Below are 980,151 nucleotides of genomic sequence, written 5' to 3'. Positions count from 1 at the left end.
GTGCCTAACCCTAACACTCGTATTTAATGTGTGAAATTATGTGGGTTCTACGGTCGATTTTCTTGAGTTACAGGGAAAAAACCCAAGTTTCCGGGAGAAAAAACCCACTTGCCCATACCAGAGATCGACTAACTCGAGAACCAGTCGAAAAAACGCTTAGAAAAATTACTTCTAGTCACCAACTAGATTCGAAACCAAAATCTTCCTTCATGCAGTCAAGCGCCATGGTGTGCAAAACATCACATCCACTGAGCTACACAGGCTCTAAATAAGCGTAACTTATAAGAGTATTTTGAAGATTGTGAAGGGAGGTTGCACCGCACACTTCTGAAATGAAATGAGTTTATGGAGCGAATACTTCTATAAATAAAAGCCAGAAATTATTGTCAAATGTTGGAATACTGTATACCAAGTGCACACTGTCGCTTTTCTTTATACAATAATAACAACAACAATAATTTAGTATATCGTGCTTGTTATTAATTCTTTCGAGAGAAAAAAAACTGAAAGAAATTTTTGTAAATTTTATACTTGAAGCTTTTTTAATCCAATATTACAAGAATTTGTCAGCATTTAAAAAAAATCTACAAAGTGCATATCCTTATTACTATTATTATGACATAAACTCTCCTGGAGTCAAAGACTCGTCGACGGAGTTTTCAAATCATGTGAAAATGTTTTCCAAAGAAATGCTAAATTTCATCACATTTATAGATTAATTTAATTCATTGGTAGGAGATGATTTCTTGCTTAATTTCTCACTAATGAATTGAATGAAAGCAAATAATGCTTCGCCAAGAACTGGTTCAGATTAAATGAAATCATAAAAAAATAACTCATCGGTACAGATTAAAAATATTATTTTCAGAATTTGAAAATAACATACTACATATTATACAACATATTATAAAAAAATCAGCTAACGCCTTTTATTCCCTTATAGGGAGTAGGCAAGACCTTTATACCCTATCTAGCTTTTGGAGACTGAGTGGGAAGGTTAATCTCCACCAGTAGCCAATCAGAGATAGCTGGCCCATGTCTATCACTAATTATAGCAGCCACCGGTGAAGAGGATGGCAAACAAGTGCTGCCATTTTTTGGTACCTAACCCTAACAAGATATGTTACTGTCTTAAATAATATGGGTTCTACGGTCGATTTTCTTGAGTTTACGGGAGAAAAAACCGAAGTTTCTGGGATGGAAAACCCGTTTGCCCATGATCGACTAACTCGGAAATCGATCAAAGAAAGGCTCAGAAAAAGTTCCTCCTGTTGGAGGCTAGATTTGAACTTATGTCTGACTTCAAGTGACCAGAATGCAAGCGACACTTCCACCTGAGCTACACAGGCATCATATTATACTGAAAGTATAATATGTTGACATGTCACAGATGGTCCATACCGTGTATTATGTAAAAAATTAGGTTAACTATTCAAAAAATTAAAAAAGCAGATTATTACCACTTTTTTAAAATCAATATGTAGATTTTTTAAACATTTTAAAAATAAATATTACAGATAGGAAAATCATGCTATTTTCTATAGTTATGAGTTTTCGTAACGCTTATATTTTTGTGATTATATTAATAATATTACAGTTATGATTTCTAATAAACATGTGTTAGATGTTAGGTGGTGAACAATTACAAGTATTTTGGGTAAGTTCAGTACTGTAGTTGAGTGAGAAATCTGCGCGATTCTTATTGGTGTTAAATATGTAATTGGCCATGCAAGCCTATATATATATATATATTTTTTTTTTTTTTTTTAACTTGTTAAAATAAACATTACACGATAGGCAACAATGACTATTTACATATTATAAGTATATATTTACAGAGAAAGAAAAACATTTTCCTTTCGGGTGTACAATAGAGATATAAATGAATATTCAAAATTAACAGTTCAGTTTCAGTCTGAGTTATCATTCAGATGAAGCACATTGTCGTCGTCAATCCAGAAGAGGGTACCAGTTGGATTCCACTCCTCTAGGAATTTCGCGACAGTTCTTGTTTCTTTGAAGTGCTCAAGTTCCAATAGAAGCCTGCTTTTTAGTTTCCGACAGAGGATATGCATGAGGGTTTGTGCAGTTTCAGTGATGGATGGGTGCTGGTTACTTCTTGTCTGTTTTAGGTAAAAGCTGTAGATGACGGCCTTAGCGCAGATGAAGATGAAATTGCACGTTCTGTGTCTGTTTTCTTCTGTGTGGACTAAATTCCAGTAGTCTTCTTGGCTGTGTGTGTAGTTACAGGTGCTAGAGGCGGTATTCAGGGCATAGGTGATTATCACTTTGTTTGCAGGGCAGGTCGGATATGTGTGTTCCAAGGTGCCTGAAACGTCACAGAATGGACACAGATCCGTTTCTCTTAGCTTAAATTTGTAGAGCTTTGAAGGAGTTGGCAAGATGTTATGCCATAGTCTCCACTGTATTTCGGAATCTGGTTTGGCACATTTTGATTTATATGGCAGATCCCACTGAAAACTGTGTGATATATGCAGCCTTGTAGATGAGAGTGTTAAGGCTGAATATAAGAATGGTGAGGATGGGGATACTGACATGAGGAAGTGGTATATTTTCTTGTAGTTTGAGAGAAGAATTGGAAGTGAGGCTTCAGATTGTACAAGATGAAATATTGGCCCCGAGCAGTTTCTAGAAGGAATACGGATTTCCTGAGGTGTAGCGATATCTGGATAGGCTTTTATAATGGAGGCTTGCAGCTGTTGATATTGCTTTTCAGTTTTTGGGTTATTCATTGGTAGGCTTGTGAATGCTTTCCACTTTAGGGTGTGGGTTAGGAGGTCTCCTATGACTCTTATTCCTGCCCAGTTCCATGTAGGGAAAAGAAAAGGCTGGCCAGTTGTGAGACTTGTGATGTTTTTGTTTGAAAATAGTGGTTCTGTAAGTACAGCTGACTCTGTTGATCCTGTGAGTGTGTGATGGAGTCCTGTGTTTTTCCATCGCTGTAGAGCATCTTTGTAAAAATGAGGTAGTTTAGGAGGAGATGGTGCAGGACTGGCCATTCGGAGGATTGTGGAAAGTGTAAGTCCTCTGGTGGATGCTTTCGTGATGTAATCGAAGGTGGTTACATAGGTGTGATTGCATTGAAGTGTCTTTAGGAGGAGGATTATCCTGAAGGATCGAATCTTGTTTTCAAGGGAAATCAGGCCTTGACCTCCCTTGCTGAGTGGCTTGCAGAGTTGAGGGTATGTTGTCCAGTGAGTTTTGTTCCAGAGGAAACGTTTGATTTCCTTTTGATAAAGAAATTTTGGTAGAGAAATTCTTCAGGAGGTGTGAGTACTTTGAGGGTATGCCATAAGACACTCGCAGCCATCTGGTTAACTATTAGTACTCTTCCTCTAAGTGAAGACATGGAACGAACGCTGTTCCATTTACCTAGCACCTGTTTAAAACGATTGTGCAGCTCTGTCCAGTTCAGTGTGTTATATATTTTGGTGTTGCCAAGGTGCACACCTATGACCAGGTACATTCGATCGGAGAATAATTTCTAGACTTCCATCTGCCTGACCACAAGCCTGTGGTTTTGGCAGAATTTAATTTGGCCCCTGAGGCTTGTGCATATAGTCTGTGTGCTTCCTCGGTTACTGTCATTTCTTCTTCATTTCGGACTATTACAGTGACGTCATCGGCATATGCTGATAATGTAATTTTTTGATGTGGTTCTATTATTCTGGTTCGTTTGGAGATGATGGTGTCGTGTATTCTTTTTAAGAAGGGTTCTATGGCCAGTGTGTATAATTGACCAGAGAGGGGACATCCTTGCTTGATCCCTCGAGAGTATGACAAAGTGCGAGTGAGCCTGTTGTTGATTTTTAAACAGAAGTGTGCATCTCTGTAAAGCAATTGCACTGTTTCAATGATGAGAGGACCATAGCCAAATGCCTTCAGAACTTCATAAAGGTATTCGTGCTCTACCCTGTCGAAAGCCTTCTCCTGATCAAGGCTGACGAGTGCTAGGTCTTCATGTTGGCTGTTTGCGATGTGGATGAGGTCTCTTATTAAATGGAGGTTATCATGTATTGATCTTCCTGGGACAGAGTACGATTGATGTTGGCCAATAACTTCAGGCAGTGTTGGCTTTATTCGGTTTGCTATAACTTTGGAAATTATTTTGCAATCGGTATTAATTAGGGAGATTGGACGCCAGTTTCGGATATCCGTGTGGTCTCCCTTCTTTGGTATCAATCGTGCTACTGAGGTCGTGACGGATTGTGAGAGGCCATTGATGTAGGCTTCTTGCAGTGTTTCGAGGAGAAGTGGTCCGAGTTGATTCCAGAAGACTTGGAAAAACTCTGACGTGAGACCATCAAGGCCAGGAGATTTGTTCTTTGGCAAGGATGTGCATGCGGTTTTCAGTTCATGTAGCGTAATTTTCTTTTCTAAGTGGTTCCGATCTGTTGCAGAGATTTTTTTTGTTTCTTTCAGTATTTCGTGAATGGCATGATGGGATGTTCCTGCAGTGCTGTATGCATTCTTGTAGTATTGTAGGATTTCAGAGGTGATTTTTCTTGGATCTTCTGTGATGCTGTCATTTTGAAGTCTGATAGCAGAGATGGAATTTGCTGCCTGGCATTTTTTTTCCAAAGAGAAAAAATATTTTGTGGGGGCGTCTGAAAGATTTATTTGTGTATGCCGCGATTTAAGTAGGGCACCTTTTGCTGATAATTCTGCCTGTCTTTGCATGGCTTGGAAGGCAGAATGATGTTCAGGGCTTTCTTCTGGGAGATACTTGAGCTGTTTTTCAAGTTGTCTGATTCTAATGTTCTTCTGTTGATTTTCTGGTGACTGTAGATCTGCGTAAAGGATTTTATTCGTGATTTTAAGTGGGACCACCATGTTTTCATTGGTTCTGTATCCACTTTCGAGTGAGTGAGGTTGGTTATTAAAGCCTAAGTGTTTGTTATATAAGCTTAATCTTTCAGGAGAGTAATGTTGAAGATCCAGTAGGCACTTCCTGATTTGGATGCTTCCAAAGGATAATGAAAGTTGCAGCTTGACGAAACAATGATCTGAAATGTAGGAAGGGATGTGTGAGATGTTTCTGACTAGAGGCAAGGTATGTTTGGAAATGTAATATCTGTCCAGTCGTGCTTGGTAGAGTGGCCTATTTGTCGCTGTGATTGCTGACCTCCATGTGTATGATTTCTTATCAGGATGTTGATGCCGGAAGACGTCGATGAGTTCATTATCGTTTACCAGTGTTTGAAGTTTGTTTATTAATTGGCTACGATGTTCAGCACACTGAAGTCTGTCTTTTTCTTGGTCAAGACTGCAATTAAAGTCTCCCGCTATTATGACATGTTCTTGGTCTATACTAGACAGATGGTTTTGAACGAAATCCAGGATTGTGATGCCAGAGCATCCTGCTGTGGTATGTAGATGTTGAACACATGCAGGGTATTATGGTTGGGTGCTATTATGTGAGCATACAAGGCATATCCTGGTATATCAGCAATCACTTTTAGTTTGTAGGGAGATCTATGATGTACACCTAAGCTAACTCCTGCTCCATGATGTTGTTGGGTTGCAGAGTGCTGTAAGTCATAAGGCCACTCTGCCCATCTTAGATAGATAGATAGATAGATAAAGAGCTCACGAAAATACACACCCTGGTATTGATGAGTTGCCTTAGTGTGGACTACTTAAAAGACATAGGCACCACCCAATGCTGGATCTAATATCCACTTTGCTTATATAATTTTGCATCGCTGAAGTGTATAATATTAATGGTATTGGTGTTTGCAGGAAAATGATGAGGCTAGGGACTTGGGGATAAAAATGAACGGAGAGTTGAAGATCCGAGGGCATATTGCAAAACTTTTGGTAAAAAGAACTCAAATGATTATATGGATGTTGAAAAACACGCTAACAAATAAAAAAAAATAGAGAAGTTATTATTCCTCTAAATAAGGATGTGATTTGCCGTATCTTGACTGCTATGCACAGATTTGGGTTTCTTGGGGACAGGATGTAGTAGAAAAGATTCAGAGACTAGTGACTAAGCTTGTGACAAGTCTGTGGAATGCTCTGTATGAGGATAGGTTGCAGGTATGTGAGTTGCAAAGTTTCGTTGATGGGGGGGGAAAGAGGGAACATGATAGAAACGTTTTAAATATAAAATTTCAGCAAAGTGTTTAGTAAAAGTGTGCGAACTAGACTGTTTTTGCGTGGAGAGAGTGATGAATGGAAGGAATTGCCAGAATTAGTTGTGAGTTCTCCAACAGAAAATGAGTTTAAGGAGAGGTGTGATAGGTTTTGTTTGTGTAATAGTTAGTTTGGATCTTCCAGGATGAGTTTCCACACCCCATAGAGATACCATATAATAATAATTTATTATTATATGTTACCTTCCTTCTGTCGGTTACTTAAAAGTAAACTTCTAGTAGATTGGACATTGGCTTGCAAGGGGTCGAGCTTAAAATGGTGCATTTTGACGTAGTTCTTTCTGTTAGAGCTTATTTATTAAACATTCTTGTAAACATCCCACTGTAATCCTCAATAACATTAAATACACTGATCTAAAAGCAGTTGAATTCTTCGTATACCATGGTGAGGTGAACATTTCACAGGACCAATTTCCTGACTCCTAAAAGCAGCTAAATCTCTGAAGGTGACAGAATTAGAAAACGTCACCAGTTAACAATGGGGTACTTCAAATATTATACAAAATGATGTGATTTTCAGAAGACTCTAAATTTTCAATCTGCCTCCTAGTGGAGTGCATCTGCAAAGGTTATTAGCACCAGACTTAATGTCTGTATAAGATCCGGAGTTGATTCTCTAGTTGCTCTAGTTACTACTCTAGTTGCATATCAGCCATTGGTGCCTACTACTCTTAGGTTAATCGATGCCCAGCCTCACCATACAGCATCAGGGCTTTGAGTAGCTAGTGAAGCATTAGTTCCTTGTTCTATGCCATCTGACCCACCTACTCACATCCAATTATGTTCCTCGGAATTCTGCACAAGTTATCAAATCAGGTTCCTTTGTATCATTTGAAGAACCTCCATATCAACCTCATTTCAAAGTATCAAGGTTATGTGATAATAGTCAAACAATAGTTGATTGCTTGACACCGCTGAGTTTTATACATCCATTCAGTTTACTCTTGATAATTTTGAAAATCCTTTGCATCATGATAATAGTAATAGTTCCATGATGATTTACAGTATAAAGATACATCTGGGATGCCTGCTATAAGATGTCTTATAAAAATATTTCTTCTGCTGATCCAAACATGAGAGTAGAGATGTTGAAGAGAGGTGAAGTATATGCGGATTGAAATTTACATGGAAGAGTGAGAGAAAAGCGGCAACGAATGACTGGAGAGTAACTCAGTATGGAAATTCCGTTATTAGAGATGTCGTGAATGAGAAGGTTTTCTTGGAGGTATAATGAGCAGAGTGTTTGAGGCGATGGATATGAGGCATAAACCAGCCAAAGAGTTGGTGGTACTAGTAGTAGAGACGAATGATTTGGATGAAAATTAAGGAAAATGTCAGACTGGATATTAAGGAGGTTGTTGAGAAGAGTAAAGTATAAGAGTGTGATAGGAAAGGTATTCAGTGTATTTTCCAGGTATGATAATGATGAGTTGAAGTGGTGAGCAAAGATCGTAAATACTATGTTAGCAGAACGATAAGAGCAGGAAAACAGTGCATTTTGTAAATACGTGGAATGAATTTGAGGGACGCATGTAATGGCACAAGAAAGGTGGACAGCGTTTAAATGGTTTTGGTGTGGAGAGATGGTTGCTGGGAGGAAGGAAGGAATAATGAACGTAGTGAACAGAACATCTGACATAGTGCGAGGTGATGTGAAAAAGCAAAAAAAGGGTGGGGAGCTTGGGAATGGAGAGATGAGTAAAGGAAATGAGTCGGAAAGAACACGACACAGACAGGGAAACGAGGGGATTCAGGGTGATTGTGGAGACACTACACGCAAAGCGTGGATGCTGGATTCAGAATAAGTGAGCATGAAAGGATGGAAATGGCCTGGGAGGGAGGGTTTTAGAATCCAACTGTGGAATCAGTTGTAGTATAAAGGAAGAAACCAGGAAGGATGTTGAGGAAACACATCTGAAAAGTGGTTTCGATTGAAGCTTTTATAAAATTAGACATTGTGTATAATGTTTATACACGAAGACTAGAAGTATCAGAAATAAAGGTAGTGATATTCTTGCGTTGATCGGGTTTATTCGTCTAAAAATTCTATAAATAAGCGAGACTTGGTTGGATGAGGATTATATCATGACAGGAACAGAGATGGATATATTTTTCGTGAAGTGAAATAGGAAAGAGTTATGTTGTTGATGGTGGTGGAAGAGTTATGCCCGTTTAAAGTAGAGATACAAGGGACAAATAGTGGCAGTGGTTTTGAGGCAGTATGGCGTGGTGGACAGTATGAAATATTTAGTTGAGTAATGTGAAGGCAGTCAGCAGGAAACGTATAGGCAAAATAGTAAATAAGAAAAGAATGATCATTATGTGTGATTTTAATTATGGAGATATAGAATGGAATGAAGAGATGGCATCTGGGAGCAGAGAGAATGAACTTTTGATATTTTTGAGAGACAACTACCTTAGGCAATACATAATAAAAGACACTGATCAACGGTCTTGGTTTTGAAAATCTCATCCTACGATGTTCTTATAAATAGTGCGGCCAGTCTTCCTCTGGTAGGTGAGAATGACAATGATGTGATCTCCTGGATAGCGCCAGCCATATGTGGACTGCTGTGAGAAATGGATACATGTGGAACTTTATGGCTGATGATATTGAGAAACTCTGGAGACAGTTTGCAGCAATATCATGGAATAAGAAATTGGATGGATGGGAGATCAATGCTGCTTGGACTGTACTGAGATTGCCTCCACTATCTGGTGGAGGCAATCTCGGTTCATCTAATTTCAGCGACAGATCGGGACTTGCTGCTCTGGATCGCAGTCTCCACTTCAGTTCTTCCCACAGATGTTTGAGGTTAGGACTCTGCGCAGGCCAGGGCAGTCATTTAACACTCATTTTCGTACAATATTAGTTCTTTTCGTACAGTTCGTTTCGTAAGTATTAGTTCTACAGTATAAGGTGTTACTGGCGCTCTGGATCTCATCACGTCTCTGACGATGTTTGCACGTCACCCGTTTTAACTCCTTCATGTCCCTTTAAGTCATTTTCAGTGGCCGCCCTGGGTGTTTTCCTGCAACGTCTCCATTTGTTGATCACATCGCCAACCGTTGATTTAGGATGATACACTTGAGCGGCAAGTTTATGATAACATACTGCTTCCTACTATCTGTACACCAGTTTTTATATTATTAACAAACAACGAAATTTCATGCCTTCAAATAACAGGGGTGTCTGAACAATTATTGGTAGATAGTGCATATTACAAAGTCGGTTTGAAGAGTCAAGACATAGAAGAAGAACGCAAGATTGATAATAACCATTTGCATGAGTGTACAAATAACGTGTACAAAAGCGAAGAAAGTGACTAGTTTGGTAACGATAGCTAAAGAGCTGTGCAAGGAACGGTTAGCTCATGATGATGAAAAGAATCCCAGGGAGTTATTTTGATACGTTGTCAGTAAAAGAAAGAATGATTATGGAATGGTAGAATTATTACAACTGCAGAGGATATAGTTGAGGAGATTAATGAGCATTTCTTAAAGGTATTTCATTCTTATGAATGTAGCATTATGCAGTGGGAAGAGACGAGTATAAGAATAGGCACTAATGCTGAATGAGCAGGAGTTATATAAAGAAATGAGTAAACTTGGTATCAATAAGGCTCAAGGGCTTGATGACACATCACCACCTGTTTTGATTGGAATATTCCAGGGATTTAATAACACCTTTGACATACCCTTTTTAACACGAGTTTTGCATTGGATTGTTCCAAAGCAGTGGAAAGAGTCCATCCTCTTCATAAAGGAAGTGATAAGACTTAAGCTTCGCATTATAGACCAATCTAGGTGTCTGAAGTTGTGGTTAAAATATTAGAGAAGTTAGGACAGAGATTTAGATTTGGGCTGACAACATAAGCATTCTCTTTGATGATCCGCATGTGTTTACGAATGAAAGATCGTGTTTTAGTAATCTGCTTACTTATTATAACAAGGTAATCAATATATTGGATAAATGTGATGCATGCAGGGCCAGATTAAGACCCATAGCGGCTCTAAGCACTTAAAAGATTTTGGTGCCCCATATATATGTAAATCAAAATATAAACAATAATAAACCATAAAATAAATTTTTATTTTGTATAGTAAGATGGAAAATAATGTTTATTTTTGTATACTTCAACTTTATTTAGATTTGAAAAGTTTTCTCCTCCTTTTTTTTAATTGCAAAGTCTTTGATCAGATCCTCAAAATTAATGTTATATAACACATCTGCTTCTATATATAGAGATAAGGCATTCAACCTGCCTTGTTGCATAGTTGTTCTGATTGGATTTTTAATATCCTTCAACTGAGGAAATGAAGGCTCAGCTGAGCAATTTGTGACCATTAATGTTAAAAAATATACGAAAGGCAATGTCTACATTTGGAAAGACACACTCAATATTGTCTTCTACAATTATTTTATAAAGTTCAGCATGACTGAATCTTGTTTTTAAATTTTTTGTTACACTGAACTTATGACGCACATATGAGTGAAACTGCTGAAGCTCAGCTGAGAAATTAGTGTTCAAGTCCTCTGGGTAAGCATCAATCAGCTGTTGACAACACTGAGAATACCTTTCAATTTCAGTAGATGATGAAGTTACTTAAATAGCATTATGTGGCACATCATTTAGAAAAAAAAAATCTCTCTGATATTTCTTTGTATATCTCTTCTCTTCTCATCTCAGTTTCAAGTTTGTCAACAATTGTGTAAAAGGTGGTGATACGAAATTTATCTCTGGCATTCAGATATACTTCTGCAGCAGCTCCGTAATTGGGTATCTTCTTTCCGATACGTTTGCAAATTTGAGCTGCCTTGTAATCAACATCTGGTAGCACTTCCTTTGTAGCTGCTTCATATCTTTCAAATTCATTTCGTGAAGTGCACAATTGGTCAGCTAATGATCCATACAGATCTGCACATGTTTTTAAGTTGACATCCTCATTCTGTAGAATTTGGCTTACTCTATGAAAATTTTGCAAAATCTCATCCCAAAAATTCAACATAAAAACGAATTCTAGCTCTTGCATCTTATTTGCAGTATTATCTACTTCTCTTCTGGTGTCTCCCTTTTGTGACTGGTCTTCGGCTATACAGTCTAACGCTTCTAAAATTTGAAGGAAAGATTTCAAAATTGCTGGTGTTGCCGTAGCATGTGCCTACCATCTGGTATCAGAGAGGGATTTTAAGACATTTTCATTTCCAATACAACCTTTAAGAATTGTCCACCGGCTGGTTGAGGCTGAAAAAAAGGTATAGAGCAACCGCACTGTAGAGAATAAATCAACCGCCTCTTGACAGCAGTCAACAGTACTTCGGCATACCGAATTTAGTGAATGAGCTGCACAGGGCACATATATAGCAAACATGTTAGCAGCCATGTCATAAGCCTGATCCCTACATTTTGAAAAGTTTAGCTGACAAACTTTACGTAAGTACTGCAACACCTGATTTGCCATTTCCTCACCAGTTTGGCTTTTCATTTCCAAGAAGGTTAAAAAGAGTTCAATAGGCTGTCCATCTTTTAAGTACCTAAATACAACACTTAACTGGTCGATATATGACAGATCTGATGTTGAATAAGTAACGAATTGGGAGGTTGGGGTCCTGAATTTCAGAATAAACTGGGTTGGTAAGTAACTAGACAGGTGGATGAAAAATTCTGAATGGAAGATGAGTTCATTAGGATGGAAGTCGAGCTCCAGATGAAATGAATCCAAAAGCGCTTGGGATGAATTTTTCTGGCTCACTCAGCTAAAGTTGAAAAAAAAAAAAGATAATAATATTAAGAGTGTTTGCAATTCATCAGTACTTGTCCGATTTTTTATGGCCTCATAGTCTTTGTTGCTGTTATATATAGCTTTACTTTTCTATCTGAAATTCGTAAATTCTCTGACACATAACGGTTGAACAATGAAATATCTAAAGTTGTATATTGTCTACGACATTTTCATTCAAGATCTCGGTCTCCATTTCAGTCTAACTATTCTACACTTCTCAGATATTTTAAACCACATGAAAAACAGCATATACCAGACATAGTTGTAATGTTTTGACATAACTGTACAGAAGTCTGAGGAATTTCACAGACACCTTAAATAATGAAAGACAGTATTCCAAATTTAGTCAAAAACTGTTGAATGATGGGACATGTAGAATTATCTTCAAGAATTATATTTTCGCTGGAAACTTTAGCAATAAAAAACAACGATATTCATAATTTCGTCGAAATCGGTTAAAAGAAATGACATATATAGTTGTCTGCAAGGAAGTGACCTCTACAGTTTTCTCTTCCCTTCATTTCAGTCTGATTTTTTATGAATGTGCTGAATTTTTCTGAACGAATTTGGACGAAACCGGTTAAATTATGTAGAGTATCCACAAAGAAGAAGAAGGAGGAGGAAGAAACGAAAATAAGTTATTATTATTAACTGAGTTCAACGTTTGAAATTTGATGAATTTCAAACGTTGTTGAATCTGTTAAATCAAAAAAGTGTACTCAGAATAAGTTTAAAGTAATTTTGTCCTAATAGTTCTGTGTAATAAGTGTAGTCACTGACTCAATATGCTAATGGCTTTTGGTGTGTTGCGAGGTTAAAACCTTGAGTTTCCAAGAGAGAACACCATTTGGTTGTGCTAAAGATAGATTAAATCGTCTAATAACAAATCTAATGGCAAGTTCGTGGAAGTTAATCATTGTCTACACAGGTTCTTGCACGAATGACTTAAGTGTAAATCGAAAAGTCTTTGCCAACTTGTTTTCATTTGACTTATTGTAATTTATGACTTTTTTCGGAATATATAAAGAACGAATCCTTTTGTATTTTTCTTAATTTTGGGCAGATGACGGTACTGCACTAGGTATCATCACTCTAATAGGAACAAAATATAGGATCGTGTTTCTTTTCTGTGCTGTTTTCATTACATTAAACCTCACTATGATGTGCAATCACTTATCTTTGCACAAGATACAAAATATTTGATCTATGAAGATGATCAAGTTTAGACTGCAGGTATTGGTGACGTTTATGTTGACACCATTAAGCCAATTTTCTGTTACAAAATATTTGGACTACGGAAATGATGATGATAATAATGATATTGGGTTGATTCAAAAGTAACGACCGTTTTTATTGATTCTAAATTTATTCGACAATACACCACCAAAGTACACTCAAAACATGTTTAAATAATCGCCATCTACGTCAATAACTGCTTCCTATTTGCTTGGCAACGATCGATTCCACGTGCAAAAAAGTGACGATCCTTAGATGCAATCCACGCTTTGACGTCAGCGATACCATATTCTTCCAAATCATCGTAGACTTTACGGATTTTTGAGCGAACTATTGGCGTTATAGTCTGTAGGAGCGTCAGTGGAAGAATATGGTAGGTGCTCAAGCCGTTCCCATCCTTTGGCATTGATGGATTGGATTACTCGATGTTCGACATGTGGCCTGGCGTTGTTATGGTTAAACACGATGAGGTTCTTCTTGCGAGAATGTCTGGCTTCGATAGCCGTTTCCAACCGACTGAGTTCAGCCAGATAGACGCCGCTGTTAATGTTGTGCTGCTTTTTCCCATTTCTGTCAGGAATAGGCCATTCCTGTCAGCTTGCAAAAGAACTTGATCATCAAAATCAGACGGATGACCTCTTCCTTCCTCATCTTCTAAGCTTGTGTTACTGGATTTGAAACGATTGAACCATTTTCGGAATTGTCTTTAACCGATTGTTCCTTTACAGAAGAGTTCGTTGAGATCGCGAAACGCTTCATCGGCAGTGTGACCTTTCTCGAAGGGATAAGCATGATATGACGAATATGAACGTGGTTATCGACACGCATTTTTATTAAGAGGAAGTAAGAGATATTATTCTGAAAAAAGATTGAGACAAAATGCTAAATTAGAAAGATTCGAAGGGCACTAATAAAAACGGTCGTCAATTTTGCATCAACTCAGTATTTGCACTGTAGCCATTAGTGATGTTTATGATGACACCATTAAGCCAATTTTCTGCTACAAGGAATGTTTTGAAAACCGAGTTGCCAATGGAAAATTATATCGAGACATTTTAAGTTTCTATGCTGCAATCCGATTGCAGCCTTATTCGCGCCAATTTGATTCGTGCCAAATGTCTATATTTGGCACGAACGAGAAGTGTTCATATCTATTGACAACGTCTGGCCATGTACACACAGCTCATCTAGTTCAACAACTTCTTCATCGTTTCTTCTTGCATAGTTATGATATATTTTTTTTATACTTTAATATATATATATATTTATATATTAAAGTATAAAAAAAATGGTATCTTTAATATATATATATATATATATATATTAAAGATACCAAGCAATTTTAAACCTGGTTTTACTCCATTTTTCCCAAGTAAGCAAACAGACAAAAATGTCAAGTTTGCGCCTGCAAGTAATGCAAGACTAGCTGATCCTACAGGTAGTGCAAGACCAAGGCAACTCGTGGTAGAAGTGGAACAAGTTCCGATCACTAATCTTAATATTTACCCTTAATGCCAAAACACATCTCCAAGAAGGGGATGTATGATGTTTTGTATTAAAGGCAAGGGGCCACTACCCAGACCGGTTTCGACCTTTTTTTTGAGGCCTCATCAGTGGGAGCTAGGCTAGAAATACCAATATATATATATATATATATATATATATATATAGAATATATATATATATATATATATATATATATATATATATATATATATATATATATATATATATATATATATATATATATATAGAATATATATATATATATATATATATATATATATATATATAGAATATATATATATATATATATATATATACTTCTGCATATATCTGTATATATATATATATATATACTCAGGTACTTCTGCATTTTGTTCATAGTTATTTGATATATCATTCTTTAATAGTCACATCACTCGTTATCACAAATGAGCTGAGTTTCGAGATGCGTAAGCACCTATTAGAATCGTTTTGTCTATTCGTCTGTATCCTCATCCTCGGCTATAGAGGATTATTTTATCTCCATGAGGATGATTTTATCTCCATTTAAATACCGAAACTCCATAAAATGGACATTTTTTTGGAGATTAAAATCCTAACAAATATTATACTTGTTGAGGTATCTCAATTTTTGTTTTATTCTGGCCATTTTTAGGGAAAAACTGTGACAAAACATATCGACGTTATGTAAAGCAATAAGTTATATTTAAATCAAATTTAATAAAATTTGGAATTTACGGTTAAAATATGTTAAAATACGGTTAAAATACACATACGTCCAATCAATATAGTGTCCGTTTCAATTTTAATTGAACAATTTCTACTGACAAAACTTAGGAAAACGATTCAAAATGTTAGCAATGATTCCGAGATATCTTTTTCTTCTTCTTCTTCTTCTCATGCTTCAACAGCCCAAATCGAGCCACCATAGCTGTCTAGATTTGTTGCCTCCAACCCTGGACATTTTAATATGATGTTGCTGTCTTTACGAACGGTATCTATACATCTTGTTTTTGGTTTCCCTCATGGTCTTTTACCAAAAGTCCTGGCTAGATAGAATTTAATGAGGTTTGGGTTCGGTTGGGTTGGGTTTTTTGTAATTACAGCCGAAAAAACTAGGGCTTTGATGCTAATGTATTAGGTCTGCTGATTGGGTGTGTTCTTCTATTTCTGGAAGAAAAAGCTCTCCCTGAACCGTATGAGGTTGCCTAAAATCACCTAAAAATTCCTTATAAAGGTTCTTTTATCATAGACAGGTACGAATTCGGCTCTTTCCAAAAAAAAAAAAAAAAAGTATGAAAGTGATCAGTGGAAATCATAAAATGGGGTGCATTTGTAACATCATTCTTGTATATTGATTACTTTTATTCATCGTCATCACAATTAAAAATCCAGAGTTCTTTTTTGGGACTTAAGATTTTCGATTTGCTAATTTTGAAACTACGCCTAGTCCTATTTAAAACAAAATCAACCTCGCAAATTTCAGTCAAAATTATAAAGATTAAAATTCGTTTATTCCCTTTCAAATGCTCATTACTATCATTTCAGAGATGTTTGGAGAAAATTTTCCCAATAAAATGGTTCCAAAAGTGTTCATCCTAAATACCAAAATTTATGAAATTCATGAGAGGAGATTTTACTTTGCATGATTTCGAAAAGTATTGCCAAAAAAAAGTATGTGCCGACTGAAATGACTTAGATGGCTTTTCAGTTTTCTTGTATGTATTCTCAAATATGCAAACATGCTATCGCAAAGCACTTTCTTATAAAAGATTTGAAGCTATAATTGTTTCTGGTTTTTAGCAATTCTCTAAACGCTTAAAAGGAATCGAATACCAGATTTATTTACTACCAAGTTAAATCAACCAACAGGTTGCTTTATTTCTAGAGATTAAAGCCGAGATTTCGATATACTTTGGTACTTTAGTTGTTTGAGCGTCCGTTCCTCAGTCGGTATAGACGAAGCCCTTTGGTAGGAAAGAACTGGGTTCCATTCCCGTCCAAGATATGAGGGAACCTTTATCTGGTCTCTTTCGACGAAAGGTGAGTTAGCTGGTCTCATATGGAGGTAGGGGGTTTTTTCACCCGGAAACTCGGGTTTTTCGTCCCTTAGAGCAAGCAAACCGGCTCCGTAAACACATGCTGATTACAGTCAGGGAGACCCAGACATAGGCCTGATTCAGCTATGCCGGTCCCGAGCCCGGATAAAATTAGGGGGGGATTAAGATGTCTGATGATTGATCAGTCAGTTGACTGATTAGTCAACCGTTTCGAGTCTATTTGGACATCTTCAGGAGTAGCGGGGTATAAAACTGGGTAATCAACTGCCCATAGAGATACCTCACTGCATCTCGTAAGGAAATTGTATAATCTCCTTACAATAAACTCTTATATTCTTATTGTTATGGTTTGCGCCTATGAAAGGTAGTACTGTATTCAGATTTTTTTTCCCCGGTAAATGCGTCTTTCGATTGCTGCAGACGTACTTACAACAGCTTGTGGATATCCACTAATGCCCAGAAAGGCAACAGTGCACCACTAAAGTATAATGCATAATGAAACGTCAGGCTCCTTTTATTATAATTTCATAATTTCCTTAGACAGTGTTTGTCAGATAAAATAATAAAATAAACAAGCACATTCTCTAAAGTCTTTTATTCTCAGAGTAGGCAGAGTTTCTTTATCCCTAACTATATTGAAGCCTATCGATCTTAATTAGCAGTCGAAAACTACTCTCTCCACTTGAAAGTGGCGAATAGAACAGACTTTTCGCTAAAGAGAATTTTTTTTATTTAATAAAAAACTCTTTCTAAACAAAACCTTTTTAACTTTAAGGGAAAAAAAACACAGATGCAGCACTACTAATCACTTTATGGAACCCTGTTAACTTACTTCTTACTTCTTAAAGGGTTTTTGCATAACATGTCGAGCCTTATTCATTGCTATTACAAGAGGGGGGGGGGCATCTAACCGAAAAAGTACTTCAGCGTAATTCAAACATTGCTAAAACAAATCTAACGATCTTGTCAGAAAAATTGAGAGGAAATGATTTGCTGAAGAAAACCTGGATGCTCAGGTTTCTTCAATGGTCACGATCCTGATATGTGATCATCGTTGTTGTTGGTGGTGGTGGTGGTTGGCCAAAGCAAGTACGACTATGAATCCAGTTTATTATGTTTGTGTCCTTCTGCCAGGCTTTCCTATTTTGAGACACGAAAAACCAGAGTTTTCATAACTCAAAACAGCGACCATATGAGACTGGTTAATTCATCTTCAGTTAACTGTGCTGTGGCCATTCCACTGACACAGAGGCGCCATCTTATGAATTACGAACTTCAGATCCACTGAAACGTACATTTCTTAGAGAAGAGTTCTACAAGCTTTTTTTTTTAAAAAAAAAAACCTATATCTATATATCCATATAAGAAATTACACACGAAATAGTTTTTGACTGTCTTAAATGTTTTAACTATTTTATAGTAATCCTTCAATGCTAATTCTAAAATCGGTATAATTTTACCGAAAATGTATTGTAAAACAAAATAAATTTTCATAAAATGCTTTCACAAAATATTTTAAACTTTTACCTAAATCATTTTCATGTTTGTATTGAGCAAAAAAAAAAAAAAATTCATAATGACAATTACTTAATTGATTTATCGGTCGTTTGAAAGAAAATTAAAATTCTCGGACTTCTACGTATTAGGTTAATCTTTTTTTTTTCCCTTTCTTTTTCGCACGAGGTAGCAGAATGCAACATTGGAGACTGCAGCAATAGACTGCATCAGGATGACACGCAGTTTTCGAAATACTGGATAAACTAATTTCCTGAAAAGAAAAAAAAAAAGTTCTGCTACCTACTTTTCATATAAAATTAAGCGTGTTGAAGAAATTCGTGTCTTCTTAGGCAAAGATGATATTTTTCAAGTATCTGTTTGGCGAATTCCCTAATCTTTGAAGAATAGAACTTAACGAAGGACTTATCTTTGTAAATCTTTTGATAAGGAAATTGACTTCGATTAGAGTTCGAAAAAACAATGAACTCTCTTAATAAACATGCGTCATTGTTTTTTTTAGATAAACTTTCGAATCAGTACAGATGTGGCAATGAAGTAATGTTAAAAAAAGAAGAAGAAATAACACAAATACAAAAACAAACAAAAAAGTGTAATAGATTATAACTATAGCACTGATAGTAAAATGAAAGAAAAATAAAACACAAAAGAAATATAATAAAATACCAGTTTCTTGCTTATTATAAAGTGTATAAAAAAAATCCAGTGCAATCAACAAAAATTTAATTGAAAATTCAACAAAATCCAACCACGGTGTTGTTGATTTTTGATTCAAGCATGATAAACCCATCATTTAATTTTTTTAACTGAACGTTAAAAAAAGTGCCCATTTCTGAAATATTTAGATAATTGCTTCATAAATTAATTCTACAGATCGAAATAACTTGTTTACCGTATTTTTGTATTGATTGTTGCGCTTTTGCATTAATTGAGTATCAGAGGCGCCTTTTCACATCTGCTAACTGGGATAGAATTAATTCAAGATGCATGAATGTTCCCATGCTAATCTCCAAAAACTATTATATTATGACCGTTTTCCGTTAACTTCCTCCTTCAATAACATACTGCTATATCAAAAAATTCCTCAATCTAGGTACCGGGTGCTAAGATGAGCCCAATGAAGTGCTGATTGGCGAGAAAGGTTCTAGGAAAGACCAAAAATTGACTCCATTATATTAATAATGGGGTCAATTTTTGATTTCATTGAGTGAAGCACAGTAATGAAGCAGCGTTATTTGGGATTCGAAACCATGATCCATGATGTACTTTTTTGTGATTTAATTTTTTCTTAAGGAGAACAGTCTAGACAGATTCATTTGGATAATACTGAGCATAGGATACTTTAACTGTTTACGTAAGATATCATTTTTTCCCCATAATTTTTTAGCTTGTGGCTGATGCTGTTGTGCAGAATTACGGTCACATCAAATAAAGCTATAAGACCATTGTATTACGTCTGTTGATTGAGCGTTCTTTTCCTGTTTCGTGGGGTAAAAAATCCGATTTTCAAAGAAGGGCCTGCAACCCCTTCATGGGATCGTTTCTTGCAACAATCAAATTCATCACGTATCGTTCTCCAGCATGAAAACAGAAGAGTTTGTTTTGTATAAATTATGTAAACAATATCAATAATTGTGTTTTGCATCATATTTTGATTTCTGGATAATACTTTACCATCTTTAATAATCCATTTATCCAATAAGCTACTGTCACAAACAGTAGGTTCAGTTAGTCTAAAAGAGTATCCAATACACAATCATAACACGATTACTGTTGGAAAGTGCGAACAACTCATATACAGGTATAATTTAAGATTTAATCCATGACGTCCAGGAACTCCCTTACTACAAGGCCATGGCCATCTCATTCTCTGTGAAATTCTAACTATTATCTGACTGTAATTATATGTTGCCTATTATTTGATTATATAGAACGAGGTCAGACTTTTGTCATATCTGACAATCATTCTGTATAATCAACATTTAATTACTGACGATTTGACTATGTTTAATTTTTTTTTTTTTTAAAGTTCGAGAATGGACTGTGAAGCCTACTAATGTGTCATGTCTCCAAGGTATAAGTGAATATCATCTACTGTACATTATATTTTACAGGAACAAGCAAGAGTGGTATCTCATTAGCACGTGAAACGACCAATTCTAAGTGTGAGCTGTTTATCTGACATTCTGACGACAGAGGGCAAAATTCACCTGCCACTTTTAAAGAACAGTGACATGATTATCACAGTCTCGCGAAAGTGGCTAGAATGTCAAATCTACACGTAATGTGTCTGACGACATCGATCCATGTATCGGTTCCGTATGGTACGCTTCCGTGATAGCGAGCGGATGCCACGTTTATCTCAATAAACTTTTTGTTAAGCAATAAGTAATGGAGTGTGTTTATATAGTTCAGTAAACGAATCGGTTTCACTGTTTTCACCCTTTACAAGTTACACATTTCGGTTTGTAAAGATTCCTTTACAATATTCCAGAGCTGAATATACATTCGTATTTTATGATTACTTACCAGATTTCATCTATTTGGTTCAGAGAACGAAAATTCCAGTGCTGAATATACGAATGTATATTCAGCACTGGAATACATTCTTTATGAGAACAGAATTATCATAATTTATGAGAACAGAATAAAAAATAGAATATAAAACATATAAAAATAACTCAAAATGAATTACAGAATTTAAATATATATTAATAATCGAAAATGCACATATAAAAATAATATAAATATATATTAATACACTTCATATCATAATATTCATTTATTTAAAATATATGTAAAATATATTATTTTACATCAAAATGTTGTACATTAAAATAATAGTTTTTTTTTTTTTCTTGCATCGACATAATTTCGTCTGTTAATAACCGAAAACTCGAGTTTTTAGCTCTCCACAAAATGGACGAACCGGTCACAGAACAAACGTAGTTAATTGCCAAAAATATATTTAACGAGATGGATAGCATAGCGAAGAGTACTGTAGAGCGACTTTCAGTGATGGTTGCAGAGACTTCATTGACGTCACACCTCCAAGGATTCGAGGGAGGGTGTTCTATTCAGCAATTCAATTCTACAGTACTGCACATAACTCACTGTCTCAACTACTTACTTAATCCACCAACTATGCACATCGCCCTCTACCGCCCGTCACTGACAATATTTTTTGTCTGCAAATTGCGCGCATTCTCCTGACCAATTTGCCTGTATGCGCGATGAAAAATTCGAGTTTCCAGTAAAAAAAATCGACTACCTCTTTATCCTTTATTATTATTATTATTATTATTATTATTATTATTATTATTATTATTATTATTATTATTTAAGCTGTAGGTTATTATTATAATAACCTACAGCATTTTTCCTAGGAATATGTTTGCTGCAAAAGTTTGTAAGATCTGGCGGATATTGATATTAGCTCAGAACATCAGGTACACGTAAAAGTATTCTGTACTAGCATGTACTCACCTTCTGGCTAGAGACTAATAGTGTCTCTTTATTGCGCAAGAGTATTTGTCGTTTTTGTCTGTTTAGTTTTGCACCGAAGTAAGTAACGCCACGAGAAACCCGGTGACCTTACTTGTTTTACAGAAGTTAAAAACTATCGTCAACGTCTTAAAACTAACTAAGCCGCTTGAAAATTCTCGGAAAAAGTTCCAAAAGTCGGTGACGAGATTTGAACACAGATCTTTTTAACTAAGAAGCATATCCGCTTTCGATTTTATTTATTTGTTTTTATTTAATTATATGAATATTATTTTCAGATTTATATATTTATATTTTATTATATAAATTCCCCTCCCTTCGGCGAGGAACATTTTGTTTCGAAATTAACTGGTTAATTTCCATTTTTAAATTATAAATATGACTGTCACATAACACTGAAAATGAATTAAAAAATCTTTAACAAAGTTTTATCCTGTTGAAAGTCGTTAATCTTTCTTTAAATGAAAACCTATGTATCTTCTTGATGTGACCTGCATATTATATATTACTATTCATTTCCAGTGCTTAATGTCTAGTTACTCGCTTTAACAGAAGCTTTATTACGGTGTCTTGTCTGTAAGGCAAGTATCCAGATGTCAGGTGCCGTCTCTGTCAAAAGAGGTGACCGCGAACTGAGTAGGCTATAATTTTTCTAGACGACTTTCATGAAGCAAAAAACGTTCAGCCGTTCCTGTTTACAAACTAGCTTGCAATGCAAAAGAGTTAATGTAAAAAAAAATAAATGAATAAATAAAAATAAAAATACATCACGTGTGAATTTCGTTGTAGTAATATAGTTTTCAGATATATATTATTATTAATTTGTTTACATATTTATGATTTCGTGACAAAAACTACCACCGCCCACTTCTAATCGCAGGTCATACGCTACCCACTAATTTGCATGCATCACTGTTGTTGCTACGTAGCATAACGGTCGTTTGGCAAAATTCATATGCAGTAAATCACCTTGTTGTTATTGAAATCCACGTGCCTTTTATTCGTTTGGTTTCGGGCCTTGTTTGCATGCACTAACGAACGCTCCTGCCTATATATATTTATATAATGGCATTTTTATTTGAATATAATAATGTAATTATATATTAAATGCAGTTTTAATGAAAATATGTTGCCGGAGGAGGTAGTGAATGCACTCACCGTGCGTGAATTTAAAGAGACGTATGATACAATGAACTGACGGTGAATGAATTTAAAGAGAATTACGACAGACGTTGTATGATATAAAATGACCATCTGGTAATAAGTTCTAAATCTCAATGGATATTCCCAATTTCTGTTAATAATAATCATCATAATAATAAAGTTTGTTTGTTTTTTTTTTTCATTAATTTTACTGTTAATGAATGTGTAAGGAAATTGTCAATGCTTCTTACTTGGCTGTTTAAGTCTCGGCTCTGACAGAGTTCCAAGAGAGTGGAAAGTGGGCAAAATAATTCCCTTATATAAAGGGGCTCTAAGACTGAGGTAGAAAATTTCAGACCAATCACCATCTCGGGAGGGGTGGTAAAAGTACTGGAAAAATTGGTAAAAGACAAATTCAGGAATGGGTGGATAAGAATATGATACCCTATGGGGGAAAACATGGTTTTGTTAAAAGTCTTTGCCTTAATAATTTATTAATTTTATAATAGAGTGACAGCTGAGTTGGACAAGGGGAATGACTACACAGCGATACTGTTGGATTTTGCTAAGGGTTTTGACAAGATACCGCATGGAATACTGTTAGGCAAATTAGAACAAATGGGGATGGGTATTAAACTGGTGATGTGGATACGATAATGGCTCATGGACATCAAAAAAGTAACGTATGGAGGAGCAGAGTCCAGAATGAAGCCGGTGACCAATGGTGTGCCGCAAGGCTCTGTGCTTGGATCATTATTGTTAAATTTGTACATAAATGATATAAGAAATGACTTGAAGGGAGATATTCAGCTGTTTGCTGATGATGCAAAGTTGGATAGGCAATAATTAATCAAGCTGATTTCGAAAACTTGAAGGATGATTTAAATAGGCTGTCAGTATCGGCAAAAGATAATGGATAGCAGTTCAATGTAGAAAGGTTGTGCATTTTGGGATTAAAAGCTTTAATCATTGAGGGAAATGTACTCCAGGAGACTGATGAAGTTAGGAACTTAGAGGGTGTTGGCGGAAAAAGAGTTGAAATTCAGCGGGCATATTGTTAAGGTGTCCAACATGGCTCATAGGATTACTTAGTTATTGAAGAACACATTAACATGCAGAGATAAAGAGGTTATTATTCCTCTTTATATGGAGTTGGTACGTCCACATCTGGATTACTATGCTCAGGTCTGGTCGTCTGGAATCTTTGGAGATGAGGAAGTAGTAAAAAAGATTCAGAGGCGAGTGACCAAGTTGGTGAGTGATGTAAGGAATGCTCCCTATAGATTAAGAGGTTTGTGGGTTACAGAAGTTGGTTCATAGGCGGAGAAGAAGGGATATGATAAAAACAATTTAAGTTACTAAAATGTTTTTATAAGATTGATGCAAGGGAATATTTCAGCAATGGGATAGTTGCGAAAGAACATGAGACCAGCTCTGGAAATTAAGTAAGAGTGTGGTTAACAAAGGTGTGAGGACTTGGAGAGTGGTAAATGAATGGAATGCATTGCCTGACTCAGTTGTGAGTGCTTCTTCTGTCAATGAGTTCAAGAAGAGGTATGACAGATATTGTGTTGATAGTTTTAGTCTCCCATGATGATTCTTATGACTCAATGAAGGTACCCATATAATAATAAAAATAATAATATTTTTCATATTTACTTTAATGAATTAATCTAATTATACTCTTCTTAGCAAAGCATTATATGTCTGCCGTTTGAAAATTTGCATGTGCTACGAAACATATTGTTTGAACATAGCACCTTCTCCTATGTCACATTTTCTTCAAATGTAATTTTTCCACTATAAAAAGTAATTTCAATGAATTTTCAACCACATATTATGGAGGTGTTAATAATAATAATAATAATAATAATAATAATAATAATAATAATAATAATAATAATAATAATAATAATAACAAGAAGAAGAATTTTTTATTACATTACACACATTTGTTACAGTTATTACATACATTACATACATTTGATTGCATGTGATTCAACATTACTTACATTTGTTTACATATAATACATACATTACATACATTTGTTTACATGTGATACGTACATTACATGCATTTGATTACATATGATACATACTTTTTTTTTTAATCTTGGATGAGATGTAATTTCTCAGCTTTCATCCTCGAATCTTATTTGTAAGCTTATCTGAGGATGACACCAGTTAGTTAATATTTATTGCTTTGTTTGCTGTGTTGGGAAGCTACGAAATCTGTGATTGAGAAATTCGCGTGCACACACACACACACACACACACACACACACACACACACACACACACACACACACACACACACACACACACACACACACACACACACACACACACACACACACACACACACACACACACACACACACACACACACACACACACACACACACACGCACGCACGCGCGCAGCGCGCGCGCGCGATAACTTGGAATGTCTTGATGCGTCGCTGAACTGGAAGCCTGAAGGAATATATTGTGTTTCATTAAGTTTGTATGGTATTTTGGGTGCGTGTTTCTTGTTCACAGTAGGTCCTTAGATCTCTTTTCAGGCTATTGTAGTTTGTAAGGTTTCTGTATTCAAAAGGTAATTTGTTTATCATGTCTGGGATGTAGAAGTTTCGCGTGGCCTTTCCGTAGTGATTATTGTATTTATGTGTGATATAATTAGTTGTCTGAGGTCTTGTTATACGGTATGTATTTCTGACTGTCCTGTAGTCGGCATCAAAATAATGTTTTAGCAAAGCTGCATAGTTACATAAATGTTTTGCTGTCAGTATTTTGTGTTCTGACATTGCAGTGTATATAATGTCAATATTGTCTCTTTGTTCCCAAAAGATCAGTTTTATCATTTTGTACTGTAACGACATTAATCTATTTAGTTTGTAGGATGCACAGAAAGCATACGTTGTTATAGCGTATCTTAGTATATTTTGGCATAGTGCTTTGTATAGTAGTGTTTTTAGGCGTGTGGGAACTATGTCTTTTAACCTGTAGAGTTTGCTAGTTATTGTTCGGAGTTTGTTGTGTAGATGGTTTATGTGGATATTCCAGTTCATATCTGCATCGAAGTAAATTCCAAGGTATCATATTGTTTCAATCTGAGTAATTGTAGTGGTTTTGCTGTTATGTGTGTTTTTTATGTTGGAGAGTGGATGTCGGATGGTTATATATTTGTTATCAACTGTCAGTGGATTTCTGAATATCATTAATTTTGTCTTATCTGAGTTTAGGTGTATGAAATTTTTCGTGAGCCAGTCTGTGATCAGATTTATGTCATGTTGCAGATTTGTTTGGGCTATGTTTGCGTTATTATGAATGGATATTGTAGCTGTATCGTCTGCGTATTGGAATATTTTACCTTTGAGGGGTAGCTGATTAATATCGTGCGTGTTAATGTTGTATAGAGTTGTGGAGAGTACAGTTCCCTGTGGCATTCCACAGGTTACTGGAAGCTCTCTACTTCGGTTTGACCCGATACGCGTGATATGCTTTCTATTTTGGAGGTAGTGTGTAAACCACCTGTGCAGATGCCCGTCTATTCCAACATGCCTGAACTTTTCTAACAAGGTTTGATGTGTGAGTGTATGAAATGCTTTAGTTAGATCAATAAAGACTACCATGGCAATTTTGTTTTAGTCTAGGGCAGTATTAATTACGTCTGTAAAGTAAAATAATAATAATAACACACGTTTTCCTCGTATCCAAACAATACACAATAGAAGCTTACCTTATACACAGTTGTTATAAAAAGTTACTCAAATTAAATATGCTGAGAAAGATAAATTCATGCATTTTTGCTGGATAATATAAGCACGTTATCGGTAGATTTGAGGAGAGTATGAAATTATAGATGCAAGTTCGGATGACTCGGATGTTTTGAATTGAGGCCAAAATAACTGGGCTACGAAACCGGTCTCTAGTATGTCTGTTAATTGCATGTGTTTTTCTCGCTGTTTTTGGTTGTGTTGTGGGATGAAAAAACCCTAGTTTTCAGGAGGAAAAAACCTTCCTTTTCCATATGAGACCGACTAACTCAACTCAATTGAAAAACCCTTATAAAGATTCTTCGCATATTAGACATGATTCGAACTCGATCCTTCCGTCATAAAGACATCGCAAGTGTGCATGAAATGTACATATATAAGAGAATTCGAAGAATCCGGAATAGAATTAGATGGATGTATCCGTAGAATAAGCACAGAGCAGAAACTGATGTACCATCCTCATTAGAAATACATTTTTTGTAGAAATTGATTCCCCCCTAACGATTAGCGATCAAGCACTGGCCTGGATTTCTCCCCTTACCCCCTTACATTATACTTACAAATTGTCGTTTGCGTATGCATGTAATGTCAAATATTAGGGAAACACCATATCTTAATGAAGCACGAAATGAATGTTGTTGTTTTTTTTTTTTTTTTTTTTAAATGAAACTTCCATTCTTCAGTGACAGAAGATTTTTACAAAGATGAATTCATGCCCTCTCGATACCAGCCATCTGAAAAATCATGCGCAGAGATGGTGAAATTACAGAGTTATTTAGAAAAATCCAATGAACACTGTATGCTTTAGTTATCAGTTGTATCCATAAGATGTTAGCATTTACGAAGTATGGCACTAAGACTTATTTCTGATAATTTGCATATTACCATGTATATACATTTTCCTATTCCACAAAAGGTGAATCATTCAAAAGAAGTGGATCAACAAGCTTTTATTACACCGAAAGATGCACTGTTTTTGTTGCAAAAGTCAGCATCAGGTCGTATCGAAGTTTCGACAAGTTAAACGTCACAAATCTTGTAGTATCAGATAGCGGAGTTTGTGCTTTACAAGTTAGCGAAGGCAACCCAACTATCTTCTCATTGATCATGTCCTGACAGAAAGTGCAAGAACTTTATCTGCTGCGTGATTTAAAAAAAAAAAATATTTTAAACATTTCATAAGTCCGTTTTTCAATTCTGAATTGCCATTAGTTGGTTTCACGGCTGACCCAACTAACGCTATGAGACTACAGCAATGTAACATGTTTCTGTATAGAACCCTTCTTTCTTGAAGCCTTAGATAATGAAGATGCCTAGATGTTTTTCAGCTTAATACTAGTTTTTTTTTTATTTTTTATCACGTTTGTGGAAGACATGCCTGTTAATGTCATATGCCCTACAACACGATCCACTCTGTTTGGAAATGTAAAGAATCAAAATTACATTTATGTATATTCTGAGACCAAACTCACACGTAGTCCTGTCCATTCCACACCCTCACAACGACTGATAGTAAAAAGAGCAAAAAAAAAAAAAAAAGAGTGTTTTAGCATAGCAGTTGACTGACTACTGGGCTACGTTACTAGCAGTAGCCAGGGCTATGTTAGCAAATGATATGAGTCCTGGTGCAACAAAAGCACATTATCTAAGATTCCTTTGACACAGGACGGTGTCCTTCATACTCCATAATGAAATCATTTCATATCACTTCAATTCCTTTGATCAGAAACTATTCCAGACTTCTATGCCATTAAGGTTCAGAAATATCTGACGTTACATGAAACACTTGTGGTAACTGGGGAGAAATGTAGATCAAGTTACATCTAGTGACACATATAACCTTAATATCCAGTGGCGCGACAACGGTAACTAAAACATCGGTGTTCAGTGACACCTAAACAATTCTCGGTAAGTTTGTCTTATTTCCATTCAATTTCTCGAACCGTTGTCGAATCCAGAAATTTACTTGATTAGCATTCTGTAATCTGGTAACAAAATAATATATGAAGGCTGTGCCATCTGAATAGTCATTGCATAATGAAATATTGACGATTGCACAGTATGCCCATTGATTGGATTATCCAACATACATTTTTTGCCATCAGCTTCTATTGATGAAGTCATTTCTACGAGTCGTCTCTCATCAGAGCCAACTCTTCTCTCATCGGAGTCATCACTCATCAGAGCCAACTCTATTTATATGATATTATTGACTTAAGAAAGTTGTATATTTTTGTCCTTAAGATATAGTAATCCTCACCAACAAGCATAAATTTAGCTTTATTCGCATTGATTTTATGTGAAAGAGACATGTTTCTTTACCAAAAAATCTACTTAAAAAAAAAAAAAAGGAAAGAAAGAAAGAAACAAAAAGTGACTTAAAGACAGCCACGGAGTGCGATTGCTGGCATTCAATCCTTTGATCAGTATCGCTATTATTCTTGAGTCAGTTGTACTCAACATAAAATTCTTACATAATTCGGCGAAATTTTTCGATAGGTTCAACGAGCGAAATATGAGATTGAATATTCCTAAATACCCAAGTGAGGAATTTTTCAATTTGGAGACACTTGCCCTTCGGAAAGATTCATTTATGGAATGCTTGCATCACAATACCTGTAGAAGGTAATATAGAAACTATTTTTCAAATATTTCTTTTGCAGAACATTTTAAAAGGTTAAGAATATATTTCAGTAAACTTTAAAACTCAATTAAAAACACTTAACTAAACCAGAAAATTAAAAAAAGAGTTGGAAAATACCCAAATATCCAAGAATTCTATTAAAGAAATTCTAAGAAGGTCGCTGAATACTTAAACAGCGCTGTTTCTATCTGAGAACGCGGCGTGAGTAGATGTAAGCATAGGCGGTACGTTTTATCCTGTGTCATCACCTACAGTTTGTAACTCCAGCTACAGTGTTATTCGTTATCGCCTCCACATGTACATGTTCCGAAGCGATACCTCGTGGACCTATATGAAATAGTGCACAATGGCCTGAGTAAAGGGACGCAGAGCGTTGTTCTGTCGTTTTTATAAACCGGTTTGCTCTAACCTGTTTCTCGCTGTCTGCAAAAGTCACTAGTATATCTAGTTGGTATGATATTGTCTGTTCTGTCTTGTTAATAACACCACCCAGCCATTACCTGCTCCGGAAGCTGTACATCCGTGGCCTTTTAATGATAATATTGTAATAATAAAAGATCACCCATTGATTCGGGCACTTATTAGCCGCATGGTTTTCTGTGATGTAAAACTGTGACTCAATAACCAGAAAATAAAAATGTTCTAGATATCCTTTTTCCCCATAAAAATTCCATGATAAAGTTTAAACTATTCTATAACAATAGGTTATAGAATAGTTTAAACAACAGCTTTTTTTTTTTTTTTTTTTTTGCTACAGTCAGAGTTATTTTAAAACAACCGATTTTCATTCACATTCATATCAGAGACTTAAGAAATTTATAAGTGAAATAAAAATAAAATAAAATAAAATAAACTTTTCTATGTTGGTAGGAAAGATATTTAGAAAATATGATGAGTTATTTTTTCAGTTTTAACCAAAAGGAATCGGCGAAATTTTTTTACTTTATTGCGTGAAGTATATCCGAAAATAATATTTCAGGTATAATTTAGTTTAGTTTTGTAACTCCGTGGATGCATGAAAAGAATATATTATTACACACAGCATGTTTATTAACGAAATTTTGGACAGGTTACATGAACTCATCGCTCGTGCGAGAGCGATGAGATATGCATATTATTCAGTTTCAAATATCTTTTTAGCGAATATTTATGGATGACGTTATGTAATATTTATTATTATTATTATTGATTAAAATTTATCTTAAAACTTTAAAAGGATTACTGACCGTCTATTTTATAGATGAATGATTTTCACTTCTGTTTAGCATCATCATTTAAACAGGAAAAACATTCTTCGCGTATTACAACACATATATAAAATAAAAACGCTAAAAATATTTTTCCCATTTTGATATTTCTCATGTTGCCACTTTAGCGAGCGCCACCTGGTTCTTAAGTTACTGTTTGCAGACGATGATTGTTTATTTTTTTTTCTCTAATGTTTATTACATTTTACGTAATGATAATTCTGTGAAGCCTAAAAAGTTTACTTAAGGCTTAAAAAAAAAGACTTTGGTACATTTCTGTTGTCTTAAAATATAATGATGTACTTTAAAATAAAGGTAAGTGTAGCAATATAGAAATCATAAAATAGAGAATACATTGCCCGAATGTGTTACGAATGTTAAGAACATGAAGTTTAAAGTATAATGTGACAAGTATGTTGTTGCTCGTTTGAGGAAACCTCTACATAATGGAGATTTGTTGTGATAATTTGTTGTAAAAATTCCTCCTTCAACGAATCTTTGGCACAAGATGATTTATAATAACAGCAACAAGAAATAAAACATTTTATTAGTAGTACTAAAATTTACAGTGTAACTTATATGTCATCTTATCTCTTGTAAAAAGTTGTAAAATAAAACTTTTATCCCCCCTGAACTGAACAATTCGAGCAGAATTCTATAAAGGGGAAAGTAATGCATTGTTTCCTTGCGATTTAAATAAAAGTATACCAAAGTCTAATAATCTTAATGTTAGAAATCCAGGTAGCCAAATCTAACTATTTAAGCAAAGTAATCTGTGCTCTAACTTAATCATTCGCAATGTGATTTATATTACTTGGTTAAACTAAAGTAATAAAAAAAAAGGATAGCCCTCGGAGCGCTAAAATCATAAACTCACACATATTTCGTGCTTTTATTTATTTAATTAATATCTGGTATAAGTTGGATTTGATCGCAAAAAAATTTGGAAATAGAGACAAGTATTTTACGATAGATGCATGCGTCTATTTTATTCTTAACAATTTAATCAAAATTATTGTCACCATGGGAACATCTCACATTCCTCTTAAGAAAAAAAGAACAAACAAATTATTTCATTATATACTGTATATAGAGCAGTAATGCATTTTTTCATAACTTCATACACAGGGAATAGTATTAGCAGTTAATAAGGTGGTATCTCGCGTCTTCAGTGTTTGAGGTTTGTCGGCCTTCGGCACAGATTTCACATACTGTAGTTACTTCCATACTATTAGGGAACAAGAGTAATGAGGCAGCTAGTATCTTTCAACTAAGTATTATGGTGGTTGTTTAAAATATTGGCAGGTGTCTCTTCCGAGTTTCCTTTTAAACCAAGATAGTTTAAAAATTAAAATCTATACATGATTTACCAAATTGTTTTTTTTTTTTTACCCTAAGGTGATTGCAGGTTTTTCTGTTAGGAATTAGTCCACTCACTAAACATAAATTTAATCATAATAAAAATATAGCGATTGTCTGCACTCATGTTTTTCCAGATATGCGAAGTTTAATGTCATTTGAATACTTTAATGAATAGGCTCAGGCGTAGATGCAACACAACTAGCATAATGAACCGATCAGCTTTAATACGAGCCCCACCCTAAATATGAGAGCAGTATTCAACAGCTGGGGAATCTGTGATTTGTAATAGGTTAACAGCTCTTTGGAGGTGAAGTAACGTCTTGAGTCAAAGAGAAATCCTGGTTTTTTGGAAGCTGAGGCGGCAATGGTTGTGATGTATTTATGCCACATCACATTTCATCTTCTCTGAAAATTTGAGTATTGTTAAGGATAATACTAAAAGAAAAGGTTCTTTTGTGGGAAATAAGGCAGAACGGGATTTTTCTAGCATTGAACTCAATTTGAACTCAAATGAAAGGGAGACGTGCAATACGTTGTCATCTGCAAAACTGTGTATTGTGGAGGTCAACTGAAATAGGTCGTTGATATACAGAAGGAAGAGGATTGGTGAAAGAACAGAACCTTGTAGAGCTTCAGCATTAGTTGAATAATGCGAGGATAAGGAATCATCCACCATCACACACATGACGCGCTTCCAGTCAGAAAGCTGCAATCCACTTGCAGAAGCCATGGAACAGACTCAATGATGGAAGTTTGCTTAGTAGGCCTTTGTGCCAGACCCAGTCAAAAGCATTGGAGATTTGGAAATTACAGCCATTTCGTGCTTTTGAATGCAAAATCGTTTGGAAATAGAGACAGACTATTTTTTTTTTATTTGTTTATTTTATTTTTTATTTTTTGAAACGTATAACATTAAAAATAACGTCAGTTAGTCACGCTGTTATTTGACAAATCAAGTATAAAAACTTTCATTGTTGTGAAAATGTTATGAAATGAGCTGTTCTGATTCCTGTTTAAAGTGCTGTACGATGGTATCATGTCAGAGGATTCCTTAAACGTCACTAAAAAGAGATTATCTTCCGAATAAAGGCATCGAGGCAGATGACCCATCCATGTCATGATATTCTGAGAAAGTGTGTGCAGTGAGGATACTTTTATATTTCTTTAATATTCGACGCTACCCAGGAGTTCTTTCTTACGGATTTCAAAACGTCTTCCGATGTAAACTTTGCCGCAAGTACATACAATCTTGTACACCTGAGGGTGTTTTTCCAAAAAGAGCATGTTTCCTGCCGAACGTAGAATATTCTGTAGGGTGTAAACGGGTTAAAAAGCAGTTTTGATGTTGACTTGTTTTAGATAATGCGCTATATGTCTCGAAGCACACTACCGACGTATAAAATATATAAGGAATGGCGCTTTTATAACCAGTTGATGTAATTGTACGAGTTAGTTTTTCAGAGAAGAGTAATTTATTTAGTAACTCTTACGAGTAGCCGTTTTGAAGAAATTGGTACTACTTTAAAATGGTAACCATTTTGAATAAATCGAGTGCCAATTTCTTCAAACTCGAAAAACTTACTAAATTTTTGTACATTCTCAAGTAGGTTCATCTTCCTGTCGACACTGTTAGCCAGTAGATAGGAAACATGTAGAAGTTTATTTTTACAATATATCTATGAGTAAATGCAGTGATTACAGGCTACGATCAACTTTACACATACACACGCACGCACGCGAGCGCAATGTTTTGCATCTTATAAATCTCCAAAAGGAGGTATTTTTATTTTTATTTATTTTATTTTATTTTATTGCATAGACCTTGACTATAAACTATTGCTTGTTTATTTTTTCTTATTTTATTTTATTTTATTTACTCTTATAAACTGAAAGAGAAAAACCCACTCAATTTATGCGACTTTTGTTTTACAATATATCATAGCATAATCGTAATAACTTAACACAACTTCTTTACTGGCTATACAGAAAAGTACCATTCTGTGAAATCCAGAGTCATCATGGAAGTAATTTAGAGACCAAATAAAATTTCTGAGTCTCAAAAACCTCTTCAAAAGCTCCTTGTGGTAAAGACAAGAGTTGCAGTTATACACCCGAATCAATGCTAATATTATTTTTGTTTCATAGCATAAATCATTGCTCACCGTCTGCAGATAATGTTTGCCTTAACATTTCAAAATTATTCTAGATTTCATCAACACCGTTTTCAGAAGTATATTATTCATTCTCCCAAGGTATTAAGAATGCGATTATTATGACATCGCATCAAATGTGAATCGAATCGGAAACAGTTCCGCCTTCTTTAGATTGAAGGGGATGTCGGTCTACCTTCATCACTGGCGATCGCGACTCTCCCAACTTGTGGCTAATCGCTTACTCGTACAGAGATCATACCCAGTAGCGAGCAAGTGATGCGCGGACAGGATAACTGCCTAGGAAGCCGCCACGAGGGCGGTGGGGCATCATATTATTTGTTAACAAAGTGGTGTTTGAGTACGTGCTGGAGGCTTCAGGCACGCTGTAATAACAGGATCTTTCGCCTGGTGTTAAACCTCTTTGCCGCGACGAGAAATGATTGGCAAGAGGAGTAAATTAATCATAGCGGCAATTTCGGTAGAAAACAAACACATTACAATAAAAATTACAGCACACGTGACCAAAGAACTTTAACACAGTCAATTAGTCATGACTTTTTTTTTTTTTTTTTTTTGACTGAGTACTAGATCATTCGCAATTTTAATCCTGGACCGGCATTTAAAGTCTCGTATTGTCTTTATCATTGAACGACGTTTGTATATGAACCATATCGAGAATATTTCAATGCTAATTATAAATGACAACGACTTTAATTGGGCTTTCAAAATAAAAAATTACAGTAGTACAGTAGTATAACCAACAGTTAATGCTTATCACCGAAATAAAACACCGAGTTACTGCTCTTGTTAATAAGGCATGCTCGAATCTGATTGGTCTGCTATTTATAGTCATATCGATGAAACTGAAACCAGTGAATACGCAAAGGAATTCATGTTCTTTTATAACATCGCAGGAACATATTTGGATTGTTTTAATATTACAAAAGACAGCTAAGGTCATGAGGAGAGAACATAGCAACTCTTTCTCTTTCCCAATGGTCACCTATTTTTCAGAGGAAAGACGGCGTCTTAGGATAGAAGGTCTTCCGAAAGTCTTTTCCGGACTAGATAACTCATCTTTAGTTGGAAAAGTGAGATATCCATTATAAATTCGTTTTACACTTTGATATCTTAAGTTCAAGAGACAAAGGCGTTTTTTTTTTCTTGTGCTACTGTATTATTACATAAGCATGAAAATTAATCTCATCTTAATGTGTTGTTTATTTTAATCTTATCTTAAAATGCAACTTCGTGGTACTTCTGATATCCATAAAGCGGATTTTTTGAGACTCAAGAGATACGGTATAACTGAGGTTGACTATACATATTCCTACTTGTATTATGACACATACGGATTCTGGTCAAACATTCACTGGGCTATTAAAATCACGTTTTAAGGTTTTAAGTTATCGAATTTGAAGTAAAACTAGAATAGCGGACATTGTTTTAATTATCACACTTGCTCTTGTTATCAACAGGCTTCTTTCTTTTCTTTGCTTCCTTTCTTTTTCTTTCTTTCTTTCTTTTTTTTTTTTTTTGTCGCTTTTCTGTGATTTTAAAGTATTCTGCATAAAGTGAACATGAAAGGCAGAACACGCTACGTGTGTCTAGGCAAGTCACAGGAAATCGAACAAAAATAAGGCATAACAGGAAAATAATAGAATAACAGAAATAACAGAACAACGCCGAACTTAAACCAAACAAATGTACTGCTTTTGTATATAACTTATGTATGTATATTATATAGATAGCATCTTATGCGGATAGGCCGTTTTTATTATTAAATACGTTAATGGAAACAGATTATTATGGTACTTTTTTCAGTCTCTTCGAATGTCCAGATTCCTTTGCTTTTATCCCAAGGAATTTCGTTAGCTGATATTCACCCGGTTGGCCGGATGGTTAGCGAATCAGAACAAATGGAAACAACTGTAAAGCGATGTTTCCATAGCAACCATAGGTTTCCTTATTAGTAACTGAGTGGTACGGTGCTCATTATGACTTAGAAATTTTGTGTTCGAATCCAATTTATACTAGAAATACTATTTTCAATTGAAAAAAAAACTTAAAAATAGGCGATGTTTAGCGTGCCGCGGAGAACGACAGAAGATAGTTAAACAATTTCTCTCTCTTTCTCTCCATCATCTTTAGCTGGAGATTTTTCATAGATTTTTCATAATCAGTTTCTCTTGATTAATATTCATTCAAACAAGTGAATTTTTTTTCTCTGCCGATTTTAACTTTTAGATTGCTTCTCTCTGAAAATTTTCAAGTGCACCGAAATGCTTCAGAATATGAGTAGACACTGCTGTATAATTCGTGTTCATGTCGGCCCTACTTCTGGATATTTTGTAGTCGGTGATGAATGAATAAATACTGATCTTCTCTTCTTTCTAACGTTTTTATCCCGCAGATGGAGGATCCACTATTACATACGGCGATTCTAAGTAATCCCAACCGGCCTGTCGCCGAGCCTGGCGTTGGGGGAGGGATGTATTTTATGTCTGCAGTGTGTGTGTTCATGGGGAACAACAAACGAAAAACTCAAAATTCCGGATGAAAAAAACCCCTACCTCCGTATGAGACCGGCTAACTCACCTTTAGTCGTAAAAGATCAAATAAAGGTTCCTCGCATCACTGATGGGAATCGAACCCAGGTTCTCTTTCCGACTTTCCGACCAAAGGGCTTCGTCTATACCGGACGAGCTACGGAGGCTCTGAATGATTAAATACGGAAAATACTGATATTAAATGTAAATTATCATTTATTTATTATTATTATTCATGCTTTTTGATAGGAGAAAAAAAAAAAAAAAACATTGATTCGATTCTTATTATGACGACAGGAATCTTTAGATGGGCTTTATGAACTGAAGGTCAGTTAGCGGGTCTCATTCATAGGTGAAAAGGTTTTTAATCCCAGAAACTCGGGCTTTGCACCTCACAAAACAGACAAATCAGCCTGAAAATACACACAATTAAGAGTAAATGTAAATTAAGAATAAATGTAAATTAAGAATAAATGTAACCTTGTGAATGGATTGGGAAGCAATTTACTGGGATTCAACATTCCATTATAATTATATGGGCAAAATCTCATACTCGAAACTGTTTTCATATCCTGTAATTTTTGTGATCAATTAAGGTTTTGCAATTTCTTAATTATTTTGTTTGTATTTTATTCTATTTCATTTATCCGATGAAGCATCATATTTTCTAAAACCACCATCTTAAAATTTCAGTCTCTCGTAATGATTCTTGGAGTTTCCGTAGCCCAGTCAGTAAAAACCCTTTGGTCGGAAAGACCTGTGTTCGATTCCCGTCAGTGGTGTGAGAAACTTTATCTAGTCTCTTTCGACTAAAGGTGAGTTAACCGGTTTCATATACGGAGGTGGACGGTTTTTTCCTCCCAGTAACTCGGGTTTTTCATCCCTCAAAACAGGCAAACTGGTCCCGTGAACACACACGACTACCATCATAAAATATATACTACAGCAAGGAAGGCAGCGGGAAACCACCTTGCTCATAATCATCTCCCTGTATGGCTGACGGAATAGGATAGGGTAGGTAATGATTCTTGACGTCATTTAAAACAATTTATATCTAACCACATTTGTTACTGAAAAATTCAGCAATGAATTAAATTTATAATTAATTTAAGCAATTAAGATTAGCATGAAAATTATCTCAAAAAAAAAATAGCAAAATAGCTACTATTGCCGTCCGGATTCGCCAAGTAGTCAGTGTATCCGCTCTCCAACAAGCATGCTGTCGGTAAGAATTCCGCGTTGACATGAATGTTTGTGATTGCTTTTTAAAATGCCTTAAGTCCAATGCATTTTCACTTAAATATCTCACTTAAAAAGTGAGACCACCAATTATGCAAAAAATAAATTAAAGTACAAAAATATATAAAATTAATTTAAAAAAAACACAGAAAAATCATTAGCCCATCCACAGTACTAATGTACTGTAAGTTTACAACCTTTTGTGGGTGAAATTCACATAAAAAATAATTAATTATTACCCCCCCCCTAAATAAAAGGCAGAAACAATAGAAATATATATTAATTTGTAAATCGCAAGACATTTTATAATATTTGACACGGCAACCAAAAATTCAGCAAACCTTGGAAGAAGGTTTGCTGAACTTTTGCTGTTTTGCTGGTCATGAAACTTTGATATGCCGTTAATGTTATTTATATGGATCTCATTACGATATTCCTTTCAACGCAGATTTTAGGAAGGTTTGTCTATGGAAAATAATTGTATCCTGCTTTCTAGTGTGTCGCAAGTATTTTGTGTTACAATCGTTGTATTTACTTTGTTGAGGATGTAAATTACCTACTACGAAATTAATTTAGAATAACCTCGCCCAAAAATTATCACAGATAATTAAGTGTACCCTTCACACTTTTAATTATATTATTGTCAAAATTATTGCAAATAATTTTTCTTTGTGGTATGAGTAGCAAAGATTGTATGGTAAAAAAAATCGCGTTACAACACTCATTATTTTGAACATTTATTTTCTCTTCTTGATGAAGTAAATCATCTCACAACTGGACGATTATCTCCCTCCCTCCTTCTTGGGAGGGAGTTAATGTACTATACGTTCAAAACAGTAAGTTATATTTTATCCCACACCAGCCAGACCTTCAAGGAAAATATATTGTCTGTAAATTGCATATATGTTTCTGACTTTTGGGCCGTTATGCAGCGACGAAAAAACCTTGCCATATCCGTTTTGAGATCGAATAATTCACCTTGAGTCGAACCCTTATAAAGATTTCTCTCGTCATAGATTGGATCCTTTTAACAGAAGCGAAAATGTCATTATGTCACGTCGTTCTCGCGCCTATGCTATGGAAGTATGAGTACGTGTGTGTGAGACACACACACACACACACACACACACACACACACACACACACACACACACACACACACACACACACATACATCGACTTAAAAATCATCAAAGTGAACAAACGAATATTCGAAAAAGTTATTTGATTCAGCACCAATTACGTCGCGTAGCGTTTGTCTCGATTGAGGATGACATTTTGCAAAACGGAATCATTTAAAGAGGCCGGGAAAAAAAAAATTAAATATTCAATTGTTATCGTTGTTGTTGTATATTTATACAATTCACAAAAATCCATCTAAAACTCTTCGCTTATTTTTGCTAACATTTTTCATGTTTCAAAATCTACTATCTCTAACACGGAAGTTACAAACTCGAATCGCGGCTGTTGGCACGCAACACCGTTCTCTCCACTTTATTACCGAATGCCAATTATTCCTAAATATGCGTTGTATATTAGAAAAACTTGCGGTTTAAAAACTCTTAAGGGTTGCTCACACAGACACGCCTTCAAGCTATGGAATGCGGCCCAAAAGTTGATTTGAATTTGAGGCCACTGAATTCTAGAGAAGTGATTCCCATAGGGGAGAAACCCCGCCCCCAGGAAGCTTTTTAGAAATTTGTGAGGGCGTTTGGTTTGTCACACCGATAATAACTGTTTAAAGTAGCGCGCTATTTGTGAATCACAAGTGGATGAGTAGATCAATTTTGAAAGGAGTAATAAAAATGAAACCAGTGGAAGTGTTTTTTTTTTTTTTTGTTTTTTTTACAACAAACGTATTTCGAGTTTTATTGTTTGTTTGCGTGATAGTTCAAATGAAATTAATCATAGTCTAGGTATCTGCTGTCGTAATAGTTCAAAATTAATGTGGTTTTAGGAGTGTAAAATTGCTATTTCTCATTAAAAAAAAAAAAAAGAGAAAGAAACAAAGAAAGAAGGGAGGTAGGAAAGGAAGGAAAGAAAACAAAGAAAGAAAAATAAAATAGAAAGCGGACTTTTATTGATTCTTAACATTGGAGAACAACTCTTTGTTTACTTTTCTTTTCTTTAGAGCGTAAACTTCTTTTTTATGTATTTTTTCCACTTTCAGTAAATTATTTAAAATAATCATTTTGATCATCGAACTTCTTTTCGTTCAAAAGGCAATCAACGGAGTCAGTCGTGCCACTGAAAAGAATTTTTTATAGTTTTATTTTTACGTGCTTTGATATAAAGCTCTCATATTATTACGGTAAAAATTTTAAATGTTTCATATGTAAATCTAATAAATAGAAATAATTATGCTGTTTATGGACCAGCGATATGACGGTATCGGGCGGTTTCGTGTTTAAAACGAAAAAAAAAAAAAAAAAACCGTCAAATGATGAACAGCACAAAGCAATCTAGTTTTTATGCTGATCATCATCTGACGAATAACGGTAGTTTAGTATAATATCAAATTAAGAAACCTACCTTAGTTTTATGCTAGGCTCCCCGTAAACTTTACGATCAAGATCTTCGTAATAAATAAATAGCTTAAACAGAAATAAATAGTGACTTGTCACTTGTGACAACGTTTCAGGCTGTACCTTAACTAGAGGGCCGGAGGAAAAACTTATAGGTCGACTTTAGTCGCTAACTAAGAGAACCTTTTCTAGGCATTTTCAGCCCTTCCCCCCCCCCCCCCGGAAACTCGGTATCTAAAACACCATAATTTAGAAAAATCGAATATACAACTTACTCAACAATAGACGTTTAGGGTTTAAGATCACGGAATATGCAGCTGTCTGCCATATGCTCTCTCTCTCTCTCTCTCTCTCTCTCTCTCTCTCTCTCTCTCTCTCTCTCTCTCTCTCTCTCTCTCTCTCTCTCTCTCATGCTTTGAAAATCATCAATTGCCATGACTCAGCTCAGCTACTGATGACAATAGTGGTGGGGGAGGGCTGTTCACTGATTTCCAAAAGTCATTTAGGACTAAAAGAGCTTCGCTTACTTCCTTTGGAGAATAAAAAAAAATATATATAATAAAATAAAAATTAGGTGGCTTATTGTATTTTATAAATAATCAGTAAACATAGAACAACAGCGTTTGGTGTTGTTCTATATTTATTATCCTGTTACGCGGTGTGAGGCAATCATTGTTATGATTAATTAAAATATTAAAATAAATAATAAATTGCGCTCTCGACTTTCAGGAAAACATTCACTCACATATTTTTACATTCAGTTTAAAAGTTCATATACACAAATTAGTCACAGATATCCAAACACAGAAATTCACTAGTTTTGTTAATTTAGAAATAATTCTCTCCCCTTAAATTTTTATCGAAACTGTTTTCCTAAATGTTTTCCATCATTTCAAAGTGAAAGAATTCGCGTATTTAGCAGAAAAGTTTTATTATTTCCCTACGATTTTAGTAGTCAAATCTAACTATCCTCATAAGTTAGAAGTGAACAAAAAAAAAAAAAAAAAAAAATGAAAAGTAGCAGTCGGATAAGCATAAAAAACGTAAAGAAATTCGCAACTCACAGTAAAACAGTAAACATGTGAATAATTGTTTGTTTGTTAAGAAGGACTCAATGTTTTCAAATCAGTATATGTATATGACAGCTTCCTCATTGATTTTAGCTGCATTGTGGTTTTAGCTGTAATTATAGTCATGTGCAGGTGTGCTGTGAAAGGCAAATCTTGTTGAATTACTGTAATAAGAATCCAAACTCTTCTTTGTCAAATAGGATTAAAGTAGATGGCTAAATGCCATCAAGCGTGAGGACAACCTCATGTAATTCCGTTCATTTTTTTTCCCGCAAGTAATAAATTATGATTTGCCGAATTTCAGTCTACTTCGTGTGACTTTCAGTGGCATATCAAGATAGTTTTACAATGTGTAATATCTGCTATATGTGCTCTTTATATCGCTTTTAAGTCAATTAGATCCCCCTAAGCTCATACACCTTGGCATACTTACAACAGGACAGACTTTTGAAGTGAGAAAGAAAGAGCATGTAGTGGATATTGGACATCATAAAAAACACAATATAAGATCATCCTCACATGCCATTGAAAAATCACACGAAGTGAATGGGAATTTTGCAAGTTTACTTTATCACCTGCGAAAGAAAAGCAAGTATATTGTTAATAAGTGTACAAATGCATCCTGTTTCACTCCCAACACATAATTACTAGTTGTGCCTTTCCCCATTATGAAGATGGATGACAGTGTGACTCGCAATTGTCATCCGATTATAGACATACAAACTTTTTTTTTTTTTTTTGGTTATGGCCATTTTTTAAAAGAATATTTTATTTGCGAGGTAATTAGTTTTACAACAGGCTGGACAGCAACAAAAAATAATAATTAATAGATGTTTAACTTATTAGAATTCAGTGAAATAATAAAAAAAAAAAAGCAAAAGATACTTTGAGGTTGGCACAAACACAATTATTTTTGTTTCAACTTTCTCTCTAGGCCGTCAATATAGCTTTGAGAATTTATTGTCATTATTTTCACTAATCAGTCCTGATCATTAATATCAATTTCGCCATCGCTATTTCATTTTCTTCATGCCCACGACGAGCGGTATTCACAAGTACTGTTGATTCGCCACAAAAATCTTGTACTTGCGACGAAATTCAAAAACACATTTTCATGTGTCAAAAAGTAGATTATTGCGCTGTTTTACACGCATCGACAAACTTATAAATATTGTCATCGAGTTGTTTAAGCCAGTGTTCCTCAGTATATCCCTGGGGGGTACGTGAACGGTCTTCAGGGGGTACATTGAAAGTTTCGGCTATGCATCATGGAATCATTATTAAGAAAAAAAGAATTATTTTAAACGTATATATTTCTCAATAAATTATATATTATGTATGAATTTTCCTGCTCAAATTGTAATAACTGTTTTATTTGAATAGTTTGCAAATTCGCGGGCAATCACTCGAGAATCTTCGTTCAGCTTCGTATATGAACGTACATTGCGAGCCTGCAACAACGCATACGATAGCGACTGAGGAAAAAGTAATTATACGAATCATTAGTAGATGTAATTAAGACTGTTAAGCAGATATCAATCAATGTTCTTCATTATTTGATCACATTACAAATTTGTTGTTAGTTAGAATAACGATTAATAGGTTTGTACTACTTTTACAGTGATATAATTACTTTAATAATGTACAGAAGTTATAATATCTATAATAAATATTATAATTTTTTAGCTTTCAAATTCTTAAGTATGGATCATTGGTTAAAGACTGGATTTATAAAACGCACAAAAGAAAGCAATATAACAGATACACGTCATTATAAGTAAGAAGAAAACGTTGGTATTGTATCTGGATCAAATGAAATTGATAAGGGTGTGTCGTCTGACATCTCTAAAGAGCCAACTAGGAAGAAGATGAAAAAACTTCATAAGTAATATCAATTACTTGAAATGTGGATTTTCATGGACGGGAAATGAAGAGGAACCTATTCTATTATGTGTCATTTGTGATGAAACTTAAAAAATGAAAGAATTGTAAACGAAAAAAATTTAAAAGAATCTCAAAACATGATGTTGATCGTATCAGGAGGTGAAAATAAGAAGGCTTTAGAAGCTTCATGTCAAAGTTTCCGGTGTAGCGGAAACAATTGGTGAAACTTTGGTCAAACCTACAGCAAAAATAATAACAGAAATTATGATCGGAGATAATGCAAAAAGCATTATCTTTTGATCGGATTTGTCTTTCAAACAGTACTGTTCATCGAAGAATCACTGAAATAGTTGAAAATATAAAGCAAACATTGTTATCCGATATACCTAACAGTCGTTATTATTCGTTGCAGGTCGATGAATCCACCGACATTACAAATTTTGTAAATCTTCTAGTGTTCGTTAGGTACGAAAAAAATCAAAAACTTCATGACGACTTTTTATTTTTCCAACCTTTGCCAGAACATACAACAGGAAAAGAAATATTCAACATATATAAATACATTTATGCATCAAAACAAGCTTAATTTGAAAAGTTGTATTGGAATACGCACGGACATTTGAAAATCCATGGTCGGATCTAAAATATGGCATGTTTTAAGGAGTCAAGCTGTTGCCCCAGATGCAAAGTCGACACACTGCTGCATACACAGGGAGGCTTTGGCCACACATATGATGTCTACAGACCTAAGAAAAGTTCTGGATGAAGCTGTAAAAATCATAAATTATATTAAAGGCCATCCTCTAAAATGCCAGACTTTTTCTCTCAACTTTGCGAAGAAATACACAACTTCTTTTCCATACCGATGTTCGTTGGCTTTCTTGTGGAAAATTCCTTACTTATTTATTTGAACTTCGGAATGAACTACAAGTTTTTCTTAATGGAAATTTTGAATTGAAAAAACATTTACATAATTCGAAATGGCTCAGTCAATTAGTATAGCTGGCAGATATATCTACTGTGTTAAATAATCTTAATTTGTCTTTACAAGGCAAGGAAATTTCTATATTCTTGTCCAAGATAAAGTGAACGCCACATTGACAAAGATTAAGTTACGGCAAAAGCAGGCTGGTAATGGAAAATTTGACGCATTTCCATCTCTTCATGAATTGCTCACAAGTTCGAATGAACAAATTGATTATGATGATGTGAAAATTACTATCATGCAGTATTCATAAAGCTTACAAAATGAATCTAGAAAAGTATTTCCTTGAATTGGACATTAACATTGAGTGGATAAGATATCCTTTCAATATCAATAAATCTATGCCAAAGGGTCTGTCGCCAATAGAAGAACAACAACTTTTAGAACTAGCTTCTGATGGTTTCCTAAAAAATATATACAACGAGAATACGTCATCATCATTTTGGCTACAAATGCAGAATGAATTTCCTGAATTAACAGATAAAGTTCTAAGGTTCATTTTTCAATTTTCAAGTTCATATCTGTGCGAAGTTGGATTTTCGGCCCTTGTAGATATTAAGACGAAGAAGAGGAATCGCATTATAGATGTCGAACCGCATCTGAGATTGAAATTAACAACTATAGAGCCAAATTTTGCTGAAATTTTATCCCACCATAAGCAATTTCACTCCTCTCATTGATGATAAATTATTTAAATTAAGTAAAAATTTATAGTATCTTTATAAATTTTGTTCTATTAAAAATAAATGATATTTTTTTGTTTACATGTACATCTAAAGTCAAATAAAATAGACATTTACAATGAAATATACTTTATTTATTTATTTATTATTTTGATAAGGGGTACTTGGTAATAATGAAAATTTAAGAAGGGGTACGCAGAAATCTGAAGTTTGAGAAACACTGGTTTAAGCAATAAAACAAGAAACGTAGGTTCGATCGTACAACTGTATATTAAACTGTAGTGGAGAAATAAAGAAACAAAACAAGACTAATCACATTTTAAGTTCTCTTTCACTTTGTACATGCACATGAATTACTTTCAGAACTCCCCCCCCCTCCGATGGATAACTATTTAAGTAGTGTACCTTGTTAACATATTATTTTTTTAAAATTCTACATTGCATAGATTTAATTTGCTTTAGTGATATATCACACGTTCTCTTGATATTCGCACAAGTACTTGTGAATATCAGGTAAACACCATTTCATATAATTGTTTGAATACAATTTCGCACATGAATGGCAAGAGGAAAAGTTGACTGTAAACTCGTACTTGTTCCAAAAAAAAAAAAAATTATAATTTAGGACGCACTTTCTAATTTTTATTCCATGGGTATTGTCTTCTCCTTTCCTCCTTCCTAAAGGATCCTTATTAGGAAAAAAAAAAAAAAGAACTTAGTGCATTAAGATGGTTTCTTTTTCTGTTTTACGCAAATGCGTAGATCCACAACATACCGTACAGGCTTTCTAAACCAGATCAGACGGAATGCGGTGTTTAATCCTCATTCCTATAGTCTAATCTGTTTTGCAGTGTTCTTCTAGTAGTTTGCCTAATTCGGGGAATGAACAACCCGAATTTCCGAGAGAAAAACCCTGCCGTCTCCATATGAAACCAACTAACTCACCTTCAACTGAAAAGTCCCAATAAAGGTTCTTCGTAACCTAAACGGGATTCAAATTCCATGTCTACAGAGTACATATCTTTTAGAAGTTAATATTTTCTGAGTTAAAAAAATTAAAAAAGAAAGAAAAACTATGATACAGCACTACAGTCTTCGCCTTGAGATCCAATATCAAGATCATATAAAAAGCAGTAATAATCAGAGATAGAGTTCTAGACATTTTTTACAGAACGGACACAATGGATTATCTATCGACCGCAGAAGCTTATTACAAGCAAACAGGTGCTACCAAAAAAAAAAAAAGTTATTTTTTCATAAATCACTGATGGCCTTCCTTTTTGCCTGCAAGATTTTGAGAATCTCACCGAGGCTTTATTTAACAAAGCTTTATTAATAATAAAGGGTGAGACGATATCGATAACTAGGCAAGTAAAAAAAAAAAAAAACGGAGAGGTATCTAAACACTATATCAGTGGCGAGCGATCTACATCCCTACGAAGAACACACAGCGTTTGCTAACCAATGGCGAATGAAAAATTTAAATTATTCGAGTGTTAAAGTTCAAAGCTGTGTTTTCAAAAAATAAAATATTAATATTTAAAACAATTCTAATAAAATTATTTACTTTTATAAAACTAGAATTACATTTATCTATATATACTAAAACAGTTTTGGTTCTAATCCATCTAAAACAACGTGGTTGTTTTAGATGGATTAGACGAAATGGCACACCTTTTATAAACATATATCTTTGTGAGTTGTTTTCTAAGAGAAGGATTTTCAACATTAAATCTATAGAGACCTACTCGAATAGGGAAATACTGGACCATTGACTACGGTCTGCTGCTCATCAAATCCCCCTCCCATCCCAATACATGAGGGAAAAGACAACCAAGCTTTTGATTGACATCCTTTTATATCCATCGTATTAAAAATGCAAACAGAAGTAATATGCTTACTATTTTTCTCTTGTGTTTATTTTATTCTAATATCGATAATTTTTTTTTGAATCACGTGAAGATTATAAACTTCATAGACTTTACTGATAGCTAGCTACTATCGGCATGGCTCACTTATAGCATGCAACCTCCTTCGTCTCCAGGAAACTCAAGTTTTTCATCCCTCAAAGCAGGAAACCGACCAGAAGAACTCTAATGGTTAACAGGTATAATACATTGAATTCACAATATTAAAAGCGTTTCCCTATCATTCCAAACAACAATACTTCAATTGCCTCCACCACGAAAAGATGTTTCTCAAATGAAAGCTAATTCAAAATTTGAATTAACTGTTCTTTGAAAAATAAAATAAGAAAAAGAAGCAAAATTTAAATTTCGTAAAATAATAGGGCCAATAGATCTGTATGGATCCTGGATCCTGCAAAAAAAAAAAAAAAAAAGAAAGAAAGATGCTACCAAATTATAATCCTATGAAATAGGATTCTTACGTATAGTTAACAACTGCACGTAAGAATCCAACGTAATAAAACAAACAAAACAAAAAAAAAACTTGGATTAAAGAAAGAGCTAAGTATACTTGCCATAAAAGACAGAATAAAGAATTATAAATTCAAACTTGAAATTAGGTTTGAAAAGAATAAATGGCACGCAAGAATAAACGAAAATGAAATCGAGACCATAGAGGAGATCATGAAAGAGGTGATGAAAGATATGAATCCAACAGATTAGTAGCTAATTCCATAGAGAAAAAGAAGACATTTTTGTTGCTGAAAAACCTAACATAAAAATTCATTTTTCATTTTATTTTTTTAATTACTCCCCTTGCAAAAAATATGTGACAAAGTATGTGTAACCTGCTACGACAAAAAGGGTTGCTCAATACATATTTATATAGATGAGAAGTTAGTGTTGTCTAAGCACGATGAAAGGACCTCTCTGTAAGTAGAATAAGGAACAGTCTTTGGCTTTAAGAAGAGGGAAACTCTTGTATGTGTAACGTGATTAGTATATAATGTTATGTATTCCACTTTGGAATGTTCCCAGTTATCAAAATGTGTGCTGACTTTACGAAAGAAAATGAGTTGATCCGATTTGACATTTTCTTCCTAAATCTCGATTGAGAATGAGAAATATTAAATAACTGCCTGAGAAAACTGAGGGTTTTGTAGGGAAGCAATGCCGGTTACCAATCACTATGCCTAAAGTTAATCCTAGTTTAGTAACTAGGATTAAGTATAAGTAAATATAATTAGCTTCAACGAGGCTTCTGTACCTCAAATGACCCGATTGCTTAAATGCGAATTTTTTTTTCTCCAAAAGGATAATTATAATTATTCACGAACTTTACTTTGTCTATGCATGTTGTCGAGTTGAAATCAGTAAAGCAATATTGCAATTAAGTTTATGTAAATAAAAGGTATCGATTCATTATCATTACTCCAAACACAGGTAACAGAAATAAGATACTTCGTAGAATCAATTAATCGCTTTTCATAAGTACAAAATGACTTGTGTTACAAACAGATAACCGTCATTCACTATTGAAATCCCTAGGCGGATCGATTGTGCTCTGGGTGGCTGCCAGAACTGAAGGAGTTTACCTAACCGCTCAGCAAGCTTAAAGAGACTCATACGTCGTGTGACTACGTTCATTTACAGTTGACATTCTCGCACATCTACCAGTCAGGTCAGGTTAAAACACAGTAATGCGCCACAACTGGTGCGTTTGTGGGTAAGTGTTAGATCAATGTTCTAAATATTATCTATGATAGCTAGAGCAACACGATATTGCAGTAATTACAGAAATGTAACCTTTCATGTACTGCATAAATACTCGGTTTATAACGGTGTCTATACCCTGTAAATCGACCTGGCCAGTAGCACCAAAGTCTCACCCACTGCTTCCCCCTGTAACATACATGATAGATCTAAAAATAAATGTACATACTAGCTCGGTCGTCGGCCGGTTCAAGGACCTCATTGCGGGCTGGGTAACCAGGGATCTTACGGCAGAAACTATGTTACCTGACAGAAAAGGAGAAGAGGGGGGGGAGAAGGAAATGCAGGGGTAAAAACAAACATGAACAGGACTTTGAGGACCTTGTTTAGGTAAAATGCACTGTTTCATTTCTTTAAATTAAGGAGTGACACTATTTTGAGAGACTGTTATTCGTTTATTTCGCATTTTTAAAATTTTCGGAAAGAGAGAGAGAGAGAGAGAGAGAGAGAGAGAGATGTAGTTGTATTGTGCATCATAATATTAGAATTCCAAATGATGCTGTGAAGAGATTTCACATCAGAGGATAAACACTCGAACATATGATACACTGTGGACATCAGGATGTTACGAAAGTGTGAAAAATATGAGAGCGACTTAAGGAAAGACTGGCATGTTCATTTTTTTTAAATAATTCTAAAAAAAGATAACTAAAACATTGAACATTATCTTTGTTGTATAAGAACAAAATCGAGGAAAATTTTTCATCACTTTAGAACGTATTTCTTGGTTTCTAAATAGCGAGATCTGTGGAGTTTCCATAATTAAATACTCACGTGTGTGCCACAGCAGAAAATTATATTTATTAATCATATTTATTTTACAAATATTTCGTCTTACGCATCGTAAGACATCATCAGCGCGAACGAAGAACAACAGTAAGGAATTTGAACACTAGAAATTTGGCACATGCACTCTGCTGTTCTATTGCTCAAATTCTTTACTATTGCTCTTCGCTCGCACTGATGATGTCTTACGATACGTAAGACGAAATATTTGTAAAATAAATATAATTTTCTACTGTGGCACCAATGTGATTGTTTAAAAACAGAATGTAGCAACTTTTTAAGTTCATATTTTCCTACAAGCAAATATAACATAGTTGAGATTCTTGTTAAGCCAGCAGCAGTTTGCTGTGTTGTTCTGCTGATAACTACTGAGAGTCCTACTACCTTTAGTCACACTTTCTGAGAAGGGTGTGTACGTTTGTCCAAGAACAATGACTAAAATCTTCATATTAAATAATTAAACAAGTTTAGAATGCAATTCAAAAGCAATGTCCCAGTTAGCAAACGCTTTTTAATGTCTGGAGATGTTCACCGAACTTTGTGTATTCCGCTTTAAAAAAAAAAAATAATAAAGAACTCTGTCCATACATTAACGTTAATTTAATTAAAATGCATAGATATCACATTGCTGCTATTCTTTAGGAATGGTATGAGGAAGACACAGGGAGAGAGAGTTTTACATCAAATTATCACCATTTATTAAAACCGGAACAAAGTCTTATAAAAAAAATAATAAAAGGCATTACCCAACATCTCCACGTTCAAAGAAACTTGTCGGAACCTAACAAATGTGAACCACGTAGTGATTATGACCACCTTGGCACACTTCTGTGGCACGTTGTGCATAAGTAAGAAGTATTATGCGAACATTATGGAACATCAGTTGCACCTTGCTAAACCGAGGAAAATGCTAGTTCCTATCGGTCAGGGACTCCCATTACTTCATGAATACGCACGTTGTTCATTAAAGCAAATTGGAACGGTAATTAAACAGGATTCAAAGATATCAAAATAACTTCTCTTATTTATAGTATAACTTCGTTATAACGCATTCCATATATAGTGTGCTCTGTGACATGAAAACGTATTCTCATATCCTGATCAGTTTATGGAAAATGCTACCGGCTCATCACATTTTGACGCCCTACCAAATTCCACTTTTGGCGTCTTATTGATTGGTATATACATTTTGTCCATGAAAAAATAAACAGTTTAAATATGAAAGAAAAAAACATATTGATAGAAAATTGTTACTTAAAAATTACATTGCACATGAATATATCACTTCACGCATGAGCAGTTACCAACCTATAAGTACATAGGTGCTATGTGCTATAAGCACATAGTACCTGTGTAGATGAGGGTTAGAGGAAAACCTGCTGATATTTTTCTTCAAAAGTTGGAAGTGGTGGTGATTGAGAAAGAGTTTGCGTGGAATGTTGTTCTCGAGAACAGAGACAAATGGAATTACAGAGGAACGAGTGCGATGGTTTTGCAATTGGACTGTAAAAGAACTTCAGCAACCCCACCCCCGCTCGTTTTGTAATAGGCTCAGTGGAAAGGGAAGGAATGATGGATGCCACTTCAATGGAACTGCTCCAATGGAAGTACTTGTAGAGAAATACTCTGAAAATCATTAAGAATGTTTAGGGAGGTTTTTGGTGAACTGCTCCAAATATGTGGACAATATTACCTTGGAATGGTGAGAACTTGAGAGTTTGTACACAGTTTAGTAGCTGAATAGATGAAAAAAATGTCAAGTTTTTAAAGGCTGAGAAAGATGCAGGAAAAGGCACAGATAAGAGAGGGGGGGGGTATGGAAAGAGAGAACGATCCTGACCAGTTACTGTGATTTTTTCTAGGGAAAAAAAAAAATTAAACGGATTGTATTTATGAAAATAAGATTTTAGTAGAAATAATGAACGATTTTTTTCACACTACACAAAAAAGCTTTTGACCAATGCTGTAGTAAAAAAAAAAAAAAAAACACCAGCAAGAAGTTAACTCCATATGGACTATCACCTCCGTGATCTGACAAAACTTTCATATGTAACTCGAGATTCTCTCTCCCCATCTCTCTCTCTTACTTCGTATAGGTTGGCTTATGCTTATTCACACTCGAAAACTATTCCCTTTCTTAATTTTGTTTCTTTCTTTTTTATATACAGTATTTATTACGCGCAAATTATGAAATCGCACAATCCATGAATTGTATAACGCGCTTGTACAGTTTTCGTGAAATGTGTAGAATTTTGCACAATTCATGAAATGAGCATAATTTCTGCTCATTTCATGAATTGTGCAAAGTAATGGATGCATAGTAATAGCAGCAGCGCATGATGTGCGGAAACTCGTGATAAACTGGCGAAGAACATTTATTATTGGTTGTTGCTGCAAGTTGCTGTGTTTTAAGAATTTTTTTTGTAATAGTATTAGTCAAGTGTTACGATAAATTTGCACAACATTACATCAGAATTCCTTTCGTCGTATTTAGTAAGGTTAGTTTCTCATTGGCGTGCGTTGCAGGACCCGCGGCTTACATAATATGTGACGATTCCTCACTATTAACATAATAAAGTGATATTTTAGGTTTTAAACATCCATATTTGTTAAATTCCACGAATTGTACAAGCGCGTTATACAGTTCATGGAATGAGCAAAAATGTTGCGCATTCCGTGAATGTGCAATTTCATAATCTGCGCGTAACATATGCACTAAAACAATACCAATATGTTCAACAGTCCTAATTATCAAATCTCTTTGCAATCATTACACTGGTATTTATTAATAATCAACAGCAATGCAATTAAAGAATAATTAATGAAGCTGACAACACTCTAACAGGTTGTAGAATGTACTGTTGTATATTCTACATCAGAACTCGTTAAATTTAACAATAATAGCGGCATATTCAATACAAATAAATATCATCTGTCATTTAAAATTCACGACAATCAACGATAGAAATTATTAATAATAAATAATACCAACACATTCATCACTATGCTAATTATTATATTAATTATGGTTAGCCGAGCAGATAGCGTCTCCACTCTCCAGCAAACACTGGATTCGAACTCATTATGGTCATGAACGTTTGCGAAAACATAAGAGGTCACTTCAGTCCTCCCATAAGCAGGATGGTAGTTTTTGGTAGTTTTTACAATAATATTTTAAAGGGATAACACGTTAAATAGGAAGACTTGTCTGTTTAACCTATTTAACTAATTCGCGTTCCAATATCGTAAAATATCAAAAAGGTAAAACATTTAGTTGAGTTTATTATAAATAAAATATTTTTCGGAGGTGTTGGTGGTATATATAGTATATATATACGGCCATATAAAAAGTATATATATCTTGAAATCTATCGAAAACATTAAAAGTGCTTATCTTTGTTTCTTTGTGAATTACTTTTACAGTAGGTCAGCTAAGAAGATACCACAGTTCAAAATATCTTTCATCCTTTCTCCCCCCACCCCCCAGCAAAAAAATTGTTTGCGTTTTGCAATTTACATACAGAAATATTACTGAAGGAAGTAGTCGTTAGTTTACCAAAATGTCTGGAACAAATAATAAATGCTTGTTTGCTAGTTTAACCTTTTGGATGGCCTAAAGCATAATCAGGGTCAAGATGACGTTGAATATAAATTATGTGACTATTGTCAACAATGTGGCTGAGCTATGGGGAAATCATCAAAAATAACAAATCTCTTTATAATAAGGCAGGAAGACATTTATATGTGGATGTGTATAGATAGCTGCTTATTTATACACCTACATTCGTACGATATGTAAATGAGTTCATAAATAAATGTCTATATTTATATACAAGGGAATTCAAAAGCAACTTCGAGGACATAACATTATCAGTCTGACAGTTATACAAAATACGTAACTGTAACAAATAACCTTAAACGCATGTTGCTGGTGCAATTTAGCTCCATCTTTACAGACTTACACAGGCACTTCCAATTTATATGGGTGTCTCCTGAAATTCGAGTTCTAGTTAAAAAATTTATGTGAGAGGGATTACATTAACTCCAGTGACATTTTGGTATTAACATTCTTCACGGCAATGTACATTTAATTGCTTAGTGCACTCGATGTGTTGTTTTATTATTACTTCGCCAATGTCTTTAACCTCGTTTTAAGGATCATTAAAAAAACCTTCAGAGTAGTCTAATTTTTAATCTTTTTTTAAATGAAATGGTTCTATATTTTTAACATAAAGAATCGTCCCTCCTGCATCCATGTAGAAGACCACATCGTCTTGAAACTTAATAATAATAATAATTGTTATTATTATTATTCAAAATAAAGTTATTCTCTACAAAGGAATTATTATTATTAAAACAATTAGAAATGTTGCTCAGCCAGAAGATTTTTTTCCGTGTCTAACTAACCCTAGATTCCTTTTTCTCAACGGTGTTTCCTAATAGTCATTTGTACTTAAACTCATTAAATGTTAGATGTCGTAACCAACACCATTAAGATTAAGACTACCTGATTTCAAAAATTAACTGTGTGCATCAATAGTTTAATAATTAGTATTAGAGGATACAAAGGATACCGACAAGTTCGTCAGCGGGCATTCATATAAACCATTCAGAAAGTAATTATTCTAAGAACTTTTTTAAGTAAATTTTCTAATTTGTGCACATTCCACGGAGTTACAGTATATTAAGTTTGAAAACATAAGAAGAAGAAAAAAAAAGTACTGGTTTCCGATGTGAAGTAAGATCCTTGATCCTTCTAAAGTGTGTTGCGTAAACGCTTCAGGGAAATATAAAGAAAAAGAAACAAAAAAGCAATCATAACGAATGCTAAGTTACTCATTGCCAATTGTCGAAATGCTCTACCACGCATGTGGTGTAAGAATTACTAACACATTCTTCTTTTCTTCTTCTTTCTCTTTTTTCTTTCCCCATCTTCCTTATAGCAGCCGAAGTTTTGGAAACTTATACTGTAGCTACGGTAGCTTTCACTAACGTCTCAAGGTCATAAAGGGCGGATGTCCTATGCGTCTGTCTCCACGTACGCAAAAAAAAAAAAAAAAAAAAAAAAAGGAAAAAAAGGAAAACATATAAGAGGGGGAAATTATTGCAGTTACAGTCTAGTTTTTAAGTCCAGCAAATCCAATGATGAAAGATTCAGAATGTTCATAGCAGACAACGTAAGTAAAGAAATATATCTCGGTAAACAACCATTAAAAAAAATAAGAAAACATGTATGAACTCTTTCACAAGGCACAAATTCTGGGTGTTGCCCAATTTCAGAATTTTATTAATAAGATAAGGTCAAGGATGGGTCAGCATTCTCGGTTACCTATACTTCATCTAGCTGGCGTGGAAAATCTTTATATGCATTTGGGGATTTTATAACCACGCCGACGCATTTCCTTCTAATTTTTTGATTCGACTAAGCTAATCATGCATTAACCATCTTATGATGGTTGTGTCTGAAGGCGCAAAAGGAGAGAGAGAGAGAGAGAGAGAGGTTGAGGACGAAACACGTTAGACACAATACTTAACTTTAAAATTAGACAACAAACATGACAAACGCAGGGTTTCAATCTCCTCCATTCGAGCATTTCCGAACCTATCAGCAGAATGAATCTTAAAAAAGTTTCACCTGATATCCACATATTTTCTTATCAATAAAAGTTCTAATCTCTTACCTTACCAACTACAAAAGACAAGCTCGCTTCTATCTCTAGTGTTTAGCTGATTCCTTGTGAGCGCAATCTATCATAGGAGAGACAGGCCGTTCTGTGAAAAAATAAAAATAAAAATAAAAAAAGGATAAGTGAACATCAGTGCTATACCGAGGAGGTTAAACCTCAAAAATCAGGATCTCGCAGAACAGGAATTTGAGACCTGACACAGTATCAATGCTCGCCTTCTCCGTAAGTTAAATTGGAATAGTTGCATCTCTGTCTGTTCCAAAAGTTTGGCGATTCTCATTCTGTGTAAATATCAGAAATGATTATCTATTTGATATAGAGCCTCCGTAGCTCAGTCGCTAGACAAGGCCCTTTGGTCGGAAAGACATGGGTTCGATTCCCGTCAATGACTTGAGGAACCTTTCCCCGGTCGTTTTCGACTAAAGGTGAATTAGCCGCTCTCATACGGAGGTAAAGAGTTTTTCTCCCGGAAACTGTGGTTTTTCGTTCCTCAGAACATCTACCCCCGGCGGCAGGCCGGCTGGGGTTACTAACAAAGTCATATCTATGTAACACCATGTATTGGAAGGGGATGAAACGCGCAGAGGATGAAGAAGATTACCTATTTGATATGTTGCGTGCTACTTGTGATATGTGACACTTGCCGTTGAGGTTAACCGATGTATATATACACACACACACGAACTCATCGAACTATGATAAATCTGATTTTTTAAAAAAAGTGAGATCCCCGAGATAATTTGATAGAAAATTATATTATTATATCCATACTCAGAATGAAAACTGAACTATTTATTTTTTATTTTATTTAGTTTTTATTTTTTATCTACTGATTTACATATTTGGAGTCCTCTTGAACTGTGAAGCTCTAAGTTGTGCGTGTGTATAGTTCATATATGAATGTTCCTCTTTTATAACCAACGCTAAAAAAGCGTGACCTATATGTGCAGCTATACTCATCTATGTTCAAATCACGTTAAATTTAGAGCACTCTTCCGCTGTTATCTTGATTTGTGATTTTAATATTTTTTATATATATTTATATAAATCTCATCCAGGAAAGTATGTAAACATGTACATTTTAGTATTGTAGATGGGCTAACAGTTCTATAATCCGGAAACCCTGCTCCAGAGACCAAATATCGAATTTGTTCCAACCACAGCAAGCTTCCAGTATGCAAATTAAGTATACATATTTTGTATATAATATTTATAACATTTAGTATTGGTATTAATTGGTTAATTAATACGCAGTACTAAAATTTGGTTAATCACTGTTGTGTCGCCAAAACAATTTATGCTATAAGGGAGTGGAAATGAATGTCTTATAAATTGTATTTCTGGCGGGTTTCGTATTATGCGATGAAAAATCCCCCCGCCTCGGTATCAACGGATAATCTACCTTTAATTGAAAAGTCCTTATAAGCGTTTTTTGGTACGATACAAAGCTTTCAATCAGGGGGCCCTTTTGTATTCTACTAACAATAATACAGATGCGCACTAGTTACGTAGCATCTTATGCGAAGCAAATATCAGCTTTTGTTTAGTCTTCTTCAGGATAAAATATTACATTATCAGTTTTATATTATTATTATTATTATTACGTTACACCTCCAAGGACTTATCGCAGGAGGATACCGTACTCTATTCCGCTACAAGACCCCTACTGTTTAATTGTTTAAAATATCCCCAATGTGTTATAATTTAAGCAGCTACATGAAACGAAACAACCATAAATTGCAATACAGTATAATGCTATTATATATTGTATATTGTATATATATTGTATTATATATTGTATTATATGTTATATATTGGAGGTGTCACGAAAATAATAATAAATAATAATAATAATATATTTAAATTTTATGATTTCTTATGCCTCTAAATACATCCATATCGATCGAATTCATTCTCATGGGAATGAAATCGAAATGGCATTTACAAAGTCTAAAATCTAATTCACCTTGTTTTGTTAGTTCGCTACTAGACGTATTTCTTATGCATACATCTTCAATGAATAATGGTTCTTCCCACCAATGACGTCATGGTGAAATTGATCAAGCTTTTTGACAGTAGACTTGTACGAGTGAACTTAAAGCCTCCAGTTCTAAAACTATATATGTTATAACTATAATAATAATTCATGGGTCAAAAGGAACTAAAATATACGTAGGCTGGATAGTGACTTTTGCTCAATACACGGAAAATAGTAGCATTTCTTTAGCAAAAAAAAAAAAAAAAAAGTTTCTAGTTGCAATTTATGCATTTGAAGCATGCCCACGCTTAGTTCCAATATGACCTTTTTCCGATAACCTTTATTCAGTTGTTAAAAGTTTGATTTATTACACTAAAAGAATCGATTACATAAAATTTATTATATTAAAAGAAAACACTCCATTAAGATAAATAAAACTTCATTTAAACTTAGATCAGATCAGATAAAATGCGTTCAGTAAGTTTGAAACCTATCACAGGAAGAAAGGATAAAACTACTAATAAAACTACGAATTTTAAGTAAACATTGCCTTAAAAATAAGATGAAATAAAATAAAAAAAAAGTTGAAATAGGAATTGTTTAATCTTTCTGTTACATAGAAATGTGATTTTATTATTATGAATAGAACCAATATTAATAACAATATAAGTCTTTGACTTGCTTTCCGATGTACGTAACCTAAATGGCATTTCGTAAAGGGTAGGTGTTATTCTTGGATAATATAATACAAATATATTATTCGTGTGTTGCCGTATGTGATAGCTAATGATTGTTCGTCCGGCATGTAACGTTGGAATGAACTAATTCTTGTTATTTTTCTATTATGTCTTTATATCTGTGAGTCCTGGAGGTGTCACGTGATAATAGCAATAATAGTAATAACTTTTCTATTGAATCTCTACTGGACTAGCGGAGTTATTATTATTATTTTTTTTAAAGTTAACTTTCATCAAATCTGAACTCGAACCTAATATCATTGAATTATACTACACTAGATAACACGCTAGTCTAATACTAAAACATAACTTCGTTTTGGTAAAGTGCACATTGTAATATATCGATAACAAACGCGTGTGGGTTTTAAAGATTGATGGTGAAATAACTAGAGCCTATCGATTTCGACAGAGAATGCTAATTATTATCTAATAATAAGGCATTATTACTATTATTATTATCATCATTAGATAATATTAAAACACGAGCAGCTAATTCTAATACACTAGTATCCTGTACATCACAGATTTCAAGCGGAAATGACGTCATGTCCATGACCAGTCCAACGAGAGAGTATTATCTTATTGTCAGTTATGCCATTTTAACCTGGAGATTATGTTTTGTTTTCGTTTCTTACAAGTAACATTCATTTACTGGTTTTTTGTTATTTATAGACTGGATTTTCCCTTCTTTCTCTACTAACAGTTGTTAAAAACACGCAAAAACATTTATAACACAGAAATTATGTACAACTTCATCGGATCACGATATTAATCGACATGTCTTTTAGATTTAAGCACGGCTTTACTGTCAAGCATGATTCATTCAATGAATTTATTCTTAATTGTTCATTAAGAATAAATTGTTATATTGCCAAGTTTCACCAGCTAGATGGCCGTTTTGGATCTATTTATAAATACAAAGAATAAAAATTATTAAAGAAAATCCTTAGCTAATCAGTTAATTCCTTAAGCTGGTGTATTCTAGGCCTACAACCTTTTGTGGGTGGGTGAGGGGGGGGGGGGAATACATAAAAAATTGATCTCCACCTTATGGTTAACTAGGTAGAGACTGTTGGTTAAATAAACATTGCCTCTACCCACTTATTGACGAGGAGTCCCGGTACACCCGAAGCCCAGGTGTCAGATAATTTCTACCGTTAAACATCGTTGGAGAACCGATTATTAATTATCCGCCCTCCAACGTTTGCTTAACAACATTAAATTTAAATCGCTTATCGCCCCTGAAGGGCTGTCACCTATCGTACTAACGGAATACTTCTCAACGATGGGTAATCACCAAAAATAACCTGCAGTGAATTTCTTTTCTTAATATTTATTGTTTCCATGTTTTATTTATGGATTAATTATCCGATATGTGTTGGCTAAACACTTTATTGATTATGCTCCTAAGCGTAATTGCCTACTTCTTCAAGGTCTTCCGATGAAATGCGATAACTTTGAAGCTTCCGTGAAGTACATGCATTTACTGGAACTACTACGCAATGTTTCAAGTGGTGTGAATAAAAGCTCGGTTGTAAACCACCTTAATGGTTTAAGAGGCATAAAGATATCGCTGTTCAGATTACCTGTGCAGATACTTCTTTTAATAATCTGTAAAATCCTGTACATTAACTGTTACCATATGAATGCTTATTATTTTAAAATAAAGATTAACAGTCAAGACTAACAAAGGTGACAACCGTTATTATATAAGAGACTGATGCTTTTTTTTTTTTTTTTAATATTTCTAATTGTGCTTTGCATTGTTGAGCACGTGGTGCGTGTTTATGCATTCTCGTAGATGCGTTTGGCTAACGATGGTTACGATGTATGGCGATAATTAATACTTGGGTTTATATTTTGGTGTTTTGGATCCAATGCCATTTCTAAGGATCCCCAGATTCTTATCCCGGTTATGTCACAGCAACGATATTCAGATTTATCCCATAACACTTGATGTCTCATTACCGAAGCTTCTCAGGGGTCAGCTGATGAGAGTACATGTGATCACAAAGCTGAGGCCTCACTTCTTCGGTGTTCAATATCTCGTTCTTCAATGATGCATTGCTCGATAGATTTTTCTGTCTGTCTGTCCATAATTCTCAACTATTACACCGTTGCTATGACATAATCGAGGGATGGAATATAGGAAAAAAAAAGAATTGTTGTTTGGAAGAAAAATATGGAAATTTTGGAAGTTTGTTTTATCATTGTTTTATCACAATACGTTATATTGTTTATATTACTGAAACTCTAAAAAAATTAAATCTATCTCCCCGTCAGTCTTGATTACAATTATAAAACATCGCAATTTGCTTCTTTTTTTTTTCTTTTTTTTTGTTACTATAACTTTAATAGCAATCTTATGCTCACTGAAATTTATTTCCAGAAAAATTTTTTGCCCTAGTTTTTATTTTAATTCTAGAACAAAAACTTGTATAAAAAGTATATAGTTTAAAATTCGTTATTGTACTTGTTTGATTGTATCGAAATGTTTTATGGTAAGCCGCATTTTTTGTATAACAAAAACAGAATCATGAAATGAACAAGTCCTGCTAGCTGTTTCGAGAGAGAGAGAGAGAGAGAGAGAGAGAGACGAACTATATAAGGACACTACTAATGTCTCCCGGACATTTGTAAAAATTGTCTTTTATAAACAAATAGGAATTTGCTTGGTTTAACCAACACGTATATGAAATACACGCACGTAATGAATAAAATCGATAAAAGTATTAATTATGCAATTAATCCTGGATTTGATTAATTTGAGTCAAAAAATCAATCAAAAAAATTTACTACCAAATCAAACAATAATCAAGATGTGCTTTTTTTTATATGGAACTTTAAGAGTATGATTTTTTTTTAGAATCTTAGAAAATATTTTAAAACAATTAAGTCTGGAATTATGCGTTATAAATAAAATATGTTACATAACTATTTCAAAGAGAAATCATGAAAAAAGTGTATACATGACGTCACTTCCGCCTAAACAATCTATTAAAACAACCTTTTTTTTTTTTTTTTTTTTTTTTTACAGATATATAGAGACGATATCTGTAACGAAAAAAAGTTGACTACTAGGAAGTAGCTGAATATAGGAGAACCTATCCTTAGAAAGGTAAACGTCAACGTACGTTAGTATTCCTAAAATATCTTTCAGCTGTACTATCTTCATGTAATTCATTTGCAACATCAATTAACAGACATATGATGACGGAAAATATTACTGGCAAAACTATCTATAAAGCCATATAATGATTTATTTTGAAATCATAACACGTATTTACTACCTGCTGTTTCGAAGGATAATTACTCAGAATTAGTAAAACCGCAAATTTTATTCACTTAGTTTTATAAACTTTTTGATGACTACAAAGCAGTCTTTAAGGAAGTCATTAAAATCGACGTAGGTCAAATGTGAAGAATGAAATCCAGAACCAATTAAACACATAAAAATTAAAAAAAAAAAAAATTGCTTCATCACAAATTGATTCCCCGATTGAGTTTTATCCTCAATAAAAAAATAATAATAATAATAAATTGTAGTTTGTTAAAAACGTTATAGAAATTGGCCACAACAATTTTAATATCATTTTATCGTTTGGCAGCTCTAAAATCGTCTGTTTAAGTTATACAAGGGAATGATTTCAGCATTCCTTTTCCTGTAGGCACGTTTCATAACTTATTAGGCATTGAGAAACGGCAGTAAATGAGGCTTGACACACATTCGGGCGACAAAAGCAGGGTATTTGTGGAACGAATGACGTCATTACATATGGTAGCTCTGAAGGATTTGGACATTTCGCCGCCTATCTAAACAAGGGGAGAGGGGTAGTAAACAACCAGTTCGAGAAATAAATAGGGTGAGCACGTTAATGTGAACATCATTCCTTCTCCGTATGAATGCAAAAAAAAAAAAATTTTTTTTTTTTGCATTCACAATAGATCGTAATTGTCTTCGGGAAATGGGTTTGACCAAGATGCTTTGGCTACTATGAAAGTCAGTTTCTAGAGTTTTTATTATCTTATTTACTTCAGTGGTATCAATAATAATGAGCCTTTATGTACATTAACTTGTTTTCTTTCGTTTCTTCAAATGTAATATTCATAACGGATCTTAAATGCTCTTATAGTTTAAGGAGAGCAGTTAAGAAAAATATGACACTCTCTTTTAGTTAGCGTTCTGGTGTGTGTGTGTGTGTGTGTGTGTGTGTGTGTGTGTTGGAGGGGATTGATTTAAAACGATAGAAGAAAATCTTAGAAAAATTTTATAGATTACAAACACACTTTAAACGCCGTATTAAAATTTAGAAAAAAAATATTGAAGCTAATCAGATTACTGGTTTATTTCACGATTTCTAACAATAATAATGTTCTTAATAATAATTATTATTATTCTTAGAAAAAAAATTTTTTTAAGTTTATTTTTTAAAAAATGGAAACTACTTTATCTGAACAATATTGTGACAAAACTGCCTATATTTATATAAACTTTTCTTTTTTCCCATTTGTCTAAGCTAAAACAAACAGTTATGATTAAAATAATATACGTGTAATTTCAATTCAAATATTTCAATCTGTGGTAAATGCATTTATAGCAACTGGGAGACTAGTCTTCTATCAGGGCATTTTTTATGTATCTTCCATGCACAAAAAAGCGTGTCAATTTATAGTACATTACCGTCGACGGACTAAAGATTCTTTCATTTATTTATTTTATTTTATTTTTATTTTTTTATTTATTTTTATTTATTTTTGTATTTTTTTTACCTAACCCGGAAGCCGTCTTCCTAAGACCAAACATGGAATTTTTTTTCAAGTTTTTTTTTATATTTTTTTTATAAGCTCAGTGTGGATCTCATGCAGGACGATGGAATTCATCACCTACTTACAGCCAATCACAGGTGTCCACTGCAAGATCGAACCTGCAAACTGTTAGTCGGAGAGGGGGAGGGGTGTAAACTAACCATTAGGTCAGCCAAGTCGGCGAACATGTCATCCCAAATGTATCATAACTTTATTTAGTAGCAAAGAAAAAAATGAACTCAAAATTATTGACTTTGCTACTGCTCATTGGTTTATTAAGTCTGTTTTCTACTTTGGTTTATTAAGTCTGTCATTTCGCGCTGTAAAATAAAAACCATAAAATTATCTGTAGTTTTTTTATTTATTTTTTTCTCCAAATTATATGACATACTTTAAATATGAATGTGAAGCTTTGATTTGATACTTTCACAGGTGTATAAAGGTAGAAGGCCGTTGGCTTTTACTGTTAGTTTACTATAATTTTCTACGGACAAAAGAAATACAGAGAGAGAGAGAGAGAGAGAGAGAGAGAGAGAGAGAGAGAGAGAGAGAGAGAGAGAGATTTAAACTTTCTGTTTCAATATACGACTAGGAAATCCTGCTTTAAACTCTTCATTGGAGAAAAATCCAAAGACATATGTATTTATAGCTTTGGAGTGTATTTATAATAATCCTTTTCATGCAGGCGCAAGCAAAATCTAGGCTATATTACTCCTTTTCTACACACACGAGAAGCAGAAAGAGATTCTGTATTAAATATTCATCTGACGGAAGGGTACTTGATGCTAGTGGACATTACAAGTGCAATAACAGCGAACAGTTTCTTTCAGATGGAAAGCTATTACGAAAATATCATCCACGACCTATATTGCCAATCAGCTATAAGTTTTGCTTTTGGGTGCATCTGAGTTGAAAAGTCAATACCTTAAGGATGTATAATAATCATATCCCTATCTCTCTCTTTTATAGCTCTTTGGCGACCCCCCCTTTACCAATAATCAATGCGCATACTCCGTTATATCATTGAAACAAGATGGGGAAAATGACGTGCTATATGTAATCTACTGGAGAATCACAATGCTTATCTGCAATGCATATTAATTTTTTTAAACTTTACTTTTGCATACTAAAGCCACTTCAGACTCATTTGATGAAACGTACATATATTTTTTCTTATTTTCCCCCTTTTTGATAGGAGTACATTAAAGACAGCAACAAAAACACAAAGATGTCATAAAATCAATCAAAACGTAAAAGATCCTACAAACATTTCGCTCCATCCCACCTAAATTGCAGTTTGTGGAAGCCATTGCTAGACAGTCACAAAAATACGCTTACATGTAACATGTTTTTTAAGCTAACATGATTGTTTCACCCATTCAGAGAAAATATTATCATTCCATTAGTATGAGTGTGATTTATTTAAAATATTAAAATTATTTAATATTTTAAATACTTTTTTTTTTTAAATCTATGAAGTTTATCTCCATAGAAGAATTAGGGAATCACAAACTTCATCAAAACTATTTAAAATAATGTAAATCAAATTTTTTTTAAAAAAAAATATTAAAAAAAGCTCGGTGCATAGTGCACTCTACTAGATGTATTTCTGAAAGGTCTTTGTCATAAGATAAATCTAAGTTATTTTTGAGAACTGTTTTCATAATATGATATACTTATAATATAAGTCATGTCATTTTTATTTAAATTTATTTTAGTTAAATTTGTTTTAAGAAAGTTTACTCAAAATTCATAGGTTTACTATTTCTAAACTTAACTTACTCTATCTTAATATCACTGCCAAAAAAAAAAAAAGCTCACAGAAACATAATAGATATGGTAAATATCTTTTAATGTGTGTGTGTGTGTGTGTGTGTGTGTGTTCTTCCGGCTGTTAGGAAATTGCTGCCGCATCCATATGAGACGCTAACTCATCTCACTTGAAAAACCCTTACAATGATTCTTCGCGTTTTAGACTTGATTCGAACCTAGGTCTTTCTAGCTAAAGAATATCGTGGTTACCGATTTAGGTATGGAAGCATATTGTAGTGATAGTTTTACATAAGTAATGTCTTGTCTTTTAAAAGCATAATTTTATGTTTGAAAACATATAATATATAATTACTCAAAAGGAATTTAGCAGGTTCATAGTCGTTCTGACATTTGAGAATGAATGAAACAACACCTGGCAATTCGGTTTCAGTTTCGGTTCAACTGATCAAATTATTTTTGCATTTGGAAAAACAGCATTTTTATTACTTTTTTTTTTAAATCGTGATTTTAATGTAATTGCAGAGACTAAATGATTATCTGTGTTTTACGACTGGTTCAAATAATAAATCATTAGTCTTAAATGTCTGAAACATTTCTTAGAAGTCAAGCATAAAAAAAAATAAAGAAGGAAAGAAACTGTTATTACAACTGATATTTTGATGTCTAAATAAATGAAATTTGGGCAATAATTGGCAGGTACATCGTTTTTCTTATAACGTAAGGTACTTGTAAATTATACAATAGTTGAATTAATTTTAATAGATGTTCGTTATCTGATTTATTAAAGAAATATATTTAGTAAAGAAACTTAACTCTAAAACAAAAGTGTACGCACATGCTTTGCATTCTTCTCTATCTGAGTCCTGGCATGCTTAGGACTGTAAGAGGAACGACGTTTATCTGAAGATTGTTTTGTAATACTGGCATTTTGCGTCTTTCATTTTATATCGTGAAAAAGATAATTATATAATATCAGTTTAAAGAATTTAAAGATGGAGTACTGTAGCACCCTAAACACCACCCCTGAATACACACGTGGCTGTGATAGTTATCCATTGCTGAAGTAAAAATATCTAGTGCTAAAAATATTTCTCTGTAGTAGCTTGCTCATCGCTATAACGCTTTAGGCGTTAGCCATGAAATAACAACAATATAAATATGACAGTCACACCAATAGGAAGCCTCGAGATTGCTAGCTAAAGAAATGCTATAATCAGTTTTTGTTTAAGAACATTTAAAAAATTGAACCTGGATTTCTGGAATTTGAGAGAACTAATACAGGAGTAAATTAGTTTCTCTTTTCTCTATCTTCTTTTCCTCAGATTAAAAAAAAAAAATGTAAAAAAAAAAAGTATTTTTGAGCAGAATTGAAGCGAAACTTTAATACTTGTGAATGGAACGAGTTTAAAGCGCAGAATACATATTATTGAGTGACTTAAAGGTTATTTTCGAATCTTTTAAGTAATCCTCAGCGAACAACAAATAAAATATTAACTTTAGAGTTGCCATTAAAATCATTGGATGATTACAAATAAAAAATAAGAGACTCCATTAATATTGCATTTCCAGTTATACAAAAAATGCATAATGAGTATTTCAATGTTACGTTTGAATTTTGCAGATATTTTTAAAATCTTAAAAATTGAATATTATCTGATTTCAAAAGCTTCTTAAAGGTAATAGTATCTAATCATTAAAGTTGTATAAAATATAAAACCTTTTGAAAGATTTAAAAACAAAAATAAATAAATAAATAAAAACTAGATGTATCCACATAAACTTCTTTTTTAAAAAAATTATCGCTGCTGACAATATGATAGCATTGTTGGCTGAGTTGTAGTCTTCCCCATCCCCACTCTCCCAAAGGACTTCAGGTGCGAATGCCATTATGGTATGGGTGTTTATGAATGCCTTTAGATGTAGTCTGTAGATGACTTTCATTCTTTGACGAGATCACAACAGAGGATTGAAGTGGCTTGAAAAACTTTCTAAATAACTTAGTCTTATGCGCGCGCGCATGTGTGTTATAATAGTTTTGTTTATTTCATAATTTCCAGGATGCAATGTCATGTTCCTGCTTGTGTCTCTTAGGTGGTATTGTGTCGACTTACGTCATCGAAACAAACAAACAAAACAATTTTTCCTAGGCATATTCTGAGGATTTTTACGAACGAAATGGATAATGTTTTCGCGCATTAGGTCATTTGTGTTTTTACTCATTACATTTATTTATTTATTTATTTTATTTTATGAAACCTTTTGAAATCTTCAAGAAATTAAAATGAAAATGTCTTCGTATGATTATGTGAAAGCCGCGTTGATGCCATGTTGGAAGAAGAAATTTTCAAATATTTCCAAACTAGAATAAGGAAAAGAAGAGCTGTGATAATAGCATAAATATATTAAAAATTTGTTAAAAGTAGGGTGACCATTATTTATTCATGTCAATTGAATTTTTTTCAATTGCTACATATCTTTTTAAATATGAAATTTCGTAAAATAACTTTTCTGACAACAGCGCTCTTTCTTCAAAATATTTTCTTAAAAAATTAAGGTCCCCTGTAGATTTTTCCAGCCAACCGAACTTGTTAATGTTACCCATTTGAAGTGCTTTCTCTATAGCTCGAAACATAACATGCAGTTAGTATACATATTATATATTCCATTTTATGAACAATTCATAAGTTCACGAATTGTTCAACAAACCATGCCTCTTATACAGGATATTTCATGAGGAATAGTAAATATTTTGGTAGGTGGTAGTATCGATTATTCTGAATAATAATAAAAAAAAAAAAAGCTCATATGAACATGTGTGTCCAATTGTCAATAGGATGCGGAGATAATACTTGACTGGATCTGTTGTCTTACCAAATCGTCTTACGAGGCCCATTTTTTCTACAATTTCTGCAAAACGAACTTCCACTACTATTGGAGGATGTTCCCTTGGCTACAAGGATTGGTATGTTCTTTCAGCACGACGGAGTTCCTGCACATTACAGCCATCAGGTGACACAATATCTAGATCGAACTTTCCCTGAACGATGGATCGGCAGCGATAGTACCAAGGTCTTTTAGACTTCACTCCCTTAGAATTTGGTCTGTGGGGATGGACGAAAAGAAGGTAAATACAAGAGACGAATTATCGGTCACATTGTGGATAATGCTACCCTCATAAAAGAACGTCAAGACGACCTCAAAAGAACACCACGTGCTGTTAACACAAGAGTTGCAAAGTGCATTGAGGTTAGCGGTGGAATTTTCGAACATTTATTATGAACTAATTACAGTAGTTGTCAATTATTTGTGTTTTGTATCATTCAAACAATCAATAAATGCAAACAATAAGTCATTTATTGGACTCATACTAGTCCGATAAAACTTCTCATAATAGTCTTTTACGTGCCACTTTCAAACAGCTGTATCTCCGCATCCATTGGACACATGTTTACATGAACTTTTTTACTCAGAATAATCGATACTACCACCAGGGGAGGCTCGTGCATAGGCACTGCGGAACTGCAGCACCCCCAATTTTTCTCGATATATAAATGTATTTATTAATTTATTTATATTTGCTTGTAATATTTAATTTTATCATCAACAATCCTATACAATTCTCTTATTTTGTATAAAAAATAATAAAAATCCATTTTGTAGCACTTAGGAGGGCGAAGGACGCTAGCAGCACTGTGTTTACCACAGTGTCATATTGCTAGTATTGCTACACGCGCAAGTATATGCATATCATAGTGAGATACGGGCTATTAGCGTAATACGGCACTGTCCGTCGCGCAGTTCCACTGTTGTTTATATGCAGTTTGCACCAGTAGTAGAGTGCTCGTAGTGCTTATAGTTTTTATTTTAGAACATTATTGGGGTTGTGATAATGGATTTTATTTTTAAGTAATTTTGAATTATACTAAAGTGTATAGTTTTATCGATAATAAACAATATTTTGTTCATGAAACAAAACAAGAAGAATATATTTTATTTTTAAGTAATTTTTTTGAATTATACCAAACTGTATAATTTTATTGATAATAAACAATATTTTTTCATGTTTAATTTTTTTACCATAATTTTGATATTTTATCCAAACACGTATACACTGTACTTACAGTATGCATGTATATTTCGAAAGTTGCAGCATCCCCACGATTTCAAGCCACGAGCCGTCACTGACTACCACCTACCAAAATATTGACTATTCCTCCAGAAACACCTTGTATTGTTTAACAGTTTTTATTTAGTGAAGAATTTAAGGTTGATGAAAAATTCTTACTTTATATTTAAAGATTGAATCGTTGTTTGGTTGATTAACTGTTCCATAAACAATGCGAATTAAAAAAAAAACGCATAACTAACATTGTTAATACTATTCGCGTTTCGAAATAATATTGCCGCCAGTAGGTGATGATGACTTAATCCAAAGGGCGAATTGTATTTGTATATAAAAAACTCAGTAATCACGAACATTGCTTTCGGCACATGTCTGCTAACTGACAAGAGTACGAAGTACGAATAGCGTTGCAATTTTTGCGCGAGATTAAAAAAAAAAAAAAAAAGTAATAATAACTAGTATCTTAAAAACAGAGCTATTTTCAAAATCCGGGCATTTTCCTGGGCATATAATGAAATCGCAATAATTTAAGTATGTTGTCGGGAAGAGGGAAATAACGAGTAAGATCGGAAAGCCTGACAACCGTATTTAATTTCTAAGTGAAAAATTCAAGTTCTAATCAGTAAGTCTTAAAAAGATTATCATTCGCTATCAGTGCCTTAACTAAAATTTGGATGTGTAGCAGGGGTTAAAGGAAAAGGAATAGACTCTTTTTTGTCTCGCAAAAATAACACGGCTTGAAATATTTGTCCGATTAAGAGGCGAACGTGTCGTTCATTACTTGGCCGTGCTTGCTATTCGAATTGCAGAGCAAAGGTAGAATTACACGAATCATATATTTTGGCGGATCTGTCTTTTCCCCTCCCAAATAACACACACTTGCATTGTGCTCATTTCCTTGTTCAACTACGTGTTACTGAGTGGAAGCGACAAGATTGATTATCCTTTGTCAGTTGGAAACAATTTACATTTGGTGTAAGAGCAGGTTTCTGCGGATTAAGTGACGTTTCATTTTATCACCGAAAGTGATTTTTTTTTTTTTTCAGTGTAAAATTTATATTTACGCATTGTTTAACAAAGTCATGGTTTTCAGTTTTTAGGTTGTATGTTGAAGCCTTTATTTGTTAATATTTGGTGTGGGGGGGGGGTTCTAAAACGCACAGTGAAATCCAATAATTGAACTTGCCTGCTTGGTTGGCTGAGTGGATAGCGTTCTCAACTCTCTAACCAACGGGCCATGAGTCGAATCTCACCTTGGGTAAGGATCTTTTTGAATGTCTGTAGGTAAAGTGGTTCAAGACCAACACCCTTCTCATTGGAGGCCTGAAGTAGCTTGAAAAAGTTCAATGTTTGATCTCTAGAACAGGATTTCTTGATGATCTAACCCTTAGTCCACCTAATACTAATGTACTACAGACCTCTCGTGAATGGTATTCACATTAAAACCAAACCAAAACATACATTTGGAAAGCGAAAAATCGTATTCTTAATTTTGCCGGTCAGATTTGGTAACTTCTACGGTATTCCGATTTTTGTTATTAATATAATTTGCTTCAATTTACAATCTGTGGACGATTTTTACAATTGCCTCCCCCCAACCGCTGCAGTGTACGAAACAGTTGTAAAATGCAGCCGGTCGCATTGTATATCTCGTGATGCAAATATTGAAACGTAAAACAAAACACTAGAAACTTAACAGTTTTAGAAGTCACAATTTGTCCATTATTACGCATGCGCACTAGCATGCAACATTGTATCGGCATACATATAATTCTTTCATTTATTTGTGGTTATTGCAACTAGTATTTTGTTTCCATTGTTTTTAAATTTGTTTAACTAATTAAGAAATATTCTGAATTGCATTCTATGCGGGTTTTTTTTATCGTTTATGAAATCTGTTTTTTTTTTTTGTTTGTTTGTTTGTTGGTATTCGCCTGATTAAAAAAAAGTTTTGATTTACAAAACTGTTTTACATATTTGTCCCATTCCGACTAATGAAAATTAGAGGCTTGCCACCCTTATATACACACATGATGTAATTAGTAGCAAGTCAAATTACTCAAATTTAGAACATCAGTGCAAAACAAGGGTTTGGTTTGCTATTTATCACATCAAAATATATTTAAAATTTTTAAAGTATGAATTTCTATTCTTTGAAGCTCATGCTTCATGGGGTAATACAAAAATTAGTTTTTCTATGAAATTCCACACTATTTTCGATCATTGTTTAAGTAATATAAATTGCAATATCATTCGATATTTTTAAAGAAATTTCGACTACTCACCCGAACTCAGCGTGATATTCTTCTTTTTATGTGTAATAACGTGTATAGTTCTCTAAGTTGCAATTCTGTAAAACTTAAAACACTGTGACCAACTGGTGGAAAGCACTCAAATCTCCTTTTTGTTGTTGTTGTTGTTTTTCATCAAATATTTGTATTTGAAAATTATTTCAAAATTAATTTCCAAAGTATTATTTTGGATTCGAATTAGGCTAAACAACTGAACCGTTTGAGTCTGTGGGCAGGGCCGTACTTACACTTTTCCCGAGGTGGGCGGTGCCCTAGGCGCTAGGGTGCCCCAGCTAGAGTCTTGCACCTGTGCATAAGTACAACCCTGTCTGTTGAATATCTGTTAAATACATATGCTCTCTTGACCGGTTTGTCTGTTTTGTCAAATGAATGAACCTGCCACTCTCCTATACGAGACAGCTAACTCACCTTCAGCTGAAAAGTTTTGATAAAAGTTCTTTGTAGTAGTTTCCAAAAAAAATAACGATATAAATTGCAACATAGGATAGTTTCCGCGGAAGGTGGAAATTAATCAACCGTTCAAGCCAGAGGTTGACAGATGAAATATTACATGACAAGATTTTTTTTTTTTTCTGTCATAAGCATCCATGTGAAATTGCAAGTCATTCTATCAATTCTATATAAGTCATTCTATATAAGTGTTGTCTGTATCTCTTGAAATGGATAAAATTGAGTATCGTGCGGTTATAAAATTCTTTGTAAAAGAAATTCATTCGAAGTTCATAAAAGTTTATGGGCACTCTTCTCCTTCGTTTTCGTGGGCTGCCTAGTTTAAACGTGGACGTACCAGCTTTGAAGATGATCTCCCATCTGAAGGACGTCCAAAAAGTGTAACAACACCAGAAATCATCGATCCAGTACACGATATGGTATTGGATGGCCGGCAAGTCAAAGTGCGTGAAATGGCTGAGACCATAGGCATTTCAAAAGAACGTGTAGGATATATTTTGCATGAAGAATTGCATATGGAAAAGTTTTGCGCAAGGTGGGTGCCTCGCTTGCTCACAGCAGATCAAAAACGCACTCGCATGAAAATCTCCGAACAGTGCTTGGAGCGTTTTAGCAAGAATGAAACTGATTTTGTGCGTCAATTTATTACTATGGATGAGATTTGGATTCATCATTACACAGCAGATCAAAAACGCACTCGCATGAAAATCTCCGAACAGTGCTTGGAGCGTTTTAGCAAGAATGAAACTGATTTTGTGCGTCAATTTATTACTATGGATGAGATTTGGATTCATCATTACACACCAGAATCCAAACAGCAGTCAAAACAGTGGACAGAAGCCAGTTGATCAGCGCCAAAGAAGACAAAGTCGGTTCCATCAGCAGGAAAGGTCATGGCATCTGTGTTTTGGGATGCTAAAGGCTTTTTGTTTATTAATCATCTTGAAAAAGGTAAAACAATATCCTGGGAATATTATTCAGATCTTTTAACCAGACTAGACGAAAAAATTCGTGAGAAAAGACCCGCTTTGCAGAAGAAAAAAAATCATCTTTCGTCAGGAAAATGCATCTGCCCACAATGGAACGTTTTGACAATGGAAAAATAAAGGGATCTCCACTATGAATTGTTGGAACATTCACCCTATTCCCCAGATTTGGCTCCCTCTGACTTCTATCTCTTCCCAAAACTAAAACTCTTCCTCGTTGGTCAGCGTTTTTTTCGAAACAAGAGGTGATTGCAGTTGTAGAGGGATATTTTGCAGATCTTACTGAGAACCACTAAAGGGTCGTGATAATGGCGCTGGAATAAATGTATTAGTCTTAATGGAGATTATGTTGAAAAACAGAAATAATTTTGAAATTATAAATTCGTTTTTTCATTGTTATTTCATTGGCCGAGAACCTTTCAGACCACCCTCGTAGTTTAAGTTAATAAATATGATTTGCATAATAAATTAATATTTTCCCATTGATAGCCGCCCGAAAAGTAGAAAAAAGTAAAACTACGCGATCTGCATATATATATATATATAACTTCCCGAAACGAAATTCATGAATGAAGCGTACAGTATACACTAGCCTGTAATACGTACTCGGTAGCAAACTTCAAGTGTTGCCTCGATGGCCGGTTTACTGATGATATAACGATGCTAATACAATATGCGATATTCTACAAAATCTTGTAGAATATCGCACTAAGAAATATTGCTAATCTGGGAAGCGGAAGTTCAGATTCCGTATTTCGTCACAGCCTGAACATTACTTTCCAAGTAATAAGTTTTTAATTCTTTGTTTTAGGACAGAAGATTCAAAGAAAGGTTATTCCCGGTTAGCAATAAATGTTACTGTTGAGCTACCGATTATGAAAGGGAAAGAAAAAAAAAATCCGTTGCAGTATACAATTACATTTAAGGGATCGTCAAGCGGAATAGTCGAGACTTTTTTTTGTGTGTGTGAACTCTATTGAAAGTGTTATGATTAAATCATAAAGTTTTCATTCTTCTGGTAAGTAGATCTTGGTGAATCACAGTGGCGGCTTCTGTCATAGTGTCTCACGTATCGTTTTTCATCTTATACTCATGTTTTAAATTACTATGTTTTATGAGTTCTTTATCACTGAATAGGAAGACAACATATAGTCTAGACCATCGGTTCTCAAACTGTGGTACATGTACCACTAATGGTACATCACGTTATTTTTGATGGTACAATTTTTACACAAAATATTTAAATAAATGTTCAGAAAAATGTATTTTAATATTGTAACGAGTAGACTGTTCTAAGAATTTAGCTTGGCGAATCGAATAAAACGAACAAATAAATTTTATTGCAGTTTTATGTGAATTTTCGGATACGAAGTCTCATTAGCGTGTCATAAGGGTTTTCATATTTAATATTTATTTTGAAACAGTATTTTATGGTGGTACATATATATTTTTGATTCTTATTTAAGTGATACAAAATTTAAAAAGTTTGAGAACCTCTGGTCTAGGCAACATATACGCAGAAGTGTTGCGCATTTTCTGTTTTCAACACCTGTTCGATGTATTTTACTCATTTTAGTATAAAAGATTCGATTTTAATTAAAATCTAAAATCTTAACTAAAATCGAATATAAAGTGCAATCTAGGTTGTTATTTAACATAGTGCACTTTATATGAAGTATTTTATTTGAGAGTGGAAATAAAAAGCTGCATTTGATTGTTTATTTGTAATGGAAATGACGTTATTATGCATACTACGTTTGAAATAAATTACCAGTGTAACTGATTTTATTTTACTCACAAATAATAATGTAACTTTTTTATTTATAATATATAATTTAACACTTCAAATATAATTTAAAATATTTTGTAAAATTCTAACAATATAGCATATATATTTCAAATGTTCCATATCGTATTACAATTATATTATGACAAAAAACTATTAAAAAATGTTTGACGAATTTGTATTTAAATAATAATAAGGCTTAAAGAAGAAGAAGAAGGAGAAATTATGCTGATCAACAAATAGAGCGTGATTCTGTTACGTCCACAATAGATCATTTTTACTATTGATCTGATAGTCATGTAAAAGCAGTTTAACCTCATAAATTTAGTAGTAATGAATATTCAGAACTCTCTCTGAGCACCACAGGATAAATATCCTCACCTAAAACCAGTTTGATTGAGAACAAGGAAAGTGTAAAAAAAATTTTTTTTTTCCAGTTGCAACATAAAACTGTTCTGTCAATTTTTCTTAAATGAAATAACAGCAAAGTAGCATTCACTTTAACTCAGTATTTGTTCCATCGTAAGATTTTTCGGTCTCATTTAGTTAAAAATCAGGTTTTTAGCATCTGAAATATTTTTGTTTTGCACCCCAGTTTCAAGAAAATGTAGTTACGCAAATATTGCTTACGCAACCGTAAGCAATATTTGTTTTCTCTAAACTTATCTTACTTAATATATTTCCTTAATATGCTTAAATATAAAGAGCCAATAGGCTTCATTTCGGCGATATAAACATTATTAAATTTAAATAATGTTTATATCGCCTAAATGAAGCCCATTGGCTCTTTATATTTAAGTAACTTAATAGTTGCACCTTTTTGACAACTCGTATAGCAGAGTATATAAGTTCTTTTCGTTATACCCTTTGGTATTTATTTGGTATAACTACTCACTGATGAAGCCTCAATAAAGGCTGAAACCGGTCTGGGTAGTGACCTCCCGCCATAATGTAATAACAGCATACATTTCCTAGGAAATGTGTTTTTACATTATGGAAAATACCAAGAATAGCGACCAGAACTTTATCACCTTTGCTGCGAATTACCCGAGATTGTACTACGTACTAGGACTACTTGCATTAGTTCACGCTAGTAATCGCCGATACTTTTATAGTTTACTATATTCGGCATGAAACTCTCTGATTCCAATCTTTGAGTTTCTTATTCGGTTTTAAAACAATGTGGGATTTAATATCCCCTTAATATGTTTTTATGATAATAATGAATTACTGTAACTATATATAACTGCTACAATAAACGAGTGTATTAAAACTGTAAACAGTAAAAGGGGTTGAAAAATGAAAGAACGGCATAACGATTTTAATATTTAAGTCAGTCTATAAATAATTACTATGAATTTAAAGAGACCTTAAATAATACTTGGTAACCTCTGTCTGACCTCTCTGTCTCTCTCTCTTTCTTTCTCTGTTGATACTTAGTATTGCTATCATTTTAACAATTCGATGCTTGTCACTTCTTAGCGAAACTGCTTTTTCAACGTTTTCTTCTCAGTGCGATGTTTTCTTCCAAATAGCTTGTCATTATTAATATCTTCTCTGCTTTGAAAGAAAGAAAGAAAAATGCTTTACCCGTTCAAAGACACGAGGTCTAGACACCGTGTCATTTCTATAAACACAATGTATAAAATTAATGTTATCCGTTTCTTAATAAAATCAGTCTCGTTACTTTGTTTGTAGATTTTATGACTGTCTCTATTCGATTTGTTCTGAATGGCATATACAAATCGAGTGGTTTGAATAACAGATGTTGTCTTTACTTAATATTTCAAATTGTAGCGCATAAATCATTATCTTGGGCATTGCCATTATTGAATAAAACAGCGTCTATACTATAGTATCTCTTTTGTTTTTTAATCTTTACATATATTTCATTTTTGAACTGCCATCCCCATTTGGAGGTATACTGAGAAAAACAGGTATAAAGGGAAAGACAGCCTACATGAAAATCCAGTTATATTCACTTAGCTGATTGAATAAATCAATCAGCTAAGTGAATATAACTGGAATCTTCATGCAGACATAAAATACCGAAGAAATGCCAGGAACAATTTTCAATTTCTCTGAAATTCAACTACAGGTGACTTTATTTATTTATTTTCATTTACACTATTCCTCCTATCATTATTTTAAGACCGGTTATATGCTAGTTTGTTTATTGACTGATTGGTGAGCGAGCTTGAAGTAGGAGTAAAAAAACAATGATAAGACAGTGAAATTGCTAAGTAGACATTGACTGCCCTATCTACTTTGCATTTTCTCATTATACCCTTCGATTTCCTTCACGTTACGCGGAGAATATCACTACCAGAGTCCAAAAGTGTTGAATTATGAAATGTCAGGTGTATCCAAAGATCAAATCGAACTTTGGGTGCACCAGCAGAGAAATAAGGAAATTTTGTGCATATACACTGAGAAATACGAGAATTGGTATTTAGTTCAAAATTAAGTGGATATTGAATACCACATTTGGAATTTTGGTGATTTTGAATATGTTACTTCGCCGAAGTGAAGCCTGTTGGCTCTTATTTCAGTAATTGGTATTTAGTATTTATAAAATTATTATCAGAAATATTTATAGAGTACACATTTTTAAAAACTTATTTTAATATGCATCATACCCATGAAGGGTTGTAAGCATCTCACCTTAGTATTGTGAACAGGGTAAGGAACTATGTATAATGAGAATTTTGTTTGTTCGCATTGTGGATATGACGTAGTACTTCCGTGAAATCCACAAATGAATGAACTATAAAGAACTAAGACTGGCGTGACGTCATTCTTTCATGTTTCCGTAGAAACATTAAAACATTAAAGCATGACGAGGTAAAGTATTTATAAAATTATTATCAGAAATATTTATAGAGTACACATTTTTAAAAATTTATTTTAATATGCATCATACCCATGAAGGGTTGTAAGCATCTCACCTTAGTATTGTGAACAGGGTAAGAAACTATGTATAATGAGAATTTTGTTTGTTCGCATTGATGGATGTGACGTAGTACTTCCGTGAAATCCACAAATGAATGAACTATAAAGAACTAAGACTGGCGTGACATAATTCTTTAATGTTTCCGTAGAAATATTAAAACATTAAAGCATGACGAGGTGAAGTAGGCAATGTATTTCATCATCAACAAACACTGTGTCGTAAGAGAATGATAAGTTGTATACCATTACTATCAAACTTTATATGTTCGAGTCCAACACACGTCAAAAATATTCTTTTGGACAGTTTTGGATATATTTGAAATGGCTTATTTATATAGTTCTCTTTTGTTTTTTAGTCTACTTTATTACATATCTTATAACTGCTTTGAAATATGTGTGCGAAGAGTAAGGGGAAAGTAATTGGTAGTCCTATTGTAAATGCTGAATAACTTCTGATTGAGATTTTGACACAAGGGCGACTTTATTGCTTCAAGTAGATCATGCAAGTTTTATCGCTACCAACATTCAGAAATACTGAAACGTACTTTATAGTTCTTGTAACGACAAAGTTGATTTCTCTACTGTATGGTCACTGAATAAGAATCTTTTATTGATCTATACTGGCATCTGAACCTGATATTTATCACGGAGTTCAGAAGAACGTGCTAAGAACAATCCTGGACCAGGTACTAGGTGAATATCCACATTCTTTGCAGTCTAGGTAGCTAAAAGCATGTGTAACCTTACCACTTGCAAGAAATAGAGCATCTGGAAGCCACCAGTTAATTTTATCTTAGGTGATCGCAAATTCTGATATGTGGATGAATGGATGAGTGTGATTTATCATCGCTTCACCGATGAAGCGATGCTTAATCCAGATGGCATGCATAATATTCGCGATAAGCATTTATGGGCTGGTAAAAAATTTCAACTGTCGACTTGAAATTTATTTCAACTCGACAGTTGAAATAAATTTCCAATGCCGGTTTTCGGTTACAAGGTGTGGACTTGGGAAGCAAATAATCAGACCATACCTGCTATTGATACTCTAAAAGTCCCAGAGGCTCAAGTTTTCAAAAATAAACTTCTGGACTTTTTGAAGGCTGTTATTTTATTGGTGCGCGAGGTGCGTATTGTCTTTCCATTATGAGGGAGCTTCAACGCTTTTTTTTCCTTGTCAAAATCCATCGCTATTCTCCTACCGGACTGATGAAGGAAGTCTTTCTTTTTTCCTTGGTCAAGTGAACCTAATAAAATCATAATCCGGAGTTTCACTTGTTCATCCGTTTTGTCCACTGCTTCTGGAGGTCACATAAAAATGATAGCGTATACGTTTTAAAAGATTCACGATACGGATGCACTTCATCGGAAAATTTTGCCGCGTTCCGAATTGATTAGAAATCGGACTCATGTTGATATAAACTTTTTTTCTTAAAGTCACGCAAGGCATTAACTCCTGAATTTTAGCCGATTCTCTATAGCTCAGTCCGTTATGACAATGCCCTTGTTTCAAGATACCTGAGATTGAACCCCGTCTAGGATGCGAAGAAACTTCATATGGACTTTTCAATTGAAGATGAGTTAGCTGGTCTCAGAGCGGTGTCGTTTGGGTCGTAATTCAAAACATCCAACCCTGCACGCACGCACGCACGCACGCACGCGCGCACACACACACACACACACACCACACACACACACACACACACACACACACACACACACACACACACACACACAATACTAACTGACCTCTCGTGTTGTTTGTACATATTCTTTCTTTTTCTCTCTCTCTCTTTCTTAGACCATCCATTGCAAAGAACGGCGGAAGTAATCTTGGCACATTCACATCGGTTATTGATTATTTTCAGTTCATCTAGTGTTCGAAGGTAATTTTGGTACACGATTGATCTGATCATGTACCAAAAAAAGAATCAGAAGCTTAACGGAAATAAATGGAGAATTGCCATTCCACGGGTACGCATCTGCTTATCCATTAGATGGACAGTGCTACATCTAACACCAATCGCTAATGGGATGGTTGTGGATCTTCATCTGGAAGATAATTCTTCGATAGTGTGGCAGGGATATGGTCTACAAGTATCTACGTACAACATCGCCAAATAAGTACCGCTGGTAACAGCTTTCAAAATGAAAAAAAAAAAAAGTTAGGCTCTATGATCGTGTCGCCACGAATTATGCATAACACTATTGTTGTGTCCCAATTTATGATTTTTATTCCAATTAGAGAAATTCTGCTTAGCTATGTTCAACTATTATCTACGCACGAGATATCACCAAAATTTTTACTAATACTTAAGTTATTTCTCCCCTTAGTACCCCTAATATTTGTATTTCTACTGCGCCTTTTGGGATATTTAGTTTGAGATATTATACACAAAAACAAGGAGAAAGAACTAAAATATGTCTGAAAGTGAAACAATGTTGCAGTCGTGACACTTTATCTCGTTTTTTAACACATTAATTTCCCGCGTGATTAGGTCCGTATTTTTCAAGTGGTGCATTGGACAGCAATTTCAGGTCGTAATTCAAAACTTTTCTTATCAAAGGTTTATTAAAAACTTTAACATGGTACAATTCAATTTTTGTTATTACTCAATTCAATGCTAAACTAAATACTTACAAACTAACATTAACTTATTACAAGTAATTAGGCTATGATCCTATAATGGGTATTACGATCATGCCGCCATAACAATTCAACACATAACTTCATGTGACATGGACATATAAGATTAATTCACACTATTTAACTATTCAAACTTAAGTAGATTAACTAAACCTTTTACTGCACTAACACACAACTATGACATCTTAACTTTCCCATACATTACAATAGACATGCAAAATTCTCAGGACACTTAATTATTCATATAACATTAACACTAGCCAGCTTACTTTTAATATGTTCTGTCAGATACTAAAGTCCTAGTATAAATTTTCCTTGGTCACTTCAACAGTTCCGTATTAGAATAATGATACTTATTGCAGACAAATTTTAGTTAACATTAGATATATTTTACAGTACTTTTCTTTCTTGAGTTTTTCATATGGGCCTTTACCTTTTTCTGATTGAACTAGCTTGGTATAACCACTCCGATAATCTGCTACTCCTATGTTCCCTTTGGAGTTGAACTATGCTTACACGCTCTTAAACTTCCGTAATTCAGGACACACTTTGAATCATCTATATGACGGCTGTGCGACTCGCGACGTGGATATCGATATCTTTATAGCTTTCCCTTTCTCGTGGTTGTCACTGAAGTTGAAACACAAAGAATATGTTTCCTTTTCTTTGACTCTATGGCATTCTTCGCTTCTTACATAGGAAATCCGGAATCGAAATCCGGCTCACTTTTGTTTCCATGTTGTGACAACGGAGATATAACCCCAATCTCCACTCAGAAAAACCGCGTGAAACCTATGCCACGGAGCTCGTAGAGAACTCCTCGGGAACAGAACCAAAACAAAAACCAAAAATTCCCTCTGAGGGGGGGGGGGGGGGTTCCAACCCTTTTATACTTGCTCTCCTAACGGCACCCTCTTTAACTTCTTTTCTCCGCCCCCTACTTGTTTTTACTTCACCGACCAATTAGGGTGGCGTTTTTTTTGCCAACCGTCATTTGATCGGCGAGCCCGTAACGAAGTCTCAATCCGGGAATTGACCCTAAGCGATTGTCTTTTGTTTTTCTTCCGCTAGCCTCTAACTTAATCCCCTTTCCAAACTTTTTCTATGAATTCACTTAATATTTTAATCTCTAGCCTCTCACATACCATCTCTTATGACTAATCCTTTTCTGTCTTATTTAGTTAAAATTTCTCTTTTAAATCATATCACAATATTAATATATTCTTTCTTTTGTTAGTTAGTTTAACAAACACCTTTATTTTTTTATATATTTTATTGGATGCAAGAATCTTTCTTTTTCTTTTAATTAATTCAACTATTATCTTTTATGCAGGGTTTTTTATTTATTTTATTTATTCTTCATGTTACACCATGATAGCTAAGAATTCTATATTCTTAAGATATCAGGGTGTAACACTATGACCCCGCTATCGTTCTGTACACAGTTTCATCCAGGCTCAATATCGGCAGTTATGACTGTTGACCGTTTCGTTCAAATAGCTAGCTAGTTTGTAATAATTACAGCAAGACAACTAAACCACAAGGACAATATAGCATGCCTATTAAATGGGCGTGCGTTTTCAAGCCGGAACCCGAATGTCCGAGTAAAAAAATTGCCATCCTTGAATGAAGCTGGATAATTCTGATTCAACTAATAAATAAATCGTTATAGAAGTTCCTCATCCAATATTGACAATAGAGTGTTTACAGACGAATGACAAATATCGTGCCATCTACAAGACTGCATTCAGATAGAAAAGTACTTCATCACTGAAGGTGTCGCTGAAGAGGCTGATGGAAGTGCTGATAGAACTTCTCCCATTCTATTATGGCTTAAATATTCTGTATCAGTTGAGTTTTATAAGAATGGAACTTATTTCTAATGAGGATTCTGACCACTCTTCCAATTGGAATCTGCTGTGAAATTCCTTCTCTCTATCTTTATCAAAAAAATAAAGAAATGAAATAATAAATGATATAATAATAAAATAATATACATCTTTTATTTATTTTATGTTTTCTTAATTTTTCTGTGCTCTTAAATAAGCCGTATTTCCATTTTTGAAGGAAGTAAAAAAAAGAAAAAGAAAGAAAAAAAATGAGGGGAAAGAAGGAAAATAAAAACATTTATGTGATTTTATTGAAGTATGGATAGAAACGATTATTTTTTTTATCTTTTTTTCCCCCCTCCTTCGGTCTTGTATACGGCCTTTCGGTAACATTGTACTTCCACCGGCTGCGTGATTTCTAATCGCTTCTTTAATTACCTTCATTTTTTTCAGTAACGGAGAAAGGATCATAATCGTATCGCCTTAGATGAGTAGATCATGTACGCAAAACCTCCCAGACTAACGTCCGCCCACTCGTTGCGACAGTGCGTAGGTACACGGAAGGAAGTGTGACGACAGCACACGAGCACGCAAAAAAGTGAGTCACCAATACGATGCACACCCTGAGTTTTGTTAGATTTTTTTTTTAGAAAAAAAAAATGCGTGAAATAGTTCAAATGTTTTAGTTTTTAATTAATTATTTTATTCGTTTACTTTTAATATACATAGACCGACGAAACTCGTGTTCTTTGAAATGTTCTTGTTTTACCAAAAACAGAGGGATTGTATACATTCTAAATAAGCAATAAATAACATATTTGAAACCTTGTTATTTAACAACATCTGGTTCCAATGTTAACAGGATCGATATTTAAAAAAAAAAAAAAAAAAAAATCTGTATTTTTATTTATTTTTTACATGGCAATGCATATGGTGAAAATACCACGTAATTTTTCACTGCATATTTTGATGATTATTAATAATAATATACTTAATTCTATAGATTTAAACATATTTTAAACGTGTCTGGACTTCTTCAGACATTTCCGATTTGACATTCATTGTTCAGAGCCCTGTATATCTAACATAATATTCAGCACCAAATATAAAAGCTGAACAGTGCTAGAAACCTAACAGCATTAAATTCATCTGTCAAAATTGTAGCATTGATAGTGGTGAGGTTCCATGCTATGATTTTACTCTTTCACTCAAGCGTCTCGTTTGTCCATTGTCCCGTATGCGCACTGACTAACTTATTTCTTTATTATTTTTTTTTTTTATTAGAAAGCATGTCCGATGACTTTGTACTACAAAGAATTAGTAACAAGAGAATATATATATTCAAACAGCACAGCTCTCTCTCTGTCCACGTGTTAGTAAAAAAATCCCATTCATATCCCATCCCTCTCATAATAGTTTGAGAAACATTATATAATAAAGGATTCAGATATCAGAGTCAATATCCGGCGAATTCGTTCTCTCATTTATGATAATCCTATCGGAGCAAGAGAAAGTAAATCCCAAGATTGTTTTTGATGTTAAACTGTGGTGTGGTTATTTTGACTATACATTTACTAGTACAAGAAGTGGGTGGCTCGACTGGCTTACGCAAAATGAATTAATGGGCCACTTAGGGATTGTTCTTTCGCGAACACATAAAAATGTTCTGCTTGCATGAAACTCAGTTACATTTCAATAGGAATATTATGCATTATTTCAATAAATTATTCCATGGAATTATTCATTGGCGGTCCACAGAATTGACTAATGCGATTATTGGATAAAAATGTGTTTGCGATTACTCACAGGCTACTATAATTCCCATCTGTGCGATTAATTATATTAAAAATCTGGTTTAAATATCGGAGTAAGCAGCACTCTTTCTTGATTTCTTCTTCCTTTCTCTTGCAGTTCAAAAGAACTGAAATTTTACAAGATCTTATGTTTTCAATTTCTGTTTTCTTCCACAATCGCTTTTATGACGTGTCCTCACTCACTTTTGTTGCCATAGAAACAAGCATTGCGTTACATCCGTTTCAGTAATTCAGCTATGAAAAACTGTTTCGTTCTAAACAGGGTAACAATCATAAAAATCCCCCCCCCAAAAAAAAACGAATCCTGTGCTGATTTTATCCTTTTAACACAATTAATTGAAAAAAGCAAAAACGTTCCTGAATAGTATAAGATTAGTGCAATTTTAGGCGTACATCAATCTAAATTCATATATAACAAACGTCCCAGTTGAAGAATAACTTTGAGACTTTTGAGTTTCAAAACTTTATAGTATAATTTTCATCATATCGTAACATTCATTTGATTACTTGTTACAAAAAGAGTTAGGTACACTAGCAAGACTACATCCTTACCTAAACGCAAAAATTATATTTTCTTACTGTAGATGAACATTTCATAGCTGTGATTGTAGCAAAACAAAAGCTGCAAGTAGTTTAACAGGAATTATAAACAGAAAGTAAAAACAATTGAAAGGAACTGGGCTGTGAATGTAAAACAGCTCTACGGAAACACACACACACACACACACAAAGAGAGAGAGAGAGAGAGAGAGAGAGAGAGAGAGTACAGTGGAGACCTTAGCTAAGTTGGAGGAAATCAGATTTTCAACACAAGAAAATAATCGCAAAAAATTACCCATTTAACTTTATATAAGTGTAAAATGCTTTAAAATATCAGTATACACATGCCTGAATTCTTGAAATCATGAATTCTTTTGTATAATTATAGATATTTATTACTTTTTTAGTTACAAAAGAAGACAGCGTAATCGGAAAGTTAATGTTTTAGAGATTATAGTATCCTAAATACATTCCTTCACATCCCTTGTCTTTGATTTTAAAATAAATAAATAAATAATGAGTGTTGCGTTACTTCGGCACTAAATACTAACTACAACCCTACAAAGATTAATAAATAAAATAGAGTTTGTTTGGAACGTTTTTTCTTTTTTCTTTTTTGCATAATAACAGAATCTACTATTTTATTACAATACGAACTACTGGAGATACAACTGCGCCTTTACTGTATAAAAGCAATTTGTCTAAGAGGGTTCTAAAGCTGGAAGGAAGTGGTAACGAACATTGCTCTCCAAAAGCGGTTACACACATCTGATTATTAACACATATCATACAATAACGTCAAATCCAGGCCGACTAAAGTTTACAGTGTTTCTTCTACTTCAAACTTTTAACTACAACGCAGTCCCAGAGTTGGGAGCGAGTAAATATGTTGTGGACTAGATAAAGACGGCGATAAACCAGTAAAGCCTTCTAAACATTGCTTTATCTTCAAATAAGATTAAATTTAATGGAGTTTTGTGCAAATGTGACCTTTCATATTCGGGTAAGAAGTTCTGATATATTCATGATTGCAGCCACTGCTACAATTTGTGATGTAGATGGAAAGAGAACTCTGCAATAAAGTCTTCGCTGGAGAAAATCTTAAATATTCATTTGCACAGTTCTAGTATAAAATATTAAATACTAATATATATATTATTTAGATTAGGTGTAATATATGAAGATCTATCGAACTTTTAGCTAAATTGTATAAAAACTAAACTTTATTCGGTTGTTTATTATCAAATAGATACTTATCCATTTAAGTTAAAGTAAAAATAAGAATCACAAATACCATTTATGGTGATGATTGTGCGATGAACATGGGAAGTGAAGGAAGACATGTACTTGGTCCTAGGAATCTATTTTAGTACTACACCCTTTGCTAGTCGCTAGGAGCCCGGCTTGGAATCTATTCAGACAGCCGCTATTACTTCTGGCATGTTGTCGTAGTAATTATAGATAAATTATCTACTTCAATGGAGTAAGGAAAGAATTTTAAAATATATATATAGAAGTGCTAAGATTCAGTTAATACAATGCAAAAGATTCCATATTATAAACAATGACTTAACATATTGATAGGTAAAAAAATCGGCACACTTGTAAGCATGCGCGCACTTTACAATACATCTCGTACATAATATGCAAACATCTTAAAATATTGATAGTAAATTATTCATCCAAAGAAATACTTTATCGTACTCCAGCTTAGCCTACATATTTTGTTTAAGAATTACCGTATGCAAAATGATGTTGAAAACTAAATTATAAATAGATTTTCAATATCGCATCGCATGTGATAAGGCAGGTTTTTTTTGCGTAAGATATAGATTTCGTTTACACGTGCAGAGCCGATAGTGCTCTAGTGACTGTTCACGGTGTAACAGATTAACACAAGAAGAATATTTTTTTATCATATTCCGTATCAATGAATCACATTTGAACTCTGGACTTCAGGTTAAATGATGTGAACACAAGTTATTTTTAATTCGTGCTGTGTACGCATGCGCGCAAAATAATATTGAAAAAAAAAAAAGCAATTAGAAATGTTTTGAATACGGCACGCACACACACACAAACCTGTTAATTATAATGGTGGCACAGGATTAAGAATGTTTAAATTTATGTTTCCTTTGGTGTAAACTTATTTATTTGATTTTATTGAAAAATATTTAACGAATACTTAATTCTTGTCATTATTTGAGTTAGTTCGGTAGTAATTTTAATTTTTTTTTTTTTTAATCGGTACTTTAAGGTTGCACGGTTACGAAGACTTGAAGTTGTAGGTATTTCATTAAAGTCTGCGTGCGGCATATCAACAAATATCTTAAAAATATAAACATTTAATTTTTATGTTGCTTTAGGTTATTTTAAAACTGATGCAAATTTATCTGTTCTGCAGTTCTGCCCGCTGAATCTGTCCACTCATAGAATAAAGAGTGTTTGCGCTCATATTTACATTCAGATTCCCTCGTAAATTGTGAACAGATGTCGATAGAGTTTTTTTTTCTTCCTTACTTATAAGTTATAAGTAAAGAAAAAAATAACTCTATCGACATCTGATGAGACGTTTTTCTTATCCATGTCTTAACCATACAAATAGAGAGTGCGCCACACCTTTCTCCGTAAGCCAAAATATTATTGCCAAATCAACCGAATATCAAAACGAAACTTGAAATTACAAAGGCCCATGAATATTTTTATACAAAAAAAATTGATAAGGAAAAACTAATAACCGTTTGATCGACTTAATTGAAAAAGAAAGATGCGGAAAAGGTAAATATACTACACGAGATGAGAAGAAGAAAAAAAAAAAGAAAGAACGAAGTATAAGAAAATATTTATTAAAATGCTGGATCTAATGTCCACTTTACTTATATAGGAAAATATATCTAGTTTCAAAAGCATGTATCCCACATGCTTTTGAAAGTTGATATACTTTTTTTTCTTTTTCATTTTACAGTTTATTTCACTTTCTTTGGTTTCATAATAAAAACAGATTTGTTATGAAATCAATTTGATTTGAAGTAGTCATTGCAGTTTTGAAATAATATTTTGCATGTTTTACAACTTCATTGCCTCATATTACAGTAATATTTCCTCCCCTTCACGTATATTAGGCCTAGTGGCCGTTACGTTTGTATTTGAAACCGCTTCGAGATTAATCCTCTACCTCCGTACTACCGACTAACTCACTTAACGGGAATTAAACCCAGGTCTTTGTAATGTCTATTGGGGGGGGGGGGGGAGAATTCTGATTACAAGTAGATTTTTCGCTGAAATTTCGTATACTTTAATGATCAGCCGAAGTCATTTCGTTAACTATTCGTTAGTGAATTAGCTGTCATCTTTATTCAGTTTAATGCTGTCTCAGAGAGAGAGAGAGAGAGAGAGAGGGGTTATTGCGAAATATCAAACAGAAACAGCAACACTCCTCAGGAATACCAAAACTCACAAAAGAAGAAGCTGTAATTAGTAGCAATAATTAACACGCACACACACACACACACACACACACACACACACACACACACACACACACACACACACACACACACACACACACACTTTTGTAATTGATGTTTAATGGTAAAACAACTAGATATACGCGTGCACTCTACTTTTTTTAGGTAGGTAGCTGTCAAAATCTGTCGATGTGAAAAAAAAATTCTTACAGTTGGCAGACGATAGTTTATAATAAGAAGATTCCCGTTGACAATAATAATCGATAAAGTAATCGATTTGAATATTTTTTTTATATAATTAATGTGCTAATTTGTTTGAAATATTGAAACTCTTAAGAAACATACAACAATATATCTTTAAAGCAAGACAGCAGAGACTTTTCATTTGCAAATGCTGCGATTATAAGTGCGAAATTAATCATCGATTATTTTTAACTTTCACTGTTAATCTCTGAAATGGGCTTCTATTTTTTCTGCAAATTCTATTATAATAAACTTCATTAAACCGAACATGAATAATGCAAATCTGCTAAACATTTTGAAACTGGTTCTATAAAGAAATTATTAAGTCAACTTTTCATTCACATGAAAGCCATCTGAGAGTTTGTAATTTTCCAAAATGTACTTCAAAAAAGAAAAAAAAAAAAAAGAGCTTCCTGAAAACAGAGGCCTTGTACAGCAAAAAAAAGTAGAATTATATTGAATCCGGTTTCCTTTTTCCTTATTCTGCAGTTTGATAGTAATTTTTGGAGAAAATCATACAACTGTCAAATGTTTTTGTGTGATTCCTATTTGTGAGTGAATTTGTCAGTATTTTTATTCTTACCTGGTCGAGTTCCACATTTTCCTTCAGCTCCTTGTTTTGTTTTGCTTTTAATTTTCAAAATTTTCACCAATGTAAGCATTTTTACCGCTCTTTTAGATAAACTTCGCATTTCTAAATTCATCGAAAACAGCTCCTTGCTTTTTTTTTTTTTTTTTGTTTGTTTATTTGTTACTGGTATGGAAATCTTTGGAAATAGACTGATTTGATATAAAAATTTAGATGATGATGATGAATTTAGATGAATCCAATAGACACCTGATGTAAAAACATTTTGGAGATATTGTCGTTAATCTTCATTATATAATTTCTGATTATGTTGGAAAAGTTAAGACAAAACAGTGATCTATAATACATATCCATCTGAATTATGTGGATGCGCCTATTACTTTGAATCCTGATAAAAACAATGGTGTCTCATCAGAATTCAGATGCTGTAATTATCAAAAAGGGTCAAAGGGGGCGGGGTGTTAAAATATACGGAAATACTGAATATTAAATATCCATCTTTATTTCCTGGCAGTAAAAATAGAAACTTGAAACTTATTACAGTCAGCAGTGTTTCTTCCTTTAGGCCTATTTCTCATTCAATTTTTGATTTTTTTTTTCATTGAAATAACACTTAAAACGACGAGAAATGGTCTGTCCAAGGACCGAATAGCACATTATGATTTTATCATTTTCATTTGTATACCCCAATATTTCATATGCGGTTGCATATGACACACTGAAAAAGAACTTTTTCATTGCGTCCCTTTCTTTTTATTAAATAATTTTTACAATTGATTATTATAATAAGTATTTAATAAATATAAAATGTATCAAGAAAATAAATATTTGTTAGTCCTATTGACGGAGTAAATGGTGCTTCCGCTCTCCAAGCAACGGATTTTAAGTTAGCATCCCCTTGTGTACCGAATGCCTGTGAAGGTGAAAACGAAACTCGTCAGATGGACTACCGTGTTTATTGGCCTGGGGCTGCTTTAAAAGAGTCCATGTTTAATCTCTTTAAAACACGGTTTCGCGATTATTCAACCAGCCTACTCAGGTACAAACTGCATCATAGGTTTATAACTTTACCAGGGTGAGATACATATAAAATAGATACAGTATAATACTCGTTGCAAATTAAGTCTCTCTCTCTCTCTCTCTCTCTCTCTCTCTCTCTCTCTGTTTCTCGTGCATGTTTCTACAAAAAAAAAAAAAAAATTTTTTTAAATGCTTTCAAAGATTTAAATAGGAAAATAGCACTTTTAACAATATGCTATTTCAGGCAAGTATGGTTGCATGACCCATCGACTCATTTCATCTCCATTTATGTTATATAGGAAAGAAAGTTCTGCTTCTATTTGAGTAAGTGAAGAGTAATTGAAAATTATATGCCAGCAATATAAGTACTTTAGTTGCGACACCACACAGATATACGTTTATCCATGAAATATGTGGCATTTTTATTATTATATATATATTTTTTTCATACACAGCGATTCCATGACGTAAGCTCGTAATCCTTAATTAGGATGAAAAAGGAAAGTGAATGGATCCGCGTTTAAGTGCGTTTGTCAAGATAAGTGGTGAAGCATTTTACCTGACATTAGAGCAGTCCTCTAGTATTGGAGTTCTTGTTCTGATGTCATGGAAAACATATTACATAGTTACTAGTGGGGGCTACAGGATGGACTAAAAGGAAGGTACAGATTAACATTAGTTTTGAATAACTGAAAATAGATTTCTTAAAGGGCGGAGATAAAAAAAAAAGAATGAAAGGGGGGAAAAAGTTGGTCAGTAAAGTAACTTTGATGTCGGACCACATATGGTGTTAGTTGCTAGTTGCTGTTTGTGTTTTAACAGGTTTTGAGGAGAGAATTTTTTGTACTCAAGAAGATATAAATTCAACTTTTATAATAATCCCTCCCACAAAAGGTCAGAAACTTATAGCACTTGAGTATCGCGAACCGGAAATTTAAATAATCCAGGAACCCTAATTTCTTTTCATGTTAATCTCCAATAAGCGAGATGGGAATCCCACACCTTTGGAAAAGTACTATTTTAAAATTGTGTCGAATACATATAGGCCGCTTGTGTTGTGAAAGAAAACGGATTGTGTTTAGTAAAAGAAAGATGGGGAGGTCATCTATTAGTCTAATTGCTCATTCTGGAATAGACACTCGGGACGTAATTTAAGTTCACCGCAGGTGCGCAGAAGGGTAAGAACTTTAGCATTGGGGCAGTTGCCAAGGGCGCTGCTGCCAGAAGGGCGTTAGTGACAGGATATTTTACCAATTATCGAAATTGTCACACTATAAAAGCCGCTTAGCTAAGAATTTGCCAAGGGCGTTAATAACCTAGCTACACCGCTGTAAGTGAGTAATTGTTTAAAAAAAAAAGGACAAAAGTAATATGGAACGGAAGATAAAGCAAGTTTTTTTGGAGGCCAAGGCAGTAACAGATGGCATTTGTTCATACCAGAAATGTTGCAGGTGATGTTGATCTAAGAAGTCATATTTGCTCTTACCTGATGATCTTGATATTTTCATAGGTGAAAAAAAAAAAAAAACATAGTAAGAAATATAGATGAAGGGGGATATTAAGAGAGAAATGCAACTATTTTAGGTGTATTGAAATCAACTTAACGATCGATCATGATACGAAGTATTGTACGAAGATTAGTAATGTAGCATCTATAATTTGAATAATTACACAAAAGTTGTATAAAGAGTTTACTTGTATAAAATTAATGAAAATTGTAATTTCATATTTATATATAAATGTAGATATGTATATGATCTATACAGTGGCGCACTCAAAGAAAAAGGAAAAAAAAACACTAAAAAAGTTTCCAAAATTCTTTTCCTAATTTAAATTCTTTTTTTTTTTTATTTATGTTGTGTCGTGTCTTCTATTTCTATACTACTTATGAATTAGCGATCATTGCAGATGCTCAGTCATAGGTCGTATCCGATGCGTAGTGTGTATTCTCAAATCGTCTACTCAACTCACCTCCCCCCCCCCACACACACACACAAGATTAAATCCTGAGTGCGCTACTGGATCTATATATTTTTTTTATGGTCACATAAATCTGTATATAATTTATATTGTTTAAATAGCTTTTTTTAATAGACTGTTTAAGCATGGCAACCAAGTCGCTGTCATGTTTGCCGCTTGCCACATATTTTTAAATAGTGTAAAATTTTAAATTAATATAATAATTTTATATTTACTTTTATTGAATATTTTAAATAGTTTTAAATTTATATAATCAGTAATAAATGCTATAATAATAAACTATATTGAACATCGTGTGTAAAAATGTATAATTAACTGTTCGCCTCATAAATAAGAATGAGGCGAACAGTGAAAGAGTAGTCATGGCACCAAAAACTGTTTCCTGGTTTTACTTTATTCTCATTTACAAATATATTAGTTATGCGTTTTTAGACACGATATTCAATATTTCCCCCCACAAAGTAGTTTACGAAATATCCTGGTATTTCGTAAGCTTCTTTGTCGGGAATACTCATGAAAGAATACGTCATCTGCTATTTTGTTACTACAGTTTTATAACAGGTGCAGCATAAACATTGAGCGATACTTCAGGAAGTATTTTTAAATGCACAAGGGAAAAATTGCTAAAACGACTTTGAACATGGTAGGAGTGTGGGTGACAAACAGGCGCTTATGTTATGCGAGCAGCAACCTATGATTACTTGTTCATGAACAAAGGTGTCAGGAGTTAATGGTGTCAAGGAATGGTCTGTAGATTAACGAAAAATGGAGGGGAGTAAGCGAAACACATCTGGAAATACATTAGTTGATGTCGGATACTAAAGGAGGACAAATAAAATTGTACATTCAGATTAATATGCCGCAGTGACCCAAATAACGCATCTGTATACATACAACCACTACAAGCCAGCAACACATTTTGGCTATTACAACCGATGACCTAATTGTGCGCAGTGCTCCGCGAAGTGCGTGTACTTTGAGCAAGGAAATAAAAACTGGTCACTTGAAGATTTGGAAACAGGTCAACTGGTCCGATGAATCTAGATTCTACTTGTACTTTGTTCAAAGAAGGATCGGTATTTGGAGAAACTAGCTGGTATCAATGAATCCATCCTGTTCAGTGAGACCATCGAAAGCTAGAAGAGAAACTTTAATAAGACTTGTGTATGCTTTTCTCGAACAAGCATGACCTTATGATATCAGCTAACTCCAGCGACAGACATTCAATTTAGTTTGGTGTGATCAAATGACATCCCTTCGTGTCGAACTATTTGCTAGTCTTGTGATAGCTACTCATGGCAAGATGACGTAATGTACCATTGTCCACGCATCGTGTAAAAGTGGCTCCAGAAATATTAGAGTTATTTTGCTCTATTTCACTAACTTGCCCAGTTTCTGCCTAAACCTAAACCTCATTCGTAAGATTATGTACGACGAACATTCTGATGCATTGCTCTTCCTTCCATCATACCACAAATGTGCGATACCATTTTGTTTCATGGGATGGTATTCCTGGATAACTCCATCATCTTGTGAAAGCAATGCTAACATTCACTGAGCGTATGACCTTATCTGGAGAAACTGTCCCTCCTTTTTAATAATGGGATGCGCATTATTAGACGACAATTTCTAACCAACGGTATGCCATTTGATCACACCATTGGTTAGAAAGATGTGGATTCGAATCCCGAATACGCGATAAAAGTTGACATCGAGGTTTTAGTTGTCTCTTTCGTAATTCAACCAATCCTAATCCCTCTTAATAATGTTATAAATAAAGAAATGAATAAACTTTTTATCTCCTTAATAACGAAAATAATCACTTTTCTTTTATTAGAGATCGTGCGATGTATTTTGCTGTTCTGTATAGAAACAAATGTGAAATACAGTATTCTGGGTCCATGAAAGTTTTATAATTCCAGCAATTTCCAGCCCTTCTTAATAATATTCTTCTTCTTTTTTTCCCTTCTCATCCGTCAGATGACGGGTTGAATCCCCTATGATATCTTTACCATCTAACTCTATTTCTGTTCTCTCTCTCTCTCTCTCTCTCTCTCTCTCTGAAGCTCAATAATTGTTACCTTTCCTTCAAAGACTGTAGCCAAGTTCTTTTTTGTTTGACTGTTGATCATCTTCCACCAATGATTCCATTCAAGACTATATTTGGTAATCTCTTAGAGCAGCGTTCTTCAACCTTTTTACACCTGCGGACCGGGGAAAATAGGAGAAATATTTCGCGGACCGGCTGACGGCTAAGACAAAAACATAAACCAATGTAGATAGTATTTTATTTATTAAATCCAATGTTATGAAATTACAATTTTTAGCTAGTGCGACATCTGCTGCTGCTTAGAGGTTAAAAAATTTGATATACGTGGCTGCAACGTTGTTTCTGAGAGACGAAGAAATTTTTGGAAATTTTTGGCGGACGCTAGGAAATTTTCGCGGACCACAGGTTGAAGAACAAAGTCTTAAAGGACATTCCCTGGAAGTGTCGAAACTATCTTAATTGCTATTTAAGAATTATAACTATGATATCTTCTCTATAGTTTAATTCGTGTTTGACTTGTTCATTTGTTTTGTATTCTGACCAGTGAGTCTCATTTATTTTTCGGAAGCATTTCATTTTGAATGCTCTGATTTTCTGTATTTCTTTCTGACTGAGTCTCCATGTCTCAGCTCCATACGTTGCTGTTGGTCTAAATTGGCTTTACGAAGTTTTAGTTTGAGTCTTTTTGAAATACTTTTTTTATTCATATTTTGTTTAATTTATAATAACACTTAATAATATTATTAATCAATAAATAAATGATACTTCCTCAAAATCACCAAAAGCAAAATCGTTTATATTTACTAAACCAAAAGTTGGATTTTCCATAGGTGCATACCAACTTGAAAGTCAGCCTACTTCGAACACGAGCCAGTTTCAAAAGAAATTAAGTTAACTCCTAAGAAAGAATTTTTCTTGGAAGTTTTGTGTGCATGTGTGTGGAGGGGGTGTATGTATTGGGATACTTATTTGTATCTATTGTTTTTAGAAGTGTATATTTAAAATTTGAAACTTTCTATTAGCCATTAGCTTTAATCAGAATTTCAAATAATTTTCTTTTGTTATTCAAAAGAAACAGCAGGTAAGTTGTATTTCATATTACCATTTATACTGCAATAATTTAAATGGCATTTATTATTATGATTATTACATGGAGTCCTAGGACATCACAAAGCCCTCTACATAATACTGAACAATTCACCCAACTCTTAACCTTCAAAAATATTTTTGTGTTTATCGCGCTTGTTGTTCTGTTAGTCTTCGCGTTTTGTAGAAAGAAAATGCAAGTTTCCTCTTAGGATGTGTGCTATATACATCACGCATAAAGGAAGAATTAACCAATAAATCAAGAACTACCCCACTATCACTTAAACTACGTCTTAGAACTTCGACATATATTTCGAGAATTGCCACAAAGCAATTAAAACGTAAGGGGGAAAATGAAGTAAATTTGTTTATTATCGAGCTGAAACTGAATGAATTCATCTCTCAATTTCGTGTGTGAGTTGCACATAGAAAAATAAATGAACATATCAAATCATAACGTGTTTACAATGAAGACAAAGAGGTAAGCACATTTTACTCGAAAAACAATAAGTGTTTCAGATAACTGCACGCATGGGTGATTCACATATAACCTTGAAACTGAAAGCTCGTTAAAAAAAATGACAAACTTTTTATGAACTGCCGTTCACTTATTCTTAGAAAATCAGTTAATAACCTGAATAAAAAATGAGTGCGTGCTGTACATCAGATGTCGTTGTAAATTGTCCTAACGCGTCTGGCAATTTAAATTACAGTTTTTTACAAGTGCGTGAGTAAATGGAAACAAACATGCAGGCATCATTCTAAACGGTGATTAATTTGTTAAATTACTGTCGTATTTGGACTATGATCCTCTTAATAATGTTATGAATAAATAAATAAATAAACGTTTTATCCCTTTAATAATGAAAACAATCGCTTTTTTATTAGAGATTGTATGATGTATTTTGATGATAGCAAATGAGTTGTGTTCATGTAGGTCTGTGGAAGTAGGGGGTAAACTTGAGAGTTAGTAAAGAGAGAGAGAGAGATTTAGTTTAGCTAGTAAAAAAATGCGTTATAATAATGGGGGATTTCCATTTTCGAAATATAAATTGGAAAGAAGAACTAGCTTATGGGAGAGAAGAAAGAGAATTTCTTGAGTTCTTAAGGGATCACATACAGTTGGTGATGGAAGGAACTCGTGTGCAAAATGTAGCAGAGTTAGTGATAACGTCGATAACGTAATTGTCAACATTGCCACCAGTTGGTGACAGTGATCATGTAGTCCTGACCTGGGAGGTGCGAAAGCATGCAGAGGCATCCAGAGCAAAAGGATACATGTGGAACTTATAAGGCAGGAGATTATGGAAAACAGCTTGACGAAGTTCTGTGGAAAAAGAACTTGAAGGAAAAGAGATTAATATGGCGTGGATCATTGTAAAGAAGTATTTGATGATGGCAGTAACAGACCGCGTGCTTAAATTAAAACGGGTTAAGAAAATAGGTGTTAAATGGATGAATTGGGAATTGCAGAAGAAGAGAAGATTATGGAGAAAATATAAACTTCGAAGTTGTGAACAGTTGCATGAAATATATAAAGTGCAGACAAGAAGAGTGACAAGTATAACAGGAAAGGCAAAAGTAGAATATGAGAGGAGACTAGCGAAACAGGCTAAGAAAATCTCAGGGAGTTTTTCTGTTACGCAGCTAGCAAGAGAAAGAATAATTATGGAAAGATAACTCTGCTGGATAGAGATGATGCAAAAGATAGATAGAGGTGACCAAGGAAGAAGGTATTGTGGAGTTGTTCAGTGATCATTTTGATAACATTTTTCATATGGTAATGATACTATTCTAAGGAAATAGGAAGTTGAGGAATCAATACTTCAACCTAGTTGCTCGAAGGTTAATGAGGTAAAAAAAAGTCTATTATGATTTTAAGTTATCTTGACGTGAATAAGGCTATTGGACTGGATGGAATTTCACCACATGTTATGAAAGATTGTGCTAAGGAACTGAACACCTCCCTTGACTTGGTTGTTTAATAAGAGTTTAGTGTCCTCAACAATCCTAATGAGGAAAGAGAGCAAGATTGTTCCATTGCATAAACGTAGGAGCAAAACAGATTTTTCAAAATTATAGACCAGTTTGTATTTCTGGAGGATTGAGTGGATTCTGTATAGAGGTCAACATGAGTTTGTTAAAGGGAGATATTGTTTTGCAAATTTACTTACATTTTATAATACGGTAACTACAGTTCTGGATAGGGGTGATTAATATACAGTGATACTCCTGGAGTTTACAAAGGCATTTGACAGGCTACCACATAATAAACTGGTTTATAAGTTACGGCCAATGGAATTAGAAAATCAGTTAGTTGATCGTATAGCACACTGGCTTTCTAATCAATATCAAACGGTGGTGCATAGAGGCGCCAGTGGAATACCATAGGGTTTTGTTCTAGAACCACTGATGTTTAATTTGTTTGTTTAACTGATATTCAGCTTTTTGCAGATGATGCTAAGCTGGGAAAAGTTATTAGGAATGATGCAGATGTACTGGCTCTTCAGAGCCATTTGAATAAAGTAGCATATGGGCTAACAAGTAAGGATGTCAATGTAACACCAGTAAATGTAAGGTTTTGCATTTTGGATTCCGCGTATTGACTAGAGTCTATAAATTACGGACTAGTCAATAGGTGGAAGAGGGGCGATATGATAAAGACATATAAATTGTTAAGGGGTTCTTATCAAATAGATACCCAGGATATTTTTCAAAGGGTTGAAGGAGAGAAGAGGTTAGAGACAAGAGGTCATTCTTGGAAGCTGTATAAAGGAGTGGTGCGTAAGAAAGTGCGGCATGATTGTTTTGCATGGAGAGTGGTTGGTGAATGGAATTTATTGCCAAATGGGATGGTGAGTGCGCAAACAGTGAAACAATTTAAGATGAGGTATGATAAACATTATCTCTGTTAGAATGCATCTTACTATCACCTCCTTGTTGAGTCTTGACTTCAGGAGGTGTTTGTTCGTATCATATTCTTTTTTAATAATAATGTTTTTTTATTATTATTATTATTACATGTGATACATACATTACAGACATTTGATTGCATATGATACATACTTGATTACATATTTTCTTTTAAAAAAATCAATCTTTTTTTATTATTAAAATTATGATTACATATTTACAACAGGTTTAATTCTGTTTTTTTTTTGTAACAATGAAGTTCGTACAGATTTTTTCTTGTATAATGCATTAATAATAATAATAATACACCATTTATTCATTTACAATGAGTTATATATATTTACAATTTTGATTTTTTTAGTATATTTAAGCGCTGTAAGTACAGCACTTAAATGTGATATATGGGTTTGGATTTTTTTCCCTTTTTTATTGATTGAATGAGATGTAATTTCTCAGCTTTCATCCTCGAAGCTTATTTGTTAAGCTTATCTGAGGATGACACCAGTTAGTTATTATTTATTGGTTTGTTTGCTGTGTTGGAAAGTAGAAAGTAGAAAGAAAGAACGCACGCGCACGCGCACACACACACACACACACACACACACACACACACACACACACACACACACACACACACACACACACACACACACACACACACACACACACACACACACACACACACACACACACACACACACACACACACACACACACACACACACACACACACACACACACACACACACACACACACACACACACACACACACACAATAACTTGGAATGTCTTGATGCATCACTGAACTGGAAGCCTGAAAGAATATATTGTGTTTCATTTTGAAAAAGTGCACCATCTGGATTGTGATATTGTAGTGCTGGACGTGTCATTGACTGATGAGAGTCTAGTGATAGAAGAATTTGAGGTGCTTAGTATGTTACAGAACCTTAATGCTAACACTGCCATTGGGTTAGATGGCATATCGGCCCATGTTTAAAGGGAATGAGCAAGAGAATTAGCATCTCCTCTAACTTGGCTGTTTAATTTATGGCTCAGTTCTGGTAAAGTCCCAATAGAGTGGAAAGAGGGGAAAATTATTCCACTACATAAGGGGGGGGGTCTCCATGACTGAGGTAGCAAATTATAGACTAATCAGTATATCGGGAGTGCTGGTTAAGGTTCTGCAGAAGTTGATAAAAATTAGAATTCAGAACTGGGTGGACAGCAATATAATACTTTATAAGGGGCAACATGGTTTTGTGAAGGGTAGATCTTGCCTTAGTAATTTGTTCACTTTCTATAATGAAGTAAAAATGGAGTTACATAAAGGAAATCCTTTTTCAGTGACTATGCAAAGGCATTTGACAGGATTCCGGATGGAAATTTTTTGCATAAATTGGAGCAAATGGGTATGGATCCGAGGCTAGTGATTTGGATTAGAGGGTGGCTTGTGGATAGATATCAAAGAGTGGTTTATGGTGGAGCAGAGTCCAGTAGAAGGCAGGTGACTAGTGGTGTACCTCAGGGCTCAGTGCTTAGTCATCTATTATTTAATTTGTACATCAATGATATTGGGAATACTTTGAAAGGAGATATCTACTTGTTTGCTGATGATGCAAAACTGGGAAGAGCGACAGTTAATTCAGATGATGTGGATATCTTGCAGAATAACTTAAATAGGCTGATGGTTTGGGCTAAACTAAATGGCTGCCAGTTTAATGTGGCCAAGTATAAGGTGATGCACTTCGGAAGGATGAGATCACATGTTGTTTACTATATTAATGGAACTGAACTGCAAGAAGTTGATGAGGCTAGGAACTTGGGAGTTATTGTGGACAGAGAACTTAAGTTTCTAGGGCATATTTCAAAGGTTGCCAAAACTTCATCAGATTACATGGTTATTGAAGAACATACTGACAAGCAGGGATAAGGCAGTGATTGTCCCACTTTATAAGGCATCAATAAGACCGCATTTGGACTATTGTGCACAGATCTGGTCACCTGGATTTCTTGGTGATGTGAAAATGGTGGAGAGGATTCATTGGCGGTTATAAAAATTGTTGCAGGTCTGTGGGCTTCAAAAACTAGTTGATAGATGTAGGAGAGGAGATATGATACAGGCATATAAATTATTAAAAGGGTTTTATAGGATGGATACTGATAACCTTTTTAAGACCAGTGCAGGAAGGCAGAGAATGAGGGGTCATCCCTGGAGATTGTGTAAGAGTGTGGTTAAAAAAAGTGTTAGGACTAGATTTTTTGCTTGGAGGGTTGTAAATGGGTGGAATGCGTTGCCAGAGGTGGGTGTGAATGCTTCATCTGTGAATGAGTTTAAGGGGAAGTATGATAGGTGTTGTGTGAATGACGGTTAGTATGTCAATGTTGGGTCTCCCGCGATGAGTGTGTTGACTCCATGGAGGCACCTTATATAATGATAATAATAATAATAATAATAATAATAATTAAGTTTGTATGGTATTTTGGGTGCATGTTTCTTGTTCATAGAATGTCCTTAGAGCTCTTTTCAGGCTATTGTAGTTTGTAAGGTTTCTGTATTCAAAAGGTAATTTGTTTATCATGTCTGTGATGCAGACGTTTCGTGTGGAATTAATAATAATAATAATAATTTAATTATTATTATTATTAAGGTATCGCTGTAAATTGTCCTAACACGTCTGGACAATAATTGTGCAAAGAGAAATAAAAATAAAATGAAATAAAATAAATTCAATGGCAACTTATATTTAACTCTCACATATTCCCATAAAGAATCAGTTAAAGGCCTTAATGGGAAAAGCTTGATTTATTTTAATTTTTAATCATTCCAGTTACGGGGTGATTAAATAGTTCAATATGTGGCGTATTATAATCAAAGAGGCTGATCTGGAATTATTTATTTGGAAAACGAAAGAAATAATTTCAGATTTTCTGGTTTTGATTCGTTCGGTAACACAGTGTACAAACGTGGGTTCTTAAAAATGAATTTATTCTTAATTCTCTTGGAAATTTTTTAAGATTGATGTGCTGATGTGTTTATTTTTGTAAATGGAACATTTTTAACTGTAACTAGAATCTCTTTATATTGCTTCAAAGGCATAAAACATAAAGCTGAGCAATAGATCATTGTGTAGTATGACCCCCGTATTTCAGTCAAAAGAACAACGCGATGAGCGTCTTTTGCTTGAAAAGGAATCTTTATAATGGCTTTTTCAATTGAAAGTGACTTGGCTGGTTAATTAGCGAACACACGCAGTTAGCAGACAAAAATGCATAAAAGGCAGAATAAAGTCAAGTAAGCTACGTAGTATCCAATGGCCTCCCGTGATGACTGTGACCTCTATGATGTAATAAAAATCATCACTTTAAGGAAATTATAGCATATTAAAATATTGGTCATTAAACTCAGTTTATAATTTTTTAAAGTCTGTAATATCTGGGTTTTTAGTATTTGTAAACGCTGAGAAAAATAACCGGATGTTGGGTGAATTCTGAGAGATCATAATATCTAATATCCAGATTAGCCTATCAAATGTGTTATTAAGCCATAATGTTCATTGACATCTTCCAAATATACTATACGCATGTAAGTGTAAACCACGATGACGATAACATCCCTAATGAAATGTTTCAGCCTGGATTATTACGTTGTTGTTGTTGTTATCTTGTCCTTTGAAGAATCTTAGATGTTTCCATGTGCTCCTTGAACTGCTTTAGCTATGTCGATGATTTTGTTTGTATAGAGCTGTTGTTCAGGATTAGGATCTATTTCTTGCAAGGTTGCTGTAATTTCTGGATAGCTAAAGATGTGAGTGGGTGTCAATTCAGTATTGGGGCAGTTGTTGCAGTTTCTATATGTTCTCGTATCACCTGTATTAATCTTCATTCCTCTATAATGTCTGTTCGTAGTCTTGCTATCGTGGTGGAGGTCTTTCTGTCGGCATTGATTTCGGGAATTTGATGTTGTATCATTGATTTCAGTGGAATTAATTTAGCTTTTGCTAGTGCGTTAGCATCATCAAGAGTTATCATGTGAGTTTCTTGGTTGAGTTCTCTGGCCTCTTTTGCTAATTTATCATAACATAACTGTCGGACAATGACTGTACGGTACTCATTATTTGTGCTAACGTTTGTTTGCCAAAAGATCTATGGTAAGATTTGATTTCCATCGTAATATAACCACCTTGCTAAATATAGCATAAAGTTCTACTTTTGTTGTATAGACAAGGTTCACATTTTATCTAGCTATTGTCCCGCTGTTGTGCTGATTTACGTATGAGTTTTCAGCCTGTCGTGAGTGAAGTTTGCATTAAAAAATAATAAACTAGATATTCTAGTGTAACATTGATTTACTCTCTCTCTCTCTCTCTCTCTCTCTCTCTCTCTCTCTCTCTCTCTCTCTCTTCATTACATTCCAAAGCGTAATTCCAAAGCATGGAGCAATATTAAATATAATATTTACCAAAATTTCATTGCAAGTTGGAGTAGAGATCATACTACCTATCCAAATCCTCTAGTAAATGCCAAAGCATTTGTTTCCTCAGTTCCTCTGGACTTAAGTTTTAAAGAGGAATTTTTAAAAGTTTTGTCTATAAAAACGTTTATAACTTTTATCTGTTGATTGCTGATATGAATATTTTGTGTACATGTTTTGAAAATTGCTTTACATTCATGGTAACTCTTTTTTCCCTTGCTTTTCATCCTTTCTTTTTTACTTTCTGCATTCAATTCATGGGTTATTTGGGTTTCCTATAAGAATCACTATGTAGAAAACCACATCTGTCTTAAAAGAAAAACGAAACATTTTTCATTATTTAGAGAGATAACGATTGTAAATTTTTTTTCACTCATTCTTTCCTAAGAAGTGTTAACTGTGAAAGCAGTCAAACTACGACTAGTTTTTGTTTTCTCAATTTTAGTTTCGCCTTCATGCATAGGCCCAGATGTATAAGTCAGCGTCCATTTCTTAATTTTATTGAAGATAGCCGAATTAAAGAATATTCAAGTCATCTTTTAGAACAGGAATAATTTCAAAAAGCATAGAAAGGGAAAAGGTTTTGAATGAAAACAGAAAATAGTCCATGCAAAACGTACTAATCAGTATAAAATTCAGTATATAATATTCACTTATGTGATATTAGTTATAATTTTATTGATGACTAAAACAGCATCCAGAAAAACATCAAAACAAGGACAGGGGGGATAAATGAATGAAAGGCGCTGATCCAACCACATGTGGAATTTTAGTTCTCTGCAGTGTAAAGTGTTAATATGGTACATAAAAAGCAGGTAAGATGCGAAAACATCTTTACTGCTTTTTATGCATAAAAGTTTTGAATTTCGTTTTGAAAAATCTGTTCCTGATATAATGCAGGTGGCAGAAAGAGATTGGGGCAGCTATCCAGTTCTACTAAATTATGCGGATATATAAATTATGATGACTCAATCAGGTATCAGGTACCGTTTCTTTACTATTAATTGTGTTTTGTTTATTATGTTATCCAGTGGGTTCAGTAGGTAACTGTTACTCACAGAGGAAATGACTTCAATCGCCCTACTGATCTGGGTGCATAATGTCGTTTCACTCTGTCTCCCTCCTTTTAGGGGTAGGGGATCTTCTTAATTATTGACTTTTCTGACGAGAATGGATATTAATCAAAACTACAGCTGGCATCCACCTCATACCGAGGATTTTGCACAGCTCTGTAAAATATATAAATAGCTTAACCCTCCACATTTCTCTTCTTGCTGACGTAAGTGTCAGCACTTTGCTGGAGGTTCTTAGTGCGTTATTAGCGGAACTCAGACAAGACGACGTTCACAGAAAAATAACACAAGGGATCCTTGTTAGTTTTTAGTTAGTGAACTGAAGGCGAATGGTCGGTTCATTAAAAAAAATTAAAACTACTTGCCAGAGCGGAAGAGTTAGCTGTACTTCTTATGGTTATGCATCGCAAGGAACCACTGTATGAGGGGGATGGCAACTAGTAATACCTTCTGCAACTGGAAAAGACAAGATGAGACGAGATTGGAGGACGAAAGGGTTGGGAGGAGTCTAAATTTTTCTTTGGGTGCGTATAGCACAGAAAGTACAATCACCTGCCATGTTAGTCCTCCCCAATAGTTTAAATTTGCGCCAACGAATGGTACTCCAGTAGGAATGTGCGTTCAGGACCCAGACAGTGTATTTTAGTACGGAATGTTTAAATTTTACAAAAATAAAAACACCAGTTGTCTCTTACGTAGGGCACCAAACTTTGTTCGTATTTTATATTTCGCAATGCAATAGATCCATCCGAAGGAAAAGCATCCTATTAGAACAAAAATAATTCCCCTAATCTGTTTCTAAGAAAACCTTGTAGAATAGTTATACCCTTTTCTCTATTACAAATATTTTGAACACCTTCTTCAACACTTTGAAGAAGGTGTTCAAATATTCAAGGTGAAAAATGTGCAGAACGCTATGGATATTCTAACCGTACTCTCAGTAGAAAACTTACAAATCATAACAAAAAATGTTTTAATGCTAAATGCGGTCAATAAAATATATAGTGTATGTTGTCATGAAAATTAAAGCGTAGCACTTATCGAAGAATCTTAATATTACCAAAGAATATAAATAATTAACCACCACCAAAATGCATGCAGCTGTCGATCGAGGGTCTAAATATGGCGACTTCACTTAATTACGTCATTTTATAAACATTCTGCAATTTAGCATGATATTTGTATTAAATTGGAGAGGAAAACATGTTAGGAGGATACGTTAAAAATGAAATGACTTTTTGTACGCGATCAAGAATGATTATGGTTTATAAACAATTTCGGAAATCTTATTTACTCGAAGAATATTTTCTTTTGATAATATTCAAGCTGAACTGCAGATTCGAAATATGACACCTCTATTTTCTATATGTTTTGAATGAATAAAACAGCTGATCTTTGATAATTATTTTTATAAAGTCAGCTTTTACTGCGTTTAAATGAGATTGGTGTTAATATTGAAATCAAGTTTCTCATTAGCAGTACCATTTGATTGACATAAATGAAACGATTCACTAACTTTTCGAGAAATGGAAAAGCTAGTAAACTAATTACATTTATATTTATCATCGCATCGCATTGCACGGTCTTGATAAGAATACAGCTGGAATACTCTGTTCAAATATGGTCACAGGGATTCCACTGAGATGAGGAAACAATTGAAAAGATTCAATACTAACCAAGATCATATCTAGCCGGTGGAAATTTGCATATGAGGATAAACTGAAAGACTGTGGTCTTCAAAGTTGGCGAAACAGAAGACGAGTAGTTATGATAGAGACATACAAGCAGATGCGGGGATTTTTATAGCACAGATAGAGCGGAAATTTTGCAGTTTCCTGGAAACTAAGTAAGAGGGCGGTCAGGAAGCAAGTTAGGTCCAAGTTCTTTACACGGTGTATTGTGAGTGAATGGAATAAGTTGCCAGTGGACAATGTGAGTGTGTTTTCAGTGAATGTTTTCAAGAAGTAAGACAAGTATCTAGGCTTTGCTTGAACTACAAGAGCCTTCCCTGGATGATTCCCTGGAGGTGTCAATCATCATAATCATCATCATCATCATCATGCTTATCAAGGATTTAGGCCTAGAGTGGCTTGATCCGGCCTTAGAAGTCATCATTGAAATGTTAAGAGGACGTCCTGGTTTTGTTTTTCCTAATGGTTTGTACTTCAAGGCTTGTTTTGGTAATCTTTCTGATTTCATTCTTTCAACGTGTTCCATCCATTTATGTTTATATTTTTTTAATTTTTTTTCTATTATTGATTCCTAGTTTAGTTCTTTCATAATTTCTTTTGTAATCGAATAGAGTATACTTTGCAGTTTTTCTCATAAACTTCATTTCAGCTGTTATTAATCTTTGTTTGTCTTTTTGTTTTATTGTCCAGATTTCATAGGCCTGTGTAGCTCAGTGGAAGTGGCGCTTGCGTCCTCTGCGCTTGGCCGCTTGAAGTTAGACCTAGGTTCTAGTCTAGTTGCTGACTGGAAGAACTTTTTCTAAGCCTATCTTCGACCGGTTCCCGAGTTAGTCGATCTCTGGCACAGCAAGCTGGTTTTTCCTCCCGGAAACTCGGGTTTTTCGTCCCGTAAACTCAAGAAAATCGACCGTAGTACCCACATTATTTCAGACAGTGACATATCTTGTTAGGGTTAGGTACCAAGAGATGGCAGCACTTGTTTGCCAGCCTCTTCATCGGTGGCTGCTATAATTAGTGATAGACAGCTATCTCTGATTGGCTACCGGTGGAGATTGAACTGCCCACTCAGTCTCCAAAAGCTAGATAGGGTATAAAGGCCTCGCCTACTCCCTATTAGGGAATAAAAAGGTGTTAGTTGATTTTTTTTGTCCAGATTTCACTTCCATACAATAGTACTGGTAGGGCTAACGTATTGTATACTTTTAGACTGGTTTGTTTTTGTACTAGTAATGTGTTGTACTAGTAAATTTTTGTACTACTACTAAGAATACTACTACTACTAATAATAATAATACAGATAAAAAGGAATCCAATTTGCAGATAGAAGTATAGAATTAAAATCTTGTCCTGGGAAAAATCTTACAAATACCCAGGAATTCTTGAAGCAGATAGCATTTTATATTCAAAAATCAAAAAGAAAACAGGCTCTGGATATCTGAAAATAGAAAAGTTTTAGTGAACTCACTGGAGGCAAATACTATAACAGCCATTAATACAGGTCGTTCTTGTAATCAGATACACGTTTGGAAGCATGTGATTGTAAAACACGAACATTAATGTCAATGAATCATACCTTGAATCCGTGCACGGATGTACATCGATTGTGCCTATCCAGGAAAAGTAGAAGACGTGAACAATAACAAGTCAAGCAAGAAGAATTATATTATATCAAGGCAAGCATAGAATATATGCTAACTGAAGGGCCCAAAGAAAAGTAACGGATGTGGTATATTCAAAAAAGCAGTATAAGGAGGAAGAAATGACAAAAAAAAAATCAGAAAGTTGGAAAATAGAGCATTCCATGGTCAATATTTGAAGAATACTGAATGAAGGGATGACAGTCGCTTGACTTAGCAATGGCTTCGGCAAGGCACCATCAAGAAAGAGATAAAAGGTCTTATTCTTGCTGCTTAAGAGGAAGCATTACACACAAATGCAATGAAGGAGATGATTGAAAAGATCAGTAACAACAGCAAATGCCAACTGTGCAGAGATAATGAAAAACCAGTCGACTATCTGATCAATTCTTGCAATAAACATGCTCACACAGACTATAAAGAATGGTATTATTGGGTTGCAAAACTCCTTGGGAACATACACTTGAAAAGTTATTGAAAATGAAAATACGAATGGGATCTAAAAATAGACAATCATCTGAAACACTATTTGTAGAACATTACTTTAGTCTGAAGTAATGTAGACATTACTTTAGATCTCAGGAGATCTAAAATAATGGCAGTTATTAGCAGATTGCCAGTATTAATAGCTGCATCGAGAGCTTTTTCGAATCTTCCGACAAAACCCTACAGAGTTACTGAAAATTGAAATTATTAAACAGATATACATTCAAAGCTATAACTTTATCACATTCGTTATTTCTGACTCAGCAATTATGACATTACATAAATACAAAATAATTTTCATTCGATGATAGCTTATTGTTGAAACCTAATTAGTTTTTTTTTTTTTTTTTTGGTATTCTGGAGATTTACAGCTTAAAAAGATTTAAAATATTGATTCATCAATGCGAGTAATGGTTACAAATTTTAGTAGACTTAAAGAGATAAAATGATGAATGTTATTTATAGGAAAGCAAAACGGTAGCTAGGAATTATAGAGGGTTAACTAATACAAAAACGTTTTCAACAAGAAAGAGTATCAAAATTGTTTTGTACTAATTTTTGCGTAGATTAAAGTACTGCATTTCGTTTTATGTCATTTGAGAAGATAAGACAAGTTCATTTCAAAATGTCATCGTTTGAACCAACGAGTGATTGCGAATTCCTTCAGATTTAGAAGTTTCAAAAGAAATGCTTCGAAAGATTTAATTATGGAACTAAATATTTTCAAGATTTAAAGATTGTCAAGTCTTCTTCAATGAGCTAATTTGTAGTTTATTATTATTATTTAGGGAAATTTCGGCAAATTACTCTTAAACAGTTTCCCACTGAAGTTCTTAAGTGAAAAAAAAAAAACTTTTTGTAACATCGAAGTCAAATCTCTCAGCTTGATTGACTTTTAGTTTGTTTGTTTATTTATTTATTTTTGTAGCGATCTTTGAGAATTCCCCATCATCCCAAAGCAATCTGAACATGCTTTACAGAGTACTTTTGAATTTTTCTTAAGCTTAAGAAATAGACGTATTCAGATAATTGATGTTAAAAACACCAAAGCGTATTAATTCGCCAAACTTATATATATATATATATATATATATATGCTATTAAAGTCATTTTATTGGTCTCAAAGTATATTGCTGGAAAACGTTTTTGTATCTATTCATTCTAGAATGATCTTGAAAGTTATTCATATTGAATCAGTGGAAAGTTTTCGGAAAGTTTCCAAGAAAACGGATTAGGCATCATTCTAAATGATGTCACACTTTAGAAAGAGGGGGGAAAGGGTTTAGAAAACTTACCCCTCAAAAATATTATTTTATTCTTCTTATTATTATTTGGATAATGAAATGGTGGACAATAATAATGAAATCGTGTCTTTAGAAAATAATGTCACGCTTCAAAGAACCCAAAGTATTTTCAAAGTAATAAGTTGGCTGTATTTGTAGCATTACTCTCTAAAGATACTATTATCCCATTACCAATTTTAAATTAGAAAAGCAGCATCTTGATATATTTATAATTTTAGAAACTCTTTAAAACGTAATTGTGAAATTTTACTAAATTCCCATCAGATTCAATTATTAATTTTCTTATCTGTTTGCAATTATTAGAATTACTGAAATTAAAATCACGAATCTGGAAACTTTGCATTTGTGATATACGATCGACAAGAAGTATGGCACTCTGTGAAACTTTATGACAGGATTAATAAAATATTTGCGAAACAGTTTTTTTTTAATTATTTTCTTTCTTAAATTGGTGTATGTTTTTATGGACCAAGAATTCCATGTTTTACATGCTCCTCCTCGTGATGTTTTTCATGTAGATTTTCTTGCTGATTTATGTTGATTTTCTCCATTACATTGCAGTCTATTTTTAGAAAATTGGGAATTCGACTGAGAACTTTTATTATTATTATTATTATTAGTAGTAGTAGTAGTAGTAGTATTACAAGCTCTCGACAAAAACAAGTACGCTGGCCTTATACTGCTGGACCTAACTAAAGCATTTGATACACTTGAACATGAAATACTACTCACCAAACTATACTCAATAGGTATAAGAGGAACACTGCATACATGGTTCAGGAACTATCTCTCAAACAGAACACAAGTAACAAAAATAGGTACAAGTCACAGCCGGAGTATACAAATAAAACACGGTGTTCCTCAAGGTGCCATATTATCACCCACTCTATTCAACATATACATTAACGATGTTCATAACATGGCCATAAGAATTCAAATAATTTAGTACGCAGATGACACCGCACTACAAGCAATCCACACAGACATCAACACGGCTCTCTGCAAAGCACAATAAGACCTAAATGAAATCACAACATACTTCTACCAAAACGCAATTCTAATTAACGGCACCAAAACACACATGCTGATAATACACAACCCAAGAATCATACGCCCCGCACCACTATCGATACACTGTCACACATACCGCTGCATTAACAACAAAAATACCTGCCAATGTCCCGAAATCAAACCTGTAACACATGCAAAATACCTTGGTCTCTATATAGATTCCCACCTTAAATGGACAAAACATATAGAATACCTACACACCAAACTCCGGATCATCGCAGCAAAACTCTTCCAAGTAAAATACATTATTCCATCCAACATAAAAAAACTCCTATATCACGGTATTTGCGAATCCCTACTTAGATACGGTATAACAGTCTATGCAAACACATCAAACAGCCACCTAACAAATTAGAAACATTACATAGGAAAATTGCGTCAACAGTGATTTGGACACCTTACACGGAACAACCAATATCCGACCAGCACATGGCGATACACAGAATTCTGAGCATTAAAAACCTGAACCACTACATGACATTAACAAGGAATTACTTCAACATCACCTATCGAAACAACAGAGACACATATCGTATAACACGACCTACAACAACTCTCTACATCCCCGCACCCTTTAACAACTCATACGGTTCTTTGGTGAGATCACATCAGATACCCACGCTACTCAACAACCTACCAAGAAATTTAAAAACATAGACAACTACAGAACATTAAAAAACGGACTCTGGAAAATATACCAACAAAGTTAATATACCATTAACACTAATATACATATCAAAAATCACCAGCATCCAATGCCTGCATCCCATCATAAACAGTAACAACAACATAAATCACTTGAACGCTAATCCCACTCTCTTCATAAAAGCTAACCCAAGCTTCGAAGTAGGTGGGATTAATCCGCCTCAATCATCCACACGTAATCCTCATAATCAAAGACTGCAAATTATGTAACAAAATAGTCACGGTGTATTATAATAATGAAGATACAAATATTAAAAAAAAAAGTATATGAATTTATATCCAAAAAAAAATATTGAAAAGAAATAATGTGCCTTAAACTGCGTACAGTATAATGTACAGAGCATCAATATAATATGCATTAATTGTAAATATGTAAATACTCTGTACGATGAAAATAGAAATATTGTTATTTTATACATAACGTGTAAACATGTAAAAAATGTCTGTAATAATCATCTGTAATAATCATATGTATGTAATTTATCTGAGACATTATCATATTATTATTATTATTATTATTACAGTAATCCTTCGATTAATGCGCCTAATGCATTCTTTAAAACAGGCGCATTAATCGAAAACGCACTAATCGAATATAATAACCTATGGGAAAATGTATAATTCGTTCCTCGGATTTCTTTTTTGACCCTTATTTATTATTTTTTTTTTTATAAAGGAATTAGTGTTTGTCTCAGGGTCTAGTTAAAGGAAAACCATGAAACTAAAAGACAATTAAACATATTCAGAATATAAATTTATTATTCTACTTCTTAACAAAGAATTGAGCTAACGTAGCTTGGCGGGCATTTTGTTTCTTTTTTTCATACAACCGACGGCATGGCCCTATTGCCTCTTCTACTCTTCTGCAAATTTTACTGCTTCTCTCTTCATCAGGGTCAGCCTCGAAGCATTGCTGCTTAAAAATTTCGATTGTACGAAAAATATTTTCAAATTGTTTCTGTGAAATCTCTTTTGGCTCACTATCAGTGGTTAAATTTTCTTCATATTCTTCGGGATCTTCCCGCTGTGCATCTAAATTTAGCAGGTCGGAATCACTCAGTTCTTCAGAATGAGATTTAATTAACTCTTGTACGTTATCATTGAAGGGTAGAAAGAAATGAAGGACGTACGAATTGGTCGCCAACACGCGAAATCACGTGCTTTATAGATAAAATTTCCCAACTGTTGTACAAGCAAAATAGTTACCACTTTAAAAACTACAATGATCATAAAAGAGAAGTTAATTTTCCGACGTGTAATAATAAACAACTCATCCCAGAAAGACGGATTGATTACCCTATTATTGAAATGGATTCTCTTTTTTGACATGCGCAGAAGTGTCGAAGGGTCTCGAATCTGTGGGTGTATTATAGTAAACGACATACATTTTGGCGGTAAAAATTTGGAACATAAGTATTCATGGAAGTAGTGTAGTATGCCATTAAAAATAAATTTGTAAAATGTTTTAAATCGGTAACTAAATTATTTCATTCTGGTGAGTGATTTTTTAAAATAGTTAGCCATAAAAAATGTATAGATCGAAAATTTTTAAAATCGGTAACATTTATTTTTAAGATGTATATAGGCGCACTAATCGAATTTGGGTATCGAAAAAAAATGATGTACTAATCGGGGACCCATTAATCGAGGGATTACTGTATTATCCATTATTCAAAACTTCCGTGTGTAATCTTCATTGTTAATATTAGAAGAACACGTGTTGTAAATATAGATGCAAAAAAGTATTAATATCAAAATTTTAATTGAAATGCAATGTAGAAAATGAATCACATAAGCAGCATTTAGGGATGAATTTTGTAAAAATTACAAGTTGGAATGTCACTAAAGATGATTATTGTAATTGTGTCAATATTTCAGAAATCAATCAATAAATAAAAAGTTTTAAATATTATTATTATTATTAGTAGTAGTAGTAGTAGTGGTAGTAGTGGCGCCTCCAACATGTTAACTTCAATATGTTAAGGAAATTCAACGACTTCGTTACCAAATAAATACAAGGAGTCGTTGGACTCCTTCAAGGTGTCACGTAATAATAATAATAATAATAATAATAATAATAATAATAATAATAATAATAATAATAATAATAATAATAATAAATGATAACCACATATTGACCACTCTCTAAATACCACATCAATTATAAACAGATACTAAAAAATAAAAAGGGTCTAAGATAGGGTTCCCATAATGTTTTACTAAAATCTGCGACATTCTGAAATTTTTACTTAAAAAACCCGGGACATGTTAAAAGTTAAGAAAACCAAAAATAAAACTATTATATATGCTGCACTTTAAATTAAATACTACTATAAACATACATTAACATTAAATCCACTTTAAAAAAGGATTATTAATCACAAATATATTTAATTAGAAAAATATTTATCAGATTTATAGACCTGTTCAAGAATTTTTTTTTCTTTTGATATTTGATCATAGAACTCAGCACAAGAGAAATTCTTAAAATATGTCTTTACAATCAATTTTAAGTCTGTTTTTTTTTTTCATCTGTCCAGAGCGCATTTATCAATGAAAAGATATGTTCAACAGCTCCATTAGTTCCTGGCAGTACTAAACAAAAACTAACTAGGCATTATTGCTCCCAGAATTTATACTCTGCTTTGTAAAATGAGCAAACATTTCACACTATTTATCACTGACACTTTGATCCTTCTGTTCACTCTACACTTCAAATTTGCTTTCACAATATTTTTCACACATACAAACTCATCAAATAAGTCTTCATTTACAGTAAAACTTGGCGACACTGTCTGCATGAATATGTAGCTTTCGTGTATGTTCTTCCAAGTCACAGGATCCTTTCCCCTTCAAATTAATCCAATCCATAGACTGAAGAGGTGTGAGAAATGGTGTACACCACTCCTGAATATATTCAATACAGGTGCAGTAGAAATCTAATGCATAGCTTTCAAACTTTTCAACTGTTATGTTTCCTTCTTTTTCTAATTCTTGCAACTGTTTTCTCACAATAGTTGTAAGAAACTTTTCTGCCTTCCTACAATTTAATCCTTTCCACCAGTTTGTTTGTTTCATCCTTCACTTCAATTACTATTATATCTTGCTTTTCAATACATTTAATAGTATCATAAAAGGTTTTTAACTGACTGGCAAGGAAACGAAGGAGTGTAATTGAAAGTGGATTTTCAAAGAAATTTAGAGAGTGATAGGACATTTTTCAATAGAAAAAAATATGACTTCAATGAAGGGAACATGTCAATAACCCTCTGGATTGCAGGCAAAAGAGAGAGCCATCTTGTCTTGCTGCTACCCAAAACAGTTTTATACTCTGTGTTTGTGAATTCACAAAATGATTTTGAGTTCCTCAAATTGTACACAATATATGTGGAAATGGTGGTAAATCTTGTTAATTATTAACTGAAGATCAATAGGTAAGCAATCTGAAGCAGTCTGCACAGCATTATGTATCACATGTGCAGGGCAACCTATTCCAATTAAATTGTTCACAGTGTTGTCTTGCATTTTGATGTACAGATTATTCTTTCCCTTTCTCTTCTTTCCACCAAAGTTTGTATTTGTATTATCCGCTAATATAGCAATAACCTTTTTCAGGAGATCTAACTTCTATAACACTTCCAACACATAAGAAAATAAAGGTTCTGAAGTTTCACCATCTGAATTAACTCCAACACATTCACCTTCACACCTTTTTCTGGATGATAGTATCTAATGACCAGAGGCACTAATTTCATGTCGAAGTGGTTTGATTAGTACTGATATCAAACGAACTTCTTTTAGCTCTTTCTCAATCTGCTTTGTTGCTAATGGCGCAATAGCATTGGTTATTATTGCCTTGCACTTTGTTTCCGAACACGTGAATTTATCGTTGCATTTTTTTTTTTTTTTTTTTTTTTCCACAATGGTTGTTGTGCAGTCCATGGAGTTAAAGCTGTGGTATGCATCGCTGTGTGATACGCGAAGGTTTGCTTCCTGCGCTGCCAGTGATAAGTCTTTTCCCCTTTCACTCTTGGTTTTCACAATTAAAAAATTACTGATACTGCAGCTTTATGTTTTTTCGTTTTCACGTGGTTGACTACGTCTGACCGACCACCATGCGAATGCAAAATTTGCAGTTACATAAAGTACATTCCACATTTTCATCTACACCTTTAATGAAAGGAAATTCTCTTATTAATACTGCACTTACGTTTCAGCATTATAGGGGTAGAAAACGATAAAAATTATAACACGCAAAGTATTGATCAAGTAAGATACTGTTATAACAGAAGCATGGGAAAAAAGAACATCGCCATTAGTTACCATTAGTTATCATTAGTTAGTTATATTATTTATAATACTAATGATTATCATTATAAATAATAAATAAATAAAATTTATTATTATCAACATTGTAATAGAAATTGGTACTAAAAACTAGATAAAACCCGTTTATTCGTTTTTTCCTGAAGGATACTTAAAAAAGCGGGACTTTTGAAATTAACTCAGGACATTTTTATAAAAAACGGGACTGTCCCGGGAAAAACGGGACGAATGGGAATCCTAGTTCGTTGATTCGATGGTTAGACCTACGTAAAAAAACAAAAATGTAAAAAGATATTGCTGCATTATTTCTTTATTTTCATATGCTTTGGCGTCAATGCTTTATTTGGTTATCCTATCCTTGTAAAGATTAAAACATTCACGTTTCAGAAGTTTAAAAAAAAAAACATAAATAATAATTTCGATACGTCTGTAATTTACTTATACCTTCTCATTCACGTTATTTATGATACTTAGAAACAACAACAACACTGTTTCCTCCACCAGGTGGCTTGCATACTTTCCTGTTTTTATTATCGTTTGGTTTGTGAGCGATTTCATTAATATTCATGAAATATTAATAAGTGAATATAGAGTAGTAATATTTGTATGATAGACTGTAATAATAACTACCGGTTGCTTTCAAAACGGATGCTCTATGCTTCACGTAATTATATACTGTCTGTTAATGGTACTCGAGCGGAAAAATGTTTGAAAAGCACTGCTTATTTCTTCTCCTTCCTTTCTTAGAGCGTACATAATAAACAGTAAGTAATTTTCCACTAGCAAATTACGTAAGATTTCTTGGTTAATTTTTACGTTCTATACTTTAATATTTACTTTCGGAGCCGTTAAGTCCGAAACCAATATTTGTTACTACTTAAGAACGGTTATAAATACTTATTTGATCAGCCCACTACTGTTACACGCGGACAGTAATAAGTCAGTTTGTTGACAGGTTTCTGCCTTTATGCTGGGGACAACACTCTCACACCTTGATGGAATACGTGTGTGTATGTGTGTGTGTGTGTGTGTGTGTGTGTGTGTGTTAGTAATTTTCCGCGGAGCTGGGATGTTCAGTAACTGGTGATACAAGACAGCACGTAGCTCAGCGTCCGTCTTTTGTGTCATGACCTTGAGCTGTATTAGCGACCGCTTGTGATGCAATAAAGTAGTCAAGTCCTATTTTTAATGAGGGGAGAGGCTTATTTGATTTACATCAGTGATTCTTCAACTTCAGCAAGATCCAAACCACTATATTAGTAGGATACACATTATCTTTTTTTAAAAATCAGCACAGTTACGCCCTGTTTATGCAATTACATGTGCTTGTTTTAACGGAAGGAATTGCAATTTCCTGTTTTCGCACTAAAAACAGACATCACATTACTAAAAAGTTTCGTTTCGATAGAAGGAACTAGCTGGCAGTTAACAGCATTTTGCTTTTTTATCCCCACCCTCCCCTTCAACACCGCCCGTCTGCTAACTAATGAAGAACGACTATAAACAATCTAACTACAAATTTGGATGGCTATCCGATAAATAATGTTTTAATTTTTTAAAAACCTATTAGTAATCATTTTATTAAGATTATATCAGTCACCTAATATGCACCAACTTCATCAAAATTAATGGGAAGATGGAAAATTATTTTAGACTTGCTACAAACTATAGAAATTGTATTGTAGTGGAATGGTGCAGTGGGGATAGCTTATTTTATTGTCTAATAGTTTCTTCAAGCTATTTGAGTGCTAAACACGTTTAGAATCTGTAAACAAACATTTTTGTTGTATCAAAAGCCCTTTCAAAAGCATTTCAAAGATAGAAGCTGACAGTTAATACGCAAACTTTTAGGGAGACAAGTAATAGTACCGAGAACGTGACATGGACAAAAAGCGTTTATAGCAGCCCAATATTTAACACACCCTTATTTATTTTATTTATTTTTTTATTGCTATACTTACCTTACTGATAATGAAATAATAAAATGTCAATCTTCAAACTAGATTGATTAGAATTAATGCTGAAGTAGTTAAAGCCAAGGTGGTAGATATTATGCGTGACAGCTATGTTTTTATATACTGGTTTTTCTCTGTTTTACGGGAAGTAAAACGCTCTTTACGATAACTCAGTTTTAATTCAAGTTAGAAAACAATCAAAGAAACATTTTTATCTCTGTCATTAAATTAGCACCTTTGTAACAAAATTGGAAGAAGGCGGGGGGGGGCATGCACTTTTCGATTAGAAAAGACATGCGTTTCGCTTATCATCATGATGCGAGGAATCTTTACATTGACTTTTTTCAGTTGAAGGAGAGTTAACCGATCTCACACCTAGGTGGCGGGTTTTCTTTCTCGTGTAAACAGGTTTTTCTCCGCAAAACAAGCAAATTTGCAACGAATTGAAATTTTCAAAAATCGTGCGTTTAAGTGTGTGTGTGTGTGTGTGTGTGTGTGCGTGTGTGTGTGTGCGTGTGTGCGTGTGTGTGTGTGCGTGTGTGTGTGTGTGTGTGTGTGCGTGCGTGCTTGCGTGCGTGTGTGTGTGTGTGGTTAATCACTAAATTAGTATTCAGTCAGTAGTATTGTACACCTCTGTCCAAAAAGAAACCGAACTTTTCGAAAATAGAAGAAACTAGTGGCGCCACCTGTTGTATCTTTTTGTTGTCAAAAGCGGCAACTTTCATTAGTGTTGTGTTGACTGTTTATGACATTTGTTTCATTAGAAGACGAGTAATAGTGCCAAGAGTGACAGTGTGTCTTGACGAACAGTCGGTCGTCACGATATTCGCGCGACGTATTCTCGTCGTACGCGACGAATTCTCGCTTCAAAACTTCGAGATAAAACTCGCCATTGACCGTTTGGCCAGGAGGAACGAATTCTTTGTGGATAATGCCCTTGGAATCGTAGAAACAAATCAGCATTGTCTTTACTTTTGACTTCTCCAAGCGACTTTTTTTCGGATGCCCCTCTTCTGGTGGTCTCCACTCAGCACTCTGGCGCTTTGTTTCGGGCTCATACTCAAAACAGCACGTTTCGTCACCAGTAACGATCGTTTCAAGGAAGTTTGAGTCCTTACGAGCGGTTTTAATGAGGTCCTTGCAGTGTTCAATTCGATACATTTTTTGGTCGTCGGTCAACTTGTGTGGAAAAAATCGCGAATTCAATTTACGAAGACTCAAAGTCTCGGTCAAAATGTTGTGCACAGTTGATTTTGGAATCCCCAATTCATCTTCAATCAATCTCACGGACGATTTTGGGTTTTCTTTGATGAACTCACGCACTGTTTGGATGTTAACTTCGTTCAGTCCAGTTTTTGGACGCCCGGCTTTTCATCGTCCTCAAGCGTCTCACGACCACTTTGAAATCGCTTAAACCACTCGTAAACTTGAGTACGGATAAGCATTCATTACCGTATGCTTTTTGAAGCATTTAATGCGTTTCTGTAAAAACGTTTACCAAGTTTAACACAAAAGTCAGTCGCAGCTCTCTGTTTGAAACTCATTTTCCGACTGTTCGTCAAAGCACACTGTCACTCTTGGCACTATAACTCGGCTTCTAATGAAATAAATGTGATAAACAGTTGACACAACACTAATGAAGGTTGCCGCTTCCGACAACAAAAAGATACAACAGGTGGCGCCACTAGTTTCTTCTATTTTCGAAAAGTTCGGTTTATTTTTGGACAGATAATGTATTGTACAGTCACTGCTTCCCAACTATAAATTATAAAATCAAATACACTTCCTTCTCATGCCGAGTGCTTATATATCTGTAGAGCAGAGTTGTAGTGGGAGCTATATGGACGGATCCCTTCAATATATCGATGCAACCTCTGCCCACTTTATCCAAATTGGTGTGGATGTATATCACGTGTTTTCTCTGATCGCCAAAGCAATTCGAATCCTAGACTTTCGCATCTACCTGTTATAATTAGGAATATATTTTAAATTCTAAATGATACAATCTAAACACTTTTAAAATAAATTTTAAAAACACATGCTTTCATAGATAATATTTTAGAGGGAGTATTATAGGTTATCAGTAGCATTCAAATTACTTCAAGAATCCCTAATTCATATAACGCGATTGCTTCAAGAAATCCTATTTATGAGTCTTATACACATACCGGCCACTGAATTAGAAACTTTTATTTAATACCGTGTTGGATCTCCTTTAGCCCGAATTACAGCACAAATGCGGTTTGGCATAGATTCTGCAAGATGTTGGATTGCATCTATGTCTACAACATACTAGGCGTTCACCAGACTTTAACTGGCTCATATCATGGATGAGGATTTTGCTCGCAGATCTGTTTTTCTAACATGTCCCATACATTCTCAATGAGGGTTCAGATCCGGGCTTTCTAGTGGCCAGGGAAGATGGTGGAAGTCGCTGTAATGCTCACTGAACTGCTGAACAATTCTTGCGGAAGGACAGTACATTGGCGTCCATGAAACAACCGTCACATGCTGGATTAAAAGTCGACATTGTAGAATGGATTTCATCGGCAACAATGTTCAGATATTTCTTAGAGGACACTCAACCTTCCAACAATATCAGCGAGCCCGTTCCGTACGAACAGAATATGCTTCACATCATGACACCACTTTCTGAGCCTTGAGCTGTGTTTACAAGGCAGAGCTGGGTTTATTGCTTCATGGGGGCTCCTGATAAACTTTCTGCCTACCATTGGTACAGAACAAGGTGTACCGTGACTCGTCGGACCGCTGACTTTTTTTCCAGTGTCCAGTTATGGTGTTCCTAACACCACTGTTGATGAACCTTCCGGTTCTTCGCATACGATTTCCAGTACCGATCCTCTTCAATTCTCTGCGCATAGTTCGGTAAGATATGGATCGTGAGCAGTCTTCATTAAATGCTTTGGTCAATTGCTCCGCACAGGAAGTTCTGTTTATCCGTACAAGCCATCTCAGACGACAGCGATCTGTTCCTGACAGATTATCTTAGGATCACAGTTACGCAGCCTATTAGACAAGCAATGCGGGTTATATTTCCATGATTAAACACGAATATTTCCGAGTGTTTAATCTTGTTTAATTGAGAAACCGGTCAGCTCTGCTACTGTTTTCAAAATCGTGTCCCAGCTAGACGGGCAGCACTTACAATAAGCCTTTTATCGAGCTTCGAAAGAACCTTTGTTTTTTTCCCATTGTAATCAACACTGTTGACGATTACTGACAGCGTCATTCTTAAATAATTGCCTAGAACATGTGGTGATGCACTTGACCAAGTATTTTGCATATACGCTGCGAAATGACGTTTACTCAAAACTGCATAAAAAACTCTAATTCAGTGGCCGATGTATGTAGTACAAACGGAAGGCTATAAACATATGCTCTTCGGCTGGGCAGAAAAAGAACTCTTGGAGAATTCCAGAAACTTGTTTTTCCTTCCAAAAAACAAAACCTGGAGGTGCTCTCCAGGTTTTGTTTTTTGCACCCAAATATACTAGTGCGACTATAATTCCAACCAGTTTCCATCCCAAACTGTTCTAGCATGTATTATGATAATCTCATAACAATTTAGTTTCCGTAATCTATTGGTTTGAACTCATTTCTTTCTAACCTTTCTCGCAACTTCTCGCTCAGGGAGAAGAGACTGAAATACGAAGGAGAAACAAGAACTTGCAATTAATTTACTTCAGTTTTTTTTCATGTTTTAATGTAAAAGTGTGTGTATGTGGACTTTGGACCTGTAAAATAGAGATTTTGTGTGTGTGTGTGTGTGTGTGTGTGTGTGTGTGTGTGTGTGTGTGTGTGTGTGTGTGTGTGTGTGTGTGTGTGTGTGTGTGTGTGTGTGTGTGTGTGTGTGTGTGTGTGTGTGTGTGTGTGTGTGTGTGTGTGTGTGTGTGTGTGTGTGTGTGTGTGTGTGTGTGTGTGTGTGTGGACTTTGGACCTGTAAAAAAGAAACTAGCAATTGTGATTTAAAAAAAAGTATTATCATTTTTCGACTAATTAATATCGTCACTTCAACACTTATGGAATACCAATTATAATACCATCATCATCTTAGGGTTGTAGGTGTGGGAGGAGGTATGAAAAGCAAAGAGCAGTTTGATTTTCTTCAGCAGTTACTAGTCTGCGTGTTTGCATCATCACACCACGTGTTTGTATGTAAAATATAATTCAGGTGCATTTCTTAACGTTCAATCATTTTAGTAACACTATTGACATTATTCTTTTTCTCACAAGAGCAAACAATAGCAGTTTGGCTGAAATGAATTCTCATTGTCTTTTTGAAAAGGAGAGTTAACTACAAAAGACTACGTTCCTCTTCACCGCCAATTTAACAACACGTGTTTTTGTTATCTAGTTAATTGCATGACTGACGTTAGAGATGAGCAAGTTGGAAAATTATAGAAAAAACATCAGGGTAAGATTTCCCTCAAATTTTAAAACTTTCCAACTAGTTTTCCCCAGCCCGTTTTTAAGATGCTGATTTATATTTTATTCTACAGTGCAAGAAATGCTTACGTTAGCATTGTTTACTTTTAATATATTCGGAGGATGAAGTCCAACAGTTTGGGGACAATTGCACACTAAAAATCACGAAAATGATTATTAACGATCCTTTTTCAGGCCATTTTAAATTTGGAATAGTCAATATTCATTTCTTTTCATTATCAATAATTTCCTTTTGATAGGATAGGATAACAGAAAAATTGGATTTTTTTTTTACATCACTTTGTAAAAAGACACAGGACTTGGAATATATCAAGAAAAATATAATTTTATTATTAAGCAGTATTCGTTTTTTTTCCCCTTACAAAAATTAATAATTCATTTTCTTCTTTTTTGTCAATTTCCTCATAATTTATAGGCGAGACTTATAAGCAGCTTTGCATCTTGCATGTATATATATAATAAAATGTAGTTTAGAATTAAGAAGAGTTTTACAAAATAATGAGCAACTTCTATGATAATAACGATGATAATAATAATAATAATAATAATAATAATAATAATAATAATTATAAAAATAAAATTATGACAAATTTAATGATTCTATGATATGTTTTGGCGGTTAATATACATGCATTATGTTCTCATAATTTCTATATATTGTATATCGTATCTCGTAAAATAGATGCTACCATGTTATGAAGCATTATGATGACAAATTACATAATGATAGTATATTCACATTTTTGCAGGAGACATTTTCAAAACGAATTGAATTTAATCAAATGGAGATTAAAATTTCAAGAAGCAGATTATCCTGCTCTGCTTCAGCTCTGTTTAATGTGCGATGAATTTTTCTTTCGTTATCCCAAATCTTCCGAGTTTGGAGTTGGAAGTATAAGCATTACACGGTTGAGAAGTTCTTTCAACATCTCATGGATAAAAGAAAACAGTTTTTTGAATGATTACATCACTGATCGTATCTATTAGTAAATACAATTCTGTTGGTATTTCACGTAATAAATCATTTTAGACTTATTTGAAATTAGGCTTTGACACGCGCTGCGGAATAGGCTGCATTTAGGTATGAAACGCACGGTCGTTTACCGTGAAGTTTATTATTAGCGGTATGTCTGCTGAGTGGGATAATTTACTTGCTGCTTAGTGGCATTTGTATTTGAGTTTTTTTTTTTTTTTTTTCCCCACCTTTTAGCTCTCTGACCTCATTGACTATTTTATTCCAGTTTGGAATGAAATGAAGGAGTACGCAGATTGGATGTAGTCCAAAATCGACTAGTGAATCGAACTTCCAAAGGTGGAGTTTCACCCTTCAGGTTAAAAAGATAACTCATGAAATGTCAAAAAGGAGTTATGATTAATGTTTTATTATCTTAAATGACTTTAATTTTTCGGGTATGCATTGTTTACAACGGAAGAATTGTTTGCAAGTTTTTCCTAGTTGAAATATATTTAACTCCAGGAGAAACCGTTCTTAATTAAAATTTATTTATTATTATTATGTGAAACCTCCAGGGAGTTCGAAGACTCATCGAGGGAGAGTGTGCCAACAGCATCGAACGATTGATCTCCTTCCAACTACTAACCGCGCTCAAACTTGCTTAACTTTTTGCGAGCCATTAGTAGCAGAGGCTCTACAAATCGACCAATATCACAGTATTTACAAATGACAGTAAGATAATTAATAAACGCATAGATTTCAACGATAGGCAATCTGTTTTGCAATAAATTTCACCAAACATAGTCAGGTGTTAGAGAGCAGTGGATTTGTATTGAGTAAGTGCAGAGGCGGCTTTAATTACACTTGTTACAGACGTCAATCTCACTTCGGTGATCTAAATGTAAACAGCGAAACATTTCCCTCATAAATCAGTTACATAATTACAATAATTTTTCCCGAAAGAATTTTTAGCGAAATCAAACATACATACAATACCAAATCAAACATCAAACAAACATAATTTTTTTTAGTTGTTACTAATGAAAGTTTGCTAATTGCAAGTAAATTAAGCGACTGATATGCTCTTTGTGTTGTTGGATTGTCAGCGTTTAAAGTCATACTCTTTCAATATGAAGCTTGTCTATCTTCAATGTCAAACTTCAATAAAAAAATTTGTCTGCATAAAGCAATCAATGCTTACTTGTTCTCGGTGGACCGTGTGGAAGAGAGGAAATAATCCGCTACGTCATGTGAATGCAGGTAATTGCTGAGGATGGAAACGTAGCGAACTTCGTTAACCGAATCAGATATTCGATAATTTTATCGAATATCTGATTTGATTTTATAGATTAATCTTTAAAAATATGTAGAGTTGAGCAGAAATTTCATGGTATAAACAATGACGAGTACAAACTTTAGACTGCGCTTGAAATAATTAAATATTAGGATTGATATACTTTTTTAACATTTCTTGTTCTGTTAATATCTAAATACTGCAAGTTTTTCCTAGTAACGCTTATTTCAAAATTTTGATTTGTATTCTAATTAAAAATAACATATAGATAATTTCTTCTTTCTGTTTTTTATTTTTATTCAACTGAAAATCCACAACATTATTTTTACTCTGATTTCTTGAAGACTGTGATCCTTCCTGCCTCAAAGCACCTTAGCGACCATCCGGGTCGTCCATCGGCACAACCATAGATGTAGCAAGTTTTGTGAAGCTATATATATGTTAAAGATACCAAGCTATTTTAAACCTGGATTTACTTTCTACACACACACACACACACACACACACACACACACACACACACACACACACACACACACACACACACATATATATATATATATATGTGTATATATATATATATATATATATATATATATATATATATATATATATATATATAAGTTGATATAAGTTGCTCTCTCTTATAAAAATAAAAAAGCGTTTCTGAATTGACTGTCATATAAAAATAAATGTATCAAAATTTAAGCAACTATTTAAATGATGTAAGGAATTGTGAAACGTTTTTGTCACAAAGCGCCTGGAATTTGATGTGTGTGTGTGTGTGTGTGTGTGTGTGTGTGTGTGTGTGTGTGTGTGTGTGTGTGTGTGTGTGTGTGTGTGTGTGTGTGTGTGTGTGTGTGTGTGTGTGTGTGTGTGTCACAAACATGTAGTTGCAATTTTTAAAATGCTTGTCGCAATTAAATCTAAAATAACTTCTCAGATATACTTATTGCATGATTCATAACCTTTCTCAATTTTTCTGCTACAGTGATATCGAAAAGTGACAAATTGCTAAATTTTCATTCATTTTTAAGCTTATCACCACATTTCGTAATTGCTCATTTCCTAATGTGGAATTGTCACTGAGTCGATTCGTGATTTTTTTATGTGAGCAACAAACGTCAGTAGAGACCACCTGTCAGCGGATCTTGGCGATAAAATAAACAGTACTTCCTTTAGCATTATTATTATTACTATTATTATTATTGTTATTACGGGCAACTCCAAGGAGTCCTTAGCCTCATCGTGGGTCCTAAACATCATATCAAGAACAACTATTCAGGATTCGCACGGTATCTATCATACTTTGCTTTGAACTCATTTATAGTCATGGCACCCACAACAAACTCTGGCAGCTTATTCCACTCATTCACTACTCTCCAAATAAAAAACCTAGTTCTAACACCCTTGCCAACTATACTCTTGCTCAGTTTCCATGGATGGCCCCAAGTTCTCCCATCGCCAGACCTGTTCTGAAAAATATCCTCTGAATTAATCTTGTAAAACCCTTCAGTAATTTGAATGTCTCAATCATATCACGCCTTTCCCGCCTTTTATCAACCAATTTCTGTGCGCAACCCACAGATCTTCAACTTGTTCTCGTAAGGTTCATTCCATAGAACAGCTATCATCTTGGTCACTCGCCCCTGGATCCTCTCTACCTCCTCCCCGTCAAGAAGAAACCCAGGGGAACAGATATGGATATAGTAGTCAAGATGGGTCTTATCAAAGCTCGATAAAAGGAACAATAACTTGCTTATCTCTCTCGTCAAAGCATTATTCAGTAACCAAGAGATCTGATGAGCTGATTTAGCCACTTTTGTTATGTGCCCCCTAAACTTCAACTCCCTATCCACCAACACACCCAAATCTCTGGCTTCCTCAACCCCCCTGAAGTACAGTTCCACCAATGTGATATACTGCTGCTAATTTTTTCACCCCAAAATGCATAACCTTACGCTTTGCTACATTAAACTGACATCCATTCTCATTAGCCCAGACTGCCAATCTATCCAAATCATCCTGCAAAATCTTGACATCATGTGCATTCACTGTTGCTTTACCCAACTTTACATCATCATCAGCAAATAAATGAACAGTTCCTATCAGATCCTTTCCTATATCATTAATGAACAAATTAAAAGCAGTGGTCCAAGAACAGAACCATGCGGCACACCACTAGTGACGGGCTTTCTTTTGGACTCCACTCCTGAATAAACTACTCTCTGATATCTTTCCATCAACTACCCTCCTATCCATCTCACCAACTCTATATCCATCCCCATGTGCTGCAGTTTACTGATTACAATTCCATGTGGTATCCTATCAAAGGCCTTAGCAAAGTCCAGCAGTATCACTGTAAATCCATTGCCCTTATCCAGTTCAGCCGTCACTGTATTATACTATCACGTTTTACTATGATGTAAAACGTGAGCAAGTTACTAAGGCATGATCTACCCTTCACAAAACCATGCTGTCCTCCATACAGTATCCCATTTTCATCTATCCATTCCTGTATTTTGCTCTTGACTAATATCTCCAAAACCTTGACAACGATTCCTGATATGCTGATCGGTCGGTAATTTGCAACAGCAGGCTTGGAACCTCCTTTATGCAATGGAACTATTTTCCCCTCTCGGGACTAACCCAGAGCTGAGACTTAAATTAAACAATATGGTCAAAGGAACTGACAATTCTTTTGCCGCTTCACGTAAGACTCGAGCTGGTATACTATCCGATCCCACAGATGTATTTACATAATGTATTTACATTAAGGTTCTGTAATATATTATTTACCTCCATTTCATTCACTTCAATTCCTATATCAGCCATTCGTTCTCTCATTCCTGCAATATCACAGCCTGGATGATATACTCTTGCAAAGTGTTCAAAGTGTTCGCTTAGTAATTCTACTATTTCAGCTGATTCAGTTACCTCCTTGCCATCGGCATTCCTTAAAATCATTTTGCCGTATGCATGATAATAAAGTCGAATGTGAAGTTGCTATAATATAACGCTAAGTAATAACAGACAATTAAATACCAGCTGGCTCGAAGTTTTTGCTTTTAATTAATTAAACAAGAAACCTATTATAAAAATACATCAAGTAAAATATCATAATTCTAACAACCGAATTTCTGATACTAGATGCAACACACACGTAATACGAGTTGCATCTTGCATCTCGTACACATAATGTGAAAGACTGAACGGCAGACGGAAGGACGACGAGATCTTGAAAAGACCCGAATCCCATCTATGATGTAAGGTAGTGATCGTGAACCTATGACACACTTGAGGGTTTCAGATAACACACCTTGGATGTGGAAAAATATTGGTATTCTGATGAAAAGACTAATTTCAGTAATTTCAATTTATTAAATTAATTGTATAATATGAATTCATAGATTGTATATCAATGTCCTATTAAATAAATAGCCTAATATGATATGTATAAGTCACCATCTATGATTAAGTAGTTAAATTTAGAATGCATGTATGCAAGTGGCACATCAACAACGTCAATATTTAAAAAAAAAAGATGTTTGAAATACCTGGGTAAAAAGGTTCGCCATCACTGATGTAAGGTGTGTGTTTGTAAAGAGTTTTCAACTGGGAATGAATCAGGTCTCATATGCGGTACAGGATTTTCTTCCGAGATTTGAGCAAAACTGCTTTAAGGAAGGGAAGCTTGAGAGCTTAAGGGGCTCAGAAGCCCTGGCAAAACTCAAATAACTCATATCCAGTTCTTAAGAGGTCCACTGAAAGTTGGTTGTAGAGGGAATAGAAAACTTCTAGTTATGAGATATTACATAACTTCTAGTAATGAGATCTTACAAAACAAATATCTCGTACTGAGATATTTGTTTTGTAAGATTATTGTTCTCGAGAATATAAAGTTTCAACGAAATATTGTGCCCATAAGAATTTGAAACGCTTATGTAGAATTAAATTTTTCTCAGAAATATTATCAACTACTTGTGATGTCCTTTTTTCTGGAATTTGCACTTTTCACGAATGACTTTCGATTGGCTAGATTGATCAAGTAGATAAGGTGTTCACTCTTCAACCAGCAGGAAGTCTGTTCGAATTTCTCTTCTATGAGCGTGGACTTTGTTGAAAAAGTCTTTAGTTGGTTGGCGATTTTCGTCGCCTGATGTATGTTAGTTGATTAAGATGTATATTTTATTATGCAAATTTAATTTTAAATATTTTATAATTATTAAACGGAAGGAAAGATAGCAAAGTTAACAAAACTTCAGCAGAAAAAAATGATTGGGAGCCATGAAATTCTACAAGGGTGTGCTGAATAGTTGTGATAATCACCATGAAGGAGTTGAGGTAGAACTATGTAACTTATACATTATTCTACATATTCCCCACGAAGTGTTATACATTTGTTACACCGTTGCTGCATCATTCACAATCCTCTGAGAAAAAAACTCTTTCCCTTGTTGCACAAACCAGTCATTTTTGTTCTAGGTTTTTATCAGAACTTCTCAGCCGATCCTCCTCGCAAGAAGTAGTGAAACCTATAAGGTTAATCCACATTATTAGTTGACGTACATCTTATTGATTTTCAGACAGAATGCTTTCCTGAAAGAGTTTCTTGGACTAAATATTAAACCAATTTCCCACTATTGTGCAAAGGTGTAAACCAGTTTTAGGGTCCCAAGGCAAATGATCAACATAGATACAGGTCCTAATGGGGCGAAAACTCTACCATCATTATGCTTTGTCTCTATTGAACTGGAAGTATCATCTGCTTGTTTGTGTACTTATGATAAGGAGTCCCACGGAGTGGGGAAGGTCGAAATTGTACAGAACGACGGAAAAGGGAGTTCCAACACCTCCCTACTCATTTCATTCTTTTTTTTTTTCTGGGTGATTTGTGCAGTATGTGTATGTTAGTTGATTAACACTTATTAGTGAGATTATTCGTTTTCATGAAGGCCTGCTATGGTCTACAGCATTTTCGATTTGCTGAAATTAATGATGACTCCCTGAACATCGTTTAATTTTTTTTTCTTTAATATGCGAATTTTATTTAAGCTGAACCGAGATTTTTCCGAATTCAGCGATACATTTTCTCACCTCTTGTCGCCATTCGATAAATATCAAAATAAACATACATCATCTAATTTGCGTGGAAAACCATACGGTTTTCAGTTTTTATAAAGAAAATTTCCAGCGGCAATCTGAAGTGAGAAGACTCGAATTTATGCGCAAATTCATAAACGCTGCGCAAAACCTAATAAACGATGCGATGTTTTTATTGATTTAAACAGACTGCTCTTAAAATGTGAGTTAAAATACTATTATCAAAAATATGTTTAGGCCAAATAAATAGTAATAATAATAATTAATTAGGAAGATGTAACATCTAAATTAAGAAAGGTTACTGAACTGCAAATAAATTTGCTTTGCTTTTTTATGAATTAAGACTTGAAAATTTGTAAATATCAGTGTTACATTAGTTTTGCATTTTTCATGGAGCCTTCGTATCTCAATTACTTTCGACGATGCCCCTTGTTGGAAAGACTTAGGTTCGAATTCCATTTAGGTCGCGGAGAACTTTTACAACATAAAAAACTGCCACCTCCGTATAAAACCAGCTCACTCACTTCAAACGTGAGTGAGCCATTCTTAAAAAGAGGTGGAGGATTTTTTCTCCCAGAAACTCTGGTTTTTCATCCCGCAAACAGGCCAGATGAACACACGTCGCTCTGCAGGCTTTCGAAACCCGATCCAACATAATAGAGTGGTTTAACTGGATTCCCGTAGTCTCCTATATCTGTATATTGCGTGTGTTCCTCTGTCCGGTTTGCCATTCTGCGCGTAAGCGTAAAACAGAACAACAGAACAATAATTTAGTGTACCTTTTATTTATTCTTATTAATACAAATTGGAGTTCTTAATGTATTTATCGACGATGAACTAGAGTAAAAGGAGTTAAACGTGCTAGTTTTCTTAGCTCAGTTATCGACGATGCCCTTTAGCTAAAAAGATGATTTCGCATCCTGTATAGGATGCAAGAAGATTTTTTAAGGACTTTTTTTCAGTTGATGATGAATGAGTTAGCTGATCTCATCCATCATATAAGATGCTGTCAGGAATTTTTCTCTCAGAAACTCGGGTTTCTCATCATGCAGAATAGGGATACCGGCCAAGAAACATATACGCAACTCACAAATGGTGCAGTGGCCTCATCGCCTTAGTTGTTTCGGCGGTAATTTCCAACAACAGTTGAGTTTGCAGTGGGAACAAATAAGACACAAATTCAGGATGACGATTCGTATTTTATTTTTCATCATTAGAAACTAATAATATTGAAATTTAAGAAATGAAACTCGTGATTTCCATTTGCACCAGTGATACAGCGATACTCTGACGCCTACATACAGCCATTCAGAATAAACTAGAATAAACATAGTTCATATTGCAAATTATCTAGAAAAAAGTCAGGATCAGGATGTACGATATTCTTCAACCAATTCGGATGAGCACGTGACTAGTGCTCAGTGTGACTTTCAATGGCTGCAATAGTTCTGTAATAACTGCTATTACAGATCTCTGTTGAATCACCCTTATGTTTTTCTTGTTTGTTTTTTTAAACATCCGGTGCCTTTGTCGGATGAAGAGACTTACCAGTAGATGGTAGCTGCAGAGATATCAAATACATAACAACAGGGAAATATGGAGCATGAAAAGCTCGTTTAATTCAAGGATGAAATTCATCGGGCTACTTATGTCTGAACACATCACGACTGGACTGGCATTTCCTGCTCTCTTATGATGCTCACATTCAGAAGCTGACATATAATAGTTTCTGTTTTGCAGGAACGAATTCTCCATGGTTGCTGTGCAAGCTCATTAATTGAGAAAGAAGTAATATTTATTTGTTAATAAATGCATGCATTTATAAGCATTCCATTTAGGCTTTTATTTTTGTAGACAGAAGACGTCTTAAGCTGGCGCGGCAATAATTGAGCTTTGCGTTGTGTATCGAAGGCCGATGCTTGCTCGTCTAGTCAAAGCTACCTTGGCTTTCTCGGTTATCGGAGCTTCCAGGTCCTCGCTGCAGCACTGTGATTTCATGCACGCGCATAGCCATTTCCGCTCCCTTCACCTCGTCTCACTCTGCTGCTTAAACACAGGCCATACGCAGTCAACGTAGCTGTAGCCAGTGAGCTTCAGCCAGCCTTTACAAGTGTGCGTGTTGCTTGGGAAAATTAAGTTCCAACCAACTTTTTATGACGATGTTATTGACCAGTTCATAAGGAAGAACCGTAGGGTAGAATTTGTATTCAAGTAGCTAAATTGAAAAAGATAGAATATCATTTGTGAAATAAATGTTGTATTTGTATGGTTAAATGTACATAAATTTCTAAATATATAGTTTTAAATGGTCAGTAATTCGTTATTCCGCTAATTAGACTTCAATCACACCTCTCACTCCCTGAATGATAAGAATTCAAGTGTTATCATTTCCTGCAAGTGTGAATTTCAAGACCAGCATTTTCCCCTGCTGTTTTGGAATGTGATAAACCATCAACCATTGCAATGGCACCGTAATACACCATCCACAACAATACCATAAATTAATGATTTTACTTATTATATTTGTGTTAAGTGTAGAACTTGGTAATGCTTAACTCGTGAACTGCCCTAGGATGACCAACTATAAATAGCTAGTTGTTGATTGTTTTGAGAAACAAACAAATCAGACGCATAATAGAAACACATAGCAAAAGATACAATGGCAACCAGCTGGAACTGTTTTGTGCAGTATATCAACAAAATAACATTGCAGTGATGTTATTTTATTATTTATTTTATTATTTACTTATTTTATTTTATTAATAAAGTAACATTACTGTACAACGCATTTTACCATCTGTTTTTTTTCCCCTTCCTCTAATACTGATTCAAATAATTTTATTGTTTGTTAAGGCATAATACACTAGTTGCAAGAATTATTTAGACATCCATATTTTTGTGAATATCTGAATTGATGATGAATGTGTTCCTGACAGCAAGGTAAAGAATAAGGAATGCATGCTAAACATGATTATAGTGTACTGGAAATTGAACACTGCGTACAGTAAACCGATTTCTGGATAGGCGTTATCATAGCCGCCAGATCAATCATCAATTAATTCGTGCTCTTGCGGTACAATTAGGCTGCTCAAAATTAACTGCGGCTGACAGTAAAAAAAAGATCGAGATGTTATGATGAAAAGGATCCCAAGAAAGCCACATAAGCTTATCGAAAACAGTATAGGAAGAGAGAGAGAGAGAGAGAGAGAGAGAGAGATGCTCGATTTGTAGTATGAAGTAATTAATCACAATGTTCGTTGCTTAAATCAGATGAATAGATATGGCGGATGCAAAGAGAAGGTTATTTCCAGATTGTATCGTTCCTTTATTAAGTGTAGTGTTGTAGTGTATGTTAATGTTTCCTCTGGACCAGGACTTTCTTTGTCGTCGTGCGTGCGAAAAATGACACCGATTGCTATATTGGTATTTTTAATAAAATCATAAAATAATGATTTTATTAAAATGATAATCAGTTATCATATAATTAAAATTATGTCAATGAAACATAATAGTTTTGTATTAATAATTTATTATTTGCTTGAACTACATACGTGTACACGATCTGTATATAAAACACTACTACTTAGAAATTACTTTCTAAGTAGTAGTGTTACTTAGTTCATGTACTGTTATTTAATAACATGTAATTTATTTATAAATCGAAACTATTTTTCAAGAACGTGTAAATTTGCATTTTATTTAAAATATATAGAGTCTTGGGAAAGTCCTTAGGTGGCAGATGATATTCATTCCCCCCAATATGAGACTACTTTTCTTAGTGGAGTGCTGAAGCGTCTTTGAAAAAAAGTTCCATGTTTGGTGTCTAGAGTAGAATTTTCGGATGATTTAAAAAATTAATGAATGGAAACATAGCACATTTTAATGTGGGAAAATTCGAGAATCCGGATGCTTTGCATCGGCTGCTCCCTTCCTTTGGTTAGCATAGCCCTTGATGCTACGAGAAGGAGAAAGAAGAATAAAAATCACCTAGCACATCACTTCGCGAAGAAGGTATGAATAAAACGAAATAAAATGAGCATACGTTATTTCTGAAATGCAAGAGAGAGAGAGAGAATTAGAATACTCATTAAGTGCACGGTTTAGAGTTTTCGTGATTAATTCATTTAATAATGCGTACTAAAGCAATTTGTGGCAAAGATAGTGCAAGCTATATTTTTATTTATTTATTTTTTATGTTACTCCATACTTCGCACGAAAGTTTATATCACCTAAGCATCATAAATGTACTAAGGTTAGCTAATCCGGGAACCCTGGGCTTGAAAGAAAACAGTATTTTTTAAAGACGCTTCGGGCTTCTAAATAAGCATGATTTGTTCTCGCAGCGTAACGAAAATCATCTCCCACTTAATCTTCAGGGCTCCAATAAGTAGCATGGCGTTCTCATATACTGGGTGATGATAATCATCTACTCCCTAAAGGAATACATTCATGCCACAATGAAATTCGAACTTCCATCCTGTAGATTGGAATAGAAATCGGAGACGCTATACGTTAGGCCATCCAGGCCCGTCTCTAGGATACATATATGAATAAGCGAAAAATAGGTGATATGTTTTCATTCTCTCTTTCGAAAACCGATTTTCTACTGTAAACGTATATTTTGTCGTAACAAATGTGATGCTATATTACTTTATCCCTTATGCTCTACAGCAAAACGTGGTTTCTGCACGCATCTCAGAGAGAAAATGTTAACAGCAAAGCATCAAGTTTTTGATTACCAGCAAAATATAGTACTTCTTACTAACTATCGGGTTTTTCTTTTCATGATGTTTCCCGCTCTTTCGACGAGCTAGTTATAATATTATCTATAATTTACATGTATTATAATTATATTCCTGTATTAGCATACAGGAATATAATTAAAATGGTAGTGTCATTTTATCAACTGAAAATCTCAGCTTGCCTTTTTAAAATGGTTTTCATGTTTTCCTATAGTTCATATACTTTTTTTTTAGAAGACAGTTGTTTCATCGTTATGCAAAAGAAGTAGCAGGACCAGCTGCTTGTAGATGAAATTATAGTGTAAGCAATTCTTCTTTTAATGTCGAATCATTATAATTTTTAGTTACTTCCGCTTTTGTTATCTTTCCTCCCCACTCTTGCACACCTGTCATTATTCAAGACATTCACTTAATTAAAACTCCTTGTATCTTTGCAATAAACAACAATAAATATATAAACAAATATACGTTGTAATGACTGTTTCTTAAATTTTTTGTATATGTGTACTATGTCTATGATGAGCTCAGAAGGAATTTCGCATTAAAAACTATAAAGAAATGCAACTTCACACACACACACACACACACACACACACACACACACACACACACACACACGGGTTGAATATTTATATCAACTGATCAGTTAGAGCAGCTGTTCTAAGTGCCGATCATCATCAGTCTTCCATTGTGTTTGTTCAGGACTGTACAAAATTATCTGTTTCTATTACGATGATCACTCGGCTTGTAAAATTGTTGCACAAGCTAGCAGTTGTTATCCAGAAATTATGAGAGATGAGACTACTAAATGAATTAAAAGAATTTTGATATGCGGCACACATGCTTCACACATTCTTAATTTAGGTTAACTAAGTTTAGCATATCTCCAATTGCCTTAACAGTGGCCATCTGATGATGGAGTGGTAAATTTTTTCGAGGAAGGCCGACTCTTGACGCCTACAAGAATCCGTAGTTGTCAGTAAGTCACTTTTTATGCTTACCAAAAACGACGTATAGTTTGGCTCAGAGAACATTGTTATTGGACATTGAACAATATGAAATAATACGTATTTAAAGACTAACGCACGATTTTATAGCAGTGAAAATTGCCATTATTTTGTTGTAACCAAAATTTAAAAAAATAATCATAAATAAAACTTTATTCTAAATTCAACTTTTTTAAAAGTATTCTAAGTATTCTATTCAGTATTCTATGAATACTGAATAGAATATACTATATTTTTTATAGTATATTATGCTTTATTGATTATTATTATTATTATTATTATTATTATTATTATTTGCCCATTTCAAATTCAGTAAACTAACAGAAATGCATTATAAAGAACTTACTGTAAAGAACTTATTGCTACCTTCTTCTGCTTGCAGGATATCTTTTGGATTGCGTGTAAAGCAAGAGTGAAATTTGGCGGGAACACGTATAGCGAATGGATGTACATTTTCGAGCATAAATGTGAACGAAACACCAGGTTTGTTACACCTAGAAACGTATTTGTCATATAGAAATAATAAAATAATGTCAAAACGTAATAAATGGATCATAATATAATCTAATTCAATTAATGGAAATTAGTCAAATGAACAAATTAGCGAACGTTGTTATTGTTTGCAGTTTGACTTCGATTAGCTAGATTAATGATGACTTAATTCATGATTTTTAGTTTGGTATGACGGTCTTCTTTAGAAAGGCTATTATTTGGTCATTTTCAGTTATTTATGTGGTATCTAATGGCCATCCGACAAGAGCTGATTCTACTGAGATTCTTTACAGAGATTATTTAATGCATTCTGTAAATAACGTTTCTTCAGGCTTTATAGAGATGGCGAGTTTCCGCTACGTGCTAAGTCATGCGTAGAACCTGTGGATTTGGATTTTGACTTCCTTTGACTAACGGAATGTCTTGAAGGTGTGTGCTCTTTTAGAAACATTAAAACGCTCACAGTCGTTGGTTCAGATGAAATATTTTAAAATGTATTATACAAGATATGTTATACATTTTTGTTCGCATTAATTCACCGAGGAATGTTTTCTTTATGACTCAAAGTGCTATGCATTTATCACTGTATATTTATATAGGAATTTATTATTGTCTATTTTTAGAACGTTCATTTAAAATATTTATTTTATAAATGGTCCTTTGGAAGTTACAAGCATTTAACTATAAAATGAATTAAGAATCTGTATGTTAAATAGAAACGGAAGCAAAGCCTTAACAATTAGAGAAATGCGTTAAAAGTATGACATAAGACATGCCGCTAAGAATGCTGGGAAATAAAATTAGTTTCATAATTACGTCAAAAAAGAGCATCGCACCGGTTGTATTGTTCACTAGTTTATAACGCCTGTGGCGTATGCTCAGACCGATTTCCCGTACAAATACTAGAGCTAATCGAAATGTTTTTGCCAACATTTTTTTTTTTTTTTTTTCATTTTGACATATTGTAGTATTATGAACATTTCAGAATACATAAATGAACGATGAATAATTCTGAAATTATTTTTCAACGTAACCTTCAAATGTTGAGATATTTATCATTTATTTTTAGGACCAAAATAATAGTTTTTAGAACTCAGGCACTTTTTTTTTGTGTGCTCTATTTTTATTTATTTGCAACCATAATAAATAACAAAATAATGAATTTTATTTCTCTCAACTATACGAGACCACGTAACGCACTATTAATTGAAAATCCTTCATAACTATTCCTCGCATCCTAGTCTACATTCGAAATTAGTCCTAGTCTACATTCGAAATTCCAAATACATGGACCAATTGCAGTCCGTGCCACTATAAGCGCACGAGTAGATTGAAATATTGCTCAACAGAGCAGGAAAAACAAAGTGTGACAAAGTAAAAATTTAAAACTTTGCCAGCATCGTTATTATACACACTGTAGTGTTGTGAGCATTTCAAAATATATATCATCAGAGAACAATCATTATGTATGTGTATAATGTAGGGTGTCTCAAAAAATGTATATACTATACACACTTCAACAGCTGATAACTCACTTAATTATCGTTATTTTACAGGTTTAACTGATTTGAAATAATGGCTGAAACCAGACTAAGCTTTGAGGAAAGAAAATTTTTCCTAAAATGCTACTGGAAGTATGAAAACATAGTGGAAGTGCAAAGACAGTTTAGAAGAGGATTTCCACGAGATCCATCTACGAGACTTACTATCAATCGAATTAGAGATAAATTTGAAGAAGATGGAACTGTTCAAAATGTCCATAAGCAACGTTCAGGAAGCCCACGAACAGCTACGAGGCCCGCAACAGAAGAAAGGTTGATTGAAACGTATCGTCAAAGTTCAAGAAAATCTGTGCGACAAGCGTCTCTTGAGATAGGAGTATTCAAATTAAGTGTCCATCGCATGTTGAAGCGCAGTCATTGGAAAAGTTACATTCCAAGAAGAGTACACGCTCTCAACGAATATGATCCGGATAGGAGAATGCAGTTTTGTGAGTGGTACTTGGAAAAATGTGAAGAGGATGCACAATTTTCAAGACAAATTGTGTGGCGTGATGAGGTCACATTTAAATTAAATGAGTCAATTAACCGACACAATTGCACTTACTGGGCACCTGAAAATCTGCATGTTATGGAGGAACATCATGTAAATTTACCAGGAGTGACGGTGTGGTGCGGCTTATCAGCACCAGCACACGGATTAATTGGACCATTCTTTTTCGACGGTACTGTAACTGGTGCTAATTACTTGAACTTGCTGCATGAAGTTGTCATGCCACGTATTCCAGAGGACTTTTATTTTCAACAAGATGGGGCACCCTCACACTACCATCGAGATGTGAGGGCCTATCTTGATGAGAATCTACCCAACAGATGGATTAGAAGAAGAGGTTCTGTAGAATACCCCCCCCCCCCCCGCGTTCACCAGACCTCACGCCAATGGACTTCTTCTTATGGGGATTTATCAAGGATAAAGTTTACACTTCAAAACTGGCAACAGTCGACGACTTGAAAGCAGCAATCGAAAGAGAATGCGCCCAGCTACAAGACGAAATGATTCTCAGTGTTTGCAATTCCATTGCTGCACGTCATCAGTGGTGCCTGGACCAGGACGATCATCAGTTTGAATACAGACGTTGATGGATGAAAAGTACATTTATGTAGTATACTTTACAATGTGAAAGTTAACTGTATTATAATAGATACCAACTTTATGATCATTCAAAGTGTGTATACGTTTTTTTTGAGACACCCTGTATATATATATATTTTTTTTCTTTTTCTTTCTGCAGGTAGCAACACTGCAATGGGCCTGCATTTTCAACATTTCTCTTCTGTTCGTGTCCACACCCAGAGGATTTTATATGTTGGAGACTGTAACACTAGGTGACATTTATCGAAAGATGATCCCCTAAAGTTGTTCATCTGCCGATAAATCTTCCTTCTTTTATAAGGGAGGAAATGTCACTCCAAATAAGTTGGTAGCGAACAGTTCAAGAAGGCGGACTGTATCATTAATGTGCAAAAGTATAGTCGGAAAACATTGCAGGATGGGTAGAGTGGCGTTAGCCAAAATTATAATATAAATAGAGTTCAGTCAACTATCATTTTGCTAAGACTAACTTTACTTTTATTATCCCAGCTAATAAGTTAAAAACAACTATTTTTTAATAATTAATATTACGTGAAAAATGAGTTCCAAATCAATTTAAAAATTAAGAATTTTAAACTAATTTGCAAAGTGGCATTTAAAAAATTGCTTAATTTTGTCCCTACAAATAGTCTCATTTAAACAAAAATTTAGATAATCTAACAGATCTTTAGCAGAGATGTGAAGTACCAAATTTTATGAAATTCTGCCCAACGAGAACGGTGTAATTACTTTGTATATCCTTTCGAAACGTTTGTGTATCATATATAAAATATAACTGTAAGAATTAAAGCATAAATTAAACAGTTATATTTTATTATTGTTGTTGTTGTTGTTATCTAAGACCTCCGGAGACTCAAGGACATCAAGAGAGGCATACATCACCCAAACCAGCTGTCATACCTTCCCTTCAACTCATTCACACTAGATGCACTTACTACCCCTAAAGGCAAATTATTCCACTCACTCACTCACTGCTCTGCGAGAGAAAAACCTAGCCCTTACCCCTTTCTTGATCACGAAAAAACTTAACTTCCATGGATGTCTGATGTTCTCTTTCCCGACCTCTCATATAACGAAGAATTTCATCAGACGATATTCTATAACACTCATTCGGAAGTTTATAAACCTCGTGATATCACACCCCTCTTTCTCCCGTTAACCAAGTCTGTAATTCACATACTCCGATGTCCTCATAATCTACATCCTATAATCCCGATATCAGGTGCAGGCTTATCAAGGTTTGTTTCAGCATTGCAGTTATCCTCTGAGTTGTATTTACAATTTTCGCTATGTGACCTTTGAGCTTCAAATTCATATCCACCATTACACTAAAATCTCTAGTCTCATCAGTTTCTTCTAGCATAATCCCGCTAGTATACCGCTGGAAATCTCATCACGCCAAATTTCATAACTTTACACTTAATAACATTAAACTGACAGCCATTTTTGTTTGCCTAAATTTCCACCCTATTCAAATCATTCTGTAAGTGCTGGATATCAATAGCATCCCTGATTGCCCTGCCTATCTTCGCATCATCGGCAAACAATTTCACGTCTGACGTTTGATCCTGCGTGATGTTATTAATGCATAGATTGAACAATAATGGCCCAAGGACTGAATCTCGAGATACATCATTAGTAACTTTAAATCTGGCACTTCACACTCACCGTATACCATTTTTTGATATCTGTCTGTCAACCATCCCCTTATCAAAGTCAAGAGTTTATATTCCAATCCCATATTCTTTAGTTTATGCAACAGCCTTTCATGTGGTATCCTATCAAATAGAAAAATCCAACATTATCATTGTATCCATTTCCTTTATCCAACTCGGCCGTAACATTGTTATAAAATATGAAGAAATATGAATATTTTATACTTAAGTGAAAAGCCTAGCCAATTCGGCTAAATATTCTTTAGTATGCGTTCTAATATTTCATCTGTCTCTATTGCCAAATTCTTATCCAGGTTATGCAACAGCTCTTCCATTTCATTCTCATGCACCTCTATCTCTTCATCCAATGTAGCAGTAGCACTGTGCCATGTTCAATACACCCGGTTGATATAAACTATCTACTAATAATTGTCCTGGCACCTTAACAATTTACAATTGATACCAGCAGGTGAACCCTAATATCAGGTATGTCCACCTTTGCATTTGATCATCTCCTGCACCCTTTGAGGGAGGCTTCCCACCTATCTACGACAGACATCAGGTGGAATTCGTCTCCATTCCTCCATCAAAGCTGGCATCTATCTACTCTAGTATAAGCGTATTATAAGTATATAAGTACTCGAGTATAAGTTGAGTATAAGTGTGTTTCTACAGCATAAAAACTCGCTTATACTCAACCCATCCCAAAGAAATATGATAAAGATTAGCCATCAAACTAATTTTTGAAATACTGTATTTAAGTTCAGTAATTATATTGGTAAAACAACTAGTGAAGCACAGAGGAGTGTTGGGCTAATTAAAAGAAGCTCCAACTACTGGAAGAAGGAAGTTATGATACCTTTATACAAGCAAGTCTTTGATTGGTAGTCTTGGATTATTTCTAGTAGATGTTAAAATGAACTGAAGATGTACAGAGTAGGTTCGGTATGTTGGTAGAGTAAATCAGAAAGGTATGAGTTGATTGGTAAACTGCCATTTATTGAACTTAACTGAAGTTTATAAATTAGTTCATAATAAATATAATGTCGACATCGAATCTTTATGTTGCATTTGGCTGAGTACGGACCTGCTCGTGGGTGTAATAAAAACTATAATGAAGAAATAAATAACATAAGGAGATGATTTTTTACAGTTAGAATAAAAATGTTATGAAATGGTCTTTCTCTAAGTTGGGGATACAAACAGTGTGAGCTTTGAGAATGAAATGGATAAGCGTTATGAGTGGAGAGTAGGTGAAAAATAATAACGATAATAATAAATAATAAAAAATATAAATAAATCAACTAATGCCTTTTATTCCCTTATCTGGAGTAGACGAGGCCTTTATACCCTATCTAGCTTTTGGAGATTGAGTGGGCAGTTCAGTCTCCACCGGTAGCCAATCAGAGATAGCTGGCCTATGTCTATCACTAATGATAGCAACCACCGATGGAGAGGGTGGAAAACAAGTGCTGCTATCTCTTGGTACTTAACCCTAACAAGATATGTTACTGTCTGAAATAATGTGGGTACTATGGTTGATTTTCTTGAGTTTACGGGATAAAAAACCCGAGTTTCCGGGAGGGAAAAGAATTGCCAGAGATCGACTAACTCGGGAATCGGTCGAAGAAAGGCTCAAAAAAAGTTCCTCCAGTCGGCGACTAGACTTGAACCTAAGTCTGACTTCGAGCAACCAAGCACAGAGGATGCAAGCACCACTTCCACTGAGCTACACAGACCTAAAATAATAAATAATGATATTGATAATAAAATAATGATAATAAAAAAATAATAATGATAATAAAGAAGATTGCAGAAGAAGAAATTGGATATGTAAGATCTAAAAGAATAAATCACCTTGATAACTAATGATATGATTTCTCTAATGGAAAAAAGAAGAAAATGGAAAAATAAAGACACCTCAGAAGGGAAAATATAATATAGAACCCTGAATGACAAATTGAGAAGGGAAGCAGTAAGAAGTAGAGAAGATTGGCTTAAAAAACAATGTGAAGAAATGGAATATTATGAGAGCGTAGGAAGGTGTAATCTTTTATATGAATAAGCAAGAAGCATGAATCACAAGAGAAATAGAATTCGAGCTAGAGGCATAGAAAATAAGAATGGAGAAATCATAACTGAAGAAGATAAAATCCTAATGAGATGGAAGGAATACATTGAAGATGTATATGACAAGAAAAATAGACCACATGAGTTGCCATTAGAAGATATAAAGAAGGTAACCAAAGATGATCTAGGCCCAGAGATTTTGAAGAGAGAAGTAGAAATGACCATTAAGGAACTAAAATGTGGAAAGGCAGAAGGAATAGATGAAATACCTGCAGAATTCCTGAAACAACTTCAGAAGAAAGGAACTGAAGAAATTACCAAAATAATAAATTTAATTTATAACAAAGGATTTCAATTTTGATAACTACCAAAAGATTTCATAACTTTAATATTGATACCTATACCAAAGAAAAGTAATGCAGTGAACTGCAAGGATTTTAGACCAATAAGCCTCATTTCCTATACATCAAAAATACTTATGAGAATCTTAACACGAAGAATTGCATCTAAAGTGGAAGAATTTCTTGGAGAAGATCAGTTTGGTTTCAGGAAGGATAGAGGAATAAGAGATGCGATTGGACTATTAAGACTAGTTCAAGTGAAAAAAGTCTGGAAGTGAATAAAGAAGTTAATATCTGTTAAAGAGATTTTGATAAAGTTTTTGACTTTGTAAAATGGGATAAGATGGAGGAAGTAATGGAAAAGATTGGTATAAATTGGAAAGACAGAAGGCTAATTATTTCACTATATATGGGACAAACTGCCATGGTGAGAGACATATATGGTACAACAGAACCTATTATCATTGGACGACGAGTAAGAGTCTCTGTCACCAATTTTATTTAATATGTATTCCGAAGCAATGTTAAAAGAAGCACTGGAGAATTCGGAAGAAGGAATAAAGATTGGTGGTAGACAGATATTTGCAACAAGATACGCAGATGACAACGCATTATTATGAAATACTGAAACAGGACTACAACATCTGTTGAACAGATTACTGGAATCATGTATCAATTACGGAATGAAAATTAACATCAGAAAAACAAAGGTAATGAAAATAGCAAGGAAAGAGTCAAATATGGATATCAGAATAAATGGGAAAAATTGAATCAAGTAAAGACATTTAAATATCTAGGAAGTGTTATTAGCAGTGATGGAAGATGTAGAAATGACATAAAAGCAAGAACAGCGATGGGAAGGGATGCCTTTAATAGAAAATGGAATTTATTCAGAAGTAAAATGGATAGAAACCTAAAGAAAAGACTAATAATATATTATGTGTGGAGTGTTGCCCTCTATGCAGCTGAAACTTGGACATTCAAGAAAGAAGAAATTAAGATTTTGGAAAGCTTTGAAATGTGGATTTGGAGAAGGATGGAAAAAATCAAATGGACAGATAAAATAACTAATGAAGAGGTCTTAGAAAGAGTAGTAGAAGAAAGAAGTCTGTTAAGGAGGATAAAAAAAAAGAAGCAAGGGAAACTGGATCGGACAAAGTCTGAGAGGGAATGGAATCATCAGAGATGCCATCGAAGGAAAAATAGATGGAAAAAGACCCAGGGGAAGAGTAAGGAATATAATGCTAGATGACATGCTGAATACAGACAGGTATACAACCTTGAAAGAGAAGGCTCAGAACAGAAGAGAGTGGAAGGTAAGTTTCTGCTATTAAAAGAAGAACTTCCTGAATTGCAGAATACTCAAGAAGAAGAAGAAGCAGAAGGCCTGTGTAGCTCAGTGAATGCGTATGTGGCGTTTGCATCCTCTGCGCCAGGTCTCCCGAAGGTAGACTTGAGTTCAAGTCTAGTCACCGACTGTAGGAACTTTTTCTAAGCCTACCTTCGCCCTGTTCCCGAGTTACCCGATCTCTGGCACAGGCAAGCGGTTTTCTCTGCTGGAAACTTTGGTTTTTCGTCCCGTAAACTCAAGAAAATCGATCGTAGAACCCAGATTATTTCAGATAGTAACATATCCTGGGTCAGCTATCTCTGATTGGCTACCTGTGGAGATTGAACTGCTTACTCAGTCTCAAAAAGCTAGATATGATTAAAAGTCCTCGCCTACTCCCTATAAGAGAATAAAAGGCATTAGCTGATTACAATAATAAAAAGGGGTATGTGTCGTGTGTGTATTAGTTGATATAGGAGGACTAATTTATATAATTAGGATTAACGTTTTGATCCTTTTGGAACTATGGAAAACAATTGTAGTATATTGTTTATACTATGTTTACTATAAAATTATGCTTGCTATAAATTATTATAGTATAGTATAATCTGCAATAGTCTCGCTCTCTGTTTCTGTTTTGCATTATGAAACTGCGATATGGACATTGCGTAAGAGTGATAATGAAAAACTTGATAATTTTGATCAGCTGTGTTTGAGGAGTATTTTGGAAGTAAGATGGTTTAACTTCGTTAATAATGGTGACATAAGTCGGAAGAGTTGTCAGCAAACTCTTAGCACTATCTTATGTAAATAAAGGCTACGCTGGTTCGGCCATGTTGTCCGAATGCAGGACATTCCGTTGGTCAAAACGATTATGTTAAGAAGTACAGAAGGCGTTAGGAAAAGGCGCAAGCCTCTGTTTTCCTATGAACATTGCTTCAGCTGTCTGAGAACTAAAACGATTATGAAAGAATAGCTTTTTTTTTTTCCTTTTTTTTTTTTTTTTGCCTGCATGTCACGTTGTCCAATTGTTTCTGGACAAATTTAAAATATACATTAATTGTTTCTTCCATTATTTAAAGTCTCCTGGCAATTGGGGTGCAGATCAAAATAGATGCTAAGATGTAAAGGCTGGATATGAAAGTAACTGCCGCAGATAGATCTACAAGTTGCATTTTTCAACGGATTTGGAGTAATATTTCCAGACTATTTTATCTCTCTTAATCTTAAAAATAAGCGATATTTCATTTTAAAATAATATCTCATACGGGAAAAACTGTTTGGCTGCGATTTAGAAGTAAGTAGTTGATTGACATCATTGTTTTAATTGCACAGAATGTGAATTCCTTTCTGAAGTTCTAGCAGTATAATAACAACACCACTACAAATAAAAAAATAAATGAAAACAAAGTAAAAAGCCGCTTTTAAATTGCACCCAATCTTTTGGTTCTTCATTACTGGGTTGTTCTGCACTTTTTTACCATAGTTATCATAAGATAATAAAATATGGCTATCATTGAAAAACAGGGTAGCAGACATTACAGAATTATTAACCAAAATATGAATGATTTGCAGTTTAGATTTGTAAGATAAAATAACCTAAATTGTTAAATTGTGTAGTGTCAGATTTGACGACAATGCATCAAGCAAAATGTGGCCTTTATCTACAAAATACGACCCCCCCCTCTCTTTTATTTATTGCAGTTTTAACACAAACTACAGAAGATGAAATTATTTAACTTGTTATGTGTTTAAAATCTTATATATTGTTTATATGACGTGCTCTGGAATAATATGCGTGTTCTTTAACTTCAAGCGAAAAAATTTTTCCGACTGCGTACGAACCATGAAGACAACCCAGTCATGAAACAAATACGAATATCTCGAATGGAGATGCGTTAGTCTGTTACCATACCCCAGTACCTAGGTCAAACGAGGCCTTGTTAGTTTTCCAGAGAAGGTTAGCTTGGCCCAAGCAGTGTCTCTTTGTGTACCCCGGCTTCAGAAACAGGTGTGCTTTATTCACACCTGCCCTTGCGCGTTTACCCTTAAAGCCGGAAGGAAGAACTATAGCCTTTCTGAGAAAGGAGAAAAAGCAGACAGGAAGGCTATATGAAATGGAATGAAACGAATAAACCATACTATAAAAATAATGACGCTTATTTTACAGTTAAATGTACTGTTGTTGATAAAATTAAAGCACAATTTTGTAACATTAATATTGTCGTTTTAATCAAATATCCGTATAATTTACCTGTTAATTATAATAATAATTGCAATATAAATTGCAATTGTTATTCAAAATTTCAGTAGAAATAAGCATAATTATGCTTATTTCTATTACTTATCACTTGGCGGTTTTCGCAAAATGCGTAGCACCTATTTGATTTGTTTTGTTCACTCGTACGAATGTTTTTTCTTTGCTCTAGCTAGAGGAATTTTATCGAAAATTTCAGTTTTGTTTTCCGTCTGACCATTTGCAGTACCAGCATTTTCTCCTGCGTTTATTAAACTTTATCAGTTAACTTTGATTGGTTAGATGATATTTAATGAAATTTTGGTATTTAGGATTTTTATTAAAATGTGTTGTGCAATTTTAACTTTGGTTTCACTCGATTTTATATAAATTTTGATTCTCTATTATACTGTATTTAAATATTGTGATTATGAATGACGTCACGTACAAGAATGCTGTTGGGAAAAGCTTGCTTGTTGTTGATTATTACTCTAGCTCTTGATATTAAATATGATAGTTTATTTATTTTTTTTAATCAATCCCACACACACGAGGCCGCAAAGCCTATAGGATATCAGCGGGCAGGGAAGGTTAAGAGAAAAGTAATATGTAGTCATTGTTTTTGAAGCGATGGAGATTGTAATTTTTGGAAAATACTTTATCAGTCAGCAATTCAACTGTAAAAGGATGCTGGCCAGCTGTTGCTCATGTTATTGTAGGTTTAGCAAAAATTCAGGGCAGAAACTGACCATCTGATACGATGGCGGGAGAGAATCTGTGTGTGTGTGTGAGAGAGAGAGAGAGAGAAAGAGGGAGTGAGCACGGCAAGCTTTGTCGATGAGTAGGAGAAACAGAGATTGTGCCATGAGCAAAACTGTGAATACAATATGAAGTCAGTGACAGCTAGTTGTTTATGTATATGAAAAGGTGGCTGAAATAACAGAACCCAAGATTAAATTCACAATTCAGTTACAAAGTGTGGAAAGCAAACCATAAGTCTTCAAGTTTCTCCGAACCTTTTCATAGCACATGTCTAGAGGTGGGTAATTTAGACGAGGTCATCTGCTGTCGATTTTGCTAGGAGGAATCCATGTTGTTGGTTCTCCATTGATGACTTTAGATGATACTGATGTGAAAGCAATAGGTCATTAGTTTTATGGTAGACACTTGTCTCCTTTTTTAATCGACTTTATATGGGCTTGCTTCCAGGCAGTGAGGCAAATACCAACTGAGTATAATATAGTGTGCAGATGATAGACAGGTATTAGTTCAGGGGTCATCTCTTGAGCTTATTGGCGGAATGCCATCAGGACCAGAAGCCTTTTCGGTATTCAGGTTGCTCGAGATTCTTCTGATGACTTTCTGGAAGAACACCACAAGGAAGCACATGATACAACGTTCCAGGTAAAGTTTGAGGTGATTTGCATTAATCATCTATGCAGGAGGTGGATGAGAATTGATTTCATTTGTCAGTCTCCTGTTCTGCATTGAAGCAGCGAAAGGTGCAAAGGGAGAAAAATTCACATTTGAGATTTCTTGGCCGATCGTCTATCTCTATCGCATGATAGGGATGACAATATCGTCCTCTCACATACTGTTAATTTTCAATTAAAGAGATCATGGTAATCTTACATTTTTTAATGTTAATACTAATTAAAAAATTTGTATAATACATACATTTGTATAATAAAAAAAGAAGAAAGAGCAAAAGCAGGTATAATGATTATGGTACATAAATCCCTAAAGAACAATATTGTATATTACAGCTATTTGAATGAAAGACTAATAGAAATTAGACTCAAGACATTAAGAGGCCACATAACAATAATTGGTGCATACGCACCAGAAGAGGGAAAAGAAGAAGACAGTAATATATTTTATAAAGAATTACAGAATGCCATAGATAAAACAAACAAAACTGACTATTTACTGCTAGCAGGATATTTAAATGCCAGAATAGGAAACAAAAAATACAAAACAAACATAGGTAAATCTGGCGAAGATACATGTAATCAAAATGGTCGCAGATTGCGCGATTTTGTCATTTATAATAATATGAGAATAATGAATTCAATGTTTAAACACAAGGAAATACATAAATATACTTGGTCAGCCAGAGGATACAAATCAGTAATTGACTACGTTATCACAAATTTTAAATTAGCGGAGTTAATTTTAGACGTAAGAGCATATCGAGGCTTTGAATTAAACTCTGATCATTATATAGTATTAGCAAAAATTCGTTTTAAACCAAAGTGGTTAAAAACACATAGAATTGAAAATTCTTACCAGCCAAGCTACAAAATTTCTTCATTACAGGATCCTCAAGTTAGACTACAATATCAAAAATGCACAAACTTAAAAACAGAACCCACACATGAATCAAGTGACATAGAAGATGAATGGGAAAATTTGAAACAAATTCTCGCAAAAGCAGCAACAGAAACCTTAGGAATAAAGCACAAATGGATTAGAAAAAGAGGACTACGAGACTGGAACAAAGAAATAGAAAATATAATAAAAATATAAGAAAATAAAATAAAAACCAAAAAGGACAGTTACCAGAAATGGCTAAATTCCAAAACAATAGAAGTAGAAATAGAGTATAAAAGAAATAGTGCAATTGCAAAACGAGAAGTAAGGAAAAAACATAGAGAAAGATGGAACAATTTCGTAACAGAACTAGAAAAGGATTTATTTAAGTCACAACCCAAAACCTATAAAGTAATAAAATACATGAATAAAGAAATAAAAGAAAAGATAAAAATACAAACAATAGATTTAGAAAAATGGGTGACCTATTTCCAAAATCTCTGGACAGATGAGAACAATGAATTAAAATTTTATAAGACAAAGAATGACCTAATAGAAAATATCACAATGCTAGAACTGAAAAATATAATAAAGAAGATGAAAAATACGAAAACGCCAGGAGAAGACAATATAAATATAGAACTATACAAAAATGCAGGTGAAAAATTTAATGAATGACTTGAAATTTTTTAATATGGTTTGGATGTCCGGAAAAACCCCTAACTCTTGGAAAAAAGCACTGGTCATCCCAATCTATAAAAAAGGAAATAAAGACAATTGCAATAATTATAGGGGAATTAGCCTGCTGAATACAGGATATAAAATATATGCAGGAATATTAAAAGAGAAACTAAGCAGCATTGTAGAAAACAAATTACTAGAAGAACAAAATGGCTTCCGAAAAGGCCGATCCTGCATAGATCCAATTTTTACTTTAAAATTATTAATAGAAAAGAGAAGAGAATTTCAAAAAGGAACACATGTGGCGTTTATTGATTATGAAAAAGCGTTTGACAAAATTAGTCGACAAAAATTGTTTAAAATGTTAACCAATTTAAACATACCAAACCAACTTTTACAATCTATTCAAGAAATATATACAGGAAATAAAATAGCAGTTAAATTAGAACACACCTCAGAATGGAAAGATATATCAAGAGGAGTACGACAAGGATGTACCCTCTCACCTCTGCTTTTCAATATATATATAAATGAAATATTAACAATCTGGAAACAGCATAACCCATTTGGTATACAAATGACCCCGCAAATGAAGATAGATACACTACTATTTGCAGATGATCAAATAGTATTAGCTACATCAGAAGATGACTTACAAAGATCATTAAAATCATTAAATGATATCTCAAAGCAATATAATATGACAATATCCAAAGAAAAAACAAAAATAATGGCATTCAAAGGAGAAAACCCAATAAGAAGTAAAATAGTGATAGATAATAAAATACTAGAACAAGTAAACACTTTCAGATACTTTGGATGTGATCTACCATACGAAGAAGAAAAAGACATAGACACTAAAATATCAAACTTTGTCAAAGTAAATGGCATAATAAATAGTATATTTAAGCCATCCCTGGTACAAAAACACACTAGAATCAGACTATATAATGTCTTGTCAAAACCAACTCTACTATACGGAAGCGAAACATGGACCATGAAAAGGAAAGATGAAAAACGAATTCAAACAGCAGAAATGAAGTTCCTCAGAAAAACAGCTGGATATACCATGTGGGACCACAAAACAAATGAAGAAATCTTACAATTCCTAAAAATCAAACCAATTAATTACTACATAAGACAGTATAAACAAAAATGGCTAGAACATTTAAATCGAATGGACAACAGCAGACTACCAAAAATATTATACAGATGCAAAATAAGTGGAAAAAGAAGAATCGGAAGACCAAGAAAGAGATGGCATGAGACCGGAACAGGCCACATGGCCTATATTCCATGATAGGAAGAAGAAGAAGAAGAAGAAGTATAATACATATATTATATATATATTCAAATAAATTATCTTAATAAAAAAAAAACTAAGAAACTAATAAATATTTGCTCATCTTTCCTCTAATATTCTCAATCGCTTTCCCTGCAATTGAAGTCGATCTGTCTCACTACCACTGATGAAGATAATTACCAACAAGACTGGTCAGTGACTTTTTTTTCATTCTAGGAGAGAACTCCAAACAAATAAAGCCCATTAAAGCATGTTAGAATTTTAAATTTAACCAATATTCGGTATACAAACAGATATATTTTTCTTTATTTAAAATAGTGAATACAATAATAATAAACATAAAATATATAAACGTATATGAACATTCATATTCAGTAACTTATTTACATATAGCGGACTTGGTCCTTGACTCCTCTGGAAGGTGTTTGGAAGGAGCCAAATGTTGGCAAAATGGAAGTGGAGATGTCAGCAAAGATCGTGCACAAATACTCACATCTAATCTACTGATTAAGCTAAAGCGGAGGTATTCACCTGTAAACTGTTTAATCAGTACTAATGTTATTAACGCTCAGACTCTTGCAGATCTCAAGTCTTGTCCGGGTGGTCTTCAGGGGGTGTTCTGGCCTGGCACTGTCTACACCTGAAGCTATGTGAAAGAAATTCGAGTTGGTCAATAAAGAAGGTGGAAAGAATGAGGTCTGAGTTAAAGATGGTGAATGGAGAAGTTAGAAGGCTGAATACAAGATTAACCGATATCAGAACTAGAGTAGAAGTGAGGGAGGGACAAGAGAATGAGAGCGCAAGAGAAAGATTAGGTGGGGTAAGAGATCCAGGGAATGAAAGAATAAGGGAGGGAGGGAGAGGAAATGAAAAGGTATCTCAAGAGTGTGTGAGCAAGAGAAAGAGAGATAAAGAAAATTTATGAGTGCACGAGTAATGAGAGAAGAGAGAGAGGTGCAAGAACTAAGGGTTCTGTCAGGGATGTGATGTATGGAGATTCACTGATTCTTGGTGTGCAAAATAAAATGTTTGAGGAGCGATTTCCTGGTGGAGCAATTAAGAGGATAACTATGGCAATAAAGCAAGACGGGAGTGTGGATAAGATGATAGTAATAGTTGGTACGAATGACCTGAGAAGTAGCGTGAATAGGGTAGCGAAAGATCTGAGGTTGTTGTTGGGAATTGTATAGGAAGAAAGTGTGAGAGTCAAGATAGTGAACATATCGTCTAGGTATGACAATGTAGAATGGAAGAAAAGTGCAGCAATAATGAATAACATGATAGCCAGAATGTGTTAAAGGATTGTCTTATTTATTAGGACATTTGGAGTACATTTGATGATAGAAGAAAATTGTATGCGAGAGATGGGTTGAATTTGAATATGGCGGGACGCATGCGTTTGGAGAGATTGTTGTTCTTTGGAGAAGTGAGAGTGTTAGGGAAGGGGAAACTAGTGATACCAGGTGGGACAGTATCAGGGAATCTGGAGGGTTTTTTTTTTGGGGGGGGGGGGGAATTCAGTCAAGTGTGGGTGTTCAGCCACTCTTGGGACAAATGAGTGTGAGTTCAGAAATGATTATGCAATGTCAAATGTAGTTTCAGAGGTTTCTAATCTGTGTGGATTAGTAATTACATCAAGCAAGAGTAATTGTGGGTCCAAAGGAATATTAAAATTTATGTATGCGAATGCCAGATGCATAAGAAACAACTTCTTTGTGTCTTATGCGTCAATGAGTTTTTTGCATTGGTCAGCCTGACTTGGCCAAAAATTATCGACATAAGTGAGAAATAGTTGAAAGAATATTATATATTGACTGGGATGGAATCTTAGAAGTATTATATTTTCGAGGAGGAGAGAAAGAATAAGATAGGAAGAGGGGTATTGCTGATGGCATCTATAGAACGCAGCTAAAACAGAAATGGGGATTTTAGGTCTGAGGCTATCTGGCGTGAGACAGAAATACCAACAAGACCGTACATTGTTGGCTGCTTCCATAGCCCAGGTAGTGGTCAGAAATGGGCACTACCTATAGATGCCATGTATCGGTAGATTAGAAAAACGAGTGCTTTGATAGCATATCGGCCCGTATTATGTGAAGGTGCAAGATAATTGGCAGTGCCTCGGACGAAATTATTTAATCTAAGTCTCAGCTCTGGTAATGTTCCAAAGGAGTGAGTGTAAAAAAAAAATGGGTAAGATAGTTCAATGATAAGGGATGCTCCAAGACGGAAGTAGCCAATTACAGACCGATTAATATCTCAGGAGTAGTAAATGTATTGGAAAAGTTGGTAATGGGTAGAATTTAAATATGGCGGATAGGAATAAAATACTCTACGGTGGGCAGAATGACTTTTTTAACACATTCATTGCCAAGCTGAAAATTGGAATTTCGTGTGGTGGCCAAATTTTTTTTATTATTATTTTTTAGTTAGTTAGCGACGTCCACGCGATAACGCGTGATCGGCCACTCGGTGAGCCCTCGCAGCACGCGATATCGCGTGATTTGCAATGAACGTGTTAAAAGGTAAGTCTGCTTTAGTAATCTGCTCACATTCTTTAATGGTAACAGCAGAATTGGATAAGGAAATAATTAAACGATTGTACTGCAAGACTTTGCAAGGGGGTTTGACAGAATATTTTATGGAAGTCCATCATAAGTTGAGCAAATTGGAATGGATAATGGGTGGCTGGCTGGCAGTCATTAGAGGATAGTATATGATGGAGTGGAGTCTAGGAGAATTCTAATAACTAGTGGAGTACTTCAAAGTTCTGTAATGCTGATTCATCTGTTGTGCATATTAATTATCATTAATATGCACATCAAGCGAATTTCATCAGCAAATTATCGCTGATACTAATCAGCGATAATTTGCTGATACTAATCCGAGATGTGCAATAGTTGATAAAGGTGATGTAGACATTTTGCAGTAATATTTAGATTGGCAGTGCGGACGAAGGATAATGGTACAATGTAATGTTGCAAAATGTAAGGTTCTACACTTCTAGTTGAAAAGATTACATATTGTGTCGCATTGATGGTATTGGATAACGCTATGAAAACGCGAGGATAATAATGGAGAGAGAGAGAGAGACAGATTTTTGATTTAAAATATATATTCAGGGTGATCAAAATTAAAGTATTTCTGTTTAAGGACTTGTGGAACGCCATCCAGTGATCCAAATGCTACGAAACGTTTCCGGAATGCATTGTGCGTCACCTGAGAAATAAAGTTCCAAAATTCACTACCAGGGGCGTCATAAACACCAAATGCATGGAATTTACATATCACGCGACTCGGCAGGTGCCAGGAGGGTTTTCAAATTGGGACACGGGATTTTCCCTCTTCATTCTTGTTGTTAATCGGTCCACAATTATGACACTAACCTTGCCCCCAACGTACTTTGCTCGTGAAGCTGTACTACCTAAACAATTGCAATGATCTTATTGCACTCCACAAATTTAGTCGCATGAACAAATGTTGACGAGGTCCACTATCTCCATGTGTTCTGCGACGAATGACTAGTCGTTTTGAAGAAACGGGATTGTTGGGATTCAGACCTGGCAGAGGTCGCAAACCAATCTGTTCACAACAAGTGAATGAAGTTGCTACTGCCATTGCGGAGCAGGCCATGAATAACAGCGTTGGTTCCTGCAGTGCACGTGCTGTATCAAGACACATGGATGTGCTTTACACAACTGTTTGGGAGATTCAGCGGAAGATTCTGCATTTCTACCCATTCAAGATAACTGCAACATAGGAGTTGCAACCGCAGAACTTTTAAAGTCGCCTGACATTCGCTTTAACATTCCTTGCTCGAGTGGCGTTGGACGTTACGTGGCCGTGGATGATTTTATGGGGAGATGAGGCTCACTTTCACCTGAACGGAGCTGTGAATACCGGCAATTGCCAGATATGGGCTATACAAAACCCGCATGCAATCGTAGAAATTCCTTTGCATTCACCCAAAGTTACTGACTGGTGCGGGTTTACAGCTTCGTTTATCATTGGAATATTCTTTGAGGACATTTGCCAGTCAGGTCCTGTAATCTGCTCAGGGAGTGTAATCCGCCGTGAGGTATCGCGATATGATAAACACTTTTATTGTGCCACAGCTACAACAGCGCCTGTGCATAGATTCAGTCACAGGATGGGGACCCCTCCACACATCGGTCGATCTGTACAGAGGTTCTTCGAGAGCATTTCATGGACGACAGAGTGACCAGCCGTGTGTTTTCCACTGCATGGCCGCCTCGTTCACCTTATCTGACCCTCTGTGACTTCTGGCTCTGGGGATTTCTCAAAAGCAGGGTTTATCGTGATCATGGCGATAATTTGCCAGCACTGGAAGCCAGCATAACGCAGCATTTGCTCAACATCAGTCCCGATCAACTGCGTTCTGTCGTTGAACGTACTGTTCAAATGATGAAGTTTGTGGTACACCGGGACATGTTGAAAATTTAAAGTAAAATAAAAGACTCATACGAAGGTGTACTATCAGATCGGATAAATAGCTAGCATTTGAAATCTGCTACATCATCTTTACCAACGAAAACCAAGATTTCAGACCCCCCCCTCCCATTCTTGTTAGATCACCTGAAATCAAAATATCATCATCATCATCTTCCTTATACCCTCTTTTACCTTGCGGTGTCGAGGGTCCATTGATCATCGGACGTCACTCCGTTTACAGGATAAGGTGGTCAGCCTTATGCCCCCGGTGTTTCCTATGGCCTGTAGTGTTGAGTTCTCAAGGCCAGTTTGCCTGCTTTGCGGGATGAAAAACCCCAGAATAAACTGGGGAAAAAACCCTGCTGTCCACGCCCAAGACTGGCTAACTTGGCTATGGCTGAGGAAGATCCTTCAGCTCTTCACGTCACCGACGGGAATCGAACCTAGGACACTCCTTCCCCAGCCATATGGTTGCGAAGCGCATAGCCACTAGGCTAACCGCGCGGACTTGAAATCAAAATATGTCTCCTTTATTTCCTGTGTCCTTTGATTGGAAAGACCCGAGTTCGAATCCCGTCTACGACTCAGCAAATATTTTTTAAGGGATTGCACTGAAGGTGAGTTAACCGATCACATTTGGAAAGTCACGGGAACTCAAGTTTTGTATCCAGAAAAATAGGCAAACCATCCATTAAAATACATGCAATTAACAGACATAATACACGGTTAATTTCTTCGACCGTAATTCAAACCAAACACAAGAACATCGATCTCATGTGGGATCTTAATGCACTCGTGCATGTATTGCGTAACGTATCAATATACGTACATATTGTTCTAAAAATATTTCCATGGTATTATCAGTTCTTTCATTCTCCAGGTCTTCCATATTAAAATCCTCATTAATAAAACTTCACTTTTTCCTTATTTATTTAAGTAACAAGTTCATAATATTAGCATCCCTTCTTCCACTATAATGAATCGAAGCAGTATGCTAATAGGAATTCAGTCTGTCATTGACTTCATGGTTTAAATCTTTTTTGAAGAACAATAATGTGCACTTCCTCTTTTCCCCTATTCGACTGCTTCTAACCTTATATTGAACAATTAATGCACTTCAGTATGAAGAATATCCTCAGTAAACCAGATATTCAAAGAAGTGTGACTCCGAATAAGTTTGTGTTACAGCATTCCTTGATAGAAGAGGTTGGAATGTGTTCAGTTCTTCAATTCAAACTACCGCAACCTTGAAAATCGCAACAGGTATGCCCAATTGAAGGGATTCAAACACAGATTTAAAAAAAAAAAAAGAAAAAAAAAGTGTACATATCTATTTAAAAAAAGTTATGTAGTCGACTTTTTCAGATCGAAGGCATATCACCTAGAAATACATTAAATTCACTTAAATTAATTCATTTAGGGAACAAAAAAAAAAGTTTTAAAATGTACCAGTGTACATTTTAAAACTTCAAGAAACCATATGGCTTCTTGAAGTTTCATGCCTTAGTACATGAGAACGTACTACTATTCAAAGCACACTGTAGCGTATACATTTCTCTTCCATTAATGCGGATTTCTATTATTGCTTGGAATACCCTTCATTTCTACCACCAAAAGATTTCCAATTATCAACACACTGATCGCATAAATTAATAAAGCCCATAGTCATGTACAGCGCATGGTCTACTTAGAATCCAATTAGTTGGCATTGCTTTGATCATGAATTCCTGCTCGATATTCAGACTCGTGCTCTTCGAATGAGTGAAAATTCTATCTGCATGACAAAGAAAGGATTCATAACGTGAACTAAACTTCAAGGATACCGTGAACTAAACACCAACAAGGTTCTTAACTGTCAATATATTGATGGCAAACTTCAGTCTTGGCATAAATATTTTGCAGGTTTTTCATAATTTTATTATTATATTTTAATAATTGTAACTTGTTGATTGTACATATCGACGTTATATGTAGCTTGCAAATCCTACGATGAGTCCTAGACTCTGTGGAGGTGTTAATGTAATAATAATAATAATAATAATAATAATAATAATAATAATAATAAAGACCTGGTCTCATATCGAGGATGACGGGTTTTCCCTCCGGAAAATCGGCTTTTACGTCCCGTAACCAGGAAACAAACCGTCAGTAGAATACACACGCAGAAATATATATGTTGGCATAAGACTAGCCAGCAATCTTATTCTAAAATTATGATTACAAAAAGCCAGTCTGAATGAGTTGCAGGCCTTAAGGCCTGTACATATAGTTCGCTCACCGATTTGAGGTCCCTCGAAACTACTGCGCATGTCAGAAAAAGGAGAATCCATTCCGATAATAGGGTAATCAGTCTGTCTTCTGGGATGTAATAATAAACAAACTGAGTTTGTTTATTATTACAGGTCGGAAAATTTAGCTTTTCTTTTACGAACATTGCTGTTTTTAAAGTGTAACTATTTTGCTTGTATAACAGTTGGAAAAATGTACGTAGAGTGTTAATACGTGCAAATACTGCGTTCTACATAAAACAATGTCACTTCGCTCCATGATAAGTTTCCTTTTATTCCGGGACTTTTTAAAACAAAATCCGATTTCGTGAAGTATTTTCCTTAAAGTTTCTCTTTTCCAAGGAAAATTAATTTTTTCTTTAAGCACAGGAATCAATTTCGGAACAGTTGGCACTCTTTTCTCGAATACGTAAAATTCGTGAATAGCTCTTCTTATAACGTCTACATCAAAATAATTCAAAGCTACGGTTTCGATGGTTTTCTTTCTCTGGCGCTTTTTTTTTTTTTTTTTTTAGGAGATTTAAATTTTGGCTTACCTTCACCTTTTGATTCCCTACGAATTCTTTTAACAGTCGACCCCGATACCCGCAATTGCACTTGCACGTTTTATGACTTGAGAAAGGGGAACAAGAAGACGGCCTTCTGACGATTCTTTTTCGCAGAATGTCAGCACATTATTCAATATTCTTTTGCAAGAGCTACTGAAACGTTTAACAACAGAACTTGTTGACTGTACTGGATCCATCATACAAATTAATAATAAAAAAAATAATGCAAAAAGAGAACAACAAAAATCAAGCTAGTACTAGTACAGCGACAGACAAGAAAGCACGTGATTTCGCATGTTGGCGACCAATTCGTACATCCGTCATTTCTTTCTCCCCTTCAGCATGAATCGACTATTCTTGGCACAAAGCCAAGAAGGGACCTAGAAGTGGTGGGCGAACTATACCTCGGATTATTATTATTATGTGCAGTTAAATGCTGGCATTTGATATTTCGCAACGTCAACGCTTAAGTGCTCCATATTACTCGATTTTCCGTATTGATTAGCTAAATAATTGAAGAGAGTTAATGTTTTTGTTACGCCCAATACACACACACACACACACACACACACACACACACACACACACACACACACACACACACACACACACACACACACACACACACACACACACACACACACACACACACACACACACACACACACACACAAAATGTTGACAAAAGTATTTAGACACCAGTGGTGGCCGAAAAATTTTAAGTAGGGGTGCTGCATATACAAAAAAAAAAAAAAAATTATAGCTATGACAAGTGCAAACGAATATCGGCGTTAGATCGCAGTGCATTTGTTTCGTAACGATAATTGAAAAATATTATTCTTTTCATACTTTCAACAGTGACACTCGTCATGATTCAGCCTTGTATCTATAATAAATGACGTAACGTGCAATGAACATCGGCTTTAGATCGCAGTACATTTGTTTCGTAATCTAAAGCGTTAATCGAACAATCGAAAAATATAAACACAAACAAAATTTAATTTTTTCCTTGGGGTGCTGCAGTGTAGCAGTGCTTATGTACTGGTCGCCACTGTTAGACACCTTACGTGCTATACAAATTTCGGATCTTACTACATGCAAATATTCAGGGAATGTGCGTAAGTTTGGTAATAAAATGTGAGATGTGCTGCATATTTTGCACTATACTCGATGTCAAGATGCCACGTTCAGCCAAACAGACTTCCAACTTGGAATGCTAGTTGGGACTCATATCAGTGGTCTTTCTGCCCATGACATCGCTACCGGTCTCAGCATACCGAAATCCACCGTTGCTTATGCCATTCGTAGATGGAAAGTTTATGGTGCTATCATAGTAGGAAAACGTCCTGGGAGGCCACCGATACTCACTGACCGAGATCAACGAGCTCTGTCTCTGAATGTTGGAGCATCCCGTCTGTCATTAATGGCGGACCTCGCAGTCAACCCGGAAAATGCTACAGGGACATTTGTCAACACTAGAACTACCCGCAGAGAGTTTCATGCCTTTAGGTTACCACGGCAGAGCTGCTGCGAACAAGCCACACATAATCCCTCCCCCATCAACGCCAAACGACATTTGGACTGTCTTTCACACCGTTCTTGGACTGTAGATGATTGGAAATTGGTTCTGTGGAGCGACGAATCACGCTTCCGCTCTGATGGTCGTGTTCGGATCTGGGGATTACCCGGGGAACGGTTCCGGCACGACTGCATCAATCCAACTGTCAAGTTTGGTGGAGGCCTGATAGGTTTGGTGGACATGCTCAAAATCATCTGGACATCCTGGACAACGTCATGCTTCCGACGTTGTGGAAGCACTTCGGCAGTGATCTTTGCATTTTCAGCACGACAGTGCTCCATGCCATACTGTACCGCTTGTCCGAGACTGGTTTCCACAAAAGAACGTTGAAGTGTTGGACTGTCAGCTCTGAGTCCAGACCTCAACCCCCATCGAACATCACTGGGGCGAATTAGAACGCCGAATTCGTTCCAGACCACGGCGGCCGTCATCAGCAATGGCACTGATGTTGATAACATTGAAGCGTCATTATTATTATTATTATTATTATTATTATTATTATTATTATTATTACGAGCAACTCCAAGGAGTCCTTAGGCTCATCGAGGAAGGCCCTGAACATCATGATGTTCATCAACTATTCAACATTCACATAGTATCTATCATATTTTGCCTTGAACTCATTCACTGTCATAGCACCCACAACAGACTCAGGCAGCTTATTCCACTTATTCACCACTCTAAAAGTAAAAAACCCAGCTCTAACACCCTTACTAACCACATTCTTGCCCAGCTTCCATGGTTGACCCTAGTCCTCCCACCACCAGTCCTGTTCTCAAAAATATCCTCTGAATTAATCCTATAGAATATCAATTTCTATTGTGATGTACCAGAAATTGGTTGAACGCATGTTCCGACTTCGATCATCGGTGTTAATCTCTCGTCTTTATGTTTAATGACAGTTGAAAGAAAATTATTGAAATAGAATTCGAGGATATAATTACAAAATTTACAAGAAAAAAAACGTGTGATCTTATTTTTTTGAAAAAAAAAAAGTTATTGGAATGTTTTGTTTCATTTTATTGATATTAAAACATCATGTAATAAAGTTAAAGTCATTCTTCTTTTCCCTTCCACATTTAATGATGTTTTGTATTATTTCATTGTTGCTCTTGATATATAGATTTAAAACCGAGCACCCCCCCCCCCCCACCGCCGACAACTGTTTGCGTCGTCTATGAAAAGGCTCTGGGATGCCTTTCTGTAGTCATTGTTATATTTATGTGTGAGATAGTTTGGTGACTGCGGTCTTTGATATACTGTTCTGATTATTCCATAGTTAAGATTTAAGTAGCGTTTTAACATGCCTGCTTAGTGACATTTACCTTAAATATTTTGTGTTTCGTCATTGTGGCTTGTATAGTGTTGCATCTTCTCTTAGTTCCCTTTTTTTTGTGATAATAAAGATGATAATAATACCGGTAAGTACTCTTTCGGTTGTAGAACAGCCTTTGAGTATGACATTTGCGCAACGATTACTATACTGTAATCTCTGATATGTATCGAGATTCGATACACCGATAAAAAACAGACTACACTCTGGAAGAGAGAGAGAGAGAGCAAAATTTGACATTGAGTGTAACTATCTCGTCCATAACTGACTGCTGCAATCAGAGGATATTTTCAATATTTTTCTGTATCACCCAAGGAAAATAAGCAGGTTTTTGAAATTATTTTCTTGTTATGTAGTTGGTAACATGATCGGTGGAATAATACTGTGCACCCACAGATGCGAGACCCCTCGACACTTCTGCGCATGTCAGAAGAAGGCGAATCTATTCCGATAATAGGGTAATCAATACATTTCGTGGGATGAGTGTTTATTCTTATACGTCAAAAAATCCGTTTTTCTTTTATGAAAATTCTAGTTTCTAAAGTGGTAACTATTTTGCTTGTACAACAGTCGAAAGTTTTGCTAACGAATTCGTACATTGCCTTATTCCTTTCTCCCCTTCAACATACATTGATTCTTCTTGGCACACTGGCAACCGAGGGGCTCGTATCTGTGGTCGGACAGTATATATACAGAACCATTCTAAAAAAAAAATAAGAATAAGAATAACATCAAATAAAATAGAAATCAATACAGCACACGTTTAAGATCATGATGGCGGATCTCAGGTACATACTATACATGTAATGGCCTTGGGCAAAACAACCTGAAATAGTTTTGTGTTCTCATGCAAGTGCCACGCAGGATGAGTCTTAGTTGACGTGAAATTATTGTCTGCTGAACTGAGCGTTTACACGGCCAGTTTGTCTGTTTTGACCGTGTGAAAATCCAAGTTTTCAGAACATCTTCGGTTGCACTTATAAATGTTCTTCACATCTCCGACGGATTCGAACTGTTTTGAGAAATTTTTGCGATTTTGTGCAAAAAAAACAACAACTAGGCGATACATGATTTGTCATCATCCAGCGTGCGATCATAAACGTGATGACTTGGCGTTCGCCTTTGGTTAGAAAGATCTAGATCGAATATCATCATGTATGAGAAATTTTAATTTTTATTAATATTTTTATTATTTTATTTATTTATTTATTTTTTTAAGGGCATCTGCGACCCTACCACTTCTCCTAGCAGATGGCTTCACTCCCCAAACCCTATGAGGTACGGGAGTGGCCACACGGTGTCTACGGGCGTCAGATGTCAATAACTTTCTACATAACTAACACGAAAGTTGCAGACTCCGTGGAACATCAGTGCTCCGTGTAAGTAACAAGTGGTTAAAAAGAGAGAAAAGGGGCAATGGTATGGCCCTTTTTTCCCTCCGGAAACTCAGATTTTTCATCCTACCAACCGTCTGGAACACACACACAATTTACAGACAAAATATACCCTATCGGCATAGGGCCAACCACTCTATCCAGGAATAACGATTAGGAATCCAAGGACGCCTTGAATGGTCGTGGGTGCTTAAGGGTCTTTGAGGGTTGTGGAAACAAATAGATGAATTTCAGCGCCCAGTGTGAAACAATCAGAAACTACCCTGCTTGTTACATAAGGAAATTTAAAGAAGCCGCAAACATGCTTAGAATTCCAACGCAATGCAATAAAAACCAGGGCCTTTCTACACCAAGTTTGGTCAGTATTGATAAAAAATATACCTAAGTTAGAATATACCTCGGGCAGTGTGAACGTGAACAACAGAACGTGACAGCATCCAGCATTGTTCAAACTTAGCATTGCACTGAATCTGCATTCGGATGTTTAATTTAATAACAGTTAGACGGCCACAACTGCATCGAATGAACCATTTTGAGTAATATTTCATTTCTTGTGTTTAAACTTTTAGTTACCTTTGACCCCTGAAGATGTAAGTCAAACGACTTACGAAACTTATCGGGTTTGTTTTTTTTTTTATTGTTATTTATCTTAATAAACATGTGGTCCAATTATCGGAATCTTTCTTATGAACTGCTAAACGACAGAAACCTACGCCTACAACTACCCTGCTTATTGGAGGAGTGAAAAATGTTTCATATTTCGTTTCTTAAGCAGGTTTACGGATTATATAAAAAATAAAATAAATAAAAAACAAAAAACTCTTAGCCTACCCAGGGCACTAGAGCACTATGAGTTTACAACCTTTCATGGCTGGGAGTCGTAAAAAAAGTAATCATTTCAAATTACTTTCAGAAAAAGAACTACCAATTCTGAAGTAAGTTTTAAAAAATGCAGTTCACAATAATCACATCGTTTATGAAGTTATCCATTACTGTGTTTCTGATTTTTTATTTATTATTATTATTTTTTTTTGATAATTAATAAAACATCTAAATGCGTGTCCCACAGTTTTTGAAAGCACAGTGTCTTTTCGCTTTTTTTGACTTTCGTAACCATAATTTAGGATGAAGTGTTTAGTCTTCCTAAATATATATTTCTGAGTGAAATTGCGTATGTTTTTTTTTTTAATTGCTGCATGAAAAACACGTTTCCTAGAGGAAAAACCCTGCCTCCTGTAAAGGGCCTTGTCGAAACTGACTGAGCTACGGAGGCTCTACTCTATTAGCTATATTTCTGTGCATTTTTTTCGCTCTGCTTCAGTCCGTTTCTGATTTTTTGGGCAAGAAAATGCCACTTAGAATATCAAACGTAAGGGAAACGTTGTACAGTTTTTCGTATTCTCAACAAACTTGAATTGAATTGATATTTTCAATCTATAAATATTTTGTATGGCTTCATTAAATAATTTTTTTTTCGCATCCTGTACGGGACTGGAACTCATAAAAAGATTTTTTTTTTTTTTTTACATATCTAGTTATTATTTTTGCAACTCTGAACAACAGGTTTGAAATGTGCTGCGTTCACTTCGCTTTCCAAATCTTTTAACATCTCTTATTATGAATCAATTCGATGGAAACCGATCCATCGAAAATTATTTTCTCTCTTTTGGTGTTGATTAGAATTGTGCTCCAGAGGTTAATTCAGCTGTTTTTTTTTTTTTTTTTTTTTTGCATCCTAAACTGAAGTCCAACCCATGTCGTTCAAAATCGACGAAGAGGAAAATATGTCGAAATTATATATATTGATAATACCTCCGCTCCAGCTGAGTGGAATTCGATGATATTTGTGCTTTAGGAACACAAGAAGATATTTGTGTAGTGCAATTTTGATTCCATTGGAATATTTTTTTATTAACAAAACGAGTCGAACTGATAATAATTTCGCACAGACTAGATGGAATTTAATGAAATGTGGTATTTAAGATTTCTTTTAAAATATGTCGAGTCATTCCAGTTTTGGTTTTAATCGGACAATCTATAATGACAATATTAATATGTATAGTGCATTAAGCCTAAAAGTGGAAGTTTAATAAAACGCGTTTTATAACTTTTGACACATCCTCAGGTTTTTACAAAAACACCATTACTCCATTGAGTTCTTTGAATAACGTAAATATATCGCAGACTTCTCCTGCTGACAATTCCTGCGACAACAAACACAGAAATATCAACAGTCGAAAATTCTACACCACATAATAATAATAATAATTATTATTATTATTATTATGTGACACCCCCAGGGAGTCTAAAGACTCATCGAGGGAGAGTGTGCCAACAGCATCGAACGATTGATTCCCTTCCAACTACTAACAGCGCGCAAATTTGCTTAACTATTTGCGTGAGCCATTAGTAGCAGAGGCTCTACCAATCGACCAACCTTTGCTTCAGAAGGCCTGCTAAGAAGATCGAATTCTAGATGATTGGAGTAGAGCTCTCCTAACTTCTCTATAAAAAGAGAAATAAATCTGAATGTGAAAATTATATACAGGAATTTCTCTAATAATTGTTTCAGGTAATGATTTATACAACCATATTTGAGAAGAGGCTAAGGAAAATTGTGGAAGAGAAATTTAGACAAGCAGAACAAGCTGGGTTCAGTCCAGACAGGGATTATCAGGATGAGGTTTTCACTTTAAGACAGACAGTTGAGAAATCGTGGTAATACGAGTATAACAATAATCACTTTAACTTTTGTCATCTGGAAAATACATATGACAAGGTGCCCATTTATTTATTTATTTAGCGTATGGCTCACACATGAAAAGTTACATCACATTAATCCTTAATATATATGAACAGAATAATAGACATATGTACAATAATAAGACAATACAGTCAAAAAAGAGACACTCGAGAATAGGCTACAACTGAATGTCGGTTGATTATCCAGTCAACTGCACATGGTGTAGCATGGATGAAGTCCGACAGGTTTCCATTGTATGCACGTTGGGCACATTCTGCTGTAATATGATTAACTGTCTGGCGGGGTGATCCACATTCGCACTTGGGTGAGGCAATCTTGTCCCATTTGTAAAGGTGGTCTGCACATCTGCCATGATTGATGCGGATTCGATTAAGGGTAGACCAAGTTTTTCCAGGTAGGTCGAAACCTGAAGGCATCTGTGTTGGTCCACTAATTCATGGAAGTCTCCTGTTGAAGTGTTACACCAGGTCTCTTTCCACTTCTCCTTCATGTTGAAACTTGTCTGCAAGATTTTTCGATGTTAAGATTGGAGGGTGCCTTGGCTTTAGCCTGTTTATTTCTAGGGGGTGGGATGTCTTCGTGGATTGGAAGATTTTGGATTTCCATGATTTTGCTGTATTCATGTAGAAGAAAGTTGGATCTGCGGATGTGTGGAGGTGGAATGTTGCTTAGCAACTGGCAGCCAATAGGTTGGAGTTGATTTCACTGTTCCAGAAATAAGGCACCCACTACGTGCCTTATTTCCGGAACAGTAGTGTTAAGCTGAGCATCAACCAAATACACAAGGGCGCTGTTCAGCCATACGGGTGAGCAGTATTCAGCTGCAGAGTAAACGAGACCACGAGCAGTGCAGCGAAGCGTTGTTGCTGAGGCATCCCCAAGTTGTTCCGCATAGTTTTTGCAGTATATTGTTTCGTGTTTTTAGCTTGGATGCCTGTTAATGAGATGTGGTTTAAAAGAAAGAGTTCTGTCCAAAGTGAAGCCCAGATATTTCAGGAATCTGTTGTAGCTTAGCAGTTTGTGGTTGAAGTAGACCATGGGCTTTTTTGTTAGCCTGGTTATTGTTTTGGTTGGATTTGGGCATAATCTCCATTTTTTGAAGTATTCATCTAGGACTGCAAGGTAATTTGTTAGTGTATCTTCCATTCTAGTAAAATTGGTGTGTCTAGTGGCTAGAGCAATGTCATCAGCATAGCAAAACTTCTTGGAGGCTGTATTAGGCAAATCTGCAATGTAAAAGTTTAAAATGAGGTGAGCTAGAACTGACCCTTGTGTTAATCCATTATTCAGTGTTCTTTGTTTACTTTTGTTCTCGTCCATACACACTTGGAAGAGGCGGTTGCTTAACATGTTATCAATTAGTTTTGCTATTGTTTTGCATGGACTGCACTGAGCAATTTGCAGATTGCGCCATGCCTCCAGACTGTATCATAAGCCTGCGGTAAGATCTACAAAAGCTATAGCTGTTTTGAGGCATTGTTGGTAGCCTGCCTCTATATGTGTGGTGAGTGGCAGAACCTGATCTCAGCAGCTTCGTTTAAGTCTGAATCCGGCCTGTTTCACTGGGACTTGTTCTATTATCTTAGGGCCAATTCTATTGACGTATTGGACGTTGTTCTTGTTCAAGAGACTCACTGTAAGGATGAGAATTATCTCCACTGCAGAGGACGAATTCCTGGTTACATTTTCATTGGAGCCACTTGCCATCATACACATAGCCTTGCCACCTATTATATGTAGTACCCTAGAAGATTCCCACCTCATTACAACCAGCATTGCTGTGTGCATCTGATAACAACTATGATAGGGAACATAACCATTATCAAAGTGTACAAACCCCCTATCCTCTTGTGGCCTCCACAAGTTCTACCAGTGTACAACCACCCTGAGATGTATATAGGTGACTTTAGCAGCCACCACACGCTGTGGAAATATGCTTCCAACAATGATTGCGGACTCAACAATGACTGCATTGGCAGAAATACACAACATGCACCTAATTTTCGATGCAAAAGATAGATCTTCCTTCATGTCAGCAGCTTGGAACAGGGAGTACAACCCAGACCTCTGCTTCACCACTCAAGACAACAATGGACGACCGTTATCTACATCGAGAAGAGTTCTCTCCAACTTTCCACGAAGCCAACATAGACCAATTATATTAGAGGTAGGTCTGCAGGTACTCCTTTTCATATTCATCCAACGTCCCCACTGGAACTTCCAGAAAACTGACTAGGATACATTTGCCGCCTGTCTTGACAAATATGTCCGTTGGATCCCTCCAACATGCAATAATTACAAGAGATCCATGGGAGCTGTTTTAGCTGTAGGTAAGAAGACCATACAAAGAAGCTTCCGGAAGGAGTATATCCCTGGATCGGACGATGACAGTAATAACCTGTACCAAGAATACCTAGAGTGTGGCGATCCTGACATTGCAGATGAACTCATTCACAGCCTTGACACCAACCGACAGAAGAAATTGACTGAGACAGTAGAAAGACTCGATTTTCGGCACTCCAGTAGAAAAGCATGGAGCCTTCTAAGAAAATTAGGTAGTGGCACCCTAACTGTCTGGGAACAATGAGCTATTTCTCCTAACCAATATGTATCACATATTGTCAACACATCAAGATATACCGCCAAGGACAAACAACACACTCTTCAAATAAAAAGAGAACGTACATATTTGAGAAAAATAACAGACCATGAGACCCTTTATATTTGCGACTTTTCACTCTTGAAGATATTAACACTGCTCTAATGGATATGAAACCAGGCAAGGCTCCAAGTTTCGATGGAATTCACCCTGATTTTCTGTTGAAGACAGGCCAAAAAGCTCCACAGTGTGGTTGGCTTGCTTTTTCTCTGACATCGTCCAGACTGGTAGACTTCCGAAAGAGTTTAAGAGGACAAGAATTATCCTCATCTTAAAACCAGGAAAAACCAACAACAAACCAGAAAATTTCCGATCAATCGCCTACTTATAAGCTGTTATAAGCTCTAGTCTAGTCGACAAGATGCCCAGAGAAATGCTAACACTATAATTATATGGTGTAAATGGGATATTATATCGAGCAACACATAGTCTGTATATAAATGGTGTCAGCAGTTAAACTTAAAGGAAGTACAGGAAGATGGTTTGATGTAAAATTAGGTGTAAGACAGTGGTATAGCATTCTATCTCCACTCTTACTCATCATCTGTATAGATCATTATGAAAGAAAGAAAGAGATATTAAGCCTCTTTTCCCTGCTATTACATCGGAGATATCGTACTCTTATCCAGTGCAAATGTTTCAGAATTCGTTAAATAAACCGGATAACACATGCAACAAATCTGGCATAAAATTAGTAATAAAAAGACCAGAACTAAACTATGAAAATACTCAGGAACTCAGAAACCATGCGTGTTTTTCTCAACCTAGTAGTTGGAGTAGCGAGGCTTCTTTACCAGGAAATTATTATAGAACAAGGTGGTTTCCCGTTGCCTTCTTTGTCCAGTAGTATTCAATGTCTGTAGAGTGTGTTCACTGGACCAGTCCATTGAACACACTTGACTAGTTCAGTGTGTATTCCGAGGAACGAAAAACCAAGTTTCAGAGAGAGGGAGAGAGGGGGAAAAAAAACCCAAAAAAACTTGTACCTCCGTATTAAATTGGATAACCCACAGTTCATTAAAAAGCCCTGATCAGTTCCTTTGTATCATTGATGGATCAAACCCAGGTACTTCCAACCAGAGGACTCCTATCGAAACTAACCGAGTTACGGAAGCCTTGCTGAAACGATCGAAGAAATAAAATATTTCAGCTATTAAAGCCCATTTTTAGTGAAGATGGCAAACTAAATATGGGAATAGATAATAGAATACACAAAATTTGGGTGGGAAGCCAGTTGAATGAATTTAATAGCATCAGTGGCAGAATCATATTAAAATGAAGATATTAGAAAGGAACTTGAAACCATTAGCATTCAAGAATGGGTGATAGTATGGTCATTTAAACAGAATGGGAACGAAAAGGTTAGCAAAACAAATGTTTGATGCCAAGATGGCGGAAAAAAGACCCAAAGGAAGACTAAGATGTTAGTGGAGTGATGCAGTCGGAAGTGTCCTAGAAGAGAAAACTTTAAGATCCGACAATATTAGAGTGCTGACAAGTGAGGGACTAATATGGAGAAAAATTGTTGATAAGATATTGGTAATAATGTAAACTCAATAATGTAGTATTATCATAATATCCTATACACCCCAGAGGCTAATCAGAAAGTTGATGATGAACATTTTTTTTTTTTTTTTTTTCTGGTGGCAGGTAAGCTTCAGTGCAGTAATTACCGATGTTAAACTAGTTTCGTGGCTGATTCGATGCATTTTTTTCTTCCTTTCGTTATAATTCCATTTTATTGGCACCCTTTAGTACGCTTTATTTCATTAACTTTCGCTATGAAAAGAAAAAAAAGTGCTGGTTCAAGTCGAGTGATGAAAAAAAAATATTTTTCGCTGTAATACTACTTTTATTGGCAAAATAATTTGAAATAATAATAATAATAATAATAATAATTACTATGGTAATAAAAATATTACCCGAGTCCTAAGCATAGTTATAAAGTGAACCTAAAATATTCAATATTATTTAGTCGAAATCATTTTAATAATAATTTTTAACATTCTGTTTACCAGCTGTTAGTTATTTTTCCTTGAAGACCACGTGTATTCATTTAAAGAAAGTAAGAATTTTTTTTCCTGCTCCGAATCTACGAATATAAAGCAGTTCTATTTAAGAATGTTCACTCTGTGATGCGATGTTTTTTTCAGCTCAAACAGCGATTTTTTTTTTTTTTTTTTTTTTTTTTTTTGTATTATAGACGGAACCCCATCATTGAAATGAATACGCAGCACTTTTGTTTCGTACGGTAGTCATTCTAGCATATGGAGCTATGCTACAGCCTCAATACATTGGCCATGTGTTCAGGTAGCCAAGCGTTTCCGTAGCCGGAGGGTAGCGCGTGTCCAGGTGGTAAGCTGAACACTACATGTTACATACACTAAGAGTAGCAAGCTTACCGTTTTTTCCTGAGTGAATGTGTTGTTGTGTGTGCATGTTTATAAAAGAGACGCTACTTTAGAGAATTCAGGGTCTAAGCTTCTTTATAGGACCACGCATGCGCACATGCACACACACTCAGTTGAAAAGCGGAATTTTGTGTGTGTGTGGATTAAACCTGGGATGAAAAGGTGACATTTTTACACGTTTCACTCATTTCAACATTTATAAGCGTATAGCCACAGCTTGATGTAGCTACTTTACGCCCTTCACTTGCAAAAATAAAAGTTAGGAGAGAAAAATTAAGTTGTTTTTTTTTTTTTCCCGAAATGAAACATAATTTAAATGATCTTTTTAAATATTGAAAGCGATGTATAATTAGCGATGGATAATTTATGGGGTTGTTAGCATATTTTCAGATCTCGAATCCAGCATACGCTACCGAACTATGAGAAACAAGTAGGAAAGCTACACGTAACTTAAGGTATAATGTTATCGGGAAATAATATGAAAATTGGTAGACTTTTGTTGAGCACATGAAAACTCCTAAAAATATTCCGTTTGCTTTACTCAGCTTATATGACACGAAAAACCTTAAGTTGGTTTATTTTGTTTTATTTTGTTAGAAAGGAAAGATATAAACGATTTGCATGATGATTACCATATATATGGTAATATTACATATTAATATTATATATATATATATATATATATATATAATATTAATATGTAATATTACTATGTAATATTAATATATATATATATATATATATATATATATATATATATATATATTGGCACATATATATATATATATGTGCACATATATATATATATATATATATATATATATGTGTGTGTGTGTGTGTGTGTGTGTGTGTGTGTCCATTCCATCTATGTTGTTCCAAAGAACAGACATAGATGGAACGGAAGAGATTAGAGTTAGTTGTTTCCTTAGGTTTGAAGCTAGACAGTAAATTGATGTAGACAAACAGATGCTTCTGCTCTTACACGCTTGGAAGAAAGTGATGACCAGTTCAGCAGAACATTGTCCATGCAAATACCTATAGACAAGGTAAGTGATTGATTGGTGCGAATAAATCGCTTAAAGAGATTCCGAGAGAGAGAGGGAGAGAGAGAAATGTCATCAGTTAATCAGAATGCCCTCCTCTAGATAGCATCAAGCATTATTCAGAGAGTTTTTAGGTGCATTCATACCACATGGATGTATGCCGTATAAGTAAGATTGAGCGGATTTCAGATTTGTGTAGGTGATAAGTAGTGTCCTAAGTGGACATTTAATTTTTTTTTTGAAGAATGAAGAAGCTGTGGCTGATATCCGTTTGCCAGGGCCAGAAGCATATGCCAGCTGAAGAAGAGAAATGTGATCATATTCGGATTTGAGAATGATCAAAAATAAGCGTAATTAAAGCGAACCCCTTCTTATGATAGATACGGCAGAACTTGATTTTAGTGAAATTGAAGTTCATAAGGTTATCCTGGTCCCACTAAATAATTTAAGACATTGGCTATGGAAGATCTTGAAGCATTCAATGATTATGCATTACAAAGTATGTCAAATGAGGAATGAAGCATGATGTCATAGTAGAGCACTATGTATAGGCCTTGAGGTCAGTAGAAGTTAGATCATTAAAACCACCAACCGGCCAAGACATATATACGTCCAGGTTACCATGAATGCGAAGTGCATATTAAAATTGTAATACCATTGATATTACATTGAAATATATGATGGACACGAAGTGTAGAGGAGTGGTGTATTTTAGCCATATTGATGGTGACGTGGTTAAAAGATTACTCAGTAGGCCTCTGTACCAGACTGATTGAATGTCTTACAGATGCCAAGAATGACCAAGCAAGTTTCTCCAAACCTTTCTGTTGTGTGTATGTGTGGCCAAAGATGGATGGTGATGGGGAGATCAGCTGTGAATCAGGAATGATTAAATCCATATTGCTGGTCACTAATAGAGGCCCATCAATATGGTGGGCCTCTAGTAGGTGGAAAAGTTGGTTCCAGATGACCTTTTCCATGACGTTTTTAGAAAACTGGAGTGAGAATAGATAGTTTGATGGCTGACTTTTATCATCTTTTAGGAATATGCGAGTATATGCTGGGGGAAATTGTTTTCATATATATATATATATATATATACTTTTTCTCCTATTTACCAGTATCTGAAGTCCACATACCCTCAATGTGTTCTCATAATCTACATACTATAATCCCGATATAATTTTTGTAACTTTCCTTTGCATCCTTTCTAGAGCTTCTTTATCCCTTTGGAATACAGGAGACCAAATCTGTGCACAGTAATCCAGATGCGGTGGTATCGAGGACTTGTAAAAAGGCAAAGTGACTTTCTTATTCTCACATGTTAGTGCTTGTTTCAGCATCGCAATTATACTTTAAACTGTATTTGCAATTTTTGCGAGATGACCTTCAGTTTCCTATTCACTGTAACTCCAACATCCCTAGCTTCATCAATTTCTTGGAACATAATCCCACGGACAGGTGGGATTATGTTTCAAGAAATAAAACACCGATTTCCAAAGGCATGACATGTCATTGGAAATCGCATCACTTACTAACATTAAACTGTATCATTCGCCCATATTTCTAGCATGTTCAAATCATTTATGTAAGTGTTGTATATCAGTAGTAGTCTCTCTCTCTGATTACCTTGTCTACCGTTGCATCATCAGCAAACAGTTCAACATCCAGTCAGGTCTTCCTAATATCATTAATATATACTATAGGTTGAACAACAGTCTTCCAAGAACTAATCTCTGGAGAACACTACTGGTCACATTAAATCTGGTAGATTCACATTCACCATTTACGCTGCTTGCAAAGAAGTCAACAGACACCATGATTGCAGCAATCATACAGGACATACTTTCCACAAGCATACGACAGCGATCAATGGCAATTTTGAGGCATTCTTCCCTTAGGCATGTGATGAGATCCGGGACTATTGTGGGGCGGTGTCCTTGATCTCACCCGACACTCCAGTTCGTCCCACAGATGTTCAAGAGGGTTGAAATCAGAGCTCTGTGGAACTCAGTTAGGTACGGTGATGTTCGTGTCCATAACCCACGCAGTTAAGGCAGCAGCCTTATGACATAGTGCATTGCCTCCTGAAAGAGACAATGGTCAGTTGCATAGAAAGCTGTGCATTGTCCAGAAAGTTCAGATACCTCTTGGAGTTCATGTTCATGGCACCACAGAGGTCCGAAACCAAATATGCATTACACCGCCACCTCCGAATTTCATATTTGGCGTTACGCACTCTGGTAAGAGGCGTTCACCAAATCTCCACCCACATCCACACCATCCATCTGCTCGGTAGAGGGTGCAGCGTGATTCGTCGCTTCATAACACAGCTGTCTGAACTTCCACGTCCCGCTGCACACGCTCTTTGCACCACTGAAGACGACGCTGCATGTTTGTTCGGGTAATGAGAAGCTTGCGTATTGAGGTCCCACCATGGTAACCCATGTTGTGAGCCTCGGTTCTGAATGTTTTTGTGTAGATTCGTGTTCCAGTCAATACCGGGAACTCCACATTCAACGTGTCGGCAGACAAATGGCGGCTTTTACAGATCACTCTTCGTAATCTGTAAAATAAAGTCAAGTCGGCAGCACTTGCAGTTGATTCTCTGCGCTTCCATCTCAGTATGGTATCACAGATTGTTGACCTGGGACGGCCCACTTTTTCGACATTTTGCCGAACAGATAGATCTACTACATGGCATCCTATCACAACGACTCTTTCAAATTCCATCAGTTCCCTTCTTACAGTTTATTTCACCTGGACACAATTGCACTGACTTGGGGGTATCATTTTCTTCCAATTTATACCTGCTACTAAAAACGTATTTGTAGTTACATTTCACGATGCACCTTGCCCATGGGGGCGGGGGAGGGGGGGGTGTCCGTTGACTTCTTTCCAATCAGTGTACCACTTTTTTGATAATTATCCGTTAGTCGCCCACTTATCCAAGTCCAGACTTTATATTTCAATCCCATATTCTCCAGTTTATTCAATAGTCTTTCATGAGATATCCCATCAAATGCTGCCTTAGAAAATCTCACAGTATCTTAGTGTGTCCAGTTTCTTTATCCAACTCAACAGTAACATTATTATAAATATGAGGGGAAAATAAAACATAACTTATTTTTAGTAAACCCATGCTGTTCTTTGCGAAGGATAGCTTGTCTGTCAACTCATTTCTGTATGCGAGTTCTTACCAACATCGCTAAAATCTTCACCATTCCAGAGATACTGATAGGTCGTTAGGCACATCTTTCGCACCACCCTTGTACAACGGAACTATCCTACGTTCTTTCCTGTAGGATCCTTCCTGAGCTGAGACTCACGTTATACAAACATGTTAAGGGCCAAGCCATATGGGCTGAATATTCCTTTAGTACACATGCTGATATGCCGTCTGGCTTAATTGCTGTATTGATATCCGGGTTATGCAATAGTTGTTGAATCATATTTTTATGCGCCCTATCATCCGCTTCTGATAGAAGTTATAGTGAGTACCATCTGTATTCACTAGAATCTTTTCTTCCACATTCATGTTTTCCCCTTTTACTTACAGTAAAAGGGGAAAATTCTTTTGGGTTGCTTTTAGCATGCACAGTCAATTTCATATTCTGAGTTAGCTTTCCATACAATACTCGTAATTTTCTGGCATGTGCTTTATATATTTCATAACTCCTCTCACTCTTATTCTCACGATATTACTTCCACATTATCTTCTCATTATGGATCACTTGCTAAATAAGGTTGCAAATCCAATTTCACTCCCATCCTATATTCTCCAAATATTCTTCGAATTCTAGGAAAACTTTGAAAAGGTGCTTCATTAAAGCACCTTTTCAAAGTTTCCCATATGTTGCTTTCCCATTCTTTAACTGATGCCATTGGGATAAAGATGGCATTCTCGTACGTTTGTCATTATTTCCAGCTTTGTAGTTCATATAATCTGTCCTAATTGGAATATGTATATAGTTAGTTACTTTTCAGGACAGTATATCATGATCAATACACTGTCTTGGCTAAGACAGTATATTGATGTTATTGTCTCAGCTAAGAATGTGAATGTATATTCACATTCTTAGCTGAGACTCCTTTTGACGTTACAATCACATTTAACACTCTTTGATTTCGAGTTCCTTCTTTCACATGCTGAAAGATGTCTCATAACTTCTCAATAAATTGAGATGTCTCATAACTGCTCAATAAATTGTCCTCCGTTCTTGTCATGAGATTGCTCTTCTACCCAAACAATATTTGGATAATTTTTTTTAAACTCGCCCATAATAATTTCTGAGTACCCATCAGGGTAATTTGCCAATACATTTCATCATTCCCAGCAACTGAACCACCAGGTCTGTAGCAGCACCCCATTATGTATATTATTCTGTTAGCGTCGACTTCACACCAGATAGCCTCATTATTACTGCTACATGGACATTATCATTAGTAGCGCCCCCCCTCGTCTTGTCCTTCCTCAAAATACATACACTTTACACTCAATTCCAGTTACCACGTCGATCTCTTATTACCAGGTTTCCCTGTCAATAATGTTAGGCCAATACATATTCACCAAGACAACGAACTCTATCCCTTTGTTTCTGATGCTCATTGCATTTATGTATAGACAAGATATCTCCTACTTTTTCGCATACTTAACATCGACAGCCTGCTTGGTCTAGTTGGGCATCTTTCTCTTTCTCGTCCACACATTCAAAATGTTTGAACCTAAAGCTTAAATTTCAATTCCTTCACCAGATTCATAACCATTCTCAATAACATTCATATCATTTTCACACCTGAACTTATACACACATCTCACTGTTCCTCACCTGATGGGCTAGTTTCCCTGAATCCGTATTAGTTCTCAACCCAGTTAATAATTTCTCCAGGCTCTTGACACCAAGTCCATTCAGGTGTAGGCCGTCCCTCTTATACAAATCTTTTCTACCATCAAACTCACTTCGCACATCCAAAAATTCACGTCCATTTCTTCTACGCAGCCTGTGCTTTGAATCATTTGCTTGCAACCATAGCCATCCTTAATTCAGAACTCATGTCTTTATAGGCTAACAATTTTTACTTCTCACTTATTCGAACAAGCCTTTCATATCCTCTCATACTATAATTGAGAGGATATGAAAGAAGCACTACTATCTCCTTTTCTTTTCTGTCTCTCTATTACATTTTCCATATCTTTAATTTTTACTCCTGGGAAGCTCAAAGTAGTGACTCCTAGAGCAAGTGCAAATTTCTTGATTGACGCTTCCTACCATAATTCATTGTTACCTTACCTGCTTCAAACGTTTTCTTGTTTCTTCTTGTTAAGCTCACTTTTTCCAATTGTCTCGCTGATTATCGTTAAAGATAGTTGTCATGGTCGTGTAGCAGAAGTTGGAGAAGAATAATGCCAGGTCTACTTTATCTCATGTTAAAAGATCGCATACTATCAGTATGAAAAATATGAATAGGAATCAAGTTTTCTGTATTTTCCTCTTTCAACTGATGTGGATTTTTTTGTATCTTTCATGAACTGTGGTGCAGACTACATATGAAGCTGAAAGCATGGACTATTTTTGCACATTTGTTAGCGAACCAATACTTGAATAGGTTGAGGATTTCCGTGAAGTGGAAGACGAAGACATTAATTCCAGTTAGAATTGTTTCTGTTACCCATTCAGAGCAAGAGTTGGATTGGGAGAACAGAAACAGTAATTAGATCATGGAAAGTAAGTAGCATTCGCAGAATTCGTCCTATTTGGATCCATTGTAATGCCGAAGGGCATGAGACCAAAAATAGCTGTATGCTGTTCCACAGAAACTTGCACAAGATTACAATCTGATTACCAAGATGCGAACTGATGTCTGCTGAACAATTGCAAGGAGATTAAGAAAAGATCAAAGGTATTAAAACCTTTGATATTTTCTTTGATCTTAGCAAATCCTGCCATCTAAATTAGTAGAATTGGAGAAGGGCAGGAACAGTATTTTTTATTTTTTTTTTTTATGAAATTGAACTTCTCAAGGAAAATTTGGTCATTCTTTGGGTATTTGGACTGCAGAAAATCAAGACTATACAGACAGATAATCAGAGGTCAGAATGGTTATCAGAAACTGGAGAGCAATAAAGACAGCACGTGAATTCATCAAAGTGTGTCAAGGGAATTTTGATCAAGAGAAAGAGAGCTTAGTATTCTCTGACATAGGATGCCAAGATACGATTAATGCACACACACACACACACACACACACACACACACACACACACACACACACACACACACACACACACACACACACACACACACACACACACACACACACACACACACCACCTTGTGACTGAATGAACCGGTAAAGTGTATTTTGGACATAATTTAAAGCTATTTTATTTACACCACATACTCCACATACTTATGTAAGGACAATATTTTTAATAAAAAGTAAAATACGATAATACTTAAAAAATATACTTAATACTTAAAAACTATATAACACTACTTAGCTTATTTATTTTATTTGCTTCTGTTTTGGTAATGTTTCTTCATTAGTCTGATAAAAAAAAAAAAAATTGGACACATCTTGATGGAACCTTTCACCGTCGAGTAATATTCCTCAAAGACCTGCAGCAAGAAAGGGTGGTGCCAGTTCTCGAGGAGAATGAAAGTGTATAACAGCCCATGGTAAAATTTTTATGCATAGCCTTCATTGTAAGGCTATTTTCTGTATCCAAAACTCATAAAATCTATAATCCATTTGAGATCCCATTATCTTATGAATATGGTAGCTTTTTTTTTTTTTTTGATAAAACTGTTTTGAATTACAGCCGAAACAACTGTAGCTGTGTATTATTAGTGTTACTTTTGTGTTCTTCTGGTTATTTTCCTGTTTTTGTGGGATGAAAAACCCGACATTTTTCCATGAGAAAAACCCTCTGTGAATGCAGTACGGTGCTATCATCACCATTCTACCACCTTTTACTATATATATAAAGTAAAAGGTGGAAATATGTCATACGTGGGATTTCAAACAGAATTTGTTATGCTTATTTCAAAAAGATATTCCTATTATAATATTCTTAATAGGAATATTACAAAAATTATCATTTAAAATGAAAAGAAAGTTCGTCATTATTTTGAATCTATAATTTGCTCTTTTGCTTTAAATCTCTCTCTCTCTCTCGCTTGCTCTCTTACCCTCTGTCTCCATTACGAAAATCTTGTGTCTGATGTTTTTATGTTTCATGTTAAAAGACGTTGACTTTAAAGCCCTGTGCGGGCCATCTCAGTTGAAGTCTTCCAATTTTCCTTTTTTTCCTTCTACCCTGGCATTGAACACCTTACACTGGTCTGTTGTTATCCATGTGTATAGTCCAACCCAACTTAATCTGTTGATTTCAATGTACTTAATAATGACCGACTCATTACGTCTCCTATACAATTCATCGTCATATCTTTTTCTCAAAAAATGTCTGTGAGTGCTTCTTTCAAATAAGTCTAGCGATCTTTCATTTGCCTTTAATAACAAAGTTTTTAGAAGCATATGTTAATACTGGTATTACGATTACTTTGTCCATCGTTATTTTTGTTTATTTTGAGATTGAATGTGACTAGGTGGTCCGTTTATTTCCAGGAAGAGTACGTTTTTGGAATATCAAGACTGATATAATTTTGACAGTTAATCTCTAGTTTTACAATATGTAATATAGGAACCGAGTTCAGTTTGAGAAGGATTATCATCACAAATTTTGCTAGTTTGCTGTCATATATTTTACTTTTTCTTGTTTAATGGAGATGCATCTTCTTTGCTGCCTCATCCAAATTGATAATGGTTTCTGTCATTGCTTCTTATGTCTTCCTATAATACTAATATCAACAACACATATCATAATTTGTGCTGACTTGTATAAGATAGTTAACCATTTCTTTATTTATACCAATATCTCTGATAAGCTTTCCAAGTGCTATATTAACCCCCCCACACACACACACCTTGTCAAACATCTCTTTTATGTGCACTGGACCAGCAACATGTTCATAATTTTAGTCTGACACTGAAGGTTTCTCATTTTTTGATTAGAGCAATAAGTTTCGATGGGACTTGTATTTTCTTCATTGTAATAAATAAATCAGCTCTAGAATTTATGAAAAAATGATGTGTTTCAATTCCAATTTGTTGCATTTTTAAGTATTTGACATATACTCAAAATCTGGTCATTTGTAGAACTTTCTTGACGAAATCCACATAATCACCAGCGGCATTCTCTACATAAGGAAAGGTCTCTTGAATAGATTATTGAAGATTTTATAGGCAGTACATAATAAACTGATTCTCCTATAATTGGAGCAGATTACACCACTTTTCTTATGGATAGAGCATATGACTCTCAAATTCCTTTCTTATGGGATTGTTTTATTAATCCGGAATTTGACAATATGTTAGCACATCTATTTGCAGTATTATGTACCTATATATTTTTATAACTTAATTCTGCTTATATCATATCCATTCCTGGGACTTTATTGTGTTTTCTAATAGCTACTTCTGCAACTGTATTAGTTCAACTGCTTCTAAATCTTCAAGGTTCTATATTTTATCCGTCACCCAACTGATCACATATGTTAGTGTTTAATAGTCCCCCAAAATGATCTCATATTTTTAGTATAATTTCATTCTCGCTCAAGATAATGCCCTTTTTGTTCCTATACAACTTTGTGCCTAGGCTGGTATTTTTTCTTCCTCCTATTTAACTTTTGACAGAAGGACCTGCTTTCATTTATACTTTGGAGATGTTCCAATTCCTTAAAGTCATGTTCACAGTATTTCTCCTTTCTATTCTATCTTTGGTAAACTGTCTCCTTTCAGACTATACGAAATTCCTCCACAGCTTTACGAACGAGGTCCCTTTGCCACATTCCCCATATTTTGCCAGTCACATATTTGCATTCAACCAATGGTTATGTTCAACTCAGCCTACATTTCCCAGTACTGCATCTGTTGTGGTTGTTGCTATGTTGTCCTTAAGAGTGTCCCCAGCTTCATTGACACTCTCACTATTAGACAGGTGTTCATTATTTCTCCTATCTGGCTTTAACTTTTGATTCCCTCAGTCTTTATTAAACTATCTGGCATCTGATCCATACGTTTTTCTGGCATTTAAGATTCCACTTGTAATATTTGATGTAACTAAATAGTGATCAGTCATTTGTCTCTCTCATCTATTATAAAGTGATTTGGTGAAGGGTGTTTTCATTCAGGTCATTATCAAAGATATATCTGGTGTATCAAAGATCACTCTCGTAAAGCTGTAGAGCTTTACGAGTGTGATTCCTTTGCTCCAGACAAATGCAACAAAGGAACCACACTCTTGGGAGCAATCATCGTTAGATGGCATGGTTAGAATATAAAGGAGTACTGTTATGGGGATAGAAAATTGAATACTTTATCCTCCAAATCAGAAAAACTGGCCAAAAGAACTCAACTGCTTATACATCTTTCCAGAAAAAAAAAAGTTATATAATGGTAAATCCCCATTTGTTTGGATACCATTGTCTCCTGGTCTAGATATCTCCTAGTTGTGCTCATAATTTAGACTTCCAAACTGACGCTCATCATATATTGCCTATTCAGGATGTCAAATTCAGTCATCTGCCCAAAAGCATGGATGCAAGACTATATTTAGCTGATTCCTAAAACAGATATAATTCAGTCATCATTATCCCACTGCCCTAAGCTCAATCTGCTATGGAATCTGTTATCCTCAATCCCCAGGAGATCTAGCGAACCTTATCTACATTTGAATGCAAGCAAAAAAAAAAAAAGAGTTTGGAGGAACTGACATGGTTACTCTTGACATTTCCAAAGCATCTCATTGGATCTGGTACAGAGGTTTTCTTTCCTGGTTATTAACTGCAGATTATGGTGAATGATTTCCTTTGCTTGGATTTCTGTCAATGTTGATGCATCCGAGCACTGTGCTCCACTTTCTCCCATTTTTAAATGATCTTTCATTAACTTCAAATCCTATCTGCAGTTTTGTTGATGACAGTACACTCCATTCCTTCATTTGACAAACCTTACAGTGCACAAATGATTAAAGTTCTACATCTTTCATAACAATGTTCTAAACCAGTGGTTCTTAACTAGGCTGATCATATTTCCTTGAGACAAAAACGAGACATTGGGATGGCAAAAACGGGACGTGGGGTTATGTAAGATTCTGTATTCATGAAAAAGACGATAAACAAAAAGTTTTATTGCATAAACATATTGAGCTTACCATTATTCTTCAGTGACAGCACCCATACAAAAAATTCAGATAAACGTAAAGGGGAACTGTATTTCACCACGATCGTCCCATGAACATTTCTCCGATGAAGTGATCGTATGCAGCAAATTTCGGTCTTTCAACACCTTATCATAAAACTTCTCACACTTCACGACACAATTTTGTCTTACAGCCAACATAGCCCTCACTGTCTCAACACTTAATCTGGATTTCTCCTTTGACCACATCCTATTCTTAACAGAAAATATTCTAACAGGTGCTGTACTTCCTGGAAGACAAAGAATAAACTCTACAATATTACAAAAGTCTTGAAAGTGTATGCGTTTTTCGCTCATTTCAGAAAAATATCTGTACTCATCTATCAGGGATGTTTTCTTTATTCCATGTATCCAACTGCCTCACAATTATAGATTTTATGAGGGTCAGCTGATCGAATACACGAGTTTCTTCTGTTTCAGTGCATGTGATGAGTTCCTTGTTCAGGGTGTCCTGTATTTCTTTCCATTCAAGGTGTCTTCCTAGTAGCACCCACTTGAACTTCTCAGTGTTTCCTAAACTGCACTTCTACTTGTTGACATATTCTAAGCTGGTTTCATAGAAATTCTCAACTATCTCAAAAAACCTACCCTTATTAATTTCTCCTGAATCTACTAACATTTTCTGTTGTTTTTGACATCAGTAGTTACAAACACTTCACTTTTTCTGGGCTCTAAATCGTTGACAAGATTTTCGATGTTCATGGCTACTTCTGTAGCTGAAATATTATCTTTTTCAATTAAGCTAATAATGTATGTTTGGAACGTAGACACTTGATCTCTTGCAAATGACGACCACAATTTCAAACAGGGATCTTTTTCGCAACATTTTTCTTGAGAAAGAAAATAAGAACGAAGCCCATCAAACATGCTTAAAATTCTGTCAACTGATGGACCCAAAGACAAAAATCTTGTATTTCCATGCTCTAACAATTTAACGTAATTGTTTCCTGTAAAGTCACAAAAGTTTCTCAGTTAAAGGATTTGCTACCCTTGCAAAGAAAATAAACCCAAATATTATATTATATCTACGCACTGTTTTTTTTAGAGAATCCCTAGTTTCAAAACTGGCAATATTAAAACCTGTACTAAACCAAGCTGTAAATATGGTAATTTACATCAAGTCAAGACCTTTAAAGGTACGCCTTTTTAAAAAAAAAACTTTGCAATCTATGGAAGCCAATTATGAATCTTTGCTTTTGCACACTGAAATAAGATGGTTATCCAGGGTTAAAGTGCTATTCCGAATTTTAGAACTTAAGAATGAATTATTGGCCTTTTTTTTTTTTTTTTTTCCAAAATTAAGGTACAGATGCTTTTGCAAAATGTCTTCAAAATGATATTTGGTGTGCTAAAATGGCATATTTAGCCGATACTTTTAATTACTTAAATACAAATATCCAAAGGAAAAATGAAAATATTTTGACATCCAATGACAAATTGTCAGCTTTTCAGAAAAAACTCTCTCTTTGGAAAAACCGCATATCAGAAAAAAATATAGTAGATATGTTTCCTTCGCTCCATAATAAAAATGTCGAGGGAATTATTTCCGTTATAACAGAACATTTAACAATATTGGAAGAAAGGATTTCAGGACGCAGGACATATATGGCGCAGAGGGTGAAGCTTGACGCTTTTTATATTCCCTGTTATCTGTTTCGGGAACAGTGATGGGAGAGGTTTGTGAGCTATTTTAGCTCGCCCTGAGTCGGCAGAAGTGGTTATACGTCGTCGTTGGGTGTTATGACTTTTGGGCTTTTATATTTCTAGTGGTCATTACCATCATAGTTTCCAGCTTGCTGCACTAGTTGGTTTGGATGTGCAGATGTCTTCATAAAGAATTTTTCTGCTAGGGAGCATAGTAGTAGTGGATATTTATGTCCCGGTGGATCTGGGCATTCCTGACGAACCACAGAGCATCCAGGATCATCTGTAGGCATTTGTTCTGTAGTCTTTATAGCTTGAGGATGTTTGTCTTGGAGGTATGGCTCCAGGCTGGAGAGGCGTATATAATTGTGGGATGGATCACTGTCTTGTAGAGTAGAATTTTATTTCTTATGTTTAGTTTGCTATGTCTATTGATCAAGGGGTACAACTGGGCGATGACTTTGGAAGCTTTGGTGCATGTGCTCTTGATGTGGCTGTTGAAGCATAATAGTTTGTCGAGAAGTATTCGATTTCAGTTTTCCAGGGAGTTTTTGAGTTGAACAGGGTGATGTCTCCTTTTGGGGATGCTCGTCTTCTTGTGAAGAGTATTGTGCTTTTCTGGGAGTTTAATTGTAGTCACCAGTCTGCAAACCATGTTTTTAGATTCAGAATAGTCTTGTAGTTTTTTGGTTAAGAGATGTGGTTGGGGGGATCTGGCTAGTATAGCCATATCATCTGCATAAACGGCGAGGTGGATGTGATGGGATTTTGAGGGATGTCTGCCATGTAGACGTTGAACCAGATCGGGGCCAGCAGTGATCTTTGAGGAACTCTGGCCAGGATTTTTTGTTGGGTTGAGACTGCATCATTTATTTTCACTTGCATCTTCCTGTTTGTGAGGTATGACTTAATTAGGTGTATCATGTTTAGTGGAAGGTTTGCGATAATAAGTTTGTGAAGGAGGCCTTGGTGCCAGATCTTATCGAAGGTCTTTGAGATGTTTAGGAAGACAGCTCCAGTGTGCTGATTCTAGTTGAATCCTGTGGTGATGTGTTCTTCCAGCCTATGGATCTGATGGATCCTAGAAAAGCAATGCAGTCATGCATACAAGAACCTTAACATCAGCCACATATACAAGATCCATCGTAAAGTCAGGCTCACACTAAATCGTCCAGACGAAAATCCAAGCCCTATTAAGCCTACCTCACCTACCAAAATAATCGGCATCATCAACCACAAGAACAAAATAGCCCCAGGTCCAACATCACCAACAAAATCATCACGGCACTACCACGCAAAGCCATAGTACAAATGGCAAACATCATAAACTCCATCCTCAGATGGCAGCACTTCCCCCAATCATGGAAAACAACCGACATCATCCCAATTTACAAGCCAGGCAAAGACCCACACATTCCAGAAAATTACTGTCTGATCAGCCTACTATCTAACCTAGGGAAAATACCAGAGAAAATCAACCTCATCAGACTCCAATATCATGTTAACCAACTAAACATCATTCCACAAGAACAATTTGGCTTCCGGCAAAACCACAGTACCAGAAAAGGTTTCAACTTGCTTTCTTTCCTTAAATACACACACGATTATGACTGGATATGAAATCAATTTGGCATAGTTAATACAACGAGTTGTGAATTTTTGTTACAAGAAAAAGAACAATTAGTTACCTTGTTAATGGATTGTCCTCTAAAAACGAAATTCTCTGAAATAACTGTTGAGGAATTTTGGATTCAATTGTCAGCTTTTGCAGATTTCAGCAATATTATTATTATGTGACACCTCCAGGCAGTCCAAAGACTCATCAAGGGAGAGTGTGCCAACAGCATCGAACGATTGATCACCTTCCAACTACTAACCGTGCTCAAACTTACTTAACTTTTTGCGAGCCATTAGTAGCAGAGGCTCTACCAATCGACCAACCTTTGTTGGCTCAGGTTATTGTTTCAATAAAAGGCAAGTCCATGCATATTTTTATTGTTAGTTTTATGACCCTAATGCTTTTGGTGTTCCCCAAATTTTTCTTATAATCAAAAGTGTTCAGTGACTTTGAAAAGGTTAAGTACAACTGTTCTGAACATTATCTCCTTATCAATTTCCAGTAGGGAGGATAATCTAGGAAACTTCAGCACTACTAAATTTTTCATAATAACGATCTCACTTCACTACCTTTGTTAACATTCAGCTCCTCAGTCAAGATCAGGTTTCTTTTCCTGGGCTGACTTACACATTTAGCCTACCTGCCTTAAAAAAAAAATAAATAAATAAATCATAATAATAAAAATTGCACCTTGGTGCTTTCTTCTGTTCAATACGGCCTCTCTCTCTCCTGTATAGTTCCCAATTATATAAATCTTAAATCTGCTTATTCTAACATTAAAATTCTGTGAATTAAAGAAAAAAAAAATTTTTTTTAATTCACTGGAAGGAAATCTACTTAATAGATGCTCTCTTCTCTCACAGACTCTCTAATCATTTTATAGATCCTATTTTTGCATATTTCTCTTCTATAGGAATTATGTAGATTCGATAGTTTCACGGATGCTGTTCCACTGAATCAGCCATCACCATTCCCCCCTCCCTCCGCTTTCTTCTGGATATGTAAAAAACACAAGCAGCTACTGAGCAATACATAGTTCAGAATTTAACTTATTGTATCCAACTTCTTTTTTCTCTTTCATTCTGCCTACCTCTCTTGTCTGGAATAGCCTTCTTCCCCTTTCATAATCTAGATATTGGTTACTGATTTCTGAGCTGGCCTGGTTGACTGAGTGGTTAATACCCGCTCTCCAGCCAAAAGACTAGGCTTGAATTCTACCATGGGCATGGATGTTTGTGATATTCTTCATTCATTCATTAGCATTTGTATATTCAAAATATACACTCTCCCAAGATGGACTGGGTCATGGGAAGTGTAGATTCAATCATCTCCCCTGAGAGAGATCAGAGGCTTACCTCATACTGCAATCATTTCTGAACCTTCTACTGCTTCCTAATTACTAGATATCCTGCTGACTAAATCCATGTACAGTAATTCAGATGAGAGGCGATAAAAATTTTGTATCAAGGCGTAAAAAAGTATCCCTTATTATTTCAGGGAATATAAAGATATATTCTCTGAACTCACTGTTTAACACTCGATGATTTCTTCTTTTTTCTACTTCTTACAACATAGTCTTATCCATATAATATTGACAACAACTGGGATTATAAGATTATAAGTGGAAAATTCAGCATGAACTGATATCCTTTCACATAGCCAAACTACTACTTTATTCGATTCTTCTGAACAGATATGTCATTCATTCCTTGCAACAATTTTAAACCATGCTTCAATAGCAAACATATCCTTTCAAACTTCTCACAGTGTCCCTGATGCAGCTGAAAAGAAATAACCCCATAATATATATATATGTCTGTCAATCAGCTGTTTCCTTATTCAGAGGAGGAGGTATTCGGGTATTTATCCACAGCCAATCTGTTTTAATTTATACAGTAATGCACAGTTTAGCATTCTGCCAAATGTATTTGCAAAATCCAGGAATATCACATTGTATGCCCTTACCATGAATAGTTTTTCTATTTTTATAAAGTCATTTACTAAAGCAACTTTTAAACTGGATTTTACCTCCTCCAAAACCTTAACTACCATTCCTAAAATATAACTTGAGCTGTAATTTGCCTTTAACGCAACCCTTCAGAATGTGAGTAAAACTGTACTGTTGTTCAAGTTAATGATATCTTCATGGAATTGGAGCTGACTGAAGAAATGTGGTCTTCAAAGTTTGAGAAATAGATGAAAAGAGATATGAGAGAAACATACAACTTGGTAAGAGAAATCTTATAGTATAGATGCAAGTGACATTTTACAGCCATAGTTCTCTTCCTATGGAGAACAGGGTCATCTATGGAAGTTAAAGATGAGTAAGGATATGGTTAAGAACCACAAATTTCAGGTTCTTCTCATGATGTGTAATGTAGAATGGGCTATCACTGGATTTCATGTGTGTATCTTTAGTGAATGTGTTCATAGAGATGTGATGAATATATAAACATTGAGTGACACAGATGGGGTCATTCGTTGATGACTCCTCAGAACCCTTGGAGGAGCCCATATAATAATACTACTATTAAAAAAACAGGTTATAAGTGTTATCTCTTTTGTCCATTCTTTTAAAATGTGGCAATGGCTCATCTATTTCCATTATCACATTAACATTCAGACTTGAGTTTTGAGAAGGGCAACTGATAATGGCATGATTATTATTATTATTACCACCCCAAAACCTCGGAGTCAAAGACTCATCTGGGAGGGCCTTTAACCTTCCAGATGCTTGTTAACCCTTTCATTTTTCTCATAATGTTTCTGGGAAATTATTAACAATTATACCATTTAATTATACAAGTTTCTATCACATGCACACACACACACACACACACGTTTTTTTTAAAAATCACACTTCATTTGATCCTAATAGTATCATTTTGTACCTAACTCTCGTGACTGAATATAAGGAGAGATTCTATTCTTCACATACCATCAATGTTGTTTAATTTTTAAATTTTCCAATTGTATTAGAAAGATCATGATTCACAATACATGTATTGAAATATTTGTAGTTAATCTAAATTAAATAATTTTTTCAACTACATTAACATGTAACTTTAGAATAATACACGAAAGCCACCTATTAATACTCAGCAAAACCATATGAAACATTGCCAATCAGTCTGCAGTTAGTACAATAACAACTCTCTATTCTTGTTTCTCCCTCACATTTTTTTCACCTCAGCACTCTCTATTACTTTGCATTGTACCCCTGATGATATTTCTGAGAGAGATTCACATTCATCTTCCCATTTTGCTAATGTTCTATAATTAAACCATTTACTTCATGCCCAAAATTCCAACCCGCCTCCATCTTAATCCATAAAACTACACTTACTTTACCAAATATGGTAATGTCTCAATTACCCAACTGCATTGAGAAAGTGATTTGTTGGTTGGTAGAGTTAATTGAATATATGTATATAATGCTGTTTCCAAGAATTAGTATGATGTTGTTAGCATCATAATGATTCTTGAATGGTTAATGTTTTAAGCCATTAATCATTCAGTGATGGGTTAATGACTTAAAGGTAGAATCTATTCTGATATCACTGTCCAACACATAATCTCTCTCTTCTAGTCTTTCATGATTTACACTTCACTTATTTCATTTTGTGCCATTTTCCATTCGCTGCTCTCCTGATTCAACAATCCATTTATATTGTTGCAGTCCAACTTCCCAGCCCAATAGTAAAGTGATTTTTTTTTAAATGGCTCTAATGTGCATAATTTTATCTGGATCAATTATTTTCAATAACCTTACTGGAAAGATGAAGCCTCTTGTTATCATCAATGATCTTACCTAAATACAAGTGCATAAAATTCCTGATAATGCTATTCACTCTTCTGAATATTCCAATCATGTTTGTTCTTCAACCAGTAACTTTCAAATTACACTTTTGGTGTTACCCCACCCAACCCCACAGATGATGCAGTACAGATTTCTTTGCCAATGGAGCATGTTTTAAATATTCATGCCCAGTGAAGTGAAGCATCATCTGATACTAACAATGCCAAATGGGAGGTGATACACCTTTTTACTACTTGTATATGGGAAATATATCACTCTTGCATTAATTTAATCTTGGTACTGGATGAATCCAGCCTCTCTTCAGATCGTTGCATGGAATGCAAATGGCCTTAGAAACAAAATACTGGAGCTCCAAGATTTCACATATAGGTATCAGCCAGATATTATACTAATTAGCGAGACACATCTACAACCCTCAGACAACCCTAAAATAAGGGGTTATCTCCTATATAGAAACGACAGATTAATCTACAGAGGCAGCAGCATTGCCATCTTCATTAAAAATTACATCAAGCACCATTCTGTAAACAACCCTCCAACCACTAACCTTGAGATCACAGGCGTGGAAGTATTCACCAGCTCGGTTGGCAGACTGAAAATCTACTCGGCTTACAACCCACCCTTAACAACTCTACTGCACTCTGATCTAAATGCCATCTTAGGCACCAGAGAGTCCACCATTATTGCTAGGGATTTGAACTCCAAGCACCCTGCCTGGAATTGTAGAACCACCAACAAGAATGGCTGCATCCTCTCCAACTACATATGATCAAACTATGCTGTTGTGGCAGGTCCCACCGAACCAATTCATCTTGGTACGTTTGGCACTGCTGACATACTGGATATAGCTATCCTGCAAGATATTAAACTCCAATACAGCTTAAAATCATTAGATGAGTTATCATCTGATCACAACCCAATTCTACTACAGCTGGGAAGACAAGAATACTCGTCTCCTCCCTCTCACTCCTATATATATCGTGGGAAAGATTGTCGGAAGTGCTCAGGGATTGTATTGGATCTGTTCCTCACATATGTACAAAAGAAAATGTAGAATCTGCAGTTACAAGCCTCACCCAACAAAGTAACTCTGCAATAAAGGTAGCCACCTCCTACAAATCTGTCCCGAAGCCTGGTCGTTTGCCCGAAGACATTATGAACTTGATCAGAGAAAAAAACAGAGCCGGGAAAAGATTTTGTAACACTCACACGCCACAAGATAAAACAGTTCTAAATAGACTAAATCGGGCAGTGAGAGATGCACTCAAGGCTCACAGAGACCAAGTATGGGAAGAAAAGTTAGATTCTATCTCACCTACCGATCACTCTGTCTAGGGACTACTGAGAAATATCAGACATAAAGGCAGATCCCTTCCCCCAATATTTTGTTCACACAGACGTAGACAAGGTAGAAGCCATAGCAAAAAATTTAGAACAGCAGTGCAAACCTTCATATGAAAACCTAGACTTTGATCACATATATAAAATTCACAGACTATATTATATAATTATATTATATTATTATTATTATTCAGGCCTCCATGGAGCCAAAAGACTCATCGTGGGAGGTCCTTCCTAAGAAACACAAAGTCTATCAAGACTCATAGAGGGGAGGCCCCCCCCCCCAAGAAACACAAAGTCTATCATACCATTCCTTGAACTCATTGACCGTTCTCGTTCTCACCACTCCATCAGGCAATGCATTCCATGGTTCAACCATCCTCCATGCAAAGAAACCACTCCTCACCCTCTTGCTCACAGTTTCCTTTCGTAACTTCCAGGGATGGCCTCTTGTCATCACTCCTTCCCACTGTTCAACCAAGTGAAAGAACTCCCCCAGTGTCAACCCTTTAACCACCTCTATTATTATTAATAAAAATTTAAAGAACAAAAAAGCTCCTGGGCCAGATGGCATCACAAACAGGATGATCAAGCTGCTGCCCTGAAAAGCTGTAGTGCATCTGACCATAATAATAAATGCAATCTTAAGATTTCACTATTTTGCTTCCACCTGGAAACTGGCTGATGTAATTCCCTATACACAAGCCAGGCAAGGACCCACACCTACCTAAAAATTATTGTCCAATCAGTTTCATCTCCAACCTGGATAAGGTTGTGGAGAAGGTCATCCTCTCACGGCTTCAAGCCTTAGTAAATAAACTAGACATCCTTTCTAAAGAACAGTTAGGTTTTCGGCAACACCATAGTACTACCCAGTAAATCCACAGAATTGTGGAACATGTTACCACCATTTACAACTGGCGTCAGTACACGGGAGCTGTGTTTCTTGATCTATCCAAAGCATTTGACAAAATATGGCACTTCGGATTGCTACACAAACTTATCTCAGCTGGTATCTCACTAAAAATGGTATACATTTAGTTAGATCATATCTCCAAAACAGAACCATGCAAGTCAAGATCAATGGTACTACCTCATCTCAGTGCCATATCTTAAATGGAGTACCACAAGGATCCCTACTGGCTCCATTGCTGTTCTCTACATACATGTCAGATATTCCACACAACCCAATGTCATCCATCATAGCCCTATATGCGGATGACAAAGCACTGTTAGCCAGATCTCTCCGACCACACTTCATTACTAGAAAGCTTCAAGAAAACTTTCTAAAATTAGAGAGATGGTTCTCCGAATGGAGACTGGAAGTAAATCCCCCCCCCCCAAAAAAGTTCAGCCATTCTCTTCATGAAAAGGTCGATATCTCCTGCAGAAGACATCATACTATTCAATACCAAAATTCCCTTCAGACAGAAACAAAATACCTTGGTGTCGTCCTCGACAAAAAATTGACTTTTAATCAACACATCAAGGCTACATGTGCAAAGGCATCTAAAGCCATCGCTAAACATTAGAATCCAATTGCTTTTATACCAGCTGATGATTCGTCCTATATTTATTTAAGGTTCTCCAGCCTGGAGCCACACCTCCACTACTACAAATATTATCAAACTGCGACGTGTGCGAAACAAGTGCTTGCGAATGATCCTGAAAGCCCCATGGTTCGTCAGAAACAATCAACTTCATTGAGATACAAATATTCCTTATATTTTCTCTTTCCTACAATCTTTAGCAACAAAGTTCTTCTTAAAGACATCCATACACCCCAACGATCTAGTTCACCAAGCTGTAGTGTACGAGGCAACAGATATATTCAAATATAAAAGACCAAAAACCATTTTAGCTTCCAGTAGCGATGCATAATCTCCATGCCCATCCAGGGCGAACAAACTGCTCATAAAACTCTACCCTCACTATAGCCGTAACAGACAGCAGGGAATATGAAAAGCTTCTTGCTTCACCTCTAAAGACATTAATGTCAATTGTCAATCTTGGTATTGGATATGGAGACTTTTGACAATAAATATAATTAGAAAAAAAAATTGTTTGTTTGGTCCTGGATAATTACAAAGATAATGAAAAATGTGTGGCTGGGTAAAAAATACATAAAAATAAACACAATAAAGGCAAGCATAAACTATAACAGTACTAGAACAAGCAAATACAGATAGATAATGAAACCTATAATGTTATAGTTTACGTGACCTCCCTTTATTACATTTATTTTTTACCTAGAAGCCACAAGTTTTAGTGGTGAAACTGGTGTTTTATTGTCAACCTTTTCTATCCTATTTTATCTTTCCACTGCCAAGAAATTTTATGGACAATTGTATATGCCACCCATCTTTGGACATGTTATGGAAATTTCTGAAGAACTTTGACTTTATCACAAGCTGTTGCTTGTGATAAAGTCAAAGCACATGGTTCAGGTTTAGCATCAAGGAATTCCAAGTACCCTATGTTCTCCTTCCTGCAATTTATATAGTTTCTTTTCTATTTGCTGTTGCATGCTAGGATAGATAGAGAGCTTTCATCATCTAACTTTTTCATAAATTTCAAAGGTATAAAATTGTCCATAAAAGATAAAATAGTTAACATTGATCTCTCCCATACAAAAACAACTCCACTTTATCCTATTTTCACTTTTATATTAATCTCTTCTCAGTGAAGAATAGATCTTCCCCTTTTTTGAAATTATTATTATTATTATTATTATTATTAAACAAGACCTCATGGAGTCAAAGACTCATCTAGGAGGTCCTTTTATCTCACACACATCTCATCATACCGGGTCTTAAACACATTCAAACTCCTTGCAGACACCACACTCTCAGGCAAGGCATTCCAATCATTTACAACTCTGCACGAAAAAAACCTGCCTCTCACTCCCCTACTCACACCCTCTTTATACAGTTTCCAGGGATGACCTCTGGTTCTCCCCTGATCTCCCACTATTCTCTGTAGAACTTCTCCACCATTGATCCTATAACAACCCCTTACCAACTTGTAGGTCTCTATCATATCTCCCCTCTTCCTTCTCTCCACTAGACTCTGCAAATTACATCTTTTCAATCTTTCCTCATACTCGACATTCCAGAGGTCAGAAACTACCTTAGTCAAATAACCACTCATTTGACATATATTGCAGTATATCTCAGATCCATAATGCTACCTTTCTCTTTCTTCTCTTCCTGATGTTACTTATAACTCGAAGGTTGTTTTTTTTGTGCAAATTTTATCTTAGAAATCTGGAGACCTATTCTCATATTTGGAAAAAGTTCACTATCTTACTGTTTAGTTGAAAGGGCAATCGAATTAATCTGCTTAAACTAATTAAAAGTGTCATTACACTTTCTATCACAGAGAGGCTCAGTTTCACTTTGTACCAACCTCTACAGATGGCCAGTTTACACTATCATCATCCATTGAGTCCACCACTTCATCAGAGACAGTCAACTGTTCCAGGTTAGCATAAATCAGATAAGCAGTTAACAAAATATGTGCATACCAAATTCAATGAGATAATGGGCCAAAGGAGTGAATAAGCAAGCATGATATAGTTGAAACTATATGTGCTAACAAATATCACAGAAAGCTGCTACACTGCTTCTGGGTGCTCTCTCTCTCTGACACACACACAATATCTAGAGTGTACCAAGATATTCCAACAGCCAGAAAAACATCCAGACAATGGCAGACACATGGCCTAAGATAGCTTGGTCATGAGGGGCCAATGTACAAATGAATTGAAGAATTTCAAGAACTACAATATTTACCAAAAGGGCCATAATTGATCAAATGGAATGATAATATAACTGCAGATGTAGATCATACAGATAAACTATGGAATGGTTCCTATGGATAACGATTAGCAGACATTGTTGGGTTCTGCTTGTCAGCTTAAAACATGCAGCTGTTTGTACAGTGGGCACACTGAATGCTCGAAGAGCACAGAAAGGTCTGATGAATCAAGGTTGTGGTTGTTCCACATTAATAATGGGCCAGGATATGGTAGTAGCAGCATGAATCATTGAGCAGAAAGATCCATGTATTGGAGGTAATAATATTTGAATGTTTTCTTAGTGCTTTTATGTCCCCCAATATTATTGAAGCAATATCTGAATGCTACAGTATATTGAATACTACTGTAATCAGATGCATGCTTTAGTTGATTCATTTCAGCTGTTATCATGCATAAAACATTCTTTTACAGTTACTTCCTCTGCAAAATCATTAAACTTACTTCTCTTCTTTGTAACTTCATAAGAAAGTGTTTCCCAACCACAACAATCTCCACCATTTCCAGAAGAATATCAGTAGGAGATTCCCTCCCATAACCTTTGTCCACACACACAGTACTTTGTGTACTACACCCTCTTGTGCATGTGACTGATATAAAATATCTGATAATGGATATTAGGAGCATAAGGATGACTTCACCATACTAATTCATTGGCTCCAGTCTGATCAGCTGCTTTAATTCTAACCCAGCTCTAGATGCATGGTATAGTTGAAACATGTCACATGTGCAAATCTGATCTAGACAACCTTTATTTGCCCTGAACTCATGTTGTTCTTCCATGAGTTTCTCTTTCACAATTTTTCCTAGTCTCTTCTGGAGTATGCTTACATAAATCTTACCTGGAACACCCGGCAAGGAATTTCCTGTTTGTTTTCTTCTTCTTTCCTATCTGTCAGATTATGGGTTGCTTCCCCCCATGAACAAATCTTTGCCATTTGGCTCTATCTCTGACCATTTCTGTCATCTCTCTGAAGCTCAATAATTGTGACCTTTACTTCAAAGACTGTAGCAGAGTTCTTTTTGGTCTGTCTCTTGATCATCTTCCTCCAATGATTCCATTCAAGACTATATTTGGTAATTTCTGAAAGATGTCCAAACCATCTTAATTGCTGTTTAAGAATTATAGCTGTGATATCTTCTCTATAGTTTAATTAATGTTTGACTTGTTCATTTGTTTTGTGTTCTAACCAGTGAGTCTTATTTTTCTTCAGCATTTCATTTCAGATGGTCTGATTTTCTGTATTTCTTTCTGATTATGTCTCTCCATGTCTCAGCTCCATACATTGCTGAGGATATAATAATGGTTTTATTGAGTTTTAGTTTGCGGCTTTTTTTTTTGGAATGCTGTTATTTCCCCATATTTTATTTTATTCATATTAGACAATCTTTTGTTAAACCTGTATTTTACTGTTTCTGTTGTTGAGGTTGCAAAATGGGACTGCCAAGATATGTAAATTGCTTTACTTGTTCAAGTAAGTAATTTTCTAAGTTTATTGAAATTTTCTCCTCATCTCTTCCTATTTTCATTGTTTTAGTTTTGCTTAGATTAATTTTCAACTGTGCTTAGATTCTGCAAGAATAATACTGTCTGCATATTTAATGTGAATGATATCCATGCCATTTATTTGTAGACTTAGCTCTTTAGTTATGGATTTGATTATTTCTTCGAGATAGCAAATAAATTTGGTCTGAGTGGACAACTCTGCATGACTCCTTTTTCTACTTTGAATTTGTCTTTTTTATTTTATTAAAATCTTCCTAAATAGAAGACTGTTTCTTCTATTAATGACAGTTTCTTTGGTATCTTTATTATAATTTGTAATAAAGGTTTGTAGTTCTGAATCTAATGTTGGATTTTAAGATGTTTATCATTTTGTTTTTGTTAATGGAATTAAATGCTTGTTTGAAGTCAATATACTATATACTGAAGATATTTAAGATGTTTATCATTTTGTTTTTGTTAATGGAATTAAATGCTTGTTTGAAGTCAATAAAACTTCAGTATATAGGTAAATTGATTGCCCAATACTTTTCAGCCAGGCTATTAACTGCAAAAATATTTATAGTAGACCTTCTAGGTCGAAGCCTGTTTGATCTTCTCCTATTGTCTCATTCATTAAAGTCTGAATTCTATTTTGAATAATATGTGTAAGGATTTTATAGCTATGACTTGCAGTATTATGAGTCTATAATTTTCACATCTTCATTTATCTCCCTTTTTGAAAATTGGTATTATGATGCCAGTCTTTCAGTCATCTGGAATTTTGCCAGTATAATAGTATTTAGTTAAAAAGTTCACCCAGAAAACTGATGGCTGCTATGCCACCATATTTCCACAGTTCAGTAGGATGTTCATCATAACCAGGTGACTTAGATACGTTCAATTGATTTATTGCATTCAAAATTTCTTCTATTATAAATGGTGCTTTTCCTCTTTCTTCATTTGTTTTTCCAGTCTTCTTTCCTCCAGGAAAAGAATCTGGTAAATATATTCTTTCCAAACTTTTTTAATCTCTTGAATTGTTCTAGTTTCAATATTGTTTTTATCTTTCATTTTTAGTGATCTCTTTTATGGTGTTTTTGTTAAGTCTTTTATAATTTTATATACCGTCTTGCTGTCATTCTTTTTATTGGTTTCTTAACACATTTTTGCTCTTTCTTCCAACCAACCATTTTTGACAGATTTGCACATTCTATTTTGTTTTTCAGTCTTTTATAATGCTGCTTATTTTCCTCTGTTCAAAGTATTTTGCAGCCCTTTTTTCTTCTAAGGTTTTTAAAATTTCCGTGGTTATCTACTCGTTATTTGCTCTAATTGTTATGCCACATTTATCATAACTACTCTGCCATGTATTTTCTATATTGTCCAAGGTTATTTTTCTTTAACTCTGTTTCTATAGTTGTTTTGTATAGTTATATCTTTCAGTTTTGTTATGTTAATAATATTGCTTAGGGTCTTTGGTTTGCTATTTTTAAATTTAAACTTAATTTTTGTAGTTAGTAATTCATGATCAGAGTCAAAATCTGCTTTCTTTAGTTTTTACATTTTAGATTTAGGATTTCTAGTTATTTTTTTATCAGAATGCAGCAATCAATACAATTTTTAATCACACCATGTCATGTGTGTTTCTGCGATAATCTATGGATAAATATGCTTGGTGTAAATCTCTCAACCTTGAAGTTGAAGTCTCCTATTACTATTAGGATGTCCTTTTTTTTGTCAATAAGGTCCCTCTAGATCAAATCACATGAAGTATCTAATTCTTCATGTGATTTGATCTAGAGCAGGGGTTCTCAACCTTTTCCAGTGGTGTACCACTATATTTAATTCAGGATATTAGATGTACCAATAAGGCAGTGGCTCACGTACCACCAGTGGTAAGTGTACCATAGGTTGAGAATTCCTGATCTAGAACATACATTTGGATAATTTTGAAAAAATTCCTTTTCCTTTTAATCTAATTGCTATAATTCTTGGACTACGTGATTCTAAGGTTAAGATGGAGTTCTGCAAGTACTGATTAATATTGTCATTCCCTCTCTGTGTATGTTATCTTCTCTTCCTGATTAAAATAGTTTTCCATTCTTCAAATTTACCACACCTTCTCCTGGCCAGTGTTTTGGCAATACCTATTATATCCCACTTAATCTCCTCTAGCTCTTTCTACATTGTTAGTCTTTCCCGGTTGTTTAAGAAGACTCCTTATGTTCATTGTTAGGAGGTGGATTAATTTTTGAACTGCCCACATAGCATATTTCTCAACTGTTTCCTGCAATCTAAAAACAGTTGTGTTGACTGCCCCAGATGTGGTAGCATTATCTCAGCTCTGTAATGATTCTGTATTCATAAGGGGTTTTGGCAATTTTAATACAGCTGGTTTGCCACTCCTCCGTTGCATTTGCTCTCTCCCATCATACCCAGCGAAAGCTGGGTATGGTGGGAGAGAAGGCAGACTTACAGTGCATGAGAAAAAGTAAGATAAAAGGTTCACCTCTAGCCCTCGAATACTATAATATCTAATAATATCCTCCTTCGGGAAGGAGCAAGAACAAAAGAAAGAAAGAAGGGGTAAGGATTGTTTAGAGATAATATAACAGACGTATATTATGTGAAGTAAGGCATGGTTTTATTTCCCTTTTTTATAGATGGGTAACATGAGCACTCTGCTCCAGTCATCTGGAATCTAACCAGGCTTTCTGAATTATGCAATGTAGCCACAACCAATTTGAGCAGGATTTCTGTTCAAATATCATCTATTCCAGGTGCCTTTTTACATTTCAAGTTTTTGATGGCTTTTCTACTTCAATATAATAAATTTAGCTTAATCTTTTATCCAGTGTAAGCAAACAAAGTTTGCACCTGAAGTATCTTTAGGACTGAGGCAACTCATGGTAAAGGTAGACCAAGCTCTCATCACTCCTTGTCTTAGTATCTCCCATAATGCAAAGCACATCTCCTTGCAGACATGTATAATGCTATGTCTGCAAGGAGATGTGCTTTGCATTATGGGAGATACTAAGACAAGGAGTGATGAGAGCTTTAATGAAACTCAAAGGTCGAAACCAGTCTGGGCCACTACCCGGACTGGTTTTGACCTTTATTGGGGTCTCATCAGTGGGAGCCAGACCCAGAGGTGGTGATACTAAGGCAGAAGCAATGGAGAAGTCATATATACGAGTTGCTAAAAGGTGAACCACCTTATTATTAAATTACTCTGGATTTAGAGAAAGATGGAAATTTTTTTCAACTTGGTTAGACTATAATAAATTTAGTTTAATCCTTTATCCAAGTGTAAGCAAACAAAGTTTGCACCTGAAATATCTTCAGGACTGAGGCAACTCGTGGTAAAAGGTAAATATGAATATAGGTAAATATGACTTCTCATTGTTTCTGCCTTAGTATCACCACCTCAGGATCTGGCTTCTACTGATGAGACCTTAATAAAGGTCGAAACCGGTCTGGGTAGTGGCCCTTCCCTTAATGCATAGCATTATACATGTCCGCAAGGAGATGTGCTTTGCATTATGGAAGATACTAAGACAAGGAGTGATGAGAGCTTGGTTTACCTTTACCACGAGTTGCCTCAGTCCTGAAGATACTTCAGGTGCAAACTTTGTTTGCTTACACTGGATAAAGGATTAAACTAAATTTATTATAGTCTAACCAAGTGAAAAAAAAACTTCCTACTTCAAGTATTGATATGTACTCCTGACAGCACTCCTCAATAGCCTCCAGAACATTTTGACACCTTACTGATATTCATCATCTATATTCTTGCCAGTCTTCCCATGGCTTTTGTTCCTATTCAGTCATGTGTTGAAAAATTTCTTTAGTATAATTATTTATAAAATATTTCATAAATCATTTTAAGTAACTTGCATGTTAATATCACATCTCTTTTCTGCCTACAGTTAAATTACTGAAACTGAAATGTTTTCAGCCTATCTTCAGAAAGTGTATTGCACAGACCAGTGATCATTTTGGTTATGTTTCTGAATTCTCTTCACCACTTCTACATCCCCAAGAAACACGGGCAACCAAATCTGTGCACAGTAGTGCATATATCGACATCCTATAAAAAAGGAACAATAACTTCCTTATCCTGCAGGACCTCTACATCATTTTTGTTAACTGTTGCCCATTTTGGCATCATCAGTAAGCAACTGAATATTCTCCCTCAAATCATTCTCAATATCATAAATGTTCAAACTTAGTCTGAGTATATCTCCCAGACATAATCCTTGATTCAATTCTACCATTTACTACTCTGTCTGCCCATTCCTGTCAAATGTCTTTACAATGTACAGCAATATCACAGTGTAGTTATTTTCCTTATCTACCTCAACTGTCATTTTATTGTAGAAAGTTGGTGAATTGCTAACACAACACAAGACCTCCCATTCACAAAACCATGTTGTCCCTATAGATTATTTCCCCCCTATCCATTCTTGGATTTTTGTCCTTAAGCAACATGCCCAATGGCTTAACCACCATTCCTGAGATAAGGTCTATAATTTGTTACTGTCTTGGAACTTCCTTTATTGTAAGCTTTTCCATTTCCTTGGAAAATGTTACATTTTTCATTTCCTTAATATCCTAAACACTTCCAGTTCATCTATCTTTGTTCTCATATTCATCCCAGTCACATCAATCAATCAATGCATTATTTCCACCTGGATGATACACTTTTTTTTTTTTGCTTTGGTCATCTCCTTACCATCATTAAAGTTATTATTCCATAACTGTTTTTTTTTTTTGCTCACTGCACAGAAATCTTGGATTTCCTTTGGCCTGTTTGGCTAATTTCCTCTTATAATCTGATTTTGCTTTTCTCACTATGCTGATTACTTTACTTGCTTGTGCTCTGTACTGTTCATTAGCCTGCTGAACACCTTTTTCCTTATATACCTTCACTTTTTTTTTAAGCTCCTGCTTGATATAAGTCATGCATTTAACTTTCAACTGATTTATTCCTCCTGACTGGTGTATGCAAATGTGATGCAGTTTTTTTTTTTTTAAATACTCTGTAACCATTTCCCATGCACTACTAACAGCCTTTCCTTGCAGTTTACTATGTCATGGCTTTGCTTGAAGCTATCTCCCAAGCTTGTCATATACATCTTAACTGAAAATTCCACATTCTAGCCACCTCCCAGATTAAGTCTGCAAGATCACTCTAGCCAGTTGGAGGCAGATTTTTTACTTTCGTTTTGGGCAAATAGTTTGATGCTATCACCAGATCCACCTCTCAAACATCAGGAGCCCTGCTATCACATGCTGTTTTAGGTAACTCTCTTTCAATATCTGCTGTATATATACCAGGTCACTATACTAGAAGTCTCCCCATAATGATGACTTGCCCTGTATATATTTGAGTTAATTTGTCAGTGCACTTTTTGTGCCTCCTCTGGCCTATAACAACCAACTATATATTTTATCCTGTTGGCTCCCATCCCATGATATTATTATGTGACACCTCCAAGGAGTTTTAGGACTCCTTGAAGGTGTCTCATCATGGGAGAACAATCTACTCTAGATACACAATGCCACTACTTCCCACCAATAGTATTGTTTGTCTGTAAATTGCATATGTTTGTGGTTGATTTGCCCATACGTGGGATGAAAACCCTAAGTTTCCAGGAGGAAGAAACCCTACTTCCTCTATTATGAGATTAACTAACTTGCCTTCAGTTGTTAAAAAAGCCCATAAAAAGATTCCTCTCATTACAACTAAAATTGAACTAAGGTATTTTCTAATCAAAGGGTTCAATGTCCTGTCATTCTCCTCCAACAAATCTACCAGCTATTATCTGCCAAATGCTATTACCTACTAACAGAAATTCAATACACCGACACACACACACACACACACAATGGAAAAGGCATCTGGATCAAAATCATCTAGATGCTTATTTCCTCTCTACATTTATGTATATATTAGTATGGTCTAGTAGCATTGCTGCTACTAGACCACTTCCTCCTGTAAGATGAGAATAAATGTCCATAAACTACTTACCTCTAATAATCACTAGCTTTTACTGGAAAATTATAATTTTTACTTAAATACAAAAATTTATATCAAGTATACATAAATTAATACCATCTTCAATTCAGGACATGAACTTATGCTTTGGAATTGTTTTGAAAGGACATATTCCCATATTTGGAATGGGAATTCAATATAATTTCTTTCACTCGTGTACAAGACAAAAAACTGTTTATTACTGATTAACCTGTTTTGTTATGATAATTATTCCTTGAACAAGAAGGAAAAAAACATAGTACCATTTATGCAAAATAAGGAGATGCCGTTAATGTAGAATCATTCTTTACATCATCAAATTATTGATATGTACCCTCAATACCCCAACATTATCAAATCCTAATATTACTTACTATTTTCTAAGGCACTTTTTACTGTATCAATCCACCTACATCTTGGTCTTCCTCTGCTTCTTTTTCCTGCCAACCTGGCTGAGAACACCTGTTTTGCTAATCTTTCCTCTCCCATTCTGTTTTAACCCCCCAACCGCCCACAATGTCTATAGACGTCCAGCTAAATCTGGATACGAAGCTCTAAAACCCATTGAATAACATGGGGAAGTGCAATTTGGTGTCACTATTTCATCCACATTGGCCAGTAGGTGACCATATCACCTGAGATTAGCTCTGCTAACACATTCCTGGATGTTAAGTTAAAAGTTTATTTTTCACTGGTTAGAATATAATAAATTTAGTTTAATCCTTTATCCAAGTGTGAGCAAACAAAGTTTGCACCTGAAAGTATCTTCAGGACTGGGGTAAGGTAGTGCAACACCAGGATGACTCCTTGCAAAAGTGGAGCAAGCTACTAACACTCCTATCTCAGTATCTCCCATAATGCAAAACCCATATCCTTGTGGATATGTCTAATGTTATGCATTAAGGGAAGGGCCACTACCCAGAATAGTTTCGACCTCTATTGAGGTCTCTTCAGTGGTAGCCAGGCCCAAGTGGAGATACTAGCCAGAAGTATTAGCAGGGTCATCTCTACGTATAGGAGTTGTCAAATGGTGTGCCACCTTTTTAATAAATTACTCTGGATTTAGAGAAAGATGTTAAAAGTTTATTTTTCACTTGGTTAGAATATAATAAATTTAGTTTAATCCTTTATCCAAGTGTGAGCAAACAAAGTTTGTGCCTGAAAGTATCTTCAGGACTGGGGTAAGGTAGTGCAACACCAGGACAACTCCTTGCAAAAGTGGAGCAAGCTACTAACACTCCTATCTCAGTATCTCCCATAATGCAAAACCCATCTCCTTGCAGATATGTCTAATGTTATGCATTAAGGGAAGGGCCACTACCCAGACTAATTTCGACCTTAAGTGAAAAATAAACTTTTAACATCTTTCTCTAAATCCAGAGTAATTTATTAAAAAGGTGGCACACCATTTGACAACTCCTATAGGTAGAGATGACCCTGCTAATACTTCTGGCTGGTATCTCCACTTGGGCCTGGCTCCCACTGAAGAGACCTCAATAAAGGTCGAAACTAGTCCGGGTTGTGGCCCTTCCCTTAATGCATAACATTAGACATATCCGCAAGGAGATGGGTTTTGCATTATGGGAGATACTGAGATAGGAGTGTTAGTAGCTTGCTCCACTTTTGCAAGGAGTCATCCTGGTGTTGCACTACCTTACCCCAGTCCTGAAGATACTTTCAGGTGCAAACTTTGTTTGCTCACACTTGGATAAATGATTAAACTAAATTTATTGGATGTTAAGTTGTTTTTCTAATATCCTCTATTTTTAATATAATATTGCCACTGATGCCATCTGTTTTATTTCTAATCCTGCCCTCACATCCATAAGTTAAAATTGGTTTGAACACTGTCTTGTATACAGTAATTTAGTTTTTTTTTTTTTAAATAACGAAACCTGTGGTTGCGATCATAATTAAAAGAAACACACATATTAACCACAGTGAAAATTATTTAATTGTAAATATTTCATCCTAAGTATCTTAGGACATCATCAGTACAGTAGTTTAAAACAGTAATAGGAATAACATACAGTTAGGGCACATGATTACAATAGAATCTCATTAAACGTGCATAATGTACGTTTATACAAAGAAAGTTCTGAAGCCCTACTACACAGACCAAACTTAAACCGCAACGACGTTCTTACTATTCCTAAAGTATGGGAAATTGTCATACAAAATTGCGTTAAATAATTATTTTTTATTACTTTATTTTATTTTTATTATTATTATTTTTTTTTTTACTTCTGTAACACGTTTAATGAGATTCTATTGTAATCATGCACCCTAACTGTATGTTATTCCTATTATTGTTTTAAACTACTGTACTGATGATGTCCTAAGATACTTAGGATGAAATACTTATAATTAAATAATTTTCACTGTGGTTAATACGTGTTTCTTTTAATTAGCTAATTTAGTGTTTTGACTAATTTCTCTTTTATTCCATATAAATTTATTCAGTTGACTTCATACCATACCAGTTTTGTTGATTCTGTTGTTTATTTCCATATTCACTAAAAATTGTGCCTAAGTAGCTGAAATATTTTACTTATTCTATAGGTTCTTCATTCACAAAGCAGTTGATATCTTCAATACTTCTGCCTATTATCATCGTCTTTGTCTTGTTATTGCTGACCTTCATACCAAATAACTATTACAACAGTTATTCAATTTAGTCAGGGAATCTTGCAAATTTGTACTTTATTTAGTAAAGAGCTAACATTAACATCTCATTTTGATATCAGACAGAGGGGATAATGTACATCATTGTCTGACACCAGATTTAACATTAAACCATCTTCCTGTACTTCCTTCAATTCTAACTGCTTGACTTACAATTCAAATAAAGACTAAGTATTGCTTGATAATAATGCCCCACTGACATCATATAACTATAGCAATTTTGAATAGGGTTGTCTTGGCATCTTGTCATATGCCTTTTCCAGATCTACAAAACTTAAATATAGATCTTTGTTATATTCCCATGATTTTTCAAGTATTTGTCGTAAAGTGAAGATCTGATTCTGACAGCCCTATTTGGCCTGAAACCAGCTTGTTCCTCACCAAGCTTCCCTTCCACAATCCTTCTCAACTGTTTCTCAAGTATACTTGCATAAATCTTACTAGGAACACTCAGTAGAGAAATACCTCTGCATTCTCACATTCAGTTTTATTTCTCTTTTTATATATGGGTCAGTGGCGACCGGTGAAAATTTTAAGTGGGGGTGCTGCATATACAAAATAAAATTTTTAAAAAAATCTTTTTTTTCTAATCAGTAACCAATTTATTAATAAATAAATTTACATGTTAAAAAATTGCTTTATTAAAACTATTTCACCCTATTACAAACACCAATAATAAAAGTTTCATATCTCACAGAAATAATGAGAGCAAGCATATGATACACTGCTCTTTGGGCAGCGTATCATATCAGTCAAGCGTAAACGAATATCGGAGAGTCTAGCTGCAATTGGTGCGATCATTCTCACAGTGCATCTGTTTCCTGTAACGATAACTGAAAAAAATATAATTCTTTTCATATTTTCAACAGTGACACGCATCATAATTCAGCCCTGTATCTATAATAAATAAATAATTATATGTTATTTTAATAGAATAAAATAAGATTTGCAAAAAATAGTTCACCTTCACCACGAACATGCACCAATAAAGAATAACGTGCGCAAGCATACGCTGCCTAAAGAGCAGTGTCAGATTCACTAGTTACATGCAATGAGAAGCGCAAACGAATATCGGTGAGTCTGGCTGAGATTGGTTAAACATGATAATTCTGACACTGTGCTAGATCGCAGTGTATCTGTTTCGTAATCTAAAGCATTAATCAAACAATTCCAATTATTAACTATTCAATCACTGTTGAAACATAGGCTGTAACCTTGAACAGGTTGTACTGCATTTATATAATGTTGTAAGCATTGCTATTATTTATAAACACAAACAAAATTTAATTTTTTCATTTTTTCCTTGGGGGTGCTGCAGTGCTTATGTACGGGCCGCCACTGATATGGGTACCATGAGAGCACTACTACAATCATCTGGAATTTGTCCCTCTGTGTCCAGACCTTCTGAACTATCCAATGCAGCCACAGCAAGACTTTCATACCTAAATACTTGAGCATTTATGGTCGAATATCATCTATTCCAGCTGTTTTTCCACATTTCAGGCTATTGATGGCTTTTTTTTTTTTTTGCTTCAGCATGGATATGTATTCCTGATTGCATACCTGTTGAGTGTTTTTTTACTACTGTGCTGTCACCGCTTGTTTCATTTAGCAATTTTTAGAAGTAATTACTCTATACTTCAAGGATATCTTTTTCTCCAGTTTTCATGTCACCCTTATCATCTCTAATTCCTTTTACAACACTCTTTCCTCCATTTCTGAACTTCTTCAACAACTTCCAGTATATCTTTCCATCTTCTTGATATTTATTTTCTATGTTCTTACCAAAGTCTACCCATGACTTTTGTTTAGCTACTTTTACACAGTGTTTAGTTTTCTTACATTTGTCTCTGGATTCTCTTAAAGCACAAGCCGACTTATTTGCCAGGAACTTTTGATATGCTTTATTCTTTTCCTCCATTGCCTCTTTAACTTCCTGTGCCCACCATGCAGTTCTGATTTTTCTATCCTTGCAGACAACCTCACCACTTGCTTCTCTGGCTGAATCAATCAACGTTTTCTTCAAGGCTTGCCTATGAATTTCCAAAGTTTGGTTCCTGTTCTTGAACTCTTTCATTTTTTCTTGAATAATGTTTGTGTATTTTAGTCTACAGTTCACATCTGAGAGCTGCTCAGCTTTTATTCACTTAAAACTTTCTTACATGTTCTTCTTTTCAATATGAAATTCAATTTCATCCTACTCAAGACTAAATGATCACTTCCAATTTCAAATCCTCTCTACACTCTGGTTTCCTGCACTAGTGGGCCACTATCAACAACAATAATGAGACTTTTCTTATTCTTTGCCTCTTCTCTCCATGTGAATTTGTGCACATTTTTATGTTGGAACATTGTATTAGTAATAACCAGTCCATATCTTGAACATAAATCCAACAGGTATTTGCCATTATTATTAGCTTTGCTCTTTTCTCCAAATTTTCCCAAAATATTTTTGTATGTCTGACAATCATTTCCTACTCTGCTATTTAGATCCCCAACAAGGCCCAACTTTTCCTTTTTCATTGTATCAGTTGCTTTCTCCAAAGCCTCAAAAAATTCCTCCACTTCTATCTTAGAACCTTCTGTAGAACATAGGCACAAATAAGTCTCATTGTCCAGTTCCCCATTCTGATATTTGCCTGCCATTTAAGAAGATTAGTCTTGAATTTAGTGTTGCATACTATAGCTACTCCTTTTCTCTGATTGTTATTGCCTGAATATAACATTTTGTATTTATTGCTCAGTAAGATCTCACCAGTTCGTCTTTTTTTTTTGTTTCGGTCACCCCTATTATGTCGATCTGGTACTTATCCAATTCTTCAGCCAGCTCCATTTCTTGAGTTAGGATGTGTTTCAGGATTTGTTCCAGTAGCTGACTTTCACTGTTCATCCTGGTTTCTTAGCAAAAACAAGTGGGACCTTGTTTAACCGGGCAACACCCCAGCCGGCCAGAAATTCTGTAATGTTACATTTTACGTTGTGGTTTAAGCCAATAAGAATACAATTTGGTCGGCTAAATCCCAAATTGCCAGCCCATCCTTGTTCATTCAGTTCTTTACATTATATGACAAATTATTACAAGTTATGCTTTCTTAATGTTTTATTATACCATAAATAATATTAAAGCAAACAAATCAGTTTCGTGAGAATGTTTTCAATCATATTTTCAATTTTCATATTGCTAATGTTCTTAGGAATTTTGGTTTATAATCAATCCTATGAAACAAATTCCCTCCATTAACACTCTTCAGAAATTACAATCTGTAACATTTAAAACATGTGCCAATAACTGTTTCCTGCTATAACTTCTAGTCTACTTATGTCAGTATGATTATTTCCATATTCATTTTTTGTGGTATTTATTATCACATGATAACTATGTTATACAGTCATAGGCAAATGTCATTGCTTTTAAATCAACTACAGGCACTTTGAGAGTTTTTAAATACATTTTCTTTAGGTATAAAAATCCCTTCCCTTTTTTGTTAAAGGTGGAAGGAGACCAAGTAAATATCCAAAGAAGAAAAGTGATCTTGGTATAAGGAAAATTTTATTTCAGCTCATTTTTTATATGCTTATTTATATATACAACTACTGACATTCAATATACATTAGCAAATTAACAAAACTGATAAACAAAAAGTTAGTTGGTACATCCCTGCTAAACTGCAAAAGGAAAAAGAAGGAAGAAAAAGCATTTGTTATAAATATATGCACAGCAATTCTTATTGTATCATTTGTTCTTCCATAGCTTGGGAAATCCAATCAGGAGCATGCTGGGCAATTTTTTCGATAATATTATTAACTTGGAAACAAAGACTTTGAATCTGTTTATCCCAAGATGGCAGAACTTCTCGTGCTATATAAATTAAACATTACATTATTAATTTCACAAAGACTCAAGTTAATGCATACATTTTATTTGAATCTTAAGATGGTGGTAATAAAACACTAATCACACAGATTATTACCTCTTCACAGATGAAAAGATTGGTTCCTCATCTACTGGAACCAGTGCAATGTTTTAATCATAATCGAACAGTCAGCATTACATAATAATTAAGATAATTTGATCCTATTCCGTAAAGAAGGCTTAAATGTCTTTTGTTATTCATAATAATGCTTAATGGTATAACCAACTCCGAGTAAAAAAATACATTTATTAAACTCTAATAGAAACAATTTAAATTGTAACTGACACCTAATGTCCTTGCATGGTGCCCTCTATGGGTTAAATAACTTCCAAGTTAATTTAGAGATTGTTTCTACAATTCAGTTTCTGTGTGCCTGCCATAGTTATCTTTGTGCTCTGACTATGATGGATAGAAAATCAGCAAAATATTAGTGAGTTTAATAAATGTATTTTATTCCCTCTTGGTGTTGGTTATACTGTTAAGTATTATTATGAATTGATCCTATTCTATTTTTAACAATTCTGTTTCCTGAGTCATTTATAACTATTTTTATATTGTCTATTTCAAATTAATTCACTTAGGTCTCATCTCTTTATCCACTCACAGTTACTATCTTGTCTATCTTATCTTCATCTCAGTCCAACTATAATAATAATAATAATGCTGGCCAATTTCTAATGGATGTTTTTATCCCCAAAGAGCATGACATTATATGCTACAATATTAACTCAAACCAAGAAATTCATAAGGTAGGGACAGATTAAAAATCTCACAAACTCAAGGTAGTGTGCATCCCAGATTGATTCATTTAAATTAGAAAAATATATCTCTCACAACAATTTTCTCCAAATATGAGCTCTGCCTTGTTAAAATAATACTGGGTATTGGATTTACATTCACATGCAATGTTTTCAGTATTTTGATGTTAGCAATTCTGAGTTTTATTGAGCAATTCCTTTTGCAAGCAAAGAAAGGGGAGAATTTCTTTTTCCACACTTGGAGATATTTTTTTTATATGCTTTAAAGGTGATAGCATTCTTCAGCTGGGGAATCCTAGAGTATGTGAGCCATGTTAATAGCTCTTCATTTCTATAATAATGAATGATACCATACAATTTTATTTTGCACTGATTTCTAATGAACTGAAGGGGAAAAAAAAATTCAATAGACCCCCACTCCCTACATGTGCTATGTGTATTGGTTATTATTAACAAACCTTAGTGGAGTCAACAGACTTATCACAGAGGAGTTCACACTCTAACATATCTGTCATACTGAATCTTAAACTCTTTGGATTGTTAACATGCATGACACACTTCAACAAAACACTTTGCTTTCACTCACTCACCATCTTTCATGTTAAAAATTATTCCTCATTTGTTCCTTTGTTCAACATTCTCTTATGCAATGTCCAGGAATTGCCTCTTGTTCCTCCTCTTTCACTTTCCATAATTAATCCAGTAAAATCCCCTCACCAACTTAAAAGCTTTATATCATATCTTTTCTACTTATCCATTAAACTTTGAAATTTATGTTATTATTATTATTATTAACATCTGACCTCCATGGAATCAGAGACTCATTGTGGGAGGTACACACACACTATTGCATGCAAAGCACAATCGTGCCTTAAACTGATTCAATGTTCAATTCAATGCATTGCCAGAGTGTATTCCACTCACCAATCACTCTCCATGTAAAGAACCTCACTCCTCTGCTCACACCCTCCTTATATAGTTTCCAGGGATGGCCTCTTGTTCTACCCCCTCTCCTCCTATTCACAAGGCTTTGCAATTTACATTCTCTCAACCTGTCCTCATACTCCACATTCCAAAGACCACTGACCACTTTTGTGAATCTTCTCTGGACTCTTTCTGACATATCCTCGTCACCATGAAAACTCGGTGACCAACTCTGTACACAATAATCCATATGAGGCCTGATCAAGGCCTTATATGATGGCATCATGATCTCTTTATTTCTGCATGTCAGGGTCCTCCACATCATTGCCATTATCCAATGTGATGTCTTCATAATGTGTGTAATGGGGGCCCTGAATTTCAGGTCCACCTCCACTCCCAGATCGCTCATCTTCTCTACCTCCTTTAAAGTTTCCCCATCAAGTATATACTTTGCATCCCATTGTTGCTTACCAAATTTCAAAACCTCATACACTTTGCAACACTGAACTGATAGTCTCACTTACCTGCCCATTCATGCAATCTGTTCAAGTCCTCATTTAAGGCCATAACATCTGCTTGACTCTGTATTGCACTTCCAATTTTGCATAATCAGCAAACAGCTGTATATCATCAGTTAAACCCATTCCAATATTATTATAATTACGGCTATTATAGCCTGTTTTTGTTTAGGAGTGTCCCTTATACAAATTGAACAAATGGTCCCAAAACTGACTGCTGCAGCACACCACTAGCAACATTCCTCTTTCGGGATACTTCCCCCATATATACAACTTTCTAATACCTATCTGACAGTCAGTCACTGCTCCAATTAAGAAGTCTTATCCAATTCCATCAATTATTTTGAGGACATAGGAGGGGATGGCTTAATTGTAAGTGAGCAGGAGGTATTTGAGGAAATAAATAACCTTGATGTCAATAAGGAAACGGCATTTGATAACATAGCACCAGGCATTGGCATGCCTGTTTAATACGTCTCACAACAGTGCCAGTTCCAAGGGGTGGAAAGAAGGTTAAATTGTTCCACTGCATAAAGGAAGTCATAAGGCTGTGGTTACAAATTATAAGCCAATCTGTATAGCTGGAGTTGTGAAGGTACTATAGAGAGGTCAGTTGATAACAGCAGTATTCTTTGTGGTTTACTAACTAACTTATGCGTTATAGCAAAGTGACAAATGTCTTGGATAAGGGAGACGCATATACAGTGATATACTTAGATTTTGCAAAAGCCTTTGATGGCTTTTGCAAAATCTAAGTATATCACTGTATATGTATCTCCAAAATTTATCAAAGACATTTGTAACAGTGCATAAGTTAGTTAGTAAATCACGACCTCCCTTTAACACCTGACTATAATATCAGGACTATGGAATGGATGAGGCTAGATCTTCCTGACTTCCTGGAGTAAAAGACTCACCTAGGAGGTCCCTTTTTCATACACACAGCTCATCATACCATGCCTAAACACATTCAAATTCCTTGCAGAGACAATGCTCTCAGGCAATGTATTCCAATCATTCACAACTCTCCATGCAAAATCTGCTTCTCTCTCCCTCCTTATACAGCTTCCAGGGATGATCTCTTGTTCCCTGGTCTCCCACCATTTCATGTTTTATAATTGTATTCCATATTGTGATGGGAGGGACAGGATAGCAATATTATTTATTACCAGCTTTCCACCAGGAGATTTGCATGAACTCTACAAATTACCCAATTTCCTAGATGCACACTGCTTGGAAAAAAGCTAAATCAAAATCATGAGCCAGGTGCATCATGGCATGCAACAAGTCATGTGTTTTTGTAGCTGGTATAAATTAGAGAAATATGATGCTCCTAACTCAACTGTCTGGGTGAAATTGCTACAAAAAGGGAACTAACAGAATTTGAAAGAGGCATTGTGATAGGATACGATGTTGCAGGCCTATCTGTTCAGCAAATTGTTGAAAAATTGGGCCATCTCAGGTCAACAATCAGTAATACCATACTTAGATGGAAGCGCAAGGAGTCAACTGCAAGTGCTACCCACAGTAGACAACCCACCACACTCACCAAATGTGACTCTAGGGTACCATGAAAGGATAATATGTAAAACTACCATTTGTAGGCTGACCACACTGAATGTGGAGTTTTAGAAATTGAACTGGAACATGAATCTGCACTTTACATTCAGAAGGAAGGCTCACAACACAGTTTTTTCATAGTGGACTGCAATATGCAAGCCTCACATTACCTGAACCAACATGCAGTGTCGTCTTCAGTAGTGCAAAGAGAATGTGCAGCAGGACATGGAAGGTTGAGCAGATGGATGGATGTGGCGGAGGTTCAGCATAGTTGGGCTTATGCTTTCACCAGAAAGCATAAGCCCAACTATGAAATTTGGAAGTGGTGGTGTGATGGTATGGTTCTGTTTTTCCTGGTTTAGCCTCTGATCTCTGTTTTTGGTGCCAAGAATACTGAACTCCAAGAGGTATCTGAACATTCTGGAAAATGCATTGCTTGCTACTTTATGGCATCATTTCTACAGAACTGACCATTGTCTCTTTCAGCAAGACAATGCAGTGTCATAAGACTGCTGCTGTAACCACGTGGTTTGTGGACATGAACATCTACCACACTTGACTAGCCTCCACAGCGACCTGATTTCAACCCCATTGGGCATCAGATGAACTGGAGCATAGCATGAGGTCAAGGGGCGTCTGCCCTACAACAGTCCAGAACCTCATCACATGCCTACAGGAGGAATGGTCCAAAATTCCCATTGATTGGTATTGTGCGCTTGCGGAAAGTATGCTTTGTGGGATTGCTGCAGTAATTGCAACAAAAGGAGGTTCTACATCTTATTAAGGTGGGTACCATGGCTGTTTGTTCCTCACACTATGGTGTCTGTTGACTTTTTCCAAGTAGTGTACATGTAATTACTACCAGATGTTTGGTTTTATTCTTGTGAGGAGTATCTAGAAGATAACCAATCCTCAAGAGACTCCATGCTAGGAAGGAGTGGAGAAGTAAAATGAACACAGGTGAATCCTATGCTAAGTAATCATCACTTCTGCATATTTACTAATTTCTCCTCTTTCTTCTTCTTCATCTCACATCTTTAAAATTTAAAAATAAATATTTATATACATATTTATGCACAAGCATAAATACGTATGCTTCACATTACTTGGCATATCATTAATTTGCTTTATTTAATAATGGGTATAGATTTTCTCTTAGATGAAATGAATTTTATGATTTACATAATTTCCTTTTATTACAGAATAATAAAAGAATCCACTGTTAATTAGCTAACATTAACTATTATACATCCCACAGCCAGATCACATGCTTTGCAGGATGAAAAATCCAAGATTTCAGTAGGAAAAATCCTACCACCTCTATATTATAAATGCCTCAAATAGCATTGCTACTCTCCTCTCTAAGTGCATTATAGATGTTCCTATTCAATAATAATCTGATGTATGCCTACACTTGGTTAAAACAATTCTGATACTATAACTGTCAACATGCTAAATTTGTACATACAATATACTGTTCAGATATAGACAGAGAAATATGCTATTAAATTTTTGAATTTCACAAAAAAGACCATCCAACCATTCATACCCCAAATGTATTTTGATTATTAAGACCATAATTATTCTCTATATTTCATTTTTTTTTTTTTTTTTTTTTAAGTTTGAGAAAGAGAAAGAATGATTATACATACAAATTTCTGCATTTGCTTATAAGGATTATTTATAGATGAGTGAGGCAAGTTAATCCCACCTACTTCGAAGCTTAGGTTAGCTTTCATGAAGAGAGTGGGATTTAGCCTTCACTATTTGTGTTGTTGCTACTGTTTATGTATGGGATGTAGGCATTGGATGCTAGTGATTTGTGATGTGTATATTAGTGTTAATGGTTTCTTAACTTTGTTGGTATATTTTCCAGAGTTGGTTTTTTAATGTTCTGTAGTTATCTACGTGTTTTAGCTTTTCTTGGTAGGTTGTTGAGTTGCATGGGTATCTGATGTGATCTCACAAAAGAACCGTATGAGTTGTTGAAGGTCGTGTTATACAATATGTGTCTCTGTTGTTTCGATAGGTGATGTTGAAGTAATTCCTTGTTAATGTCATGTAGTGTTTCAGGTTTTTAATGCTCAGAATTCTGTGTATCGCCATGTGCTTGTCGGATATTGGTTGTTGGATGTAAGGTGTCCAAGATCACTGTTGACATGATTTTCCTGTGTAGTGTTTCTAATTTTGTTAGGTGGCTGCTTGATATATTTATATAGACTGTTATTCCGTATCTGAGTAGGGATTTGCAGATACTGTGATATAGGAGATTTTTTATGTTGGGTGGAATAATGTCTTTAACTTGGAAGAGTTTTGCTGCAATGATCAGGAGTTTGGTGTGTAGGTATTCTATATGTTTTGTCCATTTAAGGTGGGAATCTATATAGAGACCGAGGTATTTTGCGTGTGTTACAGGTTTGATTTCGGAACATTGGCAGGTGTTTTTGTTGTTAATGCAGCGGTATGTGTGACAATGTATCGATAGTGATGCGGGCATATGATTCTTGGGTTGTGTATTATCAACATCTGTGTTTTGGTGCCATTGATTAGAATTGCGTTTTGGTGGAAGTATGTTGTAATTTTGTTTAGGTCTTGTTGTACTTTGCAAAGAGCTGTGTTAATGTCTGTGTGGATTGCTAGTAGTGCAGTGTCATCTGCGTATTGAAATATTTGACTTCTTATGGATATGTTATGAACATCGTTAATGTATATGTTGAATACAGTGGGTGATAATATGGCACCTTGAGGTACACCGTGTTTTACTTGTATACGCCGACTGTGACATGCACCTATTTTTGTTACTTGTGTTCTGTTTGAGAGGTAGTTCTTGAACCATGTATGCAGTGTTCCTCTTATACCTATTGAGTATAGTCTGGTGAGTAGTATGTCATGTTCAAGTGTGTCAAATGCTTTGGTTAGGTCCAGCAGTATAAGGACGGCGTACTTGTTTTGTCGAGAGCTTTGTTTATTGTGTCGGCGATGTCTTCTAATAAAGTAATGGTGCTTTTTGTTTTCTGAAAGCCGTATTGGTTTTGTGAGATGATGTTGTACTTCTGTAAATAGTTCTGTAGTCTGGAGTGTGTTATTTTTTCTAGAATTTTGGAGATGACTGGTAGTGTAGCTATTGGTCTGTAGTTCTGAGTATCGTTTCTTTTGCCGTGTTTGTATATTGGTGTAATTACTGCAGTTTTTAGTTGTTGTGGAATAATGCCTGTGTCGAATGTTATGTTCACGAGTTTCAAAAGTATTGGATTTATTGTTCAAAGTGTGTTATAAGGTCTGTGAGTCTTAATTTGTCTATTCCTGGAGTGGTCTTTGGTTTCAGTTTTAGGAGTGCTTGTTTCAGTTCCTGTTTTGTTATGGGTGGAAATACATCGTTTGTTGTTGACTTTGTGTTGGTAGGTTTTTTGTTGATCAATGGTAGTTTGTCTTTTTTGAGTTGTGTGATGTTGTTTGTGAAAGCATGGTTGAATGAGTCTGTTAGTTCCTCTTGGTTTGTGTCCCGGCCGAAGCTTTTTGCAATAAAATCTTGTGCTGAAGTTTTCTTTTTTTGGTTTACTAATTCGTTGAGTGTAGCCCATGTTTGCTTAATGTTGTCGTTATATTCCATGAATTTTTGGAAGTAGTAGCGTCTTTTTGCCCTACGAATTTTTGTTGTTAGTTTATTTCTTGTGTTTTTGTATAAGGTTTGTAAATGTGTGTTACTGGGTGACTTTTTAAGTTTTTTCCATAGATTTTCTTTTTCAGTAATAGTATTTAGTATGTCGTCATTTATCCATGGATTGTTGTCTGTTTGTCATCTCGTTTGTGTAGGTTTTATTGCTTTTTTTGTATATTTCTGTGAACTTTAGTTGAAAATTCTCGTATAATGTTACAGGATCGTTTATTTTAAGTAGGGAATTCCAGTCTGTATTTTTTACTTGATTATCGACAATGCTCTTTAGTATGATCGAGTTTTGTCAACTTTTGTGGTGGCGGGAAGGGGGGGGGGGTAGGAAACATAATTAAACGAAGTTGAGACAAAGTAGTGATCGGCAATTTTTACATTAATTACTGATGATGTATATGTATGGATGGGAACCCGTATATTGATGTGATCAATGCATGATTGTGTTAGTGAGTTATTGAGTATCTTGTTGGGGAGTTAATGGTAGGGTTTATGTTGTACTGATTTAGTATATCAAGATATGTGTTAGTGGTTGAAGAAGCGTGGTCAAGAGTATTTATGTTAATGTCTCCTATTAGGATGAGCCTGTGTGTTGTACGCGGTTTGATGCCGCTTAGCCATGTTTCTAACTTGTGAAGAAAACTGAGTGGATTATTATCTGGGGGTTTGTATATTGTGTTTATTGTGTATTTGATACTATTGTGGCTATTTGTGAGTTCCAAAATTAGTGTTTCTGCATGTTCGAAGTTTGTTTGTTTTTCTGTCACATTGTATTTTTCTTTGATAAATGCCACAATTCCACCTCCTCTTTTGTTTGGTCTGCATAAGTTGTAGGTTTGATAATTATTTATGTTGTATGCATAAATTTCTGTGTCGTTTATTGCAACTTCGGTCAGTATTAGCATATCTATGTTTATCATAGTATAATTGAGCTGTGTTATCAATGTAAGCCAGTGTTTTTTTATACTTCTTATGTTTGTGTGTATGATTGTGAAGTTGGTGTTTTAGGAGTGCTTCTTTCGGTTCCTGTTTTGTTATGGGTGGATAATACATCGTTTGTTGTTGACTTTGTGTTGGTAGTTTTTTGTTGATCATTGGTAATTTGTCTTTTTTGAGTTATGATTTGAGTTTTGAGTTATGAGAATGGAACTGCTTTTAAAAGCAGTTCCATTAATATTTTGGTTATTTGAAGAAATAAGTGCAATATTTTGTTTTAATTATTTTTGCTGTACTGTTTTTTAAATAGTGTTCTGTATAAAATTAAATGATAGTTTTATTAATTAGAAATAGAGGATATTATGGATCCATCTATATTTTATAACCAAATGTAAAAAGAAAGTGAAGTTTCAAAAATGTACCAGCGAGCTTATTAAAAATTAGTATCAATTTTTAATGAGTATTTATTTTTTGTTGAAAACATTTGTTTATAAAATTTAATTCAGTATGCTTAGGCTGCATATTTGGTACTTCAGCCAAATCCTGCTTCAGCGCATGCTTACTTAAAATTTCATGTTTTTTTTTCCTTCTAATATTAGATTAAGAATTATTGTATTCTAAAATTCTCTTTCCAGATATTTGTGAGCACACATATATGTACTGCACTGTAAATAATTTTAAATTAAACTGACAATAAATGAAGAATAAGGCAAACTACAACAGTTCACTTCAACCACAGGCTGACTTATTCCATTTGCACCTATGAAGTGATCTGGGTATAGCAATGGTTTTTATATATAATATAAAATGTATATATAATATTTTGTTGATGAAAATTTTAGTTACTGAATAAAAAATAAACTATGCTGCTTCAGCTATAAGAAGTCATTCACATTAGCGAAAGCTTTTATTCTCAATTGTGTGGTCTCAGTCAGACAACACCCTTCTGTTGAAGTATATGCATCCCGATCGCCTAATTTCTATGGCTCAGCATTTTGTGTACTCATTACACAAAATTTCTACCAGTTAAAACTGGGGTTCATTGGGGTTGTATAACTGATTACAAACAATGTGCATTTTATATAGTGCATTCCTACACTACCTTGAAGGCACCCAGCTAATAAACGACCACCAGTATGGATTCCATTGCTGCCAAGCAACAGGAGATCTACTCACATATCACCCATCTCTGGACAAATGCCATGGACAAGTCTGATGAATCTCAAGTGGAGATATCAAATCAGATATCACTTGATATCTCCAAAGCTTTTAACCAGGTCTGACACAAAGACTTGTAAACAAACTTTCATCATTTGATCTATCCCAGGACTTCTGCAGTTGGATTGCCAGCTTTCTGTCTGAATGTACACTGTGTGATGATGGATGGTTTCTTATCCTCTTACAAGGTTCTGTTCTCTCACCAACCTTCTTCCTTCTATATATCAATGACAGCACATTACACTCCTCCCTTACTTTACACCAGTGTTTCTCAAACTTCAGATAACCATACCACCACCCCCCTCTTAAATTTTCATTATTGCCAAGTACCCCTTATCAAAATAATAAATAAATAAATATAGAATATTTCATTGTAAATGTCTATTTTATTTGAATTTAGATTATACATGTAAACAAAAAAATTATTTATTTTTTAATAGAACAAAATTTATAAAGATGCTATAAATTTTTACTTAATTTAAATAATTTATCATCAATGAGAGGAGTGAAATTGCTTATGGTAGGATAAAATTTCAGCAAAATTTGGCTCTCTAGTTGTTAATTTCAATCTCAGATGCGGTTCGACATCTATAATGTGGTTTCTCTTCTTCGTCTTAATATCTACAAGGGCCGAAAATCCAACTTCGCACAGATATGAACTTGAAAATGGAAAAATGAACCTTAGAACTCATCATCATCATCATCAAATTCCTGCCATGTACCCTCAAGGGGTGTACAGGATATGACAGTACTACATGAAAAAATTACATCATTACTAACTTCCTATCTACAATTTTCCTCCAAATCAGTCTGTTACTTGTCAAGACTCCAACATTATCAGATCTTATATTTCTATCGTCTAAGGCACTTTGTACCGTATCAATCCACCTATATCTTGGCCTTCCTGCCAACCTGGCAGAGAATACTTGTTTTGCTAATCTTTCCTCTCCCATTCTATTTAAGTGACCATACCATCTGAGATTAGCTCTGCTAATGCATTCCTGGATGCTGACAATGTCAAGTTCTTTCCTAATATCCTCATTTTTAATATGATATTGCCATTGATGCCATCTGTTCACGCCTCTAATCTTTCTCAGAACTCTCATATCTGCGGTCTCTAGTCTTTGATCAAGTGTTTTACTTCTGACCCAGCTCTCAGATCCATAAGTTAAAATTGGTTTGAACACAGTCTTGTATACAGCTAATTTAGTGTTCCGACTAATTTCTTTCTTATTCCATATGAATTTATTCAATTGACTTCTCACGATACCAGCTTTGCTGATTCTGTTGTCTATTTCTATATTTAGTTTACCATCTTCAGTAAAAATTGTGCCTAAGTAGCTGAAATGTTTTACTTGTTCCACAGGTTCTCCATTCACAACACAGTTGACATTTTCAATGATTCTGCCTATTTTCATTGTCTTTGTCTTTTTATTGCTCACCTTCATACCATATCTATTACAAAAGCTATTCAATTTAGTCAGAGAATCTTGCAGACTTGTAGCGGATTTATTTAGAAGTATAACATCATCCGCATAAAGCAAAGAGCTGACATTAATATCTCCAATTTTGATATCAGGTTTAATACCACATTCCTTCATAATGTGATCCATATAGATAATGAATAACAGAGGGGATAATGTACATCCTTGTCTCACACCAGATTTAACATTAAACCATCTTCCTGTACTTCCTTCAATTCTAACTGCTGACTCACAACTCAAATAAAGACTAAGTATTGCTTGATATAATGCCCCATTGACACCATATAACTGCAGCGTATTGAATAGCTTCTCTCTTGGCACCTTGTCATATGCCTTTTCCAAATCGACAAAACTTAAATACAGATCTTTGTTATATTCCCATGCTTTCTCGACTATTTGTCGTAAAGTGAAGATCTGATCCTGACAGCCTCTATTTGGCCTGAATCCAGCTTGTTCTTCACCAAGCTTTTCTTCCACAATTCTTCTCAACCGTTTCTCAAGTATACTTGCATAGATCTTGCCAGGAACACTCAGTAGGGAAATACCTCTGTAATTCTCACATTCAGTTTTATTTCCCTTTTTATATATGGGTACTATGAGAGCTCTACTCCAATCATCGGGAATTCGTCCCTCTGTCCAGGCTTTCTGAACTATGCAGTGCAGCCACTGTAAGACTCTTATACCACCATACTTCAGCATTTCTGGTCGAATATCATCTACTCCTGCTGCCTTTCCACATTTCAAGCCTTCGATGGCTTTTTCTACTTCAAGTATGGATATGTATTCTGACTGCATGCCTGGTCAGTGTTTTTTTATCACTGTGCTGTCATCACTGCTTGTTTCATTTAGCAGTTTTTCAAAGTAATTACTCCATACTTCAAGGATATCTTTTTCTCCTGTTTTCATTTCGCCTTTATCATCTCTAATTCCTTTTACAGCACTCTTTCCTCCATTCCTAAGCTTCTTCAACAACCTCCAGAATATTTTGCCACCTTCTTGATATTTATTTTCTATATTCTTGCCAAAGTCCTCCCATGACTTTTGTTTAGCTAGTTTTACACACTGTTTAGCTTTCTTACATTTGTCTCTGTATTCTGTAAGAGTAAAAGCTGACTTATTTGCCAGGAACTTTTGATATGCTTTCTTCTTTTCCTTCACTGCCTCTTTAACTTCCTGTGTCCACCAGGGAGTTCTGATTTTTTTATCTTTGCACACAACCTCACCACATGCCTCTCTGGCAGAATCAATCAATATTTCCTTCAGAGTTTGCCACTGAATCTCCAAGGTTTGATTCCTGTTCTCAAACTCTTTCATTTTCTTTTCAATAATATTTCTGTATTTTAGTCTACAGTTTACATCTGAGAGCTGCTCAACTTTTATTCGCTTTAAAACTTTCTTACATGTTATTCTTTTCAATATGAAATTCAATTTTATCCTGCTCAAGACTAAATAGTGATCACTTCCAATTTCAAATCCTCTGTACACTCTGGTGTCCTGCACCAGGGAGAAAACATCACTATCAACAATAACATAGTCAATGAGACTTTTCTTATTCCTAGCCTCTTCTCTCCATGTGAATTTGTGCACATTTTTATGTTGGAACATGGTGTTAGTAATAACCAGTCCATGTCCTGAACAGAAATCCAACAGATATTTGCCATTATTAGTTGCTTTGCTCTTTTCTCCAAATTTTCCCAAAATATTTTTGTATGTCTCACAATCATTTCCTACTCTACTATTTAGATCCCCAACAAGGATCAACTTTTCATTTTTCATTGTGTTAGTTGCTTTTTCTAAAGCCTCAAAAAATTCCTCCACTTCTACCTTAGTAGAACCTTCTGTGGGACCATAGGCACAAATAAGTCTCATTGTCCAGTTCCCCATTCTCATATTTGCCCACATTACTCTACTTGAGACTGACTGCCATTCAAGAAGATTAGCCTCGTATTTTGTGTTGAATACTATGGCTACTCCTTCTTTTCCTTGATTGTTATTGCCTGAATATAACATTTTGTATTTATTGCTCAGAAAGATCTCACCAGTTTTGGTCTTTTTTGTTTCAGTCACCCCTATTATGTCGATCTGGTACTTATCTAATTCCTCAGCTAGCTCCATTTCTTTGCCATTCAGGCTTCTTACGTCGATAGTACCGATCTTTAACTCTGGTGATGTTGAGTTGGGGTTTGTTTTCAGATTTGTAGAACCTTATCTGTTAACCTTAGAACTTTATCTGTTAATTCAGGAAATTCATTCTGTATTTGTAGCCAAAATGATGATGACGTATTCTCGTTGTATTTATTTTTTAGGAAACCATCAGAAGCCAGTTCTAAAAGTTGTTCTTCTTCTACTGGCTACAGACCCTTTGGCATAGATTTGTTGATATTGAAAGGATATCTTATCCACTCAATGTTAATGTCAAATTCAGGGAAATACTTTTCTAGATTTATTTGTAAGCTATGTAAATGCTGCATAATAGTAATTTTCACATCATCATCATCATCAATTTGTTCATTTGAACTTGAGAGCAATTTATGAAGAGATGGAAATGCGTCAAATTCTCCATTACCAACCTGCTTTTGCCATAGCTTCATCTTTGCCAATGTGGCATTCAACTTTATCTTGGATATGAAAATAGAAATTTCCTTGCCTTGTAAAGACAAATTAAGATTATTTATATACATCTATAAATAATATATACATTATTTATATATTTAAATATATCTGTCAGGTATGCTAATTGACTGAGCCATTTCCAATTATGTAAATATTTTTTCAATTCAAAATTTTCATCAAGAAAAACTTGTAGTTCTTCTGAAGTTCAAATAAACGAGCAAGGAATTTTCCACGAGAAAGCCAATGAACATCAGTATCGAAAAGGAGTTGTGTATTTTTTCCAAAGTTGAGAGAAAAGTCTGATATTTTAGAGGATGACCTTTAATATAATTTATGATTTTTACAGCTTCATCTAGAACTTTTCTTAGGTCTGTAGACATCATATGTGTAGCCAAAGCCTCCCTGTGTATGCAGCAGTGTGTCGACTTTGCATCTGGGACAACTCCTTAAAACAAGTCATTTTTTTAGATCCGACCATGGATTTCACTCCGTCCATGCTTATTCCACCACTTTTCCAATCAAGCTTGTTTTGATGCATAAATGTATTTCTATTGTTGAATATTTCTTCTCCTGTTGTATGTTCTGGCAAGGATTGGCAAAATAAAAGGTCATCATGAAGTTTTTGATTTTATTTCGTAAGTAACGAACACTAGAAGATTTGCAAAATTTGTAATGTCAGTGGATTCATCGACCTGCAATGCATAATGACGACTCTTATTTCTGCTGCGCCACATTTTGTTATTAATAGTGACACACAATATGAAGTTTCTAAAGCCTTCTTATTTTCAGCTCCTGACACGATCAACATTATTTTTTGAGATTCTTTTAAAGTTTTTTTATTTATTTTGAAAAAATTCTACAGGTTTGTCCTTGTATTCATTATATTTTAATTCAAAATGGCTTTCTTTTTTTTTAAGTTTCACCACAAATGACACATAATAGATAAGTTCCTCTTCATTTCCCGTCCATGAAAATCCAAATTTTAAGTAATTCATATCGTATTTACGAAGGTTTTTCATCTTCTTTCTAGTTGGTTCTTTAGATTTCAGATGACACACCCTTATAAATCCAGTCTTTAACCAATGATCCATACTTAAGAATTTTAAAGCTAAAAAAATTATAATATTTATTATAGACATTATAACTTTCATACAATATTAAAGCAATTATATCACTGTAAAAGTAAGTACAAACCTATTAATCATTATTTTAACTAACAACAAATTTGTAATATGATCAAATAATGAAGCACATTGATTAATATCTGCTTAACTGACTTAATTACAGCTACTACTAATGATTCATATAATTACTTTTTTTTTATCAGTTGCTATTGTACACTCTTTGCATTGTTGCAGGCTCACAATGTACATTCATATACGAAGCTGAACGAAGAGTGATTGCCCACGAATTTGCAAACTTTTCAAATGAAGCAATTATCATAATTTGAGTAGGAGAATTCATACATAATATATAATTTATTGAGAAATATGTACATTTAAAATAATTATTTTTTTCTTAATGATTCCATGCATTAATGATGCATAGCCAAAAACTGCCATATATCCCCTGAAGACCTTTCACGTGCCCCTGATGGGGGGGGGATGCATACCACACTTCGAGAAACACTGCTCTACACAAACAGAACATCAACTACCACTATTCTCATTTCTGATCTCGAAGCTATTCTCCAATGGGGGTTCTGATAATCTCGTCAATTTCAATGCTAGCAAAACTCAGTTCTGGCTTATTTCTCACAAAAAACTGTTTGTCTTTTCTTGGCACATTAGTCACTCGCCTTTCAGATGGATCACTATCTTTTTCCATTTACAGAAAGCCAACACACAGGAAGATATCTACATAAACAATTATGACATCACCCAGCTAAACAGTATGGTATTTTAAAAACACTTACAGAGCCGGAGCGATTTGTTCTAATGATACAGCTCTTTTCACAGAACTTAAATATCTGTACCATACTTTTTTGGCCAATGGCTAAAAATTCCTACAACATAGATAAAAGACTACATAGTCCTATTACTCTTTCTTTCTTCTTTAATACACAAGAACAAAACATTACTATTCCTATTTCCTATGTCAGAGGTACACCAGAAAAGATAGCCAAAGTACTAATAAAAAATGGCCTTCACACCACAAACCACGTGTTAAATTAGCAACTCTGATCCACTCTCCTAAGGATAAACTCCATACTCTAGTATATCCTGGAGTGTATGAAGTTCCTTGTGACTGTGACTTGGTCTACTATGAGAAGACAGAAAGATCCGTCTTGGAGAACATAAAAAATTATATTCGCTACCATTATGGGCCTTCTTGGCCGGCCTGATAATCTGATAAATCGGCCGAGTTGTTAGCGTATCTGTTCTCCTGCCAAAAGGTCGTGGTTCGAATTGCAGGCATGGATGTTTGTGATTGTCTGTTGAAATACTAGTGGTGGTGGAATGAGTGGTGGAGACAGAGTTGTAGAGTATGTACCCTCCCTCGATGAGTTTTTGGACTCCCTGGAGGTGTCAAGTAGTAACAATAATGATAATAATTATGGCAAGACAGAACTGGCAGACTGCACTTTGGACATTCCTTCATAATAACCTGAATAAGTATAGTTGCATTAATTTGCCAAAATCTAAGACTGTTATCCTAAGATCAACTCCTACATAGCTGTAATACTTCTCTTTTTACAATATTAGAGGGTGCCAAATTAGGCACCCTCATGGTTGCATGTTAACTATAAAATGCTGCTTTGTTCTAAAGATGCTGGTTTGAAATCCAGCACAATAAAAGCTAGTTAATAAACATCTTTTTTTTTTTATATATATAAAATAGTTCATTTGGTGTTGTTAATACCATTAAAATAAGTTATGAATACATTTTTAATAATCTAGGAAATTGATAAGCATGTGGAATTCTAAGTTAACAAAGAGTATTGGAGCTACAGGGCTGGTAATTATGAGAAAATCAGGAGACAGTTTGAAGAAGTGTTAAAGTATAAGAAACCTGAAGGGAAGGATGTCCACTGTGCATGGAAAAGTCATGGAGTGTTTAAAGGAAAGCAGTATCAGGCTGCATACACAGAATTAGAAGGATAAATCAGATGAAGTTAAACAGATGAGCAGCAATATAAGCAGGAGCTGCAAAAAAAGAAAATGTTGTGGAGGGAATATAAAGAGAAAGGTGAACAGCAAACTCATGAGCAGTATAAAACACAAGACAAGAAAAATAACCTGCCATGGTGAGGAAGGCAGCAAATGTGAGGAATTTAACTGATCAGTACAAAGCGAAAACCCAGATCATTTATCCTTTCACTCACTTTTAGTAAGTGAAAGGATGAATGATTATGTAAGGATAACTTTATTGAATACTGATGGTAAAAAAGATAATGATAAATAGAAGAAAATAGTTGAGCTACATAGTGATCACTTTGCTAGGGTGTATCACCAGGGTAGAGTTACTTCAGTTGATGTGAAAAAAAGAAACCAATGTCAGAATTGATGAACTGGAAGTACTCAGATATTACAAAATCATGATGCAAATAGGATCTCGAGATTAAATGGCCCATATGTTAAAGAATGTGTAATAGGGCAAAATAATTCTGTTGCATAAAGGAGATCCTACATGATAGCAAAACAGAGGCAGAAAATTATAAGCTGATCAGTATTCAATAGTGGTGGTTAAAGTATTGGAAAAGTCATTAAATGCAGTTGGGTATGGGCAAATACAAATATGATACTCTATGTAGAAACAGAACAAATTTATGAAGGATAGGTTTTGCTTTAGTAATTTACTCACATTTTTAAACAGTCATAGGTAAATGGGATAAAGGAAATGGTTATACCATGATACCACTAAACATTTAACAGGCTATAGCACAGAAGTCAATAAGTCAAGTGTAGAGCAAATCAGATAGATAAGAGGGTGCTGACAGACAGTAGAATTCTGGAGAATGCAGGTAATCAGTGATGAGTTGTGGGCTCTCCAATGAAGCAATTGCAATTTAATTTGAATTTAAGGAGAAATAATCAGCTATTTGCTGATACCAAACTAGGAAGGGCAATAGTTAAGAAAAGTGATGTAAAGATAATGCAGGATGATTTAAACAAACTGACAGTACGAGCAAAAAATAATTGTTGGTTTAATGTAATGAAGTGTAAGGATATTCATTATGGGATAAAGAGATTTAAACTGCATGCAGTATAAACTCTCACTATAGCAAACAATGCTATAACAAGCTAGCTCACTAAGAGAAAACTACCGTCAGGTCCCAATTAAACCTTCATGGGGTATAATGCCACACACACTACAACAAACTATAGCCAAGGAACCACAAATATAAATTGTTATAGAATTCACAAAACAGCATAACTACACCTTACACAAGATGCAACAGCAGATATTTAAACTCAATGGGAGGACCCACTGATTCTTCTTAAAAACTGCTATTTATTCATTTGTCGGTTACTATCTTACTTTGTAAGCATATATACTTAATATCTTTCATTTTTTTATATTCCTCCCTGATGAAAATAGTTAGATTTGACTACAAAAATGGAGAAAATATTAAAGTTCTTGGCTAGATAAAAAGATGTGTGAAATCTTTTCACTTATTTTAATCATTTTGGCTATTTTAATAAAATCTGCACATTAAGAGTTATTTTTGAGGTCATGGCTTGAAGTAATTTTAAATTACAATGGTAGATTACCAGTATATTATAAAGCTCATTTCAAATACATGACAAAGAAAGTAATCCAAACCACATGATGGTTATCGATATAATTATTCTTGGTGAATAATATATAGTTGAACTTTGTTGTAATGAGCATGGAAATAACGAGTCATGGATTAATGAGCAAAAGGCCATAATGATTTTCATTTATACATATTTTATATAATTACTCACTTTTATAATGCGAGTACTACACGGACATACTATACAAATTTTGGTAACTATGCAAACATTCTTAATTGATCAGGTAGTTTTTGGAATACCCAAAAATGAAAGGAGTAACTTAGCTTTTATGACCACCTGCATTGGATTATAGGCCAGTTTATAACTTAATCCTGCCCTTGAGAACCATCCCCAATCAACCTACCTCTAGTGTCCAGCCCTGGCCCTTCTCCCTCACTTTACCCAAACACTGCCATGACTGTAAAAATCAGTTAATAACAAACATTCCATTAGAAATGTCTACTAAAAGAAAGTGTCTTTCAGTTTGCAAAAAAGATTAAAATTATTCATGAGTTAGAATGTTGAAGAGGGCAAAGTTTTCTTTCTCTTTTTCAACAGTATCAATATCATGGAAGAATAAAGATTTTTACATACTGGCACTGGAAAACAAAAAAATTTAGAAAGTGTAAGATTACAAACTTCGATAAAGTATTGTTTCAATGGTTCACTATGCAGAAAAAGTGCTGTAGTCTCAACAGATTGTTTGAGCCTTCAAGATCAACCTCTTGATCTTGAAAGCTCAAGAGGAAAAATTTGCTAAACAATTTGGTGCAATGATTTTGTAGGTACCAACAGTTGACTGGATAATTGAAACTGTGTTTAATATTAAGAATATTGTAGCTTATACAAGCATATTCATACAAATAATATCTAGATATGTAATACTATTTTTCTCTCTCTAATACGTTTTTTTTTAAATTTTTTTTATTGAGTTCTTGAGAATTAAAAAAAAAAAAATAGAAGACAGATAGATTTAACACATCACTGATAGTGAGTAATGGTTATAATGAGGAACTTTTGTCAATCCCTTGGTGCTCATTATAACTAAGTTTGACTGTATAAGTAATTCATCTTTAATCTGACAACTAATTCAAAGAGGACTGGATATACTAAAAATTATTTTCGAAAACTTGAACTACATGCAAAAACACTACAGTCTGATCATAGTAGTGAATTAATTTAGATATTAAACACACCAATAATTACTTACTTTCAAAATGTACAATTGAGTCAATCTGATCAATATAGCCATTCATACGCCCTTCAGTAATCATCTGGGATGCTATCTTCTCTGCCTGCAGAATAAATATCCAACTGATGATTTATCACTTCAAACACAGAACTATTTTAACAAGCTAAATAATTTCAGGTAGGAAAAAAGTAAAAGTTTTTTTCCCTCTCTCAGAATAAAAGGAAATTAACACAAATGATATAGGATGTCAGTATACCGCTCCCCTCCAAACACAGACTACAACCAACCCATCACCATCCCACATATCCATGGCATCACCAAAAAAGGTGGCCAAGATCTTAAAAAAAAAAAGTAACAACCTATAAACTATACAGAAAGTTAGCATCTCTTATCTGCTCTCCTAAAGACCAGCTGTAACCATTCCTACTATGGCTAGACAGGCAGGACAGCCAACATTAGGATATCAGAGCACCAACACTACATCTCTTTCCACCACTATGGCTGCTCACATTTAGCAGACAACGTCTTAGACATCTAGGAAACTCTCAGTTGTAGATAATCAGCCCAACAGCCAAGAATACAAAATTAAAAACAATAGAGAGATAGTCTGCACTCAAATGGATTTGGTATCAGGAACCTATAGAAATTATTTGTTGCAGTAAGAACAAGGTTATGGATCTGATGAAGAGAAGCTGCCCAACCAAATCAAGCAGACTTCCCCAGGTATGACAGTGATGAGATGAGGCAGAGAGTAAGGATTATGAATGATATGTTAGCAGAAATGTAGTTTGCTAATGTGTGGAATGATCTTGAAGGAAGAACTGAATTGTATGAGTGATGGACTGCATTTGAATACTTTTGGTGTGAGTCATTTGGAGAAACTGCTGATGAAAAGGAGAGTAAGGAAGGAAAGATTGAAGTGGTACTTATGAATGAAGAAGTGGGTAGCATCAGTGTAGAGAATGAGAACAAGTGTGAAAGACAAACAGGGAAACAGAAAGACTCAGGGAAGGGATCAACAAGGAATAGACAAAAGGTAAGGGATCATCAACTGGGGTGTAGGGAAACAGTTGAATTTGAAGAAGGTTCTGAGATGAGTAAGGAGAAAAAGAAATGGCATGAGGAAAGTATGGAGAAGTCAATCTAATAAGTAGATTGACTTCTCCATACAAAACCTGGTATGAATAGAAAAATAAGGTAACCCATGAAATTTCGATCAACTATTCTAATTTAAACAATAATAGGTAGGCCTGGTTGGCTGAGTGGTTAGCATATCCGCTCTCCAGCCAAAAGGCTGCAGGTTCTAATACTGCCGTGGGCATGGATGTTTGCGATTGTCTGTGAAAATACTAGTGGTGGGCGGTAGATGCCAATGGTATAGTTGCAGTTCGTTGTAGGTAGTGGAGACAGAGCTGTAGAGTAACTTGTCAAGGGAAGGCACTACAGTAAGCTGTAGTGCCTTCCCTTGACAAATCTTTGGACTCCCTGGAGGTGCCACATAATAATAACAACATTGAAATAAAACTACCAAGAATACGGTTAGCACACATTCAGCCCACCTAACTTCTTTTCAAGTTCTCCAGCAAATCTTCATTTTAGGACTTGAAAGCAACAATTGCAGCTCTTATTTCTTAGGCTACCATCAGTACAGTTTATCTGTGAGTAATCTCTGCACTAACTTTTGTTAATTTATCTGTTAGTAATTTCTAGCCAAACAGATAACAGGACTCTAGCTTTGATGTAATAGCCCCCCCCCCCCCCCCAACTAGAGATCAGGCCAGTAATATTAATGGCTGACCAAATTAGTGTGCCTTTGGCATACTATGTGTGTATTGTAATGTAGCTTGTTTCCTTATGTGTGTATATTCCAGATGCTGACCTTGATATGAAAGTCGAAACGTAGGGTGATTATTTTGGTTTATATTAAACTGAAGTTATCAGGTAACCAAAAAAGTTTATGTGGTTTTCAGTAGAGTTCACTGCAATGACTTGTTCTATTGTTTTATTTTGTAGTGGTTTGCAGAGCACAATTTTTTTTATATGCATCATAAAGCACAGATATGTGTCAGTCAATTGGTGCACTCTAACTTGGTGTGTACTCTTTTTCCGTGACTTTGAACCTGGTGTAGTTTAGACTTGTTTACTTTATGAATTTAAACTCAGTTTGAAGGCTTCAGAACATACTGCGCAGAAATGGTTTAAAAAATTTGTTTCTGGTGATGAATGACTTGAAAATGCACCAGGTTCAGGAAGACCCTCCATTATTGATAATGAAGAATTACATGCCAATGTTGAAAATAATTCGAGATTAACATGTCAAGAACATTCACAAACACTTAATGTGAGTGGTGAAACAATTCGTTTACACTTGCATCAACTGGGAAAATCATGGAAGCTAAGCAAATGAGTCCCACATGCATTATCAGATGACAATAAACTTCAAAAGCTATCAATTTGTTCTTCACTTCTTTCACATTATAAAAATGAGCAGTTTTTGGATTACTTGCTCACTTGTGATGAAAAATGGATCTTGTACTCTAACAGGAAGCAAATGTATCATTGGTTGTCACCAAACGATCCAGTATCGCACACTTAAAAGGCACCACTTCATCCTCAGAAGACTATGCTTTGTGTGTGTGGTGAATTGGAGCCAATATTGTCCACTACAAGTTTCTCGTTGCAGGCCACACAATTACCACCGAGATCTACTCAATGCAATTCAAGCTTGTGTCAGGATGTGTTACTTCAGAAACAGCCAGAACTAGTTAATCAGAAGAAAGTGCTATTCTTACAGGACCACGAAAAACCTCTTACTGCAAAACTTACCTGTGAGAAGAGGTAGATATTTCCTCATGTTCCATATTTTTCTGACATTTCTTCAAGCAATTATCACCTTTTTTTTTGCATTAGACAATCACATGCGAAATACAGTTCCGCAATAAAACAGACTGAAACAAAGGTTGCTAGACTTATTACTTCTAAAGACAAAACATTTTATAAAAGCAGAATTTACCAACTCTTATCTCATTGGGAAAGAACTGTAGATTGTGAAGGTGTTTATTTTAATGAATAAAACATTTTATGAAAATTTCTGCAGCTGTTTAATTTTTATGAAAAACTGCATGAACTTTTTTTTGGTTACCTGATATTATTATAATATGGTAGATGCCTCCATAATTTATTAAAATGAATGCTGGTCGTTGTGTAACTATGAAAGAAAGGGAAGATGCTTGTATATAAGTTGTTTTCATATCTGTTTCCTCAGTACAGGATAAAATCAAAATTATAATTTCTTGCCTATTATGATTTACTTGGTAAAAAAGTGGAAAGCTTTCTAACAGCTGTCTTTAAACCTGAGTATTTTAATAATATTGTGATACACAATGTATATGGCAAATATGATTTCTGCAATGATTTAACTTCAGCAGTCTCCTGGGTACTAACAATAACACTTTGTTTAGTAACTTACTGAAATTCTAAGGATACCTAACAGGAGGTACTTAAACATCAGTTACAGATTGGAAACAATAGAACATTCATTCTACAGCTACCCTCTTTTTCTGCATATCTGGAACAGATTATGTAATGTACTGGGCATTCCATTACTTAGAACAGATTTTTTTTTTTTTTTTTTTTTAATTATTATTTTTTTGCAATACCTCTCACCTGTCAGCAATGGAAAGAGAATTTTGATTTTTATAATTAACGAGTTAAAATATATTTCATGGAAAGTTAGGATAAAACAAACAAACCTCATGGATATGAAAACCAGCAATATGACATACAAATGCTTTATAATATTGTATTATGGAAATTTTATTGTTCAGTCCGACAATTTTTGTATTTAGAAAGAAGCATTGTAGGAGATCCAAAATTTTTGGCTAGGTGGTGTAGATCACCTATGCAATATTCAATGGGGAAAAAATAAAATTCTATTCTTATTATGACAGGTATTTTAAATGGTTCCATTCTCTTAGTGCTTAACAATGGGTCTTACCAATCAACTGCAGGGATGACTGAAGAGCAATCCCAATCAGAGAAGGCCAACTGAAGGCAGTTAACTTAGATAAGGTTAACCATATGGGTACCAGACAGCTCTAGATTTTAGTTTCAACTGGGCTTTTGGTTATTCAGCTACAAGAAACCAGCAAAAAAGGATAGCGTTTGGCTATCCTTTTTTGCTGGTTCCATCAGTCTTTTAGGCTCTCTTGCAACCCTATGCTAACTATTCTAAGCTTATGATGAACATCAGTTTACTCTTTTTCACCTCAGTAAAGGACAAAACTGGTTTGGATAGTGATCCTTCCCATAATGGACAGCAATGTACACATCTGAAAGGAGGTGTACTGTGCAATAATGCACAGGGCACCGAAGGAATATTGAGGCAACTGATGTTGTGAAGTGAACAGTATCTATATACAAGTTGGTAGTGAAGATACTTCACGTGAAACATTTGGGTAAAAGGTACATTCAAATCCAAATGTATGATACATTTGGATTTGAATAATACATTTAGCCCCTTGGGCATAATACTCTTGTCCATGGGGATAAATTATCTTTTTAACTAAACAGTCAGCAGTCTGAAGTACAGTAGAAAATAAATTAAAGCACAAGTCTTTCAAATGTTTTATTATTTTTTCTATTTATAGAAAGCCAATACACACAGCAGGATATTTACATAAGCAATTACACCACCATCCAGTCCAACAATATGGGATCATCAATACACTAAGTCATAGAGTCACAGTTATATACTGTTCTTATGATGCACTTTTGCCACAGAACTCAATCTCTACTACACTTTTTTTTTTAACCAACAGCTACAACCCATATAAAATAGATACCCTCACCTAACACACAAGATCAAAGCACTACTACCCATATATCTGGTTTACAACTGAAAAGACAGCTTAAGTAATAACTAAATATAGCCTTCAAACTACATTCCATCTGCTTCAAACTAACAATCCTTATTTGCTCACTGAAAAACAAACTCCATAATGTATTAAATTCTGTATTGTATAAAGTGCCCTTTGACTGTAACATAGCCTACCATGGACAGACAGGAAGAACTGTTAACGTATGCCTCAGAGAACACAATAAATATGTTCATTACCATTATTATAACAAGTCAGGGCTGGCATATTGTACTTTGGACACCATTTCATATAGAATAAGATGGAAGTGACTAATGTGCTGTACAAAAGTCATTACAAGTTGGAAAGACTATTTTTAGAGTTACAAAATGCTCTCCTAATTTCAGCAAGTAGAGCTGCAATTGCCTAAGATTTGGAAGACAGTCATTCTAATATCAATTTCAATACCTGTATAAACTTCTATTTATGCAGTGTTAGAAGGCAACAAGTTAAGACTCTGTCCATGATCCACTATACTTTCCAATGTTTTTTACTCATTGTCACCTGCTAAAGGTGCCAATTTAAATTTTCAATGAAATATTATCCAGTTAATTATTATTTGTACCGTACATCCACAGATGGGAGACTCTTCGACACTTCTGCACATGTCAGAAGGAGAATCCATTCCAATAATAGGGTAATCAATGCGTTTTGTGAGATGAGTGTTTATTATTATGTTGAAAAATTAGTTTTCTTTTATGAAAATTCTAGTTCTTAAAGTGGTAACTATTTTGCTTGTACAACAGCTGGAAAATTTACGTATAAACAGTAACGGCTCGTGGCTTGAAATCGTGGAGGTGCTGCAATTTTTGAAATATACATACACACTGTAAGTACAGTGTATGTGTTTGGATAAAATATCAAAATTATGGTAAAATTTTAAAAAAAATTAAACATGAAAAAATATTGTTTATTATCGATAAAATTATAATCCAGTATAATTCAAAATTACTTAAAAATAAAATCCATTATCATAACCCCAATAATGTTCTAAAACAGAAACTATAACAAATGTTATGTCTTTAATTGTAATGTCCAAATATTTAAAGAGATGGAGTAAACACGATAAGCACTACAAACACTCTACTACTGGCACAAACTGCATATAAACAACAATGGAATTGCGCGACGGACAGTGTCACATTACACTAATAGCTCACATTTCACTATGACATGCAAATGCTTGCTGCGCATAGCAAATACTAGCAACATGACACTCTGGTAAATACAGTGCTGCTAGCTTCCTTCATCCTAAGTGCTACAAGATGGATTTTTATTTTTTATACAAAATAAGAGAATTGTATAGGATTGTTAAATGATAAAATTAAATATTACAAGCAAATATAAATAAATTAATAAATATATTTATGTATTGAGAAAAACTAGGGGTGTTGCAGTTCCGCAGTGCCTATGCATGAGCCGCCCTTGCGTATCAAGCACGTGATTTCGCATGTTAGTGACCAATTCATACATCCTTTATTTCTTTCTCCCCTTTTCAGCATGAATTGACTATTCTTGGCAATCTGCCACACTGGGTTCTATGAAGTGTGGGCATACAATATTTATTTGCTTTTTTGTATCACTCTCACATATTGAGAAGCTGCAAAGCGAATAAGTAAAATAATCTGTTAACATTCTTTTTGAAGAACTGGAGATTATAGTATCTGGGGAATTCATGAGGAAGGCTGTTCAACAAATATGAGATAGATGGAATTTATTACTGATTGTTTTGGTATTGTGTGACACTGTTCAGAACATGAATTGACCTTGATCACCATTATGTAACTGTCCATAGTCTGAAGGCTGTTCAACAAAACTGAGATAGATGGAATTTATTACTGATTGTTTTGGTATTGTGTGACACTGTTCAGAACATGAATTGACTTTGATCACCATTATGTAACTGTCCATAGTCTGTTGGCTAACCATATCTACAGTTAGTTCACAAGGAAATCAATTTCTCAATGTGACTGAATGAGTTGAGAAATCTGTCATCAGATTCCTGATGTATACCCTCATGGAGTATATAAACAGTATTACAATAGTACAACATTATGACATACCGTGCCAGAGACTGCAAATTCTTGAATCCCTACTATTTGATCTGCTTTGGCTCAAAATTTCTCTACCAAATCAACCTGCCCTTTTCATATGCTCCCTCTATCACTCTCCAAACTCTGTCAACCACTCTGACCTCTTCAACTTTTCCTCTCTAAAACTTGACTTTCTGCAGTCTAAGTATCCCAATAGTGAGGTCATCCTTCTTATGGACTTCAATGTCCACAACTCATATGCAGGCAGGAATACTGAGGTGTTTGCGATCAGCAATGACCTATCTCAGATCAATCTTCTCATCAGAATACCATACCCTTCAATTTGCCAACACACTTGACCTCTTAATAACAAGCTCCCCTCTCAGGCATACTATGGGTGTCAGTTCCCCTCTTAAAAACTCAGTTCACAACCTCATACAAGTCTCTTTTGCTGCAGAACAACTTACACGTTCACAGTCTTGTGTCCTTTGGCACTACAATGGTGACAACTGGGAGGACCTCATTGACTTCTATTCCTCATTCCCAAGGTCTGACCAAACACCTGCTCAGCCCAAACAACAACAGAAATCATCCTCACAGGAATGAAGGCTTTCATCCCCTATTCCATTCCAAACTCTCAGCCAACTTCCAAACCTTAGTTCTCATAAAAGTGTCAATGCCGTAAAAGAAAAAAACTTCTGCTTACCACAATTAGCTCAAAACTCAAACCCCAGCTGTCCTCTTTACCTATACTGCAACCTGCAACAGTTGTAAAAGAATCATAAAGTCCAAGTCAGACTTTGAAAGGACCAATTGTTAGAAAATTGCCTCCTGCCCAAATTGCAGTTGCTGTTGGTGAAAGGCAAAATACAACAGTGGGTGGATAGAGATGTGATACTCTATAGTGGGAAGCATGGCTTTGTAAAAGGTAAGTACTGCCTCAGTAATTTATTCACATTTTATAATAAGGTGACAGCAGAATTGGATAAAGGAAATGGCTATACCATGAATACTACTGGACTTGGCAAAGGCATTTGACAGAATAAAACACGGAATACTATTACATACATTGGAGCAAATGGGAATGAATACGAGACTGGTGGGATGGATTGGGAGTGGCTGATAAAGAGACATCAGAGGATGGTGTACAGTGCAGTGGAATCAAGTCGAATGAGAGCCACTGGTAGAGTGGCTCCAGGGCTCTGTACTAGGATCACTATTATAATTTGTATATTAATGATATAGCAGAAGACTGAAGGTGGGAGGTGACATTCAGCTGTTTGCTGATGATGCAAACTAGAGAGGGCAAATAGTTGATAAAGGCGATGTAGATATCTTAATTGGCAGTGTGGGCAAAGGACAATGGTTGTCAATTCAATGTTGTAAAATGTAAGGTAATGCACTTTGGGATGAAAAAATTACAATTTCTTATCATATTAATCTTAAGAAGTTTCAGGAAATTGGTGAGGATAGGGATTTGGGTGTGATGTGGATAACAGAGTTTTGAAATTCAGAGGATATATTGCAAGAGATGGCAAAATAGTTCAGAAGATTACTTCAATGCTGAAGAGGACACTGACAAGTAAAGATAGGGAGGAGGTCATTATTAGCCTTTATAAGGCTAAGATTCAGCCACATGTTGACTACTGTGCACAGATTTGGTCACCGGCATTTCTTGGGAATTGGGAGGTTGTGGAGAGGATTCAGAGATGAGTATCCAAGCTGGTGACAGGTCTGTGGAATATTTCCTATGAGGATAGATAGAGGGCATGCAGGCTGCAGAGTTTAGCTGACAGGTGGAGGAGAGGGGATATGATATAAATTTGTATAAGATAGATTAACACAGAAGAAATTTTTCAATACATGGAGATTAAGGAGAAATCAAGGGTCACACACTTGTAAGCTGTCTAAAAGTGTGGTTAATAAGGGTGTGCGAACTAGGTTCTTTTCTTGGAGAGCGGTGAATGAGTCAATGGATTGCCAGAGGTGGTGAGCATCCCAACAGTGAATAGGTTTAAGGAGACGTATGATAGGCATTGTGTTAATGAATAGAGTGGGTCTCCTGCAATGAGTCTGTTGACTCCATGGAGTACTCATATAAATAATAATAATTTTTACCAGGGAATACTCAATGTGGAAACTATTCCTTAATTCCTTCTCACATTCAGTTTTAATGATCTTTACTCTCGACTGCATTCATCTGTTTTCTACCACTTTGCTGTCACTGTCAATCTTTCTAAGTAATTATTCCAACTTCTAAAATATCTTTATCTTCAGTTTTTATCATGACATTTATTATCTCTGCCTTTTATAGTATTCACCACCTCTAAGTTTTTTCAATAGTCTCCAGAATATTTTGCCACCTTCCTGATATTTATTTTCTATGTAAGTCATTTCATCACTTTTGTTTAGCTACTTTTTACACATTGCTTCACTTTATATTTTTCTCTGTATTCTCTCAGAGCACATGCTGACTTACTTGGAAGAACTTTTGATATTCTTTCTTATTTTCCTTGAATGCTTAACTTTTGGATTTCATCTAATTTTTCTAGATTTGTAGAAATCTCACCATATGGCTCTGGCTGAATCAACAAACATTTTCTTCAGGATCTGCCCAATGAATCTCTTCAATGTTTGCTTCTTGTTTTCAATCTTTCATTTTTAAATGAATAATATTTGAGTCTACAGCTCACTCTGAAAGCTGCTCAACTCTGATTTTTTTTTTAAACTTCCTTTCACACTTTTCTTTTCAGTATGATATTTAGTTCAATTATCCTCCTCAAAACTAAATGATCCTTTCTATTTCAAATCCTCCATATGCTCCTTTGTATAATCTAACCTAATTTGAACTAGCCTGAAGACATCACTATCAAGAATAACACATTCAATGAGATTTTATTTCTCATGTCTCTTCTTCACGTAAATTTGTTCACTATTTTTATGTTGGAACATGGTTGGTAATGACTAATCCATGTCCTGAACAGAAATCCAGCAGGTACTTACCATTATTAACTTTGCTCTTTTCTCCAAATTTTCTCAAAACATTTCTATATGTCTGGTGATCACTTCCTACTTGTTTAGATCACCAACATCTCTTAGACCTCTGTTGTTTAGATCTTCCTTTTGTATTGTTTCAGCTGACTTTTCTAATGCCTCAGGCAATTCATCCACTTCTTTCTTAGTAGAACCTTATGTGGGACCATAGGCACAAATAAGTCTCATTGTCCAATTTTCATTCTGATATTTGCCCACACGAGATTATCCTCATATTTAGTGTTGAGTCCTATAGTTAACCGTTCTTTATCCCTGATCATTATTAGCTGAATACAACATCTTATATTTGTTGCTTACAAGAATTTCACCTGTTTTTGTCTTCTTTGTTTTGGTAACACCTATTATGTCAATCTAGTACTTATCCAATTCTTCTGCTAGTTCTATTTCTTTTCCATTATTACTTCTTATGTTGACGGTGCCAATCTTGAATTTTTGCTGATGCTGAGTTGGAGTTTGTTCCAGGAGCTGACATTCTGCTGTTTGTCCTGGTTCCCCGACAAAAATAATAAGGACCTTGTTAACTGGGCAAATACATCAACTGGCATGAAATTCTATCATGTTGTCCCATCAATTTTATTTTGGCTTAAGCCAATAAGAATACAATTTAGTCAGCTAAATCACAAATTCAAGTCCACTCTCTTTCATTCAGAATCCAGGTGTTACAGGAATGCATTCTGAAGTGAGGATTGGACAATAGGTCAGAAACTCTGGTTGGTTCTCTGCATACCATAGAAGGCTACTTGGAAGCTGCTTCCCAATTAACAAAAAAATTCAATGCTGGACCTACATAATCACGCTTTAGAAATTTTACATAGCCTGACTAGAAAAGGCCACATCATGTTTGGATCTCCAAAATGAAGCTCTCATCCCTTGGTATTGTCTGTTAGAATAAGGAAAGAAATTCACTTATTATTCAAATTCTAGAATATGAATTCAATTTAATCCTTAGTTTACCTCCAAGTACTAAATATGCTATAGACTATTATACTTTTTTTAGGGAGGATTATCATTACTTCACTTGTATCTGCATGGAGTATGAAGGCTCATTGTGAGAGAACTTCACTAACTGTTACTGATATAATGTCTATCATACCCTCTTCAATTCTTTCCCTGGTCACCTGCCTTCTCTGTCATGTAACTCAACAATATACTACTCTCTGATGTGTCCATCAACTACTGTCTTATCCATATCAGCTCGTGGACCATCATTTGTCCACCTTACATAAGAGTTCTACGCAGTATTCTGTTAAATGCCTTAGTAAAGGCTGGCAATATCAAGCTATAGCTATTCCCTTATCTGGCTTAGCATGTCACTATATTCTAGAAAGTGAAGAAATTGCTTCCAACCTTGCTCACTGCTGTCTTGGAGCCTCTTATTTAATAAGATTATTTTCTCCTCTTTCCATTGCTTTGGACTTTGTCAGTGCTGAGAGATATATTCAACAACCTAATAAGGGAAAATGCTATTTCTCGTGACTTTATCATAAATCATAGGCTGATATTTTATCCAATCTCCTGGCTGTATTCACACTTAGATTACTTAATATCAAAAACCTCCAGTTCATCTACATTTATTTTCATATCTATCCTTGTTATACAAGTCCATGTGTACAGGCTTAAGTGCTGTGAGGACATCATGTTGGAGGCTTAATGGATTGTATACAGCATTCAGAAAGGATTAAAACAGAATTTAATACTTCCTTTATTTCATCTTCAGTCACTGAGACATTCTTCAGGGATTAGAAAAAAAAAAAAAAAAAAAAAACGAATGTAACATAAACACAAATAACACACAATACTAAGCCCAACCACGTGAGTCACACTAAAGTCCTATCTAGGTGGTGCTCCCTCTAAGGGTGGTTGTAGGTGGCCTAGAATGTAAGGTGGGATCTCTGATGATAAATGTTTTCCAAATCTTAGGAAGCTTAATGCAACCGAAATCAGAAATCAACCAAATCTTTATTAAGATTTGGTTGATTTCTGAGAGCTGCTGCTGGTGCTGATTCCAAAAATAGTCTCTCTTTTTTGAATTTGCTGTGGTGGAGCATGGTGTTTTTTTCCATGAGATCCTGTGGGTTGTATCCAAGACATGGTCAGCCAGGATGACTGACCATAGTCGTGGTTGCAGATGTATGACTTGTGTTCCTCCAGGCGGATGGTTGCTGATCTGCCTGTCTATTCAAAGTACGCCAGCTTACAGGAACAGGGTACTTTATAAAGTCCAAGCACTGAGAGAGGAGGGAGCTGATCTTTTGTAGAACGGATAAGGGTAGCAAATCTGCAGTGGGGCTTAAATGTGTGTGTAGGTTATACTTTTTTAAAATCTTAGCTATTTTTTCGGATGTGCCAGAGATGTAGGGTATGGTGATGGCATTTCTAAACTCTTTCTGAAGAGAAGACCGGGGAATGGGGGAGGAACTGATTATATTTTTAATACCGTGATCGCTGTAGTCATTGGAGAGGAAGTGTTGCGTATGTGGTCAGGATGACTGACCATAGTCGTGGTTGCAGATGTATGACTTGTGTTCCTCCAGGCAGATGGGTGCTGATCTGCCTGTCTGTTCAAAGTACGTCAGCTTACAGGAACAGGGTACTTTATAAACTCCAGGCACTGAGAGAGGAGGGAGCTGATCTTTTGTAGAACGGATAAGGGTAGCAAATTTGTGGTGGGGCTTAAATGTGTGTGTAGGTTATACTTTTTTAAAATCTTAGCTATTTTTTCGGATGTGCCAGAGATGTAGGGTATGGTGATGGCATTTCTAAACTCTAATTTTAATGTGATATACAGTAGAGTCGACAGAGACCAAAGAGCACAAGCAGGAGTCATGATTTGGATTCATAACTCCCTTTCAAAACAGTTAAAACATTATAAATTATGGAATGAAAGAATAATAGAAGCTAGAATAAAAATAGATAGAGGCTATTTAACAATAATTGGTTTATATGCCCCAGAAGAAGGAAGAGAACAGGATAATATTGATTATTATAATCAGCTACAAAACATATATAATAAAATAAATAAAAATGATTACATAATTTTAGCAGGAGACTTAAATGCAAGAATTGGAAACACACTCTAAACAGAAATGGTAAAAAATTGATTGACTTTGTAGTTTATAATAACCTAAAAATAATGAATTCCTTCTATAAACATAAAGACATACATAAATATACTTGGGCAGCAAGAGGATGGAAATCAATATTAGATTACTTCATATTAAATGAAAAGACATCAAAATTTTAACTAGATGTTAGAGTTCACAGAGGATATGAAATAAGCAGTGACCACTTCCTTGTTAAAATAAAATTAAGATTACCTCCTAAATGGCTACAAGTAACAAGAACAGAAAGAAAAATTGAAACATTTGTTTATAAAACTAGACTATTGAATGACACAAATGTACAATGGCTATATGAACAAAGAATTAACCAGTATTTAGATAAAATAAAACAAAATGAAGAAATAGAAATAGAATGGCTTAATATAAAAACGATACTAAATGCAGCAGCAAATGAAAGCTTAGGAAAGACCAAAAAATTCAATAAAAGAAAAAAAATGAAGATCTGGGATGATACAATCAAAGAAATAAACAAAAAGAAAAAAGAAGCCCATCACAAATGGTTAAGCAGTAAAAGATTAGAAGATGAAATAAATATAAAAGAATAAGAGCCATAGCTAAAAGAGAAGTCAGAAAAAGACATAGAGAATCATGGAATAAATTTGTTTCTAATTTAGAACATGATTTATATAAAATAAGACCCAATGTATATAAGATTTTGAAACACCTAAATGCAGATACCAAAGAAAACATAAAATTAAACACTGAATTGAAATTAGAAGAATTTCTAAATTACTACACAGAACTGTGGACAGACAAATATTTTAAAAAAGACAACTGGCAAACAATTAACGAAAATGAAAAGGAAATAACTGAAGAAGAATTAGAAATCAGCCTGAAAGAAACAAGAAACGGAAAATCACCTGGAGAAGATAAGCTAGGTTCAGAACTATATAAATACGCAGGAACAAGATTCAAAGGAAGACTCTTATTATTTTTAAATAAAATTTACTCAACTGGTATCCCCCCAATAGAATGGAAAAAAGCAATTGTGATTCCTATCTTTAAGAAAGGTAATAGAGATGACCCTAAAAACTATAGAGGTATCAGTATACTAAATTCATGTTACACAATATATAGCAGAATCTTAAATAACAAACTAATGAAATATTCCGAAAACTTTATTCTAGAGGTACAAAATGGATTTAGAAAAGGACGATCATGTACAGACTAGCCTACTGCCTAAAATTAATAATAGAGAAAAGAAGAGAATATAATTTAGAAACATATATTGCATTTATTGACTTTGAAAAAGCATTTGACAAAGTTAAAAGAAACATATTATTTAACATATTAAAAGAAAGACAAATACCAAATAATATCCTAAAAGCTGTCACAAGTATATATGAAAATAATCAAATACAAATAAGATTAAATCATGAGCTATCATATACAAGAGAGATAAACCAAGGGGTCCGACAGGGATGTCCCTTCTCAGCAACTCTTTTTAATATCTACTTAAATGAAATAATAATAAAATGGAGTAAAAATTTACATCAAGGAATTAAACTTTCTCCTACCGTTAACTTAAACACTCTCCTCTTTGCCAACGACCAAATAATAATTACAAATTCTGAAGATAAGATAACTTACAGAAAGCTATTTTAAATCTAAATGAGATATCCAAAGATTATGGTAGGATAATATCAACGGAAAAATCAAAAACTATGGCCTTTAAAGGACAAGATCCAGCAAGAACTAAAATAGTATTATTAGATAACAAGATCTTAGAACAGGTGAATTCATTTAACTACCTAGGATGTATGATCACTTATGAAAATGAAAAAGATATAAACATAAAAATTGCAAAATATTTAAAAATAACAGGAGTAATTAACTCTATATTTAAACCAAACCTAGTTCAAAAACAAACCAGACTAAAAGTATACAATACATTAGCCCTACCGGTCTTAATGTATGGAAGCAAAATCTGGACAATAAAACAAAAAGACAAAGATTAACAACAGCAGAAATGAAGTTTATGAGAAAAACTGCAAAGTATACCCTATTTGACCACAAAAGAAATGAAGATATTATGAAAGAATTAAACCAAGAACCAGTAATTGAAAAAATTAAAAAATATAAATATAAATGGATGGAACACGTTCAAAGAATGAAAACAGAAAGATTACCAAAACAAGCCTTAAAGTACAGGCCATTAGGAAAAAGAAAACCAGGACGTCCTCTTAAACGATTCAACGATGACTTCTAAGGCCGGAACAGGCCATACTAGGCCTAAATCCTTGATACGTGTGATGATGATGATGATTTCTAAACTCTTTGTGAAGAGAAGACCGGGGAATGGGGGAGGAACTGATTATATTTTTAATACTGTGATTGCTGTAGTCATTGAAGAGGAAAGTGTTGCGTATGTGGTCAAGCTCAGTTGTAAGGGCGGTTCCACTGGAACAAAGATTGTGGGCTCTCTTGGTTAGAGTTTTAATGCCATATTGTTGAGATGGGTGGTGGTGGGAGAGTTTGTGAATGTATCTGCCTGTGTGCGTGGGTTTTCCATATACAGTGAAGTAAAGTGTATCGTTAGGAAGGCGTGTAACTAAGGTGTCTAGGAAGGGTAAACAATTGTTCTTTTCTTTTTTCCATTGTAAACTGGATTCTTGGATGTAGGTTGTTGAGGTGGTAGAGATCACACCTTATATTCCAGGCCTCCTATAACTCCTTAGAGGGTGCGCCACCTAGATAGGACTTCAGTATCACCCACATAGTTGTGCTTAGTATCGTGTGTTATTTATGTTTATGTTACATTAGTTTTTTTTGTAATCCCTGAAGAAATATAGGAAGTATTAAATTCTGTTTTAATCCTTTCTGAGTGCTGTATACAATCCATTAAGCCTCCAACATGATGTCACACAAATCATTGCAATGTGTCCACCTGGATGATACTGAGTAATCACTTTACAAGTATGTAATTCAACTATTTCTTCTGTTTCTAGTCACCTTCTCCCCATTATTTAAGTCAGGGCTATCCAACCTTAGGTAATCCGAGGACTGCATAAAAAAAAAATTTATCCGAGGGCCGCATCACAATGCATATCTAGTAATTTGGTGAGCAGCAGCGACACAACCTCAGAAGCTGAACAAACGAACAACACTAATTGCGCACTAATCGAGCATGCTCACGTTCCCTGTGAGCATCCGGAGCATGCGAGTTGGAACAAAACAGTGTAAAAAGCGCTTCTTTGACCCATCTAATATTTGAAAAGCATATGGGTATACGGTGATGTAAAAACACCGAATAAAATTACCAACATCGAGATTATCGATTAGTAATAGAATTAAAATATCTAATACGCATTCCATTCAAATTATTTTATTTTTTCACTCGTGAAAAATCACAGGCAGACCGCACAAAATCGCTGGGCTGCATGCGGCCTGTGCTTTGGACAGCTCTGATTTAAGTTATTCTTTTTATACTTGCTATAAAGCAAAAGGGATTTAATTTAGCCCACTTGGCTAATTTCCTCTTAAAATCTGATTTTGCCTTCCTTTTGCTATGATGATTTACCTTTGTCCTTTATAGCATACACATTCCCCTCCCCCCCCCAAGCAGTATCTGAATACTGCTTAAAGAAGCAGTATTCAGATACTTGATTATTTTCCATGCACTATTGACATTCTTCCCAAGCAGTTTCTTATGCCATGGAACCACTTCAAGCCACCTCCTGCGTTTCTTTCTTCAAAACTCCACGTGCTTAGCCACTTCTAGGTTAAGACTGCACGATCACTCTTCCAGTCAAGATGATTGACAAATTCTCTGTTCATATCACAAGATCACATACTCTCAAGCCCAGCATGTCTTCCAGTACATGCTGTTTTAATTATCCGTCAGTAGTGGCATAACTTCCATTTCTTTCATTCCCCACCACATGCCTTTTCTCCTTCTAATATATGTCCCCATAATGGTTTATATGTGGTGTGGTGTGGTCTCTGAGTAGAACATTTTCTGATTATAATCACTGGAATTGAGGACAACAGTAGTATCCCCCTTGTTAACTCTAGCGATAATTATGTTGTTGTCTTTGTGGAGGTTATGTAGTGAGTGAAGCTGCCTATTGGAGCAATTTTTTTTGGTGGTGACATTTGTGATAAGATGTTAGCTATGTCAAGCCTATGTTGGCAACATTAGGAAGTAAGATGTACAGGACAAGATGTGTGATGTCTTCTGAACAATTCTTCACATTAATAATGAATCCCAGGTATTCTAACTTGTTGCTGACTCTCTCGATTCTTTCTCCATTCCCACATAATGACGAGTTTTCCTTGTCATGAAAGAGTACCGTCATCAGCGTACCTCAGATTACTGTTCAATCTGTCACCTATCCTAATTCCTGTCTTAAGCTCACCCAATGCTCCATGCACGATGTCCTCAGCATAGATACTAAACAGCTGAGGAGAAAGCAGGCAACCTTGCTTAATTCCCTTTCTAACCTGAAGAAAATCAGTTAATCCAACACTTGTTCTTTCAATGGCTACTTGCTCAGTGTACAAGTTAGCTATCAACCAGATGTATTGAGAAAAACCCATTAATTTCATTACCTCTCACAATTCCATATGTTAAACATAGTCAAAAGCTTTGGAGTAGTCTATGAAACACATTACCATAAGGAGTCTAAATTCTTTATACTTTTCAATGATCCATCTAAGGCAAAAGATCTGATCTCTGGCACCCTTTTGTTTGCTAAAGCCTGCTTGTTCCCTAGGCATCTCTGCTTCAACTTTGGCCCCAATCTAATTTAGAATGATCTTTAATAATATCTTGCTTGCATGAGAGATTAAACGAATAGTTCTATAGTACTTGCAATCCTTCATATCTTCCTTCTTGTGCAGTGGTATGAAAACCTACTTCGTCCAGTCTGTAGGCCATGATCACATTTCCCATATCATTGTAATCAACTTATGAAATACTCTTATCCCTCCATCCCCTGTGGCCTTAACTCTACTGGGATTCCATATGACTTATTGTTGTTAAGTTGTTTAATTGTTCTTTCAACCTGGGTAAATTTAACGTACACAATTCCAACTAGCCAACTTTTCAAATTTCACTCACCAAGTTGAAAGTGAAGCAGAAACATCTGTTATAAGTAATGATTTAAAACAAATCATTCATTTTGCAATCAGGGTTCCCTGACAATCCTATCCATATGCCCAATACTCTGGATCAACAGTTCTGCTTCCAGGAAGACTATTTCAGATGACTGCTCCTCTTGGTAATTCAGATCACAGTCATACCCAAGTTTTATTTCTTATTAAACTTTATCCTCTCAGAAACTAACTAACTCATGTGGTCTGGCATTACAATGATGCAGAGTGGGAAGACCTCTGACTTTTACTTCCTTTCCATGGCCAAACTACTGTTTATATTCTTCAGATCCAAATATTTGTTGTGATCTTGTTTATAGAAATTATCCATGTTAGAATAAAGGTTTTCATCCCTCACTCTGAAATTCCCACTCCAAGTCACTGGATCTTATACAGCATCAGATGATGTATCCATAACCAAGGTAGACACTCTGCCTCCAATTGGGGAGAGTGACCATGCAGTCATGTTCTGGGAAGTACATGTGTAGTTCTCTGTCAAGAAGGGGTTTATATTCAGTTATAAGGCTGGTGATTATGAGACTTCAGAGTCAGCTTGGAACAGTGCCATGGCTTGAGAAGCCACAAGGAAAGATCGTCAGTAGTGCATGGCAAGTGGTCAGAGATTGCCTGAGAATAGCAGTATCAGACTGCATACCCAAGGTCAGGAGAATAAACCAAGTTGGAATTAAGTGGATGAGCATGGATATAAAGCAAGAGCTATAAAAAAAAAAAAAAAAAAAACATTGTGGAGGCAATATAAAGAAAAAAGTGATCAGCATACTCATGAGCAGTACAAAATTCAAAGCAAGAAGGGAGACTAATATAGTAGGGAAGGCCAAATCAGATTATGAGAGTGAGAATTAGCTAAACAGGCCAAAGTAAATCCAAAAGAGTTTTTTCATTATGTAACAAGTAAGAGGAAAAATGACTATGGTAGAATGACTTTAAATAATGCCCATGGTAGGAAGGTGATAGATCCAAAAGAAATAGTTCTGCTGCTGAGTGATCATTTTGCAAAGGTGTATCATCCAGGTGGTGATTTTACAGTTACTGATGTCAGAGATGCATATCAACATTGAGGTAGATGAACAGGAGGCATTCAGCATATTAAACGAATATGAATGTGAACACAGCAGTGGTACTGGATGGCATATCAGCCTGTATACTACATGAATGTGCAGGAGAATTGGCATTGTCTCTGCTTTTAACCCTACCAGAGATGAGACTTAGATTGAAGTCTCATCTCTGATAGGTTTAAAAGGGAGTGGAAAGAGGGTAACATAGTACCGTTGCATAAAGGTGGCTCCAAGACAGAGGTAGCAAACTACAGACCAATTAATATATTGGGAGTGGTTGTTCAAGTATTGGAAAAGTTGGTGAAAGGCAAAATACAACAGTGGGTGGATAGATATGCAATACTATATAGTGGGAAGCATGGCTTTGTAAAAGGTAGGTCCTGTCTTATTAATTTATTCACAGTTTATAATAAAGTGAGAGCAGAATTGGATAAAGGTAATGGCTACACCATGATACTGCTTGACTTTGCTAAGGCATTTGACAGAATACCACATGGAAAACTATTACAAAAGCTGGAGTAAATGGGAATGGATATGAGGCAAGTAGCATGGATAGGGGAATGGCTGACAGACAGACACCAGAGAGTAGTATATGGTAGAGTGGAATCTAGGAGAATGATGGTGACTAGTGGAGTACCTCAGGGTTCGTTACTAGGGCCACTACTCTTTAATTTGTATATCAATGACACAGGGAAAGAATTAATAAGGGATATTTAGTTGTTTGTTGATGATACAAAACTGGGAAGAGCAATAGTTGATAAAGTGATGTAGATATCATGCAGGATGATTTAAATAAATTGGCATTGCAGGCAAATAATAGCGATTGTCAATTTAATGTTGCAAAATGTAAAGTTATGCACTTCGGATTGAAAAGGTTGCATATGGTGTATCATACCGATGGTATTGGTTTGCAGGAAATTGATGAGGCTAGGGAGACTTGGGGGTAATGGTGGACAAAGAGTTAAAGTTCAAAGGGCATATTGCAAAAGTTGGTAAAATAGTGCAGATCAGATTTTTTGCATTGAGAGTGGTGAGTGAGTGTAATGGATTGCCAGAATTCACTGATAATGAATGGATTCAAGGAGAGGTATGATAGGATTTGTGTGTATGATGGTTGATTTGGGTCTCTCACAATGAGTCGCCCCACTCCATGGAGATGCTGCAAATAATAATAATGATTTTCCAAAACATTTAATAGAGTTGCTGAAGAAAAGAAAACAGCTCATTAGGAATGGCTTGAGACAAAAAACTTTAATTCATTCACAGCCTATAATGAAATCTTCAATACTAACAAAACTATCATTAGAAAAAAGCTACGCCTGACTGTGATAGGGCAAAATGCAGAAAACTTACTATCAGTGACAATGGCAGTGTGTCTTCTGGTCCCTAGTCCACTGGGCATAACTTTTGTCCTATATACTCCACCTCTTTTGCATCTAAACGTTAGCATTGCAACGTCAACCATAAGGCTGACCTGGAATCGTTCTTCTCATCCAAAACCCAAACACCTCCTCCTTTACCTGGAATACTGCATCACATGCCTCCTGTAGCCTTCTGCTGGAAAAATCGAAGAATTTTGAATAACCTGGATACCAAAAAGGCTTCCAGTCCTAATGGACTGAACTAATACCTATTCCTTATCATCTAGCACTATACTACAGTATACTCAACTGGCAGCATCCCTACAGCATAGAAGCAAGCCCACATGCAGCCAATACAAAAAAAAAAAAAGAAAAGAAAAAAAGTGATAAGTGTTTACCATCCAACTATTGGCCTATTGCTCTCACCTCAGTGTCTAAAGCAATGGAGAAGATCATCAACAGTCAACTTCAATATTTGAAGAACTTGTCAACCAATCACCCACCACCAATATGGATCTTGTCAATCAAGATCCACAGCAGATCTTCTGCCTACATCTAATTAGGTCTGGTATCAAAGGCTTCTTAGCATATTACCATCTTATGGTCTCCTTCCTTTCTTTGTAACTGGGTTACCAATTTTCTCTCATATTATTCATTTTGTGCAAGGGTAGGTGTTCACTTTCAGATTTCCTGTTATTAGTGCAGGTGTTTCTCGGGTCCTGTTATTTCACTAACCCTCTTCCTTATATATATATATATAGACAGAATCAGCATGTCCCCCCCAACATTTCTGCTAAACTTACAGGAACAAGAGTAGCAGCTGCCAACATCCTTTAACAGCTGAACTGCAAACACACTGAACCTTACTCCCAGTCAACTTTTATTCCATCTATCTCAGTTCAGTCAGTCTTCCCCATGAAGTATTTCCCCCAAGGACTACAACCTCCAACTCTTTAAAGAAGAATATCAACAGATTACTTTGCTCTTGAGCCCAACCTACACATGGCATTTATTTGTACAGGTCTTGTGGCCTCTCATTTGTGGGAGTGATTATACATGTATTTGTGTGTGTAAAACCATTCAGCCAAAGCGTGCAGTATCCTAAAAACACTAACAAACACAAAACTAGAGCTATTTGTTCCAATTTTAACACAGAAATCACCACCACACTTTTATAAGCCAATGGCTATAATCACCAAAAGACAGAAAATACTAAATATATCCCTCTTCTGAAATAAACACAAGACCACAGCAAAACTATGACTATATCATACATTCTGGGAACACCTGAAAAGTTATTCAGTGACTAAATACATCAAGCTGGCAACTCTCATCCGCTTACCTAAGGACAAACTTTTTTTTTTTTTTTACCACACCCAAGATTACGTGAAGTGCCTGTAATTGTGACCTGACTTCTCATGGACAGACCAGAAGATCTTTGACTCTACTTAAACATATAAGAAATACATTTGCACCACTGTTATGCCAAGTCAGGACTAGCAGACAATGCCTTGAACACCCCTTCACACAAGATTAGATGAAAAAAATTCTACATAGAAGACAGATTTTTTTTTTTTTTGGGAATCAAGAGCAGCTTTAAAACATTCCCCAAATCTCATTTATGGCTGTATCAATTTACCAAAAATCTGGGAGACAGTCATTGCAATCTGACTTTTCATGGACAGACCAGATCTCTGACTTCTACCTGAACATAAGAAATACAGTTGACCCTTGATGCAGGTTTGAACAGAATGGATCCACTTATACGCGGCTTTTATGAATAAATATATCGGAAAGTTTTTTGAGATTTGCAACAATTTGATAAATCTCTCAGACGAACCAAGTAGCTTAGAAATAAAAAAAATTAAGAAAATGTTAGGTATGTTATGAATGCATAAAATATATGTAGATACGGCCAACCAGGCCGCCTGGTTGGCCAAGTGGTTAGTGTATCCGGTTTCCAGCCAAAAGGCTGGGGGTTCGAATCCTGCTGTGGGCATGGATATTTGGGATTGTCTGTAAAAATAATAGTGGTAATGGTGGACAGTAGATGGTATTGGTGTATATGAGGTGGTTTGTGGATGAGGTTGAGTGGTGGAGACAGAGTTGCAGAGTAGGTGCCCTCCCTCGATGAGTCTTAGGACTCCCTGGAGGTGTCAAATTATAATAATAATACTAGTCTATTTTATCATTTACTACCATAAAGTATATATAAAAAGTTAAAATTTATAAACTTACACACACAAACACTTACAGACCGTCCATGGCCATTTGCAATTCAGAGAAATGTAACAAACATAAAGATGCAGTGTTAAATCATAACTACATAAAATTAACTATCATCAGTTAATTTTATGCAGTTACGATGAAGACTTACAGTATTGATAAATACTGTAAATGTATTTTCATTACCTTATAATTTTCTTTAACCCTCTCATGCATGAATTTTTATGTTCATTTATAAAAAATTATGATGATACAGTACCATGTAATCTTACAGTATTACCATGAATTCATTAATTTTGCTAAATTTGTGCCCTGTATATGTTAAAAAATGATGTCCTCCAATAAGGACACATAATATGTCCTCATATGAGGCCCTTATGCATGAGAAGGTTAATAACATTTCATTTTCTCTAGCTTACTTTATTGTAAGAATACAGTATATATACATACACACACACATACATATAAAATATGTGTTAATCGACTGTTTATGTTATTGGCAAGGCTCCCGGTCAATAGTAAGTTATTAGTAGTTAAATTTTTGGAGAGTCAACAGTTATATGTGGATTTTCAAACAATGTGGGTATTGGCATCTCTAACCCCTGCATTATCCAAGGGTCAACTGTACATTCAGCACCACTGTTACGACATGTTGGGACTAGCAGACTCTTCATACAAGATAGAATGGGAAAAAAAAAAAATCTATACAAGTTATTAGACTTTTTTGGGAATCAGCAGCAGCTTTAAAACATTTCCCAAATTTCAAAAAGTATGACTGTATCAACTTACCAAAAACCTGGGAGATGGTCATTTTAAGATTAAATTAATATTTGTTAACCACCCACTCTATTCTAATAACAGTTGGCACCATTTAGAACTTTAGTTCTTTGTATTCTTCATTACAATTTTAAACCGTTCCCACTATTAATGAATTGTTGTTTTTGTACAGTGACAAACTATTTTGTGCTTTGAAGATACTGGATATAAAACCAGTAAAATATCAGAAACTAAGTAAATAAATGTTTACTTTTTTACTACTGTCTTGTGTTGTGAATTAAAACTCCTTAAACTCAACATGAACTGCCTACACATAGTTATGTGACGTTAATCAAGCGTTCTACTTATGTGACCACTAGTCAGAAATTTTGTATTTGATTTTTTTCTTTTGAGTGTTTCTTTAACTTTCTATGTTCACTATAGTACTTATATATCCAATCTTGAAGACAGTTTTCAACAGACAAGCATTTTTTATTAGATTTTTTTATAACTACCATAATAAGGTGGATGCATAAATTTTTTTATTAATACATAGTGTAGAATTTCATATTATATGATATTGTTATATTGAAAAACATTAGAGTTAAAAACAACAGCAAACAAAATTATTGATGAGTAGTTTCACAAATAATTTGCAGGATTAAATATACCTCTATGCATTTCAATGCAATTTTTTTTTTTAAATCTTAGTATCATCAGGATTATTAAATTAAAAAATACTGGGAAAAAAGATATTTAAACATTTAAAGAACAACTGAATTACAGAGACATGTTTCTTCTTTGCAATAATTTTCCAAATCATTAAAATGGTTGAGAAACACTTCTCTTCTGGTTTGATTGTTACAGCTTCATTACATAGTCTTTCAACTTCATTTCATTATCCCAAGCAAAGCAGCCAATATCAAATATTACATTACCTTATTCTAAGCTTTTTTTTTTTTTTTTTTTTTTTTTAGCAAGATAGAAACAGCATATTGTGCTAAGTCTCTTATTACAGCAGTTCAAATGACAAAAAATGTAATGAAACTACAATCAAAAACAGCCCTAGATCAAAATCTCATTTATATATGAGAAATGTAGTAATCCATATGTTTCTATATCAAAGTACATTATGTAAATACTCCAAAAACATGCAATAAAAGTATCTTTAAGCAGGTCCTAAAACTACTATAACTGTTGTGATCTGTAAAAGATGCACACCCAACAAAAATATGGGAGAATACAAAAGCAAGTTGTATTTGCAGGAAATGCACATGAATGAAGAAGTGATATATTTTATTGGCAGGATAGGTCTGTATGTACAGAGGGTTCATATTCAAAGAATATATGAAAGTAATCATATTGTACAGCACCTTGAATTGAAAACAAGAAGTAACTCTACGTGATATTCAGAAGGTCCTGATCAAAGAAATGCAATGTATGCAACTTAAGTCTATGACCAATCTTATTTACTGAAGTTATAAACCATGAGCTGGTAAGTAACACATCCGTTTTTGGGGAAAAAAAAAAAAAAAAAATTGTAATTCTGAAAAATATACATCATATACATAAGTAATATCAGCAGAAAAATAACTTAGAAAGCTGCCTAGTTCTCTGTTTCACCACTAGAGATGTGATGTTCCCAACATTGGTTGTGACAGCCTGTCTTTTTATTTATGTATAACTGTTCATGGACAAACTGATAGATAATTACAGCTTTTCACAAATTAACATAACTTGTTTTTAAAATTTCTATTCCTGGATTAGATGAGCTACAGTTAAAATTATATTGCAATAAGTTCAAAGGCACAAAAGACTGTTGTGAAATAATTTCTGCTTTAAGGTTTTGGTATTAAATGAAATACTATTTTGTTTTTGATATCGTAATAATTTGATTTGAAAATAAAACTAGCTGATGTTTTCAAAGCCACTTTTTTGATATAAATCATGGTATCTTCAAAAAAGTAGTGACCTATTTTTCCATCTCCCAAAAATGTGTTTATGTTAGCAACTGTTAGATGATATCAGCTTTTTATTGTAAAGGACAAGAAACGTTTTTAATTTGTCTATTTTTGCAGGATAAGAATGTGCAGCTATATGAAGAGCTTATTGGACTGTCCAAGGCCAACACTTAAAGAATTTGTAAGTGCACAATGCAAATCTAGACACAGTGAATCTACTTAGTTGATAACATATCATTTAGATGGAGTCTTCACAGAGAAGAGTGAGATGCTTTGTAGCATATGCACTTGTTTCTCTTTGAAAGATCGGTTTGTTTAAATATTAAAATTTTTGGGTGATCCCATTGTATCTGCACTTTTTTTTTAAAAAGTGAGCTGGTTTAAAACCATAGCATGACATGTCTTTTAGAAATGTGGAATTTATACTTTTCTAAAAGATGTACCATGTATTTGACATCTCCATTGAAGCTGTTCACGTTTGAAAAGCTTTTGACAAATAAACAGTTAATGAGGAAAAATCTGGGTTTTTACATGATCGCTTACTTTCTTAGCAAAAGTTAAAAGTAACTAATTAGTCTCACCACAGATTACTTGTAGCTTTTTCAGGATAGGAAAAGTATAAATGTATGGTTGGCAATACAATACAAAATATATTCACAAGTGCAGTTGTCAAGAACCATTGTAGTATAAATAATAGAAGCATGTTGAGACAGTGAAGGGTAGTTAGTACATGTCATTTTTTTTTTGGTGACTTGTATTAACATGTACTAATGATGTTTACTTTTTTTGAGAAGACACAGAAACCACAGGATCATCACAGAAGTTTTAATATTTAAACAAACTCAAAGAGAACTGGAAAAAAAAAGAGAACAATATGCTATCAACAATTTGTTATGTCTGGATTTGCATTGTGCATCAGCAAACTAAGAGTTGACCTATGGAATCAACCGAACAATTTGACAAGCTTTTCATACAACCACACATTCTTATCCTGTTACGAAGTAGGTTCCAAAAGTTTCCGGCCTGACATACAAAATCTGCACCAATTTTAAAACACTGTGTGTGTGTGTGTGTGATAGATAGCATCATCCATGGGGAGGTTAGTGTATGAGTTTCAACTCTCTACCTGCAACATTCAGTTGGAGGCACTCATTTTACAAACACATGGCACACTAAGTGGCTGTAAATGTTAAAAGAATACAGTGCTGTGATCAAGTTTTTCACCAAAGAAGGGCTTTTCTCCAAGTGCTATCAAACAGTGATTGGATGGTGTTTATGGGGAAGCTTCTCCTTCATATTCCACCCATGAAGGAGTGGGCTAAACAGCTTTGCCGAGGAAGAAAGAGAGAGACCATTGAAGAAGATCCTCATGATAGTCAGCCTGTGGACTGACTGGAGAAAATGTCTTTTGTTGAGAAGGAACTGTTCAATGATAGACAGCTGAAGCTCAAAGAAATCTCAGCAAGGTTTGGGCTTCTATAACAACCACGTTTTGCATCATTCACAAGAAGCTTCACATGACAAAAGTCAGTGCAAGGTAGGTGCCCTGACTTCTCCCTTCAATTCAGGAGCATTGTGTGACCTGTTCCCACAAATTTTTAGAGCTTTGCCAAGGGAATCAGAGAGAAGTGCTGGAATCCATTGTCACCAGGGATGAAGCCATGGTCCTTTATTATGATCCTCTTTCCAAAAGGGAATCCATGGAGTGGCACAAACCAGGACAAGAAAAGCCAAGGTCACTCAGTCCGCCAAGAAGATCATGGCAACAAACTTTTGGGATTGCCAGGGAATTCTCTCGATTGACTTCAAGGAAAGGAATACTCATTTCACAAACGTGGCAAACTAAGTGGCTGTAACGTTAAAAATTGAGTACTGCACTGTGATAAAGTTTTTCAAAGAAGACCTTTTCTCCAAGTGCTATCAAACAGTGATTGGATGGTGTTTATGGGGAAGCTTATCCTTTATACCACCATGAAGGAATGGGCTAAACAGTTGCACCGTGAATGCAGAATATTGTGCCTCATTCCTGCACAAACTACATGACACATTAAAGGAGAGGAATGCTGAGTAATGGTGTTCACCTGCTTCATGACAATGCTTCAGTCCATAGCTATTGTTGCAAAGGCTACAATGAAAAATTGTGGCTTCCAGGAGAGATTGAATACCCAATCTACAGCCTAGATATTGCAACCAGTGACTACTACCTCTTCTTGAAACTGAAGAAAGCCCTTTAAGGAAGAAAATTTGCAGATGACAATGAGGTGAAAGATGCAGTTATAGGCCAATTTGCAGACAAAAGTAGACAATTTTTTCAAGGGCATAGAAATGTTAATTCAAAGATGTGAAAAATGTGTTGAAAAGATTATGTTGAAAAGTGACAATTGTTTTCTTTTTATCACCTCTAAAAGTTAGTCAGGCTGGAAACTTATGGAACCACCCTCGTAGATGATATGTTTATTTAGAATGCCAAAAAATAACAAGTTTCAGCCAGGTGTGAATTTTTTTTATATTCTCCCTCTGTGTGTATGTATGCATCTCTTATTTATTGAGATTTTTATATGAATTTAAACTTCTCAGATATCGAAGACATTGACCATACTGGTATGTACATCTGAATGGAGAAAGCATATGAAAGGAATAATATGCTTTCACAGCATTATAAATGTTGAAATAATTACTGAAGTCATTTTTATACTAAATAAATATCAGATTTTTTTTTTTTGGAGGGGGGGGGGGCTTTTTTAATCTGAGCTTTCCTCCGATTTACTTTCTACACATACTGGACACTGAAATAGAAACTTTGCAGAAATCATTAGTGAAATCATATAGGCATGTGACTGCCAATACTGATCCTCTTCAATTCCCTATGCATAGCTCAGTGAGATATGGGTCAGGAACAGCCTTCATGAAATGCTTCAGTCAGTTGCTGCACACAGGAAGTTCTGTTTGTCCATATAAGCCTTTTCAGATGACAGTGATCGCTTTCCTAAAAGATTATCTTAGGATCACAGTTATGCCTCTTAGACAAGCAATGTGGGTTATATTTTCATGACTGACTCTGGAAATCTCACCTTTTGAGAAACCAGCGAGCTCTGCTGGAAGAAAGAAAGCACAGATTTTTCTCATGGTGCATTCACCATCAGTGAATAAATTTAAGGACGTGTAACAGGCACTGTGAACTAGATAGGTCATTCTTAAGAAGGCATGTGCGTGCGCGTGTACACATTCAGCGGTAACCTCACCTGACCTATTTATCCTTGCTTTTTTTTTATTTTTTTTTATTTTTTTAAATTGTACTGTAAAAGTTCTGTTGGGATACACAACTGGTCTTTATTTAAAATTCAATCTCCAAAATTCAAGTTATTATCATTGTCAGATCAAAAGTAAGTTCTTCTCCCCCACCTCTGATACTCCTGTTCAGTTTTTTTTTTTCTTCTTCTTCTTTGCTGTTTCTTATTGTTTTATAGCATTGAGTCCACAGACTCATCATAAGATGTTTATTCAGCTAGCACTATATCTACTATACTAAAGCTTAAGCCCATAACACCTCGCATTCACAACACATGCTGGTAATCCATTTCACTCCACTTTGCATAAAACTTCTTATATTTTTGAAAAGAAAATACTAAGGACATTTTGGTAGTAGTGGCAAGTTGATAACTGGCTTATGGTAGCTGCATGGTGATGTTAGTGCACCAGTGATGTCACTTTGCTTCTAATGAGGCGGTCACTCCTTCCCCATGCAGAATTAGAAACTTTTAACAATATAATCATGCATGTTTCAAAAACTTTTTTTTACTGAAGAAAAATTTGTAGTTAAGTGAACAAAGCATACAATATAACAGCAATCACATGCTTTGAAAAGAAAATACTAACAACCTATTGCCACTGGTGACAAGTTTACACATTAGGTCAATGGTAGTCAGCATGTTAAATTAATGCCTCATATAACCATTCAAGCACAAACAAACCAACATGCAAGACTGCTGCTATAATTGGAGATAACAAAACTGCATATCTTGTAGGTTTTCTGATTATCATATTTCCAAATGATGCATTTAAGATCTAATAATAACATTTGGGGGTGCTTAAGAGTCAAAGCTGTATAACTGAGACATAGCCTTTAAAGGAATGCAGAGAACCGACCAGGGCTTCTGACCTAATGTCCAATCCTCACCTTCTCGTGGTGCACCCTGTTGGGTATCTATTTGGATACTGAACAAACGAGGATGGGCTGGCAATTTGGGATTTAGCCGACCAAATTGTATTCTTATTGGTTAAACCAAAATAAAAAATGATGGTAAAACATGACAAAATTTCATGCCGGCTGGGTCGTCGCCCAGTTAAACAAGGCCCTCGTTGTTTTCGCCAGGGAACCAGGGCGAACAGCGAAAAGTCAGCTACTGGAACAAATCTGAAAACAAACCCCAACTCAACATCAGAGTTAAAGATCGGTACTATCAACATAAGAAGCCTGAATGGCAAAGAAATGGAGCCAGCTGAGGAATTAGATAAGTACCAGATCGACATAATAGGGGCGACTGAAACAAAAAAGACAAAAACTGGTGAGATCTTTCTGAGCAATAAATACAAAATGTTATAATCAGGAAATGACAATCAAGGAAAAGAAGGAGTAACCATAGTATTCAACACAAAATACGAGGCTAATCTTCTTGAATGGCAGCCAGTCTCGAGTAGAGTAATGTGGACAAATATGAGAATGGGGAACTGGACAATGAGACTTATTTGTGCCTATGGTCCCACAGAAGGTTCTACTAAGGTAGAAGTGGAGAAATTTTTTGAGGCTTTAGAAAAAGCAACCGACACAATGAAAAAGGAAAAGTTGGTCCTTGTTGGGGATCTAAATAGCAGAGTAGGAAATGATTGTGAGATATACAAAAATATTTTGGGAAAATTTGGAGAAAAGAGCAAAGCTAATAATAATGGCAAATATCTGTTTTATTTCTGCTCAGGACATGGACTGGTTATTACTAACACCATGTTCCAACATAAAAATGTGCACAAATTCATATGGAGAGAAGAGGCAAGGAATAAGAAAAGTCTCATTGACTATGTTATTGTTGCTAGTGATGTTTTCTCCCTGGTGCAGGGCACCAGAGTGTACAGAGGATTTGAAATTGGAAGCGATCACTATTTAGCCTTGAGCAGGATAAAATTGAATTTCATATTGAAAAAAATAACATGTAAGAAAGTTTGAAAGCGAATAAAAGTTGAGCAGCTATCAGATGTGAACTGTAGACTAAAATGCACAAAGATTATTGAAGAAAAAATGAAAGAGTTTGAGAACAGGAATCAAACCTTGGAGATTCAGTGGCAAACTCTGAAGAAAACATTTATTGATTCTGCCAGAGAGGCATGTGGTGAGGTTATCTGCAAGGATAAAAAAATCAGAACTCCTTGGTAGACACAGGAAGGTAAAGAGGCATTGAAGGAAAAGAATAAAGCATATCAAAAGTTCTGGCAAATAAGTCAGCTTGTGCTCTTAGAGAATACAGAGACAAATGCAAGAATGCTAAACACTGTGTAAAACTAGCTAAACAAAAGTCATGGGAGGAGTTTGGCAAGAATATAGAAAATAAATATCAAGAAGTGGCAAAATATTCTGGAGGTTGTTGAAGAAGCTTAGGAATGGAGGAAAGAGTACTGTAAAAGGAGTTAGAGATGATAAAGGTAACATGAAAATGGGAGAAAACGATATCCGTGAAGTATGGACTAATTACTTTGAAAAACTGCTAAATGAAACAAGCAGTGATGACAGCACAGTGGTAAAAAACACTGACCAGGAATGCAGTCAGGAATACATATCCATGCTTGAAGTAGAAAAAGCCATCAAAGGCTTGAAATGTGGAAAGGCAGCAGGAGTAGATGATATTCGACCAGAAATGTTGAAGTATGGTGGTATAAGAGTCTTACGGTGGCTGCACTGCATAGTTCAGAAAGCCTGGACAGAGGGACGAATTCCCGATGATTGGAGTAAAGCTCTCATAGTACTCATATATAGAAAGGGAAATAAAACTGAATGTGAGAATTACAGAGGTATTTCCCTACTGAGTGTTCCTGGTAAGATCTATGCAAGTATACTTGAGAAATGGTTGAGAAGAATTGTGGAAGAAAAGCTTGGTGAAGAACAAGCTGGATTCAGGCCAAATAGAGGCTGTCAGGATCAGATCTTCTCTTTACGACAAATAGTCGAGAAAGCATGGGAATATAACTAAGATCTCTATTTAAGTTTTGTCGATTTGGAAAACGCATATGACAAGGTGCCAAGAGAGAAGCTATTCAATATGCTACAGTTATATGGTGTCAATGGGGCATTATATCAAGCAATACTTATTCTTTATTTGAGTTGTAAGTCAGCAGTTAGAATTGAAGGAAGTACAGGAAGATGGTTTAATGTTAAATCTGGTGTGAGACAAGGATGTACATTATCCCCTCTGTTATTCATTATCTATATGGATCACATTATGAAGGAAAGTGGTATTAAACATGATATCAAAATTGGAGATGTTAATGTCAGCTCTTTGCTTTATGCGGATGATGTTATACTTCTAAATAAATCCGCTACAAGTCTGGAAGATTCTCTGACTAAATTGAATAGCTGTTTTAATAGATATGGTATGAAGGTCAGCAATAAAAAGACAAAGACAATGAAAATAGGCAGAATCATTGAAAATTTCAACTGTGTTGTCAATGGAGAACCTGTGGAACTAGTGAAACATTTCAGCTACTTAGGCACGATTTTTAGTGAAGGTAAATTAAATATAGAAATAGACAACAGAATCAGCAAAGCTGGTATGGTAGGAAGTCAATTGAATAAATTCGTATGGAATAAGAGAGAAATTGGTCGGAACACTAAATTAGTTGTATACAAGACAGTGTTCAAACCAGTTTTAACTTATGGATCTGAGAGCTGGGTCAGAAGTAAAACACTTGACCAAAGACTAGAGACCGCAGATATGAGAGTCCTGAGAAAGATTATAGGTGTGAACAGATGGCATCAATGGCAATATCATATTAAAAACGAGGATATTAGGAAAGAACTTGACATTGTCAACATCCAGGAATGCGTTAGGAGAGCTAATCTCAGGTGGTATGGTCACTTAAACAGAATGGACGAAGAAAGATTAGCAAAACAAGTGTTCTCTGCCAGGTTGGCAGGAAAACGACCCAGAGGAAGACCAAGATATAGGTGGATTGATATGGTACAATGTGCCTTAGACGACTGGAATATAAAATCTGATAATGATAATATTGGAGTCTTGACAAGTAACAGAATGATTTGGAGGAAAATTGTAGATAGGAAGTTAATAATGATGTAATTTTTTTCATGTAGTACTGTCATATCCTCTACACCCCTTGAGGGTACATGGCAGGAATTTGATGATGATGATGATAACATTTGTCATATTTTAAGTTCTCTACTTATATATTATGATTACCGAATTATTTTTTTATCGGCATAATAAGGGGTGGTATATTTGTTAGCTAATTTCAAATTTCTAGTTAAATCAGACATTTGCAGCAGCAAAATAAATTACATATATTCTTAATGTAACTCCCACATGCAAAAGGTTTACAACCTTTCATTGAGAGGAGTTATAAATACTAACATAAAATATAATTACATAAACCTATAGCACATTATCGCTATGGATGGGAACAAATAATACACTGTGAGATTTTTTACATAAGTACCACTATTCAATAGAGTTCTTTGAACACAAATTCAGCACTGAACTCTTTCAAAAAATCATATATGTAAAATGTACAATTAGCCGTTATAAACACCTGCTAATTGTACATTTGATTATATGCATACGCTGTTGCAACACATTAATTTTTCACTATTAGTTTTTTTTTTTTCAATGAAAATAATGAGCTGTTTTTATTGGCAAAATAATTTGAAACAAGAATAATAATTGAATACTTAAGTTTCTGTGGTTTAGCAGTTCTGTAAATAGTTTCCGGTATTGAGACCACATGTTTTAACATAATGAGTTTAATGAAAAAACTAATCCTATAAGTTTCATAAATCAAAAAAGACTTACATCATCAGGAGTATTACCAAAAGTTTTATAGAAAAGAGACTATGAGGGTTGTTTGAAAAGTTTGGTAAATTTCCAATGGATGGTGACACAATTCGTTATTCATACCAGTATTATCCTTTCCATTGACACCTGGCAAAATTTTAGCCACGTGCAGCGCGTTCTCATTTAGCAAACATTTAAAACAACCATGTTCCCATTTTTCATAAAAATGGAGAAAAACAAGTTTCGTGCGGTGATAAAACACTTTTATTTGAAGAAGTGGACGGCCGTGCAGATCACAGCCAAGTTAGATGCAGTTCATGGGGACTCTGCACAAGCATTAAAGACTATTTATTTTTGGATAAATGAGTTTAAACATGGCCATAAGTCCATCGAAGATGAAGCACGCTCCAGACGTCTGACTGAGGTCACTGCAAAGGAAATGATTGACAAAATCCATGGTATCATTATGGAAGACCAGCAAGTGAAAGTGCATGAGATTGCAGACATCTCAACTGAACGGGTGTATAATATCCTGCATGAAAAATTGCACATGTGTGCCGCGATTGTTGACTGTCGATCAAACACACATGTGAAAAGACATTTCAATGCAGTGTTTGGCGATGTTTAATCACAATTCACAGGATTTTTTTTTGTGTCGACTCGTGATTGAAGACAAAACTTGGATCCACCACTGCACACCTGAGTCCAAGCAGCAGTGAAAACAGTGGACAATGCCTGGTGAAAGAGCAATGAAAAAAGCGAAGACCGTTTTGTCAGCTTGGAAGGTGATGGGGCCACTGTTTTTTTTTTGGGGATTCCCAAGGAATTATCACGATAGACTATTTGGAAAAGGGTAAAACAATAATAGGAGTCTATTATGCGTCACCGTTTAAAAGAACTGAGGAAAAAACGACCAAGATTGGTGCACAAAAAAATGCTCTTTCATCAAGACAATGCACTGCCCCACACATCGGCTGTTGCAATGGCAAAATTGCATGAAACGAGGTTCGAATTGGTTCCACATCCACTGTATTCTACGGACTTGGCCCCATGTGACTTCTTGTTCCCAAACTTAAAAATCTGGCTTGGCAGGAAAAAATTTTCTTAGAACAAGGATTTATTAAGGCTGTTGATGACTATTTTGCACAATTTAACAAATCCTACTTTTTAGATGGAGTAAAAAAAACTGGAAATTCACTGGACCAAATGTGTAGACCTCGACAGAGACTATGTTGAGAAATAAAGGTGATTTTTTCCAAAAAAATGTGTTTAACTTATTTTTTTTTTACCAAACTTTTCAAACAACCCTCATAAAATAATTATCTGGAAGGCTAATAATAATTGCCTTGCTAGATCACATTTTGGTATTTAGGATTGTGATTAAAATCTGGAGTTAATTCAATTTCAGTCAGACCATATGTTAATGTCAATATAACAATGGCATGAAACAACGTACCATTTTTTGACTGTCTGATATTTTTTTACCCATTCATATAGCTTCTCTTTTCTTATTACTCTTTGAAGAAAATTAAAATCAAAGTATTGATTTAAAGAGCAGAGAAACCAAGATCACTTCCTTTCCTTACAATGCTTTGTCTTATGTACTATTGATTGCAACAGTGAAATAAATGATGTTTATATAATATATAGTATATCTGTCTGTTAATTACATGTATTCTGTGGCCAATTTGCCTGTTTTATAAGATGAAAAATTGGAGTTTCTGGGAAGAAAAAAATGTTACTCCTTATGAATGACATCGGCTAACTCACCTTCAACTGAAGGGGAGGGGAAAGTCTAAATAACTGTCTCTTGTCACAATAAGAATTGGATTCAGGTGTTGTCCACTCAAAATGTGAATGCCATCATTCTTTCATCTGCATTATGAAGGTTCATCTCTCTTAATACAGACTAAAAAAGAATCATAAGTTAAAAATGTATAAAAATTTGGTGTCAGTAGTAGTGGCTTTGAAAAATTGCAACAGTATGCAGATTTTTGTGTTACACAACCTGAGAGTAATATGGGTTAGTGTAACTTCCAGTATAACATCCATGTAACTGCATCTTCAGTTAACTGAACCTTCAATTATCCAACTGAGTCATAAGATCAGGAAATACTGTATACGGCCAAGTTCTATAAACTTCAAAATTATCTTTAATGGAAATTTTATTATAGAAAACTTTGTGATAATTAATGATTTCATAGAAAACATTTTTACAATATTGTTGAGTGACAAATTTGGTATTTGACAAAATAAGTATACTAAACAAAAGCCACTGATGAGCAGAGAGCCTGATTTTCTTGATTTACCATTTTTCCAGTTTCCACTCACAGATTATAATCTTACTATATCCAAGTCATGGGAACAACCCTGTGCAAAAATCTGTAGCTGTTTAAGGATCCACACTATTTTTGGTAATTGTTTCATTAACTACAGAAAACTTTATAGCATTTTGGTGGAAGTTTTTTCACTTGGCTATGCTACCAATTATATATTTGGTTTAATCCTATATCCAAGTGTAAGCAAACAAAAGTGGGATAATTTCTGATCACTTGCCTTAGTATCCCATAATGCAAAACACATCTCCTTGCAGACCGGTCTGGGTAGTGATCCTTCTCTTAATGCATAACAATATACATGTCAGCAAGGAGATATGCTTTGCATTATGGGATACTAAAGAAAGCGATCCGAACTTATCCCACCTTTACCATGAGTTAGCTGCCCCAGTCCTGAAAATACTTCAGGTGCAAACTTTGTTTGCATACACTTGGATAAAGGATTAAACCAAATATATAATTCCTAGCATTTTATTGCTATGGAATTTTATTTACACAAAAATCTTTTCTAATCCTTTTAATCTTGTTTTTTAGACAGCAACTGCAGTAAAAAGAAACACCATAAAACTCGTGTGAGATCTGAATTTTAAAACTATTGATGTCTCAGAGACTATACATAAGAGAAATGATTGTTGATGAAAACCAAACCTGTAGCCCCCAGTTTACTATAATATTCAACATTATAGCAATTATTGTTTATTATTGCAATGATTATCTTTATCAAATTTGTTGAAAAAAAAAAAATCCATTAATAAATACTCTTTTTGTAATTAAATATTTTAATTTGCCATATTTGTAATGTAATGTTACTTTTGTAACAGTGTCTTGACAGATGTATAACATATGCAAAACACATCACAATGTGAACATTTTAAATAGGATAAATGAAAACATCTATCTTCATAACATGTATTAAAGAGAATGATATTTGACTACACACACACACACACACACACATATATGCATACAGAAACTTTCTACTTATGAGAATAATTTTCTGATCCATACACCTGTTCATTGGACATCAGCATATGTCTTATGGCCATTCAGATGGTCGGTGATGTGCCGTACCAATCTTCACTATGTAGTCCTGTTTGTTGTATGGTTTTCTGCAGGCTTCAACGCTCTGAAGATCAGTCACTCCAGACACACTACCCATCCATCTCACTGACAGTCTACTCCTTCCTCTTTTTCAAGGAACTTTACCTTCTATTACTATTTTGAGAAGTCCTCCTTCCATCCTTTCAATGTGTCCAAAGTATTTCAACTTTCATCTGTCAATTAAGGAGCCTTAAAGTTTTACTGATCCTTTCTACCACTCATCCATTTATCTGCCTTTCAGTATATTACACCCTCAATACACAACATTTCAAAAGCAGGCTATCCTTTTTCTATAAGACTTCTTTAGGTTCTTCTATCTGTACATTAATGATATTGGGAAGGATTCGACAGGTGAGATACAGCTATTTGCTGATGATGCAAAGACAGGTAGGGCAACCAGGAATCTGCTAATATGCAGTACTTGCAAAATGATTTGAATAGGCTGGAATTGTGGGCATGGGAAAATGGATATCAGTTCAACATCAGTAAATGTAAAGTCATGCACTTTGGCACGATTAGATATCCAATGTCGTATTATATTGGTGGGATTATGCTAGAAGAAACTTATCAGGCCAGGGAGTTTGGAGTGTTAGTAAATAGGAAGTTAAAGTTCAATACCACTTCAATAAAGTTTCAAATACCACTCAAAAGATAATTGCAACGCTGAAACGAACATTCACGTGTAAAGATAAGGATGACATTTTGCCTCTTCACAAGACCTTGAAAAGATCTCATTTATACTATTGTCCACAGATATGGTCTCCTGGTTTTCGTTGTGATTCTGATACAGTGGAGAGATTCAAAGGAGTGTTAAAAATGATATCAGGATTGTGGAATACTGATTATGAAGACAGATTGAGAGTTTGTAGACTGCCGACACTAGAAACAGAAGAAAGAGGGATGATATGATTGAGACGTACAAACTTCTGAAAGGGTCATACAGGATTTTGGTTGATTATATTTTCATTTTATGGAGGGTGGGGAAAGGACAAGTGGGCATCCTTTGAAGCTGAGAATGAATGTCGCTAAGAAGGGATGAGGGCTAGATTTTTCTCTTACAGGGTGGTGCGTGACTGGAATGGATTGCTATTGGATATTGTGTGTGCAAGCAGTGTGAATGAATTCAAGAATAAGTATGATAGCTGGTGTGTGTAGTATGTTGCCTCCCTGGAGGTTTCTCTTAATAATAATAATATCTAAAATGCTCAACTTTGTTCCCGTGGAGACAGATCCATCCTTCCAGATTTTAGACAAGTCTCTGACTTGTTTTAGCCATTCCTAATCTTCTTTTGATGTCTTATGAACAGCAATTCTTCACATCAGTAATGTATCCCAGGCACTCGAAACTGCTGATTTCATCAATTCCTTCCCCATTAAGATAAGTTTGTTTCTCAGGAGCTTCCCTGTCTGTATTTCCTTTGAGAACAATAATCTTTGTCTTGCTAGGATTGAACTGAAGTCTTTTGTTCTTATTGATCTCATTAACTTTATCAAGAATTTGTTCTAGTTCTTTCTTGTTATTACAGTATCATCAGCATATTTCAGATTACTGATGAATCTTCCATCTGTCCTAATTCCTATCTCAAGCTCATCCAATGCTCCGCAAATGGCCATCAACACAGATTCTAAATAGGCGAGGAGAAAGTAGGCATCCTTGCCTAACTCCCTTTCCAAACTGAAGCCAATCAGTTAATCCAACAGCTGTTTATACCACTTCTTGCTCAGTGTACAAGTTAGCCATCAACCTGATAGTGTTTTGAGGAAAACCCATTCTTTTCATTACTTCCAACAGTTTCACATGTGAACACAGTCAAAAGCTTTAGAGTAGTCTATAAAACACATTACCATGTGGAGTCTAAATTCCTTATACTTTTCTATGATCTGTCTAAGGCAAGGGATCTGATTTCTGGTACCCTTACCTTTCCTAAAATCTGCTTGTTTCTTGGACATCTCTGCTTCGACTTGGCCTCAATCCTATCGAGAATGATCTTTAATAAAATCTTGCTTGCATGAGAGGAAACTAAAAGTTATTACAATCCTTCATGTCTCACTTCTTATGTAAAGGTATGAAAACCAACTTCTTCCAGTCTCTAGGCCATGATCCTTCCCACATTCTTGAAATCAATCTATGAGACATTCTTATCCCTCCATTCCATGTAGCCTTTACTCTTCTGGAATTCAATCTGCACCCAGTTCCTTACTGCTATTAAGCTGTTTAACTGATCTTTCAACATCGTGCCTAAGTGGAAGAAGTTCCAAATTGAAATTTTCCTGGTGTATGGTTCCTCACAGTATTCTTTCCATCTGTTTTTGATTTCCAGTTCTTCTGTTAGTACTGCTCCATTCCTTTCTTTAATGACATTCAATTTGGTTTTAAACGTGTGCTTTAAGTCACAATCTAAACAAAACAACCTTTTATAATTGTGCCTCGTCATCTGAAACTCTGTCTTCACATTTATTAGACAAATGTGAAGACTGAGGGCTCTTCTGACTTCTGTATGTAATCTCTTATATTCTTCAGTCCACGTGTCTCTTTGTTTCTCCAACTGCCTTCTTTCGATTAGATCCCATGTTGAATCTGATATACATGGGTCTCTTGGCTGATCTTATTAGGCTGAGATACTTCTTGGCTGTATTATATATTATAACCTTGACTCCTTCCCAAAGCATTTCCAGTGAGTTCTCCTTGCTAGTCTCCAAAAAATCATCCAACCAAGTTGTTGTTTCTTCTGTGAATCCACTAGGAATTACTCTGACATCTAGTATAGTGGAACTTGCCTGACTTGGAAGGTTTCAGAGTCTTAGTCTTACTATGGCTCTTACTAACTGATGGTCTGTACCACAATCTGCTCCAGAACAAGTATGTACATCAGAGATGCTTGTCTTCCACCATTTGAGAGCCAGGATGTAATCAATCTGGTCCCTTTGACCTATCAGTTAGATGTCCAAGTATAGGTCTGTCGTGGGTGTGTTAGCATGGGCAAATTCCAACAGTCTTTCACCATAGGTGTAATGTTCACCCAGACCAAACATGCCACACTCGCATACTCTTTCTCACTTCTGCATTAAAGTCTCTTATGATGTAAAGTACATCTCTCCTTGGTAGGTAGTCAAAAACAATCTTTTAAGTTTCATAGAATTCCTCACTGTCTTCATCAGGCCAATCTATGTGGGGTGCTACTATAATTAACCCATTGTAGGATGAGCCTTAACTCTAATACAAAGTATCCTGTTATCAATGGGATTATAACCAAGAAGGGTTCGTGCCTGAATTGTCTTCAGTATCACAGCTATCCCATGATGCTTTGAGTCACCTCCTGAATAAACAACTAGCTTACTCCTGTCTTTTGAAATAACATTCCATCTGGTCTCTGTAATTTCCATGATGTTAATTTCATACCTCTCCATCTCTTTACAGACAATATCATCAGTAGACCTCGCACATTCCATATACCTATGTAAAATTCCCCTCTAAGTTTAATACTATACCTTTTGTATTCCTTGTTCACAATAACACTGACTTGTTGGAGACTGTAATACACTTCTCAAACAGGACCTCTGCCTAAGCCCTGAATGCAGCTGATTATTCTGCATAAGATGTATTGTAAGGCACAACCAAAGCATTTTAGAGTGAAGTTGCTATGAGAAAAAAAGTAAATAGGACCTTCTGGGAAATTTTGATCCCCAATTCATCCCACGGTGGCCAAGCGTGGGACTTTCCTTGTAGACTCCCACTGCATAAGATGAAATGAAATAAAATAAAATAGGATAGATTCATCCCTAGCCCTTGAATACTTTAATAGCATTTGGGGGGAGGGAGACCAGTCTATAGATAATATAACAGATGTATATTACATGAATATTTTTTACTAGTAATTTTCTGAAACCAACTTAATCACAACCTTTTATAAGATTTACATAAAAAGTATCATAATGGAAGGTGTGTGAAAGAGAGGAAATCAGAATAATGTAAACAGTTTTTTATACATAATCTTGTGCTTGTATAGAGTTCAAACTTAAAATTATTTACAAAGAAGAATAAAATTTTTGTACAAGGATATAATTTTTGAACTGTTGATAGTTACTTAAAAATAGTTGTTTACCTACTCAAAGTTTAGTGTGAATGCATACTCATCAGATTCTACTCGGAGGTGTCAAAATGGTAACAGTTCCAAGACGCAACATATTTTTTATCGTAAGCAAAATTTGGGTCACTAATTTGTGTGTGCAATAAGAGTACAAATATGCCTGACTCCAACTGATGAGAAATGTATCATGCAGTGGTATAATAAATTTAAAGAAACTGGAAATGTTGAGAAACTTAGCCTTAAAGAACAGCTGAAAACTTTGGATGACTATTTACCAAACAGATAGTTGAACAGAAAAAGAACCAATTTCCTCATCTCACAGATTTGACCTATCGAATTCAAATAAATATAATCCTTAAATTCTCCCACCCTTCCCTATGGAGTTGCATATAAGATGAAGTATAAAATCAATAGTTGTACCTACAATTTCTCCAGAAATGCTGGAGCACACATGGAGCTCATGTTGAATTTCTTTACCCTGAAAAAATTTTTTACTATCGTTTACAATATTTGTTACAGTTATATATTAATATTTTACAATAAATATTTGCACTTTGCTAGTGAAATTCTTTCACATAAATCCCATATATATATTAATCCTAGAAAAAGTATGTTAGAATAGATAAACTTAGTTTTAGGTCTGCATGAACAAAGTGACAAAGCCCCCTTCCACATTTATTTAAAAACAAACGTTACTTGCGAAAAAAATCAATAATGCAGGGTAAGGCTCATAGATTTATCTTTAATTACTCATTACTCAATTCGATTACTCATATTGTGAATGATTGCCAAATGCCAATTGCACGGTGGTGGCCTACAGGACATCCACAAAGTGACAGATGAGGCCTTGGATTGGCTTTCCAGAGTGGACATTGACCTGTAGCTGTTCTGTATTCCTTTTGCCATAAGAATAAATAAATAAATAATAAAAAAAGGTTGTTAAGATATTTTTTTGTGTGTTCTTCTCTACTGCATTTCACAATGATACTGTCAGCTAATTAACAGCAATCATGATGAAGTTTAATTTTTTAAAAATAAATCTATGAGCCTTATCCCACATTATTTATTTTTAAAATGAGGTATTCATTACTGTACTAAGATTTTTTTTTATTATCATCACTTACTATGATTTGAGGTTGGATTAATTAGAATTAATGTTGAAACTGCAACAAGGCTAATGTATTATTATGTTTATCAGTTTGTGTATTCACTAGTTCAGTCTGTATAATTTGCAAGAAGAAAAAATGCTGCCAATTTCATTTGAATTTACTATAGGATCTTAAAGTGAGTACCACTGAAAAATAGGAGACAACAATACAGTCAACTCTCACTATAACAAACTAATGAACATTGCTAACCAAAATCCCACTAGCACAATGCTAAGCCAAAAATCACTTTTACAAGCAAACTAATCACTATAATAAACTACTTCTATGGTTCCCAAAAGTTTGAATTAAAAAGCAAATGTATTTCTGCCTTTTCTTTTTTGACCAATAATTAACAATAAAATATGAAAAACAAGCTGTACAAAAAACAGAGTATAAACCTTAGTTTTTAAGATATTCCATAATTCAGTAATGATGGTGAGTCAAGTCTGTGCAAAAGCTATTAAAAATCCACAGTAATAATGAAAGCTATGTTTAAATGATGCTGTTCAAGATAATTCCTTAAATTTAACAATGTAAAAATTCACTTCAACAAAGTTACCTTTAAATCCAAATAAATATAAAAAGTATAATTATCTTACTGTTATCTATGAGCAGAGATTTTTTTTTAAAATCTAATTCATTTATCCAAACACACAGAAATTACAGCCCTTACTTTACGAAGCTGATTTATTGTTCATTTTTGCCAGTCAAAAATATACTATGGTAGTTGTGAAAAGTACAGATCAGGAATCATTATGCTGTAAACTTTTTAACAAAACAATTATGACTTATTTATTCTGTATCAGTTTAATCTTTTTACTAACAAACACAGTATGATTAATAACACAATTTATACATTTTACTGATTATACAATTTTTCTATATTAAAACATACCTTTTCAGGAGGAATTTCTAACAATGCACCAAGCTCTTCAAATGTTATATTATTATAAAGCTTACTCGCAGAAAGGAGGTTATGTTCTATTACTGCTCTGTCTAGTATAGTGGAGCCTAAAAATGAGATCAGTTACTGGTGAATAATGAATATCCAATAACATCTATAATACAGCCATTCTGATAATTTTCTGAGGCAGGTAATCACACCATAAAATAAATTTACAATTTGTTTCAAAGAATATTTAAACAGATTAATAATGAAAGTAGTTTTTAATAAGTTTGACTAACATTTATATAAAGTTAAAATATCATCATCATCATCAAATTCCTCCCATGTACCCTCAAGGGGTGTACAAGATATGATAGTACTACATGAAAAAAATTACATTATTACTAACTTCCTATCTACAATTTTTCTCCAAATCAGTATGTTACTTGTCAAGACTGTAGCATTATCAGATCTTATATTTCTATCGTCTAAGGCACTTTGTACCGTATCAATCCACCTATATCTTGGTCTTCTCTGGGTCGTTTTGCTGCCAACCTGGCAGAGAACACTTGTTTTGCTAATCTTTCTTCGCCCATTCTGTTTAAGTGACCATATCACCTGAGATTAGATCTGCTAACACATTCCTGGATGGTGACAATATCAAGTAATTTCCTAATATCCTCGTTTTTAATATGATATTGCCATTGATGCCATCTGTTCACGCCTATAATTTTTCTCAGGACTCTCAGATCTGCAGTCTCTAGTCTTTGGTCAAGTGTTTTACTTCTGACCCAGCTCTCCGATCCATAAGTTAAAACTGGTTTGAACACACTGTCTTGTATACAGCTAATTTAGGGTTCCAACTAATTTCTCTCTTAATCCATAAGAATTTATTCAATTGACTTCCTACCATACCAGCTTTGCTGATTCTGTTGACTATTTCTATATTTAATTTACCATCTTCAGTAAAAATCGTGCCTAAGTAGCTGAAATGTTTCACTTGTTCCACAGGTTCTCCGTTCACAACACAGTTGACATTTTCAATGATTCTGCCTATTTTCATTGTCTTTGTCTTTTTATTGCTGACCTTCATACCATATCTATTACAACAGCTATTCAATTTAGTCAGAGAATCTTGCAGAGGATTTATTTAGAAGTATAACATCGTCAGCATAAAGCAAAGAGCTGGCTGACATTAACATCTCCAATTTTGATATCATGTTTAATACCACTTTCCTTCATAATGTGATCCATATAGATAATGAATAACAGAGGGGATAATGTACATCCTTGTCTCACACCAGATTTAACATTAAACCATCTTCCTGTACTTCCTTCAATTCTAACTGCTGACTTACAACTCAAATAAAGACTAAGTATTGCTTGATATAATGCACCATTAACACCATATAACTGTAGCGTATTGAATAGCTTCTCGCTTGGCACCTTGTCATATGCGTTTCCAAATCGACAAAACTTAAATACAGATCTCTGTTATATTCCCATGCTTTCTCGACTATTTGTCGTAAAGTGAAAATCTGATCCTGACGGCCTCTATTTGGCCTGAATCCAGCTTGTTCTTCACCAAGCTTTTCTTCCACAATTCTTCTCAACCGTTTCTCAAGTATACTTGCATAGATCTTACCAGGAACACTCGGTAGGGAAATACCTCTGTAATTCTCACATTCAGTTTTATTTCCATTTTTATATATGGGTACTATGAGCGCTCTACTCCAATCATCGGGAATTCGTCCCTCTGTCCAGGCTTTCTGAACTGTGCAGTGCAGCCACTGTAAGACTCTTATACCACCATACTTAAGCATTTCTGGTCGAATATCATCTACTCCTGCTGCCTTTCCACATTTCAAGCCTTTGATGGCTTTTTTTCTACTTAAGGTATGGATATGTATTCCTGACTGCATGCCTGGTCAGTGTTTTTTACCACTGTGCTGTCATCACTGCTTGTTTCATTTAGCAGTTTTTCAAAGTAATTACTCCATACTTCAAGGATATTTTTTCTCCGTTTTCATGTCACCTTTATCATCTCTAACTCTTTTTACAGCACTCTTTCCTCCATTCCTAAGCTTCTTCAACAACCTCCAGAATATTTTGCAACCTTCTTGATATTTATTTTCTATATTCTTACCAAAGTCTTCCCCTTTACTTTTGTTTAACTAGTTTTACACAGTGTTTAGCATTCTTGCATTTGTCTCTGTATTCTGTAAGAGCACAAGCTGACTTACTTGACAGGAACATTTGATATGCTTTCTTCTTTTCCTTCACTGCCTCTTTAACTTCCTGTGTCCACCAGGGAGTTCTGATTATTTTATCCTTGCAGACAACCTCACCACATGCCTCTCTGGCAGAATCAATCAATGTTTTCTTCAGAGTTTGCCACTGAATCTCCAAGGTTTGATTCCTGTTCTCAAACTCTTTCATTTTTTCTTCAATAATCTTTGTGTATTTTAGTCTACAGTTCACATCTGAGAACTGCTCAACTTTTATTCGCTTTAAAACTTTCTTACATGTTATTCTTTTCAATATGAATTCAATTTTATCCTGCTCAAGGCTAAATAGTGATCGCTTCCAATTTCAAATCCTCTGTACACTCTGGTGTCCTGCACCAGGGAGAAAACATCACTAGCAACAATAACATTGTCAATGAGACTTTTCTTATTCCTTGCCTCTTCTCTTCATGTGAATTTGTGCACATTTTTATGTTGGAACATGGTGTTAATAATAACCAGTCCATGTCCTGAGCAGAAATCCAACAGATATTTGCCATTATTATTAGCTTTGCTCTTTTCTCCTAATTTTCCCAAAATATTTTTGTATATCTCACAATCATTTCCTACTCTGCTATTTAGATCCCCAACAAGGACCAACTCTTCCTTTTTCATTGTGTCAGTTGCTTTTTCTAAAGCCTCAAAAATTCCTCCACTTCTACCTTAGTAGAATCTTCTGTGGGATTATAGGCACAAATAAGTCTCATTGTCCAGTTCCCTATTCTCATATTTGCCCACATTACTCTACTTGAGACTGGCTGCCATTTAAGAAGATTAGCCTCGTATTTTGTGTTGAATACTATGGTTACTCCTTCTTTTACTTGATTGTCATTTTCTGAATATAACATTTTGTATTTATTGCTCAGAAAGATCTCACCAGTTTTTGTCTTTTTTGTTTCAGTCACCCCTATTATGTCGATCTGGTACTTATCTAATTCCTCAGCTGGCTCCATTTCTTTGCCATTCAGGCTTCTTATGTTGATAATACCGATCTTTAACTCTGGTGATGTTGAGTTGGGGTTTGTTTTCAGATTTGTTATATAATAAATAAAAATTTCATTTTCAAACATCTTCATTGGAGAAGAACAAAGAATCAAAGTCAGAAAGAATAAAATAATAATGGAAAGCTCAAGTGTATCACTGCATCTTGTATGGGAAAAAGAAAAGAATTCCTAGATTTAATACGTGAATATTAAATTAAACGGCTACATATAGTTAAAAGATACAAAAGCAAGAATAATAGTTCACTAAAATAATATTATTTAAAAATAAATAAATAAAATGCTACATAATATTTATTTGGTAAATCTAAATTCCAGATCTTCACATCTTTTGGACATATGATTTATAGCTAAATCACAATAACTCTATTGCATATTGACAAATACCTCAAGCTTAGAGTACAGTAGTTGCTACATTTGCTATGTGGAACTAATATAATTAAAAACAAGTTTTACTAAGAAAGTGGGGAAAGGCTTAACTTCACACAAGTGTACACACACAAAGAACTAACGAATGAATTTCTGCTGATGAATGAATATATTCAGTTAAGTAAACTCTTCCCCCTGCTCACTGATGCTTGCCAACCCAACAGTGCCTGAAACATGAACAGATAGGAAAGTATCATCTTGAGTGAGGAGATGACAGATGTGTATGAGAAGAGGTTGTTATATTGTTAGAAATTTTGCTGAAAATGTGTACCTTTCTTGTTTTGAAAACTAATGAGGATAGGAAACACTGAACATTTAAATCTAGCATCAAAACCACATGAAGACTGTCTGTTAACCTCAATGCATATGTTAATTTCAACCAGCTTTGAGGACATCACACTTCAAAATAAGGAAAGTGAAAAAATAAACTAAACTGACATGACACTCACTGCATTTTAGCAACAACTGAGTGATATAACAATGATGCAGAATATTTGAAATAAACCAACAACAATGAACATATGCAATTCAATTGTTGTATATATGAGAGCTAGAAAATGCATAGAACGTTCAAGAGATCTGCCTGTGAGCCATTCTTTGTTGCTTGACAAGTTGATCATGATTTTTTTAAACACTTCCAATGACTAAATGTTCTTAATTAAAGTAAGTTATTCATTGTGCAGAAATTATGAAGACAAACACCTATGTCAGAAAAATTACTTTACTTAAAACTAAGTTAAAATAACTCTCAACATTTCAACCTTTAAATCAAGGTCATCATCAGAAATATGTATGAGGGTGGTTTGAAAAGATCTCGACCTAACAATGAAAAAACAAATTTATAATTTCAAAATTATTTTTACTTTTTCAACATAATCTCCCTTAAGACTAATACATTTATTTCAGCGATGCTCCAGCGCTTGAAGATGATCCTTCACGTGGATCATCTTCAAGGCTGGTACGGCCATGTTTAAACTCTGCAGCCCATTTCTTAATTGCCAAAAATGAAGGAGAAGAGTGCCCATAAACTTTTATGAACTTTGAATGAATTTCTTTTGGCGTTAAACCTTCTGTTAGAAAGAATTTTATAACTGCAAAATACTCAATTTTATCCATTCCAAGGTATACAGACAACACTTTTGCTTCAGACAGCTGTATAAAACAAACTACTTGATAGAATGATTTGCAAATTCACATGATGCTTATGACAGATGTACCAACAGAAAAAAAAATCTTGCCGATAGCGATGCCATCTATGGTCGAGGCCAAGAACTTTTCAGACCACCCTCATAGTTTGGTTAATTGCATAAAAATTGTATAATATGTTAATTATATTAATGTCAAGTGAAAAGACTTAATAGTTAATGCTGATAGCAGTATCTTTATGCATTCAGGACATGAGTATGAAATAGGAAGTGATCACATATTAGTTTTGAGCAGGATCAAATTGAATATCAACACTGAAAAGTATCAAACAAAGGTTTGTAAAGAAAAGAAAAGAAATGACAGAATACGAGTAGTCTATATTTAAGTTTTAAGTTAGTGGCCAGAATTAAAGGATGTACAGGAAGATAGTTTCAAGTAAAATCAGGTGTAAGACAAGGCTGCACGCCATCTCCACTCTTTTTCTTCAACTATATGGATTGCATTATGAATGAAACTGATATTAAACCGGATATTAGAATTGGAGATATCGAACTCAGCTCTTTGCTTTATGCATGTGATGTACTTCTAAACACATCCAGTGCTAGTCTCCTGGATTCTCTAACTAAACCGAATAATAGTTGTAACAAATTTGGCATGAAAATAGCAATAGAGACCAAAACTATGAAAATAGGCAGTAACAGAAAACTTCTATTACATTTTGAATAGAGAACTTATACAACTAGTAAAATATTTCAGCTATGTAGGCACAGTTTTTAGTGAAAAAGTTAATTAAATATAGAAGTAGACAAGACAATAGACATAGCTGTTATGGTAGGGAGCAAGCTAAAGAAATTTATATGAAATAAAAGAGAAATCAGAACACTAAACTAGTTGTATACAAGTAGTAGCTGAAACCAATTTTTTGGTTCGAGTGGGTTAGAAACAAAGCACTTGATCAAAGACTAGACCACATATATGAGAGTTCTGAGAAAAATTAGGGGGAATAAACAGATAGTGGACCCATATTTAAAAAAAAAATCAAGATATCAGGAAGACACGTGATATTGTTAGCATTCAAGAATACGTGAGCAGAACTAATCTAAGAGATATAGTCACTAAAAAAAAAAAAAACAGAATGGGAGAAGAAAAGTTAATGAAACAGGTGATTGATGCCAAGATGAGAAGTCGCATTCAGTATTGTCATATCTTATATTTCTGTCCTTTAGGGCTATAGACTGCAGCACCTAGATCAGGGGTCGCCAAATTTCTCTGACTGGTCAACCCCTTCAAGAGTTTCTTAACTTTTTATCGACCCCCCTCTATTTTACTATTATGTAATTATAATAGGACAAGCAAAAAAGACGCTTATGTGGGTTTTTAGATTGTTTATTTTATAGTTACAGTGTTTATTATATGTATAATATAGTATTATATTACTATTACTACTACTATCACTAGTAATATCACTGGTATTACTAGTGATATTAATAAACTACTGGTATTAATATCGCTAGTATTACTACCAGTCCTGCTCAACTCTTTAACATAGAGAAGTTTAGTTCATGAATGAATAACGATTGAATTATAATATGTATGTTGATGAATTTTAGAACATTAACACTCACTTGTATGTCGATGTGCAAAATTGAGACTGGGATTGAATACGTGTAAGTAAATAAGAACCGCGCACGTGTTGCAATCTCGCTCTCGCTCCTACCGCGAATGTGAAAGTTTTGTTGTCCTTTTTTGCTATTGCTCTTTTCCTCTTGATTCCATATTTAGAGTGCTTATTTTCTTTTCCTATACTCTTTGCTACTCATTTATGTATAAATTAATTTCAGATTTTTTGTATTCAAAAATCAAGCACTTACACTGTTCTTTTCCTACTTCTACGTACTTACGTTTTCTGTTTGTAGTAATAGGTTTATTTTACACAAATATTTATTATTATTATTTTTTCTTTTTAATCAATTTGGCATTGTAATACTTCTTATTGTTAAATAATTATCAATAATACTGCAACCTCCAATCTTTTACAGTATTTATTAATTTTGCTAGTATGTTATCAGTAGTCAATCACTGATTTTTGTCTAAGTTATCCAGTTAAATTTATGAGTGTCATTAATGTCTAAAAAGCTATCCATTATTTTTAAGTAAAGCTTATGATTTTGAATGGAATATCAGAGTTAAATATTATGGAAAGTAGAGAAAATGTTTCTACAATATTTTTGTTTACAAAAATATTGTAGAATATTGTAAAGAGTTATAGCATAATACTACATATAACTTTAATAAGCTGTTTATTTGAATTTTAAATAATTTCAAATGACTACATTACCATCAGTGGTAGTGGCTTTCTGATGTGTCTGTAACAGTTTAGAAAAATCTTCCAGCTCACTGCGACGAATGATACGATCTAGATACCTAAAATTATGAAGCAATTTCATTATAGTATAATAGGTATCACACAGGCAAGGAGGATAGAAGCACTTTATTATTAATTAATTAATTTATTATTATTATTTGAATGCTTTGAGATGAGTATTTCCCAATCACCAGTCTGTGGATCCATTAAAATGATATAAATATATCAATACCTGTCAGATTTCAGTGGGCTGCAGTGTAGTTTGGACTGGGAAGTCCTGTTTTAACTTATAGATAGTGGGAACAAAGAGGTAGTAGCCCATTCTGTGACATGGCAGGTAGCAAAATCAAATGAAAAGTTAGTGTAGTGGGTACGAAACCATAAACTGAAAATTGGATGACTTGTTGCAGATGACATAGCAATGGAATGATAAATAAAAGCTTGGTGGTGAACACTATAAATGGAAGCAATGGGGAAAAAGGCACAGAGCGCAGACTGAATATCCATGTTTAAAGCATGGCTAGGCTGAAGTAATTCAGTAAGAGAGAGAGAGAGAGTTTGTTAATCATTAAAACTTTAATCTTATAGATAACTATTACTATTTGTTTACATCCTAAAGAATGGCATCTAGGATTTTTTTTCTTCTTCTTCTTTAAACAAGCCTTTGAGACATTACAAACATGGGAAAAATACTCTGCTGCTAAGAGAATTCGCAGTTGCTCAACACTGTTTGGAGCACTTTTTGGATGCTAAGGAGAATTTGTGCATATGTGCAAAAAACTAACACAGGAATCCACAAGTGAAAAGAGAATGGTAGGAAGTTAGCATTTAGGAAGCTAGATTATTAGATGTTCTTCCAGTCTACTGATTTGTAAGTCACTTGATGTTGCTGTTGCCATGTGTTCCCAGAGCAGGGGTACCAATTTATGTCTTTTCTCCCCTCCCTTCACCAAATCTTCCAACATGATGTGTGAGTGATACCCGAGGCTTGAAACATTTTGTGCTGGCTCACCAGCCAGGCAAATATTTTACTAGTTAGGTGTCAGCCTGGGCAATTCACCATAGTTGCCTGTCATTAATAGGTAACAATTATCAAGTCCAAGGATTCTCTACACCACATAACCCATCATTTATAACACTTAATCCACCATAACATGTGTTCCCTAGCCAATTTGCTTGTATATGTATCAGTTCTCAGAATGAATATAAAGAAATTATATAATTTAGTAAAATTAAAAAGAAACCTGTAACACTTCTTTTTGAACTTTCCAAGTTTTCATATCTGCTATTAATGGTTAGAATACTACACATTCCATCAACAGTTATGAAACAAGCCAATTACTGCTGTCCACTGTGCACCTATTTTAAGTTACCGTCCTACAAATGGCATTTGTAATGGCGTGTGTCTCAGTGGTCACAATAAGGTAAAAATACCTAAAGCTATTTAATATATTATAACATGCTACAGAACATTTACATATTAAGAGGATGATAAACTGAACTTCTCCCCTTCCACTTTCTTTTACTAGTCAATTAAATATTTCCATTATCATGGATGATCAAAAACAAGCACATTTTCCAAGTCCTGCTGATACCCATCAAGGGCATGCCAAACATTACTGTAGAGATCCAGAACCTTCTCCATCTTTGAGAATACAGAAATGAAGTCATTACACAGGTTGGCTGCCAGACAGTCTATGACACCAAACTGGATGGTAATGACTTTAGGAGGCTTGATCAGTTCATCCATAATCTCACTGCCAGGTCATGTATAAAGGGATGCCATGTAATACTAAATGAGAGGCTGTCAAAGTCACAATATGGCATTGAGGTAAGGTGCTTTATATGGGTGGAATGTCTAAGATTATCATTTCCCATATGTTCCCCAGCTCTTTTTCTCTCTTCTCCTTTGAAATATTAACATGGCAGTAAACTTAAATAAATATGGCCACTACTGTTAAAATAATAATAGAAAAAAAATCTTCCTTTGATCTAAAGATCTTAAAAAACTTACCAAATATTTTCCCCCCATTCACTTTATCAACAGTTGTGGTAGAAACACCAACCTAATTGACGTACAATATCATCTGCAGACATCTAAACCGAACATTGAACAAACTCCAAATCTCTGCCACAACAACCACGGCCATCTTAAATGTCCAAACCACACATCTAGTATGATTCTTTCTGCAAGGATGGTACCTGTGCTTTTTTGCAATCTGATATTCCTTGTCAGTGGTCATCTCGTCTTGAAATCCCTGTTTAGGATAATCTGTGGGTTAAGATTTTTCTTATCTCCTTATGCATCCATCTGCTGTCCCAATGATGAAAATGTTTCTAAGCTCTGACTTCTTATTCCAGAAGTTTGATTTCTGAAATCCAAATTCCTTAAAAGTGACAATCTTCTTTGGTAACTGTAATGTCCACCACTCTAACTTCCTTCCTTTTTCCAATTCCACTGACCAAGCTGGAAGAGAAGTAGAGGTATTTGTACTGCTCCTTTTCCAACCAGAATTTCTCCACTAATACACTGGATCTTTTCTTAACCAGTTCTCCTTCTAAGCATACTTTCCTTTAGTGTTACATGGTGATCAGCATTCATTTTACACATATTATGGACTCTACAACCGTGTTGTAGAGTCCATAATTTTCATTAATAAAAGAGTCCAGCTTTGATGTAGTTAATTTATTTTATTTCATTTATTTATTGTAATATTTTTATTTTCACTAGAGGTCAGGCCAGTAAAATAACTGTTGATCAAATCATTGTCTCTTCAGCATACAATGTGAAATGTAATTCAGTTTGTCTCTGTATATATATGTGTGTGTGTATTCCAGATGATGACCTTAATGTGAAGGCCGAAACGTCGGGAAATTAAAATAATTATTTATAAAACAGTTGTAGAATTCATAATTTGTGTAAAATGAATTCTTGGTATACTGCTGAGGTGGCCACTCAGTTCATAATTTCATACAAGTTTCATCTCTCCTCTAAGCCAATTACAACTTTGCATACTTTAGCACTACAACAATGCCAAGTGGGAAGATCTCCAAGTTTTCACACCTGCTTTCTGGGAGGAGAATAGAAACAGTAGTCAGATTACTGTTTCCATTCTCCAGATACTCATCTTGTTGAAGATGTTATCCATGTTGGAATGAATGCCTTCATTTCTCACTGTTAAAAATTCCATTCCTATTACCCAAGCCACGGTTTTCCAAAAACTGTGCCCAGGGTTGTCCAAGAAAAGAAAACAACTTATAAGTAGCTTGAGGAAAAAAAAAAAAACTTTAGCTAACATTCACAGCCCAAAATGAGATCTGCAATGTATGCAAGCCCATCAGTAACATGGTTAAGTCTGTTTCTGAAAAAAGTAAATGTGGAAAACTCACCAACTGTGCAAATGGTTGTCATGCCTTCTTGTCCCTCGCAAAAACTGTTGGGTGCAACTTTTGTTCATCTGTGCTTCCACCTCTTTATCACTACAATGGTGGCACTGCAAGATCATCTAAATATAAAGCTAATCTCCTGGCATCATTGTTCTCATTGTACACTATATTAAATTTTGCTCACATCCACCCTACAGCATGGATGCAAGCTTATATACAGCTAATTCACACTGTTGCTCATTAACAGTCAACTTCTTTGATACCTGGAGAACTGTCAACTAATCAGTAACCACCAATAGATTTCGTCAATCAAGATCTACAACAGATCTCCCTAATACCTATATCACCCACCTCTGGAGGCATACTATGGAAAGGTTTGGAGAAATCTGTGCAATTGCATTTGATAGGGTTTAATATTGAGGGCTTCTCAACAAACTAAAATCTTATGGTCCTTTGCAACTGGATTGCCAGTTTTCTCTGTAGTCATTCACCATGTGTAATTTTGTTCTCTCTTCAGATTTGCTTATTAATGCAAAGGTTAATAGGAAATTCCTATTAAGGGGTTCTTCAGGGGTCCTATTTTACCTATCAATACATAAATGATCTGTTCTCCCTGACCTCAAACCATGTTTAGTTTTGCTGATGATAGCACTCTCTATTCATCCTAGTCATATGACAAAACAAAGTGCTCAAACATTTCAAGCTTCAAAATCAACAATAAGTATCTTGACACTGATCTCCACACCATTCTGCAATGTAGTGATAGCAACCTAGCTTACTTTCAATGATTCCAAAATGGAATTTTGTCTTTTTTTCTTGCAAAAAATGTCTTGGTTTTTCTCTCCTTTACCATAAACAATGGTCAACTCAGATCTTTCTTCTCGGACTGACTCTTATTGCTAGCCTTTCCTGGCATAAACATATCACTTCTATAGCATCCAGAAACTTGGTGTCCTCCTTTTCCTCAAGAGATCACTTTTTATCTGTCCAATTGTGTACTCTGTGAGAGTCCTGAGTCCACCCAGTCTTTGAGTGCTACTCACATTTGGGGTCATATAAATTAAAGATACCAAGAAATTACATACTTGGTATCTTTACTGAAGTATTTTCAGGACTGGGACAACTCACATATAGAAGCTAATGACTTCACATCACTTGCCTTAGTATCCCATAATGGAAAACACATATCCTTACAGGTATGCATAATGCTATGCATTATGCAATGAGTGACGACCCAGAAGTGACAGTAACATTGAAGTAATACCAAAGTCATATTTTTATATATGAGTAGCCAAAAGATGTCATGCCTTATTATTAAAATATTCTAGATTAGAGATACCAAGAAATTGTATACTTGGTTTAATCCTTTATCCAAGTGTAAGCAAACAAAGTTTGCACCTGAAATATTTTCAGGACTTGGGTAACTATCTCTAATATAGAGTATTTTAATAATAAGGTGTGGCATCTTTTGGCTACTCGTATATGAAAATATGACTTTGGCATTACTTCAACCTTAGTATCACCTCTGGGTCTGGCTTCCACTGATGAGAACTCAATAAAGGTCAAAACTGGTCTGGGTAGTGATCCATCCCATAATGCATAGCATTATACACACCTGTAAGGACGTGCTTTGCATTATGGGATACTAAGGAAAGTGATATAAAGTCATTAGCTTCCATATATGAGTTGCCCCAGTCCTGAAAATACTTCAAGACTGGAGTTTGCTTACACTTGGATAAAGAATTACACCAAGTATATAATTTCTTGGTATCTTTAATTTATTATATAACCAAGTGGAAAAACTTCCAACAACATTTGGAGTGGTGTACCTAGAACCTCTCTAATAATTCTTGATGCTATTCAGAAGAAAGCAGTTCAGTTGATTAACAACTCCCCTCTCTCTCTCTAACAGATTTTATTCAGCCCACTGGCTTGTAAGCAGCCAGTTCCACATTGTCTCTTCTATAGATATTGATAGAATTACTCAGCAAAACAGGAAGCAGCTGCCCAGTATCCAGGCTAGATGATTTTGGTCATCTTTCATTTCATCTACCTCAGTTCTGTGAAGTTACCCTCTCCATGGGGGGTGTTCTCCTGGGACTACAATCATGACGATGCTCTTGACCAAGCATTTATCTGTTAGGCTTTGCTGCCTCTGGTGGGAATGATAAGTCTTCTAAACAGTCAACATAGTTGAATATAATTTACATTGCAAACAGAAATTAACTCGACATTGCTATATCTAATTGTATATTCTGATATGCAATTTGTCTTTCAATGGATTACAGAAAACTAATGCACAACTACTATATTAGACTAATCATAGCATTCTCTCTCGGAAGCAAATGAGCTAGAGCTAAGTCTTCCATAGAAACAACCTCCAGCAAAATTTGGATACCTTTCTCAGATCATTCATTACAAATGACTGTCTGAGGATACCAACATTTACTGTATTCACTCAACTGAATACTCATCTCTTATTTTACAAGGATTTAAAAAAAAAAAAAAAAAAAAACAGTGCATTACAGAAATAAAAACTAAAAAGCATTTTCAATACTATTAAAATCCCTCACTTAGCTCATCTAAACCCTTCACATTCAGAAGTTTATAAGATTTTGTGCACTTGTAATCTTCCCCACTGAGCATTAGTTGACAACTGGAATCGGCATCAATAAGCATAGATGCAATATTCGGTACACCTGACATAAGAAATGAAGTTTTACAAATTTGTAACTATATAGGTATAACTACCAGTTTAATTAAAAGTGTTCATGTCCCATGTAAATACCTGCAGAAGCATTTAAATAGGAAGATTTTCTATGAAAATAGTGAATGAGGGAGAGAGAAATAATTTAAACTCAGGATAGTATCAAAATTTTTAATTTTTTTGGGAGGATTTCTGGTGTGCTATCAAAATAAGAGAAAATTATTCTAAGGTTGAATAATTTGGGATTTTTACAGAGTTAAAAAGGAAAGAAATAGCAGTAGCTGATAGCTCTTGGTAGTTGACCAACTAGTCCACTGGAATGTAGTGTGTGAAATCTGACACTGATCAAGGAACTGCTGAATCCAGTAAGAGAAATTACAACCCACCTTAACATAGTGAATGCAGAAGAGTTTATTGGAATTAGAGCTCAAGCAACTAAAAAGTGAGGCCAGTACACTATGTTTTGTTAACTACATATATTCTTCTGGCTGATTTGCCTTGTAGGATGAAAAACTAAGGGAGGGAGAAAAATCTGTTACCTTATAAGATTGGCTCACCCACTTTTATTTCTGTACAGGAGAGATGATAATGAACATGGGATATGGGAAAGTGTACTCCCATTTGGTTTTCCACTGGCTAATGGATGGGCACAAAAGGACATGTATAAATATGTCATTGCATGCGACATACAGCATATTGCAAGGGTATGAATTCTTCTGATCATAGTCACATGATGAGAGTTGGCTTACTACTTCACTCCAGAAAAAGTTAATAAGCATGGAATGGCATTTGTCAATTCTGCAAACAAGAAGACAGCTAAAATAGTACCTTAGGATGATGATGTCATAAGAAATGACATCATCATCTATTTATTTTGATTTTTTTTCTCCTTTTAAAAAAGAAAACCACCAGCTTTGCTCATTACTCTCAGATGCTCAAACTGTACATGCACCTTGTGAAAATTCCCAATGAAGAGAAGTACCACCCTCTAACATGATGAGGCATGACCTCATATTGTGTGTGTAATATTGGAAACAACTGAAAAGAACAGGTGGGAATTGCTCATTCATTCTCACTCCAAATTTGAACTGCATACCATTTGGACCCTTCCGAGATCATGTGAGGAATCAGCAATATAAGAATGATGAGACAGTTCAAGATGCCATGCATAAATAGTTGCATGGTACTAGAACAGACTTCTATCACAGTGCGATTTTTAAGTCCTTATGATATTAATAAAAATAAATAAAATAAAAAAAAGTGAATCATTTCGTAGATATTGTTGAGAGGTGAATACGTTACTATTGAAATTAATTATTTTATTCATATATAAACCTGTATTGAAGTTTGTAGGTTACCAGTTAAAATCAAAGGAAGTATGAGAAGATTGGTTTGAAACTAGGTTTGAAACTTTGAAATTAGAGACGATAATGCACACAACATCCACTGTTATTCATCATCTATATGGATGAAAGAATGTGGCATTAAATCTGATATCAAAATTGGGGATGGGATGTTAACCTCAGCATTTTCATCTTTATAATGTGTCGCCCACTTAAACACTGCTCAGAGTTATTTTTTCTAGACTATTTTTCTAGAAATTAAATAACATCACTATGACATATTAATGTAGCAATTTTCCCATGCTAATTTGTGGGAATTTGATATGGATGTGTTGGAATTGTATTTCGTTGTGCAAGCAGATATTACTACCATTATATATGGGAGTCTGGAAAATTTCAATAAATTCCTAGAACAAAAATGAATTAATTTTATGTCTTCTTCTTATATAGGCAGCCCTCGGTTTTACAGCGGTTCAATTTACGCCGATTCACAATGGTGCCAGTTGCCTGCATGTGCTTTCTTACTGTAGTGTGGCTGACTGAGAAACGATGCAAGCAGGTAGTTTGAGTGTTTACCGAGCTACTAAGATGCATATGTATCAATAGTTTTAATGTTGAAATTGTTCTAATTGTTCTATTGTTCCTAATTGTTCTATTTACTTTTTTTTACATACATACGTATTTAAATTGTTAAAGTACATAATTACATACCATGCCTGATAATAGAAGTGCAGAAAAATTAGCAGAACTTGGTGTTAAGAAGGCGCAGAAATCAATCACACTTGAAAAGAAGATGGAGGTGATTCAAAGAATGGAAGACGGGCAGACACGTGCTAATGTCTGTAGAAGTATGAACTTATCTCCATTGACTGCTACTACAATTATGAAAAATGCAGATAGAATAAAATAGTCTGCGCAACAATCTACGGCAGCAATAAATGCAAAACATGTATGTTATAGCGGGAGTAAACTTCATGAAAAAATTATTATCATGAGTGGATGACTTGAATCAGAAAAACATTCCTCTGATGCAGGCTGTTATAACTGAGAAAGCAAAAACAATTTTTGAGGATCTTGAAAAGACAGACAGAGGCGAAGAAACATTTTTAGGAAGCAAAGGTTGGTTCATGAGATTTAAGTCTCAAAGTAAGAGCCACAGTGTCAAATTATGTGGTGAGGCGGCAAGTGCAGATGTTGTGGCAGCAGCTGCTTTTCCTAAAGAATTTCAAGACTGTGTAGAACAAGGAAGTTATTCTCCTGATCTCATTTTTAATGTTGATGAGACTGGGCTCTACTGGAAAAAATTGCCATTGCACGCCTTCATTTCCTGTGAACGTTCCGCTCCAGGTTTTAAAGCTGCAAAAGATAGACTTACGCTTTTGGTGGATGCAAATGTCTCCAGAACTTTGAAGCTTAAACCAATGTTGATGTACCATTCACAGACACCACGTACCTTCAATGGTCTAAAAGTCATGCTGCCAGTCTATTGGAAATGGAACAAGAAAGCTTGGGTTACACAAGACGTTTTTATAGATTGGTACACAAATTATTTTTGTTCTACCGTGCTTCGCTTCTGTAAAGAAAATGATTTGCCAGCCAAGGCATTGCTTCTCTTGGATAACGCCCATGGACATCCTCAAAACCTTGCTGAAGTAAGAACACCGTTGGATGTTAAGGTTGTTTACATGCCCCCAAACACAACATTGCTTTTGCAACCAATGGATCAGGGGATTATATCAATCTTCAAAGCCTATTACCTCCATATAACATTTATGGAAATGGTAAGAGTCCATTCGATATTTTGAAGGGCATTAACAACATCGAGGCAGCTTGGAACGAAGTGTCAGTAAAGTGTTTAAAAGGAGCATGGCGAAAATTTCTTCCAGCATTTATGCACAACTTCGAGGAATTAGAGCAAGAGGAAATGTTATTGAAGATGTTACCAAGCTTGCGCGAGAGGTGGAATTGTACGATATTACAGCTGAAGATGTGACAGAAGTCTTAGAGAGCAATGATAAACCGCTTTCCAATGAAGACTTAAAAGAATTAGCCGAACAATTAAGTCAACATCCAGAGGAGGAGAAAGAATACGAAGAAGGTCCTCTGAGAGATATGAAAACAGCCGATTTACAGCATATCCTTGCAAGCATAGAGACATTGACTGATGAACTCTGCGAAATGGACTACAATTGGGAACGGAGTGTGAAAGTAAAAAGGAGTGTAATCGCATCTATTCGACCTTACACTGAACTCCTTAAAGAAAGAAAAAAAAATCTAGGCAGTTAACACTGGATACTTTTTAAAAAAAAAATGCAGGTGATCTGAAACCAGGAACTTCAACATAGAAATATGTAATATCTTTTTTCAAAGTTTCATATTTTTTGTATATAATTTTGTTTTGTTTTCGTTGTTAATAATTTTATTTTAACAAAAATATATGTATGTATTATCAAAGCTTTAAATATAATAATGTTACACATACTTCATGTGCACATTTTTTGACTGCGCGGAACATAACTTCATACCTCCCATTAAAATTGGGTTCGGTTTACACCCATTTTTTCAGGAACAGAACTGAGGCATAAACCGAGGGCTGCCTGTATATCCTAAAAGAAAAATTATTGCAATTTGATGAAACATGGGAATTAGGGATAGAAGGGTTTTAAGGTATATTTCTTTCTTTTGGTTATACAGTTGCTTTAATATCATTTCTGTTCTAGGTGTTTATCAGAACTTCCCAGCCCCTTCTCGTATTTAGTATACTATGCTCATTACTTTTCGTACACCTCTCACATTTATATCTTACTAGTGTGTTTTTGATAGTTAAAACTTTCTTACATTTTTTCCAGAATTCCATATGCAGGGAGCTGCTGACATCTCTCATCTTTGAAAAGCGTAGCAAGCATACGAGATCTTTGTTGACCTTTGGTGGAAAACGTAGGATAAATTTAGTAATTAGTAGTGGGGAACAAAATTCTAATAAAACACTCTTAGCTCTGCTAATATACTAAAGCATACACAGACAGAACATTAAGATTCTAAACCTCCCCCAAATTTTATATAAGTAATTGGTTAACAAATATCTGTTCAATGATACATTGACCAAGTTGATTCCCACCAATCTGCCATCAAACTTTTTCTCTCCTTAAATTAATTTTACAACTAATTTTACATAAGTTGGAAAATCAATTTTTAAGGAATAAAACATACAAACAAAACTAATAACTGCTTAAAATGTCTGTTTTGTGTGTTGATAAAGTTATGTGCTATTATAATAATCATAGCATGTATTCTTTTCTAGTGATTGGTTATTTTGAATGTAGTTTGCAGCACCTAACCCTCTGGACATACATAATTTAATGTGATGTCACAGATAATAGTTTAATGATTAAAGTCAGGAGATCTGTGGAGTGGGTTCAGATAATCTGAAAGTTGTTAGAGAAAAAAAAAATTCCATAGCCATGGTGCAGTAGAGTTCAATTGCTATGGAAATATATTTTGCAAAAAAGTTAAGGTGTTTTTCCTCCCCAAGAATGAAAGACCATGAACTACATTAACTAGAAGCTGAAATGACCCCATATTTCCACCCACTGAACTCATGTTGATGGGAGAAGAGCGAAATGGTCATTTCAAGTCATATTTCAAGGAATCATACCTAAGGTTTAAAGATTCTTACTGACACATCCTGTACATCTTTCCGTACCAACACCAACATAATAGCGGGGGGAAAAAAAATTATATATTTCAGAATTTTGCCACTTTGTAATCAAGCTCTTCATTTATCTGAATGAAGTTCAATTCTCTAAATGGACATTTTATGACATATGTGAGGAGTCTGCTGATTGTAAAAAAGTACAAAGAAAACAGTGAAGGCAATATTAGGTTTATTCATAAGCAATACTCAGAAATAACTAAATTAAAGCAAATGCTGTAGATAACAATAAATCAGTATGGTACAGTGCCTTAATATCTTCTTCTTTATGCAATCGAGCAGGTTCTCCTCTTAGTAGCAAATACTTTCTTTCCACTCTCTTCTCTTTCAAGATTGTGTACCTGTCTCCATTCAGCATGTCACCTAGCATTGCTTTCCTTACTCTTCTTCTGGGTCTTTTTCTGTCTATTTTTCCTTTGTCTCTGATGATTCCATTTCCTCTTAGAATAAGTCTGATCCAGTATCCCTTTCTTCTTTTTATCCTCTTTAACAGACTTCTTTCTTCTTATACTCTTTATAAGACCTCTTCATCAGTCATTTTATCTGTTCATTTGATTTTTTCCATCCTTCTCCACAAATCCACATATCAAAGCTTTCCAAAATCTTAATTTCATCTTTCTTCACTGTCCAAGTTTCAGCTGCATAGAGGGCAACACTCCACAAACAACATTTTATTAGTCTTTTCTTTAGGTTTCTGTCCATTTTACTTCCGAATAAATTCCATTTCTGTTAAAGGCATCTATTCCCATCGCTGTTCTTGCTTTTATGTCATTTTTACATCTTCCATCACTGCTAATCACACTTCCTAGATATTTAAATGTCTTGACTTGATCCAAATTTCCCCCATTTATTCTGATATCCATATTTGCCTCTTTCCTTGCTATTTTCATTACCTTTGTTTTCCTTATGTCTCCATTCAGCATGTACTCTGTAATCTGTTGAACAGATTACAGGATTCCAGTAATCTGTTCAACAGATGTTGTAGTCCTGTTTCGGTATTTGATTATAATGTCTTGTCATATGCATACCATATTGCAATATCTGCCTACCTCAAATCTTTATTCCTTCTTCTGAATTCTCCAGTGCGATTTTTAATATTGCTTCGGAATACATGTTAAAAAAAAAAATCAGCAAACAGAGAACAGCCTTGTCTTACTCCTCATCCAATGATACCTTGGTTCTATTCTACCATACATGTCTCTCACCATGACAGTTTGTCCCATATATAGTGAAATAATTAGCCTTCTATCTTTCCAATCTATACCAATCTTTTCCATTACTTCCACCATCTTATCCCATTTTGCAAAGTCAAAAGTTTTTCAAAATCTATATAACAGATATTAACTTCTTTATTCACTTCCAGGCGTCTTTCACTTATTATTCTTAACAGTCCAATTGCATCTCTTGTTCCGCTATCCTTCCTGAAACCAAACTGATCTTCTCCAAGAAATTCTTCCACCTTAGATGCAATTTTCCACGTTAGGATTCTCATAAGTATTCTTGATGTATAGGAAATGAGGCTTATTGTTCTAAAATCCTTGCAGTTCACTGCATCACTTTTCTTTGGTATAGGTATAAATATTAAGATCAAAATCTTTTGGTAATTCTCCTTTGTCATCATCATCATCAAATTCCTGCCATGTGCCCTCAAGGGATGTACAGGATATGATAGTACTAGATGCAAAATTTACATCATTATTAACTTCCTATCCACAATTTTCCTCCAAATCAGTCTGTTACTTGTCAAGACTCCAACATTATCAGATCTTACATTTCAATCGTCTAAGGCACTTCTTACCGTATCAATCCACCTATTTCTTGGTCTTCCTATGGGTCATTTTCCTGCCAACCTGGCAGAGAACACTTGATTTGCTAATCTTCCCTCGCCAATTCTGTTTAAGTGACCATACCACCTGAGATTAACTCTGCTAACGGATTCCTGGATGCTGACAATGTCAAGTTCTTTTTTAATATCCCCGTTTTTAATATGATCTTGCCATTGATGCCATCTGTTCATGCCTATAATCTTTCTCAGGACTCTCATATCTGCGGTCTCTAGACTTTGGTCAAGTGTTTTACTTCTGACCCAGCTCTCAGATCCATAAGTTAAAACTAGTTTGAACAATGTCTTGTATACAGCTAATTTAGTGTTCCGACTAATTTCTCTCTTATTCCATATGAATTTATTCAATTGACTTCCCACCATACCAGCTTTGCTGATTCTGCTGTCTATTTCTATATTTCATTTACCATCTTCGCTAAAAATCGTGCCTCAGTAGCTGATATGTTTTACTTGTTCCACAGGTTCTCCATTGACAACACAGTTGACATTTTCAATGATTCTGCCTATTTTCATTGTCTTTGTCTTTTTATTGCTGACCTTCATACCATATCTATTACAACAGCTATTCAATTTAGTCAGAGAATCTTGCAGAGGATTTATTTAGAAGTATAACATCGTCAGCATAAAGCAAAGAGCTGGCTGACATTAACATCTCCAATTTTGATATCATGTTTAATACCACTTTCCTTCATAATGTGATCCATGTAGATAATGAATAACAGAGGGGATAATGTACATCCCTGTCTCACACCAGATTTAACATTAAACCATCTTCCTGTACTTCCTTCAATTCTAACTGCTGACTTGCAACTCAAAGACTAAGTATTGCTTGATATAATGCCCCATTGACACCATATAACTGTAGCGTTTTGAATAGCTTCTCTCTCGGCACCTTGTCATATGCCTTTTCCAAATCGACAAAACTAAAATACAGAGCTTTGTTATATTCCCATGATTTCTCCACAATTTGTCATAAAGTGAAGATCTGATAAGATAGCCTCTATTTTACCTGAATCCAGCTTGTTCTTCACCAAGCTTTTCTTCCACAATTCTTCTCAACCGTTTCTCAAGTATACTTGCATAGATCTTGCCAGGAACACTCAGTAGGGAAATACCTCTGTAATTCTCACATTCAGTTTTATTTCCCTTTTTATAAATGGGTACTATGAGAGCTCTACTCCAATCATCGGGAATTGTCCCTCTGTCCAGGCATTCTGAACTATGCAGTGCAGCCACTTTAAGACTTTTATACCATCATACTTCAGCATTTCTGGTCAAATATCATCTACTCCTGCTGCCTTTCCACATTTCAAGCCTTTGATGGCTTTTTCTACTTCAAGCATGGATATGTATTCCTAACTGCATGCCTGGTCAGTGTTTTTTACCACTGTGCTGTCCTCACTGCTCGTTTCATTTAGAAGTTTTCAAAGTAATTACTCCATACTTCAAGGATATCTTTTTCTCCTGTTTTCGTGTAACCTTTATCATCTCTAACTCCTTTAACAGCACTCTTTCCTCCATTTCTAAGCTTCTTCAACAACCTCCAGAATATTTTGCCACCTTCTTGATATTTATTTTTATGTTCTTGCCAAAGTCCTCCCATGACTTTTGCTTAGCTAGTTTTACACAGTGTTTAGCTTTCTTACAGTTGTCTCTGTATTCTACTTGAGACTTTGACAAGCAGAGACAAGCAAGTTATTGTTTCTCTGTACCGAGCCTTGATAAGACCTCATCTCGACTACTGTGCTCAGATTTGGACACCTAGGTTTCTTCTTGATGGGGAGGAGGTGGAGAGGATCCAGAGGCAAGTGACCAAGATGATAGCAGGTCTATGGAATGAACCTTATGAGAACAGGTTGAAGATTTGTTTGGGTTGCAGAAATTGGTTGATAGGCGGAAAAGGGGAGATATGATTGAGATATTCAAAAGGGTTTCTATAGGATTAATTCAGAGGATATTTTAGAGATCAGGACTGGTACTGAGAGAACTAGAGGACATCTATGGAAGCTGGGCAAGAGTGTGGTTAGCAAGGCTGTTAGAGCTGGGTTTTTTACTTTTAGAGTGGTAAATGAGTGGAATAAGCTGCCAGCGTCTGTTGTGGGTGCTATGACAGTGAGTTCAAGGCAAGGTATGATACATACTGTGAGAATGTCGTATAGTTGTGTGGACATGATGTTTAGGGCCACCCTGGAGTCACCCGTAATAATAATAATTCACTAAGAGCACAAGCTGACTTATTTGCCAGGAACTTTTGATATGCTTTCTTCTTTTCCTTCACTGCCTCTTTAACTTCCTGTGTCCACCAGGGAGTTCTGATTTTTTTATCCTTGCACACAACCTCACCACATGCCTCTCTGGCAGAATAAATCAATGTTTCCTTTAGAGTTTGCCACTGAATCTCCAAGATTTGGTTCCTGATCTTGAACGCTTTCATTTTGTTTTCAATAATCTTTGTGTATTTTAGTCTACAGTTCACATCTGAGAGCTGCTCAACTTTTATTTGCTTTAAAACTTTTTTACATGTTATTCTTTTCAATATGAAATTCAATTTTATCCTGCTCAAGACTAAATAGTGATCACTTCCAATTTCAAATCCTCTGTACACTCTGGTGTCCTGCACCAGGGAGAAAACATCACTATCAACAATAACATAGTCAATGAGACTTTTCTTATTCCTTGCCTCTTCTCTCCATGTGAATTTGTGCACATTTTTATGTTGGAACATGGTGTTAGTAATAACCAGTCCATGACCTGAGCAGAAATCAAACAGGTATTTCCCATTATTATTAGCTTTGCTCTTTTCTCCAAATTTTCCCAAAACATTTTTTGTATGTCTCACAATCATTTCCTACTCTACCATTTAGATCCCCAACAAGGACCAACTTTTCCTTTTTCATTGTGTCAGTTGCTTTTTCTAAAGCCTCAAAAAATTCCTCAACTTCTACCTTAGTAGAACCTTCTGTGGGGCCATAAGCACAAATAAGTCTCATTGTCCAGTTCCCCATTCTGATATTTGCCCACATCACTCTACTTGACACTGCCTGTCTTTCAAGAAGGTGAGCCTCATATTTTGTATTGACTACTATGGCTACTCTCCTTCTTTTCCTTTGCCTGAATATAACATTTTGTATTTATTGCTCAGAAAGCTCTCACCAGTTTTTGTCTTTTTTGTTTCAATCACCCCTATTATGTCGATCTAGTACTTATCTAATTCATTCAGCTTGCTCCATTTCTTTGCCATTCAGGCTTCTTATGTTGATAGTACCAATCTTTAACTCTGGTGATGTTAAGTTAGGGTGTGTTTTCTGATTTGTTCCAGTAGCTGACTTTTCGCTGTTCGCCCTGGTTCCCTGGCGAAAACAATGGGGGTCTTGTTTAACCTGGCAACGTCCCAGCTGGCATGAAATTTTGTCATGTTGTACCATCCTTTTGTATTTTCTCCTTGGTTATAAATTAAATTTATCACTTTGGTTATTTCTTCAGTTCCTTTCTTATGAAGTTGTTTCAGGAATTCTGCAGGTATTTCATCTATCCTTCTGCTTTTCCGCATTTTAGTTCTTTAATGGCCATTTCTACTTCTGTCTTCGAAATTCCTGGGCCTAGATCATCTTCATTTACCTTCTTTATATCTTCTAATGGCAACTCATTTAGTCTGTTTTCCTTTCATATAGATCTACAATGTATTCTTTCCATCTCATTAGGATTTTATCTTCTTCAGTTACAATTTTTCCATTCTTATTTTCTATGCCTCTAGCTCGAATTCCATTTCTCTTGTGATTCATGCTTCTTGCTTTTTCGTACAAAAGATCATTCATTTCCACTCTCTCATAATTTTCCATTTCTTCACATTGTTTTTTAAGCCAATCTTCTCTACTTCTTTCTTCTTCCATTCTCAATTTGTCATTCAGGGTTCTATTCAGTGTGTGTGTATTTTCCCTTCTGGGGTGTCTTTATCTTTCCATTTTCTTCTTTCTTCCATTAGAGAAATCATCTCATTAGTTATCCAAGGTTTTTTTTTTTTTTTTATTCTTTTAGCTCTTACATATCCAATTTCTTCTTTTGCAATCTTCTTTATTTTCTCTTTAAGATGGGTCTTTTTTTGGAAATGGATGCCTGTAAGAACTTGCACGCAAAGGAAGAATCCTCAATGCCAGGTTTTAAAGCATCAAAAGGCTGCATCCCATCTGCTATTAGAAGGAAATGCTGCTAGTGATTACAAATTAAAACCCTTATTTGTGCACTGATCAGAAAATCCAAGTAATATGGAAGGCAAATAAGAAGGCTTGGCTCGTGGGTTCCCTATTCAAATATTGGCTTATGCATCACTTTGTTCCTTAAGTGAAACTTTATTGTGAGAAAAAAATTCCATTTAAAGTGCTTCTGATAATTGACAATGTACCTAGCCATCCCTCATCAGTAGTTTACATTTGCCCTAATGTAAAAATAGTCTTTTTACCTCCAAATACAACTTCTCTTTTACAACCAATGGATCAGGGATTGATTGCGATGTTTAAAGCACATTATCTCAAAGAGACTTTTGAAATGTTAATAGAAATAACTGATAAAGATGGAAATTTTTCTATCAAAGAGTTTTGGAAGAGATTCAACATTTTAGATGCAATTTGGATAATGCAGAGTGACTGGCATAAAGTTTCAAAAAAAACTATGAAAAGAGTACAGCAGACTCTCTGTCCTTGGTTTAATGATAATTTCGAAAGCTTTGAAGACCCAACAAAGATTGTGAATTCTGAAACTCAATGAGCTGCTTCATTCTCACACTATGGAACTCTCACCCAATGATCTCCATGAATTAGAGGAACAAGAAAAAGACAAAGAAGATAATGAATATGAATCTCCAATATGAAAAACTCAGTTTTTCAATTTAAAAGGCCTAGAAGAAGCATTGAAACATTTAAAAAAGCTCAAGCAATCTTTGGAATCACAAGATTCAGAAATTGAATGATTTAGTAAATTTTTCCATGAAATGAAGCGAAAGTCAATGAAGCAGATGACACTTGAGGCCTTCTTTGAAAAAAATAAAGATACACTGAAGCCTCCTAATATATCTACTACCTTGATGGCTGCCGATTCACCCAGTGACATAGAAATAAGCTAATTTTTTTTCCTTCAAAGAATCTTTTATAATTTAAAATTTTTCTTCTGTTATTTTTTGAAATATTTAAATTTTTGGACAGTAAAATATTTTCTTATCATTTAATATTCAATTTTATATTTTATATATTCCTTCTTACAAACTCTCACTCATAGTATTATTTCTAAGGCAAACAATTCCCTGCTTTACGAATGGTTGCCAGGAAATAATTAATTCGTAAAGGTGGAAACTACCTGTATAATTGAATGAAAAGCAAAATAAAAATTTAGTGATGAGTCTACAAGCTGCTGGCTATTACTTGGTGACCAAGACCAGAGATGTCAAATTTGGAATAAAAGTATTGAGTGGTTAACTGATTGGTAGGATATTTAAATATAATTTTAAAGCAAATTTAATCAGAAACATGGCTAGCATTAAATTTTTTAATAGAAACAGGGGACATTAAAGATCCAATCAAAGCCAGATATGTATAGAAACTTTGAGAGCTTATGAGAATACAATCCTCGGCCCAAATTGCATAATTACTAATTACACACTGACCAATGAGGGTTAGTGTGTCTGGTCTTGGTCACCAAAATTTTTATCCTCTTACCCTCGTTTACCTTCTAGTCACTGATGAGAACCAACCAGTTCAAAACTTCTATCAGGCTAGTGAAACCTTTATCAAAAGCACTAATAAAAGACAACTATATGGACACAGGAGTAGCAATCATGTCGTTCAAGTAGCAGTACAAGCTATGGCATCTCTGCTACTGAGAACTGTATTCACACAAGCTCTGTGGCCAAATTTTTAAAACAGTAAATTTTGGCTAATTGGTCCAATTTGAGCAGCTGTTTTATTGGGACAAGTCTGGAAGAACAAAAACAAAATGAGAATATAACAAGAATTTGCTTTGTTTATTTGGGACACTGCCATTTAATTGGGCCACCAGTAACCTCTACCACATGGAATATTAAGAAAACGTAATATTGATTCAAAAATTTAGTGCTGATAACACCTGCAATACAGGTGAAACAGGCTATTTTATCATGCTACATCAGATGGTTCACGAGATATTTGTCAGGAACTGATAAATGAAAGCTGTTAGTGATTGGAGGAAGGAGCAGGCATTGATGCTTTAAAAGGATAAGAATAAAGAGTTTACCAGTTCAGTACCTTGCAAACAAAAATGCATTAATGACATTGAATTTTTCAAAAATTGGCTTATGAGTTAGGAGATGGAATTACAATGGAAATCAAGAAAAATTTTACTGGTTCTTGACATTTTTTTTTTTTTTGCTCTTTTTTTAATGGACTCCTACCCATGAAAAGTTTATTTGTAAACCTATAGTACATTCATACCAAGGCTAAGGATTTTTTTCCCTTATTTTTTTAAATTTATATATTTTTTGTACATTTTTGTTTTTATTTTTACATAGTACAGAAACTCTGCTCTAGAGGCCAAACATGGAACTTTTTCAAGCCACTTCAGCCCTCCAATAAGACTGGTAGCAGTCTCACACTAAGCTATGAAATTTTTTTTTATTTTACTTTTCATTCAATTTTACACACACACACACACACACACACACACACACTATATCCAAAATATATGCTTTTATTTACAAAAATAAATAAATAAATAATCTCTTCATTGCTCCTACCTAAATTGCTAAGGAGATCAGTGCAAAAGTTGGTCAGAAATAAACAAGACCATTCAAAACTGTTTGCTCACTATAGTTTTAATCATTCAATCATGCACATAAAAGATTGGGTGACAGTGAAAATAACTGTCTCATTAGATATGAACCACACCAGAAACTATGAAGTGTTTGCATCTGCTGACGGTCTTCATTAACACTATAGTGAAAATGAAGAATTTGAGGAGGAAATTAAAGTAAAATACTAGAGGACTTTAGAAGAAAAACAAAGTGATGAGGATGACAGTCCCAAATTTGAATGAGTGACTACCCAGGATGCTAGAAAATATATTACTGATTAGGATTATTTCATGCAGAAAGGCAATATCATATCTGCACTAAATACCTGTGCTGCTTTTGTTCAATTGCAGTCAATTAAGATAAAATAAATAAATAATAAAAAAACTCAATAGGCTATGCTCTATCAGTTCCCCAATGTCATTAATTGCTAAGAATTACATGCATGTTTAATACATATACAAATGAAATTATTTTTATAGCAAACATTAAGCTTTAATTAAAACCAATTGTTTATTTATAAGTACATACACCACTTAATTGGGCAAAACCATTCTATGCTCAATTAACAGAATACAACATATCTGGGTTTGAAATAAGGTTGAATCTTTAATAGCCCTGATTTCTATTTATTTTAAATTACTGAAAAGAAGTCATATGGCTCTTCCTTTGATAATTAAATATTTTATCATCTTTTTTAGCATAATAATTGCATTGCACATACAAAAGATTGAGAGTAGCATTTATAGTGGAAGAGAAACTGTCAGGATTTTAAAACAGTTACTGGGATAGGATAAAAGTGAGCATGTGTACAAGACATCCTTGATGCAAGTGAATGTAGTTTCTCAGGTTTCAAATTTTGAATGGCATAGTCAGTAATGTCAGTACAAGATGCAAAAGCAGTTTTGGCACAAGGCCATACTGCAATGCTCAATAGCTTAAATTAAAACCTCCAGCTTCTTATTCAGCTTACACAAACAGCCTGTAGCAAGCATAAAAAAACATTATCAATGATTCCAAAGCAGACTTCATAGGCTGAAATTCAATGAACTTGCCTCCTGGCAGATTTATTGCATTTCAGCATGCAAGCCTTCTGATCCCTTGATTAGGCTGTTGGGTGTAACTTCTGCCTTTCCCTGTTCCCCTCTTGCATCCTGATGGTAACTTCACACCTAAGGAAAGGCAGAACTCTTGGCATCTGCTTTTGCTTCCAACTCTTGCATGAACAAGACTAATTACCTCCCACACTACCACAAACTGCCCACTTCTCTAAACTTTCAGAAGGACATTAAGAAAACCTGATTAACCTTGATACTAATAAGGTTCCTGGTCCAAGTGGTATTCCTTCAGTTGTGCTCAAAACTTGTGCTTCAGAATTAACCCCATCCTGTATTGTCTATATAAGACATCACTTTCTGCTAGCATCCAACCAACAGCATGAAAGTAAGCTTTCATTCAACCTGTACCCAAAAAAGGGAGACAAAAGTCAGCCATCTAACTACCGACCCATCGATCTTACCTCATTACTTTCAAAAGTGATGGAGAAGGTCATTAACAACCAGCTTCTTCGTTACCTGGAGACGTCAATCAATTAGTGATCACCAACATAGATTTTTCCATTCTCGTTTTACAGCTGACCTAGCTAATCTCAACACCTTTGGACAAAGGTCATGGAAAGATTTGGAGAAATTCATGTTATTGCTCTCAATGAATGACCACTGAGGAAGTTGCAATCCAATCACTCTGTGATTTCATTGCTTGTCATGTGGATGGCTTGCTCTATCAGATTTCTCTATCAATGCCAGAGTATTTCAGGGTTCTGTAATCGCACCCACACTTTTCCTCTTTTACGTCAGTGATGACAGTACTCTTCATCCCTTTTACATGTTTGAGAAACCCTGTAGTACTCAAATGATAGAAGCCTTCCATAACCAATGACTTACACACTGATCTTCTTAATATTGTCAAAATGGGGCAAAGACAATTTAGTTAATTTTTGATTATAAAAAAAAAAACTCAGGCCTGCTTTATTACTCGCATGAAAATTCCTACATTACTCCCTCTTACCTTTGATAATGTTCCAATTTCTTTTCAAGACTAGCTTTCTTTCTTGGGTCGAGTGTCATATCCAGTTTATCCTGGCACAAACATACTACGTACATAACCTCCCCAGCCTCTAAAAAGCTTTGGTATTCTTTTTCTGTTCAAAACATTACTTTCTTTCCTGTCAACTCCTAACACTTTGTAACTTTCACATCTGACCAACTTTAGAATATTGTTCCCACATTTAGGTCGGTGCACCCCAGACCTCCATAAGAATTCTTGATAATATTCAGATGGATTTGAATCTGAAACATTCTAACTGACAAATATTATATATATGATATATTGTTATCTATACTGCACAATTGACTATTATAGTGCACTGACTTCAAGGTTCAACATGTTGTGTATAAATAATGAAGCTCTGATATACATATATAAAAAATTAAACTATTTACTGTAAACATATATATATATATATATATATATATATATATGTTAAAGATACCAAGCTATTTTTCTAAACCTGGTAAATTAAAATTTATTATACCCAAGGTAAAATACTTTCTACACACATATATATATATATATATACACCAAATTCTTAGTACTTCACTGTATATATATATATCTCTCTCTAAGGACATCTGACATTCCTTACAAAATTAAAAGTACTAAATTAATTTCTAACTTCTTAAGACATACATAAAATTGCATGGCCATTCTAAGAATTACTCAATATGAGCTCAATAATTTCCCATACTCTGACTGACTCTCACAGTTAAATTCAATAATGAGAGACAGCATTACACACTTTACAAAACGAGATGAACACAGCATTCAGCTAAAAGTTCTGTAATTTCACTTGGCCATATGGAAATTTTCTTTGCAGCATCTATTTTATCACTGCTCTATATATTTTCTCTTAATTTTTTACTCACTCATTCAGTCTACTTTATCTCTCAACTTCCTTAAATAAGATAGCTAAAGAACTCACTCGACCAATATACTTGAATATTGTCTTCTCGTTTCCTTAAGTAAGTTTCTTTAATGCATCTATCTTTCATTTTATGAAGTAGGCATGAAAAATAATCGATAAAAGGAATATGTTTAATTGGGCAATTTCAATTACATTTCCAATAAAAAGAACTTCACTGCAGATTCTATCTTGCTCCTTGGAATATCACTTGCTTTTCATTAAGCACAAAATATTCTCACTAATCTATGAAAGCTTGATACATTATACTGACATACAGTTATTAACTTAAGAATTCTGTATCTTTGGAGAATAATTAAAGATGAAAATAAAAACTTTCCCAAGATTATAGAACTTAACTAAGTAGTTTATTAGACCTTTTCAGCTCTCCTTCCTTGCTTGTCTACTCTTTGCTGGCTAGCATTCCTGTCACCCAGTAACAGCTGTTCTAAAAACAACTAATGTGCACATTCGTTACCGAGATTCAAAGTAAAACTCAAGCGACAACGTGGCTGCCATTACTACAGTGCTTGCATGTTGTACAGCAATAATGACATACGAACTACTGTAAACAAGCATAGAATAATATAATAAACACAGATCATTATTTTCATGTAACTTCTTAAGGATTTATAACATATGGTAAGCAAGTTTATTACTTACAAATACATTTAAGTTTCTTTTATATCACTACTGCTTAACCACATGGTGGCTTTGATAATACTAAGTACATAATGTATTACTAAATGCAAACACACATATATATTGTATATATGCTTAGTATATAGTATAATTATCAGATTACTTTATCATATAACAAAATTTAATAAAATTTTCATTAAGAATATATATATAGAGCCTGTGTAGCTCAGTGGATGTGGCATTTGCACACCACGGCACTTGGCTGCATGAAGGAAGACTTGGTTTCGAGTCTAGTCGGCAACTAGAGGAAATTTTTCTAAGCCTTTTTTCGACCGGTTCCCGAGTTAGTCGATCTCTGGCACGGGCAAGCGGGTTTTTCCTCTCGGAAACTCGGGTTTTTCGTCCCATAAACTCAAGAAAATCGACCGTAGAACCCACATTATTTCAAACATTAAATATATTGTGTTAGGGTTAGGGACCACGAGATGGCGGCACATTTGAGCAGTCTCTCTTCACTGTGTACCGCTTAATTAGCGATAGCCTTGGGCTATCTATCTCTGATTGGTGCCAGGGGAGATTGAACTGCCCAATCAGTCTCCAAAAGGTAGATAGGGCTAAATGGCCTCGCCTACTCCTGTATACGGAAATAAAAAAGGCGTTAGCTGATTTATATATATATATATATATATATATATATATAAAACCGTAAAAAAAAAACATAATAAGCAAAACATTTATGTGAAATTTTTACATATGTATATAATATTTATGTGCATGCCTGCACAAGGATTTGAACCCAGGACTTGTTAGTTGGAGAGCGGCTATGCTAAACACACACTCTCTGCTTGGAAAGAAGTCAACAGACACCTCCATGAGCAAGGTACATCATGCCATGTAAAGAATCACATATTTGTAGCTGGTATAAATTGGATGAATATGATGCTCCCAAGTCAGTGCAACTGTGTCATGTTATATCATTATAACATTATAGCATTACATTATTATAGTGTTTTATCATTATAATATTTTTAGAGAGGATGAAATACAGGATGGGTAAAGGGATATTTCTGATAAGAGAAAAAGAATTGCAAAATAACAGCAGAGATGCAGGAGATGCCAAGAAAAAATATGCAGCTAGCTGATGCTGTGGACCACAGGGTGTAAAACAAGATGAAAAGGATATAAATTGGCAAATTGTGCTCAATGAGTACAGGACAAGTAATTATTATGCCTCAGCTGCCAGTCGGTATGCTAATCAAGTGGTTAGCATACCCACTCGCTAACAAACAAGTTGTGGATTCCAATCCTGCTGCAGGTATGAATGTTTACCTTGTTTATTGCACCATATCATAGGATATAACCTTTGATATGGTGCAGTATGACCTTTGAACTATTAAAACCATAAGTTGTCATCACCTCACAGATGAAGTCCTTTATTAATATGGGACTTCAACTATGGAGACAAAGATTAGAAGCAGGAACACAGAGAGAGAGAGCTACTAAGAGATAACTACCTGAAATTTCATGTGTTGAAGGGAGGAGAGAATTTGGGGTTGATCTCCCTTCAACACATGAAATTTCAGGTAGTTATCTCTTAGTAGCTGAATAAATCCCATTTCTCTCTCTCTCTCTCTGCGTTCCTGCTTCTAATCTTAGCATGACTGCAAATATGAAAGAGCACATATGCTGGAAGAGCAAGAGTCGAAGAATAAGAAATGAGATGAATATGTAAAATAAGATTTGATATGAATGGAAGAGTGCAAAACAACAATATGAGAGATAATGGACAAAAAGAGGTGGCATCTGACTTTAGAAGTACTGTGTGGAGATTCCAATATTAAAGATATGGTGGATGAGAAGATGCACAATATATGTTTTCCAGGATGGAAAATGAATAGTGTGTGATTGATGCTTTTGATACGAAAAGTAAATGTGCAAGGGAATGAATGATTTGAGTAGGTATTGGAAGAATGTAAAGATGGATATTAAAAGCTTATTGAAGAGAGTGAAAAACAACAGTGCAGCTGGAAGGGTACTTAGCATAGAGAAAAAAATAATGTGAGAACAGGAATGCTAGCTGGACAGGAAAAAGTGAGAAGTTGGGATGGTTAGGGAGAAAGACTATATTGGAGGTTTAATGGAGTACTGACAACACTAAGAAAGGATTAAAAACTATTTTTAATGCTTCCAATAATTCGTCACAGTTGCTGAGACATCAAGGAGTACACACACACACACACACACACACACACGCGCGCGCGCACGCGGATGGTGGTTGATCTACCTGTCTATTCGAAGCATGCCAACTTGCAAGCAGTGATTACTCCTGGGCACTGAGAGAGAAGGGAGCTGATCTTTGGTAGAAGGGATAAGGGTAGCAAGTTTCCAGTAGGGCTTAAACGTTATGTAGAGGTTCTACTTTTTTAAAGACCTGGATATTTTTTTCTGATGTATCCTGGAAATAGGGGATGATAATGACGGCATTTCTGAAATCCTGAAGAATTAAAAAATGGCCAAGGATTGATTAATTTTTTAATTCTGAAAGCACTGTAGCCATTGGATAGGAAGGTGGTTGTGTATATGGTTGAGTTCTGTTGAGAGTCTGCTAGAACAAAGATTGTAGTCTCTATTGGTTAGAGTTTTAATGATGCCATATTATTGAGAGGGGTGATGGTGGGAAAGTTTGTGAATGTGTCTGCCTGCGTGAGTGAGTTTTCTATATACAGTGAAGGAGAGGTTACCATTTGGAAGGCATGTCATTACGGTTCAGGAAGGGTGTACTGTGGTTATTTTCCTTTTCCATCATAAAGCCAAAGATCAGCTCCATCTCTCTCTCTCTCTCTCTCTCTCTCTCTCTCTCAATGCCTGGAGAATATAAAGTACCCTTTTCCTGCAAGTTAGCATACTTTGGACAGACAGTAGATCAGCCATATCCATTTAGAAGGACACAAAACTTAATCAGCAATCACGACTATGGTCAATCTGGTCTTGAGGACCATATATTGGATATCACTCACAATATCTTCTGGAAGAAAGCCACTGTACTCCATCACAGTAAATTTAAAAATGAAAGACTGATTTTTTAGAGTCTGCAGAAGCACTCAGAAATTAACCAAATTTAAACAAATACAGGTGTAAAAAACTTCCCAAAATTTGGGAAATGTTAATCATCAGAGGTCCCAATTTACATCCCAAGCATCCTACAAAATGCCCATAGGAGGCACACCAACTAGATAAAACTTGAGAGTAATAGTCACATGTTTCATTGAGTATTGTGTTGCCATTATGTGTGTGTGTTATGTGTACTTCTTCAAGACAAAATACCGGAAGCATTATAAAGTTTTTAATACTTTCTTGGCACTGTCAGTATTCCATTAAACCTCCAACATGATGTCTTCCCAGTGCTTAAGCAATTAGGGAGACAGTGCAATGAGTAGATTTAGGAATGAGATAGCCTGGGATGCATGGGAGTAGTAGTAGTTGAATGTGGAGATATACGAGATCATACAGGAGATCTATGGGATATAAAGGGAGGTGTGCAAAATCAACGGAATACAGGAGCAGGTGTGGAGAGATTGCAGATGAAGGGATGGCATGGCTAGAATTGGTTATAGGCCATGAAATGAACTGCTGTGCTTTTTTGTTGCATTGATTGAGTTAATTTTCCTGAAAATAGTTGGAGTAAGTGAAACATGATCAGATGGGAATAATATCTTGAAAGGAATAGATATGGAAGGGTAATGTGGAGGAAAATTGGCTTATTGTAGAGACTGGAGAGAAGGGTGTTCATTACAGGCTATTTCAAGTATAGTAATATTGACCAGAATAAAGAATTACCATTAAGGAATAAGGAGAATGAATTTTTTGAATTCTCACCAGAACAATGAATTTCTTGAGTTCTTGAGAGTAACTGTCTAAGTCGTTATTGTAACATAGGGCAGAAAATAACTGAGTCTTAGATCTGATTTAAGACTCAATGCAGCAATCACCAAGGTTGTAGTCAGTTATGTTAGAAAAGGATAAGTGGAACTACAAGGCCAGTGATTATCAAAAACTCAGGCGATATGGAAGCTATAGAATAGAAAGAGGATCTGGGGTGAAAAGGAGACTGATGATGGTTGGACACTGTTCAAGAGATATTTAAAAGCAGCAATGTCTTTGAATGTAGTCCAAAGGTGAATGAAAAGATCCAGCGTGCAATCTGGAAAAAGAAAGCTTTCTGGAGGCAGCAAAATTACCAGCTGAATGAAAAGTACAAAAAGCAGGCCAGAAAGAACAGAAATTAACCAATCAGGCCAAGAAAAATCCTCACAGTTTTTATGATTATGGGAGAATGATGTTAATGGATGACAATGGGAGACGGAAACTGCTACCCTAGAGAATATAGTTGCAATTTGTTTCATCCTCATGAATAAATGCATCATGAGGAGCTATGTGAAGACTTCAGTAAACGTAATTCCTCATTACGGTTATTAAGGCAGTGGGACATGTCAACATGTGTCTTAAAGGAATGCTGCATGAAATTAATTGTTCTCTTTGGCTTGCAACAGAGTAAGTAAAAGAATAAGACTCAGGCTACAAATTACAGGGTAATCTGGGATTCAGAATTAGGATGATTAGAGCATTCACTGTGATGGACTCAGCATGAGTTTATTAAAAGTAGATCATGTTTTAGCAATCTAATACTACAAGATGACAAATTCACTAAATGAGGGAGATGCATATACAGCTGCATAATTGAATGACAAACGCTTTACTAAATATAATAAGTTTAGTTTAATCCTTTATCCAAGTGTAAGCAAACAACATTTGCACCTGAAAGTATCTTCAGGACTGGGGTAAAGTAGTACAACACCAAGGCAACTCGTTGCAAAGGTGGAGAAAACTCATCACTCCTATCTCAGTATCTCCCATAATGCAAAGCACATCTCCTTGTGGATATGTGTAATGCTATGCATTAAGGCAAGGGCCACTACCCATACCGGTTTCGACCTTTATTGAGGTCTCGTCAGTGGGAGCCAGGCCCAGTAGTGGAGACACCAAGGCAGAAGCAATGAGAGGTCATCCCAACTTATAGGAGTTGCCTTTGGCAATTCCTATAAGTTGGGATGACCGCTCATTAACAATGGGATGACTTCTCATACCGGTTTCCTAAATAGGAATGCGTTACTAAATAGGAATGATGAATCTGGAAAACAGAATAGTGAGTTCGATAGGTGATTTTGGTATCATATAGGTATTAATGAGTTGTGTATGGGGAGAGTGGTATTGTGAAAGAGGAAAGTCACTAGAGATGTGCAGCAGGGGTCTCTTTTGTTACAATTACTGTGTACCCGCATGCTGATGAGACCGACTGACTGGAGATTTGCAGATAATGCAAAGTAGGGAAGAACTATGAGGAGTAGAGTATATGCAGCCTTGCAGGAAGATCTGAATAAATTGCATGAGTGAGCCAAAGGGACTGGAGCTGCCAGTTTAATCTACTAAACACGGATGGAATGCAAGGTATACAACAATTAATGAGGAAATTTTAAAGTTGGAGGAGATGAGAGATTTAAGACAAAGACTTGAAGGTTTAGGGGGATTATAAATTGCATATTGCAATTCTAATTGCCAGAACTTGACAAATATGCTTGCCCATGATGAATAGCTACAGATCAGACAAAATGTTTAGAAAGTTATAAGAATAACTTTCTAAAATTTTTTTTTAACTTCTGGCAAACGGAGAAGAATAAGCATAATATAAACACCATTCTAGTAACAAAAATTAATGTAATAAATTATCATCGGGGTGCTTAAGGGTCAAAGTTGCATAACTGAGAAGAGACCTCCACACAGACATTAAAGGAATGTGGAGAACAGAAAAGGGCTTCTGACCTAATGTCCAATCCTCGCCTTCTCGTGGTGCACCCTGTTGGGTATCTACTTGGATAGTGAATGAACGAGGATGGGCTAACAATTTGGGATTTAGCCGACCAAATTGTATTCTTATTGGTTCAACCAAAATAAAAAATGATAGTACAATATGACAAAATTTCATGCCGACTGGGGTGTCGCCCGTTTAAACAATGAACCCGTTGTTTTCGCCAGGGAACCAGGTGAACAGCGAAAAGTCAGCTACTGGAACAAATCTGAAAACACACCCCAACGAAACATCACCAGAGTTAAAGATCACTACTATCAATATAAGAAGCCTGAATGGCAAAGAAATGGAGCTACCTAAGGAATTAGGTAAGTACCAGATCAACATAATAGGGGTGATTGAAACAAAAAAGACAAAATCTGGTGAGATCTTTCTGAGCAATAAATACAAAATGTTATATTCAGGAAATGACAATCAAGGAAAAGAAGGAGTGGCCATTTTATTCAACACAAAATACAAGGCTAATCTTCTTGAATGGCAGTCAGTCTCAAGTAGAGTAATGTGGACAAATATGAGAATGGGAAACTGGACAATGAGACTTATTTGTGACTATGGTCCCAAGAAGGTTCTATTAAGGTAGAAGTGGAGGAATCTATTGAGGCTCTAGAGAAAGCTACTGACACAATGAAAAAGAAAAAGTTGGTCCTTGTTGGGGATCTAAATAGCAGAGTAGGAAGTGATTGTGAGATATACAAAAATATTTTGGGAAAATTTGGAGAAAAGAGCAAAGCTAATAATAATGGCAAATATCTATTGGATTTCTGCTCAGAACATAGACTGGTTATTATTATTACTAACACCATGTTCCAACATAAAAATGTGCACAAATTCACATGGAGAGAAGAGGCAAGGAATAAGAAAAGTCTCATTGATTATGTCATTGTTGATATTGATCTTTTCTCACTGGTGCAGGACAGAGTGTAGAGAGGATTTGAAATTGGAAGTGATCACTATTTAGTCTTGAGCAGGATAAAATTGAATTTCATATTGAAAAGAATAACATGTAAGAAAGTTTTAAAGCGAATAAAAGTTGAGCAGCTATGAGATGCGAATTGTAGACTAAAATACACAAAGATTATTGAAGAAAAAATGAAAGAGTTGGATAACAGGAACCAAATCTTGGAGATTCAGTGGCAAGCCTTGAAGAAAGCGCTGATTGATTCAGTTAGAGAGGCATTTGGTGAAGTTGTCTGCAAGGATAGAAAAATTATTACTCCATGGTGGACACAGGAAGTTAAATAGGAAGTGAAGGAAAAGAAGAAACCATATCAAAAGTTACTGGCAAATAAGTCAGCTTGTTCTCTTAGATGCAAGAATGCTAAACACTGTGTAAAACTAGCTAAACAAAAGTCTTGGGAGGACTTTGGAAAGAACATAGAAAATAAATATCAAGAAGGTGGCAAATTATTCTGGAGGTTGTTGAAGAAGCTTAGGAATGGAGGAAAGAGGAGTTAGTAATGCAGTAAAAGTAGTAAGAGATGATAAAGGTGACATGAAAACGGGAGAACCTTGAAGTATGGACTAATTACTTTGAAAAACTGCTAAATGAAACAAGCAGTGATGACAGCACAGTGGTAAAAAACACTGACCAGGCATGCAGTCAGAAATACATATCCATACTTGAAGTAGAAAAAGCCATCAAAGGCTTGAAATGTGGAAAGGAAGCAGGAGCAGATGATATTTGACCAGAAATGTTTATACCACCAAGAAGTATGGTGGTATAAAAGTCTTACAGTGGTTACACTGCATAGTTCAGAAGGCCAGGACAGAGGGATGAATTCCCAATGATTGGAAGAGAGCTCTCATAGTATCCATATATAAAAACGAGAAATAAAACTAAATGTGAGAATTACAGCGGTATATCCCTATTGAGTGTTCCTGGTAAGATATATGCAAGTATACTTGAGAAACGGTTGAGAAGAATTGTGGAAGAAAAGCTTGGTGAAGAACAAGCTGGATTCAGGTGAAATAAAGGCTGTCAGGATCAGATCTTCACTTTACAACAAATAATGGAGAAATCATGGGAATATAACAAAGATCTGTATTTAAGTTTTGTCGATCTGGAAAAGGTGCCAAAAGAGAAGCTATTCAATACGCTACAGTTATATGATGTCAATGGGGCATTATATCAAGCAATACTTAGTCTTTACCTGAGTTGTAAATCAGCAGTGAGAATTGAAGGAAATACAGGAAGATGGTTTAATGTTAAATCTGGTGTCAGACAGGGATGTACATTATCCCCTCTGTTATTCATTATCTATATGGATCACATTATGATATTAAACATGATATCAAAATTGGAGGTGTTAATGTTAGCTCTTTGCTTTATGCGGATGATGTTATACTTCTAAATAAATCCGCTACAAGTTTGCAAGATTTTCTGACTAAAGTGAATAACTGTTGTAATAGATATGATATGAAGGTCAGCAATAAAAAGACAAAGACAATGAAAATAGGCAGAATCATTGAAAATGTCAACTGTGTTGTGAATGGAGAACCTGTGGAAAAAGTAAAATATTTCAGCTACTTAGGCATGCTTTTTAGTGAAGATGGTAAATTAAATATAGAAATAGACAGCAGAATCAGCAAAGCTGGTATGGTGGGAAGTCAATTGAATAAATTTATATGGAATAAGAGAGAAATTAGTCGGACAACTAAATTAGCTGTATACAAGACATTGTTCAAACCAGTTTTAACTTATGGATCTGAGAGCTGGGTCAGAAGTAAAACACTTGACCAAAGACTAGAGACCGCAGATATGAGAGGCCTGAGAAAGATTAGAGGTGTGAACAAATGGCATCAATGGCAAGATCATATTAAAAACGAGGATATTAGGAAAGAACTTGACATTGTCAACATCCAGGAATGCGTTAGCAGAGCTAATCTCAGGTGGTATGGTCACTTAAACAGAATGGGCGAGGTAAGATTAGCAAAACAAGTGTTCTCTGCCAGGTTGGCAGGAAAACTGCCCAGAGGAAGACCAAGATATAGTTGGATTGATACGGTACAATGTGCTTTAGACGATTGAAATATAAGATCTGATAATGATAATATTGGAGTCTTGACAAGTAACAGACTGATTTGGAAGAAAATTGTAGATAGGAAGTTAGTAATGATGTAGGTTTTTCATGTAATATACTATCATATCCTGTACACCTATTGAGGGTACATGGAAAGAATTTGATGATGATGATAAATTATCATCATCATCATGATAATTAACATGACAAGAAACAGACTGATTTGGAGAAAAAGTGTAGATAGGAAGTTAGTGATGATGTAGGTTTTTCATGTAGTATAGTATCATATCCTGTACACCCCCCCCCCCTTGAGGGTACATGGAAGGAATTTGATGATGATAAATTATCAAATTCCTGACATGTACCCTCAAGGGATGTACAGGATATGATAGCATTAGATGAAAAAATTTACATCATTACTAACTTCCTATCTACAATTTTCCTCCAAATCAGTCTGTTACTTGTCAAGACTCCAATATTATCATTATCAGATCTTATATTTCAATCGTCTAAGGCACATTGTACCGTATCAATCCAGCTATATCTTGGTCTTCCTCTGGATTGTTTTCCTGCCAACTTGGCAGAGAACACTTGTTTTGTTAATCTTTCCTCATCCATACTGTTTAAGTGACCATACCACCTGAGATTAGCTCCGCAAACACATTCCTGGATGCCAACAATGTCAAGTTCTTTCCTAATATCCTCGTTTTTAATATGATATTGCCATTGATGCCACCTGTTCACGCCTCTAATCTTTCTCAGGACGCTTCATATCTACAGTCTCTAGTCTTTGGTCAAGTGTTTTACCTTCTGATCCAGCTCTCAGAACCATTAGTAAACTTGTTTTCACAACTTTTTGTATACAGCTTTTTTGTATAATTAAGTGTTCCGACTAATTTCTCTCTTATTCTATATGAATTTATTCAATTGACTTCCCACCATACCAGCTTTGCTGATTCTGTTGTCTATTTCCATATTTAATTTACCATCTTCACTAAAAATTATGCATAAGTAGCTGAAATGTTTCGCTTGTTCCACAGGTTCTCCATTCACAACACAGTTGACATTTTCAATGATTCTGCCTATTTTCATTGTCTTTGTCTTTTTATTGCTGACCTTCATACCATATCTATTACAACAGCTATTCAATTTAGTCAGAGAATCTTGCAGACTTGTAGCGGATTTATTTAGAAGTATAACATCAACCGTATAAAGCAAAGAGCTGACATTAACATCTCCAATTTTGATATCATGTTTAATACCACTTTCCTTCATAATGTGATCCATATAGATAATGAATAACAGAGGGGATAATGTACATCCTTGTCTCACACCAGATTTAACATTAAACCATCTTCCTGTACTTCCTTCAATTATAACTGCCGACTTACAATTCAAATACAGACTAAGTATTGCTTGATATAATGCGCCATTGATACCATATAACTATAGCATATTGAATAGCTTCTCTCTTGGCACCTTGTCATATGCGTTTTCCAAATCGACAAAACTTAAATACAGATCTTTGTTATATTCCCATGCTTTCTCGACTATTTGTCGTAAAGTGAAGATCTGATCCTGACAGCCTCTATTTGGCCTGAATGCAGATTGTTCTTCACCAAGCTTTTCTTCCTCAATTCTTCTCAACCATTTCTCAAGTATGCTTGCATAGATCTTGCCAGGAACACTCAGTAGAGAAATACCTCTGTAATTCTCACATTCAGTTTTATTTCCCTTTTTATATATGAGTACTATTAGAGCTCTACTCCACTCATCAGGAATTCGTTCCTCTGTCCCTTCTTCCTGAACTATGCAGTGTAGCCACTGTAAGACTTTTATACCACCATATTTCGGCATTTCTGTCCGAATATCATCTATTCCTGCTGTCTTTCCACATTTCAAGCCTTTGATGGCTTTTTCTACTTCAAGTATGGATATGTATTCCTGACTGCATGCCTGTTGAGTGTTTTTTACCACTGTGCTATCACTGGTTGTTTCATTTAGCAATTTTTTGAAGTAATTACTCCATACTTCAAGGATATCTTTTTCTCCCATTTTCATGTCACCTTTATCATCTCTAACTCCTTTTACAGCACTCTTTCCTCCATTTCTAAGCTTCTTCAACAACTTCCAGAATATCTCACCACCTTCTTGATATTTATTTTATATGTTCTTGCCAAAGTCCTCCCATGACTTTTGTTTAGCTAGTTTTACACAGTATTTAGCTTTCTTACATTTGTCTCTGTATTCTCTAAGAGCACAATCTGACTTATTTGCTGGGAATATCACTTTTGAAGAAAGCATATCACTTTTGATATGCTTTCTTCTTTTCTTTCACCGCCTCTTTAACTTCCTGTGTCCACCATGGAGTTCTGATTTTTCTATCCTTGCAGACAACCTCACCACATACCTCTCTGGCTGAATCAATCAGGGTTTTCTTCAAGGCTTGCCACTGAATCTCCAAGGTTTGATTCCTGTTCTCGAACACTTTCATTTTGTTTTCAATAATCTTTGTGTATTTTAGTCTACAGTTCACATCTGAGAGCTGCTCAACTTTTATTCGCTTTAAAACTTTCTTACATGTTATTCTTTTCAATATGAAATTCAATTTTATCCTGCTCAAGACTAAATAGTGATCACTTCCAATTTCAAATCTTCTGTACACTCTAGTGTCCTGCACCAGAGAGAAAACATCATTATCAACAATAACATAATCAATGAGACTTTTCTTATTCCTAGCCTCTTCTCTCCATGTGAATTTGTGCACATTTTCATGTTGGAACATGGTGTTAGTAATAACGAGTCTATGTCCTGAGCAGAAATCCAACAGATATTTGCCATTGTTATTGGCTTTGCTCTTTTCTCCATATTATTCCAAAATATTTTTGTATGTCTGACAATCATTTCCTACTCTGCAATTTATATCCCCAATAAATAAATTATATTATCTAAAATACCAAAGTTGTTTTTTACTCCTCTACATATTCTTATTATTTACTGACTTCCTTCTTCAAATGGTTCTCACACAGAGAAAATGTCCTCAATAACAATATAGCACTACTAATCACTTGAGAAACTCCAACTGACTTTATTGGGAAATATCAAAAAAAATGGGAGAGAGGGTGGATTGGTTCTTGGGTAACTACATTTTTTTTTTTGAAAGCAAGCAGGAATTAAGGATTTTGCATAATTTGTCGATCCCTAATAATTGCATACTGGAATTATTAATACAAAAATCAAATACATTATTTCCTTGTATAATGTATTTCCGAGGTCTATATCAAGTCATATATGGAGTACTGTGTGCAGATTTAGTTGCCTGGTTTTCAAGGATATCAGGATATCTTATGGAAAAGATTCACTAAGTTGGTGTCAGAATTGTGGAATGCAAGATAGGAAGACAGATTGAGGGAATGCATTTAGTAGATCCTTATTAAGAAAAGAACAGGAGATATAATTGAGACATAAGTTGGTGAATTTATTGGTGAGTTTTTACCAAATTAATGTGAAGGAAATTTTTTCATAGAAAAGAGGAAAACAAGGATAGAACAAGAAGCTATCCCTGAAAGCTATAAGCAAGGGATAGGTTCTTTGCATGGAGAGTGGTCTGTGAGTGGGATGCATTATCTGAGTGTTGTGAGTACAGAAACTGTGAATAGGTTTAAGGCGGAGTTTGATGATATTTTTGCATGAGCATGGATCTCCCCTTGACAAGTCGTTTTGATTCTGTGTTGGTTAATAATAAGAATGATAATGATGAGGAAGTGAAGAAGATCGTTCGGAGGCAAGTGACCTAGATAGCAGGTGAGAGGTTTGTGGAACATTCCTTATGATGACTGAGTGAACATGTGTGGATTACAAAATGTAGTTGACAAGAATACAAAATATGATAAAAATGTATATATTACTCAAGAGATTTTATAGGGCCAATGCACAAAACGTTTTTCACACATGAAAACAGAGAATAGAATATTTGATCACTGTAAACTGTGCAGGAAGTTTTAGGACTAATTTTTTTTTTTGCTTGGAGAATGTAAGTAGGTAAAATGGAAATTATTAATGGCAGCCGGCTTTGTCAATTAATTCAAGAACTATGATAGAAATTGTGTTGAATAGTGGTTGGTGTAGGCCTCTCATTCTTGAATCTATAGAAAATCCTGTACAATAATAATACCATGATTCTATACGATATACAGTAATACCTCGATTAACGCTCAGGATGCATTCCTAGAAGACAAAGGTTAAATGAAAGAACGTCAAATTGGATAATTTTAACACATAATAAATAGGAATAGAGAAACATGCAACCAAGAATAAACAAATTTTACTTTAATTTTAAGTTATTTTTATATTAACTTTCTTTTTCATGGCTCTTGGTGTTTTGGAAGGATACACAAGCAACAGTTTTAATTTGAAATCACCATTGGTGTTACTGCCCAGAAGAAGGGTTAAATGGTCTTTTGCAGCTTTGGATCCTGGTGCTCGCTTTTGTTCCCGCGATATAAATGTGAGCTTGGCATTCTCTTCCAGAAAAGTCCCGTTTCATCAACATTAAAAACTAGTTCGGGAGGATAATTTCCTCTTTTGAATATGATTAAAAATTCTTCTGGCCTTTTCCATGTTTATTGCCCGACTTATTGCATTTGATTTCATCATCAATCCAAAAGGAAAAACGTTTCTCCATTTCCTCTAAAACATTGCTTCTGGATCGGGCTACCTTTGTTGCGGAAGATGCTGTTGGTTGCTGAACACTTAATTCTGTCCTTGTTTTTTAAACGTTCGTATAGTAGAAGTATGCAAATTTAAAGCGGCTCCATGGGTCAACTTGACGTTCACCTTTTTCTAATCACCTCAGCACCTCCATTTTTATGTCAAGCAAAAGGCTTTTTTGTATCAATTTTGTTTTGTTTTAACCCTTAGCTGATTGGTTCGAGTTCAGGAATAATCATATTATATATGATCAAGGGAAATACAGCGATAAATTGAATCAGCATAAATTTAGGCTTTGAGTAAAACTGCATTATATCGAATCATGGAATAAATAGCCCTTCTTTAGGGTTCACAAAAAAACTCACATTATAGCGAATCAGCGTTCATTGGGGTAGCGTTAAACGGGCTCTTACTGTATACACAAAAACACAAGGTAAAAGTATTATTTATTAAATAATATATAGAAAATATATTTTAGACAAAATTTACAGAACACAACTAGATACATCTATCTGATGATCTGTTTATTATGATGAGTTTTATATGTGTGTGTGTGTGTGTGTGTGTGTGTGTGTGTGTGTGTGTGTGTGTGTGCAATTTATTTAACACTGTTCTGATTAACCTTTTCTTCAGCAAAAGCATAACACTATTGGCAAATTAACATCACATGGCTCGTTCTATTTTGAATAAATCAATTGTTTGCATTCTACCTTGTAACAACTGTTAAGTCACTGAGAATGGGCTGTTAATTTCAGACTGCCATATATAGGCTGAAATATATGGCAGTATATTTAATACATAATACTTTTACCTTGTGTTTTCATGTATATATTGTATAGAACTATGGCACAAGTTTCTCTAAAAACAAGAATAATACCATGAGTTACAAAAGGTAACAGAAAAACATGTTCCTTCTTAAAAGGCTCACCTACCAGCTGATGCTAATATAGTACAAATAAGAGCATTTCTCAATGCTGTCATGCGTTCTGCTTCATTGATGATGGTGCGATAAGATAACTCATTGTATCTTTGGGCTGCTTCTATAAATTTTCTCCTGTAATCCAAAACCCTGGCATAACATACCTGTTTGAAATAAAATCAACAGGACATGTAATGAATTATTATTATTTTTTATTTATTCTTTTTTTTTTACCTCAAAAACTAAAGATATCTTATTTCCCAAAATTAATTTACTGTAATAACAAGACAATTAAAATGTTGATGTTCAAGTATCAATCGCACAAATACCCACAATTCACAAACCACACTGTTTGGAACTTCCTATTCTGTGTAACTTCATTTTTGTTCATTTTACTGCTTATGCACTAAATCTGATGATCCAATTTAGTGAAATTGTTGCTATAAAAGCATACACTACTGGAATAACTTCCTGCACTTTTTTCCCCCTCTTCAGTGAACAAAATTTGATAAACAGTTGAAGAATGTAAAGAATCTATAGTACATTAACACTACTGATGGAATGAAGAATGAAAAGAAATAATTTGTTTGTTTTTTGTCTGCAATTCTTACCGTAAAGCAAAGAAAATAATAATATATAGTAATATTTTGATGTGTGCCACAGAAAAGGTATTTTCTGTAAAAATAAATATGATAAATCTCGTAATGTATTTTATTTCCCAAAGGAAATAGGCAAGGCCATTTAACCCTAACTAACATTTGGAAACTGGAAGGCAGCCAATCACAGATAGCTGGCCTAAGACTATCAGTGATTTTAAATGCTATCCGGGAAAGAATGACAGACAACTGTTGCCATCTCATGGTTCCTAATCCTAACATTATACAGCAATACCTCAAATAATGTTAATGTGTGTCAAAAATATTAAGTGTTAACTTAAATTGCACTGAAGAGAGCATTAATATAAACAGATTTCATTATAATGGGTTCTAAACAGATAATTACTAGGGGAAAACAAAACAGGAATTATTGAATGTAATGACACATTTAACATGATTAAATGGATTTACATCACCTCTGTTACATAAGTTTTACTGTGTAGAAAAATGCAATGTAGTTTGCACATAGTGTACTATGGCTAGATAATTCAATGTAATAAATATAAACAAAAACTTTCAGCTTTTTGTTTATATTTAATAAGCTGAAAAAGCAATTAAAGGATGAGAAACCTTTAACATTATTGCTCCAATGCAATGAATAACTATTAATGTAAAAAAATTGCCTTTCTAATAAAATAATGTACTGTAATGCATTTTACACTAATTATGAACCACCTTACAGCGAAACCTATGCTCGTTGAAACTGCATTATATTATTGTTTGAAACAGTGTGAGATCCAGTATCACTTTTCTTGAGTTGCAGGATGAAAACTGAGTTTCTAGGAGGAAAAATTCCTACTTGCCTGTGCCAGAGATTGACCAACTTGGGAAATGTTTGAAGAAAGGTTTAGAAAAGTTCCTCTACTCATTGACTAAAATTGAATTTAGACCAGTTTTTCTTCAGGCAGCATCCATAGCTATGGAGGCAAATCCTATTTCCACAGGGCTACACAGATATTATTTTTGGCTTCACTGTTAAATTGAAGTATTAAAGTGTTCAAGTACATCTATATTTTAAGAATATGTGCTGTCATGACATTCTTTAAATGCTATAAAATGGATAATAAAAGAAAACATGACTTATAAAAACAATAACTTAAGCTTTATTATTAGTAACAATTTCGGCTAATAAGGGTTGGTGATCACACAATATATAGCCTGTTCCAGCCAAGTTATCCCCAGCCTCCAAAGAGGTATGGCTAATTTCCACAAATAGGGCTTTGATGAGGTAAGTACTGGCACATTAAAACCATACCATCCCTAGTTGGAAAAAATGCCAACCAAATCTCTAGACGGATGTCTCATCACCCTGTGAACCACCACCACCACTGCAATACTTATTAGAGATGTGAAGTGGCCTGTGCCATGTTTCATCTCTAGAAGCAGTGCAGTGCAAGTGAGGCCCTCTCTGTTCTTGTTCTCCACACCATATTTATTTGGCTAAGGAGTGAATTCCTCCATTCAAGAATACAGCAGTAAAACAGTTTCTGCAGGCTGGCTATCAGATAGTAGATGGGATGGTATCTGTTGGTCCAATCTTAATAAAAATTGAATAGCTACTGTAAAAAAAGACCAAGCCAATGAAAATAGGCAGAATCATTGCAAATATCAACTGCATGCTGATACCTCATAGAACAAGCAAAACATCTCAGCTATTTAGGCAATTTTTAATGAAGATGGCAAATTAAATATGGAAATGGACAAAATATTAGTAAAGCTGTTATGGCAGGAAGTCAAATGCATAAATTAATAAGGATTAACTAAGAAATTAGTAGGGAGGCCACAGATAACAGTTCTGAGAAAGATTAGGGAGGGAGTGAACAGATGGCATAAGTGGCAGTATCATATTAGAAAGAAACTTGATATTGTTAGCATTTAGGAATGTGTGAGGATATCTAATCTCTGGGAGTGTGGTCACTTAAACAGAATGGGAGAGGAAAGGTTAGCAGAACAAGTGTTCTTTTTTTGCCAGGATGGCAAGGAAAAAAGTCCACAGGGAAGATCTAGGTGGATTGAAACAATAAGAAATGCCTTAGAAAACCAAAATATAAGAGCTTACAATACTGGAGTCCTAACACATAACAGATCGATTTGGAAGTTAGCAAAGATGTAACCTTTTCATGTGTTACTATCATATCTTTAATTCCATGGTATCAATTACTGAATGGGAAAAATATCAGGAGTGTATAGGAAGTTGTGAAAAGATGATTAAATAATGTATCTGAATGTGTCCCTAGAGTTCAAAAAACAAATAGGATGAAACTGAAATGAATGTGCAATCTTATTAAGCAAGAGAATCCATAAGAATAAGATAACGAGGAAGGAATATTGCGAGAATAAGAGTAAGAGAAGTTATGAAATATATAAAATGTAGGCCAGAAAAGTTATAAGTCTTTTACAGAAAGCTAAGTTGGAGTATGAAAAGAAATTGGCTAAAGGCAACCAAAAGAATTTTATTATAAGTAAAAGAAAGAAGGAATGCAGAAGAATAACTTTACTGAATGCAGATGGTATCCTTGTGTCAGAAACAGATGTGATAGTTCAAACAATGAGTACTCACTTCAGCAAGATCTATGAACCTGGTGTATGTAACATGGTGCACAGTGCTACCACTACACTGGATAAAGAGATATAGGTGCATGTAAGGTGAAGAGCTGTTGCATAAACTGGATAAGAATTCAGAAATAGAGACAGATTGGATCTTGGCACATATGCTAAATGAATGTTCAGTCAAACTGTCTAGGGCCTTGATATGTTTATATAACTTGAGTCTTAGCTCAGGAAAGATGCCACAGGAATGGAATATATCATAATTAAACTGCACAAGAATGATGCAAAGACTGATTTGCAACTTAACTTATTAGAATCTGGATTGATTGTGAAGATTTTAAAGAAGTTGGTAAGAACTTGCATACAGAAAAGGGATAAACAAACAAACTATACTTTGCAAGGAAGGGCTTACTAAAGGAAGATTAATGTCTGCAATTTGCTCATATTTTATAATAATATTATGGCCAGGTCTCCAGAAACACAACTTAAATCTATTAGAAACAAAACAAAATTTACTTGCCCAAGATATAGGTCTGGTTTTATATAAATAATGTATCATCAATAAGTCATGCAGGGTGGAGGAATTCAATCTGGATCATTAAGAAGAAAGACAAAAGTGAACTGATTCATGTATCCCATGAATTGCAAGAATGACTAATAAGAAGGTTTTAGAGAACATAAAGACAGAATGCTCCTTGGAAACAGTGATCTCTAAAACAAAAGTTAATGCACTCATTATAGCAAACTACCAAAAAAGCTCCAAATGATGTCTCATAGATATGCTATTAAAAAAAATCACCATTTGTTATAGCAGATAGCAAACTATCTGCTATAATAGTTTGCTATTATAGCAGATTATAGCAGAGAAATGGAAACTTGCCAATATTATTCACTGTTCTTTCAAAAATGTCTTATATGGTTAAATGCTTCCCTAAAACTTTGAACTAGTATCACACTTTATGGGTCCTGACATTTACCTTCAGGTTTTTGTATCATTTCACAAAACTTAAAAGTATAGTTTGTTTTCTTTTGTTTACTGTTCATAATGAAAGACAAATTTATATAAATTGTCCATACAAAATAATTTAACAGGAAATTATTTTGTAATGGCAGCTCATTTTTACCATTGTATGACTGAAATGAAAATCCAAAGTATGAAACGTGAGGAGTAGATGTGGAGTGAGAAGAACACTGTATGATATAGCTGGGAGAGAAATGAGATTTTTGGAACTCAATAGCAGATATTATGAAATGTTTTATATAGAAAGAAAAATGTTTCAAGTTATCAATTGTGATGTTATGGCAATGACAACAGAGCAGTTGTTAGGGGGAGAAGTATAGCAGGTTGAGATTTTAATGACTGCTATGTTAAATTTGGCAAAAATTATAAAAGATTTATAATGCCATGATAGTTAGAATAGTTAAAGCAATGGTATTTCCAGTAGAGATGCATGGATGTGAAAGCTGGATCATTAAGAAGAAAGACGAAAGTGAACTGATTCATGTATCCCATGAATTGCAAGAATGACTAATAAGGAGGTTTTAGAGAACATAAAGACAGAATGCTCCTTGGAAACAGTGATCTCTAAAACAAAAGTTAATGCACTCACTATAGCAAACTACCAAAAAAGCTCCAATTGATGTCTCATAGATATGCTATTTAAAAAAATCACCATTTGTTACAGCAGATAGCAAACTATCTGCTATAATAAATATTCTTGTGATTTCTATTGAGTTTGCTATATGTAGTGTGAGGAACTATTCTTTTCATACTTGATCTAAAGGCTCCAAAATCAGTGATCTTGGCTTTAATTAAAACAAAGTGAACATTCTAAGTTTCTTGTCTGTATTAACTATGTATTAAATATCCTATAATTGGTTAATCCAATTTCTAAGATTATCTAACTACTCATTCAGCACAGAAAGTCACAAACTGATTTTCTTTATTTCATTATATCAAGTGCATTCACTTGATGACATGCAGACACTAGTATAAAAATGGGAGTCACTTCTTTGGAGACTCAGTTCCCTAACCAAAATTAAAATATTCAGAGAAAAATGGAATTTGTTCCAAAATATAGATATCAATATTGCTGAAGTTTTTTTTTTTTGTTTCCTTTTCTTTTTTTCTGCAATCTATTTGTATGATCACACTTAAGAGTAAATGCATTCAACAACCATTCATGAACAGGATCATCAAAAAACTCGAACACGATAAAAGCAAGATTGAGAAATTATTTTCTATAATTACCTTATAATATATTTGCAGCTGTTCATTCTTTGATTCTGCCTGAAGCAATGATGCTCTATTGATAAATGCTTCTGCCTGAACGGGATCATCATCTTCTAGGTAAAGTCGCGCTATCTTCAGATAAGTTTCTAATTTGTAATCAACTGAATATTGTCTAAAATGTTGTGCATAGAAAATTAACGGCAATTTAAACAGCGATAATTTTAAATAAAAAATATATTCATTACAAAAGTGTGTAAATCTGGACTAGAATAAAAGATAAATGCACTATTTTATATTTATTTTTTTGCTTGTAGTATTAAAAACTGGAGTCTGATTTTCTTGACACTGGTATAATAATACCTAGTCTAGCCATATTTACTGTTACAACTTAAACAGAACATAAACCTTTAATCTATCAGCAAATCATTTACAACTTTCAGCACATACAAACAACATGTATAATGTGCATATAGTAGCACTCAAGGTTCGAAATATCCCGCCCCCTTTTGCCTCCACACACAACATACAAAACGTTGCCACTGTTCACTCCAAATCCACATTAAGTTTGGTGAGTGTTGTTTCATGTAGGTAGGCTACTCTCTCATCAACACAATTTGAAGTCCAACAGATTCAGGTCAGGACTTCCAGATGGCCAATCAGATGATGATATGTGGTCACGCACATTCACCTCCAACCACTGTTGAGTGGTCCTCGCCTTATGTGCAGGGACTGACTGAGTCCCATCGGAAAATCCACTGCCTATCATAAAGTATTGTTCAGGGGCTGTACCACAGATTCCACCAGGGTGTCTTCACACATTTTGGCAGAGGTTTTGACTCCTTTGTTGCAGAAATGCAACTTGGATATCCCATAATATATCATCACCCCCACCAAACCATCACTGATGCAAGGTGATGACCTCTCTGAATCCTGAGTGCTATGTGATCATCTGGGGCATATACCTGATTGTTTTGGCAGTTAAACGACTCTTCAATGCTGAAAATCTTCTCATCTCTTATGAAGAGGAAATCTGTCTGTTGTTTGTGGCTTTGATTTAATCACTCTCTGCCACATAAATTGTGGTGTTAGGAAGCGACTAATAGAACAATGATAGCTCTCACCCCAGTTCATCAGTTAGTGCACATGATACTGTTCTCTGCAAAACGTTCATCTCGTGCAACATCACTTTCTGTGTTCTCACAGGATTACAGGAAGGCGTGCCTTCACAATTCTAACAAGATGTAGTGTCCTAATGCAGCATAATCACAACTTGTCCTTTGGTGGTCAGATATGTCTTCTGTATCATTTTAACTGTCAAAGTCCGATACACAAACATCCTACTGATCCTGAGTGTTTTAACCTCCCTACCGGCCGAGGTGAATGAAATAATGAGACCAAATTGGACTTCTTATCCATGTTATTCAATAGGTGTCACAGAATTGTATCTAGATTTAGCTGGACGTCGATAGATGTCATGGTCAGTTGGAGGGAGTTTAAGCATGTTGAAAATAACAGGTGACTACATTCCAATCTTGTGTAGTGTTGTTACAGTTACACGGTTCTCATAACTTCGAAATTGCACATTAACTCATACAGTAAGACAACTCTCTCTCTCTCTACTGATAAACACATGAATATTGGCTGGGTTTGTGGGCAGAAGTTGTAACAATATTTATGGCAAGACTCATCATCATCAAATTCCTGCCATGTACCCTCACAGGATATGATAGTACTACATGAAAAATTTACATCATTGCTAACTTCTTACAAAACTTATTGTGTATGAACTTTTTTTTCTTTTTTTTTTTTGATTCTACTAAAATATAAGGTATTGAAGTTTGGGATCCATCAATGCGAAGCCACATGCTCTGTCAGTGGAACTGCACCAAAGGAAGTTGGAGGAGGCAAGGGACCTTGGTGTGATGTTTGAGAGAAACTTGTCATTTATGGGATATATTTTCAAAGTAGTGAAGAAAACACAAAGGATTGTCGTAATAACGAGAAGGATGTTGACAAGTAGAAATAGAAGAGTGGTTATTAATGATATGAAGAGCCAAAGGCTTCAATTCGGCGACATAAACTTATTTAAGTTAAGGGATATTGCATCCCATATTGTTTCATAGCCGAATAAGAAACTCAAAGAGTTTCATGCCGAATATAGTAAATATATAAAGCTTCTTTATATATTTACTATATTGCAACTCATGGTAAAGGTGGAGCAAGCTCCGATCACTATTCTTGATATTTCCCCATAATGTGAAACCCAGCCCCTAGGAGGCTGTATTATTGTTCTACATTATGAGTGAGAGAAGGTCACTACCCAGACCGGTTTCAACCTTTATTGAGGTCTCATCAGTGAGTAGGTAGACCTAGAAATACCAAGTTTGTAGCAAACAGAACTTACATATACCCTACTATGAGAATTGCCAAGAAGGTGTCCTAATAAATTATTAATGATATGTAGAGCCGAAGGCTTCAATTCGGTGACATAAACTTATTTAAGTTAAGGGATATTGCATCCCATATTGTTTCATAGCCGAATAAGAAACTCAAAGAGTTTCATGCCGAATATAGTAAATATATAAAGAAGCTTTATATAAGATTTTTTCTTCTAGATCTTCCATGAATAAGTCAGCACAAGGAGGGGAGAGAGGGCTACCCATGGCTAATCCGGTGAGTTGTTTGTAGACAGTTTTTTGCCAAATAAAATAGAAGTTAAACAGTGATTGAACAAAGTAATGATGTTTCTTGGGAACAAGCTGTCTAGGATGTTGATGACTTCAATCACTGGAATGTTTAAACAGAGATGTAATGTCACCAGATGTAATCACCAAAAGATCCTCATCCATTCTACAAGTACTCTGGAGTATATAATATACCTTGCTCATATGGTATTAGTTATGTAGGTCAGACCTCTAGAAGCTTTGAAACGAGAAAGAAAGAACACATAGGATATGTCAGAAACAACAGACAAGACATTTCAGGCCTTTCTTGCCACTTTGCCTGTACTAACCATCACATTGAATGGGATAAGAGCCTTATGCCCTATATAGAAGATAACTACCATCCAAGAACCTTCAAGGAAGCAGCTACAGTAAAACTGAAAACCTAAACAAGAATCAAAGTCTAACCTTACCAGAAATTTGGAAAGCTTTAATCAGATCATTTAACATCAAAGAAATGAACTTTCATAACAATTACATCATGAGCCATAACGAATAAATCACGTTCCCCAGACAAGTGCATTGCCTCGTTCAATACTAATTTTTTGTATGAATTAGAACCATCAGTTATAACCTAGTCTGTTACCTTCATTTAGCTTACTAGTTTGTATTCCCTGAAGATGCCGATAGAAAAAAATTGGCGAAACATGTAGGATAATAAAATAAAGCTACTTGATGAACATTAAAAAAAAAAGCATAATATTCTTCAACTATATCAACTGTTCCTCTGTCACTTCTGAAGCCCATTTGTTCCTCTTCTAGGAATTTTGTCACAGATAGATTTAATTTGGTTTTGTATAATACAGATGAAAATCTTGTAAGCATCATTAAGCATAATCTTTTGTCACCTTTTTTATGCAATGGAATTATTTTTGATATCTTCCAATCTTCAGGAAATTTCTCTTCAATAATTATTTTGTTAATTAGTTCACTTAGATAATTTATAACTCTTTCTCTGGCTTCTTTCCATAATTCTTTTGAAATATTATCAAAACCAGTAGCTTTCTCATCTTTCACTTCGTTGAGTGCTTTATGTATTTCTTCGTCAAGAATTTTTGGTGGTTCTGTAGAACTTGAGTTAGGTTCTTGTAAGCGGTGCAGACCATATTGTAAACTTCTCACCTGACTTATGTGGTGTTAGAGCAGGCACATCGATTGTCCTGTACACTGTAGCATTTTTCAAATCTCTTCTAGCTGTACTAATCATGAAGTTTAAAGGTAAGTACTGCAGCCGGCTTGCCACTCCTTTGCTGCCGTGTCCATAATTAAGGTGGGACAGGTACCTGGGAGAGAAGGCAGACTCTCACTGCATGAGGTGAAAAAACAGGTAAACAAAAGAATCACTCCTAGCTCTCGGATCCTCTAATAGCATTGGGGTGAAAGAAGAGTAGGGACCAGTCTACAGATAATATAACAGGTGTATATTACATGAAGGTATGGTCCAATTTCAGGTGCCTCAGATTTGCCGTGTCCGTACTCACTGAAGTGACTACTCGCAACCTAAATACCAAATTTTATTAAATTTCATCTCGCAAGAGTAGAGTCCCTCAAATATATAACAAAATTATATAATTTTAACAAAAATTTGGATGTCTCCATAATCTTTATAAGGATTTCAAATAAATTTTACTAGAATTCTGTCTGGAGTTGCAGAACTTGCATATGGAGAAGTAAGGCAGAAAAACGAATATTAGTATTTATACATACCAGAATCATCTGATGAATTAATCAGTTTAGTTAAGCTGGCTTATAACTCTACTACGGTGAGAGCAGAGTTAAAAGTCTGCTCTCACCGTAGATGACAATACAACTTACAAAACTGTTTTATAAATGTCTTCTCCATGTGAATTTCAACACATTTTAATGATGAAACATAGCGTTTGTAATGACTACTGTAAGTCTTCAGCAGAAATCTAAAATACACCACTGTTATTCATTTTCCTTTCTCCAAATTTCTTCAAAACATTTCTACATGAATGGGAATGATTTCTTCCCACACTCCCTTTTTTCTTTAAATCAGCTGCTCCCTCTTTGGTGAGACCACAGGCACAAATCAGTTTGATTACCCAATTTCCCATTTTGAAATTTGTCCACATCACATTACTTAAATTACATAAATAATTCCCACCCACAAAGTTTATATTTAGTATTGATTTTCATTTTTGAAGCTGAACATAGTTACTTCCTTCTTTCTCTGATCTTTAGGTGAAAGAGAAGCTGAAGTAATCAACAATCCTAAAAATGTTCATACCAACCAGAATACTAGACAATTCTCTTCGGGCACTAAATCTTCTAGATCTTTTTCTTACTTTCTGATCCTTTGCAAATACAGTGGTTGAATTTTTATCCATCTGTGCCCTCCCTCATCCAGATGGCACTATTGTAACATCTAAAGACAAAGCAGAACAAGGCAAAATCACCTTGAACTATACTAGAAAAAATGTACCACATTGCATACATCTTGTGGTTCTCTGCCAAAAAGAAATCAGAAAAATCATGAACAACATGATTACAAAAAAGCTTTTGGCCAGCCATGATGTCATCCCCTACCCAACACACAACTGTACTAAAGAGATGTACTCCTGAACAAACATCTATCTTTCATTCAGCATATTAAGGTGCAGAGACAAGGCCTACATTAGTATAGTTTGGTTGAACTATTCCAAACAGAACTTTGGAATAGTTCGGCATATTCCAAGGAAAGCAGACAAATGCCTGCCATCAAATTACGAGGGTGGTCTGAAAAGTTCTCGGCCTAACAATGAAAAAACAAATTTAAATTTTCAAAATTATTTTTTATTTTTCAAAATAATCACCCTAAGACTAATACATTTATTCCAGCGATGCTCCAGCACCATTATCCCATCCCTGTAGTGGTTCTCAGTAAGATCTGCAAAATACCCCTCTACAGCTGCAATCACCTCTTGATTTGAAGAAAAACGCTGACCAGCGAGGAAGAGTTTTAGTTTTGGGAAGAGATAGAAGTCAGAGGGAGCCAAATCTGGGGAATAGGGTGGATGTTCCAACAATTCGCAGTGCAGATCCCTTAACTTTCCCATCGCCAAAACATCTTTGTGGGCACGTGCATCATCCTAATGAAGGATGATTTTTTTCCCTTCTGTAAACCGGGTCTTTTCTCATGAATTTTTTCGTCTAGTCTGGTTAAAACATCAGAATAATATTCCCCGGTTATTGTTTTGTCCTTTTCAAGATAATTAATAAATAAAACGCCTTTAGCATCCCAAAACACCGATGCCATGACCTTTCCTACTGATGGAACTGACTCTGTCTTCTTTGGTGCTGTTTGGATTCTGGTGTGTAATGGTGAATCCAAATCTCATCCATAGTAATAAATCAACGCACAAAATCAGTTTTATTCTTGTTAAAATGCTCCAAGCACTGTTCAGAGATTTTCATGCGAGTGAGTTTCTGATCTGCTGTGAGCAAGTGCAGCACCCATCTTGCACAAAGCTTTCTCATTTGCAATTCTTCATGCAACATATACATTACACGTTCTTTTGAAATGCCTATAGTCTTAGTAGTTTCATGCACTTTGCCTCACCGGTCATCTAATACCATATCGTGCATTGATCAATGATTTCTGGTGTCGTTTCACTTTTTGGACGTCCTTCACGTGGATCATCTTCAAAGCTGGTACGGCCACGTTTAAACTCGGCATCCCATTTCTTAATTGCAGAAAACGAAGGAGTGCCCATAAACTTTTATGAAATTCGAATGAATTTCTTTTGACATTAAACCTTCTTTTACAATGAATTTTATAACCGCACGATACTCAATTTTATCCATTTCAAGGGATACAGACAACTCTTTTGCTTCAGATAGCCGTACAAAACAAACTACTCGATAGAATGACTTGCAATTTCACATGGATGCTTATGACAAATGTACAACTTAGAAAAAAAAAATATTGCCAATAGTGTTGTCATCTATGGTAGAAACCGAGAACCTTTCAGACCCTCGTATCAACCTAATGCTTCCACCTCACTGCTTGTCCACAAGTACTGCACACCTCTGCTTTTCGACAGCCGAGTATGCTAGCCCTGTTTGGGAAAGATCATCACATATCAAAATTATTGATAAGGTTCTTAATGAAACATGTCGGCACATTACTGGCTGCCTTAAGCCTACAAAAATTGACCATCTATACTCATTGTCTGGTATTGCACCTCCTCACATTAGAAGGACTACACAGAGTAGATATGAGCAGAAAAAACAACTAAATGATGAAAGGCACCCTTTGTATGGACATGTTGCAGTACATAAGAGGCTAAGATCAAGGAAAAGTTTTATTCACTAAGTGGAACCGTTGGGTGATTCCATAAAAGCTACAAGGTTAACAACGTGACAAGAACAATCTCCAGAGGCTCTGAACTTAAACGAATCTCTTCCTTCAAGCTTACATCTTGACTGGCAAAGATGGAAGACATTGAATAGACTTCTTTCCGGAATGGGCAGATCAAAGCAGAATATGGTCAGATGGGACTATACAGACAATGACAGCTGCTCATGTGGTGAAACACAAATCATGGATCATCCTCTGCAATACTGCCTAATAGACATTAATGATATATGTACCCGAGAAGATTTAATGCAGTGTAATGAAACAGCTTGAAAGTATATTAATCACTGGATGAGTGAAATTTGACATTTTATGTTTTTGTGTAATATTTTATGCAAGTGGCAGTTTTGTCTCTTAATGTATGCTTTTAATCTATATTCTTTTAATGTTTATTTCTTTCAATGTATGCTTTTAATCATTTATATGTATGATCTTACATCTTCTGTAGTTTACACATGAAATAAATAAACCTCACTGCTAGTTAAAGTAAAGAAGAAGTAATAGACAGTCAGTTTCTTCATTATCTGGAGAAATGAAAGATAATTAATCAGTAACCACAAGTACAACAACAAAAGCAGTAGTAGCATAATATCCATTTACAGTTTAACAGTTAACCCATGAAACCTGCTACTCCCAGTCATCTTTCATTCCATCTACCTTTGTTCTCTGTCTGGAGAATACTTCATTGGGAAGGCTATTCCAATGAAGTATTCTCCACTGCAATCCCTAAGCTTGTCAAAAAGAACATTAACAGATTCCTTCTCTCTTAAAACCATGCCCACACATACACAGCACAATTTAAGTTCTGCAACCTCTCTTGAGTTATATAAAAAATCACCTAAGAAAGGTTAAAAAATAGCTTGACATGGACTTTCCATAATTTTTTTAGAGTGAAACTTCAATGAAAGTCGTAAAATCTATGATGCATTAGTACTATGGGCGAGCTAAGGCTTAGATCTGGAAATTTTCAAGAGAAGATACCCCACTCCCTCCTGTCATTATTTTTTAAAATCATTCCTTTTTTTTTTTTTTTTTTTTTTTTTTTTTTTTTTTTTTTTTTTGTCTGGCTTCACAACCATATCTTCTTTTGATTTGGAACTTCTAGCCACTTCCAGATTCCAGTAAGTGGGGTTGCTGATCTCAACATATATACCATGGTGGGATTCAAACCTGCATCATGTTGGTTGGAGAAAAGATATGCTATCCACATGGTCAACCGAACTGGCAATTGTTCTAGCTCAACTTCTTTTTCATCTCTTCTGATGAATGTGCAGATGAAATCTGCCGACAGATTTGACTATGATATGATATGATATTATATATCATAATACATTATACATCATAATGTTATGTAGCTGTTTTAAGTCCTTTTCTCTTTTGCACTCCCTGTAAACATTTTCAAAGAAATACCCTAAATCAAAAATAAAAAAAAAAAAAGAATCTACAAAATCATATCATATAACTTAATATTTCACATTTCTTGAAGAGATTTTCAAATTTTTGAAAATTAGTTTTGAAATTATTCTCCACTGCTCCAAGAATTTGTGCTATTATATTTTTTAAACAAATCCAAGCCCCCATCCACTCCTGTCACTACTCTTTCAAATCATTCCTCAGTTAATATTTTTTTTTAAAATCTGGATCCACAACCATATCTTCTTTTGGACTTGGCATCTGAATGAATTGGACATTCCTAACAGATATACTTGAAACATTTATTATTCCTATTTAATACTTGTGAACACTATTGATCTATAAGCATAAATACTTGTGCTTAGGAAATGCAGTAGAGGAGTGATTTGCAGCTGCCTTAATTTGTTATGAACACTAATTTGGGACTCTACCTGCCCTAAGGGATGGATGAGTTGAAAGAAAATGCCTGACCCAGTTACTTCATTAACCATAATTTTATATGAATAAATAAAAATAGTACTTTATTTGGATTCACTAATCTTTTATGAAGATTATTTTAAGAGCTTGGGAATGGTGATCATTTTCTGATGCCACCGCTTGTTTCTTCAAGTGTTTTGATTACAGACTCTGCTGTTCAATTCACAAAGAAAATGTGGAATTTTTGCATCACAAGCAAATACAAAACTTTCAAATCTCCACAAATCAACCAATCATCAATTTCCTATGTACCCTCAAAGGGTATTTAGTTTACTATGATAGTAGTAAATGATTAAGATTACATTATTAATAATCTATCAACAATTTCCCTCAAAATTAGTCTATTAATTGTCAGGACTCTAACATTTTGTTCTTCTAAGGCACTTCTAACTGAATCAATCCACCTAAACCTTGGTCTTCCTCTGGGTCTTTTCCCTGCCGTTTTGGTATCACATACACCAGTAGCTAATTCCATTCTATTTAAATAACCACATCACCTTAGTTTAGCTCTGGTCATACATTCTTGAATGCAAACAATATCAAGTTCCTTCCTAATGTCTCCATTTGTAATATGATTGTGCCACTGGTGTCAAGTTCAGGCCCCTAATTTTTCTAAGAACTCTCATATCTGTGGTCTCTAATCTTTGATCAAGTGCTTTATTTCTAACCCAACTCTCCTTAAAACGGGTTTGAACACTGTCATGTATACTGCTAGTTTAGTGTTTTGGCTAATTTCTCTCTTATTTCATAAAAATTTATTCAGCAGGCTCTCCTCCATATCAGCTTTGCTCGTTCTGTTGTCCAATTCCAGATTTAACTCGCTATCTTCACTAAAAACTGTGCCTAAATAACAGAAATATTTTACTTGTTCTATAAGCTTCAGAATGCAACTGAAGTTTTCTATGTTCCTGCCTATTTTCATAGTTTTGGTCTTTTATAGCTGATTTTCATGCCAAATTTATTATAGTTGTTATAAATTGTGGCCTCCCTCAATGAGTCAGAGACTCGTTGAGGGAGGCCACACTACACACACCAGCTACCATACTTATTCTTGAATTCATTCACACTGCTTGCACTCACAATATCCAAAGGCAAATCCATCCCAGTAAGAGAAAAATCTAGCCCCCCCCCCCCTTCTTAGTGGCATTCATTCTCAGCTTCCAATGATGCCCTCTTGTCATTTCCCTCCATAAATTGAAAAATTACATCAATTGAAATCCTGTATGACCCTTTCAGAAGTTTGTAAGTCTCAATCATATCACCCCCCCTTTCTCCTGTTTGCTAATGTCTGCAGTATAAATTCTCAATCTGTCTTCATAATCAGTATTCCACAATCCTGATATCATTTTTAACACTCTCCTTTGCACTCTTTCCAATATATCAGAATCGCAACAGAAACCAAGAGACCAGATATGCGCACAACAGTCGAAGTGAGGTCTTATCAAGACCTTGTAAAGAGGCCAAATGGCATCCTTATCTTTACATGTGAACGTTCATTTCAGCATTGCAATTATCTTTTGAGTTGTATTTACAATCTTTGCTGCAATTTTAACTTAAAGCATCTCTTTACACTGTAATGTATACAATTTCAGCTTCCTGTTTTTTCTCTCTCCCTCTCTCTCTCTCTCAAACAGAAAATATATCTGGAGAAACATGTCTGAGCTATTCATTTCACCAAGGATGCCATCAAATACCCATTTCCTTTTCTAGAGAGCAGTGAATATGTATAAATAACAATCACTAAACTTCTGGAAGCTATCTTACAGATAAGATATAAACATGGGTATCAGGAAATTATAGATTGATAAGTATGTCAGAATTTTTTTTTATAGAGAAGTACTTTTCATTCACTGGATAATTACCATTTATCTTTGTTAATTATGGTGAGATTTATTATTTCTGTGAACAGAGAGTTTTAATTGAATTAGAACACCTCAACAAATTATCATTTTCTGGTAATGTACTAATAGAATGTATCAGATATTAAAGACAGTAATGTGAATATTTCGCAGCTGGCTTCAAATCAACTTTTTTCTAAACAGACATTTGTAGGTCTGATTTGATCAGTTCCTATATTTCAATCTTCTAAAATGCTTCTAACTTTATCAATATCCACCTATATTTAGGTTGTCCTCTGGGTTTATCTGCTGCAATTTTTTGTCTCAAACTCTTGTTTTGCTATTTTCCTTTCATCTTCCATTCTGTATAAGAGATGCTATCTTAAATCAGCACTGCTTAGAAATTCTTGAATATTGATAACGCTAAGCTATTTTCTGATATTTTCATTTTTCACATGGTTCTACGGTTCTACCATTGATGCGAAAGGAAAGCAGTAAGGAAATTTAGGTGGCTGGAACATAGTTGACCATATCTATATAGTAAAGCAGACTTGAACTTTATCAAATGCATGAAATCTCTGCTACTTCAGGAAGGGATCAAGATGAAAATCATATTGAAATTCAGGTTTTGAATAATTTGTTTTTTTTTAAAGTTCATTCTACTTAGGTAGCTTGGATTCTTATGTAATAATTTTCAACAAATTTTAATGAATAGTATTAAGAAACAACTATTCTCTGTGGACTCTAATCAAAACTAAGATTTTTCTAGTTATTTTTGTATGACAACTGAGAGAAAGATTGAGAAGCTGCTAACAATCCTTTCTTTTTGGTGAAGTGAACAGAATACATCATATCATTTGTGTTGTCTTCAAAGGGACTTCAAGAATAAGTTTCACTGGTCATTAAATTGGCTTTCCCCAGTATGCAAATTTTAGAAATCTTGTATAAATGTATGTTTTGTCAAAGTGGAAGATGGCAGGTTGTTTCATCCCACAAGACAGACATAACAGACTATGCAAATAGATTAATTGCCATATCAGATCATTAAGTTCTATGAAGCTACGTCACTTAGCTGCAATAGGCCATTGGGCCTGAAATGTAATGGGAAGATGATGAATCCTGTCAATTATATGTCCTAGGCTACAATGTTAATTCATTTCCAAGTTGGAAATTAATTCTGAATACTGTAAAAGTATATTAATACTTGAAATTTTTTGCTGCAAAGATTTTTGCATGCATGTGTGTGTGTGTGTTTGTGTTGTGAATGTGTATACACTGCTTGGAAAGAAGTCAACAGTCACCCTCTTGGACAAGGTGCATTATGCCATGTAATGAGTTGAGTGTTTATAGTCAGTATAAATTGGAGTAATATGATACTCCCAAACAGGCACAGCTGGTTGTGCGAAGTGTGCAATATACACAGCCACTGCAGAAGAAAAGGCACCTAAAAGATGTCAAAAAATATGAGATAAGAGTTTAAACGAATGGGGAACTGGACAATGAGACTTATTTGTGCCTATGGTCCGACAGAAGGTTCTACTAAGGTAGAAGTGGAGGAATTTTTTGAGGCTTTAGAAAAAGCAACTGACACAATGAAAAAGGAAAAGTTGGTCCTTGTTGGGGATCTAAATGGTAGAGTAGGAAATGATTGTGAGACATACAAAAATATTTTGGGAAAATTTGGAGAAAAGAGCAAAGCTAATAATAATGGCAAATATCTGTTGGATTTCTGCTCAGGACATGGACTGGTTATTACTAACACCATGTTCCAACATAAAAATGTGCACAAATTCACATGGAGAGAAGAGGCTAGGAATAAGAAAAGTTTCATTGACTATGTTATTGTTGATAGTGATGTTTTCTCCCTGGTGCAGGACACCAGAGTGTACAGAGGATTTGAAATTGGAAGTGATCACTATTTAGTCTTGAGCAGGATAAAATTGAATTTCATATTGAAAAGAATAACATGTAAGAAAGTTTTAAAGCGAATAAAAGTTGAGCAGCTCTCAGATGTGAACTGTAGACTAAAATACAGAAATATTATTGAAAAGAAAATGAAAGAGTTTGAGAACAGTAATCAAACCTTGGAGATTCAGTGGCAAACTCTGAAGGAAACATTCATTGATTCTGCCAGAGAGGCATGTGGTGAGGTTGTGTGCAAGGATAAAAAAATCAGAACTCCCTGGTGGACACAGGAAGTTAAAGAGGCAGTGAAGGAAAAGAAGAAAGCATATCAAAAGTTCCTGGCAAATAAGTCAGCTTTTACTCTTACAGAATACAGAGACAAATGCAAGAAAGCTAAACAGTGTGTAAAACTAGCTAAACAAAAGTCATGGGAGGACTTTGGCAAGAATATAGAAAATAAATATCAAGAAGGTGGCAAAATATTCTGGAGGTTGTTGAAGAAGCTTAGGAATGGAGGAAAGAGTGCTGTAAAAGGAATTAGAGATGATAAAGGTGAAATGAAAACAGGAGAAAAAGATATCCTTGAAGTATGGAGTAATTACTTTGAAAAACTGCTAAATGAAACAAGCAGTGATGACAGCACAGTGATAAAAAACACTGACCAGGCATGCAGTCAGGAATACATATCCATACTTGAAGTAGAAAAAGCCATCAAAGGCTTGAAATGTGGAAAGGCAGCAGGAGTAGATGATATTCGACCAGAAATGCTGAAGTATGGCGGTATAAGAGTCTTACAGTGGCTGCACTGCATAGTTCAAAAAGCCTGGACAGAGGGACGAATTCCCGATGATTGGAGTAGAGCTCTCATAGTACCCATATATAAAAAGGGAAATAAAACTGAATGTGAGAATTACAGAGGTATTTCCCTACTGAGTGTTCCTGGCAAGATCTATGCAAGTATACTTGAGAAACGGTTGAGAAGAATTGTGGAAGAAAAGCTTGGTGAAGAACAAGCTGGATTCAGGCCAAATAGAGGCTGTCAGGATCAGATCTTCACTTTACGACAAATAGTCGAGAAAGCATGGGAATATAACAAAGATCTGTATTTAAGTTTTGTCGATTTGAAAAAGGCATATGACAAGGTGCCAAGAGAGAAGCTATTCAATACGCTGCAGTTATATGGTGTCAATGGGGCATTATATCAAGCAATACTTAGTCTTTATTTGAGTTGTGAGTCAGCAGTTAGAATTGAAGGAAGTACAGGAAGATGGTTTAATGTTAAATCTGGTGTGAGACAAGGATGAACATTATCCCCTCTGTTATTCATTATCTATATGGATCACATTATGAAGGAATGTGGTATTAAACATGATATCAAAATTGGAGATGTTAATGTCAGCTCTTTGCTTTATGCGGATGATGTTATACTTCTAAATAAATCCGCTACAAGTCTGCAAGATTCTCTGACTAAATTGAATAGCTGTTGTAATAGATATGGTATGAAGGTCAGCAAATAAAAAGACAAAGACATTGAAAATAGGCAGAATCATTGAAAATGTCAACTGTGCTGTGAATGGAGAACCTGTGGAACAAGTAAAACATTTCAGCTACTTAGGCACGCTTTTTAGTGAAGATGGTAAATTAAATATAGAAATAGACAGCAGAATCAGCAAAGCTGGTATGGTGGGAAGTCAATTGAATAAATTCATATGGAATAAGAAAGAAATTAGTCGGAACACTAAATTAGCTGTATACAAGACTGTGTTCAAACCAATTTTAACTTATGGATCTGAGAGCTGGGTCAGAAGTAAAACACTTGACCAAAGACTAGAGACCGCAGATATGAGAGTCCTGAGAAAGATTAGAGGCATGAACAGATGGCATCAATGGCAATATCATATTAAAAATGAGGATATTAGGAAAGAACTTGACATTGTCAGCATCCAGGAATGCGTTAGCAGAGCTAATCTCAGATGGTATGGTCACTTAAATAGAATGGGAGAGGAAAGGTTAGCAAAACAAGTGTTCTCTGCCAAGTTGGCAGGAAAACGACCCAGAGGAAGACCAAGATATAGGTGGATTGATACGGTACAAAGTGCCTTAGACGATAGAAATATAAGATCTGATAATGTTGGAGTCTTGACAAGTAACAGACTGATTTGGAGGAAAATTGTAGATAGGAAGTTAGTAATGATGTAATTTTTTCATGTAGTACTGTCATATCCTGTACACCCCTTGAGGGTACATGGCAGGAATTTGATGATGATGATGATGAGTTTAAACGAACAATGAATGGTACATATAATTATATGTGTACGTCGTCTTCCATTCGGGCCCCTTCGGATTTCCCGGAAACGAACAAATAAATTCTGAAATTGTATCCTGGACCCAATTATATCACTGTAATTTTTGATTAAAATTTACGAAAATATATCTAAAATAGTTCTTTATTTTTTGATATATCATAAATCAACTTATGATTAATTGTTGAGTTCCGTGTAAGGGAATAATCCCTATCCTAATTTTAATCAGATCAGATGCATGTGGGCCGGCCCTAAAAGTCGGCTTACTATTGATAACTCATTCTTCTCGACAATCGAGCCTGTTATATTAGCGGGCTGTTAGGGCAGCGTCAGCGATACAAAATAATCGGCGAATTCTCGAGTCGATTGCAAAATATTCTTGTAACATTCTCTTATCTATTTTCGTTGAATCTTCCTGAGAGAACTAAGTAGGACTTCAAAACCAAATTTTTCGACATTTTGTTCACAACAGCAATTACTTCAATGAAGGAGCGTTTTGGAGCCCTTTGAATTTTTGTACATTACAGAATATGATAACATGGAAGACCAACAATTGGAAGAAAAATGTAGTTCATCAGAAAAAGCATTAAGTGACAAAGAATACAAGGACATTGAAGCAGAATTGCAAACTGAGCTGAAATTATCGAAGAAAACAGTACACCAGAAATGGTTTTGAAGTGGACTTATAACAACAACTTTGAAGAACTCTTTGCAAATTCACTGATTGCATTGAGAATACTATTGACTTTGCCCATTTCAGTTGCTAAGGGAGAGAGAACATTTTCTAAATTACAATTAATAAAGAACTACCTGTGATCAAGCATGAATCAAGAAAAACTAAATGGTTTGGCACTAATTTCAATAGAAAATAATATTGCTCAGTTTATCAATATTGATGTTCTGCAACAGGATTTTGCTAAAATGAAAGCCAAACGAGTCCCTTTTAGCAAAATTAATGTAAAAAATATTTGAATAAATCTCTTAACTTTATAATATCACCGATGTTATATTTTTGCATTTATATTACTATTTTATATTATTTTGAAAATTTATATAACTTGAAAAAATTTGTATAAGCAGGACTAATCCGTAGGTAACATTATACTGTAAAGCGGTTTTCATTTGTTTTTCATTTCCTGTTCATTTTATTCACACTTTATTAAAGAAAAACTTTTTTGGAAAGGCGCCAAACATTAATCGCGCACACAAGAAAAATACTATGCACCGGTCCAGCTCCTAAGTCAGTGCCATTGTGATAGGATGCCATGTTGCAGGCCTATCTGTTCAGCAAATTGTTGACAAATTGGGCTAATTCATGTCAATTTGACTGTATGATTACATTTTTATCGATGTATGAAAGTTCTAAGCGTGCACAAGGCATCAACACTCATCTTATTAATTGGTCCAATGCAATTCCTCACCTTCTAGGTGGTTTAAAACCACTGGAATGCTAAGAATTTGATCCTCTGCACCATCTGTACGTCTGTTCAAAGGTGTCCGTACGCTCAGGCTATTAACGCAAATATGATACAACATTTATGCATCCAAAAGTGTCCTCTTCTTGAAGCATTAGTACACTGTGTTTAATTTTAGGAATCACACAAAGCCAGGAAACAATTATTTGAGTCTTTAACAGGAATATATGCAAATATATAATATCAGTAATATTGCTATTTTGTGGGTGTGCACTGCACACCTAGCACACCCTGAATATACGTACCCCTGCTCACAACCAGGAGCAAATATTCAGGGTGTGCCAGGTGTGCGGTGCTCATTCACGAAATATCAGTATCACAGATATTATATTTTTGCATTTATTCCCATTAAAGACTCATCCAATTGTTTAGGAATCATGCCAGACTTTGCATGATTCCTAAACAATTGGATGAATTGTTTAGGAATTGGATGAATATCAGTATCACAGATATTATATTTTTGCATTTATTTCCGTTAAAGACTCATCCAATTGTTTAGGAATCATGCCAGACTTTGCATGATTCCTAAAATTGAACACAATAAAGCTAATGCTTCATTGTCCTCTTCACAAGAGTAATAAAGCATTAGTGCTTCATGAAGAAGGCGCTATTTGGCACATAAACATTGCATCACATTCACGTTAATAGCCCGGGTGTGCTTTCAAAATGCATACACCTTTGAGCCATTTGAAAAGATGTAAAGAGGGTGCAGCGTGTCAAATTCTTAGTGTTGTATTATTTTTAAACCGCTGAGAAGGCGTGACTAGGTGAGCTTAAATTTTGAACTCACTCAGCACTTAGCGGCTGTGATTGGTTATTGTGTCAACCAATCCAATTGAATGTTGTCACTGTCATGAGTTGAAAGATTACTATATCAGACAGCTTTATTACAAACAGCTGCTACACGTTTTCTGGAACCGAAAATCTGAAAGTGGATGTTAGGAGAAAAATGCTAATTATTTTTTCTTTTGCTTGTGCAGTACAGAATCTGTTGAAGCTGCAAAGGTTTTTAACGGTATAGAGATATTTTTATTCTAGTCTTTGGAAACAACAGACAGTAAAAAATATCTATTCCTGAATAAAAATGAATATTCTGTGTATTATAAGATGTTGATTTACAACAAAATACCAGCATATGTGAGATTGATAAAACAGAACCGCAGATACTAAAAAAAAAATCCAATAATGATCGGATGTTATGTATACTGAGTCTCAGTAAACAAAATAAAATTCTTGGAAAATGGAGCAAAACATACACAAACCAGACACATACACATAACATGTGCCAACAAATTTTACGAGATGATTTGCTGCTCCATCAAACCATATTATTCCTGCAATACTCTCTCTCTCATAAGTTTTTTTTTAATTATGCCATCATAAATACACTTATTCATGTTTAGAATTTATGGGATTGTGCAATTCGTTCTACCCAGCAACTTATAGGACACACATATCACAAATGATAATTATTCTTTACCATTAACGAAAGTGTTTCTATTCACACTTATTCCTTCCTATTCTCACGTCTTATAAATGATGGTTCACATATTTTCATCTTTGAGTATTTCAAATATACCAACCAAATATAGCATTCTCCTGCATTGTTGTTTTCTAATCAATCATAAAACAGATTGTTCCCCCACTCTATGCAGAAGTATTAAAAGTTATCCTGCAATTAATTGCATCAGTTGGACCAATTAAGATGAATGCTGATGCGATATGCCCTCTCAAAACTTTTATACATCGATAAAATGCAATCCCACGGTCATAAGCATCTGCAGAGGGAGGGGCACTTCCCCCAGGATCGATTAAAAAATTCCACAAATTATAATCGTAAAATTGATTGAGATATATAATCTTACACCCTCGACCATGGGAACGCTTTGTCTGTCTTAAAATTTTATTATGGGTTGGCCTGTTGCCGGGAACGCGTGTTTTATTGCAGTAATAAAACACGCGTTCCTGTTTTTGGTTATCTTTTTCATTTGTTAACAATGACCGGTTAGTTTGCCCTCTGTCTAGTAAGTTACAGAGTGAAGTATGAATTGTAAATTTATAGTGAAACAAATTTAAACAAAAAAAAAAAAAATACATTTTTAAAAGGTAAGTGTATGTAATTTAATATTATTTTACTTATTAGTTTTATGTTTTTTTGCTTTTAAACCGAAATAATTTAATTTAGGATTAATTAATTAGTTATTTTTAATAAAATATGCCGGTCAATTTTTTAATATATGAAATTGTGCTAAAAACTATTAATTCTGAATACCTTTTTCCCCCCAAGAATTAAAGATCATTAAAATCGATGCAAAATGAAAATAACGTATTTATAGTTTACATCGACAAATAATTACATAAAAAAAAGCTAAAATACATTTATTGATGTAATTATTTAATTAAATCAACCAATTAAATTAAATTAATTAATTAAAACCTCTGTTGTGGTGCAACAAACATTGAACTGCAAGAGGTAGTATCTAAACATTCTGGACAATGCAATGCTTCCTCATTTGTGGCATTTATGGTACTGACCATGTCTCTTTCATCAAGCCAATGCACTATGTCATAAGGATGTCAATATTTGTTTATTATCAAACATAACCTTATATCACTACATAGGATTCTGTGGAGACAGGAAATTGTAGTAATGTTTTCTGATATTTTTCCACAAAAAAACTCTTTTTTATTTTCTTGTTTCATGAAAATTTGTTTGTTTCACTTCATCAGGATAATTAAATGAATAAACTAAAAAACTAGAAAACAAGTAATAACAGTTAACAACTCCTATTGAAAATATTTGAACACAATTAAACAATGGAAAGTATGCATTTGCTATTACATTGGCTGCTGGTATGGTTTGGGGGTTGCTGTATGCTTCTGGCAGATAAATACAAGTGTATAATGATGAATTAAGGAAGACCCAAACTCAATGTAAAATCATCTCTTGTTTTTCATTGCACTATAGAGGTATGCTTCATTTCAGCTGATTCTTTGAACGCTCTTGAGAAAAAATAGTTATCTATGTGGAGCATTTTTGTTTGTTGCCATGCTACTTGTTTTGTTTCTGTTGCATATGCTGCCAGACCTGATTTGTGTCTTCTTCTTTCATTCTTAACGTCTTTGAAGTGTTCTGATTGGCAACTTTTCTATATCTGCCTGTCTGCTCCCATGTAGTGTAAACTACAACTGATCTTGTAGAAATATGATTTTTTAAGTAGCAGATGTGGAGGTTTAGAAGAAGGCAACCTTTAAGCTTTGTTGGTGAAGCAACCCAGCTCTTTTGAGGTCTTGGTTTTCTTGTTCATTTGATTGTTTTGGAGGTTGAAATAATTTTTTTTTTTTAAATGAAAGATTGAATTTTAGGTTGAAATTACCTTGTGTACTTCTAGTGAAGATCAAAATCAACTTCTGTTTCATCACCAGACATCGGATTTGCTCCAATAGTATTGGCCCTTTTCACCTACTTGTTATTTTAAAATACACCATCCATTTATAAATCAAGTTACATAATTCTATGCATTAAATCTTTTCACAGATCTCAGTTAATAATGAATATTCAAATCTGCTTGGCTTAATCAAGTCAAAATTACAAATTGCGCAGCTTTATTTATTTCAGTATTGGTTACTTCTTTCTTCCCAACCATTAGCTCATTTTGATTACTGGTGTACAACAAGCTGTAGAACCTGCTGGATTAACATTATGTGTATCATTAGAAACAAATTTTAAACCAAGATATGAAGAATCTTAATAAGGACTTTTCAACTGAAAGATATGTTTGAGTCCCTGAAACAGGTTTCTTAGTTCATCATGTCTTCATTCATACAGACTAGTATTCTGATTGCAATATAGTTCAAAAATCTTTTTCAGTGTTTTTCTTTCAAATGTAATATTTTCTGTTATCTACTTTTGCTGTTGGCTATGTTTCACCTGTTTCTTTTGATTTTTCTTGATAATCTGGATTTCAGTAGTTATAAAATTGTAAAATATCCATGATTATCAAGAAAAATTTAAAGAAACAGGTAAGAAATGCCTTCTCCCTTCTCTAGCTCTTGATGCATATCATTATATCTGTTAAGGATGAAAAATTTAACAAAAAATTTAAATGAAAAATGTATTTTTCTGAAAATTCAAAAATCAAAATAGAACTAACATTTCTATACATTGTCTGATGAATTTAAAAAATAAAATAAAATAACTTGAAAATGTAACAAAAAATATTGAATGAAAAAAATATTTTCAAGGCCACAAATTTTTCCATGCTATTGATTTCTGGCTCATATTCTCCCACATTTTACCAATGTTATCTGTAGCAACTCTGTTGTTATAACTGTTCCAGAGTTCTTTTAATGTTAATTTGTCTTCTCCATCAAGTCACCACAAAACACCACTGAAACAAAAGTTTAGGGCACTTGTAAAGTTTACAATAACATACTAAACCACCAATGAAATCAGTTTTTTTTTTTTTGGGGGGGGGGGAGGGGTAAGAAGACAAACATTCCACTTATAAATCATGGACAGGGCTAGACAAATTATACAAAATCCTACTCACAAAAGAAATGCACTCCCCCCCTTTTCTCAACAATGTCCCAATTAGTCAATAGGAGTTCAATAAAATTATTAATGGTGCTTTATTGTAGTGTGAAGAAAATTTCCTTTGTGTGAGAAATATTCCAAGAAGAAGAAGAAAGAAAAAAAACCAGCTAACGCCATTTTATTCTATATAGTGTTAAATTGTGAATGAAGCTATGTTATGTAATTTATTTTTTTTTCATTCACATTTAACATTGCTTATTAAATATTAATCATGACTTATATAAAATTATTTATTAGTCCTTAATTGAGAATTACTAATTAAATATTTAATTAAAACCTGATCTACTATTAATTTATGAAATAATAAAATGTATAGAATTCTGTATAACCAAATATATATGATGTAACGTAAAGTGTTATTTTATATTTAACTGTATACGTAATCGAAAGGTTGATGAAGTAGCTTAAATATTATGTTGTTCTTATTTGTAAAATATTTAATGTTATGTAATCACAAATGTAGTAGTAACAGAGCATACATTACATTAGCGAAATGTTTACGTTTAGTCTGTTGTCATGGAGACGCACGCGTAAACAACCACGAGTGGAGTAGAACGTGGCGTTCGAACGTAAGGGGGGAGTGAAGGTCAGAGATAGAAGAGAAAAGTGAAGGAAGGTCATAGATAAGACAGAAAGGGAGAGAGGAATTATTATTAAGCGAGTGAGGAGAGAGTTTTGCGGAACCAAGATTATAAAATCCTCAGGGCAGAAATTTATGAGTATAGTGTTCGGAAGTGAACCTATAAGTAGTGAAACATAAAGTTTAATGTTATAAGCGAAATCTGCTGTTGTTATGAAGAAAGGTTGATACCGTAATCAGATAAAAGGAAACTGGACAGTCAATGCGAAATTCTGATTAGTTCCAACTAATCTGAATTACGACTAAATTCTATGTTGCCCTAGGAAAAGGTTATATTGATTACTTGGAGAAAAGTGAACAGGAAAAGATATTAGTACCTAATTACTGTTATTTGGAATAGTGAAGTGCGACTAACAGTAGTATAGTTTAAACTGTGGAGAATCGTTATTATGTGTGTTCCGCTAACGTTAATTAAGTTAATTCATAAGTGCTCTCTCAATAATTTGATGTATCGAAGATTTTGTCTGGTAAGAATAGTTGTATAAGTTTGTCTGTTCTAGCATTAACTGTAATATATCTCCGACGCTCAAGGACCGGAATATATTTGTTTGGAATATTGCTTACGTAGTTTATTGCCTGCTGTGAATATAAACATTGAGCTGATAGATTTGTGAAGACTGATTAATTGTGAAGTTGTTATGTTAACCTGAGATAAGTAGATTTGTGTTTTTGAGACTGTGAATTGTAAATGGAAGTTAGAACATTGATTTAGCATGAGTGACCTAAGAAGTTGTATTAAGTTAATTGTATAGTTCCATTTTAAAATAGAGTTCTTGTATTTGTTAACCATATCATATATTAAATGTTTTATTTTGTTAATCTAAAAGTTGTGTTTGCCTGAATTCCTTTTTATTGCACCGTTCATAAATATTCGAATCTTGCGGGAATCCTAAGTAAAAATGATAATAAATAATTCGGCCTAATGAGAAGACTGCTAACCTGATTAAGAATTGATCCTACTATTTATATAGACTAATCTAAGAATAGGGTGGCGCAGTATAAATATAAATTTCCCTACTTTTGGATCGGTGATCATTTCGTAATTAGTTGTATTATTCATAAAAGTGACTTGAATATGTTAAGTGAATAAGTTAAATCAACCAATAATGGATAGTCTTAATGAAGTTGTGAGACAGTTATCAGCTATTACTTTGAGATCTCAAGAAAATCAAGACCCCACTACAAATAAAATTAATGAGATGGTCAAACATGAATTTGAAAAACAAAGTCAACCTATTTTAAGTACTTTAGATAAAGTGATGCGAGGATTAAATGATGTCAGACAACAAATGTCTGCTATTCCTCAATCCAAGACAGAGATAAAGCAAGGAAATCCTCTTAGGTGTTATAATTGCAACAAAGTTGGACATTATGCTAGGAACTGTTTCCATAACAAGGAAAACTACTACAACAACAGATGGAACTCAAAATGTGGATATGTTAACCACAGGAGAAATAAGAGAATTCAGAATTATCAAACATCTAATGAGAGAATGATGAGAATTAGAGGTGATATCCTGGGCTCCAAATGTGACATCTTATTGGATACAGGATGCAATGCCTCTACCATCAGGATGGATTATTTCCTAACATTGAAGAACAAACTGTGGAAGAGCACTGCCAAGCTGAGACAACCTGTAAAGATTACTTCTCTCTCAGACTCAAACTTTGTGGCATATGAAAAGCTTCGAGCAAGAATATACCTACCAGAATTTGGAAAAATTGATCGGCGACTAGAAAAATTTCTTCTAGTCGCCGACTAGATTCGAAACCAAGAAGTCTTCCTTCGTGTGGCCAAGCGCCGTGGTATGCGAATACCACATCCACTGAGCTACACAAGCTCAAGAAGAAGAAATCAATAAATAATAAGAATAGGAAGAGTAGTAAAAACAGCATTGATTTTGTAAAATATAATAATAATTTGTTACATTAATTTTTGTTATTAGATTGGTCATTTATATTATGCATACTCATTTTTTTTCCCTCAGATTTAAAAAAAAAAAAAAAAAAATCAACAAATTCAGTTTAAGAGTTATTTTTCATTAAATAAAACTATTTTATTTTGTCCGGTCTGCAGCTACTTACCAGCTGGCAAAAATCTACTCAACAAGGGTAAGTGTATTTGTGGGGTCCCGATCGTGGACATGTCAAGGTCTAAGTTACAAGAATGACTATACCACTAGTGCAAATAATTCACAAATGAAAATTTCACAAGCCATCTAAACATTAACATGAGACAATCTTTCAATACCATATGTCCTGGCAGCTTCTCTTCATTCTTCACAATGGATATTATTATGAGCACTTTTTCTGGCAGAGGTCAGCTTCATCTAATTTTGCCATGTCAAATGTGAACATATGGAAAGAAATATAATCTTGGACAAGATCTACAAAATTTATCATAGATTTCTTGGCTGCAACTTTATCTGTTGATGCTACTTCCCCATGACTAGTTTGATATCAGTTCTCCTCTTAAAACACCACAGTAATCCAGAACTTGTTTAAATCTGAATGTGTAACTAGGTCTTCTTTTTTCAGATTAGAAACCACTTCAGCAGTTGTTTCTTTTCAAGGAGAAGTAAAATTTCCTCCTTCAGATAAACCACTTTCATAAAGCCTTATACATTATATTATACTTGACCAGAAATCATATTCTTGTTTTAATCCTTACTCAAGAGTAAACAAAGTACCCTCACAACTGGTCTACTCATATATACAGGCTACTGACTTTGCAACTTCCTACAGTTTAATGGAAGTTTTAATAATATGGTAATACACCATTTTACTACTTGCATATAGAAAATATGATTTTCTGCATTAAATTAAATCAACTTTTAGAATCTCACAAGATCTGGTTCCCACTGATGAAATCTCAATAAAGGTTGAAACTGGTCTGGTCAGTTGCTCTTCCCATAACGCATAGTGATATACATCGAAAATGAAGTGTGCTTTGCATTATGGATGTGGATCTCACATCAATACTAAAGAACTGATGTGAAATCCACAGCTTAAAACAAGAACTTCTTGTCTAATATAACATACTTTAATGACCAAATGAAAAACATTTGTACATGCTGTACAATCTTATAGTATTTGTCCTTATTAATAATGATGATAACTTCCAACAACTGTTCAGGATACATTAAATAAGAATACAACATCAGCCACACACTCACCAATTTCGGCTTATTCAATGACACAAAGTTTAACATTCAAATCCATAAATTTCTCGGATGCACTTTTTTTTGTTTTTGTTTGAAAAGCATAATGTTTCTTTTTATTTTATTTTCATTCTTTTTCTTTGGGGGTAAACAATATGGGGGGGGGGGGGTAAACAATAGCCACTTCAAAAAATTAAATTTTCAAATATTCTAAAATCCTAAAGCAAGTACATCTATTTGTACTTTGAGTGCATCATCATTATTGAGGGAGTGTCATGTGCAACATGACGGTGTCAGACTGCACTCCAAGAAACCACAGAATGTTTTCTTTCATCTCTTTTGCATTTTGGTGCCACAGGATATATCTTCCTATCTGGCATAAAATTAGATGAAAAACTAAAGATTTCTCACTGACTAACTGGAAACAAAATAAATCTAATTAATATATAAATATACAAAAATTGAGTCAACACTTGGTGGGTTTGAAAAAATACACGAGTACTATTTATAATCTATTCTATGGCATAACATCTTGTGAGTTCAGTGCATTACTTGCTGTGATAGACAGTATCAAATATTGCTTGATTGAATTAGGAAAAAATTTTCATGTGTTTTCAAAAATCAGTCAAACAGATCTGACTAAGGTGGTATAATGGGGTCAAAAAGAAAAAAGTAGAGCAACGTAGAAGTTACAATAAGCAGATATCCACTGCATCTGCAGATGTCTGCTTTGCTTCATTTTATTCCTCTAAACTGGTTATACAAATAACATATTTTTTGTATGATACATATATGATATAACAAAAAAAACCCTCTCACTAGCATGTTATGATATGGTCATGACGAAAACTTTAGTGCTTGGAACTTAGGGCTTCAGAATGGGCAATCCACTAGTGACTATTCAAGAAGGTTGATCCACCAACCCTCTTGAATAGTTATCAAGCAAGATACTTGTTTACATGGCTTAAGAGTATATTACTACAAAAGATATAATTTATAAGAAATAAATGACAAAATAGTACACACTTTTGTCCTGTTTCTAGAGGAATTCCCACTAATACATTTGCTGCATCTCTCCAGCAACCATCTTTCTCATAAATATCAGCCAAATGTTGCCTTATACTTGCAACCTAAACAAATTACAGGATACACGACTATTAAAATAACTTTAATACATACCTTAAAAAGTAGGAGGAATGTCAATAATAAGAAAATAAATATAAAAAATATACATCATAAATTTATAATCTAGATCTGAATTTTAAGAGACTTATCAACAACTGTCAAATTATTGTCCACCAAATATAATGAAGCAAACTTTTCTCTATCTGTATGCGCATATATATTTTTTACACATTATCTTACTTTGTGTATACACACATAGAGTTTGTAAGTTACTATATGTTCATTTCCACAAATGCAAAAACTATTTTTAAATAAAAAACTTCCAGAATACTTCGATATGCCATACAAGTGGAGAAAAAAAATTATGTAACATTGGAAATTGAGAAAATGCATTCAAATTTTCAAATAACATGGAAAGGGGTCATGTGGTAGCACTCAATGTCTAAGTGAATTGTGCTTGAAGGAAGCTCTTTACATGAAGGAATAAAGTTGCAAACTTGGAAGTCATGTAATGTCTCTAAAAGATCATCTAGATTATTTCATACAGGGAAGAATTATTGGAAAGCTCGAAGAAAACCGCAAAATTACTGATATTGCCAGAGAGTTTGGAATCTCACAAAGCACTGTATTCAGGCTCTGGGCAGCATTTCAAACCAATGGAATGTGTTCCACACATTTTGCTAAGAAGTTGCCCTCACTCTACCACAGAGCATGAAGAAAGATTTTTGATTATAACCGCAACCATATATGCCTCATTCCTATGGTTGGACTATTGCTTTCAACCCAAACATATGCACTGAACTTATCACCAAAGTAATCCGCACTAACATGGAAACATACATTCACACACTACTCTGAACTGCCATTCCTTAACTAAACCTGGGTTCTCCAAAAGATGTGCCAAAGCTGTACAAATGAAAAGCCAAACATACTATAACTGGCTCAAATCAGGAACTACATCCTCTTTTAGAGCTTATTCTGAAGCCTGAAATAGATGCAAAAAAGCAATCAATGCCATCAAAGACATTGTCAGCATCCAGGAATGCATTAGCAGACCTAATCTCAGGTGGTATGGTCACTTAAACAGAATGGGCGAGGAAAGATTAGCAAAACAAGTGTTCTCTGCCAGGTTTGCAGGAAAACAGCCCAGAGGAAGACCAAGATATAGGTGGATTGATACGGTACAAAGTGCCTTAGACGATAGAAATATAAGATCTGATAATATTGGAGTCTTGACAAGTAACAGACTGATTTGGAGGAAAATTGTAGATAGGATGTTATTAATGATGTAATTTTCATGTGGTACTATCATATCCTGTACACCCCTTGAGGGTAAATGTCAGGAATTTGATGATGATGCAATCAATGCTTCCAAAACAGAGTTCGAAAGAGCAAAAAGGAGGAAAATAGCACCCTGTCTAAACGCAATTGGCCATAACTTCTACCTAATACTATTCCCACCTCTAACATACCCAGATGGCTCTATTGCATCATCACTCACAGAAAAACCAATCTTCTGGTTTCACACTTTGCTTCCAATGCAAGCATAACTGACAATGGTAAATGTACAACCATTCCAGGTGCCCAACATACAATGCCCCCTATATCCTTTTGCCAGAAAGAGATCAGAAAAATACTATCCAAATTAGACACAAAAAAAGTCTCCCGGCCCTGATGGCCGGGAGACATAAGAGTTTAACAGTGTGACAGCATATAAGACAAGTTTGCGGTGGGGCTTATATGCTGTGTGACAGCATATAAGCCCCACCGCAAACTTGCTACCCTTATCCGTTCTACGAAAGATCAGCTCCCTCCTCTCTCTCTGCCTGGAGTTTACAAAGTACCCTGTTCCTGTAAGCTGGCGTACTTTGGACAGACAGGCAGATCAGCATCCATCCGTCTAGAGGAACACAAGTCTTACATCTTCAAACACAACTATGGCCATTCAGGCTTGGCTGACCATGTTTTGGACACCACCCATAGGGTATCATGGAAGAAAACCACCATGCTCAACCACAGCAAATTCAAGAAAGAGAGACTTTTCTTAGAAGCAGCAGCAGCTCTCAAAAACCAACCAAATCACAATAAATATGGTTGCATTAAGCTTCCAAAGATTTGGGAAACACTCATCACCAGAGTTCCCACCTTACATTCCAGGCCACCTACTACTGCTCTTAGAGGGCGCTCTACCTAGATAGGACTTTAGTGTCACCCACGTGGTTTGGGCTTAGTATTATTTGTTATTTGTGTATATGTTACATTAATTGTTTTTGTAATCCCCGTAGATGTCCTAGTGACTAGGACGAAATATAGGAAGTATTAAATTCTATTTTAATTCTTTTTGAGTATTGTAAAAAAATCCATTAAGTCTCCAACATGATGTCCTCACAGCACTTAAGCCTCTACATACGTAATATAGATGAGAACTATGAGAGCTCTACTCGATTTGTGTGGAATTTTACATTCGAATTATGTGGTGCAGCTATTGCAAACTTTTATACCTCCATATATAAGCATTTCTGGTCAAATATCATCTACTCCAGCTGTTTTTCCACATTTCAAGTTTTTGATGGCTTTTTTTACCTGAAATATTCATGCATTCCTCTTGAAAATTTTCTGCTACTGTTCTGTCACTTCCTGTTTCATTTAACAGTCTCTCAAAGCTATAACCCCAGTCATATATGATAACCTTATCTTCAGTTTTCATGCCACCTTTATCATCTTTGATTCCTTTTACAGTACTCTTTCCTCTATTTCTAAGCATTTTCAATAGCCTCCGGAAAATTTTGTCACCTTCCTGATATTTATTTTCTATATTCTTACCACAGTCTTTCAACAACTTTTATTTAGCTACTTTTACATATAGCTTAGCTCCCATACATTTTTCTCTTTATTCTTTTAGAGCATCAGCAGACTTATTTGTCAGGAACTTTCAGTATGCTTTCCAGGACTGCTTCTTTAATATCTTGTGTCCACCATGATGTTTTTATTTTTATATCCTTGCAGAAAATTTCAACATATTGCTGAAGTAATCAATGTTTTCTTGAATTTGCCACTGAGACAAGGTTTGGTTCTTGTTTTTAAACTTTCATTTTTTTCTTCAATAATTGTTTGTATAGCTGAGTCTACAGTTCACCTGTAAAAACTGTTAAACTTTAATTCTTTTTAAAACTTTCTTACATATTGTTCTTTTCAATGTGATGTTCATTTTTATCCTACTTAAAACTAAGTGAGGATCACTTCTTATATCAGATCTTTTGTACACCTTGTATCCTGAACTAGCATGAAGACATACTATCAATAATGATACAATCAATGAGGCATTTCTTATTTCTTGCATCTTTTCTCCATGTGAACTTTTTTCTCCAACATCTTTATGCTGGAATAAGTGACTAGTTCATTTTTTTCAACCTTCTTTCATGTGTGCCCCATTTTTTAATATTAGTTTTTGTGGCACCCCTCACCTTCTCCCCTGCAATTCTTGTATTGAGACACTGAAAAACCCATAAAAGTTAGCAAAACATAAAAAAAAAAACAACAACAACTAGGAATTAATTAAAGTGTTTAAATATTCATAAAAATTTAAACACGTTATCAAATCTTTCGAAAATTGTATAGATCTGGCATCATTGCACAGACCGTTGAATGGCATCAACTTTTCGGAAACATTTGCAATTTCACCACGGGAATTCTGCGATGTTCTGGAAATGTTTCTGTGAGTATAAATAAGGCTTGAAAGGGCAAGACGGCAGAAAAAACTGCAACAGTGAACAACAATGAGAAGTCAATGGTCAGCATTATTTTATCCTATTCGCAACTATACTGTGATACATGGTATAAAAACCAACTTTTCTAGTGTAGAAAAATGGATAAATTTTTAATTGGATGTAAGCAGGCATCTGATGACTGCGGAGCATTGACATCAACAAATTCAGGTTCACAAAATATCACTCCAAAAGTAAAATCAAGAACGTATGCAACAGAATATTTAGATTTCATTCTTACAAAGACCGAAGTAAAGGATGAAGAATGACCACTGTGTGTTATTTGCTCGAAAATTTTGGCAGCTTATAGCATGAAACCAAATAAACTTAAAAGACATTTGGAAACACTTTATAAGGAGTATGTTAACAACCCTCAGGAGGTCTTTGCTGCCAAACTGAAATGTTTTGAAGAGCAAAAATCTAGCATTAAAAGAGTTTTGTCTGAAAATGAAAAAGCTTTACTAGCTTCTTACAAAGTTGCATATAAAATTGCTAGGTGCAGCCCCCGCACTATCAGAGAAGACCTAATTCTGCCAGCTGGTACTGATATTGTGGAAACTATGCTTGGAGAAAATTTTACTAAAAAACTACATTGCATACCTTTATCAAATGATAATACTGTTGTTCGGCGAATTGGTGATATATGTGAAGATATGCAGCAACAACTTTTGTCGAAACTTTGTGACCAATTATTCTCAATTGAGCTTGATGAGGCAACAGATAGCAACAAGGATTGTCATTTAATTACTTATGTTCGATTTTGCATAATAGAAAGAAGAGCCACAACACCTGAATTGTTCAAAATATTGGATGATTTTATATGCAAGGCAAACACACAGTGGAAAAATTGTGTTGGAATTTACACTGATGGTGCTCAAGTTATGTCTGGAAGATTTAAAAGTTTACAAGCCCTTGTGAGGGAAAAATCCTCACAATGTATTTGGACACATTGCATGATTCATAGAGAAGCTCTTGTTGCAAAGGAAATGAGTCCTGGTCTAAGCATTCTGTTAAAAACAGTTATAACCATGGTGAATTATATAAAAATGAGACCCTTAAAATCAAGACTGTTTTCTGAACTTTGCAAAGACATGGCTGGAGCAGAACATTCAGCGTTACTATTTTACTGCAAGACAAGATGGTTATCACAGGGAAAATTAAGAGACAAAACAGCAATCTTCTTGGAAGCCGAAAATCACAAAGAAGTTTAGAGACCATTTATTTGTGATGAAATTGAGCTACTTCATGGACATATTTGAGAAACTAAATACATTAAACCTGCAACTCCAAGGAAAAAATACACATATCTTAGAGATGAGTAACAAAGTTAATGCTTTTTGTAAAAAAGCAGTTACAGAACAAAAAAGTAAAACAGCAAAAATTAGAAATGTTTGCAAATGTGGATGAACTTATCAAAACCTACAAGGCAGAAGAGCAACACATCAAAGTTTTATTTGTAACTACTGAAAATCATGTAACAATGTTGACGAAGAATTTTAGAAACTATTTTATAACTGATGACAACATAATGGCAATGTACAAGTGAGTTAGCAACCTATTTCAAATAACCCCTGAAGGTTCTTCTCAATTGAAGAGGAGGAACAACTTATAGACTTCACGTCAAGCACCTGAAATCAAAAGACAACTTGCATCTAAATTGCTGTTTGAATTTTGGGCCGGTGTTGATGAATTTTCTGTACTAAAGTCAAGAGCTTTTCGTGCGCTTTTGCCATTTCCAACATCTTATCTTTGTGAAAATGGGTTTTCTGCAGTAGCTGCCTTAAAAACAAAATATAGATAGAGAACTAAGAGTGTAAATTTCCAATATCACCATCATATGAAAAGCTTTGCTCTGCAACACAAGCCCAAGGAAGCAATTAATTTTTAGATTCATTGTTATTGTTTAGTTTTAATTAGTTGCTTGGTATATTTTGTAATATTGATATGTTCCCGTAAGCATAACTAATTTATTCAATACAGCTGATTTTATATATTTTATTTTCAGAGTGCATTTTATGTTTTGTTGTCAAATAGATATTACTCTTATTATTAGCTTTGCACTTTTCTTCAAACTTTCCTATATGATTGGTGGGATTAATTTCCTAATCTGCTGTTTAAATCTCCAACAAGCACCACTTTTTCAATTTTCTTTATGTTAGCTGCCTGTTTTAATAAAGTTCCTCCACTTGATCCTAAGGTGAACCGGGATCACAAGCAGAAATCAATTTTATTGTCCATTTCCTCATCTTGAAGTCTGCCATGCATAAATGTATTTCAAACTACTTTCCAATCAAGAAGTTTATCTCACATTTTTCCTGTTGATTGCTATCACTACCTGTTCCTTTCTCTGATCATTATTGCTGGAATACAACATCCTATACTTATTATGTAGTAAGATCTCACCTTTTCCTGTTCTCTGCAAGTTCAATTTCCTTCCCATTAGTGTGCCTTATATTGATGGTTTATTCATATCTTCAGTTCTTTAACACTGGGTTTATTCGTCTTTTAGATGTTGAGTAGGAGTTTGTTCCAGTTGCTGAGTTTTCACAGTTCACTCTCGTTCCCTGACAAAAATTGCAGGACCCTTGTTTAACCAGGTGACATCCCAGCCAGCATGAAATCTCATATGTATTTATGGTTTAAGCCAACAGAGAGTACAGTTTAGTCGGCTAAGTCCCAAATGCCAATCCTTGTTTGTTTACTATCCAGTGTACAACTATTAACCATATGAAGGTAAGGATTAGACATTAGATAAAGCCCCAGTCAGTTCTCCATGTTCCTTGAAGGCAATGTGGAGGTCTCCTTCCAGATATTTGACTTTGACCCTTCAATGACCCCAAGCCAAAATCAAATGTAGCAGTCAACAGCATGCATGCACGCACGCACACATACATGCACACAACAGTGTAAAACATATCACAATTAGTCTGTATTTCACATACATTCAATATCTGTGACATAGATCGATGAATAATACTGCAAACTCTTCCAAGCTGATAGAAGAGTATGAATATGGCAGATGACTGGGAAGTAATCCTATTCCTAAATGCATCATTACAACCATGGAGCATAGTGGCAGATGTATAATGTGATAGCACATGACTGCACCAAAGTTTAAAGTAAATGATGTGGCTTGCCACATCATTTAATTCAAACTATTTACTTCAGGATCTCAAATTCATACAACACCTTTCTTTGAAAAAACAGGAATATTGGATTTAGGTTAGACCCAAATCCGCATAAAGATAATGTCAGGACTAAAATTAATTCGTTTATGATTGACTTCAAGTAATATAGAACTTTTTTGTTGATTAAAAAAGATCGAAAAACCACAAATTATTAATTTTTTCTGTTAGCACTGTAAATTTTATTTTTCGATAATGACTTCAGCAAAAGGGGGTGCTTAAGGGTCAAAGCTGTATAACTGAGAGGAGACCTCCACATAGCCTTTAAAGGAATGCGGAGAACCGACCAGAGCTTCTGACCTAATGTCCAATCCTCACCTTCTCGTGGTGCACCCTGTTGGGTATCTACTTTGATACTGAATGAACGAGGATGGGCTGGCAATTTGGGATTTAGCCGACCAAACTGTATTCTTACTGGTTAAACCAAAATAAAAAATGATGGTACAACATGACAAAATTTCATACCGACTGGGGCGTTGTCCGGTTAAACAAGGCCCCCGTTGTTTTCACCAGGGAACCAGGGCGAACAGCGAAAAGTCAGCTACTGGAACAAATCTGAAAACAAACCCCAACTTAACATCACCAGAGTTAAAGATCGGTACTATCAACGTAAGAAGCCTGAATGGCAAAGAAATGGAGCTAGCTGAAGAATTATATAAGTACAGATCAACATAATAGGGGTGACTGAAACAAAAAAGACCAAATCTGGCGAGATCTTTCTGAGCAATAAATACAAAATGTTATGTTCAGGCAATGATAATCAAGGAAAAGACGGAGTAGCCATAGTATTCAACACAAAATACGAGGCTAATCTTCTTGAATGGCAGTCAGTCTCAAGTAGAGTAATGTGAGCAAATATGAGAATGGGGAACTGGACAATGAGACTTATTTGTGCCTATGGTCCCACAGAAGGTTCTACTAAGGTAGAAGTGGAGGAATTTTTTGAGGCTTTAGAAAAAGCAACTGACACAATGAAAAAGGAAAAGTTGGTCCTTGTTGGGGATCTAAATAGCAGAGTAGGAAATGATTGTGAGACATACAAAAATGTGAAGAACAAGCTGGATTCAGGCCAAATAGAGGCTGTCAGGATCAGATCTTCACTTTACGACAAATAATCGAGAAAGCATGGGAATATAACAAAGATCTGTATTTAAGTTTTGTCGATTTGGAAAAGGCATATGACAAGGTGCCAAGAGAGAAGCTATTCAATACGCTGCAGTTATATGGTGTCAATGGGGCATTATATCAAGCAATACTTAGTCTTTATTTGAGTTGTAAATCAGCAGTAAGAATTGAAGGAAGTACAGGAAGATGGTTTAATGTTAAATCTGGTGTGAGATAAGGATGTACATTATCCCCTCTGTTATTCATTATCTATATGGATCACATTATGAAGGAATGTGGTATTAAACACATTCCTTCATAATGTGTTTAATACCACATTCCTTCATAATGTGAAGGAATGTGGTATTAAACCTGATATCAAAATTGGAGATGTTAATGTCAGCTCTGCTTTATGCAGATGATGTTATACTTCTAAATAAATCCGCTACAAGTCTGCAAGATTCTCTGACTAAATTGAATAGCTGTTGTAATAGATATGGTATGAAAGTCAGCAATAAAAAGACAAAGACAATGAAAATGGGCAGAATCATTGAAAATGTCAATTGTGTTGTGAATGGAGAACCTGTGGAACAAGTAAAACTTTTCAGCTGCTTAGGCACGATTTTTACTGAAGATGGTAAATTAAATATAGAAATAGACAACAGAATTAGCAAAGCTGGTATGGTGGGAAGTCAATTGAATAAATTCATATGGAATAAGAAAGAAATTAGTCGGAACACTAAATTAGCTGTATACAAGACAGTGTTCAAACCAGTTTTAACTTATGGATCTGAGAGCTAAGTCAGAAGTAAAACACTTGACCAAAGACTAGAGACCGCAAATATGAGAGTCCTGAGAAAGATTATAGGCATGAACAGATGGTATCAATGGCAATATCATATTAAAAACGAGGATATTAGGAAAGAACTTGACATTGTCAGCATCCAGGAATGCGTTAGCAGAGCTAATCTCAGGTGGTATGGCCATTTAAATAGAATGGGAGAGGAGAGATTAGCAAAACAAGTGTTCTCTGCCAGGTTGGCAGGAAAATGACCCAGAGGAAGACCAAGATATAGGTGGATTGATACAGTACAAAGTGGCTTAGACGATAGAAATATAAGATCTGATAATGATAATATTGGAGTCTTGACAAGTAACAGACTGATTTAGAAGAAAATTGTAGATAGGAAGTTAGTAATGATGTAATTTTTTCATGTAGTACTATCATATCCTGTACACCCCTTGAGGGTACATGGCAGGAATTTGATGATGACTTCAGCAAAGGATGAAAGTTATTTAGATCAGGTGGACAACATTTCCAGATGATGAACATGTTATTCATATATATATATATATATATATATATATATATATATATATAGACACACAATGCTCGGAAAGAACTCAGTGGACATCCGTGGGAAAAGTACATCATGCCATGTAACAAGTCAATGTTTGTAGCCAGTATAAATTGGACTAATATGATGCTCCCAAGCCAGTTCAACTGTGTCTGGGTGAAACGGTTGTGAGAAGGGAACTGAAAGACTTTGAAATAGGCATTGTGATAGGATGCCATGTTGCAGGCTTATCTGTTTAGCAAATAGTTGACAAATTGGGCCATCAGAGATCAACAATCAGTGATACCATACTGAGATGTAAGTGCAGGAAGACAAATGCTACTCGCAGTGGATGACCCACTACGCTCACCAAATGTGTCTGCAGGGTGCTACAAAGAATAATATGTAAAAACTTCAGCAAAGGATGAAAGTTATTTAGATCAGGTGGACAACATTTCCAGATGATGAACATGTTATTCATATATATATATATATATATATATATATATATATATATATATAGACACACAATTGACTGCCATTCCTCGGCTGCTGAATGATTTCCAGGCATCGACTGGAACAGGAATCTGCACACAAAAAAAAAACATTCAGAACCAAGGCTCACAACATGGGTTTCCATGGTAGAACTGCAATATACAAGCACCACATTAACTGAATCAACATGCAACATCATCTTGAGTGGTACAAAGATGCATGTACAGTGGATTGTGGAAGCTTGGAAAGCTGTGTAATGGAGCAACAAATCACACTACACCCTCTACTAAGCTGATGGAGATGTTTTGGCATTAAAGATGCCTGGTGAATGTCTTCTACCAAAGTGCGTAATCCCAACCATGAAATTCAGAGGTGGTTGTGTGATGTTATGGTCCTGTTTTTCCTGGTTTGGCCTCAGTAGTGCCATGAACATGGAACTCAGAGGTATCTGAACATTCCATTGTCTCTTTCAGCAAGACAATGTACTGTGTCATAAAGCTGCTACTGTAACTGCACAGTTTGTGGATGTGAATGTAACCACACTTGACTGGTCTCCACAGAGCCTTGATCACAATCCTGTTGAACATCTGTGGATGAACTGGATCTTCAGTTGAGTTCAAGTGATGCCTGCTCCCAGCACCGTCCAGAACCTCATTACATGCCTACAGGAAGAATGATCCAAAATTCCAATTGATGGCTATAATATGCTTGTGGGAAATAAGTCCCGTAGGATTGTTGCAATCATCGCAATGAATGGAATTCTTTGTCTTATTATGGTAAGCACCACGTGGCTGTTTGTTCTTCAGACACCATAGTGTCTGTTGACTTCTTTCCAAGCAGAGTGTGTCAGAAGTAAAACACTTGACCAAAGACTGCAGATATGACAGTCCTGAGAAAGATTAGAGACATAAACAGATGGCATCAATGGCATTATCATATTAAAAACGAGCATTTTAGGAAAGAACTTGACATTGTCAGCATCCAGGAATGCATTAGCAGAGCTAATCTCAGGTGGTGGTATGATCACTTAAACAGAATGGGAGAGGAATGATTAGCAAAATAAGTGTTCTCTGCCAGGTTGGCAGGAAAAATACCCAGAGGAAGACCAAGATATAGCTGGATTGATACCATAAAAAGTACCTTAGAAGATAGAAATATAAGATCCGATAATGTTGGAGTCTTAACAGGTAACAGACTGATTTGGAGAAAAATTGTAGATAGGAAGTTAGTAATGATGTAAATTTTTCATGTAGTACTATCATATCCTGTATATCCCTTGAGGCTACATGGCAGGAATTTGATGATGATAGTCATCCTTAAAAAAAAAAAGTTTATGGAATATCATATACAGAGAAATCACCATGTTCAAATACAAATATAATATAAAAAGTATCTACCTTCCGTAGTAAGTAAATTTCTATTCTCATTACTTGTGGAAAGATCTGTGCCAGTAAGACTAGGAGAAATTATCACATTAGGAACATGAACAATGATGTGATCTAATGAATTTAGCCAGACAGAAAGACTTAAAACTACTGACATTCCTTATAAAGATGATTCTCCATGCAAATCAAGAAACTAAAATCCAGACAAAAAATGGAATAAAGCAAATAGTTAAACATTTATATATATACACAGCAATATCATTTGCATAAGATATTATCATAATGAAAAGCATAATGTGCATCATGTCCAAACTTCATATGGTTCAAATGTTTAATGAGAGAGGACTGGACCAGGTGTAATATAAATCTTTGAAATGCCACCAGAAACCTAAGTTGTGAGGATCAGATTTTAAGACAAATACCTAGAAAAATCACGGGAATATAACAAAGAAAAGAGAAAAGTTGATCAAAACACTGCAATTAAACACACAAATGCAGCAGGAGCAGATATTTGTTCTGCTATCAAGGCACAACAGCTTTACAGTGGCTACACTGCATAATTCTTAAGCCCTTGTCAGAGGAGTGAATTCTGGATCATTGTAATAGAGTTTATACAAAATATCTATAAAAAAAAAGATAACTAAAATTAAATATGAGAATTAGAGAGGAATTTCAATAAATATTGTTAATAAAAATTATAGAAGTAAAACTTGAGGAAGAATGAACTGGGTTCATTCCAAACAGAAGTTGTGAGGATCAGATTTTAAGACAAATACCTAGAAAAATCACGGGAATATAACAAAGAAAAGAGAAAAGTTGATCAAAACACTGCAATTATATGGTGTAAATGAGACATTACATGAGCAACTTATAGCCTACACTTCAGTTGTAAGTCTGCCTTGATTGTTGTACGATTGATGGTTTGTTATAAAAAATCAGATGTAAGACAAATTTCAAGTTTGCTTCCACTATTATTAATCACCTATGTGGATCACATTATGAAGGTAAGTGATATACTAATTATCATAACTGGAGATATTAAACTCCACTCAACAAGTTTTCAGAAGTTTGAATAACTACTGTAACAAAGGTGATAGAAAAAATTAACAGTGGCATTAATGTTGGATTCTGAATATATAGAGATTTGAGTAATTAATATTTGATTCAGAATCTAACATGATCTTCCATCACATAAGCTAGACTTGTAATTATTATTTAATGAAAATCACTTGTTTATAAATTAATACTCATGTAACTACCTTTAAATTCTATTAATAATTAATTAATTAATTAATCAAGGATATATAATAATAGTGAAAAGACTGTATTAAAATATTAATACGTTTATTTTATTTATTGCTTTGTTAATATTATAAGAATTTGTATTCAACATTTTAACTGCATATTAATTGAAATGTAAATATTCCTTATTTGTTCCTGTATGTAGAGGTATAACGTTGTGCAATGCCTCAGTTTTATTATATTTTGTTTGAGTTGTCATGGAGACGTATTGTAAGATAGCGAGCGTGAGTTTAGAACAAAGCGTGGCAGATCGGTATTGAAGGGCTGGAAAGAATTTGAGTAGAAGAGAACACGAGAATAATTTCGGTGGGAAGAAGGGATATATAAGCAAAGAACAGAGAAAATGATTCATTCGGGGAATCAAAGTGAGATAATAGCGAGTAGAGAGATAACAGCGAGTCAGTTAAGTAGCTCGCTAAGGTTTACTAGTCGAGGAGCGAGGTAGCTAGTAAGTTGCAGAACGACAAATAAAGCAACGGAAGATAGCAAAGTAGCAACTGGATGACTAGCGATAATTTAGTTGGGATTTTGACTCTAGACCGACCTTTCAAGGACAAACAGAAACTTGAAGAATAGCACGGAGTAACTAAGAGAATAAGTAGCGGCAGCAAAGTTAAATTTAAATGATAGCTGTGCTAAGAGATATAGTGCCTAAAAGATTAATTAAATGCCGGAAGTATAGGCAATTGTGCATAAAAACTTCAAGTTAAAGAATTACTGTGTGTTACCTTAGTTCAAGAGTTATTAGTAGAATACTAAATTGGTCAAAGATAGTACAAGCCTTTTGATCTGAGCAAGAACGTTTAACTATGTGAATTGCGACCATTAATTTATTCAGTTATTACTAAGAGGATTTCTTTTGTTTTTAATGAGTGTTGTTAATTGTTTTAAGTGTATACAGTTATAAGAAATGTTCGTATATAAGTAGATGAACAAGGAAGATTACCGGTAAGAATAATCCAATTATTGATATTCCTATGGGGAGATGTGTGTGTGTATGTGTGTTTCTTTCTAGAATATCCCTATATTAACAGTAACTATTGCGGAGATTAGCTCGAGTTTGGATTTAAGAGTGTATACTTGTGAAGAAGTGTTACTGCTCTTTTATTGTATTTGGAACTTAAGTAACTATGAGATATTAATGTCATTGATCACTAAGGAACTTTATTAAATAATTAAATGAACTTTGTGAACGCTGTATTTCAGACAACAGATTAACCATTGCCTGAGATAGTATGACTGTATTATCAGATGAGCTAAAATGTTTATAATACCTTATTCAGTGATTTAAACTAAAGTGTATAAATTGTAAGCCTAAATTAAATATTTGTTTTGTTGATCTAAAGTTGTACTTTGCCTGAATCTCTTTAACTGCACCGTTCATAAAATAATCGAACCAAAGCGGGTGAAATAAATAAGTTAAATAAACTCGGCCTGTATTACATAATAACAACACATAAAAAGGAAATAGTTGAGAGTTGGTTTTACTTTAATTCTTGGACTAATTTAGATATAGAGTGGCACAGTCAATAAATATAAATTTTCTCTATATTTGGATTAGAAATCAACTAGCAACTTAATTTTTTTGTTTAAGAACATCGTAGTGACAAGTTGACGGATCCAAGGTATAGGTTAAGACGAAATAGGATCCGACATTAAAAATAAAAATTATTACGGGCGACTCCAGGGAGTCCTTAGACTCATCAAGGGAGGCCATAAACATCATGTCCACACAACTATACGACATTCTCACAGTATCTATCATACCTTGACTTGAACTCACTCACTGTCATAGCACCCACGACAGACTCTGGCAGCTTATTCCACTGATTTACCACTCTAAAAGTAAAGAACCCAGCTCTAACACCCTTGCTAACCACACTCTTGCCCGGCTTCCATAGATATCCTCTAGTTCTCCCACCACCAATCCTGATCTCAAAAATATCCTCTGAATTAATTCTATAGAAACTCTTTAGCAATTTGAATGTCTCAATCATATCTCCCCTTTTCCGCCTATCAACCAATTTCTGCAACCCACAAATCTTCAACCTGTTCTCATAAGGTTCATTCCATAGACCTGCTATCATCTTGGTCACTTGCCTCTGGATCCTCTCCACCTCCTCCCCATCAAGAAGAAACCTAGGTGACCAAATCTGGGCACAGTAGTCAAGATGAGGTCTTATCAAGGCTTGGTACAGAGGAACAATATCTTGCTTGTCTCTGCTTGTCAAAGTATTTTTCAACAACCAAGTGAGTTGATAAGCTGATTTAGCCACTTTTGCAATGTGCCCCCTAAACTTCATCTCCCTATTCACCAACACGCCCAAGTCCCTGGCCTCATCAATCTCCTGGAGAAGAGTTCCACCAATTATGAAACAGAAGGAACACATAAAACATTAACTTCACTGAATGGAGAATGAAGTTATACAACAATTAAAATTTTCAACCATTTAAGCACAAATTTTTAAAGAAAATGGAAAATTAAATACAGAAACAGAGATGGAATAATCAAAGCTAGTATAATGACTGGTAGATAAAATATATTTAAATGGAATAAAAGGGAAATTAGTCAAAATGCTAAATTAGCAATAAACAAGAAAGTGAACCAAATTTAAAGATAAGATAAGATGGAAATAAATCAATTAACTGAAGACTATAGACAACAAATAGGAGTTGTGGGAAAAATTAGGGGAGTGGACCAGATGGAATCAATGGCAGAATCATTAAAAATGAAAAATTAACAAAGGAACTTGGTATTCTTCACACTCAGGAAATTGTGGAGCAGAGCTAATCTAAGGTGATATGGTCACTTAAACAGAATAATTGAGGAAAAAGACCCAGAAGAAGAAGACCAAAATCTAGCTGAAGTGCTGGGAAGAACTCATAATAATTTAATGGAGTGAAACAGCACTAGGAAATGATTAAAAATAGTATTTAATGCATCCAATATTTCATTTCAGTTACAAAGACATCGTCAGGGAGTACAAAATGAGTTTGTAATATATACACACACACATACAAAAAAAAAAAAAAGGCAGCACAAAAGTAGCTGAAACATGTAAACAAAAGACTAGCATCCTAACTAGGTTGGGTGCCCTCTATAGATACCTGTTTGCAGCCTAGGACATAAACTGGTATCTCAAAGCATTAGCGTTTCCTGTATTTTCGGAAGTTTTATGCAACCATATTTATTCAAAATTAGGCTGATTTTTAAGAGCAGCAGCAGATTCTAAAAGCAGTCTTTCTCTTCTAAATTTACTGTGATGGAGCATGATTGTCTTTTTCCAATTGATTCTGTGAGCTGTATCCAAAGCATGGTCTGCAAGGCCCAATTGACAACAGTCATTTTTTATTTTTATTATTATCCCATTGCATTATTACACCAGATCATAGAGATCAAGTTCATGTATTTCATACAGCACCTTTTCTGAGTTGTTATAGAGTTCACATTTGGAAATATTCACAGTTTAGCAAATGCATTGGTGATGCTTCCTCGATGTTACAGAAGATTTTGCAGGTGGGGAAATCTTTTATGCCACTGCTAAATTTGATTGGTCTTGTGTGGCTGGTCTTGAGGCGAGAGATCATGGTAGTGGCACTGCGATTAAACTTGGAGTTGATGGTAGCTCCTGGATTTTCTGCTGAGTACCAGTGGAGAGTCATGTCCTGAAGAATTGTTCTTTTTTATGTTTTCTTTTTGGGTGGTTTTAAAAAGATCGAAATCTGTGGTATCACTTGATGTTGCAGCCATTTTTGCCACTTCATCTGCAGTTTCGTTTCCCTTTAATCCCACATGGGATGGGATCCATTGGAAGATTATTTCGGAATCCTTATGTAATTTGTTTATGTTTTTTGCTATGTCTCTAAGTATTTCTTGATGGCTAGTGTAGTTCTTAATAGCTTGAAGGGCTGCTAAGGAATCTGTGAAAAATATAAACTCCTTCGGGTTTTGTTTGTCCAAATAATTCTGCATGGTATGAGTTGCATCCAATACTGTTAGTTGTTTTTAGTTCTATATTATGAGAGCCATAGATGAGTATGCCACCCCCAGAATTGCCATTTGGATTTTTGGAGCCATCTGTTTAGATCTTTATTGAGTCAGGTCCATATTCCATTATTTTTGAAAGGACTAATGATCTCAAGATTTCAGGGATTTCTAGGATTTTTTTCTCATGTTTCCCTATTTCAGAGTTAATAACTATATTTTTCCTGTCTTGATTTGGAGGAAATGCTGGGAAGTCGGCTATTTTATTTGGACAATCCAAGGGAATTTTATTTTCTATGATTTCATGCATTGTTGATTTTTTCTTTATTCTGTTTGTTGGTTTCTAGTTTTTAAAAAGTTCACTTGTTCTATGATGTGCAAGGTTGGCTCTTTTTTCTACAAATTTGGTTAGATTTTCTTGCCACCTAATTTTTAAAGGAACAAGGCTGGATTCGAATTTTGCTATTTTTCGAGGAGTTGTATTCCTTAGTCCACATATGATTTTAGCTGCATTTTTCTGAATTTTTATAAGCTTGTCTAAACTGGTTTGTGATGTTTGCATCCAGATAAGTGAAGCGTATTCCATTATGGGACAGATAATACGAGGTATATGTGACTTTTAAGGTTTTAGCATCGGCTCCACACTCTTTACCTGAGATACTTTTCATGATATTTAGTCTTCTTTTTGCTCTGACTGCAACATTGTTGATATATTTATTGAAGCTTAGCGATGGATCCAGAGTAACTCCAAGGTATTTGTGGTTTTCATTAAATGTAATTAGTTGACTGTTTAGCTTTGGTCTCCACTTTCTGAGGTAGTTATTAACAGTAAAAACACAGATTTCTCATTTAATAGGGTTAATTTTGATTTTTTGGTTTTCACAGTATGTAGATAAACTTTCAATGGCTTTGTTTAAGTGACCTTCTGCTGTTTCTAGGTTGTTGTGAGCTGAGAATAGGACCAAATCATCAGCAAACATAGCTATCTTAGTTTCTTTATTTATATTTTTATCTAAGTCATTTAAGTAGATGGAAAAAAGGAGTGGACTCAAAATGCTACCTTGAGGAAGTCCCTGTCTTATTTTCACTTTCTTGGAAAAGGTATTATTTATTTTAACTCGAATTGTTCTATTTCTTAGAAAGTCATAGATCCAGCCAAGAACTTTCCCTTCTATTCCAATATGACAAAGTTTGGAAAAGAGTTTCTGCCTCCACACCTTGTCAAAGGCATTGCTAAAATCTATAAAAGCGCAATGGTGGATTTGGTAGGTTTGGTCTGGAAGTTATCTTGAATTGTCTGGGTTAAGTAGAAAAGCTGATCAGTTGTTGAGTGATTTCTTCTAAAGGCAGCCTGAAAATGTGGTAGTATACTATTTTTGTTGAGATAGTAATTCAAAGGTTGGAGTACCATTTTTTCCATTAATTTGCCTGGAATTGAAGTCAGTAAAATTGGTCTATAACTTCCTGGTTGATCTTGTGGTTTGTTAGGCTTTAAGATTGATATGATTCTGGCTGTCTTCCAGTCTTTCGGAACTTTTCCTTGTTTTAGGCTATTGTTGTATAGGTGAAGTAGCCAATCTAGGGCTAAGGAAGGAAGATGTTTGATCATAATTCTTTGTATGTTATCTGATCCACATGATTTATTTATATCTACTCTCTCCAAGGCATCTCCCAATTCAGAGATTGTAAATGGATCCCAGAAAAGTTTGTTTTGATATTTTGGGGAGGTTGCAGCATTTTTCTGTTGTCGAGCCTGTTTTGATATTTGATGGTCTTTTCTAGTATTCATCTCTAGTTTGCTTATATTTTGAAAATGAAAGACCAAGGTATTTGTGATCTCCTATCTCCAATTTTGATATTTCCATCTGGATCTTTTAGCGTGTTAGTCTCACTTGCCTTTGGTAGATCTCTTTGCAAATTAGCAGTCAGTTTCCAAAGTTTGGTATCTGAAGTGTTTGAATTGAAGTTCTCCACTGTTGAGAGTTATTAGTCATGTTTCATCTAAGAAATTACTTAGGTTTTCTCCTCTTGGATTTATTTCCTCAGAACCCCATAACAGGTGTTTGCTATTCATGTCTCCTAAGATAATGGAGTTTTCTTCAATGAGATGGGATAGGTTGGAAAGTTTTGGTCCAGGTTTGTCAGGAGGATGATAACAATTGAATATGTTTAATGGCTTTTTACTTGGTTCCAGTATTTGGATTCCTTGTATTTCAGTTCCTTCTGATACTATGTCTAACTCAACAACTTTATATGACAAGTTTCGGATTAGTGTCAGAAGCCCTCCTCCATTTTGGTCCATAGGCCTATCTTGTCTTATGATTTCATAGTTTTTAATGTTTAGTCTGTTGGTTTGTCGAAGTTTGGTTTCCTGGATGCAGATAATATCAGCATCACGTTTGTCAGCTAGTAGTAATAGTTCATTTAGTTTTTCTTTGCTTGCTGGGGTAACGATACCATTTAAATTACATTGGATGATATTAATATTTCTTGTAATGGGTGGAATGATTTGCTCATTTCTCAACTCTGACATCATTTCCAAATCAAGAGTCACATTGGCTTCCCCGTACACAGTAGCATAAGTATAATCACTGAAATTTGTCTCCATGACAGAAAAAGAAGAAATGCTGCTGTCGTTAGATCATCCAGAGGGCACCACGAGGAGGTGACAGTCAGACTTTGCCCTCCGACAATAGTCATGACTAATGTCAATAGTGTAGCTAGTTTCATGTGGGGTTTGAAAGTGGTATAAAGATTGTATTTCTTTAAGATTCTGGAGATACTTTTTCTAATGTGCCTGAAACAAAGGGGATGGTGATAGCATTACTAAAATTCTGAAGAGCAGGTAGTAGATTGGGGAAAGGACTGTTTTTTTTTTTTTTTTTTTGATATTGTGAAAACAGTAGCCCTTAGATAGAAAAGTGTGTTGTATATGATTGAGTTCTGTTGCAAGAGAGCTCTCACTGGAAGAAAGGTTATAAGCTCTATAGGTTAGTGTTTTGTCTGCATGTTTTATTTAGTTTGTGCTGCCTTTGTGTGGGTGTATTACAAGTCTCATTTTGTATTTCCTGACAATGTCTCTGTAACTGAGATGAAATATTGGAAGCATTAAATACTATTTTTAATCATTTCCTAGTGCTGTTTCACTCCATTAAACTTTCATCAAACTGTCAGGTCTGACAATGGAAACTTAACAAATAACACACATCAATTTGGATAAAAATTTAGGAAACTAGTAATAACATAAAATTTATTGTTTAGTATTATTTTAGTATCTTATACATTTACTTAGGGTGCAGTAGCTGACCTGATTGGATGAGTGGTTAGTGCATCTACCTCCAACCAACCAACAGGGTGCTGGTCTTAATCTAGCCATGAGTATAGAGTGACTGTCTTTAGGTGGGAGATGAATTTCATTCCTCAGTATCAGATCACCATTCTAAGTAAACCTCAATTGGCTTGAAAAGTTCCATGTTTGGTCACTAGAGGTTTTCTGGATTATGTAAGAAATAAATGAAAATACAAAATAAACAAATTAATTTAATAAAAATAGAAAAAATACTTAGATCACCTATAGTACTAATGCACTATAGGTTTATAACCTTTTTTAGGTGGGAGTTGCATACAAAACAAGATAATGTTAATTACTTATATAGATTTTTACCTGTTCTTCAAATGACACAACTCTAGGCTGAACTCTCTCTAGTGTAAAATGTGAAACAAGTCTGGATATATTATCTGGAAGATGTGCTAAATGGCATCCAACATCTGTCAGAAGTTGTCTGGAGATGACTAAACTCACATTTTCATTTACAACTGAAAGAAACGGACCAGCTTTAATTTTGCAACAGACAACTGATTTATATCAACATTATCCAATTGGGCAGGTATAAACTAGAACACAATGCCTATGTACAAAGAAATTAATTATTGTGCAACATAAAACAAAACTTGTAAAAGAGAATTTCAATCATTTGGCAGTTAGTTCTTTCTTTCAAGATTACACAGTAGTCAGCATTCATTGTGTAGAATTTATGGAGATAAAACACACATGTTAGAGCAATTATTTTACTAACAAATAAGAAAATAACAATTTCTTATTTGTTAGTAAATAAATAAGAAAATAACATTTTCTTAATTCTAAGTAAAATAATTGCTCCAACGTGTGTTTTTGTTTCCATAAATTCTGGACAATCAATGTGGCAGTTGGATTTTTAACTATCAAATTACTGAAGATTGAAATCAAATTAAAAGTAATTTCTTTTACTGAAGTTAACTAAAATTCTCAAAAGTTCACTCCTATAGGATATCTACATATACTCACTTAGAATATATATAGATCTCCAATTGTAGCACATTTATTCATTTATCATGAATGATAAATGAATAAATCTAGTCAGCAAGTGAACAGTTTGTGTGAGATTATTGATGATAGCAAATGCCTCAAAATCCCTACCTGAAGGATCAACAGGTGACAGATGGAAGTTAGGTAGACTAGTAAACATTGAAATTTCAATGAAAGATCATTATTAGGAAACTTGGTCTAGAGGGGATGAGATTTAAAGAAAGAAAAATCAGAAACTTCAGGATGATTGGTGACATTATGAGAATTACTGAGACAACAAATGAATTTGATAAAACCAGGTAAAAGGATTTCTTAGCCTAAAAGGATCAAAAAGAGGAGATTCCAGGTTAGATGATTCCTGATGTTAAAACAAGCATCTGCACAAATGCTACCTTTGTGATAAAAGGGGGTAGGAAAACTGAGATGAGTAAGAAGAAGCTAGCTAAGTTTTTATTAGAAAGAGTAGGTGTATTTTACAGATTAGAAATGATCTGTAAACTGGATGAGAAAAAAAAAAAAAAAACTGGATGAGAGGAATACATAGTAATAATTTGTCTGCTTAGTCCAGCACCCAATATGGATAATTTCATCCAGTTCCTCTACAAATCACAGCATCAGTGTTATCTATCTCCTATTTACCACTAGTGGACTTTCTCGCAAGGCAAACCTGAGAGAATATCATCTGTGACATTATTAACTAACTGCCCAAAAGTTCCTAAAGAATTACTATAAACTCTCAATTTAAACCTATTTTTAGTTTACTTGAAAGGGGGAGTACATATTAGCATCAATAAACAATTATGACAATAGTTAGATACATGGAATCACATTTACCTTTGTGTATGTCCAACTGCCTAAATACTGTGCCTGTGTATCATCAGTTATAAATTGTTCTTGTGGTGGGAGTATCTAGCTCTACAGATTTTATGAATGAATAGGCTTGACAAAGTGTTCTTTTCATTTAAATATGACTACACCACATGAAAACAACGTTATATTACATTAGAAAAGTTGGCAGTGGGAAACATGCAACTCATAGCAACCAACCAGCAGGTTGACATTTCAGTAGAATTAACAAGGCTAACATTCAACTGTGGTGAAGACAGAAAGAGCACCTTTAGATATCTTGGAACAAAAAGGTAAATTGCAGTTCAGCCCTCAAGCTTCCCTGGCACGAAACTGAAGTTGATGGAATGGGCAGTAGATAGGGGGGGTATTGGTGTTTCATGTATAGGAATAAAACAAAGCTGTGCAACTTGCAAAATCTATTATGAGAACAAGTTAAAAGTATCATGTGGATGGGCAATATTTTCCAGCCAACCATGTTAAAACCCCTAGAATTCAATCTTGATATGACAGGTGCTAAAAGTGTGTATTCATCTTGCTAGACATAAGAAGTCTCATTGTTATGCAAGCATGCATAGAGATGGTGAAAAGCTGCAGTCTTTTTGTAATATCAAGACAAGAAGTCTCTCAAAGGAGATGAAATTTCCGCCAGGTGTATGTGTACATCCATATTCACTGTATGGGATAAATTGATCGCTAACAATAAACTTGAAATTGGTCCAAACATCCAGAAGGGATATTGCACCCATCAATACTGGTGCTCGAATTGTTTCATTGCTACAGGATGCTGTCCATTACATTAAAAAAATAAATAAATAAATAAAATAAAATAAAATCTGAACTTGTCACCATTATAAACAGCATGATCAATCTGTTGCAGCTGTGAACAAGCCAATCAAGGAGATACTATTTCAATGAAGATGGAATTTCAGATTAAGCATATTACCTATGTTATATATACATTAACAATCAAATAGCCAAGAAAGCAAAGAAAGAAACTGATTGAAGTTAAAAGAATTGAAATCTACACAAGTGAATTTGTGGAGAGAAGTATATTAATGTCTGTGCTGCTGCAACAAAAGATTCATTGATTTTTTTTAAAAAGTACACACACACACACACATTGTAGATTTATATGACTAGATTTATATTTGGGAAAAACTGGAAGGAGACATCTGCATAACCTTTAAGGAATGCAGAGAACCAACTAGGGTTTTTGACTTAAATATCCGATCATTACCTTCATCGGTTTGCCAGCTAATCCTCATTTGTTCAGTATTCACTGGATATTAAAGGATTGAACATGGGCTGGCTGGGACTTAGCTGACCAAACTGCATTTCTGTACTGACTTAAATTAGAAATACATATGACAGACATTATGAAATTTTATGCCAGCTGGGCTAGTGCAGTTAAATAAAGCTCCTGCTATATTCATCAGGGAACCAGGGCAACCATGAAAAGTCAGTTACTGGATAAACTCAATGTTAGCAGAATTCAACATAGGTGCCATCAACATAAGAATCAATGGAAAAGAGGTCAAACTGAAAAGAATTACAGAAAAAATATGGACACAATTAATGTTACTGAGATGAAGATTAAAACAAGTGAGATCCTGCTAAATAATAAATATAGAATATTATATTCAGGCACTGGTGATTAGGGAAAGGAAGCAGCAAGTGATGGATAAAATTTTCTCCACTTCATCCTTAGCACATTCTATGAAACCATATGGTGGTTTCATTCAAAACCATATGGTGGTTTTTCGCACCATATGGTGCGAAACCATAAATGGTTTCGCACAATAGGCACACCCATATGGTGCACAACCATATGGGTGTGCCTATTGTGCAATTTGTCCACATTAATGAACTTGAAATTGCTTGCCAATCAAGAAGTTTATTTGTGCCTATGGTCCCACAAAAAGTTCTAAGGAAGGAGCAAAGAATGGCTAATTTTTTAAGCCATTAGAGAAGGCAGCTGACAAAGAAAATGAAAAATCTGGTCCTTATAAGATAAATGGGAGGGTAGGAAATGAATCTCAAGATTACAGAAATGTTTTAGGAATATTTAGAGAAAAGGAGAAAGCTAGCAGTACTAATGAGTACTGCCTGCTGGATATTCAGGACACAGACTAGTCATTACTAACATGTTAAAAATAAAAATGTGCACAAATTCACATGGAGAGAGAAGAGAAGAAAAAAGAAGTCAATGTCTATTTTATTGCAATATCTTCAACAATAGTTCAGGATACAAGAGATTTGAAATAAGTGAACATCACATAGTTTTTAAGTAGGAAAAAAATAAATATTGAAAATAAAAATATGTAAAAATAACAAAAAAAAATCAGGCAGCTTTTATAGGTCTATATTTGTATACTCAGCTATACAAATATTATTCAAGAAAAATGAAAGAGTGAAACAAAGAACCAAATGTTGGAGTCTCAGTAGCTAACAATGAAGAAACATTGATTTAACAAAGGAGATATTTGGTAAAGTTGATTGCAAAGCTAGATAAATCAATACCCCATGGTGGTTGCAAGTAATTAAAAAGGTAGTAATGGAAAAAAAATAAAGCATCTTGAAAGTTCCTAGCAAGTAAGCTGGTAGATGGCATAAGAAAAACGTAAGAGAACTAAGCTATCAAAGTAGATAAACAAATCAAGAGAAGACTTAGATAAAAATATAAAAGATAAATATCAGGAAAGCAGAAAAATGTTCTTGGTGTTATTTCAAAAGTTTAAAAATGAATGAAGGAATAGAGTAAAAGGAATCATAGATGATAAAACATGAAAACTGAAACTCAAGATATTCTGGATATCTGAATAGTTACTTGGAAAGACTTAAAAAGGTGAGTAAAGAGTCAAAAACATTCAAGAGGAATGCAATCAAAAGAACATATTAATAGTCAAAATATGGAAAGGCAGCTAGAATGGATGACATTCACCCAGAAATGTACAAGATTTAAAAATCAATATTTGCACATCATGATTCAGAAGGTCAGTTAGAAAATGGAATTCCAGATTTTTGAAGTAGCTCTCACAGTTCCTACAAAAACAAGAAAATAAAACAATGTGAGAAATTTCTCTATTAAGTATTTCAGGTAAGATTTCTGCAATTAGAACTGAGAAGATGCCAAGAAAAATTGTGGAAAAGATACATTTAAAGTAAGCTGAATTCAGCCCAAACAGAGGTCATCAAAATCAGGTTTTCAAACAGTTGAAAAATTCAGTGAATATATCAAGAATCTGTGCATAATTTGTGTAGATGGTGCTAAAAGAAAAGCTGTTCAGAACATTACAATTATATGGAACATTATACACAACACAATCTATGTTTTTAAGTTTTAAGTCAGTAATTAAAACTGAGAGAAATACAGAGAGAGATATATTGATGTAAAATCAGTGGAAGAGAAGGCCACACCACCTCTACTGATATTCATTATCTATATGGATCATGTTATGAAAAAGTGGTATGACCTGATATCAGAATGGGAGATAATGAAACTTAGCTCTTTGCATTTATGTTATTGTAACATCATAATCCCAAAACAAATCAAATGTACATATCCAGGATTCATTAACTAAATTGAAAAGCTGTAACAAATTTGGCCTGAAAATTAGCAATAAAGACCAACCTATAAAAATAAGCAGGAACATTGAGTACTTCAACTAAATTCTCAATAGGTTGTTCTGTTGGGAATCAGTTGAAGTATTCAGTGTTCACATAAAATATTTCAGCTATTTAAGGCATAATTTTTAGTGCAATGGCAAATTAAATATGGAAGTAATAAGCAAAGATGATATGGTGGAGAGCCCAATGAATAAATTTATACATAAGAGAGAAGTTAGTGTTCAAACCAATTATAAGTTATGGAACCTGAGAATTGGCCTTGAAATAAAACAATAGATCAAAGAATAGACTACAAACTACAAATTTGTGGTCTCTCCAGAAAAATCAGGAGACTAAACAGATTACATCAATGGCAGAATATATTAAAAATGAAGTTATTAAAGGAACTTGAAATTGTTAGTATTTCCAGAATTTGAGGAAAGCTGATGGAATAGTTACTTAAGCATGGTTACTTTAGTCTTTATTGATAAGTTATTAAAGCAGGTGTTTGATAGCAAGATGGCAGGAATAAGATCCAGAGGAAGACCAAGATCTAAATGGACTAATGCAGTCAGAAATGCAACAGACATAAATATAAAATCTGGCAATACTGGAGGGCTAACAAGCAAGACTAATTTTGAGAAAAACTGCTGAATGGAAATTAGTAATAATGTAAACTTAATCATGTAGTGCTATTATGCTATTATCTTGTTTATACCTGTATCAAGAGTACATATCAAGTAATTGATGACAACGATGACAGATTTATAATCTTATTGTTTCAATGCAAAGCAAGAAATAAATAAATATAAATGATAGGAATAGATGTTTTGTTAGACAAATTAGTTTAGTGAAAGAATGTGGCACATATTTGTTGAAGAATGCAAGTAATATTTTATCAAAAAGAGAAGATCGCAAGTATGTATGTAAACAAAGTATTATATTAATGGACTAAACAGGAAAGAATGAATAGCATTAAATCAAAGCTAGCAAAAATACATATGTAGTAGCGTAGCAACATTTCACCTTATGGAATATAGGGGAGTGAGAGAGAAACTTGGAAATGAAAATGAAAGCAGTGTGAAAATGGTGAGAACAGATGAAGCTGACATTATCTGGCCTTTCTGATCATGCCCTGTACACTCTACGTAAAAATTATTGGAAAAGGACCTGTTTTTTACAAAACACCAATACTAGGTATGAGCACAAATTTAAGGAAGTCTGTGAGATTTTAATCAATCACTGTAATCTCAACAATAGCAATGGTCTAAAAATCCCAAGATATGGATGCCACATATTCTATCCACAACCTTTAAATACTATAGTCCTAGTTAAATTATAACTAGGACTATAGCATTCTTAGTCTTAATATAACAAATGCTTATGTTAAATTAGTGATTAGGAAATCCATTTTTTGATATTAAAAGTATAAGATATGAACTTGTATTCTGAACATGTAAAACTAGGATATAGCGTTGACATAGTTTCACCTCCCCCAATAGAGGTCAGGACAATTAAACAACAGTTAATCAAAGTAGCATGTGTATCTCCAGGTGATGACCTTAATATGAAGATCAAAACATTGAAAATAAAAGTAATTATTCTGAATACGGTAGTAGACTCCATAGTTTTATCAAACAAAATGCTGATCACCATGTAAAAACATTACAAGAAAGGATTATTAAAATGCATTAAGCATGAATTTCTTAATTATATATAGAAGGGGAAACAATGCCAAAAATAGTCAGAAAAAAATTACCATTTTTATAAATGCACATTTCATGTCAAAGAGGTGTGGTGAGAGAGTATATAATGGATATGGAAACTTTTTTTCATCAAGTGGCTGCAATGTCATGTTTAATTAAGCAAACCAAGAAAATGTTCCTAATTTCATCAAAATATCACTATTGAGTTTAAAAGCACCAAAACAGCTATTACTGGTTCTTCCAATTAATCAGGACCATATAAAAATTCATTTTTGATAATCACTAGGTCCCAAACTGAACTTTGAAAAACACTAATATTTAGAGATATTCATCAACTGGAACAAGAAGTCAGAGAAACTGAAATGCTTATATACTTAATTATAATCTATTAGAATCATTATTAGACATAACATATAAGTTACAGTGATCTCTTATTTGCTTAAAATAAAAGTCAACGTTATTTAGTTCCACGAGGCAGTCACTCGATCTTTTTCTGAAAGCATATTCTGAGATTACTGACGATTTCGTTTGGCAGTTTATTGTAGCTGCCTGTTGCTAGGTATTCAAAAGATTAATGAAAAAAAAATTCTTTATTTGCCTTGAGAACTACCAGTAAGTTCTGACTACAGTGTAAACTATACTCAGAACTTACTGGATATGATCTTTAACCCTTTCTGCCCGAATGATTCCAATTGGAATTACTAACTTTCTTGGCTTTCATAGCCCATATTAAGTGGCGAATGATTCCAATTGGTATCGTATGTTGTAGTTCCATTTTTTGCCGACAGATTGCAGCTGTCTCATCATGATCGGTTGTTTGCGCGCATTTTCCTTTTGTGTGTTTGCGTACGCATGGCATGCCGGCATCCTGGTGCCCTTGAAACTCTTGAAAATAATAACAGGTATGTATTATACGTATAACTCTTACCAATATCGGTTTTTATAACTTAGATAACTATAGAATAATATGCATATATTGGATTATAGAGTATAAGCTCAGAAGTTGAATAATTGCTACCAGAATATGATTCCATTTGGAATCAGTTGGTCATGTGTATATAACAACATGTTAGATACGACCTTCTTGTTTATTTGCGATTACGTGACTATTTGTACAAATTATTTAGTTTCTTCTGAAAATTTATAGAGAAAAATCTTATCCTGAGCTGGGAATCGAACTCGGGGTCCTCCACAATGGTAATGTGGAAGACCCGGGTTTGATTCACGGCTCAGGGTCAAATTTTTTCTCTAAAAAATTGTAAATTATTTGCAAATGGTGAAGTACAAGAAAGATAATAATTTAAAAATTAGTTTCTTCTGCAGACATTTATCACTCTTGAAGTGTCAATGAAGAATAAAAATTATGTATAAGCCTGAGTATGTAGTTATTTAGATTATTTTTCATGATATAAAGTTAGGCATTTGTAGATTGTGTGTCACGATATAATTATGAGTTTGATACCTTTTTCTTTTAGAATATGTCGAGACCATTATCATCTGAAGAAATTGTATTTCTCTTAGAAGGGGATATATCGGATACTGAGTTGCAAGATGATGTGGAGAAGGAGACATCGAGGGCAGCTGTTCGAGGCAGAGCTTCAGATGAAGGAGCTGCTGCAGGTGAAACTTTCAGTGTGCCTGTGGAAGTTCATAGGAGGAATGGTGGTGAAGATGACACACCCCTCAGTGTACAACTTGAGACACGAAATCAAGGTGAGCTACCTATACGTGACAAGAAATCGATGGTGGCGACACAAAAACATTGAAGCAATAGATGTGACCTATAATTCCAATGGAAAAAGTAATCACTTGGGAAATTATTTTTTTCCGAATGAATCAAAAAATGGCTACGTTATGTAAAGAAAAATTTCTAATGCTATTTTCTTACATATAATATATACCGATAGAGTTCTGTAATGGCAAACAGGTCACTGGTTGAATATGAGAAGTCAGTAATGGCTATAGCTCTAATTATTCTATTTTGTATTCACACGAAAGGAAGCAGATTGTGGTAGTAATCTTCACCCCAACATAATACTATACTGTAGTGAAGAATTTATCCAAAAATTGTATAAGCATCTTAAAAATGCTACATTTAAAAATTTTTTAGCATATTATATTCTGTAATTATGAAAAAGTCAACTTATTTGTTAAAATTGAGATATGGGAGTCCCATTTCAGATTGCCGTCAATATGAAGGCCCAAATACTTTATTGATTCTGTTTTTTTGACTAAGCTACAATTACAATTTTAGATATCACTACATTTCGTTTCATGCCATTTTATAGTTGTGATTTAGCTTTATGAAGTGTATGTGTGTGTGTGTGTATATCAGGGGTGAATATTCTGGGTGTGCTTAGGTGTGTGGTGCACACCTATGAAATAGCAATATCATCAACATTATATTTTTGCATTTATTCCTGTTTAAGATTCCCTAATTGTTTCCTGGCTTCGATTCCTAAAATTAAACACAATATACTAATACTCAATGAACAGGACACTTTTCGATGAGTAAACATTGCATCACATTCGTGTTGATAACCCAGGTGTGGGGTCACAAATACACACACCTCTGAGTCCTTTAAAAAGAAATGCAGATGGCACAGTTTGTCAAATTCTTAGTGTTCTAGTAGTTTTAAATGGCCCAGAAGGTGAGACAGCATGCACTGAGACAATAGAACCCTGAAGTTGTTAGTGGCTGTGAAGGTTATTGTGTGAAGCAATCCAATTGAACATTGTCATTTGTCATGAGTTGCTGTTTTTATTTCTGAGTTTCATCTGTTTTACGTGCGTAAAGTGTGAACTCGTGTTTATGACAACATAGACAAGTTTTAATATATATATTTATAATTTCTATAAATAACTTTTTTTTTTTTTATTTTTGTTTAACCAATAAGAATACAATTTGGTCAGCTAAATCACAAATTGCCAGCCCATCCCCGTCCATTCAGTATCCAAGTAGATACCCAACAGGGTGCACCACGAGAAGGTGAGGATTAGACATTAGGTCAGAAGCCCTGGTCGGTTCTCTGCATCCCTTTAAAGGCTATGTGGAGGTCTCCTCTCAGTTATACAGCTTTGACCCTTAAGCACCCCCCCCCCCCCGGAGGATATTAGGAAAGAACTTGACATTGTCAGCATCCAGGAATGCATTAGCAGAGCTAATCTCAGGTGGTATGGTCACTTAAACAGATTGGGCGAGGAAAGATTAGCAAAACAAGTGTTCTCTTCCAGGTTGGCAGCAAAACGACTCAGAGGAAGACCAAGATATAGGTGGATTGATATGGTACAAAGTGCTTTAGACGATAGAAATATAAGATCTGATAATGTTGGAGTCTTGACAAGTAACCGACTGATTTGGAGGAGAATTGTTGATAGGAAATTAATAATGATGTAATTTTTTTCATGTAGTACTATCATATCCTGTACACCCCTTGACGGTACATGGCAGGAATTTGATGATGATGATGATAAATAACTTTTTTTGCCCATATTTACAATGGCAAATGGTGTTGATGATTGTAAAATTCAATGCGGTGAAATTTTATTAAAAATGTCCGACATCGATTTTACAGATATCACAAATCATGTGAAAGGAACAAAATTGTACATTACCGTATATTAACGGTGAAATACTGATTGTAAACTTGTAAATGTAACTGACTTAAGAATGAAATAGAATTGTTCATAAATTATACAATATTGTGAAGGTTAGAATTATATGTTAAGCTGAGTTAATATTAAGTTCTGATGTGAAGTTGTAAGGGTAACAAAATGTAAAAGTAATTCTGTCCCAAGTTAGAGGATTAGACAAGATTATGTTGGCAACTTGATAGTGAACAAAGGTATTGAAAGTCATTCAGATGTGAAGATTTTGCTGCCAAAACTGAAGACAACAGGGACATCAGTTATTTACAGAAGATTCGGGGGACTCAGACCTTAAAACAAGGAACCTCGTAATCGTATAAAAGAGGCCTTAAGAACCTCTGGAGTTTTTCATCTTGCTGCAGTTCATTGCCCACTCGGACTTCCATATTTTGTCAGATCGTGACCCCCTCCCCTCCCCTCAGGCACTGGGACAAGCCAGGAGTGGCAGATCATTCTACGGATATGTATTTTCAGTAACGGAACATGCCATGTGCAACCAGATACACAGCATCTACAGTAGATCCAGAACCAACAGTGAGCTATGCCACAATTCCTGGAAGAGGACTACACCAGGACGACCAAGAAGAAAAGCTGTTCAGCGAAAGACAGCAGTCAACAGGACCGCCACAAATCTTCAAAGCTGGTAGGACTGTATATGTTTCTATGAATTTGTGAGTAGATTCTATTGTATTAACGCTGAGGTAGTGATTAAGAATTGTATGTCCACTGAACGTAGTTTTGTTAAAATAGTTGTATAAGTGCTATAAGAAATAATTGAGGCTGAGAATTAGCTAGTATATATATTGAGAAGAATGTTAGCCAAAGACATACTGTAACAGCCAGTGATTGCCTAGATTTTGTAGAGAACGTTAATCAAGAATTGTGAATAGCTGGTCTAAATTGTAAGGTTAAGATTTGAGATTAAGATAGGCATTAGAGATAAATTGTTTAATTGTGTATCATATTGTAAAGTTGCCTAAGGTAAAAATAAACATGTTTTGTTTGCTTAAAATTATCGCCTGATCTTTGGCCAATGCACTGTCTCACAAAAATAACCAAACCTGTGTGCTAAAATTAGAGAAATTGCCACGACTGACTATTTAAGGGATTATTTTAGAAACTGAGGAAGTCAACCAAATAAATTCATATGGAATAAGATAGAAATTAGTTGGAACACTAAATTAGCTGTATACAAGACAGTATTCAAGCCAATTTTAACTTATGGATCTGAGAGCTGGGTCAGAAGTAAAACACTTGACCAAAGACTAGAGACCGCAGATATGAGAGTCCTGAGAAAAATTATAGGCATGAACAGCTGGCATCAATGGCAATATCATATTAAAAACAAGGATATTTGGAAAGAACTTGATATTGTAATCATCCAGGAATGCATTAGCAGAGCTAATCTCAGGTGGCATGGTCACTTAAACAGAATGGGCGAGGAAAGATTAGCAAAACAAATGTTCTCTGCCAGCTTGCCAGGAAAACAACCCAGAGGAGGACCAAGATATAGGTGGATTGATATGATAGAAAGTGCCTTAGACGATAGAAATATAAGATCTGATCATGTTGGAGTCTTGACATGTAACAGACTGATTTGATGGAAAATTGTAGATAGGAAGTAAGTAATGATGTAAATTTTTCATGTAGTTCTATCATATCCTGTACACTCCTTGAGGGTACATGGTAGGAATTTGATGATGATGATATTTTCTATTATAACTAAATCTCCTCATGCTATAAAATTAATTCAGGGTGGTGCAGTCAAAAAACAATATAAATTTTCCCTGAATTACATAGTATAGGAGATAGTTAACTGTAACTTCAAACTGCCTATTTCAGAGGCCTTTTCACTAACATCACTGACGCTAGGAAGTATAAAGGATTACGTGGGGACTAAATTAATCGCCTTAAATTAGAACAAGGTAAAGAATACTTAACAAAGAGATTTAACAGAGTAGAAGTAAAGTAGACATAGGAAGGATAAAGATAAAAGAAAGAATAATAAAAAAAGGCACGACATACATATCGAAAATAACTAACAACAACCAAAAAAAATAAAACATAAAGACACATATTATTTTAGATGATGAACTGAAATGTCCTGTTTTTGGCGTGGATTGTATGATTATAGTCGAATGAAGCTGGAACCTGTGTATAATAAGTAAGTAAAATGAGTTATTTAAACCTTTCTTTGGTTCATTCCAGAAAAAAAAAATTTCCCAAGTGATTACTTTTTCCAATTTCTGTGTGTATTACACAGCTGTATTTAAAAATCTTATCAAAATTCAAATTATGCATGTCTCACTTTACTATTTACCAATGATAATCTAATCTCACCACAAAACATAAACGACAAGCGTGAAGCATAGCCACTGTTCATTTGACCTTTATGCTTTCCATATTCAAAGTTATCTTACAATGAATTACATTGGACCAATTACATGAGCACTGATGTGGTATTCACTCTTAAAACTTTCATACATCAACAAAAATACGATCATACATCTAAATTGATGCAAATTTTGTAGCATGGGTTGCATAAAATACATGACAGCACACCCAACCTAGAAGGCAATGCTACACCCCTGATACACACACACACACGTATATATTTAGTTTTGCTGGTATTAATTTTAAGGCCATTATTGCTAAACTACCTATTTAGTTTCTACATATCATGGTTGATCTGATTTTCTAGATCCTCAAAGGGTCATTTTGGTGTACATTAATATTGTCATCAGTAAATGATATTTTGCCAAAAAGTTTGTACTCACACAGATAATTAACATATATTAAAAATAGGATAGGTCCTGGCACCGACCCTTCTGGGACACTGTATTTTATTATTTTTGTTGTGCTATTGAAGATGCCATAGCTGGTATATTGTTTTCTATTATTCAAATAGTTGAACCAATCATTACCAATTCTCTAATATCATATCTAGACATTTTCAGAAGTAGTAAGACATGATGCACACAATCAAATGCTTTAGATATATCAAGAAAATGAAACACATGAAAAATGTCTTGAGTTTTGTGTAAAATAGAACAAATAAGGAAATAATCAATAATCACAGACAATCATCAAACATTTCATATTTGCGATGGATTCATTCATCATCATAACAAGCAAACCTAGAACAGTTTTTGGTATATGCACAATAAAACAATGTTATTTTCCTAATTATAGTTAAAATAGCACAAATGAAAAGACATTTTAACCCATTCCATATAATCACTCCAATGTTCAAATCATCGAAAGGAAGTCTTGATATTCCCAACAACGACAGCAAAGTTAGAGTCATTACATTTGTTTCTTTTTTAGAAGGAAAATATTTTGAAATGCTTGCCAGAAGTCTTGTAAGTCTATGAATGTCACTGCGATGTTTTTTAATATGACATTTTTTTTAATCAAATAATCAGCTAGGTGTTGATTTCAAGGTGACTAGCAATAAGAGCAAAGTTATTTTGTATTTTTTTTTAATATTTTATATGAGTAAAATGTTATATAAAATATTCAAGTGATCAGGTATGAGCAACAGGTGGAAGTGAGCATATATTAAAGTGATATGGTGTTAGACACAATGATTATTCTGACTGCAGTGACAATTATGAATTTGAGAACATGCCTGAAACAAATGAAATAGCTGAAAGGTGAAAACATGTCTCATTTGTGTAAATGATAAAGCTAAGGCATTTTTTTTATCACCAAATCACAACTGAAAGTCACATATTTACATTTATTGCACTTTATTTTTATAATGGAATACATAAATATAGTGATATAAGGCATTGGAAAAGAATACCTTATGAACTAGACATTCATTCATTTTTTAGGACTGCTATAATGAGCAGAAACAGGTCATGCCAATCATGAAATTTGAAGTCGAGCAAATTAAATGATAAGGCCTCCGTAGCTCAGTCAGTATAGACAAAGCCCTTTGGTAAAAAAGACCTGGGTTCGATTCCCATCAATGACACGAAGACCTTTATCTGGTCTCTTTTGACGAAAGGTGAGTTAGCTGGTCTCATATGGAGGTATGGAAACTTGGGTTTTTCATCCCCCAGAACAGATAAACCGTCCTCGTGAACACAGATGGATCACAGTTGTGAATATTGCCCTTATGGGATGCAGCAAGGAATGAGGAACTGGCCACATTAAATTTTCCGCCAACCCCTGATTAGGGGGACTCTACCCATCCTAAAAGGATGGATGAGACTAATCAATAAAATAGAAATAAATTAAAAAAAGTAAATGCATATATAATTTACTTCGATGCATTTTAAATTACGAAGTTTTCGTTCTACGGAAAGGATGATTCACCATTGTGAATAAGTCTTAAACTATTAAATCCTCTCAGCACGCGTTTATTGTAAAAATAGTTTGCGAGTGTTATTAGATTTATATACTGAAATCTAAGCACACAAGCCTCTAGATACATATAATTTTTCTATTATGATAATTCTTTATTATTCTCAAAATTCAATCTTAGCTTCAACAATAATTAAGTAAATTGAGTCTTCACACTTCAAAATACAAAAACAACAACAAAAAAAAATTTAATAAAATACATGAAAAGAAATTTACAATATTCTGAACTTTAACCAACTTAAAATCTAAAAAGAACATTATATCTCTGAACTGGACCTCTGTTGAAAAAAAAAAAAAAAGTTTTTTTTTTTTTTTTATTTCTTCAGCAGAAAAATTCTCCTCCTGAAAACTACTTTATCTTGGAAATAACTGTATATTTCCTATTCTTAATTAGTAATGCGAAAAGTTCAGCCTGGTTTTATTTCTTCAGCGGAAAAATTCTCCTCCCGAAAACTACTTTATCTTGGAAATAACTGTATATTTCCTATTCTTAATTAGTAATGCGAAAAGTTCAGCCTGGTTTTATTTCTTCAGCGGAAAAATTCTCCTCCCGAAAACTACTTTATCTTGGAAATAACTGTATATTTCCTATTCTTAATTAGTGATGCGAAAAGTTCAGCCTGGTTTTATTTCTTCAGCGGAAAAATTCTCCTCCCGAAAACTACTTTATCTTGGAAATAACTGTATATTTCCTATTCTTAATTAGTGATGCGAAAAGTTCAGCCTGGGATAGTAAAATCCTCGAATTTGAACAGTCTAGCATTCCTACTTTAATGCCTTCTAGAAAAATCCCACAAAACGTTTCTTCTTTCCACTTTCATAAGCTTTTTTCCTCTTCCTGCACGAAAGATTCCCAAGGAACAAATGATTGAACACTTAAATATTAACTCGCTGTATCCTCCGAAACAGCCATTAAAACATTGATGCACTAATAGAACCTTTAAAATCCGATAAACATTTCTCTTCCTATATCAAACTTAATTTAGTAACTTAAGTATAAAGAGCTAATAAGCTTCATTTCGGCAATGAAAACATTACTTAAATTAAGGGGATATTAATTCCCACATAGTTTTAAAACCGAATAAGAAACTCAAAGATTGGAATCAGAGAGTTTCTTGCCGAATATAGTAAACTATAAAGTATCGGCGGACACTAGCGTTAGCAAATTCAAGTGATCCTAGTACGTAGTACAATATTGGGCTGTCCAATATTGTACTACGTATTGGGTTGCAACGAGCTGTCCAATATTGTACTACGTATTGGGTTGCAACGAGCTGTCCAATATTGTACTACGTAATGTGGGAATTAATATCCCCTTAATTTAATTAATTTAGTATGTTGTTATTCCAATTACCATTGTAACATAACAGCTAAATAACTTTCAAAACATCTTTCTATCCAAAAGCCAGCTATTAACTATTTACTAGTTCCCGTCTACTTTTCACTTGCGCATACTCCGGCCTGCATGATACTTCCGGTTCCGCTTCAGTCGTGAAGTGACGGAAACTGCCGCCATTACACGTTATCGTCACGGCGCTTTGCTTGAAAACAGTAAAAACTCACATTTAGCCAATAAGCAAGTATTTTTTAACTTAGGCATTTTAAATATAGCTAAACATTAAACTATAACACTAATTTTGGATACAGTAAACTACAAGCAAATTTTGCTACTACATTCACTCCATAAAATGCTAAACTCTACATGTAAACAATTCACAACTATTATTATACAGGCATCTCCATGGAGTCAGAACACTCATCGCGGGAGACCCAAACTATCCACACAATCTCTCTCATACCTAGGAATCAGGCCCGGCGAGTGCGAAGTGTGCAATATACACAGGCGCCTAAAAGATATCAAAAAATATGAGATAAGAGTTTAAACGAACAACGAATGGTACATGTAATTATGAATGTACGTCGTCTTCCGTTCGGACCCCTTCAGATCTTCCCGGAAACGAACAAATAAATTCTGAAATTGTATCCTGGACCCGATTATATCACTGTAATTTTTGATTAAAATTTACGAAAATATACCTAAAATAGTTCTTCTTTATTTTTTGATGTATCATAAATTAACTTATGATTAATTGTTGAATTTCGTGCAAGGGAATAATCCGTGTCCTAATTTTAATCGGATCGGATGCATGTGGTTCGGCCCTAAAAGTCGGCTTACTACTGATAACTCATTCTTTCTTCTCGACATTCGAGCCTGTTATATCAGCGGGCTGTTATGGAGGCGTCAGCGACAAAATAATCGGCGAACTCCCGTTTCAGTTGCTAAGGGTGAGAGAACATTTTCAAAATTACAATTAATAAAGAACTACCTGCGATCAAGCATGAGTCAAGAAAAACTAAATGGTTTGGCACTAATTTCAATAGAAAATAATATTGCTCAGTCTATCAACATTGATGTACTGCGACAGGATTTCGCTAAAATGAAAGCCAGACAAGTCCCTTTTAGCAAAATTAATGTAAAGAATATCTGAATAAATCTCTTAACTTTATATTATCTTGAAAAAAATTGTATAAGCAGAACTAATCGGTAGGTAATTTGTTTTTCATTTCCTGTTCGTTTTATTCACACTTTATTAAAAAAAAAAAAAAAAAACTTTTTTTTTGGAAAGGCGCCGAACATTAATTGCACACACAAGAAAAATACTATGCGCCGGACCTGCTAGGGATCCCAGATACATTGGATAAAAATTGCACACTTATGACTGAGGGTGAAAGTTTAGTATGCGCATCCATCACATATGTCAGTCCTACAAAATGATTCTAACTTTCCAAGTGTGTGCGTGGTAAGGTTTACTATGCACACACTTTACTAAGTACACAAATAGTAAATCCAATTGTTAGGTTGCATATTTTCATTAAACCTCCTGAAGTAGTTTTTTAAACCTCCTTCAAGTAGTTTTTTACTTACTATTATAGATACAAAATAGATTATTAATACAGTAATGCTCTTCTCACCTGACAATATTCTTATTAATCAACAGTCTTGCTCACTCTTGCAATACTTTTCTGAAGAATGCGTCCCGTATTTTACGGGACGTCTGGGATCCCTACTCATACCTCTTCTTGAACTCACGAACGGACTGAAGTAATGTACTCACAATTGAGTCAGGTAACGCATTCCATTCAATCACCACTCTCCAGACGAAAAAAATTGCACACTTATGACTGAGGGTGAAAGTTTAGTATGCGCATCCATCACATATGTCAGTCCTACAAAATGATTCTAACTTTCCAAGTGTGTGCGTGGTAAGGTTTACTATGCACACACTTTACTAAGTACACAAATAGTAAATCCAATTGTTAGGTTGCATATTTTCATTAAACCTCCTGAAGTAGTTTTTTAAACCTCCTTCAAGTAGTTTTTTACTTACTATTATAGATACAAAATAGATTATTAATACAGTAATGCTCTTCTCACCTGACAATATTCTTATTAATCAACAGTCTTGCTCACTCTTGCAATACTTTTCTGAAGAATGCGTCCCGTATTTTACGGGACGTCTGGGATCCCAACTCATACCTCTTCTTGAACTCACGAACGGACTGAAGTAATGTACTCACAATTGAGTCAGGTAACGCATTCCATTCAATCACCACTCTCCAGACGAAAAATAGTCCTCGACCCTTATTAACCACACTCTTCCTTAATTTCCAGAGATGGCCTCTTGTTCTTCCACCACTACTATCCCACTGATGAAATATTTCCCCTGCATCGATCTTATAAAAACCTTTTAATAACTCAATGTTTCCATCATATCCCTCTTCTCCGCCTATCAACCAACCTCTGTAATCCACAAACTTAATCTATCAATGCAGGGAGCATTTCTTACATCTTGTTTTTATCCGCAACTAATCGAGCAGTCCTCACAATATAAATGCACTAACAACCGAAAATGGTAATTTGAAACGGAAAATTTAAGTTTATATATAGTTCGCCCACCGATTTGAGGTCCCTCGACACTTCTGCGCATCTCAGAAAAAGAAGAATCCATTCCGATAATAGGGTAATCAGTCCGTATAGTGGGATGAGTTGTTTATTATTACCGGTCGGAAAATTAACTTCTCTTTTATGATCATTGTAGTTAACTATGTTGCTTGTATAACAGTTGGAAAATTTTACCTATAAAGCACGTGATTTCGCGTGTTGGCGACCAATTCAGACGTCCTTCATTTTTTTCCCCTTCAGCATGAATCGACTATTCTTGGAAAGACGCGAAGCAGGGACCTGGAAACGGTGGGCGAACTATACTAACTTAGGGGAGGCTCCCACCTGACGCATACGGTGCCCCCCACCACCCGAGTTCCGGACTGGTAGGCCGGTTCTCCTTGAATTCTGGTGACTCGAATGGGGGTTTTCCCCTTGCGCCTACTTCTCCCCCCCCCCGAATTCTGGGCTGGTATTACTGAAATTAGCATAATGAAATTATGCTAATTTCAGTAATGAATAATGACACGTACTGTTATTTTCATTGATTTGTGGTATGTAGGTTTTTCATTGTTTAAAAGCCTACATCCGCTTCAAAGCTGAGGTCACATCAGTTTCCAATTTCAGCTCATCATTTTATAGTATAGAGTAGATTTACACAAACAAAATTCTGCTGAACATCTGTATGAATATACTGATGGTCTACAGATTCCAAATACCAAATGTGAGTAAAATCCATGCAGCACACACTGGTGTCTCACAATAACATGTATAGACAAAAGAGCAAAGTAACTCTTACTGGGTATTTTGCAAAATGAATAATCAGGATTAATTTTTTTTTCATAACTTATACATAGGTAGACAATCATTATTCAGATTAATAAAGATGGATAAGTCAGAGGATTCATGCAGTGGCGTTGCTTGAGCTTTTGCCGCCCCTCTCAATGCACACCAAAAATACTACAAAAAGTCAAAACGACGTATAGGGTAGGATTCAAAGTGTCGCCCGGGGCGGACTCCCCCCTCCTAGCCACTGGATTCGTGAAGAGTTTGTTAAGACAGACTGACCTGTACATACCGGATGCAATTTCTTACACTTAAAATCTTTAATCTCAACAGTTAACCCTTGAAGGCGGGTTTGAATTGCGCGGTTCCACTTATACGCGATGAATAAGTATTGTATATTGGAAATTTTTTGGAGATTTGCGACAATTTGAAAAACTCGCAGATGAACTGCGTAGCTTAGAAATATCGGAGGCATAAAATATATGTAGATACTAATCTATTTTATCATTTACTGCCATAAAGTGCACATAAATCTATTATAAAATAGTTTAAATTTTATCAAAATTTACGGTCTGTAAGTGTGTGTGTACGTTTTGATACAATTTAAATCGCTCCATTCGCCGTCGAGAGAAATGTAAACAAACGCAAAGATACAGTATTAAATCATAACCGCATAAAATTAACTGTTATTAATTAGCATAAAATAAAAATTTTAAAACGATTCATTTATTAGTGTATAGGCTAGGCTACCGCGAAGCAATCGTATCAATTGCACTAGGCTATTATAAAGCAATCATATTGCTGCTTCTTGGTTATCAATGTATGAATTGGTAAAATATAAATAAATATGAATAATTTCTATTTCACATTATCTTTTCATTTTTGATGTCTAGTGTTAGCAACGCTTATAACATCTACAGTATTTTGTATCAAATAAGACGATATTGATGTAGCTACACACAGACATACAATTGATCATGTACTATTAACTATTAACATTACTGACTTAACGGGTGAAGAAAAAGCTTTTCATATCCCAGTTATCTTAATAGAGACTGTGAATTGGGAAAGTTTATGAGCTAATTGCTCACCCTGAGTGGGCTAGGAGATTAATCCTCAGTGTTGGGGTTGAGGATGGCTTTAGGTCTTTTGTGCTTAGAATAGTCCATTGCATCATAGTCAGCAGCCAGTTGGATCAGTCTGTTAGGGTGCACAGTTGCTTTTGAGAAGAATTTGGTTGCTATAGTCTGCATGAAAGTATAAATATAGGGGCCTTCGTGCAGTTGGACAGTTCGGATGAACCATGGGGCGCCCAGGATCATTCTAAGACACTTGTTCTGAATGCGTTGTAATTTGATAATATTCGAGTTTGAAGTATGACTCCAGGCCGGTGAGTATTGGACGAACCATCAGTTTGTATATGAGAAGTTTGATTCTGGTGCTCAGCTTACTGTTTCTGTTAATTAACAGAGCTGGGCTATGGTTTTTGATGTGTTTGCACATAGTCTTGATATGGGAGTTGAAAGTCAGTTTTCTGTCCAGTACTACACCAAGATATTTGATCTCTGTTTTCCACTGAAGTTTTGTGTTAAATAGGAGAATATCTTCTTTAGGAAGCACTGATCTTCTAGAGAATAAGACGGCTACGTTCTTCAGAGGATTCACCAGGAGTCTCCATATGGCAAAATATTGTTCAATTTGCAGCAGGTTTTCTTGCAGTTTCTTGATGGCTAGGTGAGGCTTCAATGATCTGGCCAATATCGCTGTGTCATCAGCGTAAAGAGCTTTAATTGAAGATAATGGGTCGTGTGGTATATCATGCAAGTATAAGGAGAATAGGATTGGTGCTAGTAAGGACACTTGTGGAACTCCAGCCAAGATGTGTTTTTGTGTAGAGACCACTCCACTCAATCTCACTTGCATGCATCTATTGTAGAGGTATGCCTTGATGAGTTGAATGATTCCGATTGGTACACCAGATAATATTAGTTTGTATAGCAAACCATAATGCCAAACCTTGTCAAATGCACTGGCTAAATCTAGGAAAACAGCCCCGGTGCATTGACGCTGGTTAAAATCTGTGATGATATGTTCTACCAATCTGTGTATTTGTTGCGTGGTGCTATGCAACTGTTGGAAGCCAAACTGCTCCTCAGGTAGGATATTTAATCGGAGTACTGAATCTTGAAGCCTAGTAAGAATTACCTTCTTGGCAATTTTTCCGAGATTAGAGATGAGACTGATTGGCCTGTAATTTTGAGGCAAAGTGGGATCTTTTCCAGGTTTATGAATTGGTATTATGTACGCTAATTTCCAGTAGGAAGGGAAATATTTGTAGTGAAGGATGGAGTTGATTATATTTGCTAAATGAACAACAGCTTTAAGTGGTAGAAGTTTTATAACTTTGTTGGAGATACCATCGGGTCCAGGAGCCTTTTTATTCTTGAATTTCTGAATAATAGCATATATTTCAGCAGGTGAGGTGGGTGCAATTTGAGTGGAATGTGCGAGAGCTGAATTGAGCGAATATCTGACGTTATGGTGGATCTTGTAGATATGACTAATATCAAGGTGGTCGTATGCGGGTTTGCATTGTTTTTCAAGATGATTTGCTATTGCCTCAGCTTTATCAAGCATCAGTGTGGATGAGAGCTGAATCTGTTTGAAGAGGGGGGGGGGGAAGAGGTTTACTTCTATTTTTAATCTTTCAGATAAGATTCCATACAGAGTGACTGTCAGTGGAGATGGAGGTCAGTTTTTCTTCCCAGAGTTGAGTTCTATGAGCTGTGAGTGCATCTCTCACTGCAGAATTGCACCTGTTTAAGATCCACTTGTCTTGTGGTGCCCTGGTGTTGTGTTTTTTTTCTAGCTTTATTTTTTCCCCTAATCAGATTCATAATATCTTCTGGCAAGTGGTTGGATTTGCAGGTAGTTACTGCTGCACAGGCCGCTGCAATCTGTTCTGTTAGATTTTTGACAGCTGTTTCAATTTCCTCTTTTGATTGGGAACAGGACCAATATATTTTGGAAGCACCTTGGAGAGCCTTTCCCAAGGAATAAATGAGTGAGGGGGGGGGGATAATTTTTCAAGATTTCCTAATTTTAACCGTATTGGGTTATGATCTGATGATAGATCATTGATTGTCATTAAATTGTATTGGAGTCTGATGTGCTGCAGTATGGCTATGTCCAACACATCAGCCCTACCATAAGTGTTGTGATGGGTGGGATCAGCAGGACCTATTACATGAAGGTTGTTGTTGAAACCAGCATAGTTCTGTAGTATCTGTCCATTTTTGTTGGTGGAATGCTTGGCATTTAAATCACCTGCCACAATGGTAGGCTCTCCAGTATCAAATAAGGCGTTCAAATCCGAAAATAATAATGATTGTTGTGGAGGATGGTATGCTGCAAAAATTTTTAATTTGCCGACAGAACTCGTGAGAATCTCGATGCCAGTGACCTCAAGATTGGAGGGATGTTTGTGGAGTGATGAGAGATAAAATTCTTGATGAAAATTGCCGTGCCTCCACCTCTGTGGGTTGATCTGTCAGTTCTGTACAATTGATATCCATAAATTTTGAGATTGTCAGCAGGTCTTAGGTGTGTTTCATTTAGTAAAAGGACATCTGGCTGATGTCTGTGGACAAAATTTTAAAGTTCTAGGATCTTATTTCTCAAGCCGTTTGCATTCCAGGCTATGATCTCTAGGAATTCTGGTTTTAATTTTTTACCGTTCATTAGTGAGCGCTGAAATGATGACTTGGGTGTCTTTTAGAAATCTGTTAGTAGAACTTTGTGAAGGATTGGATCTGCTAAAATCTAACAGCATATTTGCCAAGGAAGCGGTAATGATAGCTGTCAGATTTGGGCGTGATGCTGACTGTTCTAGGGTTGTCTGTTTAGGGCAGGTTATATCTGCATATGTCCTAGACTGTTGTTTTTGAGTTGTTCTTTTGGAGGCCTCAGTTTTCAGCAGATGGGTTTCTGAGTCTTTGTTCTGAACTTTATGAGGCTGTGAAGTAGTTGCTGATGTAGGTGAGCTAAGAGAGGGAGAGAATGTTCCTTCTTCAGATTTTCTGTTACGTGGATTATGCAAACATCCTCAAAATCTACCCTAGCCAAATGTGCCAACCGCCACAGTTGGCACATTTGGCTAGGGTAGATTTTGGTTTAGAGCATGTGTTCGTTGGGTGACCGACCCCACACTTCAAGCATTTAAATTCGGCCCTACACATTTCCTGGGCATGCCCAAACTTTTGACATCTATGGCAATGCCCAGTTGAAGCTCTTTTTCTTAATGGCTCTACCAAGATTTTCAATCCACAGATGGTCGTCGTCATATATGTGTTTGTAGGTTTGACTGATCTCAATCAACACTAGTGGCATTGGAGTCTTGTCCCTCCTGATCATTCTGCTAACCTTTACTGGTGGTAAATCATTCTCATTTCCTCAGGTTCGGAAAAAATTCACTACCTTGAGATTTTTTTTCCGAACCAAGTGAGAAAGTATGATACTGAATTCCTCTGGTATTTAATTCGGATGTTAACCGACGATAGTCCATTACAGTCTTGGGTTGAATTTTAACACCTTCTGCGACATTCTTTGCATGGTGGTAAGAGATCTGCAAGTTGTTCATTGTATTTCTTAGTGACATCCATTTATTCTTTTCGCACAGAATAATCGGGGAGATCTTTTCCCTTGAGGAGGTAGGAGAGTCTGGGACAGAGCCATCTTCTTCCATTACATCCACATTTGGTGGTTCGGAGGTCGCAGTTTTGCACTTTTTGCATGCGCGAACCTCCTGATAATCAGTGTGGTCAGTAAGGGAATTATCTTCAGCCGTTGTTGCTATTTCAGTAGTGCTGTCTTGCAGAAGTTCTAAAAGTTGATCGTCTGTATCAACTTCTTGTATTTCGTGAACTACCACCTTTCCTGGCCACTTTGTGTAAAGCAGATTTCCTATGTGCTTAAAAATTGCTAGAAGCTGCTTGAAATTAAGTTCCTCATATGGTGCATCCATAGTTGGACCCAAGTTTTGTTCTGTAGAGCAGGACATGTCTTTCTTTTTTTACAATAGTAATAACAGACAGTTTCTAATGCCGTAAATGAAACAATGGCGATACTGATGGCAGTAGGCCTAGCGTATCGCCCTTGTTTTGAAAAAAAGGTTGACTTACCTACTAAGCTGATTATTTGAACCTGTTTGAAAACCAAACCGGTTAACTATACCAGTAAAACTATTCACTGCCAGTAAATATACTTGTTAAATTCCTTGAATCACATTTTATATCAAATGTCAGAAACACGAATCATATATATAAACACTTGGCAACCGCCATCAAAACTCCCAATTGATCTTGTAAACAGACGACGTAAACTTGTAGTACTGTAAATGCATTTTCACTTCCTTATGATTTTCTTTAATAACATTTTATTTTCTCTAGCTTATTTTATTGTAAGAATATGGTATATAATACATACATATCATACAAATTATGTGTTAATCGGCTATGTTATCGGTAAGGCTTCCAATCAATAGTAGGCTATTAGTAGTTAAGTTTTTGGGGAGTCAAAAGTTATATGCAGATTTTCAAACACGGGGGGGGGGGGGGGGGGGTCGCTGCGTTGTTCAAGGATCAACTGCATATATATTTGTATTTTTTACATAGTTTGGATACCCTGCTCTAGAGACCAAACATTGAACTTATTCAAGCTGATTTGGTCTCACATCAGGCGATGAATTTCATCTCCCACCTAAAGACAATCACAAACATCCATGCCCACAGTGGGATTTGAACCCATGATATGTTGGTTAGAGAGAAGATACATTAACCACTTAGCCAACCAGCCAGCTTAGGGCCTCATGAACAGATCTCTATCTGACTATTTTATGCCTCTCTCTCTCTCTCTTCATCTGTGTCCAATTCTTTGCAAACTCCAATTCTACTCCTCTGCCAGTTCATTATTGGTCTACCTCTATCCTTGTGGATTCCATCTAATACTTGTTTTGCTTTGTATTTTTCAGATTTTCTTAGGACATGCTCTATCCATGTCCATTTTCTCTGACTGTTATCATACATTATTATTTCTGTTTAGCTTTCTGCCATAATTTTTCATTAGCTCTGAAGTTTTTTTCCTAATTGCTTTTGTTGTTGTTCATGTTTCTGATGCATAGAGTAGAACTGATTTAATATTTGTATATTTTGTAATGAGTGCCATAACCTTCTTAGAGAATTTATCTTGTAGCTTTGCAAGTAAATCATCAGTGGGAACATTGGGAAACAGATTAACTATATCAAAGCTTGTAAAATGTCATGTTCATCAAGCATAATATCCTAATGCTTGAAACAAAATGCTTGGAGTTTTTAACAAAGGAAAGTGATTGTTCTGTCAGTCCTATAAGTAGTTTAGCAAGAAGGTACAGAAGAATATTACTTCTACTGCTGGATGTAGAGGAGTGTCTACTTTATGAAAACTGGGAGTCCTGTATAGACATGGAGGAAGAGGATGAAGAGATCAGAGCTAGTTTAGTTTCTCTGTTAAACTCATAGGTTGTTTTCAAAAGGTTATTGGTGCAATTTTGAAGCTCTCTAGTAGGGTCATGATCCATAATTGAGTAAGTGTCAGTATTAAGAAACTGTCTAATTTTATAACTATAGCATTTCCTTGGTCTGTAGACAGGATCACTATGTCAGAGTTGTTTCTAAGGTTATTAAGAGTAGCTCATTCTAAATGTGAAATATTATCAATAGCAGATTTTGCTGCATTTATAGGAAGTGCTGATTTGAAATGAGCACTTCCTATAAATGCAGGAAGTGCTGATTTGAAATGAGCTAGCGATGTCTCTTGTGGGGATAAAATAGAAATAGCTCATTCAACTTTTGCTAACAAAATTTCTTTAGGTACTTTCTGAGGGCAGACTAAGTTAAGACCCTTGTTGAGAACATCTCGTTCTTCTGTAGACAAAACACGCTTGGACTTATTGACAAGTGTTTTATTTTTTCTACGAAATGTTGATTATGGGGTTTTATCTTCCATATTTTGTCTGATATTAAGATATCAAATTTTTTAATCGGTTTAGTTTCATTATACTCATAAATTCTATCTACTTGTCTGTTGAGATTTTGTGTGCGTGTGTATATATTTTTTATTAAGGAAAATCACTTAATATCACTACATAGTTGAATGTTAAAATAGAATAAAGGCACCACTAGTTTCGTCTACATTTCTTAGGTACATCAAAGTTCTAAATTTTTAAAGGACTGCTCGCATTAGATTGTGTGGACATGGTCTAGACCACCGTAGCTGAATAGCAGGGGAGTAACAATCAGAAAGAGTGTGGCTGAGGTTGATATTAAGGTGAACAGGATTTAGTGCAATTTCTGTTGATTCTAAGATTTTTCTTTCAAGCTCATCATAACATTCGTAAATAGTTTCGGATTTATCACAGTTTACTGATTGTATATTAGACTGATGGTTATCGGGATCAGAAGAATTAAATAGATGACTGGAGACAGCTGTGACCTTGTTCTATCACAGGTGATATTATTATTATCATGGACAATTCCAAGGAGTCCTTAGACTCATCGAGGGAGGTCATAAATATCATATCAAGAAAAACTATTCAACATTCACACAGTATCTATCATACTTTGCTTTGAACTTATTTACAGTTGGCATCCACAACAAACTCTGGCAGCTTATTCCACTCATTCACCATTCTCCAAGTAAAAAACCTAGTTCTAACATGTTTGCTCAGTTTCCATGGATGGCCCCTAGTTCTCCCATCACCAGACCTGTTCAGAAACATTTCCTCTGAATTAATCTTGTAAAAACCCTTCAGTAATTTGAATGTCAATCATATCATCCCTTTTCTGCCTATCAACCAATTTCTCTAACCCACAGATCTTCAACCTGTTCTCGTAAGGTTCATTCCATAGACCAGATATCATCATGGTCACTGACCTCTGGATCCTCTCTACCTCCTCCCCTGTAATCAATGGCAGATCTGGGCACGGTAATCAAGATGGGGTCTTATAAATACTCGATAAAGAGGAACAATAACTTGCTTATCTCTGCTTGTCAAAGTATTCTTCAGTAACCAAGTGATCTGATGAACTGATTTAGTCACTTTTGCTATGTGCCCCCCCCCCCCCCCCAAAAAAAAAAAAAACTTCAACTCCCTATCCACCAACACACCCAAATCTCTGGCTCTGTCAACCTCCTGGAGTATAGTTCCACCAATGTGATATACTGCTGCTAATTTTTTCACCTCAAAATACATAACCTTAAACTTTGCTACATTAAACTGACATCCATTCACATTAGCCCAGACAGTAAATCTATCCAAATTATCCTGCAAAATTTTGACATCATGTGCATTCACTGTTGCTCTACCCAACTTTACATCATCATCAGCAAATAAATGAACAGTTCCTCTCAGAGCCTTTCCCATATCATTAATGAACAAATTAAATAGCAGTGGTCCAAGAACAGAACTCTGCAGCATACTACTAGTAACAGGCCTTCTTTTGGACTTCACTCTTGAATAAACTACTCTCTAATATCTCTTCATCAACCATCCTCCTATCCATCTCAACAACCCTATATCCATCCCCATGTGCTGCAGTTTACTGATTAGAATTCCATGTGGTATCCTGTCAGAGGCCTTAGCAAAGTCCAGCAGTATCACTGTAAATACATTACCCTTATCCAGTTCAGCCGTCACTGTATTAAAAAAAGTGGGCAAGTTACTTAGGCATGATCTACCCTTCACAAAACCATGCTGTTCTCCGTATCTATCCATTCCTGTATTTTGCTCTTGACTAATATCTCCAAAACCTTGACAACGATTCCTGATATGCTGATTGGTCGATAATTTGCAACAGCAGTCTTGGAACCTCCTTTATGCAATGGAACCATCTTCCCGCCCTCTTTCCATCCCCTTGGGACTAACCCAGAACTGAGACTTAAATTAAACAATGTGGTCAATGACAATTCCTTTGCCACTTCACATAAGATTCGAGCTGGTATACCATCCAATCCCACAGATCTATTTACATTACGGTTGTGTAATATACTATTCACCTCCATTTCGTTCATTACAATTCCTGTATCAGCCATTCGTTCTTTCATTCCTGCAATATCACAGCCTGGGTGATATACTCTTGCAAAGTGTCGGCTTAGTAATTCTACTATTTCATCTGATTCAATTACCTCCCTGCCATCAGCATTCCTTAGAATCATTTTGCTGCATATATTTTTTCTTTTACTTGCAGTATATCAAAAGAACAGTTTGGGAATTACTTTAGCTTGCATTGCTAATTTACTCTCATGATCTGCTTTAGCTTTTCTTACCACACTAGTTACCCTTCTGGCCGTGCTTTGTACTGTTCGTGTGCCTGCAAGTCACCTTTCTCCTTAAATTTCATCCACGATTATTTCTTTTTTTTTTTTTTTGCAGCTCAAGCTTAATGGTGTTATTCATCCATCCCACTTGATTTACTCTCCGGACTCTAGGTATGCAGTCAGCCATTACTCCCTCAAATGCTCCTTAACCACTTTCCATGTACTATCAACATCCAGCCCTTGCAGTTTAACATGCCATGCCACTGATCCAAGCAATCTCCTAAGCTTGTCATACTTTCCACATGTACCCTGTCTTAATTGAAAATTCCACACATTTAGCCAGTTCCCAGGTCAAGAACTTATGATCATATTCAATACTCTCGAACCCCTAGTATATTCCATTTCATGCTGTCTCAGGTAGTTATCCTTTAGTAACTGCATAAAATTCATTTCCTTCCTCCCATTTGTCCTCTCCTCCTAAATATCTTCTAGATGTTCTTCAATACAAAGCTTGATTGATTTTTCTGTTTGCAATTCCATAATATGGGAATTGCAGACACATCAAAGATGGTACATGCCTGGATACTTCAAATTGCCATGTTTAGATTTTAATGGTTGAAGCCAGGGTCAAAGTTTTCTTAAGGAGGTGAATTAAGTATGAATTTTATATTTCTTCAGGGGATTTTTGCCAATTTGTTAGAAAAAGAGCTGACACACGTTATGGTAACATAGCCTTTCACATCATTACTCCCTTCGACCATAACCATCAGGGACGCACTCGCCATATGTGCAACACACACAGGTGGGTGGATAGTAAAGGCGCAAAAGAGGAGGAAATACTTTTTAAAAAACATATTTTTAAAGTGATTTTTTATTGGGGGAAGGGATAGGGTGCCAACTACAGTTTTGCACACAGGCACCGGACGCTACTGGTGTGCTACTGGGTATAGGGGCGCCGGACACTACTGGCATGCCCCTGAAAACCATTAACCAAATAATAACCATTCTTCTGAAAAATTGATAAAAGCAGCTTTAATTCTTTGGCAATAACTACTTTGCCAAAGAATTAAAGGCTGATGAGAATATATGCATGAGATCCTGAAGTAGAAATAATACCAAACTCTTGAGGCAGATAATGATGGGACTGAGCATGAAGATATCTGTCAGTATGTGTAAGCTTTCTGTAAGATGGAGATTTTTAGTTTTTCAGACGAATGAGTAAGTTTTAAGAAAAGGAAGTGAACTGTTAATTTCTAGTTCTGCTGTCTTTTATCCTAGGATGTTTGTTGTTAAGATGATTCAAGAACTCTTGGAGTGAATCTAGATCATGGCTCCGAATCAAGAAAAAGTCGCCTATACATCTTTTCCAAAATCTTGGTTTCAATGGAAAGCAGTTTGCCAAAAGGCTTAATTTTGGAGATGCAAAATTATATAAATTAAGTGGATATTAAATCCAACATCATCTTCAAGCCGAATACCAAAATTATAAAAGTTTTGTGCAAAAATTGACCAGAGAGCTTACGGGAATATACTGCCGCCATACTATGTACATATTCTATTTCTTCTATATATTCTACTTCGAAGTATATATATATTCACTAGTACAGGGTCGCCCATAGCTAACCCGTAATTTTGCTTGCAGATCGTGTTTCCAAAAATGAAATAGCCTGAAATTATTACAGTGGCTTAAGAGTGTCAAGATTTTTTTAGATAATTTATCTTTAAAAGAGCTAATACTTCTTCGGCATTAGTAAACAGAGAAGTGACATCAAAGCTGGCTAAGATTTCATCTTTTGGTATGTCCTTAATCATGGAAACAGTGTTTGGAATTCTTAATGTAAGAATTAGAACCTGTAAACCATTTTAATAATTTTGCCAGATGTTTGTACAACTTATAAGTAGATGAGTCAATTCATCTACAATTGGTCTTTAGATGAGGTGTTTTCTTTATGTATTTTTGGAGCACCCATACATGTGAGGAATGAAAGGATGCCTGGACCAGAGAGATAATCTTAATTCTCTAGAGCAGCGTTTCTCAACCTTTCTAAGCCCAAGGACCAGTAAAATGCCTAAAACAATTCTGTGGACCACTAAGTTACAGAGGCGTAGCTGGGGGGGGGGGGGGGAGATCCGCCCCTGGCGGCACCTTTTTTGGTGTTTATGAAATCTTGCCTTACTGTCTACAAAACAGCAACTGAGTGATGAAATAGACTTCGACAATGTCATTGACGATTTTGCAAACAGAAAAGGAAGAAAAATAACATTTTAGAATGTTGGAATTAAAGTTTTACTTCAAAAATAAACAGTGTTTTTAATTTATTTCCCTATATGTCGTTTTGACTTTTTGTAATTTTTTTTAAAAAACCTATGTAGGAATTACCAACATTTCGGAAAAACTGTGCCATTTATAACATAATAAATCTGAAAGCATTTTGAAAGATATGGCAACATAATTAAATTGGAAGTAAACGATTAAAAGTGTATCATCATTGAACAAAGATTTAATTTTTATTAAACAAATAAATAAGATGATATAATTATGTTACTACTTACTTTTAATGAGATGGTTGAGCTTCTCGGCTTTTGCAGAGTTGTTGGATATCTGGCTCAATATTGGTCAACTTCATTCGAAGATCGTCACACACACACTAAGACGATTTCTGTATTTTCTTTTTATTTGAAAGAGCAATGAAAATCCTTTCTCACAGAGATAGGTTGTAGAAAACTGCAGGACGATTTTCAATGCTTCCTCAGATAATTCCGGAAATTCACTTCTCACGATCCAAAATCGAGCAAAACCAAGATCACGGAATTGCATTTTAAGCCCACTGTCACTTGAAAGCTCAATTAACTGTTCCTTTTTCAATAACAAAAGGTCGTTCTCGTGACTGCAAGCCTGAAATGGATAGCGAATAAACAGACATTTCTTACAAAAGTTATTCGGAAAATGTTTCAAAATTCCGTTTCAGATTTTTGAGATGGTCACAAACCTTTTCTGCAAACTAAGAATGAACAAAAGTATTAATTTCTGCTAAAAAGGAATTCCAATGTTGGAAAAGGTGCAAATTGTCTGTCTTTTACATAATAATCCATAAAAGCAGTTTTTTCTTGAATGACTTTATTTTGTTGTAGGCATCAAGAACAGTTAAAAAATTTCCCTGAAGGGAGAGATTTAGTTCATTTAATTTCGAAAAAATGTCTCAAAGATAGGATAGTGTTGATTACTATGCTTCGTCAACAAGGAGTGATGCAAAATCAGAATTACGTTCATTTACAAATAATAAAACTTCGTGCCTTAATTGAAATAGCCTTGTTAGTACTTTTCCCCTGGAAAGCCAGTGAATTTCAGAATGAAGCAAAAGTTGTGTATATTCACTGCCCATTTCATCGCACAGTACTGAAAATAGCCTGTTATTTAACGGTTAAGCTTTAATAAAATTAACTAGCTTGACAGCGTTGTATAGCACAGTTTTAAATTCTGGTGGCATTCCTTTGGAGGTTAACGCTCCCTTATGTATGAAACAATGCACCCAATTCATATCCGTTTCTAAGGTCTACTTCTTTGACCTTAGAAACAACCCCACTATGCCTGCCTGTAAGAGTGCAAGCTCCATCCGAACAGAAGCCTATACATTTTCCCCACTGGATCCCTTGGTGTATTATTCTTCTCCAGTTGTTCGGGATGACAAAGTTCTACAAAATAGATGTCATAATGAATGTTGTCATCATGCGCATATCTTACGTAGCATATTAACTGCACATCATTTGTAACGTCAGTAGTCTAGTCTATTTGTAACTCATAATAAGGGCTTCTTAACTCTTTCGATTAACTGAGATTCTATGTCACCTGCCATATCATTAATTCTGCGACCGACAGTGTCATTTGAAAGAGGAATCAAATCAACATCTTTTAGTAAGTTGGCAAACAGTTTTCACCACATCTTTTATAGCTGGAAGTAGTAAATTTTCCCCGATAGAATGAGGTTTCCCTGTTTTCGCTATGCACAAACTTAAGAGATAGGATGCTTCCAGTGCTTTGCTATTAATGGAAACCATGGCCGAAATTATATCTTTCCCAAGATTTAATGTCCCTAAGTGTCGCTGAAAAAATTCAATTGGCTATTTTTCACAACACAATGTTTAGTTTCTAAATGTCGTCGGAGTTTCGCAGGTTTCATGCACTCGTTCGACAACACTTCATAATACAAAACACATTGAGATTTCTGTTCACTTTCATCTTCACACCAAGTAAACCCGAATTCCAAATATGAACTGTTATATTTCCTACTGTATTTTTTCTTTGAACTGCTTGTTTCTTCTACTTTAATAGTATCAGATTACTGGCCGTTACAACACATGCATTACAATTAGGGTTAGCATTACCTGTTTCATTTGCTCTTCTTTTCAAAGTCCTAGTTCTAAGCCACTTTTCGATTATTAAAAAAAAATGTTTCCGAAAAATATATAAATACTGGGGTTGACTCATGACACACTTCGTTCAAGTATCACTTAGCACTTCTGAAGATATACTGAGCCTTGGTTGAAGGAAACCTTCAATAATAAAAATCAATACACAACAAGCAATTGGTTGAAATGTGGATAACACATGTTCACTTCAAATCTGACAAAACTGCAAGGGAAGGCAGAAGCAATAAAACTATATTGTTTTTTACTTTACCCCTTCTTCTTTCTTTGAGTGCCATCTCCTATTGGAGGTCGGCGACCACCTTGGCAAATTTTGAGCGATTCTCAGCTACTCTGAGCAGTCTCTCAGAGTTCATACCAGTTCACTGCCTGATGTCTGCCAGCCAAGATTTTCTTCGTCTTCCTTGTCCTCTTCTTCCATTTATCTTCCCTTTTATAATCAGTTGAAGTATCTTATATTTTTCATTACGAAGTAGGTGACCAAGATATGCAGTTTTCCTTCTTTTTATGGTATCTAAAAGTCCCCATTTGTTCCAGTACTTCCTGATTGGACGTTTTTGCTGTCCATGGTATTTTTAATTTTTTCAACTCAAAGGCTTCAAGTCTTTTTATTGACATTGTTTTTAAGGTCCAAGTTTCTGTGCCGTATGGCAGTACAGACCATACATAGCATTTAACCATGTGTATTCTAAGCTCTAAGTTTAAACTGCGATTACACAGTGTTGATTTCGCCAAGAGAAAATTTTTTCTTGCCATTTCAATTCTAACTTTTATTTCCATTTCTGGATTGCAATCTTCATTTAACCAGCATCCGAGATATTGAAACTTTGCCACTCTTTCTATTTGTTTCTTTTTTAAAGAAAGTGCTAAATTAAGAATTGGTTTCTTACTTATGACCATGAATTTAGTTTTGGTGATATTTATTTTTAATCCCATTTTTCACTCTCTTCATTTATTAGTTCCAAAAGATTTTGAAGAGCCTGCATATTGTCAGCCAGTAGAGCTGTATCATCGGCATATCAGATGTTACTGATGATTTCACCATTTACACTAATCCCTTCCTTTCTTCCTTCCAAGACTTTTTGAAATATGGCTTCTGAGTAGATGTTAAAAAGAAGAGGTGACAGCACACATCCTTGCCTTACTCCTCGTTTGATGTTAATGGAGTCTGTAATAATGTCATCAACTTGAACAGATGCCTCTTGATTCCAATATAAGTTTTCAATGATCCTGATGTCTTTATCATCTAATCCAATTCTTTTTAATAGTACAATCATTTTAGCATGTTGGACTTTGTCAAATGCTTTCTCGAAGCCAATGAAGCCAATGAATATTACCTTGTTTTGGTCAATACATTTTTGAAATAAGATCTGAGAACAGAAAAGGGCCTCTCTTGTTCCCAGCCGTTTCTAAAGCCGAATTGGGTATCACTGATGGTGTCTTCACATTTTCTGGATATTCATTTTTGAATTATTTTCAGAAACATTTTGAGAACGTGACTCATTAGGCTGATCATTCTATAGTCATTACAAGTTTTCGCATTTACTTTTTTAGGTAGCATGATGAAGGTCGACTGTAACCAGTCTTGAGGGATTATGCCTGTATTGTAGATCTTATTAAATATCTTTACTAATATGTTAATGTTGTCACCTTCTAATAACTTTACTATTTCTGCTGGTATTCCATCTGGTCCTAGGGCTTTACCATTTTTAGCTGAGTTTAGTGCACATTCTACCTCTGATCTTAGAATGCATGGACCTTTCATATGTTCGCAAGTATTTTCTGGGTTCTGTATATCAGTAAAGAGTTCTTCTATATATTTCACCCATTCTTGTATTTTGTCATCCGTTTTGGATATAATTTCTCCTTTTTTGTTTACTTTACCCCACTTTTATTATTCGTCATTCTGCAGCTACAAATTTAGCGGCAGAATGATGAATAATAAAAGAGGGGTGAAATGAAAAATAATATAGTTTTATTGCTTCTGCCTTTGAACATTCTGATGCTATTTGTTGGTTTTTTAAGGCTCCATTTGATTTCAATAATTTTTATTTACTTATTCAATTTTAATTTTTGTTTGGATAATTAAAAAAATATATTTAATTAATTTAAGTCTGCCTGCAGACCACAGGTTGAGAAGCACTGCTCTAGAGAATTCAAAAGTAGTGTTGCAGGGCTTATTAGTCCAGTTATATAATTCTTGTGTTGAATCATTATCAAGAATGAAGTATCTGTATGTAGTAACTTGCCATTTTGTAACAGTATTTTTTGGTATCTAGGATAACTGTTGCATTTTCTTTGTCTGCAGGAAGGATTATAATATTTTCATTTTCTTTTAAATTTTTAGTTCTCTGAGTTCTGCTTTGGCAACATTACTTTTAGGTGGTTTTTGCTTGGTTAATAGCAAAGATAGATTCTAATTACATTAATTTAGCTTCCTGAGGTGGAAGAAAAGAAACAGCCTTTTCAATGTTGGATAACAAAAGTCCTTTAGGAATATAAAAGGGGAAATTGCAAAGTTAAAATCCTTGCTGAGACTATTTGTTTGTTTGAAAGATGGTAACCAGAATTATTATGATCTTGTTGGGAGGAAGATGATCCTTTGATATAAATAACTTTTTTTCTACTTTTAACACAAAATTTGCTAATTAATTTGAATTTATTTCTGTTCTGGATGTTAGTGGTTTGGAAGGTAAGCATAATCTTTAAGCATTGTCATGAGGTATTTTCTACAATTTGTTCTAAAGAGGTGGATAAAGAAGCCTTACAGGAATTCAGTTGAGCTATAGACCATTTAGTATCAACAATTCATTCTTGGAGAAGTTCTCTTTTACCTGTATCATAAATTCTCTTTGTGCATTCAAATCTTGAGTTTCTTTAAAATGAATGAACTTTGGGAATATGTCGATTTTACGTTTTAGGAAGACTAACCTGTTTATAAGAAGAGCAATTCTCTATAATGTCCTTTGTAAATCTCTGATATTTCTATAGGTAGCCTCGTCATAAAGGCTAGAAATTTTACAGCTATTGTACGTTTTAAGGAAATTTACTTATATGACTATATAGCTGAATCTTAAAATAGAAAATTTATTTTTAAAGGCACTACTAGTTTTGTCTTTCTAGAAGACTTCATTGGGTGCATAATACATAGAAGAAAAAAGAGGTACATAAAAAACATTACTTTGGTACATCAACAAATTCTAAATTATAAATGGATTACTCACATTAGAATGAATTCATGGACTAGCTGCTTTGTTGTTCTTGTGCATATGGACGTGGCCTCAAGACCGTAACACACATACACACACACTTATAAGAATAAGTAACTATATATTCTCTTAAGTATATAAATAATATGGAAGTTTTTGTAAAAATACATATACATATTATGAATAAAGTTAGATTATTAGTGGAGGTTCAGTCACCATTTTCCAGAATTTTAACATTTTTAAGATCATCATTGTGATTTAGATTGGACTGATTCTGAAGAACTTCACAGCATTCTTTGTGTGAAGAATTTTTATGTTTATGTTTTTATTTTTATGTATTATGGAAGTGGCTAATAGAAACTCGGTGTTCTGCAAGACCAGCTTTCTCAGATTGTAAAAAACAGCTGTAATCCATGCCCTGATCATCAATGTCTAAACTTTTTGGCCAAAATAAGAGAGAATGTAGAAACAATGAATGTAGTACACTCCCAGTTAAGCCAAGAGAGGAAGTTTGTCTTTGGTGGAAGGCAGGACAGAAGAAATCTTGTTTAATGGCACAATAGAACAGTTATATCTAATGAAACATTGGCAAACAGAAAAACAATGTCAAAGCTAACCACAATGTAAGCTTCACGCTGTCAGAGCTGAGACAGTCAAAATCGTTCACTTTAGAGATGAAATCTGTGATATTCTTAATGTAGACTGGAGAGCAGGTTAGATAAAAAATTTTGACCATTCATATGTAGGACAAATGATATAATCAACCACTGACTGCAAAGAATGCCCATTTTTATGCGTTTTTTGACAATCCATACAATCTAGACATTCTAACATGAAAAGGATTTCATTTTTTGAGTGTCAATGAATTATCATTGTCTATCAACTAACTTAAATTTACCTATGATTTGGTAAAAATTCTAGGAACGGTTTATAGGCAGAACAGTTTGATCTTATGTATGAATCTATGATAACTGCACAATTTTCCGTCTGTTTTAGAACAGTAATATTATGGTTATTCTTTAATGAGCGTAGCTTTCATTTCTGACTTAGGAAGTTTCAAGGCAGTAATTTTACTGAGGCAACTCGCGGCAAAGGTAGACTAAGCTCTAATCACTTGTCTTAGTATCTCCCATAATGCAAAGCACATCTCCTTGCAGACATGTATAATGCTATGCATTAAGGGAAGGACCACTGCCCAGACCAGTTTTGACATTTATTGAGGTCTCATCAGTGGGAGCCCGACCAAGAGGTGGTGATACTAAGGTGGAAGTAACGGAGAAGTCATATTTACCTATACAAGTTGCCAAAAGGTCTCGCCTTATTATTAAATTACTCTGGATTAGAGAAAGATGCAAGTTTTTTCCCCACTTGGTTAGACTATAATAAATTTAGTTTAATCCTTTATCCAAGTGTAAGCAAACAAAGTTTGCGCCTGAAGTAACATGTCTGCAAGGAGATGTGCATTGTATTATGGGAGATACTAAGACAAGTGATGAGAGCTTAGTCCACCTTTACCACGAGTTGCCTCAGTCCTGAAGATACTTCAGGTGCAAACTTTGTTTGCTTACACTTGTATAAAGGATTAAACTAAATTTATTATTAATAAATTAAAGACTTAATTCTGTATGTTAGTCAAGTAAATATTAGTTTAATATCCAACGTTTCACTGACTGATATCCGTCAGCATTTTCAAAGAAATACACTGATAAGCAATAGGAAGTAACAAAAACTAGGAAACTAACCAACAATTCTAAAAATTATATAAAGTTATCACTGTGCGTGATACAATGATATAATACGCATGTTGCAAGCGCAACGTTTTATTTGTTGAGATATTTAATATAATTTTCATGAAAGTTCATTTCTTTTTGGTTAAATGATCTGATTAGAGTTTTCCCATATATCTGGTAAGATTAGGCTTTGATTCTTATTTAGGTTACCTGTTGAACAGGCAACTGTAGCAGTTTCTTTAAATGTTCTGGAATGGTAGTTGTCTTCTATGTAGGGCATATGATTCATATCCCATTCAATATTACGGTTGGTAGAGGCAAAGTGTGAAGCCTGATATATCCTGTCTGTTATTTGTTACATAGCCTATGTGTTCTTTCTTTCTTGTATCAAAACTTCTAGATGTCTGTCTGATGTTATTAATACCGCAAGAACAAGGTATGCTATAAACTCCAGAGTATTTGTAGAAAGGATGGCTACCTTTCAGTGATCTTATAAACTTTTGAATGGTCTCAATAGGTTTGAAGGTTACTCTGATATTATATGGTTTTAGAAGAAGAGCTAATTTTCTGGATATGGCACTAACAAATGGAATTGTTATAGAGCTGATGTATTGGGTTTCATCTCGTTGTCTTTGTGGTATGTCACAAAGAGAATCTTGTTGATGATTCTTGTAGGGTAGCCATTTAGGAATATGAATACGACCTGCAAGAAGAATTAATGAAAATATCCAAAGATCTATTCCTAAATGGCTACCCTACAAGAATCATCAAGAAGATTCTCTTTGTGACATACCGCAAAGACAACAAGACGAAACCCAATACATCAGCTCTATAACAATTCCATTTGTCAGTGCCATATCCAGAAAATTAGCTCTTCTTCTAAAACCATATAATATCAGAGTAACCTTCAAACCTATTGAGACCATTCAAAAGTTTATAAGATCACTGAAAGATAGCCATCCTTTCTACAAATACTCTGGAGTTTATAGCATACCTTGTTCTTGCGGTATTAATAACATCGGACAGACATCTAGAAGTTTTAATAGAGAGGTACTTCATACAAGAAAGAAAGAACACATAGGCTATGTAAGGTAACAGACAGGATATATCAGGCCTTTCTTCACACTTTGCCTCTACCAATCATAATATTGAATGGGATATGAGTCATATGCCCTACATAGAAGACAACTACCATTCCAGAACATTAAAAGAAGCTGCTACAGTTGCCCGTTTTCAACAGGTAACTTAAATAAGAATCAAGGCCTAATCTTACCAGATATATGGAAAACTCTAATCAGATTATTTAACCAAAAAGAAATGAACTTTCATGAAAATTATATTAAATATCTCAACAAATAAAACGTTGCGCTTGCAACACACGTATTATATCATTGTATCATGCAGAGTGATAACTTTATATAATTTTTAGAATTGTCGGTTAGTTTCCTAGTTTTTGTTACTTTCTATTGCTTACCAGTGTATTCCTTTGAAAATGCTGACAAATATCAGTCAGTGAAACGTTGGATGTTAAACTAATATTTACTTGACTAACATACAGAATTAAGTCTTTAATTTATTAATACTAATAGTCAAGAAAAAGGTCACAATATAAATTTATTATTACTGTAGTAATTTTACAATATATAAAATATCTGCGACTTTACCTTGTTAGCTGAATTAAAAGGAAGGTCATGCAGATTCTTTCTAAATGCCACACAAATTCAGCATAAGGATTTTTTTTTTTTTTTTTTTTTTTTTTTTTTTTTTTTTTTTTTTTGAGTGATAGAAATCCAAATCTAAATTGCAGTGATGGTCTAAATATGTAAAAATTCTGGGAAATGGTAACTTTGAATTCCTGATAATAACGTAATTTCATTAGTAATATGTATATGTACTGTACGTATATAAGAGTATATATAAAAATATATATTTTTATAAGGATATATTTATATATAATTACTTTATATAATATAAACATACACACATTTTATACATGTATTCATAGGTTGAGTCAGTTATTCACTCTTTTCATGTACGTAAATAATCTAGTAATTGCATCTGTACTTACTCTGGAAATTTTTAGTCAAATATAATTTAACATAAACAAGGTAAAGCAAAGCTATTTTGGTAATGAAGTACCTCTCTATCAAACTTAGGCTTTATTTTATTTATTCTTATGTCAAAAGGAATACAGAACAGCTATAATGTCTAGCCTGGAAAGCCAATCCAAGGCCTCATTTGTCACCTTGTGGATTTCTGTAGACCACCACCATGAAATTTGAGCCTTGGGCAGTCGTTCACAATATGAATAATCATCTGAGCCACAGGAGAACAATCACAATAAGGGTGGTCTAACCCCCCCCCTTTATGTAGTAGGTAGCCACATCTGCTCTGGTTAGTTCTGATCCTGTTGATTGATAACCAAATCTTCCTAGGATGAGCAAAACCAGGCTGCAGAGCACAGGGATCATCTACCAGGAAGCCGTTTGTTGGACCAGTATCCTTTCCATATGTCAGGTGTTGATGACAGGGCAGCTGAAGAGAGTTCGTCCATTTACCAGAAAGGCTTTCTAGATTTTAGGTGAAGACTAGCGGATTTATGAGAGTCTGGTGAAGGGGCAGGAGTGGGTTGCTCATTGCTTTATTAAATTCTTTAATCGAGGCTTGTCTTCACTATATGTTTGGCGGAGCAATGTTAGATAGGACAGGCAGCCAGGAGAGAGGGGTGCTACTCACTGTCCCACTAATTGTGCGCATGGTAGAGTTTAGCTTGGTGTCTATAATGTTAATGTGTGCACTTCTTTCCCAGACAGGAGCACAATATTCTGCTGCAGAGAATGCAAGTGCTAGTGCAGATGACCTTAGGACTTCTGCACCACAACCCCAGGTTGTTCCAGCAAGCCTTGAAATAATATTGTTTCTTGTTTTATTTTTGTTGGACAGGTTGGCGATATGCCTTTTATAGGTTAGGCTTCTGTCCACGCTCACTCCAAGGTATTTCGGGTGAGGCTCGTGTTCTACTATTTTCCCACAGAAAGAAAGGTTGGGGTGTCGATTCGCCTCTGCATTGTTCAGGTGAAATACTGTGGACACAGTTTTTGTTGGATTTGGCTTCAAGTACCACTGCTTGAAGTATTCTTCCAGGATGTTCAGGTCTGTGTTCAAGATTAATTCCAGGTTGGCAAAGTATTGATGTCAGATCGCTAGGTCATCAGCATACATATACTTGCCTGAGCTGGTATGTGGTAAGTCATACACGTAGATGTTAAAAGTAAAGGGGATAACACAGAGTCCTGAGGGAGACCACTGTGAAGGAATCTGGGTCTGCTCTTTTTTCTGCCAATATGGACACGGATCTTTCTGTTGGAGAGAAAACTTATGCTAAAAGGTATAAATTAAATTATTGTATTTTATGTATATTATTTCTGGGAAAACTCCCATGTTACTCCTCTTAATAAACTATTATAATTACGGCTATTTTGCCTGCTTCAGTTTAGGAGTGCCCCTGTTTAAATGTTATTGGTTATTTACTCATGGATTCTTATGGCATTGTAGATGTAAATTTACCAAAAAGTATATGTAGCATAAGGAAGAGAAATTTACACATACCTTTTTTTTTCTGGGTGTTGCAACTTTTCTTCTTTCTGCAATGTCCGAAAACTATTGTGTGGAGGGGGAGGTAGGCAATTTGGGAGAATTAAATTAGAAAAACCCGGGTTTTTTCAGTAATATATATATATATAAACATATATATTATATTATTATGTTATATAGGGTGGGGAAAAGGTGAAAGAGTTGATTTTTTATACAGGAAGGGGGAAAAGGGGGTTGATGGGGTGCGGTCCGTTTAGACTATTTTTGGTCGTCATCTGAACACATTGGGAAAGTGGATGCTATGTCAGGTCGGGTAGGTGCTTCTGTTTTTGAAGTGTTTGTGTTATCGCCTATTGGTCAGGGTTGTGACCTCAATTTTATGTTGTGAAGCTTCTAAACCTCGGAGATTATGTAGGGCCTGTGTACGTTAATAGAGTTCGCATCACATTTTATGGCTATTGTTTCCGATATTCTAAGCATTGTTTCATTGTCTTGTCTGTCTACTATGATGGCCTTGTCGATCTGCAGGGTATGTTTTTGTTTAAGGGCATGAACAGCTATTTCCGTTTTTCCTGTGCTTTGTATTCGATTTTTCTTTTTGATGTTACGTTTTTTTAGTGTTTAAATGTTCAGGAATAGGGATGTTACAATCACGGAAGTGTTCTTGTAGTCATGCCCATAAAGACCTAATGGTGGAACCTGTGTAAGTGAAGTGATATCACAGTCTTTTTGGGCAGGGAAATTTATAGACTACATTGTGATGTTCAAATATTTCTTTCTGTGTGTGAGGTTTGGTGGATTTTAGGAGATTTGCCAGTTTTTGGTTTGTGGTGAATACCAGTTTGTAGTCAGTATGTTTGAAGATGTATTTATAGGCTTTGTATGTGTTTTGAGTGGTAGTTTGATAATTTTTTGTGTTGGGAAGTTCGTTTTGGTACTTGGGCTGTTTTGGCGGTTTTTTGCTGTCCTGTTTTTAATCAGTTGTGTAGGATAGTTGCGATTTATGAAGATCCGTGTTAGTTTTTTTATTTCTGCGTTTAGACTATTCTGATTGGTTGAAAATTTGTAAGCATTTATGAATTGTGATAAGATGACAGATTTTTTAACAGAATATGGATGGTATGAGTGAAAATGGAGGTAGTTTCCGACATGCGAGGGTTTGTGGTATACTTCCGTGGCTATTTTGTTGTGTGTTCTGGTTAATGTCAAGTTTAAGAAATTGATGGATTTGTTCTGTTCGGTTTCTGTGGTGAATTTTAATCTGTTGCTGTAACCGTTTAGGGATGTTTTTCACTCATAACCTCCCCACCAACCCCCAAACCCCCCCCCCTCGATCACAAAACACCCTTAAAAATAGCTTTCACCTAACGCACATACCAACACAAGCATATCTCATGGTCGCAAGTCACATGTTCAATGAGTGCATAAACTTTACAAAAAGTACATACCAAAAAACCATCCTAACATACACTGCTCAAAAAATGCCTCGATCACAACATCACACCAAAATTCGCAACAGTACGCGGCAACAAAGAAATTTGCTACCGAGCATCCCGTGCCCTCATAAAACAAGCCATAAACAACAGATTTAAAAAGAAACAACAAGCATATTCATACAGTCACAAAACAAAAAACAGATTGAAAAAGCTACTAACCACAAACGAATGGGCAGTTTTTTGGGATAATACCCAATCTCACATCAACGACTACACGCTGTTAATAGAAGATCGACATGCAAAGAAATGGTACGCACTAACAAACACCCAATACAACAATTGCGTTGCTTCCAACTCTTTGGATATTTCTGCCTTAGAACCAACAAAAAACAATTCCATCATCAATCTATCGCACCACAACCTCACGCCCGACGAAATCACCATCCTGAGCAAAGGATTAAACTTTGGTGTATCCCCAAAATACATACAAAACAGAGACATCATTACCGAAATGCAAGCGAAATTAGAATATGACTCTAACAAAGAAACAATAGTCCACAAAATTAACATCATAAACAGTAAAATAATAATTAAACCAAACATCACTCCCAACTTATAAAAAGCCCTTTTGTCCCTAAAGAGGAACCCGAACATTATCAATAAAGCTGACAAAGGGGACACCGTAGTTAGTCATCACAAACCAAACCGATTACCACAACAAAATAACAGCCATCTTAACCGACCAACACACCTACCGAAAAATACAAACTGACCCTACCCCCGACCTCATAAAACAAATCAACAGTACCCTACACATCCTAAAAAATGAAAATAAAATAGACAAAACCACACAGAAAAACACAACCCCCCTGCACTACATGCACCCCTTGTATGTTCGGACAAATAAAAACCCACAAAGACGGACCCGACGAGACCAATAGTCTCCTACAAAAATACCACCACAGCCCCTTTATCAAAATTCGTTGCGAAACTTCTCAAACCATTAATTACAATGTCTAACTTCATGATAAAAAACACTGATGACCTTTTCAAAAAAATAAAAAACTTAAACCTATCCCAGGAAGACATCCTCACTTCATTGGATGTGGCCTCTTTATAGACTAACGTGGACGTCCCCAGAACTTTAGACATCGTATACACACACTACTCACAGAAGACCACACCATACACTATCGTACTAAACTAACGCCCATTGACATTATTAACTTAATAAAACTAATAATCTCGGCAAACTTCAAGTTCAACAACAACATGTACATTCAAATCTTCGGACTCCCCTTGGGCCAAAACATCAGTGGACAACTAGCGTAATTATTCCTAGCACATATAGAATCACTCCTACTCCACCCTTCCCTCCCCTCCCCCCCCCAGCATCACCTTTTATGGCAGATACGTGGACGATATTCTGTGCATTGGTAATCCCACACACATCACCACCTTAAACACCCCACAATTAAAAATTTTGGTGTGATGTTGTGATCGAGGCATTTTTTGAGGAACGTTATGTGTATTTTTTGAGCAGTGTATGTTAGGATGGTTTTTGGTATGTACTTTTTGTAAAGTTTATGCACTCATTGAACATGTGACTTGCAACCATGACATATGCTTGTGTTGGTATGTGCGTTAGGCGAAAGCTATTTTTAAGGGTGTCTTGTGATCGAGGGGGGTTTGGGGGTTGGTGGGGAGGTTATGAGTGAAAAACATCCCTAAACGGTTACAGCAACAGATTAAAATTCACCACAGAAACTGAACGGAACAAATCCATCAATTTCTTAAACTTGAACATTAACCAGAACACACAACAAAATAGCCACGGAAGTATACCACAAACCCTCGCATATCAGAAACTACCTCCATTTTCACTCATACCATCCATATTCTATTAAAAAATCTGTCATCTTATCACAATTCATAAATGCTTACAAATTTTCAACCAATCAGAATAGTCTAAACGCAGAAATAAAAAAACTAACACAGATCTTCATAAATCGCAACTATCCTACACAACTGATTAACTATGCAAACAGGACGGCAAAAAACCACCAAAACAACCCAAGTACCAAAACGAACTTCCCAACACAAAAAATGATCAAACTTCCATACACTCAAAACACATACAAAGCCTATAAATACATCTTCAAACATACTGACTACAAACTGGTATTCACCACAAACCAAAAACTGGCAAATCTCCTAAAATCCACCAAGCCTCACACACAGAAAGAAATATTTGAACATCACAGTGTAGTCTATAAATTTCCCTGCCCAAAAAGACTGTGATATCACTTACACAGGTTCCACCATTAGGTCTTTATGGGCAAGACTACAAGAACACTTCCGTGATTGTAACATCCCTATTCCTGAACATTTAAACACTAAAAAACATAACATCAAAAAGAAAAATCAAATACAAAGCACAGGAAAAATGGAAATAGCTGTTCACGCCCTTGAACAAAAACATACCCCGCAGATCGACAAGACAATGAAACAATGCTTAGAATATTGGAAACAATAGCCATAAAATGTGATGCGAACTCTATCAACGTACACAGGCCCTACATAACCTCCGAGGTTTGGAAGCTTCACAACATAAAATTGAGGTCACAACCCCGACCAATAGGCGATAACACAAACACTTCAAAAACAGAAGCACCTACCCGACCTGACATAGCATCCACTTTCCCAATGTGTTCAGATGACGACCAAAAATAGTCTAAACGGACCGCACCCCATCAACCCCCTTTTCCCCCTTCCTGTATAAAAAATCAACTCTTTCACCTTTTCCCCACCCTATATAACATATATTTATATATATATTACTGAAAAAACCCGGGTTTTTCTAATTTAATTCTCCCAAATTGCCTACCCCCTACACACACACTCAGTAGTTTTCGGACATCGCAGAAAGAAGAAAAGTTGCAACACCCAGAAAAAAAAAAGGTATGTGTAAATTTCTCTTCCTTATGCTACATATACTTTTTGGTAAATTTACATCTACAATGCCGTAAGAATCCATGAGTAAATAGCCAATGATATTTAAACAGGGGCACTCCTAAACTGAAGCAGGCAAAATAGCTGTAATTATAATAGATTATCGTATTTTATTATATTAAAGGATTATTAATTTGACATACCCATGTATGTATTTTTTGAAGATAAGGATGACACAGTACTTGGAACAGGACTTCATCTGAGCTGAGATGGTATAAATATAATAAAATCAGTACCAATATATACCACAAAGCCACTAATATTGGAATTATTTGCATTTCATCTCCTATTATCTTTAATGTATCAAAAAATCATTGGATTTCTCCAATATCATTATTATATTACATCCAAGTGCAAATAGTAAATGACTTTGCATTTACTAACATTGAACTGACAGCCATTTTCACATGCCCACAATTTCAGCCACTCAATCATCCTGCAAGTACTGCACATCAGTTGCATCATCAGCAATTTATGTCTCCTATCAAATCCTTTCCAATGTCATTAACGTAAAGAACGAATAACAATGGACCAAGGAGTCATTCATGAGGTTGTCCACTGGTTATCTTAAATCTTGCATACTCACATCTCACTTTCTGATATCTATTAATAAGCCATCCTCTTATTCTCAATTAAATTTTATAATCCAATCCCATATTCTCCAATTTATGCAAAAGTCTTCCATGCTGTATTCTATCAAAAGCCTTAAAGTCTGAAAGTATCATGGTGTATCCATTCCCCTTGTCTAACTCAGTTACTATAGAATAGTAACTGAGAATAGTAGCAAACTGGTCAAATATTATTTCTCCCTCAGTAAACTCATGCTGTGCATTGCAATGTACAGATTCTCCGTCAACCCATTTCTGTATGCAAGTTCTAACCAATTTTCAAATTCTTCACCACCACTCAGAGATACTGATAGGTTGTAGTTGGATACATCAGTCTTTGCACCACCCTTGTGCAATGGGATTATCATGCATTCTTTTCACTCCTGTAGAATCTTCCCTGTTCTGGTTTCAAATGATATAGCCTGGTCAAAGAAAGAGCCACTTCAGCTGAATTCTTATTCAGTTTGTGCAACACCTGTAATACCTCCTCATTAAAATGAGTTTTTCAACCAGGGAAGAGATAGCAGTGAACTCAAATTTGCATACACCAGGTTCACTGGTTTTAGTAAAATGGGCAGTTGAATCTTCTGAATCTGTCACATGTATACCATTTATATTCAGTAATGCTATTCTTTCATACTGATTCTTTCTTTTGCTTCCAGCATAACAATACAATTCTTTGAATGTTCTTAGCTTGCAGAGCCAGTTTCTTTTCATACTCAGACTTAGCTTTCAATATTATTTTGAATTTCTTGCTTAATAAGATTATGCATCCATTTCACTCCTACTCTAGTTATTCTTCAAATTCTAGGGACACACTCTGATACTGCATCATTTAAGTTCATTTTAAATGCTTCCCCATGCACTGTGGATATCCTTTCCATCCAAAAACCGATACAATGGTGAAGAACCCAGCACTCTCCTCAGTTGGTCATAATTTCCTGCTTTGTAGTTCAGCATGTAACCTTTTCTGAATGGAACATTCATAAACCTAGCCACTTCCCAAGTCAATACCACATGAACGCCATCACCACCCAGAAATCCCCTCTCTGACACTAACCAGATCTAACACTTTTTGACCTGGAGTTCCTTCTGTCACATGCTACTTAAGGAAGTTGTCTCATAATAGCTTAATAAATTCAGTTTCATTCTTCTCATAAGATTTCACTGCCATACAATTGATATATGGATAATTAAAGTCCCTATTATGTTTAATCATTTTACACCCATCTTTATTTATTAATGCATTTCTTCATCACTAACAACTGATACACCAGGTCTGTAACAATACTGCACAATGTATTTGATCTTGTTTGTGGCAGCAAGTTTGAGGACACCAAATGTCTTCAAACTTGCTGCCCATGGAAAACTGTTACTAGTATTGCAGTCATAGGTCTCAACTCTAACTGGGATTCAAATCATTCAATATCATTAGTGGATATCCTTCCTAAAAATATTGTACCCTTTACAATCGATACCAGTTAATATGTCCACCTCTGTTAGCCAGGTTACACTAATGCCAGCAATCCGAGATCCCCATGTATTCACCAAGGCAACAAACTACTCCTGTTTCTGATACTCCTAGCATACAGACATAAGTAACCTACGTGCTTTTTGTACATTCTTCTCTATAGTCTGAATGACATAGTTGAACAATTTGCAGATTTATATTCTAGTGTCATACTTCAGCATGCATTCTTGCACATGCTTGATAAGTCCAAACCTGACAAATGCAAAATTGTTCTCTTCTCATCATCATTTACATGATAATGCACATTCCCATCATTACTCCTATCATAATCTAGTTTCCCTGACTCTGTGTTTGGTTTCATATGAATTAATAATTTCTCAAAACTCCTGATATCAAACGCATGTAAGTGTAGGCTGAAACCCTTATAATAATTCATTCTTCCCTCAAACTCACTCCACACATCCAAAAACTTGCATCTATTCCTTCTACATAACCCACATTTGAATCGTTTGCTATCATCATAAAATTCCTAAAATTTATCCTCAAGAAGTGTACAGGATATGATAGTGCTACATGAAAAATTTACATCATTACTAGCTTCCTATCTACAATTTTCCTCCAAATCAATTCGTTACCTGTCAAGGCTCCAACATTATCAAATCTTATATTTTTCTCTTCGAAGGCACTTTTTACTGTATCGATCTACCTGTCTTTCTCTGGGTCTTTTTTTCTGTCAACCTGGCAGAGAACACTTGTTTTGTTAATCATTCCTCTCCCATTCTGTTTAAGTGACCATACCACATGAGATTAGCTCTGCTAACACATTTGACAATGTCAAGTTCTTTCCTAATAATCTTATTTTTAATATGATATTGCCATTGATGCCATCTGTTCACGCCCCTAATCTTTCTCAGGAGTCTCAAATCTGCGGTTTCTAGTCTTTGATCAAATGTTTTACTTCTGACCCAGCTATATGTGAAAATTGGTTTGAACACTGTCTTGTATACAACTAATTTAGTGTTTTGACTAATTTCTCGGGGTGCTTAAAGGTCAAAGCTGTATAACTGAGAGGAGACTCTCCACATAGCCTTTAAAGGGATGCGGAGAACCGACCAGGGCTTCTGATCTAATGTCCAATCCTCACCTTCTCGTGGTGCACCCTGTTGGGTATCTACTTTGATACTGAACGAACGAGGATGGGCTGGCAATTTGGGATTTAGCCGACCAAATTGTATATTATTGGTTAAACCAAAATAAAAAATGATGGTACAAAATGACAAAATTTCATGCCGGCTGGGGCTTCGCCCGGTTAAACAAGGCCCCCGTTGTTTTCGCCAGGGAACCAGGGCGAACAGCGAAAAGTCAGCTACTGGAACAAATCAGAAAACACACACCAACTCAACATCACCAGAGTTAAAGATCGGTACTATCAATATAAGCCTGAATGTCAAAGAAATGGAGCTAGCTGAGGAATTAGATAAGTACCAGATCGACATAATAGGGGTGACTGAAACAAAAAAGACCAAAACTGGTGAGATCTTTCTGAGCAATAAATACAAAATGTTATATTCAGGCAATGACAATCAAGGAAAAGAAGGAGTAGCCATAGTATTCAACACAAAATACGAGACTAATCTTCTTGAATGGCAGTCAGTCTCAAGTAGAGTAATGTGGGCAAATATGAGAATGGGGAACTGGACAATGAGACTTATTTGTGCCTATGGTCCCACAGAAGGTTCTACTAAGGTAGAAGTGGAGGAATTTTTTCACGCTTTAGAAAAAGCAACTGACACAATGAAAAAGGAAAAGTTGGTCCTTGTTGGGGATCTAAATAGTAGAGTAGGAAATGATTGTGAGACATACAAAAATATTTTGGGAAAATTTGGAGAAAAGAGCAAAGCTAATAATAATGGCAAATATCTGTTGGATTTCTGCTCAGGACATGGACTGGTTATTACTAACGCCATGTTCCAACATAAAAATGTGCACAAATTCACATGGAGAGAAGAGGCTAGGAATAAGAAAAGTCTCATTGACTATGTTATTGTTGATAGTGATGTTTTCTCCCTGGTGCAGGACACCAGAGGGTACAGAGGATTTGAAATTGGAAATGATCACTATTTAGTCTTGAGCAGGATAAAATTGAATTTCATATTGAAAAGAATAACATGTAAGAAAGTTTTAAAGCGAATAAAAGTTGAGCAGCTCTCAGATGTTTACTGTAGACTAAAATACAGAAATATTATTGAAAAGAAAATGAAAGAGTTTGAGAACAGGAATCAAACCTTGGAGATTCAGTGGCAAACTCTGAAGGAAACATTGATTGATTCTGCCAGAGAGGCATGTGGTGAGGTTGTGTGCAAGGATAAAAAAAGCAGAACTCCCTGGTGGACAAAGGAAGTTAAAGAGGCAGTGAAGGAAAAGAAGAAAGCATATCAAAAGTTCCTGGCAAATAAGTCAGCTTTTACTCTTACAGAATACAGAGACAAATGTAAGAAAGCTAAACAGTGTGTAAAACTAGCTAAACAAAAGTCATGGGAGGACTTTGGCAAGAATATAGAAAATAAATATCAAGAAGGTGGTAAAATATTCTGGAGGTTGTTGAAGAAGCTTAGGAATGGAGGAAAGAGTGCTGTAAAAGGAATTAGAGATGATAAAGGTGAAATGAAAACAAGAGAAAAAGATATCCTTGAAGTATGGAGTAATTACTTTGAAAAACTGCTAAATGAAACAAGTAGTGATGACAACACAGTGATAAAAAACACTGACCAGGCATGCAGTCAAGAATACATATCCATACTTGAAGTAGAAAAAGCCATCAAAGGCTTGAAATGTGGAAAGGCAGCAGGAGTAGATGATATTCGACCAGAAATGCTGAAGTATGGTGGTATAAGAGTCTTACAGTGGCTGCGCTGCATAGTTCAGAAAGCCTGGACAGAGGGACGAATTCCCAATGATAGGAGTAGAGCTCTCATAGTACCCATATATAAAAAGGGAAATAAAACTGAATGTGAGAATTACAGAGGTATTTCCCTACTGAGTGTTCCTGGCAAGATCTATGCAAGTATACTTGAGAAACGGTTGAGAAGAATTGTGGAAGAAAAGCTTGGTGAAGAACAAGCTGGATTCAGGCCATAGAGGCTGTCAGGATCAGATTTTCACTTTACGACAAATAGTCGAGAAAGCATGGGAATATAACAAAGATCTGTATTTAAGTTTTGTCGATTTGGAAAAGGCATATGACAAGGTGCCAAGAGAGAAGCTATTCAATACGCTGCAGTTATATGGTGTCAATGGGGCATTATATCAAGCAATACCTAGTCTTTATTTGAGTTGTGAGTCAGCAGTTAGAATTGAAGGAAGTACAGGAAGATGGTTTAATGTTAAATCTGGTGTGAGACAAGGATGTACATTATCCCCTCTGTTATTCATTATCTATATGGATCACATTATGAAGGAATGTGGTATTAAACCTGATATCAAAATTGGAGATGTTAATGTCAGCTCTTTGCTTTATGCGGATGATGTTATAATTCTAAATAAATCCGCTACAAGTCTGCAAGATTCTCTGACTAAATTGAATAGCTGTTGTAATAGATATGGTATGAAGGTCAGCAATAAAAAGACAAAGACAATGAAAATAGGCAGAATCATTGAAAATGTCAACTGTGCTGTGAATGGAGAACCTGTGGAACAAGTAAAACATTTCAGCTACTTAGGCACAATTTTTACTGAAGATGGTAAACTAAATATAGAAATAGACAACAGAATCAGCAAAGCTGGTATCGTGGGAAGTCAATTGAATAAATTCATATGGAATAAGAAAGAAATTAGTCGGAACACTAAATTAGCTGTATACAAGACTGTGTTCAAACCAATTTTAACTTATGGATCTGAGAGCTGGATCAGAAGTAAAACACTTGACCAAAGACTAGAGACCGCAGATATGAGAGTCCTGAGAAAGATTAGAGGCGTGAACAGATGGCATCAATGGCAATATCATATTAAAAATGAGGATATTAGGAAAGAACTTGACATTGTCAGCATCCAGGAATGCGTTAGCAGAGCTAATCTCAGATGGTATGGTCACTTAAATAGAATGGGAGAGGAAAGATTAGCAAAACAAGTGTTCTCTGCCAGGTTGGCAGGAAAACGACCCAGAGGAAGACCAAGATATAGGTGGATTGATACGGTACAAAGTGCCTTAGACGATAGAAATATAAGATCTGATAATGTTGGAGTCTTGACAAGTAACAGACTGATTTGGAGGAAAATTGTAGATAGGAAGTTAGTAATGATGTAATTTTTTCATGTAGTACTGTCATATCCTGTACATCCCTTGAGGGTACATGGCAGGAATTTGATGATGATGATGACTAATTTCTCTCGTTTCATATAAATTTATTCAGTTGACTTCTTACCATACCAGCTTTGTTGATTCTCTTGCCTATTTCCATCTTCACTAAAAATCATGCCTAAGTAGCTGAAACGTTTCACTTGTTCTATAGGTTCTCCATTCACAATGCAGTTGATATTTTCAATGCTTCTGCCTATTTTCATTGTCTTTGTCATGTTATTGCTGACCCTTCATACAATATCTATTACAACAGTTATTCAATTTAGTCAGGGAATCTTGCAGACGAATTTATTTAGAAGTATAACATTGTCTGCATAAAGCAACAATTAACATCTCCAATTTTGATATCAAAATTTTGATAACAAAATGAAGAAATAGAAAATAGAACGGCTAAATATAAAAATGATACTAAATGCTCTCTTTGGAGACCCTGTAACCCCTAGAGAGCGCGTCCCCTGGGTGGTGGATAGGGGGAGCCCACCATGTGTGTGTGTGTGCGTGTGTGTGTATATATATATATAATATATATATATATATAATATATATGGTGGGGTGGTCCGAATATACTGAATAAGGACTCGTGGACCAACAGGGCCATAAGGGACAATCATCTTGATTGTAAGGGAAGCGGACCCCTAGCTGGATCTATCCTCTCCTTCTTCTACTTTGAGGAAGATCCACTTACTTTAATCTTTCCTATAAGGCATTATCAGCCAACTCTTCTTACTTTATGACCCTTATGCTATTAGAGTACTCGAGGGCCATGGGGTCTTTTCATTCCTGGCCTTACAACTATGCCCTCTCTATAAACTTTACTATATTTCTTCTATAATCTACTCTTTCCCCTTCAATATACACTATTCCTCCTATGGGTTTAAATTCGGAAGAAGGCTAGTTCAGAAGCCTTTAGGTAGCAGCCCTACCACTGAACTATTCCATTGTCAGGCTAGTCCCCTGACATGGAGAACATAATCCTACTTGTAAACTGACAGAAAAAGATAATCGGATTGAATCTATGGGAAACGACCCTGGAATGGAAAAGGGAAAACGAAAATGGAAACGACAAAATATAATACACATAGCAAACTGGAATGTAAGAGGAATAGCATATAAAGAAATAGAATTAGACCAGTTACTAAATGAAAGAAATTTTAAAATAGCAGTAATCACTGAAACAAAAAAGAAATTAAAAGGAACTATGAGAACTGAAAATTTTAATGTGATATACAGTGGAGTCGACAGAGACCAAAGAGCACATGCAGGAGTCATGATTTGGATTCATAATTCCCTTTCAAAACAGTTAAAACATTATAAATTATGGAATGAAAGAATAATAGATGCTAGAATAAAAATAGATAGAGGCTATTTAACAATAATTGGTTTATATGCCCCAGAAGAAGGAAGAGAACAGGATAATATTGATTTTTATAATCAGCTACAAAACATATATAATAAAATAAATAAAAATGACCACATAATTTTAGCAGGAGACTTAAATGCAAGAATTGGAAACACGAAAATTAATAATAATATAGGAATACGTGGAGAACACACTCTAAACAGAAATGGTAAAAAATTGATTGACTTTGTAGTTTATAATAACCTAAAAGTAATGAATTCCTTCTATAAACATAAAGACATACATAAATATACTTGGGCAGCAAGAGGATGGAAATCAATATTAGATTACTTCATGTTAAATGAAAAGACATCAAAATTTTCACTAGATGTTAGAGTTCACAGAGGATATGAAATAAGCAGTGACCATTTCCTTGTTAAAATAAAATTAAGATTACCACCTAAATGGCTACAAGTAACAAGAACAGAAAGAAAAATTAAAACACTTGCTTATAAAACTAGACTATTGAATGACACAAATGTACAATGGCTATATGAACAAAGAATTAACCAATATCTAGATAAAATAAAACAAAATGAAGAAACAGAAATAGAATGGCTTAATATAAAAATGATACTAAATGCAGCTGCAAAGGAAACCTTAGGAAAGACCAAAAAATTCAATAAAAGAAAAAAAACTGAAGATCTGGGATGATACAATCAAAGAAATAATTAAAAAGAAAAAAGAAGCCTATCACAAATGGTTAAGCAGTAAAAGATTAGAAGATGACATAGAATATAAAAGAATAAGAGCCATAGCTAAAAGAGAAGTCAGAAAAAGACAGAGAATCATGGAATACATTTGTTTCTAATTTAGAACATGATTTATATAAAATAAGACCCAATGTATATAAGATTTTGAAACACCTAAATGCAGATACCAAAGAAAACATAAAATTAAACACTGAATTAAAATTAGAAGAATTTCTAAATTACTACACAGAACTGTGGACAGACAAATATTTTAAAAAAGACAACTGGTAAACAATTAACGAAAATGAAAAGGAAATAACTGAAGAAGAATTAGAAATCAGCCTGAAAGAAACAAGAAACAGAAAATCACCTGGAGAAGATAAGCTATGTTCAGAACTATATAAATACGCAGAAACAAGATTCAAAGGAAGACTCTTATTATTTTTAAACAAAATTTACTCAACTGGTATCCCCCCAATAGAATGAAAAAAAGCAATTGTGATTCCTATCTTTAAGAAAGGTAATAGAGATGACCCTAAAAACTATAGAGGTATCAGTATACTAAATTCCTGTTACAAAATATATAGCAGAATCTTAAATATCAAACTAATGAAATATTCCGAAAACTTTATTCTAGAGGTACAGAATGGATTTAGAAAAGGACGATCATGTATAGACCCAGCCTTTTGCCTAAAATTAATAGTAGAGAAAAGAAGAGAATATAATTTGGAAACACATATTGCATTTATTGACTTTGAAAAAGCATTTGACAAAGTTAAAAGAAACATATTATTTAACATATTAAAAGAAAGACATATACCAAATAATATCCTAAAAGCTATCACAAGTATATATGAAAATAATCAAATACAAATAAGATTAAATCACAAGCTATCATATACAAGAGAGATAAACCAAGGGGTCCGACAGGGATGTCCCCTCTCAGCAACTCTTTTTAATATCTACTTAAATGAAATAATAATAAAATGGAGTAAAAATATACACCAAGGAATTAAACTTTCACCTACAGTTAACTTAAACACTCTCCTCTTTGCAGACGACCAAATAATAATTACAAATTCTGAAGATAACTTACAGAAAGCTATTTTAAATCTAAATGAGATATCCAAAGATTATGGTATGATAATATCAACAGAAAAATCAAAAACTATGGCCTTTAAAGGACAAGATCCAGCAAGAACTAAAATTGTAATAGATAACAAGATCTTAGAACAGGTGAATTCATTTAACTACCTAGGATGTATGATCACATATGAAAATGAAAAAGATATAAACGTAAAAATTGCAAAATATTTAAAAATAATAGGTGTAATTAACTCTATATTTAAACCAAACCTAGTTCAAAAACAAACCAGGCTAAAAATATACAATACATTAGCCTTACCGGTCTTAATGTATGGAAGCGAAATATGGACAATAAAACAAAAAGACAAACAAAGATTAACAACAGCAGAAATGAAGTTTATGAGAAAAACTGCAAAGTATACTCTATTTGATCACAAAAGAAATGAAGATATTATGAAAGAATTAAACTAAGAACCAGTAATATAAAAAATTAAAAAATATAAACATAGATGGATGGAACACATTCAAAGAATGAAAACAGAAAGATTACCAAAACAAGCCTTAAAGTACAAACCGTTAGGAAAAAGAAAACTAGGACGTTCTCTTAAACAATTCAACGATGACTTCTAAGGCCGGAACAGGCCATGCTAGGCCTAAATCCTTGATACGTATGATGATGATGATGAATTTTGATATCAGGTTTATTATTATTATTATTCGTGACACCTCCAAGGAGTCCGATGACTCACTGCGGGAGGACACTCACTGTACAACTCTCTACCTCCACTACTACCAATCAACCACACCAGCGCCATCCACCGCAACAAGTATTTTTTGTCTGTAAATTGCGTGTGTTCTGAAGGGCTGATTTGTCTGTATGCGGGATGAAAAACCCTGCTACCTCCATATGAGATCAGCTAATTCACCTTCAATTGAAAAAGTCCATATAAAGGTTTGATACCACTTTCCTTCATTGCGATCCATACAGATAATGAATAACAGAGCGGGGATAATGTGCATCCTAGTCTGACAGCAGATTTAACATTAAACCATCTTCCTGTACTTCCTTCAATTCTAACTGTGTTGCTTAATATAATGCACCACTGACACCATATAACTGTAGCATTTTGAATAGCTTCTCTCTTGGCACCTTGTCATATGCCTTGCTTTCACATTTGCTATCGTATTATTTCTTAATTCATTTCTATCATAGCTAGGATTTTTGCTTACTAACTCTTTACTCTTGCTTCTTCCAACAATCCTTTCATATTCTCTCTCATACTGAACTTATTGCTAGTTAAGTCATTCATACTTATTAGAATTAAGATCTCTTTTGCTTTGCTTTTCTGTGTTTCAGCTGTATATGCTATAGTTTTAATTTTTGCTCTGGTCATCATTGGCATGTTTTATGATAGTTACCACACCAAATAATATAAACCTTGTTTTACAGTCAACTTTACCTACCTGATTTTTGATATTCAATAACATACTTGATTCAGTGCTTTGTTTTTCTCATTTTTCTGCTTCATTTTCTTGTTCTCCCTGTGTTCCTTTAAACACTGCTTGCATCATCTGTCTAATAATCTGTTTTAACTTTGCAACTTTGAAGGTTAAATTATTTTTCAATATCCTCAAGTTTGTCTTCAGCAAGGAAATCTTTTCTTATTCACACTTCACTGTTCTTGTTAACATTCTGTTTATTGTGAATTTTTAGCGCCATTTTACAGCTCTATTTACTATTGCAATATCTCAATAAAAATATGTTATGCTAAATACTAAAAACATGAAACTTGTACTAATATTATAAAATACTAATTTTATAACAAAAAATACTACAAAACAGATATTAAAAAAAAAACCTCCACAAGCCACCAATTTAATAAAAATCAATTTTATTAAATGTTTCATTTTTCTTTTTGTAATGTAATTATGTGGACAGTAAGATCATCATATGAAATAAAATATATCTCTAGGTTTGATGACTAACCAGAAACGATTATGAACATAATATTTTTGAAGGCAGTTTTCATGAAAATCATCATCAATACATTATTTAAAAAATAAAAATAATGATAAACATTATTTAAAAATAAACTTACTAGCTTCCACGAAAGCTTTTAAGCCATCAATCAATTCTTCTCCCTCACTTTTTAAAATTCCTTCGAGAACATTTCTATATCTACAGAAATAAGATATGTCCAAATTACGAGCTTTCAATACTCATTATATAGCAGGACAAGGAAGAAAAGTATACACTTTTCTTCCTTGGCATTATTATTTGTAAACAAATCAATCACACAGCATTTTATAATGTATGCACTGTTAGCAGAAGTTTAAATATGAACAGATACTTCAATATTCAGAACTATTTCTTGCTGTCTGCAAATATATCAACATAACGGATTCTACTGTGGTACAACATCACTGTGTTATACATGGGATTACTAATATTTTATGCCTAAACAAAATATTTGTATACAAAATTGAAATGTATGCTTATATACACAGGTTCAGTTCCTGTTTTCTGTGTTTAAAATATAAACTGTGCTTGAAATTTTGTCGAACATAAAAAATCTCACTGTCGAAAGTTTGGTTAGACTATACATTAAAAATGCCAAGAATTTATATTTTTTTAAAATTCTTTATTCAAGTGTAAGCAAACCAAGTATGCGGATGTATCTTCATGTCTGGCTACTTGTATATAGAAATTAATGACTTGACATCAATTCCCTATCCCATAATGCCAATGGCATGCCCTTTCAATGTATAATGCTATGCATTATGGGATGGGCCTACCCATAATTTCTTGGGATCTTTAATGTAAAATCTCACTATGTTTGACATGATGCTATGAAATTTTGGAAATACTCATTCCTAACTGGTTATTCACATGATAGCTTGCCTCTGGTCTCTTGACACTCATTTTAACATTACCGGAGACGATTAATTAATAAGGACCATAGAAATACTTTGTTATAGTAGATAGATTCCATTAAAATCGCACTATGCCTTGGGACTTTGGTCTAAGCTTTTGTCATTTGCTATATCGAAAATGTACTGTATTTGGTGTTAACACACAAATGTAACATTATCCCCCCCCCCCAAATGAAGTAAACAAGTATAGCAGGTTTGTAGTGATAATAATGAAAGTTATCACTTTAAGTAATAATCAAAATACACTTCATATTTGAATTAAGTTAGCCCATAAGACTCAAAATACAAATATACAAGACATTCAATTAGACTTTTTTTTATTTTTATTTTTTTATATGGAACAGAAACCAGGAACCTAACAGTCCAAGTTGTAAAAGCTTTATATAGCTTTGAAAGTAAAATCTTTCTTTGGACATGTAAGAGATAACACAACAAGTGAAATGAGAAGGCATCATTAACAACTATACCAGTGGTTCTTAATTTATGGGTCCCAATCCCAGGATAGGTCACGAAATAGGATTCTGGGTTTGCGGCAAACATTGATAAATGTTAGTAAACTAAATATTTATTATAAAACTACTGAAAATACACTACAACCATACATTGTATATTTGTTTAGTTTATGAGAGAAATAAACATCGTCAAGCATGATTACACCGACACAAGTTCAATAATCACTCACATATTCTAATTTTATTTAAAACTTCTCAAAAAATTGACACTAGAATATAAAAAACCTAACCTATCCAGTACCAAGGGATCACTAATAATTCTGTCTTACGAAAAGGGATTATAGATTAAAAAAAAAGTTTCTGTGAACTATACAAACTATTCTCACTACTAACTGATGAAATCAAAGCTTACAGACAGATGGCTTGAAGAAAAGGTGAGAAGAGAATGGCTGAACAAACAAAGATGAGGAATGACAGAAGTGACCTAGAGGAAGACCTTGACAACAAGAGGATAACATCCAAAAAAGACTTAGCTCAGATGGGAATTCTGGATTGCACTGGATCAGAAACTCAAGAGAAAAGATTGGAAGAAGTTGGAACTTGCAAAGAATCTTAGAGGTTCAATAAGTTAGAGAAGAAGATTAAAACTATTATTTTTCAAATAATTTCAAAGAGAAATTATACACTTATATTTTTTAATAAAAGATATCAATTTGCAGCTCATCTCCCCCCTCTCCCCAAAGTTAATGCTGATCTTAAAGATTTCCCAATCTAGCTTCAACCATACTTCTTGTTTAATCTTTACTGAGATATTTAAAAGAATAAATTGCTCTTAACAAAACATTGCTACATTATTTCTGATTAGCAACATTCTGAAAATTTTCAAAGGCTTACAAAATATTTTTGTGAAAATATTGCACACATTGCACTGTAGAATAGATATATGATTGACAGCATTCAACAACATAACATGATCTTGTCAAAGCACATATAAATGACACTTATGTTCTTGTTTATTTCCATAATTTAAGGATGCTATTGAAAATAGTCACTGCTGGTTTCAAATGTTCTTGGAGTGTCGAATCACAAAACAACTAGTGATTAATAAGTTCAGAAATGTACCACACAAACCAAGATACGAGTCCTGAGAAAGATTAGGGGCACGAACGGCATCAATGGCAATATCATATTAAAAACGAGGATATTAGGAAAGAACTTGACATTGTCAGTCCAGGAATGCGTTAGCAGAGCTAATCTCAGGTGGTATCATCACTTCATGATATGGGCAAGGAAATAGCACACACACCCAAGAAGGTCACTTCTATCATAAACACACACCCATGGTCACTTCTATCATAAACAGAATGGGCAAGGAAAGATTAGAACAAGTGTTCTCTGCCAGGCTGGCAGGAAAAAGACCCACAGGAAGACCAATATATAGGTGGATTGATACAGTAAAAAGTGCCTTAAAAGACAGAAATATAAGATTTGACAATGTTAGAGTCTTGACAGGTAACAGATTGATTTGGAGGAAAATTGTAGATAGGAAGTTAGTAATGACGTAAATTTTTCATGTAGTACTATCATATTCTGTACACCCCTTGAGGGTACATGTCAGGAATTTGATGATGATGAACCACACAGAAAAACAGTTAACATTAATTCACAATCACATAAAATAAAATTGATTCTATAATGTAATAATCCTTTGAAACAAACAAGAACATAAGTGTCATTTACATGTACTTTTACAAGATCATATTAGCACGTAAACAAAATGAGTGACTATTGGGATTGATTTTTCAATCCAATAGCATTTAATACTCACTACTGAGAATGATTATTAGCAGCTTCGATATTACTTCACCATTTACTATTGTGCATTTAACTGAGACCCTTTACTGAAAGCATATTTGAATTATTATTCTAATTAATAAGATATGCTGCTTATTTCACATGGAAATGAAAAATATACTAACAACCTGAATGGGTTTACCCCTACCTCATAGCCAAGTTCCACAGAACAACACTTAAAGCACACTCAAACTAGTTGTTTGGGTGTGCTATGTAGATGATGTGTGCTACTTGGCTAAATGGCCCAGATACATTGGATACAATTTTAGTGCATTGAAATAGCCAACATTCTAAGATCTATTTCGCAATGGAAAAAGAATCAAATAACTATCTGCCCTTCCTAGACACACTAGCCATATGCTATTCCTTCCTGTAACTAAAAATGGTTTAGTTACAGGAAGCCTATATATATATACTGGAAAAAACATATTTCATATATTATACTATCATCCAGATCAACAGTATGGCATCCTAAAAATGCGAACACAGAGCCAATGCTATCTGTCCCAATTATATTGCTCTTACCAGTGAACTCTCCCGCCTTCACCACTTTTTTTTTGGCCAATTGCTATAGTCCCCAAAAAATAGATAAAATACTAATTTATTAATATTAATAACATCTGACCTCCACTGAGCCAGAGGCTCATCATGGGAGGTACACACTAACACACACAAAGCTTATCCAACCATGTCTTAAACTGATCCACATTTGCAACACACTCAGCTAATGCATTCCACTCACCCACCACTGTCCATGCAAAGAGCCTTCTCCTCACCTCTCTGTCACACACTCCTTATGCAGTTTAGAGGGATGGTCTCTTGTTCTATCCTCTCTTTCATGTCAACCTGATAACAACCCCTAACTTATATGTCTCAATCATATCCCTCCTCTTCATGAGGCTTTGCAATTTACATTCTTTTAATCTGTCTTCATACTCCACATTCTAAAAATCACTGACCATCTTTGTGAATATTCTCTGAACCCTTTCTAACATATTTTCATCACCTTGAAAACCCAGTGACCAAATCTGTGCACAATAATCCATACGAGGCATGATACCTGAGGCCTTATACAATGGAATCATAACCTTTTATTTCTGCATGTCAGGGGTTCTCCACATAATTGCTATGATCAAATGTGACAACTTCGCAAGTTGTGCAATGTGGTCCATGAATTTCAGGTCCTTGTCCACCACCACTCCCAGATCTCTCATCTCCTCTTTAAAGTTTCCCCACCTTTGCATACCATTATTGCTTACCAAATTTCAAAACCTTACACTTTGCAACATTGAACTGACAGTTCCATTATCTGCACATTCATACAATCTATTGAAGTCCTCCTCTAAGGCCATAACATCTGGTGCAAAATTTCCCCAATTTTGCATCATTTGCAAAACAGCTGCATATCACCATTTAAACCACCATCCCAATATCACTGATATACAAATTGAATGACAATGGTCCCAATACAGACCCCCCCCCCCTACACTACTCTGATACCTATCTGACAGCCAGTCACCAATCTCATCTGTTTCAATTTATTTAACAGCTTGTCATGTGAAAGTCTATCAAAAGCTTTTGAAAAATCTAAGTATACCACTGTATATGCATCTTCTTTATCCAAGACATTTGTCACCTTCTTAAAATACATAATAAAATTAGTAAAACATGATCTCTCTCTTTAACAAACCCATGATGACAACTACAGAATACCACTGTTATCAACCTATTTCTATATTGTAGTTCTCACCAATCTCTCCAGTACCTTAACTGCAACTCTGGCCTATAGCCACACCACCTTTATGCAGTGGAACACTTTCTTTCCACTCTCTTGGAACCTGTGCTATTGTAAGACTCTTATTAAACAGGTATGGCAATGCTACTTCCAATTCCCTGGAACACTGCCTTAAGACACATAGTGATATGTCATCAAATCCTATCACCTTATTGATTTCCTCATATACCTCCTGATCACTCACAATTAAGCCATCCTCTCCTATGTCCTCTATGCTTGAGTTTTTCATGATTTCATCCTAATGAGGATGAAACACCTTTATAAATCATTCACTAAATACCTCAACCATGTTTTCTGCAGCAGTTACCAATCTACCATTTTCATCCATTAACATCATCCTACCATAATCAATCTTCCTTCTACTTGCCATATATCTGAAAACTCTCTAGGATTTTTTTTGGCCTGATTTGCTAATTTCTGCTCATATTGTGATTCTTACCAACTGAGTCACTTGCCTATCTTGCTCTTTATACTCTTAATGCAATTGATTACTACCATTACTCATATTGTGTTACCTCCAAACCTCTTCTAAATTTCATGCTTAATCCCTTAATTCATCCATTTGACACCTACTTTATTCAGTCTTTTGATCTTCAGAATACATTCGCACATTGACATTGTTAAATGTTTTTTGGTCAGTTCCCACACAGCATTTATCTTCCTCCTGTTTAACACCTCATTCCATGCTATAGCTGCAAACTGTCTCCTAAGCTTTTCATAATCACCAGTCTTGTAATTCCACATATATCCTTTTCTCATATAGCTAGCAACAACCCAAGCGATCACTAAATGATTATTCTCACCAACTGGAAGTGCAAAACTTCCACTCACAATCACATTATTTGATGAAATGATCAGATGTAAAACTTTCCATCCTCGTGTGCTCTCATTTACATATTGCCTGAGATGATCGTCTCTCAAGAACTCGAGAAATTCATTTTCCTTATTCCCAAATACTATCTCTTCATTCCAATCTATACTGCCAACATTAAAATCACCCGTAATAATTACTCTTCCTTTGTTCACTGACCCAAGTGCTTTATCACCTCCCTCCACATTCCCTGGCCTATAGCAACATCCAACTAAATATCTCTTTCTGTCAACTTCCACTGACTCAAAACCATTGCCACTATTTATATCTCACATCTCCTCTTTGTGTGGACATAATTTACCTACTGTCATCAATAGCATCCCCTTCCCTACATGTGCTTTCTATCCTCACAGAAAACATCATACCCTTCCATTTCTATTGTCAGAATATCATTCCTATTCGTACTATATTTCGCTTATTTCAACAATTTTTGGGCGAGTAAACTCAATCAATGAAATTAAATGCCTCCCTAATACACAAGACAACAGCAAAACTTTCAATATCCCATTCATTCAGGGCACATCTTAAAATATATCTGAAGTGCTTAATAAATATAAGCTCCACATCACATTCAAACTATATATCAAACTAGTATCCCATATCCACCCAAGGATTGTACAACAAACATCTACTTGTCCCTTAATTCATCCATTTGACACCTACTTTATACAGTCTTTTGATCTTCAGAATACATTCAGATATTCATTCAGGGCAGATGTGCTCTGAATGAATATCCCCTTCATTCATGGCACATCATAAAATATATCCGAAGTGCTTAATAAATATAAGCTCCACATCACCTTTGAACCATATATCAAACTAGTATCCCGCATCCACCTAATGATTGTACAACAAACATCTACTGTACTGGGATTCTTACCCATAACCTGTTGAGGAGTAGGAATGCTATTCACTCAGCCAACCAATACTGATAAATTGAATTTTAGGAAAATGAACAAAATCACTTTTAAGATGTGAAGAGTTCATTATGGATTTACAAGATCTTGTAAATCCATAAAGTTACAGATGCTTGTAAAGCTTCAGTAACTTCTCTACTTGTTCACTCACATTGCGTTGAACCAATTCCTTGAGTGTGGCCGCTAATTTTTTGGCTAAGTAGTAATTCAGATTGTCGATTCCTTCCACAACTGGACGTAATGGTGTGTCTGTTTTGTGTACTTTAGGCAGGCCATAAATTCTGGGCACACACAGGCATATCGCGGTATAAATTTTTTAATTGTTTCTTCTGGCCACGTGTTAACTGATTTAAGTAGTTCAGTAGTTTTCTTTTTGTTGTGTTGCATGGGGTTGTAATTTACCATTTATTAGGTGTTGTGGTCCGATACCAAATGGTTCATTTTTCAATGTAGGTTGTCCGATTTAAAACAATAGTGGCATTCCCTTTATCTGCTTTTGTGATAATAATGTCACGGTTATTTTTTTAGGGATTTGAGGGCCAGTTTTTCCGCTTTGTTTAGGTTGCTACTTAATTTTTTGGTTGAATTTATTTAAAAAAAAAAAACACTTCACTAAGTCTTCTTGTATGGAGATTTTTCTTCGTGGTTGCTATGAAGGTTGCAGATGGGCCCCTCCACATTCTTGGAATGGTTAGACCAGTGGTTGATATAACCTTGTTAGGGGATCAATAGAAAAATATAAGATATTATTGCATGATATCTTTAATTCATAAGATATTTAATTCGGATTACCTCCATCCTGAATGACAACGCAATTAAGAGTGAATCGTAGGAACAGTGACATGAATAGGACCAGTAAGATGGAGCAAGGTCACGAAAATAGTTACGGAGGCCAATCAAGTAGGCCAAAATGATGTATTTACCGAGCAAAATTGCAACACATGTGCAGTTGCTTCTTTATTTGAACCCAGTCTCATTTTTGCGCATCGACATACAAGTGAGTGTTAATGTTCTAAAATTCATTAACATGCATATTAGGTAATATTAAAATTACATAACAGTAAAATAGAAGTGGTCGATAAAAAGTCAAGTAACTCTTAAAGGGTCGACTGTCAATGAAGTTTGGCGACCCCTGGGTTAGACCATCATTTTTATTCAGATCATGTTTGAGCATTTCACATGCTTCCTTGAATTTCCGCTCAAACCAGGTTTTGCTGCGGTGTAGGGACTTGGTACCTTTCTAATCAATTCTGTGGTATGTTTGGAGTGCATGGTCAGAAGGACCGTTTTTTCCAAAATGGAGGTATTTTATGTGTCGTTTGTGTTGATCCTTTCTGATTGGGATGGTATGCAACCACGAAGAAAAATCTCAATACAAGAAGACTTGATGAAGTGTTTTTTTTTTTTTTCTTCCCCTGAACATTCAATAGCAACCTGTACTGTACAAATCCAGAAGAATCCTAGCACATGAGGACTTTAGCAGAGTTTATTGTAGTTTTCATTGGTAATTTTTTCTTTTTTTTTTTTTTTATCACTAGAGAGCAGGCTAAGAAAAAAGATTAGTTAACAACATAGATGTAATTTATCTGTATAGAGTGCAACAGCATGTAGCTTGGTTCTTATACACATGTGTCCTTCTGATGATGACGTCAATACAGGGATCGAAATGTCAAGTTATTATTTTATTATTAATCAGTAAAATAATCTTTTCAACATGTGTGTTTTGTGTCCCTAAATTCATAAATATGAGTGCTGATCAACGTGTAACCTTAAAAGAAAAATTCAATAATCATGATCAATTTGATTAAATACTGTGCCACCTGCAGATATCAATGTCCTTTTATGGATATCTTTATGAGGAAAGCATGTAACAGATATAAACATACTTATAGCGCGGTTAGCCTAGTGGCTTTGCGCTTCGCAACCATATGCCTGGGGAAGGAGTGTCCTAGGTTCGATTCCCGTCCACGACGTGAGGAGCTTAAGGATCTTCCTCAGCCATAGCCAAGTTAGCCGGTCTTGGGCGTGGGCAGCAGGGTTTTTTCCGCCAGTTTATCTGGGGTTTTTCATCCCGCAAGCAGGCAAACCGGCCCTGTGAACACACAGGTTACAGTCATAAATACTTACGGCAAGGAAGGCAACGGGAAACCACCTTGCTCATAATCATCTCTCCCTAGAATGGTAGCATTTAGCTACCCTCCCGCTGCCGTATGGCAGATGGGAACCAGAAGAATAGCAAAATCTAATAGTTTCTTCTTCTCATTATTATTAGATTGTGCATTTAGACTGTGTTTTCTGATTGTTCATTTATAAATATCTTCCTATCCAACCTTGGTACTGAAATCCCCAATAATCATTTTTATGTCATTACATGGTGCTGAATCATTTAACATCTCCATTTTATAGAAGCAATCCTGTTCTTCAGTATCTTCCTTTTCTTCTTGTTAGTGCATGAGCATTTATTATGTTATTAAAAATGTTTGTTCTGATTCTTATTACATATATTTTCATTCACAGGTCTAAAATCTAAAACATTCTCTTTTAATGTTTCTATCTACTGTAAATGCTACTTCATATTCATGTTTACCTGGATTTTTTGACTTGAGAAAATTGTATAGTTTCCAAATTAGATTTGTGTTCTGATCCATTTTGTTTCTTGTATTGTCACTATTTTTAATTTGTATCAATGGATTTCTGATATAAGTTCTCCTGTTTTACATAATGTTCTTGTATTCCACATCCCAAAACAGTAATTTAGTATTTGTTTCTTGTGTCATACCCATTTGGTCGGTTCTTAACGGGCAGTTAAGCACCTATAACCGTCCAAGGTATCCTTGGATTTCATAATCATGATTCCAGGTTAAGGTGGTTAGCGCTATGCCTCTAAGTGTACTTTGCATGAGAGTTGTGTTTTCTGCTGGCTGGTTTGCCTGTATGCAGGATGAAACCCCTACTGCCTCCATATGAGACTGGTTAACTCACCTTCACTTGAAAAGCCCTGATAAAAATTCTTTGCATCCTAGAAGGGAAGAACCAAGTCTTTCCAACTGAAGGGCATCGTTAAAACCAACTGAGCTATGGAGGTTCTGTGATATATTGTATATACCATAGTTTTCCGTGTATAAGACGAACTCTACTTTTTCGAACCCAAAATTAAGAAATGAATATTTTAAATATCTCCACTGTCTAATCATACACTCAGTGGGAGAAGGTCCAAACTGTTTCTCTGAAGCTTTATTTCCATGTTCTTTTGCATAATTGATGACTTTTAACTTGAATTTTGAAGAATACTTTGGGACGTTTTTATGGGCTAGTGCTCAAAATATTGTTAATGCATTAACTTACCCCGCCAATGAGTTGCAGGTGTATGAATGCTTTCAGAGTTCTGATTGGTTTATTCAGAATCAGCCGTTAATGACGTCAACTGACAAGAGTTAACAAAGGCTAGTGACTGGCAGAAGCCTGTTTGCGGAGAAAGGGCAGTTTCGCCATGGCAACTGTGGGTCTCTCTCAACCGGTTACCCCATGTATTTGATGACCCCCAATTTTTGGTTTAAAAATTTAAAAAAAAAAAAAAAAAATCTTATACACGGAAAAATACGGTAGTTACACAAAATCATTACTACCACCGAGCAAGAGGCCACCCTTTTTTTCTCTCATGTCTCCCATTCTATGAAACATTTCTTCCCCATGATCTGGTAACAATCTCTTATCAACTTATACATCTCAATCATATCCTCTCTCCTTTTACAAGTTTTTGTACATTACATCAATCTATCTTATTACCCCACATTCCAAAGACCAGATATCACCGTAGTCAGTCTTCTCTGAACCTTTGCTAAATGTATCATTATCCCCAAGAAAGCCAGGTGACCAAATCAGTGCACAGCAATCCATATGAGGCCTGATCAAGGCCTTATACTGTGGAACGATAACCTCTATTTTTGCATCTCAAGGCCATCAGCACCATTGCCGTATATATAAGCGCCTCTGTAGCACAATTGGAAGAACGACGGTACATTGTGCCCTTTGATTGGAATAGGCCTAAGTTCGATTCTCGTCGTGACGGGAGGAATCTTTATCTGGACGATTTTCAATCAAAGGTGAGTTAGCCGATCTCATACGGAGGTAGCAGGGTTTTTTCTCCCGGAACCTCAGGTTTTTCATCCCGCATACAGACAAATCGGCCCTTCAGAACACACGCAATTTACAGACAAAAAATACTAGTTGTGGTGGTGGAGGTAGATGGCGTTGATTCGTAGTAGAGTTCGGTGTAGTGGTTGAGACAGTTGTAATAGGTGTCCTCTCGCGATGAGTCTTCAGATCCTTGAAGGTGTCAGGAATAATAATGTGATTACTACATAACTTTCGGAATGTGACTCCCTAAATGTTGGTTGCTTGTCCACTTACAATTCCCAGATCTCTGATCTCCTCTACCACCTTCAAAATTTCCCCACCAGGTGTACTTTGCATCTCATTCCATCATTGCCTACCAAATTTCAGAACCTTACTCTTTGCAACACTGAACTAACGTGTGCACTCACACAGTCTATTCAGATCCTCCTGTAAAGCCACACCATCTGCTTGACTTCTCATTGTTCTCCCCAATTATGCATCATTTTAAAAATCATCAGTTAAACCCATCCTAATATTATTAAATTTACAATTTAAACAACAATGGCCCAAAACACACTCATAGTGACACCAATAGCAACTTTCTTTTTAAGGATCTTACTTCCATACATAATTTGATCATACCTGACAGCTAATCTGGTATTTAATCTCATCTATTCTAGTGTAGCTATTACCAACTTGAGTTGGTCTATCAAAAGCTTTTATGCATGACCCTTGTCCAATGCATTTATTGCATAAATTGGTAAAACATGACCTTCCTTTAACATGCTCATGCTGACCCCATATAGACTACTACTGCTATCACCCCAATTCTGTATCCTAGCTCTTACCATCCTCTTAGACACATTAATAACATCTCCAGATACATAGATCTGGCCTATTATTTGTAGCCTTATGTGAAGTGGAACTATTTTACACTCTTTCCACAGCACTGGGACTTGCCTGCACATTCCTTCAAACACCATCTGCCACATTCCCTGGTCTATAACAACATTCTACTAAATATCTCTTTCCTGTTAACCCACTTAGTATCATAAGGTGCTCAAAACCATTTCCACTATATTCCCCTGTGCATACATAATTTCCTTGCTGTAATAAAGAGCACTTCCACCTCCCTTCTTTCCTGTCTATACTAATGAAAAATAATTTTAAAAAACTAATCCAGAGCCGAATTGTTGGTATGTAAATAATTAACAAAATATTGATATTACCATTGATGTAAGTGGTTTATTGGTTGTGGTTTCATATGTATTCATCCCACAAATGGCAAATCATTTTGCAGAATGGTGGCCTATTAACATGAGTAAGTATCTGTATCTGTTGATTTTTGTAACCTGTTATGGAAATGTGGTTGTACCAAATGGCAGAGTTTTTATGAGCTAGTACTCGCACTCATTGGAATTTAGATTGAGCAATGGTGGCATCAACAGTTAATGTTGGGCCTGGGGAAAAGAACTTACTAGGCCCTCTGAAGTGAAGAAAAAAATCACAGGCCTGAGAATCTGACTCTCTCCCCTCCTTTCTCATTGGGATGTCAAGCAACATTGAGCAAACCCCCTGAAGAGAGGAAAATAGCATTTCATGCCACCACTCCAGCACAGTAAGATTCTCTTTGCTTCACATCATCTAGCTAGAACTCACCATCATAAACAGATAGTCATTACTGAACAGATGCCCTAGTTTGTGCAATAATGTTTACCTAGGTACTAGAAATCATGTCCCCATATTAGATTTATTGCCTAGAAAAAACATTTCCATAGTTCTAGTAGATGTAATGTCTGCGCAGTTAGCCTAGTGGCTATGAGCTTCACAACTATATGCCCTGGGAAGGAGTGTCCTAGGTTTGAATCGCATCGACGACATGAGGAGCTTAAGGATCTTCCTCAGCCATACCCAATTTAGCCAGTCTTGGGCGTGGACAGCAGGGTTTTTACCCCAAGTTTTTCTGGGGTTTTTCATCCCAGAAGCAGGCAAACTGGTCCTGTGAACACACAGGCTATAGTCATAGGATATAGAACTCAATCCCTCATTAGGAGGGCTCAACCAGTCCTAATGGGTGGTCGAGGAACAGGGTAAACCCCATAGACAAATAAATAAAAGAACATCTAACTATACCATCCTGAACTATCATCACTACGTGTGTCCATATACTTATGCTAATTTCTTCATATCCTGTCCCTCCATTCAAATTGATAAACAGTAATCTGGATTCATCTAACCAGACTCTTGTTCTCCCTAATTAAGTATGTCTGCACTTATCAGACTTAACGAATGCTGGAAACTTTTGCCTTTCCTGCATTGCAGCAAAGACAATGTTTGGACTCCATAAACTACCCAACCATCTTCTCTTCCTCTTCTTTCATTCCATCTATCTCTGTTCTTTGAAACATCCATTCCTTCTATGTTTTCCCTACTACAACCTCCAGGTGTTCAAGAAATAACAAATTCCTACTTTTTCTTTACCGGCTGTCTTAACATGGAACTGATGTGAAATGGGTTTTGCACACTCATGAATGTAGGATTAATAGAGGTTAACTTTCTGTGGGTAAAAAAAAAAAAAAAAAAAAAAAAACTGATCGCTTAGTTTTGGAAATAGACTATGTGCTACACTGATTATTAAGATTTCTTTCTGGCAATTATGCCACTTTGGCAAATTGTATACATTTTTCCTGATATTAATCCTAACAACATCAGGAGTTTATTCTCTATTTTAATAAGCTAAATGCAAATCCTGCATACCAAATAATTAATTTTACATTTTTTAAACCATCAAAAATGCTACAGTTTACCTTATATGCATTCTCAATCTTTGTTTCATATGTACATATGAAATCATGGAAAGAGGGAGGGAGAAGTTACTCATTTGGCCCATAGCATGAATCAGTATCATACTCAAAAGACCTGCAGAGTTCATCACTTTCTAATGACCTGACAGCACCGTGTCAAAAACTTACTGGTTTCTCATCAGAAAAGGTAAAGAAGGAACCTCAAAGCATTAGAGTTCTGTATACATATACTGAATATCAATATGGTTTACCATTTGATATTCATATTGTATGTTTGCCAGGACAAGAAAGGTAGAAGATAAAAGTCAACTGAAAAAGTGGAATTTGATCTTGTCTAGAGATCTCAATTGCATAATTGGGCAACAGCATGAAACTTACAGTTCAGTGCCATAAAGTGTAAGGTTCTGAAATTTGGCAGGCTGCAATAGGATACAAAATAGATGTTTCGTGGGGAAATTTTGGAGCAAGTTGAGGAGACAAAAGAGTTGAGACCTCACAACTTGTGCAGTGTGACTTTTGAAATCATCACATCAGATACGGCAATGATGTGGACAACCTTAATGTACAGAAATAAAGAGGCTATGGATACAGTGTATAAGGCTTTATATGGATTGCTGTACACAGATTTTGTTCTGGGTTTTCATGGTGATGAGGATATTAGAAAGGGTATAGAGAAAACTAAGGTGGTTTTTAGGATGTGGGATATGAAGATAGATTGAGGGAATGCAGTTTGCAAAGCCTTGTGAATAGGAGGAAGAGAGGGAATATGATTGAGACATTTAAGTTGGTGAAGGGTTAAATGTGGAAGAAATTTTTCATAGAATGGAAGAAGAGAGTAGACCAAGAGGAAATCCCTGAAATCTGTATAAGGATGGTGTGAGTAGGGGCATAAGGAGCAGGTTCTTTGCATGGTGAGTAGGATGCATTGCCTGACACTGTGGTAAATGTGGATACATTGAATGAGTTGAAAGTATAGTTTGTGTGTAACATTGCATATACCTAATGTACCTATAATGAGTCTTTTGACTCCATGGAAGTACAAAATATAAACAGCAATGCAATGCATTCTCCCCTTCTCATCTGTACTTGACTATTTTTATATAGAGCATTTTTAAAAAATTCTTCAAACTGCCATTTTTAAACTTTCTGTCTGGCTAATATACATTGCTAAGTGTGTCCTCCACGTGGCCATAGAACAGAGAGGCACATTCCTCTTCCATCTCAATATAACAACCCAGAATCCAGTTCACTATAGAAAAGAAAATAATAGTCTTGCATTTCTAGACATTGATCACATCTTCACAACAGTAAACTTTCTTTCACAGTTTACAAAAAAAAAAGTAACTCACATGGAAAGATGTGCACAATCATTTCCATCATCCTCCCTTTCCAACAATATCGTATTATAAAAATTCTAACTAAGAGAGCTATCAACCTTTGTTTTAACCAGCACACTGAAATTAAACAGTCATCAAACCACTTTATCTAGTGACAATTCTAAAAACATTTAAGAAAATAGTTGTTCCTCTTTCCATCTCAGTCCTCACAATATATATATATTACAGTAATGCTATTACTATTCCCTATATGCAGGGCACCTCAGAAAAAATAGCCAGAATTTTAAAGAAATATAATCTCTGCAATGCTTTCAAACACCATATCAAGACAGCTGCCCTCAAGAGCAATACCCCTCTCCTCAATTTCAGGTGCATACAAGTTCCTTGTACTTGTCTTTGTTTACATAATAAACTAGAAGATCTGACAATATCTTAGAAGAACCTAAGAAAACTTCTCTTTTACAAGAAATTTTTGCTATTGCTCTACTAGCTTCACACATTATGATATTTTAATAAAAAAAAAAAAAAAAAAACTGATAGCATTCAAACAATGGTAACAAAATGTAACTTAAATTATTCAACAGTGTTGTAATAGATCTGGTAATGTGGAGAGCAGTGAGAAGAAAATGTATGGATAAATTGACCTGGCATATAAGAAAAGGGTGATTTTAATCATTGTAATATAAATTGAAATGAAGAATTGGCATTAGAGGAAAAAAGAATGAATTTCAAGAGTTTTTAAGATAGGCAGTATATGAGGATCAAGGATGTTTGGTTCTCATTAAAAGTTATGTAAATGTAAATGGAGCGTTAAATCTACCTACAGTTGGTGAGAGAGTGACCATGAAGGATCAGCTGGGTGGTGACTGACTGAGGCTGTGATTATGATAAATTCAAGATAGCTTGCAGCTTTATCGTGGAATGAGGAAGTGGATGGAAAGGAAATCAATGTTGCTTGGCCCTACTCAAGAACTACCTGGAAGAGGCAAATAAGGTAATGTGAAATCACAGGTCTGGTTAGAATACTTATCCTCCAATCAACTGGCCATGGGCATGGATGTTTGTGATTGTCTTTAGGTGGAAGATGAATTTTATTGCCAATGTGAGACCATGATCCAGCTTATTGAAGACCTGAAGTGGCTTGAAAAAGTTCCATATTAGAGCAGGATTTCTGAACTATGTAAAAAAATTAATTAAAAATTCTATCTCATTCAGGTGCCATCTCCTATCAAGGAGGTTGACTACCATGATGTGACTCATGGTTAACTACAGGCATTATGACATGTGATGAGGACCTTATCTCTTCCACAAAATTAAAATACAAATTTTAATAAATTTAAAACTAAAATTAATAAAAATAGAAAAAATCCTCAGCCCATCTATTCTATAGGTTTGCAAATAACATTTTGTTGGTGGGAGCAACATACAAAAAAAAAAAAAAAAAAGATGATGAATGAAGAGGTGAGGCATTCAATCTTGAAGGCAGCACAAGATGAGTGGCAATAATCAGTTGCATGAGTACAAAGAGAAGGCAAGGGAAGCAAAAGTACAGTATATGCAGCAGTTAGCAAATGAGTCAAAAAATAAAAAATAATAATTTTTAAAAAATCCCCAGGGAGTTTTTTGATGCGTGTCCAGTAGAAGAAAGAATGTTTACAGAAAACTAATACTAGGTGCTGAAAATGGTAGATCGATAACACTGTGGAGGATAAAGTTAAGAAATTAAATAAGCAATTTATAAAGGTCTTTCATCCTCACGAATGTGAATCATGCAGAACTTGAGCAGTGGATAGTGATAGTGGACAAGCAGGAGGTATATTATTATATAACACCTTCAGAAGGTACAAAGCCTCATCGAGGGAGTCTTTGCAATCTACTACATAGTAGTAGATGAAGATAGTTGAAAATACATAGTATTTTCAACAGACAATAGTATTTTCGCAGACAATCATGTAGTCGGCTTGGTTAGCCACTCAGCCAGCCAGGCTGGCTACATGTTAGAGTGATTAGTAAGAGAATTATACTCTTTTTCAGGTTATCTTGGTAGTAGCGCAATAAGTTACATTTCTGGCTTTTCTTACTATTCATACTATAGGCTTACGCTGCATAAAATAGTTCCTTAATTTTAAGTTATCACATCATGTGGTACTTTGTATATAATTATTTTACTACTTCCTTACTTGCCGATGATAGAATTATATGTTCCATACCATTAAATTGTTACAGGGAACTTATTTTTGGAAATCATCTATCAAGCGGTCTCTGCTGACTTTACCCTAAACATGACAGAGATTCCAAAATTAGGTTCCCTGCAACAATTTAATGGTATGAAACGTAATTCTAGCATCAGCAAGTAAGGAAGTAGTAAAATAATTATATATAAAGTACTACATGATGTGATAACATAAAAAATTTAAGGAACTATTTTATGCAGCGTAAGCCTATAGTACGAATGGTAAGAAAAGCTGGAACTGTAGCTTATTCCTCTGCTTACAAGATAAACTGAAAACGAGTATAGTAAGTCTAATTCTAAAAATAGTGAAGAATTCTAAGAATTGCCATACATGGCAATTTCAAAAAAGATGCACATGACATCATGGTCAGATGTCAATACATGGAAGTTTCAAGAGACATGCGCATGCATACAACGGAAGTCCAGGCCTATATAAGGTAAGACGTCAAGGACTTAGTCTTCTCATCTTCTCTTACCTGGGTCCACCGCCATGTGAGGTCTCTGTTATCGGTAATCGAAAGAAAAGCTTCATAGGTCATAGGGTTTTTACCTTCTCTTACCTGGGTATGCTACCAGTGAAGTCCAATGTCAGTAATGAAAAGAGAAGCGAGGATAGGCTTATGTGTTCGTCAGACATTTTTGTAATAGATTTCACGGTTTGATATGAACACAGATGATTAAGAAAATAACTATTTATTAACTTAAAAGCTAATATTTCGCTGGTATTATATCCAGCATCTTCAGAGCACACAACACAAAGTTTGTTACAAATGCAAAACAACCACAATCCGGTGTAACAGTGGGGCTAGTAAAAGTAATTGCAGCATGCAACACAAGACTAAAGTCTTAATATGGCGCCATCTAGGTAAAAAAAAAAAAAAAAAATTCAAAGTTTTGAAATAGTAGTCCAAATATGATAGTCTTTGAAAGTTTTAAAAAATGAAATAAAATAAAAGTAATAAATATTAATTTGGTCTTAAGATGACTGTCTCCCAAATCTTTGGTAGAGTTATACAGCCATACTTGTTAAGGTTTGGAGTATGTTTTAAGGCTTCTGTTGATTCCAGGAACAACCTCCCTGACTTGTGGAAGCTTCTGTGCATTACTTTTGTTTCTTTCCAATTGATTCTGTGTGCAGGGGTATCCAAAGCATGGTCTGCCAGACCCAACTTGCCATAGCGAAAGTGTCGGATATATTTTTTGTGTTCACTGAGGTGGATGTTCACAGTTCTTCTGTCTGTCCGTAGTAGGCTTGATGGCAAGAACAGGGCACTTCATAGACTCCTGGATGTGATAAAGGAGTGCATTTGTCCTTAGGTGAATGGATGAGAGTTGCTAATTTTATATAAGGTTTAAATACCGTGCGTAGTTGGTGTTTGTTAAGCACCCTAGATATCTTTTCAGATGTGCCTTTAATGTATGGGATGGTGATAGTTTTGTTGTCTTCTGTGGTAGATAGAGGGGATTTCTGGGTAGCATTTATTTTATTTCATTTTTTCATACTTTCTAAGATTATCATATTTGGACTACTATTTCAAAACTTTGAATTTTTTTTTTTTTTTAAAAATAGATGGTGCCATATTAAGACTTTAGTCTTGTGTTGCACGCTGCAATTACTTTTACTAGCCCCACTGTTACACCGGATTGTGGTTGTTTTGCATTTGTAACAAACTTGTGTTGTGTGCTCTGAAGATGCTCTGAAAAGCGAAATATTAGCTTTTAAGTTAATAAATAGTTATTTTCTTAATCATCTGTGCTCATATCAAACCATGAAATCTATTACAAAAATGAAAAGAGAAGCAATGTAAGTCTTGGGTTTCAGAATCTTCTACCTGGGTCCACTGCCACGTGAGGTCCATTATCGGTAATCGAAAGAGGAGAATCGCAAGGGTCCTAAGGGGCATAGAATAATCAACAACTCGGACAAAGAAGAAAATTGGTGAGAAATCAAGAGCAAGCCAGCCGAGGAAATTAGGACAAAAGGGAGCTTTATTGTGTGAACAAAAGATTCACATAAAAGGCAGTGATGAACGAAAATTGCAACTATATATGTGATAATCCCGAACAAGAATGTATATTAAATGTGTCTGTTTATGGGTACAATAAGATTATGTATATTGATAGAGAATTAAGCTTACTCAAGGTATGCTTTACTGTCAGTTTGATATTAGCAGGATATTCTAGATTGTGATTTAGCTGTAAGGAAAGAAACATAGAACTAAGTTTGAAAATAGAACTAAGAGTTGTAATGCAATTGTGTGTGTGTGTGTGTGTTAAATTGTGAATGAAGATATTTTATATATTTATAATACTTCATTCACATTTAACATAATCCACCATATCATAAGCAAGACTTGTAAATATTATTTGTTGTTAGTCTCTTGCTTGTAAATATATTACTCATATAAATGCTTTGAGTTTTGTTTGTTATTAATTATTTAATCTTAGAACATGTAATAATAATGAAAAGACTATATAAATATGTCATTCATTTTAATTAATTTACTCTAAAATTTATTATAAGAAATTATTATGTATGTATGTAAATTTAAATGTATTTTATATGAATTGTAAAATATCCTTTTATTTTATTTCTGTAAGTGAAAGTAAATTTAAGAAATTGTGCTAATGAGATTTGATTGGTCACTGTCAAGGAAATGGAGTTAATTTTAGATAGCGCCTGGTGGAGCGTGAGCTACGGTATTCGAAGGGAGAAGGAGTTCATATGAGCTGGACTGGTTAGAACTGGATTTTGGCAGGAAGAATGAAGGTATTTTATTGGAAAACGAAAGTAAACAGAGAAGAAGCATTCAGGACAGTGAGGAGTAAAGTAACGGGTGGCAGCAAAAGGATTTGGATATTTTGTAAATAGATTAGGAAGGAACCAGGAAATTAATAGGCAATTAGGAATATTTATACGGAATTCTAAAATTACGACAAATTCCAAATGTTTTGAGGAAGAATAGTGCAAGGCTGAATTTAATGCATAGAAGAAAACAAGGAATAAGTAGATTACCTAAAACGAGTGCGTCAAGACTTGTGAAGCTCTATGTTTAATATTTCAGTTATATAGTGAAGATTCCCTTTGAATAGTGTTACTTCAAAGTGATAGTTAACTTCAGTTTTAAGTGTGCCTATAGTGAATCCAATGTGCAAAGGATGTAACCCGGTAAGTGCAGTCCTTTTTTTTATATTTCAGCGTGAAGAAATAAGAGTTAGCACCACTTGATATATCTAACATTAACTGTGGCATTCTACAAAAATTAGCCGAAGTATGGAGCTTTAAAGTGTTTCCCACTTGAAGTGATAACTGCCTCATAATTGAATTAAGTGTTTGTTGACTAAGAGAGAATTAGAGAGTTCTACTATAAGAGCATTTACTGTAAGATTCTGTAACATTGAACTGTGTGAATCATTTTAATTATTCGGAAGAATGTAGAATTGATAGCTTGATGTCCGATGCTTAATGTTTTATGTTTGTTATGAATACCTGAACTAAGTTGATTTGCATTATCTTGTTTTCAAAGTTATACTTAATGTACATGTTATATAACCCTGCATTAAATGTTCTGTTTTATTGATTCTAATTTGGTGTTTGCCTGATTCTCCTTCATTGCACCGCTCATAAAAAAATATCAGACCTTGCGGAAGTTTTAAATGATAATATTAACCTCGGCCTGTATAAAGTGAGATTGAAAAAGTTAATTGATGATTGATTCCTCTATATTATATAGACTAGTCTGAATATAGGGTGGCACGGGATAATATAAATTTCTCTATATTCAGATCAGTATCATTCAGCATCTAACAAATAAAAACGGATAATTTGAATAAGAATAATGTTCCAACATATATATATATATGATAATGTGAATCAAACTGTAAACATTCCTTTTTGATTTAATTAAATGGTTTGTGAACAACACATTGGACCGATTCTGTCAATGCACTATCCTGAAAATTTCAAACTTGCATAAGATAAAGTTTAAGTAATCAATAATTAAGCAACGACTAATTAAAGGTAAAGATTAACATATGCAGCGAATACTAAAAATATCTGCTTTGTCTTTAGTAAAAAATTTTATTTCACACTCAATACATAGTCTAATTGGTGAAGTCAAAAAAATTTGTTAGACTATAGGGCATGCGATCATAGGATCTAGAAGAAATAAATAAGTAGCAGCAGTCGATAGTTAAGGCAGTTGACCATTTACAATTCGTGAAGTGAAAGAAAACAAAGACAAAGCAGGGTATTAGAAATATGTAATAGAAGTACAGAACATTTATAACACCTTCTCTGGCAGGACTGCATCATTCCAATGCAGAACCCTTTTCCAATCATCTACAGTCCAGAAACAGTGTGAAAGACACCAGTGAAAGCATCATTTGCTACTGAAAGGAGTAATGTGGATTTGTTTGCAGCAGCTCTGCCATGGTTATGTAAGACTTGCAACTTTCTGCAGACAGTTCTAGTGCTGACAGATATCTCTGCAGCATTTTCCAGGTTGACTGTGAGGTCCACCACTGATGTGGGGTGCTTGAACATTCTGAGATAGATTTTGTCGATCTCGGTCAGGGAGCATCGTGGCCTCCCAGGGCATTTTCATGCTATGGTAGCACTATCAACTTTCCATCTACGAATGACAAAAGCAATGATGGATTTTGGTATACTGAGACAGGCAGCAATGTCAGGGACAAAAAGACCACTGATGTGACACAACTACAATCCCATGTTGGAAGTCTGTCAGTTCAGTTGAATGTGGCATCTTGACATTGACTACAGTACAAAACAGGCAGCACATCCCACCTTTTATTACCAGACTTATGCAGACACTCCATGAATATTTGCACATGGTAGGATCTCAAATTTGCATACCACATAATTTGTTAAACTTTTGTCAAAATAGCGTATATGTAAGAAAAATTTCTAATCTTCATTAAGACAAAGGATTTGACTCCGGAACCAAGCAACCTACGATACTATTAATTTGCTTAGGAACGTTTCCAGATCTCTTCTCACTGGATACTATCAAACTATTCAACTGTCTATTGTTATAATTAAAGATGCAAAGAAATTATATTCTTGTTTAATCCTTTATCCAAGTGTAAACAAACAAAGTCTGTATGCCAAGTACGTTCACTAACAGGCTGCATGTATATAGAGGCTAATGACATCACATTAATTGCTTTAGTATCCCATAATGCAAAGAACGTCTTTTTGGGTGTGTATAATGCTATGTATTATACACCCCCAAAAAGGGGTGGGGGACCACTATCCAGACCGGTTTCAACCTTTGAGGTCTCATCAGTGGGAGCCAGACTTAGAAGCAATACAAAGTTTTTAGACAGCTTATTTATTCAATTATGGTGACAAAATCTTTGAACAAAAGAGAACATCATTTTCACTGCAACTAGAGCATTTTATTATGGAATCCCATAATAAATTACTCTAGAAACTGTAGATGAAGTACCAAAAAATGGCCGCAACATCAAGCAATATTACATTACAGATTTTGATCTCTTTTTAAAAGTACTCAAAAACAAAACGTAAAAAGAATGATTCTCCAGGACATGACTCACCATTCGTATTCAGCAGAAAAACCAGGAGCTACATCAACACCAAGTTTAATCACTGTGCCACTACCATGATCCCTCACCTCAAGACTGGCCACACAAAACCAATCAAGTATAGCAATGGCATAAAAATTCTTCCCCATCTGTAAAATCTAAGTAAATGCAGTGGTGATGCTTCCAACTTGTATGAACATTTCTACATGTGAACTTTATAACAACCCAGAAAAGGTGCTTTATAAAATACATGATTTTTACCTCAATGATCTGATGTTTAAGGGGCTTAAGGGTCAAAGCTATATAACTGAGAGGACACTTCCACAAAGCCTTCAAAGCAAATGCGAGGAACCAACCAGGGCTTCTGACCTAAGGTCCAATCCTCATCTTCTCGTTGTGCACCCTGTTAGGTATCTACTTAGATACTGAACGAATGAGGAAGGACTGGCAATTTGTGATTTAGCCGAACAAATTGCATTCTTAATGGTTTAAACCGAAATAAAAAATGATGGTACAACATGACAGAATTTCATGCCGGCTGGAACATCGCCCAGTTAAATAAGGCTCCCATTGTTTTCGCCAGGGAACCAGGGCGAACAGCGAAAAGTCAGCTACTGTCACAAATCATAAAACCCACTCCAACCCAACATCACCAGGTTTCCAGATCGGTACTACGAACATAAGAAACCTGAATGGCAAAGAAATGGAGCTACCTAAGGAATTGGATAATTACCAGATCAACATAATAGGGGTGGTTGAAACAAAAAAGACAAAAACTGGTGATATCTTTCTGAGCAATAAATACAATATGTTATATTCAGGCAAAGACAATCAAGGAAAAGAAGGAGTAGCCATTGTATTCAACACTAAATACGAGGCTAATCTTCTTGAATAGCAGGCAGTCTCAAGTAGAGTGATGTGAGCAAATATCAGAATGGGGAACTACAATGAAATACAATATGTTATTTCAGGCAATGACAATCAAGGAAAAGAAGGAGTAGCCATTGTATTCAACACTAAATACGAGGCTAATCTTCTTGAATGGCAAGCAGTCTCAAGTAGAGTGATGTGAGCAAATGTCACAATGGGGAACTGGACAATGAGACTTATTTGTGCCTATGGTCCCACAGAAGGTTCTACTAAGGTAGACGTGGAGGAATTTTTTGAGGATTTAGAGAAAGCAACTGACACAATGAAAAAGGAAAAGTTGGTCCTTGTTGGGGATCTGAATAGCAGAGTAGGCAAATACCTGTTGGACTTCTGCTCAGGACATGGACTGGCTATTACTAACACCATGTTCCAACATAAAAATGTGCACAAATTCACATGGAGAGGAGAGGCAAGGAATAAGAAAAGTCTCATCGACTATGTTATTGTTGATAATGATGTTTTCCCACTGGTGCAGGACACTAGAGTGTACAGATGATTTGAAATTGCAAGTGATCACTATTTTGTCTTGAGCAGGATAAAATTAAATTTCATATTAAAAAGAATAACATGTAAGAAAGTTTTAAAGCAAATAAAAGTTGAGCTGTTCTCAGATGTGAACTGTAGACTAAAATATACAAAGACTATTGAAAAAAAAAATGAAAGAGTTTGAGAACAGGAACCAAACCTTGGAGATTTAGTGGCAAGCCTTGAAAAAAACAGGATTGATTCAGCCAGAGAGGCATGTGGTGAGGTTGTCTGCAAGGATAGAAAAATCAGAACTCCATGGTGGACACAGGAAGTTAAAGAGGCAGTGAAGGAAAAGAAGAAAGCATATCAAAAGTTCCTGGCAAATAAGTCAGCTTGTGCTCTTAGAGAATACAGAGACAAATGTAAGAAAGCAAAACACTGTAAAACTGGTTAAACAAAAGTCATGGGAGGACTTTGGCAAGAACATAAAAATAAATATCAAGAAGGTGGTAAGATATTTTGGAGGTTGTTAAAGAAGCTTAGAAATGGACGAAAGAGTGCTGGAAAAGGAGTCAGAGATGATAAAGGTGACATAAAAACGGGAGAAAAAGATATCCTTGAAGTATGGAGTAAGTACATCGAAAAATTGCTAAATGAAACAATCAGTGATAACACAGTGGTAAAAAACATTCAACAGGCATACAGTTAGGAATACATATCCATACTTAATGTAGAAAAAACCACCAAAAGCCTGAAATGTGGAAAGATAGCAGGAGTAGATGATATTCGACCAGAAATGCTGAAGTATGGTGGTATAAGTCTTACAGTGGCTGCACTGCATAGTTCAGAATGCCTGCAAATTCCCAATGATTGGAGTAGAGCTCTCATAGTACCCATATATAAAAAGGGAAATAAAACAGAATTACAGAGGTATATCCCTATTGGGTGTTCCTGGTAAGATATATGCAAATATACTTGAGAAACGGTTGAGAAGAATTGTGGAAGAGAAGCTTAGTGAAGAACAAGCTGGATTCAGGCCAAATAGAGGCTGTCGGGATCAGATCTTCATTTTACGACAGATAGTTGAGAAATCTTGGGAATATAACAAAGATCTGTATTTAAGTTTTGTAGATCTGGAAAAGGCATATGAGAAGGTGCCAAGAGAGAAGCTAATCCAAACGCTACAGTTATATGGTGTTAATGTTAAATCTGGTGCAAGACAAGGATGTATATTATCCCCTCTGTTATTCATTATCTATATGGATCACATTATGAAGGAAAGTGGTATTAAACATGATATTAGAATTGCAGATGTTAATGTCAACTCTTTGCTTTATGCAGACAATGTTATACTTCTAAATAAATCCGCTACAAGTCTGCAAGATTCCCTGACTAAATTGAATAACTGTTGTAATAGATATGGTATGAAGGTCAGCAATAAAAAGACAAAGTCAATGAAAATAGGCAGAATCATTGAAAATGTCAACTGTGTTGTGAACGGGGAACCTTTGGAACAAGTAAAACATTTCAGCTACTTGGGCACGATTTTTACTGAAGATGGTAAATTAAATATGGAAATAGACAACAGAATCAACAAAGCTGGTATGGTAGGAAGTCAATTGAATAAATTCATATGGAATAAGAGAGGAATTAGTCGGAAAACTAAATTAGCTGTATACAAGACAGTGTTCAAACCAGTTTTAACTTATGGATCTGAGAGCTGGGTCAGAAGTAAAACACTTGACCAAAGACTAGAGACTGCAGATATGAGAGTCCTGAGAAAGATTAGGGACATGAACAGATGTCACCAATGGCAGTATCATATTAAAAATGATGATATTAGGAAAGAACTTGATATTGTCAGCATCCAGGAATGTATTAGCAGAGCTAATCTTAGGTGGTATGGTCACGTAAACAGAATGGGAGAGGAATGAGTAGCAAAACAAGTGTTCTCTGCCAGGTTGGCAGGAAAAAGTCCCAGAGGAAGACCAAGATATAGGTGGACTGATACAGTAAAAATAAGACCTGATAATATTGGAGTCTTGACATTTAACAGACTGATTTGAATGAAAATTGTAGATAGGAAGTTAGTAATGATGTACATTTTTCATGTAATACTATCATATCCCATAAAGCCCTTGAGGGTATATATCTGGAATTTGATGATGATCATCTGGTGTATTAATACAATGGGATAAGAAATTTACAAAAAAAAAAAAAAAAAAAAATTATAGAATCCCTTGAAAGACAGACTTTAAAGAAATGCACAGAAGACTGGAAATTTGGTTCCTGTATGCTAATACTTTTGTACATTCAGTTATTAATGTTAATAGGAAATCTGAAAGAATAATATCAATTTTAATAGAGACAAAACCAAAACCACCAGTGATTACACAGATTTATTCAACCAGCACATCTTAAAATGAAGAAATTTTATGGGAAAACAGAGGAAACTATTCAAGATAATGGAGAAATGAAAGACAGGGTGTTAATCATAATGGGTGATTGTAATGTCAAAATAGGAATGGAAAGAATAAGTTCTGTTGTAGCCATAAAAAAATGCTAGAAGTTGATTTTAAACAAAATTCAATAGATGTATTGAATTTTGTTTAAAACATAAACTAATAATTGCAAACACTTTATGAACAAAAGGAAAAAGCAAGGTATACTTGGAGATCTCCTGATGGTACACATACTAATAAAATGGATTTTATTATGATTAATCAGAGATATAGAAACAGAATAACAAATGCAAAAGTTATGCAGAGTGCCAACTGTGGATCAGACTACAGACTTGCAATAAATATAAAGTTAAAAAGATAGCTAACAGATTTAGAACATTAAAGTGGAATACAGAAAAACTAAATAATAGCAACACCAAGACTTTTTAGAGATACTACAACTAATGGATAAAAGAAGAACCTGGAAAAATAATCCCAATGAAAATGAAGAATATAAAAGATTAGATAAACAAAAAATAAATGTAAAGAAGAAATACATAGATGGATCAATAATAATTGCTTAGAATTACAGAAATTAGATAAAATAAAATTGAAGGGTTGCATTCAAAAATAAAATTTCTTAATAATGCAAAGAAAATAACAAGCCCACAGTTAAAACATAATATTATTATTATAAATCCAGAAGACAAGATACAAAGATGGAAAGAATAACAGAACTGTATAACGATCATAGGCCTGACAAACCTTGATCAGTGTTCATTCAAAAAATCTACGTATACTTCAAGAAGAAATAAGTGAATAGTAGAAATAGTAATAGTAAAGTCATCATCATCATAACACTAGTTATGGGTATAGTTGTCTTTTCTGGTTTCATTATCCATCCAGTATCCTTTTCTGAGGTCTACACTACCTTCTCTTTCCAATTGGCTTATATTTTAGTATTTGTTTAGGATGTCGGATGTTGGCCATTCAGTTTATATGTTCAATCCATTTTTGTTTATAATTGTTTAATTTTTCTTCTATTGATTTTGTTTTTAGTTCTTTTAAAATGTCTTCGTTCCTTTTTTGATCTAATAATGTGTATTTTGCAGTTCTCATAAATCTCATTTAACTTGTTTTTATTCTTTGTTTATCTTGTTTGTTTATTGCCCAAATTTCACTGCCATATAATAATGTTGGCACTGCTAAAGTATTGTATATTTTCAAGCATGTTTCTTTTTGTACTATATTTGGGTTGAATGTTCTGTTTATCAGGCTTATAATCTATAAAAATTTTGAAGTTTTTAATTTTATGTCTTTTTCTCCTTCATATGATATTTCACATCCAAGATAACTGAAAGTGTTTATCTGTTCTATTATTAATAACTATTTTGCTTCAACTGGAGTTTGTCCAAAAAATGCCATTGTTTTAGTTTAATCTATGGAAATAGTAAGTACAATTAATGCCATTTATGAATTAAAAACTATTATTGAAAGATCAACAAAGCCATGAAAAGTTAATAAAAATGTTAAAGACATTTAAATTGATACAAAAGATCTAAACATTAATAGAATTATGTTGGAATCAGAAGACTGGTTGGTCGAGTGATTAATGTATCCCTCTCCAGCCAAAAGGCTGTGGGTTTGAATCCCACCTGGGATTGGATGTTTATGATTGTCTGTGAAAAATACTAGTGGTGGTGGTCAGTAGAAGGCATTGGTGTGAGAATACAGACCGTTTCGGTGCAGTTCACTAGTTAGTGGATTGAGTGGTGGAGACAGAGTTGTAGAGTATAAATTAAAGATACCAAGAAATTATATACTATTAAATTATATATTTAATCCTTTATCCAAGTGTAAGCAAAGAAAGTTTGCGCCTGAAGTATTTTCAGGAATGGGGCAACTCGTATATAGAGGCTGATGACTTCACATCACTTGCCTTGGTATTCCATAGGCAAAGCACATATCCTTGCGGTATGTGGAATGCTACGCATTGTGGAAAGGGTCAGTACCCAGATGAGCTTTATTGAGGTTTCATCAGTGAGAGGTCTGGCTCTGTTTTACAGCAGAATTGCAAAGCAGATTTACATTATTTTTTTTTAACTCTAACAACAATTTATGAGAAATAAGACTGATTAGTCTACAGTTATCTGATTTACAATTTCACCTGTATAAAAGGATTAGTTTTGATTTTAGGCAGTAGTTTGGGATCAGTAAATCAACTGCAAATAGACGAAAGCATCCCATTTCACTCTGTCCATCGATTTCTCTAACTCTTGTAGTCTGTCATATGTTATGAGTGTTTTCAACATTTAGGGCTATTGCAAATATTTTCAAGATCCTGCTTTCACAATTTTAGGTAAGCATTTTATCAATATGCACCAAGCTTGGAGATGGATATTTTCCACAACTGGTCTTCTGTGTAAGCCACTCATAACCCTTAGCTTCACATGGGTTGATTAGGTCTACTCTGCCATGATATTCCAGTCCATCTTTTAGATTTAAACTGTAGATAACTATAATTAAAAGTTTTAAGTGGTAAAATTAATCAGGATTCTAAATATAAACATATGATTTTTCATAATAAACTGCATATAATAACTGTATAATTCATGCAATTATGAATATTTGAGTTCTGGCAGTTTCTGATGCAAAAATTAAGGCAGAGAACAAATAATCTCTGCTTTTTTTTTTAGAACTGCATCTTTGAAAACCCATTTATTGTCTCATCTTTACAGATCTTTGAACGGATAATACTGGCATCAAAAATAATTACACCAGAAACTTACAAACTACCTTAAATGATATAATTAACAATGAAAGAATTAAAGGACAACCTGAATAAAATAAAAAATGGCAAATCAGCAGGAGAAGATAGGATAAATTCCAAACTGCTATAAATTTGCTGGAAAAAAAATTTCACCAAAGGTTACTATTATTATTATTATTCCTGATACCTCCAAGGAGTCCGAAGACTCATCGCAGGAGGACATCTTCAACTATCTCTACACCTTACCTCTACTACGAATCAACGCCATCTACCGCCCACCTCCAACACCACCACAACTAGTAACTTTTGTCTGTAAATTGCGTGTGTTCTGAAGGGCCGATTTGTATGTATGCGGGATGAAAAACCAGAGTTTCCGGGAGAAAAAACCCTGCTACCTCCGTATGAGACCGGCTAACTCACCATGGATTGAAATCGACCAGATAAAGATTCCTCCCGTCGCGACAAGAATCGAACTTAGGCCTATATAATACTAAAATTTAAAAAAAAATATATACAAATGGACAAATCCCAATAGAATGGAATACAAGCATAGTAACACCTATATTTAAAAAAGAGGATAAAACAAAACCTGCTAACTACAGAGGTATTAGTTTATTGAATACATGCTACAAAACATATAGCAGAATACTTAATGAAAAACTAACAATATATATATATATAGTGAAAAAATATCATTAGAATGTCAAAATGGCTTTAGAAAAGGACGCTCTACAATGGGTGCAGCTTTCTGTTTAGAACAACTTATAGAAAAAAGGAGAGAATTTAATTTATCTTTTGTTTATAGATAATGAAAAAGCATTTGACAAAGTAAAAAGATATATATTGTTTGATATATTACAAAGAATAAATATACCTAATATTTTACTACATGCAATACTGAATATATATAAAGATAATGAAATAAAAATAAATGAAAAGTTATCTAAAAAACAATCTATAAACCAAAGTAAGACAGGGATGCCCTCTTTCTCCAACACTTTTCAATATTTACATCAATGAAATATTAATGCAGTGGAACACCTTAAACAATCAAGGTATAGAAATTCAATATTATTACCTGATCATCAAGGTATAGATGATCAGGTAATAATATCAGATAAGGAAGACAATTCACAAAGAGCAATATATAATTTAAACATTATAGTAGAACAGTTTGGAATGAAAATTTCCATAGATAAAACTAAAATAGCATTTTGTGGACAAACTCCAGTTAGAAGCAAAATAGTTATTAATATAGTACAAAAAAGAAACATGCTTGAAAATATACAATACTTTAGCAGTGCCAACATTATTATATGGCAGTGAAATTTGGGCAATAAACAAACAAGATAAACAAAGAATAAAAACAAGTTAAATGAGATTTATGAGAACTGCAAAATACACATTATTAGATCAAAAAAGGAACGAAGACATTTTAAAAGAACTAAAAACAAAATCAATAGAAGAAAAATTAAACAATTATAAACAAAAATGGATTGAACATGTAAACTGAATGGCCAACACCCGACATCCTAAACAAATACTAAAATATAAGCCAATTGGAAAGAGAAGGCAGGGTAGAATCCTCAAAAAAGGATTCTGGAACAGACAACAGACCAATATGATCTATACCCGTAATTAGTGTTATGATGATGATTTTCTGGATATAAGATATTCCAGGAGCCAGTAAATAAAAAATACATATGGTTTAAAAACAAAGTTTTTAAACCATATGTTTAAAGACCAGTTCCAAAGCTCTAAAAATTTTAATTACAATTTCAAAATTATTTCTGACAAAATCAAGTCTTCAGGAAAAGCAAATGCGATTTTGAAAAGTTCATCATATTCATTTGAATTTCATTGATGTCTTCACATCTGTATCCCTTTAGTCTTACAAAATCAACTGTTACAAATCATTATTTTCAACATATTCCAGAAAATGAGAAACAGCATGGACTGAAGATTACCAAAGCTAATGAAAATCAAAATATTAACAAAAAATGCCTTGATGATGCAATTGGAAAAATAATGGGGCACTGCACCCTTTGAACGCCATTACTCTATGGAATTTCTTCTAGAAGCTCAGGCTATTAACAGTCAACATTATTTTAAATTACAAAACTACTTGCAAAAATCCAAGTGCTCAAATCAAGTCTTCAGAAACAGCACTGGGCTCTCCTCCAAAGCCTACATTCACACAGCCACAAAAGTCAGGTCATTTAAAAAAAAAAAAAAAAAAAAATCATAAATCAACCATTAACCCAAATCTAGTGATTTGGGTGGATGGTTGATTTATGATTTTTTTTTTTTTAAAGCTAAAGAGGAAACCAAAGATGAAGCTACCGTGCAAATTTGACACCACTTCAAAAGATCACTGAAATTTATGCTATTCATTCGTCTGTTGCTTATTATTTTAAGTTCGAATCCAAATATCTAATAGCAGACCAGCGGTCTTTATGCCCTATCACTGGTATAACAAGTAAGCTAAAAAGCATTACGCTTCTTAGTTCACTTTCGTATATTCATTTTATAAATAAATTTATAATATTAATATTATAAATTTATTTTATAATAAATTTGAAAAATAAAGCATCTTGTGTTCATTGATTTAGTGAAATCGTCAACCACAGCTTTTATAGAGAACATTACAGCTTATGAGATCAACACTGAGTGTGGAAACTTTTTGTTGCAGAATGTTAATAACTGCTCAAAAATAAATAACTTAATTTAGAAGTATTATTGGTAAACAGATAAATATGCAAAACGTAAAATACTCATACCTATCAGCCTGATCTTTAGGAGATCCACCAAGATTAGATAATGTAGACAACTGTTGTCGCACTATTGCTGCCATCTTGGATTTAGAACAACTTAAAACCAGATTCATGTGAAAATGCGTTTACATATTTTCATGTTATACATAAGGATTTATTGAATATTATAATTTAAATTAACTCGGATTTATTTTTATGCATTAATATTCGCTACAGTTGTTCAAAAAGCTTAAAATATAAGTCCTCTAAATAATAGCATCTACCTGGTTTGATGTACAAAATAATGATATTATTTCAATAGAGAAGAAATTAGTAGTTAGTTTGTATGAATGTTTTGCAAAAATCCATGAAGAAATCAACAATAATTAAAAATTAATTGGAAATGTATGTTTTACCTTGAAAATCTAAATTCGTATTTTGTTCCTCCTTCATATCACAATTTTCGGCGTTCCAAAAGCCAATCTGAGTTCGCTTGACTACAGAGCTATTGCTCCGCGGAAAAGAGGGAGGGGGTTGAGTATTATGGGATGGTAATGATCGGCGCGTGATTTTGAAGACTACCAAGATGCCCGCTGAGAGAACTGGTAATTGTAAAATTAATTTAAAGTCTCCTCAAGTTCTAGTATATTAGCCTTTTAAATTTAGACTCCGCTCCTCCGCTTTTAATGGGAATTGTAATCCTACTGCTGCTGTGGCTCTACTCAATCTCGATGTTTAGCGAGTGTACAGCTGTTGAGCGTTGCCAAGATCCAGGCGCGGTACTAATTCGTACTAGTTTGGCTGCCATTGGTATTGAGATAAAAACAGGGAGTTATTATGGAATTCGGCTTTACAGATTATTTTGTGTGATAGTTTCATTCTTTTAGAGAAATTCACTAAGAAATTGAATGTTTTCTGTAATAAAAATAAATATTTTTGGTCAAATAGTTTCGCTTCTAGATTCAAATTTCCCTGCTTTTCACCCTGCAAATGGCGCGTCATTTAAGAATAGCTCCCGAGCGATTGCGTATTCGTGGCACTTTATGGAGGACACATCCGCACTTTGGTTGCGGTGATGCGACTCTTACGCTGAGAGCATAGATGATTTGTGGTGAATTCCAAATGATCTCGTTTGCAGAAATGAACCCATTTGTGTTAAGCGATGTTTACTTTTCATAATGTTATTTGGCAAATTATATATTCTGATGTTTAGTGCACATGCCAAATAACGTGCCATCCTAACCATAAGAAATCTCACAATGTGTGTGCATATTGTGCACATCATTTAGCACATATATAGCACATTATTTTTTCTTTCAACAACACCTAATCAAACTCATCGGCAAGATTTGTTGGCGCTTCAAAATCATACTCAGCTTAGTAAACGTGACCAGCCACAGTAGAGTTGGAAAGAGCGTGCATTTCAGAACGTTGTTTTCTGAAGAAAAAAAATTAATTAAACGCTGTTTGCATTGCGTGAATAATTTTTTCTGGTTAGAGTGAATAATGTTAGCTTTCTTGTTTTATGTAATATTTGTGTAAAAATAAGCATGCTTTAAAAACGCAAGTAGTTAAATAACTTCAAAATTTCAAAATAGATTCGAATAATACTAGAGAAGTTTCATTAGAGACGAATATTTGTTTCTTTTCTCCTTATCAAACCGGAAATTTCTACAAAACAAAGAACTTTAAAAATTTTACAAATAAATATGGAGGAAAGAAGCAACTTTACAATAAAAAAAGCATTATGTGGAAGTTAACTATTTTCAAGTATTCTTATACTTGAAGAATTAAGATAACTAACGTTTCAAATATGAACATATTTGGAACATTTCTGAAAACTTGCCCCTATAAATGAGATTGTTCATCAGAACTTTTTTAAATGGAGGAAAACTAGTTAAATTTCTGATCACATTAAGCTATTCAGTGCTGTAACAATCTTTGCAGAATGCACAAGCTATTCTTGTTATTCATGAAATTTTTTAATCAACATCAAAGTAGATATGCCATATTGCTTTAGACATAGAACTTGACCACATTTTAGAATGTTATTGGAGTTGTTTTCTGAAATGTCAGGAGTTATTATACATAGTAATTAAATGATCTAAGAAATCTACTTTGCATTATGCAGGATGTATGATCTAAACAAGCTGTCAGTATGGGCATCAGTTTAATGTGGAGAAATGTAAAGTTGTGCATTTTGGGATAAACGGATTACAGCTGTGTACCACAAATGGAACTGTACTCCAGGAGCTGATGAAGCTAGGAATTTAGAGCTGAAGTTTAAAGGACATATTGCTAAGGTAGCTCATAAGATTACTTGGCTATTGAAGAACACTCACAAATAGAGATAAGGAGGTTGTTATTCCTCTTTATAAGATCCTAATAGATCCACATCTGGATTACTGTGCTCATGTCTGGTCTCTTGGGAATGAGGAGAGTGAGAAGGTGGAGAGAATTCAGAGGCAACTAAGATGGTAAATGGTCTGTGGAATGTACCCTATGAGGATAGATTGAGGGTATGTGAACTGCCCAAGTTAGTTGATAGTTGGAAAAGAGGAAATATGATAGAAAGATTTAAGTTACTTGAATCATTTTATAGGATTGATGCACTAGGCATGTTTCAGAATTTGTCTAAGGGGACAGAACAAGAGGTCATGCCTGGACATTGAGTTAAAGTGTTTAGTAGGAGTGTGAGGACTAGATTTTTCACTTGGAGAATTGTGATTGAGTGGAATGGATTGGCAGAGTCAGTTGTTAGTGACTTGTCTGCTAATGGATTCAAGAAGAAATATGATAGATTGTGTGGATAGTTTGGGCCTCTTGTTGTGAATCTTCAGACTCCATGGAGGTGCCCGTACAGTGATAATAATAATCAGAAGATCATTAGTACATATTGCTGAAGTACGAGTATCTGATTAGTAGTTTTTTTTCTGGCTAAAAGGTTATTCAAATTCTATGCATTCAGGTTCATAAATTGCATTTGTGCTCTGTTTTAAGATATTTATTAGTTGTAAATATTGATTTTTGCCAGAGATTATTCAAAGACATTTAAGCACCATGAAGACATGGTGCTTAAATCAAATAAAATTGCAAATAATATCAAGAGACATTTTATTGGATCCTCTTTTAATTTCTTGTTCAGAATTATTTCAACTATTAATTAGAACTACTATCGATATACTAGTTATTATCTATGTGAAAGTGTTAGTTATTTAAAGTCTTGATATTCAGTGTTATGAACTATATTCCATATCTATCTTCTTCTTCTTCTTCTGCAGCTTCTCCCACTTAAGTGGGGTCACTGTTTATTATGAGTCTCCTCCACACCTTCCTGTCTTGGGCTTTCACCACATCCAAGTTCTTCATCTTCAAGTCCTCTACTACCAGCTCCCTCCATCTCTTCTTTGGCCGCCCACGCTTCCGCCTTCCTATTAGATATTCCATATCTATCTATATATATATATATATATATAATATAAAGTATAAAAAAAAAAAAATCAGCTAAAGCCTTTTTATTCCCTTATATGGGAGTAGCGAGGCCATTTAGCCCTATCTAACTTATATAAAGTAATTTAAAAAATTACTTTAATTTAAAGTTTCTTTAATTTATTTAATTTAAAGTAATCTAACTTTATATAAATTATAAAGTATAGTATAATATATAATATAAAAAAAAAAAATCAGCTAACGCCTTTTTATTCCCGTATACGGGAGTAGGCGAGGCCATTTTATTTTATTTTATTATATAATATAATAAAATAAAAATAAAAAATATATATATATTTAAAGTAATTATAGTTATCCTCATTTGAGGATGTATTTTATAAATGTATATTAAGATTGCTGCTTTCTGTGTAGTATGTAACATTTAAAAATATATGAAGAAAGAGAGAGATTTAGGAAAATTTGCAATACATTCACTCTTTTGTGAAAGCTTTAAAAAATGTAAACCACAATAGAAAAAGTTTTGCATGCATTTTATCATGTGTATTAAAATTTTTCATTTGTATATCATATTGAAAAGTTTTATATAGACATATCAACAGTTTTCCAGTGAATGCTTGCTGCCTAGTGATGTTTGAGAAAAAAAAAATCGATTAGTTCAATATATTACCATTTACTTCACACCTAATAATATTTTAAATTCGTACTAAGGCTTGAAACGTATTAGTGGGAAACATCTAGGAATTCAGTGAAAATACATTAATGCTTCTCATTCTTGAGATGAAGTTAATAGCTTTGCTTGCTTAGATCTGGCCTTAGCCAAGCTTGATTCATTTGAATATCCAAAAGGCAAGCACTGCCAAGTAGCTGATTTACTTTTAGAAAATCTTCAGATGATATTTGATATTCATTGTCAGTGAGTGAAATCACTGCTCTTCTTACTAGAGATATCAAATTGCTTGAAAAGTACCTTGTATGCTCTGTAGAGAATGTGTCCCAGAACCATCAATGCAGGATTTTTGACTTCCCAGGGATTGTATTATTTAATTTTTTAAAAAATTCTTTGTATAGTTGTATTTTACACTAGCTCACTGATCATCTAATTGTATCATATAAAACAACCATAATCTAGCTAGATGTATACACCAAGATCCCATACTTCACAGTACTATTTTCAAATATGAGTTTAATATTGAAATCCTATTGATGGAAGGACTGCTAAGAATTTTATATGATACAGAATTAATTAGCTGGTCTCAGTTGAAGAGGAATGTATTTTGTGGTGCGAAACGTTTTTTGTTTGTACTAAATAGACAAACTTTATAGAATATCATCAGCAGGTATGATGGACAGTATTTCATGAACACATAAAACAATTCAACTTTAGATATCATTTTGGTTTTTAAGCGTTAATGGTGGAGTTGCATGAGTATATAATTATATATTACCAAAAGAAAATAATAGAAAGCAACATTTTGTAAGTGTAACAAATAAAAGGTAGTGATAAAATATTTGCAGTATGAAGAATAACTGTAATCTCCATTGACTTTTTTCAAGTAAATGAAAATTTGTAAGAATGGTCTTTTTAAAAATAATTCTATATAAAAATTAACAGTGAATCAATATTTCCTGGAGATAACTGTTTAAAAAATATTTGGTGGGAAGTATTTGCCATATATGTATTTATCTGTTGTGTTTTTTATCATAGTTTTATTTTGCAAGAGAGGAACATAAAGTTTCTAAAAGTTACTCTATTTAATATATATGCTTGTCAGAAGGCATACTAATATTTCAGATACTTTGTCTGAGATGCTTTTCAGACCAGTATACTTATATATATATATATCTGTTCCATATATATAAAGAGATAAGCCGAAATTTAAAACATTTTTATGTCACGTTTTTTGTCTTACCAGCCTACCAGCCCGGAACTCGGGGGAGGGTTGGGCGTCGTAGGCCCCAGGGGGGGTAAGGACCCCCCCCCAGTGTATAATATATATACTCTTAAAACACTGAAACTTAAATATATATATATATATATATTTAAGCTTCAGTGTTTTAGTGTTTTTTCTTTTTTCTTCCTTTTATAATGTCACCTGATGTTACAAGCCGAAACTAGTAGTGTTTTAATATATTAAAACCTTTTTACTTAAATCTCGGTTCTAGTCATTCAATTCTTTTTAAAAAAAAATAAATATATATATATATATATATATATGTAGAAAGCTTTTTTACCTTGGGTATACTATATGTTAAAGATACCAAGCAATTTTTATATACTTGGTTTTAATCCTATTTCCCAAGTAAGCAAACAGACAAGTAAGTTAAGTTTGGCCTGAACATAGTTCAGGTCTTAGGCATAGTATACCCAAGGTAAAAAACTTTCCACATCTTTCTCTCATCCTGAGATTTTTATTTAATAAGGTCAAAGCTCCTTGTGGCAACTTGTTTAGGTAAAATTTATAAGCTCTACATTACTTCAACCTTGGCATTTTTGGGTCTGGCTCCCACTGACGAGACCTCAACAAAGGTTAAAACCCGGTCTGGGTAGTTTATTTATTTAGCGTATGATGTACATGTCTCAGAATGAAACATACAAATTACATAAAACAGCATAAAAACAATTGTAAAAATCATATTAAAAGGGGTACACTAGGTTGAAATGATAAGAATCAGGATTAGAGCTTAATCCTTAAATCCTGGATCCATTCCAGGGATTCTGGGGTCAGTTTAAAAAAGTCCTCTTTAGAACCTGAGAATGAGCAGATAGGGCACTCAATCCAGACTATCAATCAGTGTGATTGATAGTCTGGATCCCTCTTCTGCTTTCACAGTTTGGAGTATCGGACCAGTTCCATTTATGCGAGAGATGTTTAGATCTCCCGTGTCCTGTTCTGATCTGATTTAAAGTGGTCCATACATGTCTAGGGAGATTGAAGCCATCCAGACGAGATGTCGAATTTGAGATGGGTATTTGAAGATTGGAGGTATGTTGAAACCAATACTCTCCCCATGACTCGCATAGGTCGAAGTTCTGGTCATTTATTTGTCTTGCACTCCTCCAGTGCAAGACAAATAAATGTTTTTGTCTTGCACTTTCCTTCCATACTTCACAAAGACTGGATTTCAGTCTTTGTGAAGTATGGAAGGAAATTTCTTGGTGGATAGGCAAGGAACTGTTTCCAATTATTTTTGTCCATAGTTTGCTTAAGGCTTGGGTCCTGCGGAGCGAGGGAGGGGCTATATTACTGAGAGTTGGGAGCAAGTAGCCAGGAATAGATCTTAAAGCTCCAGAGATTATCCTCATAGTTTGATTCAGCTGGACATCGACCAAAGAAGGGTGTGCACTGTTTAGCCAAACAAGAGCACAATACTCTGCTGTGGAATAGACCAAAGACAGTGCAGTAGTACACAGTGTGTTAGCATCAGCACCCCAAGAAGTACTAGCAAGTTTTTGCATTATATTACTACGAGTTTTTAATTCCCCAGCAATATTTTCTAGATGATATTTAAATGTCAAACTTCTGTCTAGGGTAACTCCTGGGTATTTTGGATGATTGTTAAATTTCACCTGTTTATTTCTGAGGTAAACTTTTGGGATATTACTTAAATGAAAGGATGCTACTTCAGTTTTGTTCAGGTTAGGTTGTAATCGCCATCGTCTAAAGTATTTATCAAGTACAGCCAGATCTTCAGTTAAGATGTTCTCAGCTTTTTGGAATGTTGAATGTTGAGTTGCAATGGTAATATCGTCAGCATACATGAATCTCCGTGATGCTGTCTCTGGGATATCACTAATATATAAGTTAAAGAGCAATGGGGCAAGAATTGACCCTTGAGGTAGGCCATTTTTAATCTTAAAGAATTTACTTTGGGATTCATTGAGAGATACTTGTATCCATCTGTCTGCTAGTATTTGATTAATTAGGTTGGCTAGTTTTGGTGATGGGATAGTTTCTAGGAATTTTAAGATAAGACCCTCTCTCCATATTGTGTCATAGGCAGCAGAGAGGTCCATGAATACCGCTATTGTTTTCAATTGTTTTTCATAACCATTCTCTATAAAGGTTGTCAAGGCCAGTACTTGATCGCAACAACTTCTCTTAGGTTTAAAGCCAGTCTGTTCCTGTGGAGTTCTGTTATGTATACTTGAAGAAATTCTGTTGTATAGCATTCTTTCAAGAAGTTTCAGGCAGATACTTAACAAGGCAATAGGACAGTAGTTGGAAGCAATTGCAGGGTCTTTGCCAGGTTTTAAGACAGCAATGATTTTAGATCTTTTAAAAATTGATGGAAGTATGCCAGAGTCTAGGATATTACTGTACATAGCAGTAAGCCATTGAATAGTTTTTGGTCCACAGTTCTTAATGAATTCAGGGTAGATGTTATTGAGTCCAGCTGCCTTCCCAGTCCTCAATGAGTTAGCTGCCTGGGGAAGTTCCTAAGAAGTGAAAGCATGAGATAGTAATGATGGTGGAAGATCTGTTTTGAGATTTTTTTAGTTTTTGTTTCACCTCTCTCATAGTTACTTTATCTTGAGGATATTTAGTCATTGAGACTATATGCTTTGCAATGTGTTTTGGATCTATGGTGGGCAGTTTTCCAGAAGTCCTTGTATTAGGGTCAAGCTTTTCGACTGGAATGAGTAAAATTAAAATTGTTCATTGTTTTAATCCATTTGTCTTTTCTAGCTTTGTCAAGAGACTTCAGTAGCTCAGTGGCTACTGTAGGGTTATTATTAGTAGAGAATTCTTTATACAGTTTTTCACTGTCACCAGCCTGGGATATATTCTCACCTAAAACTTCTTGGAATGGTTCATTTGGCAGCACCAATAACAATGTCAACAATCTATTGTAAATGTTTACAGTGGGCTTTATGAATCATATTACAGTGTCAACCTGTTTCTTAAAAGAATCCCAGTCAGCTTTCTATATTGACATCTATATTTCTATTTCAATCTATATCGACCTATAGATTATAGGTCGATGTTGGCTATTTGGAAAACTGTCTAATACTTTCCTAGAGATAGGAATTTGACCACCATAATCGTCTGCAGTACAGAAGCACAAATCAGGGTTATATCCTCTTTCCCATCTAGAGGAGAGAAAGCTCGGTTTATCTTTAGCATCAAAGATCAGATAGAGGTTTTGATTTTCCATCCAGTTCACTAGTAGGGTACCATTTAAGTCATCCTTTCGATAGCCCCAAAGGGAGTAATGACTATTAAAATCTCCCAGGATTATGCTTGGATATTGTTGCTGGGACAGTACTTGATCAGGCCATTTAGCTAAGGGAGGTTTATACATGTTGGTTATAGTATAACCAGATATTATAATAGATACACTATATGTCTTTGCTGGTATTTGGTTCACAGATCTTATAATTAGAAATGTCATTTTTTATATATGTTGCCACACCATATTTGGGATAGTTTATGCAGTTAATCATCTTGTAACCATATATTTTCCCTCTCATTGATCTAGATCGTCCTTAGTGTGAGTTTCCTGTACTAAAACTACATCTATATGATGGTAATTCAGGATCTTAATAAGAACTTTGCATTTAGCCCTACTTATGCCTTCTATGTTTAACTGGCATATTTTTAAGAGTGAGCCCATATTCTTGATTCTCAAATCCTCGGTAGGTTTGTGTCGGTTATGTGTCCGTGAGTCTGCTAGGAGAATACAGATCCATCTGTCACTGTACACTATTTAGCGTTATCCAGGGTGCACCATGAGGAGGCAGCCTACGTTACACCCCGGTCTTGCAGAGATCTATGATGCTATGAATTAAAGGTCTGGGTAGTGGCCCCTGCCTTTAATGCATAACATCATAGATCTCTGCAAGGGGATGTGCTTTGCATTAGTTGAAATACTAAGGAAAGTGATCAGAGCTTACTTAACTTTTACCACAAGTTGCCTCAGACCTGACCTGAACTATGTTCAGGCACAAACTTGACTTACTTGTCTGTTTGCTTAGCTGGGAAATAGGATTAAAACTAAGTTTACCCACCTTTACAATGAGTTGCCCTGATGTTGCACCACCTTTTAGACTTGAACTACGTTTCAGGCACAAACTTAACTGTTTGCTTACTTGGGATTAGGAGTAAATAACCAAGTTTATAAAATTACTTGATAATCCTAATATATATATATATATATATATATATGAAGATTGATTTACTCGGTTGTTATACATATTTTTAAAAAGAATTGAATGATTTAAACCGAGAGAAATGGAAAAAACAGTTTATTAGTACTACACAGCTAGTTTCAGCTTTTTAACAGCCTTCGTCAGGTGCCCATTATAAAAGAAATAACCATTAAACATGGAGGAAAATGTAAACATCACGGAAAGTGTAAATGTATATATTTAACATTCAAAGCTGTTCCCTCGTTGTCTACATTGTTAGACGTGTTGTGCGTGCATATAGCATCTTGTGAGTGCCAGTATTTGACCACAGCAGAATGACAGTCCGAAAGGTTGTTTAGATGTACAGGGTTGAGGATGATTTCCTTAGATTCTATAATCTTCCTTTCCAATTCATCATGGCAACGGAAAATGTTAGATTTGACCCAAAGGACTGTATGGCTATGGTTTTTTTCATCAGAACTGGCCGAAAACAGAACATGGCTAGATAAAGCACTGGCATTATCTAGCCATGTTCTCTTGTAAGCGATTCTCTCTTGTGCTCCTCAATGCGTAACTCGATTGACTTATCTGTTTGGCCAAAGTAAGGAATGTCATAGTCACACCAGGATATTTAAGATTATGGTGACTAGGTTTTGGATTGGCTTACTAGAGAACAGATTTTTGGAAGAGAAGTAAGTTCTTATGTTGTATTTTTTAAGAACCTTGGCTAATTTGGGAGAAACAGAGCTTATGTATGGTATAGAGATATTACCTTTTACATTATTCTTCTCTTCATTATGGCGACCAGGAGGATTAAATAGGAATTTTTTAGTAATTTTTTGAGCATATCCATTTAGTCGAAAAGTAGATCTAAGAAAATTGATTTCTTTATGAAGTTCAATCGGGTCATCAAGAAGAGAGTGAGCTCTATGTTCCAAAGTAGAAATTATTCCAAATTTCTGAGGAAGATGATGGGATTGACTATGGAGATAATTGTTGGTGTGGGTGGGTTTCATGTAGATTGAGATTTTTAGTTTTTCTGAAGAATGGATTAGTTTGACGTCTAAATTCGGAAGTGAACCATTAGTTTTATTTATATATATATATATATATATATATATAATTTTTATATATAAAATATAAAAATTAATATTGCCATTCACCAACCCGCAGTGGTCCAGCGTGGCGAATTTATGACCTAATCTTCCAAGATGAATCAAACAGAAATAAAATGGTCCTCATTCCCCGGAAGCCGGATTGTTACTGCCTTCGGCAGCAGGCAGTTAAACATAAAGGCAGAGGGTGCTAAGAATCCCTAGGTAACCAGATCATACTGCCATTGGAAACTGGACCTTGGGACTCTGAGCAGTGAAACACGGCTAACTGAAGAGCTAAAGCGAACTAAAATGGACATTCTCGGACTGTATGAAGTTAGACATAATGATGAAGAAATTCTTCAATTAAAAAATTGAAACATACTGTATTATAGAGACCAAGAGAAGGAAAGAATCAGTGGGGTTGGATTCATGATTAACAAAAAATTGAAGAACAACATAATAGAATTTGACAGTATATCTGATTGAATAGCAAGTATTGTTGTTCAAATCTCAAAAAGATACACTCTTAAGATCATCCAAGTCAATGCACAACAGTAAGTCATACTGATGAAGAAATTGAAGCCTTCTATCATGATGTATCCCAAATTTACAATAAAGGAAAACATCTTTTCAGAATTGTAATGTGAGACTTTAATGCTAGAATTGGTATACAACAATCAGACAAAAGCTCAATGGGAAATTTTGAATATAGCATGAGAGATGGTAGAGGAGCAAGATTAACAGAATTTGCAGAAAAAGAAAACCTGTACATCATGAATTCTTTTTTCAAGGAAAAAAAAACACACAGGAAATGGACATAGAAAAGTCCAAATTGCAAAACTAGTAAAATTGGCTTTATCATCACAATAAGAAAACAATCTTTCAAGACTGCTCTGTTATAAACACTTTCAACATTGGAAGTGACCATCGTATGGTACACAGTAAGATTCAAATAAACTGCCAAAAAGAAACACAAAAAATGTTTCAAAGATCAAAGCAAAACACAGATGTACATAAACTCAACATTAAAAAAGATATGTTCCAACATGAATGACCTAAACAATAGATTTCAAAATCTTATTATAGATGACAATGCTGATCCATCAGAAAGTAATGACATTATTACCTAAAACCTTTTACAATGCTCACTTGAAATAGCTGGTAGTACAGAACAGAAACAAGACAAATTTTCTGAAGAAATGAAAAGAAATGAAACTATCAAATAACCTACAGAATAAAATTGAATACACTAAATTGTGCAAAACTATCAGAAAACGTATCCAGAAGAATTAAGAAAATTCAATTGTAAATTCATACAACAAACAATTGAAAACAACCATAATCTCAAAGAAAAAAGCCAAACACCAATAAATAGATGGTTTCAGCCAAACTACAAGATGGGACCATAACCAGAGATAGATATGTTATAGCAAAAAGAATTGAAGAATTTTATTCAGTATTATATCAAGACGATGAATTAAATGAAGAAGAAAACTAAATAGATGAACCACAGATTTAACCAGAAGTTATGTGGAACATCCAAAACTTCATCATGATTAAATTCTTCCTCAAGGGGTGTATAGCATATGATAGTAATACATGAAAAATTTACAGCATTACTAACTTCCTATCTACAATTTTCCTCCAAATCAGTCTGTTACTTGTCAAGACTCCAACATTATCAGATCTTATATTTCTGTCGTTTAAGGCACTTTGTACTGCATCAAACCACCTATATCTGGGTCTTCCTGTGGGTCTTTTTCCTGCAACCTGGCAGAGAACACTTGTTTTGCTAATCTTTCTTTCTTAGCCCATTCTGTTTAAGTGACCATACCACCTGAGATTAGCTCTGTTAACGCATTCCTGGATGCTTACAGTGTCAAGTTCTTTCCTAATATCCTCGTTTTTAATATGATATTTGCCATTGATGCCATCTGTTCATGTCCCTAATCTTTCTCAGGACTCTCATATCTGCAGTCTCTAGTCTTTGGTCAAGTGTTTTACTTCTGACCCAGCTCTCAGATCCATAAGTTAAAATTGGTTTGAACACTGTCTTGTATACATCTAATTTAGTTCCAACTAATTCCTCTCTTATTCCATATGAATTTATTCAATTGACTTCCTACCATACCAGCTTTGTTGATTCTGTTATCTATTTCCATATTTAATTTACCATCTTCAGTAAAAATCGTTCTTAAGTAGCTGAAATGTTTTACGTGTTCCAAAGGTTCCCTGTTCACAACACTGTTGACATTTTCAATGATGATTCTACCTATTTTCATTGTCTTTGTCTTTTTTAATGCTGACCTTCGTACCAAATCTATTACAACAGTTATTCAATTTAGTCAAGGAATCTTGCAAACTTGTAGAGGATTTATTTAGAAGTACGACATCGTCTGCATAAAGCAAAGAGCTGACATTGACATCTGCAATTCTGATATCATGTTTAATACCACTTTCCCTCTTAATGTGATCCATATAGATAATGAATAACAGAAGGGATAATGTACATGCTTGTCGCACACCAGATTTAACATCAAACCATCTTCCTGTACTTCCTTCAATTCTAACTGCTGACTTACAACTTAAATAAAGACTAAGTATTGCTTGATATAATGCCCCACTGACACCATATAACTGTAACGTATTGAATAGCTTCTCTCTTGGCACCTTGTCGTATGCCTTTTCCAGATCGACAAAACTTAAAAACAGATCTTTGTTATATTCCCATGCTTTCTCAACTATTTGTCGTAAAGTGAAGATCTGATCCTGACAGCCTCTATTTGGCCTGAATCCAATTTGTTCTTCACCAAGCTTTTCTTCCACAATTCTTCTCAACCGTTTCTCAAGTATACTTGCATAGATCTTGCAAGGAACACTCAGTAGGGAAATACCTCTGTAATTCTCACATTCAGTTTTATTTCCCTTTTTATTTATGGGTACTATTAGAGCTCTACTCCAATCATCAGGAATTCGTCCCTCTGTCCAGGCTTTCTGAACGATGAAGTGCAGCCACTGTAACACTTTTATACCACTATAATTCAGCATTTCTGGTCGAATATTATCTACTCCTGCTGCCTTTCCACGTTTCAAGCGTTTGATGGCTTTTTTTTTCTACATCAAGTATGGATATGTATTCCTAACTGTATGCCTGTTGAATGTTTTTTTACCACTGTGCTATCACTGATTGTTTTATTTAGCAATTGTTCGATGTAATTACTCCATACTTCAAGGATATCTTTTTCTCCCGTTTTCATGTCACCTTTATCATCTCTTTAACAACTTCCAAAATATCTTACCACCTTCTTGATATTTATTTTCTATGTTCTTGCCAAAGTCCTCCCATGACATTTGTTTAACCAGTTTTACAGTGTTTAGCTTTCTTACATTTGTCTCTGTATTCTCTAAGAGCACAAGCTGACTTATTTGCCAGGAACTTTTGATATGCTTTCTTCTTTTCCTTCATTGCTTTTTCTATCCTTGCAGACAACTTCACCATATGCCTCTCTGGCAGAATCAATCAATATTTTCTTCAGAGCTTGCAACAGAATCTCCAAGGTTTGATTCCTGTTCTCATACTCTTTCATTTTTTCTTGAGTAATGTTTGTATATTTTAGTCTACAGTTCACATCTGAGAGCTGTTCAACTTTTATTCATTTTAAAACTTTCTTATATGTTCTTCTTTTCGGTATGAAATTCAATTTTATCCTGCTCAAGACTAAATAGTGTTCACTTCCAATTTCAAATCATCTGTACACTCTAGTGTCCTGCACCAGCGGGAAAACATCATTATCAACAATAACATAGTCAATGAGACTTTTCTTATTCCTTGCCTCTTCTCTCCATGTGAATTTCTGCACATTTTTATGTTGGATCATGGTGATAGTAATAGCCAGTCCATGTCCTGAGCAGAAGTCCAACAGGTATTTGCCATTATTATTAGCTTTGCTCTTTTCTCCAAATTTTCCCAAAATATTTTTGTATGTCTGACAATCATTTCCTACTCTGCTATTTAGATCCCCAACAAGAGCCAATTTTTCATTGTGTCAGTTGCTTTTTCTAAAGCCTCAAAAAAATTCCTACACCTAGGAGAACCTTCTCTGGGATCATGGGCACAAATGCGTCTCATTGTCCAGTTCCCCATTCTGATATTTGCCCACATCACTCTACTTGAAATTGCCTGCCATTCAAGAAGATTAGCCTCGTATTTAGTGTTGAATACTATAGCTACGCCTTCTTTTCCTTGATTGTCATTGCCTGCATATAACATTTTGTATTTATTGCTCAGAAAGAGCTCATCAGTTTTGGTCTTTTTGTTTCAGTCACCCTTATAATGTCGATCTGGCACGTTTCTAATTCGTCAGCTAGCTCCATTTCTTTGTCATTCAGGCTTCTTATGTCGATAGTACCGATCTTTATCTCTGATGATGTTGAGTTAGGGTATGCTTTCAGATTTGTTCCAGTAGCTGACTTTCTGCTGTTCGCCCTGGTTCCCTGGCAAAAACAATGGGGGCCTTGTTTAACTGGGTGACACTCCAGCCAGCATGAAGTTTTGTCATGTTGTACCATCATTTTGTATATTGGTTTAAGCCATTAAGAAAACGATTTGGTTGGCTAAATCCCAAATTGCCAGCCCATCCTCGTTCGTTCAGTATCCAGGTAGATACCCAACAGGGTGCACCACGAGAAGGCGAGGATTGGACGTTAGGTCAGAAGCCTTGGTCAGTTTCTCCACATTCATTTAAAGGCTACGTGGCGGTCTCCTCTCGGTTATACATCTTTGACCCTTAAGTACCCCTGCATCCAAAACTTGCAAAATGGAAATGCTGCAGGTGAGGATGGAGTTATAGCTGAACTTATAAAGGCAGGTGGAGAAATGATCTACAAACTCTTAGCGAAACTATTTACTTATATCCGAAGACAAATGATGTACCAAGAACACGGAAGAAGGCTACCCTAATTCTGCCACATAAAAAAGGCGAGGTAGAAGACTTGGTGAACTACCGACCCATCAGTCTACTATCAGTGGGTTACAAAGTGTTTACAAAAGTTACGACTCTGGAATGAATATCAGTTATCATTATGTCTTGGTTTTATTGATTATGAGAAAGCCTTTGATTTAGTAAAAACTTGTGCAATACTTAAAGCATTACAGAACCAACAAGTGAAAGAGCCATGCATCGGGACCATGAAATCAGCATACATCAATGCCACAGCATCAATTCATTTCAATGGAAATATCTCTACTGTGGAAATACAGAGAGGTATAAGACAGGGTCACACAATATCCCCGAAATTATTCACAGCATGCCTAGAAGAAATATTCAAACTTCTTGATTGGGAAAGAAAAGGTCTGAAGATAAATGGAAGATATTTAAGCCATTTATGCTTTACAGATGACATAGTTATCTTTACTTCAACTGTTCATGAATTACAGACTCATAACCAAGAACTCCAATTTGCCAGCAAAACAGTTGGACTAAAGATAAACCTAAAGAAGGCCCAAGTTATGTTCAATAGCTATGTCCAACCAGAAATAATAAAAATCAATGATGAAATTAAACAAGTAGATCATTACATATACTTAGGACAACAGATATCAATTGAACTAAATTAAAAGATGCATGATGCTTGGGTGGAAGGTATTTGGAAAACTACATTAAATATTCAACGGTGTAATGAACAAAGCATTCAAAAGCCGACTACCATTATGCCTGAAAACAAAAGTTTTTAACCAATGTATTCTTCCTGTATTGATATATGGCTGTGAAACATGGACACTAAATGCAAAGGAAATTCCAAAAATTAAGAACAACACAAATTTGTATGGAAAGAAGTATGCTTGGTGTCACAAGACTGGATCACAAAAGGAATACGCATATAAGAAATCAAACCAAAGTCTCTGACATCATAGGAAGAGTAAAAAATCTGAAGTGGGAATGGGCTGGGCATATTGTTTGAAGACAAGATCAACAGTGGACAAAAGAAGTACTGGATTGGATTCCACGAGAGAAAAAATGACCACAACGCCGACCTAAATCAGTGAATTGATGATATCATCAGATTTGCAGGAGTGACATGGGAAAGGAGAGCCATGGGTAGCAAGTTTTGGAGTAATCTTGGAAAGTCCTTCATCCAGCAGTGGATCGAAAATGGCTGATGATGATATATATAAAAAGAATAACTTCCCACATTTGCAGGGCCATCATAATTCACTAAGCAACTAATGGAGTGGCAAGTTTTGAGGGCAGCAAAAATTGGATATATCTTATTTATTATTTTAAATATTCAGATTGTTTTAATAAAGCAATCATTATAATATAAACAATCATGAGCATTTGGATAGCAGTTTATTTGTTTTGCAACACTTATGACAGTAGATGTCATAACTGTCATAAATTGGCAGTGTGGGCAAAGGACAATGGTTGCTAATTCAGTATTGTAAAATGTAAGGTATGCACTTTGGGATGAAAAGATTATGCACTTCATTTTATATTGGTACTAGTTTACAAGAAATTGATGAGCGCAGTCTTGTGCTGGCAGGTTGCTCAACATGTGGAAATTTCAGTCAAGAAAGAGTTTATTAGCAACTACAAAGCTGGAGACAAACTTAGGAGTCAATTCGGAGCAGTGGCATGGCATAAACTTCATGCAGTGATTGTCATTAATACATGGGAAGCATCAAGGATTATTTGAGCAAGGCAGTATTAGAGTGAATACCCAGGGTCAAGAAGATAAACCGAATAGGGATAAAGTGGATATGACTCGCAATATTAAGCAGGGGCTGCAAAAAAAAAAAAAAAGGAATGGATTGTGGGAAAAAAATATAAACAACAGGGTGATCAACATGCTCATAAGCAGTATAAAGCACAAGCAAAAAGAGCGACTAGTAAAGTAAGGAAGGCTAAATCAGATTTCATGACAAAATTAGCTAAGCAGGCCAAAGTAAATTCAAAAGAGTTTTTTGCTGTGTAGCAAGTAAGAGAAAGATTGATTATGGAAAGATAACTTTACTCAGTGCTGAAGATAGGAACGAGATAGAAGCAGAACAAATAGTTGTTATTAAGTGATCACTTTGCAAGGGTATATCATCCAGGTGGTGACTTTGCAATTATTGAGGTGACAGAGACTAATGTGAGCATTGAGTTAGATGAATTGGAGGTACTCAGTTTATTGAAAAATACTAATAATACACAAGTTGGCATGAACAGTATGTCAACTGTGCTACGAGAATGTGCAAATGAACTGGCAGTGCCTCTTACGAAGTTGTTTAATCTAAGTCTCGGCTCTGGCAGAGTTCCAAGGGAGTGGAAGTGGGTAAGATAGTACCATTACATAAAGGTGGCTCCAAGACAGAAGTAGCAAATTACAGACCCATTAATATCACTGGAGTGGTGGTTCAAGTATTGGAAAAGTTGTTAAAAGTAAAATTCAGGAATGGGTGGATAGGAATATGATAGTCTCTAGGAGGCAGCATGGCATTGTAAAAGGTAGATCCTGCCTCAGTAATTTATTCACATTTTATAATAAAGTGACAGTAGAATTAGATAAAGGAAATGGCTACTATGATTCTGCTGGACTTTGGAAAGGCATTTGACAGAATACTGCATAGAAAACTGTTGGAGCAAATGAGAATAGATATGAGGGTAGTGTATGGTGGAGCAGAATCAAGGCAAATGAGGGTGAGTAGTGGAGTGCCCAGGGCTCTGTACTAGGACCACTTCTTGAATGGGTGGGGATATTCAGTTGTTTGCCAATGATTCTTACAAGATGATTTAAATAAATTAACAGTGTGGGCAAAGGACAATGGTTGTCAATTGAATGTTGTAAAATGTAAGATAGTGCACTCCGGGATGAAAAGATTATGCATTTCACGTCATATTGATCTTACTAGTTTACAGGAAATTGATGAAGCTAGGGATCTGGGTGTGATGGTGGATAGACTTGAAATTCAGAGGACATATTCAAGAGTTGGCAAAATAGTTCAGAGGATTCCTTGAATGCTGAAGAACACATTGACAAGTAAAAATAAAGCGGTTATTATCCCTCTTTATTAGGCTATGATTCAGCCACATGTTGGCTTCTGCACAGATTTGGTCACCTGCTTTTTTTGGGAATCGGGAGGTGGTGGAGAGGATTCAGAGACGAGTGACCAAGCTAGTGACAGTTCTGTGGAATTGTTTGCAATGAGGATAGATTGAGGGGTGTGTGGATTGTGGGGTTTAGCTGAGCGGGGATATGATGGAAACTTAAAAGTTACTAAAGGGATTCTATAAGATTTAATCAGAAGAAAAATTTTCAATACTTGGGGAGTAGGGAGAAAACAAACAAGGGATCACACTTGGAAGTTGTCTAAGTGTGTGGTTAGTAAGGGTGTGTGGACTAGGTTCTTTAGTTGGAGAGTGGTAAATGAATAGAATGGATTGTCAAATGTGGTTGTGAGCACCCCCAAGGGTGAATAGGTTTAAGGAGCTGTATGATAGGTATTGTGTTAATGAATTATGAATTCATTAACATAGAGTGGGTCTCCCACAATGTGTCTTTGAACTCCATGTCATACCCATATAAATAATAATAATATTCAGGCAGAGTTTTGTTTGCAAGTGGTCTCTAACAGTTGAGTGTGTACATAATCACTGATGTTTGTAATGTTTTATGTATGATATTATTATCTTCTCTGGTCTCTTGTGACTAAAGTATCAATACCAGAAGAATAAGTTCATTAAAATCAACACTACAAATGAAATATTATGTATCAAGATATCATTTAGTGAATACTTCTATGAGGTTTGCATGTGAATTTGCTATAAACATAAGTAAAGAAAAATAAAGCATTTGATATAAAACTGAAGATTTTGTGCTAAGTATCTGATGTCATCATCAGAATAAAGACACAAAAAGAATGGATAGTTACAAGAAGCATGACTGGAATGACAACTGATGTAATAAAGTACTGTTTTTTCTACTGCTCCTTGACTAGTGACATACTATTAGGAACATATAAGAACAGTATTGTAACTTGATTTTTTCCACCCTTCACGAATTCTTAGCTTTGTCTTTTTTTTTACTGTGAAAGTTTGAATAATTGATAAAATATCCAGATCACTGGAACCCTTAAAACTACCCTAATGCCATTGGGTGCAGTGGTGTAGGAAACTTTACCCCATAGCCATGTAAGCATAGTCATTAACACAGCAGTAAACAAACTTTGGTTAATTGAGCGGGAGATGGTAAATCCCGTTTTATTTTATAGCCGGGTACGAAACTCGGGTTGAAATCCATCGACATCCATAGAGTTTCAATGCCGAAAAACTATTGGCGGAACAAATTTTAAATGATCACTTGGGTAGTACAACACTGGGGCAACTCCATGCAAAGGTGGAGCAAGCTCCGTCACTAACTTTAATATTCTCTCATAATGTAAAACCCAACTAATGAGACTTCAAAAAAAGTTGAAACCAGTCTGGGTACCTCTTCTCATAATGTAAAACAGTATTTATACATCTCTTAGGAGCTGGGTTTTACATTATGAGAAAATATTAAAGTTAGTGATGGAGCTTGCTCCACCTTTGCATAGAGTTGCCCTGGTGTTGTACTACCCAAGTGATCATTTACACTTGGTTCTGCCGATAGTTTTTTCGGCATTGAAACTATGGATGTCGATGGATTTCGACCCGAGTTTCGTACTCGGCTATAAAATAAAATGGGATTTACCATCTCCTGCTCAATTAACAAATTCGCCGGTAAAATAGTCTTTCAGCTTATTATCTTTGTAAACTTTGGTTAAGTGTGTTTATTTCTGTTTAATTACTATATTTACAGTTTCCTGTGGGTTTTAATAGAATGACATGACAAGCTGGAAAACAGTGGAAAGAAAACACTTTGCAATGTGTTTTGTAATTTTATTTTCAATTTTCATGTAATTTTTTGGGGGATGGGGATCTTCACGCTGATGGAATCAGTTCCAATGAAATGTTTTATGTTAAATTCTTTATTTCAGTTTTACGTAAACAGCAAGCTCATTTGAGGTTCACATGTCTAGTTCACATGACAAAATTTCATGCCGGCTGGGGCGTCGCCCGGTTAAACAAGGCCCCCGTTGTTTTCGCCAGGGAACCAGGGCGAACAGCGAAAAGTCAGCTACTGGAACAAATCTGAAAACAAACCCCAACTCAACATCACCAGAGTTAAAGATCGGTACTATCAACGTAAGAAGCCTGAATGGCAAAGAAATGGAGCTAGCTGAGGAATTAGATAAGTACCAGATCGACATAATAGGGGTGACTGAAACAAAAAAGACCAAAACTGGTGAGATCTTTCTGAGCAATAAATACAAAATGTTATATTCAGGCAATAACAATCAAGGAAAAGAAGGAGTAGCCATAGTATTCAACACAAAATACGAGGCTAATCTTCTTGAATGGCAGTCAGTCTCAAGTAGAGTAATGTGGGCAAATATGAGAATGGGGAACTGGACAATGAGACTTATTTGTGCCTATGGTCCCACAGAAGGTTCTACTAAGGTAGAAGTGGAGGAATTTTTTGAGGCTTTAGAAAAAGCAACTGACACAATGAAAAAGGAAAAGTTGGTCCTTGTTGGGGATCTAAATAGTAGAGTAGGAAATGATTGTGAGACATACAAAAATATTTTGGGAAAATTTGGAGAAAAGAGCAAAGCTAATAATAATGGCAAATATCTGTTGGATTTCTGCTCAGGACATGGACTGGTTATTACTAACACCATGTTCCAACATAAAAATGTGCACAAATTCACATGGAGAGAAGAGGCTAGGAATAAGAAAAGTCTCATTGACTATGTTATTGTTGATAGTGATGTTTTCTCCCTGGTGCAGGACACCAGAGTGTACAGAGGATTTGAAATTGGAAGTGATCACTATTTAGTCTTGAGCAGGATAAAATTGAATTTCATATTGAAAAGAATAACATGTAAGAAAGTTTTAAAGCGAATAAAAGTTGAGCAGCTCTCAGATGTAAACTGTAGACTAAAATACAGAAATATTATTGAAAAGAAAATGAAAGAGTTTGAGAACAGGAATCAAACCTTGGAGATTCAGTGGCAAACTCTGAAGGAAACATTGATTGATTCTGCCAGAGAGGCATGTGGTGAGGTTGTGTGCAAAGATAAAAAAATCAGAACTCCCTGGTGGACACAGGAAGTTAAAGAGGCAGTGAAGGAAAAGAAGAAAGCATATCAAAAGTTCCTGGCAAATAAGTCAGCTTTTACTCTTACAGAATACAGAGACAAATGTAAGAAAGCTAAACAGTGTGTAAAACTAGCTAAACAAAAGTCATGGGAGGACTTTGGCAAGAATATAGAAAATAAATATCAAGAAAGTGGCAAAATATTCTGGAGGTTGTTGAAGAAGCTTAGGAATGGAGGAAAGAGTGCTGTAAAAGGAATTAGAGATGATAAAGGTGAAATGAAAACAGGAGAAAAAGATATCCTTGAAGTATGGAGTAATTACTTTGAAAAACTGCTAAATGAAACAAGCAGTGATGACAGCACAGTGATAAAAAACACTGACCAGGCATGCAGTCAGGACAACATATCCATACTTGAAGTAGAAAAAGCCATCAAAGGCTTGAAATGTGGAAAGGCAGCAGGAGTAGATGATATTCGACCAGAAATACTGAAGTATGGTGGTATAAGAGTCTTACAGTGGCTGCACTGCATAGTTCAGAAAGCCTGGACAGAGGGACGAATTCCCGATGATTGGAGTAGAGCTCTCATAGTACCCATATATAAAAAGGGAAATAAAACTGAATGTGAGAATTACAGAGGTATTTCCCTACTGAGTGTTCCTGGCAAGATCTATGCAAGTATACTTGAGAAACGGTTGAGAAGAATTGTGGAAGAAAAGCTTGGTGAAGAACAAGCTGGATTCAGGCCAAATAGAGGCTGTCAGGATCAGATCTTCACTTTACGACAAATAGTCGAGAAAGCATGGGAATATAACAAAGATCTGTATTTAAGTTTTGTCGATTTGGAAAAGGCATATGATAAGGTGCCAAGAGAGAAGCTATTCAATACGCTGCAGTTATATGGTGTCAATGGGGCATTATATCAAGCAATACTTAGTCTTTATTTGAGTTGTGAGTCAGCAGTTAGAATTGAAGGAAGTACAGGAAGATGGTTTAATGTTAAATCTGGTGTGAGACAAGGATGTACATTATCCCCTCTGTTATTCATTATCTATATGGATCACATTATGAAGGAATGTGGTATTAAACCTGATATCAAAATTGGAGATGTTAATGTCAGCTCTTTGCTTTATGCGGATGATGTTATACTTCTAAATAAATCCGCTACAAGTCTGCAAGATTCTCTGACTAAATTGAATAGCTGTTGTAATAGATATGGTATGAAGGTCAGCAATAAAAAGACAAAGACAATGAAAATAGGCAGAATCATTGAAAATGTCAACTGTGTTGTGAATGGAGAACCTGTGGAACAAGTAAAACATTTCAGCTACTTAGGCACAATTTTTACTGAAGATGGTAAACTAAATATAGAAATAGACAACAGAATCAGCAAAGCTGGTATTGTGGGAAGTCAATTGAATAAATTCATATGGAATAAGAAAGAAATTAGTCGGAACACTAAATTAGCTGTATACAAGACTGTGTTCAAACCAATTTTAACTTATGGATCTGAGAGCTGGGTCAGAAGTAAAACACTTGACCAAAGACTAGAGACCGCAGATATGAGAGTCCTGAGAAAGATTAGAGGCGTGAACAGATGGCATCAATGGCAATATCATATTAAAAATGAGGATATTAGGAAAGAACTTGACATTGTCAGCATCCAGGAATGCGTTAGCAGAGCTAATCTCAGATGGTATGGTCACTTAAATAGAATGGGAGAGGAAAGATTAGCAAAACAAGTGTTCTCTGCCAGGTTGGCAGGAAAACGACTCAGAGGAAGACCAAGATATAGGTGGATTGATACGGTACAAAGTGCCTTAGACGATAGAAATATAAGATCTGATAATGTTGGAGTCTTGACAAGTAACAGACTGATTTGGAGGAAAATTGTAGATAGGAAGTTAGTAATGATGTAATTTTTTCATGTAGTACTGTCATATCCTGTACACCCCCTTGAGGGTACATGGCAGGAATTTGATGATGATGATGATGATGATGTCTAGTTCTGTGCAAATGGAAAATGTGACATGGAAATAAAAGAATTAACAAAGGAAAATATGCATTTTATAGCAATAAAAAATTGCTTGTTAATGAAATGAATAAAAACTTAAAGAAAAGGCTAATTAAGTGTTATATTTGGAGTATGACCTTATATGGGTCAGAAACATGGACAATGGGAAAGAAAGAAGCTAAAATGTTGGAGGCTGAAATGTAGTTATCGAGAAGAATGGAGAAAATAAAGTGGACTGAAAAAAAAAAGTTACCAATGAAGAAGTATTACAAAGAGTGGAAGAAGAAAGGAATTTACTAAAGACCATAAGACAAAGTAAGCATAGCTGGATAGGACATGCATTAAGAGGAGACAGCCTATTTAAAAGAATGACAGAAGGGAAAATTGAAGGAAAGAGACCAAGAGGAAGGAGACAACTGATGATGCTTGATGATATAATGTGCACAAGAGGATATCAAGAAATGAAGGAGGAAGCAAGATACAGAGGAAACTGGAGGAAGAGAATTTGCTGAGATATACCATTGGACCTGTCAAGAGACAGAACACTAATGGTGATGATTGGCTGAACCAAAAAAATTGCTCAGGCTTACTATATAATTGCTTTTTTTCATCTTCTGTGAAGTCTTTAATATATATTATGAACAACTGAGCAGAGAAGATTATTGTTTTGAGTACTATGGCTTTAGAAGAAAAGGAAAGTGGGCCAGTTTTCCAGTCTTCTAAGGTTTCATTGTTCTTGTATATAAGTTCTTAAAACTGGTAATATTGGGTAAGTGGAGAAGGGAATCCAAATATAATGAGGGGTTAGTCCAAAAGGAATGCCTCCCATGTCCAAAAACTTTTAATTTTGTCTTGTCTGCATTAGCAGTTAATCTACTGATCTTGCTGAATTTTTCCAAAATACCAAAAAAAGTATATGGAATCATTATCCTTCGAAGTTACCACTACATCATCAGCATATTCTAATACTTTATTTTCCTTTATAGTTGAAGGAACTGCTATTCGATGCACAGCACGTGTATTGTCAACTTCTGTAAGAAAGGTTAAGAAGCCATGCAAAGAGCAGTGGACTAAGAGGGCAACCTTGCTTGACTCCTTTTTGAATTTTGACCAGGTCTGATAGGAACCCATTAACTAGGAAGCAGGTAATTGAATTGCCATAGGCTCCTTTAATAACAGATAGCAGCTTTTCACCCACACCAATTTGCTGGAGGATGTGGAACATAAAGGGATGCTGGCATTATCAAATGCTTGAGTAAGGTCTACTGATAGCATTAAATTCTACTGCTTGGCCTGGAACTCCATACACCTGTGTGCTTTTAATTACATATCTCATTCCTACTTTGAGCCTGTTTTTGATAAATATCTTGTAGTCAGTATTAGATAGAGAAATAGGTCTCCAGCTGCTGATTTAGTGTGATCTCTATTAGATTTCGGAATGAAGACAGTATAGCTTGCTACAAATTCAGTTGATATGTGTCCTGATGAGAGAAAAGAATTAAACAGTATAGTTATACTGTTTAATTCTTTTAACTTTTAAGAAATTTAACTTAAATTTAACTTTTAAGAAAGGGAAGAATAAAATCCCAGCCTTGCAGTTAAGTTCTATCCTCAGGCCATCAGGTCCCCGAGATTTTCTTGTCTGGTATTCTTTATAGGCTGGTAACTTCAGATGCTGCAATGGGGGCTGTTAAGCCCATCTTGGATATGAACAGATAAAACCATTAATGTTCCAAGAGTTATATCTCTCAGTAATTTTGTCTTCAAACAGCATTTTGTAGTTGCAAATGTAAGTCTGTAGTTTAGCAGTTCTGTGGGTAGTTTTTGGTATCGAGACCACATCATGATGTAAATAAAGACTAATAAAAAAAAAAAATAATAAGCAGTTAAAACCTGACAAGTTTTAAGTTGTATAACTTACATCATCAGAGGTACTGGTACAGAAAAGAGAGAAAAGGTTACGGGTACTTTTCTGTACCAGTAATGTGTTGGGCATTCCATTACACTAGAACAGGTTCTTTTTTTTTTGCAGTACCCACCACCTGTCAGCAATGGGAAGTACAGAAAAGGGTACCAGTACCCCTGATGATGCAAGTCTTATGACTTATGAAACTTGTCGGGTTTTAATTGCTTATTTTTATTAAACTCTTCATTTACATCATAATGTAGTCTCAATACCGAAAACTACCCACAGATTTTTGTAGCGTTTTTGAAAGGAGTCAAGGATGTCTTGTGTGGTGGACATGTCTTTACTATCAACACAGATTTGAGTGATAGTCCTTTCTTTGCTGAATTTAGTGAATTGTCTAGTGAAGAATGCAGCTGAAGGGCTATCTGCTAAGAATGCTGCTATTCTTATTTTAAAATTTCTTTCCTCTACTTGTTTCTGCCTTTCCACTTCTATTATTATTATTACATAACACCTCCAAGGAGTCCAATGACTCATCGAGGGAGGACACTCTACAACTGTCTCCACTGCTTAATCCACCAACTACCATCATCCACGGAAGCACCATCTACCGCCTATCATCATCACTAGTATTTTCACAGACAATCGCAAACATCCATGCCCACGCCGGATTCGAACCTGCAGCCTTTTGGCTGAAGAGTGGATACACTGACCACTCGGCCAACCAGGCCGGCCTATTTCTATGTTAATGTTTCTAATGATATTGCTACATTCTATTCCATTGCACTGGTTTGCTGCAAACCAGCTTCTCTCTTTATACAGCTTTCAGCTTTTTTCTTTTGAGGAAAGCCTGTTCCTTTCCCAATTCAATCATATTCTGTTTTACTGCTTGTTTGAATTATAACCACATATCCCAGGTTCTAGGTAACATTATTTCAGTTTGAACAGAGGGTCTGGAATTTGGTTGAAAAGATCAGTGGAAAATTTGTTGGAAGTCTCCGTGATCCAGAACTGATCTCTACTTGTTCCATGCAGTGGAATTTAAGTAGAACTGGATCATGAGCTGACATTTGATGTCTCATCACTGGGAGCCCAACCCACAAGGGATGCCAGATACAAGTAGTCAGAAAAGGTGTCTCACCTTATTATTAAAATACTCTGGATTAGAGATAGATATTGAATGTTTTTTCACCTGGTTATACTATAAATTAAAGATGCCAAGAAATTGATGATACACACACACATCAATAGCTCTCTCTATATATTACACACACAAATATGCAAGTGAAGATACTTCACATGCAAATTTGTTTGCTCATACTTAGATAAGGATTAAAACAACAATATAATTTCTTGTCAGGTATAAGTTTGTATTACATACTCTGAAAGCCTTATTCTAAAGACCAAACATGGAAGTTTTTCAGATATGCAGACCTTCAGTGAGTGGGATGGTGGTGGTCTTACATGAGGCACCATTAGGACATGTCCACAAGGAGATGTGCTTTGCATTATGGGATACTATGGAAAGTGATGAGAACTTATTCCACCTTTGCCACGAGTTGCCTCAGTCCTGAAGATACTTCAGGTGCAAACTTTGTTTGCTTACACTTGGTGTGAAACATTAACCTACTTTCAATGAAGGTCGGTTACAGTTTGAAATAAGTTTCATGTTTGGTTTCCTAGAGCATAGTTCCCAGATCATCTATGTTAACCTACCTAATCTGAGTCATGAAAGGTTGGAAAACATAAAAAATACAAGAATTCAATTACAAATGTAACTTTATCTCTAATAATTTCCTTACTTGTTGAATAAATGCTTGCACTGCCTTACACCATGTTTTTATATTTCTTTATTATTCTGTCTTTTCCCTTATTCTTAAGGTTGGTCGATTGGTAGAGCCTCTGCTACTAATGGCTCTGTTAAGTAAGTTTGAGCGTGGTTAGTAGTTGGAAGGGGACCAATCGTTCGTTGCTGTTGGCACACTCTCCCTCGATGAGTCTTTGGACTCCCTGGAGGTATCAGATAATAATAATAATAATAATTTGAATAACCTAGAAAGGTGGGCAAGTGAATGGTAGTGTCAGTTTAATATAGCATGTAAGTGTAAGGGTTCGAGTTTTGAAATCCGCAGATGAGAGATTGCATGCTCTTGGTAGAACTGTGATGGATTGAACTGGTGGGCAGAATTAGACTACTCTGTTCATGATCCTTCCAAGAGTGGGATTATGATGGGTAAAAATTTGAAATTTGGATGTCCTAAGTACCGAAAAGAAAATTGGCAAGCAGAAATAAGAACGAAGGGGGGGTGGGAGTATCTAGATTTTGTTCAGAGCGCACTGGATTTTTGAGCAGGGACCTATACTTGTGGTCCCATTGTTTAATCGTTTTCCTGCATGAACACATACTCCCTTCTGTAAAGAGCAAACTACCCAGTTTCACATTGCCACTCTCACTCTTTTACAGACTGTCAAACAGCTCTATCTTACCTTCAAATTTAATCCATATTGAGGCTTCTCACACATGATTAGCTCTCAAGCTGTTCATAATCACTGTCCTTCTCCTCAGCTCTGCTGTCTTTCCTTGGCAACACCTCACTTCTCACTCTTCTGCTTCACTGTCTTTGACAACACTCATATCCTGAACTACTTTCTTCTGTGTAAATCATTTGTTCCAATCAACACAGTCACTTCTTCTGTACTACCTCTTCTCTCCTCAGCTTGTCACTCTTCTTATCCTCCTCCCTCTCAGATACACCTTATTGCGCCTGCTCTATTTGAACATCCTTTACCTTTGAATCTCCATACAACACTATATAGGTATCCCTTGATTAACGTGATTAATTAATCCCTCGATGTTACCGCATATATGAAAATCACATTAATCAAATATAATAACAATGGTAAAATTACAATTTTTCCATGATCGATTACTGTATTAATAATTCGTTTTAGATGGTACTCTTTTAGGAAAGATAAAAAATGAATGCAAAGTAAATGTTTAATAAATGCTTGTACCTACATTAGTTACTGCAATTTTTTATCAAAAAAAAGTTATCAAGAGTCATTTGAACAGTTTTAGTTGTTTTTTTTTTCCTATCAGCATAAATTCTATGATAACAAGCAAAACGTCTCTCTAGATCTAGACAAACAAGCATTCTTTGATTAACACCTGGATCCATATCCATTGCTATTTAAGCGATTCTAAACTGTGAAATATTCCATCCAGTTCTTTGATTGTTATCTCCTTTGGAACCACATCTTCACATTCCATTTGTTTGTTGTCTTCATATACGCGTTGTTGTTCAATTTCAAGAAGATCATTGTCATGGAAATCTTTTGAATTTGAATCCAATAATTCTTTAACATCTTCTGCATCAAAACCAAGGTCTTCACCGATTGCAACGATTTCGTCAACCACATTATTCACAGGATTTTGAAAACCACCTAAGTCATTAGCTCATTCTGCGAAAGGTTTTTCCAGACAGCTCTCATGCAGCTAGAAGACACTTGCTCCCACGAGTCATGAATGTTTTCAATTGCATGTTTAATGTTAAAAATTTTTCAAAAATTGTTGGAGCCTAATCACATTTTCTCCCATTGTTGTCTCTACTGTCTTTGAGAATGTCTTTTTAAAGAAGGCTTTGAAAGTTGCTACACACCCATGGACGCCCATGCCCATGGGTGTGTAGCAATGAATCTTGGTAAATTTAAAGGCACATTAATTAAAACTCTTGCAGTGTATATACATATCTACACACATGATGTTATTCAAAACTTTGTTTTCTATGATAGATAACTGAGTAAGTGTGTTTAGAAGTAGTGGAGAAGTAAGCGAACTCCAGAGATAGCAGGTGTCCTAGTTCACTGTTAACCACCATTTATTTTTGTTCGTGCTTAAAGGGATTGTTGCAGTTAATTTTGCTGCATTGATCAAATCCCGTGTTAAGCAAGGGGTACCTGTACTACCTTTTGACCTTCCACAACCATCATACAAATTTAAGAAAAAAATAAACTCCTCCTTCGTTGGCATTTCTTTCTTATACTTTTCAGCCAATCTCTGCTTCAAATTCCCCGAACTCACTTTTCACTGCCTGAATTTCTTTCTCAGCCTTATCAATTTACTTCTTTACATATTCTCACTCATTGTGATACTTCACATTTTGGGAAAATGAGCTGGTACACTCTTCAATTTTATTTTATTAATTTATTATTTTTTGTGTGTGATTAATTTTTTCCTGCTTATGATAAAAAGTTTTTACTCTCCCAGCTCATGAACAGCAAGTGTCAGTTAAATTGTCTGCCAGAAAAAGTTTTAACTTTTTCTGGCAAACAATCTTGATCCAGTAGCTGATTTTCCCTGCTGTTATGGACAAAAATTTTGCTCATAACAACATGGAAAATCAGCTATTGGATCAAGAATTCTTTTAGTCTTGTAGTACATAGCAAACAAAATAAGTACCAAAATTCATCAACTTGAGGACTTTCAAGTATAGTATCTTCAAATTCTGGTTGTGCATTCGCTAAAGTTTCATCCCAGATTTATCAGTCTTATGTTGCATAATATGTGGACCAATAACCATTGTCACTTGTTTCCGTTGTTGTTGTTGTCACTCTTTTGGTATGCAGATGCTACACTTATGAGATTGATACAACACGCTGTGAAAAAATATAGTGAGTAGTATACATGTACTAATATAAAAGAATAAAAGAGGATTTACCTATTAATTTCTGACATCCCTTTATTATGCTTTGTTAATCTGACTTTCTTTTTTTTTTAATTTTACATTGATACTTTTAGGGAGAAAAAAATTATAGTGCTGAATTCCAATGCCACAAGTCACATAATGAGATTGCCATACAAGTACAGCTTCAAAGTATGCCACTAACAAACACTCTTTTGCTGTTTATTTATTCACAACTAAAACTTTGCATGAAAGTATTACTTAATATGCTCTCTTATTGATCAGAATTTGAAATGTTTCTTCATGACAGTGTTGAGGGCCTCTTGTAGATTTTATTTTTTTATTATAGGATTATTATTACTATTTTGTAAACCTTTTATATCTTGTTAAGATAAAAATATTAACTTGCTTTCATAGTATTCATCTCAACTGCTATTGTATTATATTATTTCTAAAATTATGTTAATCTTAATATGTGCACAAAGCCTAAGAAGGCTTTATTTGTAAAATGCATAAAAAAGGATAAACGTATTCATATTATTTATTTTTATATAATGTATTTTTATACCAGAAACTTCAAAAATGTTTCAAAAATATCAGTAATCCATGGGATCATAACTTTTGACATAATGCTCTTGAAGATAATCAGTCAATTTGAAATGCTGCCATCAGGTGGTGGAACCTAATTAAAAGTGCTAATAAAAAAAAAAGCAGTTCATAGACTTGTAGGTTTTAGGTCTTTTTATTAATGATATTGAAGCCATTTATGTTGAAGGTTCTTAGACTAGTTAACTGCGTATTTTCTAAACTTCTTTGAAGTTTCTAGCATAACATAATGTTTCATATTATTATTACTACTAATAGATCTTCGTGGAGTCGCTAGATTTAATGTAGGTAGTCTCACTCAACCACTGTTGAGTGAGACTACCTATATATTGTACCTTAAATTCATTCACATTTTGCATCATTCACAACACTTTCTGACAGTGCATGCTTCCACCATCCATCATCTGTAAAAATATGTTTTTTACTTGCTTATCATGCATTTTTACAAATTTCATGGATCGTCCCTCATTCTTGATCCCTCTCACTCCACTCTGTAAATAATCTCTTTCATATTAATATAGTAAAATCTCTTCATGAACTCAACTATCAAGGGGTGAGGCAGTATCAACTCTTGATATTGCTGCTTTCTGCATTCTTTCCTTCCTCATTATTGTAAAAATTGGATGGCGAATATGTTGTGGATAGTGACTCGGTGATGGTGTGATCAAAGTTTAAAAGTGGTACAAAAACCACCTTAGCAGCAGTATGCTGTGTGGTCTTTGTCATTTGCAAAATGTTGCGTTGAACTTCTTGTCCTTGTCAGCTACAACTCCTACATCCTAAATCTCATCTATCTTCTGAAGTTACAGGTCCACAAAAATACTTATTATTAATTTCTTAACCTGTGGGAAGTCAACACAATGTCTATCATGAACTCCTTAAACTCATCCACCATTTGCACATTCACGAGCCTCTCAGGCAATGCATTCCATGCTCCTGCCATTCTTCATGCAAAAAAACTTACTTCGTATCCTATTACTCACCACTCCCTTTGGCCCTTGTCCTTGCCCTCGATCTACAGTATGAAAAATCTTGGTGTTAACACGACAATAATCCTTCAACAGCTTAAATGTCTCAATCACACCCGCTCCGTTTGTCTTCTGTCCACCAAACCTGCATTCTGTCCTCATAATCAACAGTGTACATTCCTGATATCATTTTTGTTATCCATTCTGCACCTTCTCCACGGTTAATTCATTCCCTTCAAATCCCAGTAACCAGATCTAGGCACAGAAATCAAGATGTGGTCTGTTAAAGTTCTATGTAATGGGACCAGCCCACCTTTATCTCTAGCAGTCAATGTCCTCCTCAACATTGTAGCAATTCTCTGAGATGTCTTCACAACTATTGTGATATGTCCATCCTTTGAACTTCGAATCTCTATCCACACTCACTCCCTTAGATCCCTTGCTTCCTCCACTTCTTCCAGTATAACAGCACCTAGCAAGTATGAAGCATCCCATCTGTGGATCTCCATTTGTAACTTTCCTATTCCCTGATTACTGCTCCCACATATACAACTCTCTGATATCTACCAATCACCAATCCAGTCCACTAACCTGATATCCAACCCATATGTTGCAACTTTAAAAATCAACTTATGTGGAACCCTGTCACCTTTGTTTGGGAAAGAAAAAAAAAAAAGACAGTGTATGCCTTGCCCTAATCCACTGCTCTTGTGCCCTTTAACAAATCCATGCTGGCTTGCATAATTAATATTGCCCTCATCTGTCCAATTCTGCATATGAGCTCTTGCCAATTTTTCCAAAATCTTAACAACTACAGAAGAAAAACATAAACTATAAACAGGCCTATAGTTTGATACCTCCATTTGACTGCCACTCTTATGCAATGGTATTATCTTACCCTCTTTCCACTCTCCAGGAACCTGTCCCATTGCAAAGCTTTCATTAAACAGCCAAGCAAATAGCACAGTCAGTTCCGTAGCACATTCCAATGAAATATATGGTAAAATTCTATCTGGGCCCTCCTGCCTTATTTAACATCTCATTCACAATCAGATCCTCAGATACCATATGGCTAAATACAAAACTCTTGATCTTTATGTTCCCTCCACCACATGCTGCCTAAGAGAGTTGTCCCTAAAGAAATCCAAAAATTTAGTTCCTTTATTGCTGTATACTGTCTCCTTTGTCCAGTTTACATCACTATAGTTGAAGCCCCTATAATGATCACTCGCTTTGCACTTCGCAAACTAATTTGCCTAAACATTTTCTACTCATCACCAGTTATATTCCCTGGTCTGCAGCAACATGTTACCAAATATCTTGTTTTATAAATATCTGTCTCGCACCATATGCCATTAGTGTTATCTCCACTGTGATTCTCTGCCCTGAGAGTGCACAATTCATCTCTTATCATGAGTACCACTCCACCACCACATTCTCATGTTTACCCTCCCTATCCTGCAAAATATGCTGTACTCTTTGAATTTTATCCCTGTTCGAACATCATCCTCAGCTAACCAAGTGTCACTGATATCAACAATCTTTGGAGAGACTGAGTCAATCAATGCCACAAACCCGTTCCTTTTATTTCTAATTCTTCTAGCCTTTGTATATAGAAAAACCAGTGCATTGCCAGTATTCTTATAGCCATTATTACTCTCTCATACTTCACCTGACTGTAGGTAGTGTACACCCTCTCATTTCTTAATGAGAGAGTATACACTGTCTCCACATGCGGCCATCCCTGTTATATTCCACCTGTGCAATTCTAGTTTCCCTACCCTGATACATTCACTTGCCCAGAAAACAACAGTCTCTCCAAATGCCTGTGTCCTTCTGCATTTAAATGTAATCCATCTCTTCCATATAACTCTCTTCTATCCTCAAAGGTACTCCATGCATCCACATATTCCAGACCTCTTTTCTACACATTCTCACTGTCATCTCATTCATTATTACTGCTCTTCACCATTCTACATTATCATACCAGGACACGCTCACTATCTTTCCTCAGACACATTTCTGCTGTACTATCTGTAAGAGCAATCTCATATCTTGCACTGCACAATTCCCACCACTTTTCAGGTCATTCATCCCAACCATTATTATCATCTCCTCCACATTTTTGCTCCTCTTCACTGCCATTGCCACGTTCTCTACTCTGCACACCCTGAATCATCAAATCTCCATACACGATGCTCCAAACAGATTCATTCATCCTTCTCTCACTGACATCCCTGACTCTTACAGCTTCCAGTCTCTATCTCTCTCCTTTCTTCCCCACTCTTCCTCTCATCTCTCTATCCCTTGCTTCACACTCTTGAATTTATTCCATTTCCTCTCTTCCACTGTCTCTCCTATTCTCTTGCCTTTCTCTCTTCCTTTGTCTCTGATGCCTTGCTTCTACACACTCTGAAATTTCTGCAATATTCACTCTTCTCCCTGTCTCTGATTCTTTCTTCTTTCTCTCTCTCTTGTCTGATGCTATTCTCTTGCATCTACTCTTGTTCTCGCACTAGCCAACCTCTCCATCTTCCTAATATCTTCACTCATTCCATCTCCTTTCTCAGCAAGTTCTATTTCTCTCTCCAGACATCCTTCTTTCAATTTGCATTTGCACATTCAATCATGGCCATCAGACAAAGCATCTCTGTCTGCTTCACTGCCCAAGGTTAAATTCATCCATATGTCTTTAATATATGCCCATTCTCCAACACACTACTGGTGTCCACTAACTGAATCTCACCCATGTCTGAAGTACTATCTCTGCTGCCACTAAATTGCGAGATTGAAATACTTATGTCTCCCAGTGCTTCCCACTGCCTACATTTGATGCATGCATACACATTTCTGTCCCGCATCTGCCACATTTTAAACTACAGGATGTGCATACATACCACATGACATGCATAGTAAGCAACATAATCAATAACTATGCTGCAAATAATAGTCTTTATTTTACTAAGGCAATTGATGTGAAGTCATTAACTTCTTTATACATGTAGCCCAGTCGTGAAGTTACTTCCCGCACAAACTTTGCTAACACTTGGATAAAGGATGAAACCAAGAATATAATTTCTTGGCATCTTTAATTTACCATAGTCTTTAAATGGTGGTGGACTGAGCGAATTGCTGAAACTGACAGATGCTATGTTGAATACAATTGTTACAGTTGGATACAATACTGAGACAATAAAATCCTAACAAAATACCACACAAACATACAAAAAAAATGTTAATTTGAATAGTGCAAATTTAAAAACTAGTACTGGCACGAAAATAAACACAATAATATCTTTCCTTGCTACTAATACTTATTTATTTATTTTATTTTTTTTAACAATTTCTGATGAACATTACCTCTGTCTTTATGCTAACAGTGCTACATTATGCAGTATCATGCAGCATTTTACTTCTGCTCTCAATATCGAAATCCAAATAACATTAAATTAGATTGAGTTATTAGCATATCTGAATCTATTTGAAAGGACTAAATGTTATCATTTCTTACAACTCTTCCTTAGCTTTGCATCATCATCAGGAAACATCTGAATCACAACACATGCAATATCATTAGCCAATAATAAGTTGAACAGTAGTAGCCCATGAACAGATCCTTGCCATATCCTAATACTTACACTCTCATTCTGAGCACTATCTCGGTTATATCAATTGTCTTCAATTGTCTACTTCCTAAGAACTGAGGACATTTTCTGTTTTTGCTCATGTTGCCAGCATCTGTTTTGTAATTAACTATGTATGCGAATTAATGTATCTCTATTTCTCAGTTATATACAAAAGTAAAGAGTCTGAAAGAATGGTTAGAAGAGGTGAAGGATAATGGTATGATTTGGGCACTTGTTAGCTTGTTTCCTTAATTAATACATCAGCAACTTCTTTCGCAATATAATGGTAAGTCAGAAAGTATCCACAAATATGTTTGATTAAACTTAGAATAACAATAGTAGAACATCATTTCTAACCATATTCTGTATGATTTTGAATGAATGCACTTGCTAAAGTGAAGTGGAAACTTTATTCTTGCAAAAATAAATTAAAAATAATAATGATAGTAATTTCTGGTTGGATAGCTACATTGTACTGCTTCTTGTATTTGAAAAAAGGACTGCCTTTCAATGATAAGCTGACAACCCAATACACAAGATTCAAGCTATTTGGAGGATGCAGTTAGGTCTGCTGTATGAGAACAAGCATTGCTATACACACACCTTTTAATCAATTCTTGATGCTTGCTCTGAATCATTGTCTTCTGATTATCATGCAGTATCCTCAATGTTTTTTAATTACTTATTCTTTTTTTTTTGTCATTTTCTTTCCAACTTATGGAATCTATATTTTGTCACAGTGATAGTGCACAGCAGGAAGATGTAATATTCCTCATGATATTTGGTTCAAAAAGTGATTATACATTTGTGCACTAATCAATAATATGGCTAATAAAAATTATAAATAAAACATTGTGGATACTATTTTCTTACTTAGTATCATATATTATATACGATTCTTGCTTCCCCCCATTATCTATTTCTAGTTTCTAGTATTTTTAATTCTCAGAATCTAGGTAATATATTAAGCCTTTCAAATGTTCCCTAGCTAATTACGCTCTGATTATTATTTCTTTCTGTTCTAACTCTGCATTCGCTAGTATTACTCAGTTTATAATAAAGTTTACAAAAAGGCAAAGGTTATTTCCTTACCCTTTTTCTAAACAAATACTTGATAATTACATATAGAACTTATATCTTCATTGAAGCTTTCATAATTTGTAGTCATATGTAACTAGCTTCTGATTACTTTCAAAGTTAGAGCTGGAATCAGCTACATCACTGTACAACCCAGTTGATTCAAAACAGGTATTATTAACAAAGCAGCTGCAACATAAATAGTTTAAAAAGGAATTAAAGACTGAAGAGATTCTAATGAATGCAAAATGAAATCGGGCAAATGGTTAAATCTTTGCAGTTAGAATGGATTGAATGATTGTACAGTGAAGAAAAGACTGTAGGATAGAAGACGGCATTGTTTGTAGGTTGTATAAGTAAAAAATGAGAATGAGCAGCAGAATTATTATTATTATACGGGTATCTCCATTATGTCAAAAGACTCGTCATGTGAGAACCTTACAAACCATTATTCACCAAATACCTGTCATACCCCTCTTTAAACTTATTCACAGTTGAGGCACTTGCAACTATTTCTGCCAATTCATTCGCCATTCTCCAAGCAAAGAACCTAGTCTGCATACTGTTGCAAAATTTCGAGGGAAAGTTGTGCTGAATCATAGCTTTACAAAGTATGTAGATGAATCATAGCTTTACAAAGATGATAATAATCTCCCTATCTTTATTTCTCAATATGTTTTTCAACATCCAAGTAATCCTTTGAGCTATTTTGCCAACTTTTACAATATGTCATCTGAACTACACACCTCTTTCCATCATCATCTCCCAAGATCTCTAACCTTGCCAATTTCCTGTAATCTACTACCATCAGTATGATACAAGGTTCATAATCTTTTCTTCTCGAAGTGCTTTACTTTACATTTTGCAACATTAAATTGCCAACCATTATCCTTTCCCTATGCTGCCAATTTATTTAAATCATCCTGTAAAATATCTACATCACCTTTATCAACTTGCTCTCCTCAATTTAAAATCATCAGCAAACAGCTGAATATCCCCTCTTAAATCTTTTGCTGTATCACTAATATACAAATTAAATACAAATTAAAGAGTAGTGGCCTTAGTATAGAGCTATTATTATTATTATTATTATTATTATTATTACGGGTATCTCCATGGAGTCAGTAGACTCATCACGGGAGACCCAAGCTAGCAAAACAATATCTGTCATATCTCTTCTTGAATTCATTTACAGATGAAGAGCTCACAACAAAGTCAGGCAATGAATTCCACTCATTCACCACCCTCCAGGCAAAAAACCTTGTTCTGACACCTTTGTTAACCACACTCTTCTTTAATTTCCAGAGATGACCTCTTGTTCTTCCATCACTATCACACAGCTGAAACATTTCCCCTGCATCAATCCTATAAAAACCTTTTAGTAATTTGAATATTTCTATCATTGGGGGGGGGGGGGGGTGGGGGGGGGGGGGGGTGGGGGGGGGGGGGGGTGGGGGGGGGGGGGGGTGGGGGGGGGGGGGGGTGGGGGGGGGGGGGGGTGGGGGGGGGGGGGGGTGGGGGGGGGGGGGGGTGGGGGGGGGGGGGGGTGGGGGGGGGGGGGGGTGGGGGGGGGGGGGGGTGGGGGGGGGGGGGGGTGGGGGGGGGGGGGGGTGGGGGGGGGGGGGGGTGGGGGGGGGGGGGGGTGGGGGGGGGGGGGGGTGGGGGGGGGGGGGGGTGGGGGGGGGGGGGGGTGGGGGGGGGGGGGGGTGGGGGGGGGGGGGGGTGGGGGGGGGGGGGGGTGGGGGGGGGGGGGGGTGGGGGGGGGGGGGGGTGGGGGGGGGGGGGGGTGGGGGGGGGGGGGGGTGGGGGGGGGGGGGGGTGGGGGGGGGGGGGGGTGGGGGGGGGGGGGGGTGGGGGGGGGGGGGGGTGGGGGGGGGGGGGGGTGGGGGGGGGGGGGGGTGGAACAGTACATGGGTGCCTTTGTCGTGCAACAGAAACTCTTTCCTGACACTTTGCAGGTGTACAAACATTGCATTACTCCTAAATAATACTGATTTCAGTGTGGTGCTCCCAGGAAGAAATTCGCAGTGGATAATTCCAATAGTCGAAAAGCAATGATCATTTTCTTGACACGTGATTTTTTTCAACTTGACTTTCTTCTCTCTAGGAGAAGATGTACCGTTCCATGCTCTGTCATTTCATTTACGGATCAAACTGAAAACACCAACTTTCATCACCGGTGACAATTCTTTGCAACACACCACGATCTTGATCAACTTCGTGAATAAAATTTTGACAACATGCAAACCGGTGCTCTCTGTTCTGTGTCAACGTGTGTATGGCACAAACCTCAAACAAATCTTCCTTTTGTGCAAATCTCTTAGATTAATCAGGCTGTTTCCTTGTGGCAACAATTTCCCTAGTTTTCATCACATTTTCATTTGTCCGTGCTGAAACTGGCTGTTCACAGCGTGATTTATCCTCCAGGAACTCCCCCCCCCCCCAAAAAAAAAAAAAATAAAAACTCTTTAAACATTGAAAACCAGCAAAAAATCTTTGCATAGCTCAGACAGTTATCGGCATAAACTTTTCTTCGGTCTTGGTTCACTTCTATAGCAGTTATTTCTAATCTACAGTAAAATATCACAGCTCTTTGCTCCATGATGAAACTTCTGACACGCTCAACTCACGCACACGTACCTCAACGGTTACCACACGAGAATTGCTGCATCACCTGACTTGAAAGTTACACCTGCAATTACAACATACTCTAGCAGTCAAAACTATAAACATGTTTATTACTTTTATTCAACTGTCCTGTAAAAAATCAATCTCATTACTTAACAGGCACACTGTGTAAGTACAAGAGGTTTCCAAAAAGTAAGGCAACAGTTTTTTTTTTTTTTTTTTCTATTAATAATGGAGAATGAGATAATGTACAAAAAAGACCACCATCGCAGTGTGGTATAGTGTCGCCTCACAGCTGATTCCAGTTGTAAGATGGTGACTACCGTGCGAACTATGGTCCAAAACAGGTGTCCATGAAGTTTTTTTGCTGAAACCAGTTGATGATTTCAGCAACCATCAATTGATTTCTGTGTGTGGCAAAAAAGGTGATGTCAAAGATATGTGTGATTTTGGTGCAATGAATTTAAATTGGGCTGTGGTGACATTGGGAGACCAGGTTATCATCGAGCAAGACAGAAGACAACATTTCACTCATTAGGGGCATCATTCTTGCAGACCGGCGAGTGAAATTACATGAGTGGTGAACTCAAGTAAGTCCGCTATTTGTGAAATTGTTCATGATGTCCTTAGCTTTTGAAAGGTGTGCTCCCACTGGGTACCCCGACAATTGTCAGAGGAGCACAAGGCAACATGCATGGGGATTTGTCTGGAGAATCTGTTGCAATGCATCGACAAAGGCATAGATTTTCTCACTCATCTACTCCTAGAAGACAAAACTTTACCCTGGAGAGCAAACAAGAAACAAGACTCTATTACCTGGAAACAACCATGATCTCCTGTGCTCAAAAAATTCAAAATTGTTCCCGCTGTCTGAAAAGTCATGGCCACAGGGTTCTAGAATTGCCAAGGTGTTCTGTTGGTGTGGACTTCTTGCCAAGGGGAGGAACATTCAATACAGAACTTTATTGGGCAACGTTGGACAAACTGAAAGCAAGCATTCACCACAACTGTGAGACCCTGATAAGCTGCATTATTTTGGTGCACAACGATGTTACTCCACACATTGTGCACCCAATTGCAAGTGGTTCTGCTGTAATGGTTGGCAAACTCTGTCACATCCCCACTCCCCAGCCCAGACTTAGTGCCTTCACACTTCCATTTGTTTATTTGTTTAGTCTCCTCAAGAAACACCTTTCTGAAAGGCATTTCACTATTGATGAGGAAGTTCATCAGATGGTGCAATGTTGGTTACTGGGTGTGGACACTAACTTCTTCAGTACTGGGCTTGATAAACTGATCTATTGCTGGGACAAGTGCATCAATAAATTTGGAGACTTTGTGGGGAAGTAGTGCATGTTCACTTATTTCTTGGTGCATCATTTCAATTTCCTATTATTAATGGAATGAAAGTAGTGGCCTTCATACCTTAAAAAAAAGTTTCTTCCCTTCGATTTCATAACCCAGTTGGTTTTGTAATTATATGTGCATGCACTATGTAGGAATAAATGCCTCAAAGAGATATGGGGAGAAAAAAAGGCCACAGAAGTGAACATTATCACTCCATACTACAAAGAAGAAACAAGGTTAACCAAGAAGAGACAGAAATAGACATACCTAATAGATGTAACTTACATCTGAGTTAGATAAGAATATTTGAACCAGAACAGAAATGATACACATGCCAAGAAGTAATGGCACTTAGTTTTATTTGGTCTACACTTATTGTGTAGTTTAATCTGGGTTATGAGAGCAGATAATACTCAAAGGGTATCTTGCCCCACATGTCATATGCATATTGAGTGTTTTAGACATTACTGTCAAAGCAGTCTTGTTACCTCTGATAGACTGATCGATATGACCCATCTCATAAACAGGAGGCAGAATTTTTTCATCCTAGAAACTTCAGTTTATCATCCCACAAAAATGAACAAACCCACCAGAAGTACACGCAACTAACTTGACTCAGAAATCAGTCATGCTTGCTTAAAGTTATGCACTTTGTGTGATTAGATATCCAACAGATTTTATTGGCGAGATTATGCTAGAAGAAACTGATCAAGCTAAAGATCTTGGAGTTTCAGTAGTTTTGTCGATCTCGTTGCAATGCTGAAATGGACATTGACATATATGGATATTGTCTCTTTATAAGACCTTCATACGAGCTTGGACTATTGTGTGCAGATCTGATTTCTCAGATGCAGATACAGTGGAGTGGTTGCAGAATAAAGATTTTGAAGACATATTGAGAATGTGGATAGAGACCTACAAACTTTGAAAGGAACCGGAGCTTTAATTTTCTGAAGGGTAGGAAGAGAATATCTATGGAAGGTTGGGAATGAATGCAGTCAAGAAAGGGATGAGAGCTAGATTTTTCTCTCATAGAGTGGTGTGTGTGATTCAGGTAGTGTGAATGAATTTAAGTAAAGGTATGATACCATGGACAAAGCAACAATAGAAGTTTGAAAACAACATAGCCAATATTATTATTATTGAGACCTCCAGGGAGTTGACTCATCAAGAGAGGCTGCACATCATCCAAAACCATCATACATTCCCTTAAACTCATTCTCACTAGATGGACTCCCTTCCTCAAAAGGCAAATTATTCTGCTCACTCACTGCTCTGTGAGAGAAAAATCTAGCTCTTACCCCTTTCTTAATTGCAAACAAACTTAACTTTTGTGGATGCTCCCTTGTTCTCTCCCCACTTTCCATATAACAAAAATTTCATCAGACAATATCCCATAACACACATTCAAAAGTTTGTTAACCTCTATCATATCACCCCATTTTCTCCTGTGAACCAATCTGTAGTCTACATATTTGCAATTTATCCTCTCGTAAACTAAATTCCATAGTCCCGATATAATCTTTGTAACTCTTCCATGCACCCTTTCCACAGCTTCTTTATCCACTTAGAACCCTAGGAAACTAATTCTGTACATAGTAGTCCATTTACAATCTTATCAAGGCCTTGTAAAGAGGCAAAATGACTCCCTTATCCTTAACAAGTCAAGGTTCCTTCAATATTGCAATTATCCATAGAGTTGTATTTGCAGTGTTTGCTATGTGACTTTTGAACTTCAAATTCCTGATATATCCCCTGGAGAGTGTGCAGGATAATTATGATAGTACTACATCAAAAAGTTACACCATTAGTAACTTCCAATCAACAATATTCATCCAAATTAATATGTTATCTGTCAAGATTCCATTATTATTTTTCATAAATATAAGCACCTTAAAATGACAAATTATATTTCTGTTTTTTTTAGGTGCTTTTTAAAATATCAATCCACCTATATCTTGGTCTTTTCTCTGCCAACCTGGCAAGCAACACCATTTTGCTAATCTTTCTTCTCCCATTCTGTTTACATGACCACACCACCTGAGATTTTTTCCATCAACACATTCCTGAATGCTAACAATGGCAAATTCTTTCCTAATATCCTCTTCATTTTGTAATGTGAACCCTTGTTACACACCTGATTTTACCTGAAACCATCTTCTGTGCCTCCAAGTCTAACTGGTGACTTACAACTTAAATAGAGACTATGTATTGCTTGATGTAATACCCCATTTACACCATATACCTGTAGCGTTTTGAAAAGCTTTTCTCTTGACACAGTGCCATATGCCTTTTCCAGATCAACCATACTTAAATACAAATCCTTCTTATATTCCCAAGATTTCTCAACTATTTGTCTTAAAGCGAAAATCGGATCCTCACAACCGCTATTTGTTCTGAATTCAGCTTGTTCTTCACCAAGCTTCCCTTCCACAATATTTCTTAGCTGTTTCTCAAGTATACATGCATAAATCTTACCAGAAACACTCAGTAGGGAAATACCTATGTAATTCTTGCATTCAGTTTTATTTTCCTTTTTATACATGGGTACTATGAGATCTCTTTTTCAGTCATCTGTGATTCAACCTTCTGAATTATGCACTGCATAATTCAGAAGGTTCTAAAACTTTTATAACTCCTTAAAGCATTTTATTATTATTGTTGTTGTTATTTCATGGTATCTCCACAGAGTCCGGAGACTGTGGAGATACCACAGAGTTTCTCAGCCATTTGGCCGAGAAAGTGTTGAGAATGTGGTTTAGTTCTGTGGTTAGGACATTGTCATTTGAACAGATAAGTTTAGCCCTGTTGCGTAGTGTCTTAATGACTCCATATTGTTGCGAGGAGTGGTGGTGGGATTGTTGGTGAATTTATCTGCCTGTATGGGTGAGTTTTCTGTAGACTGAGAAAACCAAGGTTCCATCAGACTAGCAGGTGACTAGTGAGTCTAAGAAAGGAATGCAGTTGTTTTTTTTCCTCTTCCAGGATGAATTTGATTCTGGGGTGTTGGTTGTTTAAATGTGTTAGGAAGGAGAAGAGTGCATCGGAACCATGTGGCCAAATAGCAAACACATCATCAACATGGCGAAGCCATATGTTAAGTTTTTGTGGGGCAGAGTTTAAGGCTTTCTCTTCAAAAGTCTCCATATAAAAGTTGGCCAAGGGTGGGGAGAGTGGAGAACCCATGGCTGTCCCCTCTATTTGTTTATAGAATTTTCCTTGCCAAACAAAATAGCCTGAGTTCATTGTGAACTGAAATAGGGCTGTGATATCGGGAGGAAATTTAGCTTGATTAGCTCTAAGGATTCTTTGAGTGGGACATTTGTGAATAAGGAGGAGACATCAAAGCTGACCATTACGTCAGTGTGTTTGAGTGTAAGGTTTTCTGTGCTGGCTTTGAAGTGGGCTGAGTTTTTTTATGTGTGTAGGTGTGTTGCCAGTATAGTGTGTGAGAGCTTTGGCCAAATGTTTAGCTAGTATGTATGTGGGGGAATCAATGCCATCCACTATGGGACGTAATGGCACATTTTCCTTATGTATTTTTGGGAGTCCATAAATACGGGGGGGGGGGGGGGGTATGGAGTCGAATGATTTTAAAAAAGAAAATGTGCCTTTACATCCCATAGTGGATGGCATTGATTAGGGGTGCACCATCAGGACTTTTAGGAGAAAGAATAGCTTTGTGCACGTGACTTTGCCAAAATATTGGAAGTGTATTAAAATTTATTTTAATATATATCCTAGTATACATTATAATTTCCTTAGGCTATTTAGTAAAAATGTATAACCAACGTCTAAGCATTTCCACAAGAATTAACTAACATTTATTACTTTTGCGGCTATTATAGCCTGTTTTTTTATAATACCTATATTTTACTAACTTTTGCAATATACCCTCTGAACTTCAACTCTTTGTGCACCATTATACTAGGAGGTGAATAGTATATTACAGAACCTTAATGTAAATACATCTGTGGGATTGGATGGTATACCAGCTCAGGGCTTACGTGAAGTGGCAAAGGAAATGTCAGTTCCTTCACTATATTGTTTAATTTAAGTCTCAGCTCTGGGTTAGTCCCGAGGGGATGGAAAGAGGAGAAGATAGTTCCATTGCATAAAGGAGGTTGCAAGACTGTTGTTGCAAATTACCGACCAATCAGCATATCAGGAATCGTTGTCAAGGTTTTGGAGATATTAGTCAAGAGCAAAATACAGGAATGGATAGATGAAAATGGGATACTATATGGGAGGACAGCATGGTTTTGTGAAGGGTAGATCATGCCTCAGTAACTTGCTCACTTTTTTTAATACAGTGACGGCTGAACTGGATAAGGGTAATGGATTTACAGTGATGATACTGCTGGACTTTCACAGGATACCACATGGAATTTTAATCAGTAAACTGCATTACATGGGGATGGATATAGGGTTGGTGAGATGGATAGGAGGGTGATTGATGGAGAGATATCAGAGAGTAGTTTATTCAGGAGTGGAATCCAAAAGAAGGCCTCTTACTAGTGGTGTGCTGCAGGGTTCTGATCTTTGACCACTGCTATTTAATTTGTTCATTAATGATATAGGAAAGGATCTGAGAGGAACTGTTCATTTATTTGCTGTTGATGTAAAGTTGGGTAGAGCAACAGTGAATGCACATGATGTCAAAATTTTGCAGGATGATTTGGATAGATTGGCAGTCTGGGCTAATGAGAATGGATGTCAGTTTAATGTAGCAAAGCGTAAAGTTATGCATTTTGGAGTGAAAAAATTAGCAGTAGTATATCACATTAGTGGAACTGTACTCCAAGAGGTTGATGAAGCCAGAGATTTGGGTGTGTGTGTGTGTGTTTGTGGATAGGGAGTTGAAGTTTAGGGGGTACATAGCAAAAGTGGATAAATCAGCTTATCAGATCACTTGGTTACTGAAGAAACAGAGATAAGCAAGTTATTGTTCCTCTTTATCGAGCCTTGATAAGACCCCATCTTGACTACTGTGCCCAGATCTGGGCCCCTGGATTTCTTGATGGGAGAGGATCCAGAGGCGAGTGACCAAAATGATAGCTGGTCTATGGAATGAAACCTTACAAGACCCGGTTGAAGATCTGTGGGTTACAGAAATTAGTTGATAGGCGGAAAGGGGGTGATATGATTGAGACATTCAAATTACTGAAGGGTTTTTACAAGATTAATTCAAAGGAAATTTTTCAGAATGGGTCTGGTGATGGGAGAACTAGGGCCCATCCATGGAAACTGAGCAAGGGTGTTAGAATTAGGTTTTTTACTTGGAGTGGTGAATGAGTGGAATAAGCTGCCAGAGTTTGTTGTGGGTGCCATGACTATAAATGAATTTCAAGCAAAGTACTATGCAAATACCGACTAGTTGTTCTTGGTATGATGTTTAGGGCCTCCCTTGATGAGTCTAAGGACTCTTTGGAGTTGCCTGTAATAATGAAATAATTATCCCCAAGTCCCTAGCCTCATTAGTTTCCTGCAAACCAATAAAATCAATATGGTACACCTTATGCAACCTTTTCAACCCGAGGTGCATAATCTTACATTTTGCAACATTAAATTGACAATCATTATCCTTTGTCCACAATGCCAATTTATTTAAATCATCCTGTAGGATATCCACATTACCTTTATCAACTATTGCTCCCTTCAAGTTTTGCATCATCAGCAAACAGCTGATTATCTGCTCTTAAATCTTTCCATATATCATTGATATGCAAATTAAAGAGTAGTGTCATAGTATGGAATCTTAAGGTACTTTACTAATTACCATCATTCGCCTAGACTGCACCCCACCATGTACTACTCTCTAGTGTCTGTCCATAGCTACCCCCCCCCCTCTCCATCCATGCTACTAGCCTCATATCCATTCCCAACCTTTGCAGTTTTTGTAATAGTTTTCCATGTAGTATTCTGTCAAATGCCTTGGCAAAGTCGAGCAGTATGATGGTATAGCATTTCCTTTATCCAATTCTGCTGTCACTTTTTTATAAGATGTGAATAAGTTATTAAGACAGGACCTTCCCTTTATAAAGCCATGCTGCCCACAATAGAGTATCACATCCCTATCCACCCACTATTGTATTTTACCTTTCGTCAACTTTTAAAATACTTTAACAACCACTCCTGATATATTAATTGGTTTGTAGTTTGCTACCTCTGTCTTGGAGCCACGTTTATGCAGGTTTACTATCTTTACCCTCTTTCCACTTCCTTGGAACCCTCTCAGAGCTGAGAACTTAGACTGAACAACTTCATCACAATCAATGCCAATTCTTTTGCACTTGCATGTAGTACACAGGCTGATATGACATTCTTTTCCACTGCTGTATTCACATTCATATTTTTTAATATGCTGAACACCTCTTGTTCATCTATCTCAATTTTGATATGTCTCTGTAACATCGGCAACTCTAATATTTCCACATGGATGGATACACCTGTGCAAAATTATCACTCAATAACTCAACTATTTCTTTTGGCTCAGTCACCTTCCTACCTTGAGCATTGTTTAAAGTCATTCTACCATAGTCATTTTTTTCCCCCTCTTATTTGCTGCATAACAAGAAAACTCTTTTGGGTTTACTTTGGCCTGTTTGGCTAATTCTCTTTCATAGTCTGATTTGGCCTTCCTTACCATACTATTCACCCTTCTTGCTTGCATTTTGTACTGCTCATGAGTATGCTGATCACTTTTTTCTTTATATTGCCTTCAGATTTTTTTATTTTTACTTTTATTTTTTTTGTTGCTCTTGTTTCATATCCCTGCTCATCCACTTGATTTATCCTCCTGACGTTTGGTATGCAGTCTGATACTATTATCCTCAAGCAATCTCTGACCACTTGCCATGCACTACTGATGTTCTTTCCTTGTAGTTTCTCAAGCTATGCCACTGTTCCAAGATGACTGCTGAGTAGATGAAAATTTCTGCCCAAATTCCATATACTCGAGCTGCCTTTCCAAATTTCATGTTTTTGATGAGTTTTTCTACTTCAAGTATGAATATGCATTCCTGTTGTGAGTTTTTTATCTTGCTGATTCTTGTTTTATTTAGCAATCTTTCAAAATAATTACTCTAGACATCTAGAGCATCTTTATCTTCATTTTTCATGTCACCTTTATCATCTGATTCCATTTTACAATACTCTTTCCTCCATTTCTGAACTTTTTCAATAGCCTCCAGGATATTTTACTACCTTTCTGATATTTATTTTCTGTGTTCTTACCAAAGTCTTCCCATGACTTTTGTCTTGCTATCTTTATGCAGAGCTTCATTTTCTTACATTTTTCTCTGTATTCTCTGAAGAGCATGAACTGACTTACTTGCCAATAACTTTCTATGTTCTTTCTTCTTTTCCTTCACTGACTCTTTAACTTCCTGAGTCCATGGATTTCTGATTTTTCTATCCTTACAGACTATCTCACCACATGAATCTCTGGCTGAATCAATCAGCCATGTAAAATACAGGATTTGCCATTGAATCTCCAAGGTTTGGTTCTTGTTTCAAACTCTCATTTTTTTTCTTCAGTGATGTTTGTGTATTTTAGTCTACAGTTCACATCTGATATTTTCTTGCACATTCTTCTTTTCAGTATTTCAAATCCTCTGTATACACTGAACCAGTGAGAAAATATCACTATCAACTATAACATACTCAGTGAGACTTCTTATTTCTTGCATCTTCTCTCCATGTGAATTTTTGCACATTTTTATGTAGAAATATGGTGTTGGTAATAAGTGGTCCATGTCCTGAACAGAAATCCAGTAAATATTTACCATTATTATTAACTCTGGTCTTTTCTCCAAATTTTCCTAAAACATATCCATATGTCTAGTAATTGTGTCCTGCTTAGATCTCCAACAAGGATCAACTTTTTCTTTGTTTGTTGTGTCAACTGCCTTCTCTAATGCATCAAATAATTCCTCCATTTCTTCCTTCATAGAGCCTTCTGTCGGACCATAAGCACAAATAAGTCTAATTGTCCGGTTCCCAATTCTGATATTTGTTCACATCATTCTACTTGATATTGCCTACCATTCAAGAAGATTATCCTCATATTAGTGTTGAATACTATAGTTACACCCTCTTTTCCCTGATTGTTATTGCCAGAATATAACATTTTGTATTTGTCACTTAGAAAGATCTCAACTGTTTTTGTTTTATTTGTTTCAGTCATGCTTAGTATGCCGATCTGGTACTTATTCAATTCTTCTGCTAGTTCCATTTCTTTTCTGTTGATGTTTTCATGTGTTGATGGTACAATCTCAAACTCTGAGTTGGGACATGTTCTGGGATTTGTTCCACTGGCTGACTTTTCACTGTTTGCCCCGTTGAAAACAAGGGGACCTTGTTTAACCATCATTTTACATTGTGGTTTCTGCCAATAATAATACAATTTGTTTAGCTAAATTCCAAATTGCCAGCCTGTCCTCATTCGTTCAGTATTTAGGTAACCTAATAGGATATACCACGAGAAGGTGAGAATTAGACATTAGATCAGAAGTCCCAGTTGGTTCTCTGCATTCCTTAAAAGACTACGTGGAGGTCTCCCAGTTATACAGCTTTTGACCCTTAAGCACTCCTTCAGATTTCTATCCACCATTATGCTAAGATCCCTAGCCTTAACAGTTTCTTGTAGCATAACCCTGCTAATATTATTATTATTAATCCCAAGACCCCATGGAGTCAAAGACTCATCTAAGAGGTCCTTTTTTTATACACACAGCTCATTATACCATGCCTTAAACACACTCAAATTCTCTGCAGATACTATCCTCTCAGGCAAGGCATTCCAATCATTCGCAACTCTGCATGGAATAAACCTGCTTCTCACTCCCCTGTTCACTTCCTCCTTATACAGCTTCCAGTGATAACCTCTGGTTCTCCCCTGATCTCCCACTGTTTTCTATAAAACCTTTTCAACATTGATCCTATAACAATCCCTTAGTAACTTGTAGGTCTCTATCACATCAACCCCCTCTTCCTCTTATCTACTAGACTGTAAATTGCATCTTCTCAACTTTTCCTCATATTCAACATTCCAGAGATCAGAAACTGCCTTTGTCAGTCGCCTCTAGACCCTTTCCAACATCTCTTTCTCCTTTTCAAAATGAGGTGACCAAATCTGTGCACAGTAGTCCATGTCTGGCCTAATCAGAGCTTTATACAATGGAACAAGAATCTCCTTATTTCTACAAGTCAGTGTCCTCTGCATCGTTCCCAGAATTCTTTGTGTTGGCCTCACAATTTTGGCAATGTGTACCCTAAATTTCAGATCATTATTCACCCCAAGATATCTTATTTTTTCCATCTCCAACAGTATATCTCCACCAAGTGTGGGGACCTCTACATCCATCTTTGTTTCCCAAATTTTAAAACCTTACATTTTGCAACATCGAATTTTCATCCCCATTCCTTTGTCCATTCACTCAATCTATTCACATATAATATGCTGTTGAAATTAACATCGTGCCAAAGTGCATAACTTTACACTTACTAACATAAAACATATAGCCATTTTCATTTAGTCAAATTTACAGACTATTCAAATCATTCTGTAAGTGTTGGACACCAGTATCATCCTTGATTGTGCTGCTTTCCTTTGCATCCTCAGCAAACAATTGCACATCTGTTAGGCCCTTCCTAATGTAATTAATGCAGAGATTGAACAACAATGGCCCAATGAGTGAACCCTGGGGTACACCATTAGTAACCTTAAATCTGCAGATTCACTATCCATCATATACCATGATGTCTATGTCAACCATCCACTTATCTAAGTCAAGAGTTTATATTACAAATGCATATTCTCCAGTTTATGCAACAACCTTTTGTGTAGTATCCTATCAAATGCCTTAGCAAAATCCAACATTATTATAGTGTATCCATATCCTTTATCCAACTTGGCTGTAACGTTGTTATAAAATATGAGCAAATTGCTAAGACATGATCTTCCTTTAGTAAACGTATGCTGTTCCTTGCAGAGTATAGCTTGTCTGCCTACCTATTTCTGTATGCAAGTTCTTACCAACTTCTCTAAAATCTTCACCACTATACCAGAGATACTCATAGGTCACTTGTTAGATACACCAGTTTTTGCAGTACCCTTATACAATGGAACTATCATACGTTTCTTCCATTCCTGTGGTATGTTTCCTGAGCTGGGACTCAAGTTATACAAACCTCTCAGAGAGTTAGCCAATTCAGATGAATATGCCTTTTGCATAAGTGCTGATATTTCATCTGCCCCTAATACTGAATTCTTATCCAAGTTATACAACAGCTCTTCAACCTCATTCTTGTACACTTCTTGTTTATCCGATGTAATAATGCTGTGCACCATGTTACATCTGGTTGATATATCTTATGAAATTGAGCACTCATTAATTGAACAATCTGATTAGCTTCTGACACTAGAGTACTAATATCATCTGCATTCAGTAAAGTTATTCTTCCATATTCATTCTTTTACTTGTGACATAATGATAAAATTCATTTGGATTGCCTTTAGCCAATTTCTTTTCATTCTCCAGTTTAGCTTTCCACACAATACTTGCTACTTTTCTGTCCTGCATTTTATATATTTCATAACGCCTCTCACTCTTATTCTCACAATATTCCTTCCACATAATCTTCTTATGGATCTCTTGCTTAATAAGGTTGCACATTCATTTCACTCCCACCTTATATATTCTTTAAACTCTAGGGATACATTCAGATACTGCCTCATTTAAGCACTTTTCCAATGATTCCTGTGCAATATATCTTACTGAAGAAAACAATTGTTTAGCATGTGGCTTTAATGAAACTATTAACTAATGATTATAAATTCCAACTAGAACATATTTTTTTCATTTAGTTGATTTTTTTAAAAAAATAAAAAATTCTTAATATTAGTTGATTTTGTTATCTTGCATTTTTAGTGCCATTTTCATGATATAATTTTTTTTTTTTTTTTTCAGGGATATCACTCACTAAAGTAGATACTGAAATCTCACCTACAAAGGAATCCTTTTCATCCTCCCAAAAAGTATCTGCTGACTGTGAACATGACAATGAACCTTCTGAACATGGAGATGGTGATTTAAATATAGGAAAGTTAAGTGCACAAGATTTAGCAGATTTTGAAAAAATTCAAGCTGAATTAGAAAGTTTAGCTTCTGTTTTGCCAAATAGTAGTCAGTCTCATTCTTCCACCACAACTCTAAATAAAGATCAAACTATCGCTGTATCTGTGGCCACTTGTCAGGCAAGTAAACATTCAGCTACCATTCAAGATAGCATTGTTATGAAAGAGTCTACAAAAAAATCTGATAATGTGACTTCAAAGAACCTAAATGAAACTGTGTCTGTAGTAAATAGTATTGTGACTGCTGCAAGCAGTGCTATAATTTCATGTGCATCTGTGGATTCATTGGTAAGTGAGACAAGTAATGCTGTTATGTCTACAGTATTGAAACCATCACCAAATTCTGTAAATAAAGCTAAACAGCCACTTTTAATTGTGCAAAAGCCAGTAGTGACTACTGCACCAGTAGTTCTTCAAACAAAATCTATTGCACCTGTAACAGCCAGTTCAGGGACAAATGTGACTGTGGTTCAACCAGTAATGGGTCCTGCTGGAACAACAAAAGTTGTTACTATACCTGCTGTTGGATTAGTTCCACAAGGAGCAACATTAACTACCACTTTACCTACATCTCTGACTGCTCTTAAAGGTACTGATGTGAAAGTTCTTGTGCCTCAGCAAGGTACATTAGTATCAGTGCCACAAGTTTTGGGTTCAGTGAGCAGTACTGGCACTGCACAGTCATCTCTCAAACGGTCTGTTACAACTGGTAGTGGACAGGTTTTTACCAAAGTGATTATTACAAATAATACAGTAACTAACCAACCCACAATGACACCTATTGCCAGCAGTGTTGTAACATCCAGCTCAGGAGCAGTATCAAGTAGCACTGTAGGGACACAGCAACAGTCAACTATTCTTTTAGCTAGTCCTACCAAGTCATTTACAGTATCTAAAGCAATGGTGAATGCTGTTGCTCCTCAAGTCATTAAAACTGTTCCCGGTACTCCAGCAAAACAGGTGCGTTTAGGTTGAAATTTTAGATAATTTATACTTTTATCAGAATATTTTAAAAAATAGCCATTAAATTTAGATATAAGTTCCCTATCACCTAGAAAATTGTAGGCTAATAATATTATTAAAATAAAAGTGAAAATATATAAAAAAAAAAAAGTTAAGATCTTACATTAGGTAGTTCTTAAAAAATAACACTTACAAAATTTAAAACTTGATCATCGTTATCCAAAGAAATTGTTCTTAGGGGTTGAAGATGCATTTAAAATCATGATTATCTAAATGTAGAAATGTTTCTAAAAGATAAAATAACATGTCATAGATTTTTATACTACACAAGTTATTTCTTTTAATAAAAATCTAAATATTTGTTTCCTAACATAATTTTTTTCTTTTACTTAACAGCACATGTACATAAGTCAAAAATAACACAGTCACTGCTCACTATACTAAGAACCCCATCAGAGAGGTTTAAGTGACGGTAGTTTGCTATTGTAAATTTTGTTTAGAATATCATTGTATATATGGAGTGGGGGGGGGGTTCAGCCAGGAATTTTAAGTAGTTTAAGTGTTTACAATAGTGACAGTTGACCATTTATTTTCTTCTTATTTTATTTTAAAATATTAAAAAAAAAAAGTATGTTATGTGATGAACATACCAGGATCAGGTTTTTAAACTGATTTGCTGTTCTTGAGTGCTTCCACTTTCTAGAATGTGGACTTGAGGTTTGAATCTCAGCATGTATGTTTTTGGGAAAGTGATAGATGATTTTCATCACCTGCCACAAAACCTGTTTATTAGAGAACTAAAGTATTTTAAAAAATACAAGCATCTTATCCATATTATTTCTGAAGTATCCAAATGTTATGTTAACTTCAATAGAAACTTTGCTGCATCTAGTTTGGTGATTAAAGATGACCATAACATGTTTTTTAATTAGAATTTATTGGGAAAATGATAATGACCATTTTCTCAGATTGCCTCTTCATTTCCTCAAAATGGCTTATCACAAGCACATTAGATAAAAAAAAAAATAATTAAATATTTTAATTTAATATTTATACTATAGTAGCCAAGGAATTTTCACTATTAATGAATAAGGCAAAACAAAAGCATAATTGAATAAGAACAAGAAGTTTCAAGCAAGAATTCTGCTGTGCCCTCTGGATTCAGCCAGAAGTACCTGGTTTTTTTTGTTGATTGAAATGGAGGATGACAGTCTCCCAAATATTTGCAAGTCATTTTGTTTAAATTGGGAGCATTCTGTAGAGATATGCAGATTCCCAGGAAAACCTTAACATTTCACTTGTGAAGCAGAGTACATATTTGTTTATAATGTAATTGGTATTTGTTGAGTTTATTATTATTATTATTATTGAAATTCTCATTATTTAAGGAACTATTGTTACTGTTTTAGAGCGCTCTTAATTGTTCCCGGTTAGTCTGCTTGTTATTATGTAACTGTTTAAGATGCAATGTAATTCTTTTTGGAGCATGATGCCACATGAGCAGATGGATCTAGCCCTGTGTTTGTGTTTTTATTATGCTATGCATTGGTGCAAGATGGTGGCTGTGAGTCAGTAGCACACTCAGGATTTAATCTTGGGGGAAGGGGTGAATTGAGTAGACGATTTGAGAATACACACTACGCATCGCATACAACCTATGACTGAGCATCTGCAATGATCAAGATATAAGTAGTATAGAAATAGAAGACACAACATAAAAAAAAAAGTAAAAAGATTTTAATTAGGAAAAGATTTTTGGAAAATTTTCTAGTCCCCCCCTTTGGGGAGACCTGCCCCCTCTCTCCCCTGGGTCCACCGCTGGTGTGAGTTAATACATATATATATCTTTTAGTATGTGTGTTTTCTGTAGATAGCAAAATTGCCATACCTTAGTTATGTGGTATCTAAGAGTTAGTTAACTTCGTTAACTAACTCTTAGATACCACAGTTAGCAGTGTGGTAGATACCACAGTTAGCAGTGTGGTATCTAAGAGTTAGTTAACTTCGTTGATCTCAGTTTCTATAGCAAACTTTATTCTAGTGTCTAGACTGAAATGCACCAAAAATGTATGTAATGTGTCACAGCCAAATAGTGAAAATATCACGTATGTAGCAATAGGCATGAGGAAGGTTTGAGTTGGATGGCACTTATTCTTTTCTTCAAAGGTTTCCATAAATATATTTGTGAGCAGCAGTGCAGATAGAGAGTTCATAACTATGCCCTCTATTTGCAAGCGATTTTTTTTTTTCCCTTCTGCAATATGAAATATTTAAACTAACTATCCTTATCTTCACTTTACGACAAATAGTCGAGAAAGCATGGGGGTGCTTAAGGGTCAAAGCTGTATAACTGAGAGGAGACCTCCACATAGCCTTTAAAGGAATGCGGAGAACCGACCAGGGCTTCTGACCTAATGTCCAATCCTCACCTTCTCGTGGTGCACCCTGTTGGGTATCTACTTTGATACTGAACGAACGAGGATGGGCTGGCAATTTGGGATTTAGCCGACCAAATTGTATTCTTATTGGTTAAACCAAAATAAAAAATGATGGTACAACATGACAAAATTTCATGCCGGCTGGGGTGTCGCCAGGTTAAACAAGGCCCCCGTTGTTTTCGCCAGGGAACCAGGGCGAATAGCAAAAAGTCAGCTACTGGAACAAATCTGAAAACAAACCCCAACTCAACATCACCAGAGTTAAAGATCGGTACTATCGACGTAAGAAGCCTGAATGGCAAAGAAATGGAGCTAGCTGAGGAATTAGATAAGTACCAGATCGACATAATAGGGGTGACTGAAACAAAAAAGACCAAAACTGGTGAGATCTTTCTGAGCAATAAATACAAAATGTTATATTCAGGCAATGACAATCAAGGAAAAGAAGGAGTAGCCATAGTATTCAACACAAAATACGAGGCTAATCTTCTTTAATGGCAGTCAGTCTCAAGTAGAGTAATGTGGGCAAATATGAGAATGGGGAACTGGACAATGAGACTTATTTGTGCCTATGGTCCCACAGAAGGTTCTACTAAGGTAGAAGTGGAGGAATTTTTTGAGGCTTTAGAAAAAGCAACTGACACAATGAAAAAGGAAAAGTTGGTCCTTGTTGGGGATCTAAATAGTAGAGTAGGAAATGATTGTGAGACATACAAAAATATTTTGGGAAAATTTGGAGAAAAGAGCAAAGCTAATAATAATGGCAAATATCTGTTGGGTTTCTGCTCAGGACATGGACTGGTTATTACTAACACCATGTTCCAACATAAAAATGTGCACAAATTCACATGGAGAGAAGAGGCTAGGAATAAGAAAAGTCTCATTGACTATGTTATTGTTGATAGTGATGTTTTCTCCCTGGTGCAGGACACCAGAGTGTACAGAGGATTTGAAATTGGAAGTGATCACTATTTAGTCTTGAGCAGGATAAAATTGAATTTCATATTGAAAAGAATAACATGTAAGAAAGTTTTAAAGCGAATAAAAGTTGAGCAGCTCTCAGATGTGAACTGTAGACTAAAATACAGAAATATTATTGAAAAGAAAATGAAAGAGTTTGAGAACAGGAATCAACCCTTGGAGATTCAGTGGCAAACTCTGAAGGAAACATTGATTGATTCTGCCAGAGAGGCATGTGGTGAGGTTGTGTGCAAGGATAAAAAAATCAGAACTCCCTGGTGGACACAGGAAGTTAAAGAGGCAGTGAAGGAAAAGAAGAAAGCATATCAAAAGTTCCTGGCAAATAAGTCAGCTTTTACTCTTACAGAATACAGAAACAAATGTAAGAAAGCTAAACAGTGTGTAAAACTAGCTAAACAAAAGTCATGGGAGGACTTTGGCAAGAATATAGAAAATAAATATCAAGAAGGTGGCAAAATATTCTGGAGGTTGTTGAAGAAGCTTAGGAATGGAGGAAAGAGTGCTGTAAAAGGAATTAGAGATGATAAAGGTGAAATGAAAACAGGAGAAAAATATATCCTTGAAGTATGGAGTAATTACTTTGAAAAACTGCTAAATGAAACAAGCAGTGATGACAGCACAGTGATAAAAAACACTGACCAGGCATACAGCCAGGAATACATAATCCATACTTGAAGTAGAAAAAGCCATCAAAGGCTTGAAATGTGGAAAGGCAGCAGGAGTAGATGATATTCGACCAGAAATGCTGAAGTATGGTGGTATAAGAGTCTTACAGTGGCTGCACTGCATAGTTCAGAAAGCCTGGACAGAGGGACGAATTCCCGATGATTGGAGTAGAGCTCTCATAGTACCCATATATAAAAAGGGAAATAAAACTGAATGTGAGAATTACAGAGGTATTTCCCTGCTGAGTGTTCCTGGCAAGATCTATGCAAGTATACTTGAGAAACGATTGAGAAGAATTGTGGAAGAAAAGCTTGGTGAAGAACAAGCTGGATTCAGGCCAAATAGAGGCTGTCAGGATCAGATCTTCACTTTACGACAAATAGTCGAGAAAGCATGGGAATATAAGAAAGATCTGTATTTAAGTTTTGTCGATTTGGAAAAGGCATATGACAAGGTGCCAAGAGAGAAGCTATTCAATACGCTGCAGTTATATGGTGTCAATGGGGCATTATATCAAGCAATACTTAGTCTTTATTTGAGTTGTGAGTCAGCAGTTAGAATTGAAGGAAGTACAGGAAGATGGTTTAATGTTAAATCTGGTGTGAGACAAGGATGTACATTATCCCCTCTGTTATTCATTATCTATATGGATCACATTATGAAGGAATGTGGTATTAAACCTGATATCAAAATTGGAGATGTTAATGTCAGCTCTTTGCTTTATGCAGATGATGTTATACTTCTAAATAAATCCGCTACAAGTCTGCAAGATTCTCTGACTAAATTGAATAGCTGTTGTAATAGATATTGTATGAAGGTCAGCAATAAAAAGACAAAGACAATGAAAATAGGCAGAATCATTGAAAATGTCAACTGTGTTGTGAATGGAGAACCTGTGGAACAAGTAAAACATTTCAGCTACTTAGGCACAATTTTTACTGAAGATGGTAAACTAAATATAGAAATAGACAACAGAATCAGCAAAGCTGGTATCGTGGGAAGTCAATTGAATAAATTCATATGGAATAAGAAAGAAATTAGTCGGAACACTAAATTAGCTGTATACAAGACTGTGTTCAAACCAATTTTAACTTATGGATCTGAGAGCCGGGTCAGAAGTAAAACACTTGACCAAAGACTAGAGACCGCAGATATGAGAGTCCTGAGAAAGATTAGAGGCGTGAACAGATGGCATCAATGGCAATATCATATTAAAAATGAGGATATTAGGAGAGAACTTGACGTTGTCAGCATCCAGGAATGCGTTAGCAGAGCTAATCTCAGATGGTATGGTCACTTAAATAGAATGGGAGAGGAAAGATTAGCAAAACAAGTGTTCTCTGCCAGGTTGGCAGGAAAACGACCCAGAGGAAGACCAAGATATAGGTGGATTGATACGGTACAAAGTGCCTTAGACGATAGAAATATAAGATCTGATAATGTTGGAGTCTTGACAAGAAACAGACTGATTTGGAGGAAAATTGTAGATAGGGAGTTTGTAATGATGTAATTTCTTCATGTAGTACTCTCATATCCTGTACACCCCTTGAGGGTACTTGGCAGGAATTTGATGATGATGATGATCCTTATCTGCTTTCCTCGCAATGAAGTCCATCCATTGCCAGAGGTGTATAGAATATGTTGCTAATGTAAACTTTATTATAGACACTCTAGTAGACCTGCAGTTAAAGAGAACACCAAAATTATATAATTATGAATCATTACAGAAGAGTGGACTACCAGATCATATGCTCACCACCATTACCCTAAGAATACTCCACTTCAAAAGTAAAATGTTATTTTTTTTTGGGAATTGCATATTCTGTGCAAAATGCCTCTAATATAAATACAGTCTTCCAAATATTTGTTTAAAAAAAAAATTGCCAATATTTGGAAGAGCATTCTTCATTTCAATTAAAAGCAAAAAAAAAAGTGGAGGAAGGCACATTGTACTTACATAATTATGCTTTGTTATCATTCACTTTGAAAAATGTCTCAGCTACTGTAGAGGAAATATTGAATTAAATTACATATTTATTTATTACCTGTTGTAGAATTCTCAAGCATGAAAAGGCTGATGTGTTGGCAGTACATATTAATTTATTTTCATGTAAGGTAAGGCATATGGCAAAGGTGCCCTTTTCAAAACATTACAATTATATGGGGTAAATGGAACATTGTGCAGAGCAGTAAATAGTCTGTAAGTCAACAATTAGAATTGAAGAAAATATAAAAAGATGGTTAGATGTGAAATCAAGTGTAAGTCAAGAGGACACACTATCTCCACTCTTATTAATCATCTGTGTGAATCACATTATGAAAGAAAGTGGCATTAAACCTGATATTAAAATCAGATATCAAACATAACTCTTTCTATGAATGTAGATGCATGAATTATATAGATATAATTAAATAATCATTTAGATTCTCTATCTAAATTTGAATAACATCTGTAACAAATTTGGAATGAAAATTAGCAATAAAAAGACCAAAATAATGCAAATAGGAACATCGAAAACTTCAGCAGCATTCTTAATAGAGAACGTATAGAAGAAGTAAAATAATTCAGCTGCTTAGGTGCAGTTTTTAGTGAAGATGGCAAATTAAATTTGGAAATAAACAACAAAATAAAGAAAATTGGTATGGTAGAGAGCTAGTTGACTAAATTTTTATGGAATAAGAGAGAAATCAATCAGAACACTAAGCTAGCAGTATACAAGACAGTGTTCAAAACAGTTTTAAGTTATGAATTTGGGAGTTAAATTAGAAATAAAGCATTTAATCAAAGATTACAGACAACATATATGAGAGTTCTGAGAAAATTAGGGACCTGAACAGATGGCATCAGCAGATTCATATTAAAAGTGAAGATATTAGAAGGAACTTGACATTAACAGAATGGGGGAGGAATGATTAACAAAACAGGTTTTTGATGCCAAGATAGGAAGAAAATGACCCTGAGGAAGACCATGATCTAGGTGGATTGATTTAATCACAATATTTGAATGCAGACAAGTAACAGACTAATAATATCTGGCCAGATATTGTTAAATTCTGTTGTTAGATATTGTGATGTTAAGTTTTTTTGTTATTACCTGTGTATTTGGTACCCATTACCAAACAATCCTTTACTTCTAGATACAGATTTAATCCAGGGAAACTTCAGGATTTATTAACCTGGCACAAACCATCACTAACTTAAGATCAAGCTGGTGTTTTTCACAATGTTTTAACAAGCTGCGAAAATCTATCAGGAAAACTGTTTTTCTTGGATGCTCCAGGTGGTACTGGGAAAATATTTCTACTAAATTTGAGAAGCCAAGGTAAAAATCGCCCTACCTGTGGTATCCTCAGGTATACAGCTACTTTATTGCAAGGTGGTCAAACTGTTCATTCTACTTTCAAAGTACCACTTACAAATGTGATAATGATACACCTATGTGCAATATTTCAAAAAAAAAGTAATTTGGTGAAATTACTACAAAAGTAATTACTAAAAAAAAAAAAAAAAAAGAGCCTTAAGGCTTCATTTTGGCAATATAAAATTACACAGGCAATAATTACATAGGATCTAGTATCCACTTTCTAGGGATATCAGATCAGACAATCAAAGAATGGGTGGAATAACTGTTTTATTTGCTGATGATTTTCGACAAACACTGTCTGTCGTGTCCCATAGAACCGGGGGGGGGGGGAAACAAAGTGAATGCCTGCCTTAAGAAATCGTCATTATGGCATAGAGAAGTTGTCTCTCAAAACCAATATGCATGTTCACCTACATCTGATGCACATTCCTTCTCCTCAAAAATGTTAAAAATTGGCTATGGGGAAGTACAGCAAAGAGACAGAAAAATTATATTAACACATCTAAATATTGGGAAAATTGTCAGACCTGCAGTGTCTACCCATCTACTGAAAACATCACAGAAAAGTTACCTTTGTGGTTCAGGGTAAGCTATCCTCACACCTCGAAATGATGCCATGTCAATAATGAACGAGTTGGTTCTCAATAGGGTTAATGGATCTGTTAGTGTTTACAAATGAGTAGATTCACCTGTGGATGTAGATAATGCAGTTCATTTTTCCATAGAATTTTTAAATTTGCTTAGTTCACCTGGATTGCTTGGTCATGAAATTAAATTGAAAATATGTGTTCTTATTATGTTGCTTCGAAATCTGCCCTCCCCCCCCCAAAAAAAAAAAAAAACTTTACAATGGAACTAGATTTCAAAAAAATTGTTGAAACCGAATGTGATAGAAGCTCTGATATTTAATGGTTCTGGTATTGGAGAAATTGTCTTAATTCCTTGGATACCCCTCATTCTTTCAGACTATCCATTTGCATTCAAATGGATAGTTTGAAATACAATTTCCAGCAAGAGTTTTGCTTTGCAATGACGATTAAAAAAATCCAAGGACAGACTCTTAGATATGCGGGTTTATATTTAAGAGATGAATGTTTCGGACAAGGACAGTTACATGTAGCATGTCCTTGAGTTAGCAGTCCTGAGAATTTAATTATTTCTGTTGACAATGATGAATCTTCTAATGTTGTTTACAAAGAAGTGTTATAATGCTCACAATTCTACGCCATAGCAAAAGCACCAGCACCAAATACCCTGAAGTCGACCGCTGTCAGTATTAGTTCACCTCGGAAAAGCAGGAAGGCTCAGATAGTTATAAGGATATAACAAGGAATTGTATTTAACATATATCAAATACAATTCCTTGTTATATTCCTATGATTTCTCAACTATTTATCTGAGATTGAAAATCTGATTCTGACAACGTGTTTGGCCAGAACTCAGCATGTAGAAAGCTTTTTTTTTATTATTATTTTTTTATATATATATATATAAATATATATATATATAAATTTTTTTACGAAGTAAATTATACTTGCTAATAAATTATATTTTTGTTTAATCCTTTATGGAAATGTAAGCAAACAAAAGTTACTTGTGAAGTATCTTCGCAACTAAGATACATGTATATACAATCTGTTGAAGTAGTACGGTTGTTAAGATACTTTGCATGTAAACTTTGTTTGTGTACACTTGGATAAAAGATTAAACAGTATAATTTCTTAGCAAGTATAAGACACTTTCTAACCAAGTGAAAAATCTTTCTATGGTTACATTATAGGGTTCTGTGTGTTATCCAGTTGAATGTTTTGAGCAGTATCATAGTGTAGCCATTTCCCTTATCAAATTCAATTGGACTTTATTGTAGAAAGTTAGTAAATTATTGTGATAAAACTTCTGTGGTTTGAATATAATACTATTTTAACACTTCATTGCTCAGCACAAATTCCCAACCTGAATCCCATAGAATAGTGTTTCCTAAACCTTCAGTACCTATGTACCCATTTTAAAATTTTAGTGACATCCAGGCCTATCCCCTCTCAGGGAAATTTCGTATAAGTTACATAATACTGATTCAAACATGAATCATTAAAAGGTATTTATTTTTTAACATTTGCATTATAATAAATTACAAACATGTGAAAGAATTCTTTTGTAATTATAAATACATTTTTACTTACACAAATCTAATATTCATATAGTAGAATTTAAATTAAATTATAATTTAAATTTTTCATAATAAAAAAAAATTAATAAGAAGAATGAAATTGTTTCTGTTGGGAAGAAGATTTGAAGAAATTGAATTCTATATTTGTTATTTTTAACTTTGTCTCGATTCCAAAGAGACAAATTGTGTATTTGGCTACACATTAATAATGAATATCTAGTTCTGTCTGAGAAAGCTGTGAAGTATCATCTTCCCTTCCCTAGTTCATATTTTTGCAAAGGTTGGGTTTTCTGAGCATGCAGAGCTCATAAAAAGAAACCTTTGCAAAAATATGAAGTAGGGAAGGGAAGATGATACTTCACAGCTTTCTCAGACAGAACTAGATATTCATTATTAATGTGTAGCCAAATTAACATTAGTATACTTTCCGTCATATTGTTTTGAGAATGAGATTGTGCTGTCAACCTGACATAGCCCTAAAGGAGATCAGGCGATATATGCCATGAGGCATGTTTTGTTTAAAACATCCGTATAATTTTTTTACTTATTGAAATATTAATTATTTAAGTTAAGGGATATTACATCCCATATTGTTTCATAGTCGAATAAGAAACTCAAAGAGTTTCATGCCGATATAGAAACTATATGAAGTTCGGCGAGTCCAAGCATAAACAAATACCTGGATAGTCCATATGGTAGTGCAACATAGGGCAACTATAGTAAGGGTGGAGCAAGCTCCAATCACTGTTCTTGGTATTTACTCATAATGTGAAACCCAGCTCCTAGGAGCTGTATTACTGTTCTACATTATGAGAGAAGGTCACTACCCAGACTGATTAATTATAGAATACAACTATAGCTAACCTGTGACATTCCACACAAAACTAAAGCAAAAATGAGAAATGGAGGTGGAAAAAAAAAGAGCCCCATCCCCCTAAGACCTTTTACATATAAATTAAAGATGCCAAGAAACTATATTCTTGGTTCATGTATAGAGGCTTAAGTGCTGTGAAGACATAATGTTGGAGGTTTAATGGATTTTTTACAATGCTCAGAAAGGATTAAAAAGAATTTAATACTTCCTATATTTCGTCCTAGTCACTAGGACATCTACGGGGATTACAAAAATAACTAATGTAACATAACACAAATATCATACAATACCAAGCCCAACCACGTGGGTGACACTAAAGTCCTATCTAGGTGGAGCGCCATCTAAGGGCGGTTGTAGGTGGCCTGGAATATAAAGTAGGATCTCTGGTGATGAGTGTTTCCCAAATTTTCGGAAGCTTAATGCAACCGTATTTATTAAGATTTGGTTGATTTCTAAGAGCTGCTGCTTCTAAGAATAGTCTCTCTTTCTTGAATTTGCTGTGATGGAGCATGGTGGTTTTCTTCCATGATACTCTGTGGGTGGTGTCCAAGACATGGTCAGCCAAGCCTGTGCGAAGCCAATTAATTCTTTTTAATCCTTTCTGAATGTTGTAAAAAATCCATTAAACCTCCAACGTTATATATTCTTGGTTTTACACCTTTATCCAAATGTAAGCAAACAAAATTTGCACATGAAGTAACTTCATGACTGGGCTACTTGTATATAGAGGCTAATGATTTCACATCAATTGCCTTAATATCCTATAATGCAAAACATATATCCTTACAGACAAGTATAATGCTATGCATTATGGGAAGGGCCACTACCCAGACCGGTTTCGACCTTTATTGAGGTCTCATTAGTGTGAGCCAGACCCAGAAGTGATGTCAAGGGTTGAAGTAATGCAGAAATCATCTCATCTTCTTTATACCCTCTTTTACCTTGCGGTGTCGAGGGTTTATTAATCATCAGACCTCAAACCGTCACAGGATGAGGTGGTCAGCCCTATGTCCTGTAGTGTTAAGTTCGCAAGGCCAGTTTGCCTGCTTTGCGAGATGAAAACCCCCAGGATAAACTGGGGGGGAAATCCTACTGTCCATGCCAAAGACCAGCTAACTTGGCTATGGCTGAGAAAGATACTTCAGCTCCTCACGTTACCGACGGCAATCAACCCTAGGACACTCCTTCCCAAGGCATATGGTTATGAAGCACACAGCGACTAGGCTAATCGCACCGATGCAAAGTCATGTTTCCATATACAAAAGGTATTGCACTTTATTGCTAAAATACCCTGGATGTGAAGTTATTGCCCTTATATACACGTAGTCCAATTTTGAAGTTACTTCATGCACAAACTTTGTTTGCTTACACTTGGATAAAGAATGAAACCAAGAATATAGTTTCTTGTCATCTTTAATTTATAGTGTAGCCAAGTTGAAAAACTTGGCTACTTGGTGATGTGTGTATATATATATATATATATATATATATATATATATATCACCAGTAGGTAGATGGTGATATATATATATATATATATATCACCATCTACCTCTAATCCAGAGTATTTTAGTAATAAGGTGTGATACCTTTTGACTACTTGTATATGGAAATATGACTTTTGCATTACTTCAACCTTGGTATCTCTACTTGGTCTGGCTCCCACTGATGAGACCTCAGTAAAGGTCAAAACCAGTCTGGGTAGTGGCCCTTCTTATAATTCCTAGCATTATACTTGCCTGTAAGGATATGTGCATTGTATTATGGGATACTAAGGCAATTGATGTGAAGTCATTAGCCTCTATATGCAAGTAGCCTAGTTGTGAAGTTACTTCATGTGCAAACTTTGTTTGCTTACACTTGGATAAAGGATGAAACCAAGAATATAGTTTCTTTCCCTCTTTAATTTATAGTATAACCAAGTGGGAAAAGACCTTTCGCATATTATTATTATTAAGGGCAACTCCAAGGAGTCCTTAAACTCGTCGAGAGAGGCCTCAACATCATGTCAAGAACAACTATTCAATATTCACACAGTATCAATCATACCTTGCCTTGAACTCATTCACAGTCATGGCATCCACAACAGACTCTGGCAGCTTATTCCACTCATTCACCACTCTAAAAGTAAAAAAACCCAGCTATAACACCCTTGCTAACCACACTCTTGCCCAGTTTCCATGGATAACCCCTAGTCCTCCCACCACCAGTCCTGTACTCAAAAATATCCTCTGAATTAATCTTATAGAAACCCTTCAGTAATTTGAATGTCTCAATCATATCACCCATTTTCTGCCTATCAACCAATTTCTGCAACCCACAAATCTTCAACCTGTTCTCATAAGGTTCATTCCATAGACCTACTATCATCTTGGTCACTCGCCTGTGGATCCTCTCCACCTCCTCCCCATCAAGAAGAAACCCTGGCACCCAAATCTGGCACAGTAGTCAAGATGGGGTCTTATCAAGACTCAATACAGAGGAACAATAACTTGCTTGTCTCTGCTCATCAAAATATTCTCAGGGTTAAGCATACTACACTTTGAGAAACACTGCAGTAGAGCATATGTGGGATAAATGAACATTCATTTTAGTTGGAATGCAGAATTGGAGCATAAACAAGAAAGTCCTCTTCCTGATTAGTAGAAATTCTTCTTCTTTAGCCTCTTTCCATCCACTGGTGGATACAGAACTTTCCGGTTCTGTCTATCATTAATCAATGTCCACCATTTTTGGCAAACCTTTGTAAATCATCCATCAATTTGGTGACCTTTCCTTCTCTTGGCATCCACTCAGTTCTTAATTTTATCCATCTTTTTCTGCCAGTCTATGAATGTGGCAAGCCCATCTCCATTTATATGCTTTTCAACACTTCTCAATATCTTCTACTCCAGTCCTTTTTTTCTCTAATTTTAGTATTTCTTATTCTATCCCTTTTTGTTAGGTGGTTCATTCTTCTTTGCATGGCTCTTTGAGCCACATGCAACCTGTCTTTTATTTTTTTTATTTGTAATCCATGTCTCACTTCCAGAGGTGAACACTGGAATAATACATATATTAAAAAACTTTCTTTTAGGCATATTGGTAAATCTCCTAACAGATAATCTTTATACTACTAAAATGCTTTATTTCCTTGTGTGATTCTTCGTATTTTCTTTATCTCGTTTTTCCATAAAACTACCTAATTCACCGAGGTAAGTATAGTCCTCCACAATTTCAATACAGTTATCTGTATTGAAATTGTGGAGAATTTTTTGGGGCATTAGAGAAGGCAGCTGACACAATGAAATGGGAAATGTTGGTCTTTTGTTGGAGATCTAAACAGCAGAGTAGGAAATTATTATTAGGCAGAAATATTTTGGGATAATTTGGAGAAAAGAGCAAAGCTACTAATAATGGTAGGCACTGGGTAGATTTGTGTTCAAGACATCAATAGTTATTACTAATATGTTCCAACATAAAAATTTTCACAAATTCTCATGGAGAGAAGTTGCAGGAAATAAAGTCTAATTGATTATGATAGCAATCAAGACTGGTTCAAGACTCAAGAGCATACAGAGGATTTGAAATTGGAACTGATCACCATTTAGTTTTGAGCATGATAAAATTGAATTTCATATTGAAAAGAAGAGTATGTGAGAAAATTTTAAGATGAATCGAAGTTGAGCAACTTTCAGGTGTGAAGATAGACTAAAATAAACAAACTTTATTAAAGAAAAAAATAAAAGTGTTTGAAAACAAGAACCAAACTTTGGAGATTCATTGGCAAACCCTTAAGAAAACATTGATTGATTTAGGCAGAGAGAGGCATGATGTGAAGTTGTCTGTTAAAATTAGAACTCCATGGTGGAATCAGTGATGGAAAAGAAGAAAGCATATCAAAAGTTCCTGGCAAGTAAGTCAGCTTGTATTCTTAGAGAATACAGAGAAATATGTAAGAATGTAAAGCACTGCATAAAACTAGCTAATCAAAAGTGATGGGAAGACTTTGGTAAGAACATAGAAGATAAATGTCAGGAAGGTGGCAAAATACTCTGGAGTCTATTAAAAATGCTTAGAAATGGTGGAAAGAGTCCAAAAAGGAATTGCAGATGATCAACATGACAGGAAAACTTGAAGAAAAGGATATTCTAGATGTCAGGAGTAATTACTTTGAAAGATTGCAAAATGGAACAAGCAGTGATAGCACAGTGGTAGAAAATACATCAATCAGGTATACATATCCATACTTGAAGTAGAAAAAAGTCATCAAAGACCTGAAATGTGGAAAGGCAGCTGAAGTAGATGAAATTTGGCCAGAAGTGCTCAAATGTGGATGTATAAAAGTTTTACAGCAGTTGCAATGCATAACTCAGAAGGTCTGGTCAGCAGGTCAAATTGCCAATGATTGTAGTAAAACTCTCATAGTTCCTGGTAAGATTTAGGTAAGTATACTTGAGAAATGTTCACTTGAGAAAAGTTCAGCAAGTTTACTTTCTAAAAAAATTTTGGAAGGTAAGTAAGCTTGGTGAACAAAGAGCTCTATTCAGGTCAAATAGAGGTGGTCATGACCATATTTTCACTTTAAAATAGATAGTTGAGAAATCATGGAAATGTAACAAGGATCTGTTTTTAAATTTTGTAGATCTGGAAAAAGCATATAAGGTGCTAAGAGGAAAGCTGTTCAAACTGCTACAGTTACATTGTGTAAATGGGACATTTTATTAAGCAGTTCTTAGTCTGTACTTGAGTTCTAAGTCAGCTGTTAGAAGTACATTAGGTACAGGTAGATAGTTGATGTTAAATCAGGTGTGAGACAACAGTGCACATTATCCCCACTGTTATTCATTATCTATATTTATTATATTCATTATCATTATTTATGCAGATAATGTTATACTTTAAAATAAATCCAGTACAATCTCCTAGATTCTCTGGCTAAATTGAATAACTGTTGTGATTTCTATGAAAATAATAAAAGACAAAGATATGGTCTTGTAAAAGAACGGAAGAGGAGAGATTTGCAAAACAAGTGTTCTTTGGCAGGAAATAGATTCAGAGGATGAACAAGATCGATTGATATAGTAAAGAGTGTATTACATGACAGAAATATAAAATCTGATAATATTGTAGTCTTGACAGATAGCAGATTAATTTGGAGGGAAATTGTTGATCAGAAGTTAGTAATGGTATCTTTTTATGTAGTGGTGCTGACCTTACCATAGTAATTATTCTTTTAATTTCTGGTTGACATGTACCGTTAGTGCTTATTAGAGCTCCAAGGTAAATAAATTCATCCACCTTTTCGAAGTCAGTGTTGTGGGTGAAATTACCATTTTCATCTATGGCCATGATAATAAGAATTATCATGATTAATTCTTAAACCATCTTTCAGGCTTTCCCATTCAACTATTTTAATGAGGGACCCCAGTTCTTCTTTGCTGCTAGCAATAGGAACAGTATCATCTGCATACCTAGGGTTATTTATCTTTTTGCTATCAACTGAGAAACCACTATCTTTTTTGTTAAGTGCCTTTCTCATAATGTATTCTCTGTAAAGAATGTATAGATCAGGGGAGAGTTGAATCCTTGTCTCATACCTATCTCAACATTGGGCTACTGAGATATTTTTCCATCTATCTTCACTGCAGCATGATTCCTCTTCTAGAGTTGTTTTAAAAGGTATCTCATATGTTATTGGATGCCTATTTTACTAAGTATTTTACACTGGTTCTCCCACCTGACACAGTCAAATGCTTTGGTGTAATATACAAGGGAATATTAAATTCTTGAGCCTTTTCCATCAAGTGCCTTAGAATAGAAATTTGATCTCTGATTCTAGGCCCTTTTCTAAAACCTGCCTGTTCTACAGGAAGTTGTTGCTCAACATATTGTTTAAATCTTTCTTTAATGATATAGAAGAGAATTTTGCTCGCACATGAGAACAAGACTATAGTTCTGTAATTATTGCATTCGCTGACATTTCCTTCTTTGTGTATTGAAATAAGAATGGATTTTACCCAATCATCAGGCAATCTCCTATCTCCCAGATTTAATTACAAATTTTTCTGATGATTTTGATTCTTATGGATCCTAGACATGTGAGAAGTTCACTTGGTATTTGGTCGTGGCCCAGGACTTTCCCTTTTCTGAGTTTTTTTAGAACTTCTTTGACCTCCTCTTTTAAAATGAAAGGTTCCTTATTGAGCAATAGTCTTTCCATCTATTAAGGATGTCCGTTGGATCAGTAAAAATACGATTGTTGACATCGGCTATACTTCTGAATACTTTGGTTTAAATTTTCTATTCAGCTGCCTTATTTTGCTAAATAGGTCTTGGGTTTGATTTTTATTTGTGTGATCTTCAATTTCTCTGCATTTTGTTGATAAAGTTGTTTTTATCTTTAATGCAAAGTTTTTTAATGAGCTTGGATAACTTGCTATAGATTTGCCTATCATCTTCCATTGAAAGTCCTTTTGACTTTATTTCTCTTCTTTTCTCGACTTGTTTCAGAGTTTCATTTGATATCCAGGGTGTGTTGATTTTGGGGAGAACATTGACTTTGCAGTTTTCAGTAATATTATTTTGGTTTTATCCCAAAGTTTTTATAGAGTAATTTCATCATTATAATTCCCTGACCTGGTTTTCCCTTTCAGTTGTTTCCGACTGTAGGTGGCTTTGTAGGCATTTATCCACAAAGTATTCCTGGTGAGATTTTTACAGGGTAGTTCACCATTGCTTTCCCCAACCCCCAAATTTATCCAGGCTCGAGTCCAGCATAATGGTTGGGATGCATTCATGACTGTAATCCATGTGTGTTCATGGGACCAGTTTGCATGTTCTGGAGGGGCAAAAAATCCAGTTTCTGATTGAACCTCCCACCACCACCTCCCTATGAGACCAGCTAACTCACCTTTAGGCAAAAGAGACCAAGGGTAAAGGTTCCTCACTTCACTGAAGGGAATCGAACCCAGGTCTTTCCGACCAAAGGGCTTCGTCTATACTGTCTGAGCTATGGAGGCTCATAATTTCCCTAGTTCTAGAAATATATTTTCCACTTTAATGCTATATGTCTCAGTAATTCCTGTGAAGTCTAATCTGGGTGGATATGCTGTTTGTTTTCAAATGTATTTTCATGTCAGCAATGAGGAGTTGGTGATCAGAGCCACTACTTTACAGTTAAAGTTTCCCATTACAATTTTCCAGTGACATGTACTGTTTCTGAGAGTGTTAGAGATATCCTCATAGAAATTGTTAATTTCTTCATCTGAATGACTGGAGTTGGATACATATATTTATAGTATATTATGTCACATCGCCAATTGATTTTGAATCTAAGTTGTAATTTTCTAGTTTAAAGTAAAGAATGCTATATTTTTATCGTTTTATGGATCATAATTCCAACTCCTTCACTATGATTCCCCCCAATGGTATGTAATTGTTTATTTCAGTAATTTTTTTCTTCTGTTCTTGTTTTAGAAAGTTTAAAAATATCCTAATTTATTTTAACCAGTGTTTTACACGGCTCATCATTTTCTTCTCCTTTCAAAGTTCTGGCATTATAGTACATATGTTCATTTTCCTTATCAGGATGTTCTTTACAGTCATACTGTCCACAAAGAACCACCTCCCATTTTGGTTTGAATCAAATATTTCATTAGTCTGAGAAGTAGGTATCACGTTTGAGGTGACATGGTCATTATTTCTTTGGTTGCTATGGCCTTCAATTCTTATTAACTCCATTTATTTATGGGCAATTTGGTCAATCCTCCCACGCTGACCAGGTGTCTTGGGATTCAAGGGACTCCTAACCCTCGAATACTCTAATAGCATTTGGGGTGAATGAGTGAGAAAAATGAAAGAAGAGTAGGGACCACTCTACAGATCAGATAATATAACAGATATATGAACACATGAAGTGAGGCATTAGGTATCTCAGGTTTGCCACTCCCATACTCGCTGAAGTGAACCCTTGAGAATTACTAATGCTTTGAAAGGGAGAGATGGGGTAAAATACCAGGAATTAATAGAAAGTCTTTATTTATGATTATATATGTTTATCTCTGGTATACAAAGACAATTTTTTATATTAACTTGTCAGTATCCTTCTTGATGCAGCAAACCTTTTAGTTACCTTCATAACTGTTGCTGTGTGTAACATAAACTTAATCCTTTATTACTAGATCCTTTACTTCTTGAGTGGAGTGCTTTTTCAACAGACATAGCAAACTGCATTTAATTTCCTTGGCTAGGCTGGAACTGGCCACTGAATTCTCACCCATCTTTTCAAATTCCCCTGAAGCACCCTCATATCCAAATTTTCTGATATGATGGTTGGAATTGAGAAATAGGAATGTCATTTTTATGTAACCTGTCCCAAGTTAAGCATGAGTTATTTGATAAAAGCTGCAGCTGCTGTGTCGAGGTAAGAGGCTATTTTAAGTGATTCTGTGCAAAAATAGTGTTGTGGAAAATAAGGCGTGAAGGAATTCAGACTAGGGAATATATTCATTTTGCAGACATATAAATTTGAATTTATGGTGGTCTTTGCCATTTGCAGAAATGTTTGGGTCATGAGCTGTCGTTTTGTGCAGTTGGAGATGAGGAAACTGATTGGGAAACACGAGTGTCTTGGAAAGAAATGGAACATTGGTTGACACGGAAACTAGCCCATCCTGCTCCGTTATAGGAATGGCCCAGATACTTGTAAACGTGTATCAACATTTTGTGGAAAAATCAACTCTTAATGGTCATCTTCACCTCTCAACTCTGTATATTTGGCACCACTATAAGCACTAGTTTGTTATAAACAGACTGAAGAACAGCCAACATCTGCTTGAAAGAACATAAAAAAAGTGCATCCCTTTATAAACAGAAAATTTATTATTTCATTGTAGCAATTTAAACATGAGTTTTTTTGGAATCTATACTTGTTCTTAAAAGCAACTTGATTGAAATAAATATGGATATTCATTATTAAAAATTGTTATTTACAGAAATGTTTGGGTCATGATTGAGCTGTTGTTTTGTACAGTTGGAGAACCTTCATAACCTAGATGATGGCCATGATATGAATGTTGAAACATGCAGGATTATTTTGGTTTATATTAAGCTGAAGTTTTACTATAACACAGTAATTGTTTCCATAATTTTTAATAATGAATGAATGCTGCTCACCATGTAACTATGAAGGAAAGAGTAAATATGAATATGTGAACTTAGAGATATCAGAAATGGTAATTATGAGGCCTCTTACTCAACCATCAAGACTTGTGACCCTTCCTAGTCTTTTAAATTTAATCATTTTTATTTTCTTGGTGTTGCCTCTTTGCATGCAACAGCTTTGTTGTATCCCTCTTATGAAGGCTCTCTCTCTCTCTCTGAATACAGAACCAAATATTGGTTTTTATTCAGAGAGATGACAATAGATTATTAATTTCAACCTTCTGTACTGCACTTCATTCACATCTCCATTAAACCTTCAGCTTGTAATAACCAACACTTATGTCTGTACATTATTATTATTTATGGCATCTCCATGGAGTCCAGAGACTCATCATGCGATACACAAACCAACCATCACATATGCAAACCCTATCATACCTCTCTTTGAATCCATTTACCATCAGGGAACTCACAACCAATTCTGGCAATCCATTCCACTCACTCACCACTCTAAATTTAAAAAATCTCGCCCATGCACCCCCTACTAACCACACTCTTACACAACTTCCACGGATGGCCCCTAGTTCTCTTTGTCATATATTGAAAAATTTTGCTTTGCAATTTTATAAACCCCCTTTAATATCTTAAAGTTTCTATCATGTCCCTCCTTTCCACCTATCAACTAAACTTTGTAACCCAACAAACCTTTAACCTATCCTCGTATGGAGTATTCCACAGACCTGTCACTCATCTCCCAATCTTGTTGACCACCTTAAGAAATCCAGGTGACCATGTGCACAGTAGTCAAGATATAGCCAAATCATAGCCTTATAAAGAGGGATAATAACTCCCTTATCTTTACTTGTTAGTGGGTTTTTCAACATTGAAGTAATTTGCTGAAGTATTTTACCAACTTTTGCAATATGCCTTCTGACCTTTAACTTTTTGTCCACCATTATCCCCAATTCCTTAGCCTCATCAATTTCCTACAAACCAATATTATTTGTAACCTTTTCAACCTAAACTTCATAATCTCACATTTTATAACATTAAATGATCATTATCCTTTGCCCACAATATCAATTTATTTATATCATCCTGCAGAATATATACATTACCTTTATCATCTATTGCTCTCCCCAGCTTTTTGTCATCAGCAAACAACTGAATATCCCCTCTTAAATCTTTCCCTGTCATTGATATGCAAATTAAAGAGTAGTGGCCCTAGCACTGAACCTTGAGGTACTCCACTAGTCATCATCATTCTCCTAGACTCCATTTTCCCACCACATACTACTCTCTGGTGTCTGTCCATCAGCCATCCCCTATCCACATTAGTAGCCTCATATCCATTCCCATCCTCTGCAGTTTTCATAATAGTTTTCGATGTGGTATTCTGTCAAATGACAAGACATTTGACAGAATACCACAGGGAAAACTATTATAGTATCGTGGTGTAGCCATTACATTGATCCAGTTATGCTGCCACTTTGTTATAAAATGTGAATAATTTACTAAGACAGGACCTTCTCTTTACAGAGCCATGCTACCCACTATAGAGTATCACATCCCTGTTGTATCGCAACTCACTGTTGTATTTTACCTTTTACCAACTTTTCCAATTCTTTAACAACTACTCCCGATATAGTAATTGGTCTGTAGTTTGCTACCTCTGTTTTGGAGCCAACTTTATGTAATGATACTATCTTATCCTCTTTCTACTCCCCTTGGAACCCTGCCAGAGCTGAGACCTAGATTGAACAACTTCCTCAGAAGCAATGCCATTTCTCTTGCACATTCATGTAGTACACAGGCTGATATGATATTCAGTTCCACTGCTGTTTTTACATTCATATTTTTTAATATGCTGAACACCTCCTGTTCATCTATCTCAATTCTGATATGTCTCTGTAACATCAGCAACTCTATTCCACATGGATGATAAACCTTTGCAAAATTATCACTCATCAACTCAACTTTTTTTTTTTGGCTCAGTCACTTTCCTACCTTGAGAATTGTTTAAAGTCATTCTACCATAGTCATTTTCCCTCTTACTTGCTACATAATGAGAAAACTCTTTTGGATTTATTTTGGCCTGTTTGGTTAATTCTTTCTCATAGTCTGATTTGGCCTTCCTTACCATACTAGTCAACCTACTTGCTTGCACTTTATACTGCTGATGAGAATGCTAATCACTATTTTCTTTATATTTCTTCCATGATGTTTTCTTTTTTTGCAGCTCTTGCATTATATCCGTACTTAACCATTTAATTCTAACATGGTTTATTCTCCTGACCTTTGGTATGCAGGAGGATAAACCAAGTTAGGTTTATCCTCCTGCATACCAATCTTTGATCATTTGTTTGCACTACTGACATTCCTTCCTTGTAGCTTCTGAAGGGAAGGCACTGTTCCAAAATGACTCCAGAGTCTCTCATAATCACCAGTCTTATAGTTGAACACAAACCCCTTCTTGACAGAGAATTCCACGTGTTTGACAACTTCCCAGAACAAGACAGCATGGTCACTTTCCCCAATTGGAGGCAGAGTGTCTACCTTGGTTATGGATACATCTTCTGATGCTATTATCAAATCCAACACCATCAAACTCCTTATCCTCTCTTTAGTATGTTGTTTCATGTAATTATCCCTTAGCAAATGTATAAATCCCTTCCATTACTTGCTATTCCCCCTTTCCTCCATCCAATCAATGTCCCATAGTTAAAGTCTTCCATAATTAATTGTTCATCATCATCATCAAATTCCTGCCATGTACCCTCAAGGGGTGTACAGGATATGACAGTACTACATGAAAAAATTACATCATTACTAACTTCCTATCTACAATTTTCCTCCAAATCATTCTGTTACTTGTCAAGACTCCAACATTATTAGATCTTATATTTCTATCGTCTAAGGCACTTTGTACCGTATCAATCCACCTATATCTTGATCTTCCTCTGGGTCGTTTTCCTGCCAACCTGGCAGAGAACACTTGTTTTGCTAATCTTTCCTCTCCCATTCTATTTAAGTGACCATACCATCTGAGATTAGCTCTGCTAACACATTCCTGGATGCTGACAATGTCAAGTTCTTTCCTAATATCCTCATTTTTAATATGATATTGCCATTGATGCCATCTTTCTCAGTACTCTCATATCTGCGGTCTCTAGTCTTTGGTCAAGTGTTTTACTTCTGACCCAGCTCTCAGATCCATAAGTTAAAATTGGTTTGAACACAGTCTTGTATATTGCACACCTAATTTAGTGTTCCGACTAATTTCTTTCTTATTCCATGTGAATTTATTCAATTGACTTCCCACGATACCAGCTTTGCTGATTCTGTTGTCTATTTCTATATTTAGTTTACCATCTTCAGTAAAAATTGTGCCTAAGTAGCTGAAATGTTTTACTTGTTCCACAGGTTCTCCATTCACAACACAGTTGACATTTTCAATGATTCTGCCTATTTTCATTGTCTTTGTCTTTTTATTGCTGACCTTCATACCATATCTATTACAACAGCTATTCAATTTAGTCAGAGAATCTTGCAGACTTGCAGCGGATTTATTTAGAAGTATAACATCATCCGCATAAAGCAAAGAGCTGATATTAACATCTCCAATTTTGATATCAGGTTTAATACCACATTCCTTCATAATGTGATCCATATAGATAATGAATAACAGAGGGGATAATGTACATCCTTGCCTCACACCAGATTTAACATTAAACCATCTTCCTGTACTTCCTTCAATTCTAACTGCTGACTCACAACTCAAAGACTAAGTATTGCTTGATATAATGCCCCATTGACACCATATAACTGCAGCGTATTGAATAGCTTCTCTCTTGGCACCTTGTCATATGCCTTTTCCAAATCGACAAAACTTAAATACAGATCTTTGTTATATTCCCATGCTTTCTCGACTATTTGTCGTAAAGTGAAAATCTGATCCTGACAGCCTCTATGGCCTGAATCCAGCTTGTTCTTCACCAAGCTTTTCTTCGACAATTCTTCTCAACCGTTTCTCAAGTATACTTGCATAGATCTTGCCAGAAACACTCAGTAGGGAAATACCTCTGTAATTCTCACATTCAGTTTTATTTCCCTTTTTATATATGGGTACTATGAGAGCTCTACTCCTATCATTGGGAATTCGTCCCTCTGTCCAGGCTTTCTGAACTATGCAGTGCAGCCACTGTAAGACTCTTATACCACCATACTTCAGCATTTCTGGTCGAATATCATCTACTCCTGCTGCCTTTCCACATTTCAAGCCTTTGATGGCTTTTTCTACTTCAAGTATGGATATGTATTCTTGACTGCATGCCTGGTCAGTGTTTTTTATCACTGTGCTGTCATCACTGCTTGTTTCGTTTAGCAGTTTTTCAAAGTAATTACTCCATACTTCAAGGATATCTTTTTCTCCTGTTTTCATTTCCTTTATCATCTCTAATTCCTTTTACAGCACTCGTTCCTCCATTCCTAAGCTTCTTCAACAACCTCCAGAATATTTTGCCACCTTCTTGATATTTATTTTCTATATTCCTGCCAAAGTCCTCCCATGACTTTTGTTTAGCTAGTTTTACACACTGTTTAGCCCTGTTACATTTGTCTCTGTACCCTGTAAGAGTAAAAGCTGACTTATTTGCCATGAACTTTTGATATGCTTTCTTCTTCTCCTTCACTGCCTCTTTAACTTCCTGTGTCCACCAAGGAGTTTTGATTTTTTTATCCTTGCACACAACCTCACCACATGCCTCTCTGGCAGAATCAATCAATGTTTCCTTCAGAGTTTGCCACTGAATCTCCAAGGTTTGATTCCTGTTCTCAAACTCTTTCATTTTCTTTTCAATAACATTTCTGTATTTTAGTCTACAGTTCACATCTGAGAGCTGCTCAACTTTTATTCGCTTTAAAAATTTCTTACATGTTATTCTTTTCAATATGAAATTCAATTTTATCCTGCTCAAGACTAAATAGTGATCACTTCCAGTTTCAAATCCTCTGTACACTCTGGTGTCCTGCACCAGGGAGAAAACATCATTATCAACAATAACATAGTCAATAAGACTTTTCTTATTCCTAGCCTCTTCTCTCCATGTGAATTTGTGCAAATTTTTATGTTGGAACATGGTGTTAGTAATAATCGGTCCACATCCTGAGCAGAAACCCAACAGATATTTGCCATTATTATTAGCTTTGCTCTTTTCTCCAAATTTTCCCAAAATATTTTTGTATGTCTCAAAATCATTTCCTACTCTACTATTTAGATCCCCAACAAGGACCAACTTTTCCTTTTTCATTGTGTCAGTTGCTTTTTCTAAAGCCTCAAAAAATTCATCCACTTCTACCTTAGTAGAACCTTCTGTGGGACCATAGGCAAATAAGTCTCATTGTCCAGTTCCCCATTCTCATATTTGCCCACATTACTCTACTGGAGACTGACTGCCATTCAAGAAGATTAGCCTCGTATTTTGTGTTGAATACTATGGCTACTCCTTCTTTTCCTTGATTGTTATTGCCTGAATATAACATTTTGTATTTATTGCTCAGAAAGATCTCAACAGTTTTGGTCTTTTTTGTTTCAGTCACCCCTATTATGTTGATCTGGTACTTATCTAATTCCTCAGCTAGCTCCATTTCTTTGCCATTCAGGCTTCTTACGTTGATAGTACCGATCTTTAACTCTGGTGATGTTGAGTTGGGGTTTGTTTTCAGATTTGTTCCAGTAGCTGACTTTTCGCTGTTCGCCCTGGTTCCCTGGCGAAAACAACGGGGGCCTTGTTTAACCGGGCGACGCCCCAGCCGGCATGAAATTTTGTCATGTTGTACCATCATTTTTTATTTTGGTTTAACCAATAAGAATACAATTTGGTCGGCTAAATCCCAAATTGCCAGCCCATCCTCGTTCGTTCAGTATCAAAGGAGATACCCAACAGGGTGCACCACGTGAAGGTGAGGATTGGACATTAGGTCAGAAGCCCTGGTCTGTTCTCCGCATTCCTTTAAAGGCTATGTGGAGGTCTCCTCTCAGTTATACAGCTTTGACCCTTAAGCACCCCTTAATTAATTTTTTGCCTTATGTTTATCATGCTGATTTGCCGATGCATGGCATCTACATCTTCCTGTGGACCTAGTGCAGTCTAAAGCTGCACCCAACGACATATTTTATCTTATTTGCCTCTATCCCACACCAGACAGCCTCAAATGAACCATCTCCCTCAGACCTAAGATCCTCTTTAACTTTTAATTTTGTAGGTTGTAATTCTGCAGCTGTCATCAGCAATACCCCACCTCCTGTCCTGTTCCTTCTATCCTCTATATATGATTTATAGAAGATCTATTAGGAGAGTGGCAGAATGGCCACTTTATTGAGTTTGTGAAACTAAATGGTTTAGAACATTATTTGGTAAAACAGAGATAAATGGTGAGACAAGTAACTGGCAGCTGCCTTATGACACCACTTGTAAAGGATACTCTTTTTAAATAAAGATGTTTTTAACGATACATTTATCACCTGACAATATTCACCTAGGGAATGAAAATGTCTACTACTGTAGTTTCCTTAAGCAAATATTACTCCAGGTGATAAAATGTACATTTTTTTGAAGATTCTAATTTTTACAAGTAGTGTCATTACAAGCTTGTTGCTTGTCTCACCATTTCTGTATATATTAAAATATTAATTTTACCTCTGCTTATTACCTTAACTTGAATAACTCATTATTATTATTACGGGTATCTCCATGGAGTCAGTAGACTCATCACGGGAGACCCAAACTAGCAAAACAATATCTGTCATATCTCTTCTTGAATTCATTTACAGACGAAGAGCTCACAACTAAGTCAGGCAATGAATTCCATTCATTCACCACTCTCCAGGCAAAAAACCTTGTTCTGACACCTTTGTTAACCACACTCTTCTTTAATTTCCAGAGATGACTTCTTGTTCTTCCATCACTATCACACAGCTGAAACATTTCCCCTGCATCAATCCTATAAAAACCTTTCAGTAATTTGAATGTTTCTATCATATTCCCTCTTCTTCGCCTATCAACCAATCTCTGCATTCCACAAGCTCTCAATCTATCAATGTAGGGAGCATTTTTTAAATCACTCACCAACTTGGTCACTCTTCTCTGAACCCTCTCCACAGCCTCCTCATCTCCAAGGAATCCAGGTGACCAACCTGAGCACAGTAATCCAAATATGGAAGTATCAATGCTTTATAAAGGGGAATAATAACCTCTTTATCTCTGGATGTCAGTGTGTTCCTCAACAACCAAGTAATCCTATGTGCAATCTTGGACACCTTAGCAATGTGTCCCCTGAACTTCATCTCCCTATCTACCAATACCCCTAAGTCCCTAGCCTCATCAATCTCTTGGAGTACCTTTCCATCGATGTAGTACACAGCTGGTAATCTTTTAATCCCAAAACGCATGACTTTACACTTTTCCACATTGAACTGACATCCATTATCTTTTGCCCATTTTACCAGCTTATTTAAATCCTCCTGCAAACTTTCAATATCAGCCTTGATTTTTTATTGCACTACACAACTTTGCATCATCAGCAAACAACTGAATATCTCCCTTTAAGCCATTTCCTATATCATTTATATACAAATTAAACAACAATGGCCCAAGCACAGAGCCCTGAGGCACACCACTGGTCACTGCCTCATTCTGGACTCGGCTCCTCCATCCACCACCTTATGGTATCTCTCCCTGAGCCATTCTCCTATCCATATCACCAATTTAATATCCATTCCCATCTGCTCCAATTTGCGTAACAGTGTTCTATGGGGTATCCTGTCAAAAGCCTTAGCAAAATCCAGAAGTACCACTGTGTAGCAAGTTCCTTTGCCCAATTCAGATGTTATTCTATTATGAATAGTTAATAGATTGCTAAGGCAGGATCTACCTTTAACAAAGCCATGTTGGCCTCTATAGAGTATCATATCCTGATCCACCCATTCTTGAATTTTGTCTTTAACCAACTTTTCCAATACTTTTACCACTACTCCTGAGATGGTGATTGGTCTGTAATTAAATACCGCAGTTTTAGTATCACCCTTATGCAAAGAAACCACATTGCCTAACTTCTACTCCCTAGGGACCATACCAGAGTTCAAACTTAAATTAAATATCCAAGTAAGAGGGGTTGACAATTCATTTGCACATTCACGTAACACCCGAGCTGATATTCCATCTAAGCCTACAGCAGTGTTTGCATTTAAATTTTGCAATATATTAAATACCTCTGATTCTTTAGCTTCAATTCTCACATTAGGTATTGCTACAGGTATAGAGATATCCTCACTTGGGTGATAGACTTCTGAAAAGTGATCACTCAATAACTCGACTATTACATCTGATTTTGTCACCTCAATACCATCAGCACCCACTAAAGTTATCCTTCCGGAGTCATTCTTCCTCTTACTTGCCACATAGTGGAAGAACTCTTTGGGATTACCCTTGATCTCTTTGGCTAAGGTCTTCTCATAATCTGATTTAGCTTTTCTTACTATGCTGGTAACCTTCCTAGCTTGAGCCTTGTACTGCTAATGGGTGTCCTGATTGCCTTTCTCCTCGTAAATTCTCCATAACATTTTCTTTTTTTGTAGATCAAGCTTGAAACTACTGTTCATCCATCTAATGCCTGCCTTGTTTGACCTCCTGACCATGGGGACACAATCTGATATTGCTTTCCTCAGATACCCGCTGATTTTATCCCAAGCCTGCTAACATCTTTCCCTTGCAATATGTTCTGTCATGGGATGGCTGCAAGCTCACTCCAAAGCTTGTTATAATTGCCTAACCTGTAGTTCCATATATACCCCTTCTTAACAGAAAAATCCACAGATTTTGCAACCTCCCAAGTCAATACCACATGATCGCTTTCACTAATTGGAGGTAACGATGACACCTTACTTATGCATATAACCTCTGAACCATAACAAGGTCCAACACTCTCACACCACGTGTCCCTTCAGTTATGTGCTGTTTCAAGTAATGTATGAACTCCATTTCCTTTTTGCTACGTGATATTTCCTCCTTCCAATTGATATCACCATAATGAAAATCCCCCATAATAATCACTAAGCCTTCACTCATTGCACTAATTTGCTGATGCATGAATTCAATATCTCCCCCTGTACTCCCTGGCCTATAGCAGCATCCAACTGTATATTTGGTTGCATTGGTCACTATTTCACACCAGACCGCCTCAAATGAACTCTCATTCACATGTCTAACATCTTGATATACTACTTTCTTTGGCTGCAACACATCAGCTATCATCAACACTCCTCCTCCTGTTCTATCTTCTCTATCCTCCCTGAAAATACTGTACCCATCACATTCAATTCCAATGGCCACATCTTCTGCTGACAGCCAAGTTTTACTAATGCCTACAACTTTTGGTGAGATTTCACTGACTAATGCCAAAAATTCTTCTCTCTTATTTTGTATACCAATGCTAGAAGCACGAATGCTTCTAGCATTGGTATACAAAAATTGTAGATTCCCTCTAGATCTTATACCGGCTTTAGAACTGATATATAAGTCACTAACTTCCGTAATCCTATGCCGATTTTTATCCCCTCTCTTCTGCAATTTATTCTGCATATAAGGATCAATAAATATACAATCAGTGCTAAAGTTTTTCTCTCTCTTACATTCAACCTTTTCAGTATTAGTTTCCCTGCCCAATAACTTCAACCTTGTTTAGAAAACAATAACTTCTTCAATCGCTTATGTCCTTCCATGTTAAGATGCAGACCATCTCTAGCATACAACTGCTTTTTTCCTTCACACACACTACAAACATCAACAAATTCCAGACCTCTTTTTTTGCACATTCTTGCAATCATATCATTCATTATCATTGCTCGTCTACTTAACTCGTAATTGTCAAAACGAGGCAGCACACACTATCCTCCCATTGACACTTTTCCTCTTCACAATATCTAATAATGTTCTTAAATCTTTTCCTACCCCGATTTATACTACCTCTCAGGTCATTCGTACCCACCATAACTATCATCTTGTCTGCTTCATGCCCTCTCTTTCTTGCTAAAGCCACTCTTTCTATTGTCCCATCGGCCAAGCACTCCTCATGCATACCACTCTCCATACCCTTAACCATAGAATCACCATATATCTTACCACTCTTAACTTCATTCAAGTCCACACTCATGGACCCATTCTCTATGCTATTCAGCATGACTCTCCCAGCTTCATTACTCAACGCTCTATTACTTACCCCCCCCCACTCACTACATCTCGTTTCTTTTAGGCCACTTGTGGTTTTATTTTGTTGACTCCCAATCACTCCCATACTATTTATTACTGCATCATTCACCAAAGACTCACTCATATGTAATCCTGTTCTAGTTACTTCAGCTAAAGTAATCTCTGTAGTCCTAATTTCTCTGTTTACCACATTAAACTCAGCTTTAACTTCCAGTATCTCCTTACCGAGCACTTCCACTTTCTCATGAAGAAGATGGTCATTTTTCATTTTCATAAACTCCCGTCGAAGTTCTTCCGCTATGGTCCCGATGTCTGCTTCCATTCCTAAACGCTCCAGCCTATCCTGACACCTCTCACATACATCGACATTTTCGTTCTTCTCATTTAGCCAGACCAACCACAGATCCTTCACATTTTTCGGCGCATACATGTAGCAATTTCCGCAACGCATCCATTGCGAAAAATCTAACGCTAAGCCAGCCTTTCGTGTAGAAGTAGAAGTCCTGCACGCTGCTGACGTACGTTTCTTGTTGGACGCCATCTTTACACATTGAAATAGTGAAACAAACGGCAGTGAAAGCACAATATATACAACACAGTTCCAAACAATAACACCACTGAAGGACACTTGTATCTAACCGATGCACAACTGCAGCACAATTTGTGACAAAAAAGCCACACTATATTTAACTTTAAAAACACGTTTTCTAGACTAGATAACACAACCGCCACATTTACCAAGGACACTAGCTCCACTGTCTATATCTCATTCGCTTCTTAATCACTGTAATTTTCCTTTACATTGTATTTACTTCAGGGTGCGAACAATTTAGATAGTATTAGCTGATATTCATTCTGTGAGATAGCATAATCTAGTATATCACTGATGTTATAAAATTTTATTTTATCCATTAGTTTATTGGGATTCTGTTTGATATAAATGTGGATATTTGACTGCATAATGATGAGAATCTGTGTATAAGAGCAACAATCTTATGTAACTGTGTTAATAATGGGAATGAGTATTATTGTGGAAATAATTATGAGGAGAGAACAATTTCTATTTTTTCATTCAGTTCAGTCCATCAGGCATGTGCAAAGATGTCCACATAAATAAGACACTAGATCAAATACAAGTTGTCCCACTGTGTCACACATACTGCAGACAAGAGTATGCAAAAAAAAAAAAAAAAAAACATCCATGTAGCTTATTATGTATGTATGTATGTAAATACTAGGAGTATCAGAAACAAAAGGATAGAGTTTGTTGCCTTGGTCGTTATGTTGGTACCTCAGATCGTGTGTTAGTGAGACCCAGTTATCAAAAGCAGACATACTAACTGGTATTGAATGTAAAGGGTTCAGTGTTTTTAGGAAGGGTAGACAGGCGAGGAGAGGACATGCTATTAATGATATTGAATGACTTGGATCCAGTTACTGTTAAGACCCTTGACTGTCATACTAATAACAGTTTTTCATTTGGCAGTGAATTTGAAGCCATCTGGTGTGAGATGGAGGTTAACAAGATCAAGTACTTAGTGGAGTATTGTTAACAGACCTAGTGGTGATCAGTTGCTAGTAATGAAGAAATGCATCACCAAATGAACATGATGAATGTGAAGAGAGTAATCATAATGGGGGACTTTAATTATCCAAACATTGATTGGGTAGCAGTAAAATCTCATGAGTAGAATGAAACTGAATTTGTTGAGCTGTTACAACACAACTTCCTCAGTTGTGTTGTAACAGCTTCCAATCAACATGCTACAGAAGGAACTTGAAGTCAAAGAATGTTAGATTTGAATATAGAGTCCGAGAGGATTTTAGTTAAAGACACGACTATTCTGCCTCCAGTTGGTGACAGTGACCATGCAGCACTAATTTGGAAAGTGGCTAAATTTATGAATATTCAATTCAGAAAAGGTTACATTCTGAATTCTACACCATGGTATCAGTTATTGGATGGGAAGGACAGTGGTGCAGTGTTTAAAAAATACTTAAATGATGCAATATCAGAATGTGTACCTAGAACTCATCAAAGAATAAATAGACTAGGAGTGAAATGGGTGTATAAACTTATCAAGCAAGAGATTGGTAAGAAAAGCATGATATGGTGAGAGAAAGTGTGTGCTTAAGGATGATGTCAGTTATGAAAATTATAATTATCAGGCCAGAAGAGTCGTGATCGTTCTACAGAAAGCTAAGTTCTGAATATGAAAAGAAACTAAAGACAACCCCAAAGAATTCTATCGTGGTGCTTCAAGTAAAAGAAAGAAAGAATATGAAAGAATAACTATTAAATGCAGTTGATGTGAGGGTGACAGATGCAGAAGAGGTTGTACAATAGATGAGTGCCCATTTTGTTCAAATCTATCAACCTGGTGTATGCAACATTGTGCTCATTGCTTCCTCTTAACTGAATGAAGAAACTCAAGTGCATGAGAAGGAGGTAATAGAGCTGTTGCACAAACTGAATAAGAATTCAGCAATAGGAACTGATGAGATATCAGGCACTGCTAAAAGAGTGTTCAGCTGAACTGGCTATTTCTTTGACCAGGCTATATAATTTGAGTCTTAGAACAGGGAAGATTCCACAGGAGTAGAAATAATGTATGGCACAAGGATGGTACAAAGACTTATGTATCCAACTGTCAGCCTATTAGTATATGTAGAGTGGCAGTGAAGATTCTGGAAATGTTAGTTAGGATTCACATTCAGAAATGGGTTGACAGAGAATCTCAACTTTGCAATGAACGGCATGAGGAAGGTCATGTTTCAGCAATGTTCTCACATGCTGTAATAATGTTGCCTTTGAGTTAGATAAGGGGAATGGATAAACCTTGATATTTTTGGATTTTGCTGAGGCTTTTGACAGAACACAGCATGGAATACTGTTGCATAAATTGGAGAATATGAGTTTGGATTATAAAATATTAGTATGGCTGACTGGCAGATATCAAAAAAGTGGTATATGTGGGCGTTTTCATTCACTTTCCCACTCTACGCTCTCACCTCTTCTAACAACCCTTTCATGTCATCTCTCATTCGGAATTTATAAGCTGTTAGTGCCAAATACAATTACGATCTTGTTTACTTTTCTGTTTTTTAACTTTTTTTATTATATTTTTAATTATTATTTTTATGGCTATTTTGCCTGCTTTTGTTTAGGAGTGCCCCTGTTTTAATGTCATTGACTTTTTACTCAAGAATTCTTAGGGCATTGCAGATGTATTTTAGAGACAAATATATGTAGCATATAGCATATGCTGGAAGTTGGGGCAGCAACAACTTTCATCCTGATCAGCGGAAAATCACCATATGTGACAACAGTGTAAAGGATACTGTGGTAGGTGGATAATCAAGAAGAATGAGAAATGGCTAGCACACTGGGCCTCTCTAGAAGGCTATTGCTGGACAAGGAAGGCAAGGGGATACCACCTTGTTCTATTTTTCCTCTAGTAAGATAGCAGTATGGATGGACATTCTAAAAGATAGTAAAGCACACAATGGCTCAATACTTGTGCACTGCAGGGGAAGAAGCAAGGCTTCCCAGGTCGTAAACCAGCGAAATCCTTGTACATTCATCGGGATGTGGAATGTGAGAACCCTCCTACAAATTGGAAAATTTGAAGAGAGAAATGGATAGATTAAAAATAGCCATATTGGGAATTAATGGAATGGAACTGGAGACTTTTGGAGTGGTGATTACAGAATCATTTATTCAGGTGATGGGACAGCAAAAAATGGAGTCACGGTGGTTCTCAATAAGGAATAGGGGAAGAAGAGTAATCAACTCAGTAAAATGTAGTAGCAGATTGATAATGGTAAAACTAGAAGCAAAACCAACAAATATAATAATACAAGCTTACATGCCTACTAGCGACCACAGTGATGATGAAGTTGAGAGAGTATACGTAGATATTGAGAATCTAACCAAACTGACCAAGAAGGAAGATAATCTTATTGTCATGGGGGATTGGAATGCAGTCATTGGTGAAGGCAAAGATGGTAGAGAGGTGGGAAAGTATGGAATTTGATGCTGAAATGAAAGAGGAGATAGACTTTTGGAGTTCTGCCACCAATTCAATCTGATTATTACTAATACCTGGTATGAGGTACCAAAAAGAAGAAGGTATACTTGAAAAATGCCAGGGGATATAGGAAGGTACCAAATAGATTATATTATGACAAGATATAGATTTAAAAATCAAGTAAAATCATGCAAAAGTTACCCGGGAGCTGATGTTGACAGTGACCACAATTTGGTTTTATTGAAATGTAATCTGAAATTTAAAAAAGTGTCACAACCAAGGAAAAGGCCCAAATGGAACATAAGTAACTGAAAACAGAGGAAAACCACAGAAACTATAAACAGCAAACTCATGAAAGCATTAAAACGGGAGAGAGGGAAAAGAAAAACATAGAGGAAAAATGGACTCATTTGAAGGGTACAGTCATCAAGGTTGCCAGTGACTGCATAGGATTAAGGAAGAAGCAAATAAAAAAAACCATGGATCACCCAGGACATTCTAGATCTAATAGATGAAAGAAGAAAATACAAAACCTCCCTAAAGGAAGAAAGCAAAGACAAATATAAACATATAAAAAATATGATAAATAGAAAGTGTAAAGAAGCAAAAGAACAATGGTATACAGAGAAATGTAAAGAAATAGAAGATCTAACAAAGACTGGAAGAATTGATAAAGCTTATAACATTATAAAAGGAATAAGCCAGCAAAACAAGACAAGAAGTACAATTATCAAAAATAAACAGGGGAACATACTTATAGTTCTTGTTGAGAGGCTTATACGCTGGTTAAACATGATAACTAATATTTAAAGAATTGACAGCGTATACTAGAAATATAAATTAAATAAACTTTAATATATACTTTCCGATATTTCGGCAAACCTCACGTTGCCATCTTCTTGGGAACTTAATACAAAGACGTGCACACAAGTACTACATAACAGCAAATGAGAACTGAAGCTAGGAAGCTAACGTTTTCCTAAAGTCCTGGTGGTGCCCCCTGGTGGGCTATATTAGTGGTTCTTGGCCTTTGCTGAATTGTCTTACTTTGGCCAAACAGGCAGGACAGCAAATATCAGAATCTCAGAACACAAGGATTACATCCGATTTCACCAGTATAGCCACTCTGTGCTTGCAAACCATGCTCTGGATACTCGCCACAGAATAAAATGGAAGAAAGCCACAGTCATACACCGCAGCAAGTTCAAGTATGAAAGACTATTCATGGAATTAGCCTCGGCCCTTAGGAACATGCCAAACCTCAACAAATTTGGATGCATGAGACTGCCCCAAATTTGGGAAACAATTATCAGAAGAACTTCAGCCCAAAGGCCAAGAACCACCAATATAGCCTGCCAGGGGGCACCACCAGGACTTTAGGGAAACGTTAGCTTCCTAGCTTCAGTTCTCATTTGCTGTTATGTAGTACTTGTGTGCACGTGTCTTTGTATTAAGTTCCCAAGAAGATGGCAATGTGACGTTTGCCGAAATATCGGAAAGTATATATTAAAGTTTATTTAATTTATATTTCTAGTATACGCTGTCAATTCCTTAAATATTAGTTAACATACTTATAAATAAGGAAGAAATTTCAGAAAGATGAAGGAGTACTTAGAAGATGTATATAGTGGAAAAGATCTAGATGCCAAGGCCATAGAAGATGAAACAAGACTTGATGTGGAAGAAATTGGTCCAACTATATTAAAAGATGAATTTGAATGGGCACTGAATGAATTGTCAACCAACAAGGCACCAGGCACTGATAATATCCCTTCAGAATTAAAAATACTCAGGAAACATAACTAAGTCATACCTTTGCAAGATCATAAAGGATATTTATGAAACAGGGATCATCCCCAAAGATTTTACACAATGCTCTATCATGCCCATTCCTAAAGTAAATAATGCAAACAAGTCTGAAAATCATCAAACAATAAGCTTAATGTCACATGCTTCGAAAATACTACTCAAAATTATACAAAAAAAGACTAACAAAGAAGGTTGAAGAATATGTTGGCAATGACCAGTTTGGATTCAGGAAACAGCAGGGGACAAGAGAAGCAATCCTAGCTCTAAGAACAGTTATTGAAAGAAGATTGGAGAAGAACCAAAATACTCTGATAGGCTTTCTTGACTTGGAGAAAGGCTTCGATAGTATTTACTGGAATCAAATGTTTCACCTCCTAAAAACAATAAAGGTAGATTGGAGAGATAGAAGGCTCATATTTAATCTTTTCAAGCATCAAGAAGCCCTAATAGAAGCAGCTAGCAATACAACGAAAAACCTCAATTACAAAAATACGTAAAGGTGCAAGACGGGTGCTCTCTTTCACCCAAATTGTTTAATCTGTACATTGAAGATGCAATAAACAAACTGAAAGAACTAATAGAAACAGGAATTAAGATAAATGGAATTGATATTAATTGGCTACGTTTTGCGAATGGTATAGCAGTTATAGATGATAACGAAAACAAACTGAAAGCCACCCTAACAAAGATGGAAGAAATCTTCACACAGTACTGCCTAAAAATTAATTATAAGAAAACAAAATTATTAATTACAAGTAAAGCAAATCCAATGAAAATAAACCTGGAAATAAATAATAACCTAATACAACAGGTATCTTCTTTTAAATATCTTGGAAGTCTTATCGCAGAAGATGGAAGAACCAATCAGATATTAAAGCACGAATAATCCTGGTCAAAAAAGCATTCTATAACAGAAGAAACATTTTTACCAGTAAAGGACTTAGCATCCAGTTCAAAAAAAAAAAAAAAAGGCTAGTGAAAACATACATATGGAGCATTGCATTATATGGTTGTGAGGCCTGGACTCTAACAAAACAAGACATGAAAAAGTTGGAGGCATTTGAACTTTGATGCTGGAGAAAGATGATGAAAATTAGTTGGAGAGAAAGGAAAAGTAATGAAGTTCTAAATATAGTTCATGAAGAGCAGTCATTAATGAAACACATCAATAAGAGAAGAAAAAGCCTAATTGGACACCATATGAGGCATGGGAGACTGATTACAGAAATAATGGAGGGGACTGTAGAAGGAAAGAGGCCACGAGGCAGACCAAGAATTTCATATATAAATAACATAATGATGCTAACTGGCGCTAAGAATTATGAAGAGATAAAAAGGTCACAAGACAGGATGTTGTGATGTGCTGCTATATTTACTAATCTTCGGATTGATGCACCAAAGAAGAAGAAGAAGCATATGCTACATATATTTGTCTCTAAAATACATCTGCAATGCCCTAAGAATTCTTGAGTAAAAAGCCAATGACATTAAAACAGGGGCACTCCTAAACAAAAGCAGGCAAAATAGCCGTAAAAATAAAAGTTTTTAAGCAGCGTAATGGGAGTTTTCCCAGAAATAATACTTATATTTTTAATTTTTGCACCAGGAAAACTTCACATAACCTTCTCATCAATGGCATATTTTATGATGGTCACCTTACCAAATACGAGGGTGGTCTGAAAAGTTCTCAGCTTAACAATGAAAAAACTAATTTCTAATTTCAAAATTATTTTTATTTTTCAACATAATCGCATAATGTTAAGACTAATACATTTATTCCAGTGCCATTATTCCATCCCTGTAGTGATTCTCGGTAAGATCTACAAAATATCCCTCGACAGGTGCAATCACCTCTTGATTCGAAGAAAAACACTGACCACCAAGGAACAGTTCTAGTTTTGGGAAGAGATAGAAGTCAGATGGAGCCAAATTGCTTAATTTTCCCATTGCCAAAACACCTTTGTTGGCAGGTGTGCTGTCCTGTGAAAGATGATTTTTTTCTTCTGCAAACCGGATCTTTTCTCACGAATTTTTTCATTTAGTCTGGTTAAAAGATGAGAATAATATTCCCCAGTTATTGTTTTATCCTTTTCAAGATAATTAATAAACAAAATGCCTTTAGCATCCCAAAACACCGATACCATGACCTTTCCTGCTGACGGAACTGACTTTGTCTTCTTTGGTGCTGAACAACCAGCTTCTGTCCACTACTTTGACTGCTGTTTGGATTCTGCTGTAAAATGGTGAATCCAAGTCTCATCCATAGTAATAAATTGATACACAAAATCAGTTTTATTCTTGTTAAAACGCTCCAAGCACTTTTCAGAGATTTTCATGCAAGTGCGTTTTAATTTTTGATCTGCTTTGAGCAAGTGTGGCATCCATCTTGCAGAAAGCTTTTTCATTTGCAATTCTTCATGCAAAATATATCCTGCATGTTCTTTTGAAATGCCTGTAGTCTCACCAATTTTATGCACTTTGACTCGCTGGTCTCCAATACCATATCGTGCACTTGATCAACGATTTATGGTTGTTACAGTTTTTGGCCGTCCTTCACATGAATCATCTTCAAGGCTGACACGGCAACTTTTAAACCCAGCAGCCCATTTCTTAATTGTCGAAAATGAAGGAGAAGAGTGCCCATAAACTTTTATGAACTTCGATCAATATCCTCTTTAATATCATCATTAGTAGAAAATACCTTCTTGCTCTCTACTTCACTGTTCTTGTTAGTGTTTCATTTCTAATGCATTTTTAGCACCATTTTACACTGAATGCAAAACACTAAATACTTTAAAAACGGTTTCAAGGCAGTTCATCCAGTAGGACATTTCGTCCAATGCTATTTGTCCAATTGAAAATAATTGGATGAAATGCCCTGAAAGCACCTGGGTGAGATTAGTCCAAGGAGTTATAAGTAACTTGTGATCATTAATAATAGTCAGTTGACGTTAAAATTATTTTGTAATTTATTCTTAAAATTTGGCAATGCTGAATATGGTAGAAATTGTGATGAGTAACATGGGTAAACCAATGCTTTATCTACAAAATTATTGGTATCCTTTTCATTCTGATAACAAGAATAAGACTAGGTGGTATTGGCGATGTGAGGTTTGTGACAGTTGCAGTGCTAGGTGCATCACAACTGCCAGTTTAGACAACATCATGGTGTACAAAGAAGGCAAGGACAATCATCAACACGAATCAGGTGTGGACAGTGAGGTTAGGAAAGTTAAAAATAATCTAAAGAGAAGGGCGCAAGACAATGTGCATGGTCCACCCTCACACGTTATGCGTGTGGTTATAGAACAAGTTCAGCAAGATGAAGTATTATTTATGTTGCCGGAGAGGAATAGTTTACGGAGGCAAGTCAATGGATGGCAGAACACTGCGAGGCCTCGTATTCTCCTAAGTTTGGTTGGTGTTGAGATACCGGAAGAATATCAAGTAATGTTAAATCACGATAGATTTCTTTTTTTATGATTCTCGTGTACGGGATGAGGATCGTCTTCTTGTTTTTGCCACAACAGAGAACCTAAGAATACTTGGAGCAAGTGACATTATCTTCTCTGATGGCACATTTAAAACCGCACCCTCACAATTTGCTCAGTTGTTTACTATGTATGGAATATTTCGAGAGCATGTCATGCCTCTGGTGTATGCTCTAACTCCTGCAAAACACCAGACTGATCATAGTTATGGCAGCAGATGTATTTCTTGTGTACCTCCAGGCAGATCTCTCAGTTAGACAATAAGAAGATAATTTTCAAGAACAAGGAGCCTTGTAAACACCTGAAACTAAGAGCAGAGAAAGTTCATCCTTAGGAGAGTAGATAAAAGCAGCCAGCTTCAGATGAGGTTTGAAAACAGTACAGTGATTATATTTTTTAGAGTTCTGGCTATTTTTTCCTGACTTGAGGTGTTCCATATATAAGAAAGCAGTAGCATTACTGTAGCCCATTTGTGGAAAGGGATGTGAGCAGAAGGGATGAAAAACCAATTTGTTAATCTTTTTAGCATTATAGCCATTGGACATCCCCGTAGATGGCATCAGTAGTGACTAGTCCATGAGCTGAATAGAAATCCTGCAGGTACTTAATATTATTATTACCTTTGCTCTTTTCTCTAAATTTTCCAAAAACATTTCTGTATATCCACAGCTTTCTTTTTGTCAGTTTGTAATGATTCAAAAAATTCCTATGCTTCTTCCTTTGTAGAACCTTCTTGTTGGATAGATAAGTTTCATTGCTCAGTTCCTCATTTTGTTGTTTGTCCTCATCACTTTGCTTGATAGTTCTTGTCATTCAAGAAGATTATCTTCATGTTTAGTGTTTAATGCTATAGCTGCTCATCCTTGACCTGATTATTATTTCCTGAATATAACATCTTGTATTTGCTGTTTAGAAGAATGAAGAATCACGTGTGTTTTTTTCTCCTTTGGTTTTGTAATACCAATTATGTTGATCCAGTTTTCTACCAGTTTCACTTGTTTCCCTTCTTACATGATAGTGCCAACCTTAAATTCTTCTGATTCTGAACTGGATTTTGTTCCTGTAGCTTATTTTTCCTCGTTCACTCTAATTACCTGAAAAAACACTGTGGATCTTGTTTAAATGGGTAATGCCCAGCTGCCTTGACATTTCATCTTATTGTACCATAAATTGATTGTTGGTTTCAGCCGATGCAGAATATAATTTAATCCGCTAAATCCCAAATTGCCAGCCCATCTTAATTTGTTCAGTATTATCCAGGTAGATATCTGCTAATGAGGGTCACCATGGAGAAGGTAAGTATTAGACATAAGCCAAAAGTCCTGTTTTATTATTTGCATTCTCTATGTTGAGGTCTTCTTCCAGTTATCTCACTTTGACCTTTTAAGCAATCCCCTTTTGTGTAATGTTTACTTTTGTAATCTTTGGTGTGATCGTTAATTTAAAATCTCTGCTTTGCCATTATTTCCTTCACTTTGTTTATATGACCAAAAAATCTCAGATTAACTCTGCATACACATTCATGTTAAATATAAATAATAATAATAATAATGCCAAGTCACTTTATATTTAATTGATCTGGATATCATAGATTATTTGCATGTCAATTTTTAAGTTTCTTGGTACATGACTATTTCATTCTGTCAGATTAATCATAGTATGAGAAGCCATTTTAAAGTTTTGTTTAAATCCCAGTAAGAATTTACTTGTTTAGCATGGCATAAGAGATTGAGATCATGTTGGAGGCTTAATGGATTTTTTACAACACTCAAAAAGGATTAAAATAGAATTTAATACTTCCTATATTTTGTCCTGGTCACTAGGACATCTACGGGGATTACAGTAGATGTCCTAGTGACTAGGACGAAATATAGGAAGTATTAAATTCTATTTTAATCCTTTTTGAGTGTTGTAAAAAATCCATTAAGCCTCCAACATGATGTCCTCACAGCACTTAAGCCTCTACACACAAAGAGATTGAGACAAAACAAATGCTGTTCAAAACCTTATTTTGTCCGGACATCAAACACTGGTTTTGGTCAAATCAGATCTCTAATAAGTTGATTGTAGCACACCAGGTAGAAAAAATTGAACGACTGTGATGCGATAATCATATATGCAATTGAAATCTTTAAATTGAAGCTGAATTTTGAATATTGGGTTATAAGTTTTTTTTCCCATTTTTCAATACACTCACAAAAACAGGCAGTGTACAAAATAATGGAAATGCCTATTGAACAGAAATATGCAAAATTTATGTGGAAGTGCAATTTTTGCAGATATCTTGCCACTGCATTTGTATTCAGATCATGTTCTATAATAATGCATATAATATGTTTGTAGTAGAAATGTATTGTAATGCTGCTGGAATTCATTGGCAGGCAAAAACCCAACAACTGTAATTGCAGCTGTTGCAAAGAGCTGTCTCAGAGTGGCATTTTAACATTTTGTTGTGTAGAGATACACAAAAACATTGATTGGAAAGACCTAGAGTTGAATCCTATAGGATGCAAGGGACCTTTATAAGGGCATTTTGACTGAAGGGAAGTTAGCTGCTATCATAGAGGTTGCATCTTTCCCTTCTCATGAAAAGCTTAAGTTTTTCATCCTGCAAAATAGGCAAACTGCTTTAGATAACACAGTTAAAACATGCACACACACACACACACACACACACACACAGTACTTTTATAGCCTTAGTTGCTTTGGCTGTAATTTAAGCTCTCTACCAACCCAACTTTCACATCTGCTAACTTGTTCAATGACACAAGGTGCCATGATCACCAGGTAATCTAGCTTTGGAAATGACATATAGCCAAATGGGTCAAACATAAGACCTGCTTTTGTTTCCCCCCCTTCCCTCCCTTTTTTTTTTTAGGGTGAAATCTGTTGCAAACCACCATTTTCTGATTTTGGTTAATCGTATGTGTGTATACAAGGGTGGTTCCATAAGTTTCTGGCCTGACTCATTTTTAGAGGTGATTGAAAACAACTGTGTCATTTTCAACATAATCATCCTTTACTTCAACACTCTTTTCACATCTTTGAATTAACATTTCTATGCCCTTATTAAGATAGTGTGTAATTTTGTCTGCAAAATGGCCTAAAACTGCATCTTTCACCTCATTGTCATCTGTAAATTTTCTTCCTTGAAAGTCTTTCTTTTGTTTCAAGAAGAGGTAGTAGTCACTGGGTGCTAGATCTCGGCTGTAGGGTGGGTATTCAATCTCCTGGAAGCCACAGTCCTTCACTGCAGTCTTCGCAACAATAACAGTATTGACAAGAGCATTGTCATGAAGCAGGTGAACACCATGACTCAGCATTCCTCATTTCTTCTCCTTTATGGTGTTGTGCAGGAGTGAAGCATGATATTCTGCATTCACAGTGGTATTCCTTTCCTTGAAGTCGATCAAGAGCATTCCCCAGCAATCCCAAAATATTGTTGCCGTGATCTTCTTGGTGGACTAAGTGATCTTGGCTTTTTCACATGGGGTGATTTGTCTGGTTTGCACCACTCCATGGATTCCCTTTTGGAAAGAGGAATAAAGGACCATGGTTTCATTCCCAGTGACAATGGATTCCAGCACATCTCTCTGATTCCCCTGGCAAAACTCTAAAAACTTGTGGAACAGATCACATGATGCTACTTCTGAATTGAAGAGACAAGTCGGGACACCCACCTTGCACTGACTTTTGTCATGTGAATCTTCTCGTGAATGATGCAGAAGATGGTTGTTATAGAAAGCCTAAACCTTGATGAGATTTCTTTGAGCTTCAACTTTCTGTCATTGAGCAGTTCCTCCTCAACAAGGGACATTTTCCTCATTCATCACTTCCACAGGCTGACCATCACAGGGATCATCCTCAATTGTCTCTCTTCCTAGGTGAAATGTTTAGCCTTTCTTCATGGTGGAATATGAAGGAGAAGCTTCCCCATAAAAACCATCTGCTGTTTGATAGCACTTGAAAAAAGCCCTTCTTTGGTGAAAAACTATCACCGCATGGTGCTCAATTTTTAACATTACAGCCACTTACTGTGCCACTAGTTAGTCAAATGAGTGTCTCCAACTCACTAACTGCATTATTCAGTTGGAGGTACTCATTTGACTAACAAGTGGCACACTAAGTGGCTGTAATGTTAAAAATTGAGTACCACGTGGTGATTGTTTTTCACCAAAGAAGGGGTTGAAACTGGTACACTGAGCTCCCCATTGATGGTGCTATCTGTCACTAATGGCTTTTTAAAATTGGCACGAATGTTATGTGTCAGGCTGGAAAATTTTGGAACCTACCTCATATATATCCTCTGCAACAGCATTTCAACCCCTACGGCATAGTGCTCCACTGTGTAGCACATACATTATCTTCCGATGGTTCAAGGAGCATGGACTCAATCCTGCTGATTATTTGTGAAAAATGTTCTGAAATATGAATCAAAGCCATTTTTGATCTGCCTGAAATCTAGTTTGAGTTAGTAACTTCCTTGAACAATTAGCACAGTATTATCGAGCAGTCTAGATTCTTTCTGGCTCCATGTCATACTATAATGGTGGCTTGCACCTTTCTGAATAATCTTCCATTCATGTTTCTGTTATTTTGTCCACCACCTGTGTGTATATGCCTATAGAGAGAGAGAGATATAAAAAAAATCAAGGTTATTTCAAAACACATTTTTTGCTGTTAATCAGGGAGTGTTTGTCCTTTCTCCTGTGACATCTTCAAAAGCAACAGTGGTCCCTTTATCACTACCTAAATCTCCTCGCCATATTGCTCCTGCCACAAATGCTCCACTATTTTCCTTGATTGCTGGTTCCAAAGTGACAACTGCTACTTCTGCCATTTCCAGTACATCGGTTTATCAGGCTAAATCACCAACAGGACAGTCTTCACCAACTAAAGCTATTTTGAAACCTGTTCCAGTAAGTGTTTTTAGCACTCTACAGGTAATCTTTCTAATTACCACACCTTATAATTTTAGTGGTGTTCTTGAAAAATTTATATATCATAAATGTTTGTTATTTTTGCTCATTGAATTCACCTATTCTTAAAAACACTTTTTCAAAATTCCAAGAGTCTTAGTTAGTTAATTAATTAATTTCAGACTCTTTAATAATTGTTTTGATTTGATATATGCCTCCATGAACATTTCAGTAAATTAAATGCAAAAAGAAAAATATATCCATAAATATTTAGAAAAAAAAAGAAAGAAAACTGCATCTGCATGTTTCATCTAATAGAAAGTGTTAATAGCACATCCACCTGTGCATTTCTTCCTATTCTCCTCTTCAGAACAGTATTGGACTTTTTCTAGCTGAACAATAATGCAATCATGTATTGGATATTTTTTGGAGAGCACAGAAGAAAACTTATTAACATCATCGTATACTTGAATATCTAAGTTTCAGGAAATGCTTGTGAAGCTTTTACCAAATAATTGGATTATAGAAGATAAACAAAGAGTAGAAAATTGCAGTTAAATTTTAAATGAATGATGATGATAACTGATTGATGCATGTGCTCTCATAACTTCTGAAATGTGAAAGAACTATGAATAGTAATTTCAACAAAAATGCTCATATCCATAAATATATGAAAAACACATCTTTGCAATCCAGTACAGGCCATGGGTCTAATATCCACTAAATTTGTACTTCATTTTAATGGCAAATTGCTATTTTGCTAAACGCAAATACAGTCATACCCCGACTTATGCGAATCTAGAGTTACACGGTCTCTTATATGTACGTATTCCCGTCCTGCTTCATGCCTCACCACTAGTCCTATCTTTCAGGCGCCGGCCGCATTCACCAGTGCTGCGAACAAGCACTGACTTGTTTTGCGCGGTCTCCATTCATACACGATTTTAGAGTCTACAAAACCTTGTGATTGTTTAATGTTATGTTCTTGATAAAAATTTTATCACATAAAAAATAATAATGTCATTCAAAAGAAGCAAGTCTGATTCTTGTACTGCTAGCTAGAAAAGAAAAACATTGACTTTGGAAACAAAACTCAACATTATTAAAGATTTTGAAGGCGGAATGAAAATTTGTGAGCTAGCAAAGAAGTTCAATCTGCAGGAATCCACAGTAAGAACAATCATAAAAGAAAGGTTTACAGATTTTGGAGGACATAGATTCTAACGAGGAACGAATTGTAGCTGCAAGGCATAAAAAAAATCAGTAACTTGCTATGAAGAAATTTTGCGTGACAAGAAAAAGACATTATGCTGTCAGATGAATCTATTAGATTTTATGAAACCATCGACATCGAAATAACTTTCTTTTTTTATGTACGAAAAACTACAATTATGATTATGTTTCTTAAAAAAAAATAGGTGTTTTTGTAAACCTTTGGTCCCAATTGTATGTTTGTATATATAAATTACATGCAAAATTATACCCCGAGTTACGCGAATTCGACTTACGTGCTTTTTGTTGGTCCCACCTACCGCGTAACTTTGGGGTTTTACTGTATATGATTTTGTAGCATATAAAATTAATGTTTTTAGTTTGATCTTGAATGTTGTCTAACTTCTAATTTAGTTAATTAAATACAATAAAAAAATCACTATCTTCCAGTTTGCTGGAAATATGCATAATTAAGTTTGTATTACTAGTAGATTCATGTCAACAGTTTTCTTCCACATTAATCTATTCATAAGATCTGTCATTATTAGAGACTTGTTGAATCAAGTCTCTAGTAAAGACATCTTATATTTCAGTTTTCTAAAGCACTGCTATCAAAAATCAGTTTTGCTGTCCATTTTCCCCCCTCTCTCTCTCTTTCTCATATTGTTTAAGTGACTTTGTACCACCTAAGATTAGCTCTGTGCACACCTGCTTGGATGATGATTTCTAGTTTCCTTTCTATTTGAATACGATTCTGCATTCGATACCAGCTGTATTTTCGAAAACAACCGAATTATCAGATCTGTAAGTTAAAACTTGTTTGAAAATTCTCATATACTGTTAGTTTAGTATTTTGGCTAATTTCTGTCTTATTATATATAAATTTATTCATATAGCTCTCCACTATACCAGCTTTGTTTATTCTCTTATCTATTTCCTTGTAATTAGTTGTTTTCATTAAAAAATAGCTCAAATGTTTTGCTTTTTCTCTGTCCATTGTGAATATTATTGATGCTTTCTTTGTTGTGATCATGTTATCATCCAACACAGAGCTAAGCACAGAGCTAATCTCAGGTGGTACAAAGTCACTTAAACAAAATGAGAGGGGAAATGGTCAGCAAAACTAATTTTTGATAGCAGTGCTTTAGAAAACCGAAATATAAGATCTGTCTTTACTGGGGACTTTGATTCAACAGGTCTCTAATTTTCATAGCACTCTTATTATGGCAGTTATTCAGTTTAGTGAAAGAGTTCTAAAAAAACTTGAATGAAATTATTTAGTATAAATCATCTGCACAATGTAAAAAAAAAAAAAGAAAAAGAGTTTTAAATATCTCCAGTTTTGATACCAGGTTTAATGCCACATTCCTTTATAATATGCTTTGTATAATGGTAAAAGTTCTGTATACCATATCCCTGTTATTAAACTTAAATATTTATTTAGCAAAATTCATTTCCTGACCTTCAGTGTAATCTCCATTCTTCCTGTCGCTAGATCTTTTTTGTTGATGTATTTGATAAGTTGGGTAACTTCAGCAGAAAGCAGTAGTATGATCAGATACTCATGTGAAAATGTAGCCTTGCTTTATTACAGTGCTCATCACTGCATGATAATCTAACTTTAATTTATCATTAGTTTCACCTCTCATTTCATTACTCTTGAAAGTGAATGAGATAATCAACAACTTGAAGACCCATCAGTTAATTCATGATCACAAATATGGATTTCACCATTCTTGTTTTACAGCAGACCTCCTCACTTTGGACACAGAAAAAAATCTTCTTAATAAGCTATCATCTTATGGTTGCCCTCTGCACTTTGTGATTGGATTGCCAGCTTCCACTCTGGTTGTTCATTGAACATTGTGGTGGATGGTTTCTTTATCATTACTGGAGTAACCTAGGGTTTTTGTACTCATATCTACACTCTTCCTTTCATACATCAAAGACAATCTGTCTCTCTCTGACTTTAAATCGTATTTATAGTTTGGCTGATGACAGTACCCTTTTTTACTTTTATAATTTTTATTGTTGTTTATATAGTACACTCCATTCCTCTTCTTCATTCAAGGAAGCCTGTAGTGTCCAAAGTATTGAAACTTCAAGATTTTTCCATAATCATCGTCTTAAATACTGACATCCTCGCCATTCTCAAATGGGGTGAAGATAACTCTGTGAATTTAAATCTTATCAAAACACAGTATTGTCTTATTACCTAGAAGTAAGATCCAGTTTCCATTCAAAGATGAGGTTTCCATTATTAGGCTGACTTCCATGTTAGTTTATTCTGGCATAACCATATTACGTTCATAGCCTTCTTATCTTCCAAAAACAACCTGTATTCTTTTTCATTCAAAACACTACTTCTCTCCTGCTCAATTCCTAACAATGTATAAATTCCAAATCCAACTGGCGTTAGAATATCATCATCCTTACTAAATAGCTTAAGGAAATTACAACATTCAATAGAATATACATTAAAATTAATTTTAATACACTTATAAAAAATTGGCATCCCTTATCTGCTCCACTAAAGACCAACCTCCCCACCTTCCTAGACCTACCTGGTATATACCAAGTTTCTTGTAGTTGTAAGCTGTCCTACTTTGGCCAAATAGGCAGGACAGTTAATATCAGAATTTCAGAACACAAGGACTACATCCGTTTTCACCAATACAGCCACTCTGGTCTGCAAGACGCTGGATACCTTGCCATAGAATATGGTAGAAGAAAGCCACGATAATACACCATAGTAAATTCAAATATGAAAGGCTATTCATGGAATCAGCCTCAGCCCTAAGAAACAATCCAAACCTCAACAAATTTGGTTATATGAGGCTGCCCCAAATTTGGGAAACCTACATCAGAAGACCTTTAGCCCAAATGGCCAAGAATACTAACATTGCCTGCTAGGGGGCACCATCAGGACTTTTAGGAGAAAGAATACCTTCATGCTTCGTTCCTCATTTACTGTATGTTGTGCTTGCATGCACGTGTCTTGTATTTAAGTTCCTGTGATAATGGCAACGTGACGTTGCCGAAATATTGGAAGTGTATTAAATTTTATTTTAATGTATATTCTATTGTGCATTGTAATTTCCTTAAGCTATTTAGTAAGAATGTATAACCAACGTCTAAGACTTTCCGCAAGAAATATCATCATCATAAAATTCCTGATATATACCCTCAAGGGGTGTACAGGATATGATAGTACTATTTGAAAAATTACATCATTACTAACTTCCTATCTACAATTTTCCTCCAAATCAGTCTGTCACCTGTCAAGACTCCAACATTATCAGATCTAATATTTCTATCTTCTAAGGCACTTTTTACTGTATCAATCCACCTATATCTTGGTCTTCCTCTGGGTCTTTTTCCTGCAAATCTGGCAGAGAACATTCTTTCCTAATATCCTTGTTTTTAATATGATATTGCCATTGATGCCATCTGTTCATGCCTCTAATCTTTCTCAGGACTCTAATATATCTGCAGTCTCTAGTCTTTGGTCAAGTGTTTTACTTCTGACCCAACTCTCAGATCCATAAGTTCAAATTGGTTTGAATACTGTCTTGTATACAGCTAATTTAGTGTTTTGGCTAATTTCTCTCTTATTCCACATAAATTTATTCAGTTGAGCTTCCTACCATACCAGCTCTGTTGATTCTGTTGTCTATTTCCATATTTAATTTACCATCTTCAGTAAAAATCGTGCTAAAGTAGCTGAAATGTTTTACTTGTTCTATAGGTTCTTCATTCACAATGCAGTTGATATTTATGCTTCTGCCTATTTTCATTGTCTTTGTCTTGTTATTGCTGACCTTCATACCATATCTATTACAATAGTTATTCAATTTAGTCAGGGAATCATGCAGACTTGTAGCAGATTTATTTAGAAGTATAGCATCATCTGCATAAAGCAAAGAGCTGACATTAACATCTCCAATTTTGATATCAGGTTTAATACCACTTTCCTTCATAATGTGATCCATATAGATAATGAATAACAGAGGAAATAATGTACAGCCTTTTCTGACACCAGATTTAACATCTATGAGAGCTCTACTCCATTCATCTGGAATTCATCCCTCTGTATTCCAGGTCTTCTGAACTATGCAATGCAGCCACTGTAAGACTTTTATATCTCCATACTTGAGCATTTCTGGTAGAATATCACCTACTCCTGCTGCCTTTCCACATTTCAGGCTTTTGATGTTTTTTTTCTACTTCATGTATGGATATGTATTCCTGACTGCATGCCTGGTCAATGTTTTTTACCACTGTGCTATCACTGCTTGCATCATTTAGCAATTTTTAGAAGTAATTACTCCATACTTCAAGGATATCTTTTTCTCATGTTTTCATGTCACCTTTATCTCTAATTCCTTTTACAGCAGTCTTTCCTCCATTTCTGAGCTTCTTCAACAACATCCAGAATATCTTGTCACCTTCTTGATATTTATTTTCTATATTCTTGCCAAAGTCTTCCCATGACTTTTGTATAACTAGTTTTACACTGTGTTTAGCTTTCATACATTTGTCTCTGTATTCTCTAACAGCACAAGCTGACTTATTTGCCAGGAACTTTTGATATGCTTTCTTCTTTTCTTTCACTGCTTCTTTAACTTCCTGTTTCCACCATGGAGTTCTGATTTTTCTATCCTTGCAGACAGATCGTCACTTGCCTCTTTGGCTGAATCAATCAATCAATCAAGCCCCTTCAGGGCTTGCCACTGAATCTCCAAGGTTTGGTTGCCATTCTCAAATTTTTTCATTTTTTTCTTCAATCATGTTTGTGTATTTTAGTCTGCAGTTCACATCTGAGAACTGCTCAACTTTTATTCGCTTTATGAAATTTTGTCATGTTGTACAATCTTTTTTTTTATTTAGATTTAAACCAATAAGAATACAATTTGTTCGGCTAAATCACAAATTGCCTGCTTATCCTCGTTTGTTCAGTGCCCAGGTAGATACCTGACAGGATAAACCACGAGAAGGTGAGGATTGGACATTAGGTCAGAATCCCTGATCAGTTCTCCGCATTCCTTTAAAGGCTATGTGGAAGTCTCCTCTAAGTTATATACAATAGCTTTGATCCTTAAGCACCCCACTTTAGAATATTGTTTTCACAATTGGGGTGGTGCACTCAAAAGCTTTCTAAGAATCCTTGATGTATATTGAAGAAAGTAATTTCTTAATATATGCCTCTCACGCACGCACACACACACACACACACATATACTCTTTAGGCACTTTATCATAGGCACTATTTCTGTGTTATGCCTTTTTAGGTACTTTCATGGTCATTGCTAAGCCAGCAACTACTATTCCTCTGTTTTCTTCTAATTGTTTAAGAACACAAGCAACCACTGGTCAACCGTATGCACTTCAACTCCAAACACATCAAATTAGTCTCATGTCATCCTTCATTTGATTTACCTCTTTTTAATAAATTGGTTGATAGATTCCATCCTTCTTCTTAATTTACGGTTATCTCCTTAGTGGTGGTGTTGCTTGTTGACAGAGGATTAAGTATAGAGATGGTTGTCCTTGGGCTTGCCTCATAATAATAATAATAATTAACCATTTGCCTACATATGGCACAATTGTGTTATAAGTCTTGTGACCTCTTGTGCATAGATCAATGTTTAAAAAAAAAAAAAAAAAATAGCCATTCTGCCTTTCTTTTGAAATTTTATTTAATAGAAATAACACTAAAAACAGAAAATACACCCAACATCTTTTACTAATGGCTTTCAGGTAACAGGGAAGGTGGAAACTGTTATATCACTGCACTACCCACACGTGACTAGTGCAGAACCTTTGAAATATCCTTGTAAATAATGAATAGCAGTGAACATGCCATTACATTGGTATTGGTATCTTCTTGAATTTACATTCAATTATCTTGCTATGCATCATTCAATTCTCATTGCCCACACCTTGAGTATAGGCTATATAAAACTTTCATACCTCCATATGAAGAGTTTCATGTGATCATCTACTGCAGCTCTTTCCACATTTCAGTTTTTGTTTGGTTTTTTTTCAGTGACCTCTCTCTCTCTTTTATAAGAATTTAAAAAAAACTTTATACATGACAAGTTTTTAGTATTTTAGTTCTTAACCTTTTAAATCCATAGTTTTTTAATTCATAATAGTCTACCTAATTTGTTTTAGTTATGTTATTCATACTATTTGATATATTTTTATGTTCATTTCCAATCATCAAAACATCAACATTATTTCCATTCTCATTATTTTTGGCTTATTCATTAAATTCTGTACCAAAAGTTGAGACCTTGCATCATCATCCAAATCTTAACATAAATGGTCTAATGTTATCCTTCCTATGAGAAATAGTTCTTCACATGTTCCATAGTTCTTGCTGGTTTTTTTTAATTAATATTTTATTCTCTCAATACTAAAATATTCTAGGATCAAAGTTTTATGCTAAATAACGTGTTTCACATAGGTAATTCTATAGTTGATAGTTTTTTTTATTTTGTGTACAGGTGCTCTCACCAGCTGATTTTCTCCTCAAATCAAAAATGATTTTGCTCAGTGGTTTTTGCAAGGGATGAATCTCAAATCACCCATGATGGCATAGTGATCTTTCACAACATACATCACTAGTTGCAAGTCATTTTGCATGAAGGCAGTCACAGCTGGAGACTACCTGTTCTGTCTGGTGTTCTTGCCACTGATGCTCAATGCTCAGTAGTACTAGTACCAGTTGAACTAAACTAGATCTGGGATTGTAAAGATAAGAAAATTAAGGAAAATGTTACATTTCATCTTAAAAAATAAGTGATCTCAAGAAAAAAACTAAGTGTTTTTAAAATATTCAGCCAAATTCTGGGCACATGTTCTGCTGCTCATTCTGATGACAACAGACCACATAAACATGTGAAACTGCATGTCATACATACATACATAGAGAAGGTAACACTAACAAGTTTATATTCCAGACAATACTGTATATAGAAAATGATTGAGGAAAGCAAATATCTGTGGTTACATCACAGAAATGTTCAAAATGGGTTCCAGGAGCAGCAATACATACTGCACACCATTAGCTAAGTAGCTGCTATACACATTCAAGAAGTCCTGGGGTATTCTCTGTTGCTGTACAATCATCCACAATCCTTTGACAGAAAGCCTGTATAAGGCACCAGCATGATATAAATCAACTTTTAGTTGTTCCCATACAAAGAAATTGAGTGGATTCATATCAGGCAATTGTGGTGGCCATTCAACTGTCCTACCTCTACCAGTATTTTTGGAGGGTGTGTCATTAATAACACTCTGGTGCATGTAGTTCATGCATGATGGAGCACTAGCACATTTTCATCAAACTCTTATGGAACAATCGAATTGTATTTATTCCATCCATTGGATAAGTAGAGGTAGGACAGTTCAATGACCACCACAATCACTCAATATGAATCCACTTGATTTCTTTTACTCAAAATGATAAAATTAGTACAAAAATAAAAGCTAGAAAAAAAAACTGGCTAAAAATCTATCAGACAGTGTTAAAACAGAAATATAGAAATATGTGGAGCAGAAACCTGGAGGATAACAGACCAAGATGCAAAAGTGTTGCATCTTGGTCAGTTGAATAGAGAAGACATAATCAAGAACTATGTGAATTCTATAGATCCCCACTTGTAATTGATGAAATTAGCTTGTAGATTTGAGATGGCTTGGACATGTGAAAAAAATGGGTGAGAGAGAATGGAAGATGAAGCCTAATGGTATACCGTAGATGCATTGGGAGAATAATATCCCAAAAGACTTTTCTGAGATGGGAATCTTGGAATGGAAGAAGTTGGTACATGCAGAAGAACTGTAGAGGTTCAACAAACTGAAGAAATGCATAAGCTAAAAATATCTCTTAATTCATTTGCTGTGATAATACATATCACTCTACTTGAAAGCGTTTAAGTACAGTGATATTGTGCACCGCGTTTTATTTTTAAATCGTCTATGATTTCCATACTTTTTGTATTGCATGCATTGTTTTACCAATTTTTATTATGAAGGTTCCTAATGGCATTCTTTAGCCATTTCACATTAAAGATTTATGTACTGAGCTGAGCAGCCTGTCTTGTCAAGTGTCATCTCCATCCAGGAGGTTGGCTATCATGGATCTTCATCCTTCAAGTTTTCTCTCTTGGACTGCTTTCTTGCTCTCTGTATAGAACCATGTATGTTGCTGTCTTCCTATTTTTCATTTACTTTCGATTCTCTCTAACAAACCCCTCTGAAGAACTTTCATGCTGCACGATATGACCTATATATGATATTTTTCTTTTTTGTATATTCTTTATTAGTTCCAATTGAGTATCCATCATCTCTAAAACTTCATCTTTCTTCTTCTGAATTCATGAAATTGTCATTGCTTTTCTGTATGTGTCCAGATCTCAAAAGCATCAGTTCTACTTCCTTGTTTATTGTCCATGTTTCTGCTAGAGAAAAATAGACCAAATAAAGTTTAATCATTCTTAATATAGTTTATTTTCTTTCTTTTGATGTTAGTGTATTCTTTATTCTTTCAATCTGTTCAAGGTTGATTTTGCAATTTCTATTCTTCTTCTAATCTCTCATTTTCCATCCTCTATTTTAAAATGACCTAAATAAGTGTAACATTCATCTTGTTTTTTAATTTCTAACTTTTGGGTATATTTTTCTCTTCTTATTATAACTTGAGTTGTTTTTTTTTCTATTAACATATGCATGTCTTTTTCAGCATTCAATACAGTGTCTGCATAGGAAAGCTTCTGCATAGCAAAGATTCTTTATATTTCTTCATCCATTTTTACTCTCTCCAGTTCTTCCATTCTCTCAAAAATTTCTTCACTGTGCAAATTGAACAGGAGTGGAGAAAACACACACATTCCTGCTGGTACTGTTTTTTTTTCATTTGGTTCCAGTATATATGGAATATCAATCTTATTCCATTCTATTCTTTATTACACTAGCATGCATTTGGCAGTTAGGACGTGAGGTGCACACGTGTACCTGGCTTAAACTCTATGTTTGTAAATCATCGAATTGTTGTGTAGTTAATTCGCACTGAGGTATTTAATAATTTAAACCAAAAGGATGGCAGATGTTTTAGATATAGATGGTGGAGTAGAAGATTTTGAAGTTGACAAGGAAAGGGTTCAAAGTGTTCAGAAGCTGAAAGAGAAAAAGAGGAGAAAAGGAAGATGATTTGGTTCTGATGGCATGGCAAGAGAAGATATTCATGAATATGAGCATATTGAAACTGATGGGAATGATGAACCAGGATCTCAGATCTGTTGAGGGTTGATTCTGTTTGTCTGGTGTTCATGAAAAGGCACAAGAAGGTGATATTTATGATAAGTTTTCTGATTATGGTTATATTAAAAACCTTCATTTGAATCTTGATAGACTGACTGGTTTTTTGAAGGGATATGCTTTAGTGGAATATGAGATTTAAAGTAGCTCAAAGTACTATACAGTCACTAAATGAGTCTGAAATCTTTGGGCAAGCAATTAATGTTGATCAATATTTTGTTAAGGGTCCAATAAAAAAAGAAGCACAGCCGATGACTGGATCATTCCCAGACAGGAGAAGAAGATGAATACAGCATTTTGACTTTATACAATATTTTTCAGACGACAAGACACGCCGAACTATAAAACACACCTCTACACTTGTCTCATTACTGTCACTTTTTGTATTATTGTCTGAACTATTGTTATCACCCTCTTCAAAAACAAAGTCATCTTCAGTACCATCCATCACTTTACTTATGCCGCATTTCTTAAAAGACTTAATAATCGTCTCGTTCATTCCAAACCGCATACGCTTGCCCACTAACTACTATTGATGCTGGTAAAGTTTTCATATATAACGTGGGGATTCATTCCCACATATGCAGCAAGACACATGTTTGGCTCGCATCAAAAACGTGGGAATCCAAGACTTACCCAGTATCACCTACCTTTGGATCATAAAACGCACCCCAATTCTAAGTTAATTTCTCAACTTATGGTCTGAAAAATACGGTAATTTTATAGCCATTATATATATCTCTAAATAAATTTTGCCAGCCTGGTTGGCTGAGTGATAACCATTAGAGCCAAAAGGCTGCAGGTTCGAATCCTGCTGTGGGCATGGATGTTTGTGATTGTCTGTGGATATACTAGTGGTAGTGCTGGTGGCTGGGTGGTAGATGGCATTCGTGTAGTTGCAGTTAGTTGTAGTTGGTGGAATGAGTGGTGGAGACAGAGTTATAGAGTATGTGTCCTCCCTCAATGAGTCTTTGGACTCCCTGGAGGTGTTATTCAATGAGAAATTAGAAGGGAAACAAGGGATAATGCGGGATGCAATCAAGCATCTGTCTTGACACCCCTGGGACAAATGAGTACGACTGTAGGAATAACCATACAGAAATAGTCATCCCTGTGATAAATGAGTGCAAGTGCAGAAATGACCATGCACAGCTGGGTGCAATTTTCCGGTTTCAAATGTAAACAGGCTGGTAATGACATGATGCATGGAGAAATAAAGGAGAGAGTTTTTGGCAATGAATAGCTAAACTTGCCAAAAATCATCAGCATCAGTGAGACCTGGTTGACAGAGAATGATGTACAGGAATAGAACGTGAGAGATATTGTATTTTCAGAGATGATGTAGAGAAATAGGGCAAGAGGAGTGGAAAGGGGTGTTTAAGGGTCAAAGCTGTATAACTGAGAGGAGACCTCCACATAGCCTTTAAAGGAATGTGGAGAACCGACCAGGGCTTCTGACCTAATGTCCAATCCTCACCTTCTCATGGTACACCCTGTTGGGTATCTACCTGAATAGTGAACGAACGAGGATGAGCTGGCAATTTGGGATTTAGCCGACCAAATTGTATTCCTATTGGTTAAACCAAAATACAAAATGATGGTACAACATGACAAAATTTCATGCCGGCTGGGGCGTCGCCTGGTTAAACAAGGTCCACGTTGCTTTCGCCAGGGAACCAGGGCGAACAGTGAAAAGTCAGCTACTGGAACAAATCTGAAAACACACACCAACTCAACATCACCAGAGTTAAAGATCGGTATTATCAACATAAGAAGCCTGAATGGCAAAGAAATGGAGTCAGCTGAGGAATTAGATAAGTACCAGATCGACATAATAGGGGCGACTGAAACAAAAAAGACAAAAACTGGTGAGATCTTTCTGAGCAATAAATAGAAAATGCTATATTCAGGCAATGACAATCAAGGAAAGGAAGGCGTAGCCATAATATTCAACGATAAATGCGAGGCTAATCTTCTTGAATGGCAGACAGTCTCAAGTAGAGTGATGTGGGCAAATATCAGAATGGGGAACTGGATAATGAGACATATTTGTGCCTATGGTCCTACAGAAGGTTCTACTAAGGTAGAAGTGGAGGAATTTTTTGAGGCTTTAGAGAAAGCAACTGACACAATGAAAAAGGAAAAGTTGGTCCTTGTTTGGGATCTAAATAGCAGAGTAGGAAATGATTGTCAGACATACAAAAATATTTTGGGAAACTTTGGAGAAAAGAGCAAAGCTAATAATAATAATGGCAAATACCTGTTGGGTTTCTGCTCAGGATGTGGACCGGTTATTACTAACACCATGTTCCAACATAAAAATTTGCACAAATTCACATGGAGAGAAAAGGCAAGGAATAAGAAAAGTCTCATTGACTATGTTATTGTTGATAGTGATGTTTTCTTCCTGGTGCAGGACACCAGAGTGTACAAAGGATTTGAAATTGAAAGTGATCACTATTTAGTCTTGAGCAGGAGAAAATTGAATTTCCTATTGAAAAGAATAACATGTAAGAAAGTTTTAAAGCAAATAAAAGTTGAGCAGCTCTCAGATGTGAACTGTAGACTAAAATACACAAAGATTATTGAATAAAAAATGAAAGAGTTTGAGAACAGGAACCAAACCTTGGAGATTCAATGGCAAGCTTTGAAGAAAGCCCTGATTGATTCAGCTAGAGAGGCATGTGGGGAGATTGTCTGCAAGGGTAAAAAAAATCAGAAATTCATGGTGGACACAGGAAGTTAGGTGCAGTGAAGGAAAAGAAGAAAGCTTATGAAAAGTTCCTGGCAAATAAGTCAGCTTGTGTTCATAGAGAATACAGAGGCAACTGTAAGAAAGCTAAACACTGTGTAAAACTAGCTATACGAAAGAATGGGAGAACAAGAAAGTGGCAAAATGGGATTGTTGAAGAAGCTTAGAAATGGAGGAAAGAGTACTGTAAAAGGAGTTAGAGATGATAAAGGTGACATGAAAACGGGAGAAAAAAGATATCCTTGAAGTATGGAGTAATTACTTCTAAAAATTGCTAAATGAAACAAGCAGTGATGACAGCACACGGTACAAAATACTGATAGGCATGCAGTCAGGAATACATATCCATGCTTGAAGTAGAAAAAGCCATCAATAGCCTGAAATATGGAAAGGCAGCAGGAGTAGATGATATTCGAACAGAAATGCTCAAGTATGGAGTTAATAAAGTCTTACAGTGGCTGCACTGCATAGTTCAGAAGACCTGGACAGAGGGATCAATTCCAGATGATTGGAGTAGAGCTCTCATAGTACTCATATATAAAAAGAGAAATAAAACTGAATGTGAGAATTGCAGAGATATTTCCCTACTTATTGTTCCTGGTAAGATTTATACAAGTATACTTGAGAAACGGTTGATAAGAATTGTGGAAGAGAAGCTTGGTGAAGAACAACTGGATTCAGACCAAATAGAGGCTATCAGGATCAGATCTTCACTTTACGACAAATAGTTGAGAAATCATGGGAACATAACAAAGATCTGTATTTAAGTTTTGTCGATCTGGAAAAGGCATGTGACAAGGTGCCAAGAGAGAAGCTATTCAATACGCTGCAGTTATATGGTGTCAATGGGGCATTATATCAAGCAATACTTAGTCTTTATTTGAGTTGTAAGTCAGCAGTTAGAATTGAAGGAAGTACAGGAAGATGGTTTAATGTTAAATCTGGTGTGAGACAAGGATGTACATTATCCCCTCTGTTATTCATTATCTATATAGATCACATTATGAAGGAAAGTGGTATTAAACATGATATCAAAATTGGAGATGTTAATGTCAGCTCTTTGCTTTATGCAAGAGATGTTATACTTCTAAATAAATCTGCTACAAGTCTGCAAGATTCCCTGACTAAATTGAACAACTATTGTAATAGATATGGTATTGAAGGTCAGCAATAAAAAGACAAAGACAATGAAAATAGGCAGAATTGTTGAAAATGTCAACTGCGTTGTGAATGGAGAACCTGTGGAACAAGTAAAATTTTTCAACTACTTAGGCATTATTTTTAGTGAAAATGGTAAATTAAATATAGAAATAGACAACAGAATCAACAAAACTGGTATGGTAGGAAGTCAACTGAATAAATTCATATGGAATAAGAAAGAAATTAGTCGGAACACTAAATTAGCTGTATACAAGACAGTGTTGAAACCAGTTTTAACTTATGGATCTGAGAGTTGGGTGAGACGTAAAATACTTGACCAAAGACTAGAGATCGCAGATTTGAGAGTCCTGAAAAAGATTAGAGGCGTGAACAGATAGCATCAATGGCAATATCATATTAAAAATGAGGGTATTTGGAAAGAACTTGATATTGTCAGCATCCAGGAATGCATTAGCAGAGCTAATCTCAGGTGGTATTGTCACTTAAACAGAACGGGTAAGGAAAGATTAGCAAAACAAGTGTTTGCTGCCAGGTTGGCAGGAAAACGATCCAGAGGAAGACCAAGATATAGGTGGATTGATGCGGTACAAAGTGCCTTAAATGACAGAAATATAAGATCTGATAATGTCAGAGTCTTGACAGGTAACAGACTGATTTGGAGGAAAGTTGTAGATAGGAAGTTAGCAATGATATAAATTTTTCATGTAGTATGATCATATCCTGTATACCCCTTGAGGGTACATGACATGCATTTGATGATGTTATAATTTATAAAACAGATAAACATCTTTCTGCATTTCCAATTTTCTTGCTACCATCATTCTGATATTGAAGATACTCTTTATTATTCTTCTGTTTCCCATAAATCTGCTTTGGGCATTGTTTATTTCATTTATTGTTTTTGATTTTATTCTTTCCAATATATAACTCTGATATTATTTCTTTCTTCTCATTTCTGAAAAGTTATTGCAATTAATATTCAGTATACATTGGGATATCCTCTAAAAAACATAGTTATGAATATCCAACATATATTTATACCAGAACAAAATATATTCAACCCACCTTTTCTTAATGTTTTCTGTATCAGATAACATTTTACCATCATGATTGAAAAGTTTTATGGATCATGCATTCTCTTATTCATCATTTCTTTTATTTTTTGTAATACCTATTGATTTTTTTTTTTTTTTTTTTTTTTAGGTTTTCTGTTTTCTTGCATTTATTATATTGTTACACATTCTGATTTATTTTTTGTCTTCTTTTGCTGAGCAAATGTAATATCCTTTCATTCACCTGTGATTTTCTTCTGAATGACTTGATCTAAGAATACTTTTAATGCCCTTAATACTGTGAATTTGGAAGATATTAGAGCCTCTATAATAATTTAATTTTGCCTGTAAGTTGATTGAAATGAACCTTTCTGACATCATTTGTCTTCAGCCTCAGGTTAGTACCAATAAGAGCTGCTTCCCTCTCTCGGGATTTCACAATTGCCCAAGTTAACCATATTTTCAAGATTTCTACAAGACCATCACGGCTACTGTATCGACTCAGGTCCAAAAAGTACACCATACTTCACCCTTGCAGGCATTCCCTATACTTCGTTGTTGCCCACCCACAATGAGGATGTATGGGTTGGAGGGCAGCAGTGATTACTTAAGGATTCTGCTACCCCTAAATTAAAAATCATTAAAATTGAAGAAGTTTTATTATATATCAAAATACTTGTACGTAGCATACTTTTACACCTTTTTGGTAGCAGAATTACTAATTCTCAATAATCCAGAACAGTTGATAAATCTTTATTTCCAGGAAGGAAGGAATTTATGGGATATAGATATGCAAGTAGGGAACATAACTGAAAGAAAGTAGATGTGGAATATACTTGCAGCGGAGATAAATTCTTTAATATAAGAAGAATTTTTTTATCTTATTTCATGACCAGACACAAGGAGAGCCCTGTCTGTGACTATTATAATTCAAGGAAGTAACACAAAATATTATAAATTATTTAACGCAGTTGAGAGAGTATTAAACTGGATGACTTCTCAAAATGGAGCAAGTTTAAGACAAGTTTAGGTTTTGATTGTGAATATGGGCTTCACAGCTTTCTTTATGCAATTTTTCTAATACAGATTCCAGTGAATCCCATGTATGGTGGTTATGGCATGACCTGACTAACCAGAATTTTGGAGTTGGATGTTATCTTACAGTGTTCTTCCAGATGTATTTAATCAGTCTGACTGTTTGATCATAATATATTATGAGAAACCACATGAGCAAGGAATTCTAACTCCTGGATAGGTAAGTAGAGAATATTTATCTTTGGGAGAATATAAGAATGAATTTAATTTGCATACTGGATGAAAGGAGAATTCAAGGTTACTGACATAGAATTCTAATAGGTTTTTCAAACATATCTTTGACAATAAGGAATGGAGACTACAAATCTCTAACTTAAAAGTTTCAAACATCTGTTAAAAATTCAGAAATTTAAAAAAAAAAAAAAAAAAAATTCAATAATTATATTACTGTTAATAGGCTTTTAAATTAGTTTTCATGTGATTTTGCTCTTTACAAATATCCCTCTGACAGATATTTAAAATTGTGTACCCTTATCTTTTCAAAACAATCCTTCTGTTTAGAGACTTCGATAGGTTGATGACATTTTTTGCCATCTGGAACACATCTATAACTGAGCTTAGTTTTTCTTCATAAAATTAATTCAGTTCATCCAAGAATTAAATTTACTCCTGACAGGAAGGGCTTTCATTCTTGGATGTCCTTATCCAAACACAGCCTAATGGCACTTTTCGATATAAATAAAGAAAGAAAACTGTGTGTGTGTGTGTGTGTGTGTGTGTGTGTGTGTGTGTGTGTGTGTGTGTGTGTGTGTGTGTGTGTGTGTGTGTGTGTGTTGGGGGAGGGGAGGTACATCGATGCTTCCTCTCGTCGTCATCATAAAAGTCAGAGGATATTATCAATCTTTTGTCCATTATACATATTCTTTATGTTCATTGATTTTCTAAAGCAGAACTACCTTTCATATTTTTAACGGTATTAACTACACCAAAGTATTTTATCACAAGATGTTTTATTAACTGCTTATATTTTGCTGAATTTCAAATCAACATCATCAGAGCATAATACACAAGAAACAGCTGCATTAATTAAAATTAATGCAGCTGTTTAATGATGAGACTTTTGTAATGAAAATAAAAAAAGGAGTTAGAGAGGGTTGTATCCTTTCACCAAATCTATTTAATATCTATAGTGAGACAGTGATGAAAAAGATTGAAAAACAAAAAAATAGGAATTGGCATCATCAGCATATCTAAGTTTGTTGTATTTTATACCATTGATACTATTTTAATAGCAGAAAACAGAAACAAATTAATCAAATTACTGCAGCTACTAATTGAGGAAGGTAAAGAATTTGGATTAGATATAATGCAAAAAAAGACCAAATTTATGAAAATCTCAAAAGAAAGCAGATCCGAGCCAGAAATATTCAGAAACAATATGAAAATTGAACATACAACAGAATACAAATATTTAGGCACCTACTTTACTGCAGATGGAAAGCAATATAAAGAAATAAAAATAAGAACAGCCATAGCTAAAGATGCATTCTGGAAAAATAAAGATCTTCTCAGAAGTTCTGTGAGTGTCGAGACAAAGAAAAGAATGATAAGCACATTAGCGTGGCCAATTTTCACATATGGAAGTGAGACCTGGATATTCGAGAAGAGAGTAAGGCAGCAGATAATGGCCTTTGAAATATGGTGCTATAGGAGAGCTCTGAAAATCTCATGGACAGTACACGTGATGACAAATACAGATGTCCTACAGAGAACGAGAACACAGAGATCTTTATTACAGGAAATGATCCAGAGGAAGATGAGATTGGCAGGACATGTACCGAGAGGTTCAGCAGGACAGAGGATACTAACAGTTTTAGAAGGAAAAATTATGGTAAAAGGATCAAGAGGCAAAAAACGAAGGACATGGCTTGAAGATATAAGATCATGGACAGGATCACGTGGTTATGCAGAAACAAAAAGGAAAGCCACCAACAGAAAGAACTGAAAGGACATGGTGCTGCACCCTCTCACTGAGGAAGCTACATGAAGAAGAAGAATGCAACCATGTTTGTTCTGTTTATGAGAATCTTTAAAGCCATCGCTGACTCAAAAAAATAATCTTTCAGATCTCTAATGACTTCTAAATATCACATTCATTTTCTTCCATCTAATCCTGTGCGAAGGAGTGCCCAAAGTGTGTCTGCCAGTCCCGACTTGTCATAGTAATAGTAGCGAATGTATTTTTTATGTTCTTCCAGGCAGATGTTACCTGATCTTTCTGTTTGCCCATAGTAGGCCAATTGTAGCCGTTGGCCAAGAATGTATGGCACAGATATTTGATTTCTGTGGACAGAGCTGTATTGTTAGAACAAATGACTCTGGCTCTGTGTGTAAGTGTTTTTAAAATGCCATACTGTTGGACTGGATGATGATGTGATTGTTTATGTAAGCATCTTCCTGTGTGTGTGTTGGCATTTCTGTAAATGGAAAAAGATAGTGATCCATCTGAAAGGCAGGTAACTAATGTGTCAAGAAATGGTAAACAGTTATTAGATTCTTTTTCTACTGTGAAGTGGATTTTAGGGGTGTTGGCTGTTTAGGTAGGTGACAAACGCTTCCCAAGTGTCTTGTCCATGGGGCCCAAATGGCAAGCACATTATCTACATGGTGTAACCACACTAGTGGCTTGTATGTAGCTATGGTAAGTACTTTGCTTTCAAAGTATTCCACGTAAAAGTTTGCTAAGGGGGTGGGTGAGGACCTATAGCAGTACCATTAATCTGCTTGTAGATTTTTTAAAAACTCTTACACACAGAGCTAGAGCCATTTGTTCTAACAATACAGCTCTGTCCACAGAACTCAAATATCTGCCCCATACATTCTTGGCCAACGGTTATAATTCCTACAAAATAGATAAAATATTACATAGTCATTATCCCTCCCTCCTTCCCCTAATACACAGGAACACATCATTACCATTTCTATTTCCTATGTCAGCAGTACATCACAAAAGATGGCCAAAGTACTGATGAAACATGACCTTCGCACCACTTTCAAACCTTATGTTAAACTAGCAACTCTGATCCACTCACCTAAGGATAAACTTCACCCTCTAGCACACCCTTGAGTGTATGAAGTTCCTTGTGAGTATGACTTCACAGGGCAAACAGAAAGATCAGTTAACATCTGCCCGGAAGAACATAAAAAATACATTTGCTACTATTAATATGGCAAGTCAGGACTGGCAGACCACGCTTTGGACGCTCCTTCACACAGGATTAGATGAAAGAAAACGAATGTGCTATTTTGAAGTCATTACAGATCTGAAAGATTAGTAATGACTTCAAATTGACCCCTAACCTGAACAAGTATGGTTGCATTACGAGGGTTGTTTGAAAAGTTTGGTAAAAAAACAAGTTAAACACATTTTTGGAAAAAATCACCTTTATTTCTCAACATAGTCTCCATCGAGGTCTACACATTTGGTGCAGTAAGTTTCTAATTTTTTCATCCCATCTAAAAAGTAGGATTCGTCAAATTGTGCAAAAATAGTCATTGACAGTCTTGATGACATCCTTGTTCAAAGAAAATTTTTTCCCACTGAGCCAAATTTTTAAGTTTGGGAACAAGAAGTCACACGGGGCCAAGTCCGGTGAATACTGTAGATGTGGAACCAATTCAAACTTCAATTTGTTCAATTTTGCCATTGCAATAGCCATGTGTGGGACAGTACATTGTCTTGATGAAAGAGCACTTTTTTGTGCACCAATCTTGGTCGTGTTTCTTCAGTTCTTCTTTTAAACAGTCCAACAATGACGCATAATAGACTCCTGTTATTTTCTTACCCTTTTCTAAATAGTCTATCATGATAATTCCTTGGGAATCCCAAAAAACAATGGCCATCACCTTCCCAGCTGACAAACTGGTCTTCGTTTTTTTCGGTGCTCTTTCACCAGGCATTGTCCACTGTTTTGATTGTTGCTTGGACTCGGATATGTAGTTGTGGATCCAAGTTTCATCTACAGTCGCAAATCAACGCAAAAAATCCTGCAAATTGCTATTAAACATCGCCAAACACTGCGTTGAAATGTCTTTTCGCACGTGTTTTTGATCAACAGTCAACAATTGGGCACATAGCTTTTTTTTTTCATTTGCAATATTTCATACAGATTATACACCTGTTCAGTTGAGATGCCTACAATCGCAGCAATCTCACGCGCTTTCACTCGACAGTCTTCCATGACGACACCATGGATTTTGTCAATCATTTCCTTTGCAGTGACTTCGGTCAGGCGTCCAGAGCGTGCTTCATCTTTGATGGACTTATGACCACATTGAAACTTGTTTATCCAAAAATAAATAGTCTTTAATGGTGGTGCAGAGCCCCCATGAACTGCATCTAACTCGGTTTTGGTCTGCATGACTGTCCATTTCTTCAAATAAAAGTGTTTCATCACTGCACAAAACTCGTTTTTATCCATTTTTATGAAAAATGCGAACACGGTCATTTTAAATGTTTCCAAACGAGAACTACGCATCGCACATGGCTAAAATTTTGCAGTGGGTCATGAAAAAGATATGTGCCAACACTGGTATGAATGAATGAATTATCACCGTCTATTGGATATTTACCAAACTTTTCAAACCACGCTCGTAATTTGCCGAAAATTTGGGAGTCTGCTATCTTAAGAGCCAAAAAACTTTAGATCTTTTGTCCATTACAATTGTATTTTTTCACTTTTCACTGTCATGTATACAAGCTGTGTTGTGCTCTGATGATGCTGATTTGAAATTCAGCGAAATATAAACAGTTAATAAAACATCTTGTGATGAAATTGTTTGGTGTTAATACCATTAAAAATAAGTCAAGCATAACCATCAACACCTAAGCTTATCTGTGAGATATCTTTTATTAGAGCTGCTTCAAACTCGATATGCCTCTAACCTCAACATCGTCATCAAAGTTATTAATAATTTTGGCCTCCATTCCAATCTCCTTCAGAAGAAAATTCTAGTCTCTGTTCCTTGCATCAAAGATGTATTGGAGAAGTTTGCCAGACTTCTGTGCCAGATTAATCTTCAAGCCTTCTGTCTCGTTCACAAACCAAATTCATTCTCTCTCTCCTGAGGATAAATATCTTCTGCTAGCTAAATGTTCTTTTCCTATCCAGGAGGTTACATAATTCCTTATTCATTCAGATTTGAATGAGACTTTCAGGTAAAATTGTTCCTATAGATTTGTCACCCTAGGTGTGGAATGTCTTGGCCTAGTCAGTAATCTTCCATAACCATATAGCTTGATTCAGTTTTGTAATTGAATGCCAGCACAAAAGTTTAGTATTCAGTATTCTACATAAGTATTCTACACTGCATAAGTGCCACACTGGCACTAATGCAGTTTTGTAGTAATTGTAAATAATACTAAAGTGTATTCTTATATAATTTCTGGTTAAAGTTTTACAAATCAAAAGATTCTTATATGTATGTTATATAACCAGCTTTAGTTTTGTTTACTCATATATTCACTTAAGGAGACAGTTTTTCGTAGGTTTTTATAGTAAATGGCAAGTATAACATCCTACTTGTTCTGTATATATTAGTCCTAGTTGTATTTTGTGCTGAATGGAAATTATATAGATAATAGCACTAAGTCTGCAGATTCTATATTAATTTTGTTACCAGTGCTTTCCTTGTTTTTGAGCATTCTTGTATATGTCAAGGAAACTAGTCTTTATTCTGAAACATGATGAATAATTTTCATCTAGGAAAACTGTTTCCTCAGGAAGGATCTGTTTTTGTTTCTTAAAGCTTTGCAGATATGAAGCTAATTTTTCTTTTATAACAGCAAACTCTTCTAAAGCCACCAACAAGTATTTCTACTTCACAAGCAAATGTGAATTCAGTGACTGCCATTGTGACCACGTCAGCAAATACGCTCCATCAAGTTGCATCAGTTACTGCACCCTCTGTTCAACAAATTCAAGTGCCTGGAAGTAAATTTCATTATGTCAGACTGGTGAGTGCTCCAGCTGGTCAGGGAACTGCCACAACTGGTAATTATTGAAATTTATGTTTATCTTCATTTTGAGTAGATGTTCTAAAGAAACTCTGCTTAAATGAAATGAAAATCATAAATCTAGTATAGATTATAACTAAAAAGCATCTCCTGTTTGATCATCATACTTTGTTGATTAACAACTTTAATGATCGTTCACAGTATAAATAAAGATAATTTATTATATATATATATCATTCCCAAATATGAGAGGTGCAAAACCTACAGTACATCAACACTGTATGGGCAGGGGTAAATATTAATGAAATAGGTATTGTTTCTGGGAAAATTCCCATGCTACTCTTCTTGAACTCTATTATTATTATTATTATTACGACTATTTTAGCCTGTTTTTGTTTAGGAGTTTCCCTTAATATATATATATATAATTTTTTTGAGTAAAAATAGCCAATGTATTTAAAATAAGGGACACTCCTAAACAAAAACAGGCTAAAACAGCCGTAATAATAATTAATGAAATAGTTTTATTAATATTAATAAAAAAAAAGGAAAATTTTCATTGTTTTTAATAAATTTTATTGTAATTCCCTTTTACCTTATTAAGTTATTAAGCATGTCTAACCAACACATAAGCTTGCTTCGGTTTAACAGCATATAAGATAAGTGAGGAAATGTAAATAATGACATTGTCTAATAACAGAATTAGATACTTTTCATAATGTTTTAAGGATACTTGTGACATAAACACTGAATAATATAAGCACGTAAACACAAGAAAGATATTTAATTAACCAAATATTTTGGTCTGGAGATAGCAGACCATCTTCAGTGCCACTACAAGAACAGTCTAAAAAAAAAAAAAAATATGCAAGTTGGAATACTAACAATACATCATTTAAAAATAGAATAAGCCATGATGTTATGTCACTAAGTATTAAAGGGAATATTTTTAAGCAGAGATGATTGAAATAAAGATATTAATTAATAATATTAAATAACATAAAATTAATATGAATTAATGAGTTATCCTGATTAGACTTTCCCAGATTTTTGGTATACATATACAGTCATTCTGATTCAGGTTAGGACGATGGACTAAGGCCTTTACACTTTCTTTGAATAAACGTTCAAATTTATAACGGGATCTGTGTAAGAGGCAAGTTTTTGACTAAAGGAAGTTGTGGTGAGTTTCAATACCGTGCTGAGCAAAATCCAGATTTTTCAGGTTCGTTGTGATGAATGGAGGATTGATGTTCTTGGATTCTTTTTTCAAGAGAACGTCCAGTTTGTTCAAAATAGGAAAGATCATAGTTGCAGGGAATTTGATAAACTCCAGGAAGAGACATAGTTGAGCGTTTATCTTTAGGCAAAGGAAATGGGAAGATAATTTGTTAATAGGTGAATATGTAGCTGTTAACTCACATTTCTTCAGAATTCTTGCGATAGGTTCTGAAATCCCAGAGATGTATGGAATTGGAACTCGACGTATTGAATCTTTGTTGTTTTGTAGTGGATTATGAGAATCGAGAAGATGTTGAGTACTCTTTTCAGAAAAGCCATTGAGTTTCATGTGTTGTTGTTGTTGGATAGTAGAAAGTTCTTTCTGTAGAAAATTAGAAGTAGAACAATTAGTTTTGGCTCTTCTGATTAGACATTTTATGATTCCTGTATTTTGACAAGGATGATGGGCTAATTTAAGAATATAACGACCTGTGAACGTTGGTTTCCTGTAAACTGTAGTTGTAAGAATATTTGAAGGTGACCGGATGAGGAAAACATCTAAAAAAGATAACTGGTTGTTTTCTTCCATTTCCATAGTAAACTTTATACGATGATGTAAGGAATTGATACCGTTTAAAAAAGAAGGTAAGGAGTCTTTGTTGTGCGGCCATACAGTAAAGATATCATCTACATATCTTACCCAAAGATATATAGATGACATCTTTATATCTTTGGGTAAAATATATAGATGTCATCTTTACTGTATGTAGAAACTCAATGGCTCTTCCGAAACAAGTACTGAACATCTTCTCGATTCTTATAATCCACCACAAAACAAAGATTCAATATGTCGAGTTCCAATTCCATACATCTCCAGGATTTCAGAACCTATCGCAAGAATTCTGAAGAAATATGAGTTAACAGCCACGTATTCACCTATTAACAAATTATCTTCCCATTTTCCTTCTCCTAAAGACAAACGCTCAACTATGTCTCTTCCTGGAGTTTATCAAATTCCCTGCAACTATGATCTTTCCTATTTTGGACAAACTGGACGTTCTCTTGAAAAAAGAATCCAAGAACATCAATCCTTCATTCATCACAACGAACCTGAAACTCGCCTCTTACATAGATCCCGTTATAAATTTGAACATTTATTCAAAGAAAGCGTAGAGGCCTTACTTCATCGTCCTAACCTGAATCGGAATGACTGTATATGTATATCAAAAATCTGGGAAAGTCTAATCAGGATAACTCATTAATTCATATTAATTTTATGTTATTTAATATTATTAATTAATATCTTTATTTCAATTATGTCTCTGCTTAAAAATATTCCCTTTAATACTTAGTGATATAACATCACGCGGCTTGTTCTATTTTTAAATGATCTATTGTTAGTATTCCACTTTTTTTTTTAAACTGTTCTTGTAGTGGCACTAAAGATGGTCTGCTATTTCCAGACCATCTTCAGTGCCAATTAAAGATATTTCATTAACCACAATTAACATCATGGTTAATAAAATATCTTTCTTGTGTTTACGTGCTTATATTATTCAGATACTTTTCATGACCTTACTAACAGTTAGCTTCGTATGAATTGGTGCGAATGCTGTAACTACTACTACTAGTACAATGTTCATGACCTTTTAAATTGCTGGTTTCATCTACTTTAAAATCAGGATGGTGAAGGGAAAGAGTTATTCCTTGCTCTCCTAACCATTTCAAAATAATAAAAACTAATAATAAAAGAGAGAGAGAGAGACTACTTCTCACCTATACAGAAGCTAAATCTGTTCACCCTTGAATAAATCAAGCTCTCTCTCTCTCTTTTTTACCTTCATACAATAAATTTCTCATAAATGTTCTGTATTGGTCATTCCACATAAAAATCATTAAATTAAAAATTAAATTGAAGCTGCATAATTTTGTATTTTGATAAATTATGATAGTACTAGATGAAAAGTTTATATTATTACTTAATATCCTATTGACATTTTGTTTTATTTCAAATTAGTCTGTTACCTGCCAGGAGTCCACTATTCTGAGATCTTATAAGTTGATTTTCTAAGGCTTGTCTAATTTCATCAGTCAAGTTAGACCTTGGTTTTTTTTTTTTTTTTTACCCTCATCTTTGTATCAAACCCTGCTTTGCTAATCTTTCCTCTTCCATTCTGTTTAAGTGACTACACCACCTGAGATTAGCTCTGTTTACACATTCCTGAATACTAACAATTTCAAGTTCATTTTTAATGCGAGTCTGCCATTGATGTCATCTGTTTGCTCTCTTAATTTTTCTTAGAACTCTCATATCTGTAATCTTTGATCAGCTGGTTTACTTCTGAACCAGCTTTCAGATTCAGAAGTTAAAATTAGTTCAAATATTATCTTATCTACTGCTAGTTTAGTGTTTTGACTAATTTCTGCCTTATTTCATATAAATTTCTTCAGTTAACTCCCCACAATATTTTATTTATTTATTTTTTTGTATCCACCGAACACATTGAACATGAAGGTAACCTTAAAGAAATATTTGAAAAAGCAGAGAAAATTGACAACACAACAGTGTATTCCACAGTTATCTCACCTGTATCTGCTTCAGAGAGCTTTGAAGTTGGCACAGCCACTCAAGCATCAAAGGTTATTACACTCTACCCAAATAATTATGTCCCTTCCTGCCTTGTTTCTTGTATGACCCACACTGTCGATAATCCTTATTCCACCTATATCTGTATATTGTATGTGTATTTCTGGCTGGTTTGAATGTTTTACAGGATGAAAAATCCAAGTGTCCAGGAGAAAATACCCTGCTACCTCCATACGAGACTCGCTAACTCATCTTCAATTGAAAAATCCTAGTAAAGGTTCTTTGTTTCCCACACAGGATTCTAACCCAAGTCTTTTAACCAAAGCCATCATCAAGACCGACAGGGCTACTTTGGAGGTCCAGGTGGTTGAGTACCAGTTATTTTTATTACGTAGCTAAGTAAAATTAGCTCAAAATTTTATAAGCACTTCAAACTGCAGTTCATTTGTTCTTTGCAAACATTAGCAATATGAAATTACATTGCGCACATAGCTATTTACTGTATAAAAGTAAAAAAATGTATTTTTTTTTTTTTTTTTTTAATTTTACTTTTGTATTAATGCTGGTAACATTTAAAAACTGATCACGTAATTTGCTGCTTACTTAACCACTCAGTAGGTTCTAAAAAATTGTCTTGATAATTATGTCTCGAGTGTGTCCATTACACAGTTGGAAGAACAATGGGATGTTGCCCATTTGATTGAAAATGACTTGTGTTCATTTCTTGTCATTATGAGAGGAATCTCTCATATTGGCTTCTTTTTCAATTGAAAGTGAGTTAGCTCATCGCACATGGAGGTAGCAGTTTTTTTTTTTTCCCTCCTAGAAACTCATATTTTTCATCCCAGATACAGGCAAATCAGCCTAGAAAACACAGGAAATTTAAAATTTGCAAACAAAAATACAGATGGTGCAGTGTGCAGATTTTGGTCATGTTCTGTTTAGATACAGGATTAAGATATGTGGATGGTGGTTATGTTAAGCAGAGTGGTGTGCCCTCCCACAATGAGTCCTAGGTTCCTTGGTAGTGTCAGGTAATAATAATGATAATAGGTGGATGTATTAAAATACATTGAAAGATTCAACAAAAAAAATGTTTTTTTTTTTTTTTTTTTTTTTTTTTTTTTTTTTTTTTTTTAATTTCAAAAGGCTATCTAGGCTGAAAGAATGAAAATAGTAGAATGGGACCAAGTTTGTTTTATAACCACTTATTAAGAGTGTCTCATAAAAATTCAAATTTTTATTTGGGCCTCAACACAACTTTTTTGGAAAGTTAGGTGTTTTTAATTTTTGAGGGGAATTTTTTTTTTTTCCATGAAAGAAAAGTTTCAATCAAAAATATTTTGGACATATGAGAGTGCTCTGAAAAGTTCTTTGATTTGACCATAGATGGCAATGCTATCAGCATGATTTTTTTTTTTCTAAGTTGTTACATCTGTCATAAGCATCCATGTGAAATTGCAAGTCATTCTATCAAGTAGTTTGTTTTATACAGCAGTCTGAAGCAAAAGTGTTGTCTATATTCCTTGAAATGGATAAAATTGAGTATCATGCTGTTATAACACTCTTTGTAAAAGAAGGTTTGATGACAAAAGAAATTCATTCGAAGTTTATGGGCACTCTTCTCCTTCGTTTTTGACAATTAAGAAATAGGCTGCCGAGTTTAAACGTGGCCGTGCCAGGCTTGAATATGATCAAGTACATGATATGGTATTGGATGACCAGCAAGTCAAAGTGTGTGAAATTGCTGAAACCATAGACATTTCAAAAGAACGTGTAGGATATATTTTGCATGAAGAATTGCAAATGGAAAGCTTTGTGCAAGATGGGTGGTGCACTTGCTCACAGCAGATCAAAAACACACTCGCATGAAAATCTCTTAACAGTGCTTGGAGCATTTAACAAGAATAAAACTGATTTTGTGCATTAATTTATTACTATGGATGAGACTTGGATTCATCATTACACACCAGAATCCAAACAGCAGCGAAAACAGTGGACAGAAGCCGGTTGTTCAGTGCCAAAGAAGACAGAATCTGTTCCATCAACAGGAAAGGTCATAGCATTGGTGTTTTGGAATGCTAAAGGCATTTTGTTTATTAATTATCTTGAAAAGGGTAAAACAATAACTGGGGAATATTATTCCCCAGTTATTGTTTCATCTAGTCTTAACCAGACTAGATGAAAAAATTCATGAGAAAAGACCCCGGTTTGTAGAAGGAAAAAATCATCTTTCATCAGGACAATGCACCTACCCACAAAGGTGTTTTTGCAATGGGAAAATTTAGGGATCTGCACTAACATCTACCCTATTCCCCAGATCTGGCTTCCTCTGACTTCTATTTCTTCCCAAAACTAAAACTCTTCCTTGCTGGTGAGCTTCGAATCAAGAGGTGATTACAGCTGTAGGGGGTGGGGTATTTTACAGATCTTACTGAGAACGACTACAGGGACGAGATAATGGCGCTGGAGCATCGCTGGAATAAATCTATTAGTCTTAAGGGAGATTATGTTGAAAAATTAAAATAATTTTACAATTATAAATTCGGTTTTTTTTTCATTGTTAGGCCGAAAACTTTTCAGACTACCCTCGTACACATTTCATTAGATGTGTACATAAAACACAAAAAAAATATCAGACTTATGTATTTACCTTGTTTACAGAGTAGCATACAAATAAGGAAAGACCACTTTGAACATCTAAAGCAGGTGGCTGCCATCTTGAAAAATTAGTTTATTCTGAAAATGCAAATAATAAATCAAAAAGTGCACATATTGAGCAAAGCAGTAAAAAATTTAACCTTGGACAATCTGGAAATAAGTCATGATTAATTTTAAACCCTCTCAAATTCTGAAAATTCTGTAGATCTGCCAAAAAAAAAAAAAATCAAAATTGGTGCATTATAATTAGTAGGATACTAGGAAACAACTAGGGTAGAAAAAATTTCTTCCAACTAAACGATAGGATGGCTTTCATCAAAATCAAAATTACACAGCTTCAGCTTCCTGTTGGAATGTACTGCTCTACTTTAACTGCCTTATCATTCTTCCACTTTTTTTCTCACATTTATGACACATATACTGTTCTTACGAATTCACCTTCAAAGTTACCACACCTGTTTCATGTGCTTTTTCATCTGTTTTCCTGAATAATTACAACCTCCATTTGCTCATAAAAAGCATCCTCTTTTCTCGTTAATCACTTGCCCATGGATAGCATTAATATGCTACATGTTATGCAACTTCTTGTGTGTATGGGATTAATGTTCTTTGTATAGTCCATGGTATGGCTGTTGGACTATCAGGAAACATACCTCTTAGAAATCCTCCAGTCATTTCTTGATGGACACTTAGCTTTCAGCTCTGTAATGAAACCTTTGTTTATTTTTTTTATATTCTATATCCATTTTAATATAAATCTTCCTCTTTTTTTTTCGAGTTTCTAGAATAAGTCTATCTAGGATTTGCATTGGAAATCTTAGATAAAAAAGTGGTATTGTTGCAGTGGCCTCTGCAACCCTACCACTTTTTCTTTAGTGACATCACTCCAAAATCCCAATATGTTTGTGCATTATAATCCATCTCATGCCGTATTGGTTGTCATGCAGAATAATCGGAGCCTCGTTCAAAGCTTAGGCAGAAGGTCCTATTCAAGAAGTATATTACAGTCTCCAACACAAGTCACTATTACTGTGAATGAAGAATACAGAAGGTATTTGATTAACCTCAGAGGTGAACTTTATATTGGCACTTGGAATCTGCAAGGTCTACAGATGAGTACTCTTAATATTTTCTGTAAAGAGATGGAGAGTTATAAAATTGACATCCTGGGAATTGAGACCAGATGGAATGGGGATAAAGAAACATTTGAATGGAAACCATTAGGATAAAAGAAGAAAGGTAGACTAAGAAAAAGATGGGTTGATGATGCACAAAATGATCTTACAACTCTAAAAGTTAAGAATTGGAAGAATATTGCGCAGAAAAGAAAAGAATGGCTAAAATTTTTTTTGCAAGCTAGAGTTGTAAAGCTAGAAGGTCATTTCAAAAAACAGGATGGTAAAGTAGTTTTATGGAGTAGCTGTGGTACTGAGGAAGTTCAGGCAAGAGCTCTTATTGGTTATAATTCCTGTTAATGACAGGATCCTTTGTATTAGACTTTGTACTAAAGCTCTAATAATAAATTTAGTTTAATCCTTTATCCAAGTGTGAACAAACAAAGTTTGCAACTGAAAGTATCCTCAGGACTGGGGTAAGGTGGTATAACACCAGGCAACTCATTACAAAGGTGGAGCAAGCTAGCATCACTCCTATCTCAGTATCTCCCATAATGCAAAACACATCTCCTTGCGGCTATGTATAATGTTATGCATTAAGGGAAGGGCCACTACCCAGACTAGTTTTGACCTTTATTGAGGTCTCTTCAGTGGGAGTCGGACCCAAATGGAGATACCAGGCAGAAGCATTAGCAAGGTCATCTCTACTTATAGGAGTTGCCAAACGGTGTGCCACATTTTTATTAAATTACTCTGGATTTAGAGAAAGATGTTGAAAGTTTAGTTTTCACTTGGTTAGACTATAATAAATTTAGTTTAATCCTTTATCCAAGTGTGAGCAAACAAAGTTTGCACATGAAAGTATCTTCAGGACTGGAGTAAGGTGGTACAACACCGGACAACTCGTGAGCTTGCTCCACCTTTGCAACGAGTTGTCCGGTGTTGTACCACCTTACCCCAGTCCTGAAGATACTTTCATGTGCAAACTTTGTTTGCTCACACTTGGATAAAGGATTAAACTAAATTTATTATAGTCTAACTAAGTGAAAACTAAACTTTCAACATCTTTCTCTAAATGCAGAGTAATTTAAAAAAAATGTGGCACACCGTTTGGCAACTCCTATAAGTAGAGATGACCTTGCTAATGCTTCTGCCTGGTATCTCCATTTGGGCCTGGCTCCCACTGAAGAGGCCTCAGTAAGGGTCGAAACTAGTCTGGGTAGTGGCCCTTCCCTTAATGCATAACATTATACATATCTGCAAGGAGATGTGTTTTGCATTATGGAAGATACTGAGATAGGAGTGATGTTAGCCTGCTCCACCTTTGCAATGAGTTGCCTGGTGTTGTACCACCTTACCCCAGTCCTGAAGATACTTTCAGGTGCAAACTTTGTTTGCTCACACTTGGATAAAGGATTAAACTAAATTTATTATAGTCTAACCAAGTGAAAAATAAACTATCAACAGACTTAAAGCTCATTCTACCAATGTGTCAGTTGACGTAGTTTATGCGCCCCCACACAGATAGGCCTGATGAAGAGAGTGAGGAGTTCTACGAAAACCTACAGACTGCCCACCAAGAAGGGATGTACTTTTCATTGTAGGGAACTTTAATGCAAAGTGGGAAATCATATGAGAGCGAGTCCTGAGTGTGGATTTGGTCTGCGTGAATGCAGCACCTCGTGGTTAAAGACTGCTGGAATTTACCCATTATAACAGATTAGTTATTACCAATACATGCTTCAAAAAACATCCATGATAGGCCTATGCTCCGACATCTAACATTGATAGGTCAAGGCACCAGATTGATTACATCTTAGCTTGCCAACTGTGGTACTGACCATCAGCTAGTAAGAGCCAAAGTAAGACTACACTCTGAAACTTTCGAAGTTAGGCCCATCCTGCAAGACTGGGTGTCAAAGCAATCCCTAATGAGTTCACAGAAAAAACCCTCTGTGAACTCACCTGAAATGTTGTGGGAAGGGGTTAAGGTTATAATAGTGGATACAGCACCGAGAATTATCTCTAGGTCCAATTAGAAAACCAAGAGATCCATGGATATCTGATTAAACATGGGATGTAATCAAAAGAAGGCATTTGGAAAAACAAAGAGACATAGGGACTGAAGAATATAAGAGATTACATAGAGAAGTCAGAAGAGCTATCAGGCAGGGAAAGGAAAAGTTTTATAGTAATGAATGTGAAGAGATAGAGTTCCAGATGAGGAGGTATAATTATAAAAGGATGTTTCCAGGAAGAACTAGGATGAATCCTTAACAAAGTTAATACGATCAGTTACAGAGGACTTCAACTCAATCCTAGCAAGACAAAGATTATGGCTCTCAAAGGAAATATAGACAGGGACACTCCTGAAAAATGTACCTTAACGGAGAAAGAATTGAGGAAGTTGGCAAGTTCTAATACCTGGGATCCATTATTAATGTGAACAGTTGCTGTTCAAAAGACATCAAAAGAAGACTAGGAATGGCTAAAACAACAGGTCACAGAGTTGTCTAACATCTGGAAGGGTAGATCTATCTCCACAGGAACAAGTTGAGGATTCTGAATGCACATTTTTTTTTCCAACAGTGACTTATAGATGTGTCACCTGGAATCTAAAGAAGTCTAATAGGAAAAGGACAGTCGCTTTTGAGATGTGGTATTACGGAAGGCTGCTGAGGATATCACATACTGAAAGATGGTGAAATTGATGAATGCTAGAAAATATTGGCAGAACTTTAATAATATTTACAGAAGAAAGCTGAAATACTTTAGACACATTGAAAGGATGGAAGGAGGACTACTCAAAACGGTAATAAAAGGTAAAATTCCTGGAAAAAAAGAGGAGGGGATAAATCCTCAATGAGATTGATGGGTGGTTTGTCTGGAGTGACTGATCTTCAGAGAATTGACATCTCCAGAAAGGCATACGACTGGACCACCTGGTGAGGACTGTTGTGGAACATTACCAAGGAACCATACAACATCTGATGATGTCCAATGAACTGGTAAATGAGCCTAAAATCACATTTTATCTTTATATTCTTTGAGAAGTCATCTAGTAGTGCATTATTCATCACTTCTCTTGGTGTCTCAGTTGGTGTGGTCCATCTCAGCCAGCATGGTATTCTGTAAGGTTTTCTCCTTATCTTACTAGTGAGATAGTTGAAGACAGGTGGTACCATCTCTTCTCCCATCTTCACCTATAAGCTTTAGCTGGACAAAGTGGAACAGTTTTCATGTCTACAGTGGTCCTACAGAAGTGTATGTCATATACAGTTATACCCTTGAGTTATATCACCTTAAGTTCCAGAGAGATTCTGTAACTCAAAAATATCCATAAGTCAAAGCACTCTGTTGAAGTTTGAAGATGGTGTGGTTGTGACTGAAATAAAAAAAATCTAATGTTAAAAACTGGTTTATTGAATGAGTTCATATGCTGCAATGCCATCTCTTGTTTGGTAGGGCATAACATCGTGTCATATCTGTATCTTCTACATTTCATGAGATTGGTGTGATGTTGATGGCAGAGATATATTTTCAGTAGATGGCAATGGTCTTTTTCAGAAGTACCTGTCTAAGGTTGTATGTGACCTAGATTGTCTTTTCTCTGTAGATTTCTGTGTAACAGTCATAATCTCTTGCAGTGTTATAATTTACTTGAGAACTTTCAAAATCTGGATCATGCTTTTCCAAAAGAGCCATACCAGCTTCGAAATGATGGAAACCTTCGGGAGAATTTTGGGAGCTAGACCTTTAAGCTCAGTGATGGATACCTCTTCAGGCATATCTTCTTGCCTCTGCTCTTCAAGTGTCAGATCTTCATTGCTGAAGGGTTGAGAATGGAACTGCTTAAGTTTAGCTACATCTTGTTGCTCGACCTCTAGCTCGAACTGCCTTGCCATCTCTACAATATTGTTAGTTACTTCAGGTACAGGATTTTCTAAACATTCAAAATCATCTAACAACTGCTGACATAATTTTTTTTTTTTTTTACAGGCTCCTTTCAGTAAATGAAATGGAGTGCATGGAATTATATATGTATCTCATATAGCCTTGATGCCATCTAAGATTGTAAAGCCCTTCCAGAATTTTTGGATGACTTCTTTCCCAGTGCCTTCTTTGATGTCTGCTATGACACATTGATCCATGGGCTGTAGCAGTGAGGTGATACTGGATGGTGGAAATATCACTTGAACATTAGGGTGCAAATCATCTAATGTTCAGGGGTGGCCAAGAGCATTGTCTAGAAGGAGTAAAATTTTGAAAGGGATGTTCTTCTCCTTAAAAAGTGCTGCAGTTACTTGTGCTTTCACATTAGACCTCTAGTGCACTGGAAGTTGAGTTTTAACATAGTGTTTCGAAGCTCTGGGGTTTTCCAAATGGTAAATTAACATAGGCATTAGCTTTAAGATACCAGAATCATTGGCACCTCAGAAGAGTTAGCCTATCTTTACCTGTCTTGAAGCCTGGTCCAGTTTTTCTCCTCTTTTGCAATGAATGTTCTTGATCGCATCTTCGCCCAGTACAGCCCTGTTTCATCTTAAACATTAATTAAACATTAAACATTAATCTTTTGTATATTCACCATTATCAGTGCTCTTCGCTAAGTCCCATGGAAATTTTTCTACAGCAACTGCCTCTCCTTGCACTTTGATGTTATGCTGGTTTGACCTACTTTGAACCTTTCTTAGTCTTCATGTCATTGAAAAGGCTTTGGGCTTTATTTTGAATAATGGCCTGGTGTAAGGGAACATGGCGATTAGTTTGATTATCTATCTAGACTATTAAGAGCTTCTCCATATCAGCACCAAGGTTATCCTTTTCCTAATTAAAGTAGTATTCACTGGAGTATCACTTTTAACTTCATCAAGTTAATCAGCATGTTTTTAATCGCAGTGTCAACAGTGTTGGAGGGAAGCTTAGTCTTTGGCCTATCTCAGATTGTGATACACCTTCACTAAGTTTAATCATTTTAATCTTTGAATCTAATGTAATATCCTTATGATTTTTCTTTTCACATTTGCCTACCATTATATTAAGTTTAATCACAACCAAAAAATAGTAGAATAAAAGTTAAAGACAGTTTAATATTCATGTAACCACAGAGCAGAACACAAAGATGTATGAATGAGCCATTTCTGATGGCACACTCACGACAGCAAGACAGTAACCTTTTCGCATGGTAGTATCATGGCTCTAAGCAAGTGATATAACTTTGGAGAAAGTGGCAATTTAAAAATGTACGCAAGTGTGAAGCATTGTAAATCGTAGTACCATAAATTGGGGTATGCCTATATATACTCCCAACATACTTTACTTGTTTCCTCCCACATGCACAACACATGTGGCCATTGCCATGATGTGGTAGTTTGTAAAACTTTGGTGGGAGGAAAGGAATTAATATTACAAAATAATGGTAATAAATAAAAGAAATTGAAGTTGTAACCCTAACCATCCACTAACAAAGGTGTTTGAACCACTTATTTTAAAACTTTCTCTTTGATGGGTAAAAATAAAACTTTCCTGTGAAATTAACCATCATTTGCGTATTGTATTGCTTATTAACTAGTGGTGAATTTTTGGTACTAATTATCCTTCCTCCCTGCAAAAGCCACTACATTTATGTGATATATATATATATTCACCCCCTCTTATGTGAGAAATACACCCGATATAACACTGGTTGAAAAAAGTGGAAATAGGGGTATTCAGGTTATCAAAATATCAGTACCAGAAGATGCCAAATTGACGAAAAAGAAACTGAAAAAAAATGACAAAATATCGTGAGTTGCAAGTCAAAGTTTAACAAATTTGGCAAAAGAAAACAAAAGTTGGTCCCATAATAATAGGTGCTTTAGGTGCCCAAAACATTGAAAATACATCTAGAAGCACTCAAGTTAGTGCCTGCGTACACATATCATTGTTTTTGTGATCCCTGATAATGTAGTCTATAATCCCTGATTATAAAATACTGAAGGTATTTTATAATTAATTAATATTAATTATTAATACCGTATACTACAATATTAATTAATATTGTAGTATATGTTATCATTTCCTGAAAAATTAAATGATATGTGTAATCAACATATAAGCTTATCTACAAGAATCTATTGTACATTAATAGTATATCATAGGTGAAAAGTTTTTTTTATTATTTATATAATATGGAACATTTTCAGGCCTCCAGTAAACCTGATATTGGTTTCATACCTGGTGATGAAGCTCTTTCTGTTACTCCCAGATGACAAAGTGTGACATAAAATATTAAACTTGCCAGTTTGTCTGTTTAAAACTTCTGTACCTATTACAAAAATAAGATAATAACAAAATATGTGCATAATAAAGAACCTTAAAAGTATAAATTAGATACAAATATTTAAGTTTGTCCATCTAGATTGCTGAGAATTTTTCTGTTGTCTTTATGGTGAAAACATAGTGAGTTATTTGTAATAAATAGGAGGCTATTTTCTTGGTCATCTGAACAAGAGTTTGAGGACAAGACTGATAAGAGGTCAGCTCTTGTCTTTAGATGATTTTACCATAATACCATCTGGATATGTGAGAGGAGGAAGCATTGAAAGATGACCCAGTAGCTTCAGCAAGGGACCAGATGGGAGGGAGATGTTTTTGCATTTTTTGCTTACATTGTGATGTATGGTGTGAACTCAGTGCAAAGCTGGGATTTTTTGACTTGAACCATTAATGTGCTAAATTTTATTAAAATTTTTGTAGTGTTCTTATTCCTGATTTTTTATTATTATTTATTACTTTTAATATTAAATATATTTATGTATCATATGACTGCAGCATATAATTCTAATCTATTGATTAATTTTTAAATCATTAATTTTCTTCTATAATATAACAGGTGCTAAACAGACCACCTTAGTTCCTGTAACAAACACAAGGTCTCTTATACCTGCTGCCGCTGTAGCAGTTTCTAATCAGCCAACTACCTCATCATCTGTAGTTACAGCATCATCTACTGCTCAGGTTAAACTTACAGTTCCCATAGCACCAGCAATTTCTACTCAGAATCAAGTAAGTAAATATGTCATTTATTTGATGCCATAAAAGCAACCAAACTGATTGCATGAATTATGAGCCTCATGATTCATAGTGACTATATTGAACCATTTTGATGACTACCAAATGGAAGTTTAACGTAACAGTGATGCAGTTCAGTCAGTGTTTTGTCACTGAATGACCTGATCTTATATAATCTGTTAGTCCTCCTACTAGTCATGCACATGTTCTCTGGTTGTGATTTATCTTGTTTAGCAGGGTGGAATCGAGTTTCATGGAGGGAAAAAAATTGCCTCCTCCTCATGTGATATGGGATAGCCCGTCTTCAAATATCTGGGTAGCTTTCTTATTTCTGCATTATGCTAGCTGCCTTAGTTATAAGATAAAACTTCTTCAGTGTCATATTTGAATTAGTATCCTTATTTTATTATTGATATGACATCTTCTATGGGCATTGTATAGTTTCTGTGAAAATTATGCTTGAAGTATGAATAATATATTCAAAAATTGATTTGTGCTTTTTTGCATTGTGCACTTTTTATTTGTCTTCCAAGTTTAAGTGCCAGTTGAAGCTCATATTATTATGGTTTAAGGCAGTGGTTCTTAACTGGTGTTCTGCAGAAGGTGAATATGTGTTCCACGAGAAGTTCTGGAATTTGTCATTTTTAAATTAATTTGTCAGCACAAATTTAATGATGGTTTAATTGATGTTTAATGAATTATTAATTATCAATTATTGATTAATAATAAAAAATCAGCTAAATTACCAATTAATTAATTTATGCATTACAAAATAACCAAGGTGTTCCGTGAAAATTTCAGGATTTGTGAAGTGTTCCGTCGTCGAAAAAAGTTTGAGGAACACTAGTTTAAGGGAATGAAGATAACACATGAAACAAACTTAAGAGAGCTTTGGTTTAATAAATATAATCATGTGAAACTTCCGAAGACAAAAGAAACTAATTCTCAGGCCTCCTGGCCAAGGCTGAATCAAAATTACTTCTGCTAAACTCCTGCTCCCATATCAAGTTCACTATTGAACATGAATCCAATAACCAACTACCCTTTTTGTGGATACCTTAATAATTCATAATTGAAGAATACCGTAATAATCCGTAAGAGGTGTATATCATGTTGAATTTTCAGTTTATCTGGAGCCAACCTTTACTGGCAGATGTATTCACTTATCCTTCCACTATCATTCATCACAAAAAATGGGTCTTATTAAGAGTCATATATAATCTGGTCTTCTGTTAGATAAATTGAATAAAATTTAAAGGAATCTGATATATAATGGATATAATTGAACTACAATTCAAAAAATCACTAACAGTTATCATCCTTCTACCATTACAATTCAGTGTGAAAAGAATACCCTACCTTAAAGGAACTTCAGAACCAATAGCAAGGATTCTTCGTAAATTCAGTCTATATGCTTCTTTCAAACCAGCTCAGAAATTGTTTTCTTTCCTACCATCAACAAAGGATATGTTACCACCTCTTTCCTTGCCAGGTGTATATCAACTACACTGCATATGTCATTTTTCCTATTTTGGACAGGCTGGCTATTTTGCCTTGATTAGGATTGAAGAACATCAAGAATATATTACATTTTTGAAATCTGACCAGTCTGGCCTTGCTTTTTAAGCCATTGACACCAGGCACAAAGTTCTATGGGACCATACCAAACTTCTTCATTCCAGCAAGTTCATATTCGATTGTCATTTGCTTGAAATGAAATGTGAAACATTATGAAATCATCCTAACCTGAACCAGTCAGACTTTATGATTTTTGGGAACTGATTACTATTAATTGTTCGTAACATTTTTGTTTCTTTCTTTGTTTTTTTAATTTAACTAATTTTTATCTACACAACTAACTACAATTATTCCTTTGACTTTAATATTGTAATATCTTGTAGTACAGCTGTGATGGAGACACAAACTAATATACACATGATTTGGGACTCATTATTTTGTTTCATCTTTTGAACGTAGTTAATGGTTTAACTCCATGATGATGTCCATGTATGGCAGTTTTTGAATAAAATCTATATAATTTTTGTTACATGTGTAAGCCATGAAAGTCATTTAAATGTCTAGTGCACTTGTTTCATTTACGCTATTAATAATATAAGTTTTAAAAGAGGTATACCGTGAGTAGACATATCGATAAAAAAATTAATAACAGAAAACTCACGTACAAAGATTATTTAATAATATAATTTTCGCCTTTGTGTTACAGGCATCTTCAGTACATTTTAAGCTCAAATTAAACAATAACTGACAATTCCAAAAAGCGCCACTTAAGTGGCTGGTGTAAGATAATTAAAAAGGTCAAAAAATATATATATATACAATAAAAAGTTAGGAAAGATTAGCTGATTTATAAAGTACTATCTCCCATAAAGGGGATAGATGTAAGCCGTTGGATCTGTTTAAGTTAGGAGAATGAAGTAAAGTTTCACATGTTTCTTTATAAAGGTGTTCCATGAGGTACCGACTTTTGTGAAGGACTCTTGTCTTTCTCCAATGAACTCTATATCTAGTGAAGATGATATGTTCTGCAAGTCCAGACTTTTCAGGTTTAAAGTATTCAATATAAGATTGGTGTTCCTCTAGCCGAATAGAGGCAGATCTTCCCGTTTGTCCGAAATAAGATAATCCACAAGAGCACAGAATCTGGTAGACACCTGGATAATTAAGGTGTGGAAGCTTGTCCTTAGGAGAAGTGAGAAAGGTGGGAGATTTTTCTGAACGATCGAAAGGCAACAAAAATATTCAGTGGTTTTAAAACTTTTGCTATACGTTCACTAACGCCTTATGCATAAAGGATAGGAATGCACGTTATTTCTTCTGTATTTGAAGAGGAAGACGTATTAAAACTACTCAAAGGTCTTTTTATGAAGCAATTCTTATAACCATTAGATAGAAAGGAAGAAGGTATATGATTGCAGTTCTTTCTGTAAAAGAACAAAAGGAGTGGGCCCGATGAACCAGTGTTTTAATTATTCCTGCCTTTTGACTGGGATGGTGATGAGATTCAGCATGGATATAATGGCCTGTATGAGTTTTTTCTATAGAAGAAATTTAGGTTACCATCTGGTTGATGAAGAATTAGAAGATCTAAAAAGGCTAACTGCTTATTTGATTCTACTTCTAGGGTAAACTGAATCCTAGGATGAAATGTGTTTAACCTAGTGAGAAACTGTTGAAGTTCATCAGAAGAGCCATTCCATACAGCAAAATGTCATCGACATATCTGAACCAGTGAGTAGGTCTGGGAGAAATGTTGTCAAAGATATGTTGTTCAAAATGTTCCATAAAGAAATTGGAGATAGCAGGAGAAAGAGGATTGCCCATTCTGTTCCTTCAATTTGTTGATACAACTTATTTTTAAAAGAAAAATAACCAGAATATATTACAAAATCAAATAATTTAACAATGTCTGAAGGAAATTACTGTTGCAGTAATTCAATGCTTTCAGAAAGAGGTACATTTGTAAATAAAGAAACAACATCTAAACTGGTCATGATATCAGAAACTTCCAAATGAAGATCTGAAATTTTATTTTTGAAATCTGAAGTATTTTTTATATAAGTATCAGTTGAAGAGGAGAGTAAATTTGATAAAAATTTTGAGATTTTGTGAGTGGGGCAGCCTATACAATCTACGACTGGTCTCAACAAAATGCCTGGTTTATTTCGAAAGACCATACAATCTAGGTGGACGACCAAAGAAGGTTTTAAGTTTTTTCTTTTGATCTTCATTCCATGTAGATACATTATCTATAAGAGAATTAAATCTCTTCAATTGACTCCCAGTAGGATCCGATGTAAGAGGCCTATAAGTTGAATAGTCGCGAAGTAATAGAGACATTTTTCTCTCATATTCCTTCCTATCTTGAATCACTACAGCCTTCCCTTTGTCAGCTTTCGTAATAATTAAATTATGATTGTGTAAACATTCGATGTAGCCAAAATAAATTATCTAAAACATCGACTTTTTACGGGAGTTCACCTGAATTTTCTTGTAAAAATGTATATTTTATTTCTCTGTGTAAAGCTATCTGTATAAAGAACAAAATAAGCCCAAAGGGAATTAACTCGCTCATTGTTTAAGAAGGGATGTAGAAGTATTGAAACCAAGAGCATCGCCCGAAATTCGGCATGTCTTTTGAAGATTGTTTGCAAGACCCGTCGCAGGTGACCTTCGAGGTCAATATTGAAAGGGCACGGCATGAATGAAAAAGAAAGGCCTGTTGGCAAGATTAAGGCAGTAAAGGTCGGAAGTAAGGTTGTTGGCGAATTTTCGAGAAACATTATACAGGGTTCTTCAAACTACTAGCAAGACTCGCACGGGGACACTAGTGGTCCCAAAAACTTAATCAAAGGGGCAGGAATCTGGTGTATAAAAGGGTTGGTTTGAAGATGAGAGGGGCTTCCTTTTCTTCATCCTGAGTGAGCCATCCACGAGAGATCGAGGACCTGAGGTGTAAGTTCCGAAGGGGCGGGTGGAGAGACCCGTCCACCGAAGTCATTCCAGTCACAGCCGAAGATATCCGGAGGCAATAGTTAAGGAGAATCTTGCCATAAAGGTCCTGTAGTCGAATAAGTCGCAATTATTCAACTACAGGATGGCATGTTCTGCAAGTCCAGACTTCAGGTTTAAAGTATTCAATATAAGATTGGTGTTCTTCTAGTTGAATAGAGGCAGATCTTCCTGTTTGTCCCGAAATAAGATAATCCACAAGAGCACGGAATCTGGTAGACACCTGGATAATTAAGGTGTGGAAGCTTGTCCTTAGGAGAAATGAGAAAGGTGGAGATTTTTCTAAATGGTCGAAAGGCAACAAAAATATTCAGTGGTTTTAAAATTTTAAAAACCACTAGTGATTCAAGATAGGAAGGAATATGAGAGAAAAATGTCTCTATTACTTCATGACTATTCAACTTATAGGCTTCTTACATCGGATCCTACCTGAGTCAATTGAAGAGACTTAATTCTCTTATAGATAATGTATCTAAATGGAATGAAGATCAAACGAAAAAACTTAAAACCTTCTTCGGTCGTCCACCTAGATTGTATGGTCTTCCGAAAGTTCATATACCAGGCATTCCGTTGAGACCAGTCATAGATCATATAGGTTGCCCCACTCACAAAATCTCAAAATTTTTATCAAATTTACTCTCCTCTTCAACTGATACTTATATAAAAAATACTTCGAATTTCAAAAATAAAATTTCAGATCTTCATTTGGACGTTTCTGATATGATCAAATTTAGATGTTGTTTCTTTATTTACAAATGTGCTTCTTTCTGAAAGCATTGAATTACTGCAACAGGAATTTCCTTCAGATATTGCTAAATTATTTGATTTTGTAATACATTCTGATTATTTTTCCATTAAAAATAAGTTGTATCAACAAATTGAAGGAACAGCAATGGACAATCCTGTTTCTCCTGCTATCTTCAATTTCCTTATGGAACATTTTGAACAACATATCTTTGACAACATTTCTCCCAGACCTACTCATTGTTCAGATATGTTGATGACATTTTTGCTGTATGGAATGGCTCTTCTGATGAACTTCAACAGTTTCTCACTAGGTTAAACACACTTCATCCTAAGATTCAGTTTACCCTAAAAGGAGAATCAAATAAGCAGTTAGTCTTTTTAGATCTTCTCAGTCTATAGAAAGAAGACTCATACAGGCCATTATATCCATGCTGAATCTCATCACCATTGTGTTATTTTTCCTTTAAAAATAAGTTGTATCAACAAATTGAAGGAACAGCAATGGACAATCCTGTTTCTCCTGCTATCTCCAATTTCCTTATGGAACATTTTGAACAACATTTCTCCCAGAAATGTTGTTCAAAACCTACTCATTGTTCAGATATGTTGATGACATTTTTGCTGTATGGAATGGCTCTTCTGATGAACTTCAACAGTTTCTCACTAGGTTAAACACACACTTCATCCTAAGATTCAGTTTACCCTAAAAGGAGAATCAAATAAGCAGTTAGTCTTTTTAGATCTTCTCAGTCTATAGAAAGAAGACTCATACAGGCCATTATATCCATGCTGAATCTCATCACCATCCCAGTCAAAAGGCAGGAACTATTAAAACACTGGTTCATCGGGCCCGCTCCTTTTGTTTTTCAGACGATCTTTAACAGAAAGAACTGCAATATATAACTTCTTCTTTTCTGTCTAATGGTTATGAGAATTGCTTCATTAAAAGAGCTTTGAGTAGTTTTAATACGTCTTCCTCTTCAAATACAGAAGAAATAACGCGCATTCCTATCCCTTATACACAAGGCATTAGTGAACGTATAGCAAAAGTTTTAAAACCACTGAATATTTTTGTTGCCTTTCGACTGTTTAGAAAAATATCCGCCTTTCTCACTTCTCCTAAGGACAAGCTTCCACACCTTAATTATCCAGGTGTCTACCAGATTCTGTGCTCTTGTGGATTATCTTATTTCAGACAAACGGAAGATCTGCCTCTATTCGGCTAGAAGAACACCAATCTTATGTTGAATACTTTAAACCTGAAAAGTCTGGACTTGCAGAACATGCCATCTTCACTAGATATAGAGGTCATTGGAGAAAGACAAGAGTCCTTTACAAAAGTCAGTTCCTCATGGAACGCCTTTATGAAGAAACATGTGAAACTTTACTTCATTCTCCTAACTTAAACAGATCCATATTACATGTATCCTTTTTATGGGAGATAGTACGTTATAAATTAGCTAATCTTTCCTAACTTTTTATTATATGCATTTTTTTTTGTTAGGAAATTTATTGACCTTTTTAGTTATCTTACACCAACTACTTAGGTGGCGCTTTTTGGAATTGTCAGTTATTGTTTAATTTGAGCTTAAAATGTACTGATGATGCCTGTGACACACAGGTGAAAATTATACTATTAAATAACCTTTGTGCGTGAGTTTTCCATTATTAATTTTTTATTAATAATATAATTAATTTCGATGCGATCCTTGTCTTGTTCTCACATATCACATATGGGGGGGGGGAATTCACTTCATCTCCACTTTAAGAACACACATCCTTTTCTTAATAAATGCATCATGGCAGCAGGAGTTTTTATTCTACATAATATGCAAACTGGTCACAAAAGACAAAATCTTTAGACATATGATACACTCATCTTTGGGCCTATGTAGCCCTGTGGAAATGGCGCGCGCATGCGTGCATTCATACCACTAGGTTGCCCATAGAAAAACCATTCTATGTTTGATTTAGTTGTAGACTAGAGGAACTTTTTCTAAACATTTCTTCAACTGGTTCCAGAGTTAGTCTATATCTGGTGTGAACAAGTAATTTTTTCTTCTCTCTCTCTCTCTCAGAAACTAAGGTTTTTAATTCCACAACTCAAGAAAATGAGCTGTAGAGCAGAATAATATATGGTACTAGGGTTAGGAGACATGAGATGGTGATGTACCCATGTGACTTTTTAAAATCATTAATAACATTGGGCCAGCTGCTGTGATTAGCTAAGGGTGGAGATTGGTTTCTCTTTCTCTCCCCTCAGATTTTCTCTTCCTTAAATCTGTGCTACAGATAGCACAGATTTAAGGAATTTATAGAAGTTTCTAAAACACCACTGCAAAAATTTAGAATAAAGTGAAGTTGTAAGGCAGGATGAATATATATAAGGGTAGAAATTATACAGGATAGAAGTAACATTAAGAATGAAAAATAAATTCGGAAATATGAATCAAGAATGAAAGAAACAGTTTGCTTTTCAAACAGTTCACATAGCATTGAAATCATTAAGCCTATAAGATGAGTGTAAAATTGATTAAAAAAAAATCTGCAAATGCCTTTTATTTCACAAAGGGAGTAGCTGAGGCTATTTAGCCCTACCTAACATACTTTGTAAAATTAAAAAAAAATCTGCAAATGCCTTTTATTTCACTAAAGTATGTTAGGTAGGGCTAAATAGCCTCAGCTACTCCCTTTGTGAAATAAAAGGCATTTGCAGATTTTTTTTTAATCAATTTTACACTCCTCTTATAGGCTTAATGATTTCAATGCTATGTGAACTGTTTGAAAAGCAAACTGTTTCTTTCATTCTTGATTCATAATTCCGAATTTATTTTTCATTCTTGATGTTACTTCTCTCCTGTATAATTTCTCCCCTTATATATAATCATCCTGCCTTACAACTTCACTTTATTCTAAATTTTTGCAATGATGTTTTAGAAACTTTTCTATAAATTCCTTAAATCTGTGCAATCTGTAGCAGGAGAATTCAGCTGTTTGATAGTTCCCCCCCCCCCCTTCTACTTACAGACTCATTTCACTCTTACTGCACACTTACTCATGGGTACTATTTAACTGAACTGTCATCCATAATTCCTCCACTTTCTTTAAAATGTGTAACAGTATAATTGGTTGTTGGTAAACAGTCAAAAATCAAACCTATGAGCTGCTTCTCTTTCCTGATATTATTATTATTATCAACAGACCTCCGTGGAGTCAAAATTCATCATGGGAGGTTCCACTCTCACATGCACAGCTCATCGTACCTCCACTTAAATGCATTCACTCTCCCTGCCTTCACTACATTCTCAGGCAATGCATCTTCCTTTCTCCAGATATTCTATGAAAAATTTCATCCACTTTAATCTGGTAATTACTCCTTACCAACTTATACATCTTGATCATGTCTCCCCTCTACTTTCTATCCACTTGGGCTGTGTAATTTTCATCATCTCAATCTGTCCTCATATTCCACCGAATAACAGATCTATACAACCGTTAATAAGTGTTAGCTGGAAACAATGCTATTTGATGTCGCATTCTGTGGTTCACTTTTACTCTGTCCGAGGTCTGAACTGGGTAAATTTTTAATAAACACTGACTAAACTTGATTTAAAACCAAACCTTGATTTTTGTTGCATTGCACAGGAATTTTAATCATATTTGCTGCCTCTTTGAATTTTCTTACAACTTCACTTTATTCTAAATTTTTACAGTGGTGTTTTAGAAACTTTTCAATAAATTCCTTAAATCTGTGCTATCTGTAGCAGGAGAATTCAGTTGTGAAACAGTTTTTATTAATGTAGGACATGTTTGTTCTGTCCCAGAGTACATCATGACTAGTAGAAGCTGTGTGAAATGCCAAGCCAGACTTATGTTCTCTCTTTTTTTGTATGTCCTTTTGATCTTTGCTCATGTGGATTTCTCTTAATCTTCCTGTCTGGCCTACGTAGCAGATGCCACAGGAACAGTGAATGTTATAAACTACTGGTTTTTTCCATTGGGTGATGTGGAGGTTTCGGAGGATGAAGAGATTTTGATATTTTTTCAAGTGGCAGGAAAGGCACTTTTATGTTGTACTTGTAGAGAAGTTTGGCTAATTTGTGATATAAGGAAGGGTGACTGCATTCTTAAAGTCTTGTTTATTTAAGAAGGATCCTGTGTGAAGGAGTGTCCAAAGCATGGTCTGCCAGTCCTGACTAGTCATAGTTACTATTTCGCTACTATTACTATGCCAAGTCAGGACTGGCAGACCAGTATATACTCTGCATCTCCGGTGTATAATCCTATACTCTGCCCATCTTTGCTTCCCAAGTCTAAATAGATTTTCCAGTCTATTTAGGTTAGGTCCTCTTGCAAAGTTACAACATCTGCTCAACTTCTCATAACTCTCCCCAACTTTGCATTATCTGCTAACAACTGTACATCACCATTTATGCCCTTTCCAATGTCATTTACATACAAATTAAACAACAGTGCTCTAAAACAGACCACTGGAGCTTGTCACTAGTGACGTTCTTCTGGGATATCACTCCCAGATACACAACCTGTTGTTGCCTATCAGACAGCCAATCTGTAATCCAGTGCACTTAATCTAGTATCCAACTCCATCTGTTCTAATCTAACTACTAGTTTGTTATGTGGTAATCTATCGAAAACCTTTGCAAAATCTAAATATGCTACTGTATATGCATCCCCCCTTGTCCAATGTATTTGTTGTCTTCTTATAATAAGTAAGTAGATGGTAAAACACAATCTTCCTTTAGCAAACCCATGTTGTCCATTAAAGAGAATTTTACTGCTATCCATCCACCCAGTTTTGAATCCTTGTCCTCATTGGCTTCTCCAACACCTTGACCACAACTCCAGACAAGCAGATTGGCCTATAATTCAAAGCCTTAGTCTTATCACCTCCTTTATGAAGCAGAACAATTTTGCCATCTTTCCATTCCTTTGGGACCTGGGCTAATTTAAGACTCATGTTGAAAATGTATATTTAAAGGTGTTAATTACCTGGAATATTCCCTCAAGAATTATGGTGATATACTATCAAGTCCCATGGCCTTGCTTGTTGACATCAAGTTTACTCAATTCCTCGTATACCTCCTCACTCACCATCAGTAGTTTCTCTCCCATTCCCACTGCTCTGAAGTTCTGCATTATGTTACAATCACAAGGATGGAATACTTTAATGAACTGCTTGTTTATCACCTCTACTATACTCTCCTCACTGTTTATCATTCTCCCATTATCACTAACCTGCATCATCCTCCCATAATCATTCCTTCTTCTACTGACCACATAATTAAAAAAAACTCCCTAGGATTTCTTTTAGCATCGTTTGCTAACTGCTGCTCACACTGCACTTTTGTTACCCTTATTAAGTGAATCACCTTCCTTACTTGCTCTTTGTACTCCTCATATAACTGATTATTTTCACTCATCTTGTGCCACTTCCACAGTGCCTTTTTCTTCCAGATTGCATACTTCACCTCTTCAATCATCCATTTTACATCTACCTTATTTAATCTCCTTACCTTCGGAATATGCTGTCATTGCCTTTGCTAGAAAATTCCCAAGTCGAAAAATGACCAAGCAGTGTTGATTTACTTCCCATGCAATTCCTCATTTCATGATATCACTGCAAGCTGCTTCCTGAGGTTGCCATAATCACCTGCCTTATAGTTCCACATATAACTCTTTCTCACAGAAGTCCTGATATGGCTGGCGACCGCCCAAGTGATCACTTCATGGTCACTTTCACCAATTGGAGGATGATGTGCCACTTCATTTACAACAATATCTTCTGAAGAGGTAATCAAATCCAAGACCCTCGATTCATATGTGGCCTCTGTTACTACTGAAGGTAGTTGTCCCTTAAAAACTCAAAAAATTCATTCTCTTTGGTTCCTGATGCTGTCTCTTCATTCTAGTCTATATTACTATATAGACTAGAATGAAATCGCCCATAATGGTCACTCTTTTCTTATTAGCCAGACCAGTTTGTCTATACATTTCCTTCTCATTGCCTTCTGCATTACCAGGTCTATAGCAACACCCTACTAAACGTTTCATTCTGTCCACCTCCACTTCTCATCATACTGCTTCGAAACCATTGTCATTATTGGCTCCTGCATCTCCACGCTAGATGGGCACAACTTCTCTGCCATCATCAGTAACACTCCTCCTCAATTTTTGCTTTGTCTGTCTTTGCAAAAGACTACATAATCCCTCCATCTCTATTCCTGTCAGAATGTCATCATCGTTCAACCATGTCTCACTTATACCAATAATTTTTGGGTGAAATAATTCTATCAATGCTGCAATTTCATTCCCCTTGTTTTGAATACTTCTAGTTCATTTCTGTTTCTATAACAAGTCCCACTAACACTGCTTCTCAGATATGACTCCTCTACACTCTCCCCCCATCTATCATCACTGATACTACACCCCTCCCCAGGCCTAAACATCAACCCTGCATCCTTGACTGTCTTAATCCTTTCTTGCACACTCACACATCTACTCTTGAAACCACCATCTACACTTTTCATGCAGTGTCCCCCTGTCTACCGTGACTGCCCCCCGTTTCAGTGTCCACTCTGTGTTCCTTCTCCTTTATTCTCTCCATTCACAAACTTGCCTACCTTACTCTCCTGCTTTTCCACAACACCTCTCGCTTTCTCAGCTCTTACATTCACTGCAGTCATCTCCGCCAGACTCGCATGAAATCCATTCAGATTTCATCTCCTTCAGTACATTTAGTCTTAGGAATAATCATCACCTAAGGATTGTAGACTATTGCTGTTTGTGAAGAAAGTTGGAATTTAGCACACTACTACTGTGCTATGGATTTTTCAAACTTGTGTGATATTAATATTATAAAGAAAAAAATTAGTTTTCTTTATTAGCAAAGGAATAATAAGTGGAATGCCTTTACTACTATATTCTGGTTGTTTTCTCTATCTTAATCTTGATAGATTTTGATAAAATTTTATATGAAACCTTAAATCTTTTTAAAAATGTGTCATTCATGTTCAGTTTTGGTCCAGGTGAAGAAATCACAGAACTGTATGTTAATAGATCCCTCTATTTGAGGATTGGCAAAAAATGTGTTGTCAAATCCATATGTTCTCTCTCTCTCTCTCTCTCTCTTAATGCTATCCTATCAGTCATTCTGAAATTTTTCTTTTTTCAAAAATTGGTTTCTTCACTTAATTTTCCTTAAAGCAAAAACTTTTTTTTTTTAAACTTTTTCTCAATTACAGCTATTTTTTCTTTTCAGTGCACTGAACTAGTAATTAGAGGGCTGAGCATCTGTTGGCATCCGCAGATTATATGAACAGATTGTTCATATAATCTGAAGATGCCTGCGATACACAAGCAAAAATTTTACTATTAAATAATAATTATTTAATAGTTATTCCGTTATTATAATTTTGAATTCATATGTCTGCTCACAGTATTTCCTTATTAAAACAAGTTTCTAGTTTAGTTATTAAATTCTTGTCATCGATTGCATCAATTGTAGAAACATACTGCAACTGATATCAGATTTTCTGTACTAAAATCTAAGCACACAAGCACAGTGAATTGAATTTTCACACATCTATATATAAAATCGAAAACAGTTCAATAATACCAAGATACATTAAAAATAATATACAACATTTTGAAAGTTAATCTGAACAGAACGTTGTCTTAAAATCTAAAAAAAGATATCATGTTGGAGGCTTAATGGAGATGCATTGCTAGTAGATGCTACCAATGCACCTTGCTATAGACTATCTAAACAGCTGGCCAACTCTCTGATCCCCCTCACCGGAAGGTCCCCTTCCTATATAAAAAACTCGACCCACTTTAAAGCCCTCACAGAAAATTTAACCTTGAAGAAGACAGACATATTGGTAAGCTTTGATATCTCCTCCTTGTTTATCAATATTCCCTTAACTGACACTTTATCTCTCTTAGAAAAGGTTTTTCCCTCTGACATCTTAGATCTCTTTTCCTTTGCCATTAACTCTGGATATTTCTCTTGGAACAACAAAATCTACAAGCAGATAGAAGGAACTGCCATGGGTTCCCCCCTCTCACCCCCCCTTGCCAATTTCTATATGGAAGATTTCAAAAAACGAGCCATAGACTCAGCCCCACTCAAACCTTCTATCTGGCTAAGATATGTAGATGATGTGTTCTCTATTTGGCCTCATGGCCCAGACACGTTAGACTCCTTCCTCAGTCATCTCAATAGTCTACATCCAAGAATCCAGTTCACTATGGAAAAGAACAATTGTTTACCCTTCCTAGACACCTTAGTCACACGCCTGCCTAATGATACACTTACCTTCACCGTATACAGAAAACCCACACACACACAGGCAGATACATTCACAAACTCTCCCACCACCACCCCTCTCAACAATATGGCATTATTAAAACTCTTACCAAGAGAGCCCACAATCTTTGTTCCAGTGGAACCGCCCTCACTAATGAGCTTAACCACATACACAGCACTTTCCTCTCCAATGGCTACAGCGATCACAGTATCAAAAAAATAATCAACTCCTCCCCCATTCCCCTTCCTTCTCGTCAACAAGATTTTAAAAATGCCATCACCATACCCTACATCCGTGGCACATCTGAAAAAATAGCCAAGATACTAAAACAATACAATCTACACACAGCATACAAGCCCCACCTCAAACTGGCTACCCTTATCCGTTCTACGAAAGATCAGCTCTCTGCCTGGAGTTTACAAAGTACCCTGTTCCTGTAAGCTGGCGTACTTTGGACAGACAGGCAGAACAGCATCCATCCGTCTAGAAGAACACAAGTCTTACATCTTCAAACACAACTATGGCCATTCAGGCTTGGCTGACCATGTTTTGGACACCACCCACAGAGTATCATGGAAGAAAACCACCATGCTTCACCACAGCAAATTCAAGAAAGAGAGACTTTTCTTAGAAGCAGCAGCAGCGCTCAAAAACCAACCAAATCTCAATAAATATGGGTGCATTAAGCTTCCGAAGATTTGGGAAACACTCATCACCAGAGTTCCCACCTTACATTCCAGGCCACCTACTACTGCCCTTAGAGGGCGCTCTACCTAGATAGGACTTTAGTGTCACCCACGTGGTTGGGCTTAGTATTGTTTGTTATTTGTGCATATGTTACATTAATTTTTTTGTAATCCCCGTAGATGTCCTAGTGACTAGGACGAAATATAGGAAGCATTAAAGTCTATTTTAATTCTTTTTAAGTGTTGTAAAAATATCCATTAAGCCTCCAACATGATGTCCTCACAGCACTCCTCTACACACGTATAAAAAAAGATAATTAACCATCACATCTTATCTGGGCCCAAAAATATGCCAGCTAAAAAGAACATTCAGTTTCTTAAATGAATCTGGAACTCTCTTTAAAGAAACAGTTTCTTTATCTCATCAGTGGAAATAGTTCCTTATCCTGAAAACCACTTTTCTCTTACAAAAATCTTGAAAATAACTAGATTTTTCTTGTTCATTATAAGACAGAAAAAAAATGTTCAGACTCTGATAATAAAATCCTCAATTTAGAACACTAGCATCTCCTTACAGAAAAGTCATACAAAAATATTCCTTCTTTCATCTTCAAGATTCACAACCTTTTTTTCTCTTACTGTATGAGTGATTTCCAAGAAAAAATGACTGAACACTTAAAATCAACTTGCTATATGTATTCTCTGAAACATCCATTAAATCATTACAACTTCTAATGGAACATTTAATATCCGATAAGAATTTCTCCCTCTGTGTGAAAAACTTCATTTATGAAGTTCCAAAATTTCCTTCCATAACTGCTATTTTTGTTACCTTGTAATATACCAGCTAAAATCTTTTAAACTTCTTTCTTTATGAAAGACTAGTACCAATGGAGAACTTCCTCTGACTTGTTCCAAAAAATCCTATATAAAAATCTCTACATAATGTTTCTCTCTCTTATAGCTCTCCTCAACGTTAACTCGTCACCATGTTCCGTTCCTTTCACTTGCGCATGCTCCAATGTGCATAAAAGTTCCGGTTTCTGGTTGGTCGCGAAGTGAGACAAGTTGCTGCCATCACGTGAACTATACTTTCATGTGATATCTTCATGGTACTTTGCTTGAAAATGGTGAAAACTCGGTGTTTACAGTTTTTTTACCATTGAACTAAGTAAGTCTTATAACTTACATATTATAAACATACACAAACATTAGATGTTAGCCTTTATTTTGGATACACTAACTTATGATTAACTGAATTCACTTTGTTAAAAATTAATGTGACACACAAAAGTAACATGTAAAAATTGCAAAGCTATATATGCATATAAAAACAAGCAATTAGTTGTTCACTTCTCGCAGTATAAATGCACTAAAAACCGGAATTGGTAATTTGAAATAGAAAACTCAAGTTTACACTAATTTACGTAAACAAAATTATTGTAGAACATCTATACTGATGGTCTACGAAGTCATTTTTCTTGGGGATTTCTTTATACCAATTCATGCTGGCTTCCCTTTTTCTGTTCCACAGGTTAATTTGAGAGAGAGAAAGAAAGAAAGAGGGAAATATTGAAGTGTTTGCACTAAGCAAACACTTCAACACCTCATTTACCCACTAGAATATTTAATCCCATTCACTTTGCTCTTTCTTACTTAGTTTTCACTAAGTAGAGGTCTTCTCTTGGTGATTTGAACTATAATTTTATGTGGGTATCCTTTCCTAAGGAGCATCCATTTCTCACCCACTCTCATCCTCATATCCTACTCTGCTAAATAGCTGTTCCACTCATGAGTGGAACAACTGTTTAAATTTTTCCTCCTCTTTTCTGTGATCTGACTGGTGTCCTTGCTTCTCCTGATCCAAACACTTACTTTGATCAATTTAAAAAGTAAATAAAATTCTTGCTGGAATGAAGGCTTTCATCTCTCCCCACTTCATTCAAAATGTATGCACACTATGCAAACATTAATTTTCCAGCAGTGTGCTAAAACATTCCCAACAAAAATTTCCGTGGAAATTTCCATTTTCATGTATATTTTCAACTTAATCCTGAAGCTTCAATAATTGCATTAAATTCATCAGGTACTAGTTACAATTAAGTATTCTGTCTCTTGCAAAGGCCATTGGTTTGTTTTTCTGTTTTCACATCTGTTTTTCTTTCTCTCTCTCACCTACCCACCCTGTGGCACCATCTTAATATCACTGACAGAAAAAGCTGACCTCCTGACATCATTCTTCTCCTCATACTGTACTGCATGCTTCCTGTTGTTGTTCACCAGGAAGACATTAATACAATCATAAAAGCAACCTAGATTACAACATGTCTTCTAGTTATTTGACAGTTATACTCAAAAGTTGTGTCTAGAAATACCATCCATCATATACTATGTCTGCAAGTCTTTCAGATTTACCTGACAACTTAATTTACAGAGGCAAGCCTATGTTCAGAATATCCCCCTCAATAAAAAGGAGATAAAAGCTGCCTTGAGATTATGGATCCATTATACTCACTGCACACCTCTCAACATTAATGAAGAAAGTCTTAAATAATCAACTTAATTGAATAGCAAAACTTCCTCCAAAAAAACAAAAAAAAAATTCCTTTCACTTCACTGACAAATGCCAACCTAAATGACTTGCATTATCAGCTGCAGACTTCCAAACCTGGTTATAGAAAGTTTTTTACTTGGTTATAAATTAAATTAAACTTGCCAAGAAAATATATTCTTTTTTAAACTTTTATCCGAGTGGAAGCAAACAAAGTATCTTCACAACTAGGCTGCTTGTGTATAAAGGCTAATGACCACATCATTTGTTAGTATCCCATAATGCAAATCACACATTCTTTTGGATATATATAATGCTATGCATTATGGGAAGATCCACTACCCAGAAGAGAGAGATATCAAGTTGAATTAATGATCAAGAGTATTTTAATAATAAGATGATATGTCTTTTCACTGCTTGGAAAGAAGTCAATAGACACCATAGTTGGAGGAACAAATTGCTATGGTGCCCACCTTAATAAGATGTAGGACCTCCTTTCACTGTGATGATTGCAGTAATCCTACAGGGCATACATTCCACAAGCATATAGCAGTCAATGGGAATTTTGGACCATGAGGTCCTGGACTGTTGTGGGGCAGATGTCCCTTGACCACACCTGACATTCCAGTTCATTCCATAGATGTTCAGTAGGGTTGAGATCAGGGCTCTGTGGAGGCCAGTCAAGTGTGGTGAAGTTCATGTCCACAAACCAGTTACAGCAGCAGCCTTATGACATGGTCTGCTCCTCCATAAAAACACCACAAAGTAGGAAGTATTGCATTGTCCAGAATATTCAGATACCTCTCAGATAGTGATATTTGTGGCACCACAAACAGAGGTCTGAGGCTAAACCAGGAAAAAGGTGTAGCATGATTCATTGCTCCATAACACAGCTTTCCAAGCTTCCATATCCCAGTGTATACACTGTTTGCACCACTGGAGTTGGTTCCAAGTAATGTGGGGCTTGCATTTTGTGGTCCTACCATGGAACCCATGTTGTGAGCTTTGGTTCTGAATGTTTTTGTGCAGATTCCTGTTCCAGTCAATGCCTAGAACTCTGCATTCAATGTGTTTGCCAACAAATGGCAGTTTTTTACATATTATCCTTCATATCACCCTATGGTCACATTCAGTGAGTGTGGTGGGTCATTCACTGCAAGTCACACTTCTATCTCAGTATGATATCACTGAATTGTTGACCTGGAATGGCCCAATTTGCCAATCAGATAGGCATGCAACATGGCATCCTATCATAATGCCTCTTTCAAACTCCATCAGTTCCCTTCTTGCAGCCATTTCACCCAGATGTAGTTGCACTGACTTGGGAGCATTGTATTCCTCCAATTTATGCAGCCTACAAACATAATCATTACATGGCATGATGCATCATACATATTGGGGGGGGGGGGTTCTCCATTGACTTCTTTCCAAGCAGTGTATATGACTTCTGCATTAATTCAACCTTGGTATCTCTTGTGGGTCTGGCTCCCACAGACCTCAGTATATGTCGAAATGGTCTGGATGGTGGCCCTTCCCATGATGCGTAGCATTATATAAGTTACAAAAGATGTGTTGTGTGTTTTGCATTATGGAATTCCAAGGCAATTGATGTGAAGTCATTAGGCTCTATATTCAACTAGTCTAGTTGTGAAGATACTTCATGTGCATATTTAGTTTGCTTACACTTGAATAAAGGATTAAATAAGAATATAATTTCTTGGAAAGTTTCATTCAACCCAGACCAAGTCTTTTTTGACTGAACCCCAAATTTCTACCATAAAAACCACAGCCCATCTTAACTGCAAACCATACCTTTATTATTCCTTCTGCCACTTGTGGGTGGCACTTGTGCTGATGTGCAATTTGATATTCCTTGCCAGAGGATGCCTAATATTGAACTCCCCTTTTTTTGACTGTCTGTGGCTTAACATGTTCATTGCCGAGCTGAAAATTGGAATTTCGTGTGGTGGCCAAATTTTTTTTACTTCTTTTAGCGGCGTCCACGTGATCGGCCGCAAGGTGAGAACTCGCATCACGTGATATCGCGTGATTGGCAATGAACATGTTGATATTTTCTTGCTCTGTTGTCCCATTCATCTACTGTCTCTATTGTTCCCCAATTCTGAAACTCATTTCATCTCTTTAACTTCTGTCATTGAAGCTTGACTTCATAAAATCAGAGCCACCTAATGACAAAGTCTTCTTTTTTCATGACTTCAATGTCCACAATTCTGATTAGCTCCTATTTTCCAACTACACTACTGACCAAGATGGAAGAAAAGCAGAGGTATTTGCTATAAACAATGATTTGAAGCAAATCATTCATCTCCCAACCAGAATACCTCCATATTTGAATATTTCTTTTTGAATATCATTATTTCAGCTGCCTTTCCACCTTTCAGGCTTGTGATAGTTTTTTTCTACCCCTCAATTATTGATATGTACTTCTGATTACATTAAGAGAATGCAAATTCCTCTTGAATATTTTCTGCTACTTTTTTGTTATTGCTTGTTTTATTTAATAGTTTTGCAAAGTAATTACTCCAGTTAGTTAGAATATCTTTAGTTTCATGTCACCGTTATTATCTCTAATTCATTTTAGAAGGCTATTTTTCTTTCATTTCTCAGGTTCTGAGTAGGTTCCTGGACATTTTGCCTTGTTGTTATTATCTGTATTCTTACTAAACTCTTCTCATGACTTTTATGTAGGTATGCTTTTGCTCTGCTTAGTTGTTGTAAGACATCTTCTAACTTGCTAGGAACTTTTGGTATACTTTCTTCATTTCCATGACTGTTTCTTTAATGTCTTGCACCCACAATGGAGTTTTGTTTTTTCTATTCTTGCACAGAACTTCACCATATGCCTCCCTGGCTGAATCAATCAGTTATCTTTTCAGAGCTTGCCATTGAGTCTCCAATGTTAGATTTTTGTTCTTCGTTTTTTCTTGAATAATATTTGTGTATTTGTTCACCTTTCAGAGCTGCTTGACTTTAATCCTTTTTTATACTTTTGTACATGTTTTTCTTTTCAGTGTAATATTCATATTCATTCTGCTTAAAACCAAGTGAAGATATTTGTCAATGCTGATATAATAAGAATATTACCAACATTCTTAGTGTAATTATGTTATTATTATTACGTTTTTCTTACATTATTACTTTTACATATGTATTTTTACACTGTTATTATTTTATATTTTATTATGTTATTACTTTTGTATTTTTACATTTAATTACTCTGTGCTATAATACTATTAAGAAACTTGAAATCTAACAGAATTCTTATAGTATAGTATAGTGTAGCAACCTGATTCAGTATGTGATATCACTTCTAGGTTACACCAAAACCAAGTGGGCAGAGAGTTCTTATTCCAGCCAGTTCTGTTACTTCTATTGCCCAAATCAGGCCAAATACAACTCTTGCAGCAACATCATTAGGACAACTTCCTTCCGGGACATTAATTCCTGCTGGTACCGGCATGCAGAGTTTTGTAATGGTTCCTGCTCAGTATATAACACAGGTGAATACAGTTTCTGAAGAATAAACTTCACTTGGTTACTTTTACAGAATAATTAGTTCTAGTTAATGTATGTTATATCATGAGACTGGGATGTGTTGCTCATAACAGGATCCTTCAAGTGGCTGGTGATTTTCATTTAATTGTCTTCTTCTGTCAAGATGTTACAATTTGGATTGTATTTTGTATCCTGAATATGTACAAGCAGCTGATAATTAATTTCAGCTACTTATTATGTTATACTTTCATATTTATATTGAATTACTTTCTTGAGTAGCAGTATTATCCCCCCCCCCATACATTGTGTGTGTTCTCTAAAGTTGTTTTGGTATTCTTTTATATTTTATTGTACTTATTTGTAATTTGTTCTTTATTTCATATTCTGTCCATTCTTGTGTATCCTTTAACTGTTCTAAGAAATTTAATTTCAGCTGCTTGCATTCTACTTCCATGATTTTTTTTTCTCCTTTTGCAATTTTCCAAACCATATAATATTGTTGGTATTGCCATGACTTTATAAAATTTTAATTGTATTTTCTTTCTTGCTCTGGTTTTTTATTGTTTGTCTTGAAAATGGTCTAATTCATTTTCTACATCCTCATCATCTCATCATCTATATCAGGTGTTATGTCATCCTAAATATTGAAAATCTGTTTTTGTTCTCAAGTTTGGTTTATCAATTACTATTTTAGTTTGCTTGGGATATTTATTTACCCAGAATGTCCTAGTTTTAATTTTCTTGAATGAAATTTTTAAGTTGTATTCACTATTAGTTGTTGTAAATGGTTATTATTTGAGCATCTGCATAAAAAGCATTGTGTTTGTTGTTGTTGCTTTCTAATTGATGTTTATTCCTGAACTATTATTATTATTATTATTGTATGGGCACCTCCATGGAGTCCAAAGACTCATCACAGAAGCTACAAATCCTCACAACCTATTATTTTCCTTGAACCTAAAGCGCACTAACAATTGATTGAACAAATGAATTTCAGCAATTGAACAAATGCTATCAACCAACTTCTGCAGTCCACACACACACACACACACACACACACACCCTCAATCTGTCCTCATGTTCCACAGACCACTTGCCTTCTTGGTTGCTTGTCTCTGAATCCTCGCCACAACTTCCTCATCCCCAAGATTAGATTTCCACTTTCTTATCGGGTCATTTATATATTGATATATATATATGTGTGTGTGGCGATCAGCTTTTACTCGGTTGTTATACGTTTGAAAAAAATAGATTTAATGACTCCAAGATCGAGATAACATATAAAGATTTTAATGATAAATACTACTAGTTTCGGCATATAGCAGCCTTCTTCAGGTATTTATAAAGGAAAGGAATACTAATAAACATTGAATTATTTAAACAAACTGGAAATTACAGGTACAAATTGCCTCACATAATCGATACATAAAAACGTTGTATTTTTCAAGTTGTTCCAACTGGCATGCCATTGTTTGTTGCAATTGTGCGTGCAAGTTCACGTGAACTCCAATATTGAATAACTGCAGCATGGCTATCTGGGATGTTATAACTTAAATTATTATTTAAGTGGACCGGGTTCAGTAGGATTTCCCTTGATTCTACGATTTTCCTTTCAAACTCATCTTCACAGCGAAAAATATTTTCTGATCTATTCCAGCATACAGAGTGGCTTTGTTGGTCATCATTAGGATTATTTGAAAAAAGAACGACTGGATAACGCAGTTGCATGAGATCTTTTGTATGAGATGTCTCTCTTGTGCTCTTCTATGCATTGTTCAATAGATTTGTTAGTTTGACCAAAGTATGGGATATTGCAATCACACCACAATTTATATACTCCAGGGTACTTAAGGTTGTGATGAGTAGGTTTTGGATGGCTGATTAGAGAGCGGATTTTTGGAAGTGTGGTGAAGAAGGTCCTGATATTATATTTTTTAAGGACTTTAGCTATTTTCTTAGAGACTGTGCTAATGTATGGAATGGAGATGCTACCTTTAAAATTAATAGTCTCTGTTGTGCACTGCTTTGGAGGGTTCAGAAGAAATTTCTTAATTGTTTTTTCAGAGTATCCATTTTGTTTAAAAATAAGAGTGAGGTGATTCGTTTCTTTTTGTAGTTCATCTTGTTCATTTAAGAGAGAACGTGCTCTGTGTCCTAAGGTAGATATAATTCCAAGTTTTTGTGGTGGAAAATGATGAGAAAGATTATGCAGATATCTATTGGTATGAGTAGGTTTTCTGTACATAGAGATTTTTAATCTTTCAGAGCATCATGTAAGCATAACATCCAAAAAAGGTAAAGAGTTATTATTTTCTATATCAGCAGTAAATTTTATATTAGGATGTTGGATGTTTAGATGACGAAGAAAATCTGTGAGAGCTGTGTGCCTGTGATTCCAAATAATGAATATATCATCAACATATCTTTTCCATACTTTTGGTTTAAATGAGAAGGAAGATATGGCTTTCTTTTCAAAGTCTTCAAGGAAGATGTTAGCTAGCACTGGGGACAAAGGGTTGCCCATTGCCAGGCCTTGTTTTTGTTGGTAAATGGAGTCCTTATATCTGAAGTAACCAGAATGAATGCAATGCTTTAATAAAGTGAACATTTTTTTGGATAATTTGTCCTGTAGTAATGTAAGTACCTCGTCCGTAGGAACGTTAGTAAATAAAGATATAATGTCAAAACTTGCTAGAATATCATTATCATCGATGGGAATATCTTTAATATGAGAAACAAAATCTGTGGTGTTTTTGATGAAAGATGAAGATTTATTGGAGAAACACTTGAGATACTTTGCTAAATATTTTGAAAGTTTATATGTAGATGAATCAATTCCTTCCACAATTGGGCGAAGAGGGATGTTTTCTTTATGAATTTTTGGAACTCCATAGATGCGTGGGATAAGAGGATGTAGAGAGCGTAATGAGAGGCGAATATTATGAGGAAGTTCACTCGCAGGCTTTAACAAGTTGTTTGTATGGTTTTGTAATTCTCTTGTAGGATCTTCCTGAAGAATTGAATATATTGAACTATCTTCAAGTAATTGAAGCATTTTGTTGTGGTAATCTTCAGAGTTGAGGATGACCGTAGAGTTGCCTTTATCTGCAGGTAAAATAATAATGTTACTGTTCTGTTTTAGATTTTTTAGGGCTTTTCTTTCAGCCACTGAAATATTATCTGTTGGAGGTTTGGCATTATTTATAATAAAAATCGATTCAATATGAAGAAGTTTCGCCAAAATGATTAGGAATGAGTGAACTTGCTTTTTCTATTTTTGTAAGAAGAGTAAATAACAACCGAGTAAAAGCTGATCGCCACATCTATAGCCTAAATGACGAGGCGTCTCTAATGAAAATACAAAGGAATTTTAAAAGAACATTGAAGAAAATAGGATTGAAAATAAACACTTTAGTTTTCCTCAAACGTTGTAAGTTCCATGCAGTTTTTCCCAATTTTCCCAATAAACCTAGTGAAGAATCACAGAAAAAGAGGCGAGCAATTGATCTTGAAACAAAGTTGCAATTTACAGTGATACCTCGGCTAACAAAGATAATTCGTTCTGGAATCACATTCATTAGCTAAAACGTGATTTCCTGTAGGTTTCTATAGAAAATCGTTTAATTTGTTCTGGATGCTGCCTACTATTTAAAGATAAGTTTTATAAAATGGTAAAAAGCACACTATAAAAGTGCAAAAACTCACCAAAGGCTGAGATGAATAGCTACCCAATTAGATGAAAGAGAATGGAAAGTAGAAATAGAAACTGATGATCTTTACACTATTATATACACTTTATTAAACTGAAAATATGTACACAATGTTTTTACTATTCTTCTTCCAAATTTTCAAAGTTTATTCAAGGTAAGTCTCCTCTTCTTCAGTAGCTGGCCTCTGTCTCTTTGCTAAAGGAGAAGTCAAAAATCTGTCCAAAGTTGATTGAACTTCTTTTTTTTTTTTTTTCAGAATGTTTTTAAAGTGATTCAGACACTTGTCTTCAAGCAAATGCCTAAGTCTGTTCATTTCAGCTTTGTTGGGATACCACTTTGTAGCCAAAGACTGAAACTCTTCCCAGTAGTGCAGTATTTTTCAAGATCTTCACATCAGCTGCAACTGAAGCTGCTTTAATCTCCTCCTCCTTCGAAATTGTAGCTATTGATGATGATGCTATGCCATGCTTGACTGCTAAATCCACAATTCTGACTCTTCTTTCATATGCTGAAATTATTTCTTTCTTTTGCTCAATTGTGAGCAACTTTCTGCTTCCCTTGGGTTTGTCGCTTACATTTCTTGGCCCCATTGTCAAGAAAATTTTTCCTGAAAAATATAAAAGAAATATGACATATAGCATATTATTTATAGCATATTTTCATATATCATATAAATTATATGCCGGCTGGGGTGTCACATGGTTAAACAAGGCCCCTGTTGTTTTCACCAGAGAACCAGGGCAAACAGCGAAAAGTCAGCTACTGGAACAAATCTGAAAACAAACCCAACTCATCATCACCAGAGTTAAAGATAAGTACTATCAACATAAGAAGCCTCAATTGCAAAGAAATGGAGCTAGCTGAGGAATTAGATAAGTACCAGATCGACATAATAGGGGTGACTGAAACAAAAAAGACAAAAACTGGTGAGATCTTTCTGAGCAATAAATACAAAATGTTATATTCAGGCAATGACAATCAAGGAAAAGGAGGAGTAGCCATAGTATTCAACACAAAATATGAGGCTAATCTTCTTGAATGGCAGTCAGTCTCAAGTAGAGTAATGTGGTCAAATATGAGAATGGAGAACTGGACAATGAGACTACTTATTTGTGCCTGTGGTCCCACAGAAGATTCTACTAAGGTAGAAGTGGAGGAATTTTTTGATGCTTTAGAAAAAGCAACTGACACAATGAAAAAGGAAAAGTTGGCCCTTGTTGGGGATCTAAATAGCAGAATAGGAAATGATTGTGAGACATACAAAAATATTTTGGGAAAATTTGGAGAAAAGAGCAAAGCTAATAATAATGGCAAATATCTGTTGGATTTCTGCTCAGGACATGGACTGGTTATTACTAACACCATGTTTCAACATAAAAATGTGCACAAATTCACATGGAGAGAAGAGGCAAGGAATAAGAAAAGTCTCATTGACTATGTTATTGTTGATGGTGATGTTTTCTCCCTGGTGCAGGACACCAGAGTGTACAGACGATTTGAAATTGGAAGTGATCACTATTTAGTCTTGAGCAGGATAAAATTGAATTTCATATTGAAAAGAATAACATGTAAGAAAGTTTTAAAGCGAATAAAAGTTGAGCAGCTCTCAGATATGAACTGTAGACTAAAATACACAAAGATTATTGAAGGAAAAATGAAAGAGTTTGAGAACAGGAACTAAACCTTGCAGATTTGGTGGCAAGCCTTGAAGAAAACCCTGATTGATTCAGTTAGAGAGGCATGTGGTGGAATTATCTGCAAGGATAGAAAAATTTGAACTCCGTGGTGGACACAGGAAGTTAAAGAGACAGTGAACGAAAAGAAGAAAGCATATCAAAAGTTCCTGGCAAATAAGTCAGCTTTTACTCTTACAGAATACAGAGACAAATGCAAGCATGCTAAACACTGTGTAAAACTAGCTAAACAAAAGTCATGTGAGGACTTTGGCAAGAATATAGAAAATAAATATCAAGAAGGTGGCAAAATATTCTGGAGGTTGTTGAAGAAGCTTAGGAATGGAGGAAAGAGTGCTGTAAAAAGTGTTAGAGATGATAAAGGTGACACGAAAACGGCAGAAAAAGATATCCTTGAAGTGTGGGGTAATTACTTTGAAAAACTGCTAAATGAAACAAGCAGTGATGACAGTACAGTGGTAAAAAACACTGACCAGGCATGCAGTCAGGAATACATATCCATACTTGAAGTAGAAAAAGCCATCAAAGGCTTGAAATGTGGAAAGGCAGCAGGAGTAGATGATATTCTGCCAGAGATGCTGAAGTATGGTGGTATAAAAGTCTTACAGTGGCTGCATTGCATAATTCAGAAGGCCTGGAATACAGAGGGATGAATTTCAGATGATTGGAGTCGAGTTCCCATAGTACCCATATATAAAAAGGGAAATAAAACTGAATGTGAGAATTACAGAGGTATTTCCCTACTGAGTGTTCCTGGCAAGATCTATGCAAGTATATATGAGAAACGGTTGAGAAGAATTGTGGAAGAAAAGCATGGTGAAGAACAAGCCGGATTCTTGCCAAATAGAGGATGTCAGGATCAAATCTTCACTTTACGACAAATAGTGGAGAAATCATGGGAATATAACAAAGATCTGTATTTAAGTTTTGTCGATTTGGAAAAGGCAATATGACAAGGTGTCAAGAGAGAAGCTATTCAATATGCTACAGTTATATGGTGTCAATGGGGGCATTATATCAAGCAATACTTAGTCTTTATTTGAGTTGTAAGTCAGCAGTTAGAATTGAAGGAAGTACAGGAAGATGGTTTAATGTTAAATCTGGTGTGAGACAAGAATGTTCATTATCCCCTCTGTTATTCATTATCTATATGGATCACATTATGAAGGAAAGTGGTATTAAACATGATATCAGAATTGGAGATGTTAATGTCAGCTTTATGCTGACGATGTTATACTTCTAAATAAATCCGCTACAAGTTTGCAACATTCCCTGACTAAATTGAATAACTGTTGTAATAAATATGGTATGAAGGTCAGCAATATAAAGACAAAGACAATGAAAATATGCAGAATCATTGAAAATGTCAACTGTGTTGTGAATGGAGAACCTGTGGAACAAGTAAAACATTTCAGCTACTTAGGCACGATTTTTACTGAAGATGGTAAATTAAATATAGAAATAGACAACAGAATCAGCAAAGCTGGTATGGTGGGAAGTCAATTGAATAAATTCATACATATGGAATAAGAGAGAGAAATTAGTCGGAACACTAAATTACCTGTATACAAGACAGTGTTCAAACCAGCTTTAACTTATGGATCTGAGAGTTGATTCAGAAGTAAAACACTTGACCAAAGACTAGAGACCGCAGATATGAGAGTCCTGAGAAAGATTATAGGTGTGAACAGATGGCATCAATGTCATCATATTAAAAACGAGGATATTAGGAAAGAACTTCACATTGTCAACATCCAGGAATGCATTAGCAGAGCTAATCTCAGGTGGTATGGTCCCTTCGCCCAACAGAATGGGCGAAGAAAGATTAGCAAAACAAGTGTTCTCTGCCAGGTTGGCAGCATAATGACCCAGAGGAAGACAAAGATATAGGTGGATTGATACGGTACAAAGTGCCTTAGACGATAGAAATATAAGATCTAATGTTGGAGTTTTGACAAGTAACAGACTGATTTGGAGGAAAATTGTAGATAGGAAGTTAGTAACGATGTAATTTTTTTCATGTAGTACTATCATATCCTGTACATCCCTTGAGGGTATATAGCAGGAATTTGATGATGATGATGATGATGATGATGCATATTTTTTATTTAATTAGATAAGAATAGAATTTACTAATTATAAATTAATCTACCATAGTAGAATTTGGCCAAGTAAAGAATAAATGCTATCACACTTATTGCCTGCATTCTCAGTCACACAGAGCATGCACCGTACTGACACTGGTGTAAGGCTTCTCGCTGTCTCGAACGGAAACAACTCAGTCAGGTTGGTGTGTCTCCCCTATGTGATGTGGTCAGCTCATTTCTTTGTCACACACAAGTAGATGGAAAAGATAAGCCCCTGGAATTGCCCGACAGTTCATGTTTACTGCTTTACGTTAGCGCGCACATCCACTAAAACATTCATTAGCCGAGTCCGAAAAACAGCGAAAAAATCTTCGTTAATCGAAAAATTCATTAGCAGGGTCACTCATTAGCCGAGGTATCATAATGCAACAGAAGCTGGTAAGCCCGTCAATGTGATCGCACATGACTTCGGATGGTCTTCTACAGTGGTAGCCACTTTGAAAATAAGGATGAAATCATAGAGGCTGTGAAAGGATCTGCTTCCATTAGATCAACGATAGTGACGAAGCAACGACAAGGTCCTATCGGTAATATGGAAAAGCTACTTGCATCATGGATAGAGGACCTGAACCAAAAGAGCATACCCCTTAGCACTGTAACCATAACTGCTAAGGCACTAAGTCTCTTCAACATGTTGAAGGAGAAAGCAGAACCCGATTATGACTACGAATTCGACGTTTCTTCCGGTTGGTTCATGAGATTCAAGCAGAGCTTTGCACTGCATAATGTGAAAATGTATGGGAATCTGCAAGTGCTTAGAAGGCTGCCAAAGAGTTTGTGGAAAAATTGAATAAAATTTTTACAGAGGAGAATTATTTGCCACAGCAAATATTTAATATGGATGAGATGTCCTTCTTTCGGAAAAAAATGACCGGGCGGACATTCATCCACAAAAAGCTGAAATCTATGCCTAGTTTCAAAGCTCTTAATGCCTTAATATGATTCTGTTATGGATAATGTGGTTGGATATAAACTGAAACCATTTGTAATATGACACATTGAGAATCCACAAATCTTCAAAAACATTTGGAAGCATGCTCCCAATTTATTTTCAGAGCAGTAAGAAGTTGTGGATGACTCAAAAATTGAGGATGCCTTAATCAACTGTTATGTGAGTGAAATAAAAAGCTATTGTGTGAAAGAAAATGTAGAATTTAAAATTTTATTCTAGATAATGCTCCAGGTCATCCATCCTATACATCTTATAGTGGTGATCTTCATCAAGTTCAAGGTCATGTTTCTCCCTCCAAACACTACTTCATTAATCCAACCGATGGATCAGGGAGTTCTTGCAGTGTTTAAGGCTTATTATCTATGGAGAACTTTTTCATAAGCCATTTCTGCTACTGAAGGGAATGACCAAACTCTCATGCCATTCTGGAAAACATTCAATATTTATCATGCTATTAAAAATATTGCTGTGGCTTGGGACGAAGGGACCTCTCAATGTGTGAGTGGCATATGGAAAAAGACACTAAAAAAGGTTTGTGCATGATTTTGGAAGTTTGTAATAGTAGGCCTAGCAAACAATCTCAATCTCGAAGTGAATGATAAAGACATGATTCAACTCATAGAAAGTTCTCCTGAAGAGTTGACCAACGAAGAATTGGTTGAACTAGAGGAACAACTGTTGCAGAAGAGGAAAAACAAGAAAAGGAAGGGGAGGAAAGAGGTAGTTACAATTCGCAGTGAAGGGTCTTTGCAGAAGTGTTCTCTGCAGTTAGCGATGTCCTCAAAATGACATGGAAGACGTGGACCCCAATGTTGAACGCTTCTTAATAATAGAAACGAAAGTACATGATGCGTTTGCTTGCTATGGACAAATATATGATGAAAAGAAGAAGAGGAATAAGCAAAGCACAATGGACATTTTCATAAAAAAAAACAAAAAAAAAAAAAAGGTTACACCAGAAGACCCACAGCCTGATCGTTCTCACAGGGAAGAAAATGAAGATGTTATTGTGGAGGAAGATTTGGGTGATTGTTCTCCTGTCTTATAGTGGCGGTAACACACAATACAGTTTTATAATAAGGTTTAAAAATTAAAATGACAGTATACTTATTACTTCTAAGTCCCTAACCCCTATAACTCTGTTGATTTAATGTATCGACTTACGTCCTGCCTGATGGAACGGAACCCGGACGTAAGTCGAGGGATGACTGTATACATATGTATGTATGTATGTATGTATATATATATATATATATATATATATATATATATATATAAAAGGAAAGGGAAAAGTTACAATCCTGTTGAACTCCTTAATATGTTTCTGCTGTTATACATTCAGAAATAATTATATTATATAAGTTCTTAAATGCAATTGATAACTGTTTTTTATAGCCTCACTCTTTCATTCCATAATATATTCTGTATTCTATTTCCTATATATCATGATTTTTGTCTGTTAACTCTGTTCAAGACATTTTTTTCATAATTCACGATTGTCAAGTAGGTCTATAACTTTAATTCCTTTTCTTAGTTCTCTGATATGTTTTAGTGTAAATGCATCATTGCATCTTCAACCTTTCCTAATCCAGCTTATCTTTCTAATAACAAACTATTAACAATAATGGCAAGTCTTATTTAAGATGTTGCTATATAATTTACATGCTGTATTTAATAATGTAATATCCCTGTAATTTTCTGTCTCTCTCGTTAAAAATTGATATTATTTTAACCTTTTTCTATTCTTATTATATTCCATTCTTAGGTATATTGCAACTAGTTCAGCACATATTTAATAGATTCAGAAATCTTCCTTTAAAAGGGATATCACTATATTTAATTAACTCTTAGGTAATTTCATCTGTTCCAGCTGCTTTTCTATTTTTTTTTTCCACTTTAATTTAATTTTTCTTATTTTTTTTCTGTTTGTGATGTATGTTGTGTCCATTCTTCTTTTGAAAAGAATGGATGCAATAGTAAACCCTGAAATTTCTGCTAAATCTTTTTTTCATTCATTCAGATGTTTCATTAATTTATAAACTATGTTTTGATGACCATGTACATAATTTTCAATATACAGTATATACTAATAAATCTATCCCAATCCTCTCAATGAGCTTTCCTTAGAGTATTTTTTCAATATCTGTAAGATTTTCAATATCTTCAATATCTTTTAGTTCTGTAAGCCTTTAGTAATGCTGTTTATTTCTGCAAGTGTAGCTGTTTCTTTTATAGCTGATGCTATTTCATCATTCCAAGTTTTTAGTCCTTCTATCTCTTTCTCTCTCGTTCTTTGTTTATATTTATGAGAACTTCTGCTGTTTATTTTATTAATTTGCTTCTGTTTATCCATTCTTCATTTGTGTCAGAAGATCAGAAATTTGAGATGATTACAAAGTCTGTTGGTTTTGATGCTGTCATTTTAAGTTTGTAGCTTTATATGCTTCTTTTTTTTTTTATTTCACTAGGTTCTCAGGGCTTTTAAGATTTCCACCTTTTTCATATTGCTATTTTTTAGATTACCAGAAAATGGTCTGAATGTATATGAATGCCAGCCTGGTTGGCCGGGTGATTAGCGTACCCACTCTCTAACCAACAGATAGCTGGTTCAAATCCCACCACAGGCATTAATGTTTGTGATTGTCTTTAGGTGGAAGATGAATTTCATTGCCCAGTGTGAGACCACCTCCCTACTTATTGGAGGCCTGAAGTAGCAAAAAGAGTTCCATGTTTGATCTCTATACCAGGGTTTCCAGACAATGTAAAAATAAATAAAATTACAAATATATCATCATCGTCATCAAATTCCTGCTATGTACCCTCAAAGGGTGTACAGGATATGATATTACACCATGAAAAATTTACTTCATTACTAACTTCCTATCTACAATTTTCCTCCAAATCAGTCTGTTACTGGTGATTTCTATCATCTAAGGCACTTTGTACCATATCAATCCACCTATATCTTGGTCTTCCTCTGGGTGCTTTCCTTGCCCATTCTGTTTAAGTGACCATACCACCTGAGATTAGCTCTGCTAACACATTCCTGGATTGTGACAATGTCAAGTTCTTCCCTATTATTTTCGTTTTCAATATGATATTGCCATTGATGCCATCTGTTCACAATTATAATCTTTCTCAGGACTGTCATATCTGCAGTCTCTAGTCTTTGGTCAAGTGTTTTACTTCTGACCCAGTTCTCAGATCCATAAGTTAAAACTGGTTTGAACACTGTCTTCTATACAGCTAATTTAGTGTTTCGACTAATTTCTCTCTTATTCCATATGTATGAATTTATTCAATTGACTTCCCACCATACCAGCTTTGCTGATTCTGTTGTCTATTTCTATATTTAATTTACCATCTTCAGTAAAAATTGTGCCAAAGTAGCTGAAATGTTTTACTTGTTCCACAGGTTCTCCATTCACAACACAGTTGACATTTTCAATGATTCTGCATATTTTCATTGTCTTTGTCTTTATATTGCTGACCTTCATACCATATTTATTACAACAGTTATTCAATTTAGTCAGGGAATGTTGCAAACTTGTAGCGGATTTATTTAGAAGTATAACATCGTCAGCATAAAGCTGACATTAACATCTCCAATTCTGATATCATGTTTAATACCACTTTCCTTCATAATGTGATCCATATAGATAATGAATAACAGAGGGGATAATGAACATCCTTGTCTCACACCAGATTTAACATTAAACCATCTTCCTGTACTTCCTTCAATTCTAACTGCTGACTTACAACTCAAATAAAGATTAAGTATTGCTTGATATAATGTCCCATTGACACCATATAACTGTAGCATATTGAATAGCTTCTCTCTTGACACCTTGTCATATTGCCTTTTCCAAATCGACAAAACTTAAATACAGATCTTTGTTATATTCCCATGATTTCTCCACTATTTGTTGTAAAGTGAAGATCTGATCCTGACAGCCTCTATTTGACCTGAATCCAGCTTGTTCTTCACCAAGCTTTTCTTCCACAATTCTTCTCAACCATTTCTCAAGTATACTTGCATAGATCCTACCAGGAACCTCTGTAATTCTCACATTGTTTTATTTCCCTTTATATATATGGGTACTATGAGAGCTCTACTGCAATCGTCTGGAATTCGTCCCTCTGTCTAGGCATTCTGAACTATGCAGCGTAGCCACTGTAAGACTTTTATACCACCATACTTCAGCATCTCTGGCCGAATATCATCTACTCCTACTGCCTTTACGCATTTCAAGCCTTTGATGGCTTTTTCTACTTCAAGTATGGATATGTATTCCTGACTGAATGCCTGGTCAGTGTTTTTTTATCACTGCGCTGTCATCACTGCTTGTTTCATTTAGCAGTTTTTCAAAGTAATTACTCCATACTTCAAGGATATCTTTTTCTGCTATTTTCATGTCATCTTTATCATCTCTAACTCCTTTTACAGAACTCTTTCCTCCATTCCTAAACTTCTTCAATAACCTCCAGAATATTTTGCCACCTTCTTGATATTTATTTTCTATATTCTTGGAAAAGTTCTCCCATGACTTTTGTTTAGCTAGTTTTACACAGTGTTTAGCTTTCTTGCATTTGTCTCTGTATTCTTTAAGAGCACAAGCTGACTTATTTGCCAGGAACTTTTGATGTGCTTTTGTCTTTTCATTCACTGTCTCTTTAACTTCCTGTGTCCACCACGAAGTTCTAATTTTTCTATCCTTGCAGATAACTTCACCACATGCATCTCTAGCTGAATCAATCATGGTTTTCTTCAAGGCTTGCCACTGAATCTCCAAGGTTTAGTTCCTTTTCTCAAACTCTTTCATTTTTCCTTCAATAATCTTTGTGTATTTTAGTCTACAGTTCACATCTGAGAGCTGCTCAACTTTTATTCGCTTTAAAACTTTCTTATATGTCATTCTTTTCAATATGAAATTCAATTTTATCCTGCTCAAGACTAAATAGTGATCACTTCCAATTTCAAATCCTCTGTACACTCTGGTGTCCTGCACCAGGAAGAAAACATCACTATCAACAATAACATAGTTAATGAGACTTTTCTTATTCCTAGCCTCTTCTCTCCATGTGAATTTGTGCACATTTTTATGTTGAAACATGGTGTTAGTAATAACCAGTCCATGTCCTGAGCAGAAATCCAACAGATATTTGCCATTATTATTAGCTTTGCTCTTTTCTCCAAATTTTCCCAAAATATTTTTGAATGTCTGACAATCATTTCCTACTCTGTTATTTAGATCCCCAACAGGAACCAACTTTTCCTTTTTCATTGTGTCAGTAGCTTTTTTCTAAAGCCTAAAAAAATTCCTCCACTTCTACCTTAGTAGAACCTTCTGTGGGACCATAGGTACAAATACGTCTCATTGTCCAGTTTCCCATTCTAATCACTCTACTTGACACTGCCTACCATTCGTCATTGCCTGAATATAACATTTTGTATTAATTGCTCAGAAAGATCTCGCCAGTTTTTGTCTTTTTTGTTTCATTCACCCCTATTATGTTGATCTGGTACTTATCTAATTCCTCCGCTAGCTCCATTTCTTTGCCATTCAGGCTTCTTATGTTGATAGTACTGATCTTTAACTGTGGTGATGGTGACAAAAATGGGGAAAAAAATCCTTACCCACTCACAGTACAAATGTACTATAGGTTTAGTAATAAACTTTTGTGGGTGTAAATTGTCTCTACAAAACTGTTGTGCCTCTTACTTGTGAAGATGACTTTTTGTTAATAATTATATAGTCTGTTCTTGATCTTAGTCCTCTGGCACTCTGTGTATATTTTTATAGAATGGTGAAAATTCTCTCAGTTTACTGCAATTATCAGATAATTGTTTTTATTACAGCATCTTATTAGCTAATCTGAATCATTGTAAAATGTTTCATTTTCATTTGTTTTTACTCCCTCTGGAGCATATATTCACATTACCATTAGATAGCCTCTTTCATTAATAAAAATGTAGCTTTTAATTCTGATCTTCCATTTTTGAATAATCATAGCTATATACCTCATTTCTGCTCTGTACCACTCTATATCATTATATAATCTTTCATTTCTGTCCTTAATAACATTGTTTCTTGTTCCAGGAAAGAAACATTATCTGTTTCTTTCCTGGCTAAAATCCAAATATTCGAAGTAGCAATATTCAGTATATCCATTATTCTGAATCATTTATCATTATTCTCTGTTGTTGTTGTTTATTGTTTCTAATGAATGCCTCGGGATCCTCTTTTTTTTTTACAAGAACAGTTTGCTGGCCTCTTACTCAACCCCCAACTTGGAGAACCAGGTTGTTTTTCTTAATCTGGCAACTTTTCCTTGACTTCTGGCTGGGGTGGCCCTACTAGCTACGCTACCACTGGCATGGCACTCAGAATCATTGGAAATACCATCAAGGAGTTCATTTAATCATTATCAAATTCCTGATATATGTATATATGTTATGGTTAAAGTGATAAATCCGGTTATTATTAATAATTACCGGTTAAAGTGAATAATTCCTAGAGGAATTAATAAAAACATAAAATTAATAAATGTAATAAAAACATGTTTTATAAAAAATATTTTATTTAATAGCAGAGAGAAAAGGAGATAATCACCTAAATTAGAATTCGTGCGGAGACACATTCTCTTAGACTTATCTCAATATCAGCAACTTCATTAACTGAAATAAAAGTTTCCTTACAAACGGTAAATTCTTTCCTCGAATAGAGTTGGTTTAAAATACCATATTTTTTACCTATTTTATAAGTTTTCATTCTCAATAGAAATTATAACAGCTATAATATTCCGGTTATCGGTCTTAGCACTGTATACTTCTGGAATTCTTATCCAAACATTTTCTCCTACATTTGCAATTTGGAAACTTAGTCATTGAAAGCCTTAACATTTTTTCAGCTTGCTTCTTAAGTGACTGCTTAGCAGAGTTTCAAGATTCTTGAATTTTTTCTGTGATTTCATTGACTGCAAAAGAAGTACTTTCCTTACTTTTTTCATTATTTTCTAATTCAACATTAGTTATATTTTTTATTTTGTTATCTTCCTTGTCGATCGTTCCTGTTTCAGAAAAGTGTTGTTTTCTTTCGATTTGGCTAACACTCTTATTTCTGTTTTTGTTTGGATCTCCAACAGATAAGTCATCACTCATATCATCTATTTCCACTACCACATTGTCACTGTTTTCTGTCCTAATACCGCTTTCCCTCTCTGAGATTATCTTCTCACATTCAACATCCTTATTAGTTTGATCTTTTAATATCATCTCGAAATCTTCTTCACTCATGATTTCTGACAAGGTATCAACTGGTAAGTATGTTTTCAAACATACCTTAGCTTTACAGCCAAACATAGCTTCATAGGGACTGCGATATATTCCTGAGTGATGTGCTCTGTTTTTCATAAACTGAATAAATTTTATCCCTTCTGACCATTTTGTTGTTTTATTTGTTTCAAGCCATGTGGATAACATTTTTTCAATGTCTTGGTTTGCTCTTTCAACCGAGCCTTGTGATTGACTTTGCCATGGTTTCCCATGAACAATCTTAAACTCATTCCACAGACTTCTTCAATAATTTTATTCGCGAATTCCCGGCCATTGTCACTTTACAAGATGCATGGGGCTCCAAATATTGTGAATACATCCAATAGATGATGTGCAACTTCTGCAGCTCGTTTTGTTTTCAAAGCTTTAAATTGATCAAATTTCGTAAGATGGTCTTGATAAACCATTATAAATTTATAATCGCCATCAGCTTGTGACTGCATATCAATTAAATCAATCTGACATCTAGAATTAAATTCACTGCTTTTAATTGGTTTAACAATGAGCCCTTTTTTTGGAATGCTCAATTTCTTTTGGCAGGGTTCACAAAGATTCAAATATATCATAACAATTTCAACTGTGATGTTCTTATACTTCTCTTTAAGCTCTTTCATCATTCTGTTTCATCCTTCATGGCCGATGGCAATATGAGTGTCATGAATTAACTGAAAGTTTTCCTCCAAGAAAGTGTAATACATAATCGGATCTCTTTCATTTTTAACAGGTACGATGAGTTTGTCAACATTTCCAATTTTTATGATATCAAATCTTGATAACTGTTGATAATCTTCAGTTGTTTAGCCGGAAACCTTATTTTTGTTCTTTTTAACTTTCGCTAAAAACGAATAATACTCTTCTGTTATAAATAACTGATTATTTGTCACTTTTTTCGATCTCAACATATTAACTTGGTCTTTAAATCGTGTTCTCATTATTTCTAAATCTCCCATTATGCTTATGGGTACATAAAATCAATGAAAATGTGGAGAAATGTACACACTTAGTAACGACTGATGTAAATAAGAAAAAAAGCAACCTCTCCTATTAACATAGTAATCAGTACATCTTCCAGGGCTTGTCAATTATGGTTATCTACAGGGCCAGTCCGAGAGTGTTGATGCCCCTAGGCAAGGAAATTTAATGAAAACCTATATATATAAAACCTGTAAACATGTTTTTATTACATTTACCAGACTCCTCTAGGAATTATTCACTTTAACCGGTTAAAGTGATTAATTCTAATTATTCACTTTAACCGGTAATTATTAATAATAACTGGATTTATCACTACTTAAATTAAGGGGATATTAAATCCCACATAGTTTTAAAACCGAATAAGAAACTCAAAGATCGGAATCAGAGAGTTTCTTGCCGAATATGGTAAACTATAAAGTATTGGCGACACTAGCATTAGCCAATGCAAGTGATCGTAGTACAATACCAGACAACTCGTTGCAAAGGTGGGGGAAGTCCAGATCGCTCTTCTTAGGTATTTTCCATAATGTAAAAACACATTTCCTAGGAAATGTATGCTGTTATTACATTATGGAGGGAGGTCACTACCCAGACCGGTTTCAGCCTTTTTTGAGGCTTCATCAGTGAGTAGCTAGACCTAATACCAAAGTGTATAGCGAAAAGGACTTATGTACTCTGCGAACGAGTTTTCCAAACAGGTGCAACCATTAAGTTACTTAAGTATAAAGAGCTAATAAGCTTCATTTCGACAATGAAAACATTACTTAAATTAATTACTTGCAACGAGTTGCCCAGTATTGTACTACGTACTAGGATCACTTGCATTGGCTAACGCTAGTATCGCCGATACTTTATAGTTTACTATATTTGGCAAGAAACTCTCTGATTCCGATCTTTGAGTTTCTTATTCGGTTTTAAAACTATGTGGGATTTAATATCCCCTTAATTTAAGTAATGTTTTCATTGCCGAAATGAAGCTTATTAGCTCTTTATACTTAAGTGGATTTATCACTTTAACCATAACATATACACACCTTCAAGGGGTGTGCAAGATACTGTGACAGTACTACACCTTTGTTAAGTTTACATGATTACCATCTCTTATCAACATTCTTCTTCCAGATTGGTTTATAATTTGTTAGAGCTACAATATTGTCGGTTTTTATATTTCCAACTGCATCAATCCACCTAGATCTTAGGCTTCCTCTGGGTTGTCTTTTTCCTGACTTCTTGTTATCGTACACCTGTTTTGTTAACCATTCTTGAGGATCTGTTTATAAATGCAGATCCTCGTTATATTCCCATGACTTCTCCACTATTTGTTGAAAAGTGGAAATCTCTGTTTGGCCTGAATCCAGCTTGTTCTCTAGGTTGTTTCCCTTTCCACTGTTTTCCTTAGCCTCTTAAGTATGCTTTCATAAATCTTATCTGGTATACTCAGTAGGGAAATTCTTCTGTAATTCTCACATTGTTCTATTTTCTTTTTGTAGATGGATGTTATGAGAGCTCTATTCCAATCATCTAGAATTTGATCCTCTGACCAGATCTGCTGAAATAGGCGGTGCAGACACTGTAAAACCTGAAATATTGAGGTACAAATGTAAATCATTTATATCTCATTCTTTGAACATTTCTGCTCTTCCACTTTTGTAGTTTTGAATGACTGTCTGCTTCAACGATTATGTGATCCTGATTGCATACCTCTTGAATATTATCTGTTACTACTTATTTCATTTAATAATCTTTCGAAGTAATTATTCTAGATGGTCATTACATCATTATCTTCAGTTTTTATATTAAATTTAATATCTCTTATTCCTTTTAAGTATTCTTTCCTTCATTTCAAAGCTTTTTCAGGTCTCATGTGCTTGTTGGATTGGGTTTGGTGGACTCGATGAGACAATCGGATCCCTAATGAATTACTCTGTGAAATGACTGAAAGTATATTTGAAACTCTCAGGTAGGACTAGTTGGGAATTTAGCAACTAGTGGTAAGTTAGATTTAAGGTAATGAATAAGTTAGGTTAAGATGAGAGTGAATAATAGTCATGTGCTTGGTCAAATATATGGAATGAATGATACAGATAAGGTGCAAGTTTTGGGATGAATCCAGGCTGGCACTGACCTGGCGTTGGCGACAAGGTCAGCGAACAAGACAGTACAAACTCAGTGGCTATAATCTTAATAATATAGGTATTGATTTTGTACTGGCGAGTATGGCTAATGGTCATGCTATGGTAATCATATGAACTGAGCGTCTTTATGTTCTTAATGCGAGGCGATGGTAAAGTACTGAGAGAGTCCTCCCTACTGATGACTAGTCATTGCTATAATAATCCTGCTGTGTACAAGAGGAACTGCAGGTTTGGACACTTGGTACTTGTGCTTGGTCGAGTGACCATCCATGGGATTATGGCAGAAAGCCTCTAAGTCATAATCCTGTCTAACCATTGCAACAATACCATTTGTGCCTCTCGTCGAAAGGCGGCGCTAGTGAGTTGCTTTTGTACTGTTGTGGTGCGATTGCTCTGGCGATGAGGCCACTAGAACAGAAGCATCAAGGCAGCAGTTGAGACTATGCTCCCTCCCTCTGTCCTACACTGCACCATTCAGGTGTGACGTGTGAGCAACAAAATGTCTGCAGATGACCTAAGTACTGGTCTGGGTGTCGTGCTTAGAAGAGCAGCCACCATATTTTAAACTAAGTCATCGAACGCACTAGTGAGTTAGTTAATGTCAACTTTCAAGATGCATACATCATGAGATTTGTATTTTTTTATCCTTGTAATAGTAAACCAATTTTACTACTAAGGCCCCCTACATGGTAAAATTGTCATTAACAGAGTCATATACTTTTTTTTTCAGAGTCATTTTAAAAAGTTTCTTTATTTTTATCCTATTTAAATCTAACTGCTGATCACTTATTATTTCAAATCCACAGTATACTCTTGCATACCAGTAAAGAACCAGTAAAAAAAAAAATGTTAATCACAATGTTATTGTGAATAAAACTTTTATTTTCTTAGTTGTCTCTCTCTCTCTCTCTCTCTCCCCCCATATGAATTTGTGCACATCTTTATATCTCTAAGAAAAATCTAGCAAGCACTTTCATTATTATTAGCTTTGCTCTTTTCTACAAATGTTCCCAAACATTTCTGTTTGTGTGGGATTCATTTCCTATCATGCTTTTTAGATCTCCAAGAACGACCAACTTTCCCATTTTTCTTGATTGAGTGTTGAATGCTATCACTGCTCTTTCCTTTTCCTGATCACTGCTGCTTGAATATAACATTCTGTATTTGTTATTTAGCAGGCTCTTGCCTGTTTGAGTCTTCATAAAGTCGGTTATGTCCACATGATACTTCTAGTTCTTCTGCCATTTTGACTTATTTTCTTTTGATACTTCTTTTGTGCCTATTTTCAATTCCACTGACGCTGAGTTTGTTTCACTAGCTGACCTTTCACTGTTCACCATGGTTCCCTGATGGGAACAGCAGGATGACACTGTTAACCAGGCAGTGTCTCAGCTGGCATGAAATTTCATTATGTTATACCATAATCTTTATTTCTAGTTTAAGCCAATACTGAATATAGTTTGGTCAATGAAGTCCTAAATTACCATCCCATCCCATCCTAGTTCATTCATTATCCAGTGGATATCAGTGAGGCCTACCGTGTGAAGTTGAAGACTGGATGTTAGGTCAGATGCTCCAGTAAAATATAAATTAAAATACAAAAAAAAAAAAAAAAAAATCCTTAGCCCACCCATGTTATGAAATGTACTATAGGTTTGCAAATAACCTTTCTTGGGTAGGAGCAACAAAAAAATAAATCATTTAATTATATTGAAAATATTTAGAAAGTTGCAAAATTACAAAAGTGCATCTGGACAGCTGTCAAGGGATTATGTGATACAGTTAACTTTCTTTAAAGAGTTGCTTTTAGTAAGGTATCATGAGGTCTTAAATAAAAATTTGTTTTTGGAATAAATTTCTTATGTTGCTTTGTGTTATGAAGCATTTGTTTGTCTTCTCTTCAAGATTTTGAATTAATTAACAAATAATAAAGAAATTATTTAATGCAAAGGTAAAATTCACTGAGGAAGTTTTCCTAAGTGTCATATTAGGTAAGTAATTAGGAAAGAACCTCCTAATGTTGTAAAAGGATGTGGTGAAGCAAGAAGGATTCTGATCCCATTCCAGTTTTCTCATATTTACTGCATTTGTGATCAACTTAGTTACTAAACAAACCAGAATAGCCTAACAAGTTGAGATTGTACTGTTCAAATTTTATTATTGGTTTAAACTTGAAAGCTCATTATGTTAGTAGAATGTAATCAAAACTAATTTTGTTGCATTTTCACTCGTAAAACAATGTTCCTCGCTGTTTTTGTCAAACCCTGAGATTGAACAACAGTTGCTGTAACAACTTCAGTATTCATTTATTGGTGAACTTTGATGAATTTCATCATCTGCTATATGACCACCACCGTGCTAAGAGACCCAAGATGTCTTGAAATAATGTCTCTAGAGCAGTATTTCCTTAGCTTGTTACTAATACTGATATAAGTTTACAGCCTTTTGTGGATGGGATTCAATTCACATTTAAAAATTGAAGGTGAGGGGCAGCTGCATCAGTATGCAAAGCATCAAAAAAAAAAGATGAAGCTATTGGAAAATTTTTACAAATTATATGTTGATCTAATTGGTGAAAAGATTTAATATACAGGGAAACTAAAGAAAGAATAACTGTATATTTAATACTTAGATGAAGAGAAAGTAATGGATGATAATTTTAAGTAAATTAATATTGAAAATTTTCACAAAGAAATATTTAATAATACATTTTATCTGTACATTTATGATGCTGTCAGTGGTATAAAAAGAAAAGTAGAGGAATGTGTTTGAGTTAATAGAAAGAAAGCCTGATATGATGTAAAAGGAAAAAAATTGTTCTTTTCAAGGAATTTAATATAGTAGGTAGGAAATCAATCCCAGAGTAATGGACAACATGAAAATTTTGGAAAATAAAGCAGATATAATAATAATCGTGAACTTAGCTTAGAAATTGTGATAAATTCACATAGATACAATGCGCATGCATGCACACACAAGAAATGTGGGAAATTTTATTGATTCATCAGAGTGTGCTTATAGTAAATAATGCCATGAGATATTTGTCAGCAGGCAACCAAAACATGTAAAGAGCCTAAATACCATATGTGGAATAAACTCATGTGCTTTTGAATAGGAAATACATCCATGTAGGATATTTTGGTAGCATTTCCTAATTCCTCCCTCAAATGCATGCTGCATCATGGCTCATTGTAAGTGAACTTATTTGTTCAAAGTGCATGTGTTTTCCTCCATCGTACTGTGAAATGGATGTTATATATATGGTTCTATATATAGTAATCAAATACTTGAGAGCCTGTTCAACCTGTAGCACATTAGTGTAGATGGGTGGAAAATTGAAGAAGAAGAAACTTGCTATGGGTGGATTTGAGGACCTGCAAATTATTATATATGTCATTTTGGAAATGCATAAAAGGGGGAGCTGTTCCAAAAGACAGCAGTAAAAAAAAATAAATAAATTTTTTGTAAGTTTGGAGCTGAATTCTGAAGAGGCGTTTAGTAGATGTATGACATTCTGATGAACACTGACCTTGAAATGTTTGTATAAAAAATACAAGTGGCAGCAATCTAGAGTGAAATGTGAAAGATAGGCCATTAATTAGCTTTATTGTTCTGTTATATCCCAAATGTGAGAACAGTATGCAGTGATTAGATGGATTTATGATTTCTATCTATTTAATAGTTGTTCAGATCTAAAATAATGCAGGTTCATAAGCACTGAATCAGTCCTACATAAACAAAAATCTGCATGAAACTGGAATGAAAATAAATAATGTACTGAGTGAAATTAATTTACAAGTAGACATTTCACTATCTTATGTTTAGCTTTTAGGACGTTGTCTAGAGAAACTTTAGAAGTTTCTCCCAAAAATTTTCTCTTTGTTGCTATTTTGCTATTAAGAAGCTTGTTCAATTATTATCTTAGAATCTAATTATTCTTATTGACTTCCTAGTGCCATGATATCAGATCTACCTAAAGGAATTTATTCTAGAATAATTTGCACTAGAAAAATATATTTTTATTTATTTTAACGACCTAGAAGAAAATGGAATTGATAAACTAAAAAAAAAAGTTTCTGAACCACATTTATGACAGCAGAATACCTTCTTGATGAACTCACAAATTCCATCTTCATAAACATTCCTAAAAAAAAAAAAAAAAAATTATTGGCCAGTATAATGTAGATTATAGACCAGTAACCTGATGAGCCACATAACAAAACGGCTGTTATGAGTTATGCTGCAGAGAATAAAATTGGATCCAAAGTGGATTTATGATAAATAGAGAAACAAGAGAGGGTATGTTCGATGTCAGAATGATCCTAGAAAGAAACTGGAAATAAAGAATGAAGTTTATCTTTGTTTTTTTAGATTACAATAAAGATTTGATAGCATTCATCAAAAGAAATTTATAGAAACATTAATAAAGAAGTTGTTAAAAAGAATGGCATTAGGCTGATTTCCCACATATGGTAGAATAAAACTTTTAAGATAAAAACTTAACAAAAAGAGCGGTTTGAAATTTTCCAGCTATAAAAAAAGATATTAGATTGAAGAGAAGGGGAGCAAGTACAAAACCCAATCTCTACAGTTATGAAATTTTTGTAAGTATTGAAGTAATAGAAGGAATTAAATTTAAATTGATATTAAATTCCAGAAGAGGTGACATTTTGATAGTAAATAGAGAAAGGTACAACGCAATGTTAAAAATCTAAGTGAAAAATTAAATTATACAACAGGTCACCTATACTTATTTAGGACAGAAAGAAAAAATTAAAATGGCTACTTTTAATAGAATGTAAATCATACACATCAAGTACATAGACACACACACACATATATATATAAACTAGACTGAGAATGATTAAATGCTTGATGGTCTACTCTTCTCTGTAAAATAGAAACATGGACATACAGGGAAGATATCATAATGAATGAATTCATAGTCGGGGGGGGGGGGGGAACTAATATGGAATAAGTCCATATAACTGTACTGACAGTGACTGGTGTCTTTTTGTGTATATGTGAAAAAATGCAAGTAGGATTAATCAAAATCCTGTAGTTCATATTCTCATATTACCACACTCCAAATGAGAACCAGTTTTTATGTTCTCCTTCAGTTTATATTGCTGGAAACTCCAAAATTCCCATTTGTGGAGAGATTTTTGACTAGAATGGTGCTACCTTTATACTTTGTCTTGTGAGTATTATTGTGCAACATTTTGAAAGAAAAGGATTTTTAGTGATGAGGTTCTTGTGAGTGCTTCATTTCATTTTCTTGGGTTTAATGTCCTAAAATATTGACGAAAAGTGATGTTGTAAGGATTCATGCAATATTAATCTCTGTAGATTACTACAGAGATTAAGTCTAGACGTTTTATATAGACCAAGATTGAAAAATCTCCATTTCAATAAACACATCCAGGAAAATTTTCTTTCAAAACTATCTTCATTCTCTTCTTTCAGCATGAACTTAATTTTTGGTTTCATCTTCTTGTTTAATCTTTTAGGGAACTTTGACTGTTTGACCAGTTAGCATTTGTGTGATAATGTATGCCACTTTGGTGCAGGAGGCTGCTAATGCTAGTGCATTGTTTTAAATCTTCTACAAAGCATTTACCATGGCCACAAAAAGATTGTTCAGTTTGATGCATAGTTAATACAGTATTTATACTCATTATCAATCCCCCTTTGGCAGAAGAAAGTGAAAAAGACTTTCTGTGTTTTGATATGTGACTTGTGCAATGTTAATTTATTTTTCTTGTTTCCAGCTGCAGCAAAATAACCAAACTTCAGGAGTTCAGGGAACTCGAATGGTAATACAACCAGTTCAGCAAAACATATTGCCAGCTGTTTCAGGAACAAACACTGTATCGTCAGTTCAGCCAGCAAGCTTTATCCCCCTTGCTGCTGCTGCAGCTGCGACCAGTCAAAGTTTTTCTCAACATACGATGCCACCACCTGTATCATCTCCTCACTCTCTCAGACATCATGTAAATGGGTAAGTTAAGAAATTTAAATGTTACATTATGGTTGCTGTACACTGAAAAATGTGGAAATTACATTATCAGAAGTAGTTTTTACCTTCCAAAATATGTCTGCTCTTCTCTAGAAATACTATCTAGAAGTACTTTTTCTATATAATGTTCTTCCATGTAAAGAAAATAACTTTAAATCTTCCACTTTATAAATATATTAATACAAATAATTTTTCACTTTTTCTGCATTCCTACACATAATTAGGGAATCCCATGATCCATTATGTTGATAATTATAGCAAACATATGCTATAACAGATAGGCAGAACCAAAGAAATAGTTCATTATAGTGTAGTTGAAAGTTGATGTGGAGTCTAAATATCTATTTCAAAATAGGAACAAAATTGACTATCTGTGTCATGTTGACTGACATAGATATAAATAAATTAATATTGATAACTTACTTGAAAAATGGACCATTTAGTCCATTTTTATACCACCATTTAGTGGTATAAAAGTTTTGCCCATGTTTCATACTCATCTTTAGTGTAACAAATGAACAGAATATCATAACAGAAAAAAAATTGATCGGGGAACTTCTAATGCCTTCATTAAGGTAACAAGGGTCAATTAATTCTTAAAATTAAACTAGGAAAGATTAGCAGATTGAAGATTATTTCCTTTAAGGGAAATGAACATGAGAAGAACTGGGCCTGTTCAAATTAGGATGATTTAATCATGCTTTTACAAAATCATTCCATAAGAAATCGACTCTTGTGCAGGAATTTAGTATTATTCCAAAGGACCCTGTGTTTAGAGGAGATAGCATATTCCACAAGTCCAGATGGTTCAAGTTCATGTATATTTTATGTTCCTTGTGAACAACAGAGATGGATCTTTCTTGATTGTTCAAAATTTGATAAGCCATATAAGAGAAAGGAATCTGGTAGATGCCAGAAAAGTATAACAGGAGCAGTTTGTCACTGGGTGAAGGAAGAAATGTAGAAATTTTCTGGACAGGACAAAATGCTACATGAATGTGGAGAGGCCCAAGAATTTTAGCAGTGTGTTCTAATATTCCCTCTACATGTGGAATTGAAATGCAGTTAGTTTCTTCTTGAGCAGAAAAGCAGGATGCTTTATTGTAAAGGGTCGTGCAGAGACCATTTGCTAAAAATGTCAATTTAAAATTTTTTTTGATGCTTTGTAGTAAGGCATCTATAGAACCTATGGGCAGAATGAATTAAGGTATTAATAGTCCTATTTATTTATTTTTTTTTTTTTTTTTATTTTTTTTTTTTTTTTGTGACAAGGATGAGTAATTGGACTGTGCATGAATGTAACATTCTATGACAACATCCATCTGGTTGATAAAGAATCAAAAGATCTAAAAAAAAACAGGTAATTGACTGTTTCATCCCCTCCCCATTTCTAATGTATGCTGTGTTCTATAATGAGCTACTGCATTAGCATTAATTTTATAAAGAATTTTTTTTTAGCTTGGGGAGGGGGGGGGGGAGACTACAATCTAGGGTGCACCCTTTCTAAGGCTACTATACATATATTGCCTATTGGCTGTTTGCCTCAAGGTGATCTTAGAATAGTAGTCTCCTAAAGTCTTGGACAAAGTAACGCTGGAGATTAAGTAAGTGCTTTATTGCTGATGCAAACTCCAAAAATAAGTTTCTCTATAAAGCCACTGTTTCTTCCATTTAATTTTGCATGAAACAACATTTAACTCATGGTCTCTAGTCTGACTTGTCATAATGATGTGGCATATCACTTCTCAACTGTAGAAATGGTGGTGATAATGGCGTGAGGCCCCTTTCATGGAATTGAAACCTTTTAAACCTGTTAGCTTTGATTTTCAGCACTAACTGCTACTCTAAGTTAGGGTCATGGGAAGAAGTTTATTACATAGCCCACACTAAATTTATTTGTAATTTTTGTTTGGATTCTTAGAAAGTAAACACAATTAAAGTAACTGATTAAGTAAACAGCACACAATGAAATTATTTATTCATGGTGGTGAGCAATAATATCTAGACACAGTAGGAACTAATGGCAAAGTTACAAAAGCAAGAAAATTTATTATTTTTTATTTATTTTTTTAGGCTTTCAGTTTTTAACATTGATCTTACATTGTTTCTGTTGCTCTTCTACTATTACATAGAATGTGATAGATAACAAATACTGCATAACTCTTACTTTGTTTATATACCTAACAATGTATATAAACTGTTAAATTAAATTAATATAGTAATGAACATTTTTTTTTATTCTTTAGTGGTCCTGAGAATAAAAGTAAACATATAACACATAAAATCTGTTTCTTATATGTAATTGTTTACATTCCTCTAGAAGTTTGCAGCATACTAGCTGCTATTCTTTCCTGATGATATTCAATAAAAACAGTCTTGTGAGAAACAGACAGTGTTCAAGTGGAAAAGGGGAATCTGCAGGATTGTATACTGTTGTCCTAGTTTTTTAATATTTATAGTGAATATATTATGAGAATGGCTAACTTAGACAAAGAACCAGCTGGAATTAAGATTGGTGGCAGAAAAATAAATAATTTAAGATGTGCAGATGATACAACACCTTATAGCAAAAACTAATGAAGATCAGGAATGGTTGATGCTATTATTTAAGAGGGAAACAACAAAGCCAGTCTTAATTCTAACATCAACAAAACAAAAATGATAGCTTCTGGTAATTGAGATGAATTTATAATAGATGGAGATAAAATAGAGATAATAGAAAGTTATGATTTACTAGGATCCAAAATAAGAAATTATGATAAACATGAAGATGAAATTAAAAGAAGGATGGTCATGAGGAAAAAAGCTGTGTTAAACCTAACAAAAATTATGAAAGACAGAGGAGATATGAGTAAGAGCATAAAAGTTAGAATTGTCGAAGAAATGGTATTTCCCATAATGATGTATAGATGTGAAAGCTGAATTATTAAGAAGAAAGACAGAATGGTCCTGACAGGCAATGATCGCTAAACAGAAATTAATGTACTTTGGACATATTATGTGAGCAGATGAAATTGAAAAAGGAAGTTATGTTGTGGAAGATTGATGTCATGAGAAGGAAAGGAAGACCACAAAAAGAGTTGGATGGACAACGTAAAGGAACTTACCCACTTTCAATCCCCCTCCATGTGAGGCACCTGTTCGTTCACTATCCTTTTTTCCAGACCACCATCACTGGGATCCAATGCCGTGTTTGCCGTGCAGTGCGACCTGTGGACATCCGGAAAGGGGGGGATCCTGGTAGTCTTGCACTACTTTGGCCCCTGCTTCGGCAAGACGGTGGTCCTGGATGGCCCAGCCAGGATCAATCGGCTAGTGGACTTGCCTACAAATGTCAACAGTGTTGCAGTAAGTCTCTCACCCTATGGTCTGAGGTCAGGATCCTAGGCTTGCTGTAGTGCCGGTATAGTGTCTGGGGTAGCCCTAGCGTTCTACTTCTGAGCACAGTCATTGCTTGCCAGGCAGTGGGCATCCATGTGTGGCTCTATGGTGGGTAGGGAGCTCTGGTGCCGAACCAAAAACTTCTTGAGCACGAATCCTTCATCCTCAAATGTTTCAGGGGCCCTAACAAAGTCCCAACCTAGTGCTGATACTGTAGATACAGCATATGGAAACAGAAGTAAGAAACAAAAGATATATGATGCTAACATAAATGTACCAACATTTTTAATCATTCATGCTACAGGTGAAAAACCAATAGGGAAAATGTCACCCTACTTTATTCAAAAAGGTTAAGAAGGACTGGCAGGACCTCCCAAAACTGTTAAGAAATTGTGTTCTGGTGATGTTCTTGTAGAAACATTGTGTCAGCAACATTCAGAGACTACTGAGAGCAACAACAATGGGTGGAATAGAAATTACAGTAACACCTCATAAAACACTTAACTCCTGTAGAGGAGTGATATCAGAATGGGATCTCCTTGATGTTCCTGATGAGGAGATATGTTCAGAACTTAAAGATCAAGGAGTGACAGGTGTGAGGTGCATCCTGATATGTAGGGATGGTTCCTAATTCCAACCAAGAACATCATCCTTATTTTGATATACCTAAGCCTCCAACATCTGTAAAAGTAGGGTATTTCAGCTGTCCTGTTAGAATGTACATCCCTAACCCACTGAGATGCTTTAAATGTCAGAGATATGGACATGCCCAAACTGCCTGTTGTGGTTCTACTACCTTTGCTCGATGTGGTAGTAAAGAGCATGATAACAAATCTTGCTGTGCAAAAAAAGCTAAATGTGTCAACTGTCAGGGAGATCATCCAGCTTACTCTCGTGCATGTCAGAAATGGAAAGATGAAAAAGAAATACAAAGAATGAAAACAGAGCAAAACAACATACCAATGGAACTGTTGTGGATTTTGCCAGAATATCGGTGATATGAAGATTTTGTTGCAGAAATACAAACCTTTCTGTTTCTGTCTACAGGAAATGTACTTAAGACCCAATGAGGACCCTACCTTTACGAATTTCACTGTTGTACACAAGGATAGAACTTGAGGTGGTCCTGCTCATGGAGGAGTAGCTATTCTAGTGGGCAGTCATATTCCTTTCCATCAAGTTCAACTTAATACTTCTCTGGAAACAGTAGCGATTCGCTTCTCCGTGGGATTTCTTATTACAGTATATGTTCAATTTATTTACCACTAAGTGCTTAGTTAAATGAAATTGATCTTGATAACCTTATCTCGCAACTGCCTGAACCCATACTTTTGATGGGTGACTTTAATTGTCACAATACTCTATGGGGTAGTGCCAACACTAATAGACGAAGTGAATCATTGAAAGAATTCTTGATAATAATACCCTCTCCCTTTTAAATAATAAATTCAATACGTTCTTCCATATGCCTACCCATTCATATTCTGCAATTGATCTTACAATCTGCTCCCTTTCCATTCTTCCACTGCTCACGTGGACGTTGAAGAAAACATATATGGAAGTGATCACTTTCCTGTTCTCTACATGATATCTTCACAGGAACTGTGTTCACCCACACGGATACCTGTACAGAAAATGGACCAGGCTGACTGGAACACTTTCTCTCATTTTCAAAATTTAATGCTGATGCCATCAGTCAAATGCCTATCAATGAAGTGATAAAATATATAACAGAGTGCATTATCCAAGCAGCAACAGCCTCCATCTCAAAAACATCTCGGTTTCCACTCTATCCAAAGCCTTGGTGGAACCCAGAATGTCAGACAGCCAAAAAAGATCAACACAGAGCATGGGATATATTTCGTAGATATCCCACCACATCAAACCTTATAGCTTTCAAGCGTGCTCCAGTCAAAGCACGCTATGAGGCATCAGAGTCAAAAACAATCGTGGATCCAATTTACTACATCAATTAATCAAATGACCAGTCCAAAAATTGTATGGGATAAAATCCGGAAAATGAAAGGCAGATATAGAACACATTGTTTGTCTACCTTAGACCATAATGGAAATGTTATTGCTGATCCCAAAGCCATTGCAGACACTCTGGGATAAAATTTTGCCAGAATCTCAGCAACGGCTTCATATCCTCCTGAATTTTTAATTCTGAAAGAACAGCAAGAGAAACAAAGACTAAATTTTTCTACCAATGTTCTTGAGCCATACAGTCAGCCATTTAAGGAGAAACTAGAAAGAGCTCTCCTACTATCTCACCCTAGTGCAGTAGGGCCTGATGACATCCATTATGAAATGATAAAACATCTATCATCATCTTCTATGGATCTCCTTCTCTTACTATACAATAGAATACTTGCAGAGGAAAAGTGTTTCCAAATTCTTGGCATAAGTCAATTGTCATTGCTATCCTAAAACCAGGAAAAGATCCAACACAAGTAAATAATTATTGACCCATTGCTCTGACTAGCTGTCTTTGTAAGATACTAGAGAAAATGGTTAATGCCACACTTCTCTGGTATTTAGAAAGCAACAATCTTCTCTCCAATACACAATGTGGATTCCGTAGACATTGTTCAACTTTAGACCATTTGGTTTGTATTAGATCATTAGAAAAACTAGTATAACAGATGCATTTCTGAAGCAAGAACACCTTGTTTCGGTTTTTTTTGACATGGAAAAAGCTTATGACACAGCCTGGAGATATGGCATATTAAATAAAAGACCTCTATAACCTGAGTCTTAAAGGAAACCTTCCTATATTTATTAAAAACTTTCTTTCCAGTCGAATTTTCCAAGCCAGAGTGGGAAATACTCTATCTCGATCATATCAAGAACAGGGTGTTCCCCAAGGCTCTGTCTTAAGTGTGACACTTTTCGCTGTTAAAATTAACTCAATCACCGAACAGCTTCCTCCCACTGTAGACAATGCTCTATATGTTGATGACTTCACAATTTACTGCCACTCCCGTAACATGAAGGTAATTGAAAGACAACTTCATCAAGCAATTGATCATGTTACTCTGTGGGCTCTTAGTAATGGATTTGTGTACACTTCTGTCGAAAATGCACTCTTCACCTAGATCCTGAATTAAGAATGGAATGCACCATTATTCCAGTAGCTACAGAAGCCAAGTTCTTGGGACTGATCTTTGACAGTAAACTTACATTTCTAGCACACATTCGTCAACTAAGAGAAAAGTGCAAGAGAGCATTGAATGTTCTTTGCACTCTATCCTCTACTGAGTGGGGGGTGCTGATCAAGCTTCATTGCTCCATCTTTATCTTGCACGTATACGTTCAAAGCTGGATTATGGATCTCTCAAGTCTATGGTTCTGCAACACAGAGTAACTTCTGATGGTTGGATTCCATCCATCATCAGGGTATATGGATAGCTACTGGTGCCTTATGCACATCACCCACTCAGAATCTTTATGTTGAAGCAAATGAACCAGCTCTATCACTTCGATGGAAACAGTTGTCTCTTAATTATGCCCTAAAGATAGTCTCTCCCAGATCATCCTACATGGACAAGTCTCTTTTCTCTGCACTGGAAAGCTCAATACCACACACTTCAAACTGCCATATGTCCTTTTTGTATACGTGTTAAAGAGACTATGCAAGCTCTTGGTATAAATGTTGACAACATTGCCTACACTAAACATAATCCTTCCATGGCAGGTTTGCACACCATCCTGCAACCTCTCACTTTGTCAGCTATAGAAATCTCATACTCCATCTGTCTACCTCCAATTGTTTAATGCACACAGAGCAGCACACTGATTTCTTGCCTATCTATACTGATGGTTCAAGAACTAATACCTCTGTTGGCTGTGCTGCTGTGTTTCCTGATATTATTATCTCCAACCAGATCCCACCTGATTGCAGTAATTATATAGCAGAGTTACATACCATTCAGCTTGCACTTTTTCATATAAAAGAAAACTGCTACCAAAAGTGTATAATTTATAGAGACTCATTGAACTCTTTACAGACTATCTCCTCTCCTGTGTATAATCCACATCCAGTAATTTATGAGGTGTTACACCTGTTTCACAAAATGAAAATCCTTAATTTTGATGTTCAGTTGTGCTGGATTCCCAGCCACATTGGAATTAAGGGAAATGAGGCTGCAGATGCAGCTACTAAATCAGCTTAAACTTTCTCCGCATACTGTTTAACAGTACCATATACAGACTACAGACAGTTTATACGATCAAAGCTAATTACTCAATGGCAATCATCATGGCAGGAAGCATTAACAAATAAACAAATTATATGACATTAAACCTGAAATTAAGTATTGGCATTCTAGTCAACGAATAAAGAAAAGAGAGGAAGTTGTTCTCACTAGGCTCCGCATAAGTCAGTCTTCTTACACATTCTTATTTACTGAGAGCTAATGACCCTCCCATGCATGAAAAATCCAATATGCATCTCACTATTTATCATATACTGGTAGAGTGCCAGCACTTTGCACGAGAGAGGAATGAAATTTTTGCCTGCCTGGCTAGACCATATACACTCAGGCAGATGCTGACAGACTCGGGCAGATTGCATGATGTTTTTAATTTTTTACAAAGAATTAATTTATATGAACACATTGGACTGTAATCTTGTTTATATGTAAATACTGGATTGCTTCACTTAAATTTTGTAAATATATATTACAAAATATTGGCTGTGCTGCTGTGTTTACAAGGTGTCCTACAGCAATACATAATTAGTCACATCACATATACATCACAAAAAATATTTTGTGATGTATATTGTGCAATAGTTGCATACTAATGTATATATTATTCATTAATTTAATTTCTGACCAATCATGTATTTCTGTAGCCATGTGTTACCTTTTTGTAACTTTGTTAATATGTAAATACCACAATAAACTTAATTTTTATGCATACATATTGTATAATAATTCCTCTTTAACTCTATGTATTACTGTAATAACATTTGTTGTAATCTTATATGTAGATACTGCATTCCTTGGTTTGTGTTGTATGTGCATTTTGTTTATTAACTTGTATTGTTGTCTAATTATGTACTGCCTTAAATGCTGCAGTAATTTGTTTGTATATAGATACTGCATTGCCCAGCTTAACTTTTGTGCATACATATTATTTACTATTTTTTTTTTGGCTAATTATGTATTGCTGTAAGACACCTTGTATATTTGTGTAGCCTTCTTGTAAATTTGTTTATATGTAGATACCACATTGCCAAATTTTATTTTTATGCGTGTATGTCGTATAATAATTCATTTTTGCCTATTTATGTACGGCTGTAAAAACGTGTTATAATTTTAACTATATGTAGAGATACTGCATTCCTTGGCTTAGTGTCTTGTACACTCATTTTGTTTATTTAACTTGTATTGTTGACAATTTTTGTACTATTGAAACCTTTAACCTTGTGTGTTGCTATGCCTTCTGCAGCAATTCTGTTTCTATGTAGATGCTGCTTTGTGGAAACTAATTTTTGTACAGGCATATTGTTTACAATTTTCTTTAAATGCTTATGTATAGTTGTAACCTTAGTATGGCACAGTATGACCTTGGTAGTTTTTGTGCCAAATAAACTATAAACCAACTCACTTCAATTTACAATTGCTGAAAGAAATGACAAGAAACCAAGTGGGATGAAGAGCTTTTGTACACAAGATCACCAAGTGTCGAAAACAATAGGATGGCACATAACAATAACAGGGAGGAAATATGACTTCATAAGGTCAGGAGGTCTTTGTCAGAAGTATACTTTAGTGAGATTTTGTAGGATCCCAAATCTATAATCTGATAAGTAGAATCCCTCTCTTGGTGTTGTTTATACTCTGAAGTACTGTTATGAATGAGTTCAATACTGTATAGTAAAATTCAAAAATAGCAAAATTCAAATTTTGTGTACACACAAAAACATCTTTTTTGAGCTGCTTTTCTCACCAGTAGAAGGCAGAATAACTGGAAAATGTCTTCCAGTTAAATGCAATGGGTCAAGAGGTTGTAGTAGAGTAGGCTGTAGAAAATCTCGATAGTTTCTGAGAAACTCATTTGCAAGTCACTTTTATCTACAAGCCCCATGTTTGCATTATAATCTGACACAAAAGCAGGTTTTACAATTTTTTGTTTTGTCTTTCTGTCACAGTTATTCATAATTACCATAATATTCATATGAAATGAAGTCAACATAAGCACATCATGTTTGTCATGCTATTTTACAGAAAGCAATTCATCTCAAATCATTTGTTTACCCTTTTTATAGTTTTCCAGAAAAAACTGATGCTTAACTCTCACATGCACCTACTTTCAGCCAAATATTTGAATAAAATAAATCTGGACTTGTATTATTAACAAATACTCGTGGAAAGGCTTAGACGTTGGTTATGCATTTTTCACTATATAATTTAAGGAAATTACAAGTACTAGAATATACATTAAAATAAATTTTAATATATTTCAATATTTCGGCAACGTCATGTTGCCATTTTCAAGAACTTAAGTACAAACGTGCACGCAGGCACAACAAAACAGTACGTGAGGAAGAAGTAGGAAGCTATTATTTCTACTAAAGTCCTGAGTGTGCCCTCTAGCGGGCAATGTTGGTATTCTTGGGCGATTGGGCTGGTCTTCTGATGTAGGTTACCCAAATTTGAGGAAGTCTCATGCAGCCAAATTTGTTGAGGTTTGGATTGTTTCTTAGGGCTGAAGCTGATTCCATGAAAAGCCTTTCATATCTGTATTTGCTACGGTGTATTATCGTGGCTTTCTTCCACCGTATTCTATGGCAGGTATCCAGCGCATGGTCAGCAAGACCAGAGTGGCTGTATTGGTGAAAACGAATGTAGTTTTTGTGTTCTGAAATTCTGATATTTGCTGTCCTGCCTGTTTTGCCAAAGTAGGACAGCTTACAGCTGCAAGGGACCTGGTATACACCAGGTAGGTCTAGGGGGGAGGTTGGTCTTTAGTAGAGCAGATAAGGGATGCCAATTTTTTATATGGTCTGTAACAAGAAGTTATGTTTTTTTTTAAGATTTTTGTGATTTTTTCCGAGGTGCCTCGGATGTAGGGTATGGTGATGGATTTAGAGTAATCCTTGTTGTGTGTGTGTGGGGGGGGGGGGGGTTGTGGTTTACTGGTTTCAATATTTTTTGGATTTTTGGGGGGGGGGGGCCATTGGCTGAGAAAGTGTGTTGAGAATGTGGTTTAGTTCTGTGGTTAGGGCATTGTCATTCGAGCAGATAAGTTTAGCCCTGTTGTGTAGTGTCTTAATGATTCCGTATTGTTGTTAGGAGGGGTGGTGGGATTGTTGGTGAATGTATCTGCCTGTATGGGTGGGTTTTCTATATACTGAGAAAACCAAGGTTCCATCAGGCTGGCGGGTGACTAGTGTGTCTAAGAAAGGAATGCAGTTGTTTTTTTTCCTCTTCGAGGGTGAATTTGATTCTGAGGTGTTGGTTTGTTTAAGTGTGTTAAGAAGGAGAGGAGTGCATCAGAGCCATGTGGCCAAATAGCGAATACATCATCTACATAGCGAAGCCAAACGGTTGGTTTTTGTGTGGGGCAGAGTTTAAGGCTTTCTCTTCAAAAGTCTCCATATAAAAGTTGGCCAAGAGTGGGGAGAGTGGAGAACCCATGGCTGTCCCCCCTATTTTTTGTAGAATTTTCCTTGCCAAACAAAATAGCCTGAGTTCATTGTGAACTGAATTAGGGCTGTGATATCAGGAGAAAATTTAGCTTGGATTATATCTAAGGATTCTTTGAGTGGGACATTTGTGAATAAGGAGGAGACATCAAAACTTACCATTATGTCAGTGTGTTTGAGTGTAAGGTTTTCTATGCTGGCTTTGAAGTGGGTTGAGGTTTTTATGTATGAAGGTATGTGTTGCCAGTATAGTGTGAGAGAGCTTTGGCCAAATGTTTAGCTAGTTTGTATGTGGGGGAATCAATACCATCCACTATAGGATGTAATGGCACATTTTCCTTGTGAATTTTTGGGAGTCCATAAATATGGAGGGGGGGGGGGGGGGGTATGGAGTTATATGGTTTTAATTTGTTAGTGATCTCCACAGGCCAAGAAGTGACCTTCTTAAGGAGCCTGTGGAGTTTTCTAATTTGTGAGTTGGTGGGATTGTACTCAATAGGGAGGTAAGTATTGCTTAACCAAAAAGATTACACAGGTAAGTTCAGCTTACCTGTGTAATCTTTTTGGTTAAGCAATACTGTGGCGTTCCCTTTATTGTTATTTTCTTGTTTTTCTTTAATTCTAATAGAGATTTAATTTCTTTGCTGGGCATGTTGGTTTTAGGTGGTTTAGCTTTGGTCAGAACACAAGCTACATCCAGTCTAATATCGTTGCCGACGTGGCTTGGAAGGTGTTGAATCCCGCGTTCAATTCGTATCATGATATCCTCAGCAGGTATTCTTCTGGGCGCAATGGCGAAGTTGTGGCCACGTGCAAGGGCGTCAAGTGCTTCAGGTTTCACACTAAGTGACGACAGGTTAACTACTGTTAACCTGTCGTCACATAGTGTGAAACTCAAAGAATCCTTAGAGCTAATCCAAGCTAAATTTCCTCCCGATATCACAGCCCTATTTCAGTTCACAATGAACTCAGGCTATTTTGTTTGGCAAGGAAAATTCTACCAACAAATAGAGGGGACAGCCATCGGTTCTCCACTCTCCCCCACCCTTGGCCAACTCTTATATGGAGACTTTTGAAGAGAAAGCCTTAAACTCTGCCCCACAAAAATCAACCGTTTGGCTTCGCTATGTAGATGATGTATTCGCTATTTTGGCCACATGGCTCTAATGCACTCCTCTCCTTCTGAACACACTTAAACAACCAACACCCCAGAATCAAATTCACCCTGGAAGAGGAAAAAAATAACTGCATTCCTTTCTTAGACACACTAGTCACCCGCCAGCCTGATGGAACCTTGGTTTTCTCAGTATATAGAAAACCCACCCATACAGGCAGATACATTCACCAACAATCCCACCACCCCTCCTAACAACAATACGGAATCATTAAGACACTACACAACAGGGCTAAACTTATCTGCTCGAATGAGAATGCCCTAACCACAGAACTAAACCACATTCTCAACACTTTCTCAGCCAATGCCCCCCCCCCCCAAAAAAAAATCCAAAAAATATTGAAACCAGTAAACCACAACCCCCCTCCCCCTCACAACAAGAATTACTCTAAATTCATCACCATACCCTATATCCGCGGCACCTCGGAAAAAATTACAAAAATCCTAAAAAAAACATGACTTAACTTCTTGTTACAGACCATATAAAAAAATTGGCATCCCTTATCCGCTCTACTAAAGACCAACCTCCCCCCCTAGACCTACCTGGTGTATACCAGGTCCCTTGCAGCTGTAAGCTGTCCTACTTTGGCAAAACAGGCAGGACAGCAAATATCAGAATTTCAGAACACAAAGACTACATTCATTTTCACCAATACAGCCACTCTGGTCTTGCTGACCATGCGCTGGATACCTGCCATAGAATACGATTGAAGAAAGCCACGATAATACACCGTAGCAAATATAGATATGAAAGGCTTTTCATGGAATCAGCTTCAGCCCTAAGAAACGATCCAAACCTCAACAAATTTGGCTGCATGAGACTTCCTCAAATTTGGGAAACCGACATCAGAAGACCTTCGGCCCAATCACCCAAGAATACCAACATTGCCTGCTAGAGGGTACACTCAAGACTTTAGTAGAAGTAATAGCTTCCTACTTCTTCCTCACTTACTGTTTTGTCTTGTACTTGTACTTGCATGTGTCTTGTACTTAAGTTCGTGAAAATGGCAACGTGACGTTTCCGAAATATTGAAATATATTAAAATTTATTTTAATGTATATCCTAGTACGTTGTAATTTCCTTAAATTATATAGTGAAAAAATTAACAAATAAATAAAGTCCTTTATCTAAGTATGGCTCTAATAGTGTTATTACTGCATTACCAGATACATCAAAGCCATAGTTTACAACTTCCATGGCAGAACCAGCATAAACAATAGAGTCTAGTATATAACCTGTCTCATAATCACAAAGGACAAACACTTTCAAATTCCAGAACAGTGTCTTTTGGAAGGAAAGAACTGCTTAAAACTCAACTACCCTTCTAGTCCACCATACTTTCATCAATATGCAAATTTCTAAATGGATAAAACACTTCTGCAGTTTTTTTTTTTTTTTTCCCTTATGATTGTTCACATGTTTCCACCTGTACAATCTGTCTCCTTTAGGCTATTTATTGATACTTGATAATGCAGTTATCACTAATGTCATGTTTATTTGCATCAAAATCAAACAGTTTCTCTGCAAAAATACCTTTTTTCTCAGGTCATTCAGATTTGGCCCTTGTTTTCTTTTTCCTTGTCATTTTCATTAGCGAGCAAATAAAGCTTTATCATCTGAATTGTGGAAAATTGTATGGCAACATTGTCATCAGTGACTTTATTTTCGGCAATCACAGTCATCGGCATCCTCATTGTTGTCAAATTTTTTAGTGATATGAAACACTTCACTACATTCATAATCATTATTGAATTTGTTCACTTTCCTCTGAATCCAAGCAGTCATAGTCATAATTTAGCTTGAATCCTGTCAAAATATAGCCAGTTTCCTCAGTAGTAGTGGCAGCCATGTTGATTCAGACTTTCACAAGTCGCTTGATTCACTCTCTCTTTACTACTCGATTAACTAATTTACATATGCAGAAAAATTGTTCATTGGATACTTATGTTGGATTCTGAATATATAGAGTAATTATTATTTGCTTCAGAATCCAACATGATCTTCCATCCCAAAGGCTAGACTTGTAAATATTATTTAATGTAAACAATTTATATTACAATTTAATATTCATATAACTACTTTAATTTTGTCTAATATTTAATTAATTAATCAAAGATATATGTATTAATAATGAAAATACTGTATTAAATATTATTAAGCTATTTTATTCATTACTATATTAATATTATAAGAACTTGTATTTGATAATTTAGCTGCACATTAATTGAAATGTAAATATTCTTTATTTATTCCTATTTGTAGAAGTTTAGCATTATGCAATACCTCAATTTTATTATGTTTTGTTTTGTTGTCATGGAGACGTATGTATGTAAGTGAGCGAGCACATTTTGGAACACCACGTGAGGAGAAGGTTTATTGAAAAGAGTTTTAGAAAGAAATCACGAGAATAATTTAGACGGGAAGAACAGATATATAAGCGATGAATGCTGAAATTATGAATTAGGGGGAGACCAGATAGATTAAGAGAGAGAAAAGGGAGAGGATTGGCATTAGGTTGGAATCGGAGCATTTGGGAATCACAGTGCGATAATAGCGAGTCTGCAAGTCACTCAAGCAGATAAATAAAGTCTACTAGTCGAGAGGTGGTTAGCTAATAAGTTGTAGAATAACAATTATAGCTACGGAAGACAGCTGAGTGACTACTAAATAGACTAGCAATACTTGAGTTGATTTAATTTCAGGGCCAACCTGTCAAAGACACACAGAATCTTGAAATAAAGCACAGAGTTACTAGAGTAGTAGAGGCTGTAAAGTTGAAGTTTATCGTTAGCTGTGTTTAGAATTATAGTGCCTAAAGAATTATTTGAATGCAGGAGGAATGAACAGCTGTGCATATAAAACCTCAAGTTAAGAATTATTGTGTGTTGCCTTATTTCATGAGTGATCAGTAGTACTTTATGCAACAACGTTTGTTTATGTGTATTGTGACCGATGATTAATTCGGTTATTGCTTAGAAGAATTTATTTAATGAGTGCCGCTTACTGTTTAAAGTGTTTACAGTTATAAAAAGTGTATATGTATAAGTTGATGAAGATAGAAGATTATCGGTAAGGTTTATTCCTATACAGAGAAGTGTGTGAGTTTCATCCTAGAATTTCCCTATACTAACAGTAACTATTTTGGAAATTAGCTGAAGTGTAAATTTAAAAGTGTTTGTTTGTGAAGAGGTGTTACTGCGATTTTATTGTATTTGGAATTTAAGGAACTGTGAGAAGACTGTATTAGAGATAACAGATTTACCATTGTATGAGTTGTATGATTGAATTTATCTGAGGAGTTAAAATGTTTGTGATATCTTAATTACTGATTTGAATTTAAGCGTAAAATTTGTGATTCTAAAATTAAATGTTCGTTTTTGTTAATCTAAAGTTGTATTTTGCCTGAATCTCTTTTACTGCACCATTCATAAAATATTCGAACCAAAGCAGGTGAATTAAGTAAGTCAAATATACTCAGCCAGTATATATATTAATAACATATTAAGGAGAAATAGTTGAGAGTTGGTTTATCTTCAATTCTTGAACTAATTCAGATATAAAGTGGTGCAGTCTTTAAATATGAATTTTTTTTATATTTGAATTAGAAATCAACTTGCAACCTATCAATTAGTTAAGAACATCGTAATAGTAATCATGTCAGATCCAAAGTATAGATTGAGACGAATTAGGATCCAACACTTACACACCTCATATGGTGTGTACCTAACAACAAGGATGGGTTAGCATTTGAGACAGCCAAATTGTGTTCTGTATTGGCTTAAACCAGAAACAAATATGATGATATAACACAGAGTAACTTCGTGGCAGCTGAAACATGGCGTGGTAAAACAAGGCCACTTCTGTTTTCATCAGGGAACCAGGATGAATAATGAAAAGTCAGATACTGAAACAAAATACTCAAGGTAGTAGAACTAAAGATAGGCACCATCAGCATGAGAAAAAAAAAACTGGAACTGGCAGAAGAACTAGAAATGTACTATATGGACATAATTAGTGCTGAGATAAAGAAGAATAAAACAAGTGAGATACTAACAAATAATAAAAGATATTATATTCGAGCAGTAATGTTCAAGGAACGGAAGGATAGCAATAGCATTCAATGCCAAACATTGAGGGTAAACTTCTTGATTGGAAGGCAGCTTTAAATAGATTTATGTGGGCAAATATCAGGATGGGGAATTGGGCAGTGAAACCAATTCATGCTTATACGCCCACAGACTGTTTTTCTAAAGAAGCAGAGGAATGGATAAGTCATTAGCAAAGGCAGCTGACAAAGTAAAATGGAAAAGAATTGGATTACAATCCCACTAGCAGATAACTCAGAAAAACTGAACTCTTTACTAGATGGAGACACCATAGAAAAACTTAGAAGTTATTTTGCTAGAACTCTCAGGTTTTATGGTTTACTCAAGATACACAAGAAAAACATTCCTCTTCATCCAATTGTTGACTGCATAGATTCACCTACTTATCAAATAGTCAAATTTTTAGCACACCTATTGAAAGCTTAGATTGTCAACTTGCACTCTTTTTTAAAAAAAATTTTCTGATTTTTTAAAGTAAAAAATGTTTCCCTATACCCCACTGATATAATGGTTGGTTTTTGTTATGGAATCTCTCTTCACAAATATTCCTCTTGAGGATATATTACAACTACTTCCAGAAGGCATTTCCACAGGATATAGTGAAAACTGTTCAACTTTGTTATGCACTTTGGATATTTTATTTTTCAGAATAAAGTTTACAGTCAAGTTGAAGGAACTGCAATGAGAAGTCCAGTCTTCCCCATACTTTCTAACTTTTATTTAGAACATTTAGAAAACATCCTTTTCTCGTCCATGCACCCTCAACCTTGATTTTGGGTTCATTATATGGACAATATTTTTGTTATCTGGCCCCATAATGAAGGCACATTGCCTACTTTTTTTTATCAAATATAAACAACTGACATCCACGAATTATATTTACCATGAAAATGGAAAAAAATAACAAATTGTCCTGTTTAGATGTTCTACTTCTTCATTCATCATCAGGTGAGTTAATTACTTCTGTTTATGAAAGACTACTTTCACTGGACACAACATTCAACAGCAATCAGCCTACCATCCATCACAGAAGACTGGAATTATAAAAACTTTATTGCAATGTGCTTATACATAATATTTGTTCTACGCCCCAACAATTACAACATTTACAGCGACTGTTACAAAATTACAAAATCTTCTGCTATTAGTATGCATTATTAATGTACATTACTAGAAAATATAGAATAATAAGTATTTAATAATTATGCAAAAATTTAATTTCTCAAGCTGACTGAGATACTTATTTTCTTCGTGATAGGACATCCGTTGAAAGTGGTGAAGCAAGACAGCGGAAACCATGCAATTGTACAAAATCCCAGTGTCTTAAACTGTAAGTAAAGGTTTTATTTTAATTCCATAATTCTCATTGGCGGCTCTGATATTTTCTGATTCATTTAAATGTTTTGAGAATTTATTCTTGCACCAAAATCAAAATTGTTGAGATTGAAAAGCACAAGCATTTAGTCTTAAAGTTATTTCAATATCTAACTTACACTTTCAGAATAAACATAACTGGCTATGAAAACTCTCGCATTTACAATAGATGTGAAACAAGGAAATAGCTGGTCAGCAAAACAAATATATTCCATGTTCTCAAGTTCATTGCCACATGGTAATGGTAATTTATTATTTGCTATAGTTGCTGTGTTGTGATCTAATTCTGTATTGGCCGTTTGGTGCCTAAACTAATTTTCATAAGTTGTGTTATGCTACAACAAAAATCTCTCTCTCTCCTGTTTAAAGTATATCAGAGTATTCTAACTGGAATTTTGTTTGAATCATTTCCTGTGGTGAAGCAGATTTTTCTCAATTGTATTTTGCCATTTTCACTTAATGCTTCTTTGTTTGGTAATAGCATTGTGAAATTTTTTAAACATCTAGTATCGTTCATCTATCTTAAAATGTAATAAATATGTAGTTGCTGATCCTAAGACAGTTAGTTACAGAAATTCTAGGTAAGAGCTCTGCTAGACCGACCAGCATCAGCTTCATATCACCTGAATTCCAGATGCTTCGATAAAAACAAGTGAAATATTGGCTGAATTTTTCTTTGTATTGGGCTAGAGCAGTACAATCAGTCATTTATTAAGGAAGAACTAAAAATACCTTTTTCTTATCCTGCTGTGCAAGTACCATGATTTATAGAAAAAAACAATTGTAAACTACTTTGTCTAAAAATATCCATCAAGGATTCATTCCTGAAACATGAACACCTGGGGTCAGTTTCTTTGACATAGAAAAAAGCATGTGATAATGTCTGAAGATACTGGTATATTTAAAAAAAAAAAAAAAAAAAAAAAAACATTTATAACCTTGTTCTTAAAGAGTATTTTCTCATTTTTATTAAAATTTCCCCTTTAGATGAACCTTCCAAGTTCATGTGGTCATACTTTCTTGGCCATACTTTTTGCTGTGTGAGGGTGAGCACCTCTTTATCTTCATCAGTATCAACAAGACACTTTTGGTTGAAAAGGCTTGGCTTCAAATTCTGTCTTTATAAAGCCTTTTCAGTTGGTGTTAAATGGTCTCATATGGAAATAAATGGCAGAGGCCTTCCTTCTTGAAGCTTTGGTTTTTCTTTCTTGCAAAAGAGGCATAGCAGCTGAAGAAGGCATGTAATTAACAGACATAATGTAGCCTTAGTTGCTTCAGTCATTATTTCAACCATAAACAAGAAAAAGACAAAAAGGGGATGTTCCCAAAGAATCACACATAAGTTCAATATTTTTTGCTGTGAAAGTTAACTTTATAACAGAACAGCTTCATCTGACTGTGGGCATTGCTCTTTGTTAATTCGTTTATGCCTATCAGTGTTATAATGTAGAATCATTGTTGGCCTAACATTGTGTGCATAACTGATGAGGTGGGGGGGTCACAATAGGGGAAACTTCCTTATGTAACTTGTCAGAAGTGCAGTCTTCACCTTGATCCAGAATTAAGATTGAGACAAATTAATGTCTCAGTTGCAACAGAAGTCAAGCTCCTGGTCCTTTGTTTTGACAAGAAGTTTACATTCCTTGTGCACATTCATTCTTCCTCCTCTGCATGTTTATCCCACTTCCAATGCAGGGTCCACATATTACATTACATATAACTTTGTTAGTACAACATGCTGCTGGGGGATATATTTTTGAAGCATTTTATTTTAGTGAGCATGAGCGACTGTTATAATGATGTTTGCTGTAGTGAGAATATTGCCTCCATCTAGTGTTAGGTTATCCAACTCCCTCTCCCCTATATACCCTTTATTAATATTTAGCCTGCTCAGTGCCTCATACATCTTGGTTCTTTTGCTAGTCCCCATAATATTTGTCTCTTTTCTAGGTGTAATACAGCATGATCTTTTATTTTATTTTATATCTGATCCACACATGAAAGGCCACAAGATCTCCTTTGCCATGTGCGTGTATAATGTGCCATCTGGGGCAAGAAGAAAGGGGGAATCTGTTCACATTTTGTTTGAACAGTTATTATTATTATTATGGTGGAGTACGGCTATAGTTCAATATCCAGTGTTGAAAGCCACGCTAAGGCCTCCTTTGACACTTCATGTATCTCCTGCAGGTCGCCATGGAAATGCCGAAGGGGACAGTCATTGATGATATGTTTGATAGTCTGTTGAATAGGAGTGCAGTCACAGTAAGGACTATTTTTGTCATATTCTATTTATGCAGTAGATAGCCACATCTGCCCTGGTTCACCATGATTCTGTTGATAGTCCATACCCTTCTAGGAAGGTTGAAGCCAGGCTGGCAGCTGCAGAGGTCTTTCACAAGAAAGCCATTTATTGGCAAGTTCATAGTCCACTGTTGGTTCCACATGTTGTAGGTTGAAGATACTGGGCCAGAAAAGGCTCTGGTTATGTCCCAAAATGTGGGTACCTTAACCTCAGCTGGGTTCTGGGGGGGGGGGGGGGGAATTCATGAGAATTGAATGGAGAGGCAGTATGGAGTTATTTGTGATTTCTCCAGTTCTTTTAGTGAAGCCTACTCTCTTCATATATTTGGTAGGGCTGTATTGGAAAGTACTGATAGCCATGGAAGAGGGGTGGATTTCGGGGTCCCACTAATCGTGTGCATGGCTACATTCATTTGAGAGTCAATGTTTGTGTGAGCACTTCTTTCCCAGACTGGTGTACAGTACTCTGCAGCAGAATAAACAAGAGCCAGTCCTGAGATCCTAAGTACCTCAGCTCTGCAACTCCAGCTAGGTCCACTTAGTCTTGAGATGATGATGATGATGTTTCTCATTTTTATTTTGTTTTTTACTTTGGATGTGATTTTTGTAGGTCAAACTTCTATCCAGATTCACTCCCAGATATTGCAGGTGAGGATCTTGCTTGACCACAGAAAGTTAAGTTGAGTTGCCAGTTTGACTCCTTGTTGTTAAGATGGAAAGGTGTGGACACTGTTTTGGTAGGTTTGGCTTTAGATGCCACTGCTTGAAATATTTCTTGAGAATCTCCAGATCTGTGTTTTGGACAGCCTGCAGGAAATCTAAAGAAGGTAATTGGTGGAGTATTGCCATGTCATCTGCATACATATATTTGGTGGTTGTTATTGAGGAAATGTCCAAGATATAGATGTTAAAAAGAGTTGGAGCCAAACCAGAGCCCTGGCACAAGCCATTCTGAAGAAATCTGAGGCTTCTCTTTCTTCCTCCAATCTGGACCCAAATTTTTCTGTTTGTTAATAAGGATTCTAAAAAGTGTAAGGTTGTTTTGCATTTTATAATGAAACTGAGCTTTGAGATCAAGTCTCTAATTCAGACTCTATTATAGTCCGATGTCAAGTCAATGAAGAGAGTTCTAGATTCTTTTGAAAGTCAGCTTCAATTTGAGGTTGTTAAAGCCAAGACTTGATCACGGTTTCTGCCAGGTCTAAAGCCAGCTTGCTCTGTAGGGAGAGCCATCTCAATGAGTGGGGAAATCCTTTTCAGTATGATTCTTTCCAAGAGCTTGTAGGCTGAGCATAGAAGGGCAATTGGGTGAAGGTTTCCAATGGAGCTAGGGGTCTTTCCCTGTCTTGGGAACCACAATTATCTTTGATTCTTTCCAGGGGGCTAGTAGTTCTCCAGTAGAAATTATAGTAGAGTACAGAACTGACAGCCATGCCATTCCATGCTGGCCAAGGTGTTTAAGGAACTCAGGGAAGAGCCATTTGATTCCAGCAACCTTGTCATTCTTGGTAGGGCTTCCTAGATTTTCTCTGTTGTGATTGGGCTACATAGGTCTGAAGTTACAGAGCATGAAACTAAATTGTGCCTCAGAGTTTCTTTCTGGAGGTCTTTGGATTGATCTTAGATGTTGAAATTAATTGGGAATGCAACTTGGTCTGGGATCACTTCTGCAACTTTTTTTGTTGTAAGTTCTGTTCCTCCAAGTTTTCTCAGTAGGGACTAGGTTTTCTGGCTGGATTTAGAGAAGTTGAGTTTTTCCATGGCTGATAGCTCTCTTTTGTTGTTGTCCAGGAGCTTTATTAGTTCTTTAGCCACTAATGGGTTGTTGGATTCCTCATGCAGAGCTAGCATATTCCAACATGGTGTATAATGAGGCTGAAAACCACAAGGGATAGTTGTTTTGGCTACTGTTTTTACCAATTTGACAAATCTAGCATAGTGTTTCGGCACAAGCAGGATGGTATTGATGGTTTGATCAGTTTTTCACCAAACTCATTCAGTTTGCTTTCTGAAGATTCCATTTAGCGAAGCCAAGGATAGATCTATTTATTGGTAGGGGTGGTTGTCAGTGTCTCTAAAGACTATGCATCTGTCAGGAGTATATGCCTTTCCCCATTTGGCAGAGTCAAAGATTCCTGGTTGTTTGGCATCAAAGATCAGGTGTAGGCAGGCCAGTCATTCTCCATTAAGGTCAGCAGATTGGTAGCCCCACGTGGAGTAGAGGGAGTCGAATCTTCTGTGTAGATAACTGGATGTGTGTGGCGGGGGGGGGTGAGCTTAACATCTGGTTTGGCCATGGCTGAGATGAAGGTTTGTAGACATCATGTTGGAGGCTTAATGGATTTTTTACAACACTCAAAAAGAATGAAAATAGAATTTAATACTTCCTATATTTCGTCCTAGTCACTAGGACATCTACGGGGATTACAAAAACAATTAATGTAACATGCACACACAAATCTTACAATACTAAGCCCAACCATGTGGGTGACACTAAAGTCCTATCTAGGTGGAGCACCCTCTGAGGGCGGTAGTAGGTGACCTGGAATGTAAGGTGGGACCTCTGGTGACGAGTGTTTCCCAAATTTTCGGAAGCTTAATGCAACTGTATTTATTAAGATTTGGTTGGTTTCTGAGAGCTGCTGCTGCTTCTAAGAGAAGTCTCTCTTTCTTGAATTTGCTGTGGTGGAGCATGGTGGTTTTCTTCCATGATACCCTGTGGGTGGTGTCCAAAACATGGTCAGCCAAGCCTGAATGGCCATAGTTATGTTTACATATGTAAGACTTGTGTTCCTCCAGGCAGATGGATGCTGATCTGCCTGTCTGTCCAAAGTACACCAGCTTACAGGAACAGGGTACTTTGTAAACTCCAGGCAGCGAGAGAGGAGGGAGTTGATCTTTCGTAGAACGGATAAGGGTAGCAAGTTTGCAGTAGGGCTTATATTGCATATATATTTTACATATAAGCCCTACCGCAAACTTGCTACCATATAAGCCCTACCGCAAACCCTTTTTTAATAAATTACTCTGGATTTAGAGAAAGATGTTGAAAGTTTATTTTTCACTTGGTTAGAGTATAATAAAATTAGTTTAATCCTTTATCCAAGTGTGAGCAAACAAAGTTTGCACCTGAAAGTATCTTCAGGACTGGGGTAAGGTGGTACAGCACCAGAGCAACTCATTGCAAAGGTGGAGCAAGCTACCAACACTCCTATCTCCTATAATGCAAAACACATCTCCTTGCGGATATGTCTAATGTTATGCATTAAGGGAAGGGCCACTACCCAGACTAGTTTCGACCTTTATTGAGGTCTCTTCAGTGGGAGCCAGGCCCAAGTGGAGATACCAGGCAGAAGCATTAGTAGGTCATCTCTGCCTATAAGAGTTGGTATATGAGTGTGTATTTCAAAAGAAAATCCCTTAGAGAGCAGAAGTATGTTAGAATTACCTACATAAGTAATACAAAATGCCCATCTGTAGAGACCCCAAGGAATTAAACATGCTAAAATAAAGTAAACAACTATCTAAAAATAGAAGTTTAGGGGCAATTACCTTAGAGTTCGGAAATATATTTGATGTATCACTTGGTATAGGGTAGAATGGAAACCCATTGTAACCAAAGCAGTCTGACACTGCTGTCAAGGTCGATAGCAAAGGGGGGGGGGTATACATCAGAAGCTGTTACGCTATGCTGAAAAAGGGATTAAACTACACTTCAGGGAGATAGAATTAGGAACTTTCTAGAAGGAAAGGAGTTAGCACGTGATAGGTGTGGAAATATCTGGGTAGTAAAAACTTCGCGCAGGGTCCCGTGAGAGGCAAAATAAAAGGGTCAAGAATTGACTATCATGCATCGGCAGACTTGACGCAAGGAGAAGAGGGGGGAGGTCGATCCATGGAATCCCGGATGAATTCGTGGACGGTAACCAGAGGCAAACCTTATAGAGCAAGTAGCAGCTCAGGACCCGGATGACAAGGCTTTGACCGTCAGACTGTACGTCCCAGTGCCTACAATGCCGAAAGATCGAGCTCCAGCCCCGCGAGAAATTCCAGAGAACATGGTTTCCATGATGCATCTAAAGCGATAAAGCAAGCCATAACATAGAGGGGGGGATCCAGAATAAACCCGAAGAGAAGATATGACTAAGTGCAATTGTGCCTATGAAAGAATTAATGTGAGTTGAATTTTTTTGTTGAAAAACTTTCTCTTAACTATGATGTGAAGGGCTGTTTTGGATAGACTGAATTCTTAGAACTGAAAGATGTAATAGATTGAAAACTTATTAGCATGAAGTGAATCTGCTTTTAGAATAATTGAAAAGATATTAATGAAAGTTTGAGCTTACGTTGTATTACATTGAAATGGTTTAAAAGAACTGATAAGAAAATTATAGAATTTAGAATTGTAATGGTGTGAGAAGTTGGTTGCTAAGTGAGCGTTACATTTTTGTTGTGAAAGTTAAAATTGGAGATTTTATGAGTCAAAGCATGATAATTCCTAGATTGTAAAATGGGCTGATAGTTATTTGATATATATATATAATTAATTGTTTGATGATTTACATCTTTGATGTTTATAACATGCCTAAGAGTTGTCCTATATGATGTTTTAAATTTGATGCTTAGCTTTGAGAGGAAATGATAGTAACATCATTTAAGTGTATACATTGTATTACTGTCTTAGTGTAAATTAATATGTTTGTTTTATTTATAAGAAGTGCCATCTGATCTTTTTTAGCAACTTCACTATTCTCTAATAAAATCCGATCCTGTAAGCGGGAAAGAAATTAAACCTTGGTACGAAATTTAAGTTAGGAGTTGGCCACGACTGTAATTAACTGTATAGAGGTGCTTTACTGGAAGTATAAATAATTTCTTATGCCAATTAGAGATTTTTAGTGGTGCAGTCTGGAATAATCAAATAAATTTCTAGAAATCTCAAGTATAAGTATAATATACTGAAAGTAGAGAAAGGGAATTAAGATTAACTGACTATATAGAAAGGTAACGGATAAGGATAAAGTATAATAAAGTTAACGAATGATAATATAGAAGACAAGTCTACAACATCGATAGACAGATTAAAGAAACATAGATATATTACAATGCCGCAGTAACATAGGAATATTACAGTGCCAAAGGACAGAAGATGTGAACTGGTAGGTGAAGGTTGTGCTGTTGCAAAAGAGATTTGGATGAGGTCGTGATCTGAGTTACCAAGAGGAAAAACCAACATCCATGGTATACTTGGAAGGGGGAGCTTGTTAGGAAGAGTTAAGTGTGTTGGCAAATTGGAGGGAGTTGTCAGGTGTTCTAGTGGGGAGATTGATCTGTGATAGATCATTGCTAATGGCAAATACCTCAGCATTTCTGCCTGCTTGATCAATGAAACTGGTGAAGAGAAGCAAATAAGAGTTGTGGATGGTTAAGAAGGATGACTTCACTATTGAGTATTTCAACTGTAGAAAGTTGAGTTAGAGAGAGAGATGAAGATGTCAAAGTAGTTAATGGCATTTTGAGAGTGATAGAGAGAGCATCTGAAAAGTATGGAAATTTTGAACAAAAGCAGAGCAAACGATGGGGATTCGAGGTTTTGCAACCCTGGCATGGTATGTCAGTTCTGAAGAATGCAAAATTGTTGCCCTTGTGGCAGAAAGAACTGCGTAATGTGTAGTTTGATCAGTTGAGGGACAGTGATTCTTGACATTGCCAGTTGGAGTTCTGATAGGAACACTAATTCTGGTTCAGATAACTGCAGGTGGTGGTGTGATGGTGCATATCATTTATATTGCTCTTTAGGCAAGGGATGTTGGTTAAGTGGATATTTTTTTTTTTAACTTTTGGGTAAGAATTAATGTTGATGGGTTGTTTGGTAAATTTTTTGGTTGGATATTTGATGTTTTTGTGTGTGTGTCAGGGGTTTCTTATTTATTTTTTAACTGAAGTGCATTAAATAATTTCACTATGTCCTTTCTCACGGTTTTAAATGTTCTATTGCAAACGTTAAAAGCGCAAAACTTTTGTAGTAACAAAGTAAATTCCCTCGCAAATGACATTACATTAAGCATCACAAGCTGCTGAGAATAATGTTATCAGAAGTACTTCATAAAATTATTCACATTTTATATTAAAGCTAGAAATAAAGAAAGAAAATAGTTGTTGTTTTTTCACTTTTTACAGTAATCTTATATTTTGCTTTGTATTATTTCAAATATGAAATAATACAATAAAAAAATCAAAATGTGTCTTATTATCCACTGTTGATTATAGCACATGAATTGCAGCCAAAAAGAATGGGAGATAGGCAGGAGAGTGGCTGCTCATTTGAAGCAGTCTGATGTGAGATCAAGGCCAATAAGACAAAATATATGATTGGTTACTGCTATAGGCACAAGAGGGTTCCAAGGATGATCTGAAAGACATATATCAACAAATTAGTACAATGAGTGCAGATCTGATATTATGGGGAGACACAGGACATATATGTCGCAGAGGGTGAAGCTTGACGCTTTTCATATTCCCTGTTGTCTGTTTCGGGAGCAGTGATGGGAGAGATTTGTGAACTAATTTAGCTCACCCTGATTAGGCAGAAGTGGTTACTGGTTGTTGAGTGTTAGGATGGCTTTCGGTCTTTTATGTTTCCAGTGGTCATTACCGTCATAGTTTCCGGTTTGCTGAATTAGTTGGTTTGGATGCGTAGATGTCTTCATAAAGAATTTTTCTGCTAGGGAGCGTAGTAGTGGAGAGATGTAGGAGATATTTATGTCTGGGTGGATCTGGGCGTTCCTGATGAACCATTGGACGTCCAGTATCATTCGCAGGCATTTGTTCTGTAGTCTTTATAGATTGAGGATGTTTGTCTTGGCGGTATGGCTCCAGGCTGGGGAGGCATATATAATTGTGGGACTGATCACTGTCTTGTACAGTAGTATTTTATTTCTTGAGCTTAGTTTGTTGTGTCTGTTGATCAAGGGGTATAGCTGGCGATAACTTTTGAAGCTTTGGTGCATGTGCTCTTGATGTGCTGGTGAAGCATAATCGCTTATCTAGAATTATTCTGAGGTATTTTGCTTCAGTTTTCCAGGGAATTTTGGAGTTGAACAAGGTGATGTCTCCTTTGGGGGATGCTTGTCTTCTTGTGAGAGTATCGTTTTGCTTTTCTGAGGGTTTAATTGTAGTCGCCAGTCTTTAAACCATTTTTCTACATGAAATGTACTACATGAAAAAAATTACATCATTACTAACTTCCTATCTACAATTTTCCTCCAAATCAGTCTGTTACTTGTCAAGGCTTCAACATTATCAGATCTTATATTTCTATCATCTAAGGCACTTTGTACCGTATCAATCCACCTATATCTTGGTCTTCCTCTGGTTCGTTTTCCTGCCAACCTGGCAGAGAACACTTGTTTTGCTAATCTTTCTTCGCCTATTCTGTTTAAGTGACCATACCACCTGAGATTAGCTCTGCTAACGCATTCTTGGATGTTGACAATGCCAAGTTCTTTCCTAATATCCCCGTTTTTAATATGATATTGCCATTGATGCCATCTGTTCACGCCTATAATCTTTCTCAGGACTCTCATATCTGCGGTCTCTAGTCTTTGGTCAAGTGTTTTACTTCTGACCTAGCTCTCAGATCCATAAGTTAAAATTGGTTTGAACACTGTCTTGTATACAGCTAATTTAATTCACAGTCATAAAGCATTTCACATAATTCTGGATGTGATAGAGGATGGAGTTTGAAGGGATGAGGCATTGCTAGTTTGTATGTAGTATAGTTCTTATATTTATTACGCACCTACACATCTTGTTCTGACATGCCTTGGACATGTATGATAGAGATATACATGTATCCAGAGAAATAAATATCCTACTTTGTTCATTTGGTGTTGTCAATTATACTGTAATGCTTCAAATTAATAACTGCCAATGCTTAAGCTCATCTATATTAAGTTTAGTAATTGATTGATATTGCATTAGTATGTAATATTGGTAATATTAGCAGGCAATAGTATGTAATATTGCAGTATGTCAGTGGTAGAACATTTCTTTATCATCAGATATATGTTTGATGTGAAATAAGCAAGCCTTTACAAAATGAAATTGTCAGTTAAAGAATTTAATGCATTGTCTGTTGCATTAAATTAAAACAGAAAAAAGTAAATTCATACAGAATAAAGAAACTTAGATAGGACTTGGTAGAATGATCCTAAATAATAACAAATTCTGCTTATTCCACAGCATAGCATTAAGGAGTAGACTCATGATGGCTGTGTTACCATTTTAATGATAATTTCTATCTTATTTGTAGTTGATATTACATATCATTTTTTATTTACTTTTTTTATGCAGTTATTGTGACTGTTTTGCCAATGGGGAATTCTGCAATAGTTGTAACTGCAACAATTGTTTTAATAACTTGGAGCACGAGGAAGAAAGGCAGAAAGCTATAAAGGCATGCCTAGATAGAAATCCATTAGCTTTTCATCCAAAAATTGGTAAGTTTTCATAAGTGTGTGTGTGTGTGTGTGTGTGTGTGTGTGTGTGTGTGTGTGTGTGTGTGTGTGTGTGTGTGTGTGTGTGTGTGTGTGTGTGTGTGTGTGTGTGTGTGTGTGTGTGTGTGTTAATCCTTCCAAAGTTCTTTTGGAATGTTTATTGGTTATCTGTTAAATAAATATAATATTGTTCAAACCAGAATCCTTGATTGAACTGTTGAAGTTCAATCTCTGTTATCTGAAATTACATAAATGCCTTCTGTCATTTATATAATTTTAATGTGTACTCAATAAAGTTGTCAGCAGACTTGGACAGGAATGTAATTGAAGCAGATTTTTAGATTATTTTGCCTATCTTTTTTTTTTTTTTTTTTTTTTTTTTTAAATTGATCCTTTGCACAGATTGTGTTGGGTTGATTAAAGAAACCTATAGCACCTCAGTTCTATTTGTGGCAAGTGGTCATGAAAGTAAAAGGAATCTATCGATATGTTTATTGAACAGCTGAAGGTTGTAATAATTATTACAACATTATGACATTACAGTATAACATAGTAGAGTTGAGAAGGAGGGCCATAATTGCGAATGATTCTATGCATAGATTATGCAGGAGAAGTGGTATGGATGTGTGAAGTGAGTTTGATGGGTGCAAGGATTTATACAAGATGGATGGTTTGCATCTGAATGGATTTGGTGTTTGGAGACTGAAAAAATTGTTGCTGAATGAAGTGAAAGTGGATGTGCAAAATCAGGGAAACTAGAGCTTTTAGGGAGGGTGGGGATGCTGTTGAGTGGACATGCAGACATCAGTGAGGGAGTTAAATGTAAGAATGTGTATAATATGCCTGAGTTAGGATGAAGGATAACAAACCAAAATGGGATAGTTAGTATAAGGCATCAAAATAGGGTTTGGGCTAGGAAACTTCTGCACTTTATGTACACTAATGCCAGGAGTATTCAGAATAAGGAGGAGGAATTTTTGGCCTTGATTGGTTCTTCCTGGCCACAGGTTATTAGTGTTAGTGAGACATGGCTAACAGAAGATGATATAGTTATTGGAATAGAATTCGAGAGGTATAGTGTGTTCGGGCAAGACGGAGAGAAAGAATGGAGAGAGGAGTGTTATTGATGATAGCTGATGAACTGCAGCCAATGAGAATAGAAGTTCAATTTCTATAGTGAAAATAGCACATTTGAAGCTATCTGGTGTGAGATTGAGGTCAGCAGAACAAAATTTACAGGAGGTTGATGAAACCAGAGATTTACGTGTGTTGGTGGATAGGGAGTTGAAGTTTAGGGGACACATAGCAAAAGTGGCTAAATCAGCTCATCAGATCACTTGGTTTCTGAAGAATACTTTGACAAGTAGAGATAAGCAAGTTATTGTTCCTCTTTATCGAGCCTTGATAAGACCTCATCTTGAGGTCTTATCAAGGTCTTGAGGTCTTATCAAGGGCCCAGATTTGGGCTCCTGGGTTTCTTCTTGATGGGGAGGCGATAGAGAGGATGCAGAGGCGAGTGACCAAGATGATAGCTGGTCTATGGAATGAACCTTACGAGAACAGGTTGAAGATCTGTGGGTTACAGAAATTGGTTGATAGGAGGAAAATGGGTAATATGATTGAGACATTCAATCATATTATCCATTACTGAAGGGTTTTTACAAGATTAATTCAAAGGAAATGTTTCAGAACAGGTCTGATGATGGGAGAACTAGGGACCATCCATGGAAACTGAGCAAGAGTGTAGTTAGGAAGGGTGTTAGAACTAGGTTTTTTACTTGGAGAGTGATGAATGAGTGAAATAAATGGCACCCCCAACAAACTCTGGCAGAGTTTGTTGTGGGCGCCATGACTGTAAATGAATTTAAAGCAAAGTATGATAGATAATACTGTGTGAATGTCGAATAGTTGTTCTTGATATGATGTTTAGGGCCTCCCTGGATGAGTCTAAGGACTACTTGGAGTTGCCTGTAACAATAATAATTAAGGAAAACTGTGTGCACGCCACTCCAAATTCTAACACCCCTGCTGGTAGGTAGAGTGAAAGATAAAGTGAACTATGAGAAGTTGATTTGGCATGTTTAGAGCTGAACAGAACTGTGAATGAATGTAGCCAGCAGCTTTTTATGTGTTTTGGGATTGAGGGGAAAGCAGAGCAATTTCATCACAAAGTTTACATCAAACAGGTCATATGAAAGTACCCGTTGAAGAAGAATAAAACAGTAAGAAACAGTACGTCTATAAGAGTGTGATTAGAGTGAGCCTCTGAAAAGGGTATCACCAATTGTTTGCACATGCACTGATATGCTATGAGTTTGCGTCTCCTCTTATGTAGGAGTATTATTTAAAAATTATATATATAAAATAGAATAAAAATGACCAGATCGCCCTCTTCTGGACAGTATCAAGCATTAAAAAAAGATTTTTGGTGCACCATCCTATATATGATAAAATTTTCTAAGGTAGGGCATTTGAAATTTATTACAGTGATAAGAGTTGTATGGTGAAAAATAATAATAATAGTTATTATTATTATATGGGCTACTCCATAGAGTCTTTAGACTCATTGATGGAGGCCCTAAACATCATGTCAAGTACTATCTAACATTTGTGCAGTATCTGTCATACTTTGCTTTGAACTCATTCACAGTCATGGCATCCACAACAGACTCTGGCAACCTAGTTCTAACACACCTGCTAGCTACAATTTTACTCAGTTTTCAAGGATAGCCTCTAGTTCTCTCATCACCAGATCTGTTCTGAAAAATTTCTTCTGAATTAATCTTGTAATTTCAGTAATTTGTATGTCTCAATCATACTCATCCCCATGCCACTAGTCACAGGCCTTCTTCTTCTGGACTCTTCTGAATAAACTACTCTCTGATATCTCTTCATCAACCATTCTCTTATCCACTTCACTGACTATATCCATCCCTGTGTCAACCAGGTTCTGTAACCCACAAATCTTCAACCTGTTCTCGTAAGGTTCATTCCATAGACCTGATGATCAAATCTGTGTGCTGTAGTCAAGATGGGATCTTATCAAGTCTCAATAAAGAGGAAGAATGGCCTGTTTATCTCTCTCATCAAAGTGTTCTTCAGTAGCCAAGTAATCTGATGAGCTGCTTTAGCCGCTTTTGCTATGTGCCCTCTAAACTTTAACTCCGTATCCACTAACACTAACAAATCTCTGGCTTCATCAATTTCCTGGAGTACAGTTCCAGCTGGTAATCTTTTTCATTTGCCCAGACTGCCAGTCTGTCCAAATTATCTTGTAAAATTTGAACATTATCTGTACTAACTATTGCTCTACCCAATCTTGCATCATTGGCAAACAACTGAACTGTTCCTCTCAGATCCTTTCCTATATCATTAATGTACAAATTAAACAGTAGCAGTCCAAGAACAGAACTCTGTGGCACATCACTAGTCAAAGGCCCCTTCTTTTGGACTCTTACTCCTGAATACTTTCTGATATCTCTCCATCAACCATCCTCTTATCCACCTCACTAACCATATCCATCCCCATGTCCTGAAAGTTTTTTTATTAGAATTTGTTTGGGGAGATCATGTTTTAGCAGTCTGTTATTTACTATAACAAGGTGACAAATTTGCTGACTAAGAGAGATATAGTGCTATATTTGGAATTTTTAAAGACTTTTGTTAATTGACACACAACATGCTGGTAATTAAATTTGAATGGATAGGATTTGATTAGAGACTAGTGAGTTGGATAGGTGATTGGCTTTCAGATAGATTATAGTGTGTTGTGTATATGAGAGTGATCCCAAACAGGGAAACATTGTGCTGAAAGAGTCTGTTTTGGCACAGGCTTAACAGAAATATGCAGCTGTTTTCAGATGATGCAAAGTTGGGAATAACTATGAAGAGTGAAGCAAATGTTGTGGCTTTGCAGGAAGATCTGAATAGATTGTGTGAGTGGACAAGTGAATGGCGCTACCAATTTAATAGTACAACGGGTAAAGTCAAATCTAGTGGGCAAGGATGGAATACAGAGTATACAGTTAAAGGAAAATTTTGAAGGAGGTGGAAGTGGCGAGAGATCTATCAGTGGTGTCAGACTCGAAGTTTACTTGAAGTTCAGAGATCAAAACATTAACTACTTTGTCTTTTATCATGTAATCATCCTACTTTGACATTAATTTCCTTAACAGCAAAAGATTGCAGTACCATTAACTGTAATGGATTGATCTTTGAGTTCATTTAACTTCAAGCTACTATTTTACTTGGAATTTCCTGTATCAGTCTTTCAATAGTTTTAACTTTTTTTTTTTTGGAGTTTATTTATTTTCTTTGTTTGCAACAGATATAAAAATGACTCTCACGGGTGTGAAAATAAAATAAATAAATTATCTATTTTGAAATATTACAAAGGATATAACAATAAATTTGTTTAATAATGGTAAATTAATCACATTTTTACCATCATTGCAATGAAACAAGATAATTCTTATACAGGGTGTTCGGGATAAATTTGACATATTTATAATTAATTATATTTTTCCGTAAGTTACATGTATTAACACACACTTCTCTTCATTTAAAAGTTTGGACCCTTCTTCATTCATATACAAGATGTCAGAAAGGATGGATAGCTGGAACCCACCTGAATCATGGAAGAGAATAACTTGTATCATGATGATTCGTGCCCGCCATCAAAATAAGGATATTACGACTGCTGCCCAATGCTCCCTGAATACAGTAAAAACAATCAGGCATGAACTAGAGACTTGCAATGGTGACTACGAGGATGTAGCAAGAAGAAAGATCCCTAGCAGACGATCTGATTGCGTTCGTACAGCAGAATTCCTCGCAAATCTGCAGGAACAGGTGTTGAAGAACCCTGGCATTGGAATTCGGGTTTTGTTCGTGGAGTTGCTAACTGTAGTCAAGCCCTGGATAACAAGGGTAGCCAATGGTAGGCCGTATGTATGGCAGCAGGATTCGGCCCCTTGCCACACCTCTGGGAAAAGTCAAAAATGGTTGTCTGAAAATTTCTACGACTTCACCAGTCCAAATGTTTGGCCTCCAAACTCCCCAGACCTTAACCCCATGGATTATTTTGTATGGGGCGCAGTTGAAAAAGACACCAATCGCACTTCCAGTAATACAAAAGCCCAGTTAATGGATAAAATTAAAACAGTTTTTGCGGCCCTTCCCAGGGAGACTGTAGCATCAGCTTGTTCGAGGTTCCGAAGCAGAATTGAAGCTATGATCGATGCTAATGGTGGTTATTTTGAGTAAATCTTGTTGATAGTATTGTAATTAACTCTGCCTGTAATGTTTTTTTGTCAATTCATTAAATTTAATAGATACAAAGAAGATTTTCTTTTTCCTTACGAAACTGTCAAATTTATCCCGAACACCCTGTATGTGTATAGAAGAATTAGGTGTGTTGTTGAATATTCATCATAGCACTGCAAAGTATATACAACACCAAGAGAAGAAAACTAAATTATTATAGAAAAAATTCAGATTGTAAAAAGAATTAATGTCTTAACATGGTGCCCTCTATTGGTGCAATAATTATGAAGTTAATTTAGAGAATTCAGGTGCTATCTGGTCTCAGAATGACTGCTTCCCATATCTTTGGCAAATTAATGCAACAATGCTTGTTGAGGTTTGTGGAGTGCTTCAGAGTTGATGCCAATTCTAAACAGTCTCCTAGACCTATAGCGACTTCTATGTAATGTTAGTGTCTTCTTCCATCTAATCTTGTATGAAGGAATGAATATTCAGAGCATGGTCTGCCAGTTCTGATTTACCATACAGATGATCACATATGTAATTTTCCTGTTCTTCAAGATAGACATTAATGAACTACCAAAGTAGGTGAAACTGCAGGCATAAGGAATTTTATACACTACAGGATGGAGGATGAAGGTGATATTTAGAACAGGTGAAGTAGGTAGCTAACTGAATGCTTGAAATAGCGTGGAGATCATATTTGCAGAGAACTTTGGCTGTCTTTTCTGAAATGATTTTGTGTTGGTTATAGGAGGGATGAGGAAATGCATACAGTATTTTTGATTGCCTGTGTAAATACCTTCGTGTATGTGTGGATTTTCTTTAAATAGAAAAGGACAATAAGCCATTTGGAAGTCATATCAGATATCACTAGTATAAGATATACTAGTGATATATCTTATAAAGGCAGACAATTATTACTTTCTTTTTTTATTGCGAAATTTATTTTAGGATGTTGGCTATTAAGATGCACTGAAATGTATCCAATGTGTCTGGGCCATGAGAACAAATAACAAAGAAATCATTATAATCAGCATAATGCAGCCAAACTATTGGTTTAAGTGTAGCTATATTGAGTGCTTGTTTTAACATTTATACATGCAATACCAATCATACCTCTCCATAGACTCATTTATTCTCATGGCACACGCAACTGATTATGGCAATTCGTTCCACTCACCACTCTCCAAGCAAAAAATCTAGTTTGCACATCTTTACTAACCACGCTCTTGCACAACTTCTGGGAGTGGCCTCTGGTTCTCTCTCTATTTATCGTGTATTAAAAAATTTCCTTTTATACAGGGTGATTATTATAATTACCTGACCCTTCCAAGGAGTCCAAAGACTCATCGAGGGAGAGCACCTACTCTACAGCTCTCCACAACTACACTAATGCCATCTACCTCCCACCACTAGTATTTTCACAGACAATCACAAACATCCATGCCCACTGCAGGATTCGAATCCGAAAGCCTGTAACTAGGTAAGTACTCATCAGAACGATTTAATATTTAACTTGATGATGTGTGTGGCAATGGAATCTTATTTTGCACAAAAAAACAACGTTAATTCTAAAAGTTGCCACTAGGGATACGTGGCACTGCAATACATGTAAATTACGTATGCCACGCCATACTCCTGATATACAGTGAAACACTGTGACTACCATTTATTCAAATGACAAATGTCCCCAATGATGTATACTTCGAAAGAAGCTTCTTTAACAGCAGGTGGCTATGGAATGCATCAGTTCATTACCTGTGAGCAGACGTGTTAAAGCACGTCACCATTACCTAAGGATTGCTTACTTCTTGTGAAATTGTTTTATCAAAACAGTTGTGCCTTGACAGCATTGCAAAAGTTCAGAACATTAAAGGGATTAAAAATGCGTCCTATGGCTGCAAATGGTTTACACAAAATGATCTGGGAATTTGAAGAGACAGGTTTCTTAGATGTTAAACCTAGCAGAGGATGGAAGCCAATTGAATAACAGATAGTAGAGAAAGTAGCAACAGCATTAGAGGAAGAAAAGATGCCAAATGTCTTAGGAAGCAGCAGTGTACAGTGTATTGCATGGTCTTTAGACAAACCCATAAAAACGGTTCACAAAATCATAAGGGAAGTTCTGCGCTGTTATCCTTACAAGATTTCCCACGTTCAGCAGTTGCTTACTCTTGATCAGTGTGCACGAGAAACATTTGCCGTGCAGTTTCTTGCTCGGAATAAACTACACAATGACTGACGAAGCTCACCTCCATCTGGATGGTGCTGTGAATATGCACAGCTGCAGAATTTGAGCAACTGAAAATTCACACGTTGTGCCACAGATTCTTCATTCCCCCGAAAGTGACTGTTTGGTGTGGTTTGATAGCGGAATTCATTATTGGACCTTTCTTTTTCAATGAGCTTTGTCCTGCTGGTCTCATTACTGAACTGTTAATGGCCAGAGATATGCATCTCTTGTAACCATTCAGGTGATTTCAACATTTTGACAACATCAGTTCCTGGATTCAACATTTATTAAGTAGGATGGTGCCCCTTCTCACATCTGACAGAGATGTGAGAAGGGGCACTTGTCAAGTGGCTGCTTCACACACATTTTACTGAGGACAGAATCATCTGCCAGGGTGCCATTTTTTGTACATGGCCAGCATGCTCATTGGATCTGAACCCCTGCAAATTTTGGCTGTGGGGACATTTCAGAGATGTTTATTGTGGACACATAGCCAACATAGCTAGTCTTGAGGTTCACTTAATGGACCTCGGGACCAATGTTACATGCCATATCCACAACCGGAGTGAAAGTGTATATTCTGTGGTTGAACATGTGATTTTGCGATTTCGGCACACCAACAACGGAGGACAGCACATCGCGATATGCAAGCTCCACATTACCCAAACCTATATGCAACATTGTCTTGGTTGGTGCAGAGCATGGGTACAGTGGGACATAGAAGTTTGGAAAGCTGGGTGTGGAGTGACGAATCACACTACACAATCCATCTGCAGGTCTAGTGGATGTCCTGTGATCATAGTATGTAATCCCAACTATGAAATTCAGGGGTGGTAGTGTGATGGTATGGTTGTGTTTTTCTTGGTTTGGTCTCAGACCTCTGTTGTGCCGCGAACACTGAACTCCAAGAGATATCTGACATTCTGGGCCATGCAATGCTTCCTACTTTATGGCATTTCTACAGACCTGACTGTTGTCTCTTTCAGCAAGATTTCATAAATGTCATAAACTGTAACTGTGTGGTGTGTGAACTTGAATGTCACCACAGAGCCCCAATCTCAACCCTATTGAACATCTGTAGGATGAACTGGAGTGTCAGTGAGATCAAAGGGTGTCTGCCCAACAGTGGTCCAAAATTCCCATTGATCACTATCATATTCTTGTGAAAAGTATGCCACGTAGGATTTTTGCAGTCATCACAGTGAATGGAGGTCCTACATCGTATTAAGGTGGGCACCATGGCTATTTTTTTACCTAACACTATGTGTCCGTTGACTTCTTTTCAAGCATTGTATACGCCAGTTAATATCTTTTTATAATGTATTTATTTGGTGCTGTAATACTGTTTCAATTTAAAATAAATCATGAATTTTGAATTAGTATAAGAATGCCTATCTCCAAATCCATCCTACCTATTGATTCACTGGAATCATTGCTCTCCTCCTCAGTTCACCTCTTCCATAGTGTGGAAGTAGACATATGCTCTTTACTATCTTGTGCTTCTTTTTTTTGCTTTTTTGTCTTCTCTCATATGTTTTTCACCTTTCACACATCATTAGTGCCAGCCAAATCACACAGTTCTCTTTTGTGTTCTGACAGCTTCACTGATATTAATTTTCAACCAGGGAAACAAGTCATGCTCCTATTAACTTGTTTCCCTGGTTAAACTGTCAGTCACCTGACATTTCTGTAATTCATTGATTTCATGCTTTGTTCTGTGAAGGACTCCATCACTATTCTTTCGTGAGGTCTTCATTCTGATATTCCACCACTTTCCTTTCAATAGTATCACCAACTCTACCATTTTCTTGACTTTTATAAATTTTCTCTACTCCACTATCATGTTTTTTTTTTTTTTTTTTTTTTGCTCTCTCCACACAGCTGGCACTCGCTCGTGCATGTGCTGAACAAAATCTTGCACAAAATTCTCATCAAAAGCATCATGTTCGTTATGCATTGATGCTATACTAAGAATATCTGCTTTAATACAAAATATACAACTTTAAAAAAAAAAAAAAACTAAACAACTCAGTCTGTCATGTCTTCATAAAAAACAAAATGCTAAACTACAGTAAATTAACCTAACATTATTAATTAAATTTGGAAAAATTACTTATTTTTCTGCACTTCCCTTATCATGTGTTCTGCATACGACATAAAGGTATTGTCATTATGAGGAAAAAGCCCATGGAAATTCATCCCTTCCCTTCAATCCATCCATCCTTTTCTCCTTATATATCACACACTGACAGGGAGTGATTAATTTTATTGATTGGTGATATTCAGAATACTAGTTATATTGCTTACTTATTTACAGTACAAAAGTTGTATAAAGAATTGTAGATCATCACTAGAAACAAAATTTTGTTTATGTAAATTAGTGTAAACTTAAATATTCTATTTCAAATTACCATTTTCAGTTGTTAGTGCATTTATATTTTGAGAACTGCATGATTAATTGCTTGTTTTTATATGAATGAATGTAGTTGCATTGTTTACATGTTATATTTACCACTAGTGCTAATTTTTAATGAAATTAATTTATTTGATTGTGATTTAGTCTGACCTAAAATTAGTATTATAGTTTAATGTTTGTGTATGTTTAAAATACATGAGTTAAAAAGACTTAGTTGACTGAAACTGAGTTGTTACCGCTTTAAAGCAAAGTGCCATAAAGATAACATGTAATAGCTACGGTTTCCCTTACTTTCCTTTCCTAATTTTATCATGTGGGCTGGAACATGCATGAATGAAAAATACACTGTAACTAGTTGATAGAGCTGTGATTTAGTCTGACCTAAAATTAGTATTATAGTTTAATGTTTGTGTATGTTTAAAATACATGAGTTAAAAAGACTTAGTTGACTGAAACTGAGTTGTTACCGCTTTAAAGCAAAGTGCCATAAAGATAACATGTAATAGCTACGGTTTCCCTTACTTTCCTTTCCTAATTTTATCATGTGGGCTGGAACATGCATGAATGAAAAATACACTGTAACTAGTTGATAGAGCTGTGTGTGTGTGTGAGTGAGAGAGAGAGAAGATGTAGTGATATGGAAGAATTTTTGGTGCTTGGAGAAAAAGTTCTGTTAGTAGCGATCTTTCAAAAAGAAAGATGTTTTAAAAGGTTATTTAGTTGCTGTGTTACAAAAGTAACTGGAACAACAGTTAGAGAAGAAATTTATAGGAACTTTGGAACTTGATAAATGAAATTTCTCATATAGGAAGAGAAGTGTTTATCGAATATTAATGGTTCAGTTAGTCATTAATAATTTAATGGCTGTTTCAGAGGATAAAATGAGTTGATTTTTAAGTGTTCAATCATTTTGCCTTGGGAATGATTTGTACAGAAAGAGGAAGAAGATTGTCCATGTTGAAGATTAAAGTAAAAAGAAGAAATTTTGGGGGATTTTTCTAGAAGGCATTAAAGGAGGAATGCTAGACTGTTCAAGTTCTGAACTTTTCATATCTCTGAGATTAAGAAGTCTACAGTTATTTTCAAGATAAAGTCATTAATAGGAGATTTCTGTTTCTGCCAAAGAAATAAAGAAATTGTTTCTTTCAAGATAAGTCCAAATGCAGTTAAAAGACATAATGTTCTTTTTAGCTGCCATATGCTTGGACACAAAATCCAAATAAGATGCAGTTTGTTTGGTTGTCTTTTTTAGATTTTAAGACAAGTTTCTATTGTAGTAAAGTTCAGAATGTTGTATTTTTTTTAATGTATCTTAATATTATTAAACCATTTTTCATTTTCTTGTAAATAGAGGTGTGAAAACTCAATTTTTTTAATTATTATTGAATTTTGAGAATAATAGAGAATTATCATAGCAGATTACATCTATCTAGGATCTTACTTGCATGCTTAGATTTCAGCATAGAAATCTGATACCACTTGCAGTCTTATTGTTACAAAAGGCACAATTGATAAAAAGGATTTAATAGTTTAAAACTTATTCACAATGGTGCAATCTACAGCACAATTTAATAAATAAATAATAAACTTTTTACAAACAATAAAAAGTTTAAAACTTACTTCAGAATGTTCTTTTTTGTACTTTGCTTGCATGATTGAATAACTGTGTAAAATTGCAACATTCAAATAGCAAGTCTGCATTAACAGATCATTACTGTTAGCATCCAGTACTATTTTTCTTTCCATTTTTATTTTATTTTATTTAGGAAAGAGTAAGAATGGTGACCAGGAAAGAAGACACACAAAAGGTTGCAATTGTAAGAGGTCAGGCTGTTTAAAGAATTATTGTGAATGTTATGAGGTAATTTCATTTAACTTGTCTAATTTTCTTTCATTAAAATAGTCCTATTGTTTGAAAGAAAAAGAAAAATAAACCTTTCTTTATTTATAACACTTGCACCAATTTATAGGCTCATAAACATAATAAAGAGCAATATAAAATGATAGTTTAATTTGCTCCAAAATTACTCATATTAATCTTTTATATTTAAGCCAATTTTCTGATCTGGTGGTTGGCCAAGAGGTAGTAGAAGTTTCCCCCCCCCGGTGTGACTACTACTGCTTATTGAATTCCTGGAGTGCCTTGAGGAAGGGGAAAGAAATCCCATGTTCACGAATTTAATTCTGTAACTATTAATTTACCTGTAAATACTAAATGTACTATGACTAACCCTCCTCCCTTTTCTTTTTTTTCCAAGGATCATTATTAATATTACACATGCATCTCTGCAACCCATTCCATTCTTATTATTTTTAAATAAAAAAATCTACTCCTTGCATCCGTGCTAACCACACTCTTACATAACTTCCACAGATGACACCCCCCGTTCCTCTTGTTTGGTCATATACTGAAGGATTTCAGTGAGACTACCATGTCCTATTTCCATTCCTTGGGGACTCTACTAGTGCTGAGGCTAAATTAAGCACCTACTTAAGGGTATTATCATTTCTTTTGCACTTCCCTGTAGAACAGGAGTCAGCAACCTTTTCTGACTTGTGGGCCACATTTAACTTTTATTTTTAATAATCAGGCTGTAAGCATTTAATTAAGCGAAAATAGTGAATGAAAAAAATACTTAAGTTATCCATTTTTATTATATCAATCTTAAAAAAAAAAAAAAAAAAAGAAATATTTAAAGTACAAGATCTGAGAGGAGACCTCCACATAGCCTTTAAAGGAATGTGGAGAACCGACCAGGGCTTCTGACCTAATGTCCACTCCTCACCTTCTCGTGATGCACCCTGTTGGATATCTACATGGATACTGAACGAACGAGGATGGGCTGGCAATTTGAGATTTAGCTGACCAAATTGTATTCTTATTGGCTTAAACCAAAATACAAAATGATGGTACAACATGACAAAATTTCATTCCGGCTGGGGCGTTGCCCTGTTTAAACAATGCCCCCGTTTTCACCAGGGAACCAGGGTGAACAGCGAAAAGTCAGCTACTGGAACAAATCTGAAAGCACACCCCCAACTCAACATCACCAGAGTTAAAGATCGGTGCTATCAACATGAGAAGCCTGAATGGCAAAGAAATGGAGCTAGCTGAGGAATTGGATAAGTACCACATCGACATAATAGGGGTGACTGAAACAAAAAAGACAAAAACTGGTGAGATCTTTCTGAGCAATCAATACAAAATGTTATAGTCAGGCAATGACAATCAAGGAAAAGAAGGAGTAGCCATGGTATTCAACACTAAATACGAGGCTAATCTTCTTGAATGGCAGGCAGTCTCGAGTAGAGTGATGTGAGCAAATATGAGAATGGGGAACTGGACAATGAGACTTATTTGTGCCTATGGTCCCACAGAAGGTTCTACAAAAGTAGAAGTGGAGGAATTTTTTGATGCTTTAGAAAAAGCAACCAACACAATGAAAAAGAAAAGTTGGTCCTTGTTGGGTATCTAAATAGCAGAGTAGGAAATGATTGTCAGACATTCAAAAGTATTTTTGGAAAATTTGGAGAAAAGAGCAAAGCTAATAATAATGGCAAATATCTTTTGATTTCTGCTCAGAACATGGACTGGTTATTACTAACACCATGTTCCAACATAAAAATGTGCACAAATTCACATGGAGAGAAGAGGCAAGGAATAAGAAAAGTCTCATTGACTATGTTATTGTTGATAGTGATGTTTTCTCCCTGGTGCAGGACACCAGAGTGTACAGAGGATTTGAAATTGGAAGTGATCACTATTTAGTCTTGAGCAGGATAAAATTGAATTTCATATTGAAAAGAATAACATGTAAGAAAGTTTTAAAGAGAATAAAAGTTAAGCAGCTCTCAGATGTGAACTGTAGACTAAAATACACAAACATTATTCAAGAAAAAATGAAAGAGTTTGAGAACAGCAATCAATCCCTTAGAGATTCAGTAATAAGCTTTGAAGAAAACCCTGATTGATTCAATCAGAGAGTCTTGTGGTGAGGTTGTTTGCAAAGATAGAAAAATCAGAACTCCATTGTGGAGACAGGAAGTTAAAGAGTCAGTGAAGGAAAAGAAGAAAGCATATTAAAAGTTCCTGGCAAATAAGTTAGCTTGTGCTCTTAGAGAATATAGAGACAAATGTAAGAAAGCTAAACAGTGTGTAAACCTAGCTAAACAAAAGTCATGCGAAGACTTTGGTAAGAACATAGAAAATAAATATCAAGGAAGGTGGTAAGATATTCTGGAGGTTGTATAAGAAGGTTAGAAATGGAGGAAAGAGTACTGTAAAAGAAGTTAGAGATGATAAAGGTGACATGAAAATGGGAGAAAAAGATATCCTTGAAGTATGGAATAATTACTTCGAAAAAATGTTACATGAAACAAGCAGTGATAGCACGGTGGTAAAAAAAACACTCAACAGGCATACAGTCAGGAATACATATCCATACAAGTAGAAAAAGCCATCAAAGGCTTGAAATGTGGAAAGGCAGCAGGTGTAGATGATATTTGACCAGAATAAAAGTCTTACAGTGGCTGCACTGCATAGTTCAGAAAGCCTGGAAAGAGGGACGAATTCCAGATGATTGGAGTAGAGCTCTCATAGTACCCATTTATAAAAAGGGAAATAAAACATTGCAAAAATTACAGAGGCATTTCTCCACTGAGTGTTCCTGGTAAGATTTATACTTAAGAAAGGGTTGAGAAGGATTGTGGAAGAGAAGCTTGGTGAGGAACAAGCTGGATTCAGGCCAAATAGAGGCTGTCAGGATCAGATCTTCACTTTACGACAAATAGTTGAGAAAGCATGGGAATATAACAAAGATCTGTATTTAAGTTTTGTTGATCTGGAAAAGGCATATGACAAGGTGTCAAGAGAGAAGCTATTCGAAATCCTACAGTTTATATGGTGTCAATGTAGTATTATATCAAGCAATACTTAGTGTTTATTTGAGTTATAAGTCAGCAGTTAGAATTGAAGGAAGTTCAGGAATGTGGTTTAATGTTAAATCTGGTGTGAGACAAAGATGTGCATTATCCCCTCTGTTATTCATTATCTATATGAATCGCATTATGAAGGAAAGTGGTATTAAACATGATATCAAAACTGGAGATGTGAATGTCAGCTCTTTGCTTTATGCTGACGATGTTATACTTCTAAATAAATCCGCTACAAGTCTGCAAGATTCTTTTACTAAATAGAATAACTGTTGTAATAGATATGGTATTATGAAGGTCAGCAATAAAAAGACAAAGTCAATGAAAATAGACAGAATCGTTGAAAATGTCAACTACGTTGCGAATGGAGAACCTGTGGAACAAGTAAAACATTTCAGCTACTTATTAGGCACAATTTTTAGTGAAGATGGTAAATTAAATATGGAAATGGCCAATAGAATCAACAAAGCTGGTATGGTAGGAAGTCAATTGAGTAAATTCATATGGAATAAGAGAGAAATTAGTCGGAACACTAAATTAGCTGTATACAAGACAGTGTTGAAACCAATTTTAACTTATTGATCTGAGAGCTGGGTCAGAAGTAAAACACTTGGCCAAAGACTAGAGGCCGCAGATATGAGAGTGCTTAGAAAGATTAGAGGCGTGGACAGATGGCAATATCATATTAAGAATGAGGATATTAGGAAAGAACTTGACATTGTAATCATCCAGGAATGCGTTAGCAGAGCTAATCTCAGGTGGTATGATCACTTAAACAGAATGGGCGAGGAAAGATTAGCAAAACAAGTGTTCTCTGCCAGGTTGGCAGGAAAACGACCCGGAGGAAGACCAAGATATTGGTGGATTGATACTGTACAAAGTTCCTTAGATGATAAGAATATAAGATCTGATAATGTTGGAGTCTTGACAAAGTCTTTAAGTTCATTTTGCTGAATAAGATAATTGCACTTAAGTATTAAGGTAATTTTAGGATATGAAATGTATATTACATTTTCTTGGTTCAAGCAAGTAGGCTTCAGTTGGCTCCTGATATAATGAAAACTAATCATAAGCTCTTGGAACTTATGCTTCCTTTTCATTCAAAGTGTACAAAATATAAAGATCCATGCTTTTTTTTTTAACATCTGGTCCTGATAACTCCTATTTTGAATCTAACTTGTTCTTCAAGTTTTCATCATAACTTTATCTCGGATATAGTATACTTTCATGAATTTTTCTGGGGATAATCTTTAACAAAATTCTAGCTACATGCAGTTCATTATTTCACATGGCTCACATGATTGCTGGTATAGAAGATATTTGATGTATGGGATGAATGGATGAGTGACATTCACATGCCGTGCAAGGAAGGAAGCCTTTATTTTTATTTAGCCTGCCATGTGAGTATATAATTTCAGTAGATTCTTTGACAAATCAGGATAAGAAGTTATTAAGATAAGACATTAAAACCAGTGACCAATCCATATCTTGGTTTTTTGTGAAGACATGAAATGGACATTCAGATCAGATTTATGGGTAATGTCAACAAGCTGTTTATTCTTCCAAAACTGATGACAAAGTGATATTTTTGAAAAAGAACATTGTCTTTATCGGATAGTAAAAGGCTTTGAAGTGTCTGTAGACTTGAAAGGGGGTTCTGATGCCTGCACTTTTTAATATATCAAAACATCACTGTTAATATAAAGGTGCCATACCATTGCATTCTTTCCCAAAAAAATCCCTGCTCCTTGACATGTGTGAGTTATGCCTTCAATCAGTACCTGTATGATCTTGATGTTTACAAATATTTACAGCACCTGCATATTTCATACTTTTACTGTTAGTCTGATGCTCTCCTGTATACAATATTAGATGGAAGAAAATCAATGTGCTATTTAGAAATCGTTACAGATCAGAAAGATTATTTTTAGAGTCAGTCATGGCTACGAAGAATCTCCTAATCTTGAACAAGTGTGGTTGCATTAATTTGTCAAAAATTTGGGAGACTGTTATTTTAAGATCACCTCCTACATAGCTGTAATACTTCTTTTTTTTTTTTTTTTTTACAACATTAAAGAACGTCAAATTAGGACTTTAGATCTTTTGTCCATTACAGTGTGAGTTGTTCCATTTACTCATTGTCACATGTAAACTATAACATGCTGGTTTGAAATCCAGCAAAATATAAGCCATTTAATAAACATCTTTTTTTATATATAAAATAGTTCATTTGGTAAAATAAGTTATGAATTATGTATCAGTTATTAGTCTTGTTTATCTGACATATTGTACAGTAAACCTTCATGTAGTAGACTAACTGTGATACTAATAAACCTAAGTTCTTACTACTTCGTTCTTGTACGACTACAGTAGAGGCAACTCTATTGTAGTCATAACACATTCTAATTTCTTGCAATATTGGCATAGTATTTATGATTTCTCTGTGTAGGACTTTGATGATTTATGTTAGTTACAAATATCATTCCTTAAAAGAATTCCTAAATCGCCAACATCTGTGAAAGCAGGATGAACTGCCCAGTTAAGCTCTACATCCTGAACCATTTGCACTGCTTGAAGTGTCAGAAGTATGGTCATTTGTGAACTGCTTGATTTGGTAGTAAAGATCACAAGACAAAGACTATAAGAGCAAAATACCAAATGCCTTAATTGTAAAGGAACCTATCCAGCATAACCCCCCCCCCCAAGGAACATGCCCGAAATGGATGGATGAAAAGGAAATTAAAAAATAAAAACTGAGCAGAGCATTCCCCTATCAGGAGGTGAGGAAGTATACCACAAAAGTAGTAACATGTAATGGTAAAACTCTTATGTGCAGAAAGCAACTGCAAAGAAGTCAATTGGAAACCTTAATGCATATGCTCCCACCTTCTGATAATTACAATATCCTTGAATGGTATGATTTGCTTGCTGTCTATATAGAGCACATAAAAGAAAAAAATCATCATGGGCTCACTCTTGAGGACAAGCCAAAAATGATTCCCTTAAATGAAAATCCACTAATTAAAAAAATAATGGAATGTGTACTGTAGAGAATCAAGCACATGTCTTCAGATTCATTATAAAATATGATGGATGACTGCTCCCTTGCAATAATGTAAAACAATTGATATATCTAGTGCTCTAGAAGGAGTCCAGTTTAATGATGTCTTGGATATTTTTCCTGATGAAGAAGAAATAATGGATATTGTCCATCCACAATTCTTCAAAAAAGAAAGAATCCAAGGCCAGTGAAAACAAAATCTTACATCAGAAGCAAGCAGATGATACTACCAAAAATAATGACAACAATTCTATATTGGAATTGTGGATTTGTCAAAATCTCTATGAAGGCTCTCTTGTTAAAGTATAAACCAATCTGCTTTTGCTGTAGGAAACTTACTTGAAGCTCAGTGACGATCCAGCATTATGAAATGTAGCCATCCTTGTGGACAACCAATACCCCATTCCACCAAGTCCCACTTAATACAAACGTAGAGGCAATTGCCATCTCTGACTTTCAATCAGATCTCTTATAACACTGTGCTGCATCTACTTATCTCCTACTGCAGATATCTCTCAGGATGAACTTGATGTTGTATTTAGACAGGTTGTTTAAGAGATACTTGTGCCATGAGAGATTTCTTCAATTAACATGAAAAAAACACAAGGGATAAGTATTAAGGTTGAATATTACAAGCAATGATCAGTGGTGACAACAGTTAATTACAAAATAGAATATGAACAATAGATGATTTGAAAAAGTAAGAGCCTTGTGATGTTATACATACGGGGGGGAGGGGGGGAGTCTGGAAACTTCATAAACACCTAGAACAAAAATAAATTAATTTTGTCGTCTTATATATCCTAAAAGAAAAATAACAGATTATTACAATTTGATTAAACATGGGGAGGGTTAAAGGGTTTTAATATATATGTTCTTTCTTGTGGCTATATCAGTTGCTTTAGTATAATTTTTTTCTAGGTGTTTATCAGAACTTTCCAAACCTTCCCCCCCCCCCCCATAAAACAACACAACACAACAGTATAACCGAGGAAATATTGATAATTCACTAGCTCTTAAAAATGATTCACTCATTCATTTTGTATGGTGATTCCCTTTGTCCTGATGGTGTTTGCCTTGAGTCCCTTTTACGGGGAGGTACGGCACCACCTAAATTCCCCCCCTATTTTTATCTGGACTTGGGACCAGCATAGCTGACTATGGCTGGAGGGATTGTCTTAAGTATTTCCGACTGTGTGTGTGTGTGTGTGTGTGTGTGTGTGTGTGTGTGTGTGTGTGTGTGTGTTCATGGGGCTGGTTTGCCTGCTTGCGGGATGAAAAACCCCAGATAAACTTGGGGGGAAACCCTGCTGTCCACTCCCAAGACCGGCTAACTTGGCTATGGTTGAGGAAGATCCTTAAGCTCCTCACGTCGTCAACATGAATCGAACCTAGGACACTCCTTCCCCAGGCATATGGTTGCGAAGCGCATAGCCACTAGGCTAACCACGTGGACGAAAAATTATTGATGTGTGATTAGAATAAGGCTTTCCCATATTTTAGATGCAGTCATAAGTTTGGATGATGAAGTAAAGTCTCAGCACTTTCTTTGAACAAATGTTCAAATTTATACCAACACTGATGAAGTAAGCATGTTTCAGACCATAGGAATTTGTGGTTTGTATCCATTCCGTGCTGTCCTACAGATTTTTCAGCTTTACTGTTCCTAATGTAAGACTGGTGTTCTTGTATTCTCTTTTCCACAAAGTATAACATTTGTCCAAAGTAAAAACAATGATAGTTGCAAGGAACTTGTTAGACACCAGGGAAAGCTAGAGGAGACTGGTTATCTTTAAAAGATGGAAACCATGCTGATAACTTGTTGATAGGAAGAAAAATAGCCACTAAATTGTATTTCTTAAGAATTCTGGAAATGGGCTCTGAGATGCCAGAAATGTAAGGAATTGGAACTCAACATACTGTTTCCTTTGTTATTTGAGGTAAGATTCTAGGAATTAAAAAGCTTTGCATGGACTTTTCTGAGAAGCCATTGAGTTTTATATATTTCACATGTCATTTGTTGTTTAAACATTCCTGCTATAATAGTTGAGGTGTAGAACAAATAGTATGAGCACATCACGATAAAGTTTTTATAATTCCAGTCTTCTGTGATGGATGGTGAGCTGATTGCTATTGAATGTAGCATCCAGTGAAAGTAGGCTTTTGATAAACAGAAGTAATTAATTCACTTGATGGTGAACGGAGGAGTAGAATATCTAAAAATGACAATTTATTGTTTTGTTCCATTTTCATAGTAAATTTAATTTCATGGATGTACTGTTTGACCACAGATGCAAGACCTTTGGCTAGCAATGTGCCAAGAAGAGTCAATTCATGTTGAAGGGGAGAAAAAAAAATAAGGCAATGTACGAATTCATTACCAACATGCGAAATCACATGCTTTATACCTAAATTTTCCAACTGATGTACAAGCAAAATAGTTACCACCTTAAAAACTAGAATTTTCATAAAAGAAAAGCTAATTTTTTGACATATAATAATAAACATTCATCCTACGAAATGCATTGATTACCCTATTATCGGAATGGATTCGCCTTCTTCTGCCATGTGCAGAAGTGTCGAGGGGATCTCACATCTGTGGTCACACAGTAGGTTGTGTTTGATTTTTGATTTAAAAAAAAAAGTAGGCAATGTGTCTTCAATAAGGGGCCAGATAGCAAAAACACCTTCTGTGCACCTTCTGTCCAAAAAGAAACAGAACTTTTGATAGAAAATAAAACGCGGGCCAATTATAATTATTTAGATCATTTATTTCAATCAATATACTCTCCCTCGGCTTTGATATAGCGTTTGGCACAGTCAATTAATTTGTTAAATGGTTTTTTTATATCGGGTTTTTGGGATACTGTTGAGGGTCATGGTTACTTGCTTGAACGTTTTCAATGGTGTTGTATCACTTTCCTTTCATCAGCAAATGAAGTCGGGGGAATGGAAAATTAGTCACAGGGTGCTAATTCAGGTAATATGGTGAGTGAATCCAACGCACAAACTTGGTTTTTGCTCAAAAACTGTCTCGCAATGTTCGAACGATAAGATGGTGCATTATCGTGCAAAAGTGACCAGCTGCCTGCATCACAAATTCTCACTATCGTGCAAAAGTGACCAGCTGCCTGCATCATGAATTCTTGCTATCAATCGCTTCAAAACTTCGAGATAAAACTCACCATTGACTGTTTGGTCAGGCAGAACAAATTCTTTGTGGATAATGCCCATGGAATCATAGGAATAAATCAGCATTGTCTTTACTTTTGACTTCTCCAAGCGACTTTTTTTCGGATGCCCCTCTTCTGGTGGTCTCCACTCAGCACTCTAGCACTTTGTTTCAGGCTCATTCTCAAAACGTCACGTTCCATCACCAGTAATGATTGTTTCAAGGAAGTTTGAGTCCTTATGCAGTTTTAATGAGGTCCTTGCAGTGTTCAATTCGAAACATTTTTTGGTCGTCGTTCAACTTATAGGGAACAAATTGCGAATTCAATTTACGAAGGCCCAACCTCTCAGTCAAAATGTTGTGCACAGTTGATTTTGTAATCCCCAATTCATCTGTAATCAATCTCAGGAACGATTTCGGGTTTTCTTTGATGAAATCGCACACTTTTTGGATGTTAACTTCGCTCGGTCCAGTTTTTGGATGACCCGGCTTTTCGTCGTCCTCAAGTGTCTCACAACCACTTTGAAATCGCATAAACCACTCGTAAAGTTGAGTATGGGATAAGCATTCATTACCATATACTTTTTGAAGCATTTAATGCGTTTCGGTTAAACATTTACCAAGTTTAACAAAAGTCAATCGCAGCTCTCTGTTTGAAACTCATTTCCAACCGTTCTTCAAAACACACTGGCACCCTTGGCACTATAGTTTCTAATGAGAAAAATGTCATAAACAGTTGACTCAACACTAATGAAGGTTGCCACTTTCGACCACAAAAAGATACAACAGGTTTCGCCACTAGTTTCTTCTATTTTCAAAAAGTTTGGTTTCTTTTTGGGCAGAGGGTGTATAATGAATCCAAAATGAAGGTTGAGGGCATGTGGAGGAGAAGAGGTCTAAATGTTCTAAATAAAAGTTAGCAAGTGTGGGGGAGAGTGGACTTCCCATTGTGGTTCCTTCAACTTGACTGTAAACTTTATTCTGACAAATAAAATAGTTAGAGTGCATAAGAAAGTCGAATAGTTTTACTATATTTTGTAGAAATACTTCTGAAAGTAGATGTAGTATATTCTCAAGAGGAATATTTGTGAAGAGAGAGATTCTATATCAAAGCTAACCATTATATCAGCGGGTTGTAGGGAAATGTGTTTACTTTATCTAGAAAATCAGAAGAATTTTTAATAAATGAACATGAGTTGCCAATCTGAGCTTTCAATAGGTGTGCTAAAAATTTGATTATTCAATAAGTAGGTAGGTTAATCTATGCAGTCAACAGTTGGACGAAGAAGAATGTGTTGTGTATCTTGGGTCAACCATAGAACCTGGGAGTTCTATCAAAATAACTTCTAAGTTTTTCTATGGTGTCTCCATCAAGGCTTACAACTTCATCTAGTAAAGAGTTCAGTTTTCTGAGTTGGAGGCTCACACCAGGTGATGAAATTCATCTCTTACTTAAATTTCTCACAGTGACCCAGAGTTATCTCTCTCTCTCAGTCAGTGCATAATCTCTCAATTATCCAGCCACAATGGGAGAGCAGTTTGCCAGTCAGATAATTATTGGAGGACTGGATAACTGAAGGTACAACTACTTGGTGCTGTACCACAGGTTATGATATATATAAACATATTCAAGGCATGGTTAAATAAAGAACCAATAGGCCATTATAGCTCTTTATTTAAGTAATTTATGGGTGCACCTTTTTGACAACTTGGGTTTGTCAGAACTATACAAGTTGTTTTTGCTATAACCTCAGTATTTCTAGGTCTACCTACTCACTGATGAGACCTCAATAAAGGTCGAAACTGGTCTGGGCAGTGACCTTCCACCATAATGTATAACATCATACATCTCCTAGGAGATGTTTTTTACATTATGGGAAATACTAAGAATAGTGATCAGAACTTAACCCCCTTTTGCTACGAGTTGCCGTAGTGTTGAACTATGTGCTTTAGCTTACGCTACAATCTGCCAAAACTTTTATAGTTTACTATATTCGGCATGAAACTCTTTGATTCCAATCTTTGAGTTTCTTATTCGACTTTGAAATAATGTGGGATTTAATATCCCCTTAATTTAAATAATGTTACATCGCCGTGAAGTGAAGCCTATTGGCTCTTTATTTAAGTAATTTATGGATGCACCTTTTTGACAACTCGTATAGCAAAGTATATAAGTTCTTTTTGCTATAACTTCAGTATTTCTAGGTCTACCTACTCACTGATGAGACCTCAATAACGGTCGAAACCGGTCTAGGTAGTGATCTTCCACCATAATGTATAACATCATACATCTCCTAGGAGATGTGTTTTACATTATGGGAAATACTAATAATATTGATCAGAACTTTACCCGCCTTTGCGACGAGTTGCCCTAGTGTTGAACTATGTGCTTTAGCTTACAATCCACCGAAATTTTTATAGTTTACTATATTCAGCATGAAACTCTTTGATTCCGATCTTTGAGTTTCTTATTCAGCTTTGAAATAATGTGGGATTTAATATCCCCTTAATTTAAATAACTGCATTAACTGCTGTGCAGTTATTTAAATTTATCATTAAGTTATCGTTAATTAAGATAGTCGGTGAAGAATTAATAAAACATTTAACAAACCTTATCAACTTATGTATTGATAAAGGGTAAATACCTACAATCTGGAATAATGCAATATTAACATTATTTATTTATTAAATAATGTTGATGCAATATTAACAGAATATTAATGCAGAAGCAATGGAGAGGTCATATTTACTTATACGAGTTGGCAAAAGGTGTGCTACCTTATTATTAAATTACTCTGGATTCAGAGAAAGGTGTTGGAAGTTTATTTTCCTCTTGGTTAGACCATAATGAATTTAGTTTAATCCTTTATCTAAGTGTAAGTAAACTTTATCCAAATGTAAGCTTACACTTGGATAAAGGATTAAACTAAATTCATCATATACATGCACTGAGGCAAATCATGGAAAAAAAACTGAAGAATCTCTGTTTAGCATTAATAGATTATGAAAAAGCCTTTGACAGCGTTGAAACTTCTGCAATGATAGAAACTCTAGAAATCCATACCAAGTGAATATGTGAAACTGTTAAAAGAAATATACAAAAATGGAACAGCAACTATAAAACAACAAATAGAAAGCAACAAGATCCCTATACAAAAAGAATAAGAGGGGGAATTTCTATATCCCCTAAAATTTTTACAGCAGTACTTCAGTCAATAATTCAAAAAATTAACTCAAGTTTGAAAGGTATGACAATAAAAAGTGAAAAATTAGCAATTTAAGATGTGCAGATGATATTGTATTAATTTCAGAATCAGCATAAAACCTACTGATAAATATACTGAACATAGAAAGCAAGAAGATAGGTCTTAAAATAAATAGAGAAAAAACAAACGTTATGTTTTCAACAGGTACTTGAGAACAAAAACAGTAAAACTTGATGATGATAATGATGAGCCAATAAGTCTCCTCTTATGTGTACTTGGGGCAACTTTTTGGCATTCAAAATGGATTATGGAGCAAAATTAATAAAAGATTACAGTTATCCTGGTATTCATTTGGGAAATTGAAATACATCTTCAAAAATAACTTGCCCATCTGCTTGAAAAGCAAAGTATTCACCCAGTGCATATTACCAGTACTAAGTTATGGCTCAGAAACCTGGGCACTAACTAAACAAATTGAAAAACACATACTTGTGATGGAAAGAAGAATGGAGAGAATCATCCTATAACACTAAAGGATAAAACAGCACGGAATGGATCAGATCTCACACAAAATATACAACAGAAATTGTAAAAACATACAAATGGGGATGGGCAGGACATCTGGCTCAAGGAATGGACAATAGATGGACCAGAAAAGTAACAGAATGGATACCAACCAGAAGAGAAGACAAGGATGCCCAAAAACAAGATGGGCAGATGAAAGAGATGAATGGCAGAAAAGAAGACTGGGAAAATTTGGAAGACCTTGGAGGAGGCCTTCGTTCAGCTATGGATCAAAAATGGCTGATGATGAAGATGATCATTATTCATTATAAGCAGAAATTAATATTGGGAAAATAAATAAATTGAATATTAAATCAGAAAGCATGCTTATAAGAATTAATAAATAATAAATTTGTGTTTTAATGAATCAATAATGTTAGAGGTTATGCTCTATCATGATTTGTCTATAGTTTAAACCAGAGTTCCTGGTTAATTCGTTGAAATAAAATGGCAAAATAACATCCTTATCCCTTGCTAGCCTCCAAGCTATTTGTCGAGCGGTTTGTTAGTACAGTGGTATCTCGCTAATCCGAACTAATAAAAACCGCGCTCGTTCAGATTAGCGAATTTCCCACCCAAGAGGCAACAATAACTAGTGCTAAAGACAAAAATAATCAGATTCTAATGGTACATCAATTTAATTCTGTAAATAAATGAATTAACTGATAGAAAAAATGCTACTGTACTGTAATATAAAATGTAAAAAATAATACAGTACACAAGTTTATTTTAGTAAAAAATTTAGTTTGTGTGTATTGTTGAGGATTCTGATTTAATAAAATTACATAGTTCAGTACATAACTTAATTTGCATAAAAAATAGAACTTTCTTGTACACAACACACACAAAAAAAGTTTCACAAAATAACACACAAAAAAAGTTTTTTTTTTTTATATTTCTTTGTAAAAAAAGTCACTGATTTTCTTTTGCTTCTTGGAAGCTAAACGTTTTTCGAATGCTTCTTCTCGGAGCTGCATTAGCAATAAAATTTTGTGGAATGGTGTATCATTCTGCTTAGCCCATTCATGCACATATTAAAACTGTCAACTGCCTCTTCACGTTTTACTTTTTTTTCTTCGAATTCTTTATCGTCATCATCGTCTGCTAATTCATTCTGTAGCGTCATATTTATAATTTAAGCATCTGATTTGATTTGGAATTCACTTTCGGTTCTACCTGTAATGCATTCCGTAACATCTGTTTGTGAAATTTCAACATTTGGATTTATATTTTTAACCAAATTATGCACGTTTACAATTTCTGCTTTTTGTGTATCACCGTAGTTATCTTTGTAAATTCTAGAAGGCCACAGTTTATTCCATGACACTCGACAGCGTTGATTCATGATGACAATACAGTACGTACTGTACAGTATAAAAAAGCAAACGTGAACACACAATAAATCAAAATAGGCCTACAGTGTAACCATACAATCGACAGTATGAAAAAATAAATACTGTACTGTTATAATAATAAAATAAATAATAATAGTTAAAATAATAAGTATTAAATAAAATTAATAGTACACAAAATAATAATAAGTAATAAATAAAACTTTTTTTCTTTCAAACCGCAGTTCGGATTACTGGAGGGTTCAGACTAAAGAGGTTCGGATTAGCGAGATACTACTGTACATGTTTCTGTATATGGAAAGAAGCTTTTTATTTTACAGTGCTCTTCTGAAATTGCTTTAGTATCATAGCCACACATACTTATATACAGGGTGATCCAAAAGTCACAGAAAAAATAAAAATTCAATAATTCTAAAAGTATAGACAGTAGTATAATGCAGTTTTCGCAGAAATGCACAGAAAGATGTGGGATTTTTTTTAATAATGAAAAATTTTATTGCCAGAATAGTTACATTTGTCAGGTGGTGCTGTAGAGGTTCTGGGGCTACTACCTGTCACTATTTAAACCATGGGGTACGTAAATTTCAGATGTAGTGAATACTGAAGTTAAAACTTTCAGCATTTAACGTTTATTACTTAAGTTAAATGTTCTACCAAGTTGAAGCATGTTATTGTTATGAGATAGAGCACTTTTAGTTAAGCTGTATTATCAGAACTGTGAATGTGCAAGAGAGGCAAGCGCTCCATAGTGTAACATTCATGCAGGATGGAGTGCCTCCGCACATCATAGGTCCTGTCCGGCACCTGCTGTGATCGACATTTGGCGATGACCATGTCCTCAGTCGCTATTTCCCACATGAATGGCCACCAAGATCTCCAGACCTTACACCTTGTGACTTTTGGTTATGGGGCTACTTGAAGTCACAGGTTTACAGAGGTCGGCCGACGTTATTGGCCATGTTGAAAGAAGCTATTCGCCATCATGTGTCAGAAATTACAGCTGAAACCCTCTTCAATGCTGTGCAGGGTGTCGTGCCACATCTGACGTCCATTCTCATGAATGATGGCTGTCACATTGAACATTTGTAATCCTAGCTGCGCCACTGCACAAACTACTGACACAACTGAAGCGCCACCTATCGGTGGTAAATGTAACTATTCTAGTAATAAAATTTTTCATTATTAAAAAAAATCCTATGTCTTTCTGTGCATTTCTGTGAAAACTGCATCATTCTACTGTCTATACTTTTCGAATTATTGAATTTTTACTTTTTCAGTTACTTTTGGATCACCTAGTATATATATTCTTTTTTTTTTCCCAGATAACTAACTGTATTTTTTACAATTTATAGGCAAAGATTCTATGTACAAGTTTGTGCAAGTGTGTTGGGTGTAAAAATTTTGAAGACAGTTCAGAAAGAAAAACTTTAATGCATCTTGCTGATGCAGCAGAAGTTAGGGTACAGCAGCAAGCAGCTGCCAAAACAAAGATTTCTTCACAAATTCAGGACCTCCCTACTAGGCCTCCTACAGTGTCGCTTACTGGAGAAAGGTACAGATAAACAAAACTTATAAAATTAAATTAAAAGAATATACAATTATTAACCACATCCAAAATTAATTTTTGTGTAAAATAAATGCTAAAATAAATTAAGGACACAATTTGTTGGATATTTTGAAAAATTCCATTATAATTGATGATACTTAAATGTGAACATTTGGAATAGACCAAAAACAGGAAATTCTCTTCAATTAAAGCTACAGAAATTACTGTATTTTTCCGTATATAAGATGATGCTTTTTTCTAAAATTTTTAGACCAAAAATTGGGGGTCGTCTTATACACGGGGAGTAACCGGTTGAGAGACTTGCAGTTGCCGTGACAAAACTGCTGGTACCTTGTCTCCGCTAACAGGCTTCCGCCAATCACTAGCCTTTGTTAACTCTGTCGATTGATGTCATTAACAGCTGATTCTGAATAAACCAATCAAAACTCTGAAAGCATTCATACGTCTACAACTTGTTAGTGGGGTAAGTTAATGCAGTAACAATATTTTAAGCACTAGCCCATAAAAATGTCCGAAAATGAAAACCAATGGAGAAAATTTTATGCCCGGAATTGAGAGTGATGCATAATTTCTTATCTTAAAAATATCAAATGTGTTCTGTTTTATATTTAAAATATTGATTTCTTAATTTTTGGTTCGAAAAAGTAGGGTTCATCTTATACACGGAAAAATATGGTATATGCTTGGTTTAATCCTTTATCCAAGTGTATATAGAAGCTAATGACTTCACATGGCTTTCCTTAGTATCCCATAATGCATGGCACATATCCTTATGGGTATGTATAATATTATGCATTTTGGAAGAGTCACTACCCATGGTTTCGACCTTGATTGAGGTCTCATCAGTGGGAGCCAGACGCAGAGGTGATACTAAGGTTGAAGTAATGCTGAGGTCATAATTTCATATACGAGTAGCCAAAAGGTGTCACACCTTATTATTAAAATACTCTGGATTAGAGATAGTTGTTGGAAGTTTTTCCACTTGGTTATATAACACTTGGATAGAGGATTAAACCAAGTATATAATTTCTTGGTAGCTTTAATTTATAGTTTAACCAAGTGGAAAAACTTCCAACAGCTATCTCTAATCCAGAGTATTAAAATATTCTGAATTAGAAACTTCAACCCTAGGTTAGACTGGTTAGACTATTATGCTTCTGACCTTCCAACCCAAACATATGCACCGAACTCGTAAAGCAATCCCTGGCATGGAATCATACATTCCCCACAGTACTCTGACCTGCCATTCCCTAACTAAACCCTGGTTTTCCAAAAGATGTGCCAAGGCTATACAAATGAAAAACCAAACATATCATTACTGGCTCAAGTGAAGAACCCCATCCCTCTTTAAAGCTTATACCCAAGCCCAAAGTAAATGCAAAAAAACAATCAATGCTTCCAAAACAGAGTTCGAAAGAGCAAAAAGCATTTTTTTGCATTTCTTGCATTTTTTTCTGTATTATTATTATTATTATTACCCAAGACCTCATGGAGTCAAAGACTCATCTGGAGGTCCTTTTATCACACACACGCACAGCTCATCACACCATGCCTTGAACACATCCAAACTCCTTGCAGACACCACACTCTCAGGCAAGGCATTCCAATCATTTACAACTCTGCACGAAAAAAACCTGCCTCTCACTCCCCTACTCATACCCTCTTTATACAGTTTCCAGGGATGACCTCTGGTTCTCCCCCAATCTCCCACTATTTTCTGTAGAACTTCTCCAGCATTGATCCTATAACAACCCCTTACCAACTTGTAGGTCTCTATCATATCTCCCCTCTTCCTCCTGTCCACCAGACTCTGCAAATTACATCTTCTCAATCTTTCCTCATACTCGACATCCCAGAGGTCAGAAACTACCGTAGTCAATCATCTCTGGACCCTTTCCAACATCTCTTCATCCTTCTGAAAACCAGGTGACCAAATCTGGGCACAATAGTCCATGTGTGGCCTAATCAAAGCCTTATACAATGGAACAAGAATCTCCCTACTTCTACACGTCAGTGTCCTCCGCATCATTCCCAGAAGCCTTTGTGTTGTCTTCACAACTTTGGCTATGTGTCCTCTAAATTTCAGATCCCTATCCACTATCACCCCCAGATCTCTTATTTCTTCCACCTCCAACAATATATCCTCACCAAGCATAAATTCTGCATCCCATCTTTGTTTTTCAAATTTTAAAACCTTACATTTTGCAACATTGAGCTCACATCCCCATTTCTGTGCCCAACCACTCAATTTATTCAAGTCTTCTTGTAAGGCCACAACATCTTCACTACTCTTCATGGTTCCTCCCAACTTTGCATCATCTGCAAACAACTGAATATTTCCATCCAAATCTTCGCCTATATCATTAGTATACAAATTAATACAGTAATGGCCCCAAAACAGGCACTCCACTAGTGACTTTCCTTTTCCTGGATATCATTCCCTCATATACAACTTGTTGATACCTATCAGATAGCCAGTGCCAGTCTCAATCCAATCCAATGCACTAATCTAATATCCAACCCCATCTGCTCTAGTTTGACTATCAATTTATCATGAGGTACTCTATCAAAAGCCTTTGCGAAATTTAAGTATATTACAGTGTATCCTTCTCCTCTGTCCAAGGAAGCAGTCACTTTATTGTAATGAGTAAGTAGATTACTAAAACATGACCTCCCTTTAGCAAATCCATGCTGTCCAAAGATAATACCATTGTTATCAACCCAACTCTGGATCCTAGTTCTCACAAGCTTCTCCAACAACTTAACCACAACACCTGACACACAGGTAGACCTATAGTTTGATGCTTGAGTTCGATCACCTCCTTTATGAAGTGGCACAATCTTGCCCTTCTTCCACTCCTTAGGGACCTGACTGAGTGCAAGATTCATATTAAAAAAATATGTCAAGACAGGTGTCAACTCCCTGGCACATTCCTACAGATGATACGTGGTGGTATATTATCAAATCCCACAGCCTTATTAACATCTAGTTTACTCAACTCCCCATACACCTCTTGCTCACTTATAGTCAGTCTCTCCTCCCCATCATCTACTGCTCTCAATCTCTCCATTAAGTCATATTCACAAGATTGAAAGACCTTTTTGAATTGTTCATTTAGTATCTCCGCCACCCATTCTGAAACAGCTGTCTTTATACCATTTTCTCCTATCAATGTCATCCTTCTATAATCTTCTTCAATATTCTTTGAGGACACGTGTTGACTTACTTGCTAGGAACTTTTAATATGATTTCTTCTTTTCTAGAACTTCCTCTTTAATTTCTTAAGTCTGCTGTGAAGTTCTGATTTTTCTATCCTTGTAGACAACTTCACGAAATGCCGCCTTGGCTGACTCAGTCAACGTTTTCTTAGCACTTCTCATTGAATTCGCAAAGTTTTGATCTTGTATTCAAACTCTCATTTTTTTTCTTGAATGATGTTTGTGTATTTGAGTTCATAACTCACTTTGAAAGCTGATTTCTTTTAAAACTTTTTGTACATACTTTTCTTATGATGAAATTTATTTTTATCCTGCTCTAAACCAAATAGTGATCAATTTCTATTTCAAATCTCCTGTATGCTTGTATCCTGAACCTGTGTGAAAATATCACACAGGTTCTTTAATACACAATAAGACCTTTTATTTCTTGTGCATTCTCTACATGCGAATTTATGCATTTTTTTATGTTGGCTAGTTCATTATGACTATTCCATGTCTTGAACAGAAATCCCGCATGTACTATAAGCATTTCAAAAGAACATGTAGGATATATTTTGCATGAAGAATTGCAAATGAAAAAGCTTTATGCAAGATGGATGCCGTGCTTGCTCACAGCAGATCAAAAACGCACTCGCATGAAAATCTCTGAACAGTGCTTGGAGCATTTTAACAAGAATAAAACTGATTTTGTGAATCAATATTGGATTCATCATTACACACCAGAATCCAAACAGCAGTGAAAACAGTGGATAGAAGCCCATTGTTCAGCACCAAAGAAGACAAAGTCGGTTCCATCATCAGGAAAAGTCATAGCATCGGTGTTTTGGGATGCTAAAGGCATTTTGTTTATTAATTATCTTGAAAAGGTAAAACAATAACTGGGGAATATTATTCCGATCTTTTAACCAGACTAGATGAAAAAATTGTGAGAAACGACCCGGTTGCAGAAGGAAAAAATCATCTTTCATCAGGACAGTGCATCTACCCATAAAGGTGTTTTGGCAATGGGAAAATTAAGAGATCTGCACTATCAGTTGTTGGAACATCCACCCTATTCCCTAGATTTGGCTCCCTCTGACTTCTATCTCTTCCCAAAAGTAAAACCTCATCCTCACTGGTTAGTGTTTTTCTTCGAATCAAGGATGTTTTGCAGATTTTACTGAGAACCACTACAGGGATGGGATGATGGCGCTGGAGCATTGCTGGAATAAATGTATTAGTCTTAAAGGAGATTATGTTGAAAAATATAAATAATTTTGAAATTATATATTTGTTTTTTCATTGTTAGGCCGAGAGCTTTTCAGACTGCCCTCGTATATTATAGTCAACTCACACTACAGCAAAGATGGTTATATTGAATTTCTTTATTGTGCCAAAAGGGCTTTGGACAGGACTTTTTGTTAGTTTACTATAGTGAGCGGCTACGTGATAATGGTGTTTGCTCTAGTAAGAGTCAACTGCATATTCTTTGTTAATCTTCCTCTACTACCTAATTGTTAAAAAAATGAAACACAGAAACTTAAACTTATCTGAAATAAATTTATTAGCTGTAAGAATCATTTTCAAAAAAAGTGCCACTGTAGTATTAATAGCATAATGAACAGTCAGTATAATTGCAAATTATTTTTAAAAAAATAATAATACTATAATCCGAAAGTTGCATAATAATGATATAATAATAATTCTCATAAAGAGGATAACTGAAGGCCATCAGATCTGTTAAGTTGGTGTAGAAAAGTTTCACAACTCTCTTTATATAAGCACTCTATAATAGGGTGACCAGACATCCCTTTTTAACAGGATTGTCCCCTTTTTCTCTGGTCCTGTTGTCCCGACAAAACCTTAAAGGGATAATAATTGTCCCTTTTTTGAATTCATGGCATGACTTCATTCTTGTATGTTTGAATATGGAAAGGATAATGTCTCTGCTGGTGACATGTAGCTTGAGATCGAAAACATGCATGCTGTGACAATTATCAACAATTACGAACGCAGTCTCTCTCTCTGCGATTGGACGAAAATGCTGCAACCAGTGGTGGTAACAAGTTTACTTTGTCTATACCATTGTTTTGTGCTTCTTATGCCAGTCCATTAGTAATTATGAAAGTTAAAGTGGGTATATATTATGAATGGTGATATTTCATCCAGATTTTGTCATGCTGAAAAGGAAGTGTAGTTTCACTCTGGATTTAAAAGAAGAATATCCTTTCTTGAAAGATGACAAAACAACAAACAAGTTGCAATGTACTGTGTGTCGTTTAGTTTTTTCAATTGAACATGGAGGCGGTTCTGATATAAAACAGCATTTGACGAAGCAAAAAACATAAATTGGCAGCTGCTACTCGCAATTCAAGTCAAGATGTTACATAATTTTTCACGGAAAATTCAAAAGAGACATTAAATGACGAAAGTAAATGTCTTGCAGCTCAAGAAGGTTTGTTTGCGTTTCATGCAGCGAAACATAACCTTTCTTTGAGGTCAGTGGACCTCAAAGAAAATGAGGTCTATTGACCTCATGTTCTACCACAAATTACTACCCTCTGCAATAGGGAGAAATTTTTTAAAAAGAAATTTACATGTGGGCAAACAAAGTGCCACTCAATTTTAGTGAATGTCCTGGCACGGGACATAGCAATTGAATGGAAACAAGCCAAATATGTGTCAGTTATGGTAGACACATCAAACCACAGAGATTTGAAGTTGGTGCCTGTCCTTGTTAGGTACTTCATCCCGAATAAAGGTATTCAGGTTAAAGTGGTTAGATTTTCAGAATATAACAGGAGAAACAGCAGAAATGCTTGCAAATCATATATTGAATGTTTTGCAGAAATAGCAGCTGACTGAGAAAATTGCATTTTCTACAGATAACTGCAACACCAACTTCGGTGGATACAAACTAGGTGGATCCAACATTGTATTTTCAAGACTCAACAAAGGATTAAAAATGAACATTCATGCTATTGACTGTGCTGCTCATGTTGTTCATAATGGTGTACAGACAAGTGCTGATATTTTGCCTATTGATATTGAAACAATTGTAAATAAAATATTTCAGTATTTCCACATTTACAGAAATTGAATACAAGCATGTTCAGGTAGTGTACAAACAAGATGGTTATCATTACTACCCAGCTGTGAATAGGATTATTGACATGTATGATGGACTCATATCTTACTTTTTATCAGAGGATAAATGTCTTAGATTGTTGAAATCATTTTTAAGTAACCAACAGTCAATACTTTGGCTCCACTTCAGTCAAAGCCAGCTGGAAATATTCTCAGCAACAATAACGAAAATAGAAAGGGAAAATATTTTGGAAACTGAAGAGATAGAAGAATTGGAATTGCTCAGACAGAAAATGACAAATAGGAAAGCTGAGAACTTTCAAACATTTAAAATGGCAATAATTATTTCCGAGTTCAAAGATGAAAGTGTCTTTGATGAAAAAGAATTTTTAGACGCTACAAATTTATTTTATGATACTTTCCTTGAATATTTAAGCAAATGGACTTATCAATTCCGGCCATTGAAATCATTTCACTGGATTAAGTTTCAAACTCCACTAACTTGGGTTGAAGTTGCAAACAGCCTAAAAGCAATCAGTGATGTTGACAATAAAATATTCAATATTGTTGATGAAGTCAACCATATAAATAATGTTGTGAACTCCAAGATGGAAGAATGGAAGGACACAAATGTTGAAGTGGACAAAAAGTGGTGTGACGTATTCAAGGTGCTCCAAGAAAAACCATCTACTACAAAAACATACTGCCAGTTGCTGCGTTTATGGCAATCCCAGTGGAGAGAATTTTTTTCTCCCATGAGTTCTTTGTGGTCTGATGAAAAGAACCGCTTCAACACCAAGACTGTGAAAGCAATAATTATGATCAAGACACACTTTGACATTTCATGTATTGACCTTTATGAGTGCATCTTGAAAGAACCAACACTTTTGGAAGAAATTATGTCTTCATATAAATATAATAATGATAATGCTGATACTCCATAATTATAATGTACACTTCAGTCCTGTCTACTGTAATTATATGTTATTCCATTTTTATGTAGGGCATACCAGAAGTGTCCCTTTTCTTAATTGTTGAACATTTCAAAATCTCCTCTCTTTTTTTTTTTTTTGAAAATCTGATCACCATTCTCCATAAGGAATTCTATTTCTATGTAAAAGCTTAGTTTTCTTCCAAAAAATTCTGTTTAGTCGGGATATCATGTTCTGCTAAGCCAGGCTTGTTCCAGTTCATGGTACTGGGTGTAAGATTTATGTTCTTCATGGTGGATGGCTGCAGATCTGCCAAATTGTCCAAAGTAAGACAAACCACAGGATCATGGGATCTGGTTGACACCTGGAAGGTTGGATGGAGAAATCTTGTCTTTAAGTGAAGAAAGGAAAATGGAAATCTCCCTGACAGGATGAAAGCATGCTACAATATTAAGAGGTTTTAGAACTTTAGCTGTGTCTTCAGACACAGCTAAAGTTCATTTAATATAATTTTGGAATCCACTCCCTTATATTAAAATCCATTTAATATAAGGGAGTGGATTCCAAGTGATATCTTCAGGAGATCTAGAGACTGGTTATCTAAAGTTTTTTTCTTAATAAAATATTTATTAAAGCTAATTTTTCATAAAAGCAGATTTGATATAATTCAATTCTTGTTTTAAAAGGTCGTCATCAGAACAAATATGAGCTCGATATAACAGTGTTTTAATAGGTCCAATCTTTTGACTAGATAATGAGGAGAATTAGTAAGGATATAATGATCAGTATACGAGTTTCTTTTCTTTTCTAAAAGCAAAAAATTGTAAACTACCATCTTTACGAAGAATTAAGATATCTAAAAAAGCTAGTTGATTGTTTTTATGTAAACTAAATTCTCGGATGAATTATATTTATTTTTGAAATGAATGGTTTTAAATCTGATGATGTATCATTCCATATTGTAAATATATCATCTACATATCTGCACTATATTGTAGGTTTAGGAGAAACACCTTTAAGGAGATGGAACTACCCATGACTGTTCCTTCAACTTGTTGGTACCGGTATCCCTAGCTTAATGCGGGATTTGATTAATGCAGCGAAATTAATTGCGACAGTCCCTTTATATACACGGCAAGAGTTTTAATTAATGCACCTTTAAATTTACCACGCAAAAACATGCAATTCTCGAGGAGTGTTTCCTGACCGAGAGAAAGTCATGAGCATGATGACATTGATAACACGCTTGGTCATCCAAACTTTCAATGATCTGTGTGAGAATATGAAAGTTTTATTTTTTTCCCCAAATACGATATCATGCTACAACCATGGACACACAGGCATCATTGCAACTGTCAAAGCCTATTTTCTTAAAAAGACATTCTCAAAGGCAGTAGAAACAACAGCGGGAGAAAATACAATTACACTCCAAGAATTTTGGAAAAATTTTAACATTAAACGCACAATTGAAAACATTCCTGACTCGTGGAAGCAAGTGTCTTCTAGCTGCATGAGAACTGTTTGGAAAAACCTTTTGTTAGAATGCACTAATGACTTAGGTGGTTTTCAAAATCCTGTGAACAACTTGGTTGAAGAAATCATTGCATTTGGTGAAGACCTTGGTTTTGGTGGTGTTGATGCAGATGTTAAAGAATTATTGGATTCAAATTCAAAAGATTTCAGTGACAACAATCTTCTTGAAATTGAACACCAACTCACATATGAAGACAATGAACAAATGGAATGTGAAGATGAGGTTCCAAAGGAGATAATAATCAAAGAATTGGGTGGAATATTTCACATTTTAGAATCACTTAAACAGCAATTAATGGATATGGATCCAGATGTTAATCGAAGAATGCTTGTTTGCTGAGATCTAGAGAGTCGTTTTGCTTGTTATTGTAGAATTTATGCCGATAGGGAAAAAAAAACTAAAACTGTTCAAACGACTCTTGATAACTTTATTTTGATAAAAAATTGGAGTAACTAATGTTAGGTACAAGCATTTATTAAACATTTACTTTGCATTCATTTTTTATCTTTGCTAAAAGGGTATGATCTAAAATGAATTATTAATACAATAATCGATCATGGACGAATTGTAATTTTACCATTGATGATTATTATTAAGAGAGACCCGGGAATCGGAGACTCGTTGAGGGAGACCACATACTAAACACACCAGCTATCATACTTATTATTGAATTCATTCACACTGCTTGCACTCACAACATCCAAGGTAATCCATTCCAATCACGCTCCTCCCTCTGAGAGAAAAATCTAACCCTCACACCCTTCTTGGTGACCTTCATTCTCAGCTTCCAAGGATGCCCTCTCGTTCTTTCCCCACCCTGCATAATTTGAAAAATTCCATCAATTGCTTGTATGATCCTTTCAGAAATTTGTAAGTCTCAATCACCCCCCCCCCCTCTTTCTCCTGTTTGCTAATGTCTGCAGTCTACAAATTCTCAAACTGTCTTCATAATCAGTATCCTTTCTTTCTCTCTCTCCCGTAGTCCTAAATGGACCATTGGGTCACTCATGGCTGGTAGGTGATATTCTTTGTTAGCCTCCTCCAGTCATCTCAGTCTCTTGTTCTTGATGTCAGTTAAGAAAGGGAGGAATTTGTCCATTTTTTGATGTTATCAGTCCATTTTGATCAAGGTCGGTGCCTAACCATTCATCCCGGAACGATTCCTTCTAGTGCTTGCTTTGAAATGCCATTCGCCCTCTCCACATGTCCAAACCATTTCATCTGTCTTCTTGTGATGACTATCAGAATATTTTCCCTTTTTTTCCCATCTATTGAATCGATCAGTTTTTGGACATTTTCATTGGTTTCATGAGTGGTATAAGGAATTCTCAGAAGTCTTCTGTAAGTTTCATTTCAAAAGACAGGAGTCTCCTCTCATCTTCCCTCAATAAAGTGCAGGCCTCACAACTATACAAGAGGATGGAATTCACCAATGTGTCAATTAGTCTGGTTGTGATTGCTATTCTGCTATCTCCCCACAATGGTTTTAACTTCTGTAAGGCCACGGTTGCCTTAGCAATTCGGTATTTAATGTCGGTTTTTGAGCAACCATCTTGACTCGACATGCTTCCTAGATAAATGAACTTGTTTACATTCTCAATTTGTTTATTGCCAATTGTATCTTTAAGAGTTCAATATCTGATTTTGAGGTTATCATTGTTTTCGTTTTTTGTAGGTTTATGTATAATCCTACAAAAAACAAATGTTCCGAAAAACGCGACTGGTTATCTCTTGTAATTCTTCTTCACTTTTTGCCAGATTGATATCGTCTGCAAAATGTAAGTTATTTATTCTTATTCCACCAACTACTTTTCCAGGTGTCATATTCATGAAGAGCTTCATCTATGAAACATTCCAGAAAACAAGAGTTTTTAAATTTTGTGCTTACAAGGATAGTGTCTATTTGGTTGTGTGTTTTACCATCAGGGGAAGTCCATGGTCATCTTCTGGAAGGTTTATGGGGAAATAGAGTGTTAGTAATGGTGAGTTCATTTTGTGAGACAAAATTGATCAATTCAAAACTTCTTTCATTTGTCTCCCCATGGCCATACAATCAAACAAATAAGATCAAATCCCTAACGATTTTTGTTCCAATTTTGGCACTCTAATCGTCCTGTACAATCAAAAGGTCTTTTCTATTCGCTCCGGTGATTGTTGCATTAAGTTGACCATAAAACTCCTCTACTTCAGAGTCGTAGTGGCCTGTGGTTGGGGCATAGACCTGTATGATGGTGATATTGAGTGGTTTTCCTCTTAGGCAGACTAGAGCAATTCTGCTATTGGTAGGATTGAATTCCATGATGGAATTTCGTGGTGATTTGTGTATCAAGAACCCGACACCTTCTTTTCTGCTGCAGTCACATCCAGAGTAAAGAAGCAGATGTCCTTCATATGTTGTTAGTTCTCCTGTTTAGGGACATCGAATTTCACAAAGTCCCATAACAGTCCATTCTTATCTTTTTAGTTCGTGCTTTAGTAATTTGGGTTGACCTGATTGTAGTAGAGTTCTAATATTCCAAATTCCGGTCATTAAATGGTTGTGGAGTCTGCATGTAGATACAGTTTTTTCATTATTTTTGTCTAACTTCTCATTGCCACCCCCTGGAGCTGCTACCAAATGGCAATGTGGACCTTATTGAACCAGGTGACATCCAAGCCGGCGTACAATCTTGATATCATTTTTAACGCTCTCTCCAATATATCAGAATCACAATGGAAGCCAGGAGACCAGACCTGTGGTACATCACTTTTTTTTTTTTTTTTTTTTAATCTTTGTGTTGGTTATGGACAGTACTACCCTTACATCATATCCAGACTTGATATAGGCCTAAGCCTTTACAAGTGTTTCACCCTATGCCTGTTCTAGTTATCATTGTAGTCATTCTCTGGTGGCAATGCCATGCCACCAGTGTGCCCCGTAGAGCCCTCAAGGAAAGAACTTTTATATCCTTCTGCATAAGCCCAAGCTGTTTTAAGTCCTTATAACTATCTGCACTCCATACGCCACGTAAAAGATGGTGGCGCTGGTAAACCTCGGAGTTGCCCCATGCTCCTCCCGTATCTTACTAACTAGATCTTGGTTATTTTTATAATAATTTGCTTTATTATTATGGCTATAGGCTAGTGGGTGCCCTGTTCTCACCACCTGGCATCAACTACCCAAACATCACCATCTCTTTTAATCACTAAGTCTGACTTATGCAAACCCGCGGAGGTCCTATAATGTGGTTCCACCGCAGTCTCCCAACCTTTGTTCTTAAAGCGGTTGTTCAGAATGGAGACCACAGTGTCATGCCTCCTCACGAGGAAGCAACACTGGGCAATATGAGACAATGTCTCACTGTAGTGGCAGCCAGCCCTACAGTTTGTCGTCACTACCCCATCAAGCTGTGCGTGCTCGAGTAGGCGGTGCAGTAATCCTCGTCCTCATAAGGTCAATATACTCTAACCCAGGGAGGAGTCTGGTGCCATCCCTTACCCAGTCATGCAGGGGAGGTGCCAGATATGACTCTTTTAAAGGAGCACCATCTACAGAACAGTGCAACAGAGATGCCCATCTCTTGTGTTCTCCGGGTGCTGACTCAGTTAAAGTACCTTGATAATGGGACCAGCCTTTAGCCCGCCTAAAGTCTTCTTGTATTAATGGGCTATAGAAAGCCTCTCTGCAGATGGGGGAAGAAGATAGTTCTAACTGCGTGATTCTTGACAGCCGCAGGCATGGGATCAGCCATCTAAGTGATGGAACCCCAAGCCCACCATCCTTCACCCTTGCATGGAAATATGCAATAAGAGTGTCAGGCAGCAGTCGGAGCCATGATCTCATGGCTGAACAGATAGCCCTGTCCATTCAGGACAGTACCGAGATATATGTCCTATCAAGCACCAACTTGTGGTAAAAGCGAGGTAGGAGATAGTAGGAAAGGAGAAACAGACTTTGCTGGGGCTTGAGAGGAGCTTTCCTCAAAGAAGCGATCCCAGCTTCTAGGATAGAAGGGACAGAAGACCTTCCCTTTGGGGTGAACATGATACCGAGGTATCTCCACTCTTCCAGGATGGTCAAAGCATGCAACGGCCTCCCGTGCAGGGAAAACTCGATAGTCTCGACCTTAAGCTTCTTGTCATGACCAGAGGGGGGACAATAGCTAACGATCAGGACTTCTTTACATTAACAGAAAGGCCTCGAATAAAGAAGAAGTCAACTGCCTGGTCAAGGAGTTCCTGGAAGCCTATCTTAGTAGAGGCTTTCAGAATAAGATCATCTGCAAAGGCCATAGCATTAAAGGAAGAAGCGCCTAGAGAGTAGCCTATATGGCTAAGATTCTAGTAGCAAGGCTTATATGTTGGTCATACATAACTGGTAATTAGTTTACGGAATTAACAACGCATATAAAGTATATTAATTAAGGGTAACTTTAATAAATAACTTCTATATTTCGGCAACGTCACATTGCCATCTTCAGGAACATAAAAATATGGTATGTGCACGCAGGCACTAACAAAAGCATTTTTGCTTTTGTTAGTGCCGTTGTTGACGTTGCTGAAATATAGGAGTTATTTATTAAAGTTACCTTTAATTAATATACTTTATATGCGTTGTTAATTCCGTAAACTAATTACCAGTTATTATATGGCTAGGAAGAGAATGAAGAAACTCATCTATGATGCAGTTAAAGAAAAGGGGGAGATAGAGAATCACCCTGGCGAACACCCTCGCACTGCAGGAATGGAAGTTGCAGGACCCTGTAGTGATAGTGATGGAGCTACCTAAGTATAGCTTCATAACATAGGAAAGAAAAGGTTCTGGACATCCAGCAATAGACAGCGCTCGAAGGAGAGCAGGAAGGGAGATGCTATCAAAGGCCTTTTGGAGGTCCAGTGACACCATATATAGAGAGGCTTAAGGTGGCGTTGGGAATCAGAGAGAAGAGAAGAAAGAAGATATATATATATTCTCGGCACAGCCGTCCTAAGGGACAAAAGCTCTTTGTCTATAATCATGCTGTATATGTTGCTGAAGTCGTTTAACTAATATTTTTTGATAGAGTCTAAGTAACACAGGGGAGATGGTAATAGGTCTAAAGTCTGAAGAATCTTCAACGGCACCTTCCGAAGCCTAGACGCAGGAAAGCCATCAGGTCCGGAGGCGGAGAAATTGGATGGAAGAGCTGCTTTAATCTCCTGGATGGAGACAGGCTGGTATATTTGAAGGGCAGGAATGGACTTCAATATCGTAGGTTGGTCATCATAATCATGAGAGTGTGTAGGTGGAGCAGAAAAGACTGTACTCCAGAATTTGACAAAATCATCGTGTCTGCTAGAAGTGGAGGGGAAGCACCGTCAAGGATGGTTTTGGCACATTGCCCTATAGAGAGCCTGCATAGCTGCATAGGCCCTCTTCCTCTGCTTCCTATTAGACAAAGTCATTCTAGAATGAGACGTAGGCTGATGTTGACGAGGCATCAAGAGTTCAGAGAATTCAGCGTGGAGGTAGTCATTCAACTGATCTGTGATATCCATTTCCAGAAGGTGAGTCTGGATGAGATATTTAAGAATTTGATGGTTATATTCTGGAAGATCATCTAGAGATGATGTCAGTCTGAGAATCAAAGCCTCTTCTTCAACAGCAGGATGGTGGCTGGAAGATGAAGAGGCAGGGATAGGAGATACGGAGATATTACCTGTCCCTACCTGTGGCCGATGGGTTGCCAATTCTTGAAGTTAGGCTTTGTAACCAGCTTTCCGTCTATGACACTTGATGGCATCCATGGATCTTAATGGGAACGTCTTAAATAAAGCCTCATTGATTTCTTTATCCCTCGAGCCATCAACTCGATCTCATGAGTGGCGAGGATCTTTTCTTCCTTGGCAGTCCAACGTGCTTTGACGCGCCCTGTTCTTATTGCAGCGTTGGCTTTGGCTGGATGTTTCGAGGTGTGATGCATGCCAAGGCCAACTGCAGTAGAGAATGCACAATCACAGACCTGACATATGAAATGTCTGAGATTGGGAACTCCTTGATCGCCAGAACAAGCATGATGAGAACTTGAATAAATGGGTTGATGACAGTCTTTGCAGAGCTTAACTTTTTTCCTGAGGACGTCACCGGGACAAGTGACAGGATCACCTCCAAACAAGAAACAGGCATCTGGATTCACACTCGACAGGTTTCTTGGCTCCGGCCTATAAGAGTCGGAGCCTTCATCTGATGAGTTATTGCAAGCGAGGAAACTTACCCCCTACCTGGGCTGCTAACCCTGGCAGGGAGAAATAGCGTAGCAGGCCAGTCAGTCACCCAAAGGTGTCCAGGAATCGCCCCTAGGAGGCCACCTTCTGCCGCACTTGTGAAGTGTCTCAGGGGATGTGCAAGCCATGACAACACCACTTCGGATTCCTTAAACCTTGCAGACTCAGATCCCCTGTATACCACTTTTTGATATCTGTTGATTAGCCATCCTCTTATCCATGCTAAGCTTGTAAAACTCAAACCTATTTTCTCCAATTTATGCAACAGTCTACAATGCTGTATTCTGTCAAAAGCCTTAGCAAAATCCAAAAGTATCATAGTATATCTTTGTCTAGTTCAATGGTAACATTGTTATAGAATGTGAGCAAGTTGCTAATACATGACCTTCCCTTAGTAAACCCATGTTGTTCATTGCAAAGTAGAGATTCACTGTCAACCCATTTCTGAACGTGAGCCCTAACCCATTTTTCCAAAATCTTCACCACCACTCCTGAGATACTAATTAGTCGATAGTTGGATACATCGGTCTTTGCACCACCCTTGTGCGATGGAATTACCACACATTCCTTCCATTCCTGCAGGATCCTCCCTGTTCTGAGACTCATATTAAAAATCCTGGTCAAAGGAATGTCCAGTTCAGTTCAGCCGAACACTCTTTTAGCACACGTGCTGATATTCCATCAGTTCCTATTGCTGAATTCTTATTCAGTTTGTGCAACAGCTCTGAAACCTCGGCCTCTCGCACCTCCATTTCTTCATCTAGTGAAGAGGTAACAGTGAGCTCAATGTTGCTTTCATTAGGTTGATAGCTTTTAACAAAATGGGCACTCATTAACTGAACAACTTCTTCTGCATCTGTAGCCCTCACACCATCTTGATTTATAAGAGTTATTCTTTCATATTCATTCTTTATTTTATTTGCAACATATTGATAGAATTCTTGTGGATTGTCTTTAACACGCAGAGCCAGTTTTTTTTTCATACTCAGACTTTACTTTCTGTACGACGGACGTCATTCTTATGCAAACGGTATTCTTATGAATACCTTTTCTTGCTTAATAAGATTACACATCCATTTAATTCCTACTCTATTTATTCTTCAAACTCTCAGGATACATTCTGATATCGTATCATTTAAGTGTTGTTTAAATGCTTCCCATGCACTGTCGATTTTCTTTCCATCCAGCAACCGATCCCATTCCACTGAACTCAGTATACTCCTCAGTTGGTCATAGTTTCCTGCTTTGTTCAGCATGTAATCTTTTCTGAATGGAACATTCATAAACTTAGTCACTTCCCAAGTGAGTACCGCATGATCACTATCACCAACTGGAGGCAGAATAGCTATGTCTTTAACTGAAATGCCCTCTGACACATTAATGAAATCTAACACTCTTTGGCCTCGAGTTCCTTCTGTCATATGCTGCTTGAGGAAGTTGTCCTGTAATAGCTCAATAAATGCATTTTCATTCTTCTCATGAGATTCTACTGCTATCCCAATCAATATTTGGATAATTAAAGTCTCCCATTATGATTACTCTTTTCGTGCTCAACTTTTCTATTTGGTAATGCATTTCTTCATCACTAGCAACTGATCCACCAGGTCTGTAACAACACCCCACTATGTAATTGATCTTGTTAGATTCCACCTCGCACCAGATGGCTTCAAACTCAGTGCCACAGAAATATTGTTAGTAGCAGTACTACAATCATAGGATTCAACTCTAACTGGATTCAAGTCATCTGATATCATTAGCAGCACACCACCTGCTCTCTACCCTTCCTAAAAATACTGTACACTTGATACCAGTTAGTATGTCTGATTCTGATATCCAGGTCTCACTAATACCTATAATCTGAAGGTTGCAACATATTGACTAAGGCAACGAACTCTATCCCTTTGTTTCTGATACTCGTAGCATTCGTGTACAGACATAATAATCTACCTGCTTGTTCTTTTGTATTATCTTGTCTGCAGACTGCCTGACACAGTTGGTCAATGTGCAGATCTCTATTCTCTAATGACTGACACATATAGACATCTTTGCACACATTTGATGGGTTCGAACCAGACGAACACAAACCCGAAATCATTCTCTCTTCGTCAACATTTCCATGACAAAGCTCATTCGCGTCATTAATACAGTTAAATAACATTGTCATACTTACACTCGCATTCACACCGTTCCTCCCTTTATAATTTAGTTTCCCTGACTCTCTGTATTAGGTCTCATACCAGTTATTAGTTTTTCCAGACTCCTGATACCAAATGCATTCAGGTGTAGGCCATCCCTCTTATACAAATCCAGTCTTCCCTCAAACTCACTCCACACATCCAAAAACTCGCATCCATTCCTTCTACACAGCCTATGCATGGAATCGTTTGCCATCATAGCCCTTCTTCTTAATTCTTTATCATAGCTGGTAAAATACTAACGATTTTCACTTTCTCACTCTCGCCTCTTCCAACAACCCTTTCATGTCCTAATTATATTTGATTAACGCGATTTTGATATATGCGGTAACATTGAGGGATTAATGAATCGCGTTAATCAAGGGATACCTGTATAATGTCTCGTACACTAAATAACCAGAGTGGATTACAAATAGTTACATGATATCTGAAGGAATGTTTGTGAAAAGCAATACTATATTCAGACTAAATAAAATATCTGAAGGTACTAAATATAGATTACCAACTTTTCTTTTAAAATCTAGGGAGTTCTTGATGAGAGAAGTATATTTTCCAGTAAATAAATAATACCATAGACAAATATTTAGAAACTTTATATATGGTGCAGCTGATACAATCTATGACTGGTCTTGATGAAATACCTGGGTTATGAATCTTGGGAAGACTATATGATTTAGGTGGATAAGCATGAACATTTTTTAGTTTTTTCTTTAATTCTTCATTCTAACTGGAAACATCAATTTCTTGAATTTATTAACTTGGCTAGAAGTCAGGTCACATGAAAGAGGATGATAATTAGAGAAATCATTTAGCATTAAGGAAGTAACTAAGGAATAAATAGTAACTAAAATTATTGTTTCAACTTTAAAATTATTCAAATTGTTCAAAGTAAATTTCATTTAATGTTTCAAATTAAACTTTTTATTTGCAGTAATTTTTTATAAATTTTATTTTTATCAAAATAAAATTTTAATTTTTATTTTGATCCTTTTTTTGTTGTCCCCTCTTCTCTTTTTGTTTATTTTTTTCCTGGTAAATCGTGAAGAGCTGCGTGACGTGGATGCAAGCCACATTGTTGTGGCCATCCCTGCTCTATTATAAAAAGTTAGTAAATTACTGAGGCATGACTGATCCTTCACAAAACCATGTTGATCCTCATACAGTATCATATTTTTATCTACCCATTCTTGGATTCTCTTTTTTACCAATTTTTGTAGTACTTTTACCACCGTGCCTGAGATACTGATTGGTTTATAATTTGCTACTGCACTCTTAGAACTTCCCTTATGCAAGGGAATTATTTTGTCCTCTTTCCACTCCCTTGGAACTCTACCAGAGCTGAGACTTAAATTAGAGCCTGGTAGGCAGTGCCAGTTCCTTGTATATTCTCATAAAACCCTAGCTGATATCCCATCTAATTCCACAGCTATATTTACTTTGAGATTTTTGCAATATCCTAAGAACCTCCAATTCATCCACCTCTGTTGCCACATTGGTGTCTGTCACATAGATAAAGCAGTAACCTCACTAGGATGATATACCCTTGCAAAGTGATCATTCATTAACTCAACTATTTTATCCACTTCTGTCTCCTCACGACCATCTTTACTCATTAAGATTAATCTTCCATAGTCATTCTTCCTCTTACTTGCCACATAACAAAAGAACTCTTTGGGATTTCCTTTGTCCTGCTTGACTTCTTCTCATAATCTGATTTTGCCTTTCTTGCCTTAGCCTTGTACTGTTCATGAGTTTGCTGGTTACCTTTCTCTTTATATATCCTCCACAGCATTTTCTTCTTCTGCAACTCATGCTTGTTGATATTACCCATCGATTTAACTCTCCTTTCCCTAGATATACAAATCAATACTGCTTTCTCTAGATGATCCTTAACTATATATTACTAACTAACATTCACTACTAACATCCTTACCCTGCAGTGTTTTTATGCCAGCAGTTCTTAACCTTTTATTAGTTGCAGCCCCTAGTTTGTAGTAACATAATAATAATAATAATTAAACTTTAAAAAAAAAAAAAAAAATAGTGGTGTTACTTACTGAATATAATGATAAAAAAATCAGAAAACAGAAATCAACTTTACTTAAATTTTACTGTATTTATATTTAGGAAATCAAATAATGTTCTTTGTTTGCTCTGAAGTTTCAAAATGTAATTGCACTCGAGTAGCACTTAACAACGTTAAGTTCTGTGCATTCGTATTAGTATTGTTTAAAACTTCAGAGAATCACTTCTATTGCACGTTCATGCGTCCATTAGGCAGATGTCAAGACTTGATGTGTTGCCAGCAGTAAAAAGTCAACTTGTGGCACCAACACAAAAGAAACTACTGCAATAAACTACATAATTCAGGTTACTAATACAAAACGATACATGTTTGAAACAAAGTAAAATAAAAAGCAAAAAATAATTATTTTAAGAGATTTTAAAAACTAGAAATATTCTGTAAATTTCCACGGCCCCCCAGTTAAGAAATCACTGTTTTATGCTATGGTACAGATTTAAGCTTCTTCCTAAGCATGCCATAATCACCTAGCTTGTAGTTCCACATATACCCCTTCTTGATAAAATATTCCTCATGTTTTACGATCTCCTAAGTTAAGACCACATGGTCATTTTCACCAATTGGGGGCAATGTTGTCAGCTTAGTTATGGTTAGCTCTTCTGATCCTGTGACCAGGTCCAGTACTCTCCCACCCTTAGTCCCTTCCATCACATGCTGACTTGAGTAATTATAATTAAGAAGAAAGATCACACGGCAGGTGTATAAATTCTATTTCCTTTCTGCCGTGTGATCTTTCTTCCTTCCAGTCTGTATCTCCATAGTAGAAGTCCCCCATAATAATCACTCGACCTGTACTAATTGTACTAATTTAGCGATGCATGTCTTCCATTCATCCCTGGCCTATGGCAACAACAAACTGTCTTACTATTTTTGTCTTACTATCCTTAATCTCACACCAGAATGCTTCAAATGAACAGCCACCCTCCCACCTGTCCTGTCTCCTATTCCTTTTGGCTGCAATTGATCTGCTGTCATCAGCAGTACTCCCCCCCCCCCATCCTATCTTTCCTGAAAATACTAAACCCTTCACATTCAATCCCTGTAACTACATCATCTGTTGTTAGCTAAATCTCGCTAATGACTAACTTTTGGTGAGACTGCACTAACCAATGCCAAAAACTCCTACTTGTTCCTGATACTTCTGACATTAGTATGTAGAAACTGCAGCATCCCTTTAGTCCCCTGCCCACCTTTACTTCCTGAATTGACTCCTCTATTCAATATTTTTTCTTGAGAGACTAGATTCCTCACTTGGTCATTCTCACACTCATGGGTGCCTTCATACAAACTCACTTGCTTCCACTTAATTGCTTAAGTTTCCCTGAATTTGCACTTCAGCATGCTAGGTGAACAAAGCTCTCTCCAGACACCTAATACTAAAACCATTTAGATGCATTCCATCAGCATTGTACTCCTTCTTTCCATCAAACAGAGACCACAGATCCACAAATTCTCTATCATTCCTTTTGCACAATCTACATACTCATTGGCTATCAATGCCCTCCTCCTCAGTTCATCTCTATCATAGCATAGTACAAAACTTACAATCTTCACTTTCTCGGTCTCATTTCATGTAAGTTTGTTTCCATGTTTAATTTTTAGTAAGTATGTTCAGCTTATGTGCTGATTGTTAGTACCTTGCAACAAGTTTTTAATGTTCTGAATATTTTCATTTGAAATCAAGCAAAAATAATAGTATCTTAATAAATCTTATTTATTTTATAATAAATTTGTGATGTTGTGTTCACACCAAATACTAAAATAACTAAATTTGTATTATTTAAATGGAATCTTATACAGAACAATATATTTCCAATCAGTAGTTACAATCGAAGGAGATATACAAGAAGATGTTTTGTTTGTTTTTTTAATGTTAAATTTGATATAAAGCAGAGTTGTACACTACTGCAGTATTATTTATAATTTATATGGACTTCATCAAGGAAAGTGGTCTTAAACTTGATATTCAAATCACTGCTACTCATTTACTATATGCTGATGATGTTATCATAAATAAATATGGTGCAAGTTGTTTCCAAAATTAAATAATTGCTGTGACAAATTTAGTATAAAATCCAGCAGCAAAAACACTAACTGTGATAATACCTAGGACAACAGAAAACACCATCTGCATTCTAAGTGGTGAAACCAATAGAAGTAACAAGGTACAGTTTTACTTATTTTTGGGATAAGTAAGGTTATATTGTTGGAAACAGGTTGAATAAATAAATACATATGGAATGGGAGAAAAATCATCCAAAATAAACTAGCAATATATATAATAGCATTCAAGTCAGTTTTAACATATTGATTCTGGAAGTTGGGTTACAAATAAAACAGTTAATCAGAGCTGTGACCAACAGATATGAGAGTTTAAAAAAAAAAAAAAGGAGTGTACACTTGCCATAAATGTTGTGTCAATTTCTGTGCAGCAGCCAACATTCACATGTTTATCAGTAGAGAGAGAGGTGGGTTAACATGCAGTGGAGAGATTATGAGAACTGTTTTGCTGTAATAGTACTTCACAAGGTTGGAATGCAGCCACCTGTTATTTTCAAAGGCTTAAAAACACTCGGGATCATTAGGATGTTTGTGTATCGGACTATTAACTGTTATAACAATACAGAAGACATATCTGACTGCCAAAGAACAGGTTAACCATGCTGCATTAGGCACAACAGTTTGTCATGGCTGTGAAGACATGCCTCCACCATAATGTTGCGAGAACGCAGAGAATGATGTCACGTGTTCTAACTGATGACCTGGGGGTGAGAGCCTATTGTTGTTCTAATAGCCACTTCCTAACACCAGAACTTATGCGGCAGAGAGTGATAAAATCAAAGGCACTTCTCCAACAGCATGCAAATAACAGGCAGACATATCCACTTCACAGATGAGAAGATTTTTTTTGCCAATGAAGAGTCGTTTAACCACCAAAACGATCGAATATGCCCTGGATGGTCATCACCCCATGGCAGTGATGGTTTGATGGGGGGGGGTATCCAAGTTCTGTGAGAAAGGGGTCAAAACACCTCAATCAGAGTGTATCGCGATACCATGCTGGATCCTGTGCTCCAGTCCCTGAATAACATCTTGTTTCACAGTAGGCAGTGGACCTTTCAACAGGACTGAACCCCTGCATTCAAGGCAAGGCACAAAAGTAGTTGGAGGCAGATATACCCAGCCACATATCACCATCTGATTGGTCAATCTAGAATTCTTAATCTAAATCTGTTAGACTTCAAATTGTGGCGAAGCTTGAGAGAGTAGTGACCTGCAAGAAGCGACACCCCAGCATCGCTAGCCTGAAGTGGGATTTGGAGTGAGCAGTCATAGCATTTCCATTGGATGTTGACATTTTGAACATAGAATGCTGCTATATGCACATTATGCATGTGGTTTGTATGTGCTGAAAGCTGTAAGTGATTTTTTCTGATAGATTAAAGGTTTATGTGCTGTTCAAGTTGTAACAGTATTTATAGCTAGACTAGGTATAGGTGACATCAGTGAAAGAATCTTGCTAAAAATGAAGATATAAAGAAACTTGAACTATTAATAGTCAAGAATGTGTAAGTAGGTCTGATTTAAGAGGTATGTGTGTGTGAGAATGGGAGATGAATAATTAACAAATAAATATTTGAGCCAGAAATAAAAGCATAAGAATCCTAAGATATACTTTGATTGATGCATTCTCCTAACTGGCCTGTATCTTGGTCTTCCTATGTGGTAGGATGTTGATTATAACAGTATCTCAGCTTTCTCTGCCAACATCACTCTTTCTTTTTTTACTGCTACAGACAGAAAATTTATCATAATCTGAATTCAGCGAATTAAGATTAAATGCATTTCTTCTTCTTCATTCCCCTTTTTATGATGCTATTTGTTGATTGGCCAGCAATGAAACTGGTGTTAACAGATCAATGATTATAAAATATTGTGTTACTGTAGAGCTTTTTTCGAGTTGATAAGGTGACAAGGCAACAAGTTGCATCTAGGAATTATTTTACACTTTTATTTTTTCTAATTGTAGTAACAATGGTATGGAAGGGATGTCAGTTTATTTTCAGAGGAAGACTGGAAATAAAATATGAATTTTCTATGTATTAAGAGTAATTCATGTGCCAAGAATAATTGGATGAATGTTACTGATAGTAGTAATAGAGATGCTTTCTTTGTAATTTAGATTTAGTGCAATTTTTTTCAAGTAGTATAAAACCAATATTTATTTTTTTTCTGATTATAAGAACTTAATTTGTTCTACCATGTCTATCAGTTTATTATACATAATGATATACATGTTATACATCAAGTATTCAAATGCTTACCATAATAATGTTAAGCTATTTGAATACTTGCAATCTCAGTAAGAATTCTCTACATCTTCAAGAAAACAAAATGGACATGGATAGTTAACTTAATGGTGAGAAAAATAATCACTCCTCATTACAATAAAGTATTTGGTGTGCATTTTCTGTGACCATTATCTTGATACATTTTATCATTAAAACGTAAAAGAAAATATTTTTAGAAGTTAACTGCCTGTTTAAAGAGAAATTATGATAGCATTCTGTTCTAAAGAAAGTCATAACTTTTCCAGGTTGCCTTTTGCATTTATCACTCAAGAAGTTGTAGAAGCCACGTGTCTGTGTTTGTTAGCTCAAGCAGAAAGTGGGGAGAGAAATGGATTACCTCCTTCAATTGTGGAGAGGCTTGTTTTAGATGAATTTGGACGTTGTCTCATGCAGATTATAGAATGTGCAAATAAAACAAAAGGTTGTATGTATTTATGTAAAAAGATATTTAATATAGTTTTATATTTTTAAAATATTAGAGCCAAGAAAGCATCAGTTTTGGAAGGTTTTACTGTATGTTAAAAAAAGTTTGATAAAAGATTGTTTTTAATAATATAGAAGGAAAGATATATTTGCATTAAGAAATCAGAATTTCTGATAGTGATATTATTATCACTAGCACACAAAACATTCAAGTTTGCCATGAGTTATTACTTCATTATGTATCACATTTATGAAAAAGGAGACTGTTTCCTTCTAAAATGAATTAACTTTCTGGGTACATTTTTTAAGTCACATTCTGAGCAACCTGAGAACATGACTTTATAATTGAACCTCCTTTTCTGGACTTGATATTTATATAATGGCAAGTTTTGACATAATCTCCTAAGTATTCTGATCCATTAATAACATTGAAGAAAATATTTGTATTCCCAGCAAACAGGAAAATTAACATATTCACTAAAGAATCAGTTTCTGAGAGTAATAGCCTTGTGATAGAACTTCTTTTCTTGTTGGAGAGATTGGTTAGGAATAGAATACAAGATTGGTTTGATGGACATAGTATTCTTTGATGATCAGCAAGGTTACGAATGTGATATAGTCCAAGAATGTCACTGTATATTCTTGTTGGCTTGTACGCCAACTTATGATATAGACTACCATATCATAAGTTGGTGTACAAGCTGCTGAGGATGAGAATATTATATTTGGTAAATGGCTCTCTGAATGATACCAGCAAGTTGTGTGTGATGGAGCAGTGTCTCGAAAACAAAAAAAGGGGGCTAAGTGGCGTGCCACAGGGTTTTGTTCTTGGGTCCTCTGCTGTTTAACTTGTTTGTAAATGATATATCATGTGGACTGACTGGGGATCTTCAGTTGTTTGCTGATGATGCAGAATTGGGGAGAATTGCAAGTGGCACAGCTGATGTTAATTCCCTTCAGGGTGATTTGAATATTGACTTGGACAAAGGAGTGAGGTTGAAGTGCAAGGTGTTGCATTTTGGAATGTAGAAATTTAAGACTGTGTATTATATTGACAGTACTGTACTGTAGGAACTGGATGATATTTTGGAGTGATGAGTGACAGTAGACTGAAGTTTAGAGGGCATATCTCCTTATTCTTACATGTTAGAGTACTTCTTATCATAGCAGATGATTGTGCTGTCACTGTATAAAGCAAAGCACTGGTAAGACCACACTTGGACTATTGTGCTCAAATTTGACCATCTGGTTTTCTGTGTGATGTGGAAACATTGAGAAGGATTCAGAAAAGAGTGACTAAGACAATATCAGGACTCTGGAATGCTGTCTGTAGAGAGCGGTTGAAGAAATGTGGATTGCAGATATTGGCAGATAGAAGGAAAAGAGGTGATATGATAGAGATGTTTAAGTTAGTGAGGAGATTTTATCAGATTAATCCAGAGGGAATTATAAAAAGAATAGAAGGTGAGAGGGGAAAAACCTGAGGCAATCCCTGAAAGTTATGTAAGAGTGTGGTGAAGAAGAGTATGAGGAATTTTTTACATGGAGAATTGTCAGTGAATGGAACCAACATTACCAGAATGTGTTGGTAATGTAATATGTTGGTTACGGATTTTTTGATTCAGTATTATAAATCTGTTGCCAATTGAATGAACCTCCCAGTATGAGTCTGCTGACTCCACGGAGGACGTGGTAACAATAAACTTCCTCTTCCTTGATTCTTCTGAAGTCTGTAGAAAAATCTAGAGCACTTGCAGTAGTTCATATATGTACTGTCAATGAAACAGTTGATGTAAATTGAGCATCTATTAGCCTGCTCTGCTGGAAAGTTAGTCTTTGCTGGAGACCTTATCTCTCTCTCTCTCTATTAATATTTTTGTATCCAAGTTGAAGTCTTAAGGCTCATTTTTCAAATTTCCCAGAAGTTTATTTAATACTTTTTTTTTTAGGTATTAGCAATCTCTACAAACATCTCATTAGTCTGGTTATTACCTCTTATGGAAAGACAAAATATAAATACAGTACAGCAGCACCTTTCTCAATCTTTTTGTCATTTACTGTAAAGAACTTGAAGAGGTAGCATAAACGTGTTTTCTTTAAATCCAAATATTTGCTTAAAGATATTGTTGATATCTTTGCAATATAGTTTATCAGTAAAAAGAAAAATTACAGACAGACCTCCTTTACTGAATACATTCATCTTTACTTCATGCATTAGGCCACCACGGCCTGTTACAAGCCCAGTAACTTGTCTTTCCTGAATCCAATTTTTAATAGGATGAGATGGACAATCCTATCTCTGCCAGTAATATCTATACCCTTTCAGTCAGCTTGTCTGTTTCTAGGAGGAACATCCCTGCCATTTCTATATACCACTATCTTACCATCATTTGAAAAGCTCTTTTAAATTATTATTTTTATGGCTATTTTGCTTGCTTCTGTTTAGGGGTGCCCCTTTTTTAATGTCATTGGCTTTTTACTCAAGAATTCTTAGGGCATTGCAGATGTATTTTTAGAGACAAATATATGTAGCATAATTGAAGAAAATTCGCACATACCTTTTCTTGGATGTTGTTGCCTGTCTTCTTTCTGCAGTGTGCATACTTCTGCTGTTATGGTGTTGAAAGGGGAGGGAAGTAGCAATGTGGGAGAATTAATTTTAAAAAACCCGGGTTTTTTTATATATAATATATATATTATATTTAAGGGTGGGCGGGGCCCTTTTTGTAAGGTGGGAAAAGATGAAAAAGGGGGTGCCAGTTTCCCACTCTACAAAAAAAGCACTCCGCCCACCCTTAAATATAATATATTATATATTAAAAAAAACCTGGATTTTTTAAAATTAATTCTCCCACGTTGCCAATTCCCCTTTCAACACCATAACAGCAGAAGTATGCACACCGCAGAAAGAAGACAGGCAACAACATCCAAGAAAAGGTATGTGCGAATTTTCTTCTATTATGCTACATATATTTGTCTCTAAAAATGCATCTGCAATGCCCTAAGAATTCTTGAGTAAAAAGTCAATGACATTAAAAAAGGGGCACTCCTAAACAGAAGCAGGCAAAATAGCCATAAAAATAATAGTTTTTTAAGAGGAGTAACATGGGAGTTTTTCCAGAAAAAATACCTATATAGCTCTTTTAAATGTTCCTTTCATCCTAGATGGTATTTGAACACAGAGTTTTACAAACAAAGAATGTATATCATTCTTCCGACTTCACTACAGAGGCTTTTTTAGAATACATTCATTTATTAAAATCTGGCAGCAAACTGTTATTTTTTTTTTCTGTTTACAGAAAATCCAGCTCGTGTATTCTTATAATAGAGTTCTAGTAATGTGCAGTGCTGTGATGTTATTCAATAGTTAAGCAAAGTGCCTAGTAAAAAGTGATCTTGCATCCACATTAAACTAATGCTATCATTGTATGTGATATTCATTACCCAATGTGAGATTTAGTCTCTAGCAAGATTTATTGGTTATTTGACCATTAATCAATCATGGAACTAATATGCTGTAGATTTACAAACTTTCAGTACTGGGATTCACATTAAAAAGAAAAAAAAAGGTGAATTTGTTATTTCATTTTGTTTTTAATTATTTTGGTTTTTATTTGCATTTTTAATTCATTTAATTTTTCTTTATCTTGAACTTTTTAACATAGCACAGATTCTCTCCATAAGAAATTTATTTTCAACTCTAGATCATAGAACATCACTCTTTCTTTTGTATTTCTTCCAGTAACTGTAATTCTAATACTAGATGCATTGTTAATATAATGAAAATACTTGATTGTGAAATTGAAAGGTAACAAAGAGATTGCATTGGAAGAAAAATTGCTTAGTCTAGAAAGTGAATATGGTATTTCAAAAAGATAAAATGTTTATTAAAAATATATTATTATTATTTTATCATTGAATAAATCATCATCCATAACAAGATGATATTAAAATCATTTAGAAATTCATTAAAACGATATGTTCACTTTGTATTGCTTTCGCTCCATCTTCTGCAGCTTATTCCACTTAAGTAGGGTCGCTGTTTCTAATGGGTCTCTTTCACCTCCTCCTGTCTTGGCTGTAACCACATCCAAGTTCTTCTCCACCAGCTCCCTCAGTCTCTTCTTTGGCCACTCGCACTTCCTCCTCATCACATGCCCAAATCATCTTAACCTTGCTTCATGTATCTTTGCTCCTAAGTTCATAAGTTTCACCTTTCCCCTTACATAGTCATTTCTCAGGCGATCATTTCTGGTAATACCACACATCCACCTAAGCATTCTCATCTCTGCTACCTCCATCCTGCTGATGTTATTTTTACTCAGGGCCACAGTTTCCATATCATACATCATAGCTGTCACACCATTGTACTATAGATTTTTCCCTTTAGATTAACTGGCACCCTCTTGTCACTCCAGCCATCTCTCTCCAGTTCCTCCATCCAGCTTGTAACCTGCACCCCCACTTCCTTCTCAGCCTCTCCATCCTCTTTCACTGTTGAACCCAAGTATCTAAAGTCACTAATCTTGGCTGCGATCCACTTTGCAACACATATACTCTGTCTTACTTCTGCTCAGCCTCATACCTCTCTCTCTCTCTCTCTCTCTCTTCCAGTACTCTCCTCCATCTTTCTGGTTTACCTGCCACTTCTTCTCTTGATTCTTCATGCAGCACGATGTCATCTGCATACAGCATTGTCCAAGGCTTGTCTTCTCTCAATATTAAACAGGAACAGACTCGATGCTTTCAAGCCATGCATGCACAAAAAAGAAACGTTTTCTCCACTAAGTGAAAATTATTTGTTATTTTCACTTACCTCTTCCATCACCACCTCCATCGCAATATTAAACAGGAACAGACTCAATGCTTTCAAGCCATGCATGCACAAAAAAGAAATGTTTTCTCCACTAAGTGAAAATTATTTGTTATGATGGTATATCTAAGCACGATTAAAATTACTTCCCTGCTTCCAATAAAAGTAGTATTGAACACAGATTATATTTGACATTCATGTTGAAGTTGCAGTGATTCTCTCTCTCTCTCTCTCTCTCTCTCTCTCTCTGTTTGCCATTACACTAAACTAAACACAAATACAGATGTTTGGAAAAGTGGGCGTACTCCTTAAAGAGTAATAAGTCTTTGTACATAGGCAGCATTATGTTGCTTTTTTTTCCAAATGATGAATATGACCCAAGGAAGAAAAAAAGACCAGATTTAAATAATCATCATTATACAATTAATACATGTACAAAGGAATTTTACAGTAAATATTATCATCTGTCTCTGCAGTTTTATTGTTTTATATGACCAGTTAATATACTTGTACTGATAGGTATCTTCAGTTCACCCCCCTCATCTGGCTCAACATTGCTAGAACTTGAGTTAATAGAGCATCTTTCATGTCTATCAGGAAATGCATAAAAAATGTACTGTAACATTTTTTATAACACTTCCACCCTTTTAAATGTTGATGGTTCTTGTAGCCTATGATGAATGATGACATTAGCATTATCATCACACAGTAGCTGAGTGAAGTGTCGAGTGATGAAATTTACTCATGAGCACCAGTTAGATGGAATGATAAAAAGGACCATATTACAGTATGTGAGAAGTGCAATGAAAGGCTAGGACATTCCAAAAATGAGAATGGCATTACCAGGAATAATCAGGAAATGGATAGGAGTGCTTGCAACAGTAATAATAGAAGTGACACGGAAGAGCTTAGGCAAGAGTTAATGAAAATGAAGAATCAAGTTAAATGTATGGAGGAGAAAATTGAACGTTTAAAGAAGAGCATAACTGGTGTAAATGACAAGGAAGTTAATAAGAAGAAGCAAATATCTAAAGATGATAGTGTTGCTTTATGTGATGACTCAATCATTAAAGGTGTGGTAAAAGATAAAGTGTATAAGACATGTTTTACAGGTGGTACGGTAAAACGAATATCAGATGCTTTGCATAGAAGTTAAGAACAGCTTTCAGAATTAGTGGTCAAGGTGGGCACAAACAACTTGAATAGTGTAACAAATAATGTGGAAAATGATTTTAAGAAGAATTAGTTTGTTGCACAGATGTGACAGTAGTGAACTGAGAAGGAGAGCAATGATACTGAATGACAAAAATGGCTAAATTGTGTCAGGCAGAGTGTGTTCAATTTGTGAATGTATGGAATGTATTTGAATGGGATTGGTGTTGGTCATTTGGAGCAATTGTTTAATAAGAGTGCACAAGTTCCATATGAAATTAGTACGACTAAGAGTCAGAGAGAAGTTGAGAAGCAGGCTGTGGAAGGATGGGAAGAGGATGGATACAAAGATAAGGAAGTGACTGTAGCAGAGGAAAGTGATGCAATGCAAAACGGTGGGGATGATAAGAAGATAAATGAAAATCAGGTCAGAAATGGGGATGGTCAGAATGAAGAGAAGAGTGCACTATTGGAGAAAGGAAAGAGTGATTCTGTTGATGGGATGGCCTCAAAGAGTGGAGAATAGTTATGCTTGTATACTAATGTATGGAGTATCAAAAATAAATGGGCTTAGTTTGTAGCTGAGTTTTTTCACTTATACCAAAAATAATTGGTATAAGTGAAACTTGGTTGACTGAGGATGATATGCTGTCAGGACTTGAAATGGTAGGATATAGAATTTTCCAAAAGGATAGATAGAAAAATGAAGAGATGAGGGGGAAGATTGTTAATGATAACAGAGGAATTGTGCTCTTCAAGAGTCAAAGTAGAAAATAGTAGTACATGTGAAGATTTTAAAGCTGTTTGGTGTGAAGTTGATTTCAATAGAATAGCATATCTAATAGGATGCTATTATAGGCCAGATGTGGATAATTATAGTAGCAGAGTAACCATAACAAATGATATAGTGGAATTATTTAACAAACACTTCATCGGTGTACCAATTATATATTTGGTTTAATCCTTTATCCAAGTGTAAGCAAACAAAGTTTGTGTCTGAAGGGCAACTCGTGGTAAAGGTAGTATAAGTTCTGATCACTTGCCTTAGTATCCCATAATGCAAAGCACATATCCTTATGGGTATGTTTAGTGCTATGCATTATGGAAGTAGTGACCCTTTCCATAATGCATAGCATTATACATACCCATAAGGATATGTGCTTTTCATTATGGGATACTAAAGCAAATGATCAGAACTTTTATACTACCTTTACCACGAGTTGCCCCAGTCCTGAAAATACTTCAGGTGCAAACTTTGTTTGCTTACACTTGGATAAAGGATTAAACCAAATATATAATTGGTAGCATAGCCAAGTGAAAAAACTTCCATCAACTTCATCGGTGTATATCATAGTGGCATGAATGATGCTGTGCAACATGTAAAAGGGAGGCAAGTTAGAAGAATTAAAGGTGAAAGAATTGGAGCTGTATCAAGTGTTGGTCAAGTCAAATGTATTAAGGCTGTGGGAATGGATGACAAATGACTACATATTTTTAAAGAATGTGCAAAAGAGTTAGCCATGCCCTTGTCCTGGTTATTTAATGCAAGTCTTGCAGTAGGTAAAGTTCCTAAGACATGGAAGGAAGGCAAAATAATACCTCTCCACAAGCATGGTTTGAGAACAGAAATTTCCAATTATACACTGGTCTGTGTGTCTGCAGTTGTGATCAAAGTGTTGGATAAATTGGTTAAAAATAGAATACAGGATTGGGTTGACAAACATAAGATTCTCTATGATGGTCAGCATGGTTTGTGAAGGGCAGTTCTTGTTTTAACAATCTGCTTATGTTTTGTGATAAGGTGATGAATGAATCATATACAGTGATATTCTTGGACTTTTGCAAAAGCATTTGATAGATTACCACATGATAAGCTGGTGTACAAATTGCAGAGGATAGGAATGGAAAGTATGTTGGTTAGATGGATCGGAGATTGGCTCTCTAAGCAATACCAGCAAGTTGTGCATGATGGAGCTGTGTTTCAGAAAGGAAGGTGACCAGTGGTGTGCCTCAGGGTTCTGTTCTTGGGCCCCCTGCTGTTTATGATATTTCTTGTGAATTGACTGTGGATCTTCAAATGTTTGCCGATGATGCAAAGTTAGGTAGAATTATCAGGAGTAGGGATTGCAGTTTTGATGTTAATAAATGCAAAGTGTTTCACTTTAGGATACAGAGACATAAGGCTACATACTGTATTGTTGGAGCTGTACTTCAGGAAGTGGATGAGATTTGGGATCTTGGAGTGATGGTTGACAGTGGACTGAAGTTGTGAGGACATTGCATGTGTTGCAAAAACTGCATATTGTATTGCTGTTATGATAAAAAGTACATTGACATGTAGGGATAAGGAGGTGGTGGTGCATGTATGTAAAGCATTGGTCAAACCACATATGGGCTATTGTGCTCAAATTTGGTCACCTAGTTTTTCATTGTGATGTGGAAACACTAGAGAGGATCCAAAGACAAATAACCAAAGTGATATCAGGACTCTGAAGTGTTGGTTATGAAGAGTGTTTGAGAGAATGTGGATTACAGAGGTTGGTGGATAGGAGGAAAAGAGGAGATGTGATAGAGACCTTCAAGTTAATTAAGGGATTCTATCAGATTAATACATAAGAAATTATAAAAAAGAGTGGATGTTTAAGATGGGAAGAACGAGGGACCATCCCTGGAAGTTGTATAGGGATGTGGTGAAGAAGGGAGTGAGGAGTAGATTTTTTACATGGAGAGTTGTTAGTGAGTGGAATGCATTACCTGAGTGTGTTATGTAAATAATTTCAAAGCTCATTATGATAGACATGGTGCTGGTTGAATGGGCCTCTCATGGGTTTGTTGACTCCATGGAGGTTACCAAATAAAAATAATAATAATAACACTGTAATTGTATCCCACACCCAAATTTTTTTCTTTTTTTTGTTTAAAAGTGCAGTATCAGTTATGTTATTGTAGTTGTTCTTACCTAAAGTAAACAGTTTTTGTATGACTGATACTGAACTATTGGATTAAATGGATAAAAAATTGCTACAAAACATTTGATTAAGTTGAAAGCAATAAACTAAAATTAATTGATTTTCATCATAATAATCAGGATCATCCTCATTCATCAAACTTCTGATAATACCCATTCAGGATATACAGAATATAATGATATGTACATGAAAAGTTTGCATTATTACTAGCTTCCTATGAAAAATTTCCCTTCAAATCTTGTTTGTTTGTTTTTTCTCTCTCTCTCTCTCTCTCTCTTCTAAGGCACTTCTAACCACATTAATCCACCTAAATAACTGATAAATATTAATTCTGCATGCACATGAAGAGGTTGCACAACCTATAGGACATCGGTGCTATCTGTGAGTAAGTGATTAAGGAGAAAGAAGAAGCTTGTTGATGTGTCATTGGAAGAGAGAGACGATTAGAATGACACAAAAAGAGAAGTTGGTTCTGGTAAGTTCAAAGCTGAATTACACCAAGATGTTAACCAGCAACCAGTTGCATTTTTAGGCTTAAAGGAAAATGGAGATATAGTCAATTCTTGAGATCAATACTCATGGAAATCTGTTAGAAAAGACAAAATCGTCATCATCATAATCAATTTCCTGATATGCTCCCGCAAGGGTTGTACAGGATACTAAGACAGTACCACATGATTAAGTTTACATTTCTAGTTCTGAAATTCATAACTTAAAATTGGTATGAACACTGTCCTGTAGACAGCTAGTTCAGTGTTTCAGTTAATTTCTCTCTTATTACATATTTAATATGGAATAATGGTTATGCATAATATATATCCTCTCCCAGTCAAGTCAACTCCATTTGTTTTCATTAAAAAGGCTCTGGTGACAGCAGTGTTCCTGCTGCAAAGGCATACCTTCCTAGTTGGAATAAATGTCAGCTAGTCTCATGGAGACAAGTCTTCATGAGACTTCTGTTGGTTGTGCTGCTGCTTTCCCTGACTACCTTGTCTCAGGCATATTCCATTTTAATGCAGTAACTGTACTGCTGAGCTGCATACTATCCAGCTTAGACTTTGTACACCTTAAAGGAAACATACAAAAAATGTGACTCATTGAGTTCTTTACAGGTCATCTCCTCTTCGTATACAATCCACATCCAATGCTTTTTGATGTTCTACAATTATTGTGTCAAATTAGAACCCTTTATTTTAATCTTTTATTATGCTGGATACCCAGTCACATTGGAATCAAGAGGAAATGGACTGCAAGAAGAAAGTTAATTAATCAGTGTCAGTCATCACTAACAAATGAATTGTTAGTGATGACTGACAGGAACACTAACAAATAAATTGCACAAGATTAAGTCTGAAATCAAGCATTGACAGGCAGTCTACCTAGAAATAGAAGAGAGAGAGGAACTTGTAATTGCTAGGCTCTGTTTAGGCCACAGTTGCTTTCTATCTATGGAGGGCTGATAATCCACCTATGTGTGAACAAAGTACCACTAATCTTACCATATGCTATGTTCTTGTGGAGTACCAGCAGTTCACTCTAGAAAGGAATAAAGTTTTAAAGTTTTTAGAAAGAAGTAATTTAAATGTTTTCTTATGTAACATTTGCTTATTAGCTATTTATTTTTTATTACGTTTGTAATGGCACAGTACGATATAGCCTTTGCTGTATTGCACCAGCAACCAAATACAATTACTAACAAAAATGGCAAAAATTACTTTTTTCCTGTAACTCTTTCATATTCTCTTACATTCCATACTTCTCAAAGCATGATTTCTATCATAAATATATGAAGCACATCCTTAATCATGAAATCACTGTGCACTATTCTCCTTGCTTCTTCCACTGATCTCTTCTTGTTTTTAGCCAAATTGCTTGCCAGATTCTTCACACTTTGTCCTGTCAAAGACTTTGTGTTATCTTTCTTCTGGGTTACACCATCATTCAGTTTGGCTTCACTTATTTGTATATTTTTCTCTGCATTCTTTACAACATTCACTTTTTTTTGGCAAATATTTGCCACATTGCCGTCTTCATTTTGACATGCACATGAACAATCACTCACAATTTTCACTTTGTTACTCACAAATCACTCACCTTGTTTCAATAATGAATGTATTCTGCATGCACATGCATACACGCACTACATTTCAACTGGAAGAACAGTGATGATTTTCCCTGCAATGCCCTGGTTCATTTTGGTGCCTGTAGCCCCATAATAATAGTATATAAAAATAAGGTTATTAAATTTTGAACACATATGTCAAACAAATGGTGGACATTGAATTAACTATATAATAAACTAAATCTAACAAAAATTACACAATATTGCTAAAATTTAAGTGGGAGGTGAACTTCACTGCCAGGTGTTGAGACTACTATCCATCTTGCTTGGAGGCCTGAAATGTTTAATAAAGTTCCATGTTTGTTCTTTAAAGTAAAGTTTCTGGACTATGTAAAAAAATAAATTCTCCATGTGATACATAACAGTCAGTTTGCTAGGAACTTGATTGGCTGCAATATAGCATTATCTGCATACAGTAAAGAAAATAACTGAGATACTTTTCTCCATAATGTGATCCATGTAGATGATGAATATTATTGGAGATAGTGCATCCTTGTCATACACCTGATTTTACATCAGATAATCTTTCTGCATGTCCTTCATTTCTAACTGTTAATTTATATCTTAAGTATTGGATGTGCATTTGTGCACATTGCTCAGTATAAAATCATATTCACACCATATAATTGTGAAGTTTTTTTTAAGCAACTTATCATAGGCCTTTTCCAGGTCTACCAAACTAAAATACAGATCCTTGTCATATTCCCTGAGTTTCAAATTTGATTATCTTAAAGTTAAAATCTAAGCCTGAATGCAGATTGTTCCCTTGTTTCTCTTTCACAATTTTAGTCCCTTTTTAAGTATCCTTTCATAAGTTATATTGGAAACACTCAGTACAGAAATTCCTCTATAATTCTCATTCGGTTTGATTTCCCTTTTTTATAGATGAGTACAATAGCTTGACTCCAATCATTTGGAATTCTATATTCAGACCTTCTGAGTTATGCAGTGTAGCCACTATAAATCTTTCGTACATCCATATTGAGTGCATTTAGTCAAATGTCATCTACTCTCTCTCTCTCTCTCTCTCTCTCTCTCTCTGCCTTTGTACATTTCAGGTTTTTTATTTATTTATTTATTTTTATTATTGTTTTCCAATGTTGATATGTATTTCTAATCGCATTTTGTTTGTATATTTTCTACCTGTTGTCAGTGCTTGCATTTAATAATTTTTCAGAGTAATTATTTCAGATAACCATAATATTATATTTTTGTCACCTCGGATTCCTTCTGAGGGACTCTTCCCTTCATTATTAAGGGTTTTTTTTTTTTTTTTTTTTTTTTTTTCCCTAAGTACCTCCAGAGCATTTTATCACCTTTGGGAAAGCCTTCTCATGATTTTTGTTCAGTTAGTTTTATATGTCATATAGCTTTTTTTACATTTTGCTTCATGTTATTTCAGGATATATCCTAACTTACTTTCTAGGAACTTTCACTATGATTTGTTAAAAACGTTTTTCATTAGTGTTCAAAACATTTGCTGCCTATGTGATATTTAGATTTCTTACATTTTATTCTGTAGTATCTTAGGAATCAACTAACTTGCTGGAAGCTTTTAATATGATTTCTTCTTTTCCAGGAACAAAATTTAAACCTGTGGCCTAATCAGTCAGTAAGTGCTTTCTTCAGATTTTGGGTCTCAAAAGTTCTGTTCTTGTTTTCCAAATGTTTCACATTTTATCCAATAATATTTGTATATTTGATCTAAAGAAGAAGCCTTGAAAGAAGCCCAGACATGCAGAAGCACTTAGTAAGAATGAGCTGTTCAGGATGCCCAAAAATGCCAGAAAAATTTATAAAGCCGACTAAATGAAAAATTTCCTTCAAAAATCAGTTGTGCATAAACACTTTAACCAGGGGTCCATAAACTCAACATAGGTGATCAGGCTGTTGCATTTGGTTAATAGATCTTGTCAGAATCATCTACATTCACATTCTGGACAGAGTCACTTTTGCAAAATTTTCCTAGCATAATCTTAAGCAAGAAAGAGAATACCATAAAATTTGTTTGGACCATAATGGAATGGAATCTTCTTTTGTGTATTATAATTCCATAGGTAAAATATATTGGAATTTCTTCATGCCTCTTTGTAAGTAATATGAACTACAAAAGAAAAATTACTTTAAACCACATATCAGAATGGAAATTATTGAACCAGGTTTTTTAGCATGTGCAATATAATGTTGATCAATTAAATATTGACTGCCATTGGCTTAATTTGTAAACTTGCAATCAGTTGGTAGTATTTTCACTTCGAATATATATAATTGTTGATATATTTTTCACTTTGTCACCTTAATTACAAATTTTTCTCTATAGTAAAAGTATTTTCAGGGCTTGTGTGTAATTATATTGCTAGTTAAAAGTTTCCATGAGAGTAAGGAGTGTGGGACTAGTATACTAATATTTAGTACAAAAAATAACATCATCATCAAATTCCTGACATTTACCCTCAAGGGGGTATACAGGGTATGATAGTACTACATGAAAAATTTACATCATTACTGACTTCCTACCCACAATTTTCTGCCAAATCAATCTGTTACCTGTCAAAGCTACAACATTGTCAGATCTTATATTTATATATTTATCTTCTAAGGCACTTTTTACTGTATCAATCCACCTATATTTTGGTCTTTCTCTGGGTTTTTTTCCCCAACCTGGCAGAGAACACTTGTTTGGCTAATCTTTCCTTGCCCATTCTGTTTAAGTGACCATACCACCTGAGATTAGCACTGCTAATGCATTCCTGGATGCTGAAATGTCAAGTTCTTTCCTAATATCTTCGTTTTTAATATGATATTGCCATTGATGCCATCTGTTCATACCCCTATTTCTCAGGACTCTTATATCTGCGGTCTCTAGTCTTTGGTCAAGTGTTTTACTTCTGACCTAGCTCTCAGATTCATAAGTTAAAATTGGTTTGAACACTGTCTTGTATACAGCTAATTTAGTGTTTTGACTAATTTCTCTCTTATTCCATATAAATTTATTTAGTTGACTTCCTACCATACCAGCTTTGTTGATTCTGTTGTCTATTTCTATATTTAATTTACCTCTTCACTAAAAATCGTGCCTAAGTAGCTGAAATGTTTTACTTGTTCTATAGGTTCTCCATTCACAATGCAGCTGATATTTTCAGTACTTCTGCTTATTTTCGTTATCTTTATCTTGTTATTGCTGACCTTCATCCCATACCTATCACAACAGTTATTCAATTTAGTCAGGGAATCTTGCAGACTTGTAGTGGATTTATTTAGCAGAATTACATCAGCCACATAAAGCAAAGGGCTGACATTAACATCTCCAATTTTGATATCAGGTTTAATACACTTTACTTCATAATGTAATCCATATAGATAATAACAGAGGAGATAATGTATATCCTTGTCTGACACCAGATTTAACATTAAACCATCTCCTGTACTTCCTTCAATTCTAACTGCTGACTTACAACTCAAATAAAGACTAAGTATTGCTTGATATAATGATTCACTGACACCATACAACTGTAGCATTTTGAAAGCTTCTCTCTTGACACTTTGTCATATGCTTTTTACAGATCTACAAAACTTAAATACAGATCTTTGTTATATTCCCATGACTTTTCAACTATTTGTCTTAAAGTGAATATCTGATTCTGACAGCCTCTATTTGGCCTAAATCCAGCTTATTCCTCACCAAGCTTCTCTTCCACAATCCTTCTCAACCCTTTCTCAAGTATACTGGCATAAATCTTACCAAGAACACTCAGTAGAGAAATGCCTCTGTAATTTTTGCAATCAGTTTTATTTCCCTTTTTATATATGGGTACTATGAGAGCTCTACTCCAATCATCTGGAATTCATCCTTCTGTCCAGGACCTCTGAACTATGCAGTGTAGCCACTGTAAAACTTTTATACCTTCATACTGGAGCATTTCTGGTCTAATATCATCTACTCCAGCTGCCTTTACACATTTGAGACTTTTGATGGCTTTTTCTACTTCAAACATGGATATGTATTCTGATTGCATGCCTGGTCAGTGTTTTTTTATCACTGTGCTGTCATCACTGCTAGTTTCATTTAGCAATTTTTCAAAGTAATTACTCCATACTTCAAGGATATCTTTTTCTCCTGTTTTCATGTCACCTTTATCATCTCTAATTCCTTTTACAGCTCTCTTTCCTACCTTCTTCAAGAACCTCCAGAATATCTTGCCACCTTCTTGATATTTATTTCTATGTTCTTACCAAAGTCTTCCCATGACTTTTGTTTAGCTATTTTTACACAGTGTTTAGCTTTCTTACATTTGTCTCTGTATTCTCTAAGAGCACAAGCTGGCTTATTTGCCAGGAACTTTTGATATGCTTTCTTCTTTTCCTTCTCTGCCTCTTTAACTTCCTGTGTCCACCGGGAGTTCTGATTTTCTATCCTTGCAGACAACTTCAGCACATGCCTCTCTGGCAGAATCAATCAATATTTTCTTCATAGCTTGCCACTGAATCTCCAAGGTTTGATTCCTGTTCTCATACTCTTTCATTTTTTCTTGAATAATGTTTGTATATTTTAGTCTACAGTTCACATCTGAGAGCTGCTCAACTTTTACTCATTTTAAAACTTTCTTATATGTTCTTCTTTTCGATATGAAATTCAATTTTATCCTGCTCAAGACTAAATGGTGATCACTTCCAATTTCAAATCATCTGTACACTCTAGTGTCCTGCACCAATGGGAAAACATCACTATCAACAATAACATAATTAATGAGACTTTTCTCTTTCCTTGCCTCTTCTCTCTCCATGTGAATTCGTGCACATTTTTATGTTGGAACGTGGTAATAGCCAGTCCATGTCCTGAGCAGAAGTCCAACAGGTATTTGCCATTATTATTAGCTTTGCTCTTTTCTCCAAATTTTCTGAAAATATTTTTGTATGTCTGACAATCCTTTCCTACTCTGCTATTTAGATCCCCAACAAGGACCAATTTTTCTTTCTGTCAGTTGCTTTTTCTAAAGCTTCAAAAAAATTCCTCCACTTCTGTCTTAGGAGAACCTTCTCTGGGACCATAGGCACAAATAAGTCTCATTGTCCAGTTCCCCATTCTGATATTTGCCCACATCACTCCACTTGAAATTGCCTGCCATTCAAGAAGATTAGCCATGTATTTAGTGTTGAATACTATAGCTACGCCTTCTTTTCCTTGATTGTCATTGCCTGCATATAACATTTTGTATTTATTGCTCAGAAAGAGCTTACCAGTTTTGGTCTTTTTTGTTTCAGTCACCCCTATTATGTCAATTTGGTACTTATCTAATTCCTCAGCTAGCCCCATTTCTTTGCTATTCAGGCTTCTTATGTTGATAGTATCGATCTTCGATTCTGGTGATATTGAGTTTGGGTGTGTTTTCAGATTTGTTCCAGTAGCTGACTTTTTGCTCTTCACCCTGGTTCCCTGGCGAAAACAACAGGGGGGGCCTTGTTTAACTAGATAACGCCCAAGCCGGCATGAAATTCTATCATGTTGTACCATCATTTAATATTGTAGTTTAAGCCAATAAGAATACAATTTGGTCTGCTAAATCCCAAATTGCCAGCCCATCCTCGTTCGTTCAGTATCCAGGTAGATACCTAACAGGGTGCATCACTAGAAGGTGAGAATTGGACATTAGGTCAGAAGCCCTGGTCGATTCTCCACATTCCTTTAAAGGCTATGTGGAGGTCATCTCAGTTATACAGCTTTGACCCTTAAGCACCCCATGTAAAAAATATTATTATTCAGCCCTCCATGGAGTTAAGGGACTCATTGTGGGAGGTCCTTCTTTGGAAATGCAAATCTATTATACCATCGTTCTTGCTCTCACCAGTTTATCAGACAATGAATTCCACTGTTCAAGCACCCTCCACACCACAAAGAAACCACTCCTCACCCTCTTGCTCACAGCTTCCTTCCGTAACTTCCAGGGATGACCCCTTTTCATCACTCCTTCCCGCTGTTCCACCAAGCGAAAGAACTCCTCATTGTCCACCCTGTAACTGCCTCAACAATTTAAAAGTCTCAATCATATCACCTCTCCTTCTATCCACCAAACTCTGCAGTCCACAGTCCTGAAACCATCTTTGTTATCCTCCTCTGTATCCTTTCCACAATATTTACATTTTGCTGTATTAAATCGACACCCCTATTCATTTGCCCTCTGTCTAGTTTATTCAAATCCTCTTGCAGGGCTGTCACATCTGCACTATTACTGATAATCCTTCCCAGCTTCACATCATTTGCAATCCATTGACAATGTCATTGATATAAAGGTTGAACAATACAGGTTCCAGTGCTGAGCCCTGTGGAATCCCACTTGTAACCTTCTGCTTCCTTGATATTGCCCCACCATACACAACTCTCTGATACCTATCAGACAGCCAATCCTGAATCCGGTCGACTAACCCAACATCTAAACCCATGTGCTGCAACTTAAATATCAGCTTGTCATGTCAAATGCCTTTGTAAAATCCAAAAAAATGGCAGTGTATGCCTTTCCATTATCAACTGCTCTTGTCACTTTATTATAAAAGACAGTCATATTACTAAAAGAGTGCCCCTTAACAAATCCATGCCGATTCTCACAGATAACATTACCCTCATCTGCCCAACACTGTATATAGTCCCTCACTAATTTCTCCAAGACCTTAACAACTACTGATGACACACAGACTATGATTAGACACTTCCAGTCTGCTACTGCCCTTATGCAATGGCACTATCTTACATTCCTTCCATTCCTTGGGTACCTTTCCCTTAGCAAGACTTTCATTGAAAAGCCAGGTCAGCATTCTCTCAAAACCCATGGTGAAATTCCATCTAATCTCACAGCTTTATTGACATCCAGAGTACTCAGTATTTGAAACATACTCTGCTCTTGTGTTGAAACACACTCTGCTCTAAACGTCGAACCTGCCCTATCCCTCTAGTATTAAACCCTCTTTTCCAGGATGAAATACTCCAATAAAGTGTTCATTGAACAACTCCACTATGTCCTCTGCATCAGTCACTCTATTCCCATTTTTCACAATGTCATTCTTCCACAATCATTTCTCCTCCTACTTAATTCCCTAGGATTTTCTTTGGATCTTAGGGACAATCTCTTCTCATATTCCAGTTTTTCCTTCCTTACCATACTAGTCACTCTCCTGGCCTGAGTCTTATATTCTTCATGCATCTGCTCTCCACCCCTCTCCTTATATCTCTTCCATAATCTCTTTTTCACCTGCAGTTCCTGTTTGATATTGTTTGTCATCCACTTTACACCAAATTGTATCTGCTTCTTCACTCGTGGAATACAGTTTACTATTGCTGCTAACAAATATTCCTTCACAATTTCCCAAGCACTAATGATATCCTGGCCTTCCAATTCCACTCTCTATGGAATTGCCCCAAGTTGATATCTAAGACTATTATAATCACCTACCTTATAATTCCACATATGTTCCCTTCTCTTTCATACTTCTGCATGTCTATTCATCTTCCAAATCAAAACCACATGGTCACTCTCTCCAACTGTGGGGGGGGGGGGATGTCATCTCAGTTATTATCAGCTCTTTTGATGCTATGGCCAAATCCGAACCTCTTGTTCCCTCTATTACATGTTGCCTAAGACATTTTTCCCCTCAAGAATTCTAGAAATTCCATTCCCTTATTACTGCATGCATTTTCCTCTTCCCAGCTTATACCGCTGTAGTTAAAATCTCCTATAACAATCATTCTTCTTGCACTTGCCAAGCTCAACTGCCTAAACATCTCCTGCTCCCCACCCTCTGTTCTCCTTGGTTTGTAGCAACATCCCACTAAATATCCTGTCTTGGCACACCGTATGCTTTCAAAACCATTAGTGTCACTGCCTTCCAAAGCCTCCACTCGTAGAGGACATAAATCATCACTTATAAGCAGTACTCCAACTCCACCAGCACGTTTTCCTATCCTGCCAAAAAATGCTGTACCCTTCTACTTCAATTCCTGTTATTATATCATCTTCCATCGACCACATCTCAGAGATCCCAATAATCTTTGGCCAAGTTGATGCTATCAGTGCCATCAATTCATCGCCTTTATTTTGGATACTCCTGGCATTAGTATAAAGCATAAAAACGTCACTGCTTCTATACCTATCATTATCCCCTCCAGACACTACTGGACTCATTGTTACCTGATGTTACCTCTTTCCCCAAGCACCCATTCCCACAAGAGGCCACCCTGGGAATTCTAGTTTCCCTGCATTGACACACTGACTCATTCAGAAAACAGCAATCTCTCCAGGTGCATGCGTCCTTCCTTATTCAAATGCATCTCGCATACAGTTCCCCTTCTATCCTCAAATGCCCTCCAGGCATCTACATATTCCAATCCTCTTTTCTGACACATTCTGGCTATTATACTATTCATTATTACTGCTCTTCGTGTCACTATCATACCTGGTGTTGTGTCCCTATCTACGATTATTAAACTTTCCTTTATCCTTTCAAGTGAATCTCTAATTTTATCTTTATTCAAAACTTAACTATGCACGAGATATTACAAAATTCAAATATTTAAGCTTTTTCTCCCCTTAGTGTCCCTAATATTTATATTATACTGCACCTTTCAGGACATTTAGTTTAAGATATATAATTCGAAAACAAGGAGCAATTACAAAAATATGTCTGAGTGTGAAACTATTAAGCACTCGTGACCCTTTATCTCTCTCGTAACTTAATATATTAATTTCCCGCGTGATTAGGTTCGTGCGTTTTCAAGTGGTGCATTAGGCAGCAATTTCAGACAACAGTATTATTAGTGAACAAAGGTTTATTTAAAATCTCAAACATGGTACAATTCAATTTCTATTATATAAAACACAATTCAGTACTAAGAATAAAAATTAAAAAATTACACAAGCAAAATACAAGTATTAAAGCAAAATCCTATATGGGAATTCGTGATCGTGCCGTCATAACAGACTTTATACATAAATACACATATAATCCTGGAACAAATTAACACTTTAATTAACCTTATACTAGTCAGAATGCTCTATATTGTTGTAATACCATGGACATTAATGTTTATTTTCAGTTTACCTTATCTAACTTACAAAACAATATAGGTTAAACTATCCTTTTGCTATACCCATACATACATTTGACCTTTAAGACACTCTCATATGAGATACCATGCGCATACATAAATCTCCAGCACATGAATGCTTATCAAATAATATATACTAGTTTACTCTCATTCTACTCTGATTTGTACTCAAGTCCTAGTATAGCTTCGACTGTCCAGTAATTAACAATGATTGCAACTATATGAGATTTCAATTGATACAAGATTTTACAGTACCGTTCTAGGATGAACCTTGGTTTTCACGATCTATACCTTTCGTGCTTGAAATAAGGACACACAGGATCTTCTATTCTATCACTATGGAACTCATCACATGGGCATGGACTTCTGTATGGATTTTCTTTCCCTCGATACGAGTACTGGATGATGAGATACATAGACAATTTCTTCCTTCTTGTAACTATACGGCATTCCTCGTCTCTTGCAATAGGAATACGGGATTGAATTTCCGCACACTTTGTTTCCTTGTTGCGTCAGACGGAGATAACTCCTACGCCGTCGCTCAGGAAAACCTATGTTACCTATACGAAAATTTCTCGAAGAAACTCTGAGGAAAAAAAAAGCCTTGTGGTCTGGGTTCCTAACCCTTTTATCTGCATTTTCCTATCAGCACCTTCAATTTCTTTTCTTCCCCCCTCTACTAGAGTTGATCTCATTCACCAATTAAAGTCATGTTTTTTCTGCCCAAAACATGCTATGGTCCCTTGCACGCGACTCTCACGAGACGACGTCTCACTTAGGGAGTTGACCTTGAGCGATTGTCATTTGTTTTAAGCTAGCCTCTATACTAATTTAATCCCCTTTTTAGAATTTACTTGAATATTTTAATCTCCTCTTTTCAAGTGTTAAACTAGCCTATCACATACAAATTCTTATTTCTAATCTTTTTTGTCTTACTTAACCTTTTTTTTTTATATCTTTTTTTGTAATAAGATTCCCTTTTTTATTATTTAGTTAAACAAACAATTTCTACTATATTTATTTTACTTGAATGCAAGCATATTTTCTGTCTTTAAATATTTTGTATTAGCTACTTACATGGGAATTTATATTTTTATTTTCTTGTTACACCATGATAACTGAAATTTTTACATTCTTGGTTATCAGGGTGTAACAAAGGTCCTCCCTTTAAATAAAAATTTTGTTTTTCAAAAAAAAATTTTCTACTAAGTGTTCCTCTTCTCATATCTTGGGTTTCCCCTCCCTCCCTCCCTCCCTTTTTTTGCCAAAACTCTTAGAATGTATGCATTATCCATTTATTCATAACTGATGTATTTGACTTCTCTGTTATTTTTCTTTTGTTTCTTCTTCCTCTTCTAACCTTGCAGTAATTTATCTCTGATTTAACCTTAACTACCTCTGATTTCCTTTCAGTTATTGACTCCTCATTTGATGATTTATTCACGTGGGATTCATGGTTCCTTTCTTGAGGCTCATTTCTCCTTTCTTTACACAACTCATGAGTTTTCCCCTTCTTGTAATCTGTCTCCTTTCCCAATAGGTATAATTCCTTCCTCACATAATCACATTTGAAGTCATAGCTAGACAGAAAATCCCTACCCAGGATCAGCTTGATGTGTGAAAGAGAGGATCCTGGTTGGATCAGAAACTCCTGCCAAGCATATAATTTGAACTCAGGCAGGTATAACTTAAGATTTACAGACCTAGAAGCACAAATCATGGAAGCTGTGACACCTGATACTCTCACTCGTTTTTTAAGGTGAGTGATATTATCTTTGGCATAAGGCTCTATTATCTTAAAATAATCCTCAGATTTGATGGATGATAGCTCTGGTGTCCAGCAAAGCACTGCAGTGTCTTCCATATGCATTGGCCTTCCCCTCCATCTTGTATAGATGCTCCTTTCTTCCTTGTCCCTTTTTCCAAACTCTGTTTGTATAAGTATGTGAATCTAAATCGCTATCATAACCTCTACTAAAGCGCTTCTTGTTACTGTAACAGTTTTGAGCAAAATTTCCCAGTTTGTTACAACTGAAACATCTTGGGGGCTCTCTACCACCTCTTTGGTCATTAGCTCTCCCTTGATTTTGAGGATTAGCTCTTGCTTGTTATGAGGTGATTTCGGACAACCTCTGAATAACTGAATCCAATCGATTGAGAAGGGGTCCTTGCAGACGCTCAACTTCCTTTTTAACTAACTTAGTGGTTTCCTCAGCTCTGCTATAATTAGGCTCTGGGGTCTTTACAGATAACGTTTCTAGTTGTTTCATCACCTCGTTTAACCGATCTATAATGGGTTTTTGGAGTATTTCTATTTCTTGTTTCACAATAACCCTGATATTATCTGAATCAGTACACGATTCTGTCAATTTGTTTATTACTTGCCTATTGTCCTCCTCTGGTCTCTCTCTTGCCTTAGGTCTTTCTCTTCTTCTTTCCCTACTCTCATTATTATGTCCTTGCCCCTTTTCAGAATTGCCCTTTTCTTCAATTATGTTTATTGACCCTGGAACATGTGTGGGACGGAGGTCTCCAAGCAATTGTTCACGATCCTTTAGAGCATCGTAACATTCACTTAAACTGGACAATCTTTTATCGAATGCCATCTCCTTTAACTCAGGTCTGACTCCCTGTCTGTATTGTTGAAAAATGGCCCAGTCTAAGTGAGGCTTTTCTTCACTAAGGACTCTCAGGGTACTAGCTATCGTCAGTAACCTGTTATGGAACTCAGCCACCCTTTCCTTTTCCTTCTGAGAGCACCTCTCGAGCTTCCATAAGTTAGGTCCCAAGGTTCCCAGTTTTGAGAACTCATAAATTAGGACTGTCTTAAATCGGGAATAATCCAGGGTTTCCTTGAGAATGGGAGAGGAATACAGGAAAACTTTAGCTTTTCCCACCAGTTTACTCTGGAGCAAGACTAGCAACTGAAAATCAGTCCATCCTCCAACTCAACTAAGCTCTTCTATGTAACTAAAAAAATTCAGGACGTCATTGGTCTCCTCACCCGAAAATTGTGGGAACACCTGCTGTGGATTAATGTAACAAAAAAATTCTCAGTTATCCGTGCCTAAACTACTGGAGGGTTCAGTCATACTTGCATCCAATATTTACACTAATTTACTCTTTAAATTTTTCAACCAAACTTAACTAAACTTTTGCCTCAGTTGTCTGACCTGCACCCAAACCAACTTCTTGTGAATGGCTTATAATTAAGATTTTAATTAGCTAAACTACATCCTGTCAGCTGTGCCATTTATGTTGTGTCCCTATTTACGATTATTAAACTTTCCTTTTCTCCTTTCAAGTGAATCTCTATATTTTCTTTAATTATTTCCTTCGATACGAGTACTGGATGATGAGATACATAGACAATTTCTTCCTTCTTGTAATTATACGGCGTTCCTCGTCTCTTGCAATAGGAATACGGGATCGAATTCCCACACACTTTGTTTCCTTGTTGCATTAGACGGAGATAACTCCTACGCCGTCACTCAGGAAAACCTGTGTTACCTATATGAAAATTTCGTGAAGAAACTCTGAGAAAAAAAATGCCCTGTGGGGGTGAGTTTCCTAACCCTTTTATCTGCATGGCCCCCTATCGGCATCTTCTTCAATAATAAATTTAGTTTAATCCTTTAACCAAGTGTGTGCAAACAAAGTTTGTGCCTGAAAGTATCTTCAGGACTGGGGTAAGGTGGTACAACACTGGGCAACTCCTTGCAAAGGTTGCGCAACCTACCAACACTCCTATCTCAGTATCTCCCATAATACAAAACACATCTCTTTGCAGATATGTATAATGTTATGCATTAAGGGAAGGGCCACTACACAGATGACTAGTTTCAACCTTTATTGAGGTCTCCTCAGTGGGAGCCAGGCTCAAATGGAGATACCAACGCAGAAGCATTAGCAAGGTCATCTCCTCCTATAGGAGCTGCCAAACGGTGTGCCACTTTTTTATTAAATTACTCTGGATTTAGAGAAAGATGTTAAAAGTTTATTTTTCACTTGGTTGGAAACCTTTGCAAGGAGTTGCCCGGTATTGTACTACTTTACCCCAGTCCTGAAGATACTTTCAGGCGCAAACTTTGTTTGCACACACTTGGATAAAGGGTTAAACTAAATTTATTATAGTCTAACCAAGTGAAAAATAAACTTTTAACATCTTTCTCTAAATGCAGAGTAATTTAATAAAAAGGTGGCACACCATTTGGCAGCTCCTATAGTAGGAGATGACCTTGCTAATGCTTCTGCCTTGGTATCTCCACTTGGGCCTGGCTCCCACTGAAGAGACCTCAATAAAGGTCGAAAGTAGTCTGGGAGCATGACATTATACATATCTGCAAGGAAATGTGTTTTGTATTATTGGAGATGCTGAGATTGGAGTGTTGCCCGGTGTTGTACCCCAGTCCTGAAGATACTTTCAGGCACAAACTTTGTTTGCACACACTTGAATAAAGGATTAAACTAAATTTATTATATTCTAACCAAGTAAAAAATAAACTTTTGGCACTTTCTTCAATTTCTTTCTCCCCCCCACACTAGAGTCGATCTCATTCACCAATTAAAGTCACATTTTTTCTGCCCAAAACATGCTACGGTCCCTTGCATGCGACTCTCATGTGACAACGTCTCACTTAGGGAGTTGACCTCGAGCAGTCGTCATTTGTTTTAAGCTAGCCTCTATACTAAATTAATCCCCTTTTTAGAATTTACTTGAATATTTTAATCTCCTCTTTTCAAGTGTTAAACTAGCCTATCACATACAAATTCTTATCTCTAATCTTTTTTTGTCTTACTTAACCTTTTTTTTTATATCTTTTTTTTGTAATAAGATTCCCTTTTTTATTATTTAGTCAAACAATTTCTGCTATATTTATTTTACTTGGATGCAAGCATATTTTCTGTTTTTAAATATTTTGTATTAGCTACTTACATAGGAATTTATATTTTTATTTTCTTGTTACACCATGATAACTGAAATTTTTACATTCTTGGTTATCAGGGTGTAACACTTGGCAACAAACACACAGTCTTTCCTCTCTGCGTTTTCTTTTGCACAACCTCATGCATTAAACTCAGATCTCTCGCCACCAGATTTACTTTGCCTCTCAAGTCATTCATGCCCACCATCACAATCATTTCATCCACCCTTTCACTCTGCTTAATTGCCATAACTACACTTTGTATCATTCCTCCAGGCAAACACTACTCTAGATTCTTGTCTTGCACGCTACAGATATTTCATACTTCTCATCTCATTCCCAAGACATTTCAGCTCATCTCTCTCTCTCTGCAAGTTAGTCACTCCTACTCGCCAGTCATCCTCCCAATCAAGACCATCTCCAAAAACTTCAGACTCATTCAAGCCTTCCACACTCCCCCACTCTTATATTTTCATTCATATTTCGTTCGTTATTCTCACCTATCACATTACTAGTCTCTCAAGATTCTCCCATCTCTAACACAACGAGTCGGTTATCGTAATATCCAACTCATTAAGTTTCTCCCATTGCCTACATTTTGCACATATATGCACCCCCACCCGTCTCTCTCTCTCTCTCTCTCATCCACCACTTATCTAACTGCTGGGATGCATATATACATACCACAAGCACCACATGACACAAAATCCTTTATTATGTTACCCATAATAGAGTCCTTAAAAGGGGGGGGGGGACTTGGTGACATGCCATTTGTAATTGGAGCTGCTGCTGTCGCCATCATTCACTTAGTGCCAAGGAATTACTACAACTAAACGCTGAATACTATATTATACGTTCTACTATAAGGTAATTTATTTATGTGATACTTCAAGTTTAAACTATATTGAACTATACTAAATAACGAAAATTTATCTTCTCTTCTACCACAGATGCATTTGACTTTGACCTCGCCTTCTCAGTAACCCAAAAATAACACAATATAACAACAAAACTCCAAAAGCAGCACCACTAAAGAACACTTGTGTTACTGAAAAAAAAAATATAGCACAATTTGTGACAGGAGTCACAATATACACCGTTTAAAAAAAAAAAAATTAAACAAGATAACTTATAGTTGGCATCCTAATATAGATGTCAAACAAGTTATCTTCAGGAATTAGATAAGTACCAGATCGACATAATAGGGGTGACGGAAACAAAAAAGACCAAAACTGGTGAGATCTTTCTGAGCAATAAATACAAAATGTTATATTCAGGTAATGACAATCAAGGAAAAAAAGGAGTAGCCATAGTATTCAACACAAAATACGAGGCTAATCTTCTTGAATGGCAGTCAGTCTCAAGTAGAGTAATGTGGGCAAATATGAGAATGGGAAACTGGACAATGAGACTTATTTGTGCCTATGGTCCCACAGAAGGTTCTACTAAGGTAGAAGTGGAGGAATTTTTTGATGCTTCAGAAAAAGCAACTGAAACAATGAAAAAGGAAAAGTTGATCCTTATTGGGGATCTAAATAGCAGAGTAGGAAATGATTGTGAGACATGCAAAAATATTTTGGGAAAATTTGGAGAAAAGAGGAAAGCTAATAATAATGGCAAATATCTGTTGGATTTCTGCTCAGGACATGGACTGGTTATTACTAACACCATGTTCCAACATGTGTGCACAAATTCACATGAAGAGAAGAGGCAAGGAATAAGAAAAGTCTCATTGACTATGTTATTGTTGATAGTAATGTTTTCTCCCTGGTGCAGGACACCAGAGTGTACAGAGGATTTGAAGGAAGTGATCACTATTTAGTCTTGAGCAGGATAAAATTGAATTTCATATTGAAAAGAATAACATGTAAGAAAGTATTAAAGCGAATAAAAGTTGAGCATCTCTCAGATGTGAACTGTAGACTAAAATACAGAAAGATTATTGAAAAGAAAATGAAAGAGTTTGAGAACAGGAATCAAACCTTGGAGATTCAGTGACAAACTCTGAAGAAAACATTGATTGATTCTGCCAGAGAGGCATGTGGTGAGGTTGTGTGCAAGGATAAAAAAATCAGAACTCCCTGGTGGACACAGGAAGTTAAAGAGGCAGTGAAGGAAAAGAAGAAAGCATATCAAAAGTTCCTGGCAAATAAGTCAGCTTTTACTCTTACAGAATACAGAGACAAATGTAAGAAAACTAAACAGTGTGTAAAACTAGCTAAACAAAAGTCATGGGAGGACTTTGGCAAGAATATAGAAAATAAATATCAAGAAGGTGGCAAAATATTGTGGAGGTTGTTCAAGAAGCTTAGGAATGGAGGAAAGAGTGCTGTAAGAGGAGTTAGAGATGATAAAGGTGATATGAAAACAGGAGAAAAAGATATCCTTGAAGTATGGAGTAATTACTTTGAAAAACTGCTAAATGAAACAAGCAGTGATGACAGCATAGTGATAAAAAAACACTGACCAGGTATGCAGTCAGGAATACATATCTATACTTGAATTAGAAAAAGCCATCAAAGGCTTGAAATGTGGAAAGGCAGCAGGAATAGATGATATTCTACCAGAAATGCTGAAGTATGGTGGTATAAGAGTCTTACAGTGGCTGCACTGCATAGTTCAGAAATCCTGGACAGAGGGACAAATTCCCGATGATTGGAGTAGAGCTTTCATAGTACCCATATATAAAAAGGGAAATAAAACTGAATGTGAGAATTACAGAGGTATTTCCCTACTGATGTTCCTGGCAAGATCTATGCTACTTGAGAAACAGTTGAGAAGAATTGTGGAAGAAAAGCTTGGTGAAGAACAAGCTGGATTCAGGCCAAATAGAGGCTGTCAGGATCAGATCTTCACTTTACGACAAATAGTCAAGAAAGCATGGAAATATAACAAAGATCTGTATTTAAATTTTGTCGATTTGGAAAAGGCATATGACAAGGTGCCAAGAGAGAAGCTATTCAATACGCTGCAGTTATATGGTGTCAATGAGGCATTATATCAAGCAATACTTAGTCTTTATTTGAGTTGTAAGTCAGCAGTTAGAATTGAAGGAAGTACAGGAAGATGGTTTAATGTTAAATCTGGTGTCAGACAAGGATGTACATTATCCCCTCTGTTATTCATTATCTATATGGATCACATTATGAAGGAAAGTGGTATTAAACATGATATCAAAACTGGAGATGTGAATGTCAGCTCTTTGCTTTATGTGGATGATGTTATACTTCTAAATAAATCCGCTACAAGTCTGCAAGATTCTCTGACTAAATTGAATAGCTGTTGTAATAGATATGGTATGAAGGTCAGCAATAAAAAGACAAGGACAATGAAAATAGGCAGAATCATTGAAAATGTCAACTGTGTTGTGAATGGAGAACCTGTGGAACAAGTAAAACATTTCAGCTACTTAGGCACGATTTTTAGTGAAGATGGTAAATTAAATATAGAAATAGACAACAGAATCAGCAAAGCTGGTATGGTGGGAAGTCAATTGAATAAATTCATATGGAATAAGAGAGAAATTAGTCAGAACACTAAATTAGCTATATACAAGACAGTGTTCAAACCAGTTTTAACTTATGGATCTGAGAGCTGGGTCAGAAGTAAAATACTTGACCAAAGACTAGAGATCGCAGATATGAGAGTCCTGAGAAAGATTAGAGGCGTGAACAGATGGCATCAATGGCAATATCATATTAAAAACGAGGATATTAGGAAAGTACTTGACATTGTCAGCATCCAGGAATGCATTAGCAGAGCTAATCTCAGGTGGTATGGTCACTTAAATAGAATGGGAGAGGAAAGATTAGCAAAACAAGTGTTCTCTGCCATTTTGGCAGGAAAATGACCCAGAGGAAGACCTGGGTGGATTGATACGGTACAAAGTGCCTTAGACGATAGAAATGTAAGATCTGATAATGTTGGAGTCTTGACAAGTAACAGACTGATTTGGAGGAAAATTGTAGATAGGAAGTTAGTAATTATGTAATTTTTTCATGTAGTACTGTCATATCCTGTACACCCCTTAAGGGTGCATGGCAGGAATTTGATGATGATGACAAGTTATCTTGTAGTTGGCAGTCAGTGTGTTAATAAATCTTCCTCAAGTTATTCCAAGACTCATTAGTTACTGCTGTAATAAATGTACTTTGCAAATTGGCAAAAAAAAAAAAAAAAAAACTACGAGCACAAAAATAGCTCGCAAAAAATATTGATGCTGTTCTCAGTAAAGAACCAAGATAATTTCCATGCATAGTTTAGCTATCTCCTCCACTGATAGGAGTAGGGGATGCTGAATAAATAACACTACATTTTATATATTTTGTGTGTTGGAAATTCTTGATTAGGAATATATATTGTTTTTCAACTTCATCCACTTTTCCCCCCCTCCAGAAAACTACATTAATTCTTTCACTAAAAGAAAGTTCCATTAGGACATGGCCAGCATGGAAAAATAGAATAGAATTCCAGTATGATAGCTTCTTATGAGGAAAACTCCAGAATGTATTTACAAATGAAAAACATTAAAAAAAATTAAATTATTTTAATTTTGTCCTAATTATTAAAACTTGTCTGGCATTCAACCAGCATCACACTATAGCAAACTCTTAGGGAACACATGAAAAATTTGTTATAGTGCATAGTTTATTGTAGTGAATTTTCTTCAAAATTTTGTTGTGTGCATAGGCACAATGCTATTTTCGTCATGTTTTTTTTTTTTTTTTTTTTTTTTCAGTAGTTTGTCATGGTGAATGGATTTCTTATAATAGTGCCTGCTATGGAATAAGTCAACAATATAAGATTTTGATTCTGTTTTGATCGCTGAATAATATTTGTGTATTTGAGTCTTGTACTATACATTCACCTCTAAAAGCTCTCAGACTGTGACTTTAAGATTAATATTTGAAAAATTGTGGGGATATAAATGATCTGCATGTAAATTTTATTGATCTAGAAAAATCAAGAGGATGCCAAGAAAAAAAGCCACTCAAAACACTACAATTAAGATGTAAATGGGACATTATATCGAGCAGTGTGTAGTCTTTGGTTAAGTTGTAAGTTAGCAGGTTATTTATTTATTTATTCATATGGAGTTCTCTCCCTTTTCTCCCCCATCCCTATTGGGGCGAGTTGAGCCCCCTCATCGGGAGGTTAAGTATTTATGGCTGTAGATCTGTGCGTGTTCATGGGGCCGGTTTACCTGCTTGTGGGATGAAAAACCCCAGAAAAACTGGGGAGAAAACCCTGCTGTCCATGCTCAAGACCGGCTAACTTGGCTATGGCTGAGGAAGATCCTTAAGCTCCTCACGTAGGCGACAGGAATCGAGCCTAGGACACTCCTTCCCCAGGCTTTGCGAAGCGCAAAGCCACTAGGCTAACTGCATGGACAGTTAGCAATTAGAGTTGAAGATAGAGGAAGATGGTTTGATGTAAAATCAGGTGCAAGACAATGGTGCCTGCTAACTTCACTGTTATCCATCATCTGTGTGAATTACATTATGAAAGAAAGTGGTATTGAACCTGGCATCAAAATTGAGGATGTTTATCTGAATTTCACTTTATGTGGATGCTGTTATACTCCTAAATAAATCCAGTACAAGTTTTCAGGGTTTCTCTTTTTATTTCAAGTTCATAGTCCTGTTTTTATCCCAAACTTGCAATAATAAGAGAAAGACTATTAAAATCGGCAGCAACAATGAAAACATCTACTGCATCCTGAATGGAGAACCTAGACTTGGATGCACAATTTTTAATGGAGATGGACAACAGAATAAGCAAAGCTAGTATGGTGGAGAATCAAGTGAATAAATTTAGAGAAAATCAATCTAGACACTGAACTATCTGTATACAAGACAATGTTCAAACCAGTTTAAACACTTCTTAGAGGTACATATGAGAAATTTGATAATGACAATGAACTTTCTTTATATAATCTAATAAAAATTGTCTTGTATAAGCTTTTGCTGGTATGACATGATTGGCAAGACCTAACATCAAATTGTGGAGCTGGATGTAATTGTGTTGTTCTTCCAGGAGTGTTGAAGCAGACCAACTTATTTGCTCATAATATGAAAATTACATGAGAGTACTCTAATAAAAGACAGTGCTGTTTTTAGAAGAAAATCAATTGAACATAAAGAGAGATTACACGATGCACTAAAGATTTGATAATGCCCAACTTTTGCTATGGATGTACCTCCTTGTACCTCTTTTACTTCTGTATACCGAAAGCTGAACACTGCCATTAGGTTGTCTTTGGAATCAGTTGTCTCGAAATGAAATCGTTTATTATTTTCTGTTTCAAAAGTAAATTTAATTCTTGGATGGACTGAATAAATTTTTATGAAGTTTAAAACTTAGAACTCAAATAGAGAAGAGTTTCAGGCTGCAAAAATTTTGTTGACATTTGACATGTCAACAAAATTTTTGCAGAAGGCTTGTGGGAGGTTAGAATGTGCTTAAATGTTACATAAAATTGATTGGTTAAGGTGGACATGTTAGGATCTAGTCCACCTAATAGTAATGTCCACTCTCGGGAATTATTCGGCATAAACACTAAGCCAGATAATATTAAATTGGGGCGTGGGGGGAAGGTATTACTGGATTTGTAAAGAGAGAAACTACATCAAAAACTAATTAAGAGGTCTATTGATAGTAATATAATTTTGAAATCTTCTGGGTCTTTAACAAATGCTGGGAAATTTCCACTAAACAAAAAGAGAAAGAACTTTTAACAGATGTTTTAAAAGTTTATAAGTTGGATGGCCAGTATAATCCACAATAGGTCTTAAAGGAATATTTTCTTTATTAATTGACATCATTAATTTTTTTATTAATTTACATCTAGCTCCATGACATCAGAATCATGGAGCTAGATGTAATCTTTCCAAAAGTATTTGAGTAGATTGTCTTCTTTACATAATATTAGTGTCCACACGAGCAAAGAATTCTGTTAATGCTTAAATAGGAAAGGGGAAGATGTTTCCCATATTATATATCTATGCTCTATATCCATATTAAAAGTCCATATAAATGTCATCCAAACCTAAACAGAACTTATTGTTTTAAACTATCTTAGTTTTCAGAAGTTATCCTGCTCAGTACCTTTCATGACTGTGTTAAATAATCTATAATTTGACGATAATAATTTTAGTACTATTTCCCTGAATGCTGATAATTACAGATCAAGGTCTCTTCCTGCATTTAGTGACGTGTGTTATAATATGGGCTATGTTTTTCAATTGTTGTTCTGTTTGTCTCTTTAAAATGTATGCATTGAGAAAATTCTTTTCATATTAAATAATTTACTTCCGTGTTTTAAAAGGAATTAAACATGAAGTCCATGTTTAATTCCTTTTAGTTATGTCCACTGCTGTATTCTGCTAGTTGCTATCCTGAAATAATAATTCCCTTTTACAATCGAAACAAGTCCTATAAACTCAAAGAGCTGTCATTCTCGTATAGTAGGCTTTAACAAACATCAGTGTCCAAGGTAGGATTCAAACTTGAACCTAATGTTTGTGGGTTTGAATTTGTTGATTCACTTATTTCATGTTCACATGTTTTGACTTAATTGCTAAAAGTTTTAGTTCTCAGCCCCTAATGCCCTTTGATTATGGTATTTAGTAATCATAATATAGTAATTATTTTGTTGTATTTGCAGTTGACTTAAATGTGACATATGTTTATTTTGCTTGCTTTTTTTTTTTTTTTTTTTTACAGTTTCAAGTTTAGAGGCTTAATGTACTAAAGAATGCTCAGCAGATCTGAAATTTCATTAATATAAATAAGGTGTACAGATTTTGAGTTGAAAAATGGAGCAGTTTACCTAGTCACTGTGAACTAAATTCTGTGAATATCTTATATGAACTTAAAAAGAAAATTACCATTTTGTAGATACCAGTGCTCTCCAGTAATTGGAGATATTTGTGCCTGAAATTTAAAATCTCTACAGTATGTGTACATCACTTCAGTACATGATGTGGAATTTGCTTGTACGTTCATGATGTTACATATCTTAATGTACAGTGCAAGATTACCCTGTACTGTGGACAACTTACGGAATCTAACTTCGTGTAAGTAATTGCGCTGTTCTGAGATTATTTCTCTTTCTCTTACTCTCTTACTTATTGATTTACATTTACATAAAAATGTAAATCAATATTATGCAAATAACCCTTGTGCAAACAATTTATAAAGAGTTAAATACTCCAGCATTCACATATATCGTTTCTATGAAATATTGTACAAAGTAGTTCATTCTCCAATTTTTATGAAGTGGGTGTTTATTAACAGAGTATGTATATCCAAAGGGACAAAACTTTCTAACTGAATATATCTGGGATTGCTGGAAGGAATATCTCTGCTAAAAGTGTAATATATAGAACTATCTATATATATATCTATATATATATATATAAATATATGTATAAATATATATATGTGTATAAAAGAGTGAATATTATATAGTTTTAAATGAAATATTATAAATCATGATTTACCAGGTGTCTCGTGTGTGTATATATATAATACTTTTGTAACACACTTCGTGGATTCTAGCCTCCAATATTTAATGACTTAATTTCTCTTGGGTGATACTGAGAAGATGTGGTGAGTTTTCTTTTAAAATATTGTTCATTTTGAAATAAGGTTTACACTTTTTAAAACTGAAATCAAAATTTCTGTGTTCTGTGAATGTTGTTAACGCAAAGTCTGTGAAAAAGTTTTTGTTTTGTATATGTATTAGCAAGGTCAATATTAGCATACGATTCATAAAGTGTTTTTATTTTACTTACTAATTTAATGAAAAGCATTCTATTCCTGATATTTTGCTTTCTTTCAGTCTTCAAAAAAATAAATATTAATAATAAATAAATTATTTCACCGAAGTATCTGTGGTATACCATTGCCGAAAAGTATCCTGTACATATATAATACTATTTATTAAAATCTTGTAGTTTATCCTTTTCTAATGATTTAAATTATATGTGAAATTTATTTAAAGTAGTAAAATTACTTATACACTATAATTACTAAAACTCAAATTTTATATTAACAAAATTGACTACTATTATAAGAATTAAATTATTTCAATGATTGATGTTTTATCTGGAATTGATTTTATTACAGTGTGAGTTACTCACTTATTAAAAATGTTAAGTAATATTGCCTTAATTTTGGTATAAATAAAATGCATATTTTTAATTTTCAGAATGCATTAAATGACTTCATTAATGTAAATAAAAAATAACCTTTTTTTGTTGAGTTTTATTATTTCAAATGTTTTACAAGAAAAGAAATGCAATGTTATGTATATAAGTTGAACATGGAAATATAGCGACCTTGGAAGGTATCTTACTTTCTGATTTTAATTTTATCAGAACTTCATATATTACTCTTTAAGGCATTAATAAGTGATCTGAACATTTGCAAATTACTTCACAGTAAATGCCTTAAAAATTACTCCAGAGTCATTTCCAGTGAAACAACTATCTTTTCACTTTAGGGTAAAACACTGTTTTTTTTTTTTTTGTATCTATGAATTATATTAATATTTATGCTTTTTTTTTTTTTTTCCTTCATCTATATCAATGAACTATTACACACATTGATAACAGTGCTCTCATAATTTTCTAAGGTCCTGTTCTGGGAGGCAAATTACCAAGTGTAGACTGCCATCAACTGCATTTAATTTTGCTGATTATTCACATCATTTAATGATGTGGAGGATTTGAATTGTAAAATTAGAGTGAGTTTAAATGTTCAGAAAACTTCAAGAAACTATTTACCTTGTCCAGAGCATGCCCTGAATTGCATGAGATTTTGGACATGCAGCCATTTCAGTAGACAAACAGCACTTATTAGCTGTGGTGCATGCTGAGACAAGCAGAAGTTTTAACTCTAAAGTTACTTTATAGATAAATACAGCATTCTGTGTCTTCAACATATTTTGTCTTCAGTGGTTGCATCTGTTTACTAAAATCCTGCAGCAGATGTAAATTAGCTGGTAGTCTATTTTGAAATTTTGTTAGCAGATAAGATAGATGTTTCATTGAAGGTCTCTGTTAATCCAAACATAGCTAATTGAACCCTGATGTGATATAGTCGCTTACTGTCTGTGCTGAGATTGAAAAACATACTACAGAATATGCACTATAAACAGTAGTGTTGTGATTTGCATATTTTGTGTACATTTGTCATTAGTTTTTAATTTGTTTGTGATGGAGGAATGGGTGGGAATCCAAAAAGGATGGACTTAATATTAAGTTAAATTATAAAAGCATCCTTCATTGTTAGAAAATGAAAGTAGAAGACTATATAGCTCAAATGCATATATTATTGTTTTTGTTGCATTCCTTGTGAATATAGTGGTGCTTTTAAATTTAATTTCATCACATTGTACAGTTTATAAATACTTGCTGTTTTTAAATGTACTACTGTAAATACAGTAGTAACTTCACGAAATATATAAATAACTATTGTTGAAACAAATGTATCTGGTTTTACATAGTGTTATACACATCATACAACTCACCCCCCTTCATCCATAATCTGTTTGTTGCTTAACACCCAGCAAATTATAACCATCTAAAAATAAATTGTGTAATTTTAATAATTCACACCAGCATATGTGTTGCTGTAAAATGACATTGTCTAATAAAACAGCTTGATTTAAATTTGTCAGTTTTTATTCCTCTTCTTGAAAAAATGGTTTCGTGGATACACCGTCTCCAGATAATGTTTTTCTCATAATAATCTGAATGGCTGTCTAATTATTGTGTGCTATGCAAGATCACTTGGGGATAGTTCTTTGAAAACTAGCAATGCTGTTGCATTATTTAGTATCTGTAATGACCTCAACTTTGGCATAGTTATCTTTTAAAAATAACATCCTTTAAGGTACTTTCAATTGCTTCTTCTGCTTCTTGGAGCTGTGCAGTAGGTTGTTGTACATAATATAGCAGCAGTAGTAATAATTATTATTATTATTATGTGACACCTCCAGGCAGTCTAAAGACTCATCGAGGGAGAGTGTGCCAACAGCATCGAATGATTGATTCCCTTCCGACTACTAGCCACGCTCAAACTTGCTTAACTTTTTGCGAGCCATTAGTAGTAGAGACTCTACCAATCGACCAACCTTTGCTAACTAGAATCACCCAAGGCTCTAGGTGAGTGTATTATTCTGATGGTCATCAATATCTCCATCTTTGCATGTGCTATATACAGACAATGAAGAAGCATTTCGAAGAAGAACTAGCGTTTTGCTTCAAAACACTAGTTCTGCTTCAAAGAACTATGGCATTTTTGTGTGACTTACATAATATTGCATTAGTGTCTGCATAATATTCACAGTTTCCTTCTGAAGTACCCAATTTTGAAAACAGTACTGACATCATTATTCCAGTGAAAAATTCCTCGCTTCATGTGATTTTTAGAATACCTGACGCATGTTAAATTCTGGATCATAGTGTAATCTGAAACTTATAACACATGATTATGTAATAAAAAAAAATTTTTTTTTTAAAGTTTTGCTTAACTAGAGTCAAGTAGTTTCGCTAGCAGGTTTACATGTGTATTCATTTCTGTCATCACTGAGATCATGGGGAAATCTGTTCGCAGATACTTTTGTTTACTCTAACAACATTATGAATTCCTTCCAGTGACATATGCCAGTAGATAATTTCAATTCCCATAATGATAATCTTTTCTTTCTGCTTATTGGAGATCTGAAGTGGCTTGAAAAAAAATTTCATGTTTAATTTCTAGAACAGGATTTCTGGACTGTTAAAAATTAATAAAAAAAAAAATAAATAAGGGGGGAAAATCCTTACCCCCAAAATACTATTATTTTTGCTGTATAGAAGAATCAGCAAATTTTAGACATTCAGTGGCCTCTGCCTAACCTGTTCTTCTGAGCTACTGCCTCTGAAAATTAGTTTTTAAAATAGCTAAGAACTGCAGTAGAACACAATACCTTGCTTTGAGGAAATATAGTTCTATAAATAAAAATGTAAGACAATTGTTAATATTTTATGGATGAGGTATCTTTGGTTTACTATTTCATCATTATCTTGGTTCAAAAGCTAAAATGTTTAAAAAAAAAAAAAAAAATTGATATGATAGTTGAAGTTCTTCACAATATTTGTGTGAAATTACCAGCAGTATGCCTTGTCTTTTAAACATATCCTCAATATTCTAAATATATCCTTAATGACTGGGTCTTCATGCATCCCCCATCCAACAGTATATTTTTTGAAATGTTGCTGCGCATAGTGGATGCCCACTTGATGTGATATGAATATTACTGTGGTTTTCTGATGTGATTTCACCCAACCCCATCCAATTGAAACAAGAGAAATTTATACTGCCTATCAGCGACGTGTGTGCTTGAGAGACTAAACCCACAAGATTAATACCATAATAAAATAAAACTTATTTATTTATTTTAGATAGAAATATGAACTTAATGTGTTTTTTTCAAATCCAACAAATGTTGGCTGACAATTTTGCATAGTTACTATTAGATTTGTTGTTGTTTTAATTTAGTCAAAGAGAAAGAACAAACTTTTCATCTCATCTTACTCAAGATAGTAAGATATATATCATGGGGAAAACTTTTCCTTTGGAAAAGTTCATTCATAAAGTGCATTTAGATGCATATCTTTATTGTTTTGGTATTTTTTCAAAACATCTGAATGGTTTCTATTCTTAAAAGCAAGTTTTAGTGATCCTATATATAATTTTCTGAACTGGTGAATTGGTTACGTAGTTATTGCACCCACCACAAAAAAAATAGAAAAAGCGATGCTATGCAATCTGATTTAAACAAGCAAAACTAGAGAACCTAAACAGTTAACATATTTGATATGAAACTTCATAGCATTGAATAAGCTGAAAAAAAAAAGGTGAGTGTATGGCATTTTAATTAAAATAGAATAATAGTTGTGTTTATAAATGTTTACATTTTTTGTTAAATCTCAAATTTTTAATTAAAGTGTAATTTACAGTTGTGCTTATTTTGTTTGTGTGTGTGTGTAAATTACCACAGTAATTAACTTGCATGAAATGAAAATTCAAATATTTCATACAGAAAATAACAGTACATCAGTGGGTAGAAACAAGCAAATCAAAGAAACTGGAATACAAGTTACATACAACATTCGATTTACCAGTTAAAAACGGTAGCCCAATGCTTGAAATTAATATATTAGTAAATAATATTAAAACTATTTTTGATGTTTACATCATCATCATCCTTTCAGGAATTTAAATCCGGTGGCCTGTTCTGGTCTCTTTCCATCTTTTCCTTGATCATCCCTGACTTCTATATCCTCTAACTGGGTGGTATTGGAGTTAGAGGATATAGAATTTATAGATATTTTTTGGGGTAGTCTTGAACTGTCCATTCTTTCGATATGGCCAATTTACTTCTTTCAGTATTCATATACTTTGTCCAGTACTGAGTCTATTTTTAGTTCTTTATGTATTTCTGTGCTTCTACTTTTGTCCCAGAAAGTATAGCCTGTTGTCCTTTGCAAGAATTTCATTTCCCCAGTTTCTATTATTTTTTTCTTTTGCAGCTTTTATGGTTCATAATACTTCAATACAGTAGAGAAGGTCTTGTCAAAACTTTATAAACTCTTATTCTTGTATGCTTTTAAACTTGGTTAAGTTTGAAAATATTATTTATCATTCCTGTTATCTTTAGAAAAATTGAAATTTTGATGTCAATGTCAGCTTCTTTTGTATATGATATGATATTTAAAGCAATTGATTTCTTCTAGAATTTTATTTTCAATCATGATTTTACTTCTGACTGGAAATGGTCATTTAAAAACCATGATTTCTGTTTTGTCTATTGATATTTGCATTCCAATTTTTTTTTGCACTTATGTTTAAGATGTATATTGATTTTTGGAGTTCATCTTCACTTCTTGCTATGATTATTTGGTCATTTACAAACAAAAAGGTATTAAGTATAGATCCATGATCCAGTTTTATATAAGTATTATTTCTGAGAAAACTCCTATGTTACTCCTCTTAAAAACTATTATTTTTACGGCTATTTTGCTTTTGTTTAGGAGTACCCCTTCAAAAGGGCACTCCTAAACAAAAGCAGGTAAAATAGCCATAAAAATAGTAGCCAGTTTTATATTTTCCTTCCATTTCTTTATTATTTATTTATTTATCGTATGGCTTGTACACATGGTTAAAAGACAATAAGATAAAATACACATGAATATAGATAAGATACACATATATGATAATATGAATAAAAAAAAAGTAAAACATCTACATTCAGGCAAATACAAATATGAAATTTATGACACGCATCAGACAGAAGATTAATCATATTTTAACATTTAGGTTTTTAATCCAGTTGATCGCCTCTGGGGATAGGTCAAAGATATCCTTAAAGTTACCTGGATATACTGTCAGGCTCACATTCCTCTACTATATGGTGAATGGTTTGTCTCACAGCTGCACAGGGACAGTGAGGATTTTGTATCTTATTCCACTTTGAAAGTAAGTTTCCACATACACCATGGCCTGTACGAATCCTGTTAGCCATCATCCATATATTCCTGTGCAGGTCAAGTCCAGATGGGTTTTGGAAGATGTTTATGTAATTACGAACTTCAGGTGATACTGCTTGGGACCACAGTACATCCCACCTACTCACGATACTGTCATTCTGGCTAAGAACTAAGAAGAATACGGGCAGTTTTTATGGCAGGTCTTCTGGATTTTAGTCTATTAGATAAAGCATCTGGAATAAATTCATGTATTGGGAGGTTTTGGTTATTTAAAATTCTTTTATATTCACAAAGCAAGGCTTCCTGTCGTCACAGTTCCGGAGGAGCAATATGGCTCAGAGTAGGGAGCCATTGTAAGGGTGTACTCCTAATGCAACCTGTTATTAAATGCAGAGTGGAGTTAAGTTGAGCATCTAGTTTATTGACATCGTAACTATTGAGCCAGACATGAGCACCATACTCTGCTGTACTGTAAACTAGACCCATGTCAGTGCACCACAGCTTCTGAACTATGTTATTTCTGGTGTGAACTTTAGTAGTGATATTAATCACTGTTTATATGACAGAGTTCTATCCAGAGTTATTCCCAGATATTTAGATGTCGGATTAAACGAAATTAATGTTCCATCAGCATATATCTCTGGTTTTTGATTTGCAAGTCTATTATTGAGGTGAAAGCAAGAACATTCGGTTTTACCAGAATTTGGTGTTAATCTCCATTTTTTTATAGTACTTCCATAAGGCCGACAGATCATTTGTCAATATTTCTTCAGTTCTTTTTATAGACTTGTCGCTGATTGCCAAAGCTAGATCATCTGCATAAGCAAACTTTCTGCTGGCTCTTTCAGGAATATCTGAGATGTAAAGCTAAAAAGCAGTGGTGCAAGCACTGAGCCCTGAGGTGATCCATTCTTAAGCACTCTCTGTTTACTGGCACTTCCTCCGGAGACTACCCTGAAGTATCAATCACACAGTGAGTTGTTTAGGAAATGACCCAATTTTTTACATGGGATGACCTTAAGAAATTTACGTATGAGTCCCTCCCTCCAAACAGTATTGTAAGCTGCTGTTAAGTCATTAAAGACTGCAGTAGTCTTCAGGCGTGTTTGAAATCCTGCTTCAGTGTAGGTTGTTAAGCTGAGAACTTGATCTGTGCAGCTGCGATCGCTTCTGAATCCTGATTGTTCTGTTGGTACATGTTCCAAAATTTTATTGCTGATCCTATGCAATATTAGTCTCTTCAACAATTTGTAGGTTGCACTTAAAAGGGCTATGGGGCGATAGCTTTCAGTTCTGTCTACTGGCTTACCTGGTTTTAACACAGTAATGATTTTTGTCCTTTTAAATTCTTTAGGAACACAGTCACTTTCAAATATATCGTTAAAGAACTTAGCCAGCCATGATCTTGCATAAGGTCCACAATGCATCAGGAATTCATTATGAATATTGTCGAATCCAGGAGCCTTCTCCATTTTGATATTTTGAAATGTCGGGGATATTTCCTCTGGGGAAAAAGGCAAAGAGAATTGTTGATTCTTTTGAGTTACAGACTTCATAGCCTTTAGTTTGCATTTTACCTCTTTAGTATGTTCTTTATCTATCGGAGCTCTAGAAAGTGAAACAATATAAGCAGCTATCTGATTTGGATCAACAATCAAAGCCGCTCTGTATCAAAGAGGTTTCTTTGATATAGAGGGGCTTTGAACCAAGCTTTTCTACTAGTGTTTGAAATCTATGTTTTCAGTTATTTGAATCCACTTTTCCCTACAAGCAGCATTGAGACTATGGAGCAGTTCTTCACCTATCTCAGGAGCCTTACTTTCAAGAAATTCCTGATACAGGATTCGCTTTCATTGGACCATCCAGGCACGTATTTTTTTCAGTAGTCCCGGGAATGTGTATTTTTGCCACCACTATAACTACTCCAGTGAACCGTGTATAGTAAGTTGGGGGAATTCTTCTAAGGCGTGCGTCTAGATCTGCAGTGAAGTTTTCCCAGTCAGCTTTTTGGAAATTCCATCTTGGTCTAGGAAATGATGTTCACTGGAATTTAGACTCCTAATTCCATAAAGATGGGATGGTGCTGGCTATTTGGAAAAACCCCTCAAGAATATGTCTGAAAGTCTGTAGAGGCTGATTGTCACTATCAGTAGAGAAAAATGTCAAATCTGGGTTATATTCCTTATTCCAGGCTCTTGATTTAAAGGTGCCTTTTTCCGTGGCATCAAAAACCAAGTGAAGACGGTGTTGATCTGCCCATTCAACTAATATTTCCCGGTTTTGATTTCCCATCGTATTTCCAAGAAGTATGATGACTGTTGATGTCCCTAGAGTACATCGTTGGGTGGAAGTATGTCTGTAGAACATCATTTGGCCAAACAGTTACAGGTGGTTTATGTACATTCACAATCGTGATGTCTGTTATTTTAACAGCAATCTTATGGATTTCGTCATCAGTAGAAGATATCAGCACAGCATTCTCAATACCATTTCGAACATATGTTATGTTGTCGTAGCTATGACTGTAAGTAATCCCGAGAATGTCGTAGCCAGGGATTATTGCTCTAGATTTAACTTGATCTTCAGTTTTGATATGTGATTCTTGAATGAGAAGTAGATTGACGTTTTTTTCTTGTAGAGGTTTGGAAAGACATTGATATTTTGATGCACTAATACCCTCAACATTTAACTGACAGATACAGATATTATGTCCAATATTCCTTATCAGCTGGTTTGAAGAAGAACCGTTGTGAAGGTTTTGAATTTCCATGTGTAAATATGGTCAGGAGATTGCACAGTGGTCTGGTCGCCAGTTGCTCTAGCTGTTTAGCATAACCCAGGGCGTACCACGAGGAGGCGAGCTAGAATTGCACCCCATTTCTTTATTAATTCATCTGTATACATATTAAATAACAGTGATCATAATGGGCATCCTTGATGGACCCCTCTGTTTATTGATTTCTATTCTGCAATTTTATCATTGATTTTTACAGCTACAGTATTTTGTTCTGGTACATGTTGGTTGTTGCAACAAGCAGCTGATTTGGAATGTTTAGATTCTTGAGTATGACACACAGTTTGTTCTTTAAGACTCTGTCAAAGGCTTTCTAGTAGTCTACAAATGCTATGTGCATTTCTAATGTAATCTTTTTAATGTAAAAGCTGTGTCGATGCATAATCGTCATTTTCGAAAGCCATTTTTTTCTTTGCAAAGTTTATATTTTATATGTGATTTAAGTTTTAAAGTTAATAGTCACGCATATAACTGATACTAATTCTTCTCTAGTTTTCACAGTTGCACTTATCACAATTTTTTATATATTGGGATGATAATTGCCTTATTCCAACTTTCTGGGATTTTTCCTTGCTGCCAGATATTGTTAAATAGTTTTAAAAGTCATTTGATAAATAGGATGCCTGTATATTTTACAAGTTCTATATTTATTTCATTTTCTCCAGGGGGTTTTTCTGATTTGCTTTGCTGTATTGCTTGTTGGATTTCTTGTAATGTTATTTCTTCCACTGCATAGTAAGTAGTAAGCATTATATCAGGTTTAGATTCATTACTATTTTGTCATAAGTTAGTTTTGGAAGAAGTCCAGTCGGGTTGTCTCCTTGGTTATTTCATGTTTTTTTTTTTTTTTTTTAATCTCCTTATTCATATTCCTTAGAATTTTGTATGTATTTGGTCTGTTCACTGTAAGATCTCTTTCCAATTTTGTTATGAAGTTATCCCATACTTCTCTATTCTATTTTCAACATCCTTGTTATTCCTCTTTTGTGTTTATAATTAATGAATATAATTTATAGTTAAAAAATATAATTTAATATTTTTTAATATAATGTGTTTATCCATTGTTTATTTCTTATCTTTGATTATTGCTTCAATGTTTTCATCCCAGTTTCTTATTCTCCTCTTCCATTTACTTTTTGTTCCGAAGCATTCTGTTGCTGCATTTATTAATTCATTTTAAAAATTATTCCATTCTATCTATATGTCATCGTTTTCTTTTATTTGCTCTAATTTTCCATTTATTCTTTGCGAATAAAGAAAGTCGATACTTTTATGATCCAAGAGTTGGACTCTAAAAGATTCCTGGAGATTTCTCTTAGCATTGATTTGATGAATTTTAAACGATATTGGGAGTATTCTTAATTTTCCTTGTAAGAGATAATGATCAGATTCTATTTCTGTACTTCTAAACACCCAGATATCTAGTACCATATTAGCTGTTTTCCTAACTATTATATAGTCTATTATACTTTTTAGGTTTCTTGATTTCCAAGTGAATTTATGGCAATCTTTATGCTTGAAAAAAGTGTTAGTAATTTTTAAGTTATTATATGCAGAAAAATCTCAAAGTCTGTATCCATTTTTATTGCACGTTGTTTCACCATTTGTTCCTATATTTGTACCTAGTGAAATGTTCCCTTCTTTGGCATTAAAATCTCCCATTATTAATAGAATAGTTGTGTTTATTTCATCTTTTATTTTTTGTAAATCTGAATAAAAGGCATTACTATCTTCTTCTCTTCCTTTCTCTGGGGCATAGACACCAATTGATGTTTACATAAAATGAGAATCTCCCAAACTTTTGGGAGAGAGAGAGAGAGAGACAATCATCGATTCAGGTTTGGCCGATGTAAAAGGGCTTCGCAACTTTCTTTGAAAAGGCATTCATATTTAAAACTGCTTCTATGGAGAAGATGAGCTTCATCCTACTGGATACTGTGTTTAACAATACTATGTTGTGCCAGATCAGACTTTTGAGGTTTTATATATCCAATATAATATTGATGTTCATTAATTCTTTTTTCCGCAGAACGACCTGTCTGCCCAAAGTATATCAAATTACATTCACCAAGGTATGTAGTAAACACCAGCTAATGATAGAGGTGACAGTTTGTCTTTAACAGATGAGAAATTTTGTTAATAGGAAAATATTTTGGAATAAAGTCATACTTCAAAATTCTACCAGTAGATTCAGAGATGCCAGAAATATAAGGGATTTGAACCCTGTGGTCTTGAGGAATTCTTATGTGTTGAAACATAGGAGTCGATTTTCTGCTGGATTTTATGATGGTTGTAACCATTAAATTCCATTAAAATTTTGATAGTGAGACGGTTTTGTTGTAAGCTTGAGGGAGAGGAGCATACATTATATGCTCTATTAATTAAAGACTTGATAACACCAATTTTTTTGAGAGGTGTGATGAGCAGACTTTGATGAATATATCTGCCAGTAAAGATAGGTTTTCGATAAACACTGGTTGACAAAATACCAGAGGCTGTGCAAGCAAGAAGATGTCTCCAAGAATGGTAAACTACCAGCATTTTCTTTTTCCCCATGGTGAATTGAATGTGTGGGTGAAGGCTATTGATCTGTTGTATCATTTCATTAAAGTTAATTACTGAGATTATCATGTAATTTGTTATATATGAATTATCAAGGTACAACAGTTTCATAGTGTATCCATTCCCTTTATCCAATGCAGCCATAATATGAAATATGAGCAAATTCTAAATCAAGCCTTCCTTTAGTAAACCTGTGCCATTCTTTGCAAAGTATGTTTCAACCTATTTCTCTATGCAAGCTCTTACCAACTTCTCTGAAATCTCTACAACCATTCAGAGATACTGATAAGTCAGTAGCTGAGACTTTTTTTACCCACCCTTGTACAATGGAACTATGATACATTCTTGTGGGAACTTCCCTGAGCTGAGACTCCAATTATACAAACATGTCAATGGCCAAGCTGATTTGGCTGAACATCCGTTTAGCATGTGCTGATATCCCATCCGACCCTATTCCTGAATTCATATCAAGGTTATGCAACTGCTTTAACCTCTATTTCTCTTCATCTAGTATAGTAGTATCAATGTGTACCATGTTATATACACCTGGTTGATAGATCTTAGCAGAAAGCAAACACCTGTTATCATTATCTTCTACAAAAGGGTATATCTTCATCAGGATTCCAGAAATCCACTTGTCATCGACAAGTTTTTGAAGTGGCGAGTGAATTTTCAGCCTCGTTTTATATGTATTCAATATATATCGCCTAATTTTCTTTACATAATTTACACTTTTTTCCCCCCTATTTTTAACAACCATCACTATCACGTTATTTGATCACAGGCAGCCTCCTATGAATGTAATAAAGCTTTTTTATTCAACCAGGAGATAGTATCTTTTGTAATTAATTTAATTCTTTCATAGTATGTTTGTCCCTGTCAAAAGTTAATTTGCACAGAGATGCTCTGAAAGATATCTTGCTGCTGTTTCCAAAATGAGAAGTAATTCTTGTCTGTGCTATGAAAACAAGTGACACTAGTTATCTCTTACACTCTGTTATAAACTAAAACCTACCCTTCATCCACAGATTAATTTTGAAATAGTCAGATATTCTTAAACATTTTATTTTGCATAACTTGCAAGTCATCATCATTATAAAAATCAGAGATACCATTAAATAAAAACATTTAAATTAAGTTGTGTTAAATTACAAGACCGATTTTCATTTGTTACATTATTACATTGCCAACTATAATTTTTATGCATTCTCATCTAGTATTGGTGTGTAAGCTTTGTTTTCAAAATTTACAACACAAAATGGCTTGTTGTGAATTGTGAAAATTTCAACATGTGCTTGGACATATGAAGAAAAGCCTTTTTAATAATATTATTTATAACACACAATATCTTGCAAAGATGAGTTAGAGACTGAATCATTTTATTGATTTTACATCATGAAAAGTTAGTCTGGCTCCATTGCTAGGATTGATTATTTTCTATTGTTTTTATAAACTTATTTGTTTCTTCCAATGAATTATTTTTATGGATAATTTATATAAATTCACCCTTCATTAGGGACAATAAATGAAAGAAAATGCAAACTACACTTTTTGTTTTTATGAGGTGCAAAACTGAAGGCAAAGATAAGGGGCAGAAAAATATTAAAAACACTGGAAAGAAGAGTGCTGTCGTGTTGATTAGAAATAATCAACATGCGTTTTCAAGTCAGTTGGCGCAATGAATTCAACTAGTTGTGCTATGAAAATGAAGTTGCATTGTGTAACATATAAAAAATATCCAGGGACTATTGTCAAAACTAGATTACTACAATTTTTAAGGCTTTTTTAAAGTGGCAATATTTAGATTTCATGAGACATCCAATTTTCAAAAAATATTCTGTGACGTAGACTTGGCCAGAAATCGCTCAGGAAACCTCTAGCTACTTTCCAAAGAAAGATGAATTCTAAAATGTTTGAACAGCTGAAGTGCCTTTTTAATGCAGCCTATCATAAAGCTAAATTCAATAAATCATAATACTGTCTTCAAAAAACTTATAGGCCCATTAGTAGAACAGTATCAAAATGGCATGAAATGTAAAAATTTGTATCAGTTAGTGCTGCTGTTGTTAAACATACTTAGTTAATGAAATCAAGGAATCCAGTAATGAGTCCTCTTCTAAATGCTTCCTAAGATATTTCAAATGAGGAGAAACTTGTCTGTTATATGAGATACATAGATAAAAATCAGAAGAGGCATTTGTTCACATGTAAAAATGAATAAAGAATTACAAAAAATATATAAAATTGATAAAAATGGGGAGGAGGTCCTTATCCCACCCATGGTACAAATGGACTATAGGTTTACTAATAACCTTTTGTTGATGGGAACCACATAAAAATAAAATAATAACAGTTCCTCTTGAAATTTTAGCTGCAGTGTACAGTAAGTCTTTGACTTATGTGGTTTTGAGTTATGCAGATTCATAGATGTGCGGTTTCAGTACTTTGACTTACGACTAGCAATGTGGTCTATCAGTTGCCACTTCGTGAACATAACAGATAACTACTAAGATATAGAGTGCAAACAGTTTTGATTTGTCACAGATAACATGTTGAAATGGAGGATACTATTAATCCAATTATATTTTATAGTGAAATGTAAAAAAGAAACTTGAAGGTTTTGAAAATTTACCAGCAAACTTGTTACTTAAAATCACTCTGACCAAAGGTTATATTCTCATAAACTCTCTGGTAAATTTCAAAACTTTTTTTTTTTAGTTTCATTCTATATCTGGCTGTAAAATGTGACTGAATCCTGCATTTTAATATCATAGATGGCTTTCCTGGCAAGCTGATAATGCATTGCCATTTTGTTTGTTTCTGACTTGAGTACAAGTTGTCTTGTTACTGAAACTAGGCAGGTATTTATTGTAAACAATATATAAACCTTAAATATAAAAAGCCAAACACCTATTTTTTCTGGCGAAGTTAATTAAATTAAGGGGATAAAAATCCCTTATTATTTTACAGCGAGTAAAATATTTTATTATATTTTACTGGCTGTAAAATAATAAGGGATTTTTATCCCCTTAATTTATTTAAACCTTAAATATGTTTGAGAAATGTAAAAGTGATATGGAGAATACATATATTCACAAAGTAAAAGTATATATAACTAGGACTAAAAGTAGAAATTATTAAATGACATAAAATGGTAATAAGTTCATAGATATTGCATGTGCTTAAGAAATGAATTAATCGACTGTTAAAAGTATTATAAAAGAAAAAGTCTCATATGTAGCATGAAAAGTTCAGCCAGTGCAATCCATAATCCCTTCCAAGAAAAGAGGCTTATTAATAGAAGAAATGGGGGGAAATATCAGCAATTTTGATTGAAGACACATTGAACAATGAATGCTGATATCTTATGTCTATGCAGGAGGAAAACCCCAAGCCCAAAGATACTACTGCATGCTATAAACTGATTTTTGATTTGGGGGGGGGGGGGGCAGTAATATATGGACTGTACATATTCATAATGAACATATAATGCTCTTTATATTGCTTTTCTTACAGTTATTTTTTTTTATATTTATATACTCAATAGGATGCTGAATAAACTTTCATTTTCTGAAAGTGAATATATTTATCAAAAATACATCATACTTAAGCATTATTCAGCTTGTAGAAATCTTTGGAATGAATTAGCTGTGTAAATTGAGGACTTACTGTACTTTGATGTAGGAGAAAGTGAAATGACCAAGTTCTTGTCATGAAATACTAGTAATTGGTTAGCAGGCAGGCAGGGGAACAAAACTGGCATGTAACATGCTGGAAAAAATAAAATATATATATTTATAAAATACACATACACACAGTTTTCCATAATTCATACTATGGACAAGTGATTTTTTTTTCTGCCCAGCAGATTTAAGTGATATTTCTGAAGCCCTGATCTTCATTCACTGAAGTTATTCTTCCACCTTGACTTCTTTTTACTTGCAGCATAGATATAAAATTCTTTTTAGATCCTAAAGCCTGTATTTCAAAAAAATCTTCTCACTCTTATTCTCAGATATTCCTACATTTGATTGGGGGGAAAAAAAAAATTGGTCTCCATTAATTGCTTATCATGAAATTTGCTTACTGTGTTTTATGTTTTAATTTAATCAGACACTGTATACAGTGTGTGTGTGTGTGTGTGTGTGTGTGTGTGTGTGTGTGAGATATTGCTTTCAAGTACTACTGCAGTGTTTCTCAAACCTCAGATATCCATGTACCCCTTCTTAAATTTCCATTATTACCAAGTACCCCCTAATTAATTAAAAAATTTATAATTAATTTAAAATATTAATTAAAATTAAATATCTATTTTATTTGAATTTATATGTTCATGTAAACGAAAAATATGATTTATTTTTAAATTTTGGTTCTCTAGAGATGTCAGACGACACACTCTCATCAATTTCATTTGATCCAGATGCAATATCAACGTTTTCTTGTTGCTTGCAGCTACTTGTATTTGCTATATTGCTCTCTTTTGGGGGTTTTTTAAATCCAATCTTTAACCAATGATCCATACGTAAGAATTTGAAAGCTAAAAAAAAATACTGTATTTACTCGGATATAACTCTAACTTTTTTTCCAAAATTAAAGCTAAAAAATTGTGTTGCGAGATACGTGAGGGAATTTTCGGAAACTAAAGTTTTCAGAAAAAAACTGAAAATGGTGCAACTTACCAAGAAGCTCCTACTCGCTATCACTACTTTTGGCATCGAGAACAGTTTCTTTGTGTGCATCGTCAAAGTCATCTACCCAAATAGCATCATCTTCTTTCCCATTATTTCAAACAAAAATTACCAGTAATTTACAAGACTTGAGATACGTAGATCAGCAAAGAACTGCATATGATTGGTGCGGCATTAACAAAAGATCACGTGAACCAAAGACAAATTAGCATTTCAACAGTTGAGTTGAAATGCTAGTTCCCTTCAACCGAATTCCATAATATCTGAAACACATTCACTATATATTTCTTAGTTTTAACATGTTAACGACGGGGATGTGGTGTCAAACAAAACCATATGTTCCACTGGCAACATATAGTTTTGCTTGGTCTATACAGCAGTTTCTGTTGGAGAGATGTGATTCGTTAGTTAGTGCCTTTTTATCCTGGTTGTCTCTAATTGCACTGTTTGTTGAAAAATATGATTCCTTTAATTATGCATAGCCAAAAATTGACATGTACCCCCCTACCTTTCGTGTACCCCCAGGGGTATGTGTACTACACTTTGAGAAACACTGTACTACTGTATCTGCAATATTAATAATATTCCAGCCTACTAGGGGGCACTATTTTAGGACTTACCTTTGTTGTTTCTGCTTCAGTCTTTCTTACCTGATGTAGTGCCTGCATGCACATATTAATCTGTTCTTTGTTCCCTGAAGATAGAAATTTGACTTTTTCAATAATTTGGCAGTATTAATTAAAAGTTTTTTTTTCTGATTAACATAGTATACATTGTTAAACCATGTAGAAGGAATGGATGCAAGTTTTTGGATGAGTGGAGTGAGTTTGAGGGAAACATTTATTAGTATAAGAGGGACAGTCTAAGAGGTGCATTGGAATCACCTTTATGCATTGGAATTATTCTTCTCTCTTTCCACTTACCAGGAACCTCTGCCAGAGCTGAGACTTAGATTGAACAACTCCAATAGAGGAACTGCCACTTCTCTTTCATATTCTCTTAGTACATATGAGTACAGACAAAATGGTCTTTATTTTTTTCAGTGCTCTTTCACCAGGCATTGTCCACTGTTTTGACTGCTGCTTGGACTCAGGTGTGTAGTGGTGGATTCAAGTTTCGTCTACAGTCACGAATTGATGCAAAAAATCCTGCGAATTGCAAATTAAACATTGCCAAACACTGTGTTGAAATGTCTTTCTGCATGCATTTTTGATCAACAGTCAACAATCGCAGCACTCATCACGCGCACAGCTATTTCATGTGCAATTTTTCATGCAGGATATTATACACCCTTTCAATTGAGATGCCTAAAATTTCACTCGCGGTCTTTCATAACGATGCCATGGATTTTGTCGATCATTTCCTTCGTAGAGACCTCAGGGAGCGTGCTTCATCTTCAGTGGACTTACGACCACGATTAAACTCGTTTATCCAAAAATAAATGGTTTTTAATGCTAGTGCAGAGTCCCCATGAACTGCATCTAACTCAGCTTTGATCTTCACTGCCATCCACTTCTTTAAATAAAAGTGTTTTATCACTGCATGAAACTCATTTTTCTCCATTTTTATGAAAAATGCAAACATGCTCATTTTAAATGAGCATTACAAGTTCCACATGGCTAAAATTTTGCCAGTGGATGGTCATGAAAAAGATATGTTTCGACACTGGTATGAATGAACAAATTATGTCGCCGTCTATTGTAAATTTACCAACTTTTCAAACAACCTTCGTATTCCTCACATCACTGGTCAGGTGCAGGGAATATGTACCTGAATCAACGTTTGCTATGGAGCAAAATACAGGAATGGAAATGGGATACTGTATTGGGGCAGCATGGCTTTGTGAAGGGTAGGTCATACCTCAATAACTTGCCCACGTGTTATAATACAGTGACAGATGAGTTGGATAAAGGAAATGAGTTTACAGTGGTACTGCTGGACTTTGCAAAAGCATTTGACAGGAATCAGTAAACTGCAGCACATGGGATGGATAGGAGGGTGGTTGGAGAGATATCAGAGAGTAGTTTATTCAGGAGTAAGAGTCCAAAAGAAGGCCTTTGACTAGTGACGTGGTTTTTGAACTGCTACTGTTTAATTTATTCATTAATGATATAGGAAAGGATCTGAGAGAAACTGTTCTGTTATTTGCCGCTGATGCAAAGTTGAGTAGAGCAATAGTTAATACAGATGATGTCAAAATTTCCAGGATAATTTGGATAGATTTGCAGACTATTTTCCAAGCAAAGCAAAGCTCTAACACCCTTTAGCAAGGGTGTTAGAGCTTTGCTTTGCTTGGAAAATAGTGAATGAGTGGAATAGGTTGCTAGGGTCTGTTGTGGGTGCCATGTCTGTGAATGAGTTCAAAGCACAGTATGATAGATGCTGTGCAAATGTTGAATTATTCTTGATGTGATGTTTAGGGCCTCCCTTGATGAGTCTAAGGACTCCTTGGAGTTGCCCATAATAATATTAATAAAAACGCTGGGGAATGATTGGTCCTACATAAAAGCTGTTTTCTTATGAACTGGTTGTATAAAGAAATCTTTATAAATCCCACCTTATGGGAAATAGTTCTTCTTGCAATTCATCCTAGTTCATTTTTTTAACATATAAAAGATAATTAGAACTTGAGATCAATTGGGTCTTTGCTACTGTAAAGTGGCCCTTTATTTACATGTAACTGACTTATTCTCATTGCTGATTCTTGGTTATTGTTCTTTTGCCTTGCTTAATTTTTGATTTCATACTGAAGATGTGTTTGATAACTAGGCAAAAGTTATTTAAATGTCAATGTATGTTTTAATTCATCAAGATATTGCTGTATCCTGAATCAGGACAACTGTCCATAATGTATTAACTACTCTTAAGTCTTACCTAATGGTTCTTTGAACCAAAGAACCATTAGTTAAGACTTAAGAGTAGTTCAAATCATTAAAAATACTTTATTTCAGAATATATATATATATATATATATATATATATATATATTTTTTTTTTTTTTTTTTTTAATTATCTCTATTGATCCTAATCCTAATTTACGCTAACGCATAGAGCTGCGAATTTTACTATGTAGGCATTCGGAACCGAAATCATACGTAATAGGTTGGTTACTTCTTATTCCTGAATATGTCCAATGTCTGTAGAAGCGTGTGTTCATGGTGCTGGTTTGCCTGTTCTGGGGACAAAAATACCTGAGTTTTCTGGGTGAAAAAACTACCTTTCTCCATATGAGACCGGCTAACTCACCTTTAGTCAAAAGAGACCAGATAACGGTTCCTCACTTCATTGACGGGAATCGAACTCAGGTCTTTCTCACCAAAGGCTTCGTCTATACTGATTGAGCTATGGATGCTCCTGATACCAGATAGTAGATTTTTTTTAAAGAATAGAAGATTAGAAATTAACAAGTGTTTTTTGTAGCACTTTCAAATATCAAAAGTTCAAAAAATTTCCACTATAAGGAAAAATTTCATTGTGTATTGTTCAGTAGATGCTAGCAAATAAATTTTTGTATGGTGTGGCTAGGAGTGTGTGTGTTGTGGGGGTGGGTCTTTCCCCTTCTTAGTAGTACTATTTTGAGATATTGCTTGATTAGCTTAGTTGTTTCTTACAACTAATAGAAAAAGTAACAAAACTTGTAAATAATTTATGTAAATAAAATGAAGAATAAAGAATTTCTCCCAGATAATTCTGGTAATAGCTAATTATTTCTCCAACCAAAACTGAAAATAGCATATTTCATTTTGTATTGAAGAACAGCTGTCATAATTTTGAAGTGCATTAAAAACAATGCAGGCTATGATTGTATTGTATTATACATGTTAATTGTGTTTGTTCTTCTAGCCAGTTTTTCTGTTTTGTGGGAGAAAAAACCCATCTGCCTCTGTATGAAATCAAACAGCTCTACCTTTAGTTGAAAAATCTTTATAAAGGTTCTTTGCATCCTGGAAAGGATTTGAACACATGTCTTTTCAACTATAGAGCATTGTTAGGTATTGTTAATACTGAATGAGCTATGGAGGCTCCACAGAACAGCAGATATGACTGGTCTGGATATGAAATCAGTCACATAGCATCCAGTTATTTTCAACATGAGACCTCTGTGGAGTGGAAAGCTTCATCACAGGTGATACACAATGCTGCACACAAGGTTCATCACACTGTCCTTTAAACTCATTCACTGTGTCTGCATTCATCACTCTCTCAGGCCATGCACTTCACTCACCAACCACTCTGTGTGCAAACAATTTGCTCCTTGCTCCAGTTATACAGTTTTCAGGGATAGTCTCTTGTTCTATGAAGAAAATTTTCCATCAACCCAGTAATAAACCCTTACCAACATATATGGCTCAATCATTCCCCCCCCCCACCCCCATCCTATTCATGAAGCTCTGCAAATTACATTCTCTCAATCTTCTCTGGACCCTTTGTAATAAATCCTTTCTGATATATCCTTATACAATGTTGGCAAGTAATTAATATCAATTTAAATTAAATACTAATGAAACATTTTAAGGCAGTGCTTTTAATTCCTTAATATCAATTCACACACACACAGTGGATTGCATTTAACTAGGCCACATCGAAAATAGCATAATTTGGCTCGTTTAACCAGCTGTCCCAATTAAAGTTGCTCATCAAGAGTTGCAAAGATGTCCGTATATATATATGTGCAAAGTATAGCTTTAAAGTTTTAAAAACAAAATATAACTTTAAACAAAGTTTTTTTTGTTGTTTATTTATTACATAGCAAAATTACTGACCATAGCATGTCATGTTTTTTTACTTCAATTAAGCAAATTTAGTGTAGGTATTTATAGATGTAATGTTGCCTTCCAACTGCACAGATGAAGCAGGTGGAGAGGCCGACACTTTTTGCAATCACAAATTGTCCACATGCCCACAAGAATACCAGGCAAATACACTTTGGACCTCTTTCTTACCAGTAACAAGTACACCGAATGTTATCTGACTGTCCACTAGTCCAATGTAGTGCAGGTATCTTCTCCAATGGAGTAACACATAGACAAACACTTGCATACACGTGTTGTATAGCGTTACTAAAAAACCAAGTGGGACAATTTTTGTGACTTCTACTCCTTTCCTTGGTCAGATTATTGTTTCTGGTTACCTGAACCAAACCTATGTGCAGAAATAATCACTGAAATAATACTTATTGGCATGAAAACATTCCCCCCTCTACCCTAAATTCTCATCCATATCTAAGCCTTGGTTCTCCCACAGGTGTGTCAAGGCTGTACAAAAGAAGAATCATGCATCCCACAACTGGCTTGGATCCAAAACTGCATCTTCCTATATAGCTTACACTGAAGCCCAGAATAGTTATAAGAAAATAATCACATCGAAAACTGATTTCAAGTGAGCTAAAAGCAGAAAACTTGCATTCTGGGCTCTAGTCAAGGCTATTGGCTGTAAGTTCTGTCCACCATTACACCCAGATTGTACTATTGCATCATCACTCACAGTAAAAGCAACTTCCTGGCTTCCTACTTCTCCAACTCTTGCATAGCTGATTGTGGTAAATGTCCTCCAAACACTCAATGCCACATTTGATCTCTCACCAGAAAGAAATCAGAAAATTTTGCCCAAACTGGATACTAAAAAAAAAAAAAAAAAATCTGGCCCTGATGGCATCCTTCCAATTGTTTTAAAGGTCTGGCCCCAGAGCTGACTCCCACTTGATGCCTACCATTTACACTTTCTTAACCATAATCTATCCTGCAGTGTGGAAACTAACCCATTTACAACCTATGAAGGGTGACAAATCCTTACCTTCAAACTACTGTCTAATTCCTCTCCTCATATTGTAAAGTGATGGAAAGAATCATCAATGGTCAACTCCTACACTACCTTGAAGACTCATCTAATAAATGACCAACAGTAAGGATTCCATCACCCATCTCTAGACAAATGTCTTGGAAAGTTTTAGTGATTCTCAAGTGGGTTGCTCTTGATATTTCCAAAGCTTTTGACTGAGTTTTGCACTAAGGCCTATTAGGAAAACTGCCATCATTTGGTCTATCCCCTGACTTCCATAATTGACTAGCCAGCTCTCTGGCTATACACTCACTTCAAGTGAGTGGTGGATGGCTCTTTATCTTCTGTCTATACTAATCTTGATAGTCTCACAAGGCTCTGTTCTCTCACCCACACTCCTATGCAATCTACTCCAACTGACTGCCAATGCAGTCAAAGTTTTGCTGAAGTCAGCACATTACTCTTCTTTTTCTTTTGACAAACTCTGCAAAGCACAAATCACAACCTCCAGAAATCTAAACTCTATTACCTTAAATTCCAATCTTCAAAACATTCATCGTTGGGATTTGAAACACATCAACTTCAATACCAAAAACTGCTCTGCATTTCTCACAAAAGAGAACGCTGTTCTTCTGGTTTCACCATTGACAATACTCAAATCTCTATTCAAGATGAGATTCACCTTCTCAGAATAACTAACCTCAACTCTCTTGATGCAAAACATCTGTTGCATTCTCTGCATCCAAAAAATTAGGCTTTCATTTTTGCTTGAAATGTTACTTTAACTCTAAACAGCTTTTGACTACACAAATCTGCTCAACCATTGAATAGTGCTTTCATATCTGGGGTGGTGCCCATAATTGCTCCATGAAAATACTGGATTCTATTCAGAAAAGAGCAGTTAGATTTATTGATGACATCTCTCTAACGAATACACCCAATGGACAAAACAGATACCTACCTAATAGTGTGTTGTCCTCTAGTGCGAATAACAGCCTGTATGCTCAGAGGTATCAACTCCACCAGAGTTGATACCTCTGAGGAGGGTAACCGAAGGTAATTATAGCCATGCCTGTTGAAGCATTCTTCATAACTGCAACTTTAATCGGTTCCAGATACATGGATTTGATGTCTTGCTCTACAGCATCCCAGAGAGAATTTGATTGTATTTAAATCCTTGGACCACTGGATGGTCCGATAGTCGGATGAGTGTTCATCGAGTCATGTCTGTATGGTTGTGGTCTAGTGGGGCAGCATATTGTCCTGCTGAAATATACCATTGACTGCAGGAAGCCCAAAGGCCATGAACGTGTAGGCGATCAACCAGCACATTCTGGTAATTAGCAGTGTTTAAGGCCTGCTCTGGACGTGCAAATGGACCTAATGTGTGGAATGAGAAGGCTCCCCAAACCACAGAGCCAACCTGACAAAATGGAGCAATGGCCTCATGCTGTTGATGCGACAACCTCCTGTCAATTCAGATAGTTGTTTGAAGAATGGGAAATCCTGTTTGGGTGTGTGGCCTTCCTGTTCTTTAATTTCTTGACTATTTCTCTTATTTCAGTGGGTGACGTTGGTTGGGTGTCCTTTGGGATATTTGTGTGTTTCGGTGTACACTGGCGTGAACTTTCTTGATGAAATCTAAGTCTGCATTCGTATAATCTGGTTGCATTATTTTTTCTAAAGCTTTCTCGGTGTAATGATAGACTAAATCTGTTTCACCATGGATTGGCAGCAGAGGTTTGGAGTCCATTCTCAGAGCCTTTCTCATCTTCCATAGTGAATGATCCCTTGTGTTTAGAGAAGGCAGTTTCATTTCTCATTGTTGATTCCGATGGTTGCTCAGTGCTTGACAATAGGTGGATCTGTTAGGAGTTAGTCGGTTTTCAGGGGCTAGTGTCCTGTGATACCAGCACCTGGCTCTATTCTCGCGGATGATATTCGTAATTTCTTCTAAGAGTCAGTCATTGTTTGGGCATGTTATTGACAAGGTATCAGTTTGGAGGGCTGTTGTTAGCTGTTTTACCAGGTTGTTATCGAGGTGGTAATCATCTGTTTAGATTTCTTAGTTAAGACTGGGCCTATGAACTTGAGGAATGTGTTTTATAGCGTTCCCCAGTTGATTACTGAGTAGTAGCATTCTTAAATAGTTGCCTATAACAAGTGGTGGCACTGATCAAGTATTTTGCATATACGTTGTATAAGTAACGTTTATGTACATTGCATAAAGGTTTGTAATTCAGTGGCTGATATGTGTAAGTTGAAAATTATCAACTTAGAAGAGTGTTATCTGGGATACCATATCAGCTGCTGAATGGGAAATATATCAAACAATGCATGCACAACTTTGTAAAAATGGTGAAATGGAACAGTATCTGAATGTATTTCATAAGTTCGAAGAATTGTTTGAGTTGGAGTGTATTTGATGTGCAACCTTATTAAAAAAGCAATCTATAAGACGTTGAAGGTATATTTTGAGAATAAGAGTGAGAGGCGTTATATGAGGAACGTCCAGAAAGTAAGTTCCAATGGGATATCAGATAAACAAAAATATACTTACAAAAAAAAACTTTATTTTATGCTTTGAAGCATGAGACGGTAAATTGCAATACGATATTCCAGCAAAAACTGAATATGGCACTTACCTTATGGAAGAACTTTCTGGACATACTCACGAGAGGTGGGCTCGATCTGTTCACTAGTACCGAAAGTTTCAAGCAACAGGATCATAGCTTAGTGATTTCCATCAAGTTTAATCGCAAACGATTAGTGAAGAGAAAGTTTATTTTACAGTAAGAGATATGAGGACATTGAGTGACTAAATCACAAAAGTAAAATGCCCAGGGGAATGAAAACGAATAAAGAACAACTGAAAGATATAAATAGTTGTTTTTCGCTTCCAGAGATATAAAGAAGCCAAGGAAATGGCAAATCTCATAAGAAATTTACCATTTCTAAATCAAATGAAGAAAAAAAAGTTCATTAAAGATTATGAGATACAAATCTGTGAAAGTATCCTGTAAAATACAATGAAATGAAAAGGGCACATTCACATGAGATAAATCAAAGTGGTTATAGGAGCTGCGATAATCTGAATAAATACTATGGTGAATACAGAAGAGAAGTATACAAAATGATCAGAAACAGTCAAGAAATTGAACCAAAAGGGAGAATCAAAAAAAATGTGGGAAAAATTTCGTTGAACACAAAATAAAAAATAGGAGAGTCATAGATAAGGTATTGCTTAGAGTTATATAAGATACTACAGAGGTGGTGGTACAGCTATATTTATCAGGAACAATGGAATACTTACCCCTCCAACCTAAAACTCACCGGTGTCGAAGTCCACACAAATTCAACTGGAAGACTTAAAATATATGCCGCCTACAACTCCCCTGCTAAGACCCTGCTATTTTCTGACTTGGATGCTGTATTAGGCACAAATGAATCCATCATCGTCGCTGGGGACTTAAACTCCAAACATCCCTCCTGGAACAGCAGAACCACAAATAAAAATGGCCGTATCCTCTCCAGCTACACAGGATTAAACAACGCTGTCGTAACAGGACCAACTGAACCAACCCACCACAGCCCAACTGGCACAGCCGACATCCTAGACATCGCCATTCTACACAACATCAAATACCAGCACAGCATTCAAGCACTGAACGAATTATCATCAGACCACAACCCAATCCTACTTCACTTAGGGAACAAAGATCAGTCACCCCCCCCCCAAACCTCCATTGTCTGGGAGAAACTTAGGAAAGTGCTACCAGAACACATTGGTCTGGTAAAAGCCAAGGAAGAAATATATACGGCAATAAAGAACCTCACCAATCAAATCAATAAAGCCATAAACAGCAGTCACAGTAGCCATGATTACCCACAAAACAAAATCGTCTCCCGGAAGAAATCATGGACTTAATAAGAGAAAAAAACAGACAAAGAAAAAGATATCACAACACTCGTGCTTCCCAGGACAAAACAGTCCTCAACAGATTAAACAAATCTGTCTGAGAAGCTCTCCAGAACCACAGGAACTAACAATGGGACAACAAGCTCACCTCCATCTCCACAGCAGATCATTCTATATGGAAATTCCTAAACAACCTCAGGAACAAGCGCAAATCGATCCCCCCCCTCTGCAAGCAGAACAGCACCTTGCATGCACAGATGCTGACAAAGCCGAAGCCATAGCAAGAAACCTAGAGAAACAATGCAGTCCTGCATACGAGAACCTAAACATCAGCCACGTATACAAGATCAATCGTAAAGTCAGGTTTATAGTAAATCATCCCAATGTCAATCCAAGTCCTATAATGCCTACTTCACCTACCGAAATAATCGGCATCATCAACCATCTCATGATCAAAAAATCCCCAGGTCCTGATGGCATCACTAACCAAGTCATCAAGGCACTACCATGCAAAGCCATAGCACATCTGGCAAGCATCATAAACTCCATTCTCAAATGGTAGCACTTCCCCCAGTCATGGAAAATAGCTGACATCATCCCAATTTACAAACCAGGCAAAGACCCACACCTACCTGAAAATTACCGTCCCATCAGCCTGCTATCCAATGTAGGGAAAATAGCTGAGAAAATCATCCTCATCAGACTCCAAGATCATGTCAACCAACTAAATATCATTACAGAAGAACAATTTGGCTTCCATCAAAATCACAGTACCACCCATCAAATCCATAGACTGGTAGAATACATCACCACAGGATTCAATTGGAATCAACACACTGGAGTTGTCTTCCTAGACATCTCAAAGGCCTTCGATAAGATCTGGCACCAAGGCCTCCTCTACAAACTTATCATCACTAACCTTCCACTAAACATGATACACCTGATCAAATCATACCTCTCCAACAGGAGGATGCAACTCAAAATCAATGAAACAGTCTCAACCCAACGGAAAATCCTCGCTAGAGTTCCTCAAGGATCACTGCTAGCCCCGATCCTGTTCAACATCTATATGGTAGACATCCCTCAAAATCCTCTCACATCCACCATCGCCCTTTATGCAGATGACACGGCTATTCTAGCCAGATCTTGTCAACCACTTCTCATTACCAAAAAACTACAAGACACCATCCTGAAACTTTAATCCAGAAACTATGAGGGCAATGACCACTGGAAACATAAAAAACCGAAAGCCATCCTAACACTCAACGACGAGTAACCACTTCTGCCCATTCAGGGCGAGCTAAAATAGCTCACAAATCTCTCCCATCACTGCTCCCGAAACAGACAACAGGGAATATGAAAAGCGTCAAGCTTCACCCTCTGCTCCATATATGTCCTGCGTCCATAAGACATATGAGGATTAGTAGATGAATCGAAAAAATATCATCGCTAATCTCACAGGAGGAAGAGAGAGGTATAATGACGGATATGGTTATATTTAACCGTTTATCATTCCCATCACATATACAAGATATTTATACTGTATTATACAATACAATTCAATGTACAATATTATACAATACAATTCAAGTTTTGCAATTCAGTGTACAATATTATATAATACAGTTCAAGTATTACTATCATTTTCTGTTGGTAATTACAATTATTTTTAGCTATTTATTTTGTTACAGTTAATATATGTTTCCTTATATATACAAATAGAGTAAAATACATTTCCAATAGTTTTCGTAGTTTATAATAAGTTACTAGTTTTAGTGATAAAGTAATGTTAGTTTGTGTATTTATGTGTAACCAAGGGCCGTAGCCATACTGGTTACTAGAGAATTAAATTAGTTCGAAACAGTCACCGTATCTATGAGGGCTCACCTTACACGGTTTGATTTGATGTACATGTTAATATATTAATCTCCTAAGTGAATGAACTAGTTAATATATTGGTATTTTAAATGGATATGGTATGTGAGTTATAATGATCTCTTATACTATACGTTTAAAATAATTGTCAACATTCTTTAGTCCCATGAGGTAGTCTTTCAATCTTTTTCTTAATGCATAAGCTGACGTTATAGATTTGATTTCATTTGGGAGCTTATTGTAGCTGCTTGTCGCTAGGTATTCGAAAGATTTATGAAAAATTTCTTTGTATGCCTTGGGTACTATATAAAAAAAAAAAAAAAAAAAAAAAACAGCATGTTCCGGCCGCAGCGTAATCCATAGTGTACATTATATGCCAAGAAATTGTCAGAGTTCCTTTTTGCGTATAATATAATAGTCAACCATAGAGATATAGTTTCAGTAGTGGTAGAATATTATGCATGACAAAAAAGATCGTTGGTTGAACGTGCGAAGTTAGTAGTGGTTACGGCTCTAATTATTCTGTTTCGTATTCTTATTAATGGAAGCAGATTGTTGTAATAATCTCCACCCCAACAGGTGATGCCATAATTGCAGTGAGGAATTTACCCAGGAACAGTATAAGCATCTTAAGAATGCTGCATTTACAATTTTTTGTAACACAATATATTCTGTTAATTATAAACCTAAACTTTATTTGTTAAGAAAGTGGTGTGGGAGTTCCACTTCATATTGCTATCGATATGGAGGCCCAAATACTTGACTGACAGTGGCGAATTCTCCATGCTTGCTGCGCAAGCTCATTAATTGAGAAAGAAGTAATATTTATTTGTTAATAAATGCATGAATTTATAAGCATTCAATTTAGGCTTTTATTTTGTAGACAGAAGATGTCATAAGCTTGCGCGTTAATAATTGAGCTTTGCGTTGTGTATCGAAGGCCGATGCTTGCTCGTCTAGTCAAAGCTACCTTGGCTTGCTCGTCTAGTCAAAGCTACCTTGGCTTGCTCGGTTGTAGGAGCTTCCAGGTCCTTGCTGCAGCACTGTGATTTCATGCGCGGCATAACCATTTCACGTGGTCTCACTCTGTTCCTTAAACACATGCCATACGCAGTCAACGTAGCTCTAGCCAGTGAGCTTCAGCCAGCCTTTACAAGTGTACGTGTTGCTTGGGAAAATTAAGTTACAACCAGCTTTTTATGACGATGTTATTGACCAGGTCATAAAGTAGAACCGTAGGGTAGAATTTGTATTCAAGTAGCTAAACTGAAAAATATAGAACATTATTTGTAAAATAAATGTTGTATTTGTATGATTAAATGTACATAAATTTCTAAGTATATAATTTTAAATGATTAGTAATTCATTATTCCGCTAATCACACCTCTCGCTCCCTGAATGATAACAAGAGTAAGCATGAATTTCAAGATCAGCATTCGCCTCTGTTGGCTTTTTTTTTATTTTTTTTTTTTATTAGGCTACAGTTAAAATTTAGGATGTCACTACATTTCCTTTCATACCATTTTATGGTTATATATAGTGGTCTAGCTTTTCTGTTAACGTGAAGTACATATATTTCGTTTTATCGGTATTAATGTTAAGTCCATTATTGCTAAACCATTTGCTTAGTTTTAACATATCACTATTAATCCGATTTTTCAGATCTTCAAGGGTTGTTTCGGTATATATTAATGTCGTGTCGTCGGCGAAGGATATCATGTTGCCAAAAAGTTTGTATTTACATAAATCATTAACGTATATTAAAAATAGGATGGGTCCTAGTACAGACCCTTGCGGGACTCCGTATTTTATTATTTATGTTGCGCTATTGAATGTGCCGTAGCTGGTATATTGTTTTCTATTATTCAGATAGGATCTGAACCTGTCATTAGTAATTCCTCTGATGCCTTATTTGTGTGCATTCCTTTATTTATTCCACTACAAACCGTTTTATGAAACTCCAATACCGCTTTTTCGGTGTTGTATCCAGATCTAAACCCATATTGATTACTTGCGTAAAAGGATATTGTATTTAAATAGCTAAGCGGGTTTTTTTTTTTATTAGAAGTTGAATAACCTCAGAGATTGTGGCACAATAGAATAGATATTGGTCTGTAATTTTTTATTTCATTTCTGTTACCTCCTTTAAATAGCGATACAACTGAAGCAGTCTTTAAGTGTTCTATAAATTTACCGTGTTCAAGGATTTATTAACGATATTTGTAAAGAACTGTAATTCGTATTTAATGATAATGTTTAGTTATTTGACATTTATATTGTCACTTCTCATTTTTTCCCTTTTTTTAATCCTATTTCTACACTGTTTACCTCTTCTTTGTTTACTGTGTAAATACATGGAATTCTTAATCCATGGAAGGTGACTCACGTACTTTGTCTTTTCTTCAGGGTCGAAATCACAACTACCATAGTTTGTCAAGTGATTGTTCATTGTGTTAAGTACATCGATGATGTCATTGCCCTCAGGGAATTCGCGTGTTTTGTGTTAACTATTATCATATTAACCAACTTCCATTCTTTACTTTTATCATTATTACAAGAAAGAAATTTCGAGAGAAGAAAATATTCTTTTGCCTGTATTATTTTTTCCTTTAGGTGTTAAGCGAAATTTTTGTTTTGTAGTCGTGGTCAAACATTAAATTGTAGGATTTTTCCTATGCTTATGATAGAGCTTCTCTTTTGTCCTTATCATATTTTTTAGTTCATCTGCTATCCAGTGTGTGTGAACATCCTTTTTGTAGTAACTCTTTTGTGATATTGCGATTTGCTGTCTGCATATTTAATCATTTTGATAAATTCCTCATATAGCTGATTTATGTCTAATATGTCGGTTTGAGGCAGTTGATGTTTTATGTAGTTCTCAAATTTATTATAATTGGTGCCTATTTCGAATTTTTTATGACTATCTGCACAGCTCGTGTCAACGCTATTAGGTAAGGATAGTTTCAACAGTATCGAATGGTGATCTGTTATTTTGCTAAAGTAGATTGCAGAGGATACCTCATAGGCCATTCTGTTTCTTATGAATATGTGATCAGTGCAACTTGCTGAGTTGTTCGCTTCTCTCGTATTGCCATCGATGTAAGCAAGAAACCCATTAGTAGATAATATATCCTTTAGTTTTTACTATTACTCTTATAAAGGTTCAAATTTATATCCCCCACTAGTATGACATTGTCGCGTTTTAAGGTTTTTAGGACATTATTTAGCTCTGATAGAAAGATATTAACTGGGCCATCGTGTGCACGGTATATAGTAAATATAAGTATATTCATTTCTGTGTCATAAATCATTACAGTTTCAGCGCTTTGCATTTTTGATTCCAGTCTATGAAATTTATAAATATTTTTTCTAGCGTATAGAATTAATCCACCTGAACGATTATAGTAGCGACAATCATAATACGTGTCGTAATCTGCGAGAGAATAACGATCAACCTCAAGTTGTTTGGTCCATATTTCACTTAACACGTTCATTGCCAATCACGCGATATCGCGCGGTGCGAGTTCTCACCACACGGCCGATCACGCGTTATCGCGTTGACGTCGCTAACTAAATAAAAAAATAAAAAAAATTTGCCCACCACACGAAATTCCAATTTTCAGCTTGGCAATGAACGATATCGCGCGATCACGCAATGCGAGTTCTCACCAAACGGCTGATCACGCGTTATCGCGTGGATGTCGTTAACTAAATAAAAAAATATAAAAAAATTTGGCCACCACACGAAATTCCAATTTTCAGCTTGGCAATGAAAGTGTTAAGACTAGTACATCTATATATGATGGGATTTCTGCGAAAAGTAACATTAAATTATCAAAATTTGACCTTGTAGACCTAATATTGACATGATATATGTTGAAATTCTTGGATTAGTAGTAGTGTCAAAAAAGTTTTTACGGATGTTGTACAAGCCATTAGGAAAAAGAAAACCAGGACATCCTCTTAAACGATGACTTCTAAGGCCGGAACAGGCCATGCTAGGCCTAAATTCTTGATACGCATGATGAGATTATATAGTTTTTTACAGTTTACAGTTGCATCAGAATCTAAGCTATTTATGTGGAATCTTAAATCCATTTAGGTCTTTATTGTTCCCGTTATTCATAGGTAACATTTAGATTTCCTGCCTTCTTTGACTGAGGTCTTTCGGTGTTTATATTCGACCACTTTTGTGTTGCAATTCTTTCTAATGAATAAAAACACACACGTATACATGGAAAGCTTCCGAACGAAATACCAGGATAAGGAAACAATAAGTTCGCCCACTGATTATAGATCCTTCGACACTTCTGCGCATGTCAGAAAAGGAGAATCCATTCCGATAATAGGATAATCAATCTGTCTTCTGGGATGAGTTTGTTTATTATTACAGGTCGGAAAAATTAACTTTTCTTTTACGAGCATTGCTGTTTTTAAAGTGTAACTATTTTGCTTGTATAACAGTTGGAAAAATGTACGTAGAGTATTAACAAAATTTAAAAATGTATAGCATAAAACAAAAATTTAACTAAGTTTATTTTTGAGAAAGTTTTCTATAAAATAAAAATAATTATACAGAAAAACAGAAATTTTTTCAAATGAACTTATATATTCTAAACTTACAGTTGGGAGAACTGAGACACTTTAATGTCCTAAACCGATTAATTATTTATGACTTGTTGTGACTCTTTTAACAAACCCATGCAAAAAAATGTTGGGAAAAAAACGATTATCAAATCCTTTTAATCTTCAGAGTCATCTGAATCGGTGTGCGAATCGCCATCACTTTCACTTAAACAGATCACCAAAGATTCGCATAATTCTTCGATAATTCCGTCTCTGTCCCAATACATATTTTCCAAAGAGGTGACAGGAGAGCAATATTTTCCCTAGTTTTGAACTGTAATACTTTCAATCGCCTGTTCTGAAAGCTTAAAAAGTTTCAACATGTCAATATCCCCAGTTACGTTGCGATGGCGAATGAAACTTTTCACTTCTGTTCAAACATACTCAATAGCATTAATATCGCAATGATATGGTGGTAGCCTCAAAGCTAGAAATCCATGCTCTTTGAGCATCGTGTCGAATTTAAATAGTTTAGTTGTGGGCGAGTTTCTTTTGACCAAATTAAGCAATTCAATTTTTCGCATATTTGGGGAATGAGAAATGATATTTGCAGAGAGCCAATCCATAAGAACTTGCTTCTTATTAGAACCAATTTGGAACTTGTTTAATCGAATAGGGTGATATGAAGCATCGCAGAATTCATTTGCCCATGGTAATCTCCAGTAGTTGAATTGGCTTTGTATAGTAAGTTTGAATTCGGTAAAAAAAACCATTTCTCCACCCGCACAAAATTATTATGCGCCGCGAGGCATTTCCGGTTTGTAGCACTGCACATTCTTCTTTAGACTGCCAACATTTTCCATAAGTTAAATTACTATCAATCCAAGTTTCATCTAGATACACGTTCGGTCTTTTCCCCTCCCTGAAACGACTTATTGCTCTCAAATACTGCGTTCTAGATAAAACAATGTCACTTCGCTCCATGATAAGTTTCCTTTTATTCTGGGACTTTTTAAAACAAAATCCGATTTCATGAAGTATTTTCCTTAAAGTTTCTCTTTTCCAAGAAAAATAAATATTTTCTTTAAGCACAGGAATCAATTTCGGAACAGTTGGCACTCTTTTCTCGACCACGTAAAATTCGTGAATAGTTCTTCTTATACATATACACAGCGACAGACAAGAAAGCACGTGATTTCGCATGCTGGCGACCAATTCGTACATCCTTCATTTCTTTCTCCCCTTCAGCATGAATCGACTATTCTTGGCAAAATGCCAATGAGAGACCTACAAACAGTTGGCGAACTTATATCCATGCATATTTGACTGCACCACTTGCTCTCATTTGTTTTGCTTCATAAAGGAGTTGCTTATTGAGTTTGGTCAAGTGTTCGTTTACGTAGACGTCACCAGTTTTAACTGTTCATCAAATTGTTGAGCTGTAATCTTGAGTTTTCTTGCTTCCGTCATCCATTTATTTTTAGTATTCTAGATTTCTAGTTTGATATCTGTTTTTCTGCTGGTGGATGCTCTGTGAGGTGCAAGATGTCTTCCCTTTTTACTCCAAGTAGATTGACCAGTTTTTCAGTTATAATATGCAAGTTTTCATTCTGAGCTTCTGGTAGACCGTTTAATTTGATATTGTTCAACCTGTAGCACTGCTGAATTTCATTAACTTCGCATTTCAGTTCGTTCATTTGAGCTTTTAGTATTTTATTTTCGTTTGTTAGTTCTGTGTTTTTAGTGCACAGATCCTTAATTAGTTTTGCACTGCATTCGGCTTTGTTCTTTAGATCCTGAATGCATGCAAAACTATACTCCAATGATGCTTTCAGTTCATTTATTTTGGCTTTAAATAGTCCTTCCATCTCCCTTCTTATCGCAGAGTTCTCGTCTTTAATTTCTAATTTGATGGCGTTTAGGTCTTCTAAAATCTGCTCTCTGAAGTTTCTTAGGAAAACTCTCACGTCAGCCTCTCCGTCGTCTTTGTTTAATGCTTTAGTTAAATCTTAACCGGCGCTACCTCTATTTATTTTACTTGCAGTTTTAAGGTCGTTTTGTCAGAATTATTAATACAGCTCTGGCATTTCCATTTTAATTTCTTGTCCTTAGACATTTTACGAAAGTTAGATTCTGTTACACCTATACATCAGGATGATAATATTCGCGACATTCAAGAGAACATTGCAGTACTTCGTTTTTGTCTATCATACCTTTGCAGTTGGTGACGGACATGGCTGTTGACATTGAAGGAGGATTAGCAGGCATCATTGAGGTGAGGATGGCGGTCGTCTCAGCAAGTGGCAACAAGTATTATATGGCGTCAGTGATTGTGGTCTTTGTTCTTCTGCTGTAGCTTGAATTTTGAAGAGCTAGTTTTACAGGAACCACTGGATCGATTTCGATGATTAATGCGTATACTATATGGGCAATAAAGTATCAGATGAAGTAGAAAAGCCCTAGAAATAATGAAATTACGCCAGAAATGATGTTGCATGGTGGCGAGGGAAATATAGACGAACTATAGCGTTGCGTGGAACGAAAGAAAGAGCCAAAATAATGGACAAGATTAATTCTAATCTCTAATAACTCTAAGGTCTATTCTATTCTATTACCCGTTCTCAATAAAATAATAAAATGGCTTCCAAATATTGTTGAACAATTTCTCCAACGAGTCGTGTGAAAAGTACCTGTGACGTTGGATCTTTAATATCCACTATTTCGTTCTTTGGACTTATGATAATATTAACAGGGAAAAAAAAAGAAAACTAATGGGATGAAATGTAAAAATGAGCAAGCAGGATTCTGAAAAGACAAGAATACTGTACATCAAATATTAATGTTAAGATAAATTGACGAAAAATCTCGCCATAAAAATAAAATTATTTGTACCTGCTTTGTTAATTTTCATAAAGCATCCGAAGGTGGCATGGGCTGTATTGGAATCTTATGGACTGGATGGGAACCTAATATGTCTATCGCAGAAAGCTGTTGTGAGAAACTGGAAGGTATGATAGTTCCGGAACAAGTGGCACGATACACGGAGATCCAATATCCCTGAGAATCATTAATATGCTTTTGTAAAGGAGAATGAATGAAATTACTAGAAAATCTGGGAAGGAAGAACATTCAGTTCAAAGTACAAAAAAGGAATAACGTAAATTTGAAGATGACATATTGAAGCATATTTCCTTCTTCTCATCAAGGATTAGGTATTTGCCTGTTCTGACTTCACTGGTCTTTCATCTCGTAGCTGGTCTCTCTCTCTCTCTCTCTCTCTCTCTCTCTCTCTCTCTCTCTCCCCTTTTTGGTCTATATCTATCAACCTCTTTTGTCAATCGATATCTTTCCATTTAAGACAGATGTTCCTTCCATTTCTCTCTCTATATTCCTTGATCTTTTCATTTATGTTATAAAAATTTCGTGCATCCTTTAATTGTTATTAAAAAAATATCATCTCTGTACCTTCTATTGAAGATGGAGATATGGGTTGATAATTAAAATTAAAAAAAAAATAAGTAAATAACGATGTTTGGAAAGAAGAGAACGAAAAAAGCAAATTATTAGATAAGATATTGGATAGTAAATTCGGAAATAAATCTATAAACAATGGACAAAATATAAAAAACCAAATCAGTGAATCTTGCCACGAAGCTGAGACTGCTGGAAGCATGCATTTCACAAGCACGCTCTGTACTTGTGGTATGTGGATAATGGTCAGACACTCTGCGAGATCATTGGCATTCGAAAGAATATACGATTATTCGAACTAGTTGGATGCAAAATTAACCGATGAAGAACTGTATATAAAAATAAAAAGAATCTATTGTAGAGAAGGGTATGAAAGGTGAAGTTTTTTGACATATCTGCAGCATGGATGACAGCAGCAAGATCAAAATCTTGATACTATACTGGCACAAACTGCATATAAACAACAGTAGAACTGCGCTACAGACAGTGCCTCATTACGCTAATTGCTCGCATCATTGTATCCATTGCATCATCTCCTGATACTATGACACTTTGGTAAACACAGTGCTGCTAGCATCCTTCACTCTCCTAAGTGCTATAAGATGGATTTTTACTATTTTTTTATACAAAAGGGAATTGTATAGGATTGTTAATGATAATATTAAATATTACATGCAAATATAAATAAATTAGTAAATATATTTATATATCGAGAAAAAAATTGAGGATGCTGTAGTTCCGTAGTGCCTATGCAGCTCAACGTCAGCAGAATTTCTAATTCCTCGGCAGTTTTGTGACGATGATAGTGAGGTGGCTTAAGTGATCTGCTTGTGTTGTGGATTTGGAGTGACAAATGCTATAATGTTGCTCACTGATTAGTATTCCTGCAGATAGTGATCAGTTGATTGTGGTAATGTTATCTGGTATTTTTTAATGAAACGAAGAGATGGGACCAAATGTTATTGCAGTGTTTCATGGAAATTTTTTAAAAAGTGTAATTTCTTAATTATGAATCACAAACTAGTAGGTCTTAGCAAGTCACTAAAGGACACGGTTTTTCTCCTACAAAGTTGTGTATATAATTGAAATTAAAGTTGGTCGATTGGTAGAGCCTCTGCTACTAATGGCTCAGTTAAATAAGTTTGAGCGCGGTTAGTAGTTGGATGGGAACGAATCGTTCGATGCTGTTGGCACACTCTCCCTCGATGAGTCTTTGGACTCCCTGGAGGTGTCAAATAATAATAATAATAATAATAATAATAATAAAAAAATCCCTAAACCTATAGTATTTCAGCCATGGTCTTGTCGCAAAATCCTGAAAATAATAATTAGCAAGGAAGTTAGCTGTCACTGACAATGACAGCTATGGAATAACAATCTTCAGATTTCAAAAAAAAAATTAGGACTAGCAAGCTCCATCTACTCTCATTAAAATTAAATTAATTAAAGATTTTTTAATATAGATACATTCGAGAAATACTATCAAGACGAACGAGACGTTATCTTAACTATTGGAGATCTAATTTCCTCATTGCGAAGAACTAAAAGAGGTATGAACTGCACTGTTCCGATTACAGTAAGATGTGATTTAATAAGTTCAGTGATTCAAGAAATGGAAAATAATAAAGAATCAAGAAGGGCAGCAGTATGTTTGCATAATGTTATGATAGGACTGTCAGAGAAAGCTGTAAGTACTGAATGGCAGACATTTCACGAAGAGGCTTGGAAATGAACCAGAACGTGTAACCGTCATTGTATCAGGAGGTTGTTTCTCTTCTGAATTTAAAAGAAAAAGATATTTGTACTTGTTTGGCACTTATACACTTTGGTGTAAATTACAAAGTGAAACTGTAGTTTTTAACTCGAGTAACTTGCGACCAGGGGCGGCTCGTGCATAGGCACTGCGGAACTGCAGCACCCCAATTTTTCTTGATATATAAATATATTTACTAATTTATTTATATTTTCTTGTAATATTTAATATTATGATTAACCATCCTATACATTTCTCTTATTTTGTATAAAAAATAATAAAAATCCATCTTGTTGCACTTAGGAGGACGAAGGACGCTAGCAGCACTGTGTTTACCATAGTGTCATTGTATCAGGAGATGATGCGAGCTATTAGCCTAATGCGGAACTGTTCGTCGCGCAGTTCAACTGTTGTTTATATGCAGTTTTCGCCAGTAGTAGAGTGGTGCTTATCGTGTTTATTCCGTCTCTTTAAATAATTAATTGTAATGTCCAAAAATCGTAATTAAAAGAATGGATTTTATTTTTAAGTAATTTTGAATTACACTAAACTGTATAATTTTATCGATAATACACAATATTGAATTTTATTGAATTAAATTCAATAATATTGAATTTTACCATAATTTTGATATTTTATCCAAACGCCTGTATACTGTTAACTGTTAACTTAAATGGCGAGATGGACGTCAATCCCTTGGATTTTTATCTCTTCATCGCTAGATTGTGATTATTGATAGTGAGAAATTTTTGAGCGCGTGGCTCGCCCGAATTAGGACTATTTAGAATCGTTTGATGCGATGATCAGAGCTGCCTTCGGGCGTTTGTGTCTCCATCTGTCGTTTTCATCATAATTTGATGCATTACGAATGAGTTAACTGGGATGGAGTGATGCCTGGGCGAAGTACTTGGCAGCAGTCTGGTTGAGATACGAAGGTGTCTGGCATGTTTCCGTCTTGGTGGAGGAGAGCATTCCTAACAAACCACGGGGCGTCGAAGATCATTCGGAGGCATTTATTTTGTGGTACCTGTAGTCTTTTGATGTTGCTGGGGGAGGTATGGCTCCATGCCGGCGATCCGTACGTTAGTATGGGTCTGATGATTGTTTTGTATATGGTTAGTTTGTTTTCTGTACTGACTTTGCTTCTTCTGTTGAGTAACGGGTAGAGTTGAGCTATTGCTGAGTTGGCTTTGTTGCAGGCATGTGAGATGTGGGGGTTGAGGCTGAATCGGTTATCCAGTTTGATTCCCAGATATTTTACTTCTTTTTGCCATGGGATATCAGTGTTGAACATCGTGACTGCTCCGTGGTGGGTTGCTTTCCTTCTTGTAAAGAGTATGGCCGTATTCTTGTCGGAATTGACATATATTCTCCATTTCTGAAACCATTCTTCAAGATTTGTCGCTGCGTCTTGTAGTCGTTGTGTGGCCTGAGTGATCTGGTCAGTATTGCCATGTCGTCTGCATGGAAAGCCATGGTGGTTGATGCTGTGTTTGGTATGTCTGAGATGAAAATGTTGAAGAGTAGCGGCGATAGGAGGGAGCCCTGCGGGACACCTGCTGTGATGCTTCTCATGGAGGATCTGAGGCTACGTAGCTTAACTTGAAATTTTCGGTCTTTCAGATAGGATTCCATGATTTTGGCGAGGTTTAGTGGGTATTAGCAGCTATTAGTTTGTGGATAAGGCCTTTGTGCCATACTTTGTCAAAGGCTTTCGCCACATCCAGGAAGATTGCACATGTGTGTTGTTTCCAATTGTATCCAGTAGTTATGAATTCTATAAGTCTGTGGACCTGTTGGGTTGTGCAGTGGCCTTTGCGAAATCCGAATTGTTCTTTTGGGATTAGGTCGATCTTGTCCGTTTCGTTTTGTAGGCAGTTCAGAATTATCTTTTCCGCGATTTTTCCCAGATTTGATAGGAGGCTGATAGGTCTGTAGTCCTGGGGAAATTGAGGTGCTTTTACAGGTTTGTGGATGAGGATTACATCTGCCCGTTTCCAGCGAGTGGGGAAGTAGTTGAGTCTTAGCATCGCGTTGATGATCGCCACTAGATGCATAACTTTTATGGTGGAGTGCTTTTATGGCTTGGTTTGAAATCTCGTCAGGACCTGGGGCCTTTCTGTTGTTGACGCTCTTGATGATTTGGTGTACTTCCTTTGGTGTAGCGTAGCTTGTGTTTTCTTGACTGCTGGTTTGATGGAGTGCACAGCGGACATGCCTGTGTATTTTTTCAACGAAGTGCAAGTCCGCATGCACATAATTTGGGCTGAATTGCAGTTTCAGGGCGTCCATAAAGGCTTCTGCTTTCTCGTCGTCTCGGTAGGCCATGCCCCTTTCTCCCTGGATTGGCTGAATGTTGGGACGGTCGCTGCGAACGGCTTTAGTCATTTTTCACAATGAGTCGTCTTTGGTGTTTAAGGAGCTTAGCTTCTTCTCCCACAGCTGGTTCTTGTGATCTTTGATCGCATATTGGACTAGGTTTGTTGCCCTGTTTAGCTCGTCTATCCTGGGGGGGGGAGCAGTGTTGTATGGTAACGGCGTCTGATCCTGTTTTTGCTGTGGATGAGCTTTAGAATCTCTTCTGGGAGCAGGTTGGCTTGAGCTGGAGTGGTAAAGGTGGAAGCTGCTGCTTGGCCAGCTTGGATTGTGCTTTCCAGTTTTCTGATCGCTGTATCTATTTCTTTTGGTGAGGAGATGGTTTGAACAGGTCCTGTGTGGTTGCGGAGAGTAGCGTTCAGCTTTTTGAAATTTGTGGAAGACTGCCTGGGGATGATTTCTGTTTCCCCGCTTAGGCTTAGTAGTACTGGATTGTAGTCGGAGCTAAGATCATTGACTACCTGTAACTGGAATTGGTGCGAGGTGTTCCTAAAAATGGCTATATCCAGCACATCAGGTCTTCCCAGCGGTCCATAGTGTGTTGGTGCGGTGGGACCTGCTATGATGTTGTTTCTTGTCATGGCGAACGTGTGTAGGCTCTTCCCGTTGTTGTTGGAGTTCCTACTGTGCCATGTAGGATGTTTTGCGTTTAGGTCTACCGCCACAATTGTTGCTTCGTTTGTGTCGAGGAGCTGGGAGAGATCCGAGGCTAATAGTGGTTTGCGTGGAGGGTTGTAGACTGAATATAGCTTTAGGTTACCTGCATTGTTGGTGTGTATCTCAATTCCAGTTTCTTCCAGGTGTGTAGTCGTTGTCTTCTTGATCTCGTTGTATTTTATGTCTTTTTTGACAAAGATAGCCGTTGCACCTCCTCTGGCATTGAGTCTGTCATTCCTAAGTAGTGCGTGGTTCCTTAGTTTGGGGTTGTCGCGGGGCCGAAGTGCGTCTCGTTGATTAAGAGGATGTATATTCTATGTTTTGCTGTAAATTCTTGTAGTTCCAGGAGTTTGTTGTTTAGGCCGTTGGCATTCCAAAATGCGATCTGTATGAAGTTGTTCGAACCAGGTGTATTATTCATTGCTTATCATTGTGAAGATGACTTGAGTGTTTTTTAAGAACTTGTTTGTATCACTCTGATTGGGGTTGGTCTTGCTGAAAGCCGTTAGCATCTCCCCTAGGCTGGCAGCTAGGATAGCAGCTGTGTTCTGACTGTTGGGCATAGGTTCTGCTGATTTAGCCTTTGAGGTGACTGCTGCAGTATATGAGCTGCGTGATGTTCGCTGATAGATTCCTTCTTCAAGGTGTGTTGCACGTTTTTGAGCTGGTGGAGTGCCTGCTTTTCTATTTCTTGCCAGGTTATCTGGGTGGAGAGTGCAGCCTCTATAGTTGGCTGGGTGTGGGCCGCCGCAGTTTGCACGTGTGGCTGGAGTTGTGCGTGGTTTGGAGCATGTGTGAGTAGGGTGACTGTCCCCGCACTTCACACATTTGTACTCCGCTCTGCACAGTTTCTGTGCGTGCCCATATCTCTGGCAACGATGGCATTGTCTTACTATTGCTTTCTTTCTGAGTGGTTCTGTTTTAATCCTGAGATTGCAAACTATTTTGAGATCATAAATCTCTCTTTGTTCCTTACTCATTTCCACGAGAACCAGCGGCATGGGAAGTTTCTCTACCCGGTACATTCTTGATATTTTTATGGGCTCCAGTGCTTGAGATCTAAGGTCGATGGCTATTTCTTCGGACGTGATTTCTTCTACCAGTCCTCTGATGACAACTTTTAGGTTTTTTCGCTTTTCAGTTCAAAAGTGTGGTATGGGGTCTTTAGCTCGTCATTAACTTTGTTAGCCGACGGTAGTCTGATGTCCCTTCGGGCTGGACACGGACTCCTTCATCGGAGTTTTTGGCTGTTTTGAATTTAATCTCGGAGTTTCTCATGGCTTCCGAAATTGTCGACCATTGTTTTTTGTCTCTTAAGATTACTGGCGGGACTCGTTCTTTGATTTATGGCGCTGTGTCCATTGACTGGTGTTCGGTTCTTCGGGTAGTGTCGTTTTTTTTCTGCTCACCGTTTGGTAGTCGTCTGGTTCTTCCGGGGTCTGAGTATCTGTGGCTGGGTTGTTGTCTCTTGTGTTATCTTGAAAAGTGGTGGGGAGAGGTTCTGAAGGTTGATAGTCTTCAGATTCGACTTCCACGATTTGATTTGTTGGATCTCTACTTTACCCGGCCATTTTGTATGTAGCAGGTTTCCTACATATCGGAAAATTGCAAGCAGCTGCTTAAAGTCTAGTTCATCGTATGGACTGTTCATGATGATTAAGACTAGTCTGCAGTTTGCTGTACAATATTCAGAATCACTATACTTTGTGCTCACCTGTCTCAATCTTTACCTTTACCTTACCTTACCCACTTACCTGAAATTTTGGCATCTGCAATATATATTTCTTATTCTTATATTAATAAAATGTTCTCAAATAACTCCCACTTATCCTTATCCTTCTAATCTTCCTTCAATTCTGCTGGCTTCCGAATCGAATTTCCTCCTCTAGCACTCAACTGAGGTAAAAAAAATCTCCCTCCTGATTCTAATACCTAATCCGGTTCTCGTCTCGGCCTCCAATACACATGTATACACTGTACTTACAGTGTGTATGTATATTTCGAAAGTTGCAGCATCCCCGCGATTTCAAGCCACGAGCTGCCACTGCTTGCGACATATAGAATTGTACTTTTCTTAGATGGGCCGATCCAAATGAGTAAGCTCTCCCCTCCCCTACCGTCTTCCTGGGAGATGACGGATGAATGGTGAATAACAAACTCAACGTCAGCAGAATTTCAAATAGGCACCATGAATATGAGAAGCATCAATACAAAACAAACGAACAGGCAAAAGACCTAGAGAAATAACATGTGCACATGATTAGTATTACTGGGATAAAGAAGACAAAATCGAGTGGTATCCTGCTAATAATAAACATAGATTGTTATATTTAGGCTACAATAATATCAGGGAAAGGAAGCAGTAGCAGTATATAGAACAAGTACATAAGAAGATGAACTTTGTAGCTGTCGGGCAATTTCAAGTAGAGTTATGTAAATTTCAAAATCATGAATTGAACAGGGGAATGTATTTGTGCTTATGGTCACACAGAATGTTCTCCTACGGAAAAAGTGGAGGAATTTTTTAGACGTTGGGGAAGGTTAGATTGCTCTCATATGATACGAGGTCGTCCTTGTAAGAGATCTTAACGGTACTGTAGGAAATGAATCCCGGACATATTGAAATGTTTTAGAAAAAGTTGGAGAAGAGAATAAATATAATATTCGTAGTAAGTGCTTGGTAGATTTCTGTTTCTCGACATGCATTTCTCATCAATCACAACAGGTTTTTCCAATAAGATCTAGAAATATACATGAAAAGAAGACAAAAAAAGTTGAGTCTTGACTATATTATCGTTGATGTGAAATATTCACACTGGTTAAGGATACACAAGTATACATGGAATTTGAAATTGCAATTGATCAATTATTAGTTTTGAGCAGGATAGGAATTAATATCATATAGAAAGAAACTATGTAAAAAAAGGGCATCAAAGTATTAAAGTCAGGCTGTTCAAGAGAAAGACTGTACCCCAAATATACAAATCTTATTCATGAAAAAAAATGAAACAATTTTCTTGGTTTTTGAAAACAAAAACAAGTAATTAAATTTTTGCAAGGAAATAACAATTAGATCTCCATTGTGGATACAAGTTGATAATTAAGGATACAGTCCCAGATATCATCCAATATTTCATTAGTCGTAGAGTGCATAATGAAAGATATTCAAAGATAACGATTCTTTTCAAACACATCCACTACATAGCAAATTATCCATCACCTGAATACTGACCAATTCTTGTGAAATCGGATATGTTTCATTTTCGTGTCATTGATAAGTAAGCTATTTTGAATAAATGGTGGAGTTGAACTAGTCACTGATCAGAAATTTTTTTTAAGTATCTATTATATAATTGTCCTGAAATATTTTCGCAACTCTCTTAAGATATCCTTAATTAAAAACAAAGAATAAAGGATAAGTTCAAAAGAAAAAGAGAATAAAGGATAAGTTCATTTTAAGTATATGATGTCTGGCTGCAATAACTTATACTCATGGCATTATTTTAAATCATATTTTAAAAGATACCATTGTTTAATCTTTCGACCATTAGTCTTTAAACATTTATTTTATTTTATTTAAATTAATTTTGATTTGTTTGGGTTTCTCCCTTTGTGTGTGAACAAAATATACACTGGGTTCTCATTGTCCAATAACGGTTAAGCATTTTCTCACGTGAATTTAATTTGCGAACCACCGAGATCCGTTAGCAGCTATACTGCGGGAATCTGTTCTTTTCGTGTGTTGGTGTTTGGTTCGGTTGGTTTTATTATATATAGCTGTAGTTGAAGATTTATAAAAATGGAGGAGCAATCGTATGAAGGTAATTATAATGCTGAGAATCAGGGCTATGGTGATTATACTGAAGGAAATTATACAGAACAATATCAAGATGGAGAAATGGGCGATGCAAGTAACGCTAATGGCGTCATGGACATGCAGGAAGGCGAATCAACTCAGGTCGAAGCTGCCTCCGCTGATGATGCAGCTAAGAATTCTGACGAAGAAGAAAGGTACTTATTAATTTTATTGCGTTTTACCTACAAGTGAGCATTTTGTTAAATATCTTTTAAAAAGATAGTTTCTAATAAAGATACCTTGTTTATTGTACTAAATTTCAATATGGCTCAATTTTCCGACACAATGCTTTTGTGTCGGAAAATGGCGCCTTTTTATCGATCTTTTGTTAGCTATCTCTATCTTTTGTAATCCTGGTATTTTTAAAGTGTAGTTTTCAGTTTTCGATTGGTTTAACATCATAAAAGCTTAATTCATAATTGTGTTGTATTATTTTTTGAATTAAGATGTATGCATATAAATATTTTCTGTAGGTTCAACTCATCGGCTCATTCGGTATGATTATTGAAATCAAGAATGTAAGGATTTATTTGAGAGAGTAATTCTAGATGTTTTTTAAAATGTTGTAAAATGCTATTTTAAACTGTAACTGATTAATCTTATATTGACTAGTATTTTATGCCCATTGATTGTATTTTGGAATTTTTAATTGTATTTTAAATACTAACATAAAGAGCGAGTGCTGTATTCCTTTCAGCCATCAAAAGAATTTATTCATATTTATTTATTTTGTGTGTGTGTGTGTGTGTGTGGAGTTTTCGTGATTTAATTTTGCAAAATTAAATCACGAAATTTGCAAAATAGCCTCAAAATTTTAGATAATGGATAGATATAATTTGTGACTAAGTATTAAATACGTTAAATGGCTTGAAGTGGATAAAGCTACTCAAGTTTAATGTCAAGAATTTAATAACTAATATTTTCCTGCAGGCTTTGAACTATGATGCTCTGAAGCTTTTGAAAATAAGAATAAATTTAAAATTTATTTTACTGCAGGCATTGAACTTTAATGTTCTGAAGCATTGAGAATAAAGATGTAAATTTAAAATTTCCAATCTTAAAGAGAAAGAGATAAAAGTAATTTTTCTCTAAAGGTGAAATGAATAACACCATTTTGATGGGGAATGTGGCTCAGCCTTCTCTAATGCTGACTTTATTTCCAACAGGTTTTCCCTTCTCGACTTCACAGGATCATCATGCAGCCTGAAAGCAATGGTACTTGTGCTGCGCTTTTTATACAAAACCTGTAATGTGCTACATATTGAGAGTAGTACTCTTACATAATTTTGAAACTTAACAGACTAAAATTTAGAATAATGAGTAAAGCAAATTTTACTTACTGAACTTTTCAGTATCAATTCTAATTACTTTCCTTCCAAGATTAATTTTCAGTGGCCACTTAAGCCTAAACGAGCACTTTATGGTCTTCTTGAATGAGTAATGAGAGTAAAGGTAACGTAAATTTTGCCAGATTAGAAGTGTAATAAAATGATGGTTAAAATATATATTCATGCCGGTATTTGTTATACTTTCAGGAAATTGTTCATTGGTGGAATCAGTTGGGACACAGAACAAAGTAAGTTTTTCCCCATCTGCAATTTAAGTTTTCAAATGGGGGGGGGGGGGAGTGTCAATTTTGGCATTATTTTTTGACAATATTCATGATCTCTGTTGTAAGTAAATAGTAAATAATACTTTCAGACTGAAATGAAAAATGTATGCATTAAATTACAGACTAAAATGCCTTGTATATTTGAAGATATTCTGTATTTGTATAAGTGGCATTGAATTTTTCCTGAGGTCTTGAACAGTTATTGAAATTCGGTGAATGATACGAGAGTTAAAGGAAGTTTGAACAAACACGAACTACATTTTATTCTCTTGTTGTTTTCAATGAAAAAAATCATGTCATTCATATTCGTGGGGCTTGTCATTACTTTTTATATAAAAATGAATGTTCTATTGTGCCTGTGTTGATCTTGTCACCTCAGTAAATGAACGTTTAAATACTAACATAAAGAGCGAGTGCTGTATTCATTTCAGCCATCAAAAGTATTTATTCATATTTATTTATTTTGTGTGTGTGTGTGGAGTTTTTGTGATTTAATTTTGCAAAATTAAATCATTTGTTCATGACTATCGAACATAGACTATTTGTTTATGCTGCTCTTTTTGTAATCTGATATAAAGGGATAAGCAAAGCTTTTGTCAGTGCACCCTAGATCAGAATGTGTCTTTTGATTGCAATTCTATTTTTTAATTAAAAATAAAAATATAATGAAGGGATCATGTATATTGCCTACTTTGTTGTATTTTTGGCAATAATGACCTTTGAAATTTGAAGTGGCAATTGCAGATTGTGACAAATGAATATGATATTAATGATAAGTAAAATTACGGAGACTCCATTAGAGATGTGAATACAGAAATTAAAGCATAAAAATAATAGGATATTATTAAAAGATGAGAATAAATCCAGTAATGAATGACGATATTAATAAATACACTATAGAACATGGAAAATTGAAGAATTAAATCCCAGAATGTAAACTAAAGGATAAGAAAGGAATGTAAAAGCCTTGAAAGTAAAAATATATGATGAAAGATCAATTTTTACAATGTGTTTTTCTTCAAATTCTTTGCATTTACTAGTTTATTTCCAGAAGATAAGCATAATATAAAATCTCTGAAAATTCATATGTTGTGGCAATAGATTTTACTATGTGCAAATAATTATTATCAAATATGTACCAACCTTCAGTTCTTTGGAAAACTTGATAATCATTCCCTTCTCAAAAGCGCCTTGAGCAGGATAAAACAGAACTTCATATTGAAAAGAGTGCAAGAAAGTTTTTAAGACAAACCAAGGTTGAGCAGTTTTCAGAGATGAACTATAGACCCCCCCCCCCAATTCCATAACATATTTAACAACTTTATGCAATTGTTTATTCTATCTAGCTGTCATGATGCTAAACCAGGCATTTTTATCTATTTCATCTGTTATTACTTGTTTATCAGTTTCCTTATGTCTTATAAGTCTGTTCTCATTATTTGGATATTGTTCTGCATTCTTGTAAACCACATTATCTCAGTGCTCAAATATTTGAATAATCTGCTTTATTTAAAGCATGCTGACTAGTTTCATGCATAGCCATTCCCATCTGTTTCAAAATTGTAGCTTATTGGTGCCAGATGTAGATAAGAGGTTAAGAAAAAAGGTTTGATACATAATCAGTCCTGGTTGGGGTTGAACATGCCTTTGAAATCTTAGTATTATTTGACTCATTGGAGTCTTACCACCATCTGCAGTTATTTAGACTTCCAGGCTGGCCAATTCTCAAATAGCCTACAGCACTGCATCTTTAACTATCCAAATTATACTAAAATTATACAAGAGTAGTGATTGTGCATTTTTAAGAATTTGAATGCTATTCCTTGTCATCATATCAGTGTTAAGTCATTACACTCTTGTGTATTTACACTCGGAAGAAAAGACCAGGTATTTAACTACTTCAGCCTTTTAAAAAATTTCATGTTTTCTGTTTGAAACATTTTTCACCTGCCTGCTTCTAATGAAGTCTTTCTAATAATAGATTACTGTTCTTCCATTAGTGGGACATAAGTAACAGTATAATACAGGTATTATACTGTTACTTATAGATATTATGCATGTTACAGAGTATTATGGATTCAACCATCTTTTATAGCTAAAATAAAGTTTCAAAATATACCTGAGTTTGAGAAATATGCTTGAATCCATAATACTCTTTATATTTTAATGCACCCCCCCCAAAAAAAAAAACTTTTTTGCCGCTCTTTGAAAAGGGGCAGTTCAGCTAATTGGTTCTCATTCTTTCATAGATTTAGGACATCCTTGGCCTGTTGCTGCTATATTTTTTCTGTAGGTACTTCCATGGCGCATTGAAGTGATGTGATAATTTCTCCACTTCTGTATGATAATATGCAGTAGTTGCCCAATATCCATTTGTAGTTGTCCTTTGTCCACCAAACCTATGCCTTTTGAGATTTTACACCGTAATTCACAATGTTCTCCAAGGCAGATGTCAGCAGATTTTCTTTTCTCTCCATAGTAAGCCTTTTTCGCAGTTACAAAGCATTTACACATTCCTGTGTTTATGGTTGAATTTGTCAGATGAATGGGTGAGAATTGTTCACTAAGCTGAATTCATGTTGTGAGTTGTGAAAATGGCTTAGGACAACACTATGTTATGATTGTGAACCTACTTAAGAGATAAAGATTTAAGATGTATTGATGTATATGAAGAATAAAATGTACAGGTAACCCTCGTATAATGCGGATGTTACGTTCCATAGAAATGGCGTGTTATATAAATTATGTTATGCGAGACTCATATCACATAGAAAAGTAGGGTTAGGTTCTGAAATCGTTTTTTTTTTTTAAAGATTATATATATAAACAATGACATCCAGCAAAAATATATTTTTATTTAATTCAGGTAATTCATGTAAGTTAAGAAAACATAACTATGAAACAAATGCATAGTATAAAATTATAAAAAATTATAAATTGTAAGTAAACTTCATTGCATATAATGCATAAATGTTTTAGGCAAAATAAAATAATGTGTATATTTTAATCGTTGTCATCATTTGATATCTCTTGAATATCATTTGTATAATTCTCATTGCATATTTCGACTGGTTTAGTTATCAAGAAGTCAGTAATAAGAACACTATGCAGCAATTTTTTCTTAAGCTCATAATACGGAGCTAAACAAATATCCAATCATCTAGTGAATTTTCCGGATCCCTCCGAAGAATGAATTTTCGGAGGGATCCGGAAATCATTATCCGAAACATAACTTTTTTCGGATAATGATCCCTCCATTGAGGGATAATTATCCGAAAAATAACTTTCCTGCCAAGTTCAATCCTTCTGCTAATTCTTTAATGGATTCATCGCAATCAGAATCTGGCAGAACTTTCTCCGCTATTTGGTTCAACGTCATCTATTAATTGTACTAGTTCCTCATTTAAATCTATTTCCTCACTAATTTCATTTTCAACCATATCGCAAAAGCGCTCTAAGTGGCCATTACTATAAAAATTTTTTTTTTTTACATAAAAAAAAGCATTACATATTGTATGTAACTCATCAAAAAATAAAGCGTTCAGCTTGAGATTAACACACTTATGATTTTTAATGTGCTTTCCTAGCAGAAAACGAAGACAATTTTTTCAACAATAAATATTTTATATGGTAAACAATTGATGTACATGTGCTAAAGGCTATTTCCCTTAATATAAATTTGCTACTTATAACTACATGTGCGATAGGGCAGGCGCAAATTTAACTAAGATAAAATTTGATTTTTAAGTCGCACGTTGAAAAATATATCAAAAGATAAAGGATTACTACAATTTGCAGACAGTTATATCAAAATCATGTATAAGTACCGCATTCAAAAATGGTTACTGCAATTTGTAGACAGTTGTATAAGTACTGTGTTATACGAGGGTTATCTGTGTGTGTGCGTGCAACAGTACTTAATGAAATTGTGCCAATTATAATTTGCTTATAAATTACTGGTTGAGCCTCCATAGCTCAGTTGGTATTGACGAGCCATTTTGTTGGAAACATTGGTTCAAATCCCATCTTTAGCACGGACATTTATCACGTCTCTTCAACCAGATGATGGTGAGTTAGCTGGTCTGATTTGGAGCTGGAAGTTTTTCAGAATTGTGGGCTTTTTTGTCCTCAAAGCAGCCCATGCATATTTTCTTCTTTTCCAGATTCCATCAGGAGTGTAAATGCTTTACATCAATTCCTTATCCTTGCTATTAGTCTTAGTTCAGCAAAACTCTTTTCACGTTCTATTAAAATCTCTCCCTCCATGCATTTTTAGGATCTCCAGGCTTTCCCTTTCCTTTTGGATTCTGTTCCAGGGCTGCATGATAGATTTCTTCATGATCTTTCCAAAGTGTATGTCCAATCCATCTAACTTTGTGTTTTCTGATTTCAAGGTTTACTTTTTGCTGATTTGTTCTTTTGCAGAGGTCTTCATTAGTCATAGTTTGTGCTTACAGATTTATGAATTCTGTAGCTTTCTTTACATATGCACATCTACAGACAAAATATTTGCCTTTTAGGGATGCAGCAAGCTTGCTGCATTAATTAAATTGCCTGTAACCCCTGATCTGGGGACTTGTCTTGGATGAGCAAAGATTCGATGGATTGATTACCAGTTTATTTTGTTAATCAAATTATATTGTGAGAAGTGTAATTATTTTTAAAAAATATTGTCTTGCATAATGTATATACATATAAGATTAATATAGAACTAAATGAGCGCATTTAATTTGATTATCATTTCGAATAAATAAATTCTTAACTAATTTAATTTAAATGTATTTTTGGTATGAAAAACTGATTTTCTCGCACACATCACATGTACGAGATTTTCAAGTAAAATTCCATAGCTATAACAATTATTGGCAGCTCATTTTGTGTGCTTTATGGCAAAAACTGGAAGCGTTGATGCATTGTGGAGCATGTGTGGAGTGAAAAGAATAATACTGTTGTGAGAGAGTGGGGATTTTTGGGACTCATTAGTGGATATTTATGAAGCCTCGTAAAGATAGAAAAACGTTTAAAGTTATCAATTGTTTTACAACAGTAATGACAATTGTTGGGGAAAGAAGATATGGCTGATTGAGTTTTTAATGACTTCATTTTTTGTATTCTTTCATATTAGAAAGAAAGTTTTGAACCTTAATGGAGATAAAAGGATGGTAGAAAGTGACCAACTAAAATTACAAATGTTTTTCTTGTAGATAGGCTTATACATTGGTTAGGCATACTTCTAATTTTTTAAGAAATGGCAATGCAAACTATTATTAATTCTAAAAACTTTCCAGTGTATTCTGTGGTGGGTGTCCAATGCATGGTAAGCAAGTTTTGATGTATTAGTGGAACTGGATGTAATCCTTGTGTTCAGATCTTTTTATATAAAAAAACCTATGGTGAATTCATCACTAAAAGCGCACGTACTAACCACAGTAATGACTATTTAATTCGTAAATATTTCATCCCAAGTATCTTGGGACATCATCAGTACAGTAGTTCAAACAATACTAGGAATAACATACAGTTAGGGCACATGATTACAATGGAATCTCAATATACGTGCAGTAACATGTTATTATAGAAGTAAATTAAATATATATAAAGATTATTTTACACAATTTTCTATGACAATTTCCCATACTTCAGGAATAGTAAGAACGTCGTTGCAGTTTAAATTTGGTCTGTGTAGTAGGGCTTCAGCACTTTTTTTATATAAACATTCATATTTATATAAAGATCTGTGTAAAAGTTCCGACTTCTCCCAATGGATCCTATGGTTTGGATTTTCAACTCCGTGTTGGGAGAGACCAGATTTCTGCGGTTTAAAAAGATGAATGTGGTCTTGATGTTCCAAGATGTGTTTCTGAACAGACCTACCTGTCTGACCAAATTTGCAGGAGCATGAGATCTCATAAATGCCAGATAAAATCAGAGGTGAGAGTTTGTCCTTAGGAGAAGGTAACAAGTTATAGATTTGTTTGTAAGTAGTGGCAAAATTGTATTTCATAATTTTTGAAAGACGTTCAGAGATGCCTTTGACATAAGGTATGGGAATCCTATGGACTTTTTCTTGTCTGGGTTGATGTGTGGGAAGGTGACTGATGATTTTTTGAGTTGTTTTAAGATTATATCCATTTAGTATGGCTGTATTTTTGATTCCTATAAAAGGAATTAGAGATGATAAAGGTGACATGAAAATGGGAGAAAAAGATATCCTTGAAGTATGGAGTAATTACTTTGAAAAACTGCTAAATGAAATAAGCAGTGATGACAGCACAGTGGTAAAAAAACACTGACAGGCATGCAGTCAGGAATACATATCCATACTTGAAGTAGAAAATGCCATCAAAGGCTTGAAATGTGGAAAGGCAGCAGGAGTAGATGATATTCGACCAGAAATGCTGAAGTATGGTGGTATAAGAGTCTTACAGTGGCTGTACTGCATAGTTCAGAAAGCCTGGACAGAGGGACGAATTCCCGATGATTGGAGTAGAGCTCTCATAGTACCCATATATAAAAAGGGAAATAAAACTGCATGTGAGAATTACAGAGGTATTTCCCTGCTGAGTGTTCCTGGCAAGATCTATGCAAGTATACTTGAGAAACGGTTGAGAAGAATTGTGGAAGAACAAGCTGGATTCAGGCCAAACAGAGGCTGTCAGGATCAGATCTTCACTTTACGACAAATAGTCGAGAAAGCATGGGAATATAACAAAGATCTGTATTTAAGTTTTGTCGATTTGGAAAAGGCATATGATAAGGTGCCAAGAGAGAAGCTATTCAATACGCTGCAGTTATATACCAGATTTTTCTGTTGAAAGTATTACATTCCAAGATCTTTTGTTTCTTTTACATTTAGAATGGCATTCTGAAGATTCTTTGGTATCTGTAATTATCATTTTGTCATCAGCAAAGAGTAAACTATTAATTTGCTTTTTGGGATAGTGAGGTTTTTTTTTAGCACCAGAGGTCAGGCAAATGGTTTAACAGTTCATCAGTAACTTTAGCATGCCATGTAGATTGTAGTGCAGCTTGTTTCTTTGTGTATATACTCCAGAAGATGACCTTAATGTGAAGGTCGAAATGTTGAGTGTATATTTTGGTTTATATTTAACTAAAGTTTTACTCTAATACGGTAGTTGTATCGATAAGTTTCATAATATATTCTGATCACTGTGTAAGCATGAAAGAAAAGATTCTCATAATGTTTAATACTAGGGTTTCCATTCTAGTAATTCTAGTTTTTTTCTCAAGTCCTGGGAAAAAACAGCTCAAGACTTGAAATATGAAACAGAAAAAGTAATTTATTATAGCATATTTTAGCAAAATGAATATTGTATTATGTTAATACTGATTAAAATTTTATTATGAATTACTGAAACTTTAATGATCGATATAAATATAATACAGTAATATTATTGACTAAATGAAGTGCAAAACAGCCACAAGTGGTCTTTTTATTCGACTTATCTGCTTCAAGTCCTTTCTTAGCATTCTCCCTGTTATCAGGTGGTTCATTAGTTCAACAAAAAGATGAAAAAAAAATCAATGTCGAATTAAATTATTGAGAATTCTTTCATTATTTTTTGTAATGTTGTAGTTTTTTTCCACTTTAGTTTCAAAATGGAAATAGATCAATCCAGAGGGTAAACATACTTTAACTAATGTAAAAAGGAGGATGCAGTTCAATGCAATTATTGTCCAAAGCAGGTTTCATAAGATAGAATGTTAGTGGGTTAATAGGCATTAAGAATGTATGCATGAATTGCATTTTTAAAAGAAGCACTAAGGAAAATATGGAACGTCATGTAACTGAAAAATAATTACAGCTTATTCAGTTTTAGATAAACTTTCCTGTAAAACAAAATTAAGTGACATATCTAGATTGGACACTGAAGATGGAATTTCAGTTTGAACAACTGTCAGTAGGTCCTATATATAAATGTAAATCAATTTCATAGATTTATATATTACCAGAGAACCAGTCAGATATCTTAAAGCTAATTTTGCTATGAACATAAGAAAAAACGAGCAAATATCGAAACAATTAATGGAACCATCATGCAGTCTTACTGTGGATGGCCAGACCAGTATTGGAAATAAGATATTTCAGTACAGTCATCCCCCAAGTTACGTCCTTTCGAAGATACATCCGTGATCCCATAAATGAATAAATAACATTTTCGACTATCAAACAAGAAGCAAGTGAGCATAAAGTAAAGTTTTTATTTAGCAATAATGCAGTGACAACAGTGCATTCAGCAGCAACTTCCCTCAACAGTCAGCACTTGGCTTCGACAGTTCCTCTGTTGACTTTGTGTTTGAAAAATGTTATCTGTGTATTTATTATTAAATATTTCATGATATTTTGTGCAACATGGCCCCTACATGCCCAATCAAAAAACCTAGTGAAGAATCACAGAAAAAGAGGGGAGCAATTGATCTTGAAACGGAAGAATGATAGTGACGAAGCAATGACAAGGTCCTGCCAGTGATTGGAAAAGCTACTTCCATCATGCAAGAGAACCTGAACCAAAAGTGCATACATACCTCTTAGCATTATGACCATAACCACGAAGGCACTAAATCTTCAACATGTTGAAGGAGAAAGCAGGGCCCGATTATGACTATGAATTCAACGCTGCTTCCAGTTGGTTGATGAGATTCAATCAGCATTTTGCACTGCATAATGTGAAAATATATGGTGAATCCTTATTTCGGAAAAAAATGCCTGAGCGGACAATTCATTCACAAAAAGCTAAAATCTATGCCTGGTTTTAAAGCTCTCAAAGACCGTGTTACGATTCTGTTAGGGGGGGTAATGTGAATGGATATAAACTGAAACCATTTGTGATATGGTACAGTGAGAATCCACGAGCCTTCCAAAACATTAGGAAGCATACTCTTCCACTTCATTAGCAGAGATATAAGAAGTCATTGGTGACTCAAAAATTGTTTGTGGATGTTTAATCAAACTGTTATGCAAGTGAAATGGAAAGCTATTGTGTGAAAGAAAATGTAGAATTTAAAATTTTATTCATTCTAAATAATGCTACAGGTCATTCGTCTTATTTCGGTGATCTTCATCAAGTTTATGATTGTTTTTCCCCCACGACTACAAACACTACTTCATTGATCCAACCAATAGATGTGAGGGAGTTCTAGTAGTGTTCAAGGTTTATTATCTATGGAGAACTTTTTCACAAGCCATTTTTACTAATGAAGGAAATGACCAGACTCATGCAATTCTGGAAAGCATTCAATATTTATCATGCTATTAAAAATATTGTTGTGACTTATGAAGTGGCCTCTCAATGTATGAGTGGCATATGGAAAAAGACATTAAAAAGGTTTGTGCATGATTTTGGAAGTTTTTTAAAAAAAAATGAAGATCTTTGTAAATTGAGTGAAGAAATAGTGGGCTTAACAAACAACCTGAATCTCAAAGTGAATGATGCCGACATAGTTCAACTCATAGGAAGTGTCCCTGAAGAATTGACCAATGAAGAATTTGTCAAACTGGAGGAACGTGTTGTGGAAGAGCGAAAAGGAGAGGTAGTTAAACACTTCACAGTGAGGGTCTTGCAGAAATGTTCTCAAAATGGTTGAAGACATGGACTCCCCCCATGTTGTACGCTACTTATTAGTAGAAAGGAAATTGCATGATGCGTTTGCTTGCTATAAACAAATTTATGATGAAAAGAAGAGGAATAAGCAAAGCACATTAGACATTTTCATCGTAAACACCAAGGTTACACCAGAAGAGCTGTAGCCTTGGTCATACAGGGAAGGTAATGAAGATTTGATTGTGGAAGAAGATTTGAGTGATTATTCTCCTGTTTTATAGTGGCACTAACACACAGTACAGTTTTATTATAAGGTTTAAAAATTAAAATGACAGTATACTTATTACTGTTAAGTCCCAAACTCCTATAACTGTTGATTTAATCTATCGACTTACGTCCTGCCTGATGAAACGAAACCCTGACATAAGTAGAGGGATGACTGTATTATCGTTCATTCGTGTGATGGAGAACGTTTTTTTTTTAAATTTAGTTTGCTTTAATTTCATGATCTCATATTTTTCTTTTTAATTAATAAATTTTCTTGGACTTTCATTTGTTTAGTTATTGATTTTATATTATGATGCTGTTTCTTCGGTTTTTTGTTTTTTTCTCTTTTATATGAACATTAGTTAATTCTTTGCTCACATAGACACTATTTGTCTTAATGTGGTTTTATAGTTGATTTTTGTTAATTTAGCCATATCTTTGTAAGGAATGAAGTGATCAGTGCCTATTTCATAGCCTCTATTTTGACATTTTAAAATTTTGGTGGTTACACAGTACAAATTGTTTTTCAGCCCCTTGCTTAGTAGAAGGAATGCGTTACTTTAAGATTAGTGTGTACTAACATTGTTAATTCTTTCACCTTTTTTACAGTATTTCCTCCTTAGATTGCAATTTTATTTTTTACAGTTCTTGCATTTAAATCTGTTAATATCAGTCCTTAGTGTCTGTGCGGTTAGCCTAATGGCTGTGTGCTTCACAACCATATGCCTGGGGAAGGAGTGTCCTAGGTTCGATTCCTGTCGGTGATGTGAGGAGCTGAAGGATCTTCAGCCATAGCCAAGTTAGTCCGTCTTGGGCGTGGACAGTAGCATTTTTCCCTTAGTTTATCCTGGGGTTTTTCATCCTGCAAAGCAAGCAAATCGGCCTTTAGAACTCACCACTACAGCACATAAGGATACACCAGGGCATAGAGCTGACCACCTTATCCTGTAAATAGCTTGAGGTCCAATGATTAATAAATCCTTTACACTGCAAGGTAAAACAGGGTAAAAAGAAGATATGAATATCAGTCATTTTTATTTATCTTATGTTTTGTAATTATTCATGAAATTTAGTTCTATTGTCTTGGGCATAGGTCCAATTATTATTAGTTCTATTTATGTTTAATCTTACTTTTATTATTCCTTTGTTCCAATATTTGTAGTCCAATTTGAAATAGATTTATTAAGCTGTCTGTGTGCTCTTCTACTGACTCCATTATCAAAATTTTCAGTTTCCACGATCCCTTTTTAATTTGTAAGCTATTCTTGAAAATTGGGTATATGGTTAACATTTTCTCAAAGCTATTATGATGTCAGAAATTCCGAGTTTTTTACACAGTAAGAAAAAGTTGCCTGAGAGGGGATAGTTTAATCTGTTATCTGTTTGGCAAAGACACTTTCCTCCTCCTCCGCCACAAGTAAAAAGGATTATGCTATCAGTTCGGTAGGGAGTGTCGATTGCAGATTTTGAGATATCGAGTCTTGATAACCCCCATCTTGACTACTGCGCAGATCTGGGTACCAGGTTTTCTTGGTGGAGAGGATTTGGAGGTGAGTGACGAAGATGGTAGCAAGTCTATGGAATGTATGGAATGAACCTTTCAAGGAAGCTTGAAGACTTACAGAAACTGGTTGAAGGGTTACAGAAACTGGTTGATAGGCAGAAAAGGGGTAATATGATTGAGACATACAAATTATGGTTTTTACAAGATTGATTCAGAGGAAATTTTTCAGAACAGGTCTAGTGGTGGGAGAACTAGGGGTGATCCATAGAAACTAAGAGTGTAGTTAGCAAGGGTGTTAGAAATAAGTTTATTGCTTGGAAAGTAGTGAATGAGTGGAATAGGTTGCCAGGGTTTGTTGTGGGTGCCATGACTGAATTGAAAGCAAAGTGATAGATGCTTTGCAAATGGTGGATAGTTCTTGACATGTTTAGCCCCTCGATTAGCCTACAGGCTCCTTGGAGTTGTCCATAAGGATATATTCTGGATAGTGTCATATGACAAGTCTGAGCTTGTTAATGGGTTTTTTTTGGGGGGGGGGATGTGTAAGAATTTTTTGTTGTACTGTTTGATTTGTTATAACAGAAGAGTTACTGCAAGAAAACTAGTATAACCAAAGCTTGTAAGGTAATCTAGCATTACCTTAATTGGCTTTGGTTATAATAATCTTATTTTATAATTTTTTGGCTCTTTTTTGCAGAAAATTGCATTCGGATGCAACTGGATTTAGTCAGTTTTTCCTACTTGCTAACAAATGTTGGGTATTATAAGTAGTAGATCTACAATCCCTCCAGCCGTAGGTCTGAATTGTCAGCTATGTCGGTCCCGAGCTAGGATAAATATGGGGGGGTGCCGTACCTCCCCGTAAAAGGGGCTCATGGCTGCTCAATCACCATACGAAATGAATGAATGAGTAGTAGATCATATCTCATAGCATTTCCAGTTTTGATAACTGAGGCTCTCTGAGATTGATTTCAATTTTTTTTTATTTATTTTTATTTCTGCAGCTTTTATATTTTAAAGACCGACTAATTCACAATTTAAAACTTTGTTTAGCTTTAATATACTATTGATGGCATTTTATTTTTTGTGAGATCATCATGAATGTTATTTTCTTGCAAATTAGTTCTAAGCTCATTCATTTATCACCTCGTTTGGTTAAAAAAATGAAATTGGTGTGGCATCTTTTTAAGATGCCATTTTGATTTCAATTTCTACTTAATAAAGCGTGTCATGCTGCATGTAATATCTTTTCTGGATAATTATTCCCTCGGCAACTCACTAGTTCAGACATATTGTTGGGTTAATATCCTTTAGTGAGTAGGCAATTTTTAATTAAAATAGTTTGGTTGATTTTATTTATTTAGGAAAATACTAAAATGTTATAACTGTGTCTATATACATATTGAAAATTTAATTCTTGATTTATTCCTTTATCCAAATGTAAGCAAACAAACCTTGTGCAAGAAGTTTACTCATGACTGGGATACCAGTATGTAGAGGCTAATACTTCATGCGCAAACTTTGCTTGCACTTGGATAAATCAAGAATATATACATATATAATGATATTGCTTTTTCTGTATTCAGAGGATTTAAAGGAGTACTTCTCAAAGTATGGTGAAGTAACAGATGTTAATATTAAAACCGATCCTAATACTGGAAAATCACGTGGATTTGGATTTGTAACATTTGGGTCTCAAGAAGCTGTTGAAGGGGTAAGTGTTTTGTGATCTTATTTAAAATACTTGTTATATCTGCTAGTTCCATGTGCCACTATATTTTGACTGAGCACTTAATTATTGGCAGCCAAAATATTTGCACTCAATGCCAGATTCCATTCAATTTTCTTGTTGGAGATTTTCAGATTTTTCTAGTTTTAATTGAATACAAAATGTTAACATAAGTACATATTTATTTGAATGTTTATAATATTTATATTTGAGTTATATGTATTCAGTTACCTTTTAATGCTAAATGCTAAAATCAGATTTGTCCTTAGTAAATGTCATTAAAAGATTCTAGCCATAATAGCAAGTATATCATCTTCATCAAATTCCTGACAGGTACCCTCAAGGGGTGTACAGGATATGATAGTACTACATGAAAAATTTACATGATTACTAACTTCCTTTATTTGTCAAGACTCCAACATTATCAGATCTTATATTTCTATCGTCTAAGGCACTTTGTACCGTATCAATCCACCTACATCTTGTTCTTCCTCTGGGTTGTTTTGCTGCCAGCCTGGCAGAGAACACTTGTTATGCTAATCTTTCCTCACCCATTCTGTTTAAGTGACCATACACCTGAGATTAGCTCTGCTAACACATTCCTGAATGCTGACAATGTCAAGTTCTTTCCTAATATCCTCGTTTTTAATATGATATTGCCATTGATGCCATCTGTTCACGCCTCTAATTTTTCTGAGGACTCTCATATATGCACTCTAGTTTTTGGTCAAGTGTTTTACTTCTGACCCAGCTCTCAGATCCATAAGTTAAGTTAAGACTGGTTTGAACACTGTCTTGTATACAGCTAATTTAGTGTTCCGACTAATTTCTCTTATTCCATACGAATTTATTCATCTCACTTCCTACCATACCAGCTTTGATGATTCTGTTATCTATTTCCATATTGAATTTACCGTCTTCACTTAAAATCATGCCCAAGTAGCTGAAATGTTTTACTTGTTCCACAGGTTCTCCGTTCACAACGCAGTTGAAATTTTCAATGATTCTACCTATTTTCATTGTCTTTGTCTTTTTATTGCTGACCTTCATACCATATCTATTACAAGTTATTCAATTTAGTCAGAGAATCTTGTAAAATCGTAGCGGATTTATTTAGAAGCATAACATCATCTGCATAAAGCAAAGAGCTGATTAACATCTCCTATTCTGATATCAAGTTTAATACCACTTTCCTTCATAATGTGATCCATAACAGAGGGGATAATGTACATCCTTGTCTCACACCAGATTTAACATTAAACCATCTTCCTGTACTTCCTTCAATTCTAGCTGCTGACTTACAACTCAAATAAAAACTAAGTATTGCTTGATATAATGCCCCATTGACACCATATAACTGTAGGATGTCTAAAGCAACACTACAACAAAATTCCAAAAAAACTTTCCATATATTAGAATACTCGATACCAATACAATTTCTGGTTCAGATGGTATTCCTCCAGTTTTACTAAACTCTCATGCTTAAGGTACACACATCTTGTATCATCTTTTCAAGGTATACTAATCCAGTATGTAGCCAGAAACATGGAAGTCAGCTCTTATCCACTCTCCCAAAAGAGGAGATAAGTTAACCACTCGACTACTACCTTTTGTTCTGACTTCAGTACTCTCTAATTAATGGAAAAGGTCATCAGTCAACTACTTCACTACTCAGTTGGTAATTGCCAATATGGATGATTCTGCCATTCTTGCTCTGCAGCAGATCACCCATCTTAAAAAATTTTCCATTCTAAAAGCATTTCTCTCATGCTAAACTCCTGATACTTTATGAAGATCAAATCAACTCCTGACATTGGAATACTCTTCTCACCTTAGGATTGATGTGCCTCAAAATGCTTGTGTGTATTCAGAAATGAGCAATTTACTTAAATGATGACCCCAATCCTCTCTCTTCACTCTTTTGATGAATATGTAGGTATTTCCATGAACACTGCTCCACTGAACTGGCCACTACCATGAAAAAGAGAATTTAAGAGAATTTAATAGATAAAAATATGAAGGGTCAGTTATGCCTTAGTAATTTACTAACTTTTTATAATAGAGTAACAGCTGAGTTGGATAAAAGAAATGGCTATGCAATGATTTTGCAAAGGCATGACAGAATACCACAGGGAACTCTGTTACACAAATCACAACAAATGGGGATGGATATGACACTGGTTAAGTGGATAAGAGGATGGATGCTGGACAGATATCAAAAAATGGTATATGAAGGGGCAGAATCAAAGTGAAAACAGGTGACTATTGGTGTGCTGCAAGGTTCAGTGCTGCGACCATTGCTGTTTAATTTGTACATAAATAATATAGGAAATAACCTGAAAGAAAATATTCAGATATTTGTTGATGGTGCGAAATTATCAAGGCAATGTGGAGAGCTTGCAGGAAGATAGGCTGTCAGCATAGCAAAAGTTAATGGGTGTCAGTTTAATGTCAACAAATGTAAATGTACAAGCCATGTATCACATTGAGGGCACTGTACTCCATAAAATAAACAAAGCTAAAGATTTAGGGCTGGCGATGATGGGCAGTTTAGAAGACTTAGCAGTATGCTAATGTTGCTAAGTAATCTTAGTGGCCCCTTAGATTACTTGGCTATTGAAGAACACATTAACAAGTAGCGATAAGGAATTTGTTATTCCTCTTTATATGCCCACACCTGGATTACTGTGCTCAAGTCTGGTCACCGAGATGGTGAGTGGCCTGTGGAATGTTCCCTATGAGGATAGATTGAAGGTGTGTGTGGATTCCAGAAGTTGGTTGATAGGAAAAAAAGATGGGATATGAAAGAAACATTTAAGTTGCTTAAAGGGTTTTATTGGATAGATGTAAGGGAAATGTTTCAGCACTTGACTAGAGGGACCATGACAAGGGCTTATCCCAAACATTTATGAATTAGTCACTGAGGAATAAAATATGGAAAACAATCAGAATAATAAGATGTGAGGTTTCTATTTAGCATCAATTCTGGTAGCTGCCTCCATCATATTACAGCCTCATTCTAAAAGGAATGTAGCATGTTTTTAAAGATAGAATGATTTTAAGTTAAAGCACACAGAATACAGCATGATGAAAGCAAATGATATGCAATTTCAAAAAGTATGTCTTAAGACTAAGGTAAATTAATCCAATGTTGATTATTTAAAAATGTGTCTTTGCTTGTTAGCGTTATGTCGTATATGAAAGGAGATTATTCATTTCAATTACTCCTTTTGAAAAAAGAATGGATGATTGAAAACAAAACTTGAAAATTCACTACAGGGATGGAGGCAACTTACCTACTCTGCTTTGTCTATCCACAGAAACTGATAGTGGAGGTAGGTTGTAATTGCCTGAATTTTCCTGGAATACATTTTTTGTGATGAATTACTGTGATGTCATTCTTTTGTACCCAATTAAATTGAAAGTGTGCATGTGAAATCATTATTAATTCACATATGTAACTTTGTCGAGATTCTATATGTAATTATTGTAGATATTATTTAATTAAATTGTGATATACTTGCTATATCAGTGGGTGCTTAGGGGTCGAAGCTGTATAACTGAGAGGAGACCTCCACATTGCTTTTAAAGGAATGCGGAGAACCGACCAGGGCTTCTGACCTAATGTCCAATCCTCACCTTGTGCACCCTGTTAGGTATCTACCTGGATACTGAACAAACGAGGATGGGCTGGCAATTTGGGATTTAGCCGACGAAATTGTATTCTTATTGTTTAAACCAAAATAAAAAAATGACGGTACATGAGAGAATTTCATGCCGGCTGGGGCGTCGCCTGGTTAAAACAAATCTGAAAACACACCCCAGAGTTAAAGATTGGTACTATCAACATAAGAAGCCTCAATTGCAGAGAAATGGAGCTAGCTGAGGAATTAGATAAGTACCAGATCGACATAATAGGGGTGACTGAAACAAAAAAGACAAAAACTGGTGAGATCTTTCTGAGCAATAAATATAAAATGTTATATTCAGACAATGACAATCAAGGAAAAGAAGGAGTAGCCATAGTATTCAACACAAAATACGAGGCTAATCTTCTTGAATGGCAGTCAGTCTCAAGTAAAGTAATGTGGGCAAATATGAGAATGGAGAAGAGAATGAGACTTATTTGTGCCTATGGTCCCACAGAAGGTTCTACTAAGGTAGAATTGGAGGAATTTTTTCATGCTTTAGAAAAAGCTACTGACACAATGAAAAAGGAAAAGTTGGTCCTTGTTGGGGATCTAAATAGCAGTAGGAAATGATTGTGAGACATACAAAAATATTTTGGGGAAATTTGGAGAAAAGAGCAAAGCTAATAATAATGGCAAATATCTTTTGATTTCTGCTCAGGACATGGACTGGTTATTACTAACACCATGTTCCAACAAAATAATGTGCACAAATTCACATGGAGAGAAGAGGCAAGGAATAAGAAAAGTCTCATTGACTCTGTTATTGTTGATAGTGATGTTTTCCCATTGGTGCAGGACACCAGAGTGTACAGAGGATTTGAAATTGGAAATGATCACCATTTAGTCTTGAGGAGGATAAAATTGAATATCATATCGAAAAGAATAGCATGTAAGAAAGTTTTAAAGCGAATAAAAGTTGAGCTGCTCTCAGATGTGAACTGTAGACTAAAATACACAAAGATTATTGGGAAAAAATGACAGTTTGAGAACAGGAACCAAACCTTGGAGAAAACCCTGATTGATTCAACTAGAGAGGCATGTGGTGAGGTTGTTTGCAAGGATAGGAAAATTAGAACTCCATTGTGGAGACAGGAAGTTAAAGAGTCAGTGAAGGAAGAGAAGAAAGCATATTAAAAGTTCCTGGCAAATAAGTTAGCTTGTGCTCTTAGAGAATACAGAGGCAAATGTAAGAAAGCTAAACATTGTTTAAAACTAGCTAAACAAAAGTCATGGGAGGACTTTGGCAAGAACATAGAAAATAAATATCAAGAAGGTGGCAAAATATTCTGGAGGTTGTTAAAGAAGCTTAGATTTTGAGGAAAGAGTGCTGTAAAAGGAGTTAGAGATGATCAAGGTGACCTGAAAACAAGAGAAAAAAAATATCCTTGAAGTATGGAGTAATTACTTTGAAAAACTGCTAAACGAAACAAGCAGTGAGGACAGCACAGTGGTAAAAAAAAATACTGACCAGGCATGTAGTCAGGAATACATATCCATACTTGAAGTAGACCATCAAAGGCTTGAAATGTGGAAAGGAAGGAGGAGGAGATGATATTCGACCATAAATGCCGAAGTATGGTGGTATAAAAGTCTTACAGTGGCTGCACTGCATAGTTCAGAAAGCCTGGACAGAGAGGCAAATTCCTGATGATTGGAGTCGAGCTCTCATAGTATCCATATATAAAAATGGCATAAAAGTGAATGTGAGAATTACAGAGGTATTTCCATACTGAGTGTTCCGGGCAAGATTTATGCCAGTATACCTGAGAAACGGTTGAGAAGAATTGTGGAAGAAAAGCTTGTTGAAGAACAAGCTGGATTCAGGCCAAATGGAGGCTGTCAGGATCAGATCTTCACTTTACGACCAATAGTTGAGAAAGCATGGGAATATAACAAAGATCTGTATTTAAGTTTTGTCGATTTGGAAAAGGCATATGACAACGTGCCAAGAGATAAGCTATTCGAAATCCTACAGTTATATGATGTCAATGTTGCTTTATATCAAGCGATACTTTGTTTTAATTTGAGTTGTAAGTCAGCAGTTAGAATTTAAGGAAGTACAGGAAGATGGTTTAATATTAAATCAGGTGTGAGACAAGAATGTACCTTATCCCCTCTGTTATGGATCACATTATGAAGGAAAGTGGTATTAAACTTGATATCAGAATTGGAGATGTTAATGTCAGCTCTTTGCTTTATGCAGATGATGTTATACTTCTAAATAAATCCGCTACAAGTTTGCCAGATTCTTTGACTAAATTGAATATCTGTTGTAATATGTTACGAAGGTCAGCAATAAAAAGACGATGAAAATAGGTAGAATCATTGAAAATGTCAACTGCGTTGTGAACGGAGAACCTGTGGAACAAGTAAAATATTTCAGCTATTTAGGCACGATCTTTAGTGAAGATATTAGTAAATTCAGTATGGAAATAAATAACAGAATCATCAAAGCTGGTATGGTAGGAAGTCAATTGAATAAATTCATATGGAATAAGATAGAAATTAGTCGGAACATTAAATTAGCTGTATACAAGACAGTGTTCAAGCCAGTCTTAACTTATGGATCTGAGAGCTGGGTCAGAAGTAAAACACTTGACCAAAGACTAGAGACTGCAGATATGAGAGTCCTGAGAAAGATTATAGGCTTGAACAGATGGCATCAATGGCAATATCATATTAAAAAAGAGGATATTAGGAAAGAACTTGACATTGTCAGCTTCCAGGAATGCGTTAGCAGAGCTAATCTCAGGTGGTGTGGTCACTTAAACAGAATGGGTGAGGAAAGATTAGCATAACAAGTGTTCTCTGCCAGGTTGGCAGCAAAACGATCCAGAGGAAGACCAAGATATAGGTGGATTGATATGGTTCAAACTGCCTTAGACGATAGAAACATAAGATCTGATAATGTTGGAGTCTTGACAAGTAACTGATTTGGAGGGAAATTGTAGATAGCAAGTTAGGATTGTAAATTTTTTCATGTAGTACTATCATATCCTGTACACCCCTTGAGGGTACATGGCAGGAATTTGATGATGATCAGCTCATTGCAGAAGATGTGAAAGTGGGCGGTTATTTGAGGATTATAATGTGCATGATGTGGCATTGTAGAACAAGAAAAAATGCAGGTATCATAAAAATAAAGTTTTGCCTGGATTCAGATTTGCATGTGGGGATTAGCTGTGGAGACAACAGCACTAATAACATGCCAAATTTGAATATTTTAGGATTAATATTAAGTTTAATGCAAGAAATCAAGGCTGAAAAGTTTCTACTGCTTTTCATTATTCTTCAATCTTGATTAAAGAGGAGCCAGATATAATTCCTTAAATACATGGACTGAGAAGGCTTTCTTATTCATTACATGAACAGTCTAGATATAGAATTGTCACTCCCAAAAACACAAGAACTTGTCATACTGTTAACACGTTCATATAATATCACCCTCACTCATGCAATCCCATTGACCAGAGTGTTATTTCTATATCTTCAAGACATTTAAGAAATTTTTTAGATCAGGCTATGAAGAATTACTCTTGCTATATGTTTCCAGCTGATGATTTTATTGTAAGACGTACACTATATTTCATTATTTATTACAGAAAAGTGTATAATTTTATTTTAAAATTTGTTCATTATATTATTGCATATAATATAATGTACAAAACTAAAATCAGTTAAAGATATAACAGAACAGACCATTCAGGCATATATCAATGTCTGATTCACAGTGGGCTCATTAGAATAGAAAAACAAACTGATTTTCCAAAACACGTCTTCTATCTGTTTCATATAGAAAAACTCAATTATATTTGTAGAACTAATGTGAAAAGCAAATTTACAGTTATGATTTTCATTTTATCTAGGTTCTTCAGAGTATTCCACATACAGTAAAAGGAAAGCAGATTGATCCAAAACGTGCCAAAGCAAGACCTGGTATTAAGAAAATATTTGTTGGAGGAATTGAGTCTGATATGTCAGAAAATGATATTAAGTCATATTTTGAAAGATTTGGTAAAGTAAGTTGGTTTTCAAATATTTGCATTCTGCTTTTTATAACTTGAACAAATTTAGCAAATCTTAGTAGTAGTAACATGTTGAAATGCCTATTTAACTCCAGTTGGCTCTCACTTCTGCAAACATATGAGAAGGAAAAGGATAATCACTATAATGAAGTCATTTAAATTAGTAGCTTCATTACGGTCGACTACTCTGTCTACAACAGCAAACTCAGTGACCACAGGGATGGTTTATTATAGTGAATAGTTTGTTATTGTGCATTTCTTTTTAGCATAGCATTGTGCCTGTAGAGATCATTTTTGGGACTTGAGTAGTTTGTTGTAGTGAATTTGTTACAGCAGTGCTATAGTAAGAGTCAACTGTATAAGACTAGCTGGTCTTGTTCATTATTTATTGGCTGTAAATGATAACATTATGTTGAAATTATATTTTACTGAAATAGCTTATTAAAATATCGTTTTAGGTTGAAGCTATTGAACTTCCATTTGACAAAGTAAAGAACCAAAGGAGACAGTTCTGTTTTGTTACTTTTGAAGCTGAGGAAGCAGTGACAGAGGTTTGTAAACAACCAAGACAAAAAATTGGTAATAAAGACTGTGACATAAAGAAAGCAACTACCAAGCCAGATCCCCGTGCCATGAGAGGCGGAGTGGCAGGCGGATGGGGTGCTCCTCGTGGTAGAGGTCGTGGCGGTGGTGGAGGTGGCAGTTACGGTACATATATTTACTCTTTAGTTATTATAATGTAGTATGATTTTTATTTCTGATTTATCAAACAACATTGTATTTCATGTTTTCAGTGTTAATTGTAATTCACTGTAAAATTTGCTTAATATTCTTAAATTAAGACTTAAATTCTCACCCTAGCATGACAGGTTATTGTACTATTCAGCCTAGAATCTCATGCTACGATGTATGACTTCTCAGGGGACCACAGTGTCTAAATCAGCGCTTCCCAAATGGTGGGCCGCGGCCCCCTTGGGGGCCATACATTTTGTTGAGGGGGGGGTGAAATCATGGACACAAATTTAAAATGTTTTAAGACTAAGTAGATTTTTTTATCGTAAAAGAAACTTATTTAATTTTTATTATTTATTATTTCGTTTTTATATTTTAATGAAAAAAAATCACACATTGGTTCACGAATTTTGCTTCCTGTGTATTTCGGCGCTTAATGAATATTAGTAAATATATACTAATTTATATAAGTTTCATTTCAAAGCAGAAATCTAAGAATTGCAGTTTTTTCACCTGATATTGACTTTTTGTGTAGCAGTATTGAAACACATCCATCACATTAAATTGTTATTAAACTTTTATGTTTTTAATTCTTTCTTTATTACTAATCGTTTTTTAAGTTTCATGCGCTTGTACTACAAATGTACAATAACAATATATCTATATATAAAAATGAGAAAATGTGCCATGTCAAATGTGTATGTAAGATGCTAAAAATGTAATATTTGCATTTGATTTTTGCAATATTCGCTGTGTATGTTTTGTATTGAATATAAATACAATAAATATTACAATAATGTCTGTATTACGATATTTTTTCGAGGGGGGGGGGGGCGTTAAATATTTTAATTTTTCCAAAGGGGGCCCTGATATCCAGAATTTTAGGAAGCACTGGTCTAAATCATAAAAAGAAACATAATTATACCCATACATCATTTTCACCAATTTTACTATATTTTCAAATAACTCACTGAAGATGCTGAAGTCTGTTCCCTGTTGGCAGTAATAGAGAAATAACAAAAAAAATTCAATGCGAAAGACAGCTCTAGTGCAGTTTTTTAAAGGAAATGATGCAAGTCAGATAAATCTACATTAATATCAGGTGTACTCAGAATGTACACTACTTTCATAAAGTTGTATAGCAGTTAATTAGTGTCCAAACAATGTTAGTTGGTGGCATTTTCAGTTGGTTAACCCTCTCATGCATGAATTTTTATATTCATTTATAAAAAATTATAACCACATGATACAGCCATTTAATCTTACAGTATTATCATGAATTCATTAATTTTGCAAAATTTGTGTCTGATATCCTCATCTCAGAACATCATGCGCTAACAGACTACAGACATTTCTGTGGAAATGATTTAGACTAAGGAATTTATTTTCATTGAAAGACGTTACAAGTATGACAAAACAGATTATAAATAATTTATATTTTGCTGAAACATTGCATGAATGATCAAAATTTGGATTACTTAGTACATACAAAAAGTAGAACAATTAGAATTTGCAGTAGAGCTATGTAAATCGAGACCAGTCTTATTTTCTTTACCTCATTTTGTAAGGAAAAACTGAAAACATTCTGGACAGATTGGAACCTCACACCGCAGATGTATCTTGTTTTACTCTTGCAGTGTACATCTCTGCAACAATTGGCATTAGCACCTGTTGCTTTCTTTGGGAAGTGTCCACTGCCGCCGACGTTTCTCATGTGGCACAGAGTGAGTTTTGCATTTCTTTAGTGCTGGTGGTGTCTGACTTGACAGGCGTACTCTTTTTTTTTTTTTTTTTTTTTTGTACCTAGCTGAACTAAACCTTGATATATCAAAGCAGTTGCCACTCTTGATTTGAATTCCAACAAATCCAATTTTTCTTTTTCTTCCCATTTCCAAATGATCCATGCATTACAAACAAGTACGTTTAACATATGGTAAAAAATTCTCATATACCATTGTTTGTTCCTGATATCATTTCGATACAAGCCACTCCACCCATATGTTTGTTATAAACAGCTATGCTGCGAGGTAGTGGAATTTCAGCATACTTTTTTTCTTTCCTGCTGAACCTCTGGCATACACTGACAGGCTCCTTTCCTAAGTAGCTAGGCCTTTTTTTTTATGCCTGATGGACCTGGCTTTTGGTTATTCATCTGTAAAAGAGATAATGCCAATTAACACAGTTACTATTCATTTATGTTTGCAAAAATAATAAATAAAATTATAAAAATATTGTACAAGAACTTCCTAACCTCAAACTATTTGCTGCATAGATTACCTTACAAACATATTGTCCTCATGTGAGAGGACAGGTTGTTTTCAAGTTTGTTTTATGAATATAGTAATAAATATGAACAAATTAAATATTCACACTTCATCTACAAGGTATAACAATATATAAAACCATACCAACCTTTCTAGAAGACTCATAAAATGACCAAATTCAAAACAGCAGCTTTTCACTTCCTCATTGATACCACCATGCACTGCAGAGAGATTGGTTTCCCTGTAACTCTGTTAACTCTTGCCATCTGGTGTAGTTTCTAAGAACACTTTGGTCTACCCAGATGAGGACTACATGCATACAGTAGCACTAAATTATGAATGAATAATTATTATGAGGAAAATGAGGCTCTTTTGCATGAGAGTGTTAATAAAGCTTGAAGGCTCAATTTTTTTATGCCCTCTCCAACTAAAAGTTTGGTGTGATGTACTGAACAACATGTTAATGCTGATAAATTGTAATGCAGTCTTGCATAATAATGACATTGTATTTCATGATGTTTTGGTAAGGGTATCTAAATGCTAATCATTACACAAATCATCTTGTCTTATTCATATTCAATATCTGATTACAAGCATTTAATTTACATTAGTCACCTGAATGAAATTACTTTAAAATAGTTCTTGGTAAGGGTGATTATATAAAGGTGAAAGGGGTGCTTAAGTGTCAAAGCTGTATAACTAAGGCTACCTCCACATAGCCTTTAAAGGAATGAAGAAACCGACCAGGGCTTCTGACCTAATGTCCTATTATTACCTTCTTGTGGTGCACCCTGTTAGGTATCTACCTGGATACTGAGCGAAAGAGGATGGGCTGGCAATTTGAGATTTAGCTGACCAAATTGTATTCTTATTAGCTTAAACTACAAGTAAAATGATGGTACAACATGACAGAATTTCATACTGGCTGGGGTACTGCCTGGTTAAACAAGTCCCTCAGAGAACCAGGGCACTGTTTGCCCTGGTTCTCTGAGCCTTATGTTGATAGTACCGATCTTAAACCAGAGTTTAAGATCGGTACTATCAACATAAGCCTGATTGGCAAAGAAATGGAACTAGCAGAAGAATTTGATAAGTACCAGATAGATATAACTGGAGAGGCTGAAACAAGACCAAGACTGGTGAGATAAAGCAATAAATACAAAACGTTATATTCAGGGAATGACAATCGAGGAAAAGGAGTAGCCATAGTACTCAACACTAAATACGAAGTTAATCTTCTTGAATGGTAGGCAATCTCAAGTAGAGTGATGTGGACAAATATCAGAATGGGGAACTGGACAATGAGACTTATTTGTGTCTATGACACCCCACAGAAGGTTCTACTAAGGTAGAAGTGGAGTAATTTTGTGAGGCTTTAAAGAAAGCAACTGACACAACGAAGAAGGAAAAGTTGATCCTTGTTGGGGATCTCAATAGCAGAGTAGGAAATGATTGTCAGACACAGAAATATTTTGAGAAAATTTGGAGAAAAGAGCAAAAGATGAAAATAATGGCAAATACTTGTTGGATTTCTGCTCAGGACATGGACTGGATATTACTGACACAATGTTCCTACATAAAAATGTGCACAGATTCACATGGAGAGAAGAGGAGGCAAGGAATAAGAAAAGTTATTGACTATGTTATTGTTGATAGTGATGTTTTCACACTGGTGCAGGATACTAGAGTGTACAGAGGATATGAAATTGGAAATGATCGCCATTTAGTCTTGAGCAGGAGAAAATTGAATTTCATATTGGAAACAATAACATGTAAGAAAGTTTTAAACAGAATAAAAGTTGAACAGCTTTCAGATGTGAACTGTAGACTAAAATACACAGATTATTGAAGAATAAATAAAAGTTTGAGAACAGGAACCAAACTTTGGAGATAAAAACATTTATTGATTCAGCCAGAGTCATGTGGCGAGGTTGTTTGCAAGGATAGAAAAATCAGAACTCCATGGTGTACATAGGAAGGTTGCTTGTTTCATGCAAGGTTTTCATAAGTAATTATTCCAAATGTATAGAATATTGTTATCTTCAGTTCTCCTGTTGCCTATTCTGATTCCTTTTGAAGTATTATTTCATTTGTTTCTAAACTTCTTTTTAAGGACCTCCAGAACAGTACTGCCTTTCTGATATTCATCTTTCCATGAAGGTTGCTTTGCTTTGTTATATTGTTCGCCATTCCCTCTCTCGCACAGGGTGCCCTGTGGATGACTAAATGTGTATACATTTATTCCCCAACTTTTTGTGGCTCGAAACTGAGTAATCTTCCATTTTGTCCAGAACCAGTTTGAACATTTGACTATCATTAACAACATCTTCTTTCCATGTAAATTTTGCACATTTTTTATGTTGAAATTTAGTGTTAGTGATCATTCCTAAACACAAATCCAGCTCTACTTAACCGTTATTAGCTTTGCATTGTTTTCTAGTATGGTGTTTAGATCTCTAACAAAGTTCAGCTTTTTCTTCACATCAGCTGCTTTCTTTAATGACTTTTTAATGTAATTTTTTTAACTGGTTAATCACTGGACTAAAATTACAAAATAATTCTATTTATTTGATGGTATAGCATCTCTGCTTTCCAATGGGTTTTGATCCCATGACATGCATGGACATTTGTGTGAATGTCTTTAGGTAGAAATTTCATCTTATCAAATCACTATTCCTTAGCCTATTCACAGTAGTACATTTTCGTGTGTTTTTCACGTTAAAAATGAGATGGTATAATTAAGACTTGAAGTTCTTAATCATAGTATTTGTTGAAATAATATGAAATGATTTAATACTTCACGTGAGTGTAAGCAAAGTTATGTGAAGTATCATCGCTATAATAAACTTAATTTATAATTGTATTTGTTTGTATTAGTTATTAATTTTTTGTAGTGGGTATTGTGAGGTTTGAAATAAATACTAGCAATCCTTAAATCAAGAATATTCATAAAATAAACTTGATTTATTTGATCATAAATGCAAAGATAATGAGAACTATTGGTTTTGCTACTAATACTTGTGTCTTCTGGATTAAAAATACATAAAATTAAATAACAGAAGAAGAGTTGTGGTGAAACTAATTGGTTTCATTATCTTTATATTTATGTCCAAATAAAATTCATTTTATTTCATTATTATACTTATTAGTTGAAAGTTCATATCCAATCAAGAATATTCAGTTCACACTGGTGTGTTAAATAACATAAATTATTCTGAAATCTGCTTAAGGGCAGAAGCATATACAAAGAAGTAATGAATTTTAAATGAAAATTTTGCAAGAAGTCAAGGCACAAAATAGGGGTTTCAGTTCAGATAAGTAAAATCGATAAACATCTTAGTTTATTGTTTAACTAAGTTTAAAAACATCAGTTATTGTTTAATTTGAGCTTAACATGTACTGAAGATGCCAGTGACACACAGGCATCTTCACATTTTTTTAAATATTACTATTTAAAAAAAATCTCTTACGTGACATTTTCTGTCATTAATTTTGTATTTATATGTCTACTCACAGTATTCCCTTACTAAGAGTGATTCATTATCTATATTGCTCACATTATGAAGGAAAGTGATATTAGATTTATCTAATATCAAAATAACCGATGTCGATCTTACCTCTTTACTTTATGAAGATGATGTTATGCTTCTAAATAAATCCAGTACAAGTCTGCAAGGTGCCCTGACTAAATTGAATAACTGTTGCGATGAATTTGTTATGAAATCAGCAATAAAAAGACAAAAATAGTGAAAATAGGCAGACTGAAAACATTGACTGAATCCTGAACCAATAGAACAAGTAAAACATTTCAGCTATTTAAGCATAAGTTTTATTGAAGATGGTTGTTTAAATATGGAAAGAGAGAATAGAATTAGCAAAGCTGATATGTTAGGAAGTTCAGCTGAATAAATTTGTGTAATGATTAGTAAAAAAATAAATTTGGAGAGAAAAGGATAAAATTGAATTTTATATTGAAAAGAAGAACATGTAAGAAAGTGAATAAAAGTTGAGCAGCTCTCAAATGTGAACAGCAGGCTAAAATAGATGAACATTATTGAATTAAAAATGAAAGTGTTTGAGAACAGGAACCAAACCGTGTAGATTCACTGGCATATCCTGATGAAAACATGACACCACACCATGCCTCTCTGGCAGATTGATTCTGCCAGAGAGGCATGTGGTGAGGTTGTCTGCAAGGATAGAAAAATCAGAACTCCCTGGTGGACACAGGAAGTTAAAGAGGCAGTGAAGGAAAAGAAAAAAGCATATCAAAAGTTCCTGGCAAATAAGTCAGCTTGTGCTTTTAGAGAATACAGAGACAAATGTAAGAAAGCTAAACAAAAGTCATGAGAAGACTGGTAAGAACATAGAAATAAATATCAAGAAGGTTGCAAGATATTCTGGAGGTTGTTGAAGAAGCTCAGAAATGGAGGAAAGAGTGCTCTAAAAGGGATTAGAGATGAAAACTGGAGAAAAAGATATCCTTCATATATGGAGTAATTACTTCGAAAAATTGCTAAATGAAACAATCAGTGTTTAAAAAAAAAAAAAAAACTGATCAGCCATGCAATCATGAATATGTATCCATACTTGAAGTAGAAAAAGCCATCAAAAACTCGAAATGTGGAAAGGCAGCTGGTGTAGATGATATTCGACCAGAAATGCTCAAGTATGGAGGTATAAAAGTCTTACAGTGGCTGCACTGCATAGTTCAGAAGGCCTGGACAGAGAGATGAATACCTGATGATTGGAGTAGAGTTTGTGAAGAACAAGCTGGATTAAGGCCAAATAGAGGCTGTCGGGATCAGATTTTCACTTTACGACAAATAGTTGAGAAATCATGGGAAAGATTGGTATTTAGGTTTTGTATATCTGGAAAAGGATTGTGAGTATGTTTCAAGATAGAAGCCATTTAAAACGCTACAGTTGTAAGGTGTCATATTATCAGACAAGGATGTACACAATCCCCTCTGTTATTCATTATCTATATGGCTCATTATGAAGGTAAGTGGAATAAAAACTGATAACAAAATTGGAGATGTTAATGTCAGCTCTTTGCTTTACACAGATGATGTTATACTTCTAAATAAGTCTGCATGATTCCCTGACTAAATTGAATACCTATTGTAATATGGTATGAAGATCAGCATCAAAAAAAAAAAAGACAATGAAAATAGGCAGAAGCATTGAAAATATCAACTGCATTGTGAATGAAGAACCTATAGAACAAGTAAAACATTTCAGCTACTTAGGCATCTTTTAGTTAAGATGGTAAATTAAATATGGAAATAGAATCAACAAAGCTGGTATGGTAGGAAGTCAAATAAATAAATTTATATGGAATAAGAGATAAATTACTCAAAACACTAAATTAGCTGTATATACAAGACAGTGTTCAAACCAATTTTAGATTATGGATCTGAGAGCTTTATCAGAAGTAAAACACTTGACCAAAGACCAGGGACTGCAGATGTGGCAATATCATATTAAAATCAAGGATATTAGGAAAGAACTTGACATTGTTAGCATCCAGGAATGCGTTAGCAGAACTAATCTCAGGTGGCATGGTCACTTAAATAGAATGGAAGAGGAAAGATTAGCAAAACAGTGTTCTCTGCCATGTTGGCAGGAAAAAGACCCAGAGGAAAACCAAGATACAGGTGGATCAATACAGTGAAAAGTGCCTTAGAAGATAGAAAAATAAGACCATGTTAAGTGTTGACAGGTAAAAGATTGATTTGGTGGAAAATTGTAGATAGGAAGTTAGTAATGATGTAAATTTTTCATGTAATACTATCATATCCTGTACATCCTTTAGGGTACATATCAGGAATTTGATGATAAGAAAGAAATTAGTAGAACACTAAATTAGTTGTATACAACACAGTGTTGAAGTCAATTTTTTACTTATGCATCTGAGAGCAGGGTTAGAAATAAAACACTGATCAATGACCACAGATATGAAAGAGTTTTGAGAAAGATTAGTGGAGTGAACAGATAACGTCATTAGCAGTATATCATATTAAAAATTTACCATACCGGTATCCCTTGTTTAACGCGGGGAAATCAGTCCCTTGATATTACGCAGCAAGAGTTTTGATTAACGTGCCTTAACTCTGCGGAGCTCGCAGCTGATCTGACAGATACATGCAAAATGTTTAATATAAATATTCTTATACGATTTAGTGTATAGCTTGGTCATGAGTCGCTGTGCATTCATATATTACGAGTGATATTCTGCACTTTTTTTTCTGTTCAGTTTGATTTAATACATGTTATGTAAAGGTTTGCGATATTTGACAGTAAATTGTATCTGAGAGATTCCACAACCTGTGATGTCAGTATAGTTTTTTTTTTTTTTTCAATAATTTCTAGATTGTAACTGAAAAATAGAACCAAAGGCTTATTTATCATACATCTCTAGGAGATGTGCTTTACATTATGGAAAATACTAAGGAAAGTGATCTGGAGCTTACTCCACCTTTACTACAAGTTGCCCTTAAGGCTGCTTATCGTTGCATCTGCCGAAACTTTTAGTTTCTATATATTCGGCTATGAAATAATGTTGGATTCGATATCCACTTAATTTGTACTATGTATTATATTTGCAGTGTTTTTTCTTTGTTTTATTGCTTGTTTGTCGAGGTCTGGAGAGTCATTTTGCTTGTTATCGTAGAATTTATGCCAATAAGAAAAAAAACTAAAACTGTTCAGATGACTTTTGATTAAAAAATTGCAGTAAATAATGTAGGTACAAGCATTTATTAAACATTTACTTTGCATTCATTTTTCATCTATCCTAATAGAGTAGCATATAAAACAAATTATTAATACAATAATCGATCATGAACGAATTGTAATTTTTACCATTGATTATTAGATTTGATTAACGCGATTTTGATGTGATATACACGGTAACATCGAGGATTAATTAACCGCATTAAACGAGGGATACCTGTATTAGGAAAGGACTTGCCATTGTTAGCATTGAGGATTGTGTTAGTAGATCTATGCTCACTTAAACAGAATTGAGGGGGGGGGGGATTAGCAAAACAAGTTTGCCAGGTTGGTAGGAAACAACACCCAGATGGATGGAAACAGCAAAAAAGTGTCTTAAGATCTGATAATGTTGGAGTCTTGACAGATAACATTAATTTGAAGTAAAATTGTTGATCAGATTTCAGTAATTGTGTAACTTTCATATAGTACTATATAATTATTCTGTACACCTCCTGAGGTTGCACACTAGGAATTTCATGATCATCCTTAGAATAGTATTATGTTCATGGACATTTGGTCAGTACTTTTCAGTAATCTGTTATAATGATCAACTTTTCAACTGTAGCTTTTATAGATGATGCAGTACCAAGAAGAAACTCTTAGAAATAAGCACTAGAAGTAATTCCCCATTTTTCACATTTAGAAGGATTGGAATGTTAATTCAGAAAATTAATGTCTGCTAACTAACCTCCCAGCATTAGTGCCATGTGCATCATCTAGCAGTAAATCAGCCTTTGTCACGAGAATGAATTTTCATGACATCTGTATGGTAGAATCACACATCAGAAGTAAACCGGTTAAAGAATCAATCGCAGAAAATATCCATTTTAAACTAGGCATTTTAATGCTGGTAGCTAGTTCATTACATCCTTTAAAGCACGACGCTTTTTTTTTGCCTTACCAACTACCAGAGGTTTAAGCCGATAAGCCATCAGCATATGTACAAAACAGAAATTTGCTCCTTATTTGGCTTATAACCAGGGTCACTTGTTTCATGCTGGTAAGCCTGGGTATTTTCAGGAACAGCATGATAAAAAAGGCAAGTCTCATCCGCATTATAAATTAGTGATAAAATGAGGCCTTTGTTTTTTTTTTTTTCCCAAAAGTTGTTCTTTACCTGCATTTAAAGATTTGCCACAGTTTTTTTAACAATAACAGCTTAATGTATTTATCCTGTTATTTGCACAAAAGTTTTTGGGTCCATTTACATGTGTTGCCAGAGTTGTGATTCGTTAATGAAAGCTTATTTTTTTTTAAATCAGTACCTTCCCATGTTAGAGTGTCATTTTAACTGTGTATGTTGTTGTAATGAATTTACTAATCTAACTACTTTTGCAATATTTCTAGGTGCTTATGGACAAAGTCAAGGTGGTTGGGGAGCTCAAGGCTATGGATATGGTCAAGGTTATGGAAGCTATGGCCAAGGGTATGGTAGTTATGGAAGTTATGGTTATGATTATAGTGGATATGGTAGTGGTTATGGTAGTGGATATGGAGGTTATGACTACAGTGGTTACTATGGCCAGGGAGGTTATGGTGCTGGAGGATATGGTTAGTATTTTTTCTTGCTGTTTTCCCCAGTGTTTTTTTTTTTTTTTTTCTCTCTTTTCCTCTATACTCAGTCTCAAATTTTGAATATATGTAATCTAGATTATATTTGAGTAATTTTTCCTTGTTTCAGGGCAGCAGCAGCAACCATTACAGCAGCAGAGTAGTTACGGTAAAGCTAGACGTGGAGCTGCTACTCAAGCATATCATCCATATACCCGTTAATTTTTTTTTGTGTGTGTGTATGCGATTGTTGGGTTACTCATCTGGAAGACCAATATGTGGTGCACTTGTGGATTTTATTTGTCTTAAGCCATTGTATATAGTACCCTAGGACTGTGTCATAAAACTTTTTTTATAGTTTCACTTTTTGTTTAATCAGACTGAAAATGATTGGTTGTTAAACTTTTGTTGTGGTTCCATGTGAGATATTGAATCTAAAGATAAATCTAAAAAAAATTGTGACTAAGGTTTTTTTTAGTTTGTTCTGTTCAATGTGTAGACTTAAAATGAATCTAAATTATGATTATTATGAACCTTGCTTATTCCTAAATGAAAGTTTCAGTGATTATGGGCATTCATTCCAGTTGCAGATTTTATCCTGTAAACTCTTAATGCATTTAAGTGTTGCCCACACACACACACTATCAGAATTGCATAGCGTGTAGAATTCTTTGGGAAAGGTGGTAGGTGTAGGTGACTAACTTTTTGCATTGAGTAGTTTTGGCAACTTTCCAAGATGTAAAAATCCACAACACACTGTGTTGACAGCTGTAAGTTATTTTAAATGATTAAATTCTGACTCCAATTAATGTTTTAGTTATTTCCATTATGTTGAGGCTGTTGTTATACAAAAAAAAAATGTCATTTCATCATTCTACGTGAGACTTCATTAATATGCAAACTTCTCTTCTAAAACTGTTACCTGTTTTAGCAAATCCTCTGTAAAATTAGAAGAGAAAATATCAGTGAGAGTACTTCTATCTTTTCATTAATAAATGTTTTTATACAAGAATAGCTGTGTAGTGGTTTCATTTTATCTGACATTATAAAGGTCAGGCTTTCTTATACAGTTTACTCACAACTACCAAAAAAAATAAGTTAGGCACACTAGTTCTAAAAATTCACTAAAGTAAACTTGCTGTGGTTCCTACAAGTCTGCCATGGATGCAGAGTGCATGTTAAAATTTGGTATTACATTGAAATATCATACAGTTAATTGGAAAAGAATTAGCTGTTTTTTATATATGTCAGTACCATAGTGCTGTTATTCTTTTGTATACAAGGGAAACGTTTTCCCTTGAATTTATTGGCTGAAGTTGAAATTTTTAATATATCAATCTATCCCTAAAGTACTTGGAGTACTACATATCTTGTAGCATATTAGTCAATTCTCATACAGCACAATATTCATTCACTCTAGCAAACTGCAAGTGCCAAAAGTTTGTTGGCATCAAGCCATCGCTAGACTTAACATGGCGAAATTAATTGTGGCAAAAGTTTTGATTAAAGCGCCTAAACCCCAGAGCTCGCAGCTGATCTGACAGATATAAATGCAAAATGTTTAATGTAAATATTCTTACACAATTCAGTGTATAGTTTGGAGGTCATGAGTAGCTGTGCATTCATGTTACGAGTGATATTCTGCACTTTTTTTTTTTTTTGCTGTCAGTTTGGTTTAACACATGTTATGTAAAGGTTTGTGATATTTGACAGTAAAATGTATCTGAGAGATACCACGACCTCTGATGTCAGTGTAGTATGGGTTTAGTGTTTTTTTTTTATTTTTATTATTTGTTCAATAATTTCTAGATTGTAACTGATAATAAATAAACTATTATGTATTACTGAAATAGAGAGCCAGAGGCTTATTTATCATACATTTCCTCTAGGAAATGTGCTTTACATTATTGAAAATACTAAGAAAAGTGATCTGGAGCTTACTCCACCTTTACTACGAGTTGCCCATAAAGTTGCTTATGCTGACATCTGTCGAAAATTTTAGTTTCTGTATATTCGGCACTTGTAGTTTCTTTATTTGGCTATGATTTAAAATCCACTTAATTTGTACCATCATTTATTATATTTGTTTTTTCTTTATATTTTATTGCATTTTAGCACATACTAGTAATTAATGTATCTCTCAGATATACCATGACCTACACTACAATTTTTACCGCTGCAAGTTTCGCAGGGTTACCATGCAAAAACACAAGCCTCGTGTCATGAGTATGATGACGTTATTCCTCCTAAAAATTATTAATACAGTAATTGATCATGGACGAATTGTGATTTTTACCACTGATTATTAGATTTAATTAACACGATTTTGATATACCCGGGAGCACAGAGGGATTAATTAATCGAGTGATACCTGTATACTAAAGTTCTTAAATTTACTGTTCGTGTGTGTGAACATAATTTTAAATCCTGTAAACATGCAGGAAAGCAATTTGTCATTCTGTTTTTAACTCTTAATACTTTGTTTTTTGAGAATTTGAATATGAGTTTCACTTGTTACAAGTTTTCTTTGGTTATCTTTTCTTTTCTAAGTTTATTTCAAAATGAATGGGGGTGGCAGCCAAAGCTCATGTGGTAATTACAGTGCCCTTTAGCTGGAAAGAATTCAGTTTAAATTCCATCTAGAACACAAAACCTAAACTACCTAAAATGTTAAGCTATTTTGTAAATAGAATTAATTGCCCTATCATTCCATTAATTGGCATATGCAAGCAGCCCAACTTGGATTTTTTTTTTTATTTTAACATCCAACTATGTTATGTGAATCTTGTCAGTCACAAACTTCAGTATTCTAGGCAATGTCATCATTATTCCAAACCAAAATATTCTTATAACTGTTCATATTCTTCACTTGGGTGACAGTTCACATTTAAGAACCACTACCATTCTTTTCTTAATAAACTTATCAGATTATTAATAATCTTAATCTTAATAATTCTGCTGTGCTGTATTTGTTTGTAGAAAATACTTGTAATTCTCTCACTTAAAGAGCTTGTAAGAAACAAATCCCAAATGTTACTAATTTTCTTATTGTCATACCATCATGCATAATGTTCCTAGACCAGTTTGGTTTACCAGAAAATAGTGAAATATTGTGTTTATTTCATCTGGTATTTGCATTGAAGCCAGAAAATATCCATAGCATTTTAATAACTTGAATCAAGTATCTTGTCGTTGATGCATGCATATAAAAATTCATCCTGTTTTCTGGAAGAAACATTTCTGTTGTAAGTACTGTGAAAATTTTTTGAAAAGTTAGCATGCAAGAATGATTTTAGGTGTCAAGTTTCTTGCAAAAAAAAAAAATGTAAAGGAGAGGTGTTTTATAAATCTGGTATTATGAAGATTAATAAATGCCTTTACATGAACTGAATTAATGTTTTGTTTTAAAATATATTTTTTTTTTTTTTGGTCTTTAGGGAGTAGTTAATATTTTTCTGTTTAGTTTCATAGATTCCATTATTCAGATCCCAATTGATAACAGACTGATTCTGTTTTATCTTATTGACTTCCTTTCTCCAATTACTTCATGAAAATAAATCTTTCTATTGGGAGACTAAATATAAATATATGAAATTCTGTCATGTACCATCATTTAATATTGTGGTTTTAAGCCAATTACGGTTTGGTTGGCTAAATTCCAAATTACCAAAACTAGTGTTCTCTGCCAGCTTGGCAGAAAAAAGACCAAGAAATAGGTGGATTGATACAGTAAAAAGTGCCATAGAAGATAGAAATATAAGATTTGACAATGTTGAAGTAACATTGATTTCAAGGAAAATTGCAGATATGAAGTTGGTAATGATGTAAATTTTTCATGTACTTGAGGGTACATGGCAGGAATTTGATGACTAAATCTATTGCATTCCAAACCATGTTGTGCCATAGTTTTCTAATCAATACTAAGACTCAAAAAATTAATATACCTTTCTATGAAATGAAAGTGAAATGAATAAATTTCATGTTTCCTCATGTGAGTTAACATCCAATCCAGTGCTGTTGAAAGATTCTTTGATCTGGCTGATTCAATCCTAAATCTTTTCAGACCTTTGCTTTTGATTGATACTCTATTAGATCTTATTGTTCTGACAGGTTGACACCATTTTTACACACTACCTTAAATTAGTGGTATATACAACATCACTAAATGCAATAAATATATACTAAAAGTATGTTATTACTGAATATTTTATATCTTAATTTCAATACATTAAAAATTGCTACCATTAATATCATTTTTTTTATAAAATTATAAATGGTATATTCGAATTACTCAAAGGAGTAAAATTGTGAACCAGGATTAAGCTATGTAGGAATGGGAATGTAAAGGAAAGAAGTGCGAGTAGAAATACTTTTATTACTGACAAATGAATAATTAACATTTGTTGTGTATTACTAATGTTCCTGTAACCGTGAAAAACATTCTAATCTTAACAGTTGCTATGCTGCAGAAACAAGTGGCTTTATCACTGAATAACGTATGCAGAAACATTTAATATGCGTAATATACTTAAATAGCAACAATTAGCGCAACTCGTGGAAAAACATTCTCGTCTCAGACTATACCGAACAAAACATTTATTGTAGCACTAAATACGTTTGATCTAACATCCTCTCAAAATTTTTACTTCCAGGAAATATAGCACCTGTTTATAATGCAATCATTGGATACAGAAAGCACACGTTTGTGTGTGTGTGTATATATATATATATATATATATATATACACACACTTCATGTGTGTGTATATATATACATACACACACTTTGTATGTGTGTGTGTGTGTGTGTATATATATATATATACACACACATACAAAACTTTCTCTCTCTCTATATATATATATATATACACACACATACAAAACTTTCTCTCTCTCTCTATATATATATATATAGAAAGTTTTTTACCCTGAAGTATATACTATGTTAAAGATACCAAGGAATGTTATAAGCTTGATTTTAATCCTTTTTCCCCAAGTAATTAGTCAAGTTTGCGCATGCACGTAGTGCAACTCGTGGTAAAGGTGGAGTAAGCCCTGATCACTTTCCTTAGTATAGTATATAGTATTTTCCTTTAATGCAAAGCACATCCCCTTGCGGAGAGGCGCAAACATGTCTGTTTGCTTACTTGGGAAAAGGATTAAAACCTACCTTATAACATTGCTTAGTATCTTTAATATATAATAATATAACGTTCTTTCTGTTTTATTTTATATATGTAAAGCAAAGATTTTCCATGTTTCTAGATCTAGACAATTTCGTCTTCATGACTTGAAATCAGTTTGAATTATGAAATTATCAATAAGTCATTTTACAAATAAAATTCTACCGCGAAAGTTCCAATTAACATGCCGTATTAAGCTTTAGAAATGCGGACGCGGCGTACAAACGCTGAAAGCTAGCTCCCATCAATGCGTTACGCGCGCACAGAGAGCCCACGTGCGATGTTAGGTTATATATAGACAAAATACTAATTTTTGCTTCATTTTTTCAGTGCATTTATTTCTGGATTAATTTAATTTTAATCCAGAAATAAATATTAATTTACGTAAGTTATCAAATCAATGTGTATATACATGCACAATCTACCAATAATTGTCCGGACATCCCTGTTATGTTATTTGATATTATGGAACATTCCAGGTTCGTTAAAAACCGGTGTTGAAACTATGAAGCAATTGAATATAGGTGGTATGGCAGGACAACGTTAACACAGCAACTTCGAAGTCGTCCGGTGTAATGTAATGTAATATAATATTGGTGGCATGTCCATACTTGCCATTGTCGCTCAACTGGAACACCCGAAATCAACGGTTGGCGATGCGATCAACAAATGGAGACGTTTTGCCATCACTAGTGGAGGAAAACACCCAAGGCGGCTGCGAAAGATGACTGACACGGACATGAGGATATTAAAACAGGTGGCACGCCAAAACCAGTTACAATCGGCCAGACCATCCGTGATGAGTTCGAGAGCGCCAATAACACCATGGTGCGTACTATTACTGTACGAAAAAAGCTCCATTTGCTTTGTTTCCACGGAAGAGGTGGCACACCAGCCGAACATTACAACGAAGGCGGCGGCTCGTCTGGCCTGGTGCAAAGAGCGTGTCAGTGGGAAACTACTCTGGAGCGGTGAATTAAAGTTTACCTGTCTGTTGGCAAGGTGTGGAGGCAGCCTAGTGAACGCTTGTTACCAAAGTGTGAATCCACAGTTAAGTGGTGGTGGATGAGTAATGGTGTGGGGCATATACCCCACACCATTCTGATATAGAAGAGATAGGTGTTGTCTGTTGCTGTGGTATAGCACAGTAGAGTGAAAAGGAGGGCCATAATAGCAAATGACTCGATGCACTGGTTTATGCAGGAAGAGTGGAGTAAGTTTGTCGAGCGAAAGGACTTGCACAAGAAGGGTGATTTGCATCTGAATGGATTTGGTGTTCAGAGACTGGAAAAACTTGAAAGTGGATGTGCAGAATCAGGGAAAGGAGCATTTGGGGGAGGGGTGCCCTGAGTGGATATGCAGACATCAGTAAAGCAGTGTGTAAGAATATAATTATGCCTAAGTTGGTACCACTGGTAACAAACCAGAATGGGTGGCATGTCCAGTATACTGCTCAAAACAATTTTGGATATTTTAGTTTTCTTGTAAATTATATAAAGTTATAAAAATAATTTACAAATGTAACATATTTATTTTAAAGTATTCTTAATATACAACATTGAAGAACACGCAACTGCGTACAAAATCATATGTTAAGACTTGTCAAAACATGTCTTAACTGTATTAGCATGTGGGTGGATATAAAAGCTTGGCTTGTTGCACTCACTTCCACAGTGCATAATTATCACTTCAATTGTAAACTTGTCATCTACCACTCATTATTTTGTTAAAAATGGCAGAGCATTATGATATTCTGGAATCCATGGCTTGGTCGACTAGAAGCTGGAAAAACGCAGCAAGTTGTCGCTCAAGCGTATCGTGTATCTCAAAGTGTAATTTCTCGACTTTGGAATCGCTATCTGGAGACGGGAAATGTTCGAAATCGTCTTCATGCAATAGGTTTATATGCTCAAAGACCAATGGATTGCATTCGACCTACTTACAAATCACAAAACAGCATGAAGAATTTGGGCACAGGAACACTGCAATTGGACAATGGAGGATTGGGCTTGTGTACTTTTTAGTGACGAGTCCAGGTTCAGTCTGCAACCAGATAATTGACATATCTTCATATGGCATGAAAGTGGAACAAGAAATAATCCACAGCTTGTTCATGAAAGACCCCAACATCAAAGTGGGAGATTTGTGGTATGGGCTGGAATAGGTGGCCATACTGATCTCTATCTTATCAGAAATGATTCCTTAACAGCCCAAAGGTATCGCGATGAGATTTTGGAACCTACAGTTCGTCCATATGCTGCTGCTGCAATTGGCCAAGAATTCATTTTTATTTATGGATTACAATGCTCGTACACACCGTGCAAATTTGGTATTTGGTACAAGAGTGGTTTGAGGAAGAAGGTATTGAGCGAACGGACTGACCTGCCTGTTCACCCACCGGATTGTAATCCAATCGAACATGCCTGGGATGCTTTAGGTAGGCGCATTTCTGCTCCACTGTTGCCACCACGATCGCTTCAAGAGGTCGAAATTGTTCTCACAGAAGAGTGGGGAAATATCACACAATACCTTTGATCATCTTATCCGGTCCATGCAATCAGATGTACCACTGTTAATGGAGACCATGCGCCCTATTAAAAATTAAAAGCATTTTGGGCTATTATTGTTATTCTTGTTAAAATTATTTCACGCTAAAATGTATAATTTGTTAAATTTGTACCTAATGTCGATTATTTAAACAATATCTCATCAATTACACCATAAGTAAGAAATATTTATTCATGTATAAAGTAGCCAATAGTCATAATTATTTGCAGAACTTTATATTTAAATTTATAATTGTTTTGAGCAGTGTATAAAGCGTTAGGATAGAGGTGAGCCTAAGGCGCCTTGGCACTTTCTGTATGCTAATGCTAGAAGCATTCGGAACAAGCAGATGCATATTTGGCTTTGGTCAGTTAATATCAGGCGTTGTCAAAGTATTGGAGAAGTTGGTGAAGAGCAAATTACAGGAATGGATAGATGGAAATGGGATACTTCATAGCATAGTTTTGTAAAGTGTAGGTCATGCCTCAGTAACTTTTTCACGTGTTATAATATAATACATTACAGTGGAGTAGAATAAAGGTAATGGGTTTACAGTGATACTGCTGAACTTTGCAATGGCCTTTGACAGGTAACCCAATGGAATTCTAATCAGTTAATGTAGCATATAGAGCTAGTCGGCTGGATGATAGAGTACTTTAATCAAGAGTAGAGTCCAAAAGAAGACTAATGACTAGTGATTTACTGCAGGGTTCTCTTCTAAGACGACCGCCTTTGCTTAATTTGTACATAAACGATAAGGAAAGGATCTAAGATGAACTGTTCAGTTATTTGCTAATGATGCCAAGTTGGGTAGAGCAATAGTTAATACAGATGATGTCAAAATTTTGCAAGATGATTTGGATAGATTGACAGACTGGGCAAAGGAGAATGGATGTCAGCCTTTTGGGGTGAAAAGTTGACTGGCAGTATACCATATTGGTGGAATTGCACTCCAGGAAATTGACAGAGCCAGTGACTTTTGAGTATTATTGGATATGGAGTTAAAGTTTAGGGAGTGAACATGACAAAAGTGGCTAAAGCAGCTCATCGGAGCACTTGGTTACTGAAGAATACTTTGACGAGCAGAGACAAGCAGTTTATTGTTTCTCTTTATCGAGGCTTGATAAAACCCCACCCTGACTACTGTGTGCAGATCCGGACACCAGGGTGTCTTGGTGATGGAGAGGATCCAGAGGCAAGTGACCAAGATGATAGCAGGTCTACGGAATGAGCCTTACGAGAACATATTGAAGATTTCTGGTTACAAAAACTGGTTGATAGGCGGAAAAGGGATGATATGATTGAGACACAAATTACTGAGGGATGTTTACAAGATTACTTGAAAGGAAATTTTTCAGAACATACATGTCTAGTGGTGGGAGAACTTGTGGCCATCCATGGAAACTGAGTAAGGGTGTTAGACCTAAGTTTTCTGCTTGAAGAGTAGTGAATGGATGGAAGAGTTTGCCAGAGTCTGTTACTCATGACTGAATTAGTTCAAAGTAAATTATGATAGATACTGTGCAATAACGGTGTTTAGAAATCGTGTTTAATAACATCACGTATCTATAAAAGTGAGTTAAGTGCTGCAGAAGTGAGAAGCTGGTTCACCTAAAGTACTGTTCTTAAAATTTGGGAAATATTGCTAAAAGTTTTTAGGTGTTATATGACTATCTGTTTTTCGTAAAAATACCAACATAAGTAATAATCAACATGAGTTTGCAGCTCTTTTTAAATGCATTACGCAAGCTCTCAATCCGAATTCTTAAAAAATGTCCTAGATTAAACTAACTCAAATTAGTTTCAAAAATAAATTTTCCTAATAAATTAAGAATTGAATAATTTCCAATTATTATCCAGATAATTATCCAAAACGTAATGATGGAGAATTATTTGCACATTAAATAAGCCTTTGAACATCTTTCCAGAATAATATATCATTAGGCATTAATTTGTAAGTACCTAATGATATTAGTACGCCTTTCAAGAATGATATTATTAAGAGACCTCTAGGGAGTAAGAGATTGATCGAGGGACGCCACATACTTGTTCTTGAATTCATTCAGACTGCCTGCACACATACACACAGCATCAAATGGCAATCCATTCCAATCACGCACCACTTATGACAGACAAACCTAGCCCCCATCCCCTTTTTAGCGGTATTCATTCTCAGCGTCCAAAGATGTCCTCTTGTCTTTTCCCGTCTTAAAATGAAAGATTTCATCAACTGAAATCCTATATGACCCTTTCAGAAGTTTGTAAGTCTCAATCATATCACCCTGCTTTCTCTTGTTTCCTAGTGTCTGCAGTCTACAAATTCTCAATATATCTTCATAATCAGTATTCCACAATCTTGATATCATTTTAACTCTCCACTGTATCAGAATCACAATGGAAAATAGACCAGGCTTGTGCACAGTAGTTCAAGTGAGGTCTTATCAATAGCCTTGTGAAGAGGCAAAAATTGCATCCTTATCTTTACATATCAATGTTGGTTTCAGCATTGTTATTATCTTTTGAGTTGTGTTTTAAAACTTTGCTACATGCTCCCCCTAACTTCAACTTTCTGTCTACTAATATTCCAAAATCCCTAGCCTCATCAGTTTCTTTTATCATAATCCTATCAATATAACTGCATGAGTTTACATTTACTGACATTGAACTGACATCCATTTTTGCATGCCCATAATTCCAGCCTATTCAAATCCTTCTGTAATTACTGCTTATCAGCAGCATTCCTGATCACCTGCAATATCTTTGCATCATCAGCAAGTAGCTGTATGTCATATGTCAAATCCTTTCCAATATGATTAATGTTCAGATTGAATAACAGTGGACCAAGTACTAAATCTTGTAGTAAACCACTGGTTATTTTTTTTATTATTATTAATCTTTATACTGGTTATAAGGCAGTACTACCCTTACATCTCGTCCAGACTAGATATAGGCCTAAGCCTTTACAAGTGTTTTACCCTATGCCTGTTCTAGTTACTATTGTAGTCATTCTCTGGTGGCAACACTATGCCACCAGTGTGCCTTGTAGGGCCATCAAGGAAAGAACTTTTATATCCTTCTGTGTAAGCCCAAGCTGTTTTAAGTCTTTATAACTCTCTGTGCTCCATACGCCATGTAAAGAGATAGGGACGCTGGTAAACCTCGGAGCTGCCCCATACTCCTCCCGAATCGTACTAACTAGATCTTGATTATTCTTTTAATAGTTTACCTTATTATTATGGATATGGGCTAATGGGCGCCCTGTTCCCATCACCTGGGTATCAACTACCCAAACATCACCATCTCTTTTAATCACTAAGTCTGGGTTATGCAAACCCATGGTGGTCCTATAATATGGTTCCACCGCGGTTTTAACCTTTGTTCGTAAAGCGATTGTTCAGAATGGAGATCACGGCGTCATGCCTCTGCACGCGGACCCCATGAGTGTGGAAGTAATACTGGGCTATATAAGACAATGTCTCACTGTAGTGGCAGCCAGTCCTACAGTTTAAGTCGTCACTACCCCATCGAGCTGTGCGGACTCGAGTGGGCAGGGCATTGATCCTCGTCCTGATAACGTCAATATACTCGAACCCAGGGAGAAGTCTGGTGCATCCCTTACCCAATCATCTGGGGAAGCACCAGATGATAAACTCTTTTAAGGAGCACCATCTACAGAAGAGTGCAGCAGAGATACCGATCTCTTGTGTTCTGCAGGTGCTGACTCAATTAAGGTACCTTGATAATAGGACCAGCCTTTAGCCCGCCTAAAGGCTTTTTGTATTAATGGGCTATAGACGGACTCTCTGCAGATAGGGAAAGAAGATAGTTCTAATTTCGCGATACTCGACAGCCGCAGGTGTAGGATCAGCCATCTAAGTGATGGAACCCCGAGCCCGCGAAATATCTAGTAAGGGTGTCAGGTGTCCTAACAAACACCAACTTGTGATAAAGCGAATTAGGAGATAGTGGGAAAGGAAAAACAGTCTTTGCTGGGGCTTGAGAGGAGCTTTCCTCAAAGAAGCAATTACAGCTTCTAGGAAAGAAGGGACAGAAGACCCTCCCTTTGGGGTGAACATGATACCGAGGTATCTCCACTCTTCCAGGATGGTCAAAGCATGCAACGGCCTCCCGTTGCATGCTTTGACCATCGAATAGAGAAAAAGTTAACTGCCTGGTCAAGGAGTTCCTGCAAGCCTACCTTAGTAGAGGCTACGATAATAAGATCGTCTGCAAAGGCCATTAAAGGAAGAAGTGCCTAGAGAGTAGCCTATATGGGTAGGAAGAAAGTGACTCCTCTATGACGCAGTTAAAGAAAAAGAGAGATAGAGGATCACCCTGGCGAACACCCCACACTGCGGGAATAGAAGTCGCACAGGAACCTGTAATGATAGTGATGGAGCTACCCAAGTATAGCTCCATAACATAGGAAAGAAAGGGTTTTGGACATCCAGCAACAGACTGCGCTCGAAGGAGAGCAGGAAGGGAGACGCTATCAAAGACCTTTTGGAGTTCCAGCGACGCCATATGTAGAGGCTTAAGGTAGCGTCGGGAATCAGAGAGAAGAGAAGAAAGAAGATATATATTCTCGGCACATCCGTCCGAAGGGACAAAAGCTCTCTGTCTATAATCATGCTGTATATGTTGCTGAAGTCGTTTAAATAAGATTTTATGATAGAGTCTAAGTAACGCAGGGAAGATGGTAATAGGTCTAAAGTCTGAAGCACAGCTTGAAGTTTCTTTCTTCGGAATGAAAATAGTTCTTGAAGCGCGTAGGTATGGTGATAGTGCTTTACTGGAAAGGAGAATGTCCAATAAATCTTGAAGAATCTTGAACGGAACCTTCCGAAGCCTAGATATGGGAAAGTCATCAGGTTGGGAGGCCGAGAAATTGGATGGAAGAGCTGCTTTGATCTCCTGGATGGAGACTGGTATATTTGAAGGGCAGGAATTGACTTCAATATAGCAGGATGGTCACCATCAGGGAAGTATGGAGGTGGAGCAGAAAAGACTCTACTCCAGTCTTTTAACAAAATCATCATGTAAGTCTGATTAAATCTTTCAGACTCACATCCCCAATATACCACTTTTTGATATCTGTCAATCAGCTATCCTCTTATCCATGTTAATATTTCATAATCCACACCCATCATTTCCAATTACGGAAGTTTTCTATGCTGTATTGTCTCAAATACCTTAGCAAAATACAAAAGTATCATAGTGTTTCCATTCCCTTTGTCTAATCTATGGTAACATTATTGTAGAATGTCAGAAAGTTGTTAAACGTGACCTTCACTTAGTGAACCCTTGCTGTTCATTGAAAGTGAAGATTCTCTTTCAAATCTTCACCACCTCTCCTGAAATAATGATAGGTCGATAGTTGGATGAATTGGTCTTGCCCTACCCCCCCCCCTTGTGAAATAGGACTACCATACATTCTTTCCATTACTGTAGAATCTTCCCTATTGTGGGACGGAAATCATATAGCCTGGAATAGCCAGTTCAGCTGAAACACTCTTGTAGCACCTGTACTGAGGTCCTGTCATTCCCTATTGCAGTGAACTCAATGCTGCATTCGCCAACTTGATAGCTTTTAGCAAACCGGACACTCATTACCTTAACAACCTCACCTGGATCTATGACCCCTCACACTATTTGTATTCAATAGAATTACTTTGATATTCATTATTTCTTTTACTTGCAGCATATCGATACAAATCTGTGAATTTCTTTAGCTTGCAGAGGCAGTTTCTTTTCATATTCGGACTTTCTCTACAACTGTTCTGGCATGCTTCTTATCATTTCCAGAACGGACATCATCCTTATGCCACATAGTATCACTTCCACATCATCCTTTTTTTACTCTTTTTTTTTGCGAATCTCTTCCCTGATAAGATTACACATCCATTTAAATCCTACCCTGTTTGTTCTTCGAGTTGTCGGGACTCATTCCGATATTGCATCATTTAAGAATATTTTTAAATGCTTCCCATGCGCTGTCGATATTGTTCTGATCCTGCAATACCACTGCGCTGAAATCAGTATACTCTTCATTTACTCATAATTTCTTATTTCTTACTTCTTTTTTTTTTATAGTACAGCATGTAACCATTTCTGGATTGAGTATTCATAATCTTGACTACTTCCATAGTGAGTAACGCTTGATCACTGTTACTAACCGGAGGTAGAATATTTACGTGTTTAAATGAAAGATCTTCTGACACTACAATCAAATCGAACGCCTCTTTGATCTTGATTGATATCGTATTAAAAAATGCCCTCCATGATTCTTGACTATCAAGCTATATGGCAATCAAAGATGGCAATAATAACACATTCAGGTAACCGTGTTTTGTAGAAATAAGTTTGTCTTCTCTTTATTTCCGCGTTGACATAATAATTATTATGTCAGTTCCAATTATAATTGGAACCGATGAGATCTGCTTTATGCCAAATGCATCGATTAGATTCAATCTGGTTTCAAGTTTGTTAATTTGCAGTCCAAAGGAAGTGGCATTTACTTCCACAGCGCCAGTAGGAAGACGGTTATGAAATTCGATTGTAGTTCCAGAGTTAATTGATATCTTGCATGAGTAAGTAGCTGTGTCTCTTCTGGAAACTCAGTTTTTAATCCTAGAACTCATCAAAATCTACGGTAGAAGAAGTGTAGGGAACTGTAAGCTTCTCCGCTGTGTCCAAAAGTTACATTAAAGTTAAATGAATAAATAAATAAGTAAAGTTTAAAATTTCCGCCGTTGGTGTGCAGCCATAGCCATGCAAGGAGACATTGTTTGCTTCTGAAACTTCCACAACTTTTTAGATGATCAAGACAGATAGAAAAAAAATGTAACTTCAGCATGGTTTTTTAGAACTGCACTAATTAAATGTACTGCAGGTTTTTACAAGTAAAAAAAATACTGCTCTACTTAAAAGAAATGAAATACTTGGAACAGTGAAGTTCGTGCAACTGAACAGAAGTTAATACTTCTGTTCAGTTGCACGATTACAGTTTTAGCGATATTAATTTTTATCCTCATAATCGAAAATTCAGGAACACAAGCCTGTGTATGTCAGTGAAGGTGGCATGTGTCATCTACAACACTAGATTGCCCAAAGGACGTCGCAAGTTGTATTTTGGTCGCCGGCGACAGGAATTTTACTAAGCCTTTTAACTCGAGAACTGGTCGATCGAAAAAAGGATAAGAAAAAGTTCCTCTAAGTGCGACAATCATCGCACTTAGAATGCCCTTTCTCCTTGTGGAATAGCACCAATGCCATCCACAGGGAAACACAGGTATTTTTGTAATAAAATTCATTTAATTAAATGTTAATCCCTATTAATTCATAGAACCAACGAAAACACTTAAACAAGACAGAAAAAAAAAGCCCATTTGGTTTAATGTTATGTTTTAGTTAGTAATCATCCATAGCTCAGAGAAATGCCTATAAGCAAATTTAAACGGTACTTCAAGATAAAAAACGTATGGATCCTAACCACATAGTTCTTTAATGTTTGCATTAAAAACATTGTCGATTTCATCAAAAGAAATAAATAGTCAAGTAAATTTAAGAAAATAGCATTACAAAGTTTGCAGTTTCAGTAAGTGGTCTAAGTTCCACAATCTCGATCAGCTTTGTCTAATAGGAGATCGACGATATCATTGCCCAAAAGCCTTGTTTAATAGTGATATCACTAAAAATTATGTTAATGAATTTTTTGATAAGATTATGAAATTCCGGCCCACCGCCCGCTACCGCAGTTGATTCTCTTACAGGTAATAGGTGAAGCCGTTTCAACCTTATCGAAATTTTTTGGAGAATGAGAATGTAGTTCAATCTCCACCGGTAGCCAATCAGAGATAGCTGAAATATTTTACTTGTTCCATATAAATTCTTCAATGAGAATGCAGCTGAAGTTTTCTACAATCCTACCTATTTGACAGTTTTGGTATTTTTATTGTGGATTTTCATGCCAAATTTGTTAAAGCCATAATTCAATTTAGTTAGGGAATCGTGAAGACTTGTGGTCCATCATACTTTGTCTAATAGGAAGTGTTATGGTATATTATAACTCGCTCTCACTCCTGGCACAGTGGTTAATGGTATTAGTAAAGACAGGGGATTTTCAAATAAATTAGCCTGTCTTATACTGGGAAAACATATATATCGGCCAAAGAATACACGCACTTTACATTTAGATAAAATTATGCCACAGTTATTATTTGATTTTTTTATTTACAGAACATTTTCTAACCTTTTTTATCAACCGGTTCCTGAATTAGTCGATCCCTGGCACGGGCAAACGGTTCTTTCCCCGGAAACTCAGTTTTTCGTCTTGTAAATTCAAGAAAATTGACTGCCGAAACCTCACTATTTTCAGACATTCAAAATATTATATTAGGGTTAGGGACCACGAGAGGGCGGTGCTTGTTGAGCCGTATCTTCACTGTGTGCTGATTAAATTAGTGATAGCCATTGGCCAGCTATCTCTGATTGGCTACAGGTGAAGATTGAACTGCCAATTCCGTCTCCAAAAGTTACATAGGTGCTAAAACGGCCTTGCGTACTTCCTATACGGGAATAAAAGGCGTTAGCTGATTTTAGTTTGATAACGTAATTTTGGACAATAGTATTTAGAACCTGGAGATAGTGACAGTTGTCTGCCATACACTCCTCTATCAAGCCTATTTAAATCAATGACGGGGCTTTCGACCACCTCTCTGCAATTAGCTAAGGGTAGAGTTGGCTATCTCCCATTGTTCAAAAATAGGTTAGGGCTAAATGGCTTAGACTTCTCCCTTTGTGGAATAATAGATATTATCGGATTACATCAGAAATAGTTACGATATATTGATAAATAAGATAATGCTGTATCTACTGCATGCCCACAGATGCGAGATCCTTTGACACTTCTCCGCATGTCAGAAGAAGGAGAATCCATTCTGACATTAGGGTAATTAATGCGTTTCTTGGGATGAGTGTTTATTATTATACGTCGGAAAATTAGCTTTTCTTTTATGAAAATTCTAGTTCTTAAAGTGGTAACTATTTTGCTTATACAACAGGTGGAAAATTTACGAATAAAGCACGTGATTTCTCGTGACCAATTCGTACATCCCTTATTTCTTTCTCACCTTCAGCATGAATTGACTTTGGCACATTGCCAAACTCTGCACTTGAAGTGTTGGCGTACGATACCTTTTTTAGTTTTTCGGGTTCCATTACCTGGAGACAGACTAGTCATGTCTTTCATTTTTATGTGGACTAGATAAATAAATACAGGGTATCTAAAAAAAAATTTATACACACTTTGAATGATCATAAAGTTGGTATTTATTATAAAACAGTTAACTTTCACATGGTCAAGTACACTACATAAATAAATGTACTTTTCATCCATCAACGTCTGTATTCGAACTGATGAACGTCCTGATCCAGGCACCACTGATAACGTGCAGCAATGGAATTGCAAACACTGAGAATCGTTTCGGCTTGTAGCTGGATGCATTCTCTTTCGATTGGTGGTTTCAAGTCGTTGACTGTTGCCAGTTTTGAAGTGTAAATTTTATCCTTGATAAATCCCCATAAGAAGTTCATTGGCATGAGGTCTGGTGAACGAGGGGGAGGGGTATTCTATAGAACCTCTTCTTCCAATCCATCTGTTGGGTAGTGTCGCATTAAGATAGGCCCTCACATCTCGATGGTAGTGTGAGGGTGCCCCATCCTGTTGAGAATAAAAGTCCTCATCCTCAATGTTCTCTTGAATACGTGGCATGACAGCGTCATGGCAAGTTCAAGTAATTAGCACCAGTTACAGTACCGTCGAAAAAGATTGGTCCAATTAATCCGTGTGCCAATAAGCTGCACCACACTGTCACTCCTGGTAAATTTACATGATGTTCCTTCATAACATGCTGATTCTCAGGTGCCCAGTAAGTGCAATTTTGCCGGTTAATTAACCCATTTAATTTAAATGTGGCCTCATGACTCCACACAAATCGTCTTGGAAGTTGTGGGTCCTCTTCACATTTTTCCAAGTATCACTCGCAAAACTTCATTCTCCTATCCTGATCATCTTCGTTGAGAGAGTGTGCCATTCTTGGAATGTAACTTTTCCAATGACTGCGCTTCAACATGCGATGGACAATTGATTTTGATGCTCCTATCTCACGATACGCTTATCGCTCAGATTTTCTTGAACTTTGACGATACGTTTCAATCAACCTTTCTTCTGTTGCGGGCCTTGTAGCTGTTCGTAGTCTTCCTGAACGTTGCTTATGGACATTTTGAACAGTTCCATCTTCTTCAAATTTATCTCTAATTCGAGTGATAGTAAGTCTCGTAGGTGGATCTCGTTGAAATTCTCTTCTAAACTGTCTTTGCACTTCCACAATGTTTTCATACTTCCAGTATCATTTTAGGATAAATTTTCTTTCCTCAAAGCTTAGTCTGGTTTCAGCTATTATTTCAAATCCGTTAAACCTGCAAAATAATGAAAATTAAGTGAGTTGTCAGCCATTGAAGTGTGTATACATTTTTTGAGACTCCCTGTATGGATAAAAACAAAATATAAATCTGCTATTAAAAAAAATTGTTTCCGTATCCCTGTGAAGGCATTTGTATTTATATCGATTGCTTGATGAAAGTGGGTTTTAAGTTGGATTCTAGTCCCGTACTAGAGGAACTTTCCTAACACTTACTTCCCCGTTCTAGAATTAGTTGATCTCTGACAACGTCAAGCAGAATTTTCCCTTATTGTGCAAAAAAGTTTAGTTTCCGAACACCAGAAAATCAATTGTAGAATCCACACTGCTCAGACAATACATTGTGTTAACTTCATAGACCACGAGATAACGGAATTTCTCCGCAGTCTCTTCACCATATGCTATTTAAAATTAATGACACTGTTTGGCGTACTATCTCTGATTCACTAAAGTGGAGTTTTACATGCCCCAACTCTAAAAGTTTGGGATTGAAAGGAATTCTTACTCTTGATTCTAAATTGATCGTAGTCCCCTACAAGAGGAACTTTCCTAACACTTACTTCGATCAGGTCCAGAGTTAATCGATCCCTGACAGGTTCAAGTAGATTTTTCCGTTATGGTACAAAAGTTTCTGAATGCAAGAATATCAACTGTAGAACCCACACAGTTTCAAGCAATAAATTGTGTTAAGTTTATAGACCACGAGATGGTAGCACTTCTCTGCCGTCTCTTCACCATACGCTGTTTAAAATTAATGACAGTTTTCAGCCAGCTATCTCTGATTCACTAATGTGGAGTTTGACTTGCAATGACACTCTAAAGGTGAGGGCTAAAACGGACTTCCTACCTTCTTCATGGGAATGAAGGGCGTTTGCGGATTTATACATTTATATTTATCCCTCTAATGTCTTTTATTCCACACAGGAAGGAGACAAGGCCCTAACATTTGGAAACTGGGGAGTGGCCAGCCAATGTACATAATTTGGTAATCATAGATTTCAAAATGTGTATAATTCGGACTAGATATTCTTTCTGCAACTAGAGGAGTTCAGATGAAACTTTGTATATGTTAACGATCTCTCTCTCTCTCTCTCTCTCTCTCTCTCTCTCTCTCTCTCACACACACACACACAGTTGAATTTCCTCGATTTTAATTACTTCTACTTCATTTTCATGTTTACTAATAACGCATAGTTTATCGTCATATCTAGAGTTTTATACAATTCAGATAATATTAAAATTCGTAGAAGAGGTATTACTTTATTTCAGTTTTTATATTTTAACATTCACGTTAAAGTTTCATTCCTGGATTGATGATTTGGCACAGTCTGTGATGGAAATGGTGAAAAAAACTATGCTCAAAATATCCTTCGAAACAATAACATATCATGTTATAAAAATCACCGTCATCTACTTTACTAAGATTACGGGTTTCTCTCTTAAGATCAGTGACTCGGATCATCACAAATAGCAATCTGTTTTTTCATTGAACTTCAGTTGGCATTTTCTACGATTCCATCTTGCCTAAACTGTGCACAGTATATCATATATGATGCATTTTCTAGGAAGGGTAGAATCGTGTTTTGTATGTTTTGATATCGTTTGCTAAAGGGTATTAGATCTAGAGCTTTCTTTATATGATCTACCTTGGCTCAAGATTTCCTTGCCTGATGCCTGAAAAAGGCTATACAGATCCTTTTATTAATTATTATTTATCTCTAAAAGTCGAATGAAATATAATCTGATTACACGAACATTAAGAAACCTTTTATGAAAATTTCAATCCATAAATCACACTGGTGATCCTTTACTAACTTTGCAGAATGTGTAGCAGAATTATTTGCTGTCTGTAATGGTATATAATACAGATCATGCACCACCTGCCAGCACACCAGATAATTCTCAACCTTCTTTCAACACCCTGGACCTTTTTTAACCAGCTCTCTCTCCAAATATACAGCTTGTGTTATCTCTCCTCTTGACAAATCTGATCTTAACTTTGTCCCCGTTTTTATTCAGATTGTCTGTTTCCCAGGCAATCTCAGCTTCATATATCCTACAGCACTCTACAACGGTGCAAACCCTTTTTTCCTTCGGGATTTTTATATATCTTCCCCCCCCCCCAAGGTCTGACTACTATTTCTTCTGACCGTATCCAAATATTCTCAATGCATAATTTCAGATTATATTTAATAGCTCAAGTGTTAAAAACTCTAGCTTCTCACCCAACTTACACAGCATCCCATAACAAGCGTAAAATCATGAAAAATCCGAAAGCAGAGTTTGTAAAGGGTAGATGCATCAAGTTTGCCTCTTTCTCAATTAGCATTCGAACCTCCTGATTCCTCGCTATGGTTGTTAGGTAGTTCTGCCTTATCATGTTTTCCCCTCTTCTTAATTCTTATGGATCAATGGCAACATCATGTTAAGGTAAAAGACACCTCATGGATTAGTCTTATCCTTAACTCTTGTTCAGACTTCCAAGGTAAGTCTCCTCATAGGAGCTATCACGAGTATGCTTCCCCTGATGTTTTTTTTTCATATGAATGTCATAAATTGTCTTGACAGATGAAGTTATACTCCAATTGTCAAAATGTTGTTCTCCAGAATTAAGAACCGCGTATCACATTTACCAGTTGTCTTACTGACCAGGTCTTGACCTAACACTGTGGAGCAATCCTTTATCTAGCAATCCTAATAATAAATAGTCATTCCTTTAACTAGCATGTCCCTAAAAACGGAGTAAAAGATAGCCGTCAAATTATCATCATATCATCCTAACCTCAATACTCTCAAAAGTGATCGAGCAGGTTATTAACCAGTAGTTTCTTCAATACCTGAGGCCTCATCATTCAATTAGTTGTCACCAATATGGATTCTGCTATTTTGATTTTCAACAGTCCTCATCAGTACCTTAATCACCTTTTGACAGAAGCCACTGTAAGATTTGGAGAATTTCATGTGGTTGCTTTTCATTTTTCCAAGGCATTTCACTATTTCTTACAAAGTTAAAATATTGAAGTCTCCCTGCCATCTTTGCGATTAAATTCCCCCCCCACACACACTCTCTAGTCGTTTACTGGGTTTTTCATCCCGCATACATACAAATCGGCCCTTCAGAACACACGCAATTTACAGACAAAAATTACTAGTTGTGGTAGTGTTGGGGGTGGGCGGTAGATGGCGTTGATGGAGATGAATGATTCGTAGTAGCGGTTAGGTGTAGAGACAGTTGTAGATGTCCTCCCGCGATGAGTTTTCGGACTCCTTGGAGGTATCAGGAATAATAATAATAATAATAATAATAATAATAATAATAATGGCGGATGGCTAATTCTCATGAGACTCCTTTATCACTGCTGGCATATTACAGGGTTTGTTGTCTCATGCAAGCCCTTCCTCCTATATATTAAAGAACATTGCTCTGTTAATTTCATTCATGTTTTCGCTAATAACTGTATTGCACTTACTCATTTCTTAACCCAAGAAACCTTGCAGTATTCAAAGGATTTTTTCAATATCTTCCATGTTCATTGTCTTAAACACTGAACTCACCATTCCTAATTGAACTAAAAATAATTTAGTGAATTTAAAAGACTATACCAGCTTAGCTTGCTCCTACAAGGAATAGCTGCAGATTTATTTTTTAAATACTATCACAACATAGTCCTATCTTATTTCCCAGTAGAGACCACACTTCATTCCTTCTTACGTTTGATTAATGTTGTGATTTCCAATCAAGATTGGTTTTTCTCCTCTAGTGCTGAAATTCGCATTTATCTTCTCCTGACATAAATGTATTACATCAATAGTTTCTTCAAATTTCAAAAACCTTACTCAAGAATCTTCACTTGTTAAATTAAAAATTCTACTTCTGTTCAACTCCCAAATCTGACTGAATTTCTCCAATCGTTCTGCTCTGCTCCTGCATCACACCTTTTATTTTATAGGTATGTTCATGGGTGTTGATCTACCAAAATGGTCTCTATCTTTTATCTTTTTTTCTTCTAATCATAAGAATATGAACAACGTCTGTTTATTCCATGCATAGTTTAATTTCAATTACATGGAATTAACTTGTGATTTTTTCCTTTCTCTATCTCCATTCTTTTATTATCCATTCGCCATGCTTACAGGTCCAAAGATTTTTCTGAGGATTTTATTTTCATAACTCTGCAAAGCTTCTGCATCTTGGTCTGTTATGCTTCCAGTTTCTGCTTTATATAAAACATTTATAGGTCTCAAGATTGCCGTGTATATTTCTATTGTTAATTCTGCATGATAGCATTTGGGAAGATAATAAATTTTGTAATGATAAGATCTACTGAAGGCATGTATTTCAGCTTGTATTTCTGTTCTAAATTTAATTATCTCGAGGTTCCAAGATATTTGAAAGAAGTGACATTTTTAAATTTCAGGTTATTGATTGCAGACTTCTCGTTCCATCTTGATGGTTGTTTTTACTTACTTTTAAATATTAGTTTTTATCCTAGTTGATTTATAATCCAAATTTTTCAGCAGATGTTGTGAGTTTTCTGAATGGTACTTTAATGTCTTCAGCATTTAATCCAAGTAGGCAGTTTATCTTATGCATATCCTAATATCCATTTTCTACTCATGTTATCTATTAGAGTTTCTGTAATACAATTTCTACGGCTAAATTGAATAGGATGGGTGAAAGGGTATCTTCGTGCTTCATTCCTCTTTTAATAGTAAAAGGTTTACTCAGTCACTTCCAATATTGTTAAAACTTTCAAATATAAACATTATCATACTGTAGAAGAATAATTATATTTATTTAATAATGTCTCTTTCGATAATTTTAATGTACCGATGTAGACTTTTCGACTCATTTTCGTCAATAAATAAATGTCTGTGTTTTTCTCCGTTTTAATACAGATGGAGTCTTGATATCGAAGTGTGTACATTATAGTTTTACTTCACCACGTGGTAAAGTTTTGAAATAGTTGTAACTTTTTTGATAATTCAAGGCTTTATGTAAATTATTGAAAAGGAATTTCAAGTAAGTACCACTTAGCTCTTAGGCTTGACACCAGAATATTCAGTAACATATATCCTGGTCGCATTGGCTAATGTGATAATTAAGTTTTTCTTTCATTTTTTGCTTGGAACATTTACTTAGATTTCTTGGTCGTCACACCAAAAACCATTGGTCCAGCTGGGCTTTACACTAATAATATTTTACTTTATGTCCTGGTCGGATTTCCCCCACTCGTATCTTGAAAAAAAAAAAATATATATATATATATATATATATCGATGTATGGTTTTTGATATTGTCAAAGTATATGCAGAACTGTCACAGTTATGACAGTTTGCTGACTGTTTAAACAGGCATAGTTACACGACTCTTTAAGCGACTATTTTCTAATAATTTTATTAAGATCAGGTCGGATTAATAACTAGTGCGAACATTTTTTGATTAACAGCCGAAGCGTCTTTATCAGCATCTTAAGATTTCAACGTACGTTCCTTAGATGCTATGGGAGTAAATCAAGAAAGGCTATGTTATTATTATTACTACGTGACACCTCCAATCCTTGATGTTTTCCATCGGTATAAAGTACTCTTGACTGCGAGTGCGTTTTTTTTTTTAATTTCAGTAAAATTATTTAATGCTATCTATTACTTTGCAATACACATGGATATTTTTTTTTTTCAAAATATGGTAAAGTGTGTATGTATATAGGGGAGGTAAGGTAGTATTCCCATGTGCATGCCATCATGAAAGGAAGTAACATTCCTGGAAACAGCATTAGAACCATATGATGCCACACCGGAATGAAATGAATTGTTTATTTATTGTTGCAAAAAGTTAAAATGTTATAGGATTTACTGTTTAGAGCTACCTGATGTTTTCATATATATATATATATATATATATATACACACACACTTCATCAGCATATATCATAGTGGTGTGAATGATGCTGTGCAACATATATAAGGGAGGTGAGAATTAGAGCTGTATCAAGTGTTTTTTGGGTAAGATGTTAATAAGACTTTGGAAATGGATGACTTATCACATATTTTTAAAGAATGTACAAAAGAGTTAGCCATGATGCCCTTGACCTAGTTATTTAATGAAAGTCTTGCAATGGGGAAGGTTCCTAAGAGTGGAAAGAAGGCAAAATAATACCTCTCCACAAGCATGGTTTGAGAACAGAAGTTACCAGTTATAGACCAGTCTTGTGTCTGCAGTTGTGATCAAAGTGTTGGAAAAATTGGTTAAAAATAGAATACAGGGTTGGGTTGAGAAACATAAAATTCTCTATGAAGGTCAGCATGGGTTTGTGAAGGACATTTCTTGTTTTAGCAATCTGCTTATGTTTCATGATAAGGTGACAAATGTGTTAGATAAGGGAGAATCATATACAGTGATATTCTTGGACTTTGCAAAAGCATTTCATAAATTACCACATGATAAGTTGGTATACAAGCTGCAGAGGGTAGGAATATTATATTGGTAGGATAGTATATTGGCTAGATGGATCAGAGATTGGCTCTCTGAACAATACCAGCAAACCATGTATGACGGAGCAGTCTCAGAAAAGGAAGGCGACCAGTGGTATGTCTTTGGGTTCTGTTCTTAGACCCCTACTGTTTAATTTATTTGTTAATGATATTTCATGTGGATTGACTGGGGATCTTTAAATGTTTGCTGATGATGCAAAGTTAGGTAGAATTATCAGTAGTAGTTCTGATGTTAATTCTCTACAGGAAGCATTATGAAAATTATGGAAACAGCTACCGTGTTAGAGTAAAACTTTAGTTTAATATAAACCAAAATAAACACTTGACATTTCGACCTTCATATTAAGGTCATCATCTGGAGTATACACATATATGCAAAGAAACAAACTGCACTACAATCTACATGGCATGCTAAAGTTACTGATCAACCATTACAACTATTGGCCTGAATGCTGGTGAAAATGGAAAAAAAAAAACCTTGCTACATCAAAATTAAATTAAGGTGGATAGCGAAATGTTTACAAAAAGGAAAAAATTAATAAATAATAGATAAAAATAAGAGATTACTTATATAAGTATCTATATAAATTACAACCAACTGGTATGGATAGTGGTCAATAAAAGCTGAAAAAAATTGCTTAGTTTCCTAAAGTCAGGGTTGCTGGAAACTAAGTGGGCTGTGTGCCATCCAGATTTTTGGGATTTTTATGCTACCATTATGGTTAAGATTAGGGTGGTTTTTTTTTCACCAGAGGTCAGGCCAATAGTTGTAACGGTTGGTCAGTAATTTTAGCATGCCATGTAGATTGCAGTGCAGCTTGTTTCTTTGTGCATATGTGTATGCTCCAGGTGATGACCTTGATGTGAAGGTCGAAACGTCAAGTGTTTATTTGGTTTATATTAAACTAAAGTTTTACTCTAACATGGTAGTTGTTTTTATAATTTTCATAATGTATTCTGATCACCATGTAAGCATGAAGGAAAGGATTCTCTACAGGAATATTTGAATAGACTTTTAGCTTGGACAAATGAGTGGGATTGCAGTTTTAATATTAATAAATGCAAAGTGTTACACTTGGGATACAGAAATATAAGGCTATGTACTGTATTGGTGGAGATGCACTTCAGGAAGTGGATGAGATTTGGGATCCTGGAGTGATGGTAGACAGTGGACTGTTCCAAGGAAACATCACAACTTCAGTCAAAGACTGCACATCGTATTGCTGCTATGATAAAAAGTACATTGACAAGTAGGGATAAGGAGATAATGGTGGTGTCTGCATATAAGGTATTGATCAGACCACATGTGGACTATTGTGTTCATGGTTGGTTACCTAGATTTCATTGTGATGTGGAAACACTAGAAAGGGTCCGAAGACAAACGTCCAAATTGATATGAGGACACTAGGGTGTTTGGTTTAGAAGAGCATGTGAATTACAGAGTTTCATGGATAGGAGGAAAAGATTAGATTTGATAGAGACTTATTTAATTGATTAAAAGTAGAATGTATTAATCTGGTAGAATCAATTAAAAGTTATTTAATTGATTCTATCTACCAGATTAATACAGGAAGAATTATAAAAAGAGTAGATGTTAAGGTGGGAAGAACGAGAGGCATCCCTGGAAGTTCTATAAAGATGTGGTGAAGAAGGGCATGAGGAGTAGATTTTTTATGTGGAGAGTTGTTAGTGTGTGGAATGCATTGTGAATGCAGATGGTGTAAATAACTTCAAAGCTCATTATGATAGACATGCTGCTGGTTAAGTGGGCTTTCCATGATGAGTCTGTTGACTTCATGGATTTTACTAAATAATAATGGATCATCACTTTCCATATTTTAGAACAAAGCTAGAATTAGGTTCTTCATACCGAAGTGTGTAATCTCAAATTCACTCTTCCTCTTTCTACATATTTCTGAGGGCAAAAATATCTACACTGAAAAAAGATTTTGAATTAAACTAATAATAAATGAAGAACAATGCAAATTACAAGTTACAACTACAAGCTATATACTAATTCTCCTCTTCACTTGTGAATTAATCTACAAATAGCAGCATGATTAATGCAAGTATTAGGTTGGTTAATTGGTAGAGCCTCTACTACTAATGGCTCACGCAAAATGTTAAGCAAGTTTGAGTGTGATTAGTAGTTGGAAGGGGTTCAGTCATTTGATGCTGTTGGCAAACTCTCCCTCAATGAGTCTTTGGACTCCCTGGAGGTGCCGCATAATAATAATAATATATACAGTATTTTCTGATGCAAAACTTAATTGTTGGACAAAAATTAAACCATGTTGATTCGATTATTTAAAATCATTGATACTAGTTAAAAGATTTATTCTTAGCTGTACATTGTCATCTCAGTCAATGGAATACTTACCACTGAAGGATGCAGACCCTGATTGCGCAGTTTCTGTGGTACAGAATTTCATGTAGTCATACTAGAATTTATGCCAGTTATAAAGTGGGTGGTAAAGCCAGTAGTCATAAAGAAGGGGTCAGCTGTACTCACAAACATCCATGTCATAGTGGGATTTGAAATGGCAGCCTGTAGATTGAAGTGTAGAGATATTGTCTGCTTGGCCAGCCAGGTCTACATCAGTCAAGAAATTTGAAACAGATGAAACTAGCTATAAGAGAGAACATGTGAATTCTACCATTATATCAATATGATGTGTCTCCATTAACATGAACTATATTTGCATCTGTCTGTCATTCATGCTCCTATAACCATAGCTTTAATTATCAGCTTCGTCTCATAGAAATGGTATAGAAACAGGGGAAGCTGCTCATAGAAACAGTGCAGTTTGTGGAACCAATCAAGGATAGCCATTTACAAATGTAGAACAGTACCATGCAAATATTCTTTTGTTGTAACACTTGATTAGTATTCCTTTCAATTCACTCATAGCCAATTAAGCCAGTGTGCATAAAATAATTTCCTGATATAAAATTGTTCCTTTACAATTAAAGTACTGGTTACAAGTATAAGTCCAAGTCTAAGAAAAGATATTGATATAGTTGTGAGCAAATAAATCATGGAAGTTACTTATATTGGAAATCATCATCAAATTCCTGCCATGTATCCTCAAGGGGTGTATAGGATACGATAGTACTACATGAAAAATTTACATCATTACTAACTTCCTATCTACAGTTTCCCTCCAAATCAGTCTGTTACTTGTCAAGACTCCAACATTATCAGATCTTATATTTCTATCGTCTAAGGCACTTTGTACATTATCAATCCACCTATATCTTGGTCTTCCTCTGGGTTGTTTTCCTGCCAACCTGACAGAGAACACTTGTTTTGCTAATCTTTCCTCGCCCATTCTGTTTAAGTGATCATAAAACCTGAGATTAGCTCTGCTAATGCATTCCTGGATGCTGACAATATCAAGTTCTTTCCTAATATCCTCATTTTTAATATGATATTGCCATTGATGCCATCTGTTCACGCCTCTAATCTTTCTCAGGACTCTCATATCTGCGGTCTCTAGTGTTTGGTCAAGTGTTTTACTTACGACCCAGCTCTCAGATCCATAAGTTAAAACTGGTTTGAACACTGTCTTGTATACAGCTGTTAAATCTATGCTTTTCGATGTTTTATGTTTAATTAGTTGTTTACATAAATCTATCCTTTCTTACCTAAAACCTTATACAATCAAAATCCTACCGGCTGCTCTATTGTTATATATTTGCCTTTTGTTATTTATTCTTTCTTCTCTTACTTTAATCTTATTCTTATATCTAGGATTGTTTCCTCTTCGGATACTGGCAAATTTATATTTTGCTGCGCCAGCCAGTATCCTATAGTAGAAACGATCCTTACTCAGGGAGACAATACTAGATTCTTAGCTTTCTTACACAATATCTTATTTAAACTGCTGTATAAATTCAGATTATTGCAGTCGTGACCTAAATCTATTATTATATTCACTTTCTAAATCCTTCCCGCCAAAATAGGTTCTATTTTTATAAGTGGTAATTTGGAATCGTAATCAGGCATGACTCAGGTTCAGGTAAACGACATGTTTATTGGAATATCTAAAATACAATACAAAATTCATACACTCAATTATGCTCAATACTAAATAAAATTCGAATTAAGAGGTTAACACTTTGTAAATCAATTAAATCTTATAAAGCATGCTAAACACAGTAACTGCATATTGGGATAGATAGCAAATGACATGAAGTTGAGCTAAATACCTTTCAGTAGTATTACTCGCAAGAGAAAACTAACAAACATTCTAATGTTACTGAGATACTAAATTCTACTATTCTTATCGCATCAAGTTAATCCTATCACATACAAAATTACAAAAGATCTCTTCCAAACAATTCTTCTTACTCTCAAAGGAGGTTAATTTTCTAAATAGTTCAAGGACATGCTAAATCAAACTTTTTCAAACTGATTAATACATGAACAATAAATCCTTCTTCTGAGTTAGAGACTTAACACACATAATATACACATTATACACTTCTACTCAATTTTCTACCTACTATTTTAGTCTTGCATATTAAGCTAGTCACAATCATCTATAATCATTCCTAACAATTTGTCTTATGGATATCAGCCACTGCTAAATAATCACTTAAAGTTCTCAAATACTGTCCGTACTCAATTAATACCCTACAATGATCTTTCCCTTTTTCCGACTGGGTAATTATATAACAAAATCTGTACTTTACCATTTCTTGGGGTAGGATCTCCAGGTCCGTCTGAACTGGCCTTCTTTGTTTGAATTACCTTTCGATACTTCCATAAGCCTGCGTCCACGTGGTGGTTCACTATGGTCATCAGATTAAACTATGCTCTACACCTGGCGTTTTTTTCCTCGTCTATTCGCGATCTGTTTCGGGTCATCATCGTTTCTAGCTGCCGGTTCATAATATACGTCCGCGATAGTATTCTCTCAGAACTTTCAGTGAAGGCAGCATGTGCCGACATCTCATGCTTCAGTACCGGCAGAAATTCAGACATCGAAGGGAAAGGCGCACCCTCCGATATCGAACTATCGCCAAGAAACACCATCAGGAACTACCGGTCCATAAGAGAAGTCAAATCATCATACAGCAAAACAGGTAGTTCCTGTTTTGCTGTATGATGAGATATCCAATTTTGATATCATGTTTAATACCACTTCCCTTCATAATGTGACCCATACTGATAATGAATAACAGAGGGGATAATGTACATCCTTGTCTCACACCAGATTTAACATTAAACCATCTTCCTGTACTTCCTTCAATTCTAACCGCTGACTTACAACTCAAATAAACACTAAGTATTAGGAGGTGGAGAGGATCCAGAGGCGAGTGACCAAGATGATAGCAGGTCTGTGGAATGAACCGTATGAGAACAGGTTGAGGATTTGTGGGTTGCAAAAATTGGTTGATAGGCGGAGGAGGGGAGATATGATTGAGACATTCAAATTACTGAAGGGTTTCTATAAAATTAATTCAGAAGATATTTTTGAGAACAGGGCTGGTTGTGGGAGGACTAGGGGACATCCATGGAAACTGGGCAAAAGTGTGGTTAGTAAAGGTGTTAGAGCTGGGTTCTTTACTTTTAGAGTAGTGAATGAGTGGAATGCGCTCCCTGAGTCTGTGGTGGATGCTGTGACAGTGAATGAGTTTAAGGCGAGGTATGATAGATACTGTATGAATGTCGAATAGTTGTGATGAAAATGATTTGGGGCCTCCCTCGATGAGTCTAATGACTCCCTGGAGTTGCCCGTAATAATAATAATAATAATAATAATAATGCCCCATTGACACCATATAACTGTAGCATATTGATTGTGGAAAGTAAGAGGGCGCTATCACGGTTAGTAACAGGGTGCTAAAAAGGGGGGGAAGCCTTGAGAAAGGGGTGCAAACCCTTTTTTCCTCCCTTCACTTCCCCCCTTTTTAGCACCCTGTTACTAACCGTGATAGCGCCCTCTTACTTTCCGCAATCTTTTTCCTGCCCGCTACTCACTTCATCAGCGGGAACTTTGACATATCGCGGGATCACTACCAGTGCCTTCCAGGAAACGAATGTGTGTCGCTTTCTGATATTGTCAATACCTCAGGCCTGCCCGTGACCTTTGGACTAATGTTTACTTCTAATTTACCCATTCATTGTATACATGATGCATTTCATATAACACTAATTTATACACGAAGTTCTTTACATGGTATTACAATTCTACTAAAAGAAGGTAATTCTATTTCTATTTAGAGTTAGTACTTTATTTCTTCTGTTCGAGTACAATTTTTTTCTCTCAGCTGATTTTTCGAACTTGTTACATCGTGAATGAATTGTTTCTTTAATAAAGTGCTTCATTTAGGATGTAACACAGCTAATTTAGTGTTCCGACTAATTTCTCTGTTATTCCATATGAATTTATTCAATTTACTTCCTACCATACCAGCTTTGTTGATTCTGTTGTCTATTTCCATATTTAATTTACCATCTTCACTAAAAATCGTGCCTAAGTAGTTCAAATGTTTTACTTGTTTCACAGGTTCTCCGTTCACAACACAGTTAACATTTTCGTTGGCTTTGTCTTTTTATTGCTGACCTTCATACCATATCTATTACAACAGTTATTCAATTTAGTCAGTGAAACTTGCAGACTTGTAATGGATTTATTTAGAAGTATAACATCGTCCGCATAAAGCAAAGAGCTGACGTTAACATCTCCAATTTTGATATCATGTTTAATACCACTTCCCTTCATAATGTGATCCATATTGATAATGAATAACAGAGGGGATAATGTACATCCTTGTCTCACACCAGAATTAACATTAAACTCTTCCTGTACTTCCTTCAATTCTAACTGCTGACTTACAATTCAAATAAACACTAAGTATTGCTTGATATAATGCCCCATTGACACCATATAACTGTAGCATATTGAACAGCTTCTCTCTTGGCACCTTGTCATATTCCTTTTCCAAATCGACAAAACCTAAATATCAATTTAAAAAACCTCAATCTTTGTTATATTCCCATGATTTTTCCACTATTTGTCGTAAAGTGAAGATTCTGATCCTAACAGCCTCTATTTGACCTGAATCCAGCTTGTTCTTCACCAAGCTTTTCTTCCACAATTCATTTCAACCATTTCTCAAGTATACTTGCATATATCTTACCAGGAACACTCAGTAGGGAAATACCTCTGTAATTCTGAAATTCAGTTTTATTTCCCTTTTTATATATGGGTACTATGAGAGCTCTACTCCAATCATTGGGAATTCGTCCCTCTGTCGAGACATTCTGAACTCTGCAGTGCAGCCAATATAAGACTTTTATACCACCATACTTCAGCATTTCTGGTTGAATATCATCTACTCCTCTTTCCTTTCCACATTTCAAGCATCTGATGGCTTTTTCTACTTCAAGTATGGATATGTATTCCTGACTGCATGCCTGGTCAGTGTTTTTTACCACTGTGCTGTCATCACTGCTTGTTTCATTTAGCAGTTTTTCAAAGTAATTACTCCATACTTCAAGGATATCTTTTTCTCCCATTTTCATGTCACCTTTATCATCTCTAACTCCTTTTACAGCACTCTTTCTTCCATTCCTAAGCTTCTTCAACAACTTCCAGAATATTTTGCCACCTTCTTGATATTTATTTTCTATATTCTTGCCAAAGTCCTCCCATGACTTTTGTTTAGCTAGTTTTATGCAGTGTTTAGATTTCTTATATTTGTTTCTGTATTCTCTAAGAGCACAAGCTGACTTATTTGCCAGGAACCTTTGATGTGCTTTCTTCTTTTCCTTCACTGCTTCTTTAACTTCGTGTGTCCACCATGGAGTTCTTATTTTTCTATCCTTGCAGACAACTTCACCACATGCCTCTCTAGCTGAATCCATAAGAGTTTTCTTCAATGCTTGCCACTGAATCTCCGAGGTTTGGTTCCTGTTCTCAAACTCTTTCATTTTTTCTTCAATAATCTTTGTGTATTTTAGTCTACAGTTCACATCTAAGAGCTGCTCAACTTTTATTCGCTTTAAAACTTTCTTACATGTTATTCTTTTTAATATGAAATTAAATTTTATCCTGCATAAGACTAAATAGTGATCACTTCCAATTTCAAATCCTCTGTACACTCTGGTGTCCTGCACCAGGGAGAAAACATCACTATCAACAATAACATAGTCAATGAGACTTTTCTTATTCCTTGCCTCTTCTCTCCATATGAATTTGTGCACATTTTTATGTTGGAATATGGTGTTAGTAATAACCAGTCCATGTCCTGAGCAGAAATCCAACAGATATTTGCCATTATTATTAGCTTTGCTCTTTTCTCCAAATTTTCCCAAAATATTTTTGTATGTCTGAAAATCATTTCCTACTCTGCTATTTAGATCCCCAACAAGGACCAACTTTTCCTTTTTCATTGTGTCAGTTGCTTTTTCTAAAGCCTCAATTGAAATTCCTCCACTTCTACCTTAGTAGAATCTTCTGTGAGACCATAGGCACAAATAAGTCTCATTGTCCAGTTCCCGATTCTTATATTTGCCCAGATCACTCTACTTGAGACTGCTTGCCATTCAAGAAGATTAGCTGAGGAATAGATCAAGAAGATATATTGGAAATATGTATTGAATATGAGCAGAATTTTCTATCTGGTTTCAAGACTATTTTCAATGTACACAATTAAAAAGACAATATTGAATAGCATTTGAAAATTATAGCACTTATTATAATACATGATATTAACTGCATGATAACTGTATCTGTTAGAATTCAAGGAAAAGATGCTGAAATTAGTATTATTATTATTAAAACCTGGAATTGTGGCAGGTCCCACTATTACACACACACACACACACACACACACACACACACACACACACACACACACACACACACAGAGTTTATCATACTGTGCCTTAAATATGTTCACTGTATCCGTGCTCACCACACTCTTGGACAATACATTCCAATCACTCACCACTCTCCATGCAAAAAACCTGCTCCTCATCCCCTTGCTCACACTCTCCTTATACAGCTTCCAGGAATGACCTCTTGTTCTCTTCCTATCTTCACCCATTCTATGCAAAACCTCCCCGACATTAATCTGGTAATAACCTCTTAACATCTTTTGTCTCGATCATATCCCCTCTTCTCTTATCCACCAATTTCTGCAAATTGCATTTTCTCAATCTTTCTTCATACTCAACATTCCAGAGACTAGAAACTACCTTAGTCAATCATCTCTGGATCTTTTCAAATACATCTTTTATAAGGTTTTGATCAGGCTACATATGGATTACTGTGTACATATCTTTGAAACCCTATGTAGCTTGATCAAAACCTTATACAAGGGAACCATAACATCCTTACTTCTACAAGTCAGTGCCCTCTGCATCATTTCCATTATTCGTTGTGCTGTCCTCACAATTTTAGCAACATGTCCCAGAAATTTTAGGTCCTTATCTACAATCACACCCAATCTCCCATCTGCTCTACCTCGTCCAAGATATTTCCACTGATTGTGTACTCTACATACCATCTCTGTTTCCCAAATTTCTAAACCTTACACTTCACAACATTGAATTGGTATCCCCACTCATTTACCCATTCAGCCAGTGTATTCAAGTCCTGTTGCAAAGCTACAGCATCTGCTCTCCTCCTGATAGCTCTCTTCCCAGCTTTGCATCATCTGCAAACAACTGCATATCACCATTCAGACCTTTCCCGATATCCTTTACATATGGACCCAAAACAGACCCTTGGAGTACACTAGTAACGTTCCTCTTCTTGTTTATTGCTCCTCCATAGACAACTCGCTGATCATGTCAGGACAAAATTACACAGGGACCAAAGTACACAAACAAAATATTAATTAAAAGGAAAAAAGAAAGAAATTACACATAAAATAAAATTTACCAAAAATTGTAGCTAACTATATATGCAATTATAGCTAACAGTTTAGTGACTGTATCAGATGGATTAAAAATGTGCCTACCGAAAAAGAGCTCCATGACAAGGCGATTAAATAGATTCAAAACTAAAACAATTGGAAACGTTCCGTCAAATCCAGATAACAAAAATTTTGAAATATCAGAGAAGTATTCTAAATGGATTATTCACGATTCCAGTGCAGAAGTTCCAGAATGTATAATACTAATTGGTCACAAGCCTCTTCTAGATCAACTTGTAGTTAACGATTTTTGGCTAGCAGATGGTACATTTAAAGCGGTTCCAGAAATATATTATCAGTTATACAGTATCCATTTCCAATATGATTCAGGCGTCGCTTTTCCTTGTCTACTGGCTCTTCTACCAGGGAAAAAGGAAAAAATATACGTGAAGATGCTGAACATGTTACTAGAGAAAATTCCTCAAGCTTGACCACGAAAAATTTTGACCGATTTTGAAACAGCAGCAATGAATGCTTTCTGTACCGTGTTTGAAAACATCGAAATTGGTGGCTGCTTTTTCCACTTATCACAATCTATTATATGCAAAGTAAATGAATGTGGACTAAAATCTCTATATGAATCCAATCAGTCATTTGCAGTACACATTAAAATGTTACAATCACTTGCACTTTTACCAGAAGAAGAAGTGATAGAAACATTTTTAGAAGTTGCTGATCTGTTCTCTAATTTAGACGAATATAATGAATAAATCGAGCAAGTTCTCCTTTACTTCGAACGTACATATATTTGAGGTCGACAGCTCAGGAACGGCACTTATAGACAACCTCTATTCAGTATTTCTACTTGGAACCATAGACACTCTGCAGCCAACTCTATAGCTAGAACTACAAATTGTATTGAAGAATGGCACTATGGACTTCAGTTGCTCTTTCAGTGTTCCCATCCAACTGTTTGGAAATTTTTAGATAACATTGTTAAAGAATTATCTTTATAACATACAAACAATTTGCAGCATTTAACTGGTCAACAAAACCCAGGATGTCGTAGGTACATTTCGTTAAAACAATGTATTTCAAATATTGTACAAAATTACGACTCTAATTGTACAAAATTAGATGGATTTTTTACATCATATAGCTTATATGAGTTAGTGTTTGTTTTTTATTATTTTTTAAAATAAAAGTAATTTTTGTAATATTAAGAAAGTTCATGTGTTTAATTTGACAGCAAAATACCAATAATATTTTAATCGAATTAAAGTGAACAGGTAGGTCTTATGAAGTATTACAAAATTAACGGAACTCTTATCTGAAAATAAATATAAAGTTCATCATAAAAATTTAAAAGCTCTATAGTAAAAAACTTCGGTGTGAATATTCAAATTTGTGTAATTTTTTCTTAGTGTACTTTTATCTATATGTAATTTCTTCCTTGTGTAATTTTGGCAATGTAATTTTATCCCGTGTTAATTTAACATGTAACCCTCGCTGATACCTATCAGACAGCCAATTTCCAATCCAGCAAACTAATCCACTGTTTAGCCCTATCCGTTCCATTTTAATTACCAGCTTATCCAATGCATTTGTCACTTTATTATTGGTAAAACATGATATTCCTTTAACAAACCCATACTGACCACCATAGAGTATTTTTCTGTTGTCAACCCAGTTCTGAATCTTGGCCCTAACGAAACTCTCTAACCAGAACTCCAGACACACAGACTGGCCTATAATTCCAAGCCCTAGTTTTATCACCTCCCTTATGAATTTTACCCTCTTTCCATTCCTTTGGAACTTGGCTCAGTGCAAGACTCATGTTAAAAAGATATGTAAAAGCTGTTGTTAACTCACAGGAATACGTGGTGATATAGTTTCAAGTCCTGCAGCCTTATTTACATCAAGTTTATTCAATTCCTCATATACTTCCTGCTCACTTCCTAACAGTTCTTCTTCTTCCTTTCCCACTCTGTTAAAGTTCTGCATGATTTCACATTCACAAGAATGAAATACTTTTATAACTGGCTCATTAAATACCTTAACTATATCCTCTGCTGTGGTTATCACCTCCATTTTCACCAGTCACTGCCATTCTTCCATAATCATTTTTTCTTCTACTGACCACATATTGAAAAAATTCCCTAGGCTTTTTTTAGCCACATTAGCTACTGCACTTTTGCTACTCTTATCAAGTGAGTCATCTTCCTCACCTGCTCTTTGCACTTCTCATGCAACTGATTGTTATAACCACTCATCTCATGCTTCTTCCATAATAACTTCTTCCAGATTGCACACCTTATCTCTCGATTCATCCATTGCACACCTGCTCTATTTACCCTCTTGACCTTTGGAATACATTCGGATATTGTCTCCTCCATCAAACAGTTCTTGATTTGGGCCCAAGCAGCAATTATATGCTTTCCATCTAGTTCCTCTTTCCAGTTTATTGCTGCAAGCTGTTTCCTGAGCTTTTCAAACAGCTATATTCCTTTCTAACAGACATCCTCAAATGACTGGTCACCCTGCAAGGTCACTTTCACCAACTGGTGGAAGATTTGACATCCCATTTATAATAATATCATCTGATGAGATGATCAAATCCTACACCCGTGATCCTCGTATACCCTCTGTTATGTCTTAAAAACTCTGGAAATTCATTTTCTTTGCCTCCAGATATAGTCTCTTGATTCCAGTCTATATTACCATAATTAAACTCACTCATAACGATAACTCATTTCTTGCTAGCCGGGCTAATTTGTCTATACATTTCCTTCTCATTACCCTCCATATTACTAGGTCAATAACAACACCCAACTAAATATTTCATCCTGTTCACCTCTACTTCACACCATACTGCATCAAAATCATGGTGTTGTATCCAATTGTAGTTTTTTATTGTACAATGGTTGTATTTTATTCAATCTTTTCTAACCTAAACCTTCTTCTATATTAACCTTATTCTGTCAATATCCTATCGCCATTTATGTTGTGTCGCTTTCTTCCTTATCACAACTATTTTAACCTTTTATGCTATGTCTCCGTAATACACTCTATCGGGTAGCACGTGGTACCTCTGAGGGACAATGGAATTTCCTCGAGAACGAGGCAGTATCAGAGTGTCTGAGATTTACCTCTCGTAAAAACGCCAAGAAATTTATTTGTTTCGCTGCGCCACTTAGCACTATTAGATTATTAATATTAACAATCAAGAGGTAATCTCAGGACAGTACTTAATGATACCTATCAACTCTGCAGACGTGGCCAAAATTTACTCTTTTCTAATATCCCGCATAGGTTCGCATTAATATTTTATAAGCGGTGCATCGGATTCCAGAAATCACAGAAAGCCTTTGTTAGAATCAAAAGCAAGGTTTATTATACTCAAAAGTTGATACACATAATAACACTAAATTAAATCCCATCTTAAGGGAGTTTCAGACAAGGTATATAAAATTCAAACACTACTATTACACTTATAAAATATTATACAGTAGCTTCCTAAAGTAAGAATTATATTAACCTTCGCTAATGCATTAATCATGTACTATTATCACAATCAATCTAAAACTCCGTAGCTCTGTCAGACTACACAAGATAGCATTCATATCTTTCATAATCTCCTTATATTATGCCAATTCTTTACTCTAACATATCCTTAACTTCATTCAATATAAAAGCGAACTTAAACACAATGACAGATAGTAAGATTAAATTCAATATCCCTCTAAACTGATAGCAATACAATCTTATCCTATATCATTAATGTTCTTCTTTTCCATAACATATTAACATGGCACATGTTCTGTTAAACATAAACAAAGTTTACTTATCTTCCCCTTTCGGTTCTTTAGTGCTTCATAGGTTCACAGGAAACTGGCCTTCTGTGGACAGCCAGACTTGCTTCTTTTCTCGGAGAACACGGCTGCCAAGACCGTAGCTGCCTATCGGGATTTCTCCGATACTGGGGCACCGTCCGACATCGAGGGCACTCGCACCCTACGCCACTACGAGAGACCAACCCACAGGAGATCCAGGAAAAAAGCCTTGTTACAGGGTCGCATGACCCTTATATTTCCCTGCGATTCTCGCCCTTTTCGATGTCCAGCCAACTCGCACGTGCTACTACGTCATGGCGTCCATTATCTGCCCTGCTTATCGCACGTACACTGACGTCACGTTGTTTACTTGGGGCGAGATGCTCCCTCGCGTAACCTTTGGACTTGACTTCCCCCCAACTGTTGAATTTGTGCTTACATCTTATAATTCTTTTATACATATTTTATAATGCACTGCTAATGTTTTACACCTTCAATATTAAATCAACCACATTCGTGAATGGCATAAAATACATACTTATTTAACCTTTTCATAACAGAACACACTTGATTTATATATACATAATACTTATTCTACACTTAGAGGCAATTTATTGTATTTATCTCATTCTTATGTTTGGAAAAGCATGTCAGACTGTGATAAGATAGAATTTCCACTCTATCACAATCTAACAATGGCTGCTATTTGCACTTTGCAAATCCACCTTAGATGGACACAACTTATCTGCCACCATCAGCAGTACTCCTTTCTCCCTTTCTGTCTTCATGAAAAATATCATATCTGTTCATCTCTATTCCTGTCAGGTTGTCATCCTCATCTAACCATGTCTCTCTTATACCATATGTGGCCTGATAATTAGAAATTGTTGCATTGATTGAGTTTATTCTCCCCAACAATTTTGGGGAGAATAAACTCAATCAGTGCAACAATTTCATTCTCCTTATTTTGAACACTTGAACACTTCTGGCATTAGTAAACAAACATAAGAAATCATTTCTGGTTCTACAAGTCCTATGAACATCACTTTCCTGATGTGACTTTTCAGTACCTTCCCCAGTCCCTTCCTTTATATTACCACTAATTCTACAACTTTCCTCACACCCAAGCTCTCCCCCCTCTTATCCCAGGCCACCTCAATCCTTTTTCACCCACTTATACATTCATCTCTGAATCCAACATCCACATTTTATAAAGTGTCTCTCCATCCATCCTGACTCTCCTCCCCCATTTCCATGTTTGTGTTGTGCTTCCACTCTCTCATTTACTTCATGATATTCACCTCTCCATTTGCAAGCTTCCTTACCCTGCTTTTTTGCTTTTTCATATCACCTCACACCATCTCAGAGATATTCATTACAGCCATTACCTCTCCTGCCAACAACAATCTCTCATTCAGACTCACACCAAAACCATTTAAATGCAGCCCATCTTCTTTACACAGTTCCATCCATCCTTCAAATTCATCCCACACATTCACAAAATGTACTCCTTTCTCCTCACATAACTGTGCTAACATATCATTCATAATCATTTATACATGTCTACAAGGAGATGTGTTTTGCATTATGGGAGATACTGAGACAAGGCGTGATGAGAGCTTGGTCCACCTTTACTACGAGTTGCCTCAGTCCTGAACTACTTCAGGCGCAAACTTTGTTTGCCTACACTTGGGTAAAGGATTAAACTAAATTTATTATAGTCTAACCAAGTGGAAAATAAACTTCCAAAAGGATGTTAGTAGTGTATGGGATATAGTTAAGAGTCATCTAGAGGAAGCAGTATTAAATTTTATACCTAGGGTAAGGAGGGTTAATCAGGTAGGAGTTAGATGGGTGAGTAATATCATTAAGCATGAGCTGCAAAAGAAGAAAATGCTGTGGGGGATATATAAAGAGAAAGGCAACCAGCAAACTCTAAGGCAAGAAAGGTGACCAGCATGGCAAGGAAGGCAAAATCAGATTATGAGAAGAATCTAGCCAAGGAGGACAAAGGAAATCCCAAAGAGCTCTTTCATTATGTGGCAAGTAAGAGGAAGAATGACTATGGAAGATTAACCTTAATGAGTGGTGATGGTCACGAGGAGCCAGAAGCGGATAAAATAGTTGAGTTACTGAGTGACGACTTTGCAAGGGTATATCATCCTAGTGAAGTTACTGCTTTAACCTATGTGACAGAAACTAATGTGGGAACAGAGGTGGATGAATTGGAGGATCTTAGAATATTGCAGAATCTCAATGTAAATACAGCTGTTGGATTAGATGGGATATCAGTTAGGGTTTTGCAAGAATGTGCAAGGGAACTGGCAATGCCTTTGACTATGCTCTTTAATTTAAGTCTCAGCTCTGGTAGAGTTCCAAGGGAGTGACCAAAGGGCAAAATAATTATTTTGCATAAGAGAGGTGCTAAGACTGCAGTAGCAAATTATAGACCAATCAGTATCTCAGGCATGGTGGTAAAAGTATTAGAAAAATCGGTAAAAAAAGAGAATTCAAGAATGGGTCGATCATGCCTTAGTAATTTACTAACTTTTTATAATAGAGTAACAGCTGAGTTGGATAAAGAAAATGGCTACATGATGATTTTGCAAAGGCATTTGACAGAATACCACTTGGAACTCTGTTACAAAAAGTAGAACAAATGGGGGTGGATACGACACTGGTTAAGTGGATAAGAGGGTGGCTGCTGGAATCAAAAAAAGTGGTATATGGAGGGGCAGAATTGAGGTGAATACAGGTGACTAGTAGTGTGCTGCAAGGTTTAGTGCTGGGACCACTGCTGTTTAATTTGTACATAAATAATATATGAAATATACTGAAAGGAAATATTCAGTTGTTTGCTGATGATGTGAAATTAGGTAGAATAATAGTTAATCAAGGTGATGTGGAGAGCTTGCAGGAGGATTTAATTAGACTGTCAGTATGGACAAAAGATAACGAGTATCAGTTTAACGTAGAGAAATGTAAAGTTATGCATTTTGGAATAAATAGATTACAAGCCATGTTACATTGATGGCACTGTACTCCAAAAAATAGATGAAGCTAGAGATTTAGGGGTGGTGGTGGTAGACAGATGGTTAAAGTTTAGAGGACATATTGCTTAGGTTACTAAGGTGGCCCATAAGATTACTTAGCTATCGATGAACACACTAACAAGTAGAGATAAGAAAATTGTTATTCCTCTTTATAAGGCCTTCATATGCCCACATCTGGATTACTGTGCTGAAGTCTGGCCCCTGGGTTTCTTGGGGATAAGGAAGTGGTGGAGGGGATTCAGAGACGAGTGATCAAGATTGTGAGTGGCCTGTGGAATGTTCCCTATGAGAATAGATTGAAACTGTGTGTGGGTTTCAGAAGTTGGTTGGAGAAAAAGAGGTGATATGATAACATCTAAGTTGCTTAAAGGGTTTTATAGGATCTATGCAGGGGGAAATGTTTTCACACTTGGCTAAAGGGACAGAACAAGGGTCATCCCTGGAAGTTGAATAAAGGTGTGGTTAGTAGGAGTGTGAGGAGTAGATTTTTTGCTTGGAGATTTGTAAATGTTTTGTCTGTTAATGGATTCATGGAGCGGTATGATATATTGTATGGATAGATTGGGTCTCCTGCAATGAGTCTTCAGACTCCATGAAGGTGGCTGTATAATAATAATTATTATTTTAATCTTAGATTTTATGCTTAGTGGCCTGTTATAGCCAAGTAACTTGGCTTCATAAGAAACCTAGATAGGGCAAAAGAAACCTAGATTAATTTTATCGGCATAGGCTGATATGACTGTCTACTTGCTTATATAGTATTCTCTGGCCAATTTATCTTTGTTGCAAGAGGAAAACCCTGCTAGCTATGTTTGTAAAACAAGCCAGAATGTGAACCTCTATAAGAGCTTTTCAACCTTCAGTTGAAAAGCCCTTATAGAGGTTCACATTCTGTAGATGGGAGACTCTCTTAATTTAAGTAAAATAGCTTCTTAAATGCAAGTCTTTTGTGGTATTTTGTGTTAGCTAATAATGTGGGGGTTGGCAGATATTGCTGTTGATATCAGAAGAATAGCAACTAGTAAGAGAGGTTCAAGGAAAAGGGTGCATTGTCAGCATTCAAAGACTACCTGGTAGGAAACAGAGACTGTCAATAAAATACAGGCAGTTCTTGCTTTATAAGTTCTCACTTTATGAGTTTCGAGATTTACGAGTTATTTTTTTCCTAGTATGAAGTATCAACAACAAATCAAAAATATGAACATTAATTTCAATAAAAGAATGCTAAACATTCATAAATACAACATTTCAAACTATGCATTTAGTTATACAATACTGCATTACTCTGCATGCATGCAGTCGAGAGCATCCCACAATATTACACAGTTTCCATGCTTGATATTATAAAGGGTAGTTTTGTTTCTCTTCATTTTTGCTGTCTTCTTCTTATTTCACACACATAATCTTCCTTATTAATACTGTACAGTAAGCCAAAATGAATTAATACTATGGAGAGTGATCTTAATAAAAAGAAACAGCAAAGATGAACCATCAACTTGTGCATTTGATGGTGATGAAGAGTTAACATTTGTATGACTCTTCTATGCTAGCCTTTTATAATAAAGTTACAAGAGCATTAGATGAGGGAAAGGCATATACTGCCATTTTCTTAGACTTAGCAAAAGCATTTGACAGGGTGCCACATGATAAGCTGATATTTAAGTTGCAGCACATGGGTCTGGATGTCAGATTAGTCAACTGGATTTAGGATTGGCTGTCCGATAGGTATCAGAGAGTTGTGTATGGTGGGACAGTTTCAAGGAGGCAGAGGGTTACAAGTGGGGTCCCACAGGGCTCAGTACTGGGACCTATATTGTTTAACCTTTATATCAATGACATTGTCAGTGGATTGCAAGGGCATATTCATTTGTTTGCGGATGATACAAAGCTAGGAAGGATTATTAGTAATAGTGCAGATGTGGTAGCCCTGCAAGAGGATTTGAATAAGCTAGATAGATGGGCAAATGAATGGGGTGTCGGTTTAATGCAGCAAAATGTAAGGGCTTGAGGTTTGGGAAACATTGATATGATGCTGCATACTCTATGGGAGGAGTTATACTGGAAGAATTAGGGGAGACGAGATCTGGGGTTGATGATTGATAGAAACCTGAAATTTAAGGGATATATATTGCAAAGGTGATGAAGGTAACACAGAGGATTGCTGCAATAATGAGAAGGACACTGACCTGCAGAGATAAAAGGGTTATCATTCTGTTGTATAAGTCTCTGATCAGACCACGCTTAGACTATTGTTCTCAGATTTGATCCCCAGGATTTGAAGGGGATAAATTAACTGTGGAAAGGGTACAAAAGCAGATAACAAAGATGGTTTCAGGACTGTACCATGTTAGTTATGAGAATCGGCTGAGGGAATGTGAACTGCAGAGTTTGGTGGATAGAAGGAGAGGTGATATGATTGAGACTTAAACTGTTGAGAGGTGGTTACAGGGTTGACACTGGGGAGTTCTTTCGCTTGGTTGAACAGCGGGAAGGAGTGATGACAAGAAGCCATCCCTGGAAGTTATGAAAGGAAACTGTTTGCAAGAGGGTGAGGAGTGGTTTCTTTGCATGGAGGCTGGTTGAACTACGGAATGCATTGCCTGATGGAGTGGTGAGAGCGAGAACGGTCAATGAGTTTAAGGAGTGGTATGATAGACTTTGTGTTTCTCAGGGGGGAGGACCTCCCCTCGATGAGTCTTAATAGACTTTGTGTTTCTTAGGAAGGACCTCCCACGATGAGTCTTTTGACTCCATGGAGGCCTGAATAATAATAATAATAATAATAATAATAATAATAATAACATAAATAATTTCTTTAGTGTTATAATTTGCTTCATTTTAAAGGCAATGTTTTCATTTAAATTCATTTATATGGTTAAACAATTATTTAAATCAATAATTGTTTAACCATAAGCTATTGTTTTGTTGAGTTGACTTTTCTTTAACATTACTATGGTCAGATTTCATTGTTGAGAATGTTACTCCTGTTTTTAAAATTAAGTTTATGGAAAATAAATTCCCACTCTACAAGCTTGCGCTAGGAACAAATTAACTCATAAAGTCAGGGACTGCCTACATATACTTGGTTGCTGCTATAGGCTTAGAAGTATAAAGGGAGAGATGGCATGCATTGACACATTAGCTTGATGAACTCAAGCCAAGTAATTCTTATGTAAGACCAATTGTGGGGATATTGGACCATGATGTTGGAGAAAGAAAGAGTGTGTGGGGAAAGGAAATTGAATTTAAGCAGCTACTGAGAGAACAGTATGTGATGGCAATCCAGAGTTTGAAAGCGTTGGTGGTGATAAGAGAATTTGGTTGTAGCTAAAATAGTTGCTCTGCTTCCAACTTTTTTTTCTCCAGGATTTTTCTGGTTTCTTTCTGCTAGACAACTTGAAGTGGTATGGAGTGAGTAGTTCTTGGTAGTGTGGGAAGAAACTTTGCTGTGGCCATCAGTGCTGGAATTGGAAAAGAAAAATGTCAATAACGCAGGACTTGATTTCAACTTTAACCCATTATGTTCTTTTTTGAAGACTTTATATATTCAAAAAAAAATAATATAGAATAACACTCTTTTGCATAAATAACTCCAGTCTGCTGAATTTGATTAAATAGTTTCTGGAGATATCATTATTAAATATCAGTATGTGATACCTCCAAGAATGCATTGCAAGAGCACTCTAAATCACACAACCCACTGTCTATGCCTTACCAATCCACTTATAGTATTTTTGTCTGTTAATTGTGTATGTTCTCTGATTGATTTGTCTGTGCTATAAGAAAAACTTGAGTTTCTGGGAGAGGAAAAAAAAAAAAAAAACTGAAAATACAGCAATCCCTCAATTAATGCACCTAATGCGTTCTTTAAAACAGGCACATTAATCGAAAATGCACTAATCGAATATAATAACTTGTGGGAAAAAGTATAATTTGTTCCTCAAATAATTTCTTTTTTGACCCTTAATTTTTTTATACAAGAATTAGGGTAATATCTCAAGTCTTAGTTAAAAGAAAACCATGAAGCTGAAAGACAATAAAACATATTCAGAATATAAATTTATTATTCTACTTCTTAACAAAGAATTGAGCTATCATAGTTTGGCAGGCATTCTGTTTCTTTTTTTCATACAACTGTGGTATGGCCCTATTGCCTCTTGTACTACTTCTGCAAATTCTACTGCTTCTCTCTTCATTAGGGTCAACCTCTAAGCATTCCTGCTTAAAAACTTCGATTGTACAAAAAATATTTTCAAATTATTTCTATGAAATCTCTTTGGGCTTGTCAGTGATTCAATTTTCTTCATATTCTTCAGGATTTTCCCGCTGTGCATCGAAATTTAGCAGGTCGGAATCGCTCAGTTTCTCAGAATGAGATTTAATTCGACTTTGTGACTTCATAACTATGCTGAGATTTCTCTGATTTGGCCAGAAAAGTCTTGGAAGGCATTCACTTCCAAAAACAAAAAAAAAAAAAAAGGCCTGTTTCATCGACATTAAATATTTGTTGGTCACAATAGCCCCTTTTTCCATAATTTCTTCAAAATCTCTGGATAATTTGCAGCCACCTCCTTATCTGCAATTGCAGCTTTGCCTGTTATTAGAACATTATGTAAGCTATTTCTCTTTTTGAAATGCTCAAATCACCCAGCATCAGCGTGGAATTCTTCTTTTCCATCACTGATAGCCCTTTCTTTCAAGGTTGCAAAGAGACTTAATGTTTTTGATTTAATAAGGTCAGTGCTGCTAGCGGGATTCGTTTTTGGTTACAAGCTTCGATCCATGTAGAAAGAAGTCTCTCTAATTCAATGATTATAGTATTTTGATTTCAAGTGCATGCATGGTGAACTTGAAGCAGCCTTGCCTTTCTCTTTGTATTCAAAGAGAAAGGCAAGTTGATTATAGTTGATTGATTCACCCATTTTTGTGTGAATTCATTCTTGTTCTATCTTTGCTCTGGACTTGCCTTGTTCATTTTTCTTTATTATTTCAAGTTTTTCTTCCAATGAGATTACTTCTCAAATCATTTTCACACTTCCACTTTTTTGCTCACTAATTCTTTTACACATGATGAAAGGTTGGGAAAATCCTTAAAAATAAAAAAACGTAAGGAAAACAATTGCAAAGGAGGCACGAGATATGATCATCAAAATGCTATGATTAGCAGACAACAAATTTTGGTAGTAAATTTGGAACATAGTGTACATAGAAATAATGTAGTATGCCATTAAAAAATAACTTTGTAAAATGTTTTAAATCGGTAACTAAATTATTTCATCCATCAATAGTCAGCCATAAAAACAGTATAGATAGAAAATTTTTAAAATCCGTAATGTAAGATGTATATAGGTGCATTAATTGAATTTGGGTATAGAAAAAAAAACGACATTACTCAAAAACACACTAATCGGAGGTGCATTAATCTAGGGATTGCTGTATCTGTAAGAAACATATGAAAAAACTAATTTTCTCCCTCCTTGATCTTTGAAAAATGTTTTTTGCATTCTTTGCATGTAACATTTTCTCTCTCTTTTTTTTAAATTTTTTATTTTTCTATGTTAGTTATCAGGTTTTATAACATGACATATTTATGTTATACAGCAGTAGTATCACACAATATCAATGGATTAAATGGCTGGTCATATGAATAATTTTAACCAAAAAAAAATTGATGACATGACAGTTATTGAGTAACTTAGGAAATTGTTATTCAAAAACAAATGTCATCTATATTTTTCTGAAGAGGAGTGATTCAATAAAATATTAAAGTGAGTTAATAAGTTCTTTGCATGTAACATTTCCTATTCTCTTTATGTTAGTTCTCAGGTGTGTTACCATGAGTACGGCAGTAGCATGCCTTCAAGTATAAAATCACACATCAACAAATTAATTTTAACAAAAATTGGTTGACAGGCGTCTACAGTTATCAAGTAGCTTAGGAAATTGTTACTGAAAAAACAAATGTCATCCATAACATTTTTCTGAAGAGTGATTCAATAAAATATTGAGGTGAGTTACTGTAATTTTGTTTCATTGTTACTTATAATACTATCATATTTACCCATTACTAGTCCCTCCCTCCACCACCACCACCACTGCTCTTAAGCATAAATATCTTACTGTTTCATTGAAAACTTTATTCTGCAAATGAATGAAAAAAATTAACCTAGAAAAATTTTAGATAGCTTTTTGCTAAAATGGGAAACTAGAGATATTAGGGATAGCAATCAAGCACATCTAGCCACCCTGGGATGAATGAGTGCAGGAAAGACTTTGTGGAAATAGGTACTTCTGGGATAGGTAAGTATGAGTGCAGGAATGATTGTGAAGAGAACGAGATTGGAGAGAATATTTGTCAGAAATGTTATGCGAGTACAATAAATGCAAATCATGTTAGGAGTGAAAGAATAAAGTGACTGATATTATGGATATAAGGCAAGATTTTGGAGGTGTTGCAGAGAATGTAGCAGAAGCAGTTAATGATAGTGCATGAAATATAAATGAGAGTTTGAAGGAAGTGGTTCATAGTAATAATGTGAATGATGAGATGCTAGTGCAGAAAGAAATTGCACATTTATGTGGACTCCTTCACATGATAAAACATGAGCTCGAGCAACTGGAGAAAATTCGCATGTAGTACAGAAGGATGGAGAATGAAAGAAAGAGCAAATGAGAAAAGCATAAAAGTGCAAGAAACTGGGAGAAAAGAGATAGTATTGTATGGGGATTCAATGATAAGAGATATACTTAATGAGAAAGTGACGAAAGCATGTTTTCCAGGTGTGAAGATAAAGAATATTAGTGAAGCTTTAAGTTTGCAGAAGAAAGGAGGTAATTGTTTTGGCAGGCACATATTGATTTGAAAATTGAGAATATGCAATCAGAGAATACAGAAAAGAGTTGTTAGGAGAAGCAAAAATTAAGAGTAAGAAAGTAAAGATCGTGAGTCTGCTGCCTCGGTATGATACGACAGAATTGAGAAGGGCCATTATTGCCAATGAGTCAGTGACAAGATTGTGCAGGAGGAATGGTGTGCAGTTTATAGATGTGTGGAGTGAATTTGATGGATGTAAGGGTCTGTATATGCTTGATGGACTGCACTTAAATGGTTTTGGAGTTAAAGGCTTGGAGAAAGTGTTGTTCATTGAGAGTGCAAAATCGGGGAAACTAGAGATATTATTAGGGGTGAAGCAATCAAGCATGTGTCTAGCCACCCTTGGGACATATGAGTGCAGAAATAACTATGTGGAAATAGCTATCCCTGGGATAGATAAGTATGAATGCAGGAATGATTGTGAAAATGGGTGTAGTTTCCCATGTTTCGAATCTGAATGGGCAGGTAGTACATGAATGCCCAAAGTATCAGAAATAAAGGAGAAGAGATTTTGTCATTGGTCAGCTCAACCTGATACTGCTGGACTTTGCAAAGGCATTTGGCAGCATATCACATAGAAGATAGAGGAAATAGGGCAGGAGGAAGGGTTTTTTTAATGATAGCTGAAGAACTTCAACCAATAAAAATAGAAGTAGAGGAAGATCATAGATCTGATGGAAATGGTTCATTTGAGGCTGTCTGTTGTGTGATAGAGGCCAATAGGACAAATATATTGTTGGTCACTGCCAACAATATATCTTCATTGTATCCACATCATCTTCTGGACCTGGGGGGTCCAGAAGAAGGTGTGGATACAATGAAGATTAGCACAATGAGTGCGTGCTGAACAATTATAATGAGAGACTTCGATGTAAAGGTTCTTTGCATCCTAGGGGGATTCAGACATAGGTTTTTTTCCAGGCCAATGGACATCATTGATACCAACTTTGCTATTGAAGGCTCTGAATGGAACAAGTTGGCAGTGGGCATTGTCAATACATGAGTTTAAAGAACAGTATGTGGATAACAGCTTGTATGTGTTGTGGGTAGCAAGTCTTGCAATGAATTTTATGACTCATGGAAATACTGAATAATGATAATAGTAATCATGGCTTAGAAATAGTGCAGCGCAAGTAATGCTTGTTTTGGTAAGAAATGTGTAATCATGGAATGTTATGTTAAATATAACCAAGGGTATAAATTCAGACTTTGCAATTGCATCTTGGAGGATACATAAGAGGAGATAATTTGAATGAATGGATTAAGCTGTCTCCCAAGCTTTTAGGTTAGGAGACAGCTTTTCCCAATCAGTTAGGTTGGGAAAAATCCCAGAGAGTTCTTTCAATATATATACTAAAAGGAAAGAACAATTATGGGAGGATAATATTGGAAGTGCCAGTCAGATAACCCTATGGATGATATATATTCAAGATATTTAATGAGGTTTACATTAAGGTATTTTATGCTGGTTATTGCATAAAAATCAGAGTAAGTGAACAGAAACAATGCAGTGATGAGGAAAAATAACTCCACTGCACAAGGAGTGGGAGAGCAGGTGCTAAAGCTGTTGGCTTCAAACTGCAGGTCACTTTTGCTGTGGCACATAGTTTTATAGATGACCAGGTAGGATTTTTTATAGAGATCAGCATGGGTTTGTTATGGCGAGATTGGGTTTTAGCATATTACATATTTATTGCAGTAGGTAATGACAGAAGTGCTGGACAAGGGAGTGAAATATGTTGATGTCAAGATTTTCCAAAGCCATTGACAGATTTCTACATGACAAGTCAATGTATTTAAACTGCCATCCTGGTTGGCCAAGTGGTTGGTGTATCCACTCTCCAGTCAGCAGGCTGCAGGTTTGAATCCCACTGTGGAAATGGATATATCGTGATTGGTCTTCAGGTAGTAGATGATTTTCATTGCCTGGTGTGAAACCACCACCCTACTATTGGAGACCTGAAGTGGCTTGAAAAAAAAGATCCATGTTTGGTCTCTAGAGCAGGGTTTCTCGACCAGGTAAAAATTAATAAAAATATAAAAACAATCTTTAGTCCATCCACAATATCAACATACTATAAGTTTACAACCCATTGTGGGTGGGAGCCACATAAAGTTAGTAAGATATCAGTGAGTAATAATATGGTATAACCATTCACTCATTAAATTTGTGCTTGATGACTGAGTCACTACTTGGAGCTTTCTGGGAGTAAAAATTAAGGCTGTGATAAGTGCAACTGAAAAACAGAAAAGAAAAATAAAAGATGGTACTGCTCATAAGAACAAATGGTTTAAGTAGTGATAAATACAGTATGAGATAGGATATGAAAAAACTGCTAGAAAAAGCAAGAAAGAATGAGAAGAATGAAAATCTTATGTCTGTTGCCAAGATATACTACTCCTACTGAATTAAGGAGGTCTTCAGTAGTAAATGATTCAATGTGCAGGCTGTGTAGAAGAAATGAGTGTGATTTATTTGATGTGTGGAATGAGTCTGATGGTAAAAACAGGACTTGTATAAGAGGAATAGCTTGAACTTAAAAATGGAATTGGCATCAGGAATTTGGGGAAATTGTTTACTATAGTGAGACCTAATACAGTCAGGGAAAGTGGGTCATTTTGAGAGAAATGGTGATATTATTTGTGTAAGTACAACCAATGTAAATGTCACTGAGCAATGGTTATGAATCTGGTTAAGAGGTGGACCCTGTATGTGCTTGGTTTAGATTTAGAATGTTGGGAACAGAAAATAAAAAGCTGCCCAACTAGGGCTAAGCAGACTGCACATGTAAGTGCATGAAAATGCAAGGAATATCAGGAACAAACAGGTTGAGTTTATTGCCTTCGTGAATATGTTGTAGCCTAAGATTGTCAGCATTAGTAAAACCTGGCTCTCAAAGTCAGATATAGTAATTGTAATCAAGTGTAAAGGGTAGGTATATTTTCAGAGAGGACAAAAGAGATAGGGGAGGAGGTTGTACTGCTAATAATATCAGATGATTTGAGTCCAGTTAGGATACAAACTTGGGAAAGCATATTGCTTTCATCAAGGCCACACACTTTTCCCAAGGTGGGCATGCCTGAGGTGCTAGAATGCTCTGGGGCCCTTAAATTTGCCTTAAGTTTTTGGGCATCCCCCCAACTAGAGCCTTGTGCACCTGTGCATAAGTATGGCTCTAGTTATCATAGTAATAATGTTCTGTGTGCAGCAATGAGTTTGAGGCTATCTGATGTGAAGTAGAAGCCATTAGGATAAACTGTCATGGTTTACTTATTCATGGCCAAAACAGTTGAAAGCCAAATCAACTGATGTTGTGTTGCCAAATATGTTTTCTAAAAATAATTACTAAATTGTATCAACTTTAAGAGTGGTGAGTATTATGCTGAAGTGATGCAAAGATTTCTAGAGTAAAAAAAAAAACCAGAACAACTATAAAACACAATTTCAGCAAGAGCTGCTCACACCTACACATGAATGAAAGTTTGTGAAACCTATAGTGCCTGAATGTCATAGTGGGCAAAAGAAATTGCCTGACTTATCGTAAACCAAGCTTAGTGCTTGGTTTATGATAAGTAAACCCAAGCACTAACTGGGCTCAGGTTTACTTATCATCAGCTATCAGACAAAACTAGTGCTTTCAAATTGACAAATGTTTAGATCTAGTCACACATCCTATACACTGGAGTAGTTGTTATAGATTCAAATTCAGTATGCAGTAGATGCCATACTTTCCTCCAGTAGTTTTCTGCAATTTAAAAAGAAGGAAAAGAATAATAGTAAATTATCTGCACATGTTTAAGAATTTGGTGTGTTGTTTATGAAACAGAACAGATAACTGCGGTTGTTGCAAGCTTTGCATTTAAAGCATTACTTTTTAGAAGATTTATTAATAGAAGGTTACAGTTTAAAAAGGAGACCAAATAAATCAGGTGAACTTTGAGAGCTAAAATATAAATTGTAAATTTTGTGTAACATGCAAAATACTGCAAAAAAGAATTTGTATGAAACAAACCTTTACTAGCTTTAAAAATAGAAAAGAAAAACGCCTGCAGAAAAATTTGAAACACTGAATAAAAAAATTTAAAAAAATTATTCTGCAATTTTTTTTCTTTTCATTTAGATTTTTAGCAGGTTGTTTTATACTTGCTTCATATTGCAGTTTTCCTTTTATATGACATTTTATAAATTATGAAAGTTTAGTTTTGTGTTTAAGAAAGCCAGTTCGCTCCATCTCAGGAACAACTCGAGATTCTTAAAAAAATAAAATAAAATAAAATAAAAAATAATAAAAAAAAACTAGTGTAAAGGTTATTATTACTCTTTTCTCCCTTTTAACATTTAACAGAATATTTCTGTTACATGTTTAAAAATATATTTTTTTGATTAATCAGCTAGTTCATATTAATGGGAATTTGTTTCACAATCCATAATTGTCTAAATGGAAAGAATAAGAAAATATTTTGCATTTTCTGTTTCGGTTATGTTTTATCAGTACTGTGAAAATTCAAGTTTTTGTATTAACTGATTCAAAGATAAATAAATTTGATAGAAAAGTATCTTTTTAGAATTTTAGTTTCATGCTTTTCATATTAAAATACCTGATTATTTTTTAAGTGTCTTTAGAAACCACTCAAATAATAAGAGGCAATCCAAAATCAGGCCGTGTCTGGAAGAGTGAAAAAAAGAAATTTTCCAGTATGAAACAAGACAAAACTTTAAAATCTTCATGGACACAAAAAACAAAACAGCGAATGGAACGAAAACTTTTGCTTTCAGTGGCATCAGAATTGAAGGCTACAAAGGACAGAGAAATTGCAGAACGAAAAGAAAGACGCCGATTAAAATTAAGACAAAAAGAAGAAAATGAACGAAAAGCAGAAGTAGTTCAAGTCATTAGGAATACAGCCAAAATAAAACGAATGTCAAAAAAGAAATTGCGATACATTCGTAAAGCTGACACAAATTAATTATTACTGTAAGGTTTTTCAAATAAATATTCATTTAAAGATATATTTTCTGGCTTATTTAATTAGACATGCATTTAAGGTTTCAGCTGTCCAGCTAAAATGTATTTCCAGTGCTGTAATCCTTTAGCTTTACACACATGCACATTTCAAACATTGCTAAATAATTTTTTAAGCACATTCAAATCTCTCTCTCTCTCTCTGTATGTGTGTGTAAAAAGCTAAATAAAAAGTACTTAGTCTGTTCAAATGTATAGATTCAAAAGGAGGAACACAAAAAAAGTACACGAGAGTTACATTAGGCAAGTGGTAATTGCTTTAACATTTTTATTATTTTTTTTTTTTGCCAAAAATTATCCATAACCAACTAAGGCTATGAGGCCAGTTTGCCTGTTTTGTGGGATGATAAAAACAAGAGTTTCTAGGAGAGAAAACTTATCTCATGGAAAGAAATAAATCCTATCCTTGCACAAAATTATTTTCTATCAGTATTAATCTAAAATTTTCTCTGCTCATGTTCCAGAGTGACTTTTCTCACCATTTGATCATTTTTTCAACATTTGAATTAGTTTTTGAAGGTGTAGTAAGGCCATTTATTTATCACATTTAACCTATAAACCTTTGCTCTATGCATTGTTTCGTTTCAATGAAGTTATAGTATTTTGTAAATGTCCAAGACATTTTTTATAAAATTTCACTAAAACTTTCATATTGATTTGGTTCAAAAAATTTGAGTACAAAGCCTTTTTTTTTTCCTTACAAAGTAATAAAATGCTTGTTGATACTTAAAAGCAGACTGTAATGCTGTATTCAGCTTATGATGGAATAATGTAATGTTTGTTTTTCTGTCGTGAGCACATGCATGTGCACGTACACACACTTTAAAAGCAAAAAATTGTTCACAGCATGATTCAGTTTAGAAGTGACTGAATGTTGAAAATAGTGTTACAAATTGTGTTTAATTTCATGGTAATAAACATCCTTCCACATGTTGAAGTTATGTGTTCCACATGTTAATTCTTGCAAGATGATTATATCTTGTAGATAATTATCTTCTGAAATGAAGTAACAGAAAAAAAAAAAAAAAAACATGGGTGCAAATTGAAGTTATCAGTATTTGTTCACTTGACATATTTTGGTCTGAAATCATTAATCTGTTTTTTACTATTAGTATGTGACAACTCCACTACATGTAAGTTGCCATCTTCCTTATTTAATTCTCCAACTACACACAATACCATCTACTGCCCACCACCACCAATAGTATTTTTTGTCTGTAAATTGCATCCATTCTCATGATCAGTTTGCTTATAAGCAGAATGAAAAACCTGGGTTTCCAAGAGAAAAACAATCTACTACTTCCATATGAAATTAGCTTCACCTTCAGTTGAAAAAACTCAAAGATTCTTCTTGTGACACGATAAGGATTCCAGTTGTAGGTTGCAGTGTCCTGTTGTTCTTCCAAATTGCACTACAGTGGTGCTTAATTTTCATAACTTTTTTTTTTCTGATGGGTGACAAAATTGATTGAGTGTCCAAACATGGCACTTTTCTTCCTGACCATGTTTATGTCAGAAAAACATTGAATTGTTTTGATCTTTAAGCCCTTAAATATCATACAAAGTGACTTATCATAAATGGTCTTTGCATTATAAGGATGATGATGGATCTCTCATTCCAAGCCCAGGGTTTGCAGAACTAGACTCTGGCTCTTTGTATTTACAGAATAAATGAGAGTCCTTAATGTGTTTCCCTGTTTGTTTCCACACATGGCAGCATTATACTGAAAATTGTCATTCTGAACACAGTATCTCTCCTGTTCACCAGAAGTAAAAGCTGCATTATGTGATTTCTGCTGGTCCCTCCAGAATGTTCACGAAAAAAATATATAAAATTGATAAAAAACGGAAAAAGAAAATCCTTAGCCCATCCACTGTACAAAATGTACTATAGGTCTGCACATAACTTTTCATGAGTGGGGGCAGCATAAAAAAAAAATGGCCTCTAAATACAAAAAGATGTCTTATGCCAAGTGAAGTGGGTGGTTCGAGCAAGCTGTTCAAAGTGCAATAAAGTAAAACATTATAGAAAATGTGGACATTTCTTTTGGATGGCAGAGCAGCAAGACATTGCTATATATTCTGACATCAGTAATCAGCTAAGATAATTCCTTTTGTAGTTGTAAAACATATCAATCTGTAGTCTTAATTTCTCAGCCCACTAGATTTTTTTACATCTTTGAACAGCTCATTCATGCTGCCAATTTATTATCTGGCATGAACATCCATTTTCTTTCTATATCCAGAGATCAATAAAATATCAAAGTGCATTTTTTTTTTTCACTTTAAACAGGGAGAAAACATTGGGGGAAACTCATTCATCTTTCATTTAACTTTGAAATGTTAATATTAATATATCAAATTTAAAAAAAATGACAAAAATTGTTTTATCTTCATATTGTAATGTCAGGATTTCAGATATTTTACAAGGAAAATATTAAATTTCACAGCTGTGCGTATAAGTATCTGCTTAATAAAATAATTATTTAGCTTAAAAATATGCCATTTTATTTCATTTCTTGTGACCAGCCATAAAGTCAAAATCATAAATCTTATATATATATATTCTTAACATGGATATGCTTCTAGAAATTGGGAAAAGAAATTGCAAAATTATTCGGATGTTACATGGACAGGGTATATCCAGGTATTCATACATCCTAATAATTTTATCATAGCAGAAAATTCTGCTTTCATGAAACATTTTCTTTCTTATTGAATGAAAAATTTATGAGTATAACAATTTGATAGGATATTACTGACATTCTCTACTGTTATTCAATAATAAGCTCTCAGCTCCTAGTTTGGGTGACTTAGATGACTGGTTATTAATTTGCATTGAATAATGAGTGGCTAGATATCATATCAGCTGCTGTATATTATTAAGACTTTCACAAAGAAGATTCATCCATAAGGGATCCTACTCAACTACTATAAATAAAAAAATTTTTTAGAATAAGAATAGCCTTAATGTAAAATAATTCATATGTGCTGCAAGGGAACCTGGAAACTTTTCTCTATAGACCAAACATGGAACTTTTTTCAAGACCCTTCAGGCCTCCAATAAGCATGATGGTAGTCACATATTAGGTAATGAATAAAATTCATCAATCACTTGAATACATTTGCAGAACATCCATGTCCACTGTAGGATTTGAACCCACAGCCTGTTAGGGCTAAGTATAACCACATAGCCTGTCAAGTGCCTTGGTTGGCTGTGGTTAGATTTCCCTGCAAACTGTATTTAGTAGGAAGATAAATACAGTTAAAAATTTTTTTCTAATAAAATGCTATTTGAAAAAAAAAAATAAAATTCTGAGTAACATTTATTTAATCATACCCAAAAATTACAACCAACTATAACTTTCAATGCAATTTTGTTACCCCCCCCCCCCCGTTTATTGTTAATTGGTATACAAGTTTTTTTGTGTGTGTGTGTGTGTGTGTGTGTGTGTGTGTGTGTGTGTGTGTGTGTGTGTGTGTGTGTGTGTGTGTGCATGTGCATGCACACGCAATGTCTTTGTAAGCATATCACTTATGGTTGCAGTCATACCATTAAGGAAGTCCCAAGAAGTACATTTTGCTATAAATTTCAAGTTCATGTGCATATTGCTAGGAATGCACCAAGAATAAGAATGAATGCAAGTGAAAATGAGCAAAATTGCTGCTTACTGCACTTTTGTCACTATTAATATAATGCATGCAGTTTGGAATGACTATAAAAGATTGCAAAGAAAACACTAATGCTGAATTCACTGGCTGGCATAAGTTTACACAGTCTTAATTTTTTCATTATGGTGTAACTAGTTTATCTCATGCATGCATCTAAATGGGGAGAAAACTGTGCATGGGTATTGAATATATATGTATTGATCATAGGCAATCCTGGATGCAAAATACTGAAATATGAAGCTGTCTTTCTCACATTGATTCAGGAAAGAAACTTGAAAGTTCTTTCAAAATTTCATTTTCTTTTCCAAAGGATTTTATAAGAGGTAAAGATAACTTCCATATTTGTGTAGTACCATTACCAAGACCTGTAGCCAAAAGTTCAGAATTTTGATTATCAAACTGAAGTGCACATCCTGTTGTTTTCCCTTGTGGTGGAAATGTTGAAATAGGAACTGTTTTGCTAATTTTTAGGTCAAAAATTTGCAGTTCTCCATCACTGCATACTGCCGCTATTATTAATGGGCGTACTGGTGACCACTGAGCTCTTTGAAAACCACGTAAAGAATGAAAGGTGAGCACTGGTTTGGGTTGAAGTAAGCTGTAAATACGTAATTCTCCATCAGTACTGCATGAAAGAAAAATATTACGACTAAAGGGTGAAAAACAAACAGATGAAATGAAGCCATGGTGCTGGGCAAAATTCATTGCCACGGGAGATTTGTATATCACAGAACTACTGAGTGAATAGTTTGCTGATACCTGAGAATTTAGCGAGCACTGAAAAACTGCACCTCCCTCAGTTCCAATAATGAAGATTGATGAGTCTTCACAGTTGAATGATATGGAAGTCACTCCAATTTCAGAATTCTGATAAACACTTTTAACCCCAAGGCTTCTTGGTAGTTGATCTGCTAGCAGTATAAATGCATCAATGAGTTCCAAAATATGAGTATTTTCATTTAACTTCCACACCAGAATCTTACCATCAAGGCTGCTACTAACAAACTTATATTTACTTTCACCTTTGAGATCAATCCAGGATAAACAAGAAATTGGCTCTCTGTGGGACTCTAGATTGGAACTTGTACTTGCCATAAGCATATCATCATCTTGTCCTATGTTCCAGAGCACTATTTCTCCGCTGAATTTTCCTCCAAGTAACACAGCAGGAAATTCTGGGTGGAATGCAACTGCTGTTAAACAGCAGTCAGTCTCTATTACTGAATTTGGTTTCTGCGATTTAAAATCTTTGCGGTTAAGATTCCATACAGCAACTGATGAATTATGTTCACACCAGTCTTCATGATTATCAGCACCATATGCCACAGCAAGAACGCTTCCAGTTGAATTCCACGAAATATCCTGACATTGAAACTTCGTACTAAATGGCCTACACAGTAACGAATGCTGTAGCACAGTGGTCGAGTTGTCCACATCAGATAAAAGTTTATAGCGATCAAAAGCGTGGCTGCGTGCATTTCTATCTAACGCCTTGCATATTTCTGGTTCCACCTTACGTAAAAAAGCAGCCAGCGATGACGGATCATAATTGGCATCCAGCATAATACGTTTTTCACTTACGTCTGTTTGTATCTCGACTTCTTCCTTGTGTGGAAACTGGCATTCATGATCTTCTGTTGCTACTGGTTCAGTTTGAGAGGAATTAGTTGTTGACGTTTTTTCTTTTTTCCAACTTGAGGGAAAACTAACAGTTTCGTTGCTCACAATTGTAAACATTTCGGGAATTAAAGGAAACTTGAGCGACCGCTGATTTATCGACCTATTCACGGTAATGTTTTCGCTGTATATGTAATGTAAAACCTGTACATATAAATTTTTCGAAGAAATATTTCATTTGGCTCACAATCGAAAAGCAAAATAAAAACCTTCAGAGCGATCTGATTAATAAAAACTTCTGATTTAAGTAATACTTCAGTGTCATGTAAAAACTCTCAACAAACATTACGTCAACGATCCTCTTGAGGAACGCCGGTGATGATACAAATCCGCAAGCTCTTAGACATGCGCTACCATCCATCAGCGCCACACAAGCAAATGTACTTGAAGTTTATTAAGTGTTAGGTATTTTGTGGTTTTGAAGTCATCACTGTTTTTTTTTCTTTCTCCTAAATCTGGTATGCAGTTCGTCCTTAGCTTTGGACACCAGTATATCATTTACTATCACTACTATCTCTTATTAGGAATACCTACGTGTTTAATTTCTACAGTCGAATTAATAATAATAATGTAACATTCTAAGTAACACCGTGAAAGCAGTGTTCACCGTATGTTTAACTTTCGTTTTTCGACCCGCAGTCCATTGCACTAACACATCCAAGGTTACCAATGGTCTGGGGTTATTATAAGTTATGTATACTGATGTTATTAGTGCTGGCCTGATTTGCTGAGTGTATCGCTCGCTCTTCAATCAACAGATTGAGTTGTTCAAATCCCAATTTTAGGGGTAGATGTTTGTGATTGCTCTATTCATTCTGAGTTCCGCTTCTTCCAGCAATGACTTCGCACCCAAAACCAATTGCGGTATAGGTGTGATCATACAACATCTAATAAAATATGGAATGTGGAAAAAAAAACATTTGTATACAATTTATGCTTACTAATGACAGAAGCATATGAAATGGGATAAATAGCTTGGTTAATGCAACTTTTGCCAAAAATCATAACCATCATTGAGACAAGAGAAGGGTACTTTGTTGGCAGCAGAAGAACTGCAACCAGAAACGTAGAGGTTTGTAAAAAAGAAGGGCATTAGTAATAGGGTCGTAGAAAGTAGCGCATTTGTGGCTGTTTGGTGTGAGAGGTATTTGTTCCAGAAGGATAAAATATATAGTCATTTTCTGCTATATGCCTGGGATACAAAAAATGTCAGTGTTATGTATTGGGATTAGCATAAGAAGTGTAATATTCGCAGAAACTAATTATGGGGTCACGTGGGTGAGAAAATGGGAGTTATGCAGCTACTGAAAGATAGATAAAATAGTATGATGGAGGTGACTAAAAAATTCAAAGCTTTCGTGACATCAGAGGATCGGTCCTTATCGAAGATAACCACTATCTGATTTGAAAGAATGACCATATCGTCTTGAATTGGGACGTTGGCCAGTTTTGTAGAATTTTCGGATGACAGTATATTGAACTGAAGAACAGGTGATTATGGTAGAAAGTACCTCTAGCTATCATAATATAATACATGCACGTGTAATGCATGTGAAATGATCAAGGATCTTCTAGGACAGCAGTATCAAGCTGCATTATCAGAGATCGAAGGATAAATCAGGTAGGAGCTAAATGGACGAGTAGCATTTATTAAGCAGGAGCTAAAAAATGTCAAGGGAACAAAAAGTGGGTGGTGAGATTATCGAGCCCACGAACAGTACAAAACGCAGGGAAGAAGAATGACCAGCATGATCAAAAAGAAAAATCAGTTAACTCCTTATTCCCATATAGGGAGTAGGCGACGCCGTATTAGCCCTATCTAACTTCTGGAGACCAAGTGGCAGTTCAATTTCCACTGATAGCCAATCGGAGATAGCTGGCCCAAGGCTATCCCTAATTAAGCGGCAAACAGTGAAGAGAAGAGAAGTGGCTAACAAGTGCCACTAACTCGTGATCCCTAACCCTAACAATATTTTTAATGTCTGAAAATAGTGTAGGTTCGATGGTCGATTTTGTTGAGTTTACGGGACGAAAAACCCGTTTGCCCGTACCAGAGATCGACTAACTCGGAAACCGGTCAGAAAAAGTTATTCTAGTCGGTGACTAGATTTGGACCCGAGTCTTTGTTAGTGCAGTCAAGCGTTGTAGAGTGCCAACGCCACTTCTACTGAGCTACACAGGCTTTGACCAGCATGATAATGAAGCTAAATTCATATCAGAAGAAATTAGTAAGCTTTGAAAGGAAATTTCAAACAGTTCTTCGTTATGTGGCGGTTAAAGGAAGAATGATTAGGGAAAATGCTGATAATAATAACAAATGGAAACTGTGTGAAGGTGACAGAACCACAAAAATAGTTAAAATACTGAGCGATTATTTTGCAAGGGCTCATAATCCAGTTGGAGATAACGCAATATCTGATGTGCTAGGTGGTGATGTAATAATAAAGAAATGAACTAGAATGTAGATTATATTACAAAATCTCAGTTTAAACATACTTCACTGATTAGATAGAATATCAGTAGCGTATTACCAAAAATTATAACCACCATTCAGACAGTGGATGATATAATTTAGATGGAGTGTAAAAAATATTGCAACTTAATCTAAAGAATGTAGATTATATTACAAAATCTCAGTGTAAACATACTTCTCTGATTAGATAGAATATCAGTATATTGCAACTTAATCTAAAGAATGTAGATTATATTACAAAATCTCAGTGTAAACATACTTCTCTGATTAGATAGAATATCAGTAGCGTATTACCAAAAATTATAACCACCATTCAGACAGAGTATGATATAATTTAGATGGAGTGTAAAAAATGTTGCAACTTCTGAGAAAACTAGACGGAAAGAAGGGTACTTTGTGATGAGTTAAAGGAATGATAATTAGGGAAAATGCTGAAATAATAACTACATGAAAAGTAAAGACAATACCTCTGACGCGATTGTTTGTTTGATTGGTGGCGTCTTAGCAGAGAGAAAGCAAGAAAATAGAAGTGTAAACATATGCATCAAAACAGAGGTAATAAAGAGCTATTCATGTTAAAGAAGGGATGGATTAAGATTTTGGAAATTTTGATTTTAAAAATTCAGCATGGATAGATAGGATTACGATACCTGTTAACAGAATAGCACGACTGTGTGAAGCCTTGCCTTAGCAGTCTCTTTCTATACACCTTGACAATTGTAATGGATAAAGCTGCTGTGAGATACTGAATTTGTCGAGGTACTTCTCAATTAAACTTATTACTAAATTGCAGCAAATGAGGACAGATAAAAAGTTGGTTACATGGCTAATACCATCAAAGAATCAAGCATAGCTCTATTGTTTGATGTTGTGGAATAGCTTGCCCAAGACTATTGGCGATTTTAATTGGCAGCGGGGAAAGAGATTACGAGATGATGGCAGACAAGTGATATCATCTCGTGGTCCCTATTTACTTGAATTTACAGAATCCTGTAACAAACCTTCTTCTCAAAGAAAATAGGCTAAACTGCTTTGGTACACTTTTTGAAGTGGGCACCTGGTCCTCACACTTCATAAACCATGGACAGTAAACTCAAAGCTGTAAGTGAATCAAGGCTTTCAGGTGAGAGATTACAAACAAGTGCCACTAAGTTGTGGCCCTAAATACTAGTAGGTATATAATATATCTGAAATTGTTGTGTGTTCTGTTATCGATTTCTGGAGCTCGCGGTTCTAGTGAGTTTTCAAAAGAGAAACCCTTAAGGGCTTTATGCTAATAGTGGAATGTTACTAGTCACATATTTTTTACCAAGGCAGAAGAAGCATATGTTTTGTTGGATATAATTAAATGATGATATATTTTGTTGTGAATGTTGCCTGGTGTAACATTTCTGGTTGCATAATGCTAGGTTTCAAAAGAATGACCAGCTCACTACAGTAACCTTTTCTTTGTTTCTTTGTTTTAGTTGAGCTGAATTAGTTACTTTGGTGCAGGCATATTTTTCACTACCACTCAAAAAAAATAGACTATGGAATCATTATTTCAGACAACAATATCATGTAAGATTTAGGATTATGATATGATGGCAGTTTTTCTGCTATACTGTTCCCCCAGTAGACTTTAATAGCATTCATTTATGAACTCAACTAATCTGATGGCTAATCATGAACTATGACTACCTATTGGTGTCCAAAAGTTATTTAGGGCTAAAAGAGGTAGGCTAAATTTCTTTTAGTAAAAATGTATTATAGGATGCCTCCCCCCCCCCTCTTGGAAATTTGGAGTTTTAACATAGCATCTCAAGGAAATCAACCATAGAATTCACACAATCAGACAATAATATGAGTGTTAGATTTAATGTCACGAGATGGCGACCGTTGTCTTTTCAGAAAAGACAGACAGTACCAGTTTGTGGTACCTAGAGACCCTCCTGGCGTACACAACACTAGGATAATTTTTAAAAAATAATAAAAAAAATTTGCTTAAATTGGACTGCAATTTATGCAACAAAAGTTTCAAGGATTTTTCAAGGGTATTTCAAGGATTGAAAATCAAGGTGAAAACTAACTTTGAGGATATGTTAAGCGAATAAAGAAGTGTTAAGTGAAAAACATGATTATTGGCCATCATCCATTAAATGTCTTCCACTTAATAAAATCAGTATCATCCATGTAATGCAGAATGGATAATACTGAGGGAGATATTGCATAATTTAATGTTTAAGTTTATTCCTAGGAGTAAATTTCGTAGTAAACCTTGAATAAGATGGATGAATCAATTCTTAAAGAACATGATTATTCGCATGTTCTTAACAACATGATTCACATGAACATGTGATATCCGTACCATAGCTTTATAAGAGAAATCTAAGAGGAAAGAAAAGAAAAGAGGAGATTTAATTGAATTTTATAAGTTAGTTTAGGGACTATCAGATAGAGAGAATGAGTTTGCTGAGTAAATTTGAATGAACTCTATTATAGAATATAATAAAACGATAATGAGTAAGGGAGAATGGATTTAGAAGATGGATGAATCAGTTCTTAAAGAACATGATTATTCGCATGTTCTTAACAACATGATTCACATGAACATGTGATATCCGTACCATAGCTTTATAAGAGAAATCTAAGAGGAAAGAAAAGAAAAGAGGAGATTTAATTGAATTTTATAAGTTAGTTTAGGGACTATCAGATAGAGAGAATGAGTTTGCTGAGTAAATTTGAATGAACTCTATTATAGAATATAATAAAACGATAATGAGTAAGGGAGAATGGATTTAGAAATTCCCGCTGTTAGCTTATTGTACTTTGATACGATATCTACCGACCTTGATAAATATATTATTATTATTATTATTATTCGTGACACCTCCAAGGAGTCCGAAGACTCATCGCGGGAGGACACCTACAACTGTCTCAACCACTACACCGAACCTCTACTACGAATCGTCTCCATCAACACCATCTATCGCCCACCTCCACCACTACCACAACTAGTATTTTTTGTCTGTAAATTGCGTGTGTTCTGAAGAGACGATTTGTCCGTATACGGGATGAAAAACCCGAGTTTTCGGGAGAAAAAACCCTGCTATCTCCGTATGAGATCGGCTAACTCACCTTCGATTGAAATCGTCCAGATAAAGATTCCTCCCGTCGCGACGAGAATCGAACTTAGGCCTGTTCCAATCGAAGGGCGCAATGTAACGTTGTTCTTCCAATTGCGCTACGGAGGCGCTTTATATAGAATAGAATCTTATTATTGGTATATAGAATCTAACACGCTGATATTTAACAAACATACTCTGATTCACGTCAGAACAAGTATAAACATTCAACAGACCTCACAATATGAACTTTAGACTCTTTGATTTAGGAAAAAATACATGATTTTCTTTATTTACATATAAAAACATTAAAAAAAAAATAAAAATCACAGAACATTCTTCTAAAATTCATTCATTCACACATTATCACCTTGCCATTCTACTTGTGGAAGGTCAATAATAATAACAATAATAAGAAAAATATCTGATCATCATGATAATAATATCATTGGATTTTTTAACAATAACTCCTGTATAAGGTGGTTAGCACTATGCCTATAAGTATTTTCACTTCTGTGGCCATGTGTTTTACTCTCTCGTTTTTACTGGCAGAAAGAAAAACCGAGTTTCCTGGAAGGAAAAGCCTTCCACCTCTTGAGATCAGCTAGCTCACCTTTGCTTGATGAGCTCTGATAACGGTTCTTCGCGTCCTATACGGGATTCTATACCGACTGAGCTATGGAGGCTCTTAGTATAAATACCTGGAGATTGAAATTCATCAATTTTAGAAAACAACAACATCTCCAATGTCATACTAGCTCGAGGAGTAATATTAAGAGCATTTATGAAAATTCTGGAAAAGTTGAGTCACCAAGATATAACACCATCTGAATTCCAGAAAAGAACACTCTTAGGGACAACTCACATTTTACGACGATATCTAATCGATTCTGGGCTTTTGGTTAAGGCTCGAATTGGTTTCATTTGTCACTCAAAGATTTCATTATCCTCGTTCATGTTTATTATTACTCTTTGACTGTGAACTCTCTTAACTGAATATAGAAATAATAAGTTACAAAGTGAGGGCATGCATTCTTCCAGGTGATGAAAAGCAGAATGTGTTGTTTGGAGAACATTCTTCCGACGCATTAGTCAAGAGCAATAGAGCAAGTGCAACGTTTTTATCATCTCTAAAGAGAAATGAGAAATAGAATATGTCATTATAATAGAAAACAATAAATCATGGCTTTAAAATTTTGGCTGCTTAATAAATTAAATGTGTTAAGATGCAGCATTTTGGTTCTTAAAAATTCATTTTATGCTCACAATATTTTGATTTTTTTGTTACGTGATGAATTTTCAGAGATTTCGGTCAAAAAAAAAATAGCACATTTACACCTACTTGGGATGTAATATAAATGAAGGATGATCTTTAATTTTCAGTAACATACTAACATACCTGAAAAGTTTACAAAAGCATGGACGGATAAAAACTCTTAAGGATTCATTGAAAATATTGTCAAGATCAATGTACCTAAATGGAAGTGATTTTTCCATTCATAGTGCTAGGCCGCCCGAAAAATAGTCGCATTCAGTTCTAATCTAGTCACCGACTAGAGGAACTTTTTTAACGCTTTCTTTAACCAGTTCCCGACTTAGTCCGATTTTTTAAAATATATTTTAGGGGGAGGGGGTAAAATATCATGATTACACTACTCTTAACAATGGCTAATAATAATAAAAATATTGTGTTTATAAAAGGAACTCACTTTTATTATTCCTGAGACCTGCTCCAACAAAATTATAACCGCAGGCGATACAAATCATACTTAAAATAAAATTTAAAATAATGAGCAAGACATGAAGTTACTTCACGCAATATATCGAACAAACCTAGTATCATGTTATTATCACTTATTCTAATCAATGGATTAGTTCACTCTATTTTATGAAGTGCTAAAATTAAGAAAGTCAAAATTGCAAAAACTTTTAGATCACCCTTGTAAACGGCAAAGAAAGTAAACCTAGTCATACTCTAGAATTAAATACGATAGATTTAATTATAAAATAAGTTAATAAATTAAAACAAAATTACTTACCTGATAAATAAAATATATCTAAAATAGATAATATTAGAAAATAAATAAATTTAATATAGATTGAAAACTGCTATTGAAGAAAAATTCTGATGTCAGATAACCAAAAACCAGTTTACAAAATATATCATTATTATTATTATTATTATTATTTTAACGGTGTCTCCATGGAGTCAAAAGACTCATCGCGGGAGACCCGACATTGATATACTAACCATTATTTACACAATACCTGTCATACCTCTCCTTAAATTCATTCACAGTTGAAGCATTCACAACCACCTCTGGCAAAGCATTCCACCCATTCACAACCCTCCAAGTAAAAAATCTAGTCCTAACACCCTTGTTAACCACACTCTTGCACAATCTCCAGGGATGGCCCCTCGTTCTCTCACATCCTGCATTGGTCTTAAGAATATCATCAGTATCAATCCTGTAAAATCCCTTTAACAATTTAAATACCTCTATCATATCTCCTCTCCTACGTCTATCAGCTAGTTTTTGGAGCCTACAGATCATCAATCTATCCTCATAGGGAACATCCCACAGACCTGCAACAATCTTTGTAACCCGTCTCTGAATCCTCTCCACCACTTCCGCATCACCAAGAAATTCTGGCTACCAGATCTGTGCACAATAGTCCAAATGCGGCCTTATTAATGCCTTATAGAGTGGAACAATAACTTACCTATCCCTGCTTGTTAGTGTGTTCCTCAACAACCATGTAATTTGATGTGATGTTTTGGCAATCTTTGCAATATTGCCTTTACACTTAAGTTCTCTGTCCAAAATAACTCCCAAGTCTCTTGTCTCATCAACTTCCTACAGTTCAGTTCCGTTAATATAGTAAACAGCATGCGATGTCATCCTCCCGAAGTGCATCATCTTACACTTAGCCACGTTGAAATGACAGCCATTTACCTCAGTCCATAGCGTCAGCCTATTTAAGTCATCCTGTAAAATATTTACACCATTTGAATTGATTATCGCTCTTCCCAATTTTGCATCATCAGCAAACAAGTGGATATTTCCATTCAAGGTATTTCCAGCATCATTGATGTACAAATTAAACAATAGAGGACCAAGCACTGATCCCTGAGGTACACCACTAGTCACTTGCCTTTTCCTGGACTCAGCTCCTCCGTAAACCACTCTTTGATATCTGTCCACCAGCGATCCTATAATCCAAATCACCATCTTCGGATCCATACCCATTTGCTCTAATTTATGCAACAGTGTTCCATGTGGAATCCTGTCAAAAGCCTTTGCAAAGTCAAGCAGTATCACTGAGTAAGGATTTCCATTACTCAACTCCACTCTTACTTTATTATAGAAAGTAAGCGAATTACTTAGGCAAGACCTACCCTTCACAAAACATGTTGCCCCTTATAAAGTATCATATTGCTGTCCACCCAGTCCTGAATTATAATTTTAACTAATTTCTCCAAAATCTTAACCACCATTCCAGATATACTGATTGGTCTATAATTTGCAACCTCAGTCTTAGAGCCTCCCTTGTGCAATGGAACTATTTTCCCCTCTTTCCACTCTATTGGCACTTTACTAGAACTGAGGCTTAAATTAAACATCCTGGTTAGAGGAGTTGCTAATTCTCTTGCACAATCTCGTAACACACGGGCCGATATACCATCTAACCCAATGGCAGTTTTAGCATTAAGGTTCTTTAATATATTAAGCACCTCAATTTCGTCTATCCCTACACTCTCATCAGTCAATGGCACATTTGACACTGCACTATCACTACGAAGATGGTACAATAGCAAAACATATTTTTAAAGATGTTTTGCAAGTAATGTCACATAAAAAATTGCATGACATTACGTGTATATACTTATTTGTTCATAAAATCATAAACTAAAATAAAAAAAAAACTGCTTAAAAACACCTGTTTTAAAATCACTTTTCCCTATTTAACACGTTCATTGCCAAGCTGAAAATTGGAATTTCGTGTGGTGGGCAAATTTTTTTTATTTTTTTTATTTAGTTAGCGACGTCTACGCGATAACGCGTGATCGGCCGTTTGGTGAGAACTCGCATCGCGAGATTGGCAATGTACGTTCATTGCCAAGCTGAAAATTGGAATTTCGTCTGGTAGCCAAATTTTTTTTTAATTTTTTTATTTAGTTAGCGACGTCTACGCGATAACGCGTGATCGCCCGCCAGATGAGAACTCGCAACACGCGATATCGCGTGATTAGCAATGAACGTGTCAACACTACGTTGTACGATATTGTTATATATCTTAGAGTAGTTTCAAATAATACCGCTCTAGCGCTACGATCTTATTTCGCTTACTATAACAACAATAGTTGATTGGAAAATTATATACATATATTTTTCTATATAATAATATTTTTTAATATAATAATTACAATATTAATTTATATAATAAAAAAATAATTGATTTTCTTTTTTCAATTCTTTGCGCTTTGGGGCCCTGTGCCACCACACAGTTCGCACACCCATGAGGCCTTGCTAACAAGAATTGTGTTAACAATATCCTTAGGGCGGAGGTTACGTTGGGATAAATTTCTAGATTTTGGTTTTATATATATATATATATATATGACCAAAATCTGTATACTGTATATATATATATATATATGTATCTTGCAAAACAAGATATTTTGTAACATCTGATATATGATAAAATTTCTCTTGTATTACTTTTATTTTTAATTCTTCAAATAAATCTATTGCATCTACATCAGATGTTGCAAAATATCTTGTTGCCCTAATACGGCGCCTACGGCAATATGGCTGAACAAGCGCCGCGCCCTTAATTAAGCGGCGCCGTGAGACAGGCTGCCTCTTTGCTACACCCTGTCGACAGTACTGTATTCACCACAACGAAACCTTTTAAAATATTAAAACGATTCAACGTTTTTTTTTTAATTTATAAAAACAATTAAAGGACTTGTTATAAAATTTTATTATTTTCATTATTTATATTGAATCCCATTGAAACCTAGCAATTAAATATGTAGGAAATGATAAAAAAATATCCTGTATCAATTAGCTCTCCTGACACTTTCACATATCGGAAAAGGTATCATCTTAGCTCCATTGTTAGCTCGCAATTGAGCTAGACTTCATACACTCTTGCGAAGTGCATGTCAAAGAACAACATGAAGTTCTATTGCATAGTTGGGAAGACGCTACAGAAGTTCGTGAAGTATTATGATAAGAAATCGAAGAAATAACGTTGAATTGATCAAAGAGATTTGAATGATATTCAGATCTTATACAAAATGCTGATTGTTTTCATAGACGAGAATCTGGGTGTCAAGAAATTCTCCAAAGCCAGACCACGAACTGGCTTCACTGTTGAACGCTTTAGAGATACAGTTCGTAAAAAGTTTCACATATGGTTTTCCGATACGTAGTCTCTGCACCGCAGCTATACACCACGCCACGTAGCCCCGAGTATTTAGGAATGCTTAGCCAATAAAGCCAGACTTGGTTTTCTACTTCTTCTTCAGGCTGAAAAAAATAGTATCCTGGGGTGGAATGATTCGACAAGTCTTCGATATATAGCTGAATATGATACTGCAGCTCTAGATCTGCCAGAGATGTGCTGAGCAATGGAAGGATTGCTATAATCGTTACATGCGATCCAGAGGATCGTGCTTTTGAAAGAGATAATTTATAATAAATTATATGAGCTCTAATTTCTCGACAAAAAGTTCTTACTCCGGTATTTTTGATCAGTCCTTGAGTAATTTTTAAGCTTTATCTTTGATAAATAAAACTCAATATCTGATAGTGGGGGGAAAATCATCCGATGTTGCCATAATATATATCACATATAGATTTATCAGTAAATAATATGTCACTTATATAGATAGATTGATATATCTATAAATATTATATATAACTTATGCAAACGGATGGATTTATTAGTAAATGTATCACTTATATAGATAGATGAATTTATATGTAAATAATATATCACTTATACAAATAGATGTATTTATCTATATAAATGATATAATATTATTATGTTTTATTCAGCTTAGCATTATTCTTTGGCTTAGATTTTTTGTTCAATGTCGTAGTTATCCTTTGATCTCTGACGGTTATTGACTCCGGTTATTATCAGTTGATTCTGTATTGTGCGAGCTGAACATCCCGTAACAGCGGTCGACGTGCAGTTCTGTAAGAGGCGCATGGCTGCCGTCAGCTGATTTTACGGTAAGCTCTTCCGTTACAAATACTAACCCATGTTATTTATGCAATTATTATTTTATCCTCGTTGTCAATCTTTTATTAAAAGCTGAACAGACTTTTTCTTCAAATGAGTTTAATGTGCATGCAGTTGCATTGAAAAAAAAAAAAAAATTAAAATTGTTTTCATCTCGGTTTGAAAATTACTCTTTGTTTCTTTCCAAGTTACGTTTTAATTTTTCATCGAATAATATATTTAAATTTCATTATTTGTACCTTAAGAGAGGTGAAGGATATCAAATTTAATCATCATTTCCTTTAAGCTTTCCTGATTATATTAACATATTTCGATTCACCTGTAGTGTTTTACTAATTTATCCTTGTGTTTCAAGACAGCCAGATTTAATCTTCGCAAACTATTAACTTTATAAACCATCTAAACACGCGCGTTTTTTTTTTCCTTTTGATTCAATAAATTAATTTTTATTAACTTTGTATGCATTAGGTATACATAAGAACGTACCGCCCAGATGGTTACTGTAACAAACATTTATAGTACCCACAAAATTAACTGCATTCAAACGCTTGTAGCTTCCAGTCTGTCAAAATCATTAGGATGACACCATTTTTAAAACTTCTTTCTTCCTATATATAGAAAATTGCATCAGGAAAGGTTTGGGCAAGGGAGTAGGGAACAGGTCTCTGCATGGAGAGTGGTGGAATTCATTGCTGTAGGTATGGTGAGTTAGACAAGATGACTCCATGGAGGTCTGATGTTAATAACACACACATATATATATATCCCTCTCTACCTATCCATTTATGTTTGTGAATGTATGCTGTGTGTATATATATACACACAGCATATGTTTAAATTGCAACAAGCCTGTTTTTTTTTCATCTGGTCTTTCTGTTCTCAATAAACTACAGCCTAGGCAATAAAATTCATCTCTTTGGGGAGGGGGAAGAAACAGATTGGTGTTTTGCATTCATGGACACTTGAGCTGTTGAAAAGCCTCTGAAATTGAACTCATATTTAGTTTATAGTACCAGAATCCAATAGTAATTAACTTCCATTGTGAATTTATTCACCAGTAAATAAAGTTTACTAAGATGAGCATAAATACATTTCTTTTGTTCAGCCATTGTCAAGGTTAACTATTCCACCTGTTAAGTGAATCTCAGAATCTTAAAATAAACATGACTAACATGACATCTATTTATGTATTAAACATTTTTTTTTTTTGTCAGATGTTTAACACTCACTTTACCATGCAGTTTTCTGTTGGAGTGCCAGAATGCATCATCAATTTCCTGATATGTATCCACCAAGGGATGTGCAGAATACTATGAAGTGCTATGTGATTAAGTTTACATTATCACATCTTACAAGATCTACCTGGGTGTATAATGGCAGATCTTGTAAGATGTGGACAGACTGCGTAAAGTTTTTAATTTCTTAAAAACAGCATAAATGGCTTTTTTTTTTTTATCTTAAATTAAACTCGTATATACTGCATTGTTCAACTTTTTGAAATTTGTTTTCTCCTGCATCAGATATAATTTACTATTTTGTTTACTTTTTACCTTGTGTACTGCTATAGCCTTTTAATTTACTAATCAAACTAATTAACAGAAACTTTTAGTTATGATATAAAAATATATATAACAGGAAAAATACTTTGATTTTCAGTTTGTTTAGAGTAAAATCTTTATGCTAGAATTACAATATTTTCTACTGGAGGTTCTAAAATCTATGGAAATTTTCAGAAAGCTTCTCTAAATATTCAGAAATCAAACAGAATAGTGGAATATTTAGTATGAGTATTAATATGCAATACTCAAACAGATAATACGTACTAATGAAACAGTCTTAACTGAGTGATTTAAATGGATCCATCACATCAAGTAATAAGGATTGAAGAATGGAGAAGAAGAAGATTGAAGAACTAAACCAGAGAACTTATGAGAACATAAGCTCTCTTGTCTATTTTTGGAACTTTCTAAAGTTTCTATACAAATATGAAATAAGGCTATGAACAAAGAATTAATTATTAATTTATGTAGCCAAAATGAAGTCATTTAAGCTCTTTTTCAATAATTAGCATTAATTAGATTTATATATTTCCTTGGTCATGACAGGCCATTGAGCTTAATACATATTGCTGCTATGATAAAAAGTACATTGACATGTAGGGATAAGGAGGTAGCAGTGATGCCTCTATATGAAGCAATGGTCTGGCCACACATGGATTATTGTGCTCAGATATGATCGGCTTGTTTTCATTTCGATGTGGGTCCAAAGACAAATGACCAAAGTGATATCATTGTTAGAATGTTGGTTATAAAGAACATTTAAGGGAATGTGGATTACAGAATTTGGTGGATAGGAGGAAAAGAGGAGATATAATAGACACTTCAAAGTTATATAAGAGATTCTACCAGATTAATACAGAAGGAATTACAAAAAGAGTGGATGTTAAGATGAGAAGAACGAGGGGCCATCCCTGGAAGTTGTATAAAGATGTTGAAGAAGAGTGTGAGGAGTAGATTTTTTATATGGAGAATTGTTGATGAGTGGAATGCATTGCTGGAGTGCTTTGTGAATGCAGGGAGTAGTATAAATAACTTCAAAGTTCATTATGATAGATATGTTACTGGTTGAGTGGCCCTCCCACAATGAGGTGACTGAAATAATAATACTAATATATACATACATTAGAAATAAATATGGTGAAAATGTCAAACTTTATATAGAGATTGATTCAAAATTTATGTTCCTTTTGAATAATTCCAATCTACTCCTCCCCCCTTTCCTTTCCATGTTCCAGGAAGTGAATTATAAATATAACTAATTTTTTGTATACTGGTCTGAAATTTTTCACAGGATCATTTGCTGCAGTAGGTCTGCGAAATAGTTGCTCCTAAAGTAAACCCGGCTGGCCGAGTGGTTAGCGTGTCTGCTCTCCAGTCAAGAGGCTGCGGGTTCGAATCCTGCCGTGGGCATGGATGTTTGTGATTGTCTGTGGAAATACTAGTGGTGGTGGTCGGTGGTAGATGTCGTTGGTGTAGTTGTGGTCGGTTGGTAGATTGTGAGTGGTGGAAGCAGAGTTGTAGAGTAGATGCCCTCCCTCGATGAGTCTTTGTACTTCCTGGAGGTGACAAATAATAATAATTATTAAAATGTTATAAGCTGGCCTGGCTGGCAGAGTGGTTAGCATATCCGCTCTCCAACCAAAAGGCTGCAAGTTCGAATCCCGCTACGGGCATGGATGTTTGTGATTGTCTGTGGGAATATTAGTGGTGGTAGATGGCGTTGGTGTAGTTGTGGTCGGTTGGTAGATTGTGAGTGGTGGAAGCAGAGTTGTAGAGTAGATGCCCTCCCTCGATGAGTCTTTGTACTTCCTGGAGGTGACAAATAATAATAATTATTAAAATTGCAGGCGTAAACTTCTGTGGCTAATTGGTTCAAAAGACATATTTCGGTGATTACACCACATTTTTTTATTATTCAGTTATATAAAATACTGAAATAATAGTTCCCGACAAGTTTTGTAAATCGTAGGATTTACATCTTCAGGGGTAAATAGTATAACTTAAAGTTTAAACAAGAGAATTAATAAATACAAATCATAACTGTCTGACTATTCATAAAACTCAAATAACAGAATGCAGATATATAACGTTATTGACATTGAACAATACTGGACAATGTCACGTGTGCTTGTTCTCGTTCATACAGTCCGAGCTCAGATTGAGGTAGATTTTTTATTAGAGCTGACCACACTTGATGGAGAATTAAACCTTGATTTTTATTGCATTGGGTTGGGTTTTTTAGCATATTAGCAGCTTTAAATTTTCTTATATAACTGTTGTTTTCTATGTATGACATCGTCGTTTTTTGCCAGAGGCACATCGTGTCCAGTGGAAGTGGTATAAACTTGTTTAAACTTTAAGTTATACTATTTACCCCTGAAGATGTAAATCCTACGATTTACGAAACTTGTTGGGAACTATTATTTCAGTGTTTTATATAACTGAATAATAACAAAATGTGGTGTAATCACCGAAATATGTCTTTTGAATTATTAAAATGTTATAAGCCGGCCTGGCTGGCAGAGTGGTTAGCATATCCGCTCTCCAACCAAAAGACTTTGTGATTGTCTGTGGAAATACTAGTAGTGGTGGTAGATGGCGTTGGTGTAGTTGCGGTAAGTTGGTGGAATCAGAGCTGTAGAGCACGTGCCTTCTCTCGATGAGTCCTTGGAGTCACTGGAGGTCTCAAATAATAATAAAAACTTGACTGTTTCTTTGCAGTTTTATTATTTTAGCCATTTCTTTTCCTTTGAGTTTGACAGTTCAGGGAATAGCTGAAATTTTAATTTTTACAAATTGGTTTCTTGGTATATTAAAAATCATTGCTATTTGCCATAAATGTTACTACTACTAGTTGTCATTTCTGAAATAAACTGTGTCTTAGAGATATTGCCTAATAATGTTTTCTGGCTAGCAACAGGCTTGAAAGCTGAGATTACTTACCACTGTTGAGAATAAAAAGAATTCATTCCTAGAAGGAGTGCTAGAGTCCCAAGCAAAATAGCCTGGTATACATCAGAAATTCATTGTTTTGTATTTATTCTTTTGATTGATAAGCAGACAATCAAAACAGAAATGTAATATCTTGCTATGGCATTTTTTGTGGATAGGAAAGAACATGTTGAAAGTTTGTCCTTTATAAATGCTACATGAATACCTTCTGATGAACAATTTAAATTTTAATCTGTACTAGTTTCCTGTTCATTATAGTACACTTTTTCAGGAGAGAAAAGTGAAAAACTAGGTATTGCAAGAAGCAGGCTAACTATATCAATAATATAGAATATTTGAAGTAGTCTAACAATATTGCACATGCATGATTATCATGATGGTTATGTTATGTATATCCTACCCTGGAAAGGTTGTGAACTTATTTCATATTTTTATTAATTATATATATATATATATATATGTATTTTTTTTTTTTTCTGTATGGTTTAATTTATATTTTTATATAATCTGGAAACACTACACTAGAGACCGACATTGGAACTTTTTCCATCCACTTCAAGGCCTCGAGTAAACCAGATGGTAGTCTCATACTGGATGATGAAATTCATTTTCTTCCTAAAGACAATTGCCCATCCATGTCCACAGTGGGATTTTTAAACATTTGTGATGATTCTTCGAATGCTCTGAGAAAGAAACTGTAATCAGTATTGGAGGCCATTTCTTTCTTTATGCTTCTTTTTTCTTCATGTCTTTGATATGTTCTGATACACATCTCTCCTGATGCCTGTTGGTTCCACATAGCAAATTCCACATGAACAATTGATTTTGTATTCTTCCAGTTTTATGACTGGTGAATGGGAAGGTTTTGGAGAGCAAAGAAGACTTGAGATGTTGTATACTGGGAATAAAGCTACTTAAGAGTGTTTATGCCTTGTTAATGCAAGATCTTTGAGATTTTGTCTATGGGAGCAATACTGCTATTTTGCTGTTTTTGTTTATTGGACTCTTCTAGTATGTTCACTTACCATTTTTTTTTATTATGCCCATTTTTTCCTAAGGATAAAACTGGAGTTTTTGAGTTATTGGCTTATTTTCTCTGTACTGCTGGAAATGCTATAGGGTTTTTATAATACCAATTTTTTGTGTTGGATGATGGTGAGATGTTTCATGGAGGTGTCCTATGTGCATTGGATTTTAGACTGAATAGCTAAGTTGACCATTTTTGGAGACCTCAAGGAGAGTGTCTAAAAAATTAACTTTATATAGGAATGAATGTTCTTAAGATGACTTGCCGAGCCCTGTAATTGTTTTGCTGAACCAGACATATAATGAATGCGTCTTCCACATAATGTAGCCCAAATTAAGAGCATAATCCATCTCCCCAGTGCCCATGTTTCAAATATTCCATGAACAGGTTTGCTAAAAGTAAAGATATTCAAATAACGTTTCAGTGTCTGGTGGAAATAGTTCTTGTAATAGTCCTGGTTTGAGGTATACTGGTAAACAGACTGATGTTCAGACTTGCTAGTTCTTTTAAAATCCTTAGTTCTTTTCTAGCGCCTGTGTAGCTCAGTGGAAGTGGTCTTTGCACTCCTCAGCGCTAAACCACCTGAAAAGAGAAAGAGCATCATTAGTTCAATTCTAGTTACTGACTAGAGGAACTTTTTCTAAGTGTTTTTTTTTTCAACTGGTTGCTGAGTTAGTCAATCTCTGGCATGGGCAAGCAGGTTTTTCATCCAATAAATTCAAGAAAATCAACCACAGAACCCACACTATTTCAGACATTAAATGTATTGTGTTAAGATTAGGAATCACGAGATGGCGGCACTTGTTGAGCCGTCTCTTCACTGCGGGTCTTAAATTAGTGATAGATAGCCTTTGGCCAGCTATCTCTGATTGGCTATGAATGGAGATTGAACTGCCCACTCAGTCTCCAAAAGGCTAAACTGTTTTGCGTACTCCTATAATGGAATAAAAGGCATTAGCAGATTTTTTTTTTTTTTCAAGTTTTTTTTCTAATGAAGTGTACAGTGTTCTTTTATGTAGGTGTCCGTCTTGCCCATAAGTGGGGGTTACCAGCTGTTTGAAATATTTAGAGAGAAGCGATGTGAGTGAATATCTGGCATCAAGGCTGCAATAGTATGTCTTGTTTGTGTATCTTTGGAGTAAGGTAAATTCTTGAAAAACTAGCAGATGTCTGGAAGTGAGATGCTTCTTAGTATCCTCGAGCCAGGTTATAAGTTCTTTAAGTAAAAATATTGGTCATATTATGGATGTTCTATTTGGGGTTGTAGTCCAGTAGTATGTAGGTGTTTGAGTTATTGTGTAGGTTCTGTTTGTGTTAGTTTCCTTTACATGTGTGAAGCCATTATTTAAAAAATACTGTGTTTACCATACATGTTTCTATTAAATGACTGGTAATAATCATCCTACTCATATGTTAACCCTTTCAGTGCTCAAAAACATCTTGAGCTTCTAGATCATCTACAATAATTGCCCTAAACACTAATCTCCATGCCATCCTTCATTGGAGTGACAAGCAAGTCACTTTCATTGCTTCTAAAACACACTTTTGCCTATTTTCAGGCAAAACTGCTCACTGAAAGCAATTGAATACTGAGCAGTCAAGACTAGATCTTCCTTCTTTGACTGACTTATCCTTTTCTAGCCTAATCACACTATTTCTATAGTATCTTCAGCTTCCAAAAAATGTGTTATCCTTTTCTGATTGATTTTAATCTTCTCTTCTATTCATTTGCTTACTTTGTACAAATTTCATATCCGCACAACCTTGGAATACTGCTCTTAAATTTGGGACGGTGTTCCTAAGACCTCTAAAACTTCTTGATGTAGTTCAGCAGAATGTGGTTTGGTTGATGAAAACCCTTCTCTCACTGACTCTCTTCAGCCAGCCACCATCTCATAGATGATCATTTTCTGCAATGTATTTCTTCTACAGATATTTTCATGGGTGCTGTTCAGCAGAACTAGCATCCATTATGCTTCTCATTTCTGCTAAACTTCCAAGAACAAGCAACAGCTATTCAACATCCTTTTACAATCAAACTGCTGACACCAGACCTGCTACTTCCGGTCATCTTTTATTCCATGTATCTCAGCTCTATGGAACAGCCCCTTGAAATATTCCCTAAGGACTATAATAACCTCTTAGAAGAATAACAACAACAAATTACTTTACTTTTGACTTTCAGCCCACACATTATTATTATTACGTAACACCTCCAAGGAGTCCTAAGACTTATCGAGGGAGGACATCTACTCTACAACTCTCCATCTTCACCACTCAATCCACCAACTACAGTGAACTGCATCCTCTACACCAAAGCCTTTCCACTACCATAATTTTCATGGACAATCACAAACATCCATGGCCACTGTGGCATTCGAACCTGCAGCCTTTTGGCTGGAGAGCAGATATGCTAACCACTTGGCCAACCAGGTCGGCACTCATGCAGCATTTATTTGCTATAGACCTTGTGTCCTCTTGTTTGTGTTTGAGGAGAGAGTGGTATAAAAAATTATTACTATATTATAGAGGTTTTTCGAGCATAACAGAACACATCTGAAAGTTATACAGATAAGAGGTTATCAGAAACCACAAGGTATTACACACTGAGTGCAGAGGTCTGAGTACTGCATTAGTGGAGCTGTGCTTCAGGAGTGGATGAGATGTGGGATCTGATGGTGGCCCAAAGTTCAGAGGGCACATTGTAAGTGTTGTTGTAAGGAGCACAACAAACAGGGATAAGGAAGTAGTTGTTAAACTGCTGTGTTCAAATTTGGTCAGTTTGTTTCTGCTGTGATGTGAAACCTGAGAGGATCCAGAGATTAGTGACTAAGACAGTACATGATTCTGAATTTATTTATAATTTTTTTAATTTTTTATATTGATCCTATACATGAGAGAGCAAAGGACATAGCGCTCGTATGTGCTGCATGTAGGGCAAAGGTGAGGATTAAGAAAGATGTTTATTGACGTTTTTCTTGAAAGTAGTAGGCTATAGTTGTTTGGGAATATTTTGTGAAGAAGGCTTGTCTAGAATTTAGAGAAAGGACAGTAGTAGATGGAATAAAAAAGGAGACAGTTTGACCTGTTTACAGTTAAAAAGGGATGCTGGTCAGCTGCTACTCTTACTTTAATAGGTCCAGCAGAAAGTGGAGGAAACCATTTCAGTAGAGGAGGTATCTATAGAACAGACAACTCAGTGCTGAAACATGACATCAGTGAGATAAAATTGAAGTGAGTCTGTAAGGGAGGGATCTTCTGTGAGCCAAATTGCTCTCCTCTGGACAATATTGAGAATTTTTAGATGGGTTTCAGGTGCCCCCCCCCCCCCCCGAATATGTGAGCATTATTCTAAGCAGAATTAATTTTGTAGTATTCTAATCGGAGTTGGATTATGTTGGTTGGGTGTAAAATAGCATCTTGAACAAAAGAGAATGACTACTTTTTTTGGATACCGAGGTGATGTTTTTATGCCAGGAGAGACTGAGTAAATGTTAGTCCAAGTAGTGAGATCTGATCTTGTCTGGTGATTTGTGTATTACTGAGTGTAGGGTAAGTGAGCTTTTTCTCTTGCAAAAGTGAGATCCCTTTTGCAAGAGATCTTATTGAAGTATGGAGATCAGCATTTAAGGCATTTATTGAAGATTATCTTGAAGTTTGGGATGTCTGAATGAGCATAACATAATAAATAAATGAATAGGATGAATTGCATAGTTTGGTGAATAGGCAGAGAAGAGGGGGGGGGGGGATATGATAAAGATGCTTAAGTTTGTGAGGGAATTTTATGGGATTTATATTGAAGGGATTATGCATAGTAATGGGAAGGTTAGAGGGTGATAATGAGAGGCCATCCTTGGAAGTTGTGTAAAGTTGTAAAGAGGGAAAGTGAGGAGTAGATTTTTTATATGTAGAGTTGTGGATGACCGGAATGTATTGTCGGAACATCTTGTTACTGCTAAATGTTTGATTATTTTAAGATTCAATATGATAGAAAGGTTGCTTGCTGAGTGAAACCTTTCACAAGTCTCAATGAGTCTTTTTTGTTCGATGGATGTTATAATAATAATAAATGAATGATTTAATTCACACAAATCTGTGTTCTGAAAAGCAGACTAAATCTACCTTATTATATTAGTTGAATCTTTGAATCTTAAAAATTGCTTAGAAAGTATTTTGTTTTATATTTCAGGCTATATCAACTTGAACATATTAAAAGTTTGGGGGAAAAAGCATTATACCACCAACAATGTCTGATAACTGTGTACAAAGTGTTGATCATATTAAAAATATGATTGAAGCTGTGGAATCTTCCATTCAAAAAACATCATCATTGAGAGAAATGTTGCAAGAAAATTCTAAATCTGTAAGTAAACTGATATAAAATGTGAAGCTGTGCATTAACTTTTTGTATCCTATATAATTTTAAATGATGTTGAACATTCATGATTTTGTTAAATAATCTTAGGAATATTTTAAAAACATTTTTAATTTTCATTTAATTTTTTTTTTCAGTTGTTGATCATTCAGTGCAAAATTATGCTTAATTATCTTGATTGCTATTTTTTAAAAAAATAGAAATAAACTTAGAACAATTTTATTTTATCTTCACATAACTTATTTGTTTTTTTTCTACATTTAGTACCTTGAAAGTGATAATTATAATTTATTTCATAATATCACATGATATAAATTATAACTTATCAAGTTAAAATTTATATCATGCAAGTTATAATTTATATGTGCAAGACTAGCTACACAGAAAATATGATAAAATTGATTCGCATATATTACATTTTTGTATGCTTGCAGTGCATTTCATCTCAAGCTTGGTTCACATATGTCATGTTGGAGGTTTAATGGAATATTTGCAGCACTACAAAAGGATTAAAAATTAATTTTAATGCTTCCAATATTTTGTCTTAGTCACTGAGACATCTTCAGGGATTACAAATAACTCTTGTAACACACACTCAAATACAACACAATACTAAGTGAAACATGTGGGTGACTCTAAAGTCCTATTTAGGTGGTGTGCCCTCTATGGGCATTTGTAAACAGCCTAGGATGAAAAGTGGGACCTGCCACAACAGATTCTAAAAGTAGTCTTTCTTTTTTTGAATTTACTATGGTGGAGCATGGTGGTTTTTCTCCAAGAGATCCTGTGGGTTGTATCCAAAACATGGTCTGCAAGGCCAGATTGACCATACTTGTGATTGCAGATGTATGATTTGTGTTCTTCTAAATGGATGGTTGCTGATCTGTCTGTCTGAAGTAAGCCAGCTTGCAGGAACAGGATACTTTATATACTCCAGGCACTGAGAGAGGAGAGAGCTAATCTTTGGTAGAATAGAATGGATAAGGGTAGCAAGTTTAAAATCTGTGTAGAGATTGTACTTTTTTAAGGACCTGGCTATTTTTTCTGATGTGCCACAGATGTAGGGGTATGGTGATGGCATTTCTGAAATCTTTCTGAAGAGATGGCCATGGAATTGGGGAGGAATTGATTATTTTTTTAATTCTGTAATCGCTGTAGCCATTGGAAAGGAAGGTGTTGTGTTTGTGGTTGAGTTTGGTTGAAAGGAGGTTTCACTGGAACAAAGATTGTGGGCTCTATTGGTTAGAGTTTTAATAATGCCATGTTGTTGAGAAGGGTGGTAGTGGGAGAGTTTGTGAATGTATCTGCCTGTGTGAGTGGGTTTTCTATATACAGTGAATTTGTTGTTTTAAGGATACTTGCGACATAAGACTGAATGATATAATCACGTAATCACAAGAAAGATATTTATTTAACCAAATATTTCGGTCTGGAAATAGCAGACCATCGTCGGTGGTATTACAAGAACAGTTTAAAAAATATACAAGCTAGAATACTAACAATAGATCGTTGAAATTAGAACATGCCGCGTGATGTTATATCACTAAGTATGAAACGAAATATTTTGAAGTAGAAACATGATTGAATTTGCTATTAAAAAAAAAAAAAAAAAAAAAAAAAATTAATGAGTAATCTTGATTAGGCTTTCCCAGATTTTTGATATAGATATGCAGTCATTACGATTCAGGTTGGGATGATGGAGCAAGGCCTCCACGCTTTCCTTGAACAAACGTTCGAACCTGTAACGGGATCTATGTAAGAGGCGCGTCTTGGACCAAAGGATGCTGTGGTCAGTTTCAATCCCGTGTTGAGCCAAACCAGACTTTTCAGGTTTATTGTGAAGAATGGATGATTGATGTTCTTGGATTCTTTTTTCAAGAGAACGTCCAGTCTGTCCAAAGTAAGAGAGATCACAGTTGCAAGGAATTTGATAAACTCCAGGAAGAGATAAAGTTGAGCGTTTGTCTTTAGGAGAAGGAAAATGAGAAGACAATTTGTTAATAGGAGAATACGTAGCTGTTAAATCATATTTCTTCAAAATTCTTGCGATAGGTTCTGAAATACCGGAGATATAAGGAATAGGTACTCGACGTATTGAATCTTTGTTGTTTTGTGGAGGATTATAAGATGTAAGAAGACGTTGAATACTTTTTTCAGAAAAGCCATTGAGTTTCATGTGTTGCTGGATAGTAGAAAGTCATAAAACAGGAATTATAAAATGTCTCATCAAAAGAGCCAAAACTAATTGTTCTACTTTTGATTATCTACAGAAAGAACTTTCTACTATCCAGCAACACATGAAACTCAATGGCTTTTCTGAAAAAAGTATTCAACGTCTTCTTACATCTTATAATCCTCCACAAAACAACAAAGATTCAATACATCGAGTACCTATTCCTTATATCTCCGGTATTTCAGAACCTATCGCAAGAATTTTGAAGAAATATGATTTAACAGCTACGTATTCTCCTATTAACAAATTGTCTTCTCATTTTCCTTCTCCTAAAGACAAACGCTCAACTTTATCTCTTCCTGGAGTTTATCAAATTCCTTGCAACTGTGATCTCTCTTACTTTGGACAGACTGGACGTTCTCTTGAAAAAAGAATCCAAGAACATCAATCATCCATTCTTCACAATAAACCTGAAAAGTCTGGTTTGGCTCAACACGGGATTGAAACTGACCACAGCATCCTTTGGTCCAAGACGCGCCTCTTACATAGATCCCGTTACAGGTTCGAACGTTTGTTCAAGGAAAGCGTGGAGGCCTTGCTCCATCATCCCAACCTGAATCGTAATGACTGCATATCTATATCAAAAATCTGGGAAAGCCTAATCAAGATTACTCATTAATTTTTTTTTTTTTTTTTTTTTTTTTAATAGCAAATTCAATCATGTTTCTACTTCAAAATATTTCGTTTCATACTTAGTGATATAACATCACGCGGCATGTTCTAATTTCAACGATCTATTGTTAGTATTCTAGCTTGTATATTTTTTAAACTGTTCTTGTAATACCACCGACGATGGTCTGCTATTTCCAGACCGAAATATTTGGTTAAATAAATATCTTTCTTGTGATTACGTGATTATATCATTCATTCTATATACAGTGAAGGAAAGGTTATCATTAGGAAGGTGTGTTACTAAGATGTCTAAGAAGGGTAAACTACTGTTATTTTCTTTTTCCATCATAAACTGGATTCATGGATATAGACTATTGAGGTAACTGAGGAAGGAGTCTAATGTGTCTGGGTCATTCCTTCTATCTGGCTAAGATATGTAGATGATGTGTTCTATTTATCTTAGCCAGATAGACGGTTTGAGAGGAGATGAGTCTATGGCTTGTTTTTCAAAATTTTCTATGTAAAGATTGGTGAGGGGGGGAGGAACCCATAGTATTTCCCTCTATCTGTTTGTACATTTTGTTCTTCCAAGAAAAATAACCAGAATTGATGGCAAAGGAAAAGAGATCTAACATATCAGAAGTTGAAACATTTTTTTTTTAAGTGTGTTAAGATGTCATTTAAGGAAATATTGGTAAACAGTGAGGTGATGTCAAAGTTTACCAATATATCTGCATTATTTGGACTTAGATTTTCAATCAAGGTTTTAAAACTTGTAGAGTTTTTTTATATAGGATGTAGTAAGTTCAGTGAGGGGGGGGGACATAAGAGAGTTAGCCAGCTGCTTTGACAGTTTGTAGGTGCATCAGTGGCATCTACTATAGGTCTTGGGAGGTGGGGGGGGGGGAGATTAGGCTTGTGAATTTAGCAGTAGTAGCTAGTCTTGCACAACTTAAGTTCTACTTTATTTCATATGATATAAAATAAATTATAATTATCACTTTCAAGATATTCTAAAATCCTGTTCTTGATGTTTTGTAGAAAGCTGTTGTCATTTTTCTCCTTGTTTAATACAGTGAAATTCAGTCTTGCAGTGTCCATTTGATGCCTTCTGTCATAATGGTTCTGGTTTTATAGCCAGGTCACAAATAGTTTTTAGGTCATTGATCTTTCAGTATTGTGTTGTATTCAGTATTCAAGTGCATGAACTGTTTATCTACTCAGATATTAATCACTTTAACAGGTTTAATCTGTGGTGTTGGAGACACCAATTGACTAAGCTCAACCTGTAGTCAGTTGGGCTATTTTGTCTGCAAAGATTTATAGAAACTTCTGAACTGTGTGAATGCCTGCTAGGACTCTAAGCTTTCTCACTGGGGATCACTCATTTGGAGTTGGTAATAATCCTAAATTCAAAGTTTAAAGAGGGAAATACAATTACTGAGTATCATAAAGAAGAAAATAAAAAGAATAATCTAATTACTAACAAGTACTTATCTCTAAAGTGGTCTTGAACCCAAAATCGCTAAAAATCACAGTCTCGGTGAGTCACAATGAATCAGTTTGTAATTCACTGTGACATTGATCATATCAGATACAAAGGTTGAATTAATATGATATTTCAAGAATGTAATAAGTATATTTATATAGTATAACATATTTATAAGTACTAATTGTCCTTCCAATTTTGCATATTTGCAAAATTTTGCTTATGTGTACCATAATACTGATAAACATTGATCTTTTCACTGTTAAATTCACAGTATCACAAAGTGAACACCATTTTATATTTGACTTCAAGCAGGCAGTACTGTATTTCTCATTCATCATTCAATACTCTATTATTCTCCTTAGTTGTTATTTTCTTTTCTTCACATTTGGCATATCAAATAAAATGTAAACTTCTACTCGTTTAGCTTGTTATAAAACAACAATACATACAACAACACCACAATATAGCAACACATGCAAAATGAAACTGTTTTTCAAATCACACTTATGTTGTACTGAGCACTCGTAGTGGCATCTAGTGACAAATTAATATAATATGATAGTGTGCTAACCATTGAACAATGGATAAGGATAAAACACCAACCATAGAACAATGGATAGATAGCGGTTGATTTTTTCACTTTGTGCTTTAAAAATTACGATTTTTTAAATATAATTATTAAAATACATGCCGTTTGAGAATATATAATTTGGAAAAAATGATTATGATCATCATTAATTTCCTGATATGCACCCCCAAAGATGTTCAGTGTTCATCATTTGTAAATGATGAATGCATAATTGACAAAATATGCAAAAAGGCTGCACTGAACACCTCAAAATTTTTGAGGCATTCAGTGCTTTTTTGCATATTTTTGCAAAATATGTAAAATGGCTGCATGCAGCCTAAGGACCACAGATTCCCCATCCCTGTTTTAGACTGATATTTAACTGTAACCTTTCCTAGCACAAACATCATTTCTGTTACATTCCTTCCTTGCCTACAAAAAAATTGGCTTTTCTTTTACCCCTCAAGGCATTACTTTTCATCTGTCCAGCTGCTAACTCTGTACAGATCCCAATCCATCAAACACTACCCTAAATACTGGTCTCACATTTTAGGCAGCTCATCAAATGTCTCTTTAAAAATTGTTGATACTGCCTAAAAGAGGGCAGTTCTAATTGACAATTTCTTTCTCTCTTACATGCTCCCTCCAACTGCTATCTCACTTATCATTGGTTTCTGCATTGTATCTTTTCTACAGATACTGGCATGGGCATTTTTCAGTAGAACTTGTATCCCCCCCCCAAGTTTCTTCTAAACCTACAACAACATGAGCAATTGAGCACAACATTCATTTAAAGTTTCAACTGCTAACCTACTGAACCTGCTTTTCCCCATTCATCTTTCATTCCATCTACCTGTCTTCTCTGGAATGAATTTCCCGACAAAGTATTCCTCAAAGATTACAACCTCCACCTCTTCAAAATGAAAAGCAATAGATTGCTTTTCTGTTGATCCCTGCCCATAAATGCATTGATTGCTATATTTGGCACCTTCTCATGTGTTATATATTAAAAAGCATGGTTTAAAGATAAGTAATGTGTTTGTGACAGCAAGGATCTTCCACAATTTCTTCGACTTCATGAATATCTGATAATAATAATTAATACAGTTTTCTAAATTTAAGTTCCTCTTTTGTGACATTTAATTATCCACCACATGTAATAGGCAGACCTCTTTTATCCCTGACTTTTTGAAATTGGTCAGCAGCCAATTTCTACTCTTCACATTCGCTAGTTGAGTTCATTTCTGCACTAGGTGAACTCAGCATGATAGCTCATTTCTTCTAACAGTTTGCAGATGTTGAGAGTAATGGGAATATTATTATTGCCGTATTTACTCCAATATGACTCGCACTTTTTTCCCAAATATTAAAGTTAAAAAATCGTGGTGTGTGATATATGTGGGGATTTTTGGAAACTAAAGTTTTTCAGGAATAAACTAAATTGATGTTTATAATTAAATCCCAAATATTCATTATAATTTATATTTGCTCACATTATTTATAAAATGGATGCATTTACATTTTAATTATCAATGCTATTTACATGATCGGCTGCTCACCTTCATTATGCAATATATTTGTATCTTTACCGACAATGCTTCTGTAATTAAATTAAAACAAACAGTTTCGTTATTGCTTGTCCTTTTATCATTTTGGAATCATATGATCTTTGAGTTTAAAACCAGTGCTGTAACTTGAACCTTTCTCCTTATTTCAAGCAAAGATTATCAGTAATTTACAAGACTTGAGATATGTTATGAACAATCCTTCATGAATGACTAATGAGAAGTGTAAGCGGAGCACGAAATGGACAGCAAAGGTAGGCCAGTAGAGATAGCACAGCTATGAAGACATGCATATGATTGGTGTGGTATTAATAAAAGATTGATGACTTGACGACAAAGGCAAGTCGACGATTGTTGAGTTGAAATGCTGATTCTCTTCAACAGAATTCCAAAATATTTGAAACTACCATAACAGCATTCACTATCTATTTCTTAAAGTTTTAAACTTTTCATGTGCGAGGTATATGCGAAACTTTTTAATTTCTTTTTTCGTAAAGTAAAATCAGGAGTGTGAGATATAATCAAGGGCGAGTTATATTCGAGTAAATATGGTATTTTAAGAAGCCTCCAGGAAGTCGGAGACTCATCAAGGGAGGCCACGTATCACTTGCACCATGCCATACATTCTCTTGAATTGATTCGCACTGTGTGCACTCACAACCTCCAAAGGCAAGCCATTCCAGTCATGCACCACTCTATGAGAGAAAAATCTATCTCTCATCCCTTTCTTGATTGCATACATTCTCAACTTCCATGGATGTCCTCTCATCCTTTCCCCACCCTCCGTAAAATGAAAAATTCTATCTACTGGTATCTTGTATAAATTAAAGATGCCATGAAATTATATTCTTCGTTTAATCCTTTATCAAAGTTTGTATGTGAAGCCAATTCACAACTAGGCTACTTCTGTATAGAAGCTAATGACTTCACATCAGTTGCCTTAGTATCTCATAATGCAATGCACATATCCTTACAGACATGTATAATGCTATGCATTATGGGGAGCCCCCCCCCCCCAGACTGGTTTTGACCTTTATTGAGGTCTGATCAGTGGTAGTAACCCTTTCCATAATGAATAACATTATACATGTCCATAAGGATATGTGTTGCATTATGGCAGGGGTGGCCAATTTTTTACGTTCCATGTGCCACTTTTTTCACATACAAGTTCGGATATGCCATACGACTCTTGTACCCTGGGAGTTTTCATTCCCAGTAAAAATATGTATACTGGTAAAAACAAGATTCTCTTTCCATAAATTTCCATGCGCCAAAAGTGATGCATTGGATCTCAATGATAATAAAAAAGTAAGGCTATTTATGCTAAAAGTATTAACCAAAAACCTATTTCTAGAAGAAAAGTGAAAAATTAATCATTATTTTTAGCGAATTTATTGTTTCGTGCACATCTTTTGCACATTCACTTGTTTGATCCTGAGGCGACAAGCGTTGGCAACAGCGATGTGTCGCAGGTTTTTGTCAGACAGTTTACAATTGATTCTTGTGTGCTATGGAGTTGTCCTTTGTGGTTATTTGCAGTTTTGTACTTTTTCAAAAATTAAGCCTTGTTTTTATATTCAGTTGCCCATCACAGCGCAAAGGAAAAACAGGGAATGAAAACTCCCAGGGTACAAGAGTCGTATGGCGTATCCGAACTTGTATGTGAAAAAAGTGGCACATGGAACGTAAAAAATTGGCCACCCCTGCCATAATGCAACACATATCCTTATGGACATGTATAATGTTATTCATTATGGAAAGGGCCATCCCTGCATTATGGGATACTAAGGCAATTGATGTGAGGTCATTAGTCTCTATATACAAGTGGACCAGTTGTGAAGCGATTTCATGTGCAAACTTTGTTTCCTTACACTTGGATAAAGGATTAAACCAAGAATATAATTTCTTGGCATGTTTAAATTATAGTATAACCAAATGAAAAAACTTCCAACATGGTATCCTGTATGACTCTTTCAAAAGTCTGTAGATCTATCACATCAGCCTCATTTTTACTGTCTGCTAGTATTTACAGTCTACAAATTCCCAATCTTGCCTTGTAATCGACATTCTACAGTGCTAGTATTATCTTTAATACTCCTTATTTTTACATGTCAATGTTCATTTCAACATTGCAATTATCCTCTGAGTTGTATTTGCAATTTTTGTTATATGATCCCTGAACTTCAATTTCCTATTTACTAAAACTCCAAGGTCCTTAGCCTTGTTGGTTTCTTCTATCATAATTCCACCAATAAAATATGCCATTGGATATCTCATTACACCAAAGTACTCAGCTTTACATTTACTAACATTGAACTGCTAGCCAATTTCACATGACCACATTTCTAGCATATTCAAATCATTCTGAAAGTACTGCATATCAACAGCATTCCTGATTATTCTGCCTATTTTTGCACCATCAACAAGTATCTGTGTCACCTGTTAAATTCTCCTACTATTATTAATGCAAAAATTGAATAACAGTGAACCAAGGATTGATCCCTGGAGTACACTATTCTAAACCTTGAAGAATACACTTTTTTGACATGTCACTCAGTCATCCTCTTATCCACATTAGTAATTTATAATCTAATCACATATCCTCCAACTCATGCAACAGTTTTCCATGTTGAATCCTGTCAAAAGCTTTAGTAAAGTCCAGAACTATTATGGTGTATCCATTTCCCTTGTCTAGCTGAACCGTGACCCTATAAAATGTGAGCAAAATACTCAAACATGACCTTCTCTTAGTAAACCCACAAAGTTAATTGCAAAGTATAGATTCTCTGTCAACCTATTTCTATATGCAATCTCTTATCAACTTTTCCAAAGTCTTTGGCACTACTCCAGAGATACTGATAGGTAGGTAGATAGACACATCATTGTTTGCATCACACTCATGCACTGGGGGTGATAATACATTCTCTCCACTCCTGTGGGATCTTTCCTGTTGCTGATATAGCCATTGTCAAAGTAACAGTTCTAGTACTTCCTCCTTCTGCACTCAAGTTTCTCCCTCTTGTAGTATAGAGGTGGCATTGAGCTTTATGTTGTATACACCAGGTTGATAACTTTTAGCAAAATGGGAACTCATTATTGTTATTATTATATGACACCTCCAGGAAGTCCAAAGACTCATTGAGGAAGAGTGTGCCAACAGCATCGAAGATTGACTCCTTCCAACTGCTAATCGGGCTCAAACTTGCTTAACTTTTTGCGTGAGCCATTAGTAGCTGAGGCTCTACCAATCGACCAACCTTTGCTGGCTTATCGAGCAATCTCTTCTGCATCCATCACCTACATACTCTCTGCATGAGATTTATTCTTTCATGCTCATTCTTTTTCTTGCAATATAACAATAGAATTATCTGTATTGTCTTGTACTGCATAGCCAGTTTCTTTTTATACTTACATTTATCTTTTCATAAATGGTAGAACCAAAAAAAAAAATAAACACAAAATGGTAGACAAATGCTACCATTTGTTCAGAGAGGAAGAACATAGCTTCTTCTATAGCACATCATTTTATTTATTAGTTTGCCATTTATCCTAGATGTCATTATGCATAGGTTACACTACCTGTGCCAATTATTGCTGACATAATATCCATGAAACCAACACACTAAAAAAAACAGTCAAAACAAGAAGACCAATTAAGACCTTATACTTTATGATTTGTGCAGACCCTCTGATCAACTGAACATTGCTATCATTGCAGATGGAATTTAAAGCACATTAACAAATTCAGTTATGTTTTTTTTTTTTTTCTTGAAACTATATAAATCATTACAAGCAAACTACTGAAAAGTCTGCATGAAATCCCTATAAGCATAATGCTATTCTAGAAGAAATTTTCTATAGCAAATGGTTTCTCTCTGGTCCTAATAACTATGTTAGAGTGAGGGTTGACTGTGCTACCTAACAATAATCAGCATTTTATTTAACAGTGGAATAATTATTTTTTTTTTTTTAGGTTAAATCAGCCATACACGAGTGGATTGGTATACAGCTGAACATGATACGGCAAAGGGAACTTCTCTTATATCGTCAAGTTGATGCACTTGTAGTGTACCAGAATTCTCTCTTGCAAGGCCATTTAATGAAACTGTATCAAGCACTTGGAAGCTTACGTAGTGCCAAGTTATGGTTAGAAAAAAGAGAAAAGTCCGTTCATATTGATCTGGAGCCATACAATGAGTGAGTAAAATAAGAACATGGCCCTGATTTATTAAATTTTTCATAACCATTTTGTATAAACTAATCTTTAGTTAAAATCTAGAATATTCAATTCATTTCAGTAATTAATAATTAATAACTTAACATGTATAAAACCAACAGTAATAATTTTAATGAATTAAAGGTACAAATATTTCGTACCGAAAGTAACAGTACATCATTAGTGTAGAACAAACAGTTAAAGGAATGGAATACAAAGTACAGAACAGTTGGTGGATTACCAATTAAAATTGTTGTCATATGCCATAAAATTAATATTAATAAAATATTATTAAATAATTCTTAAAAACTATTTCATTGATGGTTGCATAAGATAAGAATCTCCCAAACTTTTGGGAGAGAGAGACAGTCATTTCGATTCAAATTTGGCCGATGTAAAAGGGCTTCACAACTTTCTTTGAAAAGGCGTTCATATTTAAACTTGCATCTGTGGAGAAGACAAGCTTTATCCCACTGGATATTATATTTAGTGTCAATGCTATGTTGTGCTAGACCAGACTTATGAGGTTTCATGTATTCGATATAATACTGATGTTCCTTCATTCTTTTTTTCCACGGAACAGCCTGTTTGTCCACAGTATGATAAATTACATTCTGGTATCTGGTAAACACTAGCTAATGATAGAGGTGCCAGTTTGTCTTTTGTAGATGGCAACAAGTGAGAAATTTTGTTGATAGGAAAATATGTGGGAATAAGATGATACTTCTTCAAAATTCTGCCAATAGATTCTGAGATGCCTGAAATATAAGGGATTGGAACTCTGCGGTCTGTTGAAGAATCCTAGGATGTTGGAACATAGGAGTCAATTATCTGCTGGATTTGATTAGGGTTGTAACCATTAGATTCTGTTAACTTTTTTATAGTGAAAAGTTCTTGTTGTAAGCTTAAGGGAGAGGAGCACACTTTATGTGTTCTATTAATTAAAGATTTGATAACACCAATTTTTTGAGAGGTGTGATGAGCAGACTTTTGATGAATGTATCTGCCAGTAAAGGTAGGTTTTCGATAGACACTTGTTGACAAAGTACTGGAGGATGTCCAAGAAGTAAACTACCAGCCTTTTCTTTTTCCATGGTGAACTGAATGTGTGGGTGAAGGCTATTTATCTGTTGTAGGAATGTAGTAAGTTCCTCTTCAGCATGTGGTCAAATAGCAAAGACATCATTGACATAAAAAACCAAAGAGAGGGTTGGGGATGAATGGATGAGAACAAGATGTCTTCCAGATGTTTCAAAAAATAGTTTGCTAAAGGTGGAGACAGAGGGCTACCCATGGCAGTACCTTCAACTTGTTTGTAGATCTTGTTTTTCCAGCTGAAATATCCTGAATGTATAACAAATTCAAAAATCTTTGCAATATCCGGAGGGTAATCATCATATAGTAAGTGATTTCAGTAATATTATATCATTAAATAATGGCTTCCTAATAATGCAACATTTCCTAAACAAAATAATTACTGAAGTCCTCCTTGGAAACATTTTGTTTTAAGGTTTTCAAGGATCACTCACTTTCTTATTTTCTTTCTACTTTTTTTCTAGTTTGCCATTTTTAAAAAGTTATTACTTTTAATCCTTTTCTATAATTGCTGGCAGGCATTTAAAGTAAAAAAAAAAAAGCCTCCTCTTAGGAGGCTTACATCTATCTAGTATGACAATAATAAACTTAAGTTCATATTTTAAAACTTTACAATAACTAATGAAATATTTGTGCTAATTTCATTAGTTATTTACTGTGTCTAACATGTCTTCTCTCTCAATTACAATATCAGGTTCCATTAAAGTTGTGAAGTAAAATTACTTTCTTGCAACAAATACATATTATAATAACACAGGCCCTTAAGGTTCATGACCTGTTAAGTATCCTTGTCTTTCTTAACTATCATTTTAGGATAAGGTAATTAGTCTTATGTCTAAATATATATATTTTTTTATATAATTTGCAGGTTCCTGCTCACTTTACCCATTCATTGGATGAAAAACCTGAGTTTCCAGGAAGAAAAACCATACCACTATGAGACTGGCTAAACTAGCCTTCAATTTAAAGCCCTAATAAAGGTTCTTTGTAACCTAGATGAGATTCTGACCCATTTCTTTCCAACAAAAGGGTCTTGTTGAAACCGATTAAACCATGGAGGATCTCTTACAGTACACACATGACTGCTACCAAATGAGTTAGAAATTGTTTTTATATTTATGAGAAAGGGAAAACCAGAGTATTCAGAGGAAAATAAACTGTGCAGTTATATTCAAAGATAAAATATAATGTAAAATTTACCAATATGTGTAATTTAAAATTTTTCACTCCAAATATAAAGATGGTCTTTTGGAGAGTAAAATGATTTAAAATACTTGATTTCTAATTTCATTAAGTTTTTGGTTTAAATAAATAAATAAAGAAAAATGTATTGAGACTTATCAACATGTCAAATTAATCTGGATTTTATACTTAAATTTTATTGAAAAAAAAGTAATTTGAGAGATAAATATTTTTGCACTTTTTTTGATAACTTTTTGACTTATGAAGTGTACTCAACTCATCATATTTGAAAGATGAATACCAAAAAGGAGTTTGCTGATAATTTTTAAAACAATTTTTGAAGTTCTTTTCTGATGTAAGCTAATGTGACCAATGTAATATTAATATAAATGTCATGCATCATTGCTGTATTTAATTGCTCATCTTATGCTTATTGGGGGGGGGGTGCTTAAGGGAGACTTCCACATAGCCTTTTAGAGAATACAGAGAACAACCAGGGCTTCTGACATAATGCCCAGTCCTCACCTTCTCGTGATGCACCCTATTAGGTTAGATATACTGAATGAATGAGGATGGGCTGATAGTTTGTGATTTAGCAGACCAAATTGTATTCTTATTGGCTTAAACCACAGTGTAAAATGATGGTACAACATGACAGAATTTTATGCCAGCCAGGACGACGAACAGTGCAAAGCCAGCTACTGGAACAAATCCTGAAACGCATCCCAGCATAACACTGGCGAAGTTCAAGAGTGAGAATAAATCCAATAGCTTATTATGAATATTATGAATAACACAAATGTTTGCATAGAATAAGAGAAATTAGCCATAACACCAAACTAGCATTATACAATTGCTTGTTTAATGATGATATACTGTTAATTTCAGTATGAAATATTTGTACTAATTTCGTTAGTTATTTACTGTGTCTGACATGTCTTCTCTCTCAATTACAATATCACAAGTTCCATTAAAGTTGTGAAGTAAAATTACTTTCTTGCAACAAATTATGTAGCAGTCTCATTTAACCAACTATCAAGAATAGGTTAATATTTCAAAGCAGATCCAAATTTAAGAGTTTCATATTTATATTTATTTCTATGGCTTTATTTCATTAAATTCTGTAATTCAAAAGCATATCATGGTCAGCCGAGTCCAAACAGCTATAATGGAACTGATCATAATGCGTGTGTTTAGAGATCCTAATATTGACTATTCCTGCCCATGGAGCTTTTGAATTATGATATCTGGCAAAATAGACATCCGTTTGGAAAGTTTTAGGATTTGAACTGGTCTTTAACTTGTCAATAAAGATTTTACTTGTTAAAAAAAAAAAAAAAAAAAATTTTTTTTTTTAGACTCTTCTGCACTTTTTTTTTTTAGGTGCCTTAGAATGGTTATAAATTTGCTCTAATTAAGTCGAGAAGAGAGGAGTATGTTGAAAGGAGCTTATTTCCAATGGGAGATTGTTGTTGACCCAGTGTGGGATTTTAGCCATTAACCAGATGATGTTACATATGTCTCGGCTTAATAGTGAGATGGAGTGCATTATCATCAATACAAATGACTTCTGTCTCAGTAGCTGTATTTTTAAGATATCATGTTGTGATAGATAGTAGTGCAACTAATGTGATATGGATGCATCTTGTGTTGCGTGTGTAGGACTGTTCTGTAATTTTAGTTAATTTAAAAAAATTATTAGTTGAAATAGTTTGTGGTTGATTCGATTTGTCTTTCTAGCTGCTTCAGATTTGCTTCTTTGTACATAGCATTGAATTTAGCCCCACTTCCTTCTGCTTTCCACTTGTTATGGGCAATCACTTCTAGTTTTTCTTACTATATTAAATATTAGAATGGTTGGGATTTCTTAACTATACAATAAGTAAGCTCCATCTAATTTAACAATTGATATTTATATGATGATGCATTTATCTTTTTTTTTTTTTACTTAACTTTTTCCAGTATTTATTTATTTAGTTTTTATTTTATTTTATATATTTTTTTTGTATCATATGAGAGAAAATAATGGAAAAAAACAACAACAACTAGAGCAAGAACATTGTAGGTTCAAATAAGTTTTTTTCATTAATTAACTGTGGATTTTTATGTGTGTGAGAGTTGCTGTACAAATTGCGTGCTTATTTGTTTCAATTTTCTTACAAAGTCTTTAAACTTTGTGTGAGATATACTAATGGACATCAAAAGCAAGGTGTGGCTGCTTTGTCTATTCATAAATTAAATTTGAATTTTAGTTGTTTTGTGAAATGTCAGGTGTGCTGCTCATTGATTTATGTGAAAAATTATGGACTTTTATGGCAGATGGGAAGGAAAATGCGTGCAAAATGCACCTTGGAGAGAGAAAATATGAAAGAGCAGTGAGGAATCTGGTGAAAGAGGAAGTTGATGGTAGCATGAATAAGCGATATGAATGTAGCAAATGGTAAAAAAAAATGTGTACAAATAGCGAATGGCACAACAGAGAGTAGTAAGACAGAGGAAGATTCAGAAGACAGTGGAACTAAATGAACAAAGGCAGAATGGCAGAAAAGCTAATATAAAAGATATGAACACAGGTTAAGATATTAGAAAAGAACTTGTAATATTGAGGAATTAATGGAGTCATGTGCAGAGTAAGATAGGACATTTAGAGAAGAGATTGGTGGTTGGAGATGTAAGAAGGAAGGTGCCAGTGAGAGATGAGCCAATGATAAATGATTTGCAGAACAGTTGAAAGTAGAGTAGTTCTCTTTGGGAACACTGATGAAAGATGAGAAAATGGAGCATATGTCTAAGAGGAACATTGATAGGAAGAGTGAATGAGACTGTGGCAAAGAGTGGAGGTGCATAAAATCTGACTGTGATGATTTGGGAGCAAGTGTGAATGATGTGGTGCAGTATTTGTGGATGTTGCTAGAGACAATGAAGTTGAAGTGTAAAATCTTATATACATATTTATGAGATTATAATGTGTATGAATTTTTTTACTTTGTTATTTCTTCAACTCTAAAATTTTGTCCTATACAATTCTTACAGACTCTACCCTTATTGTTACCTCTATCCCTTGGCCACTATTAGTGTATTGCCCACATGTGCAATACTCGATAGACAAGGGAAATGCCTCTTTCTAGAGCCAATTTCTTTGTTAGAATCCTAGTGTTAATCCTGTTTCAAATTTCGGAAAATTTATTTGTTTACGCTGCACCACCAAAATTCTATAGATAAGAGAAATTTCTTTATCCAAGAGCAAACCTAGTATGGCACACGATCCTGTATCCTTTTCTTCTCTATTTCCAAACACAATAATCTAATATATTCTTACTTTGCACTGTGGTCGTGACCATCCCGAATAATTTTGCGCATAGGTTCTCTTTATGAGTGGTGCATTGAGATTAGTGATCAGGCAAGTTATTTGGTTGACAAGAAGAAATTTATTCATTACTAATAAAGCAAGTTACAAATATCTTCATAAGCACTAACTTAACTAATGTTGGTATGAATGGAAAAATAAGATAACTCGACGTAACATGCACATTCTAGTTCCCATTACAACATGAAATGTATCTAATACTATTAAAATGGGATGTCCTTCTAATTACTTAACACCCCTAGATTAATTTCATGCAATTAATGGTTCAAGAACTACCTGACAATGACAAACTAAAATATTTTCACACTGCACTTTTCCAAGTTTTCTGACTCAGATCAATCATTCCCTATTCATGGTTCAACTCCTATAGTCCTACAACACTTTGTATATCACAATTCTGATTAGTCCCTTTTATCGTCACAATCTAACTTTCTTTGTATACAAGAATTGAAAAGTTCTTACTTACCGAGGTGTCGGAATCTCACTGGCCAATACTTGCGATCATCAGTTGGAATTATACGGCTCATGTCTTCTTCATCTGGTCCCTTTTCGACGAAGTTACTTGGTTGATACGTTCCTTAGGTTCTTGCTTCTGGAAGGTAGATATGCAAATACAATCACTATTCATTGCCTACGATGTTCACGAAGCGCTGCTGCCGATGTTGGTCCACGAGGTTCTGCATTTCCTTCTTGGCCTACGCTGACCTTTTGCTATGCCTAGACCTATATGCACGTTGGCATTCTACTTAGCCACATAGCTGCTCTCGATCATCTCACCCCGACCTCGCTGGAACTTCCTTTCTCCGGGAACGACTGGAACAGATCCGAGACAAAAAACAAATGGCAAAAGCCTCGTTTTTGTGTTGCAAAAAACTATATACTCACTCGATGACCTTCACATGGCACCTCAATTCCTCTGCACTCCGTTCCAACGCTTCTCGTTCTCGTCCATGGGAGACCCCCGCCCGCGCAATGTAGGCCCTTGCGTACGTGATGGCCTCAGGTCATGATTTAATCTTCTTATCTTGTCTGGGATTTTAGCCTAACGTTCGCATACTAACACATATTTCACCCATTCCTAAATTGCTTACACCCCCCTTTTTTTTTATTTTTTTTTACATAAAACATTTGACAATACAATATTTAGCAAATTTCAAATCAAGAATGTTATTATTATTTCATTTACATTCAATTTCCTTTTATTAATATACAAGTATTACATCGAGAATTTAGATACTTGTTAAATCTGAATGAAAGGTAATACATTATAAATTCTCTTTCATTCAAGATTTAACCGTAAGAGTGGAAATTGTGGGTTGGGAGAAGAACAATTATTATGAATGGCATGATAGCTAGAATGTGCAGAAAGAGAGGACTTGAGTATGGGGATGTATTGAGATAAATTTTGAGAAAAGTGAGAGTGGCAGTGTGAAGCTGGGTTGATTGTTGATGAGAGGAGGAGGAGGAGAGTGTGCAGCCAGTTGGGGAAACAAAAACTAGATGACGGGACTGTGAGTATAAGTTACTAAGATCAGTGTAAGATAAATGACAAAGACAATAAGGAATGAGGGGGACAAAGACAATAAGGAATGCCTTCAATGGAAGCAACAGTCGAAGGACTCGAATGATGTGGGGGAGGGAGGGTGAGGAATTGTGGAAAGGAAAGTGGGACCAGAGGAAAGCTATGTTTATACACCAATGCAAGGAGTATTAGGAAGGATGCAAAGGTTGTGGACTTTATACAGTTAGTCAGTCTCTAAATCATTGGTGTCAGTGAAATTTGGTTAACATCAGATCATATACTCATGGGAATAGAAAATTAAGAATATGATGGTTATAGCATTTTTCAAAATGGCAGAAAAGATAAAAGAGGAGGCAGGGTGTTACTACTGATTTCAGAAGAATTGTAGCTCTTACATGTGGAACTAAAAGAAAGAAAGCATTAGTGATAATGGCTTTGAGGCCAATTAGCTTGAGGTTGAGGTATGAATTTTAGATATTTAGTGGGATGTTGCTACAGGCCAGGAAATGTAGAGATGATTCTGAAATGTTCAGACAGATGAGAGACTGGTGAGTGGCAGGAGGGTGATAATAATGGGTGATTTTAAATATGGAAGTTCTGACCAGAAGCAGGAAATAACATTTGTAAGGAGATTAAATTCCTTGAGCCACTTAGGGACAACTATCTTATGCAGCATATCTTTGAAGTAACATGTATAGGATACAGATGTTGGAATTAATAAATCATCTCATATAGTGTTAATAGAACATATCACCACAGTGTCACCAGTTGGGGAGAGTGATCATGTGGTTTTGATGTGGTGAATAGCTAGACAGTTACCAAGGTTCAAGGAACAAAAGAGATGTGTGGAATTACAGAGCAAGGGACTATGATAAATTAAGGAAACAGATTGGCGATGTGTAGTGGCTTGATCACTTGAAGGGAAGAAGAATCAATAATTCCTGGTTCTTGTCCAAAATCAGTTACTTATGGTAGTGTTAGATTGTATTCCTAAGCTCAGATGGATAAATAAAGTAGGGACAAAATGGTTGAATGATGGAATTATTCAGGAGCTTCTGAGATAGAGAGAGAGAGAGAGAGGATGTTAATAGAGAAGATATATAAAGAACAGGGTACCCCCTCAGCAGCATAGGAAGTATAAGGCACTAGCTAGGAAAACGATGAGTGTAATGAAGAAGAAGTTGGCATGAGAAAGGAGATTGACTGAACCTTAGAGAATTCTATAGCTGTGTTGCCAGTAGGAAAAAAAAAATTAATATGGAAGATTTTAGTTGTTTTTAGTAGTGTTAGATAACAATAGGAAGAGGACAGAAGACTGACAGTTTTTAAGAACAGGAAGTTTAGAATATTAAGTAATCTTGGTGTTAATAAGGCTGTGGGACTGATCATTAGATACATTAGTGGCATAACTTCCTAATAGCTCATTATCCTTTTCTATCTATAGAAAACAAACCCACTCATACTGGTAGATATTTACATGAACAATCATACCACCACCCCAACAGTATGGTATCCTCAAAACTCTTACTCATCATGCCAGAGCTATTTGTTTAAATGACACAGCCCTTGAAACTGAGCTTAGGGACCTTTGCAACACCTTTTTAGTCAATGGCTACAGTCCATATAAAATAGATAAAATATTACACCCCCCCCCCCATTCCTCGTACACACAGGATCACAGCAAAACCATTCCCATTCCATATGTTAAGGGTACATCAGAAAAAATAGCCAAAGTTCTTTGCAAACATGATCTCCATATCCTTTCAAACTTTTTATTCAACTAGCTACTTTTATACATTCTCCTAAAGATCGACTACATCCTCTTGAACATTCAGGAGTGTATAAAGTTCCTTGTGCTTGCAAGTTAGTCTACTTTGGACAGACTAGTAGATCAGTTAACATACACCTTGAAGAATATAAAAATTACATCCAAAATCATCTGTATGGCAAGTCGGAATTGACAGACCATGCTCTGGATACTCCTTCACATAGGATCAGATGGCGAAAAACATCTTTATTACATAGAAGTCGTTACAGGTCTGAGAAGCTATTCTTAGCATCAGCTATGAAGCACTCACAATCGCAACAAGTGTGGTTACATTAATTTACCAAAGATTTGGAAGAGTATCATTTTAAGAACTAATAGCCAGACTTCTCTGAATTAACTTTGTAGTTATCTGACCCATAGGAGGTGCCACATAAGGACATTAGGTGTCAGTTACAATTTAAATTGTTTCTACAATTACTTGGTTTAATGCTATGTGCCTGTCACAGTTTCATTGTACTCTGGTGATGCTGGGTAGAAAACCAGTGAAATATTAGTGTTTTTTAAAATATATATTTTTTCCTCTTGGTGTTATACGATTAATCATTATCATGGATAATGAACAACACCTAAGCCTTTCTGTACAAATTAAGTAACCAGATGTTAATAAGGCTGTGGGACTAGATGGGATATTATTATTATTACATAACACCTCCAGGGAGTCCAAAGGCTCATTGAGGGAGGTCACTTACTCTATAACTCTCCATCTCTACCACTCATTTCACCAATGCCATCTACTGCCGACCATCACCACCACTAGTATTTTCACAGACAATTACAAACATCCACGCACACAGTGGGATTTGAACCCGCATCCTTTTGGCTGGAGAGTGGATATGCTAACCACTCAGCCAACCAGGCCAGCATCGCATATCATCACACATATATTACTAGAATGTACAAAAGAGCAGGCAGGGCTACCAGAAAATTGTTGCAATTATGCAAAGAACCATCACAAGTATGGATAAGGTGTGATTGTTCCACTGTATAAAGCATCAGGCCTCATTTGGATTTCTGTGCACAGTTCTCATCATGTGGCTGTATTGGCAAGATGTTCTTTGATAGATAAAATATTACGCCCCCCCATTCCTGGTGGGGGGGCATAATATTTACACAATGTAGTGAATGAGGGTAATGCATTACTGGAGTGGATGGTGAGTGCCCCAACACTCAATATCTTCAAAGCAAGGTGTGATAGTTATTGTACTTTTTGTGAGTGTCTGTGACCTCCCCTGATGAGTCTTTGGACTCCAAGGAAACTTGGAAGTAATACTAAAATATATTGTGCTTTTAAAATTAAGGAGATGTGAACACATTAAAGCTTGAGAATTGGATAAAGGAAGCAAATGACAGAATTTTTTTTTCCCTTTATATCTTTGGTGAAAATATAATACTGTAACTGACTCCTTACTATAAAAAGGCTTTAGTTTTATTACCATAATGTTAATTTGAGTTTTTCCATCAACTACACATCAACTCTCGCAAGTTTATGATGGTGTTATACTGTTAGAGTGTATTTTGCCACAATGTGGGTTAAGATAATTTTATAATAACATTTGTATAAAAGTGTTATTATGAATGTAAACCTAGGTTCACTGAATGTTATGATACCATAGATTGGTGCAATTCTTTGCTGTCTGGGTATTGAAGGAAGAAAATCTCCTGTGCTGCCAACAACAAAATTATGAAAAGTTTTGTAGGTATAATTTTATGTTAGTCTAAAAGAGCTTAAAATTAGCATTCATGGAAGATTGTAAACCATTTTGGTGATAATGAGTTCATACATTGAGTCAAAATGCATTATGATGTTTATTTTAAAGTAAGGGTATTTCAAGCTTTAATGCTTTTATTATTTTAAAATGGAGACAATTAAAACTTAATGAAATTTCATTTTTTTCTTTCTATAAGAGAATTAATGTGTGATTTAAATTTGGTAACTAAAATTGCAGTGTAATACGAGGTGATATCAAAACATTTCAGGACTAGCTCTGTTTACGAGAAATTACTTTATTTATCTACGTGTACACACTATCACCTTCAAAATAGTCCCCTTGCTTATCAATACAGCATTCTTGCCACTTCTGGAATGTGTCCTGGAAGTTATCTTTTCAAAGCATGTCAAGCACGCTGGATCTCCGCAATGGTGTCAAAATGGTGACCTTTGAGCTGGATCTTCATTTTTGGGAAGAGGGCAAGTCTGCAGGAGCCAAATCTGGTGAGTAGGGTGGGTGCAGAAGTGAGATCATGTTGTTTCTGGCGAGAAACTCGCGTGTGTGGAGAGCTCGGTGACAGGGTGCATTGTTGTCGTGGAGCATCCAGGTTTTTGCGTGCTACAGATCTGGTCGCTTTCGGTGAATGTCCTCCCTCAGACGCCTTAAAACCTGGCAGTAGAACTCGCTATTGATGGTCTGGCCCCTGAGGACAAATTCTCGATGCACAATGCCGTGAATGTCGAAAAAGACTATGAGCATGCACTTGGTCGAGCTGCGAACCTGCCTCACCTTTTTTCGGTCGTGGAGATGATGGGCTCTTCCACTGCGAAGACTGTTACTTCGTCTCAGGGTCATACCTGTACACCCAAGTTTCATCACTGGTAATGATCCTCGAATTTCACGTTTTTTCAAACGTGAATTTCACGTTTGCTCTTTGTTCTAACTTGCTGTCCATGATGAAATTGCAGATGTGGTAACACAGGTGGTCAGAATAGCATCAGTTGCACAGTTCCTGATGTATACAGGACAATGTCTTTTGGCACACTGACTTATGAAGGTAGGTGCTCCCTGTGACTGTGCGTGCAGCATTGTGCTGGCATTTGTTGTCGTTTTACAAACCTAGTCTCGAAACTTTTTGATACCACCTCGTATCAAGAATTTTGATACGAGGTGGTATCAAAATCATTCTTACCTAGATTAATTAGCTTCATTGTTAAGAAATCCTACTTTACACACTTTTAATTTTTTAAAAATTTTGTATTAATTTTATATTGCAAACAATATGGAAAAAGAATCAAAGTAAATTATATTTTAACCTAGGTCATGAATGGGTTGTGAATAAGCAGCTAGATTTTTTAACAGCAGTTTTTTATTATTATTATTATTATAGATTTCTGAAACAAGTGTCTATACAACAGCTTAATTTCCTTCCTGAAAACAGTGAAATATTGCAATCAACTATTAAAAAATTTGGCAGAATTGAAACAGCTGATGGTATGCAGGGAATGTTTACTTTACCTGAAGAAGAAGACTATGGAGATGGTGATCATCATGTTTTATACAAAACCTTACAAGATGATGAAGCTAAAGTAAGAAATTTATAGTGTTTTATTTTATTCACTTTTATATTTTAATTAATACAATAAAATCAATACAGCATTTTAATATGAATTCTCTGTTGTCATCTTTTGAAGATACTTTTTGACATATTAATTTTTGTCCTAACTCTCTTGACGATCATCCAACCATGGTGGATGAAATATATTAACTGTCTTACACTTTATCCATTAATTTCAATGCATAGTAATTTTGATGGTACATTTTGCTTGTTATTTATGTCATAGCCAGTTGAGTGGTTAATATGGAAAGAAACTCTGTATAAGCAATAGAAACTGTCCATTAAATAACTTCGTACATTGTACTTATAAGATCAGAGTACAAGTTATAAACATGCACATATAAACAGATGCAACATTCAAGTTGTTGAATGTGTACAGTGAATTGTGAAAATATTGGCCTTTTCTACAATCCATTGCCACAGTATCTACACAATTACATCTCATGTAACTAATTAGAACCATCTACCAAAATTTCACATTGTTCATTGTATTTTTTTTTTGTTGTTGTTGTTGTCAGCATTGAAAGTTTGTGTGTGGTAATTCCACCTGTCACTTATCTTGATGTCTGGGAATCAGGCACAGTGTATGTGTGCATTAATTTTCATATAAAAATCAGTACAATAACAACAGCAACAAATAAAATAACTAAATCAATAAAAATGGTGGTGTAAAAGTTTTGAAGTTGGCTGCACTGCATAATTCAGAAGGCCCTGTCAGAGGATAGAATTCTGGATGATTGGAGTAGAGTTCTCATAGTACTCATCTATAAATAAAGAGAAATAAAACTGAATGTGAGAATTATAGAAGTATTTCCCTACTGAGTGTTTCTGATAAGATTTATGCAAGTATACTTGAGAAACAGTTAAGAAAAATTGTGGAAGGGAAGGGAAGGTTGGTGAAGAACGAGCTGGATTCAGGCCAAATAGAGGTTGTCAGGATCGGATTTTCACTTTAAGACAAATAGTTGAGAAATCTTGGGAATATAACAAGCATTTGTATTTAAGTTTTGTAGATCTGGAAAAGGCATATGACAAGGTTCCAAGAGGAATGCTCTTCAAAACACTGTGATTATATGGTTTAAATGGGACATTATATTGAACAATACACTGTCTCTGTTTAAGCTGTAAGTCAGCAGTTAGAATTGAAGGAGAAACAGGAAGAGGGTATGGCATGCGATGTTTACTTTACCTGAAAAAGAAGACTATGGAGATGGTGATCATCATGTTTTATTACAAAACCTTACAAGATGATGAAGCTAAAGTAAGAAATTTATAGTGGTCTATGAATGGTTTGATGTTAAATCAGGTGTGCGACAAGGGTGCACATTATCTCCATCGTTATCCATTTTGAAGGAAAGTGCATTAAATTGATATCAAAATTGCCAATGTTCATCTTAGCTCTTTACTTTATGCAGATGATGTTATACTTCTGAATAAATCCAGTGCAACTCTGCAAGATTTCCTAATAAATTGAATAACTGTTGTAATAAATTTGGTATAGTATTTGGGCACAATTTTTATTGAAGATGTCAAATTAAATATGGAATAGATAACAGAATTAGTAAAGCTGGTATGGTAGGAAGTCAGCTGAATAAATTTATAAAGAATAAGAAAAATTAGTTAAAACACTAAGTTTGCTGTATACAAGACGATGTTCAAACCAACTTTAACTTATGGATATGAGAGTTGGGTTAGAAATAAACACTTGATCAAAGACTGGCGACCTCGGATATGAGAGTTCTGAGAAAGATTAGTCAAGTGAACAGATGGCATCAACAGTATCACATTAAAAACGAGAATATTAGGAAAGAACTTACTATTATTAGCATTCAGGAATGTGTTAGTAGAGCTGATCTCAGATGGTATGGTCACTGGAACAGAATGAGAAAGGAAAGATTAGCGAAACAAGCGTTCTTTGCCAGGTTTGGCAGGAAAAAGACCCAGAAGAAGAATAAGATGTAGATGGATTGATACAGTAAAACGTGCCTTAGAAGAGAGAAATATATCTGATAATATTGGAGTCTTGACAGATAATAGAATAATTTGGAGTACAGTTGATAAGAAGTTAGTAATGGTGTCACTTTTTCATGTAGTACTATCATAATTATCTTGTACACCCTTTGATGGTACATATCAGGAATTTGATGATGATGATAAATAAAAATAATTCAAATATCATTTGATATGATGAAGTGAGTTATCATAGAGAGTTATGAATAATTCCATTGTTTTAAAGACAGATTAACATTTATCATACCGAAAATAATCATTCTGAATCACTTGCTGAGGCACATGAGTGACTTCTTGTTTAGCATTACAGTATTTTTGTGAATGTTTTGAAGTAAAGAAGTACAAGTGAAAATTTAGTGCCTGCAAAAGTAAAATGTGTGTGTGCTCCTGATGATCTTAAAGGTCAAAACATTGAGTAGTTATTTTAATCTAAATTAAAGTTATTACCCCAACTCCGTTCTGTGTAACTTTTATTTTTCCACAGCTTAAAAAAAAATCTCGAAAGGCAAAAGATTTAAACGATGTTGATACAGTTAAACAAAATATGATGGGAGTAAACAAGTAAACACTTAAAGTTGCATATGAAAATTTATGTTTCTGCCATCTCTGAAACAGATTTCAGAGAAAATTCCAGTTTGTGAATTTGGTATTTATGAAAATTATTTTTCGCAGCTTGAGTCTCAATATAATTTAATTAAATCAAGCATTTTAAATATGTTGTAATCATTTTGAAATGTTGCTGAATAATGAAACCAAACCAATGGGGAGGATAGATAATTTGACAATTAATTCAGAAATACAGTAAATTCTAAAAATAGTAAACACATAGTACCAAAGGAATAATACGTTATAGTGGAAGGTTTGGTGTAATGAATTTTCTTTGCTGGTCTGGTTGGCCAAGTGGTTAACATATCCACTATCCAACCGACAGATTGCCAGTTCAAATCCCACTGAGGGCATGGATGTTTGTGATTGTCTTTAGTGGGAGATGAACTTCATCGCATCACTTACTGGAGACCTGAACTGACTTGGAAAAGTTCCATGTTTTGTCTGTAGAACAGGATTTCCAGATGATATAAGATAAAAAAAAAATAACGTACAAAAATATATAAAATGAATAAAAATGAAAAAAAAATCCTTAGCGCCCACTCATGGTATCAATGCACTACAGGTTTACACAATAACCTTTCATGGGTGCAAATAAAAACCATTTGCTCAATGGAACTTTATCACAGTATAGTGATATTATTGAATAACTTGCACGCCCTGAACTTTGGATACACACAACATGGCTCAACAAATAGACAAACACATCTCACCCACTTGCCCATGGCAAGTGGCTGCAGACTAGACAAAATAAATTTCTTTTTTAATTTAATAAAAAAATAACTTCCTAAACAAAACTTTTTTTTTTTACTTTAGGAAAACACAGAATAATATGGATAAAGGGTGATGCTAGTAATAAAAATTAATGCAACAAATTATATATATTTTCCAAAAAATCAATTGTTTTTTTTCTGCTGTTCTTTCTAATCTTATTATTTATTCACTCTTCTTGAAAAGGTTCTCACACAAAGGTAATGTGCTCTCCAAACAACAATATGGCATCACCGATTACTGTATGGAACTCCTATCAACATATCATATTATTTATTCACTCTTCTTGAAAAGGTTCTCACATAAAGGAAATGTGCTCTCCAAACAACAATATGGCATCACTGATAACTGTATGGAACTCCTATCAACATATCATAAAGCACTTTTATGGCGTGCACACACACACATACACATACATATATGTATAATAATGTACATACATAGATGTCCACATTATTATTATTACCAGAGACTTCCAGGGAGTTAGAATTCTCATTAATGGAAGCCACATATCACCTATAGCTGTTATGCCTTTTATGGAATTCATTCACACTACTCACAACCACCTTCACGGACAAGCCCTTCCAATCATGCATCACTCTATAAGAGAAAAATCTTTCTCTCAGCCATTTTTTGACTGCATTCATTCTCATCTTCCATCTGTGCCAGAACTTCCCCAACCTTATCATTTTCTTTTAGCATAATGCTGCCAATATCATTTTGCCTCTTTATAAGACCTCACTTGGACTATTGTGCACAGGTCTAGTCTCCTGGTTTCTGTTGTGATTCTGATGCAGTGGAGAGAATGTAAAGGACAGTTAAAATGATATCAGGATTGTGAAATACTGATTATGAAGACAGATTAAGAATTTGTAGACTGCAGATGCTAGAAATAGGAGAAAGAGGGTGATATGATTGAGACTTACAAACTTCTGAAATGGTCATACAGGATTTCAGTTGATGGAATTTTTTATTTTATGGAGGGTGGGGAAAGGACAAGAGGGCATCCTTGGAAGCTGAGAATGAATGCCACTAAGAAGGGGGTGAGGGCTAGATTTTTCTCTCATAGAGTGGTGCATGATTGGAATGGATTGCCATTTGATGTTGTGTGCAAGCAGTGTGAATGAATTCAAGAATAAGTATGATAGCTGGTGCATGTAGTATGTGGCCTCTCTCGATGAGTATTTGACTCTCTGGAGGTCTCTTTAACCTGGCGTTAGTCAGGTGGCGGTGTCACAGTAATTTCTTTCTATATCTTTGGGGTCTGTGACACCCCCACCTTACTAACACCGGGTTAATAATAATAAGTGCTACTGGATATCTCATCACATCCAAGTGCATAACTTTACATTTACTAACATTAAACTGACAACCATTTTCACATGTCCTCAGCAGACAGCTGTATGACTCCCATCAAATCCTTCCCTATTTCATTAATATAAAGATTGAATAACAGTGGACCAAGATCTGTTATTATGGCAAGATATGGCATTAGATTCATAATCTAATGCCATATCTTGCAACTTATGTAGCAGCCTTCCATGCTATATCCTGTCAAAAGCATTAGCAAAGTCCAAAACTATCGTGGTGTATCCATTCCCCTTGTCTAATTCAACTGCAACATTATTATAAATTGTGAGCAAGTTACTCAGACATGACCTTCCCTTAGTGAACCCATGCTGTTCATTGCAACATATAGAGTCTCTGTTAACCCATTTCTGCACACAACAGACTGTCCCTTGTATATAAAACTATTCTTCCCTCATACTTACTCTACACATCCAAAAACTCGCAACCATTCCTTCTAAATAGCCCTGTGAATCAAATCATTTGTCATTATAGTCATTCTTACTTCGGTAATATAGTATCTTTATGACAGACTACTTTTCTGTTTCTCAATTGCATTCTATATATTTTTGATTTTCACTCCTAAAAAATTTGAAATAGTAACGTGGCATATTTTATAAATGAATCAGAATACTGTATCCAGTGCCATAACTAGCTTTTCGTGGGCCTGTGCAATATTTTATTTTTGGTCCCCCTTTTTTTTGGGAAAAAAAACAAATATGATAGAAATGGAAATTTTGTCCCACTGCGACTAAAATTTGAAAATGAAAATATAATACTGATTAATTTTTTGATTCCCCATTTCAGGGGCCCCCATCCTCCTGGGCCCTGTGCCTGTGCACCCATTGCACCTGTCTAGTTACAACACCTACTATATCATATTACATCTTTTTATCTTTACTTATTCTGCTTTACTTACCTTTATAATTACTCAGTAATATCTTACATACTTCATTGCACTGTTGTCTCTCGTTTTGCTTCTTATCTTTTTTGCCCTTCCTGTTCTTCTTGACCGATTCTAATTCCTGCAATGCCTGTCTAATAATTTGTTTTAATTTTGAGAGTTTGAAATTTGATTAATTTTCAATATACTAATTTCTGTTCAATGGAGCAAGCTTTCTTGTTCTTGATTTTGCTTCATTATTCAGGCTAGTGTTCATTTTTTATTGCTGGTCTATTATTTTTGGGAATTTTTGTTGCTATTTTATAGCACTACTTTAATATTGCAATATCTCACCAATATATAAGGAAACATACCAAATACCATAACACAAAAATCAGAAGTAATATATGGTATGGTGCAAAAAAAAACATCACTGAACTTTGACATCCCCCCCCTTCAGTACATGTACTATGAGATATGTTATTTGACTGCATGCACACTAATAGAAGAGCACATGTAGAATCTACATCATTGCATTTAGCAATGGTGTTGACTTTAGAAGAAAAGACATTTATTGTTGAGTGTTATTTTCATTCATACAGAGTTGGTAGAGCAAATGGTCCAAGCCTACAACATGTTTGTGAGCAGTTTGTTTGTCGTTTCAGTCATGCCCCAAACAGTAGTGTCATCATTGCGAGTTCGAATCCCACTGCAGGCATGGATGTTTGTGATTGTCTGCGGAAATACTAGTGATGGTGGGCGGTAGGTGGCATTGCTGTAGTTGTGGTTAGAATGAGCTGTAGAGTAAGTACCCTTCCTCGATGAGTCCTTGGACTCCCTGGAGGTGTCATATAATAATAACCGTGACCTTGAATAGCAAACGCTACATCAAGAATGCATTGGTTCCATTCACCCAGGATTTACATTCGATGTATCAAATGTAAGATGCAAAAAATATTCTATTTCTTGCACAGGCATTCCAACAAGATGGAGCAACCTGTCACAGATTATGTGGCTCTAGAGCCTATATCAGAACACTTCCCCATGAGGCTCATTTTGAGGTTCACAGAGTTCCCGTACCCTTCATGCTCCCCTGATCTCACATTGATGCCTTTGTTTGGGATATGTTGAAGGAATGGGTATTCCACCATGACCTGCCTTCAAACTTTAAAGGGATAAAATTACATGATATATCCCGCACATGTCCCAATCCTTGTTCTAGAAGATGACAGAGAACCTTTCCATGTGCTATGAAACATGTCTTGAAAGACAAGGGTTCCCATTATGAGCATGCAATCTACCATCATTAATGCTTTATTTGACCAAGATTCCACCAATAGTTGTGGATGTACATATTGTCATGTGTAAATATATATTTCTTTGTTAATAAACCTGTTTACTCCATAACATATAATTGTATTCATCTAAAAATCGAGACAAAAATGGAAGAATTCATCAGTAAATATTAATACTAGAATCACTTATGCTTAATATTTTTTTTTGTAAAATTTTTGGCCAAGTTTCATAGCCATTGTCAATACAATCATAGGAAAATTCTAAAAAGAACAATTTAATTGAAAGCATGTGATATTATGTGCACTATAGGCTGCAGGAGAATAGCTGCAGAAAGCACACCCCAACTCAACATCAGCAGAGTTAAAGATCAGTCCTATCAACATAAGAAGCTTGAATGGCAAAGAAATGGAGCTAGCTGAGGAATTAGATAAGTACCAGATCGACATAATAGGGGTGACTGAAACAAAAAAAGACCAAAACTGGTGAGATCTTTCTGAGCAATAAATACAAAATGTTATATTCGGGCAATGACAATCAAGGAAAAGAAGGAGTAGCCATAGTATTCAACACAAAATACGAGGCTAATCTTCTTGAATGGCAGGCAGTCTCAAGTAGAGTGATGTGGGCAAATATGAGAAGGGGAACTGGACAATGAGACTTATTTGTGCCTATGGTCCCACAGAAGGTTCTACTAAGGTAGAAGTGGAGGAATTTTTTTGATGCTTTAGAAAAAGCAACTGACACAACGAAAAAGGAAAAGTTGGTCCTTGTTGGGGATCTGAATAGCAGAGTAGGAAATGATTGTCAGACATACAAAAATATTTTGGAAAAATTTGGAGAAAAGAGCAAATCAAATAATGGCAAATACCTGTTGGATTTCTGCTCAGGACATGGACTGGTTATTACTAACACCATGTTCCAACATATGTGCACAAATTCACATGGAGAGAAGAGGCAAGGAATAAGAAAAGTCTCATTGACTATGTTATTGTTGATAGTGATGTTTTCTCCCTGGTGGAGGACACCAGAGTGTACAGAGGATTTGAAATTGGAAGCGATCACTATTTAGTCTTGAGCAGGATAAAATTGAATTTCATATTGAAAAGAATAACATGTAAGAAAGTTTTAAAGCGAATAAAAGTTGAGCAGCTCTCAGATGAGAACTGTAGACTAACATACACAAAGATTATTCAAGAAAAAAATGAAACAGTTTCAGAACAGGAACCAAACTTTGAAGATTCAGTGGCAAGCCTTGAAGAAAACCTTGATTGATCCAGCCAGAGAGGCATGTGGTGAGGTTGTCTGCAAGGATAGAAAAATCAGGACTGCATGGTGGACACAGGAAGTTAAAGAAGCAGTGAAGGAAAAGAAGAAATCATATCAAAAGTTTCTGGCAAATAAGTCAGCTTTTGCTCTTAGAGAATACAGAGATAAATGTAAGAAAGCAAAACAGTGCATAAAACTAGCTAAACAAAAGTCATGGGAGGACTTTGGCAAGAACGTAGAAAATAAATATCAAGAAGGTGGTAAGATATTCTGGAGGTTGTTGATGAAGCTTAGAAATGGAGGAAAGAGTGCTGTAAAAGGAGTTAGAGATGATAAAGGTGACATGAAAATGGGAGAAAAAGATATCCGTGAAGTATGGAGTAATTACTTCGAAAAATTGCAAAATGAAACAAGCAGTGATAGCACAGTGGTGAAAAACACTCAACAGGCATACATTCAGGAATACATATCCATACTTGAAGTAGAAAAAGCCAAAAAAGGCTTGAAATGTGTAAAGGCAGCAGGAGTAGATGATATCCGACCAGAAATGCTGAAGTATGGTGGTATAAAAGTCTTACGGTGGCTGCACTGCATAGTTCAGAAAGCCTGGACAGAGGGATGAATTCCCGATGATTAGAGTAGAGCTCTAATAGTGCCCATATATAAAAAGGGAAATAAAACCGAATGTGAAAATTACAGAGGTATTTCTCTAAAGAATGTTCCTGGCAAGATCTATGCAAATATACTTGAGAAACGGTTGAGAAGAATTGTGGAAGAAAAGCTTGGTGAAGAACAAGCTGGATTCAGGCCAAATAGAGGCTGTCAGGATCAGACCTTCACTTTACGACAAATAGTCGAGAAAGCATGGGAATATAATAAAGATCTGTATTTAAGTTTTGTCGATTTGGAAAAGGCATATGACAAGGAGCCAAGAGAGAAGCTATTGAATCCGCAACAGTTATATGGTGTCAATGGGGCATTATATCAAGCAATACGTAGTCTTTATTTGAGTTGTAAGTCATCAGTTAGAATTGAAGGAAGTACAGGAAGATGGTTTAATGTTAAATCTGGTGTGAGACAAGGATGTACATTATCCCCTCTGTTATTCATTATCTATATAGATCACATTATGAAGGAAAGTGGTATTAAACATGATATCAGAATTGGAGATGTTAATGTCAGCTCTTTGCTTTATGCAGACGATGTTATACTTCTGAATAATTCGCTACAAGTTTGCAAGATTCCCTTTCTAAATTGAATAACTGTTGTAAGAGATATGGTATGAAGGTCAGCATTAAAAAGACAAAGACAATGAAAATAGGTAGAATTGTTGAAAATGTCAACTGTGTTGTGAACTGAGAACCTGTGGACCAAGTGAAACATTTCACCTACTTAGGCACGATTTTTAGTGAAGATGGTAAATTAAATATGGAAATAGACAATAGAATCAACAAAGCTGGTATGGTAGGAAGTCAATTGAATAAATTCATATGGAATAAGAGAGAAATTAGTCGGAACACTAAATTAGCTGTATATAAGATAGTTTTCAAACTAGTTTTAACTTATGGATCTGAGAGCTGGGTCAGAAGTAAAACACTTGACCAAACACTAGAGACCGCAGATATGAGAGTCCTGAGAAAGATTAGAGGTGTGAACAGATGGCATCAATGGCAATATCATATTAAAAACAAGGATATTAGGAAAGAACTTGACATTGTCAGCATCCAGGAATGCTTTAGCAGAGCTAATCTCAGGTGGTATGGTCACTTAAACAGAATGGGAGAGGAAAGATTAGCAAAACAAGTGTACTCTTGCCAGGTTGGTAGGAAAACGACCCAGAGGAAGACCGAGATATAGGTGGATTCATACGGTACAATGTGCCTTAGACAATAGAAATATAAGATCTGATAATGATAATATTGGAGTCTTGACAAGTAATAATCTGATTTGGAGGAAAATTGTAAATAGGAGGTTAGTAATGATGTAAATTTTTCATGTAGTACTATCATACCCTTGAGGGTACATGCCAGGAATTTGATGATGATGATAAATTAATTTAGTTAATTATTTTTAAATATAGCAGAATTTAATTTCAATTAAGGAACACATGAATGTTGAGTAGTAATATAACTTCCCAAATTTGAGAAAGAAAGTTTTAAGCAATCGCTTTTGTTCAGGTTTGGGTTGTGAATGTGTGCTTCATAGCTTTCTTTGTAGAGTTTTTCCAGAAGAAAGTATCTTTTGTCCACTGAATCCTGTGTTTTGTGGATAAAGCATGGATCGCTAATCTTATCTATCATATCCTGCAGTTTACAGACTCCCCTGCTCTTGTGACTTATGTTATTTGGGAAAAACTGGTCAATCTGCACAAATTCGTCTTGAAGAACATCAAGAATATGTTTCTCTTAAAGAACCCAACAAATCCAGTTTAGCAAGCCACACTTTATCTACCAAACTCAGGATTCAGTGAGAACAAAACGCAAATATTACACACACACAAGTTACTTTCTTCTGGAAAGACTACAAAGAAAGCTGCGAAGCCCACATTCACAAACCGAATAGAACAAAAGCAATTGCCTAAAACTTTCTCACTTTTGGGAAGTTATATTAACTAATATCCACCATTCACGCATTCCTTAATTGTAATTAAATTTTGCTTATATTTAAACATAATTTACTTAATTTATTGTAATTTACTTTGATATTTTGTAATATCTATTAATGCAGATGGAGCTATTCTCCTGCAGCCTATAGTGCACAAATAATTTTACAAATAAAAATAATAAAAATAAAACGTAAGTGATTCTGGTATTAATATTTTATGAAGATGAGTATATCGTTGTAGTTGTTATTCAGTACTGTTTCCCCACACCTACCACCATATTGTACTATAAAACCCTCATACGTGCAATTCCATAAGTCAGTTATCATTTTGATCACTCACCTCTGGGTCTTCTGAACTATTTCCTCAGAACCCATGTGACCATTTTTGTACACAGTAATCTAGATATTGGTCTAATCAAAGCCTTGTAAAGTGGAAGAATGCCTTCTTTCTTATAGGTTAGTGAGCTCTTCAATAGTGCGGTTATCAGATACAGTGACTTTTAACACCTTACCGGTGTAGACACTAAATGTAAACTCACTGTCCACTAAACTCCTATGACTCTAGCTTTGTTGACTGACTACTTGCAACAAATTCTCATTAGCATTATACTCTGCAATGTCCGAATCAAAGAAGATGCTGAGGTTCTTCTTCATGGTCCCAACATGAACTTTGGTGATGAACTATCTATGATTAAAATTTAGGAAATTGGTTATTAGCAAATGTATTTCTTAATGTTTTTAGGATCCCATTGTGTGATACTTCACAATTTGGCATCCTTACGAGATGATCATTGTTTATAACATCATCATCATCAAATTCCTGCCATGTACCCTCAAGGGGTGTACAGGATATGATAGTACTACATGAAAAAAATTACATCATTACTAACTTCCTATCTACAATTTTCCTCCAAATCAGTCTGTTACTTGTCAAGACTCCAACATTATCAGATCTTATATTTCTATCATCTAAGGCACTTTGTACCGTATCAATCCACCTATAAACTCGGGCTTCCTCTGGATCGTTTTGTTGGCAACCTGGCAGAGAACACTGGTTTTGCTAATCTTTCTTCGCCCATTCTGTTTAAGTGACCATACCACCTGAGATTATCTCTGCTAACGCACTCCTGGATGCTGACAATGTCAAGTTCTTTCCTAATATCCTCGTTTTAAATATGATATTGCCATTGATGCCATCTGTTCATGCCTATAATCTTTCTCAGGACTCTCATATCTGCAGTCTCTAGTCTTTGGTAAAGTGTTTTACTTTTGACCCAGCTCTCAGATCCATAAGTTAAAACTGGGTTGGACACTGTCTTGTATACAGCTAATTTAGTGTTCCGAACTAATTTCTCTCTTATTCCATATGAATTTATTCAATTGACTTCCCACTATACCAGCTTTGCTGATTCTGTTGTCTATTTCTATATTTAATTTACCATCTTCACTAAAAATCGTGCCTAAGTAACTGAAATGTTTTACTTGTTCCACAGGTTCTCCATTCACAACACAGTTGATATTTTCAATGAGTCTGCCTATTTTCATTGTCTTTGTCTTTTTATTGCTGACCTTCATACCATATCTATTACAACAGTTATTCAATTTAGTCAGAGAATCTTGCAGACTTGTAGCGGATTTATTTAGAAGTATAACATCATCCACATAAAGCAAAGAGCTGACATAAACATCTCTAATTTTGATATCACGTTTAATACCACTTTCCTTCATAATGTGATCCATATAGATAATGAATAACAGAGGGGACAATGTACATCCTTGTCTCACACCAGATTTAACATTAAACCATCTTCTTGTACATTCTTCAATTCTAACTGCTGACTTGCAACTCAAATAAAGACTAAATATTGCTTGATATAATGCCCAACTGACACTATATAACTGTAGCGTATTGAATAGCTTCTCTCTTGGCACCTTGTCGTATGCCTTTTCCAGATCGACAAAACTTAAATACAGATCTTTGTTATATTCCCATGCTTTCTCGACTATTTGTCGTAAAGTGAAGATCTGATCCTGACAGCCTGTATTTGGCCTGAATCCAGCTTGTTCCTCACCAAGCTTTTCTTCCACAATCTTTCTCAACCCTTTCTTAAGTATAAATGTTACCAAGAACACTCAGTAAAGAAATGCCTCTGTAATTTTTGCAATCAGTTTTATTTCCCTTTTTATAAATGGGTACTATGAGAGCGCTACTCCAATCATCGGGAATTCGTCCCTCTGTCCAGGCTTTCTGAACTATGCAGTGCAGCCACTGTAAGACTTTTATACCACAATACTTCAGCATTTCTGGTTCGAATATCATCTACTCCTGCTGCCTTTCCATATTTCAAGCCTCTGATGGCTTTTTCTACTTTAAGTATGGATATGTATTCCTGACTGCATGCCTGGTCAGTGTTTTTTAGCACTGTGCTGTCATCACTGCTTGTTTCATTTAGCAATTTTTCGAAGTAATTACTCCATACTTCAAGTATATCTTTTTCTCCCATTTTCATGTCACCTTTATCATCTCTAACTCCTTTTACAGCACTCTTTCCTCCATTCCTAAGCTTCTTTAACAACCTCCAGAATATTTTGCCACCTTCTTGATATTTATTTTCTATATTCTTCCCCAAGTCCTCCTATGACTTTTGTTTAGTTAGTTTTACACAGAGTTTAGCATTCTTGCATTTGTCTCTGTATACTCTAAGAGCACAAGCTGACTTATTTGCCAGGAACTTTTGATAGGCTTTCTTCTTTACCTTCACTGCCTCTTTAACATCCTGTGTCCACCATGGAGTTCTTTTTCTTCAGTAATCTTTGTGTATTTTTAGTCTACAGTTCACATCTGAGAGCTGCTCAACTTTTATTCACTTTAAAACTTACTTACATATTATTCTTTACAATATGAAATTCAATTTTATTCTGCTCAAGACTAAATAGTGATCGCTTCCAATTTCAAATCCTCTGTACACTCTGGTGTCCTCCACCAGGGAGAAAACATCACTATCAACAAGAACATAGTCAATGAGACTTTTCCTATTCCTTGCCTCTTGTCTCCATGTGAATTTGTGCACATTTTTATGTTGGAACATGGTGTTAGTAATAACCAGTCCATGTCCTGAGCAGAAATCCAACAAATATTTGCCATTGTGTTTAAATTTTATGTTTTTATTTCTTTTATTACACTGAGGATAGTTTGTATATTTTTAGCACAATATTGTTATTTCAATTAAAAACTGCACTGACACAGAATGTGTGTTATAATGTAATGATTAAGTAATATAATGCTTGTTAAAGAACAAACAGTGACTTATGACAGTAAAATTCTGTGGCTTGATAATTGAAAACTTGAAAATTCCTTGTTTATAATTTTAGATAAAAGTAAGCTTCCCACAACTTTCCCAAAGAATGGAAGATTGGCTTCAAGGAAAGGGTTCACAGGTATGCTGCAGTTTAAATTATATAAATACTGTTCAATTTCTCGAACCAGTATTTTGATTGTCATGAAATTCTTGATATGTACCCTCAAGGGATATATAGGATTATTAGTACCCTGAAAAAGAACATATTAATTTAAAAACTATTGATGGGAAGCCAGTAATAATTTTAACTATTGTTGTTTATCTGAGTTTAGATTAACTCTGCCTATTCATTATTGCGTGCTAACAGTGTTGAGTTTCTTCTTGATATCTTCATTTTTCATTTGGCTATTTATACCATCTGTTTATATACTCCTTTAATTTTTTTCAAAGCTCTCATATGTGTGGTCTCTGGTCTCCGAAATCTTTTATTTACTATATACGAGGCTAATCTTCTTGAATGGCAGTCAGTCCCAAGTAGAGTAATGTGGGCAAATATGAGAATGGGTGGACAATGAGACTTATTTGTGCCTATGGTCCCACAGAAGGCTCTACTAAGGTAGAAGTGGAGGAATTTTTTGAGGCTTTAGAAAAAGCAACCGACACAATGAAAAAGGAAAAGTTGGTCCTTGTTGGGGATCTAAATAGCAGAGTAGGAAATGATTGTGAGACATATAAAAATATTTTGGGAAAATTTGGAGAAAAGAGCAAAGCCAATAAAAATGGCAAATATCTGTTGGATTTCTGCTCAGGACATGGACTGGTTATTACTAACACCATGTTCCAACATAAAAATGTGCACAAATTCACATGGAGAGAAGAGGCAAGGAATAAGAAAAGTCTCATTGACTATGTTATTGTTGATAGTGATGTTTTCTCCCTGGTGCAGGACACTAGAGTGTACAGAGGATTTGAAATTGGAAATGATCACTATTTAGTCTTGAGCAGGATAAAATTGAATTTCATATTGAAAAGAATAACATGTAAGAAAGTTTTAAAGCGAATAAAAGTTGAGAAGCTCTCAGATGTGAACTGTAGACTAAAATACACAAAGATTATTCAAGAAAAAATGAAAGAGTTTGAGAACAGGAATCAAACCTTGGAGATTCAGTGGCAAACTCTGAAGGAAACATTGATTGATTCTGCTAGAGAGGCATGTGGTGAGGTTGTCTGCAAGGATAAAAAAATCAGGACTGCATGGTGGACACAAGAAGTTAAAGAGGCAGTGAAGGAAAAGAAGAAAGCATATCAAAAGTTCCTGTCAAATAAGTCAGCTTGTTCTCTTAGAGAATACAGAGTCAAATGCAAAAATGCTAAACATTGTGTAAAACTAGCTAAACAAAAGTCATGGGAGGACTTTGGCAAGAATATAGAAAATAAATATCAAGAAGGTGGCAAAATATTCTGGAGGTTGTTGAAGAAGCTTAGGAATGGAGGAAAGAGTGCTGTAAAAGGAGTTAGAGATGATAAAGGTGACATGAAAACTGGAGAAAAAGATATTCTTGAAGTATGGAGTAATTACTTTGAAAAATTGCTAAATGAAACAATCAGTGATGACAGCGCAGTGGTAAAAAACACTGACCAGGCATGCAGTCACAAACACTTATCCATACTTGAAGTAGAAAAAGCCATCAAAGGCTTGAAATGTGGAATGGCAGCAGGAGTAGATGATATTCGACCAGAAATGCTGAAGTATGGTGGTATAAGAGTCTTACAGTGGCTGCACTGCATAGTTCAGAAAGCCTGGACAGAGGGACGAATTCCCGATGATTGGAGTAGAGCTCTCATAGTACTCATATATAAAAAGGGAAATAAAACTGAATGTGAGAATTATAGAGGTATTTCCCTACTGAGTGTTCCTGGTAAGATCTATGCAAGTATACTTGAGAAACAGTAGAGAAGAATTGTGGAAGAAAAGCTTGGTGAAGAACAAGCTGGATTCAGGATAAATAGAGGCTGTCAGGATCAGATTTTCACTTTACAACAAATAGTCGAGAAAGCATGGGAATATAACAGAGATCTGTATTTAAGTTTTGTCGATTTTGAAAAGGCATATGACGAGGTGCCAAGAGAGAAGCTATTCAATACGCTACAGTTATATAGTGTCAGTTGGGCATTATATCAAGCATATTTAGTCTTTATTTGAGTTGCAAGTCAGCAGTTAGAATTGAAGAATGTACAAGAAGATGGTTTAATGTTAAATCTGGTGTGAGACAAGGATGTACATTGTCCCCTCTGTTATTCATTATCTATATGGATCACATTATGAAGGAAAGTGGTATTAAACGTGATATCAAAATTAGAGATGTTAATGTCAGCTCTTTGCTTTATGCAGATGATGTTATACTTCTAAATAAATCCGTTACAAGTCTACAAGATTCTCTGACTAAATTGAATAGCTGTTGTAATAGATATGGCATGAAGGTCAGCAATAAAAAGACAAAGACAATGAAAATACGCAGAATCATTGAAAATGTCAACTGTGTTGTGAATGGAGAACCTGTGGAACAAGTAAAACATTTCAGCTACTTAGGCACGATTTTTACCGAAGATGGTAAATTAAATATAGAAATAGATATCAGAATCAGCAAAGCTGGTATGGTAGGAAGTCAATTGAATAAATTCATATGGAATAAGAGAGAAATTAGTCGGAACACTAAATTAGCTGTATACAAAACAGTGCTCAAACCATTTTTAACTTATGGATCTGAGAGCTGGGTCAGAAGTAAAACACTTGACCAAAGACTAGAGACCGCAGATATGAGAGTCCTGAGAAATATTATAGGCTTGAACAGATGGCATCAATGGCAATATCATATTAAAAACGAGGATATTAGGAAAGAACTTGGCTTTGTCAACATCCAAGAATGCATTAGCAGAGCTAATCTCAGGTGGTATGGTCACTTAAACAGAATGGGCGAAGAAAGATTAGCAAAACAAGTGTTCTCTGCTAGTTTTGCAGGAAAATGACCCAGAGGAAGACCAAGATATAGGTGGATTGATACGGTACAAAGTGCCTTAGATGATAGAAATATAAGGTCTGATAATGTTGAAGCCTTGACAAGTAACAGACTGATTTGGAGGAAAATTGTAGATAGGAAGTTAGTAATGTTAGTGCTTTAGACGATAGAAATGTAAGATCTGATAATGTTGGAGTGTTGACAAGTAACAGACTGATTTGGAGGAAAATTGTAGATAGGAAGTTAGTAATGATGTAATTTTTTTTTTATGTAGTACTATCATATCCTGTACACCCCTTGAGGGTACATGGCAGGAATTTGATGATGATGATGATGATAGATCCATAAGTTAAAATTGGTTTGAATATTGTCTTTTTTGACTCCCACTAATCATCATCACAAACCATGGGCACACCGCCTCTTTGTGTCTGATGCCTCCTTCACTATCTTCTTTTACCTTTCTTTGTGCAGTGCACAGTGTCACAGTTTCTGTATCCCCATGCCACACCAGTCCTTTATGTCATCTATCCATTCTATCCATTGTATGGTCTACCTCTTCTGTTCACACCATCCATAATACCAAACACGAATGTCTTTATCTTCCAATCCTCGCTCATTCTGCAGATATGTTCAAATAATTGCAGCTTCTGTTGTATAATTTTCTACATTAAATTCTCCTTTGGTTGTATCTTCTGATAGAGCTCTGCAGTTGTGATGATCTGTACCCATCCTATTCTTAGACTCTTCCTTTGCCAAATGCCAAATTTTTTTTCTTCATTCCTTTCATGTTACCTACATTTCAGATCCATACAGTACACTGCTAAATAGCATGTTTCATTCACAGGCTGATTGCTTTACTTTTCCAGATGTTATTCATGGCCTTCAGATTTGTTCTTTCCTTTACAATCCTGATCTTTATTTCTTTTTTACAGTCCATGTCAAATGTCATTTTACTTCCCATATCAAATTGTGTAAAATTTGATGCAGTAGGAATTTTTTTTCTTTACTTTGCATCGATTTTTACATGTGTCACAAACATTGTATATAGAAGGAGATTGTAATTTTAACACTAATTGTGGAATTTTGTAATTACAAATTTTTTATAAAAGGGTTATATTAACTGTAGTTATCATTTTTTTTGTGAATTGAAAAACCATACAAATAAGTATTGAAATGGTAGGAATGTTAAGCTGTGTAATTCAAAGGCAATGCCTTAGAAAGCAGCCTGTCATTTTAGTGGTTCCAATTTGAAAGAAAGAGCTTAGAAATCTTATTTGGAAATTGTAAAGTGCCTTCAGTTGTTCAAAGCTTAACCTAATGCGTGTCCCAAGGACAGGGCAACAACCGGCAGCGAACAACTAAAGATATCCTGCGTATAGTGAATAAGATTGTTTTTGTGTGTTCTGGGGAAACAAAAGCAAACAACAACTCGAAGGTCACATCCCCCTTTTTGTGTGGGAATGCTCGGGGTTCTCAACCCTTATTCCAGGGATTGCAAGCGGGAGTATAACAAAGGACCCAGAAGTATCTGGGGGGAGGGGGAGGCTCTTTATCTAGGTATCCAGATGCATTGGGTCGAAAATGTAGCAGGTGGAGGCAGTATGCAACGGTACGGCGGCTGTATGCTGGTATGAATATGCAGCAATGTAATCTCCTCTTGTAGTGTGTCGGAATCCAGCATCGCGAGTCCGTTTGGACGTCTGAAGAGAAGTAGGGAAATGTCGAAGGAGAGGTCGAACCGTAATAATATGCGTCAAGCTCCAGGAATTCTTTAAGATGCAACAGTGCTAAAGGAAAGAAGCCTGCACGAATGTTAAAAGTCCAGGATGGAAAAGCGGTATCAGTAAGACATGATCCAATCCCCCAAAAATCTTCTACGACTCAACGGAGCTAACGAAAAGGAAACCCGCACGAATGATGAGGTCCAGGCTGGAAAAGAAGCCAGTAGAACCAGATAAGAGATGAAAGAGCCAGTTCAGATAATTGTCATGAGAAGAACTGTGAGTACAATCTTGGAGTATTTATATATTCGGCAGGACATATATAAAGTTAAATTGTGATAATCTGTCCCGGATTGTGTGGCTAAAGAATAGTCAAGATAATTTAGATAGGTAAATTTATTGTTTGAGATATGTGCATATTGCTTGAACAGATTAGTTCTAGAATGCGAACATAGATTCTTATATGATAGCATTGCTGCATGTTTATTAAGTATGTACTATGTATGAGATAATATTTCTTAGCAGCAGAATGAATGAAATTATAGATTGGAATATGATAGTATTGCTGCATGTTCATTATGTATGTACAATTTATGAGATATAATTCTTAGCAGCAGAATGAGTGAGATTATAGATTGGTATTTGATAGTAATATTGCTGTACATTTTAACGTGTGTATATTAAATGAGATTATACAGGGTGTTCGGGATAAATTTGACAGTTTCGTAAGGAAAAAGAAAATCTTCTTTGTATCTATTAAATTTAATGAATTGACAAAAAAACATTACAGGCAGAGTTAATTACAATACTATCAACAAGATTTACTCAAAATAACCACCATTAGCATCGATCACAGCTTCAATTCTGCTTCGGAACCTCGAACAAGCTGATGCTACAGTCTCCCTGGGAAGGGCCGCAAAAACTGTTTTAATTTTATCCATTAACTGGGCTTTTGTATTACTGGAAGTGCGATTGGCGTCTTTTTCAACTGCGCTCCATACAAAATAATCCATGGGGTTAAGGTCTGGGGAGTTTGGAGGCCAAACATTTGGACTGGTGAAGTCGTAGAAATTTTCAGACAACCATTTTTGACTTTTCCCAGAGGTGTGGCAAGGGGCCGAATCCTGCTGCCATACATACAGCCTACCATTGGCTACCCTTGTTATCCAGGGCTTGACTACAGTTAGCAACTCCACGAACAAAGCCCGAATTCCAATGCCAGGGTTCTTCAACACCTGTTCCTGCAGATTTGCGAGGAATTCTGCTGTACGAACGCAATCAGATCGTCTGCTAGGGATCTTTCTTCTTGCTACATCCTCGTAGTCACCATTGCAAGTCTCTAGTTCATGCCTGATTGTTTTTACTGTATTCAGGGAGCATTGGGCAGCAGTCGTAATATCCTTATTTTGATGGCGGGCACGAATCATCATGATACAAGTTATTCTCTTCCATGATTCAGGTGGGTTCCAGCTATCCATCCTTTCTGACATCTTGTATATGAATGAAGAAGGGTCCAAACTTTTAAATGAAGAGAAGTGTGTGTTAATACATGTAACTTACGGAAAAATATAATTAATTATAAATATGTCAAATTTATCCCGAACACCCTGTATTTCTTAGCAGCAGAATGAATGAGGTTATAGATTGGCATTTGATAGTATTGCTGTGTATTTTAATGAGTGTATATTGCATGAGATTATAATTCTTAGCTTTTAATTTTCTGAAGAGCCAGTTCATTTAAGAAGCTGTATTAATGTATCCTAGTTTAATAAATATGTTTGTTATGCTGAAGAATGTGATCCTTAATCACTAATCATTAATCCAATGCACTGCTCCTAAATAAAATGCAAACCTGTGTGCAAAGTAGATAGGAGTATAGAGTAATAAAGAGAAAGGAAAGTAAGGAATAGAATATAAAGATTAAGTATAGAATAAAGATAGAATATAAAGAGAACGCAAAGATAAATTAGAGAAGGATAACAATAATTGATAGAGACAGCAGATTAGAGAAGAGAATTAATAAACGTTGCAGTAGCTCAGCCAACCAAATCTTTTACAAATTGTTCTATATTTTCTATATCAGTTCCATCCACTTGTATCTTTTGTTTCATGTTCTTCTCACCAAATACTATTGTTTTTGTTTTTTATAAGTTCATAAGTCCAAATCTCTTTCCTTCCTTCCTTTCAGTGTTTTTTGTTGTTCTCTTTCATCTTCTTCAGTAATAATGTCATAAGCAAATCTCAGATTGTTAATTCTCATCCCATGTACTGATATTCCTTTTGCTTCTTCTTTCATTTTGTCCATTGCTCTTTCTAAATGCACTATGAAAATGCTTGGTGATATTGGGTCTCCCTGTCTAGTACCTCTGCTTGTTCTAAACCATTTACCCAGATCCTCACCTATTCTAACTGCTGCCATTGCATTCTTATAAGCATCTTTTAATATGGCTATTAGTTTTCTGTCAATTCCATAGGATTCTAGCACTGCTAATGTCACTTTCTGGTTGTCAAATGCCTTCTGAAAATCAACAAAACAAGTATATATGTTTTTATTTTTTCTCCTAGCTTTCTTTGTTATTAACCTCATTGTCAAAATCTGTTGAATTGTACCTCTATCTTTCTTAAATCCTTCTTGCTCATCTGCAAGGTATGCTTCCAATTCTGTTCTCAATCTTTTCAATGCCATCATCACCACCTTACCAAGGTGACTTGTCGAAGCAATTGTTCTATAATTTTTACATTCTAGCTTATTTCCTTTCTTGTATAATGTCACTAATATCAATTTCACCCACTCCTCTTGCATTTTCCCTTCTTTTCATACCATGTTGCATGTTGATGCATTTCTGTAACCATACTTTTTCCACTATATTTAATACTTTCTCCAGTGATCATTACCAGAACTCTTCTTGTGTTTTAGCCATCCTATTGCTTTTTCTACCTCTCTTAAAATGCCCATGTCATACTCATTATCTGGTGCTGATATCTGCTTCAATTCTTCAATCAGTTCCAAACTTTATTTAATTATATTTTTTCTTCATACAGCTCACTACAGCACCTTGTCCACTGCTGTACAATTTTATCTTTATTCATCAATACTTTGCATTTTTCATCTTTAAATTGTGATCTGTTTTGGTTGCCACTTTCTATTAATGGTTCTAATCATTTTGTACACCTCCTTAGTTTTGTGCTCTCCATAATGCTGTTCTATATTATTGCATTGAGCTTCTAACCATTTCATCTTATCTATTCTGACTGCTTTTTTCACCTCATTACTCTTTCTTCTATATTGCTCCTCTATTTGTTCTGATGTGTTCTTTCTTATCCTCAACATTCGCTTCTTCTGTACTAACTTCAGTGTTTTCTATCTAATTCACTTCTTCTTGATCTTCTCTTCTTTTTAGTTTTTTTTAATTTCTCCTCAGACACTGTTCTGTACTTTCTTCCTATTTCTGATTCACTTATTCTTGCTGTATCTCTTCATTTCTGATGACGGGATTTATATTTTCTTTTTAATTTCAACTTGATGTCTGCAATCACTTAGCTATGATCTGCTCCTTGGAAAGTTCGACACTGCTGTACTGATGTTATCCATCTTCTTTTAATTGTAATCATGTTGATCATGTTCTTGGTTTTTCCCATCACTTGATCATCCCCATCCATTTTCTATACTCCTTTTGCTGGAATCTTGTGTTACAGATCATCATCTCATGATCCACAGTAAATTCTAACATTTTTATCACCTCATTCGTTTCTTTCTCCAAAACCATATTTTCCCTTGATGAGGTGTCATTCAGTTAAACAATGCCCTGCATTTTTATCAGGGAACCAGGGCAAACAGTGAAAAGTCAGCTGCTGGAACAGGCTCGAGCTCAACATCTAGAAGAAAAAGAGCAAACCCACTGTCAGAAGAACTGAAAGATAGCAACCATCAATATAAGTAGTATTAATGGAGAGCTTGCAGAAGAAATGAAAAAGTACCACATAGTCATAACTGGCATCACTGAAACAAAGAGGACAAAAACAGGTGAGGTTTTATTTAAAATATAGAGTATTATATTTCAGCAATAATGATCCAAACATGAAGATAAACTTCTTGATTGGAAGGTAATCTCAAGTAGAGTTATGTGGGCAAACTTCAAAATGGGGAAATGAATAATGAAACTTATTTGTGCCTGTGATCCTACGGAAGGTTCTCCTAAGAAAGAAGTGGAGAAATTTTTTGAATCATTAGAGCAGGCAGCTTTCATAAAGAAAATGAAAAAAGTGTTACCGTATATTTTCACGTATAATGCGAACTAGAAATTTCGTTTGAAAACTAGCCCTAAAATGCCATGTCCACGTATTATGCGATCTGTTAATCTTGTTCCATAACATTATAAATAATACAATACGAATTAACGAAAGAAATATTTATTTTAAAACAAAATGTCAAAATCCTTTAAATTCTTCATCTTTTGAGTCATCAAACATTTCATTTATTAATTCATCTGTGGGCATTGCGTCATCAGTGTAGCAGTTGTTGTCATCGTCATCATGCTATCCATTTTGTTGTGCATCATCCTCGCTTTCGTATATGACGTCATCTTCGGATCCATCCATTGAATTACTTATTCCACATTTAAGAAATGAGCGTTGAATCATTTCAGATGGTATCGAATCCCATTCTTCTTTAACCCAGCTATTGACCAGGGTGATCTCAGGCTTCTGAAAATTCCTACCCTTTATTATCTTCACCAAACCAGATGACATCCATCCATTCTCTCCATTTTTAACGTAAGTGATCTTTAAACGGCTTATTCAAGCTGACATCAAGCGGCTGCAAAACGGAAGTTAGACCACCCGGTATGACTGCTAGGTCTGTACGTAACTCACGTGCTTTCTCTTTGCTTGCCTCCATTAAATGCGCCCAGAACATATCCCAGACTAGCATGCTTTGTTGATGTAACAAGCTACCTGGATGTATGTTCCATACTTGATCCAGCCACAATTGTACACCTTCTTCATCCATCCAACCTTTCTGATTGGTGCGAACAATGACACCTGGTGGAAATTTCATATGCTTCGGAATTTTCTTCCTTTTAAACATCACTGTTGGCTTTAATTTGGTTCCGTCTGCCATGCATGCTAGAACAACGGTAAAATGCGTTTTTTTATGTCCCGTTGTTTTTATGAGGACACCCTTTTCACCAACTGAGTTTACTGTTCGATTCCCAGGTATATCAAAGTACATGGGCGTCTCATCCATATTGCCAATTTGGGAAAGTTCATATTCGTGACACTTCCGTAATTTTATGATAAATTTATGGAAGGACTCCACTTTTTCTTCAAGCTGCTTTGGTAACTTCTGCACAATTTTTGTTCAGTGTCGTAATGTTAATGCTTTGCATTCCATAAATCTGTTGCACCACCCAGCGAAGCAAGGAAAGATGAAATACCTGGTGTGTCCTTGAATTTACCATTCTTGAGTTGTAGAGCTCGAAAACGAATTGCATTTCTTGTTACTATAATGCTATCTTGTCGTTGCGTCAAAATCCATTCATTTAGCTCTTCTTCGAGTTCTGGAAAGTATGCTACATCTCCACGACGGGCACGTTTTGTTTTGGGGATTTTTTCAAGACTGTCTTTTTGCTTGCGCCAAAGTCTAATATTACTCCCTGCTACCAAATTCTCTCATAGCAACACTGTTATTATGTTCATCTGCAAACTGCACAACACGCAATTTAAATCCTGCTTCAAAAGATGAACGTTTACGTTTCTGTTGGCTCATTTTTAGGCTAGGTTTGTTTCACGAATAATATTTAAAATGAACTGTTGTTAAACTGACATACCTAACTGTGCTAATATCCTGCTAAGGGGGCGTGATATTAGCACTACTTACATTACTGGCTTTATGCGCAGATACGATGCGCGCTCAGTCGCCGAATGCGATTGGGTGGTAGTTTTGATTGCATAGGCATTAGGTAGTATATATTGTGAAATATAAAATCTAATAAGATGTTATATTTTTTAAGATCCGCATATAACGCGAACCCTAACTTTAAGTAGTATTTTTTACCATAAATTTTTCGCATTATACTTGATGATATACGGTACTTGTTGGAGATCTAGCCAGCAGAGTAGGAATGAGTCCCCTGAGGCATATGGAAGTGTTGTGGGAAAATTTGGAGAAAAGGGTAATGCTAATAATATAATAGTATCTGCTGAATTTCTGCTAAGGATATGGACTAGTCATTACTAATACCAAATTCCAACATAAAGATGTGCACAAGTTTTCACTTGGCGAGAAGATACAAGAAATAAGAAAATCCCATTGACTATGTTATTGTTGATAATGATATCTTCATGCTGGTTCAGGATACAAGAATGTACAGAGGATTTGAAACTGGAAGTGATTATTACTTAGTTTTAAGTAGGATAAAACTGAATATTGCATTGAAAAGAAAACTGTGTGAATAAGTTTCAAAAATAATTAAAGTTGAGCACCTTTTACAGGTAAACTGTAGACTCAACTGCACATTATTTCAGAAAGGATGAAACAATTCAAAAAACAAGAACCAAACCTTGGAGTATCAGTGGTAAATCTGAATGAAACATTAATTGTTTCAGCTAAGGAGGCATGTGGTGAAGTTCTCCACAAGGATAGAAAAATAAGAATGCCATGGAGAACACAAAAAGTTAAAGATGCAGTTATGGAAAAAAAAAAAAAAAAGAAGCATAGTGAAAGTGCCTAGCAAATAATTCAGCAGATGCCCTAAAAGAATACAGAAAAAAATGTGAGCTAAGCTGTCCTTGTGTAGAGGCTTAAGTGCTGTGAGGACATTATGTTGGAGGTTTAATGGATTTTTTACAACACTCAAAAAGAATTAAAATAGAATTTAATACTTCCTATATTTCATCCTCGTCACTAGGACATCTACGGGGATTACAAAAACAATTAATGTAACATGCCCACAAAAACTTACAATACTAAGCCCAACCACGTGGGTGACACTAAAGTCCTATCTAGGTGGAGCGCCCTCAAAGGGCGGTAGTAGGTGGCCTGGAATGTAAGGTGGGACCTCTGGTGATGAGTGTTTTCCAAATCTTAGGAAGCTTAATGCAATCGTATTTATTGAGATTTGGTTGGTTTCTGAGAGCTGCTGCTGCTTCTAAGAAAAGTCTCTCTTTCTTGAATTTGCTGTGGTGGAGCATGGTGGTTTTCTTCCATGATACTCTGTGGGTGGTGTCCAACACATGGTCAGCCAAGCCTGAATGGTCGTAGTTGTGTTTAACGATGTACGACTTGTGTTCCTCCAGGCGGATGGATGCTGATCTGCCTGTCTGTTTAAAGTACGCAAGCTTACAGGAACAGGGTACTTTGTAAACTCCAGGCAGTGAGAGAGGAGGGAGCTGATCTTTCGTAGAACGGATAAGGGTAGTAAGTTTGCAGTAGGGCTTATATGCTGTGTGTAGGTTATACTTTTTTAGTATCTTGGCTATTTTTTCCGAAGTACCACAGATGTAGGGTATGGTGATGGCATTTTTAAAATCTTGTTGACGAGAGGGACAGGGAATGGGGGAAGAATTGATTATTTTTTTGATACTGTGTTCGCTGTAGCGATTGGAGAGGAAAGTTCTGTGTATGTGGTTAAGCTCAGTAGTGAGGGCGGTTCCACTGGAACGAAGATTGTGGGCTCTCTTGGTAAGAATTTTAATGATGCCATATTGTTGCGAGGGGTGGTGGTGGGAGAGTTTGTGAATGTATCTGCCTGTGTGTGTGTGTGGGTTTTCTGTATACATGAAGGCAAGTGTATCATTAGGCAGGCGTGTGACTAAGGTGTCTAGGAAGAGTAAACAATTGTTCTTTTCCTTTTCCATAGTAAACTGGATTCTTGGATGTAGGCTATTGAGATGACTGAGGAAGGAGTCTAACGTGTCTGGGCCATGAGGCCAAATAGAGAACACATCATCTACATATCTTAGCCAGATAGAAGGTTTGAGTGGGGCTGAGTCTATGGCTCGTTTTTCAAAATCTTCCATATAGAAATTGGCAGGAGGGGTGAGAGGGGGGAACCCATGGCAGTTCCCTCTATCTGCTTGTAGATTTTGTTCTTCCAAGAGAAATACCCAGAGTTGATGGCAATGGAAAAGAGATCTAAGATGTCAGAGGGAAAAACGTTTTCTAAGAGAGATAAAGTGTCAGTTAAGGGAATATTGGTAAACAAGGAGGAGATATCAAAGCTTACTAATATGTCTGTATTATTCAAGGTTAAATTTTCTGTGAGGGCTTTAAAGTGGGTCGTGTTTTTTATATAGGAAGCGGAATTTCCGGTGAGGGGGGACAGAGAGTTGGCCAGCTGTTTAGACAGTCTGTAACAAGGTGCATTGGTGGCATCTACTATAGGTCTGAGTGGAGAATTGGGTTTGTGGATTTTTGGTAAACCGTATATTCGGGGGAGTCGGGAGCGGAAAGGTTTAAGTTTTTTCGTGACGTCGGGGGGGCCAAGAGGTTACTTTTTTTAAGTAAGATTTTTAATTTCTTAACTTGTGTTTTTGTGGGGTCGTGTTCTAGCGGGATGTAGGTAGTGCGATCGCGGAGGATAATGTTCATGGCCGTAGTCGTTCTTAATACCAGCGAATACAATCGTAAAATGAACATTATCCTCTGCGATCGCGCTACCTACATCCCACTAGAACACGACCCCACAAAAACGCAAGTTAAGAAATTAAAAATCTTACTTAAAAAAGTAACCTCCTGGCCCCCTGACGTCATGAAAAAACTTAAACCTTTCTGCTCCCCCCCGAATATACGGTTTACCAAAAATCCACAAACCCAATTCCCCACTCAGACCTATAGTAGATGCCACCAATGCACCTTGTTACAGACTGTCTAAACAGCTGGCCAACTCTCTGTCCCCCCTCACCGGAAATTCTGCTTCCTATATAAAAAACTCGACCCATTTTAAAGCCCTCACAGAAAATTTAACCTTGAATAATACAGACATATTAGTAAGCTTTGATATCTCCTCCTTGTTTACCAATATTCCCTTAACTGACACTTTATCTCTCTTAGAAAACGTTTTTCCCTCTGAAATCTTAGATCTCTTTTCCTTTGCCATCAACTCTGGGTATTTCTCTTGGAAGAACAAAATCTGCAAGCAGATAGCGGGAACTGCCATGGATTCCCCCCTCTCACCCCCTCCCCTGCCAATTTCTATATGGAAGATTTTGAAAAACGAGCCATAGACTCAGCCCCACTCAAACCTTCTATCTGGCTAAGATATGTAGATGATGTGTTCTCTATTTGGCCTCATGGCCCAGACACGTTAGACTCCTTCCTCAGTCATCTCAATAGCCTACATCCAAGAATCCAGTTTACTATGGAAAAGGAAAAGAACAATTGTTTACCCTTCCTAGACACCTTAGTCACATGCCTGCCTAATGATACACTTGCCTTCACTGTATACAGAAAACCCACACACACACACAGGCAGATACATTCACAAACTCTCCCACCACCACCCCTCGCAACAATATGGCATCATTAAAACTCTTACCAAGAGAGCCCACAATCTTTGTTCCAGTGGAACCGCCCTCACTACTGAGCTTAACCACATACACAGAACTTTCCTCTCCAATGGCTACAGCGAACACAGTATCAAAAAAATAATCAATTCCTCCCCCATTCCCCGTCCCTCTCGTCAACAAGATTTTAAAAATGCCATCACCATACCCTACATCCGTGGTACTTCGGAAAAAATAGCCAAGATACTAAAAAAGTATAACCTACACACAGCATATAAGCCCTACCGCAAACTTGCTATCCTTATCCGTTCTACGAAAGATCAGCTCCCTCCTCTCTCACTGCCTGGAGTTTACAAAGTACCCTGTTCCTGTAAGCTTGCGTACTTTGGACAGACAGGCAGATCAACATCCATCCACCTGGAGGAACACAAGTCGTACATCGTTAAACACAACTACGACCATTCAGGCTTGGCTGACCATGTGTTGGACACCACCCACAGAGTATCATGGAAAAAAACCACCATGCTCCACCACAGCAAATTCAAGAAAGAGAGACTTTTCTTAGAAGCAGCAGCAGCTCTCAGAAACCAACCAAATCTCAATAAATACGATTGCATTAAGCTTCCTAAGATTTGGAAAACACTCATCACCAGAGGTCCCACCTTACATCCCAGGCCACCCACTACCGCCCTTTGAGGGCGCTCCACCTAGATAGGACTTTAGTGTCACCCACGTGGTTGGGCTTAGTATTGTAAAGTTTTTGTGTGCATGTTACATTAATTGTTTTTGTAATCCCCGTAGATGTCCTGGTGACTAGGACGAAATATAGGAAGTATTAAATTCTATTTTAATTCTTTTTGAGTGTTTTAAAAAATCCATTAAACCTCCAACATAAAGAGCTAAGCTGTGTCCGAAAGTAGCTGAACAAAAGTTGAGAAGACTTCAGTAAGAATATAGAAGTAAATATCTGAAAAGTGGCAAAATGTTCTGGAAATTACGGAGCAATTTTTCTACTAAGTATTCCAGGATTAAATCTCCAGGATTCTCTAACTAAATTGAATAACAGCTATAACTAGGTACGATTTATTCAAGCATGCTTGAAAAGAGCCTGAGAGAAATCGTGGAACAGAAACTTGGAGAAGAGCAAGCTGGATTCAGGCCAAATAGAGGTTGTCAGGACCAGATTTTCACTTTACAACAAATAGTTGAGCAATCATGGGAATATGACAAAAATCTGTACTTAATCTTTTTCCAGATCTATTTCTGTAGATCTGAAAAAAGATCTACTTTTGTCGAAATTTCAAAAAAGCTATTGAAAACACTACAGTTACATTGGGTAAATGGAACATAACAGAGCAATACATAGTCTATATTTAAGTTGTAAGTTAACAGTTAGAATTGAAGGCAATACAGGTTGATGTAAAATCAGGTGTAAGACAAGGATGCACTTACATCATATTCATTATCTATATTGATCACATTATGAAAGAAACTGCCATTAAACCTGATATTAGAATTTGGATATGAAACTTAGCTCTTTGCTTAATGCAGTACTTCTGTTGATGTTTTACTTCTAAACACATCCAGTGCAAGTCTCCAGGATTCTCTAACTAAATTGAATAACAGCTGTAACAAATTTGGCATGAAAATCAGCAATAAAAAGACCAAAACTATGAAAATAGGCAGGAACATAGAAAATTTCAGCTGCATTCTGAATGGAGAGTCTGGAACAAGTAAAATATTTCAGCTATTTAGGCACAGTTTTTGGTGAAGATGGCAAGTTAAATTTGGAAATAGACAACAGAATAAGCAAAGCTGATATGGTTGAGAGCCACTTGAATAAATTTATATGGAATAAGAGAGAAATTAACCAAAACACTAAATTAGCAGTATACAAGACAGTGTTCAAACCAGTTTTAAGTTATGAATCTGAGTGTTGGGTTAGAAATGATGCACTTAATCAAAGATTAGAGACCACAAATATGAGAGTTCTTAGAAGAATTAGGGGCGTGAATAAATGTCGTCATTGGCAGTATCATATTAAAAATGAACACATTAGGAAGAAACTTGACATTGTTTGCATTCAAGAATGTGTGAGCAAGTTAATCTAAGATGGTGTGATCATTTAAATGGAATGGGAGAGGAAAGGTTAACAAAACAGGTGTTTGATGCCAAGATGGCAGTAAAAAAGACCCAAAGGAAGACCAAGGTCTAGGTAGATTGATTCAATCAGAAGTGCCTTAGAGGAACAAAATGTTAGACATTACAATCTTGGAGTGCTGACAAGTAATAGACTAATTTGGAGGAAAATTGTTGATAGGAGATTATTAATAATGTAAACTTAATTATGTAGTACTGTCATAGTAGCCTGAACACCCCTGGAGGGTACATATCAGGAAAATGATAATGGTGATTATTATTATTCTGTTTATCTATTTTCTGTATTTAATTTGCCATCATCACTTAAATTATGCTAGCTGAAAAATTTTTTTGTTCTATTAAGTTCTGCACTGAGAAAATAGTTGATTTTTCCAAGTTCATACCTAATTTCATACTTTGTCTTTTAATTGCTAATTTTAAAACCAAAATTTTTATAGCAGTTATTCAACTTACTTAAACAGTGTCTAAAGACTCATACTGGTTTAATTTAGAAGCATAACATCATATTATAACATAAGCATAAAGTGAAGAGCTGAGTTGCATATCTCCAAATTTGATGTCAAGATTAACTTCTTCAATAATATGATCCATATAGATGACAAGTAAGAGCAGAGATAGCCTACAGCTTTGTCTTACCACCAATTTGATATCAGATAAACTTCTTGTATCTTTCTAACTTCTTACTACTTAAGTACTTTGCATATTATCACATTTACATTATATAATTGTGGTGTTTTAAACTGCTTTTCTCTTGGCATTATCATATGCCTTTTCTAGATCTACAAAACTTAAATATTGATCCTTGATTCTCATTATATGAAAAAAAGTCATCATCATACTTTTCTGACTTAGACATCATTGTTGAATCTCTTTAGAGGATGTCCTGGTTTTCTTTTTCCTAATGGTTTGTAATTTATTTATTTATTTATTTGTAATTTATTATTGTAATTTTCTGACTTAGACATCATTGTTGAATCTCTTTAGAGGATGTCCTGGTTTTCTTTTTCCTAATGGTTTGTAATTTAAAACTTGTTTCGGTAATCTTTCTGTTTTCATTCTTTTATATGAAAAAAGTAAAAATCTTATTTTGACAATTCCTATTTAGCCTGAATCCAGCTTGATCTTCTCTAAGTTTCTGTTCCACAGTTGTTCTTTGTTTCAAGTATGGTGGTATAAATTTTACTTTGAACACTCAGCAGAGAAATTCCTTCTTTATCAATGGGTATCATAAGAGCTCTGCTCCAATCTTCTTGAATTCAACCTTCTGAGTAGGCCTTTGAATTATGCAGTTTAACCATGTAAACCTTTATACTTTTATATTTATGCATTTCTGGTCGAATGTCACCTACTCCAGTTGCCTTTCTACTTTCCAGGTTTCTAATATATTTTCAACTTCATTTACAGTTTGACTTCTCACTATGGCAAACTTGTAGGGACCACAGAAATAGTCTGTTATAGTGGATGGTTTGCCATAGGGAATTTCTTTTAGAATAGCATTATGCCTATGGGAGTTCAGCTGAAACTGACTTCATTCTTCTAGTATGAGGGACATCCAGAAAGTAAGTTCTGTTTTTAAATATTTTCACTGCAACACTGCAATCACAATGGTGTGCATGTGTGCTGAGTTAGCAAAGCAATGATGCCATTTTCAGACATTCTCGCAGTGCATACGCTTCTTGGTGTGTGTTTATAATGTCTAAAAAAATCGTATCACCTGCAGCATGTGAAATTTGGTCAGTTATCTGTTTCTTGAATGCGAGGAATGTTAAACAGCTGAAATTCATCAGCAAATTATTGAGATTTATGGAGAACATACAATGAGTGATTCAGTGGTACTAAGATAGGTAAGACTTTTTAATGAAGGAAGGGCAGGTGTGCACGATGATGAACGGAGCGGGTGACCCTCTTTAGTGACTGATGATTTGGTGCGTTCAGTAGAAGAGAAGATTCAGCAGAATAGGGGATTCACTGTGACGTCACTCTCGCTGCAATTTCCAGAAGTTTCACATTCATGTCTTCATGAAATTGTGCCGGAGAAACTGAATTATCGGAAATTGTATGCACGCTGGGTGCCTCAGTTGCTTACAGAACAACACAAAGTGAATCAGCTGGGCAGTGCATTGGAATTCTTGACACGCTACCATGAGGATGGTGATGCTTTCCTGAGCAGACTTGTCACCAGGGATGGGACTTGGGTGTCAAGGGCATTCAAGAAAAGGATAACTGACCTAATTTCACATGCAGCGGGCGATTCGATTTTCTTAGACATTATAAACACACATCAAGAGGCACGTGCACTGCGAGAATGTCTGAAAATGGCACCAGCGCCTTGCTAAGGAATTAACAAACTCAGCACGTATGCGCACCATTGCAATCGCAGTGGTGCGCATGCGTGCGTATTTTATGCCTCTGTTCTGTCACTGCTTATCTCATTTAAGTCTGTCAAAATAATTACTCTGGACATACAGAATATCTTAATTGTCAATTTTTGTCATTTTCCTCATCTCTTATTCCTTTTATAGTAAGACTTCTCATTTCTAAGGTTTTTCTATAATATCTGGAACTTGTTATCTCCATGATACAATATCTTGAAGATTCTTATCTAAGTCTTCATGTGTTTTTGCTTATGTTTACATATAGTTTTGCTTTCTTACATTTTTTTCTGTATTTTATCAGGTTCCAGCTTTCTTATTTGCCAAGAACTTTGATTTTTTATTTTTCAGGACACTACTGTTTTCATTTCATCCCTAATTATTAACAGAGAAAAAATTATATTTAAGTTAAAATCTTTATGAATTTGGATGCAGGCTCTAACTTTTAATCAGTGTTGAAGTTTAATTTAATGAATACTTAAGTTAAAAGATTATAGTTTGAAAGTCAAGAAAGTGAAGTGAGTTTAAGGACTGAAATATACAAACCATAATTGATTGGCGTTGTTAACATCAAGAGTACCTCAGCAGTGCAGTTAGAAGTGTGATATGCTGTTTACCAAAAGGCCAAGGTTTGAATTCTATCTAGGATTTTTCAGTTAAAAGGTGAGTTAGTAATATCAAAATTTTTTTTTCCATTCCTTTCAAAACGCACACAAAAGAGCTGAAAATGTGCAACTAACTGACATTCTTCTTATCTCATAATCAACTACTTTACCATATTCCTAAGCAGTGAGTTTGCTATCAGTAAGATGTTTTTAGATAAGTTAGCTGATCTCACATGAAGGTGTTATTACTTTTTCTCTGGAGATTCTTAAAGAGAATAAAGTATTTTTCCTCTCATACAAACTAACCAGAGAACATATGCAGCCACATTGCTTTAATTACTAAAAACTGCAGCATGCTTTCTTCAGAAGTAAAATGTTTGAAATGTCAGTTTTTTTCAGCATCAAGGCCACTTTATAAGTCAGTTTTTAAGGTGGATATTCTTTTAAACTCTCATTGGTATAAGGCATAAGAATGAAGTGAATGAAATCTATAATATTGCACAGTATTTGGAAATTTGTTTCAGAATCATTTCATGTTGGATGCACATTGTCCAAATTCAATGCTTACCAGGTGACCCAAAGTTCCATTCACTAATCTACGACCAAGGGAAATTCGTAGGGTAAACTGCTAGTGTAATTTCTGTCTTACATGGGATCCTTGCTCTGTGTTTTTGCAACTAATGAATATGTCTTTAGCAAATGAAGTCAGTTTATCCTTGGATGAGTTAAGCACTAAGTTTTATAGAATCACGTGTACCACAGTAAACATAAATTTATAGTACAGGTATTCCATCTTACATATCACTGAATCTTCTTCTTGTTTGTCCCCCCCCCCCCCCCCGAAACTTTCTGTTTTCTTATGTGCATAGTGCTTTGCTATCTGTTTAGCATCATGGCTGAAACCAATGGATGTGGTGTCAGTTATGTGGTTTTCTGGAATTTGGTTATTAGAGATAATTCTGTCTCTGAGACTTGTATAGTCTCAGAGACAGAATTATGTACTCTCACAATAATGACATAGTTATTTCCATCAACTTCTTCCATGTGACATCTCTTCCACGTTTACTCCTATGCACATAAAGATGCTTCACATCAAAAAAGTTTAGTTTTTAGAGTTTAAGCTTTTGTATTTTTAATTGTCCTTGAGACTGTAATGATATCTGATCCTTTTGGTATTCTGAAAGGATGTAAATCTTTTTGTCTGTATTTATAATTCAATAAGATTTTTATTAATGAAGGTGGGGGGGGGGGAGAAATTTAGTGTTACGTATGAGAAGTTATACCCATACAAAATCTTTATATATCATAGATATCTTCACACACACACACACACACACATACATATATGATAGATGAGGATTTCGTATATTCAGCAAAGATTTTGTATATTAATTTAAAAGTAAAGCTTCGGAATATATTTTTTTAAAGGTTGTATATGTATTTAAAATGAATGTTATCTTAGCTTCTTTACTGATGGTGAATGTGGTATGAATTCTCAGATGTTGTTATCACTCATATTTTTGCTTCAAGGAAGAAACATGTCTTGGAGTAATAATTAAATAACATTTTACTAAACTTTGTAGTGTTGGACATTATTCATCTCTTTTTCATGGTATTACAAGTTGATAAACATCTCTGTATGATTTATTGTTTTTTTAATTAAACTGTTTAACAATAATTTTCCTTGATCATAAAGGCATTTTCAGAGACAGCGATATGCTATGCATGTGTAAGCAAGCATGCTACATGAAGGCAAATACAGAACGGTTCAAACTGGCATAATCCTAGCAGCCTAAGTGGTTTCCTCTGTGGGTGTGGTGAAAGGATCTTGAGATCTTTCAGCTGATGTTCTCATGATGATGATGGTCCCCTAGCTTTTTGATAGTGAGGCAGCCAGATTTGTTTAGATTAGGCAAGTGTTGTAGAGCTGTGACAGATTTCAAAAATAGTCTCTCAGATTTATATTTAGATTTGTATACTAGCATACGTTTTCTTAATAGGACTCTATGATCTGTATTAGTGGCATGATCACAACCCCCATAACAACTCTCTTCTCTCCCATAGTCCTAAATGGACTGTTGGATCATTCATGGCTGATAGGTGATATTCTTTGTTAGCCTCCTCCAATCATCTCGGTCTCTTGTTCTTGATGTCAGTTGAGAAAGGGAGGAATTTGTCCATTTTTTGATGTTATCAGTCCATTTTAATCGAGGTTGGTCCCGGAATGATTCCTTCTAGTGCTTGCTTTGGAATGCCATTAGCCCTCTCCACATGTCCGAACCATTTCATCTGTCTTCTTCTGATGACTGTCAGAATATTTTCCCTTCTTCTCCCGTTCTATTGAATCAGTCAGTTTTCGGACATTTTCATTGGTTTCGTGAGCGGTATAGGGAATTCTCAAAAGTCTTCTGCAAGTTTTCATTTCAAAAGACAGGAGTCTCCTCTCATTTTCCCTTAATAAAGTCCAGGCCTCACAACCATACAAGAGGATAAAATTCACCAGGGTGTCAATTAGTCTTAGTCTGGTTGTGATTGCTATTCTGTTATCTCCCCACAATGGTTTTAACTTCTGTAGGGCCACGGTTGCCTTAGCAATTCGGTATTTAATGTCGGTTTTTGAATGACCATCTTGACTCAACGTGCTTCTTAGATAAATGAACTTGTTTACATTCTCAATTTGTTTATTGCTAATTTGTATCTTTAAGAATTCAATGTCTGATTTTGAGGTTATCATTGTGTTTGTTTTTTGTTGGTTTATGTATAATCCATATTTTTTTAATGTTCCGAAAACGCAGCTAGTTATTTCTTATAATTCTTCTTCACTTTCTGCCAGAAGATCAATATCATCTGCAAAACGTAAGTTATTTATTCTTAGTCTGCCAACTACTATTCCAGTGTCATATTCATGAAGATCTTCATCTATGATATATTCCAGAAAACAATTAAAAAGAGAAGGAACAAGATGCATCCCTGTCTTACCCCCTGTTCTGCCCGGAACGGTTCACTGTTGTAATTTTTAATTTCAATTCTCATAGCAGATGAGGAATAAAGAGATTTAATAATCCTAATGATTTTGTTGTCAATACCATAATGTTCTAAAATTTTCCATAATGCCTCATGCCATATTGAGTGAAAAGCTTTTTGAAGGTCTAAAAAGTTGTGATAGATTATTTGTTATGTTCTATGTATTTTTCGCCTAGTATGTGTATTGTAAAAATATGGTCGATTGTACTTCTGGAAACCTGCTTGTTCATCTAATAGTCTGCTTTCTATTTTCTTTTCAATTCTGGACAATAGTATTTTTAACAGGATTTTGCTTGGATTGCTAATAAGACATCGTTCTGTAGTTGCTACATCTATTGCTGTTTCCCTTTTTAGGAATAGGTACAAAACAACTATAGCATAGATGTCGGATGTTTTTTTTTTGTTTTTTTATGGCCATTCATCCAAATGTTGAATGATCTTCCAGTTTGACCAAAATATATTAGTTTGCAGGAGAATGGAACAGGCACTATTTGGATGGATTAACATAAAAATATCCAACATCATGCTACAGTTGCTCTGGTTGTAGACCATGCCATTGATGCAAATCAATGGCATGATCTACAAACTGAATCCTGTTGAGAACTGCACTGTTATACAGATGTTAATATAAATCTAGTGGTCTCTGTTCAGTTTAGCTGACTTGTTCACACCTGCTAGGGACACATTCCAATATTGCGTCAAGTACTTTTAATGCTTCCCGTGAATGGCCAATATCCTACCCATCCTGCAACCAATACCATAGGCCAGAACCTAGTATTCTCCTCAGTTGATCATAATTTTCTGCTTTGTGGTTCAGCACATAACTTTTTCTGAATGGTATCTCCATGTACTTATTTTCTAGGCAAGTACGGCATGATCATTGTCACCACTGGGCAGATCACATCTTTAACTGTATAAATAGGTCCACACTCTTTTTACTTTAAGTTGTTTCTCTCACATGCTACTTGACAAAATTATCTCCCAACAGCAAAATAAACTGAGTTTTGATGCTCTGGGATGACAACAACCATTTCACTAGAATTTGCTTTAAAGGGAAGGGAAAGAAAAAAACTAAGTAGTAATTCAGTTTACTTTCATGTCTGTGAAACACTGTGCTAATAAGATAATAAGCATGTAATATTTTAATAAAAAACAACTTATCATTATTTTCTCTATTATTCTGCAGAAGAAGGAATTGACAAACTTCATTATTATAATTTCTTTTTACAGATTAGCAAAACATCATCAATTTCGCCTGCACTAGATTTTGAAATGGTAGAACCTTCAGTATTATCTGCTGCAGAATCCATTGAAGTGATTTCTAATGATGGAAATAATACTGAATTGGTCTATACAGTGAGTAGTTTATACATATACAAATTTAGAGAATTGATTTATGAGGAGAAAAGAAAATCTTAGAATTATATTGGTGCTGTTTATTTCATTTTAAAGGCTGTACTCTCTAACATAAACACATTGACTTGATATGATCTTCTAGTTTAGTTGCATTACATCTGTGTATTCAAGGATAATTCAAAAGTGTTTGGGTTTTTGGTCACAGATGTTGTATTTTAATTTTTTTGTTTATGTCATGCTAAATAATTATCTCTTCTATATATTAAAACAAAATGTTTTATTTTGCAAGCAGAATTATTAATGAACTATGCACTTAAGTGATTTTTTTTTATTGTTTAGCATGAACAGCAAAAACATACAGTTGGAGAATGTTTTCTTTACATTTGAACTTAGGTATGCTTCATTCAGAGTTCCAAAACATTTCCAAAGCAAAAAATCAGAATGCTTGGAAGAAGAGCACTGCATTTGACTAGTTAAAAAAAAAAAAAAAAGTTGAAGGCTGGCAAACATCATTCTCAAAGATCATCTTACACTCTACTTTACTCTTAAGTTGATCCTGACACCCTAAGTCAGACCGTGAAGCTGATCCAGTCATAAGTTCTGATGGATTATTGGCTGAATTCATCTTCACTGGCTCAAAAAGGTCACAGAAGCTGTTGAATTTTCTATAGACATCACACTGATGTGTGAGAAAATTTCTCACCAATCCTCAGAATGAATTACATTAAACAGATAAAGATATTGTTTTCTGTGATGAAAAACAGCTCTATTTGAACTAAAACACACAAAAGTAATGGATCAGGGGAGCAACCTGGGTGAATCAGTACTTATCCTCCCCCCCTCTCCCAATAAGTTGCTGGTCTGAGAATAGTCATGTTGGGCATTTAATAGAACTTAAAATGCATAATCCACTTTGAGCTAATTTCAAATATCAAATCACACAGCTGTTTAGATTCTTCAATTAAGAAAAAAAATTATGAAGGTGGAGCATCTCTCTCTCTCATCTGGCATGCAGTCTAGACCTTGCACCATCTCATTTACTTATTCTGAACAGTGACCCACTTCCTTTATGGGTGTTCAAAACTATTGTGTTCAAATTTTTTGTCTTGGAAGATCAGACCTCATATTCCAAGGATCAAACTTCTTGCATAAAAGATGGCCAGACTTGAACAATAATGGCTTTTATGTTGTTCAGTAATGCCTTTCAGCCTTGCTTATTCTATCTTCTCTGACAGTTGTCTTTTCTTATGGCTCAAATGACCTGGGTTGGGATGAAAGGAACAATGAAGATAAGTTAGCTGGTTTCATGCAGAGAGTAAAAAGTTTCTTCCTTTTGCTGAAATTCTTGGTTTTTCACATTTTTCAAAATATAAAGTAGGCCAGAGAATACATATATACAGACATTCTTATGATTGGTAAAACAGTCTACGCAAACATTAATTCACTTAGACCTAATAGGTCATTGAGTATGAAATGTCAAGGAAGAATTGGGAATTTTGTCCATATTATCCTACTTGAAATTATCTATTCAAGAAGTTTTCATCATCAACATCAAATTATTTATATGTACCCTCAAGGGGTTTGTACAGGATATTATGATAGTATCACATGAAAAAGTTACACCATTACTAATTTTCAATCAGTAATTTTCCTCCAGTTTAATCTGTTATCTGTCAAGACTCCAACATTATCAGATTATTTTTGTCTTCTGAGGCACTTTTTACTGTATCAATCCACCTATATCTTGGTCTTCCTCTAGGTGTTTTCCTGCCAACCTGGAAAAAAGCTTGTTTTGCTAATTTTAACTCTACCATTCTGTTTAAGTGACCATATCATCTAAGGTTAGCTCTGCTAACACGTGCCTGAATGCTAGCAATGGCAAATTCTTTCCTAATATCCTTTTTTTTTTGTTTTGTTTTGTTTGTTTAATTTGTGATACTGCCATTGATGCCATCTGTTCACCCCCTCCCCCCCCCCCAATCTTTCTCAAAACTCTCATATCTGTGGTCTCCAGTCTTTGATCAAGTGTTTAATTTCTAATCCAGCTATACAGCTAATTTAGAGCTGTTTTTTACTAATTTCTTTCTTATTTTGTATAAATTTATTCAACTGACTTCCTACTATACCAGCTTACTAATTCTGTTGTCTCTTTCCATATTTAATTTGCCATCTTCACTAAAAATTGTGCTTAAATAGCTGAAATGTTTTACTTGTTCTGTAGGTTCACCATTCAGGATAAAGTTGATATTTTCAATTTTCTTCCAATTATTTTCATTGTCTTTATCATTTTATTACTGATTTTCATACCAAATTTATTACAACAATTTGCAGACTTGTACTGGATTTATTCAGAAGTATAACATCATCTATATAAAGTAAAGAGTTAAAATCAACATAGGCAATTTTGATATCAGATTTAATACCACTTTAATCATAATGTGATCAGTATACATAATGAATAACAGTAGAGATAATGTGCACCCCCTATTTGACCTGAATCCAGCTTGTTCCTCACCAATCTTCCCTTCCACAATTTTTCTTAGCCGTTTCTTAAGTATAGTTGCATAAATCTTACCATGAACACTCAGTAGGCAAATACTTCTGTAATTCCCACATTTAGTTTTATTTCCCTTTTATAGATGGGTTCTATTAAAGCAGTACTCCAATCATCCAGAATCAGAATTCGCCCCTCTGACCATGTTGTCTGAATTATATAGTGCCGCCACTGTAAAACTTTTATACCTTCGTATTTGCACATTTGTGGGCGAATTTCATCTACTCCAGCCGCCTTTCCATATTTCAGGTGTTTGATGCCTTTTCTTCTTCAAGTAGATATGCATTCATGACTGAATTCTTGTTTGGAGTTTTCTATGACTGTGCTGACACTGCTTGCTTCATTTAGCAATCCTTCAAAGTAATTAGTCCAGACATTTAGAATATATTTATCTTCAGTTTTTGTGTCACCGTTATCATCTCTGATTCCTTTTACAGTATGTATTCCTCTATTTCTAAGCTTTTTTTCGAGAATATTCTCGAGAATATTTTGCCACCTTTCTGATGTTTTTTTTCTATGTTCTTACCAAACTTTTCCCGTGACTTTTGTTTAACTAGTTTTATACAGTGCTTCACTTTCTTACATTTTTTTCTGTATTCTGTAAGAGCACAAGCTGACTTGCTTGCCAGGAACTTTCAATATGATTTCTTCTTTTCCTTGACTGTCTCTTTAACTTGCTAAGTCCATGGAGTTCTGATTTTTCTATCGTTACAAACAACCTCTCCACATGCCTCTCTGGCTGAACCAATCAGTGTTCTCTTCAGGGTTTGCCACTGAATCTCCAAGGTTTGGTTCTTTTTTTTTATTTTTTAAATGCTTGCATTTTTTCTTGAATGTTTGTGCATTTGTGTCTACAGCTCATCTCTGAAATCTGTTCAACTTTGATTTATTTTAAAACTTTCTTATACACTCGTCTTTTCAGTAGGAAATATCAATTTTATCCTGCTCAAAACTAAATAGTGATCACTTTCTATTTCAAATCCTTTTTATACGCTTGTGTCCTGAACCAGTTGGGAATGCATCACTTTCAATGCAAGAAAGAAAAGTTAATGAGAGTTTTCTTATTTCTTGCATCTTCATGTGAATTTGTGCACATATTTTCATGCTGCAACATGATGTTGGTAATAACTAATCTATGTCCTGAACAGAAATCCAGCAAGTGCTTTCCATTATTCTTAACTTTGCTCTTTTGTCCAAATTTTCCTAAAACATTTCTATATGTCTGATAATAATTTCCTATCTGCTTTTTAGATCTCCGACAAGGACCAATGTTTCCTTTTTTTTCATTGTGTCAAATGCTTTCTCTAATGCCTCAAAAATTTCTCCATTACTTCCTTAGTAGAACTTTCTGTGGGACCATAGGCACAAATCAGTCTCATTGTCCAGTTTCCCATTCTGATATTTGCCCACATCACTCTACTTGATATTGCCTTCCATATGAGAAGATTGTCCTCATATTTAGTGTTGAATACTATAGCTACTTGCACTTTTCCCTGATTGTTATTATATGAATATAACATTTTATATTTGTTGCTTAGAAAGATCTCACCTGTTTTTGTATCTTTGTTTCGATCATGCCTATTATGCTGATCTGGTACTTATCCAATTCCTCTTCTAGTTCCATCTCTTTTACATTGATGCTTCTTACTTGATAGTATCAGTCTTGAACTCTGCTGATGTTGAGTTGGGATGTGTTTCGGGATTTCTTCCAGTAGCTGGCTTTGTGCTGTTTGCCCTGGTTCCCTGACAAAAACAATGGGAGGCTTGTTTAACCATGTAATGCCCCAGCCAGCATGAAATTCTGTGATGTATTAACATCATTTTACATTTTGGTTTAAGCCAATAAGAATAGAATTCAGCTAAATCCCAAATTGCCAGCTCGTCCTCATTCATTTAGTATCAAATGTAGATGCCTAACAAGGTGCATCACAATAAGGTGAGGATTGGGCATTAGGTCAGAGCTCTGGTTTTCTCTCTGCATTCCTTAAAAGGCTATTTGGTGGTTTCCTTCCAGTTATATGGCTTTGACCCGTAAGCATTCCAAGAAGTTTTCATTGGATATTAAATGCAGGACTGTGTCTTTTTTTGTTAGTATTTCAACTGCTGAACATTTAATTTACCACATTTTAGTGAACTGTTGAAAGTTTTTTCATTTGGTTATACTATAAATTAAAGATGCCAAAAAATTATACTCTTGGCATCTTTAAAATTTGAGTGAACTATATTGGTTGTGTTCACTGCTGTGCTCATCAGAGTGATAACAGTATTTACATATTACAACTAAGGGACAGATGTGAAGTGAATGACAGCTGATGATGAACAAGTATACTTCAAAATGTCATATCATAAACGGAAATATATTCACATTAAAAGTCTGATTTTAATCTTGACACATTTAAGTTTTAAAAATTTGGATATTTTAGTCCAGATTATTGTTATTATTATTATTTTTTTTGTTTTGTTTTCCAAGTGTGATGCAGAATAACATTCTTCTAAAACTCACTTACATTGCCCATTACGTGTTATACAGGGTGTTCGGGATAAATTTGACATATTTATAATTAATTATATTTTTCCGTAAGTTACATGTATTAACACACACTTCTCTTCATTTAAAAGTTTGGACCCTTCTTCATTCATATACAAGATGTCAGAAAGGATGGATAGCTGGAACCCACCTGAATCATGGAAGAGAATAACTTGTATCATGATGATTCGTGCCCGCCATCAAAATAAGGATATTACGACTGCTGCCCAATGCTCCCTGAATACAGTAAAAACAATCAGGCATGAACTAGAGACTTGCAATGGTGACTACGAGGATGTAGCAAGAAGAAAGATCCCTAGCAGACGATCTGATTGCGTTCGTACAGCAGAATTCCTCGCAAATCTGCAGGAACAGGTGTTGAAGAACCCTGGCATTGGAATTCGGGCTTTGTTCGTGGAGTTGCTAACTGTAGTCAAGCCCTGGATAACAAGGGTAGCCAATGGTAGGCTGTATGTATGGCAGCAGGATTCGGCCCCTTGCCACACCTCTGGGAAAAGTCAAAAATGGTTGTCTGAAAATTTCTACGACTTCACCAGTCCAAATGTTTGGCCTCCAAACTCCCCAGACCTTAACCCCATGGATTATTTTGTATGGGGCGCAGTTGAAAAAGACACCAATCGCACTTCCAGTAATACAAAAGCCCAGTTAATGGATAAAATTAAAACAGTTTTTGCGGCCCTTCCCAGGGAGACTGTAGCATCAGCTTGTTCGAGGTTCCGAAGCAGAATTGAAGCTGTGATCGATGCTAATGGTGGTTATTTTGAGTAAATCTTGTTGATAGTATTGTAATTAACTCTGCCTGTAATGTTTTTTTGTCAATTCATTAAATTTAATAGATACAAAGAAGATTTTCTTTTTCCTTACGAAACTGTCAAATTTATCCCGAACACCCTGTATATGACAGTGATATATCTGTGTATGTGTGTTTGTATTTTTATATCCATTTCATCCCAATATATCTGCAATACTCTATTATCACACTGCTAGTAACTTTATTTAAAATTTTCATATAAGTTGAATTTGTTTAGTTTGAAGTTGATAAGTTAGTCAGTCCTTGGGCTTGAAATAAATAGATATTATTCTAGTTAGGTAGAAAGTAAAAGTAATTTAAGATTTGCAATGTATTGTATGAATTATGAACTAATCTTTTTTGCGCCATAAGCAAGAAGAAAGTGTATGGATCCTTCTTTTTTTCCGGAGTCTACCATTACTGGTGGCATGTATCTGGACATGCTACAAGGATACCTAATACCACAATTAGATGACTATGACCATTTACAGCAAGACGGAGCACCTCCTCATTACCTGACAGACATAAGGTGTCGTACCTTGACACCGATTTTTCAGGTAGATAGATTAATAGAGGGGCACCTGTAGCATGTCCATGGCCACCATGTTCCCCCGACCTTACACTATTAGATTTTTTCTTGTGGGGCTTTGTGAAAGATTGAGTGTTTGTACCACTCAATCTAATCAATACCAGTCAATTTGGATGAGCTGCATTCCAGAATTACTGCCACCATTGCTGAAGTTGCACTAGATATGCTCTGCCACGCGTGGCAGGAAATTGATTACAGATGGAACATTGCAGAATTATTGGAGGCAGTCGTATTGAACTTTGACTGTCTGTGTTGAAACTTCAAGTGTTATGCTACATTTGCACAGTAATAAAAATGGTTCATCTGTTGCTATTTACCTTCTGTTGTCATTCAAAGTTGTATACCCCCCCCCTTTTGAAACTCCCAGTGTGCATACACACACACACGCCATAATTGCCAGTGTATAAGATGTACCATCACATAGGATGCACCTGTTTTTCAGGGAGCATTTTTTGGGGAAAAAAATTATACAAAATTATGTTTGAAAATAATTATAACATCTTATCATATATTCATTGAAAACAATTTCAGAAAATTTTGGCATAAAACAATTATATATCAAGGAAAAATGTAGGATTACAATAACGGTTTTAATCTTCATCCTCATCTTCTGAGCTAGACAAAATTACCTTCTGAGATATCTTCTGCACTTGAAAGGTATTGCTTTATTCAAACAATAAATCATCTTCAGTTTTTTTTGTGGCCACATTTTTAACAATAGTACTTTTTGCACCTTTGACATCTACTGTTTTGTTTGAAGGCACATCAAATGTCATAGGCACCTCATCCATATTTCAAAGTTTCCTGGTTTCCTAGCTTTAATGACATACTATGAAAGTCAATAACTTTACATTCATCCAGAATCTTTTGTGATATTTTTGTTTTCATTTGCATACATAGGTTATTCGTTTTGATTGATGAATAATCATTTTTGTGGATACTGAAATACCAGATTTTCTGTTGTCTAATACCAACACATTTTTAATTCTTCCTCAAGTTTTGGCCAATTTATAATTCCTTTATAGAGATTGTTTATTACGTTTAGTCTCTTTTAAGTCCTGTTCTTATTTTCTCAAAGTTCATATCATTTTTTTGGTTGGCAGTGGCCAAAATACTGTATTGCCATTTTCCTTTGCATATACAATGACTCCAAGTTTGAAAGCAATATTATAGCAATGTCTGTTGCTTTTGAGCCATGAGTTAATAATAAAAATAATCTTAAACACTAGAATATCACTAATTCTATTGCACTCGCGGTCACATAACTTGTCATTATGTGACCGCACAAATGTAAACTGTTGATCATCATTCACCATGTTTTAAATGAAACCAGATGCATTAAGTTCCATTTCACTATACAGAATGTATCAGTTGTCTTCTTTAATTAGTTATAGTTATCTATATTTTGATTTCTTACATATTTAAATCAAAATCACGTATGACAAACAAGCAAAAGTAGAAGCATAAAATAAATTTTGACCAATAAAAATTCTGACTCAATGAAATTTCAACCAAAGGTTGAAATTTCAGTATAAGACACACCCTGTTGTATAAAACGCACCCTGTTTTTGAGACAAATTTTTTTTGGGGAAAAAAGTGCATCTTATATGCCAGCAAATATGGTATATATATATATATATGATGATGTGCTGAAAAGTTGTGATAATTTTCAATTTCTTCAAAACCTCTGACATGTCTTCTTATATATCCTAAAAGAAAAAGAACAAATTATTACAATTTGATGAAACATCATGGTTAAAGGGTTTTAAGATATGTTTTTCTTGTGGTTATATCAGTTGCTTTAATGTGATTTTTGTTCAAGGTGTTTATCAGAACTTTTCAGCCTCTCCCCTCCATGGATATTTTTATAGATACTTATATGAGTTTACACATGTAGAATAATATAGAATTTTATTCAAAAACTTCGAAATATTTCATTCAATATAACACAGACAGCCACAGAGAAAGACTGGTAACTACATTCAAAACATGAGTCATGGCATGTGCTCACTAGTTCATGTCTTGCTCACAGCTTGAGTTGTCACGATTGCATAATCAGAGTTCAAAGAAACAATTGTAAAAGTTTTTGCATATTAAATAATCTAAAAATAAATATTATGAACAATTAATAGTAATCACATTCCAAAACTTGGATATTGGCATATAGACAAAGAGGTTAAGGTTCGGACAATTTGTAGTGTTTCATGTTTCAAGGAAAAGATGATCAAATTTGAACTAATGGAATGAAGAATATTTCTCTGGTTCCAGAGACCTCTGTGCCTATTGTCAACAGCATGAGAAACAAGATCAGACTTGTTGGATTCCATAAATGCAATGTAGTCTTGATTCTTGGATTCCAGTCAAATCTAAACAAATTGAATAGAATCCAAGAACATCAAGATTACATTGCATTTTTGGAATCCATCAAGTACAGCCTTACTTCTCATGCTATTGACATTAGGCACAATTCTTTGGAACCAGACAAAGATTCTTCATTCCAATAGGTTCAAATCTTTGAAACATGTGAAACACTATGAAATAGTCCAAACCTTGCCCATTTTGATAGTGTGCCAATTTCCAAGTTTTGGACATGATTACCAGTAACTATTCATAATTTATTTTATTTTATAGATTATTTAATCTGTAGAAACTTTCACAATTGTTCCTCCGAACTCTAATAGTGTAATCCTGTCAACTCAGCTGCAATTGAAACACAAGCTGGTAAGCACATGCTATGTTACTAATTTTTATGATTCATATTTTGAATGTAGTTACCAGTCTTTCTTTCCGACAATGTCCATGTTACATTGGATGATATATATCAGAGTTTTATGTCTAGTACAAATGTTCTCTTAAAACATTTGATTTTTTTTTTTCCTTTTTAATTCTTACAGGAAAAGGAGCTGGGATGCTTGAACTGTCATACTTCTCCTTCAGTTGAAATTGAAAACTTGGATAACTTAACTTGTCTTCCTGGTTCTCTATCTGGCCAAAAACTGATTTCTTGCTCTGATATTTTTTCAGTTTCATCAGAAAATAACACATCTACTTCCTCTGATTTTGTTCTTGTGCCTCCAATTAGTATGGTCTGTAAGGCAAATGAAAAGTGCAAAAACTCTTCTGAATGTGTATATGAAGAAAGTTGTATAGTAACCAGTCTGAAGGACCAGCTCAGAAAGTTAAAAGTAATGGACAATCAAAGTCAGCAGCAGAAGCAACATGAAATTAATAATACCATTAACATGGCCATTCAGAATAAGTCTTTTTTGAAAAATTCTGATGATATGCAAAGTTGGCTTGCTTACAAGATATTGAAGCCCACTGATAATTCATCTGCCATGGAATTGGACATTTGGTCAAAATCACATGGAGACAATTCCAAAAAACTTATTGAAGAAATTTCTCATAACCCAAGGATTATATTGCCTGAACATTTTTCTGAGAAAGACAGTAACATGTGGCTTTTAAGAAGTAACATAAAGCAAGAGAATGATGAAATGAAAAAAATCCGAAAGCCCTCAAATGAATGGTTAGCTTTTAAGGAGCAAACACCTTTATCCCCAATTGCTGAAAATGGCCATACTGAGCTTATGAAACAAATGTTTGCTCCATATTTTCAATCTTTAGATAATGGCATGTGGTTATACAAAAAATCTTGAAGTTTACTGTAGTAGAATAATTTTGACGAGGAAAAGATTTAAGATGCCTTAAAGATAAATTTTTATCTTTGGATTTATTAAAGATAAATCCAAGAAATTGTGGGAACTTCTTTTATGTAGGAAAAAGTGAAGAACATTGCTTGTTTTGCTTTTTGGGCAAGTAAGTTTTTTTTTTTTTAAAGACAGATAAAGAGGTTTTGGTATATGATATATATATATATATATATAAATAAATGCATTGTTTTCTGATGAGTTATAGAAAATAGAAAGTAATTAATAGGTTAAGAGATGATAGCAAATAAATCATTTGCAATCATTTTGTAGATATTGATATCTGTAGTTATCACTGATTTAGTTAATTCACTTAAGTATATTTGATTTGGAATAATTGCACTTTTTGCCACATGAAATTTTTGTATTTTATGGGGTTGATTATTATCATCATTATTATTATTATTACCATTTTCTGGTATGAGAGACAAGGAATGTCCTTCACTAATTCTTTTCAAGGTCTTTTGTATATTTTTCATCCATTGGCTCATCAAATAGTGTAAACTGTATTGCAAGGTTGGAAAAAAATATTCTAAACATTTTTTTTTGTCATTTGCTTGCAATGGTATTTGAAACAAGCAGTGGCATTGTGACTAGGAAGATCTTTTAAAAAGATGTATATTAGAGTTATTTAATAAACTTCATTGTTTTTTTGGCCAATTCTGTGTTATATCTAAAGGCAGACAGATATTCAGATATGGATTCTACACTATACAGCCCGTGCTAATAGGTCAGCAACTTGTAACAGTACTTGCTCCATTGCAGAAATAAATGCAAACTCAGCTTATTAAATCAGATTTTATCATTTGTAAAAACATTGAAACCCAATAATGTTTTGATTTTTGAATTTACATGTGCACTGTGTTGATATTTATGAGAATTTAGCCTGTATTCAATAGAAAATATTCCCTTCTGTGTTTGGTTGTTTTAAAGAAAGCAATAATTGCAGTTTGTTTTGGTATTTGGATCATAATTAATGCATAATAATATGTTTGGAGTAATTCTTTTGAATGAGTTTATGCCAAGGTGAAATAGTAAGTGATCATGCTGCTTTTTTTTTTTTTTTTTTTTTTTTTTTCAAAATTGACTCAAAACACATCAGAACAAACCTAAATGTTTTGTTGATTTCATTCCTGAACTTCATAATTTTAATATGCAATAAAAATTATTTACTACATATGAAATACATACACATAGTGAAAGTAATTAATGCTTAATGGGAAAATGTTCCAACATGTCTTCAATGAATTTTAGAAAGAAATGTATATTAAGCATGAAAGAATAATTATTAATCTTTCATACTTAATCACTTTACTTACCAAACGAAGGCCTGAAATGGAAAAAACTATTTAATTCCAAATCCAAGTTTCCCAGATTTTCCAACCCTTTGGTTTGCATATATACTACTGTAGATTCTCAGTCTTTTGTTGGCAGGATTAGTTTTATATATATTAAAATAT

General features: G+C 35.3%; 6 protein-coding genes, 1 long non-coding RNA gene and 1 pseudogene across 16 annotated transcripts; 6 read left to right on the top strand and 2 right to left on the bottom strand.

The window, feature by feature from the left end:
- The first annotated feature begins 48,610 nt into the window (after positions 1–48,610).
- LOC150099349 (uncharacterized) lies at positions 48,611–211,879 on the top strand. Of its 3 annotated transcripts, none has more exons than XR_016549393.1 (4): positions 48,611–48,682; positions 60,955–61,035; positions 133,954–134,054; positions 210,766–211,879. It is a non-coding gene; the product is annotated as an uncharacterized LOC150099349 (long non-coding RNA). The 3 variants fall into 3 exon arrangements; XR_016549392.1 differs by lacking the exon at positions 210,766–211,879 and adding an exon at positions 136,855–137,431; XR_016549394.1 differs by lacking the exons at positions 48,611–48,682; positions 210,766–211,879 and adding exons at positions 54,664–54,692; positions 136,855–137,431.
- On the bottom strand, positions 202,507–456,028 carry CSN4 (COP9 signalosome subunit 4). Of its 2 annotated transcripts, none has more exons than XM_090404173.1 (11): positions 455,797–455,886; positions 423,626–423,705; positions 365,564–365,715; positions 345,244–345,347; positions 319,344–319,497; positions 313,900–314,050; positions 286,126–286,210; positions 275,824–275,909; positions 268,634–268,749; positions 225,434–225,518; positions 202,507–202,722 (listed from the first exon to the last, which is right to left on the bottom strand). In XM_090404173.1, the coding sequence occupies exons 1-11, from the start codon at positions 455,868–455,870 to the stop codon at positions 202,574–202,576; spliced, it is 1,236 nt and encodes a 411-aa protein (XP_090260299.1). In that variant the 5' UTR covers positions 455,871–455,886; the 3' UTR covers positions 202,507–202,573. The 2 variants fall into 2 exon arrangements, with proteins under 2 accessions (XP_090260299.1, XP_090260298.1); XM_090404172.1 differs by lacking the exon at positions 202,507–202,722 and adding an exon at positions 205,421–205,748 and having other exon boundaries at positions 455,797–456,028.
- A 160-nt stretch (positions 456,029–456,188) lies between these two features.
- On the top strand, positions 456,189–748,745 carry mip120 (Myb-interacting protein 120). 3 transcript variants are annotated; one of them, XM_090404170.1, is made up of 13 exons: positions 456,189–456,374; positions 507,440–508,566; positions 552,489–552,719; positions 575,104–575,311; positions 589,733–589,905; positions 610,091–610,276; positions 634,992–635,221; positions 652,817–652,888; positions 663,592–663,737; positions 675,418–675,512; positions 691,291–691,490; positions 715,375–715,550; positions 748,353–748,745. In XM_090404170.1, the coding sequence occupies exons 1-13, from the start codon at positions 456,356–456,358 to the stop codon at positions 748,370–748,372; spliced, it is 2,883 nt and encodes a 960-aa protein (XP_090260296.1). In that variant the 5' UTR covers positions 456,189–456,355; the 3' UTR covers positions 748,373–748,745. The 3 variants fall into 3 exon arrangements, with proteins under 3 accessions (XP_090260296.1, XP_090260295.1, XP_090260297.1); XM_090404169.1 differs by having other exon boundaries at positions 552,489–552,743; XM_090404171.1 differs by lacking the exon at positions 552,489–552,719.
- Positions 563,040–563,545, top strand: LOC150099347 (RNA-binding protein 8A pseudogene; annotated as a pseudogene).
- A 44,566-nt stretch (positions 748,746–793,311) lies between the features above and the next one.
- LOC150099345 (heterogeneous nuclear ribonucleoprotein D-like) lies at positions 793,312–828,196 on the top strand. Of its 2 annotated transcripts, none has more exons than XM_090403612.1 (7): positions 793,312–793,620; positions 795,001–795,041; positions 807,998–808,125; positions 815,699–815,851; positions 816,316–816,565; positions 826,981–827,184; positions 827,320–828,196. In XM_090403612.1, exons 1-7 carry the CDS (start codon positions 793,409–793,411, stop codon positions 827,346–827,348), a joined length of 1,017 nt encoding a protein of 338 aa, XP_090259738.1. In that variant the 5' UTR covers positions 793,312–793,408; the 3' UTR covers positions 827,349–828,196. The 2 variants fall into 2 exon arrangements, with proteins under 2 accessions (XP_090259738.1, XP_090259737.1); XM_090403611.1 differs by having other exon boundaries at positions 793,315–793,620; positions 827,315–828,196.
- A 21,658-nt stretch (positions 828,197–849,854) lies between these two features.
- On the top strand, positions 849,855–880,539 carry LOC150099344 (coiled-coil domain-containing protein 86). Of its 3 annotated transcripts, XR_016549387.1 has the most exons (3): positions 850,224–850,420; positions 874,474–874,663; positions 880,144–880,274. XR_016549387.1 is itself a non-coding variant. In XM_090404160.1 (2 exons), exons 1-2 carry the CDS (start codon positions 849,948–849,950, stop codon positions 880,494–880,496), a joined length of 375 nt encoding a protein of 124 aa, XP_090260286.1. In that variant the 5' UTR covers positions 849,855–849,947; the 3' UTR covers positions 880,497–880,539. The 3 variants fall into 3 exon arrangements, 2 of the variants coding, with proteins under 2 accessions (XP_090260286.1, XP_090260287.1); XM_090404160.1 differs by lacking the exons at positions 850,224–850,420; positions 874,474–874,663 and adding an exon at positions 849,855–849,969 and having other exon boundaries at positions 880,144–880,539; XM_090404161.1 differs by lacking the exon at positions 874,474–874,663 and having other exon boundaries at positions 850,278–850,420; positions 880,144–880,539.
- Positions 880,540–883,084: 2,545 nt separating this feature from the next.
- On the bottom strand, positions 883,085–886,171 carry LOC150099343 (cytoplasmic dynein 2 intermediate chain 2-like). Its single transcript, XM_090403886.1, has one exon. It carries the CDS (start codon positions 885,959–885,961, stop codon positions 884,474–884,476), a length of 1,488 nt encoding a protein of 495 aa, XP_090260012.1. The 5' UTR covers positions 885,962–886,171; the 3' UTR covers positions 883,085–884,473.
- An 11,424-nt stretch (positions 886,172–897,595) lies between these two features.
- On the top strand, positions 897,596–979,351 carry LOC150099342 (uncharacterized). 2 transcript variants are annotated; one of them, XM_090403819.1, is made up of 7 exons: positions 897,596–897,729; positions 907,467–907,640; positions 918,096–918,319; positions 930,432–930,630; positions 944,815–944,880; positions 968,375–968,500; positions 977,876–979,351. In XM_090403819.1, exons 2-7 carry the CDS (start codon positions 907,524–907,526, stop codon positions 978,638–978,640), a joined length of 1,497 nt encoding a protein of 498 aa, XP_090259945.1. In that variant the 5' UTR covers positions 897,596–897,729; positions 907,467–907,523; the 3' UTR covers positions 978,641–979,351. The 2 variants fall into 2 exon arrangements, with proteins under 2 accessions (XP_090259945.1, XP_090259946.1); XM_090403820.1 differs by lacking the exon at positions 944,815–944,880.
- The last annotated feature ends 800 nt before the right edge of the window (positions 979,352–980,151 follow it).

Source organism: Typopeltis vanoorti, chromosome 14 (genome assembly GCF_054136105.1).
Source record: "Typopeltis vanoorti isolate ZY-2024b chromosome 14, IOZ_Tvanoo_1.0, whole genome shotgun sequence".
Classification (NCBI taxonomy): Eukaryota; Metazoa; Arthropoda; class Arachnida; order Uropygi; family Thelyphonidae; genus Typopeltis; species Typopeltis vanoorti.
This window is presented reverse-complemented; position numbering and strand designations above follow the sequence as displayed.

Excerpts from the sequence above, each read along its gene's own strand:
- LOC150099343 (XM_090403886.1), bottom strand. The coding sequence starts at position 885,961 with ATGTTTACAATTGTGAGCAACGAAACTGTTAGTTTTCCCTCAAGTTGG.
- LOC150099345 (XM_090403611.1), top strand. The coding sequence starts at position 793,409 with ATGGAGGAGCAATCGTATGAAGGTAATTATAATGCTGAGAATCAGGGC. Across the intron at positions 795,042-807,997 it reads CAGTTGGGACACAGAACAAA|AGGATTTAAAGGAGTACTTC; the intron begins GTAAGTTTTTCC and ends TTCTGTATTCAG. Across the intron at positions 816,566-826,980 it reads TGGTGGAGGTGGCAGTTACG|GTGCTTATGGACAAAGTCAA; the intron begins GTACATATATTT and ends CAATATTTCTAG.
- CSN4 (XM_090404172.1), bottom strand. The coding sequence starts at position 455,903 with ATGAATCTGGTTTTAAGTTGTTCTAAATCCAAGATGGCAGCAATAGTG. Across the intron at positions 286,211-313,899 it reads TACTATATTAGCATCAGCTG|GTCAACAAAGATCTCGTATG; the intron begins GTAGGTGAGCCT and ends TTTCCACCAAAG. Across the intron at positions 268,750-275,823 it reads GAAAGCCACTACCACTGATG|GCTCCACTATACTAGACAGA; the intron begins GTAATGTAGTCA and ends TCTCATTTTTAG.
- mip120 (XM_090404169.1), top strand. Across the intron at positions 691,491-715,374 it reads GTGTCGCTTACTGGAGAAAG|GTTGCCTTTTGCATTTATCA; the intron begins GTACAGATAAAC and ends TAACTTTTCCAG. Across the intron at positions 715,551-748,352 it reads ATGTGCAAATAAAACAAAAG|TTTCAAGTTTAGAGGCTTAA; the intron begins GTTGTATGTATT and ends TTTTTTTTACAG.
- LOC150099342 (XM_090403819.1), top strand. The coding sequence starts at position 907,524 with ATGTCTGATAACTGTGTACAAAGTGTTGATCATATTAAAAATATGATT. Across the intron at positions 944,881-968,374 it reads TTCAAGGAAAGGGTTCACAG|ATTAGCAAAACATCATCAAT; the intron begins GTATGCTGCAGT and ends TTCTTTTTACAG. Across the intron at positions 968,501-977,875 it reads ATACTGAATTGGTCTATACA|GAAAAGGAGCTGGGATGCTT; the intron begins GTGAGTAGTTTA and ends TAATTCTTACAG.
- LOC150099344 (XM_090404160.1), top strand. The coding sequence starts at position 849,948 with ATGTCTTCAGCATTTAATCCAA. Across the intron at positions 849,970-880,143 it reads GTCTTCAGCATTTAATCCAA|TGTCTTTAGAAACCACTCAA; the intron begins GTAGGCAGTTTA and ends TTATTTTTTAAG.